This window comes from Lissotriton helveticus, chromosome 3_2 (assembly GCF_964261635.1).
Source record: "Lissotriton helveticus chromosome 3_2, aLisHel1.1, whole genome shotgun sequence".
In the NCBI taxonomy this organism is placed as follows: domain Eukaryota; kingdom Metazoa; phylum Chordata; class Amphibia; order Caudata; family Salamandridae; genus Lissotriton; species Lissotriton helveticus.
The window spans coordinates 177,129,552-178,282,984 of NC_136062.1; the positions used below are offsets into that span (position 1 = coordinate 177,129,552).

At 46.8% G+C, this 1,153,433-nt stretch overlaps 1 protein-coding gene across 6 annotated transcripts; it reads left to right on the forward strand.

The window, feature by feature from the left end:
- The first annotated feature begins 104,233 nt into the window (after positions 1-104,233).
- CPEB1 (cytoplasmic polyadenylation element binding protein 1) lies at positions 104,234-744,344 on the forward strand. 6 transcript variants are annotated; one of them, XM_078684985.1, is made up of 12 exons: positions 104,234-104,331; positions 328,980-329,154; positions 415,507-415,698; positions 461,352-461,578; positions 569,829-570,075; positions 666,647-666,760; positions 667,141-667,245; positions 677,115-677,251; positions 683,956-684,154; positions 692,008-692,102; positions 695,648-695,728; positions 742,818-744,344. In XM_078684985.1, exons 1-12 carry the CDS (start codon positions 104,317-104,319, stop codon positions 742,926-742,928), a joined length of 1,698 nt encoding a protein of 565 aa, XP_078541111.1. In that variant the 5' UTR covers positions 104,234-104,316; the 3' UTR covers positions 742,929-744,344. The 6 variants fall into 6 exon arrangements, with proteins under 6 accessions (XP_078541111.1, XP_078541105.1, XP_078541107.1 ...); XM_078684979.1 differs by lacking the exon at positions 104,234-104,331 and adding an exon at positions 118,648-118,799; XM_078684981.1 differs by lacking the exon at positions 104,234-104,331 and adding an exon at positions 118,649-118,799 and having other exon boundaries at positions 667,141-667,230.
- The last annotated feature ends 409,089 nt before the right edge of the window (positions 744,345-1,153,433 follow it).

Consider the following 1,153,433-nt stretch of genomic DNA (forward strand, 5'->3'; position numbering starts at 1 on the left):
TTGCTCCGGCTCTGACAAACTGTGTATTGGAGGAAAAGAGAGCAGAGGAGTAGGTATTTCAAAAGGAAGTTAACCCACAACATGAACTTTAAAGATTCATCGCCTGATTTAGATCTCGGTGGATTGGCTACTCCATCACAACGGTAAGAGATATCCCATACTCCAAAATATAAGTCGTAATATATAGTATGGGATTTACATTTCTGATGCTGGCCTTCAAAGCTTTCCATGGTGAGGCCCCGCGCAACTTGACAAACAGACTGGCCCCAAACTCCCAAGAAAGGCTACTTAGATCCAACAAAACCACCTCCATTGGATCCCTAAATTCTTGAAGTCCGCCATACGATCAGTTTATTTTACTCTTCTCACCGCCAAACTCTGGAACAGAGTTACTTCCAACCTGCACAGAGTAGAATCTCTGACTTCTTTCAAAAAACAAGTTAAGACCGGGCTTTTTGGCAGTGTCTAGCCTCAATGTTGTCCAACTGGCCTTATTGTCTGCTTGAGAGCCGGGAAGCTGCTGCTTGAAGCAGCTGTGCCCTTTTCAAGTGTTGACTGATTAATTTATATTTTGGCGGACGGGATCTCAGTCATAGTTGTGACAGAGCAACCCATCTGCAGAGATCTAAATCAGGCCCTAAGACTCTAAATCACATTTGGTGTCTCGAAATGGACTATTAGCAGGGGAGCTTGATTACCCAAAAAATTTCAGCTATCTAGCAGTCGATTGGGCTGTGTGAGGAGGAGATGCTCTGCAAGACTTCTGCCTGTGACCAGGACTGGGGACCAAGACCTGCTAGTCTCCCAGCTGGGAAAGGGGACATCACCCAGGGAATCCAAGACCACCTGCTCTGGAGCCAGGAGCACCAGAGCCTGCCTCCGTGCCAAGACCAGTATGCCCTATAAGGAAGAGGAGAGCATTTGAGGGAGTGAGGTCCAGTGGGGAATCCTGTTGAGTGGACTCCCTTTGTGAGGAGACAGCTGCTGCACCAATTGGGCCCTTGCCCGTGGGCAGGAAAAAGTTTGCAACCTTGTTATGCCATAGGAAGGCAGCCGTAAAGTGAGCCATGAACATCGCTATACCAAACAGAAGTGTGGAGAAGTGTGGCTCACTGGTTAGAGGAGGCAGACCTGGAAGCAGAGGTCAGCCTGGGACCAGGGTTCAATTCCCGGCTCGGCGGGGTCTTGAGTCCTAAAATGTCCATGGACTCGACAATTCTCGCTCCGGTGCCTACTCGATTCACGGGTTCCCACTCTGCGACTCTGGGCAATAGCTTGCTTAATCTCCACAACGGCCCCTCGCGGCGGGATGCCTGGCTTTCACCTTGCGGATACCCTGCCGGGGTTATCTCACAGGGGAATACCAGGACGGGTTCCCTAAGCAAGCGCTTAGAAACCGCTTGGTGATTTGCGCTATATAAATTCCTGTACATTTACATTTACATTTACAAACAGGTCATCGCCCATGTGCAGTGAGGAGTTTGCAAAGTGAACTGTGATCATGACTGTGCCAATTGGGCCGGAGCCCGTGTGCAGTGAGGAATTGGCAACCCCGTATGCCAAGAGGGGCCACCATGGAAAGATTGCCCTGTGGAGTGGGCTGTAGCCCTTGCACAATGGTAAGCTGGTGACACCCAAAGGGGGCTGCCATGAAGGAATCTGCTGTGACGATCGGGTTGAAGCCGGTGCGCATTAGAGATATGGAGATCCCGCATGTCTGGGGTTACCGGGACCATCAAAAGTATCACCTTCTCTGGATTATAGAAGGAGGAATGAGGCCGCTGTGGGGACCCTTAAGCACATACCCCGGGACAAAGGGTAAGCATCAAGACCTTTGCAACACTTCCACCGTGGGATGGACCCACCCTGCCAGGAGGAGCCACAAAAGAACTTCAGATCGCTAAGGTTGCATGACGGCATGTGAGGTACTCAAGGACTGCCAAGCTAGCCAGCCTGGGGAGCATGCAGTGTACTCAACTGAACCAGCCACTGTCACTCCAGTGTCCACGGAGGGGGTGCGCTCAAGAACTCTGGTCGCTCTGACCCTCCAGGTGCTGGTAAGACTGATTTCAAGCTAGTTGACCCCGCTTGCTAGACAGCGCTTCTGAGCTGGAATACTTTTGACTATAAGGCAAAGTCAGAGTGGAAAACTTGAGACTCGGACTACTAGTGTGGCTTACCTTGGATGTTTACCATTGTGTATGGGGAATCATCACTACCGCTAGAGAGAGGAAGGAGTGGGACACTAGGCACTGCCTAGGAAACACTATAGCCGAGACCTCAGGGAATCCGAGGAAGTTGTTTTGAGTTTTGAATTTACCTTTCTGTTAATAGCAGTTAAGTAAAATAGTTCTCTTTTTTCATAAAAGTGAGTATTTAGCTGGACATTAATAATGAATTGCTGCTACTGTGTGTATTTGGAATTGTGAGCCTGTGTTCATCCCCCTGTATCCACCTCCCCCCAAGGGCACCTTGGGCTTCTCGGACCATGCTATTCCTGAGAGTCAAGTTCTGAAAAGGTACTTGGCCGAGTTGCTCAGTATCCATAGTAGTTCGGGATTAGGAGTAAAAGGCCTCAGCCACTACGCCTGGACCCAGTAAGTCCTGCTTGCCCCATAGCCCTCTCAAAGGGGTTCTGAATGCCACTGCCTGCCAGGACAGGCCAAATAACAACAGGAAACGAGAATACATGTGAAATAAAGTGCACTGAGAAAAATGTGGAACGCCGTCCCTATATCCTATCCCAATGGGAACCAACAAATGTGTAATACTAACAATAAAATAAAACTAGGTAAAAACGAGCAGCTCAGCTGTGTATAAACAGTGTCAGATATCTAGGGCTTTATACGCTAACACAAATTAATAAATAGCAACATGATCACACAACGAACAGACAGAATCACTTACCATTACTTGGTTTCGAAGACACAGGACTAATTATAGCACCCACACAGACTCTATAAATCGACCTTGTTTCAGTCTGCACAACCTCCTGAGCTGATCTCTGTCATTCTCCTTTGCTCCTGTCCACTCATAGGTGCAGCTAAGTACTTGCAGCCTAAATAGCATCTGCCATACATGCAGGAAACCATAACACTTCCCACAAAGGCCACACTACATTCACACACTACCATCTTTAATCATATAGGTTCTGTTTCTCACTCTTTTCAATTCACCACACACTAAGGAGTAGCAACCAATCCAAGATAAGATCACACATCCCTGTTCCTCATGCATGACTTTAGAACACTACTGATGGGCATGCATTATTCCATCTAAGCACACCTACAGACTAGAATGCTACATAAAAGTAACTATGTAATATATAGATTTATAAATGAGTAGCTGTAGATGTCTGGGGTTTGTCCACTGCTGGGTTCCAAATGACATCAAATAGACAATGATTCCAACAAACAGGGGCAGCCCTGTAACCCAAACCTGGGGCTCATAAACAGTATAAATGCTACAATGGTTCACAATACGAAAACAAAACATTGGCAAATGGTTCAGCAAGATCACATTTAATGAAATGATTCAGTACCCTTAAACAATTGTATCGAAAGATTATATTTTTCATAAATACATTTATTACAAAAATTACAGAAGGTGCTGAAACGGTTACACAAACACATGTCAATAATAAAGGACAAATTAAAGTGTAAACATAAATGGTGAACGAGGCAACAAAGGAAACAATATATTCAAAGACAGATTTGTACAATTAAGAAAACAGATAACACTCATTGCTTCCTCTTATTTTTTGCCAAGGAAGGCGTTTGACAATAATTGTTTAAGGGTACTGGATCATTTCATGTGATCTTACTGAACCATTTAAAGTTGTAAATGTTTTGTTTTTGTATTGTGAACCTGAACTATTGTAGCACTAATACTATCAAATAGAAAATGACAGAAAAACTTGAGTTCAGTGCTACGTAGTAGTGGCCCGTAATGTGCAGTAAAGGTGAGGCAGTCACACACATACACTCTTTTTAAAACATATACTCACACCCAGGACATACACGCACACATCCATTCAAAGCATACACACATAAACACACAAATATTCATACATACACACACACACACACACACACACATCTGCACCAAACTTTAAAAAAAAAAAGAAAACCTATGGCCGCATCTCAGGTGGCAGGAGAGACGCCATGTGGTTCCTGGTGGATTTGGACGGCCACCTCTTCTCATTAGCTGACTAGCTCGACAGATAGTGGGATAGGGTTAGTGAGACTTGCTGACCCCACCCCACACTGTGATGAGCATCACTGATGGACAGTCTGCTCTGGGCACTTCAGGGCTTTAAACTTAGGCGCCCAAATTCGAGTTTATGAGGGGGAGGCTCACATAAGACTTTACCAGATTGGAGAGGTCCCCCCCACTGGGCTGTGAAATATTCAGCCCGGCAATTTTAGCTCAGGCAGCCAGGCGTCTACGCAGTTTGTGCTTGTACAGTGCCTGGAGATGTGACCGAAATATAATGAGAGTCTGTCAGGCTGACCTTTGCTCAACCTGATACTCTTCATGCCTTGAAAAAAGGTGGAGAAAAAAGGTGGAGGGGCAGGTGGAGGGGCAGTGCCCCTCCGCCCTTAATGACAGACTGCTGCTGGATCAAGACTTTATACAGAGAGAAATATGTCTCTCTGTTCCTTTTTAGGGCTACAGAGGTCGATTTGGAACTATGGCTCATTCCATCAGAATGCTTCCGGTTGAAGACTCTGAGCCACCTAAAGAAGTTCTTCATTGGTCCAAGCACAGTCTTGAACCTTGGATAAAGTCTTGTTGCTGCAAACTCTCGTATTCCAGGGCAGGGTGAATTCCTAGAGTCGTCCTCCAAACAGACCCAGACAGCTGGGTCTTGCTCCTCTCCAGGCCAGTATGGATGCTCATCCCAGTAGCAGAGCTGTTCTGATGGCCTAGTCTTTAGTCTCAGCTTTGGAGAAGAAGAAAGACGGGGTGTATCAATGAGACATCTTGCCAAGCTGGTACCATAGAGCGTGTTCTGATGTCAAGCCAAATGTAACAGACTAGCCCTAAAGGCCTAGTTTTTATGCCACTAATGATCATTTTCTACGAGGCTGGTAAGTGCGCTGTAGACACCCTCTACAATGGGTTACAGCACGCTCTGTGTACATCCCCAGTTCACCAGAATGTTGCACTCCATTGTGAGAGCAAAACAAAAGACACATGGAACATCAACAGTGTGCTCACAGATGGCTAGTCTAAACGCAGTGACAAATGGCAGGATGTCACAGCTGGCCAGTGGGAGTATGTTCATCCCTTCACAACTGTTTTCATTGTAACAGCAATAAACACGGACATGGAACCTCCCCCGCAGGGCGCTTGCTGACAGTAGAAAAACAACAGCCAGTGCTGGATGGCTGATGCATACCGTGGTGCCCTATCTCCTCTGAGTGAGGGTTCAAGCAGGGTCTAAACGCCCATACCAACTGGATGGAGCAGTCCAGCAAGAGAAGCCTCCTCTGGGTGAGGGTTCAAGCAGGGTCTAAACGCCCATACCAACTGGATGGAGCAGTCCAGCAAGAGAAGTCTCCTCTGGGTGAGGGTTCAAGCAGGGACTTTACGCCTATGCCAACTGGATGGAGCGGTCCAGCAAGAGAAGTCTCCTCTGGGTGATGGTTCAAGCAGGGTCTATACGCCTATCCCAACTGGATGGAGCTGTCCAGTAAGAGATGTCTCTTCTGGGTGAGGGTTCAAGCAGGGTCTAAACGCCCATACCAACTGGATGGAGCAGTCCAGCAAGAGAGGTCTCCTCTGGGTGAGGGTTCAAGCAGGGTCTAAACGCCCATACCAACTGGATGGAGCGGTCCAGCAAGAGAGGTCTCCTCTGGGTGAGGTTTGAAGCAGGGTCTAAACGCCCATACCAACTGGACAGAGCGATCCAGCAAGAGAGGTCCCCTCTGGGTGAGGTTTCAAGCAGGGTCTAAACGCTCATACCAAATGGATGGCGCGGTCCAGCAAGAGAAGTCTCCTCTGGATGAGGGATCGAGCAGGGTCTAAATGCCCATGCCAACTGGATGGAGCGGTCCAGCAAGAGAAGCCTCCTCTGGGGGAGGGTTCAAGCAGTGTCTAAACGCCCATACCAACTGGATGGAGCGGTCCAGCAAGAGAAGCCTCCTCTGGGCGAGGGTTCAAGCAGTGTCTAAACGCCCATACCAACTGGATGAAGCGGCCCAGCAGGAAAGGTCTCCTCTGGGTGAGGGTTCAAGCAGGGTCTAAACGCCCATACCAACTGGATGGAGCAGTCCAGCAAGAGAGGTCTCCTCTGGGTGACGGTTCAAGCAGGGTCTAAACGCTCATACCAAATGGATGGCGCGGTCCAGAAAAAAAAGTCTCCTCTGGGTGAGGGTTCGAGCAGGGTCTAAATGCCCATGCCAACTGGATGGAGCGGTCCAGCAAGAGAAGCCTCCTCTGGGGGAGGGTTCAAGCAGTGTCTAAACGCCCATACCAACTGGATAGAGCGGTCCAGCAAGAGAAGCCTCCTCTGGGCGAGGGTTCAAGCAGTGTCTAAACGCCCATACCAACTGGATGAAGCGGCCCAGCAGGAAAGGTCTCCTCTGGGCGAGAGTTCAAGCAGCGTCTAAAAGCCCATACCAACTGGATGGAGCGGTCCAGCAAGAGAAGCTTCGTCTGGGTGAGGGTTCAAGCAGGGTCTAAACTCCCATACCAACTGGATGGAGCGGTCCAGCGAAAGAAGTCTGCTCTGGGTGAGGTTTCAAGCAGGGTCTTAAAGCCCATGCCAACTGGATGGAGCGGTCCAGCAGGAGAAGTCTCCTCTGGGCGAGGGTTCAAGCAGGATCTAAACGTCCATACCAACTGGAAGGAGCGGTCCAGCAAGAGAAGCCTCCTCTGGGTGAGGGTTCAAGCAGGGTCTTAACCCCCATGCCAACTGGACAGAGCGGTCTAGCAAGAGAAGCCTCCTCTGGGTGAGGGTTCAAGCAGGGAAGAAACGCCCATACCAACTGGATGGAGCGGTCCAGTAAGAGAAGTCTCCTATGGGTGAGGGTTCAAGCAGGGTCTAAATGCCCATGCCAACTGGATGGAGCGGTCCAGCAAGAGAAGCCTCCTCCGGGTGAGGGTTCAAGCAGGGAAGAAACGCCCATACCAACTGGATGGAGCGGTCCAGCAAGAGAAGTCTCCTCTGGGTGAGAGTTCAAGCAGGGTCTAAATGCCCATGCCAACTGGATGGAGCGGTCCAGCGAGAGAAGTCTCCTCTGGGTGAGGGTTCAAGCAGGATCTAAACGTCCATACCAACTGGATGGAGCGGTCCAGCAAGAGAGGTCTCCTCTGGGTGAGGTTTGAAGCAGGGTCTAAACGCCCATACCAACTGGACAGAGCGGTCCAGCAAGAGAGGTCCCCTCTGGGTGAGGTTTCAAGCAGGGTCTAAACGCTCATACCAAATGGATGGCGCGGTCCAGCAAGAGAAGTCTCCTCTGGGTGAGGGTTCGAGCAGGGTCTAAATGCCCATGCCAACTGGATGGAGCGGTCCAGCAAGAGAAGCCTCCTCTGGGCGAGGGTTCAAGCAGTGTCTAAACGCCAATACCAACTGGATGAAGCGGCCCAGCAGGAAAGGTCTCCTCTGGGCGAGAGTTTAAGCAGGGACTTTACGCCTATGCCAACTGGATGGAGCGGTCCAGCAAGAGAAGTCTCCTCTGGGTGATGGTTCAAGCAGGGTCTATACGCCTATCCCAACTGGATGGAGCTGTCCAGTAAGAGATGTCTCTTCTGGGTGAGGGTTCAAGCAGGGTCTAAACGCCCATACCAACTGGATGGAGCAGTCCAGCAAGAGAGGTCTCCTCTGGGTGAGGGTTCAAGCAGGGTCTAAACGCCCATACCAACTGGATGGAGCGGTCCAGCAAGAGAGGTCTCCTCTGGGTGAGGTTTGAAGCAGGGTCTAAACGCCCATACCAACTGGACAGAGCGATCCAGCAAGAGAGGTCCCCTCTGGGTGAGGTTTCAAGCAGGGTCTAAACGCTCATACCAAATGGATGGCGCGGTCCAGCAAGAGAAGTCTCCTCTGGATGAGGGTTCGAGCAGGGTCTAAATGCCCATGCCAACTGGATGGAGCGGTCCAGCAAGAGAAGCCTCCTCTGGGGGAGGGTTCAAGCAGTGTCTAAACGCCCATACCAACTGGATGGAGCGGTCCAGCAAGAGAAGCCTCCTCTGGGCGAGGGTTCAAGCAGTGTCTAAACGCCCATACCAACTGGATGAAGCGGCCCAGCAGGAAAGGTCTCCACTGGGTGAGGGTTCAAGCAGGGTCTAAACGCCCATACCAACTGGATGGAGCAGTCCAGCAAGAGAGGTCTCCTCTGGGTGACGGTTCAAGCAGGGTCTAAACGCTCATACCAAATGGATGGCGCGGTCCAGAAAAAAAAGTCTCCTCTGGGTGAGGGTTCCAGCAGGGTCTAAATGCCCATGCCAACTGGATGGAGCGGTCCAGCAAGAGAAGCCTCCTCTGGGGGAGGGTTCAAGCAGTGTCTAAACGCCCATACCAACTGGATAGAGCGGTCCAGCAAGAGAAGCCTCCTCTGGGCGAGAGTTCAAGCAGCGTCTAAAAGCCCATACCAACTGGATGGAGCGGTCCAGCAAGAGAAGCTTCGTCTGGGTGAGGGTTCAAGCAGGGTCTAAACTCCCATACCAACTGGATGGAGCGGTCCAGCGAAAGAAGTCTGCTCTGGGTGAGGTTTCAAGCAGGGTCTTAAAGCCCATGCCAACTGGATGGAGCGGTCCAGCAGGAGAAGTCTCCTCTGGGCGAGGGTTCAAGCAGGATCTAAACGTCCATACCAACTGGAAGGAGCGGTCCAGCAAGAGAAGCCTCCTCTGGGTGAGGGTTCAAGCAGGGTCTTAACCCCCATGCCAACTGGACAGAGCGGTCTAGCAAGAGAAGCCTCCTCTGGGTGAGGGTTCAAGCAGGGAAGAAACGCCCATACCAACTGGATGGAGCGGTCCAGTAAGAGAAGTCTCCTATGGGTGAGGGTTCAAGCAGGGTCTAAATGCCCATGCCAACTGGATGGAGCGGTCCAGCAAGAGAAGCCTCCTCCGGGTGAGGGTTCAAGCAGGGAAGAAACGCCCATACCAACTGGATGGAGCGGTCCAGCAAGAGAAGTCTCCTCTGGGTGAGAGTTCAAGCAGGGTCTAAATGCCCATGCCAACTGGATGGAGCGGTCCAGCAAGAGAGGTCTCCTCTGGGTGAGGTTTGAAGCAGGGTCTAAACGCCCATACCAACTGGACAGAGCGGTCCAGCAAGAGAGGTCCCCTCTGGGTGAGGTTTCAAGCAGGGTCTAAACGCTCATACCAAATGGATGGCGCGGTCCAGCAAGAGAAGTCTCCTCTGGGTGAGGGTTCGAGCAGGGTCTAAATGCCCATGCCAACTGGATGGAGCGGTCCAGCAAGAGAAGCCTCCTCTGGGCGAGGGTTCAAGCAGTGTCTAAACGCCAATACCAACTGGATGAAGCGGCCCAGCAGGAAAGGTCTCCTCTGGGCGAGAGTTTAAGCAGGGTCTAAACGCCCATACCAACTGGAAGGAGCGGTCCAGCAAGAGAAGCCTCCTCTGGGTGAGGGTTCAAGCAGGGTCTTAACCCCCATGCCAACTGGACAGAGCGGTCTAGCAAGAGAAGCCTCCTCTGGGTGAGGGTTCAAGCAGGGAAGAAACGCCCATACCAATTGGATGGAGCGGTCCAGCAAGAGAAGTCTCCTTTGGGTGAGGGTTCAAGCAGGGTCTAAATGCCCATGCCAACTGGATGGAGCGGTCCAGCAAGAGAGGTCCCCTCTGGGTGAGGGTTCAAGCAGGGTCTAAACTCCCACACCAACTGGATGGAGCGGTCCAGCGAGAGAAGTCTCCTCTGGGTGAGGGTTCAAGCATGATCTAAACGTCCATACCAACTGGAAGGAGCGGTCCAGGAACAGAGGTCTCCTCTGGGTGAGGGTTCAAGCAGGGTCTTAACCCCCATGCCAACTGGACAGAGTGGTCCAGCAAGAGAAGCCTCCTCTGGGTGAGGGTTCAAGCAGGGTCTAAACGCCCATACCAACTGGATGGAGCAGTCCAGCAGGAAAGGTCTCCTCTGGGTGAGGGTACAAGCAGGGTCTAAACACCCATACCAACTGGACAGAGCGGTCCAGCAAGAGAGGTCTCCTCTGGGTGAGGTTTCAAGCAGGGTCTAAACTCCCATACCAACTGGATGGAGCGGTCCAGCGAGAGAAGTCTCCCCTGGGTGAGGGTTCAAGCAGGATCTAAACGTCCATACCAACTGGAAGGAGCGGTCCGGCAAGAGAAGCCTCCTCTGGGTGAGGGTTCAAGCAGGGTCCTAACCCCCATGCCAACTGGACAGAGCGGTCTAGCAAGAGAAGCCTCCTCTGGGTGAGGGTTCAAGCAGGGAAGAAACGCCCATACCAACTGGATGGAGCGGTCCAGCAAGAGAAGTCTCCTCTGGGTGAGGGTTCAAGCAGGGTCTAAATGCCCATGCCAACTGGATGGAGCAGTCCAGCAAGAGAGGTCCCCTCTGGGTGAGGGTTCAAGCAGGGTCTAAACTCCCATACCAACTGGATGGAGCGGTCCAGCGAGAGTAGTCTCCTCTGGGTGAGGGTTCAAGCAGGATCTAAACGTCCATGCCAACTGGACAGAGCGGTCCAGCAAGAGAAGCCTCCTCTGGGTGAGGGTTCAAGCAGGGAAGAAACGCCCATACCAACTGGATGGAGCGGTCCAGCAAGAGAAGTCTCCTCTGGGTGAGGGTTCAAGCAGGGTCTAAATGCCCATGCCAACTGGATGGAGCGGTCCAGCAAGAGAGGTCCCCTCTGGGTGAGGGTTCAAGCAGGGTCTAAACTCCCATACCAACTAGATGGAGCGGTCCAGCAAGAAAAGTCTCCTCTGGGTGAGGGTTCAAGCAGGATCTAAACGTCCATACCAACTGGAAGGAGCGGTCCAGGAACAGAAGTCTCCTCTGGGTGAGGGATCAAGCAGGGTCTTAACCCCCATGCCAACTGGACAGAGTGGTCCAGCAAGAGAAGCCTCCTCTGGGCGAGGGTTCAAGCAGGGTGTAAACACCCATACCAACTGGACAGAGCGGTCCAGCAAGAGAGGTCTCCTCTGGGTGAGGTTTCAAGCAGGGTCTAAACTCCCATACCAACTGGATGGAGCGGTCCAGCGAGAGAAGTCTCCTCTGGGTGAGGGTTCAAGCAGGATCTAAACGTCCATACCAACTGGAAGGAGCGGTCCAGCAAAAGAAGCCTCCTCTGGGTGAGGGTTCAAGCAGGGTCTTAACCCCCATGCCAACTGGACAGAGCGGTCCAGCAAGAGAAGCCTCCTCTGGGTGAGGGTTCAAGCAGGGAAGGAACACCCATACCAACTGGATGGAGCGGTCCAGCAAGAGAAGTCTCCTCTGGGTGAGGGTTCAAGCATGGTCTAAATGCCCATGCCAACTGGATGGAGCGGTCCAGCAAGAGAAGCCTCCTCTGGGTGAGGGTTCAAGCAGGGAAGAAACGCCCATACCAACTGGATGGAGCGGTCCAGCAAGAAGTCTCCTCTGGGTGAGGGTTCAAGCAGGGTATAAATGCCCATGCCAACTGGATGGAGCGATCCAGCAGGAGAGGTCCCCTCTGGGTGAGGGTTCAAGCAGGGTCTAAACTCCCATATTAACTGGATGGAGCGGTCCAGCGAGAGAAGTCCCCTCTGGGTGAGGGTTCAAGCAGGATCTAAACGTCCATACCAACTGGAAGGAGCGGTCCAGGAACAGAAGTCTCCTCTGAGTGAGGGTTTAAGCAGGGTCTTAACCCCCATGCCAACTGGACAGAGCGGTCCAACAAGAGAAGCCTCCTCTGGGTGAGGGTTCAAGCAGGGAAGAAACACCCATACCAACTAGATAGAGCGGTCCAGCAAGAGAAGTCTCCTCTGGGTGAGGGTTCAAGCAGGGTCTAAATGCCCATGCCAACTGGATGGAGCGGTCCAGCAAGAGAAGCTTTGTCTGGGTGAGGGTTCAAGCAGGGTCTAAGCACCCATACCAACTGGATGGAGCGGTCCAGCAAGAGAAGTCTCCTCTGGGCGAGAGTTCAAGCAGAGTCTTAACCCCCATGCCAACTGGATGGAGCGGTCCAGCAGGAGAAGTCTCCTCTGGGCGAGGGTTCAAGCAGGGAAGAAACGCCCATACCAACTGGATGGAGCGGTCCAGCAGGAAAGGTCTCCTCTGGGTGAGGGTTCAAGCAGGTTCTAAACTCCCATACCAACTGGATGGAGCGGTCAAGCAGGAGAAGTCTCCTCTGGGCGAGGGTTCAAGCAGGGAGGAAACGCCCATACCAACTGGATGGAGCGGTCCAGCAGGAGAAGTCTCCTCTGGGCGAGGGTTCAAGCAGGGTCTTAACGCCCATGCCAACTGGATGGAGCGCTCCAGCAGGAGAAGTCTCCTCTGGGCGAGGGTTCAAGCAGGGTCTTAACGCCCATGCCAACTGGATGGAGCGGTCCAGCAGAACTCTCCTCTGGGCGAGAGTTCAAGCAGGGTCTTAACGCCCATGCCAACTGGATGGAGCGGTCCAGCAGGAGAAGCCTCCTCTGGGCGAGGGTTCAAGCAGGGTCTAAACATCCATACCAACTGGATGGAGCGGTCCAGCAAGAGAGGTCTCCTCTGGGTGAGGTTTCAAGCAGGGTCTAAACTCCCATACCAACTGGATGGAGCGGTCCAACAAGAGAAGCCTCCTCTGGGTGAGGGTTCAAGCAGGGAAGAAACACCCATACCAACTAGATGGAGCGGTCCAGCAAGAGAAGTCTCCTCTGGGTGAGGGTTCAAGCAGGGTCTAAATGCCCATGCCAACTGGATGGAGCGGTCCAGCAAGAGAAGCTTTGTCTGGGTGAGGGTTCAAGCAGGGTCTTAACGCCCATGCCAACTGGATGGAGCGGTCCAACAGAACTCTCCTCTGGGCGAGAGTTCAAGCAGGGTCTAAACTCCCATACCTACTGGATGGAGCGGTCCAGCAAGAGAGGTCTCCTCTGGGTGAGGTTTCAAGCAGGGTCTAAACTCCCATACCAACTGGATGGAGCGGTCCAGCGAGAGAAGTCTCCCCAGGGTGAGGGTTCAAGCAGGGTCTAAATGCCCATGCCAACTGGATGGAGCAGTCCAGCAAGAGAGGTCCCCTCTGGGTGAGGGTTCAAGCAGGTTCTAAACTCCCATACCAACTGGATGGAGCGGTCCAGTGAGAGAAGTCTCCTCTGGGTGAGGGTTCAAGCAGGGAAGAAACGCCCATACCAGCTGGATGGAGCGGTCCAGCAAGAGAAGTCTCCTCTGGGTGAGGGTTCAAGCAGGGTATAAATGCCCATGCCAACTGGATGGAGCGGTCCAGCAAGAGAGGTCTCCTCTGGGTGAGGTTTCAAGCAGGGTCTAAACTCCCATACCAACTGGATGGAGCGGTCCAGCGAGAGAAGTCTCCCCAGGGTGAGGGTTCAAGCAGGGTCTAAATGCCCATGCCAACTGGATGGAGCAGTCCAGCAAGAGAGGTCCCCTCTGGGTGAGGGTTCAAGCAGGTTCTAAACTCCCATACCAACTGGATGGAGCGGTCCAGTGAGAGAAGTCTCCTCTGGGTGAGGGTTCAAGCAGGGAAGAAACGCCCATACCAGCTGGATGGAGCGGTCCAGCAAGAGAAGTCTCCTCTGGGTGAGGGTTCAAGCAGGGTATAAATGCCCATGCCAACTGGATGGAGCGGTCCAGCAAGAGAGGTCCCCTCTGGGTGAGGGTTCAAGCAGGGTCTAAACTCCCATATTAACTGGATGGGGCGGTCTAGCGAGAGAAGTCCCCTCTGGGTGAGGGTTCAAGCAGGATCTAAACGTCCATACCAACTGGAAGGAGCGGTCCAGGAACAGAAGTCTCCTCTGGGTGAGGGTTTAAGCAGGGTCTTAACCCCCATGCCAACTGGACAGAGCGGTCCAGCAAGAGAAGCCTCCTCTGGGTGAGGGTTCAAGCAGGGAAGAAACGCCCATACCAACTAGATGGAGCGGTCCAGCAAGAGAAGTCTCCTCTGGGTGAGGGTTCAAGCAGGGTCTAAATGCCCATGCCAACTGGATGGAGCGGTCCAGCAAGAGAAGCTTCGTCTGGGTGAGGGTTCAAGCAGGGTCTAAGCACCCATACCAACTGGATGGAGCGGTCCAGCAAGAGAAGTCTCATCTGGGCGAGAGTTCAAGCAGAGTCTTAACCCCCATGCCAACTGGATGGAGCGGTCCAGCAGGAGAAGTCTCCTCTGGGCGAGGGTTCAAGCAGGGAAGAAACGCCCATACCAACTGGATGGAGCGGTCCAGCAGGAAAGGTCTCCTCTGGGTGAGGGTTCAAGCAGGTTCTAAACTCCCATACCAACTGGATGGAGCGGTCAAGCAGGAGAAGTCTCCTCTGGGCGAGGGTTCAAGCAGGGAAGAAACGCCCATACCAACTGGATGGAGCGGTCCAGCAGGAGAAGTCTCCTCTGGGCGAGGGTTCAAGCAGGGTCTTAACGCCCATGCCAACTGGATGGAGCGGTCCAGCAGGAGAAGTCTCCTCTGGGCGAGGGTTCAAGCAGGGTCTTAACGCCCATGCCAACTGGATGGAGCGGTCCAGCAGAACTCTCCTCTGGGCGAGAGTTCAAGCAGGGTCTTAACGCCCATGCCAACTGGATGGAGCGGTCCAGCAGGAGAAGTCTCCTCTGGGCGAGGGTTCAAGCAGGGTCTAAACATCCATACCAACTGGATGGAGCGGTCCAGCAAGAGAGGTCTCCTCTGGGTGAGGTTTCAAGCAGGGTCTAAACTCCCATACCAACTGGATGGAGCGGTCCAGCAAGAGAGGTCTCCTCTGGGTGAGGTTTCAAGCAGGGAAGAAACGCCCATACCAACTGGATGGAGCGGTCCAGCAAGAGAAGTCTCCTCTGGGTGAGGGTTCAAGCAGGGTCTAAATGCCCATGCCAACTGGATGGAGCAGTCCAGCAAGAGAGGTCCCCTCTGGGTGAGGGTTCAAGCAAAGTCTAAACTCCCATACCAACTGGATGGAGCGGTCCAGCGAGAGAAGCCTCCTCTGGGTGAGGGTTCAAGCAGGATCTAAACGTCCATGCCAACTGGACAGAGCAGTCCAGCAAGAGAAGCCTCCTCTGGGTGCGGGTTCAAGCAGGGAAGAAACGCCCATACCAACTGGATGGAGCGGTCCAGCAAGAGAAGTCTCCTCTGGGTGAGGGTTCAAGCAGGGTCTAAATGCCCATGCCAACTGTATGGAGCGGTCCAGCAAGAGAGGTCCCCTCTGGGTGAGGGTTCAAGCAGGGTCTAAACTCCCATACCAACTGGATGGAGCGGTCCAGCGAGAGAAGTCTCCTCTGGGTGAGGGTTCAAGCAGGATCTAAACGTCCATACCAACTGGAAGGAGCGGTCCAGGAACAGAAGTCTCCTCTGCGTGAGGGTTCAAGCAGGGTCTTAACCCCCATGCCAACTGGACAGAGTGGTCCAGCAAGAGAAGCCTCCTCTGGGCGAGGGTTCAAGCAGGGTCTAAACACCCATACCAACTGGACAGAGCGGTCCAGCAAGAGAGGTTTCCTCTGGGTGAGGTTTCAAGCAGGGTCTAAACTCCCATACCAACTGGATGGAGAGGTCCAGCGAGAGAAGTCTCCTCTGGGTGAGGGTTCAAGCAGGATCTAAACGTCCATACCAACTGGAAGGAGCGGTCCAGCAAGAGAAGCCTCCTCTGGGTGAGGGTTCAAGCAGGGTCTTAACCCCATGCCAACTGGACAGAGCGGTCCAGCAAGAGAAGCCTCCTCTGGGTGAGGGTTCAAGCAGGGAAGAAACGCCCATGCCAACTGGATGGAGCGGTCCAGCAAGAGAAGCCTCCTCTGGGTGAGGGTTCAAGCAGGGAAGAAACGCCCATACCAACTGGATGGAGCGGTCCAGCAAGAGAAGTCTCCTCTGGGTGAGGGTTCAAGCAGGGTATAAATGCCCATGCCAACTGGATGGAGCGGTCCAGCAAGAGAGGTCCCCTCTGGGTGAGGGTTCAAGCAGGGTCTAAACTCCCATATTAACTGGATGGAGCAGTCCAGCGAGAGAAGTCCCCTCTGGGTGAGGGTTCAAGCAGGATCTAAACGTCCATACCAACTGGAAGGAGCGGTCCAGGAACAGAAGTCTCCTCTGGGTGAGGGTTTAAGCAGGGTCTTAACCCCCATGCCAACTGGACAGAGCGGTCCAGCAAGAGAAGCCTCCTCTGGGTGAGGGTTCAAGCAGGGAAGAAACGCCCATACCAACTGGATGGAGCGGTCCAGCAAGAGAAGTCTCCTCTGGGTGAGGGTTCAAGCAGGGTCTAAATGCCCATGCCAACTGGATGGAGCGGTCCAGCAAGAGAAGCTACGTCTGGGTGAGGGTTCAAGCAGGGTCTAAGCACCCATACCAACTGGATGGAGCGGTCCAGCAAGAGAAGTCTCCTCTGGGCGAGAGTTCAAGCAGAGTCTTAACCCCCATGCCAAGTGGATGGAGCGGTCCAGCAGGAGAAGTCTCCTCTGGGCGAGGGTTCAAGCAGGGAAGAAACGCCCATACCAACTGGATGGAGCGGTCCAGCAGGAAAGGTCTCCTCTGGGCGAGGGTTCAAGCAGGTTCTAAACTCCCATACCAACTGGATGGAGCGGTCAAGCTGGAGAAGTCTCCTCTGGGCGAGGGTTCAAGCAGGGAAGAAACTCCCATACCAACTGGATGGAGCGGTCCAGCAGGAGAAGTCTCCTCTGGGCGAGGGTTCAAGCAGGGTCTTAACGCCCATGCCAACTGGATGGAGCGGTCCAGCAGGAGAAGTCTCCTCTGGGCGAGGGTTAAAGCAGGGTCTTAACCCCCATGCCAACTGGATGGAGCGGTCCAGCAGAACTCTCCTCTGGGCGAGGGTTCAAGCAGGGTCTTAAAGCCCATGCCAACTGGATGGAGCGGTCCAGCAGGAGAAGTCTCCTCTGGGCGAGGGTTCAAGCAGGGTCTAAACATCCATACCAACTGGATGGAGCGGTCCAGGAAGAGAGGTCTCCCCTGGGTGAGGGTTCAAGCAGGGTCTAAACTCCGGTGGAGGTCAATGGTATTACATGCCGCTCAGCATTCATCTATAAGCAACCTCACATGTGCCAGCGGGACACTCTATTTGCCTGCTTTTGCCAGTTAAAAAAATCTAAATAGGGTGAGTACTTGACATTTCCAAATGATGCATTAGCCCATCAAAGGGAAACCTCCGGGGAATGGTGGGTGGGAGTCTCCTGCCTCTGCGTCTCCTCGTCAGCTGTGCCTTGCTCTCAGGATGAAGATCGCACTGAGGCCTGCCAGCTGTGCAGTTGCATCACTCCTGCGGGAGCAGAGCCGCATAAATTGTCTGTCAGTCAGACACTGCAGCAAACTACAGCAGGTCTCTTGAGGACTGCGAGTAACTGCTGGCTGGGCAGGCTCTGTCTCAGACTACAGATGGAGAGTTGACATCTAGGAGAAATTCTAGAAACCAGAGCATTTTACAGTTCATTTCGATGCTCACATGGAAAAGCAAACCTGGTCAGTATGGGTGGGAGAACAGAATTCTCTTTGGATCTTATGATCCAAAGCAAGCCCCGGTCTTTCCTTTAACAACAGAATTCATTCTGTGAATTGTCTTCTTTCATCTCAGCTGAGGTTATCGAGTTAGTTAGTACAACTAAAAATACTGATTTGTAAAAGCAGAACACAATACTGTAACATGCGTGTTTCTGTGTGATATAAAAGAAACAGATTTACTATGATTTTTGCATCGGAGTTGCGTCACTTTTGGCATTTACTTTGCGTGGTTTAGTAAATACAAAATAATGCAACACACTCCATAGCACTGCATTGCATTACTTTGCGTCAAGAACACGCACCATGGGTGGAGCATGGACATTCCCATACATCTACCCATGTATTTTGATGCAAACCCATATTTAGAAAGACCTGTAAATCTGAGTTTGCGCCAAAATGGTGTGCCTTCCCGACAGAATTATAACAACAAGAAGTGTATTTATTTCTCCTTGTTTATTCCTATATCCATGTGTGCTGCATTATGGAAAGAGGAGAATGCCTCTAAGGATTATTTTTGTGCAGGAAGGTAATCCTGGCTGTAATGCAGGCACTCTTGCACTATGGTGCAAAGGTGCAGGCGTTCATACTAGCAGCAAACAATGCACCAGCGAAAGCAGCAAGAGGAAAAACTCCATATCTTTGTATATATGGAGTATTTCGGCTCTCTCCCTTTCACGCAACGCAGCACAACAAGGTACCTTGCAACGTGAAATAATATTAAATATGCCCCTAAACTCTTGTGAGGTGTGCACATTGGATGTTAGTCTCTGTCCTGCTCCTGGGCGCATCCCCTCTGCAACAGTTGAAACATTGGCTGGTAAAGATGAGGTTGATGAGGCTGCAGCTTCAGACTGGAAGAGCAGGCAAAGGGGCCGGTTCTGGACTAGCTGAAGCCTTTATTCCAAATGAATATCTGGCATGACAGAGTTAAGTTAATTAGTTGTAATGAGGCCGAACACAAAGCCACACCACACAGGTGACTTATTCACAAACTATGGAGCAGAAATAGCCCAACAACAACATGTTAACATTGAGCCTGAAACAAGATCATTTGACCTCATTCTCTTTTTTTGATAATCAATTTTTATTGAGTTTTGAATGTAACAAAGAAAACAGCACCATTCAGGCCTACATCTTAAAAAACAAGACCAAGGCAAAAACATATCACATTGGCATAAAAGGACACACACACATAAGATCAATACCGGCATATCCACTTCCAATCTACAGATCATATCGATCCAAATTAGTCTTCTATCACCCCAACCCAATTGCCCCAAATCCGGCAAAAAAATGTAGGACATCCACTGGCCCCATAGAGAGGCCATTCCTGCGAGGCACACCAGTCCACCCCTCTGCGCCAGCGCGCCAATGAAGGTACAGTAGTGTTCAACCAGTGAGCGACCTCATTCTCTTAATGTGATGAAAATTAAAGTAGTACCCTGCTCTTGTAGAGTGTGTGAGATTTGCATGATGTGTTCTGGAGCTGCAGAACAAAGGAAAGTAGCAGACAGCTACTCTCAATTACTTTGCATGGTTACAATATGGCAAACAGCACAGTTGCAGGCAGGAAGTGCGAGTTCAAGTCCTCTTGAGTGAAATACCATTTCAAGATGGTCACCAAACATGATCACAATTCCAACATTGCCAGCAAACGCAAACTCCATTGTAAATTGGCCTCCCTATATGGACATAAAGTCAGTATGTCCATTTCTAAAACAAGCCACGCCCTTTCAAGTTGTTCTTTTTCTATACCCAACCTTCATCAGCGCTTTCGTGTCAGGTGGTTCCTGTTCAGGGTAGGGACCAGCCACTTCTTATCAAGTAAATCCTGTTCTGACAGTTTATAAACGGTCTCCAAATGTGTTTACTGGTATTTACAACACCCATGGATTGCTCCCACTGGTGGATTATTAACCCCTGCAGCAGGTCTGACTCCTCTGGTCCTGGGTCTAGCCAGCTCCATGGGTCTGGCAATACTTTCCAGAGAGTATTCTGTGAAGGCTCCAGTGTTACACCCAAAGCAGGCAGTATGGCTTGTAGAAAGGACAAGACAGGAGAAGTCCAACATCTCTGTCCTGCCACTGACATCAAGCAGTGCACTTTACCGCAAACGACAAGAAAGGGTGTATCAGCTATTCAATCCCTCAAGAAGAAGCTTTTTTATCCTCCAACAAAAACAAGCTGTGTCCTCCAGCCTCTCTGTTGCCTGTGGGCTTTCCTGAGATGAGGGGCAACTGACCATGTGCTACCAGGTCCAGTCTTCAGATTACATTTCTTGAGCAGTCGAGCTCAGGTGTCCCTCTGATGTGTAGGCAGACGTCTGGGTCTGTGGTTTATCTTCACCCCTCAGTCCTCCACAACATGCAGGATCTTGCTTCACTGGCTTCAGATCCGTTTAACAACACAGGCATCCGTTGAGACCTTTTCCACTCAGTTATGCTCCTCCATGTAAGACGTATGCCTTGTCTTTCGTCGTATAACAGTAACGTATATGACAGCGTATTTGCTACAGCGGTGCAAGAGGTTTTATTGTGTGAGATGCTTGGTAACTGAAGAAAATTGAGGGTGTGAGAAGTTCATAAAATATTTAAATGAGAAGTTCAGGAAATATATTTGAAAATGTATTTATTAACATAGATGGGACGGCACTGGACCTCTATCCACCCCCCTAGCCCCCATATGATAAATTCTCTAATTTAGTGAACAAAATCCATGGGGCGTAAAGGCTCAGCATGCCGGACTGCATACACATTCAATACATCTTTTCTATAGTACATTGCGATGGGTAATGGGGGAGCACTAAGGGCATGGACCTCTGGCTCCGCCCCTGTTCTTTTGCCTTTCCATCCTTTCATATGTGGAATGGCCCCATTGCCTGCCATCAGTCCTATGTCCAGTGGGATGGAGTGGGCACGTGAAAGACCGCGCCCAATTACAGGATTCGTATGGTAATCTGAAGGTTAGTGCTAAAGTCCACGTCTGTTTCCTTGCCGATGTGCTTCTTGCCAGTCTGTGAATGAGGCACTGTGTTAGCCTTGCCATTTGGGCGGTTTATTTTCAGAATTTTGGACTGAAAGATCCCCAGAGTTGAGAGAACGTGTCTCAAGATGTTACTAAATTCAACAATTCCAGTAAACAGTCTATGCAATTCATTTATACTGCAAGGCTAAAGGCGAGCGAAAACCAGTAACTCCTAAGTATAAGTTTAAGTTTCTAAGGGCCAGCGGTACAAAAAAATAAGTTTGCGAATTGTGATTAACAATTAGGAAATCGCAAACACCCATGTACAAAGGTGTCTTGGGACACATTTTGAGATTCCCAGTCGGTTGCAAATAGACCTATGTCATTAATATTCATGAGGTAGGCCTCGTTTTGCAACCCATTGGGAATGGCCTGCACTCGCAGGGATGGTGGCCTGCTGGGGTCATCAGACCACTATGTCTGAGATTACTTTTTAAATAAAGCAATTTTTTTTGTAAAGCTGCACTGAAGAGGCCCGTGTAGGCTGAAACTGGCCTGGGATGATTGGGATTCTACCTGGCATGTCAGTTCAAGCAGGGCTGGTCTTATTGGAGTTGTAACAAACATGTGCTCCTAGTGACCCATTAGTTGCATCCCCTTTGGGCACTCGAAATGAGGTTCCTTCAAATAAGGACTCCACGAATTCAAATTGAGTTTAGTAAATCTTCTTTTGTTTTATTCACAAGTATTCATAAATAAAATTCTTCGATCATTTCATTCTTGTAAAGCAATTCATTCTTTCATGATACCCCAACGTTTTTTATGCAAGCTCCAATGCATTTCGGGCATTCATTAGCCCTTCCTCAGGGAGCATCACTGTAAATATAGAGTATGAACACAATCAATGGCATGTGGACATAAAAGAAAATATCCGATGAAATCAAGTAAAACAAAGTAAAACATAAATGCCAGAACGCAGTGCTTAGGTGACGTGTTGCTATACCCATCTAAGAGTTATTGGAGCTGGACCATGGTCTAATGAGGCTTGATGTGTTTTTGAAGTAAGGTGCAATTACCTGCAGGACCTATTTTAAGATTTCACCGGGGCAGGCAACAGTCGGACATCAACACAGACAGGCCCTTAGGAGGCATAAAGACATTGCACAACAAAAACATGGGGCACTGTCAGTGAGCCCCCGAGTGTAGACCACTGGAATAAACAAAGGCGGCAGATGAACCCCCCAGACATCCCCTGGCAGGTAAGGGCAGTCACTCATTGCACCCAACCGCAGGGGAATCACTGTCACCCCTCTTTAAAATGCAGGCAGCCGCTGCCTGCACAGTGAAACACAGATTGGCTTGGAATTTATTTATTTAGCGATTTATAGAGCGCCTGGTGACGGAGGCATCCCCGCGCTGTAGCATTTGTGGAGACCAGAGGGGGGAGGGGACTTTATTTATTTATTTAGAGATTTTGGAATCAGCCACTCCGTCTTTCACTGAATGCACTGTGGTGACGGTCTAGTCTTGCCGCGTGGGTGGAGACCGGAACCGGAAGGGTGGCCATTTTAGTTAGCGGCCGAACCCGAGTGTTAAGGAGCGTTTTCCCGGCGCTCCGAGGTAATAAAGTATATTTAGAACTTTACTGCGACTACGCATATTATTTAGGATGTGAGCACCCCTCTACAAATGGCGACGAGGCAGGATCTATAAATATTAAGGACCCACAAAAAAAAAAAAAAAAAAGAAGAGGAAATAAAAAAAAAATCCAGGGGGAGCACCGGAATCGGACACACCTCGGAGCGCGGCAGAGGGTGAGCGGCGAAAGGGGCCACAAGACGGTCCAAGGGGGCATGCGAGCAGCAGCCTGGCCACGGCAACCACCGCGCAGCAGCGCTACGCCGCAGAAACCGCAGAAGCGGCCAGCGAGAGAAGGGATACAAGGAAAACCCAGGTGGGGTGTGGACACAGGCCACAGGAAGCAGCACTAACGGAGGTGGGTCACAGAACCACACGACGCTCCACACCACGTTACAACAGTGCTGGGGGGGGTGCCGCCATAACTCTCCTCACTCTAGGGGCGATTTAAAGCACGGAGGTCAGACTGACCACAGTGGGCAGCAACCCTGGAAGCCCGAGGGGCGTCAAGCAGCGACGACAGCAACCCAACCCCGGAAAGAGGAAGAGAGCAGAGGCAAGCGCCAGGCAGCCCGCCAGGCGGTGACAGACAAGCGCAGGCTCAGCGACAGGGCAACAAAAGGATGGCAACACCTTCCACATCACTCACCAGCATGGTGCCGTTCCTGCCGAAAAGAGGAGAACCCACGATGCCGTGGGAAGACTGGAAGAGGTACTTCCTAAATTATTTGTCGGCACTAGAGGAGGAGAGCGAAGCCGAATACTCCAGCCCACGTAGGAAGAAGATACTACTGCATAATCTGGGGCCGGTGGGCATAAGAGTGTATGACAACATCGTGAAAGTGACGAGGCAAGCGACGGACACGGACGTGTTCCAACACGCAATTGAGGATCTAGATGCTCACTACAGGCCGGTAGTGTGTGTGGCCATAGACCGATGCAATTTCGTCCAGAGGAAACAGGAGAGCGGCGAAACCATCGATGAATACGTGGCAGCCCTACAGAAACTGGCCTTGACGTGCAGGTTCGGGGCACTACATGAGGAACTGGTAAGAGATCAAATCATCATGCATACATCCAACACAGCAGTACAGGAGAAACTGTGGGTCAATGGAGATGCGCCACTTAAGGAGGTATGGGCCTTAGTGAAGAAGGCTGAATTGTCCAAGCGATGTGCGCAGGCAGCCAGGAAGGACACAGGTGGAAAACAGACAGCATGCAGAGTAATGGTGAATAACAAAGGGAACAAAACCAAACAAATGGGACCACCCAGAAGCCAATACACGAAAAGAAACCAGCTAGGTGCTGGAGTGACGCAGAAAAACAATTGGGAAAGAAAAACAAGATGCTACATGTGCGGAAGCACAGCACACGCAGGAAATGACAAAGTATGTCCAGCGTTCAAAGCAAAATGTGCATACTGCGGGATATTTGGCCATTACGAAAAAGTCTGCAGACGAAAGCCCAGAGGAGCAGCGGTCAAGTACATCGACCAAGGTAGCGCTGACGAGGAGGAGGCGCAAGGTGGAGAAGAGTACGGTGAAGAGGTTCTCTATATAGAGGAGCAGGTGTTGGACGTGGACTACAAAGGGTCCAGCAAACCCATGCTGAAAATGAATATAGGAGGAGTGACAATCGACATAGTAGCAGACTCAGGGTCACCCATCACGATTGTGCAAAGGAAGGTATGGGAAGAAGAATTCCTGAAGGCCATAAAGATGGAACTACGTCTCATGGATGTGAGACCCGTCACCTACACGGGACATAGGATACCCATGGTGGGGTATTGCCCGTTAATGTTTGAGTTCAGGGGACGCCAAGCTGAGTGCAAGCTGTATGTATCAGAAAAAGGGCCTTCGGTGTTAGGATGGAAAGACCAAGGTGTCTTGGGTATCAAACTCAATCCGGGAGGTGTGGAGAAGGTAATGCTAACAGACACGGAACAAAGCTACGAGGGGGAAGCGTGGAAGAGAGAGTACCCAGAAGTTTTCAGCGGGAAGATAGGAAAACTAACGAAGTTCACGCACATGATACACTTGAAAGATGGGGCTAAACCCGTAAGCCACAAGGCCAGAAACATTCCATTCCGTTGCCGCGAAGCGGTACAAGAAGAATTGGAAAGATTAGAGAAAAGTGGCATAATAAAGGCCATCGAAATTGCGGAATGGCTATCACCCTTAGTTGTAGCACAAAAGCCCAACGGGAAGGTGAGATTGTGCGTGGACCTCAGAGAGCTAAATAAAAACATCCTTGTCGACAAGTTCCCACTACCACGCATCAACGAGATGCTCACAAAAACCAAAGGAATAAAGTGGTTTTCCATGGTAGACCTATCCTCAGCGTACCATCAGATAGCGTTACACCCCACATGCAGCCACCTCACATCCTTCATCACACCGTTTGGATGCTATAAATTTGTGAGGATGACGTTTGGGCTGGCATCAGCGGCCGCAGCCTTCCAATAACTGATGCACAAATTGTTCCAAAAGGTGGAAGGAGTACAGTACTTCCAAGGCGACATACTCATAATGGGGAAGTCTAAACCTGAACACAATGATAAACTACATGCGGTTCTGGAAATACTACAGAAGAATGGGCTCATGGCTGAGTGGGGGAAATGCCGGTTTGGTGTGCAATCTGTAACATACCTAGGACATGAAATCAGTGAAAAAGCTATTGAGCCCAAGAGAGCCAACATGGAGGCGATAAAAGATGCACCAGCCCCCTCAAAGAAGGAAGATGTCAGGTCATTCCTGGGAATGGCAGAATTTTATAGCAAGTTCATCTCACACTTTGCGACAAAAACCCATCATCTTCGACAACTGCTGAAAGAGAAAAACAGATTTAAATGGGGCAAGGAAGAACAAGAGGAGTTTGAGGCCTTGAAAGCAGAGATGGGCGCGGCAATACCACTCAAAGGCTTTGACCAGACGGCCGCATCGATATTAACCACGGACGCCAGCAACAGAGGGCTGGGGGCAGTGCTTATGCAGAAGTCGAGTACAGGAGAAGTCTCTACGGTTTGTTTTGCGTCCAGATCCTTGGCGCCCAACGAAGAAAAGTTCAGTGTCATAGAAAAAGAGATGTTGGCCGTGGTATGGGCAATGGAACGTTTTAGGCAATTCTTATGGGGAGCTAAATTCTTAGTACGAACAGATCACAAACCCCTGATAAATGTACTGACCTCAAATTGACACGCAAACGCGACACCTCGCATAGCAAAAATGACGCTAAGACTGTTAGACTATGTGTATGAGGTGGAGTACATACCAGGTCCCAGAAACAAAGTTGCGGATTTCTTGAGCAGAGCGGCGGCCAAGGAAGGAGCGGACGAACAGGAACCCCCCGGATGGGAAGGGTACATGGTGGCAACCATGCAAGACTTAGAACAAGTCATCAGCGAACAGGAATGGTCAGAGGCGTACAGCCAAGATGAGACCCTAGAGGCAATAAAAGGGTATGTGACACACGGATGGCCGGACAAAAGACACCTGGACAGCCAGATGAGTAAGTATTGGGAGGTTAGACAAGAGCTGTCGATCGGGGAGAACCCCACGTTCCTGTTGAGGGGGGACAAAGTGATTCCTCCCCCGAAATTGGTAGACCACCTGATGGCAATTCTGCACGAAGGGCATCAAGGGATTTCAAAGACCAAGGCATTGGCGAAACAGGCATACTGGTGGCTGGCGGTGGATGCCCAAATTGAGAGATACGTGCGGATGTGTGAATCGTGTTCCCGAGCGGACAAGTCTCAAACCTTGATAAGGCCACCCTTAGGCAAATTTCCAATGCCCAGCCGTCCGTGGGAAATGGTATCCATCGACATCATAGGTCCCATACTCAACATCGAAGGAGTGCAGAAATACGCCATTGTGATGGTGGACAGGTCTTCAAAGTGGCCGGAGGTGGAAGTAAGAGAAACAGTAGACACAGACGCAGTGTTATCATTCCTGAATGACATATTCGTAAAGGAAGGGATCCCTAAGGTTATAACCTGCGACAATGGACCGCAATTCGTATCGGCCAAATGGGAGGCGCGGGATGGCAGCAAGGGCGAGGCTGGTGGAGCGGAGCTTGCAGGTGGGGGTGTAAAAGTTGAGTCTGTTGTTGCGGTAGGCTGGTCCGGTGTTGTGGAGTGCTTTGTGTGCATGGGTGAGGAGCTTGAAGGTGATCCTCCTTTTGATGGGGAGCCAGTGCAGGTCTCTTAGGTGGGAGGAGATGTGGCTGAGGCGGGGGACGTTGGGAATCAGTCGGGCGAAGGCGTTTTGGATGCGTTGTAGTCGTTGTAGGTGTTTGGCTATGAAAAGAGGACTGAGCAAAGCACCAATAAAGCGAGCCCTACAGTTGTGTTAGTAAAAGAAATAAGAGATGCTAGCTTGGAATACAAGGAGGAAAGTGTAAGTAGTGTAGAAGTTGGGGACAGTGCTTGATGGATAGAATGTGGCTCACAGACCCATAGTGCTCTTTGGTGTAGAATCCAATTTTATTTTGGGTTCCATTTAGTGACAATCAATAGGAGCAAGCCTACAGAAAGTACACAAGGGGGTGGTGATGGACGGAGAATCTGAACCAATCAAACACTCACACCCAGTCAAAAGATCTGGGTTTAATCCATCACCGTTCTTTAGCCCACTCTGCCACCCCAGTTCAGACATGGCTATATGCAAATCAGTCTGACCCTGTGCCTCATGGGAACAGTCCAGCCCGAACTGCCAAGCCATGCCTTCCCTGGACCAGAAACAAGCTTCCGAGGACCGGTTTCTGGCATTACAGCCGTCTTCAGCCCGGCTTGCTTGAATCCAGTGGCAAAGTGAGCAAGGGACTCACGTCTGAGCATACCCTGCCACACTTATGACGGCCAAAAGCGGTACAAAAGGGGGTGGTGATGGACGGAGCATCTGAACCAATCAAACACTCACACCCAGTCAAAATATCTGGGTTTAATCCATCACCGTTCTTTAGCCCACTCTGTCACCCCAGTTCAGACATGGCTATATGCAAATCAGTCTGACCCTGTGCCTCATGGGAACAGTCCAGCCCGAACTGCCAAGCCATGCCTTCCCTGGATCAGAAACAAGCTTCCTAGGACCTGTTTCTGGCATTACAGCCGTCTTCAGCCCGGCTTGCTTGAATCCAGTGGCAAAGTGAGCAAGGGACTCACGTCTGAGCATACCCTGCCACACTTATGGCGGCCAAAAGCGGTACAAAAGGGGGTGGTGATGGACGGAGCATCTGAACCAATCAAACACTCACACCCAGTCAAAAGATCTGGGTTTAATCCATCACCGTTCTTTAGCCCACTCTGCCACCCCAGTTCAGACATGGCTATATGCAAATCAGTCTTACCCTGTGCGTCATGGGAACAGTCCAGCCCGAACTGCCAAGCCATGCCTTCCCTGGACCAGAAACAAGCTTCCGAGGACCGGTTTCTGGCATTACAGCCGTCTACAGCCCGGCTTGCTTGAATCCAGTGACACCACTGGAGTCAAGCTATCCAGGCTGAAGAAGGCTGATAGCCAGAAACCGGTCCTTGGATGCTTGATTCCGGTCTGAGAAAGACATGGCTTGGTAGTTCGGACTGGACTGTTCCCATGAGGCACAGGGTCAGAGCTGATTTGCATATAGCCAGTGTCTAACCCAGGGTTGTGTGGAGTGCAAAAAAACGATGGATTTAGGCCCAGATCCTTGTACTGGGGTGAATGTATGACATTGTTCTACATTCTGTCCATCAACTCTGTTTTTTGCAATTTTCACCCCGAGTGGGCTGGGTATGCTCAGACGTGAGTCCCAGGCTCTCCACACCACTGGAGTCAAGCTATTCAGGCTGATGAAGGCTGATAGCCAGAAACCGGTCCTTGGATGCTTGATTCCGGTCTGGGAAAGACATGGCTTGGTAGTTCGGACTGGACTGTTCCCATGAGGCACAGGGTCAGAGCTGATTTGCATGTAGCCAGTGTCTAACCCAGGGTGTTGTGGAGTGCAAAAAAACTATGGATTTAGGCCCAGATCCTTGTACTGGGGTGAATGTATGACATTGTTCTACATTCTGTCCATCAACTGTGTTTTTTGCAATGTTCACCCTGAGTGGGCTGGGTATGCTCAGACGTGAGTCCCAGGCTCTCCACACCCCTGGAGTCAAGCTATCCAGGCTGATGAAGGCTGATAGCCAGAAACCGGTCCTTGGATGCTTGATTCCGGTCTGGGAAAGACATGGCTTGGTAGTTCGGACTGGACTGTTCCCATGAGGCACAGGGTCAAAGCTGATTTGCATATAGCCAGTGTCTAACCCAGGGTTGTGTGGAGTGCAAAAAAACTATGGATTTAGGCCCAGATCCTTGTACTGGGGTGAATGTATGACATTGTTCTACATTCTGTCCATCAACTGTGTTTTTTGCAATTTTCACCCCGAGTGGGCTGGGTATGCTCAGACGTGAGTCCCAGGCTCTCCACACCACTGGAGTCAAGCTATCCAGGCTGATGAAGGCTGATAGCCAGAAACCGGTCCTTGGATGCTTGATTCCGGTCTGGGAAAGACATGGCTTGGTAGTTCGGACTGGACTGTTCCCATGAGGCACAGGCTCAGAGCTGATTTGCATATAGCCAGTGTCTAACCCAGGGTGGTGTGGAGTGCAAAAAACAATGGATTTAGGCCCAGATCCTTGTACTGGGGTGAATGTATGACATTGTTCTACATTCTGTCCATCAACTGTGTTTTTTACAGAAAGTACACAGCAGCTGGACTAAACGTGAAATTTAACTGTCTGTACTTTTGCTGTAATTGCAATACCTTGAGAAATGACCAAGTCTCAGGTGTATGCAACAAGCAGTAGCTACGCTTCTCTTGCTAATTTCATAAATCAATGATCATATATAGGTGAGACCAAGTGGCTGTAACTGATTGGACAGGTATTGTGTAAATCCTTCTTTGTTGATGCACTGGATAGTCCCAACTGTTGAACATGTGGACATTACACTTGCCTCAGTCCTTTATCACAAGATGTTTATTCCACTATGATTGATTATATGCTTAATACTTGTGTAACTTTTTCCATTTCTGGCCAGCAACTCAGCATGTATGCTGAAGAAATAACCTTTTTTGCATTATGATTGGATCTGTATCAACACACCTTTTGTGGTTTTCGTGTATGAAATACCCAGAGAAAGTTCTTCAAATTGGACATGCTGCTTTGTGCTCATGTACTTGTGAATCACATACAAAGGTGCTTAAGAAACTTGACAACTGTCTGTATTTGAGTCAAGAAGATGACTCAGCACCTACCAAATATAGTACAAAAGTAAATCGAATACAGTTATATCATTACGTCATACATGGATGACACCATGCACGGACTTCATCTTGACTTTTCTTAAAAAGTGATTTCTTTATTTTAGATCTTTCTCCTTTTAACCCCTTCCATGCTCATGACAAGCTCAGCTCGTCATGCAGTGCACTGCTCCTGTGCTCATGACGAGCTGAGCTCGTCATGAACAATGGGAAATCTGGAGTAACAGCACTCAGGGGGAATTGCCTTAGCACTAATGGAGTTAAACAGTTGACAAAGTCCTCCCCTCCCAAGTGGGTATCACCTGCCGTGGACTAGACCTAAAAGATACCAGCTTCAATGGTCAGGATGGAAACATCAAAAGTACCACCACCAAGATCAAAGATCAACACATTCCTTTCTGCGCCAACCTTTTTGTAGAGAAAACCAAAGGCAATAGCAGCAGCAGTGGGTTCATTGATGATTCGAAGCACATTGAGACCTGCAATGGTGCCTGCATCCTTAGTAGCTTGTCGCTGGGAGTCATTGAAGTAAGCTGGAACGGTTACCACAGCATTGGAGATCTCTTTCATCTTGGTCAGGACCATGGAGGAAATTTCGTCAGGGTAGAAAGACTGAACTTCTCCCTTATAGTCCACTTGCACCTTTGGCCTCCTGCCATCACTTATTACAGTAAATGGCCAGTGATTTGTGTAAGACTGGACAATAATGTCTTCAAATCTGTGGCCAATCAACCATTTTGTATCGAAAACTGGGTTGGTGTGGTTAATTGAAACGTGGTTCTTTGCTGCATCACCAATCAGCATCTCTGTGGGCCAGATGTACGACCATTTGCTTTTGCGACTCGCAAATTGCAAACAATTCAGAGTCGCAATTTGCAAGTCACAAAAGCAAATGTACAACAGTGTCAGAGACACTGTTAGCGATTCCCAATGTGGTGGCAACATGTGAGGCTCATGAATAATAATGAGCCACTCGCAATTTGCGACACCATTGGGAATGGCTGTCTCTCCCAGGGGTGGTGGCCTGCTGCGCTCAGTAGACCTCCATGTCTGGAACTGCTTTTAAATAAAGCAGTTTTTTTTTTTAATGCAGCCTGTTTTCCTTACAGGAAAACGGGATGCGTTTAAAGAAAAAATAATCAAACGTTTTCGTTTCATTTTTTAAGGGCAGGCAGTAGTCCCTGGGACCACTGCCGGCCATTAAAAAATATTTTCCCATGCATTCCCAAAGGGGGACCCCTTCCCGTTTACAAATGCTTTGTCACCTACTTGAAGTAGGTGGTAAATTGCAACTGTTTTGCGACCGCAATAGGGCTCAGACTCGATATTAGGAAGGGACACCCTTGAAACACCCCTTCCTAATAGCAAGTTGCAAATCCTAATTAGCGAGTGGCAAATAAATTGGGATTTGCCAATTAGGGTTTAACATGGCCCTTAAGTATTTTTGCATGCGCAAACGGGTCGCAAACCCATTTTGCATGCAAACATACTTTGTTCATCTCACCCTGTGTCTGTTAAGGCAACATAGCTTGGTGTGGTTTTATTGTCCTGGTCGTTGGCAATGATTTCAACTTAGCCATACTGGAAGACACCCACACAAGCGTAGGCAAAAGCTGATGCCTGTCTGCGGACCACCAGAGTGTGAAAGCCCATTCAGACGTCGGTGGTCCGCAGACAGGCATCAGCTTCTGTCTTTAAAACCATCGTTAAGAGAACAGCGAAGATCATCAGGCATAATGTCGAAATGACCATGAGTTGGCATTGATCTTGGTACCACCTACTCCTGCGTGGGTGTCTTCCGGCATGGCAAGGTTGAACTATTGCCAACTAGGTATTTTTTATTTTTTTTAATAGTGTTTATTAATTAATTTTCGATATAGCTGACATATTATTTTATGACAACATACTGTAATTGTAAACAAAACTTATAAAGCGCACTGTAACCCAAGCAGGCATCCTGGCGCTAAAAGAGGGGGGTAATAGAATGACACCGGAGGCTAAACTGAAAGAAAAAAAACGTTAACTTGTGGGAAAAAGCCAGGTTTTTATTTGTTTATGGAAAGGTAACAGGTCATTCATCTGACGCAGCTCTACAGGCAGCTTATTCCAGAGTCTAGCAGCCGCGACACTGAAAGCCTGACCTCCCAACCTGACTCTTCTGGATGGAGGAATTTTCACCAGAAAGGCTGAAGAGGAGCGAAGACAACGGGAAGGGACATACCAGTCAAATTTACTCTGTAATAATGAAGGGCCCAGTCCATGAAGCGCCTTAAACACAACACAGAGTGATTTAAAATGAATTCTCTGCACTATAGGTAGCCAGTGCAACTCCACAAGGGCCTGAGAAGAAGAGGAGTGTCGTGGACGTGACAAGGCCAACTTAGCTGCCATATTCTGGATTCTATGTAACCTGCCAGTCAGAAACTTAGGGGAGTCCAACAGCAGGGAGTTACAGTAGTCTAATGTACTCAAAATCATGCTCCTGACTATCAGTGGGCGTGTGTGGGTGGGAAGCAGAGGAAGAAACTTCTTCATAGCCCTGATGAGGGAAAAGCACATCCCTAAGGTCTTATTGACATGTGTCTCCAATGTCAGCTTTTCGTTAAATAGCTGTTGCATTTGTTACAATCGTAAGACTAACATTGATGCCGCTATGGGTTCCTGTAGTTCCATAGAACACCATTAACATAATATTTACCGTTTAAGCATTTGTCGTGCACCATTAAGAGCAATAAAGCCGAATATAGCGTTGCGTACCCAATAAAATGATCGCCAATTAGGAGGTCCGAATTACCCATGTGTGTGTGCAGAGGGGGGGGGACTGTCGACCTGACTTCGGGAGTTTATGAGTGTAGCTCGGCTGTATGTTCGTTCCATGACAGCTGACAGGTGGCTAGGGGGGAAAGGGGAGAGTGGGAGTGAGCAGATGCCATTTTGGTTCAGGGGGGATCTGTCATTAAGAATTGGGTTGGATTTGCCTGGGTTCCGGGTTGGGGGGTGTACAGTTCAGCTTCGATTCTATAAATGTTAAATATATGTGGCCAATCTGGGGTGTTGGAAGCAGTGGGGAGATTTAGAATGTTGCTGTGTATCAGCTTGTGCTCAGCCACTAGTGCCCTACGAAGGTCGATGAGCCTCGTGTGTATAGGATGTGCTGAATTCGACTTCTAGGACATGGCCAGTCTGCGTTTGGCTAGGCCTAGCACTAGATCTAGGAATTTGTTGATGGTTTTACGTTATCTGTATAAACGCCCGGCCTATTCCAGCTCCCCTGTATAAACGCCCGGCCTATTCCAGCCCTTTTATACGCCGATGACTCCGTTATACTGGCGAGAACCCCAAATCAGCTTCAACTCCAACTGGACAAGTACTGCCAATTCATGTTTTCCCTGGGTTTAAAAGTAAACAAGTCCAAGACTTTTGTGATGCACATAGGCAAGAAAGTGAAAAAACAGAAACCCCTTTTTATAGAAAAGGTCAGACTGGAAAATGCTAGGGCATATCCTTACCTTGGCATTCTTATAGATGACCAAACAACTTGGAAACCTGCCATCACCAGTAAAAAAATGCAATTCCAGCGCACAACTGCGGCGCTGACCTCTTTCTCTAGGAAGCTGGGAAAGCCCGCCCCTGATGAGTTGCTCAAAATCTATCAAGCTAAATGTCTTAGTGTGGCAACTTATGGAGCGGGCGTATTGGGTTATGCCCCTGTCGGAGAGCTCCAAACAACCGAAAATGGCTTCTTGAAATATGTATTAGCCCTCCCTCGAAGCGCCCCAAATTACGGTAGCCATACTGAGCTCGGTTTGGATTATCTAACTGACACCATTAGATACCAACCAATTCTTCTCTGGCACCGAATATGGACTAAAGAGCAATGCCACCTTACTCGGTCACTGATAACCGATTGCTTATCCCTGACTTACTGGAAAAAGATTCCATGGCTACTTTATGTGTTTAATTTTCTGAATGATTTGAACTGTTTAACTTTTTTTATAGACCCTCCCTCGCTTGTGGACATATCCAGGAAGGCTCTGAAGAATTTGTGTGTTAACCACCTAAGAGATCTTCGCATGTGTTCAGAAATAGGTAAACACTCAAACAGTCATTTAATGACGATCCAAACCACACCCGGCATGCAGCCGTACCTGTCCTTCTATTTGACTAACTATGATAGATACGTTTTAACCAGATTCCGTTTTGATTCTTTTTATCGTCTTGTTTCATTCCCCGGGGTTTCAGACTGGTCACGTGAATTAATTAGATGCCCCTGTGATGGTAACGAACCTCAGTCCACCCTGCATGTAATCTTATTTTGTAGCTTTTATGAGACCCCGCGCAAACGTTGGCTAGTCCCTCTTCTCCGCCAAATGGGCCTGAGAAGATGTAGACCTGCTCTTTTGGCATTACAGTTTTTAGACACACAATTTGCTGCTAAATGTATAGCCTGTTTTTTAAAAGCTTGTCTGAAAACCCGCTTACAACTAACTGACCTTGTCTTGTAACTTTTATATGCAATTTTCACCTAATTGATAACCCGTGTCACATCGCATAGGCGACATTCTTTTATAAAGACCAAACTTATTGTTGTGTCGTTTATTACAGTAATACTGCCCATGTGATAACTATTTTACAATTTTGATGTACCTGTTTTTACTATGCACTTTTTATGATTGTATAATTCAATCGAAATAAAGTTTCTTTGACTTTGACGTTATCTGTTTACGCTTGGTTATGCCCAGCAGAAAGTGAGGACCAGTGCACTGTCAGCTGAGGGCATGCCATACCATATGTATAGACGTACCATCGGAGTTGTGACATCGGGAGTATATATCAGACGAGTTTGCGCACATACGCGCCAACCTGTGTGGAGTGAGATACGTGTGGTGGAAGTAGTATATTAAGTGTACTTAATTCTGACATTAGTGGATATTATCTTCGGGAACCCTATGCACTGTACCCACTGTTTGTCAGTTAGTGTGGTTGATAATGCCGCATCCCAGTATTCTCTAAGTGGTGATAAGAGGGGCACGGCATCTGGTCTCATCGAATTGTACAGAATGGTGTTTGCTCTCTTGCCTGTGCCATGCATTAATAATGTTTGTAATAAACTGCAGTTCCGACCGCCAAAGCACAAAGGTGGGGGTCGCGGGAAGGATAGGCAGGCGGGGGTGGAGGGGTGAGTGGAAAAATAATAATTGTATCTAATTTACCTTTCCCCTGCAGCTTCCAACTGTGCCGACGGCCGCCTCCTGCCTCGGAGCTCTCCCAGCATTCTCTGGGAATGCAGAGGCTGCTCAGCCAATCCAAACGCTGCTCTGCTGGATTGGTCTGAGCAGCTGGCTCAGCTGCTCAGATACTGCCTGTGAGCCTGAGGCATTTCTCCAACTCGCTGTGAACACAGCCGCATTCACAGCAGGGTTGGAGAAATAGAAATGCGCATGTATGTTGGGCCAGCCTAGGACGGCTGGGCAAACATACATGCACACTTCTAAGTGCCACAACCATAATATTTTTTCATTAGCACATTAGCAATTTTTTTTTTTTGACTGGCTGTGACGACTGGGGCGACAGTCCTCCGCCATTACAGGGGAGCCGCCCCTGATAAACTGAATGTTTTAGGTTTGTTGTGAGTGTTGCCCTACGTCCTTAATAATGGATGTGTGAGCGACACATACAGTAAGAACGATCTGGTGGATACGCCGTAATCATCCACCAGTGTGTCAAAGTTGCAGAGAGTCGAATCGACTAATAAGTAGCGCCAGGTAGTTAAGCCGGCCGCAGACCAGTCCACCATTTCTGGGCGCATAGGGTGGAAGTGAGTGCCTTTGTAGTATGTAATGGGACCAGCAGCTGCGAGCCGTAGACATTCCTACATTTCCCGGCATCTTCAGGATCCTTGACTTGGAGGCAGGTCAGCCACTCCAGCAGTGTAATGTTTCACCCTGCCAAACACCACATTGGCCATTGTAACTGTGCAGCTGCATAATAGTGCTCGTAATTAGGGGCGCCCAGACTACCCTCCATTATTGGGGTGTAGAGTTTTGTAAGGGTAACTGATTCTGGTCTTGCCCCAGATTAGGAACGTTAGGAGCGATTTCAGATCTCGAAACAATTTACTTGGCAGCGGGAAGGGGAGATCTGTGAAGAAATACAACAGTCTGGGAAGCAGTAACATTTTAGATATGGCTATATGTCCAATGGGAAACAGTGACAGTTCCGTCCAGGGCGGAGCGGGCGTTGGCCACCACCCTGCCCAGGTTCCCATTAATTAAATCCGCATGAGAATGATATATTTGTACACCTGCAATGAGGTACGTTTTTACATTGTCTACGACTAAGCTAGGACTGCCGACACTGCCAACACTGATCTTGGGCAGTATTTCTTAATGGTAGACAAAGTGATTTTTTGTGTTTTTAAACTGAAGGGAATTTTTATACTTTTTATTCTTTATGCAGTGATTTTACGGTGCTTTTGGACACTTCCGGATTTTCCCACAGAGCCAACATTTTGGTTCCAATGCACTCTAGTGGCCAGAACTGGGCTTCCAACTAGGTACTTAAATAGTGCAGTGCCACTAACAAGGCAAACCCATCTGCACCTGTCCACAACCGGCTCGCGACCAGTGCAGCCATGCTACTGGCATGCCTAGCAGTCCGCTGATTCATCAGGTATACACAAGAGACACTTCTTTAAACCTGCAAGGGGCCCTTGCCTCTTTCTCATGCTGTTGTAATGTTAATTGGGGTGCAGAAGGTAGTAGAGCGAGCACTCTTACCCTATCTTACTGAATACGCTGATTAATATAGGAATCCAAGGGAAAGCTTGGACCTGGCTTAAGTTATATCTTTTTTTTTTTAAGTTTAAACGGAACTTTATTCGTTCAAATCAATTTTCACACAGCTTGTTGCCACAACCCGGAGGCCGGCAGCGAACACCTCTGTTGACAAGCTTCAGAGAGCAAGTTGACACAGCCTTTCAGCCGACATCCCAGGGGACCGGCGGCGCAGAATCATTAAAAAATACATAAGCAATAAATTGTCATACGTTACTCCCCCATCTCCTATATAAAGATTAGATGTTCATCTCGCTGCGCGCTTTCGCCATACTGGGTTACAAGTCAGTACAACTAAAAGGGCCTACTCTGCGTGCCCCATTATAACGTTCCTGTGAACTAAACCCCAAACAGTCCAACTCCCTTCCCCTACCCATCCCACCTTCAACTTTGGTACTCAGGGATGTCAACTACTCTGTAGAAGTGACCTAATTCTGTGGTTGCACCTGTGTATCCCCCTCCTCTACATTAGACTCCCCTTCTACATCCCGCAATCTCAAATATTCCTGATAAAGACCCCCAAAAATTTTTGGGCGGCTTACAGGGGGGAGAAGTTCACTGTAGCACTCCGTTTGAGTGCAGCAATATAGCATGTCATGCATCCATCTTTTCGTGGTGGGGAGTGGTCCTCTCATCCAGCACATTGCAATTACTCGTTTGGCCAGCAGCATACCCATGTTTGTCAGTCTACGCAGGGCCTTCGGTAGGCCCCTAGAGTGGCCCAGGAGCGCCAAAGCCGGGTCAGGTGCCAGGTCAGTAGCTAGGACCGAACTCATTTCAGCAAACACGCTGTCCCAAAACGTGCGGATTCCGGGGCACCACCAAGCGAGGTGCATAAAGTCTGCCAGTGGTGCACGGCACCTATCGCAAACAGCCGATTGTCTGAGGCTGTACCTATGGAGCCTCTCCGGCGTATAATACACTCGTTGTAGGTATTTAAAATGGATCAGCCTGTGTCTGCCATTTAATGATATTTCCCTGGTGCTTGAACAGCAATACGCCCACATACCATCATCTATTGTGACCTGTAGGTCACTCTGCCAGTCCATTCTTGCCTTCGAGGGCGACTGCTCCCCCCGTATTCTGTCCATTCTATATAGATTAGCCACCAGTATCCTTGTGGAAGACGTTTTAATGACATATGTAAGCTCCGGGATATCCTGTGGTTCCGCCAATTCAGGGCCCAAGACTTCCAGCAAAGCACTGCGGATTCTGTGATATTGGAACCGTAGTAGGAGCGAGGCCCCTTTCAAGGCCGACACAGCCTGTTCACAGGTTTTCACTACGCCCTCACTAAATAAGGCGCCGGCTGTATGTATGCCCATCGTGTGGAGTGCCCGTATCACTCCCCTCTCCGCTATGGGGGACAGCCACAAGGCCCATTCAATAGGCATTAGGGGCGAATACAGCAATGCTTCGCCTCAAGCCCGCAGTAGTGCATGCCAAGCATGATTGGTGGTCGTGATCGAGTCCAATATGCCAACTCTGCAGTCCGCCGGTCGAAAGACTACTGCGGGAAGCGGTAGGAAGTCTGCAAACAAGCGTTCCATTCTGACATGGGGTATAGCCTCTTGCCCATGGATCCACGTGTGTAAGTGTGCGGCCTGAGCCACTCTGTAGTACCGTTCCATGTCTGGGGCGCCAAGTCCCCCTAGTTCGTAAGGGAGCATCAGTGTTGTCCATTTCACCCTTGGCTGTTTGCCACCCCAGGCCAGTTTGATCAGCAGTTGTGTCAGGGTTTTGAAGAAAGCCTTCGAGAGCACTATCGGCAGATTGTTAAATAGGAACAGCAATCTAGGGAGTATCACCATTTTCATGATGGCTACTCTACCCATCAGGGATAGCGGCAGTTTGCACCATACCTCCACCTCGTCTTCCAATTTATTGTACAAGGCCCCGTAGTTTTCTCGTACGAGAGTTTCCGAGTCAGTATGTAGCATAACACCAAGATATCTGACTGGCTCAGTCGTCCATTGTAACGGGTATTCCATGTCGAATTGCGTTGTGTTCGGAGTGAGTGGGAACGCCACTGATTTTGCCCAATTTATTTTGAGACCTGAGAGGGCCCGAAGCGCACTACTTCCCACTGAACCGACGGGAGATTCACGTCCGGGTTACGCACGTATAGTAGTGTATCGTCCGCGTATGTTGATATGGTTATTTTGTACGTTGGGAAGCTAATCCCCTCGTGACTGTGATACTCCCTGAGGGCGCAGGCCAGTGGTTCCGCCACCAGCGCGTACAGTAGCGGCGATAGTGGGCAGCCTTGCCTGGTGCCTCTGCTAATCGAGAAGGAGTCAGATACTCGATCTCCTATGCGGAGGCGACCCGTGGGGTGGTGGTACAGTGCCACTATCATTTGCAAGAACGGCTCGCCTAGCCCCATTCTCCGCAAGACCCATACCATGAAAGGCCATTCCACTGAGTCGAAGGCCTTTTCCATGTCGAGGAAAATGGCTATTGCTTTTGTGTCCCGTCGGACGTGCTGCATAGTGCCCAGCACCGTCCTGATGTTATAGGTGAGGTTCCTGCCGGGTACAAATCCTGCCTGCTCCGGCGCCACCAACTTCAGAGCTAGTAGTGCCAGTCTTGTCGCCAACACTTTGCCGTAGATCTTGGCATCTACATTTAATAAGGACAATGGCCTGTATGAGCTACATGAGGTCGAGGGCTTGCCAGGTTTGAGGATGGTTACAATCAGTGCTTCTCTCATTGATCGCGGCAAATTGCCCTCGACACACACTTCATCAAATAGCACAGATAGGTGTGGGAGCAGGATATCCTGGAATGCTTTATAGAAACCTACGGTGAGCCCGTCAGCCCCTGGAGCACTGCCTGATCGCATGGCCGCCAGCGCCTCCACAATTTCATCCTTATGTATGGGTTGCATCAGAAATTCCCGATCGGAATCCTTTAGAAAGGGTATCTGTATGTGGCTCAGATAGTCGTCAATATCGTCGTCCATATTCCCAGATTTGGAAGTGTATAGACCAGAGTAGTAGGTCTTAAACTCGTCAACCATCTCGGCCTCCTCCGTAAGGAGTGCTCCGTCTGCCGCTTCCAGTTCAGATATCACCTGTGGGCGTCTAGAGTTTTTCAAGATCCGGCCAGGAGGGAACTAGGACGGTACCCCTCCCCGTATGTCCGGGCCGTGGCATATTTCCCCATATGTCGCACCTCCCTGTCAGCTTCTTCATTGTATTCCGCTATGAGGGACTTGATGTCTGCCGCCACATTGTCATCAGCTTCGCACAGCTGACGCCTTTCCAGCTCTGTCAGCTGCTGTTTTAATCTCAGGCGAATGGACTTGAGGACACTCGAGTGCTTCGACATTGCTATGCCCCGAATGTAAACCTTGAATGCCTCCCAGACTGTGTGGAAGCTATCAACCGACCCAATGTTAGTGTCAAAGTACCTCTCAATTTCTTCAGCCATCTCCCCCCTAAACTGCTCGTCTAATAGTGAGTACGGTGGGAAACGCCACGTGAAGGGTGGTTTCCTTCTCGCGGGAGTCTCTAGGGTCAAGAGAAGTGGCGAATGGTCCGAGAGAGTTCGCGCCAGCACCGTGCAGGTGCTGACACATCTAGCCACTGAGGAAGATATAAGCCAGTAATCAATTCTAGTGTGAATGTTGTGATAGGCGGAATAGTGTGTGAATCCTCCCTTCCCAGCATGTCTGCTTCTCCACACGTCTACCAGGTCTAGTGTGATGAGCTACGATTGTATCTTCAGAGCCGCCGCCGAGATCCTGCGCGGCGGGCCTGATGACCTATCCAGTTCCGGGTTTAGTACTAAGTTAAAATCTCCTTCCCATAGCATCTGGGAATTGGTGTATGCACTGCAGTGTTGAGACAGAGTGTCAAAAAAGTCGGAGGAGTCATAATTAGGACCATAGACGTTTACTACTATGAGATCGTATCCCTTCCCCGTACATCTAGATAGTAGATATCTGCCATCTGGGTTTGCTCTCAACAATGACACGGTCAATTTGGCCTTGGGGTTCACCCATGTCAGCACCCCTCTAGAATGTGTTGTGAATCCAGCCGCCGTGATGTTACCCTCAAGCCCTCTACTACGTAGCATTTTACTGGAAAGAGGTAGGTGTGTTTCTTGGATAAGTGCCAGGTCCACATCATGGCGCTGTAAGTAATTAACTACCTTCCAAAGCTTGCGGTGATCATTCAGGCCACTCACATTCCATGTCATTGCTTGGAGTGTACCCATCTCCCCCTTCATGGTTACCCTGTTTGTTGTAGACATCGTTTCAATGAGACAAATCCATGTATGACAACAGGAAGTGCAAGATTAGCATAGGCAGTGTGAGCAGGCATTACGCACAGCAGTGTACCAACAACAGTCCTCTTCCCCCCACGCCCCTCCCACAGCAGACCCTCCCCAACTTGGTCTTGCCGGTCCCCAACCCTTCCATCCTACCCCCGCTTCATACCAACTAATATTGGGATTCGAACTGCAACAAAGCATTGCGCACGGGGCACAAGGTCGCCTGTCTGTTCATGAACCTCAATATTCTCAGAGTGTTGTGTCAGGCCCCCTCCTCCCTCCGCCGTGCACTCCCTGAGTGGTGGTCAGAGCTTTGAATAGTTCCACCGAGTGCAATTTAGGGGAAAACTCCCCCCCCCCTCCCCCGAACGGCAGCATGCCCCATACTCAGATGTCCCGATGAGGCTTTATGTATATATGTCCGGCCCTGACTCGCATGTGCAGACTACAACATATGTGTCCTGTACAAGTTGAGACTCATCTATACTTATCTGCATGACGTCTGCCCGTTCGCGGAATGAGTCAAGCAGTTATCTCCACCATGTTAACACAACTGGGATTCACTACTATCTGTGGAGAAGTGTGGCTCAATGGTTAGAGCAGGCAGACCTTGATGCAGAGCTCTGGCCAGGGACCAGGGTTCGATTCCCGCCTCGGCGGGTCTCCGGCTCATTAATTCCCCTGACTGGATATTCTCGCCTCAGTGCCTGTTCTGATCAAGGGTCCCACGCTGCAACTCTGGGCAATAGCTTGCTTAATCTCCACAACGGCCCCAAAAGCGCTGGGATGCCTGGCTGCACCTGGGGGGGTGCCCAGGAGTGGACATTTCCCAGGAAAGCCAGGAAGGGTTCCTAAGCGGTATACGGACAGCGCCGGGACACCTCCGATGGAGGTAGCTGTGCGCTTTACAAATTCCGACATTTTACATTTACTGCCAGTAAGTGTCTGCCGCTAGTCCAATCTGCCACAGATGGCCAAGGTCCAGGTCACTCCTGCTCATCCAATTGGCTATTATCACCGTCAGCTTGACGTTCCGCGTCCTTGTTCCTCTTCTCTCTTGACCAACTCTTCAACGCCTTCTGCAATTCATTAGGGTCCGTGAAAATGTGCGAATGACCCTGCTTGTTGACTCTGTTTGGCAGGATACAGCATCGCGTAGTCCAGTCCAAGCTCCCTGAGGCGTTTCTTGTGTGGAGCGAAATGTTTACGTACTTCCTGCACTCTAGCCGTGAAATCTGGGAAGATTGATATCGCCGATCCTTCAAATTGTAGGTCCGCTTTGTTCCTAGTAAGTCTGAGTGCCGTGTCCCTGTCTCTGTAGTTGAGCAGTTTCGCTATAATTGGACGGGGGGGGATCCCCAGACGCGGCTGCGGGGCCAGGGATCGGTGCGCACGTTCCACCACGAACATTGTCGAGAACACCCCCTCACCTAGCAGAGTCGTCAGCAGCCTCTCAATGAATAGCTCCATCTTGCCGGTCTGCGTGGACTCCAGCAGGCCCGTTATGCGTAGGTTACAGCGTCGTGAACGCGCCTCCAGGTCTTCCGTCTTATCTTGAAGAGATCTCATTAGGTTCTCCACCCGCTTCTGGGCCGTGTCCAGTTCTGTCTGCGCCTCTTCGACTTCTGTTATCCTCCTTTCCGCCATGTCGTGTTTCTCTGCGTGTTTGTCCATTCGTTCGGCCATACGGTCCATCCTATACGTCATGGCTCTGTTCCATAGAGCGGAGCATGGACTTGATGTCGGAATCCACAGCTTGCTCCCCTTCCGGAATGCTCTTTCTCCCTTTGTTGTGTCGGAGGGCTCTGTACTTGCACCCAACTCTGTGCAAAGGGGAGTCTGCTTTGCGTCTTGTCCCCCTTCCCCATCTTGCTGGACCAGTTGTTTCCAGAACACCAGATTTTAGGTGTAGGCCTTGCCAGGGACACCCACAGAGCGTTCAGATGTAACCGCTGGGAGCAGGATTCTTCCGGGCTCAGCTCAGAGTTCGACTCCAACCACTTGGCTAGGCTGTCCTAACAACGTGCAAGGGCCCGCACCCGTATGTTTCTGTTTGTCCAGTCATGCTAGGCTGCGTCTCCCCTTCACACCTGGCCAGGCGCCGTAAAAGCAGACTGTAGTTCTTCAGCCTTTCTCCCACTCACTCTGCGCTGCCACTCGCTTGTGCTAAGTGCCGTTCCTTCCACTCGTTGGTGCACACAGAGCGCTTCTGTCCCCGGGGGAGTTACCACAGACCCTCTAAACGCAGCGTTCACTGAGCTCCGGTCGGGTGGGTCACCAGTGGGAGTTTCCGGCGAGTCAAGTAGTACCCCACACTGCAGACGACCCACTGGCGCCCCTATATGTATTTCAGGGCACTATGCAATGTCCAATGGCCTTCAGGCGTGCCCCCAGTCTGGGCGAGCCGTCCCCTGCCCTGACAAGAGGAAGCCTCCTCCACCGCCGGGTCCGTTTTCAAGATGGCGCTCCCTCCCAACGTTGCCTCTTCAACGCCACCCGGGGCTTTTTAGAGCACTCACCGATGTGGGACCGGACCAGTTAGGGTTGCGCCACCGGCCCCTCAGTGCTCGATCTCGTTGGGGCGCTCCGGGCCAGACAGCGTGGGGACCGATCCATGGCCCTCGGGGTAGACGCACACCCCGTAGCTGCACGTACGGTCACGTCGCGCGGATCCAATGGCTGCTGGAGACCGCGGCTTGCGGCCTATCTTCGCACGACTCCTCACAGTGCGGCGCGCACCTCTCACGGTGTCGGTTCACTCCGCTGCAGGACCGCCAGAGTCACGGTCCCGTCCGGCTTACAATGGTGGGGGCGGTGGATCAAAACTGTGGCTCTGTACCAGGATAATGAAGGATTTTGTGTGAGTGCCGTCGGAGCTAAGGAATTAGGCGGCCATCAACGCTGCCGGCAAGCTCCGCCCCCCGGCTTAAGTTATATCTTGAGAACAGATCTCAAGCTGTATTTCTTGTCCCTTTTACTTTGGATGCAAAGCTTCATGAATGTGGGGTTCCCCAGGGTTGCACCTGGAGCCCCTCTCTATATATTGATCATCTGGAGCCCTGGGCTAACCTGGTCAAATTTTTGGGCCTGAAAGCAATTTTTTACGCTGATGACATCCAGCTTCTTTTGCCCTAACAGGATAGGGTGTCTGACACTTTCAATTACTTCAAGAGTTGCTAAAAATCAGTGGCCAATTTGATGAGTGAGAACTGCCTTAAACTGAATTCCAAAAAACAGAAATCCTTTTTCTTGACACTATCCAGTCTCTTAATTGGTGGCCTTCGGAGCTTGGGGCACCTCCAGTTACATCCTCCTTCAAATTTGATTCCACCTTGTCTTTTGAACCTCAGGTCAAAGCGGTATCAGCTACTTGCTTTGCAACCTTGAAGTTTCTCAGGATGATGTTGCACCTGATTCTGGTTGCGACCATTGTTCATCCTTTGGTCACCTCCAAATTCGACTATGCGAATAGTCTATATCTGGGCTTACCACCATATTTACTCCAATGTTTGCAGATCATTCAAAATGCGCCTATGCACCTTATTTTTAAGGTTCCTATAAGTCATTCTGAGTCTGCCTATCTTCGCCAGCTGCACTGGCTACTGGTTTTTAGTCGAATCAAATGTAAGGCTTTAATCTTCGCTTGCAGAGCCCTAGAGCAGAAGATTCCACTGTCCCTTAGAGGCAGACTTAAGGTCTACTGTCAGGGCAGATCTCTGAGGTCTAACTCCCTGAAGCTCTCGCAGACACCTTGGGTCTGCAAGGCTATGTGGGGTGATAGATCCTTTATGTACCTAACAGTGAAACTTTGGTACTCGCTTCTGGCTGCTCCTCGTTTTGTCCCTTCGGAAACTTCCTTTAGGAAAAGTGTGAAGACTCCTCTTTTTAATATTTAGGCTGGCGGGCAATGGATGCTTTCTTGTGTTTTGTGGACCTGCTGCTAGCACCGTGATGCTTCTTGGGAAGCAGCCGTGTTCTTAACAAATGTCTATTGTATTGTATTGAATTGTATTGGTGTATATTGAGGTCACGTATTTAGCCTGTAAGGTGAGCAGTGCATAACAAAACCTTAGGACCTCCTCCTGCAAGGTATGGTGTGGGGCCACAATAAAATCACACTACCACACGTCAAATTCAGGTTCTTAATCCAACCCACGCAGACTGCAGGATTTTCAGTGATATAATTCATAAAAAAATATTAACATCGTTTGCAGTCGTGGTGACAGCATGGTGGACCAATTTATAATTTACAGTGAAGAAGATGAGATACTAACTTAACTGTCTTCGGCCTCATAAAGACTCAAAAAAATGCAGTCCTTAAGAAAAAGTTCTTTAGGATTTTTTTGTGAGAGATGCAGACGTAAATTAAATCCAATATAAAAAAAAGACTAATCTGTGCTCACCGCTAACTTCAACCCCACCGCTGATTAAAATGATTTGGTCTTTCTTTTTGTATAGAAGGCTGAATTTTATAGAACAGTAGACTACCAGGTGTAGTGCATGCCATGAGCCTCTGGTAAAGAAGTACACTCTCATTTGTATAAGGTACTGTATAGGTTGCCTACCGTCTACGGGGTGCAGATTTCAAATTGAATCACATCACTTTATTCATCAAATTGTATAATCTTAAGTGAGTCATTGACAGTCATTGATATGGTTTGCCCACATCTTCTCAGGCTCAGTGCATATTGTTCCAAATTTCAGCATCAGTGTCCTGGTTTAGTATAGTCACTGCAGGATGTTCTGTTGCACCAGCCCAAACCTAGACCTAATATCCACCAGTAAGTGATAGCAACATGCTTCCTTCCAATCAATCAGTCCATCATTATTTTGCACACCATGCAATCTCAGTTTGGACCCAGTTATATACAAATAAGCCGTGACCAAGCTCCAATGGGAACAGTCCTCCCTGAACTGGAAAACAAGCAAACCAGGATCGATATTACCTTTGTCAGGGCTCATCAGCAAAGTATAGCTTGCCTCCAGTGACACAGTGTGCACTGGGCACACATCTAGGCATACTCGTCCCTCTTAGGGTGACAAATTAAAGTATATAAAAAAAAAGTGATGGATGGAATGCTTGAATTAATCTCAGCCACTGGTAATTACTTGAGCTCACATTCCAGTCCATCATTATTTTATACAGTATGCCACTTCAGTTTGGACCAGCCAAATGCAAATCAGCCTTGGCACTGCTTCAATGGTAACAGTCCCCCCGATCTGCCAGGTCAGGCCCTCAATGAAAAGGTACCCAAGCAACCAAGGACCAGTTTAGCCCTTTTTATGGCTCATCAGTCAGGTATAGCTTGGTTCCAGTGACACAGTGTGCTTGAGAACCTGATTCTAAGTAAAAAAAATATCCTTCAGAAACAAAGAATACACAGCAGGGCCAGTATTTGGCACTATCTTGTGGCAAAGCTAGGTTAGTCACTTCATCATTAATAAACAGGGCAGGCTTGCTTAAATAGCTATAAGTAGGATTAGCAAGCTATGGCATTTTTTAAACAATGGGACTTCAGCCCCCTAGAGCTCCCTCCATGAGGAAGGAAAACTAGATGGCAGATACAGAACCATATAGATACCTATAGGCGCGGCACGCTGTTCTATCTCATGTCACAAAGGGAAGAAATATTGAGGATGCCTCCCGACTGGAGCACTGACCCTTCACAGAACCCCTCCTCAAGAAGGCTATCTCTTTGACATAGGAAGATTGTTAACAACTCCCCAATACCCCGGTGAAATTAAGAAACAACTGGGGACATAGAAGCGGAAGAACGAGGAGAGGTACTAATAGCCCACAGGGAAGAAGGAATCTGCACTGATTTAGATTTGTCAACTGCGTATCCTTCATAGATTTTATTACACTAGAGTTACACTACAGAGAAGGTAGAATACATTTTGACGACTGCATGTGAAGTACTAGCCAAAAAGGTACCTTTCTCCTCACTCTATTGTCATGTACCAGGTAGGGCCCTACTGGGAAGAAGTCCGGGCCAGCCTGAGACAGGTCAAAGGGGTCCAACTTGTGGACACATCCAAAATAACTATACTCAACTTATGGGGGTAGGCCCATCAACACACATGTGATTGTTTACTTCTCTGAGTCTAATGGTAGTTAAGAGGAAAGGTTCTTTTCTCCATACCCTATGGCCATGTCCAAGTACATGGGAAGACATTCGGGCCCAGGCCGATGAGGTCCAACTTATGGACTCACCCATAAGTACCGTACTCAACATATGAGGCCGGAGGCCCAATGACACGTCAAATTGTTTACTACTATGGGCCTAATGGAAGCTAAGAGGAAAGATTCCTTTCTACACACCCTACAACCATGTGCAAGTATAGGACCCTACTGGGAAGAAATTCAGACCAGCTTGAGGCAGACCAATCGGGTCCAATTTGTGGACTCACCCATAATTGCCATACTCAACATATGGGGGCGGAGGCTCAACGACACACGTGAGATTGTTTATTACTCTGGGCCTGGTGGTGGCTAAGAGGAACATAGCTAGGTAGTAGGAGGTTGGTACCTCTCAGGAACTGATCAGTTGGAAGGAAGACATGGATTGATGCATATTTACGGAGAAACAAATCTATGAAGGCAGATGATGGCCAAATAAGTGGACAAATATTTGGCTTCTGTGGCAATACTATAGAGGAACATTGTTGATAGAATATGTACTCATTGGTGGGAAAGAGACACTACCTGACCCTGGGAAACATAAGACAATCTGAGTTATCATTGAGACAATGCAAGAGAGTTCCATATTTTGTCAAATGTATGCAACTTTATCGATATGATCGAATCCAATTTTGGAAAGTTAACTGATTTCTTTTTGGGAAAAGTTAATAAAATGCCATTTAAAAAATCTGTAAGTACATTTTGTAGCAATAACTCGGGGCCCTGGAAAAGCACAGGGCCTAGGATATTACACCTTCTCTGCTACCCTCCTACCAGCATTGGCAGGAAGCCACATCCCCAAAACGCAGTTTATGGGCCATAAAATAGTTGCACCCAGGAAAGATAGCACTTGTGGGAATGTTTCTGGAGCTATTTCTGAAACTGCAATCAATGGCGCAAGAGGAAGAGGAAAGTAGCCTTGGTACAATATTTAGAAACACAAATTGTGGCATTCTGGGGACTTAAGGTATTGTAGGTGTAACCAATTTTTGCACTTTCTATAGTATTGGGAATGATGGGGTAGTAGTACTTTTTGCCGTAATGAAGGGATCTGTAATTAAGGCCATAAAAAGCATAAATGTGTGGGATCTATCACAGAAAATGGTGAGCCCCAAATGACAAGGGGTCATGGCCTCCGAAGTCCTTAAAGCAATCGTGCTCTGTGGGACTTACTGGAGGTAACAGGACGGTTAGTCGTCTCCCAAGGACCCTTTGAAACCAAGGGGACTTCATCCCCCAACCAGCAGTGCTCCAGGAGGCGTCCCTCCCCGGGACACTGCACTTTGCTATGGCTTGGCGGGAGCATTACAGCTCCCACCAAGCCACAGCAAATGCTGCTTCGCTATCCGCAAGCAAGAGCACAAAAAATGCTTTTGCTTGCAGAAAGCGGAGCAGGAGCTGCTAAACATGCAGCTCCCTCTATCCAACCCTTGGGGTTGAGTTTGTGCTCCATCAAAACCTCTGATAAATAAGTCAATAACCTGCTTTGATCACGCATGGTTGCGTCTAGTGTATGTACTGCTATGAGGATATTTGTCCCTATCACTTTTGTGGAGTCCAAGAGTCCAGAGCCCTCAGTTTCAGCCCAGGCCTATGCAGCCATTCTTCTTTCAACACATGACATCTGTCCACCACTCTTAGTAAATGTGTCCATTTAATCTTATGAGAGGTGTGCCCAGTCCTGTCCTTTACCAGAGTGCCTATATGAAAATACACAACCTTTCCACCTCTGGGTCACACTGTTCCCAAGGAAGCCCATATCTGGCTGCTCACAATGCTCATTCCTCAATCGGGCCCCCACTGAATGCAAGCACTAGCCCCTGCTCCCAAGGTTTTCCTGGGCAGGTTTTCCTAGGAGGCACAGGTCTCTCTTTTCTTCCAGCTGGATTCCTTGCCTGGGGGCCTCACTGTTCCCGTTCCTTCTTTGGAGAGAGATTCAGTCTCCTGAAGGCCCCAGCTTCCATCATTTAACAGGCCAATACTCATAAGGCATACCACCTGCCTGTAATGATTGAAAGCAGCGCAAGAATACGCACGCGCCACTAACCTGACTCCAGCGCCCAGCAGAGACGACGGGATGACAGTTCTCACAACCTCCCTCTGCACAACACCCAACAATGGAAAGATCACCGCTATTGGAGTGAGCACAGCCGGAGGCCGCAAGGTGTAATGGCGGAGGAAGGTGGGTGTTTCAAATATCTTCAGCTCGAGATCTGGGCTCAGCAGATGGTTGAGAAGACCTCCCTGGAGGCGGGTGATAAGAGAGAGAGAATAATGTAGATCCGCAATGCCAGGAACAGTCCCCCTTCCCCTGTGCTCCGAGACTTACCACTTTCATATATAAAGACTCCGTGAAGGTAAGGTTTGCCCCAAAGCGTCGATAAGTTGAATCACTTCTCGACTGTGACTCGGCAAGGAAATTCAGGTAAATGTTGTACTCCACGGGAAGTCTACAAACAAGGTAAGGTGTCTCGATAGACCCAAAATACTCCTTTTGGGTAGGAATAGCCGCAAACAATTTGTAGGCTAAAACAGGAATGTAGTAATATACTCCCAACAGGAAAACAAATAAGGGAAGGTGCGATCCGCACAAAGTCTTTAACGTTGCTCCAAACAAACAAAGAAGACAAATGCAACGGAAGAGAGCGAGCCCGCTCTCCTCGTAGATTCCGATCCAACACGGTGCTGTTTTACTCACAGGACCTCTGACCACGCAGGCACTTCGTCGTCGCGGCGGTTTCTGTTTTATTCACAGGAACTCTGACCACGCAGGCATTTCGTCGTCGCGGTGTTTCTGTTTTATTCACAGGAACTCTGACCACGCAGGCACTTCGTCGTCGCGGCGGTTGACTGAAAACTTGATCACGCAGGCACTTCGTCGTCGTGGCGGTTGACTGGAAACTTGATCACGCAGGCACTTCGTCGTCGTGATGGTTCTGTAATGCTGATAAAGCAGGCTAGTCACGGACTCTCCAAGACAGGACTCCAAACAAACAACCATTTGGAGGACGAACCAGGAATAGGATTGACAAGCCCCGTTTTGCTCCAGGGGTGGGGCTTAAGTAAGATCCTCCCATTGTGCCTGATCCCAGCGCCGCTTGGCCTTCTGGGACTGGTAGTCTTTCCATATGTGACAGGAAACATGATGTCTACTGCGACCGGCTGCCCTGCCAAGGGCGATCGCTACACTGCCAAGTAAAAATTTCACTGATACCCAATCCCTGTGTCCATGTGATGCACCACTCTACCACCCACAGTTGCCTCAGTGGTCTCTGATCTGCAGCGGGACCCCAGGCCACCATCATCCAGCCACCATACTGACCCCGATGCCCGATGTTAGACCTACCCTTCTCTGCAGGGTCACCCCTGAAACATTTTGCATTTTACCCTTCATTTTTTTTCTGAATGTATTTATGTGGGCTTTAGGACTGCTAAACAGTGCTAAAGTGCTTCTGCTCTCTCCTTTAAACACGGCAGAATTGGTTTACACCCGACTGGCATATTTAATTTACTCGTAAATCCCTTGTAGAGCGGTGCATTATCTACACAGTGACAGTAAATTAAATGCTACTAGTAGGCCTGCAGCATTCATTGCACAACCCACTTAAGAAGCCCTGTAAAACATGTCCAAGGCCTGCCAATGTAGCCTGAATGCAGTGTTAAGCTGCCATGTCGATTTACCATTTAAACCCCATTGCCATGCCTCAAACTACCCTTGTTTACATATACATCACTCCCTAAGGTAGGCCCAAGATAGCCCATAGGGCAGGGTACTGTGTAATTAAAAGGTTGGGCATGTACTTTAGAGTTTTACATGTCCTGGTAGTGCAAAGCAACTAAATTTGTGTATTACTGCTGTGAGGCCTATACCTCCTATAGGATAAAATTGAGGATTCCTTATTGCATTTAATAAGTGCTGATTTCCAATTGTAAGTGGGTAGCTCATGTCTGATAACCATGGTACTGTAATGAAAAAACCTTTTTATTAGTAACTTCAGATTTTTCATCACAATTTTGAAAATGCCACTTCAGAAAGTTGTACAAAAGGGGGTGGTGATGGACGGAGCATCTGAACCAATCAAACACTCACACCCAGTCAACAGATCTGGGTTTAATCCATCACTGTTCTTTATCCCACTCTGCCACCCCAGTTCAGACATGGCCATATGCAAATCAGTCTGACCCTGTGCCTCATGGGAACAGTCCAGCCCGAACTGCCAAGCCATGCCTTCCCTGGACCGGAAACAAGCTTCCTAGGACCGGTTTCTGGCATTACAGCCATCTTCAGCCAGGTTTGCTTGAATCTAGTGGCAAAGTGAGCAAGGGACTCACGTCTGAGCATACCCTGCCAACTTATGGCAAACAACGCGGTACAAAAGGGGGTGGTGATGGACGGAGCATCTGAACCAATCAAACACTCATACCCAGTCAACAGATCTGGGTTTAATCCATCACCGTTCTTTAGCCCCCTCTGCCACCCCAGTTCAGACATGGCCATATGCAAATCAGTCTGACCCTGTGCCTCATGTGAACAGTCCAGCCCGAACTGCCAAGCCAAGCCTTCCCTGGACCGGGAACAAGCTTCCTAGGACCAGTTTCTGGCATTACAGCCGTCTTCAGCCAGGCTTGCTTGAATCCAGTAGCAAAGGGAGCAAGGGACTCACTTCTGAGCATACCCTGCCAACTTATGGCGAACAAAGCGGTACAAAAGCGGGTGGTGATGGACGGAGCATCTGAACCAATCAAACACTCACTCCCAGGGCGGGATCGAGGGACCGGTGATATTTCCAACCCGGTCCTCATCGGGTGTTTCACAAGATGTTAACGTACTCAAAGGTACGTGATGTGTGTCCCAATTGGACAATGTCGAAAAATCCAGTAAGTTGTGCTGGCGGCGTGCTGGGTAACGTAGATAGCAGGTCTCGCCGGGTGCGGAGAAGACGTCTTCTCCGCACCCGGCGAGACCTGCTATCTACGTTACCCATTTCTCCTGCGAACCCGAGCTTTTATTTACCACGGAAACCAAAGGCGGCATCACACGCCGCCAGCACAACTTACTGGATTTTTCAATCAGGACCGGGTTGGAAATATCACCGGTCCCTCGACCCCGCCCTTCATGACCATTCTACAGCCCTGAAGAGTCACGAGTTATCACCCTTCTTGACGAAACACGTGTCGGCTGGTCTCATGTTCCTAATATATGTATTCCAATAAAACGACACAATAAGAACACATCTGTGCGACTCCATCCTTGTTACTTGTTGGTGATCATTCACATCACACTCATTTGTTGTGTGCATCGGACTTTGCTTACAATTAACCACAGGGAAGGATTGCCTCCACCCCTGATTTTCAGAGTTTAGGGTTCTCTCTGATCCTGTTGCACCAACTACAATCTAACATTTCTCTTGACCAAACCACTACCTGTTGTGCGCCAATCTATTTCTGAATACTCACAAACCCCACGCAGAACTTTGATTCTATTGTCAAGGACATGTCAGGAACACAGTCAGGGACTTGGGCAAGGACTGGGAACTGGGTAGAAAACGTGCACAGACAGAGTAGTACAACTAACATCTGAGGCTGGCCTTTTTGAGAAAGAACAACGGTGGGTGTTCCGCCTGGGCACCCATAAGGAGGGACTTAACGATGCCATACCGTGGTCCCAATTGACATAACTGATTTCTGCCTCTGCGCTATGATATAGTACCTACAGAAAATCATTTGTGTCATGATTAACATTCCACAACCCTTTTCTTGGCATGATGACTCAATCACCTGATCACTAAGGTCAAGTAAAGGGTCATAATTAACTGACCATATTACCGCCTGCCTACCGACCTAATGTTGCCCCACACGCTAAGACTTACATATAGTATCGAGTTGGGGGTCCAATTAAACTTTACTGGTTTCCCCGAAATAATTACTTTAAAAAACCAGCTGACCAGCAGGTCTATCCTTCATCTATACCCTGAGGTTGCAAGATCCATATAGGCAATTCTATAATGGCCTTACCCTTAATTTACGCAGGCTTATGTTTATTAAGAACACATCGCTCCTATTTCTCCATACCGCGCATGCGCCAACAGCACACTTCTCTCCCGTGCATGCGCATACTGTTTTCCGACCCTTGAGCATGCGCGCAGGGAGAGACACACAACTGGCGACTAACGGGATCAGCACACACATATTTGGGCTTTTCCCGCAGGTAATTGGTTAATTAAACACCAGTTTTAGCAAACAGGGAAGGTTTATAAGCACGGTCTCTCCCAGGACCGGCATAAACGTCGGAGCCGCGCTGACGGGCAGGAAGAGGAGCATTTCCCCTGAGACCGTGAGTAAGACATCCGGGCACTAGTGGCCACAAACTCTTCGTAGGTACGGAATACAAACTAAAACTATGCTCTCCTCACGCCTACAGATTGCTGTTTCTTAGCCTGATGGAACGCCCCAATATCCTTGCGCAAAAGCTCATGAGGCAAAGTAACCTTTAGAAATAAGTAAGATATCCTTCTTCTATCTAGGATATGTTCTGAAACCATCCTCATTCCTAGATTTTGATGTCACATAAGTGTTGTATGTGTGTTTCTGTCTATTTTTCTCCTTTTTTCCACAGGGATTATGATCTGATGGAGACAATCATTAACCCCTCGTGTGAATTACATGTATTAGCATATTCTGAGTCAACTAGGTCATTGCTACCTGTTCTTACAGCTATGCCTCCTCTAGTATAGGTATTGATTCTATACTTTGTTTCTCCTCCAGGTCCGATCTTATTCGCCAATTGGGCGCTAGGACTGCAAGAAAAACATACATATTAGGCACACATACACCTAATAATTGTTTGTAAATTTTCTGTATAATACACTTTTAAATATACACCACAAGTGAGTAAGGTGGGGAATTGAGTGCTTACCCGTCCTGAAGGAGTTTGATACTCCGAAACATGTCCATGTCGACGCACTAGAGAGGTAGCTGTACTTAATTATACAGCCACTACCTCGTAAAGCACGTTTTTAATAATACCATCCGGGGGTTTAATTAAAGTTTTTTCAACCCCACGAGCCAGGTATTTTTAACATCACTTTCACCACTCCACCACTCACGTTCTATACCCCACACACCACCACACATAGTCAACACAATAAAGTGCTCCCGCGTAGACGTTTGGTCGCAGCACGCCGCATTCCGTAGAGGGGTGCGAAGACCCCAATGATGGTAGAATGACACCAAGGGTCCTTTTGGTGTGTGAGGGGTATCAAAACAACACTGTGTGCTCCCCACCATAGTAGGGACCGCTCTCTTGATCCCTAGTGGATTCCACTTTGTTTATTTACGTTGCCCAGGGAGAATGAATCCACTATAGTCTCTCTCTCTCCCCCCCCTTGTTGCAAATGTGTTCATCCTGTGCCTTCGACTATGCGGCCTTTGGAGGATTTCTATTGCATCATATACACTGATGGTTCAGCGCAAGTTGCGCATGGGCCTAAGCACGCATACGTTTCAGCTTGCGCCATTGTGGTAGGTGCCATGGTGAATGATGAGTTCAAGTCCAGGGTCGTGCACACGCAGACTTTAGGGGACGGCACCGCACAATTGGCAGAGCTTTGTGCTCTGATGCTTGTATTGGAGTACGCTGATCCTAGTGTGACGACTCTTATTGTGAGTGATTCTTACTACTGTGTCCAGTCTTACAACGAAAACCTGTTCCTTTGGATTCAGAATGATTTTCGTGATTCCAAGGGTAGCACAATAAAACATAAAATGATCTGGGTCCGAGTGGCTGAGCTTAAAGAGCAGTTGCCACTCGTGTTTGTAATTCATACTCTCGGTCATCAGCGCGTAGGAGTTCACGCTGTTCGCAATTCATTGGCCGATGAGGCGCAAAATCAGCAGTATCAACATATTTGGTTGCAGCAGTTACACGTTCCAAAAGTAAGATTGATGATGATATCTTGGCAGCCGTTGCTGCGACTGAGAAGGGAAGTAAATATCCTAAGGGGTTCCCTTCGAAGTATTCATACCACTTAAGTCCTGATAAAGTACCTTATGTGAAAATACCAGACGTTGGGGAAAGGTTGATTCCCAACACGGACCGCAGGCCAGCGCTTATTACTGCAGTCCATGAAGGTGTTGCGTCTGCGCTTGTGGGCATTTCGGCTGCTATATCTCAGTTACAACAACGTTTCTGGTGGCAGGGATTGTACAAACAGACACGTGATTATGTCCTTCTATGTGACATTTGCCAGCAGATTAAGCCTTCGACTGCTACGCGTCCGCCCCAGACACAGTTGTATATTTCTAATAAACCACTTGGTTGTGTTTACTTAGATCACTGCCGAAACTGCGTATAAGTACATCTTAGTAGCAGTTGATGCATGCACATGCTTTGTGTGGGTGTGGCCACACCGCAGTGCTGATTCACGAACTGTCATAGGAGACTTGCGAGTCTTTGTAGGGATTTTTGCCTGTGGTACCTTCCATTCGGATCAGGGTCCGGCTTTCGCCTCTAAGGCGTATAAGGATGCCATGACTTCGTTGGGGGTCCAAGTCAAGTTTTCGTCTCCATACAGACCTGAGGGTAATAGTGTTGTGGAAAGAATTAACCGAGATTTAAAGCAGTCTTTGACAGCTAGAGTTATAGGCACTGGCAGGAACTGGCTGCCAACCTCAATAGCGTGCAGCGTGCTCTAATCTCCCTAGAAGGTCTCTGGGTGGGCGGACCCCATGCGAAATGCTCTTCGGTATCAAGATGTTTGTACCGGACCTTGACGGTCTAGACCAGGCGGCTGTTGCTGCCTCCTTTGACGTAGATGAACATTGCAATGTTTTACAGAATCTACAAGAGATGAGAGACAGACTTCCAAAGGAACATTTGCCGTCCACCTCAGATGATGCGTTGTAGATCCCGGTAGTTGGCTGGCTACCCCAAGTTGGAGAACTGGTTCGAGAGAAGATCGAAAACGAGAAAGAATTTGGTCCCTCCTATCGAGCTCCAGTTCCGGTGCTTGGTGTGAAGGGCACAAGAACAGTCATTTTACCACCACTTCCAGGTCGTACGAAAAACAGATACATCTCCATTGACAATGTCAAGATACACAGAGTGGCCGAATCTTCTTAGTATGACACCGGCAGTCTCATGTCCTTCGATTTTGAGAAATTCTGTTTTGGCCCTGCTTCTGATCCAGTGCCTGATGTTGCCCTCGAGATGCCTTTAATTTCTAGTCCTTTATTAAGTACACTGCCTGGTACTCAACTTGATGAAACTGACTACACTTACCCAACTGACTTATCGATGCCTGATTTGCAAACTCACTTGTCTACAGAATCCAGATTTTCATTTGACACTGATTCACAAACATCGAGGAAACCTTTAAAGGTCTCTGTTTTGGCTAAATTGCTTAAAAAAACATTTTTTGATTCCCCCTTGGACCTATATTTGGTTGGTGCTTTTTTCAATTGACCTTTTCATGTCAATAGGCTTTGTGGTGTATTTTGTTTCGGCTTGTCAATGGACACTATGTCGAGGACAAAACATGCATTCGACATATCAATGGAACATTGGCTTCCCGTTCCTCATCACACAGATTGAAGAGAAACTTGGCTTTTGTTAACATCACTGCTTGGCCTGTCTTGGATGGGATTGTATGGGATGCTGTTCGTTTTTAAATTCATGGGCCCACTGAGGTTATAAATGTCCCTAATGTGCTTAGAGTTTCTATGGGGGATGTAATTAAACAAAATATACGTTCTGATGATTGGGATGTTCAGGCGTAGAAGCCTTGTGATTTGAAATACTATGCTGCCTTTGATGCTGAAGATTTGTATTTAAAATCTTCTAGTGATCATCTTCGGTGATTTGTATTGTTACCAACATTTTGGCAATCACTACCTGCATAAAACTAATACCAGGAGGAACACTGTAAATTATACACAATGGGAGCATTGTCCAGCTCCTATAAAAGGCAGTTCTGCTTCCTTTTTTAAAAGGTTCACTTATTTTACCGATTTTAATCAGTCAAATCCCAATGCATTTTATTTTAAGATGACCAAAAAGTCCACATCCAAAGTTAGACTTACTGATACTAAATTATTGTATTCGAAGTCCTTTCTAGACCAGTTAGCTGTAGGTGGCTACGAGTTGTGGAAGGATACAATTGATCTTAAATCAGTTTGGGGTTCTAAATGCTGGCAAGTGCAAGGCACTGAGGCTTTGCACCGTGCATGCCTCATCCCGAACCATATGTTGTTCTTGAATTCTACAATTTCACAGACAACATGCTTTGGATTGGCTACTACTAAACAATTAAATGCTCCTTCTTTTCCTGAATTGGAAGAATATTCCGGTTGGAATAATGCCACTAAATCTTAGATCAGAGAGTTACAAACTCTGTTGCAAAATTCTTCCTTTAACATATCCAGTTTGGATCCTAAGGGTTGGTTGCTCTGGCACAGAAGTGCTGATTCTTACCTGCATCGTTTTCTGGGTTTGGCTCAAGGCTTTACACAGGTCAGGTTGGATCCCAGTTTTGAAAATGGTCATTCTGTTACTACCTACTCTGTAGGCAAATTATGTCAGAATTGGCTCAAACATTCCACTTTGACGTCGGTTAAACTACATTTATCTAAACTGACTGACGATGTTGATCTGAATGATTTTATAAAGGGCCCGGCTAACGGCAGATCTAAAAGATGGATATATGCTATTTACAACGAAGTCTGGAAAACGTCCCAGATTGAGGCGGCTACCCGCATTAGAGCTATAGATCAAGCTAATTTAGAGAAAGTGCTAGCAGTTGCAGATAACAGCATTAATACGGTTTCTTCCCGCATTTACACGTTAGACAATATTGTATCATCTGTTGTTGATATTGTGCAGGATGAAGTGTCTGTTTTGTACCATGGTCAAAATCAATTGTGTTCCATTATGCAGTTTGCATGGACTTTGCAAACCTTAAAAGCTGGCAAGGTGCCATGGCATTGCATGAACACATCATCATTGTTTGGCCCGTTTAATTTGACTGATAAGCAGCGTATGCGGTAAATGAAAGATGCTTCCTTTTCTATGTTACACATTGAAAGGTTGGAACCATTACCGTTTTCTGTGGCAGAGGCCAATTCAGCAACGTGGCTTATCCACGGGTTAATAACTCTCCCGTTCCCTCTATTCAAGTTTGAGGGGTGTATGAAGTACTTTGCAATTGGTAGATATGAACCTCTTGGAAGTGCTTATCTCCATGAGGCTTGGTCGCTTCCATTTACCTATAGATGCCTTAGGGAGGGTAAAGAAGTTTATTTGAATGGTGAAGATTGCACTGAAACACCAGATCACTCATTGATGTGTAGACATATCCAATTACATGGCTCTTGTAACCAGAATGAGCCGAATTTAGCCTGTATTTTGAAAGGTACACCTGTGCCTGCTATCGTGCCCACATTCACATTACTGGCAAATGGGAGTTATTTACTTTTAAACAATGAAGATTGTTGTGGGTTAATAAAAGGAATTGCTTATGTAGTTACCGTCAGTGAACGTGTGGTTTGCTGTAAGAATGTAATGTATCCTCCCCCACATGGGAAGCTTGATGTTTCCATCTGGCCCACGATTCCGACCTTCAAAGCAGAGTTCAACAAGATGAGTCGCATAAGAGCTCTATTGTCCCAGAAAGAAGTTGCCCTCACATCTGCTTGTAAGACATTCGTCCTTCACGTGGCTAACACCAGCACAGAGGTGCATGCTTTATTAAATATTGATTTGCCCTTCCATTTCGGTGATTTAATTCACACTATCTTTAATGCATCCTCCACGACAGGGCTGGCCCACTTTTTTAAAGTTGTAAGCAGTGGCCTTGTGACTTCTTTTCAAGCTATATTCGGTGTCTTCCCTGCTTTCTTTCATTCGATTTTTTCCGGCCTATTTGGTGGATTTCCCTTACTGTTGGCTCTAACTGCAGGCGTTCTTTTACTGTTTTGTTTAATTCAAAATGGATGCACGTCCTGTGTTTCGAGACGAGCTATCACGACTGGCGCTGTTTCGCAACCGAATGCTTGAGTACTATGGAGCGCTGCCTCTTGCTACTTTGAGTGCGGCTTATGGATTATCGTTTCGATTTTCCTACTTTACATGTGTCCAGCCTGTCTTTAATTGCCTGAGTTGCGATTTCGACTGGGCCCTGGATTTGTGGCTCTGCAATACGGTGTCTTCCGATGTGGATTATAATCAGTTTATCAGCCCCTTAGTTACTCCTGAATTGCTTTGTTCTGACGTAGGGATTATGGCCTTTGCAGCACTGCATGGAATACTGGGTCGTTGGAATGTGTTCGCAGCGGCGCAAGATTTCTTGGCACACAGCTTCATTGAAAACCCACCGAGTTGTCCTCTGATGGTGCTAGAGGGTCCGGTAATTGAATAACATGTATGTTCTTTCCAATTTTTAAATTGGATGGCTGAACTATTTTCGGATGAGAACAGTGACTTCCTGTTGGAGGCTGTTGCTGCATATTTTGCATATTGATTGTTAAGATGAGTTATATCATCGCTTCTCTCTCCCATAACCGAGATCATTTATTGGACATCGAACATTTAAAAAAAAAATCTTTAGCCTCTATAAAAAAATTCTCTGCCCCAGGCCTATTGACTTTGCTACGGCCAATGACTAAATTTATTGGATTCACATTTTTATTTGACTATGAGAATTTTAAAAGACAACATTTTTTTTCTTATTATTTTTTACCTTGTGCAAATTTGAGCTGACTGTCGTTCTTGGACTCTGCATTCCTAAAATTCGCCCCTTATCATATCTTATCTGTGCTCGGATCAAGGGAGGGTGTCATGTAGATAGGCTTTGCCTTCACACTGTGTTAAGTTAGCATGAGTTTATTAGAAGTTAAAACGCCATTTTTCCTTTCTGCCGCTTCTGCACACGGCACATATTGTTATTAATGCTTTGAGCCTAGTAGAATATTTTGCTTCACACGAGAATAATATGTTTTCCTATAGTATCAGCTTTGCTTGGTAAGCTATGTCTGAACAGTGAGTGCCGAGGCCTTCAAGGTTATTTCAACACAGTGGTTGTTGTTCGGTCTGATCAGCGCACGTCTTAGACATAACACATATGCAGCTGTGGCCAACGCTGGCTTTTGGCGCGTTTAATAATGCACTGCGCAGAGCATGCAAACACACTTGATGAATATTCACATGCAGAGAGCTGGTGTAGAAGATGTGATCCCTTTCTACTAAGACCAGAGGTATGGGGCCGCCCTTCTAAAACCTAAAGAGACCTTCTTTAGATATAATATAATATACTAGGGTAAGACTGAGGTGCCATTTAGTCTTCTTCCCTTTAGCATTTTAACATGCTTTCTTCCTTTGTATTTTATGGACTAGTAACTATGCTGATAACCTTGTTGCTTATAATATTTTTGCTTGTATTAGCTAAGATACTGCGCCTTAGAACACGGCATTAGAAATAAATATTTCAAACTTTCACGAGTCTTCATTTATTCCTCGTTCTGGATTGGTATGTTAGTATAACGAAAGAGTGTTCATGTGTTCCACGTTACCTGAGGTGTTCTAAGTCCATGTTCTGGGTTGTCTAATCATTGGGGGTATGGAAGAACCAATGAGACACTGATTGCTGTTCTGGTAGGGGATTTTGGATACTGAGGTGAGTTTTGGTACACCCTAAATCACTGATGTTCTAAGTCTCTATGCACAGTTCTGTGTAGGAGCAGGATCCCTGCGGCAGTATAACGTAAAGACAGAACTTGAAATCCTGATATAAGGAGGACATTGTAAGTGAAAGGTGAAAGCCTATAAGTGACAAAGGTGAAAGAATTGTAAAGTAGATCGATGTGTAAAAAAAAAGGCTAACAATGACCATAAAACGAAATGTTTTATCTTTAGAAAATGGTGTAAAATGTGTTTAATATGTACAGGACTATTAATATTGATTTGGATAATTTTAGCTAGTCATTCCTTTTCAAGATAACTTAGTGAAGTTGAAACATAATGTGAGTTCAAATGAACAAAATGTCGAATCAAATTCTAACAAACAGCATGTATATAGACCAGAATTGCATCAAGATAGGTCACTTAGTGATTACACAAAAAATAAATTTTCAAGATTGTTATTCAAATACGCTAAGACAATGGATGCTAGTGACTGTTATGTTTGTGTGAAATTACCTACATCTGTTTCAGAAGGGGTGACGTACCACCATCTTCCACTTACATATGATGTCACGTGTAGTGTGACTGCAAGCCTGTTTTATCAAACAGGAACACTAGAGTATTATTATTCAAATTCAGATGATGTATTTGCAAAGTTAAAAGTCGTTAATGCCATGAATAAAGTAAAGCCTGCTAGAGTAATGGGGGAATTCTTTTTGGAAATAGATGAATTGAGCCACTAGTATGCCTTCAAAAATAATTTGATATGTAAAATGAGAGTTGAGGAGGAAGCATTTTTAGATATGGTTGAAGAGAGAAGAATCGCTTATAAACGTAGTGAAAAAGTAAAACATGAGAAATCCAAATATTGGACATTTGAAGATGAAAACCTTGATGATAGAAATGGGAACGTGGCCATAAATATAGACACTCCGTTGTTAGGGAAATTCTGTCTAAGAAGAGACAACACTGTGTATGACAATTATTTTGTGGGAGCGAGTCAATGTAAAGACACCTATAGAATCATAGGGGGTTGGGGATTTAAAGGTGGAAAAGATCCAGTTTTCCCTGGTATATACTTCATATGCGGGACCGAAGCTTATTATAGATTAACGGACCACTAGTACGGGACATGTTACGTGGGTCTGGTCTTTCCTAAAATCTTTCATGTAGATAGAGGTACTAATGGAATACATGAGAGAGGTAAACCTTTAAGTCGTAGAAAATGGGAGAGTGTAATAGAAATAATAGGTGATATTTTGGAGCACTGATACCAGCAGTGGGAATATCTTTTAATGCAAACCGAATTTGAAGATTATCAACGATAGTAGATCATTTGTCAACTGACAAAGCAGGTGGATTCTTAATGGTAAATACTGAAATGGTTGCTATGAGAGCTATGGTGATGTAGAATTGTCTTGCTCTTGATATAATACTGGCAAAAGAAGGAGGAGTTGGTGGAATTTTGAAGATACAGCACTGTTGTACCTACATTCCAGACAAAAGTCAAAATATTGAAAAGTACATTACAAACATTACAGAGTTGCATAAGGAAATTGAACAACTGGAGGTTGACGGTGTCCTTGAATGACTTGGTAAAAGTCTTTTAGCAGTTAAACATTGGTTTAAAGAAATAGGTATTTCAATTATAGGTAAAATACTAATTCCAGTAACAATAATAGTATTAGTGTTTTTGATGTTAAGATTATGTTGTATATAAAGAAAAAGAAAGAATGCTAGAAAGTCAATAAAGAAAGCAATTCAAGAAAAAAGAGAAAGAGAAAACCACGATGTAGAAATGAAAGAATTTCGAGAAAGGGTCTTTGGAGAAACTAAAGAAGAAGATACTAAGGTATAAATTGTATTAATCTGAAGAACTTGAAACATGTTTTGATTAAAAATTTCAACATTTTGGGAGATATTTGGTGATAAGATCACCAAAGGAGGGATTTGATGGAGCGAGGTGGAGAAACAACATTTTGTGTACCCCTCGTAAAGTCATTTACTCATAACTGTAACCTTTATTAATTGTGTGGTGTGGAAAATATTAATCAACATAGTATAGAATGCACACACAAATACACGTGGGAATATTAATCTGCTTGCATGAAAAACTATAACTGACTAACTTAGTAATGTTGTCATGTTGTTTATTAATGCAAAGCTTTAACTTAATCAAATGCAGCATAAATGTGCTTACTGTTTATGTATTTCGTGGCAAAGGCAAGGAGGTAGGTGAGTATATCACGCATACATATTGCTTATTTGCTAGGTAACAACTAACAGGGAAATCTTTAGTACGGGGGGAGGTAAACAGAAGGGCTATATTTCAATAATTAACATTTACTTGTGTTTGTTTCTATGATAGTTCCCGTTCTGGCCCGTGAGGCCTAGTGAAAATATGGCTTCTTTATTAACTGTGAATAGAAGATGAACTGAGCAGGTGCAGCCCAAGTCCGAGATTGAATGTGAGCTGCCTGTGCCTGAACGAAAGCGGTTCAAGGAAGACTTGCCCTGGAAGTCCTGATGACTGCCAAAAGAATTAACATTTGAGTTAATGATCGTGGGAAAGGTTCATGTAGTTGGTAGTTGAGGATGTGACTAGGCCAAAGACTTTCTCAAACAAAGGACTCTTTAAAATTCACCTGATGCTACGGAAATTGAATATTAGGATGATGAGGTGATGCTCATCCACCCTCAAATCGTCCAATCAGAACTTGAGTTTGTGTTGACAGTTAGTTTTTTAGATAGATAAAGTTAGTGAAAAAGGTATAAATAGTCCTGATTTTCCTTAGGGGAAAACTCTCTTTCGATTTCCTCCTGAGATGCTGATTTTCCTGAGATGTAAGAATTCTTGAATAAATGTTTTATTTCTTTGAGTGAGAACTGAGCTTTAGATTAGGTCATTAGTTAGGGAAGTTAGGAGAAAATGAAATTTGGGAACTATCTGTCTTTTGCTAATAATTGTGTTCTGAAATCAAAATAATAATGTCTATTTCTGAATCTCTGAAATAAATGAATATAACTGTTTGAGATAAAACTTTTCTTCTTAAAAGTTATTTTTGAATAAAGAAATAAATGAAGCGAATAAAGTCTGTTAGACATGCTAAACTTTGCTTTTAATAAAAATTAGATAAATGTAGAATTAAGCTGGTCTTGTATTTTCCTACGCCTAATTTTTTACTAGCATATTCATCGAATATAATGGTGGTGTGTCTGAATAAAATGTCTTGTTGATAGAAAAACCATGGTAAAACTCAATTAAACCTCAGGTGTAAATAGTATAAATATTCAGTTTTAATTTAGACACTCCGCTATAATACATCAGCTCTCCTTTGAATTTCACCGATCCATGAGGTAGAGTGGACGTGTTTGTGAGTGACTCACAGTGTTATCGGCCCCACTGTTGAGTAAATGTATGATTTGATATTTCAGGGAAAGGTGATGTGGTTTTAGAAATTATTTCCGGACTAACGCTGCATCAGTTATTAACTTGTTAGCAGAGCGTTGGTTGCTATAGAATTAGCTAGGATTATGTATAAAGCGTTATATAGTGGTTTTGATGTATAGAATTATGACTAACATCTGTTGAGTTCGTATTACGTTATATGTAGTCCTGAAAAGGCTTCCGAGGATTGCGTGAAGCTAGTCACTCTGTCTGCAGGCAGAGGAAGTTCGGCAAGTGAAGTCGCACATCACATAGTCTGTTTCAAAAGTAGTATCGTCATATTCTACAGTGGTATTTGCGCATATCACAAGTTTAGGGACTTTACATGTGAAAGGATAAATGCATAGCGAGGACAGTCTATAAAAATTTAGCCTTCAAGTACAGAGAAAATTGCGTATCCTGATTTAAAACTTACTGCTGAGAGAGTAATAGAGCTTAACCCGAGCTTGGGAGAAGGGTTAAGTAGAGGAAATGGTGCGACTTTATCGACAAGTGTAAAAATGTTGTGGCAGAGAAGAGGTAAGCGCTGTCTACTGGAAATACAGAATACTTGTACGACTGAAAATTCTATCACTTTATTTAGCAAAACAGACAAATGGAGTTATTTTGTGTAAGTTACTAACCAAATTAGTTGTATATCTTGTAAATACGGCTTCTCGATAAAGCTTGTAAAGGAGGGGTCAGTCTGCGCTGCAGAAGCCGGAGCGCTGGTGACGTCAAAAGTGTCGAGCAGGGATTAGTCCTTATGACCAAGACAGAGTAAGGGCTGATTGGAGCATCATGAAAAGCATCAAAACTATTGGTTAAGCACTAAGAAGACGTATCTTGTTCTAATTGGTACGCTAGTGTAAACCGCGCTGTGATAGGTTGGTGTTACGGAACAGCAACAGAAAAGTACGCGACCTTCTGAAAGACAGGGAATTTACAGAAAATGGATTACGATTATGAAGAAGAAAAAAAGAAACCTTCATGGTTTAAGAAATTGAAAAATGTGTTTGTAAAGGATAATGCGATAGTAACAAGAGTGGAAAAATTACTTCCTCCGCCCGAAAACGCCTGCTTCCTATATGTTGTCAAAATATGGTGACCATACATGTGTTTGGTTAGAGAATTGGGAAAGGTATATCAGGAATGATGGTGCGTTAGCTTTCCCTGAAGTCGGATCATTTAATATGGCAGTTTTGCGAAACTTGAGAGAGAGGATGATGAAGCTTGAGCCGAGACCTAGACCGACTCAATTTGAAGTTTAGTTGAATGGGAAGATGAGATGCACGAAATTGAACGAGAAAGGCCAGATAAACATATCAGACCAAGAGGTAGATTGCGTGGATTATGGGGAGAGACACATGAGAGTAGAATGCGCAGATGGAGAAATGCTGACGTGTGATGGAATGTATCCAGTCAGATTTGTGGATGAATATGAAGGGCGGAAATGTACAGAAAAGAGGAAAACTGTGGAAACAGGGAAAGAAGGTTATGGTGATAGTGAATCAGAGGATGCTGTATTTGAAGAAATATTAAATAGGAGACCGCCACCATATCAACCAGGTTCTTTATGGACCACACCTAATGCTCCACCAGTAGAAGATAGAATTAATGAAACCCCAAGGCAATTTTTTAATTTTAGAGATATACCTGAAAGAGTAGAAATGAGATATAATCCAAATGCCTCAATAAACGGAAACAAGACTTACTGGTACTCCCAAGCAAAATAACGAAAGAGGAAGTGTGAATAGAGTAGAAAAACAAGTTAAGGAACAAACAAGTACTGCTGAATATATACGATCTACAAATGAATTGACAGAAAAGATACAAGAGCTTACGAAAAACATAGAAAGAGTAACAGTCCCAGTAACGATAGGACCTGTAATCCCAGTGTTTGAAAACCAAAGAATAAAAGAGTCAAGTTTGACAATCCCTTTACAGCAAAGTTTGCAAAAGGTAAAAGAAAATATTTATCCAGATTTGTCAGAAATTAGACGAGCAAGTAATGTGAATCCGCCTGACTTAACTTTCAATCAGAGTTTACCTTATAAGTATGCAACCGGAGCAGAATCAGACTCTGCTACACCTGAAAAGAGCATAGAGAAAATAGATTTAACACAGACTCCTGTAGGACCATCGGAACAAGAATTAAGTGATTGGCTTAAAACTTTGAAATTAAAAGAACATGAACCTAAAGTATTAGATGTGGCAAGATTAAAAGTCGATATGGAAGAATTCATTATTGAAACAACTGGAACCGACAGATTAAAAACGTACCAAGATGATGAACTCATGTTTATGTGCAAGAGTATAACATGTAAAGCGAATTCTGTACATGATCAATTAGAAGGATTAGCGAATGAATTAGAAGTAGAGTTCGCAAAGAATAAAACATTGCAGAAATCCTACAGAGTAGACTTTTCAGAAAAGGATATTGAAAATATGAATACTGCAGGAAAGTTAACTCAAATCAAATAATTGATTGTACTACTAAGGAGATGGTGAGATGTGAATAAGTGGAGAATAAAATGGGCAAAGAAGAAAGAAGAGGCCAGTGATAAATCTACATTAGCGTTCCCTGTGAGAGAAAAGGAAATAGTTCCAAATGAGTTCCCGATGAGAGAAATTCCTGGAGGAGGGTATGTACATATTCCTTGGAGTAGACAGGACATATTATCTTTTACAAATGATTTCCCCAGATTGTGAGAAAAACTAGTAGAATGGTATCGACAGGTAGATCAATTTGAAGTGTCAAAATGAAGTAGTGTGGCTCACTGGTTAGAGGCGGCAGACCCGAGAGCAGAGGACGGCCCGGGACCAGGGTTCGATTCCCGGCGCGGCAGGTTTCTGGACCAGGGTCAGCGGACTCGATAATTCTCTCGCCTCGGTGCCCACTCTGATCAGCGATCACACTCGGCAACTCTGGGCATTAGCTTGCCTCATCTTCACTAACGGCCCCACCAGACCGCCGGGGATGCCTGGTCTCACCCTGGAGATACCCATTAAGGGACCATCTCTCAGGGAAGCCAGGAAGGGTTTCGCAGCGGTCGAAGCGCCTTGGGACCCTACGGGTAAGTAGTGCGCTATATAAATGCCTATACATTTACATTTACAATTTGTGAAAGTTTCAAAAGTACTGTGGGTTGATCTGGATGGATTATTTGACATAGTTGTACCAGCAGATCTGTGGACTGAGTGCAAAATAACTGTAAATTGGCCAAGAGAGGAATACCCTCGTGATAAAGTGACAGGTGCCCCGTCACCTGAAGTTATGCGAAGGTACGAACAATTAATAGTGTTTTTGAAGAATAGAATTCCACCAAAAGAAACAGATTGAGTTAATATAGACAGAACTATACAGGAATCGATAGAATCTGTACATGCATTTTATGAAAGACTGTTGTTGGTGTTTAAACAATACAATCGATATGAGGAGCTGAGCGAAAAAGACATGAGCCATTTTGTATATGGTTTAAGACCAGAAATTGGAGATATGATCAGGAATAGTTTTTTTTTTTTAACTTTATTTATAGAATTTTGCAGAGAAACACAGTACATGCATCTCGTTTTAAACAGTACAAATAGGATATATGCAATCTGTATAATACTTGGGTGTATATAAGACATGAAGCACTTATCAGGATTAGATTAACAAAAACAGGTAATTGTCAGCACTACTAATCAATATCCCAATGAAAGGAATGCATCAGTCACGCTGTAACACATCTAATGTTGAATAAGCTATGAGAACACAAGGGAGGAACGGGTTAGCACATCATACTGAGCACTTATACAGATAGATATTACATGGAAAGTAGCAATACATGGCAGGTCAATTTGCTAGGGTACAAATATATAACATGTGTTCAATCTATAGGTCATTTTCATTTGCATGCAGTTGAGGCAGTCTCTCTATTCTTTCCGATTCTGAATCATGCACAGTAATCTGACTAACTAGATCTACTATCTCAGGTATCCGTTGTGTAGAAGGTGGGGAAGTCGCTCTGGCCCGTGCCCAGCTTAGGAATGGTTCCCATATATCGCGGGGCCTAGATGCAGTAGGCATCAATTCCCAGTACGTGCCGAGCTGTGTGTGCCCGTATGTGACATCAGATAGCCAGGCTGCAAATGTTGGTAGGATCCTGCAACCCCATCTAAGAGCCACTTGTCGCCTGGCATACAACAGGAGTAATGCATGTAGTTTGTGCCTTGTGGGTTCCGAATCAGTGATCAAGCCTAGAAGACCAATATGTGGTGTTGGGACATCCGATCTGTCGACTATCTGATTGATAGCATCAAATATTTCAGTCCAGTAATTTGTTAATAGAGGGCAATCCCAAGCCACATGTATGAACGTGGCATCTTCCTTGCCACATCTCCAGCAGTGTGTATCGTCCCTCAAACCCATTCGCTGTAGGCTGACAGGGGTACGATAATATCTATGTAGGAATTTAAAATGTATGAGGCGTAGTTCGTAATTTGGTGAGAGTTCTAATAGTTGTTTACAGCAGAAGGACCACTGTATCTCATTCAATGGTGGGTTTAGTTCTCTATTCCAAAGTTGCATAGATGTGGGCAGTGTGATTGGAGCTTGGTCCTGCATGATTGCGTATATGCGAGTCACAAATTTTTTGGGTGAGGCCCGAGTCAGTACATCCTGGAGTGCCAGCAATGTGGGGGGCTCATCCGGAAACCCCTCCCAGAGTACACGACAGGAGGACTTCAACTTGTGATAGGTAAACATGTCTCGGAATGTTATGGGCGAGTCTTCGTCTCTGGGCTGTGGATCCCTGAATCTCCCATCGGGGTACACGTCATCAAATGTACGCAATGGTGTGCTAGTCAGGGACAGCTCACCCCCACTCTCCGCCAAACAGGGTATCATTGGGTTCTATTTCAGTGGAATGGCCGGTGCATACAGTAATGGGAGACGAGCTCGCCGCGGCAATTCCCGCCATACCCATTGCAGTGTGTCAGCTGAATCAACGTCTGTAGTGGGTCTAGGAGTCTTGTGGTAAAGCGCCACACTCAAGGGCAATGGGGCCATCGAGTCTAGCTCAACAGCCACATGTGGCTGATAGGGTGTCGGGAAATGCAAGAATTGGGCCTGCGCGCTCAATGCTTATAGATGCATGTCCGGATCACCCAACCCTCCATGCCTCAGCGGCAGGGTCAACAAGGCCCAGGAGACTCTGGCTTGAGTGCCGGCCCACACCAAGGATAAAAGATGAGAATGCAGGCAAGCAAAGAAGTGTTTCGTAAGCGGGATCGGTATGTTGGTGAATAAATATAGGAACTTGGGCAGGATTATCATTTTCGCCAGTGCCACCCTGCCAGCGATAGAGAGTGGTAATTTTGACCAGAGAGCCACCTTACCTAAATTCAAGGACCAAATGTTCTGGAGGTTTTGGCTTATCCATACCCCCAAATATTTTACTTTGTCTGCCTCCCAGCGCAGTGGGAACACCGATTTCACCTCCGGTGTATTGTCTGATAGAGGGAACAGCACCGATTTGGTCCAGTTAATGGACACTCCGGATAGGCCACCAAATTTTACAAACTCCCGTAGAAGAGGGTTCAAGTTTTCAGCTGGGTTCAGGACGTAGAGGGTGACATCATCCGCGTATAGGGAAATTTATAAATTGCGTGAACTAAAGCCTATCCCCCTGCTAGTGTGGTGCTGCCGTATACGGGCTGCGAGTGGTTCCATAGCTATGGCGAACAACAAAGGAGATAAGGGACACCCCTGTCGTGTACCTCGGGAGATCTCGAAGGGTTCCGATATCATACCGTTAACTCTCACTCGTGCTATTGGCTTGGTGTAAAGAAGGCGTATTTGATTAAGAAATAACGTGCTGAAGCCCATACGTTGTAATATGCGAAATAAATATGGCCACTCAAGTGAGTCGAATGCTTTTGTGGCATCCAAAAACACCGCAGCCGCATGGACCGTGGGGTGGAGATAATGCAATACTGAAAAAATGGTCCTTAGGTTATGGGATATGGAGCGACCAGGTATAAATCCCGATTGGTCCGGCAGGGCCACCATTGGAAGGAGAGGTTGCAGACGGTCAGCTATGATTTTCGCGAATATTTTTACATCAACATTAATGAGGGACAGGGGCCTGTAAGAGTCCAGGGATTGGCTATCTTTGCCTGGCTTCAGCAATGTAATAATCAGGGCTTCTCTCATCGATGCAAGGAGGATCTCTAATTCTAATGATTCCGCAAAAACCTTGTGTAACCTAGGTGCCAAATACTCCACGTATGTTTTATAAAACGTTGTGGTGAGCCCATCTGGGCCCGGTGCCTTATTTAACGGTAAACCCTTAATCACTTTTGCTATGTCTTCAACTTTCACTGGGAGGTCCATGTATTTACGGAGCATATCCCCGAACCAAACCAGTGCGATGGACTCAAGAAAGTCCTCAAAATGTTCCGGAGTAGTAGTGTGCTTAGTCGTGTACAAGTCAACATAGAAATTTTTGAACTCTTGCAGAATGTCATTCTGACCTACAATAATGTTTTCTGTGGTGCTATTGATTGTATGTATGTATTCAGTTTTTGCGGTAGTACCAAGCAGTCTCGCCAGTGTACGCCTCGGTCTATCACCCTCACCATAGCGCCTGGCTTCCGCATGTTTACCCAGGAATTTTACTTATCGTTGTGCCTCTGCCGTGTAGTCTAGCAACTTTGCCTTCAGCTCTGCCGCTGTTTCTGGCGTGGGGTCCTCACAGAATAGTTTCTCTAGATCTTTTAATTGGCCCTCAATGGTGCTAATGGTACCCCTGATAGACTTTAGGACTCCAGCCTGTTGCGCTATACATTGACCTATTATTACCACCTAGAAGGCGTCTCACAGTACTGAGTCAGTAGACACCGATCCTGAGTTAGTATCAAAATAATCTGTGATATCCTGTCTAATTTCTTCCTTTAAGGCTTCATCGAGGAGTGCATGCGGTGGCAATCGCCAACTAAAGGCCCGGGTCGGGGCATCAGGAAAGTTCAATTCTAATAGGCAGGGGGCATGATCCGATAATGAGCGGGCCATACCATCAACACGTGCAGTCCAAGCGGCCACATCTGGGGTGACTAGCCAAAAATCTAATCTAGACCACGCAGCATGGTGACTAGAGATACATGTACCTTCTCGTGCATTAGGGTGTCTCGCTCTCCAAATATCTTTTAAAGCCCTTTCTAGCATAATGTCATGTAGGGCTTGGTTTGCGTGTGGGTGTAGTGTTCTTGATGCACCTCGTCGGTCCATGGAATCATCAAGGACTACATTAAAGTCACCCCCCCAGATTATGGTATCACAGTCCATCCCAGCAATTCGAGCCCAGACAGTTCTAAGAAATACAGGGTCATCTACGTTTGGACCATATACAGCTGCTAGAGTTACCAACTTACCACTTAGCACACCATTCACAACCACATATCTACCATCTGGATCAATGTATGTGGTTCGTTCTCTCCAGTCCAATCCTTTACGCATCAATATTGCCACCCCTCTAGCATAATTCGAAAATATGGCAGAGTACATGGCAGAGTACATGGCCCCCCACCGAGCTTTACTGAAGGCAGAGAGTTAATGTGTGTTTCCTGTATAAAGCAAACATCTATTGAATGCCTCTGTAAATATGTGTGCATCAACCTCACCTTCCTACCATCGTTTAGACTTCGGATGTTCCATGTCAGGATTTTAGTCACTCCCATGTGCAATAAGCAAACTGATAGCTTCCGTCCCCAGCATGGCTCTCAATAACATTGCAATGCATGACAATTTTAAGCATACTATTATCGTACTGACATCTTACCAAACCCCCAACTACTCCCACCCTCCCCCCACCCACAGCCACTCCCCAATCAGGTCGTGTCGGAATCCCCCCATAAACACGCAGAACGTGAAAACTTACAAAGAATGGGAGATTTCCTGTGGGGGCGAGGTTACAGAGGCATACTCCCCCGCTTACACAGGGTGGCCAAGCTTACAGTAGCAGACCTTCCCCAGCGGTGGCACAAACCAATCTTATACAGTAGCATGTAGACATAGAACGCATGTGAAAAATCCTCACAGTGGAACGAAACGAGAGGATATTATCGTGGTCTCCAAGCCAACTTCAATTTCTGTTATCATTAATTTAACATTTTTAGCAATATATTCAGTGTCAATATGGCATTTAAAGCAGTTAGATTAGCACAGCCAAATCTCATGTGATCCATGTCAGCCTTCAGTCATTATCACTTAGACGGTGCATCAGAGGATCGTCCCCGGCTCCTTTTCGCTTTGCAGTAGGCCCACAGACATGTTAAGCAAATTTGAGGGCTGATTTTGCGTCCGCAAATAAATGAGACGTTCCCTCATGGGACACTTTAAGTTTAGCCGGGTACAATAAGGAGTAAGGAATTTGCGCTTGCAGAAGTATTTGTTTGGCCGGAAGGAATTCACGGCGCGCAGCTTGCACCGCAGGGTTGAAGTCGGGGAGAACGATATATTGTTCCCTTTGTGGGTGATAGGGCCACGCTCTCTGGACAGCCCGAGAATGGTATCTCTGTCTTGATTGTTCAGAATCTTCGCGAGGATGGGCCTGGGCGTACCTCCAACTGGTGGCCTGGGACCCAGAGCTCTGTGCGCTCTTTCCACTGCAAACACCGGCGACAGACTAGGATCGAATAGCTCGTGCAGTAGATCAGCCACAAAAGTCTCCATCTTTGGCATAGCTGTAGTCTCTGGAATCCCAATAAGGCGAATGTTGTTTCTTCCGGAGCGCGCTTCAAGGTCATCATTCTTTGCCCTTATGACCGTGAGGAGTTTGTCCATTTGTAAGAGTTGTTCCTTTGACTCCTGCCTGAACTCGTGGAATTTGGTTTGTCTGTTTTCCAGGCAGTCCAGTCTGGTTTCGTGCGTCATGACTTGCGATTTTACCAAATCGAGTTGTGAGGTCAGGGTGTCTAATTTGGCGTCTATACTCTTCAGGCTCCATCTCATTTCCAACATTATTGATTTTAAGTCTCCACCCTGGTCGTCCATTCTTTCACCCTCCCCTGATGCACCTTGGTCCTGTTCAGGTGGTTTCCCGACCTTTGCGGTTGGAAATGGTATTTTGGACTGTCTGGCGTCTGATCTGCCCATTATGTACCCGCCGCTCGTCACCGCAGTCACAGCCCAGATACCCATAGCTTCCCTGTAGCCAAATCTTCACACAGGACTCAGTCCAAAATCACACCCTCTCGTTGTCACATACATCTACAGGCAGCCTTGTCGTGAAGCAGCAGGCTGCAGCTGCCCAGGACTCCGTACCGAAATAGGGCCAGCAGTGATCAGCATCCGCTTTCACTCCATGTGCGTTTTCTAATTAGTGACTGCATCGCTTAGAAGATTCCCACGACAACGACACTACCATATAGATCATCAATCCCTCCACCCGAATCTGCCAGGGCTGTTCACATATGACGTTATCCTTGCGACCTCAGTGTCCCAGCCCCACCAGCCAGAATGAAGGGCAATGTCACGTGTAGTCGCTACAGGCTTCTTAGCAGACAAAATGGCGGCACTGTATAGTTCAGATTAGAAAATGGTGTCTCACCAGTGCTCACAATGGCAGGGAATATCATGCCCAGCTCGCAGGCCTCGAGTTCATGGGAGCGCTGCACCTCGAGTATTAACAGCAATGCCACTTGCGCTTCAGTGATCGACTCAGCAGCGGATATGGTTCGTTAAATAGTCAGGCATATCTCAGCAGCACAGTCTGGCAGCCTCTACTGCATTCGGAACTCATCTGGGCTCAAAGGCAATCTGCAACATAACCCTGGCAGGTCTGCGACACCCGGGGGGGGTGGAGACACGGTGCCCCATATACAATATCCCGCCCTTGGTTTTATGGAAATCGGGCCAGCGCTGTGTCCGAGCCTCAGGGAAAATGGCTGTCGCACTTATCTTTATCGTCCGTGTCCGTGCGTTGGATTCCGGCTATGAGCCGCTACTGCAGCACGATCCGCGGATGTTCGGCACCAACCCCTCGGGCGGGGAATCGCAGCTCACCTCACGTAGGGTTTGCGCCTCACATGCCAGGTCACTGTTAATGCCTCCAAGTGCGGCCTGCACAGCCTCCGGCTCGATTTCAGCTCAGGGCCCGAGTTCCGGTCTCCGCCTCCGGCACTCCGTTGTATCTACGACCCGCTCGATCAGAACTGGTTATATTTCGCTCCCTGTATCTGCATACTTGTCGAAAGTTAGCTTGTCCGGTGCGCTTCTGTCTCCGGTTTCATTTTTTGGTGCTTGCGCCGCTTAGATTGAAGGTTTAAACATGATTCTGTCAGGATAATGAGCTTAGCCGGCAGAGCTGGCCTAGTGAGCGGCCATTTCGCAGCCTTGCAAGCCACGCCCCCCTGATCAGACATAGTTTAATAGGATGTGCGATCAGTTATGGGTTTGTGGTATACAGGTAAAAGGCGCTCAAACACTGCGTTTATGGTATGGTGATGGAAACACTTGAAACTCTGGTAGCACGGTCCTGACAGTATAGAGGAAAACCCTGTAACCTCTAACTAATATTTAGGTGTGAGATGCCTAAACATTATATAAATATGCAAACAGGTACTGTGCACACGTAAAATATACAATTTTGGTATAACGGTATTCGTGGACAAATGAAGATGACACTGGTGGTTTTGGTGAATTTGTGCTTTATGTGGTTCTTTTTCGGATATGCAGACGCCAGCCGACACATGTTTCATCAAACAGGGCAATGCCTGTGACTCATCAGGGCTGTAAGACATATATTGTTGTTGCCATGTGAAACCAAAATAAACAGAAATGGACAATATACGATAAGAAACCAGCTCACAATCTACATAACAAAGGAAAACTGATTGTGCACATTAAACATCATGTGCAAAACAGTGATAAAAAGCGACTAGTGAGTGATCGGATAGGAGAAAAGCTGCTGCACATAGGTGATACGTGTATCGGTGCAGAAGGAGGTACGTTTTTAGCGAGATATGAATAAACATAGGTTTTTGACGTGCATCAACGGTCATGTGCAGCACGGAGTTAAGTGCATGGTGGATGATGAATAATAATGACAAGGTGGGTGGACAGCTACGTAGAATAGATCAGTCCAGCTACCAGTGAAACTACGTGGAAAAATACACAGAGTGTAGTTGTACCGGAAAGGGAAAATACTGGGGAGGCAAATAGAGCCGATAACTGGATGCCGCATGAGGGTAAATAACCTCGCCTACGGGGTGCAAGTAGTGAAAGCTGGTGGAAATATAGAGTACTGAGAAAGTCAGGCGCGCTGAAGGATGAGAATCCAACATCACTAGTGTTGCCCGAATGCACTATAATAGCGTCACAAATCATGCACGTATTTCAGTGAGAAATGATAAAAACGAAGTGACTTGTGGAGATGTATAACTAATAATGAGGAAAAACCAATAATGGTTGATAATCAATAATACACAGTAACCTTAAGGGCAAAGAGAAAAACAGTAGGTTGGACATGATCTTCTTTCAAAAAGTCCTCCATAGGCAACAATTGAACATAAAAAATAACAAATCGAAAATCGGGTAACGAAGGGTTTTGATAAACATGTATACAAATATCGGCAGCATAAATGCCTATGACTAAAACATGATCCCAGTGCAGTTGTTTATTTGTGTCCAAGTATGATAACAAGTGCGCGTAAAAGTGAGAACGATAATGGCACGAAGGGTTGCAGCGTGATCACGGGTGAAGTAGGGTAGAAGATATTACCTGTGAATGGCGTGGTCTGTGTTCTGGAAAAAGAAAGAGGGGGCGGTCAATTGACTGTTGTATAAAGAAAGCCTGGAAAAGGAGGTGCTATGGCCATGGGCAGGCAGTAACTCACCCGGTCAAGGTGATGTTACCGAAAGTATATAGGGGGATGATCGTCATTGGTACGAGGAGCAAATCTGGTATCGCGATGCAGTTGGGTAGGACTGTTGAACGGTAACCTGCAAATGAGGGATAAAAACGAGCAGGTTTGTCACAGTGTGGTGACACTTAGGAGTTGGCATACGAGAAGGGAAAGTTGGGGGGACCAGCCTGGACTCAAAACCTTACCTGGGGTAGCAGGTTACGGTGAAGCCATTGTCGGGATGTGTCCGAGAGGAAAGTGCTTGTGTGTCTATGGGGAGATATACTTCCTGGGTAGTGGTGCGCATGGGCAGCAGAACCGGAAGTAATTGTGTACGTACGGAAGACTAGAACATAAAGCGGGTGTTGTGCATGGGCAGCAGAACAGGAAGTGAGTGCGTACGTACAGAGCGTCACGTGCAAAAGGAGCAGGGATCATGTTTGTACAAAACAGCAAAATAAAACAGAATAATAAAACAGTTCTAATGTATTCATTTGGTCAAAAATGCTATTTAGTGCAGAAGAAAACGATTTAATCTTAATGATTGTATGTAAATCAGAGGCTACATTAGTCAATGCAATGTTAATTATTATTTGTGAATTAGACATCGGTAAAAAACTCGAATACATCATGTGTAAATGGTGTAGAGGAGGACATCGTGTAATTGCCTGGGATGACAAGCTCATAAGAGAAAGCGCTTCAAGGGAAATTTAGCAAAACTAGTCTGCAAAGTTGTCAGAGAGAGGGGGGGTCGCAGCAGACAAGTAAAGAATGGAGTGGTGCTATGGCTACAGCCAGAAAAGTATTTAAGGATCTAAGAAGTATTGTAGTTCCGAATCCATGTTTAATAGGATGGCAGTCGAGTAGTGTACAGTGGATGAGGTATTGAGGCAAGCTAAGTACTGTAGTGATGAAATTGAAGCTAAACAAAAGAAGCTAAAGGAAAAAAAGCTATGTGGGCACAAGTGAAGGTAGCAGAACACCAAGTAGCACAATTGGAGAATAAAAATACAGCTAGTCAAGGAAACTTTAAAGGAAACTTTAACAAGACAAAATTGGTAGGAAATATAGAAGAGCTTAAGAAAAAGTTTACTTGTCATAATTGCGGCAGTATAGGGCATTGGAGAAAAGCGTGTAAGTATCCACCAAGAGTTAATCCAGAAAATACATCATTGAATTCACAGGTGCAGCATGAGGTAATTCAACCGCAACAGCAGCAGATAGTTACTCAGCAAAGTCAGGTGCCACAACCGCCACTGCCACACAGTGTAAAACCGCAGAGATACAGTGCAGAGACAGGATTCAGCGGAGGCGAGCAGGTAAACCGATTGCCTAGAGTGAATGTGAGTCCCCAGTATTGGTAACAAGAGGAAGGTGGGAGTGAGTCGGATGAAAGTTTCTGACGGTGTCTGAGAGAGGGAAAAGAGTGTGTGCTTGGAGCCACTCTTGAGGTAGATCAGTCTAGTCCATTTGTGAACGGAAAGGTGAATGATATAGAAATAACTTTCCTAGTGGACACTGGTGCTACCCGTTCTACTATTAGATCAGTGGAAGTTCAAAATCTTCCTCTCTCGGGAGAAAGCATCCAAGTTTTAGGTGTAGCCAATAGACAGATTAAAACCTCCTTAACACAACCAGTTGAAGTAGAAATTGGAAATTTCAAAGACATGCATCGATTTGTGGTGTGTGACAGTAGCCCCGTAAATCTGTTAGGACGAGATATTTTGTGTAAAATGAACTGTGCCATATACTGTTCACCAGATGGCATAGAACTGCAGACCCCAGATGAAGATAGCCTGTATAAAATGACCATGCTCATGATTGAGGCAGAACAAAATAAGTTGTTTCCTGTGTTTGATCCACAAAAGATATATGATGATTTAAAAAAGGAAGTTAAAGAGAAGGTGTAGGGTTTCACAGGAGAAGATATTGGATTAATGAAAGATGTAGATCCTGTAAAAGTCACTATAAAAGAAGTTGTGAGGTACCCGAACGTTCCCCAATACAAAATGACAGCAGAGATAATTGAAGGAATAACTCCAGTAATAAACAAAATGATTGATCAAGGTATTTTGAGAGGGATAGAAAGTAGTCCTTGTAATTCACCGATAATGGGATTGAAAAAGCCAAATGGAACATTTAGGATTGTGCAGGACCTTAGAAAGGTTGTCCCATGTTGTCCAATTGTACCAAATCCAGCAGTGATTTTATATCAAATTCCCCATGATGCAGAATGGTACACTGTGATCGATCTGTGTAACGCGTTCTTTACTGTGTCAGTGCATCCAGAAAGCCAGCCAATATTTGCGTTCCGGTTCAGAGATCGTATTTTGGCGCGGTGCCGAATTCCTAAAGGGTATACTGAAAGTCCATCTATCTTTAATCAGTTGCTAAAGAAATCACTAGAAAGTTTGAACATGCCTGGAGAGTCTGTATTGGTCCAGTACATTGATGATCTCCTAGTGGCATCGAAGACAAAAGATGCATGTGTAATCTTTTGTCGCATTGTTGAATCATTTTGCAGAAGAGGGACATATAGTGTCTCCATCAAAAATACAATTTTGTCAGAAAGAAGTGCAATACTTAGGTCAAAAAATTGCAAAAGGAATTACACAAGAAAGAATTAAAATGATACAAGGAATGCAGCCACCAAAGACTCAAAGACAAGTAAGAATGTTCCTAGGAATGGTAGGTTACTGTAGACAATGGATTAGTGGATTTTCACTGATAGCAAAACCATTACAGAGCTTAACCAGAGCAGATATCAGAGACCCTATAGTACTGACCAAAACTGAGATGGGAGCATTTGAGCAGCTAAAAACGAGCTTATGTGAAGCACCAGCTTTAGGGATGCCCGACTATGAAAAAGAGTTTGAACTGTACTGCAGTAAACGAGAAGGATGTGCATTTTCAGTGCTAATTCAGAGACATGGAAAACTGAGAAAGCCAATTGCATATTTCTCAGCTGTTTTGGATCCAGTTGCAAAGTCATTGCCAGGTTGTCTAAAAGCAGTAGCAGCTACAAGCGTAAGTCTAGAACAAAGTGAATGAATAGTGATGGGATTTCCTGTGAGGGTGTATGTACCTCATTCTGTGGAGATTCTCCTCACTAGGACAAAAACGCAGTATCTAACCAACAATAGGATAACAAAGTACGAGAAAGTAATTCTGGGAGCAGAAAATGTGACAATCTCTAGATGTGTAAATATGAATCCTTCTATGTTATTGCCTGATACCATGGAAACTGAAGTAAGAAATGAGGTTGATCACAAGTGCCTAGATGTTCTTGAATACTGAACCAAACCAAGACCAGATATCAGAGATGAGACATTGCCTGAATCCGACCATGTGATGTTTGTTGATGGTTCGTGTCTGAGAACAAATTAAGGTGTTTTGAGGGCAGCATATGCAGTTTGCACAGTGGCAGATGTACTGGAAGCATCTTGTCTGAAAGAAATTTGTTCTGCTCAAATAGCAGAGTTGATTGCTTTGATACGAGCATGTGAACTGGGAAAGGAAATTAAGGTTACCATAGTGACTGATAGTCAGTATGGATTTGGGGTGGTCCATGACTACGGACAACTGTGGTCCCAAAGACGTTAGTTAACTTCTGCATGATCCCCCATACGTAATGCTGAATTTGTAAGAATGTTGATTGACGCAATTCAATTGCCTGATAAAATTGCAGTAGTGAAATACGCAGCACATAAAAAGGGATATGACTACATATCTCGAGGTAACAGGTATGTAGATTCCATTGCAAAATATTGTGCCAAACATCTTGCATCCATAAATCGGGACAGAAAAGAAGAGCATGTTTCAAGTCCTTTAATGCTAACCACAGTAGTTGAGACGAGGCAGGAAGTGAGGCAAATGCAGGAAGAAGCTGATGAGGAAGAGAAAGACATCTGGTTAAAGGCAGGATGTAGACAAAGAGAAAAAGATTAAATTTGGGTTTACAAAGATGAAAGACCAGTAATGCCCGATAGCATGATCTCAAATATGGCCCAAATGTTTCATGGTCAAGCTCATGTTGGAAAAGATGCCATGCTTCGTCTATTTAGACAGATGTGGTACAATCCCAAGTTTAGGATGATTGCTGAAAGCTTGTGCCAAAGATGTCTGGTGTGTCAGCAATTTAATCCAAACAGAAAAACAATTGTGAGTCTGGGAACCATAGGACAGGAGGGAGGTCCATTTACAAGAATGCAGTTGGATTTCATAGAACTTCCACCTTGTAATAGGTTAGGTATGTTTTGGTGATCATTTGTCTGTTCTCTCGATCGGTGGAGGCTTTCCCCACGAGGAGGAATGACGGACTTACTGTTGCAATGTTGCTTTTACGTGAAATTATCCCTAGGTACGGATTTCCGGTAACGATCGAAACGGATCGTGGAACGCATTTCCAAAATGAACTTATGCAAATGATCTGTGGAGCCCTGGACATTCGTCAGAAATTGCATTGTGCTTACAGACCTGAGGCTTCAGGGGTATTTGAACAAGTGAATGGAACAATAAAAAACAAGATTTCAAAAATGTGTTTGGCAACAGGACTGAAGTGGCCAGACGCCTTACAATTGTTTTGATGACCTTAAGGAGTATCCCTGACAGAAAGACTGGATTGAGTCCACATGAGATTTTAATGGGCAGAGTGATGAGACAAGCATTTGTACCAGTTGATAAACTGTTAGCTATTAATGATGACATCATACTGGATTACTGCAAAAACCTGTCTGACGTGGTGACTTCTGTGTTCCAGCAGGTGGGAACTGAATCAAACACGAAAGAGAAAAAATCCATCTATTGATCTAGTTCCCGGAGACTGGGTTTGGATAAAGGTACATCACATAAGAAACTGGTGCCTCGCTGGCAGAGACCGAGGCAGGTCATATTGGTCAGCACCACAGCAGTTAAATGTGCCGGAGTAATGGAGATGGGTGCATGCAAGTCACACCATCCGTGTGCCTGAACCTGAGAATCCAAACGAGGAAGTTGAAAGCACAACTGATTCTGAAGGTGAACCAGAGAGAAATCCAGATACTGAAGCTCGACAAGAACGTCGACATCTGGAAGTATCAGATGCTAGCTCTGAGTCTGAAGGAGAAGGAGAAATTGTCAAAATACCAAATTCTGAAGATCAATCTGAAATCGAGATTTGCTAGAGACCGACGCCAGTAAGGATACTGAGCAATGTGCAAACGACCGGTGATCAAGAAAATACTGAAGAACAGTCTGAAAGCTGTGAAAGCAGGAACCAAAATCCTGACACTGCAAAAGAGGAAATAACTCACGATAAGGATGAGATTCCAAGTACCAGCTATGGAGATGTTCCTAACAGAGTAAAAGAACTGTCAAAAGAGAAAACTGACTTTGAAAAAGAAAAAGACATCATAAAGTTTGTCGTAAATAAGACTGTCGAAGAGACTGAAAGTGAAACTGACGACAGTGCAGATGAAACTCCATTAAGAAAAAGTTCAAGAAAAAGAGCTTGGAGAGTGGAACATAACACCACGGAGCCTAAGACAAAAAGAGTTTGTGTAAAGGAGATAATTGGCCTAAAGGGAATGATGGACTGAGATTTAAACTGGTTAACAAAGTAAGAAAGCCAGAAGATTAAGTAAATGAAATAACCAGTCAAGAGGAGTTGTTGGGGAAAATAATATAAGTTGTCCAAAGGCCAAAAAGAGTGAGAAGACCAAATCAGAAGTACAAATCACCTGAATGGTGATTCAGGTGATTAAAGAAGTAAACAGTAGCCAAGAGAACTTATGCTGCCCAAAGTCAAGTGAGTAAAGAACTGAATCACAGAGAAAAGCGATAATTGATCAAAGGTATAAGGTAAAGACAGAACTTGAAATACTGATATAAGGAGGACATTGTAAGTGAAAGGGGAAAGCCTATAAGTGACAAAGGTGAACATTTTTTAAAGTAGATAGCTGTGTAAAAAAAAAAAAAAAAAAAGGCTAACAATGACCATAAAACGAAATAGTGTAGAGTGTGTTTACTATGTACAGGACTATTAATATTGAAATGGATAATTTTAGCTATTGTCATTCCTTTTCAAGATAACTTAGTGAAGTTGAAACATAATGTGAGTTCAAATGAACAAAATGTCGAATCAAAGTCTAACAAACAGCATGTATATAGACCAGAATTGCATCAAGATAGGTCAATCAGTGATTACACAAAAAATTAATTTTCAAGATTATTATTCGAATACATTAAGACAATGGATGCTAGTGACTTATGTTTGTGTGAAATTACCTGCATCTGTTTCAGAAGGGGTGACATACCACCATCATCCACTTACATATGTTGTCACTGGTATTGTGATTGTAAGCCTGTTTTATCAAACAGGAAAACTAGAGTATTATTATTCAAATTCAGATGATGTATTTGCAAAGTTAAAAGTCGTTAATGCCATGAATAAAGTAAAGCCTGCTAGAGTAATGGGGGAATTCTTTTTGTAAATAGATGAATTGAGCCACGAGTATGCCTTCAAAAATAATTTGATATGTAAAATGAGAGTTGAGGCGAAAGCATTTTTAGATATGGTTGAAGAGAGAAGAATTGCTTATAAACGTAGTGAAAAAGTAAAACATGAGAAATCCAAATATTGGACATTTGAAGATGAAAACCTTGATGATAGAAATGTGAACGTGGCCATAAATATAAACACTCCATTGTTAGGGAAATTCTGTATAAGAAGAGACAACACTGTGTATGACAATTATTTTGTGGGAGCGAGTCAATGTAAAGACACCAAGAGATTCATAGGGGGTTGGGGATTTAAAGATGGAAAAGATCCAGTTTTCCCTGGTATATACTTCATATGCGGGAACAAAGCTTGTTATAGATTAACGGACCACTGGTACGGGACATGTTACGTGGGTCTGGTCTTTCCTAAAATCCATCATGTAGATAGAGGTACTAATGGAATACATGAGATAGGTAAATCTTTAAGTCGTAGAAAAAGGGAGAGTGTAATAGAAATAATAGGTGATATTTTTGGAGCACTGATACCAGAAGTGAGAATATCTTTTAATGCAAACAGAATTCGAAGATTATCAACGATAGTAGATCGTTTGTCAACAGACACAGCAGGTGGATTCTTAATGGTAAATACTGAAATGGTTGCTATGAGAGCTATGGTGGTGCAGAATCGTCTTGCTCTTGATATAATACTGGCAAAAGAAGGAGGAGTTTGTGGAATTTTGAAGGTACAGCACTGTTGTACCTACATTCCAGACAAATGTCAAAATATTGAAAAGTACATTACAAACATTACAGAGTTGCATAAGGAAATTGAACCACTGGAGGTTGATGGTGTCCTTGAACGACTTGGTAAAAGCCTTTCAGCAGTTAAACGTTGGTTTAAAGAAATAGGTAGTTCAATTATAGGTAAAATACTAATTCCAGTAACAATAATAGTATTAGTGTTTTTGATGTTAAGATTATGTTGTAAATATAGAAAAAGAAAGAATGCTAGAAAGTCAATAAAGAAAGCAATTCAAGAAAAACGAGAAAGAGAAAGAGAAAACTATGATATAGAAATGTAAACATTTCGAGAAAGGGTCTTTGGAGAACCTAAAAAAGAAGATACTAAAGTATAAATTGTACTAATCTGAAGAACTTGAAACATGTTTTGATAAAAATTTAAAAAATGTTGGGAGATATTTGGTGATAAGATCACCAAAGGAGGGAGTTGATGGAGCGAGGTGGAGAAACAAAATTTTGTGTACCCCTCGTAAAGTCATTTCCTCATAACTGTAACCTTTATTAATTGTGTGGTGTGGAAAATATTAATCAACATAGTATAGAATGCACACACAAATACACGTGAGAATATTAATCTGTTTGCATGAAAAACTTAAACTGACTAACTTAGTAATGTCGTCATGTTATTTATTAATGCAAAGCTTTATCCTAATCAAATGCAGCATACATGTGCTTTCTGTTTATGTATTTCGTGGCAAAGGCATGAAGGTAGGTGAGTATATCACGCATACATGTTGCTTATTTGCTAGGTAACAACTAACAGGGAAATCTTTAGTACGGGGGAGATAAACAGAAGGGCTATATTTCAATAATTAACATATATTTGTGTTTGTTTCTATGATAGTTCCCGTTCTGGCCCGTGAGGCCTAGTGAAAATATGGCTGCTTTATTAACTGTGAATAGAAGATGAACTGAGCAGGGCGCAGCCCAAGTCAGAGATTGAATGTGAGCTGCCTGTGCCTGAACGAAAGCGGTTCAAGGACGACTTGCCCTGGAAGTCCTGATGACTGACAAAAGAATGAACATTTGAGTTACTGATCGTGGGAAAGGTTCATGTAGTTGCTAGTTGAGGATGTGACTAGGCCAAAGACTTTCTCAAACAAAGGACTCTTTAAAATTCAGCTGATGCTATGGAAATTGAATATTAGGATGATGAGGTGATGCTCATCCACCCTCAAAGTGTCCAATCAGAACTTGAGTTTGTGTTGATAGTTACTTTTGTAGATAGATAAACTTAGTGAAAAAGGTATAAATAGTCCTGATTTTCCTTAAGAGAAAACTCTCTTTCGATTTCCTCCTGAGATGCTGTCGGTATGCTGATTTTCCTGAGATGTAAGAATTCTTGAATAAATGTTTTATTTCTTTGAGTGAGAACTGAGCTTTAGATGAGGTCATTAGTTAGGGAAGTTAGGAGAAAATGAAATTTGGGAACTATCTGTCTTTTGCTAATAACTGTGTTCTGAAATCAAAATAATAATATCTATTCCTGAATCTCTGAAATAAATGAATATAACTGTTTGAGATAAAACTTTTCTTCTTAAAAGTTATTTTTGAATAAAGAAATAAATAAAGCGAATAAAGTCTGTTAGACATGCTAAACTTTGCTTTTAATAAAAATTAGATAAATGGAGAATTAAGCTGGTCTTGTATTTTCCTACGTCTAATTTTTTTACTAGCAGATTAATCTAATATAATGGTGGTGTGTCTGAATAAAATGTCTTGTTGATAGAAAAACCATGGTAAAACTCAATTAAACCTCAGGTGTAAATAGTATAAATATTCAGTTTTAATTTAGACACTCCGCTATAATACAGCAGCTCTCCTTTGAATTTCACCGATCCATGAGGTAGAGTGGAAGTGTTTGTGAGTGACTCACAGTGTTATGGGCCCCACTGTTGAGTAAATGTATGATTTGATATTTCAGGGAAAGGTGATGTGGTTTTAGAAATTATTTCCGGACTAGCGCTGCATCAGCATTGGTTGCTATAGAATTAGCTAGGATTATGTATAAAGTGTTATATAGTAGTTTTGATGTATAGAATTATGACTAACATCTATTGAGTTCGTATTACGTTATATGTAGTCCTGAAAAGGCTTCCGAGGATTGCGTGAAGCGAGTCACTCTGTCTGCAGGCAGAGGAAGTGTGGCAAGTAATACAGCAGCTCTCCTTTGTGTTTGTGAGTGACTCACAGTGTTATGGGCCCCACTGTTGAGTAAATGTATGATTTGATATTTCATGGAAAGGTGATATGGTTTTAGAAATTATTTCCGGAGTAGCGCTGCATCAGACGTTATATTGGATCAATTTCCATCTTAAATTACTCATGGTTTTCTTCTTGGGCAATCTTACCCCGTCATCTTGAGCATCTTGAGCATCCGTCAGTTCCACAATGCAATCGGTATTACATGTCTTCCTTGCTTATTGTGGGAGCCATCTTTCCTGAGGGTCATGTATAATCCAGAAATTGGTTAACCCAGTCCCTTAAATTTAGTAGTGTTGATAGGGTATGTCACTCTTTTGGCATCATTATAAAATGGGGTGCCGCTCGCAGCCGGGACTTGGTTGCTGACGCTGCTGGACTGCTAAGGGGACCACCAGGACCAGAAGCCCCGTGATTAAGCCCACCTGTGCAGCGCTACATAAACGGCTCGCGGCCACCGCTGCTCGGGCATGCGCCGGGCAAAGCCCGGACCAAGGGCGGGCCCATTTGAGCCAGGTAGAGGCTGGGCTGGGCCCCCCCCCCTCTAAGGCCTTCAACACGAACGACGGTCCCGTAAGTGATCTTAATTATTGATTTGGCGCAAAGTTTAAACTGCTCCCCCCTTCCTCGATCTAAAATGGCAGCACTGGAGGGAAGAGGAGGGAAAGCAGTCAGAACTGGGTATGTTGCAGGAACTCTAGACCAATTTAAAACGAGGGCCACATCAGTACTTGCACACGAGATTGCCCTGACGGAACGACGCCTCTCTATGGACCCATCATTCTCTAAAAGATCATCTTTTGGGCCATTATGAACGCGCGCTCGCCAGAAAACCATGGCCAGATCGTCTCAGCTATTGGCCCACAGACTGAGAATACAAGTATACACGAAATCTCAGCATCCTCAAACACCGAAGGAGCCCCCAGACCCCGACTACACCACTCCGCAGCGCCCTGCCAAAACCGCCAAAGAATACAGTAACATGCGTGGCAGCAGTTCACGAAGAGCCTCGACAGTCAGCTGAACACTTACAGGAAGTTGCTTTGAAAAGGAAGCGAGGAGCTACACGAGGAGGCACACAGCAGAAAGGGAAGAAGCCCAAGACCTCTAACCCAAGCACTCCGAGAGAGACCCCTAATGTTGACCCCCCAACCATTAAAGCCCTACAAGGATCTCACTCAGTAGAAAATGCTCTGAATATGGTCGAGACTGTAACTGCAAATGGATCATTGCAGACTTAGGAAACGTACTGGATAAAAATAGGGGCACTCATAACATCTTGTTTGGAGCCTCTAATGGAAAGACTCTCAGTAATTGAGGACAGACTTGGGAAAAAGGAAGGATTGATAATGTCTGCTCTGGGTAGCAATGACCACAAAACAACGAGCCGTGGCCATATTAAGGAGACAGGAAGGGAGGGCGAAAGGGAGGGCGCATCCAGGTCGAACATTATTGTCCCACTCACTGTGGATCAAGCAGCGCAATCAACGTGCACTGACAAGTCGGGGGGGGGGGGTGAATCGAAAGTAGTCGAAACTCAGATCCCGTAGAGTCACACAGGTTAATATGTAATGATAGGGGAGGAAAAGAGGCAAGGCACCTGCATCCCCACCTAGATTTACCCCCAGACTGTACACCCTATTTATTATATTTTATTTTTTTAAACTTATAAGGCGCGACAGCTACCCAATAAGGGTTTCCCGGCGCCGAGACAAATCATAAAGATGGCGGGGGATTACTGGTTAATCAGGATGTTAATCGAATAACCAGGTCTTGACGTGCTTTCTGAACCTATCATGATTTTCCTCCTTTCGAATATGGAGAGGGAGTGCGTTCCAGAGGGATGGTCCTAGATGGGCAAAGGATCTGCCACCCATTCTAGCCAGTTTAAATCTGGGTACGCAGAAGTTGGCGGCTGATTGCGATCGAAGGTTTCGCTTGGGAGCATAAGGATGAGCCAAAGCTAAAAGGTATTTGGGTGCAATTCCTGCTTTGATTCTGAACATATAGTTCAGGGATTTGAAGCGGATTCTGTTTTCAACCCTGAGCCAATGGAGCTCACGACGGTAGCTCGAGACTCCGGAATTTTTGGGGATTCTGCACAGTAGTCGAACAGCTGCGTTCTGGGCAAGCTGCAGCCGACTGACTACCGCTTTGTTGGAACCAAAGTATAGAATATTGCCGTAGTCAAGCCGAGATGTTATGAGGGCATTGACTACGGTTTTTTGAGTGGAGGAGGGCAGCATCCAGAGGATTTTCCTCAACCATCTGATGATGGTAAGGCACAGGCCGACGACTTTGCTGGCCTGTTGCTTCATAGAGAGAGAACTATCCATGATAACTCCCAGATTTCGTACTTGAGTAACTGGGGTGGGAAAATTTCCCATCTGGTTGGGCCAGTGTGAGGGGTTCCAAAGATCTCGTTGTTTCCCTAGTAGAAGAATCTCTGTTTTGTTTCCATGTAGCTTTAATTGGTTTTTTGTCATCCAATTAAGGATGTTTTGAAGCCCTAATTTGAGAAGGGATGGAGAAAGTGGACTAGATTCAGACAGGGAAAAAATAATTTGAGAATCGTCGGCGTAGGTCATGAGGGTGAGACCAGATCTCTCCGCTAGGTCAGCCAGGGGTCTAAGGTAAAGGTTAAAAAACAGGGGGCTCAAAATAGATCCCTGTGGCACTCCGTGAGGGGCTTCAAAGGTGTCAGAAAAGGCCAAGGAGGATGTTATTTGGCAAGTCCGTTGAGCCAAGAAGGACCGAATCCATTCGAGCGCTTTCCCACGGACACCGTTTCTGTGTAACACCTTGATGAGTGTTTCGTGAGAAATGGTGTCAAAGGCCGCGCTCAGGTCTAAAAGTACGAGCGCGACCGTTTGACCATTATCAAGGAGGTTCCGGATATGTTCCGTAACTCCTAGAAGGGTGGATTCTGTCGAGAAACCAGCCCGGAAGCCAGATTGCAAAGGGTGCAGGAGTGAATTGTTTTCAGCAAAGGTGGATAAGACTGAATGGACGTGTCTCTCTAAGCATTTGGAGAATGCAGGGAGTAGAGATATAGGTCTATAGTTTGCTGGAATTTCCGGGTCTGCTGTGTTTTTTTTTAGCGATGGCGTTATCATGGCGTGTTTCCAGAGGGCCGGGACTGTGAAAAGCTCGAACGAGAAATTGAGCATATCCACGATGATTTCCAGGGAGCGATCGTCCAGTTGTTTAAGTACTTTGATGGGAATCGGGTCCCGGGGGGAACCGGATTTGATGGTCTTCAGTGTGTTAATCGTGATGGAGGGCCAGGATTCCAAGGTATTCTCAGTAGGGGGAACATCTTCCGTGTCAGCCGAAGGAGGTGGTACATTGATGTTAGTTTTGATGTCCCTGATAATTGTCTCGATTTTTTCGGTAAAGAAACAGGCTAGATCTTGGCATTGTTGAGTATTTAAGGGGGGAGCCGTGGCTGTGGTTTGTGCACCCGCAAGTTCTCTAACCTTGTTGAACAGAGTTTTGGGCTTATTGGTTGCTTCCCTGATGGTGTTTGAAACATACAAGGCTCGCGCCTTCGCGCAAGCAGTGTGGTATAAGTTTCTGGCTTCATGGTAGGTATTTTTTAAGTCCGGGGCGTAGTCTTTACGCCATTGACGCTCAAGTGCCTTGCATTTCGATTTTTCAATTTTCAAACTGTCATTAAACCATGGGGCAGGGTGACGGTGTCTATTTCCTTTGGCAAGAGAGGTGGGTAAGCAGTGATCAGCGGCGTCACTGAGCCATTGTTGAGTGGCTACTGCTAAGCTATCCATGTTGTGACCTGTTCTAGGAGGGTTTTGGAAGATTGATGCTGAATTTTACTAAGTAGTGATCAGACTAACAGATGGGGGTGGTGTCATGCCATTTTAAATCGTTATTGTTAGAAATAATGGGGTCGAGCAAGTGGCCTGCTTTATGAGTGGGTCCTGAATTGACCAACGTCAGGTTGAGGGCCGTCAAATCCTCTAACAAGTTTGAGCAAGAGGGTATAGAAGGGTCGTCAAGATGTAAATTAAGGTCCCCGATAATTGAAAAGTTTTTGGAGGTTAGGTAATACGGGGTAATATGATTGGCTAGATTTGACGCCCATTTGGGTGAATTACCAGGGGGCCGGTAAATCAATAGGCCAGACATCGTAAAGTTCAGGTTCAAAGATATTTTGAAGGAGCCGGCTTCACAGTCAGGGATATCGACTGGATCTAACGTACATTTCAAGTCTCTATTAAAAATGATAGCAATTCCACCACCAAGTTGTTGATTTCTATCTATCCTAGTGATTGCATAGTTGGCGGGGAGGGCAGTGGCAACATCCCGGCCAGCACTCTCGTGTAGCCACGTTTCTGTCAGGAAGAGGGCGCTAGGTCTGTCTTCCAGTAGGAGGTTAACAATATCTAATTTGTGTTTCGGTAATTAACGGCAGTTAGTACTGTAGAACAGGTATTCTTGTGCCATGACATTCCGAGGCTGTTTGCGTTTCCTGTGACTCCTCCCGGAGTCAGGATGAGGTTGGCAAATGGTAAGGGTGAGGTTGCAGTTTAGGCAGGAAGTGACTCCTGTTTTATGGAGTTCAAGCGATGTACACCTAATGTTAGTGGGCGGGCGTAACGCTAGTAGTTGACTAGGGGATCTTACCAACCCTTTGACTGTGGGTAGAGCATAGCCTTCTGCCCCATGCCCCGTCCTGTCCCGGACGGGCCCAGACGGGCAGGTCTTAGGCTTGTCTTTGGCGCGGCTCTGGCGCGGTCGCAGCGCGTATTCGCTGCGCGTCATAGGGGGCATCAGGCTTAAGTAGATGACGGGCTGTTAATCAGCTCCGCCTCTACGTGCTGGGCCAATCAGTGCCTGCCTCGGCCGTGAAGCCGGAAGAAGGTGCCTCCCTGCGCCCTCCACACAAACAAGCCTAGCGCTTGCGGTGGACCGGGGCAGCAGGAGTAAATAAAGTTTACAGGTGAGTCAGAGTTAAAATAACATCAACAGAATAACAGTGCAGGTTCTTATATCAATCGGCGCTGTGTGATTTAAAAGACTCGTGCTACCTAAACATAATTCGTTTAGTGCGCGAAGGGCATTAAAAGCTGTCAGTTACATCCAAAGTAAAACAGTGTAAATCGAAACTCATTCACACACCCTATGTCGCTGTCCGGACCGGTGTCCCTGAAATAGAGCAGGGCATAGTTGAATCTTATGAGCAACGTAAAAATAAGACAATACACTGGCTAAACAATAATAGATCACTGCCCTGATATGTTCACTGCAAGATTCTCTTTGTGAGGAGAGTGAGATGGGTAGGACAAAGGTTAAAAAATACAGTAGGGGATTGCATTGTTGTTAATTTCAAAGACCCAAAGGCAGTGTTTATGTCATGCAGGGTCCTCAGACAGGTCGACGATCGCAAATTCAGGTTCGGAATTTAAGTTATTTTTATAGGCCAGCAGATCACAGACTCAACCAGGAGTACTTTGAGACCCACAGGGAGAGCATTGGCCAGCCGGGCAGAATGAGAGGTGGGTTTGATGGGGAGAGGAGCGAGTTTCCAGAATCAGTAACAGTGGGAGGATCCACATATGACCGTCAGGCAGCCCCACAGAGGGAGGGAGGAGGGCCAGCAATCCCGCTATTTAATAAATATGCGCCACTTGGCTGGGGAAGACATCTCAGCGAAGTGGACTGACTACAGGGAGAGGAGTCAGGCCAAAAAATGGATGGAGCCAAACGGGGCCCCCACACACTCAACAACGCAAGCAGGGGAGCGCTTGGAATGTGCTTCTCTGAAAGAGAACCAGTTGACCTCTGGCATCCTAAATCCACATAGGCTCGAGGTCCCACAAAACAGAAACAGGCCCATTATACCCACTTGTCCCCTCACACACTGCTATGGGAGCCCCTTTGAATTAGTATCTTGGAACGTGGCAGGTCTGTCAGCCAAATTCCCAAATCAGGAGTGGCTCGAATATATTAACAGATTTAAAATAATCTGTGTGCAGGAAACCTGGAGAGTAGATTATACTAACTTTCACCTAGCTGGGCGATAAGTCATTTGGGGCCCCGGCAAGTAAGTCCACTGTAGGAAGAGCAAGGGGCTGCTTCTTACTATTGGTAGACCTGGGCCTGGAAGGGGTTTGGACAGACTTAAAATGGAACTCGAACTGTATGATAGGCCTACGGTTCAGGAACAGGGGTCTCAATATAATCTTGATCAACTTTTATAATGCGGGAGGATCTAGAGCAAGAGAGTTGGATGAAAGACTATTTGTTGAGAGAGCAGGATTGGGGGACAATGGCTCCATTGCTTTTAATAGCTGGGGACTTCAACTGTCATCTGTGCCCAAATTTGATACCTATTACAGAAGACTGGACCTCATGCAGCCTGGAAGAGGGACCACATTTTGAGCACACGCCGGAAGGTGGCTCACTGAGTAGGGTGATGAAAGGACACTCAATTGAACACTCAATGGTCTTATTGCCCATTGAGCCTAACACGCAGGTCAACCCTACCTTTAAAGAAAAGTGCTGCACAGAGCGTATATGTCTGCCTTCACCTTGGCCAAAATTGGTCGACGACCTGCCGCATTATGCTTACGTGGGTGCGGACTCCCTGGGACCTTCTACCACATCCTGTGGGTTTGCTCTGTGATACAACGGTTCTGGACGGCTACGCTGCGGAAAATGAGCAGCTCCTTGGGCAAACCGCTCTCCACATCCCCCAGGGAATGTGTCCTTAACATTTGGGGGCCGAATGACCTAACTGCTCTAGAGCTACAGTGGGCTGCACTGGGGTTTCTGATGATCAAACGTACCATAGCGATGGGGTGGGGCTCCCCGGACGCTCCATTAGTGGTGAGATGGGTGGCCGCAATGGACCAATGCATGATAGCCGAGAAAACTGTGTATAAACGGAGGGGCTGCCCCGGAGTGTGGGACAAGAAATGGGGACATTGGAATGCATACCGTGGCGAACTGTGTGATTCTCCAACGGCGGAACTGGCGATGCCCCGTGGAGGATCTAGGACCGGGTGTGTGGGCTGAGTAGTGTGGGATCGGCCCTCATTGTGATCTGCCTCTGTTCTTTTTGCGAACCATGTGATGCTCCGACAATTATGTTTTTTACCAACAGGGGTCTGTAGCAATTTAGTACCACAAATTCGAGCTCGACCCCTTAAATTGGCCTACAGGCTGGCCTGACTTTCTCTGCTGGACTTCTTTCCTCAATTGTTGTTTTTTGTTTAAATGAAAAAAGTGGTGTGAATATCCTGTTCTGTGTCCACTGCAGGTATTGCTTTGCTTTTATTACGGTTTGCCTCTCTTGAAACGCCGTCCGACCTCAGGGTTGTGGACCGAAAGGCTGTGTACTATTCTTTAACTTGTTCTTTGCCCTTTACCATTGCCTGCATGTACGCAGATGTGATTATCCATTTGTCTTTCTTTATAATACACCACAATAAAAAGTTTTTAAAAAAAACAAAAACCCTACCTTTAAAGGAAGGGGCTGTAGCTCATATATTGATTTTATACTAGTGTCCCAACTGTTTAAGAAGTGGCTACTGGGATTTACAATAAAGTGGAGCGGTTTTAGTGACCATAACCCCCTAATATTGTCGGTGGCAGAGACAAATGCCAGTAAGGTTATAAGGAGTGGGGTGGGGACAAACAGGGAGAAGGTCACGGATCAAGGCAGGCACTTGAAATGGTCAAGGATTAATGGAGAACGTTTTTACAAGTCCCTTGCGAAAGAGGGGAAACAGCTCTTGGAGGTGTGCCTAGATATAGCAGTGGAAAGACCCCCGTTAGTGGCGGCATTTGATGAAATAGGGCGGCTGATAGATGGGCTCATGCAGACGACAGGGCAGGCGAAGTGTAAAAATGATCCCAAATGGTTCGACAGAGGGTGCTCCCTAGCTCCCTAGTACAGAGGTACTTAAGAGCAGCCCTTAAACATAACCCAAGGGATAAACAGAAGGTTATGCGCTGCAGATCAATTTACAAGCAGGCAGTAAAGGCGCCAGAAGAATGCTCTCCAAACCCAAACGTGGGAGGACTTGCGAGGAGCCGCTGAACGGAAAGATCTGACCACCTTCTGGAAGATAGTTAATAACCCTTGCTTCCAAGCTACAAATAGCCCGCAGATAGTGTCTAATGTGCTTCCTGAAAAGTGGGTGGAGCACTGTAGAGGGCTACATAATCGGGGGAATACTGTGATACAGGAGAACGAGGAGGGTGAGGGGAGGTGGGAGGTAGCATTAGAATTTACCCTAGATGAGATTACCGCGGGTATCCTGGGCCTTACCCGAAATAAGGCTCCGGGACCGGATGGGATCCCCCCGGACCTTCTTTTAAGCAAGGTGGACCTATGGGGACCAGTTCTAACAAGAGTAATAAACGCTGCTATAGCTTCGGAACTCCCCCGCTCATGGTCAACGGCTAGAATAGTGCCTATTTTTAAGAAGGGGAACAGAGATAGCCCCCAATGTTATTGCCCCATCTCCCTGATAGACGTGACTGCTAAAGTGTTGGGCCGTGCTGTTTTAAATCGCTTGATGAGCTGGGCTGAGGAGTATCACATCCTTAGTGACGTTCAGTACGGATTTAGGGCCAAAAGATCAAAGACGGATCAATGCTTAAACTTATATCTATTAGTGGAAAAATACACCATTGCCAATAATGAAGTGGTTATATTAGCTTTTATGGATCTTACCGCAGCATTTGACTGTGTGAACAGGGAGAAGTTGTGGGCCCTAATGTCTAACCTAGGGGCGGACCAAGATCTCATTAAGATTCTGAGAAGTTTGCATTGGAATACATCGGCCAAAGTTAGGTACAATCTGGATGGCGGAAACACCGAGCCTTTCTTTTGTACCAGCGGGGTAAGACAGGTGTGTATTCTGTCCCCGTTTTTGTTCTCCCTGTATATAAATGGTCTAAAACAATCCCTAAGAAGCCTAAAGGTAGACTCACCTAGAGTCGATAGCAGAGCAATCCCTGTCCTGCTTTATGCAGACGACACGGTCTTGTTGGCACGCACTCCACTGGGACTACAGCGACTGATAGATGGTTTCGTGGACTTTATGAATAGCTTAAATCTATCCGCCAACTTGACCAAGTCATACGTTATGGAGACAGGGCCTAAACCTAGGAAAAATTGTAATTATAGAATAGGCACACATAGTTTAGCGAAGGTACAATCCTTCTCGTACCTGGGCATTTTATTTGACAGGGGCCTACATTTTAAACCATTGATTGAGAAGCGATGCAATAAGCTTGTATCCAGTACAGGGGCATAATGAACTTTGGTCGCAGACTAGGGCGATGGTCGCCGGAGCAAATGATGAATCTATACAATTCAATTTGCTACTCTAAAGCCGCGTATGGGGCAGAATTGTGGGGGATCGCCAACGCCGCAAAGCTGCAGATAGAGGAAAACAAATATTTGAATTGAATTGAATTGAATTGAAATGTCCAAGTTGCCCTTATCAGCTTTTACCAGCCTCCAATACTTCCAGAATTGCTCTAGAGTTCTACCCAATATCTCCTGCACCTCAAGAAACATTAGGAACATATCATTAAGAAATGGCTCCCATGCATCCACTCTCAATTATTCTACTAATATATAGAGCAACTTACCCCTTGTGAAACGTGGTTATCAGAACTATTTCGGGTTGATGGGCTCTTTCTGTGTGAACTGATAATGGGGATGGAAGGGGGCACTAGAAGAATGCCTACAGCGTGGGGCTGCTTGCAAGTCCCGTTTTGTACACAATGTTCTGCGCAGGGTTCCTAGCAGGTTTGCTACAGAAGTTCTGCTCTGTTCCCGATCTGGCAAGGGAGACTGGTTGTCAAAAATTCACCTGTCCTGGAACTCAGAAGTCTTTCTTCAGCATACAGTCGAGAACATTTGTACACTGGTCAATGAGAAGTCCCTAAAACTCTGACCCATGGAATGTGCCCAATATTTAAACTTATTAGCAGCCTAAAATGCGGATTGTAGTGCTTTGTTCTGGCCAAGAGTCACCATGCTCTAAGGAGGGAGGGGGGGGGTCGACATCCCTTCCAATGATCCAATAGTCAATCATAAAAAAATTGTTCTGGGGTCATGCAGGACAAAGGGTGGAGCAGAGTGAGTTGTGACTTGATAAAGAACAAAAGCCCAAAAGAAAAGAGACCTTTCCCTACCTGACCACTATACACCACTGTCTGCACAGCTCTGTGGAAGAGGGGAAGCAGGAAATAAACTATGAGCAATCTTGCAGATGAAAAGAACATCTGATCCGCAGCAATTCTTCAAGGGAGCCTGGTCTACTTTAAATGGACCTCAAGAATATTCTAGAAAGCTCTTTCCGATTTACATCCAAGTCTGGAAAGGATCAGCTGTGGCCTCCATCGTGTTGCCCACTTGCACACAGGAATCCCAAAACCGATTCCTGTATCCATACAGTCATGCACTCATATATAATCCATGTTAATTCGAACAAACAGAGTACATGTGCACCCACCAGTCATGTCCCACATGGATGTAGTTAGGGACTCTTGTGAAACTGGCGTGAGGGCGATAGATAAGAGTGAGGGCGATAGATAAGAATGAGGGCAATATATAGAGTGAGGGCGATAGATAGATAGAGTGAGGGCGATAGATAGATAGAGTGAGGGCGATAGATAGATAGAGTGAGGGCGATAGATAGATAGAGTGAGGGCGATAGATAGATAGAGTGAGGGGGATAGATAGATAGAGTGAGGGCGATAGATAGAGTGAGGGCGATAGATAGAGTGAGGGTGATAAATAGATATAGTGAGGGCGATAGATAGATAGAGTGAGGGTGATAGATAGACACATGCCCCTTGCTAGGGAGAAAGAAGAGAAAGAGCCCCCAATAACACTCATTGAAAAGGCCAACAGGTCTTGCCTTTTGAATGCAAGGGCAGATGTAAAAGATAACCCGAAAAAAAGTCTGCACACACAGGTTGTCAACTTGGTTTTTTTTCTCTCTAAAGCAGATCAAAAATAATTCCAAGACTGGTGCTGGGGCGTGCATATGTGTGCTAAATAACGACAGCCATATTGTAATTTTTTGTCATACTTGATTCTTAATTTACAATTACAATATGGCACACAGATTTTTTGAAATGATAAATAAATATAAGCAGAAATGGCATGCAAACGGACAAGCAGGGAAACAAATGGTCTGGCAACAGTGCAAAACTGCTGGTCCTTCGCAAAAGTGATGTAAACAAGTTACTTACTGGTTAGCGCTGAGAAAAAGCAAACTGAGGCAGTTGGTGCTATCTTAAAAGCAAGTTATAATCAACCACCAAAGTAGCGAAGAGCAACAAGCATTGGCGTTTATTAGTCAAACAAGCACACGAAAAGAAAAAAAAAACAGGGAGGTGTCCTGGGTCTCTACGGGCAACAGAAAGCCGAGCCGCCCCTTGTTCTCCGCACTGACTGAGTACACAACTGCTGTCAGGGAGGACAGCGGGAGCGCATTCCAGTGGAGCAGCCGTGAAATGGATTTAAAAAAAACTAGTTTAGGAGGGGCATGGGACTGGAAGATGCGCTAATTCTAAAGAAGCTTTACAGCTGCAGTCAGCACTGAAGGTACAGTTGGATGTTAATGATAGGCATTATTTGTCAAAGGAAAGTTGCGAATTGCTGTGTTTTTGTACATGGTGTGATTTATGCAAACAAAACAGACCCGGCAAATGAAGCGATCATCTATTGAGAGCTCAATCATAACAGCATGGAAGCTTACATCTGAAATGGCTTAGTGACGCACATTAGAAAGAATACCGCGCTTTCCACCAGCCTTTCTCACATACCTTTCACTGCATGAAAAACACAGTTGCAAGCTGACTTAAACAACGGGAATAATTCATCACAAATACACAGTGCCATTCTCTAGCACAGAAGCACTGCATATGTATTGGCTTTGGTAAAACCTTGAATTCCGCACGAAAAATGTAATTATCCTTATCAGCGAGATTGCAGTCGGAAGCAAAACAAGAGTGTCTGCCGTGATCGAAAGAAAACGAGAGAGTCCTCAGAATAGTATGCCGAGCTACTCCAAGAAAGAAAAAAAAGATGAACGGCGGGGAGTGGCTGAGGAGAACAAAGGAATGGTGGGAGGGAATTCATATCCTGCTTAAAACAAGCTCTGGCATTGCGCGGAGGGGGGCGGGGAAGCGGCTTCCTTTGAAGTCTGATGCCGAGGCTCAGACAAATGGTGTGGGATGTGGCTGGCGATGTGCACGCGCCTGGCTCACATGAACTGTACACGATCCGCAGTTTTGGGTGAACTTTTGCAAGCCTTACTATAATCTCGACAACAAGCATTGCTAAAGCAATGCTGTAGTCGAGACATAAATATAGAGGATTTCATATATTGGTTTCCAATGCAACCACACAACATTGTAAAATACAGAGAATACAAACGTGCCAGAGATTGAGATCATGAGAATGATGCCCTTCAGTTGTCTCAAGAATGTATACTTTTTCGGCTGAGCAAGCTAATCAACACTTTCTAGTTTTAGACGACATGATCATTACATCAGCAACCCTAGGGATCTCTGTACAAGGCCAAGTAAATGGTGGTGCACTGGAAAGCAAGCAAGAAAACCATAGACAAACTATAACAAATACTTCTTTAGTGTGTCCTTTGCACACGTTTGAAACTGGTGACAGGAAGCTGTCACAGATCGGATTGTTACCTTCCTTATAAAATAAATACCAGACATTTGTTTACATTTTACTATTCTGGAACAGTTATGAGATTGTAGGCAGTGCTTTAAAAGGAAAAAAATAAGTGCAGGTACTCATCAAATTGAGTTAGGGGTGTGGCTAGTGGGTGGAGCTAGGGGCGGGGCTAGGGTTGGGATATGATACACTGGCACTTCTTCCATCTGATGTGTATTCATTTTGTACTTGCACTGTCCTTGGTAGTAATCTTAAATTCCCCATATGTAGAGATTCCTTCTGCAAATGTAACCTAATACATGCTTAGTAATTAATAGCCATTTTGCTGTTATGATCCACTAAAATAAGTATGCAGCCCATTGCACTTAAAGTGTTCTTTACATATTCTGTGTGGTCCTCGGCCAGAAATCTTTTCACACTGCTCAACACTGTAATTTTTAAACCTTCCTTGTCTGATCATGAGCCATTGATGTGAATTAGGCCAGCACTGAGTGAGGTTGGGCCACCACTGTACTATCTTGTGCCAGTGATGTGGGGTCCTGGTTCAGCCCTATCCGACCTTGCCTCTGAACTTTCAGATCTTTGCTCGGTACCTTGCTTTTCTTAGAGAACAAAGACTACGAAAAGATCAGGATGAGCTCACGAAGAATAGCACTTAGTTCATAATGGCATGCATGCAAAAACCTGTGAAACAGGGGAGACTTTTAGTTTTAAATTATAATTTAACTTTCTCATCCTTTTTCTTTCATTCTCAAGAAAGCTAACAGAAAATAAAATTAAAATGTATCTCTCTAATAACTATTAGGTTTTCCCAATATGTTGACATGTATACATTGGTGGCCTGTAATGTAAGTGGCCATGGTCCTTTCACCTATCTTTACTACATGAAAGGAGATTGCAGGGGAAAACCCTGGCACAGCAGCATCAATATGCACACTCCTAGACTACTGCTTTACCATTTTTTTTCTTTTAAACTAGGTAACACCAAACCGTATTTGTAAAATCCTGGGCATCGTCCCTCCTTTAGCACCATAGTTTTCAAGAGATCCCCATTTAAAGGGCTCATCCTCATTTCCTCTTATATGCAATGAGATCTCAGCAATGGGGGATACTGGGTGTTGGTACTTTAGTATGTTAATTTAGCACTGTCATACTGGGTCTGCAGCAGGTGTGCGGAGCAGAGTGGAGGCAGTGATGGGTGGGACCTGTGTTAGTTCATGGTTTTTAAGCGCTATGGAAACAAATTGATGACAAACATTTTTAGCTTCTGGAAGGGGGATGTCAAACATCTCAACCATCCCTCTTTATGAGTTGTGAATCCCCCAGCTCAGGTGTGGCACAGCCAAGCATGAAGGCAGATGTGCAATCAGCAGATGTGCAATCGTGTCTCCCTCACACCTGGTCTTCTTACATCATTGTTAGTTGGTATCAGGTCAGTAGATAAATATTCTAGGGCAGATTATTTGTAACACTATGCACATCTCATTATTTTAGCTCAGTTATCCCTAAAGATGACATTACATTCTTTGAACAGTATTACTATTCATGCATTACAGCCACCACACTTTAGAATACTTAGCATCTGCCACCCTCTGCTTGAAGACAACGAGCATCTAGGAACTTCTAGGGTCCTGGTTCTATCTATCCTACGTAACACATGGAAATATGTTTGAGGCTTCAGATAATCAAGACTGACTGGCTTGTGGTGTCTTCTGGGTCGGAAGAAATCTCAGCTCAGAACCCACATTTCCTTTTCAGATTTGTGATTTAACAGGGGTGTGTTGCCTACAGTGAAAGGACAGCCTAAAAGAACTCACTAAGTACAACGGACGGATTCTGCAAGTCTCTCTGCTTGCTGGACATGTCTTGGAATTATACCCAATTCATCAATTTCCAATCTTAACGATTGGTACATTGATAATATAGAGCAGAGTATCCTTCTCTTACAACCTACTGAATCCTTTTAATGCATTTTATGCAGCCATGCCAGATTCTATTAATTTGCTGTCCCCTACCCACCATCCCACACACACATGCACACACATATACGCCCCTAGTCCTCTCATCTTAACTAGGGACAGTAAAAAACAATTAATGCAGCAAAAGAACATCACAGATCTGTCCTCTATCAGATCCTGCAGAAAAATGAATCCCAGCTAACCCCCTTTTCATTTTAAGGTCTGGTCAGAGACCGCTTTAGCTGTCTCATCAGTCTTATGAAATTAATTTCCATAAATAGAAAATACACATGTAGGGGGGAATTTCACTCAGTCACCTGCATCCCTGGGTTTGTTCAGCTATCATTCACATTCTGCTTCCACTCACCACAGCAAATAGCATGGGGTACAGCGGCAGCCCATGAAGGCAACTAACCACCTTGCACTGTGAGTGACGACATTTTTCCTAATCACATGGGCAAATTTGCCTTAAAAAGTGCACTTCACTGCCAGGCTGGTGGGCCAGGACTTTAGTTTGTCAATTCTTTTTTTCTTTCCCGTTTTTATCCATTTTTAGTCATTGTGTTTGTTTAAAATAGGTCTCCAAGTCACAGTAATTAAGGGCCAATGTAGCTTTTCCTTGCACCAATAAGAATCCTACTTCGATGTGATGTGTATTAAAACTAAAAAGGGGTTCTAAACCAGTTGAGGAGAGGATGTTGCCGAAAAACTAGAGCAGTTGACCTTGAAGCTGGACAACCGGGTTCAAGTATCGTCAAGGATGCTCAACATCCTGTGATTCTGGGCAAATCAATGAATCTCCCGGTGCCTTGCAGAATAATTAATGTGTCCATCTGTAACGCAACTGGTGCTCATGTAAAGTGCTCTAATACCTTGGAGCCTAGTTTGCATTGTATAAAACTCCCTGCCCCAATCAAAAAACAATTCTAAGTCACCTGCCTGATAGGGCGCACTGATGCTGTTAAATTATATGCAATGGTAAATCATTTTTTATTTAATATATTTTTGGATGCTTAAGCTCACCACATATAGGAGGCATGTTTTCTTTTTTTGTGGCATATTAGTGCAGCAATCTTTTTTGACTTAACAATTGCACCAGCGTTACCAAGACCACAGCTAATAGCTTTGCCAATACTTGTTTATCTAGTGCAGCTTCTTGATGCCACACTGTTATTGTCAGGAAATTGGAATTATGTGATTCCTTTTCACATAAATTATAGATCTACCGCATTTTCCACATCATCTACCGCTAACAGTTAAAAAGTTAGTAAAATCGTACCCACACGTGCTTCTGCGCAGTGGAACACCCTTTCCAAAAGTTGACTTCTCACCTTCCTGTTCCTTATTGCAATGTTTAAACTGAAGTGCAACCTATGCCCAGATAGTATTAACAAGTCAAATTACAAAATAATGACATAATACAATCAGGAACTATTCTGCATTACGCAACATAAGTTGCCTTTTCTTGCTGCTTAAATGAATCAACCCTGATGCATAATTACAGTGGCTCTGATTATTATTATTTATTTGCATTGTGCTTAGTGCTCAAATTCTCGTGTGCAGACACACTCACACAGGCACGAGCACACACTCACACAGGCCTGAGGACACATGCATGTACAAAGCAGTCCACACACATTCTTTAAAACACCTTCTTGAACCGGAGTAGTAGCAGAAGAGAAGTAAGCTTATATTGAATATTGCTTTTGCAGGCTAATCTTAGGAACAATAGTGCTAAAATGAGTTTCTTGCAGAAAAATTACTTCCGGGGCAAATGACACTAACCATTTCAGAAGAGCACCACCTTTACATGGATTCTGGAGCCCATTCTCATTCCATGAAATTATTTAAATATATTGTGACATCCCTTTTATTTTTTGTAGTAACATAACAGGTGTATTTGTAAAGAGCACGATTACCCGAAGGTGTCCTGGCGCTGAATAAAGATGTTTATTGTTACCCAACTCAATGGTACTCATTTTATCGACCTCAAATGGATGAAAGGCTGAGTGGACCCGCCGGGATTTTAACCTGCGACCATGAGGTCGAACACAGGTCCCTGCAGTGGCTGCTTTAGTCCACTGAGCCACCAGACACGGCTAGTATAGACTAGCACCAGTTTTATCTGCGGGATTGCGTCTTTACTCTCACTATCTTGTACTATTTTACTGTATAGTACTGCCAATTCCCCTTCCTCCTCCATACTCCTAAACCTTCCCCTGCCCTCTTCCCAGCGCTGGGGGCCTCCACACCAAGCATCCATGGACCCTCCGTTCATCTATTGGTGCCATGGTGCCACACCTGTCCCCAAAGACGCTACCCTCCCACCAAGAAAGAAAAAAAAGGAAGAAAAAAGTAAATTCCTATAATAATAATCAAAGATTATGTTACCACTCGTGCATTAGATCTTATCTTGAGGTAAGTTTGATAGAAAAACCTTTGCACCTTGTACTGACGAAAAGTAATTAAATTGACCCTTCACCAACACTTTTAGTTTAGCTTGTTGTACCTTGGAGGCTTGCCCCTCCAGGCTTTTGAATTCTTGGATCAGGCCCAGGATAGCCTTGCGGCATCTGGCAGTTACTGCAGCCAGATCCTCGAAAACCCTCATATGGACCTTTTCAGAAATAATGAACGATTTTTGATGGATTGCCGTAGTAAAGACTTGTTCTCTAATACGGAAGTCTGCAAAATTAACTGATATTCTCCAAGGGTACTTGGCATTGACAGGATACTGGGGGGACCCTATGTGCTCTTATGATGGATAAATCACTCAGGGCATTTGGCAATATGAATTTATTAAGAAGAGAGTTCATCAACTGGGGGCGCTCTGATTCTCCCCCTGTGACTCACTTCCTTCTTGAATACCAATAAACCTCAAATTACTGCGTCTTCAATTGTTTTCCAACATCTCTGTTTTAAATTCCAACTGTTGCAGTTTCTTTAGTTCTGGAATAATGATGTCACCCATTCTACCCAGATTCTATATCTTCCTCTTCACCTTACACCTAACGGCAAACACAAGCCGTTAAACACTAACAATCCCTCACACACTCGCACAAAAGGCTCACAGGACAAAGGACGCTTTTACCTCCTTACCTCCCGTGGCTTCCTTAATTGCCGCTCTCAGTGGGTCATCTGGATTTCAGGGTGTGCACAATTCACATCAAAGTGTAAATGTGATTGACAGAGCATTGTCTGAATGGTATGGACACTGCTCTGTCAAGCTCAGCGCGAAGGTGAAATTATCAACACCTTCAACTCAAAAATATAAAGCAACTGACCTGCCGATGAACGTTTTCTGTTCCGCAGTGGCTCAGCACAGGGCTACAAGGGCACTTTGGCTGTCAGATTATCAGAGGCAGGAGCCACCCTGAGCAATGCATCAGACTATAGTACCGGTACTCTCCTTGGCGGGGGAGAAGTGCCGGTACTTGAAGGGATTGAAATAAGAAGTGCCGGTACTCAGTACCGGTGAGTACCGGCCCATTTAAAGCACTGATTGTAGGTGAAAAAGAATTTCTGTAAAATTGTCAGAATTCTTTTGTAACATGGCAATTGTCCCCGTTTGCTCAAATGATCATTCTGGAATGACTTAAACAGGTCTCCAATGCTTTTTTACTGAATTTCTTTATGTATTTGCTGTTTTAGAGTCATGTTTCAGGAGGGAAAAAAACAGGATTTCGTTGCCTTTTCCGATAGATTTACTAACTAGGATTAAAAATATAGACCAGGCATGTTAAAACAGGCAGGTGGAGACCTTACTCAAGACTAATGCCAGGAAGCAGAAGAGGATCTAAAACTTAGTCATTACCTTTGATAGACTCAACGTCTGGGGAGGTCTGTCTCTCAGAGGTTAGCAGACTGATTTAGAGGTGGTTGTTCTGGAAAACACCAAAACGTGTTCCATGTTACATACAACACAACATCTTAGAAAACGGAAGGGTGTGATAAAAAAAATTCAGAGCCTGTGTTTCCCCCATTAACTCCTATTGAAGGAGCGTCAATGGCATGAACGATGACATTCAATAGCTCCTGTGTGCACTTTTTTGAACCCTCTGCCGCTGTCGGCAGCATACTTCAGGCCTTCTCTGAAGTCGTGTATCTACCTCTCTGTCCTTCGCTCTGACGCTCTGCCATCGAGCCTTGTGTACGTACCAGCAGTATTTTCCCATCTCCTATCCTCCCTTAGGGCGGAAGTGAAGCGAGTACGCTAGGGCCGTGGCCAGTACTTTGCACACGCTCCCTGCGCGCGTCCCGCAGGTGTTTTGAGGGCCCGAAAGCGCACGAGACGGCGGGGGCGGGGCGCGCGTGTCTTATAAAAGGCCTGATCCGGGCGTGTCTTAAATTGTTGCAAAAATACAATCTGTATCTCGGTTTATGTTTTTTTAGCCCCTTGTGTGCATTGTGCCCCTCTTTCAGGTGCCGTTCCTCGCAGAAGTCCCAACATGGCTTTTCCGCTGGTAAGGAGTTTATCCCGGCGCCTTGTTTAATACTGTGCAAGTATATGCAGTAGAAAATCGCAAAGCGTGTATTTAAAAATGCAATAATATAAGTAATTTTTGTCTTGATGAGTTATAGATCCTTTGAAAACGTCCACTTAATTTTGCAACGTTATACATTCTGCAACGGTGTTCGTCTAACGCATTACTAAGTACTTATGTAACTGTCTTTTGGGTGTTTCAGAACGTGTCCAGTTACGTGTATCAAAGTGCTGGTCCAAAACGAGTCCTTACTTTATCACACACTTACATATGTATCCATGATGCGAGAAATAGTCTGATCACTTAGCTTGTTCCCCAGAGTGCAAATGCATAACCTCTGGCGCCGTGCACGCAAGATCCTATTTCATAAATCTAAAAAATGGCTATTAGTATTAACCCCATTTTAAATAGCGGTGCGTGGCCGTTTTGTGTCGTGTTTGTTTCGGGGCGGGGAGGTGTACAAATCCTTGGTGAACTCAGCCCTTTTTTGTGGGTATGGCAGTTCCCATTTGTGTTCAACTGGCTTTAGCATCAATGATTACGTTTACCTCCAGAAATCGTAAATGGGTGACGCTCCAATCTGATATCTAGTTTTATTAGTTTAACCAGTGGGATCTGGATCACAGGGCCCCCGAGTTTCAATTGAGCAAGATGTCCACCTTCTGGATGGAGAGCGGAATGACGTACTGGCCGCCGTGTCTGCCAAAGGAAACTTTTTTTTTTTTTTTTTTTTTTTTTTATATGGTTCATGTGCTCCTTTTGCTCTAACGCGAGTTCTCAACTGTTTTAAGGAGGGACTCGGTGTTGATCAAATACCAACGATTATCTATTTGTGCTGCTCCTGGGTATTTTCTTATGCTGGTTGTCTTACTTTGTTCGTGATTTCAACCTGCATTGATTGCTTTTGTAGTTTGTAGAGTGCATGCGCTAACACAATTTAGTCTGCCATACACTTCCATGAAGACCGCAACAGCTTACAGGTATCCCAAAACGGGCGTGGTTAACAGCTCTTTAAAACCTGAACAGTGTAAAAACACTTTTCTCGCTACACCAGGTGCCATCAAAACAGACCTCTAAACCCATAGTTCCTCTATTTCAAACGATGGCCGTATCAGATCTTTTGGAATGGGTACCCAGATCAAGTAATCTGTTCTGGCTATATAAAGGACTATAAAAAGAGTAATTTAATCGAGATAGAAGTTCCTGTCTGGATAATGTTTAGTTTCTTAGATGGGAGTTGAGTTGCTTAGTCCCTTCAGAGAACTTTCTGCTTGTTATTTAAATTACTGCCCTCTGCAATAAACCCACTTAATGATGCAACTCAATGCATGTCTGTAGCGCTTATGTGTTTGTAGTGCAGTTGAGTCGCCTCTTTTGTTTTCATTGTGTGCTGGGCCACTTTTTTCAACTGAATAAAAAGAGAACTACAGCCTCTACAATGCATGCATGTCAAACGCTTGGCGTGCATTGGAAAGGTCTTCATGCCATATTGCAGTGCAGTCTGCATTGCATGGCATTGCTTTAAAATGCTCACTGTAAGTTCTTTTCATAACTGTTTAATCTTCATAGTACCGCTTACTTTTATATTTCCTGTTTTAAAAGGTTGTCTTGTACTGATGTTTTGCTGCAGCTTGGATGAATCAAATCAAACTTGATAGAGTACATTGTTTTACTCTGCTTGTTGCATTTTTAATGGCCATACTTGCGTTTCTATGTGAATATCTTGTTCCATACAGTTTTAATGGGACATTAAGGGAGATGTAAGCATCTGAACGGCTGGTATAGATAGATTTTGTGCAACTAAGTTGGCGCAGAGCCTGCTCTGATAGATGTTAAGAGCATGCTGTATTGAAAATAGCAAATTCCATGGTGCAGTAACAACCAACTCCATTCATTGTCATCTCAACGCAGTATTTGATGCACCTTCTACAAAGAATGCAGTTTTGCAAACCAAACTTGTCTCGATTTGTTAGTACTTGTATTTTTAGGGATGGCTGACTACTCTAAAATAACCCTAGTCAGGGTGGACCATCAGTCTTCCCCAGGGTACTTATTGCATAAAGCAGACACATTAACTTAAAGCAATGTGTAAAGTATGCATGCAGTAGCAAAGCAAAGTTGAAACCAAGATTTTAAGCCAAATTCTCAAGAGTAAAATGACAAAAAGCCAACAAAATTAACCAGATAAATTGGTTATTAAACTTTTTTGTTTTTCACAACCGTGTTTATTAGAAGTTTAAGCAGATCATATGTACCGTTCTCCAAAATCAGGAGAGCACGTCAGTGGTCTACACACAAAAGAGTACATGCATAGCTTTAACGTTTAACTGGCCCCCTCCCACCCCCCTGTCCCACCCAACAACCCCAAAATCCCCCACTACCCACCCCTTATCCCGCCCTAGCCCAATGCACGTGATCACTATCAGCTGCAGTATACAGATTAAAGCAAAAATAGGCATCTTGGAGCCACCTAGGCCCCGAGGTCTCCGTCTGTAGGCAGTCCATCATCCATGTCAATGGGAGGCTCCAAGGTCAGGTCCCTGTAATCTGCCCACCGCTTCCAGATCTTATGTTTTCGGGGGCAGCCCCTGGCCTCAAACACTGGTAACTCCAACCCCATGAGGAAATCCAAGCCCGCCCTCCAGGCGCCAAGCGGGGGAGCGCGGTCACTTTTCCAAGCCCTCGTCAAATCCCGCTTGGCCACGACGAGGCCCAGCAGAAGGAGATGACGCTTATAGATGTTACCACCTACTTGATCTAGGATATGAAGAAGACCCAATCTGGGCGTACGAGGCAGATCCCACCCCAGCACCTCCGATAAGCAGTTCCATACCCCATTCCAGAACCGGGCTAGACCCACACACGACCACACAGTATGCACCAATGTGCCTCTCTCAGTCCCGCAACGCAGGCAGTCTGGGGTAGCAATAAGGCCAGCCTTCCACAGTCTCTCTCTGGTGTAATAGGCCCGATGCAGGTACTTGTATTGTATGAACCGTAGTCTCACAGCTATTGCCGCTCCACGGGGGGACTCTAGTGCCTCCCTCCAGTCATCTTCATCCAACGGCCCAACATCCATCTCCCAGGAGGCCTTCAACGACATAAGGGACGAGGAGCAATGAGTGACCAGCGTTTGATCAATTTTGGAGACTTTTTTATCCCCCAGATCTCCCATGAAGAGCTTAGCTTCCACGGGGCTAAACTCTGGAAGCCGGTCCAGCCTTACTAGGCTCGGTGCAAGAGCATGACGGAGCTGTAAGTATTTAAAAAATTGGGTCTTGGGCATATCAAATTCAGTGCTGAGAGCTTGAAAGGATTTGAGGGTAGTTCCGGTAAGGACATGACCAAGTGACGAGATCCCTATGGACTCCCAGCCACCAAACCCCTGCAACGAGGCCAGCGCAGGGAGCTGTCAGTTATTCCAAAGTGGAGTTTCGGCCGTCAGCCGACCCCACCAGCCCATGCGGCGCAGTACTTGTCTCCAAATCAGGAAGACTACCTGAGTAGCCTGCGGCAGTTTTTTCTGCTGCCCGGCTGAATACAAGAGTGTATGCAGCGTGGCGTCCCCCATCAGAAAGTGCTCTAGGGTGTATGCCGGATCGCCATGTCCACCGTACCACCACTCGTTTAGAACCAACAAATGGGAGGCTTGGTAGTAGGATAGGATGTCCGACGTTGCGAGACCTCCACAATACGTGGACAAAAAACAAGTCCGCAGCGCCACTCTGGAAGCGCCCCCAGCCCATAAAAATCGGCCTAGCAGAGAATTCACACGACGGAACCACTGCGGGTCCACCCTGTGTGGATGGTTTTGCAGTTGGTATAATAGTCTAGGAAGGGCGACCATCTTGAAAATGGCAGACCTGCCATAAATATTAAGGGGCATGCGCGACCAAGTTTTGACGATTGAACCTTGTCCCACACCGGTTGTATGTTACGCTCCCATGCAATGGCAGCAGACTCCGACAGGAAAACTCCCAGATATTTCAGTCCACCGATCGCCACTTGTAGAGCCGAGGCCCAAGGAGATACCTCGGACCTTCCCCTCAGTACCCAAAGAGTCGATTTGCGCGGCTTGAGGAAGAGTCCCGAAACGTCACCAAAAATGCGCAGTATTTCCAAGATTCGAGGGCCTGAACGATCAAGGTCCGTCAAAAAGAAAAGGACATCATCCGCATATAGCGCGATCCTGTCGGGGAGTCCCACTCCCCATACAAAGCCGCGAAGCTGTGCATCAATGTGCACCCACGCAGCCAGTGGCTCCATGACCAACGCAAAGAGATAAGGGGACAGGGGGCACCCCTGCCGGGTCCCCCTAGCAACCGGAAATCTCTCCGATATGGCTCCTGCAATACGCACCGAGGCGGTGATGTCTGTGTACAGCAATCTGACGTATGAGACAAAAACCAGACCCAGATTGAGGCGCGGTAAAAGAGCGAAGAGGTAAGTCCAGCTGACAGAGTCGAACGCTCTGTCAATGTCCGCAAGCAGGAGCGCCACCCGCTCCCCAGTCGCCCCCATCGCGTCCACCGCCACCTGTGCACGTCTGATATTGTGTCTTGTCGCTCTACCCGGCATAAAGCCCGCCTGATCCGGGTGGACCAAGTCCACTATATATGGGAGGAGACGATTCGCCAACGCTTTAGCCAGCAATTTGGCTTCAAAATTAATTAGAGAAATGGGGCGATACGACTCGTGTCTGTCGGGAGGCCTGCCCGGTTTCTGGAAAACTACGATCTCAGCCTGACGCCAGTCCACCGGCAAGCTACCACACTCCCGCGCTGCTTCCAAAGCCCGCCGATAGTGCGGTCACAGCTGCAAGTGAAATTTCTTGTAGAATTCACTGGGAAATCCACTCGGTCCGGGCGCCTTACCAGTGTTAAGTTGTCCCAGCGCATCACCTAGTTCCTCCGCTGTCAAGGGAAGGTCTAGGGCCGTCCTGGCTTCGTCCGATATCGCACGGGGGGGAAGGTCAGCTATGAACTTGTCAATCGCCTCTGGTGGGAGACCGTCCCTTGGGGCGTATTGTACCGCATAGTAGCCAGCAAAGCTTGCCGCCAGGGCAGCAGGATCTGTCATAGCAATCCCCTCTCCGTCCGTGAGGCCCGGCAGAGTAATCGGCTGTAGAGTTTGTTGACACAACCTGTGGAGCATGGTGCAGGACTTGTCGCCCCATTGGTAAACCCTGCTTCGCGTGGCCAGCCAGGCTTGTCGAGCTTCGTCCAGTAGGACCGAGGCGTAGGATTGCTGCGCCTGCAGGAGCAGTCTTGGCGCTACATCGCCATCGTCCTCCCGACACCGATTCTCCAGTTCTCCCACCTTAGCCGCCGCTGCCACCGCGGCCTCCTGACTGCTTCGACGGGCAGCAGTGCACCAGGCGATATCCACGCCCCTCAACGTGGGCTTCATGGCCTCCCAGACCGTCATACTATCCACTCCCTCTGTCAAGTTCTCCTGCCAGTATTGGGCAATCGCTCTGCGCATGTATGTCGTATAACCCGCCTGCTGGAGATGCCACGAGGACATCCGCCACCGGAACGGCTGGAGCGACTTGCGCAGCCCGATCCTTACCACGACCGGGGAGTGGTCTGACAGCCCACGAGGCTGAATCACGGCCTGCTTCACCCTATCGAGGAAGGCCCCAGGGACAAACACACAGTCCAGCCGGGAGAAGGAGCCATGCACAGCAGACACATACGTGTATTCACGCGTCCTGACATGCAAATGTCTCCAGACGTCCACCCAGCCCAACCCATCAATCATTGCCTTCAGACGTGTAGGGGAGGTTGCCCCCGTGGCTCCTTGTAATCTCTTTCTGTCCAGGCCCACATCCACCACATCGTTCCAGTCGCCACCTATCACAGCCAAGCAATCCGGGATCTCAGCCCACAATTCAAACAGACGCTCTGCCAGAGACCATTGTAGAGGTGGGGGAGCATACACACTGCCAAACACCACAGGTTCCGCACCAATCATACCCTTAACAAACACATATCGACCCTGGGGATCAAGCCAATGACGCTTATGAGTATATGACAATCGTCGATGAATGAGGATGGCTACCCCCCTCGATCCCCTGGTAAAACCTGCATGAAACACCTGGGTATAACCAAACCATTGTAGACTCAGTATCTTCGTCCCCAACATATGCGTCTCCTGTAAGAGCATGACATCCGCGGAGTCCCTCTTACCCCAGCGCAGCACTGCCCCACGCTTAATTTTGTCCAGCATTCCCCTGACATTCCAACTTAGGATTCGCATGGAACCACTAGCCAGCGCCTTCTCCGGGAAATCACCCATAGTCTCGATGGGAAAGTCTCTGAAAACCCCAGGACCCAGCCCAAGCGCCTTGTACTACGTAAATCATTGCAGCAAAAATCACGTGCATCCCCGTCAAACCTCCCCTTACCCCCCCCATCCCTGCCCACCAACACAACCCCCCCAACTACCCAACCTCCGCCTATCCCCCCTCCCCCACCCCTATACCTCATGGAACACTGAAGTATCTGTCACGGCATGAGGAGCTTCAGGCCCAAAACAGAGCGCCCAAAGCCACCCATACCAATGGATCCCACTACTCTCCCCAACTAACAGTACCTCCCCTTAGGGCCCCCCCTCGAACGTGAGAGGACTAGGCCGCCCATGGGTCAGTACCCCGAGCCCCATTGAACCACTTGTGTCCCACCGCTCAAACGGAGCGAGGCAGTCTTACAACTCTCAGAACGCCTCTCCTGTGTCAAGCCATGTCCCAGATCTCACCACACCAGGTGCCAGGCCAGCGATCAGTGTGGCAACCACTCAGGGCCACCTGCAGAGACCAGTGACGAAGAGTTGCCAGGGAAGCAAGAAAGAGGTTTCACGGCCTTCAATTTCCAGTCTCGGATTGAGTAGTGTCAGACTGTGCACCATCCAGAGGGCCACCCCCGGATCGGGAGCGTCGCCGTGAACGAGATTTCCTGTGTCTTTTACCCCTGATGGAAGATCCACTCCTCTCCTGCGACGACCCACGCGAAGAGCCGGGGTTCAAGCCCGGCTGGGCATTCGGTCGGATCCTGACCGTCTCATCAGTCCAGCTAAACACTGCCTCTGGGGTATCAAAAAAGTGGGTCTTGGATTGAAAGACAACTCAGAGACGAGCCGGGTACAACAGTGAATATTGAATTTTCAGACCACGCAATTTGGCCTTCGCATCCTGGAAGGATCGGCGTTGCTGTTGCACCAGCTTAGTATAGTCTGGGAAAATCATAATCCTGTGACCGTCGAACAGCAAAGTCTCCTTGGCCCTCGCTTCCCGGAGTATAGTGTCTCTGTCGTGGAAGTTGAGGATGGTTATTAAACTTTTAGTATAAATCACACCAAGAAGCGGTAGGTCCGATGTACTGATTACAGTAGCTTAGGAAGACCCCCTACGTGAAATGTCAGGGTGACCACACCTGAGCAGGTTGAGTGTACCAACTAGGTTCTTCTTGGTCAAAGTTTACCTTCTGACTAATTCTTTGTCCTGATCCACCACAGTAGTACACTAAATACCACACAACCTTTGCAAAGGTACTTTGACTAACAGGGTGTCCGGCAGATGCAAAATTAGTGTCTTAACCAGTTCCCACAAATCAACTGGGTACTTAAGGAAACAGTAGCTTGTCTTCCTGTAGCCAATCTGGTCAGTCCATGTCTTCCTCCTGGATATAAGAGGAAGCAGGTCCATTCCTTCAGGGCTCTGCTCAGACAGCAGGTCCAGTTCTCTTCTGATCTCCCCCAGTGCCAGAAAGTATTCTGAAGTAGGGTGTCTGGAAATGTGACTTGTATGCCTAGCATGAGTAAGTGGTTGGGGTGCTTCCCACTCCTCCCTAACCAATAGGATTAAAGTTCACAAGGCTCATTTCCTGTCTTGCTGCAAACTGTCCCAAAATGCTGTGGTTCAGGATGTTTTCTTGATGCTGATGATTTTTGGTCACACTAAAACTTGGGCTATGAGTGAACTATGGCAATCCTGGTGTCCTCCCACATTGAACACTAAAATTCAGTTAGGAACGAGTACTGTACCCACAACAAAACAAGAAACAGAAGACTAGTCTGACAAAAGCAGAGGATTTAAACAACCAGACAGTGGATACACAAATTATCTTGACATCATTTCCCTCCCTTCATAGTGTTATATGAAAGCCCATTAGATCTTTCTGGCTTCAACACTCCAGCAGGATATGTGTCAAAGGGTTCCCATAGCCCCTGCCATGCATAATCTGTGGAGTTCAGAGTATTAATCTCTGCCATTCAGGTCAACCGGTTTGCTCCTGGGTGGCATTTCACACATTTTCAAGGCTAATAGCTGGTTGGGAGAAGCTGGAGAGCCAATGCTAATCTAGCCCCTAAACTTCATGCAGTGAAATGGTTACTTTCAAAAAATTACTTTTACCTTTTTAATGTTTATTACAAAACCTGACTTCACAATTGAATTGCTGTATTGACTTGAAAAAATGGTTTAATTTTTCTTGATGGCCCCCTTCCGAAGACTTAATATTAGTATTTTAAACTGGACACTTATTTTCTACATAGGGCATCTAGGTCTGCTGCAGTCAAAATAGCATTTTTGGTGTTGGTCATTGTAAGGACATGTTGACATTACATTTCTACATGTTGTACATTTAAATACCATACACCATGTCTTCCAGGCTACAAGGTGTACATAGGAGTGGCTCCATATTTAAAAAGTGGCTCCATATTTAAAAAGTAGGTTTTGAACTTTCAAAGGGGGTTGACATGTCAAATTGCCATTTTTATACTGTGTAGCCCCCCACTTTTACAGGGAAGGCCTGAAGTGGTGTTTGCACTAACACTTTAGTGGATGGCACAGTAGTTGCTGCAATTCACTAGTGAAAGTATACATAAGGAGATGGATGGAATGTTTGAATTAATATTAACCACTGGTAATAACTCTGGCTGCATACCTAGTGACACTTAAACTTTCAAGTCCTGAGTACACTTTGTACCATTTTACTAGAAACGTATAGGTATGTTTAATATGCCAAATAGGACTATACCAATTCAACCAGGTTGAAATGGGAGCACAGACACTTAACTACTTGTTGGAATTAAAATGTAGTTATAAAGCCAGTAAAAATAGGGTTCAGCAAAAGTAACAAAAAATATGGTGACAACACAAAGGATAATTTCCTAAAATCTACACACTACCTGTGGATGGTATTAAGCACCATCAATCCGGACCTAAAAAGCAGAAGGCTAGATGGACCATTGCTTATCGTGGCAGATTCATGGTATGAAACAGCCCACTCAAACTTCAGTCAACATTTCAGTTACCAGGGATGCTACCTGTAGGAAGGTGGATACCTGACTATGGTTACCCCCAACTTTTGCCTAGTGTTTAGCTGGTTTTCGACTTAGTTGGCCTGGGATACTGCTATTCAGGACCCCAGGCTATCTGCTCTCTCTGTAAAATGGACTCCATGTACTGTAGGTACATACCAAATTGGATATTGCGTCACCTTTGTGAGTCCCTGTTTAGTGTACCATAGGTACCCAGGGCATAGGTGCAACCAAGGCCTACCAGGGGCTGCAGCATATATTATGCCACCCCTGGCTGGCCACCTAAATTGACACAACTGGCTGATCACTCAGCTGGGGCAAGGTCGTGTAATCACCACTTGCTTAGGTATAGTATCCCGATACCTACCTTATATATAGACACATAGTAACCTATAAGTCACTCCTATGGCAGGCCTTAACAATCCTGGAGCCAGAGTGCTTGGTTATGTGTGAGATGGTGCTCTAGCATGAGCTGAGCCTGTCTGCAGCTTTCGGAACCATGTCCTTATAGCTGTTCCATACCATATACTCTTAAGTGCATTATAATCCTTGCGGTTAATGCTAACTTTGGTTTGGCTTTATCCAAACATTTAGTGTAAGGTGTCATATGCTTTGGAATACTACCCACCTCGCCAATTCTGGCGACGGGGGTAGCATTCCACCCTTCTAGAGGGAGAAGACCTGTTGAAACTACTGTACCCGGTTAAAGTTAACCAGAGCCCCAGCATCACAAAATGGATGCTGCTGCCACAGACACAAGTCTGACCTCCTGCTGCTGGGAGTCCTTCCAGTCAGGGAGGTTTGGAAAATAGGTTTCCTGTCTGGAGAGGTGAGAGCACCACCCCGACAGGACTTTGTGTATTGGGACAGGGAGGGCTGAATAGAATGACACTGCCTGGGGCACACTAGGTGCTCCATGCATACCCCAGTTCAAACCGTTTGCCGGGACACTCCAGCGCGAAACTGGACAAAGGAAAGGGGGTGTAACCACCCCCTTCCTGGTCCCACCCATAGGAGGAACCTAGAAAGTAAACCAGCCCCTTTTAGTTGTATAAAGGTAGGAGCTGAGCCCTAGGACTTTAGATTAATCCTGGAATCGAAACTGACATGAAACTTTGGACCTTCGACGTTCTGCTGAAGACTGAAGAATCTCCCTTGTGTCCAAGGAGTGACCACCCTGGGCAACCAGGCACGATTCAGCAAATCAAAGGCTTGCTTTGTCGACGCTCCCGCAGGGACCCAAGCACAGAGCCTGACAAGACCCAGACTTTCAGACCTCTCTGACCCTCTCTTCACTACTGCAGCATAGCTGAGATCCGTGGAGGCGACGAGACACATGGGACCGGACATCTTGAAAAGCCTGCAACTTGCTAACTGTGCAGCTCCTGAGGTATCCTCGAAGCTGTGCACTGGGGATTGAGAAGCCCCGAATCCGAGCTCCACCTGCACTGAAGATCAGCCCTCCACACTCCACGAGTTCTGCGTGGGGCCCTTCTGCTTGTGTTCTGCTCGACTCGTTGTCCGGTTGCTGGCCTGTTGGCTAGTAGCCTCTATGACGACAATCCTTTTGAACCAACTCGCTGGTCTGGCTGCTCCAGACTGGCCCATGCCTCCCTGCAAAGGTGAGGCACCTCAGACCTTGCTGGTGTGCACCAGAAGCCTTCTTCGAATCCTGCGTGGGTTGCCTTTGCCAAGGATTGTTGACTCCAATCCAGCAGTTGACCCCTCCATCTGCGAGAACCTTCGTGGGACAGTTCGCCTCCAGCACCTGGTCGTCCTCGACACCTCCTGGTCCGCGTGGCTGAAGAGACCAGCTTCAAGCCAGCACCTGATTGCTCCTCGACACCCCCTGGTCCGCGTGGCTGAAGAGACCAGCTTCAAGCCAGCACCTGATTGCTCCTCGACATCGTCTGGTTCCACCCGGTCACTGGCTAGTGACCCAGACTCTGTCCCCTCTGCTTTCAGGTCCTCTTCATCCTCGATCCACCCTTGGATCCACCCGGACATCTTCCTCCTGGTCGCCTGCAGCATCTTTCTTCAAAGGCTCCATAGGCTTCAACAGCGAAACCAGACACCTCTTCACACCTATGCACCTGCTTCCTGTGGGTGAGGTAATGCGAGTACTTCGGTGCTCCCAAGGGTATTGACTATCCAAGTGTCTAGGTTTTTAGTTTCCTCCTAGCTAAACCGTAAGTGTCCTAAATCCTTCTTTAACTAACTTCTAAGTTCCCATTGACTTTACATTGACTCTCGCGTGTGTAAAGACCCAGCACGTGCCGCCTGTGGGCCTCCTACTCCTAAACTAAGGTTCAGATAGTGTAGCCCCAGCGATGCCCTAGGCCTTTCCTTTTCTCGTGACGTGGTACTTATACCACTGTCTTAATATATGGCTTGCTTCGCCCCTAGGGCCTAACCGTAAATTGTGCAACTTAACGTATTCTGACTAAGTATCTTGTGATGTGCTTTGGCCTCTGATCTCATAAAGAGTTCAGAGGAGTGTTAGTGAATAAATACATATATATTTTATATATATCCTGTGTGGTGTCCTTTCATTTGATATTCAAGGGGTTCATATGGTAAAACAGCTGGCTTTACACGCTCTCAAGAGTCTTTTAGCCTAAGACTGTTCTGTCCACGCTACCGCTAGGATAGCTGGTTTAGAAGGTTGACTTACAACCATCACCATAAGGGTTGTTTGGACTGGTGCAAGGTGTTCACTAGAATAGTGAACATTATATACCAGGCCAACTTCTCACACTGCCCTTCAGCTGTGGTCAACCCATGACCCTCTGAAAGTTGTAATCTGAATTCCCATCAACAATTCAATGAGAATAAACAATACTAGATTAGTGTGGTTTCATGTAATGGTTGTCTATTGCCGGTATATGTTCAGCACACCTGGCACAGGTTGACTTGCCAACTCTGGTTTATTACATGTTCAATGACCTATACATCACTAGGTGAGCAATTAATAACATGGTGATCAATATCACTCGGCCAACTTTAGTATTTCCTTTCATTGCATGCTATTGGCAGTTTTGATGTATCCTTCCACCTGGATGCTTGAATTGTACTGCATGGGAGACTCCTTAACTATATCCCTTTCCATATGCTCCATTGGGCTCCCTCCCAGGTAAAGTCTGTCTTGACAGCAGGTAGCACGGGCTTGTTACAGGAGAGTTCAGACAACCAGTCACAAACTGTTGCGTAAAGAACAGTATACAAGCTTAGTGGTTACTAGGCTTCATTGCGGTCTCACAACCCTTGGCGTCGGCCGGTACAACCGACTGTACTCCAACAGTCATCAGAACGGCTCAACATTCCAATAAGAATACAAACACATTTTACTGCATCTAAACCACGTTCTAACAAGGATTCTACTGGCTGTGCACCAGGATAGCCAATGCACTCTAATAGCAGAGAAGTAAGGCAGAACATGAAATTTACATCAAGTGAAACACACCACCAACTGCCTGTGCTTTAACACGTTAAACAAGACCATTTGGGTTTGCCTATCCTTGTCCCATTGTAAAGGTTTTGTTGTCACCAAGTCAATCGAGGCTTTTATTGGTTCATAATGAATCAACCTTGTGATAAATTTGAGTCAATCGTGCTGTGTATTAACGCGGTCCAGAGGATCTTCAGATGTTTATTTGTAGTAAGTTACAGGTCATTCAATTAAGTCAAATTCAAGACACCACCAGGGGGTCTTAAATGTCCCTTCTCAACTGACATCTCTGGCTCCCAGTATTCTGTAACGCATCATTAATGGAACATTCCACTGGCAGAGCAAGAGTTTATAGGAATAACATCAAAGCCAGGATACTACATGGTGTTAGAGCAAGATGCTGTGAAATGGATTGACTTTACTGCGAGGGGAGTGCTGGTTTGTACGTGCATTTGAAGCCTTACATGTGGAATGCATACTCCTGACACAGACTGAAAAGCATTTTAAACGAGAGTTGATTCATGTGCTTCTTTGCTGTTTTGGTGCATGAAATGCTCACGTGTTCACTTGCTGGGCACGTAGTCTCTGAATGTTCATGGAGCATATACGTGTATGTAGTGGGCAATGAAACATCGTATGTGTCTGAAAATCCTACTTAACTTTATTTTGTAGTACTTAGTAACAGGCTTACCAGTTGTGTTGTACTAGTTGCAGTGGCAGAGCACACATTTACAGGCCCTGTTAAAATCTGCAGTACATGGCCTGCAAAACTTAATTGAGTATTTGCATGAAATTGTCTGAAAATCCTACTTAACTTTATTTTGTAGTACTTAGTAACAGGCTTACCAGTTGTGTTGTACTAGTTGCAGTGGCAGAGCACACATTTACAGGCCCTGTTAAAATCTGCAGTACATGGCCTGCAAAACTTAATTGAGTATTTGCATGAAATTGAGTAAATTGCTAAGTGACTGTCGGTATTGCCTTCGGATTAGGTATAGTCCCGTTAGTACTAGAATTGTTTGCCTTTATTGGAGCATTTGGTCAGTGACTTAACACATTTTAGACTTTAATCCAGATGCAGCACCTTGCAAGCCCTTTTATCCTACTCAATTTTTACATGGCATTACAAAGGATGAGCCATGCGCTTTTTGTATTCTCTGAATGATGCATGACGCATGCACTCAAGTAGCAGTGCAGCACAAAATAATTCCATAGTTGCCACTACTTACATGGCTGTAACACGCATGCACTGCCGCATTTGGCTGGTTGGCTTTATTTTACTTGAAAGTCTGTCCCAACCATACATTTGATCCTTGCATAGTCTGCATGTCCAAGTTTAGGCATGCGTAGTTTTTACTAGGCCCCGCAGGTTGGAGCTCCCTCTTGTTCTAGAATGTTTCAGGCTCTTTGGAACGCTGAGGGAGGGGCGGAAGAGCCGCGTCACGCGCTTGCCTACACAGGACCGCCACGTGCCCACACTCGAGACATTCACGTGCTAACGCGCGCAGCTGTTAACTTGTCCCGTGGCTGTAGACTGCGCACGCGCCGGGCCGAAAAGATGAGCGCATGGGCGTCTCAGCGGCGCGAGGCCCGAAGGCCCTCTGCGGGGAACAGTGACAGTGGGTATCAGGACTGGAAGGGGCTATGTGACCTGCTGCAGTGCTGGCAGCGGAAGCAGGTAGGGATTGGTTGCGATAATGTACCGTGACTAAAAATGCGACACGGCCCAATTTCCACCAGTAACTGGATTTATATTGCTGAATACGGACGGACGCCCAGGGTTCAAATGTTTGGTTGGCTTTCCGTCAGTTGTTAGACTATGGGTGCAAAACTGATCCTTAATTAGCAAGAACCTTGGTCTCCGACCTGATGGGCAATGCCTTAACTGTTTCCGACTGATGTAAATCGGCTGTGACTCACTACACCGTCCTTTCAACGAACCCTGCCTCCAGACTAGGTAATTTTTTAGGGTCTACGTACTAACGAAACGTTTGCCAAGGAAAACTAACCTCGTGACGGGTTAAAACCTAGCCAACCTCTAAAATCTATATTTGTTTTTCCCCACCAGAAGACCGAAGGAGAGCACTTGCATACTGCAAGATGTCTCGTCTTGTTTTAAATACAGGCACATTTGTCTTCAATATTTATATTAAACAAAATGCTGAATACAGGGAGGCCTGTGTACATCCCGGGCATAGTCTACTACAAATTGGAGTGAATATGCACTTACACGTTATCATGTCTGGGCGCCGTGACCCGATTCAATGTGAAGATACCACTTCCGTTACTCGTGGTAGTAGTATGCTTCTGGTTACACAGCAGTTGCTATATACCCATGACCAAACCACCCACGTCCCCACGGTGTAGTGATACCAGTCTGAAAATTCAGCTGGCTCGTCGGGGGTAGAACGAAGTGTACAAATGCCAGCTTTAGGCAAAAGATAACGTCTAGTTACAAATACAAGATTTTGATTTGCCACGTATTGAAATAAGTTTAAACTGACAAAAGTAAAGCTAGATTTACCTGAAATTGATTCTCCTGCATACATCGAGTCTTGGCAGGTTGTGTAACCAGCAATACTCCAGTATTTTTGGCACTTCTAAGATTTGTGCTACTTAATGCCTTTTTATTCTTCTCTAGAAGAATTCTCTAGTTGGCCTTTAACTATGCCACGTAATTAAATGTTGAGCTTCAGGTCCTGCAAAGTTGTCTGCGATGAATACTGGAACCTACTCTTGTATTAAGTTTTATGAGCTGTAGGGTTTAAGTAGTGCTCTGCAGTTGGCATCTTAACGCATGTATTTTGATTCAAACCTGCGGCCATTGGATTACGTGTACACCTTCATACTACAGTCTGACAACTCCCAGGCCATATTTCATGCAGTTGGCACTGCTACCTAGATGGGCCTCTGCAAAAAACAGAGTCCCTTATATTTCAAGTAGATTAATATTGACTTTTATAGCAGAAGCCTTAATTCCTAAAGGTATCAGTCAAGCAGATTTTTTAGTTTTTATGGCTCCTCTGATGGTGACATCAGACCACAATTTTGAGCTATCCAGTTGCGCATACAACATGCCCAACACTAACCTTTTCTATATTTGAAGAAATGCGATTATTTAAGGTGTTGTTAGAAATCAGTGCTCAGTGTGTGTATGTACGTTATCAACATTGATTCCTCTAAATATCTAGAGCAATAACTTGAATAATTCCAGTGAGGAGTTGGCAGTTTCTCTATTTTTAGGTCGAGCCTATAGCAGCAGCGTGTATGCGCTGCTCGCTTTGAGGTATGGAGTGAAAGCTCTGCCCACTCTCGACCCATGTTTTTAATTGGCTCGGGTCATTGTCTTTTGTAAATGCTGCAGTCTGATTATGAAACTTGTTAGTCCCTCCTTATGGCCATGTCATTTGTACCCTCCCATGGCTACTGGCCCCTTCGAGTGTCATACAGTACGGTATGTGTTACTTAGACTGAGCACTACTGTGCCTTCTCTCCCCTTCTCCCCTGCACTCCTGTTGTCTGTGCTCCCTCTCACCATTGTCCATAATGCAATAGGTCTTGTGCAAACGCGAGTCCAATTGCATTGTAAATGCTTGTTGTAGATTGTTGACTAGTAGGTGGTGAGTGTTATGGCTAGCACATAATTAGAAGTGCAGCTTTTCTGATTTTTTAAAAATTTGTTTTATTTCAGCTTTTCAGACCAATGCAAAACAAATCAGTGCAGCATTGCATTAGTGAGTACTTTCACGGTATTAGTGGTAGCCTTGGACATAATTCCCTGGGGAGGGTGAAGGCACCATGGCGAGGGGTTGACAAACATCAGGCATCCACATACATTGAAGTACTTCATGAGAGGATAAATCAAACTGGTGAGCTATTTGTACTTGAGTGAGCCCACCAGCAGTAGAAGGGGCGGATGCATCTGGGTGCCGGAGAGTTATTGGTTCAGCCAGTCGAGTTTCAGTGTCATCTATCGCATCAGGGGCTGTCATCTCCCTCTGTGGCAGTCGGACTTGTCTCCCAGGAATGTGTTGTGGTCACTTAACATGTCTATCATATCACCCCAGTACCCCAGATCTCTCTGCGCTATGAGTATGTACTTTCGGGAGCCGGCACTCCTCTGCTGCCTATTCCAGAAAGTCAGTCTCACACTTTTGAGTTCATGAGATCTGGCTTGCCCAGTTTATCGCTGTGCTTCGCAATGCAAGTACTAAACAGTTGATCGAATCTAAGCCACATTGTTTTCGTCTGTCTGAGAAAAGCAAGCAATCCCAGCAGACGGTGTCAGTGCCCGAGTTTTATAATTTTCTCACCCTGCGCTCGTGCTGCAGAACCTCTCCCCAAAATGTCTAACTGCACACAGATCCATACTATATGTCCAAAGTCTGCTGGAATTGCACCACATCTAGCACAACCCACCAATCTTGGATAAGCCCTATCTAAGCTCTGTGGTGTCAGATATAGTGGAAGAAATATTGTACCGGCTTACATCTGGGTTTACTGCTTACTTCTCACACCTGTGCCAAAGCTATATTCCTCATCCATAAGTGGTGTCTCTAGTTCTACGTCCCAGGAGGTACTTTTCAGAGGTATATATGGCCGCTTGTTTTTAAGGGCTGGTATTTTTGCCAGGAGATAATACCCCTGGAAGAGCCTGGATCTAGAATCACCTGTAGAACTTGGGATTGGTCCAGCTGCTTTGGGAATGATTTCCAGATTTCTCGACTCGTATATTGCAAGAACTATCCCCGATCTACATTGTATTGTTTCAACCACTATGGGCATAAAGTTACCATTTAGAAATGAGTCTGCCGCTCTCTAGAAACCACCCTCCAGCCATTTAGAAAAATTAGTGGAAGACTATGCATGAAGAGGCACAACCACCGAATCAGGAGGAGCTTGGCTTAGGGCGCCAGCTTTAACAACTTCATGACAGCTTTTTCCCATGCATAGAACACCTGGGTGACAGAGGCCCTGGCAAGGGCTTTCTACTGCTCACGAGCACCTTGGTAATCAGTGGAGGCAGAGTAATTCCTTCTCCCAATTGGGTCTGTCGTCCCACCATAGTGCAGCCTCTTGCAACAGGTTCCCAATATTGTAGTTGGAGATCCGGAAGTCCAAGGGTCTTCCTCCCAGGTAAGTTCCAAATTCGGGCTTTCCAGGCAGACCCTGATCATCTTAACCACCCACAAGGTTCACCAACGATGTGCCAATATTCCTTAATAGTGTGGAAGGCAGCACATGACGAATTCTGCATGGCATGAAGGAAGAGGGTAAGACTTTTTTGCTCAAGGCTACTGTACCGATCACTGACAAGGGAGTGTAAAGTGCAGCTAAATCTAGCCATTATAGAAGCGTCTGCCTGGTGCTCACGTTCCTTACAAGTGCGGTCTACAAATTTACCTTTGATTAGGCCAAAAGTGTGTATGGGTAGGTTCTTTGTTCAATGATTGTATAAAATGGGCTCTGGTGGGTTATTCCAAATTCATGGTGCCATACCATTGTAGTTTTGTTTCCAGAATTTCAAGGTTTAGAATGAGTGGGTTACAGTTTGTCCACAAAACTGTCAGACATGAATGTTTTGAGTGCTTACGTACCACGTTTGAAAGGTGGGAGCTTGTGTATGTTCCTGACAACTTTTTTAGTGATATTTCAGCACTAGAACACTGATGGTAGGCTGTGTGACACTGAAGTGCAAGGCATCCATTCCGACAATGCACTCAGTGTGACACTGCTTGCCATGCACCAGCAACTGTTGTGGGCGCTTAACCGGTCACTCAGCAGTTGGAGACCAGCTGAACAGCAGGTATGTAATATTGGGAGTGGGTGTGTGATCTGCCCATTTGAGTAAATTCAAATATCTTTATTCGGTACTTAAAAATATACCATAAAAGTACATAAACATTTAAAAACCACATTAAAATGATTAGGAAAAAGGAGGGCCATTAAATTCATGTCTAAGATTTTCTGTTATCAGTCTCTAATTACAGGACATTACAATCATTTGCTTCTCTTGTATTCCTTAACCTCATAGCCACCTTGATAAAACTTATTATACAAAACAGTGTGTGACCGTCTGAGGCTTTCTGCAAAAACGGTAGAGCTGCTTTTGCCTGTTTGAATTTAGGCTTTTTTGAGAATCCCCACCAGGAACTTACGTCTAGGGGCTGAATAAAATGAACATAACAGTACAAAGATAAGGGTATCCTGCGGAGACCTACTGTCGCAGCCGCAGGTACCCTTCAACTCCACTGATAAAGTAAATCCAGAGGGGACAGACAATAAATGATGTAACATATTAAGTCTAAAACGGGTCATATAAAATCTGTCCTGTGCATTGTACATCACTGCTAAATATGGTTCCATTCCATGTTCCATTTTCAGTAAACTGTAGGCCAAAACTGTAGATTTGCGCTTTTCGGTGACAGCCCTGCTTGTAGATGTCCATTCACCGAACAGTTTTTTGACCAGTCTTATTCTGGGCATTTAGGGTTTCAGGTGCAGTGTAAAAATTTTTGCAGCCGATTGCCTCCAAGGAATCTTTTACATATTTTATCCAGGGGATATGGCTCCCTCTGTCACGATTCAGACAGTCTTTAATGATTTGCCTACTAAGACCATCCTCTGGATTAGTCCAGATTTTGATCCAAGCCAGGAGCGGCCTGATCTTTATTCGGTCTTCAATGTAGGGTTCTCCCAGTTCTTCATGTATAATATAAGATGGGGTACTGTGGCACTTTCAGTATCCTTTTAAAGAACTTGTTTTCCTCCACCTGAATCTGGTGCATGTGCATATTTGTGAAACCCCACACTTCTGACCCATAGGCTGCTTTAGCGCAGCATATCGACCTATACAGGTTAAGTACTTGCTCCGGCGACCATCTGCCCAGTCTTCTCCCATAACCCATTATGGCCCCTGACGACGCCACCAATTTTGCCGCGTGTTTATCCGTCAGGGATTTAAAGTCTAATCGCTCATCAAATAATACGCCTAGGTAGGAAAAGGACTGGACCAGGCCTATTTTATAGGAGCCTATCCTATAGACAAATTTCCTGTTTGATCTTGCTCCAACTGACATAACATAGGACTTTTCCAGGTTAGCTGACAGGTCAAGTGTGGCCATGAAGTTAAAAAATCCATCGATCATCCTCTGGAGCCCCCGCGGTGTTCGAGCTAACACCGCGTCATCCGCGTAAAGCAGGACGGGCACCTGACGATGACCTATTTGGGGGGGAATCCACACTCAATTTGGATAGTTACCTGTCCAGATTATTGATGTATAGGGAAAATAAAAATGGCGCTAAAATGTAGCCCTGCCGCACTCCGCTCGTACATAGGAATGGTTCGGTCTTACTTCCATCTTGATTATAGCGGACTGTTGCCAATGTGTTCCAGTGTAAGGCCGTAAGGGTGTCAACTAGCTCTTGGTCCACCCCTAGGCTTGTCATCAGTGCCCATAATTTTTCCCTATTCACATGGTCAAAGGCAGCGGAAAGGTCCATAAACCCCAAGTGGATAGCCCCCTTACTGGCAATAGTATACTTAGCGGTCAAGAGGTATAGGTTCAGACACTGATCAGTGGTTGACCTTCCCTCCCTGAACCCGTATTGAATATCTGTAAGTATTTATTTATGCAATTTATTTAGCGCGCAAATACCCTAAGGTGTCTCGGCGCTGTATATGGTTATCCTCTGCCCAATCTTGTAGGTGATTTAAAATGGCACGACCCAGCACCTTCGCCGTCACGTCAATTAAAGATATGGGATGATAACATTGGGGGTCATCCCGATTCCCTTTTTTGAAGATTGGTACAATAGTCGCCGAAGACCAAGAGCGGGCAGCCCTGCCACAACTGCCTCGTTCAAGACCCTCGTGAGAATGGGAGCCCACAGTTCCATGTTGCTCAGATAGAGATCAGGGGGTATGCCGTCGGGTCCAGGTGCTTTATTTTTAGTTAGCCCCAAGATTGCCAATTTCACTTCTGCCATAGAAAAATCTAGCCGTGCAGTCAGTTTTGACCTCTGCCCTTCATCGTGATTTATTTTCCCTGTGTGGTTATACAAACTCTGGAAATGGGTATGCCACTGTGCTGGTAGGATGGTATTCAGAATTTGTGGTGCGCTTGGGTCCTGGAAGCACGGCTCATTTATAACTTTCCAGAACCCAGACAGGTCTTTCTGCCGCCTCCCTTAGGTCCTCCCAGACTTGTCTTTGAAGACTTTCTTTATTGGATTTCAGGGCCTTTTTATATATCGGTCTGCAATGGGCAATTCGAGTTTTGTCCCTAGGGCACTGTTTTAGGCTATATTTGAGATCTTTATGTGCCTTGATACACTGTCAAACCAACGAGATGTAATGGCTGGTTCGCTTCTTTTAGTGGTCTTTAATAGGCCGTCGACAAGACGTGCTATTTCTTTGAATGCGGTAACCACCGTCACTCCCTCGTTGTTTTGGTCAAGGCATACATTTATAGCGTCTAGCCCTGCTGTTACAAAACTCCTATAAAACTTATCTCCATCTATCTTGGCCCATCTAAGCCTCCTCCCCTGGTCTACCACCTTTTCTATTGAATCTACTCTGCTTGGGGGGTTCTTAAGATTTAGACATTTTAGTTCCATAACCAAAGGGTTATGGTCGCTAAAAATGCTATTTTCAATTGCCATGCTGCTAATCCAGTTTGTAAGTGTGGGAGAAACCATAATGAAATCTATATATGAGTGACAACCTCTACCCTTAAAGGTTGGGCTAGGTTCCCCAATACCTATCTCAATCAGGTCCATCGTGTGCACCAAATTGTGCCTTTTCGTCACCGTGTCTATTTCCCACCCCTCTGCGGAGTGTACAAAGTGTGGTCCTTTTGACACACTGCACCGCGACCAGTCCTTATTCAATTTCCTCAAGTTCCCACAGAGGTGACAATTAAAGTTCCCTGTGAGGATAATGCACGGGGCAGCTGCTACATTTGTTAGCGATAACTGAGCATCTAAGTGGGAATCTAATTTTTTTATTACATTTCCTCTACTATTTGTGCCTACCGCATTATACCAATTTACCAATAAGATGTTAGTCCCTTTGGAACGGAAGCCTATCGCCTGCATGTTTTGTGAATTCCAATTATGGTTGGATTAGTAGCCCTCCAATCGCTCTCCCTGATGAGGACCTTAGAGCAGGGACTGGAAAGCATTTAAACCCCTCTGGTATACTGGTTGGGATCAATCACCCAAGTCTCCTACAAACCTATAATATGGAAGCTGGTGATCTACTGTCTCCATTCTTGGCCCTCATATTTGGCCGCCAAACCTGCTATATTCCAGGATATGACTGATACCGTCCTGCCCGTCCAACATATTTGCCCTATCCCCTGATAGACGGGTTTTCCTATCCTCCCCAGCTATTATAATATCATTTAAGGCGACTACATTATCTGCATTTGGCCTTACTAATTTCTCTGAAGTAGATGTAACCCTCATGTCTTTCGTACATGCCTTATGCTCTATGCACTGTATCCCCATTTGTTGCTCTAGGACATCCTTCTTACTGGCTCCCATGCTGCTACTTTCTTCGGGGGTGGTGGATAATGTGTTTCCCAACCATGTGGACCCTTTACCAGATAATCCCATTGCAGGTTGAAGTGGACAAGTTACATCCCAAGAGAGTCAATCCACTTCATCTAATACACAGCACCTATTCCAGTGGGCATGCAGTGGGATAGCAGGATCATATGCAGATATACCCTCCCCAGGTGCTCGCCACTGTTGCACTCTATTCTGGGGGCCATAATAATAATCCCTGCTAGCACAGACCCTGTTTATATGTGCTGGTCTCTGGGGTGTGGTGGGATAAAAATATGACAGGTGCAGTGGGTATATCTGGGTGTTTGAGCTGCCTAAGGGGGCATTACATATATAATTCACTGCATAAGTGTCACTAAAGTTTATTATTATGTCTCCTGCCACCGTTTTTACTCCCTTCCCAATCCACTCCCCTCTTCTGACAGCAAGTATTTCCCCTGAGCTATTTGGGGGTAGTGGTCTGTTCACCTTTAACCATTGCACACTTATTTTTTAACTCTGAATGTTTTTCTCTTTTCCCTTCCTTTAAGGGCGGAACCAGTGTTAATACTACAACAAAGGGCAGGGCTTCCCGGGGGAGGCTTATAGTCGGGAAGTGAGCTGGGCCTGGTTTGTCTGTTACATTTTTGGGCAGGGTATTTTTGGTCACATTATTACTCTCCTTCGGGTTGGGGCCCATTTTACCATTTGCGGATAGAAGTTTTCCCGCTCCCTGGTGGATGTGGTCATGAGGGGTAGTGGTAGGACAAGGGGATAAGGGAACTCTGGTGTTTTTAGAAGTGGCAAGTTGTGTTCCCATCTTTGTATTTGTTGTGGAAGGGTTAACAGCTGGTGCCACCTTATCCCTATGTGTTTTGTTTGATATATCCCTTTCCTGCTCGGCCGAAGCTGGGATTCTGACGGAAGCCGCCGGCTTTGCTGTTCCTACCCCCCTGTTAATTATTATAGAGGTTAGTCTATTAATCTTTGACACCAGGGGTTTGATATGAGTAATAGTTTGTTCCAGACATGCAGACATGCCTGTAAGTCGGCTACCATGTTTGCCACCCAACAGGGTATGCCTGGTGTAGTATTAGGTGTTGGTGTCACCAGGTTATGATTGGCAGTGTGGTTTTTCCCCTTCTTGTTTACTGAAGTTTCTTTATTCCTTCTCGGGCCTGTATTACTTATTGTCAGCTTTTCTGGAACAAGGGGAGGGTTTAGATCTAGAGGAATTTCCTCAGCCACTATGGGGGTCCCTGTGGGTGCCTGTGCGCAGGGGAGCTCAGCGTAAGAAGACGTTAAGCAGAAGCTTGTGTCCGGAACGTCTGTTACAACCACTGAAAAGTCCCCTCCTAAATCTTGGATAGATACAGTGGGTGGGAGTGAAAACCTTCTTTCAGTGTTTACAATTGCCGTAGCTACTGCCCCTATAGTTTGTTGCAACATCTTATCTATTGCTGTTAGTGTAGGAAGGGGCTGTGGTATGGCAGATTTCTGTCTGGTGTTTGAACGTAGCGTAGGCATCTTAGCGATTTTGGTCACCTTCATTCTTTGATGGTCAGTGCTTGTCAGGTTTAAGAGGTGTCCTCACCAGGTGGAAGTTGTCTCTTTCTGACTTAGAAATCCAAGCGATATCATGATCAAGGACTTTTAGGGCCACGGGGCTTTATGACGATGTTAGCAATACCTTTAAATGAGTATGTTGTCCTCACAGCGGTCCATTGGCGAGGTTAAGGGGGAGGCCCAGCCCAGCCTCCTTCGGCCTCAAAGGGCCCGCCCTTTGCCCGGGCTTAGCCCGGCGCTCCCACGACGTGGATGTGGAGCCTGGATTTTATGCGCCACCTGGCGCGCTACTTCGGGATACAGCTTCCGGTCCAAGGGCGGGGGCAGCTGGGAAGGGTGGTTTTTCTTGAGCCCTCTCGCTCTCCCCCACTCAGCAGCTGCTGTTGAACTGCAGTGGCGGAGGGAGAGCGGAACACCAGCGCAGGTCCAAATCCGGTAGCTTGTGACTGTGAGCAAGCAGACAAAACAGGTTTAGTGTCCCCCATTTGAGTATTATTGGACTCGTATAATTGTAATCCATTACCTATTGTGGGAATCTGTGGCATGGCAACCACCCTTTGTTTTGTGCTGGGATGTTGTATGTTGCGTTGTTACGTAGAACACTTTAATATGGAGCTTTAGGGATCGTATGCATGGACTTCTGTGTCTACAGGAGTTTTATCACGGAGGGACAACTATGCATAGTGTGTAAAAGTTGAGGTTCATTGCATATGTAAACCTACAAATGCAGACCAACGACACTTCACAAAAGAACTTGAAGGAGCTGTTTATTTTCTAAGGCAACTCCCCACCCCCAAAAAAGGATGGCTGTAGGTCACAGCTCAGCATTTACGGGGCTTATTTTTTTCGTCCCTTTTAAGTGTTGTATTTTGTGAACCAGTTTGTCCCTCTAATTTGGCCAGTTCTAGTAGGTTTTGCGTTTGATACGCATAGTTTTGAACATGAATGATGGGAGTGACTGGTCTAAGATCCAGACTTTTGTTAGAAACCCCAGAATTATATCGTACATGTCCAATGTTAAGTTTGAGTGCAGGACCACCTCATGTGGAATAGTCTCTATTGTAGCCCCTCCAGCAGTCGTCTAAACCCCTGCTTTCTACCCCCAACATGGCTTTAAGGCTTATCCGGTTGCTGCACAGTCTCACATTTACCCCTTTCTTTATGCTAAAAGCATGTGTCCTGGTCCACATAACTGTCCTTAAGTTTCTGGAAATGTACATAGTCCTCTTCTGCTTCCAGTGAATCCAGTATTGGTGAGTTGAGTACACTTCATCACTGTCCAGCACTTTTCACGGAAGACAGCGTTTGAGATAGCATAGATTAAAAACCAATTTGCTAAGGTTGTTAAACACCTCATTCTGTGCATAAAGTTCTTCCTACATCTGTTACGTAGTTATGTTGTGAAGCTGCATGAGAACATTTGCCCATGCGCTAAAACCGGTCTGGTATGAGTGCCTGCTGATTGTATACCGTTTTTCCTTGCATGGAGTGCCCAACTGCATGTATCTATCGTGGTTTATGCTTTCTGGATTTAACCTCCCACTACACTACTGCTTATAGGTTTTTGCCAGTCCCTTCACATGAGTGGTTCTGGACTCTCTTGTCCCTTGGAAGAGCCCACCAAGGGACTTTTTGCACAGATAACTGGCTACTGTCTGTCATTGGCTAATTGCAAAGAGCAGCAGTGACCACATGTTTTGTGAATTCATAGTTGTTTGCCGCACCTTTTTACCTCTGAGTGGAGGCCTGCTGGCCTAGTTGTTTAAGGTTCAGTTTTTGTGCTTACTCATTTCCTAGCACTAACATCCCAGTGTAGGTTGTAATTGTTTATGCATGACCTGCATGGTACATGCATTGTCTGAGTGAGCCAGTCGCCCATGTCTGGAATCCATTTTGGGTGCTCCTGGGTGGGCCTTCTTCCATAGATGGAAGTGCAGTTATTACCCAGACAGTGGTATATTAGTGACATTACTCCAGCTGTTGGGTGGGGAGTTAGACACAGGAGTGTAGAAAGACCAGGCTTTAGTAACTCGGCAAGACATTTTTTGCCGACAGGCTGCTGATTAGTCGCTCTGTAGCGCTGACATTTGGTAGAATGTGATAGTGAAGTGTCTGCATTCTTACTCAGTAAATGGGGGCTCTGGAGGGCACACCAGAATTGGTCTTTCCCCTGCGTACTGTACAGGGTGGCTGGTGACAGCTAGGTGCAGAAAGTGCATTTCTTTGTATCTCTATGGGTGTTATAAATGTGTATTTGTAAAGCACACGTTCACCGTTAGGCATCTTGGCGCTGAATAACAGAAGTTTGTTACCCAACTCAATGGTAGTCATTTTATCGACCTCAGACGGATGAGACTGAGTGGACCCGCCGGGATTTAAACCTGTGACCATGAGGTCGAACACAGGCCCCTGCAGTGGATGCATTAGTCCACTGAGCCACCAGACCCGGACCCGGTGTTCAATGCTGGAGACCGTTCTGCTGTAAGAGTATCACTATGCACAAAGGGTTGGGCTGTATAACAGTCTAGGAGGACAAATTAGAACCATTCCAAACTTTATGAAAGTGCAGAAAGCTAATGCACATCCCTGTCGGTTTGTACTTAATAAAAGTAGGAGAAGTTAATGACCCACTTGTTTCAGTTCTGCAGGATCTTTAACAAGGCAGATCGCTGCTTAGTAAAGAGGATTGTGCAACAAGCTGGTGCCTGCATGCCACAAGGGTTGCCTGACAGTAAGGGACATTTCTGGAGTCTTGCATTGCTGTAAAAATCTGTTAATCTATTCTGGAGCAGCCTGCCTCCTGAGAGGGAAGGTGCCTTTCTAGCCTGCAAGACTGTCCAGGATGACAAGGTTGTTGAATTTAATAAAATATCTACTTGTCCATGGGGCAGGTTGCTTCATTAACCTATTTGTCCTCTAACAAAATCCAATTGTCCCTTTGGTGCCATGTAGCGAGTCAACAAATTATAGCAACCTCCTTATATAAGAGCTCTGATATAGCATCTGATTATGCCAGGAATCTCTTACCATAGTAGCGTTTGAATACTTGCAATCCCCTTATGTTGCCATATTTCGAAGTTCTACATACATGTGCTGAAGGTAGTGGTAAGCAATAGTTTCAGGGTTAAAATGTTATTTTGAGTCTGTGCAAACCTATTAACTTTCATGCTTTAAGGGTTTTCAACAACTACTCATTTCCCAAGCTAAGAAATGTTGAAAATGTACTCCTGGCAATTGCAGACTTAAACCTTCTTCCAGAGTTGGGATAAAAGTGGTTGGAGGAAAAAGTCAAATTAAAAACAGATTTTTGCTTGAGCCAGTCTATACATGAATATTTGCTCATGCTAAAATGCATTTCACAAATATTTTCTAGTACTACTTCTAGTCCTAATCCTAGGAATTTACAAAAGCCGTATAGCTGCACTTAAGGCAAGGACATATACCATGGGTAAACTTTTGAGACTTTCTTTCATAATTGGCCCCTAATTTGGTCTGGTGTTTACCATGACCTTTTGAATTTATTAAAATTCCCTCTCTCCTCTGGCTTCGCTGTGAGTAACCGCATTCTGCTCTTTTGGGCATATCGAGACAACTTTGTTCAGTGCCAGTAAGTACTGTGGCAGTGCGCTTTGAGACTAAACAATTTTTCCTTTTGCCAATGTCTGTTATAATGGTGAGGGCCCGGCAGCTCTCACACCAATAAGGTTTTACAAAAACCATGTCATGCATTGACAAAACAAACTGACCACCTATTTCTGATGTACTGGCATTACAAATACTTTAATTGTGTTTCCCATAATCTTATTGAAACAGACTGCATTGATTTTCCATTTTTGGGAAATATTAGCATGCATCAACATTTTACTAAATTATTCTGCAAAGAAATGGATCCTGAAATTTTACAGTTTAGCTAAATGTTTTTTCTATAATTTTTTATCATTTTAGTTTGAAAGCAAAGAATCCTTAATCTTGCTTTCAAGCTTCTGCACATATTTGCATCAATCAGAGCATTCTAAGAGCATTATACATAGCCTCATATTGCTAAACTTTGAAAACTTGTGTACACATTTTATACTGGAACCACTGTAGTGCAGTCCGAGCTAACGACATTTACTTTGAGCGCTCAACCTAATAAAGGCTTTCAATGAATGAACCATAAATACAAGTTTGAACAGTATTAACATATGGACAAAACTTTAACTGCAGACAGTGATCCATAATGTGGTACTAAAAACTGGCAGCATAATAAGGGTTTGTGCTGCAGGGGATTGGGCCTCCTTGTCCCAAGGACAAAATACACATGATGACATATTGCTCTTGACCCCAAACAAAACGTCCTGTGCATCTGGCTATAGGAATTCCATACCTGGATGATTCTGGGGATTGTGAAGTCTGCGAGAGTAAAAACCAAAAAGAGGAGCTGTGTTCCCAAAGTGTCAGTAAGTTACACAATTATAGTTCTAAACAGGAACCATGGAATCACTTGATGCAACAAGGATTGTGAGCCTGTGCTGCTGTGACCCAAACAACTATTGTGCCTGCCCTATGCTGCTACAATCCTATTAATGCTAAAGATTGCCCTTGTGCCATTGGTCCCAGAGACAAAGGCCCACCTAAGCCACTTTTGTTTAGGGTTCTAGTACCTTGGATCAGGGTGTGAGAATCCTAGCACCAAGACGCTGGCCAAACTGGCATAATCAGACCCACCTACATGGTGCCACTGCCCTAGTGTTACCTATCTTGTCAATTCAGATGGATCTCTATTATCTGCTCCTTCTGCCACTCTTCAGCTACGATCTTAATGGAGTCAGAAGACTGCATCATAACTGAAGTGCACACCCTCTCAGAAGCAGGAGATGGGCTGTGTGATGCTGCTGGCTGCCTCCCAACAGCTGAAAGCCTCCAGGACTTACTGTGGTGAGACTGCATGAGCTATGAAAGACTCAATGCATTAACAATTCACGAGGGGGCTGGTTATCTGCACCTGAGACTAAATTCATGGTTTTACAATTATTCCTGCAATGTGGACAACTGCCTAGACCAGAACAAAACATTTCTTATGGTGAGGTATTAAGTTGGCCTCAAAGCACCTATTTCACCAAATTGTACCTGACCCTTATTGTGTGGGTAGTATTTAGTTTGTGTACTAAAGTAATTTGTTCCGAAGTAAAGCAATGGATTGTAAAGCAATGGATGGTACATTAGATTTATTGGGCTCTTGCTCTGAGCTCGCGCACCCCTAATCACCTCCATAAGAAGCATGGGACTACTGGGCTTACTTACGATGCAGTAAAGTGCTGAAGAGGTTGTACTTGACTCAGTTGGCAAAGCCATAATGGGACCGGCCATGACATCGGAGGCAAATTATCCTCACTCCCATAGTTGAGGCCCAGTAACCTTGGCTTAAAAACTTTATTTGCATTTCTATATTACATGACATTTCAACCAGAAGAGTTTTGATACATTTGCAGTTATGTTTTCCATCCTTCTCCCCATTAATCTTGGCTTCTCCTTTGACCCTGCAATTGGTGTGACAGTTAACAGTGTGACTCAAAGTTTCACGGATTATGGCCACTTTGTCTTGAACAATTATCACAGTAGTCCTTGGGTTCTTCCCAATTTAATTAATCCTTTGTATTTCTTTAAAAAAAGCAAATCAATCAATCAATCATGACATTTGTAGAGCGCACTACTCACCCGTAGGGTCTCAAGGCGCTGGGTGGGGGGGGGGTGCCGTTACTGCTCGAACAGCCAGGTCTTGAGCTTCTTCCTGAAGGAGAGGTGGTCTTGGGTCAGGCGTAGGTCGGTCGGGAGTGAGTTCCAGGTCTTGGCGGCCAGGTAGGAGAAGGATCTTCCTCCTGTTGTCGTTCTTCGGATGCGGGGGACGGCGGCGAGGGCGTGGCTGGTTGATCTGAGGAGGCGCTTAGGAGTGTAGAAGTTGATCCGGTTGTTGAGGTAGCTCGGGCCTTGGTCGTGTAGGGCTTTGTGTGCGTGGGTGAGGAGACGGAAGGTGATTCTCTTGTTGACCGGGAGCCAATGCAGATCTCTCAGGTGTCCGGAGATGTGGCTGCGTCGGGGGATGTCGAGGATGAGCCTGGCCGAGGCGTTCTGAATCCGCTGAAGTCTCTTCTGGAGCTTGGCAGTGGTTCCGGCGTAGAGGGCGTTGCCGTAGTCCAGTCGGCTGGTGACGAGGGCCTGGGTGACCGTCTTCCTTGTGTCGGTGGGGATCTACCGGAAGATCTTGCGTAGCATGCGCAGGATGTTGAAGCAAGACGAGGAGACGGCGTTTACTTGTCTGGTCATGGAGAGGGAGGAGTCCATGATTAAGCCCAGGTTACGTGCGTGGTCCGTTGGTTTGGGTGCGGTGCCCAGGGCGGAGGGCCACCAGGAGTCGTCCCAGGCGGAGGGCGAGGCGCCCAGGATGAGGACCTCCGTCTTGTCCGAGTTCAGTTTCAGGCGGCTGGTCGTCATCCATTCGGCTACCTCTCATCCCTTCGTGCAGGTTGGCTCTGGCGGTGGCGGGGTTGTTGGTCAGGGAGAGGATCAGCTGGGTGTCGTCGGCGTAGGAGATTATGTTGAGGTTGTGATGGCGTACGATGGCCGCAAGGGGGCTCATGTAGACGTTGAAGAGGGTGGGGCTCAGTGAGGATCCTTGAGGGACGCCGCAGATGACTTCGGTGGCCTCTGACTTGTACGGTGGTAGGCGGACTCTCTGTGTTCTTCCGTCGAGGAAGGAGATGATCCATTCTAGTGCCTTGTCCTGGATTCCGATGTTGCCAAGGCGCTGTGCTAGTGTGCGGTGGCAGACCGTGTCGAACGCCGCGGAGAGGTCTAGGAGGATGAGGGCCGCTTTTTCTCTGTTGTCCATCAGAGTTCGTATGTCATCGGTGGCAGCGATGAGGGCGGTCTCGGTGCTGTGGTTCGCCCGGAAGCCCGACTGTGAGGGGTCGAGGGATCCGTTCGTCTCGAGGAAGGTTGCCAGCTGTTTGACGGTCTTCTCGATGACTTTGGCCGGGAACGGGAGGAGCGAGATGGGGCGGTAGTTCTTGAGGTCGGTGGGGTCTGCTGTGGGTTTCTTGAGGAGCGCTGAGTTCGGCGTGCTTCCAGCTCTCAGGGAAGGTGGCGGTGTCGAAGGAAGTGTTGATGTCCCGCAGGTGGGGTGCGATGACAGCGTCGGCCTTGTTGAAGACGTGGTGAGGGCAGGGGTCAGTTGGAGATCCGGAGTGGATGGAGTTCATTGTGCGGATGGTGTCTTCTGTGTTGATTGGAGTCCAGGTGCGGAGGGTGGTGGTGGGTGGCGTTGTTGCGGTTGTGGCTTGCGTTGGTTGGTTGCTGAAGCTGTTGTGTATGTCCGCGATCTTGTTGTGGAAGTAGGAGGCGAGGGAGTTGCAGAGGTCTTGCGACGGGGTGATGTCATTGCTTCCGGCGCTGGGGTTGGAGAGCTCTTTTACGATGGTGAAGAGTTCCTTGCAGTTGTGTGCGTTGTTGTCCAGACGATCCTTGTATGTATTTTTCTTGGTGGAGCGGATCAGTTGGTGGTGTTTCCGGGTGGCGAGCTTGAGGGTGGTCATGTTGTCCGTGGTAGGCTCCCTTCTCCAGGCTTTCTCGAGGGCTCGGCAGTTCTTCTTGGAGCTCTTTAGTTCGGTGAACCATGGTGTTTTTCTGCTGCAGGGCCCGCTGGGTGGGGTTCTCAGTGGGGCGAGTTCGTCCGCGCAGTTGCTGATCCACTTCGTGAGGTTGTCGGCGGCCAGGCTGGGGCTCGCTGAGCTGGCGGGAGGGTGCTGGCTCAGGGAAGCGGCGAGCTGGTCGGCTGTGATCTTGCTCCAGCTTCTGCGGGCAACCTGTTGGTGGTGGTGGCTCGCCGATCTGTTGAAGGTGAAGTGGACGCAGCTGTGGTCCGTCCAGTGGAGTCCTGTTGCGTGGCTGAAGGTGACGTCGTTGCTGGATGAGAAGACGGCGTCGAGCGTGTGTCCGGCGAGGTGGGTGGGGGTGGACACCAGTTGCTTGAGTCCGAGGTTGGCGAGGTTGTCGATCAGGCTGGTGGTGTTGCGGTCGTTGTTGTTCTCCAGGTGGAAGTTGAGGTCCCCCAGGAGGATGTAGTCGGCGGAGGGGAGGGCATGCGGGCTGACGAAGTCGGCGATGTCCTCGCTGAATCGTGTGCGTGGCCCCGGGGGTCGGTAGATCAGGGTGCCTCTGAGGGTGGTCTTCGGGTTGGTGTGGATCTGGAAGGAAGTGCAGGTGTTCGGCGGTGGTTAGGGTGTCGTCGGTGTTGGTCGTGATGCGGATGGTGTCTCTGTGGATGATCGCGATGCCTCCTCCCGTCTGGTTGGCGGTGCGGTCCCTCCGGATGATCTTGTAGCCCTCCGGGATGGCGATGGCGATGTCTGGGGCTGAGGAGGCGTTCATCCAGGTCTCGGTGAGGAAGGCAACGTCCGGGGCGGTGGTGTCGAGGAGGTTCCAGAGTTCTACAGCGTGTCTGTGGACGGAGCGGGTGTTGAGCAGGATGCACTTGAGGTGGTTGCTGCTGGTGTTCGGTTTGGCGGGTGCAGGGAAGGTCCGGATGCAGGTGAACTTGCAGGCGCGGCAGCTGAAGGGTCCGTGGGTGTGCTTCGGGGCGGCGCGGTGACATCCTGGGATGCGGCCGGTGTTGAGTGCGATGAGGTCGGCGGCGGTGTAGGTTCGTTGGGTTGGCTTCCGTCGGTGGGGGCCAGGGGTCCTGGCGCTGGTCGCGATCCGGTCGCGGACGGGCGCAGACGGGCTTACCTTTGGCGCGCCTTCGGCGCACAATCGGCGCGCCCGCTGCGCGTCAACGCTGCGCGTTTGCACGGTCGCCATATAAGGCGAAGTGCGCGGGTGGGCGGAGCAGCTGGGAGGCGGGAGCGGGGAGGGAACAGAAGGGAAAAGGGGCGGGGTCGGCGGTAGTGGCGGGAAGCGGGGGCGGCGAGGGAGGCGGGAAACAGAGCGCTAACACGGGTAGAAGATTAGGGAATATGGACAAGCACACAGGAATGTCAAAACAAGCTAAACACGGGAAAAAAGCCTAAGAGATGAATACAAGCACAAGTGATCGACAAAACAAGCTAAACCCGGGGAAAAAGCCTAAGAGATGAATACAAGCACAAGTGATCGACAAAACAAGCTAAACACGGGGAAAAAGCCTAAGAGATGAATACAAGCACAGGTGATCGACAAAACAAGCTAAACACGGGAGAGGGATTCGAAAATAAAAACAGGCACAAGCGATTGGCAAAGGAAGGCAAACTGACGGCAGCAGGGTCAGTCGGCAGCGAGGCAGCTAGGCACAGCGAGGGGGCACACGCAGCAGCTGGTGGCCGTGCGGCGCGGGGGTGTCCCACAAATGTGTTTTTCTCAAAGGTACGCCAATACATGCATGAATTGACTCCTTAATGGAACTGTATACTTACAGTATATGCTGCAGGAGAAATGATTAAAAATAGTTTCATGTATTTCATCCACTAAATCAGATGATGAAATATAAATATTCAAATGGATCGTTCTTTTGCACAATTCCTTGTAAGATCACTATATTGCCCTGAAGTCCATCTTTGAGAATGAAACCTATGGATAATAGGGTTTCTATTGTCGGAGTGTAGTGCCTAAGCCTTAATAAAGAAAAGGTAATCTTTACAACAAATGCACCAGGTGTAGATTAGAACTCCCAAGTATAGTCTGGCATGGGGATGAGGCCTGTTCTTCTTCAAATGAAAGTCTTCTGTGCACTGCTGGGGAACAGTGTGGAAACGTGTGTAAGATGGAAGTGTAATCTAGGTCAGAAAAGCATCACGTTAAGACTGCTCTTAAAAGATAGCCTATGTTATGGGGGGGGGGAGGGGAAGCAGACGGTCAAACTTATTTGGTTCCGAAACTCACGTTTCGAGTTAGCTCCCTCCCTGTAGTTATATTTCTGGTCTAGGTGGTAAAGTAGCATCTCGTTCATCAATACCACAAACTTGGTTACATCCTTGGTTTTGTTAATGGCTGAAGAGCAGATTTGTGTTAATCACCTACTTCGTTTCGTGGGCATTTGTTTTTGAAAACCTTTTATTTCTTTTTGTGAATGTAACTAACTTTAACATTTTAAGTTGTAGTTCCTGCAGTGCTCTAAGCAGGCTCATAATGGACAACCGAACGCCTAAGTAACTAAGATCAATTGGCCATTCTTTTCTTATCATATGATACCTTTATGGCTTTTTATCCAGGCACTCTCCCTAGGGCATGTTTCTTTTTTAAAACTCTTTTTATTTAGGAAAAAAACAAAAAATACAATACAAAAAGGAAAATAACATAAACAAAACATCAGGTGATGTCATACATTCTTCATCACATGGGTCATTATGGGCAGGTACAGAATCACATGACCATTTTTAGCACTTGGATCATAGGGATTCCTGCGCTTCCGATTCCAGTCGTGGAGTCGGCGGTTCACAAATCTCTCCTCGGTGACTATTCCACTCCCCCATACCTCCCCCCATTTCTTCAGGCAACCCCTGGCCACATACATTGATTTCTCTCTGAACATAGACCAGTCTAGGTCCTCCGCCCACCTACACATTCGAGGCGGCTGACTGGCACCCCAGAGCTGAGCAATATTTTGTTTAGCCACCATATACGCCAGCGTCACCCACTGCTTCTGATACACATTCAGATCTATAGGTTCCCACACATTCAACAGACACCTTCGGGCTTCTGTTCGTATCTCCTCACCCAAAACCTTTTAGTTCATCATGGATCTTCGTCCAGAATCTCTATCACCACACAGTGCCAAAGAATATGCATTAAGGCGCCAGGTTCCCCATACTCTTCTACACTCTCCACTCCCCTCGTCTCATTTGCACCAGTCGAGGCCCAGTCATATAGGACCTATGTAATATCTTCAGTTTCACAAGTCTGAGCTTCATCTGAATCGCCACTACCTTCAGGCACCGTGCCCCTAGGTACGTGGGTGGTGAGACCATGCCTCACTTGACAATAACAATAGTGTTCATTAACGTGTAGGCTATACAGGTTTTTGAGGGACTCTAATGTATGCACTGTCCTTTTCCCAAACACCCTTTCTCTGGGTGATTCCAATAAGATCCCACTTATTAAACCCCTTAATTTTCCATAGGCTACCCAGCTTCTCTGAATTCAATAGGGGAGTGGCCAACGTCAGTTTGCCTTCCCAACCTAGGTATCTATTAGCCGCGTGCCACACCTGTATCGAATGCGCAGTTGGGCCAGATAGTGCAAACTTCCCCACTTTGGCATATAGAGCTCTATCTATCATTCCACCTGGAGCCAGCCCCCGGTCCATGGCATAGCCCGGATCACCCGGAGTCCGTAAACGATATGGTTTACAGCAGCCAGTTGTGAAGCCCAATAGTACTTCCTTAAATCTGAGAGTCCGATTCCGCCATCATACCACGGGAGAGTTAATTTAATAAACGCTATTCGGGGTTTACCGTCCCACAGCAGCTGCCTCAGAGTCTCAACCTCCCTGAAATAGGAGGCCGGCACCAGGTCCATCGAATTCTGCAGGGTATAACAACTGGGGCAAAGCCATAATCTTGGAGAGCGGCTCTTCCAAGCAGGGACAGTGGAAGAGCTTTCCAGCGCTCCACATCTTTCTTCCATCTATTCAATGGGTAAGTCAAGTTATTGGTGTACCGTAACTGTGAATCAAGTGTTATATATATTTAAATCCTACGGTCTCCATCTGAATTGGGCATGATTGTGGGGTCACTGGCGGGTCGCCCACAAGGACAAAGAGCACCGACTTTGACCAGTTTATCACCAATCCTAAGCACCTACCAAAAATGGCTAGCACATCTAGAAAATTACTCAAGGATTCACTGGGATTAGTTACATAAAGCAAAACGTCATCTGCATATGGAGAAGTGTGGCCCAATGGTTAGAGCGGCAGACCCTGATGCAAAGGTCTGGCCCGTGACCAGGGTTCAATACCTGCCTCATCGGGTCTTGGGCTCAATTTCCTCGGACCCGATAATTCTCGCCTCGTGCATATTCTAATCATGGGTCCCACTCTGTGACTCTGGGCAATAGCTTGCTTAATCTCCACAACGGCCCCAAAAGTGCTGGGATGCCTGGTTCCACCCTGGGGGTGCCCAGGAATGGACACTCACAGGGAAAACCAGGAAGGGTTCCTAAGCGGTATACGGACAGCACCGGGACACTACCTTTGGGAAGTAGCTGTGTGCTCTATAAATCTGTACATTTACATATAAGGAGATCTTATCTTCCCAGTCAGGCGACCATCTTAAGTCCCGTATCGATCTATCCCATCTGACCCAAGCCGCCAATGGCTCCATTGCGAGCGCAAAGAGCAGTGGGGACAGCGGGCATCCCTGCCTCATGCCCTCTCCCAACGGAAAATCATTTGACTTAGTTATTGACGACCACCCTGGCCAGGGGGTTTGCATACAGTAGTTGCACCCATTCAATAAACTCACTTCCAAAGCCCAGCTTCGCCAACACAGCAAACGGATATTTCCATTCCACCCTATCGAACGCCATAGTGGCGTCTAGGGACACCAGGACTGTCGGTTCATGTATCCTTGAAGAGCCACCAAGGACACCATGCAACCACCGCAAATTCAGCGCCGTGTTACGACGTGGCATGACGACGGATTGATCCGGATGGACGAGAGTCGTGATTACCTTGACCAGCCGAGTGGCGAGTAGTTTCGCTAGGATTTTGGGCTCTGCATTAAGGAGCGAAATAGGCCTATGTGAGGAACATTGTGTCTAGGGCTTGCCCACTTTATGTATGACCACTATATTAGCCACCCGCTGGTCATATGGAAGCTGACCCTTCTCCCTACTTTCCAAGAACATGGCTCGGACATGCGGGGCGAGTCTGTTATTTAATTTGTACAACTCCATCTGTATCCCATTAGGGCCAGTCGCCATACCGGATTTTTTCTGCCTTGTAGCCGGCTCAACTTCATCGAACAGAGTCCAGATAGCACCTATCTTCCTCCGACAATCCCGGCATAATAATGTCTCAATCATTTAGCTATTCTCAGCCTCGGTAATCCTGCTACTGGCTGTATAAACCTTCTTGTAGTACTCTGAAAATGCGTCAGCCACCGCCTTTGGATCTGTAATTCTGTGGGACTCTGATCCTTCTAATTCAGGTACCAGCTTAGATGCCCATTCCCCACGTTCGAGCCACACGCTCAATTTACTGGCTTTATCACCATGTTCATATATGCGGCTGCTACAGCATTGTTCTGAGTAATCGCTCGATCTCTCGCAAGGCCTTTGTATTCCTCCTGTCGGAGTCTTAGCAGGTGGAGATCCTCCGTTGCGTGTGACCTAGCAACTCTCTTCCAAAAGTATGACCTCTGCCTCCTTCTGATCTACTTCTGCCTGCCTACCAGAGATAGGACCTCATCTCTCGCTACCGTTTTGTACGCTTCCCAGAGGGACTACGCTGAGCCAACTGTTCCCACATTTTCCAGGAAGTAACGGTCGGACATCCGGAGTACCTCCTTTTTTTTTTTTTTTTTTCTTTCTTTTTTTTTAATGGCCGGGTCCTTTAACTGCCAGGCGCTAATAGGAGCTATCCTACCAACCGCCGGTCGACCGAGCGTAAGCTGCAACTACAGTGGAGAATGATCAGAAATACCTCTGCCAATATACCTCACTTCTTGGATCATGGTAGCCATCGCCGCCGGCAGCAACACGCAATCCAACCTTTACAAGCTACCGTGTGCTGCTGATGTGAGTGAAATGTGTCTGCGCTAGGTTACGTACTCACCAGCTATCGATCAGCCCTAGCGTCACCAGGAAATCTGAGAGCCATCTCTGCGATTGCCTAAGCACTACGGTCAACCTCTCTGTCCAGTACGGCATTAAAGTCTCCCCCCCCCCCCCAAAACTAAACCGCCAAGGGACAACGTAAGAAACCAAGCTCAAATCTCAAAAGGTATCAGACTGAAGGCCCGGTGGTACATATATAGATAGAAAGGTGACTGTCCCAACCCCTAGTAGCCCCGACACTCCCGCATATCTGCCCCTCTGATCCAGCCACGTAGCCTGCACAGACAGGGCAAAGGAATTTTTAACCAATCCCAACCCCCTGGAACCGGTGGTGAATCCAGCATGCGCCACTCACTTATATCCCCCTTTATGGAGGGCCATGCATCTATTACCCACCAGGTGCGTCTCCTGCAGCAATACCAACTTCAACTTCAAAAATTCTTTATTTTGGCCATAAGAGTGCAGAGAAAAACATAAAAGCATTATATATAAAATCCATTCACATGATAAAATCCATGGAAACATATTTACATCTTTGCATGTGAAATTTGATTTAAAGTAAATGATCCTTAGAGTTCGATATCAATTAATTGGCGACGCTTGGACCACATGGCTAACAAATACTCAAAGTGCAAATACAATACAACTGGATGTGTCAGTCTTAAAATCTAAAAGCAGGTAAACCATGTTTAAATCCTAAATTTCTGCAGAGTGGAATACCACATCTGGGGAATGTCTCCTAATAAGCTGGCTAACCATCCCTCTCTTGATCTTGTTGCCAAAACCATTCACATTCCAGCTCAGCACTTTCATCCCTGATCCTTGACTAACCAGTGCTATCCGTCCCACACAAGGCATATCGCTACATTATCACCTGACGAGAAAAAAAGAAAAAGCAAACAACAATTATACAACTATCCCATCCCTCCACCCTGCACGCGGCAATCCCTAACCCCAATTTGCAGTGTGTGTCTCTTGCCAGATAGTCTAACTAACCAACTATCTAAAAGTAGATTCGAGGAGGATTTTTGTGCCCGCATCCCCGCCTCCGCCCCAAGAAAAACATATCCTGCGACAATTATAACCCACAGTCTCTAGGAGCCCTCCCAAGATGTCTCACAATAGGACCCCCATCAGCCCACAAGCAACAGCAGTAGTCATCACTACTGGTCCTGAGAACATTCTCCATCCTCGCCACTCTGCCTCCCAGGCTCCCCCCGAGGGGAAAGTCTGTCCAACCAGTCGGATGCTATTTCCGGATTGTCAAACAACCAGACTTTGCCCTCCACTTCCACTCGCAGTTTAGCCGGAAATAACATGGCATATTTCAAACCTCTGTCTGAGTCTGTTCTTAATGCCCAGGAAACTCTGCCGCTGCCTCTGAACAGTTCGGGTGAAGTCGGGAAAGGAGAGGGTGGAGTTCTCGTACTTCAGGGAGCCCCCTGATCTGGAGGCCTGCAGGATAGCGTCTGTCTCTAAAGTTAAGCACCCTTGTGATCATCTGGTGGGGCCCCCGGCTTCGGTCTCCTGCCCGGGATCCTGTGCGCCCATTCTAATGTGAAGAAGTTCCCCAATCCTTTCGCCTTCAGATGGTTAAGGATAATATCTTCCACAAAGAGGTCCGGTGCAGCCCCTTCCGCTTTCTCGGACGCCTATGATGAGCACATTGTTTCTCTGGAGCCTTCCTTTATACTAATTCAGCTTGCATCTTGTCAGGTCCCCAATGGCTTTTAAATTTCGAAGCTCCTCCACACCACCAGCGATGTGCTCCCACGATGTCGCCGGGGTCTTGTGTGGCTGCTTCAAAATTCTGGCCCGACCGGCAGTTCCTGGCTGCCGCCCCGGGTGTTGCACTCTGAGTCGGCCTCGCACCGCACTCTAGCACCCCGCTTCAGATCCCACGGAGGGCCAAACTTTAAGGACCCGCCGTTGCGTCCCCGGACCTCGCAGCAGGACCGGAGCGGCCCAGACCTGCACCGCTCCCCTTCCGCCAGCCGGTGCACCCCTCTGCGCCTCAGGATGCTTGCAGGATAGTTGGGGGCGAGGCGTGAGCACTACGGAGCTACTGGCCTACGCGGCCATCGTCGGTGCTCGCGTAGCTCCTCGTCTGGGCATGTATTTCTTAATGGCTTCTGTCCTATGTAACACAATTTAGTGGCCAATATTTGGCCAGTTCCCTTTGTGTTTAAGTAAATATTATGCCATGTCATTATGAAAATTATCAACCAGCTGAGTAAGTGCACAGTGGATTCTTCTTTCTCAAATTATCAGAAGTTCGATCGTACACATCAACCACCCTTCTAGACAAGTTAACATTGGGAAATCTGTACCTATTCCAGTTAAGTTCAATCTCTAGTTTGGCTGCTAATAACATGGGGAATTAATATCCAGTCTGCCAATCACTCCAGAGAATCTGAGTGTATTTACAAAACGTAGTGGTCCCTAGATATCAAGAATCCCACCCCCTCTTAATGGTGTAAAAAATCTTTCCAGTAGATTTTTATGTCCAGACAGGGCTACCATATGTGCATTGTACATATTGCATTCTTTCCTGCGTCTGCTGCATGCATTGTAGATGTGTTTGAGGGTCATGTATAAACTGTAAATTATTTTGTGCAGTTTGAATTCTGAACACTTAAAGTACATGGTATGCCAAACTCCGTTTCTTTCTTTCCCTTCTATTTCAATGTATTTAATTCAGGTTATCCATAAAACTACAGTTAAAATCATACAACCATTACTTTAAAAAGGTAATCCTTAACATTTAAAAACATGAATTAATTAAAATACGCCCCCAGTCAAAAGTGCATAATCTTGCATCCGACCTATGCTGTAGTAATTGAGCAACGTGCTCTTAAAGCTGCTTTCAGAAAGGCACCCAGACAAATGGTTTTGCCGTAATCTACCAGGTGAAAAAGCAATTTTAATGCATCTTTCAGGTATTGCGCTCTTTTTTTTTTTTTTTTTTTTTTTTTTTAGAAAGGAAGCAGAAAGTGTTTACAATACATAAGCGAAAACCCACAAAATAACATAAAATAGGACATCTTTTCTGGAATTGCCATCACAAGGACATGGTAGGGAATCTAAGTTAACATTAAAACAAAGCAGGAAACACAACGGATTTCACTGTCTGCCCTATATCCAAACAAAAAGCCTTGTTACTGCGCACTTAAACTCTAGTCAAGTACGTTGCTATGAAAACTGGAGGGGTAAACACCATATAAGTTGCTACTCTTTTTCAGAATCCTTGTGTAGCCATTTAGAGGCTGCCTGATCGTATAATACCTGGTGTGACCGCTATTTAGGTGGAGCATTCCAGACCTATATATACTTATTGGCATATACTTTGTGGGCTCTCGATCAGCCCTGGGACTTGCCTGCTTCCTCTTGGACTCTTTTTTTTTTTTTTTTTTTTTTCTGTACTATTTAACTTTCTTTATAGAAAACGACCAGCAAAGGTCAGTAAAATACCAGAATCACTTTAGCGTTCTCTAGATTCTAGTCCATAGAAATGGTCTTCCACGAACACTCGTAGACTTTTTAAAAAGTTTTTTAATTCAAATCTTGAATTTTCATTGACCACCGAAGGCCCTTTTTTTGTATTAAAAACGGAGCTTTGGACTATACAGTTTACTGCTGAAAGGCAATATTTCTCTCCATGTGTTCCCATACCTGGCATGTCACTCAGTTTGGTGCTTACCTCCCCCCTCCCCACACCCATGTTAAAGAACAGATGTTTCAGCACCAAGGCTAATGTGCTGCATAGCTAAATACACAAGGTCCCAAAGGCGAGACCGATTGCAATGCAAATGCTTGTTTTGTTAATATCTAAGTTTTTGAGTGGATTGGCAAAACTCATTTCAAGATTAACTCCACAATGTGGATCGTATGTATGGCAAGCCAGGGAGTCTCTAGCCCCTTCTCTTGATTTAAAGCAATCATTAATGATATCCCTAGCTAGACACGCTTTCTCATTTTTAGGTCTCGAGACCTTAAATGCACGCAAGCGCATTGAGGAGCGAGAATTCAAGTCGGCAAAATCCTCGTCAAACCAAAGGGCTTTCAGCCGGCGTTTTCTTTCAGTTCACGTGAAACACAAGCACGCGCATCAGGCACTCCTCCCACACCTCACGGACATCTGTTCATTTCTCCTGCACAAGGCTCTCCTCCCTCCCCACATCAAAGGCATCCCAGGCTTCCCCAGCGCTGCCCCGCCCATCAATCACCCTCCCACGCCAGCAGCTCTTCCCGCTCCGACCCCCTGCTCTCCGCCCCCTGCTGCATCAAAGTCTTTTTTTTTTTTTTACTTAAATTACCATCTGTTCCAAAGCCTTCTTCGAGAGCAGCTCTTCCCGCTTCGCGCCCCCCCCTCACAGGCGTGATGTGCATGCATTTTTCAGCGCTATTTTTCAGCGCTTGAAAGATGTTCTGCAGCAATTCTGCCCCCACACATTTATAAGATTTAAAGAGCAGGCTTGTGGGTGGGCTTTCACTTGAGCGGGAGTGCGAGGAGCGTGAACGTTACTTACTTGATCCGCTAGAAGAGCTGGACCTACAAGAACTTCCCCTAGATCTTGAACGCAAGCTCTTTTCTTTGGGCTTACTTCGATTCAAGTCATTAAGACAGTTGGGCATTTCAGTGGTTCTCTGCTTCGCCTTCACCTCATGCTCAGTGTTGCTGTTCTCTTTTGCTTTAGACCACCCTGCTTTACAATACAGGATCCCACACCAGCACCTCCCCCCCCTCCCACACCAGCACCTCCCCGCAAACACAGCCTTGCCCTAGCAGCACTCCTCCCACACCAGCACCTCCCCCCTCCCACACCAGCACCTCCCCGCAAACACAGCCTTGCCCTAGCAGCACTCCTCCCACACCAGCACCTCCCCGCAAACACAGCCTTGCCCTAGCAGCACTCCTCCCACACCAGCACCTCCCCCTCCCACACCAGCACCTCCCCGCAAACACAGCCTTGCCCTAGCAGCACTCCTCCCACACCAGCACCTCCCCCCTCATTAAGGCTCATTACTGTCCGGTTAGATCTGTCTCTGGGCCTTGTGTGTACAGCTCTGTACCGTCCTTGTGTCCAGCCGAAGGACTCACTGGCTGTCCCAGAAAACCCTCCGTCCGCCCGGCAAGGCATACACGTTTTGGTGCAGAAGGCTGTGTACATGGTTCCATTCGCTGGACCAGAAGCCTGCGGTCACCGAGGATGCTGGGATCTCATCCTGCAACCTACAACCTCGTTTCCCTCCACGCAAAGCGCCTTGAAGCGACCTTACAGCAGTAACAGCATTATAGAGAAACAACAAAGTCAAAAGCTGATCCCCAATGCAGAGGAAACTTGCCCTTTAGAGCCTGTACTGGACATCCGCGCCATTGTGTGTTTGAAGTCTTTATTTAAGGACAGGTTTGCTGCTGTGTATAAAGCCTCAGGCCGGCAGCAAGCAGCGGTATGGCGGGAAGGGGCAGGCATTGTGTTGCCGCCGTGTGTGCCGCATTCCTGTGCATCCCTCCTAGCCCCCCCTCTGCCCCCTGTCTGAGTCAATCTGTCTTGGAGATGTCAGTGCGCGCGCTCTGCTGGCGCTGGTGTTATTGTTAGCCAATTACCCGTATAATTACTCATGCGGGTTGTCAGCCCGGACCGCGCGTGGCCGGAGTTTCTTTTCATATGATGCAATACATTACCTCACCCTCTGTCTCAGTCTATTAGCCATTTAATTTGACATTTTATTTTTATAGTCATTTGAAAGTAATTCCCCTCGGATTCTGGCTTTAACCTTCGGTGTTTGCTGCGCACGCTGAAAAGCCATCAACGGCAGATTTAGCTGTTAACTGAACAAGCATTTGCAATGCAATAGGTCTCGTTTTAACGCAAATTTAAGCTGTAGGCCTTGTAAATGACAAAGCCTTTTATTTATGTTCTAAAAACCAGAACGCAAAAATAAAGGGCATTATCATTTACAATGCTAATAGTTCAGACTCGCGTAATTGCGAGACCTATTGCATTTCCAATGCTTGTTCCAAATAGCAAGGCATAGTAACAGCCGTCCAGTTTTGATGTCCTCTGTTTATGGGCTGCCTATTTCTGACAAATATGTATAAGACTATATGGGAGCCTTCTGCTTTTCTACAAATTCTGTTTACCTCCAGCTGGACTGGGTTATTCTGGAATCCCCACGCTCAAGCGCCATGTGGCCGATGGCAAACATGTTTTATTACTCCTGGGCGGAGTTGGCAGGGTTCTCCGAAGTGCAAAAAAAACTCCACCATGTGGAACTCCGCAAGCAGCGTAGTGCGTTGGAGATATGCAGTTTGTAGTGATCTAAATTGCCAGGTGCTTGGTTGCACTGTGCAACCATTGCAAACAGCACTATGCACAGCGCAAGCAGGCGCTGCTTTTCTGGTGCATGAGTAGATTTTTACTCTAGTGGCAGCTTTCTCAATATGAACTTATGTCTTTTTCAACGTGAGCAGTTGCAAGCACTCAATGAGATCTGACAGCCCAGGTTATGAAATCTTGCCGGGAGGTTTTGTTTTTCCCCACACTCGCCAACTTGATGGCTATCGCGAACAAGAAAAATCTTGCCGGGAGGTGGAATGTTTTGTGACTAATGCAAGGGGAAAAAATGCCGTTCTGCAGAGCGGAGTTCTTCGGAACTCCAGAGTGCCAAACTCTGCAGAGTTCACCTCCCAGGCTTAGTTTTCATAGATTTGCTCTACACAACAGCACCCCCACCCCTAGGTTGCAGTAAAAAAAAATGAAGTGGCAATAGATGTTTCATTTGAACCAGCTTTGACGCAACTGACACTCCCAATAGGAAAATACTAACTTGTAATTTTTTTCCTGCAGTAATGGAAGATAAAACTGTTTCTTTGGACCACAGGCCATGATATAAGAATTTTTAAATAGGTTTGAAGTCTAGAGTGGCAGTAAAATCAACAAAGCCCTGCACCAGTCATCAAAGCATTTGGTGTATGCACCTTTAAAACGGAATCCTCTACAGAGGTGTGGTGAGGAGAGCCATTAACTACAGGAATATCTGAAGTCCTATTTATTAAATGGGTGAAGGTTGTTAATATATAAAAGTGGTGCCAGCACACACCGTTGCCTTCTCGAAAGATCTTTATTTGGGCTGATACATTGCTGAATGCAGTAATTAGGACTTTAACCTTCATCTGTATGCAAACAAACAAGGCAGTGCACCAGTGTAACATCTGATTGCTGCACCAAGATTTCCCACAGTGTTCTCCGATTTACGCAGTCAAAAGTTTGGATTAGATCCATAAAGGCTAAATCTACTGGTGATTTATGTGCAATTGTATATTTGCCTAGTAGTCCGTGATGGATTTAAACATTGCTCGACAGTTCCAAAATTACTCCTGAACCTGTATTGGTAGGGATATAAAAATGACGCTGCTTCTGGCCCAATTCTGAATATAGTTTTATATAATTCTTTCATGAATCTTGGCAGTGGTGTCTAAGGAAGATGGGCTTATGACCTCTTCCGTGCTCATGGCTCCAGGCCGTCATGAGTCAGTGGGCGTGTGCGCACAACGGCAGGGGGCCATCCGAGCCACGGCAAAGATTGGAATGTCCCAGCACAGCGGTGGACTTCACAGCGCAGTGAAGCGGATAACTAGGTTGAGTGCTAGCTCACTTTTTAACAATGGACATGGACCTGCATTCAGGTGGTGGAGAGTAAGTTAAAACATTAAAATGTTCGCTAATAGGGGTATCCAACTCGGTGCTTAAACAGATCTATTGGTAAACCATCCTGTCCGGGTGCCTTGCCATCCAGGATTTGAATGATTGTCCTCCATGTCCTCTAGGGAAACATAAAAATCGTTGCAGCGGTCCTTCACATCCATACTAGGATCACAAACAGCGGCATAGATTTGAGAAAAGTGCACCTCCCAGGTTGCACTAGCAATGTGAAATGTTAAAGGTGTTACAGGTTTGCTAGTGAGGGGTAATGCAGACACTTTGCTCTTAAAAAAAAAAAAAGCTGCTAATTTTTGTACCTGCAGATATTGCAAACGAGTCCACTGATTCTGCAACAATACCTACTTTCTGTTTGCAGTAGCCTTTGCAGTGGCCTTTTTATATCTTTCGGCATGTAGCCACTACTATAGTTCAGTGGGAATAGATTTAAGAGCCTTTCTTAAATTGTGATTGGCCTTTGAACATTCCTAATTTAACCATCTAGGATGAAGGCATTTTGCTTGTGGGGATAAAGCAACTTTATGCACAATCGAGTGAAAGCTTGGAGCACACCATGATTTGCACCATCGTTCTCCAATCCCGCTACCACCAATGCAGGTTTTCTGACTATATAGTTTGGAAGAGTTGGGCTGGTTGCTCCATTTCAATATTGAGCTGACCATATTTATTTGTAGGCTAGATGCCCCACACTTAAAATATCCTTATTGGGCAAAGCGAAAGTTCAATCAAGAAGATTGTGGTCCCTGTGTGTAGAGGCCATTACTCGCCAGTAATGAGATTAACCAAATTGTCTGTTATAAATAGGCTATCATGGAAAGGTGGCCTCTGTCCTGATGTGTAGGAATCGCTTGCTCACTATAGCCAGCAACATCCATAACGTTTTTAAATTATGGGAATTCAAGTGGTTTTCTAGTTCTGCTTCTCTAGTATCCATGCCAGAGATGAATCTATTGTGACTTTACTCCATCACTGTGCTATAAATGACTAAGGATATTGTCTGTACCAAATCTAGCGTTTAAATTTCCTGCCAAACAAAAACCTGGTGATACTGTTCTAACATTTTGCAATTCCATCATATACTCAAACTTGTATATTTGGTATTGGGTGTTAGTCATTATAAAAACAGCTGCTTCTTAAATGTTAGCACTTTACAGCCATTACTTGGGATGGTTTTAACATATGCCCTCAAAGCAAATTTCACTCAAATGGCCAGTCCCCCTGCAGCCCTCCCCGAGTGAGATAGTATTGCTGGCACAACAGTCTACACCATAAACTGAAATCCTTCACTAGCTAGGTTTCCTGAAGCAAAAACAAGTCAAATTGTTTAAACATAGCCACTCTGGTACCAATAGTTTTGATGCAAGACCAGCCACATTTCAACTTATGCTACATAATTTTGAATATCTGTCAACCCCATTGGACTCCATGATATTAACAGGAGAAGGGGAAACAGTTTGAATATCCTCTCTTGGTGATTGTGGCTGGGGATAAGAACTTATTTAGGACGGTGAGGGGTTTGTACTTAGTATGATCAAACCCCCACCCCCCCCGTCAATCTAGACTTTCTAGGTCACTCAAAGCGTTCACATTTTAGATGCAAACTGCAGCCTGGGATTGTTTAGGACTTTGCCGCTGGGAGGGGGTCCTGTGGACAGATGGTTTCTAAAAGTAGTAGGAGAGCACATATATTGGTCAAGTTTGGTTAATCCAGTTGTTAGCCTTCATGCATATCAGGTGCGTTACTATAGCTGGTCTCTGAACATTTATAATATCTCCTGCAGTGCTCCCAGAATGACTAATCCTACCTACCCTTCTGGTCAGCACATTTTTGTTGAGGTGTGAGCTGTTAACCCCATCGACGCTGATGACGAGCTGGGCTCGTCATGAGGTAGCCTCCTGCTACGCTGATGACGAGCCCAGCTCGTCACGTAACATGCGCTTTAGAATATCTCAGCGTACGAGCGGAATTCCGCCCGCACGCATGCGGTTAAGTCGATTATGATTCTGTAGCCAGTGAAAACATTGATTATGCAGCTCTGCCCATAGCTCTTTTTGGGTCTTATTAAGGGAGTGACAACAGCGTGAACTAAAACCTGGGCATAATGTTGGTGGCAAATCCAGTTTAAGTTGGGAATAACAGGAGAGGTATTCTGATTAGTCAAATTATTAGTTGACTGGGCAGGGTCTAGTTTGGTCAGGTGAGAAACAATTCTGCTTGGAATCACAGCTTCCTGAGTTAGCAGACATCGTAATTTGCTCCTGTTTAACAGTAAAATTGACAGTGGTTACAATATCAACTGGAAAATCAGTTTGAGTAAAATGATTCGCCTTTATGGATGGTTGAAAGTTGTAAACAAATGATGGTGCGATCTAGATAATTCAAGATCAGATAGTTTAGACAATATCAAGCTAATTTGTTGAAGCTTTTAATCTTGGGCAGCACCCAGTTTTCGCTCGGTGTATTAAAATTTGGACACCTCATAATGCAATTATCTGCAGCCTTTGTGTTAGTGTCGAGGTCTGTTCACACCAGTTTAGGTGCCCTTAGGGATTAGCTTTATATTCTAATCATTGGCAGTTTTGGTAGCTCAGCGGTCTTTTTTTTTTCTTTTTTTTTTTCTTAAGAACTGGTGCCTGATGGGACCAATCATTTATGGAGACGTTAGAATTTGGGAAAGGTAAGCAGCTGTCTATTTCACTTGACATTGTCACAGGAGAGTGAGGAACCTCCCACTGTGGCAGGTCACAGGAGAGGGAGGAACCTCTCAGTGGCAGGTCACAGATCGAACTCTGTGGGAGAGCCCTCAGACAAAGTCTCTGGGATCCTTTATTTAGGACACACACGAAAGATAATCTCCTTTCGGTTAAGGTAATTTCCTTTGCCACAATTCCCATTTCTTTTTGCTCGCCCATTTTAGGGACAAGTCACTCACTATTGAAACCGCTATGAGTGATGGGGGCAGATGAAGGCGGGCCCACTCTTGTCAAGGCACGGACGGGCAAGGGCAGCAGCGATTAAGGCGCTACAGGATGCCTCAGTCTGATTTATTGCTTTCTGGTGTCAAAGCCAACACTGGAGCCAGGGTTGCTGGGGATGTAGCATCCAATAAGCGGGTACAGCAGCAATAGTCACCCCGACTAGTAGCAAGCTGGATAGGGCAAGAAGAGCAAGAGGAATCCACCTACAAACAGGTTGGTCTGTGCTGGCAGTGTCCACTGGGCTCCACCAGCATCCCAGGACTGGGGCCACAAGCACTTTAGTGAGCACTCTTCTAGTCAGGCATTCAATGATGGCCTGGCAGCACCCTCCTCGGGGTCCTGCTGCCTCCAAGCGCAGCTACCCTGTTAAACTGGTGAAATGCAAATGGGGGAGTGTTTCTGGCAGGGAGACCCTCGCAAATGGGGGGAGTGTTTCTGGCAGGGAGACCCTCGCATCAGAATCCTTCCACTGCAAAACTGATGCTCACCCCCAGTGCTCCGCAACCCCTTTTGCCGGGCCACATGAGCCGCAGGTCTGACTCACCAACTGCCCCAGTGCTGACCACTCTGGCAATTGCGGCAGGTTCCTAGGGCATAGCAGCTTCGCACATCTCAGCAGCAATGGTGGTCCTAGTTTCTGCTGATCCAAAGGGCTCCACCTGCATCACTCACCCCAGAACCAATGGGGTGACTACTTAGGGCAGGGAAGGCGAATCTATGTGGGATACCGTACTACTTTGCAGCCACCAGTATTCTCCCACTGAGTCAAAATGGACCATGTTTGCCAGCCCTTCCCCTGTACAGCGTAGTGATCTTAATTTTCCTTGAATCATAGTTCATAAATAATTCCTCTGAAGTGTTTGCTCTCTTGTACTTGCTTTTCTAATCTGTGGTAAAATGCCGAGGTTAAAACTATCGGGGCAGTTATCACCTACACCAATGATCTCTTATTCATTTGTTTTTACCCAAAGTCTTCTCTGCATTCTACAGTGCAATTTCACTTCACATACTCTGCCACTTCAAGTCCTGGATTTTGTAGTAGTGGAAAATATGGTGACTGGATCAATTTCTATAACTGTTCTAAGTCTGTGGTTTCCGAAACCTTCTTAGTCTACGTGATTTGGGGGAACAATTGCATATCTCAGTACGACTTAATAGGTCTCCCCCATGGGTTTCTTGCTACCAGGCCAGATAAACTACTGTTTATTTCACAATTAAAACCATTACAACAATAAGAATGAATGAGTGCATGTATATGTAAAATATCTTTAATATGGAATCAGTTGGGTGCTGCTTGGGGAGTAAGCCTACAACAACATCACACTTCATGCAGAGCCTGAAGGACTATGGTAAAACATATACAGCAATTCATAGTAGACTGGCAAAAGTTATTGCAATAAAGGTAAAGCCATAAACATTAGCAGGCTGGAAAGATTGTTAGAGATTCTGGATGACTAGTCCAAAGGCTGCATGAGCAAGTACTCCTGAAAAGGAAAAATTCCAAGAGCACATTTAGAGTGGGGAGCTTCGAACCATTTGTTTTCCAAATCTTTATTCGTGACTATCCATCGCATATGCATACAGTATCAGACAATAAACATACAATACATCACGGTTTTCAATTTACTCCCAACCCGTAAATGGAGGGCAAAATCTCAGTAACTAGGTCCTTTCCATACAGATTTATGCACAGTATCAGGGTCCTCGGTCATTGTCAAGACATGTCCTGTACCCACCCTCGTCCTCCCCAACTATCCCTCCCCCACCCATCCTACCCAGGTGTCTATAGTCTCAACTGTTCAGCCGTAGCTCCCCGGTGTTGACCACTCCTTCCAGAATAAACACTAGAGGCCCTCCTGGCCACATCCGTCCCCTCTCGGTGTCCAGTATACACAGCTGTTTTCTCCCCGGGGCGCAGCGCGCTCAAGCATCCTGGGACAGTGGCTGATCTATACTATCTAACTCCAGTAGCATGACCTCCCAATCCTGTGCCATGGGGATTTTCCGCCTTCCTCCTCTTTTCTAAGGGCAACACATTCAACTCAGCCCCATCTCATCACCTCCACCCTCCATGTCTCCACTCTGGGCGCTCTTGGGGACTTCCACTGCATTGTAATCTTCCTGATCGCTAAGAGGAGGGCAAGATCCACAAATCGCAGTTTGTGTTTTAAGGGTTTGGGGCAGGGGCAAGCTCCCACTAAACAATATAGTGCGCTCTGTCACCTGTATCTGTGAGACCTCTCTTAGTGTCTGGCGGACCTCTCCAGTAGCTGCCCAGCTGTGGGCATGACCAAAGCATGTGTAGGAGGCCCGCCCCATCCGCCCTGCATCGCGGGCACTGATGTGGAGCATCGGAAAACATCTCCGGGGTGAGGTATGCTCTATGGAGTACCATGGCTTGGATGAATTTAAATTTTACATTCCGGGAAACTCTCTTTGGGTGTTCCAGGGCCATCCGCCAGGTTGCATCTGTGAAATCCTCCCCTGTGTCCCGTGACAGGTCTCTCGTAGGGTGTCAAGGGGCAGTGCAGCATGAGTTCTAATCCCTGTATACAGCCATCGTACCAAGTGGCCCCCGCCCCCCATGTAGTGTATCAGATGGACTAGCTCGTGTTGCTGTGGTTGAATGCGATGTGGTTGAATGCCCAAGTCGTCCTAATGAAGTGAGATACAGTAGCGTGTAATAAGTATCTGTCCGAGATCCCAGTCACCTGCACGAAAGTCCAGCAGTAGGTTGTCTCCAAAGAAACTACCCACCCCCTCAATTCCACACTCTGTCCATTGCCTTAGTGCGTTTTTGGTAAGCCTTCCCTGTGGTGTTGGGATGCCCAGTAAGCAGATGTTATCTGCATATGGCTGTGCGGGTGATGTATAAGCCAGCGCCTTCTTCCAGCAGAGAAGGGCAGTACGTAGGAGAGGGTGGCATGATCTTGGTATTCTACTTTTGAGTAGCAATAGAGTATGTAAGTCACCTCGGTCTAACCGTTCTGTCGTCCATCCAATCTCATTAAGGTTTTTCCCGGCCAGCCAACAGGACAGCCATTGGAGCTGACTTGCGTAAAAATATCCTTGGAAGTCTGGAACGCCTAGTCCCCCAGAGGTACGAAGTTGTAATTTCCGCAGACTGATCCGTCTGCCCGACCCCATATAAGGGTCAGCAAGGACTTGATGGTCGCGAAAATACGGTGCGGGATACATATAGGTAGATTCACGAAGTGGTACAATAAGCGAGGTAGCATGACCATCTTTGCTATTGCAATGCGGCCCATTACCGATAAGGGAAGCTAGGTCCAAAAGCCAATACTGCCACGGAGGCCGGCGATGGCCCTAGAAATATTGCCATCCAGCTGATCCTCAGTGTTTCTATATTTATGCAGATCCCCAGGTATTTAAAACTGGATTGGGTCACTGGGATCATGTAAGAGCCAAACGGTATAGAGGGCGGGTGGGGCACATCCCGGAAATAGAATCCCACGGACTTTTCCGGGTTTATGGCCAATCCCGATACTATTTCAAACCGGCGAAGGTATCATATAAGAGCATATGGTCGGCCTCCAGGTCCCGGAGATATAATAACATATCGTCCGCGTAGATGGATAGAATATGGGACGTCCCTGCTACTGGTATACCCAGCGCAGCCGCGTATTTGCAAAGAGCAATGGCCAGCGGTTAAAGCGCTAACACAAACAGCATGGGGGACAGAGGGCACCCCTGTCTGGTGCCTCTATGAACTGGGTATTCGGCCGACACATAGCGTCCCGTTCTCGCCCGGGCCGTGGGATCAGTATACAGCAGCCTGATCCATCTTATTAGCGGGTCTGGGAAACCAAAGCGTCGCAGGGCTTCAATCATAAAGGACCAAGAAAGCGAATCAAATGCTTGTTTGAGATCGAACGCGATACATCCCGCCTGCACTAGCTCTGTCGGTGACGCTGTCATTATGGCGTGCAGCCGTCCCGTGTTGAGAGAGGTACTGCGCCCCGAAGGAACCCACACTGTTTGCGGTGTATGAGCGCAGTCCGGTGAGGCTGGACACAGAGCAATAGCTTTACTCCAAATTTTATATTCCGTGGCCAGCATGGATAGGGGCCTATAATTGGCTAGCTCCAAAACGTCCCTACCTGGTTTGGGTATGGAGGTCACTATGGCCTGCATGGTTGTGTGGCAGATAGCCTTTGTCGAATGCTTCCTTGTACACCTTTTCCAGGACCGGTACTAACGTGTCCGCACAAGTTGAATAGAACTCAACCGGGAGTCCATCCATGCCCGGTGTCTTGTTTCTGTTTAAGTTTTTATTTGCTGTATGTATTTCGTGTTGGGTAATGGATCCCTCCATCGACTTTAGCACATCTGCTGTTAATAGGGGGAAGGGAAGGTCCCTCATGAAGTCAGATATTCGTGTAATGTCTTCCGTCCCGGTCATACAGTGCCTTTAGGTGGTCGTGGAACGCCCGGTTAATGTCAGATTGTGTACACACTAGGTCGCCCGCCCGGTTAAGGACCTGGGTAATGATCGGAGTGTCTGGTCTATCTCGCACCAAGCGGGCTAGCAGCGCGCCAGAGCAGTCCGCCCCTGTGTTGTCTCTGTAGGTAGGCTTTGTAGTCAAGGGTGCGCAGTGTTTCTAGCGTTTCTGCGTGTAAGATGTTGTTCCTGTAGGGCCTGGTTTTTCCCTGAATCCTCAACTGCCTCCCGTTCAAGCTCCGTTAATCGGGCCTCCACCTCTCAACGTCCGGTGTATCTCCTACCTGGCGCCGACCAACTTCCCGATCGCCACCCCCGTATCACCACTTTCATCGCATCCCAGACCACCAAGTTGGAGGAAGCAGAACCCCAATTAACATCCCAGTAATTTGTCAGGGCCTCTGAAAGAGTTGCTCTGAACGGCCCGTCTTCCAAAAGCTGTGGGTTGAGATGCCATGTAGGGACTGGGGTCGGGACTCTGCCCCAGGAAACGGTGCATTTTAGGGGCCTCTGGTCCGAGAAGGTATTTGCCAGGTATGCCGGGGCACCTATCAATGAAACCAGTGTGGGAACACGAGTCGGTCAATGCGTGTCGTGTACTGGGGAGTAGGAGTATTCTTTGTGTGGCACCTTCCGCTCCACTTCTACAAACTTGTGTCCCATGTCGTACCCAGATGGTGGCCCCCCTGGAAAAGGCAGAATATGACGTGGAGTATATAGTCCCCCTCCATTTCTTCCTTAACTTCTGAGCTTCAGACACCGTGAGGTGTGTTTCCTGTAGGAAGGCAATTTGTGTCTGCTGCCTAAGGAGGTAGGGGTGGACCCTGTGTCTTTTCTGCACTGCCCCTAGCCCTCGCACATTCCAGCTGATGACTTTGTGCACTTCGGACTGTTCAGCCATAATTGTCAGGTGGCGGAACCATTTCTGCCAGTGGTCGTGCTTTGGGGACACCGGGGAGCTGAACCCAGGAGAATACACCTTTAAATACATCTAACATAATCAGAACTAACTCGGCGCAGCCGCAGAACAGAGCCGTGCCCAACATTAACAATTGAAACATAGAAAGCCAAATTCTTGTGCTTTCGCCATTGGGGGGTGAGGGGGGGGGATGGCCTAGCACACTTGCGTTCATTTTATTACCGGCTCCACCGGCTCAACAGTGGCCCGGCTGGTGCTCATGATGCACAGAAGGGAAGATCAGTGTAATATATAAACTGTCTGTGGGATTGTCAGTAAACGTCCTCGAGCAATACCCAGAGGTACCCATTGTAGCCTCAATTCTGGGGGTGTGGTGTATATTGGGGAGAGTCGTTGATATCCACCACGTATACCTCCCCCATACATAGCTTTCCAGAAAGAGGCTTCCAGAAAGAGGCAGGCACCAGAGGTACCAATCACAGCAAAAAAGGATACCATACAGCAACAGTAGCAGAGGTGCCGGTCCTGGGCTTCACCCGGCAGGTCAGTTGTCTGAGGTCATCCGCGGCTCTGGGTGTGATTGTAGGAAAGAGCAGCACACTGTTCTCAGAGTCTGAGTGCACCGCGTTATCTTCGCCGAGTCCTCCCTGAAGGTGCCGGCGATCGAGAGCAGTCAGTTGATCTTTCTTCTGATGGTCCCGCGACAGTCCTTGCCCACCAATCCCCTTCCCGGATCCAGAGGATGAGCGGCGGCTGCCTCCCGAGCCCCTCTCCGACATCTCCGCCTCCGCTCCTTGGGACGCCTCTTGACTGCATCTAATCCCACCACCTCCAGCCACTCTTCAGCGTCAGTAGGGCTCTCAGAGAGATTTCTGTCCATGGATTACTTTCCAGCGAGCAGGGAAGAGTAACGCGTATTTCAGCCATGCGCTTCTCAGTTTCTTCTTCACCTCTATGAGGCTCGCTGTTTTTGTACCATGTTCGTATAATCCGGGTAAAGCGACACCCTCGGATTCTCGTAATGGATGGTGGATTTCTCACGGGCTTTCCTCAGGAGGACATCCCTATCACGGTAATTAAAGATGCGGACAATGGGAGGGCGCGGAGGGTGCCGGGGCTGTCCCGTCAGGATCCTATGCGCCCTTTCCACGCAGAAGTATGGGGAGTTCGTCCGTCGCAACGTGGTCTCGGAACCACTGCTCCATGAACTCCGCAGCCCGCGGTCCCTCACATTTTTCTGGCAGGCCAATCACCCTCACATTATTTCTTCGATTGCGCCCTTCCGCGTCTTCGACCCTTTCCATCAGGGCGGTAACCTGACCCTGCATGTCCCGGATAGACGTGCTGTATTCCGCCACAGTGGGCGCAAGGTCTGTGAGCACTAGCCCTTCGTCTTTGACTTAGTCCGCTAGCTTGCTGTGATCAGCTTTTAGAGAAGTTGGGGGTGAAGGTCCCCAACAGTTGCTCCAGTGCGTGCTGTGAGTCTCCTACTCCTGGAGTATGAGGTCCAGCTTATCCGGTTGGTGATTGCCCGGCGTCGTCTGATCAGCCTGTTCGGATCCGCTGCTGCCCGCTCCAGCCCCCGTCTGCGGTTCTCTGGCCCTTTTGCACCATATTGTGCTTTTCCCGGCGCACTCAACTACAGCGCGGGCACTCCGGCCCCACAGGCGCCGCAGTCCAGACTGCAAGCCACTGTCTCCACGGCACAACCGCTCCGGTGATCCCGTGCAGGGGGGCCCAGGAGGAGGGAGAGCCAAGGGGCAAATGTGTTTGGCACTGATCAGGGTCTCCTCTCCTGGGGTTCGAGCCTCCGCCCCAGCAATCACTCGCCAGGGCCACGCCAGGCAGGAACCCACACTATGGTAGTGCCTCCCTCAGTCTCCAGGCCAGGTCCGAATGAAGGTGCTAAGTGAGTGCGGCTCCTCACTATGGCCGCTGCGCAGGGGTGTGCGCCTGAGAGTCCTGTGCGTCACTGCGCTTCCCCTCCGCATATGAACCCCCGGACCCCCAGTGGGACCGGGCAGTAAGCAACAGAAGGCGTAGGGGGGGGGGAGGGTAAGGAGGAGACCCACAAGATTCCTCGCGCTGCAGGGGCTGCGCCGCGATCACAGGGTGCTCCCCAGTCCGGCGGCTTCAAAATGGCGTCGCCGTCTGATCCTGCAGCCGGAGCACGGGACCCAGCGCAGCCCTCACTGTGCCGCCGGCTCTTCCAGCGTCCAGTGACCTCCGTGGAGGTGTAGTCTGCCTCCGCCGCTGTCCTCAGGGCGGAAGCCCCTCCCCTGCAGCTCCGGTGTCCGCTGCCAGACAGACCCCAGGATTCCAGGCCCGCCGCTGGGCTACAGAGTCACTCCACCTCCCGGCTTTTGGGGCCTGCTCTGTGATTCCTGGCGCGCCGTGAATCCGGCCGTCCGGCGTATCTCCTCACCGCCGTACGGGCTGCTGCTCTTCGGGCCGTGCTCTGCCTTAAGTCCGCTCAGGACCGCGGTGCAAATGTCCCGCACAGCTCTGTTTTTACCGGATAAATTCCGTCCGGGCACGGAGCACTAGTGGAAGCTGTCAGCCATCGTGGCTGTTCGGCCACGCCCCCGGGGAGCATCGAACCATGAAGGTATAATTGACAATATACCATATCCCATCAGGCAGTCAAGTGGGGGGCACCAGCCCACAACCCCACACTGCATTTAGCGAGGAGCAACACCAAGGTACGAAATTGTAATCTAACATTTGTCTAGACACAGACCCAATCCTGGCGATGGAGGCAGACAATAGCGACTATCAGAGGATGGGGAAGGCAGCCGCCGGGTAGCCCGAAATTGGCAATCAAACCCAGGCATGTTCATAAAATCAACTCCTACCCCATGCTAATCGCGTGGCTGCTTGTAATTTTGCGATTTTTGTACTGTGCTAAGGCTTGTAGGCAATATATGCAATTCACCTCGTATTTCCACCTTCTGGTGAATGGAATCCCCTCTTCCCAGTTGCCCATGCTTTCAATTTTCCCGGGGATCCATTTCCTTAGAAATTGTGTTTTTTTTTTTTTTTTATGGGCTCATTTGCATTTTCAAATTGACTACAATGTTTTGTATTAAGCCAAGATGAGGAAAGCGAAACACTAGCGCAATATCAATCCCTGCAGCTGCCACAATTTTAACATCCTGCTGCACTAGATCTAAGTTTGCCACAACGTCAGTAGTTCACTCTAGGTTTCCAGTCACCAAGTATCTTCCCCCAACTGGTTTTGGTGCAACCTAAGTTTACCAGTTTATCTGCAACATCACTGCAGATTGGCGTCTTCAGGCAGGCTATACTTGAGATTGTTGGCATATCGGACTCTGGGTTTCTTAACTTTTGATGCAGGGCTGTACTCCACTTCCACCATCAGAAGTGTAGATAATTTGCAGTAGTGATAAGACTGGCAGCTTTGTATATTAGGTTTTCATTGCCAAGCAGCGCTTGGCAGTCGCCCCTACAAAGATTTGGTTGCCTCACAAATCTATTGTCTCCCTGACAAATTTCCCCCCATCAAACACAAAAGCTTGTGTAGCCTGGACCCTGGGATGCTCTGCCCTGCTGCTTGATAGCTGATCACCCACGTTTTAGGCTCTTTCTGGACTTTGCTGCAGCCAAAAGGTAATGTGGTCACCAACTCAATCTTTTGTAATTGAGACTGGTTACCCCAGCCTAGACCAAGGAAACCTCTGAGTGGCGTTTGTGATTCAGGAGGGCCATTGTGTCTTCTGCACTGGTACACTGAGTGTCCCAGTGGCTATCAGCTACTTGGCCTTCGTTGCACTTCTTTGAAAAGGTTACCTGCCTACTGCTCGGTGACATGGTTCTAGATTGACAGGGTTATGTTGCATAACTCTGTTAATTTCCACTACTCAATCCTAGCTTTTGGAAGGTTGTTTTTTTAGTTATCTGCAGAAAGTAGATTTCAGAAGTAAGTTAACTGTTTTGTATCTATATTTTCCTTGTACTATTTTGTATGTTCTTCACCTTTCTTGCTACTCCCCTGTTAAGTTTATAAGACTGCCAGTGGGCACCATGTATAGTTTTTTAAAATAATTTTTATTTATTGTCCATGAAGAAAATTACCTTCATCGCCACGCAGGGTGGAATAAACTTATCAAAGTCCAACGGGACAAATATTATAATCGTGATTGACCTTACTTATATTATTCCTGCATGTAGAGACTGTCTCATTTACAAACATTTATCCCAAAACAGTACATTCACAGTTCAACAGCCCTCTGTATCAAGGTTCGAATCGTCCAGAGTCTGTGCCAAGAGATATCGATGTAATGGTTCCCATGTATCCCTGGGTTTCGAAGACTAGGAGTTACCCTGCATACAGCTCAATTTTCTTTGCAACAGACCAGATCGCGGACCCAGTGTGTTACGGGGGGGGGGGGTGGAAGGCCGTGTCAGTACATTTCCATGCAAGTGCTTTGCGTTGCTTAGCCAGTAAGAGGGCAATTCTCTCAAGTTTACCTAGCGTCCCCTTCAGCTGAGTTATCGGATCAGTGGTGTGGACCCCACGGACTCCTAAGATGTTCTGAATAAAGTGCATTACTTTCTCCCAGTACTGAGCTACTGGTGGGCAATACCATGCAAGGTGCCGGAACTGATGTTGTTGGAACACACATGCCAGGGGCTCAAGCATAATGGCGAGAGCGATCAACCCTGATCGGTGCCTCGCTCGATCCGAAAAGTCTGAGGGGTGAGTCCTCCAACACGCACCATCACTGACTGGTCGTAGTACAGCAATCTCACCCATCCCAGACGTGCTGAAATCCTATGAGTTAAGATGTGAAACCTGTATGGCCATTCAATAGAATGCTTTAGCCGCGTCAAGCATGACTGCATCTGCAGGAAGATCAGGGTTCAGCTAATGAAAGCTAGCAAAAATGAATATTAAGTTGTGGGACATGGATCTTTTAGGGATAAAACCAGACTGATCCAGTAGTATCAAGTGTGGCATTAATGGTTGGAGTTTAGCAGCTAGAATTTTAGCAAGTATTTTCGCATCTACATTTATCAAAGAAAGCGGGTGGTATGAATAACACTGAGACGGAGGTTTGTCTTAAGTAATGCTATAATCAGGGCCTGCCGAAGGGAAAGCAGCAATTTACCGGTCTCATGCGCCTCTGCATAAATCTCCAGCAGGTAAGGTGTCAACAGGTCAATATAAGCTTTATAAAATTCCGGTGAGGCCGTCAGGTCCTAGGTCTTTTTTGTTTGGTAGTGAGAATTGCGGCCCTCACATCTGCCTCATCAATAGGTTGGCTGAGATATTTGCGTTGACCATCTCCCAACCACGTACAGGCAATGTCCAATAGTCCTCTAGGGCGTCGTCGCTCACACTACCACGCGAGGTATACTTAGAAGCATAGCAGTCCCTAAACGGTTTAATAATATCCCTAGGCACAAAGTGTTCGTTTCCCTGTGTATCCACAATTTGGTGATATGGTGATCAGCCTGAAACTTTAGTTTGAGCCAGTTGTCTACTCCCCCTCACTGTATGTCCTGGCAATATGTCTATTCAATATATAATTGGTCCCTGTCTGTGCTAGTGAGTCCTATTCCAATAGTTGCTCATGTATGCGGGATAGTGTGGAGATGCTTGGTTGGATGTATACTTTTTCCAGCTCTCCTAATGTAACTTCTATTTTCAGTCTATCTCCGCGATATGCCTGCTGTGGTGCTAATGCAGACCCCTCAGTCACTTTAAAAGCTTATCACAAGGTAGATGCACTATCAACTGTGCCTACATTCAGTTCAAAATACTGCACTATCGCTTCCTGAATGGTGCCTACATAAATAGGGTCTAACGGCCTCCACGGAAAACTGCCAGGTGAATAGGCGACATGGATTAGTAGGAATCATGAGGACTAGCTGCACTGGGATATGATCTGATAGTGTGTGAGGTAAAGGCCCAAGTTCGAGGCATGTGGGCTGCTAAATTCATATCTAGTGCATAGATCGCCGCCTAGTGTTGGGTCCGGATGATTGCACATTGTTGTCCTGGAAGAGTCTTCGAAGTATCACGAGATAGGTGGCTCCTCCCCTGGACTACAGTGCGCATGGGCATCGACTCCATCCCCAGATTGTTTTTTTCCGCCATTGGGTGCGGATGTGATTTCTACGTCTCCGTGTCGGAATTGTAAAAGTCTCTTCTTAAGGCCAAAAGGCCTTCGTTACCTGCGTCGGTATTGTTCGCGTGCGGTCTCGAGCATCATCTGACTCTTCGGGTCGGAATTCTGCGGAGTCAAGTAACTCTTCGGACATCGAGGCCCTCTCGTCGCAGCAAGAGCCCGACTAACTTATCATGGAGCGGAGTCCGTTCAAGTTCTGCCCTGTCTGTGGATCCAAATATCCACATATCGACGTGCATCCAGTCTGTAATAAATGCCTCTCGCCGGACCACAACGTGGACAACTGCATGGCCTGCTCAAAGTTCAGGTCCAAGAAAACGCTCCAGCTTCGGCGCGCGGTGCGCCTTGAGGCCCAGCGAGCGGCTCCGGCACCCGACGATATATTCGACCCCGCAGAAGAAGGCCAAAGCCATCATCTTCAGATTTCACCCCTGTCGACGGAGGTCCAGGCCGATCCCGAAGAACACGTCGAAGGACTGGGCCAAGACCTTGAATACGTCGAGGAGGTAGGGGACGACTAAGAAGTTTATGGGGCCGCGGAAGATAGCTCAGAGGAAGAGCTATGCCCCGAAAGTTACACGACTCAGGCTCAGGTCACGGGATCGCCACTCGGCCTTACCCACGACCCTGCACCGCTATTCCCGGCCCCGCCTTCTGGCCCGGCCACGGACACTCCAGCGGAGCCGCCATTGCGCGTATCGAAACGGAAACCTTCGGAATCGACTACACCTAAGATGGCCGACGTCCCGCCAAAAACGAAACCGAAACCTTCGGAATCGACAACACCTAAAATGGCCGACGTCCCAGCAAAACTTTCAAAGCCTGCTCCCTCATCGACTCCGTCGCCCTCCGGCCCTCCGAAGTCTAAGAAAACTGTCGAGTCGACAGCGCAGCAGAAGGTGGCCAAGGAACCGTCCTCTAAGAAGGTTGTCCATCACGTCTCGAGCACGGTCGCTCCGGCATGTTCCACTAAGGCTGTTGACGCGCCTTCGGACAAAGCTGCGGCGCCCACAAGTAAACGCACAGTCGAATCGAAGTCAACTAAGAGCCACGATCCGAAGGCCGGAGGCACAACGCATCGGCACACGGATGCCGGGTCTGCAACGGCGCCTAAGCCCACGACGGAGCCAGGAGCCGTTGGAGCAGAAGATTCGTCGGCGGCACACTCGTCAACACCAAGCGCCTCCGATGCTACCGAACATCGGGTAACAAACCCTCCGCCTTGTTCACAAAACAGGTCGCCAACTCCCTCAAACGTATTCGGGAGAAGACTTTGACGTCAACGGCTCCCACGCAGTCGGCTCTGAAACCGGTGGACACACTTGCGAAGACTTCACCCAAGCTTCTCTACACTCTGCCACCTAAGGTGGCACCAAAGGCATTTGCACCCAGATCGGTGCCGACGGATGCCTCAGAAGACCAATCTGAGCATTACATCGATGCCGAAACAGGGAAATTGACCCTCTATAAAAGAAAGATCACTTCCCAACCATTGGAATCCTATGTCATTCCACTAAAAAAGAGGGCAGCACAGGACATTCCTGCCCTTATTGAACATATTCAGCCACCACCAAGGAGGAGTCCATCACCTTCACCCAACCAGTCAGGGGGAGAGGATGATAACCAATATGACCAGTACAATTTCCCAGCTGCCAATGACCCTGATGGTCAACAGGACTCATATGACGACACTGGTGACCAGGGAGGACATCAGGTGGCACAGGACCCACAGGGTTTTGGTGCTCGTACATCACCAACTGAGGATTCAGCAGCATTTAATGCTTTGATAGAGGGCAGCTGCAAATCATGTGGACATGCATGCTGACCCGGTGAAGGACTGGACTAACTGAAGGACTGGACTATTTAAGGCCCAGCGGTGCCAGGGAACAACACCTAAAACCTTCGTGTGATACCTGTTCTGGCGCACTAAAGACAGACACGGGAGACTTCCTTCGGCGTCAAAGATCAGCGTTTATTACTGCAGGGATGCAAGAGTCATGGGAAGTACAACAGAGTGTAGGTTCCAAGAGCCTGCTTCAAATTGTATATGTGAGTCGCTCTCTTTTATACAAGATTTTACCATTGCACAACATGTGAACAAAAGGTTACAACCCAGTTCCCACAGAAAGGCTTCAAAAGGGTCGCTTTCATGTATTCAGAACCCCGGAACATAATTACATTAACATCACCAGCTCCAACTGTAAAAGCACATCTTCTCACCATTAGGTACATTCCACTTGAGTTGTAAATAGGCAAGAGAAAGAGACAAGAACAGCTGCAAGGAAGTCAGACAGCAGGGAAGAAGTTAATATTGGATGCGTAATCGTAGCTTAAAAGGGCTTGATCCCAGCATGTGCGAGGCTGAAACAATAGACCGACCGGGCAGAATCACCTTCGATCGGAGGCAATTGCCTTAGCAGTGTCCTTCCCTTAGTTATAAAAGACGCATGAAAGGAATATGTTTCTTCCGTAAAGCTTGGGAACTAAAAGGTCACGATGCGGACAGTTGCCTGTTCGCTGACTACGTGAGGGCAAGAAACAAAATGGATGCCGTATCTAAAATGGAACCCAAGGGTCCAGATGTAGAAACACGTAAATAAGGCGAACCATGCCAGGTAGTGTAGTGAAAACGCGTACACTTACTGAACACGTCATTTACGGTTCATAGATACCTTACTTACCCGTATTCGGCGATGCCCAAAACGTCGTAACGATTTTCACAGAACCTCAGACGCTCCTTTTGCCCTCATGTAGGCAAGAACTAGTCGAAGTCGGAGTCAATCTCGCTTCTCATCAGATCATTCAGATGTTGTTGGAACATAATTCTATCCATCAATGTCTCGTTGGTAACAGATGGCCTTCTTAGACACGTTGTAGCACAAAGGCCACATAAGGCAGGACCACACTGTACACAAAGACAACACGTGAACAGAAACGTCACAACAACCCCTATAACCATCAGAATCTTCCAACCCCAAGTCGACATTAGACCCCAAAACCATCCTAGAAGCGTCCAATCTCCCTCGTCCACGTGTATGGACTCCGAGATTTTGTGCAACTTGGAGATGGCTTGATAAACCGTTGGAGCGTTATCCGGTATGAATATGCAGCAGCTCGAATGGATGACCTTACACACACCACCTCTATCTGCTAGAACAATGTCCAGAACCATCCGGTTCTGTAACGTCATAAGCTTATCCGCTTGCAGCTCTGCTGTCAAATTACCAAGGGCGCTTGCAGTTGTTAGCGGTTGACTCTACTACACGAGTTAACTGTCTCAGATTTCGGCTATTGACCATAGGGCCCAAAACGGTAGAAACCCCTTGAAGAAGTCTCCCGCTTCTTGGCCGGAAGTATCCTCTTTACTAATGACACCTCTCACAACTCTGGTTTTGTGATAGTCGGCAGCAACAGTGAAAGTCGGGGGCAAGAGATTTGCAATGTAGCAGGTACCTGAAGTCACGAGGTAACCACGTGTATGCTCGGTCATAACATACAAAATAGGTACCCTTGGCAGTCAGAAAGACAGGGGAAGAGAGCATCGGTAGAACGTAGGTATCCACACAAGCACTCTTCCCAAGCTGGGCTCTTGAATTTCGGCCACGACCTTGCAGACAAAAGTGGCCTAGGTGAGGTACAATCCAGATTGGAGATAATCTTTTAAGCTGCCCATCACCCACTGATATACTATACTCAGCCTCACTAAGGTACTTATAGGTTTGCACCTCTTCTTCTGGGATAAGTGATGTATCGAAGATATCTCTATCTAGATCGGCAATAGCTATCATTAGAGACTTGTGATACGGGCCAGGACCAAAGTTTGCTGAGCGTGGCTCTCGATGGGGGTAAGAATCTAGTGCACTACGGAACATGGTTTGGAATGCCCGAGCTGACCCTTGGGGGCTGTACGGAAGAACCAAATATGGGATACCCCTGTCCATGGTATGCGGCATTAGCCCACACACCCAACAGTTTGTTGTATTTACCACCAACTGGTGCTGATGCAAAAGTTGCACAAAGGAATTGTTTCTAAATTCTGCACGTCTGACTTGTTCATGTTGGGGCAGGAGATGAAAGGAATGTGGAGAAACAGTGGAAGCGAAATTCAGATTATAAGGAGGAGTGGGTGAAATGGAAGGCAATAATAATTGAATCCCATAATATACTCCACCCACCAGTAGCATTGAAACTGTTAGGAACAACATAAAGATCTGAAATAGAAAACATTTTGTACAAAACACTTTTGATCTTTGCGCCAACATTTTCTCTCTTTCTGACAGCTTCGAGAAGTCCATCCTCTAAAAAACCGCCCGTGACGTTCTTGACGCACTTCGTTCTGAGTAGCGATTGCCAATTCCCAGGAGTTCCCAGAAATCGACAAAAGAAACTGACCTAGTGTCGATAGCTGCTAAACAGAAGGAAGTACCCGCACGGCCCTACGGCCAACCCAGATGATAGGTTAAATGAATTAGAATCAATTCAATAATAGTCTCTTAGCTGCATGAAAAGAACGGGTAAACATAATATATAATGTCCTCAATGTTCATGACAACAGTAAGGGGTACTGTAAATTCAAAAAGGGAATAAAAAAAAAAACTCTTTTATTTGTCCTTAACGCGCGGTCGAAGAAAGTATCGACTTCTCCCGGGTTGAGTCTGATCCTCAAACAGTGGATTGGATGGCGAAAGAGTGTTCGATTGTCCAGGCAATTGTTCAGTACTTGTATTCCCCAATGTTGAAGGAAGGGAAATTGTTTGAGAGGAATCAACATGGGTGTCAGATAACACTGAAGTGTTCCCTATGGTCTGAGCTTCGCTAAATGGGACAAAGCGCTGGGGAACGTCCGTTTCAGACGAGGAAAAACCTTTACGTATCCATGTGTCTGCCGGCAGAGGAAGCGGAACCTTCTTGGTGTGGGTGGCATGCACCCAGTGTTTCCGTCCCTCCAGTCGAACCGCCGTCCTCGTGGCTAGTAGTACCTGGAAGGGTCCCACAAATCTCGGCTCAAGGTGGCGTTTTCGTCCGAAATTACAGGTGAGGACCCAGTCCCCTGGTTGGAGCCGATGACCAGGACCCTCTGTTTGTGACGGCAGAGCCTCAAAGACCTGTTGATGAATCAAACTCAATTTAGCAGTCAGATCATATAGATATTCAATTAACATTGGATATTCAAGTCTGTTCAATTCTTTAGGCCTCGGAACACCCCAAATGTTCGCAGGACGGCCGAACACAATCTCATATGGGCTAAGCCCTACTCGAGAGTGTACAGTAGCCCTGGTCGATAAGAGAGCTAGAGACAAAGCGTCATGCCATGATAAACCAGTTGTTGCCTGGATTTTAGCAAGCTTCAATTTCAGGGTGCCATTATATCCTTCCACCAAACCTGCTGACTGAGGATGATTAGCACTATGAAATTTTTGGGATATTCCTAAACCACGACACACACTCTTCATCACACTTCCCACAAACTCCCTTCCGTTGTCCGACCACACAATCCGAGGCATGCCGTACCTGGGGAAATATCTTTGAGCAGAATTTTCGCTGTGGATAGGGCAGTATTATCCTTAAGAGGGTAAGCTTCAATCCATCTGGAGAATGCACAAACCACGACTAACACATACTTCAAATTGTTGCATCTCTCCATGTGGATGAAATCTAACTGAATAACTTCGAAAGGACATGTAGGAGGGGCAAAATGACCAGGTGGGGGTGCCCTTACCGGGATTATGCATCAAACATACCATGCAATTCTTAACCACTCTCTCTGCACATTTAGTAATCCCCTCATTCTTCCATACAGGAGACAACAACTTGCATATGCCCTTCGAGCATATGTGCTGTGCCATGGGCCATTGTAACAACAGCAAGCACATATGCATCCGGTAACATCCATCTCTGTTTCTCTGACAAATCAACCCAACATCCATCCTCATCTAATTTTCCCGTGCTTTCTTTCCACTTAGTCTTTTCCATTTCAGTGGCCTCATTCTGTATTTCCTTCACACTCTCCACTGTGTCCTCACACATACTAGTTTCCGCAGGCCATCTCACTGAACTTGTGACATACATTCGACTTGTCAGATCTTTAGCGGTCTCCTTAGCAGTCTCATCTGCAAACGCATTACCACGACCAACATCTGTCACTTTTCGATGCGCACTACATTTAATTATGGCCACCTGTTTAGGCAATGTGAGTGCATCTAAAAGGTCATTCACAAGCTGTCCATGCTGAATCTTTGTGCCATACGACGTTAAGAATTCTCTTTCTTTCCACAATCGCCCAAAACTATGTGCCACACCAAAAGCATACTGACTGTCTGTAAACACATTCACCCGCTTTCCTCTGGACAACACACACGCTCTCGTCGAGGCGACCAACTCAGCTGCCTGGGCCGAGTTCTGACTCAATCTCGCAGTTTCCACAATCTTACTCAACGTCACTACAGCATACGCAGTCGTCACATCACCATTCGGTAACTTAAAACAGGAACCGTCAACATACAAAGTACCATCGGGATCTACCAATGGAGTATCTTTTAGGTCAATACGACCCTTCGTTTCTTCTTCAGTTCTTAGATAACAGTCATGTGGTGCTACATCACTTGACTCCGTGTTGAACGGCAATGTTGCTGGATTCAACACATTACACCTTTTTATCCGTATGTGACTAGCCAGTAACGTCAGCTCATACCCAGACAACCTTGCGCTCGTCAAATGTTGAGTTTTCGTTCGGTTCAAAAGAGTGTCAACTGCATGCGGGACCATCACCGTAAGCGTATTATCCATGACCAGACCTGCGGACTGTCGAATGGACGCCGCAGCTGCCGCTGTTGCTCTTAAACAACTCGGCAAAGCTCTAGCTACTGGGTCTAAGGTCGAAGAAAAATATGCGCAGGGACGCTGTTTGTCACCAAATTGTTGCGCCAGAACACTCAACGCACAACCATCCCTCTCGTGAACGTACAGTGTAAATGGCTTACTGTAATCAGGAGTACCTAACACAGGAGCCGAACACAACGCATCGCGTAATTCAGAGAAACCTTTCTGACACTCTTCAGTCCATGGCACAGGAGTCGGAACATCCTTGCACGTGAGCTAACAATGGTTTCGCCAATAGTGAAAAATTTGGGATCCATTGTCTGCAGTATGACGTGATACCTAGAAAGGCACGTACATCTCTCTGAGTTTTTGGCACAGTCATTCGGGTAATCGCTGCAATTCTCTCTGGGGTCAACCTTCTCCCTTCTTTTGACAATAAGTGACCTAAGTAGGTTACTTCTTGGCAGCAATATTGCAGCTTGGAAGGTGACACCTTGTGATGTAAGTCACATAAATGCCGCAACAATGATACTGTAGCAGTTCTACAAATCTTCGGTATCAGCGGCGACCAACAGGTCGTCAACGTACTGAATCAAGGCTGCGCCTGCCGGTAATATAAATGAATCAAGTTGACTTTTAAGGGCTTGACTGTAGATCGACGGGCTCTCACAATAGCCCTGTGGTGCGCGTTTCAGTCTAAAACTGCGACCACCTAATGAGAATCCGAATAGGTCTCTGCTTTCCTCAGCAATCGGGATACTAAAGAAAGCATTCTTTAGGTCAATCACTGTGAACCAGGAGGCAGACACTGAATCAGGGTCAACAAAGTCGTGATATCAGGGACCACGGGGTATTGTGGAATCACAATTTTATTTACTTCTCTTAAATCAATTATGAAACGATACACAGGAGGTTTAGATGGATCAGTGCGTTTTAAAATGGGTAACACAGGACTATTACACACATTTCCCCTAGTTTCTTCAACGACATCCTTTTCGATCAGATCGTGTACAATCGTTAATAGCGCCCGTTCTCCCTCAATGGAGATACGGTACTGTGGTATACGTGGCAATCGCACATTTGGTTTCAGCTTGATCGTATAAGGTGGGATGTCCAAGAGACCCACATCATTGGGACCTGTGGCCCATAGAGACGCGGGAAGAGCTCAATTCCGGCGGGAGTTGATCGATAAGTACATAGGAGAGATTACTCTCCGACCTAATGTAAGTTCCACTCCTTCAGGAGAGCAATACAATGTCGCATATAACCGTTTTAACAAATCCAAGCCCAAAAGATTCTCACCACAACCAGTAGATAGAATCAATGGAGCCTCCAACTCACGAGGACCAATAGTGAGGGGCAAAGGGCTGGATACAGGATTGCTAACCGGGGCGCCAGAGAATCCAACGGAAACATTTGTTAAGCCGGACAAAGGTGCGCCAGGGAGTTTCGAATGCATGATGGAACTTTTCGCCGCACCAGTGTCTAACAGAAAAGGCTCAACTACGCCAGATGTAGCAACTGCGACGTAAGGCCCACTCTGATCAACCGGAACTGATACTACTCCCTCTCTGTCGGTGGCTGTCCTAGTAACGATCGTTTACAACAGTCCTCATTTTCAATGTAATAGTCGTCCGCATAATACTGCGCTGATTTATCGGACCTTACGTTTCGCTGGTCAAAACAATTATTCGCGTCCGAGGACGTATTAGGGCGCTCAGTCTGATTTTGAAAGGTACCGCGGCCTCTACCTCGAGATGCTTGTTGAGGACCACCACGACCCCCTCGTGCCGACCCACCATTAAGGCGGTCACGCAAAGCTGGACAATCATATTTTATATGTCCCTCTCTTCTACAATATGCACATTGGTTATACCCAAGCATAGATCTAAAGTCAGAGGAGTCAGGACGTGACTGTATTCTGCAGGATTGTGATTGTGGTCTATATTGCTGTTGCAAATCAGTGTGATTTGGACGCGGAGGATACGCTTGCTGCAACAAAACCTTCGTTTTCAGCTCCTTCGTTTTCTTATCTACAAGATCACTTTCTTCTTTTTCCCTATTCTCATAATATTGAGCCGTCGCTAATATCTGTGCAGTGGTTGAAACAGCCCATGCACTTTCTGAATTCTTCAATTTGTTGCATAGTTCAGGTAACAAATTCAGCACGAACTTATCAACGAATAACCGCTGACCTCCCTCAGTGCTCATATCCTGACCACTATGATCGACAAATGCTTCCTCGAACCTAGTAAAGAAGTCCGAGACACTCTCGTCTTTCTTTTGCTTACAAGCTGATAATTTATCCCAGTTCACCCTCATCGCTGGCATGAGAGTTTTCATAAGTGTAATTATTCTCTGAGGCAGATCCGTAATTAACTGCTCAGGCTTAGCCCCACCAACTTGTCGGCCATCAGCTCCTATTAGTGCAGCCCAATCACCACCTAACTCATTCGCATGATTTTCTTGACGAATTTTCGCCCAAACCGGCTGTGGTACAACATTACCGAACAGCATGTCAATGTCGGCAAGGTTCATAATAGTAGCATCTACCAATTGGGACAACTCCTTATAATAACCTGCTGGATTCTTACGCGGATCAGGCAAAGATTGTTTCACCTGCAAGACTTCTGATCGCTTCCATGGGAGGTGTATCCAAACTCTTTGGAAATGTGGAAGAATCGGAGGATTAGCAGCAGGAGCACCTGGCATGTATACTGGCGGAACTTCTCTCATAGGATACTGACCAGGAGCCGCTTTCCAAGTTTCTAAGTCGTCATCATTAAATGACACGCGAGAAAGCACTGTGGATCTAAAGGGTAACAATCGCTCTAAGGCACGTCGTACATCGCCACCTACAATCATACCGCTCAAAAATTGGCCCTGAAGTTCAATCATATCGGGCGGTACGTTATCTAAAGTGTCATTATACCATTGTTCCCTCAAAGTTACACATTTCTTCGAACACGAATCTCTGTGTTGGCTCATTAAACTGAGAAAGCGTTTCGAAAACCATGCATGGGGGGTAGTTGGCAGGATGTCTTATCCACCTATGTGCCATTGTCACTAACTTCTCTTTTTCCCTTCCACTAGGGATCTGACTCCGTCTTTGTGGAATTTCAGAAGTATCGGAGGGAAATAACTGACCAGAAAGCGGTGAATAAAGGGTAGCAACAGTGTTAGGGATACGATTACGAACAGAAGGAGAGAGCAGGAGCCACAACGTTAGAAGTGAAGGCAGACACAGCAGAAGCAGGCAAGGTAGTCGGGGTGACAGGGACAAGAGGCTGAGAGGGTACAGGCAAAGGAGCAGTAGGAATAGAGACAGGTGGTGCGACAAACGTAGAACCAACAACGGGCGGACCCGCAGCCGCCGGAACAACGGGAGGGACAACAGGAGGAACAGGCGGAACTACAGGAGGAACCACAGGGGCTGTGGCACCCTGTGCATAAGGGGGCGGCGATTTCATCAAATACGCTAACAGGGGATCCTCCTTTGAATCCTCTTCTTTCTTATCCTGACTAGTTGGTAAAACCGGATAACATTTGTCTATCCTCATATGATGTAATCTAGTAGAAACTTCTATTTCTTTTTCTTCTTTATCTCGCTGACATTGTTGTACAACCTGCATTATCGGAACGATACCTTCTCTTTGATTCTTTTTAAGCTGTTTGATTTCTTTCTGTTTGGCCTCTTTACGCCATAACCGAAAGGAATCAAACATAGCTGGCCTAGCTTTCCTTTTAAACAGCTTAGCTTCTAGATTATCTAAGATCGTGAGGTCAAAACTTCCGTGCGGTCGCCAACTAAGGACACCATCTTTTTTCGTGTAACGGACCCAATATTTATTATATATAATAGGGCCCACACCATGTCGACTATAGAGCTCATATATCGGAGTTCCAACTGGAGGTATCGGACACGAGTCCTCCAACCGGGAATCCTTGTTGCAACATTTAAAGAAACCAAGAAAACCACTATGGCTAGGCATCGTGCACACTAACCTAGTATCAAACTTCAAGAGTTACCGAAGCACTAATTCTTCGTGAAAGACAAAACCCTCGGTTTTTGGCAATTGCAACTGTCAAAAACTAAGAACCAACAACTAAGAACCACAAATGCAATGGAACCATGCAATACAACAAAGCTTCAATAAGCTGCAACAACCACTAAGGACTGGGAGCGACCCACAAATACTTAACTGAAAATACAATGGCGTCACCCGGAAGGCCAGTCTATCGTCTCGCTTGTACGAAAGGTCTACGCCAGGCGTCAAACAGGTCGACAGTCAGGGCATCAGTCCGTCGCAGCCGTCAGGAGGCGAGAATCTTCGCGGGAAAAATCTTCGGACCACTTATTTCGACAACAGGATCGATGAAGCGGGGTGCACCTTTTCCTCGGAGATTTCACACGAAGTTCCTCACAATCGTCAGGCTTTGGACCGGTACCGCCGATGTCGCCCCGCGTTGGGCACCAACTGAAGGACTGGACTATTTAAGGCCCAGCGGTGCCAGGGAACAACACCTAAAACCTTTGTGTGATACCTGTTCTGGCGCACTAAAGACAGACACGGGAGACTTCCTTCGGCGTCAAAGATCAGCGTTTATTACTGCAGGGATGCAAGAGTCATGGTAAGTACAACAGAGTGTAGGTTCCAAGAGCCTGCTTCAAATTGTATATGTGAGTCGCTCTCTTTTATACAAGATTTTACCATTGCACAACATGTGAACAAAAGGTTACAACCCAGTTCCCACAAAAAGGCTTCAAAAGGGTCGCTTTCATGTATTCAGAACCCCGGAACATAATTACATTAACATCACCAGCTCCAACTGTAAAAGCACATCTTCTCACCATTAGGTACATTCCACTTGAGTTGTAAATAGGCAAGAGAAAGAGACAAGAACAGCTGCAAGGAAGTCAGACAGCAGGGAAGAAGTTAATATTGGATGCGTAATCGTAGCTTAAAAGGGCTTGATCCCAGCATGTGCGAGGCTGAAACAATAGACCGACCGGGCAGAATCACCTTCGATCGGAGGCAATTGCCTTAGCAGTGTCCTTCCCTTAGTTATAAAAGACGCATGAAAGGAATATGTTTCTTCCGTAATTGGGAACTAAAAGGTCACGATGCGGACAGTTGCCTGTTCGCTGACTACGTGAGGGCAAGAAACAAAATGGATGCCGTATCTAAAATGGAACCCAAGGGTCCAGATGTAGAAACACGTAAATAAGGCGAACCATGCCAGGTAGTGTAGTGAAAACGCGTACACTTACTGAACACGTCATTTACGGTTCATAGATACCTTACTTGCCCGTATTCGGCGATGCCCAAAAGGTCGTAACGATTTTCACGGAACCTCACCGGTGGAGGAAGATTTTTTGCTTGACACTTTCTCTGTCTCAGAAAGAACAGTTAAGACACTTCCTATGCTAAAAGGTGTCCTTAAGCATGCCCCAGAGATCTTTAAAGAACCTACCAGGGCGAGGGTGGTAAACCCACGTATCGAAAAAAATACAGGCCGGCACCTGGTGACCCTGCATATATTCGGGGACAGTTGCCTCTGGATTCGTTGGTGGTCGCCAATGCCTGTAAGAGGGCAAACTCCCAAACTACGGGTGAAGCTCCTCCCCCAGACAAGGAGTCGAAAGTGCTTGAAGCATCGGGCAAAAGAGTTGCTGCGCAGGCTGTCAATATCTGGCGTATATCAAACACACAGGCACTATTGGCACGATACGATAGAGCGCATTACGACACCCTAGAACAGCTCCTTCAACACCTACCTGATGAGTTTAAGGAGGCAGCCGAAATGCTCATACAAGAGGGAAAGCTCATCTCAAACGCCGCAATAAAGTGTGCACTTGATGTGGCTGATACAGCGGCTAGGGCGAGCGTCATGTTAAGGCGACAGGCATGGCTTCGCATATCAGGATTTAAACCTGACATTCAAACAACAATACTCAACCAGCCCGTTAATCCTGACAGACTGTTTGGCCAAGATGTTGACACCACCCTCAAAAAAATTAAAAAGGACAATGAGACCGCTAAGTCCATAGGGGCACTCCAGTCTCAACAATTTAGGGGGAGCACTTTTCGTCGCTCAGGAGCACGTGGTGTTTCCAGAGGACACTTGGGTCAACAGACACAATTCACAAAAGGTGGTGCACAATCCTCGTACCCCAAGCAGGGTAGAGGGGGTTACAGAGGTAACAGTGCCAAGGGCAGAGGCAGAGGAAACAACAACTCCCGTTCCTCTGCCGCCAACAAACAGTGACTCTCTGTCACTGCCCCCCGACCATCCAACACCTGTCGGGGGGAGACTCCAGCAGTTCCTGCCAGTCTGGACATCCATCACCACAGACAGGTGGGTAAGACAGCTTATCCAGTACGGCTATTGTTTGGAGTTAACATCTACCCCACCATTCCCCCAAGACAACGTCCTATGTCAGCAGAGCACTTGCACTTATTGCAGCAGGAAGTTGTGGTGGTGATGCTGCAAAAAGGCGCAATCGAGCTCGTAACGGTGGAGGAGGAAGGCACAGGGGTCTATTCCCTGTACTTCCTTATCCCAAAAAAAGACGGATCCCTCAGACCCATTCTGGATCTACGCCCCCTCAACCTGTATATACTGTCAGAACACTTTCACATGCTTACACTGCAGCAGATTCTTCCCCTGCTGAACCAAGGGGACTTCCTGGCAACCTTGGACCTCAAGGATGCTTATTTCCACATACCACTCCACCCGTCCCACAGAAAATACCTCAGGTTTACCATTCAAAACAGGCACTATCAGTTCAAGGTCCTACCCTTCGGAGTGACCACTGCCCCCAGAGTATTTACAAAGTGTCTGGCGACAGTTGCGGCGCACCTCAGGAGGCAGAACATACATGTCTACCCTTACCTAGACGACTGGCTCGTTCAAGCAAAGTCGGAACGGCAGTGCGCCACGGACATGTTCCACACCATTCACCTCCTCCACAGTCTGGGGTTCTCGCTAAACTACCCAAAGTCGCACCTTCAACCAGCCCATGTGCGCCAGTATCTCGGTGCGACAATAAATACCCTGACTGCTATGGCTCAGCCAAACCCGGTCAGGATCGACAACATTCAGTCGCTGATCCAGAGGTTCAGACCACAACACTCCCTACCAGCGAGAGTGTTCATGCAGTTGATAGGAATGATGGCCTCCTGCATCTTCATAGTCCCGCACGCACGGTTGCACATGCGTCCACTCCAAGAATGCTTAGCGAATCAGTGGACACAGGCTCGGGGACAACTGACAGACCTAGTGTTGGTGACCGGTCGGGCATACAACTCTCTGCATTGGTGGAATCCACACAACCTTTGCAAGGGACGACCGTTCCAAGAGCCTGTGCCACAGATTATCCTAACAGCAGACGCATCTCTCCAAAGGTGGGGAGCTCATGTGCTCCACTACACGGTGCAGGGACTGTGGTCCACCCAGCAACGGAAGTTGCACATCAACTACCTGGAATTGATGGCAATCTTCATGGCGCTCAAGTCCTTCAAAGTACATCTGTGCAACAAGGTCGTGTTGACCCGGACGGACAACATGACAGCCATGTACTACATCCACACAACCTTTGCAAGGGACGACCGTTCCAAGAGCCTGTGCCACAGATTATCCTAACAGCAGACTCATCTCTCCAAAGGTGGGGAGCTCATGTGCTCCACTACACGGTGCAGGGACTGTGGTCCACCCAGCAACGGAAGTTGCACATCAACTACCTGGAATTGATGGCAATCTTCATGGCGCTCAAGTCCTTCAAAGTACATCTGTGCAACAAGGTCGTGTTGACCCGGACGGACAACATGACAGCCATGTACTACATCCAGAAGCAGGGAGGTACTCACTCGCCACAGCTGTCTCATCTGGCTCAGAGCATGTGGAAGTGGGCCATTCAGAGGAACATTTTCCTCATGGCAGAACACCTCCCGGGCAAGGACAATCACATGGCGGATCTGCTCAGCAGATACAGCCATCAAATGCACAAGTGGGAGATACATCCATCAGTACCCCACCCATACTTCCAGCAGTGGGGTCATCCAGAGATCGACCTGTTTGCCACAAGGGAAAACGCAAAATGCCAAAGCTTTGCCGCCAGGTTCCCTCACCCGGAATCGCAAGGGAATGCGATATGGATTAACTGGTCAGGCAGATTTGCGTACGCTTTTCCCCAGCGCCTCTCATTCCGCTGGTGGCAAGAAAGCTAAAGCAACACTCGATGACGCTCATCCTAGTTGCTCCAACGTGGGCACGCCAACCATGGTACACCACGTTTCTAGAACTTTCCGTGGTACCGCATCAAAGGCTGCATCTCTCCCCAAGCCTCTTGACGCAGAACCATGGCGACATTCAGCATCCAGATCCGCAACAGCTCAACCTGGCGATCTGGCTCCTGAGGTCCTAGAATTTGGCTACCTCAACCTGCCTCCAGAATGCATGGATATCATACGAGAGGCAAGAAAGCCCACTACCAGAGCTTGCTATGCAGCAAAATGGAAGCGGTTTGTCATTTACTGTACAGAACACGATATCAACCCGCTAGATGCATCCATTCCTAACATCTGCTATTTGTTACATCTTTACAAATGCAATCTAGCGTACGCTTCCATTCGGATACACTTATCCGCCATAGCGGCTTATCTCCAGAACAGGCAGCATCTCTCTGTTTTCAGGGTGCCTGCCATTAAAGCCTTCCTAGAGGGACTGAAACGAGTCATTCCTCCGAGAACACCACCAGCTCCAGTGTGGAACCTCAATGTGGTCCTCACTAGGCTGATGGGCCCACCTTTCGAGCCACTGCACTCCTGCGAGCTTCAGTTCCTCACATGGAAAGTGGCATTTCTCATTGCGATTACATCGCTCAGACGTGTTAGTGAGCTGCAAGCGCTCACAGTCCAGGAGCCATTCATACAAATTCATTCAAACAGGGTAGTCCTACGCACTAACCCCAAATTTCTTCCGAAGGTGGTGTCACAGTTTCATATCAACCAAACTATTGACCTGCCCGCATTCTTTCAAAACCCACAAACGGTAGCGGAAAGAATGCTTCATACATTAGACGTTAGGAGGGCGTTGATGTACTACATTGACAGAACACAACACTTTAGGAAAACACAACAACTTTTTGTTGCCTTCTCAGCACAGCACAAAGGCAACCCTATTTCCAAAGCAGGACTAGCCAGATGGATTGTTGAGTGCATTCAAATCTGTTATCAGAAAGCTAAACGTACTTTAACAATACCCCCAAGGGCGCACTCCACACGCAAGTTGGGGGCCTCCATGGCTTTCCTGGGCAACATTCCTTTGGAAGACATTTGTAGAGCAGCTACGTGGTCTACATCACACACATTTACCAAACATTACTGTGTAGATGTGCATTCCAAACAGCAAGCAGCTGTAGGACAGGCTGTTCTCAAGACTCTTTCAGACTTCTGCAGCTGGCACGGGCAGCCGCCGTTAATGGAGGGACTGCTATGTATTCTATGCACTAGATATGAATTTAGCAGCCCACATGCCTCGAACTGAATATGCTACTTACCAGTATGCATCTGTTCTTGGCATGTAGGGCTGCTAACATTCATATCGCCCGCCCTCCTCCCCGGTGCCCGTAGCGGCTGCAGATACTCTCTTGCATTCAATCATTAGCATGGACATCAGTTACACTATTTCACTCCATCTCTGCCACAATGGCTAAAAACAATCTGGGGATGGAGTCGATGCCCATGCGCACTGTAGTCCAGGGGAGGAGCCACCTATCTCGTGATACTTCGAAGACTCTTCCAGGACAACAATGTGCAATCATCCGGACCCAACACTAGGCGGCGATCTATGCACTAGATATGAATGTTAGCAGCCCTACATGCCAAGAACAGATGCATACTGGTAAGTAGCATATTAATTTCTGTAACCCATTTGTTGGCCCCCTTGCTCAGAAGCCAGTAGTCAAAGCGTGACCTACTGTTTTGCGCGGGCGTGGCCTGAGTACCCCCACGGATCTCAGCGTTACGAATTTGCCAAGCACCCACTAACCCAAGTTCCATCATTGCGTACCTAGTGTGCGAGAGATGTGGGTACGAGTTCTTTATTGGGGTCCAGATGTGTATTAAGATTTACATTCCCCCGCCCCCCCCTCACGGCAGCTTCCAGACATGCAGCACATTGAGCATGCGCTGAAAACTTGTGGTTCATTCACTAAAGGGTCCTACATATAATCTGTGACGTACCCCGCTTGCCAATCACCAAAGCACAACGCCCCTCGTCATCAGTGTAAGTTTTTATAGGTGTGAAGGGTATACCTTTTTTGATCAGGATAAGAACCCTTCTAGCATAGGACGAAGCAAGCTTGTACCAGCCCATTTGCGTGAATTACCACTCTCTGCTTTATTCAGGTGCGTCTCCTGTAAGAGAGCTATCTGAATTCCATGCCTATCCCAATAGGCAAATATTCTCCTGATCTTTGGGGGATTTGAATCCACAAACATTCCATGTCGAACAAGTGCATCTATCACCCATGTCACACGGAGGACGCGAGCCAGCAGCAGTAATGGAGCTGTGGCGTCTACTTCGGAAATCGACCGTTCACACATGAACGGTGTCTCAACATAATGACCCCATACTGAGCGCAAGCTGCTGAATACACGCAGTGTCGACTTTTACTCTGTTTTAACCTGACAGCCGGGACTGAAGTAAATCCGGCGGAAAGCGTAGAGATTTCGCAACATAAGCTGATACCACTGCCCATTTGGAGCCCTGACAAGTCGTGGTGTACCACCCTGACGAAACACGTGTTGGCTGGGCGTTGCAAATAAACCCTGAACTGAAGATTACATCAATCAAGACCATATCAACTTTATTGACTCTGTGCTATATGGTGCATGATTTGCCTGTTAATACTGTACAGTGAGAACTGACGTGTGCACAGATCCCATGTTGTGTTGTATCTAAGGGCCTAGGTCCACTTGGGGGGGTTTTCAGGCTATTCCTACTTTCTGGGGCACCGTCGTGAATTGATTGTTTAAGACTAAAATACGTGACACACGGCAGGCGCCATAGCTGGGCGGTCTCTTTAGAAAGCCTTGTCGTTTGTTGCAATAGTTCCTGTTAAGTAGCAGCAGTGTGAAGTCCAGGTGTACCTAGTCATTACAGCAAATGCAAATTGTGTCCAAGTTATCGGTGCTATCACAAAATAACAGTCCCAATAGAAAACCAAACTCTCACCACCCACTTTAGCAGACCCAATTTGCCAAAGCCATTCCTTAGAATGAAAACAGATACCCCCAAAAAATTAACCTGAAGAAACATGGAATCCCAACAATTGAGGGGATACCCATCGAGGAGTGCCGGGGCAGAGTCACCCTCCAGTGTAGACAGGAGGTGGACGGAGGGGATATGACAGTCTCGCCCAACCATCATTTATGCCAATCCACAAACCTGTATGACAATACTCCTAGTTAGCCACAATTTCTTATCTTCATTAGCAGTGTCCAGATCCGCCGGACCAGTGGTGGCGGTCATCCTGGAGTCTTCCACAATGGTAGTGTTCAGTTGCTCAAAAAAGGTGAACCAGTGTCAAAGTAGAGAACAAAACTTTTGGCCCAGACATGGACCATTCGATTGTTATTCCAACCCTTGCTGCGATGTGTCGTCCTCCTGTGGTGCGTTGGCAAGTTCCTGATCTTTCTGCATGAGTCTTTGCAAAAGCCGGCGCTGCTTTTGGAGTAGTATAAATCTTTGATTTCCCGTTGACATCTAGTCTAATGTGACAGATACAGCATCACATATGGAATATTACTTTCCATGAGAAGCTTTTTGGTCGGTTGATATTCCTTCCATGCTGCCTACACAGCCACTGTGAAATTCGGGTAGGCAAGAGTTCCCTCTCATGAGTGATTCCTGTCTCTTCAGACGCAACACTGTCCCTGTAGTTCAATAACGTGCGATGATGGTGCGATGATGGTGCGCGGTGGGGCGCCCGGTGGCGGTCCGGCCGCCAATGAGCTATGCGCTCTTTCTTCGATCAACTTAAGTGAGAAACTTTAGACACCAAAGAGTCTGCATCATGGTTTCAAAGTAGGGTTCTAGGCCCTCATTGTTAGTCTGGAAGGCCTGCAATGCGCACATTACGCCTCGACCTGGCCTCATCTTTATTTTTTGCCTGTATGACAGCCAGCACCTTCTCCATGGCAAGAGTTTTTGCAGTAGTTTGCTGTAGTCCGTCCTCTGTCTCGGATATAAGTTTCTGCTTCACCCAAGTGTAATGCTCCTTGTCCAATTTAGATAGCGGACATGTGGTCCATTTTGAGATTTAGGCTATCAATAGATTGCAGACTATTCTGTACCGCTAATTGTCTTTTCAATAGAGAGGCTGTCCGAGGGAGCTTGAGTCTGAGTTAGAGGCAGCCTGCTGCCTTGACTTGTTGGACTTGCGGGCTTGAATGTCAGGCAGGGCTGGTTACTCTCTGATTTCTCCATTTTTGTGCCTTTGACCACAGGAGGATGGGCAGTATGTGATCAGGAGTGTTGTGCTCCAGACACCGCTCAGCGGTATCTACGACCACGGGTAATCCCAGCCAGCGAGTGCGCGTTCCAGGGCCAGCACAGGCAGTCACTGAGCCCACCGTATATCCACATATCCATGCCCGATCGCACATGCTGGCTATGTTAGAGACCGCTTGTTGACGGTGCTCTCGGGCCCCTCAGATTGTTCCACTGCACAAAGCAGCGTGGCCAGGAGGAGTGCAGTAGGCAGATATCCACAACGGTGGGTAGTTAAGGAGGCAATGCACTTCTGCAGCGCCCTAGCGGAATGTCCAGCCATGTGCCATAATGTTACACTTCTTCGAAGCAGATGGTAGGGGCAGCCCTTCTCTATTCAGGTGCACATATCGCCCTAGGCCTTAATCACCGGACCATGCCAGTCTGTGATCGGTGTCCCAGAAGCAGTACCATTGTATTACCACCAAACACGACCTGTATCCAAGGTCACGCCCGCAGTTTCTACTCGCTGCAACGCCATTTAACTGTCGGGGTGGCTGCCTGCACAGTGTACAGCAAATCTCTACTAGTCCCCAAGGTCCCAGAGCAGTTTATGGGGGTGGACAGGGATTCGGCCCGGCTGTCAGCAGCTGTGCACTTCCTTCCTGCGACTTTCTTCCTGCAGCAGCAATGGGGGAAGCGCCCCTGCTTGAGTTCGTGCCTCATTGTCTTAGCACCCATCAGTGTGCGTTCCGTACCAGTATACCACGATCCAGGAGCCCACTTTGTCGTAGAATCTCCTCCCTGCACCAGTGTCGCACAGGATCGGGCCGCACTCTCCCATACAGCTATTCAGAAATCTGTGCCTGTGTCAGGAGGGCTCCGCCGGCCTCTGCAGCAGGATTTCACCCACTGGCTCACCTCCTATGTCCGGGCCCAATCTAGTATTGCTGCCATCTTGAGATCAAAGGGCCATACCAAGCTCCTCGATATTTACTCTGTTCCGGGCAGTTACCAGCTATGCAGTTAGACCCACAGCTGAAGGGATCAGTCTGCCAATTTTACTTAGTTTTTAAAAGCAGGAACAGTAGGATTATTGCATGTTATTGGCTCCGTCCGGCGGAGCTGCGTTACAATGCAGCCATTGCACTGTGCGCCCCCGGGGCACCATATATAGTTTTTTTTTTTAAATATTCATTTATTGGCATTTTAGTAAAATGACAAAGCAACAGCAAATCAAGGCATTGGCATATACATAAGTGCGAGATCAAAGGCAGATAACTGAATGTCACATTCATTAGTACAGTTAAGGTGTAAACCCCATCCATCCGTATGACAGCATTACTCCAAAGCATTCATGCATATGTCCGCGTCCCACCCAGGTGTCTCCCGCTCCCTGGACCACAGTGTAACCCATTCTGCGAGTCGACCCTCAATATTCCCGCCCGCTGCCTGCCCGGAAAGTGTGTATGTTGCTGGAGCAGGGTCCTGCAACAGGACAATTATGTGGTAGATGCTGGACGATCTTCCCCAGCAACCATGGCCATATCCCCCCTCATCTGTCGTCTCACTTGTGGGCCTCCTGGCCAGGAATAGGGACCAAAAGTTCTTAGGCCTGTTACATGGGGGCAATAATTCGCTATATAATTCTGTCTGTGTACTGCAATAAAGCATTTCCTTAGTCCATTGCGCTAGTCGGCGTGGGGCCTCACATCCAGGAAACAGCAACACATCTCCTGGCCAGCAGAAAGGCCAGATCTCAGATCTACCAGCCTAAGGTCCTTATGGAGAGGTTTAGAGTAGCTAAAATAGCCAGAAGTGGATCTGGAGTCAATGTTGGTTCAGTTTTCCGATTCACTTATGCATATACCCTACCCCAGAAGTATGCAATCCTCGAACAGGACCATGCCACATGCAGAAAATCGGCAACCATCACTCTGCATCTCACATTGAGGGCTCTCTTGGAGGCCGTATCTGTGAAGTCTTTCTGGGGTATAATACTCCCTATTCAAAAATTTGAAATGGATCAGCCTGTGGCGACCATTGAGCGATATTTGCTTAGTGCTCGAGCAGCAGTACAGCCATGCCACGTCTCGTCCGTCACTTGCACTTCGAAGTCCCTCTGCCATTCTAGTCGTGGTTTAGCATATTCCACATGCCTCTGAGAGGGGAATGTGGTACAACTTGGAGACCAGTTTAGCAGGCGACTTAGCCTGAATAATGGAGGGCTGTAACCTCCAGGGGGTTCCGTCATATCTTCTCCTAAAAGGCCCCTGAGCGCTTGTCGCACCCTATGGAACTGGAAACGCGACATCAGCGAATAAAACTCTCCCTCCACTTCCTCCCAGGAGCAAGCAGTGCCATCAGCAAAGAGATCCCCCCCGTATTGTGCATTTTCTAACGTTCTCAGCGTGGCTATTACCCATTGTCTCTGCATGGGGAGAGGCAGTAGCACCAACTGAGGTGCCAACAGAGCATATAGTAAGCTGCCAGCCTGTACGTCCAGCATATGATGCCACGCGTGTGTGTAACTGTTTGGTGAGTCTATTGTGCCAGTGCGGCGATCTCTGCATAAAAACAATAGCGCAGGTAGAGGGACGGGGTCCACGACGGTTTCTATATGAAGGTGTGGAACCTCTGCAGGGCCGTGGATCCAGTGATAGGCGTGTGAGCTTTGTGCCAACCCTATAATAGAGTTCCAGATCAGGGGCACCCAGACCTCCTGCTGTGTACGGTCGAGTGTATTTTCCAAGCCACCCTTGGCTGCTTGCCCGCCCAGGCCGACCATGAGTGGAGCTGCTGAAAGTTTTGGACAAAACCTTGGGTGTATTATTGAATAGGAAGAGGAGACGAGGCAGTACAATCATTTTCATGAGGGAAACCCTCCCCATCAATGACACTGGTAGGTCAATCCACCTCTCAATGTCTTCTTCATATTTGGAGATGGCAACCCCATAGTTCTCCTTCAGAACGACCTGAATCTGTATGCATACAGATCCCTAGATATCGCACTGCGTCTGTGGTCCATTGCGGTGGGTATTCTGGGTCCACTCGCGTCGTGGTGGGCGTGAGGGGAAACATAATGAATTTATTCCAGTTAACATTCATGCCTGAGAGCTGAACAGCACCACCTCACGCAAAACTGGGCAGAGGTGTACATCAGGGTCCCGGACATATAAAAGGGTATCGTCCGCATAAGAGGAAACAATGACGGTAGTTCGGGAACTGTATGCCCCTATGCCTGCGCTATTTGCGCATAGCGCAAGCAAGAGGCGCCGTGAGCTTAAAGTATGGGGGATAGTGGGCAGCCCTGTCTCGTGCCCCTGCTAATTTGTATAGGATTGGTAACCAAGGATCCAATCCAGATCCGAGCCGTGGGGGCTGAATACAGCGTCGCCAAGAGTTGAAGAAAGAGCGTCCCTACCCCATTCGGCCAAGAACCTGCCTCATGAAAGGCCACTCGACAGTCGAAAGCCTTTTCCATAACTAGAAATACCGCCACCGTGTGGACCTCCAGGCGCATGTGATGCATAGCTGCAAACACCGTCCTAAGGTTATAGGTGAGATTGCGACTGGGTACAGAGCCAGCCTGCTCCGGCAGGACCAGTGGTAAACAATGGGCTAAGATTGGCTATCAGCTTTGCAAATATCTTCAGGTCAATTTTCAGTAGCGACAAGGGCCTGTATGAGGCGCACTCCTCTGGGGGCTTCCCAGGCTTGAGAATAGCTACAAGTATCTCCTCCCGCATAGTAGGTGGCATATCCCCAGAATTAGCAATATCCTCAAACAACGTAAGTAACTGCAGGGTCAGCAGGTCAGAAAAAGCCTTATAAAAGGAGACAGGCCGTCACTCCCCGGCGCCACTTCATAGCCAACAGTGCCCAGACAACCTCCTACCGTTCAATCAGTCACGCCAAAAATTCCCGGTGTAAGTTCCATAACCACAGCAATTCAAGGTGGGTGAGGTTATCTAGAATGCATTTGTCTCAGGCAGGACCTCGGGAGGCATACAAAGCCGCATAGTACTCACAATCTCTCCGCCACCTGCACTTCAGTAAGCGGCGGATCCGTCGGCAAAGCCCTCCTGTCCAGGATCGATGTTCTGTTCCGACACGGTCTAACCAACTGCGCTAGGACTTTGCCCGGACGCTATCCCTCGTCCTAAGTTCTAGCAGTGGCATACTTCCCAAGATGCTTTATTTCCGTATCCGCTTCCTCGTGGTATTCGTGCAGCATCTGTGCCAGTTTTGAGTGAGCACTTCACTCCGGTCTGTTATACGCCGGGCCTTTAACTTCAAAGTCTCCAACCGACGCGGATCGATTTAAGCACCCCTGTGTGTTTCAATAGCGATCACTCTTAAAGGACTCCCACACCGTCTGCAATGAGTCAACTGATCCCACATTTATTTCAAAGAACTACTCTATGGGCCTGGCCAGTTCCTCCCTAAAGGTACTGTCCAGTAAGGAATAGGGCGGAAAGAGACACATAAACTGGGGATGCGAGGCAATACAGTAGGAGTGGCGAGTGATCTTGTGTGGCAATATCATGCAAGCACGAACATTGTGGATTAAGTGATTGGAGGCCAGCCAGAAGACCATTCTAGTATGAATATTATGTGGAGCGGAGTAATGTGTGTAGCCTCCCTGTGTTGGGTAACTAGGTCTCCATATGTCGCACAAGTCTAGCCGCAACATCAACTTCTATAGTACTCTGGCAGAGGGGCGTCTATCAGGGCCGTCAGATCTGTCGATACCTGGTTGTCTAGTCAAATTGAAATCACCCCCTCCCCCCACCACCCCCAAAAAGGACAGAACCCTGCAAATATAACTGGACTTTTGAGGTCCGGGAGGTGTGGAAGTCAGGGTTGTCATAGTTTGGGCCGTAAGTGTTCAGTACACATCTCCAAGCCTTTACCACATCATTTGGAAATAGTGAAACGTCCCCCCCTGTCAATCTCCAGAAGCATCGGTGTCAGTGAGACTTTCGGATTAACCCATGTCAAAACCCCCCTAGCATATGAGGTAAATCCCGCAGAGTGGACGTTACCCAAAAGTCCCCTAGTACACAGAATAGGGCGGTCCTGGTGAAGGTGGGTCTCCTGCAAAAGCGCTAAATCTACGTTGTGTCTGGGAAGTTAGTGCAGTACTTTCCGTGCCTTGTGATCGTTAAGACCCCTCACATTCCAAGTTAATGGGACCAGAGTCTAAGGGCTCCCCAGGTGGTGTCACCGAAGGGTTTGGGGCAGGTAAATGAGCCATGATGTGATAACGTGTACATATGCGGACGTAATGTGCCTTGCCTCAGCTGTGCCGTAAAGCCAACATAAACCAAAAGATACAACACAAAAGCCTCTCCCAAATAGAACAGATTCACTGTCCCTCGTCCCTCCCAGTACCCACCCACGCCTGCCCAGCCTGGCCGCAGAGTCCCCCCCCCCCCCCCCCCCCCCCCCCCGTCCCCAACAGAATTAAACCCCCTCACCCCACATCTGCAGAAACCAAGAACAAACATTTCACTAGTGTAATTCACGCTGGGGTGGAAGTAGCTTGCAATAAACAAAATGCTTCTGTGTCCAGTAATTACCTTCCTGCCTCCCTAAGGGTATGAAATGTGAGCTGCACTGTAGTGCATGGGAGTTCCTTTACCTGTGTCCACCCATTAGCTTTCCTATAGGGTGTCGTATCCTGTAGGGACCTCCAAATCCCGCCCCCCCCCCTCCCGAGACCTCCCTGCCACCCCCAGGAACCATGAGCTCCAAGGCTAATCTCAGCACCACCCCACTAGGGGGGGGATGGGGGGGGGGGTTTGTGGGCGGGGGAGGGGGGGGAGAGGGCGAGAAGTAACAATTACATTTACAAACCATGAGAAACCGTGTTTATTCCCCCCCTCCTCAAGCTAGTCAGAATAACAATGGGCGAGGCCACAGGAGAACAAATACACCACTCAGTATCAATTTTATCTCTCCCAGTCTACCAACCCTCGGGTAAGGTTGCGCTATACAAGGCTCTAATCATAATCAACAGACGCAGCAGGTACTCAGCCAGTATGGGACACGGATCGATTCTAGTCCAGTTCATCCAGGGCGCCACCCGCTGCCTCGTCCAGCAGCGCCATTTCCGGAGAAGGTCGTCGTTCCTTACGCCATTCTTTAAGGGCCTTCTGTAATGCTTGAGGGTCAGTGAAATTCAGGTATCGCCCCTGACGATAGACACGCAGTTTCACAGGGTACAGCATTGCGTAGTCAGCCCCCATGTCTCGAAGTTGCCGCTTCATTGCGATGAACGGTCGTCTTGCCTCCTCTACCCTGGCCGTGAAGTCCGGGATAACTAAATCGTCGACCCTCTAGTATTGTAGCGGTTGCTTCTCTCTGGCAGGTCTGAGCGCTGTGTCCCGGTCCTTGTAGTTTAACAATGTTGCAATAATAGGCTGGGGAGGCGCTCCTGGCTTCGGTCTCGGTCCCAGGGATCGATGCGCCCTCTAAACCACGAACATTCCAGAGAAAGCTGTATCCCCCTACAAGGACTTCAAGACTTTCAATGAAAAGCTCCAAATTCTGACTTTGGGTGTTTACCGGAAGGCTGGTGATGCAGAGATTGCACCTCCGAGCGTGCCTCCAAGTCCTCCGTCTTGTCCTATATGATTTGGAGGACCCTACCTAACTGTTTGTGATCAGAGTCCAGGGTGGTATGGGCCTCTGTCAACCTCAGTTCTGACATGTCAATGCGTTCCGCATGTTTATCTAGCTTAGTAAGGCGTTACAAGCAAGAGTTCAGATCCACTTGAGGGTCGTCCGGCTGAATTCAAGGTGCACAAAGGGGAATGTAGTTAGCAATGTTAACCACAGTGTGAATTGGATGGATGAGATAGGTTCTGCTCTCAGAGGCGGGGTAACTGACCAGGTGATATTAGAGTTTAAAATTCGGCGTGCAGTTAACCGCCGATTGAGAGTACCATGCTGGAGTGAGGAAGAATATTATGCTTTGTTGTGAAGGTATGAGGTGCATTATATCACTTTGGGGGAAAGTTAAGCTGAACACATGAAAAGGGGAGGGTGAAGCGAATTGGAGGGAAGCACTGTGCTGTTATTTGAGGCAAGGGGAGGTTATAGACCTATGGTTTGGTGGTGTGCTTGAGCATTCTTTAAGTTTTACTACGGAGGCTGTTTTCTCTGGGTTTAGAGGGAAAGCGCTAGAAATTGTAACACAGTACATAAACTGTTTGAACATTCATATAAATCGTTAATAGATTTGAGGCTAGATTTTAATACCCACGTTTTTTAATTTTGCAGTGAACCCCTGACGAAGGACTCAATGAAGTCCGAAATGCACTGGGTGATTTTATCATTTGCAACCAAAGATGTTTTGTTAAAAACGTGCATGGAAAAAGGTCTGGATGGGAATATCCGATGCATGAGAAGCTGTAAAATAGAAGCATATCACGTGTTATAAGATCTAGAAAAATAAAACGGTTTGAAGTCAAAAAATGTTGGATTACATGGAGTTATTGTGACGAAAGTGAAAGTAATTGAAAAGGATTTGAGACTTCTCTAATAGCTGTGCACCTGGATCGGAGTGTAGTACCGCTCCTTCCATAATGTTTATTTAGCCGCTCAGCCATGCGATCCATTCGATAGGTGAGCGCGTCCATCTCCGTTCCCAAGGAGGCAATCCCTCCCTGTAGGCTCTTCTCCATGGCTATCAGCAGCCCGTGAATGTCTTGCTGTTGGTTCTCTCCGGCTGGATCTCTCGCTGGGCCCCTCCTCCAGTGCAGGCTTGTTAGGTTTGGACCTTCAGGTCAAACAGTTGCGTTTGATTCCCGTCAACCCGCCCATCGCGATATCGTAGGCCGTCTCCTTACAAGGAGTGAGGTCGCACACAGTGGGGTGCCCGCAAGTAGCAGCACTTCAGAACAGGCGCACCACGACCCCCACCGCGAGTCTTGATTCTCAACCACCAAGGTATCACTCCAAGCAGCAAATACCATGTGACAACAGCTACTGGGGCCCTTCAGGGTGAATGTCTTAAGTTCTTCTGGACTGTTCCCTACCGAGCCGTAGGGTGGGCAATTGTGGGCACAGCGGGGGCAACAATCTGCTCCTCCGAAACATGTGTATCACCCTGAACCCAAAGCCACGCGGTCAGTCCACTCACTCCTCTTCCGAGTCCCCACTGCGCAATTTTCTACTTCCGGGCAAGGAGACCTGGAGATAGCTCAATTAATATGGGGGGGTAAGCGCTCCACTCTGCATACATGAAGGCTGCCCAGCCACATGCCCAGTGTCTATACTGCAGGCCGCTCCAGGCAATGGCCGGGCCCACGAACCTCACCCGCAGCCTTAGGTTTGATACAAGTCCGGGTCCAAGGTGGGGAACACAGTGCCCTGTCGTGCTAGAGCTTCAGGGCAGCACCCCTCCACAGTACTTAACTACCTCCCAGAAGTGCTCCAAGGGGCACTTGACGGTTACCGCTGGGGGAGGGTGACCAGGCCGCCCATCACAGGCCAAGCAGGCCTACCTCCAGATCTCCATTGTCACAGGGCTGCAGCCCGGCACCTGCATCCACCCTAGTCGGGCTGAGCCCACAGCGTACAGCCCAGTGCTCTCGGGCTGCCGGGCCTCGCTGGGGACCGCACCCCGGGCCTCGTCCGAGCCGTGCATTACACCGCACGGCCCTCCTCCGACCCGGCAGCCAACATGAACTCTTCAGGCCAGGCAGGTCACGCGGTGACACACAGCACCAAGGGGGAGGAGTACCCGTCCTCATCACACACCCCGGGCCTCAAGTCCTGCAACGGCGCTCTCTGGCACGCCGCGCAACCCCAGGGGTCTCCAAGGGCCGCTGCAGTACCGCCATCCACACTAGTCCCAGCACCCGGGGTGGCCTCAGCCCGTGTAGTGTAGGCAGGTAAGAGGCCCACTCCTTAGGTGATTTTGCTCCTTTACCGCTGGGCTGAGCAATCTGCAGGCACAGGTCCAGATATATCCGTGCAGCACACAGGATATATTAAGGATAGTGCAGTGAAGCGAAGGAGCTTTCGGCTCAAGCGGCCTTCTTGGTCGTGAGCTTGCTCCGCCCTGGGCACCATATATAGTTATCCCATCCGGAGTGTATCAAGTTGTGGCGCCACCCGGTAGTGCTGAAGCTGTTGCTGCAGTCGCATCTTCTAGATGTAGTCTGGTGCCTGGAGTTGCGGAATCTCTTGGATACAGTTGCGGCCATAAATCTCACCAAAGGTAAATTTTTGTGTACCCTAAATGTACCTCATGTGCCAGGTTCAATATAGGTCCAAGAGCTTTGGGGTCTCTGAATTTCAGAATATCAACTAATGTTTTGACACTAAATGAATATTTAGTAGTTGTCCTGAAATATGGCCCCAATAAACTATTCCTGACCTACCATTTTAGTCTTGGGGAATGCAAGGCCGGTTGTGGTTGACTTTGCATAAAGCTCTGTGAGGAAGGCATCTTTGATTGTCCCAGATATGTCAGGCGTTTCAGTTGAGTATCAGTTAACTTTATTGTTGGGACTTTAAATTGGTTTGTTGGGGAGCCAGTGTAGGCCTTTCAAGCCATTTCGAATAGATTGCCTTTTAGGAATATTGAGAACCAGTCTGGCGCATTCTGAACCCATTGCAGTCTGTTTAGCAAAGCTTGGGGATCCCAAAAGCAGTACATTAGCATAATCGAGCCTGGATGCGATCAGTGCATGAGCAATGATTTTTCTGCTGTTCCGCCAGGAATTTGAGTCTTAGAGTTTGCAATAGGGAGAAACCAACTCCTGCAGTAGCATTGACAAAAGGCTACAAGGAGAGGAAATAGTCTAGTTTGAAGGTGGGCAAAGATCCAGCAGCAAGTCAGACTGTACTTTTATGACCAGGCTTCCTGAAATCTCGAAGGAGATCTTTTTGAAAGGGGACATTACACTATTCAACGTGTGGGAGGTATGACCAGGAGTGAACAGCCAGTATCCTGGGTGTTTTCTTTTGAGAATGTTAAACCGCTTATCGTGAGAAATAAGTGAAATTATCTTTTTTATATATTGACAAATTTATCAAGGAGTTAACCATTTTAAAAGTTGTTAGGTGTTTTGAGCTCCGTTTATTTGTTTAGTGAATAAAGAGGCTCTGGCTTAATTTTTTTTTTTGTTGCTGTTTGAGCGGTTTTATAGCTACGTTTTGGTTTCATCCAGGAAGTTGTTTCCATTTCCTCTCTGGCTTTATACCTTTTTGTTTTTCTTTATATGAAGAAAACCAGAGCACAGAGGTACAAGTCCTCCTGGGTTTGCTCACACTCTGCATTATCTCAAGATTAGTTTTGAGATTTGAATTAAAGAAATAAACAGCTGACCAGCTTCAAATTGTTTAACCACTATTTGAGAGCATGCAGTGTTTGAGATGGAAGCAGGAATGGAGGGTTACAGGCAAAAGATCACTCCAGTTGTGAAGGAGACCTAGAGATAGCTAACTCTAGCTTGGACTGACCACTTTCGAGTCCCTTTTAGGTTAAAGGGACTATAGCAATCACTTTCTAGTGTAGGGGATGGTAGAAAAAATACCAAGTGCGTAAACACCGCCCCCTTCCTTTTGAGTAGGACATTTAACTGTGCACAAGGTTAAGGTCAGACAGTGTTTCAATAAGCTGTTGAGCAGCTTTAAAAATATGATCATCCACCTGTAGGTTGCAGTCAACTAAAATCCGTTATATTGAAGGGAAAGGGTCATAATTGCCAAGGAAAGTAAATCACCAAACTTGGTATCACAGTTAGGGGGGCAATAAATGAACACCCAGAAAGGGGGACTGATCATTTAGTAAAGGAGTTTCCGAGCTTTGTGCGGAGCCCAAGAGCTGACTCGCAGAGGAATTTGAACCGATAATGGTCCCCCCCCCATTTTGCTTACTTTGAAGTAGGAGGTATTCATCAGAAATAGCAAGGATGAGATCTGATCCCGAGCATGGATTGATACAAATTTAAGAAAGTAAAACAATATCCCAGTCATTATCCTGTAGGATGCTCCAGATCTGTCCTTTATTTTAGGAATGTATCAAGTTGATTAAGCATACTTTTAAAGTGCTGTTTGGGGATTCTTATTTGGATTTAAAGAATGGTCCCAGTTTAAATCTTTGCTGCTCATAGAGAAGGGAGGAGTCGATAGGCAGCAGTTTTCAGGTCTTTTCCTTATCTAAATCGGGGGTTATGGTGGTGGTGTTGCTGGAGGGGGGGGGGGATATAAGCACCTGGGTGGCCGCATGCCTGTTTCTTTGTAAGAAATCGGTCTTACGGCGTCATTCGGTCAGCAAGCCGCATAGATGGTGTGAGGCATGATGGGTACAGACTGGGTGTGCCTTTGGGGTGCCAGCAGCACATTCGCTAGTCTGCCTTTTATATGTAATAAGTAGGAAAATAAATGGTCCTGCACCTTCAAACCACTAGAACTGGTGGAAGCGTAGCTGTAATTTAATTATTCTATCATAAGTCTGCTTGCAAATTAGTGGATCCGCCTCCCCGAGTAAGATGACCGTGTGCAATTGGCAAGGGTGCATGTAGCTCAAACAAGAACAAATGTTAAACATGTTTAAAAAATACAGCTTTGCATTTCCAAGAATTAAAAGACCAGAGCTTGGGGCGGGGCTCCTTCTCTTTTCTGGCCCTGATACTCCGGAATTATTTACCCACTCGTATTAGATGCGCCACATCATAATGCCTTCAAGACCAGAGCCTGCTGAAGACTTTTTTTCAGAGATCTAATGTTGGTTTGTCCCTCTTCTACTCAGATGCCTCTTACCATCTAGCGCAGGGACGTTCCTTTTTGGAGCTGCTGCATTGCACTATATTTCATTCATGGACCCCACTGCGTTCTATAACACAAGGACTGCCACCCATAGTTTATTAGCCTCTATCTGTATGCACCAGATGTATGCAATGTCTTGAATTGTGGCAATGCTGGGCCGAAGTAAGCAACTGGTTGTTTTAACATTCCTTTACAGAATATTGGCATATATTTTGCAAATGCAGGAATCTTATGTGACCGTATCAGACTTCTGTGCTGTACAAAACAGGCAGCAGCTCTTTAGTAGGTCTAGCGGGTCCGAACATCACTGAGGCGAAGAGCGCATGGGTGAGCATTCCTGTTTAATACAGGTAAGATCAATTGACCAGGGAAACAGCCAAAAAGATGTTAGGCCTCTCAGCCAGCCACTTCCTCGTGACCGCCTGCGCACCCTTTTCACTCGAAACTTCTTGTTTCTCACAGACCAGCATTCTGGGGGGACAAGCGTGAGCCACAGGACACAGCACACTTCCCTTTTCCGACAACTAAAATGCGGAGTAAAATAAATCCCAAACACAGGACTAAAGTTGGCAAAATATCACAAGATTTATATACAGAATGCGAAGTTAATATTTGCAGTGATTAGTTTTAAAGACGTTGCAACATTTTAGGACTTCGTGGATACATTTTTTTCCTTGATTCTGCGAAGCGAAAACACATCGGACTCATACCTTGTGTTTTTAACTCCCTCATTACACCCTCACTCTTTAAACCTATGCTCAATCCCACTATTGTCTATTTTGCAATTTTATTGCACAATCATTGTTTACTTAACTTTGAGCAGGAACGTATTTAAGGTGTCCCTTTGATTAGTATTTTGGGTAAGTTAGCCTGTACATAATCTCCAGGTGACCACGACCTCTCCTTGGTTCTTTTAACAATCATTTTTGTTTTTCAGGTGCCTCTTAACCATTTTGTTTGACTTCTGCAAGCATAGTATTAGACTGATTTTCCATCCAATCCATTACTCTTATCTCAACAACCATCTGGAAAATAAAGGTCACACCTTCCTACCCAGTGCCATGAATGGCGTTCCCGCGACAATGAGGTGTATTAAGATAGGACCATAACGTAACTCTCTCAGAATCTTGAACATTAAGACCAGATGCCACATAGCACTTTTGCATTCACTCACCATCCTATTAATCCTGTCGACATGGCCGTTACTTTGAGATGATGCAAACGAGACCTCTTATGTTTGCCTGATAAGCTTTGAAGCTTAAAGCAAAGTAAAATGCACCCGATTATCGTAGTATTTCCAAGAGGAAAACCTTTCCTTTAATGTAAATCTCACCTCTGTCCGTTTAGATGGCATGCTGCAGTACAATCACCAAAACCTATAACCCAACTCTAATGGTATCCCATCGTGTGAAATTTAAGGCAAGAATTGTACTTGCTGATAACATGAGTACATACCGTGCACTGATATATATAGGGTGCTGCTACAAATCAAGCCATTCAGTAGATCCTGTATTAGAGGCAGAGTTTAATTTATAGGTGTCTTGGTTCTGGAATTCCCTTACTCTGATGCCTCCATTGGAAGACCATTTTACTAAATTAATGCATTTAGGTCAGCAGTTCCCAACCTGTGGTCTGGGAGTCCCCGGATTGCGTAGAAAATTAAATTATAACAGAATAAAGTATATAAAGAAAACGGCAACATGTTAACGTTCCTGTAAATTGAGGATTTGAAATTGGAGCCTAAAAACTAAGTTGGTAGCCTCCGATTTGTGGGACAGTACAAGCACACATATAGTATGGGCAATAGGTTGCCGCAATAGAATTTATTTTAAAAAAATCCTACCTTTCCATTAACATTTTGTTTGTGAATTAAATAAAATGCTTAATTTGTGTATTGCTTTGTTCAAATCAATGAAACCGCAGCAGCTTCCACATTGGCATTTTGTTTTACAGATTAAAGACTTCTGTCAATTAAATGTTTCAGATTATTTTACATTGACTGCCTGCAGAGTTATTTGGGGCTAAGCAGTTCATTGCTGTTGATGCATTGGCACATGAAGTCTTCCCCAGCTTACTTAAACTTGGGACTTCAAGACTTGTGTCCACAAACTATGGTTGGTCTGTGGAAAGTGCCTCACCTGTACTGTTGCTTCCTGTGACCCCCAGCCTCGATTGAGTTAGTTGGTTTTCTGGCACACCAATCAGGCAAAATTAAGTTACTCTAAAAGGAACTTAATTGCAATCTCAAACCCTTCTGATTTGACTGCCTTAAGTGAAAGACCCCTTGTAAGCCATTTTATACCAAACGCCTAGGTTTCGGGGAGAAGATAAAGCATTACGGCTATAGGAGCCAATTTACGAACTGGGAACCAGATTGGAGTCTGTGTTGGCTCTAGTCTGATTTTAGACAAATCATTTAATCTCCTGTGTCTAAATGTGACCTTGTGTAATGTAACTGGTGCTCATGTAAAGCACTCCAATACCTTCAGGTCCACTTTAGCCTGTATAAAACTATAAAAAAATGAGTATGGCAGCACTCTAAGAATCACATGCAAACCTATGTTGAAGTTACCTGAACGTCAGTTGAAGGAGCATTACAGATAAAATTAAAAACCACTGAACCTATCCTGTTTGGCCAGACTACTATAAGCAAGTAGTTCATGTCTAGGCCAGTGAATAGTGTGAAGTTGTTTTATTTCAGGTTACCAAGGGCCTTGTTACTATGAAGCAGTTGGGACACTAAAAGGATGGATTTGCTTTATGTAGGATGCAAAAGCCAAATCCTTTAACAGCATGTTCCTTGAGCACACGGTCCTATAGCATTCATAGTATGCTGGCAGTTTTTCATTCTTTTCCCTATGCCCCAAGTGTTCTACATTCAGGGGTACTGGACAAACCTGCAATGCACTACTGACCTAGTGGATTGCGACAAATGCTCCCAGTATGAAAACAAATTGTATTTAAAGTATATAATGCGTGGCCAAAAGGAATGCACGATACAAAGGTTCCCATGACCTGTGCATGCTACATGGTTTCTGAGGCACAGCCAACGAGTATGCCCTCCTCGACTCAACCACCTTCTCCCTTATAATGCTAGTACTTTGTGTATGCCCAAACCGTTTGAGCTCAAATGATACACAAAGTAATTTTACGTTGCACACTGTAAAGATACTCAAACATACCTACAGTTTAACACCTTTTCAGATGAAATAATTCTTCTAGGACCAACCTAAAACTATCTATTCAGTTTCTATAGATTCTGTTGTGAATAATCAGTATTCAGTTTGTTAGAACATGCTACATTAAATTATGCATTTTGTCAATAGTAGTCTTTTGGCCACATAGACGAGGGCTGGTCTACTAAGGCCAATGCACTCTACATATGTATTAAATGCAAGCCCAATTGGGTCTTATGTGCTCATGCATGTCAAATCCTTATATCCCACAATTAAGCCCCAGCACAGCGATTTTTCAGAATATTGGCTGATGGTGTGCCACGGAATATCGAAAGTAAAGGTTTACAAATAAGCACTGTTGCTACCATGTGATGTAGCAGAGATCACATTGTGCATTGATTGCCCCAACAATCTACAGTAAGCGTTCCCACTGTAGGTAAATGTCTAATGTTTCAACTAAAGAACTTTTAAATTGAACTTTAATGATGCATAGTGCACATACACATGCTATGCACACTCCCATCTAGTGTTGGGCCTTGACTCTGCAATTTGCTTTTCTCAAAGAAGTCTTTTATGGTTGGAGTTGTAGCTCCTCAAGGCAATGCGCATGTTAAATAGATCCTTATTTAAAAAAATAAATACAAAATTCCACCATTGGGCCCGGTTATAGTGCGTTGGAGCTCTGAAGCTTGACTCTTATGGATGCCTAGTGGCTACTACAAATTGCAGATTGCCTATCTGCGTAGGAGTCAATTGGAAGGACTGATTCAGCCGACATTGCATTACACAATCCCTTGAATGTTTGTTTCAGGTAATGGATGCTAAAAAGGACAGTCTTCTCTCACCGCCTTGACCAAGAAGCTGCCTCCGGGGAAGCGCTCGAGGCCCGTGATCGCCTGGCTCCTTAACTACACGTACCGCAGTGCCATTCTCTGCTGCGCCTGGCTACATGAAGACAAAATGGTTTTTCAGTTTCATCCCATCATGGTTTTTCCTGATTACACTAAGCTGGGTGCAGCAACAACACTAATCATTCGTGGCGGCCAAGAGGCGGCTACAGAAACTTAACCTTTCCTAAGCATTGCTGTTTCCGGCCCAGATGAAGGTGATCTACAATGCTAAAACTTACTTCAACACTTCGGAGGAGGTCTTTGTGTGGACAGATGAGCGCAGGCTCCTTAAGCCACATTTGCCGCCCTTGCTGGACTCTGACTCCTCCCAGGGCTCGCATCGGAGTGGCCGCCAGGGCAGAGATGCAACATCGAGACGCAACAGATTCCATTCCAACTGGTGGGCACTGGGGACTGAGGTAGACTGGGACTCGTGGGCCTAATTTGACTTCCAGCTTACTATCGGGGTGGGCTAAGACACCTCATTGTGGCCTTATTGGCACCTGTGGGTTTTAGGGCTGGGTTCTTTACTACTTGCCCTGGGGGGAACTGCCATGGTATTCCCCATTTGTTTGGGGAAAGTTGGGTGATGTTGGGAGGGGAATCCATTGGAGGAACCGCTTGGGTCATCCAGTTGAGGGCCTGGGGAGGGGGGGTTCCATCGCGACCAATACTTCATGTTCCTGGAAGTATGGGCTAGGGGGTGGGAAGGGGGGGTGATGGAGACGGTTTCTGGGTTGCGGGTTGATTTGTTTTTGTACCACGCACACTATTATTCTGTCTGGCGTACACTAGCTGACTCACTTAGTCTTGACAACTAGCAATGGCGCACACGATGGGTAGCTCAACACCGGGAACCCTAAACGTCCTCGTTTGAAACATACGGGGCTTTCTAAATAAAGTTAAACGAGGGGCCGTGCTTCAGCAGACTAAGTCTCTTGCTCCAGGAGCAGCATCTGCTGGGCACAAAAGCTCCATGCTTGGCCCATTATGGGTTCACTACAGTATCATTCAGGATTCTCCCGAGGGGCACGGGCCACAGCCATTTTAGTACATCGTAGAGTGCTGTTTAGGCAGTGAGACACTGGTTGGACCCGGGAGGTCGCTTTACTGTGATAACAGGTATTATTGCCGGAGAACAGATCATGTTAGGCAGTAGTATCTATGCCCCCCGCCACTAGGCCAAATGTTCATAGATAAACTGACACAGCTATGGGGTAATCTCCCAGGGGGTCTGATGGTGTTGGGGGCTGTTTGGAATGATATTATGGGTCCTTCGGATAGGTGGAGAGCTCGTCAGCCTGATATACACCTGCTACATCTAAATTAAACGTTCTGGCACACGCTATGGGCTGGACGGACACGTGGAGGGCCTTTCAACCCTCTGAAGCCGGGTTCGCCTACCCATCTGCAGTCCATCCCACTCTTTCCCACCTGGACTAATTGTTTATCCCACAGTTACTTGCATAGGGTGTCACATACCTCTATGGCCCCATGGGCTCTCAGATCATTTACCGATTCAACTCAAGTTGCACCTGATTAACAGGACCCAGTATAGATGGTTTATGTCCCCTTGGCTGCTCTGCGACAGCACTGGGAGATGCTGAGCTCAGCAATTACTGAATATCCGTTTTAACGTTGGTTCCTGCCAGTCCTCCGTTACTCTATGGGAGGCGTTCAAACCAACGATTCGTGGGGCTGACCTCAGTTACCGCACCAGGGAGAAGAATCTACTCCTGGCCCAGGTGACCGACCTGGAAAACAGACAAGCGGAGGTTCCGTCTCTGGTGTAGGGTGCAGATCCTGTTGCCGGAAGGAACCTCTTGCATGTTCATCAGCATCTCCACCAAACCCACAGACACTGCCAGAGGACTGGCTGGCTACCCAGCATAGGATTTACCACTGGGGGGGCGACAAGTCAAGCCAGATGATGCATAGGCTCTGCCAGGCTAGGGCGGCCCTGACCCAGGTCCCTCTCCTGCAGTCCCTTGCTGGGGACATGTGCTCCTCCCCAGAGGCGGTTGTACAAGCCTTTGCAGATGTTTACACTGAGTTGTTTGAGGAATGGGAGGTTATTGCTAAACCTCTTATTGACTTCTTTCTTGTGAATATCCCTCCCGGTCTCCCTTTGGACGAGCAACGAGCCGTCCTGGAGGAACCACCACCTTGGATGAGCTGCGGGCGGCCCTATCCTATATACAGCTGGGATGTGCGCCCAGCCCTAACTGGTTCCTGTGTGATTTCCTACAGGCCCACCTGGAGATTCCGGGACCCCACTTATTGGATGCACTCCGCTATGCCTCGGCGGTGCGTATTGCCCCCAGACTGGAGGCATGCGGAGATAGTGGTCTGTCTTAAGCCGGGTCGCCCACCAGAGGATCCTGGTTCAGACCGCCCCACTTCTCTACTGAAATTTGAGCCTAAGCTGCTGGGTAAGGTTCTGGCTGACTGACTCTGCTTGTGCATTCAAGACCTAGTGCATCCATATCAAGCTGGCTTCATGCCTCACTGGTCCACAAGACACAATTAGACTGGCCCACAATGCTGTGGCGGAGGCCCATCGTTTGGAACGCCCTGCGACTGTCTTGCTTGCCAATATTGACAAGGCGTTCGACTCTGAGTTGGAAGTACCTCTTTAAGCTCTTGGAGGCGGTAAACTTGGGGACCCCGCTTCAGGGCGTATGTTCAATTACTATATGCAGGCCTCACTGCATCAGTTCGAGTTGTCGGCCATTGTTCTGTCCCCTTTCCCATTCGCCGGAGACAGGGGTGCCCACTCTCCCTGCTCCTGTTCGCATTTGCGATCGAGCCCCTGGCTGCCTGGGTTCACAGCCTCTGTTCGGGGGTCTAGTTTGGTTGCTGGAGCACTCAGAAAAGATTTTATTATATGCCGCCGATGCCCTGTTCTTGTTGGACCCCTGGGTCCCTGGGCCCAGAGTGCTCCAGAATCTGTGGATCTTTGGGGGGGGTCTATGCAAACCCCTATAAGTCTTATTGTTTCCTATCACAGGTGATCAGCAGTCTCTAGCCTGGCCTTTCAGTTTGTCACGTAAGAGGGCTTTCGATATCTGGGGGTGTTTATTGCGTGGCGCCACAGTGGCGTGGTCGCATAACATTGCGCCGCTGCTCTCGGTCATACGAATCGGGACAACGGTGTGGAACTGCCTTTCGTTATATGGCAGACCTGCTGTTTTTAAAATGGTATCTTTGCCACGTTATCTATCTGCTGCAGAACTACCCCTTCCCTATCCCCCCCCCCTCTCACCCCCCCTCTCACCCCCAGGCTTGGTCCCGCCAAATCAACTCTTCTGAACATGTTCCCCTGGGGAGGGGGAGTGCAATCCAAATGGCACTCGTGACATGTGTGCAATCCACGTATTGTGGGGGAATTGTGGTGGCGGACGTCCAGGTATAATATTGGGCTTCACACTTGCTGTTTAACGATTGATACTGCTCAGGCAGATCCTGCTTATGCAGTGGAGAGACTTTTCATGACGGAAACCCCGCTGCTCCACCTCCTTTACAGCTCCTCTCCTTTGTCGGGGCTCCCCCTGGCCTGCCGGACTGTCATTCAAATACGGAGGTGTGGTTTGCCAGATGGGCTAGCGGGGTAAGCTGACGGGCGCAACTCCTCTTCTGGTCGGTCTCGTCCCTGGTGGGGTTTTGCCGGTGGGATGACATAGGTATTGCCACGTTGGGGGACATAATGCAGGGGTCTATGCTCAAATCGTTCCAGCTCCACAAAATACAATTTCATAGATCTGTGCAGCTCTGTCACGCCGTATCTCCCCTCATTAGGGATCTCACAACTCTGCCTGAGTTTCAAACACTCTAGGGCCGCCTGTAAAATTAGGCAGGTATACCAAACGATCACTACACACTCCCCTACCACTATCCGCAAGACTCTGGTTGCCTTGGAGGAGGATGTGCACACATTGACTGACTGGGCTGACTCATTGGCAAGCCCTTGTTACTCCGCCGTTTCCACCCGGTATCGGTTGATTCAATTCAAGTACCTCCACAGGACCTATTACACACACTTGTGCCTCTACAGGATGGGGGCTATCCAGGCTCCCGTGTGCAATAACGACTACTCCTCTGGTTCACATTGGTCTGGAGCTGTGGCATGTTGCAACATTTCTGGACTGGCATTGGGTCCTGCCTGGGGCGGGTTCTTGGGTGGGACAACCCTGTGGCTCTGCAAATGCGTTTTCTTCACGACACAGGACATTGGGGGGGGAACTTATACAAAAGGCACCTGCTGTTCTTGGGTCTCACACTAGCCAAGCAGGACATTGCACAACACTGGAAGGCGGAGTCCCCACCAAGCATAGGTAACTGGAAGGAAGCGATGGATAGATGTGTCTTCTGAAGTGGCGGTGTTCCAGGCACACAGCTGTCTGCAAAAACATGGGAACCTGGCTGGGCCAGGTATAGAAGAGTAGACCTGTTGCTCTTGGGAGGGGCCCCTGGTTTTCAGGGACCCGGTGTCTAGACTTGTAGTAAGCAACTCACCTGTTTAATTCCACAGGGTGGCGCGTGTGCACGGAGCATGATTATGTAATATCACTTTCTTATAATGGCTGGTTGTGGGGTGCCGGGGTTCTGGTCTGATCTGCAGACCTCTGGGTTATAGGGTGCCGAAAAAATTTCTGATATGCCTGTATCGCATATAATGCTTGCTGGTTTTGCTTCTTTGGTACCTCTTAAAACTAATAAAATTTGTTTAAAAAAAGTTGTTTTTTTTTTAGTAAGTGCCCTTGGATTGTGGTGAAAGACACCAGACTGCCTCGTGGGCAACCTGTCTGTCACCAGAGCACAAAACTGGACTGTGCTGCATGCAACGTGGGTAAATACACTAAGAAGCAGATGGAAATCTACTGGCTCATAAAATGCAGATTGCAGAGGAGGCAGAATTCTACCAGAAAAAGCCCACCAGCTTCACACCAGATGAGATGGAGGACAATGTTGCAGCTGGAGAGGGATGTCATTGCCAGTCCTTTGTTGCCTCAGAGTCCAGTGGGGGAGAGAAGTGTGATGTGCAGGTACAGAACAGTAAGCACCTAGCTCCTCTGCTAGGGTCTGGGCCCACAATGTAGACTTCACCAAGGGCTGTGAGTACAATTGACAAACCCAATTTAAACAAGATACTACATAAACCGCCCCACCGCCCCAATGCCGAGGTGCACCCCAACCCTTGGACTCTGGTTGACACCAGGAGCGAGCCTCAGGACTAAGACGCTCTTGAGCCCTGATTAAGTGTCCGGCCTAAGGAGACATGGAGCCGATTCCTGCTTAAATCTATGCCAAAACACTCCAACCTCTGCGCACATGTGTGCCAACAAAACACCTGTCATGCTTTGTGCGGGTCCAGCAGAATGAGCCGAATAAGCAATCTGGGGCAACCATACTGTTGTGAATGATCAGAAGATTGATGTAGTTCATGGAAGTAACTTTATTAGCAGGGGAAACTCAGAACGATCCCTACCAGACGCAGCTGGTTAAACTGTCAATGTCCACTCCATGATGACATCAAAGATGGAATGTAGGTACATCATAAGTGGGATGACACAGCTCCGCCTAATACAAGCATATCTCCCTATCTTACACTAAAAAGTGAACATGTTAAAAGAAATAAACAAGATAAATAAACAAAAACGAAGTGCTACAAAATTTGGCATGACATGTTTTAAATGAGAAAATGTTTCAAGCAGACACTATGTAGTCTTTAAGATACTGAGGAGCTCTTCTTTCCCCAATATCTCTCAACCTGAGAAGATACAACCAACTAATCTCCTCTCCTTCCATCATCACCTTGTCTCAACTCCTGATCTAAAACAGCCCCCCTGTATCCCGCAATGTCATTATTTTCCAAAAACTCTTCATCATCCATCATCCAAGGTGACCCACTTTTTTTTTTTTTACATATTCTCCCGATCAACCTTACACCATCCATTCTTTCTTTGATATAAAGCAACTCTCCTCAAATTCCAGGTCTGTCCATCAATTTTACCCAATTTCCACCAACGGCTTTCACTTTGAATGGGCCTCTAAATTTACTCAAAAAATTTGTGTTGAGACCAGGCTTAACTTTAACCCAATCACCAACATTGATAAAAAAATCACTTTTCTCTTCAGTTAAATTATCTTTATTTGTTTTCTTACTAGCACGCATCCATACTGGAAACAATTTGTCCCTGCCACTCTACCATGCATCCTTTCAAAAGGACTCAAACCTAAATCACTGTTTACTGTAGTTTTTGTAGGCCCACAACCTCTCAAACAGCATGCACCACATTCATTTGTGAATTATAAGCCTACTGCATAGTGCCTTTTACCATTCTATTCATGCGCTCAACTAAGCCATTACCCTGTGGGTTATACAATGAACAACAAGAATGCTTGACACCCACTGAGTTCAAAAATTCTTCCATCTCATAAGATCTCAATTGTGTGCCATTATCAGACAAGATAACAGATGGAAAGCCCTCCCTCATGAGATGTTCATTCAAAACAGCAATAGTGGTTGCAGTAGTTACAGAACTCAAAGCCACTTCAATCCATTTCGATTTTACATCTACTAAAACGCAAATTTCTGAGACTGGCAAAAGGACCAATAGTCAATGCAAACCTTTTCCCATACCTTCTCCACATTGGTAATATGTTGTTGTTCTCTTGAAGTTCCCAAACCAACTTTTAAGCGCTTCTCAGACTCTCTACATGCTACACACTGCTCCACCCATTCTTTTACATCTACATCCATATTCGGCCACCAATAATTCGTCTTAATTCTTTTGATCATGGTTTGCCTCATATGTCCTTCATGTGCCGAACCAATCAATTTTTTCCGTAGACCACATGGCGGCACAAACTTATCATTCCTCATAACTGTACCATCAGGAGTTAGACAATTCATCTATTTTCACATAAGGTCTCATACCATCTGGTAACGTACCTTCTCTCCTACCACCATCTTTGATTATTTATTTATAGTATTTGTAAAGTGCTCTGCAACCCTACGGGCATCCTGGCGCTGTGTACATGTGGCTGAAAAACACTGCATCAGGGGTAGAAAGGATAACATTAGATTCTAGATAATTAGACTTTAGGAAAGAGCCATGTTTTCACCTTTTTTCGAAAGGCCATCAGTTCATCTGTTTTCCTGATGTCAATAGGTAGTCTATTCCACAGATGAGCTGCAGCTATGCTGAAGGCTCTGCCACCATAAGTGACTTTCCTGATCCTGGGTATACTTATAAGATTAGAAGAGGATCAAAGGGACCGAGTAGGTTAATACCATTTAAATTTGTTTTGAAGTGGTCGGGGGCCCATCCCATGCACTGCCTTAAAGACAATGCATAGGGATTTGAAACAGATCCTCTGGTGTACAGGCAGCCAGTGTAGATCAGCCAAAGCGAGGGTAGTAGAGGATCTTCGCCCTCGAGAGTGCCAATTTTGCTCCAGCAGCCTGGATACTCTGAAGTCTGGAAATCAGGTAGGCAGGGGATTCCAGTAACAGAGCATTACAGTAGTCCAGGCGGCTGAGAATGGTACTCCTAACTATGGTGGCTCTGACCTGTGTTGGTAAAAGGGGTAGCAGCTTTCGCAGTCCTCGCATTAAAGCAAAGCAGCTACTCGCCTGCTTATTAACATTGGTCTCTAAACTCAGACTGTCATTAAAACTAACTCCGAGGTTCCTCACTGATTTCACTGAGGTTAGTGATTCCCCTGGCTCCAGGGGCCAGAAATCCGTGGGTAGACTTCTGGTGATTCTACCTACTGTGCAATGCATTATTTCTGTCTTGTCACTATTGAATTGTAGTGAGTTCTGATTTAACCAGAGTGTAATTTCCAACATACAGGTGTGAAAGGTCTCAAGTGAGTCTGCATGGGCACCATCAAGAGAAATCATCAGCTGCGTGTCATCCGCATAGTTGATCACGCTAATGCCGTGAGCCTTGATGATGCCTATCATTCTCACAATACCAGACAACACAACATCCTTCTGTATATGAGTATACCACATTTCTTTGTATGGCACCTGCATTAGTTTCCAAAGCATCATCCACATTCGCCACCACCTCTTCTGTCTGTAAATCGAGAACTTTGTTGTTACAATCTTGTAAACGCGATAAACAATCTGCCACTCTCTTCTTCCAACCTGGCAAATACTCAAATTTACAATCAAAGCTTGCAGTTTCACTACCAAGCGAGCTAACCATCCAGAACAATTCTTAATACCACCTGGTCCTAAAACTTTCAACAATGGTTTATGGTCCGTGTGGAGTGTGAAGGTACTGCCCCATAAAAACACTCTAAAATAACTTGTTGCCCATGCCGCTGCTAACGCCTCCCTCTCAATCACAGCATAATTCCTTTCAACTTCAGATAACGATCGTGATGCAAAAGCTACTGTCTTTTCCTATTTTCCATGTTTCTGTGCAAAAACAGCTCCAATTCCAACACCACTTGCATCTACTGTCACCACACACTCCAGACCAGACTCAAACTGAGTCAATACCCCTGCATGTGTGATATCATGTTTCACTAGCTCAAAAGCTCTCTGTTCTTCATTCCAAACAAACTTCCTTCCACGCCTCAACAATTCCCTCAATGGCTGTCTTTTGTGCAAAATCAAGTACAAACTTTGCATAATATTCAACAAGGCCCATGAAAGACCTTAATGAATCTCTATCATTGGGAGCCTTTGCATTGACCATTGCACTGACTACATTTTCTTTTGGTTTAATGCCTTCACTCGTGACTAAATGACCCAGATATTCGACCTCCCTTGTTAAAAATGTACACTTCTCCCTACGCAATTTCAAACCTGCCTTATCTATAAATCTTAGAACTTTTTCCAGGGAGATATTATGCTCATCCTCACTCTCCCCAAACACCAACACATCGTCCTGAAACACTGCTGCTTTCTTCACACAAGAAAGAACTGAATTCATTAACCTTTGAAACACGCTTGCCGCTGAGCATAAGCTAAACGGAAGCCTACAGAACCTAAATGTCCCCTCACCAGTAATGAACGATGTCAAATTCCTTGACTGTTGATGCAAAGTGACCTGATGATATGCACTTCTCATATCTAGTTTATTAAAAAAATTTAGCACCATTCAACACCTACTCGGGAGGGGAAATTTGTCCATGATTACATTTTGGTTCAAGCTTCTCAAGTCCACACAAAATCTTAGTGAACCATCCGCCTTCTTTGTGAAGTAGTGTGGCTCACTGGTTAGAGGTGGCAGACCCGAGAGCAGAGGACGGCCCGGGACCAGGGTTCGATTCCCGGCGCGGCAGGTTTCTGGACCAGGGTCAGTGGACTCGATAATTCTCTCGCCTCGGTGCCCACTCTGATCAGCGATCACACTCGGCAACTCTGGGCATTAGCTTGCCTCATCTTCACTAACGGCCCCACCAGACCGCCGGGGATGCCTGGTCTCACCCTGGAGATACCCATTAAGGGACCATCTCTCAGGGAAGCCAGGAAGGGTTTCGCAGCGGTCGAAGCGCCTTGGGACCCTACGGGTAAGTAGTGCGCTATATAAATGCCTATACATTTACATTTACACATTTACATTTACATAACGACCGGAGATAACCAGTCCGTGGCCTCCACAGGTTCTATGACCTTGTCATTCAATAACTGTTGTATAATTTCTTTCACTTTTTCTCTTGCCGCTACGGGAACCCTCCTTGGCAGATGTCTGATTGGTACAGAATTTTCTCTCATTTCTCATGTTCAAAGTCTTTGAATTTACCCAACCTTGGCTCAAAAATATTTTTAGGTCGTTTCAAAATATCATCCAAGCTCAACTTTTGAATGGCCATAACTGGAAAATCAAATTTTGGGTCAATTTGTATGTCTAGATCAAACTGATGTGGCCAACTCAAGATAGGTGGATCTTCCTCTGCCACATATAGCTTTCCTTGTGTCACTCTATCTTGAAATTGAACATCAGCTTCAACCCATCCTAAGACAGAAATAACATTTCCCTGATATTTCAACGCAACATCCGTTTGAGATAAAATTGCCTCTGGCCAAGTCTCTATAACCCCTTCGACGCTCATGACGAGCTCAGCTCGTCATGGAGTTTCCATTGATTTCAATGGAAATTACATGGGAGAATATCAGGTACCTTAGCATCCAAGTGGTTAAACAATGCCATTGGAACAATGGTGTAAAGTGATCCTGTATCCACCATTAGAGACACATTCTTTCCATTGATGACAATCCGCTTTAGGACGCACTCTTCTACGCTCATCCTCCTATACTCCTGCCACCTCTTGTTGACCGTCCACCACTATGACTCTGTATGTAGATTGTGTATCTTCCGCAACATTTACTTTACCAGTTTGCTGTTTACACATTCTAGCCAAATGTCCTCTTTTCCCACAGCAAAGCACAAGTTCGAATCAGCTTGATAAGTGCTCCCACATCTCGTGCAGTGTTTTGCTACACCTTTTGCTGGGACTTTGCTCCACTGCCTTTGTGGCCAATTTTTTCCACCTGCAACATTGCTTGACTGCGCTTTACTCCTAACAGCATTTACAGTATCATCCCGAACTGCTACTTCAACTTTTCCTTTATTTGCATTGATTTTCATTTCCCTCATACATTTCTGATTCTTCCACCACCTTTGCTATAGCGTCCTTCAGTGTTGGATTACTTGCCACCCATAGTCTTTCTTGAGTTTTCTTGCATGCACACTGGACGATCAATTGATCCCTTATCATTTCGTCTTGCATTTGACCAAACTCACATACGTAGTCGCTACCCTCTGTCTCTGGAAGGGAAAGACCATGGTCACTCTTCGACATTGAAGAAAACCTTGGCTCCTACAGACCCCTTCCTTGCCAATGACCACAGTGCCAGAAAAACGTTCAAAGACACCACAAAAGCTTTAATGCTAGAGGAGGAAGGTAATGTTTTTGAAGGCCTTCATGAATTAATGCAGAAAAGGTGTTCAAAGGAAACTGCCAAGTGACAAGGTCAGGACTTGGATGTTCCAAGACCCATTGATGGGCATTGTGGGAGATGGAGACTTGGAAGAACTAATCTTTCATTATGCTGAGATCCTGCTGTACACGCCAGCCTCGCCAAACTGTTCATAGGCTGCTGCATACTTCCCAACTGTTTGGTAGTTATTCAGGATATCAAATTAATTGGGAGGAGTCCTTCTGCTTACTAATCTATCCTGTGGTGGGCAAAGCCACCGCGCATATCTGGCGTGAATAATGCCCACATCTACTGGGACCCCAAAGGGAGACTTGGGAAGCAGATTTGGGACTACAGGAAGATGATTGGGTGGAGGCAGTCCAGAGCCCCCGAGAAATAGCCATTTGTGTGCACTTCAGGCTGATACAGCCGAGGATTCTACATAGGTCCTATTCTAGAGCACTTATGCACTGGTTGGGGCATTGTGGCTTGGATCTTTTGTGCCAATGGATGTGGGGATGTAGGATCCTTTTTCATATTCTAAGGCCTGTCCCAACATTCAGCACTATTGAAGAGGGGTAACCGGCAATGGCCAGAGTAATGGGCTTGAATGTCCCATTGGCGGTGCAATGGAATATCCTGGGTGTGGTGGGTCCGAAGGTATGACCCATATACCACAAAACATGGCTGTGTTGGTGTCTGGGGTTGCAAAACACATAATAGCTAGGCCTTGGACAGCGGATAGGTCCTCCTAGGCTGGGGGGATTGAGAGACCAATCTGGATTGGTGTAAACCCTAGTAGTTGATCTCTTAATCTTTGATGCCCTAGAATGTGAGAAAATGTATGGGGTCAAGGATATTAAGTATGTTGGCAGCAGGATGAGTTTAGTAGTAATTTTAGATGGACACTTTGTTGTTGAAGAGGTCCGCCAGGGAGTCTCAGAGTGTAAGGATGGCAGGCTGGTTCCACAGGAGCGTCAGGAATCCGAAGAGTAGTCCGCAGCCCTCCCCTACGGTCTTCCGACTCTATCAAGCACTAGAGTACGAGAGACACGCCAGGGGAAAACAGGGAAACAAGGAAAGATGGGGGGAAACAAAGATGGTTGATGGTGATCTCCAGTAGTGGATGCGGGGTGATTCAATGAAGGGAACCGGATAACAGGTAGGCCCAGGTTCTTAACGTGTCGCTGATTTAACATATGAAGTCGTAAATAAGGTACAGCGTCTGGAGTTCAATTGTTGTGTAACAGGCCTTGAAGAAACTTTCACTACTGTATGGCAAGCAAAGAACCTTCAGCCCACTTCTTCTGCTGATGTTTATGACCATCGTGATTCCCTGTAGTGTAGAATATATGCACCCACCCTGATCCACGCAAGTATACCACCAAATAGCCAGGGAAAGGGAAAATCCAGTATTCAAGTCAGGAATTATGAAGATAAACTGGTATCAGGGGACGTAGGAGGAAGAGGGGAAATGGGGGCAGGAATAACAAATCACTACCTAACTAACTAAGCGGGAAATCCGGAAGGAATAGGGACAATACCGACACCGGACAGCGGAGCACAAACCCGGCTGTCGGATGTAGCACTCTTGACCATGGAGAAAAGAAAAGATGAGTCCCACCGGATGGCGGAGCAAAACCCGGCCGCCGGGCAGGACTCGAGGCCAGCGGGGAAAAGGAAGGGTTCACGCAAGTGCCGTGAACGAACTACCCTAGCGAGTAGCAAGGCTGAGCCCAGCCGGATGGCGGAGCGAAGCCCGGTCGCCGGGCGAGGCTCAAGGACAAGGGGAAAATTAAGCGTCTACTAAGTACGCCCGAAGGCAGCGAACAGCTGCGGCTTGGAAGCGTATAAACGAAGCCCGCACAAGATAGCGCGGGGGCCGAATACGCTAAGCACTGAACAAACAGGAAGATCCAAACAGGAAATGCGGAGTCAGGCAACAGGATACAGACGGATACGGAAACAAAGGGAGCTTGACGCAAGAACGTGAAGCGTTGCTCCTTGTTTCCTAGTACTTTAAATAACATGGGTCTTAAAGGGACAGTGTAGGGGAGTCCCGAGGCATGACAGAGCTCTTGGGAATGGGTTATGACTTTCTGTTGCTCAGGGGTTGGCGAACTCTTTGACAATTCTGACTTCTTTTCAATGGTTGGAGCTGGCTTCAATGCAGTCTGCCTAAGGCGTACTCCTGGTTTCTTTTAGGAGTCAGTGGTACTGGTTGAGTGTCTTTTAGGTGCTCGTCGGTGGGCTCCTTGGTGGTATGCCATTTCCCATCCAGTTTGCGCTTGGTTTTGAGGTTCTCAATTAGAGTGCATCAGCCAGATGATTTTTGATCTTCAGACAAATCAATGTGTGGGATTTCTTTGCGCATATTGTGCCCAGCCAGTTTCCTTTGGGTGCTGTAGATGCTTCAGTTCCTTAATATAGGAAGTATAAGCTTTGTTTCAAGGATTAGTAAGGAGTATGCTCAGTGGTGTAAAAACATGAATGCTGGATGTTCACTTTTTCCAAATATACTGTGCAAATAATTCTAACCCAGATGGTTAGTTCTCCCATGGGTCTGCCCCGATAAGTCTTAATGCTAAAAGCTGCATAGTCCTCTAGCTCTCATCACTTGAATTTGTGTAATGTAACTTCATACGCCTGAATGCATTAATAACTTACCAGGTTGCTTCTATTAATGTCTTGATGGTCCTTTAATGTTCCTGTAAATGAAAATAAAATGTTGTATCCACTTCACTTCAAGCCGATTTTGTGAAGCTGTTTGATACTAGGGAATGGGTGATGTAACCTTCACGGGATAATTTCTTGCATCCCATGCCTAGTTGTGGCTTCTGAATCATTGGAAATAGCCTTATGGGTTCTTCAACTGCAGCTGGAGCTTGTTGCTTTATCTGGGAGCAAGAGGGTTTGTTGAGACAATACTAGGTCTCACCATTATCAAAATTTGCATTTTAAACATTGTATGTCACTTAAGATCTGGCTGATTTGGACTTGGGTATACTTACAAAATTATACTCTTTAACTCTGGACAGACTTCATTGATTGCAGGTTAACCACTGGCTATTGATTTACTATGGGATTGTTGTGGCTGTGTGGAGTACTGCTTGATTCTGCACTTTGGCACAAGTTGAGAGGATATTTGGAGGCAAGAGGAGTCTTCGAACCTTTGGATGGCATAGACTGATGGGTACTAGCAGGTATCGATCTCTGTGGGTATTATTTCTGTGGACTTTACATGTCGCATCACGTTTGGAATGGACTGATTCTGTAGCTACTGGATTGTCGGCAGTATAAGCCTCTTTGCAGCATGTTAGGGCCCTTGATAGTGGCTTCATCTCGATATGACAGTCTGGTGTATTTGAGTTTATTACATTTGTATTCATTAAAAAGGCATGTTACATAAAAACATTTAGTCGGGCGGTTCATACAATGGACAGCCTCTACCCTCTCCAAGAGCATACATTATAATAATCACATGGCAAACTTATCAAACAACATCAAAACCCTCTGTGACATTGTCTCTGGTCCATGGCAGTGCACAAATTTCCCCTGTGTTCCACTGACCCCAGACATGTCCACTTGTTCGGGCATCCCCTGGCTTCCTAGATGGATTTCTGTCACCATGCACCAATCCATATCGTTGGACCAATCCACTATTGTCTGCGGATTCGGAGCCCTCCAAAGCCGTGCAATGCTGTGCCCTTTTTTTTTTTTTTTTTGGTGATCATGAACCCAAGCGTTATCCATCTGCTCCCAGGAGTTCAGGTCCGTCTAGTCCCAAATATTTAAAAGCGCTAACTTTGTTACAAAGAATCCTTTGCCCCAGTGTCTCCTCCATACGGCCCACCACCCATTCCCAATACCCCTGGATCACCGCACATTCCAAGATGTGAATAAAAGTACTGTCCTGCCCACATTGCATTGCACTGCCACCATCAGCAGTTTAGGTTGGACCAGCCTTAGACGAGGAGGAGATTGCCACCTCGCGAGGGCAAGCCACCACCTGCCATTCCTTGTCATTCAAACCTGCGACATTGTGGTCCCACCTAGCCTGCAGGCTGGTCAGAGGATCCGCCATATTGTTAATGAGCTTTAAATAAGGGAAATGGCCTTCACTGGTAGGTCCCCTCAAGTATTCTATCAAGCGGGAAGGAGTCCAGGAGGTCGCTACCTCTAGGAAGAACCGCGAGCACGGCATGTCTAATTTGAAGGTACCGTAAGTATTCAGATTTGGAAAGTTCGTACTCCCATTGCAGCCAGGAGAAGGGCGCCACATCTCCAGACTTCCATAAGTTGCCAATCCTGTATATAGCAATGAGGGCCCAATTGTCAAAGCCTTTAGACCGGGTCAGCCTGCGGAGTTTACTGTGCCATAGTGGCGTGGCTTGTGAGTTTGTCCTCCCACCCAACTCCTGTTGGCCGCCTTTCATATGGTCACTGCATGGCCTGTTGGGCCTGTAAGGAAGGGCCGCAAGGGTTGCGCATAGATCGCACTATCACCGCTGCCCCCGGGAGGAGCTGGGTTGTTATGCACCGGTAAGTGCACTGGTTAATAGCTGCTAAATGCGCCGCCCAGTGACTTTTATTTTTTTATATCCGGGAGCCCTATCCCCATCGAACCAGCCGAGTGTAAGTTTGAACGGCGATACGTGGTGGTCTGCCCTCCCACGAGAGATCCAGAACGACACCGTCTAGGTCTCTGAAATATGTTGCGGGGACTGGAAGTGGAGTATTTTGTAGTGCGTATAAAAATCTAGGAAGGGACACAATTTTGAACAGGGCTGCACGCCCAAGAGTCAGCGGAAGCGTCTTCCAATGGAGAACGTCCTCTTTAAAACGTGGCGGTAGAAGACTGTCATAAAACCTGGAGATGTCTCTCGAGACCCAGATTCCCAAATATTTGAAGCAATCAGCCGCTTCTGCTAGCTGGTTGCCCCGGGGAAGCGAGGGCCGGTCACTGTAGAGGACATGGAGCACTGACTTATACCAGTTGATGGTGTACCCTGAAAATCTGCCAAACACGCTGAATGTCCGAGACTACTTTGAGGGAGCCTGCCGGGGAGGCCAGATAAAGCAGGACGTAGTCTACATATTGAGAAATGCGGTCATCCCACCCCTGTCTAACGAAGGCCCCGGATAGCGGGGACCTGATGGACCCATGTGGCCAAGGGCTCCAGGGCCATTGCAAAAAGCGGTGATAGAGGACAGCCCTGTCTGGTGCCTCTACCGAGAGCAGAACCGGGGAATTTCCTGTTGACCATTTGCGCAAGCGGCTGGCAATAGAAGTTGCACCCAGTCAATTAACTCTGACCCAAGCCCCAATTTGAGGAGTACTGCAAACAAATGGGGCCACTCAATGGTATCAAAAGCAGATGCAGTGTCCAGGGACACCACTACCGCATCCTCTCTAATCTTGTCTACCCTTCCCAGAACCCCATGAAGCCTATGCAGGTTGAGGGAAGTGTTTCTTGCCGGCATAAATCCCGACTGGTCCGGGAGGACTCTGAGCAAACGAGTGGCAAGGATCTTTGCCAGGATTTTCGCTTCGCAATTGAGCAATGAGACGGTTCTATAGGATTAACCTGTTCAGTGCTAATGACCAGGTGAACTCGTCATGAGGCACACTGGAGCTGTGCTCATGACAAGGTGAACTCGTCATGTATAATGGGATTCAATAAATGTCAGCGCAGGAGGGGAAAAGCCTTAGCAGCCAAGTGGTTAACATTTATTAGCGGGTTTGCCGCTTTGGGAATGACAACTTTGCGAGCCTCTGATCCTCCAGTAGGATACCCCTTTTACTGTCACAAAACATGGCTACAAGATTAGGTGCGCACTTGCTTGCTGCGATCTTGAACCATTCTCTAGGTATGCCGTTAGGACCCGATGCTTTCCCTCCCAGCAGGTCATGGATGGCCTTTTTGCTTTCCTCCCACCGCGATCTCAAGATCAAAGTCTGGGTGTTCTTCCTCAGTAAGGAGCGACATCGAGATCACAGACGAGAGAAGCAGCGTCTTCCAGTGTGTGGTGCAGGATGTATAATGTGACTGGTAATATTGGCCAAATGCGCCTGCTATGCCTTGGGCATAGTGAGATGGGGTGGACTCAATCTCCAGCTCCAACAACTCACTGGGCCCTGTCGTATTTGAGTTTTCTAGATTTCAGGTTAGTAGAGGGTAAGGTGCCAGATTCTTGGCCCAGGCCTGGATTCAATGAAGAGCTGTACATTTTAGCTCAAGTTTATTATGGCTTTTTGGCAATCTTGTTCTCCATCAATCGACAGTTTGGGTAACTCTAGCTCTCATCTCCAAGCCTAATTATTCAATCCATTAAGGTTGGATAACTTTGCTTTCTTCACCCAGTTTCAACCTTGCAGAGTCATTGCTCCGATCACCTACTTTTATGCCCTTTTTTAAATTAATCTGCTAACTTTCTTCATATCGGACATTGCAAACTATATAGCATAAAATGATAAATACGCCTAATAGAAATAGGAATGTTTTGGATGCCTGGATTTTGTGGCTAGTGCATTAACCAAAGTCTGACACCTTGTTCGAAGTGCATCAAACAGCTGTGCAGGAGACTGGTCTGTCTTGCTTAGAATTTGAAAAGAACAGATTTATCTGAATTCAAGCTGCAGATTCCTTACCTTGGAACATTCCCCAGGCATCTGACTGGATCTGGTTATTTTCATTTACTACCTCTGCATGCTAGTGGGTGTAGTTATTTGGCCCTGTCAACATCTCCATGCTGAAAGTGACCTGTGCTTATAGGTGCCTCTCCAGCATGCTGACCTCTTCTTTCTTACTATGCACATAAATCCAGAGCTACTCTTCTCCACTTAGTGGACCACTTTTTGGCGACCGTTTCCTAGTGGGAGTCCCTGAAAGTCTGTAGGGTAGAATTAGAAATTCAAGATGCTCAGGTTCTGTCTGCTGTTGATTCTGGTGACTGGATGGTAGTGCTTTAATTGCAAAGCACCTACTTCCACATCCTGCCTGCCCACAGGCGTGATCTGCAGTTCATGGTGAGCCAAACGCATTTTGAGTTTCTTTGCTCTTTCGGTCTCGCCAGCACCCCTCCGGTGTTCACCAAGGTGAAGGCAGTGGTTGTAGCACATCTGTGGAGGCTTGGGGTTCCAATATCTGCCAACACCCAGCCCCCCTCCCTGGACTGACTATATGGGACTACATGTTCCCTTCAAATCCATTCATGCCACAATGGCGCTTTAACCTAGTCTTGATCTTCCTGACGGGTTTGTCCTCTGAGCCGATGCACAATTGCCTTCTACCCCTTGAGACCAATATAACTGATTTTCTAGTTGCCATAACATCAGCCAGGAGGGCTAATGAACTGCAGGCACTCACGTTACACAAACGTTTTCTCAGACAAACTAATGTTGAGAACACTCTTTCCTACTGAAAGTGGTGACAACCTCATCAAATTAAATGAACTACCTTTGCTCTACTTTCTGAAGGGGAGGAGATTCCACTGCCTGGACCCAAAGATTTCTCGTCTTACATCCATTGTACCAGATTTCGTGGTGGACTATCAACTCTTCATTGGGTTTGTCCAGGCAAAGGAAGGAAACGCAAGGAGATGGACGGAGTGCTGAAACCTATCAGACACCCCAAGTCACATCTGGGTTGAATCCATAACTTTGCCAGCCCACTTCAGACCCAGTTATATGCAAATCAGGGCCATGCAGAGATGTACCTTCTCAAGGATTGTGCTCTGCAATAAAAATCTACGCACTGGCCATGAAGCAACCCCTGAGGGGTTGCATGCTTATTCCACCAGAGCCAAAGCTGCGATCACTATGCTTGCTCAAGGACTTCCTGGGTTTGGTAGGTTTTCCTAGATGGCTGCCAATCCTGGGACCAAAACGTGAGCCCCCCTATAGCCCAATACTACCTGTTTTTGCAAAGGGAAATCTATGTTTTTGCTCCCAGGCTTGGTGGCCATCTAGGGAAACCTACCAGACATGTCTGAAAACTAGACGGGGCATCCATGGAGGTGTGGCTTGCATGGATCCCTTGGATTCCCCAATATTTTCGTACCCAAATTCCCTGCAAACGTAGCAAAAGTCCTTTTCCTCATTTGTCTGGGATCACTGCTCTAGCATAAATTTGTTACCACCCAGCTTTCCTTTAGTCTCCTGAGTTAAACGATCCTTCACTTGTGTGGGTGGGCCAAGGGCCTGCAACAGGGAAGGACCAAAAACCGAGACAGGGCATAGCACAGCTAGTTCTAGGCGCTATATTGATGTACGTTTTTAGGCTGACTCTGCATTTGACACCCACACAAGTGAGGTATCCTTTTTATCAGGAGACTTGGAAACGCTGGGCGGTAGGAAATTTGTTCCAGCACGGTGATCCCATACAAATGATTTCATTTGTGTAGGTAAATTTGAGGTTTGCAGGGTAGTCTGGATAGGAAAACATTGGGGATCCACGCAAGCCACATCTCCCTGGACTCCCCAGTTGTCTAGTTTTCAGACATGTCTGGGTTTGGTAGGTTTCCCAGATGGCCGCCTAGCCTGGGACCAAAAACACAGGGTACCCCCTTGCAATACCAGGTGTTTTGTGATACATTTTGATGTCTCCACAATGTTTTAAGTTGCCTGCTGCAGGCACTATGCCAACAAACACAAGTGAGGTACAATTTTTAGAGTTGGGGGTGGGGGTGTTTGGGTGGATATTTGTGATGTTGGGGATTATGTGTAACCAAAGCTGGTGGGAGCAAAAAAAGTCAAACCATCCTGGATTCCCGTGGGTGTCTAGTTTTTAAAAATGTACATGATTGCTAGGTTTCCCTAGGTGTCTGCTGAGCTAGAGCCCAAAATCCACATCTAGTTACACTTCAAAAAAGCGTCTGTTTTGTGTGGAAAAATGTGATGTATCCACATTGTGTTTTTGACGAGTTTCCTCTCAAGTGAGGCACCATTTTGTTTCGTGATATTTGCCAAAATAGTACCAATCCTTCTATGCGTTTCCGCCATCCAAATGTAAGTGTAAAGTCTTTTTGATAAATGCCCTCTAATTCACATGCTAATATGATTACCCACAAATTCAGATGCACAAATAACCACTGCTTCTAAACTCCATATCTTGTTCCCATTTCAGAAATTTATAGGTTTCGTTGATACCAATTTTTCACACCTATATTTTACCAAATTAATTGCTGTAAACCTAGTACACAAAGAAAAACCATTGCAAGGTGCAACACAGTTTACCTTGGGTTCTTGGTGAACCTACAAGCCCTCTGTCCCTGCAATCCGAAGGGCCTTGCAGATGTAACTGTATATCTACCATAGTTAGAAGTTGCAGGTGAAAGTAGGCACACATTTTTTTAACCCCATTTCAATATTTATTCTACTGTTACTTTCTATAGGAAAGCCTTGAAGCATCTTACACAAATGACGCCTTGCTGAATTCAGAATGTCTACTTTTCAGTAATGTATAGCTTTCCGGGATCCATTATTGGTTTCACACCATTTCTACCAATAACTGGATGGAGGTTGAAGGCTCAAACTTGAAAATAGGCTGAAACTGTAGATACTTTGGTTATCTGACTAGTTTGCCTTTTCCTGAAAGCTGGGAAGATAGTAATTTTATCACAGCAAGACATGTGATACCACTTACAGGGGAAGAAAACAGACTTGCTTCTGCAGCCCCCTTTTTACCCATTTGTCCCCCCAAAAAACAATTTTGTTTAGTTTAACTTCTCGGTACCCTGCCAGGTTCCACAAGCCCTGGGTACTTGTACAATCCTTAGGATACTGGGAAAAGACACGAATTTGGTGTGGATATCTTATGTAAACAAGCATTGAAAATGCAATAGGTCTCGCCTTTGATTAAGTTAGTCATTTTGCTTGCTAATGGTATTGTATAGCAAAGCAAATGGCTTTAACTTAATAGAAAGACGTTTTGCACTTTAATGCTTGTTCAAACAGGGAACCCTCCGTGAGCCGCACTTAAGAGAGAGCAGTCCAGACGTGTGTGAATTCTAGACTACAGGTTGCGATAAGTTGTGGATAATAGCACTGGATGTTATGCGAGACAACTTATGTTACTTTTGGGGGAATGTGGACAGCAGACTGTCACGAGCTTTTTCTGGCAGAGATTTAAACTCGTGGGCGCGCACGCCCAGCACGGCGCCGTGCACGTCCCCTGCCACAGATTCCCTGAACACACACATGCGCAGGCAGGAAGGGGCACACACGCGCGCACCCCCTACTTCCCCCCACTCACCGGCACCCCCGCCGCACACAGGAGCGCACCTACACACACATACAGAGCCCCGCCGCCGCCGCCGCATACATCGAAGCGCCCCGCCGCCGCCGCATACATAGAAGTGCCCCCCTCCCCTGCCGGCGCCACATACATACAAGGCCCCCCTCCCCAAGCCGCCGCATACATACAAGCGCCCCCCCCCCCCCCAAGCCCCACTTACCGTCATTCTAAAGTGTTGCAGCCTCCGCGGGGCTCTCCCTTGGGCATGGGAGCCCCGCGTCACCAGCACTGCTTCTCTCCGTGGGCGCGTGCACGGGCTTCCAAAGACGGAAGTCCCGCCCCATGGAAGGTTTCTGTTTCGCTGTCGGAGCTGGTTTTGCTCGTTAACGTATGTGTGGGCAAAGGGAGCCAAGGGTTTATTTTTGTATCGCGCTTTGACTTTAGCTGCTATTGTTAAATTGAAACCACGATGCAAAAATAAATACACGGCTGCATTCGCCCATTGGTGACAGCTTATTATTTGATTACTTTTGTTACAATGCAACCTGCGCTCTGACAGGCTTCCATGGAGTTCTGCCAAGCATTTGAGTCATTGCACCCCTTCCCACTCCCCTTATTTTATTTGCAGGCTGCACTCTGTCACGTTTGTGTGGAGCTCAGTATTCGTATCACCACTTCTAAAACACCCGCCTTTATCTCGCTTCCCCACCCGTCCCGTTGCTGCTTCAACTCTCTCCCAAGAAACCAGTCTGCAGCCTTTCCTGATTATTTTGCACACAACCTTGAGCCCTCAGATGGTCCCGGAGTGGCCCGCTTGCAGCACGCTATAGCAGCTCCCCGCATCAGCCACGCACATGAACGTGCCCGCGTGTAGTGCATTTAAAAGACCCAGTTTGCTGAGTATTGGGTAAGTGGAGAACAGGCAGTTTGGTAATTTACTCATCTCGCTTCCCCACCTGCACTACGTTTCATCTCGTGCCCCCACGCTCTTGTGCATGGTGCTCCCGTCTTCGTCCCTCCCACCACTTGTCATGTGACACGTTCCATAAAGGCTTCCAGACACTGGAATTCTGTCTCGGACCTTATCACGTCATGTGTACCTTAATGACTTAGAGACACTGGATTTTTGCCTTATGGCCTTTAAAAGTGTTTTACAAATATCAAAATGTTTTTTGATGAGCATTGCCGAAACGGTAGGACCTACTGCGTCCTCTTTCCCATCTTTCTCCTTTTGCTGTAAGCTTTAATTATACTTTCTCTTTCTGGTACAACAGAGTGAGCCAAGTGCGCCCCTACAACTACAGGAAGCGGCTAACGGTAAACAGCCCACACCCCAGAAAGGCTTCTACAGATCAAATGAAACCGAGGTCTTCACCGCAACACTAGCCATTTGACGCAGAAGCCAAGATGCACCAGTAACATTTGCTTATTTCCCCGCACTGCGCTCTGAAATCCCTCCTCTCTGAAATCCCCTACTACGCTGCAGTTTAATGAAATGGGAAAAAATTAGAAGAATCAGAAGTCAACTTTTTGTCTGCTTAGTATGGACAGTTTATATGCACAGCGAAGTATTTCTAGCTGAGCTCCGGTCAGGTAAACCGCAGTCCAGCTCTAGTCAGCACTTCGAGCAATAAAGCTAAAGCAGACATTTTAACAAATGGCATCTGCTTGTAAGTCTCTCTCAGCAGCTATACAAAGGGTAAGAAGTCTGTCATTGCATAAAAAATACAACGGTAGCATTGGTGTCTGTTACTGCGTGGTGCTGCAGAGGCAACACTGTTATGTTTTCATATACATTTTTATGCTTTGAAGTGTGCTTTCTTTCCCAGAGGTACAGATGGTTGTTATAAATATTTTTGGACACAAGTGCGATAATGTGCTGCATTCAAGGCACTAGTCCTAAACAAGCATTTGAAATGCAATAAGTCTCGCATTTACGCAAATTTAAGCTATTGGCATTGTAAATAACAATGCGTTTTATTTATGTTTCAAAAACCAAAAAAATAAATAAAAGGCATTGTCATTTACAATGCTAATAGCTCAAACTCGCGTACATGCGAGACCTGTTGCATTGCAAATGCTTGTTCTTTTTTGTGACTTAAAAATAAATGATCAATTCTAGTTAGGATCCTGTTGGTATTTAGGGCGTGAGGGTCTTATGTGCACATGCCTGGAAAGCGGCTGAATATCCTGTGACGTCTTCCACCTCCATGCCATTTTTGAGGCAATGGCGCTTTGCATTCTGGGACTCCCAGTTCTGGTTTTGGTTTTCATTGCAAACACAAGTTTATAAATCCAGCATGCAAAGTGCTCCTGCATTAAATCAACATCTAATGCTGTTTAAGAGCTCACCCATATCACAGCGTCACCTCTCACCTTGACACAGATAGTATTTTTGCAGTTTCTCAGCCTCTTTTATAAGACCAAGGCTAACCGTAAGAAATATGTGGAAGAATCTGACATAGAAGAATGAGGGACACACCGGAAGTACCTACTTCAACTGATTTCTACTTGGAGGCAGCTGTCGCTTTATGAGCTTTGATCTTTGACCACATTGTTTTGTCTTTAGTTTTTGGAGTCACCTTGATTTTAGGTTCAGTTAGAGAGACAGCCTACAACCAAGAACAAAGAGTAATAGCCAGATCCTTGTGGAAATAAGGTGTTCGAGGCATATGAGCTGCAGATTACACACTATGTATAGATGGCCACCTAGTGTTGGGCCCGGATCTTTGCAGTTTGTTTTGTTGCAGAAAAGTCTTTGGAAGTCACGGGATAGGTAACTCCTCCTTTGGATGATACTGCGCATGGGCATCGGCTCCATCCCCAGATTGTTTTTTTTTTTTCTGCTTCCAGCGCTCCGTGTTGGACAGATTTCCGTTGGCGCGCAATCCTCACCAGCTTCGAGAATTCAGTTTAGAACGAGTTTCCAATCGACACTACTCTATCAACATCCAGGACTTCGATTACAGTCGCCGTCTAAGGCCTTCGGGCCCAACTAGGCCTCTACTCCAGCTCATGGAAAGGACGCCATTTAAAGTGTCCTCCATGTGGGTCGAAGTTTCCCCACACCGACCTTCATGAGGTGTGTAACCTTTGCCTCTCCCTTGAGCACGAGGCCAGAGACTATTTTGCTTGTGCCTCCTTCCGCTCCAAGAAGACTGTCTTCTAGAGCTCTGAGAAAAATGGCTCAGATCTTCAGCTCCGATTCCAGACGACCTCTACGAGGAAGGAGTCTGTTCCAGAACAAGGCATCAACCGCAACTCCGAGGCAGAAGATTCCGATGTTGAGGACATCACTCCAGCGCAGCGGGTCCTAAATAGGAACGTCGACCCCGACCCTTCCTCGACACACCCCAAAAAGGCACCGGTCACACCGAGACACTGCTTCTACTGCCCCACCATCGGGCCTAGCTAAGAAGCTAACAAAGCCTTCAGGCGACTCTGGCTCGAGTCGACCTCCACACGGTGCCGACGCTCCACTATCGGCACTGAAAAAGACACCATCGGTTGCCAACCCCACATCAAAACCATCGGCACCGAAACAGGCAGTTACTACCTCAGCACTGAAACCAAGGTCTGAGCCAGGCAAAGCTTCGGATCCAAAGAAACCACCCGATCCAAAACCTTCATCGGCACCGAAAAAATCGTCTGAACCGAAAAAGATCCCAGCTTCTCCTGTAAAAGACATTACCAAAAAACAAAAGAAGCCACTTCGGTGCCAAAACCTTTCTCCACACCAAAAGATCACAATTCTGCAGAGGACTTATTTCACCCGGACCCTGCACAAAAGACTTTGGGGAAAGATCCAACAACTGGTCGACTAACTTTAAGCTCAAAGAAACGACCACTAGAAACACTGGCTCCTCTTCCAAAGAAGGACATAGCTACTTCCCCGCTAACAGTGCCTTCCCCTGCTCCTCCACCTATGCCATCACCACCTGTTCCCCTGCCACAGCATTCCCCTACACACTATCTTGCATGATAATTGGGATGATAGCTCTGACATAGGGGGTAACGCAGATGATCCATCTATTCCCCCAGGCTCACCTGACCCATGGGACGATGAGAACACGCCAGGCGTTCCAAATGTCCCTCAAGATGACATATACCCCTCTAGGCCTTCCCCGCCAGAAGACACTAAGGGCTTTAATCAGTTGGTACACAGAGCTGCGCAACATTACAGGGTGGATATGCATACAGAGGAAGACTTCCTACTGGAAACAATGACAATGCACACAGATCTTCATCCATTTTACCCATGCTCAAAGGAGTGATTAAACACTCCCCTGAGGTTTTCAAAGACCCAGTTAGAACTCTGGTCATTAACCCAAGAATAGAGAAAATATAAAGTTGCACCCTCAGATCCAGCTTACATTAAAGGCCCAGTTCCCCCTAGAATCTCTTGTAGTTTCAAACGCACGCAAAAGGGCTAACTCACAAACGTCAGGTGAGGCTCCCCCACCTGACAGTCTAAACTCCTTGATGCGTCAGGAAAGGGAACTGCCTCACAAGTGGCAAACGTGGCGTATCGCCAATACACAAGCATTATTGGCACGTTACGACAGAGCACACTATGATGAACTAGAGTCACAGATGCAGTACCTCCTGGATAAGTACAAAGATGGAGCTAATGAGCTTATCCAGGAAGGGAAAAATATTACTAACACCTCAATTAGTTGTGCACTTGACGCAGCAGACACCGCCTCCAGGGCAGTTAACACCAGTGTTTTGCTGCATAAACATGCGTGGCTACGCATATCCGGTTTTAAAAGTCCAGAGTGCTACACTCAATCAACCCTTCGAGCAACACTTATTCCGACCCAATGTGGACGTATCCCTCAAAAATGAAGGATACAGACACAGCAAAATGTATAGAAGCCTTGCAGTCGCAGGCTCCCAGACGTTCATTTCCACGCTCATACTATAGAGGTAACAGAGGATATGCTTCAGACACACCTTCCACCTCCTACAAAGCCCCCACACAATCTACATATAGTAAGGGCTACCAAAGGGGTGGTTACAGAGGTAACGGCAGAGACAAGACCAAAAGTCCTTCTCTGCCTCCACCCTTACCCAATGACTCTCCTCCCACCCCACATTTCACTCCGGTCGGAAGACTACAGCAATATCTACCAGCCTGGGAAAACATCACATCACAGGTGGGTGCTTCAAATAATCCAATCAGGTTACTGTTTAAAACATCCACCCCCCCAAACGTACCACCCAGACAGCGTCCAATGTCACAAGAACATTTGACACTGCTCAGACAGGAAGTGGTATCTCCTGCTGAAAAATGCAATAGAAATAGTTCCAAAGCATCAGCACAACAAGGGAGTATACTACCTATACTTCTAATTCCAAAGAAGGATGTATCTCTGAGAACTTTTCTAGACCTCAAACCTCTAAACATTTACATAGTCAGACCATTTTCATATGGTCGCACTTCAAGTCCTTCCGCTCCTGTTACAAAACGACACTTGTAACTCTAGATCTCAAGGACGCCTACTTCCACATTCCTATCCACACAGCGCACAGAAAATATCTCAGATTTATGCTAGACGGGCAGCACTACTAGTTCAAAGTGCTCACATTCAGAGTCATAACAGCACCAAGAGTGTTTACCAAATGCCTAGCAGTCGTAGCAGCACACTTAAGAAGACAACAGATTCATGTCTTACCATATCTGGACGACTCGCTCATGAAAGCAAGCTCATACGGCCAGTGTGTTCAACACGCTCACGCCACAATTCTACTACTCCACAACTTAGGATTCACAGTAAATCACACCAAGTCACATCTGCCACCCTCGCACACACAATACCTCGGTGCTACAATAAACACCCAATTAACACTAGCTTATCCCTCTCCAGCCAGGATAACAAGTGTACAAACGCTACTAACAAAATTCAAACCACAACACTCGCTTTCAGCTCGAGTGTTCATGCAACTCATAGGAATGATGGCATCTTGCATATTTATAGTACCTCACGCAAGACTGTAAATGCGTCCATTTCAAGAGTGCCTTGCACGACAGTGGAACCAGGCTGGTCAATTAACAGACCTAGTGTTGGTAGATAGTCAGACTCCTCGCTCTCTGCAATGGTGGAGCACAAAAAAACTTTCAAAGGGCCGACCGTTCCTAGAGCCAGTTCCCCAAATAATCAAGACAGCGAACGCGTCACTCTCCGGCTGGGGAGCTCACCTACGGCATCACACCATGCAAGGCAGGTGGACACATCAACCACTTAGAGTTGCTAGCTGTATTTCTAGCCCTAAAAGCTTTTCAAACTCGCGTGTCGGGCAAAGCTGTCTTAGTACGCACAGACCATGACAGCGATGTACTACATCAACAAACAAGGCGGGACACTCTCTGCAGCTCTGTTAGCACAGCAGATATGGAGATAGGCTATACCTCTAAAGATCTTCCTCTTAGCCCAACATGTCCCAGGAGTACAAAACACCATGGTAGATCTACTAAGTCGACAGACACAGCAGATCCACGAGTGCGAACTTCATCCGCAAGTTTTTCAACCGTTTTTCCAAACGTGGGGACAACCTCAGACCTCTTCACAACCCACAAAAATGCAAAATGCCCAAACTTCGCCGCCAGATACCCACACCCATTGTCCAAAGGCAATGCGATATGGATGAACTGGTCGGGACTATTTGCGTATGCTTTTCCTCCTCACCCACAACTTCCATTAGTGGTACGCAAACTACAGCAACATTCCCTAACACTCATTCTAGTAGCTCCAACTTGGGCCAGACAACCGTGGTACACCACACTGCTGCAACTATCTGTGGTGCCACACCAAAAAACCAAAAACTAAGCTTATCTCCACGCCTATTAACGCAGAACCATGGAGAGATCGGACACCCGGACCCAGCTCAACCTAGCGATCTGGCTCCTGAAGTCATAGTTTGGTTACCTTAACCTTCCTCATGAACTTCATCAAAGAAGCTAGACGTCCCACTACCAGAGCATGTTATGCTGCTAAGTGGAAAAGGTTTGTGATATACTGTCAAAACAATCCCATAAACCCCCTGGATGTGTCTATTAAACACGTCATCGGATACCTCCTACACCTTCAAAAGTGTAACTTAGCATACACATCGATCAGGTTACACCTTGCTGCTATAGTAGTATACTTACAAAATAGACCTCTATCTCGAGTACCAGCTATTAAAGCTTTCGTGGAAGGCCTGAAAAGAATAATCCCTCCCAGAACACCACCTTCCCCAGTTTGGAATTTAAACGTTGTTCTCACACGTCTCACAGGGCCGCACTTTGAACCTTTACACAAATGTGAATTTCAATTCCTAACTTGGAAAGTAGCTTTCCTGGTAGCCATTACTTCTCTTAGAGTAAGCAGACTGCAAGCATTTACCATTCAAGAACCTTTCCTGCAAATGCATCATAACAAAGTGGTTCTTCGTACTAATCCTAAATTCCTTCCAAAAGTCATATCACCATTCCATCTAAATCAATCTGTGGTGCAGCCCGGATTCTTCTCGCAGCCACAAAGTCGCTGAAAGAGCTCTACACACTTTAGATGTTTAAAGAGCGCTACTTTCTTACATAGAAATGTTTTCGCAAAACAGCTTTGTGTCCTTTTCACCAACACATAAAGGAAATCCCCTATCAAAATCTGGAATTGCAAGGTGGATTGTCAAATGCATACAAATCTGTTACCAGAAAGCCAAGCGTACGTTAACAATTCCCCCAAAAGCCCATTCTACAAGAAAGTTAGGGGCTTATATGGCATTCTCAGGGAACATTCCCTTTGACATATGCAACGCAGCTACATGGTCTACACCGCACACATTAAGGGTTCATAGGTCGCACACTACTCAACCAATCCAGCGGGTATACCCCAAGAGCATCACGGTAATTGCAGTTTGTTAAAAGCGGGTGTGCTTTTCAAAAGTTCCAAAGTGTAATGCAAGGTTGCAGGCCAACTCTGGACACCAGTGTTTCAGGATTATTGTCCTTCATCAGCAGAGTGTAGTTAGATTTTCAGGGGTTTGCTGTGCAGGCTGCCAAAGTGTCGTCAGGTCTGGTACCTCTCCAGGCGCGTAGGTGCGTAACCTGAGCTCGATGGCTCGAGGTTCACCCGCTGGTGGGTGGAGTCGGAGTGCGACCTTAGACTTTTCAGTTAAATTGGCTCCCTTGAGCTACGAGCTGACTAGCCGCACCCACGCGCCTTGAGAGGTACCAAATCTGAGAACACTTGGCAGCCTGCACAGCAAACCCCGAAGAATCCTACACTCGGCTGATGAGGAACAATAATTCCGAAACACCGGTGTCCAGAGTTGGTGCTGCAACCTTGCAAAAACACACGAATCTTCGAAAAGCGCACACGCAACAAAGACTGCATCTACCATGATGCTCCTGGGGTTCAACCGCTGGTGGGTGGAGTCGGAGTGCGACCGTAGACTTTTCAGTTACACTGCACACATTCACAAAATACTATTGTGTAGATGTGCATACTAAGCAACAAGCCAGGCTGTACTAAACTATTTCAAACAACTGCAACAGATAGGGCTGGTCGCCGCTTAGAGTGGGTACTGCTATACAATCTATGCAGTGTGCAATCTGCAGCTCATATGCCTCGAACGGAAAATGCTACTTAACAGTATGCATCTGTTCTTGGCATGTAGAGCTGCAGAGTTGCACACGCCCACCCGCCTCCCCGGCTACCTTTAATCTGTTCCAGTAGTATCTTAATTAGATACAAACTACATGGACATCACTACTTCTTGTACAGCTCCATCACTTCCCTAATGGCGAAAAACAATCTGGGGATGGAGCTGATGCCCATGCTCAGTATCATCCAAAGGAGGAGTCCCCTATCCCGTGACTTCCAAAGACTTTTCTACAACAACTGCAAACATCCGGGCCCAACACTGGGTGGCCATCTATGCATAGCATGTAACTCTGCAGCTCTACATGCCAAGAACATACTGGTAAGTAGCATTTTCCTTTCTGAGGGTCAGTGCTAATGAACAGATTTGTGAGCGGTGAAAAGAACTGAAGGCAGGCACAACTTAAGTTCTGGGGAGGCGGGGGTAGCACTTGGATAGTAAGGAAATGAGAAATGTGTCGAATGTTTGAAGGGCTTGGTATGACTTTTTTTGCTGCTAAATTAGGCAGATACACTACGGTTCTGAAAGTTTGGTAAACATGCAGGCCATTGCTCAATGTCATTTATCAAACCTAAAAAAATAGGAACATGTTTTGACAGTGCTCAAATTTGGCTTACACTTTATACAGTTCAACAGTACAATCCCAGATAAGTATCCGGGTTACTTCCCAGATGTTAATAAGACACAAACAATATTTGCCTAATGCCAGTTTAACCCCAGATAAACCACCTACCCTGGCCTAGGAGACGACTTGACCTGGAAACAGACGTCAGCAGGTTTTTTTATTTTTATCAGAGCCCAGAGAAGGAAGCTCAAGGGAGGGCTGCACTGTAAATAAAAATAACAAAAGGAAATCACGATCCTGGGGGCTATTCAGAATAGGGTAAATCAGGAAAAGCATGGTCAGGAAAATTAAAGTTTTGAAAAATATACATCACAAAATTGCTAGCGTGCGCTGGAGCAGTTCATGGACAAACTTACCACTCTCACTAATCCCTGCGGGTAGGGCCTCAAACATGAGCAGGTGTTGATAACGAAGCTGCTGCGTCCAGGTGTGTGCAGGGAGGGACTGGTTATGGCCCTTTTACTCCTCCCAGATGAGAGCAACCCCGTAGTCCATGTGATGCCCCAGAAGAGTGCGGATTGTACATTATGCAACCTTTCTGCAGGAACCAGTTGTGTCTTGAGGACCCTGTCTTCCGCCCCTCCTGTCGCCACCTTTCCAGAGCAGATTTTCCAGGGACAGACATGAACGTGACCTGGACCAAAGTTGAAGGCCCACCCTCCTTCTCCAGGCCAAGAGGTGGTCTCTGGACTTGCACGAGTTGTGCCGTGTGACATCCACAGTAAGAGCTGCCACCTGACATACCAGCGTAGGCATTTCAATCAGTAACTGGAGCGGAGCGATAAGGGCACTGTGACCCTACGAGTCCCCACCACAGGGAGGCTCTACTTCACCCCCTCGTACTCAATAGACAAACCCTTCAATCAGTGACCTCTTTGGAAAAACATGTTTTTTGTAAATGTGTTTGCGTTTGTACGGATTATTTTTTTTCCACATTGATTCTCAATCAACATTACATCCTCAACAGTGCAGAGATTTGCAGCATATGCAGCAAATATATGCTCTCAATATATGCTTGATGGCACTCACGCGCCCAAAACTGGAGAAAAAATAAATGCAAGTGCAATAAGTGGAAAGGAATGGTTATATAGCAATATCGTTTTCTGAATAAATGTAAACATGGAGGGGAGCCCACGAGGGTGGGAACAGGTAGCAGGGTAAACTAGGCACGCTAGGGAGAAACTCGTGCTCAAGCTGCGGCCTGCGCTCACAATGAAAGTGCATCCAAGCTAATGAAAGACAGTATCGCGCCACAAGTGAGATCCAATCCAGATGGGTGTGGATAAAAGGAGAGGGTGGCAGCAAGCACCGATAGACGTTCCTTCGGTGCAATCATTGCTCTGCCTTTGGCATAATTCGTGACGACGCGCAAGAATCAAAACTGAACGCAGAGCTGGGACACGGCTTTTGGAATCCTATTATACCAAGAAACCTCGTATGAGAGCAACGCATGCGCTGCTCACGTCAGGCCGAGACCTAAAGTTATGGGGCCGACGTGTGAACTACTCCAAATAGCCCCAAAAGGCATGGCACTGGGCGTAGGGGAAATTGGGGGGTGGTGCGGTCTACTTGCAAAGGCCTGAATTTAAAGCTGCCAATGGCCTTGCTGATGAATGGTAGGTGCCCACTAAATTTAGCACTTCGTAATCTAGTATGAAGGATTGAAATGAAGCATTATCTATGGTCTTTTTCTGATTGCAACCTAAACTTAAGGGGAGTTGCTCATTGGTGGCCGTAAAGCTACCTTCATCAGATGGGGATGGTAGGCCACTTTCTAGAACCGGGACTAGCAGACACTGCTCCTGGTGCTCTTCTCTGAATAAAAGCAGAGTAATAACGCCTCATTTTGTCACACTAGGTGGAATTTGAGCAATAATTTGCAAGCTTGATAAGATATTTGAGATCCTCTACAACTTAATTTACTGAGTGGAGGCTGTGTGCCCAAGGTAGTGTTTAGTGGACGTACAAAATGTAGTGTCGAAGTTTTTATTCTCTTTGGAGCAGGATATTTGCCTGAGATTCAAGAGACATCGGCTCTCAAACACATGCAGGAGATACAATGAAAGCCCCTTCAGAACTGTGACAACAGATACTTGCGCAGTTGGACCCCCATTATCCCACCCATGTACCACATGGCACTATGAATTCCCTCGAGCAGATTAAGCATTGGACACATCGGTCCCCTGCTACCTGACTGCATATATCTGGATTTCCTCTTTTAGATGGGAGTCAGTAGAGCGAACCAGAGACGATACCCCTATAGTCTGTCCACCTCGGGCAAGGGGATCTTAAACAAATTTGCCAGATGCACTTTCACCGCAAGACACATACAATACTCCATCCCCATTTTCCACGCCCAGATGGATGGGGCTGTGCCGGAGAGTACAATTTTTTTTTGTTTTTTTTCCTGATCTTTATTTAGTTAGTCCTAAGTTTCCGCTCACCTTATGGGCAATGGATTCTGGACCTCATCACTAAAGGACCCGCTAATACAAACTGGGAGGATATCCACTGATCATTGGATGGCCTAATTCTATTGATTCATCATAATGGATGGTCTAATTTTATTCTGATTTAACTCCAACTTGCAACTATATTTCTGCGGACCATTTAGGATGTGACACGTCACCAAGGTGCCTTAACACATCCTCTGAGTTACCTATCGCATAGGACTAACTTATTGGGGTCTCTAGCCTTATATCGCACCACCCTTAACAGACATCCTGGACGTGAGTTCTCCCCACCATCTATGGGGACAACTACTACACAATTGACTATCCTCCTAAGCTCTCCAAAACGCTAGGAAATCTTTCAAACACTCGATCCTAAAGTCATCCTGAGACGTGGTCTCCGACTGGTTTCAGCGCGGACAAGGGCACAGTCATCCATGACCTAATCTTCTACTCAAATGCGTCCTTTTGGCGTAAAGCCTTCTCGAACCTCCTTAAGGTACATGAAGCCAGAAACATTGCATACAGCAAAAAACTCACGATTAGATCATCCGCAAACCTGCATGTTGACCTCACCATCACCCTCTACGAAAACGGCATCATCCTTGTACAAGCTCCTCCCAGAGACGTCACTAAATTTGCAGACTTCTTCACCGGTCTTAAATATGTGCACGACCCTCCTCTGCCCATGCCCCCCTTCTCCCCCCCCCCCCTGCAACACCCCTCGCCCAATCGGCCAAGGGTGCCTAGCCTTTCTCTAACCTCCCATGCTGGAGATCGCGACATGGGTCAACCTAGCCCCACTACCACGCCACCAGCGCATACTGGGTGCCTATACCACCGATCTCAGGCCTGCTAGCTTCCCACCTCTCCTTGGGCAACTGTAATGCCCCCTACGGCTCACGCCTATAGCAGTCTTAGCCCCACTACCATGCTACCAGTACATGCCAAAAAACGTTCCCAGACCTATAACCTCCTGCCTGTAAAATCTCCCCCCCCCCCCACCCCCCCCCCCATTTGATTATTGAAACTCCTGATAGGGCTCACAACACTGGTTGTCTTAGTCACACCACTAGGCTACCAGCTCACACCGTCAGAATCACTCCCATCTGCACCCTGCCCACAAGTGCTTCCCTCCTATAGGGATGTTGATACACTCAGCGCAGAGCCAACAAACTAACCCTGAGCATCCACAACACCATTCTGAATCAAACTCCTGCACCTCACCAAACTCATGCGCAAATCTCGAACTCTTGCAGAGCTCTATCCGCCACCCCCTTACTCCGAGCCCTTCCTTCACCCATTACCGCTATCCCGGAGACACCTGCCACCTATCGGAGGAAGAAGTTCTGGCCCTCCTCCTTTCCTACAATCCTACCTCTTTCACGACTAGCTCTCTAGACCTCAGAGGATGAAGTTGCAGCCCTCCTCTCTAGCTACGAATCTACCCTGACAACCCCTTGCCCCTTAGATCTGAATGACTAACATACTATCCGCACGGTTGCAGCCAACCCCAACAGACCCTTTACCATACGCATCAGAGGAGTGGTCAATAGCAACCTAGGGATAGTACCCATCTCTACCCCTACCCACGACACACATAGACCCCCATCTATCCGGGCTCCTAATTAGCTGCCGTTCTGCAGTAAAGCACGCCTTGGATGTCGCAGATCTCATCCTGAGCCATAAATCGGACTTAGCGATCTTGACAGAATCTTGGCTCACCGAATCCTCATCGCCCTGCCTAGACCTTAGTCCCACCCAATTACAACATCGTAAGACTAGACAGGTAATCAAAGTGGCATTGCCTGAATCTATTGCTCTTCCCTCCTTGTTACAGATCTTCTGGGAGATACCACAGACTCCTTTAAATACCTTCCACTCCATTTGCAACAACACTCAAATGTGCAGACTACATATCTTTTACCACCCCAGGCGCAAACATTTCACCTTCACTGACCTCTTTATGGAAATCATCACAACCAAGGCTTCCCCTAACTCTAATGACCTTTTCCTTGGTGATTTCAACTTGCACTGGAACGACTCCAAAGACCCGCAGGTCAATGCCATCAGACTTCCTGACCAACCAAGCCCTTACCCAAGCCTGCACACTCACTACTCACACGAAAGGCGCCACTCTAGACTGGATCCTAGCCAAGGAATCTACGGTCATACTTCTCTATGGACCCATGTGACTGGTCCGACCACCATGCTATTTCCTTCCTACTGCCCGGCACCCACAAGACATGGACAGCTCAACCCTGTAATCCCCAAACGATGGGTTAGAGACACAAAACCTAGATCACAGACAATTGGATGCACGCTGAGACCAACCTCACCCCTCCTCCCCCCTCCATCTTGCCTCAGTCCACAGCCTCACTGAACATTACTCCTCTACCATATCCAACATTCTCTGACCTCGCTCTGCAAGTTTAAAAGAACCCAGACCACAGTCCAGAATCCCTGGTTCATTGAATCCCTCAACAACAAGATCCCTTCGGCAAACAGAACGTACCTGGAAACACCCGTCAGCAGTCCACATAAAAGCTTCAGACAGGCCAGAAAACCCTACAATAGGACAATCCTCAACTTGAAAAAAGAATTCTTCAGAACAGAACTAGATGATGCCAAAAATAGACCTCTGAAATTATTAGACTTGGACAAACACCAATCCAACAAACTAGCTAAAACCTCTAAAGAAACCCCTATCTTGCGAAGAATTCTCCTACTTTTGCAACAAAAATCTCTGCTTTAGTAATCTAACTCTAATCCGCATCTCTCCCCGTAACTCCGTTGGCTCTCCGCGCTGCCCTTCGAGACATCACCCAAAAATTATGCCCATTGGTCCAGCTTCAAAGTCTGACGACCACTGTCTCATTCTTTCCTCTCTAAAACCAAACAATCACTTCAATGATCCTCTTCCCTTTAACTGCCTAGCCGCCGCCTCCCTCCTTCAGGGATTGATACCGGACTCTCTCAAAGCTGGCCAAGTTGCCACATTTTTAAAAAACCTACACTGGATCCTTCCTCCCTTGACAACTATAGACCTATTTCCAACATCCCACTCCTAGCCAAAGTTCTGGAAAAATGTGTGCAACAGCAGCTGAGCCTACACATCACTAACTTCCACTTACTGGATGACTTAAATTCTGGGTTCAGACCTGGACACAGCACCAAAACCAACCTCCTCCACATTGTGGATGATGCTCTTCAAGCCCTGGACCAAGGCAATACATGTCTCCTTATCCTCTATCTATGTTCGGCCTTTGATACGGTCAACCATGAAACACTCCTTGAACGCCTTAAACTCAGGATGGGTTTGGATGGCACTGTTCTTGAATGTTTTAGGTCCTTCCTCCAGAATTGCACAGAGAATCCTAATTAACGGCAACCTATCTGCCCCCTCCCCGATCACGGTGTGAGTCCTTAGGCTCAACCCTGTCCCCTACCCTTTTCAATCTTTACCTGGACCCACTTGCTGAGGTGCTACGCACCCCCAATATCGCTTACCACATGTATGCTGACGACACAGATCCACAATCTCTTCTCAGGACAGTCTCTCCCTGAATGAGGCCTTAAAGCGGACTGTCCACTGGCTCACCTCTAACCAGCTCAAACGTAATACAAAAAGAGTTCCTTCTTATCTCCCCACCCAAACCCAATCCAGACATCCAAGAATGGATCAAGGCCATCACAGCGCTAAACTGCTCTCCTACCATTGTGGACTCTGCTAAATCCCTGGGATTAACTCTTGACAGCAGCTTGAACATGCATGGCCACATCAATTCGATGGCCGAAGCTGCCAGATTTCACTGTAGTTACTTAAAACTTGAAACCCTTCCTCGACCCTCCCGACCTAAAAATGGCAACCCAGGCACTAGTCATCTCTATACTAGAATACGGTTGCTCTACTCTTGCAGGTATACCTAAGAACTCTCTGGGCCCACTGAGAACCTGTCTCCACACCGCTGCCAGACTCCTAACCAGTTCAAGGAAATTCGACCACATCTCTCCCCACTTGAAAGCCCTGAATTGGCTTCCTCAAGGCCAGAATCCAACTTAAGATGGCCTGCATTACCCACAAGGCTCTATACTCCATTCCCCTGCATTCCTTGCCCAGAAACTCCCGGTCTGCCAGAAACCTTCTCCTCCAACAAGCTTGTTTCTGGAAAACTACAAACTGGCCTTTTCTGGGGCCGCTCCAAGAATATGGAACTCTCTCCCGCCCACCATCAGAAGACTCATCTTGTGCACGCTTCAAAAAGGAGACCAACATTTTCTTTATGGGCAAATTCCTTTCCTAATGACTGCATTACAATCTCCTTTACAACCTTGTACCACCCACCATGACTCCTTTTATTCTTGACTTTCCCGGATGATACCTCCAGGCCCTTTGGGCTTCCCACCTCGACTACCTACTCTCTTGTATAATAACTCTACCTGTTTTTATCCCAAGTTTATCCAGAACCTGAGTACCTGTTTTTCCTACATAATGTACATAACCCTTGTATCCCTTTGATATCCTCCCCTCCTATGCCCTATGTATACCACCCCCTCAATGTAAAGCTCACGGGTCTGGTTCGCGCTCTATAAAACCTTAAAATAAAAAATTAAAATGGAGGATGTGATGGCCATACAAGACAAAGATGCTTCAATCTTGCAACAGGACCTCGGTCTATAGTCTCATTGATACTACCTTCACAAGGAAACTGGGCTCTTCGCCTGTGCCCCTCAACCTTTAGTGCAGGCAACAGGTTCCACAACTACCTGTAAGCTCAACACCATTACTGGTAACAAGCACAGGCAGGGATAAAGGCTGGTATCAGCAGATTGGGCCTGGTGGTTTTGCCTACTCAAAGATTGTCAGGTGGTAGAATTAAGGGAAAGGGGTGCTCAAATGCACCTGTGCTCCCACTTGCTGCACCAACTGTGCTTAGTGTACTGGGGCCACACGAGGGTCTGACTTAATGGGAAACCGGGTGAAGACTAGGGATCGTGTTAGCAGGGAAGGAACTGTGGGTAGGAGGGGAGTTGGTGACTAGAGGTGGTGATGGAGGGCAGAAGACCATACTGAGAGCCCACAACCACAGGGCTGACCAATAGGCCTCTGGCCACCACAGCAGCAGCTAGCAGACTTCAACAGACGTTAGCTGCACTCACTATTGCCTTGCCAACTTCATGCCACATCTCTTGTTCTCTGCCAGTATCGGAGTGGTGCCATCCGCTGCTTCTGGCTCCGCAATGACTCAGTCGACTCTCCCTGCACACACTGATGCTCGGATAATTGAGGTCTACCTCCTTATTGATAGACTTTTTTGTCAGAACTTGAATGTTTTCTAAACAGTTATTTCTGCAGATGACTACCCTTATGATGCAGTTGCCACATGCTGGACCTTAGCTTGGAATTTGGAAGCTGGGAACCGTTCCTCAGAGAAGATACTAGAAATTAAGCAGTGTCCTTCTGGAGAAATTACTGGATCTTTTCGGCATCCATTCCCTGAATTATTTTCACTAGGTATGTTTAATCCACTGGCAGATGGGTTTCCTGAGACACCTGTTGCCTGTTAGGCTCTCTAGGTGTGGAGCAACCAACTTATTGAACTTGCTGTTTCTTCTGAACCCAATGAATGCTGTGCAGCGTTGCCACTGATGCACAAGGGTGTATTGGCTGCTTTGGTGGGAATCCCTATCTCTACTGCTCATATGGTAGAACCAATTTAGACCGTGTCCCTCCCCTGTGCTGGAGGTTTATGGGTAGGTCTGTATATTTTGTCCTTGAGGAACCATTTTGTGAATCTGCAACACTACATAGTAATTGATCGTTCTTGTAGTTAGTCTATTAGTTTGAGGTAGAATAAACCGGGTAAATGTTTCCTCATACTGTAACCGCTTCCGTGCTTCGGACGGCACTCAGCTGTCTGACGTCACGGTGGAAGTGTGCGAGGATGGCTAGGGTAGTTCTAACTGCGCGCACATGGAATTCTCCAGCACTGTGGGGTATTCTGGCCGCAGCAAAGCAGTTAAAATGACCTCGTATCTGCACAGCATAAGTTTCAGCTCGGGTTATCTTTTTGTTTACTTTGTTTATCATTGTGATGTCCATTTTTATTATCACTCTTTGCGTACTGTTGTAAGCACATTAAGTGGGTCTATTGCCTACGCTGACGGGAACTTCACATCTACTGTACGTTGGGCTATGGCACTATTTGTTGCAGCCTTTCAACAAATCAATATGGCCAAGGAATGTAGGTACTTCCTGTGTGCCACTGCACCTGTGGTGCATACTGTACCCCCTGTCATTGGTTAATGCAGCAATTTGGCTCATGTGCAAGATGGAGTTGCTTGAGACTTTCAGCTCATTGTGTAGCTTGTCAGCCAGCAGCTGCTGGTCCCCCATTTGAGGGGTGTAGGACTTTGCTGACCGTCTCCTTGGCTTGAGTCAGTCTTGTTCCTGGTGTGGTATCGTTTAAGAATGGTGCTGGAAGAAGGCAGTAAAATGTATTTGTGGAACTGAACAGCACTGGAAGAAGCCTCTGACTAAAATCCATTTGAGGGTATAATCTAACTTCGTACAAACTAGTCTTGCATTTCCCCCCTTCAAACCCTATAGGCATATGTGCTCTATTGAGAATAACCTGTATCTGATCCTAAAGCCTAACTGCTACTTCAAAAGTCCTTTGGCGATCAATTCTTTTGGGTCACATGGCCAATGTCCTTGCCTGTTCTCACCCACAGTTAATTTGACTAACCTGCCTGCATCAATGCACTAAGTGAGCAGTTATCTTGAACCATCATTTTCCGATGTTTTTGTGCATTTTACACATCACATTGTGCGGACTTGGCCCTTTTTGGCTAAAGTTCCCTAAACGTTTTCCCTTCCCCTAGACCTTTTTTCTTACATGATGATGCCAACTTAGATGCTTTGGGCACTTTGCCACTGCTGATCAGTGTCCAAGTGCAAGTGCTCCCTGTGTAAATTGTAATGGTAATTGGTTTATTTGTTTTACTAGTAAAGTCCTTAGTAAAGTGCACTATGAGTGCCAGGGCTGGTAAGACAAATGCTACTAATGGGCCTGCAGCACTGATTGTGCCACCCACACCAGTAGCCTTAAAGAACTCGGGCCTGCCACTACAGTGCCTGCGCACAGTTTGTTAAACTGCCATTTTGTCCTGATAAGTGCACCCAATTGCCAGGCCTTACCATTCATGCACATCAGACACCCCTATCGTAGATCCAAAGTACCCCCTGGACAGGGTGCAGTGTATGTGAAAGGCATGACATGTACTGAGGTGTGTACCATATCCTGACTGTGAAATACACTCCATTTCATTTTTCACTGCTGAAAGGCCATCTTGCCCATAGGACCGAATGGGGAGGCTGTGTAATGTTTCCAGCCTATCTTCCCATAGGCTTAAGATGGAGAGGTGAAGTTTAGTATGCCTGAACTCACAATTTAATACCTTTTTGTGAAGGTGGTTTTTGCATTGTTTAGAAACCACTCTTTTAGAGGTGGCTGGTTTTTGTGTTCAGACATTTGTCTCTGCCTGGTTGTGGATTGACTGTCTGGTTTTTAAAGTGATAGGATCTGGGGTATGTCTTGACCCAGGGGAGGTGGTGGGACAGCAACAGGCTGACCTGCATCTGGAGTTTAGGGGGAGGAGTAGCCCCTGGAGGTGAAGAAGCCTAGGCTGCTTCCATAAAAGAAATCTCCTGCTGAGTTAGGATCCAGACCCCCCTCTAGTCAAAGGAAGGTGTCACTGGCTGGGAGACACCAGAACTGATTTGGACAGGGGTCAGTGCCCCTGAACACTAAGACTTCAAAGACATTTAGGGGTATAACTAGGAGAGCTGAAAACCTTGAATATTGGCCTGATCAAGACTGAAAAGGATTGAAACTAATTTTTGGTCAAGAGGAACCTCTGCCAAGGAAGAAACGGCTGAAGAGACTGAAGGAAAGGACGGGCCCTTGCTGTGTGTTCTGGGGCTGGTCTGTAGTTTTCTGGTTTAACTAAGAGGCTCAGGTACTTTGCTATGTACTGTTTACCCCTGCCTGAAAGGAATTTGTTGTGTGCTGTGTCCTGAAGTAACTTGTCCCCAAGGGCCCGAGGGGAGCTGGCTCCCAGATGTGGAAACTCAGGAACATAGGTTTCCAGAGGTGTCTGTGCATTTTGAAGCCGGAGACCTTTGTAAGAACTGCCCCATGATCGTGTGCACCCGATGTCCAAGTGAATCTCAGCAACGCTGTGTGTGTGTGCGCTTTGTTCAGCCTGAGACCTTCGGGTGTACACGATCACAGGGCAATACTAGCGAAGCTCAAGTGAGTCTCAGCGACGGCGTGTGCTTTGTGCAGCCTGAGACTGTCTGGAGGATTGCCCTGTGATCGTGGGCACCCAGAGCTGAAGTGAGTCTCGGTGTGCATGCCTTGCAGCTTGAGACCTTCGTAATTGTCATCGGCCTGGACCCGGCATCCCCAGAGGAGCTGTGCCGCCGGTTCGAGCCTGTTTTTTGCCAAGGAGGGACCTCAAAACATCCCAGTCGGGAGTGGGGGCAGTGTTCCACTGCCCAAGATCAACTGAGTCATCGGAGGCCCAAGTTGCGAGGAGAAAGATCTCACCCCCAGGTAAGGCTCGGCGTGCCTGGGGTGGGGTGTGGGCTACAAGAAACTCTCAGCCTTTCCTCACTTTGCAGCGTGAGCCTTCGCTAAAGTTCATATTGCGTCCTGTACTTGACTAGGAGTGGTGGGGCCAGAGTGTGTAGCTACACTTTGTTTTACACCATATCTGTGTTGGGGGCATATTTTGGCAGTGGCTGACCGAGAGTCAGCAGAAGTGGCATAGACAGTCCAGTGCTGGAGTCTGTTATTTTTGGCATTACGAACTGCCTGATTGTTGCTTTACACATTACATCATTTTGGGTATTACGAATTGCCTGACTGTTGCATTCAGCATTGCACTATCTCTGCAAAACAAACTGCCTGATTACATTGTGAAGTGCCTGATTCTTGCATTACGAACTACATTGCATTAGGACTGCATTGGATCATTTAGAATTGCTCATTAATACAGCAAGAACCTACAAGGGCTTGCTGGCCTAATACCCGTGACACTCGTTGTTACCCGTCGGGCATTGCAGCGCCGGCCCGACGCAGGAGCAGGAAGCCGATGATATAAACAACATCACAAGTAGGCTGAATGAGACATGTCATCCAGCTCATCAGTTGTGTGAGGCTTCCTTAGTTCCGTCTATGAACTTGCTGATCATCTGGCACTTCACACCTTCTAGCTGACTGTCAGCTAACTAGGAGAGAGACCCTATTACCTGTCTAACCCCAGGGGAACTGTGTACAATCTTGCTTGCTTGCTCACTGGACAAGTACACTGGACCCCTTTAAATATTGTCCATTCCTGTCCCCCCCTGTTGTTTACATGGCCTAATACCCGGCCAGGTGAAATAGTACAAATATGCATATGTTAGATTTTTATCGTGTGCTCTCCTTGTATCTTTTTTTTATATAAACATACTCCTATTTATTTTTTTAACTCTTGTGGAGTCTATTTGTGGTGTCATTGGGTTACTGAGAGCAGGGTTGCACTAACGGGGGCTATCTGAGGTGTCCTTCCTTTCCCTGACATAGAAGCAAGGGTCCCTATTTGGCCTAAGTTACCTACCTCTGCCAACAAGAGGCCCCCACCTCTGCCAACTAGAGACCCCCAGTTATAACACATTGGTAAATAACCACAGTGTAGGGAGTTCCACCTGCTCCCTTTTTTCATCTGCATCTTCACATTTAGTCGTTCATTCCAGTTCATTTTATGTTTCTCTTGTGTAGTCCATGAAGTGATTGCATTCAAACCTAATCTGTTGGAACTGCATGTTTATCACCTTGCACTCCTTGGGCTCACTGGCGCTTCCGATTTTCTTCAATGGTCCATACATCTGTCTAATAGCTTCTAAAATGTACCTGGGTGTGATTCGTGTCCTGTGTATCTGTAAACGTCATGTCCTTGAAGTTAGTATAATTTTTCTGCGGATCTGGGCATTGCTGAGCACTAATTGTATTAGTTGCAGAACTTTATTTCACCCTCTTTACCTTATATTCACCTCTTGGAAATTATAATCTGACCCTTTCTAAGGTCTTTCCGATTTACTCCACTAGCCATACATTGTAATTTTTGGGGGTTGCTCAGCCGATTATAACATATCACCGCTGTCAGTTCCATTCATGCTTGTATGAGCTAGAGATTCGTTCCCTGACTAGAATGTAAGGATCTCATCTAGCAAATCCTGATTGGATTGCTGAATCTGCCTCCGTGCCAACATGGTAATGCAGAAGTTGTGCAGCTCAGTAACCTTTTAGTTTGCATATGACCAACCTACTGTGACCGTCCAGGACTTTCTTGGGCGGTTCATCCAAGAAGATTTTTGTTTAGCTGAATAATCCATTGTATTAATTTGGGGATCTGAATCCGAGGTGGACACTGGAGCACATAATCTGGACATGCTTTTTGTATGAACTGCTTTGACTGGCAGTTAAGTGAGTAGGTTACTGTGGAAATGAGGGACCGTTTAAACAGGCAGCGGTGTAGGTGTCTATGTGGAATACATTTAGAAAGCATATCTGAGATGGAAACTTGAACCTTCATGCACCAAAAGTTGTACAAAGAATTTTAAACCTCAATGTAGACGGATAGTCTTGCCACCAGTATTATACACATGGTCTGGGATTAGCACATGCTTGTCTGGTTTCAACCACCTCTAAATAGCTCAGCCAATTTGGAGGGTTGAATGTGTCCCACCACAGAACCATGTGACACCATCTGTTCTATGCCAGTACTTAAGTCAAAAAGTCCCAGCTTGATGGGTGGAAATACTGCTGATTTTTATCCTGCCCACCACCAGGGTCAGGTCTAGAAATGTTAGTGGCTTTATGTGCTGCTGTATGGGAATTAATCATCAAAAGATAATTAAGACTGTGTGCTGTCGCCTACAGCTTCAGAGTGTACTGCTGCTACCTTTGCCCAGTAAGGTGTCAGCTGAGGGCATGACCATAACCTGTGATTAAAATGGGCTTCATATTGTGGCAGCATGGGTACAAGTCCAGAGTACGCAAGTCGTAAGATGTGTATGATGGATTTAATTGAATTGTTAGAATTGGGGGTCTTTAGTTGGCACAGGTAGGTACTTGTGATAAGTAGGGACCCTCTAGTTAGGGTAACCAAGATAACCCCTGCTCACCCCGTTGGTAGCTTGGCACGAGCAGTTAGACCTCTCACAGAGGCAGTCTGTAAAGCATTTGTGAACACATACAGTGATCAAGTGACGACACTACAAATGGACACCACACAGGTATTATATCAAATAGTTAGCTTTTATATAAAGACTTGGCACAAGACCAAATAATGACGAAAATAATCCACAATACTATTAGCAATAAAGAGTTCTTGTTAAAATGCGTAGTTTTAGAGTTCTGTGCGATTCATACTCTTTGTTCGGCTCACGGCAATAAAAATAACACAAAGTCTAACAAGCACAGCGGACGCTTTGGTCCGATGCATTCAGGATGTTGGTTCGAGTCGTACACAGTAGCTTTAATTGATGTGTCCGGTACGGACGAGGCATTGCAAAAAGAAGGCGATGCATGATGCATTGTCGGCCAGTCACGGTGCAAGCTCCGGCTCATTGATGTCTGTACGAGGCGTAGAGCGGGGAGCCGCGTGCTTACGTTGCGACATACGAGACGTACTGTGGGAGCTGCGTTGTTCAGTCTCTGATGCGAGGCAGTGCGACGCAGATGTGCAGAGCGTACCCCTCTCCAGGTGCGATCGGCAGACTCTAACTCAGCGGCAGTGTACGTGTTCCTACCAGGATGATCCGATGAGGCGAAGCGTGGTACGATGCGTTGTCGCCAGTCACGGTGCGAGCTACGGCTCGGGGACGTCGTTGGTACTAGTCATTTGAGCGAGAGCCACGTTGATTGAGGCGGACGGTGCTTGATACGATGCTTGGCAGGATATGGGTCGATCGTTCGAGGCGTGCACAGCTCCCAGCCTCGTTAACTACGGAAAACAGCGCTTCCCACAGCTCTCTTCGAGGCGGATGAAGTCCACTGGTCCTGGGACTTCGTTCAGAAGGCTAGCTCGCTTCCAAGCCCTTGGAGATCTTTTGGCACTAGTTGAAAATAGTCTTTTAGTCTCTCTCCTCCTTCAGCAGCAAGGCAACCACTGCAGCCCAATCCCCCAGGTCAGGGACAGTATTCCTCCTTCAGCTTTCCCAGTTCCTTCTCTTCAGGCAGAGGTTTCTTCTTGTCAAATCTGGATCTAATTTCTTGGGAGCAGGGCCCCAATACTTATATCCCTAAATCCTTTGTTCCTCTTGGGTAGAGGGGCCTTTGCCCAGCCAAAACCAGTTCTTGAGCACTTTGTGGACATGACTGACTGTTCATTCAGGGAGCAGGCTAGAGACATCACACTCCACAGGAGGTGGAGCCAGCATTGTGGAGGAGAGGCACAGTCCTGTTCAGAGCCCAGGTGCACTCCTCCCACCCATCTGGGTGTAAATCTCTATATTCGCCACCAGGCTAACTAGCTCTGCCCTCTGGGATTCCCCAGCCCTGTCACTCAGAAACCAGACAGCAGATGCGCATCCTAGCAGAGGCGTGCTGAAATGGTTAGGCAAGCAAATACCTACTTTCTAAAAATGATATTTGCAAACACACAATATTAAAATAAACTTTACTAAGATGTATTTTATTTTGAGTTCAGGCATACTAAACTCTAATTTCTACCATGTTCCCTGAGTGTTAGGATTATAGAATATAACAATTCTAACAGCCCATTCTGGTCTATGCGAACAGGTAGCCTTGCAATAGTGAAACAAAAATGGCTGTAATTCACTATTAGGACATGCCTCACACATCAGGGCTTGTCTTACCTTATACTAACAATGCACCCTGCCCCATGGCCTACCATAGGGGTGACTAACATGAAGGAAAGGTTTCGGGACTGGCAAGTGGCTGCACTTGCCCAGTCAGCTTGACAGTACCAGACTGCACGCAGGCTCTGCAGTGGCAGGTCTTAGACACATTTTACAGGGCTGCTTCTGTGGATGGCACAACCAGTGCTGCAAGCCCACCAGCAGCATTTGGATTTACAAGCCCTGGGCACTCCTGGTGCACTGTACTAGGGTCTGACAGTAACCCAAATAAACCAATCATAGAATCCAATCAATATAGCAATTTACACATGGAGCACTGTGGCAGTGGCACAGTGCCCTGAGCAGCTAACACCAGTGAAAACATATGAGGCACAGCAACAAAAAGTGGAAGGGAGACCCACGCCAAGGTGCCAGGTCTAACAAATTGGTTGTTTTTAAGCCTAGCATTGATTGAAATGAATTTTAGTACCCCCAGGCACTATGCCCGTTATCGGTGAGCATAGTGGTTAGTGTCTTGTCCCAGTAAACTCAAAAGCAAGGGGCATGCCCTGTCCCCACGTATGGAGTTGTATTACAATGTCATAGTGCAACTGCCAGTCCCATGTATAATTGTTTATAGAAGTCTATGTATCTGGTTCGTGTTTTATGCCAAACTTATGTAAATCCTGGTTAAGAGGCATCGCGGCACGATACCATAATCATCCACCAGGCACTCGAGTGTACAGAATCTTACCTGAGAAAAGGTTCTCCAATGTCGTAAGGCATGAGGTAGTCCAGGCAGTTCTCTGGTCTGGATTCTTAAGTTCGTGAAACCTGGCATCCGTAGAGGGCTGGGGGCCGCTTCTTGACCAAACAGTTGTTCCAGCAAGAGTGGGCTGTAGCCATTAGGATATTCCCAACCACCTGTGAAATCGTTTTTTTCCAAGCCCAGCAACCATTCGAACACCATAGATCGGTGTATCCCAACCGACCGGTGCCCCAGTTCTGTTGTATGTTGGCATATGCGCTGGCTGACAGGCCATTGCAATTGTACAGCTGCATAATAGAACTCCTATTTTGGGGCACCCAAACCACCCTCCGTCAGGGAGCATATAATTTAAGACACCCATTTCCTGCCATTACCACAAATTAAGGCAGTTAAAAATGCACTCAAGTCCTGAACGAATCAGGGATTAGGATGGGAAGAGCAGCGAAGAAATGCAGCAATCTGGAGAGCACCAGCATATTTAAGATAGCTGCGGCCCATGGGGAAAAGCGGCAGTGCAGTCCAGAAAGGTAGAGAACCTGGTGGTGGTCATTTCCCTACCCCAAATTACTGTCCAGCAAATCCTGAATGATAAACATAGATCTCCAGATATTTAAAGGAGTCACCGGACCAAGGGAGTGTAGTAACCAGGAGTGCCCTAGTTTGTTTGGAGGAGATTAACCTAATTTGAAATAGCTGGGCCTTTTCCCATTTACATTCAATCCTGATGCATGGATAAGCTGATCCAGTAATACCATAAGATTTGGGAGTATTGCTGTATCTTCCTGTAGGTACACCAGCGCATCCTCTGCATACATGTAGATTGTGCCTATGATTGTTAGCTTTTATCCCCCGACCTGTAGCTCGTTGTCTAGGTGCACAAGCCAGTGGCTCAATCGCAAGCGCAAAAATAATTGGAGAGGTGGCGGCCCTGCTGGGTGCTCACTGATGAAGGGGTCGTAAAAGGTGGCACTTGGTTTTTACACATCCACTGGGGAATTATGAGATCCATTTAATGAAGTTGGGGTCCCATTCCTAATTTGTTAAGCACTGCCATCCGGTAGCTCCATCCCAGGGTGTCAAAGGCCTTCTCAGTGTCAGAATGTGACCCAATGGCATTCACCCATCTCACATGCCCAGTCCATTAACATAAAAAGCAGACACAAGTTCAGCAAGGTGTTGTGGCCAGGTACACAACTATTTTGGTTCTTCTGTTTGTACTACAGAGACCAGTTGGTTGACTAATACCCTCCAGAGTGTCCTGTAGTCTGAATTCAGAAGGGTTTAGGGGGGCGGTATGACCCCCCCAAAGTAATGGGTCCCTGTCTGCTTTGGACAAGACTACCAATACTGCCTCCCTGAGGGGTTAGGACCCTTGTCCCGTTGTGTAAGCTTTGGTCTAGGTTTTGAGCAGGTGCAGGACCAGCTGTGTTCTATAGGTGGAATAAAATTCCAGAGGCCAGCCATTTGCCCGGGGGTCTTGCCTTATGCCACCTGCTTTATTGTATCCAATCTTCCAGATTGGAGCTTCAAATTCCACCCACTGCACGGTATGAATGTGGGTGAGTCACTCATTCTAGCAAGGACTGCAGCTAGATCCTCCCCTTGTAGGGCTTTTTATAAGGTGTAATATGAATGAAAAGCAGTATTGATGCAGCCATGCATATCTGAAAGACTATTAGTTATAGATTTTTTTACCTTAGAATTCCCCCAGAAGTCAGACGATGTGGGGAATTTTTCTCTCCGCAGTACCACTGCATGTTAGTAGGTGGTGTTGGTCAACTCTGCCTTGGTTGGCATAGTGACCGCCTGGATGAAGTCACGGTATCTACTTAGACACCACCCCTGCAGGTTGATTTTTTTTTTCCCGCACCAGCCAGCGCAGATCCGGAGAGAGAGTTATCCTTAGTCACTTTTTTGACTAAAACTTTTTTGACTTTTTGACATGTTTTTGGGGTTGTTAGACTCCTGGTGCACGTGGTGTGATATGTTTCCTATGGGAACTGTATCGATATTCCTATTTCTGACCCTTGTCCGGTTAATAATTCAATAATGGCCATACAACGGCACAAACCCGTTCTCTGATTAGGTCATAGCGCATGCTACCATGTTAGGCAAGCACTATTCCTCCAGCCCCCATAGAAAGCATACCGAGTTCTCAAAACAAATCAAACCTCCAGCAACCTGGGAAATCCCCCGCAGCTATTGTTTTGATTTAACCAAGAACTCCAGTAAAGAATGTACGAACGACCAGTTCTTATGACATCCTTATTGACGTATTTATGTCCATCTTTACGTCAATCTCGGCACCTTTCAGGTATAAATATTACCGACATAGCCCTAAGCAAACACACGGTGGTGGTGACTAGATTGGAGCAGCGATACTTGCCGAGGAGCCCAGCTGATGCAGGAAGCCCACGGACGCTGCCCCTCCTTTTTGACGCGCTGAGAGAGAGACGCTGCCTTTTCTCTTGCCGAGAAATCCAGCTCCGGCGTTCCTAGCCGCCCTTGCGGGCAACTGGGATATGGAGTCCTGAGATAGAGATACCAGCCCTCCAGCCTTCTAAATCCCAGGTACTGAACTGAATAACCCCTCACAGAGAATTCTTGAATCAGATCCTTGGCAAAGCAAACTTAACTAAAACTGCTACTTATCTACTCCCACCCACGTATTAGGCCTAGGTCAGGTACACCGGGGTAGGCGTAGTTAGAAGCACCAGTTGAGTACGATTAGTCAATGTATATATGTGTAACTTTTATCCATTTTAAGTATTATATGGCTAAGAAACCATATCAATGCTTTTACAGTATTTTATAATTCTGTTTTTACTGTATGCACTTTACTTAACTATAAGTATTGCAATGATAGCGATTCATTTCTCTTGTACGAGAAAAGAGACTGATCAATAAATAACACCTTTTTTGTTGAACACGCCCGTCTCTTCCTTTTCTCTACAATCTGGTGAAACTAAGAATGCACGTACTGACTGAGTAAAATAAGTTGTCTTTTGTTTTCACACGACTCTAGAGATATCCTCTTGATTAGGGGAGAGCAAAGTTGTCATGTTCTATGGTTGTCAGAAACTAAATCCCTTGTCTATCTATTCGAGAGTTTCTAGTGAGCTCTGAGCTAGCTGGCACACACAACTTTAAGTCTATCGTCAGTAGAAGACCTAGTTAACCACAGTCCTACGTCTATACTATTGAAGATATTATTCCAATGCGCAGAGCCTATTGGGAAAATAGGAACTACACTACAGTAGGGATGTCCCATCGTCTGATCGGCTTTGAGCCTTGACTCCTGTCACAAGCTTGTCTGTCACTGATCCGCATCTCTGGTGCTTTGAGCGCGACCATGACCTGAAGTCGTGCTCTGACTGTCGGGTCATGAACAAAGTCTTTGCGGGAACGGTCCTGAAAGCTTCTGGAGGCCCAGCAGTCAGCTCTGCGCTGCTCGAGGTACCGGTCAAAAGGTTGCGGGACAAGTTGCAGCCACCTCAATCATTCTTCATCGTAGTCTTCGTCATCTGGTAAGTTTAAGCACAAGAAGGCGGAGGCATCATCCCTTCGCCTTCTCCCTGTCAGTCGACTGATACGGAGGGTTGTCTTCCTACAGCTCTGCCCTTTGAGCCTGCTCCGAGCTTCCCTCCCTTCTTGGGAGCCGGAGCGTGCCCTGCCCAGCTTTGTGCATTTTACAAAGCGTTCCTTTTCATCTTTGGGCAGCCCGACTCCACCAGCGTGCCTTCAGGCCCCGCTCACTCTGCTGGGGGCTCTAGGCCTTCGATACCTGAGGCTTCGGCCTGTGTCGCAGGGCCCCCCAAGGATCCATGCCTGATCCAGAGCAGTGCCAATCTACCTCAGCTTTTCCGGTGCCAATGCCTTCGCCAGTTGCTCCCCCTAGACACTGAGCCGGACCGGCATCTGACACTGGTAATAACTCTGGAGGGTACTAATGTACGTACCACTGTTCTTCCCTGGCGTTCCTTATTGCCCTGAGTAGCGGCCAGAGGAGGTTGAGGACTGGGAGGGGTCTGGCACTCTGGCAGACCATCTTGAAGAGCTGGTTTGGAGAGAGAAGTTGGGTGTTGCCAGTGGTCTGGATACTTCCCCTGACCTTGGTATGCTTTCTCCCCTACCATGGCTAGGGAGGCAGGAGCTTCCTACGCTGCAGTGTTGCTTAGGGCGGCTGAGGCCTTGGGCCTTGAGCTTCCTACAGTGGCGGTCAGTACTAACCACCTGACTGAGGTGCTTCAGCCGGCAGCAGCCTCTTCGGAGCTCTTGCTGCCTTTCAATGAGCGGTACAAAAGGGGGTGGTGATGGACGTGAGTCCCAGGCTCTCCACACCACTGGAGTCAAGCTATCCAGGCTGATGAAGGCTGATAGCCAGAAACCGGTCCTTGGATGCTTGATTCTGGTCTGGGAAAGACCTGGCTTGGTAGTTCGGACTGGACTGTTCCCATGAGGCACAGGGTCAGAGCTGATTTGCATATAGCCAGTGTCTAACCCAGGGTGGTGTGCGAAAAAACGATGGATTTAGGCCCAGATCCTTGTACTGGGGTGAATGTATGACATTGTTCTACATTCTGTCCATCAACTGGGTTTTTTGCCTTTCAATGAGGCCATCACTGACCTCCTTCTGGGCTCCTGGTCCAAGATCAGCACAAGGGCTCCTGTTAAGAGGATCGCCTGACTCCACCAACCGGCACCAGGTGTCGCACTTTTCCTCCAACACCCTACCCCTGAGCTTGGTGGTCCAAGCTTCATCTTCGAAACTAAGTGTTTTTCCTAAAGCTCCTCAAGATGGGGAATCCAAGCAGCTGGACCATCTTGGGAAGATGTTTTCTTCCGCCAGCTTACGACTGTGGTCGGTGAACACTGCATGTCTCTTGGCCTTTACACACGTTCAGTGTGGGACACGGTTGCACAAGTGCTGCCACACTGCCTGGAGGAGGGCTGGGCTGTGCTCTCCTGCACTATTGCTGAGGGTCGAGACGCAGCAAAGTTCACTGTCCGGTGTGGCCTGAATACTACCGACTCGCTGGGTAGGATGACTTTCACGTTGGTAGCCCTGGGGTTCTATGCCTGGCTGAGAACATCTGGGTTCTTTGGGGATGTCCAATCTACCCTTTTGGGCATGCCCTCTGATGGCAGTCTCCTGTTTGGTGAGAAGGCGGACAACACGCTTGAGCGCTTCATGGACTCTGGCTGCAGCCATGTCCTCTGGCCTTGCATCAACTTCTCGCCCCATGCAGTTTGCTTGTCGCACCTTTCATGACTATGGAAGGAATGCCCTACCACGTTCCACCCAGAGCCACAGGGCTGCACAAGTCACCCGCCTCTACACTGCCATGGATGTGTGACCCAGCGGCGTAGTTCTGGGGGGCAGAGGGCAGGTCAGTCCACCAATGCCCTCCCTGCAGCTGCCTTGAACCCTTCCTAGTCCACTTTTTAGGGCCACCAGTTGCCAGTGGGCGTTGGGATCCGCCATCACATCCTCCACTGGCACAACACGTTGGACACTCCCCAACACTCCATCGCATGTCAGAGGATCACTTGGTCCTTCTCAGTCAGGAAGTTATAGCTCTGACCCAAGGGAGCGATCGAGCGAGTCCCTATGCCAGGTCGTGGTTGTTGCCTATACTTCATAGTGCCCAAGAAGGACAAAGCGCTGCGTCCTATCTTGGATTTCGGACGTCAATCAATTCCTCTGGAAGAAGTTCAAAATGTTAACCTTGGCTCAGGTCTTGTCTGCCCACGAACCTGGAGACTGGATGGTAGCATTGGACTTGTAGGACACTTACTGCCTCATCCCTGTCCTGCCAGCCCACAGGTGTTACCTATGGTTCACAGTAGGCCACAAGCATTTTCAGTTTACCTTGCCCACCTATGGCCTTAGTAGCGACCCTCGGGTGTTCAAGAAGGTGATCGCGGTGGTCGCAGCCAATCTGCACAGAGCCGGGGTTCTAGTCTCTCCTTTCTATCCCGTTGCAGAGGTTCTCCTCTGCATTCTCTTTGGCCCAGCAGGGCTCTGCTCTGGGCTATCTTTCGGCCTTGCTTCACCTTCATATCAACCTGGTCTTTTCAAGTCCCCTACTGTATATAGGTTTAAGAGCATTACTCACCTCTTAACTCCTATTCCTTTCGTAATGCCCCAGTGGAACTTGAATCTGGTCTTAACTCACCTTGTCTGCTCTTTTCGAGCCACTACATAATTGTCCTCTTAAACTCTTGACTTTAAAAACTGCTTTTCTGGTTGAAGGTGAATGAGCTTCACGCTCCATCTTTTACACCTCCCTTCCTTGTTGTCCACCTGGACAAGGTTGTCCTTCGAACTAGACCTACTTTTCTACCCAAAGGGGGTTACCTCTTTCCACATAGGACAGACCCACCTTTTTCCCGCACTGCATTCTTCCAAGGAGTAGAGGATCCACTGTCTGGATCCAAAATGTGCATTATAATTTTATCTGGATCGCACAAAACCATTCCGGGTAGACCATCAACTCTGTTAGCTACGTGGGTGTCAAAGGTTGGGCTGTGGAAAAACGGACTTTGTTGATGGGGCGTCCTTTGCATTAAGAACTGTTACTCCTTAGCAAAAGGAGCCTCTGGTAGGACTGCACTCCCATTCCACCAGGTTAAAGGCACAGCGACATGGGCATCGCTGCACACGGAACTGGAATGTAGACAGAGGCCTGCATGCAGTGTGCTCTGTTCCAAGAGAATAGATTCTCCGTGATTTCAACTATAGTCTTACAATTTAAACAAACTAATCTTGTGTGAATTCAAATTCTTTTTTAGTAGTAAACATTGTTACTCCAATATCACAATTCAATTATGTTCACCACAGTGATTGTTCACTTTACAATCAACTGATGCGCGTATCACTATACATTAGAATTCATAACAGAATACTGTCAACATTGACATGTGTTCTGTACATTATCCACCACATGATATGTATCACGTCTTATATCTTGTGTATATATATATATATATATATATATATATATATATAATATATCAAAATCCATTTTGGAGAAGCGCCGCCCAATGCATTTCGGGAACGGACGTTCCCTTCAGGGGCAAATACCTAAAAAATACAGAAACATAAAATGACATCAAATAACCAACTAATCTATATGCTTAGTATACGTAGTAGACATAGTAGATATCCACAGGGGGGGTAAGGTCCTATATGACATACAAAATAACCTGCTGTTTTTAGGAATGGAGGAAGTGACAATCTAATCCATTACAAACTGGAGACATAAGCCCTAGCGTTATGGTATGCTGTCATAGGCCGTACGAATATCGCTCATCAGATGTACAACCAGCATCAAAAATACAAAAATACAATGTTCATTTACGGTTAATTAATGCGTGACTGTGACTTGCTAAAATATGAAAGTCCTCATCGACTTTACATGTTTCAAATTTTACTGGCATTACACGTTTCATTAACTATTCGGTGTAAGTTCACAATGAAGTTGCAATGTGTGTATCCCTGTGACTCGAACCAAGTGTCAAAACGCTATGCCTCGTGCTGTGATTACAACAAGTAATATTTTACTGCTAGATATACATGCCAACATTACTAAATGATCAGCAAAACATGTCTCTTACGATCTAACACTGACCTGCAGCTCTCAAGAAATCTCAACCAATGAAGGTATCTGCATAAAATGAACACATCACAGAGGATCTTATTAACTTCGCCTGACCTCAACCGTGAGGTTCTCTATCAAACTATTAGATATGTTCACATACCTATTTGCGTGAATTCAACCGTGAGACCGTCTCTTGGTATCTGTGTTTATTTCAGAAATTAATATTCATACCGAGAATAAACACATGTATCATCATGAATATACTGTACTTCTCACCACCTGTACTGCGTCCCTATATAAATAAATAAAAACCTATGAGGACATTCACAAAATAAATGTATACATATTTCTTGGCTAAATATATCTGTTATTATAACATACACTATACAATGGAAAACATATTTAGAAATTTACAAAGTAGATGTTTGCATGTTTCATGGCTAAATATATCTGTTATTAATCTACACATCATGTAAAGATTCACATAATCCTGTGTTAATGCTCATCCTACACATATATAAAGCCTAAAATTAATACCATGTCTCAGGTGTTGATATTGGAAATGGAGACAATTTAATTGATATACAATCACATACAATACACAATAGTTATATAATAGGGTTCCCTGCCATACCATGATGGATGTAATCCAGGGTCAACAGCTCACTAATGATGTGTATTAATAGTCTGTAGTGGGATAATATGGTGTATGCCAGTCCTCACTTATAGAAAACCGCTTAAATCTAATCTATCGTTAAGTCCTCGTGGTACCAGTGTGCATAAATATTCAATCCAAAATACTTCCCTTTGGAGTAGTTTAGCACTGTTGTCTAGTCCCTCTTTTCTTGCAACAACCTCTGTAATTTGTGCTCTCAATTGTGCAATGTTTTTCATCTAACCAGTGATTCGCAATAGATTTTGTTCTGCTTTTGCACCGAAAGTTGCTTTTATGTTCTGTAAGCCTGGTTTTGAGCTTGCGTTCAGTTTTCCCTATGTACAACTTACCACACGGGCACTTTAAACGGTAAACTATGTTGGTTGTATTAAAATCAGCTGAATGTTTCAACCCTATTTTTTTACCCGAAGTCTGGTGTACAAGGGTGTTGCCCGTTATTATGTTGCAGTGAACGCAGTTTTTACATCTCATGGTTCCCTTATGTAGTTGTGGTTCAAGAGATTTACTGGGAGTTCTGACTATATCCATCAAGTTTCTCCCTCTGGTATATGCAAATATAGGTTTATCCATGAATATACCCCTGAAATTATTTTCATTTTGAAGTAGCTCCCATCTATTCAAAACGATACTTTTAATCTTATTGGATGCTGTAGAATACTTAGATACAAAGGTAAATCCTTTTTTCTGCCGCCTGGAGGTAGGAGTTAGTAGTGATTGCCTATCCCTGATTGCTAGTCTGTCAATGCTTTGATCTAAGATCTCAGTTGGGTACCCTCTCTGCTCAAATCTTGTACGATGTGTCTGCAACTGTTTGACAAATATATCTTCATTCGCACAGATCCTTTTAATCCTTAAAAAATGGGAGTACGGCAGGTTGGTAATGAGACTTTTCGGATGGAAACTGGTAAATAACAGCATGCTGTTACGGTCAGTGGGTTTGGTATGGATATCTGTAACTAATTTGTTCAACAGGGTATCTTTTTTGATTTTAACATCAAGATAAGTCACTTCACTGGTACTGATTGAATACGTAAACTGGATTCTGGGGTTCTTCTCATTTAACTGGGTTATCAGTTTTTCCAAGTCCCTCTGTTCCTTAGCCCAAATCAGAAATATGTCTATAAAACGACAATATTGTACCAGGGCCTATATTCCACATCTCAGTCAATATATATTCATGCTTTAATTTAGACATAAAGATGTTCGCATATGCTGGTGCCCCAGAAAATCCCATACTTGTTCCAGTCATTTCTCCATAGAAGCTATCCTTCCATTTAAAATAACTTATTCAGGCAGAAATGCAGTAATTTGAGAATGAATATACTTTTTTCCTGTTCTAGTAATGCCCATTCCGTGGCTTCCACACCCTGTTCATGATTTATGGATGTATACAGCACCGTTACGTCAATGGTGCACAGCACCCACTTTTGGCTGTACATGTCTTGAATAGTCTCAATCTTATTGAGTGTTGTATCCTTTACGTAGGTACACCACAATTGGACAAACCTTTGCAAGTAGTAATCAAGGTATTTCCCAAGAGGATCAAATATAGACCCACACCTTGCCACTATGGGGCGGAAAGGTGGATCTGTTTTGTGCTTGTGTATTTTTGGTGTTATATACAGTTTGGGTCTCTTTGGGTTATGCGTTGAGATGTTGACCGTCAGAGAATTCCATCAGCCATAGCTTCCTGTAAATATCCGTGGAGTATTTCTTGTAAAGTCGTCGTGGGGTCAATGTCCAGAATTATGTACGTATTAGTATCATGAACATGTTCATCCACTTTACGTGTGTAGTAATCTGTATCCATGATAACAAGGGCACCGCCCTGGTCAGCTGGTTTTAAGGTTAAATTCTCATTCTGAATATGGATTGAATGGTTCTGTAATCGTGTTTTGTGAAATTTGTTTTTATAGTTGATTTGTACTGAATTTTCATCAGGTCACGTTTCACTGTCTCCTCAAAGAAATCAATTATCTTGTGAGAAATGGGTGCCTGGTATTTACTTTTAGGTTTAAAAAAAGGTATCTACAGTGTCCCTTTGTTCATCTTGCGGTTGTTCCATCACATTTGAAAAATAATGACGTAGTCTCAATTTACGTATACATTTGCAAAGTGCCACATTTGTTTCCAACAAAGTGGTGTCATTTGTAGGCACAAAGGTCATGCCTTTTTTTAAGGTCATAAGTTGTTGCTTGGTCAGTGACATTGAAGAGATGTTAATAATCAAGCTACATTCTTTCCACTGCGTAGTGTTCTTCCCTTGTCCTCTCCTTGTGGGCGGCTTGCCTGATCTAATACTAACTGCTGTTTCTGTGGTGGGGGTGGCTGCCCTGACAGAGCCTGTAACAAAAAAGACCCTGTAGTAGATGTGGTAGCTCCTGTTTCATTGATCTGTGTCACAACCGATGATTGAATCATTGGGGTTGACCCAGTTTTAGTGACTGGTGGTCGTGTGGCCGAGTTGTCCTGATCTGTGGTGATGCTCTCTTCGCTAGATGTGTTAGTCTTATGGGTGCTGAAACGTTTTTTTTATAAATCTCCGCCCAGGTGTACACCTCATAACTTGTAATCGATAGTATCGCGCCGATACTTTCTCAGGGCTCGACAAATCCGAAAAATGGTACTAGTCCTGCAGGTCTAGTACCATGGAAAATCCCCTCGACCTGACTGCAACCCACTTGACCTCCGTCTCTGAAAACGGAGCAAAAGTGACAAGTTAACAAGATTTAAAGGCATCTTTATTGCTCATTTCCTTACAAAGGACAAAAGTTAGTTTGACTTCCTACTCGCCAGAAAGGGCGAGTAGGACCTAAAAATAGCTCGTCCTCATCCATTCTCCCTCGCAAATGCGAGCGGGCGAGTGGATTTGTCGAGCCCTGTTTCTGATTTTACCTTCTTGGAGTTCTTTGTTATAACGATCCAATTTTAAATCTTAAAGTTTTTGCCCAAGTTTGCGGTTCAATGCTTATTTCAAGTTCTTTTTTAAGGGTGAAAATCTCTTCGTCTATCTCCCTGATGGTCCGGGACAATTCCTCTATAATTAACAAAATAAGATCCAACGAGCACTTATTTAATATTGAAAACCATTTATCCATGAACTGTGGGTTTAAATGGAACTTAAACAGCATTGGTCGTAACGCTATTCTCAATCCACACGGAATACGTGTGGCACGATGGTATTGTGTGCAGTCGTTGATTAAGTTGCCTTTGCTTCTGGTATTCAAGTTGTTTTAACCTTTGCATGGTGGATCCCCCGTGAGTGTCTACTAGTTTGATCTCATTTATAAGCGCATATATATCAGTCGCTTCTTCAGTTGAGTAGGTCATTGTTGCTCTATTTTCTGTGATATGCGTTATGCTGTCAAAAGATGCCATGTTATAAACTGATAACTTTTAATTGTACTCTAGTGGTGCTACCTCCAGGAGCCAAAGTGATGTACTAAATACGGGGGGGTAGAGGAGCACTCGTATATTTAAACACTTTAATATGTTTATCACACTTAACTAAGGGGTACAACACTACTGATTGTGTTGGCTACACAATGTGTGAAAACTGAACTGGAATGTAGACAGAGGCCTGCATGCAGTGTGCCCTGTTCAAAGAGAATATATTCTCAGTGATTTCAACTATAGTCTTACAATTTGAATAAAAAAAAACTAATTTTGTGTGAATTCAAATTCTTTTTTAGTAGCATTGTTACTCAAATATCACAATTCAATTATGTTCACCAGTGATTGTTCACTTTACAATCAACTAATGCGCATATCACTATACATTAGAATTCATAACCGAAATAATAACAATGTTTACTACTAAAGAATTTGAATTCACACACGATTAGTTTGTTTGTTTTTTATTCAAACCTGCTAGATACTTTGGGGAAAGAGTAGCCTCCTAGACTGCAAACTTTTGGCGCATCTCCAATACACAATCACTGTTAGCTAGGTATGACAGGGCACATTGGGATGAAATAGAGCAGTTGCTCAAATTTCTACCTGATCACCAGTCAAAGGCGCAATACCTAGTGTGGGAGGGACTGCTCATTTCCAATCATTCTATCTGGTGCGTCCTAGATGCTGCAGACGCTGCAGACGGAGCTTGTCAACACCAGCCTTCCTTTTAAGAAGGCATGCCTGGCTACGTACTTCAGGATTTTAACCAAAGGTTCAAACTTCTATCCTGAACATACCATTTGACAAGGAACAACTCTTTGGCCCTGTGTTAGATTACTCACTAAAAAAAAATTAAGGACACCGAATTTGCTATATCTGTGGGAGCCCTTCAATTAACCCCAGGACGTTCCTTTCGGCGCTCCTACTGCGGAGGGTCAGGCTACTTTAGAGTGGGTTGGAGAGACTACAATGGCCACCAGTAACATTGCCAAACTTACCGGGACGCCATCGGGCGGTGCCGTGAGGGGAACGGCGGTTGCAGTCAGGACACCCGGACCACACTTCCCAGCAGCCTGTGGGGCAGCGCGCCCGTGACGCGCAAGGAGCGCCCGGAGGCGCTACAAAAACGCTGACCCCCACGAGGCCAGGGGGGACACCAGTAACATTGCCAAACTTACCGGGACGCCATCGGGCGGTGCCGTGAGGGGAACGGCGGTCGCAGTCAGGACACCTGGACCACACTTCCCAGCAGCCTGTGGGGCAGCGCGCTCGTGACGCGCAAGGAGCGCCTGGAGGCGCTACAAAAATGCTGACACCCCTCTCGCCCCGTGAGTCGCGCGCGGGAGAAGCCTGGGACAAGGGCGGGCCCTCTGTGGCCCTCAGAGGCCGGAGGAGGACGGGACGGGTGCAGCCCCTCAACATCTTCACCCCAAGGTATTTGACAAATCTGACTTTGAGTACGGGTAGTTGTATTGAGGACTAAGGATCATGGTCCCAATTGAATAAACTTTTGGACTGGGAGTTTGAACATACTGATCACCAGTCATCTGTTGTGACTGGATTTAGAGATCGTGTGGCCATTTATTATTTGCCCCAGGTATCCGGGTATCTGCATAAACGTATATTGAAGTGCCTAACAAGTCTCTAAGCGTGATAGACTCAGTATACTATCACCCACTGTCACCATGTCTCCAAGGGGGAGTCGTAGCAGAACAGCAGCTGCTGCGGGTAGCTCTAAAACTGGCCCTATTAACTTTATTATCAAGGCCAATGATGCTATAAACCAGGGTATATCTCTTCTTGAACGCAGGGTCTCACAAGATCTTGCCCACGCCAAACGTTCGTCCCTGGAACTTATCGCCTCTGCTACTACACCCGCCCAGGTCTTGCCTGTCAACATTAGACCCTTATTACATAAGAGTGTTGATATTCATACCATCCCTAATGAAGTAAATCTATCCGCCTCTATCCCCCTGATAGATTCTGACACGGACACAGATATTAGTATGGATTTAGAGAAGACTCTGGATTTACACATGACCCCCACCCCCGAAATTATAACAGTAGAAAATATGAGGGAATCTAGGGGCAGACGTGAGGGTGCCATTCAAAAAACACAAAAACAATATGCACTTAAGCCCCAACCCTCAAAGGTCAGTAAACAAAATCAAATTGGGAGCGATGTCAATTCTAAATCCAACACAAGCAGGGTAATGGAGAATACTAAGGGTGTCGAGGATGAAGAAAGAGAGGAGGAGCAGCAGGGTGGGTTAGTAGCAAAGGATGGTGAAACAAATGACAATACTGTAGCAGTAACCGACTTTATGTTGGCAAAATTGGGTGAACTTCTCAGCATCTATCTATCCCCATTGAAAGCAGACTTACTAGGATAGAAAAGCAAATAGCTGAACTAATTATTCCTATTAAGAGCCTATCCACAACAAATACTGTAACTGATATAACTAAATCTACTTCCACCAAAATAGCGGGTCCCGCACTTAACACCCCTCAAGCACTAACTACAAATATAGTTATTACACCCAAACCACCTCCAGTTCCCCCGAAGGGGATAAGTGTTAGCCAACCAACAGCTAATTGTAATAATGCAGCCCCAGTTATAAGGAAGGATCAGAATACTAAACAGACTAGTGTGCCTATGGTGGGCCACCTTTCAAACCCCGTAAATGCTTCCACCTTGGTCCAACCGTTACGAAAAACAACTAGACAGGTTCCTTCCTGTATCAACCTTCCACCAAAATGCGGGGCTTATGTCCTCGTCCTAGTTGATGTCTCCAAACTAAGGAAGGACCAAGAGGAAACTCCTATATCCCTTAAAAACAAGACCTTACATTGGTTAATTGCAAATTGCAATTTTCCTATAGAAGGTGCAAGGGAGATTATTAATACCCAGAGTGGGTTGGATAGGCCCACTTAGAAAAAAGTTTGAGGGTGATTGTGTTACAATTAATTTTAAGAACCCACAATGGGCAGAGAGAACTTTAGCAAATGCCCCACTACCCTCAACACATGAATTTAACACCACACTCCTTCCACTTGGCTATTTTTATAGACACCTGATACCCCTAAAACAAGTTACGATGAATCACCCCATCACCACTCATCAAGATTTGAATTTTGGTGCGAGGATCAAATCTCCGCTCTTTTTACAAAATCAGGATTCTGGCCATATTAATGGCCATAATTGGCGGAATCAGATCCCAATGTCAGTACCCTTTTCCCATCCCCCGCATCATTTTCAATTCTCAAACACGCACCAATATAACTATACAGATATGTCTTATCCTGCTCCTGACCTCCAACAGTTCCAGCCCTTAACTGAAGTAAGGTCAATAGTCAACATTCCCACACATAATCGATTCGAATACTTCTCTAACTTAGACGAACAGGATTGACTGACTATAATGCCCAACATGGATATTCCTAGCCAAGCCATAGTCAGTATACAAGAGGGACACCCAGCAACAGTTACGGACCATCAGGCTCTGAATGGCACATATGAAATTATGGAATCGGTGCCCGCTAATTGTAATTTCCCTGTTGCTGTTAACATGACTCTTGAGGAAGCAGGGAGTGCTGGGGTAAGGCCAGGCAAATGCTGTAATATCCATGGATTATCAATCCTAAATTGGAATGTCGCAGGATTAGAATCTAAGCTACTGGATCCTGCATGGACTGAGATAATTAATGATGCGGATATTCTTATGTTTCAAGAAACATGGGCCGTTGGAAATTTGTATATTGAGGGCTATCATTGTTTCAGCCTAACTTCACCGAAACCGTGTTTTGGCCGAGCAATAGGTGGCCTATTCGTTGGGATTAAGATCCTTGCAGGCGGTACAATCAGAAACCTGCAGAATGATGGTCCTGTTAATCCCAATATCCAGTTTCTTGAATATAAGTTGAAGTCAAAGACCACAGTTTAATTAATTTTTACAATAATGATTTTTATAATGTACCGAACAAGAATTTTATGGCATTATCCAAGGTTTTAAGTACATTGGAATGCTCCCTTTTAGCAGACAACAAATCAGGTATTTTATTAGGGGGTGATTTCAATGCAAAATTAGCAGTGAGTGCTGGATCTGAAAATCAGATCTTTTCTGATCCAGCGGAGCGCAGGGGTTCAGAATTGTCCAAATTACTCACGGAATTTGACCTAGCTGATGCCTTGAGAATAGGACATAATCCTGATTCCCCTTATGTTCCAACGTACATTGGTAGGGACAGTAGCTCCACCATCGATTATGTATTTACGTCACCACTGTTGACAGATTGTATAGTTAAAACCTCAGTGGTACAAACATCCTTTAGCGACCATAATCCATTGGTTGTAATTTTGGATCTTGCCCCAAGTCCGATTTTTGCGAATCTAAATGGTGCAAGGGACATTACTCCATCAATTGATGGCCTTCGTTTAAAATGGAGGGGAGTGGATTGTGGGGCTATTTTAGATAGCATACAAACGCTACATCCACATTTGATTGATTCTTGTCTGTTCCCAAGCGATAATCATGACCAACTAATTGCTGATTTTGAAGTTTTGTGCTCAACCATTAAAACTCTTTTGTCAGTCCCATTACCTAAGGAAGGTAAAGAGCCAAGGTGGTTTGATTCATCTTGCTCCTTGGCTAATAGAGAATTAAGAAAGGCTCTCTCTACAAAACCAAGGTGCAAAGCCACCGTTCAATTAGCAAGGAAAAATGATAAAGCTAAAATATTCGAACGGAAGTCTAATTTGCTTACTGAACAATGGGACTCTTTGGTAATTAGCGCAAACTTGGGTGGCAGCGGCTCGTTTTGGACAGCTGTTAGAAAAACGAGGGAAATGGGAAAGAAGCTCACCCAAATCAGTTGTAATATAACAAGCGCAGCTTGGGAGACCCATTTTTCTAGAATTTATGCTGCCCCCCCAGAGGAGCATTCTCCTCTTCTTTTTGGTCAATCAGATGGTTTACAAATTTTGGAACATGAAGTCAAATTAGCTATAAAAGAAAGTCTGGGTAATAAGGCGCCCGGACCCGATGGTTTGCCCATTGATATTATTAAATATGATGCTGACTTATGGACACCCATATTTCTTAATATCTTCAATAGCCTCCCAAAAACAGGCATGCCGACCACCTGGGCAACCAGCATTATTGTTCCAATTTATAAAAAGGGAGACAGGTCTGACCCTGCAAATTATCGCCCTATCTCCCTTTTGGATAACACGTTAAGTGTTGGGTCGCATAATATACCACAGAGTACTAGAATGGGCAATTGATACTGACTTTTTAGACCCTTGTCAGATGGGGTTCCGCAGTGGGGTAGGAACAGTAGAGCAATGCTTACATTTAAAATTGATAATTGATAAATATAGTGTTGCCCGCTCCTGCCCCATCTATCTTGCGTTTATGGATCTCTCATCCGCTTTTGATCTTGTGAATAGATCGAAGCTTTGGTCTATCCTTTCAATCAATGGTCTTGATAATACCCTTGTAAGTTTTTAGCCTATCTCCATACCAACCTGAAAGCACGGGTACGTATCGGGATGGGTGGAGAGGTATCAGGAGCCATTGATATAGGAAGGGGGGTGAGACAGGGGTGCGTTTTAGCACCCCTGTTCATTATTTATATTAATGGCTTATCCACCTGCCTGAAAAGTCACTACAGATGTTCCAATTATTTTAGGGAAACCACTTCCAGTGCTTCTATACGCAGACGATGCGGTGCTTATGGCCCGCACTCCTAATGCTCTTCGTCTGCTTGTAAATAGTTTTGTAAATTTTATGGGGGATTTGGACCTGAGGGTAAATTTTAAAAAATCCTTTGTCCTGTGGCCCAGGCAAAAGGAAACTCAATGCCATTCAGTTAGGTACAGACAAATTGGAATCTGTCCCTAAATTTCCTTATCTAGGGTTGGTTTTCGCTGCGAACGGCTCGTGGAGTGGGCATTTGGCCCACGCCACGAGCAAGTTCTCGAAGGCCAACAACTCTGTTTTGAGTCTCCCCCGCCCAAAGAGAGTAGGTGCCACTAGGGCTATTTTAAAGATTTTTAAATGACAGTGCTCACCTGTTGCCACGTATGGAGCAGAGGTGTGGGGATCAGGAAATAGCCTCTGCATTCAAAGGGAGGAAAATCGATTCTGCAGAAAAGTGTTGGGCGTACCAATCTCCTCACCTAACTTTATTTGTCACAATGAATTAAATCTTCCACATATAAGTGATTTCATCAGAGCAAGACCAGCACTGTTCTGGATTATAATCTGGAGGAATGATGCTGCTGCTCTTACACAAAATATTATAAAAGATTGCTTAAGTTGTGTACATGGAATGAAGATTCCATGGTTTCTGGAAGTATCTAAATCATTTAATGAAATCGACAGAGGTACTTTGTTCACCGATCCTATGATAATAGAACCAAAGGACAAAGTTGAGGTTAAACATGCACTATATGCACTTTATAACAGTGAAAGGCTACGAAGCGAATTACAAAAATCAAGTGTCAGGAAATATTTAGGAAATGGACTGTGTAGCCAAACTCTGCCGCCCTACTTCTCCCTGCCTATGACCGGCTGGGAGCGATCATTATTGTTCCGTCTAAGGGCAGGCACCGTAAAATGTATGCTGTCTTTTCCATTGGGATATTGCCACAGTGCTGATTCTATTTCATGTCCATGTGATGGTGTGAGCTTACAGGATGATTTGCACTTTTTATTTTTCTGCAAATTTTATCACAAATTTATCAAATGGTTTTTAACTCCGTATTTTAAGAAATTTAGACCACTGTCACTCAAAGACTCATATAGTATGTTAATTGCTTTGGACAGTGATGAATTAACCTTTCGTACCAGTTCTTTTTTAAGATTGGCTATACAAGCACGTAAAACGATGGAAAATCCCTGAATATAGTAATTAGTTTTTGTCACAATGGAAACGTAGTATAATGATCTGATGTATATTGTACTGTCACTGTATGAAATTTAATGTCCTGTTATTTTATCATTTGTATGTATATATATATTGTTCTGTGTTATTGTGATCGGTACTTTTATGAATTTTAAGAAATTTGAATAAAGGTCTTTTGAACTTGACTACAATGGCAGAGATAGAGGCTCCAATGCACATGCCTCCCTTTCAGCACTAAACAGTGACTTCCCTAACCCCCTACCTCTCCCCCCGTTAACACCTGTGGGAGAGTCTTTCACATTTGCCACCAGTCTGGCAGTTCATAGCTACAGACAAATGGGTAATGGAAATTGTCCGTTCTGGTTATTGCCTGGAGTTCACCAACAATCCTCCAAACATTCCTAAACATTCACACAAACTGTCCCCCGGATCACCTACTACTCTTGAAACAAAAGGTTCAGTCTCCTTTTAAGACTATTGAGCCGTACCACTACAATACCACGGGTCAGACGTATACTCTTTTTACTTTCTCATACCCAAAAAGGACAGTTGTCTAAGACCAATCTTGAACCTCCAGAATTAAATCTTTACGTACATTACAACCATTTTTACATGATAGCACTACAACAATTGCTCCCACTCCTGCAACAGGGTGACTTTCTCTTTACTCTAGACTTAAAAGGATGCCAGTTCTCATATTCCAGTACATCCAGTTAATTTCAAATATCTCAGATTTGTGGTAGCGGGCCAACATTACCAGTTGAAGGTACTCCCCTTCGTAGTCCCACTACTGAGTCTTTACAAAATGTCTGGCAGTACTCGCTGCTCATCTAAGCAAACATATTCATGTCTTCCCCTACTTGGACGACTCTCCAAAGGCAGTACGTATCCAGTGTCTCGAACATAGTCACAAGACACTATAGTTATTTCACCACATTGACTGAACCGCAGATGGTGCAATCACACCTCCAACCTTCCAACACTCAATTACCTAGGAGCCACTTTAGATACTCAAAAGGCTCTGGCCTTTCCCAAAGCAGCCAGAATTTGGACAAACTGGAGAACTAGCGCCTGAATGTTGCAATCTCTCGCTTCGAGCTGGAGTGTATATGCAACTGCTGGGAATGATGGCATCTTGCCATCATTCCCCACAAAATCTGTCTCCTAGCGGAACACCTCCCAGGAGTAAACCATCAGATTGCCGATCTCCTGAGCAGACAGACCGATAATACACGCATGGAAACTTCACCCTCAGTTCTCCTATACTTTTAAAGTTTGGTATTTCCTCAAAGATATTTTTGCCACACACCAAATCGCAAAATGACTAAACTTCCCCTCCAGGTACCCACACCCGCTCTCCAAAGGCAATGCACTATGGATGAACTGGTCAGGGATATTTGGCAAGACGTTTCTGACTATCCCTCTTATTCCATTAGTGGTTTGGAAACTCTGGCAAACATCCTTCACACTGATAATAGTAGCTCCCACATGGGCTAGTCAACCGTGGTTCACAACCCTGTTGGAGCTAGTTCCACATCAAAAGCTGCACCTCACATCCAGTCTCCTCCCACAGAGCCATGGAGGAATCGGACACTCTGATCCCAAACAATTGAACCTCTTGATCTGGCTCCTGAAGTCAGTTTGATTATCTGAACCTTCCACTGGACCGTATGAACATCCTCAGGAAGGCCAGAAGGCTTACTGCAAGAGCTTCTTATGCAGCCAAAGGAAACGTTTTGCTATCTATTACAAGAACATCCATCCTCTTGATGCTTAAATATAAAATATAATTTGTTACCTGTTACACACTTGCAGCAGTCCTGATTAGCTTGCACTTCTATCTGACTATGTCTCACTGCAATAGCTGCTTCTCTCAAATAGGCAACAATTATTTTTCAGAGGGCCAGTAATCAATGTTTTCATGGAAGGACTTTAGTTATACCACCAAGACTTCCACCTGCTCCAGTGGGTATCTTAACATAGTCCTCAAGATATTAATGGGCCCACCTCTTGAAGCCAGGTATAAATGTGATCCAATGTCTCTCCTTAAACTGCTTTCCTTATTGCAATCACTTCACTAAGGAGCGTGGGTGAATTTCAGGCACCAACTATAGAACAACCGATTTTCCAACTTCAGAGATAGTGGTTATTCATACTAACCCCACATTTCTACCTAAGGTAGTATCTGCCTTTCTCATCAGTCGAATTACCACTCTTTCCTTAATCTGATTCTGTGGCAGAACGAGCTCTAGACACCTCAGATGTCGGAGCCCTTTTATATTACATTGAAAGAACAAAATTATTTTGTAAGACATCAACTTTGTGTTGCTTTTGCACCACCATACAAGGGCAAACCCATATCCAAGTCCAGCATTGCCAGGTGGATTGTTAAATGAATTCAAACTTTGTATGCAAAAGCAAAGAAGGTTGACAAACCCCCCCCCCCCCAGGGCGCATTGCACTTGCAAAATAGGGGCTACAATGGCTTTCTTAGGAAACATCCCCTTAATTGACATTTGTAAAGCGGCAACATGGGCTACATCGCACACATTCACCAAACACTATTGTGTAGATGGTATAGAGACAACCAACTAATGTGGGCCAGGCAGTACTTGGAACTCTTTCAGACAACTCCAACATCTACAGGTTAGACGTCGCTTTGGGAGGATATTGCTGTATAATCTGTGCAAAGAATGTGATGTATAGCGAACATGCCGCGAACGGATAATGTTACTTAGCCAGTAAACATCTGATCTTGGCATGTAGAGCTGTAGATTCACACGCACCCACACCACCCAGGTACCGGTACCTGTTGCAGTTCTCTTACTTTATACATACACATGGACATCTCTAATCTTTACTTACTTATTCCATTCTTCCCCTCTGTGGGGCAAACCGTAACAATGGAGTCGATGTACTTGCGCACTATCACCTAAAGGAGTCTCCAACCTCTTGACTGGAAATACTACTTCGGAGAAAAAAAACTTTCAAACACCCGGACCCAACACTAGATGGCAGGAGTATGCACGCATGTGACTCTACAGCTCTACATCAACAGATGTTTATTGGGTAAGTAACATTATCCTTTTAGGGATGAACTGGCACAGGGGACCTGGTTGGCAGGGACCATGTGCTCTACAACCAAAACCAGGCAAAAAGTTGGGGCTAACCATGCAAAAATAGGCCCTGTCTCACCTAGTGTACAATGGTGCACCCCAGAATCTCCCCACATTGAGTCCCTCCCCTCCAATCCCTCAATACATGCAGCATGTAACATCTTCCACTAGAATATAAGGAAAATCCGCACTGTAAAATGAGAATAGCTTCAAACTCCCTGACCGGTACACCAACGGGTAGCCAGCCATTGGCATAATGCAATACTAACACTAAGTATTTACCAGTGGTACTTTAGAAGTGTGGGGGGGAGGCACATTATGACAGCGGAAGGTCTGTATCAAACTGGTTTCAACCCTGTCTTCTGAGTATTGGTATTTTACTCCCATCTACTACAGATATGGCAACCCCTCATGCACAACCCCACCAAACCTGAGGTGTAGTTCATATCTTAAAGACTATTAGCTATAGATTCCTTAACTTCGAATTACCCTTGGTGTCTGACTGGATCCAGAGAATTTTTCTTCAGCAGTACCTCTGCGCATCAGTAGGTGGCGTTGGTCTACTCGGCGTTCTTCATTGGCGTCGTGCTTGCCTGAATTGAAACATTTCTAAAGCTTGTGGTTACCCGAGGGCATCCCAGCGCTATCTTCTGGCTACAAAAGGTAGCAAAAGGAGGATTTTCAGTATCCTTCTTAGGATCACAAAGTAGGTGGCTGCAATCCATGCTTGCACCTTGAAATCAAGGTTCCGATCAAGCCAGACACCCGAGCTCCTAATCTGGTCTTTAGGAGAGGGGGCTGGGCCAGAATGGTCCTATATTGAGGGAGGCAGAATTGCCAAGGAACATAAGCTCCGTTTTTGTTCCGTTTCAAATACAAACATTCCATCCATATTGAACTTCTCAAGGCCTCTTGTTAGATCATGTGCAGTGCTAGCCAGCTGATTGAAAGAGGCAACCAGTTGGGTGTCATCGGCATATGTGACAATCTGATTTCCGAAAGGTAGGACCACCAGCGACCTCCTATAAATATTGAATTGTGTGGGGCTTAGGGAGGAACCCTACATCTAAGTGGCATTCGTTCTGAGGTGATTTTGTCCTGACATCGCAAGATCTATCCTCCAGAAAAGACTGCAACCATTTCAGTGCTGTCACAACCATTACCACATCCAGTCTCTTGATAAGCTACTGGTGGTTGACCGTGTCGAAGGCTACACTGAGTTCTAGAAGAATAGCAGCGCAGCCTCAGTCAAAGATTTTTCTTGATTCCCCTACTACTGTCAGGAGAGCAGTCTCTACCTCGTAGGGGTCTAAATCCCATCTGTGAAGGGTGGAGAGTCATTATTTTCCAAAAAAAGCAGTAGGAGCAGAGTTGTGATGCTTCTCTGCAATTTTGCTGATTCCTGGCAATAGTGAAATGGTGCGGTAATTGCCCCCACACTTCCAGATCTGGATTGGGTTTTTTAACAATGCTTTGACCATTTCAAGAAGGGGAACCAGTCCCATCTGGAGTGCGGCATTAATCAAGTCAAGAATCACAGGGGCAACCGTTGCTGCAGCTAGATTTAGGATGGTGGGTGGAAGGAAATCGATGGGCGAGCCAGATTTAAATTGGCGGAGAATCCCTCGACCAGGCAAATAAAGAATTTCTGCAAATAAACATGATCTATCTTGGGGCCTAATGTCCAAAGATGTAACATTTTGTTGGACCTTCTCCTGAGGGAAGACTGAATATATATCCTGTATTTTGATTACAGCAAGATAGTATCCTCAGATACGATACGATGGGAGGGGTGGGAAATTGGAGAAGTGATTTCGTGATGCGAAAGATTTCGCATGGAGAGTTGGAGGCTGATGTAATTTTCTCATCCAAATGGAGCCTGAGCCAATTTTATTTCAACTTTGTAGATTCTAATAGCCTCACTATATTTATCTTTGTTGGGTGCTGAAAAATCCTGTCTCCATTCTTTCAAGCTTTTTACAAGATTGCTTGAGCTCACAAAGTTTGGGAGAGTTGAGGAATATGATTGGCTCCTAACTTATTACAAGTCGTTTTTTTTTTTTTGCAAGACATGGTTCAAAGATTATTCCAACCATGCATTCAATTTATCATTTGCTATGGTGGGGTTTTTCTCTGGTGATATGGTATTTTCAAGCGTTGTCACCCAGGCCTCTATCGGAAGTTTTGACCCTATGTGTGCCTCTCTTTTAGTTCTTACAACTGGCATAATGTGAGCATGAGAGGCCCAGGTAATTTTAATTAAATTGGTCAGTCCAGGGCACTGGAATAGGGTCCCCATCTAGAAGGTGCTCAAGGTTAGAAAAGACTGGGTCGATTAAATGGCCTTTAAGGTGAGTGGGGCTACCAACTTTTTGATTGAGTTAAAATGCCCTGAGACCTTCGATCAACTCTGATGTAGCTGGGTGTGCGGTGTCCTCAAAATAGAGATTAAGATCACCTAGTAGGGTAAAATTGGGAAACTGTAATAGCAAAATTGGCTGTAATGTCAAGATTATTGTGGAATTTGCCAAGGGGGGGCCTGGGGTGCAGTAGAATAAGATCCTCAAGAAAGTGCGGATGTGCGTAAAACCAACAGCAAACATGGCGTTCTCTACTTAGACGCCGCCATGCGTGCTAACGTCAGTTCATTCTTTTACCACACCAGCCAGGGCAGATCCGGAGACTGGTAACCTTGGTCACTTTTTACTTAGCACTTTTTGTCTTTTGTTGTCATCTTTGAGCCGTTTGACTCCTGGTACAGGTAGGGATGTCTATATGAAGTATGAATAGCCCTCACACCTTTTTCTTTTTTCTTATTTATCCACACTCTTCTGCCAGTTCTATTTTAATTTTGGGTGCTGTCTTTGAAAACTGACTGGCTCCTGTCAGTTATAACATGATACAAAAAGACAAACCGATCCTGTTTGTTAAAGACGCACTGTACACTTGCCCCTTAGGTGCTTAACTGTTATCTGATTCCAAAGTAACCATACTCTTAAATCTACATCATAAACATGTACAAAGCTAACAAGACAAACAAAAAGTGTAAAACAGTCTCTCATAAGTTCTTATCTTTTATTCTTTTTTCATTTTTCAAATCATGTTGCTGAATATCTTCAGTATCATTCTTGGTTCATTACTTCATGAATCCTTCACATTTACACTTGCTTCCCAATGCATTTCAGTACAGTTGACCTTCGTCAGGGGAATGCTGTAGTAAATACACAAACACAATATATCTACTCCTTCCTGTTTCTTAGGGATTTCCCACACCAGATACATCAGCCTCGTGTTGAAGCAATGTGATTGTTATTGGTTCATGTAAAAGTGAATCAAAGAAGTCTTAGCCAATCCCCTTGTCATGCTCTGTGAATTTTATATACAAATGTGTCTAGTGGCCATCTGTGCCTAAGAACCACACTTATTGTATCAATGAGCCATGCCTAACTAACCTGTGTAAAAATGTTTTGAGATTCCTATAACAAAACTATGAATGACAAACATAATGAAGCTCCACTTTCTCTAAGTTGCCACGTGTAATCTTACAAATGAATCCAGAATAAACTCTTTCTACCTTAATCGTTGTCTGGAACATTTGCACTTTCACTATCTCGTAACGCTGCTCGTTTCTCAGTCGTCTTAAATGGCATACACTGAAAGAAACACACATTGCTGTAACTCTACTATTTCTCGGTAACCCTTTACTTTTCTCGTGATATTCAAGTTCCCATGTGTCCACCATACCGTAGTGTTCAATCTCAATATTCCAAACGCTGGTTTTCAAAATTGCCCGTTCTCCCGATCTTACTGCCGATTAACGCGCTAAGCTTGCCGTTATGATTTTCAGCAGCGTGTGACGCGTGTGGTGATTGCTATAGAAAACGGACTACAATGATTGTCCAAACTGATTTTCAGCCGCCATCTTAACCTAGTACTTCTATCTGATCCACCTAATGTTGTTCCCTTGCTGTACCCATTCTTTAAATGCAAGCTTCCGTATACAAATGAAGTTCAACGAATAAAAATATAAATGTGAAATATATATAAAGGAATACAAAAGAATACTAGTCTACCATTTCCTGTGATATGCTGTGCTATGATAACAGTCCTGGTGTGTGTCCCTGATACCTATTGCTCATGTGACCTGATAGGTCATTATGTCTTTTATGTCCACCAATGTGACTATTGATTCACTTTTGCACAATTATTTTTGGCCACAAACTCTATACATCATTAAAATACTCTATACACCTTACAGATCAATAGATAATTCCACACTTATATTTGTCTTTTTGTAACAGGTAGGGATGTCCCATCGTCAGACCGGCTTCAAACCCTGTGACTCCTGTCACACGTTTATGTCTGTCACGGACCAACACCTCATGTGCCTTTGATGGCTGGAGGGTGACCACGACCCAAAGTCTTGCTCATACGGTCTGGCCATGAACCCGAAGTCTTGGCGTGAGCAGTCTCTAGCTTCTGGAGGCCCGGCAGTCTGCTCCAGGCCGCTCTAGGTCCTCTTCGAGAGGGTGGTCTAGGAGTCACCACCATCACTACTCATCAAAGTCTGTCTTTGGTGAAGTCTAAGCACAGGAAGGTGAAGAAGCCGTCGCTCTTCGCCTTCTGCCTGTGCGTCGGACGACAGGACACTGAAGGTAGTCTTCCTTATGCTCTGCCTGCTGGGTCTGCTCGGAGCTTCCCGGGAGCCGGAGCGTACCCTGCCCAGCTTTGTGCATTTTACGAAGCTCTCCACTCCATCTTTGGGCAGCCCTGCTCTGCTGGTGCGCCTTTGGGCCCCACGGACTCTGCTTGGGGCTCTAGGCATTCAGTGCCGGATAATTTGGCCTCTGCTCCCCAGGCCTGGATCTGGATCTATGCCAATAGACCTCACGATGTCTCCTCTGGTACAGATACCTCAGACTACGCCTCCATCACCAGTTGTGTCCTCAAATGGCATCGACCCCAGCCTCCCCCCCCCCTCTGTTTGGACACTGAGCTAGACCGGCGTTTACTGATACCTTTTGTAGCACTGTTCTACCCTGGCATTCCCTATTGTCCTGAGTGGCAGCCAGAGGAGGGTGAGGACTGGGAGGGGGTCGTCTGACCCTTAAGCAGACCAGCCTAAGGAGCCGCACTGGAGAGACTAGTTGGGTGAGCCAAGTGGTCTGGATACCTCCTCAGACCTTGCCATGCTTTCTCCCCCTCCCCTTCCCCCTACCATGGAGGAGGGAGCCTCCTACGCTGTGGTGTTGCATAGGGCAGCTGAGGCCTTCAGCCTTGGGTCTATGGTGGCAGTCGGGGCTAATTTCCTGACTGAGGTGCTTCAGCTGGCAGGGGTCTCTTCGCAGCCCTTGATGACACTTAATGAGGCCCTCGGACATCCTCCTGGGCACTTGGTCCAAGCCCAGAACAGGGCTCCTGTAGATAGGGTGACTGCCGGACTCCACCGCCCAGCCCCGGGCAACCTAATTTTCCTTTTCCCAACACCCTACCCCCGAGTGCTTGATGGTCCAAGCCTCACATCTAAAGGCGCATTCCCTTCTGCTCCCCCCAGATAGGGATTCCAAGATGCTGGACCATCTGCGGAAGATGTTGTCTTCTGCCAGCTTTGAACTGCGGTCAGTTAACACCGCTTGGCTCTTGGACCGTTACACTCTGTTTGGGACACTGTTGCGCAGGTGCTGCCACAGTGCCTGGAGGAGGCCTGGGACACTCCCATGTGGTTCTGGAGGGGAGAGACACAGCGAAGTTTGCCATCAGATGTGGGCTGGACACCGCCGACTCGCTGGGTAGAACTATTTTTACATCCGTAGCCCTAAGACACTATGCCTGGCTGAGAACCACTGACTTTTCTGGGTATGACCAATTTACTCTTTTGGGCATGTATTTTGATGGCTGTTGCCTGTTTGGCGACAAGTCAGACAGTGTGCTCAAGCACTTAAAGGATTCTAGAACTACAGCTAGATCCTTGGGCTTCCCTGCCACCTCTTCGTCCTGTGCAGTCTGCCTTTTGTGGATACAGAAGGGGGGGGGGCAACCATGTTCCACACAAAGCCACAGGTAGCTACACGCTACCCAGCCTCTGCGCAGCTGGGAATGTGGGACTCTGTGCTGGGGGCAGTGGGCGAGGCAGTCCAACAGTGCCCCTCTGGAGCAGCTTCTAAGCCTTCCTAGTCTGACCCTTTTAGGGCCACCAGTTGCCAGTGGGCAATAGGACACATCACCTCCCCCACTGGCACAGCACCACGTCAGACAGGTTAGTCTTGCAGATGGTCTGAAGGGACTTCTCCCTCCCCTACGAGACTACCCCTCCCTCCATGCTCCTACACTCCATTGTTTGTCGATCTCTTGGCACTTCATCAAGACGTTTTGGCTCTCTTGGCCAAGGGCGCGATCTATTGAGTCCCTGTCTCAGAAGTAGGTTGTGGTTACTCCCACTATTTCCTTGTAGCCAAGAAGGAAAAAGACCTTCGTCCTATCTTTGATCTAGAGTAAGCGGTTGAAATCCCTGAGAAGTTCAAAATGTTGACATTGGCTCAGGTCCTGTCTGCCCTTGACCATGGAGACTGGAAAGTAGCGTCTGACTTGCATGACACTTACTTCCACATTCCCGTCCTGCCAGCCCACTGGTGTTTCCTATGGTACCAAGTAGGCCACAAGCTTTTTCAGTCCTTGTGCTTCCCTTCGGCCTGATCAGCGCTGCTCGGGTGTTAACGAAAGTGATGGCGGACGTCGCAGCTCATCTGCGCAGATCAGGGGTAACATCAGGGCATGACCCTGGTTGTTCAACACCTGGCAGGTTCCATGAATGGCAGAGAGGATCAGCTGCCGGTGCATGAGGGATCATGAATGGGGTCTTCACTGAGGTGATGCAAGGTCTCTTTCAGCATTGGTGAGTGCCTTGGTTAGATCTGTTCGCCACCAAAGAGAATGTGCAATATCAGTAGTTCTGTGCCTTGCAATTTCTAAGGTGGCACTCGCTCGGTGACTTCATCGCGAGTGGAATTGCTGTCTTCTATATGCCTTTCAGTATATACCATTTCTGCCCAGAGTGCTGAAGATCAAGCGCGACTGGGCCAGAGTCCTCCTTGTGGCTCTGAACTGGACACGAGGCATCTGGTATCCTGAGCTCTTAAACATGGCCATCGATCCTCCGATAAGACTGCCTCTTCGGGAGGATCTTCTGTCTCAGCAGCAGGAGACGGTCCTCCACCCGAACCTGTCCAGCCGCCACCTCCTTGTGTGTATATTGAGCGGCGACAGTTGACAGCTTTCAACCTTCCTCCTGAAGTCTGTAATGTCATCTTGGCAGCCAGGCATCCCTCCACTAAAACGTTATACACCTATAGATGGAACAGATTTGTGACTGTGCGCAGCAAAGGCTGTGGAACCCCTTTCTGCCCCTCTTTCAAGGGTTTCATTCTTTCTTTGGCCCAGCAGGGCTCTGCTCTGGGCACCCTTAAAGGTTATATTTCGGCCTTTCTTTGCCTTCCTGATCAGCCTTCTCTTTTCAAGTCCCCTATTATAAATAGATTTCTTAAGGGCTTTACTCGCTACATTTCCTCCCATTCCTTTTGTAATGCCCAGGTGGGACTTGAATCTGGTCTTCCCTTACCTTGTGTGCTTCTTTCGAACCACTACATAATTGTCCTCTCAGACTCTTGACCGTAAAGTCTGATTTTCTGGTGACCATCACGTCTGCTCACAGGGTGAGTGAGCTTCAGGCTCTATCTTGTAAACCGCCTTTCCTTGCTGTTCAGCCAGACAAGGTTGTTTGAACTCTACCTTCCTTTCGTCCCAAAGTGGTTACCTCTTTCCATATAGGACAGACCATCACTTTGCCCCCCCCCCCTTCCTGCCCCTCATCCTAAGGAGGAGAGGCTCCAGTCTGGATCCAAAACTTGCGTTATCATTTTATCTGAATCGCACAAAACCATTCCAGGTGGCTGATCCACTCTTTGTTGGCTATTTGGGCACCTAGAAAGGTCAGGCTGTGCAAAAACTATCTCCCGATGGGTCGTTTGCATTAAAATCTGTTCCTTGTCAAAATGGAGCCTCTAGTAGGGCTGTGCTCACATTTCACCAGGGCGATGGCAGCCATTACTGCTTTGGGATGTGGAGTCTCCCTCGGTGACATCTGCCAGGCAGCCACGTGGGCATCTCTGCACATGTTCACTAAGCATTATTGCCTGGATAGTCTGGTCTGATGGCTTCTTTGGCTCAGTTTTCCAGGACTTTCTGGTGTGAACTTAGAATAGATAACTCACCAATACCAATCCTGGATGTGTGTCTGCGAACTAAGGTAAGGAATCAATAACTAATCAAGTCAAACAAGCTTTATTCAGTTTAAAAGACGCAACCATAAAAGCATCCTAAAAATTAGACTTCTTCACATCACAAAGATCAATAAAATGCATTTAAAAAGGGAGCAAGATAAAAAGAAATCCCAACAGCGAACCCAAAATGACCATATACATAAACTGCTATGTGCAAGATATCCAATTAAAAGCAAGGCAATAACTCTAGTGACTTAACTATTCACCTATTATACGAATAAAGTGCATTAGGTTTAAAATGTCATCAATATATCTAAGAGGCATAATACATAAAGTGTCCTGTACAGGAGATATAATTTAGGGACATTATCTACAACCACAGGCATCATTTATCAGTGTGATACTTTTTCTTCATAAACTAATAGTTTCTTTCAGATGAACGAGTTACTTGACTTCGCTAACAATATATAAGATCTACAGTTAGATTCCTTACTACCCCACCCATCCTCCCTGTTATGCGAACAGATTTCTAGAGTAAAGGACTCCCTTTCAGGGCTCTAGTTTTGTGCACCAGTTGGCAGTGTCTTGAATGGCTATGTTTCTGGTGTGGAATGCCATGTAAAAAACTGACGTCAGCGCGGCTGTGACTAAGTAGATAGCATGACGTCATTCCTGCGATCATGACGCCAACGACTAACGCAGAGTCGACCGACACCACCTACCAACGCACAGGGGTACTGCTGAAAAAATTCTCCAGATCCATCTGAAGCTTGGGGGCCTTTCTAATTTTAAGGAATCTATAATGTCTTTCAGATGGTTACCGATGGTAAGTAACTAGTTCATAAAGTCCTCAGCTGTCTGAGGTGAGTCTGGCTGCTGCCCAGAAAACTGCAACGCAGTTACCTCCGGTGAACTAACTTGCTGGTTGTCCGTTTCCAAACTTGAGACTGGTGAGAGAAGGCTGCTACCCACCTCTGTCTTCCACTGCACAAGCCTTCTCCTTAGCTGCTTGCTCTTTAATGGAGCCCTGTGTCACGTAGCTTGCGTTCTTTGATTTCCATAAAGAGGGCGGGGGGAAGTGAGGGTCTGTCCTACCCCTGAGGATTCAAAACCTCTGTTCTGGTGAGCGCCAGGCGTCTGTCGCACAAAGTGGTTCCTTCATGTGCTATATGAAGCATAGCTAGGAACTGCAAGGCATATTTGCCATGTTCATGTGTCGCTACTTTACACCTCGGTAGTTCAGCGACCCATATCTTCCTTCTTGGAAGTAATCAGGATAAAGGTGCACTTTTGAGCGTTTTTGACAGTCCAGGGGCCCTTGGCTCGCGACACCTGTAGAATGGTTGCCACTAATTAAAAAGGTGGGCAACTACCAGTCAGAGGGGTACCTGGACGAGGTCTCCCTGACTCACTGTGGGCCTTCTCAACAGAAAAAAGTGGATTGTTTGCAAACCAGTCCTCCAGATACAGCTCCATATTTGGGCCCCCTGCTTTTTCCAGGAGGCCCTTGATCCTTACATTATTCTGTCTTGATCTCTCCTCCTGCGTCTCCCCTCTCTCCCTCCTAGTAGATACTCTATTTCCTCCTGCATAACCCGAAGGTGCTTAGCAGTCTATCACCATAGTGCAGCTACTGTGGATTCAGTGTTTGACTTGCTTTCAGTTTTTTGTGGTCCTCCCGCAGGAGGCCCATATACATGCATAGTCCAGCTTGGGTTCAAGAATAGATTTAAGTCTAGTACAGTGGGTAAAAATTCATACCGGTGGGAGTGGTCTGATAACGTGGTTGCCAGTGCCATACCTGTTCTCATGGGCACCACGTGCTGCCATAAAGTCATGGTCTGTCTTGGTTATCACTGTTGTGTACAGTATGGTAACTGGTATCTCCTCACCTCAGTCCGTCCGGGGGCGTCTGCGGTGGCAGAGCACCAGATTCACCTTAGAGGTGGGTCCTGCCACAAGCAGCTCCATGTATTCAGCAATTTTAAGCTTCGTCTGGTTCCAAACCAAAGTGTGTGTTCCAGTCTCGCCTGCAATTTTTCAGGGAAGAGTATCAGTCCCTACCCAAACAGCACCGATTGGACTTCAAGAGGCTAGTTTGTTCCCTGATTTCACTATAGTTCTGCAAGCCAGGCACCCGGCCATTGCACACCCTGAATGGGCCGCCTTCACTTGTGCATTGTAGGGCGGCCCTGTCTTTGTAGTGCAACAACTTAGCTACCACTGTTAAGAATGAGCACCCTGCGACTGGGCCAGTACCCTGTGTACTGTTTTACATGCAAACAAGGGTGTTAGCTGGCTTGGGGCCACCTTTGTGCATCCGGTTTTCCAAGAATGCCTCCATGGCTGATCCCCTTTTTAAAAAAATTTTTTAATAGATTTATTTTTTGTTTCTATATAGTGCAAAATAGACCCGAGACATCCGGTATCGGAGCGCTTTACATGAGCACCAATTTGGTTACTGAAGGACCCATTTATTTGAAAAGTTTTATAAAGCGCGAACATGACCCGTAAAGGGTATGAGTGCTGTACATCAGAAAAGTAATTGATTAGTCACTAAACAAGTAAACATCCTTAACATTTGTGGTGAACCAACCCCAATATAATGAGTTAAAACAAACATGATGAACATGTAGCAAACATGTCACATCCCGAAAAGGTCTCAAAGGAGATATCTATGTTTTCTCTAGGGTATAAAGATTAGTTATATTGACTTTGGGACGATTGTTGCAGCTGGTTATTCTAGAGAAGCTCTTTGACATGTATTTTGAATGAGGATGAGTTCGAACAGATCTGGTGGAAGAGCGTTCCTGATTCTTGGGGCCAGGCCTGAGAAGGCGCTGTTGCATTTTCTTTTTGAATTTGTGCATTTTCAGCAGGAGTGCTGGAGCTTCTTTGGTATTGACAAACCAGAGTTTGAGCTTGTTTGCTAAGTAAGAGGTAATATTATGGTCAAGTGCTTTGTGCATCAGGCAAGCAATCTTGAACCTAATCCGATCGAGTGATAGTCATTTTAGCTGAATTAAGTCGGATGTGATCATGTGTTCGAGGCATGTGGGCTGCTAAATTAATATCTTATGCATAGATCGCCGCCTAGTGTTGGGTCCGGATGATTGCACATTGTTGTCCTGGAAGAGTCTTCGAAGTATCACGAGATAGGTGGCTCCTCCCCTGGACTACAGTGCGCATGGGCATCGACTCCATCCCCAGATTGTTTTTTTCCGCCATTGGGTTCGGATGTGGTTTCGACGTCTCCGTGTCGGAACCGATAAACTTTGATCTTAAGGCCAAAAGGCCTTCGTTACCTGCGTCGGTATTGTTTGCGTACGGTCTCGAGCGTCGTCCGACTCTCTGAGCCGGAAATCTACGGAGTCAAGTAACTCCTCGGACATCGAGGCCCTCTCGTCGCAGCAAGACCCTACGAACTTAACATGGAGCGGAGCCCGTTCAAGTTCTGCCCCGTCTGTGGATCCAAATATCCACACATCGATGTGCATCCGGTCTGTAATAAATGCCTGTCGCCGGACCACAACGAGGAAAACTGCATGGCCTGCTCTCAGTTCAGGTCCAAGAAGACGCTCGCATCGGCGCGCGGCGCGCCTGGAGGCCCAGCGAGCGACACCGGCACCCGACAACATATTAGACGACCCAGCGGAGGAAGGCGATAGCCATCATCTCCAGATTTCGCCACCGTCGACGGAGGTCCAGGCCGATCCAGAGGAATACATCGAAGGACAGGCCCAAGACCTTGAATACGTCGAGGAGGTAGGGGACGACGAAGAAGTTTATGGGGCCGCGGAAGATAGCTCAGAGGAGGAGCTATGCCCCGAAGTCTACATTATTCAGGCTCAGGTCACGGGGATCGCCACTCTGCCTTACCCACGACCCTGCACCGCTATCCCCGGCCCCGCCTTCTGGCCCGGCCACGGACACTCAAGCGGAGCCGTCATTGCCCGTATCGAAACCGAAACCATCGGATTCTACGGCACCCAAGATGGCCGACGTCCAGCCGAAACCTACGGAATCGACAACCTAAAATGGCCGACGTCCTACAAAAAATATCGAAGCCTGCTCCTTCATCGACTCCGTCGCCCTCCGGCCCACAAAAGTCGAAGAAGGCTGTCGAGTCGACAGCGCCGCAGAAGGTGCACAAGGAACCCTCCTCCAAGAAGGCCGTCCATCAGGCGTCGACCACGGTTGCTCCGGCGCTCTTGACACGCCTTCGGACGCTACTACGGCGCCGTCAAGTAAACGCCCTGTCGACCCAAAGTCGACTAAAAGCCACGACCCAAAGGCCGCGAGCTCAACGCATCGGCACAAGGATGCCGGATCTGCAGCAACGGCGTCGGCGCCAAAGCCTTCAACGGAGCCGCGACACATTGCAGCCGAAGATTCGTCGACGCAAATACCGTCGACACCAAGAGACTCCGACGCCACCGAACATCGGCCGTCGGTTACAAAACCCTCTACCTCCTTCACAAAGCAGGTCACCGACTCCCTGAAACGTATTCGGGAGAAGACTTTGTCGTCCACGGCTTCCACGCCATCGGCTCCAAAATCGGTGGACACACCTCCGAAGTCCTCGAGCACGCTTCTTTACACTCTGCCACCGAAGGTGGCCCCAAAGGCATTTGCAACAACGTCGGTGCTAAAACCGTCGGATCCGTCGACGCCAAAGAGCCGCTCGGATCAATATCAAGCCTCAGAAGACCAATCTGAGCATTGCATCGATGCCCAAACAGGGAAATTGACCCTTTATAAGAGGAAAATCACTTCCCAACCACTGGAATCCTATGTTATTCCACTGAAGAAGAGGCCAGCACAGGACATTCCTTCCCTTATTGAGCCTATTCTGCCACCACCGAGAAGGAGTCCATCACCTTCCCCCAACCAATCAGGAGGAGAGGATGATGAACAAGAGGACCAATACAATTTCCCAGTTGACAATGACCCTGATGTTCAGCAGGACTCATATGACGACACTGGGGACCAAGGTGGACATCAGGTGGTACAAGATCCACAGGGTTTTGGGGCACGTACATCTCCAACAGAGGATTCTGCAGCATTTAATGCTTTAATCGAACGGGCAGCAGCAAATCATAATGTGGACATGCATGCTGACCCGGTGGAGGAAGACTTTTTGTTTGACACTTTCTCTGTCTCAGAAAGAACAGTTAAAATACTTCCTATGCTTAAAGGTGTCCTTAAACATGCCCCAAAGATCTTTAAGGAACCTACCAGGGCGAGAGTGGTGAACCCACGTATCGAGGAAAAAATACAGGCCAGCACCTGGAGATCCTGCATATATTCGAGGACAGTTGCCTCTGGACTCGTTGGTGGTCGCCAATGCCCGCAAGAGGGCAAACTCCCAAACCACGGGTGAAGCTCCTCCCCCAGACAAGGAGTCGAAAGTGCTTGAGGCATCCGGCAAGAGGGTGGCGGCGCAGGCTGCCAATGTATGGCGTATTGCAAACACACAGGCACTATTGGCACGATACGATAGGGTGCATTACGACACCCTAGAACAGCTCCTTCAACACCTACCTGATGAGTTTAAGGAAGCAGCCGAAATGCTCATACAAGAGGGAAAGCTTATCTCAAACGCTGCAATAAAGTGTGCACTTGATGTGGCAGATACAGCGGCTAGGGGGATTAACACTAGCGTCATGTTGAGGCGACAAGCTTGGCTTCGCATATCTGGATTTAAGCCTGACATCCAGACTACAATCCTCAACCAGCCCGTCAATCCTGACAGACTGTTTGGTCCAGATGTAGACACCACCCTTGAAAAAATTAAAAAGGACAACGAGACTGCTAAGTCCATGGGGGCGCTTCAGTCACAACAATTCAGGGGAAACACTTTTCGTCGCTCAGGAGCACGTGGTGTTACCAGAGGACACTTGGGTCAACCAACACAATTCACAAAGGGTGGTGCGCAATCCTCGTACCCCAAGCAGGGTAGAGGGGGTTACAGAGGTAACAGTGCCAAGGGCAGAGGCAGAGGGAACAACAACTCCCGTACCTCTGCCGCCAACAAACAGTGACTCTGTCTCTGCCCCCCGACCATACAACACCTGTCGGGGGGAGACTCCAGCAGTTCCTGCCAGTCTGGACGTCCATCACCACAGACAGGTGGGTGAGAACTTATCCAGTACGGTTACTGTTTGGAGTTAACATCCACTCCTCCCAACATTCCCCCAAGACACCGTCCTATGTCGGCAGAGCACTTGCACTTATTGCAGCAGGAAGTACTGGTGATGCTGCTAAAAGGCGCAATCGAGCTCGTACCTGTAGAAGAAGGCACAGGGGTCTATTCCCTGTACTTCCTCATCCCAAAAAAGGACGGATCCCTCAGACCTATTCTGGATCTACGCCCCCTCAACATGTACATACTGTCAGAACACTTTCACATGCTGACACTGCAACAAATCCTTCCCCTGCTCAATCAAGGGGACTTCCTAGCAACCTTGGACCTCAAGGATGCTTATTTCCACATCCCACTCCACCCATCCCACAGAAAATACCTCAGGTTTACCATTCAAAACAGGCACTATCAGTTCAAAGTCCTACCCTTCGGGGTGACTACTGCCCCCAGAGTGTTTACAAAGTGTCTGGCGACAGTGGCGGCGCACCTCAGGAGACAGAACATACATGTCTACCCGTACCTAGACGACTGGCTTGTTCAAGCAAAGTCGGAACAACAGTGCGCCGCGGACATGTCCCACACTATTCAACTCCTTCACAGTCTGGGGTTCTCGCTAAACTACCCGAAGTCGCACCTTCAACCAAACCATGTGCGGCAGTATCTGGGCGCGACAATAAACACCCTGACTGCTATGGCTCAGCCAAACCCAGTCAGAATCAACAGCATTCAGTCGCTGAGCCAAAAGTTCAGACCGCAACACTCCCTGCCAGCGAGAGTGTTCATGCAGTTGATAGGCATGATGGCCTCCTGCATCTTTATAGTCCCGCACGCGAGGTTGCACATGCGCCCGCTCCAAGAATGCTTGGCAAATCAGTGGACACAGGCTCGGGGACAGCTGACAGACCTAGTGTTGGTGACCGGTCGGGCATACAACTCTCTGCATTGGTGGAATCCACCCAACCTTTGCAAGGGACGACCGTTCCAAGAGCCAGTGCCACAGATAATCCTAACAACGGACACATCTCTCCAAGGGTGGGGAGCTCATGTGCTCCACTACACTGTGCAGGGACTGTGGTCCACCCAGCAGCAGAAGTTGCACATCAACTACCTGGAATTGATGGCAATCTTCATGGCGATAAAGTCCTTCAAAGTACATTTGTGCAACAGTCGTGTTGATCCGGACGGACAACATGACAGCCATGTACTACATCCAAAAGCAGGGAGGTACTCACTCACCACAACTGTCTCATCTGGCTCAGAGCATGTGGAAGTGGGCCATTCAGAGGAACATTTTCCTCATGGCGGAACACCTCCCGGGCAAGAACAATCAGATGGCGGACCTGCTCAGCAGATACAGCCATCAAATGCACGAGTGGGAGATACATCCATCAGTACTCCACCCGTACTTCCAGCAGTGGGGTCATCCAGAGATAGAGCTGTTTGCCACAAGGGAAAACGCAAAATGCCAAAGCTTTGCCGCCAGGTTCCCTCACCCGGAATCGCAAGGGAATGCGATATGGATGAACTGGTCAGGCAAATTTGCGTACGCTTTTCCCCAGCGCCTCTCATTCCGCTGGTGGCAAGAAAGCTAAAGCAACACTCGATGACTCTCATCCTGGTTGCTCCAACATGGGCACGCCAACCATGGTACACCACGTTTCTAGAACTTTCCGTGGTACCGCATCAAAGGCTGCATCTCACATCCAGGCTCTTAACGCAGAACCATGGCGACATTCAGCATCCAGATCCGCGACCGCTCAATCTGGCGATCTGGCTCCTGAAGTCTTAGAATTTGGCTACCTCAACCTGCCTCCAGAATGCATGGACATCATCCGGGAGGCAAGGAAGCCCACTACCCGAGCTTGCTATGCAGCAAAATGGAAGCGGTTTGTCATGTACTGTACAGACAACAATATCAACCCGCTGGATGCATCCATTCCTAACATCATCTGCTATTTGTTACATCTTTACAAATGCAATCTAGCGTACGCTTCCATTCGGATACATTTATCCGCCATAGCGGCTTATCTCCAGAATAGGCAACACCTCTGTTTTCAGGGTGCCTGCCATTAAAGCCTTCCTAGAAGGACTGAAGCGAGTCATTCCTCCAAGAACACCACCAGCTCCAGTGTGGAACCTCAATGTGGTCCTCACTAGGCTGATGGGCCCACCTTTTAAGCCACTGCACTCCTGCGAGATTCAGTTTCTCACATGGAAAGTGGCTTTTCTCATTGCTATCACATCGCTCAGACGTGTAAGTGAGCTGCAGGCGCTCACAATCCAAGAGCCATTCATCCAGATACATTCCAACAGGGTAGTGCTCCGCACTAACCCCAAATTCCTTCCTAAGGTGGTGTCACAGTTTCATATCAACCAAACTATTGACCTGCCTGCGTTCTTCCAAAACCCACAAACAGTAGCAGAAAGAATGCTTCATACATTAGACGTTAGGAGGGCGCTAATGTACTACATTGACAGAACACAACACTTTAGAAAGACACAACAACTATTTGTTGCCTTTTCAGCACAAAGGCAACCCCATTTCCAAAGCAGGAATAGCCAGATGGATTGTTAAGTGCATTCAAATCTGTTATCAAAAGGCTAAACGTACTTTAACAATACCCCCAAGGGCGCACTCCACACTCAAATGAGCCCCCGCTGAACTATTCAGCGGGGGCTCATTTGCATAATGTCCGGTGTTCACCATCCTGCTGTGTTGCAAACAACGGATCGAGGCAGCGAGGTGACCCCGCAATTAAGAAAGCAAAGGAAGGTGACGAGGTTAAAATGGCTTTAATCCTTTAATTCTTTTGCACGAGTGGCTTATGTTTGTCTGTTTGCCAGTGCTTTTTAGTGTGAGGGAAAAAAGCGAGAGAAAGGGAGAGCTTCGATACACTGTTGGGAGGTATATTAAAGGAAATGTTTGGAATGCTTTGTGTGCACGTCTGCTTTTTATTTTTTGTGTGCGCACGCTCCAGAATATATTGTTCTGTGCCAAGCAACAGCAAATAACAGTATGGAAGCTGCAAATATTATTAAAAGGAAATATTAAAACATTACCGCATTTGGCTGTCGTTATTGTGTAATGAATTAACCTGTTTTATTTATAGTAACACATTTGACGTGTTTTGGTATGTGCTGCAACTAGTATTAAAGCCAATAGGTATTAGCATGTCTTCTTAGCCCTGCCCACTCGCCCCATTTAAATGAGTACATGAACTATTTTTTCCCATTTAAAGCACTGATTAAAAGGAATGTATGGCCTGAATGAAAGTCCTGATACGCAGATATATTAATCTGACAGGAATGCCCTAATTTGATGGGAATGTCTTGTTCTGGGCATCCTCCAATTGAAAAGGGTGGCAATGTGGTAGAATTCCGCTCAGTCTGATACACCCTTCTCTTCCAAACTGCCACAATGTGCTTCACTGCCCACAAAGACAGGCTACCATAATTAACCCGACTACCAGGATGGTAGTGCATTTTCCTCTCATAAATCTCATAGACTAAGTCCTTCCTGTTACTAGTGATGCTTCTGTTTATACTAACAGATGTCGTTCTCACGTGGTTTGACTCCCATTATGCCACGTGGCACTAAAGGAGGTGCCTCTAGGCAATCTCACTCTTCCAGAACAGCAGTATGCACCACGCATGGAAGGACAGACTAGTTTGAGGGTAAGGCACTACATGGGTCCCTGAGTTCTCATGAGTCCCTCAAGTGGGAAGGTGCATTTGGTTGGTTGTCTTAAACATATCTGAGGGATGTTCCGAGGCCCTGATTTATTTATTTATTTATTTATTTTTGATATTTTTATTGCGCGACAAATACCCGGAGGTGTCTCGGCGCATATGAGAGCTAGCAGGACCACAGTGATAGGGTTCACTGGTCAAACAACCATGTCTTTACGAGCCTGCGGAAGCTCATCAAGTTGGGTGCATTTTTGATATTTAGTGGAAGAAGGTTCCAAAGTTTTGGTACAGCCACTAAAAAGCGACGGTCTCCCCAAGTTGCCGTTCTGGTACGAGGTACAGGTAGTAGGCAAGTGTTGGCAGATCTCAACAGTCTTTTGGGGGTGTAGACCTGGAGTGCCTCAGTCAAGAATTTAGGTCCTGTACCGTGCACTGCCTTATAGGCAATGCAGAGGGCCTTGAACTTGATGCGGCTCTCTACTCTAAGCCAATGGAGCTGGCGGATAGCAAGAGTGGTAGGTTGGCGGCGAGGGATGTTTAGAAGAATTCTGGCAGCCGCGTTCTGTACTGACTGTAACTTCAACAGCACCTGTTTCTGGGTGTTAAGAAAGAGGGCATTTCCATAATCGATTTTGGAAAATACCAGAGTGGTAACTAAGGTCTTCCCAGCAGAGGTGGGGAGATAAGGCAGCAGTTTCTTTATTTTCTTTAAAATAAAGAAAGCAGAGGAGACAACCTTGTTGACATGAAGGTTGAATGTTAATTTGCTGTCAAAGATGACTCCCAAATTTCTCGCTTTTACCACAGGGACGGGTGGAGAGCCCAGTTGATTAGGCCACCAAATGGGGGGCCATTCTGGAGCGAGGTTGCCAAAGGTCATAACCTCGGTTTTGTCCGAGTTAAGCCTTAGGCAGTTGGAGGACATCCATGTACTAACAGCGAGCATGGCCTCCTGGAAGTTAGCTGCCACTGCTGTGCCGTTTTTGTGGATCGCCAGCACCAGTTGGGTATCGTCTGCATAGGAGGTTAATCGTACCCCATAGGCCTTTATTACCCTCGCTAAGTCCGCTACATAGATGTTGAATAGCGTGGGACTTAGCGAGGAGCCTTGGGGTACTCCACAGGGTAGTGCAGAGACGGGAGAATAGAAGTTGCCCAACTTGACTGTCTGGGTACGGTCGGCCAGGAAGGATGAAATGAGGTCTCTGGCCAAACCATCTATCCCCAGAGCTGTGACACGGTCGACCAAGATAACATGGTCGACCGTGTCAAATGCTGCGGACAGATCCAGAAGAATCAGGATGGCCACTCCTCCCTGATCCATGATGGTTCTGATTTCGTCAGAAGCTTTTATTAAAGCGGTCTCCGTCCCATGTCCCTTCCTAAAGCCAAATTGCGTTTCGTCTAAGAGTTGGTGAGTGTCGACGTACTCTGAGAGCTGTTTGTTCATCAGAGTTTCGCAAATTTTGGCCGGGAAAGGGAGACAGGCAATCGGTCTATAACTGACCAAGGCAGAGGGATCCAGGGAGGGCTTCTTCAATAGAGGCTTAATCACTGCCTTCTTCCACGGGGCAGGGAAACAACCGGTATGAAAGGCAGTGTTGCAGATTTCCATAAGTGGGTGAGAAATCACCTCACTTAGATTGGCCATCACTGGGGGGGGACAAGGGTCCAAAGGGGATCCTGACTTAGTGATAGAGATAAGTCTGCTGATTTGATCTTCTGAAGTGTCAGCGAAGTCCGAGAAAGGGCTCCCAAACTTCAGGCGATCATTTTGGCAGTATGAATACGACAACTGGTCCTCCTAGCCTCTGCTAGACAGCTGAGCACTCAGGTCGTCCTGTCAAATTGGTCTCTAGAATGCATCTTGCTCTGGTCGTTTGAGTTTTGCGAAGCGTCCTGTAAACTTCCAATCAAAAACGTTTGTGGTGCTAACCTGACTTAAAAAATACTGTCCCAAAACATTTTACGCATCAACGAAGATTGAATACTAGGTTACATAAGGAAACAAGCATTTGCTATAAATGTCTCGCTTTTTAGAAACTGATATATTGGTATTGTAAATAATGCTTTTTATGTGTTTTTAAATGTAATAAAAGGCATTGCCATTTACAATGCCAATAGCTCAATCTCTCAATTGCGAAACCTATTTCACTGCAAATGCTGCTTTTCTGTTTCTGTCGCAGTCCCCGGACGTCCCAAGTCGCCACAATGGACGCCAATGTGCACCCTGAACAGTAAGATGGCGGCCGCCGCTCGCCGTCTGAGTCCGCCGAGCGCTCCGCGGGTAAAGGTGGGGGCCCGCACCACCTCTGGGGTCCCTCGTAGTATGTATTGCAGGGCTTATAGCAGTCTGTGCCGCTCCTCGAAATGGGCGGGATGAGGGCATGTGGCACTGCCCACTCTGTCGCCTCTGCCGCGCTGAGGCCCCGCGCCTTCAGTGTTGCAGCCGCGCACATCCCCGGGTCTCTGGCACCTGTTAAGGCGGGCGCCATAATCACAAGCCTCGTCGTGCCCGCGTGGGCCGGGACCAATCGCCGTCCTCTCGAGTGCCCCAGGAAGCCACCGGTCGGCCATGCGCACGGGCCCACAGGCGCGGGGTCCTCGGTACCGCTCAGTCGTAGCTGCGCTGTACCTCCGGCCTTTGCATAGCAACTGGAGGTACTAGACGTTCCTGGAAGACCCGCGGCCTATTGCAACCAGCCGCCTACCTCACCGTTCCCGGCTGCCCAGTCACCGAGGGCGAGATACTCGTTACATCACCCATGGGTCCCCGATCCCCTCGGATTCCTCGTTGACGATGGCCCCCTGGGATGCACGTTACTTGCAGGGTTCATTCCGGCCGGCGCAGAGCTCGGTGATCAAGCGTCCGCCATCTTATCTAGGTTAGCCGCCTTCCTAAATTCCTTCTCTCTCTCGAGCAGCCTCGTATTTGTTGAGTCTTCACAACAGAACATATTTCACTTGAATTTCAGGAAAGTGCTAAGCCGTGTGTATAGTAGGCAACTAAATGCCTGCTGATACGTTTCTCCAGACGCTTATTGGTGAAGTTCATATCGGCGATTTTTGCATCCACCCATTTAATACGATTACCAAACCATTCACTTTACGTTTGGGAATGTTACTTTCCCTTTGACACTAGTGAGTGGGGATCATTTTGCGATACTCAAAGCTTCCAGAAAACTGGGTAGGCCTGCCTTATTTCCTGTTTGTCACCATTGCAGCCAGGCGTCCACCAGACTGTTTCCCTTACCCCTTCCTCTGTGGTGCCCAGCTTTTTCATATTCCGTTATCCTTCCAATTGCCTCAATTTCGAGGCTTGCCTCTTTATTTTTTTCGTTTATTGCATTGCTGTTACCTTTTTGATGTGTGGAGCTTTGCGATTCTGCAGCCACCTTTTTCAGTATAAATGTGTTCGGCTCAGTTTTAGCATTCTTGAGTTCCCAGCACCCCTTTCACATGTTCCTGTGGGCTTATTTGCCTCACCAGAAGAAAGGTTTGATCAAGCGGTGCACTACCTAATTTTCAGTCACTTTTCGAGGCCTGTCTGCTGTTGGCGTCTTCAGGTTGGCTCTGTCTGGGAAAGTATTTTCCGGTCTCTTGCTCAATCCCTTAACTTCTGGAGAAGTTAAAGTGATTGTTAATGTGGGTAGAACCTTCAGTCAGGTGCTTATTTCTAAAACCAGTAAGCTTGTGCTAAATCGCCCAGCAAACGTCTTTTTAAAAAAAAAAAAAAAAAAAAAATCTATTTGTTTCGAGTTAACCTGGGCATACAGTGTGAATAACCTTTTGTATCCGCTATTAAACGTTGGATACAGTGGTGATCTGCACAACTTGGTACAAATACAGCATATGTATGTTTGCCTGTCCAGTAAGTGAGCTGGTACATATGTCTGTCTTAAATACATATAGATTAGCTTTGGGTAATATCAGTAGTCGCTTGGCAACAAAGTACAGCTTGGTAGTTATTTTAGTGAGTGTCCGTTATGTGGTGGTTTGCAAACTGGGGAGGGGGGTAGTAAAGAAAAGGGACAAAGTAAAACGTAACAGGGTTGTCAAACTACAGCACGCCCTGGTCCCCCTAATCTGCATCCCTACTTTGTATTGCGCACACATTGGGCTTTTGCGGTGTATGCTCTGAGGCATGTGCTTTGTGTTACATGAGTGTGCCCACCAATGAGATCTTCACAGCTGCAGTCATTTTAGGCCTCTCAGACCTCCAAGGTGCACGTTCTATAGGGTCACTATATTTTGAGACTTGTGTGCCTATCTCTGTGGTATGGGTGTTCGGCAGCTCTGCTAATATTGCGTCCCAGCTTGAGCAAGTGGGGTCATGCGATCCCTAATGTCAAAGCATATCGGAAAGATCTACACTGGCTCCCTATCGCTCGTAGAGTTCAGTTTAAAATCCTTACCCTTGCCTTTCCAGCCATTCACGGAATTGGCCCATTCTATCTGAGCCAAAGACTCAAACTATCGAAGTCCGATAGAAACCTGAGGTCCAATAACCTACGTCTACTGGTGGTTCCCAGATTCAGGCTAGCCCAGAGCGGTGGCAGAACGTTCGGTGTGACGGCGGCTAAATTCTGGAACGACCTCCCTCTGGACCTTAGGTTTATCGAGTCTGAGCAGATCTTCAGACGTAAATTAAAAACCTGGCTGTTCACCCAACCTTGAGTAGGAGGGCTCCTGCTACACGAGGCTGGAGGGTAGGACCCGGTTTCCTCCTCTGGTGATATTCTTGCTCTTTCAGCACCGGGACACCCCCGACGGGGGTAGCTGCGCGCTTTATAAGCTTCTTAAATAATAATAATAATAATGTCCTCTCATTGCAGCGCTATACACTCCGCCTTATCCCATATTAATAAGGAACGGTTCCAGGCCAGTGCATGTGGAGGGTCCGGGGTCTTCCTTTGTCTAGTGATCAGCTGCGTAGCTACTTCCAGTCCTTAGTCTAGGAAGCGGAGCTGCTTTGTTTTTTACTTCTCCCATAGAGGTGTAGGATAGAACATTCCTATTTGAAAGGAATGTTGCATTCCGTACATCAGGAGAGGGTGTCCGCCACCAAATGCTGTACATTTTAAGGCAGGGGCATCCCCACAGCATATGTAGTAGGTCTGCATCAACAAGGGGACAGCAAGGGCAGGCTGCGTCAATTTGGTGGAAATATTGTTTTTTGATTGGGGTGAGATGCTCGGTGTAATGTAGTATTTGGCAAATGAGCAGATTTCGGGGGAGGCGCATTAGACCTAAGATAGCAGCCCATTTGAGGTCCGAGAACTAACAAGGCCGGCCTCCCTCCCCGCGGAGTCTCCGGTGCTAATGTGATTGTGGTGTGCTGCTTAAGGGAAGCGGCAAACCATTTTGTTAGGTGCCTGCTACACCAATCCCATCCAGGTACTGGATCGTGAGGTGCATTGGGGCTGTTTGTTATGCTCTCTCCCCCATTTAGCAGAGTGCTGAATTGATGTAGCGATGTGGCATATGGTATTAAGATGCCTTTTCCAGTACAGGGCCCCATGTCGTAGATCCTTTCCCACGAGCGGTTGTAAATGGGCAAATTTGCCAAGTAGTTTAGGAGACGTGGTAGGATCACCATTTTAGTGACCAGCCTGTCACTGATAATTGAAGTGTGCTCCAAAAGTACTCTTGGGAGGGGATGGCGGCCAGCGCTCTGTCTAGATTGCCTGCTGTCTAAATACGTATGCCTCTGTAGTGAGAGGTATCAGCTTGCCTCTGCACGCATACCCCATTGAATATATATCTCTGGTCCTGACTTGCATACGTGAATGGATATAAGCAAGACTTTGCCCTGTTGATCATCAGTCCCGATAGGGCCGCACAATCTCTCCAGATGCATTCTGGTGATGAGGGGGAATCTATCAGAAGTACCTTATGTACACCATGATATCATTCGTGTATAGTGTGATTGTGTGCACTCCATCTCGGAGCAGGATACCCCCAGCCACTCAAGTGCGGATGACCTCTGCCAAGGGCTCTATGGCCAGAGAAAATAATGGGGGATAACGGACATCCTTGCCTGGTTCCCCGTCCCACCTGAATTGGCTCAGATATATATGGGCCTGTCCTCACCCGTACAGTTGTCTCCCTGTACAGCATTTTAACCATGCCAATAAATTGTAATTGTAATTGCATTTATATAGAGCTTACTACCCCTGACGAGGTGTCGAAGCGCTTTTTTGGTGAGTAGCATACTACTCCGGAACCCATGGAGGATTAGTGTTGAAAATGTACTTGCATGTTTCACTATACTAATTAAGTGTTGGATAGGTTAGTCAGTCATTTGGAATGATAGCAGAAGGATAGAGGAGGAAAAGTTTGTATTTATATAGCGCTTGTTGATGCCCGCTATTCAGCAAGCCCAGAAAGGATTAGTGGTGAATTAATATGGTGAAATATGAAGTAATTTCAGTGGTGGATATTTAATCAGATTATTTGGAGTGAGCAGGATAGCGAAGGGATAAAAGGGGAAGCAAGGTTTGTATTCATATAGCACTTTGTTACCCCTGATGGGTGTTGAAGTGCTTTTCTGGCGAGTAGCATACCACTCTGGAACCCATAAAGGAATAGTGTTGAAAATGAGTATAGTAAAATATGAAGTAATTTGAATAGTGGCCATGTTAAGTTATTTGGGTAGAGAAGGGAGGTGGCAGGATAGAAGAGGGAAAGGTTTGTATTTCTCCAGTATTATGGTGTCTTTCATAGATTCACATGCTTGAATATATTACCCGTCGTCGGAGTGGGAGTTCCACGGTAAATAAAATAGCAATAATATACTAATAATATGTATATGTAAAACATAACATGAAATACACATTAGAAAAAAGGCAGTAAAAGCCTAGACATAATTCCACATCGGAATACATGAAGAGAGAAAAGACACATGTAGTCTATTCCTGTCATGTTGGTCTAAACTGTAGCCAATCAGACGCCAGCAGCCCTCCAGAACCTTCTCCTCAGAGCTCAGTACCTCAGATTTTCTACCGCACGTCGTGTGAAAGGGAGTCTCCCTGAGCTCTGCTCAGTTTCCTCTTCTCTTCAGGTTTTTCCTGTGTTCTCAGCATGTCTTCAGTAAGAAGTCTCTCTTTAGACCTGCTCTTCTTGTGGAGATCTGCGCCTTTATTCAGAAGATCCTCACAGTAAGTGTATTTACTGTCTTTACCCTGACCATGAGATGGGTAAATAAGTTCTGTAGAACTTTCTCCACAAAGACTCTAAAAGATAGGGAAGGCAGTCTTCTACTGTGGCTTCAGGGACTTAAGGACAAGGATAATATACTTTCTGATGCTGAAAGTCTAATTTCTGGTTGTTCCCAAGCAGCTTCAAAACGTGGTAGTGTGCAGGAGTTGCCTTCACCATTCCTTAAGAAGATGTCTCTCTAGCCCCTGCGGTGTCTTCACCTCTACCTGCTACGTCCACGCCCACAAGACCTGGCTCTCAGGCGTCTGCTGCATCTTTCACTCATGTTTCTGTCAAACATGTTTCATCTTAGACGGGAGCGTCGACGAAATCTGCCATTTCCAGCTAGTCTACGACCGTGACGACTACGTCTGCATCAGGATCGTCGACTACTGTTTCGTCGTCTACTAAGGTAACTCAGTTTCAAGACTGTACCATCGGTCATCCCTATTGCTTCGTCGTCGAAGCCTCCACCATCGACTACCAAATCTTCGTCGACGAAGAGTGTTAAGAGACCAGCTCCGTCGACGGCCGCCCCGTCGACGACTGCTCCGTCGCCGAAAAAGAAGTCGTCCTCGTCAACTCCGTCGACGAGAGCTCCGTCGACTGCTCCATTGCCATTGACAACAGAACCATCGACGATGGATTCTTCTAGTGTGGGTCCAGCACCTTAATCGTCGTCCGTTCCATCGGCTACATCTTCCGCATTTGCCTCTCTGCCTTTGTTGCCACTCTCGTCCACGGGCTCTGCCACCGTCGACACGCTTCACCAACGCCGCAAGGTGCTTATTGAACCAAATTTCCATCTCCAGTGACCCGCAACCTCCCTCACCCTTGTTTGCCACGGATTCCGATCAGGATTCTGAAGATGTGCATGAGTCTTTTAGGGCGGCACGTAGTCCATCTGATTTGGTAATCAAGTGCCAGGACTATAGCAATGATGATGAGGACCAATATTTCCAACAAGAGGAAACAACTGTTCAGGTTCCTACAGCGACAGTTCCTTTGTCACTTATCTCCTATCTCCAACATATGTTAGACGATTATAATAGGCGTTTTCCGCCTTCTCCACAGTTTCCTACAGTTCCTTCTGTTTTAGCACCTGTTGCAGTGCCTGCTGCGGCTCCTCTGCCGCTTCTACCTACGTCAGTTCGGATACACACTACTGTGTATGACGACGAAGGTGACATTACTCCGGATCGTGAAGATGGTGAGGTCCGATATGACTAAGATATGGCGGAGTGGGATAATTATCAAGCTCAAACACCATCTCTCTCTCCGGTAATGCCATGTGATTCTCCACCTGTGGCTATTGCAAGTTTCCATCAACTGATGGATAGGGCGGCTCAACGTTTTAAATTGCCAAGAGTACAGAGGGAAGGGGATTTCTTCCTCAGAACCAACCATTTAAGCAAGTCCATACTGTGCCTATTATTGATTTTGTCTGGGCTGAAGGGGTGAAGTTGATGCAAACCCCAAATTCGCTGCCGGCGCAGATGCCCCGGTTGGAGAAGAAATATAAGGCGCCGGTTGGTAGTCCATTGTGCCTTATTGGACAGCCGAAACCATATTCTGTGGTTACGCAGGCAGCTCAGCGCCGTACTCTAAATCGTGCGTCTACTGTGACTGCTCCACCAGATTGCGACGGTCATCGTCTGGGTGCAATAGGCCGGAAATTTTTAACGATTGCCTCCACCACAGTGAGAGCGGCCAATGCTCTGGCTATTTTGGGGTGGTACGATCGCCAAATATGGGCAGACATGACTGCTTTCGTGTCTTTAGTACCAGATGCTTCAAAAGCGGAAGGTTTGCAACTCCTCCAAGAAGGTGAGAGAACATCAGAGGAAATTATTGACTGCCGTTGATATTGCCTGTACAGGTTTCCGGCAGCTTGCTGGAGCGGCTGTTCTACGCAGACAAGGCTGGTTACGCTCCACATCCTTTCGACAGGAGGTGCAGGCGAAAATATTTGATATGCCGTATGACGGCGAATCTCTTTTTGGGGAACATGTCGATGAGGCATTACATCAAAAGATACCGACACTGCCCGCTCTTTAGGAAATTTACAATTTCGGAAGCAGCCCTTTCGTGGTGGACGCGGCACCGCTTCAAATTTTCGAGGAGGAAGCAACCAATATCGTTCCTACAACCAAGGCAACCAACGCTATTCCAATAACCAACAGTCTTCTCGGTAGCAGTCTTCCAAGACCTATGGGGGAAATCTTCCTACAGAGGATCTGCTCCCAAGAGACAATGACTTGCCTTTGCCCCAAAGAGTTGGAGGTCAAATCTCAGTTTTGTTCTCAATGGTCCTCCATTACTTCGGACCATTGGGTTCTGGACATTGTAGAGAGGCCATGCTCTAGTTCATCAAACTTCCTCCTCCTACTCCACCTTCCGGCCCAGCTCACATTCAGGAACTACTCTTATCCAGTTCGCCTTATGATACAGAAGGGGGCAGTCAAGGTGGTGCCAAAATCTCAAAGGGGAAGGGATTTTATTCCCATTTTTTCCTTATCAAGAAAAGCAGAGATTGGCGACCGATGTTGGATTTGCGAGCACTCAACAAGTATCTCAAGTGCCAGTCCTTCCGCATGCTAACGCTGTCAGATCTTACGCTTGCTCTTGATGGGAGATTTCATGGCAACTATCGATCTCCAAGACGCCTACTTCCATGTCCCTATTCTACCGTGACATCGGAAGTACTTGATGTTCCGGGTGGGAAGGAAGGATTTCCAGTTCAAGGTGCTGCCTTTCGGCCTACGCTCCGCCCCTTGCGTCTTTACAAAGGTACTAGCTCCTGGGGTCGCCTACCTGCGTCTCCAGGGTGTACAAATATTTCCATACCTGGACTACTGTCTCCTAAAATCAGTCTCGCACGCAGTTGCTTCAAGACACACGCCTTTGTCAGGAGGTCTTCTGCTCCCTCGGACTTTCCATCAACATCAAAGTCCCAATTACGTCCAGCTCTCTGCAAGAATTTTCTGGGGGCCATGTTGGATACAACTCTTGCAAAAGCGTTTGTGTCTCAGGAACGCCAACAAAAGATACTTCAACTGGTGTCTCTTCTATGGAAAAAGCAGTCTGTTTCAGTCCGATTAAAGTCATTTCTAGGAATGGCATCAAAGTGCATTGCGCTGATCCCAAATTGCAGCCTACGGACGCACCCCATTCAAGAAGAACTGGATGGGCAATGGCATCAGATCACCGGTTCCTTCAACGACAGTCTGTCACCGCTTGCATGAGGGCGGCTCTCAAATGGTGGACGCAGTCATCCAATCTGTCAGCAGGGACTTCCTTCCTCTCCGTCACTCCGGAGCTTACTCTAACGACTGACGCCTCTTTGGAAGGATGGGGGCCACACCTCCAAGGTCTGTCCATAAAGGGCAAGTGGACTCTGCCTCAGAGGGCTTGGCACATCAACAGGCTGGAGTTGATGGCAATTTTTCTAGCGCTCAAGTCATTCCATCCAGTACTTAAAGGAGAGTCAGTCCTTATCCAAACGGACAACACAACCAGCATGCATTATATAAACAAGCAGGGCAGAACAAAGTCTCCACTCTTGTCTCAGCTGGCGCAATCTATCTGGGACTGGGCTCTGAGTCACCACATCACTCTCACTGCTTTTCATCTTCCAGGTGTCCAACATCCTAGCGGATTCCCTCAGCAGGTCTACGTCATCGACCCACGAATTGGAATTACATCAACTAACACTCGAGTTGATTTTTCAGTGATGGGGTCGTCCCTCGATGGATCTTTGCCACACCAGAGAACCGGAAATGCCCATCTTGAGCAAGCTGGCATCCCCACCGAGGGTCACAGGGCAATGCCCTTTTGATTAATTGGTGCAATCTGTTTGCTTACGCTTTTCCTCCGATCCCTCTGGTGCCTCAAGTATTGTGGAAGATGCGGAGGCAGCCTTGCTACATTCTTCTGATTGCTCCAAGATGGCCTCGACAGGCGTGGTTCTCGGTGCTGCTCCTTCTGTCCCAGTGCGAGCCCATCCTTCATCCTCGGATGGACCTCACGATGGACAAGGGTCAAATTTGCCATCCGGACCCCGCATCTGAGTTTGACAGCCTGGAACCTAAGCACTTTGAATTTGCCCATTTAACCATTCCGCCAGACTGTAGAGACATGCTCAGGACAGAGCTCAGTCAACTGTTAAAACCTACAAGCTTAAATGGAGAAGGTTTTGCCATTGGTGCGCTGCAACTGGTGTCCATCCCATTCATTCCACGCCTGCGCAACTCCTCCCATTCTTTCTACAACTGGCTCAATCCGGACTGTCTCATTCAACTTTGAAAGTTTTTCTGGTGGCAATCTCACGCTTCCGCCAGGATGGCTCCACTTCACTTTGAAAAATTGACTCATTATCCTAGAAGAACAAAGGATTGTTCCGCAAGTTCCCACCAGTTTGGCGTCCTCCTCCTTCTTGGCACCTTAACATCGTTTTAGCACAACTCATGAAGGCACCATTCAAACCTATACACAAGGCTGATTTGAAGTTCCTTACTTGGAAGGTTGCTCTTCTCCTTGCGTTGACATCTTCACGTCGCGTAAGTGATATTCATGCCTTCACGATAAATCCTCCTTTTCTTCAATTCCAGTCGGACTGTGTAGTGCTTCGCACGAATCCCACCTTCCTGCCCAAGGTGCCATCGGATTTCCACATCAACTAACCTGTTTTCCTAAAGACTTTCTTTCCTAACCCACAGTCTCCGGCGGAGCAGCGCTTGCACTCCTTGGACATTAAAGGGTGCTTAAAATTTTACATCAGCAGAACAGCTCCTTTTTGTAAAGCTGACCAACTGTTCATAGCGTATGGACGCTTCCACAAGGGGTGTCCAGTTACCAAACCCACTATTGCTCGTTGGGTTTCCTCGGACATCACTTTCTGCCATCAAATGGCAGGCAAGCCTCTACAGTCTTCAGTGAGGGCCCATTCCACCAGGGTGATGTCTTCAACTGCCCTGTTCGCTGGTGTGCTGCTGCATCAGATCTGCAGAGCAGCCACGTGGTCCAGCAGGCACACGTTTACAAGACACTACTGCCTGGGTGCCATCAATGATGCTGATACTGCAGTGGGACAGGCTGTGCTTCGCAATCTTTTTCAATAAGGTGAGCCTCTGTCTGCCCTCCTCCATTATGGTTTACCATGTTATTTTTTGTCTTGCATGACTAGATATGTATGTATATTCATATACTTTGGTCTTATAAATCGGTTCATTATTACTGCTTTCTATTCTATATTCAAGACTGAATCTATGAAAGACACCCTAATACTGGAGAAGAACAATTGTTACTTACCTGTAAACAGGTGGTTCTCCAGTATAGGGGTCTTTCATAGATTCACATGCGACCCACCCTCCTCCCCTCAGGCGCTTTTCTCCTCAGACTCTGTGGTCACTTGTGCTACGAAAATCTGATGTACTGAGCTCTGAGAAGGTTCTGGAGGGCTGCTGGAGCCTGATTGGCTACAGTTTTGACCAACATAATGACAGGAATATATGAAGAGAGAAAAGACACATGTAGTCTATTCCTATGTGGAATGATGTCTAGGCTTTTACTGCCTTTTTTCTAATGTGTATTTCATGTGTTATGTTTTACATATACATAGTAGTATATTATTGCTCTTTTATTTACCGTGGGACTCCCACTCCAACGACTGGGAATATATTCAAGCATGTGAATCTATGAAAGACACCAATACTGGAGAACCACCTGTTTACAGGTAAGTAACAATTGTTCTTATATAGCGCTTGCTACCCCGGATGGGGTTTTGAAGCGCAAGTAGCACACTACTCTGGAACCCATCAGGATTAATGTTGAATTAGTATGGTGAAACAGTAATTTTAGTGGTGGATATGTTAATTATTTGGATTGAGAAGGGTTGGGGAGGGGTAGAAAAGGAAAAAGGTTTGCATTTATATAGCACTTGTAACCCTGATGGGGTGTTGAGACTCTTTATTGGAGAGAAGCACGCTACTCTGAACCAAATAAAGGATTAGTGGGGAATTAGTATAGTTGAATATGGAATTTGAAAGTGAACATGTTAGTCTGTTTATCTTGATTGAAAAGGATAGTGGAGGGATAAGAGTGAAGGATTTTTTTTTTAGGTCTTAGCAGTAGGAGGAGGCTTTTGGAGGAGTAAAAGTTTTGGAGGGGAGGAGTCGGAGGGAAGAGTTTAGAAAGGTTTGTTTGGGGATCAGTATAGTATAGAGGTGTCCGATGTTGCAAGGAGGGGTAGAGTAGGAGAGTCTAGAAAGGGTTATTTTGGCAATCATAGTAGGGGTTTGGGATAAAAGAGCGTAGATGTAGGGGATATATTGGATGTATAGGATGAGGGTAGTGCATTGGAAAGAGTAGTAGAAAGAAGTTTGAGATGAGTCAGAAGGTTGGACTAGAAGATATATTGAGCGAAGTATAGGCTGAGAAATAGGGTAATGCATTGGAAATGCTAAATTAGAGAAAAGTGATAAATATATTGATCCATAAGTGCATAGATACATAAAGGAGGTAAGTATATGTAGATTAAATATATTGATAGGAGGCACAGGATGAGAAATAGGGCAGTGCATTGGATATGCTTCTTCAGGAGAAAAGTAACAGACACACAGATCTAGTCCATGGAAGGTACATAAATGCACAATGGAAGTATGTACATGTAGACCAAAGATTTGTTTTTTTTTCCTCAACAAAATTATTTTACATGTTTATACAAAGTAGTACACAAAGATGGGTGCATATCTATAGTGAAAAGAAAATGCTTATATACCGAGGGATATGCTGTAAATTTCTGTTTGCGTATGGTGCTTATGTGGGGAAGAGCCAAATCTTGAGTAGTTTCTGAGGATAAGGTGGTTGTTGGTGGACCTTATGTTGGGGGTAAAGAGTTCCATAGTTTTGCTGCTTGAACAGAGAAGGATGTGCCACCAATGGTTTGTTCTTGTATGGTGGGATTTTGAGGCGAGATGCTCCTTTAGGGCGGAGGTTCCTTTGTTGAATGTTTGGTGACTTTATTCCTGATTGAGTGGTCCCATTCCATTTATTGCTTAGTGGGTGATACAAAGCAGCTTGAACGTGTATCTTCTGGCAACCGGTAACCAATGCAGGGCTTTCAAGGCAGGGAAGATGTGGTCCCCAGCCGATTTCTAAATCCGTTTGTCTTTTCATTCTCGTTAAAGGAGATCTGTGGTAGAGGCTATTGGCGTAATCTAGTTTGGACATAACAAGGGAGATGGTAGCTTGGACCTTGTTTGGAAATCCCAAATGAGGGAAAATAAGTCGCAGTGTTTTTTATAGTGACAAAGCTTGATCTTGCTAGTTTATCTACTTGGGCATTAGACAGCTTTGAGTCTATGGTCATTCCGAGGTTTCTTACTACCTTCGATATTTTAGGCAGTGATCCCAGTTCATTAGGCCATGCGGGAAGTGGGTTGTAATGTTTCCAATCGCCACACTTTAGTATTTCAGTTTTTGAAGCATTCAATTTGAGATGGCTCCAAGTCACCTACGGCTCAGACAGCTGAAAATTGGTGATTTTCCAATGTCTTTGGGGCATTCCATTTGGAGTATTTGTCATCTGCATAGTTATAGCACGGGAGGTGAAATTTATTGATTAGTACAGGTAATGCCTTCCTGTAGATGTTGAAAAGCATGGGCGAGATGATAGAACCTTGAGGGACCCCTGCTTTTGTGGAGTATGGTTTGGGCAAGAAAGGTGGGGTATGGATGACATTAGTTCTGTTTCAAAGGTAGGACACAATCCAGTCTAGATCAGTTCCCCTCTATGCCGGCTTCATAGTCTTTGTGTCAATATCATGATCAACCGTGTCAGACAGCTGAGAGGTCCAAGAGTAGCCCGGCAACCCCGTTGAAGTCAACTGCATTCTTCCGGTCATCCCAGATGGCAAGGAGGGCAGATTCAGTGCCTCTTCCCAGACTGAATCCTGTTTGGTAGTCTGAAAGTATGTCATTCTCTTCAATGAATTGTGACATCTGGGCGAACGCTGATCTTTCTATCAGTTTGCCCAGGAAAGGTCCATTTGTAATGGGTATGTAGTTGTCGGGGTTCAGCGGGTCCAAGTTTGTTTTCTTCAGTAAAGGCAGTATGTATGACTTTCAGTTCGTCTGGAAATATTACAGTTGTTAAGGAATAGTTTGATTCTTCTTACTGGAATCACAGCAGAGGTTGTTAAAAAATTGTCTTGAAAGTTTGTGGTGGACAGGGGTCAGAAGGGCTGCCGGTAGGACTGCTTTCTTTGACCAGGTCCATAAATTCATTGAGATGTGTTGGAAGGAACATAGAGGCTTGGTTAGAGTATTCTTGGATTGTTTTGTACATGGGTTAGTGCTGTTGGTTTGTTTCGGTTTTAAGTAAGAGTCAAACGTATCTACTTTGTCCGTGTAATAATTTGCCAATTTGTCTGCCTAGAAGGAACTCATCCTGTTACTCAAGATTTCAAAATTTGGTTTGCGAAATTAATTGAGTATTTTATAGATAACTCAACCCGATAACTTGTATAATGCTGCAAAGTCTGATCGTGTGCATTTCATGTTGCATATATAACATGTGACCTGTTTCGTCACAGAGCATGTATGGGTTGGCGAGCCTGCACCTGACAACAGCATTCAGCCTGCTCTATTGAATATTGAGGGTGCCAGTTAATTGTGGCATCAAAGCCTTTCCAATAATTTGTCCAGTCACCGTGTCCCCCACACGTACAGCCTCACCAGTTTAATGTGGGAGGAGTCTGTACTACACAAGGGGACTTGCTCTGTTTACAGATATTCCAGGTTGACCCTAGATTATTCCCTGACCGTCACTTTGAGACAAACCGCAATTCTACTGGGGACATTCTACTGGAATGGGATGCTTTCAAAGTATTCTGCAGTTGCGGCCCCCCAAGAACACCAGGAATGCCTGATCCTCCCGGGCTGCTGGTTGGCTGGCTGTCTATCCTCCAACTTGAGCCACAGGAGTTGAGGGATGTGTTCGGAGTGTGTGCCCCAGGTATTCGGTCTCGCCAACTAAGGGAAGCAGGGAGGGAGATCACACAATGTGATCTATCTAGTCTTACATGCAGATCATGTACTAGGGAGTAGGAGTATGTACACGCATCTGGGTTGCAAATACATAAATTGTCTGTCAGAGCAGTGGTCCGCCACGTCGCCGCTGAGATGCGTGTCGGGTGGGACTGACTGGTCCAGCGTCACGTCTAGTACTAAATTGAAGTCGCTGCCAATTAACCAAGCTGTTCTGCTCCAGGGGGCTAGAACCAGTCAGTTTACGAAGGAAGGAGGATTGTTCCATGTTGGGGGCATAAATGACCCTATGAGGAGGCTTTGGCCATTTAGTCTGCCCTTCTTTTGTACATACCTGCCCTCTGTCTGTTTCTACTTCCTCTACCACATAGGGGACCCCTGCTATTATCCAAACCAATGCAAAAATCTTGTTTGCTTTATCCAAACCAGGGCACCTCTGGCACGGGAGGAGTAATTGGTGCTAAATACATGCCTGTGGAGGCAATCCACCTCCACTCTAGTTAGTTGAGTCTCCTGAAGGAGGGCTATGCTTTTGTATCTACGCTGTAAATGGGAGTATATGGAATATCTACATGCATGGGTGTGTATTACTCTCGTTCCATGTAACTATTTGCGTGCGCCATGACAATAGATAGATGTGTCCATATACATTAAGGGGCAAGTGTATATAGTGGGGGACCAGGTGGCTGGCTGGAGCTCCTTGGTTTTGCAAAAGAAAGATTAGGGATTGTAGTACAACTTGTGTAACTTCGTGAATGTGAACCCAGCCATGGCAACTACTATGCAAGTCAGTGTTTAGCTATGGCAGCGTGCTGCAAGTAGATGTCAGTCAATCCCTTTAAGTTTCCTCTATTACAAAGTGTCTCGTTTCCGCTACTATTATGTGAATCGCCAAGCAGGAGGATATACCCCTACCCCACTTCCCAACCTGCCGTGGAGAGCAGCCCATCAGCTGAGTATTGTGTGGGCTACCCCAGTAGTGCCCACCCACTGCTTTATTTGAAAAGGGTGCCTTACAGGTTAGTTCGTTGCTGCCTTGTGCTCACTTAAATTATATTGTCTGAGGTGTGACAACTGGCATTGGGGGTTGAGTCAAGGTCTCTGGTCCAAGTGGATGTGGAACCATCCTCACTGCGATCTGGTGGATTCTGCTTCCTGATCGGAGCATTGAGTAGAGGCCCAGAGCATTGCTGCCACGTGAAGCGCCTGTCTGCATTTGTTCCAATTCAAGGACTGCCAATGACTGGACAGTGGTCTGTGCGACCACCTCTACTTCTGCATTGACCTTTCTTATTTCGCTTTGGCACTGGTGGTTCATTGGATGGTGTAGGTCCAGTGGCTATTTCATCACTCTCCAACCAGTCCCACACATCTGAGGGTGTAGCGAAAAAGCGCATGGCACAATTCACCACTATAAATCTGGCTGGGAACAAGGATTAGCATATATAACTTGTGGAGCTGGCGTTTGACAGCTATGAAGGCGGCCTGAAGTTACTTCAGTACTTGAGCTTTTTAATTAGGGAACAAGACCCGAGGATTTTGAGATCTAATTTGGGGGGCCTCCCGAATGGAGTCTCTGACCCTGTAGTTCAGCTGGCTGAATAGATGTTGTGGACTAGACCCATGTGGGAGTTTACAGGCTGGTACCATGTGCACTCGTTCCACTGTAATCTGAGGCGATAGCACCCCGTCCTCGAGTAAATCTGCATCCTCAAGTTTTTCTAGTACATTTACCCGGTCTAGTAAGCCAAGTAGCGTCATATGGGTATGGGTGTGGGATGTTGGAGAAAGTCCACGCAAATGAACTGCCACTGACAGATCTACAACCACTAGTTTATGGTGGTCTGCACTCTAGTGTAAAATCGGATGTTACTTTATTGATTTTGAACTCTAGCGGCGTGCATGTTTTGTCTAGTGCTTGCCCAATTTTCTGGACTGCAGCTAGAACCGTCTGATTTAGTGGCCAAGGACAAGTGTAGGGGGTTCCCGGTTTCTGTTCTCTCCTATATCTGGATGTGTCCCAGTCTGTGGATTATTTGATCGTACACTACCCATGGCAAGCCTCTACGCTGAGGGCATGTGTAGGTTATCACAGCCGTGCCACAGTGCAGAGCCAACTGAACCAACACACTTCTGACGTTGTGCATGGCCGTAGCTAGAAGCTGAGCATTATTTCTCCAGCATCCGAAGCGTATTGCGAGACTGGCTGCCAACAAGGCCAGACCTGCATGATGGAGATGCAGATAGCAGGTTGAGTGTGACCTGCCTTTATCACTTGGTTTGTGTCCAGAGCCCACTATATAGTAAGCCAGTTAACTCTCGTTATTGGTGCCGAAGCATGCAACAATGGCAGGTTCATGTGGCAGTCCAGGCATCAGGGTCTGTCTTGCAGCAGGAGAATGGGACCCAAACATTTGGCAATCCCCCATCTCCAGAACTCCGGGCCACCCCAGCTCAACTAGGCCCAACGCCTTCAATGTGCACCACCACTCGCTGGGCTATGTCCTGCTGTGCAGTCTGCAGTTGTCTCTGTAGGGTGGTGAGCAGATTAGGTGTGGGTCCTCTCCAGTCCACCAGTAGGTTGGAGGGGATCCTCACCTAGTGCCAGTGCCTCTGCGCTTCCTATGGATCCTTGGGATGGGGCCTAGGCCCGATCCGACCTCGGAGCACCCACTGGGCAGCAGCATGTAGCTTCCCTCAGAGTGCCTCCTCTGCGTCCAGTGGGCAGCGGCCCTCTCGATCGCCTTCACCATGGTGCAGTCGCATGAAGGGGAGGCAGTCTGCAGCCCAGGATTCGGACGCCGCCTGCACACGGTTTCATCTGAGTGTGGTGGGCCGCCTGCACAACCACAGCTGCTGCAAGCTGCTCTGGTGTCTAAGCTCCAGGCTCCAGGACCGGCCAAGATATCTCTGCACAGGCAGTCCCGAATCGGGGGCAGCAGCCTCGTCCTGGTCACCACTCTCTCAGGTTACCAGCGTCTGCCCCTAAAATATTAATTTCTGCGGTGGTGAGGTTTAGGGTGACCAACTGACATGGGTGCAAATTCATGACAGTGAGTGTAAAAATTCAGGACAAAAGGCAAGTTTTACAGACCCAACAGAGAAGGTTGCGCAAGTAAGTAAATGGACAACTACTAAAGTACAAGTGAAAATAAGTTTATAATAGGTTGAGACAATTGTGCACTTAATGTTTTGTCAGTATGCGAGCAGCTTTAGACAAATGGGCTGGTCTTTTTGTGGTAACACCCCTATCCCCCCCCCCCCCCCCTTTCCAGCTTCCAGAGAAAAGGCCTGATGCCCAGTCTGGCCTTGATACCATCCTCCACTGGGGCCATCCTCTTCACATAGACCCTCTCTCATGTGTATTTAATTTCGTCTATAGTGCTACTCATCCCAAGTATGTGGGGCAGAGTGAGTGCTTTACAATACACACATTGTGAGAAGTTGGCCTGATGTGCAGTGTTCACTATTCTAGTGATCACTATATATCAGTCCAAACAACCCTTATTGATTGGTTGTAAGTCAACCTTCTAGACCAGCTATCCTAGTAGCATGGATACGAGCAGTCTAAGGCTAAGACTCTAGAGGGCGTGTTAAGCCAGCTGTTTTACCATCACATTACCCCTTGAACACCCAGTGAAAGGACACCACACAAGTTGTTATGAAAATAAACAGTGTATTTATTTATAACAAGACTACCCTGGCTCTTTATGAGACAGGGAGCTAAGCACACAACAAAACTCTTATAAAAATACTTTAAGTCGCACAATTTACACAAATGCCCGAGGGGCACGAAAAACCATATACTCTAAAAGTGGAATGCGAATTACTAGCAGGTAAGTAACGATTCTCAGAGGCTTTAGAAACGCTAGGCCTACGATACTGAACACTCAGGTTAGGAGCAGGAGGCCTAGGGACACCACGTGCCGAGTGGGAACTCTCACGCGTAAGGCGGGAAAAATCCTATGGAAGCTAGCACTCACAAAGTTACTGTTTTCGGGCGAACCCGACTAGGTAGGTCGAAAACGACAGTGGATCTGGACCCTTGGATAGTGAGGCTATGCTGGGGCACCGAAATGCCGAAGTTACCTAGCCCAGGGGCTGCGGCTGCATAGGTCTGAAAAGACGTCGGGATTCCTCGTTGACGAACCAGGAGCCTGAAGAAGAAGTTGCTGGCAGGCGGCCAGTGAAGAAAAGTTCGAAGAGATCCAAGCCTGGATCAGGGAAGAAAACCTGAAAGCAGAGGGGACCAAGTTCTTGAATCACTTGCCAGTGATTAAGGGGGCACCAGGATGGCACTGGGCGAAGTCACCGCAGTCAGGTGAGTGGGCGCTGCTGGGCTCTGTAGTCTCACGGACCAGGAGGCGTTGTCGGCGACCAGGATGGAGGTACGAGCTGTCCCACGATGGATGATGCTCTCGACGTCGCTGGACCCAGGATTGGGGCAACAAGTCTTGGCAAATTCAAGCCCACGCGGTGGAGCTAAAATGGCGTCTGGAGTGGACCAGGAGGGTCCGGGGTGCTCCTCTTTTGGAAGGGAGCAAGGGCCAGTCTGGAGCAACCAGACCAGCAGCAGTGATGTCGTCGGGCGTCGTTAGGAGGGCCACAAGCCAGCGGGCTAGTAGCCAAACAACGCGGTGAGCAGCAAAAAGCAGAAGGGCCCCACGCAGATCGTGGAGATGCTGGGAGGCTGATCTTCGGTGCTGGAGCTGCTCAGGGTCGGGGCTTCTCGGTCCCCAAAGCACTCACCAGAGGATCCCTCGGCGGTCGTGCTGGAAAGAAGTCGTGCAGTCTTGAAGATGGCCGGTCCCTCGAGGTCTCGTCGCACCCACGGTTCTCAGCTTGGCTGTAGAGGTGGGTAGAGGTCAGAGGTGCCAGGGAAGCCGGTTCTCGTCGAGCTGGGCAGTCGGATTCCGGAGGAAGGACTTGCAGCAGACCGCAGTGTTCTTAAGATGGTGCCTGCGGATGCAGGGTGACTACTCCTTAGTCACAAGGGAGAATCTTGAAGAAGAAATCTTGATGTCCTTTCGTAGAAAGTCGTGTCTTGATTCCAAAGATCTAATTTGGAAGGGGGCCTGCTCCTACCTTTATCTTGGAAAAGGGGGCTGGCACGCGACTAAGTCCTGCCCTATGGGTGGGACCAGGAGGGGGGTGGTTACACCCCTCTCCTTTGGCGGGCTTTCCCCAGCTCAGGGGCTGGTGTGCCCCTGGAACTGGTTCAAGCCGGCCTATGCACAGTGAGCACCGGGGTGCCACTTGCAGTCACCTTCCTCTGTAGCCCTGCCTACCTGGAATACACAAAACCCTGTCTGGGACGGTGCTGGCACCGCCCCTGGCAGGAAACCCTTTGTCCTTGCCTCCTGCTCTGGGAGGACTCCCAGCAGCAGGAGGGCAGACTTGTGTCTCGGTGGCAGCATCCATTTTGTGGATGCTAAGGCTCTGTCTGACTTTAACCGGGTTTACAGGTTACATCCATGTCGTGTCCCTCTAGAAGAGTGGAATGCTAACCCCGTCGCCAGAATTGGCGAGGGGTTAGTATTCCAATTCGTATGACACCTTACTCGACATGTTTTGATAAAGCGATACCAGAGTTGGCATATAACCGCGAGGATTATAATGCACTTAAGATTATATGGTATGCGATATCGTGGAAACGGCTAAGGGATGGATCCCGAAAGCCGCAGACAGGCTCAGCTCATGCCAGAGCACTATCTCACACGATTCCAAGCACTCTGCCTTCAGGATTGTTAAGGCCTGCCATAGGAGTGACTGATAGGAGATCTGTGTGTCCATTTTAGGGTTAGATATAGGTATACTATATCTAAAGCAAAGGGTGAGTACACCACCTTGCCCCAGCTGTCAAGCAGCCAGTTGTCAGATTTGGATGGCCAGCCAGGGGTGGCATAATACATGCTTCAGCCCCTGGTAGGCCCTGGGTACACCTATGCCCTGTACAGGGACTGATAAGGTGACTCAGTATCCAATTAGATATGTACCTAAGGTACATGGAATCCATTTTACAGAGAGAGCAGTAGGCCTGGGGTCCTGAATAGCAGGGCCCCAGGTCAACTAAGTCAGAAAACCAGCAAAACACCAGGCAAAAAGTTGGGGGCAACCATAGTCGGGGATCTACCTTCCTACACACATTATATAGACAATCACTCAAATGTGAAAGTCAATGTATAGGAAATGCTGCTTAAGATAATGGGGCTTACAATGTGTAATCATACTTCCATCCATCATTCACTCTTTCACCATTCATTCTGTCCTTCCATCTGTGTGCCCATCCATGTCCATATTCATCAATTTACAAACCTATCCATCACATATCCTTCCATCCATCATTTCACTCATCCATTGTACAGGCTATTTGGATAGTAGTGTTCCCAAAGGAAACGTCCGCACTATTCTTTAGAGAACATATATATATATTTGCAAATGGTACACGAAGAATTACCAAAGAACATTCACAACAATCAGTATCTCTTGGGTGCTAAAGAAATTCCAGGCACCTACTACCCAAAGGTGCTATATTTCACTCATCCATCCCTCAATCCCCATTTTACTCCTCCAACATCCATCCTTTCACCCTAACCATCTGTACACCCATCCATTCGCTCTTCCGCCCATCCATTCGCTCTTCCGCCCATCCATTCGCTCTTCCGCCCATCCATTCGCTCTTCCGCAAATCCATTCGCTCTTCCGCCCATCCATTCGCACTTCCGCCCATCCACCTGCTCGCTCTTCCGCCCACCCCTTTCTCTTTAAATTTCACTTAGCCATCCATCCTTTTGTCCATCTACCCGCCCTTTCACTCCTTCACTCATCTATCCATCCTTTCACGTATCAATTAATCAATCCATCCATCATTTCACTCATCCATCCACCAGTACTCGCGCCAGTCATCCACCATTTCACTCCTCTATCCAACCAGCCATCCATCCACCCCTTCACTTTGACATTAATTAGAGACCCGTCAAGAACTCCACCCTTGCTGTAGTTCCTAAAGCAAGGGGGGGGGGGCAGGGTTCACGATGCCCCTGCACGTAGACAATCTGAAAAAGTGGAAGGCATGAGTCCTGCATGATGGACAGTGCCTGTACGTGGGGCGACTGACCTGGTGTTCCCAGAGCTTTAAGTGAATGTCAAAACTAGGGGGTCTCTCCAAAAGGGGGTTTAATGTAATAAAATGTGTGGCTTAAAACACACAAGCTAAAAATTTGTGTTTAATATAATGTGCCGCCCGTCTGGTATTTTTGTTGCTTCTGTCATTGCATCCAGATATATAATACAAGTAACATTACACTTGGTACAAATAATGTTACACCTATAACAGGCCAGAACTATTGGCTTTTTCAATGGTTGTTAGTTGCATAAGCATTTGCAATGCAATAGGTCTCACATTAATTAAGTTTGAGCTATTGGCATTGCTAAATATTGCAACACCAATTCCAACAAGTCTATAAATTGTAGGCCAAAAAAAGTGTTTTTGTAGCATCCCAAATTAGAGGCACAAATGTGCACACAATGTGGACAAATCCAACGGAGCTTTATATCCTTATCTATCGCCCGCCGGGTTGTATAAGACAGTTTGCAGGATCTTTACTGGAATCTACTTTAGCTGCAGCTGCTTTATCACCTAATTTTCAGATTCTGGGAGACTTGAATCTACATTTTGATGACCTGAATGATAAAGTTCTATGAGTAACAACCCAGGCGGCAATAAATGTATGTCAAAGTAATGATGGAGGGCACAGGACCAATTTCAGAGTGGAGAACAGTGTTTTATTCTTAATACACACAATTTAAAATATATTTATGCATTTTTATTTCTGGTATTTTTTATTAAACACCATGCACAGTTTAAAGATGTACAGAATTCTAAAAAATGTTTTATATTAAGATAACATAAAAAAACAATTCCCTCAGTACAAAATATTCAAAACAATAAGATAAAGCAAAGGGGAGTGTTTTATCTACGCGTGTTTCGGCGACCAGCGCCTTCTTCAGGACAAGGAACACTCAGTTACTCTATACGTCTAATAAGGCATCAAATAATTGTCATTATGTACAGTCCGAATTGGATCTCGCATTTGGAAAGGTAATTTATAAATTGTCAAGATGAATTCGACGTGTTCCATATGCATAGGGGATAAATGTCAATCTTCTACGTTGATATAAGGAGATTACTTAAAATGCGGTATTACAATAGATACCGAGCCGATGTTAAAGGTCAATTCCTCAGGAAGTTAAAATTTGATCTAGTTTCCGATAGTGTCGTGCCCAAGCCTCCGCGGTTGCTAAACTTGATCCTGGATATGGATACACTCAAACGGGCAATGCCGGAACTGACGATGAAACGAGTGGTGTGTGGCGGAGGCTGGCTGCTGCGCGAAATGCTTCCAGGTCAAAGGACGTCGAATGGCGTAAAAACCAAATGATAAAGTTGCCACAGATTTGTTCTGACTTTAAATCTTTCGAACTGAAACTTATAAATAAAGAGACAACTCATGTCAAAGGTCATCTTTTAGACCCTATATTCTCAAATAGTAATCAGCTTAATACTAGCCCCCCTCTGCCTGTACCATGGTCGGATCATTTCCTAGTACCATTCTCTTGGAAAACCTGTACAAAGGGGAGACGTGCAGCAATACCTCGCACTCTAGAAAGAGCTTGGCCCAAGCTATCCTTGGGAAAGCTGACACTAGCACTAGAACAAACTGCCCCTTCCATAGAATCAGATCCTCTGGTGGCAGATATAAGCTTTCGTAATTGGCTTAACAATTCCACTGGACGCGGTACTACCTATCAAAATAGTCACAAAGAAAAGTAGTACTTTTAAATCGCCGTGGTACACTGCAGAGCTTAGCGATCTCAGAAAAACCTGCAAAAAATTAGAACACAGATGGAGGAAAGATTGAGTGGTTAATAATAAAGCGGCCTATCGATCTGCCCTGAGACTCTATAAAACCTCCCTGAAAAACTCAGGTAGCTTTTTTCGAGAATAAAATTAATTTATCTAATTCCGCTAAAGAAAATGTTAAAATAGTTAAACAACTACTTAGTCCCTTCCCCGGTAATCACCCAGGAATGCATTGAAGCAAGATGTAATCATCTAGTGGATTTCTTTGATTCCAAGATACAAAGAATCCTTGATAGCCTACCACAGAACGTCGCTATTCCTTGTGGTGACACTCACCTTGCACCTACCTCTGGCCCCTTGTTGGACTCTTTTAGCTGTATTACCAGGGAGGACTTTTGTGAAGCCCTATCTTCCTTGAAAACTGGATCTCCTTCTGACCCAGCGCCCATGTATATCCTTAAGCGGATTGCAGATACTATTGCCCCTTTAGCTACAGAGCTTCTAAATTCCTCATTTACCTGCGGGGTTGTGCCACCCAGTTGGAAACAGGCCAGAGTCAAAACGCTTTTAAAAAAACGGGGCTTGATACGTCGGACCTGGCCAATTTCCGCCCGATCTCGTTGCTACCCGGCCTGGGCAAAATTGCTGAAAAAATGGTCAACCAACAGCTCTCAGGGTTCTTGGAAAACAATGGGCTGCTGAGTGACTCACAAACGGGTTTTCGCCCGGGACAGGGCACTGATACAGCCCTGATAGTGGTGGCAGAGGAGGCAAGGTGTATCTTAGATTCAGGAGGATCCGCAGTTGTGATCCTCCTGGATTTAAGTGCAGCGTTCAATACGGTGGACCATGAAATATTAGCACAGTCTCGCTAGATTGGGCATAACTGGAATGGCCCTGAAATGGCTTGAATCCTTTTTGAATAATCGATCGTTAAGGATCTGGGAAAGCGGTGCATTGTCTAAATCTACCCCCCTCCAGTTTGGAGTCCCTCAGTGCTCTTCTTTGAGCCCTACATTGTTTAACATGTATATGGCCCCACTGGAGGAGGTGGTGGCTCCCTTTGGGATCAAAACAGTCACCTATGCAGACGACACCCAATTAGTCGTCTCGCTAACCCAACAAGAGGGATGTCTGGACAATTTTTCTGCCTGCCTTGCCGGAATATTCTCCTGAATGACCAGTTCGCGGCTCAAACTTAATGGAGCAAAAACGGAGATCATGCTCCTGGGCCATCATTTTACATCCCTCCCTGTATGGGTGAGCTGCCGGCACCGAAAGAAAAAAATCAAAAGCTTGGGGGTATGGTTTGAGTCCAACCTAACCTTCATGACGCCAGCACAGAAAGTTGCAGGCATTTGTTTTGGCCTGCTTCGAGCAGTGCGGAAAGTTCTTCCTTTTCTGCCTCTCCAGTCCAGGAAATTACTGATCCAGGGATTAATATTATCCAGACTGGATTATAGTAACGCCCTGTTCTTAGCGGCGCCTGAAGCTACCATCAATATCCTTCAACGGGTGCAGAACGCAGCAGCCAGGTGCTCTCCGGGGCCTCAAGAAGATCTTCGGCCAGACCAGTTTTGAGAGCGCTTCACTGGCTGCCAATCGCTATGTATCACCCATAAGGCTCTTCAGGCGATAGGAGCCTGATCTGCCTCTACAAATCTTCCCGGGCTCTCCGGTCGGACCTCGGAAACCTAGCCAAGGTTCCCAGAGTGAGGAAGGCACGCACGGGGACGCCGTTTTACGGTAAATGCAGCAAAAAATTTGAATTCTCTCCCCAGTCGGATCCGGACCGAACCCTGTTATCTTAAGTTTCTAAAGTCCCTTAAAACATTCCTTTTCCCCAAGAACCTCGAAGTAACGGTACCCTCCTCAGTTTGTTCCTGTTCTTTGTTTTGTTAGCGCTGGGACGCTCGTGGGCAGCCATGCGCTTTATAAATCAAATTTCATTTCATATTAACATTGAATGACGGAGGAATGGTACGTCAGCAAACACAAAGTAATAAAAACCAAAAGATAAAGTGATATAAAGAAACATTTTTCATCTATTACATTCACAAGATTAAACTATTCATACATAAAAACATTTCATGATTATATTTAAGAAAGTCGACGCTACATGCAACATGGTCCCTTCCAGATTTCGGTGTCATACGTTGCCTTCATCTTATTGTGCCTTCATTGGTTTAAATTGAAACTAGGAGTCAGTCCTGGGCTAATTAGAACTGTCCTGATGGTGAACATCCTTTGAATCACCGAAACGCAGCATCGACTTTATTCATACATAAAACATTTCATGATTATATTTAAGAAAAGTTTTTAATCTTTTGAATGTAATAATAGATGAAAAATATTTTTTTATATAACTATCTTTTGGTTTTTATTACTTTGTTTGCTGACGTACTGTTCCTCTTGTCATTCAATGTTGATATAAATCTGTTGGATTTGTTTTGTCCATATTGTGTGCACATTTGTTCCTCTAATTTGGGAAGCTCTAGACTTGTTACTTATACTTACCTGTCCTTATTTGTAATAGTAGGGTACCTCCCTCTCTTTGATCACATTTATTTTTGTAGCAATGGTGGCATGCTGCGCTTTAGGTGAATGTTTAAAAGTAAAGTGCGCCATACTGCGATTGCCACAATAGTTATTTGTGGATGCGTTAACAATTGATGTGTGCACTGATGGCTGGTGTGTGTGTGCCTGTAGAAATTGTGCACTGATGGCTGGTGATGGAGATGGGTGGATGGGGATGGAGATGGATGGATGGGTGGATGGGGATGGGGATGGAGATGGATGGGGGTGTGGGGATGGAGATGGAGGGGTGGGGATGAGGGGGGTGTGGGGATGGAGGGATGGTGGGGTGGGGTGGGGATGGAGGGGTGGTGGGGGGGTGTGGGGATGGAGTGGGGGGGGTGTGGGGATGGAGTGGGGGGTGTGGGGATGGAGTGGTGTGGGGATGGATGGAGTGGGGGTGTGGGGATGGATGGATGGATGGAGTGGAGGGTGGGGATGGAGTGGGGGCGTTGTGGGGGGTGGGTGTGTGGGGTGGGATGGAGTGGGGGCGTTGTGGGGGTTGTGGGGGGTGGGTGTGTGGTGGGGTTGGGTGTGGTTGGAAGATCAATTCTTAAATGTATTTACCCTTGTCTAAGTCAGACTAATTTAGTTCTGCTATTCTGCAGGGAGAGTAATGAGCTTTTTGAGGGTGAAAAGTACTTCCTGGTAGATGAGACAACCGGCCTGTGCCTGGTGGCAGGAAGGATGGCAAATGGTGAGGATTTTCGCGGCCACTTTAATGTTCTCAGTGGCCACATGGCTCACTGAACATCAAAGCGGCCCCAAAATTGCTCCCAAAGGCTGCAGTCTGACAAATGGTGCGCACGCCCCGCGCACATGCACTGTACCCGATCCATAGTGTAATTATGTGGCGAGTAATATGTGGCACTGAGTGGTACTTGGAGTGTCTGTTGCATTGAGTGCAGTGTAATTATATAGCATATAAGTATGTGGCACTGTGTTTTGTGGAATGTATTTGTTGCATTGTGTATAGTAAGTATGAGGTGTGTAATTATATGGCACAGAGTGGTATGTGGAGTGTATTTATGTTGCATTGAGTAGAGTATAAATATGTGGCGTGTAATTATGTGGCACTGAGTGGTATTTGGAGTGTATGTTGCATTGAGTGCAGTGTAATTATGTGGTGATAAGAAAGAGGTGGATAGAGGGAAAGTGCGAGTAGAACAGGAGTGAAGTAACGAGGAAAATGTGTATGCCAAGAGGTGTGGGCGGGATCGAGAAGAAAAGGTAAAGCGATTGGATTAAGTCAGTAAGCAGAAACAAAGAGAATGAGTGATGAATTAAGTGAGAAATGTGTGGAGAAAAGATGGGAACGAAGAGAAGTGGGGGCGAGAGGGTAGAAAGAAAAAGATGTGGGAGTAGGCGTTCTCTGGTCGCTTTTATGCTGTGATCTCAAGCTGTGGAAAGATCAGTTTCCTTAAAACAATGAGAACTGCATAGCAGACATGAGCGGAAAGAAAGGCAAGCAAATGCCATTATGGTTTGTTCATGAACAATCGGAAATGTACACACACAAGATCGTGGCCCTATAACGTGCACTTTCCTGATCAGACACCGGTCATGTTTAAAATACCAATATCTTCTAAGATCCTACTGCAGAATTCGTTTTTTTTTTTTTTAAAGATTGCTTTGACACAAAGTGCCTTTTGCAGAACACTGGCAGAGTCAGCTAAAAGTTGGCACTCAAGAGAATGTGCCACATGCACATTACAAACAAGACCGAGGCAGAGCGAGCCAGGGATGCAGAGGAAGAGATAATAAACTAGAATATAATTCGCATTTGCTCGACTGACAGTGTGATCTTGGGCATGACAGCCTTCAGCAAACAAATCCAGAAATGGGGGCGGGTGAGCGGATTCCTTTGAAGTCTGATGCCGGCTGCAAGCAAACCAGCATGAGTGCAGAGGCTCACAGGCTTCCAAATGATGTTCAGAAGCTAGCCTTCTTCGGTTCCGCAAACTTTAAAAACTTTTTTGTTCTCTGCTTAACTTCCGCATTCTATTCTATTCTGGTAGTTTCATTCTCTGGTGAGCGCTGGGATGCCTAATGGTAACCAGGCGCTATACAAAACTCAGAATAATATGTGCGATGTGCACGCGCCCGCACACATGCACTTTAGGCAATCTGCCTTGGAAAGCCTTTGGGAGCATTTTTGAAAGCCCCTTAAGTCTCACTTAGAACGCATGCACATTGGCTCAGCGAGACCTAATAAAGCAGCAACCATGGCTGCTATAACATAACTATAATCCCTTCCTTTGAACTTCTTTCACCGCCTTCCTTTGGTTAACTGGATTCTCAGGTACAGCAGCATGGGCATTTTTGCTATTCTGTGTGACCAAATGCCCTGCCCTGAGGCTGGAGGAGGCCACTACATGCTGTGCAGCCCAACTGACCCCTTGTCATTCTGTATGTGGCAATCAGCCCCACACAGAATGACAATGGGCGGGTGAGGCTGCTGTTGTGCTCAGAGGAGTGCGAGGCGGCCCCATCAGTGGGCTGAGGCCTCTCGCAGGGGAACATCTGTTCCCTGCAATGCCTAAAATTACAGACAAAAGGCGTCCGTAAAAAGGATCCTCACGGACGCGAGGTCCAATTTACGGACGGTTGGTCACCCTAGTGAGGTTGTGGGAATGCCTGCATCCGCACTCTGGGCTGGAGGTAGCGGCAGGTTATCCAGTATTGGGGGGTATCTTTCATAGATTCACATGCCTGAATCATTCCCCGTCTGGGTGAGAGTCCCCGGTACATAAAGTAATGTCACATAGATAGATAGGCCAGAGGCCTCTCATTAGTGACATATCAATGTCTTTTTGTGTAAAGGACCAAACTTTGGCCAAGAGCCAATCCGCTATCACCACCCTCTAGAACCTTTCTGGAAGGAGCTCTTGCCCCTCGGATTTTCTATACTTTTCTCACAGAACTTCTTTATTTGTGTGGGGTTTTCAGTTTACCATGGCTGATACTCCTAAAAAGACTTTTTAGTGGCAAGAAGAGGCTTCATGTAGTTGCCCAGCAGAAGTTTGCCTTTATTGTCTCTACCCAGACCACTCTTCTAAGGATTGTAAATTCTGCCGGACTTTTTCAACAAAGACCCTCAAGGACAGAGGGGCGCCTGTTGATATGGCTTCAGAGACTTAAAGATAAAGACCAGACAGTCTCTTCTGGTGAGAGTGTTCCTTCAGGAGTCCACATTCCTCAACTAAAAGGCCTAGAGTGACATCCCCAGGACCATCTTCGGAGCCACCTCAAAAGAAGACGCTGAAGTCTTCAGAGGTTTATCCTAAGGCCTTGCCTGTGAAGGTTTCTCCTCAGGGCTCTGCTTCCACCTTCAAGAAACCCTTCACGACATCCGCTTTGCTTGTGACGGCGTCGACAGCGACCAGCTCCACTTCTGTGGCGTCATTTTAATTATCCACGTCGACAACATCCTTGTTGACTGGTAGGTCCGTTTCATCTATTATAACCATAAAATCGTCGTCGTCTCCTAGTGCTTCCGCGCTTACTAAGTCCACACCATCGACGAAAGCTCGATTGTTGTCGACCAACGTTGACTAAGGCTCCGTCGACGAAGGTGACGTCGACTAAGTCGTCGACGGAGAAATCACTGACTACGCAACCGTCGACTATGACAACTGGATCAGTCGCCGACAACCACCCCGTCGACTGGCTCGACGACGACACAGGCAGCTACCTTAAAGTGCGCACGTTCACTTCAAAATTACCAAGGGCACTCTCACCGGATTTAACCTCTCCAAGCAGAGTCCAGGCTTTACCACCTGCGCATCTTCTGGACAACGAAGACTCGGATGAAGGCTCTATGTTCCAGACAGCTACTAGCCCATCTGAACGTAAAATATCACAAAAGAGTTCAGATTATGAAGAGCAAGAACAGGATGAACAAGTGGATTACCAGGAGGAATTCCAGCCTCCTCCTCCACCTACGGTGTCTACCCGCATCCATAGTCACGGATCTGCAGTTCTTGATTGCGAACTATAAACAAAGGTTTCCCTTTACACCTCCACCACCTCCAGAAGTTTCTCCTCCGCCTAGACCTCGGCCTCCACCTCTAGTGCTTCAGCCGGATCCTGCTCCTGCACATCCTCCACCATCCTCAGATGATGAAGAGGAGGAGCAACAGCAGGAGGAAGGGGAACTCCAGGACTCGCATGACGAGTGGGATGATTACGTCATTCCATGTCCAGCATCTCCTGTGCCAACGCAAGCCGATTCGCCCCCGGAGGACATTGGGGAATTCCATAATATACTGGAAAGGGCGGCTTTGCGTTTCAAGATTCCAATAACCACTCAACAACAAGAGTTTCCTTTATGATTTTAAGGAACCATTCAAAAAGGCTGTTCGGTCCATCCCCATCATCGACTATATTTGGGACCAAGGGGTTAAAATCATGCAAACCCCTTCTTTGCCCTCAGTTCTGCCCAGGCTGGACAAGAAATATAGGTCTCCAGACATTGCTCCAGCTTGCTTAACTGGCCATCCCAAGCCGGACTCTGTCATTACTCAAGCAGCGCAAATCGAAAAATCCTTCTGCTGCTCTAACTGCGCCACCGCGAAATGAGGGACGAAAACTGGACAATATTGGAAAGCGGTTTTCTTCGATGAAAGTGCACGCTTCAAACTATGGCACTGTTAAGACGTTACAACCGTCAAATGTGGGCCGATTTCGCCCCATATTTGGGATCATTGTCAGAGGAAGAAAAAGAGGCTAAAAAGATTATCTTAGAAGGCTAACACTCATCCATCGCACGATCAATCATCTCGGAGGCTGAGCGTCGACTGGGTTCTGCCAACTAGCTGGTGCTGCGGTACTGAGACGAAAAGGCTGGCTCCAAGCAACTACTTTATGACCGGAAGTGCAAGCTAAGGTGCTCGACATGCCTTACGACTGCCAACTTCTGTTTGGAGCACACATTGATGAGGCGCTTCAAGGTATTAAAAAAGATACCGATACAGCGAAGGCACTGGGTACCCTCCAGTTTAAAAATCCTCCCTTTCGGGGCTCAAGAGGGAGAGGTCAATCTTCAAGATGTGATTTTCAAGGTTACCGGACCTCATACAGCTCAAATCAGCAGTACAAACCCCAATATCAGCAAAGACAACAGTCGTCTTACACAAAGTCTTTCTTTCATGGTAGAGGAGGAAAGGAAACGGCCAGAAGACAATGATTTCTCTCTGCCACAGGTCTCTACTTCTCCACCATGCAAAGTTGGAGGGAGAATTTCAGCTTTCCTACAAAATTGGAGAAAGATTACTAAGGATCGATGGGTCCTCCAACTAGTTTGCTTCGGACACTCTGGAGTTCATAGAAATTCCGCCTCAAACTCCTCCTCGCCCAGTGCTCCACAAGAATTTACATCTGCTGCAATTGGAACTCACTAATGCTCCAGAAAGGTGCTATAGAAAAAGTCCCTCGCGGTCAGAGGCAAGGGGTTCTACTCCCGATTTTTCTTCTTTCGGAAGAAAGAGAAAATGGAGACCTATATTGGACCTAAGAGACCTAAACATGGATCTCAAAAAAGTCATTCCGTTTGGTGTCCCTTCAGGAGGTGCTACAACTCCTCAATGCGAACGACTTCATGGTGTCTCTAGACCTTCAAGACGCTTATTTTCACATGCCTATCCACAGGAATCGCAAGCAATACCTCCGGTTCGCTGTGGCTGGCAAACACTACCAGTTTCGGGTGTTGCCTTTCGGCCTGAAGTCTGCACCACGCATTTTTACAAAATGCCTGTCTCCAGTAGCAGCGTACCTCGAGGCAACATCACCAAGTCTTCCCATACTTGGACGACTGGCTCGTCAAGGCACCTTCTTTTGCAGGCGTGATCAAGTCCTCCAACGCCCGTCTTCAACTTTTCAACGACTTGGGCCTTACTCTCAATCGAGAAACCGGTCCTTCAGCCTTCCCAGCGTCTCACTTTCCTAGGTGCTGTCCTCGATACGGCTCAGAAGAAAGCATTCCCTTCGCAGGAGCGTCAATCCAAGCTGGCCTCCTTGGCGGCCCGTTTACAAACCAATAGGACCCTCACGGTGGGCCTTTACAAGTCCCTGCTAGGGATGATGACGTCTTGCATCCTGTTAGTTCCACACTGCCGTCTTCATATGCGCCCTCATCAAGAAGCGCTATCCACTCAATGGATCCAGTGTACAGGATCATTCGACGATGTAATCCGAATGACTCCTCCCATGGTGAAAGCTCTAAAGTGGTGGATTCGCCCACAGAACCTTATGCGGGGTATGCCTTTCCTGCTTCCAGTTTTGCCGCATGTTATAACAGATGCGTCCCTGGAAGGTTGGGGTGCGTTCCTCCAAGAACTCAGAATCAACGGACAGTGGTCCCCTGCCGAACGACAACTGCACATAAACCTTCTCGAGTTAAGAGCAGTTTACCTGGCGCTTCGAGCATTCCTGCCTCGTATCAAAAATTCCCCAGTGCTTGTGAGAAGACAACGCCACCACAATGCACTATATAAACAAACAAGGGGGCACTCGTTCTAACGTTGTCTCACGAATCTCAGAAAATCTGGAACTTGCTACTTCAGAACATTTCCCTTCGGGCAGAATACGTCCCTGGAACGGACAATGTTCTTGCAAACTCACTTAGCAGACAGTGCTCTGTGTGCCACGAGTGGGAGCTGGACCACCAACTTCTCAGTCGCATCTTCTTCCGATGGGGCAGGCCTCACCTGGATCTGTTCGTAACCTGACAACGCCAAATGCCAACATTACGCAAGCTGTCGTCCCCAGAAGGGGTCTCTAGGGAATGCATTTTCGATCGCATGGTTCAACGTCTTTGTGTACGCATTTCCTCCATTTCCCCTGATTCCCAGGGTTCTCCGGAAGCTGAAGGCGAAACATTGTACTCTGATCTTGATAGCTCCAGCTTGGCCACGCCAGCACTGGTTTACGGAGCTTCATCTCCCATCGCTGGAACCGCCGATCCCATTGAAACCGTGCCCCAATCTCCTCACAATGAACCACGGACAAGTCCAACATCCGGATCCAGCATCTCTCAAATTATCGGCTTGGCTCTGGAGTTCAGACATTTCCAGAACTTGGACATCCCACAAGATTGCAGAGCTGTTCTAGCCAGGGCTCGGGCTGACTGTACCAACAAAACGTATTCCCTGAAATGGAAACGGTTCTGCATTTGGTGTAAATCAAAGAATACATCCTTTTTCTTAGTCACCTGCACAGATTTTGCCTTACCTTCATTTGGCAAACTCTGGTCTTGCTCATTCTTCAATAAAAGTTCACCTGGCTGCCATATCTCAGTTCAGACGTTCCTCAACTGGTTCTTCCCTCTGGTCCAGTAGACTCGTAGGCTTGTTCAGGACATTCCCTCCGGTGAAGTCTTTACCGCCTACCTGGCAGCTAAACATTGTGCTTGCTCAATGAATGAAACATCCCTTTGAGCCAATCCACAAAGCCGATATCAAATCTTTCCTGGAAAACAGCTTTTACTGGCGCTTACCTCCGCGAGATGAGAATGCGAACTCCAAGCCTTCTCAATTCAAAACACTTTCCTCTAATTCAGGCTGGACAGAGTAATTCTAAAGACTAATCCTAAATTCATTCCATAGGTCCCATCTGACTTTCACCTTAATGAGCCTATAGTCCTGCGGTCTTTCTTCCTGAATCCACTTTCCGCAGCAGAGAGGTATCTCCACTCTCTTGATCTCAAACGCTGTCTTAAGTTCTACATCCACAGAACAGACATTTCGGAAGTCTAACCAACTCTTCGTTGCCTTTAGCAGACCTAGGAAAGGTCTTCCAACGTGAAATGCTCTGCTTAGTCAATGGATCTCTGCAGCTATTGCTTTGTCAGCAAGCAGGACATCCTCTGCATTCCAAGGTTTGTGCTCATTCCACTAGAGCAGTCTCAACCTCCATGGCGCTCTTTGAGTAGTGCCCATCATTGACATCTGCAGAGCGGCGACATGGAAGACGCCGCATACGTTCACCAGGCACTACTGCTTGGATACTGAACTAATGAAAGCTGCAGCAGTGGGACAAGCTGTGCTCCGTCATTTATTTCACTAGAGGTGAGCCTTCTCTTGCATACCACCTTCCTACTGTCTACATGCACATTTCTTTTATATTGCATTTTGGTACCTTTTGCATTTCCAATTGATATGTTATTATCTAGTGAGATTTCACGCTGTAACATTCGAAATGTGCTTGTTGTTGCTCGCTACTCTGATTCAGGCATGTGAATCTATGAAAGATACCCCTAATACTGGATAAGAAACGCATTACTTACCTGTAACTGCTGTTATCCAGTATTGGTATCTTTCATAGATTCACATGCAACCCACCCACCTCCCCTGGAAGGGCTCACCTTAGTTTCTTTCAGTAATATACTACTTAGCACTGTGCTTATGAACATCCAAGGGACAAGAGCTCCGTCCAGGAAGGTTCTAGAGAGTGGTGATAGCTGATTGGCTCTTGGCCAAAGTTTGGTCCTTTTCACAAAAGGACATGGATATGTTACTAATGAGAGGCCTCTGGCCCATTACTATATATTTATGTACTGGGGACTCCCACCCCTACGACTGGTAATGATTCAGGCATGTGAATCTATGAAAGATACCAATACTGGATAACTGCAGTTACAGGTAAGTAACGCATTTCTTCCACTAGGTGGAACTGCCTCAATAGCAGGCCTCAATCTGTTCAGTGCAGGGCTGTGACTTTCCTGGGGCTCTTTGTAAGGGGCTAAGTTGCAGCCATGTCTCCCATCAGGGTTCGGGACAGACCAGAGAGGGAAATATGCACGCACCTGAAATATGTAAAGATGTACGGCATTGAGCAGGATGAAGAGGGGAAGGATGCGGAGCAATATTAGATTAGGTCTGTCTTGGCTGGTGTGGTAAATGACCTAAAGATAACCTGGAGACTTCTGTGCATAGCAATAGGTTTATTGCGCAGTTTAACAGCAAGACATCTTCATAAGGAGCTGGCCAGGCACAAACTGACTCAACCTAGAATCCCAGGAGGAGTTCAGAGCCACATACATTCTGGAACACAATGAGGTAAGGTGGTAATGAAAATAAAAGTAGGATAATGTACAACACATCTTCTCTCGTTGAAAACAAAAGAAATAAATGCCATGAGGAAAGAAATTATCTACTAAACAAACAGAAGAATGTTAGGGAAAAGATCAACAAGGAACAAGAATAAAACATGGAAAAAACCTTGGTTCGTTAGATGTCTGTTCAATCACAACAGTAATCATTTAGATATAACGGTGGTCTACGAGATCTTGGACACTTTGAAGGTGGCTGACGTAAGTCATGAATAGGTGAAGAAACAGACTGGTTTGATGCTCCACTACTGGATGGAACATCAGGAGCATCACCTCCACTACTGGATGGAACATCAGGAGCATCACCACCACCATCCCTCCTACACAACCCTTCCACATTATTGGAGGAAGATGGAACAAGAGAAGGGATGAACATGTAACCAGAAGAACCACTATTACAATCATGTTGAACCTGAGGAGAATCAATATCAGATATCTGAGAACCAGTACCAGAACAAGCTTTCTGATATAGAGCAACCCTTCTCAAACCCCATTTCTCCCCATTGGAAAGTACCACATAGTAAGGGTAAACCTTCTTCACCAAAAAAGGACCTCTGAATTTAGACAAACCTCCAGAAATCCTACCGGATTTCACTTTAACGAGGTCACCTTTAGATATTTTGTTAGAAACTGGTTCCACCATCTTATTACTAGAGGACATCTGTACCGCTGAAGGAAGGGACACAGACTCAATAGCACTCCTTGTCACATCTGATTTAGATACTAAATCTTTAAGCCAAGAGGGAGATAATTTCGTGCTGGGGCTCCTACCTCTCATAATCTCAAAAGGAGACTTGTTCTGAGAACCATGCAAAGTCGTGCAATAAGCATAAACCATTTCACGAACCATACCTGAAGCTGAGGAACCCCTAGAAACAGCCATCTGGATGGTTCCTTTGACTAACCTGTTTAAACGCTCACAAAGGCCATTCCCTTGGGGATTGTAGAGTGACGTTCTGTGATGGGAAATACCAGAACACGCTAGGAATGAACGCATGTCATGAGAAACTAACTGTGTTCCGTTGTCAGTAATGATGACATTAGGAAAACCCTCCATGAAAAACAAAGACCTCAAATATCTTATGGTTGTATCAGTAGTGATGTCCTTCAAAAATTCAACTGACAACCACTTTGAAAAACAATCCACTACAACAATAGCAAACCTCTGAGACACAGGTAGCTCATTCATTGGACCTATAAAGTCAAGACATATGGTATGCCACGGTACTTCAGGAAACTTTAACTCCCCTATCTGAGAACCTGCAGAAATTTTCAATATTTTCTCTCCCATCTTACAGGTAGGACAATCCTCAACCCAGGAAGAGGTGGATGAGTCCATACCGGGCCACCAAAAATTCAACTTGAGCCTTTGTTGTGTTAATGTTTGTCCCAAATGCCCTTCATGTGCTATGGCAATAAGTTTAGATCTCAAATCAGCAGGAGGAACAAATTTGTCTCCACGCATTATGACATTATCTTCACATACAGACAATTCATCAATGATCTTTAGGAAAGGACGTACAGAAACATGGACACAACTTTCTCTCCGTGTACCCAACTTGATCAATTGAATGACTTCCTGCAAAACACAATCTTTAGACATAGCCTCCAACCAATCCATATGCGAAAAAGAACTAGTACCAAGGGAAACAACATCATTAATCCAAGCAATGCTTTCATCAGTACCTTCAAGACTGAACGTCTCACCAGATTGAGGTTTAGTCGGTATAGCCAACCTGGATAAACAATCAGCCTGAAAGTTTCTCCAACCCTGTATGTGGGAAATATCAAAGTGATACTCCTGGAGCTTGGAAGCTAACCTCGCCAACCTTGGGGAACTACAGGCTGCACCACCAGGGGAAAGTATCCTCATAAGCGGCTTATGGTCAGTCTTGAGATTGAATCGTGTACCCCACAAATAAGTGCGGAAATGATGTGCGCCCCATGCGGCAGCTAAAGCCTCTTTCTCGATGACCGAGTAATTCTGTTCACATCGAGAGAGTGCGGGAAGCAAATGCAATGGGCCTCTCGCCATCCTTATGTGACTGCATCAAAACAGCACCAACTCCACAAGCACTCGCATCAACTAACAACGTAGACATTTTTTTTGTATCAAAAGGTGCTAAGACCTTTGCAGTGCAAATGGCGTCCTTGATGTTGTTAAAGCACACCTCCAGTTCATGTCCCCATACAAATTTGCATCCTTTCTTAAGTAAGGCTCTCAAGGGCAGTGTCTTCTCTGAAAATTTCTCTACAAATTTAGAATAGTACTCTATCAATCCCATGAAAGAACGTAATTGGTCCTTGTCAGTAGGACAAGGAGCAGAACGTATAGCCTCCATGAGATCTTTCTTTGGTTTTACTCCACTAGCGGATATCTCATGACCCAGATATTCAATGTCCTCAACTAGAAAAGAACATTTCTCTTTCCGCAAGGTAAGACCAGTGTCCCAGATCCTATGTAGGACATTCCTCAGGACATGATTGTGTTCAGCAACAGATTCGCCAAAAACCAGGATGTCGTCCTGGAAGAACACCACATTTTTTAACCCCTTGAAAATTTCAATGACTAACCTTTGGAATACACTCGCCGCCGATACCAAACCAAAGGGAAGGCGAGTGAATTGAAAGATGCCCTCTGGAGTGATAAAGGCGGTAAGATGTTTCGAGGACTCATGAAGCTTGACCTGGTGATAGGCACTCTTCAGGTCCAATTTTGAGAAGTATTTTGCTCCCTGAAGAGTGGACACCATCTCTGAGATGTTTGGTAAGGGAAAGGTGTCTGCTACAATACACTTATTTAAGGCCCTGAGGTCCACACAGAACCTAAGTTTACCATCAGCTTTCTTAGAAATAACCACAGGAGAAACCCAGGCTGATGCTTCGGTTGGTTCTATGACTCCAGACTGAAGCATCTCTTCAATCAGTGCACTCACATCCTCACGGATAGAGATGGGAATCCTTCTGACCCGGTGCTGCACAGGTAAGCTGTTCTTCTTCAGCTTGATGAAGTGAGAATAACCTCTCAATTCACCAAGTTCAGCTTTGAACACCGAACTAAACTCATCAAGAATGAATTCTATAGAGTCATCATCCACTACCATGATCTGATTCTTGGCTCTTGGATTGATGACCATGTACAAATCATATTGATGAATCCAACCTAGGATGGGAGGACCATCAATGGAGACGTACACTTTGCCCCAAGTTGATCTCTTTTCAAAGCAGATGTCGGATTCAAAGAAACCAAGAATTTTTATCTTCTGGCCATTGAAACCCTTAGGTGAAATGTCACTCTCGTTCAAATTCATTCCTTTCCAGAAAGTGTCAAAAATAACTCTGGGAATGATGGTATGACGCGACCCTGTATCCACCATCAATGACACTTCATGAGAGTCAATTTTGAAGATAGCCTTCGGTCTGTTCTGTCTAGGATCCTCACCAACGACATCTATTTCATTGACTACTAAAAGTCTCTCAGCTTCTCCTTCAAAAAGGTAATCCTCAACAGTAGCAACTCTTTGCTTAGGTTTAGCCTTGCACATCTTTGAGAAGTGCCCCATTCTGCCACACTTGAGACATTCCTTGTTTGCAGCAAAACAAAATTTAGTTTCCGAAGAATGACTACTACTTCCACATCTGTTGCACAATTTGTTACTAGTGAAACCTTTCTTTTGTGGAAATTTCGGCTTATACTTTACCACTGCAATGTTGTCACCACCACAATGTTCACATTCAGTCAGGCTTTTCTTATCAGAAACTACTGATACTTCTTGTTGAGGGTTCACTTTGTGAGAATCCAGAGCCTTCATACATTTGCTAGATTCCTCAATGACCTTTGCTAGATCAATGGCATCCTTGAGCGAAGGATTCTTTGCTGCCCATAACCTCTCCTGAATTTTCTTATTTGAACATTGTACAATAAGCTGATCTCTAATCAGCTCGTCAGTCATGACACCGAATTTACATTTGATGGACAACTCTCTGAGTCGAGCCACAAAATCATCTATAGATTCAGACTCCTTTTGACGTTGAGTGTAAAATTTATAACGGTTCATAACTAGATTCTCCTCTTTCGAGAATCTCACCTCCAACCTTGTCACAGCTTCCTTGAACTCATCGTCCATTTCTTGCCCATTAGCTCTTAAGGCTATAGGTAAAAATCTGAAGACTCTCTGCCCCTCTTTGCCAAGTGTGCTTAAAAGGATAGCTTTTTTCCTTTTTGCTGAGAATTCTTGACCATCTAGCGCTTCGAGGTAGTTGTCAAACATTATATACCAATCTTCCCATGGTATTTCTGGTGTGCCAGGTTCAGCTAAAAATTGTGGTGGTAAAGTAACCAGGATTTGTTGTCATGTTATAAATTTGAATTAATTTAGCTAAAATAACCAGTTGAAAAGTCAATATGGAAGGGCTCACAATGTTTTTTTTTTTTTTTTTTTTTTTTTTATAGCTAATATGTAAAATTCCGTTTTTTGACATACTTTCAATTAGATTCAGCGCACAGTAAGATTTTAATCTGAACAGTCCTTAGAGAATTTCTTTGCTTATTGATCGTTAGACTTCTGCTCGAAGACGCTCGCAGAAATTCTTCAAACACCGTAATTACGATGTAAATACTCTATAAAATGGCCGCCACTTCAGTTCGAGGCTTGGAACGCATCAGCATGAGTCGTGGAACGCATAGATGCTTTGCGTTAAGCTGATTGCACATGCGTGGATGCTAGAGTTGCGCTTCACTAACGCGGTGACATCATACACAGCGCGCCTAGCAACAGTACCGGTTGCCGATGTGCTCGCGCTCAAAACGCTGTACTCACGATTATGCCAAAATTGTCCTAAATTCTGCTGGCGTAGAGTAGACAGAGGCTGCACACGTCTGGTTCTTGACTTTTTTAGAAGATCACTCGTCCGCTGTTAAATTGGAACAAAAACGACCCAAATCTTCTTGGAACGTCGAAGATGACAACAGGTATCCCTGACCAGCATCAAATCGTCGCCAAAATTGTGGTAAATGACCTAAAGATAACCTGAAGACTTCTGTGCATAGCAATAGGTTTATTGCGCGGTTTAACAGCAAGACATCTTCATAAGGAGCTGGCCAGGCACAAACTGACTCAACCTAGAATCCCAGGAGGAGTTCAGAGCTACATACATTCTGGAACACAATGAGGTAAGGTGGTAATAAAAATAAAAGTAGGATAATGTACAACAGCTGGCTAGCCACGCCCCCTCGCCCAGCATACTCTTCTAACGAAGTCTTCAGGATTAGACTGCACGAGAGCCTGGAAGGAGTTTTTTCTGTCCTTCGTTGGGCCTTCTCCCTGCTGGGTTGTGCTTTACATGATCATGCACTATCATGTCTTGAATGGCAGTCTCAAAGCTGTATTGCTCAAAGTGCAATCATAGGAGGCCTTCCACCTTTGTTAACCTTATATTGAGCCTGGAATCATGTAACCCAGTATGAGTACATGCTCATGTGTTTTTAACCAGCCCAGTCTCCCTACTCTTTAAAATCCGTATCAGACTGCAGCTGGGAGTTAAAGATGGTAGCTCTGTGCCTTGCATGGTGTTAGATTGGTTCAACTTTGTAGCCTTGAACAGTAACTTGGTCTGACAACGTTACTGTCAAACTACTTTATGGTACTCATTGTCTGGGCTTGATGCTTGTTGGATCGGATATGAATTTCAACAATTTGTCTTGTTACTTGGTGTAGACTGTACAGTAACCCTGCCAAATCTGTACAGAAATAGCCCTCTGCACAAATGGTGCTGGTGCCAGGAAATATCTGCAGTTTGGCTCCTCCCCTGGATCCCACTTGTTTGAAGTCATGGCAGCAATACATGGAAAATATGCTGTATGTGCTTGATCTGGAACTGTACTTTTTCCTGCAAGTCACCTGTTCTGTGATTGAAGTGGGTAGTGAGAGTGGATTCCTTGGGTAAAATTCACAATTTTTAGTGTTAATATCTCGTGCTAACTGCTGTGTATATTAAATGCAAACGTGATGTAATAGACGGAATAAGTAGTACTGGTTCCCTGTTGCATAAATGTTCAGTTTGGTAATGCAGTAAGGAAGCATCCTTGATTCTGAAACCCCACTGTTCTTCGTTTTACTAATGGGATGCAAAGGTGGGGCAGATGAGTGGCTGGGGCATGTGTTCGGATTATCTTCCAGCATGGTTTGGATGCTTCAGTATAGTTTTACATTTAACAAGCCTAGGAAATCTTACCGAATAAGGTGGCCTTTTTTTTATAACTTCTAGATCCGTTTTGTAGCTATTCTGCAGTGGGTTAAATTTCGTCAGGAATTGTTTGATTTCCTTTAACTCATGTTTCTCCTACAGAAAGAAGATCTTGCACGAAGCAAGGATTGCTGGAGCACTACTGATAGTCCTGCACTCTCCACATGCAGTAATGCAGATATCTTCCGTAGAATAAATGCTATGCTGGACAACTCTCTGGACTTCACTGGGGTCTGCACAACACCAGCCACTAAAGGAAGGTGTGACCATTTCCAAGGTTAGTGTTCATCAGTGTGCATTTGAGTGGAATACTGTGACTGCATTTCACGTGGTTTAGTTTGAACTAGGTTGACTGCAGTTCCACTTTGTCACATGACTTGAGTCCAAAGTACAACCGCTGAAGTAAAAATTTGCCATGCATTAGACTTAATGTCACTGCCTTGTAGATGAGTATATGGAATATCAGTTTGTGTGGTGTAGTGAACCACCATGGTATTTAAATTTTGTGGTTTGAGCATTGGCACGTCACTGTATTTATTCCCTTCTAGCTACACGTGAGGCTGCTGAACGTTGAGCAGTCACTTGTTTGAAGGGTGTATTCTCACCCTATAAACCATGGCACCTATTTGCTACATTATACGTCCTCCCCACCTAAGTGTTCCTGTTAATCAGTAGGATTTAGGGATCCGCTTTGGCCTTTACCCCCTTTATAGATTTGGAAATGGACCACTTTCGTTTTTGGGCGGACCACATGGTGTCCCTTCAAACAGAGTAGGTTTTAGTCACTTCCCTTGAACCGTTGGCTTGCTTGTGTTGTATTTCTTGGATTGGCTTTCCATCGGGACAACGTTTTGGGGACGTCCCATTGCCTTGTGATATACCAAGGTTTGGTGAGTGGCCTAAGAACTTCTATTTAAACTACGGATACACCATTCAGCTTCTGACCCACTGTGTTTGTATTTACTTTGCTGACACCTTTTAATTGATATAGGATATTTTTTGACTAGAAGTTGACCACTTGCAATGTGAACTTCGTTATCTTTTTCCTAGTAATTCTTAGGTTTAATGTGCGGTCATCCAAGAAAGGGAGCTGGAACAATGAATGCGTAGAGTTTATTCCACAAGGAATATGACCTACAGGACAGTAAGGATAAAGTGGACACTCTCACTAGCTGCCCAGAACTGAATGTCAGGAACTGGCATGTAACCTTCCAAACTTCAGAATCCGATTTTAAATAGAAAATCCTGGCCTAAGTCTCCCGATAAACTAAAAGATTTTCTTCCTTTCAGTAAAGATTTTACCATCAATGGCTACCAGATAATTCTCAAAGCTGCAATGTCATAGCTGCCAATCAATGAGAGGATTTCCTGGATTCTGTAGAAACAGGCATGACCGAATAAAGAGCTGCGTGCCATGATTAAACCAAACGAAATAGAAAAATAAGTGTCTAAATATAAAGACCGGAACAGCTTTTGTATTTCATGTGGAAACTTTTTTACTCCAATCCAGTATTATCGCAGATGGCAATTAAGCAGGTAAACATGTCAAGTGTTCAATAATTCCACACGATTGAGAAGGAAGATTGATAACTGCGCAAACAAACATGTAGTGATGCAGGCTGGTGCTGAAAGTCAAGAAGCTGGAATCCACAATGCGGAGTGGCACAGGTGTGCTGTGGTCGGGAGGCAGAAATGTCTCACTGAAGAGATAGCATAGAGCTGATTCAAAGATTGCAGGTAAGCTGGCATAGTGAATGGTTGACTGCAGGTTTAAGAATGGTATGCTCATCAAGTAATTAGATGCCTCACCAATATGCTCAAAGCGAAGAAATGGTTGTCAGTACAAAATACTGTAGCATGTAGACCCATTTGAAATTGCAGTGATAAACTGTACCCGTTTTAGTGTAGAAAATCATTATTTAGTGGGCCAATAACCAACAGATTTCCTGTGGCTGGCACCACCTGCCTCCATCACAGGCCAGACTCCAATTCGACAACCTGGAGCCACATTCGTGCCATGCACTACTTCACAACTGCTTTTTTTTTATGTACTACTGTTGATCAGCTCCACTTTTGAAATTTACTGCCACCATGCTGAGTTTAAGCTAGGTTGCACTTGGAGGAAGCCGATGTTGGTTACATATTTACATACCTGGATAATGTCTCTTTAGTGCCTCACCACCAAACATGCCTCAGTCCGTGACAAGGCAGTCTATCAGCGGAAGCAAAGCTTTAGATTACTGAAGAGGATCGAACCAGGTTTTAACCTTCATCCTGGACAGATGGTCGACAGTTCAAATGCAAATATAGGACCTCAAATGGAGGTTAAACACCTTCCCCACTGTCTTCAAGACAAAGTTTCATAGTTTGCAATCATATGGCCCCAATCCCACCTTCAGAAATGATGCACCAAGAGTTTCCCAGGCAATCATGGAACCTGTAGCATATTGAGGCCTTTAAAGAGGCCATGCTGTGAAAAAAAAGATACAAGGGTACGTGGACGAGTGAGACTTGTTTCGTTGTCCCCGTCACAAATGTCGATTTATCCTGCACCCACTGCTGCTAGTCAGGGCAACCTGCCCCAATGGTGTGCTCCAGACGTGGAAGCTATGGAGCACCGGATGAATGTGAAGAGGGTGTTAGTGGCATGACTATGGTGGCTGCTCAATACCAGGCGAACTATGAGCCCCAAGATGAGATGCCCGCCTCAACCTGCAGGAATCCAGTAGTCAGAGGCGAAGTCCTTGCTCTCTTGACTCTGCTGATCTTGTCTGCTTTAGAGATTGCAACAGTCCCACCAGGAACTCTAGCATATCCATAAACACTAAAGCATTTCTGATTTGCCTGTTAAAGGTCGCCCGGACACAACTGGCAGGTATTGATCTTGATAGAGCGGAGAATGCTGCTCTTTAAGTCACTCCTTTTAAGTTGGTGGAGTTGCAGATTGACTCCTTCTAGTCAATAGATTGCATGCACAGCAATAGGCCACTGGAGTTCAGGCTGTATTACAGGCAGATGAGAAATGGGACCTTCCTGAAGACAGCCCAGGCATCTCTCCAGGGTGCCCATACCACAAAACTGATTGCCCAATTTGGGTTGAAGAGGCTATCCATCTTTGCCAGGCAGAAGCTACTTAAATTGCTGGCTCCTGATTGCTTCCCTACAAACTTCTATAAAACCCTCTGCACAACCATTGTCCCTTAACACAACTGTTCCATGTCATTAGCAGCCCATCCTCAATTCCACCCTCTGTTAGAGGCTGCCATTGTTGTCCTCCCCAAACCAGGCAAGGATAAGAGCTTAATATAGACTAGTTTTCCTTTTAAATGTGTATTTTAAGCTCTTCACAGGGATCCTGCCGGCTCGCTTACCTGGCCTATTGCACTGGATAAGGCAGGATTTGTCCCTCATTGCCAATGTAGCAATAATATGAATATAATCCTACACCTAATTGACAGCCCAATGTACAAACTGGGATTTAATACTCCTGGCAATAGACTATGAAAAGGCGTTTGATCGAGTCCATTGGCCGTACCTAGAGGCCATGCTTAAACACTTCTGACTCAGTAAGCGCTTTTGTTTATGAATACTCATCAACTATAGTTCAATAGTTAAGGTGAATGGGCACATTTCAGCTTCATGGGCACATTTCAGCTTCATTCTCTATGTAGAGGTTCACGCCAGGGGTGCCCCTTTCATTCCTCCTAATTGTGCTTGATATGGAGCCTTTTGGCCAGCGAGTCAGCAATACCCCGGGAATTAAGGGATCCCCTTTGACTGAATAGTTCACACCATCCGTATGTATGTGGATGATGTCTTGATGGTTCTATAAGAGCCCTCCACCTCACTCCTGGCCTTCAAACTAGAGGCCTTCGGGTAGGCGGTGGGGTTCCAAGTAAGTGTGTACAAATCTCAAGATCTCAATCTTTACCTTCTGCCAGCGGCACAACTGACCCCCTCCCAGAATTACCCAGTACAATGGGTGATGACATCTATTCCATATTTGGGTATACAACTGGCCCCCACTACTAAGCCAACAACACCCTTCAACTAAAAGACCCTGCACCAACAGATTAAAACTGATCTAGCCAGGTGGAGACCTTATAGTGTCCTGGCTTGGCCTTGTGGCTGCCCTTAAATGTCAGTTCTGCCTAAGATCTTACTCCCCTTCCAGGCTTAACTAGTTACACTTCCTACTGGTGTCCAGGCTTTCAACTAAATTAAAAAGCGGTGGGTGGGATGCAGGCTGATCTTGTATACAGAAGGAATTGCATTTCAGACTTCCATGTGAAGGGTGCCAGGGTATCCCAGACCTATTTTGCTATCACCAAGCGGTGCAACTATGATTCTTCCTCATATGGTCTTGGTAGGAATCCGAAATCCTAGCTCTTTATGGACAGATCAGTGGCGCTGCAACACTAAATGGAAGATTCCCTTTTTTGCATAAGACTGCCTGACCTAGAAGCCTCTGTATATCCTCACTCAGACCTCTTCAGAGGTCTAGGATCATGTGAGCATGCTGAGGGTTGACCATGTTTCCTTCTCCATTAACACCAATAGTTTGAGTTCCATGGAATTTTGCCCTGGGGTGAAATCCGTGTTGCCAACAGTGGCCACGTGTTTGGTGTCATTCCGTAGGCCACTTGTTTGAGGAGGGTCCCCTTCCTTTTGAACAACTCTAGTCTGACCATGCAGTGCCGGAGACTGAACAGTTATACTTAGACATTGGGCGAACTGCAGGATTTTTCAGCCAAAGGTAAACCATCCCCTCACCACTTATGAAAAGTGTTTGGTAAGCAAGACATCAGATAAAGGACTTATTTCCAATCTTTAGGGCCTTCTTCGCCCCTCCATCCCAGACGTCGCGTCGACAAGCCAGAGATGTTGGGAAGTGGAACTTAACCGCTCACTGTCCCAAAAAGAATGGGGAGAAGTGTACTACCACGCTACAGTTCACAACACCCACTAAGCACAGCCACAGCCACAGAAACAGCCACTAAGATCGCTTCATACTAGGAACTTACACCCGTCTGTCTACACCATTGTAATCCTGTGCATGTACCAGTGACGTAAACGTGGTTCCCCTGGCACTCCGTTGCATCTGCTTTGGAATTGTCTTAAACTTACCATCTATTTGACACCAGTATTAGACGATGTCTACACACTTCCCTAACCAGTTACCTCTGTTCTCTGATTACACAATTTTGGGGTTGCCCAGCACCTTTACCTTCTCACTCAAATCTTGCAGGGGGCAGCAAATGTGCTTGGCTCTGGGAGTAACCTTATGGAACAACTTAACACATCGGGGAATGGGACAGAGACCTACATGCCAAGGTTGGGTCTGCTGCCTCTGGTATATACTGGGATGGAGAGGCTGACGATCAGACCACAAGGCACTACTTATTCAGAGCTCTGGTGGCCTTTTATGGTCTTACACTCCTGAATTCCATGAGCTTACGTGCCCAAGATAACTTTCCATACCCAGACTCTCTGAACCGTATGCAGATCTTGTGATGTGATATGTGATAGCTCATTTGTACCGCGCCACTATCGCTCCAAGGAGCATCTAGGCGCCCATGAAAGACCAAGAGATGTGAGATGGTCTAGCTGCTTAGTTTTTTCCAATCCAATTATTACACTAATTCTCTAACAGTGGTATCCTGTAACTTAAAAATCCAGGTTTTTAATTCTTTACGGAATTCTGTTTATCTCTAGGGCCCTTAGATGGGGTGGGAGAGTATTCCATGCTTTCGAGCCCAACACTGACAATGACTTGCCCCCTCGCGTCCTAAGTCTAAAACCTGGGACAACCAACAGATTGGCATTTGAGGAGCGCAGAGTTCGTGTTGGATGGTACGTAGAGAACTTCTTCCGTAGATAAGTTGGCCCTAAGGAGTGGGCTGCTCTAAAGGTAATGATCAGTATCCTATTGGCTATGCCAATGCTTGTTTTTTATTCTTTTTAATACGAGAAGCACAATCTGACTTGGAAGAATGTCCTCCGTTTTAATTGGCTGTGTGAGGCAGCCGGGCCGTGCGGTATCTCGCATGGGTGGGCTAGACGATAAAAACGTACTGCAAACCAGTTTCCTTCTACCTTGGCGATGTATATTCGAGGCTTGCCGCTGCTTTAATATAGCTAGCCAGCCAGTGAGAACGGGCTGCTGCCTCGCTTCATTAACTAGCAGTGGCGATGGCGCTGTTGGAGCAAGGGCCGGCTCTGGAGCCAGTGGCAATTATACTTTCCTTTGGTCTGGAGTATGGATTTCGTATGAGCAGCCCACCGTCTGCTTCGTGTGTTTGATCAACTATCGTGAACGGCAAAACAACAAGTCCCAGAATACACCAAAAAGACCGTCACTTGCGTCTGCTATGACTGGACATGTTCGTGTAGCCGTCTTGCAGCATGCGCGTGCCCCTGGCGTGCACAGCCAGGCACGCAGCGAAGGAAGAAATGCTGGAGTTGTGCGTCTTTGGCTAGTCTTACAACTCTGGCTTGGACATGGCGCACCAGCGGCGCGCGGCGTGGCTCTGTGGCGTAAGAAGCAAGGGAGTCTGTAATATGGAATATTAGTCGGGCGGTGTCCGACGGCAAATGTGACTAGTTCGTTTCCCTGCTTTCTTGCACTCCGGTACTGTAGTCTTCATTTCTAAAGGCGACGATGTAATGAAAGGTATTGTGACGACCCCCCCAACACACCACCAGTATTCACAGAATTGAGCGTCGGATTTACTATGCTATGTTATTAACAAAACATATTGAAGTTAACACTGGATACGCAAAACGAAATCACCAGACGATATAAAAGCGGGAGGGATGATAGGAGGGAGTCGGGGAAGTAAGGCTGAGAGCAAGCAAGCTAGGGAGTACGGATGGATGGGAGGGGACGACGGAAGAAAGAAAAAGAAACGTGGGAACCGAGGGAATAATGTTTGGAATAGGAAGGAAGGCAAGAAAGGGGACGGATGACATTTAAAAACAAGCAAAAACAAATGGAAGCAAATGGTGGGGGCCTGAAGGAGGAGGGGGTGCGAGGGATGAGGGAACACGGCCTGGGGGAAGCTGGCTGGGGAGAGAATGCAGAGCGCACGCTGGGCGAAGCCCTTTGATGTGCTGTGAGCGGCCGGGAATGAATGATTAGGGGAGGAGAAGCGGGAAACTAAGTACGGCCAGCCATGAATAATTAGGGGAGGAGAAGCCCTGGCCGTGAATGCGCGTGCATGTTGCTCACGTGGTTCACATGAACTGCATGAAAACGCCATGAAAATGCCAGCAAAAAGCTGGTGGTTTCATGATGTTTTCGCCGCTTGAATTCTCGCTCCGCTCGATGCGCATGCGTGCATCGATAGGTCGCGAGACCTAAAAACTTCCTGAGTCCCTTTATGACCCCGAAACATGTCCCGGCTACTTTTGATGCATGTTGCTTAAAACAACAGGTCAGAATCGAAATTAACCCCAAGGTTGCGGGCCTAGTCGGTGGTATGAGGTGGTATTTCTGCTTCCTCTGGCCACCATACTCTGGGGAATCGTTTTTAGGGCCAATTGGCATGTTCTCGGTCTTGCCCGTGTTGCATTTAAGATGATTTCTCCGCATCCAATCAAATGTAGCCGTTAGGCAACATTTGAGCTTTTCCTCCCAGATCTGATTTGCTCTATCCAGGGTCAGGATCAGTTGAGTATCGTCTGCATATGTCACCACATCGATACCAAAAGACGATATTAACCTGATCAGGGGTGCGGTATAAACATTGAACAATGTCTGGCTCAGACTGGACCCTTGAGGCACTCCCCATCTTAATCAAGGAGGTACTAATTGGAGACCAGTTCAGACATGATGGACCACATTTCTCACTATTTTCAAGCGGTGTAGTTCCCAGGGGTAAGGGGAGAGTTGGGGATTGTTTTACAAACGCATATGAACTATAGATGAGCGACTTGGCTCATGGTCATGCAAGTGATACAACCAATAGATTTTAATCAAAATGTCTCTAGGGCTCTGGTGCAACTGGTGCCTCCAGGTGCCCAGCTTTGCGTTACCAGTCATACTCTGCCTGGTACCAAGCTGCACCTAGAAACTCCATACTGAAAGCCTTGTTGTTTCATGTGGTCCAGTGGTGCTCATTCTGTAATCTGTCCACCAGCTTATCCATAGCTGGCTTCAGATTGCTTTAGAGATTTCATAATGTGACACGGAGAATTCAGTCTCAGATTGAAGATTTCCCCTCCTACTCTTCTGGAGGTTTATCAGTATTTTTATTTTACAGTGCTGTCAAGGGCCCGAATAGATTCTCCTCAATACTCTCCCAATAGTGCTAATGATGAGCTAGATTCTGACCTTTCATACCTGCAGCTTTGACATTTCGTCAAACTATTAAATGTACCCATGGGGATCCCCCTACTGAAGAAATTGCCCGTTTCCTTTCATTGGAGAATGTGCTATATGTAAACGAGGCCACAAAATAAGTCCTCTCCTAGAGTTTACAGGGGTAGCTATAGGGGGTAACCACTCCAAAGGTCTGGGAAAAGGCACACCAAGCCATCTGGCAAGAGTGACTCCATAATCATTCCCCTGATCATCCTACCCCGTCAGGGGTTAACTAAAGCAGTTTATTCCTGCTTAGCAGTCCACTTCAGACAAGTGTGTTTTTAGACACTATTTAACATGGTTCTTGCCTGGAGCTCACCAGCAAGTCTCCAAATATTCCAGCTTGCACTCACAGGTTTTCTCTAGAATATCAACTGCTCAAACAGGAAATACACGCTCTATTAAAGAGCTATAGAGCCAGTGCCATACAACATCAAGGGTCAGGAGTTTACTTCCGGTGCTTTCTAATTCCCAAAAAGGATTGCTCTCTAAGGCCTATTTTAGGTCTAAGACCTTTAAACCTCTACATACTATCAGAACACATAAACCGAACACTTAAAGTGCTTCCACTCCTACAGCAAGGAGACTTCACATTGGCAGTGGATTTAACAGATGTATACTTTCACCTTCCTGTTCACCTAGCACATCACAAATGCGTCTGAATTGGTAATGATTGCCTGCCACGACGAACCAAAATCCTCTCAATATGAATCCCTACTGTAACTAGTGTTCACCAAATGCTTAGCAGTGGTGACAGCTCATCGACGATAAAATTCATTTCTTCCCATATCTAGATTGGTTTATTAAAGGCAATACAGTGCCAACAACACTCGGTACTACCATAAATCTTCAGCTGTGATTCAATTAATGCTCAAAAATCCCATGTTGAACAGTCCCAACTGCAACTAGGTCTTAAGAGCTAAGATCACACCAATAGATCAAGCATATCCAAATGCAGTCGGGATTTAGATTTCAAGCACTGCTTCCGCAGTTTTAAAGCAATCTGTATCGAACAGTCAAAAATTCATGCCACTTCAAGGGATGATTGCATTATGCATTGCTATAGTGCTCCATGCAAGACTAAACCTACGTCCTCTGCAGTAATGTTTAGCATGTCGGACTCTATCACAGGATAAATGACACTAGTGTTGGTAGATAGCCACACCCATCTCTCTATGCAGTGGTAGACTCACCACTTGTCAAAGGGGCAGCCATTTGTCGATCCTGTTGCACAGATCGTGCTGACAGAAGATGCGTCCCTCACAGGATGGGATGCTCACCTACCATCTAACAGTTCAGGGCTTCCAAACACCTGAATCTTCACAGCAACTACCTAGAACTTTATGCTGTTCCCCTAGCGCTGGAAGCAAAATACCTCCCCTTATAGTTAAGGTTGTCCTAGTTCGAACACTCAATGACTGCCATGCCTAAAAGGGGCCGGGGGGCACTCTCTACAGCCATCACCCCTCTCTTAGACCATTTGGCGTTGGTCAATACATCACAAAATCCACCTGCTAGCAGAGCATTCCAGGGATGAACAACTACTTTGCCGACCTCATAAGGATGCGGCAACACGCCCACGAGTGAGAACGCCACATCCTATTCCTCTGCCTATAATTTCACAAATGGGTGTTTCAACAAATAGACTGTCCATGCAAAAGCCAACACCTTACCTCCAGGTTCCCACACCCTCTATCCAAAGGTAATGCCTTATGGATGCATTGGTCAGGAAGATTTGCCTATGTTTTTCTGCCTCTCCAATTTCTGGTTCTGAAACTTGGGCAGATGTCCCTCATACTTCTAGTAGCTAGCTCGTCAACCATATTTCAGAACAATACTCTAACTTTCAGTAGTTAAACATGAGAAGCTTCACCTCACTGGCTAAATCAGACACCCAAACTCAAAGGAACTAAACCTAGCAATTTGTCTTCTGAAATCAGTTTGGATATCTAAACCTGCCACCAGAATGCTTGAACATTAAGAAAGCACTTAAACCTACCACAAGAGCTTTTTATGCAGCCAAGTTGGAAAGGATTTACTTATTGTAATCAAACAATGAATCCACTAAAGGCATCTATACAAAACCTTAATCTCTTGCGTTTACATGCTCCTGTCTTGCTTACACCTCCATATGTTTACACCTTGCAGCAGTGGCTGCCTACCTTCAAAACACTGTACTCATTTTTGTCGGAATACCAGTAATTAAGTCTTTCATGGAAAGCTTTGAAAGTGATTCCACCAAAGGTCCCATCTGCACCTATTATGGAACCTCTGTTACAACAAGACTTATCAGGGTCCACCTTTTGAACCTTTACATAATTGGCCCCTACAATTTTTCTTGGAAGCTCGCTTTAATTGCGATCACCTCATTAAGGCGTGTGGGGCAGTTCGAAGAACCGCCTTATCCCTGTGAAGCTGGAAGAAGGGTTCTTCCAAGGTTACTGTCTGTAGCTCACTCCGATTTCTTCCAAAGGTAGTATCTATTTTTCATAATTACCAATCTGTGGAGCTACCTGTTTTCTTTCCCTGTATTCTGGAGCAGAAAAGGCTTTTCATACATTGGATGTTAAGAGCATTAATGTATTCAATTGACAGAACAAAAGATTTTTGTAAAAACACATTTGTTGTATTTGCTCCACCTCACAAAGGGAAACCTATTTCATGATCTGCCATTTCTAGATGGATTGATTGTTAAATGTATTCACCCATGTTATATTAAAGCCTTCAGGACTTTATCCTCACCTCCTAGAGCACACTAGTAAAATAGGAACATCTATGACTTCATTTTGGATAATATTCCCATAGCTGATTGTAAAGCAGATACATGGTCTACCCCACATGCATTCACCAAACACTATTGTGTGGATGTTAGCACACCAACAAGCTAATGTAGACAAGGCAGTGCTATGAACAACTTTTCAAACAAACATCCACTGGTTAGCCAACGCTTTTTGTAGGGCATTGCTTTAGTCCTATGCAAAGCATGTGTAACTAAAGCCCACATGCTTACAGGGTAACAAGCCGTCCAATACATCTGTTTTTGGCATGTAGAACTGTAGATTCACATGCACTCTCCTTCCCAGATACCTATGGTTGTTGCAGTTCTCATTTACATTACACATGCATGCACATCTTTCCTTACTCCATTCTCACCCTCTTGTGGGAAAACAATCAAACAACGTAGTCCATGCACATGCATACTATTACCAAGCGAAGGACCTTGTGACTTAAAAGACTTCTGCAAAGAACTTGACAACATCTGCACACACAACTAGATTGCTTGAGTATGTTAATCTACAGCTCTGCATGCCAAGAAAATATGCTTATAGGGTAAGTAAACTAATCCTTTGACCATTTGGTCTGGCAGGACGGTTTGGTCCAAGTCCATTCACAAACCGACTAATGAGGGAGATACTGCTTTGGTATTGATTTTATAGGTGAAGAATCTGTGGGTGTAAGTGTTACCAGTGGTAACGTTCTTTCATGTGGAAACTCATATCTACAGATTCCTCACTGACCTCTTCCTGCCTGTTTCTGTGGAATGGGCTCTTCATCTAATAAAGTTCCCAAATTTGAGATTCATAATGGCACACATTGTGAATTTAAAACTGCTTCAGAAGGCGTCTAAAGAGAACCTGATAGTGCGCTTAGGTAGCACATAAATGCAGCTTCAGCTGCCACTTCCTGAGCAGATTTTGTCACAGCTGCATGCCTGGCCGCTGCAGCTATTCAAAAAGCGATGAATCTGCAGTTTAAATATCCTCCCAGAAAGTGTTACTGAAGAGAAGTAACTTTTTGATCTCTGCTTTGTTTGAGGTGGCATTTATTTTTTGGAGTGCCGTGCCTCCTTCAGTCTGATTATGAAAAACCACTACCCTCAGACATTGATCTACCCTCGTGGGCTCCAGCAACTTTCAGATTCTGAATCTGATCCCACTGCCATCATTTGGAGAGGACAACTGCAGGATGCCAGAGGGCTTGATATATCACTTGATTGTGGTGGTTTCTCTTACCTGGATCTACGACTGAAGCAAGTGTTTCCTTCATTGTGGTCAACGGATGTGCAGGGAGACTTAGTTTTGACCTCTAGAGATTAGTTGGAGATCCATCAACCTGAGGTTCAGCAGGTTTGGTAGGCTTCTTCTGAGGCTTTGTTGCCCTTTAATGAGGCCCTGACTGATTTTAATGGGCAACGCTGTGTTCATGCCCACCGGCAGGTTGCCATACTCCAGTTCAACACGAGACGACCCAGACTTATTGACTCCATTAATAATGGGGTTGCCTCTGTCCCTCAGAGCCCAATTGCTTTGTGTGAAAATGCTCATTGAATCGTACACCTACGTATGAGCACCAATGAATGATCAGTAAAATGTTGAACTTTTTTTGTTAACCTTGCAACATCTGTGCATTTAACCAGGACATTTTAACGAGGCTAGATCTTAGGAATAAAATGACGGCACCATAGGGTCCCTGGCTGTCATCTGTAGTCATGTAATTGACATCGCTTTGTTAACCTTGGAACATTTGTGCAGTCACCTGGATCTTTCCTTAATCCACACTGAAGTCTCACCCGTAAAGGAAATTTCTCAACACAACTTGTTTACCTTCTAATTGTTTAACCACCTGGCTTACTTCGGACAAATTTACGAGGCTGAATGCTGCATTTTAATTTTATTAATTCAGTTGCATATCTTACCCATGTTACACGCCACAGTATCTATACCTGTGCCAAATGCTCATGAGCATGCTTGGTAACCTTGCAACAGCTCTTCATTTACTGCAACCTTTTGTGGCCACATGTGGCATTTTGAATAATTGTTGCTGTGACTTTGCCACCTTAGTTGCATATTTGCGTATCACAGTATGCCAAACTCAGCTAAAATTACTCCAGTGTCAATGTGCTACCGTCTGTATTCACAAAATGGATGTCGCAGCATGCCCCAATTTCTTATTGCCTATGCCAACACATGACCAGAAGGATGGCCTCTGACTGTCACTTGGCTACCAACAAGTCTGAGCATGCGGGCATGCTTATGTGGTGGGCGCCTCATTCCAGAGTAGGAGACTGGTTCCCCAGCCGCATTTGCTCTCAGGTGCTGTGGGAAGATGTCTTGAGTCAGCCAGTCTAGGCGAGTCACTGCCACCCTTTTAAAAAACTTTCACCCAGCTGACTTAAAGTATCATTTTGAGCCTTCTAGAGGTCTTTGAGATGTCTTCAAGGATCTGGATGAAATACTGCACTAAGCAGACTCCATACCTAACATTTTTGGCAACTGAGAAATGGTGAGCTACAAATGCCTCCAGGGCGTATATATAGACTGCCCACACTTAAAAATTAGTGCTGATTTTAACTATGGAATTATACTGTTTCACAGTGAATCTCTTGGGCATCCCTTTGTAGGACATTCAACACAAATCTATGGTTAAGTTTTGATTCATCCTTGGGGCTCCTTCCTGACGTGGAGGAGCGTTACTTTCCCGAATTTTCAATCAAAGGCTATTCTACATCTAGGGGAGATACTCATGGCACCCTCCTGGGCTTTTTCCTTTTAACTTCACACTTAATTCTGATGTGAGCGTTTCTCTCCGTACAGGCTGTTCATGTTGATTTCTTCCTCTGGAGGACCCTCCTTGATGTCTAACCACTGGCACATACTGAAAGGGTTGGAACGTCAACAATAATACTGTTTAGGCTGGTTGACTGAAAGCATGGATAGAGAATGTAACTGTAATATAGGCTGCATCTTGAACCCTTCTCAAATGAGGGAATGGACATTTCTTAATTGAATCATTCCTTTGTCATGTTTAGGCCATTTTGCATTTCCTATTGTTGGACATATAGGTCCACATTGTCACCTTATATCAATCTCTTGTGCATACATTGTGTGCTACTCATTATGGCCAGGAAGCATCTCAATGCCTTTTTGACTGGCTTGGACACTACCAATAGCTTGGGCTGAGTAGTTGGTACCAGTGTGGTCTGGTTGCCACGCTTGGATGAGTATTTTTTTCTGGTGGTTCCCAGGCCTCTATTGTGGAGATGTCATTTGATAGATCTTTCCTGTTTGAGAAAGCAGCGTCTGCCCTGGAATGTGTGAAGTGAAGCTTTGCCACTTTGCATTACTTGGGAACTTTGGTTCCTTTCAGGCACTCATAAAATCCGTCCCTTTCAAAGATTTGAGGGTTGGTGTACAGACTACACCAGCCCCCCCCTGGCTGCCATAACCAGCACCCCAGGTTTGGGGACAAAGCAGAGCAAGTGATGGTCAGTAGGGACACCGATCTTTTTAGTTCTCCAGCGCTGCAGGCAGCAGCCTCCAAACCACTTAAGCTTGGTCTTCACTGCTCACAATTACCCTGTAGGAGGTCGGATCTAAATATGTTTGAAGCAAATGAGCTGTAGATTGTATACTTTAGCATAGATCGCCATCTGGTGTTGGGCTCGGCTATTTGCACCTTGTTTTTGTCGAAATCTTTGTAGTCGCAGGATAGGTGACTCCTCCTTATGGTGATCGTGCGCATGGGCTTCAACTAAATCTTCAGATCTTATATTTCACCCGCCATCGGATTCTGATGTAAACTGCTGCGCAACGGGTCGGTATCTTATTCGATTTCCCCTTCAAAGCGCAATCCTGCACCACTCAACGGTATTATTTTCGATTGCGCTCCCCTATGCTGATCCATAAATCTCAACCCCTTCGATTCTGTTCGTCGACGCGGTCATTGGGCCTATCCATCAGGCGCCACAGCAAATGGAAAGAACTCAATTAAAAAAAATGCCCTGTGGTGCCAAAATCCCGCACACTGATCTCCACGAGGTCTGTAACCTTTGCCTCTCTCCAGAACACTAGGACAAAGATTGCCCGGCATGCGCTTCATTTCAATCAAAGAGAAATATACGTGATCGCCGGGCTCGACATGTAATGTCTCAATGCACTACCTAGGTGCCGGAGTACATCTTCGATGCAGGCCCGATGCTCCAGAGAAACCAGATCCAGACAAGGAAGACATCAGTGTCTCCGAGGCCGACCTAATCAGACCGAAGATCAGACTATTTTCCAGGTCCGCAAACGGTAGTACCAACATCGACACCCCTACCTCGTCTCAAAAACCTAAGGCTCCAGTAACACCTTCGCCTTCCATCTCCGGTTGACACTCAGAACTTCTGAGCCACGCATCTGTACCAAACTACCATCCCCAATATCGAAACCCAAACACCAGCAGGAAAAACCCTCTAAGCTGACATCAGACCACAAATCTTCGTAACTGAAAATCTTCAGAGCCGAAAGTCCTGACTCCACAGCTTCTCCATAGCAAAAAGACACTAAAACCCCTTGGGAACCAAAATCATTGGTACCAACCAGTGGATCCTAAACAAAAAAATCTCCACGTTGACCCTAACCTTTGTACTCCTCAGACGACCCCAACATAGCCTTAAAGAAGAGGCATGGGAACTTCTCCAGCCAGACCCTTCTCTCTTCCAAATATCCCCACTACACCACTTTCTCCAGCACTCTCAAATGCCTCCATATTCACCTACACAAGATGATCACCTTGGGGGTGGGGATAAGAACCCACAGGAGGATGATTACCCTACCCTCCAACCACCATAATCCTCCAGATGTCCTAGATCTGGACTCCTAACCATCTAGACCATCCCCTCTTAGATAACATGGGTTTTGCACAGCTCATAAATAAAGCTGCACAATATCATGGGGTGGAAACACCGATCCATAGGAGGAAAATGTTTTGTTAAACTTTCACAGTCCCAAATATCAACAAGCATTCTACCCATGTTGAAAGGTTAAAAGGTATCATCCAACATGCACCTGACTTTTTTTTTTTTTTTTTTTTTAAAGATCTCATCAGAACTAGTTCTCAACCCCAGGATTGAGAAATATAAACCAGCTCCCAACTATGCAGCTTACATTAAAGCACAGCTCCCTCTAGATTCCTTGGTTGTGTCAACTGCACGTAAACTAGCAAATTCCCAAACAGGGGATGCCCCACCTCCAGATAAGGTTTCTAAATGACTAGATGCATCTGGCAAACTCATTGCCTCACAAGCAGCAAATCACTGGTGCATTAACACCCAAGCTTTGCTGGCCAGGTATGATGGGGCTCATTACGATGAGCTTGAAAAGCTCATAGAAAATCTTCCCAACCAGTATAAGACCAAAGTCAATTACCTCATACAAGAGGGTAAATTAATTACAAACACTTCTATAAAGTGTGCTCTTGATGCAACCGACACAATCTTGTGCAGTTAACAAGCGTTTTGTTACTCATGGCTACGCATATCTGGGTTTAAACATGTGCAGACTACAATTAATCAAGAACACTTATTTGGACCCACTGTAGATCCATCCTTGGAGAAAATGAAAAAGGACTCTTAACTGCTTAGCCCATGGGAGCCCTGCAGGCAACCTCTCGAGGTTCTTTTTGTCTCTCTGGGCATCTCTTAAACTATTGGGACGGACAACCCCTCATCCTCCTACAAAAACACTACTCAAACCTCCCCTAACAGAGGCTATTTCAGAGGAGGCTAAAGAGGCAACAACCAAGGTAGAGGCCGCAGTAATAACACCTGCACTTCTCCTACTACAAAACAGTGACTCTCCTCCACTTCCCCATGACCATTCCACTACAGTCTGGTGAAGACTATCACAGTTCCAACCGGTCTGGAATTCAATCACCACAGACAAGTGGGTAAGACAAATTATCCAGTATGGTCACTGCCTGGAACTCACTTCAGCTCCCCCATACAAAGTCTAATGAACACAGAACATCGAACGCTGTTAAAATAAGAGGTTCTCTCCTTACTACAGTTTGTAGTGGACTGACAACACTATCAATTGAGAGTCCTCCCATTCGGAGTGACTATAGCACCCCGAGTCTTCACAATGACTCGCAGTAGTCGTAGCTCATTTGCGTCGTCAACATTCACATGTTGCCTCATCTCAACGACTGGCTCATAAAAGCCAAGTCACATTGTACACAATATACACAATACATACGGAACAATCCATTTGCTCCACAACTAGGGATTCACAATGAACCTACCCAAGTCAAACCTTTAGTAGTTTCACCTCATTCAGTATCTAGATGCCACAATGGATACCTCAAAAGCCCTTGCATGAACTTCTACACAAATGCGAGTTGCAGTTTCTTACTTGGAAAGTAGCCTTCCTCATAGCTATCACATCACTTAGGCGAGTAAGTGAACTCCAGGCATTAACCATACAAGAACCATTTTTACAAATGCACCATAGTAAAGTGGTACTTGAGCATAATCCAAAATTTCTACCTAAAGTGGTATCTGCCTTTCACCTTAATCAGTCGGTTGAACTTCCAGTATTTTATCCCTCAACCATACTCCGTAGCTCTCCACACGCTAGATGTTAAAAGTGCGATACTCTACTACATCAAAAGAACTAAACGTTTTAGAAAAACAAAACTACTTTTTGTAGCTTTCTCCCCTCATAAAGGCAATCCTATTTCAAAAACCAATATTGCAAGGTGGTTTGTTAAATGCATCCAAATGTGCTATCTCAAAGCTAAATGCACATTAACTATCCCCCCTGCAGCTCATTCCACATGCAAACTAAGGGCTTCTGACATTCCCCTAGATGACCTCTGTGAAGCAGCAACTTTGGTCTACACCACATGCTTTCACTAAACACTATTGTATAGATGTGCAAGCAAAGCAACAAGCTTCTGTGGGCCAGGCTGTATAAAACACTTTTTCAAACTACTGCAACAGATGCAGGTTGCCACCGCTAAAGGGTACACTGCTTTACATTTATGCTAAAGTATACAATCTACAGCTCATATGCCTCGAACGGAACATGCTACTTACCAGTATGAATCTGTTCTTGGCATGTAGAGCTGTAGTTGTACACGCCCACCTACCTCTCAGGGTACCTTTATCTCTTGCAGTATTATCTTATTTAGATACAGCACATGGTCATCCTCTTCTGTTCTCTTACCGGCTCATCACCCTTTATGGCGAAAAACAATCTGAAGATGGAGTCTATGCCAATGCGCTCTAGCACCATGAGGAGCACCTATCATGTGACTCTAAAGACTTCTTCTACAAAAACAAGGTGCAAACCTCAGAGCCCAACACCAGATGGCGATCTATGCTAAAGTATACATCTCTCAGCTCTACATGCCAAGAACAGATGCATACTGGTAAGTAGCATTTTCCTTATTGTCACTCCGGGTGGAGACCGATTACATCACAGCTTTCAAACTACTGCATCTTTCACCTTCATCAAAGCAGATCATAGAGCACCACCTGGCCATCTTATTGCAGGAAGCACAGGCCCTCTTGTCCAAAGGGGACAAAGCTGCCCTTGGAAATGGAGCATGAGTGCTATTGCCTTGTGCCAAAAAAGGATTGAGCCCTTGGTCCTACTTTCGATTATCACCCACTGAATGATTCCTTCAGAAGGATAAATGAAATCTGCTCGCCTAGGTTTTGTCTGCCCTGGAGCCATCCGGGCAACTGGATGGTAGCTCTGAACCTGCAGGATTTGTGGCGCTTTGCGAACACAGGGCCTTTTTAGCCAGGCATGACCGAGCACACTGGGATGAAATGGAGCAATTGCTTCAGTATTTTCCAGATGAGCATAAAACCATCTCAAGATTTAGGGAATGAGGGAAAATTAATTTCCAATTCTTCCATAAGATGTGCTCTAGATGCTGCAGATACCACGGCTAGAGAGGTCAATACTGGTTTTTTGCTTAGAAGGCCTGCTTTGTTAAGAATTACTGGGTTCAAACCCGAAGTTCAACAATTTATCTTGAACCCACCCTTTAATTAGAACCCTTTATTTATTTTTGGTCCTGAGATTGATCACACTCAAAATTAAAAAGGACACTAAATAGCTAAATCCAGGAGTGCTCCAGTTGCCTTCAAACATAGGCTCTTTTTGTTCCTTTTACTGAGAAGGATCCAAGACCACACCCACAGACAATACCTCCTCTTATAAAGGGAATACCAGTCCTCTCCCTAGAGGCTTTCATTGTGATTTTAGAAGTCATAACTTTAAAGGTAGGGATAAGGATTTAACTCCCCTTCCCCATATAAGCAGTGTCCTAACCACACTCCCTCCCATACCACACCTGTGGGGAAGACCAACAGTTTCTCCCTATTTGGGAATCTATAACAATCGACAAATGGGTGATTGGAATTAACCAACATGGTTATTGCCTGGAGCTTACTACCTATCCTCCAAACATTCCACCTCGCTTTCACAAACTGGCTCAGACAGTCTGCAATTGCTCGAACAGGAAGTGCAATCTCTTACTAAAGGGAGCCATAGAACCAGTTACAGTACAATACCAAGGTTCAGGGGTTTACTCTGTATTTTTTGATTCCCAAAAAGGACCGATCCTGAAGACCTATTCTGGATCTCAGATTTAAACCACCACATACTGTAGGAACATTTTCATATGGTGACCCTTCATTCGGTACTTCCACAGAAAGGAGATGTTGTATCTACTCTATACTTGATGTTTTCATGTTCCAATTCACCCCGCTCCTCTCAAATACCTCAGATTATGTAATAGGCAAACATTACCAATTCACGGTACTCCAGTTTTGGGACTACAGCGCCCAGAGTATTTACCAAATGCCTGGCAGTCAGAGCTTACCTAGACAACTGGCTCATCAAAGCCGGCACCTAACAAAACTGTCTGGCACTCCAACACAATAGCCCAACTTCACCAACTGGGATTTACGATCAATGCACAAAACACATTTGCATCCTTTGCAGATGCAATCTTACCTTATGGGCCACTCTAGACAGTCAGAGCTCTAGCCTCTCCCATGTAGCCAGATTTCTTTCTTGCATACTACAGTTTCAGTCCAAACATTATCAGCCAGAGTTTTCATGCAACTGCTGGGAATGATGGTGTCTTGTATCAATTGTGCCCCATCCAAGAGTGCTTAGCACGTCAGTAGAATCTGTTGCAGTGTCAATTAACCAATCTAGTTTTGGTAGATGGCTGCACCATCGCTCTCTGCAGTGGTGGAGCCCACAATTTATCAAAAGGACAGCCTTTAATCACCCCTGTTCGAGGCATGTGGGCTGCTGAATTCATATCTGTGCATAGATCGCCACCTAGTGTTGGGTCCGGATGATTGCACATTGTTGTCCTGGAAGAGTCTTCGAAGTATCACGAGATAGGTGGCTCCTCCCCTGGACTCCATCCTCAGTTTTTTTTTCCGCCATTGGGTTCGGATGTACTTTCCTTTAAGTTCGGAATCTAAAAAAACTTTTCTAAAAGGCCAAAAGGCCTTTGGTCTCGTCGGTATTGTTTAAGATCGGTGCCGACAGCTTTATTTACAGTTATTCAACTCAGGACGTCTAATCAGGCCGCGGGCCTTCTCAACGCCTAAGGGACCAGTCGTCGATGGAACGAAGTCCATTCAAAAGATGCCCTCTTTGTAATTCGAAATACCCACATATAGATAAACACTTGTTACATAGAGGGTGTTTATCTCTGGAACATAATGAATCCGACTGCCTAGCCTGTGCCCAATTTCGATCCAAAAAGACACTTCGGACTAGACAGGCCGCTAGGCTAATCATGCCGGAGCCGGAAAATATCTTTGATGAAGACTATCTCGCCGAAGTATCAGATCAACAGTCCGATCAAGATTCGGAGCATGACTCAAACTACTATGTCGACGAATAAGAAGACGTCGTCTAGGTAGGATACGACTAACAAGGGATCAGAGCCGTCGAAGACGACTCCGGTGATGAAACTAGGCCAACCGTGAGTACGACACCCCAAACATACACTTCTATGGTTCCACCGGCTCAGGCATCGCCAGAAGGCATCGCCAGAAGGCCTTAGCCAAGATCTCGAAACCCATTCTATAGCCCCGCGATACAGCTCGGCTAAGAATATTAGAAAAGAGCCATTGGATCAACGTACTACTAAATTGTTATCATCGAAACCGAAAGTTATGGAACCGAAACCGATCGACTACAGTCTTCGGACCAAACTAAATCGATCCATTGGAGTCGATCCCAAAGAATATAGACAATACGGTCTTTAGACCAAACTATGTCGATCCATCGGAGTCTAACACAAGGGTCGTCGAGCCGAAGGGCAGCGCACTTATATCCACTCCAAAACAAAAGGCCGTCGAACCGATAAGATTGGCGCCGACAGCCGGCAACACAAAAGGACTCGATCCGAAGGTTGTCGAAACCAAACAGTCAACAAACCAATGGCTGTGCAACCAAAAACAATCGAGCCGAAGAAAATCGAACCGAAGAAGGCCATTGAGCCGAGACCAAAAAGCATCGGTCCAAAACCACAGGCTACGAAGACGCTGCAAGGTCAGAAAGGTACTATCGACCCGACAAAACGTCGAAACGATAAAAACATCGGCTCCGAAGAAACGGGCACAACCTAAAAAGACTGTTGTAACATCGAGGGATCGCGGAACGATCAAGTTTGGCCTACCAACTTCCTCTAAAACAAAGGCGGTCGACCCGAAAAGCGGTATCGAACCGAAACAAACGAGACATTGGGAAAAACGCCAAGAACTACTGAGTAGGAGATCTTATATCCAGACCCCTCATCAGAAGAACAGTCAACTTTACATTGACCCTAATTCTGGCAAAGTCACTCTCTACAAATCTGACCAGAAACTGATAGAGACTTGTATCATCCCACTCAAAAAGAAAAGAAAGGGACTGTTCTACTTCACCTATTCTACTTCACCTATTCTATTTGAGACTATAAAACCAACTAGGCCTGACACGTACACATATACACCCACACACTCAGATGAAGAGGTGGATGATGAATATAATGAGGAATACAATTACCCAGTAGACCATGACCAAGACAGTCAAGCTCAACCATGGGTTGACCCAGTACATCCTGGTGACTCTCAACCCATTCCAGATACACCTGCATACCCTGCTAGGCCTTCTCCTACAGAGGATACAGCTGCTTTTAATGCACTAATAGATAGGGCAGCTCTCATCACAATGTAGAAATGCATGCAGACCCCATTGAGGAAGATTTCCTCTTTGACACCTTTGCCACATCAGAAAGATCGGTCAAAACACTACCTATGTTAAAAGGGGTACTTAAACATGCAGGTGACATATTTAAGGAAACTAGGGCACGGGTCATTAACCCCAGAATAGAGAGGAAATACAGGCCAGCACCAGTAGACCCCACATATATTAAGGGACAACTGCCTTTGGATTCTTTAGTTGTATCCAATGCACGAAAACATGCAAACTCTCAAACTGGAGAAGCTCCACCTCCTGACAACGAATCAAAGATCTTTGAGGCATCAGGAAAAAGGGTAGCTGCTGAAGCAGCTAACATATGGCGAATATCTAATACGCAAGCCCGGTTAGCTAGGTACGACAGGGCACACTATCACCTTAGAAACACTTCTCCAGTATTTACCTGAACCTTACAAGGAACTGGCTGAAGACCTAGTACAGTAGGGAAAGTTAATAACTAACGCCATCATTAAATGTGCCCTAGACGTGGCAGATACAGCGGCCAGATCTATTAACACCAGTGTTATGGTCAGGAGACATGCGTGGCTTCGCATTTCAGGTTTCAAAAATGAAGTCCAGTCTACTTTATTAAACCAGCCAGTAAATCCTGACTATTTATTTGGTCCAGCTGTAGATGCAATCCTGGACAAAATGAAAAAAGACACTGACAACTAAGTCTATGGGAGCCTTACAGTCCCAACAACATAGAGGCTCCTTTCGTCGCTCCAATTAGAGGTGCTGCAAGGGGTAACTCATCGTAGCAGACCATAAACTTCAAAGGGAATACGTAAACCACCTACAATAAAAATAATAGAGGTGGATACCACGGCAATAACAAAGGCAGAGGACCAGGGAATAATACCACCAGATCCTCTACCAACACAAAACTGACTTCTTAGCACTACCCCCAGACCATACAACACCAGTCGGGGGATGATTACAGCAGTTCCTACCAGTTTGGCAAAACATCACTACAGACAAGTGGGTAAGGCAAATTATCTAGGATGGCTATTGCCTAGAGCTAACCTCCACACCACTCAACATACCACCAAAGCACCGTCCTATGTCTGTAGAACACCCAAACTTATTGCAGCAAGAAGTCATCAGCATGCTGCAAAAAGGGGCCATAGAACTTGTACCATTAAAACATCAAGGTACAGGGGTATACTCACTCTACTTCCTCATCCCCAAAAAGGACGGGTCTCTCAGACCAATAATGGACCTCAGGCCCCTAAGTCAATACATTTTATCAGAGCATTTTCATATGCTCACTCTACAACAAATCTTACCACTGCTGCAACAAGGAGACTTCCTCGCTACTTTGGACCTCAAAGACTCATACTTCCATATACCGATACATCCTGCTCACAGGAAATATCTCAGGTTCACAATACTAAATCAACATTACCAATTCAAAGTCCTTCCATTTGGTGTAACAGCCCCGAGCGTGTTCACAAAATGCCTAGCGACAGTTGCTGCACATTTAAGAAGACAACATATTCACGTCTATCCGTACCTGGACGACTGGCTAATACAAGCAAAGTTGGCCCAGCAATGTGCCAGCCACATGTCCCAAACCATTCGCCTCCTGCACAGTCTAGGCTTCACGTTGAACTACCCAAAATCTCACCTTCAGCCATCCCATGTACAGCAGTACCTGGGAGCAACAATAAATACTCTAGCAGCAAAAGCATACCCAAACACTGCAAGAATCAACAGTATGCAACTGCTGATCCAAAAGTTCAAGCCCCAACACTCGCTCTGTGCCAGAGTCTTTATGCAACTCATAGGCATGATGGCTTTGTGCATCTTCATAGTCCCTCACGCAAGACTACACATGCGTCAGCTACAAGAGTGCTGAGCACGGCAGTGGAACCAGGCTCAAGGACAATTAAAAGACCTAGTGTTGGTGACCAGTCGTGCATACAACACTCTGCATTGGTGGAAGACACAAAACCTTTGCAAGGGACGACTGTTCCAAGAGCCTGTACCACAAATAGTGTTGACAACGACGCATCCCTGATGGGATGGGGAGCCCATGTCCTTCAGTACACAGTGCAGGGCCTATGGACAACACAACAAAAGAAAATGCACATCAACTTGCTAGAGATGATGGCAATTTTTCTGTCAATGAAAGCGTTCAAAGTACATTTATGCAACAAGACTGTGTTGATCCGGACGGACAACATGACCGCAATGTACTACATACAGAAAGAGGGAGGAACACTCTCCACAGCTATCACATCTAGCCCAAAGCATGTGGAAGTGGGCCATTCAAAAACATTTTTCTCATGGCGGCACACCTTCCTGGCAAGGACAACCAAATAGCGGATCTGCTCAGCAGACACAGCCAACAGATGCACGAGTGGGAGATTCATCCCACAGTGCTACAACCATACTTCCAACAGTGGGGACAACCAGAGATAGACCTGTTCGCCACAAAGGAAAACGCAAAATGCCAGTACTTTGCCGCCAGGTTTCCACATCTGCAGTCGCAGGGAAATGCGATATGGATGAACTGGTCAGGCAAATTTGCGTATGCTTTTCCCCCAGCACATTTGATACCGCTAATGGCATGCAAACTACGCCAGCATTCACCGACACTAATCCTGGTTGCTCCAACATGGGCGAGGCAACCATGGTACACAACTTTCCTAGAACTTTCCGTGGTGCCTCATCAAAGACTGCGGCTAACACCAACTCTTCTCACTCAGAGCCATGGAGACATACAGCACCCAGATCTGCAACAACTGAATCTTGCAATCTGGCTCCGGAAGTCTTAGAGTTTGGGTACCTAAACTTACTTCCTGACTGTATGAACATTATCAAAGAGGCAAGAAAACCTACTACCAGAGCTTGTTACGCTGCAAAGTGGAAGCGTTTTGTCATTTACTGTAATAACAATGACATAAACCCACTAGATGCTTCAACGCAAAATATAATTTGCTATCTTTTGCACCTACATCGTTGCAATCTGGCTTATTCATCTATAAGAATACACTTGGCACCATTGCAGCTTATCTTCAGAACAGACAGCATCTTTCGCTGTTTAGAGTACTTGCAATTAAAACATTCATGGAGGGTCTCAAAAGAATAATCCCCCCAAAACACCCACCTTCAACGGTCTGGAACCTAAACATCGTTTTAACCAGACTAATGGGACCACCATTTGAACCGTTGCATTCATGTGAATTACAATTTTTAACATGGAAGGTGGCTTTTCTTGTAGCAATTACTTCGCTTAGAACAGTTAGCGAGCTACAAGCCCTAACTATTCAAGAGCCATTCATCCAAATACATGCAAATAGGTTAGTTCTTAGAACAAACCCTAAATTTATGCCCAAAGTGGTATCCCATTTCCATATCAATCAGACAATAGAACTGCCAGTGTTCTTTCCAAATCCAGTCAGTACCTGAAAGGGCTCTACACACACTAGATGTCAAGAGAGCTCTTCTATACTACATTGATAGAACTAAAGAGTTCGAGGCATGTGGGCTGCTGAATTCATATCTATAGCATAGATCGCTGCCTAGTGTTGGGTCCAGATGATTGCACATTGTTGTCCTGGAAGAGTCTTCGAAGTATCACGAGATAGGTGGCTCCTCCCCTGGACTACAGTGCGCATGGGTATCGACTCCATCCTCAGATTGTTTTTTTCCGCCATTGGGTTCGGATGCATATTTGATCACTCCAGTTCGGATTCGATAACTTTCTTTTCGGCCCAAAGGCCTTTCCTATATCGTCTGTATTGTCTTGCGTTCGGTGCCCAGCTCTGTTCCGGCTCAGTTCCCGAGTCGGACATCCAGAGGAGTCGCGTGGCTCTTCGGTGCTCGAGGCCCAGTCAACGCAACAAGACTTATTCGACGACACATCATGGAACGGAGCCCGTTCAAGAGGTGCCCCGTGTGCAACTCCAAGTATCCCCACATCGACATCCACCCGGTGTGCAACAAGTGCCTGTCGCCGTATCACGATGAAGCCAACTGTATGGATTGTTCTTGTTTTTGCTCCAAGAAGACGATTCGAATTCGGTGCGTGGCGCGCCAGGAGGCCCAGCAGACGGCGCCAGACCCGGTGAACATTTTCGATACCGAGGGAGAAGAAGCAGACGAGCAGGAAGTTCGAGAGCCGATTTCCATTCCAGCGGCAGAGATCGACTCCAACTACCACGCAGACGTAGAAATGCTCGATACAGAAGACGTCGTTGACGAGGTAGGAGACGACGATGGGGCCTATGGGGCCACGGAAGATAGCTCAGGCGAAGAGCTATGCCCCGTTCGGACATTAACTAAGGCTCAGGTCGAGGGATCGCCACATGGCCTTACCCAAGATCTTACACCTAGATCCACGGTCTCGCCTCCGGGCCCAGCTACGGACACTTCTGCTGAGCCGCCATTAGTCAAATCGAAACCGAAAGAGAAAGATTCGGTCTCGAAAGATGCTTCTACGGAGCCGCCATTGGTCAAAACTAAACCAAAGTTACAAGCTTCGGTCTTGACAAAACCGAAAGTGATAGAGGCGCTGTCGAAACAAAGCGCCTGTCGCCTTGGTCTGCTCCACGTCTTCGGACCTGTCGATGCAGACTAAGCCAAAGAAGGTTGTCGAACAGGTGAAGTCGCTCAAGGGCGTCGAGCCGAAGGCTGGGGCACTGAAAGCGCTTGTCAAGGCCGCCGACCCGAAGCCGTCAACGCCTAAGGCCGTCGACACAGTCAAAGGACTCGGAGCTCCAAAAGCTGTCGATCCTGCACGTCGGCCCGAGTACTGCTCCCCTCGAGTCCGCACATGGTACTGGCTCAAGAGCACCTGTTCAGTCGACGAAACCGTCCGCATTCTTCTCGAAGCAGGTGTCAGACTCGTTACAGCGCATTAAGGACAAGGCTTCCGCAGTCGATCCGAAGGATACTTCCACCCCAAAGCCAGCCGCTAAACCGCAAAAGTCGACAGCACCGATTTAGTTCACGCTGCCGCCAAAAGTGGCACCGAAGGCGTTCGCGCCCAGGAAGGTCGTTGAGGCGTCCATGGCGGTATCCACGGGGCCGAAGCCTACCCCTGCAGTTGTAGGCACAAAACATCGACAACCCCTACTGGAGGAGCAGTCGGATCAATTTATCGACGCCGACACCGGTAAACTTTCCACCTACAAGCGAAAGATCACACCGGCACAGCCTATGGAGTCATACACGATTCCTTTGAAGAAGAAAAAGGATTCCACAGATTCCCCAGTTCTTGTTGAACTGATTAATCCACATGCTCTGGACACTGCTCCACTCTCGCCCAATTACTCGGATGTGGAGGCTGGGGAAGGTGCCTATGATGAATACAACTACCCTGCCGACACTGATCCTGAAGATCGCATGACACATGGGCAGATGCTGCGGACCCAGGGATCCACAAACTGCCCTAGACACTCAAGTGTATACTGTCAAAACCTCCCCTAACGAGGTTTCTGCAGCATTTACTGCGCTTGAGAGGGCAGCCAAGAATCATGACGTCCAGCTTCATGCTGACCCTATTGAAGTAGACTTTCTCTTTGACACCTTTTCCACCTGTGAAAAGACCGTTAAGACGCTGCCAATGCTGAAGGGTGTCTTGAAACATGCTGCAGACATTTTTAAAGAACCCACATGTGCCAGGGTTATAAACCCCAGAATTGAAAAAAAAAATACAAGCCGGCACCTGGCGACCATACCTACATCAAGGGCCAGTTGCCGTTGGACTCGCTAGTTGTTTCTAATGCCCGGAAGAGGGCACATTCACAAACTACTGGTGATGCTCCTCCCCCTGACAAGGAATCTAAGGTGCTAGAAGCACCAGGGAAGAGGGTGGCGGCTCAAGCGGCCAATATCTGGCGCAATTCTAACACGCAGGCACTCTTGGCCAGATATGACCGGGCACATTATGATACACTTGAAACCCTGTTACAATACTTGCCAGACTAATATAAGGAGGCAGCAGAGATGCTCATTTAGGAAGGGAAACTCATCTCAAATGCTTCTATTAAGTGTGCACTGGATGTTGCGGACACCGCGGCCAGGGCCATTAACACCAGTGTAATGTTGCGGCGTCAGGCCTGGCTCAGAATCTCCGGGTTCAAACCGGAGATACAAACCACCATCCTAAATCAGCCTGTAAACCCTGATCACTTATTTGGACCTGAGGTGGACACCAACCTGGAAAAAATCAAAAAAGACACCGGGACTGCAAAGTCTATGGAGGCTCTCCAGTCCCAGCAGTTCAGGGGTAGTACTTTTTGTCGCTCAAGCAATAGAGGTGTTTCCAGAGGCCAGATGTCCCAGCAAACACAGTACACTAAGAGTGGTGCACAAACCTCATACAACAGAGTAGAGGTGGCTATCGCGGAAACGGCTCCCGATCCTCTGCCGCGAACAAACAGTGACGCCTTGTCACTGCCCCCTGACCATACAACACCAGTCGGGGGGAGACTCCAACAGTTCCTGCCAGTCTGGAAATCCATCACCACAGACAGGTGGGTCGGAAAGCTTATCCAGTACGGTTATTGTCTGGAGTCGACATCCACTCCACCCAACATACCCCCAAAACACCGTCCTATGTCCACGGAGCATTTGCTCTTATTGCAGCAAGAGGTACTCGTCATGCTGCAAAAAGGGGCAATCGATCGTACCAGTGGAACAAAGAGGCACAGGAGTGTACTCCCTGTACTTCTTAATCCCAAAGAAAGATGGGTCCCTCAGGCCCATTCTGGACCTCAGACCCCTAAACCCATACCTTCTATCAGAACACTTTCATATGCTCACACTGCAGCAGGTTCTTCTGTTGCTCAATCAGGGGGATTTCCTCGCAACATTAGATCTCAAAGATGCATATTTTCACATTCCGCTACATCCGTCACACAGAAAATACCTCAGATTCACCATTCAGAATCAGCATTACCAATTCAAAGTCCTCCCTTTCGGAGTGACTACAGCGCCCAGGGTATTCACAAAGTGCCTGGCGACAGTGGCTGCGCACCTCAAGAGACAAAACGTTCACATCTACCCTTATTTGGACGACTGGCTTGTCCAAGCGAAGTCGGCCCAGCAGTGCGCTGCCAGCATGTCCCACACCATTCACCTTCACGATCTGGGGTTCTCACTGAATTACCCGAAGTCGCACCTTCAGCCCGCCCATGTGCGCCAGTATCTAGGCGCAACAATAAAGACTCTGGCAGCCACAGCACAGCCAAATTCTGTGAGGATCAACAGCATTCAATTGCTGATACAGAAATTCAGGCCGCAACACTCGCTCCCCACACGAGTGTTCATGCAGTTGATAGGCATGATGGCCTCCTGTATCTTCATAGTCCCGCACGCGAGACTACATATGCGTCCGCTTCAAGAGGAATCAGGCTCACGGACAGTTAAAAGACCTAGTGTTGGTGACCGGTCGTGCATACAACTCTCTGCATTGGTGGAATCCACACAACCTTTGCAAGGGACAAAGCTTGCTATGCATCAAAGTTGAAATTATTTGTCGTTTACTGCAAAAACAATCCAACCAGATGCTTCTATAGAAAATGTTACCTGTTACACTTACAGCAAACTGGACTAGCTTATAAATCTATTAGTTTGCACTTCGCAGCAGTAGCTGCATATGTGCAGCATGTATTACTATTTAGAGTGCCAGTAATCAAAGCCTTTATGGAAGGCTTAAAAAGTGATCCCAAAAATGTGACTGCTCCAGTATGTAATCTCAACATTGTCCCTACAAGGCTTATGGTTCCACCTACTGAACCTTTTCACAAGTGTCCTTTGCAATTTCTATCATGGAAACTTGCTTTCCTCATTCTCATCACCTCATTAAGGAGAGTTGGTGAGCTACAGGGAAGAACCTTCTTTCAGCGGCTACACAAAGACAGGGTAGTTCTCCGCACCAACCCTAAATTCCTCCCCAAAGTAGTTTCTATTTTTCATTTAAACAAATTTATTGAGTTGCTGTTTTTTTTTCCTCAACCTGACTCTGTACCAGAACGTGCTCTTCACACGCTTGATGTAAAAAGTTCTATTGTAATACATGGATAGGACAAAAGACATTCGCAAAACAGTTTGTTGTATTTGCTCCACTTCACGAAGGCACTCCCATCTCTAAATCTAGTATTGCAAGATGGATTGTTCAATGCATTCTGCCATGCAAAAGCTTAAACAACTTTATCCATACTCCCTAGAGCACATTCCACTCACCTAAAAAGGCTACATAAGCCCCTATTTTGCAACATCCCTCTAACTGACATATGTAAAGCAGCTACATGGTCTACACCACACCCGTTAACACTTGTGTAGATGTGTTAGCACAACAAGCTAATGTAGGCGGAGCAGTACTTGAAACACTATGTTCGAGGCATATGAGCTGCAGATTACCCACTGTGCATAGATGGCCACCTAGTGTTGGGCCCGGATGTTTGCAGGGTGCCGTTTGTTTTTGTTGTAGAAAGTTTTTGGAAGTCACAGGATAGGTGACTCCTCCTTTGGATCATACGGCGCATGGGCATCTGCTCCATCCCTGATGTTTTTTTCCGCAACCGGGCTCTGATGTGTTTCCAGCGCCTCGTGTTGGAACCGATTTCCTTCGGTGCGCAATCCTCACCAGCTTCGACTGATTTGTTTCGAATGAGTTTCCAGTCGACGCCACTCTTCTACTCAAGTCTTCGATTCCGGTCGTTGACTAACACCTCCGGATCTACCTAGGCCTCCACTTCCAGCTCCTGGAAAGGACGCCATTTGAAGTGTCCTCTATGTAGGTCGAAGTTTCCCCACACAGACCTACATGAGGTGTGTAACCTTTGCCTCACTGGAGCACGAGGCCAAAGACTGTTCTGCTTGTGCCTCTTTACGCTCCAAGAACACTATCCGGGACCGAAGAGCTAGGAGAATAATGGCTCATTAATCGGCTCTGATTCCAGACTGCATCTTCCAAGAGGGCGTCGACGTCCCAGAACAGCATGAAGCCGACAGCAACTCAGAGGCTGAAGATTCTGTAGTCTAGGACATTACTCCGGTCGTAAGTAAGACCATCGACCCCAACCCTTCCTTGACACATTAAAAAAAGGCTTCGGTCACACCCTCACCCTTGGGTGCACACAGACGATGCTTCCAATGCCCTGCCTTCGAGCTCGGCTAAGAAGCCCATTAAGCCTTCTGGAGACTCTGGCCCGAGTCTGCCTGCCCACGGTGCCGGCGCACACCTACTGGCACCGAAAAAGAAATTGACCACCTCCATGTCTGCATAGAAACAATCGGCGCCGAAGTCTAGTGTTAGCTCCTCTGCACCAAAACCACACTCTGACTCAAGCAAACCCGCATTGGATCCGAAAAAGCCATTGGATCCGAAAAAGCCTCGTATTTCCCTGGCTGAAGACACTGCCAAACAACAAGCTTCAAAACCAAAAGAAGCTCATGGCTCGGTGCCGAAAAAGCCCTCTGAACCAAATGATCTGCCTCCCGCAGAGGACTTATTTCATCCAGACCCTGCACAAAAGACTCTGGTTCTAACTTGGTTCCAAAAAACAACCACTGGGTGAGGTGTAGGTGTCTCCAAAAGACATAGCTACCTCTCCTCTAACAATTCCCGCGAATAGAGAAATAATATAAAGCTGCACCTTCAGATCCAGCATATATTAAAGGCCCAGCACCATTAGACTCTCTGGTCTCTAATGCATGAAAGAGCAAATTCACAAACATCAGGTTAAGCTCCCCCCACCGGATAAAGAGTCTAAGCTCCTGGACGCAATCGGCAAAAGAACTGTCTGGCAGCGAACATATGGCGTATTGCCAATATACAGGCATTGGCAAGATACGACAGGGCACATTACGATGAATTAGAATCACTAATGCAGCACCTAACCAATAAGTATAAAAACAGGGCAAATGAGCTTATCCAAGAAGGGAAAAATATCACGAACACCTCTATTCGTTGTGCACTAGATGCAGCAGACACTGCTTCCAGAGCAATTAATACCAGTGTTCTGTTGCGTAAACACGCATGGCTACGCATTTCAGGGTTCAAACCTGAAATCCAAGGTGCCATACTTAACCAGCCCTTTGAGCAACACTTATTCGGACCGAATGTAGACGTATCCCTTAAAGATGAAAAAAGATACTGATAGTCAGATCTATGGGAGCCTTGCAGTCGCACGTTCATTTCGCCGCTCATCGTACAGGGGCGCCACCAGGGGATACTCTACAGCATGGGTACTCATAAACTTTCTCTCGGGGGCCAAATTTACAGTTTGGTTTGTGTCCGAGGGCCGCACCGGTGGGGGCGGGATCAGTGGGGGAGGGGGCGGGGCTAGAGCAATAAAAAAAACTGACCATGAGGTTGATCACAGGTCCCTGCAGCGACGCCTTTGTCCACTGAGCCATCAGACCCGGCATACACACCTCTCACTCTCACTCTCCGTCCCCCCTCACTCTCACTCCCCCTCCCTCTCATCACACCCTGCCTGTGTCAGCCAGGGCACACACACACACACACACACACACACACACACACACACTCACACACACACTCACAGCCGCACCCGAACACTTAACAGGTTTTTAAAAGACCATTTGCATGTTAATGAGGCTTGATGTATTTCACCTCTTAGGCCCCTGAAGGTTTACTCTGGCTATCGCTAGCATCGCCCGGCCCCCACAGAGCAGCAGAGTCTCTCACGCTGCTTCAGACCATCTTTAAAAAAAAATGCAAAACACGGGTATCTGATGTCTCAAGGTCCGCGGGCCGCCACGGAAGGCTTGCCGGGCCGCCAGCGGGCCGTACTATTTGTACCCGTGCTCTACAGATACACCCTCTATTTCTTACAAAGCCCCCACACAATCCACCTATAGTGGGGGCTACCAAAGAGGTGGTTACAGAGGTAACAATGGCAGAGGTAAAAACAACTCCCGCTCTGCCTCCACCCCTGCCTAATGACTTCCCTCCCCTTCCCCATTCCACTCCTGTCGGGGAAGCATTCCAAAACCAAGTGTTCGAGGCATGTGGGCTGCTAAATTCATATCTTAGCATTAGATCGCCGCCTAGTGTTGGGCTCGGATGATTGCACATTGTTGTCCTGGAAGAGTCTTCGAAGTATCCTGAGATAGGTGGCTCCTCCCCTGGACTACAGTGCGCATGGGCATCGGCTCCATCCCCAGATTGTTTTTTTCCGCCATTGGGTTCGGATGTGGTCTCGACGTCTTACTGTCGGAACCAAGAAAAACTAACTTTTAGCGGCCAAAAGGCCTCGATTTTCTTGCGTCGGTATTGTCTGCGCACGGTCTCGAGTCTTCCGTCTCTTGGAGCCGGAATAAGCGGAGTTTTCTTCGCTCTCGGAACTTTGAGGCCTTCTCATCGCGACACGACTGCAAGCCTTTTCGGACATGGAGCGGAGCCCGTTTAAGTACTGCCCGCTCTGTGGGTCCAAGTACCCACACATCGATCTACACCCCGTGTGTAACAAATGCCTTTCGCCTGACCACGACGACGGCAAGTGCAAGTTGTGTGCACAGTTCCGCTCAAAGAAGACTCTCAAGCTTCGGCACGCGATGCGCATGGAAGCTAAACAAGCGGCCCCGGATCCGGAGAACATCTTCGGCGACCAAGACGAAGAGGACCAGGGTCATCATCTCCAAATCTCCCCACCCGAGACGGAGGTCGAGGCGGATCCGGGAGACGACGACGGAGTCGCGGTTCAAGGCCTTGAATACGTCGACGAGGTAGGAGACGACGATGAGATTTATGGGGCCGCGGCAGACAGCTCAGGGGACGAGCTCTGCCCCGAAGGTTACGAGGATACCGACCGGGACACGGGATCGCCTGTCGGCCTTACCCAAGACCCGTTGCCGCAAGCCACAGCCCCGCCTTCGGGCCCGGCCACGGACTTACTTGCTGGGCAGACTGTTTCGAAACCGAAACCATCGGGATCGACAACACCTAAAATGGCCGACCCGAAAACGAAACCGAAAGTTAAGGACTCGAGTGTCCCTAAGATGGCTACCGTTCCGGTGAAAGCGACGGTGCCCGCTACCCCATCGACTCCGTCGACCTCCGGTCCGCAGAAGTCGAAGAAGTCCGTCGATTCCGATGCTGCGAAATCGAAACCGACGCCAGAGGAGGGGTCCTCCAAAAAAGATGGTCGGCACGGGTCAGCGGCTACGACGCCGTCAAAACCCGCCAAAGTCGGCTCCAAGGAGGCTACGCAGGCACACGGAAAGAAGTCTGTGCCCCGAACGCAGGAATCGGAGGCGGTAAAGACAGGATCCGCGCCCAAAGCGCACAAGGCCCACAAGGACGTCGGATCCGAGGGGAAAATCAGACCGTCCTCGTCAGCGCCGACACACTGTGAGTGTGCCGTCCCCAATAGCCGAATCACTGAAAAGAATCAGGGAGAAGGCCTTTGCCCCGTCGGCTCCGATACCATCAACGCAGACGCGAAAAGACACTCCAGAGAAGCCGTCTGGGAAACTTCTCTTTATTTTGCCGCCGAAGGAGGCGCCCAAAGCATTTTCAACCAAATCGGCACCGAAACAGGTGATTTCTTCACCGACTGGCACACTTCCACGTCAGGTACTCGAATCCGAGGACGATTCGGAGCATTTCATCGACGCTGACACAGGCAAACTGACCCTCTATAAGAGGAAAATCACTTCAGAGCCAGTGGACCCCTATGTCATCCCACTAAAGAAGAAGAGGGTGCCCCTTGACGCCTCAGGCCTCACGGAACCAATCCAGCCTCCTCCGAGACGGAGCCCTACTCCCTCCCCAGAACACTCTGCGGGTGAGGGGTATGATGAAGACGAGCAGTACAATTTCCCAATCAATGAACCTGATGTGCAACCGGATTCATATGATGACACTGGTGACCAGAACACCCAAGGTGCGGGGCAGGACCCGCAGCCTTTTAATGCACGGGCATCCCCGACCTGAGGATTCAGCAGGTTTTCATGCACTGCTCGAAAGGGCGGCAGCCAATCACGATGTGGACATGCATGCCGACCCTGTTGAGGAAGACTTCCTTTTCGACACTTTTTCAGTCTCTGAAAGGACAGTAAAGACACTGCCTATGCTTAAAGGAGTCCTCAAGCATGCTGGGGACATATTTAAGGAGCCTACGAGGGCGAGAGTGGTCAACCCTCGCATTGAAAAAAAGTACAGACCTGCTCCTGGAGACCCCGCATACATTCGGGGACAATTGCCACTGGACTCTCTTGTGGTCGCCAATGCCAGGAAACGTGCCAACTCCCAGACTACGGGTGAAGCTCCTCCCCCGGATAAGGAATCCAAAGTGCTAGAGGCAGGGGGCAAAAGAGTAGCTGCACAGGCATCAAACTTTTGGCGCATCGCCAATACACAGGCACTCTTGGCGCTTTACGATAGGGCGCACTATGACACCCTAGAACAGATTGTACAACACCTGCCTCCACAGTTCCAAGAGGGCACCAAACTGCTTATTGAGGAAGGAAAGCTAATCTCAAACGCAGCCATCAAGTGTGCACTTGACGCTGCGGACACAGCTGCTAGAGCTATCAACACTAGCGTTATGCTGAGACGACAAGCGTGGCTCCGCATCTCAGGGTTTAAACCGGATATTCAGACAACAATTCTTAATCAGCCAGTCAATCCTGATAGTCTGTTTGGTCCGGATGTTGACACCACCCTAGAGAAAATAAAGAAAGACACAGAAACTGCTAAGTCTATGGGGGCCCTACAGTCACAACAGTTTCATGGCAGCAATTTTCGTCGCTCAGGTGCACGTGGAGTCACCAGAGGACAAATGGGTCAACAATCCCAGTTCTCAAAAGGTGGGGCACAATCCTCGTTCACTAAACAGAACAAGGGAGGTTACAGGAATAACAGCAACAGAGGTCGCGGCAGAGGAAACAACAGCTCCCGCACCTCTACTCCAAGCAAACAGTGACTCTCTGTCACTGCCCCCCGACCACCTAACACCTGTCGGGGGGAGACTGCAGCAGTTCCTGCCCGTCTGGAGAAACATCACCACAGACAGGTGGGTGCGACAACTAGTCCAGTATGGTTATTGCCTAGAGTTGAAGTCCACTCCACCCAACATCCCGCCAAGGCAACGGCCTATGTCCGCAGAGCACTTGCTCTTATTGCAGCAGGAAGTAGTGGTGATGCTGCAAAAGGGAGCAATCGAGCTCGTGCCGGTGGGGGAGGAAGGCACAGGGGTATATTCCCTGTACTTCCTTATTCCAAAGAAGGACGGATCTCTCAGGCCCATTCTAGATCTACGTCCCCTCAACCTATACATACTATCAGAACATTTCCACATGCTTACACTGCAGCAGATTCTTCCCTTGCTAAACCAGGGAGACTTCTTAGCAACCATAGATCTCAAGGATGCTTATTTCCACATTCCACTACACCGTCACACAGGAAATACCTCAGGTTCACTATTCAAGGCAGGCACTACCAGTTCAAAGTCCTACCCTTCGGAGTCACAACAGCCCCGAGGGTGTTCACCAAGTGTCTAGCGACAGTGGCGGCGCACCTCAGGAGGCAGAACATCCATGTCTACCCCTACCTAGACGACTGGCTCGTGCAAGCCAAGTCAGAGCAACAGTGCGCCGCAGACATGTCGACTACAATTCACCTTCACGATCTGGGTTTCTCCCTGAACTACCCAAAATCGCATCTTCAGCCGGCACATGTCCGGCAGTTCCTAGGTGCAACGATCAACACCCTGACGGCCATGGCTCAGCCAAACCAAGTCAGGATAGACAGCATGCAGGCTCTGATCCAAAAGTTCAGGCCACAACACTCGCTTCCAGCGTGAGTGTTCATGCAGTTGATAGGCATGATGGCCTCCTGCATCTTCATAGTCCCTCACGCACGGCTACATATGCGCCCGCTCCAGGAGTGCTTAGCGAATCAGTGGACACAGGCTCGTGGGCAATTGACAGACCTAGTGTTGGTTACCAGTCGGGCATACGACTCTCTGCATTGGTGGACTCCACACAACCTTTGCAAGGGCCGACTGTTCCAAGAGCCTGTGCCGCAGATTGTCCTGACAACGGACGCATCTCTCCAGGGATGGGGAGCTCATATGCTCACTTACACAGTGCATGGACTATGGACGACGCAGCAACAAAAGATGCACATCAACTATCTGGAACTGATGGCAATCTTCATGGCGCTCAAGTCCTTCATTGTACATCTGTGCAACAAAGTCGTGCTAGTCCGGACGGACAACATGACCGCGATGTACTACATTCAAAAGCAGGGAGGCACCCACTCGCCACAGCTGTCTCATCTGGCTCAGAGCATGTGGAAGTGGGCCATTCAGAGGAACATTTTCCTCATGGCAGAACACCTCCCAGGAAAGGACAATCAGATGGCGGATCTGCTCAGCAGATACAGCCATCAAATGCACGAGTGGGAGATACACCCATCTGTTCTCCACCCGTACTTCCAGCAGTGGGGTCATCCGGAGATAGACCTGTTTGCCACAAAGGAGAACGCAAAATGCCAACTCTTTGCCGCCAGGTTCCCTCACCCACAGTCGCAGGGGAATGCGATATGGATGAACTGGTCAGGCAAATTTGCGTACGCTTTTCCGCCAGCCCCTCTAATACCGCTGGTCGCAAGAAAGCTAAGGCAGCACGAGATGACTCTCATCCTGGTTGCTCCAACGTGGGCACGCCAGGCTTGGTACACCACGTTCCTCGAACTCTCAGTGGTGCCGCATCAAAGACTGCACCTCACGCCCAGTCTTTTGACGCAGAACCATGGAGACATTCAGCATCCAGATCCACAACAGCTCAACCTGGCGATCTGGCTCCTGAAGTCCTAGAGTTTGGATACCTTAACCTACCTCCGGAGTGCATGCTTTTCATCAAGGAGGCGAGGAAACCAACTACTAGAGCATGCTATGCTGCAAAGTGGAAGCGTTTTGTCGTTTACTGTACAGCCAATGACATCAACCCGCTAGATGCATCTATTCCCAACATCATCTGCTATCTGTTGCATCTTTACAAGTGCAATCTAGCGTACACTTCCATTCGGATACATCTATCCGCCATAGCGGCTTATCTCCAGAACAGGCAGCACCTCTCTGTCTTCAGAGTGCCTGCCATTAAAGCCTTCCTTGAAGGTCTGAAACGAGTCATTCCCCCAAGAACACCGCCAGCTCCGGTGTGGAACCTCAATGTCGTTTTCACCAGACTGATGTGACCGCCATTTGAGCCACTGCACTCGTGTGAACTCCAGTTCCTTACGTGGAAAGTAGCTTTCCTTGTAGCTATTACGTCTCTGAGGCGTGTCAGTGAGCTGCAGGCGCTCACAATCCAAGAGCCATTCATTCAAATCCATCCAAATAGGGTAGTGCTACGCACTAACCCCAAATTCCTTCCGAAGGTGGTGTCACAGTTTCATCTAAACCAAACTATTGACTTACCAGCATTCTTTCAAAACCCGCAAACGGTGGCGGAATGAATGCTCCATACCTTAGATGTACGGAGGGCGTTGATGTACTACATAGACAGAACACAACCCTTTAGAAAGACAAAACAACTCTTTGTTGCCTTCGCACCACAACACAAAGGCAACCCGATTGCCAAAGCAGGGATAGCCAGATGGATTGTTAAATGCATCCTGATATGTTATCAAAAAGCCAAGCGCACTTTAACAATACCCCCCAGAGCGCACTCCACACGCAAACTGGGGGCATCCATGGCTTTCCTAGGGAACATTCCTTTAGAGGATATTTGCAGAGCAGCCACGTGGGTTACACCACACACCTTTACAAAACACTACTGTGTTGATGTGCATTCCAAGCAGCAAGCTGCTGTAGGACAGGCTGTTCTCAAAACACTTTTTCAGGTTTCTGCAGCTGGCACGGGCAACCGCCGCTGATGGAGGGACTGCTATGTATTCTATGCTAAGATATGAATTTAGCAGCCCACATGCCTCGAACTGAATATGCTACTTACCAGTATGCATCTGTTCTTGGCATGTAGGGCTGCTAACATTCATATCGCCCGCCCTCCTCCCCGGTGCCTGTCGCAGCTGCAGATATACTATTGTATTTATTCATTAGCATGGACATCCTTTACACTTTTCACTCCATCTTCTGCCACAATGGCGAAAAACAATCTGGGGATGGAGCCGATGCCCATGCGCACTGTAGTCCAGGGGAGGAGCCACCTATCTCAGGATACTTCGAAGACTCTTCCAGGACAACAATGTGCAATCATCCGAGCCCAACACTAGGCGGCGATCTAATGCTAAGATATGAATGTTAGCAGCCCTACATGCCAAGAACAGATGCATACTGGTAAGTAGCATATTCAATCAGGCAAAGCTGTCTTAGTCTGCACAGACAATATGACAGCCATGTACTACATAAACAAGCAAGGAGGAACTCTCTTCAGCTCTGTTAGCACCGCGGATATGGAGATACCACTAAAGATCTTTCTTTTAGCCCAACATGTTTCAGGTGTACAAAACACCATAGCAGATCTGCTAATCAATAAACGGCAGATCCACTAACTTCATCCACAAGTTCTTCAACCATTCTTTCAACTGAGGGGACAACCTCGGATCTCTCAGCTACCCACAAAAGCAAAATGCCCAAGCTTCGCAGCCGGATATGCACACCCACTGTCCAAAGGCAATGCAATATGGATGAACTGGTCCAGAAAATTTGCGTACGCTTTTCCGCCTCTCCCACTACTTCCGTTAGTAGTACGCAAACTACAGCAACATTCCCTAACACTCATTCTTGTTGCTCCAACTTGGGCCAGACAACCGTGGTGTACCACGCTGCTACAGTTTTCTGTTAGTACCACACCAGAAACTATACCGATCTCCACACTTATTATCGCATAACCATGGAGAGATCAGACACCCGGACCCAGCTCAGCTCCACCTAGCGATCTGGCCTTAATCTCCCTCCAGACTGTATGAATGTTATTAAAGAAGCTAGACGTCTCACCACTAGAGCATGTTATGCAGCAAAGTGGAAACTGTTTGTAATATACTGTCAAAACAACCTCCACAATCCTCTAGATGTGTCTATTCAACACATCATAGGATACCTATTACACCTTCAAAGGTGTAATTTAGCGTATACGTCTATCAGACTGCATCTTGCTGCCATTGCAGCATACTTACAAAATAGACAACATCTATCTCTTTTTAGAGTGCCTGCCAGAACGGCTTTTATGGAAGGACTCAAGAGAATAATTCCTCCCAGAACACCACCTTCAACGGTGTGGAACTTGGAACATTGTACTCACGCGGCTAATGGGACCTCCCTTCGAACCGTTGCATAAATGTGAATTGCAATTCCTAACCTGGAAAGTAGCTTTCCTAGTAGCTATAACTTCTCTCAGAAGATTTAGTGAACTACAAGTATTCACCATTCAAGAACCCTTTCTGCAAATGCACCATAATAAATGCTTCTCCGTACTAATCCTAAATTCCTTCCAAGTCATTTCACCCATCTTAATCAGTCTGAGCTTCCAGTTTTTTTCTTGCAGCCACAGTCGCAGAAAGAGCTCTTCACACCTTAGATGTCAAAGATCATTGCTTTACTATATTGAAAGGACACAAACTTTTCATAAAACTAAACTTTTTGTGTCTTATACACCACCACATATCAAAATCTGGGATAGCTAGATGGATTGTCAAATGCATACAAATCTGTTACCACAAAGCTAAACGTACAGTATCTATTGCTCCTAAAGCCCATTCTTCAAGGAAAATAGGGGCTTCAATGGCATTTTTAGGGAGCATTCCCCTAGACGACCTATGCAAAGCAGCTCCATGGTCTACACCGCACACATTCACAAAACACTATTGTGTAGATGCGCAAACTAAACAAGCTACTGTGGGCCAAGCTGTACTAAACCTTTTCAAACAACTGCAACAGATACTGGTGGTCGCCGCTACAGGTGGGTACTGCTATACAATCTATGCAGTGTGTAATCTGCAGCTCATATGCCTCGAACGGAAAATGCTACTTACCAGTATGCATCTGTTCTTGGCATGTAGTGCTGCAGAGTTACACAAGCCCTCCCCGGCTACCTTGATCTGTTCCAGTATTATCTTAATTAGATACAAATTACATGGATATCATTACTTTTCTTGTAAAACTCCATCACTTCCCTAATGGCGAAAAACAATTTGGGGATGGAGCCGATGCCCATGCGCAGTTTGATGCAACGGAGGAGTCTCCTATCCTGTGACTTCCAAAGACTTTCTACAACAAAAACAAACTGCAAACATCCGGGCCCAACACTAGGTGGGCATCTATGCAGTGTGTGCCTCTGCAGCTCTACATGCCAAGAACAGATGTATACTGGGAAGTAGCATTTTCCTTGAAGCAACTGCAACATCTACAGGTTAGCCACCGCTTTGGGTGTATACTGCTTTGTAGTCTATGCAAAGCATGTGTATCTAAAGTACACATGCCTTGAACAGATGGTTCGAGGCATGTGGGCTGCTGAATTCATATCTGTGCATAGATCGCCGCACATTGTTGTCCTAGAAGAGTCTTCGAAGTATCACGAGATAGGTGGCTCCTCCCTCGGACTACAGTGCGCATGGGCATCCTCTCCATCCTCAGATTGTTTTTTTCCGCCATTGGGTTCGGATGCACTTTCCAGCACTCCAAGTTCGGAATAGAATTAAACTTTTCAAAAAGGCCAAAAGGCCTTCGGATTCGTCGGTATTGTTTTCGATCGGTACTGAAAAGCTTCCTTCTTAATTTACTTGCACTCCGGTCGTCGAATCGGGCCGTTAGGCCTTCTCGACGCCACGTGGACCGACGGTCGATGGAACGAAGTCCATACAAATATTGCCCGCAGTGCAACTCAAAGTTCCCGCATACAGATAAGCATCCTGTGTGCAACAAATGTTTATCACCAGATCATAATGAAAATAATTGCCTAGCTTGTGCCCAATTCCGGTCCAAAAAGACGATCCGGAAGAACTAGTTAACGCCAAAGACTCGGATCAAGAGGAAGATCAATACTCCGAGCACGACTCTGAATATTATATCGACGAGGAAGAACAAATTGTCGGTCGAGGAATAAGACAAAGACATCGTAGCTGTCAAAGACTACTCCGATGACAACGGGGGGCGAACCGTGAGTATACCGCCCCACACAGACACTACACCAATATCAGAAACTCTGGTCGAGGCATCGCCAACAGGCCTTAGCCAAGATCTAAATACTGGTTCTATAGCCCCGCAATTCCGCCCGGCTAAGAATATACAAAAAGAGCCTTCTGAGACACGTAATCCAAAGCAGATTCAATCAAAACCAAAAGTCATCGACACAACATTCTTCGGACCGAACGTCGTCGAACCGAAGGTGATAAACACAAAGGGCGCCGAGCCGAAGGCCAGCATTCCATATAAACCTTCGAAACCAAGGGCCGTCGACTCGAACAAATCCAGTTCGACAGCCGGAAAGGGACAAAAGGTTGTCTAAGAAGGCAAAAGGGCTACGCCCAAGGCGGTCGTCTAACCGAAAGCGAAACCGTAAGTAGACCAACAGAGCGGTCGAACCGAAGCCCATCCATCCAAATAAGGGCATCGACACAAAACCGCAGGCTCCGAGGACACCTCTACAGCCGAACAAGTCAGGACACCCAACGAAGGATATCGAACCGACAAAAGTAATCGGTCCGAAAAAAGTGGTGCAACCTGTAAAAGATGGCGCACCGACAATCTATCGGACAGACACTAAAGCCTCAAAAGCAGATCCAGGCACCAAAAAGGGTCGACCCGACTAAAGGCATCGAACCGAAAAAGGTCAAACCTAAAACTACAGCTCCAAGGCAAGACTGTGGAAGAGGAGATCATCCATCCAGACCCCTCTACAGAAGATCAGTTCAAACTATATATTGACCCAAATACTGGGAAAGTGACCGTTTATACAAGGAAGAAAAGCCAAGTGCCTGCTGAAGACTTTTCTAAAATACCACTCAAAAAGAAGAGACTGTGCAACCTCTCCTTTTCTTTTCCAACCTATCTCTCCAGCTATGCCTACTACTCCATATGCACCATACCCACCTGCACGTTCTGACTACAACCCAGATGTAGATCAGGACGCAGATGTCGGTTTTGGATATCCACAAAACCATATGTAGACCCCCAACTCACAGCCATGGGGGGATGACCCAGACACTGATGGGGCTCAACCCATTACAGACACAAATGTATACCCAGTTAAGCCATCACCTACAGAAGACAGTGGCTTTCAACTCATTAATACAGAGCAGCACTCTACCATAATGTAGATATGCATTCAGATAATATAGAGGAAGATTTTCTGTTTGATACGCTTGCAACATCAGAAAAGAGTGTCAAAACACTTCCAATGATAAAAGGGGTCCTTAAGCACGCAAATGACATATTCAAAGACACTGCTAGGGCACGTGTCATCAACCCTAGAATTGAAAAAAAGTATAGGGCTGCACCAGTAGACCCTACTTACATCGGGGGACAATTGCCTTTAGACTCATTGGTGGTATCCAACGCACGAAAGCGTGCAAATTCACAAACTACTGGAGAGGCTCCTCCTGATCAGGAGTCCAAGATTTTAGAAGCATCGGGCAAGAGTAGCTGCTCAAGCAGCAAACTCATGGAGAATAGCCAATACTCAAGCCTTGCTGGCTAGATAGGACAGGGCGCACTATGACAGTCTAGAAGGACTTCTCAAACACTTACCTGAGCCTTTCAAGGAGCAGGCAGATTAACTTAATCAGGAGGGAAAGCTCATCACCAATGCCTCCATTAAGTGTGCTCTAGACGCGGCAGATACAGCTGCCAGATCTATCAACACAAGCGTACTGCTTAGGAGACACGCATGGCTTCGCATATCTGGATTTAAAAATGAAGTCCAGGCCACAATTCTTAACCAGCCAATAAACCCAGATTTTTTGTTTGGTCCAGCAGTTGACTCAATTCTGGACAAAATGAAAGGACACAGACTGCAAAGTCAATGGGAGCTCTTCAGTCCCAACACAGAGGCTCCTTTTGTCGCTCCCAACTATAGAGGAGTGCGAGGTAACACATCGCAGCAATCCTCCACATACAAGACTAATACACAATCCACATACAATAAAAACACAAATCGTGGTGGATACCAAGGCAATAATAACAAAGACAGAGGTCGTGGAGGCAATGCAAATAGATCCTCCACTAACACCAAACAGTGACTTCTTGGCACTACCCCCAGACCATACAACACCGGTCGGGGGAAGACCCAACAGTTCCTACCAGTCTGGCTAAACATCACTACAGACAAGTGGGTCAGGCAAATTATCCAACATGGCTATTGCCTAGAACTCACATCAACACCACCCAACATACCACCCGTACACTGTCCAATGTCAGAGGAACATATCACGTTATTGCAGCAAGAGTTCATCAGTATGCTGCAAAAAGGGGCCATAGAACCAGTCCCATTCAAACATCAAGGAACAGGAGTATACTCACTATACTTCCTCATTCCCAAAAAGGACGGTTCTCTCAGACCAATATTGGACCTCCGGCCCCTCAACCGGTACATTTTATCAGAGCATTTTCACATGCTCACTCTCCAACAAGTCTTACCACCACTGCTGCGGCCGGGAGACTTCCTAGCCACTCTAGACCTCAAAGACGCATACTTTCATATACCAATACACCCTGCTCACGGAAAGTATCTCAGGTTTACAATTCAAGGACAACACTATCAGTTCAAAGTCCTACAATTCGGTGTAACAGCTCCACGGGTGTTCACAAAATGCCTAGCGACAGTGGCGGCGCATCTCAGGAGACAACACATTCATGTGTAACCATATCTGGACGATTGGCGAATACAGGCGCCATCGGCCCAGCAATGTGCCAGCCACATGTCAAAGACCATTCATCTCCTGCACAGTCTAGGTTTCTCGCTGAACTACCCAAAGTCACACCTACTACCCTCCCACGTACAACAGTACCTGGGAGTGACAATAGGTACACTAGCAGCAAAGGCATATCCAAACACAGCACGGACCAACAGAATGCAAACGTTAATCCAAAGGTTCAAACCACAACACTCATGGCCAGCACGAGTGTTTATGCAACTAATAGGCATGATGGCCTCCTGCATATTCATAGTCCCGCATGCCAGACTACACATGCGTCTGCTACAGGAGTGCCTAGCAAGGCAGTGGAACCAGGCTCAGGGAAAATTAAAGGACCTAGTGTTGGTGACCAGTCGGGCATACAACTCTCTGCATTGGTGGAATCCACAAAACCTTTGCTAAGGACTGTTCCAGGAGCCTGTCCAGTAATAGTGATAACAGCGGACGCATCCCTGCTAGGCTGGGGAGCCCATGTCCTGCATTACACAGTCCAGGGACTATGGACTGTACAACAAAGATGCACATCAACCTACTAGAGTTGATGGCGTTCTTTCTAGCCCTAAAAGCGTTGAAAAAACACTTATGCAAAAAGACTGTTGATCCGGACGGACAACATGACGGCTATGTATTATATTAAAAAACCGGGAGGAACACATTCCCCACAGCTGTCGCACCTGGCTCAGTTTGTGGAAAGGGGCCATACAGAGGAACATGTTTCTCATGGCAGAACACCTTCCAGGCAAGGACAATCAAATAGCCGACCTGCTCAGCAGGCAGTCAACAGATGCATTAATGGGAGATTCACCCCAATGTGCTCCAACCATTCTTCCGGCAGTGGGGACAACCGGAGATGGATCTGTTTGCCACAAGCAAACGCAAAATGCCAGTACTTTGCCGCCAGGTTCCCACATCTGCAGTCGCAGGGCAATGCGATATGGATGAACTGGTCAGGCAAATTTGCATACGCTTTTCCCCCAGCTCCTTTAATACCGCTAGTGGCACGCAAAATGCGCCAACATTCGCTGACGCTAATCCTAGTTGCTCCCACATGGGCGAGGCAACCATGGTACACAACGTTCCTAGAACTGTCAGTGGTGCCTCATCAAAGACTGCGACTCACACCCAGTCTTCTAACTCAGAGCCATGGCGGAGTCCAACACCCAGACCCGCAACAGCTGAACCTGGCGATCTGGCTCCGGAAATCCTAGAGTTTGGATACCTGAACTCTCCAGACTGCATGAATATTATCAAAGAGGCAAGAAGACCCACTACCAGGGCATGTTATGCAGCTAAGTGGAAACGTTTCGTCATTTACTGCAGTAACGATATAAACCCATTAGATGCTTCTACACAACATCATTTGCTAACTCTTGCACCTACAACGTTGCAATTTAGCCTACTCATCCCTCAGGATACATTTAGCTGCGTTAGCAGCAGATCTCCAAAACAGGCAACACCTTTCACTGTTTAAAGTGCCAACAATTAAAGCATTTATGGAGGGACTTAAACGAGTAATTTCCCCAAAACACCCACCTTCACCAGTCTGGAATCTAAACATCTTTTTAACCAGACTTATGGGAACACCTTTTGAACCACTACACTCATGCAAACTACAATTTCTTACTTGGAAGGTGGTTTTCCTTATTGCCATTACTTCACTTAGAAGAGTTAGTGAGCTGCAAGCCCTAACTATTCAAGAGCCATTCATTCAAGTACATGCAAATAGAGTAGTTCTCAGAACAAACCCTAAATTCATGCCAAAAGTTGTATCCCATTTTCATATAAATCAAACCATAGAACTGCCAGTGTTCTTTCAAAATCCAGACAGTAGCTGAAAGGGCCTTGCATACTCTAGATGTCAAGAGAGCTCTGCTATACTATATAGATAGAACTAAGGCATTTCGAAAGACAAAACAGTTTGTTGCTTTCTCACCGCAACACAAAGGCAACCCTATTTCAAAATCAAGTATAGCCAGATGGATCGTTAAGTGCATTCAGATATGTTATTTAAAGGCAAAACGCACCTTAACAGTTCCCCCTAAGGCGCATTCTACACGCCAACTAGGGGCATCCATGGCTTTCCTAGGAAATATTCCTTTACACGAAATTTGTAGAGCAGCCACATGGTCAACCATACATACATTTACCAAACACTATTGTGTAGATGTACATGGCAAACAGCAAGCTGCTGTAGGACAGGCTGTTCTCAAAACTCTTTTTCAGACTGCTGCAGCTGACACAGGCAGCCACCGCTAGGGGAGATAATGCTATACATTCTATGCACAGATATGAATTCAGCAGCCCACATGACTCAACGGAATATGCTACTTACCAGTATGCATCTGTTCTTGGCATGTAGGGCTGCTGACATTCATATCGCCCACCCGCCTCCCCGGTGCCTGTCGCAGCTGTAGCATTCACTCTTTGCATGGACATCTCCTACTGTACTAAACGCCATCTCTGCCACAATGGCGAAATCTGAGGATGGAGAGGATGCCCATGCGCACTGTAGTCCGAGGGAGGAGCCACCTATCTCGTGATACTTCGAAGACTCTTCCACGACAACAATGTGCGGCGATCTATGCACAGATATGAATGTCAGCAGTCCTACATGCCAAGAACAGATGCATACTGGTAAGTAGCATATTCCTTACTTACCCAGTAAGCATCTGTTCTTGGCATGTAGAGCTGTAGATTCCCATGTGCCCACCCGCCTCTCTGGGTACCTGTAGTTGCAGTTCATTACATTCATACGCATGGACAACGTTATTCTACACAAACTCCATTCTCACCCTATTCTGGGACAATAATCCGGAGTCATTTACCATGCACACTATCACTGAAAGGAGTCCCCTTACTTCGTGACTTCAAAATACTTTTTTGATGAAAAACGACTTGCAAAAACCCGCTCAAACACTAGATGGCAGGAGTATGCAAATCATGTGAATCTACAGCTCAACATGCCAAGAACAGATGCTTACTGGGTACTTAACATTATCCTTTTTCAGTCTGCTCAGACCATTGCATATAAAACACTTCCATAACTGAAATGTGAATGTAGTCTTCAGACCTTTGCCAAAGATGGGCAATAGGAGCAGAGTTTCTCCAGTATTAGGGGTGTCTTTCATAGATTCACATGCTTGAATATCCCCCGTCGTCGAAGTGGGAGTCCCACGGTACATAAAATAGCAGTATATATGCATGTATACATGAAAATTATAACTAATAAAAATATACATACATATAGTGCAGTAAATTGTAAATTCCAAAAGTACCATAGAACACAATAGGCCCATTGAAAAGCCTAAGGGAGAACTCACTTTAGTAGCATATCAGAGTCATTATGTGTTGGATCACATTCCAGCCAATCAGGCTGTAGCCTCCTCTAGAACCTTCTCCTCAGAAGCCCAAGTCCTCAGATTTTCTACCGCACGTCGTGTGAAGGGAGTCTCCCTGAGCTCTGCTCAGTTTTCTTCAACTTTACCTGTTTTTTCTTCAAGAAAATGTCTTCAAACAAGAAATCTCTGTTTAAAGCCTGCCCTTCATGTGGTAAACTGCGCCTTTTCCACGAGGATCCACACAGTAAATGCATTTACTGTCTCTACCCAGACCATGAGGTGAAAAACTAAGTACTGTCGTACTTTCCCTCCTAAGACTCTGAGAGATAGAGAGGCCCGTCTCCTTCTGTGGCTACAGAAGTTGAGAACTTCGGAGTCTGTGGTTTCTGATGTGGAGAGCCTGTCATCTTTTGCTTCAAAGTCCTCTCAGAAGCGTGGGTCTGAGACCGAGGCTCCTTCTCCTTTTCTCAAGAAGAGGAGACTGTTGGAGTCCTCTAGGATTGTCTCCCCACAGGATTCGCTTCAGGGCACGTCTACGGGACCTGGTTCTCTGACGTCTGCGCCCAAAGCCTTACCTACCAGTAAGAAATCTGGTTTTGGCTCGTCGACGGGCTCGTCGTCGCGCCCGCCGACGTCTTCAGCGTCGACGAAATCCATTTCTACCACCTCCATGTCGACGACGACATGTTCCATGTCCACCGGCGCTACGTCGACGACGACCACCTCGTCGACGGCGACCTCGAAGGTGAGACCCATCTCTTCAGTGGTGAAAATCTCGTCGACGACCGGCAAGGATAGACCGTCGACGACGAAGCCGTCGACGCATACACCGTCGACGAAAACCAAGCCTCCACTCAGCGCCCCGTCGACGACGAAGCCGTCGACGCATCCTTCGTCGGCGCATCCATCGTCGACGAAGACCAAGCCTCCACCCAGCACCCCGTCGACGGGTCCGTCGACGGCGCCCCCGTCGACGACGTCTCCGTCGGCCAGCATTACTTCGTCGACGGCCTCGTCGACGACTCTCATACCGTCGACGCCTTCGTCGTCGACGGCCAAAGCTCCACTCTCGTCGACGAACAAAGCCCCGCTCCCGTCGACGGGCTCGTCGACGGGCAAGGATTCCTCGTCGACGAAGAAAATCCCGTCCAAGTCGCCTCAGGGCGTTGCTGACGGTGCCGCATTTACGCCAACGGGCTCGTTGGCGTCGCACCAACCTCTACCGAAGACTGCTTCCATCTACACAGTGGTTACTGCTTCTTCTTTGCGGACCATACCACTCATCCAACTGAGTCCTGTGAGGAGTGGTGCTCGTCTTCCAGACAAATTATTCCAGTCTGGTGAGGAAGAATCCGGAAACGATTCGGAAGTGGAAGGATTATTTAAACAGGCAACAAGTCCTTCGGATTTGAACATTAAGTGCCAGGAATATAGTGACGAGGGTGAGGTGGTGGACAATGTCGAAGATGGGACTGACTTGTTTCCTGTTGATACGTCCGAACCGGGGCCTTCAGAGCCTGTTACCCAGATACCTCTGTCCTTGGTGATGAACCTTCAGCACATGCTGGATGATTATAACCGCAGGTTTCCTTCTTCTACTCCTGCTTCTCCAGCACCACTGCCTCCTCCGCAGCCTCAACCGCACCTTCCTCAGGCACCTACACCAGTTTCACCGGCTTCACCGGATGGTACTCGCCCTGACACTGGAGATGAGGATCCGGATCCTCACAACACAGATGACGACGACAATGACGCCGACATGGCTGAGTGGGACGATTATAGGGCTCAAACACCTTCCACTCCGCCCACCTCACCTCTACATTCGCCCCCAGTGGACATGGCACATTTCCACAATTTGATGATCCGGGCTACAAAACGGTTTCATCTCAAAGTCGAACAACAACAGCACGAAAGTGATTGCTTTCTATACGACTTTAAAGACATCTCACAGAGGCAATCCCACACTATTCCAATCGTGGAATATATTTGGAAGGAAGGCCTTAAATTGATGGAACGTCCCAATTCTGTTCCTGCGGTCTTACCCAGATTAGACAGGAAATACAAAGCACCGACGTCTTCTCCGGCCTGCTTAGTGTCTCAACCGAAGGCAGATTCGGTAATTACTCAGGCTGCGCAAAAGAGATCGCGCAATCCTGCTACGCCACTCACGTCTCCTCCTGATCAGGAAGGCCGCAAATTGGATTCCATTGGAAAAAAAATTCACGACCATGGCGGCTACTACAGTGAGGGCGGCGAACACTCTGGCTATACTGGGCCGTTATGACCGCCAGATGTGGTCCGAGATTGCTGCATTGATTCCTCAGCTGCCTGAGGCAATCCGGACAGAAGCACAAGCGATTATCCACGAGGGAGAGTTGATTTCTTCCGAAATCATTGAGTGTGCACTCGATATTTCCTCCACGGGATTTCGACAATTGGCGGGGGCTGCAGTCTTGAGGCGTCAAGGCTGGCTGCGCTCTACCACTTTCCGTCCTGAAGTACAGGCAAGAGTCCTAGATTTGCCTTATGACGGACAATTATTGTTTGGCAAACATGTGGATGATGCCCTTGAGGCAATAAAAAAGGACACTGACACTGCGAAATCCCTGGCGAGCCTACAATACAAAAAACGGCCTTTTCGGGGTGCACGGGGTAGAGGCGGAGGCTCCTCTACTTTTCGTGGCTCAAGTCAATATCGTTCATTCAACACCTACAACGATAACAGACAGCGGGGTGCCTATCAATCTCAAACTCGACAATCCACCTCCAGGCCTTACCAAAGGAAATCCACTTATAGAGGTGGATCAAACACCAAAAAGCAGTGACTGCCTCAGACCCTTCCTTTTGCCGACCGTACATCTTGGAGGTCGCATCTCGAAATACTTTTACAAATGGTCTACAATCACCTCCGACCAATGGGTCCTGGACGTTATATCCAAAGGGCATACCCTGGAATTCACCAAATTTCCACCCAATCATCCACCTTCGGGGCCACCACCCCCTCATTTCAAGGACCTTCTGGCCCAGGTGAATTTAATGATCAAAAAAGGAGCCATCGAACTAGTGCCGCAAGGTCAACGCGGCAAGGGGTTCTATTCCTGCTTTTTCTTGGTCAAGAAGAAATCGGGGGAATGGCGTCCAATATTGGATCTACGAGCTCTAAACAAATTTCTAATTTCAAAAACATTTCAAATGTTAACCCTGCTCCAAATTCTGAATTTTCTCAATCCAAGCGAGTTCTATTCCACAATCGACCTTCAGGACGCTTACTTCCATGTGCCAATCCACCCCAGACACAGGAAGTATCTCCGCTTCACGGTCGGACAGCTACACTTCCAATTCAAAGTCCTGCCATTCGGCCTCCGCTCGGCACCAAGGGTTTTTACCAAGATCTTGGCCCCTGTAGCTGCCTTCCTACGTCTCCAAGGTATCCAATTTTACCCATACCTGGACGACTGCCTCATCAAGGCAAGCACTTTTCACCAGACGGAGCAGCACACTCAAGTTTGCGTCTCCCTTTTCCACGCCTTGGGGCTTTCAATCAATTGCCAGAAGTCACACTTTCAACCTTCGCAACGGAGAAATTTTCTCGGAGCCTTGCTAGATTCTCGGCAGGGAAAAGTGTACGTTTCCCAGGAAAGACAGGACCGCATGTTAATGATGGTGCGCTCCCTCCAATCAAAACTGTCCGTTTCTGTCCGAATGTTCAAATCATTCCTTGGCATGGCATCCTCGTGCATCCACCTCATTCCAAATTGCAGATTGCACATGAGGACTCTCCAGGAGGAACTGGACAGGCAGTGGAAACAGGTGTCTGGGTCCTTCGAGGACAAGGTCCTTTTAACACCTCGCATACAGAAAGCGCTGGAGTGGTGGGCTCACCCTCCACACATATCTGCGGGCCGTTCATTCCAGGACGAACCCCCAACTCTGACGCTTACAACAGACGCGTCTCTCGAAGGCTGGGGAGCGCATCTCGACGGCATGTCTGTGAAAGGGAAGTGGACAGCAATCCAACGAACTTGGCACATCAATCGTCTGGAACTCTTGGCGATTTTCTTAGCCCTCAAATCTTTCCAGAGGTTAGTGCGGGGACACACTTTGCTGGTGAGGACGGACAACACCACCAGCATGCACTACCTCAACAAGCAGGGCGGCACGAGGTCTCTTCCACTTTCTCAACTAGCACAAGAAATATGGGATTGGGCGATCCAACGTCAAATTCATCTCACAGCCATTCACGTGCCAGGCGTGGCCAATGTTCTGGCGGATTCACTCAGCCGAGCGTCATCAGACAATCACGAGTGGGAACTCAATCAGCCCACGGTCGAGTACATCTTCCGGCGGTGGGGCCAGCCACGGATGGATCTTTTCGCGACTGCTGTCAACAAGAAATGCCCACGCTTTGCAAGTCGGCATCCCCACAGAGAGTCGAGCGGGAATGCATTTTCGATCGATTGGTCGAACGATTTCATCTATGCTTTCCCTCCACTTCCTCTGATCCCTCGTTTGTTACACAGGATGAGGTTCCAACCTTGTCGCATCATCCTGATCGCACCCAAGTGGCCGAGACGTCCATGGTTCACGGACCTGCTCCTCTTCTCGCAGTCCGATCCGTTGCCACTCCATCCTCTGCCGCACCTCCTCACGATGCAGCAGGGACAAATTTGTCATCCAGATCCAGCATACCTTCAACTCCATGCCTGGAACCTGAGTACAATGAATTTGCACGGTTGACTATTGACAAGGACTGCAGGGAGGTGTTAGCGCGGGCTCGCGCTCCCTCCACCATAAAAACGTACCAACTCAAGTGGAAACGTTTCTGTGTCTGGTGCCGCACCAAGGATTTGGACCCAATGGCTGCAAAACCTGAACAAATTTTACCTTTCTTTTTATCCCTGGCGAAATCAGGTCTGTCCCACTCAACTCTTAAAGTGTTTCTGGCGGCGATTTCCCGTTTCCGCCATGATGGTTCCACATCTTTATGTTCTTCAAGGATCATTAAACAATTTTACAAGGGCCTTTTTAGGATGTTTCCACCTATCCGTCGCCCTCCGCCTGCCTGGCGTTTGAATTTGGTCTTGTCTCAACTACTTCTACCACCATTTGAACCTATTCACTCGGCAACTCTTAAATTTCTCACGTGGAAAGTTGCTCTTTTACTCGCCTTAACGTCCTCAAGACGTGTCAGTGACATCCAGGCGTTTACCATACAGCCTCCTTTCTTAAAATTCTCCAAAGAGGCTGTGACATTACGAACTAATCCTAAGTTCATCCCGAAGGTTCCCAGTGACTTCCATCTCAACGAACCTGTAATTCTGAAAACTTTCTTTCCTGCTCCGCAAACTCCAGCTGAGCGGTCATTGCATTCATTAGATTTGAAACGTTGTCTCAAATTCTACATTCAACGAACTGCACCTATCAGAAAATCTGATCAATTGTTTGTGGCATATGGTCCAACTTGCAAAGGACAACCTGTTACCAAGCAGACTATAACCAGGTGGATCTCCTCTACCATATCCTTCTGCCACCAACGGGCTGGAAAGCCCCTTCCTGCTCCTGTTCGAGCTCATTCAACTAGAGCAGTGTCTACTTCGGCTGCCCTTTTTGCGGGGGTACCCTTACGCCAGATCTGCAGAGCTGCTACTTGGTCGAGCAGCCATACTTTTACTAAGCACTACTGCCTGCAATCAACAGACGCCGCGGATGCGGCAGTGGGTCAAGCGGTGCTGCGGAATCTTTTCCAGTAAAGGTGAGCCTCTGTTGCTACCCACCTCCAGTCATAAAGGTTTTGTTTTCTAGTAATAATGTTTTGGTATTTATTGTTTATTACCATATATATTTACCTTCTTTGCTTGATGTATTACCTTTATGACTTATGTGGTCATTTACTGCTTTCTACTCTATTCAAGCATGTGAATCTATGAAAGACACCCCTAATACTGGAGAAGAACTATAGTTACTTACCTGTAAACTGTGGTTCTCCAGTATTGGTGTCTTTCATAGATTCACATGCGACCCTCCCATCCTCCCCTCAGAGGCTCTCTTCTCCTCAGGCACTTTTACTTACTCTGTGCTACGAAAATCTGAGGACTTGGGCTTCTGAGGAGAAGGTTCTAGAGGAGGCTACAGCCTGATTGGCTGGAATGTGATCCAACACATAATGACTCTGATATGCTACTAAAGTGAGTTCTCCCTTAGGCTTTTCAATGGGCCTATTGTGTTCTATGGTACTTTTGGAATTTACAATTTACTGCACTATATGTATGTATATTTTTATTAGTTATAATTTTCATGTATACATGCATATATACTGCTATTTTATGTACCGTGGGACTCCCACTTCGACGACGGGGGATATTCAAGCATGTGAATCTATGAAAGACACCAATACTGGAGAACCACAGTTTACAGGTAAGTAACTATAGTTCTTCTCCAGTATTAGGGTGTCTTTCATAGATTCACATGCTTGAATATTCCCCGTTGTCGGAGTGTCCCACGGTAAATAAAATAGCAATAACATACTAATAGGTCTATGTAAAACATAACTCAAGAAATACACCTTAGAAAAAACGCAGTACATGCCTAGACATAATTCCACATAGTAATACATGAATAGAGAAAAATCACTTGTAACCTATCCGTGTCATTATGTTGGTCCAAACTGTAGCCAATCAGGTGCCAGCAGCTCTCCCGAACCTTCTCCTAAAAGCTCAGTACCTCAGATTTTCTACCGCACATCGTGTGTAAGGGAAGTCTCCCTGAGCTCTGCTTAGTTTTTTCTCTTTTTATTCAGGTTTTTCCTGTTTTCAAAATGTCTACAAGTAAAATCTCTCTTCAGATCTTGCTCTTGTGGAAAGCTGCGTCTTTATTCAGAAGATCCACACAGTAAGTGTATTTACTGTCTTTACCCCGACCATGATGTGGGTAAGTAAGTTCTGTAGAACTTTTTCTACAAAGACTCTAAAGGACAGGGAAGGCCATCTCCTGCTGTGGCTTCAGAGACTTAAGGACAAGGATGGTGTACTTTCTGATGCCGAAAGTTTCACTTCTGGTCGTTCCCAAGCAGTATCTAAACGTAGTAGTGTGCAGGAGTTGCCCTCACCTTTCATCAAGAGGAAGATGTCGCTCTTTGGCCCCTGCGGTGTCTTCACCACTACCTACTACTTCCACACCCACGAGACCTGGCTCTCAGGCGTCTACTGCATCTTCTACTCCTGTTTCTGTGAGAAAACATGCCTCTGCGGACGTCAAGTGCCAATCCTTCCGCATGTTAACGCTGGTGGAGATCTTGCGACTACTCACAATGGGGGATTTCATGGCAACTATCGACCTCCAGGACGCCTACTTCCATGTCCCTATTCTTCCGCGACATTGGAAGTACTTGCGTTTCCGCGTGGGACGGAGGGACTTCCAGTTCAGAGTTCTGCCTTTCGGCCTACGTTCAGCCCCTCGCGTCTTTACGAAGGTGTTAGCTCCTGTGGTAGCTTATCTACGTCTTCAGGGTGTCCAGATTTTTCGTTACCTGGACGACTGTCTCCTAAAATCAGTCTCGTACGCAGCTGCTTCAGGACACTCGCCTTGGTCAGGAGGTGTTTCGCTCCCTCTGTCTTTCCATCAACATGGCCAAGTCCCAATTGCAATCAGCAACCTGCAGGAACTTTCTAGGCGCCACGTTGAATACAACTCTTGCAAAAGCTTTTGTATCTCAGGAGCGGCAACAAGATTCTTCAATTAGTGTCTATTTTACGGACAAAACAGTCCGTTTCAGTCTGGCTATGAAATCATTTCTAGGGATGGCGTCATCGTGCATTGCATTGATCCCAAATTGCAGACTACGGACACGCCCCATTCAAGAGGAACTGGATGGACAGTGGCGTCAGGTCACCGGTTCTTTCGACGACAGTCTGTCACCACCTGCATGAGAGCGGCCCTCAAATGGTGGGCATGACCATCCAATCTTTCGACAGGGTCGTCGTTCCTTTCCATCACTCCGGAACTTACGGACGACGGACGCCTCATTGGAAGGATGGGGTGCTCATCTTCAAGGCCTGTCCATAAAGGGCAAGTGGACTTTGCCTCAGAGAACCTGGCACATCAACAGGCTGGAGCTGATGGCCATTTTTCTGGCGCTCAAGTCCTTTCATCTCTTGATTCAAGGAGTCAGTGCTTATTCAGACTGACAACACAACCAGCATGCATTATATAAACAAGCAGGGTGGAACAAAGTCTCCAATCTTGTCTCATCTGGCGTAGTCTATCTGGGACTGGGCTCTAAGTCACCACGTCACTCTCACTGCATTCCATCTCCCAGGAGTCTCCAACATCCTAGCGGATTCCCTCAGCAGGTCCACGTCATCGACCCATAAGTAGGATTTACATCAACCATCACTTGAGCTGATTTTTCGGAGATGGGGGTGTCCGCCGCTGGATCTCTCTGCCACACCACAGAACCGGAAATGCCTATCTTATGCAAGCTGCATCCCCACCGAGGGTCATAGGGCAATGCCCTTTTGATGAATTGGTGCAATCTGTTTGCTTACGCTTTTCCTCTAATCCCTCTGGTGCCTCGGGTATTGTGGAAGATGCGGAGACAGCCTTGCCACATTCTTCTGATCGCCCCCAGATGGCCTAGTCAGGCATGGTTTTCAGAGCTGCTTCTGTCCCAGTGCGAGCCCATCCGTCTTCATCCTCTGGACTTTCTCACGATTGACAAGGGTCAGATTTGCCATCCAGACCCTCCTCTCTGAATTTATCAGCTTGGAACCTGAGCACCTTTAATTTGCTCAGCTAGCCATCCGGCCAGACTGTAGAGACATTCTCGCTCAGGCCAGAGCTCTGTCAACTGTTAAAACCTACAAACTTAAATGGAAGAGATTCTGCCATTGGTGCGCAGCTGCTGGGGTCCATCCCATTCATTCCACGCCTGCGCAGCTCCTTCCATTCTTTTTGCAACTTGCTCAGTCTGGACTCTCTCATTCAACGTTGAGTTTTTCTGGCGGCAACTTCCCGCTTCCGCCAGTATGGCGTCACCTCACTCTTTTCTTCCAGGATAATGTGGTAAATAAATAAATAATACCTCTCTTTTTGACTAGACATATATCATAACAGATAGCTCAATGAATAAGAGTCAAGATTCGAGGTAGTAGGAGTTTTGCAGGTTTATTACAGCATAAAGGACAGGAACAGGACAACCTGCATAGTAATAGGATGACAGGGCCCAGCAGCTGCTGGGGCTGGATCTGGGATGAGCGCGCTGACTTTTAATAACAATACATGAGCATATATACATAACGCAAACACATAGCATTACATTGCAGTAGGCGTAGCAGTGGGTGGAGCAGAAGGTGTGACGCGTAGCAGTCGCGAAAGATAAGGGAAAAAAGAGGTGTAACAGGGCGTATACATAGACATGTGATGCAAACGTAACAGAATGTCATGAATGGGGCGGAAACCATGGAGGGGGCTACCTAAGGAGCCGGGACCTCTAACCTGATGGTGCGCGCAAACTAGCAATGACGTATCACTAGGAGAAGCTGGGGGCTATGAACTCTGTGCTAGGAGCAGAGACTGAAGTCTGGAGAGTCAGGGCGACATGTACCTAAACAGTATCTAGTATCTGGTGTTTAGAGAACATGTTGATATAAACTATAAGTCAGGAGAGGAAAGGCTGACTTGATTCTAAGACTGGACCATGCATTATTCTACATGTAGTGCGTGATGAGGAATATTAAATGACCATTAAATGCAGTATTTCTCTAACGTGGAGCCGGAAAGGCTAGACAATGACGGAAACTATTGATGCGATTCAGTAGTTTAGGAATGCAGAGAAGGAGGACTGAACTGATAACTGGAATCATAACATATTCTTGGCAGACTCAGAGGCTGAGCCAGGCTGGGCCGGGCACTGCGAGGCAGGAAGTAAGTGAAGGGTCGAGGATACAGGTGGGGGCTGTATCGCTCCTCAGCGAGGCTTCAGGAGACAGGAGCTGAATCTGGAGTCCAGGCCCTTTTGAGGCCTAGAAACGGGGACTTTATAATAGAATAACGTGCACACTGAGAAACGTGGCAACGTAGCTTTACATAGGCCTGATATTCGTAGTATTCACGAGGACTGGAAACTGGCATACTAGAGGTGGACACAACTGTAATTGCGTCATTAATCGGACATGGGGAATGCATATGCATATTTAATCATGCACACATAACATATGATGGATGACACGTAGGGACACAGAACATGGCAAAATTTACTTTTCCACATTCCCTCCTTGTCACTACGTTTCCATCAGGAAACATCAATTTTCATGATACCGTCTATCATTTCATACAGTATCATTTGCTCGTCTCGAATTATCCTGGAACGGGATTTAGAACGGGGCTTGGGACTAGGAATACAAGAGGTAGCACAAATGCCGCAAATCGCAGGGCCACATTGTATACAGAGGCAGCAGCTAAATATGAGCGCTACTGCAATACCTAGAAAGGACAAGACTTTCCATCCCCATGCCGAAATTATATTCCAGAACCAACCGGACCATGTCCAGGTGCCTGGGTCTTGGTGTATCAGATGGGCAATCTTATGAAGTCTGGTTATAGCTGAATAAACAGACGGCGCGTTATTTGGAATGAAAATGCAGCAACTAGATCCGATGACTCTACAGGCCCCGCCCCTATCGGCCAGTATGACGTCAAGGACGAGACGATTCTGTAAAACGACAAATCTCATAGCAGATTGCTCTTCGGTTAAGTTACCTAGAGCAGAGGCAGTCTCATTTACTACAGCTTCGAGGGTTCTTGTTAACCTACGGATTAGCTTACTATTCTGGATAGGTCCTATAAAGAAGAAGAAACCTCTGTTGAAATCTGTATATTGTTCTAGAGCAGTTTCAGTATAATCGACAATTGGGGACTCCCTTCTATGTCTAATGTGTACTAGATGTGTATTTCTATGATAATCAGGTGGGGCTAGAAAAACTGGTGGCAGTAGGAAGGCAATGTAACAGGTTCCCTCCCAAATCGAGGGGCAGACGAACATATGCAGTTTGACCACAAATAAAATAAGAATGACGTGAAGTTTTAAAAATAGATTTCCCACTGTCACTATACTTGACAATAGTAGTACAATCACTATGTCCTACATGTACGGAACCATAATTTCGGACACATAATTCGCCTTTGACTGGTAGTACTGAAATAGCAGGTAAGTCTGGAGTAGTATCAGACTGAACATTCAGGACCATGAAATTCGAAGAATAGTTACCTAAATTATACACTTCATTTTCTAGATCTAAACCTGTTCTGTGGGGAAGACCTTGCTTGTCTGGAAAACATGTACTGTTAAGAAAAGACATATCTGTTGAGGATGACGTTAACGTGGACCATGCTCCACACGAACCATTATGTGAAAATGGATAAGGAAAAAGTGGCAGGACTCCCTTCGACGTCTGGAAAGGGGGGAGTCGACCACACACCCAACAATTAGTGGCATTGCTGGTCTGGTGTGAGTAATGTAACATGCGGATGAAAGAATTATTTTGCATAGCGAGGCGGTAAGAGAGTTCATGAGGAGGCAGATCACTAAACATGTGCTCTACTGTAGCATTAGCAGACTTATTTACATGAAGAACTGGGAGATACAAGAAAAATGCATAACTGGTGCAGGAAATCATAATGCTGAGAAACAATATGAAACATAGAAAAACGATACATCGGATTGAGTTTTGACTAACTCTCTCACTATGGGGGTCTATTTTATACATGTCAGAAACAGTCTAACCGTTTCACCTAGGGGAGGACTTAGACAATCAAACTGACTGACTTATTTTACTAGACCGGAGTTTGAGTTTATACTCCTGTTGCGGAGTTTTCTCTAACAGGGGAGGGGTTGTAGCAATGTCTTTTGCGGGACAGTCCTTGAGAACAATATTGTGGTAATCCTTCAAATCCTGGGAAATGTTCTTTAAGACGGGTTTCAGTCCATTAAAAAGTTTGACATGAGAAAGGTGCACCCAGCCTTTGCGTCCTTCCAACTTCACGGCTGTACGGGTGGTGAGGAGGACCTGTCGGGGCTCTTTCCAACGAGGCTCCAACGGACTTGATCTGTCGAAATTGCGGACCATCACCATGGATCCTGGAACGATTTCGTGCGGTGCCACCTCGGTATTGTCTGGAAATGCGGCGGCAACCTGTGAACGACATGAGTCCATTGTCTGCAGTAAGAAGTGAGGCCGATAAAAGCACGTACCTCCTTCTGGGTCTTGGGCTGAGGAAGACTCGCTATTAACTGGATACGGTCTGGTGTCAACTGCCTACCCCTCTTGGACAGTAAGTGTCCTAAGTAGACCACTTGCTGGACACAGAATTGAAGCTTAGAAGGGGACACCTTGTGCCCCATCTCGGCTAGGAAATACAGAACTGTCAGTGATGCTCGCTCGCAAGCACGTTCAGAACGGGCTGTGATCAGTAGATCATCGACATACTGGAGCAGGGCAGTGTCAGTTGGCATGTGAATGTTGTCTAGTTGTCTCTTGAGTGCTTGACTGTAAATACTAGGACTTTCTGTGAAACCTTGAGGAGCTCGTGTAAACATATAGCTCCTTCCATTTAAACAAAATCCGAAAAGGAACTGGCTGTCTGGATGAATAGGAACACTAAAAAATGCGTTCTTGAGGTCAATTACAGTAAAGAACGTGGCTTCGGAATCAATGGCCGTTAATAGGGAAGAGATGTCTGGGACAACTGGGTACTGAGGAACAATACATTTATTAAGTTCTCGTAGGTCAATCACTAATCGATATACTGGGGGTGCATTTGGATCAGTACGTTTCATGACTGGAATGATCGGAGAATTACATACATTGGAGTCAGTTTCTACAACCACTCCTTGAGCCATGAGCTCGTCAATAATTTTGGATAAGGCTGCTACAGCCTCAGGTGGCAATCTGTACTGTCTGATTCGTGGTAACACTACACCTGGCTTGAGTCACACAATAGGGTGTGATTTGCATATAACCTACATCAGTTGGACCTTGCGCCCATAGATGCTGTGGAACATTAGACAGTCTTGAATCAAAATCTCGTAATACATAGTGACCCTTAAAGTCACGTAGGAACAATCGTATTCCCTCTGGGGAACAGCATATAACTGCACCTAACTCTTTCAGTGTTTTAATGCCTAATAGATTTTCTGGACATGACTTAGTAAGTAACAGATCAGTAGTACGGGACAATGGACCTACTTCTAGAGTAACTGGCTTTGAAATCTCATTTACGATAGGTTTTCCTGAAAATCCAAGGGAAACATTTCTTGAGCCTGAGAGCGGAGCCCCTGGAACTTCGGCGTGACTAATTGTGGTCCTACTTGCCCCTGTATCAATCAAAAACTTTCTGTCTTTCCCTAATACTTGACTATGAACATAGGGACCTTCTTGATCTACAGGTATCTCGATGAGAGGCAAGCCTACCTCCCTCTCTAGGCTGTTTCATGAATACTGCTGGTACTCTGGATACTCAGACTGTGCATACTGGTACATCTGCTGTGTAACGTGCTGTGTTGCAGCGATGGGCTGCGGTGCTGTAACTGTCTGTGGTGCATTCTGTGGCTGAGGAATCTGTGAAACTTGTTCTTGTCTAGGCGGACGTGGTCTTTCTTTAGTCTTACCAGTAGCTATGTTGTGTTTCAGAACTGTACACTCATTTATAAAATGACCTGGCTGTTTACAATAATTGCAGTTCCCTTTAACGGGAGCTGCAGGATGACTGGCTTGATTCGGACCCCTCTTCTGACTGTCTTGAGGAACAGATTGTGCAACTAGTACTTTCATTTTCGTGTCTTTCATACGTTTTCTCTCGTGTTCTTGCTCTTCTCTGATTCTATTCTGGTGGTATTGGAGCATTTGCAACATCTGGGACGGGGTATTAGCTTGCCAGGTACTTTCGACTTTCAAAACTCGATTTTTAATTGGTGGACTTGAATTCTCGACTAATTTAGTAACAAAAAGGTGAGGGTATGACTCACTACTTGTCTTGAGGCCACTGTTGATGCTGAAACATTTTTCAAATCTAGAATAAAAATCACTAATATCCTCCTCTTGCTTCTGTTTACAGGCTGAGATTGCATCCCAGTCTTCTTTTCTAGTTGTCAATAATCTGGGTAAAACTTGTATTAATAATTCCGGTAATTCTTTACATTTATCTCCAAGACCGGTACCTGGTACTCGTGCCTTGTCTTCAGCTTCTAGAATTGCCCAATCGATCTTTTTCTCTCCCACCTCCCATTCTTTTTCCTTGAGCTTTTCATACACCCCTGCGGGCAGCAGAACTTTTAACATTTTAATTATATCTGGATACGTGTATTCTCCCATACGGAGCATGTCTTTTAATTCTCTATGGAACCCTGCTGGATCTTTGTCATGACAGGGAATTAATTTCTTCATCTCAAGAAGTTCCATCTTTGTAATCGGAGTGTAAACAAACACTCGTTCTAGTTCGCCACCCGTTCCTCTAACTGGGTGGACTTCTCGTAACGGATTCTGTCTGTATGTAAAATGGTTTACTTTCTGGGGGTGAGACATGAACAAAATGCGGGTTCAGAAACGTTCTATATTTGTGGCGCTGTTCTAGAATGACACTAATTAAATCGGTACCTAAACCTTTCCATCTATACTGGAGTAACTCGTTCAGGATATCGTGTAACGGGCCTGGATCAGAGTGTTGACCCTCATACAATGTAATGAGGTGCTGGATCATATACATACCCACCAGTCGTTGCTCGGCTGGGGGCATTTTCAGAAACATTTGTGCAACTATTTCGTCTGGAAAAGTGGTAGAATCAGTAGTCCATCGGACTGCTGATCGGGCTATTTCTTGTTCATGCATAGTACTTAACTCACTGTAACCGATTCGTGATTTCAGAATGTGATCGGTAGCTTGAAACACTTGTTCTAGTGAACCTTGTTCTGGTGCTGGATGATGGAAAGTAGACTTGTGTTCTAGGCGTAAATGGCGATCTGGAAATCTAGATTTTCCTACATACGCTATTCTGGCGGGATTCTCGTCCTCTACCTCTTCAGTATCAGAGTTACTTTCTTTCTCGCTTACTTGTGCTGCTTTACGTTGTTCGTGTATCTTTATTATTTCTCTACGGATTTTCTTGTACATACTTTCCACAGCACCGACGGTCTTGTGCTTACCCTCGGCTATATTATCACTCCACCTTGTCAGGGTTCTCATTTCGGCTTGATCTTTAGACGGATAATCTTGTTCTCTTATTAGACAATTGATCAGAAACTTTAATATCATGAGCTGGATCTCGGCTTTCCTTTGAGACATGGCCTCGCTAATACTTTCTGGATCATCCCCTGTACGGATGAAACGATATATTCTGTCTAGATCTTCTTTCATATTCGGTAAGGTGACTAGATACTCGGCCACCTTTCTTACGCGGAATGAATATAAAACCATATTATCCTCGCCTGGGACTGGATCATAGCCGCATTCGGCAAGGGATTTTCTTATTTCTGCTACAGTCTGATGTCTAGGCGTACGCTGTGACGCTTGTGCATGTAATTCGGCTGTCGTTAAACGCTTGTGTGGCGGCGGGGTTTGAGGAGTACCTCCCCCTGCGGCCCCTAAACTAGAGTCGTCTACTGAGGCTCTTCGTCCTGGCAGAGTTGGAAATGGAAATGCGGGCTGGATTTGTATGGCGGGCTGGACCGGGGGTACCGTAACAGGTACTCCGGTGTCTGGAGGAGCGGGAAGTGCCTGATTTACAGGGACTGGCGGAGCGCGAACAGGATTTGCATATTCTGGGACTGTGTCGTCCAAATAGGACGAAATAAAAATATCAGCTGCGGTCTGTTTGTGACGTAGCTTGGTCGGAACTAATGGTGGCGGGAAATTACTGGATGCCTCTGGGGTCGCTTTTGGCAAGCCCTCGGCTAGGAGAGGATACATACCCCTAATAAGGGCATGCCTCTGTCTGTCTGACTGTTCGGCTTTGACTTGTTCACCTATCTCGATTAGTTCTTTTTCTTGTGCTCGTTCTAAGGATTCTCTACTTAATTCTGACTTTCTGATTTCCTTTTCAGTTCTTTTATGAGATTCTTTACGCCATAACTCAATGGCATCTTTCTGTGATTGTCTGGCTTTCTTTTTCCATAATGCTTCTTCTACTCGCATGATGCATTCGGCATCCCATGTACCCGATACGGGCCATCTATACTTTTCTTCTAACTGTTTGGTATACTCTACCCATAAATCTAGATACAATATGGCGCTTATGCCATGCTTCTGATACATAAAGTGACCTGGACTGTCCCTCGGCGGAACAGGAACTGCTTCTTCTAACAAACCCTTTCTAGTTCTTAGCTGACGTAATCTTGAAAAGAGGGACATTGTAAACTTGAATCGGAACACAATACAATACACGAGGAACAATAACAATTGGGAGAACAATTCAGGCATACCACGACATTGGAAATACATTGAACAACATCATAACATAACAATTCGGACAGAATATTACCTGGAATACTGAAAACAGAAACACAAGAATTTCTCGAACGGAACAGACTAGAGTTACTGGATGCACTGCTGAAACAGTACGGAACATACCGGTCCCATAAAGAGACGCATCAAGACCCGTATCCACCTAGGTGAACACTTCGTTTGTGAGTCTGTGTACCACCAACCCACGGACCAGAGTCAATTTAGATTGACCCTGTCTAGATACTACCCCAGTAATGGTACTCACCGGGCAGCAAGAACGGAAAGCCTCGGATCGGACTGAACTGCTACGACGACGGACGACGAACTTCGGACTTCAGTTACGGGTGGACCTCCGGATACCTCGGACCTTGGACTCTCGGCTTGGGCTCTGGTCGGGACTCGCCGCGTTCCTCCACCGTCTCGTTTGGATGCTGGACCGCCTCCTCCGTCTCCTCCGTGGGCCTGAGGGATACTTGAAGCAGAAATATCTGCCGGTGCACGGTATGGTTCCGTCACGGCTGCAGAGGGTCAGGGGGTCGGCGTGGCTTCACCGACGCGTGGGGAAAGGGCAAGTCCCTATTCGGGCGCCATTATGTGGTAAATAAATAATACCTCTCTTTTTGACTAGACATATATCATAACAGATAGCTCAATAAATAAGAGTCAAGATTCGAGGTAGTAGGAGTTTTGCAGGTTTATTACAGCATAAAGGACAGGAACAGGACAACCTGCATAGTAATAGGATGACAGGGCCCAGCAGCTGCTGGGGCTGGATCTGGGATGAGCGCGCTGACTTTTAATAACAATACATGAGCATATATACATAACGCAAACACATAGCATTACATTGCAGTAGGCGTAGCAGTGGGTGGAGCAGAAGGTGTGACGCGTAGCAGTTGCGAAAGATAAGGGAAAAAAGAGGTGTAACAGGGCGTATACATAGACATGTGATGCAAACGTAACAGAATATGTCATGAATGGGGCGGAAACCATGGAGGGGGCTACCTAAGGAGCCGGGACCTCTAACCTGATGGTGCGCGCAAACTAGCAATGACGTATCACTAGGAGAAGCTGGGGGCTATGAACTCTGTGCTAGGAGCAGAGACTGAAGTCTGGAGAGTCAGGGCGACATGTACCTAAACAGTATCTAGTATCTGGTGTTTAGAGAACATGTTGATATAAACTATAAGTCAGGAGAGGAAAGGCTGACTTGATTCTAAGACTGGACCATGCATTATTCTACATGTAGTGCGTGATGAGGAATATTAAATGACCATTAAATGCAGTATTTCTCTAACGTGGAGCCGGAAAGGCTAGACAATGACGGAAACTATTGATGTGATTCAGTAGTTTAGGAATGCAGAGAAGGAGGACTGAACTGATAACTGGAATCATAACATATTCTTGGCAGACTCAGAGGCTGAGCCAGGCTGGGCCGGGCACTGCGAGGCAGGAAGTAAGTGAAGGGTCGAGGATACAGGTGGGGGCTGTATCGCTCCTCAGCGAGGCTTCAGGAGACAGGAGCTGAATCTGGAGTCCAGGCCCTTTTGAGGCCTAGAAACGGGGACTTTATAATAGAATAACGTGCACACTGAGAAACGTGGCAACGTAGCTTTACATAGGCCTGATATTCGTAGTATTCACGAGGACTGGAAACTGGCATACTAGAGGTGGACACAACTGTAATTGCGTCATTAATCGGACATGGGGAATGCATATGCATATTTAATCATGCACACAACATATGATGGATGACACGTAGGGACACAGAACATGGCAAAATTTACTTTTCCACAATAATACGCCAATTTTTCAAAGGATTATTCCGCAAATTCCCACCGATTTGGTGCCCTCCTTCTACTTGGCACCTTAACATCGTGTTGTCACAACTTATGAAAGCACCATTCGAACCTATACACAAGGCAGACTTGAAGTTTCTCACTTGGAAGGTTGCTCTTCTCCTTGCGCTGACATCTTCACGCCGCGTAAGTGATATTCATGCCTTCACTATAAATCCTCCTTTTCTGCAATTTCAACCGGACTGTGTAGTGCTTCGCACTAATCCCACCTTCCTGCCTAAGGTGCCTTCAGATTTCCACATCAACGAACCTGTTTTCCTAAAGACTTTCTCTGCTAATCCGCAGTCTCCAGCGGAGCAGCGCTTGCACTCCTTGGACATTAAAAGGTGTTTGAAGTTTTACATCAGCAGAACAGCCCCTTTTCGCAAAGCTGACCAACTGTTCATAGCTTATGGACGTTTCCACAAAGGGCGTCCAGTTAACAAACCTACAATTGCTCGTTGGGTTTCCTCGGCCATCGCTTTCTGCATAAACTGGCAGGCAAGCCTCTACAGTCTTCAGTAAGGGCCCATTCCACCAGGGCGATGTAGTCTTCAACTGCCCTGTTCGCCGGTGTGCCTCTGCATCAGATCTGCAGAGCAGCCATGTGGTCCAGCAGGCACACGTTTACGAAACACTACTGCCTGGGGGCCATCAACGAAGCAGACACTGCAGTGGGACAGGCTGTGCTTCGCAATCTTTTTCAATAAGGTGAGCCTCTGTCTTCCCTCCTCCATTATGGTTTACCTTTTTACTGTATGACTTGAATGACTAGATATATTTGATCTTATAAGTCTGTTTATCATGGCTTGGAAGCTTTCTTGGGCGGCTACTACTGCTTTCTATTCTATATTCAAGCATGTGAATCTATGAAAAACACCATAATACTGGAGAAGAACAATTGTTACTTTCCTGTAAACAGGTGGTTCTCCAGTATTGGTGTCTTTCATAGATTCACATGCGACCCGCCCACCTCCCCTCAGAGGCTCTCTTCTCCTCATAGACTCTGTGGTCACTCTTGTGCTACGAAAATCTGAGGTACTGAGCTCTGAGGAGAAGGTTCTGGAGGACTGCTGGCACCTGATTGGCTACAGTTCGGACCAACATAATGACAAGGATAGGCTACAAGTGATTTTCTCTATTCATGTATTCCTTTGTGGAATTATGACTAGGCATTTACTGCCTTTTGTCTAAGGTGTATTTCTTGTGTTATGTTTTACATATACATATTATTAGTATGTTATTGCTATTTTATTTACCATGGGACTCCCACTCCGACGAATATTCAAGCATGTGAATCTATGAAAGACACCAATACTGGAGAACCACCTGTTTACAGGTAAGTAACAATTGTTCTTCTAGCCTGATCACCCTATACCCACCATGTGTTTGCAGGCTCCTTCTGGAGAAGCTCTCCCTAAGTTTCTACACTATTGTAGAGCTTTGTGGGTGTACACTGCACAGAATTAGTGTGTATATTGAGACTTTTGCAACAGTTATTTCTTGTGACCTATTACTGTCAGTGTGGTGCTTTTATTGCTCGTCTCCGACCCAGATTTCACACTGAACATTCCAGCAAGATGCAGGTGATCAATATAGCGGTTTTGCCTTGTTCACTAATGCCCCTTAAATATTTCACTAAAATGTATCACTTGTAGGAGAACCTGCCACGCCTAACCAGTCACAAGGCATGGCTGTGCAACACAGGAGTGATGACCTGCAATCCTCGACAGGCAGTCGTATGGGGGGGGGGAGGTGGGAGGGCACTGTGTTGGAATGCAGCAGGGCACAAGCTTTGTACTGGCTAGTTCTGATGGCACACTGTTATGTTAACATTTATATCTAGGCGCAACAGCTACCCGAAAGGGTTTCCCGTTAGTCTGTGTGCGAAGACATTGGTAGAGCGTTCCACAAAACAAGGTCCAAATGGGAGAAAGAACGGCCGCCCATACCGCATAGTCTAATCTTTGGCACCTGAAATTTAGCCTGAGTAGTAGATATGAGGGTACGTGAAGGTAAATGGGAGTGGACTAGGTTTTGCACATACAGGGGAGCCATGCCATGCTTAATTCTGAACATACAGTTCAGAGCTTTAAACTTGATCCGATTTTCAACCCTTAACCAATGAAGGTCCCTTAAAGAAGTGGAAATAGAGGCTGCTCTAGGAATTCGGCAGAGCAGTCTGTCGCGTAGTTGTGTACTCTCTGTAGCTTTTGTATCGCATCTTTGTTAGCTCCAAGATAGAGGATGTTACTGTAGTCCAGTCTAGATGTAACAAGAGCCTGGACTACGGTTCTGAGTGGGGCTAGGTAGCCTCTCCACTTTGTTTCAGCCATTTCAGAATGGTCCAGCATGTTGCAGCAGCCTGTGTGTCTTGACACATGTAGTGAATAGTCAATAATAAAGCTGAGGTTGCGAACATGATGGGAAGGCTGCGGTACTGCACCCATTTCTGTGAGCCAATGTTGCGGACCCCAGAGCTTTCTTTTCCCAGTACCAGGACCTCTGTTTTTTTCATCATTCAGCTTGAGGATTGGCATGCATCCATGATGCCACTTTGCTAAGCCCAGCCCGGAGAGCAGATTGATAAGTCTTTTCCCGCAGAAAGTGAAAAAATGATCTGCTTGTCAGCATATGAAAATAACGACAGCCCAGCTTCTTCAGCGATCGTTGCCAGGGGTCTAACAAATCTTAAACAACGCTGGACCCATGGGAGACTCCATACGGGGATGAAGGGATCTTGGAGTTTGCTACAGAAGAGAACCTGGAACGTACGGCCAGTGAGAAGATTAGCCAGCTAAGTGTGGAACTAGTAGCCCCTAAGGATTGCAAGGAGTTTATCAACACAGCAATGGACACCATGTCAAAGGCCGCACTTAGATCCAGTAAGACAAGTGCTACTGTATTGCCTGCATCCAGGTTCTGGCGCAACATTTCGGTTACACCAAGAGCAGTCTCAGTGACCGGTTCGAAAACCAGATTGTGAAGGATGCAGAAGCCTGTTACTTTCAATAAACTGGGACAGTTGACCATTGATGTGCCTCTCTAAAAAATTTGAAAATACAGGAAGCAAAGAGATGCCGATAGTTTGAGGACACCGTAGGGTCAGTTTTGGCCTTTTGCAATAGTGGGATGACCATTGCATGCATTTAGTTTTCTCTGCTTTTAACTTGTCTGAAAACTGAGGGGGATGGGGGTCTAGCTTTACGAATCCAATTTTTAAACGTTACTAAGTCTATATCAAAAGTATTTTTAAAAAATAAGGGCATTATAACAAATTTGTTAAAATTATCTATGTCCAGCTTTTTCCAATTAGACCTTAGATCCTTTATTTCATTATCAGCCGGACCCTTTGTCTAGTGACATTGATGAAAATGTGTCCAAACTTAATTCCGCACTACTTCTTGCTATTGACTCCATCGCCCCCCTTAAACCTATTACCTCCTTTCGAACACGCCCTTCTGCCCCGTGGTTCTCACTGATCCTTCGAGAGGAAAAAAGCCGCTGCAAAATACTAGAACGCAAGTGGAGGCAGAATTATGACCCCGAATCCAAAGCTACTTACAAAACTGCCTTGAGGAAATTTCTTAAACTAAAAAAAGTCACCATGAGAGATTATTTCTCACTTCAAATCTCTAAAGCTAAGAACTCCTCCAAAACCATTTTTAATATTGTTAAAGAGTTTGTAAACCCTCCCGCCAGGGCTTCGCAGAACCCCTCTAGCCAGGCTCTATGTGATGGATTGTCTGATTATTTTCTAGAGAAAATCGATAAAATTAGTACCTCTTTCCCTGCTGAGGAACACTTCCCGGTTCCTCCTGACCTGGCTCCGGAATCGGCTTCCCTACAGTCTTTTAACGAGCTGTCTCACGAGACCGCACTCAGGTTATTCACCCAGTGCAGTTCAGGTTCGCCTTCTGACCTTATTCCTGCCAAGGTCCTGGGTGACCTAGCCCCTATACTGGCTTGCCCCTTTCTTTCTATTTGGAATGCCTCCCTCCATCATGGCATATTTCCATCTATTTGGAAGGAAGCTCTCTTAGTCCCCATTTTGAAAAAGCCTGATGCCGACCCTACAAAATTTAACAACTTTCGCCCCATCTCCCTCCTTCCCAAACCCGCAAAAATTCTGGAGAAGGCCATCCAGCTGCAACTGACTGAATATCTTGAAAACAACTCTTTTCTACACGACTCTCAATCTGGCTTTAGAGCGGGCTTCAGCACCGAAACTGCTCTCTTGGAAGTAGCTGAGACCGTCCGTGAGTGTGTGGATAGGGGCGAGGAGGCCATGTTGGTCCTCCTCGACCTATCCGCCGCTTTTGATACGGTTTCACATAAAATCCTTCTTAACCGTCTAAGGCAGGCTGGAATTGGCGGCTCTGCATTAGCCTGGGTTGAGTCATTCCTCACTGGCAGAACGCAGAGGGTGGCGCTCGGACCTTTTAAATCAGAGGGTAAACCCCTGCTGTGTGGTGTTCCGCAGGGCTCTGCCCTGAGCCCTTTGCTTTTTAATGTCTATCTCGCTCCCTTGGCTACAGTGGTGGAGTCCTGTGGGGTCAGGGTGGTCTCTTATGCTGACAATACTCAGCTGATATTCTCTTTTAGAGACCACTCTGACTCCACCTTTGCCAACTTCCGCCACTGTTTGGATAACATCTGTGCCTGGATGACCATCAACCACCTTAGGCTTAATACTGATAAGACAGAGGTCTTCTTTTTTAACCAGAAAGTTCCAATATCCCCCAGCCTGTGGTGGCCCACAGCGCTTAACCCCCCGCCCTCCCCTGTCCGATCAGCACGTAACCTTGGCTTTCAGTTCGATGACTCACTCTCCTGTAAAACGCAAATTAACAAGGTCACCTCAGCCTGCTTCGCGAAACTTCGCATGATTAAAAAGATTTTTCCTTACCTCCCTTTAGACGTCCGTAGAACTATCACTCAGGCCCTCATCACATCCCATTTAGATTACGCCAACAGCTTATACGCTGGTGCCCCTCAATACTTGATTGATCGTCTCCAGATCGTGCAGAATGCGGAAGCTAGACTGATTGGAAATATCCCTTACCATCAGTCGGTTGCTTTTTATTGCAAAGAGCTACACTGGCTCCCCATTGCAAGCCGCATTCAATTCAAGATTCTCACCCTCGCCTTTCGTGCCATCAACGGTCTAGGGCCAGGATATCTGAAAGAGCGAGTGGTAATATCTCAATCAGTGAGAACTCTGAGATCCAATAATCTACGTCTCCTGACTGTACCTGGCTTTCGACGATCTAGAATGGGCGGCAGAGGGTTCAGCGTGACGACCGCTAAACTATGGAACTGCCTCCCACTTGACCTCAGGTTTTGCCCTTCAGAATCCCTTTTCCGCAGTAAACTAAAAACGTGGCTCTTCTCCAGAACATGATTCCAATCCTAGATTCCTCCTGCTTCCCCTCTTTAGTCGTGAGTTCCTGTTTTTAGCGCCGGGACACCCCTTCGGGGGTAGCTGCGCGCTGTATAAGCTACTTAAATAAATAAATAATTCCTTAATTTTATAGAGTGCCACAAGACGCCACATGCAAATTCTCTGGAATCATTAGTTTAAAACAACCAAAAAGTGGTTGGACGAGCACAAAGGAGTTGCTGTGACATTCCATATTGGATAGAGTAGAGCATATAGGGTCCAATAGGTGGCCGGTTTTGTGTAGGACCAGAATTGCAGAGCAGGATATTGATAGCTGCTAAGACTGAAATGAGAGTATTACTGATAGTACAGGCAGTCCTCCAAATGGAGGTTGTGATCCCCTAGAAATGAGAAATTCGCCGAGCTGAGCAGGAAGGGGGTGACCAAATCAGGGAAGGGTGTGGCCCAAGGCCCAGATGGTCGGGGGGTCTAAAACAATTTCCCCGAGAAGGTAAAGTGTGGAGTTAGTCATTTTATACACTGCAGCTTCGCAGCCGGTGATCTTCAAGCCATCAAACTTACAGCTATATGCATTTTTGTAAATTATGGCAATCCCACCACCTTTTATCCTCCCTGACTACAACCTAGTTATGGGGCAAATCTGCTATATCCGGACCAGAGCTGGTGTTAAGCCACGTCTCTATGAAAGATAGCATCTGGTAGTTTGTCCATTAGCAGATCAGACATCAGCCTGGGGTTTAGGGAGTGAGCGACCGTTAATATAAAAAAAAATTCTTAGTAGGTGGTGTGGTGTTTTCGAATTGCAAATTAATTTGTTTAGTGGGAGTAGATGTTAAGACATTAGGTGTCCTGCATAATCCGATGTGCACTTTTAAGTTACATCCCAGACAGGCGTCACTAGCTTTCTCAATATTGAGAAGTGTAAATCTGAAAGTGGATTCGTATGGTAGTCCAACAGTTGTTTGGAAGAGTAAATTAAAGTATTCCTATTTAATGAAACCGGGGACATGGCCCCGGGTCCTGGCCTGGCACAGACGGGCTTGCCTTTGGCACGCCTGCTGCATGCACGTGCCATAGGCTTTTTAAAGGGCTTGGCTTGGGTAGGGACCGGATCAACTAGACCGTCCCTTTCCCAAGATGGCGTTATGAAATGATTACGCACTTGTATAGCGCAAGACTACCCGTAGGCATCTCAGCGCTGGTACGAATACCGCCGAGGAACCCTTCCTGGTCTTTTTCCTGTGAGGAGCCCACTCCTGGGCACCCCCAAGGTGAAGTCGGGCATCCTCAGCATTGTTGGGGCCGTTGTAGAGATTAAGCAAGCTATTACCCAGAGGTGCAGAGTGGGAGTCATGATTAGAATAGGCACTGAGGCGAGAATTATCAGGTCCGAGGAAATTGAGCCCGAGACCCGCAGAGGCGTGAATTGAACCTTGGTCCCGGCCAGACTACTGCATCAGGGTCTGCCGCTCTAACCATTGAGCCACACTTCTCTACCCTGTGGCCCAAACCGGAAGTGGGTCGCAAGTAATTGTCCCGAGACCACCCCCCACTCAGTCAGCTAATGACTGTGGTGGACTGGGGGGTGGGGAGGTCTCGGGCAAAGAGCGCTATATGAATGAGTACGCACTTGTATAGCGCATGGATACCCAAGGGGATCCCAGCACTTTGGTGAGATGCCTCACTCAGCAAGCACATCTCAGGAGAAAAGGAAGGTTTTCAGCGGTTTCCTGAAACTAAGGTAATTAGGTTCCAAGCGAATATGCTCAGGAATCCGGTTCCATAGTTTGGCTGCATTGTATGAAAAACGTCGACCTCCTGTTTGAACATGCACAGTGAGCAGAATTCAATTTATACAATGTGCAATAAAAAATCTGATTAATAGTTCTATCCCCAAACGACAATCAGACCTTGCCCCAGTATTGGAACTTTCATAGATTCCCATGCTTTTTATCATTCCCCGTCGTCGGAATGGGAGCCTCGGTAGTATCACAACCAAAGGAACAAAAGAGAAAAAATAGGCCTAGGCCCCATCTCGTTTGTATCCTATCATCCTCTTTGTGTAAAAGAGACCAAACTTTTGTCAGGACCAATCAGAGCAGCCTCACCCCCTAGAACCTTCCTGAGAGAGCTCAGAGCCTCAGATTTTTCTACCGCACGTTGTGCTAGGGAGTCTCCACTGAGCTCTGCTCAGTTTTCTCTATCTTACTGGTTATTTCTTCAATTTTTCTACTGAAATCAAGACATGTCTGACAAGGAGAAGGCCTTATTCAGGTCCTGTGCCTCTTGTGGGGAAAAAGCGACTTTTTGTGGAAGATAAGCATCAAAGCTGTATCTATTGCTTATACCCGGACCACAAGGCCACATACTGCAAAATTTGTAGAACCTTCTCTACAAAGACACTTCGTGACAGAGAGGGTCGGCTTTTGACCTGGCTTCAAAAAATGAAGACTCGAAAGGAGGTGCTCTCATCAGAGGAAGAGGATTCAACATCTCTGGCTTCCTCTCACAGATCCAAGAAGAGTGGTAGGTCTCCCCCTGGTTCTTCAGCTGAGCCCCCTCTTAAGGCCCCATATAAGATCTGTCGGGTCTGAGGGCTGGTCCCCTTCAATCTCCTCACGGAAGTGAAAAGGAGAGGCAGGGACAGGCTGCTGGATTTGTTACAGCCTCAAAGGACAAAAAGGAGGTTACTATCACTTCTCCTCTGTCCAAAAAGGAAAAAAACGGTGACAAATACTCCAGGAACCGGGCCGGAGAAAAAACAGCGTCCGTCGACGACGAAAACACCAGGTACGTCTACTACGATTGCTTCTGGGAAAATTCTCGCTGTTTCCTTGGCTCCGTCGACGAGCTTGTCGTCTGTAGCGATCGCCCCGTCGACGACTTCGTCGTCGTTCAAGGTTCCCGGTTCGTCAACGATAGCTTCTTCCACGTCGACGACGATGAGCTCCGGAAAGGTGCTGTCGACTGCCTCGTCGACGACCACTTCGACGACACTGATGGTGATGACGACGAGTTAGTCTACGAAACCGTCGACTATTATTCCGTCGACGACGACCAAGACTTCGTCGACGAAGGCCACTGTACCGTCGACTATTCCATCGACAATACCGTCGACGACTGCTGCACCGTCGACGACGGCTCCGTCGACGAGGCTGTCGACTGGTCAAAAAATGCATTTTCCTCTGCAGAAGATGAAAATTACGCCTGAAATGACGTCTCAGACTAGTTTCGTCGCATCCACCGACAATGCTTCTGGATGATGAGTCGGATGAGGATGAGTGGCCATTATGGGGATGCCTACAGTCCCTCGACTTAAATGTAAAATTGCAGGAGACTGACACGGAGGAATGTTATGAGCATACAGGTGGCCAACAATTGCATCACTGTTTCACAAGAGCGACTTCCACCTGGTTTAGGGCAGGACATGGTGGCCATGCCCACCTCTCTAATCTCTGATCTACAGATGATGCTGCAGGACTATAGAACCAGGTTTCCTTCGGAACCTTCAAAACAGTCTGCGCAACCTCCACCTCAGGTGTTGCCACAAGCGCAGCCAGTTCTCGTTCTGCCTCCTTCGCAAGTGGTGCCCCTCATGCCACCAGCGGTCATGCCTATGGTCCTTTCCCAAACACCGGATCCCGAACCCGCCAATACTGTCCAGCAGGATACCTCTTCGGATGATGATGTCCAGGTGGATCCCTTGACTGATCCATTGCAGGACCCCGACTTGGATCAAGGTGACAGTGGGCTACAAGATCCAGACGCCACTGGTCGGGATACTTCTATTTCCCCTCCAGTTGAAATAGGGGGGTTCCATAACCTGATGGAGAGCATCAAAGAGGTTTCGACTGCCAATTACGAGGGAAGAGTCTGAATGTTTCCTCTATGACTTCAAGGAACAAAACAGAAGATCTGTCAAGTCCATTCCCATATTTGAACATGTGTGGGAGGAAGGTATGAAAATCATGCAAAATCCAGCCACTGTTATTCCAGTTCTCCCCAGGCTGGAGAAGAAGTATAAGGCCCCAGAGGGCAGTCCAGCTTGTCTTGGACAGCCGAAGCCTGATTCGGTGATCTCACAGGCCGCCCAAAGCAAGTCCAAGAACACATCCACACCTTTGACTACGCCTCCGGACAAGGACGGTAGGCGCCTGGATAACGTGGGGAAGAAGCTTTCTTCCATGGCCAGCTTGCTTGTTCGAGCAGCAAATGCTCTCGCCATTCTAGGCAGATACGATCGCCAGATGTGGTGTGACATGGAACCGTTTGTGGAACTGCCAGACTCCACGAGGGAAGAAGGCCAAGAGAGTGCTGATGGAGGGAGAAAAATCCTCCTCCGAAGTTATCGACTGCGCTATGGATATAGCTTCCACGGCTTTTTGTGCCTTAGCGGGGTCAGCGGTGCTACGTTGCCAGGGCTGGTTGAGAGCCACCTGGTTTCGTCAGGAGGTCCAAAATAAGATCCTGGACCTCCCGTTTGATGGAGAGATGCTCTTTGGTAAGCATGTTTAGGATACCTTGCAAAATATGAAAAAGGATACGGACACGGCAATGTCTTTGGGATCACTCAACTACCGTAAGGTCCCATTTAGAGGCGCTCCTGGCAGAGGTTTCTCTTCGTATAGAGGCAACACCCAACAGATATTCCTCACAATTTATTTTTATTTATTTTATATTCTTGTATAGCGCCTGAATAGACCCCCGAAGGGGTATCTCCGCGCTTTTGCCAGTAAGAATATAACTCCAGATAGTCGTGTTCAGAAGGGAGTATTACATGTTACAATGGAAGCGCTAATTACTAGTGAATAGGTATGTTTTTAAGGTCTTCCGAAAAACCAGATGGTTAGTGAGTGATCTCAACTCAAGAGGTAAAGAGTTCCAGAGCACTGGTCCTGCATGGGCCAGCGCTCGGCCTCCTTGTCTGGATTTCTTTATTCTGGGTATCTGCAATAGCTGCAAATCGCTGGATCGCAGGGAGCGCCCAGGAACATATGGCTGAAAAATTTTAGCCAAATATTTTGGACCTTCACCTATCACGCTTTTATGAATGGTACACAGAATCTTAAACTGTACTCGCTTCCTTACTGGTAACCAGTGGAGTCTAGTCATCAGGGGGCGAGATGGAGTCCTAGGGGGAACATTCAGGACAGTCCTCGCGGCCTTGTTTTGGATTACTTGTAACTTATTAAGTTGACCTTCATTAGCTCCTAAAAGAAGACCGTTACAGTAATCCACTCTGCTGGTAACTAACGCCTGCACAAGTGTTTTCCTGTGGCAGTCTGGCAGATAGGGAAACACTCTTCTTAGCATTCCAATTGCCCGAAAGCAGGTACCAGCCACTTGGTTTACATGATCTTTAAGAGTGAGTATCTGATCTAATAAAACTCCCAGGTTTTTTACCGTGCTCTTGGGACTAGGAACAGGTCCTAATTCTAAAGGCCACCATTCAGGTGACCAATGTGTTGACACTTGTCCAAACAGCATGACCTCTGTTTTCATTACATTGCACTGAAGACAGTTTGATGACATCCACTCTGATATTGCTCTCATTCCCTCAGCAAATGATCTTTTTATTGCAGGTGTCAGATTTTTAAAAGGAAAGAGGAGTTGGGTGTCGTCAGCATACGACACCGGGGTAAACCCAAATGATCTTGCTAAGTTGGCCAAGGGGGCCACGTACACATTAAATAGTGTTGGGCTTAAGCATGAACCTTGTGGCACTCCCTTGTCGAGCTCCCTGTCTGTGGATTTGTGGGAGCCCAGCCTAACTTCTTGGGAGCGGCCAGATGGAAAGCTCTTCACCCATGACCGAGCCACTCCCTCCAGGCCTACGTCCCTTAGACGTTCGAGAAGCACCATGTGAGACACCGTATCAAAAGCTGCGGAGAGATCCAACAGCACCAGAATCATAGAACTGCCCTCATCCAGTGCCATTTTGATGTTGTTGGTCACTGTTAGAAGGGCTGATTCGGTGCTGTGGTTTGGCCTGAACCCAGATTGCGAATGGTCCAGGCCCTCTGTTGCTTCTAGATGCCCTGATAGATAGGTGTTCACGTGCCTCTCCGCTATCTTGCCGATGTAAGGCAAGAGTGAAATAGGACGCAGGTTTGAGAGGTCTGTTCATGGGGATGCCGCTTTTTTCTTATCGGTTTTACCACCGCCCTTTTCCAGTCTGCCGGGACCTGCCCTTTCGCAAGAGAGATGTTAATGACATTCTGTATAGAGGGTCCCAAGAGAGAAATCAGAGGGGCAACCATCTTGGCAGGGAGGAGGTCATTTGGGGACCCGGATTTTGAGTGGGCAATAAGAGGAAGGAGCTCTGCATTGGCAATTGGAGGGAAGAATAGCAAGGGACACTTATTGTGCTTTAGCGGGATCGAGGGAAGGAGCTTATTAGTGTCACCCATGTTGTTGTTAGCTGCCACTATTCTTTCGTAAATTATGTTTATTTTATCCTCAAAGAATAGTGAGATTTCATCGCATAAAGTCTGCGAGAAATCATCGGCGCTCTCACATGCGACGGGTTTAACAAAGTTTTGCAAAATATTAAAAAGCTCCTTGGGACGGTTACCCGCTTCTGCAAGTTGTTGCATTAGGCAGTGTTTCCTAGCTTGCTTTATGTTTTTATAGTAAATTGATTGAGCATCTAGAAAAATTGCTCGGGTCTCATCAGTTTTACTTCTTCTCCAAATTTTCTCTGCTCGTCTGCATTTTCGCAGTCTTATAAGCCTCAATATTCAAATCAACGACAGGGACAATCGGCGTCTTACTCTCGCCAACCTCCGCAAGGGCGTCCGAACCGTCAGGGACGTGACTACGCCAAGAGGCAATAGCGGCCTCCTGGCTCTACCTACTGTTCCTACCCTCCCAGTCACATCAGTGGGGGGGCAGGATATAATTTTGTCTGAACAGCTGGAAGTGTATAACATCGGACCAGTGGGTCCTGAATATTGTAGAGTGGCCATATGCTGGAATTCCAAGATCTTCCTCCAACAAGAGCTCCAGGCGCCATCCGCATAAAACATCTGGGACTGCTCCACTTCAAAGCCCACCAATTGTTCCTCAAGGGGGCAATAGAACCGGTACCTCTCTCTCAGAGGGGCAGAGGTTTTTATTCCAGGTTCTTCCTGGTGCGGAAAACGGCAGACTTGGCGCCCCATACTAGACCTACGAGAGCTCAACACTTATCTCATCAAGCTCTCTTTCAGGATGGTTACTCTCCAAGAAATTCTTCCTCTTTTGAACCCAAGCAACTATTTGGCGTCTCTGGATTTAGAAGACGCGTATTTCCACATACCGATACACCCAGCTCACAGGCAATATCTGCGATTCACAGTGGGCAAGAGCCATTTCCAATTCAAGGTGCTTCTGTTTGGCCTTCGGTCTGCACCTCGGGTATTCACCAAGGTGTTGGCACCAGTAGCAGCTTTTCTACGAAAACAATCCCTGGAGGTTTTCCCTTACTTGGGACGACTGGCTCGTCAAGGCTCCATCTTTCAAGGAAACCTCTCAAGCTGTTTCAACTTGCATTCAGTTGTTCAGTCACCTGGGCCTTCAGCTAAACGTACACAAGTCAGTTCTACAGCCCTCCAGATCCACAAGGTTCCTTGGGGCCATTTTGGACACGACGCAATGCACAGCTCGTCCTTCGGAGGAACGTCCACAGAAGTTGATCGTATCCGCTCGCCAACTGTTCCCCAAGAAATGCCTTTCAGTCCGTCAATACAAGTCCCTTCTCGGGTCGATGTCATCCTGCATACCATTAATACCACATTGCAGGCTGCGAATGCGTCCTCTGCAGGAGGAACTAGACAAACAATGGTGCCAAGCAGAGGGATCATTAAACGACAAGGTGTTGGTGACATCAGCAATGAGAGGCATGCGAATGGTGGCTAGTACAAGACAATATCGCACAAGGTCTGAAGTTCAGAATTTCACCATCCCCCCTGATCATGACCACGGATGCCTCTTTGGAAGGCTGGGGAGCAGTGCTCCGAGAGCTTCAAGTCAGCGGGCACTAGTCCAGAGCAGCGCCAGTGCCATATCAATTTTTTGGAGCTGACGGCCATTCGGTTGGCTTTGCAGGCTTTCCTTCCCAGAGTTCGAAATCATACAGTGCTGGTCCGGACGGACAATACGAAGGCCATGCACTACGTCAACAAGCAAGGGGAACGAGGTCGCAAACTCTGTCCAAGGAAGCTCAGAGGATCTGGGATTGTGCGATTCTTCACAGCATCAGTCTGAGGGCCGAACACCTGGCAGGCTCGCTTAATGTCGAGGCGGATGCCCTGAGTCGCCAGAGGTGACTCACGAATGGGAATTGAATCAGTCCATTCTGGAGAGTGTTTTCGGTCTGGGGGACACCAACCATCGACCTTTTTGCCTCTCCGGTGAACGCCAGATGCCGGTTTTACGCAAACAAAGTTCACCATCAGGGATCTCTGGGGAACGCCCTTTCGATGGCCTGGTACAGCGCATTCTTTTATGCTTTTCCTCCAATTCCCCTCATTCCTCGAGTACTCAGGAAAATGAAGGCGGAACCATGCAAGATGATTCTCATTGCACCAGCGTGGCCCCAGAAATTTTGGTACACAGAACTCCTTCGGCTCTCCCAGGCTCCTCCAATTCGCTTACGACCAATTCCGTCCCTATTGTCAAGGAGTCAGGGACAGGTTTACCATCCGGATCCGAAATCGCTACACTTGACAGCGTGGCTCCTGAACAGAGTTCCGTCATCTGAATCTCTCCCAAGAATGTAGAGAAGTTTTTTGTCACCGGCTCGAGCACCGAGCACTAATAAAACCTACAAGGCAAAATGGAAGAGGTTCTGCCTAAGCATGGGCGTAAAATCCGTTCCGCTCGCGAATTTTGCAGATTTTCAGCAAATTCGCAATCCGTGAACTCTTGCGAATTTGCCGAAAATTCGCAAATCTGCGCGAAGCAGATTTTTTGCTTGGTCGCACTTGCCAACTAGAATACTATACAATTTTGCGGCGCGCAGCGTTCACTTACCGTCATTCAGCATTTGCAGAGTTGTTTTTCTCCACGTTTGCGTGTGCTGCGCCATTTTGGATCTTGCTGCGGGATCCCGCGGGAGTTTGTTGACGTCATCGCGGCTTGCCACCTTGCACAGCGAGAGTTTGGCAACGCGAGTACGTCATAAAGGCCCGTGATCAGGCATCGCGGGAGTAAACACTTGCGAACACGTAGATGCGGCGGGCAGCGACAATCTCGCAATTGCGAGATTGCAAAATTTGCAATTTCGCACAAGAAATCCACCAGCAGGCAGCATAAACCTTGAAAATTATGATTTTTATCAGAATAACTCCTCAGGTTGACATTTGCCTGCGCTTTTTTTTTTTTTTTTGCAAGGAGTCTATTTTGGGGGGGGGAGGGCTGGGAGGAAGGAAGTGCCCCACAGTCTCCAACTTCCTGTTCCTGTCCAGCAGGCTCCTCCCAGTGCTTTCTTCATGTGCTGGTCACTTTGATTTGGATCTTGACCTGGAAGGATTACTTTTTGTGGATGCTGCTGGATAGTTGGATTTTTGCAAAACTGAAAGCACTCAGCAGGTGCAAAAGTTCAATCTTATTAGTAACCATTCCCTGTAGTGCTTCCTGAGGGGCCCCTTCTTAGTTCAGTTGCCTACTTGCAACTATTCTATGACCCTGCTCTGACCCTCACAGCAGGCTCAGAATAGCTACAAGTATACAACAAAGGTCCTGTTAAAAAAATAACACTGCAACAGAAAGCAATTACAGATAAGGAAGCAGGTGCCAGCCTGGAAGTTCAAATTCAGTGACACATTAATCAGCCCCTAATTCATTCATGTCAGTTGAGGCAGGGCAGGTGTGCTTTTCCCCCCATAATCTGCAGTGATGAGCCAGAGGGTGGCATGGGTGTGAGCCAGAGGGTGGCATGGGTGTGAGCCAGAGGGTGGCAGTGGTGAAAGAGGGTGCTTTGATGAACCAGACGTAGAAACAACATGGTCGCGACCGTTGCTACCCGACAAGTAAGTTCGCGTTTGCGAACTGGTAAAAAACCCTTGCGAAATGGCAGAAACGCATGCGAACACAAAAAAAAGGAATCCGCAAAATTCGCCAGAGTACGCGGATTTTGCGGATTGCGAATCCGTAAATACGCAATTTCGCGGATTGCCAATTCGCAAAATCCGCCCATGCTTAGTTCTGCCTATGGTGTCAAAGACAAGGTCTCCATCCTTACAAATCTCTTCCTCATCAACTATTGTCATATATATACTATCATTGGCTAAGTCTGGGTTGGCGCATTAGTCTGTGAAGGTACATCTTGCAGCCATTTCAAGGTTTCGGCGTAGTTCTTCAGGCCCTTCCTTATGGTCCTCTAGGATTGTTAAACAATTCTTAAAAGGCTTGTTTCGGATGTATCCTCCAGTTCGCCCTCCTCCACCAGTTTGGCAGCTCAATCTTGTCCTGGCTCAACTCATAAAAGCCCCGTTTGAGCCGGTGCACAAGGCGGACTTGAAATTCCTGTCTTGGAAACTTGCCCTCCTCTTAGCTCTTACATCAGTGAGAAGAGTGTGAGCTTCAAGCCCTCTCCAAAGTGCATCCATTCCTTCAATTCAAAAAGGATGTTCTTATTCTTCGCACCAATCCGAAATTTATTCCAAAGGTGCCGTCTGAGTTCCACTTAATTGAACCTTTGATTTTAAAGTCTTTCTTTCCGCGCCCTTGTACGCCTGCGGAACGCACATTACATTCTTTGGACGTTCAAAGATGCTTGAAATTCTATTTAGAACGCACACGACCCTTCCGAAAATCATCCCAGTTGTTTGTCCTACAGCGCACCACGGAAAGGGTTTCCTTTGGTAAAGAGTGGCATTTCCCGCTGGATCTCCAGTGCGATTCAATTCTGTCGTCAGGAGGTGGGCAAGCCTCTGGACAGGAAGGTCCGTGCATATTCCACAAGGTCTCTGGCATCGTCTGTGGCTCTTTTTTTCTGGAGTCGCCATTAAAGACATTTGCAGGGCAGCAACGTGGAGCAGTACTCATACCTTCACGAGACACTACTGCCTGGAATCTGCAGGACGAGATGATGCGGCTGTTGGTCAAGCAGTTCTGCGGAATCTGTTTCATTGAGAGGTGAGCTTTCCCTCCGATCCCTCCATCTTGGTGAGCACATTTTGTTTCTTGTTTGGCTATGCTATAAGTATTGCTATATGATTGTGATGCCATGTATCTACAAAATGTGTCTTGGTAATTTACTGCTAGCTACTCTGATACAAAGCATGGGAATCTATGAAAGTTCCAATACTGGGGAAAGAAAACCAGTTACTTACCTGTAACTTTGGTTCCCCAGTATTGGTAACTTTCATAGATTCCCATGCACCCACCCTCCTCCCCTGGGAAAGCTGTTTTTTTTACAGAGAGTGGCAGTTTGCACAACGGCAAGAAAATCTGAGGCTCTGAGCTCTCTCAGGAAGGTTCTAGGGGGTGAGGCTGCTCTGATTGGTCCTGACAAAAGTTTGGTCTCTTTTACACAAAGAGGATGATAGGATAAAAATGAGATGGGGCCTAGGCCTATTTTTTCCTCTCTTGTTCCTATGGTTGTGATACTACCGAGACTCCCAATCCGACAACGGGGAATGATACAAAGCATGGGAATCTATGAAAGTTACCAATACTGGGGAACCAAAGTTACAGGTAAGTAACTTGCTTTCTTCTAGAAAATTATTCCAAATTTTAAAAGTAGCAAACGGAAGTATTAAACTTTAAGCTGTTCTGGTTGGTGGGGTCAGCCTGGGGTGCCGTGGTGCAGATTGGGAACCACTGCATTAGATCTTTACGTAGCACTAATGTACTACATTGATGGAACACAATTGTTTTGCAAGACCACTACATTGTAGCATTCTCAAACACAAATGGTAAAGCAATTTTCAAATCTGGTGTCATGTTGGATAGTAAAATGTATTCAAACATGCTATTGTATAGCCAAGCTACCACACCCTACAGCATTCTACACAAGAGCTTCTATTGCAGTTCTGGGTAATCTACCCATAGCTGACATATACAAAGCAGTTTTGGACTACACCAAACGCATTTACTCTACATTACTGTGTAGATGTCGTACCACTACAACAAGCCACTGTCAGTCAAGCAGTACAGTCCAAGTTATTTCAAACAAATACTCCGCACCGGTTAACCACTGCTTAGGAGAAAAACTTCAGTCTGTGCTAATCATGTGTATCTACAGCCACATATGCAATCAGACTGTAACAGTTACTTACTCTGTAAGCATCTGTTTATGGCATGTAATGCTGTATATTCACATGCACCCACCCTCATCCCAGGTCAACTGTGTTGGTTGCATTTGTACACCTTACATTTTTTTTCCGCATGGTCCTCTTCATAGGATAAACCTTGCACTCCATCCTCGCCCGCCAAACAGACTATCTAACAATAGAGTACAGGACCATGCACATTGCAAGCAGGAGTCACTACACCTCTGGACTCCAACTTCTACAAAGAAAAAATTGCACACTTCCAAGCCCAACGGTAGAGTGAATCTACAGCACTACATGCCACAAACCGATACTTACAGGGTAAGTTAAATGTATACTAATATTTGAGATTTGGAATTAAACTTTTAGATGGCAGTTACCTTGAATCTGTTGTGCATGTACCTACTTTAGAAACCGTGTACTACAGGGTGGATCCATGAATTTCATTTCCCACTGCTTAGGTGGCGCATTGCACTCACCGACCTGATTTCAAAACTATTTGCTTGTTTCATTGTTCTGTACTGGTCATTGCATGCTTAAACCACCTGCGTGTATGTATATGCCATAGTTCAGTCGTGCGCAGGGTTTTTATTTCTCGTGGATGAGATTTCCCTTCTATATTAACTGTATGCAATCCTTCAGCGTGTTGACATTGGAGTGTCCCGACAAATGCATTGGAGTGGCAAGGGCGTTTTCACAGGCCTGAGTGCCCTTGCAAATTGCTGCATCAGAGTAGTTGGGCCAGTGCAAGGCACATTGAAGTGATCTCTGGGAAATAATGGTCTCGCCCCGCACCTTAATATCACTCCTTTGCATTGGCAGGCTTTTACATCTTGAGGTATTTGTATCCTTTATGTAACGCATGTAATCCTAAGTCCTTATGTTTTTCAACTGGTCCTTATGTAAAGCGCTCTGACACCTTCGGGTAAAGTTCGCGCTATATAAAATCGCTAAAATAAAATTTGGCGGATGCATGGAGTTAGGCTCGGCCGCCCTACTGAGGGGTGAGTGTCGGCGTAACTGTTCAATCTTGTGATGCAGAGACACAGCAGTGCCTTTTAAACTAAACTTTTATTGGTGCCTGGGTCACCACGCCCTGGCCCTCGTGACTCCTTGGAGTGCAGTTGCCTGCCTTTTCAACCCCTCTTCTCCCCCCTCACTCCCACCCCTTAACAGTGGCAGCCAGGCCCCCTAAAGTGTTTAATGCTGTACCTTTGGCGACATGCTGGAGTTTTCCTTTCATTTTCCCATTTGAAGTGCCGTATCATCCTGCCCTCCCGGCTGTGACGCCGGCATAGAGTTCAGTCCACTCCCTTGCAGCTAAACAATGTCTTCATTTTCTTTCCCTTCTGAAGGTTATCCACATTACTCAGTGGTAAACAATGCAGCGTCAGTGAACCAGTAGCCAAGTTTAGGCGAATAGATTATGCTAGCAGAATTTGTGCAGCTCGGGGCTGCTGATTCAGGGCTGGAGACGGTCCAGCGCTGAAGAGCAGGGCTTTTGGGTGGGGAGGGGCTGGCGAGGGGTGGAGGCTGGGCGACGCAACAGTGAACTAGCAGATTCTCCTCTCTGCACTGTCGCTGCGCAGTAGTATGCACGGGACTCGGCAGAGATTCCCACTGCGTCCTGTTTGCTCGCTCTTCTCTTCAGACTGCCCGGCTTTTTGTGACTCAGCCTGCCTTGGTTACACCTTTCTTCCCATATGCGAGACTGCCTTCTTTTTACCCACCCCTCCCTTTTAAGCAATTGTTCTGTTGCATTGCGAAGCTGATGTCACAGGCGGCAGCGTGGAAGGCTGTCAGCCGCTGGGTCACATGCCGGCTCAGTCAGTAATGCAGACAGGATAGGAAAGGGTGGGGGATTTTTTTTATTTGTTTGGGCTGCCGAATGCATGGCTGCCTCCTGGGTCTGGAGGTGGCAAAGGGACGGCGACACCAGCTTTCCGCCATTAGAGTGCCTTTTGAAGAGACTCAAACTCAGCTTCCTTAACTCTCGCTTTTCTTGTGTTACGCCCAAGCAGACTTCCAGGACTCCGAGGGGGCAGCGGCGGCCAGCAAGATGCTCTTCCCCACCTCCGTGCAGGATCCGCCTCGAGTGCTGCCCGACACCAACGACCTGTGCCTCGGCCTGCAGTCCCTCAGCATGACCGGCTGGGACCGACCCTGGGGTACCCACGATCTGGAAGCTGCGGCCCACTCCGGCCCCTCAGGTGAGTGTCGGAAGCCAACAGTTTGTCGCCCCCTCCCTCTGCTGTCTCGAAGCTTGCTGTGGCTGTCAAGTGATCGGAGTGCGAGGGATGGGAGGGGATTCGCCCTAAAAATAGGATTTGGCACACCAAGTAGTGGGATTTTGCCTAGACACTGATGCGCACAGAATGCATCATATTTAAGCAGGTGGCCACTTTCTCACGAGTGACGCTGCAGAATAATACCAGCCCGCCCTAGGAGCGGGTCGTAGCTGATAGTGGCTTTGCTTCTATTATTGCAGGGTTTAGTTACCGTCAGAATTGGGGTACTTTTAATCGAATGTTTTGAGGTGTACAACATTAGGCACTCGTGTTCTTTTTGTTTTTGCTGGGCGTGTTGTACGAATTCTGATTGACCAGCCGGCTAAGCCCCTCCAGATGGAGCAGTCTGCAGACTTCTTGCCGGCTTAGATTTGTAATGGCTTTCTAGCCCCAATCTGAGGGTTTGAAACTATATTAGATTATTTTTGAGAATTTGTTTTGTGGCGATAGTGCTAGAAAAGTGCTTTCGATAGGTTTAATTTTGCTTGAGGAAACCTTACTAATATATTGTAATTTGGTACTATGACGTTTCTCATCACTTAAACCAGCTTGCTTGGAGATGTTGATGCATCATCTGGAATGGCATGAGTTATTGGCAGGATACTCATTGCTGCTGTCACTTTGGCATTTTGCGGGTGGCATTGAGATGCTAGAACGTTCCAATCCCTCCTTGCAGTAATTTACGAATGTGTCCTGTGACCTACTTTTACCATCTCGAACGACTGCTCTTGACTGTCGTCACGTCTAGCATAATCTGCTGGTAGTGGTTTTGCAGTGGATCTATTGTGGTCATACCTATAAACTTCAGTTTATTTCCCCTATATGAAACTGGTATGTAGTGCTACTTTTGCTTGGGCCCTTCACATTACCAATGGCCCCTCAAATTTTAAAGTCTCCACATTGACAGTCCAGCTCCTCCTGCACTCCCCCTCATGCAAAAAAGTGTGAAATTCCATTCAGAACAGTACCATCCTTAGTATTGTAGATGCTGTGGCCAACAGTTGTTATAGTAACTGGTATTTGTAGTACACACAGCTACATGATTGACGGTCTTGTGGATGTTAAACATGTCATTTTAAGTAACCTGGTTCTATCGGAAGTATAAACCACTTGGTCACCATGGTACCCTGCCATGGTGACCCTGCAATGCCCTGCATTAGATAGGGCAAGCTAGGTAGGTTCTGTCAAAACTGATTACCAGCCAGTTGAAATGGGAATCTTGGTACATCTGTCTTTCCAGAAAAGTTTGTTCAGTGGCATACTCATCCAGTCCCTTCCTGGCCCGGAGAATTTTAGTGGGTTTTAAACTCCGTAGGTGTAGAGCAGGACTACCACACTGGTTCCACCAACATTACTAATACATTACCATTGTTTTGAAGCACCTACCAACAGACTTGAATGTCGTTCTTATGTAGTATGTAGCACTCTATCATGGGCACTGCTTGCATTTCACATCAATTTTGCTCTAATGTATTTTAATCTTTAGTTCTACGGTGTTGGAAGTAGTGTTAAGCATTTTGGTTCTGCATAACTGCAAAAAGGTGCAAGTTAAGTCAAATTAGTTGGGCTCTAACATGATGCAGCCTTTCAAAAAAGATAAAAATCAGGCTTTAATCTCTCTAAGGCCATGAACATTCCCAGGGGTGTGTAAACCTCACTGGGCCTTGCTAGTGACTTGTAGCTTGACTAAAGCAAGTGATCTGCAAATAAAAAATATCCATCAATGAATAAATGAGACCCCAGAATGGACAAGTCTGTCTCGAGGTTATTCAGGTCTACGGTCCGGAGCAAAAACTGCAAATAGCTTTAGGAAACCATTCACCCACCTACCTAGTAGGTGGCATGCTTCATCATCGTGGCCCAGCTTGATCACCTAGCGTAATCGCCTGAATTACAGCAGAGCAGGTTGTTTGTGTAAAGAAAGTAAGGTACTGTGTGAAAGTGCAGTTATGAGTTAAAAATGCCTCTAGGAATAACCCTTGTAAAAGTTTTTAAAAAGTGCCCTAGGACATGGGTAAAAACATTCTCTGGATTTGCATGTTTTTAAATGTACCTCTGCGTCCCTGCGGAGATATAGGTCTACTAGTTTCAGCCTGGCTGTTGGTTCATCAGGCTTTTTCTGGACCAAAAAGTGTGTGACCAAAAAAGGGGGGGTGGAAAGGTCACAGTGGTGGTGATATCGGCACACGCCCTAAAGTGTGCTGTGAGTGTAGTGGATTGTTTACTTACAAATCCTCTGTATGGAGTACTTAGACTCTGAGTGTTATTCCTCATGGATCCGATCGTGTTCTGCTATTACCCCTGCTGACCTTTTTGTCACAGGAAATGGGTCGGTATGACCTATGCAGCCGATCGGGTCCTGCTGGTGCACAGGTCATACCGACCCATTTTCCTTGACAAAACGGTCAGCAGGGGTAATAACAGAACACGATCGGATCCATAAGGAAGAACACTCTTAAGTACTCCATACAGAGGATTTGTAAGTAAACAATCCACTACTCACAGCACACTTTGGGCGTGTGCTGATATCACCACTGTGACCATTTCACCCCCCCTTTTTTGGTCACACAATTTTTGGTCCTGAAGAAAGCCTTACAGCCAGGCTGAAACTAGTAGACCTATATCTCCGCAGGGAGGCAGAGGTACATTTAAGAACCTCATGCAAATCCCGAGAATGTTTTAACCCATGTCTGGTGCTTTTTATTAATTTTTACAAGGTTTATTCCTAGTGGCATTTTGAACTCATAACTGCACTTTCACATAGCACCTCACTTTCTTTACACAAACAACCTGCTCCACTGTAACTCTGGCGTTGAAGCACAGCTGGATTGTGCACGGTGATCCAGCTGGGCCCCGATAAGGCATGCCACCTACCAGGTAGGTGGGTGAGGGGTTTCCTTAAACTATTTGCATTGTTTGCTCCTTCTGAAGGTTTTTGGTCCGGACCGTAGACCTGAAAAACTTAAGACTGGCCCATTCCATTTGTTCATATACTACTTGGGGAAGGGGACAAGTTAACTGTTTCCTTACTCTACTTGTTTCAATATATAAATGAGACCCCAGACATCGTCTGAAGGTGTCTGAAATGCATGCAATGCCGCATTGAGAGGTAGATGTATTGCTTTTCAGGCAGTGAATGTAGTTTAAAAGGATACAAAGCAGGTACTTAACCACTTTTTCTTTGAAGAGAAGTTCACTTTCGGAGGAGTGATAGTGCAACCTTTGCTGCTATAACATTTTAAGAAACCGATCACAGCTGATTTCCTTCAGCTTCAAAGCAAAATGAAGCATGTGGAAAAAAAGCTCTAAGTTTCTAGCCCACTCCTTGGATGCGAAGGAGAGATTTGGTTAGTCCCAGTAATTGAGACATGAGTTTTAAGCAAGTGACACCAAAGTGAAACTGGATCCAAACTCTCCCTCTCGCTTGGTTTTGCCACTCTCCCTTGTTCTATCCCACCTTGAAGATGACTTGATGAACTAGGAATTTAATACCACGAGTCTTCAAGAAAAAAGCCTGTGGTTATGCTGCCACAATTCGAAATCTGATCAGTAGCATCAAGGGGAGCTTGCACTTTAACTTGTGTTGCCGTTTTACACTTTCAAACAAGTAAAATCCTTGGTACTCTTTTAAAGAAGTAGTCCTATAACTGTGGAAAGGCCCACGTTGACCTTGCATTTATTAGGGATGGCCAACTTTCACTCTACAATTCTAGTTTCATTGCAAATCTAGACACTGCTCATATTCCTAAGCCACAAAGACAACCTTGTTTTATTTACCAGTGAATTTCCACATTCAAAATAGAATACTTGGTTGACACCTGGCTTGCAGAAGAAAAGACTACATTTATTGTGGCATCTCTCTAGATAACAAAATGCTTAAAGTAGAAATAAGCGTTCTTTAGATTGCTGCAATACAGTTTTTTGAGATTGCTGGAATTAAACTGAAAATGACTTTGCAACCGGAACCTGGCCTGTTGATTGTTCTTTGCTTAATTATTAACTCATTTCTTATTCGTATGTTTTCCTTCACACTTAAACTCCAAAGAGGACTGCAAGGATGTTCTGCCCCTTCTGTTTATCCTAACCCTTGAACCACTTTTAGAAAAGGTCTGAATGAAGTCTAGCATAAATCCAAAAGCCCATGCCTATTAAATTCTAGGTTGTGCCTACGTTTTGCTTAGCTGTCAGCAATTGGCTCCAGTCCATACCAAGAACTAAATCTAGATATCTCTCAATTATGGTCCAAACTTGAGTAACCACTCGCTAAAATCATACACTCCAGATTGTGCTTGACAGCAGATCTTCTGAATAAGAATTTATATGGAACCTCTTTCTTGTTACACTGACACAAACTCCAACTTAAACCAAAGGACATTTAATAACTAAATCAGAAAGGTCAATGTTATAGTCCCCTCCCACCCAGTTGGCGATCAAAACTGTTCACACATACTTTACGCTAATATTCCCATGTTCGTTCATGCCAATTGTGTTTTTTTGTCTTCCTGAAAACTCTACACAACTCTGAATACTTTCCTTTGGTGTAGAACATACCTTAAAATCACAGTCCGGAATCTTAAATTACTAAAACGAGTTGGAATTAACGTTCCATATGTCAACCGAGTGTGCTGGAACTAACCCAAACTTTCTTGTGGCTTAAATCCTTGGAAACTTAAATGTCTCTTCCCTAGGTCAAACATGTGGTCTTCCGAATACCAATATTCTTCTGTTTTCCTCTATACTGGAAACGGGAAACCCAATTTCACAACACCTCATCCTCCTGTCCAATAAAACATTAAGCAAAATGAATTGATTGGCTCAACACATCAAATGGTACTACAAAAACGTAAGCTGCATCCTTCTGAGACACCTGCTTGAGGAATAAGATCTTTTGGAATAGGTTTTCAAGCCAATGCTATTGTGGTGCTTGAAGATCACTGAATCCAATATTCTTTAGATCAAGAATAGTAACTTGAGGATATCTAGACTTCCTAGGTGCACTGTGGTTCACTTAAAAGTTCTGCACAAATTAAATTGCCACTTGGTAAACCACCCAAGCAGGCAGACTTTCATAAACCCATGAAGAATGTGAGCCCACATCACCTCTCCCAAAACACTTTTGCTCTAATGTGCTGCACCTATAGTCTCCTGGACGTGTGCACATCTCAGTCTGTTCTATGGGAGGATCAGCCAATCTAAATTTGCATTGGTAATGCATTTATTTTTAATTATCCATTGGACACAATGATCCCCTAACAGACTTTGCAAAGCCTATTGCTGGCCATGCTGTTCTAAATTTGGAATGTATGGGAGTGAATCTGATCCCTCCTGGCAGACTCCACGTTAAGATAAGCTAATGGGCTTGGAAATCACAACTTTTATTTGATACAGATCTCCAATGGAGGTTCATATAACTTATGACCAAGGTAACAATACGTAATACAGTATAAAGTCATAATAAAAAGTGAATTCTCCAGCCCATTACATGAAATACTTAGAGCTCAACCAACCGGCTTCCAGCAGTACATCATGTTCGAGGCATGTGGGCTCCTGAATTCATATCTATAACATAGATCGCCGCCTAGTGTTGGGTCCGGATGATTGCACATTGTTGTCCTGGAAGAGTCTTCGAAGTATCACGAGATAGGTGGCTCCTCCCCTGGACTACAGTGCCCATGGGCATCGACTCCATCCCCAGATTGTGTTTTTCCGGCATTGGGTTCGGATGTATATTCGACATCTCCAGTTCGGAATCGATATAGACTTTTCATAAGGCCCGAAGGCCTTTTCCTATACCGTCGGTATTGTCTTGCGTTCGGTGCCCAGCTCTGTTTCGGCTCAGTTCCAGAGTCCGACATCCAGAGGAGTCGCGTGACTCTTCGGTGCTCGAGGCCCAGTCAACGCAACCAAACTTCATCATGGAACGGAGCCCGTTCAAGAAATGTACTGTGTGCGGATCGAAGTATCCCCACATCGACGTCCACCCGGTGTGCCACAAGTGCCTCTCGCCGGATCACGATGAAGCCAACTGTATGGCTTGTTCCAGTTTTCGATCCAAGAAGACGATTTGACTTCGGCGCATGGAGGCCCAGCATTCGGCCCCCGCACCGGTGGACATCTTCGAGAGGGGAGAAGCAGACGAGCCAGAAGATCAAGAGCCGATTTCCACTCCAGCGGAGGAGATCGACTAAAACTACGACGCAGACGTCGAAGTGCTCGATACTGAAGGAGTCGTCGACGAGGTAGGAGACGACAATGAGGCCTATGGGGCCACGGAAGATAGCTCAGGGGAAGAGCTATGCCCCGTTCAGACAATCACTAAGGCTCAGGTCGAGGGATCGCCACATGGCCTTACCCAAGACCTTACACCCAGATCCATGGCCTCGCCTACGGACACTTCTACGGAGCCGCCGTTGGTCAACCCGAAAGTGAAAGCTTCGGTGTCGACGAAAACGAAAGTGATGGAGACGCCGTTGAAAGAGGACGTCTGCCCTCTGGCCGCCTCCTCGTCTTCCGACAAGTCGACGCAGCCGAAGAAGGCTGTCGACCCGGTGAAGTCAACCAAGGGCGTCGAGCCGAATACTGGGGCGCCAAAACCAGCTGTCAAGCCCGCCGACCCGAAGCCGTCGGCGCCGAAGGCAGACAGTCGGAGGACACGGCGCACCTAAGAGGGCTGATCCCGCGCATCGGCTGGAGAAAGCCAGGGCATCGACGCTCGAGTCTGTACACGCTGGTGGATCGAGGCCGTCTGTCGGGTCGACGAAACCGTCCGCATCCTTCACGAAGCAGGTGTCGGACTCTTTGCAACGCATCAGGAACAAGGCTTCTGCGGTCGATCCGAGGGATGCTTCCACCCCAAAGCAAGTTGCCAAAACGCCGAAGGTGGCACCGAAGGCGTTCGCACCGAAGCCAGTCGACGACGCGCCCGTGCAGGTGTCTGCGGGGTCGAAGCCTTCTCAGCCACTTGTAAGCTCGAAGCATCGACAACCCCTGATGGAGGAGCAGTCAGAACACTTTATCGACGCCGACACCGGTAAACTTACCCTCTACAAGAGGAAGATCACGGCAGCACAGCCTATGGAGTCCTACACGATTCCTTTGAAGCGCAAAAAGCCTTCTACGGATTCCCCGGTTCTGGTTGAGCCACTTGCCCCACGGACTCCCAACAGTTGCTACACCCTCCCCCACTTATTCGGATGGGGAGGCTGGGGAAGGTGATGAGTATAACTTCCTGCCAACACTGATCCTGAGGATTACCAGGACTCTTGGGTAGATGCAGGGGACCCAGGGGATCAGCACACTGCCCCGGACACTCAGGTGTACAATGTCAAAACCTCTCCTACAGAGGATTCTGCAGCATTTAATGCTCTAATTGAGAGGGCGGCTAAAAACCACAACGTCCAGCTGCATGCTGACCCTATTGAAGTGGACTTCCTCTTTGATACCTTTTCCACGGCAGAAAAGACTGTCAAGACTCTCCCTATGCTGAAAAGGGTTCTAAAACATGCTGCGGACATTTTTAAAGAACCCACACGTGCCAGGGTTATCAACCCTAGGATTGAAAAAAAAGTATAGACCGGCACCTGGCGACCCTACCTACATCAAGGGCCAGTTGCCATTGGACTCTCTGGTTGTTTCTAATGCCCGGAAGAGGGCAAATTCAGACCACTGGTGATGCTCCTCCCCCTGACAAGGAATCCAAAGTGCTAGAAGCATCAGGGAAGAGGGTGGCGGCTCACGCAGCCAATATCTGGCGCATTTCAAACACTCAGGCACTCTTGGCCAGATATGACAGGGCACACTATGATACACTAGAGACCCTGTTACAACATCTACCAGATCAGTATAAAGAGGCAGCGGAGATGCTCATTCAGGAAGGGAAGCTCATCTCCAACGCTTCTATTAAATGTGCACTGGACGTGGCAGACACCGCGGCAAGGGCCATTAACACAAGTGTCATGTTGCGACGTCAGGCCTGGCTCAATCTCTGGTTTCAAGCCAGAGATACAAACCACCATCCTCAATCAGCCTGTAAACCCTGATAGACTATTTGGTCCTGAGGTGGATACCACCCAGGAAAAAATAAAAAAGGATACCGAGACTGCAGTCCATGGGGCTCTCCAGTCCCAACAGTTTCGGGGCAATACTTTTCGTCGCTCAGGCAATAGAGGTGTTTCCAGAGGCCAGATGTCCCAGCAAACGCAATACACTAAAAGTGGGGCGCAGTCCTCTTACACCAAGCAGAGTAGAGGCGGCTATCGGGGCAACAGCACCAAGGGCAGAGGTCGTGGAAACAACAACTCCCGCTCCTCCGCCACCAACAAACAGTGACGCCCTGTCACTGCCCCCCGACCATACAACACCTGTCGGGGGGAGACTGCAGCAGTTAATGCCGGTCTGGAAATCCATCACCACAGACAGTTGGGTCAGAAAACATATCCAGTACGGGTATTGTCTGGAGTTAACTTCCACTCCACCCAACTTGCCACCAAGACACCGTCCTATGTCCACAGAGCATTTGCAATTATTGCAGCAGGAGGTACTCGTCATGCTGCAAAAAGGGGCGATCGAGCTCGTGCCGGTGGAGGAAGAAGGCACAGGAGTGTACTCCCTGTACTTCTTAATCCCGAAGGACGGGTCCCTCAGACCCCTAAACAAGTATATTCTCTCAGAACATTTTCACATGCTGACGCTGCAGCAGGTTCTTCCGTTGCTCAATCAGGGAGACTTCCTCGCAACCTTGGATCTCAAGGATGCATATTTTCCCATTCCACTACATCCATCACACAGAAAATACCTCGGATTCACCATTCGGAATCAGCATTATCAATTCAAGGTCCTCCCTTTCGGGGTGACCACAGCGCCCAGGGTGTTCACAAAATGCCTGGCGAGAGTGGCGGCGCACCTCAGGAGGCAGAATGTTCACGTCTACCCTTATCTGGATGACTGGCTTGTCCAAGCAAAGTCGCCGCCAACATGTCCCACACCATTCACCTTCACGATCTGGGATTCTCACTCAATTATCCGAAGTCGCACCTTCAGCCAGCCCATGTGCGGCAGTATCTGGGCGCGACGATAGATACTCTGACAGCCACAGCTCAGCCAAATTCTGTGAGGATCGACAGCATTCAGTCACTGATCCAGAAGTTCAGACCGCAACACTCGCTTCCAGCAAGAGTGTTCATGCAGTTGATAGGCATGATGGCCTCCTGCATCTTCATAGTCCCGCACGCGAGGCTCCATATGCGTCCGCTCCAAGAATGCTTGGCTCATCAGTGGACTCGGGCTCAAGGACCGTTGAATGACCTAGTGTTGGTGACCGGTCGGGCATACAGCTCTCTGCATTGGTGGAATCCACACAACCTTTGCAAGGGCCGACCGTTCCAGGAGCCTGTGCCACAGATTATCCAGACGACGGACGCATCTCTCCAGGGATGGGGAGCTCATGTTCTCCACTACACGGTGCAGGGACTATGGACAACGCAGCAAAAGAAGATGCACATCAACTACCTAGAACTGATGGCAATCTTCATGGCATTGAAGGCATTCAAGGTACATCTGTGCAACAAGGTCGTGTTGATCCGGACGGACAACATGACGGCCATGTACTACATTCAAAAGCAGGGAGGTACGCACTCTCCACAGTTCTCATCTGGCTCAGAGCATGTGGAAGTGGGCCATTCAGAGGAACATCTTCCTCATGGCGTTACACCTCCCGGGCAAGGACAACCAATTGGCGGATCTGCTCAGCAGACACAGCCACCAAATGCACGAGTGGGAGATACATCCATCAGTACTCCGCCCGTACTTCCGGCAGTGGGGTCATCCAGAGATAGACCTGTTTGCCACAAGGGAAAACGCAAAATGCCAAAGCTTTGCCACCAGGTTCCCGCACCCAGTCGCAGGGCAATGCGATATGGATGAACTGGTCAGGCAGATTTGCGTACGCTTTTCCCCCAGCACCTCTAATGCCGCTGGTGGCACGAAAGCTAAAGCAACACTCGATGACTCATCCTGGTTGCTCCAACGTGGGCACGCCAACCATGGTACACCACGTTTCTAGAACTCTCCGTGGTACCTCATCAAAGGCTCCACCTCACACCCAGGCTTTTGATGCAGAACCATGGCGACATTCAGCATCCAGATCCGCAACAGCTCAACCTGGCGATCTGGCTCCTGAAGTCTTAGAATTTGGCTACCTTAACTTGCCTCCTGACTGCATGGATATCATACGGGAGGCGAGGAAGCCCACCACCAGAGCTTGCTATGCAGCGAAATGGAAGCGGTTTGTCATTTACTGTGCAGAACACAACATCAACCCGCTAGATGCATCTACTCACGACATTTGTTATTTGTTACATCTTTACAAATGCAATCTAGCATATGCTTCCATTCGGATACACTTATCCGCCATAGCGGCTTATCTCCAAAACAGGCAGCGTCTCTCGGTTTTCAGAGTGCCTGCCGTTAAGGCTTTTCTGGAAGGGTTGAAGCGAGTCATTCCTCCCAGGACCCCGCCAGCTCCTGTATGGAACCTTAATGTGGTCCTCACCAGGCTAATGGGCCCACCTTTTGAGCCTCTGCATTCTTGCGAGGTTCAGTTCTTGACATGGAAAGTGGCTTTCCTAATAGCCATCACGTCGCTGCGACATGTGAGTGAACTCCAGGCGCTCACTGTACAGGAGCCATTCATACAGATTCACTCAAACAGGGTGCTGCTGCGCACTAACCCTAAATTCCTTCCTAAGGTAGTTTTACAGTTCCACGTCAATCAAACTATTGAACTACCTGTGTTCTTTCAAAACCCAGAGACTGGCCAAAAGAATGCTCCACACTCTTGACGTCAAACGAGCTTTAATGTACTACATTGATAGGACCAAAGATTTTAGGAAGACGAAACAACTCTTTGTTGCCTTTTCTGCCCAGCACAAGGGCAACCCCATTTCTAAAGCAGGTATTGCCAGGTGGATCGTTAATTTATCAAAAAGCTAAGCGCACTCTAACGGTCCCCCCCCAGAGCCCACTCCACCCGCAAGTTGGGGGCCTCCATGGCTTTCCTTGGTAATATCCCTTTGGAAGACATTTGTAGAGCAGCCGCATGGTCTACCCCACACACATTTACTAAACACTACTGGGTAGATGTGCACTCCAAGCAGCTGTAGGGCAGGCTGTTCTAAAGACACTTTCTCAAACATCTGCAGCTGGCACAGGCGGCCGCCAATAATGGAGGGACTGCTATGTATTCTATGCTATAGATATGAATTCAGCAGCCCACATGCCTCGAACTGAATATGCTACTTACCAGAATGCATCTGTTCCTGGCATGTAGGGCTGCTGACATTCATATCGCCCGCCCTCCTCCCCGGCGCCTGTAGCGGCTGCAGAATTTACACTTACTCTTAGCATGGTCATCGCTCACACTGTTACTCCATCTTCGCCACAATGGCTAAAAACAATCTGGGGATCGAGTCGATGCCCATGCGCACTGTAGTCCAGGGGAGGAGCCACCTATCTCGTGATACTTCGAAGACTCTTCCAGGACAACAATGTGCAATCATCCGGACCCAACACTAGGCGGCGATCTATGCTATAGATATGAATGTCAACAGCCCTACATGCCAAGAACAGATGCATACTGGTAAGTAGCATATTCATTCCTGACCTGTAGAAAGTGAAAATGCATAGTGCCACAGATGTACAAAAAATACATACTAAAGTTTTATAAATTCAATCCTAAAAAGGGACATTGTGCATAATACAACATCAAATGTTCAAATATTGCAAGCATGCCTAATGCCACAAATGCATACAGTAGTTGTATATTCTCTTCCAGGGGATCCTCATCAATAGTTATAAGCACTGAATATTCCTGCCCACGTGCGGGGATCCCAGAAACAATATAAAAATATATATTTAAATCCTATAAACAGCCCCACATGTGTATGCACATATACAAAAAAAAGTATCACACCAATGCAGCCCCAAAACTGAGGCTAAACAATGTAATTACTCATACATGCACTGAAATTAGCAAGGAAATAAAAAACGCATTAGATCAAATAGTCCTTGAACTTTGTGTTTTAATGAGCAAAAACACTCCTAACTCCTGAATATTGCTAATAGACCTTGTTAGCCACAGGCTGCATTGAAAAGCAATAGCATAGAAAATGAAAGCCTTTTCAACAAAAACTGACACCGTGCCTTTAAAGCAGCCATGACCCCTGGGTTCCCATCATGCCTCAGGGGTGACAGTTAAGTCAGTTCTTTCCGGCTCATTCTGTAAGGACCCCTGGTTTAACAGCTCCCACCTTTTTAGGTCGAGCCTGGAATTCGCATCCAAAGGATGCGTCCAGGTGGAGACTTATAGCTAGCTGACTCGGGGGAATGAAGGACAAGAAACTGCCACGCGCTTCTCTTCGGCTGGATTACACTGCGTGCACGCGCACCCACACTCACGCATGCGCACATCACAGCCACACGCATACACAGCCACACGCTTACATAGGCACACACCCCCCGTCGCCGCCGCACCTATACACACACTAGCGCACCTACACGCACACACAGACCCCCCCCCACACACACACCAGCGCACCTACACGCACGCACACATACAAAGACCACCCGCCGCCGCAATCGCGCACACACACACACACACACACACACACACACACACACACACACACACACGCACCGGACCCCACTTACCGGCTACGCAGGATTTCTCTTCTCTGGGGCGGCCCCGGGGCTCTCCCTAGCTCACGGGAGCCCCGGGCCGCGGGAGGACTCGGCTTCTTTGCTCCATCCCGGCGGGCAGCCAATCATAGCCCAGCAGCAGGCGGGACTTCCTTCTTTCTTCTGGCCCGGCCCACGTCTTCTCTCCTGTTGCCTGGCTTCCTGCCTCAGGGGTCCGCCAATGGCAGCGCGGCCCCGAGCAGGGAGGCGGGCACAGCGTTTCCTCGGGAATCCCGGGCCCGTCGGCGGTGATAATTTATTTGGGGACACAACCTGCATTAGAGTTGTTTGCCAATATAGCTTTATTGCTCTATCCACGGACCGTCAGAGCAGCCGGTGTATTAGTGACTGTGAGACAACTTCTGCCGCTCGCGCATTTCATTATTGCACGGTGCACCTTGAGTCTTGCACCTAGGCTTCGGTGTGGAGAACATAGCGCCTTCTGGGATCATTAATCAAGGCTAAGTCGCCCGGGTGTCTGCAGTGCTGATTGCCTCAGTCTGAGATGTACACAGCAGCCGTCTTTTCTCCTTTAGATGGGATCAACAGGCCACTTAGATTGTAGGCCTGCGTTATTTGATGACATTTAACGTTCATCTCTGGCAGCTTGGGAGCTCGGGATCTAGCTTTGTTTTCAGTGGGGGCTTGCGCAGCGGGCCGAGGTGTTTCACAGGAGCCGCTTTCCCGATAAATAAATCATCGATCCTGCACTGTAGTAACATTAATGTTTGATTCCGATATGCGCACAGGGTTGGTTCATCCTGAATCACGAGCAGACATAACATCATATTGAAAAGTCTGCCAGTCACCGGCCGCACGCGGAAACCTGTGCTGCATGCACTTTAACCAGTGACCGAAACACGTCACTACCCTGTGATGATGTCAAGGGATCTTTCAGATAAAAGCGTCTGACCGTTAAAATCACAGTAACAGCGTAGCTATGTTAAATGACGCCAGCGCATTTGAATGATTTCTAGAATTTATGATTGTATTCACAAAGAACCTTTCTAGCTCTCATACAATAGATTACTGAAGTGTGTCTTATTTTAATGGCTGATTGGGCGCTTTTCATTAAACAATCAAATACCAATAATGATGAATGACGCGAGGGACATGAATCACAAAGCTATTTTTAGTCGGAAATGTACGTTTAGACTAATAAAAGTCTGTATTTGATGGTGCTAGGCGGTGGTGGTTCCAACCTATGGACGTTGACCCACTGATATTTTGGCCTCGTACCCCCCTTTTTATGTGCATATACATTAAAATTTTAATTTAAAAAACACTGACTAATAGCATTTTATTTCATTTGCATGCGGCCTTCAGCCGGGGCGTCGGCGATGTGTTTTTAAGTGTGAGTTTCGGGCCGGCACGGTGCATAAACATTTGAATTTATTTGGTGTACAGGTTTCTGTGGATGCAGGATTGTAAGTATAATTTGAAATTGGTATAAGAGTTTGAGTTTCTAGAAGTACACACGCCATGACAGGGGTGTGGAATTTGATAAAATATCTACTTGTCTATGGGGCTGTTTGCTTCATAAATCTACATGTCCTGTAACAAAACCCACTTGTCCCTTTTGTGCCATGTAATGTGGTGACAAATTATGGCAGCAATCATTATATTATGGGTGCACTTTTGAGACTTTATTTAATAATTGGGCCCCTAATAAGGTCTGGCGTCAACCATGACCCTCTCCCTCTCCCTCTTCCCCCTCTCGCTCCCCCTCTCTCTTACTCTTCTCCCCTATCTCCCCCTCTCCCTCTCTCCCCATCTCTCTTACTCTTCCCCCTCTCTCCTCCCTCTACCCCCTCTCCCACTCTCTTCCTGCCCTCTCCCCCTGCCCTCTCCCCCTGCCCTCTCCTCCACTCTCTCCCCCACCCTCTCCCCCCACTCACCCTCCCTCCATCTCTTCCCCCCTCTCTCCCCCACTTTCTTAGCCTTCCCCCTCTCTTACTCTTCTGCTCTCTCCCCCTGCCCTCTCCTCCACTCCCCCCCACTCTCTCTCCCCCTGCCCTCTCTTCCACTCTCCCCCACTCTCTCCCCCTGCCCTCTCCTCCACTCTCTCCCCCTGCCCTCTCCTCCACTCTCTCTTCCCTTCCCCTCTCTCTCTCTCTCTCTCTTCCCTTCCCCTCTCTCTCTCTCTTCCCTTCCCCTCTCTCTCTCTTCCCCTCTCTCTCTCTTCCCTTCCCCTCTCTCTCTCTCTTCCCTTCCTCTCTCTCTCTCTCTCTCTCTCTCTCTTCCCCTCTCTCTCTCTCTCTTCCCTTCCTCTCTCTCTCTCTTCCCTTCCCCTCTCTCTCTCTCTCTCTCTCTCTCTCTCTTCCCTTCCCCTCTCTCTCTCTCTCTTCCTCTCTCTCTCTCTCTCTCTCTCTCTTCCCCTCTCTCTCTCTTCCCTTCCCCTCTCTCTCTCTCTTCCCTTCCCCTCTCTCTCTCTCTTCCCTTCCCCTCTCTCTCTCTCTCTCTTCCCTTCCCCCCTCTCTCTCTTCCCTTCCCCTCTCTCTCTCTTCCCTTCCCCTCTCTCTCTCTTCCCTTCCCCTCTCTCTCTCTTCCCTTCCCCTCTCTCTCTCTTCCCCTCTCTCTCTCTTCCCTTCCCCTCTCTCTCTCTTCCCTTCCCCTCTCTCTCTCTTCCCTTCCCCTCTCTCTCTCTCTTCCCTTCCCCTCTCTCTCTCTCTTCCCTTCCCCTCTCTCTCTCTCTTCCCTTCCCCTCTCTCTCTCTTCCCTTCCCCTCTCTCTCTCTTCCCTTCCCCTCTCTCCCTCTTCCCTTCCCCTCTCTCTCTCTCTTACCTTCCCCCCTCTCTCTCTCTCTCTCTTCCCTTCCCCTCTCTCTCTTCCCTTCCCCTCTCTCTCTCTCTCTCTCTCTCTCTCTCTCTCTCTCTCTTCCCTTCCCCTCCCTCTCTTCCCTTCCCCCCTCTCTCTCTCTCTCACCTTCCCCTCTCTCTCTCACCTTCCCCTCCCTCTCTTCCCTTCCCCCCTCTCTCTCTCTCTCTCTCTCTCGCTCTCTTCCCTTCCCCTCTCTCTCTCTCTCGCTCTCTCTCTCTCACCTCCCCCCCCCCCCCCTCTCTCTCTCTCTCTCTCTCTCTCTCTCTCTCTCCCAGCAGCAAACACAGCAGTAAGGTTTTACAAAAACCATGCCAAAACTAGTCACGGACTGACAAAACCAAAAGGCTGACCAACTACTTCTGACCTACTGGCTTTGCCAATGCTTGTTTATTTGTGTTTCTCATAATCTTATTAAAACTGTTTACACTGATTTTCCATTATAAATATTTTGGGGAAAAACTTGCATACATCAACACATTTTACTAAATGATGTTGCAAAGAAATGGTACCTAAAATTTTACAGTAGTTTAGTGAAATGTTTTTGCATTTTTTTGTGAACATTTTATTTAGAAAGCAAAGAATCCTCAATCTTGCTTTCAAGCTTCTGCAAATATTTGCATCTAATCGGAGAGCATTCTGGGAGCAGTATACATAGCGACGTATTGCTAAACATTGAAAACGAGTGTACACGTTTTTACACTTGAACAACTGTTAGTAGTGCAATCTGAGCTTACAACATTTACTGAAAGCGCTCACCCTAATAATTAAGGCTTTGCATTAATGAACCATAAATACAAGTTTGAACAGCATTATTACATGGACACAAATATTACCTTAACTGCAGTCAATGCCTTGCTGATCTATAATGTGGTGTTGTAAACTGGCAGCCAAAGGGTTTGTACTGTAGGGGGTTGGGCCTACTTGTCCCAAGGACAAAATACACATGAAAACTTGTTGCCCTTGACCCCAAACAATATGTCCTGGGCGTCGGGCTATAGGAATTCCCCATCCCTGCATGACTAGTAGAAATGGCCACACATCAGATTTGCTCCAAATCAGACTTCTTTTAAATGGCAACACAAGGAGCAAGCTAGTTTTACACTGCATTTGCATAAATAGTAAAGACAAAATATAAAACAAACGCTATTCACTGTTCATATGTGAATGATAGGATTGCTGGTCGCACAAAAAAAAGATGAAAAATTCAATCAGTTTTTTTTATATTGCCGTTCTCTTGTTAATTAAAAAATACAGTGTACATTAGACTTCGACATCTCTGCCGTAAATTAAAATCAACGTCATTGCTATTGGTTGTTATGCCCATTTAAAAGCACGTTCAAAACTATGTGAACCAGAGAGGTGAACCATCTGCTGAAATTCCAAAGTATTTTCTTATTGGTCCAAAGGCTTCAGAGGCCCTTTTTATTCTTGTAGGATTGTCATTGCAGCCAGTGGCTCCGAATCTTTAGAGTGAGAGTCTTGTTACTCTTGTGAAACACTTTCAAGACACCGCAATGCTCAGAGTACAAAGAAATGTGCTTTCAAACTCTATGCAGTGTGTGTGCGTGGACTGAAAGTACGTGAACCTCATGAGCGCATTTGATTGCTCTGTCTACACACAGCTGTATGCATGTGTGCTTCTGCTTCTGTGTGCCGTGCGTGCATCGTGCCTCTCTTGTTGTCACGTTGTGTGATCCAATGGTTGAATTGGTGTGGGGAATCTGAAAGGTCCGACTGTCCCAGTTAAAATGCTTCAGCTGAAGTGCAAGGCTCGAGTCTCCTGGTGCTGTGAAACCAAGGGAGGGGCAGACAGCATCCCAGACTGCACTCTACCCCTTACCTGGGATCTGCCCCACTTCCCCCACACTGCCCACAGTGTCTTCCCTAGCCTTGCTCTTTGCTCCTACTCATCCACTCTTTCCTATCATTCACCTTTTCGCAGTCTGTCTGCCCACACTGCTGCCCCAGCCCCCCCCTCTGACGTCAGCCCTTTACTCTGCCCCCAAGTAAGCTGCCCCTCCCTTTCATCCTGGCCCGCCCTTGGCTCTGACCAGTCCTGGACAGCCCTTCACGCTGCCCCGAACACGCTCCTGCCTTTATGCCTTCACTCTCTCTTGCCCACTCTCTGGCCACAGACCTGACATCAGCCCTTTACTCTGCCCCCAACTAGTCCCTACCAATACCCCTTCATTCACCCGTGTGAATCCTGTGTGAATTTCCTCTGCTCACAGTCCTGCCACAACTGGTACTTGGCGACGGTCCGGTTCGGCCCCTGTCCTGCCCAAGTATATTTATTGCATTTTGGGGTGATGCAGATATTACCAAAGTTCCCCGGAATTTGAAGGCTGGAATATCTAAATGCAGAACTAACCGGTGGTGTTTTTTTCGCACTTCAGCTATCACTATTACCACTAAATATCAAGGCCTGGGTCAACACTGGGTGAAACGTGTGCTGAGTTTTTGGGTGGAATTTAACAACTGGATTTTGCAATAAGTGGGATATGCAGCTTTTGCCAGCTGGGCATTTCCTGGAAGTGCTCCCATGGTGACTGCCCACTGCCCCCGTGTCCTTTTCACCCACAAACAAGTTGCCGTTTTCCCGATAAAAGACTTCTCTCAAGTCTTTAGACCTGAGTTTATTTTTTGACAAAACACTTAAATCTGCTCAGTTTTGATTTCAAAGCAGTTGGCCGATTTTATGCTTCTTTGGCATACATAGATGACTGGTGGCAGGAATAGTCCAAGCTTTTGGTTTGCGGGTGCGATGGGCAGTGCCCGGCCAAATTTTGGGGCCTTCCGTTGAACTCGAGGTGTGCAGCCAAATAAATTTAGAGACCTTCTGGAAGAACCACACCCACTTGAGCTTCATCCAGCGGCGCATGAGTGGGCTCGAGCAACGCAAAATGCAGCAAGAGATCATGTCCATATTGGGCCTACCTGGGAGGCCTCGACCCGGGGATGGGTCCAAGCTTCCTTCCTCCGCCCCCTCTTCATACTGGACCATGCCATGGCCAGCCCAGGGGCCGTAGGAGGTCTCCCACCCAGTGCTGACCAGCTTCAGCACCCAATCCCCCCCCCCCCCTCATCAGTCAGGCGGACACCGTCATGAGTTTTGTGATCATAGGTGAGTAGTACCTGGGTGCACCTTGGATGTGGGGGGGGGGGGTCCATGGGTCTAGGAAAAAAGCTGTGTATGAGGGTGGGTTTGTAAAACGCTATGTGTCAGGGCAGTTTGCTTCAAACTGGGGCACCTGAGGGGATATCCAGAGGGCAATGTGACAAAAATAGCTGGTGTTAGTTTAACCTTTCCACCAGTATTTCTGAAACCTTTAACAGTGTCGCTTTTATTCATTGAAAGTTTGAAATGTTAAATTATTTCTCATTAAATAAAAAATAACAAGTGACGTCATTTTTTTTCCCCGCGTCCCTCTCTTCACTTACAATGTATGCCTTGGCCCCTGACCTTAAGACCCATCACACTGGTTTGACTTGCTGCCCGTGTATAACCTTTCATAGTCCACCCAGAGGCCGGTGCCTGTTCCGCCTCTGGATGTGGAGACCTGCGTTAATCAGAAGCATTGAACTGTAGGCGTCTGGGACAGGTGAGTGCCTTCACTCTGGTGTGGACTCTCAGTTGGTACTCGCTTTATTTATCTTTAAAGATCTCCTTGTCTGTTAGCCCATGGCTGGCTGTTGACACACGTGTATCAAAGCTGTACTCCGTGCAGTTTTCCATGTATGAGATGAGGTGAAATTAGGTTTGTTCAGTGAGTGTTCAGATCCCATTCATTTGTAGTGAACAAAGGTTTGTTATTTAGTAAAGCGTTTGTATCAGTGCTGCAAATGGAAAAAAATTACCCTAGGAAGCCATAAATTTGGGGTCACGGTGTTCATATCCAGTCTGATGGTGCATGATTGACAATATATACTGTATACTTTTTAGAAAAGAACAACAATATAAAAACAATGTCCTTTACAATGCTAATAGCTCTAAACAATGTCACTGCGAGACCTATTGCATTGCAAATGCTTGTTTGTATTTCTGTCAAAAATTATTGGTATTTTTCTTCAATTTTTGCTTTCACTCGACAGTTTTTAACCTTTTTGAGCTTCAAAAGAGGATAATTTTTGTCAAAATGCCTTTTTGACAACTGACCTTCCTGTGGGAAGAAGGCAAAGACTGATATACATCCTGTGTGTATCCTCTTTCTCCCTGAGATACATTCTGCAGATACCTGTGAACACTGCAAGACTTTGTCCAGAACTCTCAAAGACCGAGAGGATAAGGATTTATGGACTCTCAGAGGTAGGTCTCCTAAGAGACAAAAAACGAAAGACTCGGTCGATGTCGAGAGGTCCCGACTTGTTCTCCTTTGGCGTCGAAGATGGCAAAGACAAGTCACCTTCCTTCGAAGACTTCAGCGTCGAGAGACAAGGTGCCTCCGCTGCCGTCAACAGGGCAATGTGTAGTGTCGAGAGTGAGATCTCAGTTTGAGCATAGGAGCTCGACGTTGAGACAGCCGTCGGCGAAGCCTCAGTCTTCGATGTCGCAGCTTCCTCCGACACCCAGTCATCGGTGTTGGACGTCGAGGCATCCTCCATTGGCGTCCGGTAATCGATGCTCGATGTCGAGGCAACCTCAGTCCTCGCCAAGTCACCGGCGATCGACATAGAGTCTCTGTCCACGTCACACCATCGACGTTCGACCTCGAAGAAAACTCCGTAGTCGCCCAGTCACTGGTGCTCTAAGTCTAAGATCGGTCTACATCGCACCACTGATGTTCAATGTAGACTCATCTGTCGTCGAGGCAAGTCTCTCCCGCACATGCCCAGAGGAGGTCGTCTTCGGGACACAAGACTCCGGAGAGAGTTCATCAACCCTCGGAGCAGTCCAATACACAGCGTCTAAGCTTACCACGACGTCAAGTTTACCAACTCTGCCAGGTCATAGGCCTTGGTCACAACAGAGGTCTCCAATGTCTGCTTCAGCTGCGGAAGGAGAATCCTTCTCAGGGCGAAGGTCTAGATCGATGGAACATTCTCCAGTGACTATGAGCCATGCGGCTAAAAGTATCAGTGGATCGTGCTTCTCTGAGCCACTCAAGATCTCCTTAGCACCCTTCAAGAGCAAACACGTTTCCAGTGAGCCTGTGATCATCCTCTTCAGTCTCTCGTTCTTCTCACCGTAATAGATCGCCAGATGTGGTCATCTATTACTCCGACAGTGAGGCCAAGGCATTCTCCTGTACTTTCGTGGCATGAGCAGGCGGATTTACCACCCCCGGCAGAGCACACACAAGTCTCCTCCCATCAGGCTATCTTCAAGATGGAATACGCCTCTTCATCACTGGGTTCCGGACAAGGAAACAGCAGCCAGGTTGCAAGCGGATCAAGGCAGGCAAGTTTTACAGGCCAGAGAACGATCACGCTCCCAGGTGCGCACGGTAGTCGACGTCTACCTTTGCATCATTACCTCTGGTGCCAATTACGTCTGGCTCCGTGACTCCTGCTGTTGACACTCTGCTCCAACGTCGACATGGGTCTTTGGATAGGCTTCCGATTCCACCACACTCTCAGCCTTAATCACCTATTGCCACGGGTTCGGAGCATGACTCTGGTGCTGATGAGGATGATGATAGATTTCAGGCAGCTTGAACCCCTTCGGAGCTGGTCATCAAATGTCAGGACTATGTGTAGGATCAGGAGGAACACCATCTCCTTAGTCTACTGCACTGCCTTGGCCATCTGCGCCATCTGTTCAGATTCAGGCAGCTATTTATGAGGATGATGACGTTCGCCCGGATCGGGAAGACGGCGAAGTAGATGATGGGACCATGGCGGATTGGGACGCTTATCAGATCCAGACACCGTCGCCGCCTCCTTCGGGTCCTGGGGATTCCCTTCCTGTTATCGCTGGTTTCCACCAACTTATGGAAAGAGCGGCGCTACGCTTTAAACTAACGATGGTTCTGAAAGATGAAGGTTGTTTTCTTTATGACTTCAAGAGTCCACCTCTTAAACAGGTCCGTGCAGTGCCCATAATTGACTTTATCTGGAATGACAATGTTAAACTGATGCAGACGCCAAATTCTATTACGGCGCTGCTTCCACGTTTGGCGAAAAATTCAGGGCACCCCAGGGTTCTCCAGCTTGCCTTGTAGCGCAGCCTAAACCCGACTCCGTTATCAACCAGGCTGCACAGCGCCGTTCCAGGAATCCATCTTCTCCTATTACCGCACCTCCTGATCGTGAGGGACGTCTTCTTGATGCCATTGGGCGAACATTTTCCACTATGGCTTCTACCACCGTGAGAGCTGCAAATTCTCTGGCCATTCTGGGTCGTTACGACTGCCAGATGTGGTCTGATATGTCCTCTTTTATCGACCTCATTCCGGCGCCTTCCAGAGCGGAGGCTCTCAAGATTCTTCAGGAGGGGGAGAGCGTCATCGGAGATTATCGACTGCTCTGTGGACATTGCGTGTACTGGTTTTCATCAGCTTGCGGGGGCAGCAGTTTTACATCAGGGCTGGCTTCATTCCACCTCTTTTCGCCAGGAGGTCCATGTGAAAATCCTCAACATGCCCTATGACGGCGAAGTGCTCTTTGGCCAGCATGTGGACGACGCATTTAGGACCATCAAAGGACAGACAGCTCGTGCCCTTGGCATTTTCAGTTTCGCAAGCAGCCTTTTCATGGGGTGCGCGGACGCGGCACCTCCTTTTCGCAGCGGATCCAATCAGTACCGATCCTACAGTCAAGTAAATCAAAGATATTCCTCTCAATCACAATAATCTTATCGGCAACAGTCTACCAAGTCTTACAGAGGAAAGTCTTCCTACAGAGGCTCCACTTCTAAGAAGCAATGACTTGCCTCCCCCTCTCAAAGTTGGAGGTCGAATCTCTTTTCTTTTCCAATTGGTCTTTAATCACTTTGGGCCGTTGGGTGCTAGACATTGTGTCAAAAGGCCATGCTTTGGAGTTTGTCAAGTTCCCTCCAAACACTCCTCCAACTGGTTCACCTCCAGCTCACCTCAAGGAGCTCTTTCAACAAATTTGACTCATGATTAAGAAAGGTGCCATCGAAGTGGTTCCCAAGTCTCAAATTGGGATGGGATTCCTGGTCCTCAAGAAGTCCGGCAAATGGTGTCCGATCCTAGACTGAAGGGCCCTAAACAGGTACCTGAAACGCCAATCCTTCCACATGCTCACGCTCACGGAAATTCTCTGCTTTCTCTCGAAGGACGACTTCCTGACCACCATCGATCTCCAGGCCGCTTATTTCCATGTGCCGATTCTTCCAAGGCACCGGAAGTACTTCCGTTTCCGGTTAGGGCGCAGAGATTTTGAATTCAATGTTCTGCTGTTTGGCCTTCGCTCCGCCCCTCGCGTCCTCACGAAAGTCCTGGCCCCAGTGGTGGCATATCTGCGTTTGAAGGTTGTCTAAATTTTACCCTACCTGGACGACTCAAGTCGCAGTCTCATCATCCGGCCTCTCTGGACACTCGATTCTGTCAAGCTATTCCACTCCCTGGGTCTGTCCATCACCGAGAAGTCTCAGGTCGATCCAGCTCCCTGCAGGACCTTTCTAGGTGCCACTCTGAATACTTCGCTAGCGAAGGCATTCGTGTCTCACGAATGTCGGCTGAGGATTCTACGCCTAGTGGTTCTCATCCATTCAAAAGTGTCAGTTTCAGTTTGTGTATTTAATCTTTTCTCAGGATGGCGTCCTCCTGCATCCCCCTGATCCCAAATTGCAGGCTCAAGAGTTGTCCAATTCAGGAGGAACTGGACAAACAGTCGCGTCAGGTCACGGGCTCTTTCAACGATCTGGTCCTGGTGACCGATCGAATGAGGTCCGCTCTCTGCTGGTGGGCTCAACGGTCCAACATCGCTGCTGGTGGTACTTTCCTGACCATCGCTCCAGAGCTCGTCCTTACCACGGATGCCTCCCTGGAAGGTTGGGGCGCGTATCTTCGGGGGCTATCAAAGGGCACGTGGACACAGTCAACGTTCCTGGCACATCAACAGACTGGAACTAATGGCCATTTTTCTCACGCTCAAGTCTTTCCGTCTTCTTCAGAGAATCTGTGCTCATTCATCCTGACAATACCACCAGTATGCACTATTTAAACAAACAGGGTGGCACAAAGTCACCGCTCCTCTCTCAGCTGGTACAGAGCATCTGGATTGGGCACTCCGTCACCAAATTACCCAGACAGACGTTCACCTACCAGGCATCTCCAACATCCTGCCAGATTCCCTCAGCAGGTCCGCGTCCTCAACCCAAGAGTGGGAGTTGCATCAGCCGACTCTAGACTTCATCTTTTGGCTGTGGGGTTGCCCAAACCTGGACCTTTTTGCGAGCCCTGTGAACCGGAAATGCCCGTCTTATGCACGTTGGGTTCCCCACCAAGGGTCGTGCGGGAATGCCCTTTTGATGGACTGGTGCAATCATTTCACCTACGCTTTTCCGCCGATCCCACTGGTTCCTCGAGTGTTGTGGAAAATGCGGAGGCAGCCATGCCACATACTCCTGATCGCTCCCACATGGCCTCGAGAAGCGTGGTTCTCGGAACTGCTGCTTCTATCACAGTGCGAACCCATCCTCCTTCGCCCTTGGACGGAACTCCTCACAATGGACAAGGGTCAGCTCTGCCATTCGGACCCCTGCTCTCTCAAATTATCGGCCTAGAACCTGAGCACCTTTAATTTGCCCATTTCAACATTTCACCGGAATGTAGAGACTTTCTTGCCAAAGCAGGGGCTCTGTCCACAGTAAATTTTGAATCAATCCTTTATTATGCGGGAAGGCATCCTGATACATAGCCCAGCTGCCTATATCAACTCGCCGGCAGGGCGTATTCGTATAGTAGTGACACAGCGTCTGGGCCTACACCCCAGAGGGCGATCCCGCGTAAATGAAGCTCTGCCGCCCCGCCTGAGCAATAACCACTGCTTTTATAAGTAAACAACCATGGAAAACAAAACATGAGAAACAAAACCCTCTTGACCCACCACCCACCCGCATCAACCCGCCACCCAATCCCACCCCGCTCCGCATCAGCTTATACCTACACCCTCCAGGATCCACCAGCTCTACCCAATAGCAGTCAAACAGCATTCAAACAGCAAGCGTAGCCCCCCCCCCCCCCGCACTCCCCCAGGCTCCAGAGGGAGAAGTTGTTGTAAGATTTGCAAATATTTCGGGCATGTCACTTCTCGGATATCCTGAGACAGGACCTATAGGAACGGACCCCAGAGCTTAGCATATTCAGAACCTTTCCCGTCCATGCCTAACGAGAGCCGTTCCATGGCTAGAATGTGCCAAAGCCGCTGGATCCAATCTCGCTGGTCAGGCACCGCCGGGGAGCCCCATTGTGCCAAGAGGACCTGCCTCGCAGCCAACAAAGCCAATGCAATCTGCCTGCCCCTCAGCGAGCGCAAGGGAAAGAACTCGGGATGGGGAAGCCCCAACAGCGCATGCTCGGGCACCTGTGGGAATTGAATCTGAAATGCAGCATCTAGCTCATCTAAGACCATGTTCCAGTAACGCTCCAGTTTCGGGCAGTGCCACAGCAAGTGCACCGGTGTCCCTGAAAGCCCACACCCCCGCCAGCAAAGGCCTGACTTCGTGACATCCCAAGCCTTGACGCGCGCCGGGGTATAGTACGAGTATGCCACTACTTTATAGGCCGACTCTGTCCCCGCAGTGTTGGAGGACATATGCTGTGCACAATAGAATACATGCTCCCACTCTTTTCCAGTCAGGGGGCGCCCAGCTCAGTTTCCCAGCGGATTTGCGCTTTTCGTACGCTGCTTCCGCGGGTGGTGTATTATCACGTACAGCTCAGAGATGAGCCTTCGGTCATCCTTTTTACAGACTAACCATCTTTCAAAGCCTGTTAGCGGCCGAGACATAGGGCCACATTGGCTGGTTGGGTCACCCAATGCGCCACCTGTGCATGATGAAAAGCGTCCGCCCTGGGCAGCTGGAAGTATTCTGCACATAACCTGGTGAACGGAATCAGACCATCCAGATCAAAGAGAGCCCACCCTCTTACAGCCTTCCTCTCGCCAGCGATGAAAGACTGAGGACGCACATCCCGGCGGAAAGTCCGGGTTATCCATGATAGGGGTCATTGGAGAGGGGAAGGTGTCCATCCCTTGCGCTGCGCCAGTTGGCCCTATGCCTTTAGTGTCGGAAGTCACTGGGGAGGAATACAAACCCCATGCCCTACGCTTGCACGGTAGCCACAACTCCCGCCATGTTACACCCCGCCACAGTCTGGTCCATCCATAAAGTTCCAATGTTTACTAGACAGCGGTCTATTCCACTCTATGATGTACCTAATGCAGGACGCTTGAAAGTATGCTGTCAGTAGGGGGAAGCCTAACCCGCCTGCTGCTTTCGGGGTAGTAGCTATGGCGATCGCGAGGCATGGCCTTTTATTATTCCTTAACCTATTGAGAAGCCCCTGGAGCTTCCGCAGCGTACCCGGTGGGGGGACTCAAGGGCAGCATTTGAATGATACAATATACGGGGGAGTACCGTCGTTTTTATCGCAGCCAGCCTCCCTTACCAGGCCAAGTTGAGACTGGACCAATCCGAAAGGGCTTTGGTTATATGATCAACAAGTAAGGCATAATTTAAAGACCAAGTTTTAGCAAGAGACGGGGTTAATCGAATACCCAGATACATAATGTCCGATTGTACCCACTGGAAGGCTAAGTCCTGCCGCAAGTCCAATGCGTCAGCTTCAGGGACGGAGAGATAAAGGATGTGATTTGGAAAAGTTAACTTTAAACCCCGCTACCTTTTGAAATGCGATGAGTTCTGCCGATGGACACCGCAGAGAGGAGTGAGGATTAGTCAACGCTAAGATGACATCGTCTGCATACAGACTGATCTTATGAACATCTGCCCTGAACTTGATCCCGGAGATACCGACATGGGACCGAATGCGCTGGGCAAAATGCTCCATATAGAGCGCAAAACGAGGAGAGGGGGCAACCCTGTCGCGTTCCCCTGGTGTTGGGGGAAAAAGAGCAGGTCTACAGCCTTTCACCCGCACCGCTGCTTTAAGGAGCCGCATAGAGGCACTGAACCCATCGTAGGAAATTGTCCCCCACCCCGAAAGCTCTCAGCACCGCAAACTGGTAGCCCCGATCTACACAGTCAAAGGCTTTCTCTGCGTCGATGGAGCAAGAAGGCCTGCGTCCTAGAGCGGTGCACCAGATCCATGAGATGGAGCAGCCGCTTAGTATTGTCCCCCCCCCTTGCCGAGTTGGAATAAATCCCACTTGATCGGGCTCAATCACTCCAATCATTAAGGGGCTAAGCCTTGCAGCCAACACTCCTGCGAATAATTTGGCGTCCATGTTGAGGAGAGAGATAGGCCTATACGTGCCACACTCTGCAGGGTCCTTCCCGGGCTTGAGAATGACCGTGATTGCTGCCTCTGCCATGGACGGAGTCACTGCCCCATATCAAGAAAGGAGTTAAAAAGGAGAGTTAAAAGAGAAGCCAGCTCCACGCAATAAGTTTTATACAATGTCTTGGAAGCCCTCTGGCCCAGGTGATTTAGCTAGTTTCAGCAACGCAATAGCAGACATAACCTCCTCTACGCATATCGCCAAGTCCAAAGCTTCCACCGACTCCCCATAGAGGGGCGTAATACCACACGATGCAAGATACTCCACTATTCCCCCCCAGTGTCCACAATGGCAGCATCAGTGGTGTGCTCCGTTGCCTGATGGTCACCTTTATCCCTGCAAAGGTAAAACTTGTGCCGTAAGCGCAATAAGGTATGCGCCGCCCTGTCGAGGTCAAGGTGTTTGAGCATGCGCCTTTTTGTCTCCAGCTCCCTTCATACCCTCGGAGCCCCAGTCCTCTTATGGATCGCCTCCAGGCCACTAACCTCCCTCTCCAGCTCAGCGCGATTCTCTTTGCGCAGGCGAGAATATGTCGCGGCATTCGCTATAAATTCTCCCCGCACCATCAGTTTCAAGGCCTCCCAGATCGACGCCAGGGGAGAATCCCCACCTCATTTTCGGGTAGGTAGTGGGTTAGTGTCACGTATCTTCGCAACCACTGATTCCAAGTGGAGCATTTAGTCGCGAAGGCGCCAACCGGCCGGCAGCCAAAGCACCGCTGAAAGTAATTACCACAGAGATAAGAGCATGATCTGAAAGGGAGCGCGGCACAATGGCCACTGCTGACAAATGAGGCAAGGACGACGTGGCCAGGAAGTGGTGTAATCGCGCATGTCTCTTGTGGGCTGCTGAGTAGTAGGTGTAGTCGCGCTCCTGGGGATGCTGAACACGCCATACATGATGCAACCCACCCTCTAGAAGCCACCGTTTCCCCCTTTGTGACGTTGCTCCCGCCTGATGTGATCTCTGATCCGACCTATCCACCCCACCCTCCATCACAATATTCAGGTCTCCACCCACCAGAAGCAGGGCGTCCGGAGACGCCAATACCTGCGAGAGGGCTGCCCACAAACAGGGCTCCTGCTTGACATAGGGGGCGTAAATGGACCCAATCGTGAACTGCATCTCCCCCATTGCACGCGAACAGCCAAGAATCTGCCCTTTATGTCCACCACCTGAGAACCTTGCAATGCGCACGCCCGCTAAACAAAATAGCCACCCCATGCTTGTTCGGGCCCGAGGACCAAAGCTGCGGCAAGAAGCGCTAGTCAGCCATACGCCTGACATCTTTAGAGAGGAGGTGCGTCTCCTGTAATAGGCACACACCACCTTCCGCATTCTCCAAGAGGGAGAGAATAGCATTACGCTTCACTGGGCTATTTAGTCCTCTAACATTGCGGCTCACCACCTTCAGGTCTCTACCCACCATACCAAGGAAGGAAATAGGTAGCTGATGCACCACCCATTGCCAAGGCCCCTAAAGCTTTTCATTTCCCTACGAACCCCAGGATCGTCGCCTAATGCCCCGAAAGCTGATGCGGAGCCCCCAAAACAACCCCAGACCCCAAACCCCCCCTTCCCCACACCAGTCACTTGAAACCCCAAACAAGTAAAAGGCTCAAAGTTCACACTAGAGAAGAAAAAACAGTCTGTTAAACAGGCCCCCATAGCAGGGGAACATGGCCCCAACATGTAACTCTTCCAACTCCTGATACAGTACACACCACCGCCCAAGGACCTAGGAGATTTACCACACTAAAACTGAAAACTGTCCACCTCCGGCGCCAGCTACAGGCCCAGCCGGTGCTGTGCCATTGGGTCACAGGTGACCCCAGATGTGTCTGTGACCAAGGCCAGAGGCAACCGCAGCCCCTCTCTCCAGCAGGCTCGTTGACAGATTGGGTTTTGCCACGGAAGAGGGCTTCCCGACCCGCTGCCACTCCGCAGATCGTCTGCGCTGCCTGCTAGGCGACCCGCCTTGTTTAGGTGTGGAAGCAGGCCGCTCCAGTCCCAAAATGTCAAAGGCTGATTTACAAGGAGCGAACCTGGACTAGCTTGCCCTTTAACTGAGTCGGACGGGTGCCCCCATGAATAGGGAATGTTCTGCTCCCTCAAGTGGGTGGTGATGGGCTTTAATTCCCTGCGTTTGAGAGTGGAGGCCGCCAGGTCCTAGAAAAGCGCAGGATGGTGGTCACGAAATTGGATGGGATTAATATCTGGCTTTCCGGAGGATCCGTTCCTTAAACCGGAAATCATGGACACAGACAATATGTCCGGGGCACGCTGCAGACCAACCCGATGGACACGATCCAGTTAAATGTCTTGTACTTCCTCCTTGTCAAGAATCTGGCGGAAAAGGGCCCCCGCGTATTCGCGCAGGTCATCCCCCTCTCCTTTCCACGGCACCGCTCCGATCCGGATATTCTGCCGGGATCTATTCTCCAGATCCTCAGCGTGTGCCTGAAGATCCAGATTCTATTCTGTGAGGCGCCGCACGTCCTGTTTGAGCTGATGGATGTCCTCCGCTGTTCCTAGGTCATGCTCCTCAAGGGTCGCCACCCGCTCCCCCACAGCGTCCACATCGCGCCTCATCTCACGCAGGTCCGATGAAAGCTGGGAGCGGAGCTCCGAAATGTCCTCCTTGATGGCAGAGAACCGCTCCAGCATGAAGGCCTTGGTCGCGGGGGCCTCACCTTCGCCAGAGCGTGGGGACGTGGCAGCAGGCGGCGAGGCCGACCGACCCGCACCTGTTTTGGGAACATCTTTCATGTTTATATCGTTATGATTTCTTGCAGTCGCCATCTCGCTCCCGGAGGTGACCCGCACCCTAACACGCAAATCCGGGGCAGAGGCTCAGTCAACACTCCTAGCCCAGCTAGGATCCCACACGCTCGCCTCCAAGCGTAAGCTCCGTTCCGCAGCCGAACTCCCACGGGGGGCAAGGGGGCACCCTGAACCCAAGGCCTCTGCCAACACCCGGTGTCCAGACTGCTCGCCTGTGCCGCCGCTCGTCAGGGGGAGAAAGGCCACACAGGCCAGGCAGGGTCAAAACTGCCAAAGTACCATCCATGAATAGTCTCCCTGTACCCCGCCATGCCAATCTTCTAGGCCGCAGTCTCAGGCGAGCGGGAGGCAACCGCCGCAGGGCCCGATCATGGGTAGGCCCCAGCACACTTCCAAGCACAGGGGAAATGCCCGTCACTCGCCCCCTCAGCACTCCTCCGTAGCACCAGGGCCTCGGGGGAAGGACGGCCACGAGGCTCCCAATCCTCAACCAGGCCCATACATCAAGGTAGTTGGCCCCAAAGCCGCCCACAGCCAAGGTGCTCCCGCCGACACTCCGGTCGACCAGGGTCTAAGGGCCATGCGTTGAGCTCCAGGCCCGCTCCGCGCCTCCCGGGCAGTAGGCCTCCCTCAGCAATCAAGGCCCCCAGTCTCCGGGTCGCAGGATCTGCCAGGGACAATGCACACACCGCTCACGCCCCAATCAACACCGGGGACTCTGCGCTGCTCCCCCGCGTAAGCCCCATGCCATCCGCCGGTCTGCGGACCGAGTTTCAGGATTCCTGGAGAGCCGCCCCCATTCTCCTCACCTCTGTCAATGGGGGCTGGGGCGCTCAGAAGAAGCAGCCCCACTCAGTACCACTCGGCAGGGGAGCACACACCCACCCCGCGGGGGTCTCGACCGCCGCCTCTGCAATGGGCGTCCGGACCGCTCCAGAAGCTGCAGCTCTGCTCAACTTGGTTGCGGCTCCTCTCCTCGTGCACCACACTGGACTCTGCGATGCCCGCCTCCTCCGGCGCCTCAGCCACTGCTCCGCACACCATGCCGCCTGGACCGAACTGGCAACGATGAACCGCCGAGGCGCCACTCCAGCAGCTGCAGGCCCCTGCTCACTTCCTACCACGAGGCCCGCCGGGCCTGATGGCCAGGGCCTCACCGTGCAGCTCCGCTCCGCTCTTGCTCGGATCCGATAAATAGGGGCTCCAGTGGCATCAGGAAAGCTTAAGGACACAGGGCCGCGCTGCTACCAGCACGGATGGGCACTGGTCAAGGCGATAGACAAGGCTAAAGATCTGGCAGCGCCGGAGGGACAGTGAAGCACATCCTACTCCGCTGCCATCTTGGCCCCCCCCTCCCCGCCCAATCCACAGTAGAGACTTACAAGTTAAAGTAGAAAAGGTTCTGTCACTGGTGTGCCTCTGCCAACATACACCCCGTGCACTCTTCTCCTGCTCAGCTTCTGCCGTTCTTTCTGCAGTTGGCTCAATCAGGAATTTCCCACTCCACTTTGAAGGTCTTCCTTGCGGCAATATCTAGTTTTCGGCAGGACGGGTCTTCCCCTCTCTACTCTTCCAGAGTCATTTGTCAGTTTTTTAAGGGGCTATTCGGGATGTTTACACCCATTCGGCGTCCTACCTGGCGTCTCAACGTTGTTTTGGCGCAATTGGTGAAGGCGCCTTTTGAGCCCATCCACAAAGCGAATTTGAAATTTCTGACTTGGAAGGTTGCCCTCCTCTCGCCCTGACCTCCCCTTGACGTGTGAGTGATATCCATGCCTTCACCATTCAGCCTCCTTTCCTTCAATTCAAATCAGACTGTGTTGTGCTTTGCACTAACCCGGCATTCATGCCTAAGGTGCCAACTGATTTTTCACCTCAATGAACCAGTGTTCTTAAAGACTTTCTTCGCTAATCCCCAATCTGCGGCGGAGCAACGTTTGCTTTCATTAGACGTTAAGAGCTGCCTTAAATTCTACATCGACAGACTGTGCCTTTTTGTAGGTCTGATCAACTGTTTGTTGCTTACGGACGCATGTGCAAAGGGCATTCTGTTACCAAGCCAACTATTGCTGGTTGGATTTCCTCCGCAATCTCATTGTCATCAGAAGGCCGGCAAGCCCGGCTTCTGGCTAATTAGCTGTCCTCAGCCAGGCTAGCTTGAATCCAGTGGTAAAGTGAGCAAGGGACCCAAGTCTTGGCATACCCTGCCACCTAAGGGCGAACAAAGCAAAACCAAAGGGGATGATGGGACGGAGTGTTGAACATTGCAAGCACTTGCCCCACTCAACTGCACAGTAGTTTTTTCACCCTGTGGTGGGAATGCAGTTAGCAAAATGTCATCCCGCAGCCTTACTACGTTTTGTACAGCATGAATCTACAATATGAAGTAAAGGCTACTGCTTAAGCAATGAGATTATCCGTGACTGTCAAATTCTGTCTTCCTGTGATGGTCGGACCGTAAACATACACATTGTATGCTGCTACTACCTGGATCAAGGAAAAAACAACTTCTTATATCATATGTGACATTTACAAAGCTAGCTCATTGTGTGGCTGAAGTACCTGGTCTTTCTGATCACTCTGCCCATGTAGTTATCTGGAAATTTGACTGGCCAATGTTCCATGACATGACACATTTGGAACAACCCGTCATGGACTGGATGGTCCTGGAGTAATGCAGCAGAACTAGTTTGAATGCAGCATAAGCTGCAATAGCAAAAACCAACCTGGGGTCATGACCAGTGAAGCTGGGTGTTGCCAAGCGTACAGTCCTGCTGGTTTAGTTACGTGCACTAGCCCTATTTTATTGTAAAGGAAACAGGAGTGTGACCCATATACCAAATCTGGATTGGGGTTCAAAGGTTTATACAGATACAGTATCCCAACAGGTGAAAATTAAAAAGACAATTGTTAAGGTATGCACAAAGCATTACACGAGCAAGTAAATAAGGAGACCAATATTCCAATGATTTGTATATAAGAATTGCTTATATATTTGGTTCATAAGAGGGAGAAAAAGGACAAAATAGAATACTTAGAACAGCACGAATTAAAAAAAATTCAAATGACAACCGAGAATATACTTGGTGCTCAAATACATACAAGTGATGGATGTCGACGCAAGTGAAGGGGTCAAACAGCGTGGGTGGCGCGATGTGAGCATGGCGCAAATATTATACAGTGGGTGGCTCAGTGTGACATATTTAAGGTGAATCACAAATCACAATTTCAGTAGAGCCATGCTGAATATTGCGCCTCAATTAGCACTGTGGGGTAGACGACGTTTCGGTCCCTGATCAATTGGGACCATCTTCAGGACGGGGTTGTCTCATTTTCAATGCTGTGGGCAAAAGGGAACAATGAGGGTGGCGAAAGGGAGGGAAAGAGTGGGAGGAAGTGAACCCGGAGGGGGAGCTGGGCCGGTGGATGCATAGACCAAGGGTGGCGGGCAGGTCGGGAGGGAGCTGTGAAACAAGCTCGAGGGGAGGAAAGCTAAGAGCGTGGGCGCAGGCTCCAGGGAGAAAGGTGTGTATCAGCTGGGCCGCAAGAATGATCAAGGGTATGGGGTGGGATGGTGCGCCTGGAGACCGGCGGGTCAAGTCGGAGCGCCAATGTATCTAAGCCCAAAGATCATTGCTTAATGAAGTGATAGGCATAGGGGAAAGGGTGGTCAATGGCTAGAGCGCAGGCTACTGATCAGCAGGTGCCAGCAAGGTCACGATAGTTACCATGGTGCAGGTAGAATAGGGCTCCCCATTGACTGCATGTCTACTAGAGAATCACACGGTAATCGCCGCTGTGTAGAGGAGAAAGACTGAGTACAACGGCCTGTGTAAGGCACTGCCTTGCTGGTGTGGGGCTGGGTGGAGTGACCAGGAGGAAGTTGGGCCGTATAGGAATGGGCTGGGCAATGGGGGGAGATTGGGAGGGGGGTAAAAAACAATTACCTGTAGGAAAACCGGAGGAGAGATCCGGCGGGGTGACTTGAGAAGCATCCGGTAGGATCTATGGAGGAAGAAGGCCCTGGTTGGAGCGGGTGCGCTGGTGGGTAGGACCGATGCGGGCAGACAGGGGTAGGAAAGCGCGTTACCTGGGACAGTGCTGGAAGCAACGGGGCGCCTTGGTGCGGACGTCTGATTAATCAATGGAGTCAGGGTGCTGCGGTGGGCGCAACCTATGGGGGGTAAAGGAGCCAAATTAGAGAGTCGTAATTGGCAGGTAGCATGAGGTACAGTATGTGTGTTGTCCCGGTAAGGACATACCTGTGGGAATCGAAGGGCAAGGGCGGAGCCTTGTGTCGGTTAAAAGGACAAGATGCAATCACGTCTCTCCGGGGGCGGAAATGGAGGCAAGCTGGAATCACGTCTCTCCGGCGGGGCGATCTGAGGGCATAAAAGAGCCGGTTAGGTTCAAGTGTGTCCCTGTGGGTCAGGGGACCTGAGTATGGGGGGCGGAGGAAGCTCGTACCTGGGTTAATCCAAGAGCGTGACACAAGTCAATCCGAGCAGGAGCCGGCGAAGTATCTCGAGGCAGTAACTTCCGTGTATGGGAGGCCCACTCTCCGGAAGGGGGATACCGATTGGAGGGGGGGCGTGGCTAAGGGAGGGGCAGGGAGAGTTCGAAATGGGCGGGGTAAGGGGCTAGATTGGAGAGTAGTGAGCATTGCGGGGAATTTAAAGCAACACATAAACAGGCACTAGATTCATGGCACATACAGCGATATAATACAATGTGGTAGGAAGCGCCTGGTGCGGGTGAAAAAAAATGAGGGAGTCCGCATAGAGCACTCTCCGTGACTGTAGACAAGAGTGCATATCGTACAGTAAACATACATCATATTGTCAGACTGAGCGATATAATACAATGTGGTAGGCAGCGCCTGGTGGGGATGGCAAAAATGAGGAGTCCGTGTTAAGCACTCTCCGTGATTGTAGACAAGAGTGCATATCATACAGTAGACATCAATCATTGTCAGACTGAGCCCAAACCCCTCAGTGAATAAACAGAAGCGTGTAATGGGCTAGCATGCCTAGTAAGTCATTCAAAAACAAGATCGCTAATAAAACTGTATAACAATCACGTAATGTATGCTAATAGCCCCAGTGCATGTACAGTAAATGCATTTAACCGCAGAGACACTGACACAGAAGTGGATTCGAATGATCAGCATATCCGGTGGTGATTACAGTATCTCAATGCAGGCAGAGTGTGCGCTGGGACAGACTGGTAAATTAGAGGGCAGAACGGGGGGAAAAAGGGGGTTTTATTTAAAAACCTGAGTGTCTGAGGTAGTGGAGATTAACAAAGCAAGGAATTACGTGGTGACGGTATTATTCCACTCATCTAAAGTGTTCAAACCTGAGGTGACCGAATCACACAGGGTCATCCACTTACATTCAGCCTTATTCAAAAGGGTTTTCATGTCCCCCCCCCCCTCCCTGTAGGGGAAGTGTGGGTCTTTCAGTGACTTGCCACCCGCAGTGTCCTTGCTCGAGAAAATGAGGGACAAGTGGCGCCGTTGCTACTTTGCACTTGATCCGGCTTTTATGTTGGATGATCCTTTTTCATCATCTGCGTAGTTTGTCCTACGTAGACTAGATCGCAAGGGCATTTGATCGCATAGATCGTTTTGTGTTCTGCAATTGGTGTGGCTCTTCAATTTGTATGTTCGTTCCATGTAAATGAAGTCCTTTGTATTGAGCATCAGTTCACAAACGCTGCAATTTTGGCACTTGTAGTGTCCGATGTCCGGGTCTAGTCCCCAAGCTGCAGTAATGGTATGTCTTTCATTGGGGGGGTTGAGGCCATGTGATGGCATGGACCAAGTGACTGGCGATATTCTGGCAGCGTTGGTATGAGAACAAGGGTGGGTTTTGGAATGGTTCATGAGCCCGAAGGATGGGCCAGTTTCTCTTGATGATTTTGCTGACTGTGTTGCTGTCAGGACTGAACTTGGATACAAAAGGGATCCTCGCCATTTGTTTCTTTGGTTGAGGGGTAAGAAGATTGTCTCTATGGCAATACCATGCCCTCTTCCTGGCTTGTTTAACAAGGCGACGTAGGTAGCCTCTGTGGAGCAACTTGTTGGTGTGTATTTCGGCTACCCTAAAGTAATCTTTGCGCCACTTACAATTCCGTCGGATGCGCAAAAATTGTCCATATGGAAGTCCACAGACAGCAACAAAGTACCTCATGCTACCTGCCAATTACGACCTTCTAATTTGGCTCCTTTACCCCATAGGTTGCGTCCACCGCAGCACCCTGACTCCATTGATTAATCCGACGCCAAGGCGCCCCGTCGCTTCCAGCACTGTCCCAGGTAACGCGATTTCCTACCCCTGTCTGACTCCAACCAGGGCCTTCTTTCTCCATAGATCCTACCAGATCCTTCTCAAGTCACCCCGCCGGACCTCTCCTCCGGTTTTTCCTACAGGTAATTGTTTTTCCCCCCCTCAGTCTCCCTTACCACCCCAACCCCGATTGCCCAGCCCATTCCTACACGGCCTAACTTTCTCCGGGTCACTCCACCCAGCCCCCACCAGCAACGCAGTGCCTTACACAGGCCGTTGTACTCAGTCTTTCTCCTACACATAGCGGCGATTACCGTGTGATTCTCTAGTAGACATACCGTCAATGGGGAGCACTATTCTACCTGCACCATGGTAACTACTGTGACCTTGCTGGCACCCGCTGATCAGTAGCCTGCGCTCTAGCCATTGACCACCCTTCTCCCCATGCCCATCACTTCATTAAGAAATGATCCTTGGGCTTAGATACATTGGCGCTCCGACTTGACTCGCCGGTCTGCAGGCGCACCATCCCCCCATACCCTTGTTCATTCTTGCGGCCCAGCTGATACACACCTTTCTCCCTGGAGCCTGCGCCCACGCTCGTAGCTTTCCTCCCCTCGAGCTTGTTCCACAGCTCCTTCCCGACCTGCCCGCCACCCTTGGTCTATGCATCCACCAGCCCGGCTCCCCCTCTGGGTTCACTTCCTCCCACTTTCTCTTTCTTTCCTTCCCTTTCGCCACCCTCATTGTTCCCTTTTGCCCCACAGCATTGAAAATGAGACAACCCCGTCCTGAAATTGGTCCCAATTGATCAGGGACCGAAACGTCGTCGACCCCACAGTGCTAATTGAGGAGCAATATTCAGCGTGGCTCTACTGAAATTGTGACTTGTGATTCTAAGTCACCTTAAATATGTCACACACTGAGCCACCCACTGTAATATTTGCACCTTGCTCACATCGCGCCGTCCACGCTGTTTCACCCCTTCACTTGCGTCGCCATCCATCACTTGTATATATTTGAGCACCAAGTATATTCTCGGTTGTCATTTGAAATGTTTGAAATTCGTGCTGTTCTCAGTATTCTATTTTGTCCTTGTTCTCCCTCTTATGAACCAAATATATAAGCAATTATTATACACGAATCATTGGAATAATTGTCCTTATTTACTTGCTGGTGTAATGCTTCGTGCATACCTTAACAATTGTCTTTTTAATTTTCACCTGTTGGGATACTGTATCTGTATAAACCTAGCCCTATTTTAGGCAGAAGACCCAGAAATTTCTACAACTGCCCAAGTTCATCGATGAGGCCTCCTAATGCCTCTGTTAGCTGTTTGGCATGCAAATTTCTTTGGTGTACAATTTTCTCAAGGAAGTCTCCAGCCAAAAAGATGGTTGTAGTTAATAGGCAAAATTGCTGTATTGACTTGCATCATCACCTGCAGTGAAGAGTGGAACTGGAGGTTGCGCTAAATTGGGGGGCTGTCAAAAGAGCACTCTGTGGTTGCTGCTGCATGTGCCAACTCTGTGGGCTGGTCTACCCTGCTACGGTATGTGCTTGCGTAAGGACATAGACTGCTGTGACCATTTTCCTAAATCACAAGATGAATAATCAGATTGCAGTCGGCCGACAGAAAAATCGCTTTCAGATTCTGCTACATTGTCTTCTCCCTCAGATGCTGTTAAGTACAGCATTCTGCCTCAGGTGTCCATACGTCAAGTTGGGGGGCCTAAGCAACAATGCTTCAAGATTCAATCTGTCTAAAAACTCATTTAAAATACTGTCCTACATGAATGTGAGCAGCTGAGATGGGTCAGTAAACAAGAAAAAAAACACTTCGCCACTCAGTAAAAAAAAAAAAAACAAGTGTTACTTCACCTTTACACATAAATACCATAACATGATGTGAGCAAGATGGAGCCAGCGTGAGTGCTCGAGCTGCTCTGCTCCTCACGCCAGACCCGTGAAATGATCGGCTAGCCGCCCTGGCTAGCCGCCCTGCGAGGCGATGTGGTCTTGGTTGATCGCTCCAACGCAGAGGCTGCTGGCGGGAGGCTCGGATTCTCGGCGACATGCTGCTTTTGACACTGCAGCTTATCTTCCTTCTATTTTCCCGGCGAACTTCCAAGCACTGCCCGCCTGGTGCCTGATTGTAGCTCTGACCTGGATAGCATTGCTCTCTACGTCTTTGGTCCCGGACTTTCACCTTTGGATTTCAGCAACTTCATCCACACGCAGATTTAGCGGGACACTGATACGGCTGTGGATACACTTGGGCAGCAACCTCATTATGAGTATCTGGGGAACCAGGAAGGGTGACAAAACGAAGACCGCACCCATCCCGAAGCCCAGAGAACCCAGAGACGCTGCATCCACGGAGGGAGCTGCAAAAGCCAGGCAAGAGGTTAGTGGTCATAAAGTTGGGCAAAGCAGGGGGAGGCGGGCTGCCCATAGACTTAAGACTCAGCATCTATGCAGCCTCCCCTAGCAAAAATGTTTCTGGGAGCTAAAGCCCAATCCTCAGGCATTAACTCCAAGTCCCTTGCGCCTGTGTCCCCCACCCCCTTGGCCTCACTGATTAGGCAGACCACACCAGTACCTGCACCTGGTTCACAGCAAGAGGCCGGCTCAATATTTAACCAAGAGACTGACCTCGCAGAGTCTGGACCCGGGGGAGGGCCATGCACCGACGCAACCACCAGACACCTCAGCCGGGCCACTGGACCCAGTCATGAACCCAGACATCTCCCTCTGTGCCTACTACAGGTCCTCTAAATGGGGCAACACATCTCTTCAACCCTGCCCTCTGCAGCACAGAACCTGGGCGATGGCCCTGACATTGATAAGCTTGGTGCCCCTCTTACAGCTCAGATGACCGGTATAGCCAACTTCTTCCAGAGTCTAGAAGCTCCTCTGGTGCACAATCTCCTTGGACCCCAGAAACTGGGCCTGAGCACTTCTACTCAGTCTCTGATGGCACACCCACCTCATCGGATGAGTGGGGGGTCTGATACAAGCTAGGGCGACAGTGATATCTCAACTAAAGACACTGGTACAGTTCAGCGGGCGAAGAAGCCCCGAAGCAAGGGTAAGTGGCGCAGCCATTCGAAATGAGACTATTCTGACTCTCAAATGTCTTATCCTCCTGGACGAGGATGATCCTAGCACAGCACAGTGGGGGGAAAAAACAAAAAACCTGCCTGTAGACACTGCTGAGACCTCCGCCTCTATACTAGCTTCCATCAGAGTTTCAGGAGGAGGTTCGGGTAGACAATGGCGCAGCCAAAGGTGCTGCCAAGAATCTTCAGGAAGGCTTAAGGCGGCTGAACAAAACATGCACTGACCTAAGCGACCGTGTTTCTATGGTAGAGGCGTGAACCGAGCACCTGGTAACCGAATCCACGGCAGCCAAACAGAACAAGTCCAACACTGCCTGCCTGGTAGACCTAATGTCCAAGATGGAGGAGCAGGAGAACAGCCAGTGCAGGAATAATCTCAGTCTGCTTGGTATTCCGGAGGGGAAGGAAGGAGACGACCCTAGGGGCTTCATCGTAAAGCTCCAGCAGGAATCCTTCCCTGACCAACCAGGCTGGGATTGGTATCACTGGGTGCAGAGGGCGCACCGCTTTCCCTTCAACCAGAGATGGCAGCACGACGGCAGCAATGACACCAGGGGGCAGCCAAGGGTATTCCTGGTTTACTTTGGCAATTTTCTCCTTAGGGCGAGCCTGGTCATAAATTAGCTGCATAACTCCAAAAAAGGAACTAATGGTATAACATTTTTCGCAAAACCCGACTTTTGCCACCAGACAGTAGAGCGGAGATGGCGTCTAAGACAACTGATTTCCCAGGTTCAACAGCTGGGGGCTGAGGTTTACCTAATGAACCCTGCCAGACTCCAAGTAATATACAACGGGGGCACCAAAGTCTATTTGTCCAAAGTTAAAGCTGGCGAATACTTAAATGAGCTAAAATCCAAGAATAGCCTTAGATGAAAAGTTTACCACCTAGGCCCTTGCTCTCCTTTTTTGTCAATTTCTTTCAGTCTTCTACAACCCTTTAAACCTCTTAGGGCTGTGGCGTTGCCCACTCTAGGGCAGCTCCATGTGAAGTATATGATTGACTAAGGGGGCAGCTCTTAGTTTCTTTTTTTTCTTGTCAAAAAGGGGGCTACTAGCCGATTGTATGATTTGTTTTTTTAGGCATGGTCGACAGTCGGGACTCGTGACTACCATCATTCAGGTCATTCCTGATTGCTCAGAAGGGGGGGTGGGTTGGGTGGTAGGGGTTGGACGGGCACCAAAAATGGCACAGAAGAACCAAGGGCACTCACTGGCGTGTACACTCTTACGCACTGACTTTTCAAGACATTGGGCGAGGTTTAAAAAATCACTAGGTGAAACACTCTAGGGCTCAAGAAATGCTCTTACTATGTTTCCTTTCAACACTCAAATGGCTAAGATAGACTCGCTCAGGCTTGTCTCCGCCAATATTTGCGGGCTGAATGATGCCTCAAAAAGGCAAAACGTAGTGCAAGGTCTACGCTCTCTTGGGGGTAACATAATCTGCCTCCAGGAGACCCACATAGAGGGCTCGCAGAAACACTTATTAGACACACTGGGGTTTAAAGTTGTGGGGGCCACTACACAGGGCGCCAAAAAAAGGGGTAGGAATCCCCGTGTTAAATCTGACTCACTAGGCAGATGGGTAATAACCGAATGCCACCTTCCTCTTAATCTTCCTTTCACCCTCTGTCCACTGTATGGCAGCAATACAGATGACCCTGGGATCATTAACCTGGTCTCAGAGGAATTAGCCCAGTGGCCCACCCCAATCGTCCTATGTGGCGATCTTAATATAAATCTGCCCAGTGAGTGGAAAACAGACAACAAATGGAGGTATAAAGGCAGAAAGCCCCTAGTATTCCAAGCACTAGCCAACCTACCTCAGACCCAAGGGCTAAGCGACATTTGGGCTAGCTTAAACCCCACGCAACCTGGCTACACCTACTTCTCTGCCCTGCACCACACATTTGTTAGATTAGACTATTTTTTCATTTCATCTTCGCTACTTAGTAACTGCACCATAGACATTGCATCTCGTTTTATGTCAGATCACAATCCTCTTATACTAAACATCAAGGGATTAGGGAACTGGACGGAGGCACCAATGTGGAGCTTTGAGCAAGCCCTCTTGCAGGATGTAGGCTATAGGGTGCACATGCAAGGCTGGATTCAGGAGTTCCTGGAAATAAACGCCGAACTGCCTCGACGACAGTCTGGGACACGCTAAAGGCAGGTGTTCAGGGCGAAACTTTGAGGTTTTCAGCTAGGAAGAATAGGAAGGAGAAGTCGCTAATTTGTGATTTTCAGGAAAAATGAAGGAGAGCAGAAACAAAACTGGTCCAAATGGTTAACTCAGGACCGGATATTGAGAATGTCCAAAAAGATGTAATTTTTGCGAAGGCAGAAATAGGAGCAGTATTTGCGGGAAAAACTGCAGGTAAATGGGCAACTTTGCAGGAAAAGAACTATGAGCGTAGTGCCTGCATTGGCCATCCCCTGGCCGTCCAAACCAGTCAACAAGCAGTGAAAAGCATGCAATCTAACTGGCAACAGGGACCAAGACCAATGACCCCAGTGCAATACAGAAGGATTCCAAGAATACTACACTGAGCTATACACGAAAGAACAACAGTGCAGCTGATTTAATTGAATGCGAGATAGCTAGCTACCTAAGCGAGGTCGACCTCAGACAACTTACCTCTGACAATAGCGAGCTGCTAGATCTCACCCTAACTTGGGATGATATTATGGAAGCCCCATCTAGCTTACCAGATGGAAAAGCCGCAGGAACAGATGGCATTCCTGTGGAATTTTCAAAAATCTTCGCTCCTCAAATAAATTTTTTACTGACTTGGTAATTCCTATCTTTAATGGGGTTCCCGCTCCTGCCTCCTAGTCTAACGCTAGAATATTTCAAAAACAAAAGAGGAGCACCATCAGAGACTGCTTGGAAAAAACAATCTAAGTGGGATGACTACAAAAGGAAAAGTTCTTCTTTTGTTTAAAAACCCCTCACTCACCAACCTGGTTGGTGACATGCTTCATCATCGGGGTCCACCCTGATAGCAGAGTGCCATCAGGGTGTGCTGCGACACCTGAATTACAGTGGAGCTGGTATTTGTGTGACGCTAGAATATCCATATACCCCAAAAAGGATAAGTCGCCGTTAGAAATGTGTTCATACAGAACCATCACACATCAACTGCGACTCCAAAGTTCTCTAAAATAATGGCAACTTGAATATCCTCTGTGGCGGAGTTCCTAGTCTCAGAATGGCAGCATGGCTTTATTCCGAAAAAGGGCACTACAGAACACGTTAGGCGGGCTATTACCCTGTTTGCTGCAGCGCAGGTAGTAGGAGACCCGATGTCATTAATACTACTAGATGCTGAGAAAGCATTTGACCGGGTCTCCTGGCGGTTCTTGTGGGCTGTCATGGGCAGGATGGGCTTTGGGCCAAGACTCACACAGGCAGTATGGGCTTTATACCAAAAGCTGACGGCCTATGTCTCTATCAATGGACGACTTGCTGAACAATTTAACATCTCCCGGGGCACTAGGCAGGGCTGTCCCTGTTTCCCCTTGTTGTTTTCCCTATAAATAGACCCATTCATTAGCAAATTGAAAGGAACCCCGCTATTATAGCAACCAGCATCCAGGGCAACAACACTAAAATTATGGCTTATGTTGATGACCTGGCCATAACTTCCCCTGATCACGAGAATGCTATACTGGCATTGGAAATGGAGGCACAGAAATTTGGGGAAATCTCGGGTTACGCATTGAACAAGAGATCCCAAATAATTATAAACGGGGAAATCACCTGGACCGACGCCCGGGTAGTGCCAAAAGCTAAATACCTGGGGTTGTCATTTCTGCGAACATCGAAATTGTAACGGAACTTATCCCCTCTCGTGGCAAACCAAGAAGGCCCTTAAACATATCAACAACCTTCACCTGACACTAGTTGGCAGATGCAACGTAATCAAAATTTCATACTTTCCTAAACTTATTTACTTTTTTCGTACCATACCCCTGGAATTCAGCAAAACTAATCTGCAGAAATTCCAGCAAATATTTACGCGGTTTATCTGGGCCTACTCACAACAAGGCGGGCTTTAAGGCAACTGTCTCTTCCCAGAGAGCGGGGCCGGTGGGCCTTCCCCAACATTGTTATACTACTGGGCCTCAGTTATGCAGTACAGCACTGAACTGGTGAGGGAACATGCCCTCTCACCTCTATCTGGGCTTGCCTCGCCTTTTCAGCTCCTACTGGGTGAAGAGCATCTGGGCTGTCTCTTCCGACCGACCTCGTTTGGATACTACAAACTTGTGAGATTCAAGACCCTAATGAACTCCAAGGACTTCTGAAATATCTGCAGAATATTTGGGCTGGGAAGATTGAACTATTACTCTCCTATCGTGGCAAATTGTAATCTCCCCGCTATCTTCGGTAGGTCCTTCTCAGATCGGCACAAGGCAGGCATCAAAATGGGGGATCTCATTACCAGTGAAGGAGTCAAATCATTCACAGATCTGCAATCTAAGTACGGTCTGAAAAATCAAGATGCCTTTAAGTATCTCTCCATACGGGATTTTCTTTCCAGAAATGTTGGGGGCACCGCAGGGTTCACGGAAGTGGAACTTCTCACACTGCATGACACTGCAACTCCTCGGATAGGTCTTATCTACAACATACTAAATAGACAAACCCATTACGACTTACTGAAAATAGCTGATAAGTGGCACACCAAACTTGAATCCCGACACAGCACGTTTTTTAATTCCTTATAACTCCATTCTGCTGTCCGCCAAACTGCAGGCACAACATTTTAAACCATATTTTTTTCTGTACATTACCCCGAGTAAAATTGCCAAATGGGGGAGTCGGCAAAGGGACAATGTGCTCCCGGTGTTTTAACTTTGGCGCCAACTCAGTTCACATATTTGCAACCTGTCCTAAACTTGCTCCACTCCTCTAAGATACAGGAATATCTTGGGAAAGTCACCACTCAGACTATTGTGCTAACCCCCAGTCATCCTGTTGGGTACCCAGCCCAAAACCATTAGGAATAAAGGTGGGGTATTAATTTTTATTGCAATGGCAGTGTGGCGAATCTGTGTCTCACTTCCGCATGGTTAGATGCCGACCCCCCCACCATTTTCTCAGTGGCTGGCTAGGCTAGTTGCAACCTACCATCTGGAGAAAGTGGTCTATGCCAGTAAAGGTCGTAAAGGGCGGAAGAAGGGCCTGGGCGTATGGGAAGTGTTCACGTCTTGGCTGGAGCAGCCGGGGTAGTCCTGCCTGCGTTCTCTCCTTAGCTTGTCTTCTGCCTTTTCTTCTCTCTGCTCCTAATTTTTCCACTCTCGTGCCTTTAGGGTAACACCTCTGACCTAGTGTTCTTGCATTTAGCACATTGTCCTTTTGTCCTTTTTTTCTTTTTCTTCTCGTCCTTTTTTTTCTTCATTTCATTAATTTTTTCGCTTCAACAGTGTTATCTACTCATGACCTGTCTCTTCTTTCTGTGTCACTGATTCGCCAGTTTAAATGGGGTGGGGGTTGGGGGGGTGGTTTGTTTAAATGTCCTACCTCTGTATTTTTTTTGGACACTGCAAAATAAAAAATAAAAATACGACAGCATACTTAATAGGGCTAGGGGTGAGCCCAATCCAGTCAGTGTTAGATCACTATGGCACTGACATGTAATCGGTTGATTTAAGTGGGAGACAACTATTAGTCTGAAAATACACATTTGAAAATAAACCTGGGCCCACAGGAGGTCGAATCACAGGCCACATGGGCTGAACACCCCATGGGGGAAATCCTGTATAGCCTTATATGAAGGCCTATTGTGTTTCCTGCATGTGTGAACTGTTTAAGGGGAAGGCATCGCTGGAAAGAGGGTAGACTCTTCCCTTTACAACAATGCTTCCCTGAAATCTGGGGATGCATCAGTGTCTGCAAAAACTCCACCTGAAGTTGCGTAGCAGTTCCCCACCTGTTCCACATCCAGTGGAGATGTGATGTCTGCAGCACGCCAATGGCTGGTGGGGCCAAATCAAATCCGCTTGGCCCCACCCATTTCTTAATAAAAGAACTTTCAGTGCAAGCTCTAAGGGGTTTCCTTTAAACACCTCCTATAGTCAGCCAATGGCTGTCAAATGCACTGGGGAGGTAGTGCAGGTGTTGGCCGACACATGCATCGAAAGGGTAATACAATGCAAATTAACTGCCTAGACTAGAGTAGCTTCATCTCATAATAGCCTTGTGACGGTATATCATGAGGCTTAGAATTTGCCTCCTGTTCTATGTTCTGAAATATCCAAGCAGGTGGGTTGCTCCATTCATGAAATTGCAAGTGTGGTCTAGAGTCTGGCTTTGTATATTATGAGGCCTTCTTTGGGGTTGCTCCAGGTTCTGTTCTAATTTTTGTTATTCCTTTTGTAGTTCTTGGCATGCTTCATAGCCCTTTGGGAAATGTTCTTGGAAAACCACCCATGGGGTTCCTGCCAATGGATTCACTTGGCTCATCTGACTTGGTTGACAAGATTCCTGCAAATCTGCTAAGAAACTCTCGTCTGGATAGATCTATTTTGGATTCTCGCTCAAGCAGCCCTTCTGACTCCGACACAAGTGGATTCAGCTCTGGCTCAGATCATCTCTCTGATTTAATTGTAAGAATGCCCTTTTCAAAGATTTGTGCACATTGTGATTGCTGTTGTGAAAAGTACCTTATTCCCAATAATCTGTATGCATTTTGGAGGAGAAAAGGCTTTGTGGTTGCGAATGTGTTTGAGGTAACCTGACAACTTAAGATTTCCTGTGCCACAGGTATGACGTAAATGTTTCTCAAAGACTACCTTTTATTTCTGCTGAATTGCCAGGATAAGCCTGCCTTTGACCCCTTACACAACTATTTGTGCCTACATCTTAGTTCTTTTTGCTTACCCACAAGGCTTTTTTTTTTTTTTACTTGGGATGTTGCATACCCCCAATAGGTGTAACCTAGTGATGGGGGGTAAAAGGAATATTGCCTGCCCCTTTGCAGCTTGAGTACATTCTGTGGGTGTTTTTTGGGAGGGGAGGGGTGGAGGTGGGGGTAGATGGGGAGGGGGGGGAAGAGGGTGGGGGACGTCAGATCCTAAATGACAAAAGCGGTTTGGTGGCATTAAGACTGGGCATTTAAAAAGTGGTTTGAGTAACCTGCAGCGATTTGATTCTTGCTCTCCACATCAGAGGTGTTCTCTTTGCTGGCAAAGTTTGGATTATACACTGATTTAGTCTGCACAGAGCATGTGTAATCACAGCGACACATGCTGCGTACAGAATATTACACTTAAAGCATCTATTCTTAGTGTCGTGATCTATATTCACATGTGCCCATTCACTTTTGTATATAGCTTCTTGCATGGGCGTCACATGTACCTGCCCAACACCATCTTTACCCTCCCCTAATGTGCAAAAAATAATGAACCATCGAGCGGATGACCATGTGCTTTGCCAACTGAGGGAGGAGTCCTTATTCCTCAGGACTTCAAAGAAAAGCAAGTTACAAACTCAAGACTAGATGAAATGAGCATGCAGGGCATGTGAATCTACAGCACTACACGCAATTAGCAGATGCTTACAAGGTAAGTAGCAATCCTTTATTCACATACAGAAAGACCTCCCTTCAAAACATATGGGTTCTGCTCCACCTAGACAATGTTTAAGTAAGATTTTTTTTTTAGAGGTGACGAGAATGATTGTCTGCATTTAAGTCCCACTAATCTACCCTCCTTGGGGCATAGGGACTTCTAGGGGTTAGTTGAAGTAAGCATTCATTGGATTCAGTTCAAATTTTATAGATCAAAGTATACACGTGTGGGCTTCTCTGAAAGGTTACTGTTGGCCAACAAAGTGGTTTGCAATTCAGCAGTGTAGCATGCAAGGCTAATTTATGCTCAAGATTTCCTAATGAGCTGTGAAGCAAGTCAAGAATTGCACAACAATTTAGATAGTTGTACAAATGTAACACATGGGAAGTGTTCAATAAAGTTAAACTAGTGAAAACCTTGCTGGCGTATATTGTTAAGCTATGCTTTAAAGCGTGCCTGTTTTTTTTTGGGGGGGGGGGTTGGGGGGTATAGAGAAGGTAGAGAGGAGTGTTTGTATAGTCACCTGCTAAATTTTACACTGCTCTCCAGTGTGCTCTGACCCCTTAAAGTCAGAATTGGGTTAAAACCTGATTCACATAAGGCTGTAGAATAGTGCAGAAATACACCCATGGCATGGAAAGTTAAATGGCACTTGTAGAGTGCAGTAACAATTATTCATTCACTAGTGACAGTGAAAACATGGCATCAGGCCTACCCTGTGTAACATGGCAGGAGCATCTTGAACCATGCTGCTCAGAAATGTTAATCACCCTTTTGACAGATAAGACCCAGATTTTAAATCTTGCCCCAAAGCTCAACTCACTGCCTACATGTTGGTGTGCATAGTATTTTGAGTACTCGCTCACCTAAGAAATGGCATGTTTCTTCCTGTTACAACACCCACAACGATATTATTGCTGGTCAGGCTGTAGCTGGCACATTGCGAAAGTCCAAGTATAGAATATACACTTTATATTTTACCTGTTACAGTTACATGTTCTATTGAAAGCCTTTAATATGTAATAAAGATCTAACAGTTTATTTTATTTTTACTATATGTATCGGAAATGCAACTTTCAGAAAGCTACCGTTCCCTACCTGAAGCAGTTGGATACTAATTTACAGTAACTCCAACTGCCCAGATGGTGCTTGTCACAAATTAGGTGTAACCAAGGAATAAACTTCTCGCAGATGCAATAGCTTGGGAGTGGGAAATAGCTTTTCTACTCCGGCATGAAAAACAGATAGAATGGGCTAAAGAACATTACTTCAAGGGTAATTTCCTGTTCCAAGTAAATTTTCAGTGAAGTCTGGAAGCTCCCAATGTTTTTTCCCCTAGTCTGCATGGCACCAAACTAAGTGATAGCAAAGCTACCCCAGAATTGATTGACCACAGAAGAGGGGACTGCTTATTAATTATAAATGTTGCATTTCATTGAAAAATCAAAAGCAATAGTTGACATGAATTAATAAGGAGTACAGTGCATCCAATTGCCCCGTCCCAATACATTAGCAGATCTAAAACCCCACCCACATAAAAAGCAACGACTGGTTAGAGCACTATCACAAGGTGGCAAGGGAGATTCTGGGTTGCAGCCACGCATTGCTAAAACTAATTAGCTAGGGTTGCAGTATTAGATAATCTACTCTAGAATGTACCTGCATGTGGAGCGTTTGGTGATTCTGCCGGCAGAGCAAAAGATGTTTGCTGACATAAGTGCGTAGATGGAATCAAATCAAGGTTGTGAAGTGGGAGGCAAGAGTTTGGCATATAGTATGTTAGATCCGTAATCCAATCTTTGAATTTAATTGCCTGCCTAGGCCATCGATTGGTGACTCGTCTCTTAGCAATAGGGCCAGTTCCACATACCTTCAATATGCAGCATCTGATGGACATCTAGCTGCAGATTCCTTACCTTTGAATTTCCCAGGCTTCAGACTGGATCCAAAAGCATTTTATTTGAGCAATACCCTTGCACACAGATAGGTGTCGTTGGTTGCCTCCATGTGACGTCTGCGTCAAATCCACCATTGTGATGTCCGCATCACCTATACAGGTGCCACTCGTGACGCTGACGTCCCTCACCTTTCTGCATTAGTTAGCATAGATCCGTGAAGAGCTACTCTGTCACTTTGACAGTTTATTGTTTTGTCCTACCCTTTTGGGGTGTAGGATGTCCAGGAAGACTTATGGATTAGAGCTGTGCAGTGCCGATCACTGCGCCTTGTTAATAGATTCCTCACCTGGGTTCTTTGGTGCCTGGAGAAAGACCACGACTCAGTCTTGCTCTGACTTCTGGGTCATAGCTCCGAAAGCTTTTAGGAAGCAGTCCCTAAAGTTACTTGTGGCCCAGTGCCTGGCACCTCATCGTTTGCCCCGAAGGTTTTGTTCTCCATCCCAGTCAAGAGGAAGGCCCAGGCATTACTCCAGGATCCCTAAGTCTGTCCTCTCAAAGCTATGAGTCAGTCAGTAAGAAGCATAAACGCAAGGAATCGCTGCATTCTAGGCTCCTCATTCAGCTGAACCTGTGCTGGCGCCATGCCACCCCACCACTACTGGTGTCTGAGCGTCCCCCGCCCAGCTAAAAACTGATGTAATGTGCCTCCTATTTGGGCAGCCTGAACTTGCCTGTGTGGATTCAGCCTTGTAGGCTCAGTGGGCTCCATCGGGTTTCACTTCAGCAGCTGAGGCACTGATTACCACCCCCTGGATCCAGACCAATGTAGGCTGTGCCAATGTGACCTTCCCCGGCCCCCACATATAGCCTTGTGGCAGCGCCAGTCCCATTCTCATCCCAGATGAGCTGGATCGGTGCCTGCCGGTGCTGACAGAATCCTTTGGTCCTAGGTCCACTACTCTGTTCTGAAGGGCGAGGAATGAAAGAAATTTGTGAGGCGGTCACTGGACTCTTTACAAGACCCCAGTCAGAGCAAGTGATGAACTGGTATGAAGAAATGGGTAAGGCCAATAGTCTGGACACATCCCGATTTCTGGTCTGCCCCAACCGCTACAAATGAGCTTCAAACGTCACAGTGCTACAAAGGGAAGCTGAGGCCCTGGACCTTCAGCTTCCTTCTGTGGCAGTCGAACTAATATCTTGACTGAGGTCCTGCAGCCGGGTGTCTCCTTCTCAGAACCCCTCCTGCCTTCTAAGGAGATTTTGACGGAGTTCCTACTAGGAACCTGGTCCAAGCCCAGCACAGGGGCTCCTTTAAATAAGACAGTCGCTTGCCACGATCACCCTGTTCCGGGCTATCTAAATTTCCTCACCAACAACCCTGCCACTAGATTGGTCCAAGCCTCAATCACAGGGTGTATTCCCTTCTGCACCGTAGACCAGGAATCCAAGAGATTAGATAGTTGGGATAAGAAAGGGTTTTCTTCCGCCAGCCTTGCATTGTGATCTGAACACCGCATGCCTATTGGGCTGTTAGTTCCACTTCCTGTGGGAAACCGTTGGGCAAGTGCTGCCACAGGTCCAGAAGGAGGCCTGGGCCATCCTCCTATGGAGTGTCAGATGGGAGAAATATGTCAAAGTTTGTCATTCGTTGTGGGCTTGACACGACAGACTTGCTGGGCAGAGGAATCACATTGACTCTGGCTGTTTGCCGCCACGCCTGACTGAACTTCTGGCTTTACTGAGGATGCCCAGGCTTCCCTCATGGAAATGCCCTTTGATAGCACCTTTCTCTTCTGAGACAAAGCAGGCATGGCCTTGCAGAAATGTAAGGACTCGCGGCTAGTGAAAGTCATTGGGCCTCTTGGAGTTCCATTGTCCCCTGTCTGATTTTTTTTTTTTGCCCCTTTTGTGGCTACAGCATGGAATTTCAGCCGTACCATACCCCAGCCGCAAGTTCAGCAATCTCTGCACTGCCGTGTTTAGTTTGTGCTGACTACATGGGTTGGGTGGTCGGAGCCAAGCGCCCTCCGTGTCCAACCCCTCCTAAACTAGCCCTTCAAGATCATGGGTGGCAGGATCGAACCCCTCCACCACTGGCTAAACATCTCATCAGGCAGGTGGGTTCTTCAGATAGTCCCCTTCACACTACCCCATCCCTCATGCCTCCAACTTGCAACCAGTTGAGGGAGAATCACCTGACTTGCTTCAGAAGGAAGTCTTGACTCTCTTGGCCAAGGGAGCCATAGTGTTCCAGAGCCAGAAGTAGGCTGTGGTGGTTCCCCATACCTGCTGGTCCCAAATGAGGAAATGGTCTTGCACACTATCCTAGCTCTGCAAGCACTCAACTAATTCCTCAAAGGAAAAGTTCAAGATTCGGTCTCTGGCTTAGGTCTAGTCTGCCATAGACCCGGGAGACTGGATGGTAGCTTTAAACTTGAACGTCATTTTTTTTCACATTCCCGTCCTGCCTGCTCATCAGCACTACCTGTGGTTTACAGTAGCCACAAGCACTTTCAGTTCACTGTGATCCTCTTTGGCTTATCAACGCTCTCGGTTGTTCACCAATGGTGTGGCAGTGGGCACAGCTCATCTTGGCAAATCAGGGTTGCCAGTCTTCCACTATCTCAATGACTGGCTAAAGACTAACTCTCCCTAGGCTGTTGTCTCTCACCTCAAGAGCATGTGAACCTCCTGCATTCACTGGGATTCACCATAAAAATGCCAAAGTCACAACTGACTCACTCTCCGACAAGTGCAGTTTCGTGCCTATCCTGAGTTACTAGCTCAGGGTATTCAGGCAATGATGAATGTTTCAGCGTCTAGCCAGGATTTCTGAGAATGACTGAGGCTGCTGGTCCTCATGGCCTGCTTTTAATGCATGCCAGATGGTATATGCAGGCTCTGCAGTGGGACCTGATGTCCCAGGCAGCACATCATCCAGGAAATCTCAGACATATTTCATAATGCTTGGGAACTGCACAGTACCAGCAGTGGTGGCTGACAAACCGCGATTGAGTCCGAGGCAGACCCTTTTTTTTTTTTTTTTTTTTTTTACTTCCCCAACCAGATCCGTGAGAGAGGAGTCCCTCCTGGGATGAGGCAGCCATTTGTGAGGTAGAGATCAGGACTCTGATCTCTGGTGGAATCCCGACTCCACATTAACTTGCTACTGCTCTGAAGGAAGAAAAGCTTTTGAGGCTTAGGAAATCACTCAAACAAGGGAAGGCTGTTTCAGGTGTTCACATCGCCGTGTGATACTGCAACAAGCTGGGCAGGGTGGCTATCATGGACCCTTTGTCAAGAGGCCAGGTCTCTGGACATGGCTGGAACAGCAGTGCCTATCCTTGGTGGTTCAAAACCTGGCGAGTTCCCTGAATGCCAGGACAGGCGAACTCTGCCTTTGATGCCTAGCAGATCACTAATGGAGTCTCCATCCAGAGGTGGCGCAAGGTCTTTCAGCAGTGGGAAAAACCTTGGTAAGATCGATTCGACTCTGCTAAGGACTTGCATCATCAGCAGTTTTGCGCGTTGAAGTTTCCAAGGCGGCTCTCGCTCTGATGCTTTTCAAGTGGCGCTCAGGCCTCCTGTAAGCCTTTCCACCCACACCACTCATGCCAGGAGTGACTGGGCCAAAGTCCTTCTTGTGGCTCCAGACTGGGCATGGAAAACACGGTATCTCCAGCGTCTCCAATTAAGCATCAATCCTCTGATCGGGCTGACCCTTCAGGAGGATCTTCTGTTGCAGCAGCAGGGGAGGGTGCTTCACTTGAACCTGCCAACTCAATGCCTTATGTGGAGTTTGAGCGCCGGCAGTTGGCATTCTACCTTCATCCCAAAGTTTCAAACGTTATTTTGGCAGCCAGGTGACCCTCCGCTAAGACTACACCTGCCGGTACAAACAAATTGTTAAATTCTGTACAGGAAGGTCTATCTATCCTTTCTGGTTCCCTCTTTAGTCTCTTTATTTTGACCTGAGCCCAGCAGGGCTCTGCTCTGGCACTCTCAAAGGGTACCTTTCGGCCTAGTCTGCCTTTTTGAGATGCAAGATTGACCCTCTTTATTAAATACTCTTATTTGTAAATAGATTTCTCAAGGAGCTGGTACATGGTTCCAACTTCCCCATTCATCGTACTTCAGTGAGTACCTTAATTTAGTTCTTACCTTCCTGATGTGTGCTCCTTTCAAACCTTTGAACAACTGGCTGCTCACCATCAAAACAGCCTTTTATTGGCAATAAACATCTGACACGAGGGTGAGCCATTTGCAAGCAGTCATCCAAGCCTTTGCACGAGGGACTCTTACCGAAGTGGTAACACCATTCCATGTCAGGCAATCTGGTGCCCTGCCCGCTTTCTCGGCATCCCTCTAAAGAAGAGGAGCGACTCTCCTTCGGACCTATAAAGAGCATTGTCGTTCTACCATGACCACACGAGTTCCCGGTGGACTAATAACCCTTGTTGATACATGGGAGTGAAGAAGGGTCATGCAGTGCCGAAAAGGATGTCATTTCAGGCCGCCCTTTGCCTCATTCCGCTGTGTTCTGGCCAAAAAGCAGTCCCCTAAAGTCCTAAGTTTATTCTGAGAGCTAAGGCTACTCCCTCAGCATTGCAATGTGGAGTCCCACTTATCGACAATTGTCAGACAGCAAGTTTTGGGCATCCTTGCTCACATTCACTATACAGTGCTGTCTGGACAGTCCAGTCCACAGGGGTTGACCTTTTTGGCCACTCTGTCCTGCAGGACTTACTGGTCTAAACTTGTCCGCAGTCCCTCCAGGGAGGGTAGTGCTTAGGCATCTAGCCGCATACTCATTACCTGTGAATAGATAGCTATCAGATGGACAAGTTACTTTCCTTTAACACTTTATGTTGGGCATGATCTAGGCGACAATTCCTTAGACCTCCATCCTCACCACAAAGCATACAGTTTTTTTTTTTTTAGCCTCCGGGCTGTTCCCATGCAGGGCCCTAGTTCAGAAACACAGCAGTGTCTGTGCACTTCATGGCTCCTGGTGTGGAAGGTCATGAAAAGTAACTGACATCCGCATGTCAAGCTGGTTCCTATATAGGTGACGTGGAAGTCTCTACTGCAGAGATGAGTTGCGCGGAGCCAACTAATCCCACCTACAGGCATGCAAGTGTATTGCTCGAAGAAAAGTCTTCTGGATCCGGTCTGACACTTGGGAAATTCAAAGGTAAGGTATCTGTGGCTAGATCAGGGCTACCAGATAAGGCATTACCAAAGGCACGTAACTCGTCCTGCCAAGTCTTTGATGTGCCACAAAAGAGCAATGGGGAAGGGGGCCGAGTTTAACAAGAGATCATCTCTATAGTGATGGAGAGCAGTACACCTCCAAGCTAGATAAAGGAAATCCACACCTACCATCCTGCATGTAGCAGAAGTATCGTCCAAAGTTCAAACCTGTGCAGTCTGGCATTAGTGTAGTACGCCATGTGGAGGAACTTGTAATAGATAATTCAGAGTCTAGTATTGGACTCTCTGCCCTGCTCGTGCACAGCAATGTTTCCACTGCTCATCCAGAAGTGTCCATCCACATTTCCCACTGGGAACGTACCTGCCCCAATAACCACAAGTTTTCCCTTGGATCTCCATTGATATTCATAAGCATTTCAATAGTTGCAACCACATGTAAGAATCCCTGATCACTTAATAGACTATCTTAAGTGTAGACATTTTTCTTTGTTTAGGCAATGTGCACAAAGATTTAAGAACATATAATATGCAGGCTAAACCCAGGCTACAGTGGTGAAGTTATTCTGATTGTACGGAGAGTTAAGGTAGCTATATAGGATTAATTTAGCTGAATGTTTTTACAAAACCGCTTAAATCTTTCACAAGCCTTTTTCTGTAAAAGAGATGGATAGTAGGACCGTGTAGCCAATAGGCTATAAAAATACACTTGGAGGATGCCACCTGCACTCTCAGCCAAACCCTAATCGCAGATTTGAATGCTATGAATCTCAAATTAATAAATTCCCTTCCCACCCATTAAGCAGGTAATCTGCTGGAGCCAGTCTTTAATATTCCAGGTCTAATGTCAGACCCACCTATTCCACTATGGTCTGACCATTTTGCAGTTCCCTTTTCTGTATCCTGTAAACGCCTCGAAGGACAAAGTCCAAACCTTGACCAGAAACTGGTTGTGATTCAATACACTCCTTTAATGCCTACCTCCTGAGGTCTATATCTGTTAACCAATGATAGGTTGGTCTAGTTCAACCCTATGTTAAGAGACTCCCTAAGGACGCTACCAGCTAGGCCAAAATCTGTGCTCCTCTGTGGTTCAATAAACCATTGCAGACCGGTTTGGGCAAGCGCATTGAAAGGGCATGGAAGAAATTATGACACAAACAAAATAAATATAAAGGCACTAAACCAATACCACTTGCGTTTCATGACTTCACGTGCGGTTATATTCAGAAAAAAATGCTCAAGCACAAAACTGCCTCAAAACGCTTTGTAAAGTGGTTAAAGATCTGTCCGACCTTACCAACACCTCACTAACCCAGCCTCAATGTCAGGAGCTCGCTGACTTCCTTAACAAGGTAACAGATATTCCTGTAGTTTTGGAACTTTCATAGATTCCCATAGCTTGTATCATTCCCCGTCGTCGGAATAGGAGTCTCGGTAAACAAAATAACATAGCAGTAAAGTACAAAAGAGAGAAAGGCCTAGGCCTCATTCTTTTTTGTAGCATATCCACCTTTTTACAAAAGAGACCAAAGTAAAGCAACAGCCAATCTGATTAACCTCACTCCATAGAACACTCCTGAGAGAACCTCAGAGCCTCAGATTTTCTACGGCACGTTGTGCTAAGGGAGTGAGGATAGTCCAGCATACTTGATTGGTCCGCATAAACCAGATTCGTTAATATCACAGGCGGCGCAGAGAAAGTCACGCAAGCCTTCTGCACCCCTGACCACTCCCACTGCTAAAGAGGGCAGGCACCTTGATAATGCAGGGAAAAGGTTTTCCTCTATGGCAAGTCTTTTGGTACGGTCAGCGAATGCGTTTGCGATCCTTGGCAGATACGATCGCCAATTGTGGCACGATCTCGCACCATATTTGGATCCGCTCCCTCAGGAGGCCAAGTTGGAGGCCAAGAAGATCCTACAGGAGGGAGAGGTTACATTAGAGGAAGTGATTGACTCCGCCATGAATATTTCCACAACTGCTTTCCGTTCGCTGACAGTCGCAGCTGCTCTCCAGTATTAGGGGTGTCTTTCATAAGATTCACATACTTGAATATTCCCAGTCGTCGAAGTGGGAGTCCCACGGTACATTAAATAGCAATAATGCTAAATATATATTTCACTGAAACATAGGTTTCAAACCAGTTATAGTTAGGTGGAAATTTTACTCGCATAAAACCATTGAAATTCCCACGTTATAGTTAGTTGGACTCACTATAACTTGCGCGTGCAATGCACTGCTGATGACGTCACATATTACATCACTCATGACATGGTCAGTGACATCACTCATGACATCACTGACATCTCAAATGACCTCACTCATGACCACATCCTTGTGACAAAGTGGCAGACCTATCAGCATAAAATAACCTTTGACACACACATTCAAAAATAGAAACTAACATTTTCTTAAAGGAGAAACCAATACCAATTACAACAACTTATTAGGTAATTCCAACATCTACATACACATCCACTCATTCACCAACAGTTCTATATAGTCACTTATGCATGTACTTACTCATCATATGTACTCATACACCTATACATCCTGTTACACACTAATACTCATCCATATATTTACTCACACACACATTCACACATGCAAATAAACTATTTCACTTTGCATCGATCGCTACCACATATGTCTGGCTGCTCATTAGTGTCACCTGACGCATTAATTTGTTGTTAGCACCTATATTTTATGCCAATATTTCATCAGTATTATATTCTTATCTGGTTATTGTATCTGTGTTATTGCACCCATTGCATTTTTATTCCTGTAATGTACTTTCTGCTACCACATATTTTTTGATCTCTCACTAGTGACCCTCTTTTGACCCATGTAACCTATTGTGCTGCATTTATCTGTGCTATTGTATATCTCTTCTGTTCACTCTCCCACACTCACCCCTACGCCATACTAACATGGATCAAAGCGGCAAGCACACATATAAAATAAACTACCCACCCTCACTTACCAAAAAAGCCGCTAAACGATTTAAACACAACTTCCTGAGGTCCCACCCTGAAACACCCTTTGCCGACACCTACTTCTCACCGGTAAATGGATCCCTGAACACCGATATCATCTTCCACACCATACGCAGAGCTCAGTGGAGAAAAGTGTTCCTTACCCTACTCAACGTCTCTACCATCAGGAAAACCGCTCATGGCCTAACACTCTCCATAGCACCTTCCCATCTCTTCCCAGGCAGAACAGCCATCACTATATACAACAACGGGATTGTCCTATTTCAATCCACAGACAGGTACCTGGAACTACTCGACAACCTGTTCCCCACTTTCAAAGAACACCTCACCAACTGTCGGGCCTCTACACATACACATACTCCACTCCAACGGAACCAACTGAACGAGAATTCCACACCTCCAACTATCGTCTCAGAACGACTCACCGCTTCTGACCCGCATAACTTGACTCTCTCCCATCCCAACTCCCCCCCCACTATACCCACCCCCAGCACTCCCTGCACCTCCGTCTCTCCTAGCTCCCCCTTCAGCCTGGACGTCTCTCCCCCCACTCCCTCCTCTCCTGCTACTCATGGCCCCCACTCCTCCCTCAACATTTCCTCCTCCACTCTCTGCACTCAACACACTCCTGACATACACCCCTCCCTTAACATCTCCCCCCCCCCATTCCTTGTACTCCCGCCACTCCTAGCCCCCACGTCTCCCTCAACAGCTCCCCCCTCATTCTCTGCACTCAACCCACTCATAACCTACACCACCCCCTCAACATCTCCCCCCCACTCCCTGCACCCCAGCCACTCTTAGCCTTCACTCCCGCACTCCCTGCCTCTCCTAGCCTTCACTCCTCTCTCAATCGTTCCCCCCCACTCTCTGCACTCCCGCCACTCCTCCCCCAACATCTCTGCACTCCCCCCACTCCTCCCCCAACATCTCCCCCCCCACTCACTCCCGTTCACCTTCACTACACTTGCACCCCCGCAACGACCGGTCTCCACACGTCTCGCAATTGCCCCACCCCTCCTGTCATTGACTACCCTTCCAACAATACCAACCCCATACCCAACTGCACGCTGGACACAATCATGACCACCCTCCTCCAAGTGAAAGAAGAACTTCACACGCTCAAACAGTCACTCCTCACCTACCCTAAACATCCCCCTCTCACCACCACTTCTCAACGAATGTACAACGCCCCCGCACATCCTCGTCACCCCTTACATGTGACCTCTATCCCCTCTCGCTGTACCTCCATCCGGCCACAGCGCACTATCAAGACACATCATACCCACCCCCTACTTTGGTCCTCTATCCCCCTTCGCAATACCTCCAACCGCCCCCGGCGCGCTATGAAGACTCTCTCGGACCACGACATACATACCCTACTTAGCACATACGTCCCGGCACCCCAAAACGTCTTAGCCCCCACACACCTGTCCATTCCTACGATTCTCTCCAACCCTATCAGGCACCCCACGCATAGCAACAGAGTCTCCGTTCCCAACAACCTCACTAAAGTTCCTCTCACTATAGTCCCCTCGACCTCCCTTTGCACCCCCAGACTCAAATGCACACTTCTTAACTGTAGATCGGCCCAAAAACACTCGTCGGAGGTCGCTGACCTCATCATGTCTACGAACCTTGACCTGGCCATACTAACTGAAACATGGTTAACTGAATCATCAAACCCTATCATGGGTATCCGAGTCCCCCCCAACTACTACATCACTAGACTTGACAGGTCCAACAACAAGACAGGTGGTGGAATAGCATGCATTTACAAGAGTAACCTCTCAATTAATAAAGTCACCGCCCCGTCCCTTACCTCATGTGAATACTTCTGCCTGGAGGTCATCAGTGAGAACAGACCTGTATGCTCACTTCACATCTTATATCACCCGCCGGGGGACAACCTCGTCTTCTCACAACAACTCATGGACACAATGTCAATCAACGCTGGGCGGCAAAACACACATCTACCTTGGCGACTACAATCTCCACTGGGATGACTGCAGTGACGCAGTAGTTAACAGCCTTAAAAATTTCCTTAACGCTTCTGACCTCACTCAAATATGCAACAGCCCGACACATGACAAAGGCTCTATCCTCGACCTTGTCATCTCCAAAGAAGACACCATTCAACTTGACTCAATCCAACCTTGTGACTGGTCAGACCACCATATTGTCACATTCTTCATCAAGGAAAAAGTTAAACGCATCCCGGTGCAATACTCTATGCCCAAAGTTTGGAAAAGAGACTTGAGGAAACTTAATACAAACTCTCTACCCCCTAACAGTTGCAATCTCCTACTCCCCCCTACCGACGTTACTGATGTTCAGTGCCTAACTGACCACTATCTCAACTCAATGGCCTCAATAATCAATGAGGCCGCTCCAATGCAACTGAAAAGAGTGTCCACCAAGATTTCCAACCCGTGGTACAATGGGAGTCTCAATGATGACAGACGGGCTATGCGAACGGCAGAGCGCACCTGGAGATCAGCGCCCTCGACACTGCACCTAAAAACTCTGAGGAAGAAGAGAAACGCATACTTCAGGAAAATAAAACGCTCAAAGTCAGAGTTCTTCAGACTCCAGTTAGACCAAGTAAACTGTTCGAGCTAATCCGATCTCAAGCTAAGGAACAACCCCCAGCCGTCGACATGATGAGCACTACTCCTTCCTGTGAAGATTTCGCGGCTTTCTTTAACAAAAAAACGGACAATATATTGAGCGACCTCCTCAATGACGCAAGCCTTCACTCAATACCCAATTGCATAACACCTAATAAACTAAAAAACAATGCGACATGGTCATCCTTTGACACCTACTCTGAAGAAGAAATTGACAGAATACTTAGCACCCTAAAACCATCCAATCACCTCAATGACCCTCTTCCTGCTAATGCCGTAAAAGACTTCATTCCGTTGCTCCTCCCACTGTGGACTAAAATTATCAATAGCTCACTTCAGCAAGGAACCATCCCAGACTCCCTCAGTTGGTCAAGTCACACCTTTACTGAAGAAACCAACAGCCGACCCCACTGATCTAAACAACTACCGTCCGATTACCAACATTCCCACTCTCGCCAAGCTTTTAGAAAAATGCGTTCAACTACAACTTACAAAGCACATAGAACAGTTTGATCTCCTCAACCCTCATCAATCAGGCTTCCGAGCAGGGCACAGCACTGAAACAGCTATGACTCACATAATTGACGACGCCCTCCAAATTCTAGATCAAAATGATACCTGCCTCCTCATCCTCCTCGATCTCTCCTCAGCATTTGACACAGTGAAACATGAGAACCTACTCGAACTCTTAAACACAAGAATGGGCCTCTCTGGGACTGTTCTTCGTTGGTTCACTTCCTTTCTACACAACCGGTCACAGAAATTCAAGAGCAAAAACATGATGTCCTCCCCAGTACCGGTATCGCTAGGTGTCCCACAAGGTTCCTGTCTATCCCCTACTCTGTTCAACCTAGTTATGGAACCTCTCACCACCCTGCTACAATCATCCAATGTACACTTTCACATGTACGCCGATGATACTCAACTATATCTCAAGTTACAATCCCCCAAAGACATCTTGCGTCTGAACTCAAAGATCAGAAGCACCCAAGCTTGGCTGGCTGACAACCACCTCAAACTCAATGCTATGAAAACAGAGTTCCTCCTAATCTCACCCCCCACGAAAATATCTTCCGCACAAACATGGCTTAAGCACCTAACAGCACTCAATGTCCAACCGACCATCGTGGACTCAGCAAAATCGTTAGGCATAACACTTGACACCAACCTCAACATGCAGCAGCATATCAGCAAGGCAACTAAAGGGGCGAACTTCCAAATAAATACCTTGAGGAAACTTAAACCCTTCCTCCCAGCAAAAGACTTCCAATCAGCAGTTCAAGCACTAGTCATCCCTCGCATAGACTACGGCAGCGTGGCCCTCTGCGGCCTCCCCCTAACTACAACTGCACCCCTCAGAGCGTCACTAAACGCAGCAGCAAGACTCATCACTGGATCTAAAAAACATTCGCATAGCTCCCCTGACTTTAAATCCTTGAACTGGCTGCCTCTTGAAGCCAGAATACACCTGAAAATTGCCTGCATGACGCACAAGGCTATACACCTGAAATCACCCAGCTACCTCACCCATAAACTGACAGTCTCCGGCGGCTCCAGAACCACCAGAAGTTCAAACAATCTTCTGCTGAAACCTCGAAGATTCCGGAAGGAAAAAACATACAAACGCTCCTTCTCAGGAATGGCACCCAGGATCTGGAACGCACTTCCTCCGGAAACCAGGCTCATCTCCTCCTCCCTTCTTTTTAAGAAAGAAGTCAAAAATATCCTTATGGCTAAATACACTTGAACAATTACGTCTGAGATACAATCCGATCAGTATTACCGATCTGATTCCTATGCACATGGGTTCTTATTTGTACTAGTCTAAAATGTTTACTCATATCTGTATTATGTTCTATTTTTGTGTTATCTACATTGTTGATGACCTACGTACAATTATGCCATGCTACCTCATACCTGTAATATTTGTAATAGTTCTACTACTTACCTGTAATATTTGTAATAGTTCTACTATTTACATTAACTTGTTGACCTGCCTTCCTACTATGCTCCCCTGTTTCCCCACCCTTCCACCTCCCTTGTAAAGCGTTCTGTTATCTGCAAAGATCTTGTTCGCGCTATATAAAACTTTTAAAATAAAATAAATAAACTATCAAAAAAACATTTACTTGATTATACTGCTATATACACACCACTACACATACTTCTACAGAAACGGAAACATATTTACTCTCTTAAACAATCAATTCTAAAAACACATACTCACTAACCCACCCATACACACAATCATCCACCCATACAGTCTTGCACACATGCTGTCTTCAAAATACATACAAATAGTGAGTCACTCATTCATGCATCTGTGCTCTAAGTAATATCCCCCACCGAACCATACAGACACTGATACTCAAGAAAACAACTAATAACCCATATACACTCATGTAGCTACTCACCAACCCATGCAGCCACTTATACACAAAGTGAGACACAGATAAAGATATTTAAATATTTAAACATTACTCGCTAATATATGTATTCACTAAGATACATTTAATAAGTCAGTTAACCGATCAATTTTACACAAAAAAAATCCATTTAGACATTTATTTACCCATTTATTCTTCCATCAACCTTTAGATATACATATAAAAAATATTTATTTTTCAGAAAGATACATTCACTGGATGATATCAGTGATGTCATTTGAGATGTCGTCAGTGATGTCATGAGTGATGTCACTGACCATGTCATGAGTGATGTAATATGTGACGTCATCAGCAGTGCATTGCACGCGCAAGTTATAGTGAGTCCAACTAACTAGAACGTGGGAATTTCAATGGTTTTATGCGAGTAAAATTTCCACCTAACTATAACTGGTTTGAAACCTATGTTTTTTTCAGTGAATATATTATATATAATTTCTATGGCAAAATGAAACCCCTCATTTTGTTCCTTTTCAAATTAAATGTATTACGTGTTACCACTTTATTCCAATCAAGATGACTTCAGGTGTGCCATACTTTTGTCATAAGTAAGACTGTTAGCGTTCTAGTTGTTCTTTAGAACACTCTGGGACATTCTGTCATTGGGCTATAGTTGGGCTACATCTGGCTGATATTTGGGCTACATTTGTTTTTTTTTGTCTCTGGTGGCCATATTTGGGCTACATTTGGGCTCTAACATATATATATAGCCCAATATATATTTTTTCAAAGTTAATTTTCGTAAAAACCACTGGAGCATATATCTTGAGACATAGCAAAGGCACATCGGGGTACCAGTCCCTACAATTTTGCCAAGTTTGGTGGAAATCCATTCAGCCGTTCGGGCTAAGAGTCCAACCGCCCTATGGAAATTAACATGGGGAAAACACATTTGATCTTGGCCCCCTCTTGACTGATCCCCCCCGAAACTTTCAGGGAACGAGCGGAGCGCAGCAAGGCAAAGTTAAGGAAAATTACAGGCATATCCCTCATTCGGCGCCAAAGTTATTCCCAATAGAATGTTGCGGATTTCCTATGGAAAACGATCCTAACTATAACTACCTACTGGCGACCGCCAGTAGGTAATGTGTGTATATATGTATGTATGTATGTATGTATGTATGTATGTATGTATGTATGTATGTATGTATATATGTATGTATATGTATGTGTATGTATATATAAAAAATGCATAATAAGAAGAGGTAAATACAACTGATCCTCCAGAACAATTCCTACATAGGAATGCATGGTAAAGAGAAAAAACCACTTGTAACACATTAGTGTCATTATGTTAGTCCAAACTACAGCCAATCAGGCGCAAGCACCCTCTAGAACCTTCTCCTCAGAAGTTCCAGTCCTCAGATTTTCTACCGCACGTCGTGTGAAGGGAGTCTCCCTGAGCTCTGCTCAGTTCTTTGCCTCCAATCTTCTAGTTACAGTTTTTTTCTCAACATGTCAAGTAAGAAGTCTTTATTCAGACCTTGCTCTTCTTGTGGGAAGCTGCGCCTTTTTGAGAAGGACCCCCACCAGAAGTGTATTTATTCTTTATACCCTGATCATGAAGTTGGCAGCTGCAAGTTCTGTAGAACTTTTTCTACAAAGACTCTAAAGGACAGAGAAGGCCATCTTCTCCTTTGGCTCCAACGTCTGAAGGACAAGGATTCTGCTCTGTAAGATGCAAGGTCTTCATTCTGGTCCTTCTACAGCAGCCTCTAAGTGTGGTAGTGTACAGGATTTTCCATCTCCTTTCCTCAAAAAGAAGAAATTCGCCCTGCCTCTGGCTTCTGTGGTGTCTCCTACCACTCCTTCTACCACTACGCACACGAGACCTGGCTCTCAGGCGTCTTCTGCTGCCTCTAGGAGTGTTTCCACGCCTCATAGAGTTCCGTCGTCAACGGGAGCGTTCCGACGATGAGAACCGCAATGTCTTCATCGTCGACGACGGCATCAGATTTTACTTTGTCGACGACGGTCTCGTTGACAGCCTTCACGTCGACGAGAGTTTCCTTGCCTTCCAAGCCTGTCTCGTCGACGATTCCCATCACCTCGTCGACTAAGAAGAAAGATTCCTCGTCGACGAAAGTCTCTAAGAAATCTTCGTCGTCGACTAAGATTCCGTCGACCAATGTCTTGTCGACGAGAGCTCAGTCTACGGAGATTCTGCCTACGTTGACTACTGCACCGATGACGACTTCACCGTCGACGACTGTCTACGATAGATCGCCCGTCGACAGTAACACTGACTACTGCTCCGTCGACGGCCACACCGTAGACTATGGATGCTTCTAAATTGTCTGCATCGACAGCCGAAACAGCACAGTTGACGATAGCGTAGTCGACGGTGGCTTCTGCTTCCTTTGCCTCGTTGCCGTTAGTGCCTTTGAAAACTTAAGGATCCTCTAACACTGCTGATTCATCTCTTCGTCGCAGTAAGGCTCTGTGCCAACAGTTATCTGCTCCAGAGCCGCAACCACCTTCTCCAATGTTTGCCACTACCTCTGAGCATGACACTGAGTCTGAAAATGAAGGTGACACTTTTGGGGCAGCCCATAGTCCCTCTGATTTAATTATTAAATGTCAGGAGTCTGACACTGACGAAGATGACAGACCAAGAGTCTCAACCTGAAGAACAGTTGGTCCAAGTACCTATGGCTACAATACCATTGACATTGATCTCAAATCTCCAACATATGCTGGATGATTACAACCGTGGTTTCCCAGCAACGCCGCAAGGTACTCCTGTACAATCTCCTGCTGCCGTTGCACTCCCTCCACAGTCTCTTCCGCCAACTTTACCGCCCACAACTTCGCCCCAGGTTCAGACGTCCATCAGAATTCATACTACTGTTTATCCGCAGGATGCGGATGATGAGGCGGTTCCAGAACGTGAGGGAGAGGTCCCTGAGGATTCAGACTTGGATGCAGGCGAACAGGATATGGCGGAGGGGGACGATTACCGAACGCAGATGCCCTCTCCTCAGCCAGGTAACTCTGCTGATTCACCTCCAGTTGATATCGCTAGTTTTCATCTACTAATGGATAAAGCGGCTGTGTTTCAAATTGCCTAGAACGCAACGGGAGGACTGTTTTCTCTACGATTTTAAAGATGAGCCTTAAAATCGATTATTGGAATCGTGTGGACCTGCTTGTGTTTGGAAGGAGGGAATTAAACTTATGCACGCTCCAAACTCGTTACCTGCTCAAGTACCGCGCCTTGAGAAGAAATACAAGGCCCCAACCGGTTCTCCAGCATGCTTGATCTCTCACCCTAAGCCGGACTCAGTAGTAACTCAAGCTGCACAGCATAGAGCCCGGAATCAAGTGTCTCCAATCACCGCTCCTCCCGATAGAGAGGGTCGGCGCCTAGACGCTATTGGCCATAAGTTTTCTACAATGGCTTCCACCTCTGTTTGCGCAGCCAATGCCTTGGCCATTTTGGGACGCTATGACCGGAAGATTTGGTCGGACATATCTGCATTTGTAAATCTAATTCCTGAGGCTTCCTAGGCGGAAGCTCAGCAGATTCTTCAGGATGGGCAGAGAGCATCGGAAGAAATGATAGACTGTGTAGTCGATATTGCTGGTACAGGCTTCCGTCTCCTTGCAAGTGCAGCTGCCCTCCGACACCAGGGTTGGTTAAAATCCACCTCCTTCGGCAGGAAGTCCAATCCAAGATACTTGATATGCCGTATGATGGTGCATCGCTATTCGGATCTCACATAGATGACGCTCTGGAGTCCATTAAGAAGGACACCGATACGGCAAAGTCATTGGGCACATTGCAATTCCGGAAGCAGCCCTTTCGAGGTGCGCGCGGACGCGGCACTTCCACTTTTCGAGGAGGGCAACAGTACCGCTCCTACAATCAGAGCAACCAGTGTTACGCATTCACTCAGCAGCAGTCCAATCGTCAGCAGTCCTCCAGACCCTACAGGGGAAGTCCTCCTATCGCGGTTCCACTCCTAAGCGCCAATGACTTTTGTCATCCCCAAAGTGTTGGAGGTCGAATCTCTGTTTTATTCTCAGTGGTCCTCCATCACCTCAGACCGCTGGGTTTTAGACATTGTACCAAGGGGTCATACCTTAGAGTTCGTCGAGATTCCTCCTCGTACCCCACCATCTGGCCCTCCTCCACACCTCAAGGAGCTTTACCATCAAGGCCGTCTTGTTCAAAAGGGTGCGGTCGAAGTGGTCCCGGTGAATCAAAGAGGAGAGGGGTTTTACTCTGGATTCTTCCTCATACTCAAGAAGACCGGAGATTGGCGACCCATTCTGTTTTTGAGGGCTCAACCAATTCCTCAAGAGCCAATCTTTCCACGTGCTGACATTACTGGAAATCCTGCGTCTTCTATCCAGTGGGGATTTCATGACCACCATAGACCTTCAAGACGTGTACTTTCATGTCCCGATTGCCCAACATCGCCAGTACCTGCGTTTCAAAGTGGGACAAATGCACTATCAGTTCAAAGTCTTGCCCTTCGGCCTACGATCAGCTCTCGTGTGTTCACGAAGGTACTGGCCCCTGTGGTGGCTCACCTGCCTCTCCAAGGCGTTCAAATCTTTTCATATTTGGACGATTGCCTCCTCGTCTCAATCCCACAATCGACTGTCAGGACACTCATCTTTGTCAGCAGGTATTTCAGTCCCTGGGGTTGACCATCAACGTCAAAGTCAGTTTGTGCCTCTGCAAACCAGAAACTTCTTGGGAGTTATCCTAGACACGAAACTATCAAAAGCGTTCGTCTCGCACGAGCGGCAACAGAAGATCCTTCGTCTGGTCTCCCTCATTCGAAAAAGACAGTGTTTCTGTCCGGACGTTAAAGTTGTTTTTGGGGATGGCATTGTCTTGTCTTGTCTGCAATCTCTCGCTTCCGACACGATGGCTCTTCCCTCTGCTCGTCCAGAATCATACGCCAATTCTTAAAAGGGCTCTTCCGAAAGTTCCCACCTGTTCAGTGCCCTCCTCCACCATGGCACCTCAATGTTGTACTATCTCAACTTATGAAGGCACCATTTGAACCTATCCATAGGTTTGATATCCAGTTCCTCACCTGAAAAGTTGCGCTGCTTTTGGCTTTGACTTCATCTCGTCGCGTAAGCGACCTTCACGCTTTCACAATCAAGCCACCTTATCTACAGTTCAAACCTGACGGCGTGGTGCTTCGCACCAACCCCTCTTTCCTACCTAAAGTGCCTACGGATTTTCCTCTGAATGAGCCTGTGTTCCTAAAAACTTTCTTTCCGGACCCAAGGTCTCCGGCGGAGCAGCGTTTGCATTCTTTAGACATCAAACGATGCCTTAAATTTTACATTGACAGAACTGCCTCCTTCCGCAAGTCCGACCACCTGTTCATTGCTTATGGGCGACTGCGTAAGGGGCATCCAGTTACCAAACCAACAATTGCCCGTTGGCTTTCTTCAGCCATTACCTTCGGCCATCAACAAGCAGGCAAACCTTTGCAGTCTTCAGTGAGGGCTCATTCTACGAGGGCGATGTATTCATCCACCGCCTTGTTTTCCGGTGTGCCACTTCATCAGATGTGCCGTGTAGCGACATGGTCCAGCAGGCACACCTTCACCAGGCATTACTGCTTGGATGCCATCAATGAGGCAGGTACCGCAGTGGGACAGGCAGTACTTCGTCCTCTTTTCAAATAAGGTGAGCCTCTGTTCCCTCCTCCTTTGTGTTTTCCTGTGATTGCTATGAATGTTTACATGACTGGATTACTCTCTTTGGCCTTTTCCATATGTGCCTAGCAATCTCAGCTCTACGGAGGTTACTGCTCTCTATTCTATTCAAGTATGTGAATCTATGAAAGACACCCCGAATACTGGAGAAGAACAATTGTTACTTACCTGTAAACAGGTGGTTCTCCAGTATTGGTGTCTTTCATAGATTCACATACGACCCACCCTTTCCTCCCCTCAGAGGCTCTCTACTCATGCACTCTAGGTCTCTTTAGTGCTACGAAAATCTGAGGACTGGAGCTTCTGAGGAGAAGGTGCTAGAGGGTGCTTGCGCCTGATTGGCTGTAGTTTGGACTAACATAATGACACTAATGTGTTACAAGTGTTTTTTTCTCTTTACCATGCATTCCTATGTAGGAAATGTTCTGGAGGTTTTTAGTTGTATTTACCTCTTATGTTATATATATATATATATATATATATATATATATATATATATATATATATATATATATATATATATATATTGCATTATTGCTATTTTATGTACCGTGGGACTCCCACTTCGACGACTGGGAATATTCAAGTATGTGAATCTATGAAAGACACCAATACTGGAGAACCACCTGTTTACAGGTAAGTAACAATTGTTCTTTGTCGCCAAGGCTGGCTCAGGGCGACATGGTTCCGGCCGGAGGTCCAGAACAAAATCCTGGACCTTCCGTTTGATGGTGAGGCATTATTTGGCAATCCTATCGACGATGCCCTCCCGGACAAAGTATACGGAGACTGCAAGATCTCTTGGTACTCTTCAGTATCGGAAGGTTCCTTTCCTGGAGGGCCAGAGTTAAGTGCTACATCCTACAGAGGTTTGTACCAACAACGGTACTCTTCTGGTTCAACGCATCAATCTTATTAACCATCATACCAACAAAGACCAGGCCAGACCTCTTCTTTCTCTAGGTCCAACACCAGAGGAAAACAAAACCACCTGGGATGTGACCCTTCTAAGCGGCATACTGGCTCTGCCTGCTGTACCCACCTCCCCACCAACATCTGTGGGAGGCAGGGTGTCAATACCTCCACAACTGGAAACGGATAACATGAGGCCGTTTGGTGCTCAACATCATTCAAGATGGCCATACGCTGGAGTTTAGTCCTATGCCACCTTCCAAGCCCCCTACCGCCATACCTTCAAAACATCTGTGTCTCTTGCTGCTCGTAGTTAATCAGATGCTCCTCAAGGGAGCTGTAGAGCTGCTCCCCCTTTCTCAAAAAGGGGAAGGTTTCTATTCCAGGTTTTTCCTGGTCAAGAAGACGCTGGAGAAATGGTGCCCCATTTTAGATCTCGGGGAGCTAAACTCCTATCTCATAAGTCATTCCTTTCGGATGGTCTATCTCCAGGATATCTTGCGTCTCCTCAACCCGGGAGATTTCATGGCCGATCTCGAAGATGCGTATTTTCGCATATCCATTCATCCAGTCCACAGGCGGTTTCTTCGATTCACAGTAGCCGAGAGCCACTTCCAATTCAAAGTTTTACCCTTTGGACTTTGCTCTGCCCCGAGGATCTTTACCAACGTGCTGGCACCGGTGGCAGCTTTCCTAAGGAAACAGAATTTTCAAGTCTTCCCATACCTGTACGCTGAAGGCCACGTCCAGGCGGGCAGTGGAGGAGACTGAGGCATGCACGACTGTTCAGCAATCTGGGCCTCACTCTCAACAGGGAGAAGTCGTCTCTCTACCCTTCCAAGAAAGCACAGTTCCTGGGGGCTATCCTGGACACGTCTCTCAGCAAGACTTTTCCATCCTTCAAGAGGCAAACTGAGGTTCATGGCTCATTTGTTGAGCGTCTTTCAGTGCCCGTTAAAAATCCCTTCTAGGAGTGATTTCTTCATGCATCCCTCCGATACCCCACTGCAGGTTGCGGATGCGATTTTTTTTATTTTTATTTTTTTCTTCTTTTTTTCTTTTTTTCAGGAGCAACTACACATGCAATGACCGCAAGTTCACAGCTCCTTCGACAAAGTGGTGATTACTGCAGCAATGAGAAAAGCAGCCTGGTGAGGAACTAAGGAATAGAATTTATCCCAAGGTCTAACCTTCGTAAGCAAACCAGCTCCTCAAGTTGTAACGAGAGATGCCTCGCTGGAAGGCTGGGTTGCGGTGCTTTAAGACTTGCATGTAAGCGGACATTGGTTGCCCCAGCATTGCCTTCACATCAACCTTCTGTAGGTCAGAGCGATCCGTCTGGCACTGCAAGCATTTCTTCCACGATTGCAGGGTTCAGCGGTTCTCGTCCGCACGGACAAGACCACGGCCATGCACTACATAAACAAAGAAGGGGGTACCATATCTCTTCTGTTGTCGCAGGAGGCCCAAGAAATTTGGGAGTGGATCCTACACAGAATATCGCTACAAGCAGAACACCAACCAGGAGTGCTAAACGAAAAGGCGGACAGGCTCTGCAGGCTTTCGTCAGTCACGAATGGGAACTAAAAGAGACATTCGTGGAGATTTTCCACCATTGCGGCAAACCCTCAATAGATCTTTGCCACCCCGGTGAACAGAAAATGCCAGTTTTACGCAAGCAAACTACACCATCTCTGAGCGCTGGGGAATGCGCTTTCCTTGTCAAGAGAATTTGTATACGCCTTTCCCCATTCCATTAATTCCGAGACTACTCTGGAAGATCAAGACTGAACCGTGCAGGATGATCTAATAGCTCCTGCTTGGCAGAGGCAGTTTTGGTTCAGAGATTCACCTCCTTTCTCTGGTCCCTCCATATCCTTTACGGGCGATCCAGGGCGATCCAGGATCTTCTCACGATGTCCCAGGGCCAGATCTGACATCCGGATCCTTGTTCCTTTCGCTGCTCAGGAGCCATGCTGACAGGTGTGAGTTCCTAGACCTTCATCTCTCTGAAGAAATGAGATATTCTCGCTCAGGCTAGAGCTCCTTCCACTAACCAGACTTACCGTTGGAAATGGAAACTATTTTGCATCTGGTGCCAGCAGAAAGGTGTTGACCCTTTCTCATCTCAACCTCATCCGGTTCTTCCTTATTTCCTGTCCTTGGCTAAGGCAGGGCTGGCTCATTCACTCATAAAGGTTCACTTAGCGTCAGTTTCTCGCTACAGACTCACTGCATCTGGACCTTCTCTCTGGTCATTCAGAATTGTCAAACAATTTCTCAAAGGTCTATTTCGAGTTTTTCCTCCAGTGTGGCCTCTGCCCCCCCACATGGCATTTGAACTTGGTTCTCCCCCCAGCTGATTAGGCCGATTCATTGAGCAGATATGGAATTCCTCTTGTGGAAACTGGCGCTCCTTCTTGCTCTCACTTCAGCAAGACGTATTGGAGAATTGCAAGCTCACAATACAGGAACCTTTTCTCCAATTCAAAATAAATACAGTAATTCTAAGCACTAATCCAAGGTTCATGCCTTCGGACTTTCATTTAAAAAAGCCAGTGATTCTCAAGGCTTTCTTTCCTCAGCCTTCTACTCCGGCGGAAAGGACACTTCATTCACTGGATGTGCCATCGGTGCTTGAACTTTTATCTGGACCACACTAAAGAATTTCGAAAGTCTTAATTGTTTAAAGGCTTACCCCTGTCTAAGCAGGGTATCGCTCGATGGATCTCCAGTGCCATACAGTACTGTCATTCTGCAGCTGGCAAGCCTCTAGAAGGCAGAGCTAGAGCACACTCCAAAGTCCATGACTTCCTCTACGGCTCTTTGCAGGAGTTCAAATTAAAGACCTTTGCAGGGCTGCAACTTTAAGCAGCGCACACCTTCACAAGACACTACTGCCTGGAGACCTCGGCTTAAGACACGTCTGTAGACCAGGCAGTCCTGAGGAATTTCTTCCATTGAGTGGTGATTTCCTTTCTTCTCTCCTCCCTTTTCTTACTGTTGCACATTTTGCTATGTGTTCTTTGTGATTGCACGGTTTATTAAGATTTGCTTTTGAAAAAAAAATAATGGAGGAAGGGATGCCTGAGGAAGCAAAATGTACTTTTTTACTGCTAGCTACTCTGATGCAAGCTATGGAAATCTATGAAAGTTCCAATACTAGAGTAAGAAAACCAGTTATTTACCTGTAACTTTGGTTCTCCAGTATTGGTAACTTTCATAGATTCTCATGCGCCCACCCTCCTCCCCTGGCAAAGCTCAGCCCTCCGCAAGTTTTGGTTGTACTGTTACACAACGGCTATGAAAATCTAAAGCTCTCAGGAGGGTTCTATAGGGTGAGGCTAGTCTGGCTGTTGCTTTACTTTGGTCTCTTTTGCAAAAAGGTGGATATGCTACAAAAGAGAATGAGGCCTAGGCCTTTTTCTTTCTCTTTTGTACCTACTGCTATATCATTTTGTTTACCGAGACTTCCATTCCGACCACGGGGAATGATACAAGCTATGGGAATCTACGAAAGTTACCAATACTGGAGAACCACAGTTACAGGTAAGTAACTTGTTTTCTTGGGTCTACTTTGTCAACAGCTAGGAATGACAGTCTTACCTTGACCCTACCCCCTATTAGGAGTGAGGTCCCAACTGTGACACATGGTGCTAGCTTGATTAGTTTCTACCTGCTGGGCTACTCCGAATTGATGAACTTACTGTAGTCCATCAAGTCTGGATCCCCATAGACCTCCCACCTGCCGAATTGAGCACCTTAAGCCCACAGCTTGGCAGCAGGTGCTCTATCTCCTGAACTACTCTACAAGGGGGGCATCTTCCTAAAGTCTGGAAATATGCAATGGTCCCACCCTACCCCCACCCCCTAACAAAGCCCCATCTGGACCAAAATTTTAGACCTATTTCCTTGCTTCATATTTTTTCCAAGATACTGGAAAAACATGTCGGTACCCAGCCTTCTTCCTTGATCGAATCAAAGTGCCCTTCACCCTTCTGTCTGGTTTCAGAACTGGTCCTAGCACCAAAACTGCCCTACTAGGAGTCACAGAGCACCTAAGGTGACTCATAGATTCTGACGGTACTGCCTTGCTTATCCTTTTGGATCTTGGTGCAGCTTTCGACACTATCACATTCTCATCGACAGATTGACCCAACTGGGCCTTCAAGGCACCGTACTGTGCTTGCTCTTGCCTTATGGTTGTACACTTCAGGTCTTGTCAAACGCTGTCGGATTCCCTCCCACTTAAAGAGTTCTGCTCGGGTCTGCCTTTAGCCCCATGCTTTACAATTTTTTTCATCCGCCTTTTAGTGGATCTGCTGGAAGGCTGCAGGCAAACCCTGTACTCTTACGTAGACGACACTCCGTTCCTTTTCTCGGTGTCATCTGGGCGGGTAGTTGATTTGGAGGACCTCAATTCCCATCTTGGCCTCATCACCACTTGGATGAACACCACCTCCTTGAAAATGAATGGCATCAAGACTGAGCTGATGGTAATAAAAAGGAACCCTTTGCTGTGGGGGCCCTCAGCATTGGCCCGCCACGGTGGGTATTCCACCTGCCCCCACCGATTAAGTTAAAAACCTTGGATTCTGGCTTGACTTAAACTTCAAAACTCTATACTATATGTAGAAAAAAAAAGCACCTGTTCTGTAACACAATACAAAAGATACCTGGTGTCCCCTTATAACCCTGTTTGTATTCTACGCTCCAGCAACCAATCTATTTGTAGTTCCGAGAGTGAACCTAGCCTGATTGATCCTTCTCCTTCCTTGGTCCTAAACAATGGATCTCTTCCTGAATCCTTGAGATGCTGTAACTCACTTTTCAGCTTTTGCACAGCCTTAATGACCCTGCTTTACTATCCCTCAGAATGACCTACCCACTCCTGAAGCGCTGGGAAACCCTGTTGGGTAGCTGTGCTATACACTCATTAATATTGGGCTGCTATTATGTGAGTTTAAACAGTGTCTCCCTGAAAGGACCCAGAGTATCCTATTGTGCCCAGCCGATGGCAGCTGCCTTTTTTCTTTCTGGCACCTTGTGACCTCATCCTGGAGCACTGAGCTCAAGCTTTTAGGCTTATTCTCTTTAAAATTCTCAGTGGAATGTAGAAAATTGTTTCATTTGTTCTTTACCAGTCTAGATTTCTGCCTTTTGTTTCTTTTTAAGAACCAACTTTGATTTTCTTCACCATATATTCAGAAAGCAATATCGGATGTAATTAAAGTGAAATACGGTATTAGCATACATGAGGTATATTATACATTTTATGTGGAACCACTGAAGTAGAAGAAAGAAACACATGAAGATATAAAGCCAAACAAAGAACCAGCTGTGACAAAGAAGGAATATTAACTTAATGAAATGTCCAGGTCTGCATCTGCTATTCAGGTGATACAATCCCATAATCAATTTGGGACACTGTATAAAAGACTATTTTAGTTGTGGGGCATAACCTCTGTCCAACTGTGTGGACTGCGGTGGCAGTGTCAAATAATTCCTCCTTAATTTGCCCTGCGCTGTTATATTCGTGTTTGTGAGGGCAGCCATGAGCCTTGAAGACGGCTCCTTCAACCCCATACAGAAATCTAATCCTCGCTTCCATACCCCTAATAGGGGCGGAAATGGTGCCTTCCAGGAGCAGGCTGTCTTATTTAGCTACAGTCAAACCTAGGAACAATAAACGTCGTTTATCTATTACCCTCTGTCCTCTGTAATGTGTAGTAAAGCTAGCCGTGGTGTACTCAATATGACCCAACCCAGCCCATCAGCCAGACAACCATTTACACCCTTCTAAAACCTGTCAAGAACTGGGATGTCCACATTGTGTAGAAAGGTGGCCTCCTCCACTCTGCAAGGAAGACACGCGGGGGAGGCAATAAGACCAGCCTTGTGAAGCCTCAGTAGAGTAACATGTTCTCTATAATATTTCAACAGTATTAAATGTAGTAGCGAGGAGACAGACGCTCGAGGGGATTCAAACGCTTCCCTCCAATCATTGTCAATAAGGCTCCAATCTGCCAGGCTTCCCTAAGGGATCCAGTGTTGATGCACTGAGTGACAAGTGTTCGATATGTTATATATTTTGTGATCAATCAGGTCACCCTTAAGGTGCTTCGATTCCGGTGGATTAAATTTGGGAAGAGTGGTAAGATCCTGGAGACAGTGAGTAATTGTGACAGAACTGCCGGTATTTGTAAAACTGGGTGCGTGGAATGGAATATTCTTGAAGGTCTGAAAAGGATTTGTGTCCCTGGAGAACGTCTAGAGTGGAGATACCGATTCAGTCCCAGCCTTGGAACCATTGTAACTGTTGCAGCTGTGGAAGACTACACCATAACTGGGCCTCACCTGTCAGACGGTTCAGCCAACCTATACGGCGAAGAGATTGACGCCATAGTGCCAGTACCACTTTGGAAGCCGGGGGAAGAGCATGGGAGCTGGCACAGCCATACAAGAATTATAAAGTGAGGGATCACCATGTAGCCATCGCTCCAGCACGTAGGCCGGCTCGTGTCTGGGGCAATACCACCAGTCATTAAACACCTGTAGGTAAAAAGCAGCGTAGTAAGAATGTCGGCTGCTGTGATACCCCTACAGTAAGTTGAAAGAACCTGTGCGAAGCGCTATTCTGATTGCTCCTCCATCCCACAGGAACCAATTAAGCATTTCGTTCAGTTGCCTATACCATGTCTGTGGGATAGGATAGGGGTGGTTGTGTAGTTGATATAGGAGCATAGGAAGGGATATAATTTTGAAGATTGCCAAGCGGCCGACTAAGAGCAAACCTGACCACGGCTTGAGATCCACATTAACCATGCATGCAGGAGCTTGCCTCCTGGATGTCTAACAACTGCCTGAAGTTGAACGGCTCCAAAACGGAAGTGCTTGTGATGGGGGGGCCCTTCTGTGTGGACCTCGGCATGGTGGCCGGACTGCCTCGGTCCTATTCCCGTACCAGGTCAACAGGTTAAAAACCTTGGGATTCTATTTGATTCTGACCTGTCTTTCACCCCTCAAGTAAACAGGGTGGTTGGAACTTGTTTCGGGATACTTAAAAGCCTACGCAAAGTTCATGATATGCTTCCAGTGGGTGCCAGACAAACACTTGTGCATGCCTTGGTCACATCCAGACTTGATTATGCCAACCTACTTTACCTGGGTATCACGGCCAAAAATCTCAATCGTCTCCAGGTACTGCAAAATGCCACAGCCCGCCTGGTGCTGAGGCTTCCCAGGAGAGCACCCTCCAAAGCTGCGCTAAGGTCCCTTCACTGGCTTCCAATCCGTGAAAGGATTACTTTCAAAGCTCTATGCATGTGCCATCGCATCTTTGGAGGTAGAGCACCCGGCCCTTTGAACAGCCTCATCACCCCTTACAGACCAGAGCGGATGCTCAGGTCCTCTGGCACGGGTCTGGCTGTTGTCCCCAAAATACACACAGCTCGAATGGGGGGCAGATCATTCAGGCTCCTTGCAGCCAAGAATTGGAATATGCTACCCTCCGAACTACGGCTTGAACCCTCGGAGACCAAATTCCGTAGAGCCCTCAAGACCCATCTCTTCCGCCAAGCAGTGCTGTAAACTCTTGTCTTCTCATCTGTATACTCTCAGCGCGGGGACAAGCCGGTGTGCGTAACCATGCGCTCTATAAATCTCCTAAATAAATAAATAAATAACCCTAACAAACTGTATCAATGTTGCATACTCTTATCTCCTGTCGATCAGTTATGAAAACCTCAGATGTCATGCCGTCCCGGGTCTGAGAGGTCTGATACCCTTGTGTAATCTGCCGCTGGCCCGCGCAGAGTCCCTAATGTGGACCTAACATTCATACAGAGCCCTGACTTCTCAACAACAATGTACATAATTTGGAGGATGCGAAGGCCCGATCTCCCAGGGTCAGTCAGGAAGAAGACTTCATCCGTGTAACCTGATTCTGTTGGAGAATCCAGAAGACCATTTGAAGCCCCGATCTGGACATGCATATGTACCCACGCTACCAGCAGCTCAATGGCCAAAGCAAACAATAGACGTGGGCACCCTTGCCTGGTACCTTGACTTATTGGAAATGAGGACACCCTGCCGGATATATGTACAGAGGCAGTTAGCCCATGATCTAACATACGAATATATGGCATACATTTTAAGCCAAAGCTGAGACTCTTCAGAAGGAGAAGTATGTCCAGCAGACTGAATCAAAAGCCTGGTCAATGATGGCCGGAAGGAGACCTGTAAGGGAGTCAAGACGGTCTATGGCGGCTATTGCCTTATGTACCATACTAATATAGTGGCATGTGGCGAGCTGAGGCATTAGTTAATCCGGTCTGATCTGGGTGGACCAGGTCTGGGAGATGTGCAAGTAGTCTGGTGGCGAGCACAGTGGCAAAAAAGCTTTGCTACTATATTTAATAAGGAGATTGGTCGATGGGAAGCATGAAGCTTCGGCAGATACCCCAGTTTCAGGAACACAATAACTGCGTGCCTCCAATCTGTGGGCATGAATGTAGTCTGGGCGGCTTGTGTAGCCGCAAGGCAGTATAAGCTTTATAGCATTTTCAGGGAAAACGGTTAGGGCCTGGCACTTTTCTCAGAGTGTACATTAGCAGTGGTCCGTTCCTCCAGGGTTGGAGGAGCTTCAAGCGTGTTCAAAGCCTCTTCAGAGAGGGCACACAGAGGGAGATCTACAAAGATCTGTTCAATCTCAGAGGCATCGAACCTCATGGGCTGTGTATAGAGATCGATAGTGGCTCGCGAAGCTATCGGCAAGCACCGCTTGGTATGTCACTAACGCATCTACTTAATAGAGTCCCAGAAGCAGGGTATGTACCTGTTGACCTACTCTGAAGTTTCCAGGACTTGTCGCCACACGTATATATTCTTAGCGCGCAAGCCATGCTCCTTGCGCCTCGTCCATCAATCTATTATGATATTTCTGCTGAAAGGTGCAGCTGCCAGCCCGCCGCAGCCCAATCTTCACCGCGGGCCTGACATTCCATGGTCATAACTTGCGCTTCTTACTGAATGAGCGACTGTCTGCGCGCCAAGGTGCAAAAATTATTATTGACCATGCAGCGTGGGCTTCATGGCCTCCCAGAAAGTGCACATAGAGACCACCGACCCTTCATAGTGGCAGATGTATTCTGAGAGCGCCCCCACAGATTTTAGCATGATATGTTGGGTCTTGCAAATTCCAAGTAGAGAACCACAACCTGAAAGGGGGTCGGCATGTGCCTATCAGAAGATGAATGGCCACAGGAGAGGGGTTGGACAAGCCCCTTGGTAGAATCTTAGCCGCCGGCACCCTATGAAAAAAGCACCTGGATCAAATATGTAGTCTAACCTAGAGTATGAGGTATGTTTGCTGGGGTCTGTAGCATGGTGTCTGGTCCCGATGACCACCCCGCTGGGCGCCATCTATCAATGACTGAGGACATGACATTGTTCCAAATCGCCACCAACTACCGCAAGCCCCTCCGACAGAGCACCATACAACCACACTAGGTGGTCCAGGAAACCCTAACCAAGGGGCAGGGGGATGGGAAGTGTAAACTCTGCCATACAATGTGCTCCCCAGCCACCATCCCATGTACACAGATGTAGCGGCCATGTATATCAGCTCACTTGTGTAGCAGTGTGAACGCGACTACAGTGAATCCGAATGGCAACACCCCTGGAACCCTTTGTAAATCCTGCATGTATGAAGCCATATCTGATTAGATGGGGGGGGGGGGCTTAGTACCGAGCTGGGTCTCCTTCAGGAGAATGTCTACACCAATGTGCTTGGCCTGTCAAAGGACTACACCTTGTTTGATCTTATTAAATATGCCCTTTGTATTCCAGCTCACTGTGTATAGCTGTCCTAAGGCGTGTACTATAGGTTTTGCTGCCATTGTCATGGGAAGGTGAATCGTTTAAAAAAATTCCTGGACTAAATAGTTCTAAGGGCTTTTTATCTATGCAGCACGTAACTAAGGAAACCAAGCCAACAAAACATCCCTAACATCCCAACCCACCTCCTCCCATCCCAATACCTCAAGACAGAAGTATCTATCACAGGAAGTATTGTCCCACCCCCAACAGGGGGATTGGGTACACCCTTCCCAATGGATCTCCTATATTTTCCCAAGTCCTACGGGGGGGACTGAAGCAAACCCATGCAATCAGCCCATATTTAACCTGAACACCAGGGTACAAGCAAGAGGCACACCCAGGCTACCCGCCCCGGGGGACCAAACCTAAAGATAGCCGCATTATTTGTTTGAAGGAGGCATATTCTCTGAATACGGTTTGTTTTTTGGATCGCCATGAATACCTGGATCTGTGGCGCCTTTTGTCCTTGGGCTCTGGCTGTGTGCCGGCTAGTGTTCCCCCGTCAGTCTGTAGTTTAGTGGGTTGTTCATCTGTCCATGTGGAAAGCTCTTCCAGGGTGTCAAAAGATGGTGTGGGAATTGAAGTCCACCCGTAGGTGAGCCAGGTAGAGGTGCATGTAGGAGATTTTGAGGTCTTGCAGCGGTGAAAGACCAATGTTGTTGCTTGACTATTTTGCTGTAGTCTGGAAAGATCATGATTCGATGGGAATCCTATGCAAGATCTGCCTTAAGCTGTGCCTGCTGTAGAATTACATAGCTATTGTGGAAGTTCAGAATTCGTGCAATCATGGACCGTGGTCTGTCCCCGGGTTGTTTTTTTTTTCTTCCTGCAGGGCCCTATGTGCCCACTTGACGACCAAGCACGGGGAGTACCTTGTTCGTAATCTATGAAGTGAGCCAGTTTGAGGAACTTTTCTTTGAGCTTCCCTCTGAACTGCGAATGGAACGATGCAGTGGGGATTGTTTGTTCTTGCACATCCCTCTGTCTTCCACCCGCATTGGCGGGCTCTTGGTCAACTGTTCTAGGGAGGTGATTTACATTGCAATGTGGACACAGCTTCTTAAACCCAGTCACGCTAGTCTATTTCTATTATGCGGTCAACTGAATTACAAAGGTCCTGGCGCACAGGAGGGTGACTTTGGTGCCCATGGGATCTCTAGGATCTGCCTAGATTGAGTAATGGCTTCCAGGAGGGCAGCATTATCTGGTAAGATGGGCGCGACCTCGATTGTCTGTGGGTTGTACCACTGTAGCCGTCAAGTGGTCCAAGGTGCTCTGCTTCGGTCCAGACCCAGGTGCTTTATCCTTGGACATGGTGGACAGTTGGTATTGAAGGACTGTAAGGCAAATTCCTACTGCACACACTATCCCCGCAGCGCTCTCTGCTGTTCACCCCAGCATGGCCGGCGTTTCCGCAGTGCAGATCAGGACACCTGGAGCTGTAAAACTCCAGGAGCCACACCCAGTCTGGTGCCCCGATCGACAAGTAGAGGCCAAAGGAGGGCCCCCACCCAGCCACAAGCAACACTGGTACCTAGTTCAGCCGCTTCCAGAATCACATCAAAATCTCTCTCCCTTCCAGCCACAATGACCAACTGCAGCAGGTCTGCGCCACAGGACCTGGGAATCTGCTCACTGGTCTTCCCTGGAGTTCAGAGTCTGGGCTTTCAAGTCGGCAGTTCCAGGGCGATGAAGGTAGGATATGGAAGGATGTTTAATGGGCTGGTGAAGCTCTCAGAGCATGTCCGCCTTGATGGGCTATTTGTCTCCACCACCATTTCTGCCTTTTTCTGGCAGAAAATTGTGGCATTTTGTAAATTAATATGCCTTCTGTTTGACAAGTGCCCTGCCTGTGGGAGGCCAAATCGGACCCTCACAACATCTGTATTTGCTGCCTTCCATCTAGTCCTGTCCCTGAACATTGCCAGCACTGCAAAACCATTTCTTGATGCACCCTAAAAGGTAGAATTTGCCTTCATGGCATGGAGGATCTGCGCAGACAGCAAGTAGTCTTGAGGTGAAACCTCAGAACGAGGGCGTGTCTTCTACCTGGGTTTTGCCATCTACTTATGAGGGATGCAGAAGGTCCAAAAAGTTTATGCCTGGAAAAGACCTCTTACCTGGTCAACGTCAAGAAAGTATGACAGACTTGATCGTAATCCAGGGCTGGTTCGACATCTAGGAATAAGTTCTGATGGACATGAAGGCAAGGTAGATCAACGCCTCAAGTGCATACATCATGTGTATCCATGTCCAGGCGTGCATTCCCGTGATAAATGTCAAGACGTCTAAGATCGCCATCGAGGAGCAGATCTTCATAGCATTTTGACGTCTAACAGGAAAAGGTGACTGATCCATTCCTCTCCAGATTATGAATACTTAAAGGTGTACACCCCCTACCAACATCAGTACTGTTACCACATTCTCCTTCACCACCTATTCTTCCAGAGCCAATTCCTAAGTCTGGATTCACAACGATCATTCCAGGCATCCATAGTATTCGACACTCTTAGCATCAAAGCTGTAGATCACATACAAGATCAGGAAGCAGAACAAAAGATCTAGGTGCCGTTCAAGACATTTGACTTCCTTATCTTCTACAGGGCGGTACTTGCCAACATTCTTATTCACCACCTCCTCATTTCTCCGTGGATGACCTTGGAGACCTCCTGGAAGATGGGGATAAGAGCTGCAGAGCTTAATATATAGATTTCTTCCCCCCACCCTTTCCCGCAGTTATTTTTAAGATGCTCCACCAGCAGTCCACGTCAAGACCATTGGTGCCCAAACTTAGTAGAAGCGAAGGGTCAAACCATTTTATTGCTAGCTCAGACTGCTCCTTCACAAAGCCCAGACCTACCAAGCACGATTTGCCCCCTGACTGTCATATTGACTGTCCAGCATCATGCAACCACTCCTGAATCTTCAGTACCACCTGATAAGGGGAGCAAAAAGCTGGACTCTATTGGAGAGTATGCAATACTGATGCAACCACCATGAAAGCGCAAAGGGCTACTTCCCTCCTTGAACAAACTAGAGCGCTCTGGGAGATTATCCAACATTGTACAGACTATCTTCCCAGGGACAGATTGGACGACTTCCTAGAAGTAGTAAATGAAGGCCTCATGGTTTCTGATCAGATCGGTGCTGCAGCGGACTCTTTACTTGTTGGTGGCACATGAATACTGCCATGGACTAACCTTAAGACCATCTTGGTGCCGCCTTGCAACTTTCAAGCCAGATGCTCAAGCAAAGGCCCATCAATCTTCCTTTTTCAAGTACTACCCTCTTCAGAAGCCATACTGATGACTAGATGGCTCACATGAAATCTGAGATGGGAGACAAGGCGGTAGGCCAAAACAGACGTTCATTCAGCTCCCTACCAGCACCAGTTGTACCCTCGGAGGGTTCGAATCCCTGCTACAGCAAAAGCAGTCTAGAGGACTACCCTTCAATTAGGTCACCCAAGTGGGTAAACTTGCATCTGGTGCCTAGCCCTGAATATTTCCCACTCCCTTCTCCCCATGCCTACCGTTACCCACTCAAGTTGGGGAGAGCATCTCTGGCAGAGTGGTAACATCACAAGATGCCAGAGTTCTGAATATTCAAAATAAGTAGATTAAACTACTCTTCTGACTATACCTCAAATTGTATAGTGAACATATTTCTGCAGAAGCAAGCTGTGAAGGTCATTAACCCCCTCACCCCCTCCCCGCCCCCACAAACTGAGTACAGGCATCTATGCCAGATAGTTAGTAAGAAAGACTGACTAACCGAATCCAAGATGAGAATGGATCTGAATTAGGTTTCTGATGCTGACATTGCATCATTTATACCCCAATTACACCAGGGAATGGAAGATTGTCTCTGCTCTATAGACAGCCCAAGAATCATATCTACATGTACCCATTGCCAAGAAAAGTCTTGGTTTGTAGTGGGGCAGTACCATTATCAATATCAAGTGCTTCCATTTGACCTAGAGCCAGCTCCCAGAACTTTCTCTAAGTGCATGGCAGTGGTTGCTGCCTGCCTCGGGAAACATTGAATCTTCGCCTACCCCACCTTGATTGGTTAATTACAATCGAAGGAAGCCCAGCGTCAATACAACTAAACATGCACAGTCAATTGCCACTCCAGTTTAGTTTTTAGGAGCTACCATCAACACCATGCAGACGAGTGTCCTTGAGGGGAGAGACTCATCAATCCGTCACTATTGAAAACCTCTCCTCTTACGGTGTAGTCGGTGCTGTCGTCTTGGCTCCATGGCCTCCTGTATCTTACCCTGAATGCATGTCTCCACATGTCCCCTTCAGGAATGTCTCGGACCAGTGGGACTAAGCAACAGGCATTGGTAAGACGATCATTCTATCCACTCACGGAAGCATTCTCTAACATGGTGGTGCTCCCCAACCGACCTGCTACAAGTAATGCCCGCTCACCAACAGGTTCCCTCTCAGACCATGGTGACTGATGCATCGTTAACTTGGGTGGAGAGCCCACGTTATTTGTTCATGGTTTGTTATGTTAATGGGCTCTTATAGAGCGCTTGACTCACACGGGGGCATCTCAGCGCTTCTAAGAAAGGAGACCAGAGAAAGGGCAGGGCATGAAATAGCTAACAAATTAGAATACAAATGTTATAAGTTGTTTCCTAAAAGTCAGATAGGAGGAGCATTTACGTAGGGGCTTTGGTAGTGAGTTCCAATATTTAGGAGCAACATAAGAGAAGGCTCTTCCCCTGATCGGGTACGTCGGATACAGGGGATCTTTAACAAAGCCATAGCATTTGATCTTAGATTGCAGCAAGATGACTGCATGCTGAGTTTCTTTTGTAGATAGCCGGGACCAACACCATTAATGGCTTTAAAAGTGAGGCAGCATATCTTGTGTCCTCCCCAAATTCAAGACACATGGTCTCCGATGGAGATGACCTATATAAATCTCCAAGCTCAAGTCTTCCTAGTGCTAAAAGCGTTTTGCTCCTCATTCAAGACCCAGTTGTACAGCTAGGTAATGCAATTACAAATTGTCGACAAGCTGGGGGGGGGGGCGTAGGGGGGGGGAAACCATGTCCAGACCTTTATCCCATAAAGCCCAAGTATTTTGGAAATGGCTTGTGGTCAGGAACCTGCAGATCACAGCAGCCCACCTTACAGGTGTGCAAAATGTTCAGGCAGACTCACTCAGCTGGGCTCTGCAACAAAACCACAAATGAAACCTTTATGACTACGTTGTGCAAGACCACGTCAGGCTGTGGGGTGTTCTGCACATCGACTTTTTCGCCTCTGCAGAAAATTGTCATTAATTTGCCTCAAGATGGTTCCAATCAGGAACTCTGGGGAATGCCCTATGGATTGACTGCTCTGGCAAAATTCTCTACCTTCCTACTGAGCCAGTCTGTCCTTCTCAAGCTGTCCTCCCCTTAATAGCCCCTGGGTGGCCACGTCAATGGTAGTGCCACAACCTTCACCGGTCACAGCATCCTTCTGAAGCTGCCATTCAGACAAGACCTGCTAATGAAGTTCAGAGGCCAGACTGTTAATCCAAATCTTTCCTCCTGGAGTTTGGCAGCATGACTCCTGAGGTAGTGCAGTATGGACACCTGAATCTGCATGGACATCCTCAGAGGCAAAACTGCCTTCAACCCACTCAACTTATGCCTTCCAGTGGAAGAAGTTTTGCATTTGGAGTGCCTCGAAGAACATAGACCCTAAATCCTACCAGGAAGACTTGATTCTTACCGGTTTTCCATTTGGCAAAATCTGGCCTACAATTCCATAAGGTTCACTTGGCAGCCCTTACTGCCTGCTGGAAATGTCTTGCAGACCATTAAAAAAAAAATGGTAACCAAGAATTATTCTTTTCAGAATTGTGAATGGTTTCCCTCCCATTAGGTGCCTGGTGCACCCCCCCCCCCCGCCCCCCCCCAAGACCTTAACATAGTTCTTTAATGTCTCATGCAGAAGAATCCTTCAACCCACGGCTTAACTAGCTCTCAGTTCCCTGGATGCAAGCGGGTCTTGACTCATTAAGACACAAGCAGATTGGGCCAACTGTTTGTCAAGTGTGGCCCGGTCCATGCAGGTTTGGCCACTTCCAAACAATCCTATCTCCAAGTAGATCATATCTTGCATACTGGTATGTTACCAAAAAAACAACTAGATGTCTGTTAGACCCAAGGCACATTTTAGTAGGGAAAAAATAGTTACTGCTTCATTGAGAAATTTCTGTAATGCCAATTTGTAAAGCGGCCATATGGAGATCTGGTCAAACATTCACCAAGTGCTCTTTCTGCTTTGGTATCGCTTTGTTCGCTCTAAGTTGGCAGGTATATGCCCAGACGTGGGTCCCTTGCTCACTTTGCCCATGGAATCAAGCTAGCCTGGCCGATGGGCTGATTAGCCAGAAACCGGTCCCAGGATGCTTGTTTCCGGTCCGGGGAAGACCTGGCTTGGCAGTTAAGGCTGGACTGTTCCAATGAGGCACAGGGTCAGACTGATTTGGATACAGCCATGTCTGAACTGGGGTGGTGGTGAGAGCTAAAGAATGATTGATTAAACCCAGATCAGTTGACTGGGGGTGAGTGTTTGATTTGCTCCAACGCTCCGTCCATCATCCCCTTTGGTATCTCATTGTTTCTGCTTGAGCAGATGCTCAAGTGGGACAAACCTTCACATTTATTTGCTTAAGACAGTCCTATTTTCACTTGTGTTACGTTGTTTTGTGAGGATGGACTTTTGTTTCTAGTCAAATTACTATGACTATCAATGGAGATACTCCCATACTGTACCAACTAAAGACCGTTCCTTGATTGTTTAAAGAATTCAGAGCTATCCTGCCCTTGTTATTTAAATTTATAATCTAAATGGGTTAGTGGAGAAAGGTGCCAGGTAATTCATAATGGTTTTTGTGAACCAATAGATTCGGCAAGCAATACAAGGGAATGATTTAAAAAAAGTACATGCCTGGCGCATATTTTCCAACCAGTAGTCAACTGGGACCAGCTACCATGTACCCCATAACAGAAGGTGCCTTGTCTGGCGTGTAGGTGGCATATTCTCCAGGTGTAGCAGCTCATGGCCCTTGTAATATTTTGAAGTGGTGCAAGGCATTACTACAGTAGCTAGACGGGGGATGTATGAACAGCAAAAACACAATAAAAACCCAACCCCACCTCCTTCTGAGCAGCAGAGGGGGCAGAGGATGTGATTTGGCTCCAGTCAAAACGGTGGATCATTATTTGGCCATATCAGTTGAAGATAGTGCTGTTGTGGGAGAGTAACTTCCCCCCCACGTTATTGCAGATCTACCCCGTTCATCACTAAAGGACCCTGTGGGATATACAGCACTCCTAACGAACCAGTATAACCATACCTCGTGCATAAGACTAGCATGAAAAGAATACACTGTAGGATGCTCATTTCTTCACAAGTGAGTATTTAGAAAGGCTAGATAAGTCTCGCGTAACAAAGCATGTAACAAAGCAGTGCACATGGTCTGTCCACATAAGACAGTAGGTCTATGCTTCTACTGGTCTCCCATACCACATACGTTCCATGTGATGCATTTAGTGTGCGAGTACTACTACTATCTAGCTCAATGGTAGTCGTACCAGTATTACAGTATTAGAGGAAGTGTAGTGAGCTCACAGTGGGTATCCTTTCAGTTGGCATAGGGCTATAGCACTAATGTATGCATATACATCACAACAGTTAACATTCAGGAAGCATACAAAATCAAACGTGGGGGTTGGTGATGAAATAATGCTTTCTGTGCAGATATTTGAAGGCTAGAGCATAGCTTGCAGAATAACAACCTGTCCGCTTCTGTTTGACTGGAATACATTTGCGATGTGCAACCTCGACTGCTGCAGCAAAGTATGGTTAGTGGGTGATTTCATTTGTCAAAGTTTAGAGTATGCTGCTCCCTGGCCATCCGAAAGCTGTATCATGGTCTCAATTTGAGGAGTCTGGCAACAATCTGGGGTGCCAGGGCCCCAGCAAAAGTCAAACTGATGTTGCAGTGCATGCGCTCCCCGATAGTCTGCACCAAAAAGAGCAATTGCTATCTTCTCCACTTAATCCTTCAGCTTGCCTGTATTGAGGGATTCAGGCACCCCTAAGATACAGAGATTGTTGCAGCAGGAACACACCTTTAAAACTTAATAAAAAAAAAAGTCCAAGATTATAGCTGCTAAAAATTAAGGAGGGAGTCCCCTTGGATATTGTATTTTTTTTTAAACTTTATTTTTAATTCAGTGTCAGAAATTTACATACATCAATGAACTTCAGTCGTCTCCATTTGCAATGATTCAGTGCATTACACGTTCCACGGCGCATATGACAGGGTTTCTTAATACATTCCAGTTACTAAGTAAAGACATCCATCCCTCACATCACCCTTCTCTCCACCCCCACAGTAGATTTATTATGTTCGAGGCATGTGGGCTGCTAAATTCATATCTTAGCATTAGATCGCCGCCTAGTGTTGGGTCCGGATGATCGCACATTGTTGTCCTGGAAGAGTCTTCGAAGTATCCTGAGATAGGTGGCTCCTCCCCTGGACTACAGTGCACATGGGCATCGGCTCCATCCCCAGATTGTTTTTTTCCGCCATTGGGTTCGGATGTGGTCTCGACGTCTCTCTGTCGAAACCGAGAAAAAACTAACTTTTAGCGGCCAAAAGGCCTCGCTTTTTGCGTCGGTATTGTCTGCGCACGGTCTCGAGTCTTCCGTCTCTTGGAGCCGGAATAAGCGGAGTCTTGTTTCGCTTTTCGAACTTTGAGGCCTTCTCATCGCGACTCGACTGCAAAACTTTTCAGACATGGAGCGGAGCCCGTTTAAATACTGCCCGCTTTGTGGATCCAAGTACCCACACATCGATCTACACCCCGTTTGTAACAAATGCCTTTCGCCTGACCACGACGACGGCAAGTGCAAGGCCTGTGCACAGTTCCGCTCTAAGAAGACTCTCAAGCTTCGGCGCGCGGTGCGCATGGAAGCTAGACAAGCGGCCCCGGATCCGGAAAACATCTTCGGCGACCAAGATGAAGAGGACCAGGGTCATCATCTTCAGATCTCCCCACCCAAGACGGAGGTCGAGGCGGATCCGGTAGACGACGACGGAGTCGTGGGTCAAGGCCTTGAATACGTCGACGAGGTAGGAGACGACGAAGAGATTTATGGGGCCGCGGCGGATAGCTCAGGGGACGAGCTCTGCCCCGAAGGTTTCGAAAATACCGACCGGGTCACGGGATCGCCTGTAGGCCTTACCCACGACCCTATGCCGCAAGCCACAGCCCCGCCTTCTGGCCCGGCCACGGACTTACTTGCTGAGCAGACTGTATCGAAACAGAAACCGAAAGCATCGGGATCGACTCCATCTAAAATGGCCGACCCGAAAACGAAACCGAAACTTAAGGACACGAGCGTCCCTAAGATGGCTGCCGTGCCAGCGAAAACGACTGTACCCGCTAATCCATCGACTCCATCGACCTCCGGTCCGCAGAAGTCGAAGAAGTCCGTCGATTCCGCTGCTGCTCATTCGAAATCGACGCCAGAGGAGGGGTCCTCTAAAAAAGATGGTCGGCACGGATCAACATCGGCGCCGCCGTCCAAGCCCGCAAAGGCCGGCTCCACGGAGTCTACGCAGGCGCACGGATCGAAGACTGGCACGTCTGCGCACCGGTCCCAGGGGTCGGTGACAGCGGGATCCGCGTCGAAAGCCCACAAGGCCCACAAAGACGTCGGATCCGAGGGAAAGGTCAAAACATCCTCGTCGGCTCCAAAACCAACTGAGTGAAGCGTCCCTCGTCGCCGCATCACTACAGCGAATTAGGGAGAAGGCCTCTGCTCCGTCGGCTCCGATTTCGTCGCCGAAGGCACAAACGGACAATCCAGCGAAGCCTTCTGGCAAACTTCTCTTTGTTTTGCCGCCAAAGGAGGCGCCGAAAGCCTTTTCCACCAAATCGGCACCGAAGAAGACGGTTTCTTCAACGGCTGGCCCACTTCCACGTCGGGTACTCGAATCAGAGGATGATTCAGAGCAGTTCATCGACGCAGACACCGGCAAATTGACCCTCTATAAGAGGAAAATATCTTCAGAGTCACTGGACTCATATGTCATCCCACTGAAAAAGAAAAGGGTGCCCCTTGATGCTTCAGGCCTCACGGAACCAATCCAGCCTCCTCCAAGACGGAGCCCTACTCCCTCACCAGAACACTCTGCGGGTGAGGGGTATGATGAGGATGAGCAATACAATTTCCCTATCAATGAACCAGATGCACAACCGGATTCATATGATGACACTGGTGACCAGGGCACCCAAAATGTGGGGCAGGACCCGCAGCTTTTTAATGCACGTGCATCCCCAACTGAGGATTCAGCAGGTTTTCATGCGCTACTTGAGAGGGCAGCGGCCAATCATGATGTGGACATGCATGCTGACCCGATAGAAGAAGACTTCCTTTTCGACACATTCTCAGTCTCTGAAAGGACAGTAAAAACGCTGCCTATGCTTAAGGGAGTCCTCAAGCATGCGGGGGATATCTTTAAGGAGCCTACCAGGGCACGAGTGGTCAATCCACGCATTGAAAAGAAGTACAGACCTGCACCTGCGGACCCCGCATACATTCGGGGACAGTTGCCACTGGACTCTCTTGTGGTCGCCAATGCCAGGAAACGTGCCAACTCCCAGACAACGGGTGAAGCTCCTCCCCCGGATAAGGAGTCCAAAGTGCTAGAGGCAGGGGGCAAAAGAGTAGCTGCGCAGGCCGCAAACTTTTGGCGCATTGCCAATACACAGGCACTCTTAGCACGTTATGATAGGGCGCATTACGACACCCTAGAACAGGTTATACAACACCTGCCTCCAAAGTTCCAAGAAGGCACCAAACTGCTTATTGAGGAGGGGAAGCTAATCTCAAACGCAGCCATCAAGTGTGCACTTGACGCCGCAGACACAGCTGCTAGAGCTATCAACACTAGCGTTATGCTGAGACGACAGGCGTGGCTCCGCATCTCGGGGTTTAAACCAGATATTCAGACAACCATTCTTAATCAGCCAGTCAATCCTGATAGTCTGTTTGGTCCAGATGTTGACACCACCCTAGAAAAAATAAAAAAATACACAGAAACTGCTAAGTCCATGGGGGCCCTCCAGTCGCAACAGTTTCGTGGCAACAATTTTCGTCGCTCAGGTGCACGTGGAGTCACCAGAGGACAAATGGGTCAACAATCTCAGTTCTCGAAAGGTGGAGCACAATCCTCGTTCCAAAAGCAGAACAAGGGAGGTTACAGAAATAACAGCAACAGAGGTCGCGGCAGAGGAAACAGCTCCCGCTCCTCTACCCCAAGCAAACAGTGACTCTCTGTCACTGCCCCCCGACCACTTAACACCTGTCGGGGGGGAGACTGCAGCAGTTCCTGCCCGTCTGGAGAAACATCACCACAGACAGGTGGGTGCGACAACTAGTCCAGTATGGTTATTGCCTAGAGTTGAAATCCACTCCACCCAACATCCCGCCAAGGCAAAGACCTATGTCCGCAGAGCACTTGCTCTTATTGCAGCAGGAAGTAGTGGTGATGCTGCAAAAAGGAGCAATCGAGCCCGTGCCGGTGAGAGAGGAAGGCACAGGGGTGTATTCCCTGTACTTCCTTATTCCAAAGAAGGACGGATCTCTCAGACCCATTCTAGATCTACGCCCCCTCAACCTGTACATACTGTCAGAACATTTCCACATGCTTACACTGCAGCAGATTCTTCCCTTGCTAAACCAAGGGGACTTCTTAAGCATCCTTGAGATCTAAGGTTGCTATTTCCACATTCCACTACACCCGTCCCACAGGAAATACCTCAGGTTCACTATTCAAGGCAAGCATTACCAGTTCAAGGTCTTACCCTTTGGAGTCACCACAGCCCCAAGAGTGTTTACCAAGTGTCTGGCGACAGTTGCAGCGCACCTCAGGAGGCAGAACATCCATGTCTACCCCTACCTCGACGACTGGCTCGTGCAAGCCAAGTCGGAACGACAGTGCGCCGCGGACATGTCGACTACAATTCACCTTCTTCACGATCTGGGTTTCTCGCTGAACTACCCAAAGTCGCATCTACAACCAGCACATGTCCGGCAGTTCCTAGGTGCGACGATCAACACCCTGACGGCCATGGCTCAGCCAAACCAGGTCAGGATAGACAGCATGCAGTCTCTGATCCAAAAGTTCAGACCACAACACTCGCTTCCGGCGAGAGTATTCATGCAGTTGATAGGGATGATGGCCTCCTGCATCTTCATAGTCCCTCACGCACGGTTACATATGCGCCCGCTCCAGGAGTGCTTAGCGAATCAGTGGACACAGGCTCAGGGGCAATTGACGGACCTAGTGTTGGTTACCAGTCGGGCATACGACTCTCTGCATTGGTGGACTCCACACAACCTTTGCAAGGGCCGACTGTTCCAAGAGCCTGTGCCGCAGATTATCCTGACAACGGACGCATCTCTCCAGGGATGGGGAGCTCATCTGCTCACTTACACAGTGCAGGGACTATGGACGACGCAGCAGCAAAAGATGCACATCAACTATCTAGAACTGATGGCAATCTTCATGGCGATCAAGTCCTTCATTGTACATCTGTGCAACAAGGTAGTGTTAGTCCGGACGGACAACATGACTGCGATGTACTACATTCAAAAGCAGGGAGGCACCCACTCGCCACAGCTGTCTCATCTGGCTCAGAGCATGTGGAAGTGGGCCATTCAGAGGAACATTTTCCTCATGGCAGAACACCTCCCAGGGAAGGACAACCAGATGGCGGATCAGCTCAGCAGGTACAGCCATCAAATGCACGAGTGGGAGATACACCCATCTGTCCTCCACCCGTACTTCCAGCAGTGGGGTCATCCGGAGATAGACCTGTTTGCCACAAAAGAAAACGCAAAATGCCAACACTTTGCCGCCAGGTTCCCTCACCCACAGTCGCAGGGGAATGCGATATGGATGAACTGGTCAGGCAAATTTGCGTACGCTTTTCCCCCAGCCCCTCTGATACCGCTGGTCGCAAGAAAGCTAAGGCAACACGCGATGACTCTCATCCTAGTTGCTCCAACGTGGGCGCGCCAGGCTTGGTACACCACGTTCCTCGAACTCTCAGTGGTGCCGCATCAAAGACTGCGCCTCACGCCCAGTCTTTTGACGCAGAACCATGGAGAAATTCAGCATCCAGATCCGCAACAGCTCAACCTGGCGATCTGGCTCCTGAAGTCCTAGAGTTTGGATACCTTAACCTACCTCCAGAATGCATGAACATCATCAAGGAGGCAAGGAAGCCAACTACCAGAGCATGCTATGCTGCGAAATGGAAGCGTTTTGTCATTTACTGTACAGCCAATGACATCAACCCGCTAGATGCATCTATCCCCAACATCATTTGCTATCTGTTGCATCTTTACAAGTGCAATCTAGCGTACACTTCCATTCGGATACATCTATCCGCCATAGCGGCTTATCTTCAAAACAGGCAGCATCTCTCTGTCTTCAGAGTGCCCGCCATTAAAGCCTTCCTTGAAGGTCTGAAACGAGTCATTCCCCCAAGAACACCGCCAGCTCCGGTGTGGAACCTCAATGTCATTCTCACCAGACTGATGGGACCGCCATTTGAGCCACTGCACTCGTGTGAACTCCAGTTCCTTACGTGGAAAGTAGCTTTCCTGGTAGCTATTACGTCTCTGAGGCGTGTCAGTGAGCTGCAAGCGCTCACAATCCAAGAGCCATTCATTCAAATTCATCCAAATAGGGTAGTGCTACGCACTAACCCCAAATTCCTTCCGAAGGTGGTGTCACAGTTTCATCTCAACCAAACTATTGACTTGCCAGCATTCTTTCAAAACCCGCAGACGGTGGCAGAAAGAATGCTCCATACCTTAGATGTACGGAGGGCGTTGATGTACTACATAGACAGAACACAACCCTTTAGAAAGACAAAACAACTTTTTGTTGCCTTCGCATCACAACACAAAGGCAACCCTATTTCCAAAGCAGGGATAGCCAGATGGATTGTTAAGTGCATCCAGATATGTTATCAAAAGGCCAAGCGCACTTTAACAATACCCCCAAGGGCGCACTCCACACGCAAACTGGGGGCATCCATGGCTTTCCTAGGGAACATTCCTTTAGAGGATATTTGCAGAGCAGCCACGTGGGTTACACCACACACCTTTACAAAACACTACTGTGTTGATGTGCATTCCAAGCAGCAATTTGCTGTAGGACAGGCTGTTCTCAAAACACTTTTTCAGGTTTCTGCAGCTGGCACGGGCAACCGCCGCTGATGGAGGGACTGCTATGTATTCTATGCTAAGATATGAATTTAGCAGCCCACATGCCTCGAACTGAATATGCTACTTACCAGTATGCATCTGTTCTTGGCATGTAGGGCTGCTAACATTCATATCGCCCGCCCTCCTCCCCGGTGCCTGTCGCAGCTGCAGATATACTATTGTATTTATTCATTAGCATGGACATCCTTTACACTTTTCACTCCATCTCCTGCCACAATGGCGAAAAACAATCTGGGGATGGAGCCGATGCCCATGCGCACTGTAGTCCAGGGGAGGAGCCACCTATCTCAGGATACTTCGAAGACTCTTCCAGGACAACAATGTGCGATCATCCGGACCCAACACTAGGCGGCGATCTAATGCTAAGATATGAATGTTAGCAGCCCTACATGCCAAGAACAGATGCATACTGGTAAGTAGCATATTCAAAACTTAGCATAAGGTCCCTCCTAAAGTCAAGGACTATCTTCAGGGGTTGAGGATGTACGTGGCGGCTCACAAATATTTCCCCGGGATTCATTCCATTCCCCCATATTCTCTACTATCTTTTGGGACATCCCCAATGGGTGTAAACTGCTTTTTCAGCTACCATAGCTGTGTCCATATCATTTTCCCATTGTGACTGCGTGGGCACCACCCCAGATCCCCAGTTCCTGGCTATATTTTGCTTCGCCGTTGCCATCCCAAGCGTTGCCCATGTTTGCAGCCCCAGGTTTAGGTCCGTCCGTTGCCATATATTTAGTAGGCAGTACCTAGGGTTTCGCTGGATCTCTACCTCCCCCACCTCCAATCTCATTTAATATTTGCTCCCAGTAGGTTTGTATCTTTGGACAGTCCCATATTATATGGAAGTATGTTCCGATTTGCCCGCATCCCCCAAGGCAGAGTGGGTCGAGTGTGTGCCAGAGTTTGTGTATCATAGTGCGAGGGTAATATATACGGTGCAGCACTTTAAGTTGCACTAGTTTTAAGCTAGATGGGATCGCTGCCTCCCTGGCCGATGCCAGTGCGTCCATCCATTCCGAGTCACCTGTCTCCCAGTTTGATTTCCCACTTGCTTCGCAGGACTACCACAGGGTCCGGGAGATTATTAACTAGTTTACGGTATGTCTGCGATATGGCTTTTTTATCCATGTGGTCTGTAAGGATTCTATCTTCAAGGGGCAAAGATTCAGCTAATTTGGTGCATAGGGGGATAGCGCTTTGGAGGGCATGTCTGATTTGGATATATCGGTATAGCTCGGTCTCTGCTAGTCAATACTTCTCTTGGAGAGCTGCGAACGGATTGATTTCCCCTCTCACCCACAGATCACCAATTTTCGTGATGCCTATAAGGTCCCATTGTCGGGACCCCCTAGTGTTTGCCAGGGTTCCCAGGCGGCGTGTCTCCCAGAGTGGAGTAGCCGGATATTGTATTCTTGATCATAGAGATGTGCTGCTTGGCCTCCTGGAGTCAACCATCATGCTTCAGTCTGCAAGTGATGGTGTCCATCCTGGTGCACCTGGAATCTTTTTGTTTTGATGGAAGTCTAACTTTGTTGCATCGCTAGCAGCATAGCTTTCATGTCAGCGGGGTGTGAAGGTGCTTCTGATTATGAGCCTGCTGTTTTGCATAGCTCTGCCCCAGACCCTCCCAGCTACTGGGCCCATTAGGAGGCAGTGTAGCTTCTTCGGATTTGCCCAACGAGATGCAAACTGTACAATGACAGAAGTATCTGCCAGAGGGGGTGCTGTGTGAAGCTATATGGTGGATGATATGCCACCTGTAGCAATCCAGTCAGCAAGGATCAGGATAAAGGACCTAGAGCAAAGTCTTTTGGGGTGGGGAGGAATGCGGTGCCATGAGCAGACCCCAGTCTCTGAACCGCTCACTGGTGGCTAGAAGGTGCAGTTTGCCCAGTTTGGGGGCAGGTTTGCCATCTTGTGCAGCCTGGCCCACACAGCAAGTGGGGCCAGGCAACAAAGTGGGCTCAATAGTCCTCCAGGACCTGGTGCTGGTAGTGAGCAGTTGCCGTGGGTACTACCTGGCCACTGTACTAAAGCACACATTCAAGGATGCTCACTCTCCAGCCTCATTGGGCTGGGGACCTGTGCAGTAGGCCCCTAAGCTCTGCTCAGTGCCCTGTCCGTCAGTCGGTTAGTTCTTGGCTGGGCATGACTGTTCCTCAACAGAGCGCAGTCCATAAAAGGGGAGACTTCAGCACAAGGCTGAATTTCTTCAGGTGAGGCAGGATGATGGTGGATAGTATCCCTGGGAACTGTGTAACCAGGGCAGGTTACTTGATGGTGCACGAACTATGCTGCACATATATTTAGTAACATCCACCTCACGATCAACTGTACTCAGATGTTGCCGCAAAGAGCGCGACTCTGTATGCTGTACGTGCGACACGTGTTACTGTTGTCGTGGTCCCAACCCCCCTTCCTAAATAATAATTTTTTATTCACAGGTTTTTTTCCAGAATCCGGAGGAAGACTTTTACAACCTTTTCAGGAACCACGATTTTGTGGTTCCATTCAGTGATCGAGGGCTGGACACGCCTTAGCGTGTGTGTACCACCCAGTTACTCCAGTATTGCAACTTTCATAGATTCACATGCCTGAATCATTCCCCGTCACCGAGACGGGAGTCTCCGGTATATAAAAAAGCAGTGCTTAGTAGTGTAGCAAACTGAAAATAGGCCTAGGCCCATTTCCCTTTTGCAACCCATAGCCTTTATGTAAAAAAGGCCAAAACGTTTCCCTGAACCAATCAGAGCTCCTCACCCTCTAGAACACTCCTGAGAGAACCTTCTGCCCCTCAGATTTTTCTACCACACGTTGTGCTAGGGAGTCTCCTTTGAGCTCTGCTCAAACTCTTTACTTATACAGTATTTTGACTTGAATTTGAGGTTTTATTAACCATGTCTGAGAAGGAGAAAAAAGGTTTATTTAGAGCTTGTTCAACCTGCTCCAAGAAAAGGCTGTTTACAGATGACCCTCACAAGGACTGCAACTACTGTCTCTATCCTGACCATAAGGCAGCAGATTGTAAGGTATCTCGTACCTTTTCAAATAAGACCTTGAGAGATCGTGAGGGAAGGCTACTGATCTGGCTCCAGAAGGTCAAAGCCAGGAAGGACATCCTCTCAAGTGAGTGAGGAGGAATCTGTGGCGTCTAAGATCTCAGAAGAGAAGTAGATCTCCTCAGACACATTCCTCAGGGGAAAGACCTGAGAAGGCCCTAAAAAAGACCACTCCAGGGTCTTCAGGGCGCAGTCCCTCAAAATCCCCTTCAGTCTCATCTAAGGGGAAGAAGGGATCTGCTGGTGAGGTGAAAGGAGCAAAATCCACCTCAGATCTACCACAATCTCCTCAGAAGATCAAAATTACCATCAAACGATCTTCTGCGCCTTCTGAGGAGAAATCAGCTCCGTCGACGGGACCGTCGACTAAAAAGGGATCATCGACGACGACTAAAACACCTCCGTCGTCGACTAAGAAGGATAAGGCTGGTGAGAACAGCGTTGGCGATTTCACCGTCGACTACTATACCGTCGACTGTTTCACTGTCTACGGTAGCGTCGACGATGGCAGCGTCGACGACGACCGCGTCGACTACCGCGTCTACTAGGACGACTACGTCGACAAGGACAGCGTCGACTGTCACTATCACGTCGACGGTAGCGTCGACGACAATGACTTGGTCGACGACGGCGATGGGAATCTCGTCGACTGGCTAGTCGACTAGGGAAAAAACACCAGAAAAAAGGTTGGTGCCTTGGAAAAAACCTATTACACCTGAGGTTACATCTCCAAGCAAGGTCTTCCCATTGCTACCGTCTCACTTACTGGAGGAAGAAGATTCGGAGGAAGATGATGAGTATGGTATTGCCAGTAGCCCTTCGCAACTACAGGTCAAGTGCCAAGAATTCAATTCAGAGGAAGAATATGGGGGTTATCAAGAACAACCCCAGGAACAAACGCGATATAGACAATAGCAACGAGAGGAGATGACCAGTGTACCATCCTTTGTTGAAAGATCTCCAGGGAATGTTGGAGGATTAAAGTAATAGATACCCAGCGGCTCCAGTCGCTCAACAGACCATGGAGGCTACTCCACGTCCACGGTCGGTTCCAGGAACTCCGATTCGTAGGAGAGAGATTGTGCCGGAACCTACTGTTAGGTCACCACCACCGACAACACACCACAATACCTCCGATGAAGATCAGGAGGATGGTGAGACTGCGGACACAAATGCAGAATGGCATGATTATATCGCCCCATCACCTGCAACTCCTCCGCAGAGACCAGTGAGCTCTCCACCGGAAGACATTGGTTTGATGGAGAGCCACTAAGAGGTTTGCACTGACCATGACAGAGGAGAAAACTGAATGTTTTCTATATGACTTTAAAGACTCGTATCGGAGATCTGTACGATCTCTACCCTTGGTGTCTCATATCTGGAAAGAAGGATTGAAAGTTATGGAGACGCCAGCGACGGTAACACCGGTTCTGGCCAGACTGGATAAACAGTATAAAGCACCAGTCGATGCTCCAGCTTGCCTTTTAGGTCATCCCAAACCTGATTCTGTTATCACGCAGGCGGCACAGCAGAAATCCAGGAACCCATCTGCTCCGATTGCAATATCTCCAGACAAGGAGGGCAGAAGGTTGGATAATGCAGGGAAGCGTTTCTCATTAATGTCTGCTCTGCTTGTAAGAGCAGCTAATGCCCTTGCAATATTGGGGAGGTATGACAGGCAGATGTGGTGCAACCTGTCTCCCTTCATTAACCTGGTGCCAGATCCAGAGAAGCAGGAGGCGAAGAAAATTCTCATGGAAGGAGAGAGGACTTCGGCTGAAGTCATAGACTGCGCTATGGATATAGCGACAACGGCTTTTAGATCCCTGGGGGGAGCGGCGGTCCTGCGCAGGCAGGGTTGGCTGCGAGCAACAGCGTTTAGGCCGGAGGTACAAAACAAAATATTAGACCTCCTTTTCAATGGAGAAGAATTATTTGGGAAGCATATAGATGATACGCTGGAAAGTATCAAGAAGGATACTGATACGGCAAAGGCTCTGGGAACACTGCAGTATAGAAAGACCCCTTTTCGTGGCTCCAGGGGTAGAGGTCAATCCTCGTATAGAGGAGGATACCAACAAGGGAGATATTCATCTTCTTTTCAGTCCTCATCGCAGCCGTACCGTCCGCAATATAACAAGCGTCAGTCAGGAGGATACCCAAAATCAACTCCAAGAGGACGTGGTGGCTGAGGAAAGAACACACGTCGGCAATGACAACCTCTTTCTTCCGGCTCTGTCAGATGCTCCCCTGGGTGGAAAGATTGCTCACCATCTTCAAAATTGGCGGAAACTAACAACGGACCAATGGGTCCTAAAAATTGTTCAATTCGGTCACACCCTAGAATTTCTTCAGACGCCCCCTTGTATGCCACCGATGCATCAGAGAGCCAACCATCTGCATCAACTCCGGCAGGAGATTCGGACAATGCTCCTTAAGGAAGCAATAGAACCGGTACCGAAATCCCAGGAAAACAAGGGGTTTTACTCCAGTTTTTTTCTTCTCAAGAAAAACAAGCTCCAGTGGCGCCCCATTCTGGATCTCAGATCCATGAACACCTATCTCAAGAAACAATCTTTCAGGATGGTATCCTTGCAAGACATCCTTCCGTTATTAAACCAGGAGACCATATGACCACATTGGACCTACAGGACGCGTATTTCCACGTGCCAATACATCCTGCACACAGGTAGTACCTTCGGTTCTGGGTAGCCGGAAGACATTACCAGTTCATGTTACTGCCATTCGGCTTGAAGTCGGTGCCAAGAGTTTTCACGAAATGCCTGGCTCCAGTGGCGGCTGTGTTGAGGAAACAGACATCAAAATTTCCGTACCTCGACGACTGGCTAGTCAAAGCACCATCACAGACACAGGCCAGAGCGTCAACGCAAGCTTGTATAGACTTATTCGCCAATTTAGGATTGACTCTAAACGAGGGTAAGTCAAACCTCCACCCAGCAAGAGTAATCACAGTCCTGGGAGCAATATTGGACACGGAATGCAACAAAGCGTTTCCCTCCGAGGAAAGACAACTGAGGATTGTGTCCCTCTTCCAAGACTTGGGGGGAAAAAGTCTTTCAGTCCGCAAGTACAAATCCTTACTGGGCACAATGTCCTTGTATTCCACTGGTACCTTGCTGCAGGCTAAGGATGAGACCATGGCAGGAACAGATCGATCTCCAATGGCGTCAGGCGGAGGGATCCTTCGACACAATAACAGTGACACCAGTCATGCGGCAGGCAGCAAAGTGGTGGACGCAAAAGGCAAATGTGTCTCAAGGACTGACTTTTCTAGCAAGAGCAGCTCCGCTAGTGGTAACGACTGATGCGTCGTTAGAAGGATGGGGAGCTTTCCTTCAGGTCAGCGGCCGTTGGAAGGCAGAGGAGCAGCAATTACATATAAATCTGCTGGAGCTCAAAGCGATCCGCTTGGCATTACTGGCTTTTCTGCCAAGGATAAAAGGTGCGGCGGTGTTGATAACAGACAACACCACGGCGATGCATTATGTAAACAAGCAAGGGGGAACAAGATCTCTCTCCCTGTCTCAGGCAGCCCAGGAGATATGGGAATGGGCGATTCAGCAGGAAATATCATTGACAGCAGAACACCTCCCGGCGATCAAAACATCAAGGCGGATACTCTCAGCAGGCTGAAATCGTCCTGCCACGAATGGGAGCTAGACCAGGAGATCCTGGACAGCGTCTTTCGGAGATGGGGAACACCGATGGTGGACCTCTTCGCTACATGGGAAAACAGAAAATGCCAGTACTTCGCAAGCTGGCTTCCCCAGAAGGGATCTTGGGAATGCGTTTTCCATAGCATGGTCCGGCATCTTTGCCTACGGTTTTCCTCCAATTCCTCTTCTCCCCCGCGTACTGGTGAAGATCAAGAAAGAGCCGTGCAGGCTGATCCTAGTAGCCCCGTGGTGGCCCAGACAACACTGGTTCACGGAACTGCTGCTACTGTCGGAGGACCGTCCAATTCGGTTGCGCCTGATTCCATCGCTTCTGACAATGTCCATGGGGCAGGTGCGCCATCCGGACCCGAAATCCTTGCGATTAGCAGCCTTTCTCCTGAACACTGAGTTTAGCCACTTGAACATCTCACATGAATGTAGGGACATCCTGTCCAAGGCCAGAGCGGAGAGTACCAACAAAACCTACAGGATGAAATGGAAGAGGTTTTGTTTGTGGTGTAAGCGACATGTTCACCCTCTTACTGCTGCACCTCCTCAAATTATACCTTACATTCTGCTGTTAGCAAAGTCAGGATTGGCACACGCCTCCAAGGTGCATTTGGCTGCGTTATCCCGCTACAGGAGGTCATAGTCAGGCCCATCTTTATGGTCCTCAAGGATTATCAAACAGTTCATGAAAGGGATATTCAGAATCTTTCCACCAGTAAAGCCTCCACCGCCTTTATGGAATCTGAATATTGTACTCTCTCAATTGATGAAGCCACCATTTGAACCAATACACAGGGCAGACCTGAAGTTCTTGTCCTGGAAAGTGGCTCTTCTCATTGCATTGACTTCAGCGAGAAGAGTAGGTGAACTACAAGCGCTCACGATTCAGGAGCCTTTCTTGCAATTTCAAGAGGATAAAATGATTCTCAGGACAAACCCGAAGTTCATTCCTAAGGTGCCAACTGATTTTCATTTGAACGAACCATTGGTGCTGAAGCGTTTCTTTCCTCATCCATCAACAGCGGCAGAAAGAGTATTACACTCGCTGGATGATAAAATTTTACTTGAAAGAAACTAAGGCGTTTCGCAAGTCTTCCCAGTTATTTGTCGCCTTCAGCGCACCCAGGAAAGGCTTCCCGCTGTCAAAAAGGGGAATTGCCAGATGGATTTCCAGTGCAATTGTCTACTGTCATCAAGCTTCTGGAAAGCCTTTGAATGCACGAGTCCCTGCCCATTCCACGAGGGCAGTGGCCACATCCATTGCATTGTTTGGAGGAGTGCCAATCCAGGATATCTGCAGAGCAGCAACCTGGGCATCTAAGCACACCTTCACCAGGCACTACTGCTTGGAGGCAGCCGCAGAATCTGATGCGGCGGTGGGAGAGGCGGTACTGCGGAATATCATCCAGTAACGGTGAGCCTTTCTTGCATCCATCCATCATTTCTTTTGTTTACAAAGTCATATTTTTATAAGTATGTATATATGTTTATGGGATTGTTTCTAATGGTATTGCATGATTATGTAATGTATCAGGAAAATGTGCTTTGTTTTTTCACTGCTCGCTATTCTGATTCAGGCATGTGAATCTATGAAAGTTCCAATACTGGAGTAAGAAGACAAGTTACTTACCTGTAACTTTAGTTCTCCAGTATTGGAATCTTTCATAGATTCACATGCACCCACCCTCCTCCCCTGAGAGGCTCAACTCGGATTTAGCACAAGAAGTGTTATTTGCACAAGTGCGCGAAAAATCTGAGGGGCAGAAGGTTCTCTCAGGAGTGTTCTAGAGGGTGAGGAGCTCTGATTGGTTCAGGGAAAAGTTTGGGGCTTTTTTACATAACCAAGGCTATGGGTTGCAAAAGGGAAATGGGCCTAGGCCTATTTTCAGTTTGCTACACTACTAAGCACTGCTTTTTTATATACCGGAGACTCCCGTCTCGACGACGGGGAATGATTCAGGCATGTGAATCTATGAAAGATTCAAATACTGGAGAACTAAAGTTACAGGTAAGTAACTTGTTTTCTTCACCCACATTGGTCCTGACAAACCTATAATACTATCATGGTTGAAACATGTAGACCTAATTTTTAAACACGACGCTAATTTTTAAGACATTACACGTCTATGTAACACCAAAGCCTACCTAACTAGACAAAGGTGTCTCACTTTACTTTTATCTGGTGTCCAATCACTCCAGAATAAAGCATACGAGTAGCTTTGGACACTTTTTAAACCACTTACGTTAACATTACACTGTACATATAAAAGAAAAATACCCGCTCCACTGTAATCAGGTGTCGTAGCACACCCTGTTGGAATTCGGCTTTCGGGGTGGGACCCAGATGATGAAGCATGGGGGTCTTCTTAAAGGACTACCGATGTCCCAGGTTGGTTGGGCATTACGTGCACCATAATAATCTGTATCAAGAGATTTTTTACAAAATCTCATGGAGTTACTCCTCCATTTGTTGTTGAATATTTACAAAGGGACCAGGAGTTTCCTCCCTACACATTTAAATTCCCTTTCTCTCTTTTGTTATTCATATAGTATCCCTGGAATGCAGGAGCGTCACGAAAATGTGTCCACTTTGCGCGATGGCTGTCTGATGCTACAGGACTGCCTATTACCCTGGCCACATCTCTGGGTGTGCACACGGGTTCTGCAAAAGGAGAGAAGGGTTTACCCATCTTGTATTCAGAGGGTGAGATCCAGTGACGTTTCCACTACGGTAAAGTGGCCTTAAAGGTGGAGACGGTTGCCCCTTGGAAGTCTTACACAATTGATTAGTGAATCCCAGGAATCTTCACAAACCCACAGGTTGGTGAACCCTACAAAGCTGGATCCTCATTCAGCTTACCTCAAAACACTTTCTAGACCTGCGAAGGAACAGAATCGGACTGAACCTGCTTTCTAATTGGTGAGGAGCTTTAAGGGACCTGACCTGCTCCCACTTGTACCCAGGGCAAATAAGTGGACTGAAAGTGTCAGTTGGCTGGCCATCTAATTGGCTACCGGGAAACAAAACTGCAGAAGTCCTTTTCACCTATAAATTTCAGATTGACTGATTTCAACTGGAGCTTGGTTTGGACTTCACTTCTGCCTCTGCCTGGCACAGTCTCTAGGTTTCCCCCTGAGATTCTATGGGGCTGAAAAGTGCTCCCCTGTGGGTGCTTGGGCATCAGGAAAATGTCTTGAATGTTTTTTCTTCTCCAGAACCAATGGGGGGAGGGGTGCTACATAAAAAAAGTATGAATTTGAGGAAAAAACCCTGAAATTCATTCTTGCACAGTAGAACTCAAACTGCAGCAGTTCAACATTAAAATGGGGTCCTCTTCTGTCCATGGACTTTAAAAACGTTTTCAGGCCAAATCCTCCAGACCCTTTCCAGGGACCAACATGCAGTAGGTATCTAGCAGTTTCATGGACCTTTCTGCAATTTCAGATTCTTCCTGTGGGAAGACAACATTTTGTTTTGATGTCTGTCACTCTTTCAATTAGGACTTTGAATAGTTCAACTTTCAGACTTTTACTAGAACCAATCCACTTGGTATATCGGACCAGGGCTCCATCCCACTCTGCCTTAAATTTCACCTAGCTCCTGGTCAAACGCTTCAGACTATCATTGGTGCTTTGTACTTTTGATGCTATTTTCACTTTGATCTGTGAAATTATCTTTGATTTCCCCTTATTGGATGGATGTTTTTGATATTGTTACTCATCATTTTTCTAACTTAAAATTGGTTGTCTAATTGTTATGACCTTTTGTGTATGCACTGCTTAAACTTTTACACATTGTTTTAGTTAAGTAATTGCTTTGTCATATTACTTGGGGTTGTGTAGAGGTGTATTTTATTTAATTTGTGACATGTAGCAGATGGTGGCTTTGAAGTAGACACCTGCCCATCCGAAATAATCCACTTTACAACATGCTCCATTCAGAGCCTTTACTTTTGTGGTGCATTTTTATTTAGCATTTAGTGACCTAAATACTACAAAGTACAACCCCATGCTCATGTGCTCCTATAATTCGAGCTATCGCAAAAGAAAAGAATGGAAATGGCACTTTGTTTATTTCCTAGCCAGAAAAAGTGAAGATCACTTATCTGCCCATATGTTATGGGGTTGTAAAGAGCACGCAAGCACCTGAAATTTCTCCTGGCGCTATTGAACCGGGTACAGAGATTCTTCTGTCAAGCAGAAGGATCAGTAAACAAGAAAACGGCAAAACAGTCAGTGAACGTACAGCCAGGTCTTTAAGGCTTTTCTAGACTTGATCAGAACACACCAGGAGTGAGCGTATACTGCCGTCTTGCTCAAATCCAGCTTTAAAGCATTAAGTGACAGCCGGACAGCAACAGGGACATGCACTGATGGAAGTTCTGAGATGTCTCTGGTCAAAACTGAGCCGGCCAGCCTTAGCAATGTCATCCGCATAGATCATGCAGGTGACATAAGTACTAACCACTCTAGACGAAGGACTGATGTAAATATCAAATGTGGTTTGACTGGTAGACCCCTCTGGTATGCCCTAAACTACTGGCTTATAAGATGAGACATAAGACGGGGCATAGCATCTTGATGTCTATTAAAGTAAGTTTTGCACCATTGTAATGTAGATCCTCCAATGCACTTGCCACCAGTCTGGTAAAAAACATGGAACATAAAATTGTATCAAGGCAGTTGGATTAGCTTTTTACACTTGCATTCTTAAATCACCTACAACATCTGCAGTTTTAGTATTGTCCTGGGCAAAAACAAGATTGAAATGGCTCTGATTCTATCCAAAAAGCAGGAGAGCTGTTAAACATTTCTTTGAAATTCTAACCACAAAACATAGTGGAGAAATAGGGTGAAAACGAGAGCTCTGATTTGTAAGCTTTGGTTTTAAACAGTGGAACGAGACCCCTTTTCATTCACTGGGGAACCAGACAATAATGACAGAGCCATTGCACAACACAGGTTGAAGGAGAGCAGATTTGCCTAGTTTCTATTTAGAAGGAATGAAAACGAGTGGCAAGCGAGTTTTCGAAGAATCGGCGATAGCTTAGCAGAAGAGCAGTTCTTTAGATGAACACAAAATAATACAAGGCCGGTGTAGCTTCTGCTACAGCTTGTGGTGGAACTGGATAGGCAAATGAAAAACCAGACCGCTAGAAGATGAGAAACCACCTAGGAGTCTGTCCTTAGGGCAGAAAGAAAACAAGTCACCGATGAATGAGTGAATAATACCAGGAGCTGTACAGTTGGAGACTGGTAGCTCACTATTTAAAGATTTCCTTTGGAATTTTTAACTACTATTATCTTAGAGTAAAATTCAGCTTTAGTGGCCGTAATAATAGTTTAATAATTAGCCAGTCTGAGTTATGCTGCTAGCTTTGGGAGAATAAGACCAACACTAAGCTTTCACACTTATTTTCAGCCTGTTTTGGCTACTGCCAGTGCCTCGGTATACCTGGCATTAAGCACTTCTTGATGAAGTGCTTCAAATGCAAGACTACATTTAAGGCAGACTAAACCCACTTAGAGTAACGATGGTTTACCATTCTTAATGTATTCAGTATTTTCACTGTTGGCTTATTACCCAACTCCATGCTGGAAAATGTACTCAAAGGGTGTTTGACTTGGGGTCTTAACTATGAAATGATCCACATGGTAAATGAGACCAAAAAGTGTTCTGTCCAGAATTTAAAAGTGCCTAAAACAATGGGACACCGAGGAGAAAAGCAAGTAACTCTGCTTCAGTCAAGGCCGCTAGTGCAAGCTCCCCGACTGTCTGCATTTTCAGTTATAGCCACTCACCGCCCCTTTATTGGATGGTCGATGCAAAATAGTAAAACCAGGTGGACAGAGGGTGAGAATTTTGGGAGCGGTAGAGCCTGAAAACCAAGTTTCCTTGCAAAACTGGAAATGTATGATGTAGTATTTGGAGTCAAATGTCCATAGGGCTTATCATCTGAGCACATGTTAAGGCTCCTCTCAGATGGCCCTGCAAAACTTGTTTGAAGACAAGGTGTATGGTTGGATCATGTTGAGAGGTAGTATTGTACTGAGAATCGTTAATCGGTACCTTTATTGCGTCACCATTAGAACAGACTTGGTGGAGTTACAACATCTAGCCTCTTACGATCAAACCAAGTTGGATCCATTAGGCATTATAGTAAAGGTAACCCCGTTTTACTCCAATTAGTAGGGCCAAGCCCCGGCAAACCAGCCTCCAGCAAGAAACTTATGCTATATCAGATGCCCCCTTATTTTACTATAACTTGTGGTGGTCCGCATTTGGAACATAACTGTCAAAATGTAACATTAAACCTGCCCACGTTCATTACTGTTTTGCAGCGGCTACGGGCTTGACACTGAATAAAGCACCCTTTCTCTTATTTTCATCCGCTTATTATCTTTGTGCCTTCTCACAAGTATCGGCGATGAGGATGTCTCAGCTCGCTGGCCATCTGTGCCGACCGCTGCCTTCTAGCCAGTAGACTATTCGTTCAAAGAGGTTTCAAGCAGTTGGAAGGGAGGGGTGTGCTGCGTTATCCCCTCATTGGGCAGGGTCTGAGGAGTTAATCTGGGCAAGTCTTCTCTGCCTTCTTTTGGACGGCAAGCCAATTAAATCAAAGCAAGGAATAACTTTCTGAGGGATCCTGAGAGGGTAGTTCTTTAATTGTACTATTTGTCTGAACGGTGTCCCAGACCTGGTTTTGTATTTCACCTCCTTTGTTTAGCCATAGAGAACCATGCAGTTTGTGTTCCAGGAGTTAGAGCAGCCATTTTGCAAAAGGGTCCCCCTTATGAAGTGAATTGAAACAAGCATTGCATACATTGATAGAACAGCGTTTCGCTTTGACATTCTCTTCCTATTTTTACTATGTTCATTTTTTGGCTTTAAATTACTTTAAAGGTCTTATCGGTTTAGTGCCGCAATAAAATGCAATTAGATCCACCTCAAATCTTACAAATTAAGGGTGAAGCCCCTATGCACTGAAAAATAGAAGGAAATTTTACACATTTTGCGGCAATTCATTGTATCAATGTCAGTGGCAAGGATTGAGGGAGAGTATGTAGCTTTACAGCAAGATCGATTGACCTTTAAGCTGGGGAACGAACCAGGTTCGAGTTGTGGCCACTACGTTCAACAACCTGCGATTCTGGGCAAATCGCTTAATCTCTACATGCCTAACAAAAAATGTGCGTCTGTAATGAAACGGGCGCTCATGTAAAGTGCTCCACCTAATATCTTCGGGTCTAATTCGCACTATATAAAACTCTTTCCAAAAAAAATTGGAAAAGTATACTGTTGCACTCTTTGGGATAAAAGGACAGTATCCAAAACAGATCAGTCGAAACTAACCCAGTCTATGTCGAAATCCCGACCTGTTCTCCGGCGTCAAAGCTGCCTATGACTACAAACGCCATCGAAGACTGAGACAAAACATCACTCGACGGCGAAAACTTCATAGTCAAAGGTACCGGTTCCTCAGTTGACGTCAACCAGGCTGCGTTCAACGTCTAGAGGCAGGTCTCGGTCGTCGCCAGGTGTGCATACGACGTCGAGACAGATTACTCCGTCATTGCCATGGCGATGGACGTCTAGGCACAGCGCTCCGTCGTCGCCTCACCACTGGATTTCGACGTCGAAGCAGGTTACTCCGTCTTAGTCTCACTGGTGTTCGAGTCATAGAACTCTGCCGAGGGCAGTTCACCAGTCTTTGGCGTCAAGGCACCAGACACCCCCTTCGGCGTCGAGGCAGCACCATACCTCGACGTTGAGACAGACGATGCCTATGACAACGTCGAGATTGACAACTCCGTCAGCAGGCTGTCGACGTCGAGACAGAAGTCTGCTGAAACGACGTCGAGAGGGGACGACATCTGCATCGGATAGGCGTTCGAAGTCTAGGGGACTTTCTACCACGCGTTCAAGCCCTCCTAAGAGGTCTTCCTCAAGGCAGATGTCTCTGCCCAGGTCCCAGCAGCACACACTCCAGATCTCAGTCCCCTTCAGGAGAGGCCTCTCCTCCAGTGAGCCTATTGTCCTCACCTTCAGGCTCTCAGGGTTCACACCGGGGGTCAACATCCAGGTCCCTGGAGGTTGTGATCTCCTCTTTGGACAGCGCAGTGTCAAGCCATTCACCAGCAAGGCCATTGCATGAAGAGGTGAACCCATCTCCTCCGGCACATTCCCCTGAGGAGAGAAGGGCAGAAGCCTATCGGGTTGTCACCTAGATGGTACAGACCATTACATCACTGGACTCCTGACAAGGACACAGCGCGGGAGTACTCCAGTCCCCAACACAGGTCTCCAATTGCTCGTTTGATCCAGCAAGCGGATCGGGATCGACCTTCGAGGCCCAGAGCAGACACACCCTGGTGCGTTCAAGCAGACGGAGGTCCATGTCAAGGAGTAGGGATCACAGATCTCCTACTCCTTTCTAGTCTTCTCATAATTCTCAGACTATTCTCCAACACTGACGGACAGTGCATCGTTTAATTTCTCCAGTGGACGACATCTACATATTCCAGGACATTCTAGGCAGAGGGGCACTTAAGCTGGTTATTCCCATGCCAGCTCGCCAAAGCAAGTCTTCCGTGATCTGTGAAACCCTGCATCACAAGACAGCGGATAAACCTCTGCTTTCCTGGGTTCCAGGCATCATAGAACCAGTCATGGAAGTCTTCCTCAGGCCAGCGATGATTAGATCCGCTCCAGCGAGGATTATGAAAAATATCGATCGCCAGAGGAGGATCCACTCTTCCTCAGAGCCGACCCTCCCCCGGATTTAGTAATAATCGCAGCGGCGAGAGACCCATGCCGTTGCATCTTCCTCCACTGTACCACCGGACAAAGAGCAAGACTTAAGATTCCTGGGGACGGAGGGTGTGTGGCACTTCGGCCTCCTTGCTGAAAGTATCCAACACTCCTGAGGCGCTACGATAGATCCCTGTGGGATTCTCTACAATGATTCCCTGAAGCTACCCCAAGAGTATCGCAGGGGTTTTGAAGAAATCCTTATGGTTGACAGCCAGGTTTCCAATCAGATCATAAGTGCTGCAGCGGATGGAGCTACCCTATCGGCGCATGGATATGCTCATTGGGTATGTGCAAGGAGATAATCTTGGTTGCGCCTCACTGCACCAAAACCATAAGCGCAATCACGTACCCTCAATCTGCCTTTCTCTGGGGTATCATTGTTTGGTTCACACACTGACTAGGAAATGCAGCGTATGAAAACGGAACTGGACACACTCCAGGCTATTGGCCTGGAAAAAAAAGTTCCGTAAAAGATTCCGTACCTAAAATCCGCAATCTTCCCAGCAGAGGGTTCATACCCCTCAGTGGCAGAAGAATCCAGATCAACGGGGGCAGCAAAAGCCACAATACATAGGCAGGCGTTTCTCAAGAGGTGGAGGAACTCGGTGTCAGGGAAACTACTTCAACAAGACGCAATCCAAATGAATACTCCCTTCCCCCAGTGCAGTCTACCACTCCAGTGGGGGGGAAGCATCACACAGCATATCATGGTGGCGAACTATCACAAAGATCAGTGGATGTTAGCTACGCTTCAGAATGGATACTCTTCTTTTTCAACATTGTCCTCCTTCAATCCCTTCAATGCCAACATCAAGTCACCAGTTGAAACACCTGCAAAAAGAGGTGGCCACCCTTCTCCATTCAGCCATCGAGAGGGTACTAATATCTCAAAGGAAAAGGAGTTTACTTTTTGGCCCTTTCTTGACCAGAAAGTATCTTCAGTAGAGTACAGACGCATTCTGGACTTGCGGACACTCCACCTACACATAGAAGGAAAAGTTTTGCATGTTGGTGTTTATCAAATATATCGACATCTCAGGAAGGGGGATTGGATGTGTTGGTTGGATCTGCAAGATGCATACTTCCACGTCCTGATTGCTCAGCGTCACAGGCAATTCCTGCGTTTCAGTGAAAACACCAAATGCCAAGTCTATGCCTCGCGGTTCTCCCATCCAGGATCCAAAGGGAATGCCCTTTTGATAGACTGGTTAGGGGCATTTGTGTACGCCGTTCTGCCACTTCCGCTGGTCCAGAAGGTGGTGAACAAGCTGGCTTTCGTCCTCAAGGATGATACTCCTTGCCCCCGACTGGCCGAGGCAATGGTGTTTCCCAGACCTTCTGCACCTGTGTGCCCGCACAGGATACTACCGTGCAGAGCGGACCTACTATCCAAGATGAATGGGAGGATTCATCATCCGAACCTTCCCCTCACTGAACTTGGCAGCATGGCTCTTGAGGTTCTAAAATACGGCCACCTAGGACTGCCGCAGGACTGCATGTCCATTTTGAAAGAGGCAGGACGTCCTTCCACGAGACATTCCTATGCATGCAAGAGGAAGCGTTTTTACATGTGGTGTATGCAGAACAATTGTCATCCTATCATGAGTCGGGAAGAAGTCATTCTCCCTTACCTACTGTATCTGGCGAAAGCAGGGTTGAAATTTAATTCCATTAAGGTGCATTTAGCAGCTAGAACTGATTATAGACGCTCACCTTCTCAGCCTTCTTTCTTAGAAGCCGTTAAAGATTTTCTGCAGGGGGGGGCATGGCCAAGCAGCATGGCCGACAGGACGTGAGCTCCACCAGCTCTGTCCCGAGGACCTGTTTATCCTGCAATAAGATCCTCCCTGGGCTGTCTGGTCGAGAGTAGATGGGCCGGAAGCTTCCCTAAAACAGACGAGACCCCCACATTGGTGGGGCGACTCCTGGAACCCCCGCAAACGACGCCGGAGATCCTGTCGGCGGTCTGAGGGCTCCGACCTGAACTACACGAGGCCGTGGTCTGGGCCTGCGGAGGAGCGGAGCGTGGCGGTGCGAGTGACCCGTCCTGACGAGGTGTTGAATTGGTCCCGGGCTGGGCGCGTCTTTGACGGGCCTCCGCTTGCTGGGGACGGCGGCTGGCAAACATCAAGAAGCGGCTGGCGGCTAACCTGGGGCCTCGGCGATTCGCGCCGACCCGTGCAAGGAGATCGCGGCGCCCGCCCCTCCCACTGAGGACTTGCTGAAGCGGAACCTCTGATCGAGGAGCGCTGGCCCTGGTGAGTGCCTGCCCGATCCCTGGGACCCTGGGGGATTTACGGAGGGCCAAGACGGGCGGCGGTGCTGAGATACGGAGATCACCTCTGCCCTCGTCTGAGGCGGTGGCCGGCGGCAGCCGATCTGAAACCGTGAGTTGCCGGGCTGGTCCGGCTTGACTCCGTGTGAAGGGCTTGAGGCGCCCGCCCCTCCCCTGGACAATTAACTACAGTGGACCTTCCGCGGGGGGCCTGTGGTGTTGCGCCTCGGGGGACGCGGGTGGATTGGCGCCCCTCCCCAGCTTGCCCACCATCTTGTCCGGGTGCAGAGGCGCTTTCTTCCCCACGCCGCAGCAGTGTACAACCTGGAAGACCACTGACCCGCATTGCGCTGTAGCCGTGCGCTCCCATGGGGGGACGCCCTTGGAGACTTTGGGATCGTGCTGCTGCCTTTTAGGGGGAAGGGGCACCGTTTCGGGTGCCCTGGTTGGTGGGAAAACCTGCTTGCCTAAATCGGCCGGACCACCCGAGGTCCCACCGCCTGACCCGGTGGGTGCATTGTGAACTACTGGTCGCCCACTTGCTCACCACCGTTGGGGGTACCGGACTCCTGCCTCTATAGCTGCATCTACACCGAGGGAAGGAGATTATCTCCCCGACCTTGCTTCCCCCATCTGGTCCCGTGCCTGGGTTGGACGCCGTCCGGATCGCAGCTGCCTGACGCTACCTAGCGCGCTGCTATTTCATCTGCTAATCCTGTCTTTGGACCACCCTTGTGTTCCATACCTAGCCAGTGGTGCCTGGGGGGAACCCTCTAGAACAAATTGGGAAGGTGTACGATCTACCCCTCCTGATGGCGACCCGCAAGGATAGGTCCTCGAAGGCCTCCCAACACCATAGTGCAGTATACTACTCCACGTCTGCCTTCACAGAGGATTACACGGCAGACTGGCCCGGAGGACGGGGGGGATGGCCCAGCTGAGCCATCCCGAGCAGAGATCTTAAAGGCTATCCAGGATCCCATTCTGCCTTGTAGAGGCACATTGAGACTGTATCCATAGATGTTAATCTACTCCGAACGGATCTCCGTAAAGTAGCGGACCAGGTTTCAGACGCGGAGGGTAATATTACCCAATTGCAAAGTGAGGTGGCTTCCTTGCAAAAGTCAGGCGCACACCTTACGTCCACTACCCGTGCGCTGGAGAGAAGAGCTGAGGACGCGGAAGGTAGGGCCCGTCGAAGTAACATCAGGGTCCTGGGAGTACCGGAACGTTTGGAGGCGGGAAATGCTGAGCGCTTCTTGGAGACCTGGATCCGCACTCAGCTGTGCCCGACCGGACTGTCCAGTGTCTGTCATTGAACGGGCGCATAGGGCTCTGGTCCCCCCTCCGCGCCCGGGCGAGCCTCCTAGAGCCCTAATCGCAAAGATCCTGAACTATAAAGATCGTGATTGTATCCTGAGGGCCGCAAGGGAAACTGAGTCCCTCACAATCGAGAACAGTCGAGTTTCCATCTATCCTGACTATACCCAACAAGTGCAGGAGCAGCGGAAGTCCTACTTGGGAGTTAAGCAAAAACTCCGGGAAATGAAACTCCAATACATGCTTCTATACCCGGCCAAGCTCAAGGTGCTCTCGCAGGGCCGTGCTCACTTCTTCGAGTCTCCGGCGGAGGTGTGGGAGTGGCTCGAGATAAGGGGAGACTACCTACCCCCTGGTGAGCATGGCGGCCCCCGCGAGACATGGGGGACCCGACCCCAGCGATGGCGTCTAGGCAGAGGGAGGCGCCGGTCTGGATCCCGGGGTTCTGCTGAGCCTCGGGTTACTGTGGGAGCGGATGGAGCACTCCGCATGAGAACATCGTCGACGGGGGCCGCCCCAGAGTCTCCTGGGGCGTCCGCCCCTGGTGAGGTCTTGGTCCCAGATACCTTACCGGAAACTTTGCCGGATACGGACTACACGGCTCCAGTGATCCCGGAAACTGGCCTTTCTGAACCAAGGCTTTAGTAGACTCTGACTTGAGGTACTGTTTTGTCAATGCTTTGCTGTCCTCCGGGTTGGGGGCCTCCTCTTGGATCTTTATAGGTCTAATGTTATCCCTACCTGGTACTGGGGCTATGGGTGGCTGGCCGGGGCGGAGGACTTGCGTCCCGCTGGACGGGGGTACGGGGTGAGGGGTCCACATTTTCCGGGTGGATCGCCGCCCAGGCTAAAAAAATTATTCAGTAGACATGCCCGGGGACTGTCCTGGAACTTTGGGTCCCTCGGGGTGCTGGGGGGGGAGGGTGGGTGGGACTGGTTGGTTGTGTGCGAGTGTGTTGAGTGGGTTGTATGGGGTGGCTGTGTACGTCCTGGCACTGGCAGGGGAAGGGCGGGGTAGCGTTTTTGGTTGTTGCTGTCCTCTTGCTCGCGGGTGGGGAGAATGTTTTTGAGGGGGTTCTGAGTTCCGGTGTGTTTGAAGGGAGGGGTGGGGTTAGTGCGGAAAATGCTATTGGCATTAAATGTGTGATGAATCTGATTTATGTGTGGCTCGCTGGGTGGGCTGGTCCGTCCGGTCTGACTGGAGCGGGGGCCCAGAGGTGGCAGGTCACAATGTATATATGCTATGGCCCGGCTGGGCGCAATCACAGACTATGGGATTTAAATTCTTAACTTGGAATGTGCGCGGTTTGGGTACTTGCACCAAGCGACACAGGGTCCTTTCCTTCCTTAAACGACATGGGGTCTCGGTAGCATGCCTGCAGGAGACCCATCTAGATGAAGAAGGCGCCCAGCGACTCTCCAGGAAATGGAGAGGTCAGCTCTTGCACTCCTCCTTCTCCACGTATGCCAGGGGGTCCTCCTTTGGGTGGCGCCAGGGATCCCTTGCGCTGTCCAGTATGTTGAAGCAGACGTTGAAGGCAGATATCTGCTGGTGCAGATCAGGCTGGATGACAGGGAGTTCTTACTCCTGAACTCCTATGCGCCGAATATCAATGACTCGACCTTTTTCTCTCCTCTCCAAGATCTTGTTGCTTCGGATCTGGATGCCCCTTTCCTCTGGTTTGGGGATTTCAATTGCGTATTAGACCCCGACTTGGACCGACAATCCCCTAGGTCAGGCACGAAGCCCCGTATGACGGCGCGTCTTCAGGAAGTAATGCACAACTTGGGCGCGCTCGATGTTTGGCGAACTTGTCATCCCACTCAGAAGCTATATACCTGCTATACCCCGACCCATGGCACCCATAGCAGATTGGACCGCGTACTTGCGGCTAATCTTGCCCCATCTCTCACCTTGACTGTTACGCACCAGGCCCGATACCTGTCAGATCATGCCCCAGTGACATGCATGGCACAATGGGCTACTCAAGCTGCCCGTCCCCGCACCTGGCGGATACCGACGGACATCCTTCAAGACCAGGTGGGTAAAGACCATGTGGCGACTGCCCTGTCGGATTACATTGATCTGAACTGGGGGAGCGGTGATCTACCCTACTCCAAGTGGGAAGCCCTGAAGGCAGTGGTACGTGGAGCTTGTATGGGTCTCACATACGGGGTCCGGAAACAGCTACTGTCTGAGCTGCGAGATGCAGAGATTGTGCTTTAGCGCACCCAGACTCGACCAGATCCTGACGCTTCGGACCAGGAGGCGGAGAGAGGTGCAAGTGTCGGTCCATGACATCCTTACCCGACTTGATAAATACACATTAGGTCAATACAGACAGCGTCTTCACCGCGAAGGCGCCAAATCTGGCCGATTACTGGCCTGGATCCTTCGACGTGACTTTGCGCCTGAGAGGATAGTTGCCCTGCGAGACTCGGGTGGTGATATGGTGCACTCCGGATCTGCTATTCTCGAGGTCCTCCGATCCCACCTGCAGACCGTATACGCAGCTGACCCCTCGGTCACAGAGGAGTCTTATCGGCCCTATCTTCGGGACTTGAAACTCCAGACCCTTTCAGGGGAGGCGGCGAAGAAACTGGATGCGAAGTTGACGCTGGGCGAGATCGGCGCTGCACTGGCCGCCCTCCCACGAGCTAAGACCTCAGGCGGGGACGGTTTCCCACCTGAATTTTACCACTCGTTCGGGGACATTCTGGCCCCCCTATTACTGCAGGTTTATAATGAAGCCCTGGAATCTGGCGTTCTTCCACCCACCATGAACCAAGGGGAAGTTTGCATGATCTGGAAACCGGGTGGGGACGGTTCAGACCCCGCAGCATTTAGACCTATCACCCTGATCAATACGGACGCAAAGATCCTTACTAAACTATTGGCCACTCGCCTAGCCCCGCACATGACCCACTTGATCCACCCGGACCAATGTGGCTTTATTCCTGGCCGTAATACGGCAATGAATTTGCGGCGCCTGAATCATATTCTCCACGAGGTACGGGGGAGAGAGGATCCTCACATGCTTGTCAATCGACCTGGCTAAGGCCTTTGACACGGTAAGTTGGAGGTATCTGATGGAGATGCTCCAGAGGACTGGGTTTGGACCGATGTTTTGCAATTGGATCCGTGTGCTCTACAGGGCACCCTGTGCTAGAGTTCGACTGGGGTCGGCCCGCTCGGAGGAGTGGTACTTGGGGAGGGGCACTCGACAGGGCTGCCCTCTCTCCCCTCCTGTTTGCTCTAGCCATAGAACCCCTGGCGGTTTCTGTTCGTGCCGAGTTGGGACACTGGGGAATTAGGGTGGGTGACACCGCGAGCGTGATCTCTCTCTATGCGGACGACGCTCTATTCTACTTGACGTCCCCGGACGCATCCCTCCCAGCATTGATGCGAATTCTGGACCGCTTTGGCGCGGCCTCTGGATTACGTATTAACCTTAATAAATCCTTGATTTTCCCACTGACAGGCTGTGCTCCCGACCCGAGCGCAGATCTCCCGTGCTTGGGCCTCTGGTGGGAGCGGGAGGCGTTACGCTATGGCGTGCAGGTGGCCTCAACCGATGAGGCCCTACTGACTTACATCGACCGAGTGCTCCGGGCTCTTCACAAGTCTGTCACTTTCTGGAACACCCTTTCTCTCTCCCTTATGGGGCGATTGGCGGTCGCCAAGATGGTGATGCTCCCTAGGATTTTATACGTTTTGCAAAATACCCTGTGTCCACTTCCTCCCCGAGTGTTTCGCACACTCCTCGCTCCTCACGTCCCTACTTTGGGCGGGCGTAGCAGAGTAGCTCTGCGCACGGTGACCCGATGTTGGGAGGAGGGAGGCCTTGAGGCCCCGAAATTTGACTTATATTATGCGGCACAGCTCCTCCCCGCCGCAAGGTGGTTCGCAGGTGAGAACTGGGAACTGTCACTACTGGCGGGCACGGCAAACGAGAAGGCTCTACAGGAGGCCCTGATGCAGGGAAGGGGTGCAGACGTGGCTTTACCCTATGTGGTACGCCACACAGCGGGAATTTGGCAGCGGTTCGTTGAGAAGGTATTACGACGGGCCCCCTTCCATAGGGAGCTACCGATGTGGATCTTGGCCCCGGTGCTCTGGATGGAGGAGAGTGTCCTACCGAGAGTGGCGTTGTGGCGGATGTGAGACTTTGGCGGACCTCTATCCGGATGACTCTTTTGTGTCCTATGAACGGGATACAGAGTTCTTTGGGTTAGGTAAGGGGGCAGTATCTCCACTATAGAGGGCTCAAAGACATAGCTAGAACGACGTGGCCTCAGTTCCCGGAGGCGCCTCCACTGACCCACACCCTCGACATAGTTTTGTCGTGTGGTAGAGTTAGAAGGCTGATTTCCTTGCTGTACTCGGCCATGCGTAGGGATTCGACCCCTCCGACCGCGCCAGCCTGGGTGGCTTGGGAGGCAGACTTGGGGGTGGAATTGGAGCCGGGACAGCGTAAACTAATTGATTTGGTTTTGATTTGTCAATTTGTAGAGCGCGCGAATGCCCGAAGGCGTCTTGGCGCTATGATAGACCCTTGGCTCTTGAAAATGTTAATTAGAGCTATGCTGAGAAGCCAGGTTTTAACTTCCTTTCTAAAGGATTTCAAGGATGGGTTGGTTTTTATGGCAAGAGGCAGCCGATTCCAGGTTCTTGCTGTATGAACAAGGAAGCTTCTTCCGCCCCAATTGGCTCTTCTAAATCTTGGGCTTCTGACCCGAAGTCTCGTGTAATGCCAGATTCAAACTAATACATTTTAATTTTGTCCACCGTACCTATGACCCCGGTCTCCCTGAATCGCATTTCTGAGGATAGGAGACACAACTGCCCTAGGTGTGGTGCGCAGAAAGCGGGATTTTTCCATCTAGCGTGGGAATGCCCTTGGGTCAGTACCTTTTGGATGGAGGTGGTGGACCATATTGGTCGTGCTACAAAACTCAGGATTGCGCTGGAACCGCTCCATTGTCTCTTGGCCCTGGTACCCAAACCTAAAAAGAGGAATTTGTCCTATAAGTTTTTACAATTATTACTAGTCTTGGCACGGAGGCGCGTAGCTATAACCTGGATGAGTCAAAGGGCCCCCGAGATGTCCCTCTGGCTGCGAGATGCTAGAGAATGGTCCCTAGCTGAAGAGACTCACATGCTGCGCACTCGCCGGGATGGGAAACTACAGGATGACCTGCTTGCCTGGAGGTTGATGTGTATGGAGGGGCTCACAGAGGATGATTCGGATGCCACCAGCGCTGAATTGTTCACCCCTGACGAGCCCTAGTCCGGAAGTGACGGGGAGGGAGTCTGGTTGGGGGACCCGGGCCCGGTGTAGTACCCCACTAGATGCGCACTAGTGTTCCTTGTTATGTATACTGTTTGCTGTGATCCCTAAAGGTCTTCTCCTGGATATACTGACCACACCTTCTTGGGCCTCACATGGATTGCCTGATTCTTTGAGTAATTTCTTAATGATGCCACGCACGGGGGGTTTGTTTTTTGTTCTATGTTATAATAGTGTTTTCTTATAAACCGTAGAAAAAGTGCCTTTCCAGAAGGATGGAAGTGGGATTACATGAAGGACATGGGGAGGGGAGTATCTTGTAAAAACCAGCGAATACAGTGATTATATACGGATCTTCAATGCAGGGCTAAGTTTCCTTGACACATGCTCCAATTCTACGCCGCCCAGCCTCTGGGATGTGAGCCTATATGGCTGTGTATTGTCCTGCAAATTGCATGTAGATGTGCTTACATTTGATGGGCCTGAACAGCCATGAGAACCTGTGCCTTCTATGATTTCGCAATAAAAATATTTTTCAAAAAAAAAGATTTTCTGCAGGGCTTGAAGATCTACCCTCCGGTCTGACCGGTCTCCTCCCTGGGCGCTAAACCTGGTGCTATCTAAATTGATGGTTCCGCCTTTCGAACCCATTCACAATGCAACCTTGCAACATATTTCTTGGAAGGCTGTTTTTTTGGTAGCGATCACGTCAGCTTGCCGACTGAGTGAGATTCAAGCACTCTGTTCTAAAGAGCCCTATACAGTTTTCCATCTAAATAGGTAGGGTGGTGTTGAGGACATATCACTCTTTTCTTCCTAAAGTGGTGTCAGATTTCCATGTGAACCAGACCATCTCTCTACCCACCTTTTTCCCCAATCCCTCCACTCCAGCTGAGAGGGCCTTGCAGTCTCGACCTGAAAAGGGTTTTAAAATTCTATCTAGATCGGTCCAAATCTATAAGCAAATCTGATCAGCTGTTTGTCAACTCTGGGTCGATCGGATCTGGATAAGCGGCTTCGAAACCTTCCATTTCCAGATGGATAGTTTTATGTATCAAACTTGCTTACCAATTGGCGCAGGAGACCCTGGGGTTTTCTTCCAAAGCACATTCCACCAGTGGAAAAGCGACTACTACAGCTTTTCTTCATAATGTGCCCATGTCTGAGATTTGTAAGGCGGCAACCTAGAGGTCCGTCCATACATTTACCAGACATTACTGTCTAGATTCAGACACCAGAGCAGACACCCACGTAGGCCAGGCCTCCTTGCAGAATCTGTTTAACAGCTGATTTCGGCTGTTGGAGTTTGGTTGGGTCATGTTTCTCTCGTTTACCTGTAGGTGGTTGTTGGGCTTGCTATTCTATTCAGTGCTTATGACTATTGATGAGGATCCCCTGGAAGAGGATAAGTTACTTACCTGTAATCCTGGTCCTCTGCCAGGGATGTCCTCATCAGTCAAAAGCAACCCACCCGCCTCCCCAGATAAATGAGACCCGACCAGAGTGTTAATGGATATTGTTGAGCCCTGACTTTCAGGGTTATGCAAAGAACTGACTTAACTGTCACCCCTGAGGCATGATGGGAAGCTGGGGGTCATGGCTGCCTTAAAGACACGGTGCCAGTTTGTTGAAAATGCTTTAATTTTCTATGGTTTTGGTTTACAATGCAGCCTGTAAGCTAACAAGGTCTACTTTATTTGCACTTTTTGTGATGAGTGTTTTTCTGCTCATTAAGAAACAAGGTTCAAGTGCTACTTTATATGGGTAATTCCATTGTTTAGCCTCCTATGGGGAGCTGCATTGGCGTTAGAAAATATGTACATACATATATGTGCAGCTGTATATATGTGATTCCCATATATAATTTTTTATATTTCCGGGGTCCCCGCACACGTGTGGGAATATTCAGTGCTTAGGACTTTGATGAGGATACCCTCGAAGAGAACCAAGATTACAGGTAAGTAACTTATCCTTTTGGGTCTATCCTCCCTAACAGCGTGTCTGGGACATTCTGGCTATGATTCTGATCTTTCAGCCCTTGTCCTGGGTTTCGGTCAGAACGACCCGGAGGCTGCTGGGCCTCATGGCCTTGTCCATCCTGCAGATCAATCATGCCAGGTGACATATGCGGGCTCTGCAGTGGGACCTGAATTCCCAGTGGGCGCAGGATCAGGGGAACCTGTCCGTTCACGTCCAGATCTCAGAGGTCACTGCACAACAATTGCAGTGGTAGCTCACAAGCCGGCATTGGGTCAATGGCAGATCCCTCTCCCTTCCCCAACTGGAGCACAGTGGTGACCAATGCGTCCCTCCTGGGATGGGGCGGCCACATGGGAGAGGCAGAATTCAGAGGCCTCTGGTCTCCAGCAGAGTTCAGGCTCCAACCCGAGAATTTTCGTCCCATCTCCCTCCTTCAAGATCACCGAGGCCCATGTCAATACCATCTTGACGGACTACCTGGAAGATAATATACTTGACCCCTCTCAGAATGGTTTCCGTCCTGGGCACAGTACGGAGTCTGCTCTTTTTGCTGTCACTGAGCATTTGATATGGGCCCTAGACGAGGGTCATACTTCAGCACTGATTTTGCTCGACCTCAGTTCCGCGTTCAACACGGTCTCCCATCCGATTCTGTTGAGGGGCTTGGAGGAGGTGGGCATAGTGGGTTCTGCCCTGAAGTGGTTTGCCTCTTTTCTTGCCAAGACGTCCTTCCAGGTAGCTGCCCCTCCCTTTGTCTCCAGAGTTTATGCCACCAAGTATGGGGTACCGCAGGGCTCCTCTTTGAGCCCTACCCTCTTTAACCTTTATGTCCAACCACTGGCTATGGTTGCTAAGAACAGAGGGCTTACGGTAGTATCGTATGTGGACGATACTCAGTTGGTAGTCACACTCACCGACGACACTACTCGGGACGCCTGTAAGTTCCGGAGTGATCTTGAAGCTGTCGCGGGGTCGATGACTTGTAACTGTATCCAGCTAAATGCCAGTAAGTCAGAGATACTGTTGGTTGGGAGAGATTCAGGGCTGTGGAGGGAGCTTTGGTGGCCAGCCTCGCTGGAGCTGGCACCTGCCCTTAAACAGGTAGTGAAAAACTTGGGGGTTTGGATCGACAATGCTTCGCTTCCGCATCCAAACCAAGAAAGTGGCCAGGACCTGGTTTGAACTTTTGCGGGGGCTCTCAGCCGTGCTGGGTTTTTTCGATTCCCCCAATCAGGCAGGTTATTGTCAAGGCTCTAATTATGTCTAAACTGGACTATGCCAGTTCCCTGTATTTGGGGTCCAACCAGACAGATGGTCAGACTACAAAGGGTTCAGAATGTGGCGGCCCGAGTTCTCTTTGGTCTGCCTAGGATGTGCGCCACTTGTAACGCCATCTGTCGCCTCCATTGACTGCCTGTGGCTAAGCGTATAGAATTTAAGGGTCTCTGCATTACGTTTAAAATCTTGAATTTCTCCTCTCCTGGTATCGTGGCCAATCTGCACACCTTTTACACCCCCTCTCGCCTACTCCGGTCTATGGGACAGAATTTTGTGGCTGTCCCTAGGGTGAGGAGGCTCCGTGCTGGAGGGCGCTCCTTCCGAGTGTTGGCCTCCACGTTGGAATGCGCTCCCTTCTTCCATCCGCAGTATTAAGTCCTATTTCCCTTTTCGTAAAGCTGTCAAAACATTCCTCTTCCCTCCGCTGTAAGTTGCTTTTGCCACTTGCACTGCAGTTTTCTGCTTCAGCGCCGGGACGCCCCTTTGCTGGGGCAGCAGTGCGCTCTATAAGCCATTATAACATATAACATGTCAACCTTCTCGAGCTTTGGGCGATCCGACTTGCACTGAAGGCATTCCTTCCCTGAGTCAAGGGGAGAGTAGTGCTGGTGTTCAGACACCACCGCCATGTGTTACTGTAACAAACAGGGTGGGGTCTAGGACCCTGTCAGGAGGCTCTGTGCCTCTGGACATGGCTGGAACATCAGGGCATTATCCTTGTGGTTCGACACTTGGCAGGTTCAATGAACGCCAGGGCGGACAAACTCTGCCGCAGGTGCATGATGGATCACGAATGGCGTCGTCAGTTGGAGGTGGTGCAAGGTTTCATTCAGCAGTGGGGAGAGCCTTGGTTCGATCTCTGCCACCAAAGAGGTCGCGAGTGGAGTTGTGGTCTGTAGTACGCCTTTCCGTCTATACCACTTCTGCTCAGAGTGCTGAAGTTCAAACCCGACCGGGCCCAAGTTATTCTTGTGGCTCCAGACTGGGCTCGAACAGTTTGGTATCCTGAGCTACTCTGTATGACCATAGATTCCCCTGATCTGTCTGTTGCTTAGGGAGGATCTTCTGTCCCATGGGACAGTCCTTCACCCGAACCTGTCCAGTCTCCATCTTTGTGTGGAGATTGAGCGGCGGCAGTTGATTTCTTTCGACTTGCCTCCTGAAGTCTGTCATTCTGGCAGCCAGGCGTCCCTTCTTTAAGTTTGTATACGCCTGCAGGTGTAACAAGTTTGTGGCATGGTGCACAGCAGAGGCTGTGAATCCCTTTTCTGCCCAGCTTTATAAAGTCCTTCTGTTCCTTCTTTCTTTGGTCCAGCAGGGTTATACACTGGGCACTATCAAGGGATACTTTTCTGCTATTTCAGCCTTTCTTAGGCTTCCTGATCAGCCCGCTCTTTTCAAGTCCCCTGTAGTAAATAGATTCCCCAAAGGCATTACTCATCTTTTTCCCTCCTATTCCCTTCGTAATGCCACTGTGGGACTTGAACATGGTTCTTACTTGATATGCGCTCCCTTTGAGCCTCTTCACAACTGTCCTCTTGGTCTGTTAACTTTGAAGACTGCTTTCCTGGTTGCCATCACCTCTGCCAGGAGAGTGAGTGAGCTTCAGGCTTTCTTGCAAACCTCCTTTTCTGTCTGTCCATCCAGACAAGGTTGTGCTCAGAACAGATCCATCCTTTCTGCCAAAGGTTGTCACTGCCTTTCACATTGGGCAGACCATCACTTAGCTCACCTTCTTTCCACCTCCACATCCTTCCAGAGAGGAAGAGGCGCCACCGTCTGGACCCAAATGTGCGCTCCCATTTTACCTGAATCACACACAACAGTTCTGGGTGGATGTCCAGCTATTAGGCTACGTAGGCTCCCAAAAAGTTCGGGCCGTACACAAGTGGATGATCTTTCGATGGGTTGTCTTGTGTATTAAAGCCTGTTATTCTCTGGCGAAAAAGGAGCCTCCGGTGGGGCTGTGTCCATTACACCAAGGTGACTTTCTGCCACTAAGGCATTGGGACGTGGTGTCCAGTTACAAGAATCTGTCAGGCACCTACGTGAGCTTTGTTGTACACTTTTACTAAGCACTATTGCCTGGGCAGCCAAGTCCGGAGAGACTGCTACTTTAGCCGTTCTGTTCTCTTGGACTTCCTGGTGTGATCTTGGTTTGCAGACCCACCACCTTGGTTGGTATTGCTGTGATATCTATTCTAAGAAAAGGAATCTCTTACTACATGTTTCTTTCAAGTTACTTCGGTAACGATATATTTGTAAAACATTAGTTAGTGATAGATTTCTTGTTGCCCCACCCATCCTCCCCATTCTGAGAACTGATTTCTAAGGTTAAGGTCATCTCTTTCAGGGCCCTAGTTTCAATGCACCAGTGGTCAGTATCTTGCATGGCTCTGCGTTCCTGGCACGGAAAGTTGTGTACTGAACTGATGTCCGCACACAAGGGCGGTGTCTTAATTAGCTGCTGCGATGTCATCTTGGTGACCATGACGCCAGCGACTGAGGCGGAGCCGCTGCTGACAAACTTTCCGGATCCAATCTGACACCTGGGGATAATTCTAAGGTAAGAAATCTATCACTAACTGATGTTTCTTACAGATATATTGTTACCGAAGGTAAGTAACTTGTTCTTTAGGAAACCTAATGGATTATGGGAGATCCTACATTGGATGAAGGAATTGGTGCCTAGAGGTATTGCGCAGTCTAGAAGCTGGGTTAAGGAAGTGAGAACTGCAGCGGCATAAAAGATGGTGTGATATGCTATGGTGATGGGAAAACAAAGTAAATGGGAAGGCACTAAATACATGCAAAATTAGAGTAAGGCATATTGTACCGATGTGGTGGTCCATCTCATGAGCCTCTCCAAAAGAAATGCCCAGCTAGTAGTAGAGTGCAGCAATGGTAAAATAAAATTGTGTGAAAGTGCTGTGACTCTAAGAAGCAAGATAATTCCTCTGTTCAAATTTCAGAGGAAACACCAGACTAGATGCATGATGTCTTAAAGCGCATGTTAAAAACAAATATTGAGTGTTGTGGGTAAAAGTCCAGATGTAGCTAGGTAGTAGGTTTTACAACAAGGTGGTTTACTAAATCCAGTTACAGATGATGTAGATGGTAAGTATTATGTTAGGTGGCTGATAACCCCACCAGGAGCAGCCTCCCTGCTGCTCAGCCTGCACACACCAACTGGCACTTCACCGTTCACACGTGCATTCTGTGACATCACCAAACATTCCAACATTCATCCTGACTGAGCAGTAGGGAAGATGTGACTGAAGGGAGAGGCGACAATCAAGTCATAGCATTGTGCTTATGGTTAGGGATGCGGAAACTAAGGACGCTAAAAAGATTTAAACCTTATTTGTGTCTTTTGGGTGCATGGCAAAGAGTTGTCTGACTCTGGTGCTAATTTTGTTGTGAGAATGTGGAGCAAATCCAATAAGTTCTGAAGCTAGTTTTGATCCCACTTACCTGCAGTTTTCTACTGTTTTGGGGGGCGTTTTTCTCTTTGGGTTTTGCAACTTCATTTTGCTTCAGTGATTAGGATTGTGGTCATGTCCTCTCTGGGAACTAATGAAATCAGTTTGTTTATTTATCATAGCATACACGTGGTTTTCAAAATGACAGCAATAGGAGCAGCTTTGTAGAATGCTTTACATCTTGTGCAGATAAGCGCCTCTTCAATCTGCTTTTGGCCCTTGGCAGTCTGTGGTGTACCATGATGCACTACAAACTAGAATGTACAAACAGTGCGTTTACAGCTGTAGATTTGATCTCCTTGCAATGTCAGATGAACACATTAACAAGAATTAAACTTGAGTCTCTCAATTATTTTTACTTCTCCTTATAAAGTGTGATTAGGAGCCCAATAGTAATTGAACTGCTGACCCACCACTGGTTACACTTTCAATGGTGCACTTCGGTGCAGCTGGTTCTTTTCAAGGAATTGTTGCCATGGCTTCTGGACTTAGTCTACCTTTAGTAAAATATTGCAGCAAGTACTTAGTGCTGAAACATGCAGTACAGTACAAAACAAAAAACAAATGCAAGTGCACTAATCAAAGGGAAGAGTGTATTTTATGATATTGCTTGGTTACCAAACTATGTTGGAGCCATTGATTGTACACACATTTGCATTGTTCCACCTCTTGCTCAAACAGATGTTCAGCAGTCGAAAGCTGTGCTAGACAATGTTCAAATGACTTTCACTGCTGACCTCATCACACACGGCAATGCAAAGCCCCCAGGTTCTGCACATGACTCCATTATACTTCTCAGTAGCAGTATTTCTGAGGTTGTCTGCTCTACAGCATGAAAGGAACTAGTTACTTTATTTTTGTACATTTCTTTTTGTCAATCACATATTGGTTTTGGCATTCATTCGTTAGTTGTCGGCATGAGAAGTAAGGCACATAATATTCAAACCCTTGTTAATTACAGTGGTAAAATTTAACCAGAAGGGTCATTTTCCTCAGCCGGACTGTTAAAATTAAGCCTTCCTTTTTACATATTCGCCGTGGTCATTTTTGCAAATACATTAGGAGTACCCTTTTTGGGGGGAGGGGGGAATAATTGCCAAACCATCTTTCTCTGCACAGGACGTTTATTTTCCTAACTGGGCTTTTCCAGCAGCAACTAAATTTAGAATGATTTATTGGCAGCTCAGTTCACAGGCCTGATTATCTGGTGCCAATTTTTGTTCAGCATACAAAAATGTAAACACCACTGACGCACTTTGCTTTTAACTTTATAAATCCGACACATTAGCAACTATTTCTAATGCTTTCTAGGCAAACCCTCCTAAATTATTGATAAAACAGCAGCTCCCTACTAGGTGCTTAATTGGAAACTATAAAAATAGGTTAAATAACATTCCTCTTCAGATGCTAAACAGCCGAATGGGAAATGGAGATAATGGATTTTCACTGTACAAAATTGGTACACCTGGGTCACTAGTTATTTCAGGGCTAAAACCAAATTCAAGGGAATTTGTGTTTATATAAAGGTTTGTGACACTAAGGGGCCAATGTATTGGGATGCAAAAACTAGAAAAGGCTCAAAGTTGGATATGTGCACCGGCCACCCTGTTCTAGATATTAGGAACCGGAACATGAGTTTAACAAGTCATATCCGCATTGTCAATCTTTTAAAATGTTATAAAAGCTTTTAAGGTTCAAGCATAATCTAAGACTGGAACTGCTCAGTCAAAAGGTGTGCTTTTACGGGTAATAAGGAATTGCCAGATCTAGTTATCAGTTAATGTAGAAAGAAGTTATGTAAAACAGAGAGGCATCTGTTTCACCTATCGTTCTTACTTTGAACAAGGGCAGTCTGATACTGTGACTTGATATATTTGAATAGTAACATCCAAACTGATGGGCATCCTTTGTCAAAAGCTAACGAGCTGTTAATCATGCTGGAATGAGCCGATTCCTTATCCACTTTGTGCATACCATCATGTTGAATGATCTAAGACATTTAGATCTTTGGAATTTGTTACCTTTAAAATAATTCCTTTTGGTCTGGTTTCGGACTCTTTGGTGTTACAAAGGATGGTGTTTCACATGTTCAGGGACATACATCAACATGGGAGGTTACCAGCGTGACATTTTAATCTTTTGTAAGGGCAAAGATTAACATTTGGCAATATTGATGGAAGTTTACAGGGTTTGCAGCAAGTGGTCTTGTGTGCTGAAAAATGCAAGTTGTGTTGTATAAGTGAGTTATTTGAGGAACACTACTTCTGCAAATGGAGTTGTACTCAAAGCTTGGTGATTGTAACACATGTACCTGACAAGGAAACATTTATTTAAACTTGGTCAGATTATTACAGTAGATTTGTACAAGACTTCGCAACTGTCATGTAACTGTTCAGGCTGTTGCACAAAGGTTGCGAGTTTGCATAGAATCAAGAACAAGACTCCATTGACTCCTTAAACAATTGATGCTCCTGCATGTGGCCATTTTCAAGTTTGAAAGTGCATAATGTGAGTGGATGCTAGGGCCTGTATACCGGGCAGTGCCATCACGAGTGAAAGATTCTGCATACGCCACTACCCATTCAAAAGCCCTGAATGAAATCCAACGTAAATATTCGGTTATTGAGCAAGAGCCTCTTGCATAAGCAACACACCAATTCAGACATTTTGTATGGGGAACCAAATTCCTGTAACAAACTGACCATGAGCCAATTCATTTTTTCTCCTGGAGGTGGTAAAAATGCAACTGGTCGCACTGCAAGACAAGTTTCCAAATTACACGAGTATAATATTGATATTTCCTTTATTCCAGGTCGCAAGAATCAAGCGGCAGACTTTCTAGGCTCCCTTAGAAGAATAATGAAACTGAAATTTGATCATGATTTGCATAGTGTGGCAGTAGTATGTGATGTACCATGCACTATACAAAGAAATGAAGATCTGTGGCTAGCTGAATATTACAAATTAACTTAAATTGGTCAACTATGTGAAGCGTGGCCAAAGTAAAAGTGACTGACTGGAAGGGTCGCTACGTTATTTTGTTAGGTTCTCCAGATTTGAGTCAACAGGGATTTTGTCTTCCATAGTAAGCTGCATACCTCCGGAGCTACGGGACACGTTGTTAAAAATGGATTAGAGGGATACATGGGAATGTCTGAATTTAAAAACAAAAAAAACGACTTAGTTATTACTGGAGGCTAGGAATGGAGGCAGACCACATGGTTAGGTAGTGTCCAGTGGCAGTCAAATTGCAGGACTCTTGTTCCCCCTATGCAAAATACTAAATGGCTGTAGTTTGGCAAAAATTAGGGTTGGACATTGCGCCTTTCAAAAATGTACCAAGGCAAATTGCAAATTACAGGGCATTGATTATCATTCAAAATTGCCAAGATATGTTTTCAAAGGGAGTAACTATAAATGAGATTTCTGATGGATATGTTCAGCCGGGAGGCTTTTCCTGGGATCTTGGTTACGGATAATGGGGTTCAATTTACATTGAATGAAATGTCAGTTCTTGATCACACTACATAAAGCATTGCAGATCAGCCCTTTAAGATCTACAATGTAATGGTTTAGTTGAGATTCAACAAATACTTAAAGGAGTGTCGATTTGGCCATTGGTGATCTACCTTGTGTTGGCTGTGCCTGGAAGGTTGTGGGCATACAGAATCGCCCAATTCTCTTAAGGTTTTTTCTGTTTTTTTTGCTGAGAGGAAGTCTACCCACATCAAAATGTCCATGATGGCTTATGAAAAAGCGTGACAACACTGATCAAATTCTGACTAATGATGTACTTGATATGAGGGGCAAACAGAAAACTTCCACAAATGCCATATGCATAAACTTTGTGCAATAAATCCTGTCTATCTTTTGTTGACTGTTAGGATTCGGCTAGCCAAGCGTTTTGGGAAATGTGTTGGTTTTCCATACCTATGAAGGTGATCCGAGTTTACAAAGGAAGTGCGATTGCCCAAGATAGAACGTATTTGGGTTTTAGGAGGTGGTCTAAATTAAAACAATGACCTGATTAGGGTAATCCAATAAAGCAAAGATGAATATTCCCCCGAATATGTGTTCTAAATAGCTCCCTGGTACGGCATGCGAATTGACATCAATTGTAACTTAAACAAGAGTGATTCTGGTAACATAAATGAAGATTTTAGCAATGCAAGCTCTGAAGTAGCTGCAGCAAATTCCAGTGACTCCAAGTTACTGAAAGTTTTGTGGCAGACGGGGTCTGGATTTTGCCAAGATCAAGGATTCCATCTAGAGTTTTTTCAATTTGAATACCGAGATGTTGTGTTCATCATTTAAGTAAACAGTATTAAGTTTACACAATATTAAGTTTACTGGCCTTGTGCCCATTTTCCAATTATTGCTAATGGATCAAACAGCAGTACCATTTCTCAGTGTTACACTTGTATGCACTTGTTTACTGGAACCAAAACCTGGCCATGGAGATTCATTGAAGGCATTTTTACATACAGCTTTAACTTCGAATTAATACTTGCTCTAACTTTGAGTTTAAAACAAACTTAAACGGTGATTGCAACACTATTGCCACCGTTTTCAAACAGTGACAGCATTTACTTAAACACTAAAATAGTTTTGCAACAATCACAAACTATAGAATAGTTTTATATTGTTGGATTACCTCATTGTACTCTAACACAGAATTCTGGAAATTACCTTTAGTTTACACTTCCCAGCTGACATTCTAGTTAACCTGCCTCAATACATCGCTGATAACTTCACTATTTCTACATCTTGCAAGGTTGGACATGCTTGCACTGTTTCAACATGTGAATAGTTTCATGGAATGTAGTCTTAATAGAAGATAGTCTAACCCAATTCGGGACCAATCCCTTGCCTGTATAGATAATTTCATAGGTTATATGTCCACTATACCAGACTTGTGTACCACTTGCCGAATCTCACAATGGAGTCCTACTTGTACTGAGTAAGAACCTGGAAACTTACTGTTAGATTTTGTTCAGTGTACATACGCGCTCGTGTTCTGCCTTTCTCATTCTCCTTTCAATTGGCGTTGGGTTACATCCTATGTGCTCCTTGCACTTGTCTTTCAAATAGTTTTATTTCCAGCTTAAACACTAGAAATATACATCTGATAGACATCTATCTGCAGATTCCTTAACTTCGAAGATACCCAGGCTTGAGACTGGATCCAGATTTTTTTGCAGCAGCACCTCTGCGCGCCGGGGAATGGTGCCACACGTCCCAGCTCGGACGTCGCCCTCATGACCTCGTTGAAGTCATGTACAAGTCCCCACCCCGACACACAGACGTCAGTTTCCTTCTTTTCCGCGTGCAACGCAGATCCACAGTGAGTTCCGCTGACCTGTTTTCAGGCCTAATTATCAATGCGTCTGGAACAGTGTGCGTTGCCTCCGGGCTTCAAACTTGTAATTCTTGTTCACGGCAAATGTCCGTGACAGACCCGCATTTTATTTGTATGTGGTGTCTGGGCGAGCACCATGACTCAACGGACTGTGAAGCCTGCCAACGTCTGAAACCGAAGTCTCAGCGGGAGCGCCGTATGAAGCGTCTATCAGCACTGCTGTCCCGGTTGGAGTAGTCTCTCCCCCGGCCTCATCGTCTGCTGCAGGTCCCTCTACTGTCAGGATACGCCGTCTATCACCCTCTGGGGTCCAAGGCTGTCGTTCTCCACTTGGTAAGTCGAGGCGCTTGTTGCCTAGGTCAACTACCTCACTGTCTGTGGTCAGGGGCTCTGGTTCCGCTCCAGACGGTCACCCCTCCCCCGCCCTTTCCGGGTGTGGGGGTGACTGTCCTCCAAAAGGAGGCCTATGCTACGGCCTTGCAGGCCTCCTTTGGGTCCTCTCCCGTTCATGGGGCGTCCTCGGGACCTCCCCTTCTTGTGAGGTCTATGACAGACTCTCCGGCGGGTTTGCCCGGGCACCGTTTGAGCCCTTGTCTCCCAGGAACGTCAGATGTGGTGTCATGGCGCGGATGGGTCCCCCTCTACGTGCCACGTGGGGTCGTTCGGGTGCGGCCCACCCTGGGTCCCCCTCTTCGTCCCACGGCACCTCTGCCGCACTGCATAGCCCTGCAGGCTCCCTGTGACGCCACAGGTGGTTGTCTGTGCTCCTAACCCTGACTTGAGCACACCCCAGCCTTCCGGGCAGGCAGCCACCTGTCCGAATCTGGGGCCGGTGCCGGAGGCTCGCCTCCTCGGCTCTACCTCCGCTCCTCTCTCCGGATTCGGAGCCCGCTATGCATGAGGCGTAGCTGGGTCCGGAAGATTGCCTCGCTGGCCCTGGATCTCTTCAGAGGGTGAGCTTGTCATGTTTCAGCGCCAGACTGCGCCGACTCTATGCCAGAGGCTGCCGAGTCGGTGTGTGACAAGGCACAATCGGCACGGACACATGTCTTTGCGATGCTGAGTTCTGGATTCTTCTATGGATGCCTCCGGAGATGGTTTGGCGCCGCTCTCACCCGGCGTTGCTGGAGCTAGTGCTACCAGTGTCCTCTAGGGAATTTGTGGAGCCTCCTCAGGAGCTCTCAAATCAGTCAGCTGTTCACCTCCCCAGGAGCCCAGTCAAGATCCTCATTCTTCCATGTGGCTCCCTTCCGTGGGACATTGAGTGCACCCTCGGTGTATTGGGAGGGTCAGCCTACAACCCTCCCCCACTGAGAAGCGGTTTTCCCCTCCGTGGAGGGCTTCTGAGGCTGGTGCGGCTTTTGAGTGGTCTCTTCGGCCACCCGCTTTTTGAATATGCAACCCTCCCCTCCACACCTTGTCGGTGGACACCTTGCTGGATGTCCTCCACCGTGGGTCCGGCAATGTGGAGCCGATTTTGCTTTTTGAGGCATCCCTTTATGATGCCCTCTTGGGTACCTGGGACTGACCTGCTTCAGGTGATCTGGTGGCACGTTCCGTTCTGCACTGCCACTGACCAGCTCCACATGATCCGGTCTGTCTTTTTATGCACCCTGATGCACAGGGGTTTGTGTTGCAGACTGCCTTTCTTTCTCTGCCCCCTCTAATGCTTACTCCCTCTCCACTCCACTAGATCAGCCCTTCGGTCCTTAAATGCCGTGTGTGTTTTGGCCTCCGAAGGTGCTCCCGCTGATCTCCTTCAGTCTATTCAGGATGGCCGCTACCTGGCCAAATTCAAATCCGTTCTGTTGCCTTAAGGTGTCACGCTTGGTTGCAAGATTGTGTCTTCCCTGAAAATATCCAGGAACGTCTGGTTGATTTACCATTTGATGGGGTTTTGCTCTTTGATGCTCATGCCAAGTCGGCGGTTCACCGGCTGCTGGCGGGCTTGCTTCCTCCCACTTAGGTCCTTTTAGGCCTGTCTTCTGTGGTACATTTTCATTTTGCATCCTTTAGATGCGCTCTGTGTTTAACATGAGCAGTGAACATACGTCTTTATTTAGTAAAGGGTGTTCACCCTTTTATTATCTCTTGGATGCGTTTTGCTGTCAGTTGCCTGTTGGCCTTCTGTGGCCGTGTTGCATAGGTTGCTGTGTCCTCTGCTTGTGGCTTTCAGCCGGTAGCGCAGCAATGGCATTACGGCCCGGAACTCTGTTCATGGGTTCGATTTGTTGCTGCATTCTTTTGACCTGGCTTATTGCTCTAAGATGTGTCCCCCGTTGTCTGGGGTATACATACTCCATGTGGGGTACTTGTACGCTATTATATAGCCTTGCTTATTTCACCTGGGCCTGGAGTTGATGCGTGCTCCATGCGCCGATTGAAGGTCCGTTGTACAGTGTTCTATGTTTTGGTTATCTACCTCTTTTGGAGGTTCTTGGTCTCCTCTTTGCAAACAGCTCCAACTGCTCTTATGGTGCTAGGTATGGTCCAACATATACATTATGTCTGCATGCCGGTTGCCTTAGTTTCCTCTTATGTTGCCACCTTTTGTTGTGGCTGCGAAATTTGGACCAATATCTGTGTGCGGAGCACTTTTTGGGTGGTTGCAAGTTGCCATAGGTTCTTCGCTGCTTCCACTTCCTGGAGTGATTTTCCAGTTTCATATGCTCCCTGTAACTTTGGCCCCAGTATTGGTAACTTTCATAGTTTCCCATTCCATCCTCCCCTGGGAAAGCTCAGCCTTCAGCAAAAGTGGTTACTGTTACACAGCGGCTGCGAAAATCTGAGGCTGAGGCTTTCTCGAGTGTTCTATGGGGTGAGGCTAATCTGATTAATTGTTGCAAAATTTTGGTCTTTTACAAAAAGAGGTAGGCTACAAAATGAGATGAGGCCTAGGCCTTACTTCCTCCTTTGTAGATACTGCTATGGTATATTCTATTTACCGAGGCTCCCAGACTGACTACGGTGAATGATACAAAGCATGGGAATCTATGAACATTACCAATACTGGGGAACCAAAGTTACAGGTAAGTAACTTGTGTTCTTCCCTCTGATGCAAAACCTTCCTACTCCGATATACTCCAGGATCATTCTTGGCCAGGCTGTGGCAGAATACACCATAATTTCCACCACAGGCAAAACATGACATCGGACAGATAGGTGTTGCTAATAGTCCAGAGAGGGTACTCCCTCCCCATCAAGTCTACCCCTCCTTCTATGCTTCCAGTGTACGATTGGCTGACGGAGAATCACCCTACCCTGCTCCACAAGGAAGTCTCAATTCTTGGTCGAGGGAGCTATGGAGCGTGCCATGGCCTGAATTAGGCAGTGGTTGCTATTCCCACTACTTCCTGGTCCCTAAGAAGGACAGAGGCCTTCGACCTATCCCGGACCTCAGAGCCCTCAATTACTTCCTCAAAAACAAATTCAAGATGCTCACTCTTACTCTGGTCCTGTCTGTCTTGGACCTCAGAGACTGGATGGTAGCGCTGGACTTGCAGGATGCCTACTGTCATATACCCATCCTGCCTGCCCATAGTTGCTACCTGCAGATCACGGTGAGTCACAAACTTTCAATTTGCTGTGCTCCCCTTTGGCCTCAACCGTGCCCTTCAGGTGTTCACAAAAGTGGTTGCAGTGGTCACAGCCCATCTGCTGAGATCAGGGGTTCTAGCCTTCCCCTTATCTTGACTGGTTGAAGGTGGGCTCCCCTAAGCAGTTCTCACCTCCAGGCTCCCCTCCTGCATTCGCTGGGGCTCACTATTCGCAGGTCAGTCACACCGGACTCCCTCTCAGATGCTGCTTTTCATTGCGGCGGTTCTGGACAGTGCATTTTTGGGAATATCATTCCGAGTGGCGTGTCCAAGATTCGGGCTAAACCAATGTTTTAACCTCAATCTTGGATTTTGGTGAGCGACTCCGAGGCTGTTGGTCCTTATGGCAACCTGCTAGTGAGCCATGCAAGGTGGCACATGTGGGCTCTTCAGTGGAACCTGAAGTTCCAATGGGCACAGCATCAAGGAAATCTCAGACCTAGTTCAGATTTCAGAGGACACTGAGCTACCTGCAGTGGTGAACAATTGGTAATTCGTTCAAGGTCAGACCCCTCTTTCGCACCCAGATCTCACAGTAGTGACGGATGCGTCCCTTCTGCGAGAGGTGGAGATCAGAAGACTCTGGTCTCCGGCAGAAGCCAAGCACCATATCATCTGGAGTTTAAGGCAATCTGACGGGCAGACAGCCTTTTTGATGTCGATAAAGGGAAGGCTTGTACAGGTGTTGACTATAATCATGTAGTACTGCAACAAACAGGGCGGCATGGGGTCGGTCAAGAGGCCCTGCATCTTTGGACTTGGCTGGAACAGGAAATTTCCCTAGTGGTTCAACACCTGTTTGGTTCTCTGAATGCCAGGGCGTATGAGCTCAGCCCAAGGTGCCTTGCAGATCATGAATGGAGTCTCCATTCGGAGGTAACAAGGTCTGTGTGGTGGGTAGAGCCATGGTTAGATCTGTTCGCCTCCGAAGAGAATGCACAATGTCAGCAGATTTACACATTGGAGTTTCCAAGGCAGCTCTCGCTCTGCCGCTTTTCATCGCAAGTGGAGCTCAGGCCTCCTTTACGCCTTTCACTCATACCAGTCCTTCCTAGAGTGCTCAAGATCAGGGGTGACCAAGCACAAGTTATTCTTGTGGCTCTGGACTGGACACAGAGTTTGGTATCACAAGCTTCTAGACCTGAGCATCGATCCTCTGGTCAGGTTGAGCCTTCAGGAGGATCTTCTGTCCCAGCAGTAGAGGAGGGTCCTCCACCAGGACTGGCCTACTTTCTCCTTGCGTGGAGTTTTAGAGTGGGGACAGTTCACAGCTTTCGACCTATTTTGTAAATTGTACAGACCAGTTTATTGACCCTCTATCTGCACCTCAAAGGTTGGCGTGCTCACATGGAAAACATCACAGTACATTTGGGAATGGGCCATCAAACAAAATTCACCTCATGGGGTAATACATACCAAGAGCGACAATTTACTAGCCGATGTACTAAGCAAGATGCAACAAGTCCACAAGTGAAGTAGCTTTGTGGGACTCTAGTATGGAATTCCCAATCGTTGAAAATCAACAATGGTTTTTTCCACCACCACACAATATGACTAAACTTTTCCTCTGGTTACCCACCCAGAATTGAAGGGCAACACATTATATATAAACTAGTCGGTGATATTCACGCTTATCCACCTCTCCCACGCACTCCATATGTGGTCCAGAAACTCAGGCACTGTGGGCAATGATGCTTATAGCTCCAACATGGGCAGGTCAACTGTGGGCAATGATGCTTATAGCTCCAACATGGGCAGGTCAACCGTGGTACACAACCCAGCTAGAGCTCTCAAACATCCTTAATATTCTCCCAAAGGCACCCGAATGTACAAATATGGCTCCAGAATCCTAGTATTTGGGTTCTTTCAATTACCTCCATATTGCATGGACATTGTAAAAAAGCCAGAATACCAACCACAAGGGCGTGTAATGCTGCAAAAAGGAAATGTTTTGTCAATACCGCACTGCAAACAAACCCTTCCTCACCATCTGAACTGGTATTTTGATTGCATCTTCGAAAAGCACCAGTAGCGTACACATACGTCATTTGGCAGCAATTGCAGCATACTTGCGAAAAATGTTTTTTTTTTTTTTGTATCGGTCATAAAGGCATTCATGGAGCTAAAGTCATTTCACCAGGAACACCTGTTCCACTGTGGAATCGAAACATTGTATTTTGCATTGGTTCAAATGGTGTTAATACAATTTCTAACGAAATCATTCCTTGTCGCCCTTACATCGCTACGTAGTCAGTGAAACACATGCACTCACTATTGAGGTACCTTACTTCCAAGTGTTCCAAGACAGTTTGCCTACTGAAAAAACACAAAGTTTCTGCCGAAGGTTATTTCACCTTTCCACTTAAACCTAACATTAGACCTATCGTTTTTTTTTCCAAAACCAGAAACTGTAGCAGCAAGGGCATTACATACAGTAGATGTTAAATGTGCCCTTTTCTACTATGTAGAATGAACCCAATGTTTTAGAGCAATGAAATCAGTATTTGTAGCTTTTTCGAACCGAAGAAAAGGTAGTCCCATCTTAAAAGCAGGAATCGCTAGATTGATAGTAAAGTATACAAATGTGCTACATCAAAGCCAATTACTAAAATGCGCTCATTCATAAAATTCGCATCAATGGCATTCCAATGAAATATTCCAACAATAGATATTTGTGAAGTGGCAACATGGATAAGCCCACACTTTTTGCCAAACACTACTGTGGATGTACGAGCCAGACAACAGGCACTGGTGGGAAACGGTTCTATGCACACTTAACAAATGCACAATCTGATACCTAATGCTTTAAGTGTACTGCTTTACAGCCTATGCATAGCAAGTGTATCTACAGCCAACACATGCTATGTATGGCTTGTTATAAGAACCTATTCGTATTATGTAGTGATGCAGATCTACATGTACCCTCCCAGGCAGGTGGCAAATATATTCAGCATGTTCAACAGCACAAATCTAAATTGATAGACCATATCCTCACTTCTTGCATGGCAAGGGGAAAAACCTTATAATTTAAGACCGGAATTAATGAACTTGTGCATGGCCTCTGAGGAGTTACGGAGCGCAACATTGACCATAAACTTCCTGGAACAACTTGCAGAGTCCAGGCCCAACACTAGATGGCAGGAGTGCGCATAGCATGTGAATCTGTAGCACTACACGCTCTGAATAGATGCCTAGAGGTTGAGCAACATACTCTTGCTAGTTTTGCTTAATACAACAGTTCGAGGCATGTGGGCTGCTGAATTCATATCTATAGCATAGATCGCCGCCTAGTGTTGGGTCCGGATGATTGCACATTGTTGTCCTGGAAGAGTCTTCGAAGTATCACGAGATAGGTGGCTCCTCCCCTGGACTACAGTGCGCATGGGCATAGACTCCATCCCCAGATTGTTTTTTTCCGCCATTGGGTTCGGATGCATATTTGATCACTCAAGATCGGAATCGATAGAAACTTTTCTTTAGGCCCGAAGGCCTTTCCTATATCGTCGGTATTGTTTGCGTTTGGTGCCCAGCTCTGTTCCGGCTCAGTTCCCGAGTCGGACATCCGGAGGAGCCGCGTGGCTCTTCGGTGCTCGAGGCCCAGTCAACGCAGCCAGACTTCGACGCCGCATCATGGAACGGAGCCCGTTCAAGAGATGCCCCGTGTGCAACTCGAAGTATCCCCCCATCGATGTCCACCCGGTGTGCAACAAGTGCCTGTCGCCGGATCACGATTAAGCCAACTGTATGGCTTTTTTCCGTTTTCGCTCCAAGAAGATGATTCGACTTCGGCGCGTGGCGCGCCAGGAGGCCCAGCAGACGGCCCCTGACCCGGTGAACATTTTCGAGGGGGAAGAAGCAGACGAGCAGGAGGATCAAGAGCCGATTTCAAATCCAGCGGCGAAGATCGACTCCAACTACGACGCAGACATCGAAATGCTTGATACAGAAGAAGTCGTCGACTACGTAGGAGACCTACAATGAGGCCTATGGGGCCACTGAAGATAGCTCGGGGGAAGAGCTATGCCCCGTTCGAACAATCACTAAGGCTCAGGTCGAGGGATCGTCACATGGCCTTACCCAAGATCTTACACCTGGATCCATGGTCTCGCCTATGGGCCCGACTACGGACCCTCCTACGGAGCCGCCATTGGTGAAATCGAAACCGAAAGTGAAAGCTTCGGTCTCCACAAAACCGAAAGTAATAGACGCCGTCGACACAGACAACGCCTGTCGCTTTGGTCGCCTCCACGTCTTCAGACATGTCGGCCCAGCTGAAGAAGGTGGTCGATACGGTGAAGTCGCTCAAGGGCGTCGAGCCGAGGTCGCTCAAGGGCGTCGAGCCGAAGACTGGGGCACCGAAGAAGGTTGTCAAGGCCGCCGACCCGAAACCGTCGGCGCCAACGGCCATCGACGCCGACAAAGGACTTGAAGCTCCAAAAGCTGTCGATCCTGCACGTCGGCCGGCAAAGGCCAAAAGTACTGTCGCCCTTGAGTCTGCACAGGCTGGTGGATCGAGAACACCTGTAGGGTCGACGAAACCGTCCGCATCCTTCACAAAGCAGGTGTCGGACTCGTTGCAACGCATCAGGAACAAGGCTTCCGCGGTCGCTCCGAAGGATACTTCCACCCCGAAGCCCGCTGCCAAACCGCCAAAGTCGACGGCGCCGATCCAGTTCACGCTGCCGCCGAAAGTGGCGCCGAAGGCGTTCGCAACCAAGACGGTCGACGTCACGCCCAAGAAGGTGTCCACGGGGCCGAAGCCAACCCCTGCAGTTGTAGGCACTAAACATAGACAACCCCTGATGGAGGAGCAGTCGGAGCAATTTATCGACGCCGACACCGGTAAACTTTCCATCTAAAAGCGTAAGATCACGCCGGCACAGCCTATGGAGTCCTACACAATTCCTTTGAAGAGGAAAAAGGCTTCTACAGATTACCCAGTTCTAATTGATCCTATTTATCCATGGCCTCAGGACACTGCTCCAACGTCACCCGCTTACTCTGATGTGGAGGCTGGAGAAGGGGAGGATGAAGAGTACAACTTCCCTGCGGACACTGACCCTGAAGTTCACCATACTCATGGGCAGATGCTGGAGACCCAGGGGATCCGCAAACTGCCCCAGACACTTGTTTATACTGTAAAAACCTCGCCTGCTGAGGATTCTGCGGCATTTAATGCTCTAATTGAGAGGGCAACTAACAATCCCGACGTCCAGCTGCATGCTGACCCTGGTGAAGTGGATTTTCTGTTTGATACCTTTTCCACCTCTGAAAAAACTGTCAAAACTCTGCCAATGTTGAAGGGTGTTGTGAAACATGCTGCAGACATTTTTAAAGAACCCACACGTACCAGGGTTATAAACCCCAGAATTGAAAAAGTATAGGCCGGCACCTGACGACCCTACCTACATCAGGGGCCAGTTGCCGTTGGACTCTCTAGTTGTTTCTAATGCCCGGAAGAGGGCTAATTCACAAACTACTGGTGATGCTCCGCCCCCTGACAAGGAATCTAAAGTGCTAGAAGCATCAGGAAAGAGGGTGGCGGCTCAGGCGGCCAATATCTAGCGTATTTCAAATACTCAGGCACTCTTGGCCAGATATGACAGGGCACACTATGATACACTTGAGTCCCTGTTACAACGCTTGCCAGATGAGTATAAAGAGGCAGCGGAGATGCTCATTCAAGAAGGGAAGCTCATCTCAAATGCTTCTATTAAATGTGCACTGGACGTGGCAGACACCGCGGCCAGGGCCATTAACACGAGTGTAATGTTGAGACGTCAGGCCTGGCTCAGAATCTCCGGATTCAAACCAGAGATACAAACCACCATCCTCAATCAGCCTGTAAACCCTGATCACTTATTTGGACCTGAGGTGGATACCACCCTGGAAAAAATAAAGGACACCGAGACTGCAAAGTCATGGGGGCTCTCCAGTCCCAGCAGATCAGGGGTAGTACTTTTCGTCGCTCAAGCAATGGAGGTGTTTCCAGAGGCCAGATGTCCCAGCAAACACAGTACACGAAAGGTGGTGCACAAACCTCTTACAACAAGCAGAGTAGAGGCTGATATCGCGGAAACAGCACCAAGGGCAGAGGTCGTGGAAACAACAACTCCCGGTCCTCCGCCACCAACAAACAGTGACGCCTTGTCACTGCCCCCAGACCATACCACACCTGTCGGGGGGAGACTCCAACAGTTCCTGCCAGTCTGGAAATCCATCACCACAGACAGGTGGGTCAGAAAACGTATCCAGTACGGTTATTGTCTGGAGTCGACATCCACTCCACCCAACAAACCCCCAAAACACCGTCCTATGTCCACAGAGCATTTGCACTTATTGCAGCAAGAGGTACTTGTCATGCTGCAAAAAGGGGCAATCGAGCTCGGCCAGTGGAACAAAGAGGCTCGGGAGTGTACTCCCTGTACTTCTTGATCCCAAAGAAAGACGGGTCCCTGCGACCCATACTGGACCTCAGGCCCCTAAACCAGTACATTCTCTCAGAACACTTTCATATGCTCACGCTGCAGCAGGTTCTTCCGTTGCTCAATAAAGGGGATTTCCTTGCAACATTAGATCTAAAGATGCATATTTTCACATTCCACTACATCGGTCACACAGAAAATACCTCAGATTCACCATTCAGAATCAGCATTACCAATTCGGAGTGACCAGAGCGCCCAGGATGTTCACAAAATGCCTGGCGACAGTGGCTGCGCACCTCCGGAGACGCAACGTTCACGTCTACCCTTATCTGGACGACTGCCTTGTCCAAGCAAAGTCCGCCCAGCAGTGCGCTGCCAACATGTCCCACACCATTCACCTTCTTTACGATCTGGGTTTCTCGCTAAATTATCCAAAGTCGCACCTTCAGCCGGCCCATGTGCGGCAGTATCTGGGCGCGACAATACTCTGGCAGCCACAGCTCAGCCAAGTTCTGTGAGGATCAACAGCATTCAGTCGCTGATCCAGAAATTCAGACCGCAACACTCGCTTCCGGCACGAGTGTTCCTGCAGTTGATAGGCATGATGGCCTCCTGCATCTTCATAGTCCCGCACGCGAGACTACATATGCGTCCGCGTCAAGAGTGCTTGGCGCGTCAGTGGACTCAGGCTCACGGACAGTTGAACGACCTAGTGTTGGTGACCAGTCGGGCATACAACTCTCTGCATTGGTGGAATCCACACAACCTTTGCAAGGGCCGACCGTTCCAGGAGCCTGTTCCACAGATCATCCTCACGACGGACGCTTCTCTACAGGGTTGGGGAGCTCATGAACTCCACTACACTGTGCAGGGACTATGGACAACACAGCAAAGGAAGATGCACATCAACCACCTAGAGCTGATGGCAATCTTCATGGCGATGAAGGCATTCAAGGTACAAAGTCGTGTTGATCCGGACGGACAACATGACGGCCATGTACTACATTCAAAAGCAGGGAGGAACACACTCCACAGTTGTCTCATCTGGCTCAGAGCATGTGGAAGTGGGCCATTCAAAGGAACATCTTCCTCATGGCGAAACATCTCCCAGGCAAGGACAATCGGATGGCGGATCTGCTCAGCAGGTACAGCCCCCAAATGCACGAGTGGGAGATACATCCATCAGTACTCCACCCGTACTTCCAGCAGTGGGGTCATCCAGAGATAGACCTGTTCGCCACAAGGGAAAACGCCAAATGCCAAAGCTTTGCCGCCACGTTCCCGCACCCACAGTCGCAGGGCAATGCGATATGGATGAACTGGTCAGGCAAATTTGCGTACGCTTTTCCCCCAGCACCTCTAATACCGCTGGTGGCACGAAAGCTAAAGGAACACTCTGACGCTCATCCTGGTTGCTCCAACGTGGGCCACCACGTTTCTAGAACTTTCCGTGGTACCGCATCAAAGGCTGCACCTCACACCCAGGCTTTTGACGCAGAGCCATGGCGACATTCAGCACCCAGATCCGCAACAGCTCAACCTGGCGATCTGGCTCCTGAGGTCTTAGAGTTTGGCTACCTCAACTTACCTCCTGACTGCATGGATATCATACGGGAGGCAAGAAAGCCCACCACCAGAGCATGCTACGCAGCAAAATGGAAGCAGTTTGTCATTTATTGCGTGGACAACAACATTGACCCGCTTGACGCGTCCACGCACAACATCATTTGTTATCTGTTGCATCTTTACAAATGCAATCTGGCATATGCTTCCATTCGGATACGTTTATCCGCCATAGCGGCTTATCTACAAAACAGGCAGCATCTCTCCCTTTTCCGAGTGCCTGCCATTAAAGCTTTTCTAGAGGGGCTCACACGAGTCATTCCTCCCAGGACCCCACCTGCTCCTGAATGGATTCTTAATGTGGTCCTCACCCGACTGATGGGTCCACCTTTTGAGTCTCTACATTCATGCGAGATTCAGTTCTTAACATGGAAAGTGGCTTTCCTTATAGCCATTACGTCACTGCGACGTGTTAGTGAGCTCCAGGCGCTCGCTGTCCAATAACCATTCATACAGATTCACTCCAACCGGGTGGTGCTGCGCACTAACCCTACATTTCTTCCTAAGGTGGTTTCACAGTTCCATGTCAATCAAACTATTGAACTGCCCGTGTTCTTCCAAAATCCAGAGACAGTGGCTGAAAGAATGCTCCACACTCTGGACGTCAAACGAGCTTTGATGTACTACACTGATAGGACCAAAGATTTAAGGAAGACAAAACAACTCTTTGTTGCCTTTTCTGCCCAACACAAGGGCAACCCCATTTCCAAAGCAGGTATAGCCAGATGATCGTCAAGTGTATTCAAATATGATATCACAAGGCTAAGCGCACTTTAACGGTCCCCCCTAGAGCCCACTCCACCCGCAAGTTGGGGGCCTCCATGGCGGAAATATCCCTTTGGAAGACATTTGTAGAGCAGCCACATGGTCTACCCCACACACATTTACTAAACACTACTGTGTAGATGTGCACTCCAAGCAGCTGTAGGGCAGGCTGTTCTAAACACTTTTTCAGGCAGCTGGCACAGGCGGCCGCCGCTAATAGAGGGACTGCTGTATATTCTATGCTATAGATATGAATTCAGCAGCCCACATGCCTCGAACTGAATATGCTACTTAACAGTATGCATCTGTTCTTGGCATGTAGGGCTGCTGACATTCATATCGCCCACCCTCCTCCCCGGCGCCTGTAGCGGCTGCAGAATTTACACTTACTCTTAGCATGGCCATCGCTCACACTGTTACACCCCATCTTTGCCACAATGGCTAAAAACAATCTGGGGATGGAGTGGTATACAACCTTTACCATGCAACTTTTACAACGACATACCATTACCACGTAATTTTTACAACGCAGGAACCATTACAACGAAGTATCATTACAACGCATGTATTTACAACGCAGGTACCTTTACAACGCATACCATTACAACGTAAGTATTGGTAAGTATATAATTTTATCTAAAATATTATAAGTTGGGTTTTTGGGTAAAGGGGTATTTTTAGGGTTCAGGGTCAGTTTTGGGTTTTTTGGGTAAAGGGGTATTTTTAGGGTTCAGGGTCAGTTTTGGGTTTTTGGGTAAAGGGGTATTTTTAGGGTTCAGGGTCAGTTTTGGGTTTTTGGGTAAAGGGATATTTTTAGGGTTCAGGGTCAGTTTTGGGTTTTTGGGTAAAGGGGTATTTTTAGGGTTCAGGGTCAGTTTTGGGTTTTTGGGTAAAGGGGTATTTTTAGGGTTCAGGGTCAGTTTTGGGTAAAGGGGTATTTTTAGGATTCAGGGTCAGTTTGGGGTTTTTGGGTAAAGGGGTATTTTTAGGGTTCAGGGTCAGTTTGGGGTTTTTGGGTAAAGGGGTACAGGGTAAAAATTAAATACAATTAAATTTAAATTACATTAAATTAAATTGATTAAATTAAATTAAATTAAATAAAATTAAATTATATTAATTTTAATTAATTTACATTTAAAAAAAATATTATATACTTACCAATACTTACGTTGTAATTGTATGCGTTGTAAAAGTATATGCGTTGTAAATACATGCGTGGTAATGGTACTTCGTTGTAATGGAACCTGCGTTGTAAAAATTGCGTGGTAGTGGTATGCGTTGTAAAAGTATGCGTTGTAACGTCATACATCCGGATGGAGTCGATGCCCATGCGCACTGTAGTCCAGGGGAGGAGCCACCTATCTTGTGATACTTCGAAGACTCTTCCAGGACAACAATGTGCAATCATCCGGACCCAACACTAGGCGGCGATATATGCTATAGATATGAATGTCAGCAGCCCTACATGCCAAGAACAGATGCATACTGGTAAGTAGCATATTCAATTTGTAGAACGTTAAACATTTGCAATCACCTAGCTTTATGCATTTGAGGTGGGAAATTTTTTTAAACCGTTTAAGCATTTGTCATTTACAGACCTCATATTTTCCGTTTAAGTGAACTCTAAATTTGCACTGATTGCTTCTGGTGAAACCATATTGCTTATCTGTTTTCAGTGACTATTATTTGGGGATCCCCTAGTAAAGTACCTTAATCTGTTTTGATCCAGATTTACAAAAGTGCTTTGAATTAACTTTACAAGCTACTGAATATATATCATTTACAGGTATTTACATTTTCTTACACATTACATCCCATAGCCCTTCCTTTTCCACCTGTACCCCAGCAAGATTGTCACAAAACTCACTTTACAAAGCCTCACTTTGCAGACAGTGAAAGCAAGGTAAACACCAATCCAGATGTTCAAAAAATATATAAGCCGCAGTTTCAGACTGCCTGACATTTAATTTCTGTCATAGAATGCAGCAAATGTGACTAGGTAATTATAAAATTTGAAGTCCTTTATTGCTAGGACTTCCACAACCCCACAGAAATCAATTCAACCCACAATTTGGGAAATGTGGCATTAAAAAGCTATTTTGAGTAAAGCGTACCTCTGATAAATTTAAATGGTTTGTCGAAGTAACTTGGTAATGAAAGATCTAACCTGATAGCAGTAATGGAAAATATTAAGTAGCCTCTATAAAGAAACTGGTCTGTTTTCTCTTAGCTTTTGGTTTTAATTTTCATTTGGAATTAGACAAATTGGCATATCACAAATGTTTTTTTTCTTTTTTAGTTTCTAAGAATCATAGATTAAGTGAATCATTCAGGTCCTGTGGTATCACATTAAATAAAAAGCTTCCAATATTTACTAAAACAAAACTGCTTTCTCTACAACTTAAATATTCATCATGTGTTCCTAAGTAACAAACTAAGCAAGCCATTTTGTGTGAGGGATTGGTTCTGGTTGAGTCTCATAATCGAAGGGTTCTAGAATGTCAGTATATTTAAATACAAGGTTTAGTAAACTGCCTTTTGCTTTTGTTACTTAGCTTTTAGATAGGGGAGTAATGGCTCACCTGTTAGGTTGTCCCCTTTACTGTTTTTCACTGAATGCATGGTGAAGCATTATCTGTAATTTTTGTAAATTACCTTTTAGTCTTAACTCATCCAGAAATCTTCTGTTTGGGTAGGAGGTGAAATGAGTACTCGTGTTTAGATAGGTTCGAGGCGTATCAGCTCCAGATTACACACTATGCATAGATTGCCACCTAGTGTTGTGCCCGGATGTTTGCAGTTTGTTTTGTTGTGGAAAAGTCTTTGAAAGTCACGGGATAGGTGACTCCTCCTTTGGATGATACTGCGCATGGGCATCGGCTCCATCCCCAGATTGTTTTTTTCTGCTACCGGGCTCGGATGGGTTTCCAGTGCTCCGTGTTGGAATCTATTTCCTTCGGCGCACAATCCTCACCAACTTACAGAAATTAAGTTTCTAACGCGTTTCCAGTTGACGCTACTCTTCAACACCGAAAACTTCGATTCCGGTCGCCCAACTAGGCCTTGACTCCAGCTAATGGAAAGGACACCATTTAAAAAGTGTCCTCAATGTGGGTCGAAGTTTCCCCACACCGACCTTCATGAAGTGTGTAACCTTTGCCTCTCCCCGGAGCACGAGGCCAGAGACTGTTCCACTTATGCCTCTTTTCCTTCCAAGAAGACTATCGGGACTGAAGAGCGAGGGTAACAATGGCCCTATCTTCAGCTTCCATCCCGGATGACATCTTCGAGGAAGGAATCAACGTTCCAGAACACCACCGTCGACAGCAATTCTGAGGCAGAAGACTCTGATGTCGAGGACATCCCTCTAGCACAGCGGGTCGTAAGTAAGACAGTCTACCCCCGATCCTTCCTCGACACACTCAAAGAAGGCCCCGGTCACACCCTCAGGCTCGGGTGCACACCAACACTGCTTCTACTGCCCCACCTTCGGGTCCGGCTAAGAAATTAATGAAGCTTTCAGGCGACTCAGGCTTGAGTCTCCCTTCGCACGGTGCCGACGCACACTTACCGGCACTGAAAAAGACCACTCTACCGGCCACGCTGACATCCAAACCAGCGGCCCCGAAACATACCACTACTCCTTCGGCACCGAAACCCAGGTCGGAACGAAGCAAACCGGCTTCGGATTCGAAAAACCACCGGAACCGGAAAAAACATTGGATGCAAAAAACATACCGGAACCGAAAAGTTTCGGAGCCGAAAAAGACTCCTGCTTCTCCGGTTAAAGACATTGCCAAAAAGCCAAAACAAACCGCTTCGGTACCAAAACCTTCCTCCGCACCAAAAGATCTGCCTCCTGCAGAGGACTTACCTTATCCAGACCCTGCTCAAAAGACTCTAGCTAAAGATCCAATCACTGGACAGCCGATTTGCGCTTCAAAAAAGCGACCACTGGACACACAGCACATTCAAAGGGGGACATGGCTACCTCTTCCTTAAGACTGCCTTCCCCTTTTCTTTCACCTGTACCATCACCACATCCTCCCATGCCACAACATTCCCCAGCATACTCTATCATACCAGACGACAACAGGGATGATGTCTCTGACATGGGGTGCGGGTAACATGCCTGATCCAGCTACTCCTACAGGATCACCTGACCCGTGGGATGATTAGAACACCCCAGATGTCCCAAATGTTCCTCAGGATGACATATACCCCTGAAGGCCTTCCCCACCAGAAGACACTATGGGTTTCAATCAATTAATTCACAGGGCTGCGCAATATCATGGGGTAGACATGCATACAGACCCTGTAGATGAAGACGTCTTAATGGATACCTTTGATAGTGCAGAAAAGTCCTCATCCATTTTACCAATGCTTAAAGGAGTGATTAAGCATGCTCCTGAAGTCTTCAAAGACCCAGTCAGAACTCTGGTCGTTAACCCTTGCATAGAGAAAATATAAAGCTGCTCCCTCAGACCCAGCATATATTAAAGGTCCTGTGCCACTAGACTCACTTGTAGTTTCCAATGCACGCTAGAGAGCAAACGCACAAGCATCAGGTGAAGCTCCACCACCAGATAAAGAGTCTAAGCTACTTGACGCATCAGGGAAAAGAACAGCGTCTCAAGCAGCAAACATGTGGCGTATCGCCAATACACAGGCATTTTAAGCCAGATACGACTGGGCACATTATGACTATTTTAGAATCATTAATGAGGCACCTCCCGGATAAGTACAAAGATAGAGCAAATTAACTTATCCAAGAGGGGAAAAACATCACAAACGCCTCTATTCGGTGTGCACTGGATGCAGATACTGCCTCTAGGGCAGTTAACACCAGCGTCCTATTACGTAGACATGCCTGGCTACGCATATCTGGGTTCAAACCTGAAGTACAAAGTGCCATTCTTAATCAACCCTTTGATGAACACCTATTCAGACCTAACGTAGATGTATCACTTGAAAAAATGAAAGGATACAGATACCGCCAAATCTATGGGAGCCCTGCAGTCGCAGGCTCACACATTCATTTCATTGCTCATCCTATCGAGGTGCCACCAGGGGGATACTCTTCGGACACAGCTTCTACCTCGTACAAAGCCCCGACACAGTCCACTTACAGCAAGGACTACCAAAGGGGTGGGTACAGGGGTAACAATAACAAAGACCGATGTTAAAAATAACTCCCGCTCTGCCTCTACCCCTGCCCAATGACTCCCTTCCCCCGTCCCATTCCACTCCTGTCGGGGGAAGACTTCAACAATACCTGCCAGCTTGGGAAAACAGACAGGTGGGTGCTCAAAATAATTTAGTCTGGTTACTGTCTGGAACTAACATCCACCCCCCCAAACATACCACCCAAGCACGTCCAATGTCACAAGAACATTTAACACTACTCAGACAGGAGGTAATATCCCTCCTGCAGAAAAATGCAATAGAAATGGTTCCAGAGCATCAGAAAAGCAAGTGAGTATACTCACTATATTTCCTAATACCAAAGAAGGACGGCTCTTTAAGACCCATCCTAGACCTCGGGCCTCTAAACATTTACATACAGTCGGACCATTTTCACATGGTCACACCAACAAGTCCTTCCACTTCTGGTACTAAGCGACTTCCTGATCACCCTAGATCTCAAGGACGCCTACTTCCATATTCCCATCCACACAGCGCACAGAAAATATCTCAGGTTTGTGCTAGACGGGCAGCACTACCAGTTCAAAGTGCTCCCATTTGGAGTCACAACAGCGACAAGGGTGTTTACCAAATGCCTAGCAGTAGTAGCAGCACACTTAAGAAGACAACATATTCATGTCTTCCCATATCTAGACGACTGGCTCATAAAAGCCAGCTCATACTGCCAGTGTGTTTAACACACTCACGCTACTATTAAACTGCTTCACGACTTGGGATTCACAGTAAATCACACTAAATCACATCAATCAATCAATGAATGACATTTATATAGCGCGCTACATACCCGTAGGGTCTCAAGGCGCTGGGGTAGGGGGGTGCCGCTACTGCTCGAACAGCCAGGTCTTCAGCTTCTTCCTGAAGGAGAGGTGGTCTCGGGTCAGGCGCAGGTCGGTCGGGCGGGAGTTCCAGGTCTTGGCGGCCAGGTAGGAGAAGGACCTTCCTCCTGTGGTCGCTCTTCGGATGCGGGGGACGGCGGCGAGGGCGTGGTTGGCTGATCGGAGGTGGCGTTTGGGAGCGTAGAAGTTGATCCGGTTGTTGAGGTAGCTCGGGCCTTGGTCGTGTAGGGCTTTGTGTGCGTGGGTGAGGAGGCGGAAGGTGATTCTTTTGTTGACGGGGAGCCAGTGGAGGTCTCTCAGGTGTCCGGAGATGTGGCTGGTTCGTGGGATGTCGAGGATGAGTCTGGCTGAGGCGTTCTGGATCCGCTGGAGTCTCTTCTGGAGCTTGGCGGTGGTACCGGCGAAGAGGGCGTTGCCGTAGTCCAGTCGGCTGGTGACGAGGGCCTGGGTGACGGTCTTCCTGGTCTCGGTGGGGATCCACCAGAAGATCTTCCGTAGCATGCGCAGGATGTTGAAGCATGACGAGGAGACGGCGTTGACTTGTCTGGTCATGGAGAGGGCGGAGTCCAGGATGAAGCCCAGGTTGCGAGCATGGTCTGTCGGTTTGGGTGCGGTGCCCAGGGCGGGAGGCCACCAGGAGTCGTCCCAGGCGGAGGGTGAAGAGCCCAGGATGAGGACCTCCGTCTTGTCAGAGTTCAGTTTCAGGCGGCTGGTCGTCATCCACTCGGCTACTTCTTTCATCTCTTCGTGCAGGTTGGCTCTGGCGGCGGCGGGGTCGTTGGTCAGGGAGAGGATCAGCTGGGTGTCGTCGGCGTAGGAGATTATGCTGAGGTTGTGTTGGCGTGCGATGGCCGCGAGGGGGCTCATGTAGACGTTGAAGAGGGTGGGGCTCAGCGAGGATCCTTGGGGGACGCCGCAGATGACTTCGGAGGCCTCTGACTTGTACGGTGGTAGGCGGACTCTCTGTGTTCTTCCAGCGAGGAAGGAGATGATCCATTCCAGTGCCTTCTCCTGGATTCCGACGTTCCTGAGGCGTTGCACTAGGGTGCGGTGGCAGACAGTGTTGAATGCTGCGGAGAGGTCTAGGAGGATGAGGGCCGCTGTTTCTCCGTTGTCCATCAGGGCTCGGATGTCATCTGAAACCCTCGCACATACAACAGTATCTCGTCGCTACAATAAACACCCAACTAATACTAGCTTATCCCTCTCCAGCCAGGATAACAAGTGTACAAACTCTCCTAACAAAATTCAAACCACAACACTCGCTACCAGCTCAAGTGGTCATGCAGCTCATAGGAATTATGGCATCTTGCATATTTTTAGTACCTCACGCAAGACTGCAAATGCGTCCACTTCAAGAGTGCTTAGCACGCCAATGGAACCAAGCTCAAGGTCAACTAACAGACCTAGTGTTGGTAGACGGTCGGACTCATCGTTCTCTGCAATAGTGAAACACCAAAAACCTTTCCAAATGGCGACTGTTTCTAGAGCCAGTTCCTCAAATAGTCATGACAGCGGACGCATCGCTCTCCAGCTGGGGGAGCTCACCTACTGCAACACACCATGCAAGGCAGGTGGACACCGCAACAGAAGTTACTCCACATCAATCATTTGGAGTTGCTAGCAGTGTTTTTATCCCTAAAAGCATTTCAAATGCAAGTGTCAGGCAAAGCGGTCTTAGTCTGCACAGACAATATGACAGCGATGTACTACATAAACAAACAAGGGGGAACAATCTGCAGCTCTGTTAGCACAGCAGATATGGAGATGGGCTATACTGCTAAAGATTTTCCTCTTAGCCCAAAACATCCCATGAGTACAAAACGTTATGGCAGATCTGCTAAGTCGACAAACACAGCAGATCCACGAGTGGAAACTTCACCCACAAGTTCTTCATCCGTTCTTTCAAATGTGGGGACAACCTCAGATAGACCTCTTTGCCGCCCACAAAAACGCAAAATGCCCAAGCTTTGCCGCCATATACCCGCACCATTGTCCAAAGGCAATGCGATATGGATGAACTGGTCAAAACTATTTGCATACGTTTTTCCTCCTCTCCCACTACTTCCGTTAGTGGTACGCAAACTACAACAACTTTCCCTGACCCTCATTCTAGTCGCGCCAACTTGGGCCTGAAAACCGTGATACACCACGCTGTTGCAGATGTCTGTAGTACCACACCAAAAACTAAACCTATCTCCATGCCTATTAACACAGAACCATGGTGAGATCAGACACCCGGACCCAGCTCAGCTCAACCTAGAGATCTGGCTCCTCGGGTCATAGTTTGGTTACCTCAACCTTCCTCCAGAATGCATGAACATTAAAGAAGCTAGACGTCCCACTAGAGCATGTTATGCTGCGAAGTGGAAACGGATTGTTATATACTGCCAAAACAACCAAATAAATCCCTTAGACGTGTCTGTTCAACACATTATAGGATATCTATTACACCTTCAAAAGTGTAATTTAGCCTATACGTCGATCAGACTACACCTTGCTGTCATTGCAGCATACTTTCAAAATAGACAACATCTATCTCTTTAGAGTACCAGCTATAAAAGCTTTCATGGAGTACTCAAAAGAATAATTCCTTCCACAACGCCACCGGCACCAGTGTGAAACTTGAACATTGTTCTTACAAGATTAATGGGTCCTCCCTTCGAACCATTACATAAATGTGAATTGCAAATCCTAACCTGTAAAGTAGCTTTCCTAGTAGCAATTACTTCTCTCAGAAGGGTTAGTGAACTACACGCATTTACCATTCAAGAACCTTTTTTGCAAATGCATCAAAGTGGTTCTTCGTACTAATCCTAAATTCCTTCCTAAAGTCATCTCACCATTCCATCTAAATCAATCAGTTGAGCTGCCCGTATTTGTCTCGCAGCCTCAAACAGTCGCAGAAAGAGCTCTACACACCTTAGATATCAAAAGAGCATTACTGTACTATATCGAAAGGACACAAACGTTTCGTAAAACAACTTTTTGTCATGTTCACCGCCACATAAAGGCAACCCCATATCAAAATCAGGGATCGCCAGATGGATTGTTAAATGCATACAAATATGTTACCAAAAAGCAAAACGTACGTTAACCATTCCTTACTTATGCCTCCAAAAGACTTTGTTCACGGAACCCAGCCAGAACCAGTTTGGTGTGATTCTGGAGCACTTTGTTTACAAGGCTACATCCTGCCTTTGAGGAAGAGGGAGGTCTGCCATCAGATGCACAGTGGGAGGTGGAGCCAACATTCCCCTTGCCAGGCACAGTCCTGCTCAGATCAAAGGGTCACCCCTCCCCATACTCCAACTGCAGATTTCCCTATTCAACCCACGTCTGGGTCAGCCTGCCCTGTCTCGCCAAAACCAGACATGCAATTCACATCAGGCAGGCAGACACATAGCACACAGAAATGCCAACTTCTAAAAGTGGCATTTATCACAGGCATAATCAATCTGCGCACACCATTACGCAGCATTTATTCTCACAATTTCATACATACCAGACTTACTGCTCCACTCAAAGCTGGAATTACCACTGACACACACGGAGCAGAAAATCCCCCATGCATTCCTGTGGGAGGGAAGGCCACTCCCACTAAATGTAACCGAGCGCACACACTTTACACTATAGCACGGGGCTTAAGTACCCAGCGGCCTAAAACCACTAACACTACACCGAGAAAAAGGCTGGGAGGAATGCAAAAAGTTTAGGGATGAACCTGCAAAAGGGCCAAGTCCAACAGTGATGAATTAGTGAAAGATGCCTTATTAAAAGCTTTAAACGTTCCTCTTACTTCAAAAGACAGTAAAAGATAAGTCCGTTAGAACTAGGGCGTGATCAGATTAGAATTTAGCCTGTTTACATATTAATTGAGCAGTTAGTTTATTTCTCCTAGATAATTAAATCTAGATAACTACTGTACTATGAAGAAAATGAATATTCTACATGGGTTATACTTTCAGCAGGATCAACATGCAATATTTGAGAAATAAAATGTTAAAATAGTGCATGGTTTGAGATGTATCTAACTTTGTCCATGAAAGGATCCATTACATTGTTGCAGTAGTCAACAAATGTTCTTCTGAATATTTCATTAATTTATTCACAATACTGTATCACAATGTATTATTGGACTGGAGTCTGAGCAGATATAAATTGTGATGGGTATTTTGTTCATTAATTTTACAACACATTAAGTTTCCCTTCTATTTCTCTAGATACTTTGACATTTAAGTATTCCTCAAATAGTTTTTCTTTGAAAACATGATATACAAATACTCCTCCACACCACCCTTTTTCATGTTATGTCCCGAGTTGAAGCAGTGTCCTGTAGTAGAGCAGTTTTCTTACTTATTCAAATTAAAAATTCACTGACTTTTATAGGTGTGCCAAGTCCTTCACCATTCCCTGATGCCTAAAAAGGTTTTTTTATACGTAGGTTACACTCTGTAGTGCATAAACCTTCAAATATTGGTAGTGTAGTATTACCAATAAGGTCATGAAACTGCATACAATAAACCAGGGCGAAGGGTGGTAAAGGGCTGTGTGGTTTATTTTGAAGGAACTATTATGAGAAGTATGTATTTAAAATCTTGTATTCAGTCACATTCAAGTAGGACTCATGTATGAAAGTAATCATTTAGCAGTAGCTGTTGCTATATCTTGAGAGAATCTTTGCCTAGCCAAGGAAGTCATTTATAGGTTTCTGAACTTATTTGTCTAACAGTGTTTTGGCATGCTGAAACTTTAGAGTATAAATGATTGGAGGGGCTGGGTGGGTGGGGGGGGGGGTGGAATGAGGCTCTTACCCCTCCTATTCTTGGGTATGCCGTATGCCATAATTTCTAAGATTGCTCATCATAAGATCTTCCACCTGTTTGACTGTGTCCAGAAAGTCTGTCTTTTGCATATCGTCTTGCAGATCACACGTGCCCTATTGCCCTAACCTTAAAGGACCATGTACCTCCAATATGTCAGTCTTTTGTGTCCTCTACATATGATATGAGGGCTCTAATTTCCTGCAGATGTAGTTCCAGGGATGTGGAAAACCGTTTTAAAGGTTTGCCAGAATCAAGACACTAACTGATTTAATTATTGCAGAAGTAAAGTCAGTTTAAGATGATTAACTTAATTGTAAAAAGAGGAGCAAGGAGGTGCATAGTAGTAATATTTGGAGAAGGAGCTTGGTGAACAAGTTAAAGCCCTAGTTTTTTTTTTTTACAAAGTGATTAGTTTACCAGAAATATGCGAGTAAACCATGGACTCTTGTATATAGTAGATATACCAAATAAAAGTAAAAAAATCATTGGTGGCTGATGCACATAGGCAGAAAAATACATTTCTTATTTTAATAAAAAATATGGACGACCTACATGAAAATATGTAGCTTCCAGGACCTGCTAAGTTTGGGGGGAAACAAACCTGTAAAGAAATTCAATTCTATGGAGAGATGGGTTGCTCTTGAATGACTGAAAGCAGAGTACTTATAAAATGCATTCAGTAACGATGGAAAATGTGTAATTCTTTTTAATGGAGTTAAATGGGAGCATGAATTGTACCTTTTCCTTAGAATAACAGTGTAGCACGTACAGATACTTTGAAGCAACAGAAGATTCATATTGTAGAAATTACAGGTGTAAAGCGAATGCTGAAGACTTTAAAAGTCCGTCATTCAAAGCAACTACAAAATTGCTGCATCCTTGCAGTGGATGAAGAGTGCATCCCAGTCCAATGATTGGAAAAGGAATGAAGAAAGACTGCTGAAATAATAACTCTACCACAAACAGCACAGATGGGCAGGTCTTGGCTAGCTCTTGGCATTTCAGCCTTCTCTTTACTGCCAACATTAAGAGAAAGCAAGAGCCTCCACGAACTGTCTTCTTCAAAGACTCAGAGCGGTCTCCACACCCTGATTTGGTAGGCAGTAGTCTATGTTGGTGTGCTAGTGTCATTCTCTTTGGTGTTTTAGTGTCATGGAATAGCAGCATGTTAAGGTGAATAGTTAGCAGTGCAGGTTTGGAGGTTAAACTGTAGTTTTCATATTTTTATAGTGCATATATGGGGTCTTAGGAAAAGATTCACCTTGTGATGGATTTTCAATCTGAAACGTAGTCTTTTTGTAGCATGTTTTGTTATTTATCATTGATTTAATAGCCTCCTAATGTACTTGTTCTCACAGCTTCTTAAAGCATGTCACAGTGCTTATTCTTATCAGGTGGCTGTAATAACCAACATAGTTTGCACTTCACTGCTTCATTCGTGTCTTTGTATTTTGCAGTCAAGCCTTCGTATATCTCCACCACTACCTTTCCTGCCCTTGGGGAGCTCACGAGACCCTTTGAAGATGGGAGTTGGATCACGCTTGGACCATGAACAGGCTGCTTTATCTGCAGTCACTGGATCCCCTGTTGGTGTGTCAAAGAGATGGCCTGGGGCATCAATCTGGCCTTCTTGGGATCTGATGGATTCACCAGAGGATCCATTCAGCATAGAAAGAGAAGCCAGACTTCACAGACAAGCGGCAGGTAAGTGTGCTTTTTGGTTTTAATATTGATTTATGGAGCCTAACTGAAATAGTGGCAAGTAAAGTAATTCGAGTTTGTGTACACCTCCAAACAAACTTTCATGTTTTGTAATTGTACGTTTGAGGCATGTGAGCTGTAGATCACATGCTTTGCATACTCCTGCCATCTAGTGTTGGGTCCAGAATTTTGCAGGTTTTTGTTTGAAGAAGTTTTTCCAGTAACGAGGTAGATGACTTCACCTTTCGGTGATAATGCACATGGGCATCGACTCCATTGTTGGTATTTTTCCGCCATTGGTTTTGGGTAGGTATTGCTCCTCTTCGAATGGATCCTCTGGTTTCCCTTTGGGGCGTGCTCTACCTTGACTATATTGTGTTAAAACGTATTTTCTTTCTGCGGTTCGATTTTGAATTTCAAGAAACCAACATTTTGGGCAGCCTTCCGGCCCATCTTCGTCAATGGAACGGACTCCATATAAATTCTGTCCCCTTTGCCACAAGTATCTGCGAAAGGACTCATTTTTTGTATAATTTGTGCTTGTTTCCGAGCAAGACTGGGATGCGTGCCAATCCTTCAGGTCGAACAAAACTCTGATCGTCTGGCTCGATGCTGACCTGCAGTACCAGCAGTTGGATGTCACACCGGACCTCTTAGGCTAATACTCCAACCAAGAAGAGGTATCCGTGGCAGAGGAGGAGCTGGACCAGATCTTTGGACAGACTACACAACTGATCCTCCACAGGACACAGACCCAGATCTTTATCCAGCCAGGCCATCTCCACCTGATGACAATCTCTTACCAGCAGCCTATTTCTAGAGCAGCAGAATACCCTGGGGTGGAGCTACAGTCTTTAGAGTAAGAATTTCTCTAACACGCTAGGATTCCATGAGTCCAGTCAGACACTGCCTATTAAGGGGCATGTTAAGGCACACAGACCTTTTTAAAGATCCTGTCCGTGCCAGAATCCACATGCGTCCTCTGCAAGAATGGCTAGCACGTCGTTGGAATCCATCACAGGGCCTGTTATCTGATCTAGTGTTGGTAGACAGCGGCACTCATCGCTCTCTGAAGTGGTTGGGGCTCTCAAAACGTAGCAAAAGGGTGGCCTTTCATAAACCCGATTCCACAGATTATACGGACAGCAGACGCATTGACCAGTTGGTTTGCCCATCTTCAACATTACACAGTACAAAGCATGTGGTCGGACAATCACAAACCTCTCCACATCAGCTACCGGGAACTTCTAGCAGTGTTCCTAGCACTCAAAGCTTTTCTCATCCAACTTGTCGGTAAGACTGTCTTAGCTCACACAGACAACATGACAGCAATGTACTACCTACAGAAACTGGGAGGGCATATATCTCTCACTCTCTCACTCTCTCACTCTCTCACTCTCTCACTCTCTCACACACACACACCTTGGAAAATGTGGAATTGGGTGATTCACCACAATCTGTCTCCTAGCAGAACACCTTCCAGGAGTAGACTATCAGATTGCAGACCTGCTCAGCAGACACAGGCAGCAAGTGCAATTTTACACCAAAGTTCTTCTTCCAGAAATGGGGGTTCACTGATCTGTTTGCCACAGTACACAACTCAAAATGCCCAAGCTTCGTATCTAGGCTCCCACACCCAGCATCCAAGGGCAATACTCGAAGGATGAATTGGTCAGGGATATTTGCTTACGCATTTCCGCCTCTCCAACTAATTCCATTACTGCTTCAGAAGCTCAGACAAACATCCCTCAAACTGATTGATCTTAGTAGCCCCCACATGGGCTTTTCAAGCTTGGTACCCTAACCTGTTGGAACTCTGGGTGTGGGATGTAGCTTTTGATGTGGAACCAGTCTCCTCACTCGGAGCCATGGAAAAATCAGAGAGACTGTGCTCCTGAAGTCAGTTTGGTTATTTACAACCGCCACCAGACTGAATATTCTTAGGGGCTAGAAACCCTACTGAGCATGTTATGCAGCAAAGTAGAAACTGTCTATTGTAACGACAATATCAATCCACGTGATGGTTCCGTACAGAACACCATTTATCTTACATTTACAGCAATGTGGACTAGTTTACACATCACTTTGTTTACATCTAGCAGCAGTAGCTGCATACTTGCAAAATAGAAAACACTTATCTCTGTTGAAAGTACCAGGGATTAAAGCCTTCATGGAAGGATTAAAAAGGGTGATACCACCAAGAATTCCCTCTGCTCCAGAGTGGAACTTAAACATAGTCCTTACAAGGCTAATGGGTCCACCTTTTGAACCAATGCACAAATGTCCGTCATTCCTCTCATGGAAAGTCTTTCTTCATAGCGATAATCTCACTTAGAGTTCGTGAACTTCAGGCATTAACTATGCAAGAGCCTTTCTTTCAACTTCACAAAGATAGACTAGTTCTTTGTACCCATCCAAAAGTAGTTTCTGCTTTTTACATCAATCAGTGGAGTAACCAGTGTTCTTTCCTCAACCTGATTCTGTAGCAGAATGAGCTGTACACACTTGATGAGATATGCTATACATTACTACTTAGAAAGAACCAAAGAATTTAGGAAAACCAAGAAACTGTTTGTTGCTTTTTCTCCACTTCACTAGGGCACTCATATAGCTAAATCGGGTATTGCAAGATGGAATATTAAAAGGAATCGAAATTTGCCTAGCTGACGTAACAGTAAGTTTCAATTCTATTAAGGACACGGAGGCGAGGATTATGCATTTTTTTCTCCGCAATTTATTACCAATACAAAAAACAGCAGCCACAGAAAAGCTCCCAAGAAATGCTTACATATCTCAAAACAGTAAAAACATTTAACGTAAAACATGTCACTTGACAACTACAACTCCCATGAGTCCCTTATAACAGTCCATAACATAGTCCTTCCACCATGTCCGTTACGGTTAGATATGCAGTCCCTCTTCTCTCTTCCTCCTCTTTGCGCGAATTACGCTCACTCCTCATTGGTCTTGTTTTGAACAGTCATTTCCTAACAAAAAACACAACAGCGTAAGCGTTGCAAAATAAAACTACTTACAACCATGCAATATACAGCAACAGCACTAAACATATTACAGTCAGATTGTACACCAGGTTACTTACTGCCATACAGGTGGGTTCTCACTTGAAGACCTGGGAGGGATAATCAGCTCCTCTGTGTCCTTAATAGAATTTAAACTTACCGTTGCTTCAAATAGGCAAATTTCGATTCTATGGCAGGACCAGATCCTCAGATTATGCTAGTTCAAAGCTTACTCACCACTAACTGAGCAATATTCACCACTGGTTTAAAGTAAAACCTCTTAAACGTGGAATCTGCGAACCAATCTGCTGCCCGCGTTAAATCCTCTTAACGAGCTCCTACAGAAAAAGCCTTAGAGGTCATGACCCCACTGGCTGAATGCGCTCAAACGCTTGGTATCAATGCCTGCTTTTTGCATGACCCATCGCACCCACCTGGCTATGGTGGGGGAGGAGACTGCTTTGTGTGGTTTTCGCAAGGCAATTAACAATTGTCGTTCGCCCCGTGGACGAATATCCAGAGTCAATTCTTCTTAAGCTTTCAGACATTGAACACACAATTTGGGCACATCCACAAAAGCCGGGTACAAGAGTTATTGATGCGGATTTTGTGTGGCGCCCCACCGTAAAGGTAACCCCGTCTGGGGAAAAAATTCTTGCTGAAACGTCCAAGGCACGGACATCCAACACCATACGGCAAGATACCAAGCATAAAAGCATAGCCAACTTGGCTGAAAGTTCCTTCAAGGATAGATGCGCATTAGGCTGCCAAGACAGGAAGAGGTTCAGAACCACATTGACGTCCCAAAGGACCGAATAACGAGGCTCTGGAGGTAACTGAAGACTAATACCTCGTAAGAGTCTACAAACAAAATGATTTTCCCCTACTGGTGCCCCCTCCACCGGATGATGGGCCGCCGAAATCGCTGAACACATGGCGTTAATCGTTTGGTACGCTAGGCCCTTGGTTGCCAATTCAGCCAAAAAATTCAGAATGGGAACAACTCCTTCGACCAGGGGATCCAAGTCCCGTCGAAGACACTAACGCATCCACTTAGCCCAAGCTGATCTGTAGCGTTTCGCCGTACTGTTTGCCCAGGCCTTGGACAAAAGCCCTTCGGCTGATCTTGAAAGGCCCGGGAGTGACCAGCGTCGCCGGAAAGCCTCCATGCCACGAGGTGGAGAACCCTGAATGATGAGATGATGCGACTCCTGATCTGGATTGAGCAGAAGGTGAGGAAACCGGAGGAGTGGGATTGGAGAATCCCAAGAAAGTTCCAGAAGAAACCAGAGTTGGGACCTCCAGAGCAGTGTCACCAGCACCAGCTCCACATTCTGCCGACGGACCTGAGCCGCCATCCGCACCAACAATCAAAGGGGGGAAACTCAAGGTCTCTCCTGACTCCAATCTTTGAGAAATGAGTGTGGCTTCCGCCAGAGGATCCGGCCTCCAACTGAAAAACCGCGGGAGTTGATGATCTAAGCGGGACGCAAACTGGTCCACTGAGGACCCCACAGATCGTTCAGCCACTGGAAAACCTGAACGTCCAACATCCATTGACTGGAGTCCCGCAGATACCTGGAGTGCCAGTCCGCCACCTGATTGCCCTGTCCCGGTAAGTATTCCGCTGTCACGGATATGTGATGAGCCAGACCGTAATCCCAGAACTTTCGCTACATTCGCCAGAGCTCGAGATCTTGGACCTCCCAGATGGTTGGCGTATCGAACCGCCGAGACATTGTCCATCTTTAACAGCACACATGACTTAGCTGAATCTCTGGTCCAGCAGCGTTCTGCGAAAGACCCCGCCAGAAGTTCCAAATAGTTGATGTGCAACTTCTGTTCTTCTGACGAACAGGTGTCGCCTGTGGAGAATTCCCCACAGTGGGCACCCCGACCTACTGGCTTCAGATTCTATTACCAGACCCGGGACTGACCCGAAGATTGCCCGACCATTCCAGGCTTCCATGTGGGATAGCCACCACGACTTTTCCTCCTTCACCTCCTATGAGAGGCACCGTCTGATCGTAGGACATGCTCCTCCGGAGATGCTGCGCCTTGAGACGTTGGAGCGCCCTGTAATGAAGGTCCCGGGAAGATTGCCTGGATGGAGGAAGAAAAGTCCCACCACCCTGGCAATCTGTCGCAAAGAAGTCTGGTCCTTCGTAATTGTCTGTTGCAAGATATGCCGGATCTTGGCCATTTTTCTCAACGGAAGACTGAGGCCCCGACTGAGCCTATGACAAACCCCAGAAAGGTAACCTTCTGACACGGTACGAGGACCGACTTGTCGCTGTTGATGATAAACCCCAGCCTTTGTAAAAGGGCCACCGTCTGCCGAAGTTGAGAGTTCAATTTCACTTGGCACTGGGCCATCAACAGGATGTTGTCCCAATGGACAATCATCCGAATACCCTGTCCTCGTAGGTATTCTACCGCTGCACCATGGGGCTGAGGAAAGCCCGAATGGAAGGGCAGTAAATTTGTGCACTCGATCCCGCAAGCAAAACTGCAGGAAACGGCGGTGGGGAGGATGGATGGGAACCACAAGGTAAGCATTGTTGAGGTCCAGCCGCACCATCCAGTCTCGTGGAAGGAGTACATCCCAAAGGAGGTGTATATTAATCTTGAAATGCCGGTAAAACAACCACCGGTTGAATTCTTTGAGATTGATTACCCGGTCGCCTGCCCAATCTGTCTTGTCCACCAGGAAAATGTTGCTGAGGAAACCCGAGGGGTGCAGAGTTGATTGACGAATGGCCCCTTTGCGAAGTAACAGACCTTTTCGTCTATCAACTGCGCATCGGACTCAGAAAAAACTATAGGGCGAGGGGCACCTACCTGTATGGGATGATCGTAAAACTCTATATGGAATCGGCGCATGGTCTGTAAGACCCATGCGTCTGCAGTAAGATATCCCCTCCTTGTTAAAGGCCGCTAGCCGACCGCCAATGCGCACTTGATCTGCAGGGATGACGCTCACTGTTTGAATTGTTGGCTCCTGCGTTCTTCTGGTAACCTCGACCACCAAAGCGTTGCCCTCTTGTGGGATAGAAATTGGTGAAATTGGCTGAGGTTTGATATTAGCCTCGCCCGGAGCCTTGTCCTCTATTGCTGGCATTCTGTCTGCCACTGCCAGTCGAGCGGCTCCTACCACGACCAGCCCCTTGAGAGAAACACTGTTGAATAACTCTTTTTATGCTGGACTGGGCTTTGTCTAGGGAAGTAAAAGTTGACACACATTTTCTTAACTTTATGAAAGGCTCCCCAAAAAGACCTCCTTGGGCCACTGAGCCCTCCTCTAAAGAGGCCAAGTCTCCCAATTTTGGGTCTAGCTTACTCAGGTGATCTCCGGCATTCTGTTGATAGGGCCCAATTGGCGTTACCTAGAAAAATTATCACCCTCTGCGCCCATTTCGACAGGACGTTGGGAGCGGTCAATTGCCTTGCGCGGATCTTTCATGAATTTTGCGAGGAAGGTGTCCATTTTCGAGTCTAATTCCAGTGTCAAGGCCACTTTACCCTCCAGCATGGACCAGGCACCCTCTAGCTTCCTTCTCTAAGGGTTTACGTAGGCGACTCGCCACGAACTTTGCCCCCAGGTGTCCAGGCGGCGGATGGATGCTCTCATCTGGATCCAGCATGCCTGAACAGACCTGAGGCAACTCAGCGGCCGAGCTTGAGGGGCGCCAAGAGCGCTCAGATTCCTAATCGTCCGTAGCAGGGGAGTACCCCCCAGGAGATGGAGGAGCCGTACCCAAAGCCACCGAGGGCTCAGGGGCTGAAAGCAGCGTAGGGGCGATGGCGGTCGCCTTAGCCAAGAAAGCGTCACGTAGATGTTCAAAGGCGCCTCTATCCACACGCTGTCCCCTTTCTGGCATCCCCTCCCTGCAGGGCTTCTTCGGGGCAGGAGGGTCCACACCCGAGGGACCTGGGAGACCTGGAAGTGCTCCTGACTGGGCATGCGCAAGTTTAGCGCACTCCAACAACGCAAGCTGAAAGGCGCTCCTCCATGGGCCCCACCACCTCTGACGCAACGATAAATGGAGCTGTCAACACCATGATAAAAGTCCATCACTCAAGTACGACTGGGCTTCCTCCGCATAATAAGTGTCTTGCTCCATGGCAGGCAGCGAAAAAAGGGACCCGATAACCCCTCTGAGTACTACCCAACCAGCTTGGGAGTCAACAATTATGAGCAGACCCAAGGACTGCAACACGTTTGGGCCGATAACCTGGCAATTGAAGGCTGCACCAAACCTCAAAAGCGCGCTGACCCTCTTCCAAAGACAGGGTCCAGCCGCCTCCCTGTGCACTACCACACACGCTTTGAAAGTATCCCCAGTGCAATTCTGCCCGCAGGCGATTAACACGGTTCTACCGCAGTACAGGCGTTCACAGCAAGAAATCAGGGCAAATACAGACCCGGAGACCGGGCATTCTGAGAGGCAGCAGGGGCAAGGCTCCGGTTCGGCGAACTCCTGAGCGCAGCTCCTCTGTGGAGAAACCGCGCTGCGGAGCAACAAGACGGTCGGGCGCCCTCTAGTGGGTGTTTATGCACCGCACTGCAACCTGGAAAAAAGTTGAGTTAGGAGCGAGAAACGTTCCCGTGACTAAAAGGGGCTCTATGAAGGAAAGCAATAACAGGGAAATCAAGAGAACACTTAACTGGCTGCGTGAGCAGCAAAGAAAGAGGAAGAAGAGAGAAGAGGGACTGCATATCTAACTGTGATGGACATGGTGGAAAGACTATGTTATGGACTGTTATAAGGGACTCATGGGAGTTGTAGTTGTCAAGTGACACATGATGATTTACTTTAAATGCTTTCACTGTTTTTTGATATGCAAGCATTTCTTGGGAGCTTTTCTGTGGCTGCTGTGTTTTGTATTGGTAATAAATAGCGGAGAAAGTAAAGCATAATCTGAACCTTCAGTCCTGCCATAGAATCCAAACATGTTATGTTAAAGCAAAGAACTTTTAGTACCCCCTAGGACGCATTTTACTTGCAAAAAAGAGGCTACTATGGCCGCCTTAGGAAATATTCCCATAGCTGATATTTTAAGGCAGCAATATGGTCTACACCGGCCATTCACCAAACACTATTGTGTAGATGTGTTAGCAAGACAACCGGCAAATGTATACCAAGCAGTACTTCAAACTGTTTCATACAACTACTGCAGGTTAGCCACCGCTTTGGGAGTTTACTGCTATATAGTCTATGCAAAGCATGTGATCTACAGCTCACATGCCTCGAACGGATAATGTTACTTACCCAGGAAGCATATGTTCTTGGCATGTAGAGCTGTAGGTTTACATGCGCCCACCCACCTCCCCGGTATCATGTGGTTGTTGTAGTTCTTAATTCACATTCATACGCATGGACGTCTCTATTCTACACATACTAACTCCATTCTCACCCTCTGCGGGAAAACAATCTGACAATGGAGTCGATACCTATGCACACTACCCCCGAAAGGAGGAGGCACCTACCTCGTGACTGGAAAGACTTCTACAAATAAAAACAACTTGCAAACATCCGGACCCAACAGTAGATGGAAGGAGTATGCAAAGTTTGTGAATAAACAGCTCTACATGCCAAGAACAGATGCTTAGTGGGTAAGTAACATGATCCTTTCCACGCATCATAGCCTGGAATTGTCTTCACTAATGCTTAATGAACTTAGTCTTGCAGTGGTTTTGGCAATTGTTTGAAACTGTACTGCTCCCTAGTAGTAATTATTTATTAATATTCATATTATTATTCATATTATTATTCATATTATTCATATTCATATTATTATTCATATTATTATTATTCATATTATTATTATTCATATTATTCAACCTGCAGCCTTTTCTGAGGCTAAAGGCATTACTTCATTGTAATTCTGGCTGCTACATTGACAAGAGTTGCTATTAAACATGCATCAAAAAATATTTCTCAGTAGTGGTGCCAGAGTATCTATTGAAATTTGATTTGAAAGACCTGGATTTTCAGGGCAATGTTGGTTATATTTTTCTCAGTAGTAAAGTGAGCTGCACCCAAAACTGGTTGCTCTTAAAATAGTTGCATAGGCATGGACCGTATTTGCTACTAAGTTTTAGATTCACTCGATTACCTTGACCCAGTTAAACGTTCACTTGAATCCTGGCAGGGTGATTTAGTATCTGACTTGATCGGCAAAGCTATTGTCTGACCTGATGCCGAACTAAAACTGCAGTAGCAAGCACTGTATGAAAATGTATTTAATGTTTGCTATGTCACTGTAGTAGCTCAGATGTGTTATTCCTCTGCAATTTGTTTTACAAAAAACTTGCAGGTTAGGGTACAACTTGTGACAGTTCTTGTAGGTGTAAGTTACAAGGTTTTACAAAGTGAAAGTAATGTAAAATACAATCAATCCAAGAGTGCCAAAGGCATGGCTCACTGTCGGTTTGGATCCATATCCACCCAGAGGTACCTTATTCTAGGTACCAATTTTCATAGTACATTTATAAAGCACTGTCCAGTCTTCCTTCCACCCCAGTATATCTTCCACATCCATGCACAGGCATTCTAAGGCACCAGTTGTCGAAGTTAAGCTTCCAGAAGTAGACTTGGACAACTGGGTAACTTGGCTCCAGTATCATGTATGTACTGGACCTGGCTAGTGTTCAGTTGCACACAAATGACACCTTCATTGAGGCCAAGGTGCACGATTCATTCCCCTAGAATTGACTGCACATTTGTACCATTTTATTCCTCAGGCTCCCCTGTTCCTCTAAGTGAAGGTATTCTAGGACTTGCCATATGAGGACTAGCTCTGCAGCACCCACCTATTTAGCCGTTAGCAAATTGGGCACTTTCATTATAGGGAAATTGTATTTATTTCTTTTAGAATAATAGTTCTTATGCTGTGCTTTCAGGAGTGGTTTGCTTGGAAGAATTAGATTGTTTCAAGGGTTTGGATGGTGTCTTTGGCTGTTTTGTGTACTTTTTTTACTCCCTCACACTTAGACAGACCTATTACATGCTTACTTTGTGTTTATGCAAATACTTCACAAACCCCCAGTAACCCACCCCTCCCAGTTGACAGTCAAGAGTGAGGGTAGGAACTGTTTTCTACTTATCAGATTTGATCCAGCTGAAGGCCTTTCTGGTCACTACGCCATCTGATAGCGCCATTGATGCAGTTTTTATTTCTGCACACTGACTTCCTGCAAAATAAGGTCATCCTGATTTCTACAGTTGACGTGTTCCTTGCAGACAATTAGCTCTACGAATACTTCTGCAGGCTTGGGGCTCTTTAGTTCATACTATACTTCATTTCAACTGGATCTTATGTCTGCAGTGAGTTAGACCTCCTTTACAGTATTGCTGGTGTTTGCTTGGATTTACTAAAGACTTGTGGCTTGCACATCTTTCTGGAGCTGTACTCTAGTAAGCCCCTCAAAGTGCTTTTGTTGAAGCTGCTTCTTTAATAGCAGTCTTGCACAACGTAGTATAGGTCATAAAGCTGTCATTAAGTTGGAGAAATAAAGGCTAAATTGCTCACTGATTTTGAAAACCTGCTGTGACAATCTTTCAGTCACTGGCTCATTAAAATAGAGACTTTGCATGATCTGGGAGAAACCTACTATGTCCCAGCTGGCGAATTGCCCAGTTTTCCAACTTAACCAGTATTAAGGTATCTTTCATAGATTTACATGCCTGAATCCTTCCCCGTCTGGATGTGAGTCCCCGGTACATAATGTCCCATTAGACATATATAGTAATAGGCCAAAGGCCTTACATTACTAACATATCCATGTCCTTTTGTAAAGGACCAAACTAGAGAAGAGCCTATCGGCTATAACCACCAGAGCTCTAGTCCCTCCGATTTTCTACCGCAAGTCGTGCTAAGGGAGTCTCCTCTGAGCTCTGCTCAGTTTTCCTCATTTCTGGATTTCCAGTGTTTCTTCCTGCATAATTCTATAGTCTGGGTGAAGTTCTGCAGTTCTTCATGGCAGACACGCCTAAGAAAGGCCTCTTTAGGCCCTGTACTTCCAGTGGCAAAAAGAGGCTTCATGTGAATGACCAACACAAAGGTTGTCTCTACTGCCTTTACCCGGATCACTCTTCAAAGGACTACAAGGTATGTCGTACCTTTTCTTCAAATACCCTCAAAGATCGGGAGGGGCGCTTCTTAATTTGGCTGCAGAGGCTTAAAGACAAAAGACCAGCATGAGTCTTGAGGAGAGTGAGGGCTCTTCCATATCTTCTCAAAAAAGACCCAAGGGTGGCTTCTCCAGGCCCTTCGTCACTGCCACCTCAAAAGAAGACAGTCTTCAGCGGTACATCCCAAGGCTCTACCAGAAAAGGTTTCTCCTCAGGAGATTGTGCACACCTTTAAAAAGCCTTCTTCCACTCCGTCGACTACCTTGTCGACGGTGGCTTCAACGACTAGGAAATCTACTTCTACAGCCTTGTGTGTAACCTAGTCGACGACTGTTTCCACTTCTGTTGCTTCTTCACAATCTACGTCGACGACTCCATAGTCTACGGCAGGTAGGTCTGTTTCGTTTATGTCCAAACAACCGTCGACACTACGATCGCCGACGACTACTTCATCTACGAAGACTGTCCCGTTGACATCCACTCCATCGACCATCTCAGTGAACGACATCATAGTCGATGACTCCGTCAACGGGAACTTCATAGACTATGGCACCCGTCGGCGCTTCAGTCTACTACTACACCGTCGACTGACTCGTCGACTATGGATTCCAATCTGAAGAGTACGTACGTCCATCTCAATCACGAAACGTACGTTGACGCCGGCCCAACTTCCCCCAGTAGGGTCCAGCCATTGCCTCAGCTCACCTCTTAGACTAAAAGGATTCTGACGAGGGCAGTATGTTTAGGACCGCAACAAGTCCATCTTAACTTAACGTGAAGTATCAAGACATTTCGGACTATGAAGACCAAGATCAGGAGGATCAGACAGTTTCCGACCTGCGATTCCTCATTACGGACGATAAGCTGAGATTCCCTACCTCTGCAAAGTCTCCAGCTGTATCTCCACTGCCAAGACCGCAGCTTCCACCTTTGAATCTACAGCCGAGGCCTGTCATTTCACCACCTCCGCCTTCCACAGACTAGGAGGAGGATCCACATGAAGAAGGGAAACTTCATGATTCCCAGTCTACTCATGATGATAGGACGACTGTCATACCCTGTCCTGCTTCTCCTGTGCCTACACAGGCTGACTCGCCTCTTGAAGACATTAAGGGATTTCGCAACATAGTGGAAAGGGCGGCACAACGTTACCAAATACCTATGCCGTCACACCAGCAAGATTGGTACCTATATGATTTTAAGAAACCTTTTAAGAAATCGATCAGATCTATACCCATTCTAGAATACATATGGGATCAGGGTATGAAAATGATGCATAACCATTCCTCAGTGCCGCCAGTATTGCCTCGTCTGGATAAACAATACAGAGCTCCAGATACTGCTCCAGCTTGCCTAACAGGACATCCCAAACCAGACTGTCATCACACAGGCTGCTCAACGACTATCAAAAATTCCTTCTGCCCCACTAGCCGCTCCTCCGGACAAGGAAGGTCGGAAGCTTGATAACATTAGGAAACGTTTCTCATCAATGTCAACATTAACAGTGCGTGCATCCAATTCCTTTGCACTGTTAGAGCGTTATAACAGGCAGTTGTGGGCGGACATTGCTCCATATCTTGCAGCCTTGCCAGATGATTCTAAAGAGGAAGCAAAAAAGATCTTGCTTGAAGGTGAACATTCTGCATCCGAGATAATGAATTGCGCAATGGATATCGCCTCTACTGGATTTCACCAACTAGCTGGCGCAGCTGTATTACAACACCAGGGTTGGTTGAAGGCAACTTCATACCAACCGGAAGTGCAAACTAAAATGTTGGTCATGCCCTACGATGGCCAGCTTCTTTTCGGATCGCACATTGACGAAGCCCTTCAAGGTATAAAAAAAATAGATGCGGCCAGAGCTTTGGGTACCCTGCAATTCAAGAACCCGCCTTTTCGTGGCTCAAGAGTAAGAGGGCAATCTTCTACAAGGGGTGATTACCAAAGCCGATCTTCCTAATCTTCTGGTCAACGGTATCGGCCACAATACCAGCAGCGTCAGAGGCAACAGTCTTCCTATACTAAATCCTCCTTTCGTGGCAAAGGTGGTCAACAGAAGGGCGCTGATCAGTGACGATTACCTTTCACTACCGCCAGTCTCCATTTCATCAATACCCTCTACAGTTGGAGGTAGAATTTCCATTGCCTAAAAAATTGGAAACAAATCACAACGGACCGTTTGGTTCTGCAATTAGTTAAATTCCGTAATTGACTGGAGTTCCCTCAAGTTCCTCCCCAAAGCCCTCCCCGACCTATGCTTCACAAAAATCTACATATTCTACTCTGGTAGATTTCACTTATGCTCCAGAAGGGAGCTTTAGAAAGGGTTCCTTTGTCAACAGGGGAAAGGATTTAACTTCCGTTTTTTCCTTGTACGCAAAAAGAAGAAATGGAGACCGATCTTAGACCTGAGAAGCCTCAACAAATTCTTAAAGCAGTTGTTTCGTATGGTTACCATCCAGGAAGTACTACAACTTCTCAATGCAGATGACTACATGGTGTCTCGATCTTCAGAATGCCTATTTTCACATCCCTATCCACCGGAATCAGACATTTTTTAGATTTGCAGTAGCGGAAAGACACTTCGAATTCCGTGTCCTACCGTTTGGAATCCAATCAGCGCCACACATTTTTACAAAATGCCTCTCCAGTAGCCGCATATCTCAGACAACCCCATCAGGTCTTTCCGTATCTGGACGACTGGCTGGTCAAAGCACCATCTCTAGAAGGCACGTCCAGGTCTTCTGACGCCTGTCTACAGCTCTTCAATCACTTGGGGCTCACTCGCAATCGGGACAAGTCTGTCCTCCAGCCTTCCCAGCATATAACTTTTCTGGGTGCTACTCTCGACACGACCCAGAAGAAAGCGTTTCAATCACAGAGGCGAAAAGACAACCTTCTTTCCTAGGCAATTCGCATACGTTCCAAGATGTCTTTAGCAGTGTGCCTTTTCAAATCCCTGCTCGGGTTGATGTCTTCATGCATTCTACTAGTTCCACACGGTCTTCTTCAAATGCGCCTTCTTCAAGAGGCACTATCTGCTCAATGGGTCCAATGTACAGGTTCATTCGATGTCATCCGAGTGACCCCTCCAACGGTCAAGGCTCTAAGGTGGTGGATTTGCCCTCAGAACCTTTCTCAAGGCTTGCCTTTCTTGCTTCCGGCTTCGCTGCATACCATCACAACAGATGCATTCCTGGAAGGTTGGAGAGCTTTCCCCCAAGGACTGCAGATCAGCAGAAAATGGTCCCCTTCCGAAAGTACTCCACGTAAATCTCCTCTAACTGCGAGCTGTCTCTCGCTCTTCTGGCATTCCTACCAAGGAACACAAATTCTCTAGTGCTCGTGTGTACAGACAATACCACGACTATGCACTATCTCCAAGCAAGGAGGAACTCTCTCCAACACTCACAATGAATGAATGCATTAATGAATTGGGGACTTATAGGGAGCAACTTAGCCCAAGGGCATCAAGGCGCCATCCACAACTAGATGGAGGAATTAAAGGCATATAGACTCACAGCACCAAATCCAGGATCTACGGATAAGCCTCCAAGAACAGCCAGGTTTTTAATTGCTTACGGAAAAGCCCCGGCGAGGATTGACCAACCAGCTCTGGGGGAGGGCATTCCAGAGCTTGGGCGCCAGAGTGGAAAAGGCTCTGCCTCCCCATCTTGCCTTTGCAAATCTCAGCACCAAGAGAAGATTTTTTGAAGAGGAGCGGCAAACTCTACTGGGACTGTAGGGTTGAAGGAGAGACCTAATGCCTTCAGCTCCCGAACCATAGAAGGCCACATGAGCAAGGCAGAGAAGTTTGAAGGAAATCCTGGACTGAACCGGAAGCCAGTGAAAGTTTCCGGGCCAGTGATATTGAGGAGAGCCGAGGAAGATCCAAAACAATCCTGGCCGCGGCGTTTTGTACCATCTGAAGACTGTGAACCGAAATCTTATTCAAACCCCCATACAAGGCATTACAGTAGTCCAGCCTCGAAGAGACCAGAGCCACTGTGGCTTGCTGCTGGGCGGCAGGAAAAAGATAGGAAGCAATCTTTCTGAGGATCCGGGTACCACAGCAGGTGGAAACAGTCCTACTGACTTGGAGGTCAAAGGAAAGTGACGTATCAATCAGGACCCCCAGATTTCTGGCCGAGTGAGGGAACAGGGCAGTCCCCAAGGGAGGGCGGCCACCAGTCGCAAAAGATCTGGAACTGGTTGCGCCTTCACAACATTTCTCTCCAGGCAGAGTAAGTCCCAGGAACTGACAATGTTCTGGCTGATTCTCTGAGCAGATAACAGGAGGAGTGTCAAAAATGGGAATTGAATCAGCGGACTCTCGACTGCATATTCTCTCAATGGGGCACCCCTCTCCTAGACCTGTTCGCTTCAAGGCAGAATGCCAAATGCCAACACTTCGCAAGCTGGCGTCCCCAGAAGGAATCTCTAGGAAATGCATTTTCGATCACATGGTGCAACGTCTTTGCATACGCTTTTCCACCGTTTCCCCTGATTACCAGAGTTCTAAGGAAATTGAAAGCAGAGCCTTGCACGTTCATTCTGATAGCCCCTGCTTGGCCACACCAACATTGGTTCATGGAGCTTCCCCTTCTCTCCCTGGAACCGCCGATCCAGTTGAAACAGATTCCCTCTTCTCACAATGAACCACCAACCAGTCCAGCATCCGGATCTGGCATCTCTCATATTATCTGCTCGGCTCCTGGGTTCAGGGAATTCCAGGGCCTAGACATACCTCTGGATTGTAGAGCAGTTCTGGCTCGGGCTCGAGTGGACCGTACTAACGAAACATACTCCTTAAAATGGAAGAGGGTCTGCATCAGGTGCAAGTCAAAGAAGATAACCCTCTTTAATCTTCTCCAGTACAAATATGGCCTTACCTGAATTCGCCAGATGGAGAAGGTATTGCTCACGCTTCCATTAAAGTTCACTTGGCAGCAATATCCCGTTTCGGAAGATCTTCTGCTGGCCCTTCTCTTTGGTTTAACAGGTTGATCAAGCAGTATCTTAAAGGCCTGTTAAGGACATTTCCTCCTGTAAAGACTTTACCTCCCACTTGGCAACTCAACACAGTTCTTGCTCAGCTCATGAAACATCCCTTTGAGCCGATAAACAGAGCTCTTCTGAAGTATCTTTCCTGGAAAAAGGCGCTCCTTCTGGCCCTTACCTCAGCGAGGCGAGTAAGAGCGAGGCGAGTAAGTGAGCTTTAGGCATTTTCAATTCAAGACCCTTTCCTTCAGTTCAAACAAGACAGGGTTATACTACGAAAAAAATCCTAAGTTTGTGCCTAAGGTCCTGTCAGACTTCCATCTCAATGAACCTATATTCCTACATTCCTTTTTTCCAAATCAAACCATGGCAGAAAACTCTGCATTCTCTGGATCTTAAACGCTGCCTAAAATTTACATTGACAAGACTAAGACCTTCCGCAAGTCCACCCACTCTTTGTGGCCTAGAGGCAACCTAGAAAAGGTCTCCCACTCACTAAACAAAGTATCTCTCGCTGATCTCTGCAGCTATTACTTTCTGTCACCAGCAAGCGGGGCAACCCCTATGTTCCAAGGTCCGAGCCCACTCCACTAGGGCGATGTCTACTTCATGGCACTCTTTGCAGGTGTTCCTATCACAGACATTTGCAGAGCGGCAACTTGGAAGATGCCGCATACATTTACCAAGCATTACTGCTTGGATATAGAACTCATAAAGGATGCTGCAGTGGGGCAGGCAGTACTACGTCTATTTCGATAGAGGTGAGCCTTCCTTTTCATCCTGCCATCCTTTCTTTTATACGCACATTTATCTATGTTCCTTAATGATTTTTTAATTGCTATTTGGTACTTTCTATGTTTCACATTGATGTTATCTGGTGAATTTGTATATGCTGTACTATCCAAAATGTGCTTATAATTGCTTACTACTCTGATTCAGGCATGTGAATCTATGAAAGCTACCCTAATACTGGATAAGACGTGTTGCATACCTGTAACAGTTATCCGGTATTGGTATCTTTGATAGATTCACATGCAACCCGCCCACCTCCCCTGGCAGGGCTCATCTAGTTCTCTGTGATACACCTACTTAGCACTGTGCCCATGAAAATCTGAGGGGCTAGAGCTCCTTCCAGGAAGGTACCAGAGGGTGGTGATATCTGATTGGCTCTTCTCTAGAGTTTGGTCCTTTTTACAAAAGAACATGGATGTTACTAATGTAAGGCCTTTGGCCTCTTACTATGTCTGATGGGACATTCCTTGATTTATGTACCGGGGACTCCCATCCCGACGACTGGGAATGAATCGGGCATGTGAATCTATGAAAGATACCAATACTGAAACTGCAGTTACAGGTAATTAACACATTTCATCTGGGGGAACCAAATTGAAGACTCCACTCACCAGAGAGCCTTGGGTTTATAATTTGATATCTTTACTCTGAGCCCTGACTGCTTCCTAACTTCCCCTATCAACAGGCAATTGATGAAAATTGAAGCCGTGGTGAAGGTCTTTGCAGAGCCTTGCCCTTCGCAAAACCTTGTCTCCTTTTGTTGATGGAGCTGTTGGTCATAGTGTATATGCCTGATGAGCCTAGCCATTTTGCAAAGGTTGTCAGAAGGGCAGGATGTGTTGATACCAAATCCAATGTTCTTGAATGTATACAGTGGATTCAGTAGCACAATCCATGGGCAGCTCCATTGTCTTCTGCCCCATGTTTGGATCTGCTCCACCAGATTTCTGGGGGATGTAGTGAATCTTGTGGGCATGCCCTTTAAAAATTGCTGTCTTTGTTACTAGCCTACTTCTCCCTAGAAGTTCTAAGGAGACACAGGGTTCAGTCAGCCCTTAAAGCTAGCCTGCACCATTTCAATCTGAAGTAAAGCAAGTTCAGGAGCTACTCCTATGGTCTGCCTTTTTGGCAGCCTCAACACTTGCAACCTTTGCTGCCGCCCAACAAGCTTCGTGTTACAAGGAAGTGAGGCTGTCAAGAACCTGCTCTGCTCCACAAGGTCTCTTACGTCATCCTGTTTGGGCAAGGAACGTTAGGCTTTTTCCTTTCAGGTGTTGCCTGATCATTTGCTGCTCTTTAGTCACCTAATCCAACCATGCTTGTGGTTTTGCTGCAGTAGTTTCTTGTTCTGAACAGTCTGGCTAATGCATTTCTCTCGGAATGAGAGCATGGATGTGATTCTTGTTTTTTTGTTCTGTTACCATGAAAAACTGGTGCTATATCATACTTAACTAGGAAGTTCACAAAGCAGTCTGGTCTGCTCTAAAGGATCTTGCTATTTGACAGTAAATGATTGTCAGGGTAAATATTATAGACTGTTGTAGTAATGATCTCCAAAATCTATTAGAGTTCCATACGGGTCTGACATTTCTGCACAATATTTACAAAAGTGATTTATAAATAATTCACATCGCTCATGCTTTTGGTAGCCCCCTAGAACATATGAATTCAGTCATGGTATCTAGAGACTTAAATATATGGTTAGAACCCATTCCTTTTATCCTAGACTTAGAGTATGTTTGGGGTATTCCAGAGCCAGTAGCCCAACCTTAAACAATCCTCTGGCTTTAGAACTGGTTTCTCATAGGTTAGTGTCTGTGCTTAGTGCCAGTACTCTTTCCAACGCTCCAGGCTAACTGACCTTTAAGAAAGGCAGGTGGTGAAGTTGTATTGAATACAGTCTTATTAGTTGGCTGAATATTATCCCCGATCGAAGTTCAATTTAGAACTGAAAGATTGATTGCCTTAAGTCCTTTCCTTAAAGTAATATAACATTTGTCTCTAGTTGCATTAGTTGGGAATATCTGAAACTGATGCCCATCTTTCAATTTCTGATTCCTGCTTTTGATGCCATTGATCATCTTTGTGTAATGATTTTGAGATTTTTGCGGGATCTTTTTTAGTAGTTGAACATTTTACCCATATGGCTGCTCCAGATAGGGGAAAAACTGAACAAGATCCCCTGCCTGGTGCCTGTAAGGATTATTAAAAAAAAACAATTCTGCTAGCAGTTCCTTGGCCTAGCAGATAACATACAAGCAGTTAAATCCAACAAGATAATTTTGTGCGTGTGGGAAGGTGGCAAGAGTAACCAGGAGAGAAGTTGGCCGAACGGCTAGGGCGCTCGACCTGGGGATCTGGGTTCGAGTCTCTGTAACGACGCCAAAAAACCTCCTGTGATTCTGGGCAAATCACTTAATCTCCTTGTGCCTAAAATGAAAGTGTGTCCTCATGTAACTTAACTGGAAAATATGTAAAGCGCTCTGATACCTGATTCGGTTCGGGTCTAGTTCGCGCTATATAAAACTCTGCCAAAAAAAACATGGGATGACCAAATTGACTGTTAAATTGAAGGATAGGTGGTTTCTGGAACATTGCGAATAGTGGCCTAACTCTCCAGCACCACTGAAACTAACATCTTACCTGATATTTAGAGCCAGTATGTTCAGCACTTTTTACAAAGGTTTCAAGACTGATTGGCAGGTGTCCAGTGAGGCCTCCTTAATGTTATGAGTTGGCACACTGCCTGAAAAGCATGCCATGAATGCAGTAAGTAGATGTAGTCGAAAGCCCCTTGCCACGTTTGTGGTGCCTTGGTTTAATTCACTCCAATGCTCCTAAAAGATTAAGAAAGCAAAACTCTACATCACACAGCACAAGGTCTTGCTTGAAACTTTAACGCTGCTTCAGGTTGAGGCTGTTTTTGCTCCATATTCTATTCCCTCTTCTGCACAAAGTCTTTGTCAGAGTTGGGCTATTAGTGTAAGGACTAATTGACATTCATGCTGTGACCACTCCAGAACAGGTAAGAAGCGAACTGTTAACTAGGCCCGACCCCACGGTCCTCTTATGAGTCTGAGGCCAAGAGTGGCCCTGATGTGACCAGAGTTATTAGGCCATAGGGGGCGTGGCCAACAGCATGGCCTGCAAAGACATGCTTCTCCAGAGCTCCCGGCGAGCTGCTTCCAAATCCGACTTTCCACTCAGTCCTACACCACCAAAACCACGGGTGGGTCGGTACAGAGACCCCAGACCCCGTAGGGATCACGTCATAGCAGTCTGTGTGACGGTAATCGGCAAAACGCTGACCTTATAACATCGTTTCGAGAGGCCTGGCGGCGACAAGATGGCGGCCGCCATATCCGAAGAGGGAAGACTGCACTGAGGTTCGGCCCATAAGTCCTGCAGCTGTCTGCCGCTGTGGGGGTTAGTGACAGGAGAGCATTTTATGGAGCCCACGTTATCGGCGAGGACCCCAGTGCAGCGTCCGGACTCCCCGGCGAAACCCGCGGACTATACTAAGATGGCGGCCAGAGCCGCGATGCAGGGATAGATAGAGCCTGGGGACCGGCCTGCCACCCGGGAGGCAAGAGCGGCACTCTGCGGGTCCCGTGTGTCTGGGTGGAACCGGGGGGCGGCCCCTACTGTGGCGTCTGGGCTCCTGGCAGGGCCAAGCACTTTACCAATATGGCGGCCGGAGCCGCGATGCAGAGTTCGAGTGTGCTCTGGACCTGATCCTGGCCCCCCGCTCTCTGGCCCTAAAGGCTTCCCACTGTCACCTGCCTGGCGCTGCTGTCTGGGCGTCCCCGGCCCCGATCCCGCTTAAGCTGAGGACTCCCTGGGGTGTCCCCTCAACACTGCACCCTGCTGGGCGTCCCTGGCTCCCCCGAGAGAGGCACCTGGTCATCTTGGAAGTCATACATAGGGTCCTGCGGCTGAGTGGGGAAGATACATTCTGCATTAACCAGACCCTGGGACAGAGCGGCAAGACCCGGTCACCTAGTGGGGCATTTGGCGAGGTCTGTGACGCTGGGCTGCTATAGGCATAGGAGTACTGGCCGGGACTGGCACTCAGCCGACCACACGAACCGAGGCCCCTAGGGAACGAACAGAGGATGCGCTTGGCCTTCTGGTGACGGCTGTGCGGAGTGGCCGGACTGCCCTCCCCCGTGGCAGACTGAGGAGCTAGCAGACCCAGATCGCGGCCAGAGCGACAGGCGGCGTGAAAAGCAAGTTTCCCCACGAGAACGGCTTCACGGTAATACCAGCCATGGGGAAGAAGGATACACTCCCCAAAACCTCCGAACAGGGGCCCATGGACAATTTCGCTGCGCCACGACAGTCGGTGGATGCCCTCTCCGCTGCCCCCGGCGTGCGTTCTGATACTGACCTGCTAATGGGAGCCATTCAGGCGTCGCGAACTGACATCCAGGAGTCTCGGGCCACCCTAGAGGTCAAAATCGGCGAGGTAGGGTCGGATGTGACACTGCTGAGGCAAGACTTCCGAAAGTTAACAAAGGGTAACTACAGCTGAGACACGAATAGGCGAGGCGGAAGATTCGATCTCCACCCTGAGAAAAGACATGGCAGAACTGCAGGCATCCCATCGCCAACTGTTGTGGAAGGTGGACGATGCCGAAAATAGGGCGAGACGCAACAACCTGCGCTTCGTAGGTTTTAGAGAGGGCATTGAAGGGACAAACATGGCAGCATTCCTCCACTCCTGGCTGACCAAAACCTTCCCGGCGGTGCAGTTCTTGTCTTGCTTTATCATCGAAAGGGCGCACAGGGCCCTCCTGGCAAAGCCGCCAGAGGGTGCAAGACCTAGACCGGTCATTGTGCGATTCCTCAACTTCGCGGACCGGGACCGGATTCTGCGAGAGGCCAGAAAGTTGGGGGAGATCTGACTGGAAAACACTAGCATTATGATATTCCCGGATTACAGCCAAGAGGTGGAGAAACAATGCCACTCCTTTGAGCGCCATGAAACCGTTGGTGAACGTGCGCGGTATAAATACTTTTAATGTAACGTTTAACGTAACGTAACGCGGTGAAGGCGAAATTAAGAGACATGAATATCTCCTATTTGCTCCTCTTTCCGGCGAGGCTGAAGGTGATTTACAAGGAAAAGACACATTTCTTTAACCATCCGGAAGATGCCTGGCAATGGCTTGATGAACGTCCTATATTCCATAGAAGGGAGGCCGTTGGACGCGGAATGGCAGACAGGTCGCCGCTCCACAGGCCCCAGTGGGTACTACCAAAGGCACAGACTGAAGTCCCAAAGGGCAAAGAGACAAACCCCAGTGACACCTTATCAGGGACATAGCTCAGGGAGTAGACGGCATGGACGTTCGGCCTCGCCTGGAGGGAGTGCCACGGCGGGATCCAGATTCAACTGTCTACAAAGACATGCCCGCTCAGAGGGAGAGGATGACTGTTGGGAGCCGTACTTCAGGGGGGGAAGAAGAGGTGGGGGGTCGCGCTCCATTCACCCATTGGCAGAGGCGATCCGAGACCTGGAACAAGACACATCGGGGCGGAATAGTGTCCCCCGAACAGACACTCAGGACTCTCACTCATGAACAATGGTGGGCCAGGCTATAGATACTGCAGCTCGTCGCCGAGGAGCTCGCAATTTGACGCACCCTCTTTACTTACACTTATTGTTTTTCACTGGTTTTTGTGCTCAACTGCACAATTTTCTCAATTTTTTGATATTGGTGCATGTTTGGGGAAAGTAGGGTTGCATGCTCTTGGAGGAGTTGGTTAGAGCAGGCTGAAGGGGAGGATGCACAGGAGGTCGACAGGCCTTCTACTGACAGTTCTGCCTTGCGAGGGGATGGGACTGAAAGGGGAGGGAGGTGGGGTAGGGGGCGGTGAAGGGGAGTTCCACGTTACCTCAGGTTGGGGAGGGGGGGTGAGTTGGGGTGAGGGGGAAACAGTTGAAATAATGCAGTCATGTGCCTCAGTGCTTCACACTATGCATCCACACCAGAGACAGACCACACTGAAGTATCAACATCTCGAATGGCAAGTGATGTAGCTGCGCCACAGGTGTGCGATAGGGGGGTTAGTGTCCTGTCGTGGAATGTGAACGGGCTGGGTTCTAAAATTAAGAGGTCTAGTGAACTCCTACCTTAAAAGTCTAGATCCTGATATCACCCTACTGCAGGAAACCCATCTTAAGGGAGCTAACTGTGCCTTCATAGCCAGGGGTCGTCACAGTTTTGGCTCATGCGGGCTACACGTCTGATTCGAGAGGGGTAGCTATCATTATAAAGAAAACCACCCCATTCTGTACTACGCGCACCTGGAGAGATCCTCTGGGGACTTATGTTGGGGTCCAGGGAACATGGAATAGACGCACATACACTATCATCTCAGTTTATGCACCACCCAAGTTGCAGGCAAATACGCTCAAGGCTCTCGCTCACATACTCCTGGAAACAGCTGACACCATCCAAATCGTGGGAGGAGATTTCAACGACGTAAAGCTAGGGGCATCTCTGACCAGTCCCCATTGTTGGGAAGGGTAGGGCACTGCCGGTGTACGGTGGGGACCACTTGGTGCCTCGCAGCCTGGGATCTTCAAAATGCGACTATTCTGAGAGGCCTGAGAGCAGATATTAAGGTCTATATTGCTGAAAACGAGGGAACAGTGGAGTCGGAGCTCACCTTCTGGGAAGCTCTGAAGCCGGTAATGCGGGATAGAATACAAAGTAGATTGGGGGAGGAAAGAAGAAAACTCCAATCTGAGGTCACTGCACTGGAACAGACTATCCTAGGCTTAGAGAGGGAATACCAGAGTTTGAAAAATGCTGAGACTCTTAGAAGATTGATACCCAGAAACAATATAGGGAATTGGTTACTAATGAGGCTAAAACTCAATCCTTTGCCACCCTTCATCGCCTCTATGTCGTGGGGGATAAGTCGGGCAAGCTACTAGCGTGGCTAAGTAAAAAGGAGCGTGCGACTAGATTGGTGGACCACATTAGGAATGCAGATGGGATGCTTGTTAGTTCTGATGCACAAATTGCTGAGACATTCGCTACACATTATGAACTCTTCTATGCAGCCAGGGATCTGGGGACATGTGAGGAAGCTCTACAATATATGGCGCAGACGGACCTGCTCCTGAGGCCTTTCTGGCGTTGGAGGCTGAAATTACAGTAGATGACATATCGGAAGCCGTAGCCAGACTGAGACCGGGAAAACACCGGGACCGAACAGTTACCCGGCAGAGTTTTTTTTTAAGCATGCGGCGGAACTCTTGGCTCGCCACTTGAAGGGTCTCTTTGCCGGGGTCTTCCAGGAGGGGGTGCTCCCCCTGGCGATAATCGCCCCAATACATAAAGAGGGTAAACCGCGAGAGGAATGTGTCCTACCGCCCCATCTCCCTCCTGAACACGGAGGTGAAACTAGCGACTATCTTTGTGCTCCGCCTGAGGTAGGTGATTCCAGACCTTGTACATCTGGATCAAACAGGCTTTCTGCTGGACAGAGCAACTAGACTGAATCTTCGACCCCACAATTGGCTGCAGGAAGTGCGGGGAAGAATAGAACCGCACTGGTTTCTCTCCCTTGACGCTGAGAAAGCCTTTCACGCGGTTCACTGGCCGTTCCTCTATGCTGTCTTGCAAAAGTTTGGTTTTGGCCCTAGGTTCCAGAGATGGGTCCAGCTCCTCTACACTGCACCAAGAGCTGGGGTGAGGGTGAATGGGAGGCTGTCGCGTGAATTCCAGATCTAGAGAGGAACCAGTCAGGGCTGCCCTCTGTCTCCCCTCCTCTTTGCACTCACTATTGAGATACTTGCAGCCAGGATCCAACAAAATGCAGGCATCTCCGGCTTTGGGAGAAAGGACACAGACCCCGCACAAGAAAAGATATCCCTCTATGCGGATGATATACTCTTGTATATTACAAAACCAGAGACCACTGTCCCGGAGCTATTCCGGGAATTAGAGCAATACGGTGGGCAAGTGGGATACACAATAAATTGGCACAAATCGATCTTGTATGACCCGGGGGGGACGAGGCCGCTGGGGGAGGCTGCCGGAGCAACTACTGACAACGGTGGAGGGCTTCCAGTATCTTGGGATATACATCACCCTGGATAAGACGCTATCATTCCCAAAAAATTTGGAGCGGATCCTAATTAAATCCACGGCGGATATGGACCGCTGGAGACCGCTCCCACTTGCACTACTAGGTCGAGTGGCCATGTATAAGATTATCCTACCCAAGTATCTATATGCCCTACAGAACGAATACTATCCGCTTCCGGCAACGTTGATAGCTAAAATTCACTCTGATCTGAGAGCTTTTCTCTGGCTGGGTAAGCAACCTAGAGTGGCCCTGACTACTCTCCAAAGACACCAATACAGTGGGGGATCTCACTCCCTAACCTGGAGGCCTACTACTGGGCGGAACACATGGTACCGTTTAACGATTGGCTACACGCCCCGGCGGATCATCCCACTTATGCCCTAGAAAGGCTTAAAATGTCGTCACAGAACTTATTATATTATCTCTATGGGGGCACTAGACGGGAACAGCTCCTCCCAGTGACGGTTCTTACGCTACTTGCATGGACTAAGGCCACAAAACGCATGGGATGGGAGAAGAAGCCTACCCGGCAAACGCCGGTATGGCACTGTCAGTGGTTAACAGAGCTCAATAAACTACGTGGCTTCCGAAGATGGGATGACATAGGTATCTCCACCATAGGGGACGTGATTGCCAAAGGGGAACTGAAATCCTTTATTGTCCCAAAGTCAGAATTTGGGCTTCACCACTCACAGCTCTTTAAATATACGCAGCTGCGCCATGCTTGGAAGGCCAGAATGTCGAACTAAGCGACATCCCAGAATATGAACCTCTGGAGGGACGGCTTCTCCAAGAACGAATCCAAGGGAAGGCGGTCTCCCTCACGTACAAAACCTTAACTAACAATATGCTAGGTGATCTGGCGAAGCTTAGACCGATATGGGAAGCGGAGGTGGGAGGCATGGAAGACCTAGACTGGGACATAGTACTAATGCATCCCCGGGAGGTGGCAATTAAGTCCAGACTACGCCTTATTCAATTTAATGTGCTTCACAGAACCTATTACGATAGGGTGCGACTCCATAGAATGGGGAAAATAAAGACAAAATGTCTTAGATGCCGCCAACATGACTTATCACACCATATGGACATGCGACATGATAGACCGTTACTGGACACGCATCTTCACAGAACTGGGGGAGGTTTTGGGCGTCCCGCTCCAACAGGAACCCAAGCTGGCATTACTGGGTATGACTAATGATGTGGACCTCCCACGTCCACTCCTCACTTTCCTGGTCCTCGCACTAGTGGTAGCGAAAAGGGATATAGCGAAGTACTGGGGGTCAACAGAGTCGCCAGGATTAGAGGAATGGAGAAGAGGGTTGGACCTTTGCATGGCCTATAAGCAAAGGGGTGCCCAAAGAAATTTCATAGGGTCTGGACCAAGTGGCGGCAATACCATGGGTTGGACGGGGGGTTATGAGGGGTGGGGCTTAAATATCTGGCTACTCGGTCACTAGAGCATCTACAGGAGGACTCCGGGTGGGACAAAGTGATGATTGTACCTTGCTTCTGTAGACGTTTTAACCAGTGTTATATATTGTGAAAGATTTATCATTCTGAGGTGGGTGGGCGCGGGAATGGAGGTGTATGTACTGCTGATTACATGACTGTAATTTGAGTTCTGATAAAATGCAAATAAAAATATTTCTTAAAGTTATTAGGCCATAAGTGACCCTGCCGGAAAGGAAGGCTTTGAAGGTTATGCTGCAGGTCTTTATGGTAATGCCAGCTTATTGTGATGTCTCTTCTATAGAGATGCAGGGAACACCATTCACACTTCAACCAATGTGTTCCTCCATTGAACAGATGGAAATGCAATGGCTTCAAACTGTAGATATCTGCTTCCTCCTCAATATCAATACTACAAGTGTGGAGGCCATGTTCGGCTAAATTTCAGACTTAGTCCAAGGGTTTTAGGATATACCACATAAGGATGTGAGCAGCTTTCACCCCTTTAACTACACTGGATGCCAGATTGTGCTTGGATCTGCAAAATCTAGTGTGCTGTACACTTGAGACTGAATTAGAATCTACTCCATATCCACCCAAGGAGCTGACTGCCTCCTTGTTGTCCACAGGACAGCTGATGTAGTTGCTTTAGTTACCTATATTTGAAACTAAGATTCAATGCAATTTTGCAACCGTGGCCTTAGCCCTTGTCTTTCACTGAGGCCTTGTTTGATTCTTTATTGGCTTCATGAAAAAAACCATGCTGTTACTCGGACCCAACTTTTATCATCCAGCATCCTAACAGCAGCCAGTTCAGTAACCAACCTGCACTTTTCATGGCTCCCTGATTTGCATATAGCCAGTGTCTAACCCAGGGTGGTGTGGAGTGCAAACAAAGATGGATTTAGGCCCAGATCCTTGTACTGGGGTGGATGTATGACATTGTTCTACATTCTGCCCATCAACTGTTTTTTGCAATTTTCACCCCGAGTGGGCTGGGTATGCTCAGACGTGAGTCCCAGGCTCTCCACACCACTGGAGTCAAGCTAGCCAGGCTGATAGTTCATGCATTGAAGGCTGAAGGATGAAGGCTGATAGCCAGAACCGGTCCTTGGATTCTTGATTCAGGTCTGGGAAAGACATGGCTTGGTAGTTCGGACTGGACTGTTCCCATGAGGCACAGGGTCAGAGCTGATTTGCATATAGCCAGTGTCTAACCCAGGGTGGTGTGGAGTGCAAAAAACGATGGATTTAGGCCCAGATCCTTGTACTGGGGTGAATGTATGACATTGTTCTACATTCTGTCCATCAACTGTGTTTTTTGCACTGACCTCTGGCAGCACTGTGTATTCTGGACACCACCAAGAACAGTTTTACATTCTCCTGCGACAGCAGAGCCTCTCCTGAAGCAGACCATACTGCTGTCCCCAGCAGGCTGTAGCAAGAGCCTAAAGAATAGGAGATCAACTGAATGCCTAACGCCTTTACCTCAAAGTACCTGCCCTATGTCTACTGGGCCCCGTCAGACTGATCACATTTTCACACTTTCTCCCTTACAAACAGATTCTTTATTTAGTCTGCCAAATACACCAGGCTCCAATGACACGTGGTCTGAAAGCTCCAACACAATCTCCTACAAGAAATAGCCTCCTTTTACGCGGAGACGGCGGCCGATTCTCTGCTGGAATGGGATGCGCAAAAAGCGACCATCCGTGGACACTGTATAGGCGCTACCTGGAATATTCGCAAGACAATGTCCGATTCCCTGACTAAACTGGAATCCGAGCTTCTGCGATACGAGAGGGAGGGCGAGGGGGCTGGCAGACACTCAGTCAAACTGGGGGAATTGAGAGGGGAACATGCGACACTAATGGAAAGGCTGAGATGCCACAATTACGCGGCACATATGGCCAGGACGCATGCTAAGGCGGACAGGGCCGGGAGACTACTGGCCTGGTTGGTGCAGAGATCGGACGGAGGAGCTTTGGTGGAAGCCATTCGTACAGGGGGAGGGGAAATGGTTTACACGCAGTGCGAAATCCACCAGGCGCTGACTGATCATTACAGGCAACTGTGCACGGCCCGGGGTACTGGCTCCAGACATACGCTGGATGAGTTCTTTGACCTAATAGCGCTGCCCACTGCCACTGATGCCCAGAACGGGGCACTCTGTGCCCCTCTCACCCTGGAAGAGGTGGGGGGAAGCTATTCAGGCCCTGGCATCGGGGAAATCTCCGGGTCCCGATGGCCTACCAAACGAATCTTACAAGGCCAACAGAGCGATCCTGGCGCCCTGGCTCCTCCAACTGTACAACACAGCAATTGACGAGTATAGGCTCCCACTGGCCTTTGCAGGAGACATTTTTGGTGTCGCTGCCCAAGCCTGGCAAAGACCCCACAGAGCTAGGCTCATACCGTCCACTAGCTATGCTGAATGTGGCTTACAAAATATACGCCAAAATCCTTGCAGAGCGGTTAGCACCGGTGGTCCCCCATTTAGTGCACCCGGACGAAAACTGCTTTGTGCCGGCGCGATCATCGTCGCTGAACCTTAAGCGGTATTTCAGGGTAGCAGCGGAAGCGATGGGGGACTGGCCTAAAGCAGGATGCCTGGTATTAGACCTGGAAAAGGCATTTGACAGTCTGGAGTGGGGGTACCTACAGTCAGTACTGGATAAGCACGAACTTGACACTGATTTCCTGCAGATGGTGGACCTTCTATACCGTAACCCGGTGGTCCGCGTGAGGTTGGGGCCCTTTGTATCGGAGGCAGTGGCGGTGGGCAGAGGCACCCAGCAGGGGTGCCCGCTGTCCCCGCTACTCTTTGCGCTGGCCATGGAGCCCTTGGCTGCGGCCATGCGGCAAACACTAGCCGTTGGGATTCCGCTGGGGGATGGCGACCTGCTAGTATTTGTCAGAGTGGTGAGCAATATCCCGGAAAGTCTGGATCGCCTGCTGCATAGCTTCACAGAGCTCTCTGGACTCCGGGTCAACGCAGGCAAGTCGGGTCTCTTTGCATTTAGCGATGGAGTGGAAGACCCAGGGTTCAGGCTCCGAGGCACAAGAGTCCAGTGGATGGCGGACACATTTAAATACCTAGGAATCAAGATTTATCGCCAGCTGGCCGATCTCTTCGACAGGAACTTAGGTCAAGCAGTGGCAGTGCTCAGGTCGCAGATCGGCTTCTGGTCCACGCTCCCACTAACGCCCACGGGCAGAGTAGCCCTGGCCAAAATGGTCATGCTCCCGCGCTTTCTGTACTATTTTACTAACTTACCTCTGTTTCTGCCAGCTTCCTTTTTCACCACGCTAAATAAGGTCCTCCGTGACTTCATCTGGGGCTCCTCCAGATATCAGCTGGCACTCCGGAAATTGTTCCTCCCTACAGACAGAGGTGGATTAGCTGCCCCCTGCTTTGAACACTACTACCTGGCCGCACAGCTTCAGTGGATTGCCCGCTGGTTATCGGACAGGGGGAGGGAGGACACAGCCACCGGTGATCCTCCATACACACTGGAGTGAATACACACGCTGTTTCACCCATTGGCTGCCCCGGCGCGCCCCACTCCGCTACTACTGATGGTGGCATACAAGTGCTTCCGCAGGACGCTGCGGCTCACGTTGGCAACCTCACCATACACGCCGGCGGTACCCCTGGAGGGCTCACTGGGAGGCGGGGGTGCTCACACGTCCCATGCTAGAGAGGTGGCATGATGCAGGAATACAGACACTAGGCGACCTATATAGAGACGGGGTGCTGACGCCGTACGAGACACTGGTCACTGACGAGGTGCTTCCCCCAGGAGGTTTCCTGCTACACCGCTCCCTCCTGGCACACATGGCGAAGGGATGGGGGGTATTTCACGACAGACCCCGAGCAGCACCTTACTATACATTATCTTCACGTCATGGGAAGGGGGAGACATCTGGTTAAGTGGTTTACTGCATCACTAAGCACACACGGCAATAAGCCTAGACACACTATGGGGCAAATGGGAGCAGGATCTGGGGCGGACACTTGAAGATAAAGAATGGGAGAAAGTCCTCAAGAGCCCAGTGAGAATCCCCCGGAACATGCACTTTCGCCAAATTCAGGTCTACATAATATAGGGCCTCCCTCACCCCAGCCTTAATTAATAGATACTTCCACAGAGCGGACGAGTCCTGCCCAAGATGTGAAGCTGTGGATGCTGATCTACTTGTACAGGGCTGGGCACTTACTGGGAGGACATCAGTAGGCTCCTGGCAGTGTTCTGGGCGCATCATTCCGTGCAACTGGCCTGAGTTCCTCCTACATCTCTTTAAGAGGCCCCCCATAGATAAAGCATTGTCCCGATTCCTAGACTTGGGGATGGTAGTGGCAGCGCGCCTCCTCACCAAGCGGTGGAAGGGGCGGGATCCAACTAGAGTGCAGGCTTGGACCCTGTCCCTTCAAGCGTGGACCCGGGCGGAATGGACTGCTATACGGCGGGAGGAAACAGTGGGGCTTCACAGGGAGCCTATGGCAGAATCCAGGGAGCGCATGCTTCATACCCTACAGTCGGCAGGCATTGCTGCCAGTGGAGGAATGGCAGAAGACTAGTCGGGGCTGCAGACGGCAGGGGGACACACACAGCGGGCATCATACACGACCTCTTGCCGGGTGCAATACACGATGCTGCAGTGCAGGGGAATAGCTGGAGTTGGGGACGGGGGGGGAGGACTCATTTATGGGTGATGGGGGGGGGGGGGGGGGGGAGAGAAGAGGGAGGCTGGAGAGGGCTCGGGACGTGAGGGGGGGGGGGGACAACATTTAGTGTATGCTCAAGACCATGTCGCAATGTGCTTGGTGAAGTTAATAGTTTACTGTTTTGAAATAAAACTCATTTCTTTTTTTTTTTTTTTTGGCAGTTTTATATAGCGCGAACTAGACCCGAATCAGGTATCAGAGCGCTTTACATATTTTCCAGTTAAGTTACATGAGGACACACTTTCATTTTAGGCACGGGGAGATTAAGTGATTTGCCCAGAATCACAGGAGGTTTTTTGGCGTAGTTACCGAGACTCGAACCCAGATCCCCAGGTCCGAGGTCGAGCGCCCTAGCCGTTAGGCCAACTTCTCTCCTGGTTACTCTTGCCACCTTCCCACACGCACAAAATTATCTTGTTGGATTTAACTGCTTGTATGTTCTCTGCTAGGCCAAGGAACTGCTAGCAGAATTGGTTTTTTTATAATCCTTACAGGCACCAGGCAGGGGGGATCTTATTCAGTTTTCCCCCTATCTGGAGCAGCCATATGGGTAAAATGTTCAACTACTAAAAAAGATCCTGCAAAAATCTCAATCATTACACAAAGATGATCAATGGCATCAAAAGCAGGAATCAGAAATCGAAAGATGGGCATCAGTTTCAGATATTCCAAACTAATGCAACTAGAGACAAATGTTATATTACTTTAAGGAAAGGACTTAAGGCAATCAATCTTTCAGTTCTAAATTGAACTTCAATCGGGGATAATATTCAGCCAACTAATAAGACTGTATTCAATACAACTTCACCACCTGCCTTTCTTAAAGGTCAGTTAGCCTGGAGTGTTGGAAAGAGTACTGGCACTAAGCACAGACACTAACCTATGAGAAACCAGTTCTAAAGCCAGAGGATTGTTTACGGTTGGGCTACTGGCTCTGGAATACCCCAAACATACTCTTTAAGTCTAGGATAAAAGGAATGGGTTCTAACCATATATTTAAGTCTCTAGATACCATGACTGAATTAATATGTTCTAGGGGGCTACCAAAAGCATGAGCGATATTAATTATTTATTTATAATCACTTTTGTAAACATTGTGCAGAAATGTCAGACCCGTATGGAACTCTAATAGATTTTGGAGATCATTACTACAACAGTCTATAATATTAAGCCTTACAATCATTTACTGTCAAATAGCAAGATCCTTTAGAGCAGACCAGACTGCTTTGTGAACTTCCTGGTTAAATATGATATAGCACCAGTTTTTCATGGTAACAGAACAAAAAAACAAGAATCACATCCATGCTCTCATTCCGAGAGAAATGCATTAGCCAGACTGTTCAGAACAAGAAACTACTGCAGCAAAACCACAAGCATGGTTGGATTAGGTGACTAAAGAGCAGCAAATGATCAGGCAACACCTGAAAGGAAAAAGCCTAATCTTCCTTGCCCAAACAGGATGACGTAAGAGACCTTGTGGAGCAGAGCATTTCTGTACCTGGGGCTGGGTCGCACAGCCCCTTTCAGATCACGGATACACTCTGGCACATCTACTAGCTGCGGGAATGTTTACTCAATACAATACCTGAGTGTTAAAACGATTTGCATTATTGACCGTCGGAATGTACTCGCAGTAATGTATTGGATGGATATTTATGTGCATTGTACTGTTTATAAAATGAAAATGCCAATAAACAGATTTGACAAAAAAAGAAATAGCCTCCTGTCACGTGAAGCTACAGCTGCACCCAGACTGAAGTGCAAATTCAGAAAGCAGACACAAATCGTACTACTGGTGCACAATTTGTAATTAAATTATTACTCTTTGGTTGCCCATGTTTGGAGGTCCGATAACTGTACTACTGTACCTTGATTGGCTGATGGCAGGCTTACTATAATCTATTGTGGACTACTGCAAACCTTTTGACCTCATTGGGATTAACAATCTTCAAGCCGAAGTCTCACTTAACTTCCCTGTAGAGGATTCCTTTCATTGGGGCTCTCCTGGATGCAGCAGAGTTCAGATTATCCCTCTGAAATCGTTTCAGGCTCAATGTTGGATGGAGCGGCACTGAGGGTTCTTGGATTCTTAGCCTCCTGCAGATTCCTGGTAAACTGCACCAGGTGGCAAGTGTGCTCTGCATTGGGATTTGAAGTTCCAATAGGCCCAACATAGACAGTTTTGCCGATGCAACCAGGTCTTGTAGAATACTAGGTGTGCAGTTGTGGCTGCCAGAACACATTTAGTCCAGTAGTAGGCCCCTACCACTTCCCCAGCAGAGCTGACGGTTGACTGACGTGTCCCTGATAGGCAGGAGTGGTCCTCTGTGGAAGCTTGCGATCAGAACTAGTCTCATCGATTGAATGAACATTTTGTTGAAGTCTCCGCAGCAGAGAAGGGGAAGGATGTGTGCAGAAGCACCCTGTTTTGATCGATAGTCTTCTGCATTAAACTCTGCAACACACTGGCTAAGAAGTAGCATCTGTCGAGACAAACTACAATGCATCCCATCAAGAACTCTTTGCCAGGGCTGCATAATATGGAGTGGCATTACACAAATCTCTAGGAAGCTTTTTTTTTGTTTTGTTCAAAACTTTAGGATCCACACACAGGTAATCAGACACTTTATGCTTAAAGGCATGATGAGACGCGCTGATTAGATTTTTAAGGACCCATATTGACTCCTAGGGTTGACAAAAAAATGTTAGGCTTCCCCTACAAACTTCATATTTACCAAGAGCCAGTTACCATTAAGATCCCTGGTATTGTCTAATGCTTGTAAGCAGGCGAATTCCCAGGCATCAAGAGATTCTCCTCCGCCAGATAAGCAGTCCAAGTTAATTGACGCTTCTGGCAAGCGCATAGCTACTCAAGCGGAGTCATTGGTGCATTGCAAATACGCAGGGTCTTTTAACCAGGTACGACAGGGCACATTGCAGTGAGATTAAGCAATTGCTTTAATATCTCCCAGATGAGCATAAAGCTAAGACTCCGGACTTAGTAAATGAAGGTAAACTCATTACTAATTCCTCTACGTTGTGCTCTTGATGCTGCAGACACCCCGGCTAGAGAAGTTAATACTAGCATCTTGCTGAGGAAATACGCTTGGTTAATAATGTCTGGGTTTGAGCCAGAAGTTCAACAATCCATCCTTAATGCACCTTTTGATAAAGAAAATCTTTGGTCCAAGTGTAGATAAAGCTTTAGAGAAGATGAAAAAAGACAAGTGGCCAAGTCCATGGGAGCACTCCAGTCTCTGACCAGCAGAGACTCCTTTTGTTGCTCCTTTTACAGAGGAGGGTCTAAAACCATATCTCCAGACCAGAATACATCAACCTATAACGGTGACAACCAGTCCTCTCCCTCCAGATTTGTTTTTTAACAGGTTAGAGCAGTGGTTCCCAAACTTTTTAGACCCGCGGCTCCCTTGACATAATTGGGCGTTGGCCTCGGCTCCCCATCATGTCCATTTTTGAGTGGGTGGGGTGATGAAAGCCCGACCACAGGTGCTGGAAAGTACAGTGATTAAGGAGATGTACTAAATGAGTACATGTTATGTCACATGGCTACTTTTGGTATGAAGGCTTACTGGTGTTGTGGGCAAACACATACTATAATGTTGACTCAAATTGTAAGGTAAACTAATGTGTAATCAGGGATAGAAAAGATAAGCAGGTAGCTCAGTGGGTAAATTGGACTGCAGTGGGAGATGTCTGCATTCTCATTTAACATGCAGCCAGTTGCATGCAACGCTCAAGACATCACTGCATCACCTGGCGTTCAATTAAAATAAAGCACTGTATGTGTATAACAGTGGCACCAGGCTGTAATAAACCAGATTCGAGGTTTAAAGCGGCAGCCCAGCATTCAATAGTTTTTAAACTATGAAATTTCATTAAAATATCATGTGCTTAGATAAGCCCTTTTCAGTAAATGTGTGGGTGTTTTCAAACATGCGTGTGCCACTGCATTACAGTGCTTTGTTTTACAGTACATACAGAGTGGTGAACATTTTGAAAGCATGGAGCGTGAGCAGTTTGTATTCACTTTGGAAAATATGGCAAGAAAGCTGAGAACATGGTATTGTCAGTGGCAGGAAAGATTACAATGCACATAGCACAGTTTGCAAGACATCTCGAACCCCCCCTCCCCCCAAAACTCCAGAAACACTTCACCTGATCGTAACTCAACCCCTTCGCCTCACATGATCCTGTTTACCCGATTTTTCTATTATAAGAGGACAGATGGCAGCAAAAACACTCGCTCTGCATCACTGTCCTGATGATGCCTGGCCCAGCCTAAGCGCACACGCTCTTTATTTGTCACACGTCATGCGCTGGTTCAAACCAATCCAGACGCTGACTGGTGTGGCTTCCGTAATTCAACCACATGGCATTCCCACATGGGTTACACGGGCCTGCAAATGCACCTTACAAAAAAGATAAGTGCATGTCTTTATAACGACGCCGCAGAATAAAAAACAAGGAATCAGTGTGCACAATCGGCATCACTAATTAAGAAAGCATCGGGTTAAAGTTACAGTACAGAACCTTTCCCACGTTCCCAAGAAGTGTGCGGCGCCCCTGGTGACATCTGATGGCGCACCGGGGTGCCGCGGCGCACTGTTTAGGAACTACTGGGTTAGAGGCAACAACTTCAAAGGTAGGGTTATGGGCAACACACCATGTAGCTCCCCTTCGCCTAATAAACAGTGACTTGCCCACGCTTCCTCCAGACTACACCACATCTGTTGGGGGAAGACTTCCAACAATTTCTCTCCATTTGACAGTCCATAACGGACAAATGGGTGATTGGATTTATTCAACATGGTTATTGCCTGGAACTTACCAGCAATCCCCCAAACATTCCACCTCGATCCCACAAATTGTCTTCAGAACACCTACAATTGAAAGAGGTTCAATCTTTTACTGAAAGGAGCAATAGAGCTGATCCCAATACAGTACCAGGGCTCGTGGGCTTACTATTTTCTCATTCCCAAAAAGGACAGTTCCCTAAGACCTATCCTGTATCTGAGTTAAACCATTATATACTGTTGGAACACTTTCACATGGTGATACTTCAACAGGTACTCCCACTTTTACAAAGTACAGATTTTGTCTAATCTAGATTGAAAAGATGCATATTTTCATGTTCCAATTAATCCAGCTCCTCGCAAATACCTCAGATTTGTGATGGCAGGCGAGCATTACCAGTTTAAGGTGCTTCCCTTCAGAGTGACTACAGTGCCCAGAGCTCATCTCAAGACAGCATATTCACGTCTTCCCCTATCTAGACGACTGGCTTATCAAAGCCAGCTTTCACCAGAAATGTCTAAAACACACAGATCCTAATATATAGACTTCATCAACTGGGGTTCTCCATCCATGCTCAAATCTCAACTACATCCGTCATATGCAGTCTTACCCAGGAGCCAGTCTGGACAGTCTAAGCTCTAGCCTCTCCTAATGTCGACAGAATATGCAATATACGGGCAATGATTCTACAGTTTCAACCAATCTTTACCAGCCAGAGTGTTCATGCAACTGCTGGGTATGATGGTGTCTTGCATTGCAATTGTACCCCATTCAAGACTTCACAGGCACAACCTACAAGAGTGCTTAGCACATCAGTGGAATTGGTCATGAGGTCAATTAACCAATCTAGTGTTGGTAGACTGCTGTACCCATGGCTCTCTGCAGAAATGGAACCCTCAAAAGGGTGGCCTTTTATTAACCATATTCCACAGATAGTGCACACAGCAGACTCATCTCGAACAGGTGGGGGGGTCCTCATCTCAAAGGTTACACAATACAGGGCCTGTGAATCAACAAGCACAAGTCTCAACATCAACTAGAGCTTTTAGCAGTTTTACTGGCACTCAAAGCTATTCAATCTCACCTCATAGCCATAGTGTAGAAATGTGCCTTTTAATGGGCACACCGGTGCAGGGTTTACCCTTACCTTGTCCACGAATCCATAGACCAACATAATGGAGATTGGCACTGAAGCTGGAATTCAAAGAAGTTTTATTAATCACTCATGGTAAGTTAAGGACAAATCTGGAGGCCTGTGGGGGGCTCGCAAACATACAGTACGGCTTCCGGGAAAAGCGAGGTACCCTGGAACAATGTTCCAACCTCCACCTTCTCGTCTCCAAATACACGGAGGTCGGAGAGGGGTCAGTTTATCTGGCCTTTATGGACCTCTCTTCGGCCTTCGACCTGGTTAACAGGTCCAAGTTATGGTCCCTGCTAGAAGAGCTGGGGATAGAGGCTCCATTGGTAGGATTTATGGCCAGCTTACATTAGGACCTGTTCACTAAAGTAAGGGTCAATAGGGAGGGGAGATGTACTGATAGCTTCAGGTCAGAGAAAGTGGTGCGACAGGGGTGCATCTTGGCCCCCCTTCTCTTTACCTTTTATATTAATGGTTTAGGGAAACACCTTGAACTAGGAGCGGCAGATGTTCCGCGTGTAGGAGGAGCCCAGGTACCGGCCCTCTTATACGCTGACGACGCAGTACTAATTGCGCGTACGGGCAAGAGTTTACAAATCCTATTGTACCGTTTTGATTCTTTTATGGAGAGCCTTGATTTGAAAGTAAATGCAACAAAATTGCACACTATGATCATAGGTCGCCAGAGAAGCAAGACCACACGGTTAAATTTCACTTGTGGGGGATGTGGTTTCGAGGGTCCCTGTCTTCCCTTACTTGGGGGTCCTTTTTGATGAGGGGCTCTTTTGCCCCACAGATAAAGGCAAAGAGTAAATGTAAATGTACAGGAATTTATATAGCGCAAATCACCGAGCGGTTTCTAAGCGCTTGCTTAGGGAACCCGTCCTGGTATTCCCCTGTGAGATAACCCTGGCAGGGTATCCGCAAGGTGAAAGCCAGGCATCCCACCGCGAGGGGCCGTTGTGGAGATTAAGCAAGCTATTGCCCAGAGTCGCAGAGTGTGAACCCGTGAATCGAGTAGGCACCGGAGCGAGAATTGTCGAGTCCATGGACATTTTAGGACTCAAGACCCCGCCGAGCCGGGAATTGAACCCTGGTCCCAGGCTGACCTCTGCTTCCAGGTCTGCCTCCTCTAACCAGTGAGCCACACTTCTCCAGTGTCTCTCTGGCTCGCTCAACAGCTGCTCTGATGGGTTTTTCGAAAAGACTGGGAGCTAAACCAATGGAGGCCTTGGTTAAAGTCTACAATAGTAGGTGTATCCCCATTGCTACGTATGGGTCCGCTCTGTGGGGATATGTCAACCAGGATCGCATCCAGAGAGTCAAACGGGCTTATTCGTCAATTTCTATCTGTCCCAAATTCTACCCCCACGTTATCCATTCACGAGGAATTAGGCCTACCATATATTACTGACAGACTGAAGTTGGCACCCCTACTCTTTTGGATTAAAACCTGGCTTAACTCTGAACTGACGCTGAACCATGGTATTCTGTTGGACGTGGTATCAAGGGACCACGCCTTGAGAATATCCTGGTTGAGATACCTTAAAACCTCATTTGCAGCGTTGGGGAGACCGGAGATCTATTCAACACCCTCAAGTATCAGGAAACAGGATATTGGGTGGATTAAACATTTCCTTGAAAGGGTACGGTTAGAGAGAGAAGAGAGGGAAGTAATGAAACCATCAGTAAGAGCTCACCTGATTCTAAGTACCACCTCCTCTCTGTAACCCAGAGTCTTGCTTATTAGATTTAGGATGAATCTGATCCCCTATACACTTGGTTGTTTCCTACTTGGACAAAACCCGAGGACGCTCCTCCTTGCAAATGCGACAATTTTTCTACTCAAGATACCCTACATTTTATGTTTTTTTTGTGGATTTTATGCCTCCGCTAGGGAGAAATATCTAATACCTGAAGGATGCAGGCTTTCTCCAGGTTAGGCCAGCATTAATTTTCCTTCAAATGTTGGGCAACACGCACATCATCTTTCGTGTGGCATCTTACCTGGCTGCATTTAGATTAAGAAAGAAACAAGCCTCAGGGAACGTCTTAATTTAAATACTGGCCTTGAGGGTTTCAAGTAAATTAAATTTTAAAACTAACTGATTATGAATTGAATTCTGTATGTAAATTGCAATGTGATTTTTATATTGTGCTGTATGTATTGCCTTTTTATGATTTTAACAAAAATCGAATAAAGCGTATTTTGACTGACTCATGAGTGGGACTACGTCCATACAACACCCTCCGGGGTTCCCAGAGGGAGTACATTGAATGCACAGACCATGGTGCTTATATACTGAGTTTGTTGCAGAGTAAGCATGTAGATAGAAATAGAAGGTACAGGCCTACACAGAAATAGTTACAGCAAGACCTGGGCAGATGAGTAATCACTTAGTCAGCAAACTTAGAACAGAAATGCTTACAGTAGCCACAAATAGTCGACCGTAGCATCTTTAACCAGGTGCATTTCATCAGCTACAGGCCTTTTCTCAGCACGTGTTTTGCTTTGGCTCAGTACAGGAGTTAACTAAAGTTGACTCCAGCAGAATTGAAGGGCAAGCAGTAGTGAAGACGGAAGAATTACATATCTAACAAAATGGATGCCACAGACCCGATTGCTTAAGCTCATGCTAACAAATAGTTTTCACTTTCCACAAAAGCTGTCCTAGTCCGAACAGGACAGCGATGTATTATGTACAGAAACCGTTGGATAGTGTGTCCAGCCCTGTCAACACTTTGCTTAAGCCATTTGGAATTAATCAAGATTCATCTTCTCTCAGAACATCTCTCAGGAGTAAATCAAATTGCTGACCTCCTCAGCACAACTAGACCCCAAATTCATGAGTAGGCAATTTATACCCAAGTTCTTCCCTACTTTCAACAATGGGGCTTTCTACAGATAGACCTGTTCGCCACAACCAAAAACGCAAAATGCCTAAACTTTGGCTCCAGGTTCCAACACCCGCGCTCAAAAGGCAATGCGCTATGGATGAAGTGGTCAGGGATAATTGCCTACACTTTTCCGCCTCTCCCACTCATTCCGTGTGTGGTTTGGAAACACAGGCACACCTGTCGCACTCATTTTAGTAGCGCCCACATGGACCTGTCAACCATGGTAAACCACTCTGTTGGAGCTGTCAATAGTTCCACATCAAAACCTGCACCTCACCTCCAGTCTCCTCACAAAAAACTATGGAGAAGCCAGACATCAAAATCCCAAAGAACTGAATCTAGCATCCTGGCCCCTGAAGTCATTTTGGTTATTTAAACTTGCCACCAGACTATGAATATTCTAAAGAAAGCAAGAAAGCCTACCACTGTAGTGTAGCCCCGAAAGTACCTGGTCATGCAGGACCTACAACTATTACGGATAACATACTGTGGGTCTGGTGGCAGACTGACAGTACACCCCCGCTGCATATGTTAGCCTATCGTTTGCATTAGCTAGCTCTCTGTGCCACTAGAATCTCCCTTTAACAGAGATTAGTTTGTGCAACTTTAGGACACAACCTCAGATTTGTGGAAACAATATACTACTTTTCACCCAGTCACTCGTGCTTACTTGTTTTTGCTCTTAGATACAGAACGGAAACAGTTGAATTTATTGTGCAGTAGTTGTTCTCCTGTAGAATAAGTGCGCTGTTATGACTATAAAACAGTTAACAGTAACAGAGCAAGCAGTACAGTGAATAAGAAATGGTATTCTACCATTTTGCAACAGTCCTGAACCTATACATGAATATAGGCGGCAAGAGACGGTGGCAGAGTCTCCAACCCCGCTTGCTGAAAATTGGTACAGCGCTACTAGCGATTTGATGCTGGGAAGCAGCTTTGAATTTTAGATGCTCACTGCTATGCTGTGCGCGCACCTGGGCAATTTTAAATGCATTCACCGTGTGTGTGTTGATTAATAACACGCGCATTGTTTTAAAACTTAACTGTATTTTCTCTGTGCTGCTTACATAGCGTTGGAAGTCATCACGCTCATTCTCCCTCATTGTTCTATACATCAGGGAAGCAGCCTTAGGCAGCCAGACGGCTAGCGAGGAGTGGTGGTTCAACCTTACTTCCTGTCCGCCTCGTTCCGACAGGGTAATTATTACCGTTGTGCGGAGGGCGGACAGGTGAGAGCCACTCACTTAAACCACTTCCTGTTTTCACTGGAGCGGGTAGTGCTCTAGTGCTTAGATCTCAGGGGCTATTTAGGCTGAGCACCATACACAGCGCGGACGCGGCAAGAGACGGTGGCAGAGTCTCCAACCCCGCTTCCTGAAAATTGGTACAGCGCTGCTAGCGATTTGATGCTGGGAAGCAGCTTTGAATTTTAGATGCTCACTGCTATGCTGTGCACGCACCTGGGCAATTTTAAATGCATTCACCGTGTGTGTGTTGATTAATAACACGCGCATTGTTTTAAAACTTAACTGTATTTTCTCTGTGCTGCTTACATAGCGTTGGAAGTAATCACGCTCATTCTCCCTCATTGTTCTATACATCAGGGAAGCAGCCAGACGGCTAGCGAGGAGTGGTGGTTCAACCTTACTTCCTGTCCGCCTCGTTCCGACAGGGTAATTATTACCGTTGTGCAGAGGGCGGACAGGTGAGAGCCACTCACTTAAGCCACTTCCTGTTTTCACTGGAGCGGGTAGCGCTCTAGTGCTTAGATCTCAGGGGCTATTTAGCCCTCGCCCCCCCCTGGAGCGCGCAGCGACTGCGCGCAGCCGAATTCCCGCCGAAGACCCGCCAAAGAGCTGCCCGTCTGCGCCCGTCCGCGCCAGGACGGAGTCAGGGGCTATGCTCAACAAAGATACCGAACAACGAGCTATCAGGTATTCCGCTGTAGATCTATTGGCCTTGAAACCAGCCTATTCATTACACTGCATGATTGATAAATGGCCATTTCTAGAGGGCCCCTTTTCATGCAATAAATGTCACTTTCAAGCCAACCTTCATTCTCACTCATAACCCTCGATCCCAGATGTAAGCAAACATAAAAATAGACTACAATGTATATTGCTGAATGTACGTTCAATGCCCAAACACCAACTTCAGTTATGGGACTTACTCCACACATCTCAGCCAGATCTGTGTTTCCTGATGGAAACGTGGCTCAAACCCCATACAACCCCCGCTATTACGATAGCCATTCCTTCAGGGTACAAGTTTTTAAATATGGATCGACCTATTAAGACATGAGGCGGATTAGCCATTATATATAAGGAACATCTGAAAGTTACTATACTAGGAAAAAAATGTGGTCCTACTCTAGAAATCATAACATTCAGAATTAATCTCTCCACTAACATAGCCAAGAAAGGTGCACTAATATACCGCCCACCGGGACCATGTGCAGGGTTTTCCCTTTCCCTCATGGAATTATTAGCCCCATATCTCAGAGCCAAAGAAGATTTTGTCCTCCTAGGTGATTTCAACATACATGTAGACAACTCGGAACTCATGGAAACAAAATCTCTGCTCGCTGAAATGTCCGCAATAGGGCTTAAACTCCATAATTCCGATCCCACTCACAAAGGGGGACACCTCCTTGATCTACTCTTCTCGAATTGCCCCTCTTGCCTTGTAAAACCACCTCTCAGTTGGACTGGACAGACCACTATCTGCTAGAATTTGACCTTCCGATAACAAACAAACGGCCACCCAACAAAACTCTTCCTTCAATATGGCGGCACCAGTGGCATAAAATCACTACAGAAGGATTACAGAAGATCTGGAAAAAACCCAAACTTCTTGAAACAGATAGGGTAGAAGATACACTAATCAAATTCAATGATTCTCTTATGGAGGCAATAGATAAGCTAGCCCCACTGAAACTTCACAAACAATTCCCCACTCACAAACAGGAAAAATGGTACACGGACATATTAAGAACTGAGAAGCAAGGGTGTAGAAGACTGGAGAAAAAATGGAGGAGGTCACACCTCGTAGAGGATAGGAAAGCTTATTTAGAAGCCCAATCAAAATACTATAAAAACATCAGAACGGCTCGTAAAAACAGTTTGGCCCAACAAATATCAGAGGCAGGCAATTCCTCGAAGGAATTATATAAGATACTTGAATCCTTTGTAAAGCCCACAGCATGTGTGAGCTCGGATGACTTCTCACTGCTTCTTTGCAATGAGATATCCTTGTTTTTCGAGAGCAAAATTAATACCATATATGACAATCTTGCAAACAACTAGCACCTACTGTGGCAACCATGTTCCGACTACATCGCAAAATAAAACAGTATCTTTACTTTCCTTTCCTCCAGTTTCCAACATCGATCTCCCCCTCCTAACCAGCCATATAAAATCTGGCTCTCCTAATGACCTCATTCCAGCGAAAATGATGACTCCCCAAAACTCCTTTCTAGGCCCACCTATTCTAACCATCATAAATCAATCCCTTAGTGAAGGACAGGTACCATCTGAGTGGAAACAAGCAGTAGTCAATCCCATTCGGAAAAATACCCTGGTCTGACCTTTCAAACCTTAAACCCATCTCCCTCCTACCCTACCTCAGTTAACTCACCGAGAAGCATGTTAACACCTACCTGTCGAAATACATCGAGGCAGCGGAGGGCCTGGACCCATCCCAATCTGGTTTCAGGCCCAATCACAGCACTGAATCAGCCCTCCTCTCCGTGACCGACAACATCAGGATGTCACTGGACAGGGGGGGGGGGGGGGATCAGTGATATTAGTGCTGTTAGATTTGTCCGCTGCCTTCGACACGGTATCACATGAACTTCTTCTCGAAAGACTGAGTGATGTGGGGGTAGGAGGAATGGCTCTATCATGGCTGCAAAGTTTCCTGTCTGGCCGAACTCAAGGTGTCAGACTGGGCTCTCATTCTTCACCATCAAGAGTGCTAACTAAGGGAGTGCCACAGGGCTCGTGCCTCAGCCCCACGCTTTTTAACATTTATGTGGCCCCCTTAGCAAATCTGATAAGATCCTACGGATTCACTCCGGTGTCATACGCTGATGACACCCAGCTTTTGTTTCCCTTTCAAACCCTCACACCAGCAATTCAGTCATCATTTGCGGATGGGATGAGAGCAGTAGCACATTGGATGGCTCAAAATTTCCTCCAATGTAATGTGTCCAAAACCGAGGTTATGCTGTTTGGGGGGGCGACTCTTCTGTGGTCCCCAGAATGGTGGCCCCTGGAGCTAGGTCCTGTCCCCAACCCCAAGCCAATAGCAAAAAACCTCGGCGTCAAACTAGACCAGGCGCTCCTGCTTAAGGAGCACACCACTCAAGTGGTAGGTGCTTGCTTTCATGTGGTGGGGTTATTGCGGCGAGTCTTCCCATTTCTGCCAGACCATCATAGAAAAACACTCATCCAAACCCTTATAATAAGCAGAATAGATTACTGCAACGGACTATATCTATCGGCAAATGAAGAACAGCTACATAAACTTCAGGTTGTCCAGAATACGGCAGCTAGACTGGCTCTCAATGCCCCTCCCAGAACGCCTTCCCGCCCTCTATTTCACCAACTTCACTGGCTGCCAGTAAAGTAGCGCATCAAATTTAAAATCTGTAGTCTGATACATAGATGCCTGTTTTGTACTAGCCCCAAATATTTAAAAGAAAAATTTGTACCATACACCCCTGGACGTACACTACGATCAAGTTACCATCAACTTCTTCTGGTCCCTAAGATAAGAAGAGCCAGACAGGGAGGTCGAGCTCTGTCTCACAAAGGACCTATCCTCTGGAATTCCCTACCCTCTGAACTGAAACAGATCAGGAATCTTGAACTATTCAGGAAAAAACTCAAAACTTACCTCTTCACCCTGCCATAGAATTATTCAAAACTCCCTCATACGGCTTCAAGTCATACAGTAAATTGTCCACTGTAAGCAACAGCGCAGAGATATCCCTTCGGGAATTGACTCAGGCGCTTAACAAGCAAATAAATAAATAAATAGAATGCATTTATAAAATAAAGTGCATACTCCTAAGATGCCGGACTAGATGTACCTAGCATGTGACTAGGTGCGAAAGAGCTATTGAGGGTCCCTCCTGCTTACTGATAGCAAGAGGTGCTGTATTTATACGGTCTATGTGCGTGTGACCCATTCAGTATGAGGATGACTCTTTGGGATTAAACCTTGTGCGTCGATCGGAGAGATGAAGTGTTCCTCCTGGAGAGTGTACTCATTAATTATTCATATGTGCTAAGGATCACGTCCTAGCAGTATCGATCAGGCAGAACCCACCCGTGTCATGAAATAGGTCAAAGGTTTAGTCCTAAAAGGCTGCAGACCTTCAGTGTTATGTCCATACAATGCAGTCTTTCCTTATTTGGACTTGTACTTATACGGCTCGTGCATATGAAATGTAGGGAGCTGATGTAGGGAAAAGGTATGATGTTCCCTGGACCTATATTAGGGTACCGATATGGAATAGAACACCCACTCCACCTAATACTTAACTAATACACATTGTCAAAATACACATCGATAACAGTGTTGGTGCATAAAATTATCAAGCAGTCATTTAAAATGTTTAAACCCTTCCCCGCTCCTGACGCGCTCAGCTCGTCATGAGTTGTGCCGCTAGCACGCTGATGACGAGCTGAGCTCGTCATGTAACGCGGCTTTTTTAAAAAAGCCGCGCAGCACGAAAAAAGCCGCCGCACGCATGCGGTTAAAAATGTTAACATTTTCATTTCAAAACGGTTTAAAAGAACGAGGCAAAAGTTTATTTGGTAGGGTTTGATATTGTGGTAAAGTTCCCCTAATCACAGTTCTAAATGAGTTTGATCACACAAGTTTAACTACTGCAAGTGTATTTAAAAGGCCATGCTTATAGGAAGTGTCAATTTGCAAAGTTATTTTGAAAAGGGAAAAGAATTACTGAATTTGTTCCCAGCACACGGCGAGCCAGATTTAGATTAGAAGTTCTGGCTGGGAGACATAACATTATCGCTGCCTGCTATAGCAGGGTACAAACACTGCAATACCTCGCATAACGCGCCAAGTGTGCATAGATTAAACTCCTCGCTGACGGCAGCTTGGCTGTAGGCGTCTGCTACTGAATTCGAAATCTCGATGTCAATGTTGGAGCTGAAATGTAATTCAGTCAAAAAAGGCACCTGCGGTTCCTCAAGGAAGGCATTCATCAAGATGGGATTACGCTGGGTACATGCATGCATGGGACCACGAGGGTTCCAGCATAGAGTCCAAGTCAGCTGGTGTCTCCTTGTCCGATCTTGTTGAAGACAATGTCCATTAATAAGCATGCTAAAAGAAAAACATTATCCAGAGTTCAATCCAAGGTGATACCAGGTATGTCTTTTGAAGAAAGAAGAAAGTTCTTTAATTCTTGCTTGAATGGTGTTTTGGCAGGCGTAGTTTCCTGCTGGCTTGGATCCAGTGAACGTATCAAAGTTAATGAAATAGCCAGATGCTGTTCGATCAGTTGTAGGAATTTCATCGGGATTGGTTGAAATGGTGTCCTCTTGATGAGGAAAGTTGATGTAGATGTCTGCATTTGGTCAAATTGCAACTTGTGAATTCTGATTTTCAATGGAACAAGTTCCATAGGATTGTTGCTCAGTCCTTCATTCCTTAAAGGTGGCTCTTCAAACGTGATGAGTCTTTGTTTGAACTTCTTCAATGTAGCAGACGTCCTCCTCTAGCTACAATCAGAGTCCACTAGACCTACTGTTTAGTATCTGCCACATAGTGTGTTTTGATTAAGTCGATTGAGACTAATCTTGTCCTTTTTTTCCAGCAAGAGCAGCACAGTTCTTGTTTCATATACTGCAGGGACTGGTACAGGTTTTCTGTAAGCAGGTCCAAATTCCTTTTGGTCTGCAATATTCTGACCAGATCCCCGACTTTTGGGATCCAGACAGGTCTTGCAGGGTCTACCTTGACTACTTCAGTGGTGGTCTGTTTTAGATGGACATTGCTTTGTTTCGTCCTGGATTCTTTTAGATCCTGTAAAACAGCTAAACTATCATGGATATCAAATGGTTTTTCGTCCTCTACAGTACCTTCACAATCAAGATCCGGTACCCACATTCGTGTCCCAAGGAGGAGTGACGCCTCCTAATGAGTTTCTCGGCTGGTTGTTTAATGCCCGCTAAAGGTGTGACCCAAGTCCCGCCTTTGCCTAATATCCTAGCTGTTAGATTGCTTTAAGTCCCAGTTTTTTCTCTCCATAACATCATTTCCCTCAGGATGATAGAGATGAGAACCGCAATGCTACGCCCATTCCTTCAATGGCCTCTTTGTAAGCCTACAAGCAAAACGCAGGGCCGTGGTCCAAGTGTAACTTGCAAATTGCATATGTACCAATAAAGACTCACATCTTTTATAACAGTTCGAGCGTCAGCAGAACGCTGAGGCCATACCCATAGGAATCTTGAGCAGGAAACTACTGCCACCATGATAAATCTGTAAACCCAGTCAGTTTGTAAGGGGCCGCAGTGGTCCAAGTACACACATGCGAGAAGTTTGTCTGACTTCAGTAATGGCGTCTGTGCCTGGTGTGCAACGGTGGAGCCCTTCATCTGCTGGCAGATGTTGCATTTAAAGACAGTTTTTAGTTTTCTTAGTTAACCCTGGCCACCAATAGCGCTGTTTCACTAAAGAAATAGTCGCTGTAATGCCGGTGTGCAGAGCCCAAAGCCTTGTGTGCAGCTAGTATTAACCCTTGCCTTCGATCCATATTTGGTATTACTCTATCCCCCCAACTCCAGAAATCTGAGCATATGGAATGTATTGTGCATCTAACTTTTAGGAGTATTTGAGTGGGAATTTCTTGGGTACTGCCGTGCTGCCTTTGTGTGATGTGATGACAGCTACCATATCTCCGTCTATTCTCGTTTTTGAATGAGTCGGCGCAGCTATGGAAGTTGTGCGAACAGCCCCCTTTGCGCCTTAATCAGCCAATGAATTCCCTTCAATGTGCACGCCATCACGTTGATGACTCCTCGGTAGTGCAGATTTCAATTCCGCTACCTGTTCCCATAACATTTTGTGCTTTATTGTGCCACCATTTGCATCTTAAACCCGTTCTGCTCCCAATGGTAATACTCATTGTACGACTGTACACATCAAAAGGAATTGCACACGATTAGTGTGGGGAATTCTTGATCCGAATTTATAAGTGCCAGTATCTGTGCTTTTAATTCTGCCAACTGAGCCGTGCAGTCTCCTAGAGATTGCATCTTTGTGCAGCTGTGATGGAACTTGCCATCGTGCATGCGACCTTTTATGGTTGCATAAGCTGAGAAAATATTGTTGCCTCCTCCTTATTCATACTGATCTAGAGGCAAGATTTCATTTGGTAGAGGATATTCTTGTTCATATTGCAGGAAAGCCTGTGTTTTTAAACTGGGGTCAAATCTGTATTCAACTGCTGTTGCAGGAAGATAATTAGGCCATTGTATCCACCTGGGATGTAACACTTTAGTATTTGGGATGCTTGCTTTTGTAACCGCTTCTAAAGCTGGTACTGGAGTTACGGCAATGTGTTCCCCTCAGCCAAGGCTTTCTCTTGCTACAGCAGTCTGAACGGCTGTCAGAATTTCTTCTGTTGCGGTGAAACTCATTTCTGCATTTGTGTACAGGTGTGATTTGTATGCGATTGGCAGTTTCTCCTTCATTAAAAGTTAAATAAGTGTACCCGCATTGACCTGCAATTCGTATCACCAAGTGGCGTACGTTTATGCGTGTTTGTAAGTGTTTGGAGGCAATCCTGTCTTCCTGGAGTAAACGAAGAATATTAGTATGTTATTGTGTCCAATCTTTAACCAAAAAGTCAGGTTTTATTAATTCATAGGAAGGTTTTACCTTTTGTGCGTAATCTAAAATGTATGTTCTGCCAAAATTTAGGAATCCTAATTGTACATTTTTTAAAGATTTTGGAGGTTGGAGCAGTGCACACTTTTCGAAAGTTAGCTGCCAGACTTTTGCCTTCCCTTGACAGCTCATATCCCATAAATAGGACAATGAGGCAGGTGATTTTCGACTTTTTAAAGTTGAACTTGTCGCCCTCTGCGGCAAATCCCTTAATAATGGTACTTAGCCTGGTCAAGTGCCTCTCTGTTGTCGTCTGTTAGATAAATATCATCCACATAGGACAACGCGCCTTCAAATTTGTGAAGAAACTTTCTCTTGCTAAAAATACACCTGGGATGTTTTTGTACCAGTCTGCTAGTCTACAATTGTCGCTGGGACACCAACGCACTGAAGGCGATCAAATACCTTCTCTCAGGCGCTATATTTTGACAGAAAAATCCATTTGAGATAGCAAGAGTGGTTTTGTATTTTTTGCGCGCAGTTATTCATTATGCGGCACTATGTGAATTTTGGACAGCAAATGTCTTTGTGCATGAGTTTAGATGTCTGTAATCTAAAACTAGACTATGTATTGTCGGGTTTGCAACCGGAAACAAAGGATTGCTCATTAGAGAGGTACATTTTTCAATGACCCCCTAGAACTCAAGCTCATCTAAGATATCCCTGACCTGTTTTTAAGCTTCTTGCTTTATTGGATATTGCCTCTGAGCATTAGGTGAAACTTTTAACAGGATCATGTGGTAGGTTGAGTGCTCATTCCATACTGCATGATTTTTGTACAGTGCTGGAGCTTGGGCTACTACCCACTCCTGTTAATAAGCATGTTTTAAATGAACGGGAACATAGTTGGAAAATGCTTGTCCCTCTCCAGCCGGGGTGTTACTTCATATAACCTATGTGGGACGCTCTCCCTGGTGTCTGGTGTTTCCACTGTGATGTAATCTTACAACTCCGCTGTCACCTGAGATTCCTTCAGGTTTAGGCGAACTATTGTTACTTCTGCTGCTCTGTCTAGCATCGTCAAAGCCCATTTCCCGTTCTGAAGTTGTCTTCAGAATTCTGGGAATGTCTGATTTTCAGACCAGCAACTTTCCTTTTCCTTGAGGTTTTGAATTTTGCTGATCTTCTTTTATTTTTTTAGAAGTATAGTCTTGAGCGCGCTGCTGGTCTCTGGACTGTGCGCTCCTCTCTATTTTCTGACCGCCCTTCCCTTTTGGAGCTTTTCTTTGAGCCCTGAAAGGAACTAGAGGAATGTGTATCAGTATCCTGATTCCTGTCAGGTTTCCTGAGGTTACACCTCTTTTCAGAGGGCTCCTGTTGAGCCCTACCTCGGGACTGAGATCTCTTCTCTTTTTGTTTTCTTTATTATCCCACTACTTTTTAGAAGTAGGTGCTTGTTTAAAATAGACCTTCTCAGGACTGCCCTGTAGTTGATGTTTCAAAGTTTCCCCGCCCCCCTGCATATGCAGTGTCAATTATTTTGGTTAGTTCATTCTCCTGTTCTAATGGAGAGAACTCCCTTAGGTGTTGGCGGATTGCCACTGATGCTGCTTCCCCTTTAATATTAGCTAGTATTATGGCTGACAACTGGTTGTAGTTATGTAATAACTTAATCCCTAAGTTTAGGGCAGGTTCTGCTCCATAGTAATTTTGTATTTGCCTTAATACATCTGGTACTACTGCTAATGAAGGAATACTATGTGTTCTGGTATATATGGCAGCAAAGACTGTACCGCAAGAGATGCAATCCAACTGTGGTGTAATCCCCATGGGCGAACATTGTTAACATTCTGTGTGTTTCAAACGGTGTTGTATTTGGTAATACTGCTTCTAACTCGGTTATCTTTTGAGCTACCCAGAAAGGAATTTGTTCACGTTTTATGGGCACGTTGCCAATTACCGCATGTAATGTTTGTGGAGTAATTATAGTACCTGAGCTCTGTGTAGGAGCTGCAGTAGTTGTGATTACTGTCTGTTGGACTGCTAGTGTCCTTAAGACAGTGTGCTGTTTCTGTAGTTTTATCAACTGTGAGTTGAACGAATAGTTCATCACCTTGCATTGTCAATGTCTGGATGTGGTGCATAGGTTGCTAATATCTGCTTTGTTGCTCCTGGAATCCCTAACGGACCAAACCTTGCTCTTGTTTTTATGGGGGCTAGGACACCAATAAACCAGAAAATATGTTCCTGGAAAGTAAGTGGAATCGGTTTCCTCAAAAGGAGTGTAGACCACTTGAAGGTAATCATGTACGTAATGATTTTGTTACAGCGTCGGCTGCTGGGTATATAATCCATGAGTAGCTTACCTTTGTTTTGAAATTTTCGTGAGCCTCTATCACGAATAATACTACACCTCCTCTGGGTTGTAACCATGTTTGAGTAGTTTGAATAAGTGTTTCTTTCTTTGGGTGCAATATGTATTGCATCGTATCTACCTCACCAGACCTATTAAGTCCCTCGGCTAGATGGTTTGAATCTTCCCCTTGTTCAACCATTGTGTTTTAGAACTCGGGCTAACTTTCCAGGGAAGTATATGGAAGGTTTTATGCACAACTTTGGGAATATTTCCTATCGAGCTTGATTAACCAACAGCAAATGCATGGGTTATCTCGCCTACTCGGCTGTGGCGGACTTTATAAGTCTGGTCTCTGAGAATAAGCACAGCTGAGCTACTCGGATTCTACTGTTGAGTAAGTACGCTATGTATTTACCACTTTGGGCAAACTATGTTTGACACATTGTGCGCCATTAGACCACGTTGGAAGTCATGTAGTCGCACAAAGTACCCTGTCATGCAGGACTTATGACGATTAGGGATAACCTATACTAAGGTCTAGTGGCAGACTGACTGTACACCCCCGCCGCATATATTAGCCTATGGTTTGCATTAGCTACCTCAGTGCCACTAGAATATCCTGTAAGATTAGTTTGTGCAACTTTAGAACACAATAACCTCAGTCTCGTGGAAACAATATACTACTTTTCACCCAGTCACTCGTGCTTGCTGGTTTTTGCTCTCCGATACAGAGAAGAAACAGTCTATTGTGTTTACAATAAGAATTTATTGTACAATAGTTCCTCATATAGAATAAGTGCGCGGTTATGACTGTAACACAGTAGCAGATATAGAGCAGCAATACAGTGAATAGGAAAAAATAGTATTCTACTATTTTGCAATGGTCATGAACCTATACATGAATATAGAATGAATTTATAAAATAAAGTGCATACTTTTAAGTTGCCTGACTAGGTGTACCTAGCATGTGAGTAGGTGCGAAAGAGCTAATGAGCCTAAGAGCCTAGAATCCCGCTAGGATTTAGTCCAACCCCATACCTGAATATTGAGTGTGGGACTCTGTCCTGGTCTCGAGTTGGACACCCCTCAAGGGATCGTCAGACCACTATCAGCTAGAGCAATGTCATGCCGGAGCTGCAGCGTCTCTGGTCAGTTTGTCAGCCTTGAAGTCTTGGGTCCCTCCTGCTTACTGATAGCAAGAGGTGCTGTATTCATACAGTCTGTTACCCATTGTTCAGTATAAGGATGATGTTTGAGGATTAAACCTTGTGCGTCGATGGCAGAGGTGAAGTGTACCTCCTGGAGTGTACTCGTTAATTAGTCATATGTGCTAAGGCTGACGTCTTATTAGTAGCGATCGGGCAGAACCCACCCTCGTCATGAACTAGGTGAAAGGTTTAGTCCATAAAAGGCTGCAGACCATATAAGGCATTATGTTTATACAAGGCAGTCTTTTCTTATTTGTAGTTGTGTTCTTATAAGGCTCGTTCTCCAGTATTAGGGGTGTCTTTCATAGATTCACATGCTTGAATATTCCCCGTGTAAGTGGGAGTCCCACGGTAAATAAAATAGCAATAATGCTAAATATATATAAATATATATAATTATAATGCAAGAAAAAGAAGGAAATGCACTGAAATCCTCTAAAAACGATTCCTACATAGGAATGCAAGGCAAAGAGAAAAAACCATTTGCAACACATTAGTGTCATTATGTTAGTCCAAACTGCAGCCAATCAGGCGCCAGCACCCTCTAGAACCTTCTCCTCAAGCTCAAGCCCTCAGATTTTCTACCGCACGTCGTGTGAAGGGAGTCTCCCTGAGCTCTGCTCAGTTTTCTTCTCTTTACCTCAACTTCCAGAAATTTCTACAACATGTCAAGTAAGAAGTCTTTATTTAGACCCTGCTCTTCTTGTGGGAAGCTGCGCCTTTTTGAAAAGGACCCCCACCAGAAGTGTATTTATTGTTTATATCCGGATCATGAGGCTGCCAACTGCAAGTTCTGTAGAACTTTTTCTACTAAAACTCTGAAGGACAGGGAAGGCCGTCTTCTCATTTGGCTGCAGCGTCTTAAGGACAAGGACTCTGTGGTGTCAGACGCAGAAAGTTTACATTCTGGTTTCTCTTCAGCAGCCTCTAAGCGTGGTAGTGTTCAGGAGGTTCCTTCTCCTTTCCTCAAGAAACCTAAACTGGCTTTGTCTGTGGCTCCTGTGATGACTTCTGCCACTCCTACCACCTCTACGCCCACGAGACCTGGCTCTCAGGCGTCTTTGGCTGCCTCTCGAGGTGTTTTCACACCTCAAAGTCCCGCCGTCGACGGGCGATCCACTCTAGATGTACGATTCCCATCTCGTCGACGAAGAGAGTCCTCGTCTACAAAAGACCCAAAGACGTCGTCGACGCCGTCGACTAAAGCCACCGTCGACCAAGCCACCGTCGACCAAGCCACCGTCGACCAAGCCACCGTCGACCAAGCCACCGTCGACCAAGCCACCGTCGACCAAGCCACCGTCGACCAAGCCACCGTCGACCAAGCCACCGTCGACCAAGCCACCGTCGACCAAGCCACCGTCGACCAAGCCACCGTCGACCAAGCCACCGTCGACCAAGCCACCGTCGACCAAGCCACCGTCGACCAAGCCACCGTCGACCAAGCCACCGTCGACCAAGCCACCGTCGACCAAGCCACCGTCGACCAAGCCACCGTCGACCAAGATCTCGTCGACAGACAGGTCAGTCGACGAAGACTCCGTCTACGGAGTCGGTACCAGCATCGACGATCACCCCGTCGACGACGTCCCCGTCGACGCCTTCATCTACAGTGGATCGCCCGTCCCCGTCGACGACCACTCCGTCGACGAAGGATTCTTCAAGATTACTGTTGACAAAATCAGCCTCGTCGACGCTAACTGCTCCGACGGCGGCACCGATTTCATTTGCATCATTGCCGTTAGTGCCATTGAAGACCGGAAAATCTACACACCCTCGCACTACGGTACCCTGCCACCAGATCTCTGATCCAGAGCCTCAACCACCTTCTCCGATGTTCGCTACTACTTCGGAGCTATCTAATCTCCAACATATACTGGACGATTATAATCGCCGTTTTCCTGCAACACCGCAGACTACACCTGCGTTATCTTCCGCTCCTGTGGCACTACCACCACCTGCACTTCCGTCTATTGTACCACCTGCGCCTTCTCAGGTTCATAGGTCTATAAGCATCCATACCACTATATATCCGCAGGATACGGATGAGGAGGCGGATGCAGAACGTGAGGACGGTGAAGTCCCTGACAACACGGATGATGTGGCAGGCGACCAGGATATGGCCGAATGGGATGATTATCGGGCGCAGACGCCCTCTCCTCAACCTGGTACCTCAAGTGAGTCTCCACCAGTAGATATCGCCAGCTTCCATCTTTTAATGGATAAAGCGGCTCAACGTTTCAAACTCCCACGATCACAACGCGAGGAGGATTGTTTTATTTATGATTTTAAGGACAAACCTTTTAAGCAGGTACACACAATCCCTATAATTGAATTTGTTTGGAAAGAGGGCATTAAAATGATGAATGCTCCAAACTCCTTAACTGCTCAGATTCCGCGCCTTGAGAAAAAGTACAAGACCCCTACAGGTTTTCCAGATTGCCTGCTTTCTCACCCCAAGCCGGACTCTGTCGTGACTCAGGCAGCACAACGTAGAGCACGGAACCCGGAGTCCCAAATCACAGCCCCTCCGGATAGAGGGTCGGCGCTTGGATGCAATTGGCCGCAAGTTCTCAACCATGGCCTCCACATCTGTCCGAGCAGCCAATGCCTTAGCCATTTTGGGTCGTTATGACCGGCAGATGTGGTCAGACATTGCCGATTACATGGCGCTCATCCCTGATGCTTCCAAGGCTGACGCACAGCAGATTCTCCGCGATGGACAAAGAGCAGCGGAAGAAATCATCGACTGTGCAGTCGATATAGCTAACACAGGTTTCCGCCTCCTGGCAAGTGCGGCTGCACTGCGACGTCAAGGCTGGCTGAAGTCCACCTCCTTCCGGCAGGAAGTCCAAGCCAGAATACTGGATATGCCATACGATGGAGAATCATTATTTGGATCTCATATCGATGATGCCCTTGAATCCATCAAGAAGGACACAGATACGGCGAAGTCCTTGGCCACGCTACAATTTCGTAAGCAGTCCTTTCGAGGTGGGCAGCAATACAGTTCATACAATCAGAGCGGCCAACGTTACACGCCCAATCAGCAGTCTCGACAACAACCCTCCAAGACATACAGAGGAAAGTCGTCCTATCGTGGCGCAAATCAGAAACGCCAATGACTTTTGCCACTCTCAAAGTGTTGGAGGACGAATCTGTTTTATTCCCAGTGGTCCTCGATCACCTCGGACCGCTGGGTTTTGGACATTGTCAAACGGGGTCATACCCTGGAGTTCACAGATTCCTCCTTGCACCCCACCTCCTCCACATCTCGAGGAGCTTTACCATCAGGTCAGTCTTCTTGTGTTAAAGGGGGCAGTCGCAGTGGTCCCGAAACATCTAAGAGGGAAGGGTTTTTACTCTCGATTTTTCCTCATACTCGAGAAGAACGGAGATTGGCGACCCATTCTGGATTTGAGGGCTCTCAACCAGTTCCTAAAGTCTCAATCATTCCTTATGCTGATGCTACTGGAAGTCCTGCGTCTTCTATCCAGCGAGGATTTTATGACCACCATAGATCTTCAAGACGCGTACTTTCACGTTCCCATAATCGGACAACATCGCCAGTACCTGCGTTTCAAAGTGGGAACAATGCATTTTCAGTTCAAAGTTCTCCCCTTCGGACTGCGTTCAGCTCCTCATGTGTTCACGAAGGTACTGGCCCCAGTGGTGGCTCACCTGCGTCTACAAGGAGTTCAGATCTTTCCTTATTTAGACGATTGCCTTCTCAAGTCTCAATGCCACCATCAGCTGGGTCGGGACACGCACCTTTGCCAGCAGGTGTTTCAGTCTCTAGGGTTGACCACAACGTCAAAGTCAGTTTGTACCCCTGCAAACCAGGTCCTTCCTGGGAGCGATCCTGGACACGCAGCTCTCAAAAGCATTTGTCTCTCACGAGCGGCATCTGAAGATACTTCGTCTGGTCTCACTCATTCGACGAAAACAGTCCGTTTCTGTTTGGACGTTAAAGTCATTCTTGGGAATGGCTTCGTCTTGTATCGCACTGATCCCAAATTGCAGGTTGCGCACCCGTCCTATTCAGGAAGAACTGGATTTACAGTCGCGTCAGGTCTCCGGGTCCTTCAACGACCTAGTTGCCGTCACAGCCCGCATGAAAATGAGCCTGTTTTGGTGGGCGCAGCCCGCGAATCTGGAAATGGGTGTGTCCTTCCTCGATCATGTTCCAGACCGGACGCTGACCACGGAAGCCTCCCTGGAGGGGTGGGGCGCTCATCTCCAGGGCCTCCATCGGCAAGTGGTTGTCGACGCAGCGCATGTGGCATATCAACAGGCTAGAACTGATGGCGATCTTTCTAGCGCTCAAAGCCTTCCTACCAGTTGTTCACGTGCAGTCAGTGCTAATCCAAACGGACAACACCACCAGTATGCACTACGTGAACAAACCAGGCGGAACCAGGTCTCCACTTCTGTCCCGCTTGGCCCAGTCAATCTGGGATTGGGCTCTCCGCCATCGCATCACCTTGACGGCTGTACACCTTCCGGGTGTGTCAAACATCCTGGCGGACTCTTTGAGCAGGTCCACTTCCTCAACACACGAATGGGAACTGCACCAACCGACTCTGGATCTTGTGTTCCGCCAATGGGGTCACCCAGATCTGGATCTCTTTGCAACACCGGAGAATCGGAAATGCCCGTCTTATGCAAGTTGGCATCCCCACCCAGGGTCCTGCGGGTCCAGGGTCCTGCCCTTTTGATCAACTGGTGCGATCTATTCGCTTACGCTTTTCCACCGCTCCCATTAATACAGCGGGTACTGTGGAAGATGCGGAGGCAGCCCTGCCACATTCTGTTGATCGCACCTCGTTGGCCCAGACAGGCATGGTTTACGGAACTGCTTCTGATGTCCCAGTGCAAGCCCATTCCTCTACGTCCTCGTCTGAACCTACTAACTATGGACAAGGGCCTAGTGTGTCATCCAGATCCCTCAACGCTTCAATTGTGGGCATGGAACCTGAGCACCGTGAGTTCGCGGACTTGAACATATCCCAGGAGTGCAGAGACATTCTAGCTCGAGCCATAGCTCCGTCTACCATTAAGACTTACAAACTTAAATGGAAGCGGTTCTGTCATTGGTGCGTTTCAGCCAATATCCATCCCATCCATTCCACTCCTGAGCAGCTCCTTCCATTCTTTTTAAGCCTCGCTCAGTCAGGACTCTCTCATTCTACGCTGAGAGTTTTCTTAGCTGCAATATCTCGTTTCCGACATGATGGCTCTGCATCCCTCTGTTCGTCGCGAGTTATACGTCAATTTTTCAAAGGGCTCTTCCGCAAGTTTCCACCTGTGCGTCGCCCTCCGCCAGCTTGGCACCTCAACGTGGTATTAGCTCAACTTATGAAGTCACCATTTGAGCCTATCCATAAGGCCGATATAAAATTCATCACCTGGAAAGTTGCACTTCTTCTGGCTTTGACCTCATCTCGTCGCGTGAGCGACCTTCACGCTTTCACTGTCAAGTCGCCTTATCTACAGTTCAAACCTAACTGAGTGGCACTGCGTACCAACCCTTCTTTTCTTACCTAAAGTACCTACGGATTTTCATTTGAATGAGCCTGTGTTCCTTAAGACTTTCTTTCCGGATCCAAAATCTCCGGCGGAGCAGCGCTTACATTCTTTAGACATCAAGCGATGTCTTAAATTTTACATTACAAGAACTGCTCTTTTCCGCAAGTTCGACCAACTATTCATTGCTTACGGACGATTGCGCGGAGGACAACCAGTTTCCAAGCCGACAATTGCCCGGTGGCTTTCCTCAGCCATTGCCTTCTGCCACCAACAAGCGGGCAGACCATTGCAGTCTTCAGTGAGGGCTCATTCTACGAGGGCAATGTCTTCATCCACCGCCTTGTTTGCTGGTGTGCCACTTCATCAGATTTGCCGTGCAGCGACATGGTCCAGCAGGCACACCTTCACCAAACATTACTGTTTGAATGCCATCAATGAAGCGGATACCGCAGTGGGGCAGGCAGTGCTTCGCCATCTTTTTCAGTAAGGTGAGCCTCTGTTCCCTCCTCCTTATTGTTTCCTGTGATTGCTTTGATGTTATGACATTATTATTATTATAGTACTGTCTTGATATAGTCTTCATATGCTTAGCAATCTCAGTTCTAGGAGGTTACTGCTTTCTATTCAAGCATGTGAATCTATGAAAGACACCCCTAATACTGGAGAAGAACAATTGTTACTTACCTGTAAACAGGTGGTACTCCAGTATTGGTGTCTTTTTTTCACATGCGACCCACCCTCCTCCCCTCAGAGGCTCTCTCCTCCTCATGCGCTCTTGGTTACTTTGTGCTACGAAAATCTGAGGGCTTGAGCTTCTGAGGAGAAGGTTCTAGAGGGTGCTGGCGCCTGATTGGCTGCAGTTTGGACTAACATAATGACACTAATGTGTTGCAAATGGTTTTTTCTCTTTGCCTTGCATTCCTATGTAGGAATCGTTTTTAGAGGATTTCAGTGTATTTCCTTTTTCTTGTATTATAATTATATATATTTATATATATATTTAGCATTATTGCTATTTTATTTACCGTGGGACTCCCACTTCGACGACGGGGAATATCCAAGCATTCGAATCTATGAAAGACACCAATACTGGAGAACCACCTGTTTACAGGTAAGTAACAATTGTTCTTCATATGAAATGACGGGAGCCGATGTAGTGTACATTCCCTGAACCTATATTGGGGTACCAATATCTAATATAACACCACCCGAGCTTGTTATGCAGCAAAATGGAAAAGATTGGTTATTCTGCAATAACCATCAATCCTTTAGATGCTTCTATACAAAAGATTATTAGTTTACTGTAAATGTAAGAGTTAACAGCGCTAGCTTAAACATCTTTGTTTGCACCTTGCAGGAGTAGCTGCGTACTTACAGAATAGACCACATCTGTCACTATTCAGGGTCCCCATAATCAAAGCTTTCATAGCGGGATTATACCGTAATACCCCCCAAGGATTCCTTCTTCCCCAGCATGGAATCTCAGTTCTGAAGGTTCATGGGGCCACCTTTTGAAACATTGCACAAGTGCCATTTGTTATTTCTTTCATGGTTGCTTTCTCATTGCTATCACATCACTGAGGAGAGTTGGTGAACTAGTCGTTAACCTTAGAAAAAAACCTTCTGTTTGCGGCATGTGAGCTCTAGATCACATGCTTTGCATACTCCTGCCATCTAGTGTTGGGTCCAGATGTTTGGAAAGACTACTTCGAAGAAAAACAACTTGCATTCACGATTTAGGTGACTTCTTTTGACTCCATTGTTAGATTTTTTTTTTTTTTACCCATCGGGTTCGGAAACGTATTGCGGCGCTCAGGTTCCCCTCTAAGCGCAACTCACTTATCCTCGACTGTATTAAATCGCGTTTCCCATTCTCCATATATCGCTTCACAAAACATTTTCGATCGGAAACTTTGTGGAAAGCCGTCTGGCCTATCTCCGTCATCCCATCTGTCGATGGAACTGACTTCATTTAAATTCTGTCCCCCTGCCACGCCAGGTACCCGCGCACCGACTCACAAAATTTGCAACTTGTGCATCTCCCCGGAGCACGACGAACGGGACCAACATGTGCAAATCATTCGGTTTCAAAAATACTCTGGACGTCTGGCTCAATGTCACAAAAAGCAACATTGTCTCCATTCCGGAATTTCTGCAGGGTCAGCGTACAGCGAGTACCGATCCTCCACTGCTGCCCAAGAAAAAGGCCCTGGGCCGCCCTCTGCCTTCAGGCCAAAGTCTGCACCAAGAACACGTTTCAGATGCTCTGCCTTCGGGCCCGGTACAGACACTAATAGAGCCTTCTGGCTCGGGACAGTTGCCCACATTTTGGCACCAAGCCGAAACAATCTGCATCAAAACCTAAGCATGTTTCCGAGTCCATTTCAGTACTGAAACCATCCTTGGATCCGATCACTTCGGTGCCGAAAAAATCGGCTCCAAAAGATAAAACGGCTCCTACTCAAAGAGCCTCGTTTCGACGTCCTGCCTTCAAACCCAGACCGACAAAAGGAACTGGTCATCAATCCCAAAACTGGACATATTCAAACAAAATTGTCATTGAAATGCAAACCAGAAACTGAGGCTGCTTACCACATTCCTCTCAAGAGACATGTTGGTACTAATCCCTCTCCTCCTGCTCTACCACCTCCTAACCAACATTTATTGATAACACCCACAAATTCACCACCCAAGAATCAGTGTCAGGGTATGTAGTCCTGATCTGTGGAACGATTAACGGATCCAAAAAGATAACGACCCAGACTTATACCTACAAAACCTTCTCCACCTGATAATATAGGGCATATAGACCTAATAAATAGGGCTGCGAAATATCATGGATTTCAGCTTCATAAAGTCATTGGAGTGGGATTTTCTCTTTGAGACACTGAGCTCTCCCCAACGATCCACTCACACACTACCCATGGTTAAAGGAATGCTAAAACAAGCGGATGAATTCTTTAAAGATCCGGTGCGTGCACAAATCTTACACCAAGGGTGGATACGAAGTATAAATCTGCACCATCAGACCCAGTTTATATCAAAGGCCAATTTCCATTGAATTCTTTAGGCAAACTCTCAAATATCGGATGCCCCTACTCCTGACAAGGAATCTAAACTAATAGTTGCCCCCCCGAAAGAGTATTTGCGCAGGCAGCTAATCACTGGCTTATTGCCAATACCCAGGCTCTTAGCAAGATGTGACAGCGCACTAAGACTTACTAGAGCAATTGCTCTAATTTCTACCTGATGAACATAAGTCTAATGCACACGACCTAGTTCGGAAAGGAAAGCGAATTTCAAATACATCTATTAAATGCGCTTTAGATGCAGCTGACAATGGTGCATGCAATCAACACCTGTGTCTTGATACGAAGGCATGCATGCCTTAATTTCAGGGTTTAAGCCCGAAGTATAGGCCTTTATCTTAAACTTACCTTTTGATAAAGAGCATCTTTTTGGTCCTGTTGAATTCACTTCCTTAGAGAAGATGGGCACGGACGTTGCAAAATCGAGGGGAGCCTTATACTCCCCATCCAATCGGAGTTCTTTTCAGCACTTCTAAAGAGGGAGTGATTTGCCTCCCGTTCCCCACGATCATTCTACACTGGTCGGGGGACTTATTTCTCAATTCCTCCCCATCTGGCATAACAATTACTTCAGACAGATGGGTTCTAGAAATTATCCAATCTGGTTATTGCCTGGAGCTTACCAACAATCCCCCAAACATTCCTCCGCGTTCACACAAACTGTCACCAGAGCGTTTACACCTCCTCGAACATGATTCACTCTTTTACAAAAGTTAGAGCCCGTACCATTACAATATCAAGGATCTGGTGTGCACTCCCTGTAATTTCTCATACCCAAAAGACTGTTCTCCCAGGCCTATACTAGACCTCAAGGAGTTAAATCAATATATTCAATGTATTCCATCATGCTTAAAGTGCTCCCACTCCTACACAAGGCGACTTTTTGTCCACTTTAGACTTGAAGGACTCAAACTTCCATATTCCAATACCTCCCGCTCATTGCAAATGTCCCGGGTGTGGTAGCGGGAGAACACTACCAGTTCAGAGTGCTTCCATTCGGAGTCCCCTCTGCTCTCAGAGTATTCACCAAATGTCTGGCAAGAGTCGATGCTCCTCTGGAAAGACTACATATTCATGTCTTCCCATACTTGGAAGACTGGTTCATCACAGCCAGTTCTTACCCAAAGTGTCTCCAGCACACTCAAATAACACTGCAATTACTGCACGTTGTGGGGTTAACACTGAATGTGTTGTGGTCCCATCTCCAACCCTCTAACACACAAACCTATTTGGGAGTCACTCTCAATACTCAAAGCTCTAGCCTGTCCCAATGCAGCCTGAATCAGCATTATATTCAGGCTCTAATATCAGTTTCAGCCCGACCGGTCCCTCTCAGCTAGAGTACACATGCAGCTGCTGGGAATGATTGCATCTTGCTTCGTAGTTCTTCATGCAAGACTTCACATGCGTTCTTTTAAGAATGCTTAGCACGTCAGTGGAATTAGTCTCGGTCAATATCAGCTCTAGTGTTGGTGGACGGCAGCACTCATCGCTCTCTGCAGTGGTGGAACCCACAAAACCTATCCAAAGGGCGGTCATTCATTGACCCAGTTCCACAGACCATACTAACAGCAGACGCATCGCTCATTGGTTGGAGCTAGTCTCCAAACGCACAGTTCAAGGTTTGCAGAGTCGGAAGCAAAAGCAACTTCATACAAATCGTCTAGAGTTGCTTTTAGTATTTCTGGTGCTCTAAGCCTTCCAGACTCTCCTTGCAGGCAAAGCAGTCCTAGTATTACATACAGAAACCGGGGTAGGGGGACACTCCAGCTGTCGCGCCTGGCAGAACATCTCCCATGAGTAAAAAATATAATTGCTAACCTTCTGAACAGGTAGACAACAGATTTACGAGTGGGATCTTCACTGAATTTCTCCTCCCAGGCGTGGGGTTTTTCACAGATCTGTTCGCCACACATCAAAACGCAAAATGCCCAAACTTCGCCTCCAGGTATCCACACCCATTGTCCAAAGGCAATGCACTATGGATGGACTGGTCAGAGATAGTTGCCTACCCTTTTCCACCTCTCCCACTCCTTACACTAGTCATTTCGAAGCTCAGATAAACATCCCTCACACTGATCATAGAAGCTCCCACATGGGCCTGTCAACCTTGGTTCACTACTGTTGGAGCTCTCAGTAGTTGCTCATCAAAAACGACATCTCAAACCCAGTCTCCTCACACAGAGCCATGGAGACATAAGACATCCAGATTCCAAACAACTCAACCTAGAGATCTGGCACCTGAATTCAGTTTGGTGATCTTAAGCTTACACCAGACTGTATGAACATCATTATGGAGGCCAGAAGGCCTACTACAAGGGCTTATTACGCAGCTAAATGGAAGTAGTTTGTTATATATTGTAATAACCATATCTGAAAGAAACAGGTTAGTGTTAGATTCCTTACCTTAGAATATCCCCAGGCATCAGACTGGATCCAGAAAGTTTTGTGTAGCAGTACCCCTGCGCATCGGTAGGCGTACTCTGCGTCTCCGCATCCGTCGTCGGCGCCGGGATGACTTCGTCTGAGTACTTAGATGCCGCCCTCGCGCGCTGACGTCAGTTCTTCCTTTTTCTGCGCCAGCAAGCGCAGATCCGGAACAAGCAGTGCTTAGTAAATTTTTGACTAACTTTTTTGATCTCTTTTGGATCCTTTTTCGAGTCGATACGACTCTCGGTACCGATAGGGATGCCCGGGTTAAAACTCTGTGCCGACTGTAACCGCCTGATGTCGGTTATCGAGCTCCACCGTCAGTGCCTCTATTGCCTTGATGTCAAAGACTAGGCGGGAGCGGTCCCATAAGCGCCTCGAGCTCCGGCAATAGGCCCCGCACAGTTCACGGTCCAGGAGGAGATAGAGGGACTGGTCGCGGGGCCACAGTCATCACAGCTCGGGGAGTCGACACCCCTCGTCTGGCTCAAAGTCCTTAGGTAAGAGGTACAAGAAGTCGAAGAGACCACCGCCCTTCCGACTCCTCCCGACGCTCGAGCGATGCGACCGGGGGTTCAGGTGACACCGCCCACGCTGCTCCACTGGAACCACATGCGCCACGCCCAGCTCCATACCCGTAGGTCCCTGGGCTGAATGCAATGCCGGAGGACATCAGCGCCTTCCTCGTGGCCAAGAGGAATAGCTCCTCTCCGATGGGCCCTACAGAGATGCCTCCGGGCCCCGTGGGTCCGTCTGGGTGGCTCCGGTGCCGTCTGGTGCTTCGGCCCCAGCGCCGCAGGGCCCCACTGGATCCGGGTCGCCGCTAGTCGACCTTACGACCCGACCCCTCCGCCGACCCCCAGGGTGTCTCACTCAATGCCGCCCCCGGACGACTACGTCCCCGGTCCCCCTCTGTCTGGATCCGGTGTCGGAGCAATTCTTCTATGATCCAGCCACCATCCTTTGGACCAGACAATCAGGAGATGGGGGGCGAGGAGAATTGGAAGGGGTCTGAGTACCCTCTGGCACGGGAGTGCCAGTCGTATCTGGACTGGGCAGTTGAGCTAGTGGAGGCTAGTGGTCTGGACACTTCACCCGACACTGGATTTGTCTCCCCTCCTAACGTGGCTAATGAGGGGGCTGCTTACAGCGTGGTGTTGACTAGGGAGGCCAAGGCCTTGGCTCTTGAGCTCCCTGTCGTGGTCGTGAGGACTAACCTCACCGAGGTCCTCAAACCGCAGTCCTGCTCTTCGGAGCCTCTACTGCTGTTTAATGAGGCACTTACTGACCGCTACTGGGCCCCCCTGTAGATCAGAATGTGGCCAGACTCCACCGCCCGGCACCAGGCGACCGAAGTTTCCTGTCCACCCACCCCACCCCCTATCTTGAACCTGCAGAACGCCAACGGCTTCCTCCGGAAGAAGTTCAAGATGCTGACTTTGGCTCAGGTCTTAGCTGCCCTAGACCCCGGAGACTGGATGGTAGCATTGGACTTAAAGGACGCATATTTTCACATCCATGTCCTGCCGGCCCACCGGCGTTGACTGCGGTTCACGGTAGGCCACGAGCACTTTCAGTTTACCGTGCTCCCCTCTGGCCTTACCTGCGCCCCTCGGGTGTTCACAAAAGTGATGGCAGTGGTCGTAGCTCATCTGCGCAGATTAAGGGTGTCTGTCTTCCCCCATCTCGACTGGTTGTTGAAGGCGGCCTCGCCCCAGACAGTCGTCAGCCACCTCCAGACTATGGCTGACCTCCTGCACCTGCTGGGGTTCTCCATCAATGTGCCGAAGTCACACCTGTGTCCCTCTCAGAAGCTCCTCTTCATTGGAGCGGTTCTGGATTCGGCGCAGTTTCGGGATTATCCTCCCGAACAGCGGGTTTGGGAAATTCAGGCTCCTATTCCGATCTTTAAGCCTTTATCGCGAGTCTCGGTCAGGTTGACGCTGCGGCTTCTGGTGCTGATGGCCTCTTGCATCCTTCTAGTGCATCACGCCAGGTGGCGGATGCGGGCTCTACAGTGGGACCTGAAGTTTCAGAGGTCCTAGCATCAGGGCAACCTATCAGACCACGTCCTGATCTCGGAGGGCACTGCGAGACAGTTGCAGTGGTGGCTCACGGACGCTTTTCGTCGAGAGTGGAGCTGCGAGCTGTTGTACACCTTTCCGCCTATACCACTTCTGCCCAGAGTGCAGATCAGTCGCGACCGGGCTCAAGTCATCCTTGTGGCACTGGACTGGGCACAGAGATACTGGTATCCCGAGCTACTCAGCATGTCAGTCGATCCCCCGATTCGTCTGCCTCTTCAGGAGGACCTTCTGTCGCAGCAGCAGGGGACGGTCCTCCACCCGAACCTGTCCAGTCTCCACCTCCATGCTTGGAGATTGAGCGGCAACAGTTGAGGCCAGTTGAGGCACAGTGGAGAAGCGTGGCTCAGTGGTTAGAGGCGGCAGACCCGGAAGCTGAGATCGACCGTGGACCAGGGTTCGGTTCCCTGCCTCGGCGGGTCTTGGGCTCAAAAATTTCCACGGACTCGACAATTCTCGCTCTGGTGCCTACTCAACTCACGGGGTCACACTCTGCGACTCTGGGCAATAGCTTGCTTAATCTCCACTACGGCCCCTCGCGGCGGGATGCCTGGCTTTCACCTTGTGGACACCCTGCCGGGGTTTCTCACAGGGGAATACCAGGACGGGTTCCCTAAGCAAGCGCCGGGACGCTCACGGGCAGCTGTGCGCTTTACAAGTCCAGCACATTTACATTTACATTTACATTTGATTTGCCTCCTGAAGTCTGTGATTTCATTCTGGCAGCCAGGCGTCCCTCCACAAAATCGATATGTGCTTGCAGGTGGAACACACTTTTGGCATGGTGCACAGCAAAGGCTGTGGATCCACTCTCTGCCCCCCTTTCAGAGGTTCTCCTCTTTCTCTTGCCCAGCAGGGCTCTGCTCTGGGCACTATAAAAGGCTACCTCTCTGCCATTTCAGCATTCTTAAGGCTTCCTGATCAGCCTTCTCTTTTCAAGTCCCCTGTTGTAAATAGGTTCTTGAAGGGCATCACTCACATGTTTCCTCCTGTTCCTTTCGTGATGCCTCAGTGGGACTTGAACCTTGTTCTGACTTATTTGATGTGCGCTCCTTTCGAGCCACTTCACAATTGCCCTCTTCGTCTTATGACTCGTCTGCATTCCCGGTTGCCATCACCTCTGTCAGGAGAGTGAGTGAGCTCCAGGCTGTACCTTCTCAACCTACTTTCCTCTGTCCATCCGTACAAAGTTGTTTTGAGAACGCGTCCCTCTTTCCTGCCCAAGGTAGTCACAGCCTTCCACATCGGGCAGTCGATCACCTTACCCACCTTCTTTCCGCATCCCTCAAGAGGAAGAGAGGCTCTGCCCTCTGGACCCAAAACGTGCGCTCTCATTCTATCGGGACCGCAGATCTTTGTTTACGTGGGTGTTAAGAAGGGGCGGGCGGTGCACAAACGAACCATTTCTCAATGGGTTGTTTTGTGCATAAAGGCTTGTTGTTCAGTGGCTAAAAAGGAGCCTCCTGTGGGGCTGCGTGCCCATTCCACTCTGGCCACGGCGGCTACTACTGCCCTCGGTCGGGGAGTCCCCTTGCAGGACACCTGTCACATCTACGTGGGCCTCGCTACAAACTTTCGCTAGACACTACTACCTGGACAGCCATGTGCAGAGATGGCTTTTTTGGCTGTTCTGTTCTACAGGACTTTCTGGTGGGATCATTGGTTCGCAGACCCACCACCGGGGTTGATATTGCTGGGGTATCTATTCTAAAAGAAGGACTCGAACACTAACCGGTTTCTTTCAGATGCACACGTTACTTACCTTTGGTAACGATATATCTGTAAGAAACAGTAGTTAGTATTAGATTGCTTATAGCCCCACCCAATCTCCCCGTTCTGCGAACCAATATCTAGGGTTAAGGTCCTTCCCTTTGAGGCCCTAGTTTCATGGCACCAGTGTCGGTTTTTATCATGACTCAGCGTTTCTGGTGCGGAAAAGCTGTGTATAAGAACGGACGTCAGCGCGCGAGGGCGGTGTCTAAGTACTCCTATGTCATGCCGGCACCAACGACGCCGACAACTGACGCGGAGCCGCAGACTACGCCTACCGACGTGCAGGGGTGCTGCTACGCAAAACTTTCCGGATCCAGTCTGATGCCTGGGGATATTCTAAGGTAAGGAATCTAACACGAACTACTGTTTCTTTCAGATATAGCGTTACCGAAGGTAAGTAACTTGTGCATCACCGCTTTAAGTGCTTCCGTTCCAAATAAAATTTGTTACTTACTACACTTGCAGCAGTCAGCATTGACTTACACATACATACACTTACATCTGGCTGCAATAGCTGCATGCCTTCAAAATAGACAGCCTCTGTCCCTTGTCGGAGTACCTGTTATCAAGGCTTTTATGGAAGGACTTAGTTATTCCACCAAGCCTTCCACTGCACCAGTGTGGAATCTTAACATTGTCCATACCAGACTAGGTTCACCCTTCGGCCATTGCATAAACGTGAACTGCAATTTCTCACTTGGAAAGTTGCTTTCCTTATTACTATTGCATCACTGAGGAGAGTGGGTGAGCTTCAGGCACTAACCATAGAGGAACTCATTTTCCAAATCCATGAAGTTTTTCTTCGCACTAACCCCAAATTCCTACCCAAAGTGATATCTGCCTTTCACATCAATCAATCTGAGTTGCCTGTGTTCTTTTCTCAACCAGTTTCAGTGGCAGAACAGGCTGTACACACTTTAGATGTTAGACGTGCCTTACTTTATTACTTAGACTAAAACCATTTCGTCAAATTAAACCATTCTTTATGGCTTTTGCCCCACTATACAAAGGCCATACTATTTCTAAACCTGGTATTGCTTGGTAAATTGTTAAATGTATTCAATCATGCTATGCAAAGATGACTTGACCAATACCCCCTAGAGTGCACTCCACCCACAAACTAGGGGCTACTATGGTTTTCTTCGAAAACCTCCCCATAGTTGAAGTCTGTAAACCTGCCACATTGTCTACACCGCACACATTCACCAAGCACTATTGTGTAGATATGTTAGCAAGACAAGCTAATGTAGGCAAGGCAGTACTTAGAACTCTACAAACAACTGCAACACCAACAGGTTAGCCACTGCTTTGGGAGTATACTGCTTTGTAGTCTAAGCAAAGCATGTGCATCTACAGGACACATGCCTCAAACGGATAATGTTACTTACCCAATAAGCATCTGTTCTTGGCATGTAGAGCTGTAGATTCACATGCGCCCACCCTCCTTGTCTGGTACCTATACCTGTTGCATTTTTCTTACTTGCATAAATACGCATGGACATCTCTATTCTACCTTGAACTCCATTCTCACCCTCTGAGGGAAAACAATCTAACAATGGAGTCTATGCCCATGCGCACTATCACCGAAAGGAGTCCCTTACCGCTTGACTGGAAAGACTTTGAAGAAAAACTACTTGCAAACATCCAGACCCAAATTTAGATGGCAGGAGTATGCACAGCATGTGAATCTACAGCTCTGCATGCTAAGGGCAGATGCTTACTGGGTAAGTAACCTTATCCTTCAGCTACACACAGGATAGTGCTCCGCATCAACCCTAAATTCCTTCACAAAGTAGTTTCTGCTTTTCATATAAACCAATCGGTTATTACCAGTTTTCTTTCCTCAACCTGATTCTGTAGCAGAAAGTGCTCTTCAAACGCTGGACAGTAAAAAAAATTCTATGTAATACATAGATAGGACACAACTTTGGCAAAAAACTGTTGCCTTTGCTCCACCTCACAAATGCAATCTTATCTTACCATCTGGTATTGCCAGATGGCTTGTTAACTGCATTCAAACATGCTATGGTAAAGCTCGCAAAACTTTAACTATACCCCTAGAGCCCATTCCACTCGCAAAATAGGGGCTTTAGTGGCCTTTTCAGTTAATTTTCCACTAGCTGACCTATGTAAGGCAGCTACATTGTCTGCACCATACACATTTACCAAACACTATTGTGTAGATCTGTTAGCACGACAACAGGCTAATGTAGACCAAACAGTACTTCACCCCTTCGCTGCGGCGGCTATTCCGCCACAGCGCTAAGGGGGGCGGCAGCGCGGCGGTCCCGTGCTCGTGACGGAACCGCTCCGTCACGGCACACGGATGAGCTGTGCTTGTGACGGAACGGTTCCGTCACTGCCCCGCCCGCTCAATAGAACGCGCCGCGCAGGCGCGAAATCAGCGCAGGCGCGTCGGCGGGGCCGTGACTGAACCGTTCCGTCACCAGCACAGCCCACCCGAGGCTCGTGACGGAACGGTTCCGTCACGTGCATGGGAGGGGTTAAAACGCTGTAACAAACAACTGCAACACCAACAGGTTAGCCACTGCTTTGGGAGTGTACTGCTTTGTAGTCTAGGCAATGCATGTGCATCTACAGCACAAATGCCTCGAACGGATGTTACTTACCCAGCAAGCATTGTTCTTGGCATGTAGAGCAGTAGATTCACATGCACCCATCCAGGTACCTGTAGTTGCAGTTATTCATTGTACATTTATACGCATGGACATCTCTATTCTACACTTACTCCATTCTCACCCTTTTGCGGGAAAACAATGGCGTCGATGACCATGCGCACCATCACCAAAAGGAGGAGTCCCCTTACCTCATGACTAGGAAAGACTTCTTCGAAGAAAAGCAACTTGCAAACATCCAGACCCAACACTAGATGACAGGAGTATGCAAAGCATGGGAATCTACAGCTCTGCTTGCCAAGAACAGATGCTTACTGGGTAAGTAACAGTATCCTTTCCTGAGGTAAGGTGACTCCTTCTCGCATGGGCATCAACTACATTTTAAGATGGTTTTCTTTCTGCCATTGGGTTCGAACGTGTATTGCAGTGCTCTGATTCCAAACCGTTAATCAGGATCCCTTCGGTAGCAATCCACTTACCCTAATATTGTTTTTTATCGCATTTTCCACCTTCTGCATGTCAACATTTGGAAATCTTACATTATCCAGTCAGGAAGCTAACTGCGGCCTTTGGTCTTAGCTTGTTTTCCTGTATCTATTTCCACTCTGAGATCCATCGTAGAGTCTTCTGCTGATGGAACGGGTGCCCATTCAAATCTGTTCTTTGTGCCATTCCAAATACCCATGCACTGACCTTCATGAGGTCTGTAACCACTCTCTCCCTGGAGCATAAAGAGACTGCGATGCATATTGCCCGTTCCGATCCAAAAAGACTGAGTGACCTTCAGGCTCTAAGAGACATGTAGGACAGAACATAGAGGTAACTCCTGATTTATTCGGAGACTGTATTGAGCAAGAAGAAATAGAAGCATCTGTAGCAGAAGAGGCCTTCTCCGTCCAGGGCTCTGATTCAGAGTTGGAGAGTGAACTAGAGTCCCACAACATTCCAGCTAGACAGGGTGCCATGAGTAACAAAGCTTCTTTGCCCACCATACCTGCTCCAACCAAACAAAATGCTATTGGGCCACCACTGCCAGCAGGCCATGGTAGGCACTGAGACTGGCACTGAAACAGCAAGTCCAGCCTTCTGGCTCTTGATGAAATGTTACCCTTTCATATCCAAACATTCGGGCTTCAGCCCTGCTCTGCATAGAGTATTTGGTACCAGAACTTAAAGACTCTCCTTTAAAGCCACTGGAGCCTATTTTTAAAAAAAACAAACGCTGGATCCAAAGCAAAGCCAATACACCAGGCCCATTAGCTAGATTAGAAAAGGCACACCGGGACAAAATAGAAGAATTATTACAATCTCCCAGAAGGACACATGATAAAGGGACAGGAAGAGAAACCTCCAATTCCTCTCGGATGTGTTATATACTGCAGCTAGAGAACTGTCCATTCCAATTTGTCTTGGAATGTTCCTTTCTTAATTGGTATCACCTCACAAGGAGGTGTAAGTGAGCTTCTGGCACTAACATTAGTAGAACTATTCGTTCAGCTTCATAGAGATGGGTGTTTCTTGGTACCAACCCAAAGTTCCTTCCAAAGGTGGTGTCAGCTTTTCATATTAACCAATCAGTTGAACTACCGGTTTTCTTCCGTCGACCAGAATCTGTAGCCGAGAGCTCTGCATGCATTAATGTCAAAAGAGCATAAATGTATTATATTTACTGAACAAAGTAGTTTGCCAAACATAATACTTACGTTGCTTTTGCTTTCCCTCATAAAGGAAAAACTAGTTAGTGGCATTTCTAGATAAATTGTTAGATGTATCCAAACATGCTTTATTAAAGCCAAAAGGACGGTCTATAACTCCTCGAGCCCATTCTACTCGTAAATAGGAGCATCTATAGGTTTTTTTAGTTCATGTTCCCATTGCTTACATTTGGAAAGCAGCTAAACAAGAGGGAGTTTCTATAGGAGCACTCTTCGCCCCCCTGGCAATATATTCAACAACAAAAGCGAAGAATCAGATGTGATTCTTTAGAAAGCCCTCCCTCACCAACCTAGTTGGTGACCTGCTTAATCATCGGGCCCCACCAGGAAGGTTCAGTACCTCCCCGGTGTGCTTCGACGCAAGAATTACTGCAGAGCTGGTTTATTTTGTGAGGAGTGAGTGAGGTGAGTTAAAAGTGGTTGGGTTGTGTTGAAAAATTATTTGATGGCCAACCAGGCACGGTTAAAAAATTGAGTGAGTAATGGATGCCGGATAGATAGTTCAGCTATGTCTCACTGTGGGTGGTCGGGTTGTCAACCGGTTTATGCCTATATGTTGCAACTAGCTAGGCATTTGTCCGGACCAGTGTGAAGAACCCGGTGGTATGAGCACGCTAAGGCTCACCCTAACCAGGAGGTCATATGTAGATTTTTTTTTTTTTTTTCTTCAGTCAACCTGATGTGCATAATGGAACCTTATTCTTTTTAGGGACCCAGCAGTTCTCTGTAAGGGAAGGAAACGAACAAACTAAGACAAATGCATATACAAAGGGAGGGTTATGGTAGTCATATGCTTGTAATTCAAAATATATTATTTTATGCATACACGTGCACTGTAGCTGGGTTTCACAAGGCTATAGTGCAAAGTGGTAAAATGTTTGTGCACATAGTTTTCACATTATCATCCGTGGTTGTAGAACACTCCACTATTAATGTCATGGTACCAATTTATTAGCACTATCACCTGCACGCCTACTAGGGCGTTACGTGGTATGGGTGTGTTAAAATTACACACTGTCGAGACTAACAGGACCTCGCCTTGTGCAGTGTGGCGGGTAACTGAAAGCACGATACAGAAAACAGGAGGGCAGAAGAACCGTAAGTGTGGCAGGCCTGTATGTCCACGATTTTGAGTGAAAATGTATCCTGCCAACAAAACATATGCCTTCAATCACTCTTTGGAAGAGGTATATTGACGACGTTCTGATATGGAAAGGCCCTGAAGAAATCTTAATGAATTTCCTCATCTGGATCAACACTTTGGACCATAATCTCCAGTTCACCCATACCTGTGATCAACATGAGGTCTTTCTGGATGACATCTCCAAATGCGAGGGTAGCCTCATCACTAAGACATCACAAACCTACTGCCAAAAATAACTTACTGGAATTCTCCAGCTTCCATCCAAGATCCCTCCGGGAAAATCTACCGTACGCACAATACTTATGGCTCAGGTGTAATTGCAGCAAATGGATCGACTTCCACACTCCATCGGACCTCACCATCCGATTAAAGAACCGAGGGTACCCCGAGAGCATTTTGAACAAGAGTTACAAAAGGGCACGCAATCCACCAGAAGATAATCCAAAAGAAAAACATTCACTGGACTTGTGACGACTTACAGCACGGCATCCACCGCAGTCAAAAAACTGATTAATAAACACTGGGGATTATCACAAGCAGTAACTGGGTGTGGGAAAAAACCCTGTTTTCTTTCAGAAAGGGTCGCAGTCTCATACTCCCTGGTCCACACACGACCGAAGTCTCAGGAAACCCTTGATGCACCATCCATTAGTTACTTGGGAACTACCCAGAGTGGTTAGTCACTATCCCTGCGCATACTGCAGCGTATGTCACGCACGCAACCTGGGAATCGTCCTCAACGCTCTCAATGACGAAGCAGGAGGAGGAGACTGCGTTGACTTGCTTGAACACCCTCCGCATGCGCCGCAAGATCTACAGATGGATCCCGACAGATACAAGAAAGACAGTCACCGAGGCCCTCGTCAGCAGTAGACTACGGAAACGCCCTCTATGCGGAAGCCTCGACCAAGCTCATCAAACTACATCACATCGGCACGAGTGATCCTCGACGTGCCTCGGCCACATCACCCCCCACCTGAGAACTGCACTGGCTCCCCGTCAACAAGAGGATATCCTTCAAGCTCCTCACCCACACACAATGGCACTCCACAAGACCGGCCCAGCCTACCTCAACAGACTGCTCTCGTACATCCCCAACCTCCAGCTACGGTCCGCCGACCTCTCACTCGCCACCGTCCTGCGCATCCGAAGAACAACCCCCGGTGGGAGATCCTTCTCCCACCTCGCCGCCAAGACATGGAAGACCCTCCCACTGAGCCTACGACAGACCCAAGACCTGCTGACCTTCAGGAGGATACTCAAGACAGTTAAAAAAAAAAATCAAACAGACAAGGGGGACCCGGAATAATGGCCGAGGACCACGGGTAACAATTCTATTTCAAGGAACAAAGGTCCTAAGCAAATAATAATGTACACAAAATAATTAGAATATAACCAACAATTGGTTACTCAGGCCATCCAGTGTCCAGCCGGACAATGGAGTTTTATTTTTACAATGGAGAAAATAAAGTCAAATACTTTTAACAGCATAAATAGTGAAGCACAAGCCTGTACCTTTAAAGAACCGGGAAGTGTGGGGGAATGGGGTAACAATACAGACAATCAAACCAAAACAGAAATACAGGCAAAGACTTTGAGCTTTGACCACCTGCATTCAGTTTTAAATAACAGCAAGTTTTGACCAGAAATAGATACCACAACAGTTAAGCACAATGGACATTTGTGGTTCTATTTAGAAATGTCGACGTTTCGATCCCCTGCTCATGGTAAACTGGGATCATCCGGACTAGAAAATAACATTTGCCTGGTTCAGAACATGTTTGTGCCTGTCAGGATAAAAACAAGGAGAAAAAAGGGAAGAAATATGGCCTATAAGAAACAATGACAAACATTTGACAAATTTACAGTAGGGCAGCGAATTTGAGGCATTAAAACATCTAATCCTCTTTCAGACATTCGTGGGCAAGCAAGGATGAATGGTGTGTGGAGTCCGGGATTGGAACACAAGGTACTGATTGTGACTAATAACGGCGTGGAGCAGGATGTGTGGTGTGAAGCGAATTGAGGCGTCAAGCATCTAAGTCCCGTTGGCTTAGGTCGCAAAAGGATCTTAAGTAAGGATGACTAGGCACGAGTGGTGATGACTAATTGATAGTGTTGGGCTTCGGCGAAAGAGGATTGTGGTAAACGGGCACATGGGTGAGTTACCGAGGGTGATAGTCTATGTGCCTAATAGGCGTTATTGAGACCGCAGCAATGTGAATGCCTTTTCGGGCGTACGATGGTGCCGCAGTGAATGTGGCGAGACGAAACCATAACGCACTTGCCAGTCGGCAGAAGTATCAAAAATTGAGTTTGTGACTTCGGAATAAGATCGCCACAGCTGAAAAGGGAAATTAAATTGAAATTAAAAGAATCCTCCAGGGCGTGGCTGTGAAAGAAAGTGAGCCGCAGTGAACCGGCGCATGGGAGTGCATACCTCTGTAAGTAGCGATAGCAACATGAATGGTTGTCCTGGAGGTAATAGAGGGCGGCCGCCGCTCTCCTCAGTATGCTCCTGTATCCAAGGTTGGGGATTGTTTGAGTGCCGTACCGGATTAGGTATAGGGCTTGCTCCTGATAGTGAAGTAAGTGAGCGGATAAGTCTCTTAAAATAATAAGAGGAAACTGGACAGATAGGGGCCCTGCACTGGCTGGGATTAGGGCTTACCTTAGGGTTGCGTGTTTGCTGGAATCAGGAGACAGCAGCGATGTGCCGTGAGGTTCCTGGCGTGATAGCAGATATGAAAGTGTTCAAACAGCACTGATCCAAGTAGGGCTAAACAGGGCGCCATTTTGGATGAGTCACATGGTCGGGAGAAAGAGGGGAAGGACTATCGCGCACTCGATGTGTACCTGGGCAGCCATATTGGAATGGTGTGAATAAGTGAAGGGTCGTGGAGCGGGGGTGATACTGGTGAAGTGCCTGGCGCGTGATTTGAACTCTCATTGTGTATCACATTTGGACAGGATCATTACGTTTAGAGAAGCAATTGCAGAAGCAATAGATATGGTAACAGTCTGGGTGACAACAGAAACCAATGTACATAAATTTACAAAATTAAAAGATATAAATGTAATGGTGATCTGAACTAATGAACACCTTTTGTTGGGCGATTTTGCCAGAAACTGATTAGAAAGTCAGGAGTAAGTCTTAATGTTTTGAAATATTTATAGCAGCGTGGCCCAATCTTTGTTTCGGTTCAAGCCATTTCTGATTGAGTCAAAAAGGATTATGGATTTTAGTTCCTCACAGTTCAGTAGTTGCGCCATATTGCCTCCTCTTTGTGGCAATTTGAGTGCCTTCAAGACAGTCCACCGGATATCGTCTTCATTGTGGTTGGCATCCGTGAAGTGCTGGGCATTTTGCACCTGATTTGACTTCTGTTACCCAATCCTGGTTTTCACCTTCTGCGTGGTTTGAGCAATATAAACTTTCAGACGGGGACAATAAATTAGTAGATCACATTGCAGGTGTTACAATTAGTGAATGTACGGCAGTTAACAGTGATGTTATTGAAAGTGACACTTTTTTTTCCTTCAATGGTGAATGGACAAACATTACAACAGCCGCATTTTACATGTCCCACCATAGGTGCTAAACCCCAGACATAGTCGAGTGTGGTATTGGGTTCAGTATTGGGTAGGGCTGCTCTAACCTGATGGTCTTTCAAATTCCTGCTCTTACGGAATGCGAACACGGGTTTTTCAATACTGAGGTTACCTGCATTGTTGATTGGCCAGTGCTTTATCATTTTGCGGACTTGGTTAGATACTGGTGAGGGTGGTAACGCAAGCTATCCTTTCCAGATCAGTTTTGGGTTTGGGGGGTCAGCAGGACGTCGCGTGGACAGTACCATGCCCCTTTAGAGGCGTTTTTGACTATCCGCTTTGGATAACCTCACTCTTTGAGTTTGGATGAAAGAATGGAGGCTTCTTTAAAGTAATCCTCTTTAGAGGAACAATTGCGCCTGATTCTCAAATTGGGAGTAGGGGAGTGAATCTGAGGGCTCTCTGGTGGTTGCTGTCATAGCTCAAAAGTGTATTACGTTCTGTGGGTTTTCTATACAGTCGTGTCAGCAATTCTCCCTCAGATTGAAAGAGGGTTAGGTCAAGAAAGGCAATGGAGGAATTATCTGAAGTGACGGTAAATGATAAACCAGAGCAGTTATTATTTAGCCAATGGCGAAATTGGTGTAATGTACTGATGTCATGTTTCCAGATGATGAAAATATCATTGTATCTCCGCCATAAGGCAATGCAAGGAAAGAAATGGTTGGTATGGCAAAGAATGGAGCCTGTCTCTAATTGGTCCATGAACAGAATGGCCAGATTCGGCGCAAAATTGCGCCCATGGAGGTCCCTTTGATTTGTTGGTAAAGGTTATCAAAAATGAAGAAATTTCTTGTAAGGCAGAGTTCAAGGAGTTGGAGAATGAATAGTGTTGGGACCGAGTGGGGACGGGGACGTGTGTCGAGTACTTTCTGTATGACCAGTAGGGCAGCTGTCTGGGGAATATTTGTGTATAGAGACTCTACGTCCATCGTGCACAGGGTATCGGATGTAGGGTCAAAGGGATAGTGCTCAATAAGATTTTTTACTCCAGAAGCCGTCATTAACCGCTTCAGTGGTAAGTTTGCATATAGTTGCTTGTATATCTTTAGTTGGATTGCTGGTGAGTCTTTGATAGTGTTCAGAGTTTCCCAATTGGTGCAAGATTTCTGCCTTGTAGGTGTCTATTTCTTGAAGGACTATGCCGCCTATATCGGCGCTTTTGGGGAGTCATTGCTTTTGAGCATATTTATAGCTTGTTTCTCTTGAAGGGATATGTTGTAAGGGATAAACCTTCTTTTGTTCTCCAGGGTGGATAGATCTTTCAGTACTAGCTTCTCAAAGGTTAGGATTTCGGCCGGTAACATAGTACCAGTTGCTGAGAAGGTGGAAGGGAGTGTTGGTAGTGACAATAGGAGAGGGGTGGAGTTGGAAAACAGCATTAAGGCGAATGCGTCTAAAAAATCTAAGAAGTTCAGTTTGTAGCTCCATGAAGTTGGGGCGGATGGTGGGTACGAATGAGAGCCCTTTCTTGAGCAGAGAGAGTTCGTGTTCAGCTAGTGTCTAGACAGATTAAAAATAGGGATAATGTCCCTCGGTGTCATGCTGTCAGTAGAGGGGTCTTCATTGGTAGAAATTGTTGCATGTTCTGCGTTCCCCTGGTGGATTGTACCATCTCTGTGTCTTCTTCGCTCGCCCTCGCTGGGGTGTATCGGATTGGCTTCTCCCTAAAAAAATCGCTGGAATGAGTGCCTCCCCTTCTTGCAGTGCTTGAACTTTCCCATGGGTCTGAGCTGTCGGAGGAATCAGCAGAGGTGTCTGAAAAGCCCACTAGATTCTTGTGTTTATTGAACCTTCCCCAGGGCCTGCTGTTCTGGGGGTGTGAGTATGATCTATTGTGATGAAAATCTTTCTGGAGGTAGGGGTAGTTATTTTCCAAGTTGTAGAGTTTAATATCTTTTTTAATTTTGTTTGCCTTTTTATTCTGCTCTAATCTGTGAAAGTCAGCAATCGTTTTTTGGACTTGGTCTAATAGTTTTTTGACGTCCAATGTGCTGCTTGAGTCCTGAATTTGCTTTTCAATATCAGCAATTTCTATTTCTAAGCTTTTTAGAGTTTCTGTGGCTATATCCATGCCCAACACTAGCCAGTGTCGGGAGCAGGTGGTCCAATGTAGATCGGTGAAGATACCTGGGATATTCCTGACTTGGAGGCCCACGGGGATTACTTCTGCTTTCAAGTAGTCCGTGAGCATTAAGATCATCAATTGTAAGCAAACTTGTTTGTTTTTTAGTTTTTCAAGTTGATCAGGGAGAGAGGAGTGAGTGAGAGTAGGAGTATCTGAGAGAAGAGGGGCCTGAGCATAACTGTTTAATATAGTCGTCTGAGTAAAGAGGTGCATGAGCTGCCATGCGGTGGAAAAGGAGTATAAAGGTTTAGTTGGTGTGAAGACAACAATAAGACGGAAGGTACTAGGAAGGCCCAACCTCTATGGAGGTGGGGAAGGGGTTCGAGCAGTAGTGGCCCCCAGCGCCTTAAGACCCTCGCGGCTATGTAGTGCGCTTTACAAATGATTGTCACTTGACGACACACAAACCTTTGAACTGGAACCTGGAAAAAACATGGGCGCAATGCTCGCACCAACTAACTCCACAAACGTGGTATATTTGATCACTTGTCCGTGTGACTTGCGCTATGTTGGGATGACCACACGGAAAGTGAAACCACATTTGTGAACACAGAAGTAATGTTGGGTGTAGGAGGGCCACGACGTAACTCAGTGAACACTACATCCAACTGAACCATACCACCAATGACATGAAATGGACTGTTATTCTACAGTTTACTACAGTTAGAAATACCCAGCAGACCCTATTTGAGAAGGAACAAAGGTGGGTCTACTGCCTGGGCACTGACAAGGAAGGGCTTAATGACGATATTCCATGGAGTACTGTATTGACTAGACAATGACCCCACTGTGTGTTCCCAGCCACACTGACATTAGTTTGTTCACACACCTACTTTTTCAAGATACCAAATAGCACAGGAAAATCTGATGTAGTGTAAACCAGACGATGTACATCTGATCAGTGGCATCTTGTGGTTCTACTAGATGCTGTGTCCATCTGTAAACCATGACTTTTAGATCCCTTTACACCTACTAGGAATCAACCACAAACTGGTTGCAGGATACCATAGGTGACTTAACCGTATATGTCTGGGCTAAGTGACACATGATTCATACCATTGGGTTACACTGTGGACACAAGACCAGTTATAAACCATCTAGCATGGACACCTGCCCACCAACACCCGGTTTCTCGGTCTTCCTTAACTGATATGTGGTTTTACATCTAGTGCCCTCTGAGATACAGGGGTTCCGATATAACACCATAACCCCCACTTAAATACTTATGAGGGATACAAGTGCTCCCATATTCCCTAGACGCGTCCCTGTTATGCACTTTACGCTTTCCACTCACTTTAGCAATATTAATCTACTTTTTTCATCTATGTACTAAACGTCTCAGACGAATAATTGTATTGTATGTGCGCAATTAGTCAACAATACTTTTATTAATAAAGGCAAAAGTCGTCCACAGAAGACCGCGCTTCCACATTCCTTGACGCGCCCCTGTTTTGCTCTTTTCCACTAACTTTAGTAATGCTAATCAACTATTGATTTAGTCTATGTACTATACATCTCAGACGAATGGTTGTATTGTATGCGGACAATTTGTCAAAAATACTTTAATAAAGGCAGAAGAGGTCCACAGAAGTCAGCTACCTAGTGTTCTGCAGACGACGGTCACATGACTGCTATTCCTCTACCCTAATTGGCCACGGGGGTTAACTGAGACAGAATGATTCAGAGTAACGTGCACAGCCAGCGCGGATCCAGCTAGATCCGGGCAGCTAATACAGCCTTAAAAGAACTCAAACACGGGCAGCCCATCAATGGGGTCCGGTTACAGAGGGTTCGACCTGGTACCAAGCGAGTGCCGGGCTTTGCTGGCATGAGTTGATTCCCGCTAACCACGCGTACACCCAGATTAGTGATTAGCCTTGAGCGGGATTTCTTCATTGATATTGTGCATCTCTCGTTTTTTCCATACAGGGTGTGCCTACTAGCCATCACCCCGCTCCCGAGACCCATGGGGTGATTTGTGATCACTCTGCTTGTAAGGTTCTTCTGCCCTCCCGTTTCTATATCGTGCTTTGTTACCCGCCACACCGCACAAGGTGACGTCCTGTTAGGCACGACTGTGTGTGTAATTTTAACGCACCCATACTACATAACGCCCTAGTAGGCGTGCAGGTGATATAGCACTAAATTTGGAACCATCACATTAATAGTTGAGTGTTCTACAACCACTGATGTGACAACTATGTGCACAAACATTTCTTACCACTTTGCACTGTAGCCTTGTGAATTACAGCTACAGTTCACGTTGTTTCAAGAGCACGAGTTCGCATAAATTGATATATTTTGAATTACAAGCATATGACGACCATAACCCTCCCTTTTTATGTTCCTTTGTTTGTCCGTTTTCTTCCCTTACAGAGAACTGCTGGGTTCCTGAAAATGATCAGGTTCCCTTATGCATAACCGGTATTGATTGAGAAACATTTCCTGCATGCTCACACATGACATCCTGGTTAGGGTGAGCCTTAGCGCGCTCATACCGCCGGGGTCTTCACACTGGTCCTGACGAATGCCTAGCTAGTTGCAACATATTGGCAGAAACCTGTTGACCACCCACAGTGAGACCTATCTGAACTATCTATCCAGCATCCATCACTCACTCAATTTTTTAACCTTGCCTGGTTGGCCATCGAATAAATAATTTTTGGACTCAACCCAGCCACTTTTAACTCATCTCACTCACTACACAAAATAAACCAGCTCCGCAGTAATTCTGGCGTTCAAGCACACCGGGTAGGTACTCGACCTTCCTGGTGGGGCCCGATGAAGCATGGCACCTACTTGGTTGGTGAATGAGGGCTTTCTAAAGAATCAAATCTGATTCTTCTCTCGTACTTTGCTCTTCCAAAAAAAGTTATTTTTTGTTTGAATATTTGTAAAGAAGCTACATGATTTACACCATACATATTTACAAAACCTTGTGTGGATGCATTGGCACACCTAAAAAGATAATGTAGGACAAGCAGTGCTAGGAACACTTTTTCAGGCAACTGCAAACCCACTGGTTAGCCACCGCTCTGGAAGAGTACTGCTATATAGTTTATGCAAAGCATGTGTATCTACAGCACACATGCCTCGAACAGATTGTTACTTACCCTGTAAGCATCTGTTCTTGGCATGACCTAATCCTCATCTATTAAATATATATGGGAGAGTTAAAGGGGTTACATAAAAAATAACCATTTTAATTATATTTTCTTAGTTTAATTTATCTTGTAAATGTTTAGAAAGGGTAATCTATTAAAACTAACAGTTCAGTGTTTCCCATGTCCTCTTGCACTGACGCAAACTGTGCAACATGAGCAGAGTACCCTCATTGAAACAAAGTATTTTCAGAAACTTTTATGTTAAGGTGGTAGATGTATTTTTGTATGCATGAACCACTATGCCCCTGCTGTCATGTTTAACCATGAATCCAGTTTTAATTTGACTCTTAATATAAATCACAATACAAATTGAGGCCTGCCTATAAGGGCTCGACAAATAAAGATTCTAATTTGTTAAATGAGACTGAGTGGGTGACTTATGCATACAAAGGTGAATCTTCCACTTCCATCTTTAAAAATGGCACACTGGTTCTTCAGGGATGTGTAATTCCTATAGCGGAACGTTGATGACATATTTGGGGTCAAGGGCAACAAGTTGTCATGTGTATTTGGTCCTTGGGACAAGTAGGCCCAATTTCCCCTGCAGCACATCCTTTGGCTGCCTTTTTGCAAGTACCACATTATAGATTAGTGAAGGGCCCTGTCTGCAGTTAAGGTAATATTTTCGTCCATATGTTATAGTTCATTAATTGTAAGCCTTTATTAGGGTGAGAGCTCAAAATACATTTTGTAAGCTGACTGCATTACTGACCGTAGTTCCAGTTTAAAAATGGATACACGCTTTAAAAGTTTAGCAATATGAGACTAGTTATAATGCTCTCAGAATGCGCTGATTTGCTGTAGATATTTGCAGAAAGCTTGAAAACCAGATTGATTATTTGCTTTCAAAGTAAATTGTTCATTAAAAAAGCAGAAAAACATTTTGCTTAACTGTAAAATTTCAGGTACCATTTCTTTGCAGCATCATTTAATAACGTGTTGATGCACGCTAGTATTTCCCAAAAATATTCAGAATGGAAAATCGGTGTAACCAGTTACAATAAGGTTATGGGAAACAAATGGGTATTGGCAAAGCTAGTAGGTCTGAAATTGGTAGTCTGCTTTTTAGTTTTGTCAATGTAAATTGTTTTGGCCTGGTTTTTGTAAAACTTTATTGGTGTGATGCCGGCCCTCACAATTATAACCTTGGCAAAAGCAATTGGGTCTAGAAGCAATTGGGTCTAAAAAAAAAAAAAGCTGGCTGCAATTGGGTCTAAAAAAAAAAAAAGCTGGCTGCCTCAGTTACTGGCACTGAACAAAACTACTTTGTGTGTCAATATGCTTCTTGTGAAAGAGCAGAATGCTGTCACTTGGTGAAGCCAGCCAATGCAGAGACAGAATTTTAACACAAGGTCACGGTCCACACCCGACCAAATTAGGGCCCCAATTATTCTAGAGTCTCAAAAGTGCACCCATGGTATGTCCTTGCATTAAGTGCAGCTATGAAGCTTTTGTTAATTCCCAAGAATTTACAGAAGTCGGGCAAGAAATATTACTCCTAGAAAGTATTTGAACTGTATTTTATCATAAGCAAATGTGCACGCGTGGATTTGCTTATGTGAAAACCTGAGTGTTTGCAAGCTTACTTTCCCTCCAACCACTGTCGTTCCAACTCTGGAAGGTTTACATCTGCCATTGTCAGGAGTAAATTTCCAATATTTCTCAGTATGGGAAAAGACTAAAGAGTTATTGAATACCCTTATAACATGCATGTTAGTAGGTTTGCACAGACTTGAAATGACATTCTAACCCTGGAACTATTGCTTACCACTACCTTCAGCCCCAGTATGTAGACTTGCGGAAACGTGGCAACATAAGGGGATCGCAAGTATTCAAATACTACTATGGTATGAGCCCTGCCATAATAATCAGAGGCATTATCCGAGCTATTGTATAATGAAATGGCTGCCATAATTTTTTGCTGCACTGCATGGCACCAAAGGGGCAAGTTGGTTTTGTTACTGGATAAGTAGATTTATAAAGCAACCTGCCCTAAGGACAAGTAGATATTTTATTAAATTCCACACCCCTGGTTCTTGTCCTTGTCCTAGGAGGGTATTTAGTCTTATTAATGTTGCCAATGATTTGTAAGCACTTAACTTTGTGAATATTATGACTTGTTCGAGCAAGTCCAGTTTGGCTTGAAACAAGTAGACATTGGCTGCCATGTTTTAAGTAAAATAGAATAAGATCAGGGCTTATTTTAATGATGAACTAGCGCACTTCTGGAAACTTTTCTGAATGAATATATACACCGGCTGGGGCGGCAGAAGGAGTTTAAAACAGTACAATTTAAAAATAAGACCAAATTGAACAGGCCTATAAAATTGCAGTCTAATACTTCCGATGTAGTGACTCCTCGTGTGGACTGACAGTGCCCTACTAGTTCTGGAACATGAGCAACAAGAGTGACCACAAAGTGAAGGCCTTAAATTCTCGTTATAATACATAGATTCTAGTGCCATCTGACGTTCTATCCCCCAAGCTACTTGAGTTGGAAAGTATTGTCCGTAAGCGAAAAAAAGCTCCTATTGATTACAAAATTGTCTTTTTTTTATATATATATATATATATATATATATAAATTCAATTAACTTACCTTCAATTCAGATATTACATACGTAGACAAGTGTGGGCTCTGAATGATTCTCTGATTTTTACCATTGCAGGGTAAATTAAACACTTTAAAAGTTCCAAGGAGGGGGAAATAAAATCTAATATAAAAATGTGCAGGGAGGATGTACTGTTCAATATGGAAATTAGTGGAGCCTTTTGAAACTTTTCTAAGCAGTTAAGCCCCAACGACTATTTACTAGATAAAAATCTAAAGTTTTTTTTTTTTTATGGCCTTAGTAAATCATTGTCCATTTGAAAACGTGAAGCAGGACCTGATTGTTTAATTTTAATGTCTTGTGATACGTTAATTTCATCATTGGAAAGATTTAAAATGTATAAAGGCTGTAGTTGAACCTTTTAAATGGTGATATCAAAGTGTGTTTATTACAATTGAGCTACAGTTCAATTTTTAATGCTATGATGCACAGGGTTATAAATTTGACCATTTGAAAATGTTTCTGTATTGAGCCCAGAGTCTACATTTTGTTATGTTATATTTGTCTTGTATAGCGCACGGCTAATCAGAGTGTCCCGGCGCTTTAATGCACACCTGTATCACAACATAACAGAAAGAAAAAGCAGAAAAAGAGGAGGGAAATCCAGACTAACCAAGAAAACTAATATCTAAGAAAAGAGCCAGGTTTTAAGGCCCTTCCTGAACGTCAGTAAATTTGAAATACTGCGCAAAGTCACTGGCAGAGTGTTCCAGAGCTGTGGAGCCAACAGTCTGAAAGATCGGCCTCCTATGCGCGCCCTTTTAATACGAGGGACCGCGGCAAGGAACGAAGATCCGGACCTCAAGGATCTTGTAGGGTGGTAAAAACGACCCTTTTTTGTAAATATTTTGCTCCTGAAGCATAAAGAGCTTTATGAGCCAAAGTCAGAGCTTTGAAAATTATCCGCTTCCGGATGGGGAGCCAGTGAAGTGACTGCAGGAGACCCGAAGTTCTAGCACGGCCAGATAGTCCGAAAATGGCCCGTGCTGCCGAATTCTGGACCACCTGCAGTCGTTGTAACAGATACTCCGGCAGGCCAAGATACAGAATGTTAGAATAATCCATTCTCGAACCGATTATAGCCTGCACAGTTATCTTCCTGTGATCTTCCGATAGTATGGGAAGAAACTTGCGTAGCATCCGGAGCAAACCGAAACAGGTGCCAGTGAGACCGATTATCTGGGATCGCAGTGTCAAGCCATTATCGATCTTAATCCCCAGGTTTTTTTTTTAAAAACTTTTATTCACTATCCATGCATGCACACAGCTTTCCGCCTACAACCCTGGGGCCGGCAGCAATCTAGGATCTTGTCAATACAATATGCTGTTCCATTGTTCCTGACTGGGAGAAAGTTATAAATTATGCTAAAAGTGTTACCGGCGTCACCCGTTCCAGTTACCTGGGCTTCAAATACCATTACAACAGTTTCATGCATTGACGCAAATGTCCCAAGTCAATACCCTCCAGCACTACAGGAGGGCAACCTCTGCTTTCTCTAGCGCTGTATTGGTAGTCTCTTTCAGTGCGCGCATTCATCTACGTGGTCGAAATCTAACTCCCCTAACCCAACTTGCCCACAACGTCCCTCCCCTCCCCCCTCAACTGCCTGTGTGCCTCTTCCCGTGTGCAACTGCCTACTCAAAGTTACGTGTCACTAGCCTCAGCCGAATCCTCTCGCCCCCACTCCACCCCTCCATTTATTCATACACTCTATGTTCCTGTCCTGAAGGACCCCACATGCATGCGCCTATGTGTCGTAGGTCTCTGGTGTCTGCATTACCCTGATGTCCCTCCCGCATGGTGCCTCCATGTAACCTGAGATAGCCTAGTCCCCGGTGTCCCCCCCCCCCCTTCCTGCTGCTCCTCTGTCTCCTCCCGATCCTCCACCGTGTCGTTCCTATTCGAGACGTATGTCAGGTACTGGTCCCAGAAGTTCCGTGGTCTGCTCACAGGTGGCAGTAATTCACTATACAGCTGGGATTGTGTGCAACTGTACAACAGAGCCCTTTCCCATCCTTTTTTAGTTGGAAGCGGGCCGCGCATCCAGCTCATTGCTATCGCTCTCCGAGCCAGAAGTAACCCTATGCCAGCCAGGCGACGTGTAGCTGGGGGCAAGGCTCTGGTATGCCCCAGCAGAACTAATGCCGGGTCCACCGGGAGCTCCATCTCCAGAATCCGCCCCAACTCAAGGAAGACTTCTTCCCAGAAGGTGTTTATCCCCGGGCAGGTCCAGGCCAAGTGCACGAAGTCCGCCACTGACGCACTGCAGCGCTCACATTCCGGCGTCTGCCGTAGCCCATACCTGTGCAAGCGTTCCGGAGTGTAATACACTCTCTGTAAAAACTTAAACTGAACAAGCCTATGTCTAGCATTCAGCGACACCCGTTTCGTTTTCTGACAGCAATATTGCCACATTTCGTCGCTTATCTCCATCTGTAAGTCTCGCTGCCACGCCTGTCGGGCCTTCGAGGGTTCTTGCTTTCGGTGACACTGCCCCATCCTGTACAGTCGCGTTATCATCTTGCTGCTCGACTGTGTTTTTATGACGTAAGACAGTTCTGGTAATTCTGCGGGTTCCTCCATATCCGGCCCCAGCAGCACCTGTAGCGCTGCGCGGACTCTATGCAGATGGAAACTATGCAGCAGCGTCGTAGCGACCTGGGGTAGAGCCACCTGTTCCCAGGTGACCACCTTCCCGTCCCTGAACAGGTCCCCCAACTTGAGTATGCCTAGCTGATTGAGGGCACGCGTGACTCCCTTTTCTCTCAGCGGTGGAAGCCACAAGGCCCATTCAATCGGGACCAGGGGGGGATACAGCAGTGTGCAGTCATGGCTTCTGGCCACAGAGTGCCATGCGTGATTCGTACTCGTAAAAGAGTCCAGAGTGCCAACCCGTCTCGTGGCCGGTTCGAACACCGTAGCCGCTGGTTGGAGGGGTTTTGTGAAGAGCGTCTCTAGAATTACATGAGGAATATTACCATCCCCATGTATCCAAGTGTGCAGGTGCATCGCTTGCGCGACCCTGTAGTACTGTTCCACGTCCGGGGCCCCCAAACCACCTTGGTCACATGGGAGAGTCAGGATTTGCCACTTAACCCTCGGTTGCTTACCTCCCCATGCCAGTCTCGTGAGGGTCTGAATCAGTGTTTTAAAAAACGCCTTAGATAGTACCACCGGGAGGTTGCAAAAGAGAAACAAGAACCTCGGAAGCACCAGCATTTTCATGAGCGCAATACGACCCGCGAGGGACAGCGGCAGCCTACACCATCTGTCTACATCGTCAACCAGTTTCATGTAAGCCACTCCGTAATTTTCCCTGATCAATACCTCCGGGTCCGGGTGTAGTTTTATGCCTAAATACCTGACCGGATCCTCCGACCACTGCAGTGGGTAGTCCATGACAAATTCCTTTGTCACCGGCGTCAGCGGGAATGCCACCGATTTAGACCAGTTTACCTTTAGACCAGATAGGGCTCCAAACTGTACTACCTCCCTTAGTACAGGTGCGAGGTTAAGCTCCGGGTCCCGGACATACAAAAGCGTGTCGTCGGCGTACGTGGATATGCATATCCTGTATGTAGGGAAATTAATACCTTCATGGCTGTGGTACTCTCGGAGCGCACACGCTAGGGGTTCCGCTACTAGAGCGTATAACAACGGGGAGAGCGGGCAGCCCTGTCGAGTGCCCCTGCCAATCCCAAACGCCTCCGTGACCGTATCACCAATTCGTAGCCTGGCCTTTGGTTTGTAGTACAAGGCGCCTATCATTTGTAAAAAGGGCTCACCTAGTCCCAGTTTCCTAAGTACTCTGGACATGAAAGGCCACTCTACAGAGTCGAAGGCTTTCTCCATATCCAGGAATATCGCTAATGCCTTATTCTCCGGCTTCACGTGCTGCATCGTCCCCAGGACTGTACGAATGTTGTATGTGAGGTTCCTAGATGGGATAAAACCTGCCTGTTCCGGGGCCACCAGTTTAGGGGCGAGGAGAGCGAGACGCGTTGCCAGCACCTTCGCATACAACTTAGCATCCACGTTAATCAAGGAGAGGGGTCTGTACGAACCGCATTCCGTGGGAGGTTTCCCAGGTTTGAGTATCGTTATGATGAGTGCCTCTCGCATCGTCGGGGGCATGGATCCTTCTAAGCATATGTCATCAAATAATGCTGAGAGGTAGGGGACCAGGAGTTCTTTAAACGATTTGTAGAAGCCGACAGTAAGTCCGTCAGCGCCCGGTGCGCTGCCCACCCTCATACTATCTAATGCCTCCTCTATTTCCTCCCTCTGGATGGGCATCATAAGGAATTCTCTTTGCGAATCAGACAGTTGTGGCATCTGGATATAACTCAGGTAGTCGTCTATTGCCCCATCCAGCCCCGTCGATTTTGATTCGTATAGAGCAGAGTAGTACCGCCTGAATTCCCCCACAATCTGCTCCTCATCTGTGAGGGTCTCTCCCGTGCTCGAGACCAACTCGCCAATCAGCAGTGGCCGCCGCTCATGTTTGATCATCTTAGCCAGGAGAGAACCTGGCCTTTCACCCTCGCCATACACGCGGGCCGTGGCATATTTGCCCATGTGCTGTACCTCTGTCTGCCTCCGTGTGATATTCTTTCAACAGTTGTTTTATCTGTTCTAGTGCGTCTCCCTCTGGTTCCGCCTGGTGTCTCCCTTCAAGGTCCTTCAGCCTACCCTCTAAATACGTGAGCCGCTGTCTAATGGATTTCAGGACACTGGAGTGTTTGGCCATGGCTATCCCGCGTATGTAGACCTTAAAGGTCTCCCACAGCGTCTGAAAACTTTCCACAGAGCCCGTATTCGTCACAAAAAAGCTTTTGATTTCTTCCGCAAGCTCCCCTCGGTACACCTCGTCCAGTAAAGAGTACGGGGGGAAGCGCCACGTAAAAGGGGGGATTCCGCGCACCGGCGACTCCAGGAGGAGAGGAGAGTGATCAGACAGTGTGCGTGGCAGTATGAGACAGTCCCTAATGTTATTGGATAGCTGTTGTGAAACAAACCAGTAGTCTATTCTAGTGTGCAGTGCATGATATGCTGAATAGTGTGTGTACCCCCCTCTGGAGTGATGTCTACTGCGCCACACATCCAAGAGATCCAGGTGCACCATCTCAGTGCGGAGCGCCGTGGCAGCCGCCGACGGGCTCCTGCTCGGTCCCGCGGACCTGTCCAGATCCGGGTTTAGGACCAGGTTAAAGTCCCCGCCCCAAAGCATATACGCACAATCATACATTTTGCATCTCCGGGCCAAGTCTGTGTAGAACTCCGGTGAATCGTAGTTGGGCCTGTAGACATTCACAAGCAGCACATCATGCCCCTGCCCCCTGCATCTGCAAACGACATATCTCCCCTCTGGGTCCGACTCCAGTGACTGTAAAGTGAGTTTGGAACGCGGGTTCACCCATATTAGTGTCCCTCTCGAGTGTGTGGTGAAGCCCGCTGCAATAATATTTCCCGTCAACCCCTTGTGCTGTAACATCCTGCTAGTGAGAGGCAAATGTGTCTCCTGGAGGAGAGCGAGGTCTATGTTATGCCTGCGTAGGTAACTAAGGACCTTTCTCAGCTTCCTATAGTCATTGAGGCCCCTGACATTCCATGTCAGTGCTCTCAAGGGGGTCCGCGCCATTTCGGACCGTGGTGTAATTTTCTCAACACCTGCCATTTTATATAGAGTGTGCGATAAGGCTGCCCAGTAGTGTTATCCGTCGGTCCCTAGGAGCGAGAGTTGGCAGGTGACACAACAGATATTTGCCTATCCCAGACCTAGTGGGACTCCCCCAATTCTCGGATGGCAGCACCTCGGCGGTCAAACCCAATAACAACTGGCACTCAATAACAAACCCCAACATTCCCCCCACCTCCCACAGCAGACCCACCCCAATTTGGCCTTGCAGAATCCCATCCCACCCACCCCCCCCCCCCAGCAACAAGTAGAATGTTCCCATTTGCACAACGCTCAGAAGAAGTAGGGTCACTGAGAAGACAGGGGTACGTGTCCAGTCTTTTCAAGTCCTCTCCCGCCGCCGACCGCCAAAGCGAATTAAGATCAGCTCAGCGTTTATCCGTCAGCCATCAGCCGTTTCTGCCAGTTCCAGTGCCGCCGTCTCGACTGCCGCCCTTTGACCTTCCTGTATCTCCTCCTGTGGAGGGCGACTCGGCCTGCGCCGTCGTTTCTGCTGTCGCCATTGTCCTGCGGTGCTGGTCTCCGAGGGGTTCCCCGGTTGCGAGTCTCCCGCTAGTTCAGGTTCCTCGATGCCTAACAGCCGGCAAGCTTCAGTGAGAGATCGAATCTGGTGCACTTTGTTGTTCAATTTAAATACAATCCTGAACGGGTGTCCCCAGCTATATGTGACACCGAGGCGTCGCAGTTCAGCAGTAATCGGTCTGAATGATCTACGCTTTTCCAGGGTGATGGCCGCCAGGTCCTGATAGAGTGTCGGCGAGTGTTCGCCATAGGAGACGGAGCCCAGCTGTCGCGCTTTAGTGAGAATCTCTTCTTTGGTGCGATAGTCCTGGACGCAGACCAGGATATCCGCTGGCAAGGCACCCGAGGCTCTAGGCGGTCCAGTCCGATGTGCTCTGTCTATCGTGATAATGGAGTCAGCCGATCGGCCCAAAATGTGGTTGAAAAGGCCTTGCGTGAACTTGAAGAAGTCCGCCGTGTCCGGGGTGGGTTTTACTCCTCTAATTCGTATGTTATGCCTCCGAGACCTGTTTTCCAAGTCCTCCACATGGGATTGTAAGTCGACTTGCTGGTCATGGATGCGGATAATTTCTTGCTGGAGCGCTTCCATCTCGACGTCTCGGCCATCACTCTTCGATTCTAGATCCGCTACCCGCTCGCCGATGGCGTCCGTGTCTCGCCTCAGCTCTCGAATCTCTCCCTTCAATTCAGTCTTAAGTAGCTGGAGATCTTCCCGTAGGCCACCAAATAGTGATTCCAAGAAAGATCTCGTGACCGGCTCGTCATTGCTTGGGGGGCTGGTGCCCGGTGTGCCGGTCGTTGACTTAGTGGACGCCGCATGGTTTCCAGCGCTGTGAGGGTCCGTTTTTTCCCCCCCCCCACGGAGATGGGTGTAAGCAAGTCTTTAATGGTCCTGTCTTTTCGCACCCTGCCATTCGCCATACTTCCCAGGCCTGTCAGCAGAACAGTCCGGCGTGGACCGGGCCAGAAGCCCGTCGTAGCACCTGTAGATGGGCACCAGACGGTCCGGTGCTAAAAGTCCACCTCCCTCGCACCGCTGTCGGTCTCCTCGGCTCCAATTGCTTCCGCTGCTAGGTCCTGAGTGCCTGCGTGCCCCCCTCAGATAGTGCTCGGGGCGTTAACCCAGACGTTGCAGTCCGTGTGGGAGAGCCAGTAACTGGGCCGGGTGATGTCTCAATACGGCAGTCCCCGGGGCACCTCACCCCAACGGCCACTCCAGGTCACGATTGACGCGGCACACACTGGGGGCCTCTGCGGCAGCGGCACCACACCGGGGTCTCCACACCTCCCCCCGGCCGTCTCTCGTTTCCTTCTGTGTAGGGTGGGGGGACCCCTGCTCCTCTCCGATGTCTAAGGCTGCGGTACACGCAAGTTCCAACCCGCACCCCCTTATGTGTGGGGGGGCAGACGTGTGACTGTAGTGAAGGCACGTGTGCCCCGGTCAGATGTGGCGAAGGGTGCTTCCCGCTCGAGCGGAGCTCTGGCTGCAATCACCCGGCCCTAAAATGGCGGCGCTCAGTGCATAGATCACCTCCAGTGCCAGGGGAGGCTCCAATGGTGGCAGTCCGCAGCCGGGGGGGTCGGCGCTGTGTTTAGCTGCTCACTGCTGACCCATAGCCGCAGCCCGGAGCAGCGAGTCTCCCGGGGGGGGGGGGGGTTCGTCTCTGTCTCCCCCCTCTCCTCACCTCAGGCCGCCTCCCGGGCTCGGCCGCCGCCGCTGCAATCTCCGTTTCCGCCCTCCAGCAGTCGCATGTGTAGCCCAGGGACCCTGGGTATGCTGGTGTAGTTTCCCGGCAGGTCCGCAGAAGCCTCCACGGAGGAGCCGCGGGAGGCCTCGCATTCAATCGCGCGGGTCAGACCTGCCGTTTCCCGTCAGGGATGCCTCAGCGTCGGCTTTATGGCTCCGCCCCTCTCGGCCTCGTTTTCGCTGCTCCGTCCGCCACAGGTCCCCGTAGGCCGCAGTGTCCCGGCCTAGAGACGGTCCGAGCCCAACACAGCTGGACCTCAGCGCCGCCTTGCAGATGTCCGCACCAAGCTGGCAACTGGTCTGGGGTCCCAATGAGGCCTCTCGGTACCCGGGAGGGTGCTTTAGAAGCGATAAATCGGCGTTCGGCGGCGGGAGCTCAGCAGGCCACGTCCGCTCACACCGCCATCTTGGCCACGCCCCAATCCCCAGGTTTTTAACCACCTGGGACAAACCTACAGGTGGAAACATATTCGCCGGCCACCATTCCTGCCACTCTGGATCCGAACTGCACCCGAAGAAGAGTACCTCCGATTTATCCGAGTTGCACTTGAGGGCGTTAAGTTGGAACCAATTAAAAACTATTTTTCAGTCTTGCTGTGCTAAGTTGGATACCGTTAAATGAAATCCCTTTGTATGGGTTGCAGGTTACTTGTGTAAAACACGGGCAACTCTGGTTTCCAGTAATCCCATCCAGTTTTCAGAGGCAAGTTATCAATTTATTTTTTCTAGCCAGCTGACTGAGTTTAACTCATTACTATGGCCTTTAGAAACTTGAAGCACCTTCAGTGAACTTGTGCTCAGCATTAACTCACTCTTGGGTAGTCCAGTAACTTTGAATTCACAAGTATAAAAGGCTGTGTCAAGAGCTGTGAGCGCCAATGGCTCCCACTGGAATAAGCATAAAATGAAAGACTCCAACTTGCATAAATCAAAGGGACAACCTTGTGCTGAAACTCTTCAGTCATGTGCTGCCCTGAGTGTTGGGACAGACATGTTTAACCACATACCATCCCCTCACCCATCAATCAATAAGCTTATCCCCTCAAAGACTATGCTCAGTGAATTGAGTGGACAAATACCTACTCCTGTTAAAACTATCTGTGCATGTAACACTTCACATCGCCAGAATAATTGTGTATGATCGGTCCCATGTAACTATCCAATCCTGTATCTGAGCTTTTCCTCGATTTTGAATCTTTCCATTGTTCTTGATATACTCCCTGTATACCGGGATACGTGCAAGCATGGCCACTAGTTGCTGTTTTAGACTTTGGAATACCCTTTAGAGCAGTTGATGTACTATCCCTTGCTGATTGAAACTCGCTTTGAAACAAACATGGTGTACGATTTGAGTCCAGGGGCCAACTCCACATACTTATCTCGGGGTGGAACGTAGCTTATCTCCTGATAACTAAGTTTCTGAACAGATCCGCTAAAATCATTAGTGCCGAATGGTAATATTGATCACTGTAGGATTCAGGACATTTGACTTGCAACCACTTGAACACTATACCCATAACACTTAATTTCAATGTGCTAGCTTCCTTGATAGTGCTCTATATTGACCAGTGTGAGGTTTTCACTTTACCATAGCCTAAATGCTGAGAAATCCTTTCTAGTGTAGATGACTGTTGCTGAAGGAGGCGTGGCTGGAGAGGGTGGAAGTGCTGATTCTTGAGCCTGGGCTGCATAAACAATGGCATGTTGAGTACTGTATTTAGGTGGAGGACTCCACCCGAGATGGCAGTCAGCATGAGCCTTAAGTCGTGCTGCTAGCTGTCTCCCAAGCCGTTCTCTAATAACCAAGAAAAAGGCATCTGTTGCACACTGCTAGAGAAGGATGGGCACAGGTCTGTATAAGTTAGGCATACAGAGCCATGTAGCTTGCTGCTTCGGTGACTGCAGTGACCTAGGGCATGAGTCAAGTAGGCTATACTGTTTATAAATGTTGTCATGGGGTCAGTCGCCATGGACATGACAACTACACCAAAGGAGGGACAAATGGCACCAATTCGCCATAAAAAGAAAGGCAGCTTGAAGGGCACAGGAAGGACACAATGAAAACCAGTGGGTGTGGCCAAAAGCCACAGAAGAAATACAGCATGCCTCTCTGAGCAGCTGAGTCTGGACTCGACCCAAACACTTTTCCAGTTGTCAGTTTAGCTTGTTAAACAGTGTGCATAAGTAAACCGTGTTTAAATAGGTATAGTCTATTCTTTTATGCATTTAACTTCTGCGGGTGACTGTGCTAAAGATAATCCAATTCAACCTGAAGTTTTTGGTGGTTGGGCAAGAATTGTCGTGGGCTGCAGGAAATTAGCTCTATTGAGTGGATTACATTGGACGATGTAAGCTTGGAATATAGCATAAGAAAGTGTCCAATCATTTAGCACTTGATTGGAGTGAGGTAGTGATCGGAGTGTGAAGACTTTGTGCTGAAGGAAATGATGGGTATTAGCAGTAGGGTGATGGAGAATGATAACCAGTGAGGAGCAGTTAAGATAGAAAATAGGTAAATTATGTTGATCCTTGAGGGATTGGGTTGGGAGAAGATTGCAGTGAGCACCACAAGTGTCAACAGTTTAAGGCGAGGACCAATCACAGTTCATGCCAGCAAGGTCAAGAGGTCAAGGTAAATAGGTATTGGATGAAATAATGTAATGCCAAATGCAGAGGCTAATGCAGTAAATGTGATATGGATGATGGGTTATTTTGGTGAACTGAGGTGCTTGAGTTTTACTGCAGGAACGGTGCAAATTGTAAAGTTTGGAAGCTGAACAGGGTCAAGTTGGCTATTTTTAGATGGATACTGAACTCTTAACTGTTTGAGAATCTTGAAACCAGACAGTTAAGACAGTTGGCACAATGTCAGGAAGGAGCTTAGTGGAGGATCTCCTAGCGATAGGGTCTGTGCATGGCTTAATTAAAGCTAATCTGAGCAGGTATGTTTGAAGCGAGTTGTCACCCACCTATTTCTAGTTTTGGCAGGCATTTAGATGGACTTTCCACATGGGCGTTTCTCAGTTTTGAATAAATCTACTCCGTTGCTGAAGTGAATTTACAGTGAACACGAGTAATTCAAGTTTACAGAATTAAATTCAAGTAGGATTGGCTTCCTACTAAGCGGTTTGCAAGGTATTCCACAATTTGGCGCCATGGATTTTGAATTATGCGCTGCCCAATGCAGTCTTTCTGACCTTGGGTACTTTATGAAGGTTCTTATCAAATTGCATATTGTGGGTGTCTGCATATAGCAGCTATGGAATGAAAAGATCAGACTGATTTAAAAATGTCGTCTTGCTAACCAGTGCAGGGATCTTATAAGGCCTCCGAATGAATCGGTTTACTTGAGCCCAAAGATCAAAAGGCTGCCACATTTAAATACGGTAGTCCCATTTAAACTGGAAGGTAATAACCTATCGTGGAATGAGAGCATTGACTAATGATTTTGACTGAAAGAAATGTAAATAACTTGTGGTTCATTCTCAACTGAAATGAACAGGATTTTGAAGCAAACACAACATGCTGGTTTGACAAACTCCGTTAGAACAGTGTTCTCAGAGGGAAAGACTCAGATGCTCAGGTTCGAATGTCTATCCAATTTTGTGGTGCGAGTTAACAGAACCCCAGTGTTTGGATTCCGCTTGAGAATTCATGTTAATGCACTGACAAAGCTGTGAGTATGTGTTTTGTTCAGAGAGTGCTAGGACTCCTCCACCCTACACACATTCAGCAGGCACTGCATTTGTGTCTGCACATAAAGGATGGGCAATTCCTAGGATGAAGTAGGTAGAATATAGATCCTTTGAATATCCCCTAAGATGCCGGGTTCAGGTAATCCAAATCTGTATAGTGGCATTCTGCACCCAATGAAATGGAGTAGAACCCTGTGGGTGAGTGTACTAATCTCCTGACGGGTAACAAAATCTGATTTCCACCAATGCCGGTATCAGCAGTGATGTATGCCTCACAAGCATTTGCACTGTTACTTTTGACCGTGGTTTTACCTTGAATTGCTTCCCAAAAGTATTAAACCATGGGAGAGCTGGAGGACATTACCAATGTTTCTAAAGTTTCAATCGATTTTAAAATGGTGCAGTTCAATTTGCAGATATGTCTGGATTTCTGTTCTTAAGACTAAGTCAATTTATTTTCAGCTGTGAATGAAGCCACCTGCACATGGAGCGGACAACTTCCTCCTCGTAACTACAAGAACCCAGTCTACTCATGCAAAGTGTTTCTCGGAGGTGTTCCCTGGGATATCACTGAAAGTAAGTCTATGCAAATTGGATTTATACAGAAGCTACATGTTTGACACAAGCTTGTTTGGTCGTCTGTTCAGATAACTGGTGTTTCCTAATTTAAATTGGAAGAAATGCCACCGTGGAATTTGCAGCTAGGAAAGGTGTGTAAATGTTTCTGCTTGGGTTGTTGTGACGTGTCGTTGTTATCACTTGGACACCTATTGTATCATTGGACAGGTTGGGGGTGAGACAAGTGGGATAAGATCCCCTGCCTGAATTTGATGCAAGATTACTATTGTTTGGAGGTGAAAGTTTTTGTCTCTTCTTCCCCACCCCCATTTGCACAAATGTATGAAAGTAGGTGGCTATGCAGTTTTGAGTAAAAATTCTCCCTTTGTTTCTCACAGCTGGGCTGATTAACACATTCCGTGTTTTTGGCTCCCTCAGTGTAGAATGGCCCGGTAAGGATGGCAAACACCCCCGCTGCCCTCCTAAAGGTAATATGCCTAAAGGTAATAAAGACATGGTAGGATTATATTTTTCCTTATTCAGAGCACTGAGGGATTCTGGGATATCACTGGTGATGGTAATTTGCTCACTGCTCTTGACACTAATTGTTCTGCACGCTGGTGATTTATTTCTGTTTTTGAGGGTATTGGAGCACTTTTTCATTTCAGCCTGGCATCCTAAATGAGTTGTGAATATAGTGTAGTCTATCTAAGAAGTCTTGGGCCGTATTACACAGTGCTGTCAATGTACAGGTGCTCTTGCTTTGCAGAACTCCAAACACTATGGTTTTTCAGAATGGGCTACCGATACCTATATACAGCACAGAAGCAGTCAGGCACACTACTGTGCACCACAAACAACTGGTGCACTTTACGCTCCCTGGGGGTTGCACTTGAAAAGGGGTGGGGGATGGAGGGTGCCAGGGACATCCAGGCATACCTCGAACGGGTGTAGTACTAGTACTAGTACCTGTCTGCGGAGGGATCTGCCTGCATTTGATGTGCAGACCAGGTGCCACCTGCCGTGTCAGATTGCAGTGGTTTCTCAAATATGCGTTGTCAGTCACAATTCTGTACAGGCACAATGCAAGCGATAGTTGATCAAGTTTACCACTTGTTACAAACCTGAGCGCGTCTGATACCTAAACTAGATTTGGGCGAGCCAGAGAATTTGAGAACTGTGCCAGAGAAGGCTTTGCTCTAAGCGGCCAAGCATGATCCAAGATAGCAAAGCTAATTCTAAACCATTGCGAGCAATGCCAATAGGTCTGGCTTATAAAGAAGTGTTTTCATTGGTTTAGTTACTCAGTAAGTTGTCATTACCTTTAACCTATGCTTTTCTCAAAGTTGGGTCTCTACGCTTTGTCATAATGTTTCATAATAAACCGATCACACCTATGGAATATGGTATAACTTTGGCCAGTGAGCTGAAAGCCTGTAGCCTTTAATGTTGTCTTGATAACGTAACGAACACAGGCCAAAAAGTGTCTAAACTGGCAACCATCATTTACAAAATTAGAAATGTAGACAAACCTTTTTCAAATAAATATGCAACCCCTCTCAGTAGGGCCTAACCAGTATAATCGCATTGAAAATCTCCACTGTTGTCAGAGGGAGTTGCCAACGCTTAATCCCATGCCTACTTCAGAAGTCTGGGAGATTACATGTCACAAAATACTTGTATATAGCATGCAACAGAATGCAATAACAGCCCATTTTTAAAAGGCTAGTGGCTTTATTAAATGCTTTTCATAGTAACTAAGCTAGGTCTCCTGCCTTTGTCATAACTGCCCTATGGCTTTGAACATGAGCTTTCCCACATGGCGACCATCGGCATGAAGTCCAAAAACTACAAAGATATGCCAAATAAAATTCCACATTCAAATGGTTAGTGATATGTTTTTCGTAATAAAGGTCAGGCCTACCGCTTTTATTTGACATTTCATAATCAACAGATCCGGCCTTTAAACTCTATCCCACCTTTTCCTGCTTTGAGTGTAAGCTATGCCAAAAGCCAAAGTGCAGTAGAAGTACTCTATTTTGGCCCTATCAAATCCTTTACTGCAGGCACCAACCTGTAGCCGAAGTAGTCCTCTGCCAGTTCTTTGTTGGTCACAAGGTCTAAGCGCTGCGCTGTCAAGCCAGCCTTAAACGGGGCGGCGGGCCGCAGTCTCTACAAGTCCGCCCCTCTCTAATAAACCAGACAGGCAGTCAACGTAGTGGCTGCAGCACATAGCTTCCCCTGTACTCAAAAACAAAATACTGTTACAAGGAATGTCCACCTTATGGAAATGCAACCCATCAGTGCATTCATAAGATGAGCCCAGTTGTTCACAGAAGACATAAATCGGTTTGTGTAGAGCATTTAATGATCGGATTATCCCGATGCAGCTTCCTCTTTGAGGGGCACGGGGTAGAGATTAGACTCAGCTCAGACGCGCTGCCCAGAGCCTGCACGCGATCATAGCTGCTCAATGGAGCTAGAAATGCCCGTCCCCAAAGCCTAGGGGTCCCTATGAAGCGCAGACCACCTCCACTAACCAGAAGTGACGGAATGAGGGTGAGCTCCACCTACCCCCTGCCCAAAGCCTGGGGGTCCCTATGAAGCGCAGACCACCTCCACTAACCAGAAGTGACGGAATGAGGGTGAGCTCCACCTACCCTCTGCTCGACACTTGCCCTGCTTGGTTGAAGGGTTGCTGTGGGCTCTGTGTATAGATGGAAGGTTAGCGCCTCGACCTAGTGCAAATGAACCAGTAGGGGGTAAACTCAATGTAGGAGAACACTTGCTGTGGCCTTTATTTCCCTTGCTGCACCTAGAGCGGCTTTCAGGATGGTATGAGAGCGCATATGAAGGGTGAGGCAGACATTAGAACTCGCCTTAAATCCCAGAGACCTTAATCGGTGCCAGGAGTCCCCTCCGTATTTGGTCTTAAGTAAGCGAAGTTGTAGTGTCCATGCACATTCCTTTAAGAAGTTGAAGAGTTAAAGATAAATCGGCAAAATACAAAGATGCTGTATAACTATTGTGCCAAACATGTCATTTTGTACAACTTTATTGTCTTTCTTTTTTAAAGTGGACATGGAAATGAGCTGTAAGCGCGGTCTGTCATGAGTAGGTTTTGTTACAATATGGCCTCCAGGTTGACACTGCCAATGAAGCGCAGACCTGTAGACAGACGCAATACCTGGAGATTGAACCCAACTAAGGATTCCTCTGAAAATTTCTCTATTTAGACTTGCCTTTACTTGATTCTGCACTGAAAAGGAGTTGCGACCAAAGAGTCCCAGATATGGTTCGCGAACTCTTAACCTATTCAGATATTTTTTGTAATCTGGCTTTCTAGTGCGCTTAAGTCACGAAATGTGATACAGCGCTTTTGAAAACGTTCTAATAAACGCAAGCTTCATATGTGGAATATGCTAAATAAGACTTAACACTTTTATGTGTTAGATATGCCAGGGGTCTCCGCCTTTTTCTGTAATATACTTCTGTTCAGTGATTATCCTAAGCTATTACTATTGTAATAGTGAGAATATCAGACCGAGACCGACCACTCCATGCAGTGATCCCCTCGGTGTAAGCTGGCGTTGCCACCAGTAATGTAAAAGGCTTTATCAACTTAGAATGGCTCTACAGGAGTAATTCATAACAGCCATAGCTAGTAGAGCCAGAGTCTCTGCTGCAGAATTTATTACTCAATCTTTAAATATATTTTACAATATCATTCCTACACCTCAAACATCAGCTTGTGAGTACTGAAAATACACACATCTTTATCTTGAATATACGCTTTTCAATTTTAGTATACATACATTAACCTAGCAAAAGCTTTTATTATAGTAGCATGGGCTGCACATTGGAGGGCTACTCACAGGTATCTGCACTCCACCAGTAGAGCGCGAGCGGCTGGTTGGAGAAGCCAGAGTTATGCTGTAGCTTTGGTCCGTTACACAAGTCTGCTGTGTACTGTGCCTGGTGACTCCAACTTTGTTGGCTTGGATACGTGTACTGATGCAGTTAACATTCGAATTGTGTTCCGATTTTCTATTCCTAATGCCAACTGCAGATGTCAAATGTGACGCTGTTCTACCTTCATCGACCCGGTCCTTTGATAATAAAAAAATCCTATTGCGATGGAAAGATGGAGTAGCTAGGTGTTTGGTTTCTGTACGAGTACCATGAGCTTCATGGTTTCTTGCCTTAAAGGATTACGTACCCTAAAACAGTACCGTTTGTGGTGTTTGAAGAATTTTTACCTTGGAGAGCATTTCTTTTTCAAATATTCAGGTGGCTTGTGGCACATCTGTAGGCATGACTCCTTCAAAGCGCAAAACACAAGGTTTCAGCCCTTTTCCCTCAAGTAAACATGATATAGAAACCTTTCAGCTCCCGTTTGACCTTGTTATAATTTGGAACCCAACTGAGCGATGCCTTATGACGAAATAACTGTTCTCGCCTTCTCTCAGAACCCAGATACATCTCCAGTCACTTGACTATCTTTGACAATATTCAGTTTTTGCGTGCCTTTCGGCTAGGTTTGCACTATACAAATACCACATACGTAAAAGTGCATTAAATCTCATTAAACAAGTTGACATTCTGATCTGTTAACACCTCTCTGAAGGTTGGCTACTGAGTGGTAAAGCTCAGTTGGGCTGTATTCAGTGACTTTGATTTGCACCACATGAAATCTTGATGTTCACTTCAGTTAGATTCGAATAACTCGGGAGGTTTTTAAAGATTGGTTCGACTGACTGAATTATTAGGCCTGCTGAACTTTACCTTGAAACTTAATAATCAGTGTTTTTTCTGTTACTTGCTCTGCTGAACATTTGAAACACTGGGCAACTTTTTGGGCACGCACCAATACCTTTAATTTTAAATGGTGCGTGACAGACATGGCTGTCAATCCATAATTATTGATCGGCATACTAGTGAATCCAGGCTGCCCGAATCTGTAAAGTTTTTAAAGAATTTGATTATCAGATGTGATGTAAAAGAAATTGCATTTGCATTTACTTTCAGAAAAAAAGGAGTTGTACACAACAATCTGTTTACGCTAAATAAGAATGCCAAAGCAACGAACATAAAACTCGTGTTTTCGAGGTACCTTTTGACATTCTCAAATTGGCAAATGTTTTTCTGGAGTACATCTGAATATTTGAGGGGCCCTAATTAAAGAGTTCAGTACCTGCACCCTTCACCTTTCATTATTTAGTGAAGCTTTATACTAAGGTCATATTAAGCAAAATACGTTTTAATATTGATGTAATCTGCCTTTTACAGGCAAGATGCACTGGATTAATTACCATGTGCGTTTAAAAGTAGTGGTTCCAAAGTTTATATCGATGCCTTAATTTTTTGCCTTCGACTCCACTAGCCCAGTTCAGTCTAGAGCGATGCCTTTCCCCTTCCTTCTATCATGCATTGCAATACCCTAGGGACACCATGTTGCAAGTATATGCTCTTGAGTCCATTCTGTAGAGCTTAATCTTGCCTGGTAACCCTCGGAACCCTCAATTGTTAGGGGCTTGTTAGTTCATATCAAAGGCTCAAATGTTTCGCATTGGGAAATGTGCTTTCATGGGTGGGCACGTGACCACACTTGACACTACTTTACAGGTGCATGCTTTACCAGCCTTAGTTCTGATCTGATTCCACGTGTGCAAAGCTTCTGTCAATTGCAGCAAAACTCTTCCTTTTTTTCTTTTTGTTAACTTTAGGGTTAAGACTTTTCCAATGATTCACATACTAAAGTTGCAACTGATCAGTCATGGCATCTACATACAAGTAGAGGAAAACCATACAGCAAACTAACCACAACAAGCTGCCTGTAATACCCTGTGCCCTGTGCCCTCGCCACTTCCCCACCAGTTAAGAACGCACTTCTTAATGGGTTTGCTTCATCGCGGCCTATCTGGGACAAAATTTCCAGAGAAATCCGTTTCCCATTTGCTTCTTGGAGCTGATACATATTTGTGATCCTCTAAAAGTCTCCCAGAGCATCACAATTAAATACACCTTTGTTGTGCTAAACTGATCGCTTATCATAGTTGTGGGTTCCCTAATATGGAGTGACAGGCTGGAATAGCACAAGTTTCACTGAGGTGTAATACTTTTTCTTAAATGAAAATATTAACAGATGACGGGTGAAAATTGCATGATTTTTCAAGAATATCCCATAATTTTGATTGAGTGGGTTATATTTGGAGTGTACATAATCCTTGAACATTTGCATATGGTGTATGGTCTCAACGCATACTTCAGAACACTAGCCTGCTTGGTTCAGAATTCTTCAGTGGTTTGCAATTGGGTCAGATTTGAGTGGCTGGCTCCATTTGGTTGTCCTCTGTAGATCTGGTATGCAGTATAAATCTGGTTTAAGATTGTTGGACGTGTAGATTCTTTAGTCTGTAACTATTTGGAGTTTTTTTTTAAACCCGCTTAATAAGACAATTGTATAAGTAATTCCTTCACCATTGTACCTCTTCTACTCCTAGCTATTACAAGGCCTCCATATATCTGGCCAACCTTCCTTTATGTATGTAGCTCTGTTGGCCAGATGAGGGCACAAATGACAGTGACTTAATAGAGAGTGGAACCAGAAGGCTGGGTGTGGCTGTTCCTGGGGTGCCTTCCTAGTGCTGTGCAGCAGTAGTCTAAGCTAGTCTTGGTATAAAGGGTCACAATGAGCGAGAACAAATGACCTCTTGGTCTCAGTTCTACTTTGAAGTTCTTCTTTTTGGGATATCTGGGCGGCAATAGATTTCATGAACTTATCTTACTAAAGTCGTACTGTCTCCTATTTCCTTCAGCATAAATATATTGTTGTACCCTTTCGGTTTATCTAACGTTAAAATCACCAGTCGCTTTAGTGGCAAGCATGCTATAGAAAAGATTGCCTAGCTGCTAGCAAATATCCCCCATTTGGAATAAGTGAGATGCTTCCTAGTTTCCTTGCAAGAACATGCGAACTGGGGGTTTTACTGTGTCAAGTAGCTGTTTTCCTAGCCATTATGAACGAAGATGTAGGAAGGACTTTGGTGGCACTGTTTTGTACTTAATGTACACTTTTAACCTGATTGCCAAGTGCTTTTTCAAACTTGTAAAAATGCTGTTTGGAGTGGCCTGAATCTTCAGTGATTAGTAGTTAAAAGGCTATTGCTATATATATATCTGAAAGAGACACGTTAGTATTAGATTCCTTACCTTAGAATATCCCCAGGTGTCAGACTGGATCTGGAAATTTTTGCGTAGCAGTACCCTTGTGCGTCTGTAGGCGTCGTCTGCGGCTCCGCATCCGTCGTCGGCACCGTGATGACGTCGTCCGAGTACTTAGAACGCCGCCTCCGCGTGCTGACGTCAGTTCTTCTTTTTTCTGCGCCAGCAGCGCAGATCCGGAAAAAGTGGTACCTTAGTCACTTTTTTACTAACTCTTTTTGATCTCCTTTTTCGAGTCTTCGACTCCGAAACGGTGCAGGGCGGTTCTCGACTCGGCGCGGTTTTGGGTTTATCCACCCGAACAGCGGGTCCGGGATATTCAGGCTCTGATTCCCATCTTTCAGCCGTTATCCCGGGTCTCGGTCAGGTTGACGCTGCGGCTTCTGGGGCTGATGGCCTCCTGCATCCTACTGGTGCATCACGCCAGGTGGCGGATGCGGGCTCTGCAGTGGGATCTGAAGTTTCAGTGGGCCCAGCATCAGGGAAACCTGTCCGACCACGTCCTGATCTCGGAGGGCACTGCGAGACAGCTGCAGTGGTGGCTCACAGGCCGGGATTGGGTCAGCGGCAGATCACTCTCCCTTCCCCAACCGGAGAACGTAGTTGTGACGGACGCGTCCCTCCAGGGCTGGGGAGGCCACATGGGAGAGGCGTAGATCAGAACTCTGGCCCGGCTCCACATCAACCTGTTGGAGTTACGGGCGATTCATCTAGCACTGAAGACATTCCTCCCCTCTGTCCGGGGGAGTGTAGTGCAGGTGTTCACGGACAACACCACCGCCATGTGGTACTGCAACAAACGGGGCCAGGTGGGGTCGTGGACCCTTTGCCAGGAGGCTCTGCGCCTCTGGCAATGGCTGGAATGCCAGGGCGTGACCTTGGTGGCTCAACATCTGGCAGGATATCTGAACGCCAGGGCGAATGAGCTCAGCCGTCGGTGCATGATGGATCACGAATGGCGTCTGAACTCTGACGTGACGCAAGGCCTCTTTCAGCAATGGGGAGAGCCTTGGTTAGATCTTTTCGCCACCGAGGAAAACGCGCAATGTCAGTTCTGCGCGTTGGAATTTCCAAGGCGGCACTCGCTCAGACGCTTTTCGTCGCGAGTGGAGTTGCGGTCTATTGTACGCCTTTCCGCCTATACCACTTCTGCCCAGAGTGCTGAAGATCAAGCGCGACCGGGCACAAGTCCTCCTGTGGCTCCGGACTGGGCATGAATGTACTGGTATCCCGAGCTACTCAGTATGTCAGTCGATCCCCTTGTTCGTCTGCCTCTTCAGGAGGACCTTCTGTCGCAGCAACAGGGGACGGTCCTCCACCCGAACCTGTCCAGTCTCCACCTCCATGCTTGGAGATTGAGCGGCGACAGTTGAGGCCATTTGACTTGCCTCCTGAAGTGTGTAACGTCATTCTGGCAACCAGGCGTCCCTCCACAAAGTCGGTATACGCCTGCAGGTGGAACAGATTTGTGGCATGGTGCACAGCAAAGGCTGTGGATCCTCTTGCTGCCCCTCTCTCTGAGGTTCTTCTCTTCCTTCTTTCTCTTGCCCAGCAGGGCTCTGCTCTGGGCACTATCAAGGGCTACCTTTCTGCCCTTTCAGCCTTTCTGAGGCTGCCTGATCAACCTTCTTTGTTCAAGTCCCCTATTGTAAATAGATTTCTAAAGGGCATCACACACACATTCCCTCCTGTTCAGTTTGTGATGCCTCAGTAGGACTTGAACCTGGTTCTTACGTTTCTGATGTGCGCTCCCTTTGAGCCACTTCACAACTGTCCTCTCCGCCTTCTTACTCTGAAGACTGCTTTCCTGGTTGCCATCACCTCTGCCAGGAGAGTGAGTGAGCTCCAGGCCCTTTCTTGTACTCCACCTTTCCTTTCTGTCCATCCGGACAAAGTGGTGTTGCGTACTAAGCGATCTTTCCTGCCCAAGGTTGTCACGGCCTTCCACATCGGGCAGTCTATCACCTTGCCAACCTTCTTCCCGCCACCGCATCCCTCTTAAGAGGAAGAGCGGCTCCACCGTCTGGACCCGAAACGTACTCTCTCATTCCACTTGGATCGCACACGCCAGTTCCGGGTGGATGACCAACTCTTTGTTGGTTACGTGGGTGCTAAGAAGGGGAAAGCTGTGCACAAGAGGACCATCTCCCGGTAGATCATTTTGTGTATCCAGGCATGTTACTCCTTGGCTAAAAAGGAGCCCCCTGTTGGATTGCGGGCTCATTCCACCCGAGACACGGCGACTACAACTGCCCTGGGCCGGGGAGTGCCCTTACAAGACATCTGTCAGGCAGCTACGTGGGCGTCGCTGCACACGTTTGCAAGACACTACTGCCTGGACAGCCAAGTCCGGAGGGATGGCTTCTTTGGCCGTTCTGTCCTCCAGGACTTTCTGGTGTGATTATTGGTTCGCAGACCCACCACGAGGGTTGGTATTGCTGGGGTGTCTATTCTAAGGTAAGGAATCTAATACGAACGTGTCTCTTTTAGATGCACAAGTTACTACTTGTGTAATGATATATCTGTAAGAGACATTAGTTAGTATTAGATTCCTTACCGACCCACCCATCCTCCCCGTTCTGCGAGCCGATATCTAGGGTTAGGGTTACCCCCTTTCAGGGCCCTAGTTTCAATGGCACCAGTATTGGTTTTTAACATGGCTCAGCGCTTCTGGCGCGGAAAAGCTGTGTCTAAGAACTGACGTCAGCACGCGGAGGCGGCGTCTAAGTACTCCGACGTCATCACGGCGCCGACGACGGACGCGGAGCCGCAGACGAAGTCTACCGATGCGCAAGGGTACTGCTACTCAAAAATTTCCGGATCCAGTCTGACGCCTGGGGATATTCTAACGTAAGGAATCTAATACTAACTAATGTCTCTTACAGATATATCGTTACACAAGTAGTAACTTGTGCTTCTCACCTCCCTGATAAAGAAACGACATGCCAGGTCATGAGTGCCAAGTCGTGGCATGCGCTGAAAAGTTGTTGCACTTTTTGCTCCAATCGCTACTTAAATAATCCATGATCTCAATTTTACGGTCTGTATTTGAGATCCTCCTTGTAGAACAGGTATTCTGCAGAGTTCAGTGAGTTACCAAGCTCTTAAATCTTATCTTGGATTAATTTGTGCTTCTTTTTCTGCACAGGCTATGTGTATTTGGTGTTTGAATCAGAGAAGTCTGTGCGAGCACTTCTGCAGGCCTGCACTCAAGACCTTCTTAGCCAGGATGGCCTAAGTGAGCACTATTTCAAGATGTCGAGCCGCCGGATGCGTTGTAAAGAGGTAAACTGGCTTTGTCCTAATTCTATACACATTCGTTACGATAATGGCTTGGTTGCGGAATATGTAGTCCTAGTGCATGTTTAGTTAGTTTTCCATATTGATCCTTTTTCTAACCTGTTTTGAACGTAGCCAATTTCCCTTGAGTATTCATTAGTTTTACACTACGTGTTTCGGTTTTAAGCCTGTTCGAGGCATGTGGGCTGCTAAATTCATATCTTAGCATTAGATCGCCGCCTAGTGTTGGGCTCGGATGATTGCACATTGTTGTCCTGGAAGAGTCTTCGAAGTATCCTGAGATAGGTGGCTCCTCCCCTGGACTACAGTGCGCATGGGCATCGGCTCCATCCCCAGATTGTTTTTTTCCGCCATTGGGTTCGGATGTGGTCTCGACGTCTTACTGTCGGAACCAAGAAAAACTAACTTTTAGCGGCCAAAAGGCCTCGATTTTCTTGCGTCGGTATTGTCTGCGCACGGTCTCGAGTCTTCCGTCTCTTGGAGCCGGAATAAGCGGAGTTTTCTTCGCTCTCGGAACTTTGAGGCCTTCTCATCGCGACACGACTGCAAGCCTTTTCGGACATGGAGCGGAGCCCGTTTAAGTACTGCCCGCTCTGTGGGTCCAAGTACCCACACATCGATCTACACCCCGTGTGTAACAAATGCCTTTCGCCTGACCACGACGACGGCAAGTGCAAGTTGTGTGCACAGTTCCGCTCAAAGAAGACTCTCAAGCTTCGGCGCGCGATGCGCATGGAAGCTAAACAAGCGGCCCCGGATCCGGAGAACATCTTCGGCGACCAAGACGAAGAGGACCAGGGTCATCATCTCCAAATCTCCCCACCCGAGACGGAGGTCGAGGCGGATCCGGGAGACGACGACGGAGTCGCGGGTCGAGGCCTTGAATACGTCGAGGAGGTAGGAGACGATGATGAGATTTATGGGGCCGCGGCGGATAGCTCAGCGGACGAGCTCTGCCCCGAGGGTTACGAGGATACCGACCGGGACACGGGATCGCCTGTCGGCCTTACCCAAGACCCGTTGCCGCAAGCCACAGCCCCGCCTTCGGGCCCGGCCACGGACTTACTTGCTGGGCAGACTGTTTCGAAACCGAAACCATCGGGATCGACAACACCTAAAATGGCCGACCCGAAAACGAAACCGAAAGTTAAGGACTCGAGTGTCCCTAAGATGGCTGCCGTGCCGGTGAAACCGACGGTGCCCGCTACCCCATCGACTCCGTCGACCTCCGGTCCGCAGAAGTCGAAGAAGTCCGTCGATTCCGATGCTGCGAAATCGAAACCGACGCCAGAGGAGGGGTCATCCAAGAAAGATGGTCGGCACGGGACAGCGGCTACGACGCCGTCAAAACCCGCCAAAGTCGGCTCCAAGGAGGCTACGCAGGCACACGGAAAGAAGTCTGTGCCCCGAACGCAGGAATCGGAGGCGGTAAAGACAGGATCCGCGCCCAAAACGCACAAGGCCCACAAGGACGTCGGATCCGAGGGGAAAATCAGACCATCCTCGTCAGCGCCGACACAAACTGTGAGTGTGCCGTCCCCCATAGCCGAATCACTGAAAAGAATCAGGGAAAAGGCCTTTGCCCCGTCGGCTCCGATACCATCAACGCAGCCGCGAAAAGACACTCCAGAGAAGCCGTCTGGGAAACTTCTCTTTATTTTGCCGCCGAAGGAGGCGCCAAAAGCATTTTCAACCAAATCGGCACCGAAACAGGTGATTTCTTCACCGACTGGCCCACTTCCACGTCAGGTACTCGAATCCGAGGACGATTCGGAGCATTTCATCGACGCTGACACAGGCAAACTGACCCTCTATAAGAGGAAAATCACTTCGGAGCCAGTGGACCCCTATGTCATCCCACTAAAGAAGAAGAGGGTGCCCCTTGACGCCTCAGGCCTCACGGAACCAATCCAGCCTCCTCCGAGACGGAGCCCTACTCCCTCCCCAGAACACTCTGCGGGTGAGGGGTATGATGAGGACGAGCAGTACAATTTCCCAATCAATGAACCTGATGTGCAACCGGATTCATATGATGACACTGGTGACCAGAACACCCAAGGTGCGGGGCAGGACCCGCAGCCTTTTAATGCACGGGCATCCCCGACTGAGGATTCAGCAGGTTTTCATGCACTACTCGAAAGGGCGGCAGCCAATCACGATGTGGACATGCATGCCGACCCTGTTGAGGAAGACTTCCTTTTCGACACTTTTTCAGTCTCTGAAAGGACAGTAAAGACACTGCCTATGCTTAAAGGAGTCCTCAAGCATGCTGGGGACATATTTAAGGAGCCTACGAGAGCGAGAGTGGTCAACCCTCGCATTGAAAAAAAGTACAGACCTGCACCTGCAGACCCCGCATACATTCGGGGACAATTGCCACTGGACTCTCTTGTGGTCGCCAATGCCAGGAAACGTGCCAACTCCCAGACTACGGGTGAAGCTCCTCCCCCGGATAAGGAATCCAAAGTGCTAGAGGCAGGGGGCAAAAGAGTAGCTGCACAGGCATCAAACTTTTGGCGCATCGCCAATACACAGGCGCTCTTGGCGCGTTATGATAGGGCGCACTACGACACCCTAGAACAGATTGTACAACACCTGCCTCCACAGTTCCAAGAGGGCACCAAACTGCTTGAGGAAGGGAAGCTAATCTCTAACGCAGCCATCAAGTGTGCACTTGACGCTGCGGACACAGCTGCTAGAGCTATCAACACTAGCGTTATGCTGAGACGACAAGCGTGGCTCCGCATCTCAGGGTTTAAACCGGATATTCAGACAACAATTCTTAATCAGCCAGTCAATCCTGATAGTCTGTTTGGTCCGGATGTTGACACCACCCTAGAGAAAATAAAGAAAGACACAGAAACTGCTAAGTCTATGGGGGCCCTACAGTCACAACAGTTTCGTGGCAGCAATTTTCGTCGCTCAGGTGCACGTGGAGTCACCAGAGGACAAATGGGTCAACAATCCCAGTTCGCAAAAGGTGGGGCACAATCCTCGTTCACTAAACAGAACAAGGGAGGTTACAGGAATAACAGCAACAGAGGTCGCGGCAGAGGAAACAACAGCTCCCGCACCTCTACTCCCAGCAAACAGTGACTCTCTGTCACTGCCCCCCGACCACCTAACACCTGTCGGGGGGAGACTGCAGCAGTTCCTGCCAGTCTGGAGAAACATCACCACAGACAGGTGGGTGCGACAACTAGTCCAGCATGGTTATTGCCTAGAGTTGAAGTCAACTCCACCCAACATCCCGCCAAGGCAACGGCCTATGTCCGCAGAGCACTTGCTCTTATTGCAGCAGGAAGTAGTGGTGATGCTGCAAAAGGGAGCAATCGAGCTCGTGCCGGTGGGGGAGGAAGGCACGGGGGTATATTCCCTGTACTTCCTTATTCCAAAGAAGGACGGATCTCTCAGGCCCATTCTAGATCTACGTCCCCTCAACCTGTACATACTATCAGAACATTTCCACATGCTTACACTGCAACAAATTCTTCCCTTGCTAAACCAGGGAGACTTCTTAGCAACCTTAGATCTCAAGGATGCTTATTTCCACATTCCACTACACCCGTCACACAGGAAATACCTCAGGTTCACTATTCAAGGCAGGCACTACCAGTTCAAAGTCCTACCCTTCGGAGTCACAACAGCCCCGAGGGTGTTCACCAAATGTCTGGCGACAGTAGCGGCGCACCTCAGGAGGCAGAACATCCATGTCTACCCCTACCTAGACGACTGGCTCGTGCAAGCCAAGTCAGAGCAACAGTGCGCCGCAGACATGTCGACTACAATTCACCTTCTTCACGATCTGGGTTTCTCCCTGAACTACCCAAAATCGCATCTTCAGCCGGCGCATGTCCGGCAGTTCCTAGGTGCAACGATCAACACCCTGACGGCCATGGCTCAGCCAAACCAAGTCAGGATAGACAGCATGCAGGCTCTGATCCAAAAGTTCAGGCCACAACACTCGCTTCCAGCGAGAGTGTTCATGCAATTGATAGGCATGATGGCCTCCTGCATCTTCATAGTCCCTCACGCACGGCTACATATGCGCCCGCTCCAGGAGTGCTTAGCGAATCAGTGGACACAGGCTCGTGGGCAATTGACAGACCTAGTGTTGGTTACCAGTCGGGCATACGACTCTCTGCATTGGTGGACTCCACACAACCTTTGCAAGGGCCGACTGTTCCAAGAGCCCGTGCCGCAGATTGTCCTGACAACGGACGCATCTCTCCAGGGATGGGGAGCTCATGTGCTCACTTACACAGTGCAGGGACTATGGACGACGCAGCAACAAAAGATGCACATCAACTATCTGGAACTGATGGCAATCTTCATGGCGCTCAAGTCCTTCATTGTACATCTGTGCAACAAAGTCGTGCTAGTCCGGACGGACAACATGACCGCGATGTACTACATTCAAAAGCAGGGAGGCACCCACTCGCCACAGCTGTCTCATCTGGCTCAGAGCATGTGGAAGTGGGCCATTCAGAGGAACATTTTCCTCATGGCAGAACACCTCCCAGGAAAGGACAATCAGATGGCGGATCTGCTCAGCAGATACAGCCATCAAATGCACGAGTGGGAGATACACCCATCTGTTCTCCACCCGTACTTCCAGCAGTGGGGTCATCCGGAGATAGACCTGTTTGCCACAGCAGAGAACGCAAAATGCCAACTCTTTGCCGCCAGGTTCCCTCACCCACAGTCGCAGGGGAATGCGATATGGATGAACTGGTCAGGCAAATTTGCGTACGCTTTTCCGCCAGCCCCTCTAATACCGCTGGTCGCAAGAAAGCTAAGGCAGCACGAGATGACTCTCATCCTGGTTGCTCCAACGTGGGCGCGCCAGGCTTGGTACACCACGTTCCTCGAACTCTCAGTGGTGCCGCATCAAAGACTGCGCCTCACGCCCAGTCTTTTGACGCAGAACCATGGAGACATTCAGCATCCAGATCCACACCAGCTCAACCTGGCGATCTGGCTCCTGAAGTCCTAGAGTTTGGATACCTTAACCTACCTCCGGAGTGCATGCACATCATCAAGGAGGCGAGGAAACCAACTACTAGAGCATGCTATGCTGCAAAGTGGAAGCGTTTTGTCATTTACTGTACAGCCAATGACATCAACCCGCTAGATGCATCTATCCCCAACATCATCTGCTATCTGTTGCATCTTTACAAGTGCAATCTAGCGTACACTTCCATTCGGATACATCTATCCGCCATAGCGGCTTATCTCCAGAACAGGCAGCACCTCTCTGTCTTCAGGGTGCCTGCCATTAAAGCCTTCCTTGAAGGTCTGAAACGAGTCATTCCCCCAAGAACACCGCCAGCTCCGGTGTGGAACCTCAATGTCGTTCTCACCAGACTGATGGGACCGCCATTTGAGCCACTGCACTCGTGTGAACTCCAGTTCCTTACGTGGAAAGTAGCTTTCCTTGTAGCTATTACGTCTCTGAGGCGTGTCAGTGAGCTGCAGGCGCTCACAATCCAAGAGCCATTCATTCAAATCCATCCAAATAGGGTAGTGCTACGCACTAACCCCAAATTCCTTCCGAAGGTGGTGTCACAGTTTCATCTAAACCAAACTATTGACTTACCAGCATTCTTTCAAAACCCGCAAACGGTGGCGGAAAGAATGCTCCATACCTTAGATGTACGGAGGGCGTTGATGTACTACATAGACAGAACACAACCCTTTAGAAAAACAAAACAACTCTTTGTTGCCTTCGCACCACAACACAAAGGCAACCCGATTTCCAAAGCAGGGATAGCCAGATGGATTGTTAAATGCATCCAGATATGTTATCAAAAAGCCAAGCGCACTTTAACAATACCCCCCAGAGCGCACTCCACACGCAAACTGGGGGCATCCATGGCTTTCCTAGGGAACATTCCTTTAGAGGATATTTGCAGAGCAGCCACGTGGGTTACACCACACACCTTTACTAAACACTACTGTGTTGATGTGCATTCCAAGCAGCAAGCTGCTGTAGGACAGGCTGTTCTGAAGACACTTTTTCAGGTTTCTGCAGCTGGCACGGGCAACCGCCGCTGATGGAGGGACTGCTATGTATTCTATGCTAAGATATGAATTTAGCAGCCCACATGCCTCGAACTGAATATGCTACTTACCAGTATGCATCTGTTCTTGGCATGTAGGGCTGCTAACATTCATATCGCCCGCCCTCCTCCCCGGTGCCTGTCGCAGCTGCAGATATACTATTGTATTTATTCATTAGCATGGACATCCTTTACACTTTTCACTCCATCTTCTGCCACAATGGCGAAAAACAATCTGGGGATGGAGCCGATGCCCATGCGCACTGTAGTCCAGGGGAGGAGCCACCTATCTCAGGATACTTCGAAGACTCTTCCAGGACAACAATGTGCAATCATCCGAGCCCAACACTAGGCGGCGATCTAATGCTAAGATATGAATGTTAGCAGCCCTACATGCCAAGAACAGATGCATACTGGTAAGTAGCATATTCATTTTTTTTCCTTGCATAGGAGTTCGGACACAAACTTTGGCCAAACAATCAGTAATGTAAAGTGATTATAGTTTAAAGTGTTAGCTGAATTATTCTCTTCTGAGCAGAGTCCATTTTCCATGGAACTACGAGCTTTCTAGATTTCACCATGGTCTCTAGATATTTACCACTATGCATCTTTATTTTCTGTTTGCAGGTGCAGGTGATCCCCTGGGTCCTGGCAGATAGTAATTTTGTACGAAGCCCATCTCAGCGACTAGATCCTAGCAAGACTGTGTTTGTGGGTGCACTGCATGGTATGTTGAACGCAGAGGCACTAGCTGCTATCATGAACGATCTGTTTGGAGGAGTGGTATATGCTGGCATCGATACAGACAAGCACAAGTATCCAATTGGTAAGTTCTAGATTCGACAAAGTGGTAGAAATCTGATAACTGTTTCTTTCCTTACTGGGGCTTCTTTATGAACAGTGATACATTTTTTAACAATTATATTGCAAGGTTAAGTTCCAGTTCTGATGTCGAAACTGGACGTGGCAATTTAATAGCCCATCAGCATGTTTACCTATTGATGTGGTGGCCTTCAATACAGCATTCTTTGTTCTAGTGAATTTGGCAGTTTGCAGACAATTAAAGTGGTTGCGTTTTTAGGGCTGCGGGTCCACAATGTAAAATGATCCTTCGGGAGGGGATGTAACAGGGTTCCGCCTTTCACTTTTTAGTTTGAACACGGATTGGCTAAAGATTATGTATACTGATGGAAGGGGGGAAATCTGTCATCACCTCCATCACGAGGTATGAGTCCAAATAGCTAGCTCCTAGTTGCCACCTTTGTACCATGTCGGGGCCTGTTAACTTAGCATGGCATGTGATGCATTTTCTCCTCCGGTTTCCAGCCAGTATCTGGTTAAATGTCCAGAATTCTCCAGTATTAGGGGTGTCTTTCATAGATTCACATGCTTGAATATTCCCCGTCGTCGAAGTGGGAGTCCCACGGTAAATAAAATAGCAATAATGCTAAATATATATAAATATATATAATTATAATACAAGAAAAAGAAGGAAATACACTGAAATCCTCTAAAAACGATTCCTACATAGGAATGCAAGGCAAAGAGAAAAAAACATTTGCAACACATTAGTGTCATTATGTTAGTCCAAACTGCAGCCAACCAAGCGCCAGCACCCTCTAGAACCTTCTCCTCAGAAGCTCAAGCCCTCAGATTTTCTACCGCACGTCGTGTGAAGGGAGTCTCCCTGAGCTCTGCTCAGTTTTCTTCTCTTTACCTCTACTTCCAGAAATTTCTTCAACATGTCAAGTAAGTAGTCTTTATTTAGACCCTGCTCTTCTTGTGGGAAGCTGCGCCTTTTTGAAAAGGACCCCCACCAGAAGTGACTTTATTGTTTATATCCGGATCATGAGGCTGCCAACTGCAAGTTCTGTAGAACTTTTTCTACTAAAACTCTGAAGGACAGGGAAGGCCGTCTTCTCCTTTGGCTGCAGCGTCTTAAGGACAAGGACTCTGGTGTCCGACGCAGAACGTTTACATTCTGGTTTCTCTTCAGCAGCCTCTAAGCGTGGTAGTGTTCAGGAGGTTCCTTCTCCTTTCCTCAAGAAACCTAAACTGGCTTTGTCTGTGGCTCCTGTGATGACTTCTGCCACTCCTACCACCTCTACGCCCACGAGACCTGGCTCTCAGGCGTCTTTGGCTGCCTCTCGAGGTGTTTTCACACCTCTCAAAGTCCCGCCGTCGACGGGAGCGGCGACGAGAGCAGCTTTGCCTGCATCTTCGATGACTACGCCGACTACCACATCAGCATTCTCATCGTCAACGGTTTCGTCGACAGCCTCGACGTCGACGAGGGTTTCGTTGTCGTCTAAACCTGTCCCGTCTACGATTCCCATCTCGTCGACTAAGAAAGAGTCCTCGTCGACGAAAGACCAGAAGACATCGTCGTCTGACGCCGTCGACTAAAGCCTCGTCGACAAAGCCACCGTCGACCAAGATCTCGTCGACGAAGACAGGTCCGTCGACGAAGACTCTGTCTACGGAGTCTGTACCAGCATCGACAATCACCCCCTCGACGACGTCGACGCCTTCATCTACAGTGGATTGCCCGTCGACTGTGATACCGTCGACGACCCTGTCGACTACCACTCCGTCGACTAAGGATTCTTCAAGATTACTGTTTCAGCCTCGTCGACGCTAACAGCTCCGACGGCGGCACCGATTTCATTTGCATCATTGCCGTTGGTGCTATTGAAGACCGGAAAATCTACACACCCTCGCACTACGGTACCCTACCAGCAGATCTCTGATCCAGAGCCTCAACCACCTTCTCCGATGTTCGCTACTACTTCGGAGCATGACACTGATTCGGAACATGGAGAGGACACATTTGGGGCAGCACATAGTCCCTCTGATTTGATAATTAAATGCCAAGACACAGATTCTGATGATGGCAATGGCCCAGACTTTCAACAAGAGGAACAGTTCACTCAAGCTCCTGTGGCTACCATTCCTTTGACCTTGATATCTAATCTCCAACATATGCTGGACGATTATAATCGCCGTTTTCCTGCAACACCGCAGACTACACCTGCATTATCTCCCGCTCCTGTGGCACTACCTCCACCTCCACCTGCACTTCCGTCTATCGTACCACCTGCGCCTTCTCAGGTTCATAGGTCTATAAGCATCCATACCACTATATATCCGCAGGATGCGGATGAGGAGGAGGCGGATGCAGAACGTGAGGACTGTGAAGTCCCTGACAACACGGATGATGAGGCAGGCGACCAGGATATGGCCGAATGGGATGATTATCGGGCGCAGACGCCCTCTCCTCAACCTGGTACCTCGAGTGAGTCTCCACCAGTAGATATCGCCAGCTTCCATCTTTTAATGGATAAAGCGGCTCAACGTTTCAAACTCCCACGATCACAACGTGAGGAGGATTGTTTTCTTTATGATTTTAAGGACAAACCTTTTAAGCAGGTACACACAATCCCTATAATTGAATTTGTTTTGGAAGAGGGCATTAAACTGATGAATGCTCCAAACTCCTTACCTGCTCAGATTCCGCGCCTTGAGAAGAAGTACAAGGCCCCTACAGGTTCTCCAGCTTGCCTGCTTTCTCACCCCAGGCCGGACTCTGTCGTGACTCAGGCAGCACAAGGTAGAGCACGGAATCCGGCGTCCCAAATCACAGCCCCTCCGGATAGAGAGGGTCGGTGCTTGGATGCAATTGGCCGCAAGTTCTCAACCATGGCCTCCACATCTGTCCGAGCAGCCAATGCCTTAGCCATTTTGGGTCGTTATGACCGGCAGGTGTGGTCAGACATTGCTGATTACATGGCGCTCATCCCTGATGCTTCCAAGGCTGACGCACAGCAGATTCTTCGCGATGGACAAAGAGCAGCGGAAGAAATCATCGATATAGCTAACAGGTTTCCGCCTCCTGGCAAGTGCGGCTGCACTGCAACGTCAAGGCTGGCTGAAGTCCACCTCCTTCCGGCAGGAACTCCAAGCCAGAATACTGGATATGCCATACGATGGAGAATCATTATTTGGATCTCATATGGATGATGCCCTTGAATCCATCAAGAAGGACACCGATACGGCGAAGTCCTTAGGCACGCTACAATTTCGTAAGCAGTCCTTTCGAGGTGCGCGCGGACGCAGCACTTCCAACTCTCGAGGTGGGCAGCAATACCGTTCATACAATCAGAGCGGCCAATGTTACACGCCCAATCAGCAGTCTCGACAACAACCCTCCAAGACCTACAGAGGAAAGTCGTCTTATCGTGGCGCAAATCAGAAACGCCAATGACTTTTGCCACACTCAAAGTGTCGGAGGACGAATCTCTGTTTTATTCCCAGTGGTCCTCGATCACCTCTGACCGCTGGGTTTTGGACATTGTCAAACGGGGTCATACCCTGGAGTTCAGAGATTCCTCCTTGCACCCCACCTCGTGGTCCACCTCCTCCACATCTCGAGGAGCTTTACCATCCGGTCCGTCGTCTTGTGTTAAAAGGGGCAGTCGAAGTGGTCCCGAAACATCTAAGAGGGAAGGGTTTTTACTCTCGATTTTTTCTCATACTCAAGAAGAACGGAGATTGGCGACCCATTCTGGATTTGAGGGCTCTCAACCAGTTCCTAAAGTCTCAATCATCCCGTATGCTGACGCTACTGGAAGTCCTGCGTCTTCTATCCAGCGAGGATTTTATGACCACCATAGATCCTTAAGACGCGTACTTTCAAGTTCCCATAATCGGACAACATCGCCAGTACCTGCGTTTCAAAGTGGGAACAATGCATTTTCAGTTCAAAGTTCTACCCTTCGGACTGCGTTCAGCTCCTCGTGTGTTCACGAAGGTACTGGCCCCAGTGGTGGCTCACCTGCGTCTACAAGGAGTTCAGATCTTTCCTTATTTAGACGATTGCCTTCTCAAGTCTCAATGCCACCATCAGCTGGGTCGGGACACGCACCTTTGCCAGCAGGTGTTTCAGTCTCTGGGGTTGACCATCAACGTCAAAGTCAGTTTGTACCCCTGCAAACCAGGTCCTTCCTGGGAGCGATCCTGGACACGCAGCTCTCAAAAGCATTTGTCTCTCACGAGCGGCATCTGAAGATACTTCGTCTGGTCTCACTCATTCGACGAAAACAGTCCGTTTCTGTTCAGATGTTAAAGTCATTCTTGGGAATGGCTTCGTCTTGTATCGCACTGATCCCAAATTACAGGTTGCGCACCCGTCCTATTCAGGAAGAACTGGATTTACAGTGGCGTCAGGTCTCAGGGTCCTTCAACGACCTAGTTGCCGTCACAGCCCGCATGAAAATAAGCCTGTTTTGGTGGGCGCAGCCCGCGAATCTGGAAATGGGTGTGTCCTTCCTCGATCATGTTCCAGACCTGACGCTGACCACGGACGCCTCCCTGGAGGGGTGGGGCGCTCATCTCCAGGGCCTCCATCAAGGGCAAGTGGTCGCCGACGCAGCGCACGTGGCATATCAACAGGCTAGAATTGATGGCGATCTTTCTAGCGCTCAAATCCTTCCTACCAGTTGTTCACGGGGAGTCAGTGCTAATCCAAACGGACAACACCACCAGTATGCACTACGTGAACAAACAAGGCGGAACCAGGTCTCCACTTCTGTCCCGCTTGGCCCAGTCAATCTGGGATTGGGCTCTCCACCATCGCATCACCTTGACGGCTGTACACCTTCTGGGTGTCAAACATCCTGGCAGACTCTTTGAGCAGGTCCACTTCCTCAACACACGAATGGGAACTGCACCAACCGACTCTGGATCTTGTGTTCCGCCAATGGGGTCACCCAGATCTGGATCTCTTTGCTACACCGGAGAATCTGAAATGCCCGTCTTATGCAAGTTGGCATCCCCACCCAGGGTCCTGCGGGAATGCCCTTTTGATCAACTAGTGCGATCTATTCGCTTACGCTTTTCCACCGCTCCCATTAATACAGCGGGTACTGTGGAAGATGCGGAGGCAGCCCTGCCACATTCTGTTGATCGCACCTCCTTGGCCCAAACAGGCATGGTTTACGGAACTGCTTCTGATGTCCCAGTGCGAGCCCATTCCTCTATGTCCTCGTCCGAACCTACTAACTATGGACAAGGGCCTAGTGTGTCATCCAGATCCCTCAACGCTTCAATTGTGGGCATGGAACCTGAGCACCTTGAGTTCGCGGACTTGAACATATCCCAGGAGTGCAGAGACATTCTAGCTCAAGCCAGAGCTCCGTCTACCATTAAGACTTACAAACTTAAATGGAAGCGGTTCTGTCATTGGTGCGTTTCAGCCAATATCCATCCCATCCATTCCACTCCTGAGCAGCTCCTTCCATTCTTTTTAAGCCTCGCTCAGTCAGGACTCTCTCATTCTACGCTGAGAGTTTTCTTAGCTGCAATATCTCGTTTCCGACATGATGGCTCTTCATCCCTCTGTTCATCGCGAGTTATACGTCAATTTTTCAAAGGGCTCTTCCGCAAGTTTCCACCTGTGCGTCGCCCTCCGCCAGCTTGGCACCTCAATGTGGTATTAGCTCAACTTATGAAGTCACCATTTGAGCCTATCCATAAGGCCGATATAAAATTCATCACCTGGAAAGTTGCACTTCTTCTGGCTTTGACCTCATCTCGTCGCGTGAGCGACCTTCACGCTTTCACTGTCAAGCCGCCTTATCTACAGTTCAAACCTAACTGAGTGGCACTGCGTACCAACCCTTCTTTTCTTACCTAAAGTACCTACGGATTTTCATTTGAATGAGCCTGTGTTCCTTAAGACTTTCTTTCCGGACCCAAAATCTCCGGCGGAGCAGCGCTTACATTCTTTAGACATCAAGCGACGTCTTAAATTTTACATTGCAAGAACTGCTCTTTTCCGCAAGTCCGACCAACTATTCATTGCTTACGGACGATTGCGCAGTGGACAACCAGTTTCCAAGCAGACAATTGCCCGGTGGCTTTCCTCAGCCATTGCCTTCTGCCACCAACAAGCGGGCAGACCATTGCAGTCTTCAGTGAGGGCTCATTCTATGAGGGCAATGTCTTCATCCACCGCCTTGTTTGCTGGTGTGCCACTTCATCAGATTTGCCGTTCAGCGACATGGTCCAGCAGGCACACCTTCACCAAACATTACTGTTTGAATGCCATCAATGAAGCGGATACCGCAGTGGGGCAGGCAGTGCTTCGCCATCTTTTTCAGTAAGGTGAGCCTCTGTTCCCTCCTCCTTATTGTTTCCTGTGATTGCTTTGATGTTATGACATTATTATTATTATAGTACTGTCTTTATATAGTATTCATATGCTTAGCAATCTCAGTTCTAGGAGGTTACTGCTTTCTATTCTATTCAAGCATGTGAATCTATGAAAGACACCCCTAATACTGGAGAAGAACAATTGTTACTTACCTGTAAACCGGTGGTTCTCCAGTATTGGTCTCTTTCATAGATTCACATGCGACCCACCCTCCTCCCCTCAGAGGCGCTCTCCTCCTCATGCGCTCTTGGTTACTTTGTGCTACGAATATCTGAGGGCTTGAGCTTCTGAGAAGGTTCTAGAGGGTGCTGGCGCCTGATTGGCTGCAGTTTGGACTAACATAATGACACTGATGTGTTGCAAATGGTTTTTTCTCTTTGCCTTGCATTCCTATGTAGGAATCGTTTTTAGAGGATTTCAGTGTATTTCCTTTTTCTTGTATTATAATTATATATATTTATATATATTTACCATTATTGCTATTTTATTTACCGTGGGACTCCAACTTCGACGACGGGGAATATTCAAGCATGTGAATCTATGAAAGACACCAATACTGGAGAACCACCTGTTTACAGGTAAGTAACAATTGTTTTTTTCTCGACTTATTGTATTTAATCATTTTCGTGGTGTAGTAGTTAATGGTTACGAATTTCCTACTGGCTAAAAACAAATGTTTTTGTAAATCTCTAGTTTTTGATGGTGCTTAACAGATGACACTGTTTCTGGACTCTGAAAACGTGAGAGGCCAGTCTAATAGCTAGGATTTTACCAGAGGTCAGCCAGTGCCACACCCTAACTTAATTACTAGGAGAACATGTAATAACCTATAGATGAAACCCGGTTGCACTTCACGTCTGTTGTAGATCACAAAATTCTACTATGGTAAAAATATTAAGCAGCTGTTGAATAATGGATTTAGACCTGTATGTTGGAATGTATGCCAGTAAGTGCTTAAGCTGGATTTTTTCTTGGCTCATTGGGGCACTTGTTCAGTTGCTCAATAGTCCATATTGGAGGCTATCCTAAAAGGGAAACAGATTTTCTCATACGCATTTACCTCCTAAAGGTTGTCCTAGCCTGTGAATGCATGGTGCCTACCTTTTCACGTCATGTTAAGATATTTAGTTGACAGTTTGCTATTTATTAAATGTGGCTACATTTGTAGAATTATGTAGACTTTTGCTCTAACACAGCCGGAGGGCACTGCAGTGCAAATGGGGAGTATAGAAGAAATTTTAATATATTAGTCTAAACGTTGTTTGGGTTTCAGTCACAACTTGATCATTTCAGACTCGTACTGCTGTTTCTTTTATCGAAGGCTGGGATTTGGCAAAGCCACAAGATCATACCAGAGGCTTTGGGTTTTGCTAGATATAGACTTCACTACAGTACTGAAACTGATACGTATATAGTTTCAATCATAAGCTCGCTGAAATTTGCACTCTTACAATTTTACCCTAAAGGTTCAGGTAGAGTCACCTTCAACAACCAGCGCAGTTACCTAAAGGCTGTCAGTGCTGCATTTGTGGAAATCAAAACTGCTAAGTTTACAAAGAAAGTAAGTATGACATTCCTCTGTATCCAGTACTAACACTATTGCAAATGCTTATATTACCAAGTCATTGATGTTTGGTAAAAGGTTTTATTAACGGTTGGCCCAATTGGTCATGGTTGTGTAACATTCTTCCGCATTTTCACAATTCAATACAGAAATGTCTTTGAGAATGTATTTACTGTCCAGCAGTCGGCATCAGGCACTTTGAAGAGCATCTGGTACAAGACAAACTCTTGACCAGGCCAGGAGTTTTAGGGTTGAAAAAATTGGAATCTTGAACGTGGTGGATAACTCGTGGTGTTCTCCTTATGTAACTTTTGTAAGACTGGAAGAATGAAATCCAGAAATGTGGTCTAATTGAGTTTCTTTATTGTCCTTGTTTATGTACAAAACACTAACTCTAGGTGCAGATTGAGATGTAGATGTGAGGTTGAAATAGTAATATTTGAAAGTGTAAGGTTGGGTCTTCAAATGGTGTGGTGAGGGGGTAGTTTAGTAGTTGAAGGTCTCTTTTTAGACGTCCTGATCTGATTGGAGTACCTAAATGAGTCTTTAATCTATGTCCGGTCTATGCAGATCTATGGGTGTCAGATCTTGGTTTGTTATACGCTTTCCACAAAAATGGTAGCACTGGGTATTAGGATGACAGAACTTTGGAATGTAGGGCCAGAGTACATCCATACAATCGCAGAATGCTAGCTCAGTGCCTCACCCGAAACACTAACCTTCCTGGGGTTGCAGGTGATTTGGTAACCTCCAACATGACTCGGTGCCCATGTGTAAACGGATCTTTACCTTTAGTTTACATGTGTATTCCTAGGATAAACACAAAGATGAGTCAGGTTTTCAATACATTTATTGAAACAATCTTAGTCTTGCAAAGAAAGAATAAGCTTGTGAGTATTAGGCAAATAAAACAAAAATGTAGCATTACTTGCATGATAAAGAATAAACTGTCCAACCATTTCTATGCATCTTTACTGATCGCTACCCCTGCTCTGATAGCATAGTGGGTGTTCCCTCTACCCCATCTCAAAGTTTAGCCTAATCCCCCATACCTGGATAACTGTGTCAGGGAATCTGCCTGATGTGGAATTAGCATACCTTCTCTGCAGCATGGAAGATAAATGTCATCAGCTGCATGTCGAACTGAGGATTCGTTACAGGACAGTTGTATCCAGAGTGCTCCTTTGACCTGTGAAGGACAGTGCACAGTTTATGTAATACCCACACTGAGGCACAGCTCTGCAGTAATATGTCTAGATATTAGAACCTGTCTCGGAACGAGCAACGCAAGCACCAGGATACCTTGTTCCGTCTTAGCTTTGAGTGGAGTGTACAGATTACATGGTGAGAAAGGCAGTCTAAAGCGAGCAGCATGTACATCATCTCAGAATAATATATTGCAAGCGTAAAACAATATTGCTAAAACTGTCTGCCTAAAACTTGTATAATGTAAAACTAAAATGGAGAAACAAAGTGTGCCCGAGAAGACCTCCCAATAATAAAATGAACACCTTAACCTCTAGCACTGCTTTAAAACTAAAAAAAATAGACTTTTATAATAAAAAGCCCCTTGTATCTAGCTCAGAGCAGCTAGAACTAAACTAACATGGCACTGTCATCTTTGACTCTGTCAGATGAATTTCCGTTTGTAAAGTGCACAGCTACTCGGTGTACCAGTGCTACAGGCAGAAACCAATGCAGAAACCAATCCAGAAACCAATCCAGGAACCGGATCAGAGCAAACTAAACAAGTGGGTTTCTAGCTCTTTATGAAAACGCTACTTATTTGACCTGTTTCGAAGATTAAAAGGAAATAGGGACCGAGAATGAAGACTTTTCTCATTAGTTGGAAAAGATTACCACCATCAGCTATTTGTCATCCGAGCCCAGACTGGAAAATTGTGCCGTAATGTGGCCATGAGATATTGTGACCCAGTGTCCTAGAATGCGCTGTGAGCTAACTAAAGCTGTAAACTTTTCCTAACAGGGAGCCTTTTCAGATACAAAGAAGTGGAAGTGTGACTGGAAAGTTTAAATAAGATTGCCGTCCATGTTCTGCACAACTTGCATATGCTAGATCAGGAAGACACATTAGACTAGTCCAGTCAGGAAATGACCAAAGCTTGCACACAATCCGATTCTCAAGGGAGAATAGCAAAAAACGTTTTTAGCGCTTTCATCGTATAGATACAAAGATCTCCCCACCTTAAAACTGAGCCTTGAGAGGTGAAAATCAAACAAGCCCCAGATTTTACTTCACTGAACATTCCCATCCATCCTGGTAATGGATTGTGACCAAACACTTCTGCCTTATCTCTGTTGCTCTGAAAATTTGTTCTCATTCAGCTCATAACTTCCCCATACAGGCAGTTAGCCTCTTTAGCTGAGGCAGAATCAACCTTGTAAGTGCAGTAACGTAGTATCTGCGTATGATGGTTTTAATGCCAAAAGTTTCCACTAATGGGTCAGCAGACCCTTGCTGCACCCTGTGTTGAAGTGTCTTGCATCTGAAGTATAAGTGTTCCCCCAGACAGCCTGCTCTGAGGTTGAAGTAAGAATTGTATCCAGTTCCAGCCCGGCCCACCAAGAGCTGAAAGGTGGAAGAGGATCTTATGGGAAACCGTGTCAAATGCCACCAAAAGATGTAATCGGATCAAGGTGATATTTTGGCCAAGATCCAACTGGAAATTACCCAAACCAACGCACTGCAAAAAGCTCCTCTGAAAACTCATGGCACATCATCCGATTAGGTAGTAGATCTTATGGTGCGCCTTGCAGAGGAACACTATGGGGGAAGTTCATGCTCGGACTACTCCACCTTAAATTGTGCTGGGGAACATCACACCTCAAAGGACACAGCTCATAAAATGCTATGTGCTTATTCTGCCCAAAGAGCATCCAGAGGCTAAATTAATACTTAGTTTGTAGCATAAAGTATACAACCAGTAATGCTGCGCACATTTGTAATGCCAAACTAAATATTTTACCAAAAGTGCTGCCTGATAAAGAATAGTTTTATTGTAATTTACCCTGGTTAGTGCACAAATCTTGCATTATGGAAGCTCGCGCTCCATTGAAGTAGGGCTCCTGTGCAGCTGTCCATTTGTGCTCGGAATATAGAGCGATATCAACAAACGTTTTCCAGTAGACACCGAATGGATTAAAGCTTGATACTTCTGGCCCATAGTATCCATATTTTATTCAGAAATGTGTTTTGAAACTTGATTGATCTTGGTCTGCCTGTGTACAGTTCTAGCTGCTATCCTTCAAACTGCTTTCACAGCATCCTTAATCCTACAACATATACCAATATTAGTTTGTGCTAGAGCATTAGTCTATGCTGTTTTATAGTTAAAATTTAGCCTTTGAAGCTTAATTAAAATCTATGCATATTTCGTTATTACTAGACTTGCAGATACACTATTAAGCCTGTACCTTATGACCAGGTTGTGTGCTGTATTTAACTACTGACTTGCAGTGCTTTAAAAATTTTGTGGAAGACCTATGTTTTGCTTAGAGTAACTTAATTTAATGTGTTATAGGTGCAAATTGATCCCTACCTAGAAGACTCTGTGTGCCAGGTCTGCAACGCCCAACCTGGTCCATTCTTCTGCAGAGACCAGGTAAAGGCACCCATATATGCTCCACTTGTCTCAAGGTCATGTGAAGGAGGGGCAAAGCAGTATTTTGCTTGTTAATGTTACCCATTTCCTTATTTACTTTTCTACAATTTTATACTTTATTTCGTTTTATTCACGCTTTCATAATGTTTTGGTTTGTGTATCTTGCTGTGTTCAATATGAAGGGGGGTAATGGGTACTATTGGCACATGTTTGTAGTAGTCTGTGCTTGGACTGGACAGTTGTAGTTAAATGTTGGATTGTTGATGGTTGTGCCTCAAATTCCAAGCTCCTTGACAGCCTTGGCCCGTACCTTGTGCCTACTTTATTTCCTTTTCTGTAAAATTGTTTGATCTTGCTATATAAGTGTTCAACTTGTGCCTGCAGTAGACTTGGGGAAACTCCATCTTCACACAATGGGGATTGTGATCCCTTGGCTTGGTACTGCCCTGATATTACATGTTACTAGGGACCATTTTTTATGCGTTGGATAAGATGCTGGAGTTTCAGATAGCCAAGCAATGCTATCAAGGGGGATTGTTCTATGTGAGAAATGAAACTGCGGAAAGTAGAAAACTAGTGTCCATGCTCTTGCTGCTGGCTAAATAGAGGATATCGATGTGCTGGGGCCCGCTGCCAGACACCCTGTGCTGCAGACTGGCTTAAGGATGAGACGTACTGTCATGGGCAGCTGCCTGACTATTGGGATCTTATGCCAGCACAGTCATGCCCAAGGGACATCTGGGAACCATTGCGGAGGTACCTCACTACCAACAATACAAGATCATCTTCCCCCTCAGATCGGGTTATAGACAGTGGCGAAAGGAAATGCGCCTGCAGAGCAGTGGTTGAGAGAAGGCATAATAGTACACACCTTGCCCTCCAGCCCCCGTCCCTCTCAAACCCTTTCTTCCCTTCTTGGCTCCCTTTTGTTTTTGTCTGGGGCTGCTGTTATGACTGCAACTGTGAAAACAGTATTTGTAAAGCGCAAACTATTCACCCGTAAGGGTCTCCAGGCGCTGGGGACTGTCGGGGAGATTAAGTGAATTATTGCCCAGAGTCACATGATGCTGAGCTGATCTGCCTCTGGGGATTGAACCGTGAACCCTGCACTCCGGAGTCAGCCGCTATGGCCGCTGCGCCACACCTCTCCCAGTTATCCAGTAATGGGGTACCTTTCATAGATTCACATGCCTGAATCATTCCCCATTGCTGAGGCTGGAGTCCCACGGTAAATAAAAATAACAGTGCCAAATGTAAATAACAGTAGTAGGCCCTAAAGAAAAAGGCCTGATGCCCAAATTTTAGTAGCCTATCTACATCCTTATGCTAAAAGAAATACACTTTTGGTACAACCAATCCGCTATCAACACCCTGTAGAACCCTCTCTGCAGAGCCAGTTCTCCTCAGATTTTAACCGCACGTCGTGTGGAAGGGAGTCTCCCTGAGTGCCAGATCAGTGTTTTCTTCAAGATGTCTGATAAGGCCTTGTTCAAGCCCTGCAGCACCTTCAACAAGAGTCCATGTTGATGATCCACATAAGGACTGTATCTACTGCCTCTACCCCAAGCATGAGGCAAAAGATTGTAAGATCTGCCACACCTTCCCTTCTAAAACTCTTAGGGATAGGGAGGCAAGAGTCCTGTTGTGGCTTAAATCCTCCTCAGCTGAAGAGGATGACAGAGCCTCAACATCCAGCAAGAGCCAGATCTCAGGACAGTTCTTCTAGTGAGGGGAGAAAAATCTAAAATCCTCCCACTCTACTTCTGGCCCTTCTCAGAGGTCTCCTATGTCCTCTGGGCCTTCAAATTCTCCAGACTTCTGCTCTCAAGGACTCTCATAAACAATCTTCAAAAACAGTGAGTAAAAGCCTTTCTAAATCTCTGGCTTACACTCCATCGTCAACAGTTTCTGTCACTTCTTCTGCTCCTTCGTCGACTGATACTATCTCTACTTCGTCAATCTCCACTCCTATTCTGTGACCGTCATCTAAGACTAGTCGACGAAAGCCCCATCGAAGCATAAGTCTACGAAAGCTCCGTCAACGAAGCCTGTCGTCGACGAGAGACATAGTCAACGAAGAAACGGGTACCTTCTATGCCGTCGACTACTGTCCCGTCGACAAAAAGCTCTAGTCCTTCGACGACTATTCAGTCGACGGCGAGCCAGTCGACTACTTCCATCGACAGTGATAACCGAGCCAGTCGACAAGTCCATCGGCTGAGATCCCGTCGATGACCATACCAGCTACAATACTATTACAGGCTACAACTAAGGTTTTAGTTGCAGCTCCATCTTACTGAACTAATTTTCCATCTAGGAGTTTTCAACTAAAGACATGAATATTGTACTATTTCGCCTCTTACTCCATCGCATCTTTTAGAGACCTATGCGCAAGAAGAGGATGACTATTCCGAAGAAGAGTATGAAGGACCACTGGAATAGCTGATCATCCTTCCGAGCTCCATATAAAGTTTCAAGACGAAGAGTATTACAATGAGCATTATTATCAGGAGGACATAGTGGTTCCACACCATAAGTACCATAGACCGGTTCATCAGTCCGACACCAGCCATCTGCCTTCTACTCTGATCCTGGATTTACAAGCCATGCTCACAGATTATATACAACGGTTTCCACCACAGCCGGTGATCCCACCTCCTCCTCTGGCAGTTCCAGATCCTCTACCTCCACCTGAGGCTCCAATACCAATGCCTCCGACCACAACCTTCTGAGGGACGTCAACCTTCCCAACCTCTTTCGGATCCAGACCTCTGAAGAGGAACCTGAAGGAGAATTACACGAGAATACTCATGCAGATCCATCGGATTCATATATTCCTACCTTCCCCACCGATCCCCCAACCATCTGATTCGCCACCAGAAGATATAGGGGGTATTCACAATGTCATGCAGAGGTCTGCTGCCAGATTTCAACTTCCTGTTATGTGGAAACCACAAAATGTTGCCTTCATGATTTTAAAGAAGAATCTAGGAAGGTCACCAGGGCTGTACCTATAATTGATTACATATCGAATGCAGGCGTTAAAATCATTAACCCTGCATCCGTGCCTGCGGTGCTTCCACGGATAGATGAGAAATATCGGGCCCCAGCAATAGCCCATCTTGTCTCATTGGTCATCCTAGACCAGATTGTCATCTCAGGCTGCTCAACAAAGGTCTAAGAATCCAGCAACACCTATCACTACACCGCCGGACAAAGAGGGACGTCGATTAGACCTCATTGGCAAAAAGTTTTCAACTGTCAGCTGCTTCCATCAGGGCTGCTAACTCCCTAGCCATCAGGGCGTTATGACCGCCAAATGTAGTCGGATATTGCTGGATTGATTGACCTCATTCCTGAAGACAAAGCAGGAAGCACGGAAGATCTTAGAGGGTGAGGGTGAGCGTGCTGTATCAGAAACGATTGACTGCGCACTGGACATTGTAAATACGAACTTTAGACAGCTAGCTGGAGCTGCAGTTCTCAGGCGCCAAGGTTGGTTAAAGCCACCACCTTCAGACCAGGAGTCCAGACAAAGATATTGGACATGGCTTATGTTGGCGAATCGTTGTTTGGCAAGTATATCGATGAGGCCCTCCAAGCAATTAAAACCAATGCGGACATGGCAAGATCTTTGGGTTCCCTACAATATGAACATGGAACATTCAAAGGCGCTAAGTGGCATGGTTATTCCTCTAGAGGAGGTTACCAACAGCAGAACAGGCAGTACCAACCCCAATATAGGCAGAATTATCGATCATCGTATCGCCAATCCAATACAGCTGGTTTTTCTCGCCAGAGAGGTCGAAAGCGATCCCAGACCCAAGGGCGAGACTCTAGCAGGAAGCAGTGATCTCAGCAGCACGCCATACACATCTTCTCCCCTTCCCGTGGGCGCGAAAATGTCAACATTTGTGGACAGGTGGCGAGAAATCACCTCCGATCAGTGGGTACTGGACCTGGTAAAAAACTGGCATATCCTAGAACTTTTCACCAAGCCACCTACCAGTCCGCCCAGGGACCCCCTCCTCTTCACTTATTGTTCAAAGAAGCTTCTATAATGCTCATCAAGAATGCCATAGATAAGGTCCCAGTAAATCCAAGACTGACAGGTTTCTGTTCTCATTTTTTCCTGATAAAAAAGAAAGCAGGAGAATGGCGACCGATCCTGGATCTTCGCAACCTGAACAGTCCACAAAAAACAAAGTTTTCACATAGTCACTCTCTCAGATCTTAGGTTGCCTAAACAAGGGAGATTTTCTAGCTTCTCTGGACATGGAAGACGCTTACTTCCACATCCCAAACATCGCAAGTATCTCCGTTTCACTGTGGGTGGCACCCACTATCAGTTCAAAGTGCTCCTGTTTTGACTGAAATCTGCTCCAAGGATGTACACAAAATGCCTAGCTCCTGTGGCTGCAGCATTGCGATCCTGGCGAATCCAAGTATTCCCATACTTGGACGATTGGCTAATCAAAGGTCCTTCGGAGCAATTGGTCAGGACTTCCATTGCAACATGTCGACATCCCCAAGTCTCTGTGGCTGACTGAACAAAAGCAAATCCCAGTTACGCCCGATGCAAGTTCTTACTTTCCTTTGGGCTCGTCTGTACACAGTCCAGTGCAAAGCGTTCTTGTCACAAGAAAGACTGTTAGTCTTCAGAAGCTAGCACTTTGAGTCTCAAAAAGAAAGTCCGTTTCGGTCCGCATGTTCACCTCACTCCTGGGGATGTGCTCTTCGGCCATAAGCCTTGTCCCTTTTGCAAGACTCAGAATGAGACCTCTGCAGGAAGAACTGCACCTTCAGTGGCAGCAAGCTGTAGGTTCCTTCAGCGACCTCCAGGTCACACCACGAATGGTAAACGCTCTCTACTGGTGGTCAGAGTCAACTTGGCAAAAGGACTCTCGTTCCTGCAAGAGGTTCCGGATTTTGTTCTGACCACAGATGCCTCCATGGAAGGATGGGGAGGTCATCTCCAAGATTTGCAGATACAAACACATGAACCGCCTAGAATTGCGAGCAATTTTTCTATCCCTCCAAGCTTTCCTTCCAAGGATTGCCGGCTCATCAGTGCTGGTTCGGACAGACAATACCACCAGCATGTTTTATGTAAGCAAGGAGGGACCAGATTGGCTGCTCTATCAAGAGGCTCAAGAGTTGTGGGAATGGTTGACGCTACACAACATAACGCTCAAGGCGGAGCATGTCGTCAACACCCTGGCGGACACACTCAGCAGGTCCCTATCAGACTGTCACGAGTGGGAACTAGAGCACACAAGTGAGCAGGATATTCCAGACTTGGGGCAAACAGATGTTGGACTTGTTCGCAACGAAACACCCAGAAATGCTGATTTTAAGCCAGCAGAGATGCGCAACATGGGTCAAGAGGGAATGCTCTGTCCATGCGATGGTTAAGGATTTGTGCCTACGCTTTCCCCCCCCCCCCTTCCCCCAATACCTCTAATCCCGAGAGTGTTGTGCAAGATGAAGTCGGAAAGCTGCCGTCTCCTCCTGATTGCACCCCGATGGCCAAGTCAGTACTGGTGTCAGAAGCTTCTATTGCTGTCCCAGGAGCAGCTGATCCGTCTTCCTCCAACATCCACAAAGCTCTCGTGGAACAACGGACAGTTGGTTCATCCAGATCCTCAGTCTTTAAATTTACACGCATGGCTCCTGATTTCCTAGAGTTCAAGGACCTCTACATACCTCAGGATTGTCGTGAACCTCTTCGCCAAATCACAAGCTCAAAGCACAATTAAGACTTATCGTCTTAAATGGAAGAGGTTTTGCTGTTGGTGTGAGAATAACAAGGTTCATCCGACAGAAGCTCCTGCAGAACAAATTCTTCCCTATCTACATCTAGCGAGATCTGGACAAACTTTCTCATTGGTTAAAGTCCATTTAGGCGCACTATCCAGATTCAGGAAAAGTGCTGCACCACCTTCCTTATGTTAACCTACATTAATTAATCAATTCATGAGCGGTCTTTTCCGGGCATTTCCTCCAGTACGACCACCTCCTCCGGAATGGGAGCTGAACACAATCCTCACAGTTGATGAAACATCCTTTTGAGCCCATCCACAAGGCCGAGCTCAAATTTCTCACATGGAAAGTCGCTTTACTTCTAGCTATAACATCTGCCAGAAGAGTAAGTCAAATTCAGGCCTTTACAATAAAGGAACCATTTTTACATTTCTCTCAGGATTGTCACCCTAAGAACTAATCCTACATTTATACCCAAGGTACCGTCAGTTTCACGTCAATGAGCCTATCAAGTTTCCAAATCCTTCTACATCAGCAGAGAGCATTACATTCTCTTGACATCAAAAGATGCTTAAAATTCTATCTACAAAGAACAAACGCATTTAGAAAATCTGACCAATTGTTTGTGGCCTACGGTTAAGCCACTTTGGGAACTGAAGTTACAAAGGCCACTATTGCCCGTTGGATAGCGTCTACGGTCCATTTCTGTCATGACTAGGCTAACAGACCATTGCAAAGGAAGGTCAAGGCCCTCGCTACAAGAACTGTGGCAGCATCAACCACTTTATTCGCCGGAGTGGAGCTAGAAAACATCTGTTGTGCTGTGACATGGAAAAATGTCCACACCTTCACTAGACATTACTGTCTTCAATCTGCATGTCAAGAGGATTCGGCAGTTGGATAGGCTGTCCTACGCCACCTTTTTCTGTAACCCTATTCTCAGGTACCCTTTACTTTCAAGTATTTATGATGGTCTTTGTGTGTGTGTGTAATCTGCTTAAGGCTTACATGTTCATGTATTGACATTACTAAACATGCCTCTTTTCTGAGATCTAATCTATTATGTTAAAGGTTTGGTTTTTTCATGCCTCTATCAACAGATAGATGCAACTGGGAGTTTATCAGCACCGGTCTCCCGCCATTCGCAAATGACTTTATACATTGTATACTGCTTGCTACTGATTCAGGCATGTAAATCTATGAAAGATACCCCAATACTGGATAAGAAAACAAGTTACTGACCTGTAACTACAGGGTTGAGGCATATGGGCTGCAGATGGTACATTTATGAATAGATCGCCATCTGGTGTTGGGCTCGGATGATTGCACTTGTTGTTCTCCTGGAGAAGTCTTTTGTAGTCACGAGGCTGGTGACTCCTCCCTTGGGTGATAGTGCGCATGGGCATCTGCTCCATCCTTAGATTGTTTTTTTCTGCCATCGGGTTCGGATGAGGATCGAAGCACTCCGGATCGACTTCGAGAGGTTATATTTCGGCGCGTATTCCCTTTCCAATTCGACTGTATTTATCGAGCGCGAGTTCATTCCCATTACGACGCGCTTCGAGGTCAACAACAAAAAAATCCAACTCTGTCAACGAGACCGGGAGGCCTATCTCGACGTAGTCAAGCCCAGAGTCCATGGAAAGGACTCCATTAAAAAAAAAGTCAGTGTGGTGCTAAATTCCCACACAAGGACCTACACGAGGTGTGCAACTTCTGTTTATCACCTGACCACGAATCCAGGGACTGTGAAGCCTGTGCGGCTTTCTCCTCCAAGTCGACGATTAGAAATCGTCGAGCCCGTAGACACGAGATGTTGAGGATGGAGTCAGATGCAATCCCAGAACTGTTGAAGGTCCAACACCCTGAGAAAGAAGATAACGGGTCGGAAGCGGACTAGTCTGAAGTCGAAGAAGTCGACGTTCATCAAACCGTGAGTGATGACATCCCTTTGCCAAAAAAACGATGCCGATTGATGTCGACCCCGCCTTCGAGCCCGGTCAGACAACCAAAAAGAGTTTCTGACGCCCCGCCTTCGATCTCTGCAACGAAACCAAAACACTCGACCTCCCACTATGTCTGAGCCGAGAAACGATCGACATCGATACCGAAGCTCCATACCAAAGAGAGCTTGCAGTCGAAACATTCCATGTCGAAACCGAAACATGCTTCGACGTCGAAGACTACCTCGACACCGAAAAAATCGGACTCTAGCAAACTCTCTGTGCCTTAAACACAACACTGAGATACAGAAGCAAAAGCACCTTTCGGACCCGAAGACTTCGGTACCGACACAGGAGCAACAAACAGATCCAAAACGAAAGACTTTGTTCATTGAGCCAAAGACTGGCATGGTGGTGACAACTACCTAAAAAGAGGAAGACTCAACCGTCGGAGGACAAAGCTCTTCCTCCTAAGAAGAGAACAATGGGGACAAATACAACTCCTCCCCTTTCTCCACAGCCTATGGACACACCCTCTACTCCTTTTCCTCATACTCTGCCAGCTATTCCTACACCTTCTACACCACGCCCATCAACACCTCAAACAGATGTAGAAAGTGACGCAGGGGATGGGGACCTTCCTAGGGATGATAACAATACTATCCCAGAAGACACCGATCCATGGGAGGATTATGACCGTGTCAGATAATGATAATGACCCTGACCTGTATCCCTCAAAACCCTCTCCCCCTGATAATTCGGGTTTTGCACAATTAATTAAGGCAGCAAAATACCACAAGGAAGATTTACATACAGAACCTCAGAGGATTTCCTTTCAGAAACAGTACCTGCTGCACAAAAATCCTCAGGGACCCTACCAATGCTTAAGGGTCTCCTCACTCACACATCAGTCATATTGAGAGACCCGGTGAGGGCTCGGGTGTTAAACCCAAGAAGTATAAGGCAGCCCCAAAAGACCCAGTATTTATTAAGGGGCAAATACCTCTGAGACTACCAACGAGTCCAAACGCTCATAAGAGGGCAAACTCACTAACAGCAGGAGAAGCTCCTCCTCCTGACATGGAGTCGAAGTTAATAGATGCCTCTGGCAAAAGAGTTGCATCCCAAGCAGCAAACCGTTGGCGCATAGCAAATACTCAAGCGCTACTTGCGCGTTATGATAGAGCTCATTACGATGAGTTGGAAAAACTCATTACACATCTCCCTAAGGAACCTTAAAAAAGGAGAGATCAGCTGATACAAGAAGGGAAGATAATAACTAACACTTCCATTAAGTGCGCCTTCGACGCAGCAGACACTGCAGCAAGATCCATAAACACCAGTATCATGTTAAGACCTGCATGGCTCAGGGTCTCAGGGTTCAAACAGGAAGTACAAACTTCTTTATTGAATCAGCCCTTTGTTGGTAAAACACTCTTCGGCTCAGGTACAGATGAGGCGTTCGAGAAAATGAAAGGACACAAATGGCTAAGTCAATGGGAGCATTGCAACAGCCAGCTCAAAGGGTGTTCCTTTCGTAGATCCACCTATAGAGGCAGATCAAAGAATACAGGCACAAGCCAGCAATCAACCTTTTACACCAACATCACCCAGAGGGAATTCTAGAGGCAGTTGGAGGTAACAACAAGGGTAGAGGTCGCGGAAACAACAACCGCAACTCTCCTACCCCAAAACAGTGACTTCATACAGCTCCCCCCCCCCCCCCCCCCCCCCCCGACCCATGTAACACCGGTCGGGGGACGCCTATCAGTTCCTACCTGTCTGGGAAAACATCAGACAGGTGGGTGAGACAAATTATCCAACATGGTTATTGCCTAGAACTCACCGCTACCAAACCAAACATCCCCCCCAGACAGCGTCCAATGAGTCAAGACCATCTGACATTATTAAAACAGGAAGTAATATCACTCCTACAAAAGCATGCTATAGAGGTTTCACAACATCAACAGGGAACAGGAGTATACTCTCTATACTTCCTAATCCCCAAAAAAGACTGAACTCTAAGGCCAATACTAGACCTCAGACCTCTCAATGCATATATAAATTCGGAACATTTCCACATGGTCACGCTACAACAAGTACTTCCTTTACTGAAGAAAGGGGACTTTCTTTCTACACTGGATCTAAGACGCCTACTCATATCCCAATTCACAAAGCCCACAGAATTAACCTCAGGTTTGTAGTTGAAGGACAATAGTATCAGTTCAAAGTCCTTCCGTTTGGTGTCACAACAGCACCAAGGGTGTTCACAAAATGCCTAGCAGTGGTCGCAGCACACCTAAGAAGACCGCAAATACATGTCTTCCCTTACTTGGACGACTGGCTAATAAAGGGCACGTCACAAAAGGAATGTCTCCAAAACACACAAAAGACAATTCAACTGCTGCACCAGCTAGGGTTTACGGTGAACTACACAAAATCCCACCTGCAACCAAACAAAGTTTAACAATATCTAGGGGCTACTATAGATACAGAAAAAGCCAGAGTATACCCCAATCCAGTCAGGATTCAGACAATGCTCACATTGATTCAAAGGTTCCAACCGCAACACTCATTAACAGCTCGAGTGTTCATGCAGTTATTGGGGATGATGTCCTCTTGCATACTGCTGATCCCATATGCCAGACTACAAATGCATCCGCTTCAAGAATGTCTAGCAACACAGTGGATTCAGGCACTAGGTCAGATTACAGATCTGGTGTTGGTAGATGACCGCACGCATCGCTCTCTGAAGTGGTGGAATACAACAAACTTTTCCAAAGGGCGGTCGATCCTAGAACCAATTCCACACGTGGTGCTAACAGCGGATGCATCGCTCACCGGATGGGGAGCTCATATGGACAGATACACAGTACAAGGAAGATGGAGTGTACAGCAAAAACGACTGCACATAAATCACCTAGAACTACTAGCGGTTTTCCTAGCATTAAAAGCTTTTCAAAGGCATGTCCTCAACAAATCAGTCCTGATCAGAACAGACAACATGACAGCAATGTATTATATTCAAAAACGGGGGGGGGGGGCACACACTCTCTCCAACTATCCAGACTAGCACAGGAAATTTGGAGATGGGCCATTCCTCAAAACATCTATCTGTTAGCCGAACACCTACCAGGAGTTCAAAATCAGATGGACATCTTAAGCAGAGAGTCAGAACAAATACACAAATGGGAACTGCACAACCAAATACTGCAGCCATTCTTCCAAAGATGGGGACAAACGGAGATCTCTGCCACTCATCAGAACGCAAAATGCCAAAGCTTTGCATCAGGTACCCACACCACCTGTCGCAGGGCAATGCATTATGGATAAATTGGTCCAACAAATTTGCATAAGCTTTTCCCCCCTCTCCCACTAATTCCATTAGTGGTTCGAAAACTGCAACAGCATTCAATGACCATGATACTAGTAGCACCAAAATGGGCACGGCAGCCGTGGTTCACCACGCTCCTACAACTCTCACAGGTGCCACACCAAAAATTAAGAATCTCACCCATGCACTTTACACAGAACCATGGAGATATAATGCACCCAGATCCCAAACAACCGAACCTAGCGATCTGGCTCCTGAGGTCTTAGAATTTGGATACTTAAATTTACCTCCAAACTGTATGGAAATTATTAAGCAAGCAAGACGTCCCACCACCAGATCCTGCTATGCAGCAAAGTGGAAAAGGTTTGCTGTATACTGCAACAGTAACAACATCAACCCTCTGGACGCATCTACACAAAATATTATTTGCTACTTACTACACTTGCAGCAATGTAACCTTGCTTACACCTCCATTAGAGTACATCTTGCAGCTATAGCAGCATACCTGCAAAACAGACAACATCTATCCCTGTTTAGGGTACTAGCAATTAAGGCTTTCATGGAAGGACTCAAGAGTTATTCCACCAAGACTACCACCTTCCCCAGTCTGGAACCTTAACCTAGTGCTCACCAGACTATTGGGACCACCTTTTGAACCTATGCATAGGTGTGAAATACAATATCTTACATGGAAAGTGGCCTTCCTTATAGCCATTACCTCCCTTAGGAGAGTAAGTGAGTTACAGGCATTAACAATACAAGAACCATTTCTACAACGACACCAGAATAAAGTGGTTCTTAGAACAACCCAAAGTTCTTACCTAAAGTAATCTCCGCATTCCACATCAATCAACCAGTGGAACTACCAGTCTTCTTTCCAAAGACACAGACGGTAGCAGAGAGGGCCCTACATACACTAGATGTCAAAAGGGCAATATTATATTACATAGAAAGAACTCAAACTTTCAGAAAAACTAAACAACTATTTGTAGCGTTTTCCCTAACACATAAAGGCAACCCTATCTCTAAAGGAGGCATTGCCAGATGGATTGAAAAATGTATACAAATGTTACATAAAAGCAAAGAGAACATTAACTGTCCCCCCTAGAGCTCATTCTACACGCAAACTAGGGGCATCTATGGCATTCTTAGGGAACATTCCCCTAGATGACATATGCAAAGCAGCAACTTGGTCTACACCGCATACCTTCACAAAACACTACTGTGTTGACGTGCAGGCAACACAACAAGCAAAAGTGGGCCAGGCTGTATTAAAAGCTTTTTATTTCAAACTGTTGCAACAGACACTGGTGACCACCGCTAGGGAGGTAACTGCTGTGTAATCTATTCATAAATGTACCATCTGCAACCCATATGCCTCAAGCGGAATATGCTACTTACCAGTATGCATCTGTTCTTGGCAGAGAGGGCTGCAGAGTGGTACATGCCCTCCCTGCCTCCCAGGAAACCTGTGTCTGTTCCAACATTATCTTATTTAGATACACTTACATGGGCATCTCTTTCTGTATTCTATCATACTACTTCATCTAACCCTACTATGGCAAAACAATCTAAGGATGGAGCCGATGCCCATGCGCACTATCACCCAAGCGAGGAGTCACCAGCCTCGTGACTACAAAAGACTTCTCCAGGAGAAAAACAAGTGCAATGTGGAGAAGTGTGGCTCACTGGTTAGAGGAGGCAGACCTGGAAGCAGAGGTCAGCCCGGGACCAGGGTTCAATTCCCGGCTCGGCGGGGTCTTGAGTCCTAAAATGTCCATGGACTCGACAATTCTCGCTACGGTGCCTACTCGATTCACGGGTTCACACTCTGTGACTCTGGGCAATAGCTTGCTTAATCTCCACAACGGCCCCTCGCGGCGGGATGCCTGGCTTTCACCTTGCGGATACCCTGCCGAGGTTATCTCACAGGGGAATACCAGGACGGGTTCCCTAAGCAAGCGCTTAGAAACCGCTCGGTGATTTGCGCTATATAAATTCCTGTACATTTACAATCATCCGAGCCCAACACCAGATGGCGATCTATTCATAAATGTACCACTCTGCAGCCCTATATGCCAAGAACAGATGCATACTGGTAAGTAGCATATTCCTTATCCAGTATTGGCATCTTTATTAGATTCACATGCACCCACCCTCCTCCCCGGAGAGTCAGTTCTGTTTTGGGATACTTATTTCCCACTTGTGATAACAAAAATCTGAGTACTCAGAGAGGATTCTACAGGGTGCTGATAGCTGATTGGTTGTACCAAAAGTTTGGTTCTTTTAGCATAATGATGTAGATAGGCTACTAAGATTTGGGCCTCAGACCCTTTTTCTTTAGTGCCTAGTACTGTTATTTACCTCTGGCACTGATCCTTTTTATTTACCGTGGGACTCCCGCTCGGCGACTGGGAATGATTCAGGCATGTGAATCTATGAAAGATACCAATACTGGATAACTGTAGTTACAGGTAAGTAACTTATTTTCATATATTAGATTCCTTCTTTACCTGAGTTGCACCACTGGCTTCATCCATGTGATTAACCACCAGGGGACTGAGGCCAATCCAAAGGGAAGAGGAAAAATTTGTAGGTTGAATTATTCCTAAGAAAATGGAAGAAACATGTTGGGAAGAAAAATAGGAACTGAGACGTGTCTCTTTGGTCTGGATCAGTTAAACTTTGGTACACAGACCTCTGGCAGTTAGGGTGTGAGGTGCCGCAAAGCCTACTCTAAGGGTAACCAGTTGCTTTAGAAATACTGTTTCATTTGTTAACTGATAAAGTTTATATAAATAAGGAAGGAAAATGTACATTTGAAAATGTTAAAACATTTTGTTAATGTGAAGGAATTTGAAGCTAGCAATTAAGTTGATTTCCTCAGATTGATTTGTGTGAAATTACCAAGTGCATCAAACGGAGTATAGTATGGGGGAGCTCAGTGGTTGTGGTATTAAACCACCCCAAAAAAATCACCAATCAATCTTGCAAGCTGCCTCGGAGGTAGCCAAATGGATGGAATTCTCCTGCCTAAAACTCAATCTGGACAAAACCAAGATTATGTTCCTCGGAAGCCCCCACCCCTCTTAGCAACTTTCGCCCAAATGCCATGGCTCTGCTCCTGTTCCCAAAGAGCAGATCAAAAACCTCTGTATATGGCTGGACTGCTCCCTCCGCTTCAACCACCAAGCAGCGAAACTCTCAGCAGCATGCTATGAACTGCTAAGGATGCTACGCAAGATTCCCCCCCCCTTCTCCCATTTCAAGCCAGAAGAATCATGGTACAAGGTATTATCCTATCCTGCTTGGATTATGGGAATGCCCTCTACCTAGGGGCCCCACAATCCATCTGCAAGCTTCAAATAATCCAAAACTGTGCTGCCCGCATGCTCCTCCTGGCCCCTTGCCGACAGTCTGCAGCCCCTGCGCTAAGGAACCTTCACTGGCTACAGTTCGCAAAAAGAATCCAATTTAAAGCCATGTGCAACGCCCGCAAGGCTTTCTGGAAGACTGTCTCCCTAATCAGCCAGCCCCTGATAACCCCCTACCAGCCCAACACGCACCTTTGCTCTACATCCTCTTCCCTCTTCCTTCTGCCAAGAATAAACCAGGGACGGTGTACACTCCTTTTCCTACAACTCGGCCAAGCTCTGGAATTCTTTTCCCATCCGCATGCGGACGGAGCCCAATCACCTACCCTTCCGCAAACTTCTAAAAACCTTACTGTTTAACAACCACCTTTAACACGCAGATCCTTCCCCTCTGCTTGCGTCTGTCTACAGTGCTGGTATGCCTCAGGGTAGCTCTCGCATTAAAAATTCTTTTCATTTCAGGTGTGGCCTCAAATGAATTTTTAAAAATGCATATGTTACTAATAACATTTAAAGTTATCTGGCACATAAATTGGTGCCTTCATGTGGCAACAGATCCTCCAGGAGTTCCAGTAACTTACTGAAACCACAAAGATTAATCAAAAACCTACAACCAGGCCTTCTCTGGGATGGTGGCCAGGATCTGGAATGCAGTGCCCCCAGAAACTAGACAATCCCTCTAATGCATCTTTCAAAAAGTGAAATCTTATGTCTAAATTCACATGATCCATGTTTATACTTTGTTACACGATTTTTGCTTTGTATGGGACATATTGTTTACTCTATGCCTGTTTACTATATTTACTCTGTAAAGTGCTCTGATACCCACAAGGGTCTTGTACGCACTATATAAAACCTTCTAAATAAATACAAATAAAAATAGTATGCAGCCTTGCACTATTCTTCATGGCGACAATTGTCCTTTAGTAGATTGCTTCTGAATGTCTTAATGAATTTCATTTATAACAAGAGTAGTTCAGCCAAGACCTCATGCTTCAGCTGAGAATGTCACAAACTGGATTGTTGGATATATCTTGCAAACCGTGAGCACTTGTAACAGTGGTATCATTCTAGCTAATAGTAACTACAGCCACTATTGAAGTTGAGGCTCTAGAATGTCAAACTTCCATGCTACTAGAGAAGTTGGTGTCCGAGGTACGTGGCTGTAAATCTGTGCATTTTCCTGCCACCTAGTTTTCTTCAAAAAATCTTGAGTTCCAAGGATCAGTGACTCCTATTGCTGGTAAAGCACATGGGCATCGCCTTCATTGTTATATTGTTTTCTTTCTGCTGTCTGGTCTAGACCTGAGTAGCAGAGCTCCAGAGCGATGCAATTGCAGGTAGTTCTCCAGGCTGGCTTGGTTCATCTCCCTTCCGTAGGCGTTCAATATTGCTGGTCCCTTTCTCAGTTGAGAATCAGCACTTGTGCCTTCGTCTGGGGTGAGGGATGAATGACTTTGGTGCCCTCTTGGGGCTCTTGCCCTTCGGAGCATCCCCAGTTTGCTTTCTCCAACATGCCGAGCCTCTGATGGAGTGGACATCGTTCACTTATTGTCCACTGTGCTGTGCAAAGTACCCCTGTACCGATCTTCACTAGGTCTGTAACCTGTTCTGATCTCCTGAACACAAGTAGGCCTCTTGCAATGCCTGCTGCGCCGTCTGCTTGAGGAAGATATTGATAGTCTAGCTCGTCACCTCAATGTCTCAGAGGTGGAGATGACACACCAGGACTGCTTGGCATGCAAAACCTCTTGGGGGACCTTCAGCCTGAATAGTCTGCTGCAGAGTAGAAAGCTTTCTCGCCTGAACCATTGTCTGCATCTGTCCTGGAGATTAAAGACCTGCCAGAAACAGGCTCGGAGTAAGATCCTTCTTCCCCGATCACCTTGACACTGCTTGCACTCAAAGATGCCCACTCCCATGGGCAGACATCCACTCTCTATGCACAGAGAACAGCCACCAGTCTGCTACTGCCATCACGCCATGGTAGGCACTGAATATCCTCTTTGAACACCACACTTCTGCATGGTGCCAAGGAATATGAAGCAGTCATTGGTCTACCGCTCCCATCCCGGGAAAACTGACCAGTCCATCTAATATGTCCTCATCGAAGCGCAGCTCTTAGCATATGACTCATGCACCAGTAACGACACTCGAAGCTGAAAATCTAACTCTTTGGTCAGCTCAATGGAACCTGTACTTCAGAAGGTGCAGGATGAACTTGCGCTTGGCGGTGCATCATGATGCATCCTCATACATGCCAACTTCTCACCCAGGCACCAGTGTCCTCTGCAGATGCATCAAAGTGGGAGCTTAATGTTTCACAAGTTCAGACAAAGTAAAGAGAAGCACATCAATTCAGCAGGTTCCAGTTTATCTAAAAACATTCTTCATAAAAATGACTTTAGCCAACGCGTTTCAACCTCAATGGTCTTCTTTAGGGCAATAGCAACAGTATTTATTTTGGTTCGAGTGGAACTACGGAAAAGAAATCGGATGAACCTAAATAAATTAATACTGTTGCTTTTGCCCTGATGGAAGACCTTTGGTGTCGCATCACGTTAACTACAGTCGTTTATATGAATTTTTTCAATACAAGCACTAAAAAACTGGAACCTGCTGAATTGATGCGCTTCTCTTTACTTTGGTTGACCTTGTGAAACATATTTTTTTTTTTATACATGTGGAGTGCTGAATCATTGTTTGTTGTGAACGCATGGGATCTTTATCTTTGGAAGCTTAAGGGGTATTGAGCTTTTGATTCTTTGCACCCGTATATATTACAAAATATTAGTCTAAAAAATAGATGCATTGGGAATTACAGTTCAACAAAGAGGTAGGGAGGAAGCAAAACACTTAGTCCCCAAATATATCATACATAACAAGAAAAGAGTGTAGAGGGTTTCTAAGTAGAACAGCCAGAGCAAAAAGAAATACAACACCAATTTGGTTTGTATGAAAAGCCCTCACTCACCAACCTGGTTGGTGACATGCTTCATCATAGGGCCCCACTGGGAGTGGCCGAATGCCACCCCAGTGTGCTTCAACGCCAGATTTACTGCGGAGCGGGTAACGTGAAGACGCGAGTGCTAGGTGAGTGAGTGCTAGGTGATAGTGTTGATAGTGAGATTAAAAATGTCTAAATTGTATCAAAAGATTTATTGCTTGATCAATAGGACATATTAAAAGCAAATGTGTTGGAAAGTAAATCAAATAAATTGTTTGGCTGCTTCCAATGAAGTTATGAGTGGGTCAACATGTTTCTGCCAATGTTGGTTTCAAATTACCTGGCATTTGTCAGGACCTATAGTGGACTAAACCCCAGCGGTATGGGCACGCTACCCTAACCTAGGGACGTGAAAGTGAAAAAAGTGCAAAAAAGGGAAATAAAATAATTCCCTTTACGGTACTCACAATTAAGGAGACCACAAAATTAGAATGCACTTGAATGGTGAGAAAATATCACACCATGGACCTCGGGAGGGGGGTGGTGGCGAAATCGGCACACCACCCTCGACGCCAGGTACCCACTGGAAACCTGCATGCACCCTCTGTAACCGGGTCCCGAAGATTGGTAATTACACCATACCCCTTGTTTTGTATTTATCGCATTGAATTAGGAACTCTGCTTCATGGGAACCCTCTTTTATAACCCCCCCTCCCCCGCAACACGAGACACAAGGCTACCAGCTCTCTACTGTTGACTTGCCCTACCCACACCTCTACCTGCTGACCCTTGCACTCCACAGGGGTCACCACACGGACTTTGGGGGCAGCCCAGGGAACCATATGCTATACACCCACCCTGGGATCTTTACGATCTAGATCGATCAGGGGACCCACATGCTGACCTATCCTGCTTGTCATTTCCCGTCCGGTAGCACTGCCTTCTACAACGAACTAGGGGTGCACTCCCTCTACTTCATTTCCGAAAATGAGATCCCTGAGGCCAATCCTGGACCTCTGGCCCCTCAAAGAATATATCTGGTCAGAACACTTCTAAATGGTCATTCTACAGGACTTAATTCCGCTGCTGCATCAAGATGACTTTGACTGCTCAATATCAGACGTCTATTTCTACATCCCAATATAGCCAGCACACCATCACTAAATATGTTGTGGTAAGTGGCAAACCCTATCAGTTCAAGGTGCTGCCATTTGGCGTCACCACTTCCCCAGGGGGCTTGTGAAGTTTCTAGCTGTGGTAGCTGCCCATGTTCAGTGGCAGGGCATTAATGTGCCACTTTACCTGGACGATTGTTTAATCAAGAGTGCAACTAAGCAGCCATGTCTTGCACACACTCTGGCCTCTATAAACCTTTTTCAACCTGGGGTTTACAGTCCAGGCCACCAAGTTTCCACCTCCAGCCTCTTCAGATGTAAACCTATCTAGGTGTGGCCCTCAACTCTGTAGTGTGTAAGATCTTTCCCAGTCTGAAGCACTTTCTCCATCTTTGTTCTGACTGAGGCTTGTTGATGTCGCTGAGTCATGTGCCTCATTGGTGCGATTGCCTCCTGCATTGCCGTGGTCCCCAGTGCCAGCTTGCATATTCGCCAGTTACAGGAATGCATTTATTTCAATGGTCTCAAGAAGAAAGTTGATCGATAGTCACACCATCACTCTACGGTGGCTAAACACCAACAACCTGATGCAGGAGCGGTCCTTTCCCTACCCCGTTCCGCAAATAACCATTACGATTTGTCCTTCTCTCATGGTGTAGAGGCGCATTTTATAAAACCTCTGTCCAAGGACCGAGGGAACACATGGCACCAGAATCACCAGATCAGTAACCATGAGCTGTTAGCCATCTCCCAGCATCAAAGGCATAAAGTGCCACATCATAAGCAAGCTGGTTCTCTTTCAGACTGGCATGACTGCCATGTATTACCTACAGAATCAAGGCAGCACTCTCCCTAAATGTCAGTGTTTGCACACAGTATTTGGCAATGGGCACTTTACTATAAAGTCCATGTGCTGGTGGACTACCTTCGGGTGTGGACTGACTTTGCAGAACTCAGCAACAATTCCGACATCCACCCACAAGTCTTCCTGTGTTTCTGTTGGTGGAGGTTCACTGACCGATCTCTTCGCCACCGCAGAAAATGCCAATGCTTCACTTCCAGGTACCCACAGTACATGGGCAATGCACTATAGAGGAACTGGTCTGGGATATTTTCCTATGTTCTGCCTCTCCCACTTCCATTTGTGGTTTGAAGGCATTGAGATGAATCTCGCACTCATCCTGTTTGGTCCCACCTGGGCCAAACAGCCTTGATTCACTACACTTCTCGCACTCTCGGTTCTGCGCTAGAGGCTCTCAAACAGGTCCGACCTTGTGCTGAAAAAAACAACAAGTGATGGACTGAATGTGGATCAATGTCACACACTCCCCCAGTCAAAAGATCTGGGCCCAAATCCATCGTTTTTTTGCACTCCACACCACCCTGGGTCAGATAATGGCTTTATGCAAATCAGCTCTGACCCTGTTGCCCCATGGGAACAGTCCAGTCCGAACTACAACAGCCATATCTTTCCCAGACCGGAATCAAGCATCCGAGGACCGGACCGGTTTCGAGGTAACACCTCTCTTCAGCCCGGCTAGCTTGACTCCAAGTGGTGTGGAGTGCCTGGGACCCACGTCTGGGCATCCCCAGCGCACTTAGGGCGGCAACTGCAAAAAACAACAAGTGATGGACTGAATGTGGATCAATGTCACACACTCCCCCAGTCAAAAGATCTGGGCCCAAATCCATCGTTTTTTTGCACTCCACACCACCCTGGGTCAGATAATGGCTTTATGCAAATCAGCTCTGACCCTGTTGCCCCATGGGAACAGTCCAGTCCGAACTACAACAGCCATATCTTTCCCAGACCGGAATCAAGCATCCGAGGACCGGACCGGTTTCGAGGTAACACCTCTCTTCAGCCCGGCTAGCTTGACTCCAAGTGGTGTGGAGTGCCTGGGACCCACGTCTGGGCATCCCCAGCGCACTTAGGGCGGCAACTGCAAAAAACAACAAGTGATGGACTGAATGTGGATCAATGTCACACACTCCCCCAGTCAAAAGATCTGGGCCCAAATCCATCGTTTTTTTGCACTCCACACCACCCTGGGTCAGATAATGGCTTTATGCAAATCAGCTCTGACCCTGTTGCCCCATGGGAACAGTCCAGTCCGAACTACAACAGCCATATCTTTCCCAGACCGGAATCAAGCATCCGAGGACCGGACCGGTTTCGAGGTAACACCTCTCTTCAGCCCGGCTAGCTTGACTCCAAGTGGTGTGGAGTGCCTGGGACCCACGTCTGGGCATCCCCAGCGCACTTAGGGCGGCAACTGCAAAAAACAACAAGTGATGGACTGAATGTGGATCAATGTCACACACTCCCCCAGTCAAAAGATCTGGGCCCAAATCCATCGTTTTTTTGCACTCCACACCACCCTGGGTCAGATAATGGCTTTATGCAAATCAGCTCTGACCCTGTTGCCCCATGGGAACAGTCCAGTCCGAACTACAACAGCCATATCTTTCCCAGACCGGAATCAAGCATCCGAGGACCGGACCGGTTTCGAGGTAACACCTCTCTTCAGCCCGGCTAGCTTGACTCCAAGTGGTGTGGAGTGCCTGGGACCCACGTCTGGGCATCCCCAGCGCACTTAGGGCGGCAACTGCAAAAAACAACAAGTGATGGACTGAATGTGGATCAATGTCACACACTCCCCCAGTCAAAAGATCTGGGCCCAAATCCATCGTTTTTTTGCACTCCACACCACCCTGGGTCAGATAATGGCTTTATGCAAATCAGCTCTGACCCTGTTGCCCCATGGGAACAGTCCAGTCCGAACTACAACAGCCATATCTTTCCCAGACCGGAATCAAGCATCCGAGGACCGGACCGGTTTCGAGGTAACACCTCTCTTCAGCCCGGCTAGCTTGACTCCAAGTGGTGTGGAACCATGGAGAGATTTGGCACCCCTCCTACCCCCTTTACACTAAACCTTGAAATCTGTCTCCTGAAGTCTGTTTTGTTATCTAAACATTCCACAACAATGCATGAACAGTCTCCAGGAGACATGCAGACCCACCTCTTTGCGCTTGCTTCGCTGCAAAGTGGAAGCGCTTAGCACACTACTGCATTGCATGGCACATTGACAATTCAGAAGTCTGTGTTAAGGATATTGTCTGTGACTTCCTTCACTTACATGTGGGTTAGCATGCACTTCCATCAGGATCCACTTGGCTGCAGTAACTGCCTACCTTTAGAATGCAGAACCCATATACCTGTATAAAATCCAGGCCGGTTGTTACGTAGGGTCTTGAAAGTAATTTAACAGCAGGTCGCCCCTGGCCCTTGTGTGGAATCTCAACGTTGTACTTACTAGCCTTATGAGCCTGTAGCAACTGTCTTTTGGTGTGGTTAATGTCTTCATGTGCTGTAGTTTCATACTGTAACTAGTGGGAGTGTCTAGTGTCATGCACATGCCTGTCTCCTGAAGGGAAAATCCGACATTTGAGGCTTGTAGTTCTGAGTGACCCTTTCATATCTGACCCAGTGTAGAAGTTAATACAAATGTGTACAGTAAGTTCAGCATAAATCTATTTTGGGATAAATATCTCAAAGGAGCTATGCAGATCTTGGACTGATTCATTCTTTGGAGAAATTTAGTTTCCAGGGTCCTGATACTAATACCTGAATTGTCTGGCTGCAGAGGATTTAGATTGCTTCTATCCCTGTTCATTTAAGGTGTTGCAAAGAAATGGGTGTAAGATTTTGAGAACAAATGAGGGGGGGTGGAGGGCAAGGGCTGTTGTCCATTAAGTTCACAAGCATAGGAGGAAGAAGCCAAGCACCAGAGTGCACCCTGTCCACTATCACTAAGGTTGCGACCAAACCTTACTTATTCCAGTTAATATTGATGTAGATGTTGGCCCTGCAGAGATGAACACTCATCACATACTGTGCCCAATGTGAATGGTACGGACAGTAGCTGCAACAGAAAATGGTTGTGAGGGAGTCTCTTGCAGTTGCAGTGTTAAAATACCTATACTTTCATTGGAATATTGCAGTGCCCGGTTGGCAGTGATAATCGTACTTCCAGGGTGCCTTCTAAACGCTTGAAGGGAGGGCAATTATTCCAAAACCTACATGACTATCCTAGTTAAAAGAATTGTTCTACACCTTTTCTTTGGGTGTATGACCTTCTCTTTAGTTAGGAACGTGCTAACTGTATAAATCGTTGTGCTGTTACATAGAGGTGTCATGGTAATGAGATGAAATGGGGCGAGGAGGTCGTGGGGCCAGGCTATTGTATGATAGACTTTTCAAATGAAAGGTGACTTCATTGAACAGGATGGAATGTTTAATAACAAAGTGCACCCACCCAGATCTGTGGCAGGTGGTGTTTCTGGAGCAGCGGTATCTGGTAAAAATATTACTGAAGCTATACGTGATGTAAAGAAATATTTTAGCCATAGCGACCATTGTAGAAAGTTAGGATGTGGAAATTGTGAACGAGCTGGAATGCCCAGAGTGAAGTGGATGCCTAGTTTTGACCTAAATGTGGCTGCTGCAGTAAATAGTTTTGTTGATAGAGGATGGTGCAATAATCGAAATTGTGATATCACCTGTTTACACAAAATGGACCACTTTCTTGACCTAAGTGTAGAGTTTGGAAATTAAAGCATGTATAGGTTAAAGGCTGGACTAGACCTGTGACGCAACATACTACAGGGAGCAAAAGGAGGTAGGTGAATAGGCTGAGTTTGTGCGAAGGATTTCAACCAGGCATACACTTGATCCTGTATCCTAAGATAATACAGTTGGTTGCAGTGGATGGTATGGGAAATAGTGTCAAAGTAGATTAAGCGAGCCTTTATCTAAAGTTTAGTAGATGTAGTCCATGACAGCAAAGAGGAAAGATTTATTCATGGAAAGGGGGCAGCATGCAGTGCTGATTTAATTTTTGGATACTTGTTGCAACAGTTACTGGCTACCTCATAATGCACGATTTTGGCAGCGTAGGGAAATGGGGCAAAATAGGGGTGTTGAGGTAGACAACTGGCTTTACTCAGTGATATGACTGCTTTTTTTCCCCACTAGTCTAGGAACACCATAGAACTGAGATACTGCAGAGAATAGAAGGTTTTTGACTAAGTGTTCAAAACTTTAAACAATATGTAGAGTCCAGGGGAGACTATTAGCTAATATAGATTTCCGGTTTTCTCATCAGCAAGAGAATTGCAGAGATACGTGATTTCTATGCTGCTTTCATGAACCAATATTGAAAATGTAAGTTGCTTGGTTGATTCAGTGCCTTCCAACATGCTTGGAGCATCTCTCCATTTAAGGCTTTACAGGACCTTAAAGCTCCAATTTGTTTATTGAATCTGAAGTGGTGTGGCATGGTGTTGGTAGATCTGAACTGTAGCAGGGTGCAGAGGAGAAGAGCACAAGAGGAAACAATTTAAGTGGGGCATGGAGTGGGCAAACTGTCAGGAAATAGTTATTAAAACTAGCTTAGTGTCAATCTCCTGGTGAATGAGCAAAATAGATCAACAAGTTAGGGCCTTCAAAAATGTGTTCCAGCATGAGCTGCAGATTGCACACTGTGCATAGATCGCCACCTAGTGTTGGGCCCGGATGTTTGCAGTTTGTTGTTTTCCTGAAAAGTTCTTTGGAAGTAACGAGATAGGTGACTCCTCCTCAGGACCACATTGCGCATGGGCATCGGCTCCATCCCCAGATTGTTTTTTTCCACCATCGGGCTCGGATGTGTTTCCTGCGCTCCAGTTTGGAACAGTTTTCCTTCAGCGCACAATCCTCACCCAGTTCGACTGTATTGTTTCGATCGCACCACATCGGCTCGATTCTCTACCACTTCGAAGTCTTCGATTCCGGTTGTCGACGAAGGCCTTCGGGCCTACCTAGGACTTGCTTTTTGGCTCATGGAAAGAACGCCATTCAAGAAGTGTCCTCAATGTGGGTCGAAGTTTCCCCACACCGACCTACATGAGGTGTGCAACCTTGCCTCTCACCGGAGCACAAGACCAAAGACTGTTCGGCGTGTGCCTCATTCCGCTCCAAGAAAACCATTCGGGACCGACTAGCTCGGAAAACTATGGCTCGCTAGTCCGCTTCGATCCCCGACGACCTCTTCGAAGAGGGCGTCGACGTGCCAGAACGCCAAAGAGTATCGGATCGTCAGATGCCGAAGACTCTGACGTTAAGGACATCAGTCCAGCTCAACGGGTCGTAAGTAAGACCATCGACCCCAACCCTTCCTCGACACCCTCGAAAAAGGCTTCGGTCACACCCTCACCCGGGTGCACACCGAGACTTCTTCCCACTAAGCCTTCAGGCGGTTCATGCTTTAGCCATCCAATAAGCCGTGTGCTTATTGCTTCGACACCTAAGCACACGGCGCCGAAGACTGGCAGAGGCTCTGTCGAAACCGCACTCGGAGCAGAGTAAAAAACCGCCCAAAGCGCCACTCGCACGCGTTGGAGCCGAAAACAGGTTCTGATGAAAGACATCGCAAAAGGGCACACTCATAAGCCAAAAGACTCGACACCAGATACCGACTCGGTGCCGAAAAAACCTACGGAGCCGAAATTTTCAACGCCGAAGGATTTGCCCCACACAGAAAAACTTTTTACACCGGATCCCAATCAGAAAACTCTTGTGAAGGATCCTAAAACCGGACAATTAACTCTCAGCTCCAAGAAGAGACCACTTGAGGCGCCAGCACCTCCTCCCCCTCCAAAGAAAGACATTGCAACCTCTCCATTAAGGGTCCCTTCCCCACCTCCCCATATAGTTCCTCCTCCTTCTCCACCACATCATTCACCTACACCATCTACTAATCCAGATGATGGTGCAGGCACAGATTCTGACGCTATAGGTGGGGGTGAACATGACCCAGCAGGCACCAATAGTCCCCCTCAGTCACCTAATCCATGGGATGATTACAACACCCCTGATGTGCCTTACGTCCCACAAGGTGATGTATACCCTTCCAGACCTTCCCCACCAGAGGACACTATAGGGTTTAACCTACTAGTCCAAAGAGCTGCACAATATCATGGGGTGGACTTCCACACCGATGCAGTGGAGGAAGAATTCCTATTAGGCACTTGACAACACACAAAGGTCTACTGCCATTTTACCAATGCTTAAGGGTGTCATCAAGAGTTCAACAGAGGTTTTTAAGGATCCTGTCAGGGCTAGGGTCCTCAATCCTCGCATTGAGAAAATATAAAGTTCCCCTACAGATCCAGTTCATATTAAAGGTCCAGCACAATTAGATTATTAAGTAGTGTCTAATGACGTAAATGTGCTAATTCCCAGACATCAGGTGAGGTCTCACCACCAGACAAAGAATCTAAGCTCCTTGATGCCTCCGGCAAGCGAACAGCAGCACAAGCAGCTAACATCTGGCACATTGCCAACACCAAAGCATTGCTGGCAAGATCCCCCCCCCCCCCATCATTCCACTCCGGTGGGGGGGAAGTCTTCAACAATTCCTGCCAGCCTGGATCAACATCACATCAGACAGGTAGGTGCGACAAATTATTCAGTCAGGTTACTGTCTAGAACTAACATCTACCCCCCCAACATACCACCCAAACAGCGTCCAATGTCACAAGAACATCCATCACTGTTAAAGCAAGAAGTGGTATCTCTGCTAGAAAAAAGTGCAATAGAACTAGTTCCTCTGCACCAACAAAACAAGGGGGTTTACTCTCTATTTTCTAATCCCGAAGGACGGCTCTCTAAGGCCTATTCTAGACCTCAGATCGCTAAACCTATATATACAGTCAGACCATTTTCACATGGTCACACTCCAGCAAGTCCTTCCTCTCGTCACAAAACTACTTCCTGGCCACTCTAGACCTCAAGGACGCATACTTCCACATTCCCATTCACAAAGCTCACAGGAAGTATCTCAGGTTTGTAATAGATAGGCAGCACTACCAGTTCAAAGTACTCCCATTCGGAGTCACAACAGCACCAAGGGTCTTCACCAAGTACGTAGCAGTAGTGGCAGCGCATTTCCGAAGACAACACATTCATGTCTTACCATACCTCGACTGGCTCATAAAAGCCAGCTCATACAATCAATGCGTGGAACACACTCATACCACCATCCAACTGCTCCACAACTTGGGGTTCACAATAAACCTCACCAAGTTTCATCTAGAGCCATCCAAAGTACAACAGTACCTCGGTGCCACAATTAACACCTCAACAGCGCTAGCTTATCCCACTCCAGCAAGGATAGCCAGCATGCAAACTCTTCTAACAAAGTTTCAGCCACAACACTCCCTCCTAGCAAGAGAGTTCATGCAACTAATAGGGATGATGGCCTCTTGCATCTTCATAGTACCCCATGCAAGACTTCAAATGCGTCCTCTCCAAGACTGCTTATCACGTCAATGGAACCAGGCTCCAGGTCACTTAACAGACCTAGTGTTGGTAGACGGTCAGACTCATCGCTCTCTGCAGTGGTGGAACACCAAAAACCTTTCCAAGGGACGACCGTTCCTAGAGCCAGTTCCTCAGATAATCTTGACTGCGGACGCATCGCTCTCCAGCTGGGGAGCCCACATACTGCAACACACCATGCAAGGCAGGTGGACACCACAACAAAAATTACTCCACATCAATCTGGAGATAATGGCCATATTCCTAGCACTAAAAGCTTTCCAGAAGCAAGTAGCAAACAAAGCTGTTAGTCCGCACAGACAACATGACAGCCATGTACTACATACAGAAGCAGGGAGGCACACTCCCTGCAACTCTCAACTAGCAAAGGACATATGGAGGTGGGCTATACCTCAAAACATATTCCTCCTAGCCCAGCATGTTCCGCGAGTACAAAATACTATAGCGGATCTGTTCTGTCGTCAAACGCAACAGACTCACGAGTGGGAACTTCATATGCAAGTTCTTCAACCATTCTTTCAGATGTGGGGACAACCTCAAATACTTATTTGCCACCCACAAACGCAAAATGCCCAAGTTTCGCCGCCAGATATCCACACCCACTGTCAAAAGGCAATGCGATATGGATGAATTGGTCAAATAGATTTGCATACGCTTTTCCACCTCTACCACTCATGCCACTAGGAGTATGCCAACTACAGCAGCATTCTCTAACCCTCATCCTAGTTGCTCCAATGTGGGCCAGACAACCGTGGTACACCACACTGCTACAACTGTCTGTCGTACCGCACCAAAAACTGCACAGGTCTTCACACCTCTTAACACAGAACCATGGAGAGATCAGACACCCAGACCCAGCTCAGATCAACCTTACGATCTGGCTCCAGAAGTCCTAGAATCTGGATACCTGAACCTTCCTCCAGACTGCATGAATGTCATTAAAGAAGCTAGACGTCCAACCACTAGGGCATGTTACGAGGCCAAGTGGAAATGATTCGTGATATATTGTCACAACAATATTGATCCACTAAATGTGTCTATTCAACACATCATCGGATAATTACTGTATCTCTAAAGATGTAACTCAGCCTATACGTCTATTAGACTACATCTTGCTGTAATAGCAGCATATCTGCAAAACAGACATCTATCTCTGTTCAGAGTGCCTGCCATTAACTCCTTTATGGAAGGCCTTAAAAGAATAATCTCTCCCAGAGTACCACCTTCGCCTGTGTGGAATTTAAACGTTCTCACACGGTTAATGGGACCTCCCTTTGAACCTTTACACAGATGCGAATTTCCAATTAACATGGAAAGTTGCTTTCCTGGTAGCTATTACTTCTCTGCGAAGAGTTAGTGCAAATGCATCAAAATACGGTAGTTCTACGTACTAATCCAAAATTCCTGCCCAAAGTCATTTCTCCATTCCATCTCAATCTGTGGAACTGCCAGATTTCTTCTCGCAACCAGTCAGTAGCAGAAAGAGCTCTTCACACATTAGGTGTCAAAAGAGCATTACTATACTACATAGAAAGAACTCTACCTTTTCGTAAGACGAAACAACTTTTTGTGTCTCACCACCACACAAGTAATCCCATTTCAAAATCTGGGATAGCTAGATGGATTGTCAAATGCTTAGATTTGTTACCACAAAGGTAAACGTACGTTGCCCCAGTATTGGAACTTTCATAGATTCCCATGCTTTGTATCATTCCCCGTCGTCGGAATGGGAGCCTCGGTAGTATAAAAAACCATAGAAACAAAAGAGAAACCTAGGCCTAGGCCTCATCTCATTTTGTATTCTATCCACCTCCTTTTGTAAAAAGAGACCAAACTTTTGCCAGGACCAATCCGAGCAGCCTCACCCTCTAGAACCTTCCTGAGAGAGCTCAGAGCCTCAGATTTTTCTACCGCACGTTGTGCTAGGGAGTCTCCACTGAGCTCTGCTCAGTTTTCACTGTTTTTCTACTTATTTCTTCAAGTTTCTGCTTCAAATCGTCATGTCTGACAAGGAGAAGGCCTTATTCAGGTCCTGTGCCTCTTGTGGCAAAAAACGTCTGTTTGTGGAGGATAAGCATGATAATTGCATTTATTGCTTATATCCTGACCACAAGGCCACAGACTGCAAGATCTGCAGGACTTTCTCGAACAAGACTCTTCGGGACAGAGAAGGCCGGCTTCTTACCTGGCTTCAGAAGATGAAGACACGCAAGGAGGTGCTCTCTTCGGATGAGGAGGATTCTGTGTCTGCTGCTTCCTCGCAAAGATCAAAGAAGAGGGCTAGGTCTCCCCCTGGTTCTTCGACATCTGAACCCCGTCTTCAAGCCCCTCACAAGATCTCTGACAGGTCTGAGAGGGCTGGTCCCCTTCAATCTCCTCACGAAAGTGTAAAGGAGTAAAGGAGAAGCAGGGACAGGCTACAGCAGTGGTGCCAGCCTTAAAGGACAAGGAGGTTGTGATCCTTTCTCCTCCGTCCAAAAAGATCAAGCCCAGTGATAAACACTCTACTGGCTCTTCAGGATCTGGGCCGGAGAAAAAACAGCGTCCGTCGACGACGAAAACACCAGGTACGTCGACGACTGTGACTTTGGCTAAAGTTCCCGCTGTTTCTGTGGCTCCGTCGACGGGCTCATCGACGGTAGCGGTGTCCACGACTGCGACTTCGGGGACGTTCAAGGTTCCAAGCTCGTCGACGATGGTGGCTTCCACGTCGACGACGACTAGCAGGCCGCTGTCGACGGCCGCAACGACGACGAAGACTACGTCGACGACGACGACGGCTTCCACGTCGACGACGATGATAATGACGACGAGTTCGTCGACAAGACCGTCGACGGTGGTCCCATCGACGACGAAGATTGTGTCGACGAAGGCTGTGGTGCCGTCGACGGTTACATTGACTGATGCTCCGACGACGGCGTCGTCGACGAGACCGTCGACGGTCCAAAAAGTGCATTTTCCAGTCCGGAGAATGACAATCACGCCGGAGATGACGTCTCCGCGACGAGTCTCTTCCCATCTTCCGACAATGCTGTTAGATGATGAGTCTGACGAGGATGAGTTTCAGGAGGATTATGGACCTGCCTATAGTCCCTCGGACTTGAACGTAAAGTTGCAGGAGACGGACACGGAGGAGTATTTCGACCAGGCAGGTGGCCAACAACTACATCCTCATGTTGTGGAAGAGCGACATCCGCCGAGTTTGGGACAAGGCATGGTAGCCATGCCCTCCTCTCTCATTTCGGATCTTCAGGACATGCTTCAGGATTATCGTAAAAGGTTTCCGTCAGACCCTTCTGGACGGACTACGTTTTTTCCACTTCCACCACAGCCGCAAGTGCAGCCGGCTACTAGTGTTCCGGTGGTACCCTCCACACCACCGCCAGTGACACCTTTGGCCCTGGTTCCCACAACAGATCCCGTACCACTTCCCGATGTCCATCAGGATACCTCTTCGGATGAGGAGGTTGTCCCAGTGGATCCCTTGATGGATCCTTTACAGGACCCTGACCCGGATCAGGGGGACAATGACCCGCAAGACCCAAATGCTGCTGGTCGAGACACTTCCATCTCCCCTCCGGTGGATATAGGGGGTTTTCATCATCTGATGGAACGGGCTGCTAAGAGGTTTGGCCTACCTATTTCAAGAGAGGAATCGGAATGTTTCCTTTATGACTTTAAGGAACAACACCAACGCTCTGTAAATTCTATTCCCATTATTGAGCATGTATGGGAGGAGGGCATGAAGATCATGCAGAGTCCGGCCACGGTGATTCCAGTGCTCCCCAGACTGGAGAAGAAATATAAAGCTCCGGAAGGCAGTCCAGCTTGCCTTATTGGTCAACCGAAGCCTGACTCGGTGATTTCTCAGGCGGCACAAAGCAAGTCAAAGAATCCGTCCACACCGTTGACCACTCCTCCGGACAAAGACGGCAGACGTCTGGATAATGTTGGAAAACGGTTTTCCTCTATGGCCAGCTTACTGGTTCGAGCGGCGAATGCCCTTGCCATCTTAGGCCGTTACGACCGCCAGATGTGGTGCGACATGGAACCCTTCGTGGAACTATTACCTGAGCCCACTAAGGAGGACGCCAAGAAGGTGCTGGCGGAAGGAGAGAAATCGTCTGCAGAAGTGATTGACTGTGCAATGGACATTGCTTCCACGGCCTTCCGGACCTTGGCTGGCTCCGCTGTATTACGGCGTCAGGTTTGGCTGAAGGCCACCTGGTTTCGTCAGGAGGTCCAGAACAGAGTCCTAGACCTCCCTTTTGATGGGGAGATGCTGTTCGGGAAGCATGTGGATGATACCCTACAGAATATCAAGAAGGACACAGACACAGCAAAGTCCTTGGGCTCTCTCACCTATCGCATGGTCCCCTTTAGGGGCGCACGAGGTAGAGGATTTACGTCTTACAGAGGAAACCAACAACGTTATTCCTCGCAGTCTTCCCAGTCATATAAACCCCATTACTCGAATCAGCGACAAGGGCAATCAGCATCTTTCTCTCGCAACCCTCCGCGAGGCCGTCAACAGCGACAAGGCCGTGACAACACCAAACGACAATAGCGGCCTCCCGGCTCTTCCTGCTGTTCCTCCCCTCCCGATCACATCAGTGGGGGGCAGGATATCCCTTTGTCTGGACAGTTGGATGTCAATAACATCGGACCAATGGGTCCTCAACATCGTGAAGAGTGGCCATACGTTGGAGTTTCACAACTTTCCTCCAACACGAGCTCCGGGCGCCATCCGCTCAGGACATCTAGGATTACTACATCTAGAAGCCCACCAGTTGTTCCTCAAAGGAGCAATAGAACCGGTCCCGCTCTCTGAGGGGCTGGGGGTTCTATTCAAGATTTATCCTAGTGCGGAAAACGAAAGACACTTGGCGTCCCATCCTCGATCTTCGGGAGCTCAACACCTATCTCGTAAAGCTCTCCTTCAGGATGGTCACTCTCCAGGAAATTCTTCCTCTCTTAAATCCAGGCGACTACTTGGCATCGCTGGATTTAGAAGACGCATATTTCCATATTCCAATACACCCAGCTCACAGACAATACCTTCGCTTTACAGTGGGAAAGAGCCATTTCCAGTTCAAAGTGCTTCCATTCGGCCTTCGGTCGGCACCGAGTGTTCACCAAGGTATTGGCACCGGTGGCAGCTTTCCTTCGACGACAATCTCTCGAAGTTTTCCCTTACTTAGACGACTGGCTCGTCAAGGCGCCATCTTTCCAGGACGCTTCGCAAGCCGTGTCTACTTGCCTCCATTTGTTCCGCTGCCTGGGTCTTCAGTTGAACGAACACAAGTCAGTCCTCCTGCCTTCCAAGACTGCCAGATTCCTGGGGTCCGTGCTGGACACCACGCATTGTACGGCTCGTCCCTCAGAAGAGCGACAACAATAATTGATGGTTTCGGCTCAACTACTCTGCCGCAGCAAGGTCCTATCGGTCCGCCAATACAAATCCCTTCTCGGATCGATGTCCTCCTGCATACCATTAGTACCGCATTGCAGGCTAAGGATGCGTCCTCTACAGGAGGAGCTGGACAAGCAATGGCGCCAGGCAGAGGGGTCGTTCAACGACAGGGTTGTCGTAACATCAGCAATGAGAACAGCGAGCGAATGGTGGCTTCAGAAAAGCAATCTCGCCCAAGGCCTGACGTTCAGGATTTCTCCTTCACCCATGGTGATGACCACAGACGCCTCGTTGGAAGGCTGGGGTGCTTCAAGTCAGTGGCCATTGGAGTCCAGGACAGCGGCAGTGCCATATCAATTTCCTGGAGCTGACAGCCATTCGGTTGGCCTTGCAAGCTTTTCTACCCAGAGTGGGCAATCGCTCAGTGCTGGTCCGGACGGACCATACGACGGCCATGCACTATGTAAACAAACAAGGAGGCACCAAATCGCAGACTCTGTCCGCAGAAGCTCAACGGATTTGGGATTTCGCGATTCACAACAACATCACTCTGAGAGCCGAGCACTTGGCGGGAACTCTCAATGTCAAGGCGGACGCCTTGAGTCGCCAGACGGAAGTGACTCACGAGTGGGAGTTGAATCAATCCATTCTCGACGGAGTGTTCTCAGTTTGGGGGACGCCGACCATCGACCTCTTTGCTTCGCCGGAGAACGCCAAATGCCGGTTCTACGCAAGCAAGGTTCACCATCGGGGGTCCCTAGGGAACGCTCTTTCGATGGCCTGGTACAGCGCGTTCTTTTACGCTTTTCCTCCCATTCCCCTCATTCCTCGAGTTCTCAAGAAAATGAAGGCGGAACCCTGCAGGATGATTCTAATTGCTCCAGCGTGGCCCAGACAATTCTGGTACACAGAACTACTGCGGCTCTCCCAAGCTCCTCCAATTCAGTTGAAGCCCATTCCGTCCCTCTTGTCCAGGAGTCAGGGACAGGTTTTCCACCCGGATCCGAGATCCTCCACTTGACGGCGTGGCTCCTGAACACCGAGAATTCAGTCATCTAGCTTTGTCTCAAGAATGCAGAGAGGTCTTGGCTCAAGCCAGAGCACCGAGTACCAACAAGACGTACGCGGCGAAATGGAAGAGATTCTGCTTGTGGTGTCAACGGGAAGGTCTCCATCCTTACACTTCCCAACCTCATCAGTTGTTGCCGTATTTGCTATCTCTGGCTAAGTCTGGTTTGGCACATTCCTCAGTAAAGGTGCATCTAGCGGCCATATCAAGGTTTCGACGCAGTTCGGCAGGTCCTTCCTTATGGTCCTCTAGGGTGGTTAAACAATTCTGGAAGGGCCTATTCCGGATGTATCCGCCAGTTCGTCCTCCCCCACCAGTGTGGCAGCTCAACCTTGTCTTGGCTCAACTCATGAAAGCTCCGTTCGAGCCGGTTCACAAGGCAGACTTAAAGTTCCTCTCCTGGAAACTAGCACTCCTCTTAGCTCTAACATCAGCTAGACGAGTGAGTGAGCTTCAGGCACTCTCCATAGTGCATCCATTCCTGCAATTTACAAAACAAGGTCTGGTTCTTCGGACGAATCCCAAATTCATCCCGAAAGTGCCATCTGAGTTCCACTTGAATGAACCGGTGATTCTGAAAACATTCTTTCCACATCCTTCTACACCTGCGGAGCGTACGCTCCATTCTTTAGACATTCAACGGTGCTTAAAGTTTTACTTGGAGCGCACACGTCCCTTTCGGAAGTCTACTCAGTTGTTTGTGTCCTACAGTGCACCTCGTAAGGGGTTGCCTTTGACAAAGACTGGCATTTCCCGCTGGATCTCCAGTGCGATTCAATTCTGTCATCAGGAAGCGGGCAAGCCGCTGGACGGCAGAGTCCGTGCACATTCCACGAGGTCGGTGGCTTCATCTGTGGCTCTCTTTTCGGGAGTTGCCATTAAGGACATCTGCAGGGCAGCAACGTGGAGCAGTACTCATACCTTCACGAAACACTACTGCCTGGAATCTGCAGGACGAGATGATGCGGCTGTTGGTCAGGCAGTCCTGCGGAATCTGTTTCATTGAGAGGTGAGCTTTCCCTACGATCCCTCCTTCCTGGTGAGCACATTTTGTTTGTTTTTACTGTACTTTATGTATTTTTCTATGGTTATGTGATGCCATGTATTTACAAAATGTGTTCATGGTGCTGTACTGCTAGCTATTCTGATACAAAGCATGGGAATCTATGAAAGTTCCAATACTGGGGCAAGAAAACAAGTTACTTACCTGTAACTTTGGTTCCCCAGTATTGGTAACTTTCATAGATTCCCATGCGCCCGCCCGCCTCCCCGGGGAAAGCTCAGTCTTTTTACAGAGTTAGTGGCGGTTTGCACAACGGCTACGAAAATTTGAGGCTCTGAGCTCTCTCAGGAAGGTTCTAGAGGGTGAGGCTGCTCTGATTGGTCCTGGCAAAAGTTTGGTCTCTTTTTACAAAAGGAGGTGGATAGAATACAAAATGAGATGAGGCCTAGGCTTCTCTTTTGTTTCTATGTTTTTTTATACTACCGAGGCTCCCATTCCGACGACGGGGAATGATACAAAGCATGGGAATCTATGAAAGTTACCAATACTGGGGAACCAAAGTTACAGGTAAGTAACTTGTTTTCTTATCTGTGCCTCCTAAAGCCCACTCTATAAGAAAAATAGGGGCTTCAATGGCCTTTTTTTTGGAACATTCCCCTAGATGACATCTGCAGAGCAGCTACATGTCTACACCGCACACATTCACAAAACACTATTGTGTAGATGTGCAAACAAAACAAGCTAATGTGGGCCAGGCTGTTCTCAAAACATTATTCCAAACTACTGCAACAGATAGGGGTGGTCTCCGCTAAGAGTGGGTACTGCTATACAATTTATGCGCAGTGTGCAATCTGCAGCTCATATGCCTCGAACGGAAAATGCTACTTACCAGTATGCATCTGTTCTTGGCATGTAGAGCTGCAGAGTTGCACTCGCCCACCCACCTCCCCAGCTACCCTTGTCTGTTCCAGTATTATCTTAATTAGATACAAATTACATGCGCATCCTTCCTTTTTCTTGCAAAGCTCCATCATTTCCCTAATGGCGAAAAACAATCTGGGGATGGAGCTGATGCTCATGCGCAATATGGTCCTGAGGAGGAGTCTCCCATCTCGTGACTTCCAAAGAACTTTTCAGGACAACAACAAACTGCAAACATCCGGGCCCAACACTAGGTGGCGATCTATGCACAGTGTGCAACTCTGCAGCTCTACATGCCAAGAACAGATACATACTGGTAAGTAGCATTTTCCTTTCACTTGAGACACGGTTTTAGACATGAGTGTGCAGGAGTTAATGGGATGGGATGAAGGGGCAATGCGACTAACTAAATTGATTTCTATATGATTAAGCCACATAAACGGAAAGAGGCAGAATATTAATGAGGCTTTCAAAGATGGCTGCTGGGCCAAAAACTCAAGGTTTATGGATCCCAATAAACCAGCAAATCTGTTTGTTCAGGGTTGTCAAGTCTTATATGTGGGTCTCCTAAGATAGTATGACTGTGCTCTCCTCTACACCAAGTTCACGATCTGTGAAAGGAGTCCACAGTGAGTCTTATAATGCACCTTTGAGCAACAACATGGCGAGTTGAATTATGATCAGCAATAATTCAGTAGCAACTATTCAAGGCAATGAATGCAGAGCAATTCAGCAGGAGCTAAAGAGAATTTCCAAGCTGTAGTCGTAGCCCGATGGACAATCAACACATTTTATGACTGTCAAGTATGACTGTTGCTAAATCTGTATTGTAGACCCCTCTAAGCTTGGACTCTTAAAACATATCTGTTAAAGAGCTAACAAAGATTCAGATAATAAGTTTTCCAATGATGAGCATTAAGTTAGACCTTTTCCTGTCAGTAGAACAGTTGGAAAGGCTGAAAATTAGTGGAAGATGTGAGAAGTGAACAGGGTGAGTAGTTTTTTGCAAGAGCAGTTAATAGCTAGGAATGCTAGCACTGGGCCCATTTCAGTTGTGGACTGATGCAAACTGGCTCTTTTAGCGTGCTATCAGCACACTGTCCTTTTTATAGGCCTTAATTAACCGAAGATTACTTTTTTGATAGCAATTTGCATCACTGACCGCTATTCCAAGGAGTGTCCTGGCGCAAAGCAGAGATCGGAATAAGGGCATAAGTCTGCACAAAAGCCAGGTTTTAAGTTTTTTCTTAAACATTGCTAGACAACTCAGAGGACACAGATTCCAACCTTTCGAACCCAGGTACACTAGAGACTTTTCTTCCTGCTCTTGCAAGCTGAATCCAGGGATCTCTGCCAGAAATGTTTTGCCAGATCTCCGCTGTCTTGTGGGGTTATGAAAGCCAAAATTGGTTTAGTTAGGTGGGCCCTGATATAGGGCGTCATGTACCAATATGAGACCCTTAAATTTGACCTAAACTTACAGGCAGCCAATATATTACTTGCAAATGTGGCACAATCCGTGTTCTCATAGGAACATTTAACAGAAGCTGGGCTGCCGCATTCTCGATCACTTGGAGTTTGTCCATCAGGTACTCAAAGCCAAAATATAATGCATTCCCGTAATCTGCTCTAGATGTTAACACCAGAATTACACTTTTCTGTGCTGAAAAGGCCAATAGGCAGATGTTTTAGGGACCTCATAATCCCAAAACTGGTGCTCACCAACATTTTTACTTGAGGCCTAAAGGACAGCCTGTTATCAAATTTAATACCCAGATTTTTAACTGAGCCTTACTGGGGTCCTGGTGGAGTCGTCTGTCCAATGTTTGCCAGAAAACTGGTGGGATATGGATCATCCCAAAGAGAATGTTTTCTCCATTGCATTTGAGTTGAGCCGTTGCTAACCAGTGAAAAACGGCAGTTCGGAAAGTTTTATTCTCCAGTATTGGGGTCTCTTTCATAGATTCACATGCTTGAATATTCCCAGTCGTCGAAGTGGGACTCCCATGGTAAATATTATAGCAATGTAGCTTTGGCACAAGCATATATACATAGAGAAAGCAAAAAACCATAGTTTTCCTAGATAGACAACATATCACTTCTATCATATGTCTTAGTCATTATGTTTTGGTCCAAATTCCAGCCAATCGGGCGTCAGCACCCTCTTAGAATGTTCTCCTCAGAGGCTCAGGCCCTCAGATTTTCGTAGCACAGAGTAATATAGAGCCAGGAGATAGAGAGCCTCTGAGGGGAGGAGGGTGGGTGGCATGTGAATCTATGAAAGACACCAATATTGGAGAACCACAGTTTACAGGTAAGTAACTGTTATTCTCCAGTATTGGGGTGTCTTTCATAGATTCACATGCTTGAATAAGAGTATTGAGCAGTAGAATTAGAATACAATGTACTGACCATTCATGTTAATAATGATACTATAATTATAACCATAATCATGCACAGTACAAAAGATTGAAGTATATGAGGCGCTAGGGGGCGCACAGCGGAATGGCTGCCTGACCGAGCAGCTCCGCCGGGAGGATCATGTAGCAGCGCTTTAAGGTTGTTTACGCTGCATGTCTAAAACTCTGAAGCGCATGATGTTATGTGTAACCGTCGTGGGAACACTCGACATGCATCACATGAGCTGAATAAGCTCTCTTCTGGACAATAACACTGCCGACAGGAGGAGGGTGTCCAGCGCTGTCATGGCGCCCGCTCGCCGCTTCAGGATTTAACCACTGCACCAGCACTGAATACAGGACCCCCCGCACGACACAGACCGTGACAGATATCGGGAGACTAGCGCCGGTCGGATTGATGACCTTCTCCAACGCGCAACAAGACTCCAGGTCAGTGCCACATCATTTCTGCGAGGGGACATATTAAACGGAGACCTAACGCACAAAATGGCGGCAAAGATGAAGCATTAACGGAGATCGCCGAGAACCCCCACCGGGCAGTCAAACTCCCGCAAATGCAGGTACAGCGCTTGTTTTTGTACATTACTAGTGACGTGTGGGGGTGCATCCTACTCAGATGAACACACGCACCCTGTGACATTGACTGGGCACAAGATGGCGGCGCCAACCACTCGGAAATGTATTGGCGGCGGAAAGTGAGATTGCGACTTGTCACCAATTCAATGTGCCTGTAGCACTGTCCGGCTTGGCTCCTATGATCCAGGGCTTGAGGCATTCTCCCATCACCGCCGCGTCCACAGGCTGACGGCGCCGCTGACATCGCGCCACCGCCCATCCCCCCTCGACATCCTTGGGAGTAGTTCACCGTAAGCTCTGTTCGGCAGGGGACGGCGCTACTAACACCATCCGGCCGCCTCCACGACCGGACTACAGCCTCCATCTGCAAACACACCAGGACGCCGAGCACTCAACCCTGCATACACGGCAAGCTCACCGCGACACCGCCATCGCGCCTCGGCACTCCCTACACTGATCGTTTGGGTGCTCACCACGGTCATAGCGGCCCAAGGGGAAAGGAGTAAATCAGCACGGAACAACCACCCCTGTGGCCACATCCACGCACGAAGGAGCATAAAATGATATCATAGACGTGATGAACCCTGCGCTCACATAGTCACACGGGGGCTGTAGCCTAGTCATCCACCCTGTACCATCCAAAAGCGACAACACGCCGTTGGACTATACCGCCCAGCATAACGTAAGCAGACTGATCTGCGCAGGGGAAGCTTGACAACTCTCTGCACCACGTGGGTCCACTAGCGACGAGCAGTGCCACAGGCGGTACCTAATTCCAACGACACCACAACCCCAGGGGGGGGCACCCCCAACCTCAACAAGCCATGGGCAAACCCGACAGACAGCAATCCAGACTCACCTTCGAGGCACGCAAGGCACCAAAGGGCCACACTGAGACGGTGGACGAAGACGCAGCGAATGGTCATTCGGAAGAAAACATGGTAGACATCCTCAAGGCCATTAAAACCAACCTCCAAGATATTAACGGTAAACTTGACAATCTAACGGGCCGCATGGACAGAATGCATGCAAAAATGGAGCAACATGGGGAAAGACTGGATGACGCGGAGAAACGTATATCCACGGTCGAAGATGACACTCATGACACCACCGCGAAATGCACGGGCATGGAGAAAGTCCTGGAGGTGATCAAAGCAAAGGCGGAGGAGTTGGAGGCCCGCTCGCGTCGAAACAACATACGCATCGCGGGCCTTCCCGAGACGACCAACACGGGACGCATGGAGCCGTACATCGAACAGTTATGCAAAGATATCTTTGGCGAGAGTTCTATGTCCTCTGTGTTCATCGTCGAAAGGGCGCACAGGTCGTTGGCGCCGAAACCACCGACGGGGGCAACTCCTCGGCCCATAATTGCCCGGGTACTAAACTACAGAGACAGGGACACCATCCTACGACTTGCGAGGGAAAAAGGCTCCATCACCCATCAAGGTAACAAATTGGACTTTTACCCGGATCACACCTATGCAGTCCAACAGGCAAGAAAGGAATTCAACACCGCCAAGACCAAACTGCGAGAACTCCAAATTCCATATGCCATGCTATATCCAGCGCGCCTTAAAGTCACATGGGAGGACAAACCGGTTTTCCTGACAACCCCAAAGGCGGCCTTGGACTTCATTAAAAAGGTGGCGTACAGGGGCAATAAGGTGAACCACAGTAAGAACTCACCAGAAACGGAGTAAGGTAAGGTGACGATCTGCTGCACTAAAACTTTGATATGTAATATACTTGTCACTAGCTGCCTTACGACGTGCCCCCCCCCCCCCAAGCCAGGTCCGGCTAGCTTGCAGAATTCTACACATTCGGAGACCGCAAAGGAATAGACAATGTTATGCTGGCTGACACCTGTGTAACACCTCATCACAATGCGATGATCTAAACAACCCGGGCTATGTCACCAGACTCACGACCTTCCTGATGTGAGATAACGGCTTTGTCTTGATGTGATATGTAATATACTTGTCACTAGCTGCCTTACGACGTGGCCCCCCCCAAGCCAGGTCCGGCTAGCTTGCAGAATTCTACACATTCGGAGACCGCAAAGGAATAGACAATGTTATGCTGGCTGACACCTGTGTAACACCTCATCACAATGCGATGATCTAAACAACCCGGGCTATGTCACCAGACTCACGACCTTCCTGATGTGAGATAACGGCTTTATTGTCTTGATGCAACATGTAGGATGCTGTTGAGTGGACATAGACTGTGACTCTCCTCATACACTTGATGTTGACAACTATGTCATCAGTATGATACAAGCAGCTACCTCTCTACCTGTTGCTAATACCGTGTTACACTTTCAACCTAAACTCTGCATTTATAAATTATGATCTGACCCCGTCCTTTTAGTAGGATGGCGTAAGTGCACCCCCGGCGGACCTCCTCATGGGAGATCCCCCAAAAAGTTATGGTTATCGAAGAAGTTACTCAGGGGATATGGCTTCAGCAAAATTGGGTTGCTGATGTGGGTGGGTGTGGGACCAGTTGGGGTTTAGTTAAGCCGAAGATGCCAGTGTATTTAAGACGCATTGCTGATACCCGTAGCAAGTTCAAAAAATGTGACATCAATAGCCCTCACTGTCTGGTAACATGTACTGCACTTAATGACTTTCAGCCGAAACATATATGGTTATGTGTCATTTCAATGATGTATTATGGCTAGAAGTAATGAGTTGAACCTGTTGACATGGAACGTGCGGGGAATTGTTAACCCAAAAAAAACTAGACAAATATTTGCGAGTCTGGATAGACACCACATAGACATTGCGTTATTGCAAGAAACACATATAGCTCCGACTATGTCCAGAAAGATTGGGTCCAAGTGGGCTGAGTCATGCCACTCGTCCACATACTCTTCCTATTCCAGAGGAGTGATGACACTGGTCAGGAAAGGTGTTAACTATAGAATTGACAGATCCATCTCGGACCCGAACGGTAGATATGTAATTATATCCGGGCTACTACGTGGCCAACTCCTCACACTGGTGAATGTTTACGGTCCTAATGTAGACTCCCCCGAATTTTTCCAAGAGCTGTGGAATAGAATGGTGGAATTCACTGACACGACTATCATCTGGGGTGGGGATCTAAATGTTGCACTGAATGACACACTAGACCGTTCGGGTACCACCTCAGAACCACACAAACAAGCTAGAAGCAAGATACATGACATGATGACCACTTTCCCACTACACGATATCTGGAGAGCCAGGAATCCAGATGTGACTGCTGCCACCCACATTAATGCTATGTACGGAAGCTGGTCCAGAATAGACTACTGGTTGGGGACTGACGGTGCACTGCTGTGGACGGACAACGTCTCTACACTCCCCAGGACTATATCGGACTACAATCCGATCAGGTTGCAGGTTCGAATCCCACACTACACACCCCCGCCTTTCAGCTGGCGTTTTAATGCCAAAGCACTTCTAGACCCCCTATATGCGGATAAAATAGCGACTGCAGTCACGGAATACTTCCAATTCAACGTGGCATCAGTCGAAGACCCGGGCACACTTTGGGAAGCATTTAAAGTAACAATGAGAGGGGTCTGTATTAGCACCAAAGTGGGAATCCTGCGAGACAGAGACCAAATACAGAAATGTGAGGCTAAGATAAGAACGCTTGAAATGGAATATGATAGGACACAGGATGCTACTGTATTGGGGGAATTGCGGAAAGCATTCACAGAACATCAAACATATGCCACCGACGAACTAAAATATGTTACTAAACGTCCTCTGGCCAAACAGTATGGAGAGGGAGGGAGGCCTGGAAGAATACTTGCATCGAAAATTTGTGAGGGAAGAACACCTCAGACCATCACCCAGATCAAAGACACCGCAGGCATCCCCCTGACACAACCCGAAGACATACTACGAAGTTTTGTAGATAATTATAGCACACTGTACACGTCCAAACCCACTCCACCCCAGGCAGAAACATTGGACTATCTAAACGATACAGCCATCGCCTGGTTATCGGACAGGCAGCGGGAATACCTTGCACTGCCGATTACAGTAGAAGAGGTAAAAGACGTTATTCGCTCCTTGCCTAATGGCAAAGCACCCGGCCCAGACGGCTTTACCTGTGAATTTTATAAAACATACGCAGACACCTTAGCACCACACCTAGTTGCCATGTATGGAAATGCATTTGATCGGGCCACACTTCCACCATCCCTACGAGAAGCGGTACTAATAACGCTGTTAAAACCCAACAAGGACCCTAACTGCTGTGATTCCTACAGGCCCCTTTCGTTGCTCAACGTAGACTCGAAGATATTGGCCAAATTACTGGCAGTCAGATTACAGCCCTTGATGACTAATTTGATATTGCCAGACCAAGCTGGGTTCATACCCACTAGAGCAACTTCCCCCAATACGAGAACACTGTTCGCACTTTCACACTTTTTAACTCCTGACACTAAAGCGGTAGCGGTCATGCTTGATGCTGCCAAAGCATTCGATTCAATTGAATGGTCATACCTACTTACAATTCTCCAGCGAATGGGCTTTCCGCCACGGTTTATAACATGGGTGAAGCTCATGTATACCGACCCAGTAGCCAGGGTCCGAGCAAACGGTTATATTTCCAGCCCCTTCCAAATTGGCCGAGGCACAAGACAAGGTTGCCCTCTGTCCCCATTATTATTCGCACTCGCGCTGGAACCACTAGCCTGCATCATCAGACAATCATATAACCACTCAGCTCTACATTTCCCAGGTCGACCTCTGCATATTTCTATGTATGCGGATGACATGCTGTTATACATTAGGGACCCTGAACAAAATATGAACCCAATTCTACGCGAGTATATCAAATTTGGCAGACACTCAGGTTTGCAGATTAACTGGGACAAGTCAGTAATAATCCCTCTTACAGACACCACAGCCCGGCATTCCATAGATTTCCCATTGGATTGGCAGACAGATCCGGTCCGCTATTTAGGGATCTGGTACAGCAGAGACCCTGAAGAAGTCATCCGCGTAAACTACGGCAGAGTTCTGGACAAACTGAAAGGTCAAGTGGACCGATGGATACAACTGCCGCTATCACTAGCCGACCGTATTGCCATAGTCAAAATGAATATCCTCCCCAAGCTCCTATACCTGTTTAACAATATACCAATCACGCCCCCGAAAGCGGTGTTCAAAAATATAACCACGATGGTTCTAAGACTCATCTGGGCGGGTAGGCAGGCACGCATAGATTTGCGAATTCTAACCTTGCCCTATGAAAAAGGTGGCTTCTGTGTTCCTGACTTTTACCTGTACTACCTATGTGCCCAGGCACAGTATATCGCGTACTGGTATCACACGGTTCCCTATCTAACACACACGGCGGTGGAGGAAGGGGACGCCTTTCCAATTCCGCTTACTGCGATGCTCACGCATAAGCGTCCACCGTTACACGCAGCGGATATTAACACAGTGGACACGACGGTAGCCGCCTGGGGCTCTATAAGCCGCCTAACACACAAAACGCCCCTCTACGCACCAGCGATGCAGTTACACCACCACCCCCACATATCTGTCACTAATGAACAAGTAGGAATGGGTCTTCTAAAACAGGCCGGTATTGACACGTTAGGAGATCTCTATCATGATAGCGTCTTCAGGACCATAGACGATTTATCGTATATCAGTAACCAAACTGCCCTGTTTCGCTTCACATATTACAGGTTACAAAGAGCAATTCGGGATCTATACCCAAACTATCCGACTGAACCCGCCTGCATGGACGCGCTGCAGTGCGTCATCACCTCCTCAAACTCAACACACCTAGTTGCACGATTATACAAACTGGTCCAAAGCGAGATCCCATTCACATCCACTAAAGCATGGGCACGCTGGAATGAATGCCTATCAGACCCCCTAACTGAAAAAGAATGGTACACCACCTGCACCCTAATTAAGCTACTCACTCCTAATGGCAATTTACGCATACTACACCTAAAGTACCTACATCAATCATACCACACCCCATCACGTCTACACAGGTTTGGGCTGCGGGAGGATGCCAAATGTAAGATGTGGGGAGCAGGATGCAGACTTCATTCACCTAGCCTGGTCATGCCCGAAAATACAAGACTACTGGGGGCAAGTGATTGTAATTCTCAGGAGAATGGTGGGAATGGAGTTTGACTGCACTATACAATTGTGTCTCCTAGGCCTGCTACAAGGGGTAAAAGCAGGGAAACGTAAATATTGTGCAATCGCCCTACTGTTAGCCAAAAGGCAAATATCACAATGTTGGGGCGGCACTAGAGTCCCAAACACGAAACAGTGGCTCAAGGACCTAGCGCATTGCAAGACTCAATTGCTGACTTATGAAGAAGAGCTTCCAGCAAAGTCTAGACCGAAAGACTATTGGACTTATCTAACGAACTATTTGCAGAATGTGACCAACTCGGAATCTCCGTGAACCTGTCGGTCACTAGCCCCACTTATCTCAGGTTTACTAGGTGACATTTGTACACTGAATCACTGTTGCCGGGTATAATGTATAAGACTATAGTGATGTCTAATGGTTATAATGCATGTTGGGAGGACGGATGCGGGAATGTACTGGTATCTGTTGTATTACCATTTCTGATGGTTGTACTTACTTGTTTTGAAAATCAATAAAAAGATTTTAAAAAAAAGATTGAAGTATATAAGAAAAAGAAAGTACCTTGTATATAGGAGAAGGAGAAGCAACAGAGGCTCACCTTATTTAAAAAGATTTCGAAGTACTGCTTGTCCCACAGCTGAATCAGCATTGTGTGCAGCATCTAGACAGTAGTGCTTCGTAAAAGTGTGCCTGCTGAAGCATGTTGCAGCTCTGCAAATGTAATGAAGAGGCACACCAGCAAACCGCGCCGTAGACGTGGAAACCTTTCTAGTAGAATGCACTCTGACAGATGCAGGAAGTGGCTTTCCTGCTTGTTGATTGCAAAAGGTAATAGCAGAAGATATCCAGCGTGCAATTGAACATAGAAGTGATATGTTGTCTATCTAGGAAAACTCTATGGGTTTTTTGCTTTTTTATATTTACCGTGGGACTCCCACTTCAACGACTGGGAATATTCAAGCATGTGAATCTATGAAAGACACCAATACTGGAGAACCACGGTTTACAGGTAAGTAACTTTTGTTCATCTTTGTACTCTTTAACCCAACTACCTTGTCCCAAGAGAAAAGTAATTGTCATCACACAGCACACTAGCGCCAAGATCTTTTGTTAGTTGAACCAGAGGGGTATTATGTGGAATAAAGGCGCAGGGTGGAGCCCTGCAGGACTCCCGTAAGTACATCACATGGATTGGTGGCACATGGAGGAATGCAAACTTGTTGGCGCCTCTTAGTTAAACAATTGTTAGCCATTCCAAAGTGGTGCCTTTCGAACTGGTGTGATTGGCTTCATATGGTTTGAAGTGACTGATAATGATCTGTTTTTGTATTTAAGTAACTACTGAAGAATGGTGCAAGGGCCCTGGGGGTAGTGATAATTGTAATGTTTGGATGGAATGGTGAAGAGTTTGAGCGAAGTGCAAGAGGGGTTTGAAAACCGGTTTGAGGGCAGAGTTGAGAGAAGGTGTAATTGATAGTGAAGGGAGCAGGAGGGAGAGTTTGGACACCGATGAAAGTATGTGTGGTAAATAGTTCATGGAAGCGTGATGGATGATTGGAGTAGAGGCTGAGGGCGGGAAGGGGGTAATCAAGAAGGGGAATGCAGGGATGTGTGGGGATGTTAGATGGGAAAATAAGTCTAGGCATCTTGAACTAGGTATTCTGTGACTGTTAATTGTAAAGTAATCCGCCACTCTATCCCGGATATATTTTTCTAGTATTTCGGTGTTAAATTTGTGCGACTGGGCTGAAAAGTAAACCAGCTGACCTGTGGCTGGCGGCATAACTTGTGTTAGAAGGTGGTGACCATTTAGCTACCAGAGATTGTAAAGCTAAGGAATCCAGAACTGGCACTTCATAGACCAGGTATTGAATTGGAGAGGTTGGGAGAGGCAGAAATGCCGATCTAGTCTCCCCTAGAGGGTAGACTACTCATGGATGTGCTCGGTAAAGGAGCAGTATAAAACCCTAAACAATATCGTGCCTGAAACACTGATTAAGCTGATAAATAGGAAGGAGAGGGACACGAGATGGCTAATGATTGGGAGGCGGCCCTGACTCACCCAAGGGAAGTCTGTATAAAGGGGGGCGAGCGGGGCGGGGTGGGAGGGGGGGTGCCAGAAGTCCCTACTCTACAGGAATGGAGGAAGGGGGTGGACATCTAAATGGCCATAGAGGTAGGGGATGTCCCTGCAAATTTTACAGGGTTGGGGAGATTGGATAAAATAGTACTATTCGGCACTTGTTGGTGAGACTAGGCCTCCACTGCAACAAGCTCTAAGGCCATGATGCCATTGTTTGCTGAAAGTTTCTATCCGTATTTGATAAATTGCCGAAAACATTGCACAATAGCTGTACAGTGTGGTGAAGTGCTTACCATCCTCTGGTCTATTACTGTTACTGCTGCGTGGCAGTACGACATTGTGGAGCTCGCACTAGTAATGAACATTCTCCCCAAAAATGTAATTGTACCACAAATCTTACATTGCTTGACCTGTCATGGTTTAGAATTGTTTGGAGGTTCTGAAGCTGGAGAAACTGTCTCGAAGAGCCTACTGTTAAAAGAAAAGTGTTTGGCTCTAGTCCTTCACATGATTAGCAAATACTGTTTGTGTAACTTCTACTGAAACATGAAGTGCTTTGACTTTTAAAGTGTCTTTTCTCATGTTACTTACTGTTATTCCCAAGGTGTGCTTTAAATACTTCTGTCGCTCCTGCTGGCACTGGCAACACTCAATGGAGATCCTGCGTCACCATCGCCCTCTGATGCGCAACCAGAAGAGTCGCGACTCCAGCTAAGATGCTAGCATTACCGTTGGGAAGACTTTCAGTAAAACCACAGCAGTTATGCAGGAAAGTTTGTTACCTGCCAAATGGAAAGCACTTCCCGGTGAAGAATCCGGATTGGGAATGCGCTTAGTAAGGACTAACTGGAAATCTAGAGGAAAAATCACCTTTTGCACTTGCTGGTCTTTTATTGTTTTCTGCACTAATGCACAGTGAATTATCGGTGTTTTTTTAGGTTTGAATGGGTAATGGGGAAATTGGATATTGACCCTGCCCTAAAGGTTCTTGCAGTTCCCAGACGTTGGTCTGTTTCTTGTTGACGCCAAGCAAGAAAGGCCATGTGTTTCAGAAGATGTTACTGTAGGTTATGGATGCCTTCAGCAGAAGTTTTTTTTATTTATTAGAAGGCGCTTTTTTTACATTCCTTGCAATACTGATGGTAAAAATGCAGGTTCCATTGATCCCCAAGTTTTGCAGTTTGCCATACAGTGCCTTCCAAATTTATTTAACTCCCATCTGAACTGCATAAACTGAGTGTTCAGCTGGTTTTTTTACTGGAACAACAAAGGGAGACTCTGTTCTTCATTTAAACCAAATCATATCTCACATTTTACGCTAGAAAAGGTTTTTACCAGTTCCTTTTTACACTCTTAGTCGGTTTTTAAGTCGTTTGAAAAAACGAGAGGTTTTCTTTTTTTTTTCTGGCAGCTTTTAACATAATTGCATATTTCATTTGTCTGGGGCTGCTAGTATAGAAGAGGGAAAGATCTATTTTTTTTCTTTTCGTTGTTGTGAAACCGAGATCTGTTTGCAACCAGAAGACCAGATTTGTTTGAATTTGACTGAACCGGATAAATGACAGCCGAGTGCCGCTGTAAATAGTTTTAAAGTTTGTTGCACTTTTTTAATTTGCACTGGAAGGGTGTTTGATAAGAGGTTTTTAATCACAGGCACGAGATTTAAACTTATTGTTTCTTGAGGTAGGGGGAGAGGAAGGGACATTTCCTTTCGCAATGGCAGATGGGTTCAAGAGTCTTTATCTCCAAGAGGGGTTAAAGTCGGTCTCTTTATTTTTGTCTTGGGGAGTCTTTGTCCTCAACAGTGCAGCAGACATGAGCTGGAGTGCTCTGCATTTCAGATTTTGAGGTATTAATTTTTAAACTTAATTTTTACTTCCCCTCGATTAGAAGCTGTGTGCCAAAGAACTGGTGTTTGATTATTTTGTTCCTTCCCCCTACACGCCCGCTGAGCTGTTGCCTTGATGCCTACCCTAGCTGCTCTAATTGTGGGGTTAAACTTTACTTTCTGTTGTGAAGCTATGTGTGTCTCTACCTCATTGTAGTTATGCAGGCAGGGCTGCAGTTACCTACGGATGTGGAGTAAGCTGTGGTGTTATTTTTGGCACATAATAAACACGTTGAAGCAGTATACTTTGTCTGTGTCTTCATGCATGGTAAATGTTTAAATTGTTTTTCATTTTGTTTTGTGTGGCGTTAGCCAAGACCTTGTTATCTAAAATGATATGCAGCATACCTACAGGGGCTTCCATCCAGCTCTCTTCCTTGATTCTATTTTATTTTACTTTATTTCTTGCCCTGCAGCATGTAGCAGTGGATGAGCCGTTGGTTAACTTCACTGTGTGGATGTGCTTTTTGTGAAAGAGCTGCAAGCCAGCACTAAGTTTTCTGCAGCGCTGTGGCAATATTTTGAGAGCAAAAACGTTGCATTTAGCTATTTTTTTTCTTTGGCCAGGTCCCGGCAGCTGCCTCAGTTTTGCAAAAAAAATATGGCAAAAACATTGACTAAGACCAACTTATTGGCTTTGCCGGTGCTTGTTTTTTCTGACTTTTTTTGCCTGCATTGATTCTCTGCCTGCAATATGCTTATTTTGGGCTTAGTAATTGGATTATTAATTGAGGTGGGTTACTCTCCACATCAATGATGGCAACCTTTATCAGGGTGAACCCTTAAAGTTCCAAAATTAACCCGAGCTCAACCCACTGGAAGTTATGGCACAAAGCAGTCCGGCTTAACTTGTGGCATTGTGTATGTAATCAATACTAAAACGGTCAAGTTGAAATGCAACACATTAAAAATCCCTACAAGAATTAGAAAAAGTAATGTTCAATAAACAAAATGGCAAATCTAGTAAGGGGAACCGAAGATGTGAATTTTTGATTTCTGTAGAAATAGCACCAAGAAACCTCAATCAGGATTTATAAAGGGTGGCTGCTTCACTTGGGAGGGTCTTGAGGTGCTGTGGGATCGTTCTGCCTTTGCCTATTTGTTGAACATCCAGATCTTGATCTGCTTGAACTGGTGGAGTGATGGTGAGGCTCTGAGGTGCATCCAAGTCTTCGCCACCAGACGGGAGTAGGTGAAGCCTGTTTGCTCAGCAGATGCATTGGGTGGCTGTAGGGAGAGCAATCGGAACTAAGCTCTCTTGTGGGTTGGTGCAAGTTAACTAGTTTTTGAGAGTCCATTGTGTACTGCTTTGTACTCTTGGGTGAGCAGCTGAAACTGGTATCTGTGGCTGAAAGCCGATAGTTTCCGGAGGTGAGGGGAAATGAGTCGATCTAGGGAAGTCGAGGAAGAGTCATGCAGCTGTGTTCTGAATGGTCTGGCGTTTCCTCATAAGCTAGGCAGATATTCCTACATAGAGGTAGTTGATGTAGTAGTCTGAGAGCTTGTGATAGCCTGGTGTTTAATGGGAGCCACCTGAAGACCTTCCTGAGCTTTTGGAGAGTAAGGCGGCAAGTGGAGGAAAATGCGCTGACCTGCTTTTTCATGAATAGCTGGCGTCTTCTCTTGGTTTGGGGGTAGCGCCTAGCTTTGGTGGCCACCATCCGTTGTTCCATAGGGTGTCCTTTCCTGAAGAAGAGTACTGTCTTGTCCGAGTTGAGTCTGAGACAGTTCATAGATATGGCCACGTCCTTCATGTGTCTTTCAAACTTCTTTGGTTGTAGGTAAGTTTGTCAGTGGATGAGATGGTTGTCGGCGTAGATGTTGCGTCCATGGCTACTGACTGTTAGCTTGGGGGTTTCATATGTTGAAGAGGTTTGGGAAGAGCATTGAGGTACATCACAGATGATAGAGCGAGAAGTAGGGAGGCAGGATGATCTTCTGCACTCTTGCTGTGAGGTAAGATGTGAACCACTGGAGGGCTGCTCCTTGGATTCCTATCTGGTGGAGTCTGTTAACCAGTGTGAGATACAGTGTCAAAGGCTGCTGATAGTTCGAGGAGGATGTGGGCCGCTGTTTCCCTGTGATCTAGCAGCATTCTGATGTAATCTGTGGCTGCGACTAAAGCTCTGTGCTGTGGTTTGCTCTGAAACAGTCTTGAGGGGACCAGCAGGTGGTTCTCCAGATTTGTTTTGCTAGTTGTTGATATCTTTCTCTCCCCTTGGCAGGGAAGGGGAGCAGGGAGATTGGTTGGTAGTTCTTGGGTTCTCCGAAGTCTACGGATAATTTTTCCAGCAATGGCTTCACGTGGGAATGTTTCCATTTCTGAGGGAAGGAGGCCATGGTGATAGTTTAGGACCTCGGTGAGTTCTTTGCTGATGGGTTGATGGCAGGGGATGAAAATGTGGTGGGGGCTGGGGTCATCTGGGGCTTCAGAGTGGACGGATCTGATGGAGGCCGTTTTTCTTGGTGAGGGTGTTCAACAAGGTGAGCTGGTGTTTGAGTGTTTATTTGTGTGAGGACGTTGTCCTCAGTGGGGGTGAAAAGTCTAGGTTGATGGTGTTGATTTGGTTAAAGTCCGATAGGGTGTTGCAGAGAGCTTGCGCTGGTGTGATGATTATGATGATGAGACTGACGACTATCTGACTATGCTGAACAGTTCCTTAATGTTGGCCCTGTCTGATCCTGGTGGCTAGGACGGTCTTCAGTACGTGGTATTGGTTGAGGGTGTCTGATTGGTTTTTGGTCCTCAAAGGTCTTACCTAACATGGTGCCAATGTTATTCAATGGTTGTGGTAGACTGAGATCCAGGAGTATTTGAACACAGTGATGGAGTGTGGGTATAATACACCAGAGGTTGAGATGTTACCTTCTGACTTAGAGCTTTAAGTCCTAGTCCACCACATGAGTACACTTCCAAAGCCACACAGGACTGGAGAGGATGCACGTGGACACCTTGGGAGTCTCAAAGGCCAAAAAGGTTAGTACAAGTCCAGTTGCTATTGGTCAGCTGTGCAGTTGCAGGAAATCTCATGAAGAGTGTCCCTGTAGCCTTAATAGGTCACATTCTGACACTTATAGTCCACTTTGTCCTAGATACAAGAGGCGATGCAGATCTAGGCACTTCGGTCGCAGCCAACAGGTCCTGTCTTATTCTCGCTCCGGTCCAGGAGTGTTCTGAAGTGAGTGTTGGCTGTGTCCCATTCATGCTTGGCAGAACTAGTGGGTGTGTAACTCCTGATATGCCAGAATAAATCTAGCATAAAGTCCCAGGGCCATCCCTACCGACATTAAGCTTTTTCAAGATGCCAGGCGATTTTGTAAACACTAACCATGGGCTCTGAGGGATAGGGGTGTGGAGTGTACTATAGTAAGTTTAATGTCCTCCCACATCTAACACTAAAATCCAGTTGGGGGCTGTAACTATACCCCCAATAAACCGACAGAAGTCTTGTAGAACAAAACCGGGTTTTCCAGGAACAAGATAGTGGCTGTCAAGGTGTCTTTCGTCCTGTTACCTCTAAGTAGGTCTCAAGTGTTGAATGCAAAACTCCAGCAGACAAGTAAAGTAGGATTTTACACTGTCAAAGGATGCTCACAGCCCCCACCTTGACTATTCTTTCAGGCTTTGAGCAGTCATCTCTCAGTTCAGCTTATTTGCTCCTGGGAGACATTTAATTTCCATTTGCACCTATTCAAATGTGAACTACTGCCTAGCAGAAGTGGGAGATCAAATGCAGATGGTACTCCGGAGGCTTTTAGACTGGGAAAATCTAACTTCTACACGTTTTCCTTAACTTTACCATTGGATTTTCATACTATTAAAATAGTTTTACTCAAGCGTCTTCCTAAAAAAGTATGCATTGCTAAATGTTTTCCTATGTAAAAGCCAGGCCTGCTGCAGTGAAAGTAGCGCTTGTGGCATTTACTCTGTAATTAAATATTTAACTTTAAATTCCTACATGTCCTGCTTTTAAATACAATACCTGCCTGATGGGCAATATGCCCTACATAGAGGTGAAATGCTTTTAAAAGGAAGGTTTTGCATGCGAAAAGGGGTTATTTTGACAGGTCGAATTTACAGCTAAAAACTGCAAAAAAATGTAGGCATGCCGTCAATGTGGCACCCACTACAAGGACCGTGCAAGCAAGTGCTGCAGTCCACCAGTGATATTTAACTAGTAGGCCCTTGGTGCTATATATTAGGGACCTGCATATAACTCCAATAGGGCTGTTAGAGGTATGCCAATTTTTCAATGTTGGAAGGGGAACAGACTTTCACTCGTTAGCAGAGCTAATGTGCAGAGTACTATAGCCACCAAAGATGGGGCTCCAGCAAAAGGCTAAACATCCGTGGACCCTGCAGGAGGGCACATTGTCTACAGTAATGTTTATCTCCCGACAGACTGGATGCCCTTATTAGGTAAGTTAATGTTTTTTCCACAGGATTTATTTAATTTTTTGAGATTTATAAAGCGCTCAAATACCTGTGGGTGTCTTGGCGCTACGGGCAGCAGGCATATAACAAGGCAGAGTGAGTTCTTGATTGAACAGCCAGGTTTTTTACATTTTCCTTAAAGTTAGCAAGGACTGACAGGATCTAATCTCTAACTGAAGAGTTCCAAAGTTTTGCGGTGCCGACGATAAAACGCTTATCGCCCCAAGAAGCAGTTTTGGTGCGTGGTACCTTCAGCAAGAGTGCAGTGGATGAGCGAAGTGCCCGGTTTGGAATATAGGTTGCTCCCTCCTTTATTAGAAATTGGGGTCCAGTGTTACGGGAGGCCTTGAAAGCAATGCACAACGCCTTGAATTTTATACGTTTTTTCACCGAGAGCCAGTGATTCTTGATAACATGAGAGATGGACTTAAACTTGGGGGTTCCAGTTAGCATTCTGGCCGCTGCGTTCTTGACAGATTGTAGCTTGTGCATGACCTTATTTTGTGCATTCGCAAGAAGCCCATTACAGTAGTCTATGGGTGACATGACTAAAGTACTGACCGGGGCAATGAGGGCCACCAGGACTGGGACCTGATGGGGGGATAGCTTGCCAAATGTCATGACCTCAGTTTTATCAGAGTTCAGCTTAAGGCAATTGCTGGCCATCCAACTACTGATGGCCAGCATGCCCTCTTGGAAGTTGGCTGCTACCCTTTCACCATTGTTGTTTATTGCCAGCACCATTTGCATATCGTTTGCATACGATGTAAGGCCCATCCCGTGTGCTTTGACTCTGGCTAAGTCTGACACATAAATGTTAGTCAGACTTAGTGATGAACCTTGCAGTACACCACACTGGAGGGCCAGTTGGGCAGAATGGAACGTGCCAAAGTTTACTGACTGTGCGGTAGGTGAGAAAAGATGACCGCAAGTCTCGTGCCTTATGTTGAACGCCCATTCTAGTGACATGATCGATCAAGATGGTATGATCAACCGTGTCAAGCTGCTGAGGTCCAGCAAAATGACTGCTAGCGTCAACCCATCTTGTCCCAGGAGGATTCACTAAGATATTTGCTGCAGTTAAAATTGCAGTGTTCCAGTACTAATCCTCGTGTTACTAAAGATATGCATTTAGATCCATTTAATTGCCTTGCTCGGTGTATACATCATGTGTTGTGAACGTATCTAGGACCCTATTTAAATATTCCCGATTCATGCCCTTATGTGGTTATAACAAATCATACCCTTAAAGGCATAAGAATCATATCCATATTTAGTCGTAGCCAATGCAGTCCAAATACGGCAAGGCTACTCCCATAGACTCCTAGAAAGTACAACGCGCTCTTTAAACAAACCAAGCCTCCAGAAGCCCAGGAATTCCCCCGGCTTTTGTTTTGATTTCAACAAGAACTTCTGGAGTCCAGAAAGAACTAAGTTCTTAGTGACGTCTTATGTCCAACCTTACGCCAAACTCTGCACCTTCCAGGTATAAATATACCAACTGCAATGGATCGCACACCGCTAGCCCCTCCTCCGGATCGCCCCTAAGGATTGTGGTACGTACAGTTCATGAGTGGTTCACCTCAGTAGGTGCAAGTAAGTACTTGTTGTTGTGAAGATCTCTAGACCCGAGACATGGCCCGGGTTTCGGGATATCTTCCCTCATCAGTAGAGAACTTATTCGGGGTGGAAAAGAGGCCGCCAAGCAACCGTCACAGGCCTTGATGCCTAACCGGCACGCAGGTGCGTCATCCAGAAGCTCGTCAGCTTAAAGGCTCAAGGGAGCCCATTTGTAGAATCAAGCGCAATGGATCGCACACCGCTAGCCCCTCCTCCGGATCGCCCCTAAGGATTCTGGTACGTACAGTTCATGAGTGGTTCACCTCAGTAGGTGCAAGTAAGTACTTGTTGTTGTGAAGATCTCTAGACCCAAGACATGGGGCGGGCTATTTCGGGATATGTTCCCTCATCAGTAGACAACGTACTTCATGCTTACTTCATGGACCACAATGCGTTGGGGCAACACGCTGGTAGGACAAGCAGTATGCGACCAATTGGACTTTCTTTTATATTCAAGCTCTCTTGAGTTGGTGGGGCTGACTAGCCCGGGTTACGCACCTGCGTGCCACGAGCGGTACCGGACCGGAGTATTTTTTGGCAGCCTACGCAGCACCCCTACATATATGCCTATTCCCTGCTGACGAGAGGTAACCTCGAAACACGTGTCCAGGGATGGCCAACGCGACAGTGATTTTTCCTCAAGACCCTGGCAGAGGCGCACCCGCTGATGCTTACTTCATGGACCACAATGCTTTGGGGCAACACACTGGTAGGACAAGCAGTGTGCTACCAATTGGACTTTCTATAAATATACCAACGTTTGCCTTAAGCAAACACACGGTGGTTTGGAGCAGAGCGGCTATCTACTTGCCCGACGCCCAGCTGATGCGAGTGCTGAAGGAAGCCGACCCTCCCATTGACGCACAGACGCTGTCTTTTCTCCTGCCGAGAAATCCAGCTCCAGTGTTTCCAGTCACCCTTGCGGGTTGCTGGGAGATAGAGTCCTGAGAGAGATACAAGACCTCCTTCATTCTATAACCAAGTTACAGAGCTGATTATATCCTTAGAGAATTCTTGATTCGGATTCTTGGCAAAAACTAACTTAACTTAAACTGCAGCTCACTTACTCCTTCCCACGTACTATGCTTGGGTTAGGTACACCGGGGTAGGCGTATCTTAGAAGCACCAGTTGAGTACGTTTAGTCAATGATTTTATGTATGTATATATTGTATCCATTTTAAGTATCATATGGCTCATTTGCATAGAAATCACTGACAAATCTTCGATTTACAATACTAGAGGCTTAAAGGATTATTGGTTAAAGGCCCAGCTTTAATTATTGACTCGTGCGAATATACACCGTTCACCATACCATTCTATTGCCTTGAAAAAGCCCGCGGAGGGCGAAACGCGCGTCGGCTGTGACGATGTGGCAAGAAAGGAATCAATAAAAAAGAATATTGAATACAAATGGACATTGTACTTATTTAATATTTCTGTGGACTACAAGAACATTGGAATCATTGGATTGTCGTGGCTGAATGCCAATTGGATAAAAGCAACGAGCAGGGATGTGCACTGGTATTCTTTTTAAATCATATGGCTCAAACCATATCAATGCTTTTACAGTATTTCATAATACTACTTTTACTGTACGCACTTTACTTTATAACAAGTATTGCAATTGTGGCAATTCACTTCTCTTGCATGAGAAAGAAGACTGCTCAATAAATAACAACTTTTATTGAAAACGCCCGTCTCTCTATTTCTCTGCACTCCTGGTGAAACTAAGCCTGCACGATTGACTGAGTGAAATAGCTGTCTATTGTTTTCACACGACTGGAGATATACTCCTTGTTCTGGAGGGAGCAAAGTTGTCATGTTTATGCGGTTGTCAGAAACTAATCCCTTGTCTAATCAGAAAAGTTAACTCCCTGTTCATTCGAGAGTTTCTAGTGCCCTCTGAGCTAGCTGGCATTCATAATTAAGTCTTAGAGACCTAGTCTACCTCAGTCCTACGTCTAAACTCATTTATGTTATTCCAATGCGCAGAGCCTATTGGGAATATAGGAACTACACTACATGGCGCCCAACGTTTGGTAAGGCGATAATCTAACGCTAGATACTAGAATAACTCAGTCGTGCTTTTCACACAGGCCCCTTTTTCCCGTAAACTCCAATAGACGTCTGGAGTGGGTAAAAGTTTAATATCCGCCGAAACTTAGTAGGATGAGAATCCTATGTATTAGTTTTTGGTTTAGTCAACGTTGAAGGATACAGTGTTCCAAAATATTGTGCACCTAATCTTTGTTTCCTTGAAACTTGCTCTGCAACAAAACTAACTATTAAACTTATAGAAAATGGACTATCATCAAGAGGTGGTACAGTCATATTTGTGGGGGAGGCCCATAAATATCGGCAGACAGAGGTATTCTATTCCTGGATACATTTTCCAGTAGCACATGCTGTGACACACAAATTCCACTATTACAAAATAGAGGAATCTCCAGAGGAATACACCCCTTTCGAGGACGTTGAAATTCCACTAACATACCAAGAGCACCAGCTCTGGTTTAATGGTGCCCTAAAACATCAATCACATTACCAGGCTCGGTCCACTAGGTAGACCAGGAGCCGCATGGCCGGTTCTAGCCAGCTACACACCACATCCCGACATTGAAAAAATGTCAAGCGAAGAACTTTTAGTTAAACTAAAAGAATTAACAAAGGCATATAGAGAATTAGTTCAATTGACGGTACAACCTGCTGCCAGAAATTGAAAGAAACAGATATAGCAGAACAACCTTTTGAACTTGCCAGAATCATAGACAAATCCTATGAAGAACTAGGTAGAGATAGTTTGGGTGGGAAACCGCTAAAACCACAACTAACTGAAAATCCTGAAAACTTTTATTAAAAATAATCTGAATACTCCAAAAAAGAGATGGGAGGGTAAATAAACAAACCACTCCCAGAGAAAAAGAATTTCAGTCCAGAGGAAGGTTTCCTCAACGAGGAGGCAAGTCTCCCCACAGGGAGCCCTCTGAAAAAAGATACAACCTTAGAGATAGGGATAAATTAAGAACCTGACAGATATCAAGATATTGATACACGTCCCTCTCTATCTTTTCAGAATTCCTCACAGAAATCGGAAAGAAGAGGACGGTCAGAACACAAAGAGCACCTCAAGTCCAAAGACAAGGAACCTGCTCATCTAAGTAAAAATTACAATTTCCAAAAAAGAAGGTAGCTAGTATTAAAATAAAACATGCCGGGGATTCTGAGGACACAACTGAAAAATGGAGTGGGCCCAGACAATGCTAGACAGCGCAGCAGAAGTGACCATAGCTCGCAAGATCCTGATGAATCTTCTGGAGACAGTGGACACGAATGAATACATTGAAGTGGAAACTACAGACACCAGAGTTAGCATACCCCATAAATTATATGATTTAACATTACGTATAGAGGGGGACAAAACTAGGAAAATAAGAGGTCTCTTTTGGGATAACTTATCTAAAGGCTATGATATCCTTCTAGCAGAAAAAGACTGGCCACCAGAGTTTGTCGGGGAGTGCCCACATGGCGAAGAAATGACTATGCCTGCCTTCTCAAATCACATTCCAATTCATAAAAAATACACATTTGCAAGAAAATGGGCAGTGGCCCAAGCCCCTGCATTATATAAAAATCATGTAGGATGGGATGAGGATTCTCCTCACCACAAAATCCAGTTAAAACATCAACCTGCTGCCCAAAGGCAGTATCCTGTTAAACAAGAAGCTAAAAAGCAAGTCAGGGAGATCTTAGATCAACTTGAATATCAGGGGGTAATTGAAACATGCACCTCACAAATGAACAATCCTTTGTTTCCCTGTCCAAGCCAGACGATTCATATCGTCTAGTTTTGGACTACAGACACCTAAACTCTTGTTGCAAAACATTTGCAGTACAAAACTCACACAGTGCAGCACTAATTAATCACATCGTGCGCAAAAAATATAAAACATTAGATATCTCAAATGGTTTCTTTTGTCAAAACATTGCACCTGAAAGCAGGTATTTGACCGCTTTCTCCTGTATAGGGGCACAAAAACGATTTTGCCGTCTCCCACAGGGATTCAAGAATAGCCCAGGATTATTCTCAGCCAGGGTAAGAGTTACTACAATCTTATGTCGATGACATCTATCTTACAGACGACGACCTGGAGACACACTTGAAAAGAGTGAACACCATAATACTTGGGTTCGCAGCTGAAGGGTATAAATTCAACTTTAAGAAGTCACGAATTGCCCATCTAACTGTCCTGTTTTTAGGATATGAATTATCAAGTGAAGGCAAAAGCCTAGCAGACCACTTCTTAGAGAAGTGTGCAGTACTCCAAGCACCAAAAACGCTGAAGAACTTACAATCAATACTAGGTTTCCTGAATTTCGGAAGAACATACATTCTAAATTACGCAGAGAGGGTTAAACCGCTCGATGAATTAATAAAACCTGATTTCAAACCAATTAATTGGACTCAGAAACGCACTCATTTTAAGATCATTACAAACAGACATGTTAACTAAAACAAAACTGCAAACACGCGCAAACGAAAGCAACCTTGTAATCCGAGTCATCCCAGGAAGATGCGGAGTCCCGTACCTAACCTCTAATGAGGGAGAAACAGTACCAATAGCATATAAATCACACTTGTACACACAAGCTGAAATGAAATTCAGTTCTACTGAACAAATTCTAACTGTGGTTCAAACTGCTGTAGCAAAAGAAAGAGCCCTCGCACAAGGTAAACTAATAATAATCGTTACACCGGTACCTGCCCTAGAAGCAGTAACAAGAGCAAGCATTCCAAATGCTAAAGCTCTACATCCGAGATGGATACAATGGGTTAATTCTCTTGCTGCACCAGATGTAGTATACGAATTTGATCCTAATTTAAAAACAAGAATTTCTCCAATACGAATGTCCTCTGCCGACCGAAATCCTGCCTTTCGAACATTACGGCTGTATAATATATACAGACTGTTCAGCACAACCCGCAGTTGGGGGTAAACAAGCATACAGTGCTGCGTGCGAGATCCTTAAAGGTCGTTGGCACGAAGGAAAATTTAGACCATTGGTCACTAAAACTCAATCACTAGGAGATTGTACAGCTCAGAGAGCTGAACTACAGGCTTTTAAGATGGCGCTTGAAAATACCGATCGCGAATTCCCCACGCTAATAGTCTGATTCATATTACTGCGTCCAGTCTTACAATGAATACTTGCAGAACTGGGTTCAAAGATGCAAAAGGTGGCACAATCAAGCATAAAATGCTTTGGGAACAAGTAGTTATTTTACAGAAAGAACTACATAACTCACGTGATACATACACTGAGTCATCAACGTGATGGCGTTCACGTTGCAGGGAATTCATTGGCTGATGAGGCCGCGAAGGCAGCTGTGCAAACTGCTTCCGAAGCTACAATCACACGGTCAAAAACAAAAATAGACAGCGGGATAATGCAGGCTGTCAGTGCTTCAGTAAAAGACAGTGGTAAGACACTCCCAAAAGACTTTCCAGTAAAGTACTCATACAAAACTGATGCGAATAATGCTCCTTTTGCTGTAATCCCTGGAGTGGGGGATAGAGCAATTCCAAACATGGAACACAGGTTAGGACTAATTTTAGCGGCACGCGAAGGGCTCGGTTCTGCACATGCTGGTGTTTCTGCCACAGTATCATTATTAAAACAGAGATATTGGCGGCAACGCATGAGAACACAGACTAGAAACTGTTCTAGAATGTGAAATATGCCAAAGAATGAAAGTATCAATAGTGAAACGACCAGCACAGACGCCCCTTCTAATCTCAGATAAAACATTAGCATGTGTTTACCTGGACCACTGTGGTCCCTTACAAAGGGATTGCAACTATAAATATATCACGGTCGCAGTGGATTCCTGCACCAGATTAATTTGGATGTGCCCCCAGCGCTCGGCTGACGCCAGAACTGTTATAAAAGGTTTGCGAGTCTTTATCGGCACATACGCAATTGGCATGCTACATTCTGACCAGGGTCCTGCGTTTTAGCTCTCTAGCTTACAAGGAGGCCATGGCCAGCATGGGCATTGCATTGCGGTACTCTAGTCCATTCTATCCCGAAGGAAATGCGGTAGTGGAGAGAAACTGTGACATAAAGCAATCTATAACGGCGAGGGTATTAGGTTCGGGTGACGGGTGGGTCAAACATCTAACAAGTGTCCAACGTAGTCTTAACAATCTGCCTAGAAATTCTCTAAGAGGTATCACTCCATACGAACTTTTGTTCGGTACTAGAATGATTATTCAGGATTTAGGTTGTCGGACTTCAGTGGTGGAAAAAAAAAATCCTTTGATATCAAAGATAGTTTGGCTGTTTTACAGGACTTAAATGAAACAAGAAGTCGAAGTAACAAAAAGCTAAAGCCAACGGCCACTGAAGAAAAACCACCTGTCCCAGCAAGACCCGTCTGGATTTCAAAGATTGGGGATCTAGTCAGAGAAAAGATTGCGGTGAAGAAGGAATTTGGGCCTTCTTACAGAAAAGCAGTAACGGTCTTAGCTGTCAGCGGAACAAAATCAGTAGTACTACCGCCCCTTGCTGGTAAAAAGGAGAACAGTTGTATCAATCGACCTGGTAAAACCACAATCATGTGGCCAATAAGAAGTAGGCCCAGTGGACTCCCAAGAAGTAGCAAAAGACCAAACCTTGCTACAATCCAAGAGTTTCAAACTGAGAGACTAATCACTTTTGATAAACTTGCAGTAAATAAAAAAAGAACTATGCAACAAAGCCATGGAACTTGTGCCTCTTGAAACCCAAATTGCAACAGTTCGTCAAGAAACACCTGTCTACAATGATGTAGCTACAGACTATACTAATGTGACAAAAGAAGATTTAAAGACTAAAGAAAATCTAGGAGCAATTCCAACAATTGACAGAACTGCATCTGGCTACTTCATCAATTTCGATGACTTTTCTGATGATCCAGGTGAACATGAAGAAACGCCAACAACAACAACTTTTAAACAAAAAATTACTGAACTCTTTCATCAACTCAAAGAAACCGATCTGATTTCACCATGGATTGAATTATGGGTTGTGTTAGGTGTACTTTTCCTCCTACTTTGGCTCATTATGATTTTATGTTTGGGTAGATTTATTGATGGAAAATATAGTAAAATGGACACAGCAAGTCAGAACATCAACTTGGTCCTAAAGCCACACAGATCATCTCACATCGAGAAAAGAGAACTGACATCAGTGAACATCACAGCCATTCCAATACCTGGTGGGGTAGCATTGGACAAAACTGATTACGAAATCTATTGCCCGATTGAGCTCTTGAAATATCCACACCAGTTCAAGGTTTCATTAAGTGACTTTGTGACACCAAGTACTTTCTCTGATTGGGACTTTGAAAATATTAATATGATGTCAGATTTAGAAATGTCAGCAAAATTCAACAAACCTGATTATTTGCAGGGTTCGTATAATTATGAAGAAATGTACTGTTATAATCATTATGGTCATCACTATTTGCATAAATCTGCTAATCCTAGAAATGTTTTTACTTAAAATCAATGGGAACATTGTCCAACACCGCCAAAAGACAGTTCGAAAACATTTTATGAGAAATTCCCATACTTCTCAGGGTTTAACACTGATCCAGAAACGTTTTATTCTAACATGTTAAATAAGACAGGAATGAAAACAATGTTGACAAATACTAAATTGATTTATTCTGAAATTTTATGAAACAATTTCTACATTTGGTTTTGAATTTTGGAAAAACATTGAGACAAAAACCATCTGGGGTACAAAAGACTGGCAGGTACAAGGTCTAGAATCATTATTTAGAGCCTGCATGATCCCAGAACAGATAATATTCCTGAATGACACCATTCAACAAACCTGTTTTGGCTTAGCCAAGATAAAAGACTTAAACAAACCGTCTATTCCAAAGCCCATACCTGATAGTAATAGCACTACAGATGTGGAGATAGACGTATCCCATATTTTACACTAAAACAGAACAAATCCTGATTGGAAAAAATGGTTGATCTGGCCCACAGACACTAATAACTGTCAAGATAGATTCCTGAACAAAACACAGGGGTTCAAACAGAACAGGCCAGACCCAAGATATTCCCATAGACAACATCCAGGGATAGTTACAACATACAGTTTAGGGAAACTATGCCTCGAATGGCTACAGAAATCCACACTGGCTGAAATTATGCAACACTTTACTTAAAGAAGGTGCTGACTTGCGAGATTTCATGATGGGACCTCGCAAACAGCATCAAAAACGTTTCATATACGCTGGTATACACGCTGCTTACAACGAAGCTTGGAAAGTAATGCAAATTGAAACTGCTGAAAAAATACGAGAAATTGATTGTATTAATTTAGAAAAAACACTGTTTGTAGTGGACAATGGGTTAATGACTGTCCTCCAGAATTTATTCACTGGACAGCATTGTATCATCTGCTATTGATATAATAGAGCAGGACTTGCTAATGTTACAACATGGCCAGTCCCAATTGCGTTCTATTGTACAGTTAGGCTGGACGTTACAAAATCTGCGTTCAGGCTACGTGCCATGGCGTCTAATTAACATAACGTCATTATTTTCTATCTTTAACCTTACTGATAAAAAATCAGTTTGGCACAAAAAGGAGCAGACTATACGATTCTTAGCATTGAAAAACTTGAGAGATTACCATTGACAATGTCAGAGACCTGTCATTGAATGGATAATACATGGTACAATTACAATTCCGATAACGACTTTTCAGTTTCAATATTGCCAAAAGCATATACCAGCGGGCCTGTATGAAAGGTTGGGTAAAGGATACATCAAGTCAACCTGGAATTTACCTTATACACATAGATGTTATAGTGAAGGAAAAAAGGAGGTATTTCTTAGTGGTAACAACTGTAAAAAATCACTAAGCGGTACACTTCTGTGTCAAGGTATTAACTTGCATGGAGCCTGCGAAGGTTCATCAAATATCCTTTCATGTCACCTGCATGGCACTCCTGCAACAGAGCCTTTTTTCAGACTGCTTTCCAACTGCAGCTATGTTATAATTAATGTGACCACAGCTGTTGTGGCATGGTGCCAGGAAAAGCCTATCTCGTGAGCGTTACTTCCAGGGTCACTTGCTGTATGCAAGTATTGTATCCAAACAGCAAACCAGACATGGAGGCAGCAATATGCCCTTCTGGGAATATCTCTTCTATTCGAATTGATACTTTAAGCAGAATGAAGTCTATTCTTTTACAAACAACTGTGCCTGTAACCTCGTCCAAAGAGACGTATGATCTGCAAGTTGCAAGGACAGCGACAGAGATATATACCCTATTATCGACAAAGTGCGTAGAAATGTTAGGTCAAATTTTAAACAGGTCTGATACCAGTGGCATCGCACATGTATTTAAGACAATTTTTTTCGGGACTGTTAGCACCCTTTGAAACAGTTCTGGGCATCTTCCCGAATTTTGTACATTCTGTTTTTCGGCAGACTGCCTCTTCTTTTGGGACTCGTAGCAGGAATTTTATTTTTGTTCCTTCTGCTCCGATATGGCAAGTCAAGCCACAGACAAAACTCAGGCTACAATGGAAGAAACTAACGTGCCTATACGATACCGAGAACGGATCACTAAAGTACTCGGCTTTGCCCGGCTAAGATCTGAGTACTACCTGGTTTCTTTCATTCAGACCAATCTGGCAAGATTGCATCTTACCTGTTCTAAGATGTCTGCTATGCGGAGAAGAATGCGTGTTGGTTGTCTGTCTTACACTACCATCCGCAGTACCTATGGATATCGATACTTTGCTTGGTTCGCTAACGGCTCATGAAACGTGTTGTCCCCAGCGGCTACCTATTCTGATGACTGCATTTGTTGAGACTTCACCATTACGATTAGGTGGCGGTGAAGTACGAGATAAAAGCAGCACCACACAGGTACAACCTTCTGTGAGCATTGCTGATCCAGACATCGATGATGACAATGATTCTCACATATGCACTATTTCAGCTTTTTCGAACTTTGTCGAATTTTCACCTACTGTTGTAGATCAATTTTTCGCAAGCCTGTCTGATATGATGATCTCTCCTAACAACGAGAATAACTTTTGAAACCACGAGCATACAGCGTTCCCTGAACTCTGAATTCGGCCTTCAGTTTTTGATAAACAACACTACTGAAAACAATTGGAACTATTTTTTTCCCCTGAAAGCAAAATTATTTTTCCATTCCCAAAATATTTACCTTTTTTCTGGCACATTGTTCTCTGCTTAAAGTAGAACTATTCTTAGAGAACAGAACTTCTATTTTTAGAAACTCTAGAGACAATATTTTAATTTCGCCTCTAGCACATGTACAGTATTGTATAAATATGTGATGAAATGGTCTACTCTAGACCTACTTTTCTGTATTAAGAGCCATTTCATAAATGTAATTTTCGCAATTCATTCAGCCGATATTCATGTATGCATTATCTGAATGACACCACTGCTTGAAAAACGTACAGTATAAATACTAATTTTCGTGTATATACCATATACCAGTGGTTCCCAAACTTTTGACTCGTGAGGACCCCCATTGAGTCACCACTGGAAGCCGGGGACCCCCAAGCAATTTGTAGAAGTTAACGGGCACATGCATCATTGTTTGTTTTTGCGATTCCTTATTTGCGAAAATTAACTAATCGCAAATAAAGAATCGCAAAAAGCAATGCATTTTTTTTCGCAATTTTTATGCGAATCGGTAAAAATCGCAATTTTTACCGATTCGCATAAAAATTGCGATTTCTTATGTGCGAATTTGCATTTTGCGAATTCGCAAATAGCGAAAAGACGCACATGATGCATCTCATAGTGATTGCTTCCTTTGAGCCTGCAGAGTAATTACAGCCACCTGGTGCATTTTTTCAAAGGCTGGAGTCTCTTTTGACAGTTGTAGCTGCTTTCTGTCCCTGGAGGAGGCTTTTGGTGAAGTTCTGTTGAGGAAATGGCTTCCGAAAATGTTGTGGAAGACACTCAAGCAAGAAAGAGAAGTTCAATTTAGTGATAAGGAACTTGAAATTTTGATAGAGGAAGTGACAGCAAGGCAGGAACAGCTGTTTGGGAAGCTGTCCCTCAAGGTTCCTGAGGGTGTGAAAAGAAAACTTTGGCTTGCCATTCAAGCTAAAGTGAATTCTGTGGGTGTAGCACATAGAGATATTAATGATCTGCAAAAAAGATGGTATGATCTGAGAAGTCGTGCAAAGGAAAGGTTAGCCACCCGCATCAAGAGTGCCAAGAAAACTGGAGGAGGAACACCAAGGGTCAGGACAAATACCCCCCTGGAGGACCTTGTTGAAGGGACCCTTACCCCTGAAGCAGTGTTTGGAGTCATTGATATTGATACAGCTGCGCAAGCTGGCACGTCTCAAGGTAAAAAGAATTTCTTGTTAATTACATATTCCATAGGCTACTCATTGATTTGTAGATAGGATTGTGGGAGATCCTTTTATTGAAATCCATGATGAGTATGTGCAGGTTATTGGGATGGTGGTCTGTTAAAGTCATTTTGCTTGCTGAATGCAGTGCATCATGGGATTTGTAGTCTATGCTAACTTTCAAAGTTACAGGAAAAACAATTACAGGTTACAATAAAGAGAATTCACAGGAAGATGATTAAACTTTCATGTATAATGCACCTTTATTAGTCATTGACAGTAATTTCTTTAATGTACTTTCACAGACATTTCACATACAGTAATACACATTTTACACTCTCTATTACTACTAGATGCAGATCTGGAAACAGACTTCATTGGATATGCAGAATCTTTCACTGAAGAACTGCTTAGCACAGCCACAAATAATAATGATCCTCAATCTTCTCCACCAATACAAGGAAGAAATATTAGGCAAAGAGTGCGACAAATTCCAGACTCGGACAGTAGTGAGCCATAAAATGCCCCTGTGGCTGGTGACAATTAAGCTGCAACTCCTGCATCACAACCCAGACAAGGAAGAAGGAGACAAAGATTGCAGCATTTCTTTAGGCGCAGGCCACGTCCAGCACAGCATAGAACCAACTTAGATGAAGACTCCAGTGGTACTGTTCTTGAGAGGAAGCTTTTGAAAGTACGTCTGCAGGGGAAGGACATAAGGGTGATAAAAGGAAAAGTTAGCCACATGAGTGAAAGCATCAATGGCATCACCAAGTGTCTCATTAAAATGTATAATGTTTTAGAAAAATCACAATTGGTAACAGGAGACAAATTGAACCGCATGACTGTAGCTTTAGAAAACAGAAGTGCAGTGATTAAGGAACATCATGCTCATCAATCTTCTAAGTCTAGCACATCATTTATCAATATGCAGTCATGTTGCAGAACCATGAGTAGGATGTGTAACAGCACTATGCAACTGAATAGGCATGCAGAGGGACATGAGTAAATGCTGTGAGATTATTACCTCAGGGATGAAGGCACTTCAAAGTTTTGCACAAAACATGCAAGGAAAGTCACCAGCAGTAAAATCATTTGAACCAGAAGTCACAGAAGTATGGTCAATAATGAATGCTGATGGAAATGCTTCAGAGGTGTGTGAACGCCGTAGCAGCAGACAGAAGGGAAAAGCAAGTACCAAAGGCAGTGCAAAAGTAATTGTTGGTAGTAAGGCTTTAGGTGTGCGCAGTAGAAAAGTTTGAAAATGCACAATATGCTACTCTGAAGCTAGACATCATATGATTTGAAGTACATATTTGTTTCTAACCAAAGGCAAAAGTCTACAATTTATTTTTTGAAAACGTGCAATATGATGTCAATAAAAAATAACCATTCAGTTTATTTTTTCAAATTAATAAAAACAAGTTCATGCCATCAGCATAAAAGTGTCATACCTTTTTTAAAAAAAAATGTTCAGTCACTTCTGCCCTCCTTCTCCTCCCCTCTGCTGCATCTGGACCATGTACTCTTGCTTGAGGTTGTTGAGGCTGATTATCAAAGTTATGGAGAACATCCTCTGCATTAAATTCTAAACCTCTCTTAATAGCTACATTATGCAGCATGGCACAAACTGCAACAATTTTGCAGCAGACATCAGGACGGTATTGCAAAGCTCCCCCTGTTTTGTGTAATATGCGGAATCTTGATTTCATGACACCAAAAGTCCTCTCTATAACATTGCGTGTTGCAATATGAGCATGATTGTATTGCTGCTCTTTGCGGGTATTGGGATTGAGATAGGGTGTCAGTATGAATGTTCTCACACTATATGCACTGTCACCTGTGGCATTATTAAAAAAAACACACAAAAAGTCAGACATGTAAAGTAAATCATGCCAACAGCTAATTGCTCTGATAATTTTAAATACATACCAAGCAAATATCCATCTCCAAAAAAGCCAGCCTGCAGTTGAGCATAGATAGCACTGTGCCTGAAAATGTAGGAGTCATGGGCACTTCCTGGATAGCTAGCAACCAAATCTGTGATGACTGCCTTTGAATTGCAAATAGCTTGAATATTGAGAGAATGGAAACATTTTCTATTACGAAAAATTTACTCATTCTCTGAAGGAGGACAAATTGGAACATGGGTCCCATCTATGCAACCTATAACATGAGGAAAATGTGCCATGTTGTAAAAGTCCAATTTAGTTTGCAGCAATTCCTGCTGAGAATTAGGAAAGGTAATGTAATGCCTAATCCTTAGTAACATGGCATCTAAGAAATCATTACAAAATCTAGAAAGGGAACTCTGGGACACACCACCAGCTATGGCAATGACACCCTGAAAAGATCCAGAAGCAAGGAGATGGAGGGAACACAATACCTGGACATGGGTTGGAATGGCTTGGGTCCTACGTGTTGGTCTCTGTAAAATAGGGTCCAAATCTGTAATTAACTCCATAATAGAATCAATATTAAGCCTATATCATAAATCTCTGCCTCTGTCTGTCCTAACAAACTAATACGCACTCTAAAAATCCTTTCATTGATCCTCCTTCTCCTTATAGCTGCTGCCCTTAACCTCCTCCTATGTGCTACTGCAATCACTGCTGCCATTGTGAGACACTTTGCAAACCATTTTGGGAACCTTTATAGGCCACTTTCATCAATCACACCTGTATCTTTTGGTTAAAAAAAAATACCACCAGGTCAGAGTCATTCTAAAAATAAGAATTGCAAAAAGCGATTTCCATAAAAATCGCTATTTGCAAATTTTCATGCATACCGAAAACCACACTGGAAATGCGAATTCTTAAAAATGCGAATAATTAAGAAGTCGCTAACAAAATTGCGACTCCTAAAAATGCGAAAAACTCAGTTACAGATGATGCATTCCAAACACTGAAAATGCATTCGCAAACGTGCAAAAAGTGCGATTCGCTCCGATTGCGAATGCATTTCCGAATGATGCACGTGCCCGATTATTTCAAATATTAAAACAGTAATTAAAAAAAAACACGTGTGCACACAACAAATACTCAAAGTACTAAGGATTTTGGGGCCAGATGTACGACCATTTCATTTAGCGCCTCGCAATTGTCGACACAATGCGAGTGGCAAATTGTGAGTCGCTAAATGAAATGTACAACAGTGTGTTTAACACTGTTTGGGATTCCCAATGGGGTCGCAAATAGCGAGGCTCATTAATATTGAGCCTCTCGCAATTTGCGAGCCCATTGGGAATGCCCGGCCTCCCAGGGATGGTGGCCTGCTGGGCTCAGCAGGCCACCATGTCTGGGACTGCTTTTAAATAAAGCAGTTTAAAAAAAAATGCAGCCCTTTTACCGTGCATTAAAAAGAAAATGAAAAGTTTGTTTCATTTTTTAAGGGCAGGCAGAGGTCCCTGGGACCTCTGCCTGCCCTTAAAAAATGATTTTGCATGCATTTGCAAAGGGGAAGGGGTCCCCTGGGGACCCCTTTCCATTTGCGAATGCATTACAATCTTCTTGAAGTAGGTGGTAATTGCACGTGTTTTGCGACCCAAAAACATTTGTACATGGTTTTGAGACTCGCTATTTGGAAGGGAATGCCCCTTCCAAATAGCAAGTTGCAAAACCTATTTAGTGAGTCGCAAACAAATTGCGACTCGCGAAATAGGCTATGTACATGGCCCAATAGGTTTTTGCATGTGCAAATGGGTTCACGAACCCATTCGCGCTTATAAAAACGGATCGTACATCTGGCCCTTAGTATTTTATATTGAAGGAACAGCCCCTCTGTCACATGTATTTCATTTGTTTTATAGCATCTCTCATACCATTGTAGGATGTCATATATAGAGACATTGAATCATACATGTAAAACAGTGTGTATATAAAATGTTACATAAGGTAAAGGTGACTACAAGGTTCACATGTCATCCATACCGGTAGGCATTTTTTAAGAGTTCCTGGTCTGGAAAAGCACAAACTCAGGATTCAGAACATAACACAGTGGCTAGTAATATTACAAATGTATATCCGCCCACAAATCTTTTTAGCAGCATCAGGATAATGAATAACTGGCAAAAAACATAATTACTAACTGGTACCATGCAGTTTGCAAGCAGCACTTTGACAGTTTATAGGTCCCTCTGCTAGATTACGATTGCCACTTATGAAGTGCACAGTAATGAAATAATCTTTGACAAAAGCAGTAACCATGAACCTACACGTAAAATACTGCTTTTCTAAAATGCATGTTACACATTCTTTGCAGTAGGCACATTAACCCTCTGTGCTACATTAGTTAATTCAAAGCTGCCACTGAACAAAACTCCTCGCTCTCCAGGAGGTACATTAATCACTGGCATTATCTTGACACTTTTATTGTTGCTGGAAAGCTGCTAATTACACAAGAAACTTTTCTGTGCTTTTAAAACTGCTGCCTACGGACCCCCTGGGAATGTGTCACGGACCCCTGGGGGTCCGCGGACCCCAGTTTGGGAAACACTGCCATATACCATTTCAAATGCAATTTATGTATTTTGGGGTGGGTTGGAAACACATGCATCGTTATGTTTAGTATTGCTTAGTATTTAGGAATGATGGACATTATTCGTGGAGTGGGTGTTGTGAACGTATCTAGGACCCTATTTAAATATTCCCGATTCATGCCCTTATGTGGTTATAACAAATCATACCCTTATAAAAGCATAAGAATCATATCCATGGGGGCGTGGCCAACAGCATGGCCAGTTAGGACGTGCCACAGCGGAGCTCCCGAGGTGCTGCCTCAATATCCGACGACGAAACCAACGAATGTCCTCCAAAAGCAAAGACAAGGCGGCTGAAGGTGTCCTATATTAGAAGGAGACGAGCTGCGGTAGAAACTTCGACGCCACGGTGGGGGAAAACGCTCGTGTGACCGCCTACACCAATATGGCGGCCGGCAACAACCGAGAGCGCGGACCGCAGTGACTCCTGGTGCTTTGCCCCGCTGCTCGAAGAGACCGGAGTGAGGGGCGGTAGAGCGACCGAACTAACCCCCAGCAAGCCCTGGAGTCAGTCCACCCCCGTCTTTGTGGAACAAATCTGACTCTGGGGTGAACTGCACCAAGATGGCGCCCGGAGCTGAAGCGGAGCGCTGGAGGCACTGAAAGGCGCGATCCTGGATCCTGGCTGGTCGGCGCGGGGAGACCCGAGGTGGCGGTGAGTCGCTCGGAGCTCTGCGATGGGTGCGTGTCCAGCGACAGCCACCCTATTACCGTCGGCGGCGGAGCGCCCTGTAGACACTGACCCCGGGGGGGTTCACGGGGGGACGAACAAACGGACTTGACAGGCAACCCCCACCCGAGACGGGTTGGTGAGAGCCGGGTGGGCCCCGGTCCCGCCTGCAGAACGCACAGCATCTCATCCATTGCCGCCCGTCCTGTCCCCCCCCCCCCCCCTGGGAGGCCTCAGCACTGAGTAGACCCATGGGGTGTGCTTGAAGTCGACGGAGGTGATAGGCGCCCACCGGTGCCGCGACAGATGATCTTAACACTAATTGGGGCACCTAATTCTTACCTATACACGATAAGCGAACTGCATCACCGCCAAAGGCCGGAGCGACGTGGGTGATCGCCAGTAAGCCCTGCCACGCAGTGACGGCACAAAGGGAAAGAGGTAAAGGCGCGACAGCAGTAGTTGGTGGTGCATGGCCCGGAGAGAACGGGAGGCCTGGAGTATTTCCACCCAGTCGGCAGTGGAACGAAACAACGTCCCTAACAGGGTTGGCCAGTTCCTAGCCCGGCACGCAGCCATTGTGGGGTGTTTTGAGAGCATCCGGGACCCCGTGCTTGGGAAGAGAAGACTGGAGAGTGGGCACCTCCAGATGGGACTCTGCCGGACTCCGGTAGGGGGTTTGAACTGAAGAGGCTCTGAGAAGCGAGAGTCCTGCTGAAAGCCACGTCCTGCGTCCAAGTGCCAGAGAACGACCGGCTAGTGGAGTGACCAGACGGCGAGCACCCTACGGACCATGGGGAAAAAGGAGATCCCACCAAAAGGACCCAAACAGTGCCCAAAAGACAACTTTGCCGCGCCAGTTGGCGGAGGGCCCTCCCGCGACCCCGGGTGCGAGTTCAGACACCGCACTACTGATGGCGGCCAACCAGGCTTCCCGCGCGGACATTCAGGAATCCAGGGCGGCCCTGGAGGTCAAAATTGGCGAGGTGGGATCGGAAGTGACACTCCTACGCCAGGATTTCCGAAATCTCTCAGATAGGGTCACCACGGCGGAGACACGGCTGGGAGAGGCCGAGGACTCGATCACTACCCTACGAAAAGATATGGCGGAGCTTCAGGCATCCCATCGCCAGCTCCTCTGGAAAGTGGACGATGCCGAAAACAGGGCCCGGCGCAACAACCTACGCTTCGTCGGATTTAGAGAAGGGATCGAACAGACCGATATGGTGTCCTTCCTACATACTTGGCTCAGAGAAACATTCCCAATGGCACACTTTTCACCATGCTTCATAACAGAGAGGGCACACAGAGCTCTCCACGCGAAACCACCGGAGGGGGCCAGACCACGTCCGGTAATAGCGCGCTTTTTGAACTTCGCGGACAGAGACTTGATACTGAAAGAGGCGAGGAAGATGGGTGAGATTCGGCTGGAAAACTCAATCATCATGATATTTCCGGACTATAGTCAGGAGGTGCAGAAGCAAAGGCGGTCCTTTGATGCGGTAAAGGCTAAACTTAGAGACTTAAAACTTTCGTACATGCTGCTGTTCCCGGCGAAACTTAAAATGATATTTAACGAACAGACACTCTTCTTCTCACACCCGGAAGATGCCTGGCAATGGCTGGAGGAGCGTCCGATCCTCAACAGCAGAGAGATCGCCAGGCGTGATCAGCTAGATAGGTCCCTGAGGAACGCAACCCACAGGCTCAGAGACTGAAATCAAAGAGATCTAAGCGGCAAGCCCCGGCTACGCCATACAGAGGTCGTGGCGCCGGGACGGCGCGAAAAGGACGTTCCGCCTCTCCGAGAGGTGTAGCCGCTCCGGGGTCAAGATTTGCAGTGTTGCGCTCCTCTGCACGCTCAGAGGGCGAGGAGGAAGAGACACCTGATAGCCACGCCTCGGATGGAGAAGGAGAAGAGGATGAGGGACACTCTGACCATCCGCTGGTACAAGAGATCCGGGTGATGGAACAGGACTTGTCAGGACAACACAGTGCGCCCGAATCCGAGACTCAAGACTCCAAATCCTAACAGATGAGGGTTCGGATTGCAAAGAGTACTGTACATCTAGGGCCGTGGGAAGACAGATGGAGGATCTGACCCTTGGTGGACTTGCAGGACTGGAGTGGCAGCCCGCTACTGGGAAGCACGCAAGTTGACACATCCCCCCCTTTTGTTGTGTTCTGTTAACACGTTTGTAGGGTTGTTTGGTGTATACTAGGGAGGATTTGGTGGGCGGGCGACAGACCTACTCCTTCGGAAAGCCATGTCCTGTCTAGGGACACGTCTGGAAGGGGAGGGAGGTGGGGTGGGAGAGGGGGATTTACAAGTTTGTTGGGGCAGGGGACAATGAGGACGAATGGGAGGATCAAGAGGGAAAATGGGGTTACTTGCACTAGATTCATTCAGCAGCGCACGCTGAACTTACGCCACGTACACATGCCAGACTTGGTACATATGCGACGACCCCGTACGCCAATGGCAAGTACCGTAGCTACACCGACAGGGGTTGATAGAAAAATGAGCATCCTGACATGGAATGTAAACGGTTTGGGCTCTAAAATCAAGAGGATTGGTAAACGCATACATTAAAAGGGCGGACCCAGACTTTACCTTCCTGCAAGAAACTCACCTCAGGGGTACTTCCTGCGCTTTTATCGCTAGGGGGGGACATAGGGTATTGGCCCATGCGGGGTACACATCGGACTCTAGGCGGGTGGCAATCATCGCTAAAAAAGCATCCCCGTTCTGCATTACCCGCACCTGGCTGGACCCACAAGGAACATACGCCGGAGTGCAGGGCACCTGGAACAGGCGCACCTACACACTTGTCTCGGTTTATGCGCCTCCCAAACTGCAACCGCGTACACTCACGGCACTCAACCACATACTCTTAGAGACCTCAGACACAATACAAGTGGTGGGAGGGGACTTCAATGATGTTATGAATACCAAGCACGATAGGTCAGGAGCAGGGGCGAGGGGCGAGCACCAGACAACACACTGCAGCCGGATATCAGCCATAGGACTTACAGACATTTGGAGGTGGCTCCACCCGACACTACAGGCATACTCATACTATTCCGGGGCACACAAGGTGTTCTCGCGTCTTGACTATGTATTCATGTCCTGACAATACCTGAGTATTGATGATGCAGAGTACAGGGCCAGGGGCATCTCGGACCATTCGCCATTGTATGTAAGGGTAGGAAAAGACCAGGTTAGGCGTACGGGAGCTTGGCAATTGGCAGCCTGGGATCTACAAAACGCGACTCTACTTAGATGTATACGGGCTGACATTAAGGTGTATTTGGCTGAGAACGAGGGTACGGTAGAATCATGGGTCACTCTGTGGGAAGCCCTGAAGCCGGTCCTTAGGGATAGGATAAATTCTAGGTTGGGTGACAAAAGACGTAGAATCCAGGCAGAGGTGACCGCCCTGGAACAGACTATCCTAGACCGAGAAAGGGACTATCTGGCCCGAAAACGCGACGAGACCCTCAGACAGCTGCTGGACGTCCAGGGACAGTATAGGGAATTGGTAAACGAAGAAGCGAAGACACAGGCTCTTGCCACCCTCCACAGATTGTATGACGTAGGGGACAAGTCGGGGTAACTCTTGGCGTAGCTCAGCAGGAAAGAAAGGGCGGCGAGATGGATTGATGGGGTACAAGCCGGAAACGGCTTTACTGTCACTACTGATAGGGAGATAGCCGAAACTTTTGCCACACACTTTGAGGCATTCTATGCGGCGCGAGACCTTGCTACGCAGGAAGAAGCGCTACAATACCTAGATGCAGCTGTCCTGCCGGCCCTCCCCCCTGAGTCAATGGAGACCCTGGAGTCTGCCATTACGGTGGATGACATCACTGAGGCCATTGCCAGATTGAGGCCTGGCAAAACCCCGGGACCCAACGGCTTCCCAGCGGAGCTCTTCAAGCGGGCTGCTGACGCGACATCTCGGGGGGCTCTTTGCGGACGCCTTTGAGGAGGGAGAACTCCCCCCTGACTTGGCGAAAGCAACGATTGTCCCGATCTATAAGGAGGGCAAACCACGTGAGGAGTGCGCCTCTTATCGACCCATCTCCTTGCTGAACATGGAGGTGAAGCTGTTGGCCACCATCTTGGCTGCCCGACTGCGAGCTGTTATCACGGATCTGGTGCACCTAGATCAATCGGGCTTCCTACCAGACAGGGCCACTAAATTCAATCTTAGAAGGACTCATAACTGGTTGCAAGAGATACGGGGCCGCGCCGATCCCCACTGGTTCCTCTCCTTGGATGCCGAAAAGGCGTTCGATGCAGTACACTGGCCATTCCTTTTTGCAGTCCTGAGTAAGTTCGGTTTCGGACCCAACTTTACTCGGTGGATACGGCTCCTTTACACTGCCCCGAAGGCAAGGGTGCGGGTAAACGGGACTCTATCCCGAGAGTTTCAGATTCAGAGAGGTACCCGGCAGGGATGCCCCCTGTCCCCCCTCTTGTTCACTCTTACGATAGAGGTGCTAGCCGCCAGAGTCCCAAACAGAACAATGACATTCGCGGGTTTGCGAGAGGTGTCACCGACTCGACGCCTGAAAAAATCTCGCTGTACGCAGACTATGTGCTACTCTACATAACGGAACCAGAAACCTCGATCCCAGAGCTATTCCGAGTAATAGAAAGCTACGGCAGATGGCCGGCCACAAAATAAACTGGCACAAATCAGTGCTCTATGACCCGGGGGGGTGTGATCGATGGGTATCTACCAGACGACCTTCTGACAACCACCGAAGGCTTCCAGTACCTCGGGGTATTCATTACCGTGAACGAGGCCCTCTCCTTTAGTAGGAACATAGAAAGAATCATACTTAATGCAGTGGCGGATATGAACCGATGGAGACAGCTCCCGCTGACTCTCCTAGGGAGGGCGGCCATGTATAAAATGGTCACATTGCCAAAATTCCTCTATGCTCTGCAAAATGAATACTACCCGATACAGGCGTCGGTCTTCCGAAGGATTCATGCAGATTTGCGATCCTTTCTATGGCTAGGTAAGCACGCCAGAGTGGCTCTGTCTACTCTCCAGAGGCATCAGTACAGTGGTGGGATCTCACTCCCTAATCTAGAGGCCTACTACTGGGCGGAACATTTAACGCCAATAAATGACTGGCTTCATGCCCCAGCTGACCACCCAACGTACTCACTAGAAAGAGCTACAATGTCGGGCAAAAATGTACTGGGTTTCCTCTATGGCGCTCCGGGACGGGCCTCCCTCCTCCCGGCCACGATGGTGACGCTGGCCGCGTGGAGGAAGGCTAACAGGCGCATGGGATGGGATAGGAAGCCCACACGACAGACGCCACTGTGGTATTGCCAGTGGCTACCGGAACTCCACAAACTACGAGGTTTCCAGGGGTGGGACGATATTGGCATTTCCACAATGGGGGATGTAATTGCTAGGGGGAAGTTCAAATCATTTCAGGTCCTTAAGTCAGACTTAGGGCTCCTCGACACACAGCAGTTTAAATATATACAATTTCAGCACGCATGGCAGGCCCAAAATGTTACGCTCGTAGATATTCCTGAATATGCACCGCTAGAGGGGAGGCTCCTACAGGAGCGGATACCGGGGAAGGCAGTCTCCCTGACGTATAAGACTTTAACTAACCATATGCTGGGGGACTTGGTGAAGCTCAGGGCCACCTGGGAGGCTGAGGTGGGAGAGATGGAGGACCTGGACTGGGACACAGTGCTGATGCATCCCCGGGAGGTAGCTATCAAGTCCAGATTACGACTGATTCAGTTGAATATACTCCATAGAACCTACTATGACAGGCAGCGGCTCCACAGAATGGGGAAAGTTGAAGACCCTAACTGCCTCAGATGCACTCAGGAAATCGGGGGATTCTACCACACGGTATGGGCCTGCGGTGTCATACAAGCATATTGGACCCAGGTGTTCAAAGAATTGGAGGAGGTCCTAGAGGTCCAGATCCCACAGGAGCCCAAACTAGCTTTATTGGGCATGACTAACGAGGTGGACCTGGCACGTCCCCTTCTTATAGTCCTAGTCCTGGCGCTGGTGGTGGCGAAGCGAGACATTGCAAGGCACTGGGGAGCACCAGAGCCCCCCGACATGGAGGAATGGAGAAGGGGGCTGGATATTTACATGGCAGCCGAACGGGTGACCTACAAGGCCAGGGGCTGCCCCAAAAAATTTCGTAGAGTGTGGTCTAAGTGGAGACTATATCGAGGGCTAGATGGAGGGCTGTGAAGGTGGACATCCTTGGACGAGGGTGGGAGGGAGTACCGGGGCGGATGGGTTGGGGCACTGAGAAGTTGTTACTTACTACTGCACCTGCAGACTGCTGTAAGAGGCCTACGAGTTGTGATGCGGATCCAGAAAGCGACATATCTGGCGTGGGGGGTGGGTGGAAGGGTGTGGCTGCTGTTGGTTTTTTTTTGTCTACATTTAATTTGATGGTCGCAAGTACCCGTGTTTCTCACCGTTCGAAGGGGGGGGGGGGGAGTTCTTCAGCAAAAGAAAAAAACTGCAGAGTTTCAGTATGGCCTTTGAAATGCGTTGACTGTACACTGGTCTGCACAAAAGCGCTTGATCGAAATTGCCGCCCGACCTCCGGGGTGTGGGCTGAATGGCCGTGTATCCACTTGCTGTTGATGAAAGGCGCTATCTAGGGCTATTGAAGGGGCCTTGAGTACTTGTTACTAGATCACTGTGATTCTGCAATAAAAAAAAAAAATTAAGAATCATATCCATATTTAGTCATAGCCAATGCAGTCCAAATACGGCAAGGCTACTCCCATAGACTCCTAGAATGTACAACGCGTTCTTTAAACAAACCAAGCCTCCAGCAGCCCGGGAATTCCCCCTGCTTTTGTTTTGATTTGAACAAGAACTCTTGGAGTCCAGAAAGAACTGTAAGTTCTTAGTGAAGTCTTATGTCCAACCTTACGTCAAACTCTGCACCTTCCAGGTATAAATATACCAACGTTTGCCTTAAGCAAACACACAGTGGTTTGGAGCAGAGCGGCTATCTGCTTGCCCGACGCCCAGCTGATGCGAGTGCTGAAGGAAGCCGACCCTCCCATTGACTCACTGAGGGAGACGCTGTCTTTTCTCCTGCCGAGAAATCCAGCTCCAGTGTTTCCAGTCACCCTTGCGGGTTGCTGGGAGATCGAGTTCTGAGAGAGATACAAGACCTCCTTCATTCTATAACCAAGGTACGGAGCTGATTATATCCTTAGAGAATTCTTGATTCAGATTCTTGGCAAAAACTAACTTAACTTAAACTGCAGCTCACTTACTCCTTCCCACGTACTAGGCTTAGGCTAGATACACCGGGGTAGGCGTATCTTAGAAGCACCAGTTGAGTACGTTTAGTCAATGATTTTATGTATGTATATATTTTATCCATTTTAAGTATCATATGGCTCAGAAACCATATCAATGCTTTTACAGTATTTCATAATACTACTTTTACTGTACGCACTTTACTTTATAACAAGTATTATAAATTGTGGCAATTCACTTCTCTTGCATGAGAAGGAAGACTGCTCAATAAATAACAACTTTTATTGAAAACGCCCGTCTATTTCTCTGCACTCCTTATGAAACGAAGCATGCACGATTGAGTGAAATAGCTGTCTATTGTTTTCACACGACTCTGGAGATATACTCCTTGTTCTGGAGGGAGCAAAGTTGTCATGTTTATGCAGTTGTCAGAAACTAATCCCTTGTCTAATCAGGAAAGTTAACTCCTTCCTGTGCATTCGAGAGTTTCTAGTGACCTCTGAGCTAGCTGGCATTCATAATTAAGTCTAACATATTCAATAGAGACCTAGTCGACCTCAGTCCTACATCTAAACTATCACTTGTTATTCCAATGCGCAGAGCCTATTGGGAATATAGGAACTACACTACACATGTAGGTAGTTTGCTGAAGGTGAATATCGAACTGATAGTTATTGGTTGTCGAGTCATTGACCACTCACTGGAATTCAATCAATCATAGCATTTATAAAGTGCGCTATGTACCCGTGGGGTTTCAATGCGCGGGGGGGGTACCGCTACTGCTCGAACAGCCAGGTCTTGAGGAGTCTTCTGAAGGTCAATAGGTCCTGCGTCTGCTGTAGGTGTAGGGGGAGGGTGTTCCGTGTCTTGGCAGCGAGGTGGGAGAAGTATCTGCCGCCGGTGGTGGCTCTGCGGATGGGGGGGACGGAGATGAGGGCGAGGTCGGCGGATAGTAGTTGGCGAGTGGGGGGTAGAAGTTGAGGTGGCTATTGAGGTATGCTGGTCCCGTGTTGTGGAGTGCTTTGTGTGCGTGGGTGAGGAGCTTGAAGGTTACTCTTGGTGACTGGGAGCCAGTGCAGGTGTTTCAGGTGTGGGGTGATATTGCTGCGTCATGGGATGTCTAGAATCAGCCGTGCGGATGCGTTGGAGCCGTTTGAGTAGTTTCGCCGCGACTACTGCGTAGAGGGTGTTTCCGTAGTCCAGTCTGCTGCTGACAAGGGCCTGGGTGACTGTCCTTCTGGTTTTGGTGGGGATCCACTTGTAGATCCTGCGAAGCATGCGAAGGGTGTTGAAGCAGCAGAAGGAGACGGTGTGGACCTGCTTTGTCATGGTTGCGTGCGTGGTCTGTGGGGGTGGTTGCTGTTCCTAGCGAGGTGGGCCACTGGGAGGCATCCCAGGCCGAGGGGGTGGGCCAGAGGATGAGGACCTCTGTTTTGTCTGAGTTCAGCTTAAGTCTGCTATTTCTCATCCAGTCTGCGACGGCCGTCATTCCCTCATGGAGGTTGGTTTTGGCCGTGTGGGGGTCTTTGGTGAGGGAGAGGTTCAGCTGGGGGTCCTCTACGTAGGAGATGTTGAGGTTGTGAAGTCGGGCGATGCGGGCGAGTGGGGCCATGTAAACGTTGAACAGCGTGGGGCTGAGGGAGGAGCCCTGGGGTACGCCGCAGATCTTGGTGGCTTTGGAGCGGAAGGGAGTGAGGCGGACGCTCTGTGTTCTGCCGGATAGGAAGGAGGTGGTCCAGTCCAGGGCCTTTCCTTGTATTCCTGCGTCGTGGAGGCGAGTGCATAGGGTGTGGTGGCAGACTGTGTCGAAGGCGGCCAACAGGTCCAGGAGGATGAGGACCGCGGTTTCCCCTTCGTCTAGCAGGGTTCTGATGTAGCCTGTGGCGACTAGGAGGGCTATCTCAGTGCTGTGGTGGTGGCGGAATCCGGACTGGGATGAGTCTTGGATATTCTTTTCCTCGAGGAACCTGGTCAGTTGTATGTTGACGGCCTTCTCGATGATTTTCGCCGGAGAAGAGAGCAGGGAAATGGGACTGAAGTTCTTGGGGTCAGCCGTAGGTTTTTTCAGGCGGGCGTTTATTTCGGCATGCTTCCAGTCCTCCGGGAAGGTCGCCGTTTCGAGGGAGCAGTTGATGGGCTTCCGGAGGTGGGGTGCGATGGTGGTGCTGGCCCTGTTGAAGACGTGATGTGGGCAGGGGGTCTGTCGGGGAGCCGAGTGCACGGAGTTCATGATCTTGATGGTGTCGCTGATGTCGATGTTTGCTCAGGCGGTTGGTGTGGGTGGAGGTCGTGTGGGTCTCGGTGATGGATGGATGGGGCGGGCGTGGTGATAAAGCAGTCGTGGATGTTTGCGATCTTGTGGTGCGAGTTGCTCAGTTCTTGTGAGGGGGATGTTGATTGCGCTGGAGGTGGGGTTGGAGAGTTCTTTCACGATGTTGAAGAGCTCTTTGTTGTGTGTGTTGTGGTCTAGGCGGTCTTTGTAGGATGCTCTCTTAGGGGCTCTGAGGTGGTGGTGGTTATGGGTGGCGTCCTTGTGCGTAGTGCGGCTTTTCAGGGTTCGTTCGCGGATACAGATCTTCTCTAGCTTCCGGGAGGTTTTCTTGGGTGTTTGCAAGTCTTGGGAGAACCAGTTCGCTTTCTTCCTGGTGTGGCTGGTGGGAGGGTTCTTGATGGGGGCCAGAGCGTTGGCTCTGTCTTCAATCCAGTGTCTGAGGTTGTAGGCTACGGCGATCTTGCGGTGGAAAAAGGTGGCAGCTTGTTCCTCAATTCGAGTAGTGGAGGAACACTATTTCTATTCTTTTATGAATTTTCTTGAGTTTCCTTTACCTTGGTCCAGGAGGTGGGTGCTGTCTGTTGCGGTGAGTAGGGCGAGCTCGGTGCTGTGGTTGGTTTGCAATCAAGATTTGGATGGGTCTAAGAGGGCGTCTATTTCGAATCTGGACTGTTTTCTCCACAACTTTGGCCGCGAAGGGGAGGAGTGAGATGGGCTGGTAGTTCTTGAGGTCCGTGGGTTCTGCTGAGGGCTTGAGCAGAGGCCTGAAATCTGCGCGTTTCCAGTCTGAGAAGGTGCCTTTTTTCGAAGGTGACGAAAATGATAAGTTGTAGTTCGGATGCGGTGGTGGCTCTGCGGTAGGTGTGTGGCGGGCTGGGGTCGTTGCCCCCCCCCCCCCCCCGAGTGGATGCCTTTCATGGTTGAGGTAGTGTCTTTGGCTGTGATAGGCGTCCATGTGGAGATGGTGGGCTGGCTGGGCGGGGGGCAGGGGGGGAGCTGTCAGCTGGATGGTTGATGAAGTTATTGTAGAGGTTTTTGATATTTAGGTGGAAGTAGGTTCCGAGCTTATTGCATAGGTCTTGGAGCGGGGTGTTGCCTGTGGCTTTGCTGCAGAGGTTGGTGAATTCCTGGATAACACTGAGGACTTCCTTGGAATTGCTGGAGTTGGCGATGATTGTTGTGAATGAAAGGCCTTTTGGTGGTTCTGACTCTGTTGTGGTAGTCCGCCATGGCTTTCTTGTAGGTGGTGTTGTTTCTGGGTGTCTTGTTGTTTCTCCAGTTGATCTCCAGGCATCTGCAGGTGCGTCCTGCATTTTGGAGATCGGTGGTGAACCAGGCGTCTATCCTGGGGCACTGTTTGTCAGGGTTGAGGCGAGCTAGTCTGCGGCGTTGCCGATCCATTTGTGGAATTTCCTGACTGCGAGGTTGGCGTTGGATGTAGGGGTGAAGTTGTCTCTGATGAGGGTGGAGTTGAGGAGTTCAGTGACTTTGCTCCAGTTCCTTCGTGGTGGATGTGGGGCTGGTTTGGGTGGCTCAGGTTTGTCGACTAGGAAGTGTACGCAGTGGTGGTCTGTCAGTAGAGGTAGCATTGTGTGGCTGAAGTGGATGAGGTTTCCTGCAGCGCAGATGGGGGGGGTCAAGGTTGTGTCCTGCCCTGTGGGTCATATGGTGACGAGTTGAAGTCTGTTGGTGAGGTTGTCAAGAAGGGTGGTGGAGTTTGGGTTGCTGGGGTTGTGGAGGTGGAAGTTAAGGTCTTGGAGTATATAGTCCGTTGAGCTGATGACATAGGGTATGATGAGGTCAGCAATGGTAGCGGCGAAGTGGGCTTGTGGGGGGTGGGAGGGTCTGCAGGCTAGGGTGCCGTGGAGTTGGGGCTAGTCTGGTTCTGGAAGTGCAGGTGTTTAAAGGGGAAGGTTTCGCTGGAGTTGGTGAGGCGGAGGGTGTTCTTTTGGGCAATGGTGTGGCCCCCTCCCGGGGTGGTCTTTTCTCCTTCTGTAAAGGGCAGCTGGCACCAGTAGTTCTCAAGTGCCCTATATAGATTTGCTCCACCAGATTCTCTGGAAACCTACAAGCCTCTCATTGATATGTTTCAGTGGCCCAGGCCATATGGCAAACTTTTCTGCTTTGGAACGTTTCATGAAGAGCTACAGCTCCAACCCATGGTCTTTTGACCCCTGCATATATACCACCATGTGTGGTTCTTGAATGATGGCAGTGGACTATTTGATCTGATGCCACTAATCGTAGATGTTATCTTCTCCCCATACTGCCTTCCCTGAAGTCCATTTATGCTGGGGGAAAATGTATGAGCTGGTGTGGAATTCTCAAGATATACATTACAACAATATGGCTTGTAAAGGGTCTGTTTTGTCTTTGGACTAGCACGGCCTTGCAGTGAACACGGGTGCCCTTTTCATTTTTCTTACATTTGCCAACCCATCAGACCTTGATTCTCACCTATTGTGATATGGATTTTAAAGATTTGACACCGGTTTCTTCTAAAAACCTTTTTTGATGCTACAGTTGGATTTTAGCTTGGTCTTCACGTTTCTCATGTGTATGTCCTTCGAGCCAGTGCACAGCTGCTTGTTGAGTCTTCTGACTCTAAAGATGGTCTTACTCATTGCAATTGCTTCAGGTGAGTGAACGTCAATCATTTTCTGTGCAACAGATTACACCACCTCTTTTCACACTGCTGCTGAGGACTAGAGGGCCCATCTTGCTTAGTTGTGACTTCCACTTTGGGCAATCCAACTTGCAAGTGGTGTTTGCTCACTCCCCTCTCGAAAGGTTTTATCAACTGGACCCCAAGAGGGCTTTATACTTTTATATGGCTACTACAGGAAACATTTGGAATATTTGCATTTGTGGGGTTCTGCAGGGCAGAAGAGGGAAGGCTGTACAGAAGAGGATCCAGTAGAGGTGGATAGTCCTTTTTAGGTTTCGCCTGCACAGCGCTTGCACTGCGCTTGTGAAATCTATTTTTTTTTATATAAATCTTTAAAGGGTCTTGCATCCCTCCCTTTGCTTTCCTGGCTTTTCGTTGGGTACCTGTGCTTGCCTCTTTTTTTACTCCCATTTCTATTGCCTGTTATGTATTATCAAGCATTTGCCAATGCTTGTGCGTCTTCTGCTCCTCTGATCAGTTTCCTGTAAATAAAATACTGTTAACATCTGCTTTGGAACTATTTTTTCATAGTTTTGCCTCTTCTGCTTTTTATGGCTTGTGTGATACTTTAAATTAGCACATTCATATTGCCCAATTTATCACCCAAATATTAAGTAATTTATCCAGAATCGCAGGATGTTGCGCTGTGGAGATTATAACCAGGATCCTCTGCTCTCTAGTCAGCAGCTGTGGCCACTGCGCCACATCCTCTTCACTCCTGTGATACTTGTTTAAAAATGTAATGCTAAATGTTTTAGTGAGACATTACCAATCCGTTTGTGGATTCTAAATAGAAAGACAAACAAGTCATGTGAACACATGCGCCCGTTCAACTCAGATAATTTATTTGGCTCCACTGGAACATGGCGAGACCATGTAAATTACTTTTGTTCTGTGCCCCAGCTCTCCCTAGCTGTGAGACCTGAAATCTTTAGATGTTAGACTCTCAAAAGGCCCTCAGTGTGGGAAAGTGGACCAAGGTAGATTGAGGACAGGAGTGCAAGGCTGGATGAAGGCTTTAAAGCAATGTACTAGACACTTATGTTTTAATTATGGTCTGTGATAACCAAATGTTTTCAACACATGACAGTATACAGTGATATAGTACTCATGTCTGGCAGTTCAGCAGTGGAAAACTTAACTGGCAAGTCTAAGCGGTAGGTTTGCAGCTCCGTGTTGGCATTGGAGATTACTCTTAGCAGCGGCTGCAAGCCCCGAGCAGGATACTCAAAACTGTTTTTACACTGGCACTACACAGCTTTTTAGTGTGTTGGCAGGGACAATAATTCAGAGCCTAGTGTGTTCGGATTAGGCACACAGCTTATTGTTGGTAGTGTTAGCAGTGCAAATGCTGGTTAGGGCCTACAATGTTGCCATTAGGCACTTTGTTGACAGTGTTGGCGTTGCATTTACTGCTCAGGGCCTACAGTGTTAGCATCTGTCACCACTTTGCTGGCGGTGTTAGGGTTCTCAATGTTTACATTTTGCTCATTCTCTGTGGCAACATCAGCTGTGTATGAATATTGTGTGTGCGCGTATTATATCTTTTTTCCGAGTCATGGGAGCTGTAAATCACATGCTTTACATAAGATCGCGATCTAGTGTTGGGTCTGGATGTTTTGAACTTAGTTTTTTTGGAAGTTTTCCTAACCACGAGGTAGCGGACTCCTCCCTTAGGTGATACTGCGCATGGTCATAGACTCCTTCAGATTGTTTTTTTCCGCCATCTGGCTCGGATGTAACTCACTCCGGTTCATCACAGTTCCTTCGGTTCTTCTTGGCGCGTATAAGATTCACCCTCGACGATATTGTTTAAAATTGCGTTCCCTTTTCTTCGCGAATCGTGTGATTACTAAACTAATTTCGATCGGAGAGCTTGTGGTCTGCCCTGTTCCCATGATGCACTGGGCCAGGGACAGACTAATTTGCATATAGCCAGGTTCTGAGCTGGGATGGGGCAGTGAGCTAAATAACGGTGATGGATCAAGCCCTGATATTTGGACTGGGTAAGAGTGGTCTGCTTAATTCAGACACTCTGTTCATCACCACCCCCTTTTCTGAATCGTTTTTGGCCACTATAGGTGTGGCAGGGTATACTCAGACATGAGTCCCTTGCTCACTGCTCCATCAGGATTCAAGCAAGCCGGGCCGACGAGGCTGAAATGCCAGAAACCGGTCCCCGGTAGCTTGTCTCCTTTCTGGTGAAGAATTGGCTTGGTAGTTTGGTCTGCCCTGTTCCCATGATGCACTGGGCCAGGGACAGACTAATTTGCATATAGCCAGGTTCTGAGCTGGGATGGGGCAGTGAGCTAAATAACGGTGATGGATCAAGCCCTGATCTTTGGACTGGGTAAGAGTGGTCTGCTTAATTCAGACACTCTGTTCATCACCACCCCCTTTTCTGAATCGTTTTTGGCCACTATAGGTGTGGCAGGGTATACTCAGACATGAGTCCCTTGCTCACTGCTCCATCAGGATTCAAGCAAGCCGGGCCGACGAGGCTGAAATGCCAGAAACCGGTCCCCGGTAGCTTGTCTCCTTTCTGGTGAAGAATTGGCTTGGTAGTTTGGTCTGCCCTGTTCCCATGATGCACTGGGCCAGGGACAGACTAATTTGCATATAGCCAGGTTCTGAGCTGGGATGGGGCAGTGAGCTAAATAACGGTGATGGATCAAGCCCTGATCTTTGGACTGGGTAAGAGTGGTCTGCTTAATTCAGACACTCTGTTCATCACCACCCCCTTTTCTGAATTGTTATCCTCTGGTTTGACTGTCGATGGAACAAACTTTCTTTTTCTACCCTCGGTGACACTGGAAATACCCGCGCACCAACTTGCACACTGTGTGCAACCTGTATTTGTCACCGGAACAGTGAAGAAGACTGCGACTCGTGCTGAGCGTGCTGTTCCAAAAGGGCTCTTCGCTACCGTCTGGCCAAACGCGACATGCAGACAACAGGCTCCGTTCCAGACCTCTTCCAACCTGTATCTGAGGAAGAGTAAGCCGGCGAACCCTTTGAAGCCGAGGAGGAACAGGAAGAGCTCTCCATCTCAGAGCAGCTACGGCGATAGACATCCTGCATGGACAACGTACTGTAAGTACAGTCCCTACCTCGTACCAGCTTCCACTTCCACCGAAGAAGGCTGCAGACAAACCCGTGCCCTCGGGCCCCAGGCTGCACCAAGATAAAGTTTCCAAAGCCCCACCTTCAGGCTCGGCTCCGTAGCATAGCAAAAATAATTCCAGCTCCATCAAGCCCCATGCCAAATCGGGCACCGAACCAAAGCCTTCGGAGTCTAAGAAAAGTCCAGCACCGAACATCCCCACTTCTGTCCCGAAACAAGACTGACGCCCAATTCACCTAAAAAGCATGCTTTTGGTGATCCACTCAAACTGGATCCGAAACAGAAAATTCTGGCAATACCTCCAAAAACTGGACATATTACCACAAGTTACTTAAAAGAGGGTTGCTACCACAGTAGAGGAACACCACATTCCATTGAAGTGAATTGTTGGGATAAATCCTTCCCCCTCCTCCTCTTCCTTAACCTCCTCTACCCCAGTCTCTACCTGTGCTACCTTTACCTGAGCACTCCCCACAACATACACCTGACAATCGGGTGAGGGGGTGGGGGTGAGGTGGGGGGGCGATGGTGAAGATAATGATGACAATTAGCCTGAAGATATGTGGGTTGACTATAATACTGACTTGCCCACTGACAACGATTCGGACATATATCCTACCAGACCCTCTCCACCAGATGACAGTGTAGGATTTGTTGATTTACTAAGCAGGGCTGCTACTTATGTAAATATTAATGGAAGGAGCGCCAAATTCACAAAGTAAAAGGTCAACAGTCCATGTTGTAGTCCTTGTTCGTTTTTTTTTTCTTCTTCAATAGAATAACACAAAGTTCATTTTCCAACAGAAAAGAGTGATTCAGTCCAATATAAAAAATCCAATCTGGGGATGTCACACTCCCGAAATCAATAATTTTCTTATAGATGAATAAACAAAAACCACCTACGTGTTTCGTCCTCCAAGGGACATAATCAGGGCTAACTGTAAATCACTCTTTTCTGTTGGAAAATGAACTTTGTGTTCTATTGAAAAATAAAAAAGAACAAGGACTACAACATGGACTGTTGACCTTTTACTTTGTGAATTTGGCGCTCCTTCCATTAATATTTTCATTTGTGGATCTGTTTGGTCTGAACGGTGGACCTGAGGAAGAGGAGCGCCCAACCTATCGAGGACAGTCACGGAAATAGAACTATTTTGGTGAACAACTCCCAAGTGCATACCTAGGGGTGCCCTCACTGTTGGTTTTTCTTTGAGGGCTGCTACTTACCATAGGTGCCTGTGCATCTCATGGGAATTTTACCACGCTAGGAAGGAAGAGATTCTCCTCCAGCATTGGAAATTGAGTAATAGCGGAATCCCGTGGCTTTTCAAATTTTATGGTGAAGCACGACTGGGTACAAGAATAATCCGGAATACCCAGTTAGGATACAATTGGGCACAGCGCTACAATAAGAATAACCGTCGGGGAGCATTCCACGCACCACCGACAGACATATGCAGTTCAAGCTACACCACCTAAACCGTTCATCTGAAGGCTGTCCCGTTCCCTCCCAGTCCTGATGAAGACCCGTGGTTGACGCCGCAAGTGCGCATTTAGAGGGTCGAAACGTCGACGAATAGTTGGATCTGTTGCCTCAATACCCTGTGCTGAAAACTGACTTTTGTAGTATACAGTGGTACGTGTAATTGCGCAGACCAAAGTTGAATTATTGTATATTTCTTTGTATATAAGTACTGTATAGTTCCTGTTCACTTTTTGCGCCGCCAGCACTGAGCACTAAATGTCACAAATTGCACTTTTTCACTTATTGTACAGCCTTTCTTGAAAATTACAAAGAGTATTTATGAATGACTATAATTCATAAAATAGTGCATAAATACACGATTGGTGTTAGATTCTGATTTTACTTTGTACACTACATATAACTATGAGTGAGTAAAAAGGAATGTGGTACACCCGAAGGAACCAATTGTTGTAATATTGACTTACCATAGGGTCCCACTCCATAGAGAATGCCTTGAAGAGAACTTCCTTTTCGAGACACTAAACACACAAGTCTTCACACGTTGCCCATGTTGAAAGGAATGACCGGACATGTAGACTACATTTTTAAGGATCCTGTTCGAACACGTATCCTTACCCATAGGGTAGATAAAAAATAAAAGCCTGCCCCATTGAATCCAGTCTACATAAAAGGTCAACTACCCTTAGACTCATTAGTAGTTTCTAATGCACATAAAAGGGCAAACTCCCAGAGTACGGGAGACGTACTAAATCCAGATAAGGAGTCTAAACTCCTTGATGCTTTAGGGAAAAGTATAGCCACCCAGGCAACTAACGTCTGGCGCATTTGTAATACACAAGCGTTGATGGCAAGGTATGACTGCACACACTGGGATGAAATAGAACTCTTCCAATTTCTACCCCAAGAACACAAATCAAAAGCGCTAGAACCGGTACGTGAGGGACAGTTAATTTCTAATAACCAAATTAGATATTCCCTAGATGCTGTTGATGCATCCGCCAGAGCGATGAACACTATTCTTTTAAGAAGACACGCCTGGCTGTGCACATCGGGGTTTAAACCGGAGGTTCAGACCTCAATATTAAACACACCCTTTGACAAGGATCACCTTTTTGGGCCGGTGGTAGACACTTCACAAGATGAAGGATACCGAAGTGGCTAAATCCATGGGAACCCTTCAGTCTACACAAGGCTGTGGTTCCTTTAGTCATTCCTTTTATCGAGCAGGGTCCAAGAATACTTCCTCTGATACTGCGTGCACCTATAAGGTCAAAAACCAACCCTCAAGTTCCAAGGGTTTCTTTCGAGGCAATTCCAGAGGAAACCACTGCAAGGGCAGAGGTAGAAGTTGCAATACTCGTACCTTGCCCTCCAATACAAAGCAATGACTTGCCCATAGTTCCTCGACCATTTAACACCTGTGGGAGGACTACTGTCAAAATTTATACCAAAGTGGCAGTCAATAACAGACCAGTGGGTTCTCCAAATTATCCATTCTGTTTACTGCGTGGAGTTCTTCAATACTCCTCCAAACCTTCCCCTAAAGTAGCACAGACCTTCACTTGATCCACTAGACCTCAGACAAGATGCATTCCCTACTACTAAATCAAGCCATAGAGCCCGTACCACCACATCAAGGGTCGAGCGTCTACTCTTTTTACTTCCTAATTCCAAAAAAAGGACGGCTCTCAGACCCATATTGGATCTCGGAGAACTAAATCTTTACATAGTCAGACCACTTCCACGTGGTAACACTACAACAGGCGACTTGCTTTCTACTCTAGATTTAAAGGACACCTACTTTCATATTCCAATCCATCCGGCACCCCGCAAATTTCTCAGGGTTGTGGTAGCAGGTCAACACTACCAATTCAAGGTACTCCCTTTCGGAGTTGCTACTACCGCCAGACATTTTTTGAAGACTCTGGGGCATCTCGGAAGACAAAGCATTTGTGTCTTTCCCTATCTGGACGACTGGCTCATCAAAGCCAGTATATACCAACAATTCCGCAAGCACACTGCAGTAACCATTCAGCTGCTTCACCAGCTAGGGTATTCAGTCAATGTGTTAAAATCAAATTTTCAGCCAAACCAAATTCAGGGTTACCTAGGAGCCACTCTGGATACTCAAGGCACTAGCGTTTCTCAATGCAGCCAGAATCTGGAACATTCAGGTGATCGTTCTCAAATTTCAAGCCACTCAATCACTTCCAGCTCTAGTGTTTATGCAACTGCTGGGAATGATGGCATCTTGTATCATGATAGTTTCCCACGCCAGGTTACACATGCATCACTTCAGGAATGTTTAGCCAGTCAGTGGAACCAGTCACACGGTCTATTAACTGATCTGGGGTTGGTAGGGGCTGTACTCATCGCTGTTTGCGGTGGTGGAACACCAAAAACCTGTCTAAGGGACGGCGGTTCATAGACCCAGTTCTACAGACCATGTTAACAGCAGACTCCTCACTGTCTGGGGAGCGCATATTCAACAGAGTGCAAGGGATGTGGAGCCCACCGCAAAGGTTGCTTCACATCAATCATTTAGAGATCATGGCAATCTTTCTAGCGCTCAAAGCCCTTCAAGATCACCTATCTAGCAAAGCTGCACTAGTCCGAACAGTCAACAGGACGGCTATGTATTACATACAGAAGGGGTGGGGGGGACACACTCTCCAACTGTCCCACTTAGCCCAAGACATCTGGAGGTGGGCATTTTACCACAACATTTATCTCCTAGCAGAACAACTTTCCTGAGTCAACAATCCGATTGCGGATACCCTCAGCAGATAGAGGTATCAAATACACAAGTGGGAACTTCACCCTCAAGTTCTCCACCCATACTTCCAAGCTTGAGGACTCCCTCAAATAGACTTGTTCGCAACACCCAAATGCAAAATGCTAAAGCTTCGCCTCCAGGTATCGACACCTGTTGTCCAAAGGCAATGCTCTATGGATGAACTGGTCAGGGATATTTGCCTACGCTTTATCAGTGGTTCGGAAACTTAGGCAAACATCTCTCATGCTAATACTAGTGGCTCCCCCATGGGCACGTGAACCCTGGTTTACAACCCTGTTGGAACTCGCCCTGGTGCCACATCAAAAATTACCTTTAAGTAGTCTCCTCACACAGAGCCATGGAGAAATTAAACACCCAGATCCCAAACTGAACCTCGTCAACTGGCTCCTGAAGTCATGGTTTGGTTATCTAAACCATCCAACAGACTGTATGAACCTTATTCGAGAGGCCAAACAACTTACCACAAGGGACTGCTATGCAGCCAAATGGAAGTGGTTTGTTATCTATTGCAATAACCATCACATTAGCCCTCTTGATGCTTCCATACAGGACATACTGTGCTGTATTACATTTGCAGCAGTCTGCACTGGCCTATACATCAATCAGACTGCATCTCGCTGCGATAGCAGCCTACCTCCAAAATAGGCAACACTTCATTATTTCGAGTACCTGTCATCAAAGCATTTATTGAAGGACTAAAGGTAAACCACTAAGACTTCCACCTGTCCCAGTATGGAATCTTAACATAGTCCTCACAAAGTTAATGGGTCCACCATTTGAACCCATGCACTTATGTGAACTACAGTTCCTTACTTGGAAAACTGCCTCTCATTGCAATCACTTCATTGAGGGGAGTGGGTGAACTACAGGCATTAACCATAGAAGAACCCTTTTTCCAGTTACACAAAGATAAAGTAGTTCTTAGTACCAACACCAAATTCCTACCTAAGGTTGTATCCACATTTCACATCAGTTAGTTGAATTACCTGTGTTCTTCCCTCAACCTGACTGTTGCAGAACAAGCTCTACATACCTTAGATGACAGAAGAGCTCTTTGTATTACACTGAAGGAACAAAATCATTTTGTAAAACCAAGCAACTTTGTCGGTTTTGCACCACCTCACAAGGGCAATCCTATCTCCAAATGAGGTATTTCTAGGTGAATTGTTAAATGTATTCAGATTTGTTTTCAAAAGGACTCTCAGTACCCCAGAGAGCACATTACACTTGCAAGCTGAGGGCTACTATGGCTTTCTTATGGAATATCCCCATTGCTGATATCTGCAAAGCTGCAACATGGTTTATCTACACCACACACATTCACCAAACACTATTGTGTAGATGTGTTAGCAAAACAAGCAAATGTGGGGCAAGCAGTACTCAAAATTGTATTCCAGACAACTCTACCAGTTACAGGATAGCCACCGCTTAGTGGAGACAGCTGTATAGTCTGTGCAAAGCATGTGATCTACAACTCGCATGCCTCCAACGCAAAAAGATACCCATTTTCTATCTGTTGGCATGTAGAGCTGTAGGATCTCATGCGCCCACCCACCTCCCCGGGTACCTGAAACTAATGCAGTTTTGTTTTAACAATGCATACTTGCGCATAGACCCCTCTATTATTTACTACTACTCCATTCTCTCACCCTCTACGGAAAACAATCTGAAAATCAATCAATCAAGACCTTTATAAAGCGCACTACTCACCCGTGAGGGTCTCAATGTGCCGGGGGGGGGGGAGATGCCGCTACTGCTTGAAGAGCCAGGTCTTGAGGTGTTTCCTGAAGGTGAGATGGTCCTGGGTCAGTCGTAGGTGTTTGGGGAGGGAGTTCCAAGTCTTCGCTGCCAGGTAGAAGAATGATCTTCCTCTGGTGGTGGTTCTGCGAATCAGTGGGACGGTGGCAAGGGCGAGGCTGGTGGAGCGGAGCTGGCGGGTGGGGGTGTAGAACGAGAGGCGGCTGTTCAGGTATTCGGGGCCCGTGTTGTGGAGCGCCTTGTGTGCGTGGGTGAGCAGCCTGAACGTGATCCTTTTGTCGACGGGGAGCCAGGGGAGGTCTCTCAGGTGGGCGGATATGTGGCTGTGGCGAGGGATGTTGAGGATGAGTCGTGCAAAGGCATTCTGTATGCGCTGGAGACTATTCTGAAGTTTGGCTGTGGTTCCAGCATAGAGGGCGTTCCCGTAGCCCAGTCGGCTGGTGATGAGGGCCTGGGTGACTGTTCTTCTGGTTTCGGTGGGGATCCATGGGAAGATCTTCCGGAGAATGCGCAGGGTGTTGAAGCATGAGGATGAAACTGAGTTTACTTGCTTGGTCATCGTGATGGAGGAGTCCAGGATGAATCCCAGGTTGCGAGCGTGGTTCGTGGGTGTCGGTGCTGTGCCCAGCGCCGTGGGCCACCAGGAGTCGTCCCAGACTAATGGGGATTGTCTGAGGATGAGGACCTCCGTCTTGTCTGAGTTGAGCTACAGACGGCTGTGCTTCATCCAGTCGGCTACCTCTTTCATACCTTCCTAAAGGTTGGTTTTGGTGATGGCTGGGTCTTTGGTGAGGGAGAGTATCAGTTGGGTGTCGGCCTAGGAGATGATGTTGATGTTGATGTTGTGTTTGCGTGCGATGGTGGAGAGGGGGCTCAGGTAGATATTGAAGAGTGTTGGGCTGTGTGAGGATCCTGGGGGTACGCCACAGATCTCGGTGGCCTCGGAGCGGAAGGGGGGGAGGTGGACTCTCTGGGTTCTGCCGGAGAGGAACGAGGTGATCCATTCCAGGGCCTTTCCTTGGATTCCAGTGTTGTCGAGGCGGTCTATTAGGGTGCGGTGGCAGACGGTGTCAAAGGCTGCTGAGAGGTCTAGGAGGATGAGAGCGGCTGTTTCTCCATTGTCCATCAGGGTTCTGGTGTAGTCTGTGGCTGCAATGAGGGCGGTCTCGGTGCTGTGGTTGCCTCAGAATCTGGACTGGGAAGGGTCGAGCGAGTTGTTTGCCTCGAGGAATGCGGTCAGCTGTTTGTTGACGGTCTTCTCGATGACTTTAGCCGGGAAGGAGAGAAAAGAGATGGGGCGGAAGTTTTTGAGGTCTTTGGGGTCCGCTGTGGGTTTCTTTAGAAGGGCGTTGATTTCTGCGTGTTTCCAGCGATCGGGGAAGGTGGCTGACGCAAAGGAGCTGTTTGACGTTCCGAAGGTGGGGTGCGATGATGGTGTCGGCTTTGTTGAAGATGTGATGGGGGCATGGGTCGGATGGAGAGCCGGAGTGGATGGAGTTCATGACGTGGATGGTGTCTTCACTGCTGATGGGGGTCCATATACTGAGGGTGGTGGTGGGGGTAGCTGGTTTGGTGTCCGGAGGTGGAGATTGGGGTCCGAAGCTGTCGTGTATATCTGCGATCTTGCGGTAGAAGAATGTGGCGAGGGCGTTGCAGAGGTCTTGTGACAGGGTGATGTCATTGTTGCTGGCGTTTGGGTTGGAGAGCTCTTTGACGATGCTGAAGAGCACCTTGCTGATGTGGGTGTTCTTGCTCTTTGAACGATGTCCTCTTGGTGGCCCGGATCTGCTGGTGGTATTCGCGGGTGGCGTTTTTTAGGGTTGTCATGTTTTCTGTTGTCTGTTTGTGGCGCCAGGTCTTTCCGAGTGTTCGGCAAGATTTCTTTGCGGCTTTGAGGGCGTCTGTGAACCATGGGGGTTTTCTGTTGCCGGTCTTGCCTTGGGGGTTCTTCAGTGGAGCGAGGTCGTTGGCGCAGTTGGTGATCTACTGAGCGAGGTTGTGGGCTGTGTTATTGGTGTCGGGTAGATTAATGTCGGCTGGTGGGTTCTGGCACAGCGATGTGGTTAGCTGGTCTGTGGTGATTTTGCTCCAGCATCTGCGGGGGATCCGATGCGCGAGGTGGTGAGATGTAGTCTTCTTGAAGGTGAAGTGTACGCAGCTGTGGTCGGTCCAGTGGAGTGGTTGAAGGCGACGTGGTTACTGGCGGAGAAGATGGCGTTGAGCGTGTGGCCGGCGAGGTGGGTGGGGGTGTCCACCAGTTGCTTGAGTCCGAGGTTGGCAAGCAGGTGGGAGGTGGCGTTGTCGTTGGTTTTCTCCAGGTGAAAGTTCAGGTCTCCTAGGAGGATGTATTCTGGTCAGGCTATGGCGTGCGGACTGATGAAGTCTGCAATGGTTTCGCTGAATCGTGTGCGCGGGCCTGGGGGTCTGTAGATGAGCGTTCCTCTGAGGGTGGTCTGGGGGTCGGTGTGGATTTGGAAGTGTAGGTGTTCGGTGGTGGGGACGATGTCTTCGGTGTTGGTCGTGACGTTGATGGTGTTCCTGTAGATGATGGCGACTCCTCCCGTTTTGTTGGTGCGGTCCTTCCGGGTGATTTTGTAGCCGTCTGGGATGGCTATGGCGATGTCTGGGGCTGAGGAGGTGTTCATCCAGGTTTCCGTGAGGAAGGCGACGTCTGGTGCTGATGTGTCGAGGAGGTCCCAGAGTTTGATGGCGTGCTTGTGAGCGGAGCGGGTGTTGAGGAGGATGCACTTAAGGTGGTTGTTGGTGTTTGGTTTGGCGGGTGGGGTTGAAGGCAGGTGAATTTGCAGGCTAGACAGGTGAAGGGATCCGTGGGTGCGCTTAGGGGTGGCTTGGTAGCAGGCGGTTGGTCGTCCGGTGTTGAATGCGATGAGGGCGGTGGTGTCGTATCTTAGTCGGGTGTCAGCGGGGGCCAGGGGTTCTGGCGCTGAGCACGGTCCAGGTGCAGACGGTGTTTGCCTTTGGCGCGTTTTCTCCGCGGCGTCCTCCATAAATGGTGAAGTGAGAGGGAGGAGCAGCTGGGAGGCGGGACCGGGTTGGCCAATGGGCGACGGAGTGTGGCACAGAAGAAAAAGAGGCGGGCCGCAGGGGAGCAGCAGCGGGGAGCGGGGGCACAGAAGCGGGAAAAACAGTCACGAATAAACACAAAATATACTGGCAACAGGCAATAAACAGGGCACAATGCAAGTAAAACACTGGGTGCAGTCAACAACAATACTCAGAAATACGGGTGCAGCGGCAAACTCGCGGCAGCAGCGGTGAAGGGCAGGAGTCCTGGTCACCCTCGGGGAGCCTTGCGGTGTGTGAGCGACCGGCCCTGCGAGCAGGGTCAAGGGTCTATGACCGCACTATCACCTAAGGGCAGAGTCCCCCTACCTCGTGATTAGGATAACTTCTTCCAGAAAAACAGAGTTCAAACATCTAGACCCAATACTAGATGGCGATCTTACGCAAAGCATGAGATTCTACAGCTCTACATGCCAAGAACAGTTGCATACTGGGTAAGTAGCAATATATATATACATATATATTGCTCAGAGCATAGGTTAGTATTGGGACCTTTGCTTTCAGTGTTAGGATTGCATTTACTGCTCGTGCTCTGCCAACAGTGCTAATGTCAGGCACACTGCTTATTGGTGGCAGTTTTAGCAGTACAAATACTGTTCAGAGTGTTTATTGTTAGTGTTGGGCACATGGCTCAATGCTGGCAGTATCCACAGTATATATACTTCTCAGAGCTTACAGTGCTAGAATTGCTCACACTTGGGAACGAAAGCTTCAGATCATTCCTGGCTTACAATGCTATCTTTGGGAACGTTGCTCATAGTTAGTTGCTAGTAGTGGATAAAACAATCGGGATTGTAATTTTGTTTTCATGGTACATGTTAATTCTGGGGCCATTATAATGCACACTTGCGCAGCGGGGCTGGTGCATGCAAACGTAAGCATCATTGTTATTTTTTAAAGCTGTTTTTGGTTCGGCATTGGCAATTGTTTTGCCAGTACTGAACGGTGTAGGCAAAAAGTATTGGCAACTCCAATACATAAAACCTGATTGGCTTTGCCAATGCTTGTTCCTATATACCGGTGAGTGTTCTTGGGCTGCACTCAAAACATAAACCAACTGTATCCTGCTTGTCACCTGAACACATTGCTACAGCACTAAACCACGCTTGAGCTGCACTAAACCACGCTTGAGCTTCAATGACTAAAGGTATTTGTGGAGCTTCGCTCCAGATGTCATGGGAAAACCAGGCCGTAAGATAGTCTCATGCTGGAATTTCCTTTTTTTTGTTTGGGGGGGGAGAGTTTGCAGTGGGAAGAATGTACTGTTTAACAATTGTTATCAAAGCTACCTGGAAGGATTAGTTACATATTTAATGACTGCACAACTGTCTTGCATGAGAACTGAACTGTTGGGTAAAGTTCTGATGCAGCGTTTCGGGAACTCACAAAATCATTCATAGCCTGGACGCAAATCTTTAGTCTCCTCCACACTGAGTTTAGACCAAATTTACCAATTTATACATCACCACTAATGGATTTTTTAAGAAGGCAGGGATTTGGAAAATTAGAATTAACAGAGAATCCATATCATACCATAACACACTTCTCCGGTAATCTAAATAATTATCAAAACTAATGTGATGCTCGAAGTACAGCTCATACCATTTACTCACACAAGAACATTCAGATTCAATCAAATTAGCGTAAATCTCATGTACAGCGCGTTAAGAGTGGATAGGTAGAGAGATAAAAAATCATTTGCAATATAATTATGCAATTCAGAGATTGATTGTAGTTACCCATCATTCAAGTTTTCACATTATAAATGCCACCCACTGGCCTTGAGAGTAAGCAGGGCACTTCAAGGAAGAATTTGAAATACAAAGTTTAAGAGTCGGGAACAGCAGATCAGCCAGCCCACAAAAATAGGAAACTGCATCACAGCTCTCTACGCCGACTATCTCACCTACTTCCTAGTTATAATACCCCAAATTCACTCAAGTCCAACCCCTACTCTATCCATCCCTCCTAACTAAAGATTCTAATTGGCTCAAACAAGTGTTTTCTTGGTCACACCACTCTGAGCAAGTTCTGATTTTTATGGTTTAATTCTTTTATTGCACACTGCAAAAATGACAAATTTACAAAAGCCGGGCCACATGGTCCAACAGCAATACTGGGCAGTGAATTTAACTTCTGATTTGTAAACACACTATTGTCCAAACTCAATACGTCATTTTCAGGCTTCTGTATCTCTCTGCTGCAGCATGTTCATATTTTGTTCACGTTTAATGTTACTTTTTCTGTCTGCTTCCAGAGGAACTCTTTCAGACGCTCATTGTTTCCTCCATAAGCATGGCCATCACCGAAGATACACGGAAAAGTGATTAAGCACTCTCCCTTCCTGTTGTGGGAAGGACACGATGACTCAAGCAAGGTTCTAAATAAAGGATTTATTATATACGTAATAAGGGCCCACAGGGAGCCAACAGATAAGGGAACGCTATCATCCAGAGATAACAGCATCTGGCAATCGAACCTGGTGACGTCACATAAGTAATCTCCGAACATTCGGAGATGACGTTATGTGATGTGACGATGAAAGACATAGAAAATATACTCCATACACAATAAATACGATTTACATTCTCAACATCTCCCTTTTCCCCAAAGAAAACACAAATGAGCAACAATGTCATGGGAATGTATTATTCAATTACAAATTCCTCAAAACGTTTAGGCATTCTGACTTCTCTCCCTGACCTGGTTTTGGCATGCATGGCATAAGATTGGCTGTTTCTGGGACAGTGATCACTTATGGATTCTTCCACCTCACTGGAACCCACAGGGCTACCAACACTAAGGTCAGTCTCTATACTGGATTTCTCCATTACATTTTTCTTTTGCTCAACACCATTACCCATGGTCATGCTTAGGTTCCCACCTAAGTCAGGGTGACTTTGATCTTCAGGTACATTTTCCCATTCCAGTATGCTGTCATCAAGATTTCCCTCTTGATCATCCTTCCCTCTCATTATAATCTTTTCTTGACCTTTTTTAAGTTTGATTACATCATCCTTGCTCCTCCAACCTTTTCCTTCCATGTATGCAGCCCCCCTGGATGCTTCACACACCCGAATAGGGTTGCTGACACCTTAAAAGGCTTCTTGACTGGTACCCAGTCACCTTGTTCTATTTCTTTTTCTCCCACCTTATTGGACATGTCGGAATATCTTAGTTCTTATTTTTTCGTCAACAATACGCTCTTTGACCCGGAGTAAGTTATCATTTATCACCTCGAGTGACCTCATCCCTAAACCAATTGTTGAATTTAGTAGCAAGTACACTGTTACACCATTTTTCCTAATGAGGGGGAGAAAGTGTAACAGCGTACTTGCTACTAAATTCAACAATTGGTTTAGGGATGAGGTCACTCGAGGTGATAAATGATAACTTACTCCGGGTCAAAGAGCGTATTGTTGACTAACAAATAAGAACAAAGATATTCCGACATGTCCAATAAGGTGGGAGAAAAAGAAATAGAACAAGGTGACTGGGTACCAGTCAAGAAGCCTTTTAAGGTGGCAGTAGCTTCCAAATTAAATTTGAAAAGTTTTATTCGTGAAAAAATAAACACAAACACACCCAATGTCACGACAAGACATACACTTTCTCCCCCTCATTAGGAAAAATGGTGTATGTCTTGTCGTGACATTGGGTGTGTTTGTGTTTATTTTTTCACGAATAAAACTTTTCAAATTTAATTTGGAAGCTACTGCCACCTTAAAAGGCTTCTTGACTGGTACCCAATCACCTTGTTCTATTTCTTTTTCTCCCACCTTATTGGACATGTCGGAATATCTTTGTTCTTATTTGTTCGTCAACAATACGCTCTTTGACCCGGAGTAAGTTATCATTTATCACCTCGAGTGACCTCATCCCTAAACCAATTGTTGAATTTAGTAGCAAGTACGCTGTTACACCATTTTTCCTAATGAGGGGGAGAAAGTGTATGTCTTGTCGTGACATTGGGTGTGTTTGTGTTTATTTTTTCACGAATAAAACTTTTCAAATTTAATTTGGAAGCTACTGCCAATTGAATTCCTTCTTTTATGAACTTGTTCACCCTCTCCACCTGTCCATTACTCTTAGGGTTATACAAGGGTGTTTTTTCTTGTTTGATCCCAACCTGTTGTAAATATTCAATCATCTGCCTGGATACCAACTGTGTTCCATTGTCAGAGACGATGTTTGGCTGTCCTTCTACAGCAAACACCTTTTTTAAGAATTTTATCACAACATTTGTGGTCACGGTATTTACAAACTTATAGTGTACCCACTTTGAATAGTAATCAGTCAGTACAATTATATGCTTACATCCATCCTCTAACACATTAAATGGCCCTGCAAAGTCTATTGCGATTTTGGTCCATGGACCATGTGGAATCTCTACCATTTGTAACACTCCCTTTCTTAATTTCCAGTGTTTATCTGCCTTTAAACATTGTTCACATCTGTCTATGTATTTCTTCACCTCAGAGTCCATTCCTGGCCACCAGTAGTGTGATCTCAATATGTTCCTAGTTGCACTGCTACCTGGATGTCCTTCGTGGCCCAGCTGTATTATTTTCCTTCTCAGCCCTTCTGGTGGAATGAATAGTTCTCCTCTTTTCAAAAATCCACTTTCTATGGTCCGTTCACTCTCTACCTGTTGGTAACTTTTTAGCTCATTCTCCAGATTCCTTATGGGAGGCCATTTTGATCTAACATAGCTCATTACTTTCTCTACTACTTTGTCTTTTCCCTGGTTTGTCATCCATTCTTCCTCCGTTATTGATCCGCTACACATCGAAGTGGCGTCAACCCAAGCCACTACACACTCCGTGTCATCAAGCGTGCATTCAGGTTGTTTGCTCACAGGCAGGCGAGATAGACAGTCCGCCCTGCAGTTTTTACCACCTTTTATGTGCCGTATACTATGTGTACTCTTGCAGTTTTGAGAGCAGTCTTATCAATCGGGAACTGGCTTTGCCATTCCCTCGTCCTTCACCATCCATCATATAGACCAATGGTTTGTGATCTGTAACTATAGCAAATTTTTTGCCCCATAGTCTTTCAATTTGTGCACTGCCCAAACGCATGCGAGTGTCTCACGTTCAATTGTGCTATAGTTCTCCTCTGTTTCACTTAGCCTCCTTGATATAAACGCTATGGTATTTTCATCCTTGCCCTGAACTTGGCAGAATACAGCACCAATACCTTTTGTGCTGGCATCCACTGTGATGTTTTCTCGTTCAGGGTTATAAGGTTTCAATGCAGGCGCATTTGCGATTTCTTCTTTTATGATTGCAACGGCTTGCTCTTGCTCGCTTGTCCATTTGTAGCTTACATTCTTCCTTAGCAATTTCCTTAAAGGTTCAATCTTGCCTGCATACCCCTGGATGAATCTTGAATAGTACTCACTGAGTCCTAGGAATGACTTTAAGGTCTCTTTATCTTTGGGTTCAGGAGCTTCCCTTATGGCCTCCACCAGATCATCTTTGGGTGTTATACCATCAAGTGTTAAGACATGACCCAGATATTCAATTTTGTCTACCATGAACTTGCACTTCTCTTTTGAGACAGTCATCCCTCTACTCTCTAGTGTACTCAACACTTTGTCCAGAATTTTCAGGTGTTCCTTTTTTGTTTTTGAATGTATGAGCATGTTGTCCTGGAATGTCTCGACTCCTTTCAATTCTCTAAATAAGATGTCCATTAGTTTTTGGAATACACCAGATGAAGAGGCCAGTCCAAAAGGTAATCTGATGTACCTGTATGCCCCATAAGGTGTTACAAATGTGGACCACTTTTTTGACTCCTCTGTTAAACAAACCTGGTGGTAGGCAGCTTTTAAGTCTGAGAGTAAAATACTTTGAACCCGAGACAGACTGCAGGATTTCTTGTATCCTTGGGAGTGGGTGGCAACTTATCAGTATGTTTTTGTTTAGGGACCTGAGGTCCACACACAATCTTATCTCACCTGACTTCCTTTTCTTGGAAACAACGATCGCTGACATCCATTCCGACTCATGTTTCCTCAATTACTCCTTTGGTTAACTTATCCAATACTTTTTTTAATTCTCCCTTGATGGACAATGGTACACTTCTTACCTTGTTTTGTGGGCACTGCACCATCCTTTAACTTTATTTTGTGTGTGAAACCTTTTATGCACCCAATTTCATTTTTGAACACATTTTTGTATTATTCCAGCATATATCTAACAGCTGCCTTTTTCAAGAAAACTTAACGAATCCACAAACTCACGTATCGTCGATAGATCCTTTTCTCATAAATACCAATTACACAGCTAATATAGCTACACCAATGTCTAAAGCTTTGATTTCCCTACATGATATATTAGAGTCGGTTCTTTCTTTTCTAGGGAACATACTAGAAAACTCTGACCAAACATTGGACGTACAAATCGGAATCCTTAAGCATTTGGTTGAGGAAAAAAAGAAATGGAAAGAACCCCATGAAATAGGGGAAAACCCAATGAAGTATAAGGTTAATGACCAAAGGAATTTTATAAGCCACAAAAATGTTGCCAAAGATTTAGGAAAAAACGACTGTGGCACACAAACATCGGTAGTCCCGAAACAAAAAAAGGACAAGTTAATACGACAACATGAAACACCGATATTCTCCCTGAAAAGACTCTTCAAAGAAAAACCAATTGAAGATAAACATTATCCAATGTTCACAAAGTTAACGAATTTGGATACACCGAAGGAAGAAGACATGGGTGAATCCAGCAAAAAAGCGACTTCAAAGTCAGATAAAATGTCGGGAAAGGGAAAAGTAGGACAAACAAATAAATCTATAATTACTGATAGAGCAGAAGGAAAAGGAAAAGGAAGAGACCAATAAGACGTATACACAGGAAAAATAATTGCAAGCTAAAATTCCAAAAGTTTATAACTCCTAATAACATCCAAGAAGCACCTGAAATTGAACCACCTAAGTCTGGAGCCATGGTTAATATGGAAACTAGTCCAAAAAAAAGAGAAGAAAAATTGAAATATCTAGATCCTGCAGCTAAGGCCTTTGTCCCGCAAAATGTCCCTGAAACATTACAACTCCAAAGTATGTCCAAAAATGAGAACAAAGGAGAAAATCAACAAGGAGCACACTCTAGAACACTTCAATTGGAAGAACTCTTCCCAACGGATTTATCACCATTAAATAGAGGAAGAATTATTAATCTACTACATCATATTAAACCCCTGAAATCGATGACTAGCAATGAGATTGATTTAGTAACCTTTCCACAAAAAGATAACAACAAAATAGCTATAGTAACCTTCTGGTCAAATGTTATACCTGGAATCATAATCAGTGAAAAGGAAACACTACATAAACATGGCTACGATGTATATCCAAAAAGGAATCTTAAAGATAATAGGTTTCCTCCTGGTTATGACGATCAAATTTGGAAAATCTCCAATTCGTACCCCAAAAATTCATTGGGAGAAACACATGTGACCCAAGTAACGCATTCAGGAACCAATTATCCTGGGAAAAACTTTTTGAAGGTAAAACTAGAAAATGGCGAAAGGCTAGTTTGGCAACAAGATATAAAGGGAAAGGAATATAGAGAAAGCACTGAATCCTGGTCATGGGTATCTGAGAATTTGAACAGTAACAAATGTACATCATACTTGGGACAACCTGTTTAGCAATGGTCTTAAAATTCTATCATGGAATATAGCGGGGGTAACGAAAATCAAACTAACTGAAGCTGTAAATAATCTCCCGGACCTCATAATGCTACAGGAAACCTGGGAAACGCAATCGTTTTCGCAAAATAGTTACTATGTATACGATATCCCCGCTATAGCATCCATTCGTGGCCATGCAAAGGGTGGCCTGGCCATATTACTGAAAGAGGACTATATGTGGGCCCAGGAAATCATCCAGACCAACTCACAAAATCTGCAATGCCTAAAAATTCATTTAAAAACAAATTAGGAAGCAACGAAACAATCATTTCTGCTATTTAATATATACGCCCCTCCGGGCAAGATCTATGATAATATTTTCTTAGTAATCATGGAATCTATCACCCAAATTATTGAAGATCAATTATGCATTCCATATTTATTAGCAGGTGATTTAAATGGCAAAATCTCGAATGCAGAAATTGGAAAATGGATGTTACTTTATGATGACATTCTTGCTGAGTCTTTAGTCCCACAATTCCCTAAGGGATCAAAATGTGACAAAAGAGGAAAGTTATTATTATCAACACTTCCTACAATAAGAGGTGTAATTCTGAATGGAAATACAGAAGGAGATATTCCCGCTTCAAAAACTAGACAGGGCAATGGAAATCCATCTATTATCGACTATATTATTTGTGATATGAATTTAAAAGAAAGTGTTACCCACTTAAAAATTCAGTCAAGCAAAGAGAGTGACCATGCTTTGCTAATCTTAAAAACAGAATGGAAGACTCAACCAGCTACCAGTAGGCAGCTAACATTTTATAGAAGTACTGTTGTGGTAAATAGTGCCCAAAGAAGAATCTTTTGGAGCTCGAAAGTATTGGACAGAATATCGAAGGTGATCGAACAGAAAGATCTCCTAACAGAAATTACCTTGGATGATCCAATAGAAAATTTCGAGTTCACTACCAATAAGCTAAAAAATCTATTAATGGACAAATTGCAATGCGCTCCTAAAGGTGTGAATAATGAGATTAAAAATCGTAACAAAAATAATACACAAAATACCCAATTAAATGTAATTAAGAAAAAGTTGAATAGATTAGTACGTTCTCAATATTTGAACAACTCTATGTCAACTAAGAAGGAAATAAATAAACTAAAAAATAAACTTAGAAGGAAAAAGCAAAAAATAAAGAACGAAAATCAAGACAGGAATTGGGTGGATATACAAGAAGCGGCAAAAGACATGAATTCTCGGAAGTACTGGTCACTTGTAGCAAAACTAACTGGTACAAAAAAAAGGTTACAAGCTATACCCGTTACTCCAAAGGACTGGGAATCCTACTTAATGGACTTATATAAAGCAAACCAGGGTAATTTTGTGGGGAATAGCACAGAACAATGTAGTGATGACGTTGACCCATACGTATATAGAGTTACAACGATCTCAGTGGAACGGAATATAAGAAAAGCTAGGAAAACAGCAGCCTCTGGACCAGACCAGCTCCCAATAAAGATCTACCAGGCGAATATAATGGAATGGAGTAAATTGTTGGCAAATTTATTCAATCATATTTTCAACACTGGACAGATTCCTATATCCTGGCAGGGAAGTATCACCATCCCAATATATAAAAAGGGCAGCAGGACAATGGCAGGAAACTATCGCCAAATTGCTTTAATGGATGCTGCTGGAAAAATATTCGCAGCGGAGGTATTACAAAGATTAAAAGAATGGGCTTTCACATTAAAAAAAATCCCTATGTTTCAAGCTGGCTTTCGGCCAAAACACTCAGTAACGGACAACATCGCTATAATACAAACAATAATAGATAAATATGTAACTGGTAAATCCCAGGCGGTGTATGCGGTGTTCGTAGACTACTCAACAGCATTCGATCGAGTAGATCGCCCTACTCTATGGTCTAAACTTAAGGAACTTGGCATCCCAGACTTACTGCTCCGAACAATAGTGAACCTCCACACTGATACATGGAGTCAGGTCCAAATGGGAGGCGAACAAGGATTAACAGAAAGGATAAAAACATCTAACGGCCTAAAGCAAGGATGTCTCTTAGCTCCATTATTATTTTCCCTATACCTCAGCGATTTACCTAAACAATTATCTCAAGGTTCTAATCTGTCCCCTAAAATTGCTAAACAAAATATACAAGTGCTACTATATGCCGATGATATCGTGATGTTCGATCTTACTCCTTATGGTCTGCAACAATCTTTGGACATCCTCCATGACTACTCTAAAACTAACTTCTTAGTTCCCAATTTAAACAAAACAAAAATTGTGGTTTTCTCAAAGAAGAAATCTATTGTTAAATATAGATGGAGTATAGGCGGAAAGGAGATAGAAACAGTCAACGAATATCCATACTTAGGCAGGATCCTCACAAAAAATAACTCTAATCAAAGCCATATAGAAAATCTGAAGAGGAAGTCTGAGGTGCATACTGAGGCCCTCCTAAGGCTATATCGGACAACTGGGAATCGGCATTTCTCCTCTTTAATAAAAATATATAAAACAAAAATTCCCCCTGTTTTGTCATACGCAACAGAATACATTCCAATGGCACAGTGGTCCTACATGGATCGTAAGGAGGGAAAAATTCTAAAAAGGATAATGAAAGTTTCCGACTCTACACCAGTCCAAGCACTACGTATGGAACTTTCGATCACGAGCTCATATGCCACGGCGGTAGCAAATGTAATAAGATGGAGTTACAATCTACTCCATGCAGAAGAAGGGACATTAAGATATCTGCTGGGCCAGGAAATGTTGGAGGATGCATCTAAAAATCAAACTTTTTCAAAAAATATGAAAATTATTTTACAAATGGCAGAGATTACCCCGGAAATGCTGAAAGGCTGGTCAAACGCTCAAATGAAACTTTTCTTAAAATGCTTCACCCCGAAGCTAAGCTATCAACTAGACTACCAACATTGTAAAAAACTGCCAATGTACAAATCTTATGTAAACTCCCTGGAATATAAACAAAAACGACTATATATTGGGTTTTCATTGCCACACGGCCCAAGGAGGATGATAACTTTGTTAAGACTGGGTATTTTACCTGTATTATCTTATACCGTAAAATGGCAGCCAGGGGGATCCTCGATTTGTCCCTTGTGTGAGGGGGGAGACCAAACCTTAGAGCATCTGTTGTATGTATGCCCCAGTTCCACGGTAACTACTGCTCGGAAAAGATACCTCGCTCCCATTTATCGATCTTGCAGAATTACTCGAGTGAGTGAATTAATGGATCTGTGTAAACAGCCTCCAAATGAAGTTGTTTGCTATAATTTTTATAAATTTTTCAAAACTTTTTTAAAATTATATTGATTGATATGTGAAGTTATGTTTTTTCCTTTTGAATGTTGTAAATGTATATTTGTGGTCCTCTGATGAGTACCTCTACAAATAAAAACTTTTGACTTTGACTTTGACTTATTCCAGCATGTGCTTCATACTTTTATTATGTTCCTCTGTACATATACTGCTTATAAGATCCTCTTTGAGGACTATGGGATCCTTTGCCCCTGTTTGCAAAATCACTCCAATTTCGGCTAGATCTTTCCACCCTATTAATATTCTTCCTTTCTTAGCAACAAACTTTAGTTTCAATTTTTCTCCCTTTGAATGTTAGTGTCTAGAAAATATCCAACCATATCTATATCCTGCTCCCCAAAAGCCTTTGGGTTTACATCTGTCTCATTTAGATCCACATTTTGCCATTTCTCATCAAATAGTTTGTCGGATATAATGGTGATTGGGGATCCTGAGTCCGCTGTGAATTGTACTTCAACATCACCTATTTTTCCTTCACCTACCGGACCTTTTATTTTACCACCCTCCATTTCTGCATGCATTATTATATTGGCACACATCTCTTCGTCATATTCACCAACAGCATTTATCTTTAAATTTTCGTTTATACCCTTAGCTTTGCACAACGCAGTGTAGTGGCCAAACTATTTGCATCTAAAACATTTCTTTTTTTTTAAGTTCAAAAGTTTTTTTATTAGGAGCTTAAGAGATATACAGCTGAACAAAAGTTAATAACAGAATAAAGAGTACATCCGTAAAGGGTAAAAAGTTGGCATATGGAGAATACACGCGAGTCGTGTCATTAGTATTTACAGTAAATTAAATAAAACATAAGTTATACGGTACATTAAACATACAAGTATACATAGGAGAGTTGCATCAATTATTACATGACAGTAGGCATACAAAGTCATAGATTGATAACATTACCACCACAGCAGGCTAGTTAGGAAGGTACGGGATGGTCGCGAGGCTAAGATGTATCAAGGAGGCTTGTGTAGATCAAAGTATTCATTTAGCGAGGACCAGAGTCTCCTGAGTGGCGGACGCCACGGGGTTGAGGCGAGAGCTATGTTGTCAGCCCCTCTTAAGTTGGTGACCCAATTAAGCCAATGGGGGAAAGAAGCTTTGTGCTTTTCCAATTGAGTATGATTTTAACCGCAGCCGTCAGCAATAGGTCAAGTAGGGCTTTGTCATGATCATTGAGCGTGGCGGCTTTGGCAAATCCGAAGACGAGCGTTGAGAATTCCCTCGGGAGGGTGATATGTAGGACTTTTGATATGAGATCAAAGATTCTGTCCCAATAGGAGGAGACGCACGGGCACCTGAAAATTAAGTGTTCAAGGTACCCTCCCCCACCATTGCAGTTCCAGCATGTGTCATCGTCCTTGATTTTGTGCAGAAAGAGCCTCCTAGGTGTCCAGAAGGCCTTATGAAGTAACCAGAACTTGGTTTGTGAGAGTGTAGGGCTTATTTTGTGGTGAGTGGTGGACTCCCAAGTTCTGGCCCAGTCTGCCTCCGAGGTAGGTGTGGATTAGAACGAGTCCCAATAGAGCTGGAGTGGTTTGGTTAGGGAGGACGATTGAGGGCGAATAAGTTTATATATTCTGGAGACCTGGTGTCCAAGTTTGTTAAGTGAAGTGAGGAAGCTGAGGAGGGAGGGGGTGACATCCTTCAGGTCCGCTTTTGCTAGCGCTACTTTAATGTGTAAAAAGTTATAGAATTCTATGTGGTGTAGGAGGAATCTGTTCTGTAATTCACTAAAGGTGAGTGGTAGCGAGTTTTCGGTGAGTTGGTGGGGGAATAGTATACCTCTTTCTATCCAAGAAGAGTAGTTTAGAGTCTTCCCTTTGTATGTTAAGGCAGCATTGTGCCAGAGCGACTCCCAATTTGAATGCCGGAATTGATGTGGTAAGTGTTTGCTAACTTGGAGAAGAGCCAACTTGGTGTTTTTGAAGATAGGGCCCGAGCCTAAGTTGGGACGGAGTTTAATGGTGAGCAGGGCGCAGGGGTTGAGACCTTGTAATATGAACCTTTCTACAGAGAGCCACACCGGGGTATACTCTGTCTGTGAGGTTAGCCAGTATGATCCGTGTTTTGCCAAAAAGGCAATTTGATATAGTTTGAAGTCCGCCAGGTTGACGCCCCCCACGTTTTTACCTAATTGTAATTTCTTTAAACTAATTCTGGCTTTCTTACCCTGCCATAGAAAGGAAGAGATCAGTTTGTCCAATTTACTATGAAACTCTTTGGAAAGCATAAGTGGAAGCATTGTGATGAGGTAGTTGACTAAGGGGGATATCATCATTTTTATGGTTTCAATACGACCCCACCAAGTGATGAACCAGGGGGACCAACAGTCAAGCAGTCTTTTGAGTTTGGCCAGGGTCGTGGATTCATTATGTTTAAGGGTACTTAGGAGGTCATCGGTAAATTCAATCCCCAAGTATTTAATCACGTTAGTCTGCCAAGTTAGGCCAGAGTCGCCTAACACTTCTCTAGATGTGTGGACATTCCGAGGTTTTACCTCGGATTTATCTCTATTTAACTTGTAGTCGGATAGGGAGGAGTATTTGTCAATTGAGGACATAAGCCCAGCGATTGAGTTAGCAGGGTCTTCCGTTGTTATTAGGATATCGTCTGCATACGCTGCTAACTTAACTCGTGTGTCCCCGAAGGAAACACCCGCAATGTCTCTATTATTTTTGATGTCTGTAAGGAGGGGTTCAAGGGCTAGGAGAAAAAGGGCTGGGGATAGAGGGCAGCCTTGTCTGGTTCCCTGGTGAAGTCGGAACGGGTCGGATAGGGTCCCGTTTATAGCTATCCTGGCGGATGGGGCGGAATATAGGGCCATCACCATCTTGGCAAAGGAGTCACCAAGATTGAAGGAGTACATGCATTGCTGGAGGAAGGACCACGAGACTTTGTCAAAGGCCTTTTCCGCGTCCAAGGTTATCGCTACCGTTGGGGAGGAAGAGGCCTTTGCTTTCTCTAGAAGGTGGCACAGTAGTCTTGTGTTGTCGTTTGACATCCGGTGTTTTAGGAAGCCAACTTGCGCGGGGCTAATTAGTTTATGGAGGACGGAGTTTAGTCTGGTCGCCAATACTTTTGCATATATTTTGCAATCAAGGTTAATCAAAGAGATGGGGCGGTAGTTTTTAGTGAGGAGGGGGTCTTTCCCTTCTTTGGGTATTACTATGATCGTCGCTTCGCTCATTGATGGGGAAACACTGCTGCTGGACACTGTGGAGTTAAAAGGTTAAGGAGCGGGGGGCTAAGTTGATCTGTAAAGGCCTTATAGAAGGACGCCGTGAAGCCGTCCGGTCCGGGGGCCTTATTATTCTTTAGTGTGGTAATTGCTGTCCTGATCTCCGCGCTAGTGACTGGGGAACCTAGGTGAGTCATATCAGTTTCTGAGAGTTTGGGGAGGTGAAGTGATTCAAGGTAGTCATTGCAGGCTGATTCATCTAGTGGTTTGTCATTTTTGTGTAGGTCTTCGTAGAATGATTTGAACGTGTCAAGGATGTTAGATTGCTTAGTATGTGTTTCTAGAATCTTTAATGGACGATATGGTGGACAGTTTCTGTTTATGTTTGAGATAGGAGGCTAGTAGTTTTCCTGCTTTGTTGCCCTCGCAGAGTTTTAGGGCCTTCAAACTGTTGATCCATACCCCCGCTTGTTTGCTGGTAATGGTGTTGTATTCGTACTTTTTTTTGGTTAGTGTTTCTAATATTTTAGTGTCCAGAGGGTTGGACTTATGTTGGGATTCTAGTGTTCCAATCTCTAGCTCTTTATTTAGCGTCTTGTTCGTCTTGGCTCTGTTTATGATGACCCCCCGGATTGTGGCTTTCAGAGCATCCCACAAGGTGTTGGGTGTAGTGTCGTGGGTGTCATTTAAGGTTAGGTATTCATCAATGGCATTAGCTATTAATTTGTTTGCGGGATCTGAAAGTGTTTCATCATTGAAGCGCCATCTCCTGGGTGGTAGAATCGATTTGGAGCCGGCCAGCTTGGTACGAATACAGGCGTGGTCAGAGACCAATTTAGGGGCTATTTCAGTTTCCTCTATTAGGTGTGTGAAGGGGCTTGAAATCAGGATGAAGTCGATGCGTGAATACGATTTGTGTGGGGCGGAGTAAAAAGTGTAATCCCTACTGTCTGTGTTTTGGAGGCGCCAGGAATCTTTCAGACAGTATCTGTCACAGAGGCGAAGGAGGGCGTCATGCGAGCGAGATGGGTGGAAGGAACATTTGGATTGTCTGTCTAGAATCGGGTTAAGGGGGGGAAATTGAAATCGCCGCCCACTATCAACAGGTCATCTGGAGGGATGGGTTCTAATGAGCAGGAGACCGAGTCCCAGAAATCCGGGTCGTCAGCATTTGGGCCATAGATGTTTATTACATGAATGGGGTCGTCCTCCCTCAGCAGATGTGTAACGGAAAGTCTTCCTACTTGGTCATGAGAGTGCGAGACTAGTGTTAGATTAGCTTTTTTCGCTAGTAAGGTGATTACCCCTCCTTTTTTATGAGTCGCTGGTGAGTTCAATATGTGTGACGCCCAATGGACTTTCAGGAACCGTAGGTCATCCTCAGATAATTTGGTTTCCCGGAGTAATATAATGTCCCCCCTTGATTTGGTGAGATATTCGAGAACTTTCCTCCTTTTTACCGGATGATTGAGGCCCTTAACATTAAGAGAGATTATCGTGAGATCGGCTAGTGATTTTGTATTAGACATCGGAGTGGGGTATCATCCCTGAGAAGCTGCGTGGCAATCTAAAAATACATGTGTGTAGTGCCGTGTGCTGGCGACAGTGTGGGTCAGTGTGTGGAGATACAACTCTAAGAACAGGGCATAAGATACAGCATTGTAATAGGGTTTGGAATGCACCGAGAGACGTGTGCCATATCTGTAGTAATTGAACGTAAGCAAAAGACAGTACAAAACAGAAAGAAAAACTGAGATTCTTTGAACTCTTTCAGCTCCATTTCCCCCCCGTCACAACTACCCTCCAGCCCCCCCCTCCCTCCCCTCCGCCCAAATACGTACATAGGTAGTGCGACGGCAGTACTGTGCTAGGTGGAAGCAGGAGTACTAAGCTGGTAGCTAGTAAATTCCCTAGACATTGAAAATAGCATAGTATCAATAAACCTAAAACTTGTCATACACGTCAAGCCGATTTTGCGGCTGAGAAAGTACTGTGAAATATAGCAGTAAACATTGGTAGTGGCGTGAGAGCATAAGCAGTTCACGCTAAGGCAAAGTGAGTTAACGATTAGCATCCGAAAGAGACACGTTAGTATTAGATTCCTTACCTTAGAATATCCCCAGGCGTCAGACTGGATCCGGAAACTTTTGCGTAGCAGTACCCTTGCGCGTCGGTAGGCGTCTGCGGCTCCGCGTCCGTGGGCGCCGTGATGTCGTCGGAGTACTTAGACGCCGCCTCCGCGTGCTGACGTCAGTTCTTCTTCTTTTTTCCGCGCCAGCAAGCGCAGATCTGGAAAAAGCAGTAACCCTAGTCATTTTTGACTAACTTTTTTGATCGCTTTTGATCATCTCTCGAAGTCTTTCGACTCCGGTGCCGTAGGGATGCCCGGCTTTAAGCACTGCGAGGATTGCGACCGCCTGATGTCGGTCACGGATCCTCACCGCCAGTGTTTAACTTGTCTCGGCGTCGATCACGACGACAAGGCCTGCTCCGACTGCCGGGCCCTCTCTTCGAAAGCCAGGCGGGAGCGGTCCCGCAGGCGACTCTAACTCCGGCAGTCGGTCCCGCGCCGCGAGAGGTCTCGGTCCCATGGGAGGTCGAGGGACAGGTTGCGGACTCGGAGCCACCACAGCTCCGACAGTAGGCCGCACTCCTCCGGGTCGAAGTCGTCGTCAGGTAAGAGGCACAAGAAGTCCAAGCGGCGTCATCGCTCTTCGGACTCCCCCGACGCTCGCGCGATGCGGCCGGGGGTTCGGGTGACACCACCCACGAGGCTCCGACTGAGTCGCAGGCGCCGCGTCCAGCCCCATACCCTACGGTCCCTGGGCTTAACGCGACGCCGGAGGAGATTGAGCGCTTTCTCATGGCCATGAGGAAACTCTCCTCCGACGGGCTCCGCGGCGCCTTTGGGCCCAGCGGACCCGTCTGGGACCTCTAGCGGGTCGGGGGGGATCGGCCCCGACGCCGTCGGGTGCTACGGTCCCGACGCCTTCAGGCCCGGCGCCGCAGGTTCCCGCTATCCCGACGCCGCCGGTGCCTTCGGGCCCGGCGCCGAGGGGTTTAGTTGTTCCGGCGCCTTCGGGCCCGACGCCGCTGGACCTCCTTCGGGATCTGGTTCGTCGCCAGTGGACCTTACGACCTCCCCGGCGTCGGACCCTCAGGTGTCGCCTCCTGCGCCGTCCTCGGGCGGCGCTGTACCCGGTCCCACCTTCGTTCCTGTTCCAGCGCCGGGACGGCCCCGATGGGCGCCGCTCCAGATGTCGTTTGGAGAGTTTCACTTCTATGAACAGGCCCCATTAGTTGAGGACCCTGAGTTTCAGGAGATGGGTGCTGAGGAGGACTGGGAGGGGTCTGAGGACCCTCTGACCAGGGAGTGTCAGTCTCATGAGGACTGGACAGGAAACCTTGGGGAGGCCAGTGGCCTGGACACCTCTCCAGACACTGGTTTTGTCTCCCCTCCTACCGTGGCTTCGGAGGAGGGGGCAACCTACAGTGTGGTGCTGATGAGGGCTGCCAATGCCTTGGGCCTAGAGCTCCCCGTCGCGGCCGTGAGGACTAATCTCCTCACTGAGGTCCTTAAACCGCAGTCAAGCTCGGCCGAGCCTCTGCTGCCTTTTAATGAGGCCTTGACCGACGTTCTTCTGGGCACTTGGTCCAAGCCCGCTACGGGTTCGCCCGTAGATAGGAACGTGGCCAGACGCCACCGCCCAGCCCCGGGCGACCCATTTCCTGTCCACCCACCCCACCCCCGAGAGCCTGGTCATCCAGGCCTCCAATTCCCAGACCGCGTTCCCGTCGGCCCCGCCGGACAGGGAATCCAAGAGGTATGAGCAGTATGGGAAAAAGATCTTCTCATCCCTTTGTCTGGGTCTGCGGTCTTCCAACACCGCCTGCCTCTTGGGCGGTTACACCCACTCTGTGTGGGATGAGGTCGCGGAAGTGCTGCCAGAGTGTCCGTTGGAGGTACAGGCCAAACTCGGCCAAGCCCTTGTGGACGGCCGGGATGCAGCCAAATATTCCATCAGGTGTGGGCTGGATAACACCGACTTGCTAGGTAGAGCGATGGCAACGACGGTGGCGGTCAGACGCCACGCCTGGCTGAGGTCCGCCAACTTTTCGGCAGATGTCCAGAACACACTCATGGACATGCCGTTCGATGGCCGTCGCCTCTTTGGCGACAAAGCGCTTGGGCGCTTTAAGGACTCCAGGGCTACGGCCAAGTCCTTGGACCTCTCGGCCCCGCGCCAGCAATCTGCTGCTTTTCACTCCTTTCGTGGCCACGGAAGGGGTGCGCCCACACGTGCCGCCAGCCACGCTCCGCAGGGCAATACCCAACGCGGTAGCGGCCGTGGGAACCGCCGTCCGGGCGGTCGTGGGCAACGGCAAGGTCAGTCCACACCTTCCCCCGCAGCATCCACCTCGAAACCCTCCTAGTCCGTGCTTTCAGGCCCATGTGACGCCAGTGGGGGGCAGGGTTCGCCATCACCACCTCCACTGGCGCACTGTCACATCGGACAGGTGGGTGCTGCAGATCGTCCGAAGGGGCGACTCCCTCCCCTTCGAGGCGACTCCTCCAGCCATGCCACCGCAGAACCACCGTGTATCGGGAGATCATTTGCGGCTTCTACAGGAGGAAGTTACGGCCCTCTTGGCCAAGGGGGCCATCGAGCGTGTTCCTGGGCCAGAAGTAGGGTGTGGTTGCTACTCCCACTACTTTCTGGTACCCAAGAAGGGCAAAGGGGGCCTACGCCCTATCTTGGATCTACGGAACGTCAACGGCTTCCTCCGGAAGGAGAAGTTCAAAATGCTGACACTGGCTCAGGTCTTAGCTGCCCTGGACCCAGGAGACTGGATGGTAGCGTTGGACTTGCAAGACGCTTATTTCCACATCCCCGTCCTGCTTGCCCACCGGCGCTACCTGCGGTTCATGGTTGGACACGAGCACTTTCAGTTTACCGTGCTCCCCTTCGGCCTTACCAGGGCCCCACGGGTGTTCACAAAGGTGATGGCGGTGGTCGTAGCTCATCTGCGCAGGTTGGGGGTTTCAGTCTTCCCCTACCTCGGCGACTGGTTGTTGAAGGTGGGCTCGCCCCAGACAGTCGTCAGCCACCTCCAGACTACGGCAGACCTCCTGCACCAGCTGGGGTTCTCCATCAATGTGCCGAAGTCACACCTGTGCCCCTCTCAGAAGCTCCTCTTCATCGGAGCAGTTCTAGACTCGGCGCGGTTTCGGGTTCATCCGCCCGAACAGCGGGTCCGGGATATTCAGGCTCTGATTCCCATCTTTCAGCCGTTATCCCGGGTCTCGGTCAGGTTGACGCTGCGGCTTCTGGGGCTGATGGCCTCCTGCATCCTACTGGTGCATCATGCCAGGTGGCGGATACGGGCTCTGCAGTGGGACCTGAAGTTTCAGTGTGCCCAGCATCAGGGCAACCTATCCGACCACGTCCTGATCTCGGAGGGCACTGCGAGACAGCTGCAGTGGTGGCTCACGGACCGCGATTGGGTCAGCGGCAGATCCCTCTCCCTTTCACAACCGGAACACGTAGTTGTGACGGACGCGTCCCTCCAGGGCTGGGGAGGCCACATGGGAGAGGCGGAGATCAGAGGCCTCTGGTCTCCGGCGGAGGCCCGGCTCCACAACAACCTGTTGGAGCTCAGGGCGATTCGTCTGGCACTGAAGGCATTCCTCCCCTCTGTCCGGGGGAGTGTAGTGCAGGTGTTCACGGACAACACCACCGCCATGTGGTATTGCAACAAACAAGGCGGGGTGGGGTCGTGGACCCCTTGCCAGGAGGCTCTTCGCCTTTGGCAATGGCTGGAACGCCAGGGCGTGACCCTGGTGGCTCAACACCTGGCGGGTTCTCTGAACGCCAGGGCGGACGAGCTCAGCCGTCGGTGCATGATGGATCACGAATGGCGTCTGAACTCGGACGTGGCGCAAGGCCTCTTTCAGCGAGGGGGAGAGCCTTGGTTAGATCTATTCGCCACCGAAGAGAACGCGCAATGTCATCAGTTCTGCGCGTTGGAATTTCCAAGGCGGCACTCGCTCGGAGACGCTTTTCGTCGCAAGTGGAGTTGCGGTCTGTTGTACGCCTTTCCGCCTATACCACTTCTGCCCAGAGTGCTGAAGAAGATCAAGCGCGACCGGGCCCAAGTCATCCTTGTGGCTCCGGACTGGGCGAGAAGGTACTGGTATCCAGAGCTACTCAGTATGTCAGTCGATCCCCCGGTTCGTCTGCCTCTTCAGGAGGACCTTCTGTCGCAGCAGCAGGGGACGGTCCTCCACCCGAACCTGTCCAGTCTCCACCTCCATGCTTGGAGATTGAGCGGCGACAGTTGAGGCCATTTGACTTGCCTCCTGAAGTTTGTAACATCATTCTGGCAGCCAGGCGTCCCTCCACAAAGTCTGTATACGCCTGCAGGTGGAACAGATTTGTGGCATGGTGCACAGCAAAGGCTGTGGATCCTCTCAATGCCCCTCTTTCTGAGCGTCTTCTCTTCCTTCTTTCTCTTGCCCAGCAGGGCTCTGCTCTGGGCACTCTCAAGGGCTACCTTTCTGCCCTTTCAGCCTTTCTCAGGCTGCCTGATCAACCTTCTTTGTTCAAGTCCCCTATTGTAAACAGATTTCTTAAGGGCATCACACGCACGTTTCCTCCTGTTCCGTTTGTGATGCCTCAGTGGGACTTGAACCTGGTTCTTACGTTTCTGATGTGCGCTCCCTTTGAGCCACTTCACAACTGTCCTCTTCGCCTTCTGACTTTGAAGACTGCTTTCCTGGTTGCCATCACCTCTGCCAGGAGAGTGAGTGAGCTCCGGCCCTTTCTTGTACTCCGCCTTTCCTTTCTGTCCATCCGGACAAAGTGGTGATGCGTACCAAACCTTCTTTACTGCCCAAGGTTGTCACGGCCTTCCACATCGGGCAGTCTATCACCTTGCCAACCTTCTTCCCGCCACCGCATCCCTCTAAAGAGGAAGAGCGGCTCCACCGTCTGGACCCAAAACGTGCGCTCTCATTTTACTTGGATCGCACACGCCAGTTCCGGGTGGATGCCCAACTCTTTGTTGGTTACGTGGGCGCTAAGAAGGGGAAAGTGGTGCACAAGAGGACCATCTCCCGGTGGATCATCTTGTGTATCCAGGCATGCTACTCCTTGGCTAGAAAGGAGCCCCCTGTTGGATTACGGGCTCATTCCACCCGAGCCACGGCGACTACGACTGCCCTGGGCCGGGGGGTGCCCTTACAAGACATCTGTCAGTCAGCTACGTGGGCATCGCTGCACACGTTTGCAAGACACTACTGCCTGGACAGCCAAGTCCGGAGGGATGGCCTCTTTGGCCGTTCCGTCCTCCAGGACTTTCTGGTGTGATTATTGGTTCGCAGACCCACCACCGGGGTTGGTATTGCTGGGGTATCTATTCTAAGGTAAGGAATCTAATACTAACGTCTCTTTCAGATGCACAAGTTACTACTTGTGTAACGATATATCTGTAAGAGACATTAGTTAGTATTAGATTCCTTACCGACCCACCCATCCTCCCCGTTCTGCGAACCGATATCTAGGGTTAGGGTTACCCCCTTTCAGGGCCCTAGTTTCAATGGCACCAGTGTTGGGTTTTTAACATGGCTCTGCGTTTCTGGCGCGGAAAAGCTGTGTCTAAGAACTGACGTCAGCACGCGGAGGCGGCGTCTAAGTACTCCGACGACATCATCACGGCGCCCACGACGACGGACGCGGAGCCGCAGACGACGCCTACCGACGCGCAAGGGTACTGCTACGCAAAAGTTTCCGGATCCAGTCTGACGCCTGGGGATATTCTAAGGTAAGGAATCTAATACTAAATATGCCTCTTACAGATATATCGTTACACAAGTAGTAACTTGTACATTAGTAAATAACAGTATTGAAGAACATTATGAATAACAGTAGTGTGACATTGTATTGAGGCACGCGTCCTGCTTGCGTAGAAGCGGTATAGACACGCAATCGCAGTGTATCAAACTGTATGGGAAATCAATGACATAGCTATAAGAACAAAAAACTCACGATACAGGTGAGTGAACATATGAGCTGAAGAGCTTCAGTGTTGAACGCGGACGTTATCCGATTACAGAGCATGGCGCTAGAGCCATAACAAGCCTGTTAAGGACCAGGCAGAGGCTTGTTGGCAAAGAGAACCAGCAATCAATATGGTGACTTAAGAGGTGGATGAGTTAAAGTTTTCCTTTTGTTCGAGAGGCCGGACGATAGATCCATTTCTTGTCCGCGGCGATCTTCTAGTAGGTCAGCAAGGGCTCTGGGGTCCGTGAAGAATCTTGGATGACCATTCACTACAATTCTGAATTTCGCCGGACCGGCAAAGGAGAATGTAATATTTTTGGATCTGAGCTTGTCTCTGAGTTCCAGGAAACCTTTACGGATCGCCACCGTGTCTTTTGAGAAGTCTTGCGTAAACATGATTTTATGACCTTCCCACGTGATGGAGTGGTTTTTCCTTGCGAATTGAAGGATCATCTCTACATGCTGAAATCTGAGTGGTTTGCATATCAACGGTCTGGGGCCCTTGGAATTCCTGGCAGCGAAGGTGGGGATCCTGTGTGCCCTGTCCAGTTCAAGGCTGTGTGGGAATTCTATGTTGGTGATCATGGGTATCCATGATTCAAGGAAGGCCACGCAGGAGTCTGCATCCTTTTCGGAGTTCTCTGGAACGCCAAAAATTCTGATGTTCCCTCTTCTGTTCCTATCTTCCAACTCCGCGTTATGGCGTTAAAGTTCGTCCGTGGCGTTTTCGAGACGTTGGATCTTGGAAGCTGATTGTCTTGCCAGGTCCTCCACGTCACTAATACGTTGCTCGGCAGCTCCCAAACCTGTGTTTATTGCATTCATATCAGCTCTGATCGCAGTAAGTTCTAGTTGCATAGAGTCTGTATTAGATTTGGTAGATTTTGAAAGTTTGTGGAGGTCTGCCAGTTTCCTGAGAATCATATCCATCGTGGCAGCCATGTCCGCTTTGCTTTTAATGGGGGAGTCCGAGATAAGTGGGTCCGGTTTCACCTTTTTGGGGTTGTTTCTGTCCTCTCTGTTCGCCATTGCTGCGTGTTGTGGGTTAGCTGCTATAGAAAGCAGGTTGGGCTGTGTAGAACCGGTAAGAAGACACTGTGGACTGCTGGGGCTGGGCACCCAAGGAAGTAGGACCGGCTGTTGATTGTCCGCTGTGTTTTGGGGTCTCGTTAGTGGTACCGACACAGGAAACAAGGGTGGAAGGACAGTGGCTACTGTCTTATGAAAGCGTAGGTAGGTGCGGAAGCGCAGTAACTGTGAGCACTACAGCAGTAGACGGACATCGCAGCACATTAGGCTAGGTCTGTGTGTCTCCGACCATGAGGAGATTCTCGGTAGTGAGGCAGATCTTGGTGGCCACGTGGCAGGCAGCACTGGGCAGCAGCAGAGCACTGGGCAAGAGAGGTCGCTTCTGATCTTGGTATGGCAAGGTGGAGCCGCTCAGATGAATTAGAATCCCACTGGGGCGGTGAAATCGGGCATTGAATCGGAAGAAAGTTCACCGTATGGCCATGCAGTGTGTTTTCGCGGGGATCGCCGCCGCCATTTTGGGGTCAGGCACGATGTGCCGGTTGACAGCTGTCGGGTCGTCTCCTGGGCATCACTCGACTAATGATTTCCTAGGGGTCGATTTTAAGTACCTGTGCCGCTTTCCCGGCATGTGGTGGGCGGCTGTCGGTGGTAGGAGCGTTGTTTTAGCGCTCGGAGTCAGGCGTTGGAGCCGCGACCGGGCGCCGCCATTTTGAGCTCAGCCCGGGTCGGAGAGCGCTCGGCTGACAAAGTTCTAAAAAGACCGCAATTGTCGGCTGCAGGCGGATTTCAACGCACCGGAGGGTACTTCATGCTTCTAGGTGCAGGGTCCTTGACTTTGGGTCTTGTTCCGGTTCTGAAAGCAGGGATGGCCGGAGGTTTCGCTCTCCCGATCTTAAACATTTCTTACCAAGAGCTGGGCATGTTCTATAATCCGCTAAATGTTCCTGTGATCCACATCTATAGCAATTTATGTTTCTTACTACTACCTTTTTGTCGTACCGATTCTTCTCTCGTCCTTTATTATCACCTTTTCTCTTTTCCTGTAAATAAAACCTGTTCGCATTACCACTTGTGCTGGATAACTTTTGTTGATATTAAAGATCTCTCTATCCCTTTCGCGATATCCACTACCTCTTGCAGTGTGGGTTTCCTACCTGCTAGCAATCTTTCCTGCACCTTTTTAGAGTAACCGTAAAATACTACTTGATCCCTGATGTATGTATCGGTCATATCCTCTAATTCACACTCCTTGGCTAGTACTCTTAAACATGCTATATATTCCTCCACTGTCTCTCCTTCTTGCTTCCTCAAGGCAAATTTATGCCTACCCACCATTATGTTACTTTCTTCTGCGAACTGCTTTTCAAGCCTTTTAATTGCCTCTTGATATTCATTCAGCGGTATGAAAACCCCTGGTGGGCTTTCATACTCTGGTAGACTGTCAAACACTTCTTGTCCAGCTTTTCCTAGTAGGCCAAACAAAAGCGAAGTTTTTCTCTCTGCGTCGTATCCTTTGCCATCTATTGACACTAAATAATTTTCAAATGCCCTTAACCAATTCTTCCACTTCATGACAGGCTTTCCTGGCTCCTCTAGAAAAAGTGGTGGCACACATGTTATTACTCTGTGCCATGTTTCTGTTTATTGTAATATACTTCTTCACTGTTGAATTACCAAGGTTTGATTGTTTGCTTAACTTTGCCCTGATATCTTGAGTGCTGTTTATACTTATTTTATTTCCACTTTATTGCTCCTTTAACTGTTCCTGCGCGTAGCGCAATGCGTGTGCTTATGTTCCACCTGCGCCGCTTTATTTACTCGCGTTATTGCTTTTTCAATATCACAGCTGTTCTTTAGTCCCTTTATTTTTATTCAGGATAGGTTAATCTTTCAATATGGCTGCGCGTTAACTGTAACTGTGCGTGCTGACGTATGCTGCTCTTAGCCAATGATTTCCTTAGCCTGTGCCTACGTCATCTCCCAGCATGCCTCACGCGTCTCATCTGACAGGATCCTTTGCGCGGCTATGCTTCCGATACGCGGCACAATCTGTGAGGTATTACACTTACTTTAGTTTCTCTTCGTATAAGTCCTTCAATTACCGGTGTTACCGCAGAGCTTCACACAGTTTTCAGCTTTTTATACACCGATTTTATCTATTATCTTTTTTCCGTATTACGCCTGTGAGCCCTTGCTGTCCTTTGATCCTCGTCGCCAATTGTTGTGGGAAGGAAACGATGACACAGGCAAGGTTCTAAATAAAGGATTTATTATATATGTAGTAAGGGCCCACAGGGAGTCAACAGATAAGGGAACGCTATCAGCCAGAGATGACCGCATCTGGCAATCGAACCTGGTGACGTCACATAAGTAATCTCCGAACATTCGGAGATAACGTTATGTGACGTGACAATGAAAGACATAGAAAATATACTCCATACACAATAAATACGATTTACATTCTCAACACTTCCTCACTCCATGGTTCAATATTTCAAGTTAGATTTTCTGAGGCCTTTCTCTCCAGCACAGAAAAGGCCGTTTTCTATGAAAAGACAAATGCAACGGGAATATCCATATCTTTTGCATGAGTTTATTCTCTAAAGGTGTTTCGCTTAGCAATATTAATGGTTTGCACAAGATCAAAAAGCATTAATATAATCAAACTTGAATCCCTTTAGCCATTTGTTTCTGCTTTAATCTTGTGCAGGCTTGGGGCCTACCCCAGGTTTTCTCGAATGCATTCTCATTTACGCATGTGCAGTTACATTCAAACGTGGTTAGTAGCACACAGTTAATTTTTTGATTATTTTGCAAAATGAGAGGTGCAATCCAAGCAGGTTTTGTTTCATGAAAACCCTGCTCCATCAGTTCCATTGCTGTACGAGGGTATAGCTACCTACGCCTAGACATTTGACAAATATTTTGCTGGGGATCTAGGTGCTCCCATGCCATTTAGCTGAATAAAACTTTGATCTTCAAGAACAAGCCTGTTTATGAATTTTAATATTTGGGTGTTGACACTAATGAATTTGAGGACCATTGAGTTGACTGATTTGAAGGATTACGTCCAGTGAAGTCTACTTCATACGTCTAGCTTGGCTGTGCCTGGGAGTGTCTGCTTTCTGGAGGAAGGTATTTACTGAACTACATTCAGCGGTACCACATTCGAATAAACTTTTCCATCCAAGTTGCAAGTTTGGAGTTCCACAACGATATTTCTACCCCTGCCAGATCACTAACAGCTTTAGAAAAAACGTAGTGCTGGCCGTACAAATACTTTGTAACTTCTCCTTAATTGGAGTAACAAATCACCTGATTGAGGATTTGTATGGTAATTTTATTTATACCTTATGAATTATTCATTTTCAAGCAAAAATAGTTTGACGAAAAAGACATCCCATATATACACAATTATTCAAAAACTCGACAGTACAAAATTATGACACTACTACATAAAACATGAAGCAAAACATTTCATATGTACATTTCATATGTACATTTGCACAATATTCAAATTTGGTCAATGTCATATATACAAAATACCAAAATGTTCATATTATTGATGCAATTCCAATAAAGGAATGGTGAACACAATTAAGAGAAAATCAAGAAGAAATCAAAAGGAGAACAGATGAATCAGTAGCATGCACAATCTTAATCAGTGAGAGAAAACAAGAATACACTGAATCAATGTTTCAATCATTCAAGAGCTCTGTTCTCCAATAGGCCGACGCGTTTCGAACTCGAGATATGAATTAACGGGTTCTCATCAGGGCTGAGTGATTTTCCTTACAAAAAGGTCGTCGCACTTTTTCTATGGGGTTTCAGATGAGAGGTTCAGTTACTTGTTATGGTCACTGCCTGGATATCTGAAGATGTTTGCATGGGGCATCTCAGGTGGTTACACAGGGGACTTGTGGCGCGCCCACCGGTATCAGTTGCGAGCCTGCGCTTGGTTTCCCGTGTTTTCAAACACCTCCGTTGGTTATACCGGTGTATCACAGGTGATTTTCAAGCAGATCTGCGTATTTTAGTGCAGTGCGGGACCTTGAGTTCAGGTCACATATTTTGGACTGCTTGTTGCGAGTTCAGGGCTGCATCACTGAAGACTAAGTCAGATCGTGATTGAATCTTTTAGTTTTATGTTAAAGGCTCTCCTTCCAAGTGCTGGCGACCAAACATCAATGAAAATGAATAATTCATAAGGTATAAATAAAATTACCATACAAATCCTCAATCATCAGGTGATTTGTTACTCCAATTAAGGAGAAGTTACAAAGTATTTGTACGGCCAGCACTACGTTTTTTCTAAAGATTTACATATGGTCCAGCTGCCCGTACGTCCCAGGACCTAACTCCCTGTTTATAACAGATCACTAACAGCAGCACTTAGCCTGCAAGTCTAGAGGCGAGTGGCTATGTCCTGGATTTAAAGCCCACCACTTAAGATTGATTACCTCCTCCTCCTCCCCCCAATTAATTTACATGCTCAAGTTTTATGGGAGGCAGTATCTAGAGCAAAAGGAAGATGCCTCCAAGATGTGAAACTTTGTGGTCCGAGATGCAAAACATTTTTCATCACTGTTGCCCCTAATCGGTATGAGCAGGTTTGCATGCGCCTATACAATAAGTGTATATTGCCTTAGGCCTGGAAACATCTGAACTACTGAAGCTATAAAAGCATAAATGGTGGCGTAGTTAGTTTGTATTGCACACGAACATGTGATATCAGTAGCTGCTATCATGTTTTGTTTTCGTGCTTTTAAGAAGTAAAGATTTTTTTTAAAGAAATAATGGTTCTACTTCTAATCATTCCTTAAGAGTACTATTGGGTGAGAAAGCTTTCTGCAGTGTTGCAAGACCTGGTGCACACACCAGAGTGAAATGTAGGTATGTCTGCAATCCATTTCAATTTAGCTTTCGTAATGGGCCTGGTTGATTTCTGAAACCTAATGTAAATGTGGGATACTTGTAAAGCGCACTGTTACTCTACCTGAGTGTCCTGGCGCTGTAGACCGCTGGGGAACCCGTCCTGGTTTTCCCTGTGAGATGCTCCCTTTCTGGGTATCTCCAGGGCGAAACCAGGCATCCCCGGCGTCTGTGGGGGGCCGTTGTAGAGATGAGGCAAGCTTAATGCTCAGAGTTACAGAGTGTGTACCCTGGTTAGAGTAGGCACTGAGGCGAGAATTATCTAGTCCGTTGACCCTGGTCCAAGACCCTGCCGCATCGGGAATTGAACCCTGGTCCCGGGCCGTTCTCTGCTTACAGGTCTGCCGCCTCTAACCAGTGAGCCACAACTCTCCACATAATGTCAACTGTGATACTCTACGATATTTTTGTTTTTTGTGAATGTTTTTTAGGCTGCTGCGCAGCATGTCTTAAAGCAAAAACAAAGTGCTATGATGCGCACAGCTCTGTCATAGTGCTTTTAAAAACACTTTAAAACCTGCTGCATCGGAGCTCACACTGTAACCGGTTTAAAAAGGCTAACCAAACCAAAAGATTTTACAGAGTTGCAACCTATTGGCTTTGCCAATGCTTGTTAATGTCCACTAAAAACTGGCCAAGATACAACTGGTGTGTGAAGTGCCAGTCCTTGACATCTGCTTAGCATCGGTGCATATGTTCATCAAGAAGGTGGGGTTGGGATCACACTGCTTCAAATCCCAGCGCAGTATGCCCCTTTGCATCCTGGTAAAAGCAGTACACAATTGATGCTTACTGCAAAAATAGCTGATGGATGATATCCAGAAACGTTTCAATAGATTTACAGCATTAACCTGCACCAACTTTGGTAACAATACAGCCAATATTCAAGTTAGCATTAACTATATTTACCAACATACTAAGGGGCGAACTGTGCTGGGAGTTGAGGCATGGTGCTCCCGTCCCCTTCCATATGTTCACAAAAAACTTAGCTTGATAGGTCCAGTAGGAAGGACTTTTTGCCTGCTCTGTCTTGCAATAATCTTTGGTCTGAGTCCTAGTGCTTCGGTATCTATTAAGGTGAAGAATCTACAGTTCGAAGTATCAGAGCAAGTTTCCTTTGGTTATGCACTGTTCGAGGCATATGAGATGCAGATTGTACACTATGCATAGATTGCCACCTAGTGTTGGGCCCGGATGTTTGCAGTTTGTTGTTGTCCTGAAAAGTTCTTTGGAAGTCACGAGATAGGTGACTCCTCCTTAGGACCACATTGCGCATGGGCATCGGCTCCATCCCCAGATTGTTTTTTTCCGCCATCAGGCTCGGATGTATCTCCTGCACTCCGGTTTGAAACCAAGTTTCCTTCGGTGCGCAATCCTCACCCAGTTCGACGGTATTGTCTCGATCGCGATCTACCATGGGATTCTCAACTAACTTCGAAGTCTTCAATTCCGGTCGTCGACGAATGCCTTCGGGCCTACCTGGCCTCACTTTCTGGCTCATGGAAAGGACGCCATTCAAGAAGTGTCCTCAATATGGGTCGAAGTTTCCCCACACCGACCTACATGAGGTGTGCAACCTGTGCCTTTCACTGGAGCACGAGGCCAAAGACTGAACGGCATGTGCCTCATTCCGCTCCAAGAAGACGATCCGGGAACGACGAGCTCTAAGAACTATGGCTCGCTAGTCAGCTCAGATTCCTGATGACCTCTTCGTGGAGGGTGTCAACGTGCCAGAACACCAGCACGCTGAAGATAGTATCGGATCATCAGATGCCGAAGACTGACGTCGAGGAGGTCACGTCAGCTCAACAGGTCGTAAGTAAGACAGTCGACCCCCACCCCTTCCTCGACACCATCTAAAAAGGCTTCAGTCACACCCTTGCTTTCGGCCTCGGGTGCACACCGAGAGACTGCTTCTAACGCCCGCCTTCGGCCCAGCAAAGAAGACCATAAAGCCTTCAGGCGGCTCGGGCTCGAGCCAGCCTACTTCCGGTGCCGTCCCAGTACAGACACCGAAGAAAAAGCCATCTTCCTCTTCCACCTCGACCGTTGCTTCGACATCCAAGCATTCGACGCCGAAGACTGGCAGTGGTTCGTCGAAACCGCACTCTGAGCCGAGTAAAAAATCAACCAAAGCTCCAGACTCACACGCATCGGAGCCGAAAACCCTCTGAACCGAAAAAGCAGGTTCCCATTAAAGACACTTCGAAAGGGCACACTCCTATTCAACTGCCGACTTGATGCCTAAAAAACCTACGGAGCCGAAAATTTCGACGCCAAAGGATTCATCAAGCTCACAAACCCTTGTAAAAGTTCGCAAACCTGGACAATTGACTCTCAGCTCCAAGAAGAGACCACTTGAGGCACCAGCACCTCCTCCCCCTGCAAAGAAGAGACATTGCAACCTCTCCGTTAATGGTCCCTTCTCCTCCACCTCCCCATGCTGTTCCTACTCGTACACCTCCTCCACCACAGCATTCACCTACACCATCTCCTAACCCAGACGATGATGTACTCACAGACTGATTATGAAGGTGGGGGTGCACATTACCCACCACACACTAATAGTCCCCCCTCAGTCACCTTGTCCATGGGATGATTACAACACCCCTGATGTGCCGTATGTCCCACAGGATGAGGTCTATCCTTCCAGACCTTCCCCACCAGAGGACACCATAGGTTTTAACCTGCTAGTCCAGAGAGCTGCACAATATCATGGGGTGGACTTACACACCGATGCAGTGGAGGAAGATTTCCTATTAGGCACTTTTGACACAACACAAAGATCTACGGCCATCTTACCAATGCTTAAGGGCGTCATCAAGCACGCAACAGAGGTCTTTAAAGACCCCGTTAGAGCTAGGGTCCTCAATCCCTGCATTGAGAAAAAATATAAAGCTGCCCCTGCAGACCCAGCTTATATTAAAGGCCCGGCACAATTAGATTCTTTGGTGGTATCCAATGCACGTAAATGTGCTAATTCCCAAACAGGTGAAGCCTCACCACCAGACAAAGAATCTAAACTCCTTGACGCTTCTGGCAAGAGAACTGCGGCACAAGCAGCTAACATCTGGCGCATTGCCAACACTCTTGCCTTTGCTGGCAAGATATGACTGGGCACATTACGACAAACTAGAGTTCCTAATGCAGCACCTACCAGACAAATACAAAAACAGGGCTAATGAACTTATACAGGAAGGTAAAAATATCACTAATACTTCCATCCGTTGTGCCCTAGACGCTGCAGATACTGCCTCAAGGGCAGTACCAGCACCTTACTACACACACATGCCTGGCTATGCATTTCAGGTTTTAAACCTGAGGTGCAAAACTCTATACTTAATCAGCCATTTGATGAAACACATTTATTTGGCCCAAATGTTGACATGTCTTTGGAAAAAATGAAAAAAGACAGACACTGCAAAATCGATGGGAGCCTTGCAGCAGCAAGCTCCCAGACGTTCTTTACGTCGCTCATCGTACAGAGGCAACACAAGAGGCTACTCCTCAAAGTCCCTACTCTTCCTACCAGATCCCCCTCTTCCTACAAGACCCCTGGCCAATCCACATTCACCAAGGGCTACCAGAGAGGGGGTTACAGGGGTAACCACAACAGAGGCAAAACACCTCCCGCTCTGCCTCCACTCCTACCCAATGACTTTCCTCCCCTTCCCCCCCCCCCCCCCCCCCCCAACACTCCACTCCTATGGGGAGAAGACTCCAACAGTTCCTGCCTGCATGGATCAACATTACATCAGACAGGTGGGTACAACAAATTATTCACTCAGGTTACTGTCTAGAATGAACATCTACCCCCCCCCCCAAACATACCACCCAAACAGCGTCCAATGTCACAAGAACATCTGTCACTGTTAAAGCAAGAAGTGGTATCTCTGCTAGAAAACAGTGCAATAGAACTAGTTCCTCTGCACCAGCAAAACAAGGGGGTTTACTCTCTATTTTCTAATCCCAAAGGACGACGGCTCTTAGGCCTATTCTAGACCTCAGACCGCTAAATATAGATAGATAGATATATACACAGTCAGACCATTTTCACATGGTCACACTCCAGCAAGTCCTTCCTCTCGTCACAAAACGACTTCCTGGCCATTCTAGACCTCAAGGATGCATACTTTCACTTTCCCATTCACAAAGCTCACAGTAAGTATCTCAGGTTTGTAATAGATGGGCAACACTACCAGTTCAAAGTACTCCCATTCGGACTTACAACAGCATCAAGGGTCTTCACCAAGTGCTTGGCAGTGGTGGCAGCGCATCTAAGACAGCACATCCATCTTCCGTACCTCGACGACTGGCTCATAAAAGCCAGCTCACACAATCAATGTGTAAAACACACTCATACCACCATCCACCTGCTCCACAATAAACCACACCAAGTCTCATCTACAGCCATCCAAAGTACAACAGTAGCTAGGTGCCACAAACACCTCAACAGCGCTGGCTTATCCCACCCCAGCAAGGACAGCCCGCATGCAAACTCTCGTAGCGAAGTTTCAGCTACAACACTCCCTCCCAGCACGAGTGTTCATGCAACTCATAGGGATGATGGCATCTTCATAGTGCCCCATGCAAGACTTCAAATGCGTCGGCTACAAGAGTGCTTATCACGTCAATGGAACCAGGCTCAAGGTCAATTAACAGACCTAGTGTTGGTAGACGGTCGAACTCCTCGCTTTCTGCAGTGGTGGAACACCAAGAACCTTTCAAAGGGACGACCGTTCCTAGAGCCAGTTCCCCAAATCTTGACTGCGGATGCATCGCTCTCCGGCTGGGGAGCCCACCTACTACAGCACACCATGCAAGGCAGGTGGACACCACAACAAAAGTTACTCCACATCAATCACTTTGAGTTACTAGCAGTATTCCTAGCACTAAAAGCTTTCCAGAAGCAAGTAGTGAAGTGTGGCTCAATGGTTAGAGCGGCAGACCCTGATGCAGAGGTCTAGCCCGGGACCAGGGTTCAATTCCCGCCTCGGCGGGTCTTGGGCTCAATTTCCTCGGACCTGATAATTCTCGCCTCGGTGCCTATTCTAATCATGGGTCCCACTCTGCAAATCTGGGCAATAGCTTGCTTAATCTCCAACGGCCCCAACAACGCTAGGATGCCTGGCTTCACCTTGGGGGTGCCCAGGAGTGGGCACTCCACAGGGAAAAGCCAGGAAGGGTTCCACAGCGGTATGCGTACAAGCGCCTGAGATACCCCTTCGGGGGTCGATTCGGGCGCTATACAAATACTACTGCATTTACATTTTACATTTACAAGTAGCAAACAAAGCTGTTAGTCTGCACGGACAACATGACAGCAATGTATTACATACAGAAGCAAGGAGGAACGCACTCCCTGCAACTATCTCAACTAGCACAAATATGGAGGTGGCCATACCTTAGAACATATTCCTTCTAGCCCAACATGTCCCGGGAGTACAAAATACTATAGCGGATCTGTTAAGTCGTCAAACACAACAGACCCACGAGTGGGAACTTCATACGCAAATCCTTCAGCCATTCTTTCAGAGGTTGGGACAACCTTAGATAGACCTCTTTGCCACCCACAAACGCAATATGCCCAAGCTTCGCCGCCAGATATCCACACCCACTGTCCAAAGGCAATGCGATATGGATGAATTGGTCAAACAGATTTGCGTACGCTTTTTCACCTCTACCACTCATGCCACTAGTAGTACGCAAACTACAGCAGCATTCTCTGACCCTCATCCTAGTTGCTCCAACGTGGGCCAGACAACCGTGGTACACCACACTGCTGCAACTGTCTGGTACCACACCAAAAACTGCACCTCTTAACACAGAACCGTGGAGAGATCAGACACCCGGACCCAGCTCATCTCAACCTTGTGATCTGGCTCCTGAAGTACTAGAATTTGGATATCTGGATCTTCCTCCAGACTGCAAGAATGTCATTAAAGAAGCTAGACGTCCTACCACTAGGGCATGTTATGAGCCAAGTGGAAACGATTTGTAATTTGTCATAACGACAATCCTTTAGATGTGGCTATTCAACACATCATAGGTTACTTACTGCATCTTCAAAGATGTAACTTAGCCTACACGTCAATTAGACTACATCTTGCTGCAATAGCAGCATATCTGCAAAACAGACATCTATCTCTGTTCAGAGTGCCTGCCATTAAAGCCTTTATGGAAGGCCTTAAAAGAATAATTCCTCCCAGAGTACCACCTTCACCTGTATGGAATTTAAACGTCGTTCTCACACAGCTAATGGGGCCTCCCTTCGAATCCCTGCACAAATGTGAATTACAATTTGTAACCTGGAAGGTTGCGTTCCTAGTAGCGATTACCTCCCTGCGCAGAGTTAGTGAACTACAAGCACTAACCATTCAAGAACCCTTTTTGCAAATGCATCAAAATAAGGTTGTTCTGCGTACCAATCCAGAATTTCTGCCTAAAGTCATTTCTCCATTCCATCTCAATCAATCTGTGGAACTGCCCGTTTTCTTCTCGCAACCACAGTCCGTAGCAGAAAGAGCTCCACACTTTAGATGTCAAAAGAGCGTTGCTATACTACATAGAAAGAACACAACCCTTTCGTAAGACAAAACAACTTTTTGTCTTTCTCACCACCACACAAGGGCAATCCCATTTCAAAATCTGGAATAGCTAGATGGATTGTCAAATGCATACAGATTTGCTACCACAAAGCTAAACTTACGCTATCTGTTACTCCTAAAGCCCACTCTACCAGAAAGATAGGGGCTTCAATGGCATTTTTAGGGAACATTCCCCTAGACGACATCTGTAGAGCAGCTACATGGGATACACTGCACACATTCACAAAACACTATTGTGTACATGTGCAAACAAAACAACAAGCTAATGTGGGCCAGGCTGTTCTCAAAACATTATTCCAAACTACTGCAACAGATAGGGGTGGTCGCCGCTAAGAGTGGGTACTGCTATATAATCTATGCATAGTGTACAATCTGAAGCTCATATGCCTCGAACGGAAAATGCTACTTACCAGTATGCATCTGTTCTTGGCATGTAGAGCTGCAGAGTTGTACATGCCTCCCCGGCTACCCTTGTCTGTTCCAGTATTATCATAATTGGATACAAATTACACGGGCATCCTTCCTGTACTTACAAAGCTCCATAAGTTCCCTAATGGCGAAAAACAATCTGGGGATGGAGCCGATGCCCATGCGCAATGTGGTCCTAAGGAGGAGTCCCCTATCTTGTGACTTCCAAAGAATTTTTCAGGACAACAACAAACTACAAACATCCGGGCCCAACACTAGGTGGCGATCTATGCATAGTGTACAATTCTGCAGCTCTACAAGCCAAGAACAGATGCATACTGGTAGGTAGCATTTTCCTTCTGCTTGATACTCATCTAACTAGATTACTCACTGCCCTCCCGCCTTGTTCTGGAGTGTCTGCTTTTTCAGGTAGAGCCTGACAGGGCATGCACTGCTCTGCGAGGCTTGCTGTTATGTATATTGTGCCTTTAAGCCCCCTTCGCCCCCTCCCCATATGTTGCTATACGTGCCTTTCATAAATGCATGCTGGTTTGGTCAGCTTGTCTAATTACTGCCTTTTGTTAGGTTCTCCCTGCGAACTGCCCCTGCTACATGTGGATTTTCATATTTGTTTACGTTCCTTCTTGGCACTATTTGGTTTGGGTTTGCCTCTGGAATGTGTTCGCGCACATGCCTGCATTTCCCTTCCTAATGCATTTTTACTGATCTTCACATTTGCAATCCTATGTTAGTTAATTGCAGCTCTGTCTGACTCTTTGCCCTAAACTTGGCGCTGCTCTTCAACTTCGCCATACGTTCAACTAGGACATGTCCGCTTTCCCTCATAATGTGCTCTTTATTTTGTACAGAACAAACGTTTGTTTTCTGCCTCAGCCTCTGTTACAGCCCTGGGCCCCACTTTGAGGACCATGGTGGTTTCTACTACCTTTTCACATACTGTTGAGCAATGAGTATCACGATTTGTTGCCACTGTCAGTGCTGGAATAATTTTCTAAGCAGCACCCCTAGGCAGCTCTGAGCACAAGGCACTTCAACGGATCGCTGCCCCAGACAACTGCTGCCCAAAGCATGGTAGGGGCGGGCAAAGGCCAGCAGCACGAACAGGTCTCTCCACTTGGACATGCCGAGGCGCACACAGTTCCCCAGACAGTCTACTCACTGCATATTCCGGGCTTTGGATAGCAGCAATTTGGGGAGCTCTAACAGGGGCTGAGGCATGTTTCCCTGTCTCCTTTCATAATGCACCTCAATTAAGTTCCTTTCAGAAAACCAGTACCAGTGCTTCCGGTCCACCCATGGATATAAAACTTAATACTGGTGCATCCAACACGAAATGCTTGTGATCAACTCTCTACCTTTGCCATTTTGGTTCAGCAACAGAGAAATCGTAACTAACAGTGGGAAATCTGGTTTAAAGCATAGGCACAAAGCTGGATGGGACATCGTTTGGCCGTGGTGTAATGTAGCTGACTGGAGGGGCGGGGAGAGAAAAGTAATTAAAAATAACATGGTTGCAGAAACCTACATACCTGCTGCTACCCAGCCGTGCTAAAATAACAGATTTTGCACTAGAAATGATTTCCATCCAGTTTAAGTCAGTGCAACTCCAGACATACTCGTGTGATATCATAAATAACTGAGCATGCAACTACAATAGTCCTGCTAATGGGTGCTACAAGAGATGTGAGTCTGTTAAAATCTGGATTGTGGCGTAAACTTTATCGGCGCCATCTTGTCCTTTTCAAATCCATACGTGCGCGTAAGCAGCAGCCATTTTGATTGCCATGGTCTCTCTGCCCACTGCCAATAGCCTGCGCGTCTCTCTCCCCCTCACTCCCCGGCCTCGCAAGCACCCCCCCCCCCGCGCCCCGACAGCCCCCGGTCTCTCCTGCTTGAGCCATTAACGCACCTCCAGCGTGACTCTTTCATCTCATTCATAGAACAGGCCCTTTTGATAACCTCTTCCTCCCTGCCCGATTGTCCGGCCTGATCCCAGGCCATCACCTAGCCCAACAGATACGGTTTATTGCCCCCTCCAGTAAGACCTCACCTCACATCAAAGGAGCGGGGATTAATCAATGCCTCCACACCCTTAGATCCGACCGATCGCCCGCATTCCTGTTCCCAGCGGAATGTCCAGCTGCGCGATAGCCATCATGCTGAGATTTGGGTGGGGACCCCTACTGTAGATGTGTGAGAACGGGCCTGAACCGGGGATTCCAGAGATGCCTTTTTCGTACTTCAAAGCAATACCACTGATGTCATAAATGTAATAAAGCCATAAACTTGTGTATAAGAGTCCAGGCCTCAGAGATGCGGTTAGAGCACCTCGAGAAGATACCCTGTTGTCTGATTTGACGTGTTCTGCTCCGTCGGAATAAACTCCTGTTTCCTGCCTTCTGTCTCCAGCGCCTGCCTCTTTGTTTAGTAATCTCGAATGGTATGAGAGGCGGCTAACGCTGGGCAAATACTGAAGGGTTCTTGGTCGAATTCGGCCCTACCTTTCTACAATTGGCGTCCCAAACGTGGGGCCCATCAGCGACACGTGGATCCAGTGGGAGAGGTCCCGACGACAGCGTGAACTGCAACGATCGGGAAGAGCTCCTGCCCGATAGACCCTCGTCTGGCAGCCGATCATCCGAACTTCACCGGTTCTGAGCGGACCTCTCTCGAGTGATCTACGGTCCTGACTGGGAACCATCAGGAGTGCCACAGCAATTACGGAGAATAGAGGACGATCGGGCGCTGGAAGCGGAAGACAAGAAACCGTCCATGCGGTCCGGGTAAGGTCGTGTAACACGACGAATTGCGAATTGATTGTTTGATTGTTTGAAAATACTAGTATTACTCATTTGATTGTTTCTGAGAGATTCTCTGTCTGCAAACAGGGAAGAATAGGAGTATTCTCTCTTTGCAGATAGTGAAGGGTAGGTAACGCAGGCCTTTGCCCCCATTGTAACCCGTCGTGCCTGCTTCCCTCTCCATTTGATTGATTATCCAAGCATTTACTGTTTTGGAATTGGTTCTCTTTGGATCATTCTCTATTTGCAAACAAGCACAGAGTCGCAATACTCTGTTTAGTCTTTGCAGATAGTGAAGGATAGGTAACGCAGGCTTTTGCCCCCATTGTAATCCGTCGTGCCTATTTTTATCCCTCATTTGATTGATCGTTTATCCGAACATTGATCGTTCGGAATTGGTTCTCTTTGGGTTATTCTCTATTCACAAATAAGCACAGGGTCGCAATACTCTGTTTAGTCTTTGCGGATAGTGAAGGATAGGTAGTGCAGACTTTTGTCCCCTTTGTAACCCGTCATGCCTGTCTTCGACCCGTTCGTTGGTAGTTGGTTCAGCCCGGACCGCTTATTAGAGGTGAACCACCCGGCTCCACTGGAGGGCACCCCTAATAAGGACATGTTTACTAAATATGGGCTAGTCGCCGTGGCTTATAGTAAGCTGTGGCATAAATACACGAGAAAGAATCGAGAAAATCAGTGGCCACTGATAGGATCCTTTGATAACGATAAAATAAACGCACTGGGAACAGCCCTTTATAACAATAAGACAACACCCACTATGCTCGATAGCTTCGGCATGTGGCGCAAAGAAACAGAACAGCGGAAGAAGAGAAATGAGGTCAGGTTAGAAAAGGAATTACACAAAGCAGCTCACCTAGCCGCTAACAAATTGAAGGAAGAAATAAAAGAAAGAGAGGAAACCAAGCTAAAACAAGATTCCGAATCATCGGGCCAGTGTCCCGTCAGGACACCATTTCCACTTTACCCCGAGCTACCTTCGAAACAGCGAATGAACGATGATTTACTACTAGGTCCCCCGATCATCTACATGCCCCCTCCATATGCCCCTTCCCAACCCTTAGCACAGCACCCGCAACCCCCAACGACAGGCGAGAGTAGTGCCGGAGCCTCGGTCCTCACGGCCTCTGCGCCGACCGAATCCCTTGCACTCAGCACAAGCAGCAACTTCAGGTGATCCCGAAGCGGGGTGGAAAGACCCCGCGAGATCGAATAGATTAAGTAAGGACAAACGAGCTGGGATCGATAAGATTGTAAAGACACTGGTGGTGCGACAGGAAAGTGAGGATTATATAACGGATATGTACAATACATGTGCCAATAGCCACAGACGACACTTTGTCGTACGCCTTTGTTACGACACCCTTAATGCCTACGAGGACCGATACCAAGGAAAAGGCCCTGAAAACCTAACGACTCTGTATAGGAAAATTGATGTCGGAGATGGAGGCGAGTGTGATGTGGCGAACCTCTTCACGCGTACGCTTGAAGTTTTCCGCCACCTCACGGAACTGAAACCAGAGACTAACACCACGACTCCTGCAGCGACTGAAGCCAGAGTAGAAAAAATTGACACTATGATGCCCATAAAGGAGGCCGCTCCCTATTGGGTCCCCCCACGAGGACAGGGAACACACGACGATATTAACCACCAAGATGCGAGAGGGAGGGTAGTTTACAACTGGGTTTACCAACCATGAGATCGGCAAGACATCCTGACTTTCCGAAAGTCCTTGCCTGATCTGCGAAAGAACCCCACAGCCTTCTATACAGAATTAGCCACCGCTTTGGGTTCAACGATTATGACCCTAGAAGATATCAATTTGTTTTTCGGGTTATGTCTGCCAGCTGATGTGTGGAAGCAAATCCGGAAAGTCGACCACCTTGAGCTATTCGGACATACCTGGATACAACTCGGTGATGTAGACAAACAGCGAGAGCCAGGACAGAAACCTATGAAAGCCATTCTAGACCTACCAGATAAGATCGTGCAGAAATTAAAAACCTTAGTCCCAGAAAAGAAGGTGGACTGGTCGGTAGTAACGGCCTGTCGCCAGAAACCCCAGGAAGACGTCTCAGAATACTTCTCCCGGTTTGAAACGGTGTTCTCCGATTACAGCGGCCAGGACATGACCACTGCAACCGGACATCACTTGTTTGTCCAGAACTATGTGAAAGGCCTGACACCAGAAGTCTCGCAGAAACTACAGACTAGCGAGAGTAGTTGGGCGGCCTCCAAGCCCGCAGCTATCCTTCAGATGGCTCAATACTATGAGCGACAAAAGAACGAGAACGATCAAGCGACTGAGAAAAAGAAAAAGGACTTGAAAGAGAGGGTAATGATTGCTCAGTTGCAAGAGGAGACTATAGGAAGGGAACAGTATAGAGGGAACTACCAGTCGAATGCTCCTAGAAATCCACCCCCTAGAGACTGCACACCCGCACCCGGCGCTCCACGAACAGACCTCGATGAGAACCAGTGTGCGTTTTGCAAAGGATTTGGCCATTGGAAATCTCAATGTCCAGCGCTGCAAGAAGCACTCAGAAATAAAGCCACGAGAGACGTAGCGGGCGGGCCGAGAAACAGAGGACAGGGACGAGGGCACTCAAACGACACCAACAATGACAGACCTGGCAGACCGAACATGTTTGACCATCCCCGACAGAATCAGTGCCAACAGTCTGACTGCGACAATGCCCACGACTTTGCATAGGACTGCCAAGGGCAAGGAAAGGATCCAGTCGAGCTCTATGTTGACCAGCAAGGTCCTTATGTCACCGCTAAGATCCTAGGTACGAAGTCTCCATTTCTGGTAGATACTGGTGCAACACGTAGCGCGTTGTCTAAACGATTGATTCCCAGGGCACCCTTGTCTGGCTCGCATGTGACATCAATAGGTTTTGATGGAACACCCTCCACTAATCCCTTGTCCACACCGATCTCTTTTAACTTGGACAATAACACTACTAACACGACGTTTTTGCTCTCCTCCAACACCCCCGACGCTATTATGGGACTTGACTTGTTGAAACATTTTCGAGCTACTATTAGGTGTTCACAAGACGGAGTTCGAGTCATCCTGTACGACAACCCAACGCTGCTCAGATCTTGTCACACACGACGCATGTTTTCCATCACTGACGCTGACTTGTCCTTACTCGACACCCTACCTCTGTACCTATGGGCAAAGACTGACTCGGACGCATGATGATAGACCCCGTACACATAACCGTTCGACAGGACGCAGTGCTCCCAAAACTCCCACAATATCGGATATCGCCCGAAGGCGAGAAGGCATTGGTAAAAATCATCCAGTCCTTGGTAGACGCAGGAGTGGTAGAAGAAGTAGTTAGCAATGTTTGCAACAGCCCTATCCTACCCATTGTAAAGAAGCAGGGTGAGGGAGATGAAAAAGCATACCGCTTCATCATCGACCTACGAGAAGTCAACAAAGTAGTCGTACCTCAGTACCCTGTAGTCTCAGACATCACCACCATTCTGACTCTGATTCCTTCCACTGCCACCACCTTCACGGTAATCGATCTCAAGAACGCATTTTTCTCCATCTCCATCCACTCAGACAGCCGCTACCTTTTCAGCTTCACTTTAAAATCCCGCTCATATAGATTTTGCAGAGCACCCCAGGGCTACACTGAAAGTCCAAGCATCTACAGTCAGGCCCACAAGAGACAGCTGGATGCAGTCCAGTTGCCGGATGGAGTGGTATTGATACAGTACGTCGATGATATCCTTTTGGCGGCCGACACCACTCCACTCGCAGTCACAGCCACCATCCAACTCCTGCACTTCCTCGTGGAAAACGGCCACAAGGTCTCCAAGAAGAAGTTGCAATTCTGCCAACCTCAAGTCACTTACCTAGGCCACCTCTTGTCCAAAGATGGGAGAAAACTCACACCCGATCGAATTCAGGCTATTCTAGAGACCCCTATCCCTAAAACCCCGAAGCAAGTCCGCTCTTTGGTAGGCCTCACCTCCTTCTGTCGACAATGGTTGCCAAATGTCAGCCTCATTGTGAAACCACTACTTTCCCTACTGGCTAAAGATGTCCCCTTCCCGCTCCCTTGGACCCCTGAATGCCAATCCTCCTTCAAGGAACTACGAGACGCCCTTTGTTCAGCACCAGTCCTAGGAACCCCTGATTATACAAAACCCTTCTCTCTCTACGCTCACGAAAGGGAGGGATGCGCTTTGTCTGTCCTGACTCAGTCCATTGGCCCCAAACAACGACCATGTGCCTATTTCTCTGCCACTCTTGACCCTGTAGCAAGAGCTTTGCCTGCCTGCCTTCGAGCAGTAGCCGCTGCTGCTGTCTCTATCCGACAAAGTGAGGGAATCGTACTCTCGAATTCCCTCACGGTACTAGTGCCTCATGCTGTTGACACCCTCCTGAACCAGACCAAGACACAACACCTGACCAGCGCACGACTGACTGGATACGAACTGACACTGCTCGCACATCACGTTGAAACGATGCACCACACTGAACCCAGCCACCTTGCTGCCTCTGCCTGAAAACGACCCCGATGTACCCCCAATACATGACTGTGTGACCCTCACGGACGAACAGACTAGGAGTAGAGTTGACCTCCGAGACACTGCCTTCCCAAACCCTGACGGAGAGCTATGGGTAGACGGCTCTTGCATTAAACTCCCCGACGGCACCACCTCAGCTGCCTATGCAGTTACCACACCCCGAACTGTAGTTGAAACCGCCCGCATCACGCAACGATCCGCCCAGGCGGCAGAACTGATTGCCCTCACACGAGCATGTATCCTAGCAAAGGGGACAACAGCAAACATTTACACGGACAGCCAGTATGCCTTCGGGGTGGTTCATCATTTTGGGCTCTTATGGAAGGCGAGGGGATTTCTGACGTCTCATGGCACACCCATCCTGCACGGAGATCTAGTCTCCGCTCTGACTGAAGCGGTTCTCCTCCCCAAACAACTTGCCGTAATCAAATGCCAAGCACACAAAAAGGTGACAGACATCATTGGACAGGGAAATGCACTGGCCGACATCACTGCCCGAACCACAGCTGAGAACAGGACGACGACTCGCATGTACGTGACTAGGTCACAAGCAGAAAAATGGACGGACGTTAGGGAAACTATTAGGGACATCCAAATGGCCAGCTCACCACAAGAATTGACTGAATGGGCACGGGTGGGATTAAAGGACGATGAAGGCTGCTGGCGGACAAAAGACACGAACAAATAGTTGCTACCCAACTCGTACCTGATCCCCATACTGACGATGGCCCATTCCCCTGCACACATAGGATCTGCCCCTATGACCGAACTAGTCTCCCGAGTTTGGCATAACGATAGAATTGCAGGCTCAGCCAAACGATTAGTCCAACAATGTCTAGTCTGCCTGCAACACAACCCTGGGAAAGGAACTGTCCTACCCCGGGGAGGGTTTGGGGTCCCCGACCATCCATTTGAAGTCCTACAGATGGACTATATCCAGTTAGAGAGATGTCAAGGTCTGAAGTATGTACTTGTTGTTGTATGCGCTTTTAGCAAATGGGTGGAAGCCTACCCGACGCGTGACAACACTGCCATTGCCACTGCAAAAGTACTACTGAAAGAGTTCTTCCCTCGCTACGGCCTTTGTCGTATTTTATGGAGTGACAATGGCCCCCATTTCGTAGCCGAGGTTATCCAGCTTATCCTGAAGGGGCTGGGGGTACGACAGAAGTTCCACGCAGTTTTTCACCCCCAATCAGCTGGACTGGTCGAGCGACACAACGCCACATTGAAACTAAAACTGGCAAAAATAGTGGCTACCACAGGACTAAAATGGCCAGACGCTCTTCCCCTGGCATTGCTGTCAATGCGTTCCATCCCCACCAAACACCACTTGACCCCTTATGAGGTCGTTTTTGGCCGACCCATGAGTATCTGGTCTGCACCCAAACCGACATCTATTCACGACGTCCCGGACGTCCTAATGTCTGACTATCTGTATAACCTAACTAAAACACTGTCTGTTATTCATCACCAGGTGCTGCAGGCCATCCCCGATGCTTCCAGGGGCCCTGGACATACCATCCAGCCTGGAGATTTCGTCCTGATTCGGAACTTCCAGCGGGAGAAGAGTCTGGAACCCCGCTGGACGGGCCCCTGGCAAGTCCTGATCACCACCCGAACAGCTCTTCGAGTGGAGGGGAAGCGAAATTGGCTGCATGCACACCATTGCAAGAAAATATCTCCAACCCTGACGTCGACCGAAGACGTGACCACCCAAGAAGAGCTCCTGAACAAAGACCAACCATCCCTGAGCTGCTACCCTGAGACAGAGACACTCGAATTGGCGGAATTCCCTGATCCCACTGTGCCATCCAGAGAAGGGTATAACCTGCGACGAAAGAAGGGAGCTTCGGCTAAGCAGACCACCGACTAAGTTACAATTCTCAGACTGGTGGCCTAACACTACTAAGGCTGCCAGGAGAAAAGCCCAACGAAGTTTGTGGTTCTGCCCACTACCGAGCACCTTGAAGATGATGGAAGCGCCCGATACGAAGATGATGGAAGCAACCGGACATCCGAAGACCCACTACAGAAACCCAAAAACTGACAGGTTGCACAGCTCAAAGACTATTGCTCTTTTTATCGCTCTTCTCTTTTGCCTCCTCCTCATGACTACCTTCTTGATCGTGGAAGAGAACGCACCGGCTCATCCGACATTTCTAACGACTGCACAGCCTACCACCATGAAAGAACACTACCTGGTCTCTCTTTCACCTCAAATCCAAGAAAGGCGTAAGGAGTTCTGGAACAACTTCTTCGTACAGTTGCTGCACCAACACAACCTTGCTGCCAATGCCACGAATTGCTGGATCTGTGGGTTGATACCACATGCCACCGGACATTCCATCCCCTTCATCCCTTAACCTTTCTCTGTTCATGGTTCCTGCCTTGCTTGGCTGATCCTCTTGCAAGAGAGCTACAGAGACAATGCCACTTCCAGCAGAACTGTCACACTTTTATCATGGGGTCTGGCTGAACAAAACCGGAAGAACTGCTGCTCCCTTCTGCCCTCTATCCTCCAATGCTTCTGTTCACATGGACATCCCCGCCAAAGAAAGGGTGGAGATGCAAGTATTCAACAATCCAGCCAGACCCACCTTCTCCTACCTCCGGAAACGAACGGCTGCCACCCTGACTGTGGCCCTATCTGTCGTCAATGTTTCGGGCCTTGTATGCATCACAGGCCATGGGACACAACTGGTGGGCCACAGCTCTTGCCGCATCACCAGAACTTTGGACTCAACCGACCCGCCCTCTTTTGTCACCTCTCCAAACATGTACTTCGTCTGCGGTACGAAAGCCTACACCTGGCTCCCAAAGGGCTGGGGAGGTACCTGCTACATTGCCTTCATCCTTCCTCCGACCTATGTGGCTCCGGCAAACCATCACCGACAAAAACGGGCAAAGGACATTGAGCAGGCCGACTCCACTGGAGCACGATTCTTGGATGCAATAAAGGGACTTGTTCCACTTTGGGGTCCGATGGCGAACAGTCGCGCCATTCGGCATTTGTCCCAGGCAGTCGAAACAACGATGAACATTACAGCTGGTATCCTCACAAACAATACAGCCGAGCTTCAAGCGGTCCGTCTGGTGGCTCTTCAAAACCGCCTTGTTCTAGATGTGGTTCTGGCGGACCGTGGAGGAGCATGCCGTATCATCGGGTCCAGCTGTTGTACTTACATACCAGACAATTTGCCATCAGTCTACAGAGCCATTGAACACCTCCACAGACTCTCCTCGGAAGTTCATCAGGAACAAGACGGATGGTCACTTGGGAGTTGGTTCTGGAGTGCTGTAAAAGACTGGGGATGGAGGTTGTTCATGATCGTACTGATACCAATCATCGTAATATGTGGACTCTGCCTGGGTATTCAATGCTTGCCACCTCTGTGCTCACTGTTTGCTAACTGTATTTGCCCTAAGACTCCGAACTTTGTAGCTGAACGCATGAAAGCTTTGTATGACATCGAAATACGTAATATAATGGGGATAGACATAAATTGACAAGCTGGCTAGATATGTTGAAAAGGGAGGACTGTTAAAATCTGGATTGTGGCGTAAACATTATCGGCGCCATCTTGTCCTTTTCAAATCCATACGTGCGCGTAAGCAGCAGCCATTTTGATTGCCATGGTCTCTCTGCCCACTGCCAATAGCCTGCGCGTCTCTCTCCCCCTCACTCCCCGGCCTCGCAAGCACCCCCCCGCGCCCCGACAGCCCCCGGTCTCTCCTGCTTGAGCCATAAACGCACCTCCAGCGTGACCCTGTCCCCGGGCCACATCCCGTGCTGAACCCCCTCACTCTTTCATCTCATTCATAGAACAGGCCCTTTTGATAACCTCTTCCTCCCTGCCCGATTGTCCGGGCTGATCCTAGGCCATCACCTAGCCCAACAGATACGGTTTATTGCCCCCTCCAGTAAGACCTCGCCTCACATCAAAGGAGCGGGGATTAATCAATGCCTCCACACCCTTAGAACCGACCGATCGCATTCCTGTTCCCAGCGGAATGTCCAGCTGCGCGATAGCCATCATGCTGAGATTTGGGTGGGGACCCCTACTGTAGATATGTGAGAACGGGCCTGAACCGGGGATTCCAGAGATGCCTTTTTCGTACTTCAAAGCAATACCACTGATGTCATAAATGTAATAAAGCCATAAACTTGTGTACAAGAGGCCAGGCCTCAGAGATGCGGTTAGAGCACCTCGAGAAGATACCCTGTTGTCTGATTTGACGTGTTCTGCTCTGTCGGAATAAACTCCTGTTTCCTGCCTTCTGTCTCCAGCGCCTGCCTCTTTGTTTGGTAATCTCGAATGGTATGAGAGGCGGCTAACGCCGGGCAAATACTGAAGGGTTCTTGGTCGAATTCGGCCCTACCTTTCTACAAGTCTCGTCCGGAATTAGCCAGCTCCTTCAGTAGCCAGTGCAACCAGAAGCCTAGCGGACTGCTGTCCTGTGTTATCAAGGCGCACTAGGAGTGCTTTATGCAAATATAAGCATTGCATTAAGTGGCCGAGGGACACCCGCGTAGCTAGGGGGGCGGTCCGCCCCAGGCGGCACAATTTTGGGGGCGGCGGCATTTACAAAGTGCACTTGCTCTTTACACGGGGGCCGCGCGGCACTGGCGGCGGCCTTTATAATTTATTTGGGGACATGCAAATTCTATAATAAAATAAATTATAAAGGCGGTCGCCGCGCGGCCCCCGTGTAAAGAGCAAGCACACCTTGTAAATGCTGCCTGCAGTGCGTCATGCGCGTGACACGTCTTACCCAGTGTGTGGATCGGGTCCGGATCCTGTCCCAGGGCCGTCAATCTAGTAGCGCGCGAAAGCGCTACCAATGACGGCCCTGGGCATAATGTCCGGTCAGCCCTCGCGCGACCCCCCCACACCAAGGACGCGCTCACCTCTCGTCAGCAGCCGCCAGCACGCCTATCACTGGAGGCTGGCCTGACCCGGGCGGCAAACTCAAATTGCCGCGGCCAGGGGTAGCTCTCGCTGTTACTCACGGGACCCAAACATCAGCCCCAATGGATTTACGCCGATGAGGCGAGCAATCCATTATCTTCGGTACTTGTCTTTTTCCAGTAGACATATCGACCACCATGGGTCAGAGATGGCGCGTTCCCTCGGTGCTTAACAGAATGTGTTCTTCCACTCCCTGGCGAAGAAAGAACGAAGACCTGAACACCGGGCTCTCAGTACTAGTCCCCACCCCAGACCGGGCGCGGCTTCCATCAGCCTGCGTGGTAGTTACCAGCGTGGGTGTTTTACTGCCTTCGTCGACACGTGAGTTTGTGATTCATGATGCAAAATATACAAAGCAAGCTTAAAAGCTTACTCAGAACGAATACATCCACTGAATCAACACAAACGTAAAAGCGCAGACGGTACCAGGGCAAACTTTTAGCCTAATGTGCAATGTGTTTTTTTTTATTGTGTGCTTGTATATGTGACTTGAAGGTTTGTTGTGAGAGGGCGTGATGGAGTTTGCTGGTGTAAAGGCAAGCAGGGGTGTGTTTGACAGTGCTTCTGGTGGTATATGTGGGATTGATGCTGTCTGTGGTGTGATATGCAAGGCCATGTGTGAAATGAGACTAATGTGCATTTCTTCGGAGTGAGCGTTGGAGTTTATGATGATGTGTGTGCTTATGTGACAGTATGGGCGTGAGATGCGTGCTATACTGTGTCTGATGGAGTTCAGTGGTGAAGCCTGTGTGAAATGCTGCTCCTATCTGTGTGTGTTAGTATGCATTCTGGAACGATAGTGTGCTCATGCAGTTATGTTGGCGAGTACTGTGTGAGAGATGGCACATGTTTTATGAAACCAAAAGGAGCGCCATATGGACCACCACAGGCCATGCCCAAGCCACTTTCCTGGGTTCATATTGAACTGTTTGCGTGAGGATCAGGCCCAGTTCTAGGGGGTGGGCCGGCCTTGGCCCTGGCAAGGAATCTGCCACCAATGTACAACAACAATAAAAAATGTTTAGATAACTGATGATTTATGATCCGGCTGGAGAGCAATCATTTGACTGTTGGTAGTTTTTAACTGGAGATAAACTAAATGTAATGTTGAAAGCTCAGTGGGTTACTGCCTTTCTCACAGAGATCCTTGTGTTACTTGCAGTTCAGAAGTTACAATCCTAAAATAGGACAGTGACCTATGAACTGACATCAAAGAGCTACATACAAACTTAGCTTTTTTGTGTTGTGATATAGTCAGAACTTCTCCAGTCTTTCGTTATTCTAATGTTGCTAAAATAGTTTGTTTTGAAAGTTATTCATTTTATCAGTAAAGTGAACTCCCAACCACTGGAGTACTCTTTAAATCCTGAGTTTGTGCTTCTCCAGACCAAACCCTCGTAAAATATATTGCCCACCAGTATGGATGACATGTGATTCCTACACCTTATAATTCTCATTGGCTTATGTGACATTCCCCGTAGACTGATTTATTGTGTCTGTATAATGTGTGCGTGGTGTAAAGTACTGTGACATGCTACACTAATGTGAGTAGGGCTATCCAACGAATGACATGCATATGAGAGAGGGGCTACGGAGAGATGAGGGGCACTGGTTGAGGGTGGCAGTGAGGGAATTCGAGGAAGTGGTCCTGGGGTGTGGGAACTACAGAGAGATGAAGGGCACTGGTGGAGGGAATCCAAGGAGGTGGTCATGGGGTGGAGCTATGGAGAGATGAGGGGCACTGGTGAAGGGTGGCAGTGAGGGAATCAGAGGAGGTGGTAATGGGGTGGAGCTACAGGGAGATGAGGGGTTCTAGTGGAGGGTGGCATTGAGGAAATCCGAGGAGGAGGCCATGGGTGAGGGGCTTTGGCGCGATGAGGGGCACTGGTGGAGGGTTGCAGTGAGGGAAGCTGAGGAGGTGGTCATGGGCTGGGGGAGCTACAGAGAAATGAGGGGCACTAGTGGTGGGTGGCAGTGAAGGAGTCAGAGGGTGAGGTCATGAGGGCGACGGCCTTTCCAGTTTTTGTAACTAAAAAGTTTCAAAAATATACGAAAAAGCGTTTGAATGTTCTTCACAATAAGTCCATGATATACATATTTGGATTTGTGTGATTGTGTGATTTGGAGCCAATAAACAGACATGATTGCCACACAATGACACCACTTACTGAAATAAAGAGCAGTTGAAACTCAGACCGATATGTAAGAAGGGGACTCATTACATAAAGTGTGTTGAATACTGTAATGAGCAGGATTTTAAAATGGCTGCGCCCAACTATGGAATTGTTGTGACTCGGCGCAAGTGGTTGGGGTGGGACATAGGCCGTTCGGCACATAGGTCAAAGCAATGATAGATGGGCCCAGACTTTAACAGGGTGTGCCCCTAACACAAATCTCAATTGCCTCAGGCCTATAACATAAATTAATTAGCTGACTCACGGACTCAGGCCGCTGCAGTGAGCATGTGCATGTAAGCAGGATTGCTGGGCAAGCCACAGGAGAGCCTGTGAGACACATAGCGGTAACAGTCAGGCAGGCTGACAAATATGTTGAAAAGTATTTTGTAGGAAGGTAGATCCCTGACTATGGTTGCCCCCAACTTTTTGCCTGGTGTTTTGCTGGTTTTCTGACTTAGTTGACCTGGGACCCTGCTATTCAGGGCCCCAGGCCTACTGCTCTCTCTGTAAAATGGATTCCATGTACCTTAGGTACATATCTAAATTGGATACTGAGTCACCTTATCAGTCCCTGTACAGTGTACCTTAGGTACCCAGGGCATAGGTGTACCCAGGGCCTACCAGGGGCTGCAGCATGTATTATGCCACCCCTGGCTGGCCATCCAAATCTGACACAACTGGCTGCTTGACAGCTGGGGCAAGGTGGTGTACTCACCCCTTGCTTTAGATATAGTATACCTATATCTAACCCTAAAATGGACACACAGATCTCCTATCAGTCACTCCTATGGCAGGCCTTAACAATCCTGAAGGCAGAGTGCTTGGAATCGTGTGAGATGGTGCTCTGGCATGAGCTGAGCCTGTCTGCGGCTTTCGGGATCCATCCCTTAGCCGTTTCCATGATATCGCATACCATATACTCTTAAGTGCATTATAATCCTCGCGGTTATATGCCAACTCTGGTATCGCTTTATCAAAACATGTCGAGTAAGGTGTCATACGAATTGGAATACTAACCCCTCGCCAATTCTGGCGACGGGGTTAGCATTCCACCCTTCTAGAGGGACACGACATGTATGTAACCCCTAACCCCGGTTAAAATCAGACAGAGCCTTAGCATCCACAAAATGGATGCTGCCACCGAGACACAAGTCTGCCCTCCTGCTGCTGGGAGTCCTCCCAGAGCAGGAGATAAGGACAAAGGGTTTCCTGCCAGGGGCGGTGCCAGCACCGTCCCAGACAGGGTTTGTGTATTGTAGGTAGGCAGGGCTTCAGAGGAAGGTGACTGCACGTGGCACCCCGGTGCTCACTGTGCATAGGCTGGCTGGAACCAGTTCCAGGGTCACTCCAGACCCTGTGCTGGGGAAAAGCCGCCAAGGAAGTGGGTGTAACCACCCCCCTCCTAGTCCCACCCCTAGGGCAGGACTTAGTCGCGTGCCAGCCCCTTTTTACAGGATAAAGGTAGGAACTGGCCCCCTTCCAGATCAGATCATCTTTGAATCCTGAAACTACTTTCCACGAAAGGAACTCAAGACTTCTTCCTAAGATTTCTCCCTTGTGACTAAGGAGTAGTCACCCTGCATCCGCAGGCACCATCTTAAGAACACTGCGGTCTGCTGCAAGTCTCTCCTCCGGATCAAGACTGCCCAGCTCGACGAGAACCGGCTTCCCTGGCACCTCTGACCTCTACCTACATCATCAGTCACGCTGAGATTCGTGGGTGTGACGAGACCTCGAGGGACCGGCCATCTTCAAGACTGCACGACTTCTGCACAGCAAGCCCGCCGAGTAATTTCCTGGTGAGTGCTTTGGGGTCCGAGAAGCCCCGACCCTGAGCAGCTCCAGCACTGAAGTGCAGCCTCCCAGCATCTCCACGATCTGCGTGGGGCCCTTCTGCTTTTTGCTGCTCACCGCGTTGTTTGGCTACTAGCCCGCTGGCTTGTGGCCTTCTGAACGACGCCCGACGACATCACTGCTGCTAGTCTGGTTGCTCCAGACTGGCCCTTGCTTCCCTGCATCGGAGAAGTACCCTGGACCCTCCTGGTCCGGCTAAGACGCCATTTTAGGTCCACCGCGTGGGCCTTGCATTTGCCAAGACTTGTTGCCCAATCCTGGGTCCAGCGACGTCGACAGCAAGAACCTTCGTGGGACAGCTCGCACCTCCATCCTGGTCGCCGACAACGCCTCCTGGTCCGAGAGACTGCAGAGCCCAGCAGCGCCCACTCACCTGACTGCGGTGACTTCGCCCGGTGCCATCCTGGTGCCCACTTAATCACTGGCTAGTGATTCAAGAACTTGGTCCCCTCTGCATTCAGGTTTTCTTCTTCCTTGATCCAGGCTTGGATCCATCGAACTTTTCTTCACTGGTCGCCTGCCAGCAACTTCCTTCTTCCAGGCTCCTGGTCCGGCAACGAGATTCCCGACGTCTTTTCAGACCTATGCAGCTGCAGCCCCTGGGCTAGGTAACTTCGGCACTTCGGTGTCCCAGCATAGCCTCACTATCCTAGGGTCAGGATCCACTGTCGTTTTCTCCCTGCCAGGTCGGGTTCGCCCGTGAACACTAACTTTGCCTTTACTAGCTTCCATAGACTTTGTCCCGCATCCCGCGTGAGAGTGCACACTCTGCACCCGAGTCCCCTAGGCCTCCTAGAAGTAATCTAACGATTCTATAGTCAAGTCCTAGCGATTCCAAAGCCTATTAGTACTGTACTTACCTGCTAGTAATTTCGCATTCCACTTTTAGAGTATATGGTTTTTCGTGCCCCTCGGGCATTTGTGTATAACGTGCTAACTTAAGTATTTTCGTAAGAGTTTTGTTGTGTGCCTAGCACCCTGTCCTCATAAAGAGTACAGGGTTGTTGTGATTCTAATAAATACACTGTTTATTTTCATAACACTTGTGTGGTGTCCTTTCACTGGGTGTTCAAGGGGTAATGTGATGGTAAAACAGCTGGCTTAACACGCCCTCTAGAGTCTTAGCCTTAGACTGCTCGTATCCATGCTACTAGGATAGCTGGTCTATAAGGTTGACTTACAACCAATCATCAATAAGGGTTGTTTGGACTGATATATAGTGATCACTAGAATAGTGAACACTGCACATCAGGCCAACTTCTCACATATTTTAAAAAATAAGACCAGTATAATTAAGGATGTGGCCCGGGGTGCTGTGCGCAGCCCTCTACAACTGCGAGTTCAGATAGTTAACACTTACTTGCACTCGTTAATAGACCAATGTAAAACTAGCATTCCAATGATACATGTGAGAAATATCTGTGCCCGAAATTTGACAATGAGGTGAGATTTAAAATTCGAGTCGAGACTTTGCCGCACACAATCACAGGACTGTAGATGCAAGCGGCGGCAATCTGAGGGATAGCCCCGGGCGCCACAAGCTGTAGCTACGCCCCTGCCGAGGGAGAGCGCTCCTAGACTGAATCAGTGATAAATGATGCACCAAACAGTTCCAAGATGGCTGATCACTGAGATGTGTACAGAGCGACCATCTTGCAATGGTATTGTGCTAAGTGCACCATTGATCTGCTGGTATGGTTAACTTTTTGTTGCAAGCATGTGCCCATATTGTTCGCATTCATCATGCTCATTCCTTCAATTGATCTTGCTTAAGCTTGTGGGTTTTTTTTTGGTCAGTGGGTGAGTGGCTGAATGAAAGTGTCAGTAGGTTGTGAGAATCGATGCATGAGTGCAAGGATCAGTAAGAGTATGGAGTGAATAGATGCATGAATAAATGGATGCTTGAGTGCAAGAATGAGTAACAAAGCACATGTATGATTAGTTTAAGGTTCAAGTCTTTCTCGCCAGACTTCATCAATCACCTTAATATCCATGACTCTTCCCAGTCATTTTCCCCTCTGTCATAACCGTGGTACCCGAGTGACTACACATGACCCCCCCCAGTGACCACACATGACCCCCCAGGATACTGGAAGCACATGGCATAAAAATTCATTATTGGGTCACACAAATATATATATACACTGCATTGGAAAGTAGAAATTGATCTCCGGGGCGTGTAAATCTTAATTTCTTTTTCTTGCTTTTGTCATTTATTGTGCATACGGAGGGGACCGTGGCAAGACCAAAATGTGATCAAATTATTTCTTAAGCGCCTGTTAGTTAAAATCCACTTAGCCGAGCCATGTATTTGGAGGTTCCGGTACTTGTTGTTGCCATTTATGACACCGATTTTGTCTTTAATGGCCAAAGTAATGTGTGCTGAATGGCTAAACCCTTATAAGGTCCTAAAGGCGAGACCTATTAGCTATGCCAATGCTGGTTTCATTTCTAATAAAAATCCCACAATAGCAATCTACACACTTATTACAATTGTTCATGCTCTGCATCTGAGGGTATGGAAAGAGAAGCAAGAAACGGTCTTCAACACATGGGGAGGAGAGCTTATATAGAGTTTTGCACTTGCACTTCTGCGGTAGTATGAAGTCAGTGTGGAGCTTTATACCACTTCCTATTGGTGTGCAGGGCCATTGCTGATAAAGGTCTTTGGATCCACTCTAGCACCATGGGCGTATTAGGTGGCGAATCTGCGAAGTGATCATCCAATCGAGCATCAACGAATATAATTTGGTCTTTTGGTACCTATTGGTGACCTGTGAGCAAAATGCAAAGTACAAGTTCTCGTCTTGACTGCTAATACACCTGCTATTTATCTCAGCATGAGTAATAAAGAAGTTGTACCCTGATGGTTAATACTGAGATTCTTCATGGTTCTGCTTGCTGGGCTGTAGCGATTAGGATTGTCTGCTAACAAGATTTGTGGATTTAAGATTGTTGTACTTTTATGCTCCTGTATTAGCTCAGAAGTTAAACTGTTGGGTACTTTCCTATGAACTTCTTGCCTTTCAGAAAATGTGTCCAGTACCTGGGGACTTTAGGCATTCATTTGGACTTTAGCTGCTTTTTATTCCTGGCTTAGTGATTTGAAGCACCTGGTTGCAGTCGTGTTTTTTTTTTTTTTACAGTACAAAATAGCTTATTCTGCTTTCAGTTTACAGTAATTGACCGACATGCTATTCTATTTTCCTTTTCTTATCAAAGGAATATCACCAAGAAATCTGCTAATCGTGTTTTAAGTTGTTGATCTATTCTACACAATTTGCTTAATTGAGGTTACATTAATTTGAGGTGAACTTTAAAATGTTGTAGATTTGAAACTTAAGGATTGGTTATCACTACAGTTTGGTAGAGTTTAACTGTTCATTACCAGAATAGGTCCTGGCTGAAGAAATCTGGTTGGGTTGGCATGTTTTCAAAAGCAATACGATGAAACCTCCAGGGAACAATATCTTGAGTGGAGAATGTTTCACCCGTGACCCTGACTAGCATCTGTCAAGGCTACAGTTCGCTGGACCACATCACGAAGAGTTGAAGCAGTCCCAAAAGGGAAGTTGAAGTTGTTACCAGAGATTAGATGTCAGTGTCATCATGCTGATAATAAAAGGCTTTTTACTTGTTCTTGTTCAGGGGAGTTTGAAGATGCATAAAGCCTTATCCTCTTGAACCTTTGTTCTGTAGCCGCTTGGTGTGGGTAGGAATTGTATACTAGGCTTGGACTTTTGCCATTGAGATGTCGGCATAACATCCTAAGCACTGGTGCGTCAAGATGGCGGTCACACTCTAAGAGTGCTCTGGACCCCTCCGTGCTCTAATCCATTGCCATCAGCGTACTACTCACCCTCCAGTCTGCTGCTGGGGCCCCTGCTGAGTCCGGCGCTGCCCGGGGAGCCGCAGTTGACATCTTGCAGGCGCTGGAGATCGTTCTTTGTGCAGCGGGTGCACCTCCTCCTGAAAACGGCAGCTGCCTGGGGCCCTCTCTGTGCCCCTTGGGCTTGATCGGCCTCCTGCCTCCCCTGGCCTCTGAACCCTGAGGGACGACGTGAGACGGCGAGTGCCCCATCCTACGGGGCTTCTGCGGTTTCGCCTGCCCACTTCTGGCGCATCTGGTGCGGAGAACCGCCTCTTCAGCCCAGCTGGGCCTGCTGTCTGCCGCATCCCGGCCTGACGCAGAGAAGCGCACCGGCCATCAGTTCGGGTGGCAGCCTCCAGACGTCCGTGGATTAGCTGCCCTCCTGCTACTCTTGCCTCACGAACCTCGGGGAAACCACGGGCTCACCCTGTCAGGGCCTCTGCCTCCCCAACTGCCTCCATGTGCATCTCCGGCATTGCGGCCCCCTCCTCCGCTCGGCCGGGCCTGGCATTGTTGGCTCTCGACTCGGGGGTGGGGAGGGCTCTTGACCGCCCGGTCGGGTGACGGATCCCGGCTGTCTTTGCCTGGGGGGTTGTTCTGCGGTCTTGGACACTCCTGTCGGCCCAGTGAGGCAGAGACTGCCCCCACTGCCCCGGGGTGACCGAGCCCTCACTGGCACTCCCTCGTGCACAGCCCCAGACGTGGGCCTATCTGACTGTGGAGGTGCCCACCCTGTGGACGGCGCCCCCCCCCCTTTCCGGCTGCTGTGCTCCTTGGGGCTGGTCCGGACGTGGCTGAGGACGCCTGTTGGTCTCCTGGTGCCTGACCAAAGCGTGGCTTGATGGTGCGGTGGACAGGTGGGTGCATGGCTGGGGGTGCCTGGGGGGATTGACCCCCTGCGGGCGGTGTCCCGGTGGAGGGGCTGCTTAACTCCTCCGGTGCCGCTGTGTGGGGATTGGGGCTGGGGATCGGCCACTATACCGGGTGGTGGGAGGTGTGGCGGTGACCTTGGGCCTGGCCCTCCCCCCTCTCCTCTACTGCCCTTGGTGCTCGCCCAGTTCCGGAACCCTAGGCTGGCTTCACTGCGCGGCGGCTGACTGGGGGCCCGGCGCTGTCTGATGCCTCAAGAGGTTTTCGCCTGGGCACAATTATCTGGGCTGTGCCAGACCGGACTGCGACCAGTTGTGTGATCCGGTGTGGGTGGAGTGGACTGCCCACCGTTACAGAGCTGCCCAGGGCCTGGGTCTGACGTGTACCATCTCCGCTCCTCCAGAACTTACTTCGGTGGGTGAGGTACAGACTGGGGACCAGCCACCATGTCTGGTGGCAGGGCGGGGGAGTAACCTAGCGACTCGGGCCCCCTCCCTCTCCTTTCATCTTTCGGTCGGGAGTGGGGCTGACTGACTGCTGTGACTTCGGGTGTCTGGTCTGGCCTGGCTGTTCCCCCGGGGTCCTCACTGCCCAGCCCCATGGGTGAGCCCGGTTCGCTCTCCCGCCCTCCTGTCTCCGTCCGGGTTTGGGGAGGTGGACCTGGGTGCCTGGATCTGAGTACTGACTGGGTGACTGGGAGCCCCTCTCGCCTTCCCCTTCCACTCCCTGGAGGGACCAAGGCCCGGGCCTGCCCGGTTGGGTCAGCCCTCTGCCCCGGGAGAATGGGCAGAACCTGCACCACACAAACTCCTGTTCCTCCGACCCAAACAAAAATGGACCAATTCACTACATCGGATCGGGATCCGGGCGGAGGGCACTGGTCGCGTCTGGAGCCGCTGGGGGCAATCTCTCCACCACCCTTCAGGCGATAAGCACATCACAGGCTACAGTGGAGAGCAAAATTAGCGAGGTAAGGGTGGATGTGGCTCTTATTCGCCAAGACCTACGGCGCGCATCACGGAGGCGGAATCCCGTATCTCTACGGTCGAAGATGATATAGGCCAACTTAAAACCCATGTTGCCCGCCTTCAGGCGCAGACCTCTGAGCTCCACCGTAGGGCCGAAGATGCCGAAAATAGGGTGCGGAGGAACAACCTGCGCCTCCTGGGATTTCCTGAAGGAGTGGAGCAGGGTAATGCTGACACATTTATAGAAACCTGGGAGCGCTCCTGGACGCTCAAAAAGACTTTCACCCTGGTTTGCCATTGAGCAGGCCCCCCGCTCTCTGGCTCCCAAGCCTCTGCCTGGAGCTCCTGCTCGCCCCATTATCCTGAGTTTCTTCAACTTTAGGGACCGGGACGCTATCTTGTGGGCGGCCAGGGCGCATGGGCCGCTGCAGTTCCAGAATTCCAGAATGATGGTCTTCCCAGACTACTCCAGGGAGGTGCAGACTCAACGCCGCTCCTATGATGAAGTCAAGCAAAAACTCAGAGCTTTGGGCCTTCGTTATGGTCTCCTCTTCCCGGCTTGGCGCAAGGTCATCTTCCAGGAAAAGACATTCTTCTTCGACACTCCCCAGGTGGCATAGACCTGGCTCACGGAGGAGCGGCCCCTCCTGCCTGGACCGACCCTCTCTTCTGCCCAGATGGTCCCCACACAGCTGCACCAGGACGCGCCTAGGCCCTGGCGGCGCCAAACATGGTCCCGACTGAGGGGCAACCGCCGGGAGGGGAGTTCCAGCTGCGCAGACTCGGCGCTCTCCTCCCCAGACCCCGACTCGGAGATCCGCCTCCTCCAACCTGACTGCTTCACTGATTGACATGGGCAGAGTATCTGGCCCGCTGAAACTCTGCGGAGCGCTGTGTCGGACTCTGACCTGTCCAGGAGCCCTGTGATCCGTGGATCTGGTAGGGAGGAGGACATCTGACCTGCGCCACACGATGCGCAATCTGTACCTCACCTTTTGGGAATTCCTGAAATGTGGCTGCTCTTGATCTTCCTGAGGCGGGGCAGACCCGGCTCTACTAACCCGCCTGGTTTGGTACTTAGATCTCCATCTTAGTCCCGGGTCTGGTACACTCTACTGTTGCTATATTATCGTATCATGATTACAGCGGTTGGCATTTTATCCGATTACATGGAGGGGGTCCAGCTCAGCCATGTCCTTGTATTGCGAACTGTTTTTGCTTAGCAGTTTACCTCATTGTGGGGTTGTTGGTTGATGGGGTTTTCTTCAGGGCGACAGATGGTCCCGCTTCACAAGTGTAGGGTGGGGGGAGTAGGGGATGGGGGAAGACATTGTCTCCCACAGTTTGTTGTTTTTAGCAGCCTACGGGACGCTGTTTCCTGTTTTCATTGGTAGCAGCGCGCACATAGATGTCCTTGCCGACGACACGCAGATCAACAGTCCCCGTACCTTTCACTCAAGGCCTCAGTCCCCGGGTGGGTGTATCCCTTGGGTGTTGGACCGCCCCTCGCTTGCATCCTTTCCTCTACATACCACTCATCTAGATGTCCCACACCTTCAATAGGACTCTTCACATCCTCTCATGAAATGTTAACAGCCTTCTTGACCGAATCAAACGCATGGCTGTCCTCCGTAATGCCCATCGTCACGCGCCACATATCCTGTTTCTACAAGAAACACCTCTGGTGCTCACAATGCAACTTCCTCGCCCGCTATGGGTTTGACAGGGTCTGGTACTCTGGTTTTATGCGTGGCTCCCAGGATGTGGCCATTCTACTTAGGAAAGGGCTTCCCTTAACCCTGGCCAGTGCCGAGACTGATGCCCAGGGCCAGTATGTGGCCATGACGGGGACGATTGAGGGTCACTGTGAGAAGTTGGCCTGATGTGCAGTGCTCACTGTTCTAGTGATCACTATATATCAGTCCAAACAACCCTTATTGATGATTGGTTGTAAGTCAACCTTATAGACCAGCTATCCTAGTAGCATGGATACGAGCAGTCTAAGGCTAAGACTCTAGAGGGCGTGTTAAGCCAGCTGTTTTACCATCACATTACCCCTTGAACACCCAGTGAAAGGACACCACACAAGTTGTTATGAAAATAAACAGTGTATTTATTTATAACAAGACTACCCTGGCTCTTTATGAGACAGGGAGCTAAGCACACAACAAAAACTCTTATAAAAATACTTAAGTTAGCACAGTATACACAAATGCCCGAGGGGCACGAAAAACCATATACTCTGAAAGTGGAATGCGAAATTACTAGCAGGTAAGTACAGTACTAATAGGCTTTGGAATCGCTAGGACTTGACTATGGAATCGTTAGATTACTTCTAGGAGGCCCAGGGGACTCGGGTGCAGAGTGTGCACTCTCACGCGGGATGCGGGACAAAGTCTATGATAGCTAGTAAAGTTAAAGTTAGTGTTCACGGGCGAACCCGACCTGGTAGGGAGAAAACGAAAGTGGATCCTGACCCTTGGATAGTGAGGCTATGCTGGGGCACCGAAATGCCGAAGTTACCTAGCCCAGGGGCTGCAGCTGCATATGTCTCAAAAGACGTCGGGAATCCTCGTAGACGAACCAGGAGCCTGGAAGAAAGATGCTGGCAGGCGACCAGTGAAGAGAGTTCGAAGGGATCCAAGCCTGGATCTCGAAGATGGATGATACCTGAAAGCAGAGGGGACCAAGTTCGTGACTACTAGCCAGTAGTCAGGGGGCAACAGGAGGGCACCGGATGGTAGTCACCTCGGCTAGGTGAGTGGGCGACGCTGTGCTCTGCAGATCTCACGGACCAGGAGGCGTTGTCGGCGACCAGGATGGAGGGGCGAGCTGTCCCACGATGGATGAAGCTGTCGGCGTCGAAGAACCCAGGATTGGGCAACAAAGCCTTGGCTAATTCAAGCCCACGCGGTGGACTCAAAATGGCGTCTTGAGTGGACCAGGAGGGTCCGGGGTGCTCCTCTTCTGGAAGGGAGCAAGAGCCAGTCTGGAGCAACCAGACCAGCAGCAGTGATGTCGTCGGGCGTCGTTCAGAAGGCCACAAGCCAGCGGGCTAGTAGCCAAACAACGCGATGAGCAGCAAAAAGCAGAAGGGCCCCACGCCGATCGTGGAGATGCTGGGGGGCTGCTCTTCGGTGCTGGAGCTGCTCAGGGTTGGGGCTTCTCGGACCCCAAAGCACTCGCCAGGAGATTACTCGGCGGGCTTGCTGTGAAGAAGTCGTGCAGTCTTGGCAATAGTCGGTCCCTTGAGGTCTCGTCGCACTCACGGTTCTCAGCTTGGCTGTAGAGGTGAGTAGAGGTCGGAGGTGCCAGGGAAGCCGGGTCTTGTCGAGCTGGGCAGTCGGATTCCGGAGGAAGGACTTACAGCAGACCGCAGTGTTCTTAGGATGGTGCCTGCGGATGCAGGGTGACTACTCCTTAGTCACAAGGGAGAATCTTGAAGAAGAAATCTTGAAGTCCTTTCGCAGAAAGTTGTGTCTTGATTCCAAAGATGATCTAATTTGGAAGGGGGCCTGCTCCTACCTTTATCTGGGAAAAGGGGGCTGGCACGCGACTAAGTCCTGCCCTATGGGTGGGACCAGGAGGGGGGTGGTTACACCCCTCTCCTTTGGCGGGCTTTCCCCAGGCCAGGGGCTGGAGTGCCCCTGGAACTGGTTTCAGCCGGCCTATGCACAGTGAGCACCGGGGTGCCACTTGCAGTCACCTTCCTCTGTAGCCCTGCCTACCTGGAATACACAAAACCCTGTCTGGGACGGTGCTGGCACCGCCCCTGGCAGGAAACCCTTTGTCCTTGCCTCCTGCTCTGGGAGGACTCCCAGCAGCAGGAGGGCAGACTTGTGTCTCGGTGGCAGCATCCATTTTGTGGATGCTAAGGCTCTGTCTGACTTTAACCGGGGTTACAGGTTACATACATGTCGTGTCCCTCTAGAAGGGTGGAATGCTAACCCCGTCGCCAGAATTGGCGAGGGGTTAGTATTCCAATTCGTATGACACCTTACTCGACATGTTTTGATAAAGCGATACCAGAGTTGGCATATAACCGCGAGGATTATAATGCACTTAAGATTATATGGTATGCGATATCATGGAAACGGCTAAGGGATAGATCCCGAAAGCCGCAGACAGGCTCAGCTCATGCCAGAGCACCATCTCACACGATTCCAAGCACTCTGCCTTCAGGATTGTTAAGGCCTGCCATAGGAGTGACTGATAGGAGATCTGTGTGTCCATTTTAGGATTAGATATAGGTATACTATATCTAAAGCAAAGGGTGAGTACACCACCTTGCCCCAGCTGTCGTGCAGCCAGTTGTGTCAGTTTAGTTAGTCAGCCCAGGGGTGGCATAATACATGCTTCAGCCCCTGGGAGACTTCTGGGTACACCTCAGCCCTGGGTACAGGGACTTGGAGAGGGCCCAGTGCCAATTCAGTACCTGAGTACAATTTGGATAGAGAGAACAGCTAGGCTGTGGGTCTGATTAGCAGGCCCACAGCCAGGGAAAGTCGTAAACCAGTGCAGCAAAAAGCAAAAATCTGGGTGATCATAGGATTGCAGACCCTACTCTCCTACAGTCACCCTCTGAACCTCCTGTGTACATACATCCCCCCCCTGCTGTCATGGCCTCCACCCTTCGTCTCCTCACACCAGTGATTTCCTCCTTTCCACAGGGTCTGACTGTTGGGGGCGACTTTAACTCTGTCCTGCAGCCCTCAAGTGACGTGACGGGCACTCCATCAGCTCACCGTCTTGCCTCTGCGAGGCACCTCTGTGGTTGGTCATCTGCCCTGGGCCTCTGTGACGTCTGGAGGGTGTGGAACCCCCGTAAAGCACAATATACCCACACCTCGGCAGCTCACCACACCCACTCCTTTATAGACCTGCTGCTGATGCCCGTGACGGACTGTCAATTAATGCCCGGGGCTGCTATATTGCCCAGAGGGATCTCGGATCATTCCCCCGTCTCCCTCCGTATCGAGACCTTCCCCTGTTGGCCCACGTGCGGTTTGGCGACTGAACGCCTTGTTTCTGCAGGACTCTGCACTGGTGGAATCCCTCGGGCAGGAGCTGCAACACTATTTTTCGACTAATAAGGGCTCGGTTCTCTCACCGGGGACGCTGTGGTAGGCCGGCAAGGCCATGGTTTGTGGTGTGGCCAGAGGGCTGGTCCACGCGAAACGTGTGGAGCATGCCGCCCAGCTCGTGCAGCTGGAAGCCCAGGCAGTGCAGTTGGAAGGAACCCAATTGACCGCTCACAACGATGACTCCTCTCTGCAGCTTACACTGGTCCGCGAAGAGATTTGCCGGATCTCGCTGGAGTCCGCTAAAATGCTCTGGCGCTCTTCGGTGGCACGTATCTATGGATGGGGGGGGATAAAAATGGCAAGTTACTTCACAACCTAGTGTCCTATCCCAAAGTTAATCGCATTATTCCTGAGATTCGGATGGACACTGGGATCCACCATGTGACATCCAATGCCATTGCGAAGACTTTCGCTGGCTATTACGCGACCCTCTATGCTGCCTGCCCTCCTTGTGCTCCCCTGGCCGACTTGTTGGCGGAGACCGTTACCCAGCTGCCCTGCCTTCCCCAGATGGTCTCCGAAACTCTTCCCACCCCTTTACCCTAGAGATACACGGGGCAATCTCACTGTTGCGTTCAGGCAGGACGCCCGTACCTGATGGCTACCCCCAGGAGTACTACGCGACCTACCGTGATGAATTGGTTATCCAGTATTATGGGTGTCTTTCATAGATTCACATGCCTGAATCATTCCCCGTCGTCGAGACGGGAGCCCCGGTACATAGAAAAGTAATGTCCTATAGACATACATAGAGAAAAGTAGGCCTAAGGGTCTTGCCTTAGTAGCCTTTCTATGTCCTTTTGTAAAAAGGACCAAAATCCTGAAGGTAGCCAATCAGCTACTACCTCCCTCTAGAACCTTCCTGCCAGGAGCCTCAGTCTCTCAGATTTTCTACCGCACGTTGTGCTAGGGAGTCCCCACCTGAGCTCTCCTCAGGTTTCTTGGATTTATCTCTTTTCTACAAAAGACTTGGATTATTTGCTTCAACAATGGCTGAACAGCAGAAGAAAGGCCTGTTTAGAGCCTGTTCATCTTGTGGTAAGAAGAGACTGCACGTCGATGACAAGCATGAAACTTGCCTCTACTGTCTTTACCCTGATCATTCTCCTAAAGAACGTAGGATATGTAGAACATTCTCTACTAAGACTCTTAGACATAGAAGGAAGACTGCTCCTCTGATTGAACAGACTCAAAACCAGAGAAGATGATGTCCTGTCCTCGGAGGGCAGTGAAATGGCTTCAGTTTCTTCGAAACTGTCCTTGAAGAGGCCAAGTGATGCTTCCCCTAGCCATTCAGACGTCCCTCATAAAAAGACTACCACAAAGTCTTCTGAGGTAAGATCTGACACGTCTGTGAAGGATGCTACCACCTTCAGAAAGCCACCGCAGTCATAGTCGACGAGTTCGTCGACGTTTTCTTCAAGAAAAACCACCTATGTCACCATGTCGACAACGACGATGGCGTCGTCGGCCTCTTCATCAACGACGACCACCCAATCGTCGACGATGGTTAAGCCACTGTCATCGATTGTACTAATTAAAAAGCAGTCGACGTTCGTCAAGGCTCCGTCGACGACGAAACAAAAAACGGCGACGCCTACACTGTCGACGAAGATACCATCGACGGCTGGCACACCGTCGACGAAGTCATCGACGACGGTAGGAGCACCGTCGACGCCAAAGTCACCACCGACGACGAAAGCACCGCCGACGACTAAAACACCGTCGTCGACGAGAGCGACGCCGACGACGAGAGCACCGTCGACGACCACATCGTCAACGACAAAGACACCGTCGACGGCCGCGCTGTGGACGATAACATCGCCGACGACCGCATTGTCGACGAAGGAACCGTCGACGACCTCATCGTCGACGCTTGAAAAACGATCGACGTCAACACCGTCGATGACACCGTCGACGACCACATCGTCGACGACCACATCGTCGACGACAACATCGTCGACGCCATGGAAAAAAAGCGGAGTTAATTCCATCAAAAAAGGTTATCAAACTCCCTATTACGCCGGATTTGACATCGCCCAGTAGGGTTCAAAAACTGCCCCCATCTTGTCTGTTGCAAGATGATGAATCAGAGGACGACCATATCGATCAGGCTACTAGTCCGTCGGATCTCAATGTAAAATGCCAGAGTACAGACGATGATGGAGATGAAGAAACTGTTCAGACTCAAGTGCATACTCAAGTTACTCCAATGATCTGCCTTCCGTCTGCGATAGTCACTGATCTACAATTCTTGATCGAAGACTACAAAAAACGATTCCCAGAATCGCCTGCGGCCCCTTCCACAGAGAAATCTCAAGCGTCATCCAGACCGCAACAATCTCCAAAGTCAAGACCACCACCTTTGGACATTCCTCAAGAGAGGGAAACAGTTCATAACATCCAATCTTCTGATGAGGAAGACGATGTACCTGAGGAAGGAGAGGTTCGAGACGACCTGTCCCATAACAGAGACGATGAGGATTATGTCGCTCATTCTCCAGCCACTCCGGAACCCAACACTTCAGATTCTCCAACAGTGGATTTCGGCGGATTCCACAATTTAATAGAGAGCTGTCACTAGATTCCACATGACCATGGAATCAAAGGAAACCGATTGTTTCTTATATGACTTTAAAGATCCTATAAAAAAGACGGCTAGATCAATTCCCATAATAGATCACATCTGGGAACAAGGTCAGCAACTCATGCAAACACCTGCATCAGTTTCAATAGTGGTACTGTAGGAGAGTAGGGTCTGCAATCCTATGATCACCCAGATTTTTGCTTTTTGCTGCACTGGTTTACGACTTTCCCTGGCTGTGGGCCTGCTAATCAGACCCACAGCCTAGCTGTTCTCTCTATCCAAATTGTACTCAAGTACTGAATTGGCACTGGGCCCTCTCCAAGTCCCTGTACCCAGGGCTGAGGTGTACCCAGAAGTCTCCTAGGGGCTGAAGCATGTATTATGCCACCCCTGGGCTGACTAACTAAACTGACACAACTGGCTGCACGACAGCTGGGGCAAGGTGGTGTACTCACCCTTTGCTTTAGATATAGTATACCTATATCTAACCCTAAAATGGACACACAGATCTCCTATCAGTCACTCCTATGGCAGGCCTTAACAATCCTGAAGGCAGAGTGCTTGGAATCGTGTGAGATGGTGCTCTGGCATGAGCTGAGCCTGTCTGCGGCTTTCGGGATCCATCCCTTAGCCGTTTCCACGATATCGCATACCATATACTCTTAAGTGCATTATAATCCTCGCGGTTATATGCCAACTCTGGTATCGCTTTATCAAAACATGTCGAGTAAGGTGTCATACGAATTGGAATACTAACCCCTCGCCAATTCTGGCGACGGGGTTAGCATTCCACCCTTCTAGAGGGACACGACATGTATGTAACCCCTAACCCCGGTTAAAGTCAGACAGAGCCTTAGCATCCACAAAATGGATGCTGCCACCGAGACACAAGTCTGCCCTCCTGCTGCTGGGAGTCCTCCCAGAGCAGGAGATAAGGACAAAGGGTTTCCTGCCAGGGGCGGTGCCAGCACCGTCCCAGACAGGATTTTGTGTATTGTAGGTAGGCAGGGCTTCAGAGGAAGGTGACTGCACGTGGCACCCCGGTGCTCACTGTGCATAGGCTGGCTGGAACCAGTTCCAGGGTCACTCCAGACCCTGTGCTGGGGAAAAGCCCGCCAAGGAAGTGGGTGTAACCACCCCCCTCCTGGTCCCACCCCTAGGGCAGGACTTAGTCGCGTGCCAGCCCCTTTTTCCCAGATAAAGGTAGAGACTGGCCCCCTTCCAAATTAGATCATCTTTGGAATCAAGATACCACTTTCCACGAAAGGACTTCACGATTTCTTCCTCAAGATTCTCCCTTGTGGCTAAGGAGTAGTCACCCTGCATCCGCAGGCACCATCCAAGAACACTGCGGTCTGCTGCACGTCCTTCCTCCGGAATCCGACTGCCCAGCTCGACGAGACCCGGCTTCCCTGGCACCTCTGACCTCTACCCACCTCTACAGCACAGCTGAGAACCGTGGGTGCGACGAGACCTCGAGGGACCGGCCATCGCCAAGACTGCACGACTTCTGCACAGCAAGCCCACCGAGTAAATTCCTGGTGAGTGCTTTGGGGTCCGAGAAGCCCCCACCCTGAGCAGCTCCAGCACCGAAGAGCAGCCCCCCAGCATCTCCACGATCGGCGTGGGGCCCTTCTGCTTTCTGCTGCTCACCGCGTTGTTTGGCTACTAGCCCGCTGGCTTGTGGCCTTCTGAACGACGCCCGACGACAACACTGCTGCTAGTCTGGTTGCTCCAGATTGGCCCTTGCTTCCCTCCATCGGAGAAGTACCCTGGACCCTCCTGGTCCGGCTAAGACGCCATTTTAGGTCCACCGCGTGGGCCTTGCATTTGCCAAGACTTGTTGCCCAATCCTGGGTCCAGCGACGTCGACAGCAAGAACCTTCGTGGGACAGCTCGCACCTCCATCCTGGTCGCCGACAACGCCTCCTGGTCCGAGAGACTGCAGAGCCCAGCAGCGCCCACTCACCTGACTGCGGTGACTTCGCCCGGTGCCATCCTGGTGCCCACTTAATCACTGGCTAGTGATTCAAGAACTTGGTCCCCTCTGCTTTCAGGTTTTCTTCTTCCTTGATCCAGGTTTGGATCCATCGAACTTTTCTTCACTGGTCGCCTGCCAGCAACTTCCTTCTTCCAGGCTCCTGGTCCGGCACGAGGATTCCCGACGTCTTTTCAGACCAATGCAGCTGCAGCCCCTGGGCTAGGTAACTTCGGCATTTCGGTGCCCCAGCATAGCCTCACTATCCAAGGGTCAGGATCCACTGTCGTTTTCTCCCTATCAGGTCGGGTTCGCCCGTGAACACTAACTTTGTGAATTCTAGCTTCCATAGACTTTGTCCCGCATCCCGCGTGAGAGTGCACACTCTGCACCCGAGTTCCCTAGGCCTCCTGCTAGTAATCTAAAGGTTCAGTAGTCCAGTCCTAGCGATCCCAAAGTCTCTGAGAATCGTTACTTACCTGCTAGTAATTCGCATTCCACTTTTAGAGTATATGGTTTTTCGTGCCCCTCGGGCATTTGTGTATAACGTGCTAACTTAAGTATTTTCATAAGAGTTTTGTTGTGTGCTTAGCACCCTGTCCTCATAAAGAGTACAGGGTTGTTGTGATTCTAATAAATACATTGTTTATTTTCATAACACTTGTGTGGTGTCCTTTCACTGGGTGTTCAAGGGGTAATGTGATGGTAAAACAGCTGGCTTAACACGCCCTCTAGAGTCTTAGCCTTAGACTGCTCGTATCCATGCTACTAGGATAGCTGGTCTATAAGGTTGACTTACAACCAATCATCAATAAGGGTTGTTTGGACTGATATATAGTGATCACTAGAATAGTGAACACTGCACATCAGGCCAACTTCTCACATTGGTGAGCAGCGGTTGGGATTTGAGCTTGCTGTTGTTTTACCACACATGCCCTAAGAATATCTTGTGAAAGATCACATAAGTACTAAAGGTACATATAACTTAGCTTAGAATACTCTGAGTTCTACTGAACCAGCTGTTGTAGCTCCTAGGGCCTAGCACACCCTAAACTACAACTCTAGCAAGGGATCAGTAGGCAAACATATAGTGTAAGTAAGTGCACCACTTACACCTCACTAGAAAATCATGTCTACCCAGGGAGAATCTACTGAGACTCCCCTGGTCAGTGTTGACCCTCCACAGGTCACTTCAAGATATGCAGCTCTCAGTTTCCAGGAGATGAGACAAATCTGTGTCTCCAGAAAACTGAAGCAGGGGTCTAACCCCACCATTCCCTTTTTAATAGGTCTCTTAGAGACTTATGATGCGAGAAAGCTTTCTCAGCTAGATGGGAATATGCCAGCCTTAGAGGGTACCTCTGGGGATCCAGACCTCCCCAACATTGCCAATGCAGTTGAGGAGGAGGATCAGGGGGAACTCTCTGGGGACGAGGTAGACAAAGGTCTTGAGGTAGTCAGAAGGCTAACTAGGGCCAACTTAGACTTGCTTGGGCTAGGATCTGGGGGACCCCCAGTACTGACCCTAAGTAGGCCTAACCTTGGAGTTAGGAGAGATAGATCTCTTTCTAGGGACTCCAACAGATCTCTGCACTCTAATGCCTCTTCTCAGAGGAGAAGGAACTCTCCCCAGAGGAGATTGACTTCCCCTCAGAGAATGGAGCATGAAGCCAGGATGAGACAGGCTACTCTGAGGATTGAAAGGGAAGAAATTGCCCTGGCCAAAGAGAAGCTTGCCCTGGCAAGAGAGCAGCAGATGAGTGGGTTAGCTCCCACTGGTGGCAGCAATCTCCCAAGAGATAGAGAGAAGGGTTTAGATACTAAACACCTGACTAAGATAGTGCCCCCCTTTAAGCAAGGGGATGATATCCAGAAATGGATGGCTGCTTTGGAGAGGGCCTGCACTGTGCAGTGCATTCCCCGAAGTCAGTGGGCAGCTATACTGTGGCTCTCCTTTGATGGCAAAGGTAGAGATAAGCTCCTCACTACAAGAGTGGAGGATGCTAATGATTACCAGGTCCTGAAAAATGCACTGATTGATGGGTTTGGTTTAACCACTGAGCAGTACAGGTTGCTGTTCAGAGACACCCAGAAAACTCAGTCTCAGGACTGGTCTGACTTTGTGGATAGTGCCACTAAGGCTTTGGAGGGCTGGTTGCTGGGTAGCAAGGTTACAGATTACACAGGATTGTATAATCTAATGATGAGAGAACAAATTTTAAACAATTGTCAGAACCAGTTGTTGCACCAGCACCTTGTTGATTCAGATCTGACCTCTCCCCAAGAATTGGGAAAGAAGGCAGACAAATGGGTCAGGACAAGGATCAAGCAGAACCAGAACCAGAACCAGGGTGGTCAGAAGAAAGCAGACCAGAAGGGTAATGCAAAGAGTGAACAAAATGACCAGAAGTCTTCACCAGGTCCCCAACAAACCAAAGAGGGTGGGGGTCAGGCTTCCCAGAAGAAGAAGACTCAAGAAGGCCAGTCAAAAAGGTGGTGCCAGTACTGCAAAAGTAAATCTCACTGGTTTAGTGAGTGCACCAAAAGAGGAGGACAAACTCCTGCCACTACAGCCCCTAAGGCAACTGCACCCCCTAGTACAGTCAGTAGTGGTAGTGTACCTCCCAATGCATTAGTTGGGTTAACCTTGGGAACTGAGGGGTCTGACAACTTAGTTGGCACACTCACTCAGGCTGTCCTTGTCTGTACAGGGGATATGGATATAACCCCTGAGATAAGTCCCAATACTTTGGGCAAATACAGGCAGACGCCTTTAATTAATGGCAAAATGGCTCAGGCCTATAGGGACACTTGTGCCAGTGTCACCATGGTGACACCTAACTTTGTGGACCCTGGACAGATCATGCCAGGTACTGATTTCCTGGTGACCAATGCCAGCAATGTCACTACTAGTCATAGTGTGGCAATTGTGGCTTTCTCCTGGGGTGGAGTGAAGGGACAAAAGAAAGTTGTAGTCAGTTCAGACCTCCCAGTTGATTGTTTGTTGGGCAATGATTTGGAGTCATCACAATGGTCAGAAGTGGAGCAGAGGACTCACATGGAAATGTTAGGCTTGCCAGCACATGTGCTTGCTGTGACTAGGTCACAGGCCAGAAAATGCCCCACTGAACAGGTGCTGGATCCTGAAATGATGGACCAGACACCTTCCAAGAAGAATAGCAGTAAGGGTAAGGCTTTGCCTTCCCCCTTGCCCCAGGTTGAGGATCAAGTCTCTGAGGAGGCTGATCTGGAAGAGCTGAGGGAAACTGAGCCTAAAGAGCTTGAACTTGATCAAGTTGAGTTTCTGGGCTCAGGGGGACCCTCCAGAGCAGACCTGGGGAAGGAACAGTTGAGCTGCCCTTCCCTTGAACCCCTCAGACAGCAGGCTGCTGCTGAGGCTGCAGGGAATGCCACAGGTGCCCACAGGGTATACTGGGAAGATGGACTCCTGTACTCTGAGTCAAGAGACCCCAAGCCTGGTGCAACCAGGAGGCTGGTCATCCCCTTGTCTCTGAGAGGTTTCCTTCTCACCTTGGCCCATGAGATTCCCCTTGCAGGTCATTTAGGTCAGACAAAGACTTGGGACAGGCTTGTCTCACACTTTCACTGGCCCCATATGAATGAGAATACCAAGGAGTTTTGTCGCTCCTGTGTCACTTGCCAAGCCAGTGGTAAGTCAGGTGGCACAACAAAGGCCCCCCTCATACCACTACCTGTGGTGGGGGTTCCCTTTGAAAGAGTGGGGATTGACATTGTTGGTCCAATGGAACCCCAGACAGCATCAGGGCACAAGTTTATACTGGTGGTAGTGGATCATGCCACCAGGTATCCTGAAGCTATTCCACTTAGGACCACTACAGCACCTGTAGTGGCAAGGGCCCTAGTTGGAGTGTTCTCCAGAGTGGGCTTCCCTAAGGAGGTTGTTTCTGACAGAGGTACAAACTTCATTTCAGGATATCTGACTGCAATGTGGAAGGAGTGTGGTGTGAACTACAAGTTCACCACACCCTACCACCCACAATGCAATGGGCTTGTTGAGAGATTCAACAGGACCCTCAAAGGGATGATTCATGGGCTACCTGAAACTCTTAGGAGAAGATGGGATGTCCTGATCCCCTGCCTCTTGTTTGCTTACAGAGAGGTCCCACAGAAGGGGGTTGGCTACAGCCCTTTTGAGCTTCTGTATGGGCATCCTGTAAGAGGACCCCTGTGTTTGGTGAAGGAAGGATGGGAGAGACCTCTCAAAAAGCCTGCAACCAACATAGTGGACTATGTACTTGGTCTCCGCTCCAGGATGGCTGAGTATATGGAGAAGGCATCTAAAAACCTTGAGGCCAGCCAAGAACTTCAAAAAGCTTGGCATGACCAAAAGGCTGTTCTGACTGTGTACCAGCCAGGACAGAAGGTGTGGGTGCTGGAGCCAGTGGCCCCAGCAGCTCTGAAAGACAAATGGTCTGGGCCCCACACCATCATTGAGCAAAAGGGAGAGGTTACCTACTTGGTGGACCTTGGAACTCCCAGGAGCCCTCTCAGAGTGCTCCATGTTAACAGGCTCAAAGCATATGTTGACAGGAAGGACATGAGCTTGCTCATGGCCACAGATGAGGGACAGGAGGAAGAGAGTGACCCTCTCCCAGACCTGCTCACTCAGAATCCTGATGATGGATCAGTTGATGGTGTTGTCTTTTGTGGCAGCCTCACTGAACATCAGCAACAGGATTGCAGGCAAGTCCTGCAATCCTTCAGACATATGTTCTCTCTGACACCCAGCCAAACTGATTGGTGTACCCATGATGTTGACACTGGGGACAGTCTGCCTGTCAAGAGTAAAATCTACAGACAGCCTGATCATGTTAGAGACTGCATCAAAACTGAAGTGCAGAAAATGTTGGAGCTGGGAGTCATTGAGCCCTCAGATAGCCCTTGGGCTATCCCAGTAGTTCTAGTGCCAAAGCCTCACACCCAGGGTGGTAAGAAAGAGATGAGGTTTTGCGTAGACTACAGAGGCCTCAATGCAGTCACTAAGACTGATGCCCACCCAATACCAAGAGCAGATGAACTTATAGATAAATTGGCTTCTGCCAACTTCTTAAGTACATTTGATTTGACAGCTGGGTATTGGCAAATCAGGTTAGCTGAGGAGGCCAAACCCAAGACAGCATTTTCTACCCCTGGAGGGCATTATCAATTTGTGGTAATGCCCTTTGGACTGAAAAATGCACCTGCCACCTTCCAAAGGTTGGTGAATCAAGTCCTCACTGGGCTGGATGACTTCTGTGCAGCATATCTAGACGATATTGCTGTCTTTAGCTCCACCTGGGAGGATCACCTGGTCCACCTGAGGAAAGTGTTAGAGGCCCTGCAAAAGGCAGGCCTCACTATCAAGGCCACAAAGTGCCAGATAGGGCAGACACAGGTTGTATACCTGGGCCACCTTGTAGGTGGAGGCCAGGTTCAGCCACTGGAGAGTAAGATACAGGCCATCAAGGACTGGACTCCTTCAATCACCCAGACTCAGGTTCGAGCTTTCTTGGGCCTGACTGGGTACTATAGGAAGTTTGTCAGAAATTATGGGTCCATAGTGACCCCTCTTAATGACCTGACAAGCAAAAAGATGCCAAAGAAAGTTCAGTGGACAGCAAGCTGTCAGAAAGCATTCAATGACCTAAAGCAGGCCATGTGCACAGCACCTATCCTAAAGAGTCCTGATTACTCCAAGCCATTCATTGTCCAAACAGATGCTTCTGAGTTGGGTGTGGGGGCTGTTCTGTCTCAACTGAATTTTGATGGTAATGATCAGCCTATTGCTTTCATTAGTAGGAGGTTGACACCCAGAGAGAAAAATTGGTCAGCTATTGAGAGGGAGGCCTTTGCTGTGGTCTGGGCCCTGAAGAAGCTGAGGGCCTACTTGTTTGGCACTCACTTCACCATTCAGACAGACCATAAGCCCCTCTTGTGGCTAAATCAGATGAAGGGTGAAAACCCCAAACTGCTTAGGTGGTCCATTTCCCTACAGGGGATGGATTTTACAGTGGAGCATAGACCTGGTACTGATCACAGCAATGCTGATGGGCTCTCCAGGTATTTCCACTTAGAGAAAGAAGACTCACCTGGTCAAGGTTAGTTTATTGTCCCAAAGTTTGGGGGGGGTCATGTAGGAGAGTAGGGTCTGCAATCCTATGATCACCCAGATTTTTGCTTTTTGCTGCACTGGTTTACGACTTTCCCTGGCTGTGGGCCTGCTAATCAGACCCACAGCCTAGCTGTTCTCTCTATCCAAATTGTACTCAAGTACTGAATTGGCACTGGGCCCTCTCCAAGTCCCTGTACCCAGGGCTGAGGTGTACCCAGAAGTCTCCTAGGGGCTGAAGCATGTATTATGCCACCCCTGGGCTGACTAACTAAACTGACACAACTGGCTGCACGACAGCTGGGGCAAGGTGGTGTACTCACCCTTTGCTTTAGATATAGTATACCTATATCTAACCCTAAAATGGACACACAGATCTCCTATCAGTCACTCCTATGGCAGGCCTTAACAATCCTGAAGGCAGAGTGCTTGGAATCGTGTGAGATGGTGCTCTGGCATGAGCTGAGCCTGTCTGCGGCTTTCGGGATCCATCCCTTAGCCGTTTCCACGATATCGCATACCATATACTCTTAAGTGCATTATAATCCTCGCGGTTATATGCCAACTCTGGTATCGCTTTATCAAAACATGTCGAGTAAGGTGTCATACGAATTGGAATACTAACCACTCGCCAATTCTGGCGACGGGGTTAGCATTCCACCCTTCTAGAGGGACACGACATGTATGTAACCCCTAACCCCGGTTAAAGTCAGACAGAGCCTTAGCATCCACAAAATGGATGCTGCCACCGAGACACAAGTCTGCCCTCCTGCTGCTGGGAGTCCTCCCAGAGCAGGAGATAAGGACAAAGGGTTTCCTGCCAGGGGCGGTGCCAGCACCGTCCCAGACAGGATTTTGTGTATTGTAGGTAGGCAGGGCTTCAGAGGAAGGTGACTGCACGTGGCACCCCGGTGCTCACTGTGCATAGGCTGGCTGGAACCAGTTCCAGGGTCACTCCAGACCCTGTGCTGGGGAAAAGCCCGCCAAGGAAGTGGGTGTAACCACCCCCCTCCTGGTCCCACCCCTAGGGCAGGACTTAGTCGCGTGCCAGCCCCTTTTTCCCAGATAAAGGTAGAGACTGGCCCCCTTCCAAATTAGATCATCTTTGGAATCAAGATGCCACTTTCCACGAAAGGACTTCTCGATTTCTTCCTCAAGATTCTCCCTTGTGGCTAAGGAGTAGTCACCCTGCATCCGCAGGCACCATCCAAGAACACTGCGGTCTGCTGCACGTCCTTCCTCCGGAATCCGACTGCCCAGCTCGACGAGACCCGGCTTCCCTGGCACCTCTGACCTCTACCCACCTCTACAGCACAGCTGAGAACCGTGGGTGCGACGAGACCTCGAGGGACCGGCCATCGCCAAGACTGCACGACTTCTGCACAGCAAGCCCACCGAGTAAATTCCTGGTGAGTGCTTTGGGGTCCGAGAAGCCCCCACCCTGAGCAGCTCCAGCACCGAAGAGCAGCCCCCCAGCATCTCCACGATCGGCGTGGGGCCCTTCTGCTTTCTGCTGCTCACCGCGTTGTTTGGCTACTAGCCCGCTGGCTTGTGGCCTTCTGAACGACGCCCGACGACAACACTGCTGCTAGTCTGGTTGCTCCAGATTGGCCCTTGCTTCCCTCCATCGGAGAAGTACCCTGGACCCTCCTGGTCCGGCTAAGACGCCATTTTAGGTCCACCGCGTGGGCCTTGCATTTGCCAAGACTTGTTGCCCAATCCTGGGTCCAGCGACGTCGACAGCAAGAACCTTCGTGGGACAGCTCGCACCTCCATCCTGGTCGCCGACAACGCCTCCTGGTCCGAGAGACTGCAGAGCCCAGCAGCGCCCACTCACCTGACTGCGATGACTTCGCCCGGTGCCATCCTGGTGCCCACTTAATCACTGGCTAGTGATTCAAGAACTTGGTCCCCTCTGCTTTCAGGTTTTCTTCTTCCTTGATCCAGGCTTGGATCCATCGAACTTTTCTTCACTGGTCGCCTGCCAGCAACTTCCTTCTTCCAGGCTCCTGGTCCGGCACGAGTATTCCCGACGTCTTTTCAGACCTATGCAGCTGCAGCCCCTGGGCTAGGTAACTTCGGCATTTCGGTGCCCCAGCATAGCCTCACTATCCAAGGGTCAGGATCCACTGTCGTTTTCTCCCTATCAGGTCGGGTTCGCCCGTGAACACTAACTTTGTGAATTCTAGCTTCCATAGACTTTGTCCCGCATCCCGCGTGAGAGTGCACACTCTGCACCCGAGTTCCCTAGGCCTCCTGCTAGTAATCTAAAGGTTCAGTAGTCCAGTCCTAGCGATCCCAAAGCCTCTGAGAATCGTTACTTACCTGCTAGTAATTCGCATTCCACTTTTAGAGTATATGGTTTTTCGTGCCCCTCGGGCATTTGTGTATAACGTGCTAACTTAAGTATTTTCATAAGAGTTTTGTTGTGTGCTTAGCACCCTGTCCTCATAAAGAGTACAGGGTTGTTGTGATTCTAATAAATACATTGTTTATTTTCATAACACTTGTGTGGTGTCCTTTCACTGGGTGTTCAAGGGGTAATGTGATGGTAAAACAGCTGGCTTAACACGCCCTCTAGAGTCTTAGCCTTAGACTGCTCGTATCCATGCTACTAGGATAGCTGGTCTATAAGGTTGACTTACAACCAATCATCAATAAGGGTTGTTTGGACTGATATATAGTGATCACTAGAATAGTGAACACTGCACATCAGGCCAACTTCTCACAGGTACCTAGACTGGATAAAAAGTATAAGGCACCATCAACTGCACCTACATGCCTTAATGCACATCTCAAGCCGGATTCGGTAGTCACCCAAGCCGCCCAAAAGAATTCCAAAAATCCATCCTCGCCACTGTCAGCACCACCAGACAAGGAGGGCAGGAAATTGGATGGCATCGGCAAACGCTTCTCCACAACCTCGGCTATGACTGTAAAAGTGGCCAACGCCATTGCTCTGCTAGGCAGATACAATAATGGGAAGATATTGTTCCATATCTAGCGGATGTACCCGACGACTTGAAGGATGAGGTTCAGTCACTCATTAAAGAAGGACAAATGTCAGCGTCGGAAATCATTGATTCCGCTGTAGATGTCGCCATGACGGGCTTCAGACAGCTGGCAGGCGCAGCAGTTTTGCGCAGACAAGGATGGCTCAAAGCGACATCCTTCCGACAAGAGGTCCAAACCAAAGTTTTGGACATGCCCTATGATGGACAACACCTATTTGGGGACAAAATAGATGAGGCCTTGCAGACGATCATGAAAGACACTGACACTGCAAGAGCTCTAGGGACATTACAATTTAAGAACCAGTCCTTGCGAGGGCACAGAGGAAGGGGTCAACCCTCATACAGAGGATCATATCAAGGAAAATCCTCTTATTCCTACAATCAAAATCGCTCACAATATCAGCAGCGACAGCAGCAACAAGGTCGTCAGACCTCCTACAGGAGATCGAACTTCAGGGGTAAATCCAAGAGGAAAACGGCAGGCAGAAGACAATGACCATTTCCCGCAGCCAGTACCCCCACCGTCTTGTCCACTCAAAATTGGAGGAAAATTGACACACTTCCTCCACAATTGGAGATCGATAACGACAGATCGGTGGGTACTCCAATTAATCCAGCACGGTCACACATTGGAATTCAACTCAATCCCACCGTTAACTCCTCCTCGCAAACTTCCACACAGGCACCTTCGTTTACTCCTGCAAGAAATCTCTTCAATGTTGAAGAAAGGAGCAATAGAGCGAGTCCCATCAGCTCAAAAAGGGAAGGGATTTTATTCCCGCTTCCTTTTAATTCAACAGAAAAAGAAGAAATGGAGGCCCATTCTAGATCTCAGGGCACTCAATACCTTCCTGAAGAGCCAATCGTTTCGAATGGTGACTATCCAGGAAATCCTAGGATCCCTAGAGGAAGGAGACTTTATGACGTCTTTGGACCTGCAAGACGCATATTACCATATCCCGATACACAAACGCCACAAAAAATTTCTACGTTTCGAAGTAGCAGGTCAACACTACCAATTCTGTGTCCTCCCATTCGGCCTCAAATCGGCGCCACGCATTTTCACAAAGTGCCTGGCTCCTGTGGCAGCTTTCCTGAGACAGCAGAATCACCAGGTCTTCCCCTACCTGGACGACTGGCTGGTGAAAGCACCATCTTTCACAGACGCGCAAATGTCTTCCAACGCCTGTCTCGCTATTTTCCAGGACCTAGGTCTGACTCTCAACTACGAGAAATCGACCTTTCAACCCACCAAAATTATAACATTCCTGGGGGCAACTCTAAATACGATTTCTTCCAAAGCCTTCCCATCTCAAGAAAGAAAACACAAACTGATGGCTCTGGCTACCGCAGTGACTTCAAAACACACCATCAAAGTCCGAACTTTCAAGTCACTTCTAGGGATGATGTCTTCTTGCATACTACTCATCCCTCACTGTCGGCTCAGAATGCGCCCCCTTCAGGAGGCCTTGACCAAACAGTGGACCCAATGTACAGGTTCTTTCTAGGATCGCATCGTCATCACTCGACAAATAACAAAGGCTTTACTTTGGTGGACAACGAACAAGAACTTATCGAAAGGTCTAACGTTCTTGATGCCAGCAACTCCACATGTCATAACGATGGACGCTTCTCTAGAAGGATGGGGTGCAGTCCTTCAGGAATTGCAAATCAGTGGCAAGTGGACGGAACAAGAGAGAACTCTACATATCAACCTCCTAGAACTAAGAGCAGTTCTACACTCTCTACAAGCATTCCTCCCTCGCATCAAAAACTCAGCAGTGCTTGTGAGGACGGACAACACAACCACAATGCACTACTTGAACAAGCAGGGAGGGACACGTTCACTGACACTCTCGCGAATCACAAAGAATTTGGAACTGGCTACTACACAACATCATCAAATTAACAGCAGAGTATGTCCCAGGAAAAGACAATGTCATAGCGGACGCTCTAAGCAGGCAGAGGTCACTGTCCCACGAATGGGAAGTGGACCAACAAGTTCTAAACGACATCTTCTCGGAATGGGGGAGACCGCAAATAGACCTCTTCGCCACCAGGGAGAACGCCAAATGCCACAGCTTCGCAAGCTGGCATCCCCAACCGAGGTCACTAGGAAATGCATTTTCCATCGCATGGCGCAACGTGCTTGCGTACGCATTTCCGCCATTTCCCCTGATAACCAGAGTCATTCGGAAAATGAAAATGGAACACTGCACCTTGATTCTCATTGCCCCATACTGGCCGAGACAGCATTGGTTCACGGACCTCCGTCGCCTCTCAGTCCAACCATCAATCCATCTGCATCAACATCCCTCTCTACTCTCGATGTCCAAAGGCCAGGTACTCCACCCGAATCTGAAATCTCTCAGATTATCGGCATGGCTCCTGAGTACCGAGAGTTCTGCCACCTAAACATCCCGCAGGAGTGCAAGGAAGTCCTAGCTAAAGCAAGAGCAGTCCGCACAAACAAAACTTATTCCTTGAAATGGAAACGCTTTTGTGTCTGGTGTAAGGACAACAATCTACATCCTTTCAAGATCACTCCAGAGCAGTTACTGCCATATTTACTACATCTGGCACAATCGGGACTTGCACATGCCTCTATTAGAGTACATCTGGCAGCAATCTCCCGCTTTACGAGAACTGCAAAAGGACCTTCCCTATGGTCCAACAGATTAATAAAGCAATTCCTTAAAGGGCTCTATAGATCATTTCCAAGGCCAAGACGTGTTCCACCAACGTGGCACCTTAATGTGGTACTCAACCAATTGATGAAGCACCCATTTGAGCCCATCCATAGGGCTGATATCAAATTCATCTCATGGAAAACTGCACTTCTTTTGGCTTTAACCTCAGCGAGAAGGGTCAGTGAGTTACAAGCTCTTTCAATACATGATCCTTTCATGCAGTTCAGAGAGGACAGAGTGATTTTAAGAACCAATCCTCGCTTCATTCCTAAAGTCCCCTCGGACTTCCATCTAAATGAACCACTTGTACTTCGCTCATTCTTCCCGAACCCCAGTACTGTGGCTGAAAGATCTCTTCACTCTTTGGACCTAAAGAGATGTCTAAAATTTTACCTAGACAAAACGAAACATCTCAGAAAAAAAAATCAGCTTTTCATCGCCTTCAGCAGACCTAGAAAAAGCATGCCACTCTCCAAACAAAGCATTTCACGATGGATATCAGCAGCAATTGCTTTTTGCCATGACAAAGCCGGACGTCCATTACATTCCAAAGTCAGAGTGCATTCCACAAGGGCTGTGTCCACATCGGCGGCACTATTCGCTGGAGTACCGATTCTGGACATCTGCAAGGCAGCGACCTGGAAATCGCCGCATACATTTACCAGGCACTACTGCCTGGATACGGAACTGATGCAGGATGCAGCTGTGGGCCAGGCTGTACTTCGCCATCTATTCCAGTAAGATGAACCTTCCTCCTTACCACCGTCCTGCAATGGTATGCAGATTTATTTATTTTCTTATTTGTATTGCTGATGGTTACTAGTCGCATGATATGTATTATCTCAGACTATTTGTTATGTTCCATCGCAAATGTGCATAATGTATTGCTTGCTATTCTGATTCAGGCATGTGAATCTATGAAAGACACCCATAATACTGGATAAGAAATGCGTTACTTACCTGTAACAGCAGTTATCCAGTATTGGTGTCTTTCATAGATTCACATGCAACCCTCCCGCCTCCCCCGGAAGGACTCATCTCTCACTCCATAACATATGTTACGACTACCTAGCTTGGTGCGTACGAAAATCTGAGAGACTGAGGCTCCTGGCAGGAAGGTTCTAGAGGGAGATGGTAGCTGATTGGCTACCTTCAGGATTTGGGTCCTTTTTACAAAAGGACATAGGCTACTAAGGCAAGGCCCTTAGGCCTACTTTTCTCTATGTATGTCTATAGGACATTACTTTTCTATATACCGGGGCTCCCGTCTCGACGACGGGGAATGATTCAGGCATGTGAATCTATGAAAGACACCAATACTGGATAACTGCTGTTACAGGTAAGTAACGCATTTCTTCCCCATTTGACGGAGCTGTTTAAACAAGGAGTGGAAGAAGGGTCCTTCCCACCTGAAACTGATGTGGCCACTGTTGTGGTCCTCCCAAAGACGCAGCTGCCCTCCCTTGATTGTGCGGATTACCGCCCTATTTCACTGATTAATAAGGAGGTAAAGATTTTTGCCACTGTGATAGCCCATCGGCTCCGCGCACTCCTGCAGGACTTGGTCCATCCCGATCAGTGCGTGCTCATGCCTGCCAGGGGTACCTGACATTGCATTCGCTGCCTCCACCTGGCTCTGGCTCACCGTCATCGCCTGACCCCCATGCATGGCACTGAGTTTCATCTATTTTGAAAAACCATTTGATACGGTGGACTGGAGCTACCTAGAGGACTTGTTGGAGAGGATGGGTTTTGGCCTTCCTTTCCGACGCCTTATCAGGGTCCTTTATTGTAAGCCTAGGGCTCGTGTCCTCTAACGGTGAGCTATCGAGACGTTCCCCATTGGGCGGGGCACCCACCAGGGATGCCTGCTCTCGCTCCTCCTATTCGCATTTGCGATGGAACCCCTGGCGGCGCTCATCTGCCAAGACCCCCTCATCGTGGTTGGGCCTGGGACCAGAATCAGACTGACAAGATAGCCCTATACGCGGACGTCCTGCTTTTTCTGGCGGACCCAGAAAGCTCTGGCCCCAGATGAAACCCGGTGAAATCCACTCTAGTCCCTTTGCACTCCTCCCAGCGTGCTTTGATTGGCAAACTAACATTACCCTCTGAAGACGCTCATTCAAGTACCTAGGTGTGTGGGTCTCCCTTCTGCCAGAGCTGGAATGGGCCCTGAATGTTGCCCCCTTAGTCAATAAGGTGAAGGCGGACCTCAAGAAGTGGCCAACCCCCCCTCCCCCCTCAATCCCCTGGGCAGGAGAGCTCTCTTCAAAAAGATGATCCTCCCCGCTTCCTATAAATTTTACAAAACATCACCATTCACCTCCCAGGTAGCTGGTTCCGGGAATTAGACTGCATTTTCACCCGGGGAGGAGGGAGGCCGTGAATGTCCCTAGCGCACTGTCGTATTCCCCCATTTGGGGCATGGGGGTGACTAATCTACACCTCTACTACCTGGCCATGAAGCTCATTGTGATCCACGACTGGTTCGCGGGCGGCTGGTCCGACCCGGCGTACCGGGTGGAACTCTGGGCGATGGACTTCATGCGGATCCAGGCATTCCTGTATGGCAGACTGTGCCGCAGGCTCTACCCCCTGTCACCAGGACGGTGCTCATGGCCTGGCGTACAGCCCTCTGCCATGTGCAGTGGGACCGGAGGCTCACTAGGCAGACTCCTCTATGGAGTGGGGCATGGTTGCGGGAGGTCTTGTCCTTATGGTATTTCCATCGCTGGGATCTCGCTACTCGGAGACGTGTGGGTGGGAGATCACATTAGATCTTTCGCAGACTTACGCCATGCTCTCCTCCCCTCCCAATTTTATAAATATATAAATATTTACAAGTCAGACATGCCCTTCCATCCCCCACCTCTTTCCCGGAATTCAGTCCCTTAGAGGCCCAGGTGATGATGGGGAACCTGGGATGGGGGGGGTCTCTAATTTACCGATCACTGGTGAATGGCCCTGCGTCCTTAGATCGGCTCCGGTCCCGCTGGGAGGGGTGGCTGGGTCCCCTCGAAGGCGCGGATTGGAGGTACGCCCTTATGGCTCCCAAAACGTTGACAACATACTCCAAGTTACGCCTCGTCCAACTTTATTACCTCCATGCGGCATATCTCACTCCGGTGTGCGATACTTCCCAGCCTGCGTGCACTGGGCCACGCTCCAGCAGATTTCTATCATCTGGTATGGCAGTGTCCTGGGGAGGGGGTGAAGCTCTAACTCGCGCGGGGCCTCGGTTGGGAGGGTTCCCCACGACCCGATGTGCCTGCTTTTGGGGGTGTTTGATGGCCTTGACGGATCCAGGGCGGATAAGCGTTTCCTAGGGACAGCAGTGGCAGTGGCGAAGAGATATAGCAACGCTCTGGTCCCCGGCCAAGTCACCGACTGTGCGGAAATGGAGGAGAGGGGTAGATTGGTGCAGAGCCCTGGAGGAACCCCTCTTTGAGGCCTGGGATGTCCCGAACTCTTCGGCAAAATGTGGGGTAAATGGTTCAATTTGTTACCTGTATGAGGGGTCCGACTAAGTCTTGTAGTTGCATGCGAATGTCACTCACTACACTTGGGCCTCCAATGTTTTTTTGTCGGCTTTCTTTGACTGTATTTCAACTTAATAATGTGCTTGATCTGCTACCAATTAATTTATCTGTTACCAATAAAACCAATAAAGTTGATTATCAAAAAAAAACATCCCAAGCACTGCCAGAAAAGGTTTCAACAGGTCAGTTGGTGGTTTTGTATTATACTGGATTTCTAGTGCCATCCACAGCAATGGTGTGTAGTGATTACCTAATGGACCCAGCCTGGTTTTAGTCATTCTTCAATTTACAGGTGATGTAGCTGCAGACCAACCATGAACTACTTGAAAAACACTTTTCACATTCTGACTTCAGTCTAAAGAGGGCTTGAACTGAAAGTCGTAGTACTCTCACTGGTGTGTGTAGATTAAGAATATGCAAGTCCAGCATCTGCTTTTGGAAGATGTGAAGAGGGCCCCTGAGATGTCATTGGAAGAATTTTCAGGCGAGTGTCCTCAAAGGCAGGCTAGGCACACAATCCTAAACTTGCTTGTATTTGATTGTTAGGGGATACTGCAGCCCACTGGGATAACTACTGTAGCACTGTAAAACATCAAGCGTCTTAACTTATTTCTTTCAGTAGTTTGTGGTATTGATTGTGCTTGTCAGGACTGGGGACAGACCCATCTCTGCTGTGGTCATGGGGGCTGAGTAATGTGACTAATGAGGAGATTACCTGGGAAAAGAATTAACAAATCCTCTTGTGAAGTACTTTTCCTGTCATGAACTGGTCTGCTGGCAAAATCTTTTCACTGCAAAGTATAGCTGGTTTAGGAAAATGGGAATGGCCTACAATTGGATGGTCTAGTTAATCTGAAAGCGACTGTAGTTATAGAGTCTTTACCCTAGAAGTTTTTTCTTAGCAGTACCCCTGCACGCCGGTAGATGGTGTTGGCTGCGTGGTCGCCAGGATGATATCGCGGTGTCTACTTAGATTCCTCCCCTTCATGCTGACGTGTGTTATTTTTATCCTCGCCAGCCAGCGCAGATACGGAGATAGCTGTACAGTTAGTAACTTTTTGACTTTTGCCGACATCTTCGACTTCTGGAGCATGTGGGAGGTCCCATCGTAGGACCGGCATCAAGCCTTGTGACTTGTGTCACAAGTTGGTGTCGGTCACCAATCCGCACATCATGTGCCTTTGGTTACTGGAGCGCGACCACAATCCGAAGTTATGCTGAGACTGTTGGGCCATGAACCCGAAGTCTTTGCGGACGCAGTCCGGAGGCCTGGCAGTCCACTGCGTCATTCGAGGTCCCAGTCAAGAGGAAGAGGACAAGTTGTGGAGTCATCACCATTTCTTTTCGAAGTCTTCACACTCCTCTGGTGCTACTACTGAGGGTATCTCACCTAAGCAATGGTATGCCCTCTGACGGGATATACCCAAAACCTAATGAAGCTTCTCTCAGATGGCTCATGTTCCAAAGGTAATATACACTCTCGCCTCTTCACTATATACCCATCTGCATCTTCCCTCTGCTGGCGCTTCGGCTTGGCGCAGTAATAGACTTCTGTCATATATGGTGGTCATGTAGCCTCATCACTACTTACTGGAAAGAAATACTAGGACACCATAAAGCCACTATAGGATATCCACTTCCTGCCTCTTATCGCATAGTGATCCTTGGAGTGCAGCCCATAACATTAGCAGTGATTACCCACGCTGACTAGAAGCTCATTAAACACATGCTCCGCGCTGCATGATAGCTTGTCGCACTTGCGTTGAAAAATACATCAGCCCCTTCCATTGCTCAGTGGTTCACTTGTCTATAGCAGGTCCTGGCGAGGGAACAACTCTCACGCAATCTAACACACCAAGGCTAAATTTCAGTGTATCTGGCTCCCATTGATCCACTACTTAACCCGACTGGAACATACTTGAATTCACCAAAGCTGCAAGCCTTTCAGCTCTTTGACTGAGCCTCCTTTGCCTTCACTGAGTGCTTGGACCCCTCCACCTCACTAATAACCCTCAATAGGGTAGTGGAGGAGGTTAATATTCCATACTCAAACTCACTCCAACAGCATCGACCAGGAGTTATAATTTGATGTCTTTCTGGAATCCTGAGAGCGTGCTGTTCAAGATGGCTGCCTCCTGCTGAACAGCGGCGAACTTTGCCAGTTTTCGACGATACATGCCGAATTAGGACCGGCATTTATATTTTGAACTAGACGACGTTTGCCAAGAGAGTGATTCTGCACAATACCTTTTTGGAGCCTTTCTTCAAGTTTGGCTGCAGTTAAGAGGAGCTGCTCGCTGAAGTGCTCCTGTTCCTGGAATTCCTGTCAGAGGGGTGGAGAGAAGCTAAGGAAAGGGTGCGGCTGAGGATTAGGCCACTCCTACTGCTGGTTATAGCTGCTGCACTCTGCTTATTCAGGCAGCATTTCTTTTATATTAATATTCTTATCATATTGCTTTAGACTGCTCCTTTATTCTTGCTGGCATTTATCTATTTTCTTTCCTTTATGGAAGGGAAGCAGTCCGACAATATGTCTACCAAACGAAAACAAAACATTTCTCCTCCACCAGTTAAATCTAAATTAGTGGATAGTACCTTCATTATCTACTTTACTGGAGGAGTTGCAAGCTGTATGTTCTAATACTGACAATATTGCGACTGTTAAAAAATGTATGTAAATATATGGCTGGTCTTTCTGTGAAGGTCTCTGACAATGCTATTAAAATTCAAGATAATAAAGCTAAAATTGACCATAGTATACCTATTTCAGTCAAAATTGAACCAATTAATAAACTACTGTTGGATTTGGAAAATCGCAATAGATAATATTACCTGCAAGTTTTTAATTTACCAGAGAATGTGGAGGGTAATGATTGCAGGGTTTATCTAGAAAACCTACTTCCTGGTGTTTTGCGTATGAAGTTTCCTGAAACATTTGAGATAAGGCATACAGAATCCCCTCGCATTGCAACCCACCACAGATCAGCCTTGTCAAATGATTCTCAAAATGTTAAGTCATCACCATCTAATTTTGATATGAAAGGCTGCCAGAAATATCCCTTCGTTAACTGTCAATGGGAATGGAAAATGTATTCATCATGACTTTGCTAAAGATACGGTCAATATTCATACGGAATTTGCGCACCTTCGACCCAGACTGAGAAATGCTGGTTGTAAATCTGGCCTGCTTGATTCTTCCACTGTGCAAATTTGGAATGGGTTTTCTAAGTCTTTTCAACATCCTGAGGATCATTGCTGCTTTCTGGATATACAGTCTGTCATTTATGGAAATAAATGAGGCTACTACATGATTTCATAGTTGCTTGATTTTTATAGCCAGCATGTTTAATTGATTAGAGTATTTTTTTCAGGGCATGTTTAGTATGTTGGCATGCGTGTGTGATTCAGGAGTTCTATATACGTTTCTATGTTTTATAGTTATTTTTGTTGTTCGTTGGTGTCTTTTGTGTCTTCTATATACATACTCGAGCTACTATTCTTTTTTTTGTATTCTATCTTTCCTATCTACCTTTTTCCTTTTTTCAAAATGTCAAGTGGTAATGGTATTAAAATTGTTTCATTTAATGTTAAGGGTTTGTGGCACCGTTAAGCGCACTAAGGTTTTAGATTATTTAGCTAGACATAAAGCAGATATTTGTTTAATTCAGGAAACTCATGTAGATAAGGTTTTATACTATATGAATAGAAAATGGGTTGAGCCGGTTTCATCTACAGCTCTCAATAGGAAAAATGGGGTAGCAATTCTTTTTGCAAAAATATTACATGTTCAAATTTGAATGAATGTTCTGATACAGAAGGTAATTTTATTATAGCGAATATAAAAATTGACAATAAGGTTTTCCAACTAATTAATGTATATAGGCCTACTAATGATGACCCAGAGTTTTGGTTAAGATTTACGTCAGAGGTTCTAAAACTGGGTAATGTTCCTTTGATTATTGGAGGGGACTTTAATCTTATATCTGACCCATTACTGGATAGAATATCACAAGCAATTTCGCCCTCCAAAAGCGTTTTTCTCTCATCTTTTTTTATACTACTAAACTGGTAGATATTTGGCGTCTGCATAATCCTACTGATAAAAAGTTTATTTTTTTCTAATCCTCATGACTCCAAATCTAGGTTGGATTATTTTTTTATTTCTCAGAATTTAGTTTTCTCAATTTTTAATCCAGACATTCAGAATATAGATATTTCTGACCATGCTTTAATCTCCTGCATTTTATCTAGTGATTCCAGTCAGAATAGTCAGAATCGCTGAGGTATGAATACCAATATTCTTAATGACAGTAACAAATCTGGACTTTTATCAGCAATTCAAGAATATTTTCCTTTTAACACTGAAGACTCCACGTCTATTAACCGATAGGACGCATTTAGACATATATTAGAGGTGAACCTATTTCCATTATGGCACATGATAATAAAATATTTATTGCTAAAATTGAAGAATTGGGAAAACAGATAGCTAAATCTGAACGTCTATATATTACCTCTAACAACCTCCAACATAAGGAAAAATTATACAAACTTTATTATGAACTGAATTCTATTTTAAGCAATGGAGCTGGATTCCAAATCTCTAACAAAGCAAAATGTTTTAGTGCTAATGGGTCTGGTAGGCTTTTAGCTAATTATCTCTGTATAAAAAATGACAAATCAAATTAATGCTATTCATTCTCCAAATGGCTCAATTGCTTTATCACATGATGAAATAATTAAGCAATTTATGAAACATTATTCAGATTTACATTATAATCCTCCTTCAGATACAGCTCTTATTGATAATTTTTTGGAAGGCTGTGGGTTACCTAAAATTTCACAAACCAATAGAACTAAATTGGGACTCCCTATTAAAATTGAGGAAATACTTTCAGCTTAAATCACTAAAGTTAAAGAAATCTCCTTGTCCGGATGGTATTCCTGCAGAATTTTATTAAGTTTAATCTCACCTCTCATCATACCTGTATTCTTTGTTTTCACATTTTAGCAATATAGGGTCTATTTCTGGATCATTTATTGAAGCTCTTATTATTGTCCTCCCGAAACCAGATAAAGACCCTTCATTGGTTGCCAATTACTGTCTTATTTCTTTAATAAATCAAGACTGTAAACTCTATGCTAAAATTCTTGTGACTAGGTTAGCTTGTATAGTTTCTTGTATTATTCATGTGGCTCAGTCTGGATTTATGAAAGACATTCGCCAAATAATATATGACTATTTCCGAAATTGATGCTGGAGCATTATTGCCTTTTCCTGCTGGAGTTTTGGCATTAGATGTGGAAAATGCTTTTGATAAAATTAATTGGCAATACCTTTTTCGCACCCTGTCTGCATTCGATGTTGGTCCCCTGTTGATGTGTATGATTTCAGCACTCTACTCCAGTCCTTATGCCAAACTTTTTATTAATAGTATACTCACAGACGTTTTACCTATTTCGAGGGACCAGACAAGGTTGCCCATTATCTCCATTACTTTTTCTTATTGCAATTGAACCCCTATTAATTGTTAGAAATTGCACCAAAATTTAAGGCCTTCAACTCAACAGCGTCCCTATTAAAACGTCCGCTTATGCTGATGATTTTCTATTATATATTGCTAACCCGGACTCTTCCATTCCTTCATTGTTGAATTTAATAGATGTCTACTCTACAATTTCAGGTTATAAACTTAACACTAACAAGACTTAATTTTTTCCATTAAATATTAATTGTTTACCTGATATGCTCACTAATAAGGAGATTGTTTAACAAAAAGATAAACTTAAATACTTAGGTATTTTATTTGCAACAAAGTAAAATAAACTGACTCTGAATTTTGATTCTATTTTGGCATATATCAAGTTAAAATTCAAAAGTGGTCCTCCTTGTGTTTATCTTGGTGGGGAAGAATGGATGTAGTTCAAATGATTTTGGCTACTAAACTGTTTTATATTTTTTTCAATGATACCTATTCAACTCCCTCTTAAATGTTATAAGACTATAGACACATTTTGTCTAAATGTATTTGGAATAATGAATCGCCTAGGTTAAGTTATAAAATATTGACTGTCTAAACTCAATGGAGGGTTTGGTTTACCAGATTTTCTCAAATATAAAGCTTTTATTATAAAACAAAGTGTTTTATGGTTTCAGCATTCAGATCTTATTGAATTCTGTTCATTGCATAGCCATGCTGGTGAATTATCACCTTTTCCTCTAGCTGCTTTATTACAATGTCCAATTCTTTTGATTTATTTTTTTAAAGAAATCAGTAATGTTGAAATCTACTCGATTGATTTTACGCAATCTAGATTCTATTTTCTAATGCTATATTTTGGATACATTGAGTTTAACGCTATGGTATAACCCATCAGTAAAATTTGTTTGTCATACAAATATTGGGAATTCATGGGTAAGTGCGGGCATTTGTATTTTAAAGATATTTATTATAATGCTTTTTCAGTTTTTAAGATTTAAAACAAAGATTTAATTTGCTATGATCAGATATTAATCAAAAATCAACAAAGCGATTCATATTTATTTCCCAAATGGCTTTCCTTCCATTGTTTCTTCTGATTTAGAAGTGTATCTCCAAACAATTGCGTCGTCTTCTCATACAGTGTAATCATTATATAAAAAGTTAAATATTTCAGATGGAGATATCAATTTCCTTTCTATCTTCTGGCGCGCAGAATTGGAGTTGTCCTTACCTTTGGACAAATCGAAGATTTAGGTAAATCCTATTTCGGGTTGGTTGCCTGTAACATTATATCAAACTAATTCCTATATTCTTTTTAATTGTTTTTGGACCCCTTAAAAATTATATATTGCCAAACTTTCAACTTCTCCCAATTGTAGGAATTGTTCTTCAGCTGTAGGATCATTAAGACATATGATTGTCATTTTGTTCAGATGTTTTGGGATAAAGTTTGTCAAAGGATTACTTGAATATTGAATGTATTAGATACTTTATCATATGAATTAGTTGTCTGCGAAGCCTCTTCTCTCACTATTAAATTGCCCCTGTTGAATAACAAACTTTTTGATGTTTTAATGTCATCAGCTGTAAGAACAATTACTGCTAATTAGAAAGATTTACTTGGTCTATTCACGCATGGTAGGCTTGATTTTTTTTTACAGGAAAGGGTGCTTATTTGACTTTATCTGGTATTATTCATAATAATCCGAACTATTTCAATTTTTGGAAACCTATTGATTATTTAATGATGAATCCCTATTATGTACAAGTTCCAATACATATCTATTTATGGCTTTACTTTTAGCTTAGTAGCTCTGTAATCTTATGGATTGTTATCCTTTTTATTTTTCATTGTGGTGGTATCATTTACTTTTGTAGGTACTTTATAATATAATCTTGAATTTCTTATTTATAGATTAGAACGTTTATCTTTATTCATATTGTATTTCTGGATTAATGTGTGTACCTTTTCGGACTTCTTTTTTCTGTTATCTAGTATCAAAAAATTCTAATAAAATATTTTGAACAAAAAAAAATTCTTTGTTCTTTTTTTATGCTTTGGTTTCTTCTTTTGTTTTGTGACATGCTACGCCATAGATGAACTGTTCACTCACTGTACCTTTCCATTCCAGACTTTTTGCCTATCAGTCCAATGTACTAGTCATGTACTTTGTGGTACCCAACTGAAAATGTTCAATAAAAAGATTACAAGCAAAATACCACCGCAATATGGAAAGTTGACACTCTTGTCCTAAATTATTAGCAGTGATGCTAGATGAATGTCCCGATGCACTGGACCTGGTAAAAGTATAGGATTTCTGATGTATTAAACAATAACAAAGGTCCATAAGGTATACATAGTAACCAGCATGGGATTTCTTCACTTGTGATACCGTATATTTGAGACTGCCAAAATGTGTGCTACTGTGGCCCTGATTTTGAGTGTCCTGCTACAATCCCATGTGTGCAACCCCTGCACATTTTGGAAATATGAGTTTTACATTTAAAATGGCAATCCTTGGATAAGCATCGACAGGTGAAATCTGCTGAAATTCATCTGGGGGAAAAATCCCATAAAATATGGGACATGGATTTTGGTGTGGTAAATACCAAAATCCTAACCTTAATCCACATTTTTAGGGTATGCTGGAAATTAGTGATGGGTGATTAGTAATGACGACGTCCATTAAATTCCAAACACATTGTGTTGTTGTTTATCTGGTGCGATAATTATTGCACCAAACACTGGGCCACTGATAATGAAGAAAAAGACTGGATGAATTTCAGAAGCACATCTAAACTTCTGATTAAAAGGACCAGACCCATGTGACCCTGCTCTGTGCTGCATTGGTTTCTAGTAAATTAGAAAGTTACAATTGAGGCACTATGTTCAGTGTGCAAAGCAGTTCACAAGCCACGCCCTGGGTTCTTGCAGGGAAAATGTACATAGTATTATGGAGTGAAAACTTTGAGATCAAAGGATACCTAGCCTTAGAAAGGGGGAGGGGCTTTCTCCTTACTGCTGCAAGGGCCTGCAACAATACACCATTGAACGTAAGGAAGATGCTAGGTCATTCTTTGTTTATATGAACTTTAGAACAGTACTTTTCCATATCCGACAGATTAGAGTGCTCTGTGGCTGCATCAAAATTGATAGAACGTAAGCGATGGTATGATATTATAGTTTCAGTGATCGAGTGAGAGATAGATGTGTAATCTGGTCAGAAATGTGCATGAGTGGGCGACTACCACCCTGGAGGCAGTAGCATATCAAGGATGCTATGGGCTTTCGTTTAAGCATGGAAAATGCCCCGTTTGACTATTGTTGTGGTAGTGAAATACAGCAATTGCCCAGCTTCAACAGGCCCTCAAGGCCCCAGTGACACTGCACCTGCTGTACCAATGATAACTACACCCCTGCCTGGAGATGGTATAAGTCAAAGGGGAAGCAGATCTGTGGCATACTTTTAGACCGTGATTGAAATTACTTGAAAGATGTGTAGGTACTGACACAGTGGTTTTCTATTTCTTCATCCTCCGGTGTAATCATTAAATGATTGGTCGAATGGACCTTTACAAGGAGAAGTGAAAGGGGCAATCCTCTACATAAAACCATATAGGCAATGAAATCACTAAAGTCTTTTAGTACAGTCAATAAAAAGAAATTGTGCGAGTTGAAGGGTTCTATTTATCAACTTCTTGAGCTTTGGGTATTAATTCAATAAGCATTAGTCTTTTAATCATCAGTGATGAATATAATCCAATCATCAGTATTTCAATATAAGAAAGAATACGTTTGTAAGTATAACAGATAATATTGTAATAATACCGTAAGCATGTGCCATAAAGGAATTTCCCTAATATAAATTAGAATGAATTAGAATATGGTGTTAGTTCAGAAACCCAATAAAGAGTTTGGATGAGAAAATAAATGCAAAAGCATAAAGCCTCTGCACATCAATTAAGAGAAAAGATCAAACTGGAAAGTATTCTCCGCTATAAATCAGCAGACATCTAATAAAACAGAAATAGGCTAAGCAATCTCCCATGGAGAGAGATATGGTCTCAAGAAACTCAGAGATGGATCTCCTGCGAGAGAGAAGAACCCCTCTAGTCTAGCAACTTGCACTAATATAAATACAATAATATATAGATGGCAATTAGTATCATCTTCGCAGCTTCCAATAGGATTTCAGTATACCCGTGGGAGTAAGTAAACTCTCCAGTTTCTCACATCTTCACAACAGCTTGCAGACACAAGGCCTTGAAAAGATACTTTGTCCACCTTTTGTGGTTCAGACCGTTCTTCCCATGAATCATCCTTCCCATGAATCATCCTTCCTGTTGTCTCCTCTCCTCGTGGTGAGAGCCTCCCTATCAGTTGCCCAATACAAAACAAATGCCTATTCACTTACAGAAGACTTCTGGAAAGTTACAGCATCTGCAGTAAAAGAGAAAACACATCTTGTGCAAAACAGATCAACGTGGAAAACAGGCCTTTTAATGCTAGTGTGTTATTTTGCAGTTAAATCAACAGTTAGACTAACTTAAATCAGCACTTTATTCTTTCTCATGTATGCTGCTATTGTCGAAGTATGATTACCTACTATAAATTGCATTCAAATATACGTGTTATTTAACATAGACTTGCACTTTTCACTTAAGTGTGTGCTTTTTTTATTTGCACAAGGTGAATGTGCGGCAGCAACTCATATTGGCCCCAAGTACCTGTGAGCTACTGAGAAGTGCAGGTACTCTCCCATTAACATTATAGAAGTGCAGGCACTCGGTAAATGCCTATTTAAAGCACTGCCTGTCAACCTTACACAGACTCCTGTTTAAATTCTTTATTGTGATGCTGGTATGAGTCCTATGCTGTCATTTGCTGACCTGGTGTGACTCGCCATGGACTCCCAGCTACACACGTGCAGTACATCCCCCAACTCGTAGTCCTGGACAGAGCCGCTGTGTGTCCTGTCTGGCACTTATCTTTGCTGTACATTCAATACTTCAGTGTTAACTTCAATTATTCTGAACACTGTTTCCAGTCCTGAACATTCATATGATCAACTAACGCATTATGGGTGGTGTAGTCTTCATTTGCCTTCATCGAACTAATACAATTAAACACCTGAAAAAGAATGATTTGAAGGTGGCTAGTTCAGAATTGGAGATAGTGCCTACATTAAACAGGAGTGAGGTGGGCACTGTAGTGTCACTTATTCGACGGCGGACAGATATGTGTAAGGTTTTCCGAATTTGTCATAAAATACATTTGGATTCACTGCGTCTTAATGACCATTTTCATAAGGGTTATTTGGAAGTCAAAGTATCCGCTCTTCCTGCTGAACGTACCTGGTAAACCCTGGACTCCGGGTTTTGTCGTTGGCAACCTCAAATTCCTGTTCTTTCTGTGCACACACAATAAGGTTCACATTCAGAGAATATGATCCTTCCGAGCCACCACGAGGAAACGCACTGAAATGTACCTGCCTTAAGTAAACCTTACTTCCTTCTTTCCTCCTCACTATGCTGGATGTTGGGTCTCCGGTCAAGGCGGCATTTCCTTGAAGACACCATTGCCCTGCGATGTGTTCTTTTTATTCGGCCCAGATAAGGTAACAGGTTGACATTAGGACCCAGTGGCGCAGGTCGCACCTCCTCGAGTGAGCGCTCGCTGAAAGGTAACCTGAGGCAGGCTTCTTTCGGCTTCCCTCACTCCCTCCCTGCAATAAAGCCTGTTGGTGGCCCGCTATGTGGAACCAGCTGTCCCTGGCAGCATGCACCGGGCGTACCAGCCTCTTCTGCCGGCCACCAACAAGTACCTGAAGGAGAAATGGGACCGCGAGGACTTTCGGGAGCACCGCAGGAAGGCGAGTATCCCCACGGGGGCAGCGGGGGTCGGGGCGTGCAGGTCACCTGCCCGTCAGGATGCGAGTGTCCTCAGCAGCTATATCAGACAAGCACAGGAGGGCCCGTACCAGGAATTTTGGAGAGGCGAGGCAATTTGTGTTATAGTACAGGTGATATGAGAGTGATACCTCGATTCTGACAGGTGATCACGCCTGTGAATTCTGTGTGGCGGGATGTTCTTCCTTCCGAGAACAAAAGCTTAATATTTACCTGAAGCCTGGTTTTCCTGGTCCCAACGGCTCGTATTGACAGGAGGGGTTTTGCACCGAGTTGTAACTTGACACAATGGATGTCAACAGTCAGCCATGCGTGTAGCCTACACGCGTTTCACACTATCAGCCTGTGGGTGGGTGAGGGCCGGCTTTAGGGCTGTGCGACAGGTGCGGCTGAACTGGGTGCTGGCCTGTGGAGGGGGGCTCTGACGGGGGGACGACGCTGTGTTTAGCAATAACTAAAGAATGCAGAGATGATGGGCACTTTTGCCTGGTGGTAGTGCGAGAATTCCAGGAGGAGTTGGTGGTGGGGGTGCCAAAAATGACTGTCGCACAGGGCGCCACCAGCGCTAAAGCTGACCCTGCATGAGGTCACCTTAGCTGTCCCTGGGTGGGAGCTGCCCCAGTAGAGCCAAGAAGCACGATGGATTAATGTTTAGATTATCCCACCTATAAAAGTCCACAGCTCCGTTTAGTCAGGGCCACTGGAATTATGCGACAGGAGAAGGCCAAATTATGCGCCAAGAAAAGGCAAATTATGGGGTATAGACTCTTTTTGTAAGAGTATTCATTATTTACTTCATTATTTCGTCATTTTTTAAACTTGGTAACACTGCATGGGCATTGGTTGTACCTCATTGGTAAACAATTGGAAGCACCCCCTATTTAGGGGATGTCCCTTTAGGGGACATCCCCTAAATAGGGGGTGCTTCTAATTGTTTGCTCAGTTCAACACTCAACAGGCCTGGTGAGTGATACCCCAGGAGCACGCAACAACCTTTGAACTCTGGAACCAGCTAGCTGTGCATGTTCTTACCACTCCTGTGTACCTCATTGGTACCATTAAACATCCAAATATAGCAATAAGCAACAGAAAGATGACCAGTTCTGCTTTGCAAAGCACCTTCTACTAAGAGGCAACGAGTGTCTCTGCATTTGTAATAACTTTTGAACCGTTTGAGTTAAAAACATTTTTGTTGTTAAAATCTGCAGATTATGGAACAGTTGATGGATTATGTGGCAAATCTATAATTATGCGAAGATAACTGCGGTTGCAAAATCACATAATTCTAGTGGCCCTGCCTTTAGTGTATGTGTGTCTCGGAGTGAGGAAAACAGTCATTCTTATATTTTAACACAGAATCCCTTGCAGTCTCTGTACAATGCCGATCCTGATTCTAGTGCATGGCACAAACCCTACTAGAGAAGTTACTTGGCAAAGAGAATTTATAGCCTATGGGTCCTCAGGGCGGTGCTAAGAAAGGCTTCAGAACCACAGGCACATGGCTTATTATCTAGTAGGACTCAGTGACAGGCCATTAGGGCTAATGATTGACTGACTCAAACTGTACTAATGTGCATGAATCAGACTCGATCCGTAGAGCATTGGTGTACCTCACCTCTGAAAACGATTCCCTATTCCCACTTATGGCAGTGCAACTTCCATGCAAAATGGTACCATCAGTAAAAAAGCATCGCACTAGGAGACGGAGTGGGTGTTTATTTGGGGAAGGGACAGATCCTGGACTCTATGAATTCAAGTGGAGGTATTAAGCTCTAGTGAGATAGCTGACTTCTGTTCTTGAGTGGCCTGATGTGTGTGTGATTGTGGGAAAGTAGGATCTGCTTTTATGGTTACCCCCACTTTTTGCCTGGTGCTAAGCTGTTTTTGACTGTTCTGCCCGTTTTCACTGACCTTCCATTTGCCCTGCGCCCTGTGGAGAACCTTCCAATCTCGTATCCTGGCTGTTGAGACCCATTCCCACCAGCCTCCCGCCGCCCTGCTGTTTTCCACCAACTGACAGCGGGGCCGCCGAGTGGAGTGAGGTGAGGGGCTGCCTACAACTCCCGGCAGCCCTCGAGGTCTCCAGCCCCAGCGTCACAACTCCGCGCCAGGAGGCGCATAAAGGTATTCACAGTTCCCTCTCGCGGGACGCCGGGCGAAGCCCGGGCAAAGGGCGGGCCCTCTGTGGCCCTCAGGGGACCGGGGAGGACGGGACGGGCCGTCCCCCTGATATCCTCTGTCGCATACAACAGTTAAGGTGAACTCTGTTCCTTTCTTAGTACTGCTGATAATCAAGGTGTAACCTAGTATATAGTATAGACTACTCCAAGTAAAAGGATGACTACAGTTCGGAACACCCCTGTGGCCACGAGATCTACGACAAGAATTAAAAATGTCCCCAACACGCCACTACCATCTATAACTGCTATCGGTCTTATGTTACAGAAAACGATTGGTGTAGTGGCAGATGCCATACAAAATACAGAGACACGCCTCTCATTAACCCCAGATTTGTGCTTTCCTGATCTTTCATTGCATACTACCGATAACATTAACATTTCGGACAACACAATGAACTCCCAAGACTCCATACTAATGCAATCGTTTACGGGGCTCCCAAGCTCTCAAACCAGAGACAACACACCATCAGCTCTGTTCACACCCTCTATAGGTAACAGAAGGGATAGTAGTTCTAGTTTGACTTGCAAACATGGCGTTAACATATGTTCCCCGCCCACAGCCTCTCCAGTTCCAGGGGATGTATCTATGGGGGGTTTATCGCCTATAACACAACCTGCCCCTGGTAAAAGTCATGTTACATCAAACGTAATTCGGCGCTGTGGGAAAAAAATCAAATCAAAATCATTAACGAGGAAAGTTTACCGCCCAGTAGCCAAACAGAAACACTCAGCTAAGGATATCTGGTCATACTTTAGACTGGATAAACTTGCTACAAAAACAGCAACCCCGGTCCAACCACCATCTAGCCAAGGTCTAGAACCACTTTTAAGTGAAAAGCGGGCTGTGCACACAAATATAGTAATACACCAGACAAGCCAGACAGACCAGTTACCGACAACAAATATATCCCTCCTGAGTGAAATAGAAACCCTATTTAGGTCTCTTTTGTTGCCTATCAGTGAGAGAGTCATTAAGATTGAGAAAGCATTAGGGAAATTTGAGAGGGCCCAAAACGATGCATCTACTAGTTTGTTAAAAATATTGAAAGCACCAAAATCGACCTCCACTTTCATTCCGGCAAGTAGCTCTCTTAATTCAACTAGTACCAATAATGCGAGGGCCAAGAAAGTTACACAAAATGCTGCCACCAAACAGCCTCTGCTCCATTGTCAGGGTGATATAGCCTCTACTAAATTAGTAACAAATCCACACGGAGATGACAATACACCATTGATAGTGGCTACAATCCCGAGCAGTGTCACAATCTTGCCTGTAATTGAAAACGATGAAAGTGAATGGGCCGCTGAGGGATCCCCTGCCGAGCTAGTTAAAGTTAACACAGAGCCCCCGCGCCATACTAAAACCTCAAACTTGATTACAACTATTAACACAGTAGGGGATAACCTGTTAAAATCTGCGGCAGCTAAAAGACCCCTTCATTTAAACCTCCCTCCTGAATCCAACCCATACACCATTGTTATGATTGGTTGGTGCCCAAACTAGCTGGGGAAAAGTCAGAGACCCATGAGGAATTAAAAAATAAGGTGAGCCACTGGCTGTCCGCACACAGACCGATTCCCCATTATATAAACGGTCACATTTCCAACGTGAGGAGGGTAGACTGGGTGGGCACCAGATTTAAATCGACTGAGGGCGACTGTATCGTGGTTAATTTTAGGGATAGTCGCGTGGCTAGTTTTATTAGCAGTTGGAGGGGTGGCTTGACAAATAGCTTGATCTGTACGATGGATTTAAGCTATTTCTACCCTTCTAATGTTTCTGGCCCAAACAAAATACAATCCCAGTCGACCAACGGACAGGGGGGGGGATGCATGAGCCATCAGTCCACTATCAACCAAGGGTAACTCCATGGCACCATGGCCAGGTCACTACAACGGACCTTACACACCAAAGGCAGGAACCACTATGGGAGAGTAGGCCTAAAAATTATCTCTCAACATTCCATGAGAAAAGGGAGTTTTTACCTAACATTCATCAACGAGATTACTCATACCCATATCATTTAAACATGCAATATGGGGTTCCCATTTCAAATAGATGATGCCTTTTATGCTCAAGATTACCTGGATGAGATTGACTGACTAACAACATTTTCGACCCTACCTGCTCATTCTGACTCCCTGCAATGGGTAGCACCACCTAATATAATAAAAAGCGTTAACCCAGCGAGTGTACCAGTTTTTACCTTAGAGTCAGATATAATCTGTGTAGCAGAGCCCCTAGCACACTGTCCTGAGAGCTCGCTCTCACAAAATGTGTTTATTTCATCATATCCTATCACAAAAGTTTATAGCCCTGTCCTCACTGAGGTCAATCACCCGCTTCCTATCAGTGAAGCGCATGCAGCTGTAGTGACAGGCCGTGGCAACTAAGTTCCATCTTATTTATTTATGTGCTTTTATAGCGCCTGAATAAATCCCCGAAGGGGTATCTCCGCGCTTGTTCTGGATAAGGAGATTTGTCCCATGCCTGGTCATTTACAGAGGTAGTGAGTCATAAGCTGATTAGTTAATAGTAAAAAGGTGGGTCTTGAGGGTTTTACGAAAGGATAAATGGTTGGTGATGAGTTTGAGTTTAAGGGGAAGGGAGTTCCAGAGAGCAGGTCCTGTGTGTGCCAAAGCACGGCCTCCCTGACGAGATTTTTTTATTTTAGGGACCTGTAGTAAATGGAGATTGCTCGATCGAATTGATCGGCCTGGAACATAAGGTTGAAAAGCTTTAGTCAGATATTTGGGGCCCTTTCCTGTCAGGCATCTATGAATGGTACACAGAATTTTGAACTTCGTGCGTTGCCGCACTGGCAACCAGTGGAGTTTGGCTAGTAGAGGACGGGAGGGAGTTCTAGATGGAACATTGAGGACTAACCTCGCCGCCGTATTTTGGACCACTTGTAATTTGTTTAATTGGCCTTCATTAGCTGACAATAGAAGGCCATTGCAGTAGTCCAATCTACTGATCACTAGTGCCTGGACTAGGGTTTTCCTGTGACTATCAGGTATATAGGGGAACACCCTTTTTAATAGTCCGATGGCCCTAAAGCATGTGCCAGCAACTTGGTTGACATGATGTTTAAAAGTCAAGGCTTGATCGAATAACACCCCCAAGTTTTTGACAGTCTGCTTAGGGACAGGAAATGGTCCTAGTTCTGTGGGCCACCACTCCCCAGACCATAGTGTTGCCGCCTCCCCGAACAATAAAACTTCCGTTTTGCCCACGTTGCATTGTAGGCAATTCTCTGCCATCCATCTCGACACGGCCCTCATGCCTTCTGCAAAAGATTTTTGCAGGGCAGGTGAAAAAGTTTTAAAGGGGAACAGCAGCTGGGTGTCGTCAGCGTAGGATATCGGGGTAAACCCATATGGCCTCACTAAGTCGGCCAGGGGGGCCACATACACATTAAATAATGTGGGGCTAAGGCATGAGCCCTGTGGCACACCCCTGGTGAGCTCCCTGGAGGTGGATTTATGGGAACCCAGCCTGACTTCTTGAGAGCGACAGGAAAAGAAGCTTTCCACCCAAGACAGGGCTGCACCTCCCAGCCCTACATCCCTCAGACGGTCGAGAAGCACTTTGTGCGACACCGTATCGAAAGCAGCAGACAGATCCAACAGCACCAGAATCGTAGACCCCCCCACTATCCAGTGTCATCCTGATGTTATTGGTCACTTCTAGTAGGGCCGATTCGGTGCTGTGGTTTGGCCTGAACCCAGATTGAGAAGGGTCCAGGCCTACTGCTGCTTCAAGGTGATTCGATAGGTGGATGTTCACGTGCTTCTCTGTCATTTTACCGATGTAGGGTAGGAGGGAGATTGGCCGGAGGTTGGAAAGATCTGAACAGGGGGAAGCCGCTTTCTTCCTTATAGGGTTTACCGCCGCTATCTTCCATTTCCTCGGGACTTGTCCTTTCGCCAGTGAGGTATTCATAACTGACTGAATGGAGGGTCCCAAGATGGAAATCAAAGGGGCCACCATTTTAGCAGGAAGGTGATCATTTGGGGAGCCAGTTTTCATGTGGTTAATGAGGAGTGGAAGATCTAACTCACTGACTGGTGGAATAGTAAGAAAGGTGTTTTTAGTAAGTACAGAGGATACACATGGGGGGGAGGGCCAGGTTTCTGTGCCTTGAGAAGCAATGATTTTATTGTAAATCAAATTTATTTTGTCCTCAAAGAAAATGGAGATCTCATCGCACAGTACCTGTGAGGCATCGTCAGGGCTCTCACTAGCTGACGGTTTTACAAAACTTAGTAGGATTTTGAATAATTCCCTCGGACAGTTTCCCGCCTCATCTAGTTGTAGCGATAAATTGTTTTTCCTTGCAAGTTTTATATGTCTATAGTAATTTGACTGAGCTTCTAAAAACATTTTCCTTTCCTGCTCATTTTTAGATTTCCTCCACGCTTTTTCTAGCCTCCTACATTTCTGTTTTTCTTTCCTGAGGTCAAGGGTATACCACTTTTCTTGTTTAGTAGGAGGGTACTGTTTATGAAGTTTTAGCGGAGCGAGGGTGTCAATAGCTCGTTTAAGAGAATTATTGTATTTTTCCAGTGCCGCTTCGGCTGAGTCTACTTCGGAGAACTGAGGTTGTTGCCAATGTTCTCGCAGATTTTCAACTGATATTTTATGCCATTGGCGCCGATAAATAGGAGGGGGTGGTGTTCTGGGTTGTCGTTTGGTAGGTCCTGCCAGATAGAACTCAATCAAAAAGTGGTCTGTCCAATGGATTTCTGTGGCAGGGAGGCACCTGACTTTAGTGCAGTTGGAAAATATAGAGTCAAGGGTGTGACCCGCTATATGAGTCGCCCCACTGTTTTTTATCTCTAGTCCAAGATTGGACAGATCTGCTGTTAGTTGTATTGATTCAAGGTCTTCAGGGTTGTCCATATGTACATTAAAATCACCAAGGAGAAAGAAATCCTCCTTAGCTCTAACATGGGGGGCCAGTAATTCCAGAAGAGACAGAGCAAAATCTGGATTCTGTCCCGGTGGGCGATATATTAGTGCGCCCTTCCATGAGATATTGCTTGCTAGGTTAATTTTAAATACCATAATTTCCAGGAGAGGGGTGGAGCTTTGTTCTAACATTGCTATCTTAAAGGTGTCTTTAAATATGATAGCTAATCCACCTCCTGTTTTAATTGGCCTATCCACATGTATGATTTTATAACCTGCTGGGACCCCTAATGTTATTGCAGCTATAGTATGGGGTTTCATCAACGTTTCGGTAAAAAAACATATGTCAGGTTGCTGGGAGAAAATCAGATCCCAGATCTGAAGTTGGTGTTTAGGAAAAGACCGTACATTAAGGAGAAGACACTTAAGTTCTAGGGGAGATGTTAATGTGATTACATTGTCGTGGGAGCTGTTTGTTGGCACAAATGATTGATAACGACATTCTCGACATGAGAAGCAACCCTCGAGTAGCTTACAGGATAATCGTGTAACACAAATACTCGTGGGTTGTAGCTGGCGCAAGGAACTAGCGGAATAAGAAATAAAACGAGTACCTAAATTGGTAGGGTCCATAACACATGGGCCCTAGCCCCTACGCCACGTCCTGTCGCGGACGGGCGCAGACGGGCAGCTCTTTGGCGGGTCTTCGGCGGGGCTGCGCGCGATCGCTGCGCGCTCGTGGTACTGCGAGGGCTAAATAGCCCAGAGGAAGTCAATCACTAGAGCGCTAACCGCTCTTCGAGCCGGCCAACCGAAAGTGCCTGCAGGTCCCCACGAGGAGTGTCAGGGAGGCGGCTCCGGTAGTCAGTAATGGCGTGTGGTGCAGGGGGGAATTGAATTTTAAAAAGAACACAATTTAAAAGACACAATATCACTGCTCAATGTAATTTTTAAAAAGCGCTATCAAGCTCTTACTGCCCAGGTCAGGTCAAATCGCCTAAGCGGGTCGGGGACACTGCCACGGTCTCCTTCCCACAGCGAAATGCGCCCCTGCTCCGCCTAAATAGCCCAGAGGAAGTCAATCACTAGAGCGCTAACCGCTCTTCGTGCCGGCCAACCGGAAGTGCCTGCAGGTCCCCACGAGGAGTGTCAGGGAGGCGGCTCCGGTAGTCAGTAATGGCGTGTGGTGCAGGGGGGAATTGAATTTTAAAAAGAACACAATTTAAAAGACACAATATCACTGCTCAATGTAATTTTTAAAAAGCGCTATCAAGCTCTTACTGCCCAGGTCAGGTCAAATCGCCTAAGCGGGTCGGGGACACTGCCACTGTCTCCTTCCCACAGCGAAATGCGCCCCTGCTCTGCCTAAATAGCCCAGAGGAAGTCAATCACTAGAGCGCTAACCGCTCTTCGTGCCGGCCAACCGGAAGTGCCTGCAGGTCCCCAAGAGGAGTGTCAGGGAGGCGGCTCCGGTAGTCAGTAATGGCGTGTGGTGCAGGGGGGAATTGAATTTTAAAAAGAACACAATTTAAAAGACACAATATCACTGCTCAATGTAATTTTTAAAAAGCGCTATCAAGCTCTTACTGCCCAGGTCAGGTCAAATCGCCTAAGCGGGTCGGGGACACTGCCACTGTCTCCTTCCCACAGCGAAATGCGCCCCTGCTCCGCCTAAATAGCCCAGAGGAAGTCAATCACTAGAGCGCTAACCGCTCTTCGTGCCGGCCAACCGGAAGTGCCTGCAGGTCCCCACGAGGAGTGTCAGGGAGGTGGCTCCGGTAGTCAGTAATGGCGTGTGGTGCAGGGGGGAATTGAATTTAAAAAAGAACACAATTTAAAAGACACAATATCACTGCTCAATGTAATTTTTAAAAAGCGCTATCAAGCTCTTACTGCCCAGGTCAGGTCAAATCGCCTAAGCGGGTCGGGGACACTGCCACTGTCTTCTTCCCACCTACGCCTTCAAACTTGGCCCAGGAAATAGGATCAGGCTACGAGGCATCTAGCATCATAAAATTTCTATCTTGGAACATAGCTGGACTGGCCGCTAAGGTAAAGGATCCAACCTGGGTGGCATACATAAGGAATTATACTGTACTGTGTTTTCAAGAAACGTGGCTGGAGGAAAAAAATGCTCACATTGAGGGTTACCAGAGCTTTTTTTCACCAGCAGCCCCGTCAAACAGTGGCAGATCAAAGGGGGGTCTGGTAATATACATTAGCCTTGCACTTATCTGTCAGGTTACCAATAGACAACTTGAAAATAGAAACATTCAAGTTTTGGAGCTTAGGAGGGGTAAAAGGGCACTTACCCTGGTAAACTTCTACAATGCAGTAACTCTACAAGGGGAGTGTAATATTCTTCAGCTACACAATTTTTTGAAAGCTAAAGTGGCGAGTTTACCCCGAAACATATTAATTGCCGGTGACTTTAATGCGCATCCGTGTGGCAACCCAGAAGTGACATCCATGGGCTCCCTAGGTTGTAATAACAGGTCAGGTTTCCACTTTGATCATTCCATGCGCGGCACGCACGTCAATAACCTAATTGATGACATGAACCTAACTGTTGCTATGTCCATGACGGCGGATTCTTATATTTTTGATGTTCCAACTTATAAAGGCTCTGGTCATGGCTCCTACATAGATCACATCTTACTTTCCATTGACCTTGTAAATCTAGCCTTTGACTTTACAATTCACACAAGTATTCACAGCGACCACAATCCTATCTCCATTGCAGTGGGAGCAGGTATTTTCGAGCAGCGGAAGACGCCCAAAGGCTGTGGGTTACTAAAGTCGACAAATGGAAATCGCCGACTGAAATGGTCAATGGTGAACAGTGACATTTTGTACAGCTCAATTAACACCAGTTGCGGCCATGAACTTGGTCTTTGTGTTTCCCCAACTACATCGCCTGAAACGACCCTAACTGCTTTTGGTGTTGTGGTACAAAGAATTGGTCAAATGTTAACTGTACCAGTGAAGGGCCAATCTGATTGCCATCCAAGATGGTTCGACCAAGCTTGCCGGACGAAACCTTAAAAAGGCTTTAAAGACCAAACCAAGGGACTATGCCTGTATTAAAACCTTGCGAGCTAAATATAAGGCAACTCTGGCATCTCGGAAAAGAGAAGTAAAAGCACGCACCTGGGAGTCTCTGCTCGACCCTACAACCTTGGGTAACAGCTCAAAGTTTTGGAACATTATTAACAAACCACTGTTTGATGACCCTAGTGCCTCAGTGCTTGGCACTAATATACCCGAGGAAGAGTGGGTCTCCCATTTTAGTTTAATTTTTAAAAGTGATGAGCCACAAGTGGAATATGTTATTAAAACTCCTGAGGAAGTTTCTTTGTGCTTTACAGTTGCGGAGGTAGAGAAGGGGATTCGGGGCTTAACCTGTAACAAGGCTCCTGGCCCCGACGGCCTTCCCCCTGACCTATTTAAATCCAATATTCACCTATGGGCTCCAGTCCTTACTGCAGTAGTCAATGCAGGAGTATTAACCGGGTGCCCAAAGTCCTGGGGGTCCTCAACCATAGTACCTGTATTTAAGAAGGGTGACCGTAACAGTGCAGTATGCTATAGGCCCATTTCCCTGATTAACTCAGTTGCTAAGGTAGTGGGGGGTATAATCTTAAATAGGCTGGTAGCATGGGCAAATGATAATAATGTAATGTCGCCAACTCAATACGGGTTCAGACCAGGTCACTCAACGGTCTCCCAGTGTCTGAATTTGTATTTAATCAATGGCAAATATACCATGGCCAGAAAAGGTACCATCCACATGGCCTTTATGGACTTATCGTCCGCCTTTGATTGTGTCGACAGAGGCAGGCTCTGGGACGTCCTGTTAAAAATGGGGGTCGAGCATAACTTGATTAATTTTCTGGCCGACCTTCATTCGGATACAAGAGCAAATGTCCGCTACACCCAAGACATGAAAGTAACTAGGGATATTAGGATAAATCGGGCGGTTAGGCAGGGGTGCATTTTAGCTCCGTTTCTTTTTAATCTTTATATCAATGAATTAGAGGAGCATCTTTTAAAAACAGGTACAGACTACCCATACATAGGAAGGAAGGGCGTGCCCGTCCTGCTATATGCGGACGATGCCGTCCTAATTTCTAGAACCGCAATTGGTCTCCAAACCCTGTTAGATTCCTTTTTTGTATTTATGAACTCTCGAGGCCTGAGTATCAATAATTCGAAATCATTCGTTATGAAGACAGGATTAGGTTCTAGAAAGATGCATTCCTTCTCAGTAAATGGTGAAAAAATACCGACAACAAAGACCTTTTCGTACCTTGGTGTTCTTTTTGATCACCAACTAACGTGGGCACCTGCGGTACGAAAGAAGAAGGGTGAGGTAGCGCGGGCAAATGCAGCGATAATAGATTTCGCAAGAAAAATGGGAAATAGCCCGGTGGCTGCCCTGCTGAAACTATACAAAGCTAAAAGCACCGCCGTTGCGTGTTACGGGAGCGAAATATGGGGCTTTGTTCCCCATGCGACCTTGAGGTTACTGAAAATAACTTCTTAAAACAAGTATTAAGGCTGCCAAGGGGAACGGCTAATTTCTCCGTTCATGAAGAATTAGGTATGCCCTATTTAAGCGATAGAATAGCTGCTAACCCCTTGCTCTGCTGGCTTAACTGCTGGCTGAACGCAGACATACCCCTCACCCAAAACATCTTGCATGAAGCAGTATCGTGGGAAGGGAGGTATAAGATCCCTTGGATAAAATATGTTAGAAAATGTCTTCTAGAAATGGGACGGCTTGATCTCTTCCTAGCCCCGGAGTCAATAACTAAACTAGATGTAACCTATGTGAAGAACACCTTTATGACATCTAGGTATTTAGCTAGGGAGGAGATAGAGCTCAAGAAAGACAGTGTGAGGAAGCATGTCTTGACAAAAACTTGTTTACAAATGGAACTCTATTTATCTTGGCCCATGTCTGGTTATGAACGCTTCTTGTTGTCAAGGTTTCGCTTTGATTTGTTCCACCTACTACTAGCTGTACCAAGTGGGGCCCATAGAGGCCAAGTGCTGCCAGCTTGCGGCTGCGACAGTAAGTCTCCGCAAGACCTGGCTCACTTTTTATTTATTTGTCCTTATTACACAGTACCTCGTAAATTGTTTTTAAAACCTCTTCTTAAACAGCTGAATTTTGCACAAATCAGACCAGCACTTTATTACCTTCAAATGCTAAACTGTGAATGTACCTTGTTTGTATGTAGCTTTTTAAAATTAGCACTCAAGTTTAGAAAAAGTATGGAAGGTTAATTAATTATGCTACTGATAGTCATATCTTTTTATTTAACCGTATATTTATCATTTTAACTACATATTTCGCTTGTGTCCTTCCTTTTCTGGTAATGTCTTTTTATTACAATTTTATTTGTGTCAAATGTATAGGCTTTGAAATGTACTTTTATGATTGTTAAATGCAAACAATCGAATAAAGATATTTGACCTTGACTAGTCTGACTGGGATCCTGCTAATCCGGACCCCAGTTTCTCTGCTTTCTCCCCTAAATTATGTTCAGTACTTTGGTACATCCCAGATTGGATTCTGGGGTACCCTCATTAGTCCATAGTATATGGTACTAAGGCACCCAGGGCATAGGTACCCCAGAGGTCCTCCATGGGCTAAAGCATGTATTATGCTACCCATGGGAGACCATTCAAACTGTAACTACAGGCCTGCGATTGCAGCCTGTGCAAGCTGGTGCTAGCACCACTTACAAAAGATGTAGGTTTCCTATATCTAGGGTCATTGCACTTAAAACCGATGTCACTCCTATAGCAGGCCTTTACAATCCCGAGGGCAGGGTGCTTGGTTCTAAGTGCCACTGCATGAGCAGGACACCCCTACACCCTACGGAGTCCATACTCCTGGGTTGTAAGTGCAGCTGCCATATACCATCTAAAAAGGCACTGCGTAATTACACGATGACCACCTAGAAACTGGCTGCGGTGAATCCTATTGTGTTTGATATCAAACATGTTGGAATCATACCCGCACACCGTAAATGGTCTGGGAGTATGATTCCAAGCACTGGGAGAGCCCTCAGGCTCTCAGTGCTCCCGTGCCAGCTTTCTAGACCTGGATAGCACAACATGGCTGATGATGACCAAAGACCCGATTCTGCCCTCCTGCTGCTGAGCCAAGCTCAAGCAGGGGAAGGCAGAACAATAGCTATCCTGTCACAAGAAGGTGTGACCTCCTCCCAGACAGGATTTAGTGTATTGGAGCCTGGTGGGTGCTCCACTTAGTCTGCATGAGGGGCACATTTGGTGCCTCCTTGCAGAGGACAGTTCAAACCAGCGCTCTGGCGTGAAACTGGACAAAGGATATGGGACAAATCCCTGAATCGTCACAGCCCTTTCCTTAGGATACTTGAGGGCTTACCTGTGGGTGGGTGCCTACATGCGTCACGGGACACGATTCAATTCAGACACCCCTTCAACTTCTACTGTCTGGGCATGCTGAATTTGGTTTGGGCTCGACTTCGTCCCCCTTTCAGTCTGCTACATAGTATGTGCATCATACAGGAACCTTCCAAGCCCTGTGGGCATCCAAGGCACTTGAAGGAATCTCCCTTGAAGTGAAGGAGTCACTTCCCTACATCTGCAGGCACTGCAACTAAGTTGACTGGTCTGCTGATCCTGAGCTCCTACAGACTCCGAAAAGTTCAACAACACTGGTGGCAGTTCTCCCCAGCTTTCGAGGTCTGCCATGCCCTCTCACCAAGTTTGAGGCCAGTATCCCTTGTGAGAGTCGCAGGAACTGAACCCATGTGCACCTCGTCGACTTGACATTGCAAAGGCTTGTTGGCTTCCTTTCATCAAGATCTTCGGGTTCCAAGTAGCCTCAACCATCTGCAGTGACCAGAATCTTTGTACACACCGCATTTTTTGCATCGTGGCCTGCATCTTTTGGTGAGCTGCTCGAGGTCCTCTTGCGACGCCAGTACCTCCGGCTTGTGGATCCTGTTGAGGGTCACCTTTATTTCTGTTGGGCTCCCCTGATTGCTCGGACCCTGCCCTGACTCCCTTGCTTGTAGTGAGTCCCCTGGACCTTGCTGGTCCCGACATTGCACCTTCTTTGACTTCCACGTTGTTTGCAGTTGCCAAGGCTTGTTGGTGCTTCTGACAGACACTGACCCCTCAACTCTCTACATCTAATGTGGGACAGCTCGTGCATGGCTCCTGGTCTTCCTCAGTGTCACCTGGTCCTCACAGCTGCAGAAGCAAGGTCACGGTCAACTCTCCTGCAACAGCCGACATCGGTTGGCATTCGTCTTCCACTCCCGAGTGACATTGACTCCCCTCTGCTTGCAGGTACCTCTCAACTAGAATCCACCTTCGGATTCCACCGGACATTTTATTTTTCTCCAGCAGCGGCACTTTCCTGAAGTCCTCCATTGGGAACGACATTGGTTGCTGACACCACTGTGCACCTATGCACCTGGCTTCCCTGTTGCAGGTAATGTGGGTACTAGGGTATCCATGGGTGGGGTGGCTCTCCATACTTCTGGCTTCCTTGGGGTTTCTTCAGGGTCCACTGAGAAGGATCCTTTTTCTTTAAAATTGCAACTTTGACTTATACGTTGATTTGTACGGAGAATGTGCTTGTGTTCCCACACCACACACGATCTCTGTGGGTTTCCTAGTCACTCACCTTGGGTAATTCCTTGGGTCCCCAGCACTTCTACGTCCTCTGGATCTTGCCATGACATGAGCCGAGGTTCTTATACCCCTTTCTTAATACATGGTTTGGTCCCCCCTGGGGTACAACGTGTATTCTGTGCTATTTACATAAATTCTATGCAAAGTATTGTGTGCATTGTGCATGTCTCCGGGTAGGAGACATCTAAACGTGTTAGTACTATATAATAAATACATATTTTTATAGATACCTTGTGGGGTTCTTTTTCATTTAATCGATGACTATAAGATTGCATTCTGGTAAAACAAGCTGCTTTACACTCCTTCTGGACTAAGCCTGAAGGCTGCTCTCCACAGCTACCACTTGGAGAGCGTTCTATGGTTGTCTAAGACCTCCTAAATCACCATAAGGGTTTTTGGGACTGGAAAAGGGTGTCCACTTATATAAGTGTACATCATATACCAAGCCAGCCTCTCAGTTATGTTCCTAGTGCTACTTAAACAGGTTTCACACGCTCTGGCCCTAGTCAATGGGATAGGATTATGCACTCCACACTGCGGGACCTCATTGCATCAGGGGGCACAGCAAGGTTCCAAGGGCTTTGAATTTACAAGCACCACAAACCGAAAATCTGTGGAGCATTGAGTTATAGCCAATGGTACATGCAAACACAGCAGAGTAGACCAGAGTTTTGGAAACAGTGTGTTTTCAGCATAATGCAGGTGCATACTGCCGTACTGTGGATCTGAAGTTTATTTCTAACACATTTCCTTAAAAAATCAAGTGAATTTAACCACCATTTATGTGCTCCACCAATAAATTAAGGATTTAACTGCAACTGTGAATGAGCCTTTGAATCTATGGAGTGAGTCATAACGCATCATACGAAGGGCAAAGGACACAAAGTGGCCACTTTCTCAGGCCTGACTTTACAGTCTACATGTAATTCCTGTCTCTTTTTCTTGCCAAGGACACCAAATGAAATCCTTTGTGTTGTGGTGATGTGATCTTTTATCTACATTTCACATTCCATAGGACTGGAACCTAGAATATGGAATGTAGAGAAAAGATCACATCACCACTTTATACACTGTGATGTGCACACACTCATACAGCATATCACAAGTGTGCTGTATGATCACAGCTGATTGATTACTGCATTGTCAGGCACAACATTGGAACAGTTCACATCATATTTTAAACTGTGACATGCACATGCATTGACAGTGAAACAAGAAATTGACACTGTATTCATATATTTTAAAGGGTTTGTTTGGTTACACCTGTTTGCTCCACTTTACGTGTTGTATATTGTTGTGGTGTTGCCAGGTTCACAATCTTCTTCCTACGTTCATTGTCAATATTCCAAGTATCAATTCACCTCCTCCATTTTTTTCAAACACCTGGTGACCTACTTCTTCCATGGCGTAATTGGTACAGAGCCTTTCCAAAATACCTCGGTGCCATTGGGGGCAACAGATATCACCCCGAGCACAAAAGATACTTTTTGGAGCACATGTTATGTTTTGAGGGTCAATTCATCTATGGGCATTTGCCACCTTATTAATTAATTGAGGATATAGAAGATGTTGATAAATTTAATTTGGATTTTAAAAAAAACTAGAAAAACGGTTTGATGTGCAGCCAAGTGTAATAGACGCATGTTTTTTTTTTTTTAAGGAAACACCATCAAGACAAATTGATCTATAGGTATGTCACAGCCTTACGTATGCTTGCAGCAGAGTGTAAGTTTTACATCTCCGCTTATTTGAGATCAGATTGTTGTACATTGCTGGGACAAAAGGTTCAGGAAAAGTTATTGACTTTGAAGAATCCCTGCTTACAGACACAATCGATATTGTGAAGAGCATAGAGCGATCTCTAAAATCATGCAAAGAGTTGACACAAAGAGCAGAGCGGGGTAGGTGTTAAAGAAAATTTGAACTTCAACCAGAAAGGGCAGTGTGAAAAGGTTATAAAGAAAAAAAGGTAAGGAAGGATTTTTTTAGAAAGAAAACTGTTTCAGATGTGGCTATCCGGGGCATGGGGCAAATGGTCGCCCTTGTCTAGCTAAAAATGTAGAACCTGTGGTAAAGTGGAGTACTTTGCCAAGGTTTGTTTATCAGTTAGGGATAAGGATAAAGTGAATTTGGTTCCTGACAGAGAAGCCATTGAAGGTTCAGAGGATGAGCATAGTGAAGAGAGGGATTTGGTTTTGGTAGTACAAGATTGAGACGCCAATTGTGTGGACCTGTATGAGAATATCTTGGTTGATGGTAAAGTGTTAAACCTGATGATCGATTCAGGGGGTAAGAATGGCAATGGTCACCGATGAATTGTTTAATCGAACATGGCATGAAAGAAAATTCCTCCCTCCTGACAGGAACCCTCTTACCTATGACAAAAGGAGAATTGAGCTCGTAGGTTATTTTGAATGCCATGTGAAATTCAAGACAAATTATTTTTGGGAAGGTGTATGCAGCCAGGAAGGGCTTACATATACTTGGGTGGTATCACCAGGGTTTGTTTGGAATGACACTAAGGCCTGGAAGGAAGGTTCAAGTTTCTTTGGTCACAGATGGAGCTTCCCTTGAACAGGAGCCTGCTGACCAAGATCAGAGCAGTTGTCAGACAAGGTTGTATAAAGCGGTGTTCAGTGACAAACTGGGGAGGATAACCGTGTTCAAACATAAAATTAAAGTTCAAAGTGGAGTTATGCCTGTCAAACACAAGTTAAGGAATGTGCCTTTCTGCATTTGTGAAGTTATCAGAGCTACTTAATAAATGTGTGAAGATGGAGTCATCTGTCAGGATTCTCCCTAACGCAAGGTCTGCAGGGGTCCTAAAGTTACGAAAACGGAATTGGAGCCCAATCACTTCCTGGTCTGAAGCATGGAATTTACGAAATTCCAAGATGGCGGATGGAACAAGGAAGTTAGCAGTCTAGTGTCTTAGAGCGTTCTAGAGCGGAGTTCAGGTGAGGCGCGCGCGCTGTCAAAACTGCGCACTTCACCGCGTTTCTTGCCGAAGATGGTTGAGGAATTATAGCGGGTCATAGAAATCTTTCCAGAGCGTTTAGTTACAGAGTTTATGTAATCAGGGGGTTATGAAACAAAAAGAAATTTAGTGCGCCTTTTCCAGCAAGCGTTAACGTCGAGAAGCAGAAGTGCTTCTGACTGAAAAGCCACGTCGGAGAGTCTTCGTTGCTGAATTACCTAGCGCAGTGTCAGCAGCAAGTTTGAGAGACGGCGCCAGTGAAGCTCCATGTCACAGAGACTGCAGAGAAGCTACGAGTCGGAAGAAGCCCGAATTTAAGAAGCTAAGTCACACCAAGAAATTATAACTGTACAGCACACGTGTTTAAGAATTATCATAGACTGAGCAAAAAAGAAGCAATGTTGTCATAGAGTGCACTCTAGTTAAAACGTCAATATGAACTTTAAAAACTTCAAGGGACAAGTTGTAGTAATTAATGACTGCATATTATAACCAAGATTTACAAGAATAAAAACGCTTTCCTGGAAGAATCACATCAGCAGGGGAGGTCTAGAGATACCTTACAGAAGAATAGAGTTAGAACAGGATTCCCTGCACAAGAGATAAAAACTGATTCCCACCTTAGAAGAAAGATTCTGGATACAAGGTTATGGAGTTGCTATTAGTGGTAGGTTAAACACCAACTTCTTTTAATTGGGGTCAAGAAAGAAATTAGATAGAGTATTAACAAAAGCATTAATTTTCATTACAGTGAGATGAAACACTAATAGGCAGCCCAGGTTAAGAAAACCTCTCTGAGGGATAGAAGAGAAGCAGGTCTACGCAGTCCCTTGGGTATGTCACAAGGTTAATGAGAGATAAGAAAGTGTAGGGTAAAGTAAAAGGTTTCACGGTGTCTTTGTTTATGCTTAGTATTCACAGGAATCTTGTTGGGCAGACTAAAAGCCTGAGGAGGATACCGCTAGAATATCGAGGGACCAGGACCAGTCTCTTCTGTGCTTTTCTTTCTTATGGTTGTTTTCTCCACTTTTCCCCTTCCCTTTTTCTGATTGCTTGGAGTTACGATTACACTCTGACTCCGACTGATTGGAGAGAGGGAGTCGGAAAGTTAGCATCATCTGTTCCTGTGCAAGTCGACAAGAGAGAGATTCGTGGACTCTGACAGAGTGAAGTGCCCACGTTGTAAATTTGCACCCGAACAGAATGGTTGAAGGGGTTAATCTGCAGACCTTAGGGGCGGTATTAGATTCCATACAAAAAGAATTAGTGGCAGTTAGGGAAGAGAATCAAGGTCTTAGGCAAGAGGTGATAAATGCTAGAAAAGAGACGGCAGAGTTAGCACAAAGAATTAGACAACCACTTTCTGGAAATAGAGAAACTCCCACCACGTCCACAGGGGAAACAAATAGGTTAACTACGCAAGTGATACACTCATTGTCCCCAGTCATTCCCTTGGCAGCACCAGAGAGGTTTAGTGGAGACCCACAGAAGGCACAAGTATTCATCTCCCAATGTACCTTACATTTCATGTGTCGTCCTTCTGTCTTTCCCGATGCACAATCCAAGGTGGCTTTCGTCTTATCCTATCTGAGTGGAGACGCTGCCGCTTGGTCAATGCCCATCGTTTCTCGAGACGACCCTCTTCTGCAGAATTATGACGAATTTAAGAAGGAATTTTTGCGTATATTTGATCGAAGGCGAATTTCCCAGGCTGTAGATAATGAGCTTCTGGAACTAAAACAGGGAAACAGAGACCTGGTGGCGTACCTGGCCCAATTTAATAAGTTGGTAATGGAAACTGATTGGCCAGAAAATAAGAGGACAGCCATTTTTTATCGAGGTCTACGAGATGAACTCAAAGATGGATTGGCGCAAATTCCCAACCGACCAACAGAGATATCGGCCCTCGTAGATTTGGTTCTTGAGTTAGATTTCCGGAAGGAGAAAGACGAGGTGAGAGAAGACGAGAATTTCGAAGCACAGTGCCTCGATTTGATAGAGCCAAGCCGGAAGTTGGAAGGGTTGCAGAAGGAACCAATGGCCAAGAACCAATGCAAATAGGAGCAATAAGAGGCCCACTTACTAAAGAAGAAAAAGAGAAGAGACGAGCCAATAATCAGTGTATGTATTGTGGTTCGAGCGGCCATTTTGTGAGGAATTGTCCAAAGAAGCCAAAAGGAACATACAGGCCGAAGGAAAACTAGTTGCACCACCTGTAGAAGGAGTTGTACAGGTGGATGCGAGTCAAAATTCAACTCCACAAGAACACCAACTGGCCAATACCTTGCAATCGTCGTCCCCTCATCTAGTGTTATCAATGACGATAAAGTTCCGTCAAGAAGTTCGAGAGAGAGTGATGGTAATGGTGGATTCTGGGGCGACAGGAAATTTTTGTGACCAACGATTTGCGACCAAGATAGGTTTGAGAGCAATCTTAAAGGATAAAAGTGAACCAGTTAGAGCCATCGACGGGACAAACCTATCTTCGGGACCCATAGTCAGTCACACTGAAACGGTGCAGTTGATAAGAGAAGATGGACATCAAGAAGAAATCCAGTTTAACCTAATAGACGCACCTCAGTTCCAGCTAATCCTAGGACTTCCTTGGCTCACGGAGCATAATCCGACTGTAGATTGGGCAGCTAGAACTATAGAGATGTCTTCGGACTATTGCAAGAATTATTGTTTCGGAAACCAGAAGAAAAAAGACCAAGAAAATCCAGCTCAAGCACTGTGTTCCGCGAATGCAGTTGTGTGTGTAATCAACACCCAGTCCATTCCATCGCAATATCAAGATTTTGAAGATGTATTTGATGAGCAGGAAGCTGAGCAATTGCCACCTCATCGGGTATATGATTGCAAAATAGACCTTGAACCAGGAGCAAATATGCCATGTAGCAGAGTCTATGCCTTAACGGAAAAGGAGCATGAACATTTAAAAGAATACATACACAAGTACTTGGCTAACGGATTTATCCGACCTTCTCAATCTCCAGTATCCTCACCTCTGTTTTTCGTGCCGAAGAAGGAAGAGGGCGAGTTACGAACTTGCATAGACTACCGCGCAATCAATCGAATCACTAAGAAGAATAGGTATCCACTCCCTCTCATCTCAGTTTTATTGGATCAGGTGAAAGGGGCCCAAATATTTACCAAACTGGATTTGAGAGGGGCCTATCATCTCATTCGAGTAAGAGCTGGTGACGAGTGGAAGACCGCTTTTAGGACTCGGTTTGGATTATTTGAATACCAAGTAATGCCCTATGGGCTATGCAACGCCCCAGCTGCGTTCCAGCACTTTATCAATGATGTCCTTAGTGAATTCATAGACCAATGTGCTATCGTGTATATAGACGATATTTTGATCTACTCTGCAAACACCCAGGAACATCAAGGTCAAGTGAGAAGAATTTTACAAAGATTGAGAGAGAACAAGTTGTTTGTTAAGTTGGATAAATGTGCCTTTGATGTCACTGAAGTAGAATTCCTGGGGTTCGTGATCTCACCAGCCGGTATACTCATGGATAAAAGAAAGATTCAAGCAGTCTTGGAGTGGAAGTCCCCAACCAGTGTGAAAGAAGTACAAGCCTTCATTGGCTTCGCAAACTTTTATCGAAGATTTATCAGTGAATTTTCTCGACGAATCCTTCCTCTCACAAAGTTATTGAAAAAAGGGGTACAGTTTCAGTGGACCAAAGAGGCGGAGTCAGCATTCAAGGGTCTGAAGGAAGAATTTACATCAGCTCCAATCCTTCTTCATGCGGATCCATCCGAGCCATTTTATGTGGAAACGGACGCCTCAGATCTGGCGGTAGGAGGAGTACTTTCTCAGAGAAATAAGAAGACGGGCCAATTACATCCGGTGGCCTATAGATCTAGGAAGTTGTCACCTGCTGAAGTCAATTATACAATCACAGAAAAGGAACTGCTGGCAATTAAGGACGCCTTCAAGGAATGGAGACATTATTTGATGGGAGCTCATCACGTTGTTACGGTGTTTACGGATCATCGGAATCTGAAGTTTTTAAAGTCTGCTCGGACTTTAACTCCAAGGCAACTTCGTTGGTCGTTATATTTCGCTGATTATGATTTTGTCATCACATTCAGACCAGGGGCGCAGAATGGCAAAGCGGATGCCTTGTCCCGGATGGGAACAGGAGAAGAAAAGAACCAAATTAAGACACAAGCGATCATCCCTGATTCCAAGATCATAGGTGTCGTGGAAACTCTGAGTGTGAAGGAACAGATAACTCGCGCCTTGTCTCCAGAGGACATGTTAGGATGGATTCAGCAGGAAGATGGCAGAGAAATATTAGATGGTCTACCTTACCACTCGGGAGCCTTGTATGTACCAACATCCAAATTGCAGAATCAGGTCATGAAGGAATGTCACGATCATTTACTGGCTGGACATAAGGGAGAGTTGAAGACTACGGATTTAGTGAAAAGAAGTTACTGGTGGCCACACATGAGTAAGGACATAGAGCTATACGTGAAAACTTGTGAGATATGTGCACTGGGAAAGTCAGAACGACAGGCACCTAAAGGTTTGTTGCAGCCTTTACCCACTCCACCTTCTCCTTGGCACACAATCACTTTAGATTTAATTACAGAACTTCCTTCCTGTCAAGGTTACAACACCATTCTAGTAGTGGTAGATGCATACACCAAGATGGCACACTTTGTAGCCATGAAAGGAATTCCAACGGCCAAACAGCTCGCTACTCATTTTAGTGTGCAGGTGGTGCGGTTACATGGCATTCCTAAGATTGTCATTTCAGATCGTGGCACCCAGTTTGTGTCTCACTTCTAGAGGGTTTTCATGAAGGCTCTTGGAACTGAGACACGATTCTCCACAAGTTTCCATCCGGAAACGGATGGACAGACAGAACGGGTGAATCAAGAAGTGGAGCAGTACTTGAGATTATTTACCTTAAAACAGGGTGGGGAATGGTTGGACTACTTGTGGGCTGCAGAATTCGCTCATAACAATGCCACAAATGTGTCCACGGGTTATTCACCGTTCTATTTGAACTATGGAAAACACCCAAATTTCTCTATGCTAGATGTTCCACTTCCAGTACCAGCAGTTCAGGATTTGGTGACTCATTTGTGTCAGGTACATGAGTCTGCATCAAGAAATTTGGAACAGGCCAAGAATAAGTATAAAGGGTATGCTGACAGGAAGAGGAGGGATTCCCCACATTTGGAAATTGGAAGTGAGGTCTGGTTAAATACTAAGCACTTACGATTAAAGGGGAATAGAAAGTTCCAGCCTAGATTCATTGGTCCTTATCCTATTGCAGAACAGATTAACCCAGTCACCTATAGATTGACACTACCCACGAAACTCAAGGTCCACCCAGTCTTCCATGTTTCGTTATTAAAAAAGGTAGCTCAGGGTTTGAGACAAGAGAGAGCTCCACCACCGATTCAGTTGGAAACTGGTGTGGAGTTTGAGGTAAAGGAAATTCTTGACTCCAAAATAGTGAAGGGAAACCTGTACTATTTGGTGGATTGGAAGGGCTATGGGCCAGAGGAGCGGTCTTGGGAGTTAGAGTCAGATGTCCATGCACCCAGGTTAGTAAGGTTTTTTCACCTGAGGTATCCAACCAAGCCCAGATTGGGAGGACCTTCCTTGGTGGGGGGTACTGTCAGGATTCTCCCTAACGCAAGGTCTGCAGGGGTCCTAAAGTTACGAAAACGGAATTGGAGCCCAATCACTTCCTGGTCTGAAGCATGGAATTTACGAAATTCCAAGATGGCGGATGGAACAAGGAAGTTAGCAGTCTAGTGTCTTAGAGCGTTCTAGAGCGGAGTTCAGATGAGGCGCGCGCGCTGTCAAAACTGCGCACTTCACCGTGTTTCTTGCCGAAGATGGTTGAGGAATTATAGCGGGTCATAGAAATCTTTCCAGAGCGTTTAGTTACAGAGTTTATGTAATCAGGGGGTTATGAAACAAAAAGAAATTTAGTGCGCCTTTTCCAGCAAGCGTTAACGTCGAGAAGCAGAAGTGCTTCTGACTGAAAAGCCACGTCGGAGAGTCTTCGTTGCTGAATTACCTAGCGCAGTGTCAGCAGCAAGTTTGAGAGATGGCGCCAGTGAAGCTCCGTGTCACAGAGACTGCAGAGAAGCTACGAGTCGGAAGAAGCCCGAATTTAAGAAGCTAAGTCACACCAAGAAATTATAACTGTACAGCACACGTGTTTAAGAATTATCATAGACTGAGCAAAAAAGAAGCAATGTTGTCATAGAGTGCACTCTAGTTAAAACGTCAATATGAACTTTAAAAACTTCAAGGGACAAGTTGTAGTAATTAATGACTGCATATTATAACCAAGATTTACAAGAATAAAAACGCTTTCCTGGAAGAATCACATCAGCAGGGGAGGTCTAGAGATACCTTACAGAAGAATAGAGTTAGAACAGGATTCCCTGCACAAGAGATAAAAACTGATTCCCACCTTAGAAGAAAGATTCTGGATACAAGGTTATGGAGTTGCTATTAGTGGTAGGTTAAACACCAACTTCTTTTAATTGGGGTCAAGAAAGAAATTAGATAGAGTATTAACAAAAGCATTAATTTTCATTACAGTGAGATGAAACACTAATAGGCAGCCCAGGTTAAGAAAACCTCTCTGAGGGATAGAAGAGAAGCAGGTCTACGCAGTCCCTTGGGTATGTCACAAGGTTAATGAGAGATAAGAAAGTGTAGGGTAAAGTAAAAGGTTTCACGGTGTCTTTGTTTATGCTTAGTATTCACAGGAATCTTGTTGGGCAGACTAAAAGCCTGAGGAGGATACCGCTAGAATATCGAGGGACCAGGACCAGTCTCTTCTGTGCTTTTCTTTCTTATGGTTGTTTTCTCCACTTTTCCCCTTCCCCTTTTCTGATTGCTTGGAGTTACGATTACACTCTGACTCCGACTGATTGGAGAGAGGGAGTCGGAAAGTTAGCATCATCTGTTCCTGTGCAAGTCGACAAGAGAGAGATTCGTGGACTCTGACATCATCAAACCTATTGACTTATCCTCATGGTATCCCCTTGGTAAAAGCAAGGAAGAAGAATGGGCAGTTAAGGGTCTGTGTAGACCTTAGAAGCCGTAACTAGGCAAGCATTTCCCATTATAGATGACATTCTTACCATGTTTGCAGGCTCCAAATTGTTCAGCAAGATCGACTTGCCATCTTACCATCAGATTGAATTGGATGAGTCCTCTAAACATTTTACAGTGTTCATATCACTAGACTCGCTCTCGCTCTGTGTGATCGCTGACCGCCTGCCCGTAGCCTCCGCCTCCTCGCCCGCATCTCGCCACTTCCACCCGCCTCTGAGCCTGCCTCCGGAGCCAGCCGCTTGGTGTGAGACGCTGTGTGAGGTCACGGGGAGAAAAAGACCTCAAAGGACGCCAAAAGCCAGGGAAATTGTGCGCTTCGGTGAAGTCAGCGGTGAAGAATCGGAAGAACAAACAGCCTGAGACGAGGCTGCAACGTAAAAGTAAAGCGCGTTCTCTTTTTTTTGTTTTTGAAACGAGCTGGAATCGGCAGAAACTGTCCAACTGTCCAAAAAACTGTCCAATAACGCAGGAGAGCATACAAAAGTATATAGAGGGCAGTAGAATATTGGGAGCAGGGTGCTCCCTGCACTAAATGGGCAGAGGAGGTGAGGTGCGAAGCACGAGGCAAGAGGGAGCTGGAAGGTCAGCCACACAGAGGTAAGTGGAGTGGCTGCAAGGGGCTGTAAGTGTTGAGGAGTGCATATTCCCTCTTGTAACAGCCTGCTCTCCAAGCCTGCGAGCTGATAGACATTACGCTATACTAATTTGTTGTTCTGAAAAAAAAAACACCTACACTGAAATAACCCTGAGAGCCAACTACTCTTCTGGGGAGAAAAAATACCAACGTCAAGGACTGGGATATAGAGCAACTGGTAGCCCCCTATAACTCTGCCTCCTGCTAATAACTGGTAGAGGCTTCAGAGAGAGCGACATCGGTGAATACTAACAGGGGGGGGTCACCCGGAAAGAAGCACGAGGACGGTCTCAAAAAAAGGGAAGACGCAGACAGAATATAACCTGAGGCCTCATTTGAAACCAGCGGACGCTGAAAGTATGGACTCACTGGAAGGCATCAGCGCCAGTGGGAGTATAGAGCCATTACCGGTGAAAGGAAAGGGGAAAGGAAAAGGCGTAAAAAAAACTAAAGCATTGGTTAAACCCCCTGGAAGAGCCTTATCGAACCCAATAAAGGAATTTGTGGGGAGACATTTTAAAAAAGGAGTTACGTTAGCACAAGTCCATGACCTAGAACTAGAACGAGAATTAGAACTTGAACTCGAGCAAAAGCAAGAGCAGGCAAAGGCCATAACCGAACCAACATCTCAGAATGGGAGCTTAGAAAGGGGAGAGATTGTATGCACCTCTCTACCAGTGGAGGTACACAGGTCTGACTCCCTAATCATGATCAATCACTCTCTGCAGTTATTACTGGATCAGAATGGCTTGCCATCACCTCGGCTGTCGTCATCCCCACACGACCACTTCTCCTTTGCCTTGGAGAGAGGCTCCCTGGATAGCCAGATTCCTGTGCCTGTGGAAGTGTTGGGGAGAGCAACTGAAACCTCCTTAAGCAGTAGTACATGCAGGAAAAGAGATGGAAATAAAGTCTCGTTGAAAACTCAAGATATCAGCTTGAACCAGGAGGATGAACTGAATAAGACACCAGAGCTAAACCCAGAATTAAATTGCGACCTCTCTTCCCTGCATACAGCGTCTATGTTGGACTTAATGCTGTTATTACAAAAAACCTTGAAAGGACTGCTTGAAGTAACCCTGTCTAATAATTCTGTCCTAAAAAACCAGAAAATGTATTTAGCAAAAATAGAGAGAACTGCAGGGGATAAGATCCCATATGCCAGATATGGTAAGGCAAGTGCCTGACTGTGAGTCCCATCTACAGGCACAGGGGGAGGATAATGGGGTGCAAATTGAGAGAGATTGCATGGCAAAAATGGTAGATAAAACTCCGAACCCAGACCGGAATAATCGTGGAAAAGGGCTGCCCCTATATGATAAACAACCCAAAGAGAGCCACCAGGTATACATATCAAAGTGGCCCATGAGGGTAATAAGGAGAGTAGAGCAGACTAGACGCAGTCAAACAAGTAGAGCAAGAGGCATAGGGAAAAAAGCAGTAAAGAGAGGCAAGCCACTGAGGAGGAACCAGGGGTGGAAAAGGAAAAAAGTATGAAAGTTAAGGAAAGAAAAGAACTTGATCGCCCTAGGAGCATATTAAGGGAAAAAACTCCAAAATGCCAGGTAAAATCTGCACCCCCACCCAAGATCATGAAAACCCAGAGGAACCTAGAAAGTGCTAAATCCACAGTACAGCACAATGGGGTGGGGAAACAACTGGGAGGAAATCTACAGTCCTGGGTTACAAGAGAAGTACGACCTATTAGCCTAAACAAACAAGCAGAGAAGGCCAAGTTAATGGAACCTCCGCTAGTAAGTAGGGCAAGGAACGAGAACATGGGGCTATACTTTGAACAAATCCCATTAAGAACAGGAGGGAAGAAGCTAGGAAAAAGGCCGCCCCTAAACAGGTCACAAATAGTGCAAGGATTTGCCAAATGCCAGAACCTAAAAGAAATAGGAACAAATGACCTAAGGGTAGTGGGCTTCAGACAAGCAGGAGAAGGGAAGGAGGTCACAAGAATCACACTATACTCTAACTTGGTAAAAGATATGATCAAGAAAGCAGCGAAGGAACTCCAGAAGGAGGGAATTAGACTACTAGATGAGTATGAGGCGTCTACAGAGTTAGATGAGAAAGGCGGGCAGGGAGGAAACTTCATAAAAAATCACGCAGGGTTAGGAAAGAGACAGGTCATGCTTTGTGATCTAGAGGAAGAGGATGGAGCACCGCTAGGAAACATCCAAATAGTAGCAAATAATTCAAACATTGACCGTTGGTGGGGGAATTGGAGTAGTGAGTCTGGACAGGCAAACCACGCAGTGAAAGTCACGGAAGAACAGGGGGAGGAAGGATCGCTAGATGACATCGAATAGGTAAAAGGTCAGCCGCATAGCATAAGATAAGTCTCCTGGAATGTAAATGGGCTAGGAAATGAGGACAAACACAAATGCAAAAGGGAGCTGGGGGAAAACACAGAGATTATATGTATGCAGGAGACCTGGCTATGCGGTGAGACCCCAATTTTCGATGGATTCAGCCAACTAAACCGATTAGCCAAGAAGTGTAGATTTGGGCGACCTGTGGAGGGAATAATGACCCTTGTGTCTACAAAAATAACAACAACAAAAAATAACAAAAAAAGTAATTGAATTACCGGTGAAATGTAAATGGCTGTTGGTCTGTAGAATACTGCTATCAGGATGCATAAATATTAACACAGTCTTGATTATAAATGTGTATATGCAATGGGCCACCACGGAGCTATACTGGGAGGAAATGGCTCTGTTTAAAGAGGATATGGACTTCCTGTGTGAGACATACTGCGAGGATATAATTATATTTCTCGGTGATTTTAATCATAAATTGCATCCTAAGAATGTTGATTGCTGTTTCCAAGATAGTAAAGGATAAGCAGTTGACGAATTACATGGGTGCGAAAAATTTCTTCTGCTTAAACGGAAGAAGCGAGTTAGACTGCCCCACAAAAAGAACATTTAATTTAGGTGCTCAAACTTGCCCGATTGATTACATCTATTTGACTACTTGGAACTTCCATCGATCCTCTGGGTTTAGGATACTAAACAAAGAAGGAAGTGACCACAACATGTTGGTTTTAGAGGTCCCCGGGGTTCAATTAGTACCTCGCTCATTAGTCTTGGAACAACAGATGGAGCACCCCAGACGTTGTACAACCAGGCTAACGGAAGAATATATCTCAAGATTAATAATCTTACAACAAAATCTAGACCTTGAGACTGCGAGTGGACAAACTCTCGAGTGGTACACAAGTAAAATCAAGGAGGTAGTCCAATTACTCAGCAAGGGGCTAAAAGTTAGAAACGGTGGAAATAACAAAACTAACCGGGGGGATAGGAAGATGGGGAAAGTAACTGGTTGGTTTACAAGTGAATGCCAGGAGAAAAAAAGAGAAATTAGGAGGATGGCACGCCGTAACTCCAGAAAAAAGGACCAGGATAGTAGAAAAGCATTAGAAGTCCTAAAAAGAGAGTATAATATGTTAACCAGGAAGGTTCAAAGAGAATTCAAAGAAGGGTGCTAGTTGAAACTACTTGAGGCGATAGAAACAAAGAACCTATGCCAGTTTTGGAAAAAAGTGCACTCAGCAGCAGATTGCCAGCCAGGGGCAATGAATTGCATAGTGGAGGAAGCAGCTTGGGAGGAATATTTGCATGACTTGTATAGCCCGGGGAGAGAGCGGGATGAGAATCTGTACACAGATTGGAGCGGTCTGGTAATAGATATGAAACCCGATTTCTCAGTCACAGAGGTTAGAAAAACGCTAATGGGCTTGAACCTCACGAGAGCAGCAGGTCCTGATAACCTCCCAGCATTGATAATAAAAAGTAATCCAGACTGGTGGGCTAAATTCTTCGCAAACCTGTTCCAAATTATTCTTGATACTGGGAAATTCCCAGATACCTTGAAAGGGGCAATAATACGGCCCATACACAAGAAAGGGGACATGCATAGCCAAAAAACAATAGAATAATTAATTTATTGGACATTGGGGAGAAGATCTTTGCTAAAATAGTGCTTGCCAAACTAAAAAACTGGGTAGAAGCCAACCAAATCATCCCGGTAGAACAGGGGGGTTTTAAAGAAGGGCACTCCACAGTGGACCACTGTTTTGCAATGTGGGCCTTGGCACGGAAGTCGATAGAACAAAGGGGAGCTTGTGGTGTTGCTTTGTCGACTTCCGCGCAGCCTTCGACTCTGTGGACAGGGGGAAATTCTTGGAGTGTCTGACTAAATACAATATCCCACGGAACCTGTTAGAAATATTAAAAGATCTACATAAAGGGAACTGGACCCAAGTAATAAAAGACACCCAGGGGGCACTCACAAAGAAGGTAGTCATAGGGAACGGGCTAAGACAGGGCTGCGTCCTGGCCCCGCTTCTTTTTTTCTATCTTCCTAGCAGATTTACCAGCAGTACTGGAGGTGGGAAAAAGTGCCAGCCCTAGAATGAGTGGCAGAAAGATCACATGCCTGCTGTATGCTGATGATTTGGTTATTATTGACCAGACCGAATTAGGGCTGCAGAGGAAATTAAATGCTTTTAATGAATACTGCAAGAATAAACGGTTAATCGTAAATATGGATAAAACTAAGGTCATGTGCTTCGGGAAAGGGCTAAAGAGTTTTTGCTAGTACCTTGATAAAACCAAACTAGAAATAGTAAAAGAATATAAATATCTGGGCCTATTGTTCGAGTCTAGTTTAAAATGGAACAAACATATGGAAAATCAGAATGCAAAGGCTTCAGCATCCATCTGTGGTCTACAAAAATTTAATAAAAACTTTGGTGATAGGTCACACAAACCTATGTTGGAAGCCTTTACAGCCATGGTCCCCCCTCAAGTATTATACGGAGCAGAGGTGCTCCTCTTTAGTGGGAAAGACGACTGGGACCGGGAAGAAAGTAAGGCCTTAAAAATGCTTCTGTCCCTACCAAAGTCTGCAATGGTGCAGGCGATCAGATTGGAAACAGGGATGATAGGGTGGAAGACCCAGGCCAAAATGCAAGTGGCCAGATTCTGGAAACGCCAATCGCAGGGGGAAGACCAAAAGGTCTCACATTGGTGTAGTGAGGAGATCTGATAAAGCAGACTAAGATGGGCAACCAAGGCAAAATAGGAAATAATGTGTTGCCTAAAGGTGGGGGAAACCCAAAACTCCGAAGAGGTTAATTTCACAAAAAGCTCTTTAAGAGCACAAGGAAGGGAACTCTCTAGAACACAAGACCCAATATATGTAAGAAATAAAAAATCTGTCCATAACATGATAGAGGTATGGGAGGCCGGCGTGGTTATCCGTACCTGGAAGCCTTGCCGAACTATGGATTTAGGTGGGACATCTTAAAAATGAGAATTGGCATAATCCCCTGGAGATTGGAGGGGAGAGTGATGAAGGAAATGATGTACCCTGATGGTACTTGTAAATGTGGACTAGGGACCAAGTGCAGAACAGTGCACATATTACTGGATTATTTCATGAGTATAGAAACGAGGAAACAGTTTCTACGACCCTTATTTATAAAGTACGACATTAGAGTAAGGAAACAAGCAATCGATCCATTACTAAGAATGGAACATCTAGATATAGCAATTGGTCTTGGCTATTATTTGAAAGGAGTGAATGCACTGGCTAGGGATAAGCTCAAGTAAAGATAGTAAACTCCCCCTGAAACCTATATTTAGCAATACCGAAAGGATAAATCTTGAGTGAGGCAAATTCAAAAAAATTCGATACAGTACCGCAAATGGATAAAGATTTGATTTTATGTTTTAGAATATACACAAGTTTTTAACCTTTTAAGGATTTTAATGACCCTCAGTAATGAAATTAAATGTCTACTGAAAGTAATAAGGCGGAGGGTATAGAAGGAATGGTTAGATTTTAATAAGGTTTATACTCTGTTTTTAGCTGATTTTGTACAGGGCTTGAATTTTATCCGATTGTTTAAAGACTAATGTCTAAATAAACAGAGTTTTCTTTCTTTCACTAGTTGGAACATTCCAGTTCAAGGGGATGCCTTTTGGATTGGCATCTGATGCTTTGGTTCTCCAACAAGTGTTGGAAAATGTACTCCAGGGTGTCAAAAGGGTGGTGAGGTTCTGGATGACATCCTGGTGGTGGGGGAAGACCAGACTAATCACGATAAACTCTTCCGCATTGTGTTAAAAAGGTTGCAGAATTTTGAAATAGTAGCCAACATGAAAAAAATGTGAGTTTACCAAAAGAAGCATAGAATATTTAGGCCTAATCATCGCCGAAAAAGGAGCAGAACCAAGACCTGGGATGGTTGGAATGGAAATAGTTTTTGTAGAGCGCGGTAGCTACCCGGAGGCATCCTAGCGCTAAGGATTAACGTGTGTGAGTGAGAGATGAGACTGAGATTATCTGTTGAATAACGAGGTTTTTAGCTTTTTCCGAAAGGACAGGAGGTTGGGCTCTGAGTGGAGGGGAAGGGAGTTCCAGAGTCTTGCCGAGTTAAAGGAGAAAGTTCGACCCCCGCATCTCGCTCTCCGAATCCTAGGACTTGTGACTCGGAAGGCCTGCGCAGATCTGAGCTGCCTGCTTGGATGATAGGGGGAGATCAGAGAGTGATTATCGGTTGCTCCCGTTCTCCAATAGGCACGGTTGGTGATGCACATACTCTTAAACTCAAATCTTTCCCTGATGGGTAGCCAATGAAGGTCTCTAAGTTCGGATTTTACGGGGAGACGACGGGGGATCCGTAGGAGAGTGCGGGCAGCACAATTCTGGATCACCTGGAGCCTATTAAGCGTCGATTGGGGGGCTCCCAGGTAAAGGGCATTCCCGAAGTCTATTAGTTTTTTTTTTTTTTTTTTTTTTTTTTGTAAGACATTTATTTGTAAACAAATGAAAAAGAAGATGCACACTGCGTCACGCCAACAACCCGGAGGCAGGCCGCTATCAGGTAGTTCATACAGAGATGTCAGAGAAACAAATCAGAGGCCATCATCCGGCCGGGCTAATCATTCAGAGGGAAACATGAAATACAATAAAAAGCTTTAGCGTGTGCAGTTCAACTTCAGCAAGTAAACGGTCTTACTTTTCTCACAGTACTGCTGACAATTGAAAGACAGCGAAGAACAATGAAGCCGCCCCCAAGTAAGCAGCGGTCTACCACCCGCTACAGCGGCCTATGAAAAGGATGTGTCTGGCAGCACCATTTTTCTCCCAACAGGACCCACCAACCAACTAACCAAAAAACAACGTCTAACATAGGTGCAAGTACGTGGAAACAGCATCCATACTACACGTAAGGCCACAAAAGGGTCTCGTGGGCCCGCCACAGGTCGTTCAGATAGAGGGCCATTCATGTGCAGGGCGGGCGTGTAAAGGCATCTTGTCTGTGTACACATAGGCGAAGGGCGTGGGGGGGGGGGGGGGGGGAGGGGTAGTGAATAGGCCACAGGAGGGCCAGCGGGATGGGGGGGGGGCAGGGACACGTTCCGGGTCAGCGGGGGCAGCATACGCATAGCATGCGTCCGGGTAAAGTCTGTCAGTATCAGCGCGGGACTGCGGGACCATAATCATTAACCTACGCAGCGCGCACCTTCAGCCCATGTCGTCTGAAACACTCGTGGCACGTGAGGTACCTGGGGTGTCTGAGCTCGTGCGTTCTGTAGTCCACTGTATAAACGGGCCCCATATGTCATTGGGTCTGGAAGCGGTGGGCATGGTCTCCCAGTAGTGCGTCAGTTGTGTGTGGCCGTAAGTCACATCTCTAATCCAGCTCTCGAGAGAGGGGAGGGCCGGTCTGCCCCAGTGCAGTGCGATCTGTCGTTTGGCGTATAAAAGAAGTAATGCATGCAGTCTCCTGTCGCAGGGCTCAGTGTCCTTAACATACCCCAGCAGACCCAGCAGTGGGGACGGTGAGTCATTCCTGTGTGTGATTTGATTAATGGCAGTGAAGACCTCTGACCAGTATACTCCCAGCTTGGGGCAGCTCCAAGCCACATGAATAAAGGACGCATCGTCACCCCCACACTTCCAGCAAGAGGCATCCTCACGGATACCCATGCGGTGCAGTAGTGTCGGAGTGCGGTAATATCTGTGTAGGAATTTGAAGTGGATAAGCCGCAGTCGATAATCTGGGGATAGGGCTGTGAGTTGCATACAGCAATACTCCCATGCGTCGTCCGGTAACTCGACCACCAGGTCCGCAGCCCAAGCGGTTTTTGCCGTGGCCACTGTCACCGGGGCCTGTTCCTGCATGCAGTTATATAACCTGGACACCAGCTTTTTGGGGGAAGGTCGTGAAAGCAAGTTTTGAAGGGCGGCTAGCGTGCAAGGTTCCTCCGGGAAGCCCGGTACTATCTTCTTGCAAGACTCCCTAAGGGAATGATATAGCAATTTGTCAGCAAACGTGCAGGGCTGGTCGGCCCCATCCGCAGGCATCTCGAAAAAAGTGCCATCTGGATATACGTCAGCGAAGGTGAGAAGCCGATTTCCACGGATAGTGAGGACGTCACCTCTTGCTGTCAAACAAGGCAGCATCGGGTTGCCCCTCAGGGGGACAGCTGGCGCATAAAGCAGGGAGAGACCGGCTCTCTTCTGAAGTTCCCGCCAGGACCAGCGGACCATTTCCACTGTGTCTACCTCACGCGACGGGCATGTAACTTTTCCATATAGTGCCACTCGTAGTGGCAAGGGGGCGACCACTGCTAGTTCCACCGCCGCATGTGGCTGGTAGGGGGTGGGGTAGGCCCAAAAATGCAGGAACTGAGCTTGCGCACAGAGTGAATAGAGTTTCAAGTCTGGGGCACCCAGGCCTCCCTGTCGGAGCGGAAGCGTGAGTAGATCCCAGGAGACTCTGGCTTGACCGCCAGCCCACACCAGCTTCAGCAGCAGGGAGCGGACACGGGCGTGGAAGTGCGATGTCATAGGCAGCGGTACGTTGACGAACAAGTACAGGAATTTGGGGAGGACCACCATTTTAGCCAGTGCAATTCTCGCGACCAGGGACAGCGGTAGCCTATTCCAAATCTCGACCTTCCCTTCCAGCCAGTCCACCGCCCTACCGAAATTCAGCGACCACAACTCCTGCACATCCCGGCTGATCCAGATGCCCAAATACTTCACAGCCTCCGTCTCCCATCTGAGGGGGTAGTCAGGGGCAGGGCGATCAGTGCTCTCAGTCAGGGGGAAGGCCACCGACTTCGACCAGTTAATGGATATCCCCGCCAATCCCTCAAATCGTACAAATTCCCGGAGTAGCGGGCTCAGGTTATCTTTGGGATTCAGGACGTACATGGTGACATCGTCCGCATATAGCGAGATCAGTAAGCTTCTAGCGCTAAATCCGATTCCCCTGGCGGTGTGATGCTGCCTAATTCGAGCCGCTAGCGGCTCCATCGCAATCGCGAAGAGGAGCGGGGACAGAGGGCAGCCCTGCCTAGTACCCCTTGAGACACTGAATGGCTTGGAGACGAGACCATTAACACTCACCCGGGCTCTGGGTTCCGTGTAAAGGAGTTTGATCAGGGTCATGAAGTTCTGGCTGAAGCCCATCCGCCCTAACACACTGAAGAGGTAGGGCCATTCTAAGGAGTCGAAGGCTTTGGTGGCGTCCAGAAACACCACCGCTGCCTGTACTGACGGGTGTAAATAGTGAAGGACCGAGAAGATCGTTCTGAGATTATGAGATGTCGCACGGCCAGGGATGAATCCTGACTGATCTGGGAGCGCTATCATAGGCAACAACGGTTGTAATCTATCTGCAATTACTTTCGCATATATCTTAGCATCCACATTTATAAGGGACAGGGGCCTATAGGAGTCTAGCTGCTGCTCATCCTTATCCGGCTTGAGGAGTGTGACAATTAGAGCCTCGCGCATGGAGTCTGGGAGGGAATTTGATTCGAGTGCCTCGACAAATACAGAGTGCAATCTCGGCGCAAGTTCAGCTACGTAGGTTTTATAGAAGGAGGCAGTCAGGCCATCTGGGCCGGGAGCTTTATTAGCTGGCATGCTTCTAATTACCTGGGCGATGTCTTGGATTGTGACGGTGAGGTCCATGTATTGTCTGTGGTTGTTGTTGAACCATACGAGTGCTATGGAGTCAAGAAAGTCTCGCAGTGATGCCGGTGCCGTGGGTTGTCTTGAGGTGTACAGGGTAGAATAGAAGTCAACGAAGGCGTCTAACACTGCCTCTTGGCCTACCACTAGGTGTCCGGTGTTATCATAAATAGTGTGGATATAGTTCGATTGTGTGCGAGGCGCAATCAGTCTGGCAAGTGTCCTGCTCGGCCTATCTCCCTCCCCATATCTGCGCGCCTCTGCTTGTTTCCCTAGAAACCGCACCTCCCGCTCTGCTTCCTCAGTAAAGGCTAGCAATTTGGTTTTTAGAGCGCCAGCAATCGCCAGCGACGGGTCAGAGCTAAAAGCAACATCAAGGTCTTTCAGTTCCCCCTCAAGTTTAGCTAATTCGTCCCTTATGGTGCGTAGGACCCCTGCCTTTCGTGCTATACAGTGACCTCTGATTACAGCTTTAAAGGCGTCCCACACAATAGCCTCAGATGTGGCAGACCCAGCATTCTCGACAAAGTACTTAGTGATGTCCTCCCTTATCTCCTCTACAAACACAGGGTCAGTGAGCACGTGTGGGGGAAGGCGCCATTGAAACGCCCTGTGCGTAGTGTCTGGGGGGTGCAATTCCAACATACACGGAGCATGGTCCGACAGTGATCTAGCCATGATATCAACATTCGACACCCACGTCGCAACATCAGGAGACACCAACCAGAAGTCTAGTCGCGACCACGCAGCTTTATGGTAGGTGTAACAGGTCCCCACTTTTGCTCCCGGATTTCTAGCTCGCCACACATCTGAAAGCATTCCCTCATTCATGATAGCAGAGATCGCTTGACGCGCTCTAGTGTGTTGCGGTCTGCTCACACCCCTGCGATCCATGTCGTCATTTAACACAATGTTGAAGTCCCCTCCCAACACAACCGTTTGGCAATTCAGCAACACAATTTTCGCCCACACATTACTGAAAAAGTCAGGATCATCCACATTGGGGCCATATATTGCAGCTAGGACAATAGGTCGCCCCTGTAAAGATCCGTGTAGCAGAACATACCTCCCCTCCACATCCCTCACCTGGGAGTGCTCCCGCCAATCCAACCCTCTACGGATGAGTATGGCAACGCCCCTCGCATAATTTGAGTAAATGGAAGAATAAACGTGCGCCCATCTGGAATTTTTCAATCGGGCTGAGGGGGTGACATTCAGATGGGTTTCTTGTAGGAAACAAATATCGACATTATGTCTGGACAATATGCCATGTAGCAAACGGGCCTTCTTGAAGTCCCCAAGGCCTCTAATGTTCCAAGTCCAGAGTTTGATACCTCCCATTAAAGCACTCGACAGCATCTAGCCCCTAACGCATATCCCCGCCCCCGGAGACCATTCGGGCCCCCAGATACCACAGTTGCAGACACAGCGCGCAAATATATGAGCATGTGTAGTAATACATTGCACCAAATTCGAACCAAAACTCGCAACATTTGAAAACCCCCCATCCACCCCCCTCCCTCAGCAACCCCCCAATTAGGTCGTGACATATCCCAGAAACCTGCATGCAATGCGTGGAAATACCCCAACATCAACAACAAAGGGAGGCACCCCATGAGGCGTGGTGCGCTCGGCAAACACCCCCGTATATGCGGGGTGGCTACAGTCAAACTTTAGGGTTCCTGGGTTCTGGCAGTGTCCCCCATCCCGTAGTCCTCAAGGTTCGCAGACATCCAATGTCCCTGAGGAGGCGCGGAGGCCACATTAAAAAGTGGCGCACAAAGCGACTAAATGACTTACCCCCAATGAGCCAGATCGGGAGGAGCAAACCCGTGCGGGAGACCGGTCTAGGCTCCCAGCTGCAATGCAAAGAGTAAAATCGCAGCCATGCAGGGTGAGCGTAGTAGAGTTCTCAGTCATTGTCACTGAGCTGCTCTGAAGCTTCCTCAAGTCTTGGCGATTTTCTCCTGGCTCCAGCACAAATGTGTTTGGCGAACTTGAGGGCAGATTTGGCGTCAGTGAAGAAGTGAGAGGTGTTTTCGTGGTGAACCTTCAGCTTTGCCGGGTACAGGAGAGAGTAGGGCACGCCAGCCTGCAGTAGAATTTTCTTTGCTGGTAGGAATTCCTTGCGGGCCGCTTGCACCAGGGGGGTAAAATCCGGGTAGAAGGAGATGTTATTGCCCTGATGTGTGATCTTACCCTTCTCTCTCGCCAAGCGTAGAATGACGTCCCTATCTTGGTAGTTGAGTAGTTTAGCCAGAATTGGACGCGGTGGGGCGCCCAACGGGGGTTTTTTCCCTAGGGACCTGTGTGCTCTCTCCACCGTGAAAACCGTGGACAGATCAGGATCGAACAGTTCATGCAGGAGGCTCGACACAAACGATTCCATCTTTCCTGTGTTTGTAGTCTCTGGAATGCCTGTAATGCGGATGTTGAAGTCTATTAGTTGGCGCAATTACAAGAGCTCCCAAGCCCAAAAGCAAAGAACAGGTGACATAATTTCCTGGAGTTTGTGAGTTCTATGTCAAGTTCATAAAAATGTTCCTGGCTAAAACTGCAAAGTTGAGGGAACTTTACCATAAGAAATAGACATTTGATTGGAGTAACAACTACCAAGATGAATTTGATTGTCTTAAAAATGACATTGTATCGGCAGGAGTGTTGGCACCTTTTAATCCCACAAGGGAGTGTATCATAGTTGCAAGTAATGGCGGACTGGGTGCCACGCTTGCTCAAAACAGCAGTCTTGAAAATGAGGTTTCTGTGGGTTTTGCTTCCAGGTCATTGAAAGAAAATTAAAAAGTATTTTCTGTTATAATGAAAGAACTGTTAACCTGTTGGAATATTTTAAATGTTTTATGAGGAAGGAGATTTACCCTTAAAACAGATCACAAGCTGTTGCTGAATATACTTGGAGGTACTGCTTTCAGGGAGCACACTCCCAGATTGGCAAGATTGAGCTTCAAACTCTAAAAAAAAAGATTCTAAAATGTAATACATCCCAGGTGCTAAAAACACCAGAGAATATTATTTATCATGCTCCCCAGTCAGTTCTGAAAATAATTATTTGAATTGGGAGGAGGACAATGAAGAATGCTTGATAGCCACAATTGATGTCTGCCATAGAATTGCGTTTTTGGAGGTTGAGTGGAATGTCAAAATGATGAAAGGTGAAAATTTTGAGAGTGTGAGGAAATATGTTAAAGAAGGATGGCCCAGGGAGAAAGCTTTGCTATAAAGGATCCAGGGTTGTGTCATGGTGGCAGATGAGTTGTCGGCTGAGAGGTACGGTATGTTCATGAGAGGTGATAAACTCATCCTCCCCCACTAAGTTGAGGAATAAGATAATTTTGAGTGGGCATGACGGGAATCTCAGACAAACCATCACCAAACGAAAGATCAGAGGAAGCTACTGGTGGCCTGGCATGGACACAGAATGTGTCACAGGTGTTGAGGCATGTGTTATATGTGCCAACAGTGACAGATGAAAACAGAGGCTATGCCTCTCCAGCCATGTGTTCTACATGAAGGGCCATGCTCTAAATTGGCGATCGACTACATAGGCCCATTTCACACTTTACCACGGAGATCTAGGTTTTCCATAGTAGTAGATTATTATAGCGAGTGGTGGGAAGTAGACTTCATGGAAGAGCCCGACGCTGTCTGTCATAACATTAAAAATTTGATTTTGAGGGAAGGATGTCCTAAAGAAATTGTATCCAATAACAGGGTGCAGTTTGTCTTGAAGGAAATGAGGGAGTTTTTGCAGAACAAGGGCCTTGTAGAAAAAAATAACCACACGTTGTGGGGTGCACTCAGTAGGCAGTTCAAAATAAGATTGAATTAAATGAAGCAGTAGAAAGCATGCTATGGTCGCATCGGTCACCTCCCAATACAATTGCAGGTTTGTGTCCCTTCAAAATCATGAGGAAGAGGGTTGCAGTATCCAAACTATGTCCTGCATGGTTGAGGGTATTTCAGCATAAATCTGACCGAGCACAATCACTAGAAAAGATCACATGACACCAGGTTGAAATGTATCAAAATAAAATGAAAAAAATGTATGGTGTTAGACACAAAGTTAGGTAGGTGAGAAGTGAGATCACAGTTGGTGACTGGATCCGTGTGAAAGATCCTTCTAATGTGCTAAAGAGAAGTCCAAGTTTTGGTTCCCAGAAAGAGTTAAAGCCTTTTCTAAGAATTCTGTTTGCATAAAAGAACATGAATAGTGGAACAAAAGCAGGGTAGTGACCGTAACGCATAGAGATGGAAGTGGTGAGTATGTGGATGTGTCATTTTCGGTCAGGAGTGTCACATCCTAGTGGGAGTGCAGATTTGTATCCCTGTCCCAAAATGTTTTCCATAGATTTGCTTTAATTGAAGTGAAGGTTGCTGATCCTGTAGAATGAAGAAGCAAATGAGCGGTGTTCAAACCTGCTAGATAACGTTATGTATAATGTGCAACCTGTATAATTTTTGGGGTGTTCATATTTAAAGGTTGGTATGGAGGGATCATGTATTTTTCTTTATTTGCTGGTGTATGTTAGTTATTGTTAATGTTTGTTCATTTTGAAATATATAAGTAGGGAGGTGTTGTGGTGATGTGATCCCAATGATCTGCATTCCACTTTCCGGGTTTCAGTCCTATGGAATGTGGAATGTAGAGCAAGGCATGGTCAGGTGAGGGTTCTATCTCTGGCAGTAGCTGCCAGAAGCTGGAGACGTCTGTGGCCAATAAACCTGTCTCTTGTGTTTCACACACTGTGTGGTGTTCTGGTTATTTTACACTACCACACTTTGGCTAAGAGTCAATTTCTTATTCTCCCCACCAGGTTTCACTGCTGCAGCATTGTGTAATCTCTTAACCAGGGAGTAATCACAGCTATTGCAATCCTCTCTTGCCTTTAGCTCACTCTCTCCATCTGTGTGTTGAGTTAGGATCATTGCATAGATTACCAGCACAAATTAAAAGATCTCTGGATGCTTCCATGCTGAGTAGAGTGAATAACCACCAGTTTCTCTGATCCACCAGTTTACGACTGAGATGTCTGCAGGCCTTCAAACAACTCACCCCCATCCAACCCCTTATAACTGCAGGAACCCCTTACAACTATTAAGGTCCACAGATTAGCAGTCAGGAGAAGTGGCAGTTGGTTACCAGTTTGGAGAATGCTCATCCCAAAAGACCTGTCACGTTCCAGGTCATCCATCCACCACAGCCTATGTGTATGCATGCAGAACCAACTTTAGCAACAACAGATAGTTCCACGACTCGTTGAATGACAGTGAGATTTGACCAGCCTCCACAATTTCATTGTTACTTGAATTGCAGGTTTTGTAGTAACGTAAGACATTCAGCTTCTCACCTGACTTGAATTTAATATATTTTATTTGCATAAATTTGCAGGACGTCTTAGACGATAAGGGGGTGTGTTTGTCCCCATTTTGCACAAACGAAAGGGATTCTCACATGACTAAGTTGACAAGGGAGTACAACTGTGAAACATTGTCAAATAGCATTACTTTCAGAGTAAGAGGGGATGTCTGACATTTGCAGAACATGCAGAGACAAGGTTTAGACCCCTAAGAGTCTTGATCTTGAGAATTGCTTGATGGAGATTGGGAAGTTACCTCTATGCATCTACATTTAAAGTGTCAGAGGCAGTTTGGTTAGACTCTCATACTTTGCTTTTCATAGACACTCCGAGAACCTTACTTAGCACCGGTTGTTTGTTACAAATTGGATTTGGGGGTGGCATTCCATCAGTTAGCGCTAGGGGTGACTTCACATTATCTCATTACATTGTTTGATGACATGGTTTGTGTTTCTAGGATTGTGTGTTGGAAGACACAGGAGGACTGCAGAGGATGACGAGGAAAAGAGAGGGCTGAAGGAATACCTGGTCAGGGGTTTGTTAGGGTGGGGTGCGAGTTGGAACCCTACATTAAAGCTGATGAGTTTTCTATTGAGGAAGCGATGGCTGTTTGTGTAGAGAAGCTAGTACTCTGGTTAAGACCAAAGCTTGGTTGCTGACCACAGTACACCGACTGATCTGCGAGTTTGTTTCTAAACAGCATGCGCGATCGAATAATGTGTCCATCGATGGGTTGGGATGTTGAGATGCATATCAAGAATTGTGCAATGTGCTATATGAATGAAAAACCGCTTCAGATTAGAAAACGTCTCCTATCACAGTAGAATCCTGACAAGTCTTGGGGCAAATAGGCCAAGGTTCCTGTAGACACCTGAGGCTGTGTCGGCAATATACTCAAGCCGACATAGCTGTTGACTGTGATAGGTGGGTGGAGGTAGGGCTCATGCGATGTCCTGACAGTAAGGGTAGTATACATTGTTTGCTGCCATGGTCGCACCGGCATTATTTGTAATTATAGAGTGCAATTTAGATCTACTAAAATTGGGGAATACTTCAAGCAGGGAGGAGCAAAACAGGAGGCATGGCCTTGTGAAACGCATGATGAGGGTAGCACAGTGGCATAATGCGCAACGATGGGCCCCATCTGTGAGAGATGCTAGAATCGAGGGTCCCGCAGCATAGTCTACAGATAGTCACTTACTCAGGCCTGGCCGAAGGGCCCACTGAAGGGTGGGGCAAGGCCCCTGAAGGGGTGGTAGCCCCCTGTATCACAAGGCCTTGTGTTACGCCCCTTAGGTAGTGTGCATGTGTGTTCAGTGTAATATGAGTGCAAAGCTGTCCCCTGGTTAACGATCTGGGTTCAATACCGCGTCCCTATTGCAATACACTACAGTGAGATGCTTAAGATACACTGAAGATGAGGTTGGTGTCAAGGGAGGCAAGTGAGTTTATCTGGCTCAAGTTATCATGGAGTCGGAGAATTTAAAAGGTTCTTCAAGTTGTTTGCTCCAGCGAGGCTTTAATCAGGGCTTTGGGGAAAAAAGCAAACGCCAACAACGTTATCTCGTGCATCGCTGATCTTTAAAAGACACATACATGGTGGGCTTGCCCTTGCAGTGGCAATTACCTTCACTGTAAGAGATAATTAATGAGCCCCAGGGTGCAAGAAGAGCATGGATACGTACATAAACGCTGTGCCATGCACTATCCCAATGTCATGCTTCTTTTCCGGTCCGATCACATCCTGGTGCAACTCAGTTGGTATTGGAATCCACATACTACACTATCTCCTGTGCATTGCCCTTGGATATTTATACTTGAATAAAAAATTTTTTATTTGTAACGTGCTCATTTGAACTAAACATCGCTCATATTAAATATCTTAAAGATAAAATTGTCTCTAACACCAAGTTGAACGGTCCAATATTGGTGATGTGGACTAGTTACTGACTGTGACACGGCAACCTTGCATAGACCGATTTCTGATTAAGGATTAACACACTGTGCACAAGTACCACAGGGTTCAACTACCACATGGTGCACGTAGAACAGCATCTGTGTAATGCGATGAGCGGTGAGTAGTTCAGCCTTCGGAATGCTGCGAGAGGGTTGTTGGTCTTTACCGAACCCACGCATGTTACCCAGTTCTGCCATTAAGCTTGAGCTAATGACAATGACATGAAATGCGTTTCCTAACTCTCGAGGGTGGTAAGAAAAAACATAAAATCAAATGCGCTCATAGACACACGGCTTTATCCAAATTGGTGCTCAAACCCCATTTGTCAGCAGAATGCAATGGAGGCTTTTTACTAACAATAGCGCAGACTATTTATATTTTGGGCGAATAACTGTATCAGTAGTATTTCACCAAAGCATCGTTTTAGCGTACAGCACGAACACAGCACAAAGCAGGCTTCTTTCTTTTACAATGTTATGCTTTCTGGGGCGGCCTGGCGGCCTGCTCTAATGTCTACCCGCGGCCTCTTCTGTTCAGCGAGCAGCCCTGGCGTGGGTTTCCAGAGAGGCAGTGGTGCTCGTCATACAGTTCGAAGCTTCGGGGCTCTGGCAAGTGGCGGGCAGTGGTCATCTGCAGAGCGCCCCCCGCTCCACTGAAGGCATCAGAGCACGGCGGTATAATCGCAGCTTCCATTACACACAATATGGAGGTTACAGTCTGCCAAAGACTCAGGGAAACGAGCATTGGCATAGCCAATAGGTCTCACTTTTGGGACATTATAAGCATTTAGTTATGCAGCACAATATCCTTGGTGCAACAATATCAACCATTGCATGGCTAAACACTTATAAGGTCCTAAAGGCGAGACCTATTGGCTATGCCAATGCTTGTTTTGTTTGTTTGGGAGTGTGAGATGTGTTTTGGGACAGGCTGACTGGTTACCTGTGCGTGGTCCACTCAGCATGAGCTCTAAGGTGGGATGGGAATAGAAACGCTTCAAAGCAGTCTGATGCTGGGTGTAGCTGGCATAGGACAGCTGGTGCTGATTAGGATCTATTCTTCCAATAAGGTTCAGCTGCCCCGAGTGTCCTATAAATATGCATGACTAGACGAAAATGAACGGCCCAAACAATAAGCATTTGGCGACAATTTAGAACTTTGGAGCGGAGGGAGAGGAGGTCTGTGTGAAAGTTTCTTTTACGAAGTCTACCAAAGTCAAGAGCTGTGCTAACCTTTCTTGGCTTACCTTTGGTAGAGAGGCCAGAGGACCAATGTAATCTTTAGAGAAAATGTGTGAAGCGTTATGGGGAAGAGTACAACTAAACAAAACAATTCAGAAATAAAGCATATAATGCTGCAAACCAAGGTTAGTTCAAAATGCAAGTTTGTATTGAACAGGCACTTCAGAAATGCTAAAAATATGATGAGGAGATCACAGGATATAACACAAACAAATTGGATAAATAAGGGCTAGTTATTGGGGTAACAAGATAGGATCTGTCCCATTTAACACCCTGGATATGTTTTCTTTTGGACTACCCAGTTTTTAACTTTTTCTGTGAGTGAGTCTCCCTCACTCATAATGGATTGAGAGCTCCGACGACCCGTATCTGCCTTTTAAGATAGGTGTGCTGCTGAGAAACTATTGTAAGAACACACATGCATATTGAGCATGTGAAACTACTGCCTAGATATGCCCAGCATCTGCACACAGATTGCCAGCCCTTCACAGAAGGGACCCTTCAGGGATTAGTGATGACCTGGTGTTGGCCTTGTAACATGAGTGGGCATTCAATCAACAGGATCCCCACACTACAGAGCATTTATGCAAATTCTCTAGCTCCAGGAGTACTTGAAAACCAGTAAGACTTTTCATGGGTTCATTAACGCCTTAACGGCGGCTGCGATAACGGGTAGGGCCGCGTCGGCCATTGGCTGACGACAGTACTGGGGAGGTAGTGCTGCCGTCGGCCAATGGTCGACGGCAGCATGGAACAGGTTAATGTACCCCCCTGAAAGAAGCGCCTTGAGACCCTTTGGGGTGATTAGTGCGCTATAAAAGAAGCCAACATTACATTACTTAGGATGACAGCTGGAGTAAAACATGTGAGGGTTTCTTTGGGGACTGTTGCACCTCTGGTAGTCCCACAAACACCCTGCACTACATTTGTGGTACTCATACCCTCCCTGGGACACTACAAAAAACAATATGCAAATATTTGAGGGCTGTATGGGGCAAGCCAAAGTTGTAGTGATTACTAAAAAAGTGTGTGTGCTTAACTGAATTATACATTATGGGTAAACTTTCCAACAAAGTACAGTTTTGCCCCACTTAGGCCTAGAGATGCCAGTGAGGTACCAATTGTGTGGTAGAATAGTAGCCTGAGTGCAGATTCAATGCCACTTTCTTGATATCTGCACTTATTCTGACACTTGAGGATATAACACATTTCTTTGACTTAGCTCATAATTGGATTTGCAGCTTTTGTTCTCTCTGCTGTGAGTTAATTACTCTGCTGGACAGCAGGAGGAGCAAATGCCTCCCCACACAATAGGGCTATTTGCAAGTGCTTGAATCTGTTCTTGGGAAAGGAAGGGATGGAGATAGAATCTGCTTGTGATATCTACTTTTCATACTGTATCTAGCCCGATGAGGCTCAAGCACACAAACATGGGAGAAGAGGCAAGACCTCTGGAGCCATACATAGGAGGGTCTCAACGTTTTGGAGTGATGAAACCAGATAGCTGTCATAGTTAGGGCGGGATTTAGCCCGTAAGAGAATATCCTTCCCCAGACCACTTCTAGTCACCATGTTGGAATGTACCAGATTGCTGTGCAACAGGATTGGGGCAGCGGAGGAGTGATGATGCCAAAGGATTCGCAGTTGGAAGGAGAAACCACCTGACTCCACTTTAATAATGGACTTAAGGATTTTTGGACTGCAACTGGCACCCAGGGGCAATTATTGGTTTTCCAGGGCTCTCTGGCTTGTGCCTCTTCCACTTTCTGAGGGACAAGAGAGAAATAGACCTGATGTATGGGACACTGGAGACTTCTTGCTCTTCTGTGGACTGGTTCTGCAGATTGGTGACCTCCATCAAGAGGGAGATGCTGACTCAGCTGCTGACACACAGGTGCACAGCAAGACAGCAAAGACCATAGAGCCTGGGGAGTGTGGCAGGGGGAACTCTGCTGGTGTGATGTGGAGAGGCTGCTGAAGAAGCCCCCATCTGAAGGCTTGTGCCAGGAGCCCAAACAGAGAACAGGTCCAGCATCGGGAGCTACGCGGTAGGCCCTGGGCTCTTTCCTCATCGGACGGAAGGTGGTTTAACCAAGCTCCACAAAGTAAAATACAATTTAGCAGAACAGGAGGCCTGATGAAAATACTCCTGGTGGCCTTACTACCAGGAGTTAAACAACACTAAAATCATGCAGATCGGAGGGCGTGGCTTAGCCGGCGATCATGGCGGTCGTCTAGAGCGTGAGCTCCGGCCAGCCTGAACTAATCCTACTACTTTATCCTTGCCCTGGGCATCTAAAGGGGCTCCCAGCCACTGTATTTGGCTGCTGACCTGATGGGCTACGATCGGTTGCAATTCCGACCTAGTGACGGCCCGGGTGACGGCGCTGAGTCCTGGCGACGACAGAAGTCCGGGAAGATCTGGCGAGGCCTGGAACTCCGGGACCTCGATTTTGGGGCTGTCTGGGTCGGGCACGTCTGCTGGCGGAGCGTGAGACACAGCGCACATGCACTCCATTGGGCTGCGGATGGTGGTGATTGTGACAGAGTGGCGGCCCTAAAGACGGAGCTACGATTCGGCGACAAACCTGGTCCCGACGGGTCCGGTGAGGCCTAGAACGCCAGGGCCTCGATTTTGGTGCTGCCCGGGCCGGGTGGACCTGCCGGCCGGCGGAGAGGATGTGGCGCTTATCCCTACCGGGGGGGGTCCGAGAGGCTAGTGACCCCCCGCATGTCATCGCTTTCCTGCCCTTGGTGTTGGCTGCGGGGCCCTGTTGGGAGATCAGCAGGCGAGTCTCGGAGGCGGCCGTTGTGGACGGAGGCCGCCATCTTACGCCCCCTTTGCCGGCTGGAGTGGCGCTCCGCCGGACAGTGGCTGTGGGCTCTGAAGCACATTCGGCAGTTGCGGAGAGGACAGCTGGTCCGCTCTGGTCGGCGGGGGCTGGTGGCTCCGGCCTGTGCTGGGCGGTGGAGCTCCCCCTTGCAGGGCCGCCGGGCCTCCTGCGGAGCGCGAGGTGTGCTGCATGGAGGGGGTGAGTACTCGGGGGCTAAATCGGGCCCCGGTGGTGAGGACTGGAGGTGCACGAAGCAAATTGTGGCTACAGGCAGGGGGGTCCTTCTGGCGATATTGACTGTTGAGCCCCCGGCGGGTGTGTTATTGCCCGGCGTCTGGCTGCCTTGGCGCGACAGAGGCGGCTTGGTGTTGGGCCCTGGCCATTGGTGATCCACAGTGCTCACTTGACTGTTGTATTCTGAGCCTTTCTACCTAGCCTCGATAGAAAGCGGGGTGAATACCTACCTGCCTAGATCCGGAAGTTCGGGACGCCCAGTGGTGCCATGACGAGAGGAGGGGCCGTAGGGGGCCAGGGCAAGCAGGGGCCAATGGACAAGTATACGGAATCGGCGGGCCCTGGGGATTCTCAGCAGTCTGTGCCCGACAATGCAGCACTACTGGCGGCAATCACGCAGTCGAGGGACGTGCTGGACGCCAAAATAGGCGCTGTGGGGGGCCGATGTTACCCTGCTACGTCAGTACCTGCGGAATGCCGTTGAACGAATCACAGGTGCAGAGACCCGCATATCTGAAGTAGAAGATGACGTCGCAGTTCTGAAAAAGAAGGTTGCGGCCATGGAAAAGATCCAAAAGGGCCTGGCACTGAGGGTGGAAGACGCGGAAGGGCGCGCCCGAAGGAATAACCTTCGCTTTGTTGGATTTCCGGAGGGTTGTGAAGGGGACAAAATGGAACGTTTTCTGGCCCAGTGGCTGGAAGCTTGGATCCCTGCCGACGCACTGTCTCGCTGTTTCGTGGTGGAGAGGGCCCATCGGGCGCTAGTGCAGAAACCTCCGGTGGGAGAGCGCCCGTGGCCGATCATAGCAAAATTCTTGAACTAATCTGATCGGGACACCATCCTGAGAACTCCAATATCCTCATATTCCCGGACTATACGAAGATGGTGCAACATCAGCGTCAATCGTTCCATACGGCCAAGGCCCGGCTCTGTGGTCTTAAGCTCCAATATTCATTACTCTACCCGGCGCGGCTGCGGGTCATCTACCAGTCCCGCACTCTGTTCTTCAACACCCCCGAGGAGGTCTTTTAGTGGACAGACGAGACGGTGAAGGTCCGTATCAACGCAGCCAGAGATGGGAAATCTGACTCCTCTTCCAGTGGCATGGCCTGGGGGGGCCTCGGTGGTCAGCGCAGGCGTCGCAGAGGATCGCGCTCGACCAGGAGCTCACGCGCGGGATCGGCTGCCTGACAGGAAGACTTCACGCAGGAGCAGCGGACAGATGCCCCTTGAGAACTATGGGACTTGAGCCAAAGGTTTTTGCTGGAGCCATGTATAGATACTCAGGTGCTCTGTTATGATGGGCTGGGACCTTGCCCCAGTTACAATGGGTGGGTGGGGGTGACAGCCTAGTGCCTATGGGTTGCCACGAGGGGGTCCTTGGAGGACGCGACTCTGGTTCTCCCGTTGGAGACCAGGCCGGGTTCCGACCGCGACAGGTGCTTCCATATTTGGGAGGTGCAGGAGGGGGGTGGCTGGGGGAGTTTGGGGGTTGGGGTTTGGGGTGTGGGGGAGGGTTCGTTGGAGGGTGGGCACAGGTTCCGGGGGATGGGGGGGGAGGCGGGAGGGGGATCAGTTGCCACACACAGTGTTGCTGGAATTACCTACTCAGATGTCTACTTGCCTACCGAACACGTCACTGGGCTGCTTGGTGTGTTTGCGACTAGATGGCGGATGAACCTCTGGCCTCTAGGATGCCTATGGCCTGCATGCGATTATTAAGCTGGAATGTGCGGGGTATGCTGGACAAAATCAAGAGAGGAGCGGTGCTGCGATTGGGGAAAAGAGAAGGGGCGGATATATTATTGTTACAGGTGACACACCTATTGGGTACCAAAGTTCTTAGTCTGAGATGATATGGTTATGACCAGGTCTACCACGCTGGGTTTGTGCGGGACTCCAGGGGGTTTGCCATCCTGGTGCACCGAAGATTGTCCTATGTGCATTAATCACAGTGGGTTGATCCGCAGGGTAGGTACATATTTATCAAGGGTAAGATTGGTGCCGAATCGTGGGTGCTTGGAAGTGTGTATGCTCCCCCCACCCGCTACAATGGGCTTTGATAGAGAAGCTGTATATGGTGTGGTCTGAGATCCCTGAGAGCCTGGCGGTAATAGGGGGGGACTGGAATGACGTTATGCAGTGCCGGATGGACAGATGTAGGCCGGGGGGGGCAGTTGGTAGACACGCCCACTAAGCTGAGTGGTATGGTTCAAGGGCTGGGATGGGTGGACACATGGCGTTACTTGCACGCACATAGTCGTGAATACACCTATGTTTCCGCGGTGCATAAATCCTTCTCTAGGCTGGACTACGTGTTTGTTCCTAATGCTGTAGTAAGGAGAGTAGACTCCGCTTTGATTTTGCCCCGGGGACTATCGGACCACTCTCCAGTGGCGGTGGTCATAGCGCTGGGGAAAGAGACAGCCGTTTCGATGGCGTCTGTCTGCGTGGACCTTACAGCAGGAAGACTACCAAGAGCATATGGGGGTGCCTATAGCCCACTACTGGGAAGAGAACTTAGGTTCGGTGACGGATGCGCGGACGGTCTGGGAGGCCCTCAAGCCCGTACTGCGCGGAGTGGACATAGCCTGGTGCTCGGCGGCCCGCAAGAAACGCAGGGAGGGACTCGTAAAGGCTGTGGCGACAGTTGAGGAGTTAGAGTCCAGATGCGGTGCGACTAACGACGATAGGGGAGTGCAATAGTTGCTCCTAGCTCAACAGTGGTATACATCCCTGCTACTCGATGTGGCGCGTCAGGTATGGCTGGCGACAAGGAGCAGGATTTATCAATGAGGAGACAAATCGAGCACGTCCGATAATGGACGTTCGAGGCTTTCCTGCACAGACTCTGCCAAAACACGTTTCACCCACAGGTACTGCCGAGCCTTAAGGATGACGCGGGGGGGACAATCTCATTCCCAAAGGTACTGGCCGACAGTTTCGCCAGCTATTATGCGACTCAATATGCCCCACAAGAACGTCTCTCCCCACTAGATATCGACAAATTCCTTGCCGACCTCCCGCCACGTGCGCTGTCCGAGGCTGTGCGGGAAAGCCTCGAACGTTCATTATCGGACGAGGAACTTGGTACAGCGTTTGGAGAACTTAACACGGGCAAAGCTCCGGGACCCAACGGGTTCCCGAGCGAGTTCTTTAAGAAATATCATCTCCAGTTGGGGACACACTACCAGAATGCCCTGGAGGCAGCGAGAGAGCATGAGCTTCTGCCGGCTGATTGGAGACATGCAGAGATCGTGGTGATCTGTAAGCCGGGCCGACCGCCTGACAAGCATGAGTCATATCGCCCGATATCCTTGTTGAATATCGAGGCCAAGATCCTGGCCAAGGCGCTGGCGAACCGACTCCTCCCATATATAGTGGAGCTAATCCATCCGGATCTGGCCAAATTAATGCCCCATAGAGCAACTCTGCCTAATATAAGACACGCACAAGTGGCGGTGGAGGCGATGTGTGGCACTCGATCCCCGGCAGCGCTGCTCTTAGCGGACATAGATAGAGCCTTTGACTCCCTCTGTTGGACATACCTCTTTGCTCTTCTCCCACGGCTTAACTTTGGACGCACTTTCTGTCGTACGTGAAACTCCTCTACACCGACCTGACGGCTTCGGTGAGGGTGGCTGGGGCCACGTCTGTGACCTTCCCCATCGGGCGGGGTACTAGACAGGGGTGTCCCCTCTCACCATATTTTTTTGCAATGGCCATGGAGCCGCTCGCGACTTGGGTCAGGATGGATGCCCAGCTGCGGGGCTTTGAATGGGAAGCAGGGCCGTCAGATAAAATCGCCCTCTATGCGGACGATGTCCTGTTCTTCCTCACAGATATGAATAGGTCGGGACCCAGAGTTCTGGAGATTATGAGGATATTTGGGGAAGTGTCGGGACTGTTAAAACCGCGAAAATCGACCATCTGGACATTGGGTGACCGAATAGAGTTGGGTCGGTGGGCGTCGCCCTTGCAAATAGCAGCGGGAGACTTGAAATATCTGGGGGTGTTCCTGATTCATGGGAACGCAACATAGTACCGGTGTGGGACCGGGTTCAGTCCGACATGAAATCCTGGGCGCGAATGCCTCTTAATATATATGTTAGGTCAGCAATTTTTAAAATGGTCGCCCTCCCACAACTATTATACCAATTACAGAACCACCCGTTCCCGATATCGTCGCGTTGGTTTAGACAAGTGAACTCAGTTCTGGGGCAATTTTTGTGGGCGGGAGGTGCCTGCTTCTTGTCTACATACTGTGGTGGATTGGCCACGTCAGATATCCAGTCATACTACCAGGCGTCCCACCTCCTTATCCTCAATGAGTGGTGGTATGGGGATAGAGGTGATCCGGCTTATGCCCTTGAACGATATTTGATGGAGCCAGACTCGCTTCACACTATTCTGCACTCGGCGCAATTGCGGAAGGTATTGCCTGGTGCTACACAGGTGGTCTTTCTGATTTGGAGATGGGCGTTACGCCACATGGGGTGGTGGGGTAAGCTTAAGGCAGAAACTCCGCTTTGGCGAAATGGCCAACTTACGGCGCTGGCATCCCTGCAGGGTTTCCGGGGTTGGGATTCTATTGGAATCTCGAGCTTGGGACACGTTATGCGGGGCACGTCCCTTAAGTCATTTCAGGAACTCAGCCAAGAATATTGCATGCCCCGGACGCAGTTCTTTAAATACCTGCAATTTCGTCACGCCATTGCACCCGCCCTGGAAGGCCTGGACTCTCTGCCCGAATTTAGCCCACTGGAAGCGAATGTGTTCATGGAGGATCTGGGAGACAAGAAGATATCCTGTATTTATCAGACCCTAGTTACTCACTGTTCGTCGTCCCTACAACATCTGCGGGAGGTTTGGGCAGCAGACGTGGGGGACCTGGAGGAAGAAGACTGGCGGGAAGCTCTTGAGGCCCCAAGGGGAGCGGCTATCGCTGTACGCCTGCGCTTTATTCAATTTAAATACTTGCATAGGGCCTACTACACCAGGGAGAGGCTGTGGAAAGCAGGTTTGATAGCGTCCCCCGAATGCCTGAGATGTGGTCAAGCAGTGGGCACGTTCCTGCATACGGTGTGGAGTTGTAAAGGATTGATACATTGGTGGACGTGTGTATGGGACTGCCTGTCGGAGGTGTTGGGTTGGGAGCTCCCGCGCACTCCCAAGTTGGGACTTCTTCATGTCCTTGAAGGAGTTGGGAGTAACCTCTATAAGAGACACTTGTTGTTACTGGGCCTCACGGTCGCGAAGAGAGACATAGCCAAGGCCTGGAAAGATTCTCGGGCTCCTAGTGTGACAGTATGGAAGCAGGGCCTGGACTTGTGTATGGGATTGGAACGACCTGTGTTTGAAGCCAGGGGATGCCCTAAGAAACATTACAAAATATGGAAACGATGGGCAGATTACCGGGGGATCTGGCTGGAGCCGCCAGCGATACGTGGATACGAAGAGGGGCCAACGTGATGGTGCAAATGGCATTATAGTACATAGAGATTTAGTAAATGTATTCTGCTTCTGTGTTGTACAGGGACATTGTGACACTGTGTGGGGGGGCAGTAGGGTAGGTGGCATAGATAGATGGGGGAATGTTGGGTGATTTGGGGGTACAGTTCTATGCTTCATGGATCGTACTTGATGTAACGACTTGATTGCAGTGCCTCCGGGGCTCGGAGTGCTGCGTTTGTATTGCAATCTTTCAATAAAAAGAGTTCTTAAAAAAAAAATCATGCAGATCGACGCAAAGGGGCCATACAAATGGACCAGAGAAGTTTGCTTCCCTGGGGCTGTGGAGCTGCAATTTGTAATTTACTGCTTGGGGGGGCCAAGATTCTAGGGTTCAACACAGGCAAAAGTGTGCTACCTTCTCCCAGCCATTCCTGCTGCGCCTGGGCCCCATCTCTCTGGAGCTAATGCCGAGAAAAAGTGGAAACGCCTCTAATGAGAGCTGTCGTACTAGAAGAGCAGAAAGCTCCAGGGGAAGGCCAAACCCTGAGGGGCATTGATTGGTGCCTGTAGTGATGTCATATTTACCTTTTTGGACTCGGCTGCGTCCAGTCCGATTTTGTTTGTTTAGAATGTCCGTGCTGTGCTGTTCCACGAGTGTCAGTTGGTGTGTGGCTGGCGTTGGTGGAATACGCTCGCATGTCGCTCTGAGGAACTTCTTTGTACATTAATAAACATCTGTTCCTGAAGCCTTCAGTGTCCGGTGCCATTACTACATTTCTTGGCGACGACCGCCAGCCTTATGTAGTGACACAAGAGCGCAGTGAGTGTGGACGGTGGACGTGTTCGGCTGCCCTTACTAGTCAGAAGGGTGAGCTGTCTGTCTGGCTGTGAGCGCTCAAGTCGGAGCACATGAAGTCATCTGTTAGAAGTGTTGTTTTCATAGTTGCGGGCAAAAGATTTCACCTTCAAGGAGACCTATATGCCGGAAGATTGAAGTAAGCACAGGCAGCGTTTTCTGTGTGGCTTATCTCAAACATGATGACAGCGAAATTTGAGGAAAAATAATTTTCCTGTGAGGAGAGGGAGACATTTATTAGCGTTGTGAACTGTATCAGAGTGAGCATGGAAAAGAACGGGAACAGTTTCAAATTTGTGTTCCGACAGGAAGACGTTTGGTGAGGAAATCCTTACCCAGAGTTTGAGGCATCTTTACATTTGCGAGGCAAACTGTGGCTGAGAGCGCAAGAATCTCTTGGGAGGGAGGGGTGGGGGGGAGTGAGCAGACCAAGAGACCAAGTAGTGTGTGAAAAAGGCCGCTTTAATGAAACAGGTGCACATTTACACAACGTAACCTCGGCAAAAGCCTAACAATCTAAACCTTTACCAATTGATTGTATTGTTTCTCCAACCCCCAAACACCCACCCCCGCCCCTCACCCTCCGTCAAACCCGCCCCCACCCGTACATACCCCATCACATATTAAAACCATAAAACAGCCCCATTACAACATTATAACTTCAACAGGCCCCAAAACCAAATCTCAAAACCAAATCTCAAAACCCCACTTACAGCCAAAGCCCGACCAGATCCCCCAGCCTATGCCTCCAAACCCGAATTCCACCTGCACAACTTCCCCTGACAAAATCCAATTTCCAAAATATCAACTCCCCTCATGCCCAAAAGTGTCAAATCAAATTAATCCGCACCGCACCTGTTCCAAGCGACAATGAAAGAACAATAACAAACAAAACCCCATGTCCACCTGTAACAAACAGCGCGCCCAAAGAATTACCAGAATAAACTAACAAAAACCCAGAAAAAACCTCTAATGGAAAAAAGGGGGGTTAAAACCACAAGGGAGGGAGGGAGGGACAAATTTTCCCTGTGCTAACAACCCGGCCACCAGGTCACCTAAGCCTAAAATGGTGGCCGGGAGGAGGAGCCCAAGACCCTTATAGGCTGGGCTCCTCCGCAACTAAAATGAAGCCCAAAACCAGCCCAAACCTCGGCCTGCTTCAAAATGGCCCCCACCCGCCCCTCCCAAACAGCCCGGGGGGGGGGACCTCCCGGGGGTCGGCTGCCCCCCCCCAAACCCCCCTTCAGGCGAATCGTGGAGGCGCGCGTTGACAGGAACGCGCGCACGTGTGTGTGTGTGTGTATGAACAGCTGTGTGAGGAGGATTTGACAGCAATGAGCAGCTGGAGGTGACTCACAAGTTCAGCGGTTAGCGCCGTGTATGACAATAGTCTTCAGTTAACATAAGCCAAAAAGTGCCAGCGCGTCGATTAGCTGTCAGGATTCTGCTGGCGTATGTAGAAGTAGTAACTTTCGGTCACTGAGGGTAGAGCATCAGAAGGAGTGAGCCCCCTTGTGGCTTCTGTGCGCATTACATACGAACTCGCATTTAGATAATAGTTGGTTTTTTAGGGAACCAGTATAATAGAAACAACATGGCAGCGTCTTCAATAGTTATTCGCCGTCATTCATGGCCCAACCAGGACAACCTTTAATGCCTTTGGTGGAATGGATCACCTGTTCGGAAATTACATTGTAGCTTTAGACGGCGTAGAGTTCGCTCCAGGGAGGAAAAAAGTGCTCCTGCTGGGTACCATAGAGAAGGAAGCACGTTGAATATTTAAACATTTACCACGGATTTTGGGTAATAACCATCAACCAGTGGAGGATGTGTTCCTAGAAGCAAATCACCGCCTGGAGAAGAGGTTTGCTAAGGAGGAGAACGTCGTGCTCTCAAGGTACCAGCTCTATACCAGGCCACAGAAGGAAGAGGACACTATGGAGGAGTTTGTCAGTATTGAGAGAGTTGTCCATCAAGTGCAACTTTGGGCACATGACAGATGGACTTATTTGCGAGCAATTCATCGTGCAGTGCCACAGCAGAAAAGCACAAGAGAGGTTGTGGGCAGCCAAAAACCCAACATTAAAAGATGTGCTGTCAATTGCAAAAGTGGTTGAAGAGTCTGATAGGTGTATGTTGGTTATGAGCAAAAAGAATGCCATAACGGAGTAAGTCGCAGCTATTGGGTGGAAGGATCAGCCAATAAAGACAACGACAAATAAAACTAATGAGAAAATACAAAAAGGCAAGAAGCAAAAGGGTTGTACGAGATGTGGCAGTTTAGTACATACAAGCGGCTCTAAGTGGTGTTTAGCAAGCAAACAAGACTGCATAAAGTGCAGACGCAGGGGGCACTATGCTAGGATGTGCAAGACAACAGAACGATCAAGGCTTGCTATTGCTGAAATCCAAGTTTAGATGGAGATGAAGATGAACGTGTATTAATGGTCCTACCTGGCAACGGCAGCGAAGGAAAAAGAAAACGCCCCAAAACCGACTTTAATATTAAAGGCAAACAAGTAGAACTGATGGTAGATTGTGGGTCTTTGTACTCCATTGTGCCTAAATGGATGTGGAAAAAGGAGTGACGGGAAGTTAATCTGAAACCTAGGGACATTGATCCTAGAGGATACCAAGGAGAGAGGATCGATGTTCTGGGCTTCTTCACCGCACCCATTATGTTCAAGTCAAGATGTACGTTGTGCAAAGTCTATGTTGCGGAGGATGGTCCTCCTATTTTCGGGTGGGGACATCAATTTGACTTGCACATAATCATAGACCCGCAATCGGAGGGGCAAGTACTCAGCTTGTCCGATATGTCTACAGATGAGGTCTTGAGAGAAATGGAAGGTATTTTCACTAAGGGTCTTGGTGAACTTAAGGGGTACACTCTCAAAATTGTTTTGAAGAAAGGTACTACCCCTGTCAAGCACAAACTGAGAAGGGTGCCTGTTTTAGTGCGGGAGGAGGTGAAACAGTTGTTAGTTCAAATGCTTAAAGATGGTGTTATTGAACCGGTGGAAGCCACCAAATGGGTCTCGCCAGTGGTTTTCAGTAAAAAAAAGCGATGGGAAGTTGAGACTATGTGTGGACTTTGGCAGTCTAAACCAGCATATCGTAACTGACACTTTTCCCCTTCCCAACATTAATGAATTGTTGGTATTACTCAGAGGTGGTAAGTACTTTTCAAAACTAAATTTGAAGAGTGCTTCCCACCAGATCAAACTTGATGAGGAGAGCAAAAATATCACGTCTTTTATCACCATGGAGAGAATCTTTCGGTTCAGGAGACTGTCATTTGGGCTGTCTTCCGCAGCTAGCGTCTTTCAATGTATCATGACAGAAGTCTTGAAGGGTGTCGAAAAAGTAAAATTTTCCCAGGACGACATCCACGTGTTCGGGGAGTCAATTGATGAACATAACAAATGTCTGAAAGAGGTTTTGGGTAGGTTGAGGATGACTGGTCTAACCCTAAGAAAAGAAAAATGTAAGTTTTTGGTGGAAGACATAGAGTACATGGGTCATACAATCTCTGGCAACGGAGTTCGACCAAAAGTTCACCTTATTGAAGCAATACGTGACGCACCTGTTCCTAATGACAAAGACAAACTGAGATCCTTTATGGGCTTAATTGAGTATTATGCAAAATGTGTACATTTGTTTGCCACTAAGACTGAGGCCCTTAGAGCATTGTTGAAAAAGGGGTGTTCTTTTTCTTGGGGGGAAGGAGTAGCAAGTTGCACCTCATTACCTTTCTCACTGTAGATGCCAGTGCTTGTGGGCTGGGGGCTGTCTTGTCCCAAACTTTAGGGGGCGGTAGAGAACAGTTGCATTTGCATCACAAACTTTGACAGAGTGAGAGAGTAACTATTCAGTTATAGAGCAGGAAGCTCTGGCTGCCGTATGGTCAGTGGAACATTTCAGGACTTCTTGTGGGGTATTGAATTCTGCATCCGTATGGACCACAAGCCTTTAGTCAAAGTACTTAGCCCAGGCGGTGCTGGAAAAGGGTCAGCAAGATTAGCCGGACTGGCATCGCGCCTGCAGGATTACAGGTACAAGGTGACTCACATACCTGGATGGAGAAACGCACACGCAGACTGTCTGTCCCGATTGTCTTTATGCAATGGTTTTGGCGTGACTGAAAGCAATGTTTGGGGGCAGGAAGGAGCTGTGGCATCCTTGGGTGATGTGGCAGAATGTGTTGGAGGAGCGGTAACCACGGAGGAGTGGAAGTTGGGTATGGAGCAAGATTCCACCCTTAAAGAGGTGGAATGCATGTTGATGAAAGGATGTAGAAGGGAAAGTACAGTGGGGTCCACTGTGAGACCTTTTGTCAAAATATTGGACGAGTTCAGCATGCGTGAGTCCAAAGTACAAATGAGGGACGACAAATTCGTACCACCTTGTGCTGTCAGACGCAAGATAATAGCATTGGCTCACGAGGGCCATCTAGGCAAAACATTGACCAAGAAACGTGTGAGAGAGAACTTCTGGTGGCCCGGTATGGATGAGGAAATCAATGAATGGGTGGTAAATAGTGAGGTGTGTATCTAGAGTGAGAAGAGGCTCAAGACTGGTCTTAAGACCAAAATTGGCCATATTGAAGATCCAGGATTTTCATGGAGTACTGTTTGCTTGGACTTCATTGGACCTATACACGGCATTGAAGAAAACCTTGAGAATGCATTGTGGTAGATGTGCACTCTAATGGCTCATCGTGCATTTCATGTCTGAGGTCACCACTCAGAGTACCATAGAGAAACTTATAATGGTCTTTCAAGAGGAGGGTCTTCCACATGTCTTAGTCACGGATAATGGGACCCAACTGGTATCGGAAGAAATGAGAAATGTTCTCGACAAGTGCGGCATTACACACATTCGTACCAGTTTGTACAATCAACAGGCCAATGGGATGGTTGAGTGGGCCAATCGCCTGGTTAAAGGTACCATTTCCATGGCAGTCCAGCACCAGAAGAATGTGAGAAACATGGTGAATAAAATGGTGTGGGCGCATCGTACGACTGTATAACTGGGGTTTTCCCTTTTGAGAAGATGTGTGGGTGGAAACCCAGTACCAAACTTGTACCTGCATGGCTTATTTTACCCAGTTCACCCATAGAGAGAGACACTGACCATAGCGCAAGATCATCAGGTATCTGCATCGGTGACTTAGTTAAAATCAGACATGGCAGGACAGTCCGTGGCCCATCCAAGTTTTGGGGGCCATTTAAGGTCAAACAAGTATTCCAGAACAATGTTGAGAATGGAAGCAAGTGGAAAAAGCGTGAGGTCGCTTTGTTTTGCAAAGGAAGGGAGAATGCACCCAAAGTAGATGGTGCTAATGTAAAACGTTCTGACAAATATGCTAATGAGTTTTGGCTTTTGAGTGAGGTTGGAATTGAAGCTAGTGGAGGGAGTGGAGTAGGTGAAGGAGGACGGGGGGGTCTCTCTAGCGATGCCCACAACTTTTTACCTGATACCTCTTCTTCATCTGCAGGGCCTGAGTCCTCATGCCCCTGCCGTGACCACAGACCGCCTAGTTATTTGGCAGACTATGTACTTACATGATTTCCTTTGTTTTCCTTCTATACCTGGTCCTGTTTTCCGTTCCTTTGCTTTTCTCCTCTTCTAGGGTGAAGGGAGGGGGGTGTGTAGTGATGTCATATTTATCTTTTTGCAGTGCGGAACCTTGTAGGCACAAGGTGGATAACCTGATCACTCCTGTGTGCTAATAAAGCAAAGTACTTTTCAAAATGTAGTTGAATATTTCAAAGTTTAATTCACTTTGTATTCATTCCTTTGAGTCCATGTGTGTTTACACTTTTCAAAAAATTGTTATGGTTTCCAAACAAATCAATATTCACGACTTGATAATGTCCAAAATGTTCAGAAATTCAAAAGATTCTCATCATGTACATTGCTAAAATCCCCTGAGGGTGTAGATGCGTTGTGTGTCCTCAGTTGAAAATTCAAAAGTGTCAGCTTTGTTTGCCGTTAGGTTTGCTATGTCTGTGTAAGACATTATGTTCAGTCAGTGGGTGCAAAGCGGATGGACAGAAGGTAATTGAAGAAAAGAAGAATGTCCGCTGCACTCCAGGGTATAACTGGGTAGTATGCAAGGTATTCAGGGAAAGTTAATTCTCTTAGGGTGATCAGGATACTGCCCCTACTGTCCAGGAAGGGCGAAAAATGAAGTGAATTAAACTTTTTTTTTTTTTTTTAAAGACCTTTATTTGGAGCAAGTGATTAATACACAGCTTCGCGCCTACAACCTTTTGTGAAGGCCGGCAGCAGTAACTGGAGTCAATATTGCCATGACGATGTGGAGAAGTGCAAATAGTTAACACAGCGTGTAGCCTACAACCCATCTGGGCCGGCCGCGTAGTAATATAAGAAAAGACATATTATACACCGTCATACTGTGTTTAGCTTCACTTGTGAGTTCTCAGAATAAACGTGCAACCACTGAGGTCATTTTCCGTGTAACTCTCCCACTCCCACCCCCCCAACTCTGAGATTGAATCTCGGGGAAAATCAATGTGCCCTGACCCATCCAGAACCGTGGACAACAAATGTACTGTGTGTTGCAGAGGTGTGTACGGGGCAGAGCAGTCGAGGGCAAAGTTTCCTCATTAGAGTAGGGTGGTGTCAGATCTGGACTGCTCTGCAACCTTATAGCCATGTGGACCAGGTGTGGGGACGGGGGTGTGTAATTTGGAAACGCAAGTGCTGACTGAAAAGTGTGCTGTCTGTACCTATATCGCGCGGCCGTTTTGCCTGCGTTTGTGGGCTATTGTCCCCGTAGGGGATGGGAGAACGGTCAGGAGGCCTCCACTCGTCCCATGTCGGAAGGGGGACCAGGCTCCATCCCGGGAATCACCACTAAGGCTACGCCTCCCGTCACCCGACTGGCCCCAATTAATTCGGTATACTGGCAGCGCGGTGGTGAGTAGGCCGGGGGGGGGGTATGTGGGGAGGGGAGGGGGGGGAGGGGAGGTCCAATGGGGATGATTCAAAGGGGGACAGGCCAGCCATCGTGCGTGTTCGGGGGTCCGAGCGGGCCGGAGACTCTCGTCGGCTCGGAATTTCCCGGTCCTCCTCCCTAGTCCGGAGGAGCTAAGCGGTAAGGGGGCCCTACAAGTCCTTGGGGCGCATTTTGTGGGGTAGTAAGTCAGCGTAATTATGAAGTTGATCTTGCCAAGTAGACATAGTAGATAGCCAAGTCTTGAATTTGGGGGCTCGTCCGCGCCCCCATCTGCAAGCTAGGTGGCGTTTTGCCAGTAAGAATCCCAGCGCGAAGAATTTCCGGTGCGTCTTGAGCGACGGAGAAGATTGGCCCAGTAGGGCTATTTTGGGGCAGGGGGTGACCGCCACGCCCACCATCTCGGACATAGCTTGAAACACCTCCACCCAGTACAGCGCCACATCCTGGCACGTCCAGGCCAGGTGAAGGAAGTCAGCACCAGCCCTCCTGCAGCGAAGACACCTGTCATCTGCACGTAAACCGAAACGGTGCAATTTGGCGGGGGTATGATAAATCCGGAGCAGGAATTTAAAATGAACCAGCCTAAGGCGGGCATTGCCAGTTACAGCATTCGTGTGTGAGCAGCTTTCCTCCCATTGTTCGTCCGAGAGGGGGGCATCGAGGTCAGCATCCCAATCCCGTCTAGCTCTGAGAGGAGGGGGTTGAGGGCTGCATATGCCTGCTTGTACAGCATGGAGACTACATGTGTCGGGGTATCAGAGAGCAGAAGAGCGTGCAAGGGGGCCACGATTTCCGGCTCGAGAGGAAAGTCTGGGGTGACTGCACGGACGTTCTGCCTCAATCGCGTGTAAAGGAATGTGTCCATGATTGAAGGAGCATGCTCCCCAAAGAATTGCGCAGCCGACCGGAATCGGCCCTGCATGTACAAATCTCCCCATGTGCGGAGCTCCAATTTAGTAAGCAGCTTGCGACCTAGTTCTTCGACGGCAACACTCAGTCTCGGGTCATGCGCTAAGAGCATGCGGGGGGAGTATAGGATAGTAACGCCCATGCGGGTCATTATCCGGCGCCAAGCCTGCACAGTGCAGTCCACCGTCGTGGGGTCGCGGTCAATCACTCGGGAGGCCGTATAAAGATAGCCCAAGGGTTTTTCGGGTCGCATGTATCCATCTTCCACAGCCAGGTGTGCCAAGAAAGGGGGAGGGTGGAGCCAGTACGCGGCAAAATGTCCTTGCGCACAGTCATAGTAGAGGCGGAAATTTGGCACATCAAATCCACCCTGATGGTAGGGGAGCATGAGAGTTTTTAGTCCGACTCTAGCCTGCTTCCCACCCCAAATAAGTCTAGATATTTGGGAGTCCAGGGCCCGAAAGAAATGCGCACCTGGGTTGTAAGGTATATTGGTAAAGAGGTAGAGCAACTTCGGGAGCACCACCATCTTAATTAGGGAGATACGGCCCGCCATAGATAGGGCAAGGTGTATCCATTTAGTGACGCTGTCAATCAATTTATCCATAACAGGACCGTAATTGGCACGTATAAGGGTTTCCCGATTCCTAGTGATATTGATCCCTAGATATTTAAGTTCATCGTCTTCCCACATAAGCGGGTAGTCGAGAGGGAACTTCTGAGTCTTGTCAGTAAGGGGAAATAGGGCCGACTTTGCCCAATTAATCTGCACTCCCGCGATGGCGCCAAATTTAGTTATCTCACGTAGGATTGGATTCAAATTTTCTTGTGGTTTGTGGATATAGAGAGTCATATCATCAGCATATAGTGATATGAGTAGTTGCCTTTCCGGGTAGATGAGGGATCGGTGATTGTGGTGCTGCCGGAGTTTGGCCGCTAGCGGCTCAATCGCTATGGCAAAAAGGACAGGGGAGAGAGGGCACCCTTGTCTAGTGCCTCTGCGAATCTCAAATGGTTTCGAACGGGCCCCATTCAATAGGACCGTGGCCTGTGGTTTGTGATAGAGCAGGCGTATCCAATCAATGAAGTTGAAGGGGGTGCCGATGCGTTCCAGAAGTGTCAACAGATAGTCCCATTCAAGGGAGTCGAAAGCCTTTGTGGCGTCGAGAAAGACCGCTGCTGCCTCGCACCTGGGGTCTATATCCTGTAGCACTGCCTGAAGGGTGCGGAGGTTGTGAGAGGTAGCGCGGTTCGGGACAAAGCCCGCCTGGTCAGGGAGTACCAGCCGCTCCATCAATAGGTTCAGACGGGTCGCCAAGACCTTTGCTAGTATTTTAACGTCAGTATTCAATAATGAAAGAGGCCTGTACGAATCGCAGTGTTCAGGTGGTTTACCAGGCTTTAACAGGGAGGCAATCAGGGCTTCACGCATACTTGGTGGTAAAATGCCGTCTTCAAGGGCCGAGTAGTATACATTTTTTAGAATCGGGGCCAGTAGGTGTATAAAGGTTTTATAGAAATCTATCGGAAGGCCATCTGAGCCTGGGGCCTTGCCCGATTTCATGGACATAATTGCGTCCTTAATTTCGTCTACCTCCAATTCCAGGTGGAGGAACTTCTGTTGGGTTGGGCCAAGCCAGGCTATTGCAGTGTCATCAAGATAGTTGAGCAGATCAAGCGCTACACGTCTTTGGGAGGTGTAGAGCTCAGTGTAATGGCTGGTTAGGGCCTGGAGCTGTCCAGGGAGGTCTCTCTGGGGTATGCCTCGACTATCGAGGAGTGTGGTGACATAATTATTGTGTCTAGGTGGTCTAATTGCTGTTGCGAGCGCTCTGCCCGGTCTGTCCCCCTCTCCATATGTACGCGCTGTGAAGGGCCTCCCCAGAAATTTGCATTCTTTATCGGCTGCCTCAGTATATTCATTAATTTTTTCCCGTATTTGAGCCCTGACTACGTGACCCCCAATCCTAGGGATATATCCCTCTCCAGATTGCCTATTTCTACTTCAAGTTTTCGCAGATCACCTCGTAAGGATTTAAGGACCCCTCCCCCTTTGGAGATGCACCAGCCTCGCACAGTGACCTTAAATGCCTCCCAGACCATAGTGAGACTGGAGACTGAAGTGATATTGCGGTCAAAAAATTCTGTTATGTCTTGCTCTAGGTCCGCTTTAAAGGCTGTGTTGGTTAGGTGCGCAGGATTAAGGCACCAGCTCAGGTAAGGGGAGACATCAAGGGGAATACGCAGGGCTAGAAGGACGGGCGCGTGGTCTGAGAAGGTGCGGGCAAGGTGTTGTGTCTTGATTAGCCATGGGGTAATACCAGCCGAGAGAAAGACATAGTCAATGCGCGCCCAGGTGGAGTGGACCGCGGAGAAGTGTGTGCCCTGTCTGATAGATGGGTGTGAGTGCCTCCATGAGTCAGTCAGATGGTGGTCTTCCACAATGCTCTGTAAGGCGCGTTGTGTGCGGGTGTAAAGGGTAGAATGGGGATGAGATCTGTCCACTGAGGGGTTCAGTGCAGTGTTAAAGTCTCCACCTAGGATCACATAAGACATGCCAAGGGTTTGTATCTTACCCCATAGAGTGAGGAGTGTAGCTGGATCGTCTATGTTGGGTCCATAGTAGCAAGCAAGTAGGATAGTGTGAGAGTGTAACCTCCCCCAAACCATGCAGTATCTGCCATTAGAGTCAATTTCGGTGCCAAATGGGGTAAATCCCAAGCCTTTCTTGACCAGTATCGTGACACCTCTAGAGTAATTTGAATACGATGAGAACACCCTGCATGAGGCCCAGCGGGAGGCAAACAATGGGGACGCAGTCGGTACCAGGTGAGTTTCCTGTAACATTGCAACAGATACTCCATGTCTATCTAAGTACCCCAGGATCTGTCGTTTCTTCCTCGGGTCGTTCAGCCCACGCACATTCCATGCTAACAGACGCAATGGTTGGTTTGGCTGCGAATCACTCACGTCACCCATCCCTTCCACATAAGGAGAACATTACACAGGCATTTGGCAGTCGGTCCTATACAGCACACATCAGCAACATCAAGAAGTTCGTGTATCACATTATTCACAGATTTTTCCCCCATCCCCGGAAAACCCGCAGCGGCTACTCCGGCGGGACTATAACAGTTAAAATGAACAATACAACCGGCAACCCCAACAGGCCGGTGAAACAGTACAGTTGCAGCATGAGACATGTTATGAATATATCGTGTGGCTATAGCATTCGCTGCCTCAGTAAGCAATCGGAGAGTAGACCCACCCACACCGGCGTCCCCAACTGGCCGGGCATCCAAGTTTCCCAACCCCCACCCAACTATTAACCACCCCAAAACTAAGAATAAGGCAAAAGTTTGTAGGGGATCACCCATTGGGGGCGGTGATCTAGGGGCATCAGACCTGCCAACCACCTATTAACTTCCTCGCCGCTGGACGCCAGGTGAGATCCTAGCTGTCCTGTGCGGGACGGAGGTGGGCGACCGAGCGCAGTATCAATTACAGGCCAGTTTAGCATTAAGCAGTACATGTACCTCACCGTGAAAGCAGGGACCGATCCGTCCACGTGAAGAGTTCTGTGTTAGCGAGAACATGATGACAGCCCAGTCCGTCACTCCTGTTGAGACATCGGGGATGGCGACCTAGAGCGGCGTGAGTCTGTTTCTTCCCTGATGCGGTCTTTTTTGAGGAGCTTTAAGAAGTCTTCCACCTGTTGCGGATTTTGAAAAAAGTGCTGGGAGCCCCGGTGTGTTATCTTCAGCTTGGCTGGATACAGCATAGCGTATGGGATTTCCAGAGATTGGAGTTTCTTTTTCACCCCGGCGAATTTGCGTCTGGCCTCCTGGACTGAAGGGGTGAAGTCAGGGAAAAAGGAAAGCGTTGTATTGCCATAGGTAACTGTTCCAACCTCGCCCGGCGCAGCACCGCATCCCTGTCTCTGTAATTGAGGAAGCGGGCGATAACGGGTCGCGGTTGAGCACCCGGGGGGGGGTCTGGCAGCAAGGGATCTGTGGGCTCTTTCCACTATGAGGTGCGGCGAGAAGGATTCCTTACCGAATAATTCCACAAGAAGGTTTTCAATAAAGATCTCCATCTTTCCGGTGTTGGTGGATTCCGCAAGGCCAAGGACGCGGACGTTGTTACGCCTGGACCTTGCTTCTAAATCCTCATTTTTGTCCGCTATTATTTTTAGTAGTCTATCCATCCGTGTGACCTGTCTGCCGGTAGCTGTAGCACCATCCTCCAGCCCAGAGACCCTGTCCTCCGCCTCCTTGAGTCGCGTGTCATGTTGCTCAAGTTTCGCCACAACGCTGTCCATTTGATGGTGTCTATCTTGCCATCAATTGTGGAGAGGCTCTGTCTCATGCCTAATAGGAGTGATTTCCAGTCCTCATCTTGGGGAGCAGAGGCAGTGGGGCTGTCCTCCCTCTCCTGCGGCGGCTTAGTCGTCTTCTTGGATTCAAAGGGAATTTTTGACTGCCTGGCGTCATTGCGGCCCATTTCGTGCCGAGGAGTCCGCGCCGCCGCAACGGAGGAGGAAGCCAGGGCGCGGGGCGAAGGCAGGAGGAGGCCAAGTTGGAGCTGGAGGGGCCCACAGAATCACAGAGCTCCCAACCCGGGTGCACCACAGGCCCCGGAGAGTCAGGCCGACTGGTGTCTCGAACGCACAGTGCCACTCGGGGCCCGAGCGAGCGCAAGATGGAAGTCCGAGCTACCCCGCCCGTGTCCGGTCTCAGTGCTCCCGGGTATAGTCAGAGTGGGGTCTGTGAGTGCGGAGCCGGAGTGCAGTGGTCCAGCTGTAGGTAGGCGTGGAGGCCTCAAGTTATAAACACTAGTCTAGAAGGGGCCCCTGAGCCCTCCAGGGCCAAAGGCAAGCCGGCGGGTGCAGGGCCTCCAGGCGGCAGCCGCGTCTCAGTCAGGCGAACTGGGCAGCGCTGATGTGAGCTTTGTGGAAGCTCCGACGTGTGGGCGTGGGGGGGGGCCCGGCTCGCCACAGCCGGTCCGGCGTGTGTCCACCTCGAACTCCGTCGCCCACGGGGGCAAAGACGTCTATGGAGGCCCCGGGGGTGGTCAGGTTAAGCGGGCGGCGCTGATCTGGGCCGTGTGGAAGCCCCGGAGTGCAGGCGGGCCCGGCCGGCCCTGGAGCTGTAGGCCGCAGGTAGCAGGGCGAAGTGACGGCTGGTCAGGCGGCCCTAGGTGGGGGCCGCAACGCCGCCGCAAGAGACCCGCAGAGGGGGGGGGGTCGGTCCACTGCAGCCGGCGCGGCGTGCGTCTCCCCCCGGACCCTGCCACTCACTGGAAACAGTCCGTTTATGGAGGCCCCGGGGGCGTAGCGTGTGACGGGCTGAACGGCAGTCAGGATCCCCGGTGACACAGGGTAGAGGCAGCGGGGCACACGTACCTCATCCGTCGTGCAGTGCTCATCCCCGAAGGCAGCAGACAAGCGCCGGGGCGCGGAGAGGGACGCAGGGCAGAAGAGGTCTTCTGGCCGCCGCGAGCAATCCCAAAATCCCCGGTCTTTCCTGGCAGTCAGGCCCACCGTCAGCGAGTCTCTGCTCCAGCACCAGCGACCGGCCCAGGAGACACAGCACCGCAACACCAGCTCCCGCCGTCCGCCGTGGACAATCCAGGCACCGCTGAGTTCGTCTCGGCGTCGGGCACAATATGAGGTGTGTTTCAGGCCGAATTGACAATGAAGGATGGTGAAGGATCGTGTGAGTGCGCCCGGTCTGGCTGGAGCCTCACACTAGTTCGGCCATCTTGGTCTGGCGCCACCTAGCGCCCCCAAGTGAATTAAACTTTGAAATATTCAACTACATTTTGAAAAGTACTTTGCTTTATTAGCACACAGGAGTGATCAGGTTATCCACCTTGTGCCTACAAGGTTCCGCTTTGTGATTTACTTTTTCGCCCTTACTGGACAGTAGGGGCAGTATCCTGATCACCCTAAGAGAATTAACTTTCCCTGAATACCTTGCATACTACCCAGTTATACCCTGGAGTGCAGCGGACATTCTTCTTTTCTTCTATATTTACCTTTTTGGACTGCTGTGTCCAGTCCCCCAAATCCATTTGTTTAGAATGTTCGTGCTGCGCTGTTCCACGAGTGTCAGTAGGCGTTTGGCTGGTGTTGGTGGAACACGCTCGCATGTCGCTCTGAGGAACTGCTTTGTACGTTAATAAACATCTGTTCCTGAAGCCTTCGGTGTCATTACTACAGTGCCCACCCATGCTTACTGTGCCTGTGTGTGTGGGGGGTGGGGAGGTGGTGGTGGGCGTCACCCCGGGCAGGTGTAGGAGGTTGTAGGCTCTGCTCCAGCACACATCAGCTGTGATGGCGGCGGAAGCCAAACCGGCTACACAGGAGTGGGATCTCCATGCAGTCCAGATATAAGCACATGTTGGGTGCTTCTTAGGAGCGGCAGAGGCACCCAGCACTAAAAACGATAAAAGGAGTTGGGCAGAAGGACAGTCATGGGGCAGGGGATGTACCTTTAGCCCCACGGCCCAAACAGCTGAGAAGTTGTGCCCCATATGGCTCTGTTGTGGGATCAAAAACATGCAAATTGGCTTACGTGGTGTTCCCCAGATGTCACCCTGAGGCTTCTAGGGGGTTACATTAATGAACCCATGAGATGTCTTACTGGTTTTCTGGCAACCCCAAAGCTAGAGCACTAGCACAAAGGATGTAGAGTGTGGGGATCCTATTGGTTAGTTTGTCGTAAGGCTGAAGTTGTGGAATGTTAAGAGAAGAAGAAAGACTCAAGCATACATATTGAAATTGTAATGCTTTGTTGACTGGCAAAATTAACAATGAGATATATAGGTTTTAATTAACTTGACATTCAATCAGTGCATGTTTTAGTGAATATCATTGAAATGCTTTGAATTGCTTTATTGACAATCACAAAGTTAGAAGCAAGTCATGGCAGGCCTTAATGAAAGACTGTGTAAGATGCTATCATCCTAAAGTTGCATTGGTATATCTTAACCTGTTTTTGCTTTTATTCATTTGGTGACACCCTGACAAACCTAAAAGGCCTGCTTTTTTACAATACACCCTTAGCTATGGCGGAGGGGGTGTCTTGTGTATTTTGGAGTTCAGAATACAATGGGGGTGGATTGAGTTGTGTGTGCATAATAAAGTACTTTTCCTTTCTAGAAGTAACGGCACTGACTGGGCCGGATTTATTTGGGTTTATTGGTTGTATGCTTGCTGACTGGTGTACAACACCTCCTGAGCAAGCCTTGTAAGGCTCTGCCTTGCTACCCTGAGAGAGTCAAGTGCTACCTTGGTTCCCAGTATATGGAAGGTTGCAGATGTATTACTCGTGCAGGGGCCACATCCTTTTCAACTAATAACCCGCTTTCTTACAGTTAGTAGTTGCTCCAATCAAAAGAACATAGTTCCCTAATCCCATCCTCATGGGGCGCAGTAATGCACTGAGAATGTATTTATTCAAATTTCATTTTGATCAGTTGTTATTTCTCTAAATCTGCTTCTTCGTTAGGTGACAATGGCTACTCCTGTGGTGGACACCAAAGGACTTGCGACCCCTGGTCACCTCCAGGTCAATTTCAAAAAGATCCAGGTATGGAAAAGCTGAATCCAATTCTTTAAGCCCTCCTGGATGCAACTGCGTAAAATCCATCAATGCCGCTGAATCATTACAGTAGTGAAATAAAAAAAATATTCTTTGTTGCGTAACTATGTTTTAAGGATGTTACATATTTTCGCCTTCTTCTGTGTTAATTGTTAAATAAAACTACACATACCTTGACCTCATTGCTATGGGTAGTGAAAAACCATATGAAAAGACCCCTGCAATGTGCTGTAGAAAATACATTCCACATAACTTGCAGAAAATGACCCTACAGGCTCCTTGAAACCAGCTATTAATGAATTTCCCCAGATTCTTATTTAGAAGATGGCATATATGCAGACTTTCACCAACTATTTTCTCCCAACCCACTTAACTTCCTCTCAGTGGGGACCACAATACTCACCATGATTTCCCACCCAGACAGTCAAAAGATAATGATGGCCATTCATTGGCTAGCCGGAGCACGAAATATGCCGTATCTGAGGTAACATTGCCAGGGTTTCGGGCGAGTGGACCAGCCCATACAGAAAAAAGAAGGGGATAGACCGGCTAGGGGCAAACCGGTGTTGTAGGATGGGGGTTAAAACTAATGCCTTGATTAATGGGTGTAGCATGCTGGGGGTTCAAGGTCATGCTGGGAGTCTAGCTAACCCCTTTTCTTTCAGACCTTTGATCCAGTGGGTTTGTCACCATTTCTCCATTCTCTCACCCCATTTGTTGGCTGCAGTGTAAGGATGGGGAAGTTTCTTTACTGTGTACATTTAGTTATTTGGTGTGGATTGTTTAGCTGAGTTTTTTTTGTGATTTGGTGGTGGTGGGGGTTTTAACAACCTGAGGATGAGGGCAAGTGGCATGTGGGGGTTTATCGGTTAGTAGGTTGAAGAATTATGTGGACTTGGGGCTGCTTTTTGGGGGGGGGCTCTCTAGGGTTGTAGTGACTATGGATTAATTTGTCACTTTAGGACAACTTATGACAGAAGGAGAGGAGGCACTCATTGGAAGTGGGTTGGAGTGTAGCAGTGCAAGGTTGTCCACCTAGGATGGTCTAGGGGAGTAGACAGTGTCTAATGACAAGGGTCTGGGGTGGGGAGAGCAGGGCATAGATGGATTATTGAATGGTGAGTGTTTTTGGTTCTGCTTGGGTTAAGAGGGAGGTTGTTACTGGTTATAGGTTGTTTGGGATGGAGGTGGATTGGGGTGGGGCAGAGTAAGGTAAATTGGTCTGTATTAGTGAGCAGTTTTACACAGATATTTACACTGTACAGTTTAACCCCATACTTGCCCTAATAAAGTGGCCTTTTACACTCTTAAGAAGGTCTCTGTGTTTGCTGCTTCATCTCGTCCAAATATAACTTCATCCTTTTCTTGTCTCTTGGCTCCTCCCATAAAGGTTGATATACTGGGAAAGAAATGTTCCATGAGCTTTAAACAACTATGTTAAATTTTCCACACAAAGCTGTCATACAATAAGAGAACTATGAACCAGTAGCTGCCCTTGAGTGGTCATACAGGAAGCATTACCCGCATACTAACACTGATGGAAGTTGTATTCTGGCTAAAACCAGGTACATCCTGATAACCCTACTTTTTGTGCTCCTCTGTATGCAGCTGACGAAGGAGCGCCAGGCACTCACCGACAGGGACAACCTGCTGCTCTCCACCAGGCTGGCGCAAATCGGTCACTCCAAGGGGCGGGTGGACAACTGGAACAACTACGCTGAACGCAGGTAATGCAGGCCCTGCCTACATCATCACCAGGCACCTTGTCTGGACAGCTGAGGCACCAGCTGTCATGGAATGGTGGGCTGCTAGAGACCACCCAATGCCATGCAAGGTGGACACAGGGGAAGGAAGACACCAAGGAACATGGGATGGAAGATGAAGGAACACCTATTCACACACAAAATACCACATATAGTAGAGGATATAAAAACGTATGAAGAGTGCAACACTAACCACGAGGCTTATATTACTTAATTTATTGGAAATAGGAGAATTACTTGATGCACTCTTATAATACAAATGTTCACATAGTGCCTTTGATATCTGGAAGACTGCCCTCCATTCACGTGGCAATAGATGCAATAGGAAGAGAATGCCTGGTCGTTGCCCATGTAAGTTAAGACCTAAACAAATAAGTGCCAGCATAAATAGCAAACAATATATTTCCAAAATCCTCTCAGCATCGAGAAAATCGCATAAAGCAAAATGAATAATCAAGTCAAAGATGTATAAGAGCTAACGTTACAGAATGGAAAATGTCTCTTGCTTTTACTAACAATATACTTGGTAGTGATCACACATGTGGAAGTCTAGACACGCCAAAGACTATTACAGCAGTAGTTGGTTCTAAGATTTAAAAAATTCTGATTGGCGGAGCCAGTTTTAGGATTCCACAGAGGATGCTACAGGTATTTAATGTGTTCTGATGGCATCATTGATCAGTGATGTATACTTGCACGCTTGCTGGAGGTGATCCTTTCAGGGCTTATTTTCTTCATTAACAAAAATACTAGAAACATGGTTATCATTTGTCCAAACTATTTAAATGTTCATTTAAAATGTACACATTTTGATGAGGGATAGCCGCAAAGTGTCATAGACTCGATTAATTAGACATTTGCCATTAAGTCTTCTTTAAATACTGCTTAAGTTTTTAATTTTACATATTTTTGACAAAATTGGGCATGATGTGATCAACAAAATCTGTGTTGTTTACTTTGGCCTACACTTAGAAACAGACACTATTGTTAGAAAACTCATATCAATCAATCGGGATTTTTAAAGCACGGCTAATCACCCGACAGGGTATCCAGGCGCTTGCAGGCCCTGGAGGCTCATTCGAACAGTCAGGTCTTGATGGCCATTCAGAAGTCCAGAAGTGAGGTGATGTTCCGGAGGTGCGTGTGGAGGCTGCTTCGGTAGAGGCAGGGAGGATGGGCAAGTGAAAGGGAGACAGAGTGTAGTCTTCTCGATGGTTAGTGGAAGTTCAGGCAGTGGTTAATGTAGGTGGGTCCTTGGTTGTTTAGAGCCTTGTTTGCGTGGGTCAGCAGTTTGAATTGGCATCTCTTCTGTACGGGACGCCAGTGGAGTTTCCTGAGGTGCGGTGTGATCTGGGTTCATTGGGGCAGGCCAAGGATGAGTTTGACTGCGGCGTTTTGTATAGTTTGAAGTCTCTGTAGAAGGTGTGTGGTGATATGCTACACATAATTCTCACTTCATTATTCTTTCCTGTTGCTAAGTACTCTGTTATTGACATAGGAGCGCATTTTACATTTGTACGCTCCATCTTTTGAAGATTTAGGTATATCCAGGCATTTCTTTGTTCCATTCGTAAGTGTTTTGTTTGTAATTTATCTGACTTTACCCACTAGTGATTAAGGGCAGATCAGTAGGAATTCAGAAGGGGAAATGCAGGCCGTATTGGTCTATTGATAAACAGCTGGAAAGGAGAACAGTAAAGCCTGTGTGTGAGCTGGGCTGACTGGTTTTGGCAACCTAGGATGTATGATACACAAGTTTTTGTAGCCCCTGGGGCAACTTGCCATATGACCCTTATGTGATTGCTGGAACGTGGTACTGGAGAAGCGTGGCTCAGTGGTTAAAGGCGGCAGACCCGGAAGCTGAGATCGGCCGTGGACCAGGGTTCGATTCGCCGCCTAGGCGGGTCTCGGGCTCAAAATTCCACGGACTCGACAATTCTCACTCCGGTGCCTACTCGACTCACGGGGTCACACTCTGCGACTCTGGGCAATAGCTTGCTTAATCTCCACTACGGCCCCTCGCGGCGGGATGCCTGGCTTTCACCTTGTGGATACCCTGCCGGGGTATCTCACAGGGGAATACCAGGACGGGTTCCCTAAGCAAGCGCCTTGATACCTTCGGGTGATACGTGCGCTATATAAGTCACAATACATACAATACATACATACATACATACCGTGATACCGCAATTGGGAATAACCACATGCACCCGGAGATGCCAGTCTTTTTCTGAGTATTTTTCCCAGAAAATGTCTGTAAAGGAAAGTGGTGGACAAGAGGGGTTGGGAAGTGAGTCAGTGCAGGCTTGAGTCTGAGGGAATATGCTGGCCCTCTCCCCTTAAGGGACAGATGTGGACTGAGCTGTGAGGTTGCCACAGCCTCTGTCCCCGAAGCAGTAAAGACAGGCCTGGTGTTTCCAGGCCTGGTGTTTTCAGGCCTGGTATTATTGGAGCAGGAGGTGGAATTGCCAGTGGCAGAATTTCACCAGGAGTCTTGAGTTCAGGTGAAGTTCGATCACTCACAATGAGGGCCTAAATTTATAAAAAAAATATTAACCTCCAGAGAAAATCTAGTGGTAAGGTTGCGTTGATGCACATCTATATTAATAAATAAGTAAGCTTTCTTTAGGGCCATAAAATAGTGTCTGCAGCAGGTGTGTGGGGCCTTTATAAACTGCTGACACGTGGGTATTATTCCACCTCTACTCTATCCTGTGACGGGTCTTTCGCCCTCCATGACCAAATGAATGGGGCGCACCTACAAGACAATAGTAAGACTGTCCGAGTACGGTCAAGAGGCAGTGTTTTGTGAGCGTTTAACATAGGCAGAAAGCAGTGGCATCTCTAGAAGTGATTTTTAGTGGCAGCACAAAAGAGGCCTCAGTGGCCAAGAGGTGGGGCCACCTACAATGGGCAATTGTGTAGCTTGTGGCCATAGCCTTAACACATATAGACTCACACAAACATATACGTGCAATTTAAACATCTAAGTAGACTGTGATTTAAACATTACTAAGGTATGTGTAAAGGGTGGTTGTCTTCTGGGTTTCTTAATCACTCCAGATCACCTCTTCGGACTGCTTTCTTCTGCAGCCTCTCATCTAGACACATAAGGCCCCATTTTCCTGATATGTTTCTGAATCCCTACATCTGCATGTGTCACACATCATTTCTTTCCTCTTCAGCAACCTCTTTTCACGCGCTCCTGCAACAACATACTTGCATCTCTTTCCAGTCATCCCCTCCACAATCAACACACCCACTTATCCATAAGCACAGTGAGATATACTGTGCCACACAGAGCCACTTTGTGTTGGTCTGCGTGGTATAGTATATCTGGAGTAACGCATGCCTTACTCTGCCCTGGGTAGGTGTTCCATGGGCAGAGCGTCAGTGTTCCTACATATTCACCCATGTTTTTTGCTAACAATAGTAATCCCGTGAATGCATCCAAATGCTACGCCTTCCTAGGTGAGGTGTAACAGGGAGAAATATGTTTATTTCTTCTTGTTTTTTATCTCTTTCTACATGGGCTGTATTCTGCAGCACACGTAGGAAAAGAAAAAAGGCTCAGAGGATTTCTTTTTTGTGCAGGAAGGTTTCCCTTCCTACACAAAAACAATCCTGCCTCCTACCCAAGCACCCTTGCTTCATGGTGCAAGGGTTCGTATGTTGGCAGTCACTAGTGTGCCAGCGCAGATTGAAAGAGCAGCAATGTGCCATATCTTAAGAGATATGGCGCTTTCCTGTCCTCTCCATTTGACGCAGTACACCAAGTTGTCTTGTTGTGTTGCGCTGCATCAAATGTTGGTAAATCTGCCCCTTAGGATCAGCACACCTGTCCATTGCTCTGCAGAGAGGCCAAGGATTGGATGAGCATGTACTCTGAACTACTTTATGAGCCACTGACAGGTACTGTGAGATGTGCTCTGCCATCGGCCTGAACTGCACAGCTCACTCGTTGCCCATTATAAACAACCACCCTCAACCTAAATTCACCTGAATAGAATAATATATGCTCTAAACAGGAAAAACCTAGAGAAACACAACATTCGGAAAGAAATCAAATCATTTTAGGAATTCAAAAGTAAGTAAAACGTGAACTGTGAATAGGAACATCGCTAGTATTGCCTGTTTTTGCTGGCTGCAGCTGTCACCTGCTGCTGGGGCACGGGGGGAGTGGGTGATGGCCAGTTGGGGGTGCGGGGGGTGTTGCCGGACAATTACAGATGAGGCATCGGCCCATCCCCGTCTACCGACTGACTCGACAAGCTGAAAGAAAGCTGATGACGGGTATGAAAGCAGAAAGCATAAATAACTCCGAAGAACGCTGGGGAGGAAGGCTCGCAGGGTCCCAGGAGAGACCACAGAGCTGGACACAGCCATGACGGGGCTGTGTGCCCCACCTCTCGGCTCAATGGGGCTGTGACGCTGTGTTTCATCAGCTTGTCGTCTGAGGCTCCCCTGCCGTCTCCAGTTTCCTGATGCTGCCCGCGTTCACAATGTTCCCTCTCTTGCTCATTGACAACAGGTTACCAGGCAACGACCATCTTCATTATTGATAACCCAGTGATGGCGGATAGATTTCACATTTAGCGACCCAATTACAGGCAATAGTTCTATGTGGCTCGGGTTCCTCTTGTACCAGCCCCTCCTAGTTGGTACAAAGCCTAGGAGCTCGTGCGGTGCCCTGGTGTGGGGGTGATGCTCACTGTGAGCGCCTCTGGGTTGTACCTTCTCCTCCTTCGGTTGCATTATCCGATGTGATGCTTTTGAAACCTGGGTCCAAAGACACATCTGGATGGATTCTTCTACCGGACGAATTGATGCTGAGGGGGCCACTGGACCGAGAGGTGTTAGGCTGCAAGGCACCGTTCATTTACACAAGTCGTTAGAGAAGAGGGGGTTTCTACACTGGCTTTGGTGGCTCTGAAAGAAGGGGCACTTGCTCACCCTTTTAGGTAAACGAAACCGCAACAGGTGCCAGTTGTAACGGGGTTCTCAGCAATCCATTTGTACATTGTAATTGGAATTATATAGCGCCTAATGCCTCTGACGAGGCGTCCAAGCGCCTCTTCCCAGCTATATCCTTCACACTCGAAATTCTTCTGGGTGGTTAGGGTCTCTTGGCTTTTCCATGATAGCCTTGTGTCCAACCTCTACTAGGATAATGCACCCACAGGAGGCACTTTGAGAGTTGGGTGGTGGAGCGGCGCTAAGAGAGGTAAGGGAACCCTAACCCACCAAATTGGGACACTGGCTGGCAACCAAAAACCTGCCACAAACGTCCAGGAGCCGAGCCACTGGACTAGTGCTAGATGTTTTATGCTGCTGCCACCTCACCCTCCCCATCCGCATGTGCATCTCACCTCACACGGTCCTGGAGCACACCCCCTCTCTAATTATGAAGAATTAATATGGAACTGCCCTGGTAGTATGTAGCGATATGTAAAAGGTAAGCAAGTAAATGCTTGTATGCATTTCTTAGGTTTCATCTTTTCCCTCAGTACTTCCTAATAACAAATGACAGTCTCTGATGTAATCAGGATGTAGGGTTCCTGGTGTCTCACTTAAGCATTTCCGCATTCTACCTGTTACAGCCATACCTATGGACAGTAGTGGACAGACACGGATCCCGTGAGACACTGTTCTGCCCAGTTATGGACTTCGGCTCAGGCTCTGATGGAGTTGTATATGGTGGTTTGGTTCTAAGTTCAGCTTCTACGTAATTCACGTTCCAAGGTACAATTTACCGATAGGAATCTACATTTCTGTTGGGAGTTGGGAGTGGTGGGCGGAGTCAGTATAGCCTGCCCTTCACCATATCCTGGAGAGCTGTCAGGGTCACTGATTCATCTTCACAGGTTTCTGACAAGCACTAAGGGACAGATGTACGACGTATTTTTGCATGCGCAAATGGGTTTGCGACCCGTTTGCATCTGCCAAAATACCTAAGGGCCATGTACAAACCCTAATTAGCGAGTCGCAATTTATTTGCGACTCTGTTATTAGGATTTGTGACTCGCTATTAGGAAGGGGCGTTTCAAGGGCATCCCTTCCTAATAGCGAAACTGAGCCCAATATATGACTGTTTTGTGACTGCAATTGTGGTCGCAAAACAGTCGCAATTTACCACCTACTTCAAGTAGATGGTATAGCATTCGCAAATGGGAATTGGTCCCCAGGCGACCCCCTCCCCTTTGGGACTTCATGGGCAAATATTTTTTAAAGGAAGGTAGTGGTCCCAGGGAGCACTGCCTGGCCCTTAAAAAATTAAATGAAAAGTTTCATTTTTTTATTTTTACATGCATTCCGTTTTCCTTTAAGGAAAACGGGCGGCATTAAAAAAACTGCTTTATTTGAAAGCAGTCCATGACATGGTCTGCTGAGCCCAGCAGGACACCATCCCTAGGAGGGCCAGCCATTCCCAATGGGGCGCAAATTGTGAGTAACTCATTAATATTCATGAGCCTCGCATTTTGCGACCCCATTGGGAATCGCTAAGTGTCTCTGACACTGTTATACATTTGCTTTAGCAACATTTTGCCAAAGCAAATGGCCGTACATCTGGCCCCAAGAGAGGAGGAAATGTTCCACTGAAGTCACTTAGTGAATAGCGTCATAGCTGTCAGTAGCAGTACTGCAGGCCCTTGCACCAGCCACATAGAAGAATACTCTTAAACTGAATGTGGGAACTAACTCCGAGAAGATGTTAATTGTAGAATAAAGGACTTGAGAGAACACTTTGCAAATGGCCCAACAGAAGGGTTGAGCTAAGTGCAGGGCACGGGGCAGCTGACATGTGACCCATCTACCCTCAAAATCACAAGTGAAGGAGTTCAGGTGCTGCTGTCAGCTGGGCCGCCATCTTGTTCTTATGGCAACAGGATGCCAGATAAGGGATTTGCTGCACTGCTCGCCCTTGGACAAAGGATGACCAGAATAGGGGTCACAGTTGCAAAGAGGGCACGGTCCTAGGCCCCAGACCCCTTTCAGTTCACCCCCCCAAAAAAAAGGATGCTGAAAAAGACCCGGAACAACTGTCTGCTGCCCTAACAGTGAAGGCGACCCTGGGACTGGTGCAACTTCACCGTCCTTTTTGACCCACACCATTTGGTGACTCTAGGAAGGCTGGGATACCTCATAGCTTTTGTTAAACAAGCATTGAAAATGCAATAGGTCTCGCCCTCGTTTGTTAAAGCAATTCTGTTTGTAATTAGGTGGCTTTTTAGCTTTGGTTTTATTAGTGTTTTTCAAACTTTCATGTACATAACATGCATATGTATCTATATATGTATACATGCATTTATATTTGTATTTATATAGATATGCAGATGTATATATAGGTGTATATATAGATATATATATATCGCTTCAAGTTTGCCCACAGGCAAGGACTCACTAAACAGCAAAATCACGGGTAAGAGTGAGCGCCACAGTCTGATGCATTTCCAGCTCTCATTTAGATGATATTGACCTGACACGTTTCTGAACTTCTTGTTCTAATCAGAGGCTCGACAAATGAGTTCGTGCTGACACACCCACATATTTATACCTAATTTGGCGCCCTCTTTGGCGCAATGCTTACTGGGTTTTGTAGTGTGTGTCATCATTAGTCCACAGATGGATGCACGTTTATTTCAAAAGCTGCCATTCTTCCAAGCACTTGGGTGGGCCTCAGAATGCGTGCCACTCATAAATCCCCATTGTCAGCTATTCCACTTCTTGGACTCGGCAGAATTTCCGGGCCCCGTGACCCCCAGGGATCAAGGGGTTGTGCATCCTTCGCGGCCGGGCCGCCGCGTTTAACATTTCGCTCCAAGTTTGTCCACAGGCAAGGACGCACTAAAAAGCAAAATCACGGGTAAGAGTGACCGCCACAGTCTGATGCTTTTCCAGCTCTCATGTCGATGATATTGGCCTGACGCGCTTCTGAACTTCTTGTTCTCATCAGAGGCTCGACAAATGAGTTCGTGCTCACATGTCTCGCCACTGGATATGTAGGGTCCGAATTGACCGTGGCTCTCAAGTGTTGCATGTACTTGCAGTTTTGTACTGCCTACATAGGTCAAACCACATATACATTTAAGTATATACACTGCGTATTCCGTTTTACATGTATAGTATCCCTTGATTTTAATAGGGATATCAGAAAATGCGCCAGTGTATGTAGTGGTATTGATACCAAACTTGCAGGCCCTGCAGGTACTGCATTTATATAGATCTATATATAAATGCATATGCATATATACATATATATGTATATGTACAAGGAACTCGCTTCAAAGAAACGAGCAGAGAATACAGCGGGGAATATCTCGGCTGTCATTTATTCACCATAGCGAGACCGGGCATAATGCATTTCGGCTTTGGCCTTCATCAGATGCCTGGTTGCACTAGGGTGCACTCACTCCCTCATTTAAAAGTCACAAAGCACTCCCATTGGCTAAAGTGAAGCAGGCTTCGTTCTTGATTGCTTCCAGTTGTAGTCCGGCTACTCAAGGACTCCAATTCCCAGCTTGCATCATTCAGGTAAGTCTCAATAGCGGAGCTGTGTTGTGCTCATGTGAGCGCTGTGTGCATATGTGTGCAGTAGAGAGAGGTAGAGCGGTAGAGGTAGAGAGGTGTAGAGGTAGAGAGGTGTAGAGGTAGAGAGTAGTAGAGAGAGAGGTGTAGAGAGGTAGAGAGTAGAGAGTGAGGAGTAGAGACTGAGTAGTAGAGTAGTAGAGTGTGAGTAGTAGAGAGTAGTAGAGTGATTAATAGATAGAGAGTAGTAGAGAGTGTAGTTGAGAGTAGTAGAGAGAGAGTAATACAGAGTAGAGAGTAGTAGAGAGTAGGAGAGAGTAGTAGACTGAGTAGTAGAGAGTAGTAGAGAATGTAGGAGAGAGTAGTAGAGTGAGTAGTAGAGAGTGAGTAGAGAGTAGTTTAGAGTAGTATAGAGTAGTAGAGACTCAGTAGTGGAGAGTGAGTAGTAGAGAGTAGTAGTGAGTAGAGAGTAGTAGAGAGTGAGTAGTGGAGAGTGAGTAGTAGAGATATTAGTAGAGTTAGTGGTAAAGAGTGGTAGTGAGGAGTGGAGAGAGAGAGAGAGAAGTAGAGAGAGAGTAGTAGAGAATAATAGATAGTGAGTCGTAGAGAGTAAGTAGTATAGAGCAGTATAGAGTACTATAGAGCAGTAGAGACTGAGTAGTCGAGACTGAGTAGTAGAGACTGAGTAGTAAAGTGAGTAGTAGAGTGTAGTAGAGAGAGTAGTAGAGAGAAAGTAGAGAGTATTAGAGAGTAGCAGAGTGAGTAGTAGAGAGTAGTAGAGAGTAGTAGAGAGTAGCAGAGTGGGTAGTAGAGAGTAGTAGAGAGGTGAGTAGTAGAGAGGTGAGTAGTAGAGAGGTGAGTAGTAGAGAGAGAGTAGTAGAGAGAGAGTAGTAGAGAGAGTGTAGTAGAGTGTAGTAGAGTGTAGTAGAAAGTGAGTAGTAGAGTGTAGTAGAAAGTGAGTAGTAGAGTGTAGTAGAAAGTGAGTAGTAGAGAGTAGTAGAGAGTGAGTAGTAGAGAGTAATAGAGAGTGAGTGTAGGGAATAGTAGGGAGTAAGTAGTAGAGTAGTATAGAATAGTAGAGACTGAATAGTAGAGAGTGAGTAGTAGAGAGTGTGTAGTAGAGAGTAGTAGAGCCTGAAAAGTAGAGTGAGTAGTAGAGAGTGGTATAGAGTGAGTAGTAGAGAGTAGTAGAGAGTAGTAGAGACTGAGTAGTAGAGAGTAGTAGAGACTGAGTAGTGGAAACTGAGTAGTAGAGAGTATTATAAAGTAGCAGAGAGTAATATAGACTGAGTAGTATAGAGTGAGTAGTAGAGTAGTAGAGAGTGAGTAGTAGAGATATTAGTAGAGAGAGTAGTAGAGAGTGAGTAGTAGCAATATAGAGTACTATAGAGTAGTAGAGACTTAGTAGAGAGTAGTATAGAGAGAGTAGGTGAGTGAGTAGTAGAGAGTGAGTAGTAGAGTGAGTAGTAGAGTAGTAGAGAGTGAGTAGTAGAAAGGGAGTAGTAGAGAGTAGTAGAGAGAGTAGTAGAGAGAGAGAGAGTATTCAAGTGTGTAGTAGAGAGTAGTAGAGAGTTAGTGGTAGAGAGTAAGTAGTAGAGAGTAGTATAGAGTAGTAGAGACTGACTAGTAGAGAGTGAGTTGCAGAGAGTATTAGAGTAGTAGAGAGTGTGTAGTAGAGAGTAGTGTGGAGTAGTAGGGACTGAAAAGTAGAGTGAGGAGTAGAGTGGGGGGTAGAGAGTGAGTAGTAGAGTAGTAGAGTGTGAGTAGTAGAGTGTAGTAGAGAGTGAGTAATAGAGAGCGAGTAGTAGAGTGTAGTTGAGAGTAGTAGAGAGAGAGTGTAATAGAGAGTGAGTAGTAGAGAGTGAGTAATACAAAGTAGAGAGTAGTAGAGAGAGAGTAGGGGAGTAGTAGTGAGTAGTAGTGAGTAGGAGAGAGTAGTAGAGTAATATAGAGTAGTAGGGACTCAGTAGTAGAGTGAGTAGTAGAGAGTAGTAGAGAGTGAGTAGTAGAGAGTAGTAGTGAGTCGAGAGTAGAGAGTAATAGATTGAGTAGTAGAGAGTAGTAGAGATATTAGTTGAGGGAGTAGTAGAGAGTTAGTAGTAGAGTGAGTAGTAGTGAGAAGTGGAGAGAGAGAGAGTAGTAGAGAGTAATAGAGAGTGAGTGGTAGAGAGTAGTAGAGCGTAAGTAGAGAGTAGTATAGAGTAGTAGAGACTGAATAGTAGAGACTGAATAGTAGAGACTGAATAGTAGAGACTGAGTGGTAGGGAGTAGTAGAGAGTAGTAGAGAGTGATAGTAGAGAGTAGAGACTGAGTAGTAGGGAGTAGTATAAAGTAGTATAGTGAGTAGTAGAGACTGAGTAGTAGAGACTGAGTATTAGAGATTATTAGAGAGTAGTAGAGAGTGAGTAGTAGAGTGAGTAGTAGAGTGAGTAGTAGAGAGTAAGTGGCAGAGAGTAGTAGAGAGTGAGTAGTAGAGAGTAGTAGAGTGAGTAGTAGAGAGTAGAAAGTAGTGGAGTAGTAGCGAGTGAGTAGTATAGAGTAATAGAGAGTGAGTAGTAGAGAGAAGTAGAGTGAGTAGTAGAGTAGTAAAGTGAGTAGTAGAGTGATTAGTACAGAGTAAAGAGTAGTAGAGAGAGAATAGTAGAGAGTAGTAGAAAGTAAGTAGTAGCGAGAGAGAGAGTAGTAGAGAGTGTGTAGTGGAGAGTAGTATAGAGTGAGTGGTAGAGAGTAGTAGAGAGTGAGTGGTAGAGAGTAGTAGAGAGTAGTAAGGAGTAGAGTAGTGTAGAGTAGTATAGAGTAGTAGAGACTGAATAGTAGACACTGAATAGTAGAGAGTGAGTAGTAGAGAGTATTAGAGTAGTAGAGAGTGAGTAGTAGAGAGTAGTAGAGTAGTAGAGAGTAGTAGAGTATTAGAGAGTAGTAGAGAGTGAGTAGTAGAGAATAGTAGAAACTTAGTAGAGAGTATTAGAGAGCAGTAGAGAGTGTAGTAGAGAGTAGTATAGAGTAGTAGAGACTGAGTAGTATAGAGTGAGTAGTAGAGTAGTAGAGACTGAGTAGTAGACAGTGAGTAGTAGAGATATTAGTAGAGAGAGTAGTAGAGTGAATAGTAGTGAGAAGTGGAGAGAGAGTAGTAGAGAGAGAGTAGTAGCAATATAGAGTACTATAGATTAGAGACTTAGTAGAGAGTGAGTAGTAGACTGAGTAGTAGAGAGTGAGTAGTAGAGATATTAGTAGAGAGAGTAGTAGAGAGTGAGTAGTAGTGTGAAGTGGAGAGAGAGTAGTAGAGAGAGTAGTAGCAATATAGAGTACTATAGAGTAGTAGAGACTTAGTAGAGAGTGAGTAGTAGAGAGTGAGTAGTAGAGAGAGTAGTAGAGTGAGTAGTAGAGAGTACTAGAGAGTGAGTAGTATAGAGTAGTGAGCGAGGTGTAGCAGAGTGAGTAGTAGAGAGTAGCAGAGTGAGTAGTAGAGAGTAGTAGAGAGTGAGTAGTAGAGTAGTAGTGAGTAGTAGAGAGTGAGTAGTAGAGAGTGAGTAGTAGAGAGTGAGTAGTAGAGAGTGAGTAGTAGAGTAGTAGAGAGTAGTAGAACCAGAGTAGTAGAGAGAGAGAGAGTAGTAGAGTGTAGTAGAGAGAGAGTGGTAGAAAGTAGTAGAGAGTAAGTAGTAGAGAGTAGAATAGAGTAGTATAGAGTAGTAGAGACTGAATAGTAGAGAGTGAGTTGTAGAGAGTATTAGAGTAGTAGAGAGTGTGTAGTAGAGAGTAGTATAGAGTAGTAGAGACTGAAAAGTAGAGAGGAGGAGAGTGAGGGGTAGAGAGTGAGTAGTAGAGTAGTAGAGTGAGTAGTAGAGTTTAGTAGAGAGTGAGTAATAGAGAGCGAGTAGTAGAGTGTAGTTGAGAGTAGTAGAGAGAGAGTGTAATAAAGAGTGAGTAGTAGAGAGTGAGTAATACAGAGTAGAGAGTAGGAGAGAGAGAGTAGGAGAGTAGTAGAGTGAGTAGTAGAGTAATATAGAGTAGTAGAGACTCAGTAGTAGAGTGTGTAGTAGAGAGTAGTAGAGAGTAGTAGAGAGTGATCGAGAGTAATAGAGAGTGAGTAGTAGAGATATTAGTAGAGAGAGTAGTAGAGAGTTAGTAGTCCATCACCACCCCCTTTTGTACCGCTTTTGGCCGCCATAAGTATGGCAGGGTATGCTCAGACGTGAGTCCCTTGCTCACTTTGCCACTGGATTCAAGCAAGCCGGGCTGAAGACGGCTGGAATGCCAGAAACCGGTCCTCGGAAGCTTGTTTCCTGTCCAGGGAAGGCACGGCTTGGCGGTTCGGGCTGAACTGTTCCCATGAGGCACAGGGTCAGACTGATTTGCATATAGCCATGTCTGAACTGGGGTGGCAGAGTGGGCTAAAGAACGGTGATGGATAAAACCCAGATCTTCTGACTGGGTGTGAGTGTTTGATTGGTTCTGATGCTCCGTCCATCACCACCCCCTTTTGTACCGCTAAATTATAGCTACGACATTCTAGTCTATGGTGCGACAGCGCAGGAACATGACACGGCGCTAGACAGAGTTTGTCTTGCCCTTTTAGATGCTAATCTCACGCTGAACTAAGAAAAGTGTGAATTTCACAAGTCCACGTTGAAATTCTTTGGACATATATTCTCAGGAGCCGGGATGAAGCCAGACCCTGAGAAAGTAGCGGCTTTGAACGACACGAAGAACCCTCAGGATTTGGGAGATGTGAGATCCTTCCTAGGAATGGCGAGCTATTGTGCCAGGTATATAAAAGATTATGCCACCATCAGCTACCCACTGCGCAATCTCACCAAACAAGGACAGCCATTCAATTGGACACCCTAATGTGACCAAGCCTTTCAAGAGATCAAGAGGGCAGTCGAGTCGGCAGACAACATGGCATACTTTCATCCTAAGAGGAAAACTAAAATTACTGTGGATGCCAGCCCCGTGGGTCTGGGAGCCATCTTGGCCCAGTTTGATCATGACACTGATCAACGTCACATCGTCGCGTATGCCAGCAGGAGCCTCACAGACACCGAAAGGGCTTATTCTCAGCCCGAGAAGGAGAGCCTAGCTGTTGTATGGGCCTGCGAACATTTCCACATTTTTGTGTATTGCAAGCACTTCACTTTAGTCACGGACCACCAGGCCTTGGTCACCATCTTTGGCAATCCACGAGCCAAGATGCCTCCCAGTTTAGAAAGATGGGGCCTCCGCCTTCAAGAATACACTTACACCATCATACAGAAACCCGGGAAGGCTGCTGATTATATGTAGAGACACCCTAAAGCCAAAATCTCATCAGGACCCTCCATAGCTGAAGAATACATTCATTTTGTAGTTGACCAAGCCAGGCCACCTGCTGTCCCGCTGGAGGCTATTCGCGATGCCACTGATCAAGATGCCGTGTTGCAGCAAGTCAAACATCGCATCCGAACAAACACCTGGCGGCATGCAGATGAAGATGAAGCAAGAGACCCGAGTGAGAGACAAGAACCTAGGGCGTTCAAGCACGTAAGAGATTAACTATCCGTTGCTGTGAATGGATAGTACTCCGAGACCAGAGAATAGTCATCCCCATGCAACTTCGCCAAGGTGTGATCAACCTGGCTCATGAAGCCCTCAGAGAGAGAGTGTGGTTCCCGCTATTGGATCAAATGGTAGAACTGACCCTCAAGGACTGTCTCCAATGTCAGCTGGTGAGCCAATGGGAACCTTTCGCTCCCCTTCAAATGTCCACCCTACCTAATGTTGTCTGGCAAGACATAGCACTGGATTTCTTTGGTCCCCTCCCATCGGGGAAGTACATTCTCGTTGTCATGGACGAATATTCAAGATTCTCTATCGCTCAGTTTGTTTCATCAACAAAAGCTGCCATCACCATTGCTGTCCTGGATGAAGTCTTCGATGCGTGGGGTATACCAAAAACAATCAAAAGAGACAATGGACCACTGTTCAACGGTCAAGAGTTCGGAGAATTTGCCAAACACCTTAACTTCAAACATCGCAAGATTACCCCTCTATGGCCGCAAGCGAATGGCATGGTCGAGTGGTTCATGGCCACCCTGGAAAAGACACTCCAACAAGCCACAATTGACAAAAAGGACCCCCAAGTTGCGTTGAACGAGGTCCTGCGAGCATACCGAACGACCCCACATGCGACCACTGGCAAATGCCCTACGACTCTAATGTTGGGGCGAACAATCCGAACTCGAATACCCACTCTTGACGAGACGCTACAGTCTAACAAGCATGAACTTGAACATGATGACATCGCTGACACTGACCAAAGGAACAAAGAAAAGATGAAGTCATATGCGGACGCCCGAAGAAGAGCCAAAACCCCATCCATTCATGAAGGAGATCGGGTGATAGTCAAACAGGAGCAACAAAGGAAGACGGACTGCCGCTATCGAGCTGAGCCATTAATAGTCACCCAGCAAAAAGGAACGATGATCACCGCGGAATCCGAACACAAGAGAATCACGAGAAATGTGTCACACTTTCAAAAGTGCCCGTCTACGAGCCAAGACGCCTGTGTCAATGCATCAATAATCCCGACGAGTGAGAGTGTTGCCAATTATGGTTTGACAAAGCCCGGGACTCTTGCTGAGGCTGAAAGTGAGAACCCAGAACCCTATCTGAGACCGCGGAGAACCATCCGGAAACCTGTGCGGTTAATTGAAGAACTGTAAATATGTTCATTCTAGCATTGAGATAATGGGGCTGTTATCAACAGAATTGCCTTTGCTTTTGTTTAAGAAGGGGGAGATGTATTGAAGCCTGTTGACATTCTAGTAGTTGGGGGGTGGAGATGTGGGAGGGACAGAAAGGGCGGAGCGGGAATACAGGAAAGGTGCAGAGTAGAGTAGGGACTGATAGGGAATGGTCGCAGCAATAAAGCTTCTAAATAGAACCACTGAGTACGAGTTTTATTTATGTATAACGACTCTACAGGGAGGGGGGGGTAGGGCTTGAGGGGAGGAAGAGGATTGTTTGAAAAAAGCGAGCTGTATGTGACTATCATTTTCAGGTTGATACAGCTTCGTGCTCTGCCCAGCTCTAGAACAACACAGCGGGAAAATAGTGAACGAGGACATCATATAGCGATGAAAGGGCCGAGCAAATAGTGAACGAGGACATCATGGTGAGATGAAAGGACCGATATAGCAAAATCAGCTGCAGGGTCGGTGGTGAAGCCATAAGCTGCTCAAACGAGGACAAAACGCAGACCCGTGAACCCAGCAGAGACTGATGAATTTTGAAATACAATATTACATTTACCTTTTATAATCCTTGCACTACAAACAGAATTGTCTCTTGAAATTTATGTACTAGGTGTGATTCTCTGTCACAGTGGTTGAGCTCACAAGGATGCAAGGTAAAGTCTGTCCTGCTAGGATTATTAACCTGGGATCTGCAGGAGAAAGATCTGTAAGGTATGAGCTCAACCCCCAGCACTGTCCTACAGTGTGTGAAATCCTTTGTGTGTGAGGAGCTCATTCCACGGGCAATGGTATGTGGCTTCTGCCTGCCATCAATGCTCTAACCTCTTACACCAAATGCAAATTGCTGTTAGCAGCAGTTGTGGACATGCATAGTTAACCCCTTCCATGCTCATGACGAGCTCAGCTCGTCTTGCAGTACAGTGCTCCTGTGCTCATGACGAGCTGAGCTCGTCATGACCACACCCGTTTTTATTGCTGTCCAGCACAGCAGAGGAATATGTGCAGCATCCATGTGGTTAAGGAGTAAGTGACACATAGGTTAGAGAAAGATCCCTGGAGGGGTAGCTTGACTTACTGAGATGAATGCCCAGGTGGTGAGTATGTATGTGAAGGTGCAAGTTCTGAGACCACCCTCACCTAGGTCATTCTGTATCTCAGCATCCTGAAAGTCCTGCCGCTGTCACTCAGAGACCATCTGTTTGTGCTATTTGATTTTCCACATGTTGAGAAGCAGCCATTCACTTGTAGGTCATTGTTTTTTTTAAACCGGCCCAACCACAACCTGTGACAATGCTGTAGACGGCACACAGGTGCCAACCTCTTAGAAGAGGTTTTGGACCTGCGCCTTATGTGCTGTGCAGTCCCAGACTCAGTGCTGCACCTGTTCAAAATGTGAAGGTCGGGTCCCCACTAACAACGTGCCCTCATGAATGCAGTTAATCTCAATAAACAGTTCACAAGAAGTATAAACGCGAGCAGTTACTTCTCAAACTGCGATTTACAAAGGTGAGCTATTTTACTTTTTGCTCCCAAACCCACCAATTGCCGGCCCTGGTTCTGGTGACAAGAGGAGAGAGTGAAGCCACTGCCGGGTTCCCTGGTCAGGCGGCGCATCCTTTGCAGCAGATGAAAGCCACAGACGCAGCAGAGCTGCACAGATCCGTGTGAGAGTATCACATAGTGACAAGACTGCGGAGAGAAACTTCTGATCCGGGAAGGAGTGAAAGCCCACACCTTCACCCGCAGCAGCAGAGGGCACGGCGTGACAGGACTGCGGGGGCGGAGGGGAGGGGGTCACGGGGGTAGAGAAAAGACAGAGCTGTGCGGGACTGCAGGGTGGAGGGAGTAACAGGGGGCTGGGCTGCCAGAGGGTAGAGAGGCAGTATATATTGTTACTAATGGGAAGTGGGGAGGACGAGGAGGCCAGGCCTGAAGTGGTGGAGCCTGCCAGGCTGTGGGCCCTAGACCAGTCTGGATTGAGGCAAGCAAGCAGAGTGGGGTGTAATGCGCATGATAGAGAAGGCATGTCACTCTGATGGGGGTTCGGAAGAGCTGGTGTGCAGGCAGTAGTTCTTGGGATTCAGAACTGCTGTGTTTTATCTCCTACATCGGGCAGGAGCAAGTGCGCACTGCTTGATACACAAACATGCAAATGTAGTTGTGAGAGGACTAGTACCCTGGCTGGCATCAGGACTCTACGGCTGCTGAGTGCTGTGTGTGGGGCAGAGAGACATGTAAGGGGGACAGACATTGCCTTCACCACTCACAAAGTGTTGCAGCTGATGAGAGCTGTGCGATGTGACACAGTTTACATTACACCCCCTAAACCAACCCCACATCCCTTCCCTGTCGCAGGATCGTGCCGCAGCTTTCTTTATGGGAGCTTGTGTTTGAAACACATGGCCCCATAAAGATAAGAAAACATTTGCGACGGGAGGAAAGCATGCGAGCCCATCCAAGTGGGCCGTCTGAAAAAGCCAAAGGGAGGCAACATGGAAAGCTCTCTTCCAATGACTGCCCACCGTTTAGCATAAACGCTGATGCCAGCCAATGGAAAAGAGGGGCGGGGCTTAAAGCCCTTTACTGAAGCTACTCAAAAACATTAAATCTCGCCGAGCGAGCTGTGCGTGTGCGCAGCCACACTAGCCGAGACCTAAAACACACACCAGGTGAGATGAAAAGTGTGTAGATCATTAGCAACAGCGTGTAATCATTGATATAACACACCAGATTATGCATCTTTTATATGCTGTACCTCTATTGACGGGGTTATTAATTGCTTGAAAATAAATAATAAAATGATTGTGAAAGTACAGCGGCAGTCTCCCGACCCAATATTAATGAGAAATCTAGATGAATCGAAATAAGGGAACACATTAATAACCATTCCTGGGGCTAAGTCCTGAAGTTAATTTAATCATAACGTGACTAATTACACTTGAGAACCACCTTCTGTGTCTATCTCCAAATAGAGTTTGTGAATCGAAAGAGAAAACATTTTCTTTTACCACTCATCTGAAATATGATTGGCTGAACTCCTGTCCTGTGGTCACGAATGTGAAGGCAGCAATTGTACCCAGTAGTGCAAGCCAGACAGACTACAACTTGAAAGGGAATCACGCAGTATGGGTCACTGCCCGGCATGCCTCGGTAGGTCACTGGGTGTGTATCTGGAGGTGTTCGTTTCTGAGGTTGTGTTTGTGACCGTGATGGAGGACGAATATTTGAGGTTTGATGTACATCCCCTGGTTGTCTGTAAATGAGTGGGATGTCTGAAGTGTCCCAATGAGTACCTGTGTGTCTGATATCAGTCACAGTGTGAAGGTGTACCTTTGTGTCGGGAATTCTGCCCAGGTCTCGGAGGCAGTGTTTTGAGGGGTTTGTGCATCTGATCATGTGCCTGGGTGTTGGATCTCATGGGTGCGTGTCTGATCATGTGCACGGGTGTCTTGAGTGTCCGTGTCACAGGGAATGCATGGGTGTTTTATGGTGTATACAGGTATTTAAGGACTTGCATGGATGCCTGAACATGTATATGATTATCTTATGGTGTTTGGTCTCTCACTGTACACAGGCTTATAAGTGGGCACACATAGGCGAGTGTTGGCATGAGTGGATCTGTGTGTGATTATGTTTGTGTGTGATCGTGTGTCTGTGGGTCAGTGTCTGACATGTATTTGTGTCTGATGTTCAGAAGCTTCTGGTGTTTAACTTAGTGCAAGGGTCTCTGAATGCATACTTATGCATACTTGGGCATGCGTACATTAGTGTTTTACTGCATGTGAACTGCTACACCATGTGCAGGGATGTCTGACTGTGCATGTGTTTGTCTGGCCATATCCATGTGTGTCTTATTGTCTATGCGTGTGATGCCTGAGTGTGGTCGTTGTCTGGTTGCATAGGCGTCTATTGGTTTGTATGGGTGTCTCAGAAGTTCATGTGAACCTGATGGTCGGTGGATATGTGTTGGTGTTTGATGGCATGTCAAATTCGTCTGAATGGGTGCCTGACCAAGTCAAGAAGTGTGTAAACAGTGTGTGTGGGTATGAATGAGTGTCTGTTAGTTTCTGAAGACACATGCGGGTGTTTTAGGTCATGCATGGATGTCTGAAGCCATGAACGAAGATGTAACCATGTGAATGCGTGTCAGTCATTTACAATGGTGTGAATCATGTGCATGGGTGCAAGGGCATGTGAATGTGTGTGATAACTAAAATAGGTGTTCGATAGCATGCAGGCAAGTATGTCTCGCTCTGGGCATAGCTCTCAATCATGCCCAATGGTGTCTAAATGTCTCAGTGGCTGATGCCACATATACGTGTCCAAAGGCAAACATTGGATTCCAATGAATGTGGATGTGAGGGGGCATATGACACAACAAGCTGTATATATGTACACAAGCATGTTGAAGTTAAGTAGGTAAACACAATTTAAAATACAAAAGAATTACATATATTTAAACGTTAGACATAAGATCTTAACTACAGATGAATATAAATATGATAAAATACTTTCAAGGCTTTAATTTAGTTGATAAAAAGTACCTAAAATGATATTAATGCCCCGAATTATATCTTTAAAAATAATTGCAAATAAACTAAACATTTTTAAAAGTTAGTGATAGGCAATAAAATCATGTATTTTTTTTAAAAATATATTTTTATTGCAGAATCAGGAAGAAACACAACCAACAAACCAACCCATGCACCAGCGGGTCCCATCATACAGCACTTATAGCAATGCAATACACAGCCGATTAGCCCACATCCCGGAGGCTGGGCGGCGCGTCAATGAAGCAGTTCGCTGGAGGTACCTCGGTGCACGCCCTGAGCGGGACACGGGTCAAGTGTAGCACTTCGTGTCTGCTTTTATCCCAAAACAACCAGCCATCCCTTTCCCACCCAATCCCAGGTCACTTCAATGTCATATCACAAAATCAACCCGACTATGTTCCTGGGCCATCCGGCTCCGGGAAGTCGCTGGCAACCCACCCCTTCTCACAACTCCTACTCTAAGCCCCCCCCCCCAACTGCTGCTAACGCGGGTATCCCCAATCCCCTCCTGCTCTAGGTTGACAACTATCAGGAAGTTTTAACAAACAAGCGGTCACATGGAATCCCTGTTCATAACTGATCAGCTTCTTCACCTTCAATTAAGTGATCCCTCAATGCCTGCACCACCCTCTCCCATGACCGTGCCAGATCCAAGCTCTTTTCATTACCCGTTCTAGTCGCCTGGCGCATTCGTGACACACTCTCACAGCCCGACCACTTCACCAATTCGTTCCTCCACCTCCGTGCAGACGGCCCCTCTTTAGACTTCCAATGCCAAGTGAGTTCTCGCTGCGCCAGTATCAGACCCAACCCAATGAATTTACTCGTCACCTTGGTCTTTTTGGTATGCGGGAACCAAAGAAGCAGGCACGCGGCAATAAAATCATGTATTTATGAATTATTGCAATTAAACATTAGGGATAGACTATTTAAAATATTAAGTGCAAAATAATTAAATACAATTAGAGATAATGGTTAGGTCAATAAATTACAATTAATAATTAAGTAATTAAAAGTTACATTAATAAATAAAACAAACGTATAGTGATTACATGTTCTTAGAAAGTAGGGTCAGGGGAAAAAATCAAATATAAATGAAAAAATATAGTTACAAATTAGGGTTACGCTAATTATAAAATGTTTGGGTATTAAATAGGATTTGTAACAAATTAATGGAATACATGTAAAAGGGGTGGTTAGATTATTCCATTGCATATGTAGAGGTCAAATACCGGAAAATGTGACAACAATAAAAATAATTTAGAAAATTATAATTTTAAAAAGTTTTTTGTATACATTGTTATTGGCATTCCAGTAAGACAAAATTATACATCTTGTAGTGTAGTTCCTATATTCCCAATAGGCTCTGCGCATTGGAATAATATATTCAGCAGTGTAGACGTAGGACTGAGGTCGACTAGGTCTCTACTGACTATATTAGACTTAAGGTTTGCCAGCTAGCTCAGAGGTCACTAGAAACTTTCTCGAATAAACGAGGAGGAGTTTAACCTCCCTGGATAGACAAGAAGGGATTAGCTTCTGACAACCATATAACATGACAACTTTGCTCCCTCAGAATAAGAGTGTATCTCTAGAGTCGTGTGAAAACAATAGACAGCTATTTCACTCAGTCGTGTGCATACTTAGTTTCACCAGAGTGCAGAGAAAAGAGAGACGGGCGTTTTCAATAAAAGGTGTTATTTATTGAGCAGTCTTCTTTCTCATACAAGAGAAATGAATTGCCACAATTGCAATACTTAGCATAAAGTAAAGTGCGTACAGTAAAAGGAGTATTATAAAATACTGTAAAAGCATTGATATGGTTTCGTAGCCATATGTTTCTTTAAAATAGATAAAATATATACATACAAATATACATTGACTAACGTACTCAACTGGTGCTTCTAAATACGCCTACCCCGGTGTACCTGACCTAAGCCTAATACGTGGGAAGGAGTAAATTAGTAGCAGTTTAAGTTAAGTTGGTTTTCCCAAGGAATCTGAATCAAGAATTCTCTTAAGGGTTTAGTCAGCTCCGTACCTGGGTGTTAGAAAGCAGGAGGTCTGGTATCTCTATCTCAGGACTCGATATCCCAGTAACCCGCGAGGGTATCTGGAAACACCGGAGCTGGATTTCTCGGCAGGAGAAAAGACAGCGTCTCTCTCAGTGCGTCAAAGAGGAGGGGCGGCGTCCATGGGCTTTCGCATCAGCTGGGCTCTCGGGCAAGTAGATAACCGCTCTGCTCCAAAACCACCACTGTGTGTTTGCTTAAGGCAATGTTGGTATATTTATACCTGAAAGGTGCCGGGTTTTGACGTAAGGTTGGACATAAGACGTCAATGAAGATGTCACTAAGAACTGGCCGTTCTTAGAGTGCTCACAGGAGTTCTAGGACGAAATCAAAACAGAAGCAATGGGGAATTCTCAGGTTGCTGGAGGTTTGGTTTGTTTACAGAACTCGTTGTACTTTCTAGGAGCCTGGGGAAGTAGCCTTGCTTAATTTGGGCAGCATGGGCTATGACTAAATATGGATATGATTCTTATGCCTTTATACGGATATTATTTAATATAACCACATAAGGGCATAAATCAGGACTATCGAATCTAGGGTCCTAGATAGAACTACAACACCCACGCCACGATCTAATGTCCCTCATTACTTAAAACTAAGCAATAGTAAACATATAAACATATAATGATGCATGTGTTTTCCAACCCACCCCAAAATACATAAATTTGCATATTGAAATGGTATATGGTAATACACGAAAATGAGTAGTGGTACTGTACGCTTATCAAGCAGTGGTATCATTCAGTTAAAAAATGCATATATATATCAGCTGAATGAGTTGCGAAAATTTACACATGAAATGCCTCTTAATACAGAAGAGAAGGTCGAGACCATTCCATCACATAATAATACAAATGCTTGTACATGTGCTAGAGGCTGAGGTAATATATTGTCACTTAGAGTTACCTAAATAGAAGCTCTGTTCTCTAAGAATATTTCTACTTTAAGCAGAGTACATGTGCCAGAAAAAGGTAAATATTTTGGAAGTGGAAAAAGAAATAATTTTGCTTTCAGGGGAAAAAAATTATTTCCAAATGTTTTCAGTAGCTTTTGTTTATCAAAGCTGAAGGCAGAATTCAGAGTTCAGGGAACGCTGTGTGCTCATTGCTTAAAAAGTTATTCTTTCTGTTCAGGGGAGAACATCATTTCAGACAGACTCTCAAAAAATTGGTCTACGGCTTCAGGTGAAAGTTCGACCAAGTTTGAAAATGCCGCAACAGTACAGTCGTGAAAATGATTGCTATCATCGATGTCAGGATCAGCAATGCTCACAGAAGGTCGTACCTGGGTGATGCTGCTCTCACCTCGTACTTCACTACCCCCTAATCGTAGTGGTGAAGTCTCAACGAATGTCGTCATCAGAATGGGTAGCCGCTGGGGACAACACAATGCATGAGCCGTTACAGGACTTAGCAAAGTATCTGTATCCAATGGTACTGCTGATGGTAGTGTAAGACAGACGTCCAACACGCATTCTTCTCTGCATAGCATACATTGAAGCACAGGTAAGATGCAATTCTGCCAGATGGGTCTGAATGAAAGAAACCAGGTCATATTCAGATCTCTTAGCCGGGCTAATCCAAGGACTTTAGTTATGCGGTCCCGATAGCGTATAGCTAGGATCGTTTCTTCTATCGTTGCTGGAGTCTTGTCTGTGACTTGGCTTGCCATATCGGAGCAGAAGGATCAAAAATAAAATTCCTGCTACGAGTCCCAAAAGAAGTGGTAGGCCGCCAAAGACAGAATGGACAAAATTAGGAAAAATGCCCAGAACTGTTTCGAAGGGTGTTAACAGTCCTGAAAAAATTGTCTTAAATACATGTGGGATGCCACTGGTATCTGACATATTTAGGATTTGGCTTAGCATTTCTGCGAAATGCACGGGGCATTTTGTTGATAAAAGGCTATGTATCTCTGCCGTTGTCCTTGCAACTAGCAAGTCATACATTTCTTTTGATGACGTTAAGGGCACCGTTGTCTGTAAAAGAACAGACTTTTTTCTGCTTAAAGTATCAATTCGAATAGAAGAGATATTCAAAGAAGGCCAAATTGTTGCCTCCGTATCTGGAGTGCTGTTTGGATACAATACTTGCATTCAGCAAGTGACCATGAAACCCACGCTGACGATATAGGCTTTCCCTGGCACCATGCCACAACAGCTGTGGTCCACTATTAGAATATAGCTCCCGTTAGAAAGCCGTCTAAAGAATGGCTCTATTCGTGTTGCAGGTGTGCCGTGCTGGTGACATGAAAGGTTATTTGAAGTCCCCTCACAGGCCCCATGCAGGTTAATACCTTGACACAGAAGTATACCGCTTAGTGATCGTTTACAATTATTACCACTAAGAAATACATTCTGTTTCTTTTCACTGTAACATGTGTGTGTATAAGGTAATTTCCATGATGACTTGATGTACCCTTTACCCAACCTTTCATACTGGCCCGCTGGTATATACTCCTGGCAGTATTTAAATTGGAAAGTTGTTATCGGAATTGTAATTATTCCGTGTATTATCCATTCAATGACAGGTCTTTCTGACATTGTCAATGGTAATCACTCAAATTTTTCAATGCTCAGAATCGTATAGTCTGCTCCTTTTTGTGCCAAACTGATTTGTGTATCAGTAAGGTTAAAGATAGAGAATAATGACGTTGTATTGATTAAACGCCAGGGCACGTAGCCTGAACGCAGATTTTGCAACGTCCAGCCAAGCTGTACAATAGAACGCAATTGGGACTGACCGTGTTGTAACATTAGTAAGTCCTGCTCTATTATATCAATAGCAGAGGATACAATACTGTCCAGTGAATATATTCTGGAGGACAGAGTCATTAACCCATTGTCCACAACAGAAAGTGATTTTTCCAAATTAATACGATCAATTTCTCGTATTTTTTCTGCTCTTTCAATTTGCATTACTTTCCAAGCTTCGTTGTACGCAGCGTATATACCGGCCGCTATGAAACGTTTTTGACGCTGTTTGCGTGGTCCCATTATGAAATCACGCAAGTCAGCACCGTCTTTAAGTAAAGTCAAGTGTTGCTTAATTTCAGCCAGTGTGGATTTCTGTAGCCATTCGAGGCAGAGTTTCCCTACACTGTATGTTGTTACTATCCCTGGATGTTGTCTCTGGGAGTATCTTGGGTCTGGCCTGTTCAGTTTTAACATCTGTAATTTGTTCAGGAATCTATCTTGACAGTTATTTGTGTCTGTGGGCCAGATCAACCATTTTTTCCAATCAGGATGTGTTCTGTTTTGGTTAAAAATATGGGATACGTCTATCTCCATGTCTGTAGTGCTATTATTATCAGTTATGGGCTTTGGAATAGACGGTTTGTTTAAGTCTTTGATTTTGGCTAGGCCAAGACAGGTTGTTTGTTGAATGGTATCATTCAAGAATATTATTTGTTCTGGGATCATGCAGGCTCTAAATAATGCTTCTAAACCTTGTACCTGCCAATCTTTTGTACCCCAGATGGTTTTTGTTTCAATGTTGTTCTTCCAGAAATCAAAACCGAATGTATTAATTTTTTCATAAAATGTTTCAGAATAAATCAATTTAGTATTTGTCAGCATTGTTTTTACCCCTGTCTTATTTAACAGTTTGAAATAAAACGTTTCTGCATCACTTGTGTTAAACCCTGAGAAGTATGGAAATTTCTCATAAAATGTTCTCGAACTGCTTTTCGGTGGAGTTGCACAATGTTCCCATTGATTATAATTAAAAACATTTCTAGGCTGAGCAGATTTATGCAAATAGTGATGTGCAAAGTGATTAGAACAATACATTTCTTCATAATTTGATGAACCCTGTAAGTAATCATGTTCAGTAAATTTTGCTGACATTACTAAATCTGACATCATATCATTAACCACATGAGCGCTAGCGAAATTCCCCTCCTGTGCTCATGTTTTAAAAAACCCATTATTCATGACGAGCTGGGCTCGTCATGAGCGTGCGAGGAGGCTACCTCATGACGAGCCCAGCTCGTCATGAGCGTCGAAGGGGTTAATACTTTCAAAGTCCCAATCATCAGAGAATGTACTCGGTTTTACAAAGTCACTTAATGAAACCTTGAACTGATGTGGATATTTCAAGAGCTCAACCGGGCCATAGATTTCATAATCCGTTTTGTCCCATGCTACCCCACCGGGTATTGGATTGGCTGTGACATTCACTGATGATAGTTCTCTTTTCTCGATGTGAGATGACTTGTGAGGCTTTAGGACCAAGTTGATGTTCTGACTTGCTGTGTCCATTGTACTGTATTTTCCTTCAATGAATTTTCCCAAACAAAGAACCATGATGAGCCAAAGCAGGAGGAAAAGTACACCTAACACAATCCAAAATTCAATCCATGGAGAAATCAAATAGGTTTCTTTGAGTTGATGTAGAAGTTCAGTTACTTTGTCTTTAAAAGTTTTTATTGCTGGCGTTTCTTCCGGTCCGCTTGGATATTCAGAAAAGTTATCGAAATTGATGAAGTAGCCAGATGCAGTTCTGTCAATTGTTGGAATCGCTTCCGGGTTTTCAGTTGCTTTTACATTTTTTGTTTCATTAGCATAGTCTGAGGCTACATCGTTGTAGACAGGTGTTTCTTGACGAACTGTTGTAATTTGGGTTTCAAGAGGCACAAGTTCCATGGCATTGTTGCATAGTCCTTTTTTTATTCACTGCAGGTTTATCAAATGTGGTTAGTCTCTCAGTTTGAACCTCTTGTATTGTAGCAAATTTTGGTACTTTGCTATTTCTTGGGAGTCCACTGGGCCTACTACCTATTATTGGCCACATGATTGTGGTTTTACCAGGTCGATGGATACAACTCGGTTCTCCTTTTTACCAGCAAGGGGCGGTAGTACAACTGATCTTGTTCCGCTGACAGCTAAGACAGGTACTGCTTTTCTGTAAGAAGGCCCAAATTCCTTCTTCACCGCAATCTTCTCTCTGACCAGATCCCCAATCTTTGGAATCCAGGCAGGCCTTGCTGGGACAGGTGGTTTATCTTCAGTGGCTGCTGGCTGCTGTTTTAACTTTACGTTGCTCAGGCCTTTTCTTGTTTCATTTAAGTCCTGTAAAATAGCCAAACGATCTTTGATATCAAAGCATTTTTCTTCTACCACTGAAGTCTGACTATCGAGGTCCTGAATATGCATTCTAGTCCCGAACAATAGTTCGTACGGACTGAAACCTTTCAGGGAATTTCTTGCCAGATTATTAAGACTATGTTGGACACTTGTTAAATGTTGGATCCACCCATCACCCGAACCTAATACCCTCGCTGTTATAGATTGCTTTATGTCCCGGTTTTTTCTTTCCACAATCCCATTTCTCTCAGGATGGAAGGGACAAGAGTACCGCAATGCAATGCCCATGCTGGTCATGGCCTCCTTATAAGCTCGAGAGCTAAAAGCAGGACCCTGGTCAGAATGTAGCATGCCAATTGCGTATGTGCCGATATGGACTCGCAAATCTTTTATAACAGTTCTGGCGTCAGCCGAGCGCTGGTGTCTACATTTTTAGTGAATCTAGTCTTAAACATAAATGGGATGCATTTCTCCTATTGGATTTTTGCGTATATATAGCCTTATGCTTTCTAAAAGAAGGGTCCTGGCAATACTCCGGTCGGTTCGCCACTGCGATCTCTGTTGCAGTTTGGACAGCCCATTGCAAATTTGTAGTTGTGCAGGCTCATCCCCGGCCACCAGTATTCTGATTGTAATTCTTTCAGAGATTCCTTGATCTCTTGGTGCCTTAGACCTAATCCCATATGTGCTTCTTGAATCAAGAAGATTCTCCTGTTTGTGTTTGGAATCACCCTATCCCCCACTCCAGGGATTCGAGCAACAGGAACGGAGTTTGCATCAATTATGTATGTATAAGTGAGTGGATAGTTCAGAGGTAGTGCTGCACAGTTGCCTTTAGAAGACGTTTTTACCGCCAGCATAGTTTCCCCGTCTATGTATTTTCCTGAACGCTTTTTTGTGGCTACGGAAGCCGGTTGAGTTGCTTCAGCTGTGGCTGTGTTAGCCAATGAATTCCCTGCAGCGTGAACGCCATCACGCTGATGACTCAGTGTATGTATCACGTGAGTCTTTTGTAGTTCTTTCTGCAAAAGAACTATCTGTTCCCAAAGGTTTTTATGCTTTATTGTGGCACCTGTCATCTTTGTAATCGTTTTGAACCCAGTTCTGTAAGTCATTGTTGTAAGATTTGACGCAGTAATGCGAATCGCACACTATTAGTGTGGGGAATTCGCGATCGGCATTTTCAAGCGCCATCTTTAAAGATCTTATTTCAGCTCGCTGAGTTGAACAGTTTCTGAGTGATTCAGTTTTGGTAATTAACGGTCTGAATTTACCCAAGCGCCAGCGACCTTTAACAATCGCGCACGCTGCGTTGTAGGATTTTTTCTCTACATCGTAATGTTTTGCAAATCTGTCCATGTAGATTACACATGTGTATTGTTCGAGAGGCAGAATTTTGATTGGCAGAGGATATTCTTCTTCATATTCTAGATTTTCTATTTTTTTCATTTTCGGGTCAAAATAGTATTTCACGTCTTCTGCAGCAAGAGAATTTTCCCATTCGATCCATTTTGGATCTAATGCCACCTTAGTCATATTGCATGGGTTTGTTAATGCCTCAAAGGCTGATTCTGCTGTTAAAACAGTTATCCTTTTGCCTTGTGCTTGGGCTCTTTCTTTTGCTACAGCAGTTTGAACCGCATTTACAATATTTTCCGTAAGACTGAATGTTTTTTCAGCTTGTGTGTATAAGTGTGAATTGTATGCTATTGGTACCGTTTCTCCCTCATTAGAGGTCAGGTACGTGAATCCGCTTCTTCCTGGGATGACTCGGATTTCAAGGTTGCGTATGTTTTCGCGAGTTTGCAATGTAGTTTTAGCTAACATGTTTGTTTGCAATGATCTTAAAATTTCTGTGTGCTTCTGAGTCCAATTTATTGGTTTAAAATCAGGTTTTATTAATTCATAGAGAGGTTTAACCCTCTCTGCATAATTTAGAATGTATGTTCTTCCGAAATTCAGGAAACCTAGTATTGATTGTAAGTTCTTCAGCGTTTTTGGTGCTTGGAGTACAGCGCACTTCTCTAAGAAGTTGTCTGCTAGGCTTTTGCCTTCACTTGATAATTCATATCCTAAAAACAGGACAGTTAGATGGGCAATTCGTGACTTTTTAAAGTTGAATTTGTAACCCTCAGCTGTGAACCCAAGTATTATGGTGTTTACTCTTTTCAAGTGAGTCTCCAGGTCATCATCTGTGAGATAGATGTCATCGACATAGGATAATGCCTCATCATCATATATTTGTAGTAACTCTGTTACCCTTGCTGAGAATAATCCTGGGCTATTCTTGAATCCCTGTGGGAGTCGACAGAAGTGTTTTTGCGACCCCATTATTGAGAACGCGGTCAAATACCTGCTCTCAGGTGCAATGTTTTTACAAAAGAACCCATTAGAGATGTCTAATGTCATTTTGTATTTTTTGCGCACGATGTTATTCATTAGTGCTGCACTGTGTGAGTTTTGTACTGCAAATGTTTTGCAACATGAGTTAAGGTGTCTGTAGTCCAAAACTAGACGATATGAATCATCTGGTTGCTTGGAGACAGGAAATAAAGGATTGTTCATTTGAGAGGTGCATGTTTCAATCACCCCTTGGTATTCAAGTTGATCTAAGATCTCCCTGACTTGTTTTTTAGCTTCTTGTTTAATTGGGTACTGCCTCTGTGCAGTGGGTTGACATTTTAACTGGATTTTGTGAGGAGGAGAGTCCTCATCCCATCCTACATGATTTTTATATAATGCAGGAGCTTGGGCTACTGCCTATTTTCTTGTAGATGTATTTTTTTTATGTATTGGAATATGATTTGAGAAGGCAGGCATAATCATTTCTTCGCCATGAGGGCACTCCCTGACAAACTCTGGTGGCCAGTCTTTCTCAGCTAAAAGGATGTCATAGCCTTTTGAAAGATTATCCCAAAAGAGACCTCTTACTTTCCTAGTCCTATCTCCCTCTATACGCAGTGTTATTTCGTATATTTTATGAGGTTTGCTAACTCTGGTATCTGCAGTTTCCACCTGAATGTATTCATTCGTGTCCGCTGTCTCCAAAAGATTCATCAAGATCTTGCGAGCTATGGTCAATTCTGCTGCGCTGTCTAGCATTTTCTGGGCCCACTCTCTGTTTTTCAGTTGTGTCCTCAGTATCCTCGGCATGTTTAATTATTTTAATACTGGCTACATTCTTTATTGGAAATTGTAACTTTTTACTTTGAGCAGGTTCCTTGTCTTTGGACTTGACGTGCTCTTCCCTGTGTTCTGACCGTCCTCTTCTTTCCGATTTCTGTGAGGAAGTCTGAAAAGATCGAGAGGGACGTGTATCAATATCTTGATATCTATCAGGTTTTTTCAAATTATCCCTATTTCTAAGGTTGTATCTTTTCTCAGAGGGCTCCCTCTGGGGAGACTTGTTTCCTCGGTCAGGAGATCTTTCTCTTCGTTGAGGAGACCTTCCTCTGGACTGGAATCTTTTTTCTTTGGGAGTGGATTGTTTATTTCCATCCCAACTCTTTTTTGGAGTATTTAGATTATTTTTAATAAATATTTTTTCAGGATTTTCAGTTAGTTGGGGTTTTACTGGTTTCCCACCCAAACTATCTCTACCTAGTTCTTCATAGGATTTTTCTATGATTCTGGCAAGTTCAAATGGCTGTTCTGCTATATCTGTTTCTTTCCATTTCTGGCAGATCGCCACAGATGCTGCTTCTCCTTTTATGTTGGCTAATAATATAGCAGAGACCTGCTTGAAGTCTTTCAGTAATTTCATACCCAGAGTTAAAGCAGGTTCTGGACCGTATTCATTTTGAATCTGTCTTAGCACATCTGGTATTACCGCCATGGACGGAACACCATGTGTTTTTGTGTAAATGGAAGCAAAGACTGTGCCCCAAGTGTCACAGTCCTCCACATGTGGTGCGATCCCCATTGGAAGACAGATAGTCAGAATTCTGTGTTTCTCAGTAGGTGTAGTATCAGGAAATACTGCCTCTATTTGAGTGATTTTTTGAGCTAACCAGAATGGAATTTGTTCCCGTTTTGCGGGTGTTTTACCAAGACAGGATTGTATGTTCTGTGGGGTTATTTTGTTTGTGTTCCCCTGATGAGGGGTCAGCTGTGGAATGTTAATTGCTGGTTGGACTGTTGTAGTCCGCATTACATATTGGACTAATTGTCTATGTATTTTAATCAGTTGTTTAAACTGTGCTAAAAGTTCTGGTACTGACATTTTTTCAATGTCTGGATGTGGTGTGTAGCTGGCTAGAACCGGCCATGTTGCTCCTGGTCTATCTAGTGTACCGAGCCTGGTGATGTGATTGTTATGTTTTAGGGCGCCTTTAAACCAGAGCAGGTGCTCTTGGTAATTTAGTGGGATTTCAATCTCCTCGCAAGGAGTGTATACATCCGGAGGTTCCTCTATTTTGTAATAGTGGAAGTCGTGTGTCACAGCATTTGCTGCTGGAAAGTGTATCCATGAATAGAATACCTCTGTCTGCCGATATTCATGGGCCTCTATCACGAATATGACTATACCACCTCGTGATGTCAGTCCATTTTCTATAAGTTTAATAGTTATAGTTCTTCTTACGTTGACCGGAATGAGTATAACATTCGGGTCATTCTGTTGGATAGTTGTGTCATCCAACAACAATTGAGACGCTGTAGCATTTCTTTTTTCGTCTCCGTCAGGCATTTTACTGACAGAAGGTTTTTTGGTTGCAGATCAGGTTTCAAGGAAACAAAGATTAGGTGCACAATATTTTGGAACACTGTATCCTTCAATGTTGACTAAACCAAAAACTTTACATAGGACTCTCTTCCTAATAAGTTCCGGCGGATTTTAACCTTTTACCCACTCCAGACGTCTTTTGGAGTATTTACGGGAAAAAAGGGTTCTGTGTGAAAAAGCACGACTGAGTTACTCTAACATCTTGCGTTAGATTTATCGCCTTACCACACGTTGGGCGCCATGTAATGTAGTTCCTATATTCCCAATAGGCGCTGCGCATTGGAATAATATATTCAGCAGTGTAGACGTAGGACTGAGGTCGACTAGGTCTCTACTGACTATATTAGACTTAAGGTTTGCCAGCTAGCTCAGAGGTCACTAGAAACTTTCTCGAATAAACGAGGAGTTTAACCTCCCTGGATAGACAAGAAGGGATTAGCTTCTGACAACTATATAACATGACATCTTTGCTCCCTCAGAATAAGAGTGTATCTCTAGAGTCGTGTGAAAACAATAGACAGCTATTTCACTCAGTCAAGTGTGCATACTTAGTTTCACCAGAGTACAGAGAAAAGAGAGACGGGCGTTTTCAATAAAAGGTGTTATTTATTGAGCAGTCTTCTTTCTCATACAAGAGAAATGAATTGCCACAATTGCAATACTTAGCATAAAGTAAAGTGCGTACAGTAAAAGGAGTATTATAAAATAATACTGTAAAAGCATTGATATGGTTTCTTAGCCATATGTTTCTTTAAAATAGATAAAATATATACATACAAATATACATTGACTAACGTACTCAACTGGTGCTTCTAAATACGCCTACCCCGTGTGTACCTGACCTAAGCCTAATACGTGGGAAGGAGTAAATTAGTAGCAGTTTAAGTTAAGTTGGTTTTGCCAAGGAATCTGAATCAAGAATTCTCTTAAGGGTTTAGTCAGCTCCGTAGCTGGGTGTTAGAAAGCAGGAGGTCTGGTATCTCTCTCTCAGGACTCGATATCCCAGTAACCCGCGAGGGTATCTGGAAACACCGGAGCTGGATTTCTCGGCAGGAGAAAAGACAGCGTCTCTCTCAGTGCGTCAAAGAGGAGGGGCGGCGTCCGTGGGCTTTCGCATCAGCTGGGCTCTCGGGCAAGTAGATGACCGCTCTTCTCCAAAACCACCACCGTGTGTTTGCTTAAGGCAACGTTGGTGTATTTATACCTGAAAGGTGCCGGGTTTTGACGTAAGGTCAATGATGATGTCACTAAGAACTGGCCGTTCTTAGAGTGCTCACAGGAGTTCTAGGACGAAATCAAAACAGAAGCAATGGGGAATTCCCAGGTTGCTGGAGGTTTGGTTTGTTTACAGAACTCGTTGTACTTTCTAGGAACCTGGGGAAGTAGCCTTGCTTAATTTGGGCAGCATGGGCTATGCCTAAATATGGATATGATTCTTATGCCTTTATACGGATATTATTTATTATAACCACATAAGGGCATAAATCAGGACTATCGAATCTAGGGTCCTAGATAGAACTACAACAATCTCAATATGCTGTTCAAAGATAACACAACACAACCCCCCCCACCTCCACTCACCCCAGCCTACCCCACTCGGACGTCTAACAATGATATAAAAAACATCAATCCGAAAGGCTCAACTGTAAGGTCAAATCGGGGTTGTGAGTCCACATAGGACCATGTAGAAGTGATACATGCTGGGCACCCACCCAAAAACCACAACTAGCACCTCATCCACTTCAAGTGCACTTTGCACTTTACTATTTGCACATTGGGATTGGAATATTAAGTTGGACTTAGTTCTGCTTTTAAAACACCTTTTATTGATTTTAAACTCTAAGTCCTTTACCCACATGCAATTGCTGCTTACAGGGGGCAGTTTGGAGGGCTGAGTTGGCTCTGATTCATGGAGGGCTGCCATCTTGGGGAGGATTTGGTTAGCGGACTAGGCTTTCCCAGACCTTAAGTTTAAAAAAAGAGGCTGGCGTGAGCGAGCAGCGTTAGATCTCCTGAAGCTTGAGCAGGGAGAACACGGAGGCATTTCCTGTCTTATTGGCACTTTGCTATTTGCACATTGGGATTGAAATATTACGTTGCACCGAGTTCTGCTTTTAAAATACCTTTTATTGATTTTAAACTCGAAGTCTTTAACCCACACGCAATTGCTGCTTACAGGGGCAGTTTGGAGGGCTGAGTCGGCTCTGATTCATGGAGGGCTGCCATCTTGGGGAGGATTTGGTCAGCGGACTAGGCTTTCCCTGACCTGAGTTTAAAAAATGAGGCTGGCGTGAGCCCGCAGCCGGCGCACCAAAGGCAAGCCCGTCTACACCCGTCCATGCTTGGCCTGCGCCCTTATTTGGGCCACATGACTGAGCCCGGGTCTAAAAGGTGGTGTTCTGTGATGTCATCAGGGGGGCATGCAGGGAGAGTTATTTAAGGAGGCGCCCTGGAATCGTCGGCCTCTTTGTCCCCTCAGACCTCCGGCAAGCTGCAGAGGCGCGGCGTCGATGAGAGTTCCAGTTGGCAGTGTGCCGAGCGTGGCATGGGAGGTTTGGGGGGCCTGGGTGTAGCTAGGATACATTTATGGTCGTGTTTTTGTATCTTTGAAAAGTAGATTGTAGGATAAGTTCAAGATCGTGTTTTTAAATACATATATCTTTGAAGAGTAGATTGTAGTATATGTTTATGATCTCAATTTCATCTACATATATCCGTGAAGAGTAGATTACGCGAGGCGTCACACTGCCATATGCGGGGTACATGCCTTTGTTAAATGTTTCCCGCGCCGTGGCTGGATGAGTCGGTTAATCTCCATGGCAAGACCAAGCTCAAATGCAGGTAAAAGGTAGTGCCTACTTTTCTAATATCAAGCTCAAATGCAGGTATAAGGTAGTGCCTAATTTTCTAATATCGTGCCTCATTTACTTAATGCCTTTCATGTTTTAAGGTGGCTATAGCTTAATGCTGCGAATAATTTTAAATATCTAAATAGTATGGTTTTTCCTACTGGTCTTATATTCTTAAAAAATGTAAAGCCAGAGGCCACATTTTTGGGGCGCCAAGGAGTCCGTACAAGAGGGAAGAGGAAGTTTTCTAAACAGGCTTCCTTTCATACATTAAACCTACAATGGGTAAAAATATATGGCATTTAGGGTTTGTATCTCCCGCATTGGCACTTCTGCGGGGGCGATAGCACCCCAATTAGTGGGCACAGCCCAGTACGCATGCTTTAAGGTAGACATTATTTAGTGGCAGAGCTAAGCAGCCTGTCCTTTAATTGGGGATGAGTACAAAGAATGGGATTACGCCTATAGGCAGGTACCCCCAGGGCCAAAGTGGTATCTTGGGTACAGCCCAGTACAGGTTCAAGGGTTTGGCCTTGCTTAATTATCCTTACGGCCATTAAGTTGAAGTACATAACATTCCAGGGTACGTTGGGTGGGCTTAAACAAGCTTTACAATCAAACACCGTTCCCCAAGAAGTCCCTTAGTCATTAATGTGGGTGGGAAGGTGCTAATATCATTAGGAAAGCATCTGTTCCAGTAGGTCTGGTTCACACATGTGGTCAGATGTAATACCGCAAGCAGTATGGGTAGAGCAGAATAATTTCATTATAAAAATCCTGGCGGGTGCCAGAACAGGTACAAGTTTGCTCAACTTGCGCTAGCAAATGTAAGGGATCAGTCCTACAGAGAGGGGGTGCATCTTTCAGGAAATGCACATAAGCTCTTTAACCAGATTATACTGGTGGCGATTCCGGAGTACTGTCAGTGCCGAGGGGGGGGGGTGAGTACTCCGGGAAGCTACTCACCCTGTGGCGGAGCACTGACAGTTAACAAAGGGTGATGCACAACAAGGGAAGTTCAGCAACTGGATGGACCCCAGGAGGGGGTAGGATCCACGTGTGCAGAGGGTAGGCGGAAAAGGAGGACCGACCTAACGGTGGTTCTGAACTTTACTGCACTAACCCTCAATGTATGGACTGAGTAGAACCTTGGGGAGGATGCCTGTGTTCTGGCACCCGGTGGGCCGGTGCATTATGTGGTGCCCTGGATTTCAAGTAATGCAACTGTTTGCTGTCGCGCATTGGGGCCTGATGGCGCTGAGTGGAGAGCATGGCTGGATGAGTCGGTCAAGTTCCATGGTAAGGCCAAGCTCAAATGCTGGTGAAATGTTGTGCTAAATGTTCTTACTACCCATGACCGGTTAATGCCGCTAAAGTGTACGGCCAATGCTGAAGTTCAAGTAATGTAGTGCATGATTTACTTAATGCCTTCACAGGTTGATGCGGCTAACACATGATGCTGTGAATAATGTTTATATTCAAATAGGATGGTTTTCTACTATTGGTCTGTGATGAATTTACCTGGTTTGATGTGAATATAAAGGCTACGCCCTAGACAACATACTCCGACTCTGAAAGAGTTATTGGGCATAGCGTCGTAAAAAATGTTGGAAAGGGTGACCGTCATTTGTGCGCACACTATGAAATGGCAAGGGTAGGGGCAGGGATTGTATCGGTCTTTCTTTGAATGCGCTGCCAGTTCTCCTCCCAGAAGCATGCCCCAAATGTAGAATGCCCTCCCAACAATCCTAATGTATCCCATTTCTCCAAGGCTTGATAAGAATGCAGGGCCAGTTGGAGGTGCAGACCAAATATTCAAATGCATAGTGCTTAATGCTAGATCATTGGTCAAGCATAGCCTGGAGTGTGCATTGCTTATAGAGGAAGAGGAGATAAAAATTGCCTTCATCACAGAGTTGTGGACGGATAATTCCTCTGGCACAGATATAGTGAAAGCTTTTATGTTATACTTTAGACAGGCCTCATAAGAAAGATGGATGATTGGCTGTGATCTACCATGGTTTGATCAAGGCAGTTTTTCAGCCTATCATTATGGAAGCATGTGAAGTATTATATTTTAATTTTCTATGTATCCCACCATCATACTTTTAAAGGAAGTTTACTGTATAGGCCACCAGGAGCCAGAAATGCATTTATAGCCTCACTTGGGAATGGACAGGAAGAAGGTTTGAGTACAGATGCCTATATGGTTATGAGATTTAAATTTTTCTTTAAAGGCACTTACTGACCCGGACACTTTGGCCGTGAATGATATGATGAATGACGCTGACTGAGGCAGCTGGGCCCACTCATGCGGCAGGACATACCTTAGATGGTATTTTTTCTAACCACCCAGGTCTCAAATTACGGGACTACTGCCACTCTTTTGGTTGGATCATGTGCCGTCCGATTCGAATTGACATTGATGGGGTTGTGCATGAAGGGGCAGTGTCCTAAAGGCCCGATAGCCATTAGAGCATGGAATAAAATTGAAGAGACAGTTTTGCAGGAGCTTCTAACTGCCACAGCAGGTCAATTGCTAGTGAGATTGGATGAAGAGTCTGTAGTTTATACAAATTGGCTGGAACAAGCCTGCAAGACATTAGCTCCAGTCAAGACTCTTCGACCTAAAAGATCGCAACCCTCTGCACCATGGTTTACAAAGGATTTGAGAAAGCAGAAACTTGTGTGTAAATGGCAGGAGCGGAACTGGAGGAAGGGCTATAGAGAAACTGATAAAACACTATATAAGCTCACTCTACAAAATTACAAACAACTTATTTTCCCCGCCAAACAAAAGTATTTTGCAACCCGCATTGATTTGGCAAACAATTCAGCAAAAGAGCTATTTAGAACTGTTTCTAATCTGGCTTCTCCGTGTCCAGCCAGAGTTCAGCCTAGCCAGGAACTTTGCGAGGATATCGCCAAGTTTTTCTGGACCAAAGTAGAGTCCATCTTTTACGCTTTTAGTGGGTTGAGCACTGGGGAGGAACCTAAGTTAACAACACTTCCCACTGTCACGTTTGAGAATTTCTCACCAGTGTCCCTTGAAGACATTCAAGAGCTCCTCTCGGCAGCAAACTCAGGGTCACCTTATGACCCATGTCTAGTTGCAGTCGCCAAGCTAGCTCTGATCCCGATCGCGTAGTTGCTATTACCAATTTTTAATGGCATGCTTGTAACTGGGCAGTTACCTATATGTTGGAAACTAGCCTCTATCATGCCCTTATTTAAAAAAACATTCTGGATCCTAAGGATCCTAAAAATTTCCGCCCCATTTCTAGGCTTCCGCTCCCAGTGAAACTGATAGAAAAAAATATGAACACACAACTTAGTGCCTTTCTAGCAGAGACACGAGCTCTGGACTCTTCCCAATATGGCTTTAGGGAAGGCCATAGTACTGAGACTGCCCTCATCAAGGCCACAGATGAGAACAGGGGAGCTGCGGATTGGGGGGGCAAGGCAGCTTTGGTTTTGCTGGATCTGTCTGCTGCCTTTGATACGGTCCATCATGATATTTTGATGGACCGTCTAAAGGCATGCAGGGTCCTTGGGAAAGTTTGGGACCTTTTAGGATCCTTTCTATCAGGCAGAACACAAATTATTGCACTTGGAGAACATCAGTCAAAACCTTTTGCACTGCCCTGTGGGGTTCCACAGGGCTCTTTCCTCTTTAATGTGTATGTTTCCTCTCTGGTGCCTATTGTTAGGGCGTTTGGATTTGGCCTGACATATGCGGATGACACCCAAATTGTGTGTCACTGCTGGTACCCGGTGACGAGGCAGGTTTAGACAATCGATATTAAGAGTGTATGTTATCAGTGGGGAGTTGGAACTGCCTAAAACTCAACACTGGTAAAACCGAGGTTATGTTGTCTGGTAACAATATTAACTTCTGGACTCCAAATTGGTGGCCAGATTCAATGGGTTCTCTCCCCTCGCCTTCTAATAAGATGAAAAACCTGGGTGTGATAATAGATGAGGGTCTTACCTTTAGTCAATAGATTAACTCAGTGGCATCTAAAACCTTTTATGTGATTAAAACAATCAGGAAAATAATGCCGTTTCTGCCCCTGAGCAGCCGGCAAACAGTGGTCGCGACTCTCGTAATGTTGAGATTGGACTACTGTAAATAGTCTGTACCTCAATACTCAACTATGGCTCCTGAATAAACTTCAAACACTGCAGAATGCAGCAGCCAGACTGTTCTCGGGCACACCTTAGTTTGTGCCCATTGCCAAGGAAATAAAGAAATTGCACTGGCTACTGGTTCACTTGAAAGCCCTTTGTCTAGTTTTTAAGGCACTGCAGGGTTCAGGACCTGACTATTTAAAACAGTATTTCCACTGGTACACACCAAAAAGACCACTTTGTTCATTAGGGGCTAGGCTGGTTTCAGTGCCAGGCATTAAAAAAATTGATGGGGAGGCAGAAGTTTTACTTACGGTGCGACCAAAGCCTGGAACAACCTGCCGTTCCAATTAAGAAGCATCACAAACCTCTTAACTTTCAGGAAAAGCTTAAAGACCTGGCTTTTTGCCCAATAAACTTCTTCCAATTTTTTTGCCACAATAGATGTAACTAGCGCCAGGACACCTCCGGGTAACAGCTGCGCTGTATAAATATCATTACCATTAACAAAACATCCCACAGTCTCCAACCTCTAGGTCATGTGGGCAGGATATCCAAGGCCTCTAGGAGCTTAGTAAGAATTGCTGTTCGTGCTTACAGGTCGTCCTCCAGCTTGTTGCCTCTACGAGTGTGCCGTATATGACTTTTCTCTGCCATCATCCATTCCACCACATCTCTCAGCCATTTAGACTACTTTGTGGCTGTAGGAGACAACCACCTGATAGCTATCCTCCTCTTAGCACGTACCAAGCCTAGGAGGATAAACTTCCTGCTTAACTTTTTTTCCTTTCGGTCTGGTAACATACCCAACAGCTATTGACCAACATCCTTGGGGAAGGCTCTCCCCGTAGCTGTAGCCAAAGACTTCAAAATTGTTTGCCAGTAGATATCTAAACCAGGGCACCCCCAGAACATATTAACAAAGTCAGCACCCTGTCCAGCACATCGGGGACAGGAGAGGGAACGCACTAGGTAAATGGCATACAGCGTAATCGAGGTGCAATACAGCATAATCTGAGTGAGGTACACCTGATGGGCAACATTGTACTAAATTAATTTGAATCTCGAATTCATGGATGTTCCTTTCACCCCTTCAATTACACCTTCCCATTCTTCGGCAGTAAGGGGAGCCCCCCAGAATCAATCCCACCTGCTATGCACCGACAAGGCACTCAGAGGCAAATCGTCCCTCAGGGCTCTATATATCTGCATGTTCAATTTCCGACCCCCTGTTATGTTCCGCTGTAGTGGCTGCTATTTAACGGCAGTGGAGGGGTGAGTTGCAGGAGAGACAATGGACATGGGGTAGGAAATTAAAATAAAATAAAATCAATTACCTGTTTGCCGCCGCCTCTCGATCCTCTTTGCCCGCTTCCAGGACTCCAGGGCAAGCCAATCACAACTCTACTGATAGCAGAGTTGTAATTGGTCTGAGCACCGTGGAGCGCTCAGACAGGGATTGGGAGTCTGGGCATGTTCTCCAACCGGGCTCTAATACAGCCTGGGTGGAGAACATGCAAAGTGCGCATGACTGTTTGGCCGGCCTGAGACGGCCAGCCAAACAGTAAGGCGCACTTACAGAGTGCCACCAATCCTCCCCTGTTCCTCTGACACAGGACAGACTGCCCCGCACCTAACCAGCTGAGCAAAAAAAAAAAATGATAATAACAATGCGTCATTATCATTTATTTTTCCTTTTCACCTGCTCACAGAGCAGTGGGGCAACATTCCTCTGCCTTGGCTGAGGAGCCGCCCCTGATGTTCTGCAAAGTTCCCGGAGCTTAAGACTCCTGAGGGACACCAGGGAAGGAAAGCCATATCCAGGAGCTGTTGCAGCTATCAGAGCAAACTGTAAGGACTACCCAGTACCCAAAGCTAACGAGTCTATGGCATCAGTCAATGTGATAAATCTATCATTAGAGTAAAAGTCAGGTAAGCTATGGCATCCTCCCTCTCGCCACCTATCTATTGACATTGTTGCGGCAATGAGCGCATATGGAGGTGGTGTCCAGATACACCATAAGGAGCCCTGCGAAGGACCTGACGGACTGCCCTCTCCCATGCCCTGCACACCTGTCTGACCGCAAATGGCATGGACCCCTGCCCGAACATCAATCGTTCTTCACTTTCTGTCTTAACCCTTGGCAACATTTGACATAAACTGTACAGCATTATCGCTGATTAACTGAACAGGCAAGCCTTCATCCACAAAAGTTTCATCTATAAACCGCAACACTTCAACAGAATCAACTCTTTCCACAACCTTTACAACTGGCCACCTAGAGAAAATATCATGGATACAATATACTTGGAAGGTAAACCAATGGGACCCATAATATCCACAGCAACAGTATGTCACGGATTCTTTGGCACAATTGATTCACAATTATTAGGCCTTAAAGTCCTAGGTGACTTATTCAAGTTAGCACACCACAAACAATTCCTCACCAACCTCTCTTCGCACATATCCATCCCAGGCCACAAGTACCACTTTTTTGCTTTTTGTTTTCACAATGCCAAAATGGCCCTCATGTCACATTTTCATCACAAGTTCTCTGAGTTTGGATGGATGAATAACTCTTACCCGTAAACACAGTACCCTGACTCACTGACAACTCACTCCTGACCTCCCAAAAACACCTTAAAACCTTATCCACATCTACCTTCTGAGGCCAACTACACTCAATCCACTCAATTCGTTTTTAAAGAATTCTATCCTCCGAACACTCCTTCACCCATAATTCTTCTCCAATCCTGGGAGCACCTTGATCATGAATCAGTGCGATTTTCAGATCTTCCCGTTCATTATTATCACAATCCTGCATCTCTGTGGGCATGCAAAAAAAAAAATCTGCTAACACGTTGTTGCTCCCAGGCACATACACCACCTTATAAATGAAATCCTGCAAGCGCATGAACAGTCTCGCTATTCTAGCAGATGCATTAAAAAGTCCTTCCATAGTTAGTAATTTAACCAAAGGCTTGTGATCGCTACGCACTGTACACTCTTTTCCCCAAACAAATGATCGGAAATGCTCTAAAACCCATACAAATGGAAGGGTCTCCTTCTCAATCACTGAGAACTTCTCTTCTGTGGGGGATAAAGCACGTGATGCATATGCAATAATACATTCTTTCCCATCCCCATCCAAAACACCTCCCAATCCTTTATTACAAGTATCCACCGTCACCACATTCTCAGGAACTGGGTCAAAACCCTTCACTACAGGAGCCTTTGCAATAGCCTCCTTAATATCCACAAATTCCTCCCTGCACTATTCTGAGTACACACACATTTTGTTTTGTTTTTTAAGAGTTGCCTAGTGTTGAACACTCCGTAAGAAAAACCTTTAACAAATGTCTCGTAATGCAGAATGAAATATCAATCTAATGGCAAAATAAATTGCAGATAAGTAGACCAAGTGGGTTCCCTGGTGCTCCAACAGTTCCAACAGCTCATCGCCAAATTTGTAAAGTAAGATCCTGGAATCCCTAGTCTTTAAGTAAAATGTATTATCAGTTGAAACACCACAGCATAGCTCCAAGTTAAACGTCCTCGTCTTTCTTCCAGACCAGCCTGTATGTCCCAGGTTTCAGTAGAACCTCTAGAACCTAGGTAACAGAAGGATTGGAATATAAAGGCAACTACAAATACAAATGATACCGCTTATCATTCGCTGTAATACAAGTACAATAAAACACATTAACACCAAGAACAAATAATGAAAACATAACGTAAGCACCTACATTTGAAACCACCAAAGAAGTCAAGCACACTTTGGGCACAAGGAATGATCTACTTTTCACAAGATTGTCAGAAGCCTAGTATGGTGAGTAACTTTTGAAACAGCTGCATTGTGCTACCCACAAGAGGGTATTGTGTTGACTGTCAGTGGATTTTCTTGGTACGAGGAAGGGGTAGCACTGACCTGTTGGATTTACTGCCCTTGCACTCTTAAATCAGACCTTTACAACGCAGATTGGCATGCCTCAAGTGTTAATATGATCTTATTATGCTATCATGCAAATAGACCTTCTCACGTTGAAGATATTGTGTCTTATCCTGATTCTTGGTCTCCTGTCTCCCTACCAGTTTGAACAGTGAGAAACGCAGACGAGACATGTCACAGATCACTCTAGACAATGGCAAGATACTGGAGCGGATTGAGAAGAGGGAGTCGGACTACAGGCGGGAGAAGTGGGAGCAGCACTGGGAGAGAGTGGAACACATCAGGGATGACATTGCCCGTTACCCCAGGGGCACCTGGCTCAGACGGGTGAGAGTCCATACCCAACTTCATAATGTTTGTTATATTTTGTTTCCAGACTTTCACACTGTAACAGCTTGTAAACTTAAAAGCTGCATATGGAGAGAGGGAGATAGTGGCGTCATTGTACTCGCATCATGATAATAGCAGAAGAGATGTAGTGTAGTTCCTATTATCCCAATAGGCTCTGCGCATTGGAATAATATCTTCAATAGTATAGACCTAGGGCAGAGGTTAACTAGGTCTTCTACCGACGATATTAGACTTAAAGTTTTGTGTTTGCCAGCTAGCTCAGAGTTCACTAGAAACTTTCTCGAATAGGCAAGGAGGATTTTAACCTCCCTGGATAGACAAGAAGGGATTTAGTTTCTGACAACCATAGAACATGACAACTTTGCTCTCCCCTAATCAAGAGTGTATCTCTAGAGTCGTGTGAAAACAAAAGACAACTTATTTTACTCAGTCAGTTCAGTGCATTCTTAGTTTCACCAGATTGTAGAGAAAAGGAAGAGACGGGCGTGTTCAATAAAAGATGTTATTTATTGATCAGTCTCCTTTCTCATACAAGAGAAATGAATCGCTATTATTGTAATACTGATAGTTAAGTAAAGTGCATACAGTAAAGACAGAATTATAAAATAATACTGTAAAAGCATTGATATGGTTTCTGAGCCATATGATACTTTAAAATGGATAAAATAGATACATACATATATACATTTGACTAATCATACTCAACTGGTGCTTCTAACCACGCCTACCCCAGTGTACCTGACCTAAGCCTAATACGTGGGCGGGAGTAGATAAGTAGCAGTTTAAGTTAAGTTTGTTTGCCAAGGGACTGATTCGAGAATTCTGTGCAAGGGGTTATTCAGTTCTGTACCTGAGATCTAGAATGATGGAGGGCTGGTATCTCTTATCCCAGGTCTTGATATTCCAGCTGCCTGCGAGGGCTGCTTGGAAGCGCCGGCGCTGGATTTCTCAGCAGGAGAAAGGCAGCGTCTCGTTCTCAGCGCGTCAGGAAGGCGGGGCAGCGCCTGTGGGCTTCGCTCTCTGCTGGGCTCCTCAGCACGTCTCGCTGCTCCGATCTCGTCACCACCGCATGTGTTTGCTTAAGGCAATGTCGGTAATATTTATACCTGAAAGGTGCCGAGATTGACGCAAGGATGGACATATATACGTCAATAAGGATGTCATATGAACGGGCTCGTTCGCACATTCTTTTGCTGAAGTTCTCGGTGAAATCAAAACAATGGTTATGGGAATTTCCCAGGTCGCTGTAGGTGTGATTTGTTTTGAGAACTCCGTATGCCTTATCAGGGGCTGGAGGAATATCGCTTGTCTAATTAGATGGCATGCGTTATGACCTAATCAGATAACGCGCTTCTGTGCCGTGGTGTGGCTTAATCAGATAATGGTTTTTGCACCGTTAGATGGCTGCTAGTTAATTATTAACCAAACCAGGGTCAGGAATAGGGGAATCGATACAGTACCTATAGGAATACATTACACCCACTCCACGTAGACTATGTCCATATTTACAAATCTAGGCATAGTGAACCCAGTAGCGTTTGTGTATACCGTACCACCCCAAAATACATTCATATGTATCTTGAAAATTTTGAAACATAATCACATGTACTATCACGTGTACTATATGCACAAGCAGTCTAATAATGCTAAACATATAACGCATATTTCTAAATTCAGCATGAATAAATGCGAAAACCACACATGAAATGGCTCTTAATACAGAAAAAAAGTGCGAGACCATTTCATCACAATCATAAAGTTATGTATAATAGTGCTAGAGGATAGCGAATGTCTCGTGACTACCTAAAATAGAAATTTAGTTCTCTAAGAATAATGTCTACTTTAAGCAGAAGATCAGTGTCCCAAAAATCGTAAATATTTTTGAATTGGGAAAAAATGTTCTTGCAGTCTGAAAAACTGATGAGAAATTTTTTTTCATATCGCTTTTTAAATGTTGTAGGCCAAATTCAGGATGTAGGGAACTCCGAGTTCTAGTTTGCTCAAAGTTATTCCTGCTGCTCTGGTGAAAACATCATATCATTTAAACTGTTGAAAAAACTGTCAACAGCTTCTTGCGTAAGTTCCACTAATTCGGAAAAGGTTGTTACCATGCATTCATGAGCCTGAGCATGATTGCCTCCATTGATGTTTTGATCAGCATAGCTGACTGAAGGTCGTACCTGATCGATGCTGCTTTCATCTTGTGCTTCACTACCCCTCAATCGTAGTGGTGAAGTCTCCACGAATGCCGTCATCAGGATTGGTAGCCGCTGGGGACAGCACAATGCATGAGCCGTTACCGGACCCAACAAGGTATCTGCGTCCATTGGCATATCCGATTGTAGTGCCAGACAGGTGTCCAACACGCATTCTTCGCCGCATAGCAAGCACCTTAATACAGGCATAACACAACTTTGCCACATTGGTCTAAATGAAAGAGACCAAGTCATGTTCAGGTCCCGAAGCCGTGCTAGTCCAAGGACTTTAGTTATGCGGTCCCGGTAGCCAATGGCTAGGATCATTTCTTCCCTTGTCGCAGGTGCTTTGTCTGTGACATGGTTTGCCATAGCGAAATAACAGGATCAAAAATAGAATACCCGCTACTAGTCCCAAAAGGAGAGGAAGTCCGCCAAAAATGGAATGGACAAAGTCTGGAAAAATACCCAGGATGGCTTTGAATGGAGTTAAAGCACCCGAAAACACTGCTTTAAATACACTGGAGATACCAGTGGTATCAGAAATATTTAAGATTTCGTTCAGTATTTCTGCGAAATGTATGGGGGAATTAGTTGATAATAATGAATGAATCTCTTCTGTTGTCCTTGCAACTTGGAGATCATACGTTTCTTTTGATGACGTGAGCCTGGTCGGCGTCTGTAGGAGCACAGTCTTCATTCTCCTTAAAGTATCTATTCGAATAGAAGCAATTTTCAAATCGGGCCATAACCTTGCCTCCCTGTCTGGAGAATCGTTCGGGAACAATACTCGTTCACAGCACATGACCTTCCTAGTCACGGTTATGAGATAAGGTTTTCCGGGCAGCAAACTACAACATCTGCGATTCACTATTAGAATGTAACTCCCGTTCGAGAGTCTCCTAAAGAATGGTTCTATTTGTGTTGCAGGTGTGCCTAGCTGGTAACATGAAAGGTTATTTGAAGTCCCTTCACAGGCTCCATGCAAACTAATACCCTGACACAGAAGTGTACCGCTTAGTGATCTTGCACAATTATCGCCACTGAGAAACACTTTCTGGCCTTTATTACTGACACATTCGTGTGTACAGGGCAAGTTCCATATTGACTTAATGTATCCTTTACCCAACCTTTCATACTGGCCTGCCTGTATATATTTTTGGCAGAATTGAAACTGGAAAGTAGTTATCGGAATATTTATTATTCCATGTATTATCCATTCAATGACAGGTCGTTCTGACATTGTCAATGGTAATCTCTCAAGTTTTTAAATGCTCAGAATTGTATAGTCAGCACCCTTCTGTGCCAAACTGATTTGTTTATCAGTAAGGTTAAAGATATTAAATAATGACGTTGTGTTGATTAAACGCCAAGGCACATAGCCAGAACGCAGATTTTGTAACGTCCAGCCAAGCTGTACAATAGAACGCAATTGGGACTGACCGTGTTGTAACATCAGTAAGTCTTGCGATATTATATCGATTGCTGAAGACACAATGCTGTCCAGAGAATATATTCTGGAGGACAGAGTCATTAACCCATTGTCCACCACAGAAAGTGATTTTTCCAAATTAATACGGTCAATTTCCTGTATTTTTTCTGCTGTCTCAATTTGAGTTACTTTCCAAACTTCGTTATAAGCTGCATATATAGAGGCCGCTATGAAACGTTTTTGACGCTGTTTGCGTGGTCCCAATATGAAATCACGCAAGTCAGCACCTTCTGTAAGTAAAGTTAGGTGTTGCTTAATTTCAGCCAGTGTGGACGTTCGTAGCCATTGAAGGCAGAGCTTGCCCACACTGTAGGTGGTTACTATCCCTGGATGTTGTCTTTGGGAATATCTAGGGTCTGGCCTAGTCAATGTGAACCCCTGTTTTTTGTTCAGGAATCTGTCTTGACAGTTATTTGTATCTGTGGGCCAGATCAACCATTTTTTCCATTCAGGATGTGTTCTGTTTTGGTTTAATATATTGTTTACGTCTATCTCAACATCTATAGAGCTATTACTGTTCATTGTTGGCTTTGGAATAGACGGTTTGTTCAAATCTTTGATTTTGGCTAAGCCAACACAGGTAGTTTGTTGAATAGTGTCATTCAAGAATATAATTTGTTCTGGGATCATGCAGGCTCTAAACAATGATTCTATACCTTGTACTTGCCAATCTCTTGTACCCCAAACAGTTTTTGCTTCAATATTATTGTTCCAGAAATCAAACCCAAATGTATTCATTTGTTCAAAGAATGAATCGGAATATATCAATTTTGTGTTTGTAAGCATGGTCTTCATACCTGTCTTATTTTACAATTTGAAATAAAATGTTTCTGCATTACTTGTGTTAAACCCTGAAAAGTATGAATATTTATCATAAAATGTTTTTGAGCTGTCTTTTGGAGGAGTAGCACAATGTTCCCATTGGTTATAATTTAAAACATTTCTAGGTTGTGCAGATTTATGTAGATAATGGTTACCATAGTGGTTGTAGCAGAACATCTGATCATAATTAGACGAACCCTGCAAATAATCATGTTCTGTAAATTTAGCAGACATCACAAGATCAGACATCATATCATTAATACTTTCAAAGTCCCAATCATCAGCAAATGAGCTCGGTTTTACAAAGTCACTCAATGAGATCTTGAATTGGTGTGGATACTTCAGGATTTCAATCGGACCATAGATTTCATAATCAGTTTTGTCCCATGCTACACCGCCTGGTATAGGATTGGCTGTGAAGTTAACTGAAGAAAGTTCTCTTTTCTCGATGTGTGAAGATGTGTGTGGTTTAAGGACCAAGTTGATTTTCTGGCTTGCTGTGTCCATTTTAGCATATTTTCCTTCAATGAAATGTCCCAAGCATAGTACCATGATGAGCCAAAGAATGAGGATAAATGCACCGAAGGCCACCCAAAATTCAATCCATGGAGAAATCAGATAGGTTTCTTTCAGCTGTTGAAAAAGTTCCTTAGCTTTGTCTTTAAAAGTTTTTGTTGATGGCTGTTTCTTCGCTTCACTCAGGTCTTCAGATGAATCATCGAAGTTGATGAAGTAGCCGGATGCTGTTCTGTCAATTGTTCCAATTGTTTTTGGATTTTGCTTTGTTTCATTAGCAAAGTCTGCAGTTACATCATCATAGGTTGTTGTTTCTTGATGAAAAGTTTTAATTTGGGTTTTAAGAGGTTCAAGTTCCATTGCTTTGTTGCATAGTCCTTGTTGATTCACTGTAGATTTTCCAAATGTGATCAGTCTTCCAGTTTGAGCCTCTGTATTCGTAGCAAACATTGGTGTTCTGCTACTTCTTGGGAGTCCACTTGGCCTACTGTTTGTTATCGGCCACATGATTGTGGTTTAACCAGGTCGATGGATACAACTCGGTTCTCCTTTTTACCAGCAAGGGGCGGTAGTACTACTGATCTTGTCCCGTTGACAGACAAGACAGGAACTGCTTTTCTGTAAGAAGGCCCAAATTCCTTCTTTACCGCGATCTTCTCTCTGACTAGATCCCCGACTTTTGGAATCCAGACAGGCCTTGCTGGGACAGGTGGTTTCTCTTCAGTGGTTGTTGGCTGTTGTTTCAACTTTATGTTGCTCAGGTCTTTTCTTGTTTCATTTAAGTCCTGTAAAATAGCCAAACGATCTTTGATATCAAAGCTTTTGTCTTTAACCACTGAAGTCTGACTATCAAGATCTTGGATCATCATTCTAGTCCCGAACAATAGTTCGTACGGACTGAACCCTTTCAGAGAATTCCTTGGCAGGTTATTTAGACTACGTTGGACACTTATTAGATGTTTGACCCACCCAGCTCCCGAACCTAATACCTTTTCCGTTATAGATTGATTTATGTCTTGGTTTTTTCTTTACACCATCCCGTATCCCTCAGGAAGGAAGTGAGAAGAGTCCCGCTATGCAATGCTCATTTGGCCATGCTTTCCTATAAGCCTGAGGGCTAAAGGGAATACATTATTCAAAACGTAGCATGCTTCTAGCGTATATGCCAGTATAGACTTGCAAATCCTTGTATAACAGTCCAGACGTCAGCCGAGCGCTGGGGTCTACATCATAAGTGAAAATTAGTCTTTTTATGTTAATATAACGCTTTTTCGTGATGGGTACTTTCTTATTGTTGTTGTTTTTCTGGAGCGAAGTGCCATGGAAATAGTCCTCCTCGCTCGCCACTGCGATCTCTATTGCAGTCTGGGCAGTTTTTTACAAAAATGTGATGATGCAGGCTCATGCCTGGCCACCAGTACACTGATTGTAATTCTTCCAGAGAATCTTTTAGCTTAAGGTGTCTGAGACCCTCACCCATATGTGCGTCTGCTATTAACAAGCCTCTCCTGTCCGTGTTTGGAATTACTCTATCCCCCACTCCAGGGATTCGAGCAAAAGGGACTGAGTTTGCATCGATTATGTATGTATAATTGAGTGGATAATTGATCGGTAGTGCTGAACAGTCGCCTTTTGATGACGTTTTCACCGCCAGCACAGTTTCACCGTCAATGTATTTTACTGCACGCTTTTTTGTAGCTACGGAAGCCGATTTTGTTGCTTCCGCTGTGGCTGTCTCAGCCAATGAATTCCCTGCAACGTGAACGCCATCACGCTGATGACTCAGTGAATGTATCACGTGAGTTTTTGGTAGTTCTTTCTTTAAAATAACTAATTGTTCCCAAAGCGCTTTCTGCTTTATTGTGGCACCTGTGTCATCTTTGTAACCGTTTTTAATCCATTTCTGTAAGTCGTTATTGTATGATTTGACGCAGTAATACGAATCGCACACTATGAGTGTCGGGAATTCGCGATCCGCATTATCTAGCGCCATTTTTAACGCTATTAATTCAGTTTGTTGTTCTGAATTATTATACACTGAGTGTGTTTTTGTAAGTAGAGGTCTTAATTTGCCTCCGCGCCACACTTCTTTTACAATTTCGCATGTGGCGTTGTAAGCCAGCTCTCCCCAAACTGAGGGTTGAGCATGTCCGTCTGTATATATTACACAGGCGTATTGTCGTAGAGGCAGAATGTCGATTGGCAGAGGGTATTCTCTCTCATATTTTAGATATTTTAATTCTTTCATTTCCGGGTCAAAGTAGTATTTTACTTTGTCTGTAGCAACAGAATTTACCCATTGTATCCATTCTGGATTCAGTGCAGTTGTCGGTAAATTACATGGTGTTGTTAATGCCTCAAAAGCTGATTCTGCTGTTCTGACTGTAACCTGTCTACCGTCTGCTTGGCATTTTTCCTTTGCTACAGCGGTTTGAACCGCATGAACAATGCTTTCCTTAATGCTGAACCTTTTTTCAGCTTCTGTGTACAAATGTGATTTGTATGCTATTGGTACCTTCTCTCCCTCATTAGAGGTCAGGTATGTGAATCCGCATCTTCCTGGGATGACTCGAATCACAAGGTTGCGTGTGTTGTCACGTGTTTGTAATTTTGTTTTAACTAACATATCTGTTTGTAAAGATCTCAAAATTTCTGTGTGTTTTTGAGTCCAGTTGATTCTTTTAAAATCTGGTTTTATTAGATCATAGAGAGGTTTAATTCTCTCTGCATAATTTATAATGTAAGTTCTTCCGAAATTTAGGAAGCCTAGAATTGATTGTAAGTTTTTCAGTGTTCTAGGTGCTTGGATTACAGCACATTTCTCTAGGAAATTGTCAGCCAGGCTTTTGCCTTCACTTGATAGTTCATATCCTAAAAACAGGACTGTTAGATGGGCAATTCTTGACTTTTTAAAGTTGAATTTGTAACCCTCTGCTGCGAACCCAAGTATTATGGTGTTCACTCTCTTCAAATGTGTATCCAAGTCATCATCTGTTAGATAGATGTCGTCGACATAAGATAATGCCTCGTCATCATATGTTTGAAGTAATTCTGTTACTCTCGCTGAGAATAATCCTGGGCTGTTCTTGAACCCCTGGGGCAAACGACAGAAATCTTTTTGCGTGCCATTTATTGAGAACGCCGTCAAATATCTGCTCTCTGGTGCTATATTTTGACAAAAGAATCCATTAGAAATGTCTAATGTGGTTTTGTATTTTTTGCGCACTATGTTATTCATTAGTGCAGCACTATGCGAGTTTTGTACTGCAAATGTTTTGCAACATGAGTTAAGGTGTCTGTAGTCCAAAACTAGACGATATGAATTGTCTGGTTTGGAGACAGGAAACAAAGGGTTGTTCATTTGTGAGGTGCAAGTTTCAATCACCCCCTGGTGAGGGATCAGCTGTGGAATTTTAATAGCTGGTTGGACTGTTGAAGTCCGCATTACATATTGGACTAATTGTCTATGTATTTTTATTAATTGTTTTAGCTGTGCTAAAAGCTCTGGTGCAGGCATTTCTTCAATGTCTGGATGTGGTGTATATCCGGCTAGGACCGGCCACGTTGCTCCTGGTCTACCTAGTGGACCGAGTCTGGTGAGGTGATTATTATGTTTTAGGGCGCCATTAAACAAGAGCAGGTGCTCTTGGAATTTTAGTGGTATTTCCACTTCCTCGTAAGGAGTGTACTCACTAGGAGGTTCCTCTATTTTGTAATAGTGGAAGTCCTTTGTTACAGCGTTTGCTGCTGGAAAGTTTATCCATGAATAGAATACCTCTGTCTGCCGATATTCGTGTGCCTCAATTACGAATATGACTGTACCACCTCTTGGTGTCAGTCCATTTTCTATAAGTTTTAAAGTTATAGATTTCCTTATGTTTACCGGGATGAGTATTGCATCTGGGTCATTTTCCAGCAGAAAATTGTCTGCTACTAGGAGTTCAGCTGCTATTCTAGCTGTCTCCCTTTCTTCTTCAGTTTCTGACATTCTACTGTCAAGAAGGTTATTCTGTATGTTTGCAGATCAGGTTTTTATGGAGACAAAGATTAGATGCACAATATTTTGGAACAGTGTATCCTTCAACGTTGAATAAACCAAGAACCATACATAGGAGTCTCCTCCTGCGAGGTTTGGCGGATATGACCTTTCATCCACTCCAGACGTCTTTGGAGTATTATGGGAAGAAAGGGGTCTGTGTGAAAAAGCACGACTGAGTTACTCTAATGTCTTGCGTTAGTTTTATCGCCTATCCAAACGTTGGGCGCCATGTAGTGTAGTTCCTATTATCCCAATAGGCTCTGCGCATTGGAATAATATCTTCAATAGTATAGACCTAGGGCAGAGGTTAACTAGGTCTTCTACCGACGATATTAGACTTAAAGTTTTGTGTTTGCCAGCTAGCTCAGAGTTCACTAGAAACTTTCTCGAATAGGCAAGGAGGATTTTAACCTCCCTGGATAGACAAGAAGGGATTTAGTTTCTGACAACCATAGAACATGACAACTTTGCTCTCCCCTAATCACGAGTGTATCTCTAGAGTCGTGTGAAAACAAAAGACAACTTATTTTACTCAGTCAGTTCAGTGCATTCTTAGTTTCACCAGATTGTAGAGAAAAGGAAGAGACGGGCGTGTTCAATAAAAGATGTTATTTATTGATCAGTCTCCTTTCTCATACAAGAGAAATGAATCGCTATTATTGTAATACTGATAGTTAAGTAAAGTGCATACAGTAAAGACAGAATTATAAAATAATACTGTAAAAGCATTGATATGGTTTCTGAGCCATATGATACTTTAAAATGGATAAAATAGATACATACATATATACATTTGACTAATCATACTCAACTGGTGCTTCTAACCACGCCTACCCCAGTGTACCTGACCTAAGCCTAATACGTGGGCGGGAGTAGATAAGTAGCAGTTTAAGTTAAGTTTGTTTGCCAAGGGACTGATTCGAGAATTCTCTGCAAGGGGTTATTCAGTTCTGTACCTGAGATCTAGAATGATGGAGGGCTGGTATCTCTTATCCCAGGTCTTGATATTCCAGCTGCCTGCGAGGGCTGCTTGGAAGCGCCGGAGCTGGATTTCTCAGCAGGAGAAAGGCAGCGTCTCGTTCTCAGCGTGTCAGGAAGGCGGGGCAGCGCCTGTGGGCTTCGCTCTCTGCTGGGCTCCTCAGCACGTCTCGCTGCTCCGATCTCGTCACCACCGCATGTGTTTGCTTAAGGCAATGTCGGTAATATTTATACCTGAAAGGTGCCGAGATTGACGTAAGGATGGACATATATACGTCAATAAGGATGTCATATGAACGGGCTCGTTCGCACATTCTTTTGCTGAAGTTCTCGGTGAAATCAAAACAATGGTTATGGGAATTTCCCAGGTCGCTGTAGGTTTGATTTGTTTTGAGAACTCCGTATGCCTTATCAGGGGCTGGAGGAATATCGCTTGTCTAATTAGATGGCATGCGTTATGACCTAATCAGATAACGCGCTTCTGTGCCGTGGTGTGGCTTAATCAGATAACGGTTTTTGCACCGTTAGATGGCTGCTAGTTAATTATGAACCAAACCAGGGTCAGGAATAGGGGAATCGATACAGTACCTATAGGAATACATTACAAGATCATTCCCCCATTTACTCAGACTTTTGAAAATGAGTGCCACACCAAGTGATACCTGGACAACATACCCTGTGGGTCCTGCCTTGTTAGCCAGGCTTTCGTACATCAGGAATCGACAACTTAGGGGGTATTGCGTAGGTGGTGCAAAAGAAGGAATGGGTGCTGACTGTCACATGCTTTTGTGAGTAGACGTGAGTGACAATCTTGGACTGTGCCATGAGCCAAGTTAGGGCCTGTGCTCTAAAATTAAATGAGGTGCTAGTGTGGGGGATGCTGCTATATTTCAAATGGTTACCTCCTACCACTCAGTCCGTTTTCCTGTTCCTCCCACCCTCTTAGTAGTGTCTTGCCCTGCTTCATTCCTTTTCCCATGTAGCGCGTTCCTCTCTACCCACATTTTATTCTGTCCATTTTTACAGTTGTTGGTTGTTAGTGGTCTTAAGTGGTGCACTAGGTTTTCTCTCATAAAACTCTCCTACTTACCTGACATTTCCAGGCCTTTACAACAATTTGGTGATGAGAATTATTTGCTCACACTAATGACATCCCCTGTTAATTTATGTTTAACAGGGACAGCAATACTTTATAGAATAATTCTGTGTTGGAAACACTTACATTTCCCCAACCCACCTCAAAATACTTCATAAAACATCTCTCTAATAGTTACGCTTGGACCATCTTCTCCAGCCATAACAATTCAAGAAAAAGAAAACCTACAACTGTTCCTTCTCTGGAATGGCACCAACCATTTGGGACTCTCTACCCACTATAGATCGGATGCAACCCATCCACATCCCTCTTCCAGAAAGAAGTAAAATGTTTTCCATCCAACACATTCCTCTCTCAGTAGGACTAGGCCACTAGTACCTCTACCCCACACTTCCCATGTAACCTGTGCATCGCTACCTATGGCTTAACTATGCCTCTATTCTCCCCACCCTGTAACTCCCTCCCTCTTCTACCTCAGAACCTAGGAGTCACATATTCTACTCTATATTGTTTGTTTACATCTTTTATATTCTGTTACTGTGTATTTTTTATACAATTATGTAACACGAGTAATTGCTGCTATTTTTTTTACATATGCCAAGGTATATCGTTTACTCTTTTTTTATCATTACTATGCATTCTTATTTATTCTCTATGTTCCTCATGATATTCAGTTGTGCTTACAATGTAAAGTGCTCTGACACCTTCGGGTCATGTTCGCGCTATATAAAACGCCTCAAATAAAATAAATACAATCAATAATTACTTCTTTAACTACCTGTTTGATGGCCAACACTTGCTCTGGAAAACACATATTCAGTAGCATTAATAACCTGCATTGGTATCTGAATCCCAGTACACAACCCCATTTAAAAGTGACATTTTTTTTTATTTGGGAAGTCCGGTCTTTGAAGCACATCTTACCAGCAAAGTACCACATGAAATCTATCTTGTTTCCATTCAGTGATGCAGCTGCCGTGTCACAGATTTTCAACTCCTGGACAAAATCCTTAACCTTGCAATCAAAGTGGTACTTAGGGTAAAGGGAGACCTTGAATCTGCTTTTACTTTTAAACCCTTTACTCTTCTTGAGATGATACACATTGTATACAATCACCCTACGCAGTATTACTATCAACATTTTTCACAGCCATTATCATCTCTTTCAGCTTTAAACAATCTTCCCCTGACTACTACCCTTTAAATGCATTCTTCTTTTCGCTTTAAACTATTAAAAGTGCCTCTTCCTGCCACAACCATTACAGTTTTTGTTAGAAGCAGGGCATTCCTTAATTACAGTCAAATGGAATGTACTCCCACACCTAAATCAAATGGACCTTTACAAATTTCCCCTTCTACCACACACACTTCAAATTGTTTCCTGTCTATGCTATCTTCAGTGCCTTCTTTTACGGACACATATGGATTCCTCAGTGGCTTTTGGAGTGGTAATTAGTTCCTCTGGTGTAGGGTCACCCATCACTGTAACATTTCATGACTCTTGTTTGGAATTAGTATTGACCATGATTTGGTCTTTGATCGTCTCATCCACTCATGCTTCAACATTTCAAGAGTTAGCCAATCTTCTTAGAGCTGCAAGGAATTCCTTAATGTCTTAGGCCAAACTGTTGATATTAAATCTGAGGACAGAGTGTTCGAGAGACAGATTTAAGCTAAAGCTACATAAGATAACAACATAAGTTCACTTGACAGTAAAGGATGGGACTGGCTTAGAATTTGATTGCTTGTCATGACAAGAAAAACTGATTCCAGCTTCGGACCTCCTGTGAAGGTAATAACAATTAATAAATGTGGTAATCTACATTGGTTAGTGTTGGAATGTTAGAAAAATGTCAAATTGGAAAGGGAAGGTGTTTTCAAGTAAAAATATTCTCTTCTTAGAAACCCAGTGGAAACCTTTTTTTGGTATTAATATAATACATAAAATATCTGGAAGTTGCAACATAAACTCCTCCTTAGTGGAAGGTTTAGTACTCCTCAGTGTTGATTCATGGAGCACAAAGTCACTGCACACTCTGGGACGAAACCGTGGTCTTGGAGTGATATGTACATTCCCCTGGTGAGATTAATGGACTCTGTTGCCTCTACAGTAAAATACAATGCCAGACTCAGGAAACCTTCCTGGAGGCACACACAGGACTGATCTCTTTGTTACTATCTTGGGGGTGTTTACCTTGGCCTGGGCATGTTAAGGGGGAGGATTCTGCTAGATTTGATATTGTTACCTCTTATCTTTCTCTACAGCTTCCTATTCCTCCTTCTTATTAGTGTCTTACCCCCCCATAATTCCTCTCCATGTGGTGCATTCCTATCGAACCTTGGTTTCCCCACATGCTATATGTTGTCAGTGGTCTTTGGGGCTTCACTTCTTTTTCTCTCATCTATCTCTTAAAATATGACATTGTGAGACCTTTACAACAAGTGCCATATGAATTTTGACTCTAGCACTGTGTTGATATTCACACATTATTGGGTAAATGTAAATGTAAATGTATAGGCATTTATATAGCGCACTACTTACCCGTAGGGTCCCAAGGCGCTTCGACCGCTGCGAAACCCTTCCTGGCTTCCCTGAGAGATGGTCCCTTAATGGGTATCTCCAGGGTGAGACCAGGCATCCCCGGCGGTCTGGTGGGGCCGTTAGTGAAGATGAGGCAAGCTAATGCCCAGAGTTGCCGAGTGTGAACGCTGATCAGAGTGGGCACCGAGGCGAGAGAATTATCGAGTCCGCTGACCCTGGTCCAGAAACCTGCCGCGCCGGGAATCGAACCCTGGTCGCGGGCCGTCCTCTGCTCTCGGGTCTGCCGCCTCTAACCAGTGAGCTGGGTCAAGGAGGCGGTGTAGCTCTCGTTTTGTTGGATCTGAGCACTGCCTTTGACGCCATCTCCCATAATCTGCTCTGTCACCTATCGCTTTCTTTGGTGATTTGTGGCAAATCCTTAGACTGGCTTAGAGCTCACCTGACAAATTGATATCAAACTGTCATCATGAAACCCTTCTGCTTAACTCAAAACCAGTAACATGTCCCCAATGACCCCTTGTTGAGCCCAACTTTGTTTAATACATATACATACTCCACTTGCAGATCTTACATGTAAGTGGGGCTTCTCAGTTATCTCTTAGGCAGATGACACACAAATAGATATCTCCTTTGCAGACCAATCCTTTGCGTTTCTGGAAAGTTTTAGAATTGCATATGAGGAGTAGCTATACTTGCTGAAACACTTACTGCCACTTCTTTGTCCACGCCAGTCTCGCTGCTGCTCGTGCTGTGCCCGCCCGCCTCCCTCCGCCGCACACTAGCACCATCTCTGTGTGGCCGCTGTGTGGAGGGGGGGCCTGTGGCACCTGGAGGAACTACACCTCCCAACAGGCAGTGCGGCCGGAAGCTGCAACCCGGGCAAGCGCGCCAGAAGGCGCTTAAATTGAGGCCTTACTCCCAGTGGAGCGGGGGAACTTACTTGCTGCAACACTTACTGCCACTTCTTTGTCCACGCCAGTCCTGCTGCCAGTCCCGCTGCTGCTCGTGCTGTGCCCGCCCGCCTCCCGCCGCCGCACACTAGCACCATCTCTGTGTGGCTGCTGTGTGGAGGGGGGGTCTGCGGCACCTGGAGGAACTACACCTCCCAACAGGCAGTGCGGCCGGAAGCTGCAACCCGGGCAAGCGCGCCAAGAGGCGCTTAAATTGAGGCATTACTCCCGGTGGAGCGGGGGAACTTACTTGCTGCAACACTTACTGCCACTTCTTTGTTCACGCCAGTCCCGCTGTCAGTCCCGCTGCTGCTCGTGCTGTGCCCGTCCGCCTCCCCCCGCTGCACACTAGCACCATCTCTGTGTGGCCGCTGTGTGGAGGGGGGGTCTGCGGCACCTGGAGGAACTACACCTCCCAACAGGCAGTGCGGCCAGAAGCTGCAACCCGGGCAAGCGCGCCAGGAGGCGCTTAAATTGAGGCATTACTCCCGGTGGAGCGGGGGAACTTACTTGCTGCAACACTTACTGCCACTTCTTTGTCCACGCCAGTCCCGCTGCCAGTCCCGCTGCTGCTCGTGCTGTGCCCGCCCGCCTCCCGCCGCCGCACACTAGCACCATCTCTGTGTGGCCGCTGTGCGGCCAGAAGCTGCAACCCGGGCAAGCGCGCCAGGAGGCGCTTAAATTGAGGCATTACTCCCCGCGTCGTGGGAACGCGCGGGAGCGTCCCGGGAGAAGCCAGGGACAAGGGCGGGACTGTCTGTGGCCGTCCGGGGCCTGATGGAGACTGGACTGGGCCACCCCCCTTACATCCCACATCTCGCCTCTTGGGAACTGCGATCAAGGTGATTTTTAAAAAACATTTCAGTTCATATCAAAAACATTATAAGTCGATGTTACTTGCATTTATTGCATTGTGTAGATTCATTTTAAACATATACTCACAGTTGTCTAAAGGCAATTATAGATATGAGTATGAATAAAAGAACACCAATGGCGACTTGTTCGACATCAAGGAAAAAAGCACAAATTACTACCCCACTCCCAACCCTAACTGCTATAGATAGGATGCTCCAAAAGACTATAGGAGTTGTTGTCACTGCTATAGAGAGCACGGAGAGGCACCTCTCATTACCACCAAGTATGTGCCTATCCGCTCAGCTCACTCAGGAAATTAATATGCATGCAAACACCTCCACAACCACGGCGTATTCACAGAACTCCATTCTTATGGAATCATATGCAGGCTTCCCGGAAAAAGAAAGAGAATAATTGTGCAACCACACCATATCAAACGTCTCCAACTGACTTCTTCTCTCTGGAAAGCAGGATGTCATTGACTCCTTATATGCAGACAAATGCAGAATTCCCCCCATTCAGTAATGTTTCGGACGGTGTAGGGGGGACGGATGCTTGTATTATTAATGACAGTAATCCTGTAGATAAAGTGACTACCACAAAAAAGAAAATTTTGAGAGGGAAAGGGCACAAAAGCAAACTGACATACAGTAGAATGGTGAGGCCCGTAAACAAACACATGGTGAAATCTAAGGATGTAAGGCATAAACCTGGACTAGGACAGGGGAAAGATAAGAGCCATGCACCGAGGGTCACCAATAGGGCTGCACAAACTACAACACTTGGAGATCAAACACAGACAATGGCCACCCATGGAATTACAGTCCCGATATAGAATTGTCTAATCAGGCAAGTGATAATAATACTTGCGTGGAAACCCTCACGCAAAGAATGGAACACCTAATGAAGTCGCTCATGCTCCCCATGTACGAAAGGGTAAAAGTGATAGGGGAGAAATTTGCAAAAATAGAGGTATTGCAAAAGCATAACAACGAAATTCTAGCGAAATATATTAAACCCCCCCAAACACAGATCCAGAATAAAATTAATGATAGGCCAGTAAACATACCAAATAATAAAAATACTACAGAAGCTGTACAAGGCATACGCAAACCCGCCAAACACACGCAGCCACTGACACTATTAGGTAACGGACATAAGGAGTCATCAAAGGACCCGCCAGTACACTCAGATGGGAATAGAGTTGAGTTGCCCGCTAGCGCACAGTCCAGAGAAGCAGGACCGGAAAATACAAACAAGAGGGATGAGAGTTAGAGGGTAGCTGAGGGTCTGAATATTAACAACCAACAGAAGTACCCCAACAGAGCAAGACCACCCAACAAGAACACACGCATTGATCTGCCACCTGAGTCTCACCCTTTTACTGTGGTCATGATAGGAGTACCAATTTTAGGAGAGGGAAAGTTAGAAAACCACTCCGTACTAAAGAACAAGGTTAGCCATTGGCTAAACAAGTACAGGCCTATTCCCCCTTTTCTAAATGGTCAAATACCTCATGTAAGAAGATTAAGCCAGGAGTTGCAGAGCTCCTTTCAGTTACCAAAAGGGGAGTTCTTGCTGCAGTCCGCTCTTGTGGCAGGGATTCGAAAGCACTGGAGGCTGGGGCTGTCTCAGCCGCCGACCTCACTGGGCTGCCAGTATGTCACTATGGCAGCGGGGTGAAATAGAGTGTTTCCCTTGGCACAGTTTATTCGTTAAGCCCACATGTTAATTTTGGATATTTGAACATTTAAACACTATAAAACAAGCCAATACGTATATAAAAAGGCTGATATAAATTTATTGTTCTTAAAAACATAGAAAGTCACAAATTTAAAAAATATGGTGGTACCATATTGCAAATAATAAAAACAGAGGGAAGAAAGCAGAAGACCTTTTCTTCTAACAATTTATAATAAAACTCAACACAATATCATAAGGAAAATCAATGACGAATTCAATGGACAGTACAAGATAAATAAATCAAATTCTACTACACCACAACAAAGAGAGACACATAGAGACAATACAGTTTTGTCATTCCAGCTATGGCACACCGGGTGTATAAATCTCAGACTGGCAATCTTGGGTACATATACTTATTGTACTTTACAAAATTGACACGGTTACTCAGTTGTGCAATTCGTTTTGCGTCGACGCGTTTCGATGGCTTATTTCACATTCTTGCCATCTTTTTCAAGACTGTTGTATTTTCGTCTCTCTTTATCAGCGGCACTGGATGGTTGCCTTAAATTAGGAGTTCCTATGAGCAAACATATGGCCATCAGTATCTATTTTATATTGCCAATTTAATCATTACATTAACGCACCTGTCCCTAGTACAATCGAACTTTATGCATCCAAGGCAGTGTACATCTTATTTAGAAACCTCTCAATTTCATTTCTCATTTACTATGTTAAAACCATTTTTCTGACCACCATTAGCGACTGCATCAGGTTACACCCAGGTCTCATCATTAGTAGCCAACTTAGTACCTACAGTTATCCAATCTTACCATGTGTGCTAATACATTTTAGTGTCACCCACCCGCATATTGGCAGTATAGACTTGTACTGGGACTGAATTAGATACACACAGGTTAGGGTCAGTTTTTACCTTTTATTTCATACTTAGGAAGAATTTCTCTGTTTGTCCTGCACAAGCATATTATAGGGCAGGGCTAATCTGAAAGATAAGGAGATATTTACGGCTCCGCATTTTACACTACTCCATATCCATTACTTAAATCTCCTAGAGTTGACTTGCTTGTACCTTTTATACCTGCTAGGGATTTCCTTGCTGCTTATTCTTTCCACGTGATAAAATCAAGTCAAAAGTCCTGCGCAGGGGTTATCTGTAAAAAAGTATGTATTGGTCCTTCACTGACGCTTGTTATTTAAACATTTGGATTTATCTTAATCGTTAAGACTTCTAACCCGGATTTACCTTTATTTATTATTATCTATCTGGCGGTAACCCACTGGTCGCGTCTGCTGGAAGGGACGTCCCGCCTTGTTTAAAAATGGCTTGTATCTAGTGGTAGATAATGAATATTGTTAGATTTTACCACCCCATATTGCCAAGATGCATCAATCTTTTATAACTTCTTAGGCCTTTTCAACACGACCCACCTTGCTCATTAAGTCGCAGTGTTTAGTGAGAAGTGGATACTTGGCTGCGCCTTCTTTTAATCTAAAAGGTAAAGAGAGGATAGCGGGAGCTAGAATTAATGTTTGTTCTTACTACCTCTCACACCTTCCAAACGCTGCATTCTAGCCTTCTTACCTTGCAATACGGCAGCAATCGTCTCTCCACTCCCGGTCCGTTGCAATCCTACGTCTGGTTTCCCGTGGCGTTTCAAATTACCCGCGCTTCGTTCCTCTTTTTAAAGCCCACTGATTGGTTAAATCCAGATCAGCTGGGTAACTCTAATGGGCGGACTATGGCAGCGGGCACATTCAAAGTTATAACCAATTTATATAGGCGATTATCTACGGAGAAATTCCTGCCCCTAGCCGCGCTTAAAGATAAATGGGAGACGGACGGACGGACCTAGGCAGACCCATACCCGAGACGACGTGGCCTCAGTTATTGAGAAGAGCATGGAAGGGCACACGTAACGCCAGGTTTCAACTAGTCCAATTCTTTACTCTGCATAGGGCTTACTTGACACCAGTGAAAATCTTACAGTATTTCGGGGGTACCCAGTCGAGATGCCCCAGGTGTAACGCAGATGGCGCAGATTTCGGTCACATGTTCTGGTCCTGTGTGGGGCTGGGGTCTTACTGGATGGATGTCGTGGAGTGTTTGAACCGGGTGACGGAGCGTACACTAGAGGTGGAGATGGGCGCCTGTCTATTGCTTTGGTTCCCGCACACTCCTAATACTAAGGTTACTAGCAAGTTCGACGACCTGGGGCTGATAATGGCTAAGAGGGAGCTTACCATGCAGTGGAAGTCTAGAGCGGGGCCGAGCTACCAGAGATGGAGGGCGAGCTTTTTGAATTGGGCAGGCAGCGAAGTGACGCTCCGGTTACAGCTAGCTAGGCGTACGGCTAATGACAAGGCGATAGAGGCAGCGAGAGCATGGGGTGCATTGGTGGCGGAGCTCCAGGCTCCGGAAGACGAGCAGTAAGAGGAAGATGAGAATACAGGATCAGCACTTGAAGAGAGGGTTGAAAGGGGGAATTCTGAAGGGAACGGCGAAGGAGGGGGAACCCAAGCGCGTACCGAGGGGAGTCGACCCGCATGTTCTAGGTGAGGAGAAGCTGTAAATTCAGAGCAGAGACAAGGGACACGTGGAACCAGATCTTGACAACCCTTGCACACTAGAAGTTGCTGTTGCTGTATCACTTGGGGCGACCTGGTTGCACGATTTGAGATATTGGGTGAATAGCTTTATTGAACAACAGTGAGTATACAAGGGCACACTGACAGGGGGTGGGGGGTAGAGGGGGAGGGATGTGGAGATGTTAGGACAACATGTTGTGGTCTGAGTTATCCTGATAATCACATTTGGGACCATGCACATAATGGTCGGGAATGTATCTTTGATGTAATTTGTATGTTGGACGTAGAAAACAATAACAATTTGTTAAAAAAAAAAATGTAAGAAGAATAAGCTGGGTGGGACAGAGGAAAAAGGACCAAGAAGGTGATTGTATTATTATAAATTTTAAAGACAGGCGTGTGGTGAACTATATTAGCGGTTGGAGGGAAGGTGACTTAGAAAGTAGAATTCAAACAGTAGATCTCAGTTATTTCTACCCATCACCACCCATGGCCCAACGCAATATGCTCCCAAACTATACACAAGGAAGTAGGTACTATGATCCTTATGACAACCAATACAGAATACCTACTTTCAACCGATTTGACGCCTTCCACTCTCAGGAAGGCCTCGAGGGAGTGGATTGACTCTGTGTTGAGACTGGGACCCCAGCAACTCATAACTCGTCCGAACCACGAAGCAGTGTAGCAAACAAGGAACGGGCGCAGGTAGTCCTGCATTCAGTACCCGCCTCACGGGATAGATTAGAATCACCACTACTAAACACCCCGGGGGAAAGGGATGAGCCTGAGAAACATGCAGGGCAACTGGTGGTAGATAATGAATTACTGAGTAACAAAAATCTAGTTAATGACCCATCCGCACAAACGTGCCAACTTATAAGATTGCCAATAACAGAGCGGAACAACGCCCCGACTTAAAAATACTTAGTTGGAAAGTTGCGGGCCTTGAACCCAGACTAATGGACAAAGACTGGGTTGACGTAATTTCAAGGTAAGACATAATTATGTTCCAAGAAACCTGGGCACCCCACGACCTCCATGTTAACGGGTTTGACTGTTATAACACAGTGGCTCGCAAGTTACATTATGGTCGAGCAGTCGGAGGATTGTTTGTTGGATTTAGTATAATGGCTGGGGGAAAACACAGGATTATTAACACTAATAATGCCAACATACAAGCTATTGTGTATATGCGGAAAGTTTCTTTTGCCTTAATACATTTTTACAATAATGATTTTATTTCGGTTCCTAATAGGAATTTCTTAGCACTTTCTAAATTTATTTCTAAATTAGAGGATACTCGGGGCAAAAATGATGGATTAGAGATTATTTTGGGTGGCGACTTCAATGCCCAGCTCCCAAAGAATACATGGCAAGTAGATTCAAGAAAGGGGGACTTCGCTAATCAAAGGGGCCAAGAACTGAGAGTCATGACAGATGAGCATATCTTGAGTAACATAATGGACTTTGGCCAATAGCCCCTGTCGCAGCAGCCCCCCACGCATAGAGGACTAGCTAGCACTTCAACTATTGATTTTATTTTTGTTTCTCCTGGCATGGCAGATCGTATAACAACAACTGACACAATAGTATCAGACTTTGGGGATCATAATCCCGTAACTGTAACTATGAAATTAGAATCCCGACCTGTCTTTAGTATGACGCAAGGAGCAAAGGACATAAGTGTAACTACAGATAAATTGAGGTTGAAATGGAAAGGCATAGATAAAGAGGGAACTACCATGTCCCTATTAAGGGAAGAACAGAGATCAATAGATTGCTGTCTAGATTCCACAACTAGTGGTCAGGCAATTATGTGTTTTAGTACAATATGTTCCACAGTCAGAACTTTGTTGACAGCACCAGTAGCCCAGGGTCCTAAGGACCCTAGGTGGTTCGACAATAGCTGTTCTGTGGCGAATAGGAATCTACGAAAGGCCATTTCAGAGACTCCTAGAGTTAGGGCGAATGTTAGCGTAGCAAGGAAAGCGTACAAACTAGCCTTAGATAAACGGAGAGCTACACTACTGGGTGAATGCTGGGAGGCCCTGGCTGAAACTGCTGGAGGGAAATTAAGTAACTTATTCTGGCCTGCAGTAAAAGAACTTCGGAATATGGGCCAACAACTCACCCCAATTAGTTGTACTATTGCCAGTAGTTCTTGGGAATCCCACTTTTCAAATATTTATGCCAGACCATTAAATAACCCGACCCTCGATACACTTGAGGCGACTAGCAATCTAAAGATAACCCTGGGAGAAGTGGAGGAGGCAATTGCCCAAAGTCTTGGAAATAAAGCTCCCGGTCCAGACGGGTTGCCCATCGACCTTATTAAATGGAAACCTGATCTTTGGGCCCCGATATTGGTGTATGTTTTTAACAGCCTACCTCAACCTACAATGCCAGATACTTGGGGTACTAGTATAATAGTCCCCATATATAAGAAAGGAGATAGGTCTGACCCTATGAATTATAGAGCGATCTCACTGTTAGATAACACACTAAAAATGTTGGGCCGTGTCATCTATAACAGGTTAATCTCATGGACAGAGGAAAGTGGGATTTTATCACCTTGCCAATTAGGATTCAGAAGCAGGGTTGGCACAGTTGAACAATGCCTCAACCTTAAACTAATTATTGATAAATATACCATCGCTCGTTCCGTCCCTATTTATTTAGCATTTATGGACTTGTCATCTGCTTTTGATTTGGTTAACAGGTCTAAACTTTGGTCTATTTTATTGGAGTACGGTCTGGATATTTCCCTGGTCCACTTTTTAGCTTTTTTACACACAGATCTAAAGTCCAGAGTGAGAATAGGTATGGGTGGGGAACTATCAGGACCGATTGAAATTGGAAGAGGAGATAGGCAGGGGTGCGTTTTAGCACCCCTGCTCTTTATTATTTATATTAACGGCCTCAGTAACCATCTTGGAAAGTTAACTACAGATGTGCCCCTAATAAATGGTAAGCCCATACCGGCTCTTTTGTATGCCGATGATGCGGTATTAATGGGACGCACACCGAACTCACTCCGCATTTTGGTTTTAAATTTCACAAAATTTATGGACAACTTAGACCTGCGGGTTAATTTTAAAAAGTCTTTTATAATGTCATGTGGGCCAGGAAAACGACAGATGAACTCCATACAGGTTGGTGAAGAAAAACTCACTGCAACCTACAATTTTCCATATCTGGGAGTGACCTTTGCTGCGAATGGCTTGTGGACTGGGCATTTGGCCCAGGCCACGAGCAAATTCTCAAAGGCCACTAACTCGATTTTAAGTATTCCTAGACCAAAGAGATCAGACGTCACTAAAGCGATTGTTAAAATTTTTAAATTACAGTGTGTCCCAGTAGCAACTTATGGGGCAGAAGTATGGGGCATTGGGAACAGTACCATTATCCAGCAAGAAGAAAATAGGTTCTGCAGGAAATTGTTAAGTGTGCCAATTTCTACATCTAATTTTATCGCACACAATGAACTAAACTTACAATTTGTCACGGACTTTGTTAGTGCCCGACCAATGCTATTTTGGCATTCAGTATGGATGAATCACTCAGCGACATTCACACAAGAGATAATAACTGACTGTTTAAGCTGTGATAGGGGGATGAAGATTCTGTGGCTTTTATACGTGTATACCAACTTGCGCAAAAGAGGCATGGATGATATCTTTGTCAATCCAAGTCACGCTAGTACAGTCAAGAAATCTGAATTAAAGGAAGCACTATACGCACTTTATTCATCGAGAAGACTTAAGATTGAATTGGGGAAAACTACAGTTGTTAGGTACCTGAATATAGAGGCACTCAGTTATTCTTTTGCACTGTACCTAACATTACCATTGACAAATTGGGAAAGAAGTCTTTTGTTTCGACTAAGGGCTGGTTCCATTAGGTACTTGTTAAACTTCCCCCTGAGTCACCAGCCAAGTACAGTTAAAATCAGTTGCCCTTGCAATGGGGAAAGTAACCAAAATGATTTGCACTTTCTTTTTTCCTGTAAATACTATCTGAAATATACAAAATGGCTTTTAATCCCGTTTTTAAAAAAACATAGACCTATCATTCTAGACCAATCTTATCAGGCACTGTTAACTCTTGACAATGAGGAAATAATATGTCGTATCTGTACTTTAAAAAATTGCTGTCCATGCTGGCAAGATGATGGAAAATGCCTAAAGTAATACTTTCGCCCGTTTTATCCCTAATTTTGTACTTTTAATGGAACATAGGTTTTTTTATGGATTGTGCATTATGATATGTGCTTTTATGAACTTCTATAATTCGAATAAAGATTTTTAAACTGAACTGAGTAGCTATCTAAATGAAGCAACATTCACTTAATAAATGACAATAAAACTAAACTATTTCTGTTAGATGGAGCATCTTTGATTTGATCAACAATATGGTGGCCACCAGAGCTAGGCTGTGATATCCTGTCTTCAGTTCTAGACTGGTGCGGAATGCTTTGGGTTATAAGGAATCTGTGATCTTTGCATGAGTATTCTATCGCTGTCAGTTGGGTGATGAATCATAATTTGTCTCCTTCTTCACCTAGGCAGGTAAAAAGAAAGTGAAGATTATAGAGGGCAGAGGAAAAGGGGCAAGCAGTGGATTTTCATCCATGGGAAACGAAGACTTGTCTGATTCCAATGAGAATGGTGAGAAGTACTACATTTTGCGGTGATCAATTTCCACATTTATTGGTGACAAAGGAGAGGCACTGTGAAAAGCAAATGTCTCTGTGCATTCAGATCAGTGATACTCAAAGTACGGCCTGTGGACTGCATTCGGCCCTCCTGACCTTAATGCTCTGCCCTCTGGTCGACAGCATCAGTGTGCTGCAGTTTTCTTGACTCAGCACTAATATTGAGGATGATGTTAAATATAGGGGCAAGCATTTATTTAAAGGTTACTTAGGTTAAAGAAAGCAAGTAACTTAGGTGCCTGCACCACTTAACATTAGGAGCACCCTTATTTAGAAAGACAGCTTGCAACAAACGTGTTCAAATATGATAAAGTATCTTCAAAATTCAAAAAGTGTATTTTTTAACATGCAGAAGCGTTTCACCTTAGTATATCAGATTATCAGTGCATTGAGAAGGATTTATTTTAAAGTGATAGTTTACAAACATGAATTTAGAAACATTCATGGTTCCCCCTACACTGCCACCAATGCAAATAGTAAACTAAGGGCCAGATAAGTTGTTATGTGCACACTCTCAGTGGGCTGGGTTGCTATTATACAAGGACAACAATATAGTTTATTAAATAAAACACAAGAGAAGGTTTTGTATATTGCACTTCCTTAAGTCATATATTTCAAGGTCCTCTTGTATGTGATGATGAAGAAAAAGGCAGCAAGGTAAAATAAAGCAATTGCCTAGGATCACACATTTTCGTCAAGCGAGGAAGCCGGGATTGATGGCAGGTTTTCTGGTTTCACATTGTGCGGTTCAACCTTTAGATGTACATGCTTCGCTTCCTCCATGCCCACCTTCTACCCCTTCCGCCCTTCCCAACCTGCCATCAGTAGTGGTCTGTGGTGGGAGCGCTGCTGGGTGCTGACGTGGGGTGGGGGAGGGACAGGGTGGAGGGTAGTAAACTACGGATTACGGCCGATTAGAGGTAAGTAAACATATAAATAAATTAAAAGAATTTCTTTGCGCCCGCTGCATCGCAAATGGGTGTCACATTTTTCTGATCTTTGAGCCCAAGGTAGGCAATATACAGGCCTCATGCAGTATTTCAATAGCAGCTAGGGACCCGTCCTGCCATGATATTTTACAAATTGATGGCACAGTTGTCACTTTCAGTCTAGAAGATACTATGAATGCCATCTCCGCATTAAAACAGCTAAGGCACCAGGACCTGATAACATTCCTGGGGATCTCTAAAAATCGGAACCCCAGATTTGGTCACTTAATTTTAACCTCCTTTCTATTGCCATAGCAATGGGGGAGAGATACCCGAGACATGGAAGGGGGCTGAGATTGTTGCTATATACAAGAAGTGTGATGAATGTGTACCGTCCAATTATAGGCCAATTAGCCTAATCGATAATGCCCCCAAACAAATTCCCAAACAAATCCTTGATAGATTCCATCACTGGATAGACACTAATAATATTATGTCAAACCTCCAAGCAGCTTTCGCTCGAGGATGAGCACTGTAGACCAAATTTTCAGATTTACCACACTACACTGGAAATATACTCTACTACAACAGCAGAATCTTTATGTGGCATTCATTGATCTTAGAGCCGCCTTTGATCTCATCCCCCGTACAAATTTGTGATCTGTTTTACATGCAATGGGGGTCCCAGGGAACCTGATCCATCTGAAGTCCCAGCTATATAGTAATAACTTTGCCCAGGTGCGGACATGCAGGAGAATTTACAGAGTGTATTCCCATACAGTGGGGTATACGCCAGGGGTGTGCTTTTGCCCTATGCTCTTTACCCTCTATCTAAATTATGTGGTAGATGTCTTGAAAAACTGTAGAAACGACTCCCCTCTGCAGAAGGATAATAAAGTACCGATTCTTTTATTCGCAGACGATTCACTTCTCATCTCCAAGACCCCAATGGGGCTCTAGCTCCTTGTTAACAAATCTATTGACATCTGCGTAGCTCGGGGTCCGGAGCTCAACATTAACAAAACTAAGTATATGGTACTTGGTAAAGGAGTGGTTAAAAAGTCAATCATGCAGGCTGGGTCAGGAGCTGTGACTACTTAGGAGTTAAGGTAATGGGGAACATGAAGCTAAAGAAAAAGAAAAGTTGACTACTATTAGACCACAGAGTTAACGCGATTAGTAGGCGGCTTAGGCAAACAAGCTCTTGTGCAGTATTGCCTGCCCTGGAAGTCTATTGCGGCAAAGCTCAAGGGGCTGCTCTATATGGAGCTGAGACTTGGGGGTGCACTGATGTTTTTCAACTCCCTGCTGCAGAGAATAGATTTGTCAGAAGGCTGGTCCCTGTCCCCAGTAACACTCCTTTAATTCCTTTGTTTTATGATTTTGAGCTCAAAAGAATTGCTGACAAGGCCGCCCTTAGACAACTTGTCAACTGGATCAGATTATGGGTCAATCATGAGCTGAAGGAATTTAGAGTGCCTTGTAGAATTAATGTTTATGAGAGGTGCTAAACTAATCCCTTGGGTCAAATTTGTTTCAGATTGGTTCAAGAGATTAGGATTGGTAAAGCTATGGATCTACCCATATGTAAAACTAATCCTAACTATTTAAAATCTAGTTATTGGATCCATATCCGAGATATCCACTTTAATAACCACTCAAGTAGCAAACTAACAAACCAATTCTTAGATATTAAGCCGTTCCCTCATTATGAGGATTTTTAAATTTTATTTCCTCCCCTTTAGCCAAGAGTCTTTACATCCGTTTTCGTCTTAGCACCTTGTCTCTAAGATCTGCAACTAGCCAATGGCGGAAGTCCCTTGGTGCTAGCAGTTGTCCGGCATGTGGCTTGGTAGATGCAGATGAAGCGCATATATTATTCTTCTGCCCAAGATATCGTAGTCCACGCCAGAGATGGATTATCCCCCTATGTAAAAATCTCAAGTTTACAAAATATATAGTGGCCCTTAGAATACTCATGATTGGCACAACACCGGTAATAGGTATTGCTACGAACAAATTTCTACAGGCGGCGTGGTACAAACGTGGCAGATTATTGCCTGTGCCCCCAAGTTATTAGGTCTTTTAATGTTCCTCTCGTTTTTTAACATTAATTTTATATATATATGGTTTAAGATTGTTTTCAAAGCTCTTTTTATGCATCTTTTTAAGTATCCATTTCTCAATTTTGCACATAGTTTTCTTATTTTTGACTCTATTTGACATATGAACAATGCTTAAAGAAAATGGAATTCCAAATGGTAGTGACTCTTTTACAATGAACTGTTGTAACATCTTTTATACTGGTTTTATTAAATGTTTTTGTAATGTTTATGCACATGTGCACTTTGATTTTACTTGGATACCGAATAAAGTTCATTTACAACTACTAGTGTAATGATTAAACCATTCCTCCAGTAGTTTCCTTCCCTGGCTCTTTACATGTCCAAATGTGTGGGTGGAAAAATTCCTGAAACTGAGCACACACACCTACTCAACTTTCATTCCCTATTTCGAAGGGGCAAGTTCTGGAGGGCATGAATTTCAACAAATCGGAAACATTACTCCCCATGATATCTGTAATTCCGGGAGCAGGAATTCTAATGCTATTTTCCCAGGCCACTCATAATGAGAAACTTAGCATTTTCACATCAATTTCTAGAACCCGTCAATAGTGCACACTTGTCCTGATAACATCTGGTTCCATGTCCAGATAATGACCCGCCAGATAAGGCCACTGATTTCATAATGGATACAGCTCCAAGCACAAGCATTCCAATAGGAAATGGAATTAGTTCTAAAATATCAGGCCTTAAAACCCCTCTGACCTTGAGATATAGATAACAAGCATTGGCATGGCCAATAGGTCTCGCATTTGGGACCTTATAAGTATTTAGTTATGCAGCACAATATCCCTGGTGCAACAACATCAACTGTTGCGTTGCTAAACACTTATAAGGTCCCAGACACGAGACCTATTGGCTATGCTAATGCTTGTTAAAAGGGGTTGCGTTTTCTTGGAAAGGGCGTTTTTACAAGAGCTGTGAGTGTAGCTGGACGGTTAGTGTGAGGTGAGGGTTAATCCACGCAGTAAAGTGGTTGAGTTATATTACAAATACTCACTGTATCGTGTACACAAGTCTGAAACCGCTGTCTTATGTCTGGGCTGGAAACGCTTGTTTTGTAAACGGTATAAAATGCACTGAATAGCAACAGGTTTCACATCCGAAATTTTGCTGGAATATCGTGGTAGTCCATACGAATGTAATTAAGGTACATTCATCGTGTGGTGTTTGATAACAGCAGGCTCCCTACGATTTTAAAATCACTTTAATACCTATAAATTAAAAAGTAGTCTGCGTTGCAATGTTTTGCTAAAGAGTTGAGTTTTACTATCCCTCAAGAAAATGACGCTAAAACACGTTTAGTGTGTGAGTGGCGTTGCGTGTGTGAGTGGCGTTGCGTGTGTGAGTGGCGTTGCGTGTGTGAGTGGCATTGCGTGTGTGAGTGGCGTTGCGTGTGTGAGTGGCGTTGCGTGTGTGAGTGGCGTTGCGTGTGTGAGTGGCATTGCGTGTGTGAGTGGCGTTGTGTGTGAGTGACGTTGCGTGTGTGAGTGGCGTTGCGTGTGTGAGTGGCGTTGCGTGTGTGAGTGGCGTTGCGTGTGTGAGTGGTGTTGCGTGTATGAGTGGTGTTGCGTGGATGAGTGGCGTTGCGTGGATGAGTGGCGTTGCGTGGATGAGTGGGGTTGCGTGGATGAGTGGGGTTGCGTGGATGAGTTGCATTGCGTGTGTGAGTGGTGTTGTTTGGGTGAGTGGCGTTGCGTGGGTGAGTGTGGTGTTGCGTGGATGATAGCGGGCTTGCGTGGGTGTGAGTGGCGTTGCGTGTCTGTAAGTGTTGCTGTGTGGGTGAAAGTGGCACAGAGCCTTTGATGTGGCCACTTACTGATTAGCACTATTAAAATCTGCATGAAAATGTATTTTATTATTACTATTTATTCTTTGCCAAGCACTCATCACTGATCTGGACATAAGTTGTTGGCATAAGGCTTCAGTTTCATGGTTGACTGCGAAATGCATTTCCTTAAAAAAAACAATTGAATATTTGAATTGACAGACTTGAGATGCGTGTTGCGCCTTTAAGTACAAAACATTTTACAGTGTAGAGCAAATAGCGCTTTGAACAAGGATTAAAACAGTTAAAAATGTATGGAGGAGTCTTTCATCTTTGCCACTTTATTACGAAGGGGAGAAAGAAGAAAAGAAGCAGCAAGCAGGAAGGGGGTTCGGGCACGAACAGGCGCTCTCGGAAAGCATCTGACTTTTGAACTCTGTCTTTGCCTGCACAGCAAATGTGATGAGATAAGATGAAGAGATGAGCAGGAAACAAAGAAAACGAGCTAAGACAATCGAGGGAAACTGTTTGTAAACTAAAGATTCCATGTATCCGTGAATTCTAAAGTAAATGCCAACAGCTAGGTGCGTTTTGTTAGAAAAGCCCAAAAATATATATATTCCTAATACAGACAACTAGAAAATCGAGAGAAACGTTGTGTGTGTAAACTAAACATGCCATCAGCTCACAAAGCCAACAAGAGCGGCCGGGAAGCGGCCGGGAAACAGAAGTACGGCCGGCCACATAATTAGGGGAGGAGAAGCCGCACAGCACACGCTGGGAGAAGCCCTTTGATGTGCTGTGCGGCCGCGATGCGCGCTCTGTGCTGGGGGAGGGCCATTAGCCTGAACTCGCGGCAAGATCAAACGAAGGGTGGGAGGGACATTGAGGAACAGATGGCCATGAAAGTGTATGGGCCAAACGCGTGTGCCTGTGGCCACGTGCACTCGAAGAAAACGCCACGAAAAAAAGCGGTGGTTTCACGATCAGTTCGAGCACTTGAATTCTCGCCATTTCCCATTCCTTTGGAATGGTAAAGGCGAGACCTAAAAACGTCAAACGACAGCCTTTTATTTCTAAGGAAATGTTATGGTTAGGGTGGGTGTTGGGGTGCTGCAGTGGGGTTTGTGTGTCTGTCGTCAGTAGCACAAACCAACAAGGAAAGGCAGCGTGAAAATCACTGGAACAACACACTGGGCATGCCCTAGATCCCTGTCTTACAATATTAACAATGGAGCTTACATTTTATTTACAATTTGTACTACATTTTTGTAGTTAAACAATCTTGTAGAAATACACAGAATAATCTAATAGTAGTTTTGTTTTAAAAGTAAAAATGATAGCAAAATATAATTGAAAGTGGAATTTTCCATGTTATTGTTTAGATCCCCTCGTGAAGAGTCTTGTGAGGGGATTCACAGCACTATATTTTTACGTAGACATTGTTCTTATCCTGACAAACACAAAGCTGAAAGGTGAACCCGTAAACAAATGATAAATGAGTCTCTGGGTGCTTTACGAAATTTCTCGCTTTATTCACATCCAATTTCCAGATTTGTAAAATCCAAAAGGTTACGGTCTGCAAATGCGTTTCGTTCAAACATTCGTAAACTTCCTAAGGGCTTATGCTTATATTCTGTTGCATCTCTATTTCAATACATATTGATTCCTCGAGTAGCCATAATGTCCATAACAAGTTATAGCCAACCCACGCATTAATTAAATTGATCCATATTGGGATATATCTTCCCCTTGTCCAATACCTGAATCTGTATTGTCGCGTATGAACCTACGTTTGGTCGTTCTTTCTTTTCCTATGCACATTCCTGCAGTATAAGACTACGTAAGAGCGATTAGGTCTACAAAAGCACCTTTTAACTGATTAGGATGTCCTAAATGCTTTGATTATTTACCAGTAATTCTTATTGCCCAGAGCCTTGCTGTTCCTTTTCACAGTTCTTACATTGCAAGCGTGTCAAGTCCAGAAAACAAGAAGTCAGGTTCGGCCTTTAAGTTTGACAAAAAATGTAGCCCCATACCTGACCGTCATGACTTGAATACCTGGCCTCCCGCACAGAAGCCCTGTTTGTAGCACTCGACTAGTATTTGAGAGTCAGGGGCCTATTGACAAAGATTAACTTACACGTGAGTAAATCTACAGGTACAAGTTTACTCTTACACTTTTGAGTAACTTAACTACTTTTGGGTTTTCTTCATTTGCGAGTATAACGTTACTCAAAAGTATAGACATACAAATCTCCACCTCCTGAAACCATGGGTTGAGCCAAATCTATAAGTGTAAAGTTACTAAGGCCAAAATGGAGAAGTAGTAAGTCAAGTAGCGCACAGGGCCAACCACTAATTTTGCGATCCCCCATAAAAAATAACAAAGGCAGGGACCAAAAATAAACCCTATTATAAATAATGTTGAATTAAAATGTATTTAAACTTTTTCAAAATTGTATATCAATTACATTGAATGGTAAAAAAATATATATATTCTAAGTAGAATCTCCTGTATTTGCTGTAAAAGAACATTCAGATTGAGAAGAAGTGTGCTGCACAAGTGACTGTCCACAGCGTCAAGAATGGGGTGCCAAAAGTCCATTCCATCATTTTGCTTGCTTTTGTCAGTTGGACAGCCTCCATCGCGAGACTGTTTGCTGCTACCTTGCTTGCACAGTGACGGCAAATGTGCCTGCACTTTCAATAGAAATCAGAAAAAATAATTATGTAAAGTGTGCTGTTTAGTCACTTTAGCAGGAGAGTAGTAAAGGTGTGGTATGCAGCCAGCTGGTGTCACAAATATTATACTAAAGCATGATGTGGTAGCACACTGTCATTTACATACAGCACAATTTCCCCACGGAAAGGCCACTAAATTAGCTGGTAAAACTAAATAGATCACGAATGACAATGTATCGAAGTTGGTTTCACAGAATAATTATCATTTGCTCATCACTAAGTAAAGTTTCTTGATTTGTTTTGATCCTATTAAAATGTTCGCTGCTATTACACTTCAGAATTACAAAAAATGCTTTAACTGCTGATATTTTTTTAATGTTCTAACAGAATCTTTGAAGTTATTTAAAAGTTATTTTAGAAAAAAAATTACATCCTACAGCCGTTCCTTTCACGCTCCATGTACTCCAGCAAGATTGCCACATGGTTTATTTTATAAAATTCTCCCACTTGGTTTTTAAATAATGAAAAGTAAACACAAATCTCCATGTTAAACTCACAAGCAACCATTTGACCCAGACATTTGACCTCTGTCTATGAATGTTCAACAAATGTGGCAAGATTAAGACACAATTTAAAGGCATCTTTATTACTCATTCACCTTCTGAACTCCAACATAGAAATTTCAGGAGGTGCCGCAGCACCCATATTTTCAGTGCCTATGAGTGGCCCGGCTAGACACACGTGTCCGCCCGTTTGACCTCCCCCTTAGCATTGGGACCTCTGCTTCTGCACTGCTGCTTTGTTTGATTGAACTCTGCAATACAACCTTCTCTTCCAACGTGCCAAACGTGAAGCTTGCATCGTGCCTGATCAACAGTGGGGCCAGGGTGCCATCTGGTGGCTGGCTTGTTGTACATACTAACAGGTACCACCAGAGTCACCCCATCCACGGATTACGTGGTCTATATTTTACACTGAATTCTGAATAGAAACTTTGGGCCGTGTTTTACATACGACAGTGCAATCTTCGTGGCCATTGGCAGCTCTGGTGGTATGTATGTCACCTTTTCAGTTATTTCTGCGGTATTTGCACATCTCTGCCTTCTCCCATTTTGGCAGCCTTTCTGTTCGCATGCACCCAGCCTACATCCTATGCTCCTTATTTGCCTGGATCCCGGATGTCTGGTATTGAAATTGACACTCCTGTTGCTCACACGTCCAGTTGTAGAGAACTCATATCCGCAGAGATGAACTTTATGCTCTGACTCTTTCCGAACTGTCAGTTTACCAAGCATTTGTTTCTAGTTTACCTCTCTCTTTCTCATTGAGTAATATTGTTGCTTATAATAATCCTATTTTTTTTTAACTAATTCATTGTGAATTCTGACACAAGAACTAAACTCTCACTACTGGCAGTCGTGGAAATGGAAATGTAGAAGTGCAGGTACTCCTTGTCCAACAGTACCTGTTTGCTGCTGATAAGTGCTGGTAGTCTCCCATTACAAAGCATTGGTGCAGTGCTTAGAAGCTGGTACTTTCACTTTCAAATTAAAGAAGTGCAGGTACTGAGCACTAATCATTGGGATACTAGTTTGTACAGTGTTGTTATAAGATAATTTAGATCAGTCTGATCATCAGCTGTATGGTAAACATACATAGGTTTGTTTATTCATAAGACATAGGGCCTGATTACGAGTCTCGCGGTCTACAGTCCGCAAGACTCGCAGTGGTGGCCCACCTTTTGCCGATTACGATAAGACATATTGGCGGTGGACCGCCTGCGGCAGGAGCGACACAACGCAATATGCTGAGCAGGTACTGGCACAGTCCAGCTCAGTATTTTGAGTTCTTGCACCGCCGGCCTTTTCATGACGGGGCCCACAATGAAAAAGCTAGCAGTGCAAGAATAAAGGGGTCCCTACAGGGCCCCCATGCTTCCCATGCCATGGGGATACATTAAGGTGAGCACCACATGTGCCTCTCCTGACTTTATTTACCCAGTTCCAGCACAGCATGGACGTCACCATCTATGCTGTGCTGGAACTTTTTGGTCATTCCCATGGCGGTGCCTGTTTTCAAGGCACCACCATGGGAAAGGTCAAAGGACTAACGACCGTATTACGAGTTACACATTTTCTACTCGTAATACCGTTGACGATCCTTTGCGCAACTTTGGCACAGCAGAGCTGGCGTTGAGCCGGCGCCGCTGTGCCAAAGTCATAATTAGGCCCATAGTCATCAATAGTTCTTGCCTTTAATTGTGTACATCAAGTCACCACACAACAAGACTTCCTTACAGAAGAAGGGCGACTAATCAAACCTGACCTTGTGAACAAACTGCCATTGAATAAGGGGTCGGCCAGACTACAGATGACATTACTCTCTAAGGATATTGCATTGTGAACCATGTGGCGTATATTCATTTTTTCCTAATAATTTCAGAAGGCAGTCAATTGTTTTTTTTGTTTGATGTGAAAACATTTTCCTGTTTTCTTTCTCACATGGCAAATATTGCTCTGGAAACCAAGGGTTATTGCAGTTTGATTAGCAACAGGACACTTCAGTGAAAGTAGCTCATTACGCTTTATAATTGTCTTCTATCAATCAAACAATCGATCAATCAATCAAAATAGATAATATTCAATGATAAAATATTCTAAGAACCTTTGTTAATTTAAAAATAAATGTAACTTTAATTTAGAAAAAACTAAATCAATTTCTGTTAATTCTATGCATTTGTTTATGTTGATTTTTAATACCTAAAAAGTAAATACATTAATTTTACTTTAGGTGGGATTATTTTTAATAAGTCCTTCAAAGCAATTTTCTTATTATTTTGTATATTTAGATTAATTAAATATTTGATTCAACATTGATATTTAACATAAACATATTTTTACTAATATTAAGTTAATCAGAGTTATTACATTGTACCTATACTTTAGCTTAGGGAGATCTCCACCAGGGAGAAGGAGTTCCTCCTATTGTAAAGTTTGGGGAACATTTAAAACGTTTTTTAAACATGAAAAAATAGTAAAAATATTTTATGTAAAATATTGATGCATATTTATTCAATTCAAATGTAATACAACATAAAAATGCTAAAGAACTATTAACATATTTTTTGTATAAATCTTTCATAGAGTATAATATACTGTATTTTCTGCTCTTTCATACTGTATTCCATTGATGTTTTTCTTTTATTTTTATTACATCACTATTGAATCATTTTACTGCCTTTTCTCAACTATCATAGGCTGTCATCTAGTAAGTTCCTCTATATCAAATTCCTGCATTTTATAGCTTTATTTACGTTTCACCTTTATCATTCATTGTCCGATATATTTCTATCCAAACTTCCTATTTTTTGTTTTTTTCTCCCGATTTATTCATATTTATATACCTTTATGAATTAATATACTTCACTATTTATACTCTCATTGTAATGAAATCCCTGCTCTTGTATTATAAATCTTTGTATCGTATTATATTTATAAATGCTAATAAACAATTTCAACGCCCAAAAAATTAAATATAAGAAAAAATGTCTCAAGTTTTGCTGAAAGAAAATACCACCTAAAGAACATATCTATATATATTATGTATTAATAATTAGTGTAAGTGATATATAGAATTAATTCAAAGTAATTTAATTATATTTTAATAAACAAAAATGTGTTACAATCCAAAACTATTATTGAAATATTTTAAATTGAAACAATAGATACGTTTTAATATTTGGCATTAAATACCTTTATTCATATTTTAAATAGTTTAAATGCAATGTATTTTAAAATATACATCTTAGAACAATATTTAATTTCAAAAACATAATTAAAATATTTTTCGCTACATATGTATATATATATATATATATATTTTTTTTTTTTTTTTTTGGGGGGGGATACCTTATTAACATTAAATTAAATGTATATATATTTTTAATTGTTTAAATAATTTAATTTAGACTTACTTTCTATGTGTTTTTGTTTTAAGTCCCTACCTCTGCTACGGGACCTTCTTAGTTGTGGTGGATTTAGAAGTGCAGTTTGTGAATAGCAATGGGGTTACTCTTTTTTGGGTGGGTATCTGTCCCTCCCAAAAACTCCTCTCTTAGTCCTTCCTTATTCCTCCCTAAACAAATCCTATAAGTATGCCTCGTATTTCAACCACTCCCCCAGTCCCTCCCACATTTACTAATAAGGGGCCGATTCAGATCCGAGTCGGAATCGCATCGAACGCGATTCGGGCGGAAAAACTAAGAGCCGTACGCGTGTTTTCCGCCCGACTCATACTGCTGTACGAGCGATCTAGTATGATGCGAGCTACATGAAAATCACCGACCAAGTCGTTTCCGGGTCCGAACCGCTTCATAGGTCTCGGCCGTAAGCTAACCGTGTCGTGCAATGGATGCCATTTACCACTGAGCCAGTACGATGCACGCGTCGGACAGCCGGTGCGAGCCGAAGTGTCCGGCTTGCAAAAAGTCCAGGAAGTTGCCTTTGGGGGCTCCGCATTGGACCCCCTGTCACCCGCAGCCCTACGACTCGGACACAGGCATGTACGGTGCGGATGGCACCGACGTGTACCCCCTGTAGGCGAGACGTACCCATTCAGTCAATGGGAGTCCATGTACGCGTCGTACAACCGGCTCCCATTGACTTCTAGGGGAGTCCGACCGAACAGAGTCCGGCAGCATACGGCCGCATCGTACTCGCTCGGTCGGACTGCAGGACTCCGGCTCTGTCGGAAAACACTTTGGATCCGGCTCGGTCAGAGAGCTTTCCGACCCAGATCGAATCGGCCCCTAAGTAGTAAAATTACATGTGCGAGACACTCTTCATAGAAAAGATAGGAGAGGTGGAAATTTACACAAGTAGGTTTTTTTGTGAGTTTTATGTTTGTTTTATATAGTGCAAACTTGACCCAAAGGTATCAGAGTGCTATACTGAGCACCAGTTACATTACAGACAGACACATTCATTTTGTTAGGCAGTGAGAGATTTAGTGCCAGACTACGAATCAGGTGGTCCAACCGCCCGACTACAACCCGGGCAGTTGGACCGCACTTGGACCGCCGGCTCCGCCAGGGTACCGCCGTTGCCTGGCATATTAGCAGTGGTCAGAGGCCGCAATTTGCTTAGCGGGACCCCCACGGTCTTGCCAGGCATATTACGAGTTTCCTTGCAGCCAGGCTTTTCATGGTGGTTCCACTGCCATGGAACGCCTGGAGGAAAGAAAGGGGGCCCTAAGGGCCCCCAGGGACATAACATGTGGCCCCCTGTGTGCATGCACATAGGTTGCTGTACGGCATGGACTTACGAGTCCTTGCTATGCAAGATCCTTGTGAGGCCGTCCCATTGTGATGCCTTTATAAAATGCACTGCCGCCTTTTAAAGGACCCCTATCGAGGGCACCGACACAACCCGCCCGCTCGCCAGACCACTGAGAAGTAGTTATCTGGCAGGTGGTGGTGACCTTCAGCAGAGTGGTGGAGCAGCAGTTTTCTTCTAGGTTCGGACTAGCATTTAGTAGTACTCTAAGTGCTACAAAATGCAGTGCAGTTTGTGAATAGGCCCCTCACTGTGTATTTCATCTACCTTGCTAACAGTCTCTACCACCAGTGTAAATATTACACACCAGTCTACTGTTCTTGAGCATGTTGTAACTTTGATTTTGTACTCCTATAAATAAGCCGTATTAATTCAACAACTAAAATAGAAGGGTAGTTACATTGTTCTGAAAAGTAGGTTCAACATCAGCATTCATGAGACAGAAGGCTCGGTAGTGTCTAGCTCGACATGTTCTAGTGTCCCAGCATGTACTAGTTTACCAGCCACTCCCTTGAGGGTTGGCACACTCATCCCTCACCCATCCAACACAGGCGTCACTGGTCAGGGGACTGTGCCAATAAAAGAGCCTGAGCGCACATGCTGTGGCCACTTTAGTAACCGTACCTGTGTCCATCATTCATTAGCATGTGGGCCTAGGGCCCACGACATTACAGTGGTGACAAGTGGTCTGACCCCACATGCTGTGCTGCCTCACAGCTGATCACCGGCCGTGAGGAGAATATGTATGCAAAGGCACTGTTGCCTGCCTGGGGAAGTGGTCACGTCGCCCCAAGAAGAGGGTGACCATGTCCCCACGTGAGAAAGAGGAAATAGAGACCCTCCAGCACCTCACAATACATGCTGCCGCCCGTCTGCCATGAAGCAGAAAGCTCAGAGAAGAGCATGCAGAGCTACACAACTTCCTCACCTCTTTTCCTCCCAAACCTCCTTCATTCCCATGACTCCACACAGCCCTCCCCTCTCCTTCTTCCCTACCGCTGTGTTCCGCACCCTTCTCCCCCTAAAGTTATCCCTAATTCCTCTCCTTCTTGCAACACCAACAAAGGCAACTCTCCCTTAACCTCTGATTTGTTAACTCCCGCTCTCAACCTCCACCTTTCCCCACTTTTGAACCTTACACCCCTACTCACCTCCTATCCCCCCACCTCTCCCTGCCTTCCACCACCAATTCCACCCCCACCTGTGTCCATCTATCCACCCAACCTTCCGTGCTCCGCATTACTCTTGCTGGAAAATAAGCTAGGTTCCCTTATCACCTACATCTCCCAGCTTACAGATGCAATTTCACTGGTAAGCTCTAAGATTTCCACCTTTCCGTGCATCCCCTCTCCGTCCCAACTTCCTACGAGATGCACCTCGCCCCCTCACCTCAATTTAGCCAAGCTCAATCAGTCGTCAGCAAACTCTTTTAATTCGCACAAGCCTTTGGTCGCCACCCTTCCTCAACCTGCATACCATAGCAACCCTACTATCTACACGATTCCAACCATCTCCTCTGTCAGAACCAAGCAACCACCTAAACCCTCCCGAGCACCCCCACATAAGCACAACATCCCGATCACCCTTCAGAGCCCAAGTGCCCCCACCACCAAAACAGTCCTGACAGAGCTGCGTTGTCTGCTCCACAACTGCATATCTGCAGTAAAACACAAACTTGAAATCTCAGATACCATCACCCACTACAATATTGACATGCTCTTCCTCACAGAGACCTGGTTCAAAGATACCTCGCATTCTATGTTTGATCTCCTATTACCTACAGGCTATTCTATACTTAGGAATGACAGAACTGAAAACACGGGGGGAGGTGTTGCAGTCATCTTTAGAAACTCCCTTCAACGTAAGGCCTCTCCTATCAGCTCCTTCCTCACCTTCGAATGCCTTTCTTTTGAGTTACAAGTGCATCACCGTTCACCCCTTAGTTTTCATGTCATTTACCGTCCGCCTCGTAGCGGCCCGGCGTTTTTGGAGGAACTCACTGACTTCATCAGTGACCAATACTCGCAAAGTGACAATCAGACTTTCGTGGGTGACTTCAATTGAAGAAATGAAAATCTTCACACGCCAGGGAATACTTACTAATATAACAAAGAACTTGGCACAGAAGCTGAAATATGAAAAGACATCTTTATTAAACTTAAGTGAGGCTACGTCACCCAGCTGCCTTAGCAACTGAATGAGGCAGTCTGAGGAATACAGAGGACAGAGGCCTTTTATATGCTCTCAGGGTTACAAACTTCAGCATACAAGTAAGGGGCAGTCCTAGCTTTTGCAAGCATGCAAAAAATCCAACATTCCTTCTTTACAGTTTGACCACTCACATGTTTCCACGACAAAAGCAGGATCATGATGACAAGCCCATTTTTCAGTTTGTCCAGCCCAAAATCAATCATTGGTTAAACTTAACATTTTTCATCAGACATGTCGATCGGACCCATAATAAAAACGGGCACATCCCCATCGTAAATAGGCCATAAAGAAGGAACAGAAACAGATGAGAGGCGAGATAGAAGGTGTGTGCATGTACCATAAACTCAGCAATGTCCTGCTCTTTGATCTCTATCTTGATCAGCTAAAGGGCAAGAACTGGTTTGGCAAGGTCAGCTTCAGGCAGCAGGGTCAGTTCATTTCAGGTCAAACAGGAGTCAGCTAAAGTCATCGGCCTATGTGAGGGCAACCACAAAATGGCTGCCATGCACAAAATGGAACCCAAGGGTTCAGAACGAAATCTTCAAATACACAGTGAATCCATCGGTATAACATGACAAAAACACTCATACTTGCTGAGCTCACTGTTTACGGTTCGCTGTTACCAAAATCGTAACAGAACCACGACCTTTATGGCCCAGGTTCAGAATTCACGGAACCTCAGACCGTCCTTTTGCCCTTACATAGGCAATAACCTAAACTCCCGTCAATCTGAATCCAGGTCTATATTCATCAGATCATCAAGATGTTGCTGGAGCATAATCCTATTACTTAGCAACTCTCTCGGGACAGGTCTCCTTACACACGTAGTAGCACAAAGGCCATATATGGCAGGACCAAATAGGGAATACCTCTATCTGTAGTATGTGTCATAAGACCACACCCAACAATTAGTGATGTTCACTACTAACTGGTGTTGATATAGAAACTATACAAAAGGAATTATCAGTAAACTCTGACCTCCTAACTAGTCCATGTTCATGTAAAATATGGAAAGAATGCAAAGAAGTAGTAGTAGGAAGAGACATAGGTTGGGAGGTGGGTACAGATGTCAATTTAGTAGAAAAAAACAATCCCACCCATAAAAGACAACGTCATGTTTAAAAAAACACTAGAAAACACGTTATTAAGAACATATAGACAACAGGGGAAAGTAGTGACCACTATTAAAACGAAATTATAATTTTTCACAACCTTAAGCAAAAAATAGGCAAATCCTAAAATTATCTAGTAACATTTTTAGGGTTTCCTATGCATTTCAGTGATTTATTGTATGTTTAAGTGAAACAGTGGTGACCCTCATTAATGCTCTGAGGTGAAAAGGGGATACTCTTCCACAGAGAATGGACTTATTCTGCTTTTACTAAACAGAATAGTACTTTAAAACAATGCCAGCAAAATAATCAAAAACTCGTCTCCTAACACCTATTATATGCAATCGCACGGAAACCACTTGTGAAACCAACTATGCCCAGAGTCCGTTCAAAAAGCCTCTCTGGCAGGCTTCTATTGTCCATCAAATCTTCTTTTGTTGTTGCATGGGCCTCTTCATCCTGGCCTTTCATGATCCGTTGGAGTGCCCTCCTGGCAAACACTCATAGCTCATTCAAAAGTCTCAATGTCTCAATGCAGTGCACCAGTATCTCTCCTCTGCGGCAGACACTACAGATATTGTGCTCTTCATTGGTCATGGGCACAGATCATCTCGTGCAGTCCCGGGACCATTCCCAGGCTCCAACACTCATCATTCAGTGTCAGAGGACGCTCAGGCTGCTCTTTCATGGGCACCAGAATGTAGTGCCTTTTGCCAATCTTGGATCCTCCGATGCACTGCACTTCCGTTGGAGCAAAGGAAAAAAAGGGGGGGGTGCGTGGCCAAAACTCAGGCCAAGGGGCTCAAGGGACTGCACACTGTCAGAGGTTAACCAGCACATGACAGGCGCTCGGTGCGTGGCCAAAACTCAGGCCAAGGGGCTCAAGGGACTGCACACTGTCAGAGGTTAACCAGCACATGACAGGCGCTCTTTTGCACTGAAATTCTGGTTCTGTGGCAAAACCAGCTCCTCATTCTTTTCTGATGTTGAACGCCTTCTGATGAAGCAAGTGCGATGCTTTAAACAGTTCATTGTATAAAAAAAGGACTGAAAACAGGTGGCCTGCAATCTTCAAAGGAGTGGCCGTACGCCATGGGACAATTTTGGTCTAGAATACACTGTCATTCTCAAAAAGCAATACAAATATAAAGGCAGTAGGCAAAACAGTGCCTCTAGGCTTTTCAATTGGGTTTCCGTGTGAGAGCATATCCTCCATCATCTAAGGGTAGATAGCGACATGGGAATTCTATCTGAATGGATGTCCTCACACATAGTGGCATCGTCTAATGGAGCAAACACATTTTATCTCAATGATTACATATAGGTGTTCCTAAATTCCTCATCTAGAACATCTCAAAAGAAAAATCGCATAATGCAGATAATCGGGGAAAACAGTCTGGTAATGCAAAAGGGAATTATACATAAGATGGGGGTCCATGGTACATTACTGCAATCTGAAAGTGTGAACCTGAACAATACACTAATAATAATAAAAGCTGACTGGTGAAAGGAATACGGAAAAGAGAAATGAGACTAGGACACAGCTAAAATCCCCAATGACTAGGCACGATGCGCTTGGGTGATAGTCAGGCATGTGACACAATACCAAGAGTATGGGTGATACACAAAAAAATCCCAATAGTATACAAATTTAACTCTACCGCTGGCCGCTACACCATATACGGTAATCTCATCTAATGTTCCAGTTCCTTCTTCAGGGAAAAATGAAACCTGGTTTCCTTTACGGAACAAAGCCATATACTACTTAGGAAGCAGAATAAAACTGACTAATGTAATATAGAAATTAGGTCACCATGTACAAGAGTCACAAATCTATAATTTATCCTTACGTCCAATCAGGATACATAATTTTAGGGCTGCCTGTTCCTTACAGGAAAGGGGGCAGTAATGTGACTGTAGGTGAAACCTTGTTTCCTGTATATCTTTTTATTTTCCTTCAAATACCATTAAAGTCAAATTTGACATACACTAATGAAGTGTTGTCTGTCTTTCTGTGAAATTTAGTGTGAAAGCAAATCTACCCAAATGTTTGCAGGATACAGATCGTCATGTATGTCCCTTGACAACACAGGTAAACTTGTAATAGTATCATAAGCAGCAACATAAAACATAAAACATGCAAAAGACGCACAAAACGGACATGTCAAGCCGTCAGATATACTCGCTGTAAAACAAAACATATATAAATGAGCGGTGAAGCATAATACCGTGTCAGGTTTAAAATCCTTACCCTCCTTTTTGACAGTAGATCACCAATTAGTGGATATCTGCTGTCAAATACAACTTTCAGAAACACAGAACCAGCAAGAACAATTCATGATAGAACCAAATACACAAACATGAAAAACGCATGGACATTTCTTTCCAAAGGAGTTGCGCAAGAAACATCTCATTTCAACCAACCAAACTCAGGTGTCTTGTTAGGCTTAAAATCCCCCAGAGCAATCCATGAATGATCTGTGAGCAGAAGCGAAAAGAAAAAATACACAGCACACAAAAGAGAGACATTTCTCATAATAAACAGACATCAATTATAACTTATAAGCAGAAGACAAAACATGATACACATTAACAAACACAAAAATAAATTTCCATTACTTAACTGTTACCATCTTGTCAGTCACCTTGCAACATGAAGCCCTTTTAACTTTCCAAAAGTACAATTGTTTCACTGACACTCCATGTTAGCTTTGTGCCACAATTTTCACTTTGAAAAATACTTCTCAATTGGCAAATCGTTCTTACTTATTCATGTAGGCTTCAAAATGTTAGTAAAAGGCTGCATCTTATTTTTTTGTCTAAGACTTAATGCAACACTTCGTTTTCTGTCAAATAAAAGCGACTAGCAGACATTATTTTTTTAGAGCAGAAATACAAATGTCATGATGTTGGGACTTTTTAAAGAAACCTTTTTTATATTTCCCTTTGGAATTAAGTTCTTTAACTTTATTGATGTTCTTATGGAGAAACCAGAAATCCCACCTTTCAGAGGCTGTTTAGCAAGGTCATTCTGCATTTCACAGAGACAAGGCTCGAATTTAAAAGGTCACAAATGTCAACATGACAGCCTCCTCCATTGTTTACAGGAAAACTAAAGATAGCATCTTAGCGCAACTTGAGCAGCCTGTTCTCCTAGCCCACAGTTTCTGCTCATTCTGAGGCTGACAAAGACAGAAGGCCTACTGCATTTATTGTGAATGATTCACAGAACCTAATAACACACATACCAGTTTTTAGAACAAATGCTTGTTGCAATGGTACTCATTTCAGCGACTTTAATTGGATCTCACTGGGCCATTTAAAAGTAAACCCAAATGGGGACAACCTGCAAATTTGTATTATACCTAAATGTATGCATTTACTGAAGCCTAAAACACTTTAAAGCTATTGTAAATGGCAGGAATGCTGTTTTAAATGGTCTATTTTACCCAAATTCGACTTTAATATTAGGGGCACTTAAAAATAAATATCCTATAATTGTTTTACATATTAATCATCCTCAGAATGTTCTTTACACATTACAGAGATTAGACATTAGTCATATCTCATGTAAATCCTTAGAAAAATGAGTTTTTTTACGCCTGCGCTAAGTGAAATTCAATATGCTAATGTTCTCATTATGCGGTATAGCACAACTTAAATTAAATTTTAATGCTAGGATGTCATAGTATGAGCATTAAGCTTCATGAATAGTAAAAAAACGAATTTTGTAGCACTTATTTTTAATAATTATTTTTCATAATTTAATAATTATTTTTAATAAACCCAATTATTTTTTTTGATAATTCCACATATAAAAGCGAGCTGCATCCCTTGCCTATCATTTTAGACGCATTCATTTATAAGCTTAAGCACAGACGCCTAACTTGAAACATGACAAAATGTTTGCGCCACTTTTTATCTTTTTTTTTTTTTTAAAAGGACAATTTTATTTAGCAACAGACCCCAGAATATGCTTACAAAAATGCTTAAAGAGAAAAAAACCTTAATTGGAATCCCTTAACCTTAGTTTTGGAACCTTTTGATTCTGAAATGCAAGTATTCACCCGTGTCTAAGTAAATACTCCTGTTTATTTAGCTTGTCTCTCAGCATTGTAACATGAGCACAAATGGCAGTCTTTTTCAAGCGAAAACACATAAATGCATGTTCTATATTATACTTCTGAGTTCAGCAAGACTTTACTTCAGCTGAAGTGTTTGCCTGTTAATATCTGATGCAATATTTGTAAGCAAAAAAATACTATAAGCTTGTTTTCCTACAAAACACACCATTTTCGTTTTTGAGGCTTCTTTATTCCTAGTGTATGTGAATATTTAATTTTATTATTTTAAACATTTAGACATGTTGCGCGCCATGCATTTCGTGAATAGCGCCATCGCTATTCACTTACAAAAGTTGCACTAATGAGAAAACCACATAGACAAAACCTCCTGTGATTCTGGGCAAATCACTTAATCTCCCCGTGCCTAAAATGAAAGTGTGTCCTCATGTAACGTAACTGGTGCTATGTAAAGCGCTCTGATACCTGATTCGGTTCGGGTCTAGTTCGCGCTATATAAAACTCTGCAAAAAAAATAAAAAATTTAAACACACATTTAACCCACATATCAATACTTAGGACAGAAACAAAGGACAGCCCACAGACTGTACTTAAACCAAACCATTTGCAAATACTAGTTGTAAGTCATATTTACAAGAAACGCTTCTCAATTGTGTTTCAAAAGACTGCAAAAACAGCCCAACAGACTGATGTATGTCCAAGAAGTGAAAATACACTAAATTCACTAGCTTTGGCTAGCAGAACACCAAAAAATCGTTCTGCATATCTTCATTCACAAAACTGCGCAGAACAAAGGATCCTTGTTTTGTATTATTTCATATTTTAATTCCCTGGGGATACAAAATCACCAAGGAAGAAATATGTTTTTAAATCTAAACCTATTTAGATATTCCCTTTAGGGGAAACCGGCTAATCCAAACGTATACAAAGTTGGCCAACACAAAGCTCCAAATTTGCTAAGATCAGGCACCTTATAGCTCACTAATCTAGCTTCAAACTTCAAGGGGCTATCTCTATTGATACACTCGTAAATATACAAGACCCTCGGTTTTTGAAAATTGCAATCTTCAAATAAAAACTAAGGACAAATCAAACTAAGAACCAGACTAAGGCAGTGGCGTCACCATGGGGGTGCGGGGGGTGCGGACCGCACCGGGTGACACCCTCACATGGGGGTGACACCATCTGGTTGCGCCCCCCCCCCACAGCAGGCCTCTGTACATGGCACCCCCTGCACCGCACCCGAAGGCCTCGGAGAGACTCGATCCGCTTTAAAAACAAAAGCGAACAGATATATTTTCTCACCTATTCGAATTAAAATGTTCTCATTAGTTAAAGTTTGAAAAGTGTAGTAATGAGGGGCCCCCGCCATTTATATGGAAAAAGACACGGTGCTAAAGAGGGGGGGCCGGGGAGGGGGGGGTATTAACCGCTTGGAAATTAGCGTTTACTTTAGCTGTTTCATATCGTAAAAACATTCTCACGTCTACAAACTCGCTGGTGCCTTGTACACAGATTTCTTTTTGCATCTTGAAAAGCTTTAAAAGAGAAACCACATGAAAGCGGCAGAGAGTGTAAAAGGGGGGGGTCCTGCCCCCCCCGGGTTTAATGTGCGAGAGAGAGGGAGCTAGAGGGAGTAAGAAGACAGAGAGAGAGTTAGAGTGAGAAAGACAGAGAGAGAGGGAGCTAGAGTGAGAAAGACAGAGAGAGAGGGAGCTAGAGGGAGTAAGACAGAGAGAGGGAGACAGAGGTAGCTAGAGGAAGTCAGACAGAGAGAGAGGGAGCTAGACAGAGAGAGGGAGCACGATAGAGAGAGAGGGAGCTAGAGGGAGCAAGACAGAGAGAGAGGGAGCTAGAGGGAATAAGAGAGAGGGAGCTAGAGGGAGCAAGACAGAGAGAGAGGGAGACAGAGGGAGCTAGAGGGAGTAAGACCGAGAGAGAGAGGGAGCTAGACAGAGACAGAGGGAGCTAGAGGGAGTAAGACAGAGAGAGAGGGAGCTCGAGGGAGCTAGACAGAGAGAGAGAGCTAGAGGGAGTAAGACAGAGAGAGAGGGAGCTAGAGGGAGCTAGACAGAGAGAGGAAGCTAGAGGGAGTAAGACAGAGAGAGAGGGAGTCAGAGGGAGCTAGAGGGAGCAAGACAGAGAGAGAGGGAGCTAAAGGGAGTAAGACAGAGAGAGGGAGCTAGAGGGAGTAAGAGAGAGAGAGGGAGCTAGAGGGAGGAAGAGAGAGAGAGGAGCTAGAGGGAGTACGACAGAGAGAGAGGGAGCTAGAGGGAGTAAGACAGAGAGAGAGGGAGCTAGAGGGAGCTAGACAGAGAGAGGGAGCTAGAGGGAGTAAGACAGAGAGAGAGGCAGTCAGAGGGAGCTAGCGGGAGTAAGATAGAGAGAGAGGGAGCTAGAGGGAGTAAGACAGAGAGAGAGGCAGTCAGAGGGAGCTAGCGGGAGTAAGATAGAGAGAGAGGGAGCTAAAGGTAGTAAGACAGAGAGAGAGAGGGAGCTAGAGGGAGTAAGAGAGAGAGAGAGGGAGCTAGAGGGAGGAACCCCGAGAGAGAGGGAGACAGAGGGAGCTAGAGGGAGCAAGAGAGAGGGAGCTAGAGGGAGTAAGACAGAGAGAGAGGGAGCTAGAGAGAGTAAGACAGCGAGAGAGGGGGCTAGACAGAGAGAGGGAGCTAGAGGGAGTAAGATAGAGAGGGAGCTACAGGGAGCTAGAGCGAGCAAGACAGAGAGAGAGGGAGCTAGAGGGAGTAAGAGAGAGAGAGGGAGCTAGAGGGAGCAAGACAGAGAGAGGGAGCTAGAGGGACCAAGCCGGAGAGAGAGGGAGCTAGAGGGAGCTAGAGGGACTAAGACAGAGAGAGAGGGAGCTAGGCGGAGCAAGACAGATAGAGAGGGAGCTAGAGGGAGCAAGACAGAGAGGGAGCTAGAGGGAGTAAGAGAGAGGGAGCTAGAGGGAGTAAGACAGAGAGAGAAGGAGCTATAGGGAGTAAGACAGAGAGAGAGGGAGCTAGAGGGAGTAAGACAGAGAGGGAGACAGAGGGAGTAAGACAGGGAGAGAGGGAGCTAGACAGAAAGGGAGCTAGAGGGATTAAGATAGAGAGGGAGCAAGACAGAGGGAGAGGGAGCTAGAGGGAGTAAGAGAGAGAGAGAGGGAGCTAGACAGAGAGATGGAACTAGAGGGAGTAAGACACAGAGAGAGGGAGCTAGAGGGAGTAAGACAGAGAGAGGGAGACAGAGGGAGCTAGAGGGAGCAAGACAGAGAGAGGGAGTAAGACAGAGAGAGAGTGAGCTAGAGGGCTCTTGACAGAGAGAGGGAGCTAGAGGGAGTAAGAGAGAGAGGGAGCTAGAGGGAGTAAGACAGAGAGAGAGAGAGCTAGAGGGAGCAAGACAGAAAGAGAGGGGGCCAGAGGGAGTAAGAGAGAGAGGGGGAGCTAGAGGGAGTAAGAGAGAGGGGGCTAGAGGGAGTAAGACAGAGAGAGAGGAAGCTAGAGGGAGTAAGACAGAGAGAGGGAGCAAGACAGAGAGAGAGGGAGCTAGAGGGAGTAAGAGAGAGAGAGGGAGCTACAGGGAGTAAGAGAGAGAGCGGGAGCTAGAGGGAGTAAGAGAGAGAGTGGGAGCTAGAGAGAGTAAGACAGAGAGAGGGAGCTAGAGGGAGTAAGACAGAGAGAGAGGGAGCAAGAGGGAGTAAGACAGAGAGAGAGGGAGCTAGAAGGAGTAAGAGAGGGAGAGAGGGAGCTAGAGGGAGCAAGACAGAGAGAGGGAGCTAGAGGGAGTAAGACAGAGAGAGAGGGAGCTAGAGGGAGTAAGGCAGAGATAGAGGGAGCTAGAGGGAGTAAGACAGAGAGAGAGGGAGACAGAGGGAGCTAGAGGGAGTAAGACAGAGAGAGGGAGCTAGACCGAGAGAGAGAGCTAGAGGGAGTAAGACAGTACCTAGCACCGTACATTTCCGACAGAGGTGGTCCATGCGGTAAGTCGTGAGGGGGTGACACCATGAGTTACCCGCACCGGGTGACACCAACCCCAGTGACGCCACTGGACTAAGGAACCAAAGAACAAAGGACTGGGAGCGACCCACTTATACTTCACTCTTACTTTTACTAATCAAAAGGTTATCCAAATTCTAACTGTCAAGTTCTACATGACCTAACGGTCTTTTTAGAATACTCACGCCAAAAAGGTTCTCTCAGGAGTGACATCATGTGGAGGATCAAAATCAGGAAGATCAGAAATATACTGGGCTGCAGAATCAAAGAATCTCCAGAATCCCTGTGCACAGAGTACCTTCTTGGTAGAATCCTGTTCTGTCCTCCTCAGTAGATTTCAGTCTCCTGACAAGATCACTCCCACAGAAAGCCACTTCTCTGATGAGCCCCACGTTGGGCGCCATTTGAAGAAATGAAAATCTTCACACTCCAGGGAATACTTACTAATATAACAAAGAACTTGGCACAGAAGCTGAAATATGAAAAGACATCTTTATTAAACTTAATTAAGTGAGGCTACGTCACCCAGCTGCCTTAGTAACTGAATGAGGCAGTCTGAGGAATACAGAGGCCTTTTATATGCTCTCAGGGTTACAAACTTCAGCATACAAGTAAGGGGCAGTCCTAGCTTTTGCAAGCATGCAAAAAATCCAACATTCCTTCTTTACAGTTTGACCACTCACATGTTTCCACGACAAAAGCACGATCATGATGACAAGCCCATTTTTCAGTTTGTCCAGCCCAAATTCAATCATTGGTTAAACTTAACATTTTTCATCAGACAGGTCGATCGGACCCATAATAAAAACGGGCACATCCCCATCGTAAATAGGCCATAAAGAAGGAACAGAAACAGATGAGAGGCGAGATAGAAGGTGTGTGCATGTACCATAAACTCAGCAATGTCCTGCTCTTTGATCTCTATCTTGACCAGCTAAAGGGCAAGAACTGGTTTGGCAAGGTCAGCTTCAGGCAGCAGGGTCAGTTAATTTCAGGTCAAACAGGAGTCAGCTAAAGTCATCGGCCTATGTGAGGGCAACCACAAAATGGCTGCCATGCACAAAATGGAACCCAAGGGTTCAGAACGAAATCTTCAAATACACTGTGAATCCATCGGTGTAACATGACAAAAACACTCATACTTGCTGAGCTCACTGTTTACGGTTCGCTGTTACCAAAATCGTAACAGAACCACGACCTTTATGGCCCAGGTTCAGAATTCAGGGAACCTCACAATCTCCACTGGGGCTCACCGCAAGACTCTTCCGCAAACTCCCTGGCCACCTTCCTCTCTGTTAACGATCTCATCCAACACTGCACAGAATCAACTCACTCTAAGGGCTCAATCCTGGACCTTGTTATTTCTAAAGCAGGCATGCTTTCCATCACTACCCCTATTCATGTAGACTGGTCTGACCACCTCCTCATCCCATTCTCTATTCAACTTTCACATGCTATTACACTTGGCCAACCCAAGAGGGCTATCTCCTGGTTCCGTGATGTTAAAAATATTGATGTCGGTCCCCTCTGTGAATCAGCTTTGTTATCACTTCCAAGGCTAGACCCGAACCTAGATGTTGACGATCTCACCTCCCAATGTCTCACAGTTCTTGCAGATGAAATCAACAACGTCGCTCCACTCAAAAGCAAAAGGTTAAGGCCCACCCCCTCAGCACCTTGGTTCAACAAATCCCTCTATGAAGAAAGGAAGCAGCTAAGATTCCTGGAGAAACAATGGAGGCAAGTACCCTCCAACGATAACTTGTCCACACTTCGCTCCGCAAGATCCAAGTACCACAAACACATCTTCCTTGGGAAAGCGGCGCACTTCAAAACCCTCCTTGACTCAGCCAAAAATAGACCCAAAAAACTATTCGATCTCATCAAGAGTCCTGACCGCTCTCCCCCTTCCTCCAAGTTGGAGGACTCTGCAAAGAGAGCAGCAGATTTTGCTTTATTCTTCGACGAAAAAGTGAAATCTCTTGTGGATCAGGTCGCTCATCCTACCCCTCCAGAGGAGTGCAAGTCCTTAGCCATTTGGCAAAACTTTGACCCCATATCTGTAGATGCCCTTCTCAAATGCATCCGCGAAACAAAGCCCTCCAACCATCATCTGGACCCCATCCCCAGTGCCATTGCCATTGACTTTTATACCCTTTCCCTCTCCTACTGGACCACCCTAGTCAACCTCTCCCTCTATCAAGGCTCCCTTCCTGTCTCCTTCAAAACTGGGCAGGTCACCCCGCTTCTTAAAAAACCAACTGCTGATGCGTCTGACCTCAACAACTTCCGCCCCATCACTAACTTACCCTTTCTTGTGAAGGTTACAGAAAGATGTGTAGCAAAACAACTCTCTCGTCATATCAAGGACAATGATCTTCTTGACAATTTCCAGTCTGGCTTCATTCAAAACTGCAGCACTGAAACAGCCCTACTGCAAGTGGTTGATGACGCTCTGAGGATCCTCGACTCGGAGGGGGGGGCCTGTCTTCTAATTCTACTTGACCTTTCTGCAGCCTTTGACACTGTCAATCACAACACCCTCCTCAACATTCTTAAACAGAGAATGGGCATGGAGGGCACTGCGCTTAAATGGTTTGCCTCCTTCCTCTCTGATAGATCACAAATGATCAAAATAGCGAACAGTCTTTCATCTCCTGTGGCGGTAGGTCAAGGTGTTCCTCAAGGCTCTATACTTGCACCCACATTGTTCAACCTCTATTTAGACCCACTAGGAAATCTCCTAAGTAAATCCGGGATCCACTATCATCTCTATGCTGACGATACTCAAATCTACCTCAAGGTTGCCTCTACTCACGATCTCTCGATCCTAAGCTCTACTCTCGACTCCATTCATAACTGGATGTTTACTCATCAATTGATTCTGAACCCCTCCAAAACCGAATTCCTCCTCTTCTCCTCTTCAATCTCTTCTCCCCCGGTGCAATCTTGGATGGATCAGCTGAATCTACTGAACACTAAACCCATCATTGCCGACAGCGCAAAATCCCTGGGTGTCATCCTCGACAAAAAACTCAATCTAACCCCCCACATCAATTCCATTGCAAAGTCTGCTCATTACCATCTGCGCCTTCTTTGGGGAATCCGTCGCTTCTTCCCGGAGCAGGACCTTATAACCCTGGTGCAATCGCTGGTCCTCTCCAGACTTGACTACTGCAATTCTCTTCTTACTGGCCTCCCCAAATCCCACCTGTCCCCCCTTAAATCGGTCTTCCATTCAGCAGCTCGTTTCATTTTTGGCGCCAAAAGAAGCGACCACATCACATCAATGTTATCCACCCTCCGCTGGCTTCCAATCGAGGCTAGAGCCATCTACAAGACTGCTTGTATCACCCACAAAGCCTTGCACTCCTCCTCTCCGCGCTACCTGGCCAATAAACTGAAACTCTCTGGAGGCTCTAGACCATCACGTAATGTGGAAAATCTCCTGTTTGAACCTCCCACTTTCAAGAAGGAAAGAACGATGGCACAATCCTTTTCAGGCAATGCGATGAGAATCTGGAACTCCCTTCCGCCGCAGCTCCGGACCACCACCTCCTCCCAGGCTTTCAAAACTAACCTCAAAGTTCTCCTCCTTCAAAGACACTTCCAAATGTAATCCTTGCCCGCTCTATTATCTGAAGGAAGCCCTTCCACTATAGAAAAATCTACTGTACATGACTATGGAAGTGTCTTCCCAGTATGTTCTTGTGGTTTGAGAGTCTGCCATTTATTGCAGTATTATCTTTCTTCCTGTGTTTGGTACTCGTGTGTAACATGCACCCGTCACTTTCTCGTGTAACACACTGTTTTCTACCTCTTACATGTGTTTATTTTCGATACCTGCACAAGTGCCACCATGGCCTACGTAATGTTTGTTCTTATGCTTGAGTGCCCTTCATATATTGCAGTATTACACCTCTTTGTTTACTTTGTACGCTTTTGTAACCTGCACACGTCCCTTTTTCCTCCTGTAATGCACCGTTTGCTACCTCTTGTATTTTGTTGGCTCACGATTGTCTTTTTTGCTTCATTTAATGTAACGTTTGCTTTTGTATTTTGCTCACTTGTAATGTTCTCATGTATCAGTTCTGTTCCTATTGTGAAGCGCTCTGACACCTTCGGGTAAAGTCCGCGCTTATAAAAACGCACAAATAAATAAATAAATAAAATAAATACACCCTGGGTCCTTAAGGAGAGAGCGGACCATCTTCATAGCTGCGGTGAGCCAGTGCAGTGTGGCGTTACTGTAGGAGGCACCGTGACTGCACCCAGAGTGCTGCTGTAGCTCCTGCATGCCTTGGCTCCCATACAGCCCTGAGCGGCCCGAGCAGCAGGAGAAGTCCGCGCCTGTCCTGCAACAGACAGAACCAGTGAAGGCTGAACATCAGCACAGAACATGGAGGCTGCCCCTGTGAGCCTTCCTCCTCGCAGCCATCGCCGCTCCCGACAAAGGCCTCGCGCCTCCAGGCTACATCCTGGGCTTCCTGTTCCTGCTGCTGAGACTGTTGACCCGGTGTGGTGCGCACTTGCGGCGCCACCTAGCGGTGGCTCCTTGCACCACACCAGCATCAACGTTTAACTTACACACGAAGTGGCAACACATTTTGAAATCAAAATACTAGCCACCCTCTGTCGCATGAGTTTGCAAAGCCCCGTGACCTCACCTGAACCAGATCGCCGTCACTCACGGGCCACTGTTGCAGGAAGAGGTAGTGGTTATTTTGCGGTACTACACCTGAACAAAGACTGATTTGCAATTAAATGCCCCCATCCAAATAGACACTCATGCCACATAGGAGCTGCCCGGCATCTTAAGTGCCTGCAGTGCCCCTACCAAGGACTAGAGTGCATGTAGGCACTGCCTGCCAGAATCAGTGGATTGGTATGGGCGCGAGGCTCAAAGCTCCTGCTTCTGCTCAGAATGAACCGGAACTGCAAAGACTGTAAACCTGCAGAGTCCAACAAGGCAGTATGCCCTGCAGCATCAGAATCTGCAATGATCAAAGGTCCGGACGGGAGGATTCCAGTTCATGCCTCCACCCAGAAAGGCTGACACAGGAAGAGTGTGTAATAAGTCTCAGACACCGCGTTAGGTGTTAAACTTATTTATTTCTTATTAGAGCGCCGGGGCTGACTTCCTCCAGCTTAAGCGCCAGAGAACAATGACCCCGCCTACCACGTCCTGTGACGTGGTTCCTGTTCCGCTAAAGGAACACTAGAGCGCTACCACATCTCCCCCCTTTATGCACCATAACCAAATGTACAAAGTCTTACTTCCAGTCCATTTCATAGTCCTTAAATCTCTCTGGTACCTTAATTCTCCTCCCTGCTCGAGTCTCCACTCTCTCATTCTTTCTCTCATCTCCCGTTGTCTCGTTTTCTCTTCTTTCTCTCGTCCCTTCTACTTCCACATCCTTCGTCATCCTTTCACTTCCTTCTTCTCCTCTGCTTCTTCCTCCCGTCGTTTCACTCCGCTCTCTTTCTGTACCTGCCCTTAGTCCTTCTATTCCTATCTCATTCCTTCCTGTCCTTTCTTCACTTTCGCTTTCTCCTTCTTCCAAGACATCCTCTGTTCCTTCTTCCACATCATCTTCCCATTTCAGTATCTTGCTGCATTTAGCCATTCTGTCCATTGACCAAATCTTACCATCGCTCAGGAGAGCTGATCTGGCGTAGGGTTCCACCACTTTAAGGGGAGGTGAGAACTTGCTCTCTCCCTTTCTCTTCATGATGGCCAACTTCACCCTTACCCAATCACCTTTGTCCAGTTCTGTGCTGCGAGTGTTCCGTCTTCTGTTGTAGTGGGACGTGTATACTTCCTGAGCTCTCTCCAAATTTTTCCTGACCACCGCCGGTGACCACTTGCTCTGGACAATCAACTTCCTCCACGCTGCATTGTCCTTGGTGAACGCTTCTCTGCCTCTTAAGATCTTGAAGGGGCTGTAGCCTGTGCTACCCGGTGTGATCCGGTATGCCCAAATCATCTTCTCCAGCTCCCTTTCCCAATCCATTCCATCTTCAATGGCTGCCTGTATGGTGCCCATGATCACCCTATTGAAACGTTCCACTTGGCCGTTCCCCGCCGGGTGGTAGATCGGGGTGTGCTTCACTTCGATTCCGTTTCTTTTGGTGAAGGCTGTCCATTTTTCCGAAGTGAACTGGCGTCCATTGTCGCAGGTGATGATCTTTGGAATTCCTTCGCTGACAAACGTGGTGCGCAAAAACTTTATCACGGCTTCAGTGTCCACTCGCTCCAAGATTTGTATCTCGGGCCATTTAGAATACCTATCGATGGCAACTACCACATACTTTTGAGTGCCTTCCTTGTTCAGGACTGGCCCCATTATGTCCACCGACAACATCTCCCACGGCCCATCTGGAATCGGAAACCTTCCCAGCGGTGGTCTCAGCATGCTCTGAGCTTTGTCCGACTTTGCACAAGACTCGCAAGATCGCACATGTCTTTCCACCTGCGCGTCGATGGCAGGCCACCAGTATGCTTGCCTGGCCAAGGCTTTCGTTTTTGTGATTCCCTGGTGCCCTTCATGTAGCAAGGACATCAGTCGTTCCAACAAGTCTCTGGGCGGTACTACCTTGTCCCCTCGGAGTAAGAACGTTGGATTTTCAGCCAAGGACAGTTCCTCTCGGACTTCCCAGTACCTCTTCAGTTCCTCCTTTAAGTGTCTTTTCTCTGGCCAGCCGTGGACTACATAACCTTTTACAGCTACTAAGTCTGTATCTACACCGTAGGCCTCCTCCCATTCCTGGGCGCTTATCACCTCTTCAGTGTCCTGGATGGTGGCTACCACGTACCCATCCCATTCTTGTCTGTCCTCGTTCCGTGCTTCTTCCATGGCAGCTGCCCTACTTAGGAAGTCGGCAACTTTGTTCTGTGGTCCAGGGATGTGCTCGACTTCATAAACATAGTCCAATAGCCGTAGAGTCATCTTGGCTATCCTGGGTGTAGCGTGGTCATGTCCGCTGGATGTTAGCACGCGAACTAATGGCTTGTGGTCAGTTCTCACGAGGAACTTGGCGCCCCACAGGTATTGTCTAAACTTCTCGACCGCCCAGACCACTGCCAGCATTTCTTTCTCCACCACACTGAACTTCTCCTCATTGGGTGAGAGCGAGCGGGAGGCGAAGATGACAGTCGACATCTCTCCTGACTCCCCTTTCTGCATCAGTACAGCTCCCAAGCCTCGATCGCTGGCGTCTGTGGTGAGAATAGACTCCGCTTTGGGGTCGAATCCTTTGAGGGGAATGGCTGTTCCCATTTACAGCTTGAGCGCGTCAAACTCAGTCTGTTCTTCCTTCCCCCATTGGAACCGGTTCTTTTCCTTGAGCAGCTGTCGTATGTGCTGTGTCTTTGTAGCGAAATGAGGAATGAATTTGCTGTAGTACTCGGCCATTCCTAGGAATGACCGAACATCCTCTTTCTTTTCCGGGGTGGGTGCTTCCATGATGGCTCTCATGTTTGTTTTCTTCGGCGTTATCCCTTGCCCGCTCACCTCATGTCCGAGGTATGTGACTGACTGGACGCCTAGATTGCATTTGGTCCATTCGGCGGTCAACCCACTGTCCTGCAGCTTCTGTAGTACTTTGTGAAGTTTCACATTGTGTTCTTGCCTCGACTTCCCCATCACCAGAATGTCATCTTGAAAGAAGAGGACGTCTTTCAGGTCTTTCAGGAGCTTGTGCATGATTTTCTGGAATACAGCAGCGGCTGAAGCTAGGCCGAAGGGCATCCTCACGAACTCATAGCACCCGAATGGCGTGATGAACGACGTGAGGTGGGTGCACGACGGATGGAGTTTGACCTGATGGTAGGCCGACGAGAGGTCCACTGTGGAGAACCATGCGACGTCCTTCGTTTTCGCCAGCATTTCACTGATGCGTGGTAGAGGGAATTTGTCTATGACAATGTTTTTGTTTAACTCTCTTAAGTCCACGCAGAGACGTACCTTGCCATTGGGTTTTTGGGCTACGACCAGGGGCGACAACCACTCTGCGCTCTCTATTGCCCTTATGACTCCCTCTTTTTCTAACCTTTCCAGTTCTGTTTGTACCGCCTCCCTGCTGCGGAACGGGATGTTCCTCACTTTGTGGACGACTGGTACTGCCCCTTCTTTCAGCTTGATGAGGTGCGTGTACTTTCCCAGCTCACCTATCTGCCCGTTGAATACCTTGGGATATGTCTTCCGCCACAGCTGTACGTCTTCCTTGATTTCCATATCCATGAGCAGGATTTTCTCTATGCCTCCTGGGTTGAGCTGGATCCCCAAGGCTCCCTGGTCCTTCCAACTCAGTACGGAAGGGCCTCTCTCTGCAACGTACAGCTTGCACTGCGCATGGCGGCCTCTAAATTCAAACAAGAGCGGGCAGTAGCCTAGCATGGGGATCTTTTGTCCAGTGTACGTTACCGGTCTCACATCCATGGGTAGGAGTGCTCCTTAGATCCTTGATGCGAAGTTGTCTTCCCACACCTGCCTCTGGACGATCGAGATGGGCGCTCCACTGTCCGCGATCATCTCCAAGGGTATTCCTCCTATGTGCATATCCAGCCTGGGCTTGTCTGAGTTGGAACCATCCATCTCCAGAATCTGGACGTCAATGTACAGGAATTCCTCCTCCTCCCCTTTGTCGTCCTGATCGCTGTAATCATCTCGCAGATCCTGGTCCACCAAGCGCACCACGGCATTCTTCGGTTTCCTGCGACACACCTTCTCGTAGTGTCCAAAGATGTTGCAATACGAACATCTAACTTTGAAAGCAGGACACGCCTTGTCGTTTCCTAGGTGGTTAGAGCTCCCACACCTGTAACACTGGTTTTTTCCTGTCTTGTGTGACTTGCTGTCCACCTGTGATTTGTTGGGGAAATCAGCTCTATTTCCTCCCTGGGTCTTCCTCGTCTCATTTTGCCTCCAACGGTCGTTTTTGTTTGGCGCCATTATTCTACACACCGCTTGCGTTTCCTGGGCGTCTCTCTTCGCCGCTTGGGCGCACCTTCTCGATAGTTCTGCTTTCTTTACCATCGCCCAGATTTCCTTGAGTGGAGCGTCGCCGTTCACCCACAATTTCTCCTGTATGTGGGTACTAGAGGTATGCATGATGATTTGGTCCCTGATGAATTCATCCAGCAGTCCTCCAAATCTGCACGTGGCAGCTAGCTTTCTCAGCGCTACAACATATTCATCCACGGACTCTCCGCTCTTCTGCTTCCTCTGAAAGAAGTTAAATCTGTCAATGGCAACGCACACCACAGGCCTGTAATGTGCGTCCAAGTCTTCGATGGCATGATCAAATACCTCCGTGTCCGTTGCGGCTCTTTCTCCTTTCACGATCGTGTCGTAGATCCTGAGCCCTTCTGGACCTAAGTTGTGGAGCAGAATCTTCTTTTTCCTCTTACTCGAGAATGGGGTGTCCCCTTCTTCTTCTAGCGCCTCCAGATAGTTAAGGAAGTACCTCTTCCAGTCTTCCCATTTCCTTTCCGGTTCTCCGCTTTTCGTGAGGAATGGAACTAGTTGGGTGAGGGATGTGCTCTGGCTCGCCATGGCTGGGGCGTTCCTCCTGGGCTTTGGTACAGTGACTGTTTGCCTGGACGGACTCCCTGGGGCGTCTTGCTCTTCTCCCTCGTCCTCTCTGTGCTCTCCCTCGCTGTCCACTCCCAGTCCACTTTCTTTGGTGCGAGTAGTGGCTCGTGAGCTGCCTCCCCCCTTCTTGCTCGATGGGCCTGCGGTTTCCGCCAGCGTGCGCCTCTTCCCCCTGGTGCAGAGGCACTTCAAGGGCTCACCGTGGTGTTGGCCAGGTACTTAGGGGATCCTCGTGGTGACGTCAGCAGCCTCGCAGTGCACACTACCCCCTCGGGGTATAGTTTCTTCGGGCTGTGGCCTTTTCTGGGCTCTGGCAACTGTGTGGGGTCCCCTTCTGGCTTGTGTGCGTTTTCGAGCGTTTTGGCGCCCTTTCCACGCTCTTTGCTGTCTTGCCGGCTCCTCTGCCGCGCTCCGTGTCCGTTTTTTCGTTCCTCACGCGAGATGCGTGCAATTTCAGAGGTCGCGTGCGTTCGGGTAATCGTGATCCCGACTCGTCGCCATTGTAATAAGTCTCAGACACCGCGCTAGGTGTTAAACTTATATATTTCTTATTAGAGCGCCGGGGCTGACTTCCTCCAGCTTAAGCGCCAGAACAATGACCCCGCCTACCACGTCCTGTGACGTGGTTCCTGTTCCGCTAAAGGAACACTAGAGCGCTACCACAGAGTGTCACCAGAAAATAATAAACAAACAGTGCAAGCCGTCTAGCTGCTCGGCACAAAGTATAAGTGAAGGACGCCCCACTGCACCCCCATGCACTGCCCCAGCGCAGAATCAGTGGGTGACAACTGCAATGCGCGCCCCTTAGGAAAGTGGCAATGGGCCAAAGACTGTTCAGAACATGTTCCACCCCACATTGCCTTAAGACAGAGTTTCCAGTGGCCATTTACCGGCAAGGTGAAAAACGCACACCCCAAGTGGCAAGCTGCCACCACTGCAACCCGAAGAGGAGAAGACGCCTAGTCCTACAGACTGGACAGGACCGGTGAGAGGTCAGCAAATAGAACTGGCGCCACATAGCCTGACGCCACCTCGCAGCACGTGCAGACAAGACATGCGATATGTGGCCGATGCCACATTACTTGACTTGGCCGGGGTTTCTGTAATCGTTCCTGCAGAGGCCCCCAGGCGGCCCACAAGGAGCCCTGCACAGGTCACATGGTCCCGCGGCAACCTATTGAAACAGGCCTCTCAGCAATTCCCACACAAGAGATGGTCTGAAAGCTGCTCCATCGACAAGGTACCAGGAGGCACCAGGGCATTGGAGGAAGACATCCCAAGCATTTTCGATACCATCCCAGTCCTGACAAGGTTTACCTTCACAAAGTCAAGATACCCCCAAGAGTAAGCTCCTTAGCAGACTGCACCAATGCTCCTGATGCACCAAATTGTCGATGCCATCCCAGGCCTGACAAGGCTTGCCTTCACGGAGTCAAGATGCTCTAAAGATTAAGCTCCATAGGGGACTCCACTGAAGCTCCTGGTGCACCAAATTTGAACTGCTTGACACCAACCACATCAAGGCGAGTGCATGCAAGACCGACCAACAGTGCATGAGTGGACACTAACCCAACTGACAAGCTGTCAAAGAATCCGGACTCTATCTCCACAGTGTTCGTGCCTCGTGGTAGCTAGTCATACCATGGATGTGTGCAGAGTTGCCCGGGGGCTCTCAGCTGCACCTGTCCACTGCTTTCCTGCAGACTGCTTCTCGTGGCTGATTGACTAAGTGGTGTCTAGTGTGTTTTTGTTTATTCCAAAAGGTTGTTCTTGTTTACAAAGATTTTGCATGAATGCAACACTCTATAGGACATGTAACATACACAAGATTTACTCCAGTTACTGATGCACTGTGGTAAACATTCAACATTACAATGGCATGGTACCTTCAACTTGTTAGAGACAAAAGAATTGTCTGGAAGCTGGTCTTGTAATGATGTCCTGTAGCAGATATTAATGCTCCACAACTTAAAACACCAATTGGCAACAAAGCTTCACATACGATCTACATATAACACTGCTGAAGGCCAAGAAACAGTTGTTGTAGCACAACTTTAAGACTGTGACAGAATCCTAGGACATAGGTTGAGGAGCCAGCACAGGGGCCCAAGAGGTAATCCAAACAACTGATGTCTAACTCTCCCTAGCAATCAATTATCTGAGACCTCCGTAGTCAACACTGGGAGAATAATTCCTAGGATGTGAGGATAGTCTTTGGGGTAAAACTGCAGAAGGAATTTCAAGATGCACTGCAAACAGAAAACGTCTGAGAAGATGTTCTTCCAGACTGGTTGAGCATTTAAAATATTGCATGGCTAAAATCAAAAGTTGTTCAACGGGACAGCAGACTTTGAGAATATTTCTTTGCTGTTTTACATAACGTATACGTGGCCCAAGGGCATTGGAGCACTTTACATGAGCACCAGTTACATCCATTACACAAGCCTGGCACTGGCACATGCATAGTCCCTCGAGGTGACTGGGAGGATCACAGGGATACAGGCATCCACCAGCTTTGCGTGCAAGAGCAGCATCTGTCACCTTATGACCAGCTCACCAGCTAATTATTAGTGCTCAGATTTACACTCATGTAAACGCACTGCTGATTCGTAGATTGTGTCGCCTTTGATTTTCGTGGCGATCATAAAAATCTGCCAATGTAGCCTCAGGATCTGGAAGCTGAATGGCTGTGTGGATGAAGGTCTTCCTGACTAAGTTCAGGGGCCTGGGGAGGCGCTAGGGGGCGCACAGCGAGATGGCTGCCTGAGCAGCAGCTCCGCCGGGCGATCGTCCACTTTGTGGGATTTCGCCGGTATCGCCCCGACCACCCGCTCCCCGAGCACTTCAACAGATGGGGGAAGTGCTGCTGCATTAGATGTGGAGCAGAGGGCCCCCCGACCGGCGTGGATTGCAAGCTTACTCGCCGGCAAAAGTTATGGAACGTCCGAGTGCCTGACAAGATGGCCGACACTGTGGGACAGATGCGCAGCTAGAATGGAGCAGACAGATTGCACTCGTCCATTTGCGCCAAATACAGCACTTCAGGGGTAAGGTCTTGCTCTCTAGACCCTCCGGTGTCGCTATCCTGCCCTTTCAAATCTACAGGGAACTGGGAACCTCTTGCATGGCACTGAGGCTCATGCCTGACAATATGGCGGCTGCCACCAAGAAAACGCGGGCATAGCTGACCCCTCTCCAGACGTCGCGCATATGCCCCGGCCTTGCCGATCCACCGGAGTAGACGCGGAGGTGGTTGCTGTCTGCAACGCTACCAGCGGGGACTGCAGGATTGCTCACCGGCGAAAGTTGGGGCTCGTCCGAGTGCCTGATGGATAACCGGCGCTGGGTGACGGACACACGACCAGGGTGAAGGAGGCAGTCTGCGCTCGTCCATCTGCGCCAGCTGCGGCACATCAGGGGTAAGGCCTTGCTCCGTGACCCTTCCGTTGTCGCTGTCCTGCCCCTTCAGACTGCAAGAGGACCGAGCACCCCTTCAATAGCGCCGAGGTTAGTGCCAGACAGAATGGCGGCGGCTGGCATGTGAACGCATGTATATCTGACCCCTCTCCAGACGGCGCGCATATGCCCAGGCCTTGCCGATCCACCGGAGCATATGCGGAGGTGATTGCTGCCTGACACGACACTGTGCCAGCGCGGAGGGCATACAGACTGCGCTGGCTGAATAGCGACATTGTACGCAGGGAGCGAGCGTGGAGCCCGCTGAGATCACACGCCACCTCGAGGGACGGCGAGGCCCGGGAGCTCATTCACACGGTGCACTGTCACGACCTCTCCCACATTCTGTACTGCTGAATGGCCACTGGCAGGCCACGTTGAGTGACGCTACTGTGCGGCGGTGCGGCCAGCGCTCAACAACATCACCTCACGCCCAGGCAAGTGTCAATTCTGCCCCCTGTGCAACTCTGTGGGGCAATATAGCACGCGATTAACGTACCAATTGTGGGGTTCACCACGGCGACGGCGACCAGAGTCACGAGGGCATCCGGGCCCACGAGCAGGAAGACAATATCCCCGACCGCCACCATGGGTAAGCCGGACAGGCAACAACAGAAACTGTCGTTTGAGACCAAAAAGGCGCAGAAGCCCACCGACGACGTGGTGGATGATGGCGAAGGTGCAGGGCCTGTGCCCAACAATAACATAGAAAAGATCCTATTGGCGATTCAGTCCAATCTGCAGGACATCAATGGCAAGCTGGATCACCTGACTTGCAGAATGGACGGCATGGCGGCACGGCAGGAACAGCATGGCGAGCGTCTGGATGAGGCCGAAACACGAATCTCCGCGGTCGAAGATGAGGCGCGAGCCTCCACCTCAAAGTGCGCAGATATGGAACGACTCCTGGAGGTGATCAGAGCGAAGGAGGAGGATTTGGAGGCGCGCTCGAGACGCAACAACGTGCGCATCGCGGGCCTGCCGGAGACCACCAACACAGGGCGGATGGAGACATACGTGGAGACGCTCTGTAAGGACCTGTTCGGTGCTGAGGCCTTATCGCCACTATTCATCGTGGAGCGAGCACATAGGTCGCTGGCCCCGAAACCACCTCCTGGCGCCACGCCAAGGCCGATTGTGGCGCGAATCCTCAATTACCGCGACAGGGACACGATCCTTCGACTAGCGAGAGAAAAGGGGAAGATCCAGCATCAGGGGAACTCCTTAGAGTTTTATCCTGACCACACAGTTGCGGTCCAACAGGCCCGGAAAGAATACGCCACAGTGAAGGCCAAATTACGTGACTTGAACATTGTGTACTCGATGATGTATCCGGCGCGCCTAAGGGTGGTATGGAAGGAGAAAGCGGTTGTACTGGCGACACCGAAGGCAGCGCAAGACTTTGTTAAGAAGGTGCAACGCGAGATGAGAGACAACTCGCCAAATGAACAGCGGCGTGACTCGGACTGAAGGTATCTGATTGATCCCTAGTCGGCCAATGGTGAGTTTATTGTTCTGTCCGAATACATGCGTTCTAGCATGACCGCTGTTGTCCACACTTGTAGGGCTACCATGACTCTGATCTCCTGCGTGATCAACTGTGGTGTTGGTGCAACTAAGACTGCATGATTGGATGGAGGGGGCCTACTGGGGCAAAGAGACTGCTGTTCGATAATGTGGGGATAACACTAACTTTGGATTGTAAATGCCCCGCGATCCATGCCCCCTCCTTTGTGCTGTACTGACTAACTGACAAGCAGCGTTGATGCCATTTGGTGGTTGTGCTGTGAAGCCCGGTTCACAAGTAGTGGGCCGATGACCCTTGTGTGATGTACCCTGCTTACTATGCACCAGCTTTAACGCGCTTCAATCACAGACTGCCTTTACGGTTTCAGGTACACTATATGTGGCGATCAGCACATGTGGGGGGGCGGAGGGGTATATTATTTGCTGTTTGATTACTGGAACCAAGTTGAGGTCGCACTGCTCCAGGCATGCTGTTGTTTCTGCGGCGCTGTTGATGTGTGCTTGGGGGGCGGTGGGAGGGGGCGGCGAATGATCACATAAATTGCGTGCTCTAACGGTTTATTTAGTGTCGCCCACACCCGCCCACCGGGTGGAGAGATGTGCCCCTGGCGGACCTCTGTGAGGGTATAACCCAATAAGAGTTTGGTTCTGGGCACTGTAGTTATGGTTGTGAAGTTTGCGGAATGGTGCACTGAATGGGGAAGGCTTCGGCAGGTTGGGGTTGCTGGAGTGGGTGGGTTATGGGGTGGTGGGTTGTTTGAATGTATATATAGACCGACAGACTATGACATATCTCTTCATGCTGGTTCCCCGTTGGTTCTGGCTGCCGCTGTACCAATTAGGCCTCCTACTGGGGAGAAGCTGGCGACTCCTATACAGTTGACGTGGGGGACACTGTCATGCATTGTATTACTCAAATTTGATGGGGTCAAGGGATTCGGGTAGAGGAAGCTTAAACATTCTCACTTGGAACGTTAGAGGGCTCTCGCAGCCTCGTAAAATCAGACAGATCTTCGCCAGCCTTACAAGGTGGAATGTGGACATAGCGTTCCTACAGGAATCACACCTAGCACCACACACACACGCTCATTTGGGGTCAAGATGGGCTGAGGGAGTTTACAGGGCCTCGTACTCTTCCTACTCCAGAGGGGTAATCATTTTGGTAAAGCGTGGGATGGGATTTGAGACTCACACTGTAACACAGGACCCAGCTGGTAGATTTGTGCTGGTATCGGGTACATTGAGAGGCCAGCGAGTGACGTTGTTGAATGTGTACGGTCCGAACACGGACGCCCCGGATTTCTTTCGGGAGGTGTGGGAACACTTGCAAAAACACAATAGCACACACATATTGTGTGGGGGTGACTGGAACGTGACCCTCCGTGACGGCTTGGACCGCTCCTCTAATTCCTTGGAACAACACAAGCAGTCACGCCTGCTGGTGGGTCACATGATGAAAGACCTGGGTTTGGAGGATCTTTGGAGGTTGAGACACGCGGACGCATCTGGGGCCACGCACATAACAACTTCACATAACAGCTGGTCCAGGCTGGATTACTGGCTAGGCACCAAGGACCTGGCGCTGTGGGTACGTCACCTGCAGGTGCTGCCCCGCACACTTTCGGACCACAATCCCGTCCTGTTGCAGTTGGAAATTCCACGATACACACCCCCTCCCTTCCAATGGCGCTTTAACTCGCGTGCCCTAACGGACACGGTTTATGCAGACACCATTAACAAGGCGATAAAGGATTACTTTGACCTTAATGCTCCGTCGACTGACGACCCTTGCATCCTTTGGGAGGCATTCAAAGCCACGATCAGGGGGGTCTGTATTAGCACCACTTCGGGGGTTCTTAAGGATATTAGGACCCAAATCCGCAGATGCGAGCAGCAGATGAGGGACCTGGAATCCCTGTATGAGTCCACTCAAGATGTCTCCCACCTGGCTAAACTACGGGAAGTGCACACTGAGCACGCAGACTTTCTTGAATCCGAAATGAAGTACCTGAACCGTACGCATGTGGCTAGAGCCTTTGGAGAAGGGGGTAGGCCGGGAGCTTTTTTGGCCCGGAAAATATGTACAGGTCGAGGTCCTACAGCGATACTTAGAGTGAAGTCCAAGGAGGGAGAACCGCAGACTCATGCTGCAGACATATTACAATGCTTTGTTAATTCCTTTGGGTCACTCTACAGGTCCCAACCCACAGCCCCGGCAGCAGACACATATGACTACCTACATGATGTGGCAATTGGTTGGCTGTCGGATGCGCATAGGGAATACTTAGCTAGGCCTATCACGGCGGATGAGGTAACTGAGGTAATAGGTTCGCTGCCGAATGGCAAAGCACCTGGCCCTGATGGGTTTACCTCGGAATTTTATAAGCAGTATGCGGACATTCTCGCACCACACTTAGTGGACATGTATGGCACCTCATTTGAAAAGGCGATGCTCCCCCCCACGCTACGCGAAGCCATGATTATCGCTCTCCTCAAACCATCTAAAGATCCAGAAGAGTGCGACTCGTACCGACCACTGTCACTAATAAATGTTGATTCGAAAATCCTTGCGAAACTTATAGCGAAGCGGCTGTCACCCCTGATGACCAGTTTGGTCCTGCCGGACCAATCTGGCTTCGTGCCCTCCAGATCAACAACGCATAACACTAGGACACTATTTGCACTCTCGCACTACCTACAGCCCTCGGTCAAAGCGGTGGCGGTCATGCTCGACGCTGCTAAGGCGTTTGACTCCATTGAGTGGCGATATTTGATCACTGTCCTAAATAGAATGGGGTTTCCTCAGCGGTTTGTGCAGTGGGTTTCCCTGCTTTACACGGAACCACGTGCCAGGGTCAGAATCAATGGATACGTTTCGGATCAGTTTGCAATTGAGCGGGGGACGAGGCAGGGCTGCCCGCTCTCGCCTCTACTATTCGCATTAGCACTGGAACTTCTGGCCTGTCTGATACGGCAGAACTACAAAGATTCCGCTCTACACTTCATAGCCAGGCCGCTTCACATATCACTGTATGCGGACGATATGTTACTGTATGTCCGTGACCCTGAGACTCACCTGAACACACTACTCCGGGAATACATCAGATTCGGGGGACATTCGGGGCTAGCTATCAATTGGACCAAATCCTCTATAATACCCCTCACTGACACCACCTCCCCCTTTGAAGTGGATTTCCCGCTAGAGTGGCAACAAGAACCGATCAGATACCTAGGGGTCATGTACCACAGAGATCCAGAAGAGGTACTGAGGGCGAACTACGGCGTGGTACTCTCGAAACTAGAGGACAGTATCCAGCGCTGGATACATCTGCCCCTCTCCCTAGCCGACAGGATAGCGGTTGTTAAAATGAACGTACTGCCCAAACTGCTATACCTGTTTAACAACATTCCAATCACGCCACCGCAGGCGATATTCCGTCGAATAAACTCCCTGGTGAGAACCCTGATTTGGGCTGGCAAGCAGGCCCGTGTGGATCTGCGGACTCTTACACTCCCACTTGCGCAGGGTGGTTTCAGTGTGCCTGATTTCCTCCTATACTACCTATGTGCGCAGGCGCAATACGCGGCGTACTGGTACCATGCGGTTCCATACCTTACACATGCAGCTATAGAGGAGATTGATGCGCATCCTGTTCCCCTCACAGCCATAATCTCACATACACGCCCCCCGCTACATGCTAGGGATATTAACACGGTGGATACTACGGTCAAAGCTTGGCACAGACTAGGACAGCTGGCTCATAAGACCCCACTGTATGCGCCGGCCATGTTGCTACATCATCATCAGGAGCTGTCAGTCACTGGGGAGGGGGTCGGAATGTCCCTACTGAGCAGAGCTGGTATTGACAGGATGGGGGACGTGTTTCAGGGTGGCGAGTTCGTAGGCCTTGACGAACTGGGATATGTTCAGAACCAAACACCCATGTTTCGCTTTACATATTTCAGACTCACTAGGGCCTTGAGGGAACACTATCCAACGTTCCCTTCGGAACCAGAATGCCTTGCACCACTACAATTATTGATCACAACTAACGATTTATCGCACCTGGTGTCTAGACTTTATTCAGCTGCACAACTAGAACTAGCTGGTCACGCGTTGAAGGCAAGGGGGCGGTGGGATGCACTACTAGACACACCGTTGACAGATGAGGAATGGGCTAGCACTTGCGCCCTGACACAGATACTGACACCCAACGGCAATTTGAGGATTATTCATTTTAAATTCCTTCACCAAATTTATTACACGCCGACGAAACTGCTTCGATTCGGGTTGCAGGAGGAAGACAGATGCAAAAGGTGTAACAGGGAGGGAGCGAACTTTGCGCATTTGGCATGGGACTGCGCCAAGATAGGGAGTTACTGGGTGGAGGTCACTGCCACATTGTCTGTTATTCTGGAGGAGGAGGTGCAATGTACACCCAAAGTCTGCTTGCTGGGAATAGTACCACAGTTCAGGGCGTCGAAGCGCAAGTTCTGCGCAATAGCGTTATTGTTGGCAAAGAGGCAGGTGGCAAAATGCTGGCACAGTCGCAAGGTGCCGAAGGTGAAAACATGGTTGCATGACATGTCCACCTGCCGAGACAAGCTACAGACTTATGAGGAGTTGTTACCGGCGAAGTCCAGACCAAAAAGTATTTGGGGTTATTTGGAGGCATATCTTGCTTCCCTACAGGATGATGAGGAGATCCGACCCTTGGGTTGAATTGATTGGACAAATGGATAGGTAACCACAGGTGCATGAGCAGGGTGGCGGCGGGAATTTGGGGGGAACTATAACTGCCATTACAACTGAAGTGTAGCATGTGAGGGTTACACTGTGCGGTCTAAGTTGGGGAGTATTGTTCTATTGTTCTTGTTATAAAAAGAGAAAATGTAAGACTCATTTCCTTCACCAGCTAGTAGCCATACATAGGACATACGGAAGGGCTCTGCATCGTACTGCAGAGATGTTCATATGAGACAATCATTTACAATGTTGGTTACTGATATTAACGTAGCGAGCTGGCCCCAGGGTTGTAGGCTCATGCTGTGTCAACTGCTTTGTGATTAATAAAGGTCTTACACAAAAAAAAAAAAAAAAAATAAAATAAAAAAAAAAAAAAAAGTTCAGGGGCCTGATCTGGGGAATCTGAAGGGCAAGACTAGTGATGCGAGTCTAAGGATCCCTTAATTTCTAATACATGGGATGAAGATGGCAGCGTTCATCAAATGGGCCAAAGAACGGTTGACTATTCAATTCACTAGAACTTTATACGGTTTAAAAAACAATAGCCCATAAAAGTATATGGAAACATTACACATAGCTATAATCAGACATAAAAATAAAAAAAAATGTTTGTACGTTAAAACAGTTATAAAATGAGTGCTTAAAGGACTTTTAGGGTTGAACAACACATCAAATAATATGTTAAATAACCATGCTTGAAATTAGCAAAAAGGTGCAAGTCAAAGTCAGATTTCAGTGCTCCAATACAGTAGTATAGGCAGTAGATGCAGTTAAAAGAGCATGAGGATTAGATAGAGAGAGAACAAAAACCTCAAATAGGGTCCGCCATGCGCTCCTACTATCCCCCAGAAGTAAACCCAACATCGCTACCAACTCTATATACTGGACTATACTGCACATAAAATTCTGACAGACTAGCCCATCATGGTGTGTCTAACCCCGAGTGCTGCTTTCAAAAAGGCACAAATGGTGAAAACATTTACGGGTGAGCACAGGGATTGTAAGAGGAGGTGAACTAGTCTACAGCGGCGGAGGCCTAGCCTCCGTAACAAGGGTCTCTGAAAGAGCTTTCGTACTAGGTTGTGCAATTTTCAAAAGAACATAAAGTGCAATAGTGATTGTGCAGAATGATTATCAAATGGGCAGGAGGAGACTATGTTCTCCTCTGGGTCTAAGATGAGTTTGAAAAGTAAAGACCAACAAATTGTCCCTGCTCGGAAGTGAAAAAGAAGTGACCGCTCTCATCTTGACAGGTCGAGCAACAGATAAAAAGGGGGCGGGGGATATCTTTATATAAAGGACTATAGTAATGCAACACCAAGGGTTTGGATAACTCGTGTTTCAACCTGATTTTACACAGTAGTCCTTAAATAATGTTTTCACCACCAACTTGCCATTTTTGGGGATACGACTGGATTTGGTAAACCACCAGGATATACAGAGGAAACCGAGAGTATCCCTTATATAACTCAGCCAGGGAATGGAGAATGCTTTATCCAGTGTCAGGCAATCAGACAAAAGGTCCTTACGAGTTTAGTCGCAGGTTTCAACTAAATATTAATCCATAATAAAATTGGTGCCAGCTGAATCTTGTCCTCAATAAAACCCTGGTTTAACTCAAGGTGGGTAAAGAGACTGGGAGTGGAGGGCGATGTACCTAGCAACCATCGCAAAAAAGCAGTTTTCCTCTGTCTGAAGAGGACAGCATTTACTGAAACCCCATACTCCAGCTTTGTAGGTGGCTGCACTGATGCACTGCGAGTTGTAAACTTTCGGTGGTGGAAACACAGTACCTCTAATTTGTTTAGTGAACTTGCATACTGTACCAGCGGTTTTATTTAATTTAACACAGGCCTGAGCAAGATGATGATTCCATGACCCTGTTGAATGAAATTTTTAACAGTCATCAAAACATGCCCCTTAATACTAATTTTATTTAGCCTTATTTTGCCCAGGCCACAGGAAATGATGTGCGACTTCGAATAGTTAGTATTTAGATTCACGTTGTGCATAAAGGAAGCAAAACATTCCAATTGATATCTCAATACTTTTGGAGTGAGGGCGAACAATACCGCGTCATCAGCATACAGTAAAGCAGGGACTGGCAAGCCTGCAATGCTCGGTATATCTGTGTGGGAAGTAGGTAAATCGGCTGTTAATCCATTGATATATATAATAAATAATAAAGGTGCCAATATGCAACCCTGCCACACTCCACTCTTCAAGGGGAAATCAGAAGAAAGCTCCTCAAGGGAATTTAAAGTGCAGGCAGTAGAAGAAATTCGCCAAGGGGAGGTCTATGCCTTGATCCAGCAACATTAACCAGAGTTTGGTTCCGTTCACTGAGTCAAAGGCTGTGTATAGGTCCATGAAAGCTAAGTAGATGGAGGAACACTTGGCCTTAGTGTATTTAGAGATGGTCCGAGCCAGTTTCATATGTTATCAAAAGAGGACTAGCCTATTTTATGCGTGATACAGGACTCAGGACTGTATGGGAATGGAAGACAGGGAGACTATTTGGTTTCCTTATGAAGCCCTCACCGTCCAACCTAGTTGGTGGCATGCTTCATCATCGGGCACACCCAGTGACACCAAATGCGTCCCGGGTGTGCTTCAACACCTGTATTACAGTGGCGCGGGAGTGAGCAGTGGTGGTGAAGTGAAAGTGAGATTTAAAAACGATCTAGTGGTCCCAATACCCAAGGGGGTTTCCTTTAATATATGGGCCTCTGGTAGCGGTAAGAACAAGGCGGTGGATGTAGGGGGAGTAATAATTATGAACTTTTGCATCCGGTGGGTGGTTACATGTTTCATCCAGGCCTTTCATTAATAACTGGCTTTCCTCAGGACCTTAATTATGTGAATGTGGGATCTACACTAAAAGTCAGTGTGTGATGTATAATGTGTGAACGCGCTATGGTGCCATACGTGTGGGAGGAGGATTCCCTCTCCAAGCATTAGCTAGCGATTTGCAGCGAATGCCCCTAGAGATTCCGGCAGGGGTGCTGATTGACATCGTTGGTCAGGACCCTCTGAAACCTGTTGTTCTCTTCCAGGGGATACTCGTCAATAGTCATAAGCACTGAATTATCTCCTCCCATGTGCGGAAACCCGGAGCATATACAAAAAAATACATATATATGTGTATGTAGTAGAAAAGGAGTACATAGTACGAAATAAACACACACATATACATGTATAACATAAAAAATATGCAGCCCTAAACATATCCAAAAGGCTAAGTAGCCAGAGTTACATGTATTTCTCTAGTATGACAATAATACATATACATGTATTGTAAAAGAAGGGCATGTACAGTACTAGCATTCCGCAAAACCTTTTATTTTCATAAAAGAAAACCGGTAATGGCAGGCAACTAGCCTAAAGAAGGCTGCATTAATAAATAACACCCTTGTACAGAAAAGGAAACTGGCACCTTGCCTTTAAGGCCTCAGAGACCCTGAGCACTTTGCCTTTAGGGCCTCGAGGAGACCCCTGCTCCCATCATGCACCACAGGTGACAGGTCAGTTCTTTTTTCCGGCTCCTTCTGTGAGGAACCTGGAGCTTGAGCTTAACTGATTTTGACTTTTTTCAGTCAGTCAGAACTACTTTTTTTTACATTTCTTGTTACTGGTTTTATTTACCAGGCTTTATCTTTCTGACTAATTGGTCTTTCTTTTTAGTCAGATATGCCACCGTTATTTTATAAATGTCCATCCTGTGGGAAGAAGTTGGCAAAATAACATCCTCATTCAGTCTGTGTCATGTGCCTACCTTCTTCTCATGACACATAGACCTGCTACCACTGTCTTCAACTTCCAAGAAGAACATTGAAGGACAGAGAGAAGATCAGACTTCTAGGCTTGATGGAGAGAGGAAAACAGGATAAGAGTGGTCTAGAGAGTCACCATTCCTCTAGAAGACCCTCCTCTCCGAGAAAACGGCGAAGATCTACTTCACCAGATGCTAGAAGTAAGACAAAACATCACAGCGCGTCGTCGAGACCAACTAAGCAAGTATGGTCGACGTCAAAGGCAAGATCGCCGTCGAGAAGTAAGTCGACGTCGAGACCAACGTAAGTGAGATCGACGTCGAGTACAAGATCACCATCGAGAAGTGAGTTGACATTGAGACCACCAATGCAAGTGAGACCGACGTCGAAGACGAGATCACCGTTGAGAAGTAAGTCGACATCAAGACATGCTTTGGGTTCGAAGCATGATAGACCTCAGTCGACGTCGAAGCGTCTGTCGACATCAATTCAGAGGTCGACGTCAAGATCTCCATCCCCTTCTCTAAGGTTGGCGTCGAGACACTCCAGATCACCCTCTCGGACCCGTCAGTGGTCTACATCGAGGGCACGATTGACGTCAGAGATGCTGCATGAACACCAGCGGTCGACGTCTAAGAGACCGACGTCGAGGTCTTCATCCCATAGATCTTCACTTCCAAGAGTGTCACCGCCACGGTAGTCGTCGATGGTGGCTCACTCCAGTTCGACTCGAGGCGTTCAACGTCAAGGGACATGCAATTTGTTCCCACGGAACGCATAGAAAGACCGACATTGAGATCACGGCGCTCGACGTCGAGGGAAGCTTCTTCTTCACCTGGTATAAATATCATACATGTTACACCGGAGGGCTCTCTGGTTAGTGGGAACAAATCTGCTCCTATCAACATGTCACCCAGATGGTTGGAAGACATTAGGCACTGGAAGATCCAACCCAGGCCTTCTGAGAGACCTCCTCCCATGGAATCCTCACGACCTTCCGCTGGTAGGTCCCCGAGGCGATCCAGATCTCCTTTAAGACCGCGCTCACGCTCAAAAGAGCTTTCAAGGTCCCGTCGATCGCATACACCAAGGAGAAGACAGAGGTCTCCTGCAACGACCTCATCAACAAAGTCCTTGTATAGAGATTATTCTCCGACTATCTCGTCAACTCCACCATCCAGGGTTTCCACTGGTGATGATATTGGGACATTCAATGAGGTGCTCTGTAGAGGTGCCAGAAAGTTCAATATAACCATGACTGTTCCACAGGCGACTACTTCCATCATATTTGAAACTCTGCACCATCGAGCTTCGGCAAAGCCCCTTCTTCCTTTGGTGCCAGGGTTGTTAGAGCCTGCGATGAAAACTTTTTTGACACCTGCCACAGTGGCCTCTGGTCCCGCAAGAATTTCAAAAAAGTACAAGGCCCCAGATCAAGATCCTTTGTTTCTGCGGTCTGATTACCCACCGGATTGCCTTATATTTGCCGCTGCCAGGAAAACTCATTCCCATACTTGTATTTCGTCTGCTCCTCCAGTGAAGGACAGCAAAAACATGGATTCTTTGGGACAAAGAATGTGCAGTACTTCAGGCTCTGCCTTGAGAGTGGCTAGCGCAACCACTCTACTAGGACGATATGACCGGTCTTTATGGGACTCTTTAACAAGATTCAAGGAGAAATTACCCAAAGACGATCAAAAGGACTTTCTAGAGACTGTGCAGGAAGGCGGTCTGGTGGCTAACCAGATCATTAGTACAGCAGCCGATTCTGCAGATTTGGCAGCCCAGGAATACGCACATGGTATTTGCTCTCGAAGATCAGCATGGCTTCGACTCACGGGTCTCAAGCCCGATGCTCAAAGAAAGATAGTCAACCTACCTTTTAATGGCTCGTTGTTGTTTGGTGCACATGCGGACGACGAAATGGCAAAAATTAAAACTGAGTTGGATACTCTCAAGGCTGTAGGCCTCAAAAAGAAGAAGGAATTCCGTTGTCGCTTTCGTCCCTATGACAAACGCTCATTTCAGCAGCGGGGTCAATCCTCTACCTGGTCATCAAAGACCCAAGGTCAGATGTAACAAAGGTCCCAGTTCCAACAACGTAGACCCGGATGTGGCAGAGGTGGAAACAAACAGCAGTCAACAGCACCAAAGCAGCCACAAAAGCAATGAGGTGTGTCTTCCTCTAAAGCTGTTGTCCACTCCGGTGGGAGGAAGTGTTTTGTTCCATCTGGAGGAGTGGAAACGTATAACAAAAGACAAATGGGTCATCAACATTGTTCAGAATGGCTATCTTCTCAAGTTCAAAACTCCTCCTCCATCCATACCACCGAGAGGCATTTCTCACCGAGACCACCGATTGTTACTAACGGAGGTAAACACCTTATTGAAGAAACGAGCTATAGAAAAAGTCCCCGCTCCTCAAAGGAATCGAGGAGTATATTCTTGTTACTTCCTTGTGCAAAAAAGAGGCCCCACCACAGAATACAGACCTATACTGGACTTGAGACTGTTGAACAAGTACATTTGCAGAGAGAAATTTCGGATGTTAGCACAGCTTCATCAAGGGGACTGGAGGTGCTTCATCGACTTACAGGACTCCTACTTCACTGTACCAATATCAAAGAAACATCTACGATTTCAAGTGTCTTTTCAACATTACCAGTACTCAGTTCTCCCGTTCGGGCACAAATCAGCCCCCAAACGTTCTCCAAATGTATGGCTGTAGTGGCCGCTTTTCTCCGCAAGCAGAAAATATTCACATATCCTTACCTGGACGACTGGCTCCTGAAGAGCTCATCTCCAACTCTGCTGCAGGACCATCTCTGTGCTGCCTTCAGCTTCTCAACAACTTGGGCTATCATGTCAACTTCAAGAAATCCATACTAAATCCAACGCAAAGGATCCATTACCTAGGCTCCTTCCTGGACACCGAAAAAGCAAGCGTGTGTCCTTATGAGGAGAGGTTGTCATCAATCCAAGGAAAATGCCAGACCCTTCTTCACATGCATCTCCCGACAGTTCGACAGGTGTCATCACTACTGGGATCGCTGGGGTCGTGCATCTTTATAGTACCAAATGCACGATTGCACATGCATCCACTATAACAATGTTTGGAGGACCAGTGGATGCAAGTATCAGGGTGCTAGGAGAACCATGTAATTCTCCACTAATCAGCCAAAGACTCCATCCGGTGATGGATGAAGCGATCGCACCTGATCAAGGGAGTCCCTTTCCATCAGGACCCTCCAACCCAGACTCTAGTCACGGACGCCTCTCTCCAGGGTTGGGGTGCTCATGTGGGTTCTCTGCAAGTACAAGGTCTATGGTCCAACTCAGAAAAGAGATACCACATCAACCTGCTAGAGCTGAGAGCCGTACATCTAGCTCTCAAGTCCCTGTTTCCGTCGTTCAAGTCTCGCTCCATTGTAATCCAAACAGACAATACAACGATGATGTATTATCTGAACAGGGTGGTACCTGATCAAGAACACTCTCCATAGAGTCTCAAACCATATGGAACTGGCTTCTAGCGAGAGACCTGTCAATAGTAGCCATTCATCTACCAGGCTCTCTCAACTCCCAGGCAGACTTCCTCAGCATTGGGTTCTCAATAACGAGGTCGCTTACATCTTTCGAGAATGGGGAACGCCAGACATCGACCTGTTTGCAGACGCGGTAAACGCAAATTCCCCGTCTTTGCATCAAGGTTTCCCCAGCATGGATCTCAAGGGAATGCCCTTTTGATCGAATGGTCTCAGAGCTTACTGTATGCTTTCCACGGAATCCGTTGATCCCAGTTGTAATCAACAAGCTGTACAGGACCAACTCCAGGATGACCCTAATAGCCCCGCAGTGGCCTCGCCAGTGGTGGTTTCCGGACCTCCTTAAACTATCAGAAGTGGCACACAGGAGGTTGTGATGCCGCCCAGATCTCCTATCCAAGCAGACAGGGAGAGTATTCCACCCCAACCTGCCCTCCCTCCGGTTGACAGAATGGCTCCTGAAGTCATGCAATACGGACACCTACAATTGAATCCAGACTGTATGGCTATTCTCAAAGAAGCAAAAAGACCTTCCACGAGGAGATCGTATGCCTTTTAGTAGAACCGTTTCTTCCTGTGGTGTGTGGACAATGGACATGATTATTATTATTATTATTATATTTAATTTTATACAGCGCACAGCTACCCGGAGGTTTCCCGGCGCTAAACAAAAAGAGAGAGAACGGGGTAGTTGCAGAAGGACGGGCTCTAGAGAACATAAAGGGTCTATAGGTTAAATAACCAGGTCTTGAGGTCTCTGCGGAACCTTAGATAGCAGGATTCAGAACGTAAGGAAAGAGGTAGGGTATTCCACAGGGAAGGAGCCAAATAAGCGAATGAGCGGCCGCCCATTCTGGCTCTCCTAATACGAGGCACCTGATATCTATGTTGGGTCGACGAACGAAGAGTGCGGGGGGGACAATAGTGTTGAACCAGAGTGCTTAAATAAAGAGGGGCATTACCTGACTTGATACGGTGCATGATGCAGAGGGCCTTGAATTTAGAGCGGTTTTCAATTCGGAGCCAGTGTAGGCTACGCAGAGAAGCAGAAGTGGAAGAGGTTCTGGAGAGATTGCAGAGTAGTCGAACAGCCATGCTTTGAACCGTCTGAAGTTTGCGAGTCACCTCCTTGCATGCACCCAGAAAAAGAACATTCCCATAGTCCAGCCGAGATGTAATTAACGCTTGGACTACGGTTTTCTGGGTGTCATGGGGAAGCATCCATATGATATTTCTCAGCCACTTGATGATGCTAATACAGGTGGCCGAGACCTTGATCACATGTTGCTTCATCGACAGCTGATCATCAAATATGATGCCTAGGTTGCGAGCTGTTTTGGAGGGAACAGGTAGGGGACCCATTTGCTGTGGCCAATGGTGGGGACCCCAAAGTGTGGTATTGTGGCCAAACAAGAGAAGCTCGGTCTTTTCCCCATTTAATTTTAATTTATTGTCATGCATCCAATTAGCTATGTTATTGAGACCAGAGAGAAGGGATGATGTATTGGAATTTTGACCTGTGGAAAGTGAATAGATGATCTGAGTATCATCGGCGTAAGAATAGATGATAAGTCCGGCTTGCTCCGCAATGGTGACAAGGGGTCTAACATATAAGTTGAAGAATAGTGGACTCAAAATAGAGCCCTGAGGGACGCCATGAGTGGAGTGATGGGTTTTTGAAGCTGAGGAAGGGGAGAAAACTTGGAACGTGCGGTCAGAAAGATAGCTGGCCACCCAACCGAGAGCTGAGCCACTGATGCCGATGGACTTAATGGCAGTAAGAAGGGTGGAATGGGAAACAGTGTCGAAAGCGGCACTCAAATCAAGTAGGATGAGTGCCACAGTTTCCCCTCTGTCTACCTGGCATCGAATGGTCTCAGAGACCCCAAGAAGAGTAGACTCGGTAGAGAAGCCAGCCCTAAAACAGACTGAGACTGATGGAGAAAGTTGCCTGCTTCAATGTAAGTGGTAAGCTGTTTGTTAATGTGCTTTTCCAGGATTTTGGAGCAGACCGGAAGAAGTGAGATGGGGCAAAAATTAGCTTGATTGTTGGGATCAGCATTGGCTTTCTTTAGTAGGGGCACAATCATTGCATGCTTCCACATACTCGGGACCTTGGCTTCTCTGAGTGAAGCATTAAGGAGTTCTAAAATTAAAGTGAGTGCATGGGAATCAAGAGTTAAAAGGATTTGTGGGGGCATGGGATCCAAGGGGGAACCAGATTTAATGCAACCCAGAATGTGCTGCAGAGAAGTGATGGTAAGAGGGTCCCATGCAGTCAGCTGAAGCGTGGATGGCGGACACATTTGTGTCCTTGTTTCTAATTCATACAAGGGTGCAGACATGACCGGCTCAGGAGAGGATGCATTGTGAGTAGGAACTCCAAAGTTAGTATAGATGGTCTCGATTTTGGCAGTGAAGAATTCTGCCAGGGAGTTACATTGCATTTCATCCAGGCAGGGAGCTTTGGGCAGGCAAGATATGCCCGAAAGTTCCTGCACAGCTTTAAATAGGGCTTTAGGTCGGTTCTGAGTATTTAGAATGGTTCGATTAACATGTTCCGCCTTGGCTATGTTACAAAGGGAATGGTATTTGGTAAGAGCATCTTTGTAAGTTTGTTTGGCCCCAGGATCCTAATAAGCGCGCCATTTCCGTTCCAACTTTTTACATATAGATTTCTCATTTTTTAGTTGCTCAGTGAACCATGGAGCGGGGGGATAATGCAAATTGTGTTTATATTTGCGTAGGGGAAACACATGTATTGACCGCGGAGGTAAGCCAATTTTGTAAAGCAGCCTCCTCCTCAACGGTGCCCATGTTAATAGAAGGTCTGGCATTTTTAAGACAGGAATTCAGTTTTTTGGAATCTAGATTCTTCCAATTTCTACCAGCTCTAGGAAGCGTGGAGTTTCCAGGGATATTCGGTGCACGGTCAATTTTTATAGAGAAACTAATTATGTAATGATCTGACCAAGGAATGGGCCTGGGGGGTTGACATGCTATGGTATCTAAGTTAGAAAAAATGGGATCCAATAGGTTTCCTGCCTTGTGAGTGGGGCCAGAGTTATGCAGAGAAATATTAAGTGCAGCTAAATCTTGTATAAGGTGTGTACTGGTAAGGCAAGATACGTCGTTAAAATGTAAGTTAAGGTCTCCAAGGACCAGGAAATTAGTTGAGTGCAAGAGTAGTGGAGCAATATAATCAGGAAATGAGGAGGCCCAAGTACTGGCCGTGCCAGGTGGACGGTAAATGAGAGTGACCGAAAGAGTGTAGTTAGGGGAAAGCAGAAGTGTGAACAGACCAGCTTCACAATAAGGAATAGCTAAGTCTTCCCACTTGCAAGAATAAATTCTTTTAAAAATGATTGCTATACCGCCTCCCTCCTTTCCCAATCTGTTTTGAACCTACGTAAGTGTAGTCATCGGGGAGGACAGAAGCTATGTCGTGGCCAGAGCTGTTGTTCAGCCAGGTCTCCGTAAGAAACATAGCAGCTGGTTGAGCGGAGGTGATAAGGTCGAAGATGTCATTCCTGTGCTTCGGTAAGGACTTACAATTTAGGCTGATGAAGGTAAGGTCAGCAGGGGAATTAAGTGGTTTGTGCCGTAATGAATTTTGCAGAAAGTTAGAAGAGGTTATATCAAGCAAAGAGGGGAGGGATGATAAGGAGAAATTGCACTCCGGACAGCTTAGAGGGGCAAGGTGGCAGGACAGAGGGGGCGTGACGCAAGCATTGTGAAGGCTTGAGACTCATCAGGGTCTCACTAGAGTACGAGAATGTGGCTTTTGGAGAGGCAAGGGGGTTGGCCCCTAGTCCTGTCTGGTCGCGGACGGGCGCAAACGGGCAGGACTCTGGCACGACTCCAGCGCGCCACCGTCGTGCCCGCTGCACGCGTCCGCTGCGCGTCGGCCAACACATCGGTTATGTAGGGAGGAGGCGGCAGGAAGACTAGACCGCTCCCCCCGCTTCCGCCGGAAGTGAGTGCGAAAGAGAACGCAAGACCTCCCTCCACACCACGAGCTCGGCTCGGGGAGGAACGGGGAGTGGGAATACACAAAAAAATTACAGTGACAGTGGCACCAAATTAAGGACACATAAGGATTTTAAAATATACACGCAGTGCAGGCGCCTGGTGAAGTGCCCCCCTGCTGCTGTGAGAGGCACAGCAGCGTGCACCCCAGGAGCTGCCAATGCTCAGGAAACAGTTTAAAAATCAATGGATCGCAGTACGAGCATCTCACTCGTGCCCCCTGCCTGAAAAGCAACAAGATTTAAAAACAAATACAACACAGAGTGACACCTAAATCGTGCCCCTGCAAATGAATAAATGGGATTTTCAAATCAGATAGAGTGCAGCAACACACGTACCCTCTCTCCGTAGGTCCAGTGCCAGACTCTCTCCAGCGTTATGTAGGGAGGAGGCGGCAGGAAGACTAGACCGCTCCCCCCGCTTCCGCCGGAAGTGAGTGCGAAAGACAAAGCAAGACCTCCCTCCACACCACGAGCTCGGCTCGGGGAGGAACGGGGAGTGGGAATACACAAAAAAATTACAGTGACAGTGGCACCAAATTAAGGACACATAAGGATTTTAAAATATACATGCAGTGCAGGCGCCTGGTGAAGCGCCCCCCTGCCCTCTCACAGCAGCGTGCACCCCAGGAGCTGGCAATGCTCAGGAAACAGTTTAAAAATCAATGGATCACAGTGCGAGTATCTCACTCGTGCCCCCTGCCTTAAAGGCAACAAGATTTAAAAACAAATACAACGCAGAGTGACACCTAAATCGTGCCCCTGCAAATGAATAAATGGGATTTTCAAATCAGGTAGAGTGCAGCAACACACGTACCCTCTCTCCGTAGGTCCAGTGCCAGACTCTCTCCAGCGTTATGTAGGGAGGAGGCGGCAGGAAGACTAGACCGCTCCCCCCGCTTCCGCCGGAAGTGAGTGCGAAAGAGAAAGCAAGACCTCCCTCCACACCACGAGCTCGGCTCGGGGAGGAACGGGGAGTGGGAATACACAAAAAAATTACAGTGACAGTGGCACCAAATTAAGGACACATAAGGATTTTAAAATATACATGCAGTGCAGGCGCCTGGTGAAGCGCCCCCCTGCCCTCTCACAGCAGCGTGCACCCCAGGAGCTGGCAATCCTCAGGAAACAGTTTAAAAATCAATGGATCGCAGTGCGAGCATCTCACTCGTGCCCCCTGCCTGAAAAACAACAAGATTTAAAAACAAATACAACGCAGAGTGACACCTAAATTATGCCCCTGCAAATGAATAAATGGGATTTTCAAATCAGGTAGAGTGCAGCAACACACATACCCTCTCTCCGTAGGTCCCATCTGTGGGTCAGGAACAGGTGATTTTACCGTACTTGCTGCATTTGGCTAGATCTGGTCTTCAGTTCGCTTCTATCAAAGTCCACCTTGCAGCTATCACGGCCTATAGGAAGTCTCCCAACCAGACTTCTTTGTTTAGGATTCCTGTGGTAAAGGATTTTCTTGAGGGCTTGAGAAAGGTTTACCCACCAGTCAGGTCTCCCTCTCCTCCATGGGAGCTTAACATTGTGTTAACAAAGTTGACGGGGGCTCCTTTCGAGCCTATTCATAAAGCTTCCTTACAGCATTTAACATGGAAAGCCGCGTTCCTGGTGGTCATTACATCTGCTCGCAGGGTGAGTGAGATCCAGGCACTGTGCTTTAAGGAACCTTATACTGTGTTTCATGCCAACTGAGTAGTTCTCAGAACACATCCTAGTTTTTTGCCTAAAGTAATCTCGGACTTTCATATTAACCAGACTATCACTTTACCTACCTTTTTCCCGAACCCTTCAAATCCTCCGGAAAAATCTCTCCACTTCTTAGATCTCAAGAGGGTTCTGAAGTTTTATTTGGACAGAACAAAGACACTGAGAAGATCAGAACGTTTGTTTATTAACTGTGGTTCCATAAGATCCATTTCGAGATGGATAGTTTCTTGTATTCTACTGTCATACCAATTGGCCAACAAATCTCTCCCAGGGAAGCCTAAGGCCCATTCCACTAGAGGGAAAGCTTCTACCATGGCTCTCCTGATAAATGTCCGCATGGCAGAAATTTGTAAAGCAGCTACATGGCTATCAGTTCATACGTTTACTCGCCACTACTGTTTAGATGCTGACACGCAGGCAGATGCTCAGGTTGGGTAGGCCTCGCTGAGAAACTTGTTTGCTAATACCGTTTAATATGTGTACGTCAATTTTGTTTGCTGCTGTTTGCTCGTCCCCGAGAAAGTGGGTATGGGCTTGCTACTCTATTCAGTGCTTATGGCTATTGATGAGTATCCCCTGAGAGAGAAGGATAAGTTACTTACCTGTAATCCTAGTCATCTTCCAGGGGTATACTCATCAAAGTTATAAGCTACCCTCTCGCCTCCCCGGACCAGCATTAACAGTTTATTCTGTATTCTTGCATCTTTGATGCAGGTTCCTACAGGTTTCCTATACCGTACAAAAGAAATGACCTAACTGTCACCGGTGGTGCATGATGGGAGCAGGGGTCTCCTGGAGGCCTAAAGGCAAAGTGATCAGGGTCTCTGAGGCCTTAAAGGCGAGGTGCCAGTTTCCTTTTCTGTACAAGGATGTTATTTATTTATGCAGCCTTCTTTAGGCTAATGCCTTCCATTACCTGTTTTCTCTTATGAAAATAAAAGGTTTTTGCGGAATGCTATTACTGTACATGCCCTTCTTTTACAATATATGTATATGTATTATTTTCATACTAGAGAAATACATGTAACTCTGGCTACTTGGCCTTTTAGATATGTTTAGGGCTGCATATTTTTTATGTTATACATGTTTATGTGTGTGTTTATTTCGTACTATGTACTCCTTTTCTACTACATACACATATATATGTATTTTTTTGTAAATGCTCCGGGTTCCTGCACGTGGGCGTAGATAATTCAGTGCTTATGACTTTGATGAGTATACCCCTGGAAGAGAACTAGGATTACAGGTAAGTAACTTATCCTTCTGCGGCGGATCTCAGTTTCAGACATTGTTCATTGGTTCCTAGTTTTGGCCGGAATCCAAATTTGGACAGCAGACCTGGACCTCAACCACCAGGTCTGCACTACACAAAGTCGCACATCCCTTCCTTGATTACAAGTAGCAGAAGGTAGGTAGATAGATAGGATGGTAGGTAGAAGTAGCACCTTTGCCCCATCTCCCATTATCTTGCGGTCTGGTTAAGCACCTAAAAGAATTCATGGCAAAAGGAGTTCAAAGGGATGGCAGAAACTGAGATTCCTTTTTGCACTTGTGTATAGCTCGAACTGGGCTCAAGTTCATTGGAGCACTTTACATGAGCACCAGCTATGTATTAGGTCCAAAGAGACCGTAACAAATCTTGTAAAAATGTTAACTGACTCATACACATCTCCGATAGAGTCGAACCTGGTCCGCAGATTTTTGGTGGGAAGGAAAGAGAAACTGAAAGAGCTTGAACTGTTACTTGTCCAAGATCACAAGGCGTGTTTAAGCAGAGCTGAGAATTCTTGGTCTTAAGAAAGTAGCTCTGCGCCCACAGTGGCTCGTGGTTACATCAGTATTCTCATCGAGGGAGCCCACCCTGTGTGCTGCTGTTGCACTCATCTCCTGGTCACCTGTCCCTGCTGCTGGGGTGCCTCCTGCAGAACAGGTCTTTTAAATATACACAGTGCGCTCTGCCAGACTGGCACTCACATATACAATGCAGGATGTTGCAGTGTCCCGCCCTGCTCTCTAACCTACCTGTACCCTGGGGCAGTGCTTTAAATGGAAAAAATAAGTGCAGGTACTCACCAAAAGGAGCAGTGGGCGGAGTTTAGGGCGGGGCTAAGGGGGGACATGGGGCGGGGTTAGCTTTTTGACCATGCCAAGGTTGTATGCACGAAATCTGCATGCATTTTATCAACCGCCTAAGGATTACATGCTGCTTCAGCCTGCCTTAAATCGAACCGGTGGCCTACAGCCCACTGAGCCATCTGTCCAGTACTGGTACGCTTTTGTAACATGCACACGTCACTTTTCTCTTGTAACATACTGTTTGCTACCTCTTACATTTTGTTTGCTTTAGATACTTGCGCAAGTGCCACCATTGCTTCATGTAACGTTTGTTCTTGTGCTGGAGTGTCGGCCATTTATTGCAGTACTATACCTCTACTTGTACTTTGTATGCTTTTGTAACCTGCACACATATCATTTTTTCCTCCTGTAATGTATCGTTTGCTACCTCTTGTATTTTGTTTGCTCACAATTGTCACTTTTGCCTCATGTAACTTAACGTTTGCTTTTGTAATTTGTTCACTTGTAATTTTCTCCTCATGTATCATTACTGTTCCTATTGTGAAGCGCTCTGACACCTTCGGGTAAAGTCCGCGCTATATAAAAACGCATAAAATAAATAAACAAGTCTCTCCTGGAACATTTGTAAACTGGAGTTAGGGCCAGAGCTGACAACGTCTGTACTGGGGAACCAGGTGCCAATCTCCACATTTTTGATTGGTCTTAAGGTCTGTCCAAGGTCGATGAAATAGGAATCAGTGAGTGTGGACGTGGAAGTGTGCAAGAAAGTAATTCAGATGCGTGGCGACTGTAAAAGCCTTCCGATACGTTTTTTTGTTATGTCCTAAATAGTGCCTCCCACCGCCACCCATTAGATTTTACAGCCCCCTCTTAGCGCCCACTGTGAAAGATATTTGGATAAGCAAATGACTCAGCAGACACACCCCTGCTCTGATTTACAAAGCAGCTCACGCTGGTTCCTGGTGACAAGCTCCTGTGATTGATTCCGTGCAGTGCTTGAAAGGTGCTGCCGTAGTATAACTTGAGGGATAAAGGGAGCGCGCTGCCTCGGTTAAATTCAGATCCCCATGAGTACCGGTACTCCCTTTCTTCTAGAAAAAAGTGCCAGTACTCAAGGGGAGAAAATGAAGAAGTGTCGGTACTCAGTACCGGTGAGTACCGGCCCATTTAAAGCACTGCCCTGGGGTAGGCACCATCAGCCATAGCCTGGTACCGGTCAAGCCACCTTTCACCAACTGATTTCCTTCCCAGACCCTCAATGCCGGATCTGAATCTGTCCTGGTCGGCCTGAGACCACCGATGCAGGTGCAGTTACAGTTACATTATACCTAGCCTGGCACATAAATTGTGATATTGCCATCCCTTGAGGTGGAAGGAGCATACGCACAGAGAAACGTAAAATAAAATTACCTTATGTGAATATTATTTATCAGGCCTCACTGGATCATTGATCCCGTGAAGGCACGCGGAGTCAGAAAGTACAAAACAAGCATTTACAATGCAATGGTTTCGGCTTTGGAAAAGTTAGAGCTATTGGCATTGCTCATGACATTTCTTTTTTTTTTTTTACTTATAAATAAATGGCATTGTTATTCACATTGCAATAGGTCTCACATTTGTTGGAGTTGGAGCTACTGGCATTGTAAATGGCAATGTTTTTTATTCATGCTTTTTTGTTTGCAGTGGAGTGATTTTTTTTAAGTGCACACTATACCATATTATAAGCTTTTATAGCAACTATACAGTAAAGCTATAGCTATTTTAACGTAAAAGGGTGTAAATGGATGAATACAAATACAAAAAAGAATCTTAAACTGTATGGTGGAATGTATAGCAGGTGACAGAGACTACCGATCACAACATACGTACTTGAAGTGATTGTGGGTACCATATGTAACGAGATGCATCCATAAGATTTGAACACTTTTAAGAGGCACAGTCAAGTATTTTGAAATAACGACAAAGAGAAGAGCAGCAGTTAAAGCGATATAGAAATAAAGAAGAAAGAAGAAACTGTGTAGAAAATAAGAAAGAAATATCTTAATCTCGCATATATTAGCATCAGCCCTAATAAATCATCCAAGCTCCCTCTTCATTGATCTGGCCTGTTGAATTTGGGACTTTTAAGCTGCAGGGAGTGCCACTGTCCTGGGAAAAAGTGGCTTTGGTACTTGATGTTAGGCTGGAACATATTGAACAGGAGAGCAGCAATAAGAGAAACCACAGGAAAGCACATGCAGCAGGTATTATCCACGACCAATGCAATACAAAGAGGAATCAAATGCTTTCTTAAAAAGAACACGGAGCTCACCCTTTACATGACGTCTACCTCGTGTGTATCGTTAAGAAGAGATGCTAACAACAATATGATGTTTGGATAGTCAAGTCCAAGGATGACTAGCCTCCACCAGGGCTTTATAATTTAGGCTCCATGTGATTGCCCTCCTCAAACTATTAATGGGTCTGCATCCTATGGAGAAGTGTCTTTGCAATTGCTTACTGTATACAGGTCTCAGCAAGAGCAAGACACAAGCATACCCTTCATGCTCAAAGTCTGCCTTGGGGCCAGCAATGATGAAAACTATGCGTTTAATCCCATGGCACCTGGTCATCAGGAGGTTTGGGCTCTCTCTCTCAAGCAGCAGCACATTTTGTTAGTTCTTCTATTGTCCGGGCATCTGGTGTATATGTTGCACTTTATAAAATCACTAACATAAGAGAAATGATCATGAGTTCTTGAGTTCTATGTAAATGTTAGGGCCTTGTCATATTCCTACAATATGGCCTGCAGGATGACTGGGCAAATGTAAATGCCCAAGTCTTATGTTAAAGAGTTGAAAATAAAAAACTTTTGACGCCTACAGCTGTGTCATTTGGTAGACATGTGTGCCATAACAATTGCAAGCGCACCCTTACAAATTACATAGGCTTTTTTTTTGTTACACACCGAGTTGGCTCAGTAACTACAAAAAAAATGCAAGGGTTGAGAGCAGAAGCAAAACAGAGAACGGGGGATACGGGCGGAGAAGGAAAATGAAGGATGCGGACAGGGGGTAGCAACATGGGTGAAGGAAAGACGAGCAATGGAGGGGCAGAGAAGGACACGGCAAGTCAAAGCAGCACAAGTGAACACAAAACGACGAGACAAAGCAACATGGAGACAGGGAGGAAGCAACACAGGTGAAGGAAAAAATACAAGAGAGGCAGAGAAGCACATGGCGAGGCAGATCACTGATCTGTGGATCAAATGTTGGTCCGCACACCTTTCCAACCAGCTCGCCGGCTCCAAACACACGTGCAAGTTGGTGTCCCAGGTCTCTGCAGCAGGCGCACCGGCCCACGCAGCTATGAGTGACCTACACGTGCGACCTTCAAACCACATCAATGAAACTTCACCACATTGACTGTCCTGCCCACAGTTCTGACTGAAGATAAACTAAGACCGGCCTCACCCGTCCCTAAAATGACATATTTACCTGATAGCCCCTAAAATGTGCCATCAGACCCCGAAAAGAAACCAAGCAACGTTCACAAAAAACGCAGGAAGAGCCGCTCGGCGGGTGGAAGGCCTCGTAGTGTGTACTCTGGGCCCGCAGAGCCCCCCTGTTGCAGACTGTATTTTCAAATGATCTTACAACCCACGTGAAAAAAGAAAATTCAGCGCCCACACCCTCGCAGAGGGGTCTTCTAGGAGAAGACGCCGTGAGTGACCTCATCGGAGCAGTGGCGCTGTAGCAGTCACAGGTCTCTCAACGAGGTTCAACAATCACAGACATGTTGCGCCCGGCCAGGGCTGGGGTTCATGTAAGTGAGGGGTGCCCCTGCTGCTGAGGGATGGGGAGTTAAAGCACATAACACACGTGTCTGGACCCTTCCTCACCACCAGACCCCCACCACCAGCCACTGCCCTGCGCATAAGCGGCAGCTGTGGGCCCTGCAAGAGGAGGGGGAGGGGGGGCTCACGCGCCAGGGGCATAACAAAAGCTGAAACGCAGGACGGGCAGCTCGGAGCTCCGGAGCCCCCTGCCCCCTGCCCCCCACCACGTCCCTAGCATTAGAGCTCAGGACTGGGTCAGGAGCCGGGGGGGGATGTACTTTGTAGGAACGGGAGGCTACATTTTCGTTACGCCACTGCCCTGCGCATCTGTGAGAAGCGGCAGGCTCTGGGCTCATTCAGCACTCCGAGGCTTCCCCAGGGGGATACGAACGCTATTGTCGGTCTACGTTCTGAGATCTGTGAAAAAATATTTCTTTTTAAAAAAAAAGCTAACAACATCAGAGTGGGCACATCAGTAAAAACACTTTACACTCGAACACAAAAATGTTTCACCTGTTGCATAAGTCAGACCCAACTCAGCGAGGCAAACTTTCCTTGCAGAAGCCAAGCCTCCTTCAGACGTAACTAGCTGCAGCAGCGAGTTCTTCCCCTTCCCTGCTCCTCCGTCGCCAAACAGCCTCATAGGGCACGGATTAGGGCATTTTACCGAAGTCTCAGGGTTTCCCTTTGTTCACTCACGGGAACCAGAAAACAATACATTTACATTTTCCTGCAGTTGCAGAGAGTACTAAAGTAAGCGCTTGTATTCTCCGCTTTGTTTTAACTTTATCAAACATGGGGTGACGTAAAAGACAGCTAAAAAAGATTACCCCATATTATGCTGTAAGTAATGGTTTGGTGTTCTCTTGACTTAGAAGCGTTCTTGAATGTTATGCGCTGCTTAGAATGCTCTGCAAAACATAACATAGAACAATACAGGACAAACACAGAATTTCGGACAACACGGGAGGAACACGTTTAATATCGAACAAGTAACCCCCACAGTTTACTTGACTTTAATGGTGGCTCTGTTGCATCCCGCTCCTGTAGGACAGACACGTACCTATAGAAGCAAATAAGGCACCACAAGCCCACTCGGGCCCTAATTCAGTGGGGGGTGGGGGATGGGGAGAGGGTGGAGGGAGGGGGGGGGCGGACATTGAAAGAAAGTAAAGTTTTTACAGAGTGACACTAACAGGACACCTAAAAGCAAAACCTCGTTTAAATCTGTTGAGTGTTGAAATCTCTTCCCACAAAGGTACCGTACAGGCACAGTAAAACAGGCACTAGCCCACTGTGTTGTACAAACTCCACAGGGGCTCCGACTTTATCCCTGCCGACTCCGCGTTTACCGCCCCGTGTCTCTCCCAGCTTCACTCACTCAGACCCTCGTACCCTGGTTTCTCTTTACGTGCGCACGACATACAGTCTCAGGGTTTCCCTTTGTTCACTCACGGGAACCAGAAAACAATACCTTTACATTTTTCTGCAGTTGCAGAGAGTACTAAAGTAAGCGCTTGTATTCTCCGCTTTGTTTCAGACATGCTGCGCCGGCCAGGGCTGGGGTTCATGTAAGTGAGGGGTGCCCCTGCTGCTGAGGGATGGGGAGTTAAAGCACATAACACACGTGTCTGGACCCTTCCTCACCGCCAGACCCCCCACCACCAGCCACTGCCCTGTGCATAAGCGGCAGCTGTGGGCCCTGCAAGAGGAGGGGGAGCTCACGCGCCAGTGGCATAACAAAAGCTGAAACGCAGGACGGGCAGCTCGGAGCTCCGGAGCCCCCTTCCCCCCCACCACCACCACTGGCACGTCCCTAGCATTAGAGCTCAGGACTGGGCACTAGTAAGCACTATATAAATATAATTTACAAATTACAATTGACACGCATGACGCTGTGCCGATCTGCTACTCTCTGAGCTGCTGGAACTGGTCTATGCATCCTCAAAGATGGAGCACTAAAGGAGGAGAACGACAAGAATCAGCAAGTTGTAACATTCAGTGAAGAGCTGGTCCCGAAATACACAAGGCACAATTTTTGCATCAAACCAACAGTACACATTCACTAGGTAGATGCCATTGCTATGCAATATGCCCCAGTTGTATTAGCCTCATCATCTGATGTGTCAATGTTGTGCAATTGTCCAAATAAACTTGCAGGCCCGCTACTTTTCTTCGAAGCTTGCCATTTAAAAAAAAAAGTAAATCATCCACTTTATTTTTGTATGCATTGTTTCTGGAGTGCTACTAATCACTGTTGAGCTATCTAAAAGTGCTTAAGAATAACGAAGCATAGGGTTACTCGCAATCATGCATTGTACTATAAAGGATAGAAAACCCTGTCCTATTCAAACTGCACTAAAAATCATGCTTTGAAGGGAGGAACACGCATTTAAGATACAAACTCTTATACGGTCCCATCTGTTTCACCCTTAAGTTTTTACCGCAGCCAGCCTTCTCATCCATGAAGCTTTATCGAGTTGTTTCACAGAGTAGCATATCTATCACTAGAAGTATTCAACAAAACATGTCTTCACCGCTGTTTCACGAGCTGTTCCACGTGTAGCTGCAGGCTGTCGATCTTGTCCCCAAACTCCTGCTTGAAGAGCCTGTTAGCGTCCTCTGCTGACTGGCGATCTCGCTCTGCCTGTCGCAATCTGGATTTGAGCCACATGAACTTGTGATAAAAAACAAAAGCCATGGTGGGGAGGAATAATAACCCAAATGAAATGGCGTAGAGGGGAAGAGCAAGTAAAGCATGGGAAAAAACCAGCAGGAAAGTTTGAAGGAAATAAAGGTAAAACGAGGACAGGGGGGGGCGGGAGAGGACACGAACGGCGGGAGGGGGGCGGGAGAGGACGAGGGGGGCGGGAGAGGACACGAACGGCGGGAGGGGGGCGGGAGAGGACACGGACGGCGGGAGGGAGGCGGGAAACGTGCACAGGACAGCGAGGGGAGGGGGGACGGCGGGAGGAGGGACACGGAGGAAGGCAGGACAGCAGAAAGCACGGCCCGGCCGGACCAGATTCGGGGGCGTTCCCGGCTTTTGGCTGACGTTGCGTGACGTAGCCAAAAGGGAAAAATTCTCGGGAACGCCCCCGAATCTGGTCCGGCCATGACGGACGCCTCTCTGTTCCAATGGCTAGCCTCCATTTATGGAGCTAGCCAATGAAACAGAGGGCGGATTCCAGAGCCACATACTGTAACTCAATAGATTTCTCCTGCGCAAAAGCTGCTTGCGCAGCTTTTCAGCCGAAACCTAAACAGCAGGACTGGACTGACTGGACCATAACCAGCAGGCCTACACTGCACGTGCTCTAGTCTACGCCTGCATGATTGATGCGTAAGAAGAAGGCGACTGGTCAATCCTCGCATGCAGAATGCCCTCCCTCTCGCTGTGTGTAAGGTGAAGAGCTGCGCCATTGCGTCACCAGTAAAGAACATGACCAATCACTGTGTGGCTTTTAATCGAATCAACTCCGAAATTGGTCATATCCCTAATCAATCCACCCCACGCTGCCTTGAAAGTGTGAGCCCGCAGGTATAGGATCATCTGCACAAACCAGGCAGTGCTGTTTTTAGTCAGCAGCTGTAAACAAGCATGTTATCCATGTACTTTCATTGTTCCCATTACAAATACCGACATGGAGACTGAGTTGTGCTGGTTGCAAAACAACAGTATCACAGCTAGTCATCCTGTTGGTAGGAACCGCTGCATCTATGTGTCCTGGTCATTTTTTAATGTAGTTAAAACAGTTATCAAGAATGTTTCCCATTTTCATGTTCCATGGTGACCACTGCTGCTTTGTAATTTACCCTACTCTACCCCACTCCACTCACTCCTAGCTACCCCACTCTGTTCCAAGCAACCCCACCCAAACCCAATCTACCTCACTCAAATCTAACCCAATCTACCTCACTCCAATTTACCCTCCAATCTACCCAACTCTACTCTGCCCCAAACTTCACCATCTCAATCTACCTCACTCCACCAAATATCCCTGGCTCCAATCAAATCTTCCCCAATCCAATCTGTACCACTCCAATTTACACCATTCTACCCTACTCAGCTACACTAGAATCTTCTGATCTACCCCACTCCACTCTACTCCAGTCAACCCCACCCTACTCTACCCCTCTCTTCCCCATTCTACCCCACTCCATTCTACCCCCCTTTACTCTGTGAAGTGACACTGTAGAGAGGTCCAAGTCCAAAATGTTCCCCCCTCCAGGCAAAAGCTAGGGTAAACTATCAATACCTTGACAGGCTTCCGTACGTAACCAATAGAGCATGGCAATAGGCTTCTTCTGCAGTGGCATTGTCGGTTCTCCGCCCCTTTGAACTCAATTGGATCCCACGCTCCACACTCTCTTGAGCTACTGGACTGAACCCATGAGGAACCCTTCTCTTCGCTCGTGGGCCCCATCTGTGATGCACCTAACGTTAACTTGCTCACAGATGCATCCCAGTATTCAGACAGTACCATCATGGCAAACCAAGTAATGTGGCCCATTCCACCCAATCGATCAGAAATCTGTCCCCAACCCAATGGGAATTCTGTCCATAAGGAAACAACCAGGAGAGGCCACTGATAACTGTCCATGTCGAGCACCCAGGCCCACTGCCAGGTGGAGGCTCCAAGCCATGGAGCTGGCAAGGAGTTCCCTGACAGCTCTTCATATTCTCTGAGGTTTTCTCAGAGTCTCAGAGTGGAGGACAACAACCCCGGGCGTTGGGCACCTTACTTTCACTCTACCTCCACCAATTCAGGGGTGGTAGCATGAGATTGGTTTCCCAGCCTTTGGACTTACCTTGAGGCTGAACAGGGGTGTGTGTTGGGTGTGTGTTGAGCCTTTCCACCCCCTACCCCTCAACTTGGCCTCCGTACCCTCCATTTGGGAGAATGCCCGCAGAAACCTGACCTGTCAGGGCGCATGCCCCTCTCAGCTCTTCTGACACAGGGGATAATCATTTCCCAGAATGCAGTCAGTGAACTTCTGTGACCCTCTTCCATGCCACTTCCACACCCCAATCCAGGGACACCATAGCCACAGAGTAGAAAAAGTCCTGCCCATGGCCCTGAGTTACCCTACACAACTGTACGGTGTATTGCTCTGGAAAAACCAACCTTTCAACCACCATCTTCTGGCTGGCACCGATATCTCTCAGATCAGTGACCTGTATCCCGTTAACTGTGACCTGATGGAACTGATGACTTCCACCCTCAGGGATTACAAGCTTACCCTTGGAGTCTACCTCCCAGCTAGAAGACACCAGGGCATGTTCTACCGTCTGCTCCTGGGGACTACGTACCCCTAAGGCCACATTGGACACCACCTTAGAGCTCACCAGTGAGTGGTTTCTTGCGCCAGACAGAGTCCCCCAGCTTGTGTCCTAGCTCAGAACAATCACTGGGGTTGGAAATATGGTACCCTGTCAACACCCAACAGGACCTCCTCTGTGTTTCTGAGGGGGTATGGGATCCCACCTTATTCTGGGAGTTGTCTGTGTCACCTTTGACCTCTCCCTCACTCTGTTGTGGGGGGGGGGCATGAACCACCCTTCCTGGAGTCACTCCCAGATATTTTCTTGGACACTGGAACATACCCAGAGGTCTGTCTCCTGGGCAAGCTCCCTAAGTGAAGTCAGCTTGCTGTCCATTTGGTGTTGGCACAATTCTGTAAAGCAAGTACTGAGCATGTGCTCTCTCAAAATCAGGTTACATAGCCCATTGAATGCACTCACTTTACTGCTTTTCATCCAAACACTCAGTGCGCTACTGGAATAATCAAAGAAACCCCCCCAGGACTGGAATGACAGGTTCTCGCTGTCCCTAAATCTCATCTGGTACTTCTCTGGGGTGTGCCCGAACTCAGTGTGAAGAATGGCTTTCATGGGAGCACCTCTCATCTCATCCCCTACCTCTAGAGTGAGCAGGGTATCACTGCTCAATGTAGGGATGGGTTACCAGAGACTTGCCTTCAATCCTCATCTGGGACCCTGTGCATCCATATAGCTACCTCATAGGCTGAAAACCAGTTGTCCATATAATCCCCCCACAACATAGCTAGGTATCATGTCATGTGGGAATGTAGACTCTCATGGCTCCACTTGACACTGTACTGCTGGACCTGGTGCTTTGCCTGGTTCTTTAAAGGTGCAGCTCCTTCAGGTTCACATAGTGAGCTCACAAATGGTTCTTCTCCTTCAAGGCTTTGCCAACCTTCTTGCCCTCTGCCAACCTCTTCTCCAGGGCCAATCTCCTCTCCTCCAAGGCTCTCTTGGCAGCAGCCTCCTCCGTGGCAGCCTCTCTTTTCGCCACTGCCCCCTTCTTGGCAGCCTCTAGTTTCAATCTAGACAGCTACTGCTTGAGCTCCCTGTCAGCCTTCTTGCCCTCTTGTTCCACGGGTGGCAGATTGTGGGAAAATACACTGCTCCCTGCTCTACCAGGGGACTTCACTACCTACTGAAGGCTAGTTGTCCTCCACTTCTTCAGCGTGCTGCAGCTTAAGGCCTGTGGACAGGCCCTCTCCTTCTTCATCCTCTTCCTCTAGGCCCACCTCCTTCTCTTCAGGCCATCCTCCTCCTGCCCTCTGGGGTTACCTGAATCCTTCTGACTTCTTCAAAGGTTTGGAGGTATATCTGGAGGTCCACCTTTGACCTTCTGTCTAATATTCAGCCCCTCGCTTTCCAGATCATCTGCAGCTCTGCCTTGCTGAGCTTGTCTGCGGATATCAGCTCCATCTCCAATGTAGAAAACAGAATGTGAGGTAAACTTAAATTTGGAAAAAGGAAAAAATAGCCAAAACTAAGGAGACTTTAGAAACAAATTCTAATGATGTCAGATATTTTGGGGGGATTTGAGTGTTGCACAAGTCACTGAGTGGCACTGCACAAACATAAATACTGGATCCCACCACTGAACACCAATGTAAGAAACTAGGTTATTGGCTAAGGAACAGCCACAATCCTTGTGAGCGTGAACTACAAAAGTCACTAAATTAACATGTTCTTAACCCTTTGGTAGCTTGGCACAAAAGCAGCCAGGCTTAACTTACAGGCACTGTGTAAAATATTTATGTAACACACAAACTGTAATAAAGTGAAAACACAACACAAGAAAAATCCCCAATCCAATTTAGAAAAATATAGTACATTTTAATAAATAGAAGGAGACCTAAACAACAAACATCTCATCATTTGAACCAGAGATATTGAATTTCCAAGTTTTAGGTAAGCATAATGCCTAAAAGCACAATGGGCCACTTGCAGTCATCTGGTCATGGCAGACCGGGTGAAAGTTGCAAGTTCGGCAGACCACAATGCGGCACGGACTGGATAATGGGACCAGGTTAGTCCAGTTGGAAAAGTTTTCTTCTCAAAGTCTGGCACGAAGAAGAATCTAGTTAGTGGTGGAGGAGGCCACAAGGAGAAGGGGAGCATTGCAGTTTGTCATTGCTGTAGGGCAAAGTACAGGCATGGTGGATCAGGCTGTTGTTGCTTTAGAGCAAAGAGCCGGTAGAGGCGTCTCCGCAGCCGTTGCTGAAGCTTAGTCTTGAAAGTCATTACTGGGTGTTGTCACTGAGCGCAAAGTGAAGATCTCATATTGCCAGTCATTGCTGGCAGTCACTGTAGCGCAAAGAGTCAGTTTCACTGGAGCTTCACAATGGCGGTCATTGTGTGTGCTAAGTCTCGACATGCAAACAGACCCGTTTGGAGTCACAAAGTGCCCAAAACTTTAGGATTGCGTCTTTTCTTGCAGACAAGTGCATTCTGATGCCAGCCAAGGGTCCAGCACCTGGGGAGGCGCCTCTTGGGGATCAGTGACTCAATCTAGCAGAGACCAGCATATCTCAGGCATGTCCAGTAGCAGCAGGTCAGGGCAGTTGCATGGAGGCCTCTGGAGCTTGTTGTGTCACTGTTACTCAGAACAGGAGATCAACCAACTGGCACTTGGAGTCATTCAGATTAGCCTGGTATGAAGAGAGCAGGTCCAGTCTTCCTTTTCAGGGAGCAGGACATGCCTCAAGCAGGAGGGAAGCCCTCAGGGAAACCAGGCAGGCATCAAGCAGCAAGGCTGTCCCCTAGTAGCAGCAGGGCAGTCCTCTGAGGAGCAAGCCAGGCCTCAAGCAGCAGGTCAGTCCTCTGGGGAACCAAGCAGTCCTTCTTCTGCAATGTCCAAAGGTTCAAAAGTGTACTGGACAGTGGCTCAGAAGGTCAAATATTTTTACCTGGTACCAGCCTTGTAAGTGGGGGAACACACTGGTCTACCCCTACATCTGGTTCTGGAAAATTCCTCCCTTCCCCTGCCAAGGCTCCTAGACGTCTGCTTGGCCTGTCAGTTCCTTTGTGTGTGCTCTAGGCAAGCTCTTTAAAGTGTAAGGGGAACCGCTCCATCCAAGCCATCCTGTCAACACCTAGTCCTCTTTTTTCTCACTATTTGAGAGGAATATACAAACCCCAATAACCATTCACTGTCATATGACCCAGGATACTGGCAGTGGTTATCATTAAATTACAAATCATTTGAGTCCAATCTTGACATCATTGTCTGTTCCTAATCAAATGTTAGCACTTATTAACTGTAATAAGGTGACCCATTGTCATCCAGCAGAAGAGGTAGGCTTTACAATAGTGACAAATTAATTCAAAATGTTTTCACTACCAGGACATGTCTTATGTTTTAAATACAATGCTCCCTATCCTATGGGCTGGTTAGGGCCTTTCTTAGGGGTGATTTATATGTATTAAAAAGGAAGATTAAGACCACGCAAAAGGTTTAATTTGCCAGGTCGAATTGGCAGTTTAAAATTGCAGAACAGACTGCAATAGCAGGCCTGAGACATGTTTTAAATTGCTACTCCAGTGGGTGGCACAATGAGTACTGCTGTGCTACTAATAGCATTTAATCTACAGGCCCTTTGTACATTTAGTACCATGTACTGGAAACGTATCAATAAAGGAAATGTGTCAGTCAGTTGCAGATCCCCTTTGCCATGTATTAGGGAGAAAGCATAGGCAATTTAGCATTGGTTAGCAGTGGTAAAGTGCACAGTCATAAGTGTACAGAATCCTAAAAGACAACAAAACAAATTCAGCAAACAGGAGGGGTGAAGGCAAAACGTTTTGAGGTGACCCTGCTGAGAGGGCCAAGTCCAACAGCTGCCATCGCCACATTATGTCCTAAAGCCAGAGCAGGCACGGTAGTCATATGTACACTATGACAGCACGCTTAGCGTGCCTTTCCAGGGCATGTGACAGGTCCTGGACCTCCATTGTCAGGGACAGGCTCTGTGCCCATTGCACACGCTAGATTATTGTTATGCCAGGGCCAAAATAAAATTCAGGATTTCCAGTTTCATAAGCAGTTGGGCACACAAGGTAGTGGTTCATGCCAGTTCGCCATACAGGGGACATTCCCTCCAAATAGAGTGTCAAAGAATTATAACAAAAATAGTTTTATGGGTTTTGCAATAAATACTCAGTTAATGTAAGCACTCGGTTTATGACAGTCTATAAGATGGGCTGATGTGCATTTTTTTTATTTTAATTTTTTTAATTTTTTTTTTAAAGACTTTATTGATGGCTGTTCATTTAACACAGCATTCGCCTACAACCCGGAGGCCGGCTGCTATAGTTATAAACATTTGTGCACAGTATGGCACATCATTCCTTCGGATAAATTGCACTTCAGCATATACGTTTCACCATTTATTAAATAACATATCAGCCCGTACCAAAAGTTTCAGTGTACGTCTTACTTTTATGATTTTTGTAAACTTAACTCAACTTGTGACTCGATAGCTTAACCATGCAGTTCATACAGTTGAATTGTACAGCACTAGGTTCATATGAGCAAGTTCTGACTGTAATGTCTCTTCACCTTTCCGCCCGTACCATTCTCCGCCCACCACCCTTCCCCTGATCTCCTGGTCCTTACCCTACCCGATTGTTAACCCCTGCTTCGAGTTCAATCTTCTTCTTCCTCTCCCTCTGAATCATCCGTCTCATGTTCTGATAAGGGTTCACATAGATCCCCACGATAGCTGTTCCACGGAAGCCATAGTTTGTTCCATTTCTTAGGGTTAGCCCTTTGCTTATATACTGATCGTTCAATTACCATAAGCAAATCTACATTCCTACACCACTGTGCTCGGGTTGGGACCTCTATTGCCCCCCATTTCTGCGCTATATCACGTTTGGCCACCATCAGGTGCATTTTATTTTTGACTTTGAGGTGGAGCTGTGTATTATCTACATATCAGTGAATTGTACTATCCACTATGATGATTAAAACAGCATATGGTTCAGGGAATATGTTAATAAGCTGAGGGGACTGAAATGGAATCTGGAATGTACTGTGGATCCATGACTTTAGATTAGCTTTGTGTGATGGTGCCAGAACGTACAAACTATTTGAGGATCGTGCTATCAATATACATGCAAGTCCTAGGGTGTTAAATAAGATTTCAAGGTCAACAGTGTTCAAAGTTGCCAAGAGGTTGAGTAGAACCTGAGAGCGTGTGCTACAATTTCCAGAGTTATGGTGGCATTTACAGGGGTGCTGGAGGAACCTCTGATGGAGTAGGCAAAATTTAAATTTGTCAACGTACTCATTTAAGCATTGTGATGATACTTGGTGCTCATAGAGGGAATCTGGCGCTCAATTGCTAGCAGCATTCTGGAAAACTGCCTGATATAGACTTCTTCTAGCACTTACTGTAGACCTTAATTTAACTCTTACCTGTTCAGTCACAATATTTCAATCTTTATTTTCTTGGGCAGCAACCAATGCCTGTTGACCTTGTCCTGCTGGTAGGTCTCCAAGGTTGATGTACTAATATGTTGACACTTAGCGCACTTTCCTAAATAAATGCAAGGCTGTGTAATACATGTCATTAATATCATAAGTGCAAACAGTCATACCTGGGCAATTGAGCTCGCTCTTAGACTAATTGTTTTTTTATCTGGACCACCCATATTTTTTCAACTGCAGGTAATAAAGAAGATTAGCATATTTTTGTCCAAGGAAGCCCTGACTTTAGTTATCTTGGCATTGGTCATCTCCTGACTGGACTATGCCACCTCACTTTAGGTAGGCATCCAGCCTTACCTTCAGCTGGTCCAGAATTAGGCTGCCATGCTGATTCTTCACCAACCAAAATGGCATCACGTTACGCCACTGATGAAAAGCCTTCATTGGCTCCCAGTGGTCAAGCGTTGTGTATTCAAACTGGGATGTACTATCTTCAAAGCTCTTCACTGCAACAGTCCAGCCTTCATCTCATCTCCTCTAAGATTCTACGTTATGCCCCCTCTCGTAACCTGCGATCCTCCCATTTGAATCTGTTGGTCACTCCCACTTTTAAACGCAAGAAACATGGTGGCTCCAGATTTACGGCTTCAGCCCCCCCAGTTTTGGAACTCGCTCCAGGTCTGTTACCTCCTTTGTACTATTCAGGAAACAGCTGAAGACCTGGTTGTTTTCCCATGCGTATGATAACTAGGCTTTCCCACCCTCCCCGCTGCTACCTTATTTACTCCCCACCCCCAAGAAACCGCCCGGTGAACGTGCGCTTAACAAGTATTTTTTAACTTAACAGCGTAAAAAACATAGTCTTCTCCCATGAAATTCGTGTTCTCTTCTATATCTTCCTGATTCTCAAACAATAGTGGAGGAAAAGCCTCTGCTAGAGACTTCATGGTGGCAGTCTTTGCACCTTAGAGCCAAACATCTCATCTTGATACTGCTACTTTGGATGATGAATTTCCTCGCATTTCATCCACCTCAAATCCTACCAAGAACAAGGAAGAATCTTGTGTCGCTGCAAATAGGGCAGCTTGTATAAATGCTATATGGCAATGGTTGGTAAGTATGTAAAGGTAAAAAACAAAGGCAATGATTTTAAATTTAAGTTAAGTGTTTCATACCTTATTGCAAAAGACATGTTAATGGACATGAGGTGCTTTTAAAAACTAAGTTGACCAGTTGGGCTGTGGTAAATAAACATATTTAAGGTAGTTTTCCTACTGGTTTTCCAGTAGTTTATCAGACAAATACTTATTTTAAAGTCATTGTTAATTTGAGTGTAATTGACTAGTCGTAACCCTTCTTGGGATGGAGCACAAGTTGTTTTTTCACTCTCCCTGCCTCTGTATTTGCTATGTTCTATTGATCTCCAGGAATAGTTAGCTACATTGGGATGCTTTACACAGTGTCACTTCCAGGTCCTTGTATTTGCATTGCTCTCTCCATGTGGATAGATGATGAGGAGCCCCTGCCCGAGAATAATGGTGTTCAACTGAGTCTTCTTGCAGTCCTCTCTGATCGCCTCCACCATTGACTATCATCATTTGTCAGCCCAACTTCTACTCTCAGTTGCTTTAAACACAACCTCAAGTACAAGTCACATTGGCGTAAATACTTCCTGGCCCATGTACCATTCTTCGGTGTTTTAACAAACTATGCAACAGAGTTAATAGGTGTTCACAGAGAAAAGCATTCAAACTATTGTTCTCTTCTTCCCTAGGTTTCCAGAGCTATGCAACATCCGCCAGTACCCGGTTAACCAAGTATCGTGGTACCTCCTCTGGTGGATCAATGGAGGATGACGTGATCTCATCTGGAGAGTTGGCAAAAAGAGGCAGAACCTCATCAACAAAGAGCAATAATCATTCCTCTGCAGGGTTTGCCAGGACTGATATGTTGTCAGCCCAAACATCAACTAGAAGAAATAGTGGCAAGTCTTCAGAAACAGATCTGAGTGAGACTGCATTGTCCAAGGAAAGAGTTATTGGTCTGACGCCGGAAAAGAAAAAGGTCCATGGTTTGAAGAAGACCTACAGGCACTCTGGAAACAATCTAGTGCCTTTATCCAAGGAGGTTGAGCCTCATACTCATCACACTATAAGGGAGTTAAAGACTGGTTTGTCTGTTAGGGAGTCTGAGCGAAGTACCGTTCTGTCCTACACGGGGTCTGGAAGAAGCACAAGACTCTCCCCCAGGGGATCCGAGATCATTTCTGGTCTTTCCATAAGGGATTCTGAGGGAAGCACAAGGTTGTCCTCCAGAAGAAGCACAATGCTTTCCAGTAGGGAGTCTGAGAGAAGCACAAGGCTTTCACTGGGGACACGTGATGAAAGCAGAAGCCCAGCAAGCAGATGCTCTGAAAGAGGTGCTGACTGTTCAGGCAGGGGTTCCTATCAAAGCCCTACACACTCTATTGGAGGGTCACTGAAGAGCTCTTACCTTTCAGTCCTGGATTCCGAGGGAAGATCTAATTGCTCGTTAAGAGACACTGGTGAAAATCTTAGTTCTACATGGATTGCTGAGAGGCACAGTCCATCAACTAGAGAGGCTGAAGAAAGCCCTGACCCTTCAGACAGAGACACTAGCAAACGACCCAAGCCCAAGGAGATTATGGGATGCTTCCAACCTCCACATAAAGAGATTGACAAGAGTACAGCAGATAACAAGGCTGAGATGAGTTCCTTAACTTTCGACGAGACACACCTACATCACTCACCCAGGGAAACACCTGGTAGACTGTCACCCAAAGACGCCAATGTGGAAACCAAACAGGGAGAGGTAATTGGGAGTGCGACATCCTTGGTCACTAAATGGAACGTATCACAGAGAGACACTAATGAGAGCTCTACACCGAATGAGAGTACACAAAGCATTTCACAGAGAGTGGGTGAGAAGAGTCCTACAGTCCAAGAGACCGAAGGCAGTCCTCTGTCAAGGCAGATGGAGGACAGCCAGTCACCCATAGGGAAGGAGGGCACATCCTCACTGGGGGAGGCTAGAGACAGCCCTTTGCTGAGAGAGACTGACAAGAGGGACAGAGACAGCGAAGCCAATAGAAGCCCTCTAACTGGTTTAAATGTGGAAAGCCACTCACCCAGGGAGACTGGGTGGAACCCCTCAATCATGGAGGCTGGGCTGGGACCCGCTCCCAGGGAGACCGTAGAGATCCCCGGGGAGACAACAGAGAGCCCCGTTCCCAGAGAGACTGTGTTGAGTTCTTCACCAAAGGAGACTGGGCGTAGCCTCTCACCCAGGGATACAATGATGGCCCCCTCTCCCAGAGAGACTGCGATGAGCCCCTCGCCTAGGGAGACTGGGCTGACAACCTCACCCATGTACACAGAGATGAGCCCCGTTCCCAGACAGGCTGCGATGAGCCGCTCACCCAGGATAACGGAGATGAGTTCCTCAGCCAAGGAGACTGGGCGAAGCCTCTCACCCAGGGTTACAAGGATGACCCCCTCTCCCAGAGAGACTGCGATGAGCCCCTCACCCAGGGAGACTGGGATGAGCCCCTCTCCTATGGAGACTGCAGAGATCCCCTGGGAGACCACAGGAAGTCTCTTGCTCAGGGAGACTGTAATGAGCCCCTCACCCAGGGAGACTGAGATGAGTTCCTCACCCAAGGAGACTGGGCAAAGCCTCTCACCCAGGGATACAATGATAACCTCCTCTCCCAGAGAGACAGAGAGGAGCCCCTCACCCAGGGAGACTGGGATGAGCCCCTCATCCAGGGAGACTGCGATGAGCCCCTCACCCAGGGAGACTGGGATGAGCCCCTCACCCAGGGAGACTGCAAAGATGCCCTGGGAGACGACAGGAAGTCTCGTGCTCAGGGAGACTGTAATGAGCCCCTCACCCAGGGAGACTGAGATGAGTTCCTCACCCAAGGAGACTGGGCAAAGCCTCTCACCCAGGGATACAATGATAACCTCCTCTCCCAGAGAGACTGAGAGGAGCCCCTCACCCAGGGAGAATGGGCTGAGGACATTACCCGGAGACACAGGAATGAGCCCTGTTCCCATAGAGACTGCGATGAGCCGCTCACCTAGGGAAACGGAGATGAGCTCCTTACCCAAGGAGACTGGGCAAAGCCTCTCACCCAGGGACACTGGGATGAACCCCTCTCCCACAGAGACTGCGATGAGCCGCTCACCCAGGGAAACGGAGATGAGCTCCTCTCCTAGGGAGACTGCAGAGGTCCCCTGGGAGACCACAGGGAGCCTTCTGCTCAGGGAGACAGCAATGAGCCTCTCACCCAGGAATACTACTGCGAACCCCACTTCAATGGTGATTGGGGATAGCTCCTCTTCCACAGAGGCTGGAATTAACCCTTTCCCCGGTGAGAATCCAGCGAGGCCTGTGCCCATTAAAACGGTGCAAAGCCCTTTGTTCATGGAGACTCCGAAGAGCGTCACGCCCAGGGAGATGGAGACAACCCCCTCGTTGAAGCAGACCGCAGCGAGCCCCGTGACCAGAAGGACTTCGGCCAGCCTCTCTCCTAGGGAGACTGCGGTAAGCCCCTCACCCAGGGAGAATCAGATAAGCACTGCGCCCACGGAGACTGCAGGGAGCACCTTGCTCAGCGAAACTGTGGAGAGCCCTAGGGAGACTACAGAGAGCCCCAGGGAGACTACAGAGAGCCCCATGCTCCTGGAGTCCGTGGTGAACCTCTCGTCCGAAGACACTGCGGAGCACTCTGCATCCACAGAGACTGTAGTGAGTCCCTTGCCCAAGGAGACTGCAACGTGTCCCACTCCCATGCAGACTCTGCTGAGCTCTGAGCTGCTCACCCAGGAAGACTGCGGTGACCCCCTTGATTGTGGACACTCCATTTAGCCTCTCACTGTGGGACACTGCTGCAAGCCCCTCACTCAGAGTGACTGGAAGGAGTCCTGTGTTCAGGGTGCCCGGAAAGACACCTTTGGCAAGGGACCTTGGGTGAGCTGTTTGAACTGGAAAACTGGGGGGTGATCTGAAAGGACCCCATTTTCCCTGAGCAAGAATGGGGTGATCCCCTCGCCCACGGAGCCTGGGCCAAGCCTCTCCACAGGTAGACTGTAATTAACACCTCACCCTTGTAGACAGGGTAAGCACCCCGTTCACTGCACATTAGATCATCTGAGGAGGATCACCCCTTTTTCCCCTGCGTACATGTCCCGGTGACTTGAGTTGAGCCTGCTAAGCTCTTTCACCCCGGAAGACCATGGCAAGCCAGACGACAACAAGGCTAGCCCCTTCCCGAAGGAGAACGCAGCCGCTCTTCAGTACGAGTGCAGCAAGCCCTTAGCCGAGCAAATCCATGGCAGTCCAGCATAAATCCAAGAACTTTAACACACTCGACAAAAGAGGGGTGTTTGTAGTTATGTTTACTGAGTTAAGCCAAGTTTATACTGGGATGTTGTAGGGGGTTCTGAGCTCAAGGGGAATTCCGTTTTGGTGGCATTTAGTTTCAGAAAGTGAAAGGAAATGCAGGATTGGGTATTTTAGAGGGTGTGAGCTAGGGAGAATACATCTTCAGGCGAGGAGACGTTGTTATGCAGCTGGGAATCATTTGCAAAGAGATAGTAGATGATGTTGGTTTGATGTAGAGGTTGATGTGAGTTGGATATAGGATTGACCCTTGAGTGATTCCCTGAAACAGGGGGGAGGAGAGGAAGACGGTGCTTGTGAGTTTAAATAGCTGAGAGCTGTTCCTGAGATATGAGGTGAACCATCTTAAAATGTCCCACTGATTTGCATTCTGTTTTCCAGAGTTTTTAGAACAGAGGTGCGATTCACTTTATCCAAGGCTGCAGACCGATCACTGGTCCAGTGATTTTGTGTGCACCACTCCCAGGGTGGATGGTCCAAATCCCTCTCCCGGGTGATGCGACTATGGGTACCTCTGCCCAAGAGATGGGTTGAAGCTGAAGACCAGGAAGAAATAGTTTTGTCTTTGTAAATTGTAGCGATTCATACACTTAGTGGGACACAGAAAGACTATGCAAAGTTCCGTTCCCCTGGAGACCAAAGAGAATACCTTTGGAGACTTTGATTCCTCACGGAGCCAGCTGGAAAAATCCAGAGTCCAAGACCTAGATTTACTGCGAGTTTTAGCGTACGCTTGTGCAACACAATGCAGCACAAACAGTAGCACTGAGTACTTTTCATATGCAAAAACTATTTTGCGCCTATTTTATCAAGTGCAGCGCCTAAAGTGCTTTGTGTCCCATAGCCACATCTACTTAAATACTGTGCCCTGGCTTTCCGTGAAATCCTAACGCCAAATGAAATCAGGCGTAAACAAGGAACAAGCAAAATATCATGTGATAATTTGTAATTTAAACAAAATGACACACGTGTATGCAGCTTACACCTGGACAGTTGTCCCCGCATTAAGCTTTTGTCCTGGAGGATGCACCACGAGTACACATTTCAGGCAAGGCATTGCTGGCTCATAGGAGCACGATAGATAGCTTTGCTCTAAAACAGCTCTTTTAGCACAACTAGGTCCGATGCTTGGTGCCCTTCACCGAGGAGGCTGGTGGTAGTGCCTCTCTATGGGAACACCGACGCCCCTACCCCATTACAGCTTGCGTGGCCGCTTCCCGCAGAGGTATGTACCATAATTAGGCTCAAGGAGTGCCAGACTATTGCCTAAAGAGTTCCTCATCAATAAATAGGCTAAAGGAACTCCTATCCCTACCAGACAGATTGAGACTCTTCTCGTTCCATGATCGAGACCGACAAGTGGCCACTCACCAATAAGGAAAGCGAGTTGTGCTTCATCCACAAGGACTGAGCTTTCGTCCTCACCCAAAGAGACTGGAAAGAAAACTCCCTCCTCAGGCAAACAGAGGACGCCACAGCATCAAGGCACATTGGAGTATAAATATAGTCAATTCGATGTAGATGATTTTGAGATGCTCGTCAATAATAGGTGAGATAGTCACTCAAAAAGAGTGACTAGTAACAGTGACTGACTTTACTAGGACACTCACGAGAGCTTCTAATGTCCCCACCAGAGCGGTTATATGGAGCACCACTTTTCACATAGGAGAGATTCATTGCAAAAAGTGTGTTAAATCATTGATATAGAATGTAAGCAACCTGAATTCCATAAATCGGAGAAACTGTGGTCCACACCGCCTATTAAGAGCAGGACCTTTCCACCCTGGTCACAGACAGCCAAAGGACATGTTCTCCTGTACATAGCTGGTTTGTGTGGCCTGAAAGAGGTACTCTGAATCAATGGACAAGCAACACTACTAACTGTATGTATAGTCCTTCGACCTCCATGTCCTTTTTCACAGAATCCGGCTTTCCTCCTTTTTCCTCAGTCACTCCAGAGGAAGAATGGTTGATACTAGTAATGCACATGTTATGGCTCTCTCATAAATACATTTTCACCTGTTACCTATTCCAAGATTGCTTGCAATGCCTTACGACTGCAATAACCATTCATACCTGAATGCTTGGTTCACCTATGCTCATTTTTTATGGAAGAGAACTATATAGTGTTTTTGACTAGTGAACCCTTCTGTGAGTCAGTGGAAATGGACTGATTCAGCGATATTCAATGCTTAATTCTCCCTGTTTTGCTGTATCTCCTGCGATTTGGTGAGTTTTTATTGATAAGCATTTAAAAAAGATAGCAATAAACCGTTTGTTAAACCTTTACGTCTCTGCGTTATCTTAGCTTACCAGGGTTTAAGGTGTCTTTGAGATTCACATTCAGGCCATTCACGAGTAGTGTTGCACACAGAGAGTTAGCTAGTTTAAACCTTCAATCATTTTAGGGAAGCTTCCCCTGAACTAACCCCCAGGAACTGAGACTTCGGGGTTGAATCCCCAGATCCGAAATTTACTCCAACTCAAAAGACCATATTCTTCTTATTATTATTATTTTTTTATTTGATGTTTTTGTAAAGTGCTACAAACTACCAGCGGTAGTCTCAAAGGGCTTAAGGTTAAATACAAAGGTTCACCACAAGCTAATAGAATAAAATAGCTCAGTGACATCCAGAAGAAATGGCTGAATGTGCTGATAATAGCATTGTCAAGCCCTAGAAGAGATTTGGTCTACGTCTAAGATTAGCCCCATGCGATGTTATGTTAAAAAATTCTTATACCGCGCACGTTCACCGGAACGGTTTCTTGGCGCTCATAACAGATACAACGGGCAAGGGCCAATGATTACTCGAAGGCAGCTTTGAAAAGGAACGTCTTTAATGTCTTGCGAAAGCATTCATAGGAAGGGCAGTGACGGAAGGGAGAGGGGAGGGAGGGAGCACTGGTGCATCACAACAACTATGCATCTTGATGCAAATGTATAAAAGGAGAGCCCCTACATCTTCCACCTCTCTCCTTTGCGCTCCTGCCTTGGGCTCTTAAGGTTTCTGAGCTTGCGGGAGAAGATGCAAAGCCCCAGCACAGTTGCAATGTTCTCCACCAAGCCCTGTGATCTGGTGCTAGCCGAACGAAAAGAGCAGGTCTGTCCAACCTGACCATGATGGTATCAAATGGGAGTCAGATAGGGAGAGAGCTTCACCAGAGAAAGGATAATATGGCCTTAAATATAGTACCTATAGTCATGCAATTTGATTGCTTCTTAAATCCATCCATGATCTGATATTCAAAACTGAAACAGACCCAACAGTCAACTAACACATTGGACTACATCTCCCCAGTTTTTTTGGAATCCCCTACGTTGTCGGGAAATATAACCTATGTTAATATTTAGAGACATATTTTAGCAATTAAACCCTTGTATTCTAGAACACAGCATGTTAATTTCTGTTCTCTCCCATACTGGATGTACATCTGAAAACAATATCTGCCAGCAATAGTGATCCTATGAGAAAACTGATGCTTCCCGGATTCCAGCCCTCTGGTGATAAGTGGCCCCATGCAACTTTCAACACCTCGAACCTTATTTCTGGTCCATGTAAATTTTACATCCCCTTCATTAATACAGAGCATAAAAAAACAGCATGCAGGTTGTACTATTGGTCATAAGGAAACTGCACAAGTGAACAACAGGAGTCCAAGGCTTGCCTCCTAAAAATTATTGTGCCCATTTCCAAAAAGGAATGTGTGCCTGGTGCAGCTGAAAAGCACAATACAAGGCGCAGAAACTGACGCAGCACCCACATCTGTCTAAAGTCAATTTGTGTACTGGATCTTAGTACAGATTTATTAATACAACATGATACTTAGTTCGACAGTGGGTCTAAATAAGCAAGAGAGAAATGAGATTCTGAAAAAAGGAAACCTTCTAGATATCGAAGTTCACGGTGGTGCACATTGGACTTAACAAAGATCCAGAACTATCTACTTGTTTATAGCAACTGTATGTAATCACTGGAATGGAATGGAAAACCAGTACTGTCTTAAGTATGTGATACATTTGGCGACAGACCCTTTAATCAACCAATGCTACCCTGACAATGTGTAGCCACTATACGAAAAGCACGCACTCTTGTCTCAAGACAGCAGACAGGGTTTGCTTGATATTGATCCAGCATCTGAATGATCGCACTAGTTTTCTCCACAGCCTTCCAGATTCAAAACTGGTCCCATTAAGAAATATGACCATAATGAAACACCGCTGGTTTTTCTTCCCGGCCTGCACCACGCTTGAAACTAGCTGCATCATCTACAAAGCCATCATGACCTGCACCACCGGTTGTCTGGCTAGCAGCCCTACAAATCACCTGTGTCTCTGAGGACATGTGCAGCCAGGATAAAGGCACACCAGTTCTGTTAAACCTGACATCCTTGGTGTGGTTTCCCCCCCAAAAAAGTTGCTTTCACCCCTCATGTTTTCTGTAACTCGTTTTTGCTGCCATTAGGGCTCTGCACTTTACCACTGCTAACCAGTGCTAATGTGCTCTCTCCCTAAAACATGGTAAAATTGGCCTACACCTGATTCGCACATTTAATTTTCTTGTAAGTTCCTAGCATATGGTACTCCATAGTACCCAGGGTCTATAAATTAAATGCTATTAGTGGGCCTAATACGTTTCCTAATTTTCTCCAAATTATTTCCTACCATCTCAATATATTGTGGCTGAAAATATGGCCCCCAGCAGTTTGGTGAGCCACGCCCACTGCTATGATCCTTGAAAAAGTCCTGAGAAGTAGAAGAAAACACCTCTGGGCTGCGGAGTTGATAAGGACAATATCTGCATATTACAAGTGATGCTGAGCGAGGGATTCTTTTTCCTATTTTGCACATTGCTGAAACAGCTTTCAAATATTTTTTGTGAATTAATCTGTGACTCTTTCCCCATATGCAAAGCTTGTAACTTAGTATATCAATATCAACTAAGCTATTATGCAATGTTAGAACTCGAAACTGTGCTGTGTGATTTTCCCCGCATGAGTATTTGGCAGTGCCATATCGTCCAAATAAAGATGCACATTCTTTCAAAGGAAACCTGCATGGTGGCAATTCATGGGATAGACTTGGAACACACCCTTTGTAACAAGCTGCCATCAGTGAGAGACCTTATACAGAGGGTAGAGCAGGGCGGCTTTTCTTGAGAAAGAGCAAATAGAAGGCAGCCATCTGCCCTAGACACAAAAGGGAGTAGAGCCGATATAGAGCTATATCTGAGAAAAAATTCTACATGGATGTGCAAGCCTCCCTTTTTTTGAGTAGTAACACTTAGAGGGGCTTATGTATTCCATCTTCAATCAATTAAAACCAGGATGAATGATTGTACTGTTGCATTAGGAGAAGCTCGAACCTACCGTGAGGTTACAGGTGTTCGATGACAGAAACGATAGTCTGATCCGGGGGTCTTCAAACTCAGGGGCGAGCCCCCATATGGGGTCAGAGGGGGCGCCAGGCTCTAGCCAAAAGAAGCAGTATGCTGATAACAGTGCTTTGTTTTCAGTGGATATAAAAAAACAGCAGTAAGCCGTTCTGTAATGGCCCATTGTAATGGTTAGCGGCCCTGTTACTTCAGGACCGCCGCACGTCATCCGCAGGCCAGGTGAGGCCTGCGGGGAAAATAAAAGGAAGCGCTCGCTCAGGAGCGTTACTTCCGGACCATGCGCACTGTGTGGGTGTTCATTATTACGTGCCGAAGCCCTCACCTTAATCGGGCCTCTGCACATCCCCCTGGGCCTGCTGTCACAATGGCGACGAGGGTGGGCCGTGACCCTCCCTGTTCCTGCCACCCGCCCGCTTGCTGCCAAGTGCTCCGCGCTGCGGCTGAGGCTCTGCGGATCGTGACGCCTCGCGCACACAAGTGCGACTCCGTCACCAGGTGAGTGCACCCTGCCGCCAAGCTGCCCCCAATTTCAAAAGAAGGGCACGAGCGCTCCCTGCTACACCTCCTGCTGCTCAGCTACCGTCGTGAGGCCACGCCTTGCCTGACACAAGTCTACCCAGGAGGCCTGGTAGGCCCACTCTCTGCTCAGCGATCCACGCCATTATAAGAGCACAGGAACTGCTCCACCTACAAGGCCTGGTAGGGCCATGCCCAGCCCAGCAGCCCGCTCCGCCATAGGGTTAAGAGTCTCTCAACCCACAGGGGCGGCTGGTGACATTTGAAAGTGGTGGGGCGTAATTTGCATATTGCACCGCAGCGATCGAGCACAGCGAGCGAGCCCGAACTACCTTGCAACCATCCATACATCATTCATGCATCCACCCATCTATCCACCCACCCATCCTGCATCCATACATTATTCATTCATGCACCCACCCATCCATCCATCCACCCATCATGCATCCACCCATCATGCATGCATCCATGAATGCATCCATCCATACATCATTCATGCATCCATCCATCCACCCATCCATCCATCATGCATCCATGCATCCATCCATACATCCATACATCATTCATGCATCCACCCATCCATCCACCCAACCATCCTGCATCCATACATCATTCATTCATGCACCCACCCACCCATCCATCCACCCATCCATCCATCATGCATCCACCCATCATGCATCCACCCATCATGCATCCACCCATCATGCATGCATCCATGAATGCATCCATCCATACATCATTCATGCATCCATCCACCCATCCATCCATCATGCATCCACCCATCGTGCATGCATCCATCCATACATCATTCATGCATCCACCCATCCATCCATCCACCCACCCAACTATCCTGCCTCCATATATCATTCATTCATGCACCCACCATATGCCGTCTCTGGGGTAATTAATCAGTGCATTTGTTTTCAGATGACCTTGTAGCACGTTATGCCCCCAACAGCCTATTGGGGGGCATAACGTTTTACAAACATAACACTGTTTGCAACTGCAAAAAGAGAGAATTCCACTCTCGGAATGCCGGCGATTAAGACAACACATCAGCAATACTCTTTACAGGACCCTCTGCCGAGCCTACCGAGCAAACATGCATTTCCCAAGTCTGCGGAACTCCCGGAGGAGTCCTAAAATTTGCTCAAAAACAGCCCAGCTGCGCAAAATGAGCTTCAGTGATAAACAGCATCAAGAACCAGAAAACCGGATGACGTGAAAAGAAGAACACACATTACGTCTGAGCAGCGCAGACAGTGTTAGTCTAAATTATGGCACAGTAGCAAACTCTTTAATTACCAGTACACTATTTAATCTCACCAATGTTTAGAGAAACCACAATGAATAACAAGCATTGGCATAGCCAATAGGTCTCGCCTTTGGGACCTTATAAGTATTTAGTTATGCAGCACAATATCCTTACTGCAACGACATTAACTGTTGCATGGCTAAACACTTATAAGGTCCTAAAGGCGAGACCTATGGGCTATGCCAATGCTTGTTACAACCTGCATGCCAAAGAGGAGGAAAGTGAAGGAGCGAATACAAGAGAGAAAGAATGGAAGAAGCAATGGCAGATTGAACTCAAGTGGGGGAGTGAGTGAGAGAAGAGAGAACGATAGGAGAGAGAATGAAGGGGGAGAGAGAGAGAGAGAGAAAGAAGGGGGGAGAAAGAGAAGGAGAGAAAGGGAGGAGACAGAGAATTAAGGAGAGAGAGAGAAAGAATAGAGATAGAGAATTAGAGCGGGGCGAGAAAGAGAGAGGGAGAGACAGAGAGAGAGAGAGGGAGGGGGAGAGAGAGAGCGAGAGAGAGAAAGAGAGTGGGGGAGAGAGACATAGGGAAGAAGTAATGCAAAAAAAGTAATAGCCAATGGAATAAACTTGTGATAGTAATTTCCAAGAAACAATCCCAAATTAAATTTGGAAAATCCCTTAAAACCTGGCTATTTTTTTCTTCAGAATATTTTATGAATCTTCAGTAAATACAGTAAAAAGGAAACCCCTACAAAATAAACATAAGTAAAAATGCAGTCTGTTTGTTTTCCTATTTGCGTGTACCTTAAAGTAATCATAGTATGCGAGCAAACAGGGAAAGATCCGATACACAAGTGTAGGGGCATTTTGTTACAGCGATTTCTTGATTGTATGCCTTAGCAATTGTTAGAAATGGACAAGTAGGAACAAATGGAAAGTGGTGGGCATGGCTGACCAACGTGACTAAATACAACAAACCTCGGAGAGCAGCGCATGCCTGCTACCAGGCTCAACGTAAAAAAAAAGCAAAAATATTTGGATCATGGAGAGGAAACCCCAATCTAGTGTTCTTTTGATGCAGCCCCAATTGCCCAAACAGTGCAGAAAAATGCGTGGGTGCTGTTCTTACTGTCAAGGCTATGTCGTTCCAAAGATTGGGGCTGGCAGCAATCAGTGGGTGGGAGCGAGTGTAGCGCAGGTCTAGCTTGCCAAATGATCTGTAGCGGATAATAAGTAGGATTAGGATATGTGACTGACCAACAGCAGGGGCATGCTTGAAGAGAACCAGAGACGAAATTACTGGACGAGCCGCAGGGACTCAAGTAGGTTGTAGCGGTGTCTAATGTAATCAGACCGAGGCGTCTTAGGGAAAGAATCCAAGTGTGGTGGCGGCAAGCTGGGGAGGAGGCACAGCATTAATGAGGGTATGCGAGGCGCCGGGGATGGCTGCGTGAAGAAGCGCGGGGGACTTACTTAAAAGATCGCAGGGGGCCATGCACGAGGTGCTTCAGGTCCCATGTTGCATAAATCACCGGGAGGACAGGCTCTTGACTGGCGTGTGTGTGTTACAATTTCTAAAAGAATGGAAGACGATTAGTGGTAGATGTGATGAGCGCAGCAGGGGATGCTGGGCTCAGCCGAAATTACTTATAGTGGCGCCGGGTTAGTGAGCGTGGTGCACCGGAGGGGTTCGGTGTCACCGAGGGAGAAATCCTCACAAACTCTTCTACAAGGGCGGAAGAGAAATAGGGAGGTGCGGGTGGAAGGCACATGAGTGAGTCGGGGCAGAGGCCGATGCACATGTGCAAGTTAGTATAGGGCATGGTGTGCACCTGGGCCAAGCTGCAAGGGCGCACAAGAGACACCATGTTGTGTAGTAGAAGGATGCCGTAGATAGAGGCATCTGAAGTCAAATAGACATGGAGAAAGGGCTGTCGTGAATAAGCAAGTTAATTAGAGGGGGCAAAATGCATTACATGGGGAGGGATGCAAAGTATACAACGGGCGATGCAAGATTGAACAAGCAGAAACACGAGAGACGGCCTGCGGCCGTCAAAGTGAAGTGGACACGGCGGGCAGGGGAGGGGGCAGAGCGGGGAGAGCGGCATGAGGGTGTGAAGCAGCAGGGGCCTGAGACGAGGCCGCCTTGCCTTTGATGTGGTAATGCGAGGCAAGCGGCTGGTGGCACTGTGCACGCGCTTTCACGTGCACTGGAAGAAATCGCCTGATCTCGGTAAGCTCTGTTTAAGCCGCAATAGATCGAGCTCCCGCTCTCAATGCGCATGCGCATTGAGATAGGTCGCTCGACCTAAAAATGACAGTGTGTTTACCTGAGTGTGAACGAAACGAGTCTCCCTGGCCGAGCGGGCGCCAGGATTGGCTGGGGGGGCACCATGACTGCTCGCCCAGTCGCCCTGTGCAACCCCGGGGGCTGCGGCCCGCCCCCTGGTCCTCTCTCTAAGGGGAAAATCACAGGGAAACCATCTGCGCATGCGCGGGCTAGTTTGTGCCCAGAAATCTACTTGCGCAGCAGGCCAATCCTTCCCCCCCCCTCCCCTTCCCCCCTCCGCACTCCGGAAAAGTCGGCCGGCGGGTAGCGCGATTGTTTTCATATTTTTATCTGTATTTTATTGACTATGCGGTGGGTCCATGGGGCTTAGTGGGGCTACGCCCCTACGCCCCAATGGACGCACCGCGCCTGCCCACAATACCTGCCAGCGAGTAGCCTGCCCACGCTCAGCCCTGTAGTGGGCACCTGGACATTACTCCTCCGCGCTACAGTTACGGCTGGCCCATCTCCTCTAGCGTTGAGCACGCCGACTATGCATCGCCAGCCCAGTACTCTCACCCAAGGCCGTCATGGGGGACAACAACCAAGCTGCAGCACCCACTCACCCCCCTTCCAACATGCAGCCTCAGGTGTGTTACCGCCATTTAGCGAACTGGAGGATCCGGCGACAGCTTCCCCAGATGGAAAATCGGGATTGAGCGCCTAAATAATTACTTCCTCACCACCCGTGAGAGCGACGAAGCAGTGAAGAGGTCTTTGCTGCTGCATTATGCTGGTGACAAAATATTTAAACTTTTTAAACATTTGCCTAACACAGGAGCTGCCACTGACTACAACGCAGAGGTGACTGCGCTGGACGCCCATTTTGATCCCCAACTAAACCCTGATTTCGAGCATTTCAAGCTGCGTCAAGCCAGCCAGAGGGAAGGGGAGTCCATGGGTGCATTCTACACCCGGTTACGCGCACCCGCCAGCACGTGCACTGAGGATGACCAACCGAAAGAAATCAGGGCGCACCTTATCCGAGGATGTCAAGACAAGATGCTGAGAGGCCTCATCTTATGCTAACCGAAGATCGCACTCAAAGATATGTTAATACTGGCGAGGTCGCACGACCTGTCTGCAGCCAGATCAAATGAGATGGACCAAGCGCTCATCAAACCCCAGGGGCGGTCCGACGCCATCAAGACGGAGTGGGCAGATGCCATCAGGACCAAGCCGAAGGGAGATTCTTTCAGAAGACAGAAGCCGGAAACATCCAAGCCCAGGTGTGGATACTGCGGCCACGTGCCACACGCAGCAAAGACTGTCTGGCACAAGGGAATACCTGTACCAACTACCGCATACCCAACCACTTTGCCACTGTGTGTCGAAGACGGATCAGAGGCCGGGACTACAGAAGCCAAAATCCCCCATCACTGATGGTACGACAGTGATCGACAGAGGAGCAGACACCCTACTGAGCAACCACACAGCGGAGGACTTGGGCCTCATCTCATTCGCCAGAAGAGTCCAAACCCACCAAGTGGAGGAATTACTTGACCAATTCCCTGTACTATTCCAAGGGCTCGGTGCATCAAGTATGATCCTATCAAATTACACCTTGACAAGATGGTTGTCCCGGTCGCGTAACGACACAGAAGAGTACCATTCCATCTAAGACCACTGGTAGAGAAGGAACTGGAAACCCTGGAAGAGCAAGGTGTTGTCGAAAAAGTCTCTGGGCCAATGCCGTGGGTGTCCCCGATGGTCATCGCGGAAAAACCGAAGCAGCCGGTAGCTATACGTCTCTGCATCGACATGAGACTACCCAATAAAGCCATCAAACGAGAGCGCCACATCACACCAACGATGGATGACATCATTGCGGATGTCAATGGGTCAAAGTGGTTTTCAAAGATCGATTTGAACGCAGGATACCACCAGCTCCCTTTGTCGGAAGAAAGCCGCTATATCACCACCTTCAGCACCCACCTAGGACTAAGAAGATACAAATGGCTCAACTTTGGGATATCCTTGGCGGCGGAGGTATTCCAGAACACGATACATGAGATGCTGTCAGGATTACCAGGAGTATTGAATGTCAGCGATGACATCCTGATTCACTCAGCAACCACAGCTGATCACCACAAACACCTCTGCAGGAAGTTGAGGTAACGGTAGGTGGGGAGCGAATGTTTTAGAAATCAGAATCATACCATGACAGAAGCAGCACCATCTGAAGACGCCCCATGCAAAGGCTGGAGGTACCAAGGGCCAATCGAGAATTCATCGGAGGACGATGACGAAGATATCCTTCGCACGGTAGCTCAAGCGACGCTGGAGGCCACAGCCAACCTGCATGATCCAAGTCGCGGGCACAGAAATAAAAGCAGTCATCGACACCGGAGTGACAGTGAATGTAATGGGCTTCCAACAATATCAGCCTCTTCGGCCATGCCCACCAGTGACCCAGTCCAGGACCAGAATTTATGTATTCGGGGCAGACACACCTCTTCCACTGAAGGGAAAAATTTCAGTCCCCATCAAAGTAGATGACCTAGAAGTCACTGCAGCGATCCATGTGATTGACAGAGAAGCAGACACCCTACTGAGCAGCCACACAGAGGAGGACTTGGGCCTCGTCTCATTTGCCAGGAGAGTCCAAACCCACCAAGTGGAGGAATTACTCAACCAATTCCCTGAACTATTCCAAGGGCTCGGTGCATCAAGTATGATCCTATCAAATTACACATTGACAAGACGGTTGTTCCGGTCGCGTTACGACACAGAAGAGTACCATTTCATCTAAGACCACTGGTAGAGAAGGAACTGGAAACCCTGGAAGAGCAAGGTGTTATCAAAAAAGTCTCCAGGCCAATGCCGTGGGTGTCCCCGATGGTCATCGCGGAAAAACTGAAGCAGCCGCAAGCTATACGTCACTGCATTGACATGAGACTACCCAATAAAGCCATGAAACGAGAGCGCCATATCACACCAACGATGGATGACATTATTGCGGATGTCAACGGGTCAAAGTGGTTTTCAAAGATTGATTTGAACGCAGGATACCACCATCTCCCTTTGTCAAAAGAAAGCCGCTATATCACCACCTTCAGCACCCACCTAGGACTAAGAAGATACAAACGGCTCAACTTCGGGATATCCGTGGCGTCTGAGGTATTCCAGAGCATGATAGGTGAGATGCTGTCAGGATTACCAGGAGTATTGAATGTCAGCGACGATATCCTGATTCACTCAGCAACCGCAGCTGATCACCATAAACACCTCCGCAACACCATGAAACGTCTAAGCGAGCACGGGGCAACTCTACATAGAGACAAGTGTCCGCTCTTCCAACCATCACTTGAGTTCTTCGGATACGTGTTCAACCAGTAAGGCATCCAAGTGGATCTGAGGAAGTCACACGCAATCAAGAATGCCCCAACTCCGACAACTCCCACTGAAGTAAGAAGTTTTCTAGGAATGGCCACATACTGCGGGAGATTCATCCCAGGGCTAGCAACCAGGGCAGAACCGCTTAGGGCCCTTACCCGGATGGACACCAAATGGCAGTGGGGTCAGAAAGAGGAGGAGGCATTCCAAGGAATCAAAGAAGCACTCCTAGAAGAAGCCACACTGGCATACATCGATCCGGCTAAGAAGATTGCATAACGGTGCAAGGATGCCTCCGTTTCATGCAGGATCGTTTTTGTGCAGGAACGGACACTTTCCTGCACACAAACAATCCTGAGAGGCTTTTTCCTTTTTCTATGTGTGCTGCAGAATGCAGCACACAAGGAAACAAGAAAAACAAGGAGAAATAAGTATTGCTCCTCCTTTCACCTCACCTCGGAAGGTGTACGGATTTGGTGCTTCTCCAGGTTTGCATCACTTTATATACCTGGGACAGTGTCACATTCCATGGATGTTGAATGGGAAAAACCACAGCAACGCCCGTGGAATGCCTTCCGGGTGCAGAGTAAGGCAACGCATGATTTATAAGGCCATTTAAAGCCACACACAATGGCTTTGCATGGCTTCATAAATTGAACGGAGACATATGTGTCACTTTCCTTGTTGCAAAGTGCTGCAGGGCATCTCATAAATTAGCCCCTTGGTGAGTTTCTGTATTGGGTGAAAGGATTCTTGGATGGAGTACCGGGGATGCAAGCTGATGTGTTTGATGGCATGGTGCGAGGAAGTTGAGGTAACGGTAGGTGGGGAGCGAATGTTTTAGAAATCAGAATCATACCATGATAATTAGTCTGCAGGAAGATAGGAGTATTTCATATTATGCGATCAGAGATAAATTGTGGAAATAGGATAATCTGTCTAGGATTGGTTGAGGTTAACCTCTTAAATGTATTGGATGACCTGTTGATATCCACCGCATCAACCCCGCAGTGTGGTGGTTCACCACATTAAAGGAGAAATGCTTCTGCTGTAAGCTCCAGAAGCATTTTATTTATAAAATGAAAATTGGGATGCAAGGAAAGAGCTTCCCTCAAGCCCAGAGTTGTTTTTTTTGTTGTTGCAAGCACAAGGAGATAATGGACAGAGCGCTCAAACTTTCCAGACACTCACCCCCAGTGACAGATCTGGGTTGAATCCATCATTGTTCTTTAGCTCACTTTGCCACCCCAGTTCAGACACAGCTATATGCAAATCAGTCTTGCCCCTGTGCCTCATGGGAACAGTCCAGCCCAAACTGCCAAGCCATGTCTTCCCTGGACCAGAAACGAGCATCCTGTTTTTTTTTTGTTTCTTGTGATAGGCAGCACACACAGCGCACTGACGACACAGTAAATAAAGTGAAATAAGATGATGCCATTTGGTGCTGTCTGATTTTACTCTGATTGGTGCTATCAGGAATCAAGTTTGTTAAAAAAACATGGATGGGACAACTCACCCTGGTAAAGGGTCACGGCCCTATCTCAAAAGGCACAACACCATCTTTCCGGGCATTGTGCTGTGCCACCGCCCCAAACGTATTTCTGTCCCCCCTGGGGAACAGATCTGGGTGTTTTATGCCAATCTTCCTGCCTGGAAAGCTATAAAGCCCAGTACAGTGTCAGGGTGGAGGTGACCCAAACTGGCAGGGTGGCGGGAGGTTACTACTAATCCTCTCCCCAGGAGGCAGGAAGCTCACTAGACAGCAGGGAGAAATTGTATAAAAGGGATGGGGGTGAGGTTAAGGGTGGCGTTGGAGGTGGGAGTGGCCCACCAAGGCATTGGGCCATGTCTTCAGCCAAAATGAGCCCAGCAGTCTTTCTGTCCCTCTAAGGTGAAGATTAGGGGTGGGTAGTTATGTTAGAGGTTTTATATATCGCACCCAAGGAAGAATCCTGGTGCTGAAGCTGTACAGATTGAGACCCCCACCATAACCTACCAGACCACTACTTAGTAAACCCAGGTTTTAAGTCAATTTTTAAAAGAATCTAGGGGCAGATTTACAAGCCCCTTGCGCCTCTTTTACGCCGCCGTTGCATCACTTTTGTGACAAAGCGGCGGCGCAAATCCAGCGCCATGGTGCGGAGTACTTACAACGTGACGCATCTGGGAGATGCATCACGTTGTAAAGCCCTGCGCCACAAGAAGGCATTCCTGCGCAGGCAGTGCAGGGACGCCTCCTAAAAGTGGCCGAGTGAAATCTACAAGATTTCACTCAGTCACTTTTAGGGCCATGCTGTGTCAAAACCCTGCGCCTGCTTGAAGCAGGCGTAAGGATCGACGCAGCATGTTAGAGATAGGACACCACAGAGCCTTGCTGGGGCTGCGTCGTGTTTGTGACGCAACTCCAGCAATGCGCCGCATTTCCGCCCGGGGATGCGTCACGCATCTGCCCATCCGAGCGCCACGGTGCGCCGCATTGTAAATGCGGCACGTCAGTGGTTTGATGCGTCGCAACTCTTCTGGCGCATCTCTGCTGATTAGCAGAGATGCGCCAGAAGTCGTAAATCTGCCCCCAAGTTTCTGGCATCGACGAGTGCCGAGCAGTAGTGTTCCAATGCTAGAAAGCCAAATACGAAAAGGAGCAGCCGCCGCTTTTAACTCGATGGTTGCGGTGAGAACAAGACAGAGCAAGGTGAATTACTTGAATGCCCTGCTGGGAGAGTAAAAACAGACTCAAGTGCAGAGATAATGAGGGCTGCTAGCATAAAGTGTTCTGTGAACATAGTAGTGAGCTTGAAATAATCTGCTTATGAATGACAACCAGTAAAGAATTTAAGTAGGTGCCTTGAAGCTGCTCTTGGAGACAGGAGACAATTTAGTCTGGCTGCCACATTTTGAATGATTTGGATGCGGGATGGATGAGGGACTAATGCACAAATATAGTGCATTGCCATAGTCAGATCAACTAGTAATTAGGGCTTGTGTGATACTCTGCCGACAATGCAGAGGTATCCATCTAAATAATTTCCTTAGCATGAAAGCACAGATTTCAGCAGTCTATGGTTCTTGCTATAGAGCCCAACATCTGCTAAATGTATTGTCTATAAGAAAGCCCAGATTTCTGCCCCCCTCCATGTTCGAGCGACCACCAGTCATATGCCCATATACCTCTTGCCTTGCCAAACAGGACAATCTTAGTCTTCTACCCATTAAAATTGAGGCAATTCTGTTGCATCAGAGGCCCACGGATCACATGCGTTCGCAGAATCCATTTTCAATTGACTCTTACTTTTCAGCAATAGATCTCACCAGCTTAGTGTCGTTTGCATTGGACAGTATCTCAAAGCGATGCTCAGTGATGAATGCTACCAGCGAGGCCATGTTAAAAACAGTGGGTCTGCAGGAAGATCCATGTTGGGGAGACAGGAAGGCTAGGGAGCATCCTAGAGATACTGAGCAGTGTGTAGAAAGAAGGGTTGGAGTCAAATGATTATTATACAAAGCAGAACGTGATGGGCTTGACCACTAAAAAGAAGAAACATACTTCAGTAGCTGAGTGTTATTCGGGAGTAAGGGTTATAGGCAATGGTGCTTCTGGACAACACTGCAGAGGTAAGAATAGGTCATCAGGCTTTCAAAGAGCATCCAGCCACGACTCCTACCAGGGAATACATTCAAGTCGAAAGACCAAAGGACATGTAAACACACCTGCTGGAGTTTTTAGTGTAGAAATACAAATTGAGGATGACATATGCACTAAGAAGATAATTTTTGCTCAGAAGCCTGTGACATCGTCCTGGCTGAGGATGACAGGCCTTGTTTCTTACTTTAGAGACATACATAATGGGAAGAAAGCAATATTGGAAGCATTTTCTTTCCTACTGCCTGAGAATCTCCAGGACAAATATGCATGCAAGTGTGCTTTGAAACAAACTCCAGCTTTGTACAGAAATCAATGGCCTGGTGTCGGGATGGAAACTTCCCTTACAAGAGTGATGGACGAGCACCCCTGCCCTGAGTGCCCCAACTGTAATGATGTGTCGATTCCTAATGCTGATTTTTTGTGTCATTGGCGAACGTGGATCATGGGTGTGCCATGACAGAGGCCTGTCAACACAGATTGCGGTCCTTTTGGACAGGGAAGAGTGGAAAGAGCAACCTTCATACATGGCGAAAGGCTATTGCTTTTGCCATGAGTTAAGCAGCACAAGCGTGGTGGTGGCAGCATACCGTGTAGAGTTCAATGGGAGTGGACAGGTCCTGTTCATCCGTGTGATTGGAGTGAAGCCTACAGGCTCACTCATTTAAAGTTCCACAGCTCCACACTTAACTCACCTCCGGCATCTGTTTGGTGTTTAGTGCTGCTCAGTGAATGTCCATTACACATGTACTGGGTGAATGTGTGCCTGTGGTCGATACATGGAAAATGCAGTGCTTTACAGTCTGAGTGCACCTCATATGCTGGGTGTTACGTGTGCTTGTGATTGTACAATACATTGAAGACTCTGGATTCCATTTTGGAGACTTAGGGCTGACTGGAGGTACATGTGACAGATCATGCCCTGGATGTTATGTTCCTTGCAGAAACATGGCTCCACGGGTCTTCTACGCCTGATGTGATAGCCGCCCTACCTCAAGACTACTCCATGTTGCGGAGGGGTGGACCAAACAAACCTGGAGGGGGGTCGCCATTATGTTTAAAAACATATATAAATGCATAATCCAGGAACTATCTATACCAGTCTCTTTTCTGCTGGGACTCACCATCAAACTTAATATTTACAGCACACAAATCTACCGTCACCCAGGATATGCTGGTAACTGTTGTACATTGCTGCCCAATCACCTGGTCCCCTTTATTCTTAAGTCTGCCAATTTTACTCTTTTAGGCGACTAGATGACAGTCATATGCAGATTTGGTAAGACCTTGATTGAGAACTTCAGAGCCCTGAACCTTATCAATTCTACTCCAACCCATAGAGCAGGCCACAGAGATACAATGTCCGCCTTAGCTCAATTGGATAAGGTTGATCAACCTGGGATGGAAGCCTGGCTTCAGGGCTCACTCGACTCTGTCCTGCCTTCTAAGCCAACCCGTCCAGACAGGACTCATCCTCCCGCCCCTTGGTTTACTGAGGCATTTGTGCTTTGAAAACCAGATTTAAGTGTCTAGAGAGAGCCTGGAGGCTCATGTATGATGAAGGTTCTAAATTAAAATATAAACAGGCAATAAAAACCTACTATGGGGTCTGTAGAGCAGCTCGAGCCATTTTCTACTCTAAACAAATCATCCCTGCTCAAAACTATCCCAAAACACTTTTTAGGGTAGTGCAAGTACTTTCTGGCCCTAAAAATATTTCTTATAATCAGAAGGGGGAAAGGATCACTTGTCCTGCTTAAACCTTGGGTTCACAAGTCGAGGAACTGGTATCTCCCAACAAATATAACTCTCATACACGTGTATTTCAGATGGTCTCTCTTCAGCGGTATATACTGGGTACCCGCTTTTTTACACGTGCGTGCGTAATCATCGAGTTATTTTTTGTATTGTGCACCCTCCACCAGGAGGTTTTGCCTTTGGTTTAAGGCAGTAGTGATCGTGGATAGTGGGGGAGGGGTTGTGGTGGTGGTATAGTTATTAAAAATCCGGACAGCCAGACAGAGACAGTTTTAATAAGTCTGGATTCGGACTGTAAGTAAAAAGTTAGGTGCACTTTTTGAATTTGTTAGGGGTTCAAGTGCATATCATATCTAGAATTTAAAAAGAGGTCAACATGTTTCAGCCTTTGGTAGTCAGAGGATCTTAGGCTTTCGTCAGGACCAATGGGGGTGAATAAATAGTGAGAAAGTAAAGTTGTGAGAAGAAAAAAAAAAAAAAAAAAAAAGGTAAATTGACCTGATTCTTCGTGATTCAAGGTTTCATTGCACCTGAAAAATAAAGAAACACACACACAAACGACAACAAGTAGGGAGACGGGGTGCGGGAAAACACATATTATGTACAATAGTACCTTTTGGTTATTAAGGAACTAGAGAATGGCAATACTTTACTTCATACTCATTTCAGGCGTCAACTCTTCCTTTGTCATACTTCGGTAGGCAGGGAGGGCTAGTACTGTATTGTGGTGCCCATAGTTTTATCATTGTACTCTCTTAGTGCGTGTTCTATAGTGAGAACCGTTGTAATAGTGGCCGCTTTGTGGTCGCATTCACACTGCAGTCATACCATGCTTACTTCCACATATCATTTGTGTTATTTAATTTTAATAGAAGAATTATAAACATGCTCTTTTTTGTTCAGAAATTGTCCGTGAATCATTAATTGCGGGGTGCGTTGTGCGTGACTCGGATGGTGCCCAATGCGCTATGTGCGCTCTTTTTCTCGTGCATACCTTGTTATGTATGAAGAAATACTTCATCGGGGAATTAAGGCTGATCGAGAGAGGTATTGCTAGAGGGGTATTAAAGACAAGTAATTACAAGGCGCAGTGTATACTTGCGGTTTTAGTTCTCGTGCTCCGTGCGATATGCTCCTCGCGTTACCTGAGTGCCTTCTTGCTCGGTCTTAGCCGCATGTGCTGGCTCTGCCTTTCGTCACCCGGAACTACAGAGCGGTGTGGTTCCGGGTGCGTTTTAACATTGTGGTACTAGAAATGGAAAAGTTACTTTCCGCACTTCATTATTTTTACGTGCCCATTCTTCGCGATAGGTTATGATGAAATATAGTAAATTAAATAAACCAAATTATTCGCGATAGGCTGTGATGAATAAAGTAAATTTGATTAATTTAAGCAAAATAAATTTCGGGTTGTTCAGAATGATTGTGAAAAACGACTGTTTTTGGCAGAAGTATTTCATGTTAGATCTACATCGACGGTTATTATTATCTTTCCAATTGATCATTCATTTGTCATTGACTTTTGAAGGGATATTACACTTGCCTTTACTTTCTCTTAGAAATATTAGTACATTGGTCATTTTGACTCTGGGGATGTTGAATGAAAGTGAATCCAACTTCTAGTGGGTTTTTGTTAAGGAAGGGTTGTTGCTGAATGCAGCCGCATTTCGCAGAGTTAGTGATCCAGAATGTATATCAAGGGAATTTCATAAATTGGCATGAGAGTTTCCAGGTCGTATGTGAAGGCACTTAAGTTGATGCTTTCATGGCAAACTGCCAAGAATTACGACTATGTAGTGTGAAAGGGTTGGCAGGTCACATGTGTTCTCTACTTGAGGTACTGTGATCAGGAAGGGCTTGGATTGTTTTTCATCTATTGAGGGACAACCAAGGAACAGAATCGTTGAGGCCCTGGGTATCTGTTTTGAGCCTATGGACCCAGCGTTGTTCCTTTTCGAATAGTATTTTTGTAGCGTTTCTATCTACTGTGTCTAGGCTTTCTAGGATTACCCAGTGCAGGTCATTGGCTGTATGTTGTTTCTCTTTGTAATGTGATGACATCTTTGTCGTGCTTTTCTTGCAGTTCACATTACTCCTGTGTTCACAGAGTCTCTGTTTGGCTTTTCGGCAGGTCATCCCAATGTATCGCATATCACAAGGGCATGTGATCTTGTACACAACGTGGCTGGTGTTGCAATTAGTGTGTTTTTTTAGTTTCCATAAGAAGTCTGGAAGTAACTGCAGTTCTTTCGTTGGTTCTGTGGTTGCACACACTACACAGGTCCCACAGGGGTAGTGTCCAGTGATTGGGGGATTGTTCCATAGGCCTGGTTGTTGCTTTTTCTTTTTCGGAGGTGGTCTTGTGTGGACCAGGAGATCTTTTATGTTGCTACTCCTCTTGTTTGCAAATCTAGGTTTGGACCAGGTCAGGGTGTTAGATGTTATAATCCTCCAATTCCGGTTGATAATCTTTTTCACCTGGTTTGTTATTGGGCTGTAGGTTGTGACGCAGGTAGTCCTGTCATCGGTCTGTTTTGGGTGACTTTCAAGTAGAGATTCTCTTGGTTGATTTCTTGCTCGTTTGGCACAGGAATTGATAATTCTTTTGGGGTAATCTCTAGCTGTTAGTTTTTCACAGAGATCACTCGCTTGTAGTTTGTAGTCTTTTATGGAACTGCAATTTCTCCTCAGTCGTAGGAACTGACTGTATGGAAGGTTTTCTCTCAAAGGGCGTGGGTGAAAGCTATTGAAAGATAGCAAACTATTCTTGGCAGTAGGCTTAAAGAGTGTTCTTGTTTGTAGGGTGTTTCCTTCGGCAAAAATAGTTATGTCCAGGAAATCAAGGCTCTGCGCATGGGATGTGTAGGTGAAGTTTAGGCATTCATCTTGATTGTTCAACCACCTATGGAAATCTGTCAATGATTCGTTGTCTCCTTCCCAAATTAAAAAGATATCGTCAATATATCTCTTCCAGAAGAGTATATGACGAGAGAAGGGGTTGTTTACATTGTGGACGTAAGTTTGTTCGAAAGTGCTTACGTAGAGACCTGCCACGCTAGGAGCAAAGGTACTCCCCATCGATGTACCATGTTGCTGGAGATAGAGGGTGTCTTTATATTGGAAAAAATGTCCATGAGGGCCAGTCTGCAGCATTCCAGTACAAAGTGTCTTGGAGTTCGATGGTGCCATTCAATGTTGAACAATATTGATTCTAGAGTCTCTAAAGTCTTCTGTTGTGGGAGGCTTGTATAGAGGCTCTCGACGTCTAAACCTACTAAGAGCATGCTGTTCACTGAGTACTCAAAGTTCTCCAACTTATTGATCAGGTCTCGTGTGTCTTTTAAGTAGGTAGGCGTGGTTTGGACCAATTGTTACACTCTGCTTCCTCAATCATCAAGGCTATTGTCCTTTGTAAACGTGGTGTTGGGTCAGTTGGCTTGATGACTATGTCATGATTATCCTTCAATTCAGTCAGAGCGATATTTTCGGCTTTTGTTAGATTCTGGAAAGGTCTTGGAGGATGTTGATTTAATTCTTCAACCTCCTTCATGATGGCCTGTTCAAAAGTACAGATCTCAATGGGTACTTGCGAGTTAAGTGGGCAGAAGGTTGACTTGTTTCTTAAAGAGGTGTCTCCTTCTTGAGGTTGTTGTTCTCCTTTGAAAAACGCGTTTTTCAAAGGAGAACAACAAAAGCCGAAAATATCGCTCTGACTGAATTGAAGGATAATCATGACATAGTCATCAAGCCTGCGGACAAAGGCGGTGGCATAGTCCTACTATCAGCAGAAGGATATGATAATCAATGTATGACCCTACTAGCGGACACCAAATTCTACCAAATAATCACAACTGACCCAACACCACGTTTACAAAGGACAATAGCCTTGATGATTGAGGAAGCAGAGTGTAACAATTGGTTATCTAAGAAAGAGGCGGACTATCTGGTAACAAAAGAACCAGTCACGCCATATTTCTACTCCCTACCCAAGACACATAAAGACAAGATGCCCCCACCAGGAAGACCAATTGTCTCTGGGATAAATTCCATTCTAGAACCATTGTCACAATTTGCGGACCAGTACCTAAGACCTCTGGTCCAAACCACGCCTACCTACTTAAAAGACACACGAGACCTGATCAATAAGTTGGAGAACTTTGAGTACTCAGTGAACAGCATGCTCTTAGTAGGTTTAGACGTCGAGAGCCTCTATACAAGCCTCCCACAACAGAAGACTTTAGAGACTCTAGAATCAATATTGTTCAACATTGAATGGCACCATCGAACTCCAAGACACTTTGTACTGGAATGCTGCAGACTGGCCCTCATGGAAAAAAAATTCCAATATAAAGACACCCTCTATCTCCAGCAACATGGTACATCGATGGGGAGTACCTTTGCTCCTAGCGTGGCAGGTCTCTACGTAAGCACTTTCGAACAAACTTACGTCCACAATGTAAACAACCCCTTCTCTCGTCATATACTCTTCTGGAAGAGATATATTGACGATATCTTTTTAATTTGGGAAGGAGACAACGAATCATTGACAGATTTCCATAGGTGGTTGAACAATCAAGATGAATGCCTCAACTTCACCTACACATCCCATGCGCAGAGCCTTGATTTCCTGGACATAACTATTTTTGCCGAAGGAAACACCCTACAAACAAGAACATTCTTTAAGCCTACTGCCAAGAATAGTTTGCTATCTTTCAATAGCTTTCACCCACGCCCTTTGAGAGAAAACCTTCCATACAGTCAGTTCCTACGACTGAGGAGAAATTGCAGTTCCATAAAAGACTACAAACTACAAGCGAGTGATCTCTGTGAAAAACTAACAGCTAGAGATTACCCCAAAAGAATGATCAATTCCTGTGCCAAACGAGCAAGAAATCAACCAAGACAATCTCTACTTGAAAGTCACCCAAAACAGACCGATGACAGGACTACCTGCGTCACAACCTACAGCCCAATAACAAACCAGGTGAAAAAGATTATCAACCGGAATTGGAGGATTATAACATCTAACACCCTGACCTGGTCCAAACCTAGATTTGCAAACAAGAGGAGTAGCAACATAAAAGATCTCCTGGTCCACACAAGACCACCTCCGAAAAAGAAAAAGCAACAACCAGGCCTATGGAACAATCCCCCAATCACTGGACACTACCCCTGTGGGACCTCTGTAGTGTGTGCAACCACAGAACCAACGAAAGAACTGCAGTTACTTCCAGACTTCTTATGGAAACTAAAAAAACACACTAATTGCAACACCAGCCACGTTGTGTACATGATCACATGCCCTTGTGACATGCGATACATTGGGATGACCTGCCGAAAAGCCAAACAGAGACTCTGTGAACACAGGAGTAATGTGAACTGCAAGAAAAGCACGACAAAGATGTCATCACATTACAAAGAGAAACAACATACAGCCAATGACCTGCACTGGGTAATCCTAGAAAGCCTAGACACAGTAGATAGAAACGCTACAAAAATACTATTCGAAAAGGAACAACGCTGGGTCCATAGGCTCAAAACAGATACCCAGGGCCTCAACGATTCTGTTCCTTGGTTGTCCCTCAATAGATGAAAAACAATCCAAGCCCTTCCTGATCACAGTACCTCAAGTAGAGAACACATGTGACCTGCCAACCCTTTCACACTACATAGTCGTAATTCTTGGCAGTTTGCCATGAAAGCATCAACTTAAGTGCCTTCACATACGACCTGGAAACTCTCATGCCAATTTATGAAATTCCCTTGATATACATTCTGGATCACTAACTCTGCGAAATGCGGCTGCATTCAGCAACAACCCTTCCTTAACAAAAACCCACTAGAAGTTGGATTCACTTTCATTCAACATCCCCAGAGTCAAAATGACCAATGTACTAATATTTCTAAGAGAAAGTAAAGGCAAGTGTAATATCCCTTCAAAAGTCAATGACAAATGAATGATCAATTGGAAAGATAATAATAACCGTCGATGTAGATCTAACATGAAATACTTCTGCCAAAAACAGTCGTTTTTCACAATCATTCTGAACAACCCGAAATTTATTTGGCTTAAATTAATCAAATTTACTTTATTCATCACAGCCTATCGCGAATAATTTGGTTTATTTAATTTACTATATTTCATCATAACCTATCGCGAAGAATGGGCACGTAAAAATAATGAAGTGCGGAAAGTAACTTTTCCATTTCTAGTACCACAATGTTAAAACGCACCCGGAACCACACCGCTCTGTAGTTCCGGGTGACGAAAGGCAGAGCCAGCACATGCGGCTAAGACCGAGCAAGAAGGCACTCAGGTAACGCGAGGAGCATATCGCACGGAGCACGAGAACTAAAACCGCAAGTATACACTGCGCCTTGTAATTACTTGTCTTTAATACCCCTCTAGCAATACCTCTCTCGATCAGCCTTAATTCCCCGATGAAGTATTTCTTCATACATAACAAGGTATGCACGAGAAAAAGAGCGCACATAGCGCATTGGGCACCATCCGAGTCACGCACAACGCACCCCGCAATTAATGATTCACGGACAATTTCTGAACAAAAAAGAGCATGTTTATAATTCTTCTATTAAAATTAAATAACACGAATGATATGTGGAAGTAAGCATGGTATGACTGCAGTGTGAATGCGACCACAAAGCGGCCACTATTACAACGGTTCTCACTATAGAACACGCACTAAGAGAGTACAATGATAAAACTATGGGCACCACAATACAGTACTAGCCCTCCCTGCCTACCGAAGTATGACAAAGGAAGAGTTGACGCCTGAAATGAGTATGAAGTAAAGTATTGCCATTCTCTAGTTCCTTAATAACCAAAAGGTACTATTGTACATAATATGTGTTTTCCCGCACCCCGTCTCCCTACTTGTTGTCGTTTGTGTGTGTGTTTCTTTATTTTTCAGGTGCAATGAAACCTTGAATCACGAAGAATCAGGTCAATTTACCTTTTTTTTTTTTTTTTTTTTTTTTCTTCTCACAACTTTACTTTCTCACTATTTATTCACCCCCATTGGTCCTGACGAAAGCCTAAGATCCTCTGACTACCAAAGGCTGAAACATGTTGACCTCTTTTTAAATTCTAGATATGATATGCACTTGAACCCCTAACAAATTCAAAAAGTGCACCTAACTTTTTACTTACAGTCCGAATCCAGACTTATTAAAACTGTCTCTGTCTGGCTGTCCGGATTTTTAATAACTATACCACCACCACAACCCCTCCCCCACTATCCACGATCACTACTGCCTTAAACCAAAGGCAAAACCTCCTGGTGGAGGGTGCACAATACAAAAAATAACTCGATGATTACGCACGCACGTGTAAAAAAGCGGGTACCCAGTATATACCGCTGAAGAGAGACCATCTGAAATACACGTGTATGAGAGTTATATTTGTTGGGAGATACCAGTTCCTCGACTTGTGAACCCAAGGTTTAAGCAGGACAAGTGATCCTTTCCCCCTTCTGATTATAAGAGTTAACTTTGGAGACTGAAAGGATCTTCCCTCTACCTCCCCATCCCCATGATCATACCTAAAAATATTTCTTCCGCTCCCATACTGTCCCAAGGTCAGTGCAAAGAACACGCCCACTTCTTCATAAAAAAGGTGCAGGACAGTAAACTTTCGCTAAAAGAAGGTGGGTTGGCCGCACCTCAGCCCTGCATCAACGTGTACCCCTCCACTGCTGAAGTCGCTATCATACCAGTCATTATTTGTACTTCTTTGCCTATTACTACAGCTACTCAGAAGCATAATGCTTGGGACATGATGGACCTACCAGTATTTCGATCATTAGATCAAACCATAAGATCAGGTTCCCCCTCAGATCCCCTTCACCTAAGCTTAATATCCTGGACCCTGACATTTTGAGGTTGCTGGAGCTCCTCAATTCCTCCGTACTGCCTGTAAGGAGGAATTGCAGCTGTGGGAACATGCCATGGTTCTCCCCCTCCTGAAAAACCCAATCTGGATTCCTCTAATTGGTCCAACTACAGTATAATCTTCATTCTTCCCATTGTGACTAAAATCATGGAAAAGAATGTCAACAGGCAACTTGACACCTTTTTGGAGATCCACAAACTGCTCCACCCCTCATAGTAAATGTTCAGAGCTGGCCACAGTGCAGAATCGCCCATTCTAGGAGTCACAGAACATCTCAGACGACTCCTGAATGATGGCGAGCTGGCAGCTCTGATTTATCCTTGATTTCAGTACTGCTTTCGATACTGTGTCACACACCACTCTGCTGGAGAGACAGGCCTGCATAGGGCTACAAGATTCAGTCTTATCTTAGATGGCATAATTCCTAAGTGACCAAACCTTGCTGGTCTCCTCAGTGAACACTTCCTCGACACAACTCCCCCTTACTTCAGGGGTTCCTCAAGGCTCAGCCCTAAGTCTGTCCTTATTTAATATATATGTCTGCCCTTTGGCTGATTTGGTGGAAAGCTTTGGCCTGACCTTGTTTTCCTACATGGGTTACTCTCAGATCGTCTTTTCTTTGTCATATTCTAAGGTCCATAACCCTGAAGCTCTGAATTCCTGGTTGCTACATGGATAAACATGAACTCCCTGAAACTTAACGGCGATACTGGTGCTTGGAAAGAACCAGTCGCATTGGGGCCCTCTGGACTGGCCTGAAAACCTGAATGCTCTTCCCATTCCCGCCCAAAAGGTAAAAAACCTGGGCTTCCCGCTAGACGAAGCTGTCCATGAAGCCCAAGGTTGTGAACTTGGCTGCTACCTGTTTTTCTCTCTTAAGATGTCTGTGGAAAATCCTTTGGATATTTCCATTTACCACTCAAAGTACAATCAATCAGGCACTCATCCTTTCTAGATTGAACTACGGCAGCGTCCTCTATTTATGAGTGGACAAAGCCTCCAGGACAAGGATGCATGTGGTCCAAAACTCAGCGGCACGGCTGCTCTACAGGCCCCCAAAAGATGCAGCTGTCTCCTCACTTCTGCTGGAGTGGGTGGAGAAAAGGATCCAATTCAAGGTCCTGTGCTTTGTGCGCAGAGCTGGTTCTAAAGCTGGCCCTAGTTATCTCCACGGAATGATGAAACCTTATCAGCCATCTGGCACCCTACCTTCCAGTGACCTCACTCTACACTCGTTCCTGAGAGCTAAACTAACCCATATGGGAAGCCGGTCTTTTGCTTACTAGGGCCCTAAGTTGTGGAATGACTTTCCACTATACTTGAGAAGTTGTACCTCTCTGACCACTTTTCAGAAACAGTTGAAATCCTGGATGTTTTGAGTTAGTATGCTGTGGATGTTCTTATCCGTCTCTAAGTGCCAGAAAACCCAGTGTGGGTACTGTTGCACTATATCAGCTTTAACAATAATAATAATAAAAAAAATAATAATAATGAAGAGAGGAGGTAGAGGAATCCCCCAGACAGATTTGTGTATTGCTGCATTCCTGTAAGCTGGATGGGGCATACTCGAGTACGGGAGAGCCAGGCTCTTCCGTAGACTTCAAAGGGTGCTATTTGATTCAGAGATAGATCACTAGGAAGGAGTCTGGGTACATCTCAGATGGGGCTGATAAGAGAATCATAAAGTGTTGAGCTGAGGCCCGATGTTGCTCTTCTTACACACATGATTAAAACTGACACACCAGTGCGAATCGTCTCCAAGATTTATAACATGGCTCAAGGATACCGGGAAAACCACTACACCAAGGCTAGGTTAGCTTGGCAGGCGGATCTGGGCAAGGTTATTGAAGATAAAGCATGGAAATATTGCTGTGAAAGCACGAAACACATTTCTTTGGATGGGTGGCACAGGTTGATACATTTTACATTTCTGAACAGGGTTTATAACACCCAGGAGAGGCTCTGTAGGTATTAACTATGGGACTCTGCAGAGTGTGATCGTTGCGGTGTAAACTCAGCAGATTTTTTCCATCTAGCCTGGCTGTGTGCTGGGATTGCTGCCTTTTGGCATTTGATATTTAAAACACTGGGGGACATTACAGCCATGACCCTAGTACCAGACCCTATGCTTACTCTATTGGGGTATTCCATACACTTACCCAAAGCGATAAAGCAACTGGTTGATATGGGGCTTCTGATAGCTAGACGTAGAGTAGTGATCTGCTGGTCCCGAGGCCCGACCCCTACTATAGCAAGCTGGTCAAAAGATATGATGTACTGTAGCACACAAACTGAGTATTACAGTGACTTGCTAACCCCCGTAATCGTCCTAAAAACGTCTGGGGCCTATACCATACCTATCTAGCTACGAAAGAGGATGAGGCGAGGCGTGATGACGCCCCCGATACCGAAGTCCGATGAGCAATAGCAGTATGTGTAGTTGTGACAGATAAGCGCAGGTTACAGGCACCTTTGGGGTTATATTGCTGGACAGTTAGCTGTGTTTGGTTATATATTGAGTGATTTACAAAAGAGTGCAATGATCAAAAGAAACAAGACATCATAGTTACTCAATATGTGAAAGTAAATTTCACATAAAAAATGTACAAAATTGGTTTGATCTGCACAGGATGGTGGAATGAAGCGGAAATAGGGTTATATGTCATGAATATGCTTTTAAAGTTACTGAGGTCGACATTGACCTATACACCGCTTAAAGGAATATGCCATATAATACCAGTCCTGTCCCGGTTCTAATATAAAAGACACACAGAAAGAGCACCTTAAAGTCCACTCAACCTGAGAAGTGAGAACACTAATATAACACAACGTATTATTGATGAGCCCAGAAGAAGTCCTATAATAGGACGAAACGCATTGGCTACTTGTGAAGAAAAAGCATAAAGAATAAAGAAATGTGTGAATAATCTCACTTAGTGGAATTGATTTTCTTGTCATTAATGTGTGCGGATCAAACCAATTTTGTAAGTGTTTGGATATATAGACTGGATTGTGTTTTCAAATGCTGACACTTTTTTATTATTTCCGCTATGATCTGGACGGTTCCATAAATAACCTTGATGTGTATCTCACAGTGTTGTTAGAAAATGGTATATTATGTGGCATCAATAATGCAAGGAAGACTGTGATATTGTATACTATGTATATTGATGTAAGAACAACATGTTTCTGCTTATGTTCAGCTGAGGCACTGGGGTAACCTTTAGATACTCATATCACTGTGGCTTACATCCAGGTGTGTACATCTAGTCACTCTCATGGCCTGTGTTGTGTTGCTATCAGATTTGGAGTTGCCTCTGCTGGGACAGACTGCTTTCTGGAGGAAGATACATTGAAGGAGAGGGCACTTTAAGAGGAAGCAGACTCGAACATACATTTCTAAGACTCAGGACCGGATTTGGATCTCGGTGCACAGGTTACTCAGTCATAATGGTGACGGACGTCCCGTCTGCCAAAATATAAATCCATTATATCATATGGGATTTATATTTCCGTGGACGGGATATCCATCACCATTGTGATGGAGTAACCCATCCACTGAGATCAAAATCAGGCCCTCAGTCCCTAAATCACATTCGGTGTCTGGAAATTGGAACTGTACTATAAGTAGGGGAGCTTGAGACCCTAACAGTTGCTAACTGTAAAGCAGCCAATCAGGCTGTACGAAGAGGAGAAGCTCTGTCATACTTCTGCCTGTGACCAGGACTGGGAATCAAGCCTGCTAGTCTCCCTGCTGGGTAAGGCAACATCACCAAGGGAATCTAGGACCACCTGTCACATGGAACCTGGAGCACCAGCACCTATCTACTTGCGAAGACTAGTGTGCCCTGTGAGGAAGTGGAGAGTGTTGGAGGGATCAAGATCTAATGGCAGGATCCTGGATATCTACGTAGTGAGGTGTGAGGAAACGGCTGCTGCACCAATCAGATTGTTGCGTGTGTGCAGGGAAAAGTCGGAGACCCCTGTATGCTAAAAGAGAGCCAACCGTGAAGTGAGTCGTGACCATCGCTGCACCGAACAGGTCATCGCTCATGTGCGGTACCAAGTCTGAATCCTGACACAGTGCAGCTTTCAAACAACCCTCAAACTCATCTCACTACCTCAGGAGCACTTAATTTTACTTGACGGTGGGGCCCAAAGCACCGCAAGTCACACATTCACACACAAGAACACATTGTCCCTGAATCAGTGGAAAGAAGGCGAGCTGCAGGATAAGCAGGGTACCTCATTAACATATACTCTATTTCTATACATTCTATACATTTCAAATACTCAACAGTCATAATGAATAAAACATCAATGTACTCGACTCTTTGGTCGATGGACCAACTAGTAGGAATCAGTTGATGGCGATTAAGTCCAGCTCAATCACAATATCCCCATAAATTCTTTACGCTTGATTGTCATGACTCTTTATTCTAATAAAAACAGACTCGAGTTTATATGTTATAGAATCTTATCTAGATTCATTTAGGAAAGAAAAATGTTATATTGCAAAATCTTATTAGACAAGCACATTTAAAACATTATTAAATACATTTAAGAAATAAATTTTGGAAAACGCATTACCAATCTGCCATAAGAAGATGACAGAACTGCATAGAATAGGTTTCCAAGCTGACTGTCTTTCTAACTTCCTCGATGTCTTCCTCCCGACATAGTATCTCCGCAACTGATCTCGTTTCTTTTCCCCATCAAAAACCTAAAGTCCAAAATATTTCGAAGTCTCTTGCACCATAAAATTGTTCAAACCGACAGCATGTCGTGGTGCAAAATGGAAACAAAAACTTAACACCTCATTCGCAAGGGCTCTTTTATACCCTCCAGGTTTATACTCTCCAGGTTATTAGAGACATGCAGGGATCATTAACTCACAAGATAACTGTAGGGAATGGCCTTAGACAGGGGTGCGTTCTGGCACCCCTGTTATTTTCAATTTTCTTGGCAGTTCTCCCCGCGGCATTAGAAGTTGAAAGAAGCGCAAGCCCAAGAATGAGTGGTCACAAAGTGCCCTGTCTCCTATACGCTGATGATCTAGTGATCCTTGAACAAACAGAAATAGGACTCCAAAGGAGATTAAATGCTTTTAAATATTATTGTGATAGAAAAATATTGACTGTAAATATGGAAAAAACCAAGGTTTTATGTTTTGGGAAGAGCCAGAAGAATTTTAATTGGTTTTTGGGCCATGACAAATTGGAGGCAGTTAAAGAATATAGATACCTAGGCCTCTGGTTTGATAGTGCGCTAAAATGGCGCACCCATTTGGAGGCTCAAAAAGCAAAAGATTTCTCGTCCATATGTGGGCTTAAAAAGTTTAACAAAGAATATGGCGATATGCCACACAGACCAATGTTAAAGGCATTTGAAGCAATGATCCCCCCGCAAGTATTGTATGGGGCAGAGGTTTTATACCTAAGTGGTAAACATGAGTGGGATCAGGAAGAAGGAAAATGTTAAAAATATTATTGTCTTTACCTAGCTGTACAATGGTTCAAGCAATCAGAATGGAACTAGGGTTAACTTCTTGGAGTGTGCAATCCCAAATGGCCCAGGTAAGATTTTGGAAGCGTCAGGACCCAGGAGTTGTACAGAAGGTCTCACAATGGTGTAGGGAGGAGATTCAAACAAGTAGCCTTGGTTGGGCAAACGACGTGAGAAGAATCCTCCAGAAAGTAGCAGGGCGCCTTAATGTCAGACTCTCCCAAGACTCCTTGGTGGCCGATTTTACAAAGAGTATGCTTAGGGAACAAGGTCAGTCTTTTTCAAGGGCCCAGGACCTTGATTATATGCTAGTGAAAAAATCGTGCAGTGGTGAAAGAACTCATGGGAAAATGAAGTTTGGTTCCCGTATTTGGATATATTGCCCAAACAAGGGTTAAGATATGAAATACTAAGGGCCCGAGTTGGGATTAACCCTTGGAAGATAGATGGAAAAATAAAGACTGCATTGATTGGCCCAGATGGTAATTGTAATTGTGGGCTAGGATTAAGAAATGTATTAGAAATCAAAAGAGGGAGGAGGAAGTTTTATCGTCCATTCAGCTTCCTGGTTCAATATTTAGAAAATCAAAAAAGGGGGGGAGAATGGACAACTTGGAACTGCGTTTCCAGGGTTTCTTTTGTATACATTCAAAAACCCTCATACACGCATAAGGTTCTAAAGAGGTATATCTTGGTTCTCCGCTTCTAATAATGCGTTAATGCATCATCATCGGGTCTTTGTTTGTCATATGCTTACCTCTAGCCAGAGGTAACCACTGGATGCGTAATAGTGTTCCAGAGATAGGGTCTAAAAAGTGCTCATCGATCATGTGAGTTAAAAATCTTTTTCTCACCAAAAAAGAACTATTTAATAGATGTAAACAAGGTGAGTCAAAAATTATTTAAAAAACGCTGTAGTATAGATAAGGATCGCGTAACTAGATCCACTATACATCAATTAAGTATCAGGTCGACATGTTTCTGCCCCATTACGCCCAGCTGGGTCTATGGGGCATTCATCAGGACTAAAATAAGTACTTACACAATTTGTGAAGTTACTATCAGTGGGTCTTGTGTTCCACTATTAGTGAAGGTCAGCTGTACCTGTAGTTTTGGAGACACAGAAGACACATATACATACAACAAACATAGAAATCGCAATTAATTAATAGCGCTATATTTTATCCACATTTATGAGGTTATACAATAGCCTCTATAATGAGACATCTTGGAGGTGAGATCTTTTCGGCTGTTCACTGAGGGATGGGGGGTGTGTGTATTGTATTCTGCTAATTTTTAACTGAATTGTTCGTGAATTCCCTTTCTAAATACATTCTGTGTTAGTTTGCAATGGTAGAGTGAACGCGTTTTCGTATGTTGGCGCGCAAAGCTGTTAGTTACCACACAATAATTGAAGTTTTACATAGCTCTACCATTTAGAAATAGACACTCTGTCTTCGCTGTTATCAGACTTTATTATTTACAAAGAGACGTATAAGGGCCGAATGTGTGTAGTTCCGTCTCCATCTTGATAACTACTCCCCCTTGAGCTATGAAAGTCACACTTATAAAAACTTGCGGTTGCTGCTCTTTATAAAAACGCGTTACATTGTATACTGAAGACGTGTGCTTCATCGGAGGACACAATTAATTTCTCCAGAGCTGTAAGGAGAATGCAGGACTTGTTTAGAGTATTATTAGCCTTGCTGTGAAAAGACCGCGTCTCTGCCGGCCTCTCGGTTTTACAAATCGCCGTCAGCTGGTAAAACCGAGAGGACGGCAGAGACGCGGTCTTTTCACAGTAAGGCTAATAATACTCTAAACAAGTCCTGCATTCTCCTTACAGCTCTGGAGAAATTAATTGTGTCCTCCGATGAAGCACACGTCTTCAGTATATAGAGCAGCAACCACGATTTTTTATAAACGCGACTTTCATACCTCAAGGGGGAGTAGTTATCAAGATGGAGACGGAACTACACACATTAGGCCCTTATACGTCTCTTTGTAAATAATAAAGTCCGATAACAGCGAAGACAGAGTGTCTATTTCTAAATGGTAGAGCTATGTAAAACCTCAATTATTGTGTGGTAACTAACAGCTTTGCGTGCCAACATACGAAAACGAGTTCACCCTACCATTGCAAACTAACACAGAATGTATTTAGAAAGTGAATTCACAAACAATTCAGATAAAAATTAGTGGAATACAATAAACACCCCCCCCCCATCCCTCAGTGAACATCCGAAAAGATCTCACCTCCAAGATGTCTCATTATAGAGGCTATAGTATAACTTCATAAATGTGGATAAAATATAGCGCTATTAATTAATTGCGATTTCTATGTTTGTTGTAAGTATATGTGTCTTCTGTGTCTCCAAAACTACAGGTACAGCTGACCTTCACTAATAGTGGAACACAAGACTCACTGAAAGTAACTTCATAAATTGTGTAAGTACTTATTTTAGTCCTGATGAATACCCCATACACCCGGCTGGGCGTAATGGGGCAGAAACATGTCGACCTGATACATAATTGATGTATAGTGGATCTAGTTACGCGATCCTTATCTATACTACAGCGTTCTTTTAATAATTTTTGACTCACCTTGTTTAAATTTATTAAATAGTTCTTTTTTGGTGAGAAAAAGATTTTTAACTCACATGATCGATGAGCACTTTTTAGACCCTATCTCTGGACACTACTACGCATCCAGTGGTTACCTCTGGCTAGAGGAAAGCATATGACAAACAAAGACCCGATGATGATGCTTTAACGCATTACTAGAAGCGGAGAACCAAGATATACCGCTTTAGAACCTTATGCGTGTATGAGGGTTTTCGAATGTATACAAAAGAAACCCTGGAAACGCAGTTCCAAGTTGTCCATTCTCCCCCCCCTTTTTTGATTTTCTAGGATTAAGAAATTACATGTTGCACATATTGCTTGATTGCACATTTGTCCTTGCCATACGGAAATTGTTTTTACGTCCTATATTTTTATCACATAAGATAAATTCGCATGCCCAAGCAGTTTGTTTACTTACAGACATGCCCCGTTGGAAACCGCAATAGGATTGGGAAAATTCTTGAAGGCCATAAAAGAATTTGTAAGGGAGAAACTGAAGGAGGGGCATTGATCTTAAATGTTTTAGGACTTTCACAAATGTGAATTTTTCTTTTTCTTGTTATTAGGAATTTAGAGATTTCTGTAAATTGTGTTGAATGAATTGTATGTCTTTGAGGGTGATACCTTCTTTTAACATGTATAGAATTTTAATTATTTATTATGCAGTAGAATTTAGATTGTTTACACTATTTGGATCCTGATCGTGTTTTGTATTGTTTAAAAGACTATGGTCGAAATAAACAAAATTTCTCTCTCTCTCGCTCTCTTATCTTGATTCATTTAGGAAAGAAAAATGTTATATTGCAAAATCTTATTAGACAAGCACATTTAAAACATTATTGAATACATTTAAAGTCCAAAATATTTCGAAGTCTCTTGCACCATAAAATTGTTCAAACCGACAGCATGTCGTGGTGCAAAATAAAGTCCATGGAAACAAAAACTTAACACCTCATTCGCAAGGGCTCTTTTATACCCTTTTCACTAACTATCTAAACCCAAAATTGAAACTTTTAGGGTCCGCACTCATTTCTCATTGGTCCACTAGAGGGGTGGTGATGATCACCTTATGTCCTCCTTGTTTGAACCAGTTTGTGAATTTGCACAGTCATTTTCAGGGCTTTCTCATGACTTAATATTCACATTTGTACTTGTCATTCATTTTCTTGTAACCATTCCAATCATTCAAGTTTCAACATCTTTCTTTCCCAGACTTTTAAATGCATGCAACTGTGGCACAACTCCCGTTCATAGGCCAGGCTGGCCTTGACATCTCTTGCTCCGGGAATAGGCCATGCATTCATAACTTGGTATTTGTATCGCGCATGCGTGGGGGCCATCTTTGGAATCCAATTCCACCATCGCGTTTAAACAGTCACTTTGGAAACTAAAATGAAAACAAACACAACAGAAATTAGATATAGAAATGTAACCCTTCTGTTTACCTCCCACCATTCTAATCTTCCCATGTTAGGTGTTACCTAGCAAAGCGAACAAATAGGCGTTGTTTACTAACCATCGGCATTATTTTTGCCACAAAAAATGTCTTATATAAGCACAATACACGTATGTTTATTCAGTTATCTCTATAATATCATAGCTCTATATTAGTATGACTCATTGTTTTTATTAGCAAATTAATGTTTTTGCAAAACAGCAGTTATTTTTCCCACGTGTTGTGTTAAATTCAGGTGATTTTGGTTGATTAGTTTACATACTTCACATAATTAATATTATTACGGTTATGAGAGAATGACTTTACAAGTGGTACACAAAAATGTTGTCTCTCCCCTGCTCCATCAATCCCCACATGTCAGGTGGGACCCCTGTGAAGATTACTGCTGTGTTGACTGGTGGCATTGCCCGTGTGATACTAAGTTGGTGAACCCGTATGCCAGGTAGGGCCACCTTGATGATTGTTACTGTGCAGACGGGTGCCACCCGTGTGCAGAGGAAGACCGGTGACCCTGTATGCCGGGGAGGCGGGGGCACAGTAACTAGCCAATTTAATTTAATTTAATTGTGGGTTTATATAGCGCTAGAATCAACTCCCGGAGGAGTATCTCCGCGCTTCGACCGCTGGGGAACCCGTCCTGGCTCACCCTGAGAGATGGTCCCTAATGGGTATCTCTAAGGTGCGACCAAGCATCCCCGGCGGTCTGGGGGGCCGTTGTGAAGATGAGGCAAGCTAATGCCCAGAGTTGCCGAGTGTGGTCCCTGACTGGAGTAGGCACCGAGGCGAGAATTATCGAGCCCGCTGACCCTGGTCCACGACCCTGCTGCGTCGGGAATCGAACCCTGGTCCCGGGTCGTCCTCTGCTTACGGGTCTGCCGCCTCTAACCAGTGAGCCACACCTCTCCACTAAGGAGTATAGTCTGGTCAGACCGTCAATAGTGAGAGGAGGCCACCGTGGTGACCAAAGCAGGCCTTAGCCAGGACTGAGGACCAGCACCAGAATCATCGCATGGCCTACCCCCACCATAAAAAGATTCCTGAGAACCTTACCAAGCAAAAGAGGAGCATAGATAACCTCCTGGCCGCTGCATGATTGCGTGTGAGGAACTCAAGGACTCCATGTAAAAGACGTACTGGAGGCAGCTAAATTCTTTCGGTGTGCGTAAGACTGATTTAAGGGCCAGATGACACCAAGGGACCTTACCTGGAACACTTTGAACTTTAATAGAGAGTCGGAGTGGGACTCCGGAGACTCTGACTACTAGTGGGGCTTAGCATGAATGTTGCCTACTGTGACTGGGGAATAACCACTACTGCTAGCTAGAGGGAAGTGAAACTAAGAAACTTGCCTATGAAATACTAAATCCCTGACCTCAGGGTACTGTGTATTGTTTGCGAATGTCGTATCTTACTTTGTGTTGGTATATAAATACTCCTGTTTTCATAAAAGCAAGTATAATTTGAGTGCCCTAGATGCAGTGCAGAAAGGGAGGGCTACATAAATATATGTTCTGTTATACTCATGTGCATGGTAGTCATTAGCTTTTGCGAAAGAATCAGTTACACACTAAAGAGAACAGTGGGGCCCATAATAACATTAGAACCTAAACAATGCATAGTAGGAGCTCAATTCATGAAGGGACTTCCGTGTAGAAAAGTTACGAATGTGGAATCTCCACATTCGTGGTAGAGTCTACGCACTTGGGGCAGAATCTCCGCACTCAAGGAGGAATCTCTGCACTGAGAACTGCAGCGTGGAGATTCCGCTCCGAGTCCTCACTCGTAACTTTACTACACGCAAGTCCCTTCGTAAAACGACTTTAGCAGTAACCAAAGTGAAAATTGATGCATCACTAACTAGTAGCATTGGGACTGAAACTAGCAAGCAGACACTTCACAACACTGGAAACAGAAGGGGGCATAAATGCACAGTATGGATCAAGGACACATTTGAATGGTCAACAGTAGAAAAATTTGAGATTGAAAGTAGTTCATACACACCGAAAACTGAAGGAAATCTAATGGCATGGAGACAACTAATAAACTCTCAACCCGTTAAAAACGTAAATAGCATGAATTTAGCACAAAGATGACCAACTACCTAAATGAAAATATAAATCATATGGTAAAATGCAGAAGGTTGCACTGTCGCTGTCGATGGTAGCTATGGACCCAGGAGATAAAAAAGAATAAGATGTATACAAATGTTGTCAAAGTGAACAAATTATATGCTTTACATGAATTAATGTACAACGGAAGTGCACATAATAGTTTGGGCTTTTACACATATTACAAATATTAAAAAACAGTGTTGAAAAGCTGTATCAACAGTGGTTGTCAAATTAAACCTTAATTTGGTGAAAAAGCACATGATGAAAAAACAGGATAATATGAATGTCACTGCCTTTCTTTCAGGTTCAGTTCTTGAATCAAACAAGAGAATTGTTCTTCCTGTTTTCATTTATGGTTTTATATAAGAGGCGGTTGCCTATACTGAGAAAGAGGTGGCTCCCCATATTAGGGATACTGATAAATAAGTGCTGTTGGATACCTTTTTCGTTATAGAGAACAGCTATCCAACTTCTCATTCCACCTCTGTTATCATCTTATCTGCCTTAAAGATGAAAGAGAGCATAAATACATTACATGAAGAACAAATTCTTACACGTGCCATTAAATGGTGGATAGGGCCCTGAAAAAACGGCTTCACATAGGGTGTCCTGGGCCCTTTATAATGGAAGTGCACTCTTTGTACCTTACAATTTCGCTTCACATCAGCATTACTTCTGCAAATACCAGTTTCCAATCTTGTGTCTTTCCAACACATAGATTTTTTTCTCCTGCTATTAATCCTAATTTAGGGGCCTATTATGATTGCGGTTTTTCCGCATCCTCCGGGCCGGCGGAAGCCACAGCCGGCCCGGAGGATGCGGAAAAACCGCAGCGGACCCACCAAAGACCCACTGCCACATTAGGATGGCTGGTGGGTCCTGGTTTCCGTCCGTATCTTTTCCACCGCGGTTGGCTTACAACCGCGGCGGAAAAGCTCTAATATGGTGGCGGTGTCTCTCAGACACCGCCAGCCATATTAGGATGGGCTTTAAAAAATGCTTTTCCGCGGCGGGTTTTCCGCTGTGGAAAAGCATGTGGAACTTCACTGCGGGGGCCCGTTGCGGGCCCCCTGGGTGAAGGGGGGGTGGGGGGTGCACATGGGGGGTACCTATGGTACCCCCTGCATTTGTATGCAGAAATCGGCAGGCACCACATACAAATGCAATGTATACATTTTTACCATTGCGGCGGGTGCAGCTTGAAGCCGCACCCGCCGCAATGGTAAAAATAGAGGATGTGACCGCCAGGGTGGCGGTCACATCCTAATTGGACAGGAGGGAACTCTGCTGGCCATGCGGAGGTTCCCTCCTCCTCTATGGTCGCAGACGGACTCAAGTCCGTCCACGATAATAATGGGCCCCTTAGTGTGGTTGATCCATGGATTGTTTCTCTGCCCATCGCCACTTCTTATTTCTACTGCGGCACCTGACAGACTTCCACTGGGTGACACATTCCCATGTACAATGTTGTGAACTTCTATTTTAATTTCCTGAGGAATTATGGCTCTCGTCCTCCAAAGCATTGTGCATTAATACTTTAGGCCACCCACTGCTAAGGGACTTTGTCACAGTGATTGGTTTTGTGACTTCAGAAGCATTGCCTTGTTTGCAAATGACTTGCTACACTTGCATCTGTTATTCCTTGTTACCGTGCTCTCCCTGGCAATAGTGGCTATGTTGTCAGAACTAATGTATTGTGCTGTGGCCCAATTCAAGGCTTTGTTTATCTGCATACCCCTCCCCTCCAGCACCTGACTGAGTGCCATGTCATGGCGCACAGACCAATCACAATGCTGCATAGTAGCGTTGTGATTGGCTATGGCGAGATAGTCTGTCTGCCTGCTTCCTGGAGTCAGCGACGCGGGACCCGGTCTCAAGGTACGTTTTTTTAAAATCCCACCCCAAGCCTGCCTCCCGCCCCCCTGCGAGCCATGCCGGCCACCACTGCTGCTAACCAGTGCTAAAGTGCATGTGCTCACTCCTCAAAACATGATAACATTGGCTTATCCCCAAATGGCATATTTAATTTACGTACAAGTCCCTAGTAAAGTGGTACTACATGTACCCAGCTTCTGTAAATTAAATGCTGGCCTCCTGTTCAGACCCACAGGCTCCCAGCCACCTGAACCAGTACCCAGATCCAGCGGGAGCCAGCCCTGTTCCCTGGATTTTGCTCCTTAGGTCCTGGACCATTGGTGAGGCCTCAGCGGAGCTGAATTAAAGTTGTTGGGCTCTTTCCGACTGCAAACTGACCCGTTAGCATCGAAACCTTGTCGCTCACACTGCCCACCATGAGAAGTTCTGTCAACCCAACTCTTCATGCTACAACATCGATCGCTCGCGTGGAGCTCCACTGCAAAGCTCCGGCCCAATCATCTGCAACAACAACAGGATCTTTGCGCTATAGCAACGGCCATCCACGATGCCAGGCCTGCTCTTCCCTCTACATTGACGACCGTCCGCAACTCTTCCCTGCTTCTCACGGACCCCTCCACTGTGAACAGGACTCTTTGTGCTGGACTGAGAAGGTAACGCTTCAGAGGGGCTAATCTGATCACTGTACCCTACCCGCGCCCCGTCGTGGTCTGCCTGAACTTGTAACTTTTTCCTGGTCTCGCACGACCAGATAGAATCAAGTGGCACTTTGGGCTTTTAGGCTCTATTTTCAATTAAATCATTCAAAGTGCATAACTCTGGTTCTACTGATTGGATTGTTGTTGTTTTGGTGTCAAATTATTTATTCAATTTTTCCCTAGTTTTCTAAATTGGTGTGGGATTTTTCTTGTCTTCACTTTATTGAAGTGCTGAATAAATACTTTGCACATTGCCTCTAAGTTGATCCTGACTGCTTTGTGCTATGCCAAGCTACCCGAGAATTGAAAATAGGTAAATTTGGTGTTTGTTTATGCCTCATCCTGGCAAGGATTGTGGTTGCTGCTTGAGTATGGTTTCTCCCCTTCAATCAGTAATCTAATTTCTTACAATTGCTCAGTGTGCATGGCACTGCAGTTGCCTATAATTGTTTCTGTTTTCTTGGATGCACCTTTGCTACCAAAGTATGGTATGTTGCTGATTTCTCCAACAAATTTGATGGTGTTTGGCTCTCCAGAATACATTGCTTCTGTGGCACCAATGCCAACAATGACTTGTGCACCTCCACCTAATCTGATGCCTTATTCACCTGCTGCATCTTCAAGCCTTTTCCATTTTATGCCAACACTGACAGTGTTTACACGCTCTATAGCATCTCTAACTTCTTCCATGATTTTGATAACGTGCCTCTCACCGTTGCCTCCAATCACTGAATCAACATTTGATTTCAGATTGTAGGTTCCAGGCCTTTTTAAGACATGGAGCTCAGTTTAAAAAGAGAAAGGTGTTCAACAGTTGTTGATGTTCCCAGTATAGCTGCCTTTTTCAATCTGGCTTTTGTATCTGATTTTTTAATTACTTTTTAAACCTTGCTACATAGTCTAATTACAGATAAGGCTATTGTCTTGCTTGATCATATATCAATGCTCATAGCAAAATATGACATGTATTCCCAAGATGGATTACTTTAATTTATTCTGGGGACAATATATTTTGTCTTATCTGGCTTTTAGGCCCCCACCCCCATATCATACATTTGCTCATCTGCTTAGGTCATATAAATCTTTATTAATTTGCAATAGCTGATACATTTATTTTCATTATAGTGTACCAGTTTGCATTACATTTATTGACCGTTTCAAAAGTATGCCTCGGCTTCATATATTCAGCTACTGATTAGAATTGATAGTGCGTATTAGAAAGCATAACAGCTTTGGGCTTTAACATAGGTGTGCCAAGGAAGTTTCTGATTATTTATTGCACCTTACATCACGATCACAAGGTTTATTTGTCTCAAAATAAAAGCACCAATGTCTGTTCACAGCCCTCTCCTTAAGAGAGAGAATAGGACTTCGACATTCCAGACTATTGAGCACTGAAGCCCTAAGTGGAACCATTCAATGCCAATGGGGCTATTTATTCCATACTATACTCTACAATTGAGACATAACACAGCCTTCTTCTGCAAACAGGCCTAGTTTGTAAAGTTGAAGTACAAATATGCCTTAATATTACTCTAGTTGGAACAAGACAATTCTTATATGAATCGGGCTGAATGTACATCTTCTTGTCCTTGCAGTTTTTTCAGGCCCATTGTGACTATTGGTCTCCAGTTTGTGATATATGATTATGTCTCCTAAGTGTGCTCCTACCAATGGAACTTTTACTTCCATACCCAATCACTATCATCAATTTACATATGTATTTCCAATGCCTACAATATTTAGGTTACCTCCTAACAAGGAGTTTGACTGTGCTATATCACTGGTCGCTGACAATTAATACTGATTTGACGGATCTATTCTCTATCAGAGAAACACAAGGAAGACCTTAACAATGTTTACAAGAGAACTTACAAAATGGCCGAATGGTTCATTCCACCTCACCAGCAGGTGCCCCTCGGTTCTTCCTTTCTAAAAAGACTTTGACCTACGACCTCCGTAAACTATTGCAGTCTCAGCCTAGTAACTATCATAGACCACTATCCTTTAGCACCCATCAAGGATATTTTAGAGTCTATATTTAGTGCTTTCATCTTCATTGTATCAAAAAATGACGGTGCGTTGAAAACTGCTTTGTGCACACCCTTAGGGCACTATGGTTATTGAGTGATATTTTCTTGGTTGTGTAATCCCCTTGCAGTTTTTTAGAGTTTCAATCAATTGTGCTTTTTCTCAAGTCCTGATTAAAGTCACAGATCAAAACCTGGCAACCCTTATTGGCCATATGAAAACAGGCTCCCCCAACGACCTCCTTCCGGCTAAAATGGTGGCCCCTCTAATTTCCATCCTAGGCCCCTCGATCCAGGCAGTTATCAACACCTCCCTGGCCAAAGGCCAAGTCCCCATGGAATGGAAGACTGCGGTAGTAAACCCAATCAGGAAGAAGGCGACCCTACCCTGGACAGATCTAACAAACCTCCGACCTATCTCTCTCCTGCCTTACATCGGCAAGCTAACAGAGAAGCACGTGAACACCCACTTCTCTAACTATATCGAGACAGCGGATGGCCTAGACCCTTCACAATCTGGTTTTAGGCCCAACCATAGCACCGAATCCGCCCTACTGGCTGTCACCAATAACATCAGAATGACGCTTGACAGTGGAGGGTCGATGATTCTGGTGCTATTGGATTTATCCGCTGCCTTCGATACGGTGTCTCACGATTTGCTTCTCTGCCGTCTGAGAGAGATAGGATTGGGAGGCGTGGCCCTGTCCTGGATGGAGAGCTTTCTTTCGGGGCGTTCTCAAGAAGTCAGATTGGGCTCCCACAAATCCACCGCCAGGGAGCTCACCAGGGGTGTGCCACAGGGCTCATGCCTGAGCCCTACATTATTTAATGTATACGTGGCCCCCCTGGCTGACTTAGTGAGATCCTTTGGGTTTATACCGGTGTCCTACGCCGATGACACCCAACTTCTGTTCCCCTTTAAGACCTTCTCTCCTGCTTTACAAAGAACATTTGCAGAAGGAATGAGGGCAGTTTCCAAATGGATGGCCAACAACTGCTTACAGTGCAACGTGACCAAGACAGAGGTTGTACTTTATGGGGAAGCAGTAACATTATGGTCCAGTGAGTGGTGGCCCCGTGAACTAGGACCCGCCCCCATCCCCAAACAGACTATTAGGAATCTGGGAGTGTTATTTGATCAGTCATTGACTTTTAAAGATCATGTCAACCAGGTTGCTGGTACCTGTTTTGGGGTTATCTCTCTGTTGAGAAGGGTGTTTGCTTTTCTCCCAGATCATCACAGAAAGACCTTGGTCCAGGCTCTGGTCGTCAGTAGACTGGACTACTGTAATGGCCTTCTTTTGTCATCTAATGAAGGCCAATTTAACAAACTACAGGTGGTCCAGAATACGGCCGCGAGGTTAGTCATGAATGCTCCATCAAGGACTCCCTCCCGGCCACTGCTGATGGAACTGCACTGGCTGCCAGTGCGACTGCGGACCAAATTTAAAATCTTGTGTACTATTCACAAATGCCTGATGGGGATAGGCCCGAAATTTCTTACTACAGCCTTTATACCTTATGTTCCTGGTCGCTCACTACGATCGAGCAATCTCCAGCTCCTTAAGGTTCCTAAAATTAAAAAAACCCGCCAAGGAGGCAGGGCTTTGGCATACACAGGGCCTGTCCTGTGGAACACCCTCCCCCTCTCATTAAAGCTCAGTTCTGACCACCTGTCTTTTCGAAAAACCCTGAAAACCTACCTATTTTCTAGCATTTAATTTTATTCCCCCACTATCCATTAGTACTGTCCGGGCACAGATGCAGGTTTTTCTTCCTAGTTGGCAAAGCGCAGAGATACCCCTTCGGGAGTTTATTCAGGCGCTATAGAAGCATATAAATAAAATAAATAAATACATTGTAGTATATGTTGGTGGTAAGTTTGTAGAATCTAAGTCAAACATCATCGGAAACATTTCTACTATTTTGTCAATACTGTAGCAACATCAACTGTACTGCAAATCTCAAAAATGTCTCGGAAAGAGGAGCTGGGCCAGTACTTTTGCACACCGAGAAGATGATGGGCTAGAAGACTGCATATACTATCTGTTCCACGTATTAACCCCATGCACACAGAATTTTTCAGTCCTTGATATAAACCTAGCAATCAATCCTGCATATGTTGAATGGAGACATCTACTCCTGGGATTCAGTGATCCATTTTAAGTCAGAACGACACGCAGAAATCAACAATTTCTTCAAAATAGACAGTGTACCAATAATAGACATTCCAGTTGTGATTACCTTTTTGCACTATATGACTCACACATAACCTACACATATGTTTCTAAAAATAGGATTGCAGATGCCTTATGTCGTCATGCAGCAGAACAATCCATAGACCTACCGTCTCTTTTACCTCCGCACCAAGTAGGAGTAAAGAGTGCATCGTGCTCAAGACCAGATGGTAGCTACAGAATTGGATGAAATGAAAAGGAAAACAACTTAAGTATATTATAACTTCTACTTCCTTCAACAAGATTGGTTGTGCTAACACCAGAATTATACATGTATCTTAATTCTCCTATTTTAGGACATAGGGAAGTCAAGGATGTAGTCTTCTGTTCTTTTTAGTGGCCTTCAACTCAACCTGATTTGGAGAAAACTGTCTGTCCGGTATGTGCCTAAGGAAAGTCTGAAAGTGGCTTATTTGTTTATTGTAAAGGTAAGCCGGTCTGTGCCCGGACCACTCCCAGCACCAGGAACAGTGCATCTTTTAAACCCACTGCTCTGACATTGATCTCTTACATGGTATCAGCCCTTTACAAGCTTAATCCTCCAGGTACATGTTGCTCCCACACATACTCTCCAGTGTTATATTTAAATGTAGATTTTAATCGCTGTCATTGCGCCTTTTCTACACCGAAGGTAATGCACAATCGTCCTCTACCAAGCGACTATCCATATGGTCTTAAGAACCTGCCATCCCCACCTGTCCCCACAGAGATTCAGTGGGAGACAAATAGCAATCTTTGGGTTAAAATGCTTTTTAATGAATGTTAGATCACTATACAAACACTTCTGAGAATGTTTTTGATTTCATTAATTCTCATAATAATAATGCACTATTTTTGACTGAAATCTGGTTCTCTGATAGCTTGGCAGCAGCGTTAGGACACACTATGTCTCCAGGTACTCTACAGTCCATCTTGATTGCACCTACAAAGCAAGGGGCTGTTTTGCTATAATTTATAAAACCTCATCCTCTTGAACTCATCTGGACTCTCCCACCAGTTTCACTATGGAGGGTGTCTTTTTCTCCCATGAAACTTACGCTTACTGACACTATCACTATTTTCTGGAGCTCTCATCTTCCAGTTCCTGGGCCCATGAGTGAATTTTACAGTATCCATTAATTAATTATTTTTCCCATACTTACTTAAATTTACTAATGTTATTACCTTAGGTGACTTCATTTACCACTCAAAGCGAATCTATAAATCTTATCAAAGCCTTCAACGCTGTTAAACTATCTCAAGCAGTGAAGGCTCCCACTTCTGCAACCGGCATTTGCTCGACTCAATTTTTTCTTATTCCTTCAATACTATGCGCGGTAACCTTTAATACAGACAGATCATCTTTCCGCCCCTTTTTCTATCTTTCATAATTCACGTAGGCCTCCTCCGGTTCTGTGCATACTCTCAATTAGTAAAACGAAATGTGTCTCAAGTTATTCCATTCCAGACACCACCCTTCATTCCAAACCATCTAATGCCTCGACTGAGCTTAACACTTTCAGTAACTGAATGACTAACGCAGTTAATTCCCTTGTGATGTCCTGTTGCTTTGATACACAAAGCTGTGCTCCATTCGCTCCCTGGTACTCAGAGGAACTCTATGTAATCAGACGCCACTGTAAAGCTTCAGAGCAGATATGGAGACATATATATGACCTTAAAGCAAAACATTTACAGAATAGTCATAACAATTCTGCAATTTGTATGCTCTACGAGCAGCGCAATTTTGCTCCAGCACTCCTAAGGACATTTTTGTCAAATAATAGAAGCTTTTGCTTTCCACAGCCTGTTCCAATACCATGACACCGTCTCAAGATCTCTGGCAATCTATCCTGGCTCTTCATGTATAAAATAGATAAGATTCAAGCTGGGTTCCTTTCCCAAATAATGCTTAATTCACTATCATTAGTGGACTCTTCTTCCAGGTCACGTAATGGATCATCATTCGATAACTTTGCACCATGATCCATTGATGAAGTACATTTCCTTACTCTATTTGTTGAGTTGGTTCACCTGTGGAACCCACCTGTGGAACCCTGTTCCCCTCACCTATGCTCCTCAGCTCTCGACACTATCTTTCCCCATCTTCGCATTCTTCTAAAATCATGTCTGTCCTCAGTACCTGTCCAATTAAGTTGGAAGCACCAACTCATCAAAAAAACACTGCTAACTCTAAAATGCTCAGTAGCTATTGTCCCATCTCATTGCTACATTTTCCTTCTAAACTTCTTGAAAAAGCTGTGAAATTTTTCCCTACTTTTTTCCTCCTATATTGAATCTCACTCTCTCCTTGAACCAGTGCAATTCCGTATTTGTCTGCCGCATAGGACCCAATCTGCTCGTTCATTGGTGACTAGTGACCTTCACAGAAACCTAGACCAAGTCCACGCAGCCGCTCTGATCCTTCTGGACATTTCTACAGTATTCAACACGGTTTCTGATTCCTGTCTCACATCCAAATTATTCCAACTACAAATCTGTCAATATGCCTTAAAATGGCTCCCTTCTTTACTGTCTACGAGAACACAAGCTGCCTCTCTCTATCCACCGTTTCCAGCACAGATCGTCCCTCAACCCAACTCTCTTTAGCTGATAGATTACCCCCTTGTCTAGTCTGGTATGTACAAACAGTTTTGATATTTATTTTCATATGCCAAAGAAACACAAATTGTCATTTAGGTCTCTGACAACATGGCTTTGACCCAATACAATATCAATACATGTATGTCCAAAGTAGAGGAGTGGATACTAGAGACTTGCCTTAAATAAATGGTGAAAAAACAATGTTCTCTTTTACAGAAATAAATCTTCTATCCGGTCTCTTCTTTGGTGGGCAAGTTCGGTTAGCCCCACTCCTGCGCCAGTGAGTTCGGCCAAAAACCTCGACTTTATTTCAGACCATAAACTGCCTTATTCTTCTCAGGTCAGTAAGGGAGCAGACAAAATGCTTTGAGCAGTCTTCTTTCCCCGAGAGTCAGCTCACAAAAACATAATGAGGCAATGATCGAATTCCGTTCATCTTGTAATTCCCTAACCCAGGCAATGATAATCTCATACAGGGACTATAGGAAATTCCCTTTACCTTGGATTGCCTAGATCTCTACTACAGACTACAGAGAAGTGTGCAAAATGCTTCACTTAATATCCCTTCAGGTGCCTTCACCTCTACTAAACTAAACCATCTTCACTGGCTCCTGATGCTAAAGGGAATCTGTTTATAAAAGCATTCACAATGCTCGTCTTCTCTGTCTCAGGCGGAAGATTCAAATTTACCGCCCACGATACTTACTTTTTTCATCCTCTGCTAATCTAGTTGTTGTTCCTCGCATGTTATATGGTCGGACAAGATACAGGTCTTTTTTTCCTTGCAGGTAAACTTTGAAACGCCCTACCAGTCAATTTTAGGAACATTACCATTCACCTGTAATTGAGGAAGAAGGTTGGCTCTTTGTATTCTCATGTTATTTAGTTATTTCCCGAGCGCCAGGACACCCTAGATTGTGTAATAGTCGCTCTTTATATACCCCTTTCATCATCACTTCATACTTCAACAACCACCATTGCACAATGAAGTATTACTGACTTCTCTAGTTTACATGGGTTGCTGCATACTATCATCTCAGTCACAGGACCACAGTAGACCTCTCATTTTTGGTAAACCCTTTATACCTCTTTAGGAATTAAACAAGCCCTGTCCTCTCGTTACCTACACAAATCAATGGCCGGATGGAAAGAGTGGGCCAATGTTTGGCGCAGTACTAGTGATGCTACAGCAAGGCCACCCAAAATAACTGGATGGTTTAATGATCTCTTGCAAATTTGTGTACCGTAACACCGTGCCACCAAGGTCTCTCCTTTCTTCTGTCTGCAAGGGATACGTTCACTTAACTTTTCTTCAATGCCACACATTAACCCTATGAGGTCATCTGCTTCAAACTTAATAGAACATTTGAAAGAACAAAGACCAATACACAGAAGAGACAATGAAGAAGCATGCAGACTCTCTGATATATCAGACTCCATCTTATACACTTGAAGATAAGATCTGGTTGTCCTCATGATTTCTTCCTATCAGACTAGTACCTTTGAAGTTTATTTTAGCCCTTTCCCAATCATAAATAAGTAAATGTTGCAACTTTTCGATTTTGCCTTCCTCCTGGGAAAATTCACCCCACTTTTCTTGTGTTGCAGCTCACGCCATTCATATATTCCCTCTTCCTTCTCCGCCTACTAATTATGGTCTTCCTAAATGTGAGGCTCACAAGATTTTTACATCTCATGTTTGTTTTGAAGGACTGTCTTCAGTTGCTAGCAGACTGGAAAGGAAAACATGAGAGTGAGTATTTTTGTGGACTCTATTGCTGTTCACTCTCCAGCTCTGGGTTGCTGCTTTTTCGAGCCTTTCCTGGGAATCCGGGTGCCTTTGGAGGGGGTGTACTGTTTCGGTCTACTATGACCCTGTGCCAGGTGTACTAGGTGGGCACGAGTACTAGCCTGCAATTGCAAACTTGCCTGCCATCAAGAGTTCTCAGACAATGGTGCTAACGGGAAGCTTGGGCGAAGTTGGGTCCAGAAATGTAGTTGTTACTTTGAGGCATCCCACTGAGGGATGTAGACTACCAGAGTTTGGCGGCATCAGCCCTGTTCCGCATTTGGGAGGGATTCAGAGTCAGAGCAGTGCTGAGAAGCAACCTCAGCCTGGAAGCAGAGAAAAGAATGGTGAAGAAGGTCAGTGGCAGCTTGGCTGCAGACAGATATTTGGAAGTAATGACATTCTAACCCAATCCTAGATTATGGCACCCTAAGCTTTCTGAATGAAGAACACCGTGAACTCACAAACCAAGACAGAGTTTCTACTTCCTGTGATTCTTCTTCCTGTTCCCATATTTACCATATCCTATCTAAGACTCTGACTTTCACTATTCTCTACATCGCATTGCAGTCCAAGATTTTTCAGCAGGATTGTCACCGGGTTGCTAATTATTTTTGTCCTCGATTTTGTCTTGAACAGTTTATGCCCCATCCAATTCATTCCAACCCATCTGGTTTTATAAGGTTCAGGCAAGAATGGAATACAGCGAAAGTGATGCACACCATAAATAACATCTTGCGTTCTTGCATGAATGTAGATCTCATCGCACTGGATGCCGAAAAAGCATTAGACTGGGTTACATGGAGTTTTTTGGCTTTGACTATGGGAGAAGCCATGGTCTGGGCCCCTCAACCTTCTTGATGAGCCCTGCAGCTTCTAGGTTGTCCAGTACTTCTCCGACTTGTACTTTTACATGAAATGGTATTCGATGGTGACGTATCGCTACAAGCTATACTGAATGGTCGATGTGTATTTTCATGCTTATGTTTTTTAGGCACTCTTCCATTAAACATCCTAGTCGATTATCACAGCAAGTCTTTTACTCTATGTCCTTGCTCTCGGAATGCAAACACTTTCAGATAGAGATGGAGGACCTCGGCGCCTTGAGACCCTCATGGGTGAGTAGCACGCTTTATAAATACCCTGGTTGATTGATCGATTGATTGTTGTCTTGCAGCTCATCAACAGAGTTCCTCCAGCCGCAGTTACGAAAAAGATAGGTAATTAGCAGGGTGGCTCCTCATCTAAGGTGGAGGAGAGTCGCCCCTCCAAGTGCAAAAAGAAAAAGAAAATGATAATAACGCAACATTAGTAACGTTACTTTGTTATCATTTCCTTCTTCAGTAAGGAGCTAGCAAGGTTAGGGCAGGCGGGGTTGGACTTGTCAGAGGCAGGAGGAGTGGTTCCTGCTGCACTTTAAGTGAGAATGACGGTTTGGCCAGCAGTCTTGGGCCAGCAAAACAGTCATGCGCACTTTGCATGTTCTCCACAGGCTGTATTGTACAGCCTGGATGGAGAACATGCACAGCCTCCCAGTCCCCGTCTGAGCGCCGAACCACGGAGCTCAGACCAATTATACTGCTGTGAGGCAGTGTTGTGATTGGCTAGGGGAGTCTGGGTGCTTCCTGTTCCTGCGTCAGAGGAGAGGCGGCGGCTGGCAACCGGCGACGACAAGGTAAGTCTTTTTTCTAAAAACCCCCTCTCCGCCCCACCACCATTTTCAACAAGCCACCACTCGTAATAAGGGGCCAGGTGTCAAGCGAGACAGGTGTGTAGAATGTCCCCGCCGATTCAGCAGTTTTTCACTGCCATATAGTGGGTGTTTTGGTGAGATGGAGCCGACTACTCAATGCTTCTGGCCATGATGCACCTTGCTGCACCAGTGAACAGTGTCTATGGGGCAGTCGACCTCAGAATCTTGTATGAGGCAGCACCGGGGTTGTGAGCGACTCTTCAACCTCCTATCATTGCAGCTAGTGATGAGTAGGTGGCTGTGTTCTTCATCTAGTTCTGACTCACTGTCAGTCTCTGTCGTTGTTGTTTTTCCTTGATTGGCTTCGAGGTGTTCCACTGCTTTCTTTCAACGTTGGATTTAGAAGTGTCCTGGGATTATTTTGAGGACTGGCAAACTTTAGCAAAGTGATTGGGTTATCCACATGCAGAGCACATATTTCCTTTTGCAGGGCATGAGTTGTCCTTATGCACTGCATTACTCAGCAGACTCAGTTCTTGTCCGTTTTCTACAATGAGAGCTTTCTCATCGCTCTGCTTGTTTCAGTCATGGGATCTGGAGGTTCAACTTTGATTGGCCTGGGACCAGGGATGCTTTGATGTGTGTTGCATGAGCATCAGACAGTTGTTAAGATCTAGCTAGAATCAGCATAGCTGGTAATGGCATCCTGGCTGGCCTCAGAATTGAATCTCCTT

What these genes read in the sequence shown, in the direction of transcription:
- CPEB1 (XM_078684979.1), top strand. Translation starts at nt 118,680, where the DNA reads ATGAGCGCATGGGCGTCTCAGCGGCGCGAGGCCCGAAGGCCCTCTGCG. An exon ending in AAGGTGTGACCATTTCCAAG is followed by an intron (nt 329,155 to 415,506) that starts GTTAGTGTTCAT and finishes GTTACGCCCAAG; the next exon opens with CAGACTTCCAGGACTCCGAG. An exon ending in TAAAGGTAATATGCCTAAAG is followed by an intron (nt 667,246 to 677,114) that starts GTAATAAAGACA and finishes TTTTCTGCACAG; the next exon opens with GCTATGTGTATTTGGTGTTT.